Source organism: Canis lupus, chromosome 19 (assembly GCF_003254725.2).
Source record: "Canis lupus dingo isolate Sandy chromosome 19, ASM325472v2, whole genome shotgun sequence".
NCBI classification, from domain to species: Eukaryota; Metazoa; Chordata; class Mammalia; order Carnivora; family Canidae; genus Canis; species Canis lupus.
In genome coordinates, this window is record NC_064261.1 from 11,885,563 (window position 1) to 13,038,995 (window position 1,153,433).

Here is a 1,153,433-nt window from a genome sequence, read left to right on the forward strand (position 1 = left end):
TTGGAGTTTACCTACTGCTGTTTCAACCAGCGTTAAATATAATCAGAAAATAATTATATCAACAGATTAGAAAATACAAAGAGAATTCTTCATAACTTAGGTGTACAATGTAACAATTTAAAAAAGAGAAGAAAAAAAGAATTTCTATGCCCCCAGTCAAGAATCTTATTTCATAATTTGGTCATTAGGATGACCACTTGCTGTAACTAACAATTTAAGGTCCCAAAATACAAAATGTAGAAACAATTCCTCTGTAGTTTCGTTAATTAAATACTAGATAGTTCTGTAAACACCTCTTTGCCACACACACGTGCACACACAACACACACACGAATATACACATAGAGATCAAAGAGCTACATTAAACAAATTACGTATTTGAAGGAAAAAGAGAAAAATCTTTTTAAGTCTCTGTGTTTATGTTCTTGACCAATGAATTTGAACTTGGAAAATCTTAAATATTCAGCTAATATAGGAAAAAATGGTATAATAATAAAAACTTGAACATGTACTATGTACCAAAACCTGAGTGAAGTACTTTGCATGTATCAACTCATTTAATCCTCAGAATAACCCTATATAATGGGCACTTTTTTTCCTCAATAACAAATGCAGATTTTTTTCTTTAGAATGTTGCACATATTTCCATCTGAGTTATTCAAAATGCAGTTGACAAATACTATAATTTTCACATTGATCTCGTCATATGCTCTGAATATGTTAGTCTTCAAAAGTTGCTTTCTGTTTGAATGTTTTACAATCAATACATTGAAATGCAAATTCCACATATAGAAAATATATGGATCCTGATTTCATTGGACGAGATAATTACGTGTATAACTTTGCAAATCTCATGAAACATGATAAGAATGTCCTTTGTTTCATTCCACTTTTGCAACCTTTCTGGTTCCCCATAACCCGATAGATTGTTTCATATTCTAATAATCATCTTGTTCAATGAAATCTCCATAAGCAACATTACTTTCCCCACTAATCATGGTGAGTTGTTGAGGCTTGCTAAGAGAGTAAAAACTATTTTATATGGCTAATTGCCCAAGACCATCATATACAAAAAAGAAAGATGCCCCAAATAATCAGCCACTAATGAGAACCATATTAATAGGGATTGCAAGGAAAGGATAAATTTGAGTAATATTTTGTACTTTAAGCCTTCAAGACTTGGTGAATAGTTAGATATGGTGAATACTAAAGGAGAAAGACCATGATGATGCCCACATTTATAGCTAGGCCAGTGCCACAAACAAGAGGAGGAGAGTCAGGACAGAAATTACCCATCTTTAGGGAAGAGACAACAGAGAGAATATGCAAATACAATGAAATGGTTCACACTTCATCTTAATTAGATTTTTATGTAGGCAACACAGCAGGTTATGAAGCTTATGCTATAGCATCTAAACAGCTATATTACAAGCCTCTAACCCCCACCCGCACACAACACCTGCCCCACTTATATCCTATTGACTTTACTTCTTACTCTAGCTCCTGCCCAAGAGGTCAGTTCCACACAGGCTTCTACCTGCTTCCTACCAGTGCAGCCCAACAACACCCACCTGGTGTACCATACATCTCTTGTTTCTGCCTCAAGGCCCTTTTGATCCCAAGATTGAGAAAGACCCAAGAAAATTCATTAGCACTCACACATGTCTTATCCAGAAATGTAAGGGAGCTAACTTCTGTCCATGACCTCATCCTTGACTAATGAGGAATGGGAACTAATAGAGCAATGTTTTCTCCTTTGGTTACTTAAAGAATTCTGAGCCTCATATCATAGGCTCCTCAGAAAGTCCTATAGGATGAAATCAATGTCACCCCTTGCTGTGGCCAAGCCCATAATCATTCCTGTGCTGCTCCTCCTTCCCTGTTTCACTCTTCCTACCCCTTCCTCTTTCTCCCTGAAGTCATTTCCTGAATAAACTACCTACATCCTGGACTCTGCTTCATGTCTCATGCTCTGCTTTCTGGGAAGCCCCAACAGGGCATTGACCAAAGTGAGTCTTAAATTTAAATAGCGGGCAGCCCTGGGTGGCTCAGTGGTTTAGCACTGCCTTCTGCCCAGGGCATGATCCTGGAGACCCGGGATCAAGTCCCACATCGGGCTCCCTGCATGAAGCCTGCTTCTGCCTCTCTCTTTCTCTTTGTCTCTCATGAATAAATAAATAAAATCTTAAAGAAAAAAGAAATAAATTTAAATAGCAAGTGAGAAATATGAAGTATAAACTTTTGCCACAAACCCAATAGCTTATGTTGGTAATTCAAATAACTGAAAAGTTACTATTCAGTTTATTTCAGGATTAACACTGACATTATAAATAGGAGAGAATTTGAAAAATTAACAATATTGCATTATAAGGTGATAAATTCTTGCCTTTTATGCTTTACTACAGACATCAGTAATTCAAAAGTGGTAGAGCATAGTATTATTTTAAATATTGGCAAGTCAACAATGCAGCATGAGTAAATATATTATTAGCAAAGTTCCTAATGTGCAACATTGTATTTTCTACTTAGTCCCTTCCAAATTTAGTGCAAAAAATGGAAAGGATTTCCATTAAATAATGCAAAAGTCGATATTCATTATATTGAATCCTGAATGATTTATTTTTCTTTTTTAAAGATTTTATTTATTTATTCATGAGAGACACAGAGAGAGAGAAAGAGAGGCAGAGAGAGACACAGGAGGAGGGAGAAGCAGGCTCCATGCAGGGAACCCAATGCGGGACTCAATCCCGGGACTCCAGGACCACACCCTGGACCGAAGGCAGGTGCTAAACTGCTGAGCTACTCAGGGATCCCTGAATCCTGAGTGATTTCTGAAGATGCAAATATATGTTTTCTCTCCTTCACAAAGGATAATAAAGAATAAAAATATAGACAGTTGGTAATTTATATAGTTCCTATTTTCATCTAAGTATTGGGATAAATGACAAAATAATCTACATTAAAAATGTAACAGCAAAACTAAAATTATCACATTAAGGATATTTAGATTAATGATGCTATTCTTAATATCTCTGAATAATTATTATTTTTATAATGTTTGAAAATTCTTATAGATATTATAGCAAAAAAATAAAAGTACAAAGACTACCAGTATTTAGTGAGATTTCCTGACAGTAATCCTCCACAAAATAGGGTTTTTCTTGCAAAAGCTTTTTTGTGAAGCCCTTTGATAACCTTTGTATATATTCACAGATTGAATCATGGGTGGAAAGCAGTATTGTGCTAGAAGTCTTTTTAAGGCAACTTCCCATGTGTACCATAGTTTAGAATGCAAAGCTGAGGAGAAACTAATAAGGATGCAGTGTAAATCAACCAAGCTAGGAGGCATAATATTACTAACATAAGTGGTTAGCATCAATATGTCACAACCCCTAATACCTTACAGTATGTAACTCAATTCTGAACCTTTAAAGAGATTGTCACTTACACAATTACCATTCTTTCCTCTCAGTAGCAATCAAAACTTTCCTTGAGGATGTTACATACAACTACCACCTAAATATAAGTGGGTTGCTAAGCATATGCCGACAGACAAGAACAGATACCCAGCAGTGGGACTACAGAAGCATAACTCTGCACTCTTATTTAAGAGTGCTATACATCAACTTTGTGTTTGGTTTTTATTCAGCATGGAACACAAATGTTCATCCCAAATGCACTTGCTTAGGGGAGAAAATGAGCAAAAGCATTAATTTCCAAAAGCTTGAGGATTTTTAAAAAGTGTCAAAAATGATTAAGTTTGAGGGTAAGAAAGTTTTTCTGTTTATTTGTTTTGTTTTGTTTTGTTTGTACCATTTTATGAAGCTTCACATATCCCAATTTAGATTAGTGGCTAAATACAGAAATGCCAATCTGGCTGTATTTAATGCCTGCTATTTAACTAGAAAAGTTTAGACAGAATTTTGCTTTTAAACTGAGTAACTCTGCAAAGTCAGTTATTTTAAAAAGTGTGTCTTGCACAGGTCTGCCTCTCCTGAAATAAGAAAATATGGATTATTAGATTCATTTCCTTAAATCAAGCCTCGACAAGGTCTTAAATTAAAAATAACAAATCATTATCACCTAACACCTATTAAGATGGCTTTTAACAAAAAGACAAGAAGTAACAAGTGCTGGCATGGATGTGGAAGAAGAGAACCCTGTACACAATTGGTGGGAATGTAAATTGGTGCAGCCACAATAGAAAACAGTCTGAAGGTTTCCCCCAAAATTAAAAATATAGCTGCCATATGATCCAGCAATTCCACTTGTGGGTATATATCCAAAGAAAAGGAAATCAATATCTTGAAGAAATATCTACACTGCCATGTTCACTGCAACATTATTCACAACAGCCAAGATATGGAAATAACCTAGGTGTCTGTTGACAGATGAATGGATAAAGAGTATGTGATATACACGCACATACACGCACATACACACACACAAGGGAATATTATTCAGCTGTAAGAAGGAAATTGTGCCACTTGCAACATCGTGGATGAACCAGAGGACATCATGCTAAGTGAAATAAGCCAGAGAGAGACAAATACTGTATTATCTCTAAATATGTGGAAATTAAAAGAAGAAGAACAAGAAGTCAAACTCCTAGAAATAGAGAATAGAATTGTGATTAGCAGGGACTGAGGGATGGAGGAAATGGGGAGATGATGGTCAAAGGGTACAAGTCTTCAGTTATAAAGGAAATAAATTCTGGAGATTTAATGAACAATGTGGTGACTATAGCTAATAATACTGTACTGTACACTTGAAATTTGCCAAGAGTATAGATCTTAAACATTTGCACCACAAAAAATAAGAAGTGGTAACTATGTGAGGTGATGGATATATTAATTAATCTGATTGTGGTAATTATTTCATAACATATATGTATATCAAATTATTATGTTTCATACTTTAAATATATACAATTTTATTTGTCAGTTATACTTTAATAAAGTTGGAGAAAAATAAAGCATTTTAAATAAATTATTAATTTCTGAATAACTGAAAGTTTTTTTATAATGTATCTTATGCTTTTCAACAATTTGGAGATTTAAATTATTCAATGGGGTGAATATTGTGCAGTTATCAAATACTTCATCATCAGGATGCCTGGGTGGCTCAGCAATGCCCCTGCCTTTGGCTCAGGGTGTGACCCTGGAGTCTTCGGACCGAGTCCCATATTGGGCTCCCTACAGGGGGGCTGTTTTTCACTCTGCCTGTATCTCTGCCTCTCTCTGTGTGTCTCTCATGAATAAATAAATAAAATCTTCAAAAAAAAAAAAAAAACTCCATCATCAATTTATCTCTTAAAAATTCCAAAATATGAACTCTGTGCTGCAATTCAGTTTACACTAAAATTTTTTAATTCGTAATGTATATCAGTTTAATATAATCTAGATCTACATAACCATTGAAAACAGGTATTTTGGGGAGTTTGTGTAGAGCCACATGCTTCATGAAGAATAAAAAAAATAGTTTAAATAACAGTTCAAGTAGAATCCTCTTCATCTTAAAACCTCTTCATCTCTTAATACAATACAAAAACAAGCAAGCAAGCAGAAAAAAACAAACAAACAAACAAAAAATGCCAAGAAAACTGTGGATACTATTCTCTAATCATTTGATGAGGTCTTTAGACATATTGGTTCCATTTGGAACTTTACACATATTTGGTTCCATCAGTAAAAGATGTCCATATATTCCCTTTCTCCTTTCCACACTCTTCATGTGCTTCCTGACATGTTATGTAAAGGGGCATTGACCAACCAAAGTGACTTAATCCTATAAAACATGCCCTTTAAATAACCATCAAAGCCAATGAATAGCTCATATGTATAAGAATACTGTTTCCCTCCCTGGAAATCTCATTCACCCCCACACTGTCCACTTCCAAATCTATATCTCCAACTCTGTTCTCTCTGCCAAGCCCTAGGCAAACATTTCCAGCTGCCTGCTTGACATTTCCATCTAGATATTTTCCTTGGAACTTCAAATACAATGCATTTTAAAAGCAAACTTATCTCTCTCTGTCCTTGGATCCTCACTATTCTCTTGCCTGTTTTTGGAAATAACTCCACATACAATAATACAAGTGGAAAACTTCAGGTGTATATTTAAATTCTCCATCACGGATGCTGGAGACTGTGGATACAGGTAAATGGTTAAACTTTTTAAATGAGACCTCCCTATTTTCTCTTATACTTATCCCCTACTTTTTATTCCTAGTGTCACCATCTTACCTTAGGCTACTAGTATCTCTCCCACAATTTACAGGAACCTCTAACTAGTATGATAGCTCCTTCTCTGGAGCAGGGATAGGCTGGTGTCCCTCTCCCATTCAAATCCATTGTTTACAGAGCTACCAAGTGAATCTTCTTAACATGCCATTGAATGGATCCCCAAGTTACTGAAAGAAGTTCAAAATCAAGTCCTTCATGACACAGTGCCATCCAGCAACCTATGAGATTTTACTGGAAAAATTTCATGGGCTTATAATTCCTCTTTTAATACTCCAATTTCTTTAAATCCTAATAATGCTTCAAGAATCAGTTCTTGGGCTACCCAGCAATGCTTGATATAGTACTCCATGTAACTCACATGTAATGGGGATTTAAATTATGCATCAGAATCCTGAATTGCAAAAAGAAAACATCTCTTAACTCCAGGTCCTACATGGAGAGGTGGTGTGATATTTGATTGTGGGAAACAATCAGAGAAGCAGATCTTCTGAGTAATGAAGTCAAGTCTCCCAGGTAGAAATCTAATCAAAAGTTATTCTTATTTTCTTCTAACATCAGGGAGGCTGGAAAAAAAAAAATCCTCCCATTGCAGCTGCAGTAAACATTTTTTTCTGAAGGCATTTACATGCATTTTGAAGAGCACATAAAGAACTGTCTCTCCAGCATCATGCAATTATGTGTAATAACAAATAGACACAGAAATAGCTAGTGCAGGAAAAGTTGATGTGTCCTGAAGACCGAACATTAACCAATTGCATGCAAATAAACTAAAAATTCTTTTCAATTAGTGTAGCACTCTGCTCTACAAGAAAGCAACACAACATGAAAAAGCCTGATTCAGCTTTGAGATGCAGCAAGAAACTAAGGAATGATGCAGAATCAAGACAAATATATTATTCTAGCAATTCCTGGCTAAAGATTTTACAACATAACCTAATGACAAGAGAATGCTAAACCAGACTTATATTATAGAAATACACATTATAGAATTGTATGTTATTTCCAATTACTTGATATTAATGTGCAGAAAGAGCTGTGGACACATCTACAAATTCCTTAAGTTTAAGTCTCAAACTCTAAAGCAGAATCTCATCTGTTCTTAATTTCCTCCTAATGTGGCAAACTATAAAATTTCTTATTCGATAACCTAACATTTCTGTACTGAAGATTTGTGAAATTCTAAAGTAAAACAAGTTTTATAATGGTTTTATTTGATTTTTTTTACTACGCAGAACACTGGGCATTTTCAAGATGGAGATGAAAGCAAGTTTACCTCTGGTTTAAGAGATAGCAGCAACAGGATTTTTAAAATGAATTCCAGGTTCCTGATCTTGTATCCTTAATTACAACTATACAGACAATCATGGTGTCAGAGAGCCAGGTGCCATTTTGAATTTGGTTTTCTGAAAGGCACATTCTTTTCTGCCTCAGAAATGACATTCACTCAATAAGATAAAACTACATTTGATAAAAGAAGGCACAAGCAGGCATGACAGTCACATCCTTGGTGCCTTAAGCTTGGAGACTTTCCAGTATTTCTATAGGATTACTGCAGGGCAGTCAAGGCCTTGGTACTTAAACACTCGAACAGTCAACAGCTGTCAGGTTGCCAACAAACTGTCTTTTTTGGTAGCAGCTGTGTCTGCTGTCACTAGTTTCTTTCACACAATTGTATTCAACCAATGGCAAGTGGTTTTTTTGCGTGGGTGATTAACAGATCACTGTGGGGGACAAAAGAATGAGAGGGAGGGCTCCTTTATTAGACAACTGAGGAAAGCAGGGAGAGTGAAAAAATAAAAGGTATGTTTTATTAACTGTATGAGAAAATTATAACTGATAATGTACTTGAGAGCTATTTAGTTCCTAATTCTCTTGTTTAGGCTTCACCACATGCTTATAGGCAAAAATGAGTATGAATAATCAAAGATCTGAGTTATGTTTCACATATAACATCAATCAATTTTTCTGACCATAATCAATTTATGATCCACCTCCCCTGTGTCCTTTCTCTTCACTTAGAACATGAATCCCATCTTCTTCAAAGTATTGGCAGCTCCTGGAATTTGAAGAAGGCCAATAGGTTTTAAGAGATCTCTGAGATCCTATAATAAAAATGAAAAAGAAGATAACGGGCTCACTTCCGCTGCTACATTCATTAACAGTTTACCATCCTATTTTTTATTCCTTTTTTATCTTTCTCTATTTATCCTCTTCTATCCTGAATGGAACATGGAGTAACATTTAATGGACGAAGCAGGTTGAAAAGGGGGAGAAGATTAGAATAATATGAACTAGGGAAACCACCAAGCAATAAGGACAATTCTCCTTTAAGGTCTCAAAATAGTCTTGATATTCAAATTCATACTTTGGCAACTAACTATAGTCACATATGGAAAAAACAAAACAAAATAGTGGCTCACAAACTATCCTCAGGATCCCCTACAAAATAGAGGCAGACACAATTATTCCTTGGTTTTTCCTACCTCCTTAATTCTATTTCTTCCCAGTTCTAGACTATGCTTTAACATGCTCAAGTCCAAAATTCCCAGTCCTGTCTTGGACAAAATCATTTAAGATTACCCATACCCCAATATTAATGCCCTCTCCTCCTGGTCACTAAGCAAAATTTAGACAGAGTTTGATCTCAGCTGACTGAGTTGAGATCCAGCTAAAAAAGACAAACAAAACAAACAAACAAAACAAAACAAAACAAAACCAAACAAAAGATGTTAATGTCATTCAGAGGGAAAGACCAGGTAGAAGGGACACATGGAAGGTAGAAGTAGAAGGGACACATGGAGTGGACTCTCTGAGCAAGACCAAGTCTGTATCAAAGACCTCTACCAGAAGAACATCTTGTTATGCTGTTTGAATTCAAGGTTAAAATCATATACTTCCCCACACCACATGGGAACAAGTGCCTAAACAGGTGGTATATGAGACATTGTCACTCGGTTACAATAGGCAAATGCCAGGAGAGATTATTCTGGTGGAAATAATCAGCCAGAGAATACCCAAGAGTGCTTATGGCATTTCTAAATGAAATATTCACACAGAGCTTAGACTTTAGAAGAAAATAAAAACCAGGTAAATCATACCAGAGGGAACAGTCAGAACAAAACTTAAAGCAAAATATTTTCTAACATCTGCAGTCAAGTGCTCTGCTGGAAAATGTGAAAGATGGATTCCCTCTGGTAGCAAATGAGAAATTCAGTGGAAGTATTTACAACATTCTGTATATATTCATTGGAACATATGGCTCAATGAATTATTCTACATGATAAATCTCCACTGAGGCAGCCTGCTACCCACTCAGGCCCTGAACCTTCTGAAAGTGGCAAAACCTCCTGCCAAGTGGTGTCATTCGGAAATACAGAGGGTAAGAGAAAATAATTGCATGCAGCATTGGTTATTTGAGAGTTTTCTTATGATCTATATAAAGCAAGGAGAGATGATTCTGTTTGACTTCCTTTGAGAGTTCTTTGAGATGGGGTGGGGGACAGGGTCTATTTTTTTTTTTTCTAATCAGTGACTGCAGGGAACGCAGGTAGTATTTAGTAGGCAGACTCTGGTTTCCAGACATATTCCAATCTGCTTCCATCTATCTGGATTTGGAGCATTCTGGACTTCTTCCAACACATTCTTGGCTTTGTGGCCTGATTATCCTGAGTTGTGTTAATGAACAAGATGCACTGATTTACATAGGAGGCACACTCTTTCGATGAGAAGCTCCTTTGTGGATGATTTCCTATACCTGACTTGGGAAGATGATGCACTCTACTGAATTACTTTAGGGCAAGGGAGTTGCAGAAACTGGATGTGGGCTCTGAAAAGATACAGTACAATTTCCATGGGGCTAAAGTGGCAGTCAGGTGTGCTCAGAATCCAAAGCCAAATTTTAGATAGCTAATGTCTTTATAGTTTTATTATATGTAAGGAGTTCTCATCTACTCCTCACCAAGCTGTGTGAAGTAAATAGTATCACTATTCCTGTTTCACAGCTCAGAGCCAGATGGTGAAGTGCCCATCCTAAGCAGGAGCTTCACTTAGTCCTATTTCTATGTCTTAAGTCACATTTTATACATAGAGTGGACACTTGGATATGAAGGAATTAAAGTGCTACACATGTTTCGTTTCAGTGTTTGCAAAAGCTATCTCTAGATGTATGGAGTTCCCAAAGAGTTACCATCAAGACAATTGTGGAAAAATTGGAATATTATACATTTGCATATACTTGTGCATGTTGAACCCATTTAAAACAGAAGGAGGTCAAAAACTACATTTAAATATAAACAAAGACATTATAGTAGTGTACCTATTGATTGTATTTGTAAAACTCAATTTCTCATTAATACAAATGAAAAAATAATTCTGAGAGGCATGCTGTATCCTAAAGAGTGGAAAATTCATGTATTTTTTAACTTACAAAACAATTTCTTAAACGGTTAGATTTTCAAGGAACCTAAATTTTGCCTAGATAACATGATTAGAAAAATCTGAAAAAGAGGCCTAAGTAATAATCTAACAACAAATTCTAATTCTAATCTAAAAAGTAAAGTACTGAAGTGCCTGGGTGGCTCAGTGGGTTAGGTATCTGCCTTCAGCTCCAGTTGTGATTCAGGGTCCTAGGATTGGGCCCTGTGTCAGTCTCCCTGCTCAGTGGGGGAGTTTGCTTCTCCCTTTCCTCTGCCCCAGTTCATGTGCTCTGTCTCTCTCAAATAAATAAATAAAATCTTAAAATAAAAATAAATTAAATTTTTAAAAAAGTAAAAAAAAGCATCACCTCCTCTAAACTATTTTTCCTAACACTAACAGGGATCAGAATTAGCTAGATAATTATCATTTCACTACATTAGCATCACCCCTGCAGATGACAGTTTAACAAGTACTGTCACCAATTTACATAGGTGATTTTGAGTGACAAGTGTGTGTAGATGTGTGCTACACTTATGTGACTATAGTAAATTCAATCTGCAGTCTTTGCAGTGGTTGGTCACAGGCCCTGCATTTCTTACACGATGACTTTAGGATGGCCTCCACTCCCTTGCAGTGTCCTATTGATGAAAGCACTAGAGTAGGGCAGTGGGGATTGGCTCCAGATGAGTATAGATTTGCCTTAATGACCTAAACTCATTTACAAAGGATATCAGTTCTGAAAGTTTAGATATGTAGTTCAAGAAGAATGAACCGTTTTTAAGAATCATCTTGAAAATACAATTTAAATAAAGGAACACGGGGAATTATCAAAAAAAAATCAGTGTAGCTATAGACAGATCAACATAGTGCATTTGTATTTTTAAAAGATGTATTTAAAAAATGGAAGGAAACTCTCATAGCCAGAAACAGATAAAACACATTATCACAAACCTGGGAGGAAAGATTAAGAAGAATATAATTAAGATGGCAAAAGTCCTACACTGAGTCTTTAAAATGAAATGCTAAAAATTCTAAAATGACCTTATAGAATATATCGCTTATGAGAACAAAATTTTAAGACAGACAGACCTGATTTTTTTAATATTTTATTTACCTGAGAGAGAGAGAGAGTAAGAGCAGGGAGGAGAGGGAGAAGCAGACTTCCCATTCGCAGGGAGCCCCATGCAGGGCTCATTCTCAGGACCCTGGGATCATAACCTGAGCCAAAGGCAGACACGTAAGCAAGTGAGCCACTCAGGCATCCCCAGACAGACCTGATTTTAATCCTGGCTTTGTTGCTTCTTTAGCTGTGTGGCTTTGGCAGATTTACCTAATATTTCCTGTTTATGGCTTGTGCATTTATTTTTCAGGGTTTTTTTTAAAGATTTATTTATTTACTTTTGAGAGAGAGAGAAAGAAGAGGAAAAAGAGAAAGAGAATCCTAAGCAGACTCCTCGCTGAGCATGGAGGCCATCGAAGGACTCAATCCCAGGACCCTGAAATAATGACCCGTTCTGAAATCAAGAGTCAGCCATTTAACTGACTGAGCTAGCCAGACCCCTGGTTTCTGCATTTGTAAGATGAGAATAACAATACTTCTACATTGTTTTTTAAAGACTGAATAAAACAATATAAATAAAACACTTAGCCCCATATCTACTACATAGTTAGCACATGATGAACATTTGTTTTATTTTAGTGCTTGGGAAAAGACATGGTAGGCATGTCTTTTGACATGGTAGACATGGCCTTAGAGTAGGAGATACATGATACAATGATAACCAGAGGCAGAGAAAAAGCAAAGCTATTTAATTTCCATTTTACTTCCACTTCTTTAATAGAAAGAATGATCCTCAAACTGAAAATGATAGAACAGACTTGGTTACCAGGGGACAGAGTTCAAAGTAGACCAGGAAATGTATGGGAAAGGCAACTTGCTTGAGATTAATGCCCTTGTGAGAAGAGACAGGAGAGCTTGCTCTGTCTCTGCTCTCCACCACGTGAGGATATAAGACAGCAATCTGCAAACCAAAAATCAGACCCTCACCAGACACCAGATCTGTTGGTACCTTAAATGTGCACTTCCTAGCCTCCGGAACAGTAAGGAATAAATGTTTGTTGTTTAAGCCACCCAGTCTATAATAATTTGTTATATCAGCTCGAGCTAAGGTACAACATAGATGTTCATCCAATCCTAAAAGTGAGAATTAGAATTGAGCCCTTTATGTAGCTCTAACCCTCATGACCCTTTTTGCTAAGTGTCCCTGTCCTTACCACCCTCCATGCTTCCACCCTCTGCAAAATTTTTAAAACAAACTTTTAAATGGGTATTTTGTGGGCCTTTTTCAAATAAAACTAATTACTAGCAGCTACATTGGCTCCACTGAGAACAAATCATGCCAATTTCATTTCCTTTGCAATGGAATTCCTATACTTGTAAAGAATAATCTACATAGATGAATTCCAGAAAGAAATATTATAAATTTTTCTATGATTCTCTAGGAGAATTAGAGCTGGATTATAGTAGAGTCCAGAGGATTGATAGCTATATACAAATAGTAAATTAATGAACTATGTGCAAATAGTAAATCAATATATTGATATTAGCCTCAAGGTAGAGTGCCAATTGAGACATATACTTTACCCTGTCCTTTCCAGTTTTTATCAGTGATCTGATTAAGGAACACAAGGCATATTTACTAAATGGATAGGTATTTTATTAACTGCATAGGTGATTCTAATTTAAGGGATAGATCCATTTGTTGACAATAATTGACCATAAAATTTTTAAAAATCTTGTTGACTTAGAAAAGTGAATTGTAACTAACAAAATGCAACTCGATGGAAATAAATATAAAGACTAACTGATGGCCTAAAAAGTCAACTTTACAATTTCAGAATGAGAAAGACTTAATATAAAGGTAGTTCTTGTTTAAAAAAAAAGATGCCTGTCATAAAATAATAATGAGATGTGGCTGCTAAAACATCTTATACTACCTTGAGTCGTAGATAAATATCAATATCAAAAAAAAGGAGAGATATACTACCATTGTACTGTGAACTTTTTCCTCCAAGTTCAGAATACTGCATTCTGTCCTGGGCTCTACATTTTTAAAAGATATGACATACTGGAGTTATCCAGAGGATATCAACAAAAATAATGAGGGCTCTACAAACTTATGTCACTTGAAGATTTTTAGAATTAACAAAGACTGGAAATGTGAAGGCATAACAGGAACTTAAATGTTTGAAATACATTCAAATATTTGAAAGATTTCAGAAGAAATATTAGAATGAACTGAATGGTAGCTCCAAACGTCAGAACTGAGACTAAAACTAAGTAACAGGAAGACAAATTTTAGCCCAGTACAATTTCCAAGTAAATAAATTTGTAATGGTCTTACAAGAAAGTAAGATCCTCATCCCCGAAATGTTCTACTTATAGGTTGAAATAACTATCAGCACCCATTCAAGCCCTATGGAAGAAACTACACTGTGTAACTTCTAAAGATCCCTTCTACCCCAAACTCATTTGATCATCACCATTTCACTTTCAAGAGAGGTTTGAGTGCAACTGTTCTCAATATTTGATTGCACCAAGCCAGGTTTCTTGTAAATTAATTTCCTTTCCCTAATAGCCAAAGAGAAGGTGTATGTTTAGAATTGAGAGACCTTTTATGGGATTATCAATAGGTTTTTGTAACTACTAGCCCTTCTTTGCAGACATCCCAAAGAATGGAGCAGTTGATCATTCATCAGCTGTGACCTCTGGACTAGTTTCTTTACTTGGAGAAAAATTGAAGTTCCACCCCATCACACTTATACTTGCTTGACTTCACAACTGCAATATGCCCCTCCAGAGAGAGGTTCATTGTTGGTGTCATGAGCATCGATCGATTGTACCTAAGCTGCTCTCACAATGATTACACCGTCCCTCACTCCCCTTAAGTTTCACGGCCCAGAGCATGCCCAGGGCTCACTGCAGGCAGACTCATTCTGATCAATGCAATACTAGCATACAGCATGCATTCGTAGAGCCAAAGGCAGTCAGGGTCCCAGGGTACTCCAATTGTAGACAGAATTTCAGCTTTATTAGGTAACTGTCAAATTTGCCTTGGTGTCTCTTAAAATTTTAAGTCGGTAGAAAATATAAGTGCAGAAAAGCCATGATAAGTTAACTTACCAATCTGTTGTAATAAACATATGCACTATGAACATACATTATGGAAATCAGATGGAGAGCCCAGAGAGCAATAATAGAGTAAGAAATGTGAGCGTAGTGAGATCATAAAAATCATAAGTGTTATATATCAGAAGGAGTTTTTCTTTTTAAAGAGCCTGGTCAAGATTTCTGCTTAACATATTTGAGGAGCAACTCAGCCCTCTATTTATCACAATGCACTATTCATTCAAAGGATACAGTAATGCAAAGGAAGGTTTTAAACCCAAGAGATCATATGCACAAAGAAAATAAAGAAAGGAGGTATTACACTGTGGAAGATGATACCCATATATATTTATTGTCTCTATTGAGATCCAGACATGGACTTTATGATCTTAATCTCTCTCTCTGTATACAGGTCCCACTTGTGTGTTCATTCCAAGATATCTTTCTTTAACCATGAGTTCTAAAAGAGAAGAGCCTACACATAGAAGCTTCCTTTTGTAGGAGCCTCAGTTTAGGGGGTGGGATGGGGGCGGGGAGCATTATTTTAAAAGCTGATGGAAAAATTCTTTAAGTGAAGAAATGTGTTGCTTAGCAAATAATAGCCTTAAAAGGCTATTTTATATGTGAGCAGATAATTTCCTTGGCATGACTAGAATAGACTTCAAATGAAACAAAGAAAACTGCAAAAGAAAGGGAAAATTTGAGTTTCCACTAGCTGATATATAAATAAAAGGCAACAGCAGTCCTAGGAACCTGAAAAAGCAGAGAGGATGTGAGAAGTAGGGAAGAAGGCCCAGTAAAATGGCAAGAGACGGACATAAGGAGGAAAAATAGCCCCTGGGAAGTTCCTGGAGGTGGTGTGTGCCCATATTTAAGGATAGGGGTGGTTAATGATCAGAATAAATTGTCTCTCTGTTGTGATTTAATGAAACATGCAGCCTCCTTCCAGAATGACCCTTCATCTTCAGCAAAATCCATTCACACTACGGCCTTTTGTAAATTTCAAGATGAAAATTGTGGCATAGGAGCTATATTGCCCACTTGGATCAACTCAGGACAGATGGAAATGGAAGATTTTAAATGAAAAAGATCAATGCAGCATTCATCAGATTCAACAAATTGGAATAAGAAGTGATTAGAAGAAGTGGATTCAGTCTGAGATTCTTTGGAAATATTGATTAGCATTCTGTAGATGAAGTTGAGATGGATAAGAGATTGAATCATTTTCATTTAAACATTATATAACAGAATGACCCAAATAGGCTAGAAAACTCAGAGACATAGTGGAAGCTAAATTCTGAATTAAACACACAAAAATTGACTGTTAACACATGACTTTTGGTGATGTTAAAGTGGAATAGCTGATCCAGCCCTGCCTCTGAGAGATTCTTTCAGGGCTGGCATGGGATAGGCAATGAGGCTAGGGCAAGCTGAATGGGAGAGACTCTAGGTCCCTACAACTACTTCAACCAAAACAGGTCTGATTTTGTATAGTTTTCAAACTGAGATTCTGTATAATATTTCAATTTTGATAAGTATCCTTATTTAATATAAAGTATAAATCAATATTTTTAAAGTTTTATTATTATTCATAATTCTTAAACATTGGCTGAATCACACTAGACAGTGCTTATAGTTTGTGATGCAACGTGTAATTCTCCAAAGATAAGCAAAATGGAGGGGAAAGATGGAGAATGAGAAGAGCAGGCTGGTGACCAGTCATTAAATCCAAGCCTTATTTAATCACTTTTTAATTCAAACCAAATTCTCCCAGTAGTTTTATTCTTAAAAACTCGATCTGATGACCTAGTTCTGTGGCAATATATGTATCATCCAAGTAAATAAAGTTCTGTTTTTCTCCCTATGGTCCTATGAATACGGTGCAATATTATTGCCTAGACTCTATGGCAGCTTGCCTCTTCTTCCCAGACACATCTCTAGACTACAATTCCCAGTCTTTCTCATAACACTGTGACCATGTGACTAAGTGCCGGCCAACAAAATATGAGTGAAGTAAATAGACTTCACACTTCAGCCCACTTAAGTCATCCATGTTCTTTTCCTACCTGCTGGGTGTTTTTACCCAGGACAATCTTAAAGCCTCAAGCTGAAAATGTCAGTCTTTTAACCTGAATCTTGGAATGACTGTGTGAAGAAATGCACTTCAACAAACGAACTACCTGCAATTTTTTGAACCATTATAACATCTTAGGATTCATTTGTTATAGCAGATGATGTTACCTTGAGTAGTACAAACATATAAACTCTGAACCTATTCTTTTTTTCTCTCTGTTTATCAGATCTTCAGAATGCTTCATTAGCCACATCAATGAACGCTTCTCAAGAACTGAGAGAGAGGACATGAAATTGGCACTTGTCTATACCAAACATTAAAATGCTATTTCATTTAGGGCCCACAGAGAAACTCATAAATGCTTCCAATATATCAAAATGTATTTTCTTTTTTTTTAATTTTTATTTATTTATGATAGTCACAGAGAGAGAGAGGCAGAGACATAGGCAGGGGGAGAAGCAGGCTCCATGCAGGGAGCCCGACGTGGGATTCGATCCCGGGTCTCCAGGATCGCGCGCTGGGCAGAAGGCAGGCGCCAAACCGCTGCGCCACCCAGGGATCCCCTCAAAATATATTTTCTGACAAGACTTCCATATAGCACTAATATGGTATTACAAGACAGTTGAGAATTAACCACTTTCAAAAAGTTTTCCAGCTATATTTTCTAGCCAATTACTTAGTATTGATCCAAGCAGTTTAAAAAAGGTTGAATAATGATAAGCCCTACCCAATAACGCTTTGGTGCCTTAGCAATTATGAAACACTAAGCACCTTGAAAAGTGGTGGTAAATCGCTGCTCTTATTTTGCTGGTGGAGATAGAGCTGAGCAAAATGCTCTGCTGGATATTTGGGGTGGTTCAGAAGTTCTATTTTGGAATTTCTTAGTTTCCACTCCCAATCACTACAGCATGCTTATTCTCAGCTATCTCTTTCATTTGCAATAATTCACACTTCTTTAATGTGTGAGAACCCTTGCACATAGTCATATATTCTAATTTCTATGCTTTTCGTTAGGCACATTCAAAATAAACTATCTATGAAATAGTAGGCGACCTTTTGAATTTTTCGAAGCTAATAAACGGAACCTGACTGAAGGGATTAATTGATACTCTGGGTAACATAACATTCTGCAATTTTTTTCCTAGAGGACTCAGGAGAGAGGAAAGCAGTAAAAATGTAAATATGGCTTGTCCAAAGGAAGCTGATACAATATATAGTGTTTACCTCAAGTGTAAAATGCAAAATAATGCTTATACATCAGATTGTCTTTGGTGAGATGGTTATTAAAACCCATTTCAATGTCTGAAAAAACTTTATGCCATGTTCTATCTAATTCTTTCATTGTGTGACCACAGTAACAAAGACACAAAACCAATTAAAGAAAAAGATGTGAAATAATGAAACAGGTAGACATGGTTTCAAGCTCTAGTTTATAGCACAACCTCAACCTATAACAGCATTTAAATTTTCCTGATGAGGAGGAGGGTTAAAAAGAGCAGTGCTAGATATGCAATTTAACCTCTCTCCACTTGTCTCAAATACATAATGATCACTGAGTAACTTGACTTCCCTTTCTCAGTTTAGTGGAAAAATATATTTTCATTTCTTTTTGTTCAGAAATACAAATAAAGTGCCATCTAGATGGCATTGCTTTTATAGGGATACACAGGTGATCTCCCACTGATCTCAGTCCAGACTGATTGTTCCATCTCTTTACTAAAGAAATACACTTAAAAGCAAATTTAGCTTAGAGTCCAGCAATAATGCCTGCTTAATAGAAACAATTTCTTAGTGCCTTCAACAGGCCCTGATAACAAAGTGCATAACAGCTGCAAAAGAAGTAGCCCAACGAGTGTCTTCTGCTGATGGTGATTGATCCAGTCTCATAATGAAGTGAAAGCTTTTTTAGAGCCAAAGCAATTTTTGCCCACATCCTTTATCAGGAGAAACCATAATGAATTGTGTTAGTTGCCAGCATTTATTGAAAATTTCATCTGAGAATGTTGGCCAGATGTCATTATACCAGAATTAAGTGCAGCCTGAGAGCCTCGCTCTAATGTACAGAATCTCTCACCATCACTGTTCTGGAATTGGTTTGGGTCTGCCTCCAAATATTACAGAGAAGTAAAAGAGGCCTTAAACTACAATTGATTAAGTGCTTTATGCACATCATGACTTACTTCTTCTCTTATAAGAAATTTAATTACCTAAATCCTGTATGTAGTTTCAATGTACAAATGTTAGTCTAATAAGTAAAATAAAAATATTTTTAAAACCTTACCCTGACCTCTGATGTTTCTAAAAATGTAAAAACATTGTAACCTGAAAACTATTTTAGTAATGCTTTCAGATAATTCTGGGTAAAAAATTTGAAAGGTATAAGAATTATTTATCATTTCAAAGAGTAAATGAGTACTAACGTCATTGGTACACAGAAAAGCATTTTCATTAAAAAGATTACATTTAATGGATTATGAAGCCTAATATATTGAAGTCATGTGATATATCCCACTTTTACATTATTTCATGTCATCATACATAATCACTTTCTTTGACTTGATGAATCTTATAGAATTACTGTCAAGCTATATTTGGCTGAGAGATCTGTTTATATGAAACTGATTTGTAGTTTTGCAGCTAAGTAAAAAGATAAATCCATCTGCTGTCTGTCATCTCACCTTTCTTATGAAAGGCTGCAGCATGAAGCATAGAACACATAAAAAAATCTTTCTTTGGCTGCTTTATTTTCATTTTTAAACCAGAGTTTTCAGCATTTTAGATGGAATGTTCTCCCAACTGTGTTTATAAAAACCATTAATTCTCATTTCTAACATCAGTATATGTAAACTGGCTACATTTATTCAGATGCAAAGCAGGTCGCTAGCTTCAGACGAGAATCATAGAGTGGGAAATATTAGAAATAAGCCCATAGCATGTGGACTCATTTAGCCCGATTACTTAGAACTCCATTTTCTACAGAGCAGAAAAGGAAGAATGGAGTCTTCACTTGAGGCACAGCTAATATGTTATGTTTCATCCTCAGGGGTGACCATCCAAGTTATCACAGTTATATTGCAACTAAGAAAGCTTTCAGGTTCAGGTATCAGAAAGAATAAGCTTATCTGAGCAGAAATTGCCATTTGTTTTTTTTGGTTTGTTTGTTTGTTTTTTAAATTTTTATTTATTTATGATAGGCACACAGTGAGAGAGAGAGAGGCAGAGACACAGGCAGAGGGAGAAGCAGGCTCCATGCACCGGAAGCCCGACGTGGGATTCGATCCTGCATCTCCAGGATCGCGCCCTGAGCCAAAGGCAGGCGCCAAACCGCTGCGCCACCCAGGGATCCCGCCATTTGTTTTTAAAGCATTCTCTTAAAAAAATAAATAAAATAAATAAAATAAAAATAAAGCATTCTCTTTTACCTAACACTGGCCATGCAGATTAAGTGCCTGCAAAAGCTTCATTTTTTGTATACTTTAATCAATTAACAATTATCTTTTGGATTATATTAAGAAGCACAAAACCTGAAAATTCCAGAAATATAAGGCACTGTATGCTAGTATTTGTGATGAGGGTGGTAGTTACAAAGTTTGTTCCATGACCTGTATATCCAGGCCAGATCATGTCTACACAGGGAATTATAAATTGTCATGGACTCAAGCAGTTCTTTTTTTTTTTTTTAATTTATTTTTTATTGGTGTTCAATTTACTAACATACAGAATAACCCCCAGTGCCCGTCACCCATTCACTCCCACCCCCCGCCCTCCTCCCCTTCTACCACCCCTAGTTCGTTTCCCAGAGTTAGCAGTCTTTACGTTCTGTCTCCCTTTCTGATATTTCCCACACATTTCTTCCCCCTTCCCTTATATTCCCTTTCACTATTATTTATATTCCCCAAATGAATGAGAACATATAATGTTTGTCCTTCTCCGACTGGCTTACTTCACTCAGCATAATACCCTCCAGTTCCATCCACGTTGAAGCAAATGGTGGGTATTTGTCATTTCTAATAGCTGAGTGACTCAAGCAGTTCATTAGTTAATCTTGTTGATTTTCTTTCTATTGTGCTGGTCCAAATAATGTGTGCCGGATTCTTACACTGGAGTAGAGGAATTTACGGTTTATTACTCAGTATCAGTACCGGGATCCATGAATAGGTATGTGTCCTAAACTATGCAAAACAAAAATGCTTTTTAAAATGTAACATTTTAAAACAATTTTAATGTACAACTTTCCACTTAGTGCTTCCATGCAATATCAACAAACTCTGTTAGTACCATCCCTGAGCACTAGGAGAGTTAAGATTTACAGTTGAATCTTATAGCTCAGAGCATGTTTTAGGGGAAAAAAATGCCTCTCTGCTGAGAATAAGATACTTTCTGATACTATGACTTAAGGGAATGGCTATTTGGAGCTCTCTACAGGATGTTTCTGCCAGGAAAAGGACAGAAGAGACTAAGGTGCATACTGGCCTCGCCATGAAATGTGAGCCTGTCCCCAAAATAATAAACTCCTGGATTTAATACTGTATAAAATACTCTTTCATACAACAAACAACTCTCCTTCTATGGCTTTCCCTAGGGAATGAAACACTATGAAAGAAATGAATTTCCCTCCAACACAGACACACACACACACACACACACACACACACACACACGAGAAAGCAGCACATGTTCTGTTGAGTGAACCCACAGACCTATAGACATATGCACAAAAAAGGGAATATTTTTAACAATGCCTCATTATAAGTTAAAAGCATTACCCTAGAGCACTATAGCATCCTTGTACAATTTGGGCGAATGCTTCTCTGCCTGTGGATATGTATTTTTAATAGCAACCAGCGCAGTCTACTTGTCTATTCTGAAAGTTCATTACCATTCTTTTCCCTTCCCTATTTAGAGTATCATATTTCTTGTACTTTTAATTTTGGTATTTCTTAGCACCTATAAAGGGTAGCAGGTGGTCTCTTTTGGAACCCGAATTCTTCTATTCATATGCCAAGTAAATTCAGAGAGCTGTCTTCTCTCCTCTGCAGCCCTTCTAAAGGGACCTGCTTTCAGTGGTGGAGGTTATTTGATGTCTCTTCTTGTGCAGGCACTAGTGAGTGATTCCACTGAACCTGACTTTGAGACTGTAAACCCAGAAATAAAGATCTTGTTCATGGGGAAATTATCAAGATGGCCAGCTCATCACCAGTAAGCAATTCACAGTTTATCAGGACCTTCATTTAGGTTTGGACTCCATATGTAGAGCAAAGTATAAAATTGAGGCCGTTTACGTCTTACCTTATTTTACATGAGAAGACTAAAGACCAGAGATTAAATATTGTTGGCATAAATCTACTTAAAAGAATGCACAAGTAATCTTTGATCTATCTACTCATAAGAGGGGAGGGGGGAATCCCCATTCTAATCTACATCACTCTTACATATTTGTATTTCAGAGTATCTTTCTAAAATATCAAATCCGAAGAAGAAAATTCCCAGAATGATTCCTCATTTATTTATATACTGGCCATTATCCTGATGGAATTTATAATGTAAGATTGGCTACATAATATTTTAAACTTCCAACTCAAAGATTCTTGGATCCTCCATTTCTCCTTGGTGATGTCTAAATTCCATCTTTTACTGGCTTAACTACATTTTACAAAGTTTCACATCTTAGCAGTATTTTCTCATTTGAAAATGGTCCACTTTTTCTGACTTGCTCATTCATTCACAAGCTACCAGTTTTTGTGCATTATAAATTTTATGAATCTATATGAAAACTACTAATTCATCAGTGTCTAATTCATCAGCGAAATTCATAGATCATGTTGCAAGTAAGTTCAAGGCTAATCCATAGAACATTGCTGAACAAATCAGAAAAAGATTACTTGTTTTATGAAAACACATGCCATGGTTTTGATAGCAGGAAGCATCTTTCACACAGATTAAAATAGCTCAGCTCAGAGGCCATATTGCTGATTAGAACCAGCTACTTTGGAAATACCCTTAGTCACGTGAAGACCCAGTGATCAGAGACTAGAAATCAGTATAAATATACATATGTGTGTGTGCATATATACGACAGAGTGAGATCATGTACAGGTATAGAACAGATGCAATGAGGAAATTCAATTCATATCAGTCATGGAAAAGACCAGGGATGTGTGGTTCAATGAGAATCAATATGTATTATATGAATACACACATACACGTGAAAACTCATCACTACTTCTAGAAAAATTTGTCAAATCATACTTTCTGGTTTACATCACATCCATGACATTATTTTTATGTATAAGTCATGGTTTCATTGGAGATTCAGTAAAGAAATTTCTTTTCTTCCTTGGTTCTTAAAGATTAAAGGGCCAATTAATGATAGAGGCATTTGTCACATTGATAGCGCTATAGAATTTTGGTATTACTTGGTCATAGAGAGTGGTATGTGGAAAAGATGTTTGCTCCCTGTGATCAATAGCTTTTATATTCAATGTAATATTTCTAAACAAAGAGAAATATTACATTGAATATAAAAGCTATTGATTACCGGCAGAAAATATACTTACCAATTACTGCCTTAAAGAAGAAGAATATAAAGTGCTCTCCAGCTGAAGTGGTTACAGCTGCTTGCATATAATAAACCACCACACCGGTGTTCCTCAGCTCACATAGTGCATCAGAGAGGTTCCAGATTCTTCTTAAACAAATGCTTGCATGTTTATTTTTTCTTTTAGCTTAAAATCCATGGTAGAGTTTCAGCAAAAATAAATAGGAAAACGTGCTGCAGGGATGCCTGCCGAGAGATTGGCTGTCTAAAGAGCCTGCTATGAAAAAAATAAATAAATAAAGAGCCTGCTATGTAATCAGCTAAAGCAGTTAGTAGCTTTTTACAGCTTCGAAGCTACACTTTTTCAGAGGTTGAATTTTTCAGTCCATGTATCCTTCCCATAATTTATAAGGATGTCAGGGACACTGGAATGACACTTTGGTAAGCAATAACTTCAAATATTGCAGTTGATCTAAGCCACCTTTCAGCCTTACATTCAAATGAGCATGTTCAAATATGCCCTCCTAGATTAACTGAATCTGTGGTCTGTTTACACACCTTCAATCAACCCACCATCTTTGCACTCAGTAATCAGCCTACAATAAGCAACCTTACCCATCCCCACCCTTCTCTTTGGGAGAGAAGAAAGATCCCTTCCCAGACTCCATACTCATCTTATTGATTGCCTTTCCAAGCTGCAAAGAATTCTTTTCTCACTTGTTGTTCCATTTAAATGTTGTACACTTTTGGCAGTGCCATCAACAACTCCCCAGAGGGCATGCCATGCCTGAGAGAAGGGCAAGGCTGCCCAGAGAAAGATGAGAATGAATAATCTACAGTTACTACTTACCCACCCTAGGGCCAGCCAATGACTAATTTCTAACTAACAAGCAGCTCTTTCAGATTCCACTGTGTCTGTCACACACTGCATTTCAGCCCAGAGATTTCTCTCACTACTCATTTTCTCTGTGGTACAAACTAACTGCTGTATGCAGCAGTCAGACTCCAAAAACATGCAGGTTGTAGAGCCAGAGCAACCTAACAGATAATAAATAAGTATTTTTAAAGAAACCATCTTTTCACAGGAACTCTCACCATTATCACACCCCAGTACATATTCAGGACATCAGTGTCCTACTCCACCCCACAATTCCTCAGATGCAAGAAAATCCTTTTCTGCCTTGCTGTAGCTAAACAGTAATGTATCAGAGATGCCCTTACTTGCCATCTGGCTTTCTGACAGGCTTTGGGTTTTAAATCAAGCATGAAGCATGAAAAGTTGTAAATATCAAAAGTCTGACAAAGCACTCCTTTAATATTTGCAAGTTTCATTTATTTTAGACAATGTGTTGGATAAATGAAATTAGGACTTCAATACATCTCCTCTGACATATGTCAGTGTTTACACCTTTCTCAAGAGTTCCTTGGCTCTTAATTTCTGCATCATAAGACCAAAGAAATTTCTTGGGAATTGTTGTTCAACTCAGATCACTACATAAAGACACTTGTATGGTTTACATCCAATGTATTTAAAAAAAAAAAAAAAAAAGGAAAGAAAGAAACTATTACATTTAAACTGGAGAGCTAGACTAGTAACAAGAAGTAGATTTATCTAGGTGTGGGGGAAAAAACGAATACACCACAGCAACTAAGCAATATTTATTTTTATGGCATGGTATACAAAATATATAAACCATTTTCTTTGAGATAGAGATTGACCAAAGAAAATATTATCCTCATGGTTTTTCTCTACAAAAGTAATAATTTTTAAAGTGAAAAGAACAGATCTATAAACCAGTAGAAATATCAAACTATTTCTCTGAAAACTGTTTTTTTTAAAGCATCTAAAGCCTTATACCAAACCTACCTAGAATACAAACAAGTAAATAATAATTACCTTGTAATTCTCTCTCTCTCTTTCTTTCTCACTTTTAGACACTGAAATTTCATTAAGGACACAATGGTAAACATATATATATGAAATTATATGATTTTTAAATGTTTAAATTTTAAAATGTTATGGCTTTAGTGAGTCTCCTAAAGTGAGAATCTTAGATCTCCAAAGAGATTGAGGTTTTGAAATAGTCTTACCAACTTTTAAGATCAGAGATGCTATATACATACAGACTAGCTTTGGGCACTATTCTGAATTTAACTGATCTGAAGGAGGCTCAGTTACAGACAGGGAGAGGCTGTTTCCAGAGTTGCAATTGCATTCTCAGTGAGGATTTCTACCCGTTACCTACCATGCACCACTTATTAAATACAAAACCCATTGCCCTGAAGAATCTGTTCACAATCTCTGCACAGTGGCATCTGCAGAGGGGAGCTCCAGCCACTTGAAACTCATTAAAACATACTTGAGATTGACAATGAGTAGAGAACATCTGTCAGACTTGGCCAAGATTTCAATCAAGTGTGATGTTGCTGTGTTACTTGACTACATTGACTTAATAAATGAGTTGGTTGCTGTCAGCACAAGGAAAGTTTGGTTGTAATTACCATCCCGTCCCTTTATTTTATTTTTTTTTTTCGGAAATGTTCTTTCACTTAAATGTTCATACTTTACGTGAAATGTATGAAAATGAATTTGATGAAATAATATACCATTTAGAAAAGGAATACATGGTTCATTTTCAGCTGACTGGATTTAACAAGAGGACCACTTCTTTAACGAGCTCCCAAGTATATAAGCTTGAAAAGGAGATAAAATCACATTCATCCCCACTCTATAGAAGTGTCTCCAACAGTATGTCCAGAAGAATGGTGTCTTCACTTTGATCTACAGAATGAATGGCTATAATAAAGATCCACGTGTATAAGATTGGCGGGGGCGGGGGGGGGGGGAAGCAAAAGCTTTTTTCAATACCAAAGAGCCACTATCTTCAATATATAATGCCTTACCTTATACAGCATTTTAAGTCTTATGTTTGTTTATATTTCACATTTAATCCCAGAACAATGCATTTCACAGATGATTAAACAGAGACGTAAGGAGATTCAGCGATCTGCCCTAGTGACATAATTACTAAGCAACTGAATTGGGATTCCAGCTCTAAGTCTGAAGCTTTTCCACTGTGTTGCATTTGCTACGTTTGCCTTTTATAAATGTTTATTGAGGGCTCAGATTTAAGTACTAGATGTTGGCTTTGGCCACTATTATTTCTAGGAGATTAAAAGTAATAATTTTTTCTGCTTGCAGGATAGCACCACTGCTTAAAGATGGAAAGATGTGAAATCTAGTCTCAGAAGCCAGGCAAGTTCAGCAGAATTTAGAAGAAATGATAACAACTCAGTGAGTGAGCACAAAGGCAGACTCAGAGCAGAAGAAGGAATTCTGATCTCTTTGCCTAATACATCAGAGCATTCATTTACCAGACCTGGCAAAGGTGGGCTCGCCAACACATGTAGTTGAGCCTGTCCATGCCAGAGAAAGGTGGAAGCCAACTACCACCAGCTATGTGCACAGTCTGTTGATGGCATACAGTCCCTCTAGTTTGGTGGTGTCTGCTCAGAGAGAGTATATAGAAGGTGTCTTACAATAAAGGGAAGGATGTGTCTTCACATATTGTTTCCTCCATGAGCAGAGCAATAGCAACTACCCAGGAAAAAAACCCTACTGTTTTTATATGAATATTAATTTTAATAATCAATCATTAGGGACACCTGGGTGGCTCAGCAGTTGAGTATCTGCCTTTGGCCCAGGGTGTGATCTTGGAGTCCCGGGATCAAGTCCCACATCGGGCTCCCTGCATGGAGCCTGCTTCTCCTTCTGCCTGTGTCTCTCTCTCTCTCTCTCTCTCTCTCTCTCTCTCTGTGTGTGTGTGTGTGTGTGTGTATCTCATGAATAAATAAATAAAATCCTTAAAAAATAATAATCAATCATTAAATTTTCCCTTTACCCCTTACCAGCAACTAAAACTCCACACTGGCTCATACTTCACGGGGAAAGCTCCCTGAACTGATGAACGTGAAGCTTCCATCTCTGTTACCTTTACTCATCTAGAACTTAAACTCACTGAAATCCTCCAGCTTTGATGCCATTAGTCTGTCACCCTGCAGATGACACTCAGTACTTGGACCAAGTTTGTATTATAAATAGGATGTTTCTATAAAGACTGTCCCCTACAGAAGGTCAAAGGAGACACAAAATTAACATCACCATCGTCGAGATGAGCTGAATGGCTAAGATTATCATAGTGTCAGTAAAAATAGGTCAGCCACACTTAAATGTGTGAATTCTATCCCTTCTGAACTCCTGTAGCATTTTATTTTTATCGCTCATATGGCACTTATCACTTTCTACCTTGTATTATAATTATTTTGTATGCGGGTTGTTCTTTTTTGGGGGGGGAGGAACCATGCAAAATTTATTCTCCAACAAGACAGACAGCATCAGCAGGTAAAAACTACAGGGATTTCTCCACAGATCATACATTCACACGGGCATGATTTGCTTAACAGGGAGAAAGGCTCTGGTGTGTTCTCTGTAACAATATCCACTTCACAGTGTAAACAGGTAGTAGCATTGTGTTCTCAATTTACAATTCCAGAAGGAAAGGCACAACGTGGCAAAAAATATTCTTTTCAGATCCTAAAGAATCCAATCCATTTGATCCTATTCAGGTGCAATAAGACAAACCAACTTCTGATAACAGTCTTGATTTACTTTTCCACAAAGAAGGAGATTCTCCACTTGGAAATTAAGGTCTTTCTCTCTCCCTTGTTCAACCATCAGAGCAAGTTTCATCACTACATATACAGAAAAAGGGGGAGGGGGTGGGGGAGTTAAAAAAAAAAAAGAATCATGAAAATATCTTCAACGTCCAGCTGCTCCCACCACACATCAACTCAGGTTTAAGACAAGGCGTCAGAACACTTCAGCAGTTATAAAATAGGAAAATAGACACTATGTTGTATGTGGGTTTTATCTCTCTTATGTTATTCTAAGATCACAAAATTCTTTTTTTTCCCCACAACACTTGATACACTGTCTTGCACATAGTAGGAGCTCACCTATGTTAATTGTCTGAAAGATCCCTAACAATAACTAGGTAAGGAAAACGTTAATGTTTAAAAGCTACTTTTATTTAAAAAAAAAAAAAAAAAAGTAGTGGACTGTTGAACTGAACTTTCTTAGATTATATAGCCTCTTCTGTGTCCTCTTGCCACGGGAAGTCACCAGGTCACACACACACACACGTATAAACGCAGGTACACGCACCTACATACACAGATGGCTCCAGCTGTACTGAAGCACTGGTGTCTTTTACGTCCAGGTTTCCTTCAACTTTCTGAGAATCACTCCTTCCTGTTGCCTTTTTTACCAGCTGCGAAACTGACTCCTACTTCAAGTCTCGAGTTAATGATCCTTCCTTCTGGAAGCCTTCCCTAACTAACCCTCTAAAACCATCCCACTGTATCTTGTTGCTTCCTCTATCATAGCACATATCACACTTAACTTCCTGACACTGGCAGATGGGCAGATGAGAATGTGTCTGTCAGACTAGAGCAATAGCTAGGGTCCTTTTCCAGGAAAATCCAGGCAACCACACTCAGCTTCGCAATGGGTCCTGAGTATTCTGTGTGAATAACTATTCAGTGAACGGGTGGGTACTGTAGTCTATGTGATTCACAGGGCTGATAGCCAACAGCCAACTTGAACCAATCCAATTGGACATGTTCTATAAACATAAATAACTGAGTTTAAATTTTTGCATTTGTCATTTGATGAAAGTTTTTCAGTTTAAAATAAACAGAATACTCTAAAAAAAAAACTATAGGCCTAATAGCTTACCTATTCCAGGGGTAAGAAATTTATTATTACTTATTTTTTAGTAACACTCTTCTCTTTATGCTGAATATTAGAGAAGACAATCATCACTTTTCTCTGAGGTAAGGAAAAGAGTGGAGAGTAAGCGGCATAGAAGGGGGTATAGATTGGTTGAGTTGGGTTTAAACAAGTGAAGAAGGGGAGGAGGCTTATGTCAGAAAAGAAAGCATGAGCACGATTCTAGAGATAAGGTAGTGTGTGCATGACTAGAAAATTATGGCTTATTGGTTAAGATTAGTGTGTAAAAGGTAGGTATGGGAGAAGCTGAGTGCATGCAGGAGACGAGGTTTAAAAGATAGATTAATTTGACATTATAAATAGCCTTGACAACTGATCAAAGGGGTTTGAACTCAGTTCTGTAAGTGAGAAGTTATTATCCCAAATTTCCAAACAGGAAGTCACATAAGCCAATCTGTGACTTAGAGAAACAATTTTGGTGACAAGCTAATGAATGAGAGAGAGAAAAAAAAGAAAGGCTGGAGGCAAGAAGATCTGGTTGGGATGTCATTTCTATGATTTGAGTAACCAGTTTCAATAATTTAAGAAATGCATATCTGTAAAGTTCAATATGAATGTTAATTTAAAACTATTATCTCAATACAATTGATTCAATAACCTTTTGGGTAGCACATATAGAGGCAGTTTTTTTGTTACCTAGCTCCAAGTAATTCAGGTAAAATTAATGTATAATTTGAGTATAATGACCAAATCCACTAATGAGCTGATTGCAGGCTTTGAGTTCCTAACTTTAAGAAGATGGATTACAGTTGCAGCTAAAAGAATAAGACCAAAACAATGTCGGACCTGCGGAGATGCAGTGTAGATTGTAATTTACTGAAATAAGGTGGGTTGGGTTTTTTTACTCAAATATATAAAAAAGCCACACTTATTTAGTCAAAATTGGGATTTAATTGAAACCTACAGGTGGCAGTTCAGTGTTGCTACTGAGATGACTTTCATGATCAAAAAATAAATTACAATGGAAAGGAATGTGTTACAATATTTCTTTTCAAGTCAGTTATAGCATTCATAATTTCTATTTAACTAAGTTAGCTTTGTATCAGAATCCCAAAGAAATATTGTTGTGTTTAAACTCATGGGAAATTCTGTGGTGTAAAACAGTTTTCCTTTTCTACCTGTTACCATTGAAAGAGCATGGCTATGGGGCCAGAAATGTTGTGTGCTACTGCAGCTCAAGCCAAAGAAAAAGAGACTACTCTGAGAGCATGACAAGGCAGAGAAAATATGCTAAAAGGAGGTCAATCTTGACAAAGCAGTCTCCAGTCTGCAATTCCTAGCACTTTAGCTGGATATGAAAACATTCTTCCCTGTTTGGGAATATTATATTTACAGCAGCTAGCCCTTCCTGCTTTCTTTTCCCCTCACTCTAAAGTTGATGTCAATGGGCACGTGAAGCTGCAACAATGAAGGGAAAACCCATGTACCAGCTTTATAAGCTTGCCATTACAGAAGTTTCTGTCAATTTTTAAATAAATGTTACTGGGATCCCTGGGTGGCGCAGCGGTTTAGCGCCTGCCTTTGGCCCAGGGCGCGATCCTGGAGACCCGGGATCGAGTCCCACGTCGGGCTCCCGGTGCATGGAGCCTGCTTCTCCCTCTGCCTGTGTCTCTGCCTCTCTCTCTCTCTCTGTGTGACTATCATAAATAAGTAAAAATTAAAAAAAAAAAAGAAAAAATAAATAAATAAATAAATAAATGTTACTAAGTTTCACTACTCATGGATCCATTTGAGTATGGTGTGCAATAGTCTTAAACGATTTGACTCTCAATAATTGGAGCACATTCTGACTAACTCTTAATCTGTTAGTCAGAATGCATGAAGGCAGGGAGCCTCTAAACAAAAGTAAACCTTTTTCTCCCCCTATAACATCATTTTAGAATGGAAAAATACTCATCCCAGGAGTTACTCATTCCTGACTGGAGGAGGTAAAGAAGGCTGTCATCATGGTATATCACCCATGTTTCAGATGACAGTTACCAAAGACCAAACATCAGTGCAAACAAATTTCAATGGATCACAGTTTATAACTAAAAATGTGTCACATCGATTTTTTCCCTGAGTGAATTAAGCCTATGTCATATTTTGTCTTAATATTCTCTACCATCTTGGACCATAAGAACCATGATCTAATAAAATGTACTCTTCAATCCTCCCTAGGCATCTAAATCATCATTCCATCATCACTCTCAGGACCAAAGTGTTACTAAGGCAGCACCAACTATGACCATAGCCCATTTATGAGGTACAGTAGCAGCCAATATAATGACCCATTAGTAAAATCAAAATTAGTAAATATTTACTGACTAATTCTGATGAGCCAGGCATTGCTCTAGGCAGTGGGGAATACGACAATGTATATATAATAAAGTCCCTACACTGGTGGTTTATGTAGCATGACTTCAGCTAATGATAAGGACTGGAAGGAAATAAAAGTTGTAGGAGTGTGCTTAGTAATGCCTCTTCTAGGAGGTGGCAGTTCACTAGAGATATGAGGTAAACATTTGGAAGAAAAGTGTTCTGAGCGAAGGACTAGCAAGTCCAGAGACTCTGAGACAGGATCACAGTGGATATACTCAAGGAATGGCAACTGGGCTAACAGAGCCAGAGAAGAATGTTAAGAAATTATGGTGAGAAATGAGAATGGAGAGGGAGTTGGGGATGATCCTTTTCAGTTATGCAGATTGTCATGAAGACTGGATTTCATAGTTTGTGTGACAGGAAGCCATTAGAGGGTTTTAAGCAAGGAAGTGACATCATATGCTCCTTAAATTTATCTGTGATAACTCAATTCAGCAGGCCTCTCTACTCATTAACATGAAAACATTCTTCCTTGTTTGGGAATATTATATTTACCGCAGCTATCCCTGCCTGCCTTCTTTTCCCCTCACTCCAAAGTTGATGTCAATGGGCGTGTGAAGCCGCAAAAACAATGAAGGGAAAACCCATGTACCAACTTTATAAGCTTGCCATTACAGAAGTTTCTGTCAATTTTTAAATAAATGTTACTAAGTTTCACTACTAGTGGATCCATTTGAGTATGATACGCAATAATATTTTTTTAAAAAAAGATTTTATTTATTTATTCATGAGAGACACACAGAGAGAGAGAGAAAAAGAGAGGCAGAGACACAGGCAGAGGGAGAAGCAGGCTCCATGCAAGGAGCCTGAAGTGGGACTCAATCCCAGGTCTCAGGATCAGGCCTTGGGCTGAAGGCAGTGCTAAACCGCTGAGCCACCTGGGCTGCCCTGATATGCCATAGTCTTAAACAATTTGACTCTCAATAATTGGAGCACATTCCCTGGTAACTAACTCTTAATCTGTTTGTCAGAATTAATTGTAATCTACTGAAACAAGATGGGACTCAACAGGTATTTCCACAGGAGGAAGGGGTTATAAGTAGGATTCCTTTTTCTCCCCATCTTCCTTTTTGAAGCTGGGCACATAGCAAAATCAAAGTTAAGGTCGCAGGACTGGTCAAAAAGTAATAATGAGAAAGAGGTATTTAATTCATATATGAAGATCTGTTGGAAAGTAGGCAATCTTGCACTATCAATGTTCTAATTGTCTTCTAGATACTTAATCATTGTGATCCCAACTTGCCCCCCCATGGTCCTAGGCTCATCCATAGAGAAAGCAGATACATTTAATCTATGAACAACCGGTAACACAGAAAACTGAAAGAAGAGAGAACTATTTTGAAGAACTAAATGAGTTTCTAAACATCCTCCTCCCCTTGAAAAGCCACAAGGAAGACCTCAGCCCTGAGACTGAAGTGCCCTTATACACTATGGAATTGAGGGCGATTCTAAAGAACGGAGGGGGCATTCTGGAACTCCCACATAGACTCCCACTTCCACCATCCTGGTTAACACTAAGCTAAAGGATCATTTGTCTAATCCCCTATGTGTGCTTGACCAATTAAACCAACATGTATAATAATGTTCTGTCCTGTACATGTACTAAAGTTACACTCAAAACTGCGAACTTTTAACTTTTTTCTTTACCAGATTAAAAAAAAAAAAAAGGCCTAAGAAACCTGGGTGAAAATGTTTCCTGGGGCTACTGTAGATCAAATTGAGAAATTGACCAGGGTACTGAGCCATATTTGAATTAATGGGAGCTCTTTGTTTGCTTTAATTACTGAACCTAGACTTCTTAGAAGGTGGTTTGTATCTATAGAAAGTGAGAAATCACTCCTTTTCAATATATAAATAGCAAAGAAGACATATTTTAAAATATTTTATTTATTCATGAGAGAAACACAGAAAGAAAGAAAGAAGAAAGAAAGAAAGAAAGAAAGAAAGAAAGAAAGAAAGAAAGAAAGAAAGAGAGAGCGGCAGAAGGAGAAGCAGAGGGAGAAGCAGGCTCCATGCAAGGAGCCCCATGCAGGACTCGATCCCAAGACTCCAGGATCATGCCCTGGGTCCAAGGCAGCCGCTAAACTGCTGAGCCACCCAGGGATCCCCAGCAAAGAAGACATTTAGTGTAAATGTAAAAGAACCAGACAGTTTGGGGACCAAACTGGGGACCAGAAAATTTGTCCTTCATGAAAGAAAGCAAACAGATCATCATGAGATAATATATATAACATAAACCATGCAGACTAGATGAAGGTTATAAAAAAGAAATAATTTAATACCAAAAAAAAAATTTGGGGAAATATTTAATGAAAAGAATAACCTTTCCGGTTGCATCAGCTAATGCAGCTTAGACAAGTTTTAGAAATTACTTTGTCAGCAAAATGATTTTGCCTCTTTCCAAAAAAGCAATGCATAAAAGGAAACAGAGGACTGTTGCTGAGGTAAATTGTCACCTAGTTCCAGGATCTAGGCTGAGAAAATGTAATGAAAATCAAATGTATTTAGAAGCAAAAATATACTGTATTATTTTCTAAAGTGGGCCAAGACTATCCAACAGAAATTCTACTAGAAAATTCTGAAATGCTCTAAGAACTCTCCAAGTTGCTCAGTGGTCTCCTTCAGAGAATCGCTATGCCTCTGGGAGAATCATGTTCCAGTGAGTACAATGACTCAACTTACTCAACACAATTCTATGGCAGTTTTCTCTAGCCACATAGACGCATTCTCAAGCAGAACAACCCACTGGGCCTGCATGCTCCCATCTGAAGGGAATCTCAAATGCTTCCTGCTCTTCAACTTCCTGCCTTAATGGGGAAAAGGCTTCTATGGCCACCTGTGGTGACATTCTTACTCCCCTGTATTTGAGCCTGGATCCACTTCTGTAACTGGGCTTTTAAGAATCCACTCAAGAGGTTTTTTTTTTAATCTTTCAAGTATTGCTGTCACCATGTGTTAACAGATGCCTCTTATTTGGGAATACAAATGAAATAGCTTTGATACCCCAAGCCTGGGTAATTTATGTTAAGGAATAAAATAAATCAGAAATTGTATCCTTACATTTTATGACAAACATAACTTAATTAAATAACTAAAAACTAATTATAAATCAGAAATAGACCAATAAATATTTGTTCCATGGAACAAAGATTATAAATAATAGGCAGACCACCCTTTCGTTAAACTTTGCTCACATCTATATATCACCCCAGGACCCAAAGACCTTACCACCTCCCTCTCTGTACCATTCTCATTGGTAATACTCCTAGTTTCTAATGATGTTGATATTCAAATGTCCTCTTTTCAAGTGGAAATCAAGAATTCTTTTCCACTCAAGTTTATAGTACCTTGATTTGCCACTTTTAGGAAATCACCATCTTTCTATCTCCTTTTTAACCATATGTAAAACAAAATTCATAAATTTGGCTAAAGTCAAAGTGCTTTGACAAAGATTGATGACAAAAATCCCTGCAGAGTCTTTACCCACATAAATTATTATGCAAATTCTTGAAAGTATAAGTTTATATTAATATATGGAAAAGAGATTTGGATTTCTAGACTTTATTTCATTATTTATTTATGAAGTATCCAAAATTAGATAAGTTTGATGAATTTAGTGTTCCTGTTCCCTAAATATATGCTATAAAATTGGGTGATTTGGTGGTAAAATACTATGCATGAATTCTTCAATGTAATTTTTTAAGCTACCACCGGTTACATATCAGGGTTCTTTCTCTTTTTTTTTCCACTATATGAGTTTGCTTCACCCTGAGTTGAATATTTGTTACAAAATTACATGACCTGCCTGATATATAGAAGTCATGATTCATAAAACCTTATGTTAACAGTGCATATGGAGTGAGTACAAATATAATTATAAATGTAATTTTAGTTTTATTCTCTTTACCAGGCTACAATATCTGTGAATAATCTATTTCAAAACCAAAGATCAACCCAAATCCCTTCTACCAACTCTGTGCCTATATTCTAAGTATTTATTTAATGTCATTGTTCAGTAAGGGACCTAGAGACCTTTCACTCTAGGTAGAAGGAAAATGCAAATCTGTTAGTTATTTGCTAAGGTTCCTAAGAACAGTGAAAACACACAGGCATTTGCAACTGTGAATTTCCCAGCAAATACAAAATCTTTGTCTTCTGGCATATTTGCTTAACTGAACAAAGTTTACACAGCCTGAAGAGGATTAACATTAACAATAATACAAAATTAAACCTTTGACATTCCTCCAGTTCATTTCTACGGTTGCCTCTTCTTTTCCCACATCAATTTCCCCAACTTGATCATAAAAACGAGGGGGAGGGGAGGTACCTTACAGTGTTCACTGAACTCCTCTGGGCATTAATGATTACAGTTACACTTATTTTACCTGAATGCATTTATTTAGGAACATTATTCAGGACCAAAAATGGGTACTGCATCACTTACTCAAAAGACAATGATAAGTTTTTAAAAAAAACTATTCCTGCTTTTATTATTTGTGTTTTGTGAGAGAACAGGAGAGATGAATGGAGAAGCTATGGATTGCAAATACATTATAAATTTATACAAGTGCCATGGGAGTATGAAGAAAAGAACTAGCATATCTGGTGGAGAAAGTCCAAGAAGAATTCATGAAGGAGGTGAAATCTGAGGTGTTTTTTTTATAATAAATTTATTTTTTATTGGTGTTCAATTTACCAACATACAGAATAACACCCAGTGCTCATCCCATCAAGTGCCCCCCTCAGTGCCCGTCACCCATTCACCCCCACCTCCCGCCCTCCTCCCCTTCTATCACCCCCAGTTCGTTTCCCAGAGTTAGGAGTCTTTATGTTCTGTCTCCCTTTCTGATATTTCCCACACATTTCTTCTCCCTTCTCTTATATTTCCTTTCACTATTATTTATATTCCCCAAATGAATGAGAACATACAATGTTTGTCCTTCTCCGATTGACTTACTTCACTCTGAGGTGGTTTTAATGCATCAGAAGACATTTGGTGATCTGCACTGAGAAAACATTTTAAACATAGCACACAAAAGAAGAGTGAAGGTTTAGTAAAAATGTATTTGATGTACCTGAAATAAAGAAGTAAGGACAATTGAGTGGGGTGGCAAGATATGAAGCTATATGTATAGTTTGGGTATCAAAATTAGAAAGTTGAGGCTCCATAATACAGATCCAGTATAATTGATTTAAGCATGTCCCTAACGGTTAAAAATCTACAGTATTTCCAACTTTTTCCAAATATTAAGGTATGATGAATACCTTTCTGCACATATCTTTGACTACATTTCTAGCTAATCCTTAAAGATCAGATTACCATAAATGAAATTAGCAAAAGAAATGGTATATTCCTTTTATGTATCTTATAACATTTGCCATATTTATTTCTAGAAAGATGCCAATTTATCAGCAATGTGTAAGAATATCAGTTTCACTCTCCCTTTTGTCTGAAGTAAATATCAGCATTTAAAAAATAATATTTGCTACTTGTATGAGTAGAGACCAGAATTAGATCTTAGAGCATTATGAATATAAGGATCAAGAGTTTGAATTTAATTCTGAATTAATGAGAATCCCATTAAAGACTTTTGATCAAGGAAGCAAGAATAGTTCTTAAAAAGATATATTTCGGCAGCAAGAAATAGGATAAGATAGGATTGACTTTCCTTGAGAACTCACACAATTTCATAAGCAGAGAGGCTATCGTAGCAGTCTGGGGCAGCACTATCCAATAGAATTTTCTGCAATGACAGAAATCGTCTACCAATGTGGTAGCCACAAGCCACATGCTGCTTTTAAGTACTCAAAATGTAGCTAGTGCAACTGAAGAACTGAATTTTCAATTTTTTTATTGAATTAAAATTTAAATCACCACATATAGCTAATTACTATCCTATTGGGCAGCATAGACTACAGTAATATCTACTCCAGATAGAGACATCAAAATAAAAAAAGAGAGAGCAAAAACAGATTGAGTGAACAAATTTAGTGACTATTTGGATGTGCAAAGTGAGAGAGAGGGAGAATCCTAACTGATATCAAGATTTAGAATCAGAGGAAATAAAATACACTCGTGCTACTTATAAAGACTGCAAGAAAGAAAAGGAAAAGACTCAGAGGTTTCTCTCTCTTTCCCTCCCTCTCTTTTTCTCCATCCCCCCTCTTTCCTCTCTCTCTCCCTTTATTCTCTACCCCCACTTCTTTCTATAGACATCTCCTAAACTTGTCAACAGGACATTGGAAATGACAAGATTTAAACCGACCAGGAACCATAGTTTCATGTTTTGCCTAGCTGTATTGATCTATATAAAAATATGATAAGCTGTTGGAACTTAACCTATATAGTCAAACCTACAAATACAAGCTGGTACTTCTCACTGTCAGAAACTCCTGATGAAAAGGGAACCGTCCTTAACACCATAGAAAACAAACTGAATTCCAAAAGCAAGATAGGTTAAATATCCTGACTCCACAACTTAAAGGCAGTATCTATTTGTGAGATATTACCCATCACACTGTAACAGCAACCTTGTTAATAAAAAAATGTGAGTATAAGTTTAAAAGAATAAAATTTAAGGAAGGTTACAGATCCAGCCAAACAAGCAAATGCCAGATCAATAAAACAAAACCATGGCATCAGGCTATTAGTTAAATCTATGTTGATGGATCAACTATGAGAGAGAGTAAAAGAGGAACTAGTTCCTCACTTCCATCTTTGCATAATTTTCCTCAACTTGAAGATCTCAGCTTACACTCAGCTCTTTAGAAAAATGATTCCATACCCTTCCAGTGTATTATTCCTAAGTCTTTGTTTTCACTCATAATACTTGTCATATTATTTATTGATTTGTTTGTTCATTGTCTGTCTCCATAAATGCTAAGATCTATGAGAGTCTGTTTTGGTTTACCAGTTTACCAGTATTTAAGACAATGTCTGCTATATATAGGAGATGCTTGGTAATTACTTTGAATGACCAAGTAAATCTTACTCTTTTAAGCCTAATTCACTTAGGTATCAGGTGTCTTTTACACAATGAATGGAAGACTGAATAGACTAGGGAGAAATTTCCACCAAGATCAAAGTGAACCTGCTGAAGTCAGTTGACCAAATGAATTTTTACTAAATAAGAATGAGCCTTGAAGGTTCAATACAGTAAGCTCACAGTCTAGTCCCTGGCATATTATTCATCCAGGAGGGTTTCATCTCACCTCCAGCAAAGACCTTGTTCTGAGAATGATTGTTTAACTCAACAAAAATAGATGAGTTCATGGGATATATATTTATTATAGGACCTTCATTGCAACATAAATCCTAAACTTACTAAGTTATCAACCTCAAAGCACACTGACTGATCCAGAGTATATGATAAGCATACATAAAATAGCCCTGGATCTTGTAATTGCTTAAGAGCATTTTACTGGGACCACTACTTTTTCCTAGTTCATCAAGACCATAATTAATCAGCTACTATTGCTATTATGAAAATAAAAGAGAAAGAGAGAGAGAATGTGTGTATATATATAAGATATATATATCATATATATATCTTATATAAGATATATATATCATATATCTATATAAGATATATATATATCTGGATGGGCCATTCTGGTCTCCTGAAGCTATGAATTCCAAAACCATTATTTTGTTCTAAGCCTTAAAAGTTCACATTTATGCCAATAATACTTCCTTTCTTTGTAACAAAGTAAAAAAAAAAAAGTGGCTCTCCACATCTGGGAGCTATTTAGAACTCAGGCTTCAATATTATTACAAGCTTCTCTGAGGCTCACAATTAGGTCATTTTGTTCTCCTGTTAGATTTAAACAGCCTCAGAAAACAACATGAGATAAAGTCACTCTGAAACCATGATAAACTGAGGCAAAACAAAGTCACTATGCAATCCACGAAACACAAAATAGCCCCTCCCATTAAATGATTGCTACTTTACCAACTACAGCTGTGCCCTCATGCTAGTCTGCCCACCCTATAAATAAGATTCACTGAGATATTCATAAAATTTCCCTGCTTTCTGACAGAGCTCCTCTTCTTTAGAGCCTCTCCAAAATCATGCAACCAAAACCTATTAATTCCTACTCCCCCTTATTGAGACATCCACACTTCTTACCAAAGAAAAATTGCACTGGATATTAAATCAATGTACAGAAATCTTTTGCATTTCTATACACCAATAATAAAGCAGCAGAGAGACTAAGAAAACAATCTCACCAAAAATAGTAAGATACCTAAGAATAAACCTAACCAATGATCGGTACTCTGAAAACTATAAAACACTGATGAAAAAAAATTGAAGATGACACAAAGAATTGGAGAGTCATTCTATGCTTATGGATTAGAAGAACAAATATTGTTAAAATGTCTATACTACACATTTAATGTAACCCCCATCAAAATACAACAGTATCTTCCTGAGCTAAAACAAACAATCCTAAAATTTGTACAGAACCACAAAAGACATCAAATAACCCAAGTAACTTTGCAAAAAAAGGAAAGCAAAGATGGAGGCAACACAATTCTGGACTTTGAGTTATATTAAAATATTTTTGATATTAATAATCAAAACAGTATGGTACTGACACAAAAATAGATCAGTAGAAGAGAATAGAAATTCCAGAAATGAACCCAAAATTAGATGGTCCATTAATCTTTGACAAAGCAGGAAAGAATATCTAATGGGAAAAAGACAGTCTTTTCAACAAAAGGTATTAAGAAATACATACTGGTCAGCAACATGCAAAAGAATGAAACTGCACCACGTTCTTACACCATACACAAAAATAAATTTCAAAATGAATTTAAGACCTACATGTGAGACCTGAAAGCACAAAAATCCTAGAAAAGAGCACAAACAATAATTTCTCTGACATTGGTCATATCAACTCTTTTCTAAACAGGCAAGGGAAACAAAAGCAAAAATAAACTATTGAGGCTACATCTGAATAAAAAGCTTATGCACAGCAAAGGAAATAATCAACAAAACTAAGGAGCAACCTATGAAAAGAGAGAAGATATTTGCAAAGGACATATCTGATAAAGGGTTAGTATTCAAAATCTATAAAGAACTTATAAAACTCAACACCCCCCAAAAAAATAATTCAATTAAAAAATGGACAGAGACATGAATGAACAGACATTTCTCCAAAGAAGGCATGTAGATAGCCAACAGACATATGAAAAGATGCTCATCATCACTTATCATCTGGGAAATGCAACTCAAAACTACAACAAGAAATCATCTCACACCTGTCAGAATGGCTAAAATCAGTAACAGAAGAAACAAAATGTGTTGGTGAGGCTGTGGAGGAAAAGGAACCTTCTTGCACTGGTGGTGGGAGTGCAAACTGTTGCAGACAGTCTAGAAAAACATATGGAGTTTCCTCAAATAGTTAAAAATAGAACTACCCAGCAATCTAGCAATTGCACTATTGGAAACTTACCCAAAGAATACAAAAACACTAATTCAAAAGGATATATGCACCCCTATAATTTAGCCAAATTATGGAAACAACCCATGTGTCCCCTGATTTATAAATAGATAAAGAAAGATGTGGTATATATAAACAATGCAATATTATTCAGCCATAAAAAAGAATGAAATCGGGCACCTGGGTGGCTCAGCAGTTGAGCGTCTACCTTTGGCTCGGGTCATGATCCTGGGATCCCAGAATCAAGTCCCACATCGGGCTCCCATGCATGGAGCCTGCTTCTCCCTCTCCCTCTGTCTCTGCCTTTCTCTGTGTGTCTCTAATGAATAAATAAATAAAATCTTAAAAAAAAAAAGAATGAAATCTTTCCATTTGCAATGGCATGGCATGGATGGAGCTAGAGGTATAATGTTAAATAAAATAAATCAGTCAGAAAAAGACAAATACCAAATTATTTCACCCATATGTGGAATTTAAGAAATAAAATGAATAAGCACAGGGACAAAAAAGAGAGGAGGAAAATAAGAAACAGACCATAGAGAATTGTTGGTTACCAGAGGAGAGTTGGATGGGGGGAATGGGTTAAATAGGTGATGAGGATTAAGGAGTGGACTCTTCATGATGCGCTCTGGAAGACTAAAATAAAACTTAAAAAAAAAAAAAAAGCAGACTGCCTTCAGTCAGTTCTATTATTACTGTAAAGAAAAGAAAAAGAAAAATTGCACCAGTGGAATTAAATTCACAAGAGAGATTTTATTCAAGACTACTGCAATAGGGAAGAGAGATTCAACCCAGCTCCACTAAAACAAAAAGTTGGTAAGTTTACAACCCAGGTCAAGCTAGTGGAAAAGTACTGGAGGATATCAAGTAGGCAACAATCAATGCGACTAGACTACCCATGTGACTTCTGAAGGAAGTTTCCTCCTTCCCTCCTCATTATGTGTGTGTGTGTGTGTGTGTGTGTGTGTGTGATAAGAGCATTCAATGTTTTGTTTTGAAACCATGGTATCATCAGAAAGATGTTCCAGGGTATCTTTAAAATACAATAGTACCTTCCAGGGTGTCATTCTATCAATGTTGTTACTGCTAGGGATATGATGATCTCCTAACATTCTGAATTCTTGTGAAATAACTCTAATTTAATAAAATATATAATTTTTATCCAATTTTATCCAATTCTATCAATGTTGTTACTGCTAGGGATATGATGATCTCCTAACATTCTGAATTCTTGTGAAATAACTCTAATTTAATAAAATATATAATTTTTATCCAATTTTACCAAAGTCATTAGTATATAAAATTTTAGAAATGGTAGTCAAAAAAAATGTTTAGATCAAGTTCAAGAGTCCATAAGTTACAATTCACAAGCCAGGTCCAGTCCATGCCTTTATTTTTGTAAATAAAGTATAAGCAGGACACAAACAACCATGTCCACTTATTAGTGTACTGTATATGGTGGCCTTTGAGCTACAATGACAGAATTAAGTAGTATGACAAAGACCATCTGGCCAGAAAAGCATAAAATATTTACTACCCAGCCCTCTACATAAAAGTTTTCCAGCCCCAGATCTCAGTTAAAAAGTAGAAAAATAGCTTGCCAGATACCTAATTAAATCTTTTTTTAAAATATAAAATCAAGGGACACCTGGTTGAGCACCTGCCTTCGGCTCAGGGCGTGATCCCAGGATTCTGAGATTGAGTCCCACATCGGGCTCCCTGCATTGAGCCTGCTTCTCCCTCTGCCTGTGTCTCTGCATCTCTCTGTGTCTCTCATGAATAAATAAATAAAATCTTTAAAATAAATAAATAAATAAAATATAAAATCAAGTATAATTTTTTCTGCATCATGTTGCAGGGTACAATATCTTTCAGCCTCTAATTTTGTATTAATAATACACGCATTAATGTATGCAATTTGTTATTATTTCATTTAATTCCACCAAGACCAAAAGAATATTAATGCCATGCTTAGAACATTATCTTTTCTAGTTATACTGAGCATGGCTAACAGAAAAAGAGAAGAGAGTGGGTGCTTATGCGCTCTTATGCCACCTGTAATATATTTTTATATCAAAACCATTTCCAGAGATGCCTGGGTGGCTCAGCTGTTGAGTGTCTGCCTTCAGCTCAGGGAGTGATCCCAGAGTCTCAGGATCGAGTCTCACATCGGCCTCCTTGTAGGAAGCCTGCTTCTCTCTCTGTCTGTGTCTCTGCCTCTGTGTGTGTGTGTGTGTGTGTGTGTGTGTGTGTGTGTGTGTCTCTCATGAATAAATAAATAAAACCTTAAAACAAAATGTCCAGTCTACTATCTTTATTTTTGTTTATTAAACAACTAATTCCCATCAAGTCCTCAAAAACAGTCATGGTCTCTCTCATATATACCAAATCATCATCATCATCATCATCATCTAAAAATTTCTACTTTTAAAATTGTAGTATGACTTTCAACATGGCATTATATATGACATTACAGACCGAAGTTTCACCCTGGGTTTGCTGGCTTGACTATAATGATTTCTCACTCAGCAACATGTAAAAAAGAAGTAAATATCAAGCACAGGCTGTAATATCAAAAACAGAGGTAGTAATGTTAACCAATACCTCTTCAAAATGACTATTTCCTACGAAGAATACAAAAGGAAGATGGACTCCTCTCCCACAAGAGACAATAGGACATTGAAGTCAGTAGAAACAGATTGAAGTTCATGTTCCAGTACTGTTTTTACGTCTATTTCTTAGTACAATCTCAGAATAGTACATTTCCCTAAGAATTTCAGGGTGCCTGTGGGTTTTGCCCCCTTACAGTCTTCAATCCAAAGTCTAAGGAAAAAAACAAAGATAGTCTTGTACTTCACCCCCAGGAAAAGCAAACCTGTTGCTGACAGAGGTCAGCAAGGAAATAAAAGATGCCACTCAGGACCACCATACCGGAGAACAGACCTTTTGGTGAGAGAATGTTAACAAAAAAAAAAAAAAAAAAATTATCTTCTTCTTCACAGTTCTTTCCCTTCATATTATTCACAGGATATCATCTCAGAAAACACTTAAAACATTGAAAGATGAATGTATAAAGAAGATGTGGTTTATGGAATATTCCTCAGCCATTAGAAACGACAAGTACCCACCATTTGCTTCGACGTGGATGGAACTGGAGGGTATTATGTTGAGTGAAATAAGTCAATTGGTCAATTGGAGAAGGACAAACATTATATATGGTCTCATTCATTTGGGGAATATAAAAAATAGTGAAAGGGAATAAAGGGCAAAGGAGAAAAAATGAGTGGGAAATATCAGAAAGGGAGACAGAACATGAAAGACTCTTAACTCTGGGAAATGAACTAGTGGTGGTGGAAGGGGAGGTGGGCAGGGGGTGGGGGTGACTGGGTGATGGGCACTGAGGTGGGCACTTGACAGGATGAGCACTGGGTGTTATTCTATATGTTGGCAAATTGGACACCAATAAAAAATAAATTTATTAAAAAAATAAACAGAAAAAAAGAAAACACTTAAAACAAAAGGTTCAAGGGGAAAGGAGCCCAAAACAGTCTGCTCCAGGCATTCAAGGAGAAGAATCACAGTTGTTTAATAAAGATCTCCCCAAAGTTCCACCCATGCTGCCAGAGCACACAAATATTGGGTGCCAGAAACCTGCCATCTTTCCCTTTGGATTCATGCTCCACCAGGCTCCAGGAGCCTGATGATAAAAAAACTACATCAAAGAAGGAATGTTGAGGGCTAGCATATGGAAGAAGCGAAAGAGTTTTCATTAGATGTAAATTCTACTTGTAGATTCAGAGACTACAATATATAAAATGGGTGTGGAGGGGAGGTCAAGCTCCTACAGCAAAGAAGAAAGACCAATCGGATCACTGAGTCAGGTATTCTTGTCTCAGACTGAATGTTAACTTCAACCTAAGGTCAAAGCTCCTCTCAGGACAGCTACCTCTACATGACACTTTCCTTGCAGCTGGTGGTAACTGCCTCCTCCCTCCTCCCTTCAGGCCTAGATCCATTATAATAATCCCCAAGTAGTACAGTATCCCTTGTGCTTTCCTTACACGATTCCTCCACCTTCACAAACAGTATCTTAATTAAACCATCCTTGAATTATCCTAATTTGAGTGTACCATCTTGGAGCTAGACTAATCCACAGGGTGGGATGTCTTAAATGACAGTAAACATTTGCCTGGAGTGCGCCCTTAGGCATATATTCCTTAGGAAACAGGCAATGAGGCAGCAAGGTGTGACTTAATAAATTATAAGAGAGAGAAGGAAATTTCTACCCTTTCTGAGCAAATGATAATAATAACCACATTCAGAATGTATCAGATCTTGTTTTATCTATCTCCTTAACAATTTCAGGGGAAGTAACTTAGATGAATATGGAAATAGTCAATTCCCTACAGAACCAAAGAAGCTGCTGTGAAGCCCATGATAAGAAAAAGTGGGCTAATGCAAGAATAGGCACAGAAAGAACACCATGACCTGCCATCCTGAAAGAGGTACCACAAGTAGGAGTGTTCAGCTCTTTTCTAGTGAAAGAAAGAAGCTTTAGGCTGTCTCAATACCCCCCCCCGGCCGCCCCCGACCACCAAGAAGTCAAAGAAAAGTCACAATTTTATAACAATGTCTAAGAACACACTAGGCAGAGCAACACTGTCATACCTATTTTAGAACCTGCCCGACTCTGGCCAAGTGAAATCAGGGAGTGTCAGTCTACAGCAAAGTTAGAGAATTATGTTGGCTCAGATTTGGAGGGACTTTTAGCTTAAGCTCTCTAAGCCAACCTGCATGCAGGATGCCTTCCACAGCACCTCTAAAACAGGTCTAACCAATATGAGAAAATTGCCACTGACTGAAATCCAATGACAGAAAATCATGCCTTTCCAAGCAGTGATTTGTTATCAACTAATTGCTAAAAAAAAACTCCTTATATATAGTGCAACCTCTGAAACCACAAACAGGGTTTGTATCTAATCTTTTCTAATTCTATATAATAGCCCTCAATATTCTCTCTCCGTCAACCCTGCATATCAATACATACTACACACACCCATACACACACACACACACACACACAGAGCAAATATACATATCTACTTCACCTGTTCTCTTGGTAAATATGCTTAGTTCTTTCTCCTCTTTCTCATATAGTATTTCTTGATAATATTTTCCTCATCCTAAACTCTGTCCTTTAGATACTTTTTTTCTGGTTTTTCACTGTCCCCATTTAAAGCAGCTAATCCCACCACTATTTTCTATTCAAATAGTGAAGCTATTCTGAGAGTATGTTGAAATGAAAGTGATCTGGATTCTATTATCCTTCATATTATCTATCTGTCCAGGTTCAATCTATTAACTGTCACTCTGTGAATACAGTCATTCTATTAGAGAGAATATCAAATCTAAGAATGAAGAGCCTATTTTCATTATTTCATTTACACACCCAGAGATGTTTCAACCACCTGGACTAGAAGCCAAAGGGGAGGTAATGCTACCAACACATGGAAACCATTGCTGAACCCACAATGGAATGCCTGGTTTTAAAGCTAAAAGAGGGTATCTCACAGAAGGAAAGGATGCCAGTGAGGTAGCACCCACCCCCACACACATTTTATTTCCCTTTCTAACTATCACTCAAACACTTTATCTGAGGTTCGCCCATATCTATACCAAAGACAGTCGGATTTGTTGAGATATCTGCATATCACTTTTCCACACACACAAAAAAATCTTTAAAAATATTTCATATTTTCAATTGATTCCAAAGAAACCAGGGTTTTTACAGATGTAAGCATTATATAAATGCCACATAGAAGAGTGTCAGACTTTGTGTCTGCTGGTTTGCATGTTACAGGTTCTGAATGCTTTCACAAAAGTTGAGAGTTTGTAAGAGCCAGAGCAAAATCCCAACTCCCAGAGAGGTTGTGAGAAAGTCCCTTGAAAGGTCTGCTGCTCTGTTGTGATAAAAGCTAATAGAGGAAATGGTGGAGCATGTTACCAGCTAGGATTTCAGCTAGCTTCAGGAGAATGAAGGGAGCTAGAATGAATACAATTTTTGAATCTCAAAGGTGAAAAGAAAAAAACCCCATGCAAGAAACAGGAACAAGTTTTATAAGGTACAGCCTCCACCTACAATTCTCACCTTTTATCAGCTGTGTCTTCAGGTGACAAGGGAGGCCAGCAAACGTCTTTTAAATATAGATGTTAATCTGTGTGTTTACTTGTAGCTTAGAATATTACAGGAAGAATGTGACAGGCTTATTATGCTGCATAAAACAATTATATAACAAGCTTATTATAGATTGTTGGTAAAATTTTTGGTCACAAACCTAGAAATATTTATAATTATCAAATTATGCCTTTACCATTTCTAAAAACAACTGGAAGCATTTTCTAGAAATAAATGTTTTTCTTACACAATAAAATATTGTTGCTGTTGTTGGCAAGGGTATAGATTTCAGAGGAAAGGTATAGCGGGGTTGGAATCACCAGGTCAAGCAGTGTAAGTTAGACAACTTAAAGCTGGACTACAAATTTGACTCTAGGCTTCTTGGTGTGTGAAGCTAAGGGAAAATGCAATAGGTCAGTGGGTTGATTCCAGTCTAGCTCATCAGAACCTGAGATGTCCCTCAAAGCGGTCTCAGGGCTGCAAGGACAGTGAGTAGGTGTATTCAGCTGCTACCTCTGTTTCAAACAGAGGTCCTCCTCTGTTGGTCTGACATATTTTACTTGAATCTATATATAATTATATTTGAAAATAGGATACCAAAAACAAATTTCTCATTAACCATACATTTTAAAACATTCTAGTTACTGAGGAGAGATACCCTTTTCATGATGAATTTCATGCTGAAATTCATAAGCTGTAAGAGTGATAGAGTTGCCATTATTTTCAACAACATCCCTACAGTTTGTGATATAGAGATTTGCACATGGCTATGTCTCTTACAGCCTTTGTTGGTACCAAAGGCAGGCATAATGCCAAAGAATTCTTTGGTAACAACAACTCTAAGAAAAGTCAAAATAATATGACCCAGGCATATAGTTCTCAGATATTCCAAACTCGAGTGATGAATGCAATTTTAAATATTTTGATTACTGGGGAATATATAACTAGACTGCATTATCTTCCAGCAGCTAACATTGTTTCTCATAATCAAACTTTTAGACCAATGTGTTCAAGGGAATATTACCTAATAAGTTTTCTAGATTACTTATAGCCAGTTCATTCTTGGATAGAAGGTAGGTTTCACATTCTTTATGCTAAAAAGTTCAAATTAGAACATATGCCTAAGTCAATGCCCCTGCCACTCACACACCCCAACAGTGGACACCAGGGACCCCCAGGTCCCCATGTTTTCTCAGGAAATAGCTATAACTTATCTGCATTACTCTCTGCTTAGGTAGAAATTGACCTGAGAGAAAATATAAAAAGCACATTAACCCAGTCTGCGCCATAAAACACGACTTAAATTTAAAAAAAAACAGAAATTATATATCTGTCCTCAGAATTCAAAGGAAGTAAAATCAGTAACAGAAAGAGAACTTTATTTTTCTGTTACTGAGCGGGGGATGAATAGGCAGAGCAAGGAGGGTTTTTAGGACTATGAAGATACTCTGTATGATATGATAATGATGGAGATATGTCATTATATACTTGTCCAAACCATTGAGTGCACAACACCAAAAGTGAGTGAGCTCTTAGGCAAACTATGGACTTTGGATGATCATAGCAATGTAGGTTAACCTTCAATTAAAAATGTACTATTCTGGTGTGTGAGGTTGATAATGGGGACAGGATCAGGGGGTATGTGGGATATCTCTAACTTCCTCTCAGTTATATTGTAAACCTATAACTGCTTTCAAAATAAAATCTGAAAGGGGCACTTGAGTGGCTCAATCAGTTAGGTGTCCAACTCTTGATCTCAGCTCAGGTTTTGATCTCCAGGTCGTGAGTTCAATGCCCACACTGGGCTCCACACTGGGTGCGGACCCTACTATAAATAAATAAATAAATAAATAAATAAATAAATAAATAAATCTGAAAAAAACATATTAATATTTAAATAGAATAGGTCCTTAGTGAAGTTTCATTCTAATAACTTCATTGTGTACATTTGGACCAAATAGATTAGAAGTGAGTAGGGCTTAATGGCTATAAAGCAAAGGGAAAAAGTACAATCTTAACCTATTATAGTAGATTATGTCCTGAAATCCAGAGCATAAACCTTTAAATTACATACAGCTGCATAATCACTTTAATAAACTAACCACCGACATAAAATATCAGTATAAAACGTCACAGTATAAATGTAATAATGTCTATGATGTTTGTAAAAATGAGTATGAAACTTAAATTTTTAGAAATTTAAGTAGGAAATTTAGTAGAATCTCTTGTCTATCAAATAGCCTATCTTCTCTTTTCCCTTGATGACAGAACCCAATTTTGTTCTATGATTTACAATAAGAGTTAGCAAACTTTTTCTACACAGGGACAGTTAGTGAATACTTTCTGCTCTGCAGGTGTCTACTGTGACTACTCAAACTGACAATTTTTATTTATTTTTTTAAAGATTTTTATTTATTCATGAGAGACACAGAGAGAGAGAGGCAGAGATAGGCAGAGGGAGAAGCAGGCTCCATGACGGGAGCCTGATGCAGGACTCCATCCTGGGTCTCTAGGATCAGGCCCTGGGCTGAAGGCGGTGCTAAACCACTGAGCCACCCCAGCTGCCTGACAATTTTATTGTGAAAGCAGCCACTGACAATAGGTTAATGAATGGGCATGGCTACAACCCAATAAAACTTTATTTACAAAAACAGGTAAAAGCTTGAATTTGACCCACAGCTATAGTTTGCCAATTCTTGATTTAGGAAACATGACCCTATCCCAGCTATCAGGGTTAGAAATTCCTTAATAGAAACACATCAAGCTGATCCTATTCTTTTGCCAATAGTTGTTTGAGGAACTCAGATCTAGTCAAAGAGATATGAGGGAGAGATCTTCCTGGAAAAAGTTTTTCTTTCCTAAGAAGAAAACATCAGAAGAATCATCTCTTTGTGCTTTTCCTTGTTGCCTGTAGATATAAAGCCTAGAACTGCTGTAGCCTAGTAGAAACGCTGCTCCTGGGCTGGGCATAAAGCCAGCACACTGGGGAGGCAGAGCTAGGAGCACCTCAGAGAAGAGCCAGAGCCCTGACCTACCATGCCTTGAGAAGTCCTGTTTCCTGAATTCTTATTAGTAAGGTAATGGCTATCCACGTTGGTGAACCCACTACAAGGGATCACAGCCTAAAAACCTGACTGATAACAGAAAAAGGAGAGAGAGAGATAAAAATAGTTACTTTCCTTTCGTTGAGATAATTTCCGACATAATACAATTTAATCACTTCTGTAGTCGTCCTGCAGACATTAAAATTAAACACATAAAACAGGAATATCACTTTATAGCCTAAGAATTTTACTTAAAAGTTTGAGGGTACTCTCCCATCCTAGGTCTCAAAAAGTATTAGTTTATTTTTTTAAGTATTAGTTTAATGAGAAAAACTAGGGAAAGTAGAAAAACATAACGAAGCATCTTGAGATAAAATTGGTAGATATAAATCATGACAATGTGTAATATCTCCATTACATTATAAGGCAAATTAGTTAGATGTCTGTGAAATTGAAAGTCACTTTTGATGAAAGTTTCTCTTTATTTCCGGAGAATGGCACTTTATCCAAAATAGCCAAGAAGTTGATTATAAAACATGAACAGTTTTTAGCTCTTGGTCTTTCTTTGGAAATTGTGCACTGTTAAAATCTACCAACGTCCTCTGTTGATCTAGAGTACTCTGGATTCACTAAGCCACCATTGCAGAAGGTATTTTTCACAGAAGACTGTAACAATCTTTATCACAACCCATATGCTTTTACAATTGACCTTGACATTCCTCCATCACCAAATGGGATCTGTGTCCCCTCCTCTTGAACCTGAGTGAATCTTTATACTGCTGTTTCAGCTTGCCAAGTCAGGGTCCCACATCTCTACTTCCTTCGGAGCTTGTGGCCATTATGAGACAAAGGGCTCCTTGCTTACCTTAGAATTTTAAAGGAAAAGGATGACTTCCCCCAGCACAGTCCTCTCCACAAGTGTGCACAGGATCCAGCTCTTCTGGAAGTGCACTTACACGCAAATGGCTTCCGCTAATTAGTCTCCCTGCGTGAACTTTCAAAAGACTGTGCCAAGCAAAATGTAGGCAGTTTTCTTTGTAGTATTTCCCAAATGCAGAAGATTTTTGAGTTTTTTTTTTTCCCACAGGTTTCCTGCTTTTAATGTGGTCCTCTTCCCCAATATATGTACTTTGAATTCCCTCTTGCTAAGCTTTTGTTTATCTTCCTCACTGTATTTTTCACTCAGTGTGACCCTTTAAGAAAAAAAAAAAAAGTATTTTTCAAAATAAACCAATACTGAGTTGCAGATTTAGAAATTGTTTCTTGTTGTTGTTGCTGCTATTTGTACACTAGAATTAACACCACACACTCAATTGGCTTTGCAGATTCAAAATCTAAATTACCTCTTTGTTTTATTGTTCTGTTTCCCCGATAAGCCAGCTTTTCATTCGTTAGGCTCAAGAGGTTAGTGGCCTTATTTTACAGAAAAGTCAGAGATTAAAGCAAAAAGCGATGAGTAGAATATTAATAGAACCCCGTTTTTACCCTTCCCCAGAGCTGAAATGTTACTATAGTAGGATTTGAATGGAGGAAAGCTGGTACTGGTGAATTAAATTCTAAAAGTAAATGGAGAATTTGAAGAGTCAAAGAAAAAGAGCAGGTGAAGGATTGCATTAAATTTAAGTAATTCTTAAAAAAAAAAAAAAAAAAAGAGCAGGCATACAAGAATTCACCAAAGTCCTGAGCTTGATTTACTCAACATCCCTGCAGTTACTACTTCTCATTAACTTACCAAAGTCAGCATTGCTCCTTAGGGGAAGAAAGGAAATCCTGGCATATCAAGGAATAAATAGAACACTGCAGCATTATTCACTGAATCATTTTTGGGGCAAATTTAGTGCTGTTTTCATGTCTTTGTATTCTTTCTAAGTCTATGTTTGTCAATGTCAATTCAACCCTCCCTGAAAACAACAGAGCTACAATTAGAGATGTAAAAAGCAGTTTGTGTGTAATTTAAATGCTGCAAACTGGCAATCTTCTCATGAAAACCACAAACAATTACTTCCATTCTCATGCACCAGTGCATCTGGTTTACCACCATTTTTTATCTGGGATTGCATATGAATTGATAGTTAATTTCACAGCTTAAAAAAAAATCTACATTTTTTTGACAGGGGTGAGTTATTATTTGCTTTTTAGTCACAGCACATTGCCGTGCTTATGTGGTTAATGATTTAAATTATACAACCAAGTAACCAAATAACAATTCTTTTCTCTGCTTAACTCAGGCAGTTTTCCTGGGTCACCAGTATGGGGTGATTCTAACCCTTTCTGCATATAGGCCTAAGTCCCGCTGTGTTGAGAACAATTAGCTAGCTACCTGGAACACTAGAAGAGAAAGAGCCCTTGACTAATATCAAAAAGGAGAGATTTTTATTTGTATTTGATCTGCACATTGCCATTTCTGATTAAAAGTAAAATAAAAAGACATTAATGAAAGTAAACCCATCTTTAGACATTCCCCAAATAGGCCTGTTGCACTGAAGGGCACCTTCGTTTAAAAAATATCTATAAACTTTGTAAAAGACATGTATTTGCATTTATTTAGTTTATACATGAAGAAATCACATGTGGGGAAAACATTTGAATAAACAAAACCACAGAGATAATGAAAGCCTTTGGTACAACATTGATATGCAAGAACATCCTTCAGGTTCACTCAAGAGGAAGTGAGCTTTAATGCAAAGGTTTTAGTAATGGACTTTCTATTTTCTTATTAGAATTAACCCCGATCTGCAAGAAAAACTTTTTCTTCACTATTGAATACATAGTTCTCTCCATCTAATATAGTCTTCTAAAATCTTTTTAAAAAGTGGCACTTATACTGGAATTTATTATTCCTGAAATGGGCATTGCCAGAAACAAAAAAACTGAGAAAACCATTTATTTTTGAAGGAAACAAGTTGTTTCCATGGATCATAATGGCATTATAGGGAATGTTAGCATTTCCTTCCCAGCAGGTATTTTCAAATGGGAGAGACTCTCCCCTCTAAAGAAGAGTCCAGCCAAAATCTGCCAACAACAGAAAAATGAACTCGAGTATTCCTTAAAATTCATTCCAAGCCTATTCTTTTTATGCCTCTAGTTTCCAATTGCTAGTTCTTAAAATCAGAGCAGCAAGTGGAAAATGTGATTTATTAGCAAGCTATAAGCACAGCCTGATTCAGCCCCACATATATTTTAATATTTTAAGTTTGAATTCTATAATTTGAATTCAATGCCATATTATATAGCTTTGCCCTGTCTCCTTTTCTCACTAGGTTGGTAGGACATAGTGTGTGAGGAAAATAGACTCACATATTCCAGAGTTTGTCTAATGCAACACAGTGATTCCTTCAGAGGCATAACATCTACTGGCTGTTTGACCATAAAAATATAAATAAATGAATAAAAACTTCAATTAAAAACTGGAGCAAAGTGTTGTCATTCCTTAGACTTGATACATAAAGCAGAAGTGCCCCTACCTTTGACATTTTGAGTCAACATGAATATTTATTGAATGATGCTGTTGAGCATGTTAATACAATATAAAGTCCAGTTTGGGCACTCAAATAACTTACAGCCTCAGAACTGCAGTACTAGAGCCTCCACCCACCCCTTCTGGATATTTCATAAATCCCCCGAGGCATGTATATATAGTAGAAGTCTAACGATTCATTCAGAAGAACTAAAAATACAAAATTACATGGGGAAGAAACACGAAAATAACGGAAAAATAGAAGTAACCCAAGTATCCATGGCTCCAAAGGCATGGCAAAGATTCTTTGGATCCTCATGCACTAGCATCTCTAACTGCAATGAGGCTAATGTTGGGATGCAAATACCCAATTCTTGCCACTTCTTAAAGACCCACTCAATTCTGGGGATATTACCATTTCAAAGGACCCAAGAATTCTAATTTGACTCCACATTTGTATCTGGAATTCAGTTCACTGTAATCTTCATAAGGACATCATCAAGTTCCCTAAATGACTCTCTTATAATCCCTTAAAGATATTTTAAGTATCTAAAAGTGCCCTAGAACTACATGTGGAAAATAAATGACCAGAGATAATCTTCACTGAGGCAAATTCATCTTTTTATATGAAATCTTTTTCTTTTCCAGGGATTTCTTGGTATAACAGTTGCTAATGAATATCCAATGGATACAACCCCAGTGATTTGAAAAACCTATGAAATATGTCATCTGTGTTGAGTGTTTAATGTTAAACAGATCATAAAACACAGCCTTTGCCCTTTTGGAGTTGGTGTTTAATTAACCGTATAAAACATTTTTTGCTAATCCCTTTCAATTCCATCAGTTTATACTTGTATAGAACCAAATGACATTATGCCTTGTTATACTGTTGTTTGCTTACCTGTCTCGTTCTTGTTAAATGTCTAACTCTTTTATATCCAGGGTTTATGTTGTGCTTATTTTCTTAAACCTTCGAGAATGTTACACAGTGATTTGCTTATAATAGTTGTTCAATAAATATTTGTTGACTTGAATTATTTACTGCCACAGAGATGTTGATAGGATTATAGAGGGAAAAGATTCCGCTTGCCAGATTGCCCTGTAAACATAAACTCTCTTTATATAGACAACAACAGTAAGTGCTTTTTCAGCAGGTCAAACATTGGCATTCAACCTGTGTTGGAGTCTAGCTTTGTCACTGGATACTATCACATGTGTTTCTGTCCCTTCAAATACAAGCCTTACTTGTATCTTCTTGTTGCTTTTTTAACTCAGGAACAGCTCAGAGTTTATCTTGAAAGGATACATTTTTTACCTATTTTACAGATAAAATTGATCAGTTTCAGGAGGAGGTCAGTAGCTCTGTGGGAGCAGTGTGAAAGCCCCTGGTGGAGATGTGGTGTTTTTGTTTTCTGTTTTTCACACACTGTTTCCTGCCAAAGTTTTTAGTCAGATTCTGTAATAACACTCAGCCCTTCTTTTGAGGAAATGATAGCTTTCTTTAAGAATATCAACATGTGGCTTCTTATCATGGGAAAAACTATTAACAGTCATGAAAGAAGAAAAGTTGCCAATATTACCTACAAATATGCATTTGATATTTCAACAGTATAGGTCAGGGGAGCAAAATAATTAGCCATAAACAAGCGCCAAATAAGAGAAGTCAGATTTCAGTGAAGTTTGAGTTAATTAGAGTTCACAGTGAAGGCTGAATGATACTGTCAAAGTATAACTTGTTAGCATGGAGTTGAAATGTTATGCTGGCTTTCTTTCCTGACAAAACATAATCCTTTCTACTTCCTCTAAGTTATACAGCCAAGAGGAACCAAAGAAGGGCCCAGAAGATTGGGACCTCAATAAGAAATAATTTCATTGACAAAATCTTTTCAACAGTTGGACATCTCCACGACACTGAGATACAGGAATATCACTCATCTAGCTAAATACCAACACACACACGCTTTTTCACTCATTTTCAACAATTACCACAGTAATAAAGATTATATTCCAAGTATGAAAATGTTAACTTAGAAACCAATAGAAAATTCACTCTGATCTCAGAATGATTCTTCAATTGGCAGCCACGATTTGTTTTTTTAGTAACACTGACTCTTTGCTCCTCCAGGTCAGGAAGATCTGTGAGATCCCTTCCAATTCTTAAGTGCCCATTCCTAGGGAAATCATTTATTTTAATATAGTTTATCTTTCTCAACAAGGAGTTACACATGAAGTTGGTTTTATGGAATGATTCTAAAAGAAGTATAAAATTAGGAACACCTACTTGGATTGTTAATATGAAAAAGAAATAACCCTTCTGAGATTTTTAGATTTTGGCTCTATTTGTTAGACCAGATAGCTTGCTTTTACTCTCTATAGCTGACCTCTCAGAAAGAAGGCTTACAGTGATATATACCATCCCCTCTGTTCAGTCTCAGCATCTAACTCAAAAGCCTTCCACACAAGATGTGGGGGTTGTGGACAAAGCCATTGGAGGGTCCACCAATAACAGTATGTGTGGTATAATTATATTGATGGTCAAATGCTTCAGAAGAATTTTGGGACATCAAAATGCCACACTGACTGAAGAGGACAAAACCAAATGTCAGCACTCCCACTAACTACCATCAAATCTCCAGAAAGAACTTAGATGGTCAGAAGTATCCCAGCAAACAGCCTTGGTTTGACTTATCTTCTTATTGAGTCCCCAGTTGAAAATGGATTTTCTTCATTAACCAAAGCCATTTTTTCCCAAATTTCGCCCTGCCCTTTTGTTTTGCCCTGCAACTTTTGCCTAAACTTAATACCAAGCTTTATTTTTAAATTTCCAAACAGTGCTAAACTATTGAAATGGAGTGAAAAATGAAAACATGAATCCTAAACACACACACACACACACATATACAACTTTATGAAGTCTTCTTGATATGCATCCATAAATCACAGAAATAGGACATACCTACAGGGCAGAACTATGATGAGAGAGGTAATCTATGCATAAGTTCCAGAGGAATCAGCTCTTTGTTGGTATTATTGACATTTTTCTAAGTGTGTCCTTTTAAAAATATCATTCCGTTAACAACCAGACATTACCAAAATAAGGAGGCAGAGAAAAAGCACCCCGCTGCATTCTCTTAAAATTAGTAAAGACCTTGCTAAACCAAAACCTAATTGTGAAAGAGTAACATGTAGATACCCCCTTTGAAAAACTGACATGGATCCCCACTAATTTAAAAGTTGTCACTATAAACCCAAAGAAATTGGCTTATTAAAATGAACACTAATGGAAGGTTCTGTTGCTCACAGATGACAGGACAGAGGATTGAGGGGAAGAAGGAATGAATGTGTATGTCTTGTGTTGCCTTTCATTATCTGAGAAGAAGCCTCTGACAGCAAGAGCCCCGTCAGAAGAACGAAAACAAAACGAGTGTGGCAGGAACCACATTCTCCTAGTTTATTAATATGTATTATATATAGCTCTAAGCCACCAGGTGCCACAGATAGGTGGATTATTCGATTCAAGTATATTAATTTTAAATAAGTGTATGAAGAAAGGTTCAAGGACAACACCGTTTGGTATATTTTATTTTATTTTTTTATGCGACTGTTTAGAAAGCCCTTTTAGTCTGGCATAAGGCAAGAGAGCAGATTATTCTTAAAACAACTGAAAAATTCAGTGAATGCATTAACCTACCTTTTCAGTGAGTCATCCAAATAACACTTCAGCAAATACACACACACATACACACTTTCTCATTTTAAAAGTGTGTTTTACCTTATGTTTCTCCATGCTATTTGTGACTAGTCTCAGAAAACCTGTGGATGTTAATATAGAATATCCTATGTTCCTGCTTTATTCTAAAGGATAAAGCAATCTCCCTCATTCCCATCTCTCCACCCTGACCCAAGGCATATTTAGTAATAGCCTTTCTAATCTGACTCAACTTGGCTTCTTCTTGATATGCTCAGCACCTGTCTGTCACATTCAGATGAACACCATGTAGGGTCCATACTTCATTTCTGTCCAAATTCATATCTTCAGGTGCTAGAAAACTGTAGACTGTAGTGGTGAACCTCACTGGCTTTTGGATGCAAATGACTTAACTCTATTTGCCAACTATGCCACTCCTTTACTGAGTCAATTTGGGTAATAAATTTATATTTTCTGGACCTCAGTTTCCTCATCTTTGTCAAATTATATTTTTTATTTTTAGATTTTATTTATTTATTTGAGACACAGAGCATGAGCAGAGTGGGGAGGTAGAGAGAGAGAGAGAGAGAGGCGGACTCCCCGTTGAGCAGGGAGCTCGATGCAAGGCTTGATCCCAGGACCCTGGGATCATGACCTGAGCCAAAGACAGACACTTAACCAACTGAACCACCCGGTACCCTCCTTGTCAGATTATTAAAGGTATCTTCTTCTAAGGATTTAGTAAGAAATTTAAGCCAGTTCCTTCTACATGGTGAAAATTCAGTAAATATTAGCCCTTACTCTTATGTCCTATTGAATAAGCCACATAGCTTTGCTCTGTTTTTCCTCCTTCTGCTTATCTTCAGGACAATGATATTTTGTCCTTATCCTAGGATTGTTGATTGTTTAGAAACCCTTCCTTCCAGGATGCCTGGGTGGCTTAGCAGTTTGGCGCCTGCCTTTGGCCCAGGGTGTGATCCTGGAGACCCAGGATCCAGCCCCACATGGGGCTCCCTGCATGCGGCCTGCTTCTCCCTCTGCCTCTGTCTCTGGCTCTTTCTCTCTCTCTGTCTCTCATGAATAAGTAAATAAAATCTTTAAAAAAAAAAAAAAAAGAACCCCTTCCTTCCCATTCTTGTAATCCATCCCACTCATTTGTCTAAATTACTCTTCTCTGTGTCTTTATACTAACAAAGCAGTGTTTTGAATCCTTCAAGGATGTGATTGCCTAGCAAGTCCTCTATAAAATAAATTCTATTCATAGCTTGACCTGTCCAATGCAAGAGATTTAAGAGAGAGAATGAGAGAAGGTAAAGAAAGGAAAATGGGAGAAAAGTCAGCCAAAAGAAATGTAGGAAGAAGTTGAAGGGCTTACATGGGTATGATCAAGCTCTGTTAGAAATATAAGATGTGCAATTGCAGCCTTTTTGATGAGATGTTTAAGGAAGTTATGAGAACACAGTTTGCAGCCAATTCTAGACCTGGAAACAATCGTAGGGATTACATGCTACATCCCAAATACTTTACAAATACAGAAATTAGGACATAAGAAGTTTAAATAGTTTTTCTTAGGGCATGTAATTATTAAATGATATACCCAAGACTTAAACCCTACTTTAAATTAAAAAGTAAAATTCAAAAAAAAAAAAAAAATACAGTAGCCTTACACCTAGAAAAGAATTGCTATCCCTAAATCTTCATGTCCCCAAAGTTATTAACCTAAGAAGCCATTCATTTATCCACTGATAAGAAGTCATCTTTAATTTTAGGCATTTGCCTATCTTGTCAACTCTAGATAGACTTTTGCTGGAGTAGGATATTCTGCTGCATTTCACTACAGTCAGATCTCAATGTCCTTCACCATCTTCTGAAGCACTTCAGATCTCTGTCACCCAAAGCCAGCCCTACTTCCCCTACTTTGGTCAGTGGAGTAAGCAGCTAACTTATGATAGGTTTGAAAGAGAACAAAAGTTATGCAACTCAAAAACCATCTTCCCAGAAATTTGCACCATCTTTTTTGATCATTTTTTTTAGGGAAATTTCTCTTAGGTGGATGTTACATCAAGTATTTCAATCTACCTCTTCTCATTTAATCACTAAAAATAGTCACTCCACATGTAGCTTTGAAAGAAGAAATACAATATTGGCACTATCATCCACACTGCCATCAAAACAGGACCTAAGTCTTCAGGACACAGTTAACATGTCCAAAGGCGCTAGGTCATGCACCACCAGCCCGGATTCCAAGCCAAGTCTCTCTGAAACCAAGCCAGTTTACTTCACCTTCTACTTAACATCATTGCAGCCACTTCTCTGGGTTAAAGGCATCGACTTCAAAAGGTTTCTTTACTAATGGACACTCAGAGTAGACACTCATCAATCACCTTACCAAGTGAATATATTAGTGAACGTATATTGATTGGAGTAGCTCACAGAAAAGAAGCATTTAGGGGAAATGGACTCAAACAGGTGAGTTTTGATTGAAGAGAGGGATTCTGAACAGTGAAGAAGCCTGAGCAAGCCTGGCTGCTGGTGCAGGTGGCTGTGGCAGTGCAGGCGGAGGCCCTGGCAAATCAGCCACAGCTGTGCATTAAGGCTAGACGGTGAGGCAAAGAATCACTCCACAATTCTCTATAGACCAGCCCTGATATCCAACCATCATTTCAAATGTGAAGTGCTACTTGGATCTGATTTTGAGGGTTTTGGTTTTAGGATTTCACTGCTATTTTCACTCTGAAAGGTCATCAGAGAGTACGTTAGATGGAGATAACTCTGTCTCGGCTCAGTGTGCCACTTCTATAAGTGTGCCCTCCTGAAAATAAACTACATCTGGCAACCACTCGTGTGAATTACCTAAATAAAAGACTCACACTGTTAATGGAGCACTTTTGTACTAGAAAAAGAAACCATTAGATTTGATGTTAAAAGAAACTGCTACTGTCACTCACTTGATTGATTGCATCTTTTATTAGGTCTTCACTGAATTATTTTATGGTATTTTTCTTTTTAATCTGCTCCCCTTGGTTGAGATATTAAGAATGTATATGCTGAAAGTGGTAAAAAATGTTGAGAAGTATAAAATTTAAGATCATAAAAGCCTTTTCAAGGGTGGCATTATGAATACGCTATCATGTGGAGTCTGGAATGTAGGTGTAAATTTCAGGGAGTGAGGATTATGTTGTAAAGGGAAGTGGAAGCATAAATTGGAGCTTTAAGTTGGTGAAAGGAAGGGGAGTAAAGGCAAAGTAAGCCTGGGGCACATATCACGACCATTAACACCGAGGCCTCCTTCAGTCACAGCCTTCCAGCTAACAGATTCTGAGCAGTATTTGCAAGGACCAGATGCAAACTGGCTTCAGCAGCGCATGCTCTAGTGTGAGCCCCTTCCCCCTTTTATTACCTAGCAGAGCCTGCCATCAACCTGGCTGATCCATCAGAAGCTGTCCTGGATTTAAGTATATGTACCTTCATCCCTGGGGACCGTGCTGCATGGGGTATAACTGGAGCACCTGTGTATCTAAAGGACAAGGAATTCAGCACATGATGAAACAGACCCAAGCGATGCACACTGCGAGAAGAGTGCCAGAGAAAGTGTCCTTACAGAACGCTGACTGGCTAAATGTGAACATGGAGCTTGAGGCCCGCAGGAATCTGGGAGACAGCTAATAATCATTGTGACAGGCTGTCAAGCTTCCAGGTTTCCCTTTTCTGTTTTGCATATTGACCCTGAAATGGGTGGCATGTTCATTTTCTATGCCTCAGCACGTGGCGTCAGGCCGGGCCAGCCTTGGCTGCTATCTGTTGCTAACTAACGAGCGGCTGCCTTTGACAGTTGCAGCAGAACCGCTGGCTTGTATTTATAGATGTCACGCACTGAGACCCTGGTAGGTGAGGCTGCCGAGGGTGCTGTGCTGATGAGGTGCAGAGGCTCTCAGGGGAGCTGGAGAATCTGATTAGCAAGGTCTTCCCTGTTCTTCCTGTCTGACTGCCAGAAAGCCAGGGAGCCCAGCGAGGGCAAGCATGGCCCCAGTCATGTGGCCATGTGCCTGTACTGGGTGCGCTGGCCTCCACTCCCTGCTGGCCATTCCCAATTCGCCAACCCACACAAGTCATGGAATCTGAACGTTCATCATTGTTTGGGGTTAGATTCCCCAAGAGCAGATCCTGAGAGGAGGTTTCTTATGACAGTGATTTATAAGGAAGTACTGTCACAAAAAAAAGAAAGAAAGAAAGAAAGAAAGAAAGAAAGAAAGAAAGAAAGAAAGAAAGAAAGAAAGACAGTAGGGGGAGTAGGACAATGGATACACAAGGACAGGAGGTCCTGGTGGGCAGAATGATGGCCCCCCTCAAAAAAGGTGTCTGCTTCCTCATACCCAGAATTGATGACTGTATTGCCTTCCATGACAAAAGGCTGGAAAGGTTGCATATGGAACTAAGGTTGCTAATCAGCTGACTGTAAAGTAGGGAGATTGTCCTGGGCCATAGGAACAGGCCCAAAGTAATTGAGAGAGTCCTTAAATATGAATCTGTCCTTGTGCAGGAGAGCAGATCAGGGAGATGGCAGCATGAGCTAGGTCTGAGGCCCTGTGCTGGCTCTCAGATGTTGGAGGCCACATACAAGGAGGCCTCTAGGAGCTAAGGGCAGATAGCCCACAAGGAAATGGGACTTAAACCACATGGAACTGAATTTCTGCAAAGAAAAGGATTTTCTCAAAGCTCCTACTAAAGAGAACACAATTCTATCAACACCCTGTTAGCCCAGGACTTCAGCAGACAGGACTCCTGCAGAACTCTAAAAGTATGCATTTTTGTTAGTTTAAGTCACTAAAATTGTGATTTGTTACAACAACAACAGGAGACTTACAAAACTAAAGACATGACATCAAGCAAACTACCATAGAGAATAATGGGAGCAGGATTCTCTGGAGGAAATCTGGTGGCAGCATAGGGTCACACCTCAGAGTTTTTATATCAGGGACTAGAATGCTAGGTACTACACCACGGCACCCAGCAAACGTTGCTTAAGGCCAAAGAGCATGGAGTGGCATTGGAGAACCTAATTTTCCAGGAAGTTCCTGCTCTCTGCATAAGAAAATACTGCACAAGGACAGATTTCCAACAAAGAGGTATAGGTGCTAGCTGAAGACAAAGAAAGCAATGAGACCCGGTGTGTGGGAAAATCGTGAAGGGATCCAAAAGGATGTGGTCAAGTGCTGATACTATTTGCTAAAACCATCCATCATGATAAATATGCACTCTCCAAAAATCTATCATGTAAATGAAACCACTAAATACCACAGGAGACACAATACAAGCTTTGAAAGCAACAGAGCATGGTCAAATCCCAACTTTTATTTGTGACCTTGTGTGAATTATCTACTCTCTGTAAGTCTTAATTTCTTTGAGTAAAAAATAGATATTATTAATGGGCAACTCCCTTGCCCAGTCTCCATGAAGATTCAATAAGTGATTGAATGGAAAGCACCTAGTACAATGCCTGGAGATCAGCTAAAGTTGCTTCTCTTCCTCTTTTTACCCTTGACCTTGGACTTGAGGACTTACCTCAACTTTATCTGGCATAGGAGAAGAGATCAACATTGAGTTTTAACCTGGGTCTCGTGCAGATATTTCTTTTCCTTCAGTTTCTGAACATGACAGTTTCCTCCAACTTTACAAAAGCCCTCTCTCTTCTTCAAAGCCTCTTCTAGGGCAGCCCAGGTGGCTCAGGGGTTTAGCGCCACCTTCAGCCCAGGGCCTGATCCTGGAGACCCGAGATGGAGTCCCACGTTGGGCTCCCTGCATGGAGCCTGCTTCTCTCTCTCCTTGTGTCTGGGCCTCTTTTTCTCTCTCCTCTCTGTGTTGCTCATGAATAAACAAAATCTTAAAACAAACAAACAACAACAACAAAAAAAACCTCTTCTAGTTACTGAAATTCTCTTTATTTTTATAGCCAATATAAAACAATATTCCATACTCCAGTCTCTATCATCTCCTTTTCCATTATTTACTTTTAAATCCACTAGAGTCTGACTCCTATTTTTACCCTCCAATGTGTTTTTCCTTGAAAAAATATCACACTATTTGCCAAACCTACTGTTTCTTGAGCTCCCAGTAATATTTGACACTACTGGCCACTGCCCAAATGTGTTTGCATCCTCAGTTGTTCATGGCTTCACCCCCTACTCCAGCTTTGCAGATATTTCTCTCTGAAATGTTAAGTATCCCTCATGCGCAATCCTCTTTTCAGTTCCCATCTTAGACTCTCAATTTAATAACAGCAATAACATAGCCAATATTGATTGGCATTTACAGTGTGCCAGACACTTGACTAAGGACTTCACATGACACGTGGGGTGCTTACTATGATCATTTCTATTTTACAGAAAAGGAAACCAAGGTTTAGAGAGATGAGATGACTTGCCCAGAGTTTACACAGCCCATAAGTGGTAGCCAGGATTTGAATCCAGGAAGCCTGATTCATACTGAGTATTTTATTTAGTTTCTATTCCTGGTTCCCCTTCCACATGTAGATTTTCAGCTACCAAACATTTGCCAATGACCAACAAATTTATGTCTCTGGGCTAATACCTCTGCTGAGTTGCAGACCTGTGTGCCCCAATGCCTTCTAGACAGACCCTCCCACATGCACCATGGGCATTTCACTCTGTGTTCCTCAGCCCCAACCTCACCCCATCAGATAACCTGCCCCATGCTTCCTATCACAGTAGGTAGCTCCAGTGCAGTTGCCGAATGGCATTCCAGTCTGCTGCTTTCTTCACATTTGGCAGTTACCAAGTGTTATCAATTCTATCACGACAACAGCCCTGGGACCCCTCTGCACAGCCTTGCTTCAAGCCACCAACATTTCTGTGTAAACCACCACAGCTGCTTCTCAACCATGTCTCTGCCTTCAGTCTCACCACAAACCCACTCTATTTCCCAGCTCAGTTTTCCAATCCATAAATGTGATCACATTAGGCTTTAATAGTTTCCATTAAATTCACAGGAAAGGACAAAGTCCGGGTTTGGCTGAGAAGACTGGCTGAGATCTGGGCCTCTGCTGCTTTTCTGGTCTCATCTCTCAGGTAGTCCCCCTTTGCCATACCAAAATACTGCAGTTTCCCAAGAGGACTTGTGTTCTCACTCCTCTGTGTCACTACACATGCTCTCTCTTCTGCCTGGGGCTTCGTTCCTTCCCTAGGCCTATGCCTGTCTATCCTTATGCCCTCCCTCCAGCCCAGAAGATTGCTCTGCCTTCATAGAGCAAGGGAAACACAATCTCTTTGCACTTCCTCTACGCTTCTGCCAGTAAGCACTTTGCAGAGTGATTATCATACCAGGTTATGTAATAATTCTCATTTTTATCCCCAACTAGACTCTGTGCTCATGGAGAGCAGGGATTGCATCTCATTCGGTGCATTACCCCAGCACCCAGCTCACAGTAGGAGCTCACGAAGTATCTGCTGAATGAAAAAAGCACAAATAAATGGACAAATAAAGAGTATATCATGTGATGACTGCATACCCAGACCTCAAGGGTTTCCCCAAAGCCCTAATAAATGCTTTTCAGGTACTTATTATCCAGAAGATATCCATGCAGATGTTGCTCTTGACACCATATGGCAGTCACAGGCCCAAGCACCCATCAGGAAACACACACTTGAAAATGTTTTAGCTGAGACACTGTCACAAGGAGAAGGGGACACAGCCATCTGTGAGGAACAATTTTTGTGCCTCCACTTACAGTGGCATGTAGCTACTACTGATATTAGCCAAGGCAGTCCAACAGTATTTTGCACTTCAAGATTAAATCAAAAAGGATACTGACGTGAAGAAAAGAGCAGATTTCCAATGGGGACAGAGGAATCCACTGTCTTCTCAGGAAATTGGATATATATCTCAGGATACTTATATTTTTCCAAATACAAAAATTACAGAAATTACACTGAGCAAAGCAGGGGGTTTCAGACATCTCTTTCTCTCTCTCTCTCTCTCTCTCTTTCTAAGATTCAATCCAGGTCTTCCTTGGAGAAAGTCACAAAACAACGGAAAAGAAAAGGAAAGGATAGGGATTTTTCATTCTTCTGTTTGCTAACTGCACTGTGGCTGGAAATTGCTGCTAGCAACAATGTTATATAGAACATAAAGAATAAAGAACCCTGAGAAGCGTCTATTTATAGAGCAAATACTTGGATACCATTGTGCAGTCTCCTGCCAATGGCAAAGAAATACCCATGACCTGGTAGAAAGAGCCTGGAAGGACACCTGAGTTCCATGACTAGCTGACTTTCTTAGCTTCCCCAGCTAGCATTTCACCAGGTTTCTCTTCCCATTCTGCAAAAGAGGAGGTGAAGCAGTTGATCCTTAAGTTCCCTTAAAGCTCTAACTTCCCCAAATCCTCTCCTTTGATTCTCTCTCAGCCACTGGAGAGATTACTTGCCACAGTAAAGGCTGGAATTCAGTCAGAGGAAGGCAAAGAAACATCTAGATGACCGAAGCAGTTGTGACACAGAAGCCTCAAGAATGAGACGAACGTGATTTCAGTGACATGCTATGGCCACCTCCTCACTGTCATGAGTCAACCGTGGCTCTGCAGTTAATGGTAGCTAGACATTTTAGCAAGGGGGGGGGGGAACGAATGATCTTGCATTACAGATCTCCCATTTCCTCCCATTCTAAACTCCTGAATTCTGGATTACAGAACAGCAAGCCGAGAAGTTTGGTATGTGGGCTGGTGAGCAGCTAGCCAGCTCATCTTTCAAACACACCCACTAAGTAAGTTGTTAAACTGAAGCTTTTTCTTTTTTTTTTTTTTTTTTTTTAAGTAAAATGCTATGTGCGTGGGAATGAAAGAGGGCCATTGACAGAGAAAAGACAGCAGTCTGATTGTGCTCGGGTTCTGAGAAAAGGAGTAGATAAAAAAAAGTCCATTCAGGTGACCTTCCCCCTGGTACCAGATTTGAAAATGCCCGTTTGTAGCAACCAGACAGCAGTAAAAATGGGACAGGTTTTTAAGGAGGCAAATGATAAGTTACTTACACTTTTTTAAAAACATATACTAAACTATTTAAAGTCAGAACACTGGGGAACACAGAGGAGCTCCAGAACCTGACAGTCTCAGACTCTAAAAAGAGTGAGCAAGTTCACACATTCTCAACCCTCTCAGCAATATCCAAATAAAAATAAATAGCTCAGGGACCTACAGAAAAGGATGCATCTTTGTATCCATTCCCAATGCAGCCTGCTGCGAGGGGCACAGCCTTCTTATTATGTCTTCTTCCCTGTTTCTGTTTATGCATATATACCTAATATATTTAGTTTTCCATTTTCTTCTCCAGAACCTGTCATCTATATGTAACAGATTTTTTTTTTCACTGCTTAAATAACACAGGAAAAGAAAGGACATGAAAATCCTAAGCCAAATGGTATGTTGTCCCTCCTCGGGGGTCCACATGAAACTTGCAGTCACAATGTGCTCTCTTGCATCCTCAACAGGCTAAGATTTTAAAATGTTGCCATTTGCTCTTATACCTAACTTTTACTACTCCTTATTTCATTTTCCCTTCCAGGCAACATGGTGGCTTTCTCTGGGAATCCTCTTCCGGTATGTATGTTTATTGTTGGTATTTCTATGTTGTGTTTCTACTTTATTTTGTGGCTGCTGATAATGTGGTTTGCAGCAGGAAACATATAAGGTACACCGGGCTTTATTGTGTCATTCAGCATTGAGACCTCCTTTTCCTGGGGCCTCCTGGCTCATTTCCCTGACACCTGCCTATGTATCAAGTCTACTGCTGGCTCCCTTCTGCAAGGGTCCCTGTCATCTTCCTGACTCATGGTTTCTCCCTTGCTGCTTCTCCTTCTCTTGGTTTGTTGGTTCCAACCTCCTAGACACCAACCCTCTGTCCTAACACCTGGTCCACAGAGACATCTGCCTGGTGCTCATGGACTCAGTCACTCCCATCCTGATGCCTCCACACTTTCCTCCAGAACCTTCTTTATTGAAGTAAGGAAAGCACAGCACCTTCATATGTACAAGCCTGAATATAAAGCAGTGAGATTGATTCCACAAATTTCATACCAAAATAAAGTCTTACTGTTTTATAGTCACAGTCTATATTTGTCTGTTTATATTCCTATTTATATATGCATATAGAGATACTGTATTTAGATTTTGATTTCCTTCCCCTACAACTGTCATTCTATTTTTAAAAGATTTTTTTCACTCTTCAACTACGGTAAGAAAAGACAGAATTATGCAGGTAAGTTGCTGTGGTTATAGAACAGGTGGCAACCAAGAGACATTTAAAAAAAAATAAAGTGTAATTTCCCTCAAGACTATTCTTCAGGGATTGGATTTTAGAAAATGAGCCTAACTGATAGTCAGAAAATCTGTACTCTTGTCTCAATTCTGACATTAATGACCTGAAAATGAAGGCTGTGGATTAGGAAATTTGATTTTTTTTTTACATATTTTGGGTGGGACATTGCTGAATTTTGAGGTGATGACCCTCACCTCAATTATGAATTCAGTCCTTTTGGGTGTCTAAATGATAATGGTGATCCTCAGACATTTCAACTATCAAACATCACTACTCCAGTAGGAAGGCTGGGTTATTTCCAAGTGAGAAACAATGGACAATTTCAATTTCATGATTTCAGTCAAAAGGTATTTATGGAGAATGGCTTTAGATTCTTACTCTTTGTCAAACAGGAGGACAATGAGATGGATGCCACACTGTAGTGATTTCTAAGATATTGATTAATCTTGGAACATTTGGAGCCTACTTGCTAATGATTTTGGCAAACTACTAATTCGTTCCCCACATTCTCCTCTTCCATTAAAAAGGGCATTCGTATAGTTGGTAGAACAACAAAATTAGAAGAAATCCAGATGTATCAGTGATGTTGAATAGCAGAACCACTCTAAGGGACTGGGCCAGCTAGACTAACACTTCCTATACAAGTCCTATTTTGGAATCTCTTTGTTATAGCCACATGACCTTCACTTTAGCTTAGCTTGATACAGAAATTAGCACCTGGAAACAGGATACTAAGTAACAAAACCTAAAATATATTTCTAAACTGCTTTAGAAATTAGGTAGTAGCCAGTGAAGAACTAGAATTGCCCACTGGTCTTCTATACACCATGTCAAGTCTGGTAACTTAAGGCATTGAGCAGAACTTTCACCTGTTAACTCAGAAAGCAGGCTACATGCCCAAGGGGCCTATCAGTTCTAGAGGAAGTGGTGGGAAACAACCAGAAATTTAGGGATTAGTGGTTCCTCATCACTTTTAATAAGATACTTAAGAAGGAGATAAACTCAAGCAAGAATTTGCCAGTTTGAAAGCAGACATAGAAAGAGCTATCTGTCTGCCAAGAGAGACACTCTCTGCCTGAAGTCTGAAATCTGTATCTGTATTTAAGACTCCAGAAATCAGAGACTCAGAGAAGTGGAGACATAGAGTGGATTGTTTCTACACATGAGTACAGCAGAACATAAGTCTATTACCTGGAGGCTCTCTCAAATACCTCCCATAAAGATGTCTTGGCGTAAGATACATCCCATATAGAAATCAGTTAAAGAGTGTTGTCTTCCAAACCAAGCCTAACTGAAGAAACTAGGGGATGGACTGAGCAGAGATGCCAGCAAATAAAAGAGAATCAGCAGGCATAAGGACTATTTCTAGGGAGAAAAAAAATCATTTAAGATTTGTCAATATTAATGGCTGGAAGAAAATAGGTTGAAGGCCTAAGTTGTTTTAGGAAATTGTATTACCAAAGAAACCCCAAGTATGAGAGGTCTCTGGCCTGATTCAGCCAGAGCAGCCTACAAAAACTTTACTTTTCAATACCCACTTCAGATAGAGAAAAAGTGACAAGTGAGACTCTTACAAGGAATAAAGCTGGGTCCACAGGGGAGAAGTGGACAAGGGAGCTCTCCCAGAAAGCAAAAACAGGGTGGGCAGATGGGCCAACTACAGACCACACGCTACCTTCTGCTCAGGCAGGAAGTGTTTATAATAACAGGACTGCTATGTTCCCAATTCTATATTATGAATGGGATTTTGAACTTCAGTTATTATATTTTAGGCTAATAACTTGTCTACTGGTTTATAGTCACTAGATCATGAATAATTTCATCTAGACCTATTTAATAAAGCTATCCATCATCAGCCAGAGTTCCTAAAATTTGATCTGATGCTGTAATGGATGGGACTTTGGACTGTCCCTCATGGGATACAAGAAGACGGTAAAAAAAAAAATGCATAAAATATTTAGGGGGTCACAGTGGTAGATTGCTAGCTGTCTTTCAAAATCTGACCTCACATACTTCCATGGCCATCCAGCTGGAAATGCTGTTTTCCTACCTCCACAGAATACGAGCAAAAGAAATATTTACATTTTAAAACTTCACCATCTCTTTATTAAAAGGAAATCTCTTGCTCTGGTTTTTTCCCCTTCCCATAAACTGGAACACAGCCACGTTAGCACCCCAGGTCCTAGCTGGGGTCTTGCCAATTAGGACAGCAATCTAGAGGACAGTGAATATGGCAGAGCAAGACAGAAAATATATGGGTTCCTCTAGGACTTTGTCCTTCGAGAAGTATAGTTATCCTTTATCACCTTGGCCTGGACTGGCTGAAGTATTTTCTAAAAATAAACTCTATCTTACTCAAACCATTTTATTTCTGATTCCCTTTGTTTCAACAGCTTAGTCTTTGTTACAATGAATATGTCATTCACATTTCTGTCCCTTCTTAGGGACGACAGGGTTTTCTGGTCTAACGTAGGACAATTCTAGGGTGTCCTCTCCAGAAATAAAGGAAACCACCAATTCATAGAAAACTAAGAAATTAAATGGATGGGGGCACCTGGATGGCTCAGTCCATTGAGCATCTAACTCCAGCTCAGATCATGATCTCAGGGTCCTGGAATGGAGCCCTGCATTGAGCTCTCTGCTCAGCGAGGAGTCTGCTTGTCACTCTCCCTCTGTTCATGCTCTCTCTCTCTCTCTCTCAAGTAAATAAATAAAATCTTAAAAAAAAAAAAAGAAATTAAATGGATGAAAAAACCAAACATCTATTTTACACGTCAGTGAACACTACAGATAACTATTATGAAAATAACTATTGTGAAAATACTTTATGGACCCTATCTGGTTGATTTCATTGTTAGAGTAATACAACCTCATCTAACAAAACAATATGTGTTTATTATGCAACTCTTACATTGCAAGCACACACTCCTGCCCTAGAATAGACAAAAGAATGAGAGAAGTTGTTGGGATGCCTGGGTGGCTCAGTGGCTGAGCGCCTGCCTCCGGCCAGGGGCATGATCCTGGAGTCCCAGAATCGAGTCCCACATTGGGCTCCCTGCATGGGGCCTGCTTCTCTCTCCTCTGTGTCTCTGCCTCTCTCTCTCTCCATGTCTCTCATTAATAAATAGATAAAATCTTTAAAAAAAAATGAGAGAAGCTGTGTTAATACATGCAACTCCACAGTAGACAAGGGGAAGAAAGAGTCCCAGAGAGAAGATGAGGATCTCTGATGAATGGGTAAGAAAAGCAATAAGGCTATGAGATCAGTAATCTCTATGGGTTCCAGAAAAATGAAGGATCAACAGCATGCTCCACCATCCAGCACCTCTCCATTTTGTTTCATCTGTCCTTTTGTACTATTTGCCCTTCCTAAGCCTACAGAAAGTCAATCAGGCTGAAATCATGAGGAAATAAATTATAAAATGGCCAAATACAGCCATGGGTTAGGGGAAATGATTAACATATACTTGAAATCTTTATAAAGAAATTCCAAACAGGGTTTAAAATTTTTTCTAAAGCTACATTTAAATTTTTACAAGTGAACACTCTAACTTACAGGTGGATAGGGAACAGTGAACATAGAATTGTTTGATCCAGTAGGTTAAGTAGTAAGCAGAAGATAATAGAGAATAAATTGCCAGCAGATGTTGTTGTTGGTTCAGAGCCTGAGACTGCCAAATAAGAATAGGCTGTTGGGATATCATGGAATATAAATGACTTTCTCACTCTGGGTGATTTAATTTCACTGAGTTGAAACTTGCAACTATTTATTATAGTGAGCCCAATATAGTTGAAAAAAATTTAAAGCTTTAAAAGTATTTTTACATGGAAAGAGTGTGGTGGATGCAATGGCGCACCACCAGGATCCTACTCCTACCCCTATCCCACCCCACCCAGGACTGAATCAAAGACATGCGAGAGCCTGCTCTGAGCTGCATCAAGTCACATCTCCTTCCTCAAGGCATCCTTCATCCAAGACTGGTCTATACAGACAGTCATAAGAGCTCATCCCCCAGGCCCCAATTCAGGACAATCCGAGGGAGCCATTGCAGTCTGTGCAATGACTGCATCACAGTTCCACTTCCCCCTATATTTATTGTGGCTTCCTTACTCCCTTGTAAGTATTGATCCAACAGCACTCTCCAATAGGCCTCTTACACACAAATCCCCACCACAGAGTCTGCTTCTCAAAAAACCCAACCTGAGACAGAGCGATAAGAAGGGGAGTTTATTACCCAGAGCTAAAATAGAAAATTATTCATTCGAGAAAGACAACGAACTATAATACTCCTTAGTGAGTTTTGCACTATTTTTTTATTTTTTATTTGAGTATAGTTGACATTTGAGTTATGGAATGACATAGTGATTTGACAAGTTTATATGTTATATGATGCTCACCCCGAGACTAGCTACCATCTGTCCCCATACAATGCTGATCCAGTATCATTAACTATATTCTCTACAATGTTAGCTACTATACCCATTCATTCCATAACTGGAAGCCTGTGTATCTCCCACTCTCCTTCACTCATTTTGCCCTTCCCCCAATCTCCCTCCCTCTGGCAGTCATCAGTTTGTTCTCCATATTTATAGATCTGATTCTGCTTTTTGTTTGTTTATTCATTTGTTTTGCTTTTTATCTTATGCATATGAGTAAAATTATATGGTATTTGTCTTCCCCAGTCTGATTTATTTCACTTAGATAATACCTTCTAGGCTCATCTATATTGTCACAAATGGTAATATCTATTTTTGATGGCTGCATACTATTCCACTTTCTCTCTCTCTCTCTCTCTCTCTCTCTCTTTCTCTCTGTGTGTGTGTGTGTGTGTGTACCACACCTTCTTTATCCATTCATCTATCAATGGACATACTGGGTTGCTTTCATATCTTGGCTATTGCAAATAATGCTACATGCAGTAAACATAAGGGTGCAATTATCATTTCAAATTAGTGTTTTGTTTTCTTTGTGTAAATACCCAGTAGTGAAATTATTGAATCAAATGGTGGTTCCATTTTTAATTTTTTAAGGAACCTCCAGACTGTTTTCCACAGTAGTTGTACCAATTTATATTCCCACCAACAGTGCATGACTGTTCCCTTTTCTTCACATCCTTACCAACACTTGTTATTCCTTGTCTTTTTTTTTATTATTATAACCACTCTGACAGATATAAGGTAATATCTCACTGTGGTTTTGATTTGTTTGGGGTTGGAGTAGATTGGGGGATAGATGGAAAGGAGATGCCAAGTTCTCTTGATAAACTGTTCATAACTGCAGCCTCCTCCTCATTGATTGGTGATATTTTCCCAGCTAACCCTGAACAGCCATATAGACTCACTGTATGTCAGAAGCCACGTTCTGACTGAGAGGTTGTTTTTCAGAATTTACCAGAAGACCCTGGAGATTCTCTTCATTTCTCAGTTCTCTAAAAGAGGAAGCTATGGCTGGCCATATCTCCCAAACCCTTCAACTCCTACCTTCCTCACATTACAAGATGATAGAGTAAAAACTGACAAACACTCAGCTATCCCATGAGGAAAAGAGGGAAATTTTGCAGCACTTAAACCAGAGCCCATGAGGTTCTCTTATTCTATTCGCCTCCTCAATTGTCCTTTACACAGATTGGGATGAGAATTAGAGGGTTCTGGAGTAAAGGTCAGAGTCCATGAGTTAATAATCTCTGATGGAGTTGTCTAGCCACAATTGTTGGTTCTTGGGGGTTTTCTCTTCCAATTTGAGAGTACTTACTGCCTCTTTGATCTAAAAATACTAATCAGCTATTCTGGGTTAGCAGGAAAATCTCACTTAGTATCATCATAATATGAAACTGGCACTTAAAATCACTTCTAAAATCTGCCCCTCCTCCAAAAAAAAAATGCCTATTGTCAAATTAGTCTAGATTGTATAGTGAGGCAATGCAGATCCTCTGAATTCAGTACTTGAATTTCCAAAATGATTGTTACATTGATTAACATATGAGAAAAGTATTGCCTCATCTCTTCCCTTTGTATTTGTAGAGACAGAATGGTATGATAGAAAATTTGATGATGACTAGAATATCCACATAACTAATACTTTATCAGTTTGGTGGGCACTCTAAGTACATGCCTTAAAATTATAGCACAAGTTGCTTGAAATTTTCTGTAATTATTCTGTTTCAATTCTATACATTGAATCCTGCTTTACATGAAATCCAGCACAACTTCAGGTTTTATCTCATAACTAGATGCCATCGTTAATTTGCTTTTGTGTTGTTTGAAAACAGCCCTGTATCATAAATAGTTTGCTTCATACAATTTTCCTAAACAACAACAAATTGAATCCTTAAAGGCATGTCTGTCAGAAGTCTATGAACTTGAAAAAAAATAAATAAAAGAGAAAACAGCATCAGCCCTGTTTGTTAGCAACCACAATCTTGGTCCTCAAAACATCAACTTAAGAGAAGAAGGGGAAAAAAAGCACTATTGCCAATACAGTTTGGGCTCCCTTAATTTCATGCACTGTGACTTCAACAATTTCTCCATTTCTCATCTTATTTCTATAAAAGTAGCTTCATTTAAAAGCAGGGAAACCACATTTCATGCTCTTCAGTTTCATTAAAGTTATACAAAAGGAGCCTACCAAAAGGAGCCTTTCCTAATTAAACAGTTGTAGCAGATGAAAATATTGAAATGATGAATCTGAAAGGAAGCTGACACTATATATTCCCCAGAATTTTTTATCATGACATGAAAAAAGGAACTAAAAAATTAAGATCTGACTCCTAGGATGAAGTGTCACATATGTCATTATAAAAAGAAGAAATGAAGCCCACTGACTTCTTAAGGTAGTACAGGTGGTTTGAGAGAACCAGAGAACAAAGGAATTTCCTCTGATCCTTCATTAGGATAGGCTCCGTGGAGCTCCTGGACAGGGGCCCTTCACCTATGTTGGGGTGTGATCAGAGGTTCACCCTTGTAAACTAATGGCAGCGGCTGGTTGATGCAGATGCCTTGGACTCCCACAAGAATGCTTTCATCATAATTCAGCCCGAGTTTATAGAATGTACTGGTTTAATGGGCACTTGAGATAAAGTGTTACCAAGAATAAGAGAGAGTAAAACTTAATACGTTATTCCTCCCCTCCAGGACCTGCAAAATAAGCTTGCCTGATTGACAGGCTCCTCTCTCAAAGTGGAAAGAGTAATGACATGCTTCTCAGAGGCTTAGGAATGAGACTGCATTCTAGATAGCTTCTACCTCAACTCTGAAGGCACACAGAGCAAGGCTTGTAAAGCAAAGACCGCTTGTTCTGATCTCAGTAGTTATTTATTTCAGTGAGCTTCAGTTCTTATAACTCAGATTCTTAACCACTTACTGAGGTCTGATACATAGTTTCATATATTTCATATGAAATTTTATTCTAATGAATTTGTGACCTAATTACTCACTGCCCTTTTCTCTGTCTTGTATTATTTAGAACGTGTTCCTAAAATGTGCTTTCTGATCCCAATCCTATTAAATCCCAAAACTAGTTGATAGTTATTAGGTATAAATAATTTTGACCTCTGACTTCTTCAGTCCCTTAAGCTTTCAAAAAAATTTAAACTTTGAGCTTATAAAGGTGTAAAAGATTGTATCTTGTTATTCTTATTCTTCAGATTATTTGAATATTGCAGACCACTATGTGAAGTTGCACATGTTCCGCTGTACATGAAGGCACCCTATCTAAGGGGGCAAGGGACATTCACATTGAAAACCTTACAATTTAGGGCAGCTTGGTGGCTCAGCGGTTTAGCACCGCCTTCAGCCCAGGGCCTGATCCTGGAGATCCGGGATCGAGTCCCATGTCAGGCTCCCTGCATGGAGCCTGCTTCTCCCTCTGCCTGTGTCTCTGCCTCTCTTTCTCTCTGTGTGTCTCATGAATAAATAAATAAAATCTTAAAAAAAAAAAAAGGTAAACCTTACAAGCTTATGTTTGTATAATGTGTCTCATATATCAATAGATAGTTGGACAGATAGATACATGTATATGTGTCTCTATATATGTGTCTGTAAATATAATGACAACTTTTGACATGAAGCAATGGAATATCTTGTCCTAACAAAATTTGTATATCACAACAATATTCTGAGAGTTGAAAGTAAATAGTGTGAAGAAGGGAAATTGTATGAGTAAGCTATGGTCCTGAAGAATGGTAAAAAAATTCTACACTGTATGACTTGGACACACACTCCATGTGAAAATAAAACAGTAAATATGGCTAATACTTACTGAAAGTTACTATGTACAAAATTCTGTTCCTCATGTTTTAGAAACAAGCCTTTTGGTAGATATTATCACTTTCTACATTTTACGGGCAAAAAATCTGAGGCTTCAAGAGACTAAGTCACACCAAGGTAAGGTGATTATATAGTTTATCACCTAAACCAGAACATTTCTGAGAAGCAAAAGAGGCACTAACTGGATAGCATGCTAGGACAGTAGGAATAAAAAGGAGCTGTTCTGGATAAACTAGAATATGTGTCATTCTATTCAATGATGTAGTATGGCTGAGATTCAAACCCAAGCTGACTAATTCTAGGGTCTGAAACTTTAACCACTAAGATATACATAGCAGTCATTTCCTTTATAAAGTAATAAGAAACACGGGAATAATGGGCTTAGAAAGCATGGTAGTATAACGTTGGCAAGTAGCCAAATATGATAAAGTAAAGTTGCACAGACACATACAAATAACTAATTGACTGAGACTAGTAACTTCTTTGGGGGTGGGGCTCTTAAGTAGACAGGTAATGCAAAAATTGAGTAGAGTCACACTTTACTTCAAAAACTTCACAATGACCAACATCATAAACAGGAGAACTGACTCCAACCGCAGAAATAACAGATATCTACTCACCATCTCTTACTCTTTCTCTGTCTCTCCCTTCAGAAGGTCTGCAGTTCAAGTCTGGTGAGTTAAATGAGCATAGCAGCGCAATGTCATGGAACGTTTCTGAGTAGAATAAAATCAGTGTTCTGGATGCATCAAGAAAATGAGAGGAAAAAATTTAAAAATAGACTAGATGACACAGAGAGGATGCATTTGAAGTGAGTGCATGAAGGATAATAATAATAAGTGGAGACTGGAGGTTAGGACATACCAGGCTGAGAGAACAATGTGAGAAAGATGCCTATGCCTGGAACATCAGACCCAGAGAAAGATGTAGTTTAAGAATTAGATTATGAAGTACTTTGAATGTCAGCTTGAGTTTGGTCCTCATTCTATAATCAGTGTGTAGCAACCTTTGGTGTGAGTCAGGAAAGAAGCATTTTCTCCTCAGAGCCATTATCTAGCATTACAGAGCCAGTCATGAAAGGAACAAAAGTTGCACCAGGGAAAAGTTGCTCTTGATGGCCTGGAAATGGATTTGATGGTGAAATGTGGACTTCTGATTTTTATGTTATGTCCTTTGTTACTGAGTGTTTTGCTTGTTGTTGTTGTTGTTGTTGTTGTTGTTGTTTGTAGGATACAAGGAGATTATCATGTACATATAAATTTAATTTCTTATAACCAAAAAATTACATATACATGCATAATCTATCTGCTCAGTACTCAGCTTAAAAGCATCTGTCCAGGGTGAAACATGAACATCTGTATATTTTAAAACACTCAAAACCTGAGTCTCGTGGGCACAGAAGTCAGGAACAATTATTATTGGCAATCGTGAGCCGCTACAGGTTTTTGTGATCTGATCTGTTTTAATAATTTTTTTTCCTGACAATTTTCTGTACAGGAAGGAAAGTCAAAGACTGGAGAATGTTTAGAAAAATTCTGCAATAGTTTAAGGATGAGTGGCACCAAAAATTGTTCCTAAATATAGACTGGCCAACATCTAGTGATATTCTCCATTACACAAGCTTGCTGGAAGAGCTTCACATAAAGTTTGAATAAGAAAAGAAACTGCTGAAATAAAAACCTATACAAACAAGAGAAAAAATAATTATATAAGCAAAAGAGTGTGTTGCTATACTCTGATATATATAATAGTCAATAAACCTAACTTCAAATCCGAGCTCTGTCATTTATTATGTCTAACCTCAGACTAGATACTAGGCCTCTCTAAGTCTCAGATCCTTATCTGAAAAATAGAAGTTTAACTGGTCATTGATACCAGGAACCTCTTTCAACAGCCATACACCCAGGGATACTAGGGGCAATTTAAATATAGGCAGAAGCCAATCTGACTCTCAGAATCTTAGGAAATTTTATAGTCATTAATATTGACCCTACATCATGGAAGTTGTGCATGGGCAGCTTCCACCTGGCTCAAATAATGGACAACCTGATGAAAACATATGAAGGGATTTACAAAAGCCAGTGATTTCTACCTCAGGATCAGACATTCAGCTCTGGATGTGTTAATGAGAACTACCTTCTCCACAGCCATATATCTCAACCTCATATGCCATGTCTCCTTCCCAATGATGTATTTTCCATTTTGGGCCAGCTTCCCACCCATCTATGCAGCTAGCATGACCCTAAGCCAATGCCCTTTTTTTCTCACTATTTTTATGAATTCTCTCTTAATCAAAGCAGGTTCCATATAATGGATTAACCTATATCTTACTCATCTAATGAGCAGGTACAGTATAGCACAGCAACAGAGTTAGCCTGCCTCCCACAGGCTGAAACCTACTCAAGATTTTCTGTTCAGGGCAGCCCGGGGCTCAGCAGTTTAGCACCGCCTTCAGCCAGGGGTGATCCTGGAGACCCGGGTTCAAGTCCCACGTCGGGCGCCCTGCATGGAGCCTGCTTCTCCCTCTGCCTGTATCTCTGCCTCTCTCTCTCTCTCTTTCTCTCTCTCTGTGTCTCTAGTGAATAATAAATAAATAAATAAATAAATAAATAAATAAATAAATAAAGATTCTCTGTTCATTTCTCATTCTCATGACTCCCAGGGACAACTACCTTGGAAGACTGTGTAATGATCAAAGAGAACATATGTAAAGTCCCTACACTGAGTAGGCACCGAACAAAAACCATTAATTAAGTTCTGGCAAACCCTGGTACCACTTTTAGGATATGTTTCTTTATCTGTAAACTATACAAATAATAAGTTTCTTTAAGAGCTGTTATGAGAATTAAGTAATAAAATAGGATAACATATTTGAGTATGTCACTCACTTATAAAGGGGCCGTCTAAACACTAATTTTCTTCTTTCTAACTCCACTGCTCCAAAAATGCATGATGCCTTGGAATTCTGGAAAGACTAAAAAGGAAGTGAACACTTGATAGGAGGGAACTAAACTGTGAGTGTTCAAACCACAGCTATCTCAGCTCTGTATTGGGGGCAACTTATTTAATCTCCCGGTACTTCAATTTCCTCATCTGTAAAGGGGATAATGATAGTATCTACATCACTCAGGTATTTGTAGGATTAAACCAGATGAAACATTTAAAGTGCTTAGACTAGGACCTGGCACTTAATAAGTACTCAAAGTTAACTATTATTATTTTGTTTGATAATTCCTCTTGAGACTCTAGACGATTGTAAAACAGAATCAGTGGTGTGTGTGGTCCCTGACAGGACAGGTTACTTGTGTTCTTCTCAATTGTTATGAGTGAAACTACTGTCCACGCTTTCTTAGATTCATTTACTTTCAGAGCTGAACTAATCACTCCCTTTATTAGGTTCCCTAGAGTAGCCATACCCAAGTACTACAAACTGGAATGGCTTAAAACAACAGAAATTTGTTCTCTCACAGCTCTGGAGCCTAGAAGTCCAAAACCGAGGTGTTGGCAAAGCCACGATGTCTCTGAAGGATCTGGGGAAGAAAATGTTCTGACATTTACTGGCAATCCTTAGCATTCCTTGGCTAATAGGTACCATCACTTCAATCTCTGCCTCTGATTAACATGACACTCTCTGTGTCTTCACATGGCCTTCTCCCTGTGTAGCTCTATCTGTGTCTCATCTCCTCTTCTTATAAGCTACCCTAATGACCACATCTTTACATGATGACATGTACAGACTCTATTTCCAAATACGATCTGAGTACTAGATTTTAGGAGTTCCACAAATATTTTGGAGGAACATAATTTAAACCATAGCACTCATAACACATATTTGGACATAAATCTCATAATTCTTAACAAAAATTCTTTCAGTTGCATCCACCAAAAGCTTCTGAATACTGTATGAAAATAAAAACTAAATAATCCTGATACCATGAGAAAGATATTTAGTAACACTGGCTTTGAAAGTTTGCTATAATCATCCATGCTACTTTTTATTCTGTTAAAAGAGAAAAAAAGGTTTTAAAAAGTTTCTGTATTTTAAAAATAACAATAACTTTAAAGTAACTATTACTGCTAAATAACAGTTACATCAAACCCCCAGAAAAGTTTTCAAAATTTGATATGGAGAACACAACCTAAATGGTGTATGTGCGTGTGTGCTTGCTCATGCACACACATGCATAATATGCACATACATTATTTGTCTCTGTGTCCCTGGAAAAAATGGAAATGGTCTGAAATCAAGCAAAACAGATGGCTGAGTGGGCCTTGTGAATCTCATATATCTCAAGGAAGTTAAGAAGTCATTGCAGCATTTTTCAAGAAAAAAATCTATGAGTTCTTAAGTTTCTACACTTTGTCTTGTCTACTTCTATGCAGCTTAGAATATCCACTTTTGAGATCTTTGAAGGTTAGGACTCTGAGGAAGACTTAAAATCTATATGAAATAGCGCAAGGGCTTTTGTTCAGGATACTACTCCTTATAAACCAGAAATACATTGGCATGCTAACACAGCATACAGCTATGCCTTGTGTTACACTCTAGCTAAGTTACTGAGTTTTGTAAAAGTTGGAGAAAAATAATTTTATACTCACCAGAAGTGCTGGCTGTTCTCAAAAGAATTTTATGTTTAAACCTCTTGTAAAGCAATGAATCCTGTGTGAACATTTGTACAATATAAATGTAAATAATTGTTATTCTTTTTTTAAGATTTTTATCTATTTATTCATGAGAGACACAGAGAGAGAGGCAGAGACACAGGCAGAAGCTCCATGCAGGGAGCCCGATGTGGGACTCGATCTGGGGACTCCAGGATCAGGCTCTGAATCGAAGCTAGATGCTAAACCGCTGAGCCAGCCAGACATCCCATACTTGTCATTCTTTACATGGAGAACTACTGCATATAGGTTAGAGGGACCGTACCTTATGGAGCACATTAATGTGACAGGCCTCACCTTCCTTGGAAACTCTTATACACAAATACCAGGTGGATTTTGCCACTATATTCTTTTGCAATGATTTCTGACACGCCTTGAGGCCCATTTCTAAGCTTATCCTCAAGCCCATAAGAACTCTGAATACACTCGGTCATCCAGCTTGATCTTTTGCTTCTTTAATCTTTTCTGCATGGAATTCTGGTATCTCTAACAATCTCTATCTCTGTTCCTAGCATCCTTCATAGTGTAGCTGGGATTTTCTCCTTGAAGGTTTCTTTGACACTTACTGCCTACCCCACACCCTACTCTACCACACACACAATAATTTTTTTTTTGCATTTTGCGAATTCCTATGGTGCTCATTATCTTTCATTTGACTTCTTTTAAATTATTTCTTATAAAATAGTTATCTTTTCATAAGTCTTAAACTACCCACCAGTTTGATCATTTTTGACAGTAATAGTCTTTCATCATGCCCACCCAGTGCCTGGAAGAAAGCCTGTACTCATTGTTATTTGAGGGTTATTTAATGCAATTTAATGTCAGACAGTCTATATATAGCACTTCATTCTGTGCCACAGGAAATAATAATGAATAAGACCTAATATCTATCTCAAATATAATCTATTGGGAGAGAAGGGGAAGACTTAAGTAAATACAAAGGCAGACTACAATGAGGCCAATAAGGAGGCTATAAACAATGGCAGGGACAGTGAGACAAAGCAGACAAGTTGGCTTTGTCTAGTAAGGATTAGGAAGGTTTTGTGGTGAAAGTGACTTTTGGAATGAGCCATGAGAGGGGGTTATAATTTTAATAGGCAGTGAAGGAAGCCATTCGAGAAGTGGAGACCAGACTGAGCACAAGATCCCTGATGGTTACTCTCATTTTGAAAGGAACTGAGCTACAAGCAATAGTAAACAGAGGTTGTAAACCTAAGGCTAGTTAGGATAAGCAATGTTTTAAGGACCCTCAAGTCTGCCTGAGAATGTGCAAAGAAGTCATAATCCTCTGCATTCTCCATTTTGTGAACTAGCAGGTGTCAGGAAGAGATATTTCTTTTGATTGGTAACACTGAGTTATTAATAGAGAATTACACAGTGTCTAAAATCCAAAATTAATTGAAAAACAAAGCCTGCATTTACCAAACTCAGGAACTTGCACTGTTATTCCTCCAAGTCATAAATCAAAACAAATCAACACAGAGGCAACTGGGCTTCCTACCAAACATTACTGAATTTCACCTGAATTTCTTTCTCTCAGAAAAGAGAGAGAGAGAGAGAGAGAGAGAGAGAGAGAATAAGCTTTCAGTTACCTATATTTGCCAAGAGGACAGATTAGGTGTTAACTGTGTAAAGCTGTCTGCTCAATGCTGCATGTATGCCTGCATGTAGTTAGATAATTAATTGATACTTTTCTCATCATTTGTAATGATAGCTCATTTCTAGAAGGAAACCATAACATATCAGGTTGAAAGAAATTTCTTCTCCACAAAGACAAACATTTAGTTTTAATTCCACATTTTGTATTACAAATAACAACTCATTATATTCATCATGGTTCAAGTACTCTTAGAGGTAGAGAAAGAAAAAGATTAAAAATACATTTGATTTGTGTGTACATAGTTTTTCATAGCAAAACAAATAAACAAACAAAAAACAAGAGCAACAGTGAACATTTACAGTAAGTACCCAAATTTTTCTCAAACTAGTTACATGCATCTCAAACTAGATAGATATTTAGATTCTAAAAATTACTTAGAAGTCATCATATTAATAATGGAAAAATCATTGTGAGGTCCTCATATGCATTTTTCTACTGGTCAAGAGTACTTCTTCAGTAGATTTTTCTAAGCTTGGTTTAATCTGATTCCAAGTGTGTCCTCCACTCAGGAGAATTCTATTTTTTCAAAGATGTGTCACTCCTCTAGTTTTTTCTGATAGCCAACCTAAACCTCTCTTTTCTCTCACTCTATTTCAGAATATATGTTCTAACAATGCCAACTCACAGAGGCCTACATTCTAATTTCTGATATCTGAGGGTATTGTTGAGTTTTCTTTTCTTCTTTTCTCTCTCATTTTTTAATCCATTAGCCACATTCTCTTTCAGCCACAGAGGAACAGATGTTGAGCTTCTAATAAGAAAAAGCATGAATTTCATAAGAAAACAGTATCTCCTGTTTCCAAAAGCAATATCAGAACAAAGCAAAGATTCTAATATTTGACTAAATTTTGCTTAGGAAATGAAAATCCTATGGTCTCTTCTGTGTACATTTGCTGATGTTTTAGTCTAAAATAAACTGGCAAGGCCTCCTTAATGTTGAGATATATGTCCTCCCAGCCGCAATAACAAACTGTGCTTCATACCAAACCTTTGAAATTCTCTTCTGTAATTAGTTTACTGTGCTTATAAGCCTGAACCTACTATTTACTATATATAGAATGAAATGGAAAACAGAAGTGCTCTCAGTTCATTCCATACCATAGAAAAATAAGGTTTAGAGCACAGGTACTTTGACAGTAAACCTCAGTTCTTTGATTAGTTCTGAAGAAGTATATGCATTAATGTCAAATCATCACTTGATGTAAAAGCCCAGATTTTCTGATAAAAAGTAGCTTTTTTAGACATTAAAATTAGACATATAAGCAGTTAAATGCCTTATGCTTTGTGACTCTGACCAACTGTGTGTCTTCTGATGAATGTGGGAATAATTGAGAATCAAATTTTGAAATTGACTAGAAATTGGCTGGAATTAAAGATATTAGATCGTCTCAAGACAGTGGAGTCTAGGTTGGAGTTAAAAATCAGTAAACCCATGTTTAAAGCCCTTCAGATCTAACATGTCTTTTCCCTCTTTACTTAGGCCAGCATCTAACATACTGTCTTGTATAGAGCTAATACTCAATAAATATATTTTTAACATATTAGAAAGAATGAGAGGTGTGGGAATAGAGATAGCATTACAAAAAACCCTTTGGAGGATGGTGGCTGAAGGAAAGACATAGAGGTCAAGAGAAGGGGCATTATTATTATTATTATTATTATTGGGATGAGAGGTATCTTGAAATGGAGAGAAACCAACTAAGATTTGGGTGTTATATTAAAGAGGAGACAAGATGATTTATGCTATTGCCTTGGAGTTAAGTAAGACCTGTAATTGATTATTAATATAGTACCCCATGACCTGCTTATAGTATAGTTATAATTATGCTGTGCAATAGGAATCCATGATAATGAAAGGAAATGAGTCACACTTGGAGTTTTGCTTTGACATGATAGCTGTCTATAAGAGAACAAAGCTAGGGCATGAAGATCTATGCAAGTGGTCTCTACAGGATAATGACTCTGTTACATACTCTTTAAAGATATTAGAGGGAGTGTGGTATTTCCTCCCCCAGAACCTCAATGTTAAAATCTGCTTAGAGATCCCAAAGGCTCCAGTCTTTAAGATATACTTGGATAGGAGATGCCTGGGTGGCTCAGCAGTTAAGTGTCTGCCTTCAGCCCAGGGTGTGATCCCAGACCCAGGATCGAGTCCTGCATCAGACTCCCTGCATGGAGCCTACTTCTCCCTCTGTTTGTGTCTCTGCCTTTCTCTGTGTGTTTTTCATGAACAAATAAATAAAATCTTAAAAAAAAAAGATATATTTGGATAACCTGGCCAAGCTTTGAGATCTGAAAGAAAGGAAGTAATTATAAAGCTGAGTGTGGAGGAATGGGTAGGAGAATCAGAAGTTGTAAATATTATGTTGAAGCATTTTTAAAAGAATGAGACTGGATCATTATTATTACAAATAGACTGATTCCCCTGGAGTAATCGCTGCCACTATCATTGCAAAAGAATGATTGTTGATGCAGAAGAAGAATCAAATTTACTCCATGCCACTTTGCAGAGTTAGGAATACAATAGGGAGACAGATTCAAGTCAGTATTAGGAAGAGCTCCACAAAAAAAAAAAAAGTAATTATTGAGTTATGTTCTTGAAGTATTAAAGCAAAGGAATAAATATATATTAAATTATTCAATAAATCTTAGACCCATTGTTTTCCACAGACAACTTCTGGGACCCACCTCTACGTCTTTGTTCATATAGATCAATTCTCCTCTCTCCAGCTTTATAAGAATTATAGCTAATATTCATTGTATGCCAGGCACTGTTCTAAATGCATTATGCATATTGACTCATGTAACCTCAAAAAATCCTATGATTATTGTACAATTATTATCCCATTTTACAGATAAATAAACTAAGAAACAGGCTGACTTGCCCAAGGTCACCCAGACTAAGTGGCAGAGCCAGGGTTCAAACCCAGGCATTCTATTTCCAACACCCATTCTCTTAAGGCACTTCTAGCCTATTCCCACTATTGTCTCACCCTTTCCTAACCTCTTCTCTCCCACATAGCAGTGGTTCTCAAACTTCAGTCTATTTCAGAATAACCTGAAAAGCATGTTAAAATACTGACTACTAAGCCCCATCACCAAGTTTCTGAATTAGAAGGTGTGGGGTGGGGCCTGACCTTTTGGAATTTCTAACAAATTTACAGATGCTGCTGCTGATCATCTTGCAACCCTGGGAACCTCACTTTGAAAACCAGTGTTGTGCAGAATCATTGTAGAATCTGCAACTAATCTGGAACCAGTGAACAGTATCTGTCAGGGTGAAGGCTATGCACTCCTATCAAAGAAATACAACAATTCAGGCACTTAAAAAACAAAATTCATTTATCCCTGTACAAACACCTAGGGCAGCTCACATCAGGACTGCCATTCAAGAATACATATTTCTTCTATTTTGTTGCTCCACCACTCCTTAGGACATTATTTTCTACACGGTCAACGGTGGGACTTAGCCATATGTGGGTTCCATCAAATGGGAATGGGAAAACCTACTCAATAAATTAAGATCCAGACACAGGAGTGACAGAAGCCATTTCAACTCACATTCCACCTGGAAAGGCTAAGTCATCTGCCCACAGTAACTGCAAGGAGAATTTATAAGTCTTCTATTATATTCAAAAATTGAACATGGAGAAAGTAAGTTTAATGATCAATATGCCATCTCTGCTACAAATATACTGCTTATATTTATACTTTGTCCCTTCTACACATGCTCTGCCTCCCTAACTGCACTGGATATTACATATATATTTCATAGTCTCATAGGGTCTAGAGCAGTCAGGATTTTCATATTGGAGGCCTCAACAAATATTATTAATCAAGTTATCCAGAGTAAGGTATTTAACCTACCTATAATTATTTAATTACCAAAGTATACTAATGACATCTGTCTTATCAATCATAAAGACATACTGTATAAAATATAATTCTGGAATAATAGAAAAAATATTTTAATAGCTCGTGTATTATGCCACACAGTTCATTCTACACTCATTTAATCATCAAACAAACCTCATTTCAGGTAAGGAAGGTTTTTTCAGGTAAAGAAAGGAACCCACGTAAAGATTAAATGACTGGCCCCAAAAATATAAACATGAAATGATAAATCATTTAATGTGTTGACTGAACCATCTTTCCAAGATGAGAAAGTTATTCATGGCCTTAATATTCAGTTTGAAGGTGATCCCTAAAAAATTACTGCAGGAATCATAGGAGTTTGATTTGGACATATCTTATTTACTAGTCCTCAAAACTAGTTGAATGCCAGGATTATCTGGAGAACTTTAAAAAATTGGTATTTCCAAGGTGTGGACCCACTCTAGACCAATAAATCAGTACCTCCAGGGTAAGGAACAGGCATCCATATACTATTATGTGTTTTAATCATGTAGATCTAACCAGTGGCTGGTCATGTTGACTCAGGCAGCTTGTAAAGATCTAAATGAGAACCAACATACCAAGTAATCCTTCCTATCATTAAACTAAAATTTTTTTATTAAAACTGTTCAGTATTTACATAAACCCAGATACTTTTCAGCACATATTCCTCAATTTCGGTAAGTTTTCTTTTAACGATTGGCATTCTATAATTTTGTCTCTCTTCTGTGACACACAGCTCACAGGAAATTCTTTTAGTAAGATATTTAATGAAATGCCCTTGGATGGACACCAAGGTGGACTTTCTTACTGTAACAAATAGCGCAATCAAGTTCCAATACTGTTATTAGTGCAATATTGTTCCAATATTGTTTAAACTTCTGTGTAATCCACTAGGTTGTTTTCAAAACCTGGTAACAATTGCAACTTAGATCACATTTACATCTTCATCTCTGCCATCCATTCCTCTTAGGAGAAAAGAAGACAGTATTTCTCCTTCTGGAAGAACAAAAGATGTAGCAATTAAATATAAATTCTTCAGTTTACCTAAATTTTAGTATTTGACTTGTAGCAGTGACTATTAGGTGTTTTTCAATGGTCCATCTTCCCCTTTTCTGGTAGAACCTTTGAATATAAGTAGATCACATCAAGGCACAAAATAAAGACTGCTTTGAAGTTACATGGGACACGACTAAGTTCTGGCCAATGGAATGTAAGCAGAAACAATTTTCCAAACTCCTGGGAAGTAATATAAAGTGAGGGAATATGCCCTTTTATTTCTCTTTTCTTCTTCCTTATATCTGAAATGAGGATACAGTGACTGGTCCTCCAATAGCCACATCAGACAAAGAAATAAACATCACACATAGAGGTTGGCAGGTGAATCCAAACTAATGAATCTGGATTCCCAATGAGCCTGGCACCACCTTAGCACCCCGGCACTGCCTGCATTTCCATTTCTATCCGGTTAAACTCACCATATTTTGGGATTTCTGTCACTTGCAATGGAAACTGAATCCCAACTAATACCTGGCCACTTAAATAAAAGGTCACAAATGGATTAGCAAACAATTACAGACAACATATACACATTTAAAAGCAATAGTTTAAAACCGATATTTTATGATGAAACTGAATACACTTTCTCTTTCTTGGTTGCTCTTTCCTTGAGCTGTAAGAGGGAAAGAAAAGGTGAAATATACAGCTCTCATGGAGGAAAATGTGAGATTTGAAATCATTTAATGTATGAAAAAACTGTTGCTAGGTGACTGTTGTCTGAAAGCTTGCTGAGGTGTGTTGGCACCTAGAGGAAAATGCAAGTAGGAGTAATGTTTTCTAAGTTTACCCCTTAACGAAGATGCTGTATTATTTTTAAACAGTGAACACTGGGTAAACAAGAAACAAAAAACAATTCTTTTCATGTAAGATAAAACAACTTTTCTTTGCAAGCAGCCACATTCTCCAGAGGAGGAGCCAGGACTGGCACAGGACTGTGATATAGACAGCTTCCTCACTGTTGCCCTCGTTCCAGGAGCGCCACGCTGTCTCAGAGGTTCCAGGAGCAGCTGCCACAAAACTCAGTTTCAGCTTGTAACACCTGCCAGAGACTGAGTCGCTTGGGAAGAGGGAGGTCAGGTACTGATGGTCCTTTTGACAAGGGGAGGCCTAGTCTGTTTCTGGTGACAATCTTGTGTCTCATGTACTGAACGTGCTGATGTGGGACCTGAGGGGAAGACAGACACAGAAGATCCTCATGGCAACAGAGAGAAAGAGGGAGAGAGCAGTCAGACCAGGAATAGGTCAAGAGCACAGTAGGCTGCCGTCTTCAGATCAACTACCACTTTACTCACTGGGAGAGTCTGAAGATGGTAGAGAAATCACTCCTCTCCGCCCACTTCCCTTCTACCAGACACCTTCCTAACTGCTCTAATTAGCTCTGATTTTAAACCTCTCTCCCAAAATGCAGCTAAAATCTTCAGCTGAATGCAAAAGAATATATTTGTCATCATTAAAGTTTCAAGACTGGGAATCAAGTTGGTCCTATTAGACATGGTGAAGGTTACAGGTCCAGGCTTAGTGAAGCTGAAGATTCTAATGGGAATATTAGAACTAGAAAGAGAAACTCTGACCTGTGAACACAGGCTTGCACTCACCCTCTCCTTTGCTCCTTCAATTAATTTCAATTATCCAATTGCTGGTTTTGACCAAGGAAGTTCAGAGGACACCCACACCCCAACAGAAGCATTTTTAATGATGAAACAGCGTAGTGTGGATTAACCCTTCTGCTAGCTTGTAATTTACTTGAAGCCTCAAACTTTATTCTGACCCATACAGGTGAAAGGATCACATTATCATGTCTATCTCTGTAGAGGTGGAAATGTCCCAGAATCAAGCAAGGAGACATTTCCTTTGGATGAATGAAGATCTTTTCCTAGGTTTAGAATGTTTCAGGCTGCGACATGGGAGGAGAACAAAGTGCAGGCACCTGGTAGTGTTTCCAGCAAAGCTAGTGTTGTCTCCCACTAGGCAATACCATTTGCAGGATTGTAATTATTATTATTATTTGCTTTTTAAAAAAATCAGTTCAAAAATTCTGAACAATAATTTACCTCACAAGAATTTGCTCATAATGTAGTTATTCCATCCCTTCTGCTCTTTCAAAGCCTTATTTTTGTAGCTAGGCATGAAATAATCTCCCAGAGTTTCTGGAGCAGGTCTTTTTCTATTCATGTGATTGCAAACAGAAACTCCTTATTCAAGAAGGAAAAGGTTATTAAGCCAAGTGAAGGCCTTTCTCTATTGAAATAAAAAGACAGAAAAGAACTTTGCAGCTGTAACTATGAGGTATGATGCAAGAGTGTGAGCAGAGCACAGCTCCCAGTCCTCCTGCCCAAACTGGCACATTGCCAGCAGTCAATTTAAAAGTCAATTTGTTCATCATTTAATTTGCAATGTGTTTGGGTTATTTTTAAATATCTACTTATTGTTTGGGGTGTCCAGACCTGCTTTCTAAATGAAATTCAAGTAAGTTATGCAAACTTTGAGCTGTTATATTCTGAGATGCTCATTTGGGAACTATCTTATATTTAAGCAATGATTGCAAAGTGCACCTGTGGGCAGAACATGGACTATCTCCATGGTTATACAGCCTTCCTTAACAAACTCTTGAACTTTAGTTCACTTGGCATTGTTTTGGAGTAGGAGTTGATGCTGATTCTATCGTAAATCAGGGTCCTGTGATCTTTGTCATTATGACTATCACCTCCTTACCTTTTGCTATGCCACAAACTGGACAAATTTCTTTTACAAAACATGATTTGACCACATCACAATCCAGAAATGTTTTACCGAATCTTTTCATCAGCTTTCTCCCAATGCATAAATGGTCCCAAAAGCATCCCATTGCTTGGTGACTGCAAGACACATAGAAAATATTAGTCAATACTCTAAGCATACCAGTCATCACTAGGAAATAAAGCAGAAAAACCTTATTAAGCTACCTTACTGGGTGCGATCAGGAAACAAAATGAACTAATTATTATTTCCTTTCTTTTTCCAATGATTTGTAATTCCTGGATGAAACCTGAAAAATACCAAAAGGTTTCAAGGCAACCCTTTAGAAAGTGACCTTTTGCTTTCCCCATTTTATTTGCCCTACGTGTTAATTGACTTTGAAAAAGCAGTATATTATCTTTTTAGAAAAAAGAAAAGTATAGACTTGATTTGTGAACACCAACATCCTATTGCATCAAAGTGTTGTTTAAATCATCACCCAGCAGAGCTGAGAACAACTATCCAGGAGTGAGAGAGAACAGATTTAAAAAAAAAAAAAAAGGGCAAAACTGTCTCCGAATGAAAGAGTACCACTGCCATCTACAGGGAGAAATGATAATAGTCAGCTATCAATTCAACAAGCAGGGAAATGATTTTAATTATCCTGCATTGCCAGTAATTTTCCTATTCATTTGATGTGCAGAGGTCATCTTTACTCACTCTTTGTTCTAAAAATGTGTGGACTGGTGGGGACAAACGGAAGTGGAAGTTCATGAAAAGTGGTTCTCTCTTAGCAAGATGCTCTGAGTTACTGACAGGTACTAAAGAGTTGGTGTAATACCCAAGTAATTGAATGAAATGACTTTATTCTGACATTCAGATGACCAGATTGGATTTTTCTTAGACATCTGGACCCAAAATCAGTGTGCTTATTTATTTCTACACTTTTATGACATTTCCCCCAATAGCATAATTTGTTACAGAATTTTTTTAATTTCTTTTTTTAAAAAATGCCATTCCCCTAAAAGAAGTTGTGAATATATTTAATATATATTAAATAGTCTAGAAAACTGTGAAACAAGAATAACTATAGCTTCTTAAAAAGAATCCAAATTTGGAGAAATTATTAGGCATATAGAGCTTATGGGGGTGAGAGGCTAAGAAAATAAGGGGTTTAAGGTTTCCATTAATTTTTCAGGCCAAATGAAGTGAGAAGATAGGAATTATTATGTGATGTTATTAATTGTTTTGGACATACAATTGTTTAATTTAAATGTAGGCTTAATTAGAAATAGAATGTAGTCCACATGGAATAAAACTAAATCTCTTGAAAGCATTCTCTCCCTTGGAAAAGAAAGTAGCTTCGTTCTCAGCAGTCTTGGGGAAAGGAGTTTTTGTGAATTGTAATAGCAATCTCTACATATAATATCATTATTTAGTGGTTAATTAAAATGCAATTTGTGGTTTTGACTCAAAAAAGCAGTATTTCTTAAGAACTTAAGAAAAATTCTTCTGTAAGAAAACAATTCCATTCCTAATTGCACCAAAAAGAACAAAGTACCTAGAAATAAACTTAACCAAGGAAGTGAAATACCTGTAGTCTGAAAACTATAAAACATTGATGAAAGAAATTGAAGATGACAAAACAAATGCAAAGATATTTCATATTCATAGATTGGAAGATTGATATCATTAAAATATCCTTCTTACTCAAAGCAATCTATAGATTCAGTGCAATCCCTATCAAAACACCAATAGCAGTTTTCACAGAACTAGAACAAATAATCCTAAAATCTCTATGAACCACAAAAGAAACAAAATAGCCATAGCAATCTTGAAAAAGAAGAACAAAATTGAAGTATCACAATTCAAGATTTCAATATATACTACAAAGCTGTAATAATCAAAACAGTATGGTCCTGGCACAAAAATAGGCACATAGGGATCCCTGGGTGGCGCAGCGGTTTAGCGCCTACCTTTGGCACAGGGCGCGATCCTGGAGACCCAGGATCGAATCCCACATCGGGCTCCCAGTGCATGGAGCCTGCTTCTCCCTCTGCCTGTGTCTCTGCCTCTCTCTCTCTGTGACTATTACAAATAAATAAATAAAAATAAAAAAAAATAGGCACATAGATATAGAATAGAATAGAATAGAATAGAATAGGAGAGTCCAAAAATAAACCCACAACTATATGGTCGATTAATCTTCAACAAAGGAGGTAAGATTATACGATAGGGAAAAAATGGTCTCTTCAAAAAAATGATTCTGGGAAAATGGACGGTTACATGTAAAAGAATGAAACTGGACCACTTTCTTACTCCTTACACAAAAATATACTCAAAATGGATTAAAGACCTAAATGTGACAGCTGAAACCATAAAATTCCTAAAAGAGAACATGAGCAATAAATTATCTGACACTGGACATAGCAACATTTTTCCACACATGTCTCCTAAGGCAAGGGAAACAAACACAAAAATAAACTATTGGGACATCAAAATACAAGTTTTTGCACAGTGAAGGAAACCATCAACAACAACAAAAAAATGCAACCTATTGAATGGGAAAAGGTATGTGCAAATGAATTAACCAATAACAGGTTAATATCCAAAATATATAAAGAACTCATACAACAGAACACCAAAAAAATCAAATAATCCAATTAAAAGATGGGCATAGGACATGAATAGACATTTTTCCAAAGAAGACATACATACAGGTGGCCGGCAGACACATGAAAACGTGATCAACATCACTAATCATCAGAGAAATACAAACCAAAACTACAATGAGGCTTCACCTTACATCTGTCAGGATGCTGATGTGTGGAGGTTCCTCAAAGAGTTAAAAATAGACCTGCCCTATGACCCAGCAATTGCACTGTTGGGGATTTACCCCAAAGATACAGATGCAATGAAACGCAGGGACACCTGCACCCCGATGTTTCTTGCAGCAATGGCCACAATAGCCAAACTGTGGAAGGAGCCTCGGTGTCCATCGAAAGATGAATGGATAAAGAAGATGTGGTTTATGTATACAATGGAATATTCCTCACCCATTAGAAATGACAAATACCCACCATTTGCTTCAACGTGGATGGAACTGGAGGGTATTATGCTGAGTGAAGTAAGTCAATCGGAGAAGGACAAACATTATATGTTCTCATTCATTTGGGGAATATAAATAATAGTGAAAGGGAATATAAGGGAAGGGAGAAGAAATGTGTGGGAAATATCAGAAAGGGAGACAGAACATAAAGACTCCTAACTCTGGGAAACGAACTAGGGGTGGTGGAAGGGGAGGAGGGCAGGGGGTGAGAGTGAATGGGTGACAGGCACTGGGTGTTATTCTGTATGTTGGTAAATTGAGCACCAATAAAAAATAAATTTAAAAAAAAGAAAAATAAATAAATAAAAATAAAATAAAATCAAAGAGAAGAGAAGAAATAGCAAGTGTTGACAAGGATGTGGAAGAAAAGGAACTCTAGTATGGTGTTGGTGGAAATGTAAACTGGTACAGCCAGTATGGAAAGTGGTACAGTATATAGTTTCCTCAAAAAATTAAAAATATAAATACCATATGATCCCATAATTTCACTACTGGGTTTTTATCCAAAGAAGACAAAAACTATAACTCAAAAAAAAACAAATGAATAAACAAACAAAAAAGATAGAATCAGACCTATAAATACAGAGAGCAAACTGATAGTTGTCAGAAGGGAAAGGGATGGGGGGATGGGCAAAATGGGTGAAAGGCAGGGGGAGATAGGCTTTCAGTTATGGAATGGATAAGTCATGGGAATAAAAGGCACAGCATAAGGAATATAGTCAATGAGATTGCAAAAAAAAATTTCTTCCCACTGTGCCCTTAAAATTCCTATTTTAAAAAGACTCCAATTTTACTCATTTTACTAATACTGTTTCAAAAAAGAACATTTTACCTATCATATGAATGTTGTCGGTGTTATAAACTACAGTCTTTCCCTTCATCATGCTACAGAGAGTGAAGAGCACCAAGCAGCAATTAGTCATTAGGATGACATAATTCTGCAGCTATGAAGTGGCTCTAGAATACAAGAAAGCACTACTTCTATTTTCTCATTAAAAAAAAAGTAAGAACTGCACTAAATGACCTTAATGATCTCTTTTCACTCCAGCAGTCCTAGTTGTATTATCATATGGTCACGTAGTTAAAATTAGGTTCAACCTAAAATAAAATGATAAATATGGGTAAATAAGTGAGTGAGTTGCACCCAAACTTTTACCCAAGATATTTCTTCTGAGTAAAAACTTTTTTATAATTAATCACTATAATATGGGAAAATCTCTATAAATAAAAAATATGATGTAGATATGGATAAAATTTATCATAACAAACTGTTTTATACTGAATTAAAATATTCTTATTTTTGAAAGATGTGGTATATATGTGCAATGGATTATTACTCAGCCATAAAAAAAGAATGGGGGATCCCTGGGTGGCTCAGCGGTTGAGCGTCTGCCTTTGGATCAGGGTGTGATCCTGGGGTCAGGATCAAGTCCCACATTGGGCTCCTTGCTGGGAGTCTACTTCCTCCTCTGTCTATGTCTCTGCCTCTCTCTCTCTCTGTGTCTATCATGAATAATAAATAAAATCTTAAAAAAAAGTAGAATGGGATCTTGCCATTTGCAATGACATGGGTGAAGCTAGAGAGTATTAAGTGAAATAAGTCAGTCAGGGAAAGACAAATAGCATATGATTTTACTCATATGTGGAATTTAAGAAACAAAACAAATGAGCAAAGGGGAAAAAAGAGAGAGAAGAGCAAACCAAAAAACAGACTCTTAACTATACAGAAGAAACCAATGGTTACCAAAAGACAGGTGGGGAGGATGGGTGAAATAGGTCATGGGGATTTTTTTTTTAAGATTTTATTTATTTATTTATTCATGAGAGACACAGAGAGAGGCAGAGACACAGGCAGAGGGAGAAGCAGGCTCCATGCAGGGAGCCTATTGTGGAACTCGATCCCAGGGCCCCAGGATCACGCCCTGGGCCAAAGGCAGGTGCTAAACCACTGAGCCACCCAGGTGTCTTGGTGATGGGGATTAAGGAGTACACTTGCTGTGATGAGGACTGGGTGTTGTATGTAAATGTTGAAACACTATATTGCACACCTGAAAGTAATATTACACTGTATGTTAGCTCATTGGAATTTGAAAAAACTTTTTAAAAAGACTATGTTTTTTAACATTATAGTGAAGTACAAAAATAATTTCTCATCCCCAATCTAGTAAATTTATCCTAAATATATCTTTTTATAAGTGTTTTTGGAGTTCATAGAACAGAATACTCCTCTGGCCCTTATAAATGTTACTACATAAAAGTTTTAAGGCAGTAATTAGCTTATCTCCTTATTAAAAATAAAGAAAAAAATGAAGATATAATAAGTTATTACATTCAAATTAAAGTCAAATTATTTCATTATGAAAAAAATTCTTATTTTGATTCTAGTTTTATGATGATGAATCTAGATACAAATTTTCTTTTATTCACCCTGCTGGGATAGATTCACTAGGCTTCTAAGATTTGTATGTTAGTATTTCTTGTTAATTCTGGGAAATTTACAGCCAGCTTTTCTTGAAATATTTTATCTCTCCCATTCTCTGTGTCCTCTCCTCTTGGAACTTTAATTATACATAAGCTATGCCTTCTGATTCTGTATTATATACTTTTACATACTTTTAATCTCTCATATTTCCCATCTCTTAGTCTCTTGACACGTCTTTCTGTGTAATTTCATCAGGTATGTCTTCTAATTCACTAATTTTCTCTTATGCTGTTTCCAATCTTCTGTTAAACCTGCTCATTGAGTTAATTAAAAATTCATTTTCCATTTTTAAAAATGCTTATTTCCTTATATCTGCATAGTCACTTTTTATTAGCTTGCTCCTTACTCATTTAAAATATATTTTACTTCTGTAAAACACTGAATGTGTCCATTTTCTGTTCTTTATCTGATACTACCAATATCTGAAGGCTTTTTTAACTTGATACTACAATCTGCTAGTCTTGTTACTACCATCTTCTGATAGTCCTCACTTTCTTGTTTTGTTTCTTTGTGTATTTGGGTATTTGGGCTGTAAGCTCATATTACTTAGGATATTCATGGGAATTATTTGAGAATTACGTTGAAGACAGGTTCTTCCAAAAGGATTTGATTTTGCTTCTTCCACAATCCTAAACCATACCAATCTCACATCACTTCAAACCTACCTGCGGACTGTCCTGTGGCTAGAAATAATAAGAGAACTTTTTCTTTAAATCAATGTCAAACTTTGAAAGAAATTATTTCTCTTGATGTGATAAGAGTGGCAAGGCAAGGAGTATTATTTCTAATTTTTACTTCATCTTTACCTTAAGAACACAGGGCTTTAAGTTCCCACTTTTATATGAGCTCTTCTTTTTAAATTCCCAAACCTAGAAGGTCCTAGTCTTTTTCTCCCATTTTTCCAATCTCTATGGAGATATAAAAACTAAAGATCAGGCCACATGGATTTGGCAAATATTCTCAGAGAGAAATCTGGTTGTATTCCTCTAGTTATCTGTCTGAATTCTCACTTTCACTCATGTTTTGCCTCTGAGAGTTTCTTAATTCCTTGCCAGGATGTCAATGACATAATAATGTGGGAGATTTTCAGTTGTTTTTCAGTCAGGTCTGTCAAAGAATCTAGACTGCCATTCTGCTAAAAGCAGAGGTCCATTTGTATTAAAATCTTAACATAAACCTATATATGCATTGTATTCCCTATTAACTTGAGATACTAAAAACTCAGCTTCTTGGTCCGTGTTGCTTAACAATTTGATCCTTCAAAATAAACTTGATTATGCCATTTTCCCCTTTAATCTTTGTCATATCAGTCCACTGCATCAGGATAAAATTCAGTCTTCCAAACATGTCTTACGATATGCATAGATCTTGTTCAACTCTAGCTTCCCCTTTCTCTACCAACAGCAACATTACCACTGGGTCCTACTGAGTCATTCTCTTTTAACCTTTTTACATATTCATTAATAGAGCACTGTTCTCTTCCTAGTCTTCCTTCAAGTTTCAGCTTATCTGCTATTTCCTGCAGGGGGGCCTTCCCTGAAGCCCAAATCCAGGTTGAGTCACATCTCTCCTTAGGAATCCAATGGAGCCTTATACCTAATTCCCCATCACAGATTTGTCACACTGTTATCCAATGCCTTGTTTGTATTTCTGAATGTATAACTATATTCACTAGTTATAATGATAACCCCACTATAACACAGGCTTTATAAAAACAGGTATACTTGTCCTATTCAAATATATACTTGGCACCTACCACAATCCCTGCAACAGAACAAGCACTCAGTGAATATTTTTTAATGTAAAAATAAAGTAACTTTCAGCTTTTTCTTAATTGTAAACAAAGGTATTACTGTGTCTGCGTATTTCTATTTGATTGGGTCATAAATTACTGAGTAATACAAAGGTATGGGGATCTGTATTCACGTTAAGGACATCGCTATTTCAGAACCTTATTTTTTATCCTGAAAAGGCAATCTTCCAAAATATTAAACACTAATTTGAAACTCAGTTAATGCTGTTGCCAAGAGGACATCAAATCATAAAAGCTTTTGGGACTGTATTCCTATTGTCTATGAAGAATGATTTAATTTCTTCATTATAATTCCAACTGCATTGAAAGGAAACAAGGTAAAAGACTCATCAGAAGATCTTCCTAACTGAAATCTTAGGAGATTGTGCTAATTTGACGTTCATTAAAACAACAGCTAAAATGATTAGAGGTAGACAGACCCTAATCTAGCCTGTGTGTAACCAAAGGGAGGAAGTACAGTGTGATATGCCTACAAGTCATATAAACATTACCTTTCTTTCTTTTTCACCCTCTTCTGATCCTCAGCCACTTATTTTGTTTCTGTGTTTCTAATTCACTGCCTTCAGGAACTATGTGATGTCCTCTTTTTCTTCAGAATTAACCTAAGAATTTGACTTAGCCAATATTGTACACATGCTACAAAATTAACTGCCAGCTAAATAATTTCAGGCTGAAATTGCATCAACTACTGTGATTTTTTTTAATATAGAAGCAATTAGTCATCCAACCCTTTGATTTTGATGAAATCAGAGCAAAGTGGCAATTTATAGACATTATAATAATTTTGCACAATGGACATCATTCTTTATGGAAAATGAAGAATGCCAGATTCTATATATCATTCTATATATCATAAATCACACTGAAAATATCATGATAGATTGAATTTAAAAGTCATGAAATCTAGAGCACAGAGTATTGAATACCCACAATATTATCAGTAACACGGGGATCATGGGGAAGTCCCTGGAAACTTGGGCTTTTTATTATGTAACTCTTCAGAAATACTTACAGAAGTAGAAAAAAAGTAATAATCTAAGCAACTTCTTTAAGTTTCTGTTCATTAATTATGATTAATTCTGTAAGAGAATTAATTGAGCTCTTGAGTCAGCTTCAGAATTATAATTATAAAACTTCTGGATCTAAATTAAATAGTCATGGTTTTCCAAGATTTTAGACATGGTTCTAAGATCTGGTCTTAGACCTTATGATAAGGCCTGTGAAATCCCATTTTTAAGGGAGGAATGCAGTTCTCTCTCACTTTCGGATGGTAGGCACTAAATCTCTCTTTATAGATAATGTTATCAATGCATTTTTTAATTTATGTTTTTTATAAAGGGGAAGAGTCAAAGGGAAAGGGAGAGAGAGAACCTTAAGCAGGTTCTACATCCAGTGTATGAGCCCAACACAGAACTCAATCTCAGAACCCTCAGATCATGACCTGAGCTGAAATCGATAGTCATAGACATTAAACTGACTGAGGCACCCAGGCATCCCTGTTTTCAATGCATTATTATTGTACTGATATTGTACAACACAATCTTAATGAGGATTCCAGTACAAAGATACAATGAAACAAATAAATGTTTAAATGGATGCCACATAGTATGTCATTTGTCTCCCATTCCTGAATTTTGTCCAGTTGTTATCATCTTCCTATTGAAGTATATAACTGATATTTTTTCCCCCTTGAGACATAACATGCTATTGTATGATCACTGTTTTCTCAAAGGTACTTCTATTCAGTTTAAAAAGAATCCGTGATTCTAGACATGAGAGTCTCTTTAAAAGGAAGCCTGATCTCCTTTGAACAATGTGGACTATGGGAAGACATACAGTGAACCAGGAGAAACAAGTTGCTGAAGTGGATAATGACCTGGATAGGATATTGAAGCCAAAGGTGCTTTTAAGTGGCAGCTGGGCCAAATGGAGGGAAGTGACTTGTGGCATGTCATAAAGATCAGCATTAGTATTGGTTTTAGTTACTTTGCTGACCTAAAGGAAAGAAAATACAGTAAAGTAATGAAATGTGCTGATGATACAAAGTAGAGAAATTTCGCCAATACAAGGTAGGAAAACAATAAAACTAACAATGACTTAGTAAGCTAGAATTACGAGCTGACAAGTGCTTTCTGCTATTCAATTATAGGAAAGTCTAAGTAAAGCTAATCTAAAGGTAAATACACAAGAAAAATAAACTGAACCTTTGATGGGCCATGGTAATCAAATTGTTTTCCCCAAGAGTTCAATGTAGAACTTTTATTTTTAAATAGTTTATTCCCAAATATTTGGTAACAGAACACTCATAGCAATGGATATAATTCCATGCAAAGGGACAAATGACAGAAAATATTGGTAGTATTGGGGGATACTACAACTATACCCTTGAAAAAAAATAAGACAAACCATAAAGAAGTTTGGAGTGTTGAGTCAGGCAAGCTCTAGTAACTCCTCAAAATGAAAAAGTTACTACTATGTATACAATTAACATGCAACACCATGGAAGATATTTCTACTGACAGAAAGTATAATGGAAGAAAAGATTTCTTTCTCAAATATACAATTATAAACAAAAGCTGAAAGAAAAAAAGTCTCAACTAAGAAGTAGATGGCAAACTTGAATGTTTTTATTTTCACAGAGCAAGATTCAGTCAATTAAAGAAGAGTCAAAGGTGTCAAGAAAAATGAAATCAACAGGAGGTAGGAGGGGAAAGGATGGAAGAACTTGTATCATCCAGCCTCTGATACTGATGGCTGTGATTGACATGTGCACCGGCCCTGTACATGTCTATTGGAATCCCTCTTATTTGAGGAGCTGTTTCTTCAGAACTGTCTCATTATCAGAATTGTCTTACAGTAATTCCTGAGGTGTTTGGGTATCTAAAATTGCACATATTCTTTAGCTACTAATAAGAAAGTTAAAATCTCTATTAAAAATCATATTTAAATTACTGCTCAAAATATTTGGTTCTGTTTAATGGAGAATAGCCCTTTAAGAAAAGTATGATTGAAGCAGTTTTAATAGAAGCTATTATCTAATGCTTTCTTTTAAAGTATGTGTAGGGGTCCAGCTAAGGGGAACCAAGTGTGAAGTGTTTAATGAGTGAACAATGCACCGCATAAAAAATAACCCACATCAGAGGAAGAAAAGGGAGGGGTAGCTTCACTCCCTCATTTGGATGTCAGGAGAAACACTTCATTCTAATTAGAGGAAGAGCAGACATAGGGCTTTCAACCCTTCCAAGAGCTCCATACCATTACTTAGATACTTCTCATCTTCCTGCTTTTGCTGTATAGAAGAGCAGAGTAATGACAGTAATAATAATGACAACAAATATTTTTTTAACTTGTACCATGTGGTAGGCAGGAGAGTGAGTGTAGCTAGAAAACAGGGACCAGAGAGTAGACACTTAGGGGTTGTGATTCACTTCCCTTTGACTATTCCCTCTTTGGTAGTTGAACAACGGGTAAATTAAAAAAAAAAAAAAATAGCAACAGCTATCAGCACTGAATCTAAAATCACTTACTTGCTGGGTTGGAAAGGAAACATCATCAAGCATTGTAGCATTGTACATAATTAGTGTCAAAACCCAAAGATAAGGTCAAAATTCTGGATTATTGAGAAAAATACCAAATTATACCAAAAAATGGTTTACTTTATTAATTTTAAAATGTTTGCATCTGTTTGCTTTGTGCTGTCTTTATAATATGAGCAAACATTTATTGAACATCTATCATATACTGAGTACAAATCATCCAATTTCAATTTCACACTAACTTTATGGATTAGATGTTATTATTCCTATTTCACATAAAAGAAATTAAGACCATAGAGCTTCAGTAAGTAGTCCATAGCACAGCAATAGGAACTATCAAAGCCAGATGCAAAACTATGTCTGTTCAATCCTAACTAGTTTACCTTTTTTTTCATTTGTAGTAATTCTAATTTAATATACAAATAATATCAACTTTCAAGTTTATAATATTAATGTCCTTGCCAATAGAAAAAGACATTGCAATTCCTGATAGCCCATGAAATCAGAGCACAATTCCAGAGGAATTTTACTTTATGTATATTTTGAGAAAAAAAATTTTTTGAGAGAGAGAAAGAGCAGTGGGGAGGGCAAAGGGAGTGGAAGATAGAATCTTAAGCAGATTCTGCACTGAGCATGGAATCCACACAGGGCTCGATTTCATGACCTGGAGATCTTGACCTGAGCCAAAACCAAGAGTTGGACGCTTAACTGACTGAGCCACACACATGCTTCAATGTATATTTTGTAAGAGTAACATATATTGTGAGGTGTCTGGGTGGCTCAGTTGCTTTAGCATCCAATTCTTGGTTTCAACTCAGGTCATGATCTCGGCGCCATGAGGTTGAGCCCCACTTTGAGTTTCATGCTCATCGTGGAGTCTGCTTGTCGCTCTTTCTCTCCCTACTTGTTCTCTCTCTGTCTCAAATAAATGAATAAAATAAATAAGTAAAATCTTTAAAAAAGAGTAACACATATTCTGATATTGTTTACATCCAAATAACTAGAGTTATATTTTCCCAGATTTTTCATCATTATACTCAGTTTCTGTCTTCTATTCATTAGTTGCTTCAGATCTGTTTCAAACATGATTTCTTTGAGCCACTTGAAATCCTAACCTTTATGTCAATAAGAAAGCTTTCATTTCAAACCCTAAATAATAAATCTAGTATTTCATGTCCCTCCATCCTTTAATTCTGTATGGAGCAGTATTTAGGCTTTCACAATCTCTTTTTATTACCATTTACCTTTTAGTTTTGCTCTGTAAAGGTTACAATTACTGTTACCAATAAAAGGTAAGAATGAGAAGTGTAGAAGAAAAGAAATGATAGCAACTATTTTGGTGCCCAAATATAACCCACAACTAACTTCTGTAACTCTCACTTACTCTCATTTCTTCCCATTCTCCCCTCACCATTGGCTCCCAATCTTTCTGCTCTGTGCCACGTGGGGGAAAAAGGAGAGCTACAGACATCCATGGAAGATGAAATACAGAAGATTGAGAAGTTGGCTAGAAAATAATTACCAAGTTGATTTGCAAGTCAAAGGGAAGAAAAGAGAAGGAGGAAGGAAGGAAGGAAGGAAGGAAGGAAGGAAGGAAGGAAGGAAGGAAGGAAGGAAGGAAGAAGGAAGGAAGGAAGGAAGGAAGGAAGGAAGGAAGGAAGGAAGGAAGGAAGGAAGGAAGGAAGGAAGGAAGGAAAGAAGGGAGGGAGGGAGGGAGGAAGAGAGAGGGGGAGGAAGAGAGAGGGGGAGGAAGAGAGAGGGGGAGGAAGAGAGAGAGGCAGAGATGGAGGGAGGGAAATTCCAAGAAAAGTAAAGGGTCTGACTTTAAAAAGGTAACAGAATCTTTCTGTTTCATGACTGTGTCCCTGAATATGCATCTAAATACAAAAATCTGCAAACAAGTTCAAGAGTACACAGACCTCTCTCCAGAGCCCATTCATAGATTGAACCCCTGCATTGGGATTTATTGTGAAACCATGTCTCTGAATGAAAAATATAACTGAAAGATGATTTTCAAACACATTTTAGCTGTCGCCTTTGGCATACAGCAGCTTGATACACAAAGACTGGGATGTACAATACACAAGTGGAGAAAATATAGATAGAAAGCACAAGAAGGGCATATTACATAATAGGCCACCAAAAATGCCTGAAGGACGCTCTAGGAGTCTGACCCTGCATGGCACCATGTTGGCATATATCGGTTTCTTATGATACCATTGAGTTCTTCCTTAAAGAATTCACCCTGGCCTATTTTCCCTCCACTGCAGGTGGTTTGAGTCATCACATTGCTGTAAAGAATGTAATCTGCTCTCCAACTGGGAGCAAAGGTGAATTTAGTTGTGCTCTTTCTTCTCTTGTGAATAACATCTCCCTGACTGCTTACTGTAATGCCAGCACTTCTAGCCTCTACCTCCTCATCCTGTCAGCATCTCGTCAATTTGTTGGAGACTGGATCAGCTAGATGGAGTTCATCCAATATACTACATCCATCTAACAATGTGACATCTGGGACAATGCTGTTTCTCAAGGAATCAATTGAGAACTGGCACACTTGAAATTTTTTATGCAAAGCTATGTCCAAATACCTTAACCTGATATCACATTGCATCAGGTTAATGCTAGATTTAATCATAGAGTGAGTAAGTGTGGATAATTCCCACTGATAATAACCCGCTCAGTCTGGTGAGTTATTAAAATATTCAGAGAAACAGAATTATAAGAGCCCCCCAAAAGGCTGTTCTACAGCTAAGCAGCTCCCTCATGAGGAACACCTTTTGTGACTCCCCATCGCCTGCTAAATAAAAAACACTCTTTGGCAGGGCTCTCCAGGCCCTGCACATTTATCCCCATTTCTGTTCTGTTCTGAAATCTGATCCTCCTTCGAGGCTTCTTTCTCCCAGTGAGTCCACTCTTAGCTTGGGCTTCAACCAACTTACTTTTAGACAAACACTACATTTTCTCCATCTGCTTCTTTTTGCTTTGGGTGTTCCATTCCCATTTATTTTCTCATTTTCACATATCAAATTCCCACCCATCCTTTCAAGTATATCTCCACCTTCCTCTATTGAGAAATCCTCCAAGTTTCCATAAGAAGAAGTCCTTTGGGTGGGACAGAGCACAGGCTATGGATTCAGACAAATCTGAGTCTGAAGCCAGGCTATGTGCCATTAAAAGAGTTACCTGGGGCACCTGGATGGCTCAGTTGGTTAAGGGGTCTGCCTTCGGCTCAAGTAATGACCCCAGGGTCCTGGGATTGAGCCCCATGTCCGGCCCCTGCTCAGTAGAGAGTCTGCCCCTCCTTTTCCATCTGCCTTTCCTCTCTCACTCTCTTTTACTCTCTCTCGCTGTCTCTTTAATAAGTAAATACAATTTTTACAAAAAGAAAAAAGAAAAGTTACCTCACTTCGCTGATTCTCAGTTCTTTCAACTATAACTTGGTACAGATGATGCCTTTTAGGGATATGGCAAGTGTTGTCTTACATATGAATATATTCAATAAATGCTCATTTTTCCTTTAAATTATATTGTGTCCTTTTCAGTATTTACCACATACTATCTCTTTCTGTGGTTACTTATATATATATCCAGTCTCCTGTGCCACATAATATTGCTCAAATACCAATTTCTGTAGAGACCTTCCATGATTTTCATGTATAACCCACACCAGTCACTTCTACGCTTCATAGTAATTATCATTATCTGACGTTGTCTGTTTCTTTGTTGTTCCTTTACTTGTGATCTATTTTCCTTTCTATATAAGCTCTATAAGAATAGGGCCTTTTTCTGTGTTGCTTACCACTATATCACCAGCACCTAGAATAGAGCCTGATGAATAGCAAATACTTAATAATATTTTGCAAATTAATGAAGGATTTAATAAGTCCCTTGAGGCCAGAAATAATTTTTGACTACTATAAAGCCAGAAGGCTGGGCACCTGGGTGGCTCCATGGTTGAACATCTGCCTTTGGCTCAGGTCACGATCCCAGGGCCCCAGGATCAAGTCCCCCAATGGGCTCCCCTTGGGAGCCCACTTCTCCCACTTTAAGTGTTACACAAAGCCTCTCTTTGTGTCTCTCATGAATAAATAAAATCTTTTTTTAAAAAAGCCAGAAGCCTGGAAGACACATTAAAATCCTTTTATTGATACAGCCATGCACACAACATAGCCTCTACTTCTAATCCAAGGAGACACTCACCCCCCCCACCCCCACCCCCAGTATTCCATGCTTTTGAATACCTCCCTCAGGTGCTATTCCTACACAAAACTAAACCTTTTACTGTTCCTTTCTCTATAAAACTTCCAGTAATTCTACCAAACAAAAATGATCACTCCCTTTTTATGTATTTTGACAAATCTTATAGATTTCTAAATGATATTAATAAATAACATAATAATCTTACATTGATATCATTGGATTTCCATCCAGTCTTGTCCATTTGAATTGTGCTTAAGACAGAAGCCATAACTGGATTGACTTTTGTAGCCTCAGCCCTAGCACTGTGCCTGGCACAGGACAGACAGTCAATACATATTTGTTGTTTAGATAAATGAATCTAGGAGAGTTGTACCTGGCCTGTTAGGCTCAATGCCCTTGCCATTTCTCTAGATTATTTTCCCTCACTGGAAACTGACTCTTAAATGTCACTTCCTAGTTTATAACTTTTCCCACTTCACTTTGCTTAGGTCAGTTAATAGAGTCTTGGTGGCTGTCCCTATTGATCTCCTAACAAGTATCACATGAATTGCCTTCCAATGTCCAGTTTATTTCTATTAACTTTCTTTGTCTAACACAGTTTATATGCTCATTCACTCGTTTATTCATCCCTTCAGCATGCATTTACTGAACAAGGCACAGAACTAGCAGATAGGGCCTCTCTGTTGGTTAAGTCTTTAAGCAGATCACATAGTTCCTGTTATGATTATCCTTTATTTCATTTTAAGGAAAACATAGACAAAAAATACATTCTAAAGTGGCCACCAAGAACCAGTTTGTAACATTAATTGCCTGTACACGGAAAATAAAAAGTCATTCTTAGTTTCCCTGAACATAGTTAAAAAAAAAAAAAAACTTGGTGAATATATTTTCTGATTTCCAATTAATCTTCTAAGATTGGCTTATCTATATTTATGTGTTTATAAAGCAGTACTAGGAGATATAAATAAGTTAGGCATTGTATTACCAATTGTAAATGATACTATCACAGATATTATTGCCAGTTCTTTTAAATCTAAATCTAAGCCCTCAGCATATAATAAACTAAGCAGAATTAAAAGCAAAGAATATGATTCATTTTAGTGCAGGTCTTTCTATTATCTCCCACCCCCACTCCCCCACTTCAGAGAAAGAGAGAGAGAGATGTCACCCTGACCAGGCCTTCTACAGAACAAAAGAATTTACAGGTTTGGTGGTGCAAATAAAACTTGAAACTATTATCCAAAAATAAAGGATGAAAATGCCCTCTCCAGAAGAGAAAGCAAATTGGAAATAGCATGGAGCAGAAGAGCATAAGAGGATCTCTGCTCTCATAATTAGATTCTATAAGTCAGAAAGCCGAAAAGCCTCTCTCAACACAGCCTGTCACTCAGTCTGTAAATCTGTGAAATGGAGATAAAAGATGCACTGCCTTCCTCATATAAGAGGAATTAGGATTAATAAAACTGGGCTGGGAATAAATTTCAAAATGCACGGATGTAGTATAACAAAAATAAAGGCTACTATTCAGAAATGCTCTTTCAAATATTCCCAATACTCGGGCAGATTTCTCGAGATGCTGGAGGCTTTGTCCATATGGGTGGGATATTTAAAGGCCTTTGTGGCAAAACAAACAGTTCACTGTTTGATTTGGAGAACAGAATAAGACCTCAAGCCTTTCTGACTGTCCAGAGAGCTATTTCAGATTCTGTACAATATATAAGCCGAGAAGGTTAGTCTCTGCTGACTAGCATCACACAAACTAAAAACAAAAGTGCTGGATTAAAATACAGCCATCCTAAATGGCTTATTTTTATTTCTGATTTCTTATTGCTCCACTTGGAAAATCATTTTCCTCTTCTCTCGCTGCATTGAGTGGCGAGCTGGGCCAAGTAGGGAATCCTGGGTTAGCATCCAAATTCGGCCACTTACACAGGGCAAGACTTAGGTACATCAAACCTATGTGCTCTCATCTTTAAAATGCACGTACTTGATTCCTACGCCATGGGTGGTTTAAAGGATGGCTGTTTAAAGTGCTATTTAAAGTGATCCCAAAGATGGTGTCAACTGTATGTATTCAATGTAAGAAGCTGTTAGAAGAAGGTCACGCTATCTACTGTCTTTTAATTTCATGAAGACTACAGAGAAATCATTCAGTTACCATCTGTGGAAAACTGAGCAGCGTGTGGATTCAGGGTGGAAAGAAGCTTGCAGAGAACACAAAAACCCTGGCCTCATGAAATGAATAATATAGTCAACTTCTCCAAAGATATTTGCTCCATGAATACATGAGAGTCATATCACTCATTATGGGCAGGGTTTGTGGGCAAATGTGATAGATAACTCCAGAATTCTGTAATCAGAAGAAAAGCACGAAACAGTCACCTTGCCCACTCCATTATGTAGAAAAAGGAAGATACGTTAACACATGCTGGCCCTGCAATGAGCAGACAAATGACACAGTTAGGGAGTGTGGCAAGGACAGTAGGTTGCATAGTCACACTTATTCGCACAGCTGGGAACACTGTCAGCAGAGGCAGCAGCCACCTCAGAGTTGAAGAACAATGATAACTATTACTAGAGGAATACATGAAGTCGGAATACTGAGATGCTAGTGGATGCCCCTGATATTGTCTGTATGTTTGTAATACGCTAATCAAATCATCGGGAATGACTGCTTTCAAAGCCATAAATATTTTCGGTAGCTGCAGAAACACAATGCAGCTGTGTGTTTATGTGATAAGCCCTCCATATAGAGAGCAGGCCCATAAGCTCACTGAGATAGGATGCAGGCGCTGATGGTAGAAAGGGGAGAAAGTGGTTCTGCCCTCGGTCCCCCATTAGCTCAGCAAGGGCCCAATGTGATATAATAATCTGTACATGCATAGCACCTTTCTTGCAGGGAAGAAAAAGCATTTCTAAAGCATTACCTCATTGCTCTTCATCACACCCTCAGGGAATAGGTAGCCGGTATTATCCAATTTTGCAGGCAGCCAAAGTGAGATTGTGATTGGGTGAACATCTGGGTAAAGGTTACAGAGCAAGTCTGTGCCGTTACCAAGATTAAAACCAGTTCTTCTGCCTTCCTTTGCAATACCTATTACCTAAACACACTTAAAACCCATTAAAATGGCAAGGAAAAGTGCTCACAGAACAAGCCAAGTGAAATAAAAAATGGAAAACTTCATATTCAATATTATTCTTAGGTATGTAAAATGCATATGTTTATAAAAGTAGACTTGTGGGCAGCCAATGTTAGCAGCAGTAACATCTGGATTGTGGGATTAATGGTGATTGGCATTTTTTTTCTTCATGCCGCTCTGTTACGTTTCAAGTTCTAAATGATGAGCCATCAAATCTTTGATAAGAAAAACAATTCAAAGTGCAAAATTAATTAACAGTGCTTTATAGATCATAAAAATGTGAAAGTATCTGTCAATAACATTTCTGACAGTTTCTATACCAGGTATGAGTATTAACAAAGAAAAATAAACATTTCTGGAATATTTTCTTTTGCTTCCAAACACATACTGCACACTCCCTCTCACTCTAACCCATTCTGCACTAGCCAACAGATTTGTTTTCCTAAACTTCAGCCCTAAGCAGTGACACTTTAGTCTCTACTAAATTAAGTCCACAAACTATTGAGCCCTACATTCAGTCTAGAATATGACCACAAACTCTTGTTGACTAATCCTTAACTACCACACACATGTTCCCTTCTTGAAAAACATTTCATTCATTAGGGAAAGAATGGTCTTTTCAACAATAATGTTGCAAAAACTGGATGCTCACATGCAAAGAAGTGAAGTTGGATCTTTACCTTACATCATATACAAAAATTAAATCATAATGACACAAAGATTTAAATGTTAAGAGCTAACGTTATTAGGAGGAAAAAAAACTTCATGATGATATAGTTAGGAATGATTATTTTTTTATATGACCTTAAAAGCACAGGCAACAAAAGAAAAATAGATAATTGGATTACATCAAAATTTTAAAAGTTTGTGAATTAAAGGACACTATCAACAGAGTAAAATGCAACTTATAAGATGGGAGAAATATTTGCAAATTATATATCTGGTAAGGGCTTATATCCATAATGTATAAAGAACTCTTCCAACTCAAAAAACAAAACTGGTCAAAAAAAAGGACAAAAGACTTGAACCCATTTCTTCAAAGAAGATATATAAAAAGCTGATAAGCACTTGAAAAGAGGTTCAACATTACTAACAATTAAGGAAATGCAAATCAGAACTACAGTTGAATAGTACTTCACACCCATTAGGATGGCTGTTATCAAAGAGAAAAAAAAAACAGAAGATAACAAGTGTTCTTGAGGATGTGAACAAGTTGGACCTCTTGTGCACTGCTGGTGAAAATGTAAAATGGTGCAGTTTCTGTGGAAAACAGCGTGGTCCCTCAAACATTTAAACAGAAGTACCATATAATCCAACAATTTCACTTCTAGATATATACACAAAAGAATTTAAAGCAGCGTCTCTGAGAAAGATTTGTACACCCATGTTCATAGCAGCATTATTAGCAATAGGCAAACAGAGCAAGCAACCCAAGTGCTCATCAACAGATAAACATGGTACATACATGCAATGGAATATTCATCAGCCTTAAAAAGGAAGGAAATTCTGACAGATGGTACAACGTGAATGAACCTTGAAAACATTAAGAGAACTGGAATAAGCCTGTCACAAAAGGACAAATACTATATGATTCTACTTATTTGAGGTATGTAGTCAAATTCATAGAAACAGAAAGCAGAAGAGTGGTTGCCAGGAATTAGAGGGAATGAGGAAAGTTGTCTTACAACTTCAGGAATTTTCTGGGTGAAATATGAAACTGGCCCCCTTACATGAAAGGCAAAGAGAGAATTTGTGCATCTCTTTGAAACTTCTTTTGAGCAGCCATGAGATTAGTAGATCTCTGCACTCACCTGTCAGAATCCTAAAAGTTTATATGGAGGCGTTAACGGGGTTTGGTCATGTATACAACCAGATGGCCTCAACAAAACATCGCTCTCTCAAAGCTTAGCCCTTGAAAATAGTTCCCACAGTGGGAGTGATGGGTAGATGTATATTCCAAGGACAGGGGAAGGGGTAAGAAGCCTGGGTCCAGCTTGGAGCCAACCAGCACTCATTTTCTCTTGATGACCTCCTCCAACACGGAGTTACTATTCGATGAGTACAGCACTTCAGTTTTGCAAGATGAAAAAGATGGCTGAAAAAAAGAGTTAGAGGTAATGATGGCTATACAATGAGAATGTATTAATGCCACTGAACAGTACATTTAAATGGTTAAAACAGTAAATTTATGTTATTTTACTATAGTAGTTTTTTTAAAGTCTCATTCTTTTATGCTTTCATAGCTTTGTCCCTTTTAATTGAAATATCCCCACCCTACATCCAGCTTTTGAAACCTAACCATCCATTCAAGGTTGCTGATTAAATACTTCTCTTAGTAAAATCCCTCAACCAGATGCAGCATCACCCTCATCTGAATCCTACCTGCAGTCCAGAATGTAGCAAGGTACATTACAAAAGCACCTTTTCATGTATTTTATATATTTGATACTCTCAAAAATATTATGATATCCATTCTACTATTTACCTGAGAAAAGTTATGTAACCTTATAAGGTCAAACCAGTGGCACGTGGCTGAGAATCCAGTCCACAGCTTCCAGTTTTAAATGGAGTTGCCCAAAGCATAGTGGATGTAACTTTTGGCACTCATTATGCACTTCTTTGAAATATTCATTATTTATAAGCCCCTTTCCTTGTATCTCTACTAAGCTATAATCTCTTGAGAACAAGAACCAAGTCTTAACCATTTTTGTAACCCCAGAAATCCCAAGGATATAGTCAATCAATCCTTGCAGAGCTAATGAAATAATAATCTGTGAACAATTTATATAATAACAGAATGGACCCCATTAACCAAACACACATCAATAATCTAGAATTGAAAAAAATATATGTATATATACCATAAAAAGATATTATATTCCTAGCTGATACCAAAGCATAGTTGTCCAGATTGGTAAGATAGCCAACCAATTAATTCATGTGGAAAAAATGTTCAGAAATATCCTAACTGGTTTTAGCTAAGTAATACTCCATTTCTGCACTTGCCTTCGCTCCTCTGCCATTCACTAGCTGTGTTAATTTAGGCAATCATTCTCGATGTTTTGATAAGGGTTATCACCACATTCTTACTCATTCATTTCTGTAAAATATTTTATCCTGTTTCTACTTAAGAAAGCTAAACAAACCAATGTTTTGCATGACTGATTTTGTTAAATAGCAGCATCTGCACCTCAAAGGTTTGTCCACACTTCTTAGTTCGGTTTGATGGTTCTAACCCAGAATATTTCATAGCAGCTGGAGCCTAAATTGGACTTGGAGTAGTACTTCTACGCCTTTGCTTTTTTACTTCTTAACATTTATTTGAGGATTAATTGCAAATATGTAATATCAGCAGCATGCTATGTTTACTAATATAATCCCCAGAAGCCTGTAGGCATATACATTTATGTTCAATTATTTTTACTAATCCCCCATACATTGCCAGTCCCTATCATTAACTAGATCTCACTCTATTCTTTATTTCCAATAATTATCCTCTAATTGACCTTATACGCTTATGAGAAGAACAAAGTGAAGATTGTAGAACACATTACCAAAGTAACACATGTTTCAATGATAAACTGTGGTCATCCACTGAATTGAACATGGGCATTTCCACATATTCTGATGACATTTATGATCACACCTTCAGCCTAGTAGAAGCAATCTTCCTCTTAGTTACTACAGATCTTTGAAGTCAGCCATGCCAGTGAAGCATGGAATATTTCTAGATGATCCATAAGAGGCATAGCTCTCTGCCAGGGGGTCGTGCCTCTTTGTAAGCTTGTCACTGTCTCATAATGATGCAATGATGCAGTTTGAATCAGAAATGGTGGAAATCCACTACAGGATTTGGGGGAAGACAGAAATTAGAGGTTCTCCACCACACAGCCTGGCATTCTTTTCCAAAGGTTTTTACCCTTGACTAAATACTCAACTCATGTAACTCTCTGATATTTTCCATGAAATAAGAGTATGGCATCCCCAGGATCTTGGGTGATGCTCTAAGGCACAGTGGAAAGCAGGACTGTGATATGACTTTATAATGAGCTAGCTCCCAAGCCATGGCTCCCACGCCAAGACTCCCAGAGGTATATCCACCAGGAGGTGCACACTTGGCTTTGCACATGATTTGTAATGGTTCTGAGGTAATTGCTCTTAGAGTTTGCTTTAAGCTGGTTCCTTCACATGAAGCCAAGACAGGCACTGCACACCAAGGAAGGCAGATCTTGGCTTAGAAAATAACAAAGGTCTTTTCTGTTTCATAGCCAAAGAGATTGAAGCTCAAGAAGGATGGGGAGGGCGGAGGGAAGAACATACTTTAAACAATTTGTAGCTATTTTGCTTGATTTTCCCTTGAAGCAATAAATAACTGTGCTCCCTGCTGCTGGTATTTTATCAAGCTCTGTTTGTTATAACTGTGCATTATGTTCCATACAAGACAGCATCTTTGAGCTTTCTTTTTGTATTTCCCTACTACAATTTAACTCTGTGAGTAGCAATACCAATGTACCACCAGGATGAAGAAACAGCAGAACCCGCTGCTAAATACCACCACCTGAATGCAGAATGCCTCTATTAGGAGCAAGTGAATGCCAAGCTGTCTTCTTTAGTGTAAATTAGCGTGGTAAAGAAAATAAACAGGAGCCTTTAGATTAACAGCCACTCCCTGCTGCTGCTGACCTTTGCCACAGAGAAGGTCAGAACAAGAGAAAATTATTCCCAATACAGTCTACCTCCTCCTCCCACCCACCGCCTCCTGAACACAGACCAGCAATGGTGGGAGATCTCTGAAGATGATCCTATCGGCCTGGTTTTTGCTGAAGTATGATCTACTTTGTCTCTCCATAGAAGGCAAAGGAATCAGGGAATACTGTCCCATTAGTGTCATATGACATGAGTCACAACTGACTAGAATCGCCGTTCCTCAAATCATTAGCCCAATGACATCAAATGTGATTTCTCTCCTCTCAAGGCCCATACTCACCCCTAATAATAATTATTATTATTAATATAATAATAACAATAATAATAATTATAATAATTATAATTTATAATTATAAATGGTCATATTCAAAGCACGTTTTAATTTCCATTTTTTATTTGATCCTTGGGGAGGGAAACACAGAGGTAGATAATTATCTTCCTCATTTCTACAACAAATGGATCGCTGATACACAAAACTCCTTAGGTGCCTCAGTTTCCCTCCCTATAAAACCAGGCTTTACAAAGCTTTAACTGTGTTAATTTAAACCGTTAAAAATGAATTGCAAGAACACTTTTCAAATGCAGAAGGACTAGGCGAAGTCTGTTTCAAATTCAGCAGCCTCTTCCTTTCCTTTTATGAATTACATTTAAATGAATTATGTCAAAAGAAGACCTGCCAAGGCTAAAACCCAGGAGCGTGTGAATGAGCGCGCTGCCTGAGTACTAAGTAATCACAACAAGAGCAGAGCACATGCACCCTGGGCCCTGTAATCCACACTGTCTGCCCAAGTGTTGACAGGAAAATCCTCTGCCAGGATGAATCCCTCTCCTCCAAAGACAAGAGGGTCCCGGGATTGGTGCTAGCAAGATGCTATTGCACTGAGGAATGGGGGAAGCACAGCACCGACATTCCTCTTTGCCATATGAAACCAGTAAATCTTGTTGTGAAGACAAGTCAACTTGAGGTGTGGGGGAAAATGTTCTCCAGCTAAAAGTCCCAGGGGCTCAGTAAATGATTCCATATTAACAATAGTTTACAGATGGCATCTTTCAACTGAGAAATTTTAAGATGTCACTTGGTACATGATATAATAAAGAATGCTATGGAATTAAAAGTAATTAAATAAAGGAAATGTAGTTGGTGAAAGGGTCTTTTGGACAATTATTTCATCTCTTTGCATCCAGCATCTTGAAATGAAACATAGTCCTTCCTCACTACTCCTGCAATAAATCATTTACAAAAAGTAAGTGGTTTCATAAATAAATGACTGTATCTATGACTAGTCTCCCCAAATCAATAATACATTTATTGATAATTCTGTATTTAAAGGTTCATTTCACCTTAGTATTGACATTCTGTCTCCCCTGCCATTTCATTAGATTTAAAATTTTTTCATTCTTGGTAATGAACTCTAAGAAAGTTCCTATGTTAGAAAGTAGCCCCATTTCAGAGTTGGGCAACGAAACTCAATATACTATTTTCTATTAATTACTAATATCATTAAGATTTCTTGTATGTGCACTCAGCAAAATAAAGTGAAGGGTCTTTTGCCTCATTTTGTAAGGCAAAAAAATTCCTGGCTTCTCCTTAAATACTTCCTTTAGTAGCTCTGTAAAATGGAGCAATAGATAAAAAACCTGCTTCTTGTGAGCCTTCAGAGTAGATGTGAGGCAGTTCAACAAATTCTTCTGAATAAGAACAAGATGCCCAACACTGGGTGAAGTGTCCGGGATTCAAGAACTAAACTGTAACACCTATTCTTGAAAAGTTTACAATCTAGTGAGCAGTAATTTAGGGACTGCTGCACAGGATGTTAACCCTTTTTAACACTAAGATTTCACAACAGAATATAAAACATAAATGAGTGTCTCAGTCAGTCTGAGCTGCTATAACAAAACACACTAGACTGGGTGGCCTGAACAACAGACATTTATTTCTCAGTAATAGAGGTCAGAAGTTCAAGATCAAGGTGCAGATAGCCATCCTCTTGCTACATCCTTACATGGTAGAGAAACTCTGGTGTCTCTTCCTCTTATGAGGGCATTAATTCCATCATGGGGGCTGTACCCTCAGGAGGTTAGGTGAACCTAATGACCTCCCCAAAGCCTTGCTTCCTGCTATCTTTACACGGAGGGTTAAGGCCTAAACATATGAGTGGGGAAGAATACTCTAACAAACTTTCAGTCTCTAACAAAGAAAATGTCCAACGGGATCAAATCACTAAGAAATCTAATACAATTATCACCATGATAATTTAGCCTGTGACCATTTGTAAAAAACCTATATGAGAGCATCATAATGCGGAAGGATCAGGTCCTTCAAAGGCAGATCACTTCACAGTTACTGAGCCTCAAAGGAAATGACACAAGCAGGGGAAATACAGAAGGTTTTTTTTCCACCCTATATGAAGGCTGCGATGCCATAAAAATTGTCGATAATTTCAAATGCTGGCATAGGCCGACTTAAAAAAAAACAAGGTTATACTGCCATCTGCTGTCAGTACTCCATGATCGCTGCCAGTAACCGGGTGCTGGATTGTACCTGCAGGCTCTGACCCGGCTTGGCCAGCAATACAGTGCAGGTACAGGAGGGAAATACTGCTCATTAGCTATTGTATCAGAGAATATACATTCAAAATTCATTTCCAATAAAATGAGTTTACTGAAACGCATTTTCATTGTATTATAATCAGATAAAGAAATGTTAATGATATTTTTAAATAAGTGTTAAAATAATAACCTCAGAAGAAACACATTTTTTTTATTCGCCTCTCTTGAATCTTTTATGTACACCTTGTTTTTTTCCCAGCACAATTTAATACGATACACTATAGGGAAAAGGCTGCATTTGCCATCAGATTTTCAATTAGCTAAAACAAGATCCTGTTGGCACTTGAATGAAGTAGACTACGCTATATTTCATATATTGACAAATATTTAAATGCCTTTTCTTTGCCTTGGTTTGAGAACAGGTTTCATTACACCGAATCCGTACACTGCGTGTGCTTCTCTAACTTTCCCTGAGGCCTTCCTTTAACTATAAAACCATTTACGGCTCCCGCCCCCCACCCCTCAAAAAAAAAGGAAACCAATTGTTCCATTGCTTGCTAGTTTTCATTATATACTGAAACATCCATTCAGCATTTTTATCTGCTAATGTAACAGAAACTCATCTGCTCAATGAGATTTATTACTTGTTTTTTTTTCACATGTTCACAAGATATTGTTGTACATTTTGCAATGGGTCTTTATTATCTAGTAATGATGGCTTGCAAATTAAATTAGTTTTTAATGGCATAGTTAAATTCTAATTTATGTTTTGGAGCTTTGTTTAATTCATTTAGTTATAATGTAATCGTTTTCTTGCTATTTTCTTACATTACATAGAAAGAACAAAAGAATAGGGGCTCATTTTATCACATTCAGTTGTTTTGGCTTTATTAAATCTTGTCACTAATTGCATTTCCCCCAAGAAACTTTCAAAACAATTGTACTCTGATCCTTTGGGCAAAACTATCTGGTTGCTCAGCATTCTGTCTGAGAAGTTGAATCAAACTACTGCTGTAACACTAAGGGTTGGTTAGATATTGCACTTTCTCATACTCATTATAACCCCACTGTGCTGTGTAATGTACTGGACAATTATTCTTTCGCAACAAATTCTTTCCTGTGAGCTCTCTTTCTTTCCTGAGCGTTCAGGAAAACCAAAACCAAAAGTGATCATTAGTGACACAAAAAAGTAATCTTTTATAATGTCTACTTGCATTTTCTTCCCTCTCAATCGACAGGGCTTTTATGGCTGCAATAACCTTTTATAATACCTTTTCGTTGGGGTCCACACAGCAAGAGCCAAAGGCTCCTAGCAAGTTTCAAGGTTTTAAACCAGAACCTGGATTCTGGGGTTGCATAGGAATAATTGATGTGATTTACAATTTCCTGAGTAGGTCTGACCCTTCCTTGGGAAAACTATCAAATTTTCCCAGGAGGACTGAAGCACCCAGGTGGCATCCTAATGAGGACTTCCTATATCACTGACTTTAAAATTCCATATGAATAAGGACCACCTCCCAAGCCTATTCTTCCTTTTTTCTAATGAGAAAAAATAATCTCATACCCCAGATAATTCTTTCATCCTGATTTCAATTTGAGAGTGCTTTTCTGCATTTGGTTCTCCCAGAATTTCTAGGTACAATATGCAGATGCCAGAGGTGACAGATCATGGATGCTGTTCCTCTTCCTGACCACCATCTTTTATTTTTTTTTAAGGTTTATTTATTTATTTATGATAGACATAGAGAGAGAGAGAAACAGAGGCACAGGAGGAGGGAGAAACAGGCTCCATGCAGGGAGCCCGACGTGGGACTCGATCCCGGGTCTCCAGGATCACGCCCTGGGCCAAAGGCAGGCGCTAAACTGCTGAGCCATCCAGGGATCCCCTGACCATCATCTTTTAAATTCTTGACACTGGCCACCAAAAGAAGAGTCTGATTGTCAGGAAACCATCCTCTTGACCTGGAAAAGCAACTCATCACACCAGTTACTGACAAAGAAGCAGGAGTAGCAACTTTACAACTTTATGTAAACACTGTTTACATAAACAGTGTTTATGAGGATAACACTAAAAGGAATGTCTTGTTGTATTTCTTATGAAGATAATACAAGAATATGCTGTTGGGCATATTCTTTACATGAAAGAACATTTCTCTAAGAAACCAATGAAGAAGAAAAGCTGCCTTAATGTTAATCCTCCTGTTCCCCAGCCTGAACCATAATCCTTGGTTCCTTCCAGTCCCCAAATTTCCTGCTGACAATACCTAGCACAGCATCCACAGAATGAATCCAAGATTATAAATTGGTCCTTGAAATTTACTTATTCAGGAGACACATCTGCACTGAAGCAAGCTTCGAAAGAAAAGAACATTTGTAGAAAAAGCAATTTGCTTCAAAGCTCACCCCTGCTCCTAGCTGCTCACACTCTCCTGCCCATTGCTGAGGAGTTGCATGCAGAGGTAGACTTCGGCTGACAATCAGCAGTCTTTGTGCACTTCATTCTGTAATTCACCAGGTGTTATGTAACACACTTCACCATGGCCTAATTCACAGTGAAGACATCTTTCCCTGAAATTGCAGTTCATGCTGATGGTGATATGGTTAGATCCTTAGAGAAGGAATGAGACTGCCTAGGACATGGTTTGGATGAAAATTTTATAAATGTGAATGTAATTCCTTTAAGTGCTAAGTTCTCCAGTTTGTTTATTTCCACCCAGCATAACTGTGAACTTTAAAACAGAAGTATCCATGACTAAGTTGACTTATGGGTCATCTATGCAACCAACTAGCATTCTCAAGGTCCTGCCAATAACACACCACCAATGGAAACCCCCGGTCCTCCATACTAGGTTTCTACCAGCTAGAGCTTCTCATGGTTTCCCAAATACTCACTGTTAGGGGTTGAATTATACCCCCCTCCCCACCAAAAAAAGATATGTTAAAGTCCTAACGCCAGTACCTCAGAATGTGACCTTATTTGGAAATAGGATCATAATAGGGCTAGTTTTTTTTAATCTAATTTTTAAAGGAATTCATACTTGTAAGAGTGAGAAAAAGAAAAGAATAGCTTTAATGGTATTTAATTGTGAAGAAGACTTGCAAATTTGACAAGAGTTTCTCATAAGTACGTGATTGGTTTGGGCCCGCTGGCATATTAACTTTCACCACATAGCAGATATTCAGGAATTGGCTGGATTTTTTTAACCTGTTCAAGACACAAAAACACCTCCAAAAACCTTATCTGCAGCTACTCATTCCCATGAACAAACTCTATAGTGTTTTCTAAGCTTCTTGACCTTGCTTTAAATGAAGAAATGCATTTTGCACTGTGACCCAGTACAAACAGACCTGCAAATATACATAATTTAAATGAATATATATTATATAATATATATATATTTGAAAAAACATACCACAAAGCAACACTTGTCCTTATAACTTCTTATCTACTCTAATATTTTCCATTCTACCCTATTTTATTTTAATAATGCTGAACTTGACCCACCAAACCTATTTCACAATAGCTGACATGAGTCATGGCCCACTCTGAAATGATAGTCATAAATTCTTTCATTACAAAACTCCAACACTTCCATACCCCCTGTTAAAGTACCTGGAACCCCAGTTCTCCTTTTCTTATCTTACCTCAGAAAACCTCAGCTCTTATAATTCTTTTACACCTCCAGGTCATATAACTCATTGATCCCACCACTTTTCCTTGAATCCATCCCTTTATATCCTCATTACTCTCCACACCAAGTAAATTCCATGATTCACTATGGTAACCACTTTCTTCACAGTCTCTCCTCCTTTGTTCCCTCTTGCTTTGTCTTACTGTCCTCGTAAAACTCCAACCTTAGTTAACTCTAACTCTGTGGACTCTGGGCCTACATGCCAACAGGTGAATGTAACTGGAGGTAGACATTCAGCCATGCTGCTGGTCTCACTTCAAATTAGTCAGCACTAACTCAAGGTGGATCCTAGGGCTGCCCTTGTAAATCTTATCTGACCTCATGGCTCTAAACACTATTGTGCTGGTGATGCCATTTTTGTCTCCAGCCCTGCTATCTCCCCTGGGCTCCAGATTTATATATATTACTGTCTGTTCAGCAGCTTTACTTGGAGGCCTAACAGACACCTCAAACTTAATATGGCCAAAGCCAAGTTCCTGTTCACCACTCCCCACTCCAAGTCTCCCCACCCCACTCCTACAGCCTCTTCACTTCTGGAAATGCAACTCCATTCTTCGAGTTGCTTTCCACCTCCCTCATAGCAAAAGCTGGAATTCCCACTAGAAGCCCTCTACAACCTCACCCCATAGTGAACTTTCTTCTCTTCTCTTCCACTAACTATCCACACTCAACCAGCACCAGTCACACTGACCTCTTCTTCCTGCCAGGTGCACCCCCATATCACAGCCTCCACCCTTTCTGTCCTTCTACATGCTTTCTTCTCTGGGAAGTTTCATGGCTCACTTTCTTTAGATTTTTGCTCATCATAAGGTGTGGCCCTTATGATCACCCTTTTAAAATTGCAACCCATCTCTGCTACAGTACCATATATTCCCATCCCTGCTTCATTGTCCCCCTTTGCACTTATCATTAGATGATAAATTATATAGCAATATAATTTACTTATTTGTTCTGTTTATTGTCTGTCTCCTCTGACTAGACTGTCAGCTCCAAGAGAACAGGAATTTTTTACAATTTTGCTCTTGACTGCCCTCACAAGTGTCTGGTACATAGTATAATACATGTATTCAGTGAATGGATGGATGAGTGAATGAATGAATGAGTGAATGCCAGTGTCACACAAGCCCACATATTGCATCTGTGGTGAAACCAAATGTCCCAGGAGTTTATTGAGATTGCCAATCTATTTTATATGACCTCATGACCAGTACATTGAGTCAGCTCTCTTTTGTGCTGCTGTGAACAAAGAGCCACCTTCATTTTCCCAATTATGACATTGTCTCTGACTTACCTGGGAAACGTGTGCACACACACATGCAGAAGTAAGAAAAGTAGAGATACCTTGATTTTTCTACATCTCAAGACTAAGATCCTATTCCTAGGATATATGCTTGAGAGATGCAACTTTCTTTCAGATCCTGCTAAAGGATGGAGAAGCACAGATTTCTGAGAGCTCAACCTCTGATTTAAACTTGGCCCAGAGATCTTTGTGTCTCTGATAGGGAAGGCCAAACACAAAAACTGAAAATCAAAGGTTCAAGCGGTTCTCTATTTTGCAAGAAGTTTGAATTTACCTTTTGAACCGGCATTTCTTAGGGAGAACTACTCACTCTACAAACCTTTTTAATTGTGCAAAACACAAAGCAAAGCACCTATTCTGGACTTGAGGTATTCGGGTTACTTTAATCCCAAACCGAAAATACCACCTGGCCTAGTTGGCATAGAAGAAGAAAAAAGAAAAAGGAAAAACAAATTAGATTGTTTTGGGGAAAACGTAATCATATCAGGAAGATGAGGTTGCTTCAAGAAACAGAGATGGAGTGTTGAAAGTTCTCCCCATCGGCTTGGAGAAGATCTTTGGGGTGAGGTAGATGACTGACAGTTGAATTGCATGAGAAGTTGAGAAGTTGGTGAAGGGTTGAGGGCCTGGCACTGATGATATGATTTATTAAAGCCTTTGCAAGACCAAAGGAAAAAAAAAAAAAAGAAGAAGAAGAAGAAGAAAAAGAAATAATATATAACAAGCACTCAAAAATTGTAATTAATAGTTAAATTTTGGTATAAATTGAGCTTCTTTAGAGCCTAAATGACAAAATACAGCATAGAGCTGAAAACAAAATTCTTGTCATCTCTGCCGTTCTTAGGACTGGAGCTTTGGAACCATTCAGAGACAGCACCCTTGACACAAAAAAGTTACTGGTTAGCAGTAATCAAGGTGAGGGTTTCAGAGGCCCCATGACCTGAAAATAGAAGAGCATATTGGATTGTGGACATCCATGAAGCACCCACTCAGGGACTCCCCAAAATAGCCTGGGGAACTTTAAGGGGGGTAAGTTCCATGTGGGTAGAATGGACAGGGGCTGAGAAAAATGTGATTTGGGGCCACAGGTAAATGAAAATCCACAGGCTGCTTTGGCCAAGCAATGTTTTCAGACATGCCCATGAGGTAACTAAGAATAATTTTAAGAGTGTGCATAAATTTAAATAAATTCAATAACTATGGGACCCAAGGTGGGCTAGGGAATTAATTTATTTACTCCCGGTCTAGTCAGTTTCTAAAGGGAAAGAATAGTGGGATTTCCTCTAAAAGTTCCAAGGAGGGGGCTAAAGAGATCCAGTTTCAGGCAGCTTCCCAGCTATCCTGAGAATATAGGTGGAGTAATTAAGAAATACCAGATCCCCTTCAGACTGGAACCTATGAAAGTCTCAAACTTGGAGAGCCACTGTTAAGTATAATTAAACATGATTCTTTCTATGGTATGAAAAGGATTACCTGGGGTCCCTGAAACAAAAAAACCATAAACCAAGTGTGTTAACTGTACAGACTTCCTAGTATCACCAGCATGTCATTTTGCTGTAACAAGATAATCCTAGCACAAGAAAGAGAGCAAGAAAAGAAAATAATTCAAGATGAAAAAAATTTGAAAGAAGAGAAAAAAACCCATGGCATGACATATTTAAACAACTTGGGCTTTTTTTACAGTAAGTCAAGTTATAGCAAATTTTGTATAACTGAGTAACAATGAGTATATAGCAAGCGTTTTTCCACTTCACAGTTTAGTATTCACTCCTTTCTTTTTTTTTAATAATAAAGTTATTTTTTATTGGTGTTTAATTTGCCAACATACAGAATAACACCCAGTGCTCATCCCATCAAGTGCCCCCATCAGTGCCCGCCACCCATTCAGCCCAACCCCCGCCCTCCTCCCCTTCCACCACCCCTAGTTCGTTTCCCAGAGTTAGGAGTCTTAATGTTCTGTCTCCCTTTCTGATATTTCCTACCCATTTCTTCTCCCTTCCCTTCTATTCCCTTTCACTATTATTTATATTCCCCAAATGAATGAGACCATTCCTTTCTTTTAAAAATAAATTAAAAATTGAAACAGTCTCTTGTTTTAATTTTGCCACCTGGAGCCTTAAAGTTTGCCTTCAACTTTGTGATTCATGATGCAGTTCCCACAGGGGCATTATTAACAATGCTGAGCCATCTGGTAGCCTCCTGTTTTAGCCGATCATTCTTGCTAAGTAGATATTAAGATCAGTTGTTCCTACAATGCTGAAGGAGTGCACATGCTGTAAACATGTAAATGTAACAATCTTTTTAAACATTATTTTAAATCTGGGTAGCCTCTAAATTTTTGTGCCCTCTGCCTTGATTACAACTCTGCCCTTCAAATTTGTTTCATTGGCATTTGAACTAAAGTGTCATTGAAAGGAATTAGAGGTGATGGATATTTATGAAGACTGGAGGCAAATAAAGAAAGGATAAATCTAAGCAATATTTAGGACAGGTGCCCAAGATCACCAACTACCATCAATCTGCAATAGCCAGTAATCTTCAGCTTTGTCATTGCCTTTCCGTGAACATATAAAGTCATTGTTGTGAAGAGGTCAGTATTGTATGGTGCACGGGCTGGCCAGAAGGCAACAGCTAGCTAAGTCAGAACACTGTCAATTGCTGGCCAACTTTCTTGATAAATTTAAGAAGAAAATAAACCTGATATTTCAAAATAGTGTAAAACTTAGTTCTCATATTTGCATGGGCTATACAAGATAGAGATGCAATCCATGTTTGTTCTGATGATTCTATTAAGAGTTCTCTAGTGACTTTCTTTTCTATACCCAGTTGGTATTCCACAACAAGTATAAAAATATTGTTCACAAAGTGACCTTCAGTAACTTCTGAACTGTACAAAGATCCCCCAGACAATGTCAGTGTCTGAATACTGTAAGAGCCCTAGGGAGGAGTGTCCAGAGCTAGAAGGAGCAGAAGAGAAGAATGCACACAGCAGGGAAGAGGCTTAGCGGGAAAGCAGGTAATTGTGGTCCTCAGTCAATGCTAGGAAAAGGACAGAATGTACTAGGGAAGACTATTGATGGGTCGTGGGGAGACAGGAAACACCAAATGCCTTCCAATCTCCAAAGATCTGACTTTACTCCAGTCATTTCTTTAATTCATTTTATGAAAATGGAAAATCCTCCATTTCCAACTCATGCTATCACACTCACCTTTTTGGTGAGGGGGGCACATAAAATGAAATCATCTACTTTCACCTGGGTGGGGAAGGCCGTAGCTTCCCTCTTGTCAGCACATACTATGAGGAGAAGAGAAGGGACACTTTCTGCCTGCTGGGCTCCAAATAAAGCTCTGTTTATGTTCCCTTGGAGTTCACATTTAAGAGAAAAAAAAAAAAAATCACATAGTGACCCTCTAAACAACCCCCAAAGGGCTATAGGGAGACTTGATAATGGAACAGTTCACTGGGAAAGAGCAAAAGGCTTAAGTTCCCGAGTTACAAAGCAGCCTAAAGAGAAAGCATTATTCCATGCCCTAGCCGTGCCACATGCCCCAATGGTTGCTTTCTTTTCCACACTGAATTGTGTTTTCACATCTATTGTTGCAAATGTTTCAAGGCCGCTAGAAGCTGGAGGGTCCTGTTTCCGACACGGCTGGAGAGCAGATTGTTGGGGATCGGGGGGCACCTTCCCTGAGGAGTGAGCCCTATGTTCTCAACACTCCAGTTGTCTCACAGTCATTGGAAGCAAAGAATGCAAAGCCCCGCCCGGCATGCTGCCCTAATAGACTGTGATTAAACCTTGGCTGAACTTTCCCTCACAAAACAAGGTATCACATAAAGTATCCAAAATCAGGAGTATTGGGGGAAAACAATCATTCACTTGTTCAACCAAAAAAAGGTTTCTAGATCTAATTGTTACCTGCAGTGCACACCATACAAAGGTTGCTGGCTACAAGACACAGTTGTATAAATAGCATGACAAACAGCTGCAGATTTCAATTACTCCATGATCATCAGTGTATAGAATAAAGAGGCAATTTTGCAGAGGAGAAACCACAGGGAATACATTGGACTGACAACTGCCTGGAATTCAATTTGCCGAAGTGATATTGAAATATGGGGGAGAAGTCGCAGTGCACTGATTAAGTTTCAAGCTGCTGCATTACTAATACTATCTCATGAACCTGTACGCTCTGTTATCACCATAGCAACGTGATCATCAGAGCAATCCTGAAAACAGGCTACACCATAGACTGTTCATTTACATTTGTGATAAATGCTGAAAAAGTCAGGTACATTAATAAGCCAGGATTCTCACAGAACCTGGCATCCCAGAAAAATTGCAAAGAGCAAAAAATATCGTTTTTCTATACCCTTAGTCATTTGACACATATAAACAAACAAATAAGAAAGATGAATGAACAGGAGAGCCAAATGTTCATCAAGAAGAAATAAAAACAGAAAATCTGTTTTACTATAGCACAGGTGATATTTAGATTTGTCCAGAGAACCTAAAGGGGATAAAAATACCCTGCTTTTAGATATTTGAGGGAAACAGAAGTCACACATGTACACACACATGTACACACACACACAGGTAAACTCAAGATCACTTAACAGAATTAAAATGCTGGTTCTCATTTTGCATAGACGTGCAAAAATCCTTTGCATGACTAAAGTTTTTACTGATCATATTTACTATGCTTATTGAATGAATGAAAAGTAATAAGTATTTTCTTTTTTTTTAAAGATTTATTTATTTATTTATGATAGACATAGAGACAGAGAGAGGCAGACACAGGAGGAGGGAGAAGCAGGCCCATGCTGGGAGCCCGACGTGGGACTCGATCCCGGGACCCCAGAATCGCGCCCTGGGCCAAAGGCAGATGCCAAACCGCTGAGCCACCCAGAGATCCCAGTAATAAGTATTTTCAACAAACTGGACTTATTAACTTGACTCATACAAATTTTTATTCTCAAAATTTTAATTTTTATTTCCTTAGCTTTTCAATTGTTGATTACAAAAGAAGAGTGAAATATAAAAAGCACACTATCTCTGGCTTCTTATTTTTATTAAGGAAATTTGATTTCTTGATATGGCATGACAGATACATTAGAATCAAACTTGGAAAGTATGCTAGCTTTCTCTAAGATTAATCAGATGAGAGAAAAATCTCAGAGCTACATTTTTAAATGTTTACTTTTTGGAAAATGGCAAATGTATATTTATCCTCTAGAAGTACTCAACATCTTTTTTTTTTTTTTTTTTTTTTTTTTTTTTTTTTTTTTTTTTTGGAGAGAGAGCACACATGTGCTAGCCAGGTACAGGGGTGGTAGAGGGAGACAGAGAGAATCTTAACCAGGTTCCAAGCCCAGGATGGAGCTAAACATGGGGCTTGATCTCACAACCCTGAGATCATGACCTGAGCCAAAAATCAAGAGTTGGACACTTAACTGACTGAACCATGCAGGAGTCTCTCAACATCTAACATGTTTCAAGTATTTCCAGCCAGTATGTTCTATTTCAACAGAATGACACCTTCCTCTTTCAGCCCCTGTCTGTCCAAAGGCTACATATCATCCTTAGCAATGAAACAATCTTTCTTCAGGCTTACATGATATGGCAAGTTAGCAGTTAGGACAGTTTATTCTAATGCAGTATTTAAAAAAAAATTCTGTTTCCCAAATAGTTTGCTCATTGCAGTTCAAATAGAGTTCACTCCTAGCAGGATACTACAATAAAAATCTCCAGAAGCAAAGACATTGTGCAATGCATTGTTGTTTTATTAGCAAACTATTTAGAGGATTGTTATACTGTGTCCCTGTAATACAGGAATGTGGCTATTTTCATTCCAAAAGAAATCTACATCTCCCATGGAGGAATAATCAATAATAGACACCTGAAAGGAAAAGTAACAAATCTCTTATCCTCTCTCTTTTTCTTGGGCAGAGATCCTAGACTGTATTACCAATCTATGCATGCATTCCCATACAGATCTTCTCACTTTGTCCTATTTCCTAGACCTCTCAATGCTTCCTTATTCTTTGGAAAGTATCAAGGGAAAGAGAAAAACCTTACAAGGGATTTGGTACAATTAAACTTGAGTTGAAATCTCAATTCTCAACCCTACAACACTAGACAAGTCAGTCATTTGATTTTATGCATCTAATTTTCCTTAGAGGTAAAATGGGGATCACAGCTATCCTACACCTAAATACTAGATAAGATAATATGTTGAGTGTGTTCATGTCTGCTACATGGTGGAAACCCAGTCAAGGTCAGTTCCTTCCTCCTATCTTCCTTTAGGACACCTAACGGGTCTATCATGCTCACGTGTTCACTGAAGTGCTCCTCAAATCTTCCCCCTTCACCGTTCTTCACAAAACTTTCCTGAGCAAATCTTTTAACTATACTACTATATCCTAAACTTAATACCCACCTAAGCCTTATCAGCTAGACCCTTTGGTTGTAGCCTTGAATTCCTTTTGCTTTCCAGACCAATGTCCCTAAGCACTTTCTTGGTTCTTATCACCCAGTTCATTTTCCCTTGGAATATTCCAAGTACTTCCTCTCCAGGAAGACAAAGATTGGAAATCCTTCCATGGAACAGTGTCCAAAGTTATAATATTAAAACATCTCTGGAAAAAAATTTAAAAAAATAAAACATCTCTGGAAAAGTTTGGTAGATTTACAAAAACATAACACAGCAGGAAGAAATGTCAGAATCTAAGACAGACTGGGTTCTGACTCAAGCTTTGGTGAGGTTGAGCAGATAAGTTGGGAATTAATGATGAAATAAAAGAAATATAATTCATCAAATACTTGGGCATAAATTTCTCAAAGGGAGGCCACTCACAAAATTCTCTCCACTACACTAGACTGAAAGGTTTACTTTCTCTTTACTCAATGTGTGTGTGAGAGTTGAAGAAAGAGATGAAATAAGCAATTGCCCATATCTAACAATTCCACATATCCTCTGTCTTATTCTGCTTGAGCTTCTGTACAAAAATACTATTGACTGGCTGGCTTAAAGAACAAACATTTATTTCTCACAGTTCTGAAGGCTGGAAAGTCCAAGATCAAAGCACTAGTAGATTGAAAGTCTGGTAAAGACACTCTTCATGGTTCACAGAGAGCCATCTTCTTGCTGTGTCCTCAAAGGCAGAAAAACCAAAGGAGCTCTCTGGTGTCTCTTTTATAGGGACACTAATCCCAATTATGAAGGCTCCATCCTCATGGCCTAATTACCTGCAAAAGACACCACCCCACCAATACCATCACATTAGGGGTTTGGACTTCAGTATGTGAATTTGGGGAGCACACTTTCAGTCCATAACACCCTCAGAAATCCTCCATTTATGAAAGCATTCTCATTCTCCTCCATACCAAAATGTACCAGCATGGTAGTGATGAGAGCCTCATTGAATTGAAAGTTAGGAGATCTGGGTTCTGTCTTCAGATATGACACTAATTAGTCATAAAATGTTTGGTACTATAAGGCCTCTAGGCCTCCATTTCTTTTCTCAGAAGTAATTATTTTAGACCATAGACTCTTTGACAGTCTATTGAAGCCTGTGAAATCCTTCTTAGAAGAATGCATTTAAAAGTATAAAATAAAATAATAGGAATACAAAGAAAACCAATTACATTGGAATATAGTCATCAAATATTTGAAAAATAGAATTATGATATAATAGTGTCTATGCTTCTTTATTAATCCAATTAATAAAATGGCTTACTGGTAGGTCTAAAAAGGACTAATTCTGAGGTGGAGATTATTGTAAATGATACTTCAGAATATTGGCTATGATAAGAAATATCTGAAAATATCTGTGATTTCTATAGGTAACAATTATAGGTACTGTTATAATACTGTGATTTGTGACCTACCTTCTTAATCTGAGGAAATGCAAAATTTTAGTTAGTTTCAGTTAAATTTAAAATTTCAGTTAAATTTTGACTAAAATTTTAGTTGAAGTGTTTTTTTAAGATAAGGGAATTCTGTTAAATGATCTATAAGATACTTTTTGACTATAATTTTATGATTCCATTATTTTCACTAAGCCATTCATCATCCCTCTTTCTCATCTTGTTCTGAATGCTCATCTCCTGATTACACTGGGCTCCACATCATATTGAACTTCAGAGGAAGCCATTTTAATGTTTTCTTCACCATTATACTAGAATTTGTCATACCAATCTGTTACAATAGCTATAATTCCAAACCTTGACTCATCTTGACCATCTTTTCTGCTAACCCTCTTCAGGGTTAACTGTGCTCCAGTTTCTTCCTGGCACAATGAAGATGATAATGGTGCTTACCATATGGCTTGTGGCAATTAAACAAGTTGCAGTACAGAAAGAACTTAGAATAGACCTTAAAATATAGTGGAGTCACAAAAGGTGTTATTTTTTTTTTCTTGTTAGGAATATTATCCCATTACTTTTGGCCATCACGTACTTCTAAAGGAAGATACAGGGACACCTGGGTAGTTCAGCGGTTGAGCACCTGCCTTCAGCCTAGGGTGTGATCCTGGAGTCCCAGGATCAAGTCCCACATCAGGCTTCCTACTGGAGCCTGCTTCTTCCTCTGCCTATGTCTCTGCCTGTCTCTCTCTCTCTCTCTCTCTCTCCCATAAATAAATAAATAAAATCTTTTAAATAAATAAAGGAAGATACAGAACATACTGCCTTCACCCACTACAAATATATGCCATTTAGCATCTGCTGGGTCTTATCACTGCCTTATTCATCTCTTATTCACCATTAATTTATTGAATAATGAATGTAGGTGTTTGAGCACCCACTGCATGCTAAGAATTACTATAGACAGTTGGAACTAATTCATTCAAGCATTCATTTATTAAAATAAATATTTATTGAACACTTAGGCACTGTTTGGGGGTATTGGGAATCTACCAAAGAACAAAAGAAACAATGTGTCAAAGAGTTTATATTCTAGTGGCAATATTATCCTTTGATCATGGTGAACAGGGCCCCCATTCTACTGTATCTTACATTCTAGTTGGAGGTGACAAGCAATAAATGCCCAACAGATAAGTAAACAAACAAGAATATCAGGTGGTGTGGCACCTGGGTGACTCAGTTGGTTAAGTGTCTGCCTCCAGCTTGGGTCATGATCTCTCCCTCTCAAATAAATAAAATCTTTGAAAAAAAAAATATCAGGTAATGATAAGCATTACTTTCCAATCTCTAATGTAGTTGATGGTCACACTACTCCCCTATCATGGGATGCCTGGTTCCCTCTCTTCCTCTATATTATCACCAGTGTAATGAGGATGAAAAAGGTCTTTACACCTCTTCTCTCTCTTGAATATTAATCTGAATGGAATCATTTTTCATGGATATAATTGAACCACAGTGTTTGGGGTGACAGAGCCTTAGTGGGCCATGTATGTTGGTGTAGCTTCTCTGTCTGGTATTCTCCAATGCCCTTTACTCCGCAACATTAGGCTGAGCCAGAAACTGTATCCTTGGATAAACCTAGCCATCTTTGTCCCTCTTCTTGCCATAAATGTTGTCAGGGAATCTGACATTCTTTGTGTCCAGGTGGGGTTAAGGTTTGGAAACATAAAGAAAGATCTACATTTATGTTGGGCCATTTGTAGAGAGCCCTACACTGCCAGCAGAGTTGTGCTTCATTTACTTTGTGCCATTATTTCTTGTGTACATCTTTACTTGGGAATATCATGAGCAAAGAAGTAGCTGTGGTCTTGAGGAACAAGTTAAATATTATGAGATTTCTTGGTCAGATGCCAATATCATATAATCCTCAAATGGGGATGCCTGGGTGGCTCAGCAGTAGAGTGTCTGCCTTTGGCTCAGGGCATGATCCTAGTCCAGGGATCGAGTCCATTTTGGGCTCCCTATGGGGAGCCTGCTTCTCCCTTTGCCTGTGTCTCTGCCTCTCTCTGTGTGTCTCTCATGAATAAATAAGTAAAATCTTTAAAAAAATAAATGAAATAAAATCTTCATATGAATTGTTACTAATATCCATACCTTGAAGCTAAGTTCAAATCCTTCTTTTATAGCAATTAATACCATAAGTTCTGCATTTAAAAAGCCCAGAATATAAATCTGAAGTACACTACTTAATACCTGTGTGAATTTAGTCAAATTTCTCAACCTCTCTGATACTCATCAGTAAAAATGTGAGATAATTCTTAGCGAAGATTTATTTATTTTTTTAATTGGAGTTCAATATGCCAACATATAGCATAACACCCAGTGCTCATCCCATCAAGTGCCCCTCTCAGTGCCCGTCACCCATTCACCCCCACCCTGCCCACTTCCCTTTCCACCACCCCTTGTTCGTTTCCCAGAGTTAGGAGTCTCTCATGTTCTGTCTCCCTCTCTGATATTTCCCACTCATATTTTCTCCTTTCCCCTTTATTCCCTTTCACTATTTTTTATATTCCTCAAATGAATGAGACCATATAATTTTTGTCCTTCTCCAATTGACTTCTTTCACTCAGCATAATACCCTCCAGTTCCATCCACGTCGAAGCAAATGGTGGGTATTTGTCGTTTCTAATGGCTGAGTAATATTCCAGTGTATACATAGACCACAGCTTCTTTATCCATTCATCTTTCGATGGACACCGAGGCTCCTTCCACAGTTTGGCTATTGTGGACATTCCTGCTATAAACATTGGGGTGCAGGTGTCCCAGCATTTCACTGCATCTATATCTTTGGGGTAAATCCCCAGCAGTTTTAGCAAAGATTTAAAAAGATAATCCATCTATAGTACTTAGCATTATTCCTAGAAGGTAGTAAGCATTCAGTAAATGCTCATTATAGCTTTTATACCTGTATCCCAAGAACCCTCACTGTCCTCACCAATAATTACACTTTTAACATATTACTTAACATATAAAAGCATGAGTTTATAGAACATTAGATTTACTACCACTGATAGTTGTCTAATTCTCCATGTATAGTCCTGCCTCTAACAAGAAATTTAAGTCTTCTTGTGGACCAAGCTTAAAGCTTAGCCTTTCCCCACAAAGCCTAGGGTGACCAGCATAGTTCCCATGAACCTCAATACCATATAATTGGTCAAATGCTACATGCCATATAACCCAAGATCACATTTTAATCATGTTGTGAATAAATATTTTCACCACAGATCAAAAAGTGTAGCCTGGTACATGGGTGGCAGCTTTCACCATCAGTCAAACTTCGTGGGTTGTAGCAATTCTTACTATAGCATAGCTCTGCAGAGGACTGTAAACATCAACCCAACATTCACTTGCCTGCATGGTAAGGTAAGTTAAATCAGGAAAAAAAAAATGTATGAAATTTCTCTTGACCAGTGTTTCAAATGATGCCACATCATTGCAGGTGATACAGGAACCAACCTTGAATGCAACCACAAAAATTAGCTGAATCATAATAACAAAATGAGTTGACTGTACTTCAAGGTAAAAAAAAAAAAGTAGAATCATAAATAGTAATAAATAACTAATAGCTCTTGCTTCATTATACTATGATTACTGGAGTAAATAATACAGAGAGCTAACACAGCCACACAATATGTGTCAGATTATGTTGTAGTAAATATTCTTTTATTGAACATATATTTGCATTTCATGAAATATAATTGAAGCAAAATATTTTAGAGACTGTTTCAGTTAGGGTCTGCCCTCCACATATATGCGAATTCATCTCTGAGGAGTAAAAGGAAGGTGAGGTTTAATAACTTCTCATTTCTGTTTTTCTCTCATTTACTAATCCCTTTAACTGCAATGTTCTTAAGAAAAAAAAAATCTTTGTAACACCCTGTGCTTCATTCCTTTCATGAAGGAGAACAGGTAAAGTTAGAGCTTACTCATTTTTCCATCATCACATTACAATTATAGGGTAAAAAGGAAAAAAAAGAAAAAATGAATTGTCTGCTTCAGAGTACAAGGTATTATTGTTTTTAATGTTGTTATTTTGGCAGTTTGTTTTTCTCTTCAGTCCTTAATCAAACTTTAATCAAGCCAAAAGCCTAAAGCAGACTTCTGAAAAGAAAAATGGCCAAATGCACATGCCCAATCGCCACTGCCAGGTGAGTAACTCTTCTCTCTAGTCCAACAGAGTGAGCCCTGATAGTACATCAGGCCTCAACTTTCTTAGTGTGGCTTGGCAGCAAAGAGAAGCAATCCAATTTTAGGCTGTGTACACAAACACATCTGTCATAGAGCAGGGGAAGAATGCCCCAGTGTTGCCCTTAGGAGCATCATATAGCATGAAATACAGTATACTGTTCCCAGCTCTGACAAATCAGGAAAGTTTTGATCAAAGAGGGAAGAATTCAGAGGGGAGTTACAAACGTGAATAGAGGAAGAGTAGAAAGTTTTAAAAGACTGTAGCAAACATTCTGTGGCCAGGCAATGACTAAGAGGTACGGGAAAAACATTTATAAGCATAAGGAAAGGCTAAACATGAGAGAGAGGAATTGTTTGGGGTGCACAAAAGCGGAATAACAGCAGTAATGAGATGAAATTGAGCAAAGGAAAACTTAGGCTGAACATCAAGGAAGAGTGTTCTAACAGCAAAGCCTATTAGACTGCCAAATGGCCTCTCAAGGGAAGAGGTTTGAGCTCCATTGTCCGGGTCATTTAAAACTGGACTGGACAAAAGCACTCAAGGAAACAGTGTGGGAAACAAGCCTGCCCCAGCAGGGGAGAGTCAAGATGACCTACCAGTTCCTGTTCCCTCTCTCTAATTTTTGTGATATATAACATCACATCATTACATGGCCTCCAAATGGGCTGCTCCTTGGGCTGAGGTTATAATGAGAGTGGATTACTTAGTATGCAATGTACTCCAGGGGAAGCATGCAGAGGCCCAACCTGTAAACCACAGCTCATTAACCAGCAGCTACTCAAATTATTCTGTGCATCGATGGCCTAATTCAAATTAGAATTGGAGAGTTTTTCCTGACAGGCCAGATAAAAGCTTCAAGTTTTCAGCATTTTACAGTCTGTTTTACTATGAGCTATGAATTCTACATGTTTTTTAAATTTTGATTTTTGTCTCAACAGAGAAAGAAAAAGGTAGTAGGAAATAATTGGAAAATGGCAACTGACATAGCAGATTGTTTTCAGCATGGGATATGATGCTGCAGGAGCTGATGGAAAAAAGCCAGTCACTTAGCAGAACAAGCCCTTTTCACTGGAATAAAACTTCAGTCTATCAATATCCTTGAAGGATTGCAATATACTTACAGATGGATATGGGTCGCCAGTAGCCCCTCCTAAAATGAGTTGGTGGTAGCTAAGTAAGCACTTCCTGGCTCCTTAATTGCTGGTCCTTACTTTCATAGCACCTCTTGATCCTCCGATGTGAATCATCAAGATGAGAAGTTTCTTAGAAATTTGTGTCTCAAGTTTCCATGAGTTAATAGTAATGTTTTCCAGTGTAAATTATGGAAATCTTGATGCTGTAAAGTTACATCTTATATATGACTTTCTATTGTATTTAATCAAGTGCCAGTTTTGATGCTCTTGTGTGCCTTTTTCATCCTGCTTGTTCTGCTGTTTAGACCATGAGAACAGTTCTTTACTAATGATTCTTCCTCCTTCTTCAGCAGGTGCTCCCTCCCTTGAAAAATACTAAATCAATGTAATGTTTATCTGCAGCCTTAATCCAAGTTCTTCAATTACTTAAGTCCCAAAATTAGCCACTCCCACTCTCAAACTCTAGTCAATAATCCTGTATTATTGGTTTTCATTTTTGCAAAATTTCAGCTATGCCATATCATCAATTTATCCACCATTCAGCAGATATATAAAGAAGTAAATAATATCTGCCAGGACCCATGTGAGGCCCTGGAACTACAAAATAACTGCCACTGTCCCAATCTCAAGGTGCTCATGTACTAGCTGGAGAATCATACAAGACAAACAAATAAACAAAACATGTAAAGTGCCTCATCAGAATGACAAACTGTTTTGAGAGTACAGGAAGAACAACTAACTCAGCAGAAGTTGATGTAATAGCATGACTAATGTTTGAGTGAACTTTTCTCTGTTCTTACAAAATTCCCTAACTCTCCCTTACCTCCACTCTGCCACCAGTTGCGATATCAACATTTCAGTCTTCCCACCTGAAGCTCCTTAGATCATTTGCCTCACTCGCAATCCACAAATATTCCACCCAGAAGGGACACCTAATATATTATAGCTGCCTTATTGTTAGGATTTGCAGCTCCCCCTTTATATTTAAATTCTACTTAGAGAGACAAAAATGTGAGTTTGAGGCAAGCCTAAGTCTTCTTGCCATTAAGAAGCTGGGTTTTTCTGAAGACATGGTAGCTCTTTAAATTAAAAGAAAATTTAATTCTACATAATAATAGTTTTATCAGTTTCCCAAAAGATCAGGTTCACTCCAGAAAATTATTATTTTATTTCTTTACCACTCAACTTCTCACTAGACTGTGTGGGCTTGCTAGGTAGGTTGCAGAAATAAGTGAGATTTCTCAGTTTAGATCACAGATATACATTCCTCTTTATACTAGTTTTCTAACAGGCTTACACATTTTCAGTGCTCTGTGCCTTTACTCTCACTCTGTAACAGCCTCTCCTCATTTTCTCTACCTTTAAAAATCTTATTCTTCCTTAGGTCTGATACTGCAGCCTCCAGGAAAATCATCCCTCAATCAGGATTAAGTCAGGTACACCTTCTTCAAATCTTTACTCTCTTCTGCTTCTTTTTTAAAGATTTTATTTACTTATTTAAGAGACAGAGGAAGAGAGAATCTGAAGCAGACTACATACTGAGTACAGAGCTCCATGCAGGGCATGATCTCATGACTGTGAGATCATGACCTGAGCCAAAACCAAGAGGTAGACACTCAATCAACTGAGCCATCTTGGTGCCCCTACTCTATTAATCCACCATTATAAATTTCTGAAGTACGGAAGGTGTGATTTATCCATCTTTCCCCTTCAGGGCCTCATGCATACTAGGTGCTCAACTAAAGATTATTGAATGAATAAATAAATAGATATCACTTGGTAATCTGTAAACCATTCGATAATTGTTTTAGTCACCCTGGGCTACCATAATTAATACCATACATGGGGTGGCTTATACAACAGAAATTTATTTCCCAGGGCAGCCCGGGTGGCTCAGTGGTTTAGCGCTGCCTTCAGTCCAGGGCCTGATCCTGGAGACCTGGGATCGAGTCCCGTGTCAGGCTCCCTGCATGGAGCCTGCTTCTTTCTCTCTCTGCCTGTGTCTCTGCCTCTCCCTCTCTCTCTCTCTCTCTCTCTGTGTGTGTGTGTATGTGTTTGTGTCTCTCATGAATACATAAATAAAATCTTGAAAAAAAAGAAATTTATTTCCCATAGTCTGTAGTCTAGAAGTCCAAGATCAAGATGCTGGCAAGGTAGGTTTCATTCTGAGGCCTCTTCTCTGGGCTTGTCCATGGCCTTCACTTCCCTGTGTGCTCACATGACTTATTCTTTGTCCATATGTATAAAGAGAACAAGAGATCTCTCTCTTCCTTTTCTTAAAAGGGCACGGTTGGAGATTATGGAGAGGATGTGACTACCAGTTGACCCATGAGCTGGGCCTGAGCAACCTAAGGCTCCTACCCTCTTCCTTGTCCCTGGAATGTATGTTCTGCCTACCATTCCCACAACAGGAACCAGATTCAAAGACACAATGTTGAGAAAATAATGTGTTGTTGAGACCATCTTGACTGACTACATGATTGAAACTAGTTAAGGCTTCTACATAAACTGTTAAGATTCAGGTGCGTGGGTGCCTAAGACAAGCTTATGGTCTTGTCTTATGGCAAGAGAAGCTTCATAGATACTTTCCCTTGCTTATTAAAACTGCTACCTTCCAGTCTAGATGGTCTGCCACCTTCATCAATCTCTCCTTGCCCTAGCTTGTTCTCTTGGCATTTATTTAAGGAGAGGTCAATCTATAAACCAAGAGTTCCGTAATCCCACACAAGGGCCCCTTCCCCTCTCTTGACACCATCTAACCCTAATTACCCCCCATAGGGCTCACCTCCAAATACTGTCACATTGGGAATTAGGGCTTCAACATGCCTATTTGGAGAGGATACAGTTCTATCCACAGCAGTACTATATTCATAAAATTACACACACACACATACACACACACTCAACTCAATTCCCTTTATTTTTCCCTTTATACATTCTTTTCAAACAAATACCAGAGGTCTAATGCAATTCTTCTTATATTTGCGACTTGAGATAAAGAAGCTGTGGTGAAAGCCATAACTGTGTCTAATAGCTGGGACTCAAGGGGTGCTGCATCTAGCACATTATTTAATGAAAATCTCCAGTGCTCTAATAGAGTGATTTTTTGCCATATAAATGATTTTTCTTCTTTGAATTTCATGTTTAAAATACATCATTACTTTTTAAATGTTAATCCAAACAGAATAAGCTTTTTAAGCATCTTTTGGCATATGTCTCATGTAGCATCCACTTTTACATCTGTTCAAACCTGGCTATAGTTACATTTCATGACAAACAAAAGACTTAAAGCCATCTACACATCATCATCCTTTAGTGATTACTCTTAACTACTTTCTCCAACAAGATTTGGAGAAAAGTGACCAAAATGATTTCTAAAACTAAGATAAAACCACAGGACTCTGGACTCTAAGAACTAGCTGTTAGAAGTAGTTATGGTGGCTATAATAACTAATTGAATTTTGACACACTTTCAGGATTTATCAATTGTATTTATAGACCAAATTGCTACCCTTCACACGAATTTCTTCCTGTAAAGTTCCAAATAAATGGTCAACCAACTTGCTTGGAATATTTACAGAGACTGATGATTCATTACTTTATAGTCATTCATTCCTTAGTTTAAAGAATCTGGTTGTTAAAATGCTCCCCATAATGATCCCAATCAAAATCGCAGCTACCTTCACTTCTTGTTCCCAATTCTGATCACTGAGTCTCACAAAATATGCACAATCTTTAGTCCTTGGACACTCTTGTATCATAACAGATTTCCTGTCACCATTTTGGAAACCATAATTTGGAAGCCATAATTCTTTCCTGTAAATACTGATGATAATAACAATAGCTAACATTTATTGAATCCTTACAGTATGACAATAAATTGGTATCCTGAGCACCAAGTTTCCAATATAATGGGAAAGAACTCCCCACTATACCAAAAAACAATACTCAGGGTGTTAGAACTCAGCTCAATTCTGATCTATCCAGAGATAGCATCAGATTCCACAGATTAATGGTTCAGTCCTACAAGACCATCCCCCCAACATACACACTCTCCAGATGCCAGTTGCAAGCCCAGATTATCACCTGTACTTCTAACCAACTGGCCATAAATCAGAGGTTCCCAGGACCTCCTCCTCAAGTTGAATTAATTTGCTAGAGTGGTTCAAGAACTCGAGGAAACATTTTACTTACTAGATCACTGGTTTGTTATAAAAGAATATATAATTCAGGACTAAGAATATATAATTCAGGGACAGCTTAATGATAGAGATGCATAGGACAAAGGGTGCTCTCTCTCAGAATGAGCCAGTCTGTCCAAATCTCCACATGTTCAACAATCCCAGAAGCTCTCAAAACCCAGACCTCTCGGGGTTTATGGAGGCTTCATTACATAGGCATGATTGATTAAATCATTGGCTACTGGCAACTGATTCAACTTCCAGTGTCTTTCCCCTCACCAAAGGTGGAAGGGTACGACTGAAAGTTCCTCTAATCACCTGGCTTGTTTTCTTGGCAACTAGCCCCCAACCTCAGATGCTCCTTTTGGGTCACTTCATTCACATAACAAAAGACATTTATCACTCTCAACATTTAGGAAATTCTAAGGGTTTTCACTGCTGTGAACCAGGAACTATGAAAAAAGACCAAATATATACGAAAAATATATTTTGGTCATCTGAATGACCAAATATTTATTCTTTGTAAATCACAATATCACAGACTCTGTTTGAATACTTTACTTATATTAAGTTACTTATATTAATTTATTTGAATTCTTAGAACAGCACTCTTAGGTATGCATTATTATGATCCTCAGAAGGCATGCTTACCAGCACAGAGTTCACAAGTGCCAGAGCCATTATGGGGACCCAGGCTTCAGAGTCAAGAGCCTTCACCCTTTGTGACTAGGCTTTGATGGTTTCCTACCACGTGTTTGCTTTCCTTAGCACATTAGCTAATCTGTCCTTTATGTCCCCATGAAGTTAGGATGATCTGTTTCTAACCTACCAATCAATGTAGTAGGCTTCCAAGGCCCATAAAAGATGTGCTGTTACTGAAGACACTAAGTTCGCTGATGCTAGAAATTCTACTCCAGATCCTTAAAATTACACTTGCTAGAAGGGGGAGAGGAAAGACTAAGGTATCAATATCTTTTAACTCTCTTCAAGTGATTTTAATATGCCTTCAGTGATCCAGGGCAAAGATTCATAAACTTTAGTGTTACAAAAATCATCTTAAATTCTGATTCAGGAACACAGCGTGGGGCTCAGAAACTGACATTTTCATCAGGACCCACCCCAGGCAATTCTGATTCAGGCAGCACTGAACTATGCAACTCTCATTCTCCCATACAATTCCAACATGCCATCAGTGAAGACATCTGAGAAATGGGCAAAGGTTTCCTACATCATCAACATGTTCAGGACCACAGTGGTCAAATTCACTTCCTTATCTCTCCTCATCCTGAATGACTCAGACTCCATGAAGGCACTTGACGGGCACAGGCATCAGGTACCCAGTGTACCTCAATTATGCAGACATAATTGAAGACAAGTTTACCTGAGGTGGTTACAACAGCCTACACTGAAAATACAAAAGATGCACTTTTGAAAAATATTTACAGCAGGCTATCTTTTAACTGTTCTTAAAATATCATCATTATGTACACACATCTTTTCACATTCCATACAATATTTTTATATAAATAAAATCTGCTGACTTCTAGTCAATTCAACAAACATATTTAGAGCACCTGCTAAGCTCCAGACACTATATTAAGAAGGTGTAGGGGGAGGAGAGAAAGATAATAACAAAAATGAATAAAACATGGCCCCTGCCTTCAAAATACTCATGTTCATGGACTGACCCAACTCTTCATTACAGCCAGATGGAGATGATGCTCCAGATGACCAGAACAACAGTTACAGTTCTCACCATTGTAGCTCTGCTCATAGTCAGGGAATTGTAATAATTTATATTTACATTATTCCCATCCTAACACCCACTGCTTTCAGAACTGTTCCAACAGCTGATTCCCTCTTGGCTTTTTTCCCCCTGTATTCAGATCTTCATTCACTTATCAGACTCATATCATATGGCTAGCGTTTCTCTCTGTGTATGTACTCAGATATGACCTGGATTCACCCATGAATTCCACCTATCTCTGATCACTCCTGGCATATCCCAACCCAGTACAATTCTATCCATGTGAATGAGAATTCTTTCTAATCGGACCCAGAGCCACAAAGTGAGTACAGTATAGTTCATAGTCTACCAAGAGACATGAGCAAACATATTCACAATTAATTCATGAACATCCTCAACTTCTTCCCCTACAGGGTTACCTTGGGCAGGCTGTGACCTGTCCTGATATAATGTCACAGCTCCTGTCAGCTGGTCTGCTCCACGACCAGCCCCCTCCATGCCCTAAGGACTTGGGAGCTGCTCTCTCTCCTTATTCCTTCAGTTTTAGGGTGATTACAGTAGCCACCCAGGAGCCCTGAAGTACCATGGTTTCCCTACACCATGCCCATACCTTAGCAAATAAATGCTTTATCCACATACTCACTTTCAGTATGCCAGTGGTATCTTGCCAGGGTCCTGACCCATGCAGGAACCACTAAGTGCCCTTGAGGCAGGGTATTGGCCAAGAACACAGAAAGGTAAGAGTTGTGCTCCTGAGGGCACAAATCTAAAAGGTTCTTCCTTGCTGAGGAGATAATAGCTATGGTAATACAGCCGTGGTATCTTAATTTATCCATTTTAGATTGATGATCCAAACACAAAGCAGCTCTGAAACCCAATCCATGTCTGAAATGAAAGGGATTTTAGTTATGATGTGGATTCACGATCAAACAATTTGGTTTAGAGGCAAGAGGGTACACAGGTTTGAAGTCAGACTAGCAGAGCTTGCAGATACAGCAGCCCAGGGCTAGGTAACTACAATCACAAAAACGAGGCTTCCTTTAACACAGTGTGACTGTTTATATAATGTATGCAAAGGCTGAGTTGAAGAGGAAAGCACTGAGAAAAGGAAGTGTGAGATGCTGAAGCTGCATTTCTTTGAGCAGAATTGTAGGAGAGAATGTTTGGAGTCTTCTATGTGGGTCTATATAGCAGTCTATTCAAACAGATCAGATAATACCTAAAGGGCAGGTGGCTTATTTGTTCTAAATGCAGCAAGAGGTAATGGCATGCTTAAGTCATTTCTGCAGCAGCCTGTAATTTCACAAGTGCTCAAACATTTCCTTTGACAGCTGTGCTGTGCGTTCATTATGTTGTCAATGTGAGTTCTATAAAGGAGAGAGTGCCTGGTAGGAGAAGAGCTGGGGGGAGCAAGTGTTCAATGTTTTTTATCTCTCCAATTGGCTTAAAGCAATCAAGGAAGGCAAGAATCCTCTTTCCTGAAAATATTCAAATTGCCCATTTCACACACTATTCCATCTTTTATAGAGAGATAAAGTTAATCTTCCATGATTTACTTGAAGTTAGCGATTACAAGTATCTACTTTTTGACCAGCCTTATCACATTCTCTGGGAATATATTTAAATAGAGTGGAAGAGAAAATTGAATGGCCATGGGGAGAGGGATGTAGAATTAAACACACGCACACACACGCAATTCATGTTAGTCATGGAAACAGAGTTTAAGAAAAATTGAAAAATAAAAGTAACTTTTCAGATTTGAATTACAAGGGAGAAGGGGATTTCTTTCTTTTAATCTCAGAAGGAAAACATGATAAATACCATACAGAGGGAAACAGAAGGTGGGGAACTGTTCTTATCTCCCATGAGCTCTTGACCCTGCTTAAAGCAGCCTAAGAGATGTGATTCTGACAGATGCCAGTGTCCCTCTCTTTGACTCCTTAAGTCCCTTTCTTTCTCAATCAACTTTGCTCTCCCATGGAGAACTAAGATAAGAAGACCACAGAGAACCAAGCAAAGCCTCTTCATTATGCCTCTTTCCAGCCTCAGCTGAGTGCTTCCAGCTGATGACAGGAGTGAAAAGTGGCAATAAAAGTAAGATAGGTCCTATCTAGAACACCAACCAATTAGAGAGACAGAAAATTTCCTTCAAATTCATCAAATGTGAATCACCTTAATAACAAAAAGTCACACAGGACTTTGGCTTTCAATCCAACAGATGCCCGTACACCAAGTTCTTTTTCTCTTCCCCCTCCTCCCCTCCTTCTCTCTCTCCTTCCTCCTCCTTCCCCTCCCCCTCCTTCCCCAATTCCTCTTCCTCCTTCCCCTCTCCGCCTCCTTCTTTTTGCACTGTGACTAACCTGTTAAAATAGTTCAACCAATTGACCTAATTTTTGCTCACCTCTATTCAACTTTACACTGTGCGATTGGTTCCTAACTCCGACTGATTGAAAGGTATCCAGAGCAGCTGGTTACTCTATTTGAAGCTGACATATCTTTTTTTTCCATGTTTCTTTTTGTTTTGTTTGGCCTTGCTTTGATACCAAAGCAGTCTCACGGTCCTTGATATTTTAAACATTTTAATAAGTGGACTTTCACCGAGGCCCAGCAGCTAGAAGATTTTAAAGATTTTTAAAAGTCAGCTTATTCTAGGTTTTCCTTGTTTATTAATGGTAACTAACTGCCTTAATTAGTGCTAATTAAATAGGTATGACTTCTGGCATTACTCTAAAGCAAACTAATTTGGGGGTTTCTGGTGAGAGGATTGAACAAAAATACACTAAATTAAACTAATTGAGAGAGAGATTAACTGTTTGGAAAGTGGGAATAAAGAAATATATATTTTTTAAAGATTTTATTTATTTGAGAGAGAGAGAGAGAATGAGAAAGTGAGAAAAAGAACACAGCGGGAGTAGTAAGGGGAAGGCAGAAGGAGAAGCAGACTCCCCACTGAGTAGGGAGCCTAACAACATGGGATTCCATCCAGGGACTCCAGGATCATGACTTGAGCCAAAGGCAGACGCTTAATCGGTGGAGCCACCCAGGCACCCTGAAAGATAATATTTTTAAAGAAAGCCCATCAACAAATATTTACTGAGTTTTTTATATATTGCATTGCGATAGGACATGGTCCCTACTTTCAAGGAATATGCAGTATTAGATACCAAAATATAGATTCCCCCAAGATGTCTGATTCTGTAAGTGGCAATTAGGTTCCATAATTTGGGAGGGAAAATGCGATATATGGCAAGAAAAACTAGAGAACCATATACTAGATATATGCTAATATGTATTAAGTATTTAATAAATGTCAAATATTCTTCTTATCACTTTATACTTTATGTGGTAGGTGCTATCATTTATACATCCTATAGGTAAGAATACTATAGAAAGGTTCAGAAACATGCTAAAGGTCACATGGCAAGTAAATGGAATTTGCTGGTGTACGAGCCTGTACATTTTAACTATTTAGTAGATAATAACATATACTGAGCCTTAAAGGGAGAGATTTCCATTTTAAAAGGCCTAAAAATTACATTGTGTCTGAACAGAACAAAGACTTTAAGGAAAAAATGTTGAGAAATACCTGGCAGACAGTTCCAAATAGTTATTTCCACTATTCTAATAATTTCCTACTCAACATCAGCTAAGAGTCATAATATATCAGAAAGAGATGAAGGAAAGGTGAGGAGCTTAGCCAGGTAGAGAGAGAACTATCTGAAAGGAGGAGAAGGTTTAGAGCTAAGACACTTCTGTAAAGGTTTATCCTACTTTACATTTATAATCTTTGGGCTAGCCTGATTATTTAACTCTGTGATTCTCTAACCTCAGTGGCTATAGAGTGAATCAGAAATAATACATAAATGCAATAAGACCAATAAATACAAAATTGTATTCCTTTGCATTTGTTCATTAAACAAATTTTATTGAGAGTTTAATTTATATTTGGTATGCCCTAAGATACTGTTGATATAGTGGTGAACAAAAAAGAGACAGGTTTTTGAGTATGGAGCCTACAGAAAAGTAGGAAAAACATTAATCAACTACGTAATAAATGTAATAGGAGCCATGAAGAGATACAGTGTACTTGAAAGCATATAATACGGTAGTCTTAGGTAGTCAGGGACGTATATACGTGAGGAACTTAAGAAAGATCCTTAAAAACTGAATGGCAGAAAGTGACACAGAGAGTGGTATGACATGAGCTTGAAGTGGCCTGGAAGGACCAGATTATATAGGTCCTTGTTGAGTATTTTACTTTTGATTCTGAAAGCATAAGAAAGACATAGAAATGTTTTCAGATATAATGAGATATATATACTTAAAAGATGATCCCAGATGTCTAGAGAGAAAAATAAGGATGCTCTTATGTAATTCATGGAAGGGATGATGGTTTAGATTCATACAATGACAATGGAAATGAAAAAATGTAGTCATATTCAGGAAATATTTAGGAGATGAAACTGGCAACATTCGGAGACTGGTTATTTATGAAAGTAGAGAGGAATGGATATACTAGGGACATACCAAGAACAATGTATTAGTATTAGTATTAGTATTAGTATTAGTATTAGTATTAGTAGTATTAGTAAGGTAAGGAATCCTGGAGGAACAGGTTAGAGAGAAAATACTGAAACCTAGACTTGCTTTTGAGGTACAAATCAAAGAGCTAAATGAAGGTAAAGAATAAGTTGATAAGTATAAGGGTCTGAAGCTCAAAAGAAAAGTCTAGGCTGGAGATACAAATCTTAAAAGTAGCATGTAGTAGTGATTAAAGCTATGGAAATCAATGACATTACCTAGAAGAACATGTGAAGAAGAGAAAAGAAATTTATGCACTTTTTAATGCACTTTTTAATAAAGTTGTTTTTCCTAAATGCCAAAAGAAATCTATGCACTTTTTAATGCACTTTTTTATAAAGTTGTTTTTCCTAAATGCCAACATTCTAATATTTAAAGGAAACTTAAAAAGTAGACAGAAAGATAGCAAGACACTCAGGGTCATAATAGCAAAGAAAAAAAAGTGTCTCTAAGGGACAGAGTAGAGATCTACTTCTAATAATAGTGACATAACAAGACTGTACTCCCATTCCACAGAAAACAAGTACTAACATGGGAAAAGTATTAAAAGTAGCAATTTCAGGGAACTGGAAAACAACCAAAGGTCAGAAGCAACCTCAGAATTGTTTGCCCATGGAAAACTGTTATTCAACTGCAAGTTGGTGGCCTTCTTGCCAGGCACTATTCCAATCCCACCTAGCTCAAACTGCAGAAACCAACAGCTTTGTCAGTGGTGGTAGACACAGTTCAAAGGAGGCAGGAGATAAGCTAAAATTCTAACTGAGAGATTTTGTAAGAGAAAAGGTCTTAGAGGTGCTGAGGTAATAAACTCCCTCCAATAACCCTAAATAACTTCTACACTAAGCATAAATGTAAGAGATCTCCAGAATGTCTAAGAAGTAGTAAAGCCTGAAGAAACTGGTAAATACATTGTGCCTTTAAATGCATTCCTCAACCTACACACACCTTGGATATACAAAGGTTGTAAAAGAATCGAAAAGCATCATCAAACAACTTGACCTAATCGACATCTATAGAATACTCTCTTCAACAACAGCAGAAAACACGTTCTTTTCAATTGCACATAGGATATTCACCAGGATAAATCAAATTCTATTAATAAACAAGACTCAATAATTTAAAAGCGTTGAAATAATACAGAATATGTTTTTTGACCATAATGGGATTTAATTCAAAATCTATCACAGAAAGAAATCTGGGAAAACTCCAAATGTGTGGAAATTAAACAATGAACTTCCAAATCATCTATGGGTTAAAGAAGAAATCATAAAGAAAATTAGAAAATACTTTATACTGAATGACTTAACATGAAAACACACATTTCAAAATTTGTAAGATGTATCTAAGGCGGTGCCTAAAGGTAATCTTACAGTACCAAACATCTGTACCTAAAAAGAAGAAAGGCCTCAAATCAATCATCAAAGTTTCTACCTGACGAAGCTAAAAAAAAAAAAAAAAAAAAGACAGAAAGAGAAGATCAGATTAAACCCCAAATTAATGAGAAGAAGGTAATAATAAAGATTGGTAATCAGAATGGTAATCAGTAATAAAAAAAGACAAGCAGCAGAAAAAAATCAATGAAACTAAAAACCTGGGTTTTTCTAAAATGAATAAAAATTTAGTTAGACTGAAAGATAGCAAAAAAATTCAAATTAGGAATGTCTAGACTGAGAAAGGCAATATCACTACTGACTACAACATCAAAATTATTTTGAGAATATTAACAATGTTGCATGACAATTTTTTTTTAATTTTTTTTTTATTTATTTATTTATGATAGCCACACAGAGAGAGAGAGAGGCAGAGACACAGGCAGAAGGAGAGGCAGAGACACAGGCAGAGGGAGAAGCAGGCTCCATGCACCGGGAGCCCGACGTGGGATTCGATCCCGGGTCTCCAGGATCGCGCCCTGGGCCAAAGGCAGGCGCTAAACCGCTGCGCCACCCAGGGACAATTTGAATAAAACTGCTATTATTTGCGGTTCAGTCTGCTAAGTAACCATCTCTTGATTTTGGCTCAAGTCATGATCTCAGGATCATGAGATGGAGCCCTGTACTGGGCTCCACACTGGGCATGGAGTCGGCTTAAGATTTTCTCTTTCCCTTTCCTCTACCCTACCTCCCTCAAAACAATAAAAATAAAAATAAAATAAATGACATACTATTAAAAAAAGTTTTAAATAGGCCTATATCAGTAAAGAAATTGAATGAGTAACTTTTAGAAATCCTTTTTTTCTATTTTAATTCCAGCAGAGTCAATATACTGTGTTATATTAGTTTCAATGTACAATATAATGATTCTATATTGTTATACTTTCTATATTGTTATAGTGTCATAAGCACTACTCAGTGCTATAAGTATACTCTTAATCCCCTTTATCTATTTCATCCACAGCCTTTCCCCTCTGGTAACCATCAGTTTGTTCTTTTATAGTTAAGAGTCATTTTTTGGTTTGTCTCTTTTTTTCTTTGTTTTTTTTGTTTCTTAAATTCCACATATGAGTGAAATATATGGTGTTTGTCTTTCTCTGATTGACTTATTTCACTTAGTGTTATACTCCCTAGATCCATCCACATTGTTGCAAATGGCAAGATTTTATTATTTTTTATGGCTAAATAATATTCCATTGTATATTTATACCAACATTTTCTTTATACATTCATCTATCAACAGAAATTTGGGCTATTTCCATAATTTGGCTATTTTAAATAATGCTGTAATAAACAGGGGATCCCTGGGTGGCGCAGCGGTTTGGCGCCTGCCTTTGGCCCAGAGCGCGATCCTGAAGACCCGGGATCGAATCCCACGTCGGGCTTCCGGTGCATGGAGCCTGCTTCTCCCTCTACCTGTGTCTCTGCCTCTCTTTCTCTCTCTCTCTCTGTGACTATCATAAATAAATAAAAATTTTAAAAAATGCTGTAATAAACAAAGGGATGCACATATCTTTTTGAATTAATGTTTTTGCATTCTTTGGGTAAATATCCAGTAGTGGAATTACTAGAGCATATGGTAGTTCTATTTTTTGTGTTTTTTTGAGGAACCTCCATGCTGTTTTCCTTAGTGGCTACACCACTTTTCATTCCCACCTAAAAAAAAAAAAAAACCCTCCTTTAAAGAAAGCAAATGATTTTACTGATGAATTCCACCAAATATTTAAGGAAGAAATAATACCAGTTCAACACAAAATCATTCAGCAAATAGACAAAGGGAAAGTCTCATTCATTTTCTTAGGTCATTATTATTTTGATGAAGACATCATAACAAAGAAAACCTGCAACCCCATATCCTTCACAAAAATTAATGCAAATACCTTTAACAAAATATTTGCAGATTGAATCCAACAAAATATAATATCCACTCACAATAAAAATTCTTAACCAACTAAGAATGGAAGGGAATTTTCTCAACCTAATAAAGAGCACTTATGATAAAACCCACAGCCCACAACAATCCGACACAGTGAGTATGGGTAGGACACAGAGGTAGTATGCCTATTTGTTGGTCCCCAGGTGATTCTGGGGGTCCACTAAGAAGGAAAGCCCTCAGCACGTAATTAAGGTTGTTAAGTGACAATGGAGGTTATCACTTTGGAGATCAGGCCAAAGCCATTTGTAAGTAGCAAAATAACCCTTTCAGAGTAAGAAACTCAGGGCCAGCCAGTGAGCATGGGGCTAGAGTAGGATCAGTCAGGGTGAAGAGAACAACTAAAAATGAGAAGCGAATACTGGGATGGCCCCAAAGAAACAATGTTCAGGTGGCAAAGCCAAAATCAAGGGGAGAAATGCCTGGTAGAAGGTAGGGAAGTCAAAATTAGACAAAGAGATAAAAATCATATAGTATTTTTAAAATACCATTTGTATAGGGCATTTCACCTTCATTGTGTTGTAGTCTTCATGCTAGTCCCAATTATCTCATTTTTTAAAGATATTTATTCATTCATTCATTCATTCATTCATTCATTCATTCATTCATGAGAGACACAGAGACAGAGAGAGAGAGAAGCAGGCTCCTTGCAGGAAGCCAAGTCCCAGAACTCTGGGATCACACCCTGAGCCAAAGCCTCAACCGCTGAACCACCCAGGTGTCCCCTAATTATATCATTTTTAAAAAACGATCCTAATAATCTCCTTTCCACATAAGGAACCAGGCCTCAAAAGGGTTAAATTGCTGGCCACCTCGTTTAGTTAGTTGGTCAGTAGGGGAGCCCAGGAATAACCCCAGCTCCTCTGACTGGAAGCCAGGAAACCTGCTAGTTCACAGCCTGCTGGCAGAGGCCTATGGTGTGACCTCTGTACACAAGCAGACACAGGACTAGGGAAGTCCCACTCTAAAAATCAGGGAGCACACTTCTCTGCAGGTTTTACTCATCAGTGAGAAAACACTGGAGTCTGTATGCGAACCTATGTAGAATCTACTAGGTGTTGTAAAATCCATCAGAATTTTAGGTGAAAATGAAAATCTGTGGTACTTTGTCGGAATTGGCTTCAGAGACGACTCAGTTACAACATTGTTTTGTCCCTGTTGATACACCTTTCTGCACTTCACTAAGGTGCTTGATCTGCCTATCGTGTAAGACTGTATGATCATTCTACCGCCCAACAGGATGTTTCCTCCTCTGGATCCTGCAGAAACAACCTGCAGTGTTCTCTGCTAAGTTTAAGCCACTTGAGATGCCTGGCTTAGTAAGGAAGAACAAATTGGATAAGTATGATTTAGAACTAGAGTCTTAATTATAGTATTGTGTACCTGAGGTAATTATTCACATGATGTAGTAGTGCTTGAGACTATTATTTGTGATCAACTCAATTAATGCAATTTGGCCGGCCCACAAGTGAAGTCAATTACCTGACAATCACAAGAGTCTCCTGATAGCTTCAAACTGTTCCAAAAACAGCTACATGCAGTATGGATGGGTTTTATACATATATATATAAATGTAAATATAATATAATAATTTAATATATATGATTCATACATATGAATATATGTTATGAATCTTTTATATAAATGTATACATTAAATGCATATAAATCCTTTTGGCATTTACCTACCCCTTCAGAGAAAACACACTCTCAATCCAAGTCCCAAAGATATCAAAATCAGTATTCTAACCCTTTTTCCTGTCATAACATTTTTCTGAAATGTTTCTATCAAGCTTCATGGAGACCTGAAATGCACATAAGTAACCATGCTAAACCAATTACTCTATGCCAGCCACTGAGTGGTATTGGGAAATGAAGAGAAGGCCAACATTCACATTGTACGGGTTGTAGGCATTCAATAAACCAGGAACACAGTATAATAAGATGTATAGTAATTTTTTAGTTAAATAACAAGATGAGGAAGATGATTAAAATAGAGTCACTTTTCTCAATCACTTAAAACCAGCATCTAGCTATGCCTACATAAGGAAACAACACTGACCAAAATGTTCGTTTCCTTCTGAATTATGGCAAATTGATCAGCTTAGTTCTAATGCCAGATAGTGCTGTCAGAATCAAACTACTGAAATTACTCCTCAATATGGTGGTTGCAACAGAACATCATTAATGAAACATTTGAAATTCAGCTACTGGGAACATTTTTTATAAAGTATCTTATTTCTCTCATTCAATTCTAAGATACATAGCATTACATCAAAGGGGCATAAAGATCCCTGCCTACAAATGACTTAGCATAAATTTCCTAAATCAGGCAGAGAACAACAGTAACACTATATTTATTCAGCATCTACTCTGTATCAACCACTCTGCTAAGCACTTTACATGCACTATTCATTCAATTCATTCAATCCTCAAAACAACCTATGGAGGAAATACTGTTATTATGTTATTATCTCCATTTTCTTATGTTGAAGTTAAGGCTAGCCAACTAATCCAAGCTCCCTTAACTAATAGTGGCAGAACTTTGTAACCAGGCCTGTCTGTATCCATCTATGAATACTGCTTTGTGATCCCCAATGCTGTACTTGCTATCCCCAGCTGGTCACCACAAAGACCTCCTGGTCCAATGCCTGTATATGTTACAGGGAAGGACACTAGGGAGGCCCCGAGAAACCCCACGGTATTATTAGATGGAACTGAAACTCAGGACAACTGATTCTGCTTTTGCCCCTTAAATGACAAAGGATAATTTTAAGTTTCTTCCTGTAAGTCTCCAACAAAAGTTTAGATAGTCCAACAAATACTTTAGTTTCTTAATTAAATCAACTGCTTCTCATTCCTATTATCACTGAAGTAGAACATTTAATAATTATTTATTCACCACAGGTTCAGTGTGAAATTGTTCAATTTCTACCTTCTTTGTTATACCTTATAAGGCTTCACATTTCATTTTTCTTAAGCTTCAGAATATATACCACAATCAGAGACCCTGCTTGTAAGCAAAACACCTTAAGAAAGCAAATCAGAATTCTTAAAACAAGGTTAGGCTCACCTGCTTAGCAGTGGCTTAATCACAGTCAAGGGAGAAAATCACCAAGCATTTAATAGTACTATTTTGAGGACTGATGAAGGAGTCAAAATAAAAATTATTCTATTATTTAAGGTCAAACCAAATCAACTGGCAAATATTGATTACTCAGCCTGTTGTCTACATTTTTCATCCACTAATCATTCTTTAAAAAAAAAAATGTGTTTTAAATCTCAAGGTATAGGGCACCTGGGTGGCTCAGTTAAGCATCCACTTTCAGCTCAGGTCATGATCCCAGGGTCCTGGGATGAAGCCCCACATAAGGCTTCCTACTCAGGGGGTGTCTGCTTCTCCCTCTCCCTCTGCCTTTCCACCTGCTTGTCCCCTTTCTCTCTGTCAAATAAATAAATAAAATCTTTTTAAAATGTTAAGGTATATTTTTTTAGTTAAATGAAACACAAAAATAATGGTTTTAAAGAAATTAGGTGTCACTATCTCAAACATATCTGAGGCTACATATTTGGAGGACTTCTCACATAATAAAATTAAAATTTTTCTTTTTTTTTATTTTTTTTAAAAATTTTATTTATTTATTCATAGAGATGCAGAGAAAGAGAGAGAGAGGCAGAGACACAGGCAGAGGGAGAAGCAGGCTCCATGCAGAGAGCCTGACGTGGGACTCGATCCCCGGACTCCAGGATCATGCCCTGGGCTGCAGGCGGCGCTAAACCGCTGAGCCACCGGGGCTGCCCAAGTAATATTTTTCAATGCAATAATGGTTTATGATAAAATAAGGAGAAATTAAAATAATGAACAAAAAAAGACATTGGCAATAATGGTTTATGATAAAATAAGGAGAAATTAAAATAAACAATGAACAAAAAAAGACATTGGCCTAAAGGAAATGATGAGCTATAAACAATCCAAAAGTCACGTTTCCCAAATATAAATTTCTATATGTTACTGACATCAAGAAACTGAGCTTTGGGGCCCCTTGCTTGGGAGGGAAGCTAAATCTGAGACCCTTGCATTGAGTCAAGAACCTGCAAGGGGATTAAATAAGTCTCAGAAGACTGAATCTTGGGGTCACCATCATGAGAAGAAAGGTGAACCTGACACCCACAATAAAGGAAGTTCAGAATGGATTAAAGCAGTCTCTGGCAGGGGCCAGGACTAGGGTGAGTCAAGAGGAGCACTTAGGGTACAAATTTAAGAACGCACACTTGTATGACTTTGAGAGTAAGTGTCTCCTTAAATTTTGTACCCTAGATAGCTTCCCTTGCCCCACCCTAGTCCCAGCACTGATCTCAGGTTTATATCACAGCCCTGCCTCTGCCAGAAACAAATACAAACATCTGTGGATGAAAGAGTTCCCAACTAAGGCCCTCAGGATTCTCACAGATGAAGTTCAGCCAAATATGGGTTCACAAATACCACTAATACCACAAGGAAACAAATACTATGAATAAGAATCAGGAGAGCAACACAAAATTTCCTTTGACAAACAAGGACTTCAGATATTGGAATATCTGATAATTAATACATTATTCAAAAATATAAAATAATATTTATTTAAAGACACAAAACATGGAATGAAAAATGAGTTAGGTCATCAAAACAGTGTGGTACTGGCATAAATACAACCATACAGATCAATGGAACAAAAAAGAGAGTCCAGAAACAATCCTCACATTTATAGTCAATTGATTTTCAACAAACATACCAAATAATCAAAAGGATAGTGTATTCAATAAATGGTACTAGGATAATTTGATGTATATAAAAAAATTAACTTTTACCTCACACGACACACAAATATTAACTCAAAATGGATTATACACTTATATTTAAGAGCTACAGTTTAAACACTTCTAGAATGGTCTAGAAGAATTTTTTCCTTGGATTAGATGAAGATTTCCTAGATATGATATGAAAACCATTATCTAGAGAAGAAAAAGTTGATAAATTAGGCTTCATCAAAATTAAAAGCTTTTCGCTCTTCAAAAGAAATTATTAAGAAAAAGAGAATATGTGCAAATAATATATATGATAAAGTAAATTTATATCTAGAATATAAGAAGAACTCATACTATTCAGTAATAAAAAGTGAACGACCCCATTATTTTATATGAGAGGGTAGATTTAAATGGACATTTCACCAAAAAATGTAGGAATGATGAATAAGAACGTGAAAAGAATATCAACATAAGTAGTCATTAGGGAAATGCAAATTTAAACCATAATGGGATACCACTGCATTTCTACTAGAACAGCTAAAGTAAATACTGTCACAGTACTAAATGTTGGCAAGGTTGTGGAAGAACTGAAATCCTTATATATTGCCAATGGCAAGGTAAAATAATACAACCTTTTTGGAAAAATATTTGCAGTTTCTTAAAATCCTAAACATAAACTTAACCATTTAACCCAGAAGTTCCACACCTACCTACCAAAGAGAAATGAAAAATATATGTGCATTAAGGCTTGTACATGAATATTCATAGAGCTATTATTAATAATAACCAAAAACTGTGAAAGCTCCAAATATTCATCAACTGATGACTATATTTTTTTAAAAATGTGGTATATTTAAACAATAGACTCTTATTCAGCAATAAAAGGGAGCAAACTATTGATACATGCAGCAAGGTAGATGAACCTCAAAAACAAGCCAGATACAAAAGACTATACATTGTATGATTCCACTTTCAAGAAATTTTTAGGAAAGGCAAAATTATACAAAGTAGACAATGGTTGCGTGGAGGTAAGTATGCAAGTGGGGAACTACTCCAGATGGACATGAAGGAACTTGTTGAGTTAATGGCAGTGTTATAAAACTGGATCATGATGAATGTTGCACAAGAATATAATTTCTTAAAAATCATTAAACTGCATGTTCACAATGGGTGAATCTTACAGTATGCAAATCTTACCTTAATAAAGCTGTTTTTAAAAAGAATAATCAATAATGATCAGTTTTTAAAAAGAACATAATATAAATTTTTGAATAAATAATATAATAGTCAAATTTTAAAGTTCTGCAGATGAAATGTGGACTACAGATTAAAGTATTATATCAAATCTCCTGAACTGAAAAATTAAACTACAGTCGTGGAGAACACCCCTGTTCCTAGAAAAGTCACACTAATACATTAAGAATTAAACAGGTGTGATGTATGTACCCTTTCTTCAAATGGTTCAGAAAAAATAGTGTATATCTGTATATGTGTGTATGTTGTGTGGGATAAATAACAAAGCAATGTTTTCTGTGCTATTATTGCTAGTTTTTTGAAAATGTAAGTGTATTTCAACATAGAAAGTTTAAGACTAATCTTTTAGAAAGCCCACTAAAATACAGAAACTTCAGTGACATGATCGATAAAAATTTTTTAAACCACAAATAAACAATATTAGAAATGAAAAGGAAGATTTATCTTAGCCAGAAATGAAATGGATAACAAGAACACAGTAAACAATTTATGTCAATAAATTTGAAAACGCCAATAAAATGACTTTATTCTAGAATAAAGAAAGCTTTACTAGTTCTATAATTGCAAAGAAAGAGGATCAGGAGTTAAATTTTCTCATGCAAAGAAATTGGCAGGTCCAAACAGTTTAACCAATGAATTTTATTAAATTTTCAAGGAATAAATTATTCTTATGAACTCTTTCAGAGAATAGAAAAAGAGGTAATACTTGTAATATTAGCATAACCTTATTACCAAAACCAGAAGAAGAGAAAGAGAAAAATTTTAGTCCAACCTCACAAATGAATATAGAAGAAAAATTAAACAGAGTATTGGAAAACTGAATGCATAGTACTTAAAAAATAGTACATTGAGACCAAATTAGTTTTTCTCCAAGAATGAGTAGGAAGTTTAACACTAGAAAAGCTATAAAGGTAAGATACCACACTTACTTATTAAAAGAGAAAACCATACTGTCATTTTAATAGACACAGAAAATGATTTGATAAATTCCAAACTTGTTCATAATTTTTTTAAAATACACTCTTAGAAACAGAATAAAAAGGAATTTAGTTCAATTAAGAACCATTTGAGCAAAAATCAATCTAAATAAAGAAACATTAGAAATATTCTTTTTTAAAGTAAGTATGAGGATTAATCCTGTCACAATATGCACATGGATCAAATCATCACATTATACACGTTAAATATATACAATTTTGTCATCTACACTTCAATTAACCTGGAGAAATATGAAATAGATTAGAAAAATAAGTAAATAAATAAAGTCCAGGGCAAGTTATCCATGACTATCATTTTATTCAACATTATTCTAATATGTATGCCTATATACTATATACTACACTATATAGTTTGAAACAAATTGTCAAGTGTAAGAAACAGAAGTCTAAGAAAGATAATGTAAAGGATGCCTGGGTGGCTCAGTCTGCCTTTGATTCAAGTCGTGATTTCAGAGTCCTGGGATGAGCACCCCGAGAGGCTTCCAGCTCAGCGGGGAGCCTACTTCTCCCTCTCCCCACTGCTCATGCTCTCTCTTGCTATCTCTCTCTCTCTCAAATAAATAAATAAAATCTTTTTAAAAAAGAAATATAATGTAGGAAAAAAGCACAAGATGTATAAAACCAAACACTATATAATACAATTTTTGTATAAAGTTCAAAGACTTGAAAAATAACAATATATTTTCGAGAGATACGTTGTCATAAAGCAAGAAAATGATAAACAGCAGCTCAGAATGTTTGCCTTTGTGTGGAAGGCAGGAGGATGGGCTTGGGGAAAGCCCTCCCTCAGGAAGCTTCAGCAATATCTAACTCAAGGTTGGGGGAGGGGGTTGCCTTGGTTTTGTTAATTTGCTCACATAGTTTATATGTATATTGTGTGTATTCTTTTGCATATATCAAATATGAAAATGTTTAGTCTCAAAAAAAATCATCGTAGACTTAAGGAAAATCATGCCAAAAATCCAGAGGTTTATTTACTTATTTACTGTATTCCTTATTTCAAGTTCTTTTTTTTTAAATTGATATATAGCTGATACACAATGTTACATTAGTTTCAGATATACAACATAGTGCTTTGACCAAGTCCATATGTTATACTATGCTCACCACAAGTGTAGCTATCATCTGTCACCATACAACATTGTTATACTACCATTGACTATACTCCCTTTGCTGTACCTTTCATCCCTATGATTTATTCACTGATAACTGGAAGACTGTACCCACTACTCCCCTTCACCCATTTTGTCAATCCTCCCATGCTCTCCCCTCTAGCAACCACCAGTTTGTTCACTGTTCAAGCTCCTTTTTTATAAAATTTTCATAGAAGTTTGTTTTCCTAGGACAACCATAAGATTTCTAGGGGACAGGTGTTTATTTAACCCATTACTTATAGAACAACAAGAAGGACTTGTAAATTCCAAGTATCAGCAAGATATAACTCTAAAATACACTTAAAGCAAATTTTGTTGGCTGAAATCAATTGTGACATTCTTGAGAGCTTTGAGGAGCATCAGTAAAACTAAACTAAACCTTTATATATGCAAATGAGGTAATTTTTATGAAAACATTGTAGAAGCATGAGCACATGCCCAGTTGTAAGGGCCTGGGCCAAAACAAAGTTAGGTTCAAATCTTGACCTTAACTTAATGAACTTTCTGAACCAGACTCTCCATCTATAAAATGAAGACAATAATACCTCCTCAGTGTAGTGTGCCAATCCATGGTGATAAAATAACTATAACGTTATAGATAAAGACACAAGAACCATAAATGTTGCTTCTTACATAATTTTCAATGTAAATTGCCATCATCCTTAACAAATGTTCATTATAGATGCTATATCTCATTTTTTTATTGGAACCAGTGAAATTTTAATAGCCTTCTTCAATAGTTAAATTCAAGTAGTCATATTGCTTCTCCTATAGCCTACTGGGGAGGTCCTTGAGACAAAGGGCCATTTTGACATGCATGATGCTTTAAAATCATAAAAACATTTTGTACAAACACAAGTTTTGCCTAATGATGAAGGATTTTCATAAAATTCAGTAGTCCTCTTTCCTGGACTCCACCCCTGTCATCTCCTTCAGCAGAAACCACAAGAAAGCCTCTGAGACCCATCTGATCACAGTAAGTATGCACCTCACCCATCATCATGGCTCCATTAGTAAAAACAAAAAATACTCAGAACTTGACAGTTCCTCCACTCTCCCCGCTCTCCAACATAGCTTCACAAAATGCCTTGCCTCATTTAAGATGGTCAGTATTGATCTTTTCATGCCCTTCACCCACTTTATGTATCTCTGCATTCTAATCCCTGTCACAGTCCTTTTTCTGACCCCATCTATCCATGTCCTGAGCCTTGCATTGTCCTCTGGAATTTACAGTCAGCCATTGTCAAATCCCCTATATCCTTCTATTTCTAAATTCCCCTTGAATTTTCAGTCTGAAGGATTTTCTTTGACGATACTACTTTCCCTGCAGCCCTCTCAAGTAGCGACTGTTTTTCTTTTTCATAGTACTGGAGATGGAGTAAATGTCTTTCATGTTCCTCATTCTACTTTCAGATCATTCATCCTCCTCCACTTTAGAAATGCTCAGCTCTGTATTCCATGAACAGAATATATCTGAATCTCAACTAGTTACAGTCACTCTCCTTCCTTGAACATTTTTGCTCCTGGCTTGCTGTCATATTTTACATTATGCCTGTAATTCTTGTGATTTTAATATTGTAAATGAGCCTTCCAAAGCCTTAGCCTCCCACTTCTTGGATATGATCCTACACTTGATCTCAGATGCTCACTTCCAAGAGATACCCAATAAGAGGGTCTTCACCAGAATGTGACTATGCTGGCCTATCACATTGCTGTGAACAGACTGTTAAGGGCAAATCTGGTAAGGGCTCAGAAGAAGAGAGCTGTGAGAAAAGCCTCAGTCTCCCCAGAGAATAATAAAGTGGTTATGAACAGAATGTTTGTAGAAATATGGACAATAAAGGCCATTCTGGTGAGGTCTCAGACAGAAAGGAGGAATATGTTTTGGTAACTGGAAGAAAAGTGATCCTTGTTATAAAGTGACAAAGAATTTAGCTGAATTATGTCTATGCCCTGGTGTTTTGTGGGAAGTAGAACTTGTATGCAATGAAATTGGATATTTGGCTGAAGCTATTTCTAGGCAAAGTGTTGATGGTATAGCTTGGGCTTCTCTTGAATGCTTCTAGTAAAATACAGTAAGAGAGAAATAATTTTAGGACAAAATTATTAACTCAAAGGGAAGCAGAACTTAAAAATTCAGAAAATTTGGGGTACCTTGGTGGCTCAGTCCATTAAGCACCTGCCTCTTGGTTTCAATTCAAGTCATGATCTCAGGGTTATGGGATCAAGCCCTGCATAGGCTTCTTGCTCAGTGTGGTGTCTACTTGAGATTCTCTCTCTCCCTTCCCTTCTGCTCACATACTGTCTCTATCTCTCTAAAATAAATAAATAAAATATTTTTTAAAAAATCAGAAAATTCTCAGTCTATTCCTACTGCAAAAAATGAGAAAATATGTTCAGAAGATAACACTAAGGCTGTGAGCAAACCAACCTTTGATAAGATTAATATGGGTATGAACCACAGACCTAATCAGCCATCTCAGCAGAAAAACAGCCAACTGAAGGGGAAAAAAGGAGACAGAAGAAGGAAAGGAGGAAGATTTCAGATTTTACAAGATGGGGCTATAGAAATATTCAGCTGTGAACATGCAATATTCTTCAAAATAAGAAAAAAAGGACCCCAAAGGGAATTCAGAGACCATCAGGGATGCCTCTTCAGTTTCAAAAGAAGGTCATTGCCTGGGTTTCAACAGGCCAGACAAATCCCACCCATAGCCGGGCATAGGGGCCCTACCTTCATCAAGCACCTAGATTTCGAAGAATGAAGCTACCCAGACCTGTAGGCACATGACCTGAGCAGAAGTCCAAAGCAAGAGTGAGGCCTTGCAGAAAACCCCTTCTAGGGAAATGCCTAAAAGAGTGATGGAACAGTAGAACAAAAAATGAAAATCAGCATTTGAAAACTGTATAGGGCTGCCCCCCACCCCTGGTGTGTGACTATATCCCAGGAAAGCTATACACATAACTCCAATCTGTGAGAACTGCCATATGCACTTTGCTTAACAAAGCCTTGGAAGTAGGGATGCCCCAGAGTGTCCAGAAGGTGAGACTCCCACACTAGTAAGGCTGGTGGGCAGAGCATCCAAAGATTATTATCAAGTTTTAAGATTTCATGTTGTTTGCCCTGTTGAGTTTTGAACTTCCTTGGGACTGCCACCTATTTCTTTCCCATTTCTCTTTTTTAGAATAAGAGTGTTTGCTCTATGCCTGTCCTACCATTGTATTTTGGAAGCACTCAACTTGTTCGTAAGTTCACAGCTGGGGAGGAATTCTGCCTCAGAATAAATCATACCTTGAGTCTCATTTATATCTAATTTACATTATAGTCAAATGAGACTTTGGACTTCAGACTTTTGAGTTGATGCTGGAATTGTTGAGACTTTTAAAGCTACTAGGATGGAATGAATGTATTTTGCATGTAAGAAGGATATGAATTTTGAGGAGCCCCAGATGGAATGCTAGGGTTTGAATGTTTGTGTTCTCCCAAAATTCTGTGTCGAAATCCTAATGGTATTAGGACTTAGAGCCTTTGTGAAGTGATCAGGTCATGAAGGCAGAGCCCTCATAAATGGGCCCTAGAGAGTTATCCTACCTCTTCCATCATGAGAAGACACAGCAAGAGGGCTTTGGCTACAAACCAACAAAGAGAGCTCTCACTAGAACCCAGGCATGCTGGCAACTTGATTTTGAACTTCTCAGCCTCTGCAACTGTGAGAAGTAAATTTTTGTCATTTATAAGTAACCCTACTTATGGTGTTTTTGTTGATGCAGACTGAATGGACTAAGACAATCATTCAGTGGTCAAAAACAAACGTTCATTTTCAGCTATAGTCAATTCTAAGTTTTGCACATTCATTTACTAAGTAAAAAAAAAAATCCATTGATTACCTCTTATGTACTGGACATTATTTTAGATACTAAGGATTTAATAGTGTGATGTTTTTTAATTAATATATTTCTCTCAGATAACTCTAAGATTGCTCCATTTTCCAGTATTGGTCTATTCAGCTGCTAATCTAATTTTTATCCTTTTAATCATTTAGTTCCCTGTGTACTAACTGTTTGGCATTGTTGAAATAGAAAAAAAGTCTACTGGATCAAAATAGGGAAATCAAAACAATGTCAAACTGTCCTGGGTCACACAGCCCTAGTCTTTACTGGGTTGGTCTAGTTACACACCCAGACACCAATCATTTCCCAATGCTATGTCCTTAGCATAATGTCATTCTTTATCTAACAATAATACCAAAGACCTAAATTCAATCCTAATATTGTGAATTAAAGATGCCAGAGAGATCCTTGAGTAAAGATGGTTAGCAAATACTTGCAAATGTGGGACTAATTCTTAGGAGAGTGCCTAGACTGCCTAGGACTAGAGACAAAAATTCAGGAGTCATACAACTAGAAATGAGAATTGAGCTATAAATCTGGATAGGACTTCCAAAAGACAGACTACAAAGAAAGGAAATTAGAGAAAGACCAAGAACCAGTTTTGTGATCAGAAAAGGAAAGAATAAGAAAGGACTTTTAAAAAGCAGAGATTTTTGAACAGTTAGAAAGAAGATAATTTTTAAAATAGAGGGAAGCATTACTTTCAGTGCTTTAATTAAAAATAAGTTATTTTTAGGGCAGCCCAGGTGGCTCAGTGGTTTAGCGCCGCCTTTAGCCCAGGGCCTGATCTTGGAGACCAGGGATTGAGCCTGCTTCTTCCTCTGCCTGTGTCTCTGCCTCTCTCTCTCTTTCTCTCTCTGTCTCTCATGAATAAATAAATAAAATCTTTTTTTAAAAAATAACTTATTTTTATGATACAAATGTGGATGGAGCATAGTAAGTGAAAAAGAATTTATAAAATAAATGATGGCACATATACAGAACACTATGCAGCAACTTGCAGCAATTAAAATTATGCCAAATAAATCACACAAAAAAATTTCTTTGTTGCTAAAAGCTGAAACATGGACAGATTCTCTTTTATTTCTGCTGATCCATCCTCACTATAGATATCTGAGAAAGCTAAATTCAGAGGGGTTCCTACCTCAGTGTCCAACTTTGCCCATTGCTCTGGTACCACAAAGAGAATGAACTGGTTTACAAGTCTTTTTTCAAGACATGACAAAATGTGAGGGAGAGAAGGAAGAATAGTAGAAGGAAAAAATGGAAATCAGCAAAATCAGCATTTGGCAACTCTGTGGTAAATACATTGTCCTCCCTTCATCCTGGACCCACTCCCTAGTACTTTCCCCCATGAAATTAGAGAACAAAGAAGCTAATCCTAAAAGATGGCAGAAAAGTACAAGATGAAAAGGTGTGGATTATTGTGAACTCAGAGCAAGCTAGTTGGTTGGAAGTTGGTTGGAAGCAAAGCCAATCCACCAGCTTCCACCACAAAAGATTGCCTAGAATAAAGGGGAGCACCAAACAGCATAAGTCTTCAGCAGAACAAATCTAAGATGGGAAGGGGAAATAACAGTCATGATGCTTCTGAAGCCTCACAGGAACCCAGACAGGCACCTTTAGATGCTATCATGTACTGTGAGACCCCAGCAGGTCCATCAATACCAAAAGACTCATCAACAGCTATACAGAGACAACAAAAGGACAAGAACCAACCTGCAGCAAGCATCCCCAAATGTCAGGAACCAACCAGGCAAAGACACTAGTGACAAGAAGCAGCAGAGAGGGAAGTTGTAAATGGAATGTATATCCTACCCACCACTCATTCTGTGCTTCACTTTCACGGATTCCCCATCCTTCCCTGACATCTCAGATGAACACAAGCACCTGAATTAGAGTGAGAAAGAACAAGGGAAGGAAAAAGTCTTGAGAAGAGAAAGAAATTTGGAGAACAAACTTTAAGCAATACCTGAGCTTGTAGTACTTGCATTTGACTGCCAAAAAGCTGAAGTCTTAAATTGAAAAAGACAAGAATAACTTGAAGACTCACTACATTTTTTTCTGCTGAGCCCAAAAAAAAAGGCTTAGAATCAAGGAGAGCCCATGCAGTCATGAAACACTTTCATTTTTGCACAGATCTGATTTATGGCTGCTCAAGTTATACCTATTAGAAATATTTGATAACATGGAAAATGGCACATAACATATTGTGAAACAAAAAAAATTAGTTTAAAAACAGTATTTATGGGATGATCCCATTTTTTAACAGTATATACATGGTTAAAAAAAAAAGACTAGGCTACATAGTTAGAGCCATTGTTAACAGTGGCTCTGTCTCTGAGTAGAAACACTATGGGTCAGTTTCCTTTTTTATATTTTTCAGTTTATTTTCTAGTGTTTTTAATAGGTAGCAGGGTTTGTTTATTTTAACAGAGGGGGAATATTTGTCTTAAAAAAGGAAGAGGGGCGCCTGGGTGACTCGGTTAAGTGTCTGCCTTCGTCTCTGGTCATGATCCCGAGGTCCTGGGATAGAGCCCTGCATTGGGCTCCCTGCTCTGCGGGGAGCCTGCTTCTCACTCTCCTGCTCCCCCTGCTTGTGCGCTTGCTCTCTCTCTCTCCCTCTCTCTGTCAAATAAATAGATAAAATCTTTAAAAAAAATGAAGAATGGCCAACAGTGTTGAAAACTTCAAAAAGATTGATTTCGATAAGGATAAAAACTATAAAAAATAAAAGGCAATTGGATTTAGCTGTTGGAATACTCATTATTGACCCACAGAAGAATGATTTTATTAAAGTCATTTGTGAAATTCTATAATTGGCTTTAAAAATAGTCTTGGTATTATATAGTCACATCTTGTAAATACACAGAATAGATGATATTTGACTCATTCATTTCTGCACTATACCCTCCACTGAGGAAGGAACAGAATCCTAGATGTCTGTCCTGATGGAAAGAAGCTCCGAATCTGACTGGAAACAATTTCTTCACACCACTTGTGGGACAACACAAAAACAAATGAAGGAGCAATTACTTCCAGCTTCATGATGCTGTCCTGCCTCCAAGCAGTCCTTCTAGGTCAGATGTAGAATTAGAGGTTAATTTAGAACTTCTTCCTCACAATTCAGTTTTCTTTCATTTTTTATTTCTGTGAGATTTCACTGTATATGACAGGTTAATGATGTTGTATTTACTTCTGAATATTTTTAGATACATTCAGATTGTAGAATAAAGTTTTATAGAGATGGGCACAACACAGCAGGTGGTTGATATCAAATTAGTTACAGCTGCCACATTTAAATAACAGGAGAATAAATTGAAAATATAATAAGATAATTATATATAGAGAGATGAATACAGTATATCAAATGATGATAAAGGAATATAGACCTTACAATGACCTATTGTGTCACTGGATGTTACTACTATCCCACTGTTTCAGTTTCTATTTCTAACCTTAAAAGGATGATTTCTGAGTCCTTGAGAAGAAAAGACATCAATATGCAGAATCCCTAATGCATAATATGATGCCAGAGAAACAGTGGGTACTCAATAAATGTTAGTTGATACTGACAATAGAACCAAATTTAGATAATGAAGTTTTATAAATCTGAATACATGTATATTTCTTAATAAATACTAAGGATGCAGCTAATCCAAGAGGAAAAGACAGGCAAGTCCTCATGAGTTTCACATTAAATATTTAGATAGTCTTCTGACTCAGGGACACCTGCTAAGCTATGATAAGAATAATGTACTCTGGGCTGTTCAAAATTGTTTGACCCTATGAAACATTAAAGCCATTTTATTCTCAAAGGGTTCTCTTATAAAAGAGTAAAAGTAACCTCATTCTTCTTGTAGAGTAACCAAAAAGGAAATCTTACATCGGCCTTCTAAACTTAACGGTCCAGTTAGTCTGAAAGGGCAAAATGCAATAGCCTACAGGTCATCCACTAGCTTTCTAGAGTGTAAGAGGAAGTTCTATCTCTATCATACATAATAAGAGGTCACTTGAACAGCAATGAATTAAAAAGTCCCTAAAGGTCCTTCTGTCCAGAACCCCTTTCCCTAGCCTACTATAGAACCAACTCTTGGAACCAGAGTTTGAAGGAACCTCAAAAGCATCCTGCTCAACAAATTCATCTTACAAATCAGGAGAAATAAAATGACATACCATAGGTCACTTTAACAAAAATGTAGGAAGCAACAGCACAGGAACTAAAAGTCAGACCTCCTAACTGCCAGGAAACTGCTTTTCTCATTATTTTAGCTGTCTCCCCTTCTTTTTGGCATGACAGTTCCACCTTTAAGATTACTATCACTATTGGATAAGAATACAAACTCAACAACACAACGACATCTACCTCAAAATCATTTAGGAAGCACATTAACATAAACATATTTATAGCATTAGCTATCACTACTGTGCATTCAGGAGGAAAAGACTCCTGCCTTATTAGCTCTTCACATGTATCTTTCCCATATCAACAAAACCACTCCTCTTCCTCTCTTCTGACAGAAATCCTGCCCAATCTTTAGCATTCAACTCAAATAACAACCTCTCCTAACCACTTCATATCAGAATACATTTTCTCACATCTGGATTCCTATAATAGCATTCACATACAACTTTCATTTTCCCACTTGAAAATATAGAACTTTATTTTGTTAAAAGACTGTTTCATGTTTCTATAGGTTGTCTCCAATTAATTCATTCTTTGATGGCTGGCCCACACACCTTATGTCATTTCGTATCCCCCAAAAAGTCTCGTGTATATTTTTAAAACAAATGGATATGTTTAGTAGTCTACCTCTTTACAAACATAATTTAAAGCAATAATAGGCAGCCTGGGTGGCTCAGCGGTTTAGCGCCACCTTTAGCCCAGGGCGTGATCCTGGAGACCCAAGGTCAAGTCCCGCGACGGGTTCCCTGCGTGGAACCTGCTTCTCCCTCTGCCTGTGTCTCTGCCTCTCTCTCTCTCTCTCTCTCTCTCTCTCTGCCTCTCATGAATAAATAAATAAAATCTTTTTTAAAAAGCAATAATAAATACCAATTGATTTTGAGAAAACATGAATTCAGGAGAATGAATTTCTGAGAAGGAAAGAGACAAGTGCTACATGACAAGGTGGACCACCAGGCCCGGGGCCTTCACCTACTGCACAGCTGAGCTAGGCCTGCTGTCACATCCACAAACAGACAAGTTTCCACTGAAATCCCTTCATGTTTTATTTCACATTAAGTGACACCATAAAATCTTCAATCGTGACATTTCAGAAACCAGTTGTTCTAAGATATTAAAAGCACACTCATCACAACTCATTTGGACTGTTTGGGATACACAAGGTGATGGAGGTTGCAAGGGCATGCTCTCTTTATTTGCATCTTAGAAAAAACAAGTCACCCTGGTCTGCAATTTGGTACTTAAAACTCTAATCATGCCTGGGCTTATTTGCATCACATCATTTCAGATACATATATAATGTATCTGAGGCATAGAAAATAGGATATACCCAAGAAATTCCAAAATTCCCATTTTTAATTGTTAATTTGCTATGGAACCATGATGTACTATGTCATTAATAAATCTGCATTCCTACTTAAAAAGAAAGTCTTATTCCCATGAAGGCAAATTACATAGGCATTTTTCAAGACACTTATTTTCTTAACAAATAATTACAATTAGTTGCAATCATCACTAAAATAATAGTTTGGCTCATAGCCTTTTTATCTACTGTGATTTTTTTTAACATGCCCATTAAGCTTTTTCTTGAGCTTTCAGAACTCTACCTGGTCAAGTAGGTCATAATTCTGAATGCTGTGCTATTAACTGACTTTTAATTAAAATCTGTTATAAAATCACTGTTATTTTTCTTGGCCTTCAAAGATAAATAGATATATTCATCAAAATGCACAAAATGTCCAACTTAAAAAATAGCGTGTCTTGTGATATAATATAAATTGAAAACACAGGATATTATCTTATCCATATGATATCCATACCTCTTCTAACGGTTTGCAAAATTCAGCATTCATGAGTATAACCATGTTTCCCTAGATCATATCAACCTGAAGATACACGTTAAGTCCCAATCACAATTACAAAATGCCATGGCCTGAATTTCTGCCCCACTCAGAGTCTACAGAATAAATATTCCTCATCATAATGGTAAACCACATTAATCTAGGCCAACTCATTCTCTGCTTAAAAGCAAGCCACAGCATGGAGGGTTACCCAAATAAATATGTGGATAAGAACTGAAAAGCAATTAAAGCAATTTAGATCTCTATTGCAGCCTCTTAGAAATATTCACAAGATAACAGAAGAATTTATAATCTTCTTTCTCCATCTCTCCTTCAACTTTCCCAAATATAGCAGCTGTCCCTTTGTCTCTCTCACGGCCCTTTCCAATTTAGCCCTCCTCTCTTTCCTCCCCCGCCCTACCAAAAGAGGCCTTTCATTACATGGATCAATTTAGCCTCACTGACCCCAGTTCTATATAATTGTCCTTGCAGGTAACAGGCATTAATCACAGACATGCAGCTTCCTGGACCCCAAATGCTAATCCTAATCCAAGCTGATGATGCTTCTGCTACTAATTCAATGCATGGACCACCCTGCTTCTTTCTTCCATGCTCCAACCTTTACCTTACATCACCAATGTAATGCAGCTATCAAGGAGAATGGTTACAGGAAGAAGGAAAAACAGTTTATCTGTAGGAACTAGAGAGAAAGCAGAAAATATGTAGGCAGATCTGGTGATGGGAAGTGGAAGCAGTTCTGAGCGCTTCTGTCATCAGCTAAGAATTAGGATGAGATAAATATTAGAAATTTTAAAGAATAAAGTGTAAAATTGTCACCTCAGAGAGAATGAAAGTGAACGTACTAGAGAAATCCAGTAGGACTACCCTGCAGGACTGAGTGTCCACTTGAGATTTGTCATCATAAATCAAAGAGACGAGTCAACATTGTTGGATATTTCTTTTAGCCACATTCAGCTATTTGATTCCAGTCATGAAATAAAGTAATTTTACTTAAATAGAGTTTTTTCGGGTAAGAAAAAAGCAGGGGAGTTGAGGTGTACGCAAGGGGAGTGACCAAAGGCTCTAAACTAGACAAGGAGAGAAGTGAGAACATAGGTAGGTGAGAGTGAGATGAAATGAATCATAAAAAAGTGGTGTAGAAGTGGGGAAGGGTCAATGGATTAGAGGTCCTAATAGGGTCAAGAACAAATGAAATGGGAATACAAGGAAAGTAAGCTAAAACATAGGAAGTTATGGTTTCCAATAGGATGCTTGAAATTAATATTTTGCTGGTGGGTCTGATATCACTGATAGGATATGACTCTGACATGGATGATAAGAAGGACAAGACTACTGGAAATGAGGAGATCAAGGCACTGACTGACCAGAGCATGGGTGGATTGTCTAAGTGGTTGTTACCAAAATGATGGAAGGATTTGTAATAGAAATGAGTATTTTAGCCAAGTGCTAAGTTTTCAATAAATGATAAATTTTTCAGATTATATGAAAATCATTGGTTTACATGGTAAGCTCTATCAAACAGTAACTGTTAATTTTTTTCTCTTTAGTGTCTTAGAAGAATGTCTAGCACATAAAAGCTCTTTAATAAGTACTTAATAAGGCCTCCTGAATTTTCCCATTGGCTCAAGATTAATTTAGCAAGACTGAGATGAAAATGGGGAAAGTAAGCCACATATGAGAGACAGGTAAAGATACAGAGATGACTTATAAAGGCTTAAAAATTAGTATTACTTTTAACAAAAACTAAATATTTAATCACCTTTTAGAGGCAAGAATTTTGTAGTCACTGTGGTCTTCCTCTGCTTTCCACTGAGAAGATGGTCACCTTCTTCTATTGTCCCAAACAATTCAACCCTGGTCCAGATTTTCATATCTCACACAAAAAATTAAAGTCCCTATGCTAACTACACTTTCTTTTCTTATAGAATGGTTTAGCTTCATTTTTCAAATATGTCTTTTGCAATCCCACCTCCCAGTCCAAATAGCTTATGAACATGATCCATAGAATACGTGTCCTGCTATGACCAATGATCTTTCAGAATCTCTCATCGATCAACATTATCCTCCCTGACTGCTCAGTTTCTTTTTTTTTTTTTATTGAAGGTCAATATGCCAACATATAGCATAATGCCCAATGCTCATCCCGTCAAGTGCCTCCCTCAGTGCCCGTCACCCAGTCACCCCATCCCCCCACCCACCTTCCCTTCCACCACTCCTTGTTCATTTCCCAGAGTTAGGTGTCTCTCATGTTTTGTCACCTTCACTGATATTTTCACTCATTTTCTCTCCTTTCCCCTTTATTCCCTTTCACTAATTTTTATATTCCCCAAATGAATGAGACCATATAATGTTTGTCCTTCTACAATTGACTTATTTCACTCAGCATAATACCTTCCAGTTCCATCCACATCGAAGCAAATGGTGGGTATTCATCCTTTCTGATGGCTGAGTAATATTCCATTGTATACATAGACCACATCTTTATCCATTCATCTTTTGATGGACCCTGAGGCTCCTTCCACAGTTTGGCTATTGTGGACATTGCTGCTATAAACATTGGGGTGCAGGTATCCCGACGTTTCACTGCATCTGTATCTTTGGGGCAAATCCTCAGCAGTGCAATTGCTGGGTCGTAGGGTAGTTCTATTTTTAACTCTTTGAGGAACCTCCACACAGTTTTCCAGAGTGGCTGCACCAGTTCAAATTCCCACCAACAGTGCAAGAGGGTTCCCCTTTCTCCACATCCTCTCCAACATTTGTTGTTTCCTGCTTTGTTGATTTTCCCCATTCTCATTGGTGTGAGGTGGTATCTCATTGTGGTTTTTGATTTGTATTTCCCTGATGGCAAGTGATGTGGAGCATTTTCCCTTGTGCTTGTTGGCCATGTCTATGTCTTCCTCTTTGAAATTTCTGTTCATGTCTTTTGCCCATTTCATGATTGGATTGTTTGTTTCTTTGCTGTTGAGTTTAATAAGTTCTTTATAGATCTTGGAAACTAGCCCTTTATCTGATACGTCATTTGCAAATATCTTCTCCCATTCTGTAGGTTGTCTTTTAGTTTTGTTGACGGTTTCTTTTGCTGTGCAGAAGCTTTTTATCTTGATGAAGTCCCAATAATTCATTTTAAATTCATAGATGCATCTTGCAAGAAGTTGCTGTCGCCAAGTTGAAAAAGGGTGTTGCCTGTGTTCTCCTCTAGGATTTTGATGGAATCTTGTCTCACATTTAGATCTTTCATCCATTTTGAGTTTATCTTTGTGTGCTCAGTTTCTTAAACCAGTTCAGCTCTCTCCCCTTGTCTGAGACCAGAGAACCAGAGAGAGATTAAGGGGAAAGTCATGACGATGGCCATGAGGAGTCAACCTATAAAGGTGTAAAAATAATATCGGGACAAATGATCAAATTTTATATTCATCCTTTATCATAAGTTTCTGCCATCAAGTAAATGTCCCTCTCTACTGCACATAGAATTCTACTGAATATTTTTTAAATGAATGTTTACTGTTGTGAGCAAATAAAGTCTGTTATAATCAGCTGAAATTCCAAAAACTGAATAATGCACATTCATTGAAATGTAATTTATTTTATTGCCTAAATTTTAAATTCTTTGCTCCCTTAAAAAGTTGTCTGGTTTGCTATATAGAAAATAAAGTTAAAAAGATAGCAGCAGCACATTAATAGTTTTTATACCTAACTTGAGGTTAAATGATCAGCCTGCATTACACAGCTAATATGAGCAGAGGTGATTTTAAATACAGGAAACCTAGCTCAGAACCTGCACCCTTAACTATTACACTATTTATGTCTTTTTTCCCCAAAAATATTGACACTGGTTTGGCAAGCAAAAGTAAATTACTGAGTAAATGTTTCTTTGGACAATTTGTTCCAATAGATATTCATTTTCTTTCCACCTCCACTAAATACTAAACAACTACTTAAAGGACTTTGAAATTTGTCCTCTGACTTATTTCACTTAGCATTATATACTGTAGGTCCACCCATGTCATTAAAAATGGCAAGATTTCATTTTTATAGCTGAGTAATATTACATAGTATGTATGTACATGTATGTGTGTGTATATATAGACACATATTTTCTTTTTCTATTCACCTATGGATACTTGGGTTGCTTCCAAATCTTGGCTATTGCAAATAATGCTTCAATAAATATAGGGCTGCATAATCTTTCTAAATTAATGTTTTCATTTTCTTTGGGTAAAAAAATTAGTGGAATTACTAGATCATATGGTAATTCTATTTTTAACTTTTTAAGGGTCCACCATATTGTTTTCTATAGTGGTTGCACCAACTTGTACTCCCACAAACAGTGGATGAGGTTTTCTTTTTCTCCACATCCTCAGAAAGACTTGTTATTTCTCTCTCTCTCTCTCTCTTTTTTTTTTTTTTTTTTTTTTTTTGGTTTTAGCCATTCTGACAGGTGTAAAGTGATATCTTACTGTGGTTTTTATTTTTTGTGTGTGGTTTTTATTTTAATTTCCCTGATTATGAGTGATGTTGAGTATCTTTTGGGGTGTCCAATGGCCATCTGTATGTCTTCTTTGGAAAAATGTCTCTTCAGGTCCTCTGCCCATTTTTTAATTGGATATTTTTGGTATTGAATTGTATAAGTTCCTGATATATTTTGGATATTAAGCCCTTATTGAACATATGTTTTGAAAATATCTTCTCCCATTCAGCAGGTTGCCTTTTTGTTTTGTTAATGTTTGCCTTTGCTGTGCAGAGGCTTTTCATTTTGATGTAGTCTCAATGTTTAATTTTGCTTTTGTTTCCCTTGCCAGAGTCCAGAAATAAACCGACACTTTTATGGTCAATTAATCTATGACAAAGGAGGCATGAATATACAATGGAAATAAAGACAGTCTTGTTAACAAATGGTTGTTGGGGAAAATGGGACAGCTACATGCTAAAGAATATTGGTTTTAAAGGGTACCAAATTATTAGCTTTCCTTGGGCATGCACAAGTTCTCTACCTCGTCTTAGGTGGTAGAGTGCATTGCTGTTCTCAGTCCTTCACCTTTCCTTGTATCTACCCTCTGCATGTGATCTTGTGAGATGGGGAGTTTACCTCCTGGTCTTTGACTTAGAGCTGGGTCATGTGACTTTCTTTAGCTAATGGGATATAAAGAAGCAGAGGCTTTATATGTGCTTACACAGCCAGATTATCCTTACTTTCTGTCATAGACATGAGAAGAAAATGCCTGAGTATTTTCTGATACCAGAACAATGAGAGATATCTGGAACAGACCTAAACCTCACTGCCAGCTTATTGCCATGCCCCATCTCCACCAGCTGAGTCCCAGCCAAATCTCAGATGCAAGAGCAAGAGACAATTGCTTATTGCTGCCTCTCACTGAGTTTCTGAGTGTTTGTTTGTTTGTTTGTTTGTTTGTTTTTAAGAATTTATTTATTTATTTATTTATTTATTTATTTATTTATTTGAGAGAGAAAGACAAGCGGACTCCATGCTGAACACAGAGCCCCATGCGGGGCACAATTGCAAGACTCTGAGATTGAGAGTTGGAGGCTTAACTGACTGAGCAACCCAGGTGGCCCTCTGAGAGGTTTTTAATCAGCATCGATTTGGCCACAGTTAACTGATAAACTCTGCTTAAGACCCATAAAGCCTAGTCCATCCTTCTACTTTTGGACTCTGGCCCAGGAGAACCTAACTTCAAATATTCTAAATAGAAAAATATTTTCATTGTCCCTAATTAGTAAAAATACCTTTGTCTATTAGAATTTATATAAAACTCAAAAAAGGAATTTATATAAAATCCTACTTCCTTATGAGCAACCAGCAAAGGAAATACAATGAGTAAATACAGAAAGGAATTTGGGGGTGGAAGGGTTTTGTTTTTTTTTGTTTTTGTTGTTGTTGTTTTCTAAAATAGTTGGTATAATTTACTTTCTTATAATTCACACAGGAAGGAATAAAAAAGAAAGAAGAAAACCCCTCAAGAAATATTCTCTTATTTCAGGAGTAGTAAATTAAATAAAATATGTTAAACTACATACAGGGCCAGGGAAACAGAAAACCAATTCATGGAACAAGCAGAAGAAAAGAAAGCAAGGGCAAGCTACACAAGATGTAAAAGGGCTCCCAGAAAGACAGACCAGATAAGTTTCTATCTACAGGTAGGGGAAATGGATAAAGAGTTCTTATTCCAATGTATTGGAGTTCTTATTTCCAATATAGAAAGGTTTGTAACCGGCATTATTTCAAAGTGGGACTCAGAAAACATTTTCTCATATGAATGATTTTCTACATTATGATTAGGTTTTACAATGTTGCATGATATTCATGCCACAAATTTTATTTAGCACCTACTATGTACCAGGAAAGTGTTATGATAAATAATAAAGATAAAAATTTGAAGACTACCAAAGGAACCTAAGCAAAAAGAATTAAATTGTTTTTTAGGGAAAGGAGTGACCTTATTTTAAGCTAGTTGACAAAATGACGTTTTAGAATATAAATCTGTCTATAAGTTAGGAATTGTGTTGTTCCATACCTTTGTCTGCAGAGTATACCAGAGAGGCTCAAGGAACTTAAGGGTTAAAAATAGATGTGTTGGCTAATTTTAAAAAGGAAACTGCAATGAGATTACTACATGGAAAGAGTAGGCCGGTCAAAATTGCAGTATACATGATTGATAAGTCAGTCTAAAATGGCTTCATTCCAACTGACTGGTATTATAACGAATACAGCCGGTAGCTTTAATAGGTGCTTAGCTGAAAGAAGATAGTTTACTGCCTGCTGTTTTAGACACCTGATGACAATTCAGGAGAATGCATTTGAACTGCAGTTCCATCTTCAATTAAACAGTATCTATATTGAGAAAAATTTCAGAAATATCTCAAGCACATTTTAGATTTTAAAAAAGGATAATTTACACCAAGGAAGTTTGGAAAGCTACACTGGGAAGCCATATATAGAAAATCAGAAAATATTTCCAAATGCCTAACAGCTTGTTGAACTGGGAGGATTCTACTGGGATAGAGTGAGAGACTTTACTGTCATGCCCACAAATCCTATCCAAGGATAGAGCCTATCTTATTAGTTCAAAGTGTGAATTAATTGACTCTTTCCACATAATAGGATCTATTTCAGCTCACATACCAGTTTATGTGAAAATGAGAGAGAACAGCAGAGTAAGGCATAAAGGACTTAAAGGCAGTAATAGTATTCATAACCAACTGAGTAATAGCAAATCAAACACAAGATGGTGCATCTCAGTTTTGAAATTGATTATCCTGAGTATGTCATAAAGAAGGGGTCTGAGAGGCAATAAATGCAATTTTGAGAAAGAAGTTAATTATGGCATTTTCAAAATTTAAAAGGAAAGGGGAATAAAAGTGGGTTATTTAGGGTTATTTAATGAACAATCTTGATACTTAGAACCAAGATGTTGAGAATTAAGATGATACAAAGTTTGAAAGATTGATTACATTCCATTAAAATATTATTGAAATCAATACACCTCTAATTATCCATCTCTATTACTGCATGTGTAAATGTTCTCATAAAGACACTAACGAAAGATAGATGATTCGCCTTTATACTTGTATCAGTTCAGCTAAATTTTACTTAAATAATACATGCTGCATTTCTGATGGACATATAGGACACATATGCAAATAGACAAGTAAAATAAACTTTTCCATTCTTTGTATCATCTACTTTTTAACTACCAAAGAGCCTGTCTAAATCACAGATGTCATTGTCTCCTCCTGGTAACTTTAACATATTAGTGTTAGACTATAAATGCTTAACAACGACAAAAAAGCTTTTATAACCCTTTTGAACCAAATACATAAACTTTTGTTTTTAAGATTTCATTTATTTATTCATAAGAGACAGAGACATAGGCAGAGGGAGAAGCAGGCTCCCCACAGGGTGCCTGATGAGGGACTCGATCCCAGGACCCCGGGATCACACCCTGAGCCGAAGGCAGACGCTCAACCGTTGAGCCACCCAGGCATCCCCAAATACACAAACTTCTGAGTAAAAATTGTTTTTTCTTATTACATTTTTTGAGATAGATGTAAAAAGGTTGATATATGCGTAGACAACACTTTAAATATCAAGGAAGAACTAGCTGGCATTTGAGATACTTTTTATTTTTCCATTCATAGATAGACACCTTCAATGTGTAAGGGATATTATCTCCCAACTCAGAGAAAGTTGGTTTCTTTACATACAAGTGAATATGTTTTGCTGAATGGACCAGCACAGGTATAATGATCATTTGAGAAATATTTTTTTTTGAATCAAGAAAAAACTTTGTGTCCATGTAAAAGAGATTAAATTTATGGATTTATGCAGAAAGTGAGCTTATTAATTTATGCAGAAAAAATAAATGGGTCAAGGATTATTTTGAATGTTAAATAAAACAAACAAGTCCACAAAAATCATAATTTAAATTGGCTGTTATTCAACATTTATTATTTATTCATTTAGTCTACAAATACTGAATGAGAACTTAACATGTACCCAGACTACTTGAGTATTCAAATCAGCTAATTTTGATATTGTTTAAGTTCAGAATAGGCATTTCAACAGTTTGTGATCACATATGATTTCAGGTTGCTCATATTCTAACTGCTACTCAGTTAACTAGCTATCACATATCTGGAGGCAAATAAATAACTTTACCACAGTGGGGAAAAAAGAGAACTTAGAGCACATGATCTCAAAGGCCTCTTTCAGAACTAATGTCCTGTGCACCAAATGAATAGGAGGATAAATAAATAATCAGCTTACAAAAATAATTACAATGTTAAAATTAATTTTCATGTACAAAATATGGAAAATAAATCTGATAATATGATAGAGAAATGTGATAAGTGGTAGAAAAATCATGTCCAACACATGCCATTAAATACTCTTTACATTCAAAGTAAAATATCCTTTATATGCAAAGGAAAGTACATGCAAGATGCTGGTTAAAAACAGCTATCATTGAGCCACAGATTTGCAGAAATAGAACTCCAAAGAAAAATAGCAGAAGACAGCTTTCCCCTCCATGACAGCAAACACAACAGGATGTTCTTCAAAGCCTATGCATGGACAGTAAAGGAAGGGGGGGAGCTGTGTGTGTGTGTGTGTGTGTGTGTGTGTGTGTTTTCTTTTCTCCATGAAGTTGCTTCAATTTCAGAATTTCCTTAGAATTCAGGTGAGATTCTGGACTGAAGTCCCCTTAGGGAGCACCAAACTGCAAGATGCCTCCCAGAGTTCTTAAGGCAAAGTCACCTTCCATGTCAACTGTAAATAATCATCTAGCTTCCAATTAGAGCTCAGTTCCATAGTGGTATGCCAATCATTTAAACGTTTTGCTCTCCTTTTATACAAAAATTGAATGAAGTATTCTGTCAAATGGTCTGCTGTCTCTTCTTTTGTGGAGGTCATAAGAATTCCCCTAAATTTGAAAAAACTATCTCCACTTTGTGTCACTATAACACATAATAATATCAAGGGTAAAATATGCCATAAAATGAAGCATTTTAAGTGAAATCTCTTTAAAGTCCCGAGTTGCCTGTATTTGTTATTCTAAGAGTAGCTGTAGGAATAGTGACATTAATTATTGAACTGAAGGTGGATGAATGCATTCTTCATGGTGTTCAAAAGCACTCTGGGAGCAGAGTCTCCATCCAGAATCCCTTTTGAGCACCTGCGCCTACTTTCCAAGGCACTTTTCCTGTCCTTGAAGCACCACCTGACACCAACAAAGTCCCTTTTTTTTTTTTTTTTTTTTACCACAGACTTGTCTTGAAAGAGAATTGAAAAATCCACATGCTGCCTAACTTTATTTACCTGGGTGGTTATTAAGTCACTAACTTATACTCACATAAACTGCTTTTGTGTTTCCAGGTGCCAGATATAGAGAAAATCCCAGCTCTTTCTCAAATGTATTACTAAAAACCTCTTTTGTCCTCTTCCCAGCAAATAGACACTTATGCATACTTGTCGCTTGTTTTGTGTGAGAAATTCTGAAAACACTCCAGTCAGAAATGAAGAAGATATAGCTGCCATTTTCTCCGTGGCAGAAATCTAGCTCCAGAACACATTTTAAATCCTTTTTTTCAGAGGACAAGAAAGACTTAGTTAAAGGACTCAGATAAAAGATGACAAAATTCCATTAAGTGACAGTAAGCCAATATGCACACAAAGGCAAGATATGAGGAAACAGGTTCAAGTTATAAGATTTGGATTTGATATTATAAAGAATGTAATGACATAATAGTCATGAAAATTTATCAACAAAGTAATTAGATATGTTTTGTTTTAAATTAAGAACTTTCCAAATGGAATAGAAATAAAATAGAATCTTTCAAAAACTTCTACCAGTGTTGTGGTTTTATGATTTTTCTTTATTGTTTTCGTTGCCATTTAGATTCTATTAATTACAAATTAAACTATCCTATCTTTGCCCTTTGGTTCAAATAAATCACTATGGATAATAGCCTCTGCATCAAAAGAGATCCCTAACATTTACATAAGGTATTTGTCAATAGTTAGGAATTCACATATGACCACTGGACAAATTGTGAAGTCTCCATCACCCCCCATTGATTCCTGTTCTGCTTCTTTTCCTCCCTGAAGGGCACACCTTCTGACTTCTTCTAATGTCCAAAATCTTCACGTTTTCTTTTTCTTCATCTGGCTCTCACAATTAATATAAATTACTGACAGTACCTTAAGAGAAAACTGTCCAAAATATGCTGAGAAGAATATCGGATCCTTACTATATTAAAAGGATTTACTTGGAGAAAAGGCTCCCAGTGTCAAGTAATTTTAAGAAATGTTGTGTTGAATACATATAGATACATTTTTTTGGTGCTTGGAGCTTTAATATGTTAAAATGCATTATGACATGCTGGGAAAGAGCTACAGCAGACAGCATTCCCCAAACTTACTTGGATATAGAATTTTTTTCCTTTTTTTCTGGAACCATTCAGGAGAATTTTTAGTTCTGCAGGACGCTCTGAGAAATCCCAGGAAAGGGAAGTATGTTAGATTTTTGAGAGGTCTTCCACCCGGAGGTTTTACCAACTCCTACAACTATTAAGTCAGGTTCTATGGCCAACCATCCAGGGGTTTCTAACTCAAGCTCCTAAATTCATTCTCCATGCCTGTGTTAAGTTGACCTATAAGACTTAAGTAATTGAAAAAAATACGCAACATTTGGATCCAAAATACTGTTCTCAAAAGCATGTAGTCTAGAATAAACAGACTAGCCAGATGTATTGTTTGCATTTAGCTCAAATACACCTTAGTGCTATCTTTCTATATTAAAGATTAATTTTCTTCATGGCAGCCCCGGTGTCTTAGAGGTTTAGCGCCACCTTCAGTCCAGGGTGTGATCCTGGAGTCCCGGGATCGAGTCCCACGTCGGGCTCCCTGCATGGAGCCTGCTTCTCCCTCTGCCTGTGTCTCTGCTTCTCTCTGTCTCTAATAAATAAATAAAATCTTTAAAAATTAATTTTCTTCAATGTAACTTAATGAATTCAAGAATTTTTGTTTAATGCTTACTATGTGCCAAGCATTATGTGAGAAAATCAATAAATATATAATATTTATATTTATAATATAAATATATAATATAATAATATGTATTATAAATATATAATATTGATTTAATAAATATAATATTCAATGAGATAAACTATTTTATAGGTACAATACAAACATTTTATTAAAAGTTAACCAAAGAAGACCTTGTTAAATCAACATCTAATGCAAATATACTATGGGCTATCTTTCAAGTAATTGAAATGAGATTTTTATTTCTCTTTCGGGCTTACTTCCATAAAAGATGACAAATTCTTTGTTAAGTAGCTATTTTCTTGTTTAGTGTATATTTACATTATTTTCATACTTATTCAAAAGTTTTTTCCTCATTCAGTGACCAAAATGTCCATCAAAATAGTCCTTATAGAGCCTGACTCTCCTAACCTAAAATATTTCATGCTCTAAAAGTTGAGTTCTTTTAGACCATAAAAATCTCCTACTCTATCTTAAAGGTAGCACATAGAATATGAACAAAATGATTCTAGAACATTTTATTTTATGTCTATTCAATAATGGACAAAGTCCAGCACCATTGGTAAATTACTGCTTCTCGGTATTAGCCTGAAGAAACTGATAGGGTCTCCAGCTGTGCCTAATTTGTAATCTGTAAGATGCTAATAGCTTCCCTGTTTGCATACATGAGGCTTTGCTCAACATCAAAAAAAAAACAGTGATTCTTGATTTTCAGTCTAAAGAAACACAGTTTTCTGTGGTACATTTGAAATAAAACATTAAATCTATGCCGAAAACACCGGCAGTAATAAATTAAAAGATCATAGGTGAGGTACAGAAAGGGTGTGTCAAATTGAAGATTTCGGGCGGTTATTATCATATAGATTGGTCTTAAAGTCAAATAAAAAAATTTGCCAAGGAAGGATGCAATTTCCACCAGGAGGACAGAGTGATATAAGTGGGCTAAATTGTCTAGAAGATTCAGTTCTATTACTACAGTTCTTTTGCTAGCTCTACCAAACAGAATTTGAGGCCTTTTCTGTCAGGACAGTGATAAAGTACTTGGTAAACTAAATGTTATTAAATTTCAAATGCATCATTTTCAGCCAACTGCAACTGTAGGATATTTTAATAAGTTATGTGGATATTAGATATATGAAAACATGTGGGTAGCATTTGCCCTGGAAGCACTATTTGGTAAACACATTTGATTCAATTTTTATAACCAAAAAGACTCAGCTGGACCGCTAATGTTTTAAACCAAAGAAGCATATTTCATCTACAGAACTCTGTATTTTTCAAACATTATCATTAATACCCAGAACAGACTTGTCACTATAGGGAGGTCTAGGACTAGGTGTTCTCTTAACAAGGAAAAAATTCTTCAACATGATGTGTAGATTCAGAGACTTAAATCTCAGAAAAGCCTAAAATTCCAGTAGTAGCTATAAAGTTTTAACACACTCAAGCCTTTTAAGTCAAAGAAATCCCAGAGTACATCTAAACTTAGCTTTGAGAAGAAAGAAACTACACCTAAGAGGGGCATCATATCAATTCTCACCATGAGATTTTGCCCTTCTATTAAATCAAACCAGAAACCTGGATTACACTAGTCCCAATAGAGGTCAAGAAGTATGAACTGGTATGAGACTTAATCTAGATCTATATATGTGTATTTTTTAATTTGAACCTCGCCTTTCACACAAGCAATTTATTTTTAAAATAACCTAATCCCCATTAGGTGTAGAAATATGTGTAGCAAGTCAAATGTTCCAGCTGAGAGCTCTTTGATTAACTCCCCTTTTCGGTTTATCCAGGCTGTGGAAAAATCACATTATTTGAATGACAGTCACAGGTGAGAAGGAAGAAAATACATGGCCCAGAAATGTTTCCTAATGTTTCAGAAGCAATGAGTTCAAAGGCATTTTTGGAGGAAACCTAAAGTTTCTAAAGTTACAGTGTAATAATGATATTTCCTCCTTACTTACAGATCAGCTGAAGAGGAAAATTCTATACATGATTATGTGCCAGGAGCTGGAATACAGTGATGAACTAAAATTTACACTGTTGTCAGAGAGCTCATACTTAGGACATGGTTATTTCATATTTCATGTATTTGACACAATGATCTTAAGTACTTCTGGTATTGTTTTTTAATTTTCCAATGTACAATATATTCACATTTTGTGACAAAGGATGTAGTCTTAGCTATTGGAGATGCTGTGGCTGGAGAATCACTTTTGGTTAATTGTACGTTCATTTATTCATGCATTTTTTTCATTCAGCAGATGTATGTTGAGTATTACTATATGCTGGCCAATATGCTAGATCAAATAGTCCTTGTCTTCAGGGACTTCAAAAGGTGGCAGTGGCCATTCAAATACTCAAAAGGTATTTAGTAAGCTCCTACTATGTGCCAGCCACTGTGCTAGACCTGGAGATACAGCACTGAACATAAAAAAGACTCCTGTCCTCATGGAGTTCACATGTGAGTTTGAGTAGAGAGACAGAAACATAAGTAAATGAGTAATTAAGAAGATGGGATGGAAGTTTTCTCAGGGGTTTAAGCAAAAATGGAAGTCACTGATATGTTCAAACAAAGGGATTCAATGTAGATTTTAAGAAGTTTGCTGTATGGAAAATAAAGAGAAAGCTGGGATATGATGAACCTGCCATTGCTGAAGTCTAGACAAAAGATGTCAACATAGAGGAATAGACAACAATAGAGTGATTCCTGGAAATAGAAGAGAAATTGGAGCAACCAATCACCAGATTCCACAAGATAACAGTAACAACAAAATAGCACAATAATAACTAAACCATTTTAAAGTATTTGTTGTATATTTATGAACATGATTTATACATATTCCATATTAACTCTTCTAATCCTTAGATAAGGCATTGGTATAATTATTTTACATTCAATGAAACTGAAGTTTAAAGAGGTCAATCAACTTGTGAGATCACATAGGTACTAAATGGCAGAGACTTTGAATTCAAGTTTCTGACCCTAAATCAAAATGCTTAATTCTTTTTTTTTTAAGATTTTATTTATTTATTCATGAGAGAGAGGGAGAGAGAGAGAGGCAGAGACACAGGCAGAGGGAGAAGCAGGCTCCATGCAGGGAGCTCAACATGGGACTCGATCTCGGGCCTCCAGGATCATGCTCCAGGCTGAAGGCAGGTGCTAAACCGCTGAGCCACCAGGGCTGCCCAGAATGCTTAATTCTTAAAGGAATAGTTATACTGGTAAAAATATTTACCATATACAGTATATTAGTCTGAATCAACAGTAGTATGTTATATGTGATTATATAATTATATATGATAAAACTACAATAATTAATGATAGTATGTACTATATAACTGTTATTTTCTAAGATAAGCTATATAAACAGAAGTTATTATTCAATTAGCAAAAGTGTTCACTCCAATTGTCCTTTGCTCACTTCTTCCCCTCTTCCCAGTGTTAGAATTCCACAAGGCTCTGTCCTAGGTCCACTTACCTCCTTTTCCTTTTCTTTTCTTTTTTTTTTTTTTTTCCTTCTTTTCCTTTTCTGTCTCTCTAGCTAACCTCTTCTCAAGGATTCAAAAATCATTTTTCCCAGTGCGACCCACAATCAATAAATTAGACTAGAATTCATAGATCCAAACATCTTCCAGGTATCGCTACTTGATATCTTACTAAGCATATCAAAATTAACATGTCCAAAAGTTAACCCAATAGAAAACCTGCTTGAATTCCTGTTGCTACATCTCAGTAAATGATCCCTCCATTTATCCAATTTTTCAGGCCATAAGCCTAGGACCTAACCCATTCCTTCCTCTTCATATGCATAGTCCACCACCACATTTTGTTTATTCCACCTGTACATATATTGCTGATCCATCCATTTGTCCTTTTTCTCCATATTCTCTGTATTATCTCTTAATTGGATAACTGCAATAACATCATAATCAACTTCATTCTTATCTATTCTATCACCTTTAATTCAGCCTTCCTCCTCAGCAATAAATACCTTTGTAAAACGTAAATTGCTTCTTGTCATCCCTTTACCTTACCTCCTCCATGTCTCCTCATAGCTAACAAAAGAGTTCCAAACTATTTACCATTATGTACAACTCCATGCATGCCCTGGCATTTGCCTACTTCTCCAGCCCCATCTACATTAGTTACATCAGTCATCATGCAATTCTTCAGGAGAACTCTTTCCACAGCATTTCATTCTGCCTAGAATGCTCTCTTGTCTACTCTTCCCATGCTACTCCCAAGCATATCATCAAGATCCCATCTTAGATTTTTACTTTTTCAGAGTCTTTCTCTGATCTTCTGATCTAAATTTGATTTCCTGTTCTTCTTATGGCACAATGTATTTTGTAATTATATATTTATGTAATTGTGTATTTTTTGTTCTTGTATAATTTTTACTCCTATACTTCAGGAGTAAAGGTTTAGGTCATGTTATGATTTTAAAACCCAGAACAGCTGAAGCACTTAGTCGGGAATACCCAACATACTACTCTTTATCAAAGTCTGCTATCAAGTCAATGTTGTGACAACCTTTTTTGCCTGTTAGTTGATTGCTTAAGGATCCTAAAGTGCCTAGGGAAATTTATAATTCCAGGTCAGTGGAACCAATGTTGTGTTCCCCACGGGAAACATTTCTCCCCTGGGAACTAAAAATTTCTCAACCAACACAATCCAAATATGCAGCAATGGGAAGATAAATTTGGTATGTAAGTTATAAGAAATAATAGTGAATGGAGGCACTCTTACTTACACACCTTGATTCCCAATTCCATGTGTTCTGGCCATGGGGAAAACTGAATCATACATTAGTCACTGGTTGAATGTAAGTACCTCATCTCCATGCATGATATTACCAAAAGCATTGTAGACGCTACGAAATTTCAATGAGGATAAATCATGCATTCCTCAATGATGAAAGATGAGCCAGCCAGTTCTGATGGAATGTGTGTCATATCTGGGACTTAACGTTGGTTTCTGGCTATTGACATGCTATGTGCATTTAGCAGTTCAAGTGGCTAGATCAGTCTCAGTGAGAAGAATCTCTACTTTGAGCATGCATAATCTCCTTCCACATCATTATGTACACTTTATTCTTGATCCCATCAAGCAAGCACTAGCATTGAAAAGGAAAAGAATCTTACTGATCTACGAAGAAGGTCATCTCCTTCACCTGATTACTAAAAGTCCACTATAGTGGATGTGCTTTGGTGAGCCTTCATGTGAGTCACAAATATCCTCAACATTCTGCATACATTCCAAATTTCCAGCAATGTATCTCTTTCCCATGCCTCCTAATCACTGATTTCCCAAATGTGTTGTTTCCAGGCCCTTGATATTTAGATAAACTGTTAGCTTTATTTATTTTCTTTTTTTTTAAGATTTTATTTATTTATTAATGAGAGACACACAGAGAGAGAGAGAGAGAGAGAGAGAGGCAGAGAGACACAGGCAGAGGGAGAAGAAGGCTCCATGCAGGGAGCCCGATGTGGGACTCAATCCCGGGACTCCAGGATCATGCCCTGGGCCGAAGGCAGGCGCTAAACTGCTGAGCCACCCAGGGATCCCCCAAACTGTTAGCTTTAAACTTGAATCCATGTAGATCTTTTCTTCTGTCCATATCTCTTTATAGACAAATAGGATAACAATATATACTGCTTGATATTCTGTCCACTGGGAGGATTTTCATTCCCCATTGTCCTTCTGAACCATGCCTAAATTAGACTGTAATGCTAAACATTGAATTCTGGCTGCTGCTTCCATATTATGCAAAGCCACCTACAAACCAGGCCTGAATTTTTTCTTCCTAAGTTAGGACTCACCCCATGAGGCACGGATTTGGGTTGAGTGAGAGATATCAAGGCAATAGCACTAAATTCTATGGAGAGTTGAAGCACTTGCTCTTGACACTCAAGTGTCTTTAGGGCTGCTAGAGCCTGACATGACATAAATGAACTTTCACCTGATGAGAGAATGTTGTTGCTTATCCTGTTATTGCTTGGTGGTTCAGGTAACATCCAGCTTATAACAGGGAGCTTTGGTTACATGTTACTTGTTGTTGTATGGTCAAGGCCCAATATCAAAGCAAGATTTGTCTCAAAAAGAGAATTATCATTTGTGAGAAGGGTATAGCTTTGCTTCAAAACCTTAAGGAGCTGCGATGCAATTGTCCTGGGAACTGCAAAGGCTCCCATAGAGCATACATAACTGCTGCAGGCACTTTAACACAATTGGATCCACAAGGTCACAAGCTAAAGTGGTAGAGCAGCTCACATACTACCCTGAAGCATTCCTAAAGCCTTCTTTTGCTATTGGCCCCACTCAAAACCAGAACCCTTATGAGTCACTCAAAAAGTGGTTATTCAGGGGTACCTACTCGGTGGCTCAGTCGGTTAAGTGTCCAACTCTTGATTTTGGCTCAGGTCATGATCTCAAGGTCATGGGATCCAGCCCCATGTCAGGCTCCTCACTTAGCAGGAAGTCTGCTTAGGATTCTCCCTCTCTCTCTCCCTCTAACCCTCCCCCCTGCTCTCTCACTCTTTCTAAAATAAATAAATAAATCTTTTAAAAAGTGGTTATTCAGACATTGTATATTTTACTTCCTGAATCCAAAGGGTAGTCTTTTTTTTTTTTCTCGTAGGAGGACACAGATGCAACAATTTGTCTTTCACTTTGAATGGGACACATCAATATTCTCAGACTACTAAAACTAACTCTAGAGCCTTCAATCATGTGCAGTCTCCTTGAAATTTTATGAATTTCTGAGATATTTATTTCCTATTTCCTCTTTTCCAGATCTAATCAGAATGATGTCATTAATGCAGTAGATCATTATGACAATGATGTGGGACGAGAGAACCAAGGTATTTTTGAGTCAGATTATATACACACACACACAAAAAGCCATTTGAGGTCTTGCAATTCCATACAAACTTTAGCATCAGCTTTTCCATTTCCACAAAAAAAGGCCACTGAGATTTTGATAGAGATTGGATTGAGAGCTTGTTAAGTTCATATAATCACTCTAGCAGCTTTCCAATGGATATTTTTAAGTTTTCTAATTCATTATTATGTCTTCTATGAATATGAAAAAGCTTAGTCCTTTCCAATCTATATGGTTTTGGTTATTTTTTTCTAATTTCAATACACTGGCCAGATCCCCTACTACATTGTATAAAAGTGATGGCAAGAGTAGACCTCCTTGACATGTTCCTGTTTATCAGTGGGAAAGCATTCAGTCTTTTACTGTTAAGCATTATGTTAGATGTAGGTTTCCATAGATTTGCTTTATCCATTTGAGGAAGTCCCCAGTAGTTCCTTAGTTGATGGTACTCTATGATGTATGAAGGTGAAACTCCGTCAAATTACTTCTCTGCATCCATCAAGATGATCATATGTGTTTTCTCCTTTACTATGTTAATATGGTGAATTACATTGATTCATTTGTTGTAAGCCATTGCTTTCCTGAGATAAATTCTAATTGGTCATGTCTTACTATTAACTCCGTTATATTGCTGGATTTGATTTGCCTATTATTTTGCTGGGCATTTCTGTATCTATATTTATAGGAGATACTTATCCTTAATTTTATTTTTTATGATATACTTGTTTTGTTTTGTACCAGATAAATATTGGGGTCATAAAGTAAACTGGGAGGTGTTTCCTCTTTTATATTCTGAAAAAAAATAATGCAAAATTTGTTTATTTCTTCTCCAAAAGTTTGACAGAATTTCCCTCAAGGCCACTTAAGTCTTGAGTTTTCTTTGTGGAAAATATTTTAACTATTAATTCAATTTTTAATAGATATAGGATTATTTTTGGTTTTCTACTCCCTGAAACAATTTAGTACTTGTGTTTTTTCACAGAATTTGTGGATTCATTAATTTATTGGCACAAAGATGTTCATAACATTCCCTTATTGTACTTTTATATTCTATAGAATCTGTAGTGATACCACTCTTTCAATTTCACTTGTTATTGATAATTTCAATTTCACTTCTGTTATTGATATTTTTTCTTTTCTTGATCGATCTAAGTAAAATGTTAGTTCAACTAATGTCAATTAGGTAAAATTATAATTAAGATTATTATATAGGATTCATTTTCCTTCATTCATTTTTAAGCTATTTTAGTCATACTTGATTTCTAAATACTTTATAAATATCATAATACAATTGTTATACATTTTCCTTGAGTAATCAATTACCTTTTATTTTTTTAATATTTTATTTATTTATTTGAGAGCAAGAGAGAGCAGGGAGGAGGGGCAGAGGGAGAGGGAGAGAGTGAATCGCAAGCAGACTCCCTACTGAGCATGGAGCCCAATGAGGGGCTCAATCTCACTATCCTGAGATCATGACCTGAACTGAAATCAAGAGTTGGGCACTCAATCAAGTCATCCAAGCAGATCTCAATTATTTTTTAGAAAAATTAGAAAATAAGAAAAAATTCTTATATATTTTATGGAGGATTTTCTTTAACTGTTTTTGTATTGTTGACCTGCTATAACAAAATTCCTCAGTTTGTTTCTCTGAAAATAGTTCTAATTTAACTCTATTTTTAAAGAATTTTTGTGATAGAAAAAAATTTTTTTCCTTTCAACAGATGAAAGAAGTCACTCTAGTTTTCTGACATGTGTGCTTCTAATAAAAAGTGACTGGTCATTTCTATCTTTCTTTACTCTGTCCCATAGTGCTTTTAAGATTTTCTTTTTATCACTTTTCCAGAAATTTTACTATGATGTACTACCTTATGGGAGAGTTTTCTTTTTTTCTCTTTTTTTAAAATGTTGTTTGTGTTCATTGAGTTTCTTAGGCATATGGATTTACAGTTTTGATCAAATATAAAAATATTGGGGGATGCCTGGGGTGCAGCTGGTTGAGCATCTCATCTTAGTTTCCACTCAGGTCATGATCTCAGGGTCATGACATAGAGCCCCAAGTCCAGCTCTGTTCTCAGCATGGAGTTTTCCTGAGACTCTCTCTGCCTCACCCCCCTGAGTGCATGCTCTCTCTCTCTCAAAAAAATAAATCTTTAAAAAAAATTGTAAAAGAAATTTGTATTATTTCTTCAAATATTTTTTTCTGCTCAATCCCTGGAATTCAATTACAATATCTTATACTGCTTCAATTATAATATCTTATACTGCTTTATATTGTCTTAGAGCCACTAAGGATTCGTTCATTTTTTTTTAACTTTATGCTTTCTGTGCTTCAGTTTGGATTGCTTTATTTCTGTTGTTATGTCTTCCAATTCACTGATCTTTAGTTTAGCAGTGTCTGGTATCCTCTTAAGCTCTTCCAGGATTTTTTTAACTCCTGATACTTTATTTTTAACTCTAGAAGTTCCATTTGCTTATTTTACATATCTTCCACTTCCTTCATAATTATGTTTATGTTTTTTTAATCCTTGCATACATCTATAATTGTTCTTTTAAAATTCTTTCCTTTTAAAAATTTTGGCATACAAAAAGCTTTATATAATTAGTATTTACAACATGATAATTTTGGAGATATGCATAACACATGAAACCCTCACCACAATCTATGCCGTAAACCTATTCATCACCTCCAAAAGTTTCCTCCTGCCCTCTCATTTAGTAATATTATTATTGTTGTTGCTATTATATTGTGATAACATTTAATAGGATACCTACCCTCGTAGAAAACTTTTAAGCAACACAGTATTGCTAACTATGGACATTATGCTATACAGTATATTTCCAGGACTTTTTTATCTTGTATAACAAAATGTTGTAAGTTTTGACTAATATTTCCCATTTCTCTCATCCCACAGTTCCTGATAACCACCATTCTACCCTCTGCTTCTATTAGTTTGACTATTTTACATTCCACACACCAATGATATTATACAATATTTGTCTTCTGTGTCTGGCTTATTTCACTTAGCATAATGTCCTCCAGTTTCATCTGTGTTCTTGCAAATGGCAGGATTTTCTCTTTTCTGAAGGCTGAATAATATTCCATTGTATGTACATTTTCTTTATCCATGCATCTGTCGATGGACATTTAGGTTGTTCCATATATTGGCTATTGTGAATAATGCTGCAATGAATATGGGAATGCAGGCATCTTTTTGAGATCTCAATTTCATTTCCTTAAGATATATACACAGTATTGGGATTGTTGGATCATGCAGTAGTTCTATTTTTAATTTTTTGAGGAAACTCCACATTGTTTTCCATAATGACTGTACTAATTTACATTCCCACCACCAATGTAAAAGGTTTTCCTTTTCTCTGCATCCTCAGCAACACTTACCTTTTGTTTCTTATAATAACAGGTGTGAGGTGATATCACATTGGTTTTAATTTGCATTTCCCTGATAATCAGTAATGTGAAGCACCTTTTTCATATACCTACTGGCTATTTGTATGTATGTCTTCTTGGAAGAAATGTCTGTTCAGGTCTTCCATCCATTTTTTTATGGTTGTGGGAAAACTTAGAGGAGCAAAATAGGAGAGCTCAGCCATAACCTCAAAGTTGCCTACAACTCTTCTAGGGCTGCACATCTATACGGTGAACACTAGACCAGTTGTTTACAAATTTTGATTTGTTGTACAAATAACCTCATCTAGTTTGCTATTCTCTCAGTGACTACAATACTTGCTTGTGGTTTAGTTTCTAGGACCACTTCTGGTACCAAATACCCTCTCAATATTCAGTTAGGAAGACATATAATCTAGGTATTTCAAGTAGGAACGGATTTAATACAGGTAAATAAATGACTACTTAACCATTGGAAATGCTGAAAGAACGAATGTCAGGAAAGATCACCACTAAGTTTCAGATTTACTATTAGTTTTGAGAAAGTTAGCAAGTAGCAGAAACTACAGCAAAACACAAACAATAATTTTATACACCTCTACCACAAAGACAAGTGACTTGTAGAAAAAAAGCCTGAAGGTCACTGCAAATTTTCATGTTTGCTGAAGCCTGTGCATTTTCCTGCCACTGTCAGAGAAATAAAAATATGGTATCTTTTTTCTCACCTACCTTATATATTGCAGAAATACTCCTCGCTGAAAGGCAGAAGGGAGAGCATAGAAAGGTGTGACTGTTGAATTTCCAAAAGATAATCAACACAAACAAAACCTTTAATTCAGAGCCAAAAGTGTCTTTTCAACTTGATCTGCCACAATTGTCTGCACAACCAAAGCAAGTCACATAACTGCCTGTGTCAGAGATCTCTAAGAATACCCTCAGGCTCAATGATTTCCTGAAGGACTCCCAGAGCTCAGAAAAGCTGTTATATATAGTTTATTATAAGAAAGGAGTATTGACTAAACTCAGCAAAGGGAAATGTGCATAGGGAGTAGTACAAGACAAACCAGGTACAAACTTCCATTTGTCCTCTCCCCAATGGAAACACAAGGACAGCACTTAATTCTCCCAGCAACAATGTGTGGCAAAATATATGAAGTGTTGCTAACCAGGGAAACTCACCCAAGCCTTGGTATCCAAAGAATTAATTGGAGATCAGTCACAGAGGATTCAAAACCTACTTGACTAACCTCAGCTACTCAGACCACAGCCTCCCAGTCAAAAACCGATACAGAGTGGTGCAAATCTCCAGGCACACAAAACAAGCATTCACCATTGTTTGCATAAATCATCTGGTGTGGCCTAAGGTCTCAGGCCTACAAAGACACTTGTAGCAGTTAGGATTCTCCAAAGGCTCAGAGATCATCTTCAGGAGCCAACAGCCTGAAGACAGGGAATATTCAGAGTTTCAGCAGCCTGTGCCTGCTAGTTAGCTCTTTCCTGCACACTTCCCTAAGCTTAGGTTTCTTTATTGATAAAATAAGGCTTGTTGTTCATAATAAATATGCTTATGTATATAGAATGTTCCCAGCTTATGACTGATAAGGAATTAATAATACAGTTTACAAAAAAAAAAAGAAAGAAAGAAAAAGAAAAAGGACTTACATAGCCTTTCTAACATCAAAATATCCATATGGTTTTACATAGCAAATAGACATACAATTAATTTATTTTTGCTGCATAATATTGTCTATTCAGTGTGATTATTCAGATGTATTGGCACCTAAAAAGAATCTCTTCTAGAGGTATTCCATTTATACTCATCAAGTAGAATTTTACTATCAGGATACATTTCCATCATATACAGGATATGCTTTGCACAAGGGTACCTGGCTGAGGGGGCAACTCAGAAACTAAAAAGTAGCCCAAGTTTTGCTTACCAACCCATATGCCACAAGCTCCATCTACCTTGGAAAATCTTTTTTATTTTTAATTTCACACAAAGGCCTGTAAGAGCCTGTAAGTGGTAGCTGTATCACTATTATTACCCTCATGCCATAGTAACAAAACTAGTAATTTAGTAAATAGTGGCTTAAAATATTGTCAACATTACAGTTGTGGATTTATTTTAGGAAATGTGGGCATTCTAAATATTTACCTTATAAATCCTAATTATCATTTTATGGAACACAAGATGTATAACTCAACCTAATGAAACAATATGTTCTATGGTGTATTGAAACACTTTGATTTGGAATAGGAATAAGCAGTTGACATTCTTCCAAAAAAGAAAATGTGCACCATGAAAATATTCTACAGACACCAGACCATTTCCAAAAGCTACAAAGAAGAGATGTTGCTCAGATCCTCTGCTGTTTGTTTTAGCATTACAGCCATTAGCTCTGGTTATTAGATTCTCACAGGAGACGGAAGGATTACTGCTAATTGTAGGCAGTATAAATTATCGTGTATGCTGATGACATTTTAATGTTCATGACAAATCCACACAAATCTTGGTAGGCTTTGTTGGATTTACTGGATTAATTTATGTAATTGTCAGCATGTAAAATTAACTGTGAGAATCTGGTCAGATACCAATGAATGACTTTTTTGCCTAAGGCAATTAATCACTTACCTGCTTTTCTTTGGAAACTACTGACAATATAACTTAATGTCAAGGACTCTATAATCTTAGCAAAATCATAAATATTGAAAATAAAACCAGGCAAAGGTTTACAAACATCAATTTTCTGGCAGATCATATTTGCCAGCATTTCATGGTTTTTATCCACATATTCTCCTTTCCTTTCCTTTTCCATTTTTTTTTCTTTCCTTTTTCACAAAGGAAGTGCTAGTCTAGGTTTTTCTTACCTAAACATTATCTATCTTCTCAAAATTTTTGTCTTCATGGGGCGGGTCATGAACAATGGAGTGACAATTTTTATAAGCTTCTCCATATCAAGGATTAGGTTAGAGTGCATAAAAGGGAAAGAAGATTAAAAATAAGGAATTATATTTCAGTCACCAGAGGACTTTTCTGTTTCCTTGGCTTCTAAGCCAAAGGAACCTGGGAACTAAAAGCATTCAATCTGTTGCAGTGTTCTAGTTCGCTCCAATTCTTCCCAACCCAGCCCACTCTCCAGGAATATTCAGCCCAGCAGAAGGACATTTTACAACATAGAAAAGCAATTCTCAATCGTATTCAACTGTTTTGTTTTAAATATTTATTTATTTATTTTTATTTAAGAGAGAGAGTGTGTGTGTGTGTGTGTGTGTGCATGTGCACGGTGGGGAGGAGCAGAGGAAAAGGGAGAGAGAGAATATCAAGCAGACTCCATACCAAGCTTGCAGACCCAGATGGGGCTCAATCTCATAACCCTGAGATCATCACCCAAACCTAAATCAAGAATTGGATGCTTCACCACTGAGCCACCCACCTCTTTTATTTTAAAATCAATTTAAGGAGTATGACTGATACTATTAATTGACTTAGTATCATTATCCTCTCTCCATCTAATGCAGAATCAAGATCTGACTCAGTGCAGGATTCCCCAGATTCCACTACAGCTAAGGATCTCTAAGTGCTTAATAAGATCTGAATTGAGAATTCTGGAAAGTTAATGATTTCCTGACTCACCCTCTCTGCTTGTTACTTCCTTCTTTCTGCCTGGGACCCAGACAGATTCTGGAGATGTAGCAAAAAGCCGGCAACCAAAATCCCTGTCATTATATGTGCTAAGAATAACAGAACATGTTCAAATACTGTAATGGAGTTTTCTATTATTTGTAGCCAAACATCCTCTTAACTGATGGAAGCAGCATCTCTGTTTATAAGTCCTACACAGAAAAGATATCCCACCCAGCATCGTTAATATAGCTGTGAAGCAGTCCATTTCCGTGGTAGTACTATGTCTCCATAATTGTCAGACAAATTAAAATGTGGTTAATTGTTACATAATGTTCCCAATATAGTGCCATTTGATGTTTATAGTAAAAACAAAGCCATCAAGATGATTGAGTATACATACAAAAACATCCCTAGAAGAGATAAAATCATTATCATTAAGCCATACCTCATCAGAAAAGAGCTGTTGCTGGTTCAGGCATAGTTTATGGTGATCATGGCAATGGCAGGCCAAGAGGAAAGGACTAGTAGATTAATTAACAGCCTAACTGACTGGCTTTTAAATCCATCCGAATAAGTCTCCAAATATTGCTTTTATTGATAACAAGTGCTAGTTCAGTGCTATCACAAAGCAAGCACTACCATGGTGTATGAGCACAGAGTCACAGAGCACACAAGAAATTTTTGCAAGCACCAGAAAACATTCTATGGCAGAAAAGAAAATATTTGTCTTTCTTCTCACACAGTAGAGCAACATTTCCATATCTCATTTATTTCTTGTGTCTTCTCAAGAGGGTAGACCATTTTTATACTAAGTGAGAAAAAGAAATACTAAGAATGGTGATCATGACGCTCATCTGCTTCTCAGCAATCAATATTTGTTCAAAATCATCCCACATTACACTGCATGTAAATTAGGCAATGCCAAATTTGCTACTCTCTGGCAGCATTCTTAGTGTATGGTGACTGTGATCCAAGCTCCAACACTTGCGTGGATCCTTCCACCAAGGAGATAGCCATTGCTCACAGGACAAGGCGGAGGGGGCATCTGCAAGCTGTATCAGCATAAATGGTCATCAATACTTGCCGCACACCCATCTGTCTATGCAAGGCAAAATGCTTCGATTACGATGACATTATAAAAGGAATCGTTGATATAGTTGGAGAGACTGCTTACAGAGGGTATCCATCCACACCAAAATAAACATCAGATTGTTAATTGTGGCTGACATGCAATTTGCAGAAACGCTTTAAGTTATTTGTATTACTAACACCCATCTGAGGTCTTATTTTATCTCCTTAAATCTGCTGCAGTTTTCTGAATGAATTTTTATGGACACATGTAAGGAAACAATTAGAAGCGCAAATAAAGAGTTCCCTAAAGTCCCACTTATCTTACGACATCGAAGCAAGGGTAAACAAGCCCTTTGAAAAGCTCAGGCACTTTCTCCCATCTTCTCCTCACCATGATGATAAATCAATCTAGTAAAGAAAAAGTGCAACTGACATCTGAATTATCTCCTTCGAGACACATCATGTAATATTAAAAATTAATCTTTTTGCCTTTTGATGTTCCCCGAAATTTCTCTCTGTGTTAGTCTGTAAGATTTTTCTTTTAAACTAGAAGTAACAATTTTTTTCAGGAAGACACTATGATCTTATTCCTCTACAAGTGGAAATGTATTTGGTATTCTATTCATCATAGTTCAGGTCCTCCTCACAACATTATTATAGGTACTTAAATTATATGTATACATGGTATTTCTGTATATTCAAAAAAACTATTGTTGGTGTTCTCAGAAAGCAGGATCTGTTTATAAATATGTGCAATACAAATGGAGAAATAAGAATAGAATATACAGGACTAGTCCCAAGCATGACAGGGAATCCATCACCTGCTCTGCCCTCAAGGGAGAGGAGACAAAAATAACAATAATACAAGTAGAAATTGATGTGTCAGAAAAGAAGTAAAAATGAAGCAATAAAGGAGTTTGAGGGGACACTCTTCCAGGCTGGGGGACCAGTGAAGTGTTCATACAAAGTGTCCACCTGCAAGGATGCAGCAAAATGACTTTAAACAACTAGAGAAGCAGAGCCATACCTGCTAGAGTGCACAGAGGGAATGACAGGAGAAAGGTGGGCAAACAAAACATAATAAAGTCTGTGGCTTGTTATGAGAGCTGGAAGCAGGAAGTAGTGTGGTAGAAACCAAGTTCCAATTAAGTAGATGAATCACATGAAATACACTGGACTGGAACAGGGACTTTATACCCATAAGTAAGCAAACAAAAATCTGAATATAAGGTGGGGTAAATTACAGTTAGGCTAGTCTAGGAAGTCCTTGAAAACCAGTCTAGGAAATTGAAGTTTTATTTGATAATCATGACAATATTATTTTAAATATTTTATTTATTAGAAAGAGAGAGAACATGAATAGGGAGAGGGGTAGATAGAGAGAATCTCAAGCAGACTCCTCAACAAGCGCAGAGCACAATGCAGGGCTCGATCTCACAACCCTGAGATCATGACTGAGCTGAAATCAAGAGTCAGACGTTTAACCATTTCAGCCACCCAGGTGTCCCATTCATGACAATATTTGTGACACAGTAATAAGACCACACAAAAGCAACAGTTAGAGTCTGGAAGGGGCTTCTAATGTTAATGTACAGATGAGTGGGGATCCCTGGGTGGCTCAGTAGTTTGGCGCCTGCCTTTGGCCCAGGGTACGATCCTGGAGACCCGGGATCAAGTCCCGCATCGGGCTCCCAGCCTGGAGCCTGCATCTCCCTCCGCCTGCATCTCCCTCTGCCTGCATCTCCCTCTGCCTGTGTCTCTGCCTCTCTATATATATATCATGAATAAATAAATAAAATCTTTTTAAAAAAATGTACAGATGAGTGAGTCGGGCAGATTGTCAAATGTCTCCAGTACACAGTGCTACTTGCAGACCACTCATCCATCTGAGGTCTTTTCTCAACCAATTCTACAAGGCATATTTACCTTCCTTCAGAAAAGAAATATGCAAATAAATCAAGCAATACAATTCCCAAGTCAAGGGGAATCACTGGTTTCAACTTCCGCTCATGACACTTTGATATTTGGATTAAGGCTCTCTCCATATTCTTTGCGAGTCTTCAGAGTTCCTGACTTCTTTAAACATCTATGCCTTATATATAACAATATCCCAAGTTTCCCCACGGTTTTCCAATAAAGACGAGACATAATGAATAAAAGACTTTCACTTAGAAAAGAGTCAAAAATATATCAGTATAATTAAATTACATAGAATCTAAAAGACTATAAATATATACATACATATATTTGTTACACACAATGCCAATTCAATTTCCTTAAACACTTGACAAGACCTATTTTCTGTGAGATTTCTTGCTAACAGGCCCTCAGTCACATTAAGTGTTCACAAAGTGCATGGAAGTTGTATTTTATCGTTCAGCTCTAATTGAGCTGTCTAGGTTAAAGAAGCCGAATGTTACGGAAATGTTTATTATACAAGCACACTTAATCTGAAGCTGGAAAGGAACATTTCTGTAGCTTCGGCTGTAATTTATCCCTGCAAAAGGCAAGAAAAAAGGCCTTTTATCACCCTCTCATTTCAGTGAATTATGTTTATGGAGTCCTTCTACTGCTATGAATCTGGTTTCACTCCAACATGAAGAGGAGTTAAGTCCCAAATCCCTCTTAGTTGAATCTCATTATGTTCCTTGTCCCTTGTTTCCCATCAAGACATATGCCTTGCCTATACATACAGTGCAGTCATAGTCATTTACACCCGCTTTTACTTATAGCAGCTATTTATTTATAGCAAGACAAACAACGTGTAAATCTAGCTATCTGGAGACATTTATTATTTCAAATATTTTAGTTTCAGTTAACTTGCCATTGGAGAGTAAGTTACTTTTCTTTTTTTTTTTTTTTTTTTTTTTTCCAGTTGGTGGGACAGGTAAAGGAGAGTCTTTATTTTGCTAGCCTGATGTTTTCCCCATCTTTGATACTTTCAAATCTGATTATCAGAGTGACAACAGCAGCCAATGAGATTAAGTATACATAGATTAAGCGTAGGAAGAATTAAACAATTTTTTGAATCAAAGAGTAATAAGCTCATCAGAATGGATGGTATTACTTAAGCCAAACTATTCGCCTGTGTTTTCTTAACAAAGGAGATATTCTTTATGTATGGATTATGGTGTTGTTTTCAAAATCTAAATTTATCTTAAAATTTAATAAATAAAAGCCTACATAGTTTAATTTCAAACACTTCATATAACTGTTAGTCATCTAGAAAATAAACTTCCAATAGACAACAATTAAATTCAATTAACGAAATGAAATACAGTGATGAAGAAATCATGCTTCCCAACATGAAAAACTCAGTGCTGACTAATAGACTCATTCATATAGCAAACATTTATCAAGAGCTGACTATGGTTCAGGCACTCTTCTGTGTGTTAGTTACATCACAGTGAACAGAATCCCCCAAATTTCCTCTGTTCATTGAGCTTACATTCCAGGCAGCTGAAAACCATTCAGTAAAACAAGGAATAAGAAATAAGAAAAAATTACATAACCACCTGAAAGTGCTTAATTTTTTTTTACTGTATAAATTTTAATAAAGTAGAAGACAAATATCCCAAATGGAATTTGGTCAGAGTAATCAAAGTAACAATCTCTTCTTCCGTGACAGATTTTTTTTTTTCTCAGAGCTATCTCTTTCTGAAAACTCTGAAAGAGGAACCCATTGTTTCAGTAAAGATCTAAAATAGTAGGTCGAGTCTTGAGTCTAGGGACTACAGTAACATTAAAACACAAAGAGACTTTCACTTAACAAAAAAGTCTCTTAAGGTACAGTAGAAGAAAATGCACTTAAAAAGTTAGCTATCACCCAGGGCACCTGGGTGGCTCAGTGGTTGAGCATCTACCTTTGGCTCAGGTTGTGATCCCGGGGTCCTGGGATTGAGTCCTGCATCAGGCTCCCCATAGGGAGCCTGCTTCTCCCTCTGCCTATGTCTCTGCATCTCTCATAATAAGTAAATAAAATCTTTAAAAAATATTCAGCTATCATATATCCTAACATTGGGATTCAAAGCCACTGGTAATTCTTTCCCAAACTCTCCCCACAGCACTTTGCTGTGGCAGAAAGTAGTAGACCTAGAGAATGTGATGGAAACTCAAACACAACTACTGATACAGCAATTTCTCAAAACAAGATGAAATAACCTTTTTGTGCCTGGGTGGCTCAGTTGGTTAAACCTCTGACTCTTGATTTCGGCTCAGGTTGTGATCTCAGGGTCATGAGATCGACCCCCCAGACTGGACAGGGGTGCTCTGAGAGGAGTCTGCTTGCAGTTCTCTCTCTCCCTCTCCTCTGCTCCCCCTGGTCCTCCTATCCACCACCTCAAAAATAAATAAATCTTTAAAAAAAAAAAAAGTAACCATTAAGGAAAGTGATCAACCACCAAAAAATTGATTTCAATTATCATGTTCAAATATATAATGCTCAAAAGCAATAGTAAATGCATTCTTGAAGTGAAAACAGTAAGTTCTTTTTTAAAACGACATCAACAAAAACAACAACAACAAAAATAGTTTATTGTACACTGTTTTCAGATCCTGAATAGACGGGGCCAGTGGGTATGGAGATGATTATTGGTAGAGAACTCCTGGCTGTTCTCCACACATATTTTAAACTTTCTAACCTTCATGTCTTTGCTCATAGTTCTACAGAATTTTTATAACTCCACATCTTCAAATCTTACCCTTCTGTGCCATTGTCAGCAGGAAGGCAGGCTCTTTCTCTCCTTCTCCCTCATTGCAGCTTCATGGGAAGACTGGCTTTTCTTGTGGTAGCTAGAGTACTGCCAGTACCAGATGAAGCTAAATGTTTCCTTGTTCCCATCCAATATCAGAACGAGAGTTGCTTTTCCCCAAAGTCCCAACGTATTTTACCTGTTTTATTGGTTTAAATTAGCATAGGCCTATCCATCTCTGAACTAATCCCTGACAACAGGCATGGGATGGCCATAGTCAGTTTACACAAATCATTGGAAGTAGAGTGGATGGTAGGGAGTTAGCTAGTGACCACCACACCATCTCCCAAAGCCCAATCCAATTAACTCTTACAAAGCTTTCTCCCTCCTTTTTCACTCCTCTCTCTATTCTCGTCTAGCAATAACTTCCCACTACTCAGACCTCTTATAATATTTATTTTTACTTCTCTTATGACACTTATCAGTCTTATACTTTATTATGGTTATTTAATTCTAATCCAAATGTGTCCTGGGATCCTTTGGGCAGCCTCTACTTTACATCTCATGTTCACCTCAGGCCAAATTTAGTACTCTTTATCTACCATGAAAATTCCCCCCAAAATATCCAACACCAGAAACACTTGTAGTGAGTAATATCCATTTTATTTATGGATTCACAGAAAGGAAAATGATTCAACTCATACATTTCATACCACACACCAGGACTTTCCAGGTCTCACCTAATGCCTGCTACCTATAAGCCTTCATGGATTTGCAGCCAGGCAGCTACCTAACATTGTCTCCCAAACCCCCATGCTCCTGATTCCGTGTGACTAATTCCTGTCTAGATTTTTATTTTTTTATTTTTTTTAATTTTTATTTATTTATGATAGAGAGAGAGAAGGAGAGAGAGAGAGAGGCAGAGACACAGGCAGAGGGAGAAGCAGGCTCCATGTACCGGGAGCCCAACATGGGATTCGATCCCGGGTCTCCAGGATCGCGCCCTGGGCCAAAGGCAGGCGCCAAACCGCTGTGCCACCCAGGGATCCCCCTGTCTAGATTTTTAAAGCAGGAGACAGAGTCAGCAAGGAGTCTGCCTGGACATGATTGCCCTCATAGTCACCCCTCCTTGCTTTCTCCCTGCTGTATATTTTCCATGGGAGAAGTAACATGGACTAGGTCCTCACTCTGAAAGTCACGATATACCAGTTTCTTACTTGTCACTGGTTGGCCCTCCTGTTCTTAAGTAACAATAAATACAACAGTAAGAATAATTATAATGGTTGTCCCAATGTCCTTTGACTATAGCCTTACAAAATATTCCATTAGATTTCTCCATTCCTTGAAAAAGTCTTCCATTTATTCCCACCTCTTTATGTGGTGGGTGGAGGGTAGGAGTATTTTTTTTTCTGGTACATTTGTATATACCTTCTCTTCCTACAAAAGTGTAAGATTTTTGAGAGAAGACTCAGTTTCTAACAGAACTTATATACATACTCCATTATCTCAATATCTTAACATTAAATAAAAGAGAAGAAAATCATATATGTGCAGCAGTTACTAAAGGAATTTAAACTTAAAGTTCACTGAAAACTAAAACTTAAAGTTTGTTGTACTGCGCCCCACATGTTCTACAATGCTCAGCCCTTATAGTTGCCAGATAGAACTCTTCCAATCTGGGTCCATGCTCAAATGGGCTAGAATGTAACTGGTTTTTATTGACTTAAAAGACCAGAAGCATTTTACATAACATCTCTACCTTATATATTCTTTGCCAGCATCATTATAGTTTTTAGGAAATAGATGTAATGTAAACATTTCTTCTCTGAAAAGATATTGACAAGGGCACTGCTTACCCTTAGGGAATTTCTACTTTCAAAAGCTAAAATACCACTAGAATGAATTTTTCTAGAGCACGAGTGGCAAACCTCACTCCTAAAAAGCCATTGTGTACTGCTTCTTGCTTGCCTCTGTCAGGTCCTCAGCTTTAGCCTTAAATAACAATAAAAATAACAATAACAATGGCAACAACAACAAAAGTTGTATCTACCTTTTATTGAGTACTTACTATGTGCCAGTCACTGTCCTAAGTATTTTTCATACATTATCAAATTTAATTACAATGCTAACAAATTCAATTTCATATGAGAAATGTTGGGTTATTTTCATTATATAGGTCAAGAAATTAAAGCTAGAGAAAATACTTGTCCAAGACACTGAATAGAAGATTGAAATCCAGCTTTGAATAACATTGCTCTATTCTGCAGGCTTACAACCAGTGAGCACTCACACCTAAGTGAGTGTCTGGACATAAGGTGCTGCCTCTTTCCCGGTGAAAGAGGGTCAGCCTGGAATGAATCTAGCTCCCTGACCTGCAGCCACTCTACTTCACTTTCATTACCTGTGGCATTTAAATATCTGTCTGTCTTGACTTTTGCCTTGGCTTTTTACCCAGTTTTTCTCTGGGGTCAATAACCGGATGAGTTGAATGTAGTAGCTAAAGCCTGATCCTGTTACCAGGCCCTGTTCCTCCAGCCCCCCACAGACTAGACTCTGCTTCTCCTATCACCTCAATCACAGAGTGGTCTTTGAATTACACTGAGTGATCCTGAAAATCCCTGTGGCTGGAAAATTCACTTCCAGAGTATGCTAACATCCTAAAACAACAAGTCCAAGGAATGGAAGGCATGGGCCTCCCTGAGCTGACAGAGATATTCCACCTTTTAATGAATCAAAAACTTAAGCCTTAAGGGAAATTGGAGTGAGGGGATTGAAACTATCAGCGAACCCATAAAAACCCTTACACTCATTAAAAAAAACAAACAAAACAAAACAAAAAAAACACTGCACACTAACAAATAGAATAACAATATTTTACACATTTTACACATGTAGGGGTGCTTGGGTGGCTCAGTGGGTTAAGGATATGACTTCAGCTCAGGTCATGATTTCAGGGTCCTAGAATCCAGCCCCATGTCAGGGTCCTTGCTCAGCGGGGAGTCTGCTTCTCCCTCTCTTTCTTCCTCTCTCCCTGCTGTTGCTCTCTTTCTCTCTCTCTCTCTCTGTCTCTCTCTCAAATCAATAAACAAAATCTTTAAAAAATGTACAGTATTTTACACATCTAAAATTAACAATAATGGGCTTTGTTATACAATTACTGTCCATTTGTAATGCTTTATTTATACCAATATTATGTTTTAATTTGTAAGTTTTCCCTTCTCTAATTTTTTATGTCTTGTATATAATTCACTTTGAATAAACTACTTAACTCGAGGAGAAGACATATGTTATACAAAAACAAATACTGTTTTAGATTTAGTAGTGCATCTCCTTAAAAAGTAAATAATCGTGGAGACAGCAAATATAAACATAAAAGCTAGTGTTTACTGACTGCTCTGTACATGTTTGACGTTGTTGTTGTTGTTGTTGTTGTTAAATTAGAGATGAAGAAAATAAGGTTAGTAACATCCAAGTATGTGACATTTGGGAAACAAAAGAAGGTTTTTAATTAGTGAGAATGCCAGGAGATTTTCAAACTCCACCTTATCTAGGAAGTTTATAATTCTAAGACCAAAATGACAAGGAGACCTAGTGTCTTTAAGGATTCATGAGTTCAAAAAGGGATGAAATAAGAACTGTGAAGACACAGGATGTATAAAAGTAGAATTTGAGGTTGACTCAGGTTCTGAAAAATGCAGAGGGGACACTGACTCTTTGGAGATTTTCTTGTGAGCAGAATGCAAATGGCATTGACTGAGGTATGTGTCAGATGGATTCAAAGAACCATTTTGACATGGTACCAACATGACTTCTCCAGGAACTGGGAATATTATCTAAAGAAAACAGTCACCCTGAGATTTCAGGAGAAATTAGAATGAAATTTATTTTGAAAGAACAATGCTCCTAAGAGTTAGGAAAAATCTTAAACACAGGAAACCACAAAGAATCACATTGATGCATCTCAAGTCTATGCCTAACTAAAGGAACTACTTGAAAGTGTTCATGTGAATTATTAACTTACCCTCTATCCAAAATATGTTCATGCCTTTGTGTTGTATTAAAGTTGTATTTATGTTATACATTCTCTTCCTCAGTAGCAAAAAGAAGGGGTCTTGAATCCTAGGCATTGATGTTAGAATGGTGGACTATGATAGGAATGCAGAGTTAAAGTAGTGAAGCTGAAACTGGACAAGCCGGGAATTCACCCCCATTGAGGAGTTAGGACTGAACAGTGACTTAGCCACAAGGCAGGCAGAGTCCAGCAAGACCGCACATCAGAGAGCATGCAAGAGCAGTGAGTTAGGAATCAGGCAGACACAGGAAGGCAGAGCCTCACAGCTCCCAGAGATCAGGCAAATACAGGTCAGAAACCAAGCAGGCAGGCCAAAAACAGAAGGCACAGGTATCACAGAACAAAGGAAAGCAGATGGCTGAAGGCCTAGACAGGCAGAATGGGACCAGAAGTTCCACAGAGTGAAAAGAGAGGGCAAAGTGAGCGAGAAAACAGATTCACAGGCATGTGAAGAATTATGATATATTTGTGCCTTTCTGCACAAAAGTAGCAGAAATTGAGTATTGATTCTAACAATATAACCTATTTAACACTGAATTCTGAAATTTTGTCTTTGTATTTTTTTCCTCTTTTTTTTTCTCTTTGTATTTAATTGAATATACTATTAGTAAACACAAACATGATACTTTACTATCTATTCCCCTCTTTACCAAGTGACCAGTAATTCAAAATAGTAGTCTAAGAAAATTTTCTGCTGCTTCCTAGGAGATCACTGATATTTCCCAAAACTAAACTGTCCCAGTCAGATGTCAATAACAGTAACCACACACACACACACAAAAAATAGTGGTCATGCTCAAACACTCCTGAAAGTCTAAGGAGTTGAAGATGACACAAACAAACTGAAAGATGCTCATGGATTGGAAAAATAAATATTGTTAAAATGTCCATAGTACCAAAGTCTACAGGTTCGATGCAATGCCTATCAAAATACTAACAGCATTTTTCACAGAACTAAAACAAATAATCCTAAAATTTCTAGGGAATCACAAAAGACCCCAAATTTCTTGAAAAAGAAAACTGAGGTATCACAATTCCAGATTTAAGATATACTACAAAGCTGTAGTAATCAAAATAGTATAGTATTGACACAAAAAAAGATACATAGATCAATAGACTAGAGTCCAAAAATAAACCCACAATTATATGGTCAATTAATCTTTGATCAAAGGGGCAAGAATATGCAATGGGAAAAAACAGTCTCTTCAACAAACAGTACAGCAACATGCAAAAGAATGAAACTGGATCACTTCCTTACACCATACACAAAAATAAATTCAAAATGGATTAAAGACCTACATGTGACACTTGAAACCATAAAAATCCTAGAAGAGAGCACAGGCAGTAATTCCTCTGACATAGACCATTGCAACATTTTTCTAGATATGTCTTCTGAGGCAAGGGAAACAACAAAAAAATAAACTATTAAGACTGTGCCAAAATAAAAAGGGTCTGCACCATAAAAGAAAACAATCAACAAAAGAAAAGACAATCAATTGTTGGGAGGAGATATTTGCAAATGACATATCCAATAAAGGGTTAGTATCCAAAATATATAAAGAACTTACAAAACCCAACACCAAAAAACCCCAAATATCCGATTTAAAAATGGCCAGAAGACATGAACAGACATTTATCTAAAGAAAACATACAGATGGCCAACAGACTCACGGAAAGATGCTGAACATCACTAATCATCAGGGAAATGCATATCAAAACCACAATAAAATATCACCTCACACCTGATAGAATAGTTTAAAAACTCAAGAAACAACAGGTGTTAGCAAAGACATGGAGAAAAAGGAACCCTCTTGCACTGTTGGTAGGAATGCAAAATGGTGCACACACTGTGGAAAACAGCAAAAAATTAAAAATAGAATTACTATATGATCCAGTAATTCCAGTATTGGGTATCTACCCAAAGAATATGAAGACACTAATTTGAAAAGATATATGCATGCCTATGTTTATTGCAGCATTATTTACAATAGCCAAGATATGGAAGCAGCCCAAGTGTCCATCAGTAGATGAATGAATAAAGAAGATGTAGTAATATGTATACATATACACAATGGGATGGAATGTATACAATGGAATATTACTTTGACAATTAAGAATGAAATCTCACCATTTGCAACTACATTGATGGATCTAGAAGGTATAAGCTATATGAAATAAGTTAGAGAAAGAAAAATATCATGGTTTCACTCATATGTGAAACTTCAGAAACAAAACAGATGAACAAAAGAAAAAGAGACATACCATGCGGATCCCTAAGTGGCTCAGTGGTTGAGCACCTGCCTTGGGCCCAGGGTGTGATCCTGGGGTCCCGGGATCGAGTCCCACGTCAGGCTCTCTGCATGGACCTGCTTCTCCCTCTGCCTGTGTCTCTGCCTCTTTCTCTCTTTCTCTCTCTCTCTCTCTCTCTCTCTCTCATGAATAAATAAAATCTTTAAAAAAAAAAAAGAAAAGAAAAAGAGACATATCAAAAAGCAGATTCTTCAATAGGGAACAAACTGATGGTTAAGGGAGAGGGGGATGGAGGTGAGGGTTGTGAAGTAGGTGATGGGGATTTAGAATATACTTATGTGCTCTTCATGAGCACTGAGTAATGCATAGAATTGTTGAATGACTATACTGTACACCTGATATTTACACTTTGTGTTAATTATACTGGGATTAAAAGTTTAAAATTTAAAAAAATTAAAGAAAAAACAAATATTTCTTAATGTAGGAAGTCACTGTCCTGAAACCCCCAAGAGCTCCTCACAGCCCTGGCTGCCCAGCACTATCCCTGGATTCCTCCCCATGACATAGCCATTGAGGGGCCTAATGCCAAGATGCCGAGGCATCCCTGATCCTGTCCCAGGGCATGGCTGGTATCTATTCTGAAGGATCAGGACCATGCCTCATCAGTTGTTGAAAGTTCTGAATATCACTTTGGGGAGTCCTATATACTTTCTTTTAACAAACTGTCTAGCTGTTGCCTTTGAGGGTACTCAGAAATCTCCTGTGGTCGCCATCCTCACCATCTTCACCACTCAGCTACTTCACTTTGGTGTTGGTAAATCCCAGGATCCTCAGTCATAAATGTTCTCATACCTCCCAACGTCCCCTGCTCTGTCACACACTCTCTACACCTGTGATCCCATGCTACACATGCAAGGCAATAACTACTGACTCCCCATGGCTTGGGCTGAAGCTTTAGATCTCTCTATTTTATTCTATTTAAAGCAAAGTTCTGGATTTCTTTATCTGCTATTTTAATTAATGTCCATTTTTGTTATCTTAATATTTCACACCATTGACTTTTCTGTTCCTAGTCTTGCTTCTTTTAGTTTTCACTATTATTCTGGACATTTTGCTCCCTGTATTCACTTTCTTACCTACTGGGACTCCCTTTACATCTCTGATCTCTCCTCTCATTAAAATTCAGAGTCCACACCAGTCTTCTGCTTTGATTGACTGAGTGATTCTTCCCTGTTGCCCATGTTTGGCAGGCATTTAATAGTAATTAAAGATTTCCCTGATCTGTTCATAGGGCTCTCTGATAATCAACAAGAAGTCACTTTGATTGATAGTCACTGTCACAAAAATAGGAAGGCAGAACTTCTTAACAAATTTCCATGAAGAAATATTCAGTAGATGAAATGTTCCAAATGAATGTCCAGACATATTTAACCTCAAAGCAGGGTTTTTTTAAAGGACAATGTGAACTTTATTGTCTGGCAACCATATCAAAGTAGAGCCTGGAATAGGAATTCTGAGTGTCCCTGAGGCCTGAAAAAGCCCCCAAGGTTCCCTTTCTCCTACTCATTAGCTGGAAGTCTTTGGTGGTGTGAGGGATCAACTAGAAATCTATAGCAATAAAGCTGGTGGTGAGACTGTCCTGGCAGGTGAGAAATTAAGACAGGAAGTGAATCCTGTGGGCTTTAAAATAATGAGGAGAAATGGCAAAACCAACAGCAGTGGGTAAAGGGCATGAACAGCTAAAGAGTCTCCATGGGTCATCATTGGAAAACATATTATTTCAGTATATATTCTCTTGATTTAGTGCCTGCTGCCTGAGGTCTGTGGTACCACTAAAGCTAATAAATCATTGCTCTGGATGACAGCCTGAGCACCTGTGTTTTATCATACAGCAGGAAACCCTGTAAATTACCAAGAGAAGCAACTAGTGACCATGCAGCAGAGCTAAGAGAATCAGTCAAAGCCTCAGTCCATTAAGCCCATTTCATTTTATTTGCAGGTGCATTAAAAGAAATCGGGAGCACTGCAAAAAAGATGAGCCCCAGCCTTTTGATTAGTGTTTAATGAGAACGACACAGGGCAGCTAGAGCAGACTCCTAATGGTCTACAGATGGAATATATCCACGGTGGGACCTCACCTGCTTCTATCTGCCCATTGGCTATGCTGCAATTTAGCTTATAAAAGCAACAGGACAACTTCAAGGGAGTGAGTTTGTGGCAGGCACAGAAACCTTGCTTTGTGCTTTTGTGCCTTTGAGCTTTGTTTCGTAGAGAAAGTTGGCTTATGAATTCACTTGGTGTGTCACACTTTTAAAACTTTTGATTCCATACCTTCCTCTCAAACGAATTGGCCAGGAAAAAAAAGAGAATGCCCAAGTTGGATATACTTTTCTTAGTAAATTCATCAAAGTGAGTAAGCTCACTCTTTCTTCCCTTTTTATTTAAACTACTTCTGTCTTGTTACAATAACCTCTATATTCTTGAGCATTCACCAGAGATGGAATAAAAGGAAGCCTGACTAAAGCGTATGTTTGCACTACTCACTTAATGGAGCCATCAGCCGTAAGAAACACATTCACAGGAGACAACCTGCAATAGTGCTTTTTGTCCAAGCACTTCTTGATTTAAAGTCTCCTGTCATTAAAAGAAAATCAAGTGCTCCTAACTTAGGTCAAGATGACATTTAACTATATAGGGCCAAGTTTGTGACTACCCAGAAATCATTAATCTGGGTTGAATATATGCAGTGCTATTCTGAGGTCACACTTCTTTACATGAAAGAAATCAGAATATACCTGCTGGGCTTCCAAATATAAGGCCATGAGCCCAGATTTCAGCATGCCAATTTCTGGAAGACAGGAAAAAGAGAACTCTCACTATCTCTAATTGTACCTAAAATAGCCAGATGGTCATAATTCAGCAAAAAACCAACAGCTCTCTCTTCCTTGTCATTCAGTTAGAAACTGTGGGCTGGCTAGGGACACACAGTAAGCCAGTGAGCTTCTCTTCACATACTCCCTCTCTGTTGAATATCAGATGTAATTCCTGCAGGAACACCAATAGAAAGATGCCCACTCAGTGCCTCTCTGTGAGCCACTGTTCAGCCAGTTCTCAATTATTCAGGGAGACGTCCTGCCATATTCCGGGTAATTTTCAGTCTGTGTAGCCCTTATACTCTGTCGTTGTCTCATCGCATGCTGTCTGCTATTTCTGGTGGTGCCATTGCTGGGGTGACAGAAAGAAGCATCACCCATTAGCAACCCCCTCCCCTGAAGCCACGCCAATGGCATTTCAGGCAGGGCTGCTGGAGTAGGTACTCCATCAACTTCCACCTTTCAAAGCTGTCAGCCCAAGATGATGTATCTACAAAGGGATTCTAGAGCTTTATAAGCAAATAATGCCTCTTGCGAAGCACATATTAACTGAGCAAACAATACACTTTAATTCAGCATGTGCATTTGCATATTTACACAGAAGCCCCTGCTGCTTATTTGCCGAAGATAATGAAAGAGCATCCAAGGGACCTTCTCCACCAGAGCCTTCTCCACTGCAGAAAATATAATGGGTTGATTTAAAGTTTTAATTTCCTTTTTCTGTGGGGGAGAGTCACTGTTTAGATTAATTTAGATAACGCATAGTATCTGATAAAAGAGGGATTAGCCCAATATAGAAATTCTTGTCAACTGTCTTATTTGCAGTGCTGCTGATCTACTCAGTATGTTTTGCCAAATTTTCTTCAGTCTGAAATGAGGTTAATAACACCTGTGGAAAGACAGGGAGGCCTAATGATATATAAAGTTGTGCAGTTCAACAAAGTTTTATAGTAACGTGAAATCCTAACATTGGAAATCAGACTAATAAGCTATTTCTACTTGCAGCTGTCCCCAGAACAAAGAGTTACTCACAAACATCCTGGGTAACTAGTTAAGTGCAGCATCAAGGGTAGTCATCCTTCTAGATTTTTATATCTTAAAACATTTCTTTTGGTAAAATATTCCTAAATATGATTTCTGTACTACATCCTAATCAGACATGCCTCCCAAAACCCTTTTTAGATTAATAAACAATAGAAATAATCAGATATTCGACATTTCCTTTTCTTGGGTAAACTGAGCTGTTTATCATAAAAAGCATCAGCTGTATTGAATGGAGAAAGGCATCAAGGTTAGAAAAGAATAAACCAGTTTTATTTGCATATAAATGACTGTGACTACAGAAAATCATAAGGAATTTGCAGAAAATCTACTGCTGGAACTAGTAAGTAAGTTCAGTAAAGTAAGGATAAAAGATTAACATGCAAAAATTTATAATTCTAGATAGTAGTAACAAACAATTGGAAAAGGTAATCTAAAAATCAATATCACTTATGATAGTACCAAAAATTAATAGTGTAGTATTGAAATAACGATGGACAAATAGGGTAATAAAACAGAATGCTCAAAAATAAACCCATACATATACGGTAAATATGTTTTAGACAAAAATCCAAGGCAAATCAATGGAGAAAGAAAAGTCTTTTTAACAAATAGCACTGGAACAACTATACAAATGTATGAAAAAAGAAAAAAGGAACTTTGACCCCTTCTTCACGCCATGCACAAATGTGACTTGAGATGGATATAGATTTGAACTTAAAGCTAAAATTCTAAAAGGTTTTAGAAGAAAAAGACAGAAGAATATTTTTATGACTTGGCATAGAAAAAGATTCCTTAGGGAACAAAAAAATACTAATTATGAAGTACTAACTTTATTAAAATTTAAAACTCATCCAAAGACACTGCTAAGAAAGTGAAAAAGGAAGCTACCAACTGGGAGACTATATTTGTAATACTCTTATCTGAAAAAGGACTTATATCCTAAATATATAAAGAACTCTATGATAAAAAGACAAAAACCCAATTTAAAAAATGCAAAAAAGTTTTGAATTCACACTTTACAAGGAGATACAGGATTCACACTTCACAAAGAAGACATAGAATGGCCAATAAACACATGAAAGGATGCCCAACATCAACAGTCACCAAGAGAACTGCAAATTAAATCCAGAGTAAGGTGCCACTTCCTACTCACTAGAATAACTAAAATTAAAAAGGCTCTCATAAATTGGTAGTAGGAGTGCAAAACAGTATATAACCATATGGGAAAACTGTATGGCGGTGTCCTAAGATAAACATATATCTACTCTGTGATCTACTCCATCCTTAGTTATTTGTCTAAAAAGAAATTAAAACATGTCCACACAAATATTTTGATGGAAAACTTTATTAAAAAATAGTCAAAATGTGGAACAATGCACATACTACCAACAGAAAAATGGATAAACAAAATGTAGTATATGTCATATAAAACTAACCAGCACTTAATGTTTAAAAAAATGAACTACTGGGATGCCTGGGTGGCTCAGTGACTAAGCGTCTGCCTTTGGCTCAGGGTATGATCCCGGGGCTGGGGATCCAGTCCCACATATGAGCAGCCTGCTTCTCCCTCAGCCTATGTCTCTGCTTCTCTCTCTGCATCTCTCATGAATAAATAAATAATATCTTTTTAAAAATTAAAAAATACAAAATACAAAATGAACCACTGATACATGAATCAACATAAGTGAACCTCAGAAACATCACATTGAGTGAAAGAAACCAGACACAAAAGAGTATACATACACTCTATTATTTTGTCATGCAAATGAAGTTCAAAACCAGACACAACTAATCTATGGTGCTAGAAATCAGAGCAATTATTGCCTACCAGGTATCAAGACTGCCTGGAAGATGGCTCAGTAGAACTTTCTGGAATGATGAGAATGTTCTGCATTTTTTTGATTTCTTGTGCACATTTGTCTACACTCATTGACCTGTTCCTTTAAGATCTGTGCATTTTACAGTATGTAAATTTTATCCCAATAAAAAAGAAAAGGAAAGGCAAATAATCACTTGGAAAATACAGAGAATCAATTCTATATTTTCCATGCCCCCAAAACATAGAGTGTAATAATAATAATATCATTAAATAACATCATTAAATCCTCATTGAACACTTGCTATATAGTAGGGACCTTTTTAGATGAGCACATTTAATGGATTTTTCTCACCTTATCCTCCTGATAACCTTATGAAGATACATTTTTATCATCACCCCCACTTTACAGATGAGGAAACTAGAACTCAGAGAGATTAACTTACTCAGGATCACATAGTTAATAGGTAAAGATTAATGAAATACTTGATCATAAAAAAAGATATATTGTATCTAAGAGGTGAAGAGTTTAAGAAAAGATAATGTGAAAGTTTAGTAAATTCAGGGTAATATTAATCACGATGATAAAGATAGCTAAGATTTATTGAGCACCAATTCTATGTCAGACATCATCTAAGCACTTAATGAATTTTAATTTATTAAGTCCTCCCAATGACTCTGTAAAATAGGTACTGTTATCCTTGTTTTTACCATTGAGAAAACTGAGACAGGGAGAGTTTCAGTCATTTGGTCAGGATGCATCATAAATAAACAGCAGAGATTACCAAAATATTGGAGAAGAACAGACAAAGAGAAGGAACCTGTAGGATATTTGCATTCCTGAAAACTCAAAATGGTATGTTATCCCTGAAGAACACAGTTGAAAGTTAGCCATGTTAAGAATGTCCTAATGAGAAAAGCTACAAGCAAAATAAGTAATCAGGGTGAAAGCAACACATTCCAGCTATATTCACCTTAAGGGAAGGACTAACAAGGTACTTGGGAGGAATCTGTGCATTGGATAAAAGATGCTCCCCCAAGAGGCTGGTCCCAATTGTACACTGTGTTCGAATTCTCTCTGCCTAGGTGAACTTCTAATGTATCACAGGGCCATTGAAGTACAAACTGACACAATCTCAAGCTTTAATGTAAATCAACTATGTATTTGTGAATGCCCATAACTTCACTTGTTCTACCAGCAACTAATGCTGCATAAAGTTAAGCCCTAGGTCTAGGAAACAGTAAAGCACATTCTTGGGGAAGTTTGGATATGGCAGTCCAGGAGTTGCTGCTATTGAGGCAACTCAAGACCACTCAGTGGAGTGAGAATAGTTAACACGAATGAATAAATATGAACCAGAGAATGTCTTTTATTGTAAGATTATAAAATCATCCCAATTAAATACAAAATTTTGAATCAAAAAGGCAAATTCTATGAAAATCTGCCTTGGTAGGATGCAAACAAGTCATCTTCATTGTGCAGTTCAGTTCTGTCTCCTTCCTCACAGGGATGAACTGTATCATCTCCCTTGGCAGCAAAGTAACCAAGCCCAAAATCATTCCTAAGAGGACAGATGAACTTCAAGTCTCTTCCTTACCACTTATACACTTAGGCTGCAGGCTGAGGAAGAGATATCAGCTCAGTAGGCAATTGAAAGCAATGCGGCCTTGACCAGCTTTCCCATTCCAAGGACATCAGGTGAACATAAAGATTTGTTTCTAATACACTAGCAGAGAACTGGGAAACTGAAAAGTCAAATCCAGAGGTAAATATTTAAAATTTTTAATGATCTAAAAACAGAAGTGAAGAAACATCTGGTAGCTGGTGTTTTTCTCTTTATTGGGAAATGTGAGAAATTGTTTTTCACCAATTTGGGAAGAAAACTATATGAAATGATGGTCTCTGGTACAGTAGCTTTTATTCCTCTCTTTCTTGAATACATAGAAATTTGTGTCTTGAAAAAGCCCTTAAGAATGACAATGATGAGGACAATACAGGGTCTTTTGCTTTGATCACTGAAAGGATGAAACACTACCTCAATTATCTTTTAACCACTAGAAATACCTGATGTAACCAGGTATATCTTTAATATAAAACATATGAGCGTTTTCTCTATAAAATGCCAGTACATATATATAATGTGACACTGGAGGTGGCATTGCAATTAAGGGTATAATTGCTGTAATTACTGATGGAATTACTCATATTCCTCTATGCTACTTTTTCTAATTATCTTGGTTTAATGAAAATGTGTATTTTTGCATTGAACAGGATGTGGCCATCATTTGGCTGCCTGCCTGGGATGATGTACAGTGTCTGTCCCTTGAATGAACACAGAGCAGAGAGGTTACCACTTGTTTGCAGGAAGAAGAGGTTTCTGGAACACAACAGGCAATTTAAATGCATGTCATGAACATCCTGAAAAAGCTCACAGATGGGTTTCATTGGAAGAAATATAACAGTAGGGGGGACATTATCCTAGAAGGAGCCCAATAGCTTTACAGTCTTCAGACTTTAATGAGAATGACTTGTAAAAATAGTACAAAGGTTTCATACTGTTTGTCCATTCTTCTTCTAGTCTCTGACTCAAAAATGGATTCAAACAGCTCCATTTTTCCTGGTTTTGTTACATTCTTCATCACAAGAGTGAGGCCTGAAAGATTGGTGCTTTAAACATTCTGAAAATTGCAAGACTTAAAAAGAAGGCTATTCTGTCTCTTACTTCACATATTTTAAATTCTTTGGAAACTTAATTGGTAGGTTATACTGCTTATTTATTCATTTATCAGCCACTTAGAGGTTAAATAGATATCCATTGAACAAAGACTGGTCATTCAAAATATATATCTAATATATTCAGTTTTTTCTAGGAGTAAAATGTACTTTGTAAATCCAGGTAACTATTGGTACCACAGCTACTTGTTATCACTTCTCAGAAGAGCTATAGTATTTACTTTATGTCTATGAAAATCTTATGCAAGGAAAACAAAAATAAAATTAGAAAAATCATCTTGATTCAATCACTCAACAATACTAAAGATCTGCTTTCAGAGCCTATTGCTGCTGTCAAAAAATTACCACAATTATTAGTGGCTTAAAACAATACAAATTCGTTATCTTACAGTCATGGAGGCCAGAGTCTAAAATGGGTCAATCTCAAGATCTGGGAAAGAATTTGTTTCCTTGACTCATGGCCATATCACTCCAACCTCTGCATCTCCTCCAACTATCTTGCTTCATACATACAAGGACCCTTGTGATTACATGGAGCCTATCCAGATAATCCAAGATAATGTCCCTCTCTTAAGGTCCTTGACTTAATCACATCTGCAAAGACCCTCTTGCCATAGAAGGCAACATAGTCATTGGCTCCAGGGACTAGAATATGGACATCTTTAGGGGCCATTATTCTGAATACCACAAAGTCTCTTATTTTAAATTGGAGGTGGAGGGATCCTTTCTCTCCACTTCTTTTAACTTACATTTTTTTTCTTTAAATCAACAGTTTGTGAAGAGAAATCAATTACTGTTTTTATTAATTCAATTTTTAGAGATTAAAAAATGTCAGAAATTGCATACTGCATGTTTAAGTCACAGAGTTGTTCATTACTCTTCCAATTTTCACTTGCCTAGTCAATGGATGGATGTTCCATCATGAAAATCAGAACCAAGAGAATATACACGCAGGTATGTGTTTCTAAATTAAATTAAAATCCACTATTCAATTTAAATTATTAGCTCTTAACCTACCTTCATGCACTGACATAATCATTAGGTCTTTTTTCCTGACCATCCAAGTTTCTGACTCTCCTACTCTCAGATTTCTATCTTTTGAAATCCCTTACTTCTTTCCATGATACCCTTTTCATTGTTTATTGATGCCCCCTCCTAGAAAGGCTTGAGTCCATAGCAATCTTAAACTTTCCCTTTTCTCACTGAATGCAGAATTAATAAGCTGAACAAAGGTAAGCCAGAAATAATATAGCTTCTTTGGGAGCAGTTACTGTTATGTATTTTTGTACCTTAGTGTACCCTTTTGAACCCTAAAAGATATTCATATATGTGTCAGGAATGAAATAAGGATATATAGCTACTCAATAGAAAAAGAGGTCCTGGGTAGGAGATAAACAATAAACCTGGATAAATATTCCTGGAGAGAACCACACCAATGCAATGTAACAGTCCCTCAGCTACTAGTCTCATCTACCCAATGAACACGTAGAAATTAAATACGTCAGCATAAAAGACAGAGTAACTAAGATAATCAATGGATCATCACCTAACTAGTCACCAGCTCGTATGGATATAAACAAAAACATAAATAAATAAGAGCAATATACAGAGAGTATCCTATGTATCTTCTGCATCCTAAGGCAAACTGACAAGATCAAGTGACAAGTCCTCTTAATTTTTACATTACATTTTTTAAATATTTTATTTATTTAAGTGAGAGAGAGAGAGAGCAAGAGAGAAAGTACAAGCAGAGAGGAGAGGGAGAAGCTGGGAGGTCGATGTGGGACTCCATTCCAGGAGCCTGGGATCATGACCTGAGCTGAAGACTGCTTAACAGACTGAGCCACCCAAGTGCCCTTACACGACATATTTTTAATGCCTTGGAAACTTAATTGTCAGACAACACTACTACTCTATCTGTTTATCAGTCTGATGGTAAAATTAGGTAAAAGTTGTAGTATGAATTTTGTGCACATCTGTAAAGTGCAACTTCTATATTACATTTTTCTATATTCTATATTACATTCTTCTAGTTCTATAAATTCAGAAACCATTTGTTGAGTACCTACTATGTACCAGGCACTGGGCTAGGTATGAATTGATTGAAAAAGACAATAATCTCCGCCTTCATGGAAAGCTAACATTTTAGTTAGGAACATAGACAATGCACATGATAAATGAATCAAATATATGTTAGATAGTGTTATGTTCCAATGGGAAAAATAAAACAATGGAAAGGATGTAAATTGTTGAGCGTGTAAGGAGGTGGACTTAGATTTTGGACAAGGTAGCCAGGGAAAGCTTCACTGAAAAGGAGACTTTTAGTTAAAATGGGAAGGAAGTGAGATCAATTAGCAATGCACAGTATCCAAAAGAGCATTCTGTACAAAGAGAATAGCAAGTTCAAAGGCCCTAGTAGCAATGTAGAAATAAGAAGGCTAATATGGTGGAAGCCAAGAGAGAAGGTTGAGAATGGTAGGAATAAAATTAGAGAGAAAATGAGGAGCCAGATGCTTTAGGGTTTGTAGGTCATGACTAAGACTTTTTCTGAATGAAATGGGAAGGCATTCTGAACAGAGGGGTGACATAATCTGACCCAACAAAGTCAACAAAGTCAGTCCATCCTCTGCATTGAACATACTAATGAAAGTAAGGGCAGCATCAGGGAACCAATCCAAAGGCTACTGCAATGATCCAGAAATGATGGTGGCTTGGACCAGGTTGGTATCCGTAGGCACAGTGAGAAATTATCAGATTTTAAAGAAGAGAGTCAAAAGGATTTGCTAAAAAGGCAGATTTGGGGTATGAGAGAAAGAGATGAGTCGAGGATGACTTCAATGTTTTGGACTGAACAACTGGAAAAATGGAGTTGTCACAACTGAGATAGAAAAGACTATAAGAAGAACCAACTTGGAAAGTGAAAGTGTCCTGATCACCAATTCTAGTTTGTGTTGGTGGGGGAGAAGTTCTTCCCCACATACCATTCAATTCTCAGGACTTCAGTTGGGTGTCCTATAACATAATTCAGTTCTGATACAATCTACCTGGAGATTACATCAGATTCCATTGGTTAAGAGTTCTCTCCTACTAGACTGTTGCCATCTTTAGACACCAGCTGCAAGCCCAGATTGTTACCTGTATTTGTCACCAACTGGTTAGAAATTAGACATGCCCTTGCGACGCCTGGGTGGCTCAGTGGTTTGGCACCTGCCTTTGGCCCAGGGCATGATCCTGGAGTCCCAGGATCGGGTGCCACATGGGGCTCCCTGCATGTGGCCTGCTTCTCCCTCTGCCTATGTCCCTGCCTCTTTCTTTCTCTGTGTCTCTCATGAATAAATAAATAAAATCTTTTAAAAAAGAAGAAGTCAGACATTCCCGTGAACCCCTACTTCCTTGGGTCCAATTAATTTGTTAGAGCAGCTCACTGAGCTCCGAGAACATTTTTCTTATTACATTACCAGTTTATTATAAAAGGATATAATCAAGAAACAGCCAGATGTAAGAGATGCATAGGGGAGCTATGTGGGAAGGGGCAAGAAGCTTTCATACCTTCTCTAGGCATACCACTTTCCCCAAATCTCCAAGTGTTCACTACCTAGAAGCTGTCTGAACTCTGTCCTTTTGGGTTTTATCGAGGTTCCATTACATAGATCTGAATGAATCCATTGGCAATTGAACTCAATCTCCAGGCCCTATCTCCTCACTTTGGGTGCAGGGGGAGGCAAAGGGGGGGCGCGGTGGGGAGGCATCTCAAAGTTCCCTTCTAATCACAAGGTTGACTGCCCTGGCAACCAGCACGCATGCACGCGCGCACGCACACACACACACACACACACCCTTAGGTATATTCCAAAAGTCACCTCATTCACATAACAAAAGACCTATATCTCTCTCATCACTTGGGGATTTCCAATGGTTTTTGGAAATCTTGCCAGAAATGGGGACAAAGATCAATATATATTTCTTATTATAAATGACAATGCCACAAAGGGAAATTCAAGAGCCCAGTTTTCAACACATTTAGTTTGAAATGCCTATTAGACAGCCAATTAAAGATGTTCAGAAGCTAGCTGAATATACATCTTGGACATATTCAGCTGCAGGCTCCCATCTACCTGACTGGCAGGGTATTCAATCTGTCAGGGTTATTTTCCTCTCCACTGGATTTTAGGAACACAGGCTTACATTATACCAGAAAACCAGGAAAGGACCTGGTCCTTACTCCATGGTGATTCTAAACATTGCACTTGCTTCTTTTCCTCCATGCTGCTGTCAAGAGCACTCTGTCCCTCCACTGTCTACAGACTTGTTCACAGAGAGACAGAGACGACCATCAGGACACATTGTAAATATCCAGTCATTAAGAACTCAAACTGAGACCATCATCAAATCAACTTACCTTTTGACTTGAGCAAACTATTTAACTTGTCTGTACCTCATATCTGTAAAATTATTAGAATATACCATGTCTAGAATCTATGACAGTGGATTATTATGAACATTAAATTTGCTAATAATCATAAAGCACCCTACTATCTATAAAGTGATACTCAGCAATTGTGCAATAAAGAAGGCTGCTGGGATGCCTGAGTGGCTCAGCAGTTTAGCATCTGACTTAGGCTTAGGACATGATCCCGGGGTCCCTGGTCCCACACTGGGCTCCCTGCATGGAGCCTGCTTCTCCCTCTGCCTATGTCTCTGCCTCTCTCTGTGTGTCTCTCATGAATAAATAAATAAAATCTTTAAAACGGGTGAGGGTCCCATTATTACTATTGCAAGAATCTGCTGCAGTCCCAACCCAAGATATGATATACAAGTGGGGTCACCAAAACCAAACAAACAACGAAAAGATGCTCCAGGGGTGCAATCGGTTAGCATATGGTACTTATACAAGTGAGGTCACAAACTTCCGCTCTTAGACTCAAGGATTTTCAACATTTCCCACCCCTATCACCTTTAAACTTGGTCACTTCTGCCTCTCTGTTATATATATATATACACTTCTATCTAACTCCTTCTCAAAGATTCTGAAGGAAAGCCATCTCTAGAGTGAGAAATGGAAAATTTGAGCCCTTTCAAAGGTCTTTCCTGAGACTTTTTTCCTTAAAGTAAGAATAAGGAAAGAAGATACTAATACTCATTAATTTTTTTAAAATAACTCACCCTTTATATTAGGACTGTGTCCACCCTTATATATGTCTATTTTGCCATTTTATGTTCAGGTTTCTACATCTATTCAAGTCTATTAGTTAAGACTGTTTGATTGCATCATGATAAAGAAATTAAAAGTTCAGATGGTATTTAGACAAGGCCTCACCCAACAAAAAGCATCTTTGGGTTAAATGACTGTACAAAAAACATAGCACCCAAATTTGAAGCCAAGACTTAGGCTTTTCTTTTTACTTCACTTTCACCTTATCCCAAGTTGTCTCACTTAAGTAAATAGATGGAAATCATTTGTATTTAGCCCATCAATTACTTAAATGTTAATGAGTGCTTCTAAACTTTTTATAGCATGTAAGTACAGAAAAATATTTTTGGTATATTTCTAGTTAAAAAGCAAGGGCAGCCTGGGTGGCTCACCGGTTAGCGCCATCTTCAGCCCAGGGTGTGATGCTGGAGACCTGGGATTGAGTCCCGCATCGGGCTTCCAGCATGGAGCCTGCTTCTCCCTCTGCCTCTGTCTCTGCCTCTCTCTCTTTCTGTGTCTCTCATGAATAAATAAAATATATATTTTTTAAAAGTTCTCATTGCACCAAATTCTCATTACTAACTAAACAATCTCACCAAAAACAACAATTTAATCATTCATCTTATTTATCTATTGTCTGAGAAAGTAAATATCCTTCTATTTCTTTATGTTCAAGATCTGACATTAGGAATTTTTACTCATCATCACAGGTGTTCTTCTTTATCTCATCTTAAAAGTAAAATTTACTTCAAAAATACTCTCAAATGATAGCTATCCATTTCAGCTGAAAGACATTGGATCTTTAAATTTTAAGATCTTTCATTGAGCTTCCTCCAAAGCAGAATTTCTTATAGTACTCAATCAACTTGTGAAATATTTTGGTCTTATATAAGCTTTTCACTGATTCCAGGCAACAGCATTTTGACAAACAAGTTTAGCATTGAAACCAACAGTTGCAATTCAGTAGAAAGTTCTCTCTTTTTCATTTTAATAACATTTCTGCACAAATTCCAAAACGATAGGGTCCCTGTTATTCTGGGTACAATGCTCATTACTCATGTCTGCTGGGGCATTATTGGATGTATACTTTGGAATAAAGAGGGCTTTTACAATGTCTAATATGATGTCCTTTGCAATCTGTTATTAGCCTGTGCATCGCCTTGCCAGTTAATCATTCCATTATAGATTCTGAAAATCTCACTTCCCAGAGGGATTGAAATGCAGTGTGCTACAAGATTAGAAATAGCTATATGAAAATGAAGTAAGGATAACAAATGTTGTAGATTGGTACATAAAATAAAGGCTTCAAAAAAAATGTTTGTTCTGGAGATCTCGGAATACTTTTACCATAAAAGAAAAAAGAGCAATAAGCAGGCAGAGAGACAAGAGAGCTAGGGACTTGACCACAGGTGAAGAATAAAATAAAACTAGCTGTTTTTACAGGATTTTTTGGAAGCTATCCAACATAATTAAAAATCAAATTAACACATACATCAGCTCTCTATTTACCTGCCCTGTCATCTGAGAGCAGAAGAGGCCGATGCATTTCGGCAGTCATCCCCAGAACTGCACAGCGCCATTAATCTCACCACTTGTTTATGTGTTATGGTTGGCTCCCTTGCTTCTGTGTACTTTGCTGCCATCTCCAGGAAACTGCGATGACAAGAACAGCTCAAACTGGATAGTTGTTATAGCCCTAGAAAAAAGTCTTGGGATTTTCCAAAGGGACTGTATGTGAAAGCATCTTCAATAGAAAAACTTTTGGAAATTCAAAATATTCAGCTATTAGATGGTTATTAGATCACAGACACAATATCTATTTGTTATTTATTTGGAAATAAAAGTCTCACTTTAAAGTGAGAGTTTCATTAGCAAAATCCCAGATTCAGAAGAAATCCCACTAAAATAGCATGTCTAATTTCCACACTGTTAAAGATAATAGAGAAATAGTTTGTCATGAATACCTTTATTGAAGTAACAATCCAAAGACCTAATGGCAAATTGGCCTGTACTGAATATATTGAATTACTATAAATTTAAATCCATTTTTTAATGAACAAGTTCTCTAAAGGAGACAGCGCACACTGAGATTCCATTTGCTAGTGACCATAAAAGAGGGTAATAAAAAAGTTGAAAGCAGGGCAGGGATTTATATTTTCCCTAGAAAACATCCTAAATTGGGGAAAAGGGTGTTTCTAAGGCTTTTTAATTTGCTAAACTTCTGCCTGTAGGGTGGTTACTGCCCAAACAGGCCTCTTGACAGGCATGTAAAGAAAAGATAAACAGTTCTTAACAGTTCTCAGGGAAAGTTCAAGGTACTTCTCAGTCCTGAACACACAGTAAGTGCACTGAGGTTCAATGTCTGAGGTTCAAGGTCCAGACTGTTCACAATAGCAGTGTAGTACACACTAGAGACATGACCAAATAACTTGGGGAATTAAGAGCACCTGCTCTGACCCTAATTATTTATGTTTGATCAAAAATATACAATATAATAATCACACAATTTTTAGTCTACAGATAACATCTGATAGATGAACAATATATATCTATACTTAAGAAAAAATAATGGATTTATGACCAGGCATTTCATCTTTTAACAAAAGATCATACACCAACTCTTAGATACTCTGGTAAAAGACATATCCTAGATGCCCAATAAAATAGAATAGATCTTTTATATATAGTCAAAGAACTATTTTTTATTCCAATATAGTTAATATATAGTAGTTCATTCGTTTCAGATGTATAATATAGCAATTCAACAATTCTATATGTTATTCAATACTCATCAAGATAAGTGTATTCTTAATCCCCTTCACCTATTTCACCCATCCCCCATGCCCATTTCCTGTCTGGTAACCATCAGTTTGTTCTCTATAGTTAGGAGTCTGTTTTTGGTTTGTCTTTTTCTTTGTTCATTTGTTTTGTTTCTTAAATTACACATATAAGTGAAATCATATGGATTTGTCATTAGTTAAGGAATTCTTAACATGTGAAGTCTAGGCAGTCCATACTCAAGATCAGAATTTATATTATTTTATCCACCTGGCAGATTATAGTCCTTTTACACCAAGGACAGTGACAGTGTCTTCTTTACCTAAAATCTTAGTTTCCAACAAAATGTGCAAAACAACAATCTTTAAATGTTTGACATGAACATAATAAATAACTAAAGTTTATTTATGGATGATGGCTTACATATCTTCTAAAATAACATTTTCTAATCTTTGAGACAACTGCCATCATCTTGAGGCAAACTACTAAAACTTCAAAGAAAAGGAAGATAGCTCATAAGCAGACTTCTCTATGGAAATTAAGCCACTGTCAATGTGAAACTAAATGTAAGACTGGTACAAGTTAATGCTAATAGTTTTTCTTATCCTTTTTAAAAATATTGAAAAATATCTAATAATTGACTCAATTTACTTGAAAAGAATAAGGGATAAAAAATAAACTATGATAAGAAAAAAATCAACAAAAATAATGAGTTAGTCAATTAAAGATTCCTTTGTAGAATAGAAACCTTGACTCAGAAAACAAGTCAGACAGAATTAGGTAAGATATGCCATTACAGCACAATCAATATACAATAGGAATATATTAAAGGAGGCAATGACTCCACTGTGCCAAAGAATTAAAGAATACCTGTAGGGGAGACCAATTAGGCTTTACAAGGAGGCTTCAGAACTTTTTGAAAAAGAAAAGACTGATACCTCATAAATTTGAAAATTATACATGCTTCTTTTTTCCATAAACTCCAAAGTCAAATTTACTTTATTAACAAAATGATCCACAACACAACACAAACTAAGAAAATGAACATCCTTAAGGCCCATACTACTTTTTTCCCTATTGTCTTTAGATTGGACAAAGGCTTGGATAAGGCAGCTCTCTTCATCATAAATTATTTTTTTTATGATAAATTAGTCTAAATGTAATCAGACTCTTGGCTGTCATCCGCCCACAGTACAACTTTTCCTGCAGCTCTACCAACTGCACCGGCTTCCATAAATGGACCCATGTTGAATGAATGAGGGAAAAGGCCAGTCCCTGTCATAGTCGGATAATTAGCCTCCATCTCATTAAGCTTAAGGTACAAGAAGAGACAGAGTGCCATAATTCTAATACGCCAGCTGTCCCATTTATTATAGGAAGACAATGGGTATCTTACTTCTGATTTAAGTAGGCATGAGAAAAGCAAATCTTTTAGTATGTCAGTTGTATAACAAAACCTTTTTAGTAACATATGTGCACTGCTAAACTAGGAGAAATGTGTCTATTAAAAACACACTGGCATACCCCAAAACTATATGCCCATTGAATGCATGTGCTGATTTTCAGGGTTTGTGATATATTTCCACAAGATACCAAAATTCCCCATTATACCCTATAACCTCAAAAACTAATGGTGCAAAAGTGATCAACCTGGAAAATACTTTTTTTCATTAATTAAACTTTTCTTTCTATTTTTCCCTTCTGTATACTATATAGGTCTATATTCTTTTCTTAGTCAATAATTTCATGGACTTGTTAGGATTAAATAAGATAATGTATATATAAAGTGCTTATAAATATAAAAAAGCCATACAAAATTAGCTGTTATTTTTACTGAGTTGAAAGTGACTTCTCTTCAAACTTCTCAGACTCTCAAAACTGTGTCACACATATAATCATATACAAAACTAAACTAATATAGATATTTAAATTGCTGGTATTGGACGGTCATAAAGTTAAAACTGTAGTAAAAACATTATTTCTCTACATGGACTAGTTGGAGCACCAGGAATCTGACATTAATCCACTCTTCCACTACCATGCATCCAAAGGAACTAGTCCCTGCATCAGAAGGCCTAGCCTAGGAGGAAAACAAAAGCTTTACATGAACAGAGCACCATGTGTTCACAGGATGGCATCTCTGGCCAGGTCAACAGTTAGGCTAACATATTATAACCAATTCCTTCCTACCGTCCTCACTACCTCTCTTCTCCATTGGTTGCATCTTTCCTGCTAAGCAGATTAGAGAATCCAGCTGGAGCCTCATAATGGAAATTTGTACAGACAAAGCAGAAAAAGAAGTAGGAGCAAGCATTCTCCACTAAGTAATCAAAAGTAATATATTCCTTTTGAATATATTTTATCTATAGTCTTAGAATATTTTTAGAATATACTTTCTCCAAACCAACCAGAAATCAGTTCCTTTTGAATTATTGAACCTCACTCATCCCTAATCACAAAACCTCTAGTTGATTCTCTTGATCCTGTCCTGATTCTCAAAATAATCAGCTGGATGATCTTCCTTATGTGCCTGTGGCATCCAATGCTTATTTTCCAGTCACTTATATCACATTGATTAAAATTGCTTGTGTACTACAATGTATTTCTTCACTGTTAGTTTCTTGACAAGAAGACTTTTCTTTATGTATTTCCTTCTGACCTCCAATCAGAATGCTGCCTACTTGAGTTATATCTCTGAAGGTCATTAAAACTATAATGAACACCTACTTTGAACCCTATAATCTTTCAAATTTGCTGAATACCATAGATGAATGCTTTATACTGGGATGCCCAAGTCCTGAAGTTTCTTCTGTGCAAAAAATATGCTTAGAAACCAGAAAAATAATTAAATAAATCTTTTTAAAAGGCAGGGCAGGGCACCTGGGTGGTTCAGCCATTTGATCATTCAACTCTTCATTTCAGCTGGGGCCTCCATCTGGGGATCATGGGATCGAGCCTCACTTTGGGCTCCATGCTCCTCCAGTCTGCTCAAGATTATCTCTCTCCCTCTGCCTCCCCGCTCCTCTCAAAATGAATAAATATTTTTTAAAAGAAAGAAAGACACCAGAAAATTCTCATAAAGATAGCATGCCAAATAGAATGCAGATGTAATCATGAACATGTACCAAACTAAACCATTATATAAAGTAGATCACCCTTTCAAAAATAAGGATTACAATAGATCTTAATAGGAAGTTTGGAAGCCAGCTGACAGTGCCAAAGATAAATATCAATTCAGGAACATTGTCTCCTACAGTACAGCTGGTGCAAGAGAAATTGTGGAAGCAAAAGAACTGTTGTCAATTTTCCAGAAATTAATTCATTTAACTTTTTCTCCTGAATGAATCAAGTCGGAATGTTAGCAAACATTCATTCATTTACTAATGTACAGTGTAGAAGCATTGTATTCGATGTTACGTTAAGGATATACAACAAAAGTTAAAAAGGTTTACAGAGTGTACCATGTTCTTGGAAAGCCTATTCAAGTTACAAGAATGTGATTTAATGAGTTGTTTCATCTTCCACCCTATTTCAGCTAATGAGGTATCTCTGCAATTATTCGGACTCATTTTGAGCCAAACAACTGGAGATGAGCACTAGCATGCTGTGATCACATAGTGATCTTCACAGTGATGTGGCTGGCTTATGATTTCTTCCATTCTTACCTCCATGTACTCACAGCTTGCTAGTTACAGTAGTGATGATCTTATGCATCACTCACATTGTTTTATTCCTTTGTCTTTATCACTGTCGTTTCACTTTAGTTCAATTACATAAATTTGAGAAGTACTCTGTCAAGTAAGTGTTGAAGAACCAAAAATTTCTGTGGAATTTTAGATTTAGAAGGATTCATTCCTGAGGGATTTTTCAAGAACAAATTATCCTCCCAAGGCTAAAGAGAGGAAGAAAGAGGCAAAACTAAACCATAATAATGGCACTTTCCCTAACAATTACATAAATTCAATATAATTACCACTGGGTTTCTTTAAAAAAAAACTGGAAAAACATTTTAAAGTTGATATGGAAGGATCAATATGTGATTGTTGCCAAGATATGTGGGGGGGAGGGATAGTGAAATTGTGCCTATGAGACATTTAAATTGAATCAAATCAGTTTAATACTGGCATAGGAATAGCCAAATAAATAACTGAAACAGATGAGAAAATCCAGAAACAGACCCAAATATATATAAGAACTTAAAATACATAAGAAAAGTATTTCAATCTATGGGAAAAGAGAATGTTTGTATAACTGTATATGAAAAAATATATAGGAAATAGAAGAAAATAAATGCAGACCTTCATTTCATATAAAAATAAGTATCAGGTGGGTTAATAGTCCAAACTTACAAATAAAAGTACAAAAATATTTTTAAGAGGTGACTGGGTGATTCAGTCAGTTAAGCAACTGACTCTTGATTTGGGCTCAAGTCATGATCTCAGGGTGGAGAAATCAAGCTCTGTGTCCAGGCTCCAGACTGGGCATGGAGCCTGCCTAAGAGTCTCCCTCCCCCTCCCTGGTCCCTGCCACCTCCCACCCCCACTTGCAAGCACTCTCTCTTTACAAGAAGAAGAAAAAGAAAGAAGAAGAAAGAAGAAGAAGAAGAAGAAGAAGAAGAAGAAGAAGAAGAAGAAAAAGAAGAAGAAAAATATTTTAAAAATAGGAGATTATAAAACCACAAGATGGGAAAAATCTTAAACAATAAAGGAAACCCAGAAGCCATAGAGAAGAGAATTAAAATGTAAGGGTTTTCTTTTTTTAATAGTAAAACAAAAAGAATTCTGCTTGGCATAAAATATAGTAATCAAAATCAGCAAATAAACTATATCCTAAAAGAAAATGTATATAAAACTATTCCTAAAATACAAAAGGCTTCTACTGATTAATAGGCAAAACAACAAATCCTGCAATAGAAAAGTGAGCAAAGAAAATATAAAGTCAATTTTAAAAAGAAGAAATGCAAATCACCAAGACACAAATGCTCACTCAACCTCACAATAATAAGAAAAATGTGAAGTAAAAAAACCAGATACCATTTTCACCCATTACTGTTGCAAACACTTAAAACTGGTATTTCTAGGGCTAATGAGGATGTGAAGCCCGGGCAATCTCATACACTGATGATGGGAGTTTGAATTGCTTCTTTTCTGGAAAGTATCTGGCAGCCTCTGTTAAAATATTAAATGTGCATAATCTTTGACTCAGCAATTCTACTTCTTGAAATTCGTCCTATTGAAACAAAATCACAAACATAAAAGAATGTAGTAGGAGAGTGTTTACTGCAGCATTGTTTTTAACATCAAAGTAACTGGGAACAACCTGAATAGTTATCAATAATGTTAAAATTAAGTATATTAAGGTACATCCACATGACATGATCCTATAGTTATTAAAGAGTAGTTGAGGGGAGCCCTGGGTAACTCAGCGGTTTAGCGCTGCCTTGAGTCCAGGGCGTGATCCCGGAGTCCAGGGATCAAGTCCCGCATCAGGCTCCCTGCATGGAGCCTGCTTCTCCCTCTGCCTGTGTCTCTGCCTCTCTCTCTCTCTCTCTCTCTCTGTGTCTCATGAATAAATAAATAAAATATTTTTAAAAAAAGAGTAGTTGACTTTTTGTACTCATCTGAAAATCCAAGATATATTAAGTGAAAAAATTGCAGGGCAATATGTTTAATATGATCATATTATGTTATAAAGAAAAACCTCTATAAATGTATATATATACATATATACTCATGGATACACACACAATTAGAAAAAAATATGGAAGAATATGATACTCACCAAATGTTAATATTGGTTTTATCAAGGAGATAGGATCATAGGTAGAAGGAGAAACTTATAATTATTTCTTCATATATGTCACTATTATTTGAATGTTTACAATAAACATATTGTCGAACTTAAAAAACATATTTTAAAAGTAACAGCTGATCTTGCCATTTACACTTACTTTAATTTTTTTATTTATTCAATATATATTTATGGGTCCTTTAGCTTAAAACTAAAATTGTATAATTGCTTAAAAGGAAAATTCAAAATAATCCCAAGCAATGAGTAAAATCATTAAGCTGTTTGGGATATAGTTAGCAACAATGAAAGCATTTCTTTGCAGTTCTACTCAATACTTGACTTAAAAGTTTTAGTGAAGTACTTTTATGGTTAGAAAACAAGCTGGTAACACAGGTACTGTGATAAAAAATACTGTTATCATCTATTCTATGCTCTATGAGAAAACAAAATTTTATATGTGTTTAATAAGATTCAGAACTTTTTCTTTTTATACTCTACCTCAGTTACTCTATACACCCTATTCTATGAGGAAATAAGACCTACCTCAAGAGAAGAAGGTAAATCTAAATTCTCACACTTTATTATAAATTTGCTCCCTGCACTTTGGGTAGTTATTACATTAATAAGAAGCTCAGAAGTTTAACTCTCCAAATTCTCTTAAAAGAAGTCACAAATAGACTGAAGATAGTATAATAGGTGCCAAAAGTTAACTCAAAAAACCCAAAATGTATGAGAGACTTTCTAGGGAATGCATTATCTAGCCATTTCTCTAAGTTCTCTAGACTCTGTTTACTCTGTTGATATTGATTCTTCCATTCGTTCAGTTTTTGGGGAGTAGGGGCTGAAGGGTTCCTAGGGGAGCTCAGAAACAAATGTGCGATAACTAACATCTTAATAGGTTTCTGATAGCATCTTTCTACTCTACTTAAATGACATGTTATCTGTCTCTTTTAAATTTTTTTATTTCAATTTTTCTCTTTTTCAGATATTCTGGTATATTTTTTTTAAAAAAGAATATAACTCCTTAACTGTATTTATCATATTTTCATAAACACTGAAAGTGCAAAATAAAACAGTTCTTTGCACAAGGAAACAATAACTAAATAGATATACCAACTTTCATTATTCATAAAGGTACATATATGCTATTTTGGAAGATTATTTTCAATTTTCCTCTAACTATGCAAACAAAAAACTTTTGTGAAAATTCTACAATAGGAGTCCTATGGTCTGAATGTTTGTGTCCACCCCTAAAATTTCATAGGTTTAAATCTTAATCACCTCAAAAGTTCCTCCTTTTAGTACCATCATCTTGGGGGTTATGTCATGAGGGCAGAGTCCTCATGATTGGGATTAGTGCCTCTGTCAAGGAGACCTCAAAGAGCTAGCTTGTCCTTTTCCACATGTGAGAACACAGTAAGAAGTCAGCAGTCTGCAACCCAGAAGAGGGCTTTCACCAGTTCCACCATACCCTGATCTTAAGACTTCCAGCTTCTAGAACTGTGAGAAATAAATTTCTGTTGTTTATAAACTCCCTAGTCTGTGGTTTTTGTTATAGAAACCTAAACAGGCTAAGACAAGGAGGAAAGATAAATTCACTTAATTGGTTCCCTCAATAAATTAGGTCCTCTAATGAGTCATCCCCAAGATAAGGCATTACTATTCAAAACCTAACAGAACTCGGACTTTCCCTGTGCCTTGTAAGAGTGACAACACATGTCCTAATTGAGTGTCATCCAATTAACCTGAGGATTTGGCCATTCATTTTAAGGAAAAAATGGGATCTCTTTGGGTTTTCCTATTGTTAATAATGGATTATTAGAGAAAAAACACTGATCAGAAAATATTTATTTGCCTTAGTACTTTATTTAAGAATGCGATTTCAGAAAAGTCTGGGTCAGTAGCAAGGGTGGGAGCGACCTGGGTGGCTCACGGTTGAGCATCTACCTTTGGCTCAGGTCATGATCCCGGAATCCTAGGATTGAGTCCTGCATCAGGGTCCCAACAGGGAGATTTATAAGATTTATAAAAACTATATCTAATAAAAGCTATTTATAACTCCCTATATTTTCATGATTCTTTGGAGTTTCAGAGTATTTTTGGAACAAATTATTCCATTTGATCCAGACAATAACCCTTGGTCTTGTATTATCCTTTTTTGAAAAACAAGAAAACTGAGGTTCATGGAAGAAAAGTGGTTTACCTGGAATCTTAGATACAGGAAATGACAAAAATCATGAGCACAAACTCCATTCTTAATTCCCATGGTTCAACTAAAAGTTACAGCTTTTAAAAGGATTTATTGAAGTTAGGGGATAGCACAAGGGTAAATACAATGGCATCTCCTGGGTTGCTTTGGAAATACTTCCCATCGGCGGCTCCGGGGAGTGGGCTGCGCGGCCGGGAGCAGCTCGGAGGGGCTCGGGCAGAGGAAGAGGCTCCGTGCAGAGGGGGCTGCGCGGGAGCAGGTGGGGGGGCTCGGGCGGCGGCTCCGCGGAGGGGGCTGCAGGGCGGGAGCGAATCCAACAGCGCAGACCGGGAGCACAGGGCGCCGGGACACAGCCCAGGATCCGGCCTCCCCCCAGGACAGGCAGAGGCCGGGAGGGCCCAGGACAGCAAGGACACTCCTGCCCCGAGCTGAGCAGATCAGCGGCCCCGGCCTGGAGCCTCCAGGCCCTGCAGACGGAGAGCTCTGGAGTTACTGCGGGGGGTTACTCCAGGGCTCCAGAGCTGGCTCCGCCACTGCGGTTGTTCCTCCTGGGGCCTCACGGGGTAAACACCCCCCACTGAGCCCTGCACCAGGCAGGGGCAGAGCAGCTCCCCCAAGTGCTAACACCTGAAAATCAGCACAACAGGCCCCTCCCCCAGAAGACCAGCTAGACTAACCAGTTCCAGGGGAAGTCAAGGGACTTAAAGTATACAGAAACAGAAGATACTCCCCCCGGCCCCCGTGGTTTTCTTTTTCTTTTTTTTTTTTTTTTTTTTCCGTTTTTTTTTTTTTTTTTTTTTTTTGCTTTTTGATTTGTTTGCTTCCCCCACCCTTTTTTTTCTTTCTTACTTTTTCTTTCTCTTTTTCTTCTTTTTTCTTTTTTTTTTCCTTTTTTCTTTTTTCTTTTTCTCTTTTCTTTCCTTCTATCTCTCTCTTTTTCTCCTCTTCCCAATACAACTTGTTTTTGGCCACTCTACACTGAGCAAAATGACTAGAAGGAAAACCTCACCTCAAAAGAAAGAATCAGAAACAGTCCTCTCTCCCACAGAGTTACAAAATCTGGATTACAATTCAATGTCAGAAAGCCAATTCAGAAGCACTATTATACAGCTACTGGTGGCTCTAGAAAAAAGCATAAAGGACTCAAGAGACTTCATGACTGCAGAATTTAGAGCTAATCAGGCAGAAATTAAACGTCAATTGAATGAGATGCAATCCAAACTAGAAGCCCTAACGACGAGGGTTAACGAGGTGGAAGAACGAGTGAGTGACATAGAAGACAAGTTGATAGCAAAGAGGGAAACTGAGGAAAAAAGAGACAAACAATTAAAAGACCATGAAGATAGATTAAGGGAAATAAACGACAGCCTGAGGAAGAAAAACCTACATTTAATTGGGGTTCCCGAGGGCGCCGAAAGGGCCAGAGGGCCAGAATATGTATTTGAACAAATCATAGCTGAAAAGTTTCCTAATCTGGGAAGGGAAACAGGCATTCAGATCCAGGAAATAGAGAGATCCCCTCCTAAAATCAATAAAAACCGTTCAACACCTCGACATCTAATAGTTACGCTTGCAAATTCCAAAGATAAAGAGAAGATCCTAAAAGCAGCAAGAGACAAGAAATCCCAGACTTTTATGGGGAGGAGTATTAGGGTAACAGCAGACCTCTCCACAGAGACCTGGCAGGCCAGAAAGGGCAAGCAGGATATATTCAGGGTCCTAAATGAGAAGAACATGCAACCAAGAATATTTTATCCAGCAAGGCTCTCATTCAGAATGGAAGGAGAGATAAAGAGCTTCCAAGACAGGCAGGAACTGAAAGAATATGTGACCTCCAAACCAGCTCTGCAAGAAATTTTAAGGAGGGACTCTTAAAATTCCCCTTTAAGAAGAAGTTCAGTGGAACATTCCACAAAAACAAGGACTGAATAGATATCATGATGACACTAAACTCATCTTTCAATAGTAACTCTGAACGTGAATGGGCTTAATGGCCCCATCAAAAGGCGCAGGGTTTCAGACTGGATAAAAAAAGCAGGACCCTTCTATTTGTTGTCTACAAGAGACTCATTTTAGACAGAAGGACACCTACAGCCTGAAAATAAAAGGTTGGAGAACCATTTACCATTCAAATGGTCCTCAAAAGAAAGCAGGGGTAGCCATCCTTATATCAGATAAACTAAAATTTACCCCGAAGACTGTAGTGAGAGATGAAGAGGGACACTATATCATACTTAAAGGATCTATCCAACAAGAGGACTTAACAATCCTCAATATATATGCCCCGAATGTGGGAGCTGCCAAATATTTAACCAATTAATAACCAAAGTGAAGAAATACTTAGATAATAATACACTTATACTTGGTGACTTCAATCTAGCTCTTTCTACCCTCGATAGGTCTTCTAAGCACAACATCTCCAAAAAAACGAGAGCTTTAAATGATACACTGGACCAGATGGATTTCACAGATATCTACAGAACTTTACATCCAAACTCAACTGAATACACATTCTTCTCAAGTGCACATGGAACTTCCTCCAGAATAGACCACATACTGGGTCACATTTCGGGTCTGAACCGATACCAAAAGATTGGGATCGTCCCCTGCATATTCTCAGACCATAACACCTTGAAATTAGAAATAAGTCACAACAAGAAGTTTGGAAGGACCTCAAACACATGGAGGTTAAGGACCATCCTGCTAAAAGATGAAAGGGTCAACCAGGAAATTAAGGAAGGATTAAAAAGATTCACGGAAACGAATGAGAATGAAGATACAACCATTCAAAATCCTTATGACGCAGCAAAAGCAGTCCTAAGGGTGAAATACGTCGCAATACAAGCATCCACTCAAAAACTGGAAAGAACTCAAATACAAAAGCTAACCTTACACATAAAGGACCTAGAAAAAAAACAGCAGATAGATCCTACACCCAGCAGAAGAAGAGAGTTAATTAAGATTCGAGCAGAACTCAACAAAATCGAGACCAGAAGAACTGTGGAACAGATCAACAAAACCAGGAGTTGGTTCTTTAAAAGAATTAATAAGATAGGTAAACCATTAGCCAGCCTTATTAAAAAGAAGAGAGAGAAGACCCAAATTAATAAAATCATGAATGAGAAAGGAGAGATCACTACCAACACCAAGGAAATAAAAATGATTTTAAAAACATATTATGAACAGCTATACACCAATAAAATAGGCAATCTAGAAGAAATGGACGCATTTCTGGAAAACCACAAACTACCAAAACTGGAACAGGAAGAAATAGAAAACTTGAACAGGCCAATAACCAGGGAGGAAATTGAAGCAGTCATCAAAAACCTCCCAAGACAGAAAAGTCCAGGGCCAGATGGCTTCCCAGGGGAATTCTATCAAACGTTTAAAGAAGAAACCATACCTATTCTCCTAAAGCTGTTTGGAAAGATAGAAAGAGATGGAGTACTTCCAAATTCGTTCTATGAGGCCAGCATCACTTTAATTCCAAAACCAGACAAAGACCCCACCAAAAAGGAGAATTACAGACCAATATCCCTGATGAACATGGATGCAAAAATTCTCAACAAGATACTAGCCAATCGGATCCAAGAGTACATTAAGAAAATTATTCACCATGACCAAGTAGGATTTATCCCGGGGACACAAGGCTGGTTCAACACTCGTAAAACAATCAATGTGATTCATCATATCAGCAAGAGAAAAACCAAGAACCATATGATCCTCTCATTAGATGCAGAGAAAGCATTTGACAAAATACAGCATCCATTCCTGATCAAAACTCTTCAGAGTGTAGGGATGGAGGGAACATTCCTCGATATCTTAAAAGTCATCTACGAAAAGCCCACAGCAAATATCATTCTCAATGGGGAAGCACTGGGAGCCTTTCCCCTAAGATCAGGAACAAGACAGGGATGTCCACTCTCACCACTGCTATTCAACATAGTACTGGAAGTCCTAGCCTCAGCAATCAGACAACAAAAAGACATTAAAGGCATTCAAATTGGCAAAGAAGAAGTCAAACTCCCCCTCTTCGCCGATGACATGATACTCTACATAGAAAACCCAAAAGCCTCCACCCCAAGATTGCTAGAACTCATACAGCAATTTGGTAGCGTGGCAGGATACAAAATCAATGCCCAGAAATCAGTGGCATTTCTATACACTAACAATGAGACTGAAGAAAGAGAAATTAAGGAGTCAATCCCATTTACAATTGCACCCAAAAGCATAAGATACCTAGGAATAAACCTAACCAAAGAGGTAAAGGATCTATACCCTAAAAACTATAGAACACTTCTGAAAGAAATTGAGGAAGACACAAAGAGATGGAAAAATATTCCATGCTCATGGATTGGCAGAATTAATATTGTGAAAATGTCAATGTTACCCAGGGCAATGTACACATTTAATGCAATCCCTATCAAAATATCATGGACTTTCTTCAGAGTTAGAACAAATTATTTTAAGATTTGTGTGGAATCAGAAAAGACCCCGAATAGCCAGGGGAATATTAAAAAAGAAAACCATAGCTGGGGGCATCACAATGCCAGATTTCAGGTTGTACTACAAAGCTGTGGTCATCAAGACAGTGTGGTACTGGCTCAAAACAGTATCACATAGATCAATGGAACAGAATAGAGAATCCAGAAGTGGACCTTCAACTTTATGGTCAACTACTATTCGATAAAGGAGGAAAGACTATCCACTGGAAGAAAGACAGTCTCTTCAATAAATGGTGCTGGGAAAATTGGATATCCACATGCAGAAGAATGAAACTAGACCACTCTCTTTCACCAGACACAAAGATAAACTCAAAATGGATAAAAGATCTAAATGTGAGACAAGATTCCATCAAAATCCTAGAGGAGAACACAGGCAACACCCTTTTTGAACTCAGCCACAGTAACTTCTTGCAAGATACATCCACGAAGGCAAAAGAAACAAAAGCAAAAATGAACTATTGGGACTTCATCAAGAGAAGAAGCTTTTGCACAGCAAAGGATACAGTCAACAAAACTCAAAGACAACCTGCAGAATGGGAGAAGATATTTGCAAATGACGTATCAGATAAAGGGCTAGTTTCCAAGATCTATAAAGAACTTATGAAACTCAACACCAAAGAAACAAACAATCCAATCATGAAATGGGCAAAAGACATGAAGAGAAATCTCACAGAGGAAGACATAGACATGGCCAACATGCACATGAGAAAATGCTCTGCATCACTTGCCATCAGGGAAATACAAATCAAAACCACAATGAGATACCACCTCACACCAGTGAGAATGGGGAAAATTAACAAGGCAGGAAACCACAAATGTTGGAGAGGATGCGGAGAAAAGGGAACGCTCTTACACTATTGGTGGGAATGTGAACTGGTGCAGCCACTCTGGAAAACTGTGTGGAGGTTCCTCAAAGAGTGAAAAATAGACCTGCCCTACGACCCAGCAATTGCACTGTTGGGGATTTACCTCAAAGATACAGATGCAGGGAAACAGCAGGACACCTGCACCCCCATGTTTATAGCAACAATGTCCACAATAGCCAAACTGTGGAAGGAGCCTCGGTGTCCATCGAAAGATGAATGGATAAAGAAAATGTGGTTTATGTATACAATGGAATATTACTCAGCCATTAGAAATGAGAAACATCCACCATTTGCTTCAACGTGGATGGAACTGGAGGGTATTAGGCTGAGTGAAGTAAGTCAATCGGAGAAGGACAAACATTATATGTTCTCATTCATTTGGGGAATATAAATAATAGTGAAAGGGAATATAATGGAAGGGAGAAGAAATGTGTGGGAAATATCAGAAAGGGAGACAGAACATAAAGACTCCTAACTCTGGGAAACGAACTAGGGGTGATGGAAGGGGAAGAGGGCGGGGGGTGGGGGTGAATGGGTGACGGGCACTGAGGGGGGCACTTGACGGGATGAGCACTGGGTGTTATTCTGTATGTTGGTAAATTGAACGCCAATAAAAAATAAATTTGTTATTAAAAAAAAAAAAAGGAAATACTTCCCATAATGGGTGTGTCTTCAAGTTTGTCTACACCATCCAGAGTGTGGGTCCTGACAACAGGAAGAGTATCCCCATCTACATCAGGCTTACATCAACCTTCTAAATTCCTATTTGCTTTCCCGGATTTTTTCAAGAGTAAATATCCACTTTCTCTAGGGAAAAATACCAATAACTCTACACACGGGAAGGATTTGGTTCATGATTATCAACTAAGCAATTCCCTAAAAACACAGTGTCCCTCCAATTCTGGTTATTCAACTGTGCCCAACAACTTCTATGAAGAGACTCCAGCAATCTGTTCCCACTTGGTTACACGGAGACTGCCCAATCCATTCTTTTTTAATAGAACTCCTTCCAGTCCCAGGGTAGACCAGGCTTGTGTTTTCTCCCTAGTCTTCAGAATTTCCACTTAATCTATCAGCAGTTGCTTGAAGAAAAGCATGCATTCTAGGACAAGCCAGCAATATCTATTCAGGGAGATTTCTAAATCTGTACTTAAAGAAGGAAACACTTCTAGCTTCAACTTTCTACTCCTTAAAACCCAAAGAATCTTCAGAAACCTAATACATCTTAGGTTTTTTACACAACTGTAACAGAACTTTTATCTTTTTAGTTTAGAATACCTACACTTGAATTATTTCAAAGTCTCTTTTCAAAACAATTGATGGTAATTATTTACTTCCTACAACTAAAAGACCTATTATAGTGTTTTGGGGTTTTTTTAGATTTTGGTGGGTTTGGGGTTTTTGGTGGGTTTTTTCCTCTATTTTTTCCCCCTCAGAACAAAGTATCAGTCTTTTCCAAAGTGGGACCTAAGTCCATTGGGAACAGAAAACTGCAACTTGGAAATGCTAACTTTTCCATCTTCTCACTATCAAGGTCTAGTCTCAGACCTTTACAACAGAAATTTTCTGATATATTCCTTCTCACCTTCTCACTTATTATCTGCAGAGTTCTAATTGTACAACACAAAAAGGGCAACATTAGCAGAGATGAAAAGAAGTAATACATCTATCTGCATCCTTTGTGTCCCCAGTAACTTGTACTGTATAGACATTCAAGAACTAGGGGATAGGACGTCTGCATGGCTCAGTGGTTGAGCATCTGCCTTCTGCTCAGGTTGGGACCCCAGAGTCCTGGGATAGAGTCCCACATCAGGCTCCCTATCTCTGCCTCTGTCAGGCTCTCTGTCTCTCCCTGTCTCCCTCAGGGAGACTGCTTCTCCCTCTGCCTATGTCCCTGCCTTTCTCTATGTGTCTCATGAATAAATAAATAAAACTTAAAAAAAAAAAGAACTATGGGATGGATGGATGGACAAATAAACAAAAGAATGTAAAAACTCAATGCGACCCAACTGTTTAAGTACTGCTCTAGAACTTAAAACAGCAATGATTTATTACTCCTTAGGAATCCGTGAGCTGGCTAAGCAGATTTTCTGCTGAGTTTTTGTTAAAGATTTTATTTGTTCATTCATGAGAGACACAGAGAGAGAGAGAGAGAGGCAGAGACATAGGTAGAGGGAGAAGCAGGCTCCATGCAGGTAGCCTGATGTGGGACTCGATCCCAGGACTCCAGGATCAAGACTCGATCCCAGGACTCCAGGATCAAAGGCAGGTGCTCAACCACTGAGCCACCCAGGCACCTCTTTTCTGCTGGTTTTGATTGGGCTCCTTCATTCCTTAATTTAGTTGCAGATCAGAGATCCAAGATAGTCCTGTTTGGACATCTGGTAGTTGGTACTGGCTATCAACTGGGATGCTCTGGTACTTTTCCACATGGCCCCTCATCTTCTAATAAGTTAAACAGGCTGTCCGGTGTGGCACAATCCAGGCAACATTCCACGGATGAAGGCAAAAACCGTAAGGCCTCTTGAGTCCTAGGCTTTGAAACTCACATAGCCTTACCTTCACCATATATGTCAAAGAAAGACATAAGGCCAAGCCACATAGGGATGGGGAAATGTATTCCACCTCTGGAAGGAAGAAGCTGCAAAGGATTTGTTCTATAGTCCACCTTCTGATCATAATTATTTATATTCTTTGTACATGCAAAATTTACTCACGACCTTTCAAGAACCCAAAAAGTATCATCCAATCACAGCATTTCAAAATCCAGTATCTGAAATTTGTACCATATTTAATTCACCACCTATCCATGCACCATGAGACCAGAATAATCTGTAAGAATTTCAGCCTATTAGCAACCAACTTCCTAGACTTCATCACCTCAGTCTTCCTTTGCATTACTTCTTTCCAAATTGACACTGTATTTCACCAACTCCTGACCTCTTGCTTTGCCTACCACTTTTTCCCCCACATTTGCTCCTCCTGACAGCTGATACAATTTGTCTGGAATAACCATAGAAATCTTCTCCTCAGAAATATATTACTCTCTTCAGTGCCAACTTGCCATGTTTCTTGGTAACTAATCCACCCCAACAACCCCCATGTAGCTGGTAGGAGGTATCAGACATCCTAGAGGAATTACTCTTTTGAAATATTTATAAATTGCTTAGAAAATCAAACCAGTTTACTTGTATTTATAACTGCAGTAATGATTTGTAGTTTAACACTTCAGTGCTTCACTCACCTGCCTATAAAATAGAATAAATAATTTGCCTCAGGCTGTTGCTCACCTCCTACTTATTTACAATTTGTTACTGGGAGGTTTTCCAAAGACTGCTACATATTTTATTTTTTCATTTATACATTTTAATTGGCATGCCTAATTATATGGTCTAATCATCTTCTGAATTATACCTCAAAATGGTTTGATCAAGAACAACCACTTTTCTTAAATTTGACAGAACTCACAATTAGCTTTCTAGAGAATAACTTCTGTTTAAAAACTTGCTATTCATGTTCCATTTTGCACTCTTATAATAACCATGACCCTGATTCAATATGATAAAGAGAACTGAAAAGGACTTTCCTTTTTCTCTTCAAACAGATTTCTGAGATATTCATTTCACACACCTAAAGTAAGTTGAATGAGGTAACCAAGCCATCATTGTGATTCTTTTGGCTAAAAATAGAGTCAAAACAGATAAATGAACTTCATTTCTCAGGTTTACTTCCTTAGTCTCCATAATCCATGGGCTCTGCCCAAAAGTAAAACACTATGTACAATATAATTTATAATAGGAGCTATTTGTTATTTCTAAATTATAGGAGCTATTTGTTTAGAAATAGCATTTGTTATTTTCTGTGCCTAACATAATTTAAAATGTGTGACAGCCTATAACCCTGCCCATCTGCAATTTCACTTTGGTATGCTCTACTAAAATAAGTTTTCATACTTGAATATTATTTTTAGGTATCACTTAACCACCAGCTATGTATTCCTTTATCTGTTTATGCAGAATAACTATTAAAATCATATTTATTTTTCAAAAGATGCATTTGAGCCCTAAACATGCTAAACATCTCACTAAGCCAAACATAACTGATTCACTTATTCAACATTTACCCACCATGTACAGGAGATACAGCAATGATAAGACAAACTCCTTGCCCTTATTAAACTTACAGCCTAGAATGCAGAGAAAGTCAGTAAACAAATAAGCAAGTAAGTGTAGAGGGTATTAAGTTCAAGGGAGGGGAAGAAGAAGTTACTATTTTGTGCAGCAGTAATGCTCACTAGCTACAGATGAGGCTGTAATTTTTGATGAGCTTATTTCAGCCCATATAACTGACCTCCTAAATATATGTAACTCAAACTGAACTCTCTCTTCCTCCCTCCAGGATTATGCAACACATCAGTGTCTTTTTTGTCTCACATGTTAGTGATCTTAGCACACCAGTATTGAACAATCATCTAGATTCCTAACCTTCTAGTACCTGCCTTAATTCCACTGGGTTTAATTAATATGAAACAACTGGCACAAAGATTTTCTTTCTCTTTAGAGATTTGTCTCTGAATGTATTCTCTTCTAGAAAGCAGTAAAGTCAGACTCCTTGAGTTTGGTAGGACCTCATTTGGATTAAAGATTAAGGTTCTTTTCTGAACTCACCACTGCTCTTTTGTTTTCCTGTGAAGTTGAACCAGATCTTTTTTCTATTCAAAGTCAGAAAACAAAACTGAAAAGAATGCCAGAGACCAAAATATAAACAAGAAAACTATAAACAAGTTGTATTAATTTTATGTGAGAATAATCTGAGTTACCATCTTAATGAAATTGTTGATGTGTTTTACTTGACTTGGAGACGTTTCAGTTATATGCATATTATCTTTTAAGATCATTGCATTGATTCTTAGCCAAAATCTATTACTTCATACCAATTTCCATCCTCTTCACAAAGCCCATCAGCAAAGCTTTAGCCATCTAAATTCCCATCTGTGTTTCTGAAACATGATCCTTTTCAGATCACCATCTTAACTGTTTTTCAGTTGATATGCTGCCTATGCAGTAACTTTGAACTTCATGGATATTTGTTCTATTTGCTCTTCTGATCTCCACCTCCTACACATGGGAACTGAAATCATAATTCTACTTACCCTTTATCACCCACCTTGAGAAGTTATAGTTTCTTCATGTGATTTTCTACTTCTAATCCTCAATCTTAAGACCTTTATGAATATTAATCAGTTTGCAACATTGCACTGCAGCAATGTTGAAAACATGAAGATTGTACAAAATGACTGAATCATATTATTGAAATATAAAAGATTTAGTTAGGATCTATGAAGGAGAAATAATTCTAAATTATAGCCATTCAGTTTAATTGAGGATATGGCACTATAGGTAAGTATTGTTTCAAGTAGTGGAGAGGATTATGTGAATTGCTCCAGAAAACCAGTAAGGCTCCTGGCTCTTGTGGTTATGCTTAGTCTACCAGCTTGCTCTGTTTTCCACTGTGGTATGCCTGCAGATAAATACTTTGGAAGAAATGTTTACTCTTAGAGTTTGCTGGATCACAACCACAAAAGTGATCAACTAGAACAGAGAAAATTAAAAAGTTTAAGGATTAAAGAGTTCGTTAATTTCAAGGAGAATGAATATTATGAATACTTACAAACTTTTCTTAATGGAATATGACTTTTGAGTTAGAGAAGCATTAGAATGGAATTACTATTCCCTCCTACTCTGCTTTCTCATTGTATGATAAATGATAGTCAGGTTTGCTGCATTGGCCAATTTCCATATTTTTGAGATATTTTTCTGGTGGCCATTGTTATACAAAGTCAGCTTATCATTTAAACTGCCTATTGACTCTTTTTCTCCACTCTTTCCCTCTCTGCAATATAGGATTTTTAAAAACTATACCAGAATTTAAAAGTTGGATATTCATTATGATATTACCATTATTATTATAGAGACTATCTAGGCAAAAGGCGACACAGAAATGTTACTGGCCAAAGTAACAGGAATTTGAAAGATTAGCAGTTGCCAAGCAATAAATTGGTTGCTTAGCTCTATTTATTCAGATAAAAAGAAAACAAAAGGTAGAGAACCAGCTGATTAAATGGATAGGTATGTATCTGACTACATTATTTTTCCCATTGTCATCAATAGTTTTTCCTCTGCTTATACTCATTTTAGTTTGAACCTGTTTAGATTTATAATCTCCAGGAATGAATAACAAATAAGGATGGTGATTTTACTAATTACCTAAATTAACAAGCCATAATGCTGTAGTATAATTTATATTTTCAGAAAAGACTTTTTAAAAAGTAGGCTAAGAGGTTGCTGATTTTCATTTGAGAAAATTTTATTATGGCAAAATTTGCTTTCTTGACTTTAGTTTAACATTACACTGAAATGTAACACCACAGTAAATCCTCCAACTCATCTCCGCCTATACTGGGACTTCTCTAAATTGCTGAGAAGAGCCATTCCTTGGCTGGCTTTTGGATGCTTTAGGACCAGCGAAAAGAGAAGATATAATATTCATGTCGACACTTCTGTTTCTGGCAAATTTACTGCTTTTGACGAAACCCAAAGCATTTGCCACTAAGACACTTATGAAAACAGTGGCATTGTAAACTGCTAGTTTTTTAAAAATTTTATTCATTCATTTATTCAGCGTGCTTGAAATGTGCAAAGTATTACCTAAACCCTGATGAGGGATTGGGGAGGGATGCTGTGGCTTAAGATTGCTCTGTTCCTCTTACAGACCAAGTTTCAGGAAGAGAAAATATAGACATTGCAAGTATATCGTAAAGCACGCCTGGTATTTCTACAGTTTTCTGTGTCACGGACTATGATGATTCCAGGCACATATCATCCATTTACCTGCAGCCTACTAAGTGTGTACCCTTTATTCTGAAAGAAAGATACACTATCTGAAATATCAGAGGATTTCAGGGTGACATTAATACCTTAACTGTCAAAAATGTAAACTAATATTTGCTTCACTTTTCTGATTCATATGTATTCTTTTAGAATGTCGAGTCTTCCATGGGAAAAAATCATGAAGATTACTGAATGTATGGCCTTAAAAAGTGAAATGCAACTTCCAAAAGTTTTAAATTTAAAGTCAAGGCGTACCTAAATCACAGGGGAAATGTGGTTCTCTTTCTATTATCATTTTTCACCATACCACTTTATGCATGGTCTGTCTTGAAATTTTCTTCTGAAGTACAGGCAAAGTTTCTGTCATTAGGGGACTACTATTGTGTGAAGTCAGCAAGTGCATATCAAACTTTAAAATATGCATTAAAGGAATTATATTTGCAGTCAGTAATTGTAGTATGCTATAAAATCCTGGCCTACCAGGTTCAAGGACAATGCTATCGTGGTAATTATAATCCTACTTGCTATAACAACTTTATGTAAACATGATCTCAAGTAAGTGTTCATTTTATAATGGCTTCTACTATCAATACTCAATCCACTTAGTTACCAGGAACTGTCAATATGCCCTTCACCTCACATGTACTTTAGTGACAGGTTCCACTTCTCCAGCTTGTTATTTATTTGTTAGCTTTATTGATTTAAATTCCTTCTCTGCTTCTACTTATATGTCTAGTGGAGAATGATATTAGCACAGACTTTGTGACAAAGATGCAATGAACAGCTTAACATGATCACTACTGGATCAATCCATAAGGTCAAGAGAGAATGGAGGGATATAAGTATATCAAGAGGTATTTAACACTATTCTTAATTTACGCCAAACCAATTGCCAAGAATATACTTTTCAAATTCAGCTAATATTTTCTTTTCAGATAATAAACAAACCAATCGTGCCATTTAACAAAGATTTCTTAATACCTACTATGTGATTGCCACTGTGTTTAGTATTGCAGAGAGAAAGATGAAATAGACATGCTTTTTGTTTACAGCTTAAGGGAGGAGGGAGAGAAATTTTTTAAATAATAATACCACAATGTAATGACTACTAAAGTAGAAATACGAATGTTTTGGGTTTTGAATTTGGTTTTGGCATATACAATAACAGTTTCCTCCCAAGAAAAGGGTGCAAAATGAAGTTTCTTCATGCGATTGGATAGGCAAGTTTAAGTAAAATATAAAGTTAAACTGCTTTGCATAATAGAGGAAGAAGAATTTGACAATTTAGGAGAGAGGTCTACAATACTCACAAAATACTTGGTGTGGGGGATCAATGTTGCCAGAAATAACAAGCTAAAAATTGGCCCACTGTAGAGAGGGACCATCTGATCTCTGATAGTCTCTGCTTCTCCTGACACCAGCTTCACAGAATAGCCAGCACCTGTACCCCAGGCCACAGTGTGTCCTGGCACCTAGGACACCTGGGCCAAGGGGCTATCTGCACCAAAGGTGTAAGGGGCTCTAGGTGGCTGCTCTGGCCCAAACATGAATACCTTGGTGTTCCCTGTCCTTCTGTTACTATCTCATCAGTTCTGTCTTAGCTTTGTACCTGTTGATGTGTTTCTGAGAGTCTAGGGTTTGCACCTTTCTTTATAATAAATACAAACATTTGGGGGGGGGGAGGAAGAACAAAGCTAAATTTCACCCAAGTATTGATGTGGTATGGGTCAAATGTACAGTTGGATGCTTAAAGACAAATAGGCAGGGATCCCTGGGTGGCGCAGCGGTTTGGCGCCTGCCTTTGGCCCAGGGCGCGATCCTGGAGACTCGGGATCGAATCCCACGTCGGGCTCCCGGTGCATGGAGCCCGCTTCTCCCTCTGCCTGTGTCTCTGCCTCTCTCTCTCTCTCTGTGACTATCATGAATAAATAAATAAAATCTTAAAAAAAAAAAAAAAAAAAAAGACAAATAGGCATAAAAGGGTATAAATAAGTAGCTGAAGAAGTTAGAAATTATTATTTAGGACATGAAGCCAGACAGATGTACTAGGGTGAGAACAGAAAAGACTCCATGTACCATGCAAAAGAGTTTGGTTTTATGTTGAACAAAGTAAGGAACCATGGAGTATGTATACATCTACATATATATAATCAGATTTCTGTATTTCAACAGTTGGATGTCCCATATGTACTTCAAATTCAGCATGGTCAAAATTTAACTCATCACTGAACCAGTCCTTCAAACCTGTCATTTCCTTTTTTTAAGATTTATTTATTTATGTATTTATTTTAGTGGGGAGAGAGGCAGAGGGAGAGAGAGAATCTCAAGCAGACTCCAAGCAGAGCCTGGATGCGGGGCTCAATCTGAGGACAGAGATCATGACCTTAGCTAAAACCAAAAGTTGGATGCTTAACTGACTAAGCCAGCCAAGTGCCCCTCATTCTGCCCTTTCTGTGGTTCTTAATTCCTCCCACTCTTTTATCTTCCCAAACATATCTCTTAAAAACCTACATGGCTAATTACTTTTCTCATTCTCTACTTCCTTCACCCTATTTCAGGCCATCATTGTCTCCCATCTGAATTATTACAACTGGTCTCACCCTTCAAAATGATTAATTTCAATCTATTCCCTACAGAAAGATAAATTTTTCTAAAATGCAAAGTAAATCATAAAACCTCCTGTTTGTCTCCTGCTTTTTTTAGGAGAAATTCCCAGTCTCCTGAAATTGATTTAGACGATGCTGAATGATCTGGCTCTTGATTACTTCTCCAGCTTTACTTCATTCAATTTTCTCCTTACTCTCCACCTCAATAATATTGAATTTCTTTAGTCCATCAAATGTTATCCATCACTTCAGAGCCTTTACGAGGGTCTATGTCTTTTGTATGCAATATAGTCCCTAATTTTATGTTCTATATATACATGACCTTATCCTAGGCTGTCTCTCCATTGTCCTCAAGTATAAGTTAGATTGTCCCCCTATGTGGTTCTCTGACACTCTGTATTTTTCCTATCATAACACTTAACAAAAAAAAAAAAAAAAAAACACTTAACATGCTGTTTTATAATTTCCCATTAATGTGATATATCCCCTGTAAATTTCTCTCTCCACTAACACAAAGGGTAAACAGGTCTTTTTAACAGTAGTATCTGTAGGGTATACCACACCTGGCATGGATACAGGTACTCAATAAATGTTAAATGACTACTTTATATCTATAAATTGTAAGTTTAGAGAGATCAGAAGAAGGTATCAAGTTAGGTTACTGTGATGGTCTATATAATTGACGTTGAAAACCTGAAATAAGGCAGGACAACTGATAATGTGTGGGAGAAGAATGAAGTGTAGTGAAAGATTTAGGAAGTAAACTTGGTAGGACTTGGTAACTACCTGGATACAGGTGGTAAGAGAAAAAAGAAAGTTAAGGATGACTTACAGTTTTAGATCTTAGATCACTAATGATGCAATAAAAGAGGAAACACAAAAAGAGCAGCAAGTTTGCATGTAGAAAAGGTACAATAATGTAGAGAAATCATCAGGTTAATTTTGAAAACATTTCATTTGAGAGAAATGTAGGCCCAACTACTAATTGAGAACATCTTACTGGAAGTAAAACTCTGAAAACTCAGAAAAGGAGTAGGAAATAGATACAAAGTTGAAAGTAATTGGTCTATTGATGATAGTTGAAGTTATGGAAAGGGATAAAATTGAGAAACAACAGTATGTGGAATAAAAAGAGAAAGACAATGAGGATTGGCACTGAAGATCATCAATTTTAAGGATTAGACTAAAGAATGGAAGCCATAGAACTTATGGCCAAAAGTGGCAGATTGAACACATGCGTCTACTTTCACTCCATCCAAACCACACTAAAATAAGAATACAGATATTTATATTTTTAAGTATAGTTAATAAAGACAGAACAGAAGTGTGACAAGAAGAACATACAACTCAGGAAGTGATAAATATTTGGACAAGTGGTAAGTAATTTTGCAAGCTTGGGGGAAAAAAACAAAACACCACCAGAATCTTATCCAGTATTGAGGGTCCCCAAGACCTGAGCCAATATATGTAACATCACCCAGAAAATCTCAATAAGAACTGGCAGCACTATACACTTCACAAAGTTGGAGTAAATCTCTACTCACATGTTCAGTGCTTCTATAAGTCTTTTGAAATCCAAGTAGCAGCAGAAAACCAAGTATTACCAAACAACAAAAGTGAATTTCTATTATGAAATACAACAATCAAAACAGTTAAATAAAAGTTGGAGGGGACTGATTTTCCAACCGTGAATAAGAACACCATTTTCTTTTTTTCACTATTTTCAGATATTATTTATACTCAAGTTAGTTAACATATAGTGTATTATTATTTTCAGAGGGTGAATTTAGTGATTCATCAGTTGCATATGACACCCAGTGCTTATTTTTCAAGTGCCCTCCTTAATGTCCATCACCCAATTACCCCATCCTCCACCCATGTCCCCTCCAGCCACCCTCAGTTTTTCCCTGTAGTTGAGTCTCTTATGTTTGCCTCCCTCTCCATTTTTATCTTATTCTATTTTTCCATTCCTTTCTCTATGTTCCTCAGTTTTGTTTCTTAAATTCCACATATGAATGGAATCATATGGTATTAGTAGTCTTCTTCCAATTTTGTTAGCATAATACATGCTAGTGCCATCCATATCATTGCAAAAGCAAGATTTCATTCATTTTGATGGCTAAGTAATATTCCATTGTATATCCATACCATATCTTCCTAATTCATTCATCAGTCAATGTACATCTGGACTCCTTCCATATTTTGGCTATTGTGGACATTGATGCCATAAACATGGGGTACATGTGCCTCTTTAAATCACTATTTTTTTACCCTTAGGATAAATATCTAGTAGTGTAATTGCTGGATCATAGGGTAGTTCTGTTTTTAACTTTTTGAGGATCTTCCATACTGTTTTCCAGAGTAGCTACACCAGTTTGCATTCCCACCAACAGTGCAAGAGGGTTCCCCTTTCTCTGCATTCTCACTAATATCTATTGTTTCCTGAGTTGTTAATTTTAGCCATTCTGACCCATGTGAGGTGGTATCTCATTGAGGTTTTAATTTGTATTTCCCTGATGATGAGTGATGTTAAAAATTTTTTCATGTGTCTGTTATCCATTTGTATGTCTTCCTTGGAGAAATGTCTCTTCATGTCTTCTGCCATTCCTTGACTGGATTTTTTTTTTTGGTGATTGAGTATTGACTTTGATAAGTTCTTTATGGATTTTAGATACTAGCCCTTTATCTGATATGTCATTTGCAAATATCTTCTCCCATTTCATAGGTTGCTTTTTAGTTTTGTTGGCTGTCTCATTTACTGTGCAGAAGCTTTTTATCTTGATGAAGTCCCAATAGTTCATTTTTGCTTTTCTCTTGCCTCTGGAGACATGTTTAGTAAGAAATTTCTGCAACTGAGGTCAAAGAAGTTGCTATCTGTGTTCTCCTCCAGGACTTTTATGGTTTCAGGACTCACATTTAGGTCTTTAATCCATTTTGAGTTTATCTTTGGGTGTGGTGTAAGAAAGTGGCCCAGTTTTATTCTTCTGCATGTGGCTGTCCAGTTTTTTCCGGATCATTTTTTGAAGAGATTGTCTTTTTTCCATTGGATATTCTTTCCTGCTTTGTCAAAGATGAGTTGACCATAGAGTTGAAGATCCCTTTCTGGGATGCTTTGGGTACTATTGATTGACATTCAACAATATTTGCTCTTCTTATCCATGAGAATGGATGTTTTTCCATTTCTTTGTGTCTTCCTCAATTTCTTTTGTAAGTGTTCTATAGTTTACAGAGAACAGATCTTTCGTCTCTTTGGTTAGGCTTATTTCTAAGCACCTTATGGTTTCTGGTGCAATTGTAAATGAGATCAATTCCTTGATTTCTTTCTTCTGCCTCATTGTTAGTGTACAGAAATGCAACTGACTACTGTGCATTGATTTTATATCCTGCAACTTTGCTGAATTTCTGTATCAGTTCTAGCAATTTTTTGGTGAAGTATTTTGGGTTTTCTACATAGAGAATCATGTCATCTGCAAAGAGTGAGAGTTGAACTTCTTCTTTGCCAATTTGGATGTCTTTTATTGCTTTTTGTTGTCTGATTGCCGAGGCTGTGACTTCCAGTATTATGTTGAACAACAGTGGTTAGAGTGGACATCCCTGTCGTGTTCCTGACCTTAGAGGGAAAGCTCTCAGTTTTTCCCCGTTGAGGACGATACTGACTGTGAGTTTTTCCTCTATGGATTTTACGATATTGAGGTATGATCCTTCTATCCCTACTTGGCAGAGAGTTTTTATCAAGAAAGGATGCTGTATTTTGTCAAATGCTTTTTCTGCATCTAGTTGAGAGGATCATATGGTTCTTGTCTTTTATTAATGTGATGTGTCACTTTGATTGATTTGCAAATGTTGAGCCACCCTTGCAGCCCAGGACTAAATCCCACTTAGTTGTGGTGAATAATACTTTATGTTTTGTTGGATCCTATAAGCTAGCATCTTGTTGAGAATTTTTGCCTCCATCTTCAGCAGGGATATCAGTGTGTAATTCTCCTTTTTAGTGGGGACTTTGTCTGGTTTTGGGATCAAGGTAATGCTGGCCTGATAGAAAGAGTTTGGAAGTTTTCCTTCCATTTCTACTTTTTGGAACAGCTTCAGAAGAATAGGTATTAAACCTTCTTTAAATGTTTGGTAGAATTCCCCCGGGCTTCTGTTTGTTGGGCAATTTTTGATTAGTGATTCAATTTCTTTGCTGGTTATGGGTCTGTTCAGATTTTCTATTTCTTCCTGTTTCAGGTTTGGTAGTTTGTAAGTTTCTAGGAATGTACCCCCTTCTTCAAGATTGCCTATGTTGTTGGCATATAATTGTTCATAATATTCCCTTATGATAGTTTGCATTTCTTCAGTGTTAGTTATCTTTCATTCATGATTTTATTTATTTGAATCTCTCTCTTTTTTATAAATATGGTTAAGCATTTATTAGTCTTATTAATTCTTTCAAAGAACTAGATTCTAGTTTTATTGATCTATTCTACTAGGGTTTTTTATTTATATATCATTGATTTCTGGTCTAATCTTTATTATTTCCCATATCCTGCTGGATTTAACTTTGTTTTCTATTCTTTTTCCAGCTCCTTTAGGTATAAGGTTAAGTTGTGTATTTGAGACTTTTCTTGCTTCTTTTTTTTTTTTTTTTAAATTGCTTCTTGAGGAAGGGCTGTATTGCTATATACTTCCTTCTCAGCAGCATCTCAAATGTTTTGGTTAGTCCTATTTTCATTTTCATTTGCTTTCATGTATTTTTTAATTTCTTATTTAATTTCCTGGTTGACGCATTCATTCTTTAGTAGGCTACTCTTTAATCTTCATGTAATTTTGATCCTTCCAATTTTTTTCTTGTGGTTGACTTCAACTTTTAGCGCATTATGGTCTGAAAACACGCATGGTATGATTTCAATCTTTTTGTATCAGTTTAGTCCTGACTTGTGACCCAGTACATGCTCTATTCTGGAGAATGTTCCATGTACATTCAAGAATGTGTATTTTGCTGCTTTAGGATGAAATCCTCTGAATGTATCTGTTAAGTCCATCTGGTCCAGTATGTCATTCAAAGCCATTATTTCCTTGATCTTCTGCTTAAGATTATCTGTCCATTGCTCTGAGTTGGGTGTTAAAATCCCCTACTATTATTGTATTATTCTCTATGAGTCTTCTTAAGCTTGTTATTAATTGATTTATATATTTGGCTGCTCCCAAGTAAGAGGCATAAATATTTACTATTATTAGATTTTCTTGTTGGACAGACTTCTTTATTACAATATAGTGTCCTTCATCTCTTATTACAGTCTTTGGTTTACAATCTAGTTTGTCTGATATAAGAACGGCTACTTCATCTTTCTTTTGATGTCCATTAGCATGATAAATGAACAGAGTGGTATCCATTCTGATACCCTGTGTCTTTTGATTGGAGCATTTAGTCCGTTTACTTTCAGAGTAATTACTGAAAGATATGAATTTAGTACTATTATATTACCTGTAAATTCACTGTTCCTGTAGATTGTCTCTGTTCCTTTCTAGTCTTTTTTACTTTTGGTCTCTGTTTCCTGCTCAAATATGTCCTGTTCCCTTTAATACTTCTTGCAGAGCTAGCTTAGTGTTCATGAACTCCGTTAGTTTTTGTTTGTCTTGGAAACTCTTTATCTCTCCTATTCTGAAAAACATCCTTGCTGGATAAAGTGTTCTTGGCTGCATATTTTTCCCATTAACATGTTGACTGTATCATGCCATGCTTTTCTGGCCTGTCAGGTCTCCTGCTGACCTTATGTGTCTACCCTTGTAGGTTAAGGACCTTTCTCCCTAGCTGCTTTCAGAATGCTCTCTTTACTTTGTATTTTGCAAGTTTCACTATAATATGTCCCAGGGTTGATCTGTTTTTGTTCATTTTGAGGGAAGTTCTCTGTACCTCCTGGACTTGAATGCTTGTTTCCTTATCCAGAATAGGGAAGTTCTCAGCTATAATCTGTTCAAATAAACCTTCTGCCCTTTTTTCCCACTCTTCTTCTTCTGGGATTCTTCTGATACAGATATTATTTTGCTTTATGGAATTGCTGAGGTCCTTAAGTCTACCTTCATGATCTTCCCTCTTCTTTTCAGCTTCATTATTTTCCATAATTTTATCTTCTATATCACTGATTCACTTCTCTGATTCATCCATCCTCATTTTTATGACCTTCATTTGTGTTTGCATCTCAGTAAAAGCATTTTTAATTTAGTCCTGACTACTTTTCCATTCTTTTATCTCTGTGTAAAGGATTTTCTAGTATCTTCTATGCTTTTTTCAAGCCCAGCTAGTATCTTTATAATTGTGGTCTTAAATTCTATTTCAGACGAATTACTTACATCCATATTGATTAAATCCCTGGCCATGAGTTACACCTCATGTTCTTGCTTTGAAATGAATTTCTCTGCCTTGTTATTTTTTCCAGAAAAAAGAATTAACAAACAAAAAATAAAAGCAGGAACCAAAGAAAAAGGAAAAAAACCCCACAAGAATACTAAAAAACTACATCATTGATATGTTTTAATGTGCTTGTTAGAAGAATCTAGATCTCAGGATGCCTGAGTGGCTCAGCAGTTAAGCATCTGCCTTAGGCCCATAGCATAATCCTGGAGTCCCAGGATTGAGTCCCACATCAGGCTCCCAGCATGGAGTCTGTATCTCTCTGCCTATGTCTCTGCCTCTCTCTCTGTGGTCTTTCATGAATAAATAAATAAAATCTTTAAAAAAGAAAAAAGAATCTAGATCCCAAAATAAAATAAAATAAATTGAAATAAAATGAGAGTAAGCAAAAAATAAAAGATATATAAAGTATATATGTAAAAATTTTAAAATTTTAAATTAATAAAGAATTTTAAAAAGGAATTGAAAAATATAGGAAAATACATGAACTAATAATAATAATAATAATAATAATGAATAAAAATAAAAAGGAAACTAGATCCTACTTTCCCTAGAGCAGCAGCTTTGCAGCACTCTGTAATCAATAAACTTGATACAAGCTAGATGTCTGTGCTGGTCTTCTGGGGGAGGAGCCTGCTGCTTTGATACTCAGGCTGACTAGTTTCAGTGGAGATGTGACTCTAGGGCACAGAGTGGTGGGGCTAGGTGTACCAGCTCTGGCCTTCACTAGGTGGCCCTGTTTCGTTCCCTGAAGGCTTTCAGCACTGATGGGAGGGATGAATATGGCTGCCCTCAGCTCTCTAGCCTTGGAGCTGAAAGTTTGTGCACCCTGCTCTTCAGAGAGCTCTCACAAAAGAACAAATCAATCACTGTATTTGTGTCCTCAGTTTCCATCTGAATACTATGTTCATTCTGCCTGTGTCTGAGCCTTTTTATCTCAGGTACAACTGGGTTTCAAAATTTCAATTTTCAGGGACTCCTGTGGCATGGACCCACACTTCCTCCAGGGACGGGTCTCACCATGTTTGCTGGCCAGTCCCAGAGAAGTGATCACACCTCCAAAAGGCAGTTCACAGTTTATAGTAGAAAGCCAGAACCAAGACGTACTGCTCTCATCTGGCTTTCTGGTTCTTATACCTGGGATCAGTGCAGCACCTTAGTGACACCTGTTCTTCCTTTGCCCAGAGGATCCTCAGACTACCTGTCACTCCTGGATTCTACCCCTCTTTGCCACCTTGACACCTTTAAGCCAGGCGTGCCCCAGACACTAGCGAACTTCCAAAAGTTCAGATTTCGTGCTCCACCTTGTGGTAGCCTCCATAATCAGGCTCCCTCCCTGCTGTGGCATCCATAGTTATGCCTCCCCCATGTGAACTTATGAACCTCCTCCATTCCAAAAGGTGGTTGCTTTTCTACTTACAGATTTGCAGATTTTGTTCCCCTAGAACTCCAATTGATTTCTTATGTGTTCAGAATGATTTGATAACTAGCTGTGTTTGAAGAATGAGACAAGTTTAGGGTCCCCCTACTCCTTCAACAGAATACCATTTTAAAAAAGAGAAAATTCTGAAAACAAAAAGAAGAGCAAATTCCTAGAAAATTAGAAATTTGATACCAGATATGAAAAAGTCAAAAAATATAAGTGTGAAGACAAAGTTAGGACGTATTCTAGAAATTTGGGCAAGGGACGCCTGGGTGGCTCAGCAGTTGAGCGCCTGCCTTTGGTTCCAGGTGTGATTCCGGATTCCTGGGATCGGGTCCCGCATCAGGCTTCCTGCATGAAGTCTGCTTCTCCCTCTGCTTGTGTCTCTGCCTCTCTTCCTATGTCTCTCATGAATAAATAAATAAAATCTTTAAAAAAAAAAAGTTGGGCAAAAAGATAAAGAGATTAAATAAAGTTAAGAAAATTACCAGTGTGGTCAAGAAACTATAATAAAACAAAAGTTCCACAAACAGGGAACAGAGAAAAGAGAAAAAAAATCATTTGTATTGGTTTCAAAGTACCACAAACTTGGTGGCTAAGAAAAAAAAATACAAATTTATTATTTTACAATACTAGAGGCCAGAAGATTAAAAGCAGTTTCACTGGGCTAATCTCAAGGTGTTGGGAAGGCTGGTTTCTCCTGGAGGCTCTAGGAAGAAATTATTTCCCTGCCTTTCCCAGTCCATAGCAACCACATGTATTCTTTCTCATGCAGTTCCTTTCCTCCATTCTCAAAGTACATTACTCTAATCTCTGCTTCTGTCATCACATGGCCTTCTCTATGACTCTAACTCCTTCTGCATACCTCTTATAAGAACTATTATGGTTATGTCAGGCCCAGCCAAATAATCCATAATAATCTTCCTATCTCAAAACAACTACCTTGACCACATCTGCAAAGTCCTTTTTGGTATAAAAGATAAGATTCACAGGTTCTAAGGATTAGGATATGGACATCTTCACAGATAGGGGAGTGGTGTTAGAGAGTATTATTCAGCCTACTAAACTACTGATGATATAATTCATGAAAATTTCCCACAACTGAAGGATCTGAATTGGAAAATTAAATATACACCTTATTTCCCAGCACAATGATGAAAACAAAGACACAATAAAGTATAGTTAAATTGTAGAATATCAGAAACACATGAAGATCCTATAGGCTACAATATAAATTATAATGATATAATTCTTCCCAAGAGTACATTGAACATTAGAAAACATTGGAAGGAAATTATTTCCAACCTAATATTTCATAATCAACTAAACTATTATTCAAGTGTCAAGTTAGCATAACCTTGACACCAAAATACAGCAAAGATACAAGAAATGAGAATTACAGGTCAATATTTCTCAAAGGTTAAAAAGACCTAAATGAAATATTAGCAAATCAAATCCAGCAATATATTAATAGGACAAGATAGCAACAGCAAGTAGGGTTTATTCCCAGAATGCAGGATTGATTTAACATTTGAAACACAATCAATGTAAATTACCATATCAAAGGAGAAAAATAAATCAATAGACTAGGAAAATGTAATTGATAAAATTTGACTTCTATTCATGACAAAAACTCTCAGCAAACTAGCAACACAAAAGAACTTTCTCAAACCAAAGAAAAAAATTACCGATAATATTATAATTAATGGTGAAATACTGAACACATCCTCCCTAAGAAAGAGTAGAGCAAGAAGAACGCCCCCATCACCACTCTATTCAGCACTGTTAAAGAGGTCCAAACCACTACCATAAGGGTAGGAAAACACATAAAAAATATAAGTATCAGAATGAAAGAAGTAAAACTGTCATTATTTGCAATATATTTATATATGTGTAAAATCCAAAATAATCTACAAACTATTTCAATTAATAAGTACATTGAACAAGTTCACTGAATATGAGTTCAACATACAAAGATTAATTGGATTTTATTTACTAGCAACAAACAAGGCAAGTGAAACTCTTTAAAAATACCATTTCCAAAAGCATCAAAAAATATTAAATAAATAAAATACCTAGGAGTAAATCTAACAAATTTATAACAGATCCAACAGAATTTATACAAAATTCTTACATTGTAAACTATAAACATTGATGAAAGAAAGTAAGAGACATCTAAAGTAGAATGATAGGTTTGTGGATTAGAAGAATCAATATTGCTAAAATGTCAAATCTTGTCTAAAATGAATCTATATATATTTGATTCAATCCCAGTTATTATCTCTGGATTTTTATATTTCATTTTTGCTTTTTGTTTTGGGGACTTTTTTTTTGGTGGACATTGACAAACTGATTTTAAAATTTATATGAAGATTGGAGAGAACCTTGAAGAGCCAAGGTGACCCTGAAGAATTAAGCTGGAGGAGCAAAAATATTAAAAATTATTGTTAAGCATAATTATATGGATGAATCTCAAAAGTATATGAAGTGAAAAAACATAAATGCATAAAAGCACGTACTATGATTTCATTTTTATGACATCGAAGAAGGCAAAATTAATTCATGTTATAGTAGTCAGAATAATGGTAACTCCCAAGATGTCTGGGTGGCTCAGTGGTTGAGCGTTTGCCTTCAGCTCAGAGCATGATCCTGGGGTCCTGGGATCGAGTCCCACATCAGGCTCCCTGCAGGAAGCCTGCTTCTCCCTCTGCTTATGTCTCTGCCTCTCTCTCTCTCTGTGTCTCTCATGAACAAATAAATAAAACCTTTTAAAACTTATTTTAAAAATTAAAAAAAGAATAATGGTAACTACTGAAGAGGAAGTACTGACTAGAATGGGGCACTAAGAAACCTTTTTGACTAGTGGAAGTGTTTTATATCTTCATTTGGGTGTTGTATACAGGTATATACATACAAAAAGTCATCAAACTATATATTTAGGGTTTATGCAATACTTTATATGAATTTTACCTTGATAAAATTTGAAAGACATAATTGATATTTCAGGGTAGGATAAAAACATATCTACACATGTAAAGTTACAAATTATGCTTTCTGTGATAGCTGTTTGAGGACACACTCTACAAAATGAGAGCAAACGAACCATAAGGAAGACCTAGGGGAAAAAAAATAGGAGACCAAACCAAGGAAAGAAAGGAAAGGGAAAGAAAGTTATGATAAATCCCAGATATGGAGGGAGAACAGTCCAGACTAGAACAAGCTCTGTGAGAGATGACTCCAAAAAAATTAATTTGATAGAAAGCCTGATACAACTGAGCATCTAGGGAGTTGATTTAGACAACTGCAGAGAATTTGAGGTTTCATTAATGAAAGGTACACAAAAGAGCAAAATCAATAAATGCAACAATTTTTTTCAGGAAAACCATAAATTTCATAGGAAAATAATGTAAACCTAGTTTACTACCTAACTCAACTCTTTGAAGAGCATTTACCTGGTTATAATAATAAAATCCCTAACTATCTGGCCAACTATAATATAAATACACAAGGGATTAAATAATTAGCTAAGGGGTTCCTCTGGAGTGGAGGGAATGATGAGAAGCACGTGTGGAGATTTTTGTTTTTTATAATAAACCTGGCAGCATATTTCAACCCCTTAAATAATGTGCATGCACAACTTTTATTTAAATAAAATCTTCAAAACTTTTCAAAAAGAGGATGAGAGTGATGCAAAAGAGATTAAAAGGTGATCTGTCAGGAGATGAACTTCAGGAGGACTAACAGTTGGACTGAGTGATAGATTGCTGCTGATCATGGTCTAAATGGAATACCTCAAGGTTTTCAAATTAAGTTTTCAGTGCTATTCCCTTGCATTTTAATCCTATCATCTTTCAGAGCAAGACAACCTTTCTTTTTGAAACTCCTTTTTTAAAGCAAAATGCTTTAAATAATTTGAGAAACATTCTGTCAGCATTTTAGTCTTGCTGGGAAAAAATTATTTCCTTCTCTCCTTCCAGTATTGCTATTTCTCAACATATTCAGCAGAGGAGTTATTACTTATTAAAGCAGATGACATTCCCTAAGAATTTTCAGAAATTATAAACAATTACAGGAAGGAGGAGTGTTTCCATTACCAAAAGGCAATAATGATGGAATTCATTATTGAATATGCCAGGGAGATCATAGAGTTTAGAGAGCAAGCACAGTGTTTTAACCTTTATTCTAGCTGATAGAAGATGATTCAGTATTCTATTATCTACAATGACAAGTGATTTATTGGGATACTTTCTTTTCTTCCAAACTGTTTTAAACCATTGTTTTTTTTCTCCAATTGCACTGATTTTTCATCTTAGTGCATGTACGAGGCTGTAAACATTTGAGCCATCATTTTAAAAAAACAAAGCCAACAACAACATCCTCAGCTCTAGAGATACACACTTCCTTAATGCTATACCACAAATGGAGGCTTGCCTTATTGCATGCCAAAACAGCTTTTAGGCAGACTTTTAGTAGTCTTGTCTCAAAGCAACCAAAGCTTAGGAAAATCCTACTTACAGTTCCCCAAAATTCTGCTTTCTAAAATCTTATTTGAGGAAAAACCACTGTGTGCAGAGCCAGATACTCTTACTAAAAGAGAAAATTACTTTAAAATAGAATTTCTAAACATTGAAGGATGCAGGAAGCAGATTAAAGGCTGATAGTGAGGCTGTGATGATTATGTATGTGCCATTTTTTTCAGGCTCCAAATCCTAGCATGCATTTCCCTTGCCCTCAAGGGAGGTGAGATTGTCGGTTTTATGGTAATCGATCAGAAAACTATCAGACAAGCAGTTTTGCTGAGGTTCTGAAATAAGAACAAAACATTTAAGAACCTTTCCTCCTAATGTTCTTCTCCAATGGAGAGAAAGACCCATACTTCAGGTCACTGATAGAGTGGCAGATTATTATTTAGTTTTCAGGTAGGGAGTTGGCGGGGAGTACTAGAATGCTGAGTCAAATGGTGCCTTACCACACTGATATCTTTTTGACAAATTGCCCAGATTTCATGGTTAATGAGCCATTGTTATCTGTGTTCGGTAGATGTACAAAATTAAAGTTCTGAACGACTAAAGACTGCCACTCTAGTGTATTTTCCGATATTGATTGCCCTCTGTAATTTTGTTATATACTAAAATTTAGAACTGTATATGCATGAAATGGAGGAAAATTTAAAGGAAGAATGTGTTATTAAAGATAACAATCTGTATGGTTTCAGGTTGCTTTTTATTTTAAAACATATAATCTAGCAAGAGGGAAGTCTAAAGTATTGATATCTCAACCTTAGATTAGGGAACAAAAGAATTGGATTCTGACTATTTTCCTGAGTGGTTTGAGTAAACCACTTAATCTTTGTGCATCTAGGGCTCTATTATCTGTCAAAAAATAAAATGAAAAACCTAAGAGACATTAACTGTAAAAATCCTTCTAACTCCAAAGATCTTTGTTTTGTTTTCAAAGTATTGTACTTTCCATGGGATATTAATCTGTGATATTATCTGTTTAAAATATGCCAAGATTTTATCTACATTTTTCTAATTTTAAGCTATTTTTTAATATTAATCTTTTGATTTACATAGATTTTAAAATTACATTCATAAGGAATATTGGGGAAATTTGTGGTGTGCAGACCAGTGTGATAATTTCTTATTTTGATATTAAAATTATGACATTAATTAAGAAGGTGTCATAGCTGTTTTATTATGAAATCTTTGGGCCATATTGAAAGATATAGATATCATAAACATCTAGTACATGTTGAAATAACTTTCAAAGATAACTTTCCAAAATATTTCAAAAATAATTTTCTGAGATGGAGCCACTCCTGCCAACACTGCACATCAGCAAACCAAAACTCAGATAATTTTCCTGTCCTATAAATGCTCTTCTTGATCAGAAATTAGTATGTCCAGTCAGCCAATCCCTAAACACCAAGCCAACTCTGGGTTTTTTACTTATTTTCTTATTCCTTCTCACCCCAGACAAGGTTGACTATGTGGCCACAGTCAGTCAGACATTGTCTATTTGTCTCTTCCTTGTTCTTTATTCTTTATCTTATAAAAGCTTTGTGCCTTTTACCCATTTTGCAGTTATCCAAATGGAGACTTTCTGCATCATGAATCATTACAAAAAAATTTTTTGTATCACCTAAGTTGTCTTCTTTAATCATTTTTTAACATACCCACTTTTTTAAAAAATCCTATTAATCTTCCTCCTTCTCTCAAAACAGCCATTATTCTAAATTTGGTGCTTATCATTTCTAATCACATTCTTATAATTTTACTATATAAACTATATATGTATACAATGTGTCATCTTGCATGTTTCTATTCTTTATAAAATAGTAGCATACCATGCTTATAGTATATATACACAAGGTTATATTTTTTAGATTATCTATTTTTGTAATTTGGCTATAGTTCATAATTTTAATTATTTATTCTAATAAATTAATGTGACAAAATGTGTTCATTCATTCACCTATAGATAGACATTTAAGTTGTTTCCAATTTTTAAAACAATATTTCAACAAATATTCTTTTTTAATATATTTTTTTTATTCATGAGAGACACAGAAAGAGAGGCAGAGACACAGGCAGAGGGAGAAGCAGGTTCCATGCAGGGAGCCCGATGCAGGACTTGATCCCGGGACTCCAGGATCACGTCCTGGGTCGAAGGCAGACACTCAACCACTGAGCCACCCAGGTGTCCCTCTATAAACATTCTTATATATATTTCCTATACATATGTAAGGAAGTGTCCCTAGATTATAAATGTAGGACTGGAATTATTGAGTTCTAAAGTTATGCACATTTTCAAGTTTGTGTCTCCAATTGCTTTTCAAAGTAGCTGTATTAATCTATACTCTTACCAACAGTGTTTACAGTGCCATCTGTTGTATAGAAAATTTTGTATTTAAGGTAATCAATTTTTATGCTTTTGGGTCCTGTTTAAGAACTTATCCATAACATGAGATCCCAAATGGTTTTTTCTATATTTTCTTCTGAAAGAAGAACTTTATTGCATCTAGAATTGATTTATGGTATAATCTATGGATTCATCTTGTTTCCATATGACTAAGCAATGGACTTTAAAAATTCTGAAATCAATCTGCTTCAAACACACACACACACAAAATACTACACCCCACTAAAATGCTCTAAACTCTTATGAAACCTGGTCTCCAGGATTACTTGTGGTTCTTCATCCCTGTGTTCCCAGAGATTTTACCAGTTGAAATTATGTTTTGGGTTAATTTCTAAATATATAAATCACCAAGAGGCTTGTTGGAAGATAGCAGAGTAGGAGGATACCAAGCTCATTTTGTCCCATTAACACAACTAGATAACTACCAAATCATCTATACACCCCAGAAATCTACCTAAAGACTGATAGCACAAGCTCCACAACTAAAGGGAGAGAAGAGGCGACATCAAACAAAGTAGGAAGTGTGGAGACATGCTTTAAGGAAGAAATGGATCCTGGGTCCTGCAGAGGGAGGAAACCATGGTGGTGGAGGAAGGGGAAGAGAGGGAGAGAGAGAGAGAAGCACAGAGGGGAACTCACAGGAGAACATTTCCCCAAAGTTGTTGGCCTGTGAAACAAGAAGGGTTGAGTTTTGAGTTCTTGCTACCAGCCAGATTTAAAGCATAAAGTTTGAAAGGTCAGCTGACTTGGCTGGATATAGCCCACAAGGCACTGTGCTGCTCCTGGAGAGAAGGCAGGCAAGCAACCTAGGGGCGATAGCATGGACGTGATCTGAAGAGCACACAGGCACAAAGGGGTAAATTATTTGCTCTTCTCAGAGCACTTCCCTGAGAGGTAGCATTCACAGAGACACTTCTCTGAAAACAGAGGACATGGCTAGTGCCATTTTCCTTTCCTGCCCCTAGCATTAACACAGAGCCACCTGCAGCAAGCAATGCAGCACCTATACTCGCTCCCTAACTTACTTACACCAAGCCCCACCCCCTTCACTCTAGGGGGACTCTTTCTCAGTCAAGGTTGCCTCAGTACAAGCACAGTACTGACTTTGCCCAGAAAACCAGCACAGACCCCTTCCCACAACACACCTCCAGACCAGAGAGTTCTACAGGGCCTCAGTTCTTGTGAAAGTGGTGTCAGGTCTCATTTCACAAGCAGACCAGAGCACACCTAGTTAAAACTCCCCACAAACATTCCTTGACATCTTAAAAGACATCTACGAAAAGCCCAAAGCAAATATCATTCTCAATGAGGAAGCACTGGGAGCCTTTCCCCTAAGATCAGGAACAAGACAGGGATGTCCACTCTCACCACTGCTATTCAACATAGTACTGGAAGTCCTAGCCTCAGCAATCAGACAACAAAAAGACATTAAAGGCATTCAAATTGGCAAAGAAGAAGTCAAACTCTCCCTCTTCGCCGACGACATGATACTCTACATAGAAAACCCAAAAGCCTCCACCCCAAGATTGCTAGAACTCATACAGCAATTTGGTAGCGTGGCAGGATACAAAATCAATGCCCAGAAATCAATGGCATTTCTATACACTAACAATGAGACTGAAGAAAGAGAAATTAAGGAGTCAATCCCATTTACAATTACACCCAAAAGCATAAGATACCTAGGAATAAACCTAACCAAAGAGGTAAAGGATCTATATCCTAAAAACTATAGAACACTTCTGAAAGAAATTGAGGAAGACACAAAGAGATGGAAAAATATTCCATGCTCATGGATTGGCAGAATTAATATTGTGAAAATGTCAATGTTACCCAGGGCAATGTACATGTTTAATGCAATCCCTATCAAAATACCATGGACTTTCTTCAGAGAGTTAGAACAAATTATTTTAAGATTTGTGTGGAATCAGAAAAGACCCCGAATAGCCAGGGGAATTTTAAAAAAGAAAACCATATCTGGGGGCATCACAATGCCAGATTTCAGGTTGTACTACAAAGCTGTGGTCATCAAGACAGTGAGGTACTGGCTCAAAACAGTATCACATAGATCAATGGAACAGAATAGAGAACCCAGAAGTAGACCCTGAACTTTATGGTCAACTAATATTCAATAAAGGAGGAAAGACTATCCACTGGAAGAAAGACAGTCTCTTCAATAAATGGTGCTGGGAAAATTGGACATCCACATGCAGAAGAATGAAACTAGACCACTCTCTTTCACCAGACACAAAGATAAACTCAAAATGGATGAAAGATCTATATGTGAGACAAGATTCCATCAAAATCCTAGAGGAGAACACAGGCAACACCCTTTTTGAACTCAGCCACAGTAACTTCTTGCAAGATACATCCACGAAGGCAAAAGAAACAAAAGCAAAAATGAACTATTGCGACTTCATCAAGATAAGAAGCTTTTGCACAGCAAAGGATACAGTCAACAAAACTAAAAGACAACCTACAGAATGGGAGAAGATATTTGCAAATGAGCTATCAGATAAAGGGCTAGTTTCCAAGATCTATAAAGAACTTATGAAACTCAACACCAAAGAAACAAACAATCCAATCATGAAATGGGCAAAAGACATGAACAGAAATCTCACAGAGGAAGACATAGACATGGCCAACATGCACATGAAAAAATGCTCTGCATCACTTGCCATCAGGGAAATACAAATCAAAACCACAATGAGTTACCACCTCACACCAGTGAGAATGGGGAACATTAACAAGGCAGGAAACCACAAATGTTGGAGAGAATGCGGAGAAAAGGGAACCCTCTTACACTATTGGTGGGAATGTGAACTGGTGCAGCCACTCTGGAAAACTGTGTGGAGGTTCCTCAAAGAGTGAAAAATAGACCTGCCCTACGACCCAGCAATTGCACTGTTGGGGATTTACCCCAAAGATACAGAAGCAATGAAACGCCAGGACACCTGCACTCCAATGTTTATAGCAGCAATGTCCACAATAGCCAAACTGTGGAAGGAGTCTCGGTGTCCATCGAAAGATGAATGGATAAAGAAGATGTGGTTTATGTATACAATGGAATACTACTCAGCCATTAGAAACGACAAATACCCACCATTTGCTTCAACGTGGATGGAACTGGAGGGTATTATGCTGAGTGAAGTAGCTCAATCAGAGAAGGACAAACATTATATGTTCTCATTCATTTGGGGAATATAAATAATAGTGAAAGGGAATATAAGAGAAGGGAGAAAAATGTGTGGGAAATATCAGAAAGGGAGACAGAACATAAAGACTCCTAACTCTGGGAAATGAACTAGGGGTGGTGGAAGGGAGGAGGGGGGGTGGGGGTGAATGAGTGACAGGCACTGAGGGGGGCACTTGACGGGATGAGCACTGGGTGTTATTCTGTATGTTGGCAAATTGAACACCAATAAAAAATAAATTTATTTTTAAAAAATAAATAAATAAATAAATAAATAAAACTCCCCACAATCAGGCCAGGGACCAAACACTGCCCACAGCAGGTAGGGAGAGCCTCCACAGATGACTGACCTGAAGGACAGAGCAACTAAAACACAATAGCAGAGCACACACAGCACATGCCAGAGATACTCTCTGAAGTGCTAGGTCCTGGGCATTACATGACTTCTTCTTCATAAGGCCAATACTTTCTAGAGCATGAAACATAACTGACTTTTTGAATAGAGAGAAGACAGAGGCTTAGACAAAGTGCCAAGATGGGGGGGGGGGGGAATCTATCCCAAATGAAAGAACAAGATAAGGCCATGGCCAGATATCTAAGCAAAACAGATATAGTAACATGATTGATGGAGAATTTATAGCAGGAATCATACGGATACTCACTGGGCTTGAGAAAAGAATAGAAGACATCAGTGAAACCCTTAACCACAGAGATAAAAGAGTTCAAAAAGAATCAATCAGAGAAAAAGAATACAATAAATGAGATTGGAAATAAGTGTGATGCAATGCACATCAGATTGGAAGAAGCAGAGAAACAAACTGGTGATCTAGAAGACAAAGCAAGAAAAAAATGAAGCTGAACAAAAGAAAGAAGAAATATGCAACACGAGAACAGACTTAGGGAAACAGTGACTCCATCAAATGTAATAACATTCATATTATGGGAGTACCAAAAGAAGAGAAAGAAAAGGGGGAAGAACATTTATTTCAAGAAATAATAGCAGGAAACTTCCCTAATTGAGGGAAGAAAACAGACATCCAGATACAGGATGAACACAGAGAACACAAGATGCACAGAGAACTCCCATCAAAATTAACAAAGCAGGGATCCCTGGGTGGCGCAGTGGTTTGGTGCCTGCCTTTGGCCCGGGGCGCAATCCTGGAGACCCGGGATCGAGTCCCACGTTGGGCTCCCGGTGCATGGAGCCTGCTTCTCCCTCTGCCTGTGTCTCTGCCTCTCTCTCTCTCTCTCTCTCTCTGACTATCATAAATAAATAAAAATTTTTTAAAAAATTAAAAAAAACAAAATTAACCAACCAATCCAACACCAAGACATTATAATTAAATTTGCAAAATATAGTGATTAAAAAATTTGAAAGCAAAAAGACAAAAGAAGTCCTTAACTTACGTGGGAAAATCCATAAGGCTAGCTGGAGATTTCTTAACAGAAACTTAACAAGACAGAAGAAGTGGCATGATATATTCAAAGGGCTGAATGGGAAAAATCTGCAACCAAGAATATTCTATCTAGCAAGGCTACCATTCAGAATAGAAGGACAAAGTTTTCCAGACAAACAAACACTGAAGTTCATGACCACTAATCCAGCCCTGCAAGAAATATTAAAGGGGATTCTCTGAGTGTGAAAGAGAAACCAAAAGTGACAAAGGCAAGAAACAGAGAAAATCTCCAGAAACAACAAAACAAGTAATAAAATGGCAATAAATACATATCTATACATAATTATTTTGAATGTTAATAGACTAAATGTTCCAATTAAAAAAAATAAAGTGTCAGGATGAATCAAAAAAAAAAAAAAAAAGACATGTCTGTATACTGCCTAAAGAGACTTATCTAGGCCTAAAGATCTAAAGACCATTTTAGATCATTTAGACTTGCAAATTGAAATGAGAGGGTGGAAAAACATTTATCACACAAATGGATGTCAAAAGAAAGCTGGAGTAGCAATACTTATACTGGACAAATTAGACTTTAAAATAAACTGTAAAAAGAAGCAAACAAGGTCATTATATAATCATAAAGAGGACAATACAACAAGATATAACAACCATAAATATGTATGCACCCAACATGGGAGCACCCAAAAATGTATTATATATTGTTTATAGTAAAACAATAACCAAATATGAAGGAACTAATTGATAACATAATAATAGTAGAGGACTGTAACATCCTGCTTGCACCAAAGGACAGATCATCTAAACAGAAACTCAACAAGGACACAATAGCTAAATATACATCTTCTGCAAGTGCACATGGAACATTCTCCAGAGTATCTCACATATTAGCCCACAAAACAAGCCTCAAAAAATTAAGAAAAGTCAGTCATACCATGAAACTTTTCTGACTACAACACTATGAAACTAGAAGTTAACCACAAGAAAAGAGCTAGAAAGACCACACATACATAGAGATTAAATTACATGCTACAAAACAATGAAGGGGTGAACCAGGAAATATAGGAAGAAATAAAAAATTATATAGAAACAAATGAAAATGTAAACACAATAGTTCAAAATCTAGGGACATAGCAAACGCAGTTCTCAAAGGGAAGTTTATAGCAAGCAATACAAGCCTACTTCAAGAAGAAATATTAGAAAGGGTGACAACATGAGCAACTGCTAACTCTGGGAAATGAACAGGGTAGTGGAAGGGGAGGTGGGCAGGAGGATGGAGTGACTGGGTGATGGGCACTGAGAGAGGCACTTGACAGGATGAGCACTGGGTATTATACTATATGTTGGCAAATCGAACTCCAATAAAAAAAAAACACATATATAAAAAAAGAAAAATCTCAAATAAACAACCTAACCTTATACCTAAAAGAGCTAGAAAAAGAACAACAAACAAAACCCCAAACCAGCAGAAGAAGGAAGTAAATAATAAAAATTAGAGCAGAAATAAATGATATGGAAACTAAAAACACAATAGAATAGATCAATGAAACCAGGAGCTGGTTATTTGAAAAAGTTAATAACATTGATAAACTTCTAACCAGACGTATCAAAAAGAAAAGAGAAAGGACTCAAATAAATAAAATCACAAATGAGAGAAGAGAAATAACAATAAACACTATATAAATACAATTATAAGAGAATATTATGAAAAATGATATGGCAACAAATTGGACAACTAGAAGACATGCATAAATTCCTAAAAACATATACCCTACCAAAACTGAAACAGGAAGAAATAGAAAATTTAAACAGACTAATTAGCAGCAAGAAATTGAATCAGTAATCAGAAAACTCCCAACAAACAACAGTCCTTGACTTCACAGGCAAATTCTACCAAACCTTTAAAGAAGAGTCAATACAACTTCTTCTCAAACTATTCAAAAAAAAATTAAAAAGGAAGGAAAACTTCCAAATTCATTCTAGGAGGCCAGCATTACTCTACTACCAAAACAAGGTAAAGACACCACACACAAAGAGAGAGAGAGAGAGAAATACAGGCCAATATCTCTGATGAATATAAATACAAAAGTACTCAACAAAATACTAGCTAACTGAATCCAACAACACATTTTTAAAAAGCATTCACCACAATCAAATGGGATTTATTCCTGGGCTGCCAGGGTGGTTCAATATTTGCAAATCAATCAACATGATACATCACATCAACAAGAAAAAGGATAAGAGCCACATGATCCTTTGAATAGATGCAGAAAAAGCATTTGACAAAGGATAACATTCATTCATGATTTTAAAAAAAACCTTCAACAAAGTAGACGTAGAGAAAACCCACAGCTAACATCATCCTCACTGGGGAAAAACTGAGTTCCTTTCCTCTACAGTCAAGAATAAGAAAAGGAGGTCTACTCTCACCACTATAGTATATACCATTATTCAACATAGTCCTAGAAGTCCTAGCCACAGCAATCAGACAACAAAAAGAAATAAAAGGCACCCAAATTGGTAAGGAAGAAGTAAAACTTTCACTCTTTGCAGATGACATGATACACTGTAAAGAAAACCCAAAAGACTCCACCCAAAAAACTGTTAGAATGATGAAGAAATTCAGTTAAGTCACAGATACAAAATCAACATACAGAAATGTGTTGTGTCTCTGTACACCAAAAATGAACCACCAGAGAGGGAAATTAAGGAATCAATCTCATTTATAAGATACCTAGGAATAAACCTAACCAAAGAAGTAAAAAACCTGTACTCTGAAAACTAGAAAACACTGATGAAAGAAATTGAAGAGGACACAACGAAATGGAAAGACATTCCACGCTCTCGGACTAGAAGAAAATTTACTGTTAAAATGTCTATACTACCCAAAGCAATCTACACATTTAATGCAAACTCTATCACAATACCAACAGCATTTTTCACAGACCTAGAACAAATAATCCTAAAATTTGTATGGAACTACAAAAGACCCTAAATGGCCAAAAGCAATCTTGAAAAAGAGAAGCAAAGCTGGAGGCATTACAATTCTGGACTTCAGGTTATATTACAAAATCATAGTGGTGAAAAGAGTATAGTATTGACACAAAGACAGACACATAAATCAATGGAACAGAATAGAAACCCCAGAAAAAAACCCCACAATTTTATGGTCAATTAATAGTCCTGAAAACAGGAAAGAATACTCAATGGGAAAAAGATAGTCTCTTTGACAAATGATGCTGGGAAAAGTGAACAGTGATACATGATAAAGAATGAAACTGGACACTTTTTACACCATACACAAAAATAAATTCAAAATGGATAGAAGACCTAAATATGAGACCTGAAAACATAAAAATCCCAGAGGAGCACATAGGCAATAACCTTTGACATTGGCCACAGCAACTTCTTTCTAGACAGGTCTCCTAAAGCAAGAGAAACAAAAGCAAACATAAATATTTGAAATTTCACCAAAATAAGAAGCTTTTCCACAGCAAAGGAAACAATCAACAAAACTGAATGGCAACCTACAGAATGGGAGAAGATATTTGCAAATGACATATCTGATAAAGAGTTAGTATCCAAACTATATAAAGACCTTAACCAACACCCAAAACACAAATAATTCAATTTAAAAATGTACAGAAGACATGAACAGAGACATTTTTCCAACGAAAATGTCCAGATGGCCAATGGACACATGAAGAGATGCTCACATCACTCATCATAAGGGAAATGCAAATTAAAACCACAATGCAAAATCACTTCACACCTGTCAGAATGGCTAAAATCAACAACACAAAACACAATAGGTATTGGTAAGGATGTGGAGCAAAGGGAACTCTCGTGCATTGTTGGTGGGAATGCAAACTGCGGCAGACACGTTGGAAAACAGCATGGAGGTTCCTCAAAAAGTTAAAAATAGTACCCTACAATCCAGGAATTGGACTACTAGGTTTTAAACAAAGGATATAAAAATATCAATTCAAGGGGATGCATACATCACAATGTTCATAGAAGCATTATCTACAATAGCCAAATTATGGAAACAGTCCAAGTGTCCATTGACTGTTGAATGGATAAAGAAGTTGTGGTATATATACACAATGGAATATTATTCAGCCACCAAAAAGAATGAAATCTTGACATTTGCAGCAATGTAGATGAAGCTAGAGTATATTATGCTAAGTAAAATAAGTCAGAGAACAACAAATACCATTTTATTTCACTCATATGTCAAATTTAAGAAACAAAACAAACAACAAAGGGAATTTAAAAAAGAGAAGCAAACTAAGAAACAGACTCTTAACTGCAGAGAAGAAACTGATGTTTACAAGAGGCCTGATGGGTGAGGGGATGGGCTAAATAGGTGAAGGATATTAAGGAGTGCGCTTGTGATAAGCACCAGGTGTTGTATGGAAGTGCTAAATCACTATATTGTACAACTGAAACTAATATTACACCGTGTGTTAACTGGAATTTAAATGAAAACTTAAAAAATTAAATGTATAAACTACCTGAACAGTGTAAAGTTGAGCTCCAAATGAATGTGAAGGTGGGTCCTTATTCATAAATTCTCCAAGAAAAAAATATGCTACCACAACTCCCAGCACAGACTAAGACACAAATTGCTTAATTGGCTCACTTGTTCCAGGGATAGATATTTTTCCAGTTCACTTTTGACTTATTCACTGGTATTGCAACTCTTCAATAGTTTTTCATTTTATTCTCTATTTCATCTTCAACCCCCTAACTCATGTAGAGCTACAGCATCATTTTCTGTCCCCACTGGGTCATTAAATTCCAGTTCCTTATGACACAAATAGAACCAAGCCAGTCCCACTTCCCTAAGTAGCCAATCAACTCTTGCCCTGGGGTTTTTTTCCTCATCATTTATCTCCCTTGGGATTTTCCAAATTTTTTTGTGAGCATTTAAATGAATGATTATGTTTTATCTAGTAGTAGGCTTCTAAAAACTGAAGCCTATTCTAATGATAGAATCCCTACTATCCAGAAAACAAAGCTCTTTAAGTTGTTTTAATATAATATTGGATATTATGTTTCATATTCAATTCAATGATGAAGGAGATAATTTTAGGATTACTAAAAATGCAACCAAGATCTGTCCATATGATTCAGTGAGAAATTCTTACATAAGGTCACATTGGAAGTGGTTTTAGCCCTTTTTAGCTTTTTTAAAGCTCATTTTTCAGACGTCATAGATGAATAATTTGGTCACTTTCAAAGCTCTATTATTTAACTCACATAATTTATTAATGTATTTGAAATTATATGAATAAAAATTGTGATTAACTCATTTACTCAACTCATATTTTCTTGATTTGTATTGGAATGCTATGTGTCATGATCTCTAAGAATTCAAAGTGTCAGTTCAGTTATTTTGCCAAGTTTTCCCATTATTCCTTCATACCTAGCCTATGCCACAGTAAAAAACAAAACAAAACAACTGAAAGGCAATCTCCATCCATATGTGAAACATTTTTCTGCCTCTGAGCTTTGCCATGCTTTAAACTATTCAAATGCTCTTATTCTCCACTCCTCAAGTCAAACTCTCAAACAAACCTACACGTCCTTCAAGGCCTACTTACAAGACTGTCATCTTCATGAAAGCACTCTTTATTGCCCCAAACTCCAGTCTCTTTCTGCACTCCATGATCCTTATCACATTCTACCATGGTTTATTGCTTCATCAGGGTTTTAAATTTTGTTTTAGCTTAGAAAATAAAAGTCTCTCTTTTATTCTTATATTCCATGAAACACTTTGAGAATTTGTAGAAAATCAATAGAGTTTCAAGATAAATAAAAGCTCTTTTACAATTCAAATTGATTGCTTGATATTATTATAAAAGTGTCATTATTCTTTTAAATATAAATCCTGCAAAGAGAGAGATAAAAGTGTTACATGCTAAATAAATAAATGTGTTACCTGCTACATAAAAGGTGTGACAATACCTAGAATAAACCTCTCTGGATGCCTACAAAAAAGGAAGGTTCAGACTAAATGACTCCTAAGGTTTCTTCTATCTCTAAAACGCTAATATTCTTCACCAACTTCATATACATTTTCAAATATATTTCAGTCAGAGGGCACACCTTTGTATTGGCAGTGAGGTGGTACTTGAATGCAAGTACACCAAGAGACTGGGTGTTCTGGGAGCACAGCTAGGGTGGAGTGCAACTGGATGTTCCCCTCCCTCCAAGCATGGAAATTCCGCAGGAAAAGCAAATAAAAGACAAACAAAAAATACTAGACACAGGAAGAGAAACTTTCCTCCTACGTTGGCTCTCCACTGCCCTCTATTGTCTCAGCTTAACACTATGCTTGCTGAAAATGAGAAATGATCATAAAATAACAGAAGCAAAAAAAAAAAAAGACTTCCAGAAAACACTACGCAGAAAGAGAAACTCTCCTCCTACAATGTTTCTTCACTGCCCCCTATTGTCTTAGCTTAACCCTACCCTTGTTGAAAATGAGAAATGATTATAGAATCCAGTTCCATCATTGCAGACCAGGCAATGAAGGATGAGCTCAAATCTGAGTGGCAATGAATTGATGACTGGTAAAATAAGGAATATAAATTTCGTTGCATACATGTTATCCTCAATTTAGGAGCAGATTTCCTAAAACTTAAAAGATAGATGTTCATATTATGATATGAGGAGGTAAATTTGGGGTTTTTTTAAACAATAATATAATTCTTTCAAACAGCAAAATACTAGTTAAGAAACTACAATTTTGATATATTAACTTGAATTAGAGCAGCTCAATGCATTGTAAGATTTCAATTTATTTTCTAATTTTGCAATTGGGGAATATATTTTACCTTTCCAAACTTATTACCGTTTGATATCAAAGTCTATTTTTTAAAATATCATGAGCTACTCCTTGGGGAAAAAAAGACAGACTTATGGGCAGCCCAGGTGGCTCAGCGGTTTAGCCCCGACTTCAGCACAGGGCATGATCCTGGAGACCCAGGAACGAGCCTGCTTCTTCCTCTGTCTGTGTCTCTACCTCTCTCTTTCTCTCTCTGTGTCTCTCATGAATAAATAAATAAATAAAATCTTTTTTAAAAAAAGGCAGACTTATAACTTAAAAGAGTATCTAGTGGTTGTATATTATAATACAATAAACATTGGACTCTAATCTCTAGGACTTCATTTGAATAAACAGAAATAGTATAATGGTACTAAAACATGTGCCTAAATTATTAGAATAAAGAACTGTTCTTCACAGATCTGTTCTTCAGATGATTTTCTTAGATCTCACTATTAACTTATTTTTTAAATTTTCTATTACAAATAAAAAATAGAAAAATGCCCTATATAACTTAGGCAGCATGCCATAGTGGTTAAAAGCATGGGCTTTGAAAATAGACTGAGTAGGTTTAGATCCTGGCTCTCACACTCATTATACTTTGGGCAAGAGTAACCACTCACTTTCTCATTTTTGTCATTTGTAAAATGGGGATAGAGTACCTGTCTCATAGGGTTTGTGTGTATATTAAATGAGCTAACAGAAATAAAGTGCTTAATAAGTGTCAAATGAAAGTTCTTTTTTTTTTTCCTTTTATCTATATCCTTGAGAACAAGTATCAGACACTCTTGATTGATCACGGTGACTGATTATGTTAAGAAAAACAACTAATTTTCCCTAAAACTCTCCTATCATCACATCAGAGGACAGAGAGATAAATCTAAAGTGAACTTTCTCTCCCTTAGAATTCCAGGAACATTTAACTATTTCTTCAAAATGGGATTAAAAGTATTTTTTGTACTTTTCCTTACAACTTGTCAGATAGCCATGCCTAATTTATCCCTATTACTCAAGGTTGTGACCTATCAATATGAATCATATTATATAGTTACATTTACATATTTCTCACCCAACTGATACTCAGAAAAAAAAATCTATTAAGTCCCAGGATGGGAGTCTTTAAACTTCTTATTGTAAAGCTTGTTAAATTTCCTGTTTCAAGCCATGGATAGCAATACTAAAGAAGTTATTCATCTAAAGTCACTTTAGAAAATAAACTGGTACTAAGAATGGGCTACTGAGCAGAACATATACATATTGAGTAGAACGTGGTAGGACATTGTTTCCTGCCAATCTTAATACAATCATGTATCCAGTAGTTCAATTCATAATCATTTAATAAAATGAACATTTGTAGCCTTAAATATTAAGAAAGAAACAGGCTATTAAAAGTTAAAACCCTAGTTGCATTTAGCTATGTTTAAAAAAAAAATCCCAGGAATATTGTAATGAAGTCTAGGTTTAGGAGCAAGCATTGTGCAAGTTAATGTAAGTAATGAACCTTTCATGTGAAATGATGTAGTGTCACAACTCATTTGCATCCCACTTAAAGTGTAATTAAGTTTCTCTGACAGCATGGCTTATGGCTGAAAGAACAGACCTGGCTGCTAAATTAATCCAGAGTCCCTCAGTTAATAACAGTCAGCAAAGAAAACTTTACACACTCTTTCATTTAAAGTTCCCAAACTCCCATTTACAGAAGTATGTGACAAGGCAGCCCTACAGAGAAACCTCTGTATGAAATTGATGGCTTCCCACCAGACAGATTTAATCATCAAAATACCTGAAAACTGGACTTTGATGAATCAGAATATAGGAATATGCTGTTTTCGTTCCAACTAGGAATGCTGTTAGTCTAGAGGGGATGATTTCACACTTACATTTCACCGCATCACATATTTAAATTATAGTCTGTTTTCAGACTTTTAATTTTAGGATTTATAACAGAACTGGTTTGCTGTGAGTGCTCAGAAATAATGGGATTTATTTTTTACGATTTTTAGTGATTTGAGAGACAGAGAGAGTACAGAGTGAAATGGAGAAGCAGATTCCACGCTGAGCAGAGAGCCCATGTGGGTCTCCATCCCAGGACCATTGGATCATGACCTGAGATGATGCTTAACCAACTAAGTCACCCCAGAATTTATTTTGTATTCATTCAGGACTTGAGTACTTCATATAAGTTTCCAAGTTGTTATTCAATAAATTCTCTTGAGGTTTTTGTTTGTTAGTTTGCCGTTGTCATTGCTTATTTATTTTGTTAGGAATATTCAGTTTTGCAATCACCAGAACTGATTATCATGTTGCCATAAGATTAGAACTACACTGTGTTATTTAGGACACATTTAACTAAAGAAGGATCTGACTCATAAATAATCTAATCTGCTTTCAGAGATACAGATAAGAGGACAAATTTCTCAGAATCAGATTGCATTTCTTTCTAGGACATATAAGAATCTTTGCCCAACAGTTATGCATAGCTACTATTTGGTGCTATTATCCTGTTCCCCGCCCCCCTCCTCTGGCCACTCCAATTCAAAGGCTGATATCAAAAGAAATACTCTATCTTTAAATTAATAGCCTCAAAAATCAACTAATGTTGCCACCATAAATAAGCCAGTTCCTCAGAAAGTCAGTTAAAGTTTTGGTAGCTGAAAAAAAAAGACGAGATATATCTTTAACATACAAGACATTCCTGAATTCTACAAGTGCCCAATGATGTAATCTAATGCCTATTGGACTTACTTCAGTCCCCTAAACCAAATTATTTGAGGACTTTCAGGTTAAGTAAGCATTTATTCTGACATTACCTGCATGACATCCCTACCAAGAAAATTACCATACTTAGGAATTAGATAATATGTAAAGTGTAATATTGAGTACAAGCTATAATGTTCACCTCTTTGTATTTGCACATGGGCAAAATTTGCAAAAACTTATTTTTCTACATCAGGTCACAGCACTATGCAATGTATCACTGGCATTTTAACAGAAACATTGCATTCTTTTTTTTTTTTTTTTCCAAAGATCTATTTTAAGGAACAGAAAACTTGCCAGGAAGGATGAGTTGACAGAGAAGAAGCACTCCAACAATTATTTTCTCTTACCATTTATTAAAAAGAATCACTATATAGTTAAACATAAAGAGTAAAAGTCATGTTCAATTAAATAATTTACTTTGGGCATATTGTTGGAATATTTACAGTGGTACCAAACAAAGATCTTACTTCAGCTAACCAACTGAAGCCAAAAGATGAATTGTGGAGCTTTATTTGTTAATTGCTTTTCTTTATGAGTTATAACCCGTGTTGTCAGAAGGATCACAACAAAGCTCCCTCCACAACTTTGAATCTAGATGCTCCCAGTTGTCTCCCATAAGCCACGTCAGATTGAAAGGTTTAAAATACTCAAGGTAATGGCTTCAGGTCACATTGAAATAAAAATCCAAATTTGAAGTATTCAATACACAGCCATGTTTTTATTTATTCATTTAAAAACAATGAAATTTCAAAAGAAAAACATATATATACTTAGAAATTATGTATTAATATGTTACATTATTTTAAATTATATTTATATAAGCATTATGTATTATATGCTTTTTTACATACATATGCAATTTTTCTTATGTGCAAATATACAGACCTCCTACAATATTAACTGAAGTGTGAGAAACCATTCTATGTTAATGATTACATAGACAGATGGATAATATTATATATATATTTCTTTTTTTAAAAAAATTTTTTTTAATTATTTTTTTTAATTTTTATTTATTTATGATAGTCACACCACAGAGAGAGAGAGAGAGGCAGAGACACAGGCAGAGGGAGAAGCAGGCTCCATGCACCGGGAGCCCGACGTGGGATTCGATCCCGGATCTCCAGGATCGCGCCCTGGGCCAAAGGCAGGCGCCGAACCGCTGCGCCACCCAGGGATCCCTATATATATATTTCTTAATTCAAATCACACCTCAAAGAGTTTTATGTCAAGATGTCCAAATCTGGGGCATCCCGGCTGGCTCAGCGGTTTAGTGCTGCCTTCAGCCCAGGGCGTGATCCTGGGGACCTGGGATCAAGTCCCACATCAGGCTCCCTGCATGGAGCCTGCTTCTCCCTCTGCCTCTGTCTCTGCCTCTCTCTCTCTTTGTGTTTCTCATGAATAAGTAAATAAAAATCTTAAAAAAAAATGTCCAAATCTAAGTATCACCGTGTAAAAATAAAGACTACTATCATTCATACAATACTCTTATAAGATGAGCATTATCTATAGACTGTCAAAGCACATAACATAAGCTTTTACTACCAGTAGCAATATTCCTACTACTATTCTTTTTATTTATTTAGTTTATTTATTCATGAGAAACACACGGAGGCAGAGACACAGGCAGAGGGAGAAGCAGGCTCCATGCAGGGAGCCCGATGTGGGACTCGATCCCAGGTCTCCAGGATCCCACCCTGGGCCGAAGGCAGGCGCTAAACCACTGAGCCACCCAGGGATCCCCTACTACCATTATTCTTAAAAGCAAATAGAAATCATGCAGTCTTATATAGTGCCTCGCAGTCTGAAGGAAATTGATCCAAATTGACTACTATATAGATTCATTTCAAATTAGGTGTGAGTTGGGACACCTCGGTGCCTCAGCAGTTCAGCATCTGCCTTCAGCTCCTGGCATGAGCCCAGAGAGTCAGGATGAGTCCCACATCTGGCTCCCTGCATGGAGCCTGCTTCTCCCTCTGCCTGTGTCTCTGCCTCTCTCTCTGTGTCTCTCATGAATTAGTAAATAAAATCTTTTTAAAAATTAGGTGGGAGTTGATCCAAATAATAGAGTTGTTAAAGTATAACATGCCATTCAAACAAATATGCTGAAAGTAATTCACCTGTGTTATAAAGAATACAAAAACCTGTGTGTGTATATATGTGTGCATATATTATATACATATTTATATTTTATATGTACACATTTTTTTTAACTTAGGCACTGTGAAAAAAAATTATGAATGTTTAAAGTATCTTCAAAAAAAACATACGATATCTGAAATGAGCAGGTACCAAACCAAAAAACTCAAATATTTGTAAAATGTAACACATAGGGAATAGTTACAAAAGGTTAACTCTATTTGGATTTTTGGAGTTATAAAATGTTGAGAAAATAATGCAAGTATCCAAAAAAGACTACATTATAGATTTAATTCTATGTTTTCGAAAGCTTGACTAATTTGTCCCTTGGCATTTCTCACTTCCTATTAGCTTATATAATACAAACAGAAAACGTTTTAGAATAAATTTGGTAAAAATATCACTTATGAATACAGCCTCTTATTATCAAAAATACAATGAGGGTCTTTCTCAGATATTAAAGAAAAACAAAACTTAAGGAGTTGTTAAAGCTCTTATCTCCCTCTCACAACCCATTGTAGCTAAAAGCCAAAAGGAAATATGTAATCAAATTATTGTTGCCTACTCACAAATTAGGCCCTCTGGTCCTCAATTTCTATGTAGAGTATTAAACAAAAGCTTCATAAATTTATCTAATCCCTGAACCATGAGTTGTATATGAATTCATTTTATCAATACCAAGTGGCAAATATTCTCAGTGAAGAAATGCAATCCCATTCTCCTCATTCCAGGTAATGTTGATTTTAAACTGTAAGCTCAGCAGTTTTTTCGTAGTTAGGAAGAAATAATCAAAATGGTATAAATTTTTTTTAAATGGTATAAATTTAAGTTGGCAAATTTAATGTGTAAACAAACAGAACCAAGATTTAAACTAAAAAAAAAATTATATAATTGCTTTATAAGGCAAGTTGTCGGTCATGATTCCTAGGTTGAAAATCTATTAGTAATGCCATTTATAGTTTTATTATTTATAAAAAGTTAAAAGTATTTATGGTCTGCTATAAAATGTCAGATTTGACTTGTGCAAATGGCTACTTTTTGAGAGGCATAATGATACTGCTGTGCTAAGCACTGGTTCCTAAGACTTGGAGCTCTAAGGAAACCAACTAAAGCTGCTGTTTGCTCATTAGCCCAAACTTTATTGTAGTTGTTAATGTCTGTGCTGATCTCTGGCAGGCAAACCCAGACTCTAGAGACCTGTTAAGCAACCACCTTAGCCGAAGGAATCTAACCTTACTTATATGCCTCTACCTGCTTGAGTTGGTCATTTTATTCTTTCTCATGATTTCAGAAGCTAATCATATTTATTATAGTAGTCTTTTTCATTCAATCATCAACAATTATTTTCTTTATCATTTTTGTTTATTTTGGGAATTTTTTCCTGATATCAATTTCTATGTCTTTAAACTGTTCATCTCCTTATTAATGCCTATTAACTATAATCTTTTAACAGAGATACGGCTTAAAGGGATAGATTTTGGAAGCCATCCATGTGCCAAACAGAGAATATTGGATTCCTTTTTTATTCAGATTGTTGCCCCATAGACTTTCTTCCCCTGTTCCCAAGACTGATCCTGTCAACCCTAATGAAGAATCTAATATTAACTGAAGTCAGCCAGAATCATTGACAACCCCATTCTAAGAATTATCCACTTAGAGAACTGGTGATCAAAGCCAAATTACCTTCTCTGCTCTTCCAACTGCAGTCCCTCAGAGATCAAGACAAATTAATTGTAAAAAAACTTTCAAGAAACTGCTATAACAACGTTATACACAGAACAATTGACAACTTCTATGAAGAGACCCATAAACTAAAATCTATGGTCTCTGATAAACAAAATCCATTGATTTATCGTCATCTTCCCTCTCCATTTATTCTGGATCTAGAGAAGAAAGCATGTGAGGTATTTCAATGAGGGAAATTCTAGAGCTCACTCTGGCATAACTCCATAAAGCTTCCAACAGTTGTCTCCCTTCTAGAATTTTCTTAAAAGAACTTTCTAAATAAAGGGTCTATCATCAAATAATTTGAATGCTATAGATTATCCTGCTGTCAGGACAAACTCGAGTAGCTTGCTTGACTTCCTTTCAGAACAGGAATTCATAGGAGTTCATTATGGCTAGAATTTGGTTTTTTGGGTTAGAATGTATTGATTTGTTTTAAGATGAAAAGTGTATCATAAGAGCCAAGCATTGTTTGTGATGTTATTTTTCCAAAAATAGTTTTCACAAAAGGTATTTTAACAAAGATCTTAAACTATCAAGCTCTAACAAGTGTTAGGATCTAAATATACCATATATTCTCATTTCACTTGCCCCTGCAACAAGAAACTTACATTAATTCCTGACTTTATCAAGCTCTGGATTGTCATTCAACAAGAATTTTATTAAGTGTTTGCCATGCAATAGACACTTTTCAAACAGGGCAAAAGTAATCAACAAAACAAAGTCCTTGTCCTCATGGATCTTATATTCCAGTTACATTTATAGAAGAGACTCTTGAGTATTAGCAGACATGTAAGCCAAACATTTTGAATTCCTTTCACCATTTACCAAGAGAACAGGATGCCATTTTTGATTTACTAAAAGCACTGCAGGAAAACTGATCAATGTTAAGAATTCAGATTATAGCAGTAAATCATTATCCACCTGAATAACCTTTTTATTCATCATCTGTTATGTTCTTCTGCCTGACAAGAATAAATTTTAGGTCAAAGATGATGTCTATCTTGCACACTAGCATGTCCCTATTGTCTAACACACTTAACATTTGTTGAATGACTAATAAGCAACAGGTGAAATAATGAATGAGTAAATGAGTATCACTGAAGTACCTGTTCATAAGCAACCCTATAACTGTGGTTGATTTAACACCCTTAATTGCTCACAGTATTATCCTTCTCGCTTCCCAAAGTGACTCTGTCAAGTGACCTTCCTGTTATATTAGGCAGCAGGCAAAATTCTAAGAAAAATTATAAATGTACTAGTCATAGACTGAGGGAGCTATTTCTATGCTCTTCACCCCACCCTTTCCTCTATCTCCCAATATTTGGATATTCTACTGCTAAATTCTTTATACTTTTCTCTGAGTGGTGAGGCAAAAGATTCCATACAGTGCCATTTATGTATTATCACAGAAGGGAGTTCCCTTGTTTCCCAAAACTGCAGCATCCTCAGCCTGCTGCCTACCTTTACAAACCCTATTAAGTTTCTTCTCCTACTAAATTGCACAATAGTTTAATTTTTTCCAACTAAAAATTAAGCATGCTCCTTAAGTCACATTAAAATCAGGTCCTCAAAAACATTTCAGGCCAATAGCTTCTTTAAAAAATATATATTTTATTTATCTATTCATGAGAGACACACAGAGAGAGGCAGAGACATAAGCAATGGAAGAAGCAGGCTCCCTGCCAGCAGCCTGATGCAAGAATCGACCCCGGGATCACAACCTGAGCCAAAGGCAGACACTCAACCACTAAGCCACCCAGGTGCCACCAGGCCGATATCTTCTAAACTAATGGTGAGTAATTCTATAATTTCAAGTTCTATAAATGCTCATTTAAATACAGTTGTTTTCTTTAGAAAAGCCTCAGCTCTAACTGAGGCATTTGCACACAGTTTCCTTTTACATAGGTTGGATTTTCATTCCAGCAAAAACATATGTCAGGCTTTTCAATGTTCCCCCTGGAAAACCATTTTGATCATCAATTTGCCTGATTAAGATCATAGTAGTTTTCTATCAATCATCCACATGCAATAGAAGGCATCATCATAGTGTGCTTGCTGTTGCTTCCCACTGTGAATTTTTGGCCACATGGTTCTTACTACAAGCCCAGCTAAGATCACTTATATTCATATAAATTTTTATTTATTTATGATAGTCACACAGAGAGAGAGAGAGGCAGAGACACAGGCAGAGGGAGAAGCAGGCTCCATGCACCAGGAGCCCGATGTGGGACTCGATCCCGGGTCTCCAGGATCGCACCCTGGGCCAAAGGCAGGTGCCAAACTGCTGCACCACCCAGGGATCCCTGACATCACTTATATTCAAAAGAAATTGATTAAAGTGGTCATTTCAAAATATTTTCTGATTATAAACTCATCCAAGTTACTTATAAAAACACAAATTCCTGGACATATGGAGAAGATGGTAGCAGAATAGGAGGACCTTAGCTCACCTAGTCTCACAAATACAATTAGATAGCTTTTATGTCATCCTAATACCCCAGAAATCCACCTTAGGACTGGCAGAACAAACTCCACAACTAAAGGTAGAGCAGAGACTATATTGAAGAAGATAGGAAATGCAGAGACATAGATTTTGAGAGAAATGGATCATGGTTGTGGTTGCAGTGGTAAGGAGGGAGCTGTGGTCACAAAGAAAGGCCAGAGACATAATAGCAAACAGAGGGGTATATGGGGAAAATGAATACCCATAGCAATTATCTTGGAAAGCAAAAGGGCCCAAATTTTGTGAATTCTTGCAACCAGTTGGATTTAAAACCCAGAATTTTAAAGGTCAGCATGCTTGGCTCTGGAAGAGCCCTGAGGACACTGGGGCTGCTCTTGGAGAGAAAGTAGGGCAAACAGCCCATGGATGACAAGTGTGGAAACAGAAATCTGAAGAGTACCTGGAGCACAGAGTGGGGAGATTAATTGTTCATCTTGGAGCATGTCCCAGTAAGGCAGCATTCACAGAGAGACCCCCTCAGGGAACAGAGGAACTGACAAGATAAATTTCCCTCCTCCCACCCCACAGTATAAGCACAGGACCACCTGTAGAAACCAGCAGAGGGCTCACACTTGTTGCCTAACTTGCTTATACCAAGCCCTGACCCTCTGTACTCCGGTGGAACCACCCTTCCGAGTCATACTTGCCTCACTCCCAGCATGGTGAGACCCCTTCTAAAGAAAACTGGCCCAAACCCTGCCAACACCACATCTCCCCATCCAGGAGTTTTGCAAGGCCTCAGTTCCAGTGGCTGTAGGAAGAGGTCTCATTTTATAGGCAGACTCGAGCACCACAGCTAGGGGCCAAATACTGCCTACAACAGGAAAAGAGAGCCTCTGCATATGAATGGTCTGAAGGATAATGGAACCAGGACACAAAAGCAGAGCACACACAGCACATGTTGGAGACACTCCCAGAAGTGCCAACTTCTACACTACAATTCAGGGTACAACAGGACCTCTTCATCATAAAGCCATTATCCTCAAGAACAGAAGATGTAGCTGAATTTTCTAACACTGAGAAATAGGCACAGAGACAGAAAAATGAGAAGGCAGGAGATTTTGTCCTAAATGAAAGAACAGGACAAGGCCTGGAGATCTAAGCAAAACAGATATAAGTAACACATCTGATGGAGAATTTAAAGAATGATTATAAGGATACTCACTGGACTTGAGAAAGGAGTAGAGGACATCAATGAGACCATTAACACAGAGATAAGGAATAACATAGCAAGGATAAAGAGGTCAATGAACAAAATGAGAAACATGCTTGATGGGATGAACAGCTGGCTGGAAGAAGCAAAGGATGGAATTAGTAACCTAAAAGACAGAATAATGGAAAGTAATCAAATTGAAAAAAAAAGAGAAAAGAATTATGCAAAATGACTAAGGGAACTCAGTGACTCTATCAGATGTAATAATATTTGTATTTTAGATGTCCCAGAAGAAGAAGAGAAAGAAAAGGGGAAAGAAAATTTATTTGAAGAAGTAATACCTGCAAACTACCCTAATCTGGGGAAGGAAAAAGATATCCAGATCCAGGAGGCACAGAGAACACCAACAAAATCAATAAAAGCAGATTCATGCCAAGACATATTATAATTAAAATAGCAAAATATAGCGATAAAGAAAAAGTATTAAAAGCAATAATATAAAAGAAGATAGTTACATATAAAAGATAATGTATTAGGTAGCAGCAAATTTTTCAGCAGAAAGTTTCCAAGCCAGAAAAAAAAGTGGCATAACATATATAAAGTGCTGCAGCCAAGAATACTCTATCCAGCAGGCCTATTATTCAGAAAAGGATAGATAAGAATGCCATGATGGCTCAGCAGTTGAATATCTGCCTTCAACTCGGCGTGATCCCAAGGTCTGGGATCGAGTCCTGCATCAGGTTCCTTGTGGGGAGCCTGCTTCTCCCTCTGCCTATGTCTCTGTCTCTGTCTCTCTCTCTCATGAATAAATAAATAAAATCTTTTCTTAAAAAAGACAGATAAAAATTTCCGAGATAAACAAAAACTAAAGGAGTTCAAGACCACTAAGCCACCCTATAAGAAATATTAAAGGGAACAGTTTGTGTGGAAAGGAGAGACCAAAAATATCAATGTGAAGGTAGAAAACACAAAAGCAATAAAAATGAAAAACTTCTATAAAAAGTCAGTCAAGGAACTCACAAAATAAAAGGACATAAAATATGATACCATAAACCTAAAACTTGGAGAGGAGAAGAGTAAAGAATGGGTTCAAACTTAAATGACTTTCAACTGAATGTAGACTGCTTTATGCACAAGTTGTTATATACAAACCTAATGGTAACCATATATTAAAAATGCTAATAAAAATGCAAAGAATAAAGAGAAAGAAAATCCAAATATATCACTAAAGAAAACCAGAAAATCATGAAAGGAAGAAAGACAAGAAAGAATCAGAGAAAATCTTCAGAAACAATCACAAAACAAGTAATAAACTGTCAATAAATACATACCTATCAATAATTACTCTGAGTGTAAGTGTATAAACACTACAATCAAAAGCCATAGGGTGACAGGAAGGATTAAAAAAAACAAGACCCATCTATACGTTGCCTACAAGAAATTCATTTTAGACCAGAAGATACCTGAAGATTGAAATGAGAGGATGGACAAACATTTATCATGCAAATGGAGATCAAAAGAAAGCAGAGTAGCAATACTTATATCACACAAAATAGGCTTTAAAACAAAAGCATGTAACAACAGATAAAAATGTATACTATATAAAAACAAAGGAGACAATCCAACAAAAGATATAACAATCATAAATATTTATGTACCCAGGCAGCCCAGGTGGCTCAGAGGTTTACCGCCCCCTTCAGCCCAGGGCATGATCCTGGAGACCCGGAATTGAGTCCCATGTCAGGCTCCCTACATGGAACCTGCTTCTCCCTCTGCCTGTGTCTCTGCCTCTCTCTATCTGTGTCTCTCTCTCTCTCTCTCTCTCTGTCTCTCTCATGAATAAATAAATAAAATCTTTATAAATAAATAAATATTTATGTATCCAACATGGCAACACCTGAATACATAAGACGGTTAATAACAAATATAAAGGGACTAAGCAATAATAATACAATAATAGTAAGGGACTTTAACACCCCACTTATGTCAGTGGACAGATAATCTAAATAGAAACTCACAAGAACACAAAGGCTTTGAATGACACACTGAACCAGATGGATTTAACAGATATAATAAGAACATATCATCCTAAAACAGCAAAATACACATCCTTTTCAAGTGCACATGGAATATTCTCCAGAGTAACTCACATATTAGCCCACAAAACAAGCCTCAAAAAATTAAGAAAAGTCAAAGTCATACCATGAAACTTTTCTGACAACACTATGAAACTAGAAGTCAACCACAAGAAAAAGCTAGAAAGACCACACATACATAGAGATTAAATAATATGCTACAAAACAATGAAGGGGTGAACCAGGAAATATAGAAGTTAAAAAGTATATGGAAACAAATGAAAATGAAAACACAATAGTTCAAAATCTATGGGACACAGCAAACGCAGTTCTCAGAGGAAAGTTTATAGCAAGCAATACAAGCCTACTTCAAGAAGAAAAATCTCAAATAAACAACCTAACCTTATACCTAAGAGAGCTAGAAAAAGAACAGGAAATCAGCAGAAAGAAGGAAATAAGAAAGATTGGAGCAGAAATAAATGATATGGAAACTAAAGACACAATAGAACAGATCAATGAAACCAGGAGCTGGTTCTTTGAAAAAGTCAGTAACATTGATAAACCTCTAGCCAGAGGTATCAAAAAGAAACGAGAAAGGACCCAAATAAATAAAATCACAAATAAGAGAATAGAAATAACAAGAAATACCACATAAATACAATTATAAGAGAATACTATGAAAAATCATATGTCAACAAATTGGACAACTAGAAGAAATGCACAAATTCTTCTCAAACTATTACAAAAAATAAAAAAGGAAGGAAAACTTCCACATTCATTCTAGGAGGCCAGCATTACTCTATTACCAAAACCAGGTAAAGACACCACACACACAAAGAGAGAAAGAGAGAGAGAGAGAGAGAGAGAGAAACACAGGCCAATATCTCTGATGAATATAAATACAAAAGTACTCAACAAAATACTAGCTAACTGAATCCAACAACACATTTTTAAAAAGCATTCACCACAATCAAGTGGGATTTATTCCTGGGTTGCCAGGGTGGTTCAATATTTGCAAATCAATCAACATGATACATCACATCAACAAGAAAAAGGATAAGAGCCACATGATCCTTTGAATAAATGCAGAAAAAGCATTTGACAAAGGATAACATTCATTCATGATAAAAAAAAAAAACTCAACAAAGTAGGTTTAGAAGGAACATACCTACAGAATAAAAGCCATCTGTGGAAAACCCACAGCTAACATCATCCTCATTGGGGAAAAACTGAGTTCCTTTCCTTTACAGTCAAGAATAAGAAAAGGAGGTCTACTCTCACCACTATAGTATATAGCATTATTCAACATAGTCCTAGAAGTCCTAGCTACAGCAATCAGATAACAAAAAGAAATAAAAGGCACCCAAATTGGTAAGGAAGAAGTAAAACTTTCACTCTTTGCAGATGACATGATACTCTGTAAAGAAAACCCAAAAGACTCCACCCAAAAAAACTTATTAGAATGATGAAGGAATTCAATAAAGTCATGGATACAAAATCAACATACAGAAATGTGTTGTGTCTCTGTACACCAAAAATGAACCACCAGAGAAAGAAATTAAGGAATCAGTCTCATTTATAAGATACCTAGAAATAAACCTAACCAAACAAGTAAAAAACCTGTACTCTGAAAACTAGAAAACACTGATGAAATAAATTGAAAAGGACCTAAAGAAATGGAAAGACATTCCATGCTCATGGACTAGAAGAAAATATATTGTTAAAATGTCTATCCTACTCAAAACAATCTACACATTTAATGCAAACTCTATCACAATACCAACAGCATTTTTCACAGACCTAGAACAAATAATCCTAAAATTTGTATGGAACCACAAAAGACCCTAAATGGCCAAAAGCAATTCTGAAAAAGAGAAGCAAAGCTGGAGGCATCACAATTCTGGACTTCAAGTTATATTACAAAGCTTAGTGATTAAAACAGTATAGTATTGATATAAAAATAGACACATAGATCAATGGAATAGAATATAAAACCCAGAAATGTACCTACAACTATGTGGTCAATTACTCTTCAACAAAGCAGGAAAAAAAATCCAATGGGAAAAAGATAGTCTTCACAAATGGTGCTGGGAAAACTGAACAGTGACATGGGAAAGAATGAAACTGGACACTTTCTTAGACCATACACAAAAATAAATTCAAAATGGATTAAGACCTAAATGTGACATCTGAAACCATGAAAATCATAGATAAGAGCACAGGCATTAATTTCTCTGACATCAGCCATAATAACGTTTTCTAGACAGGTCCCCTGAGGCAAAGGAAACAAAAATAAAAATAAACTATTGGGACTATGTCAAAATAAAAAGCTTTCCCACAGCAAAGGAAACAATCAGCAAAACAAAAGGGCAACCTAAAGAATGGGAGAAAATATTTGCAAAGGACATATCTGATAAAGAGTTAATGTCCAAAATAAACAAAGAATTCAAGGGCAGCTGGGGGGCTCATTCAGTTAAGCCTCAGACTCTTTCTTTTGGCTCAGGTCTTGATCTCAGAGTCATGAGATTGAGCCCCACATGGGGTTCCACACTCAGCATGGAGTCTGCTTGAGATTCTCTCCCTGTCCCTCTGCCTCTCCCCCAGGTCTCTCTCTCTAAAATAAATAAAATTGTTTTTAAAAAATTATAAAACCCGACACCCTAAAAACAAATAGTCCAATTAAAAATAGAAGACAGAACAGACATTTCTCCAAAGAAGACATCCAAATGGCCAACAAACACATGAAAAGATGCTCATCCTCACTTATGATCTGAGAAATGCAAATCAAAACTACACTGCAAAATCACCTAACACCTGTCAGAATGGCTAAAATCAACAGCACAAGAAACAGCAGGTGTTGGTGTGGATGTAGAGAAAAAGAAACCCTTTTCTTGCACTATTGATGAGAATGCAAACTGGGGCAGCCACTGTGGAAAACAGTATGGAGGTTCCTCCAATAGTTAAAAATAGAACTAACCTACAATCCAGCAATCACTCTACTGGGTGCTTACCCAACGAATACAAAAACACAATTCAAAGGATACACGCACCCATTTGTTTATTGCAGTATTATTTACAAAAGCCAAATTATGGAAGCAACCCCTGTCCTTTGATTGATGAATGGATGAAAAAGATGTAGTATATGTATACAACAGAATATTACTCATCCCTAAAAAGGAATGAAATCTTACCGTTTACAACAACATGGATGGAGCTAGACAGTATAATATTAAGAGAAATAAGTCAGAGAGAGACAAACACTATGTGATTTCACTAATATGTGGAATTTGAGAAACAAAACAAAGAAAAAAAGAGACAAACCATTTCCTGAAGACAGATAGTTAGTTCATTTTGCAGAACAGATGCTTTAGAATTTTGCCCACCTGCATTTTTAGCTAGTATAGGTTTTTCCTGGAATATGAGCTCTTTGGAAGGTTTGACTGTCTAATTCATAGTGATAACCCCAGCCACAAGAACAGTTCCATATACATGGCAAAAGCTCACAAAATAGTTGTTGAATAAATGAATCAGTCTATAAAACTCATATTTATCAAGCCCTATACACAATGCCAAGAGTGTTTAATCAGAGTAGAACTTATAATATTTTTTTTTTATTTTTTTTTTTAATTTTTTTTTTTTTTTATTTATTTATGATAGTCACAGAGAGAGAGAGGCAGAGACACAGGCAGAGGGAGAAGCAGGCTCCATGCACCAGGAGCCCGACGTGGGATTCGATCCCGGGTCTCCAGGATCCCGCCCTGGGTCAAAGGCAGGCGCTAAACCGCTGCGCCACCCAGGGATCCCAGAACTTATAATATTAAATACAGGTACATCAAAGCCAGAAAGGTTGAAAGTTGACATTGATAACTTCAAAGTATTTTAATAGCCTATTTTCTTTCTTCAAACAATAATGTTTACAATTTGGGAAGGATTGTAATGGCTATAAATTAGAGATCCAACTCTTCTTATTGAAACCTGTATAATAGTGTCCTATGGCGTTACATGTCTATTATATGCCTATATGCTAAAAATGTGAAATGTATTTGTTGGTTAACATTGTGGCAGATTTTGCAGGTGGCACAACTACTTCATTGAAATTCTAATCCAAAGAACTATGTAGGAGAAAACATTCATTCCTTAAGACAGAAGGATTTTTTTCTTTCTTCCTTTCAGAGCAAAGGAGATTTCCTTATTTTGTAGATTCCCAGTGTAGTAGCATGGGTTTGTATATTTTATTTTTTAATTTTGCTCTTCCTTCTGTTTTGGTTTTCCAAAATAGAAGCAGAGATATTTAGAGTAGATATAAAGAAAACATATACTAAAAAATTCACATGAAACTTGTAAGAAATCCAATGTTAACTAAATTAACAAAACTTTTGAAAAAGTGAGTACACATCATTGAAATGAAAGCTCTAAGAGAGCAGAGGTGACATTATTTGACTCCGTATCCTGTGACCCTAACACAGAGCCAGGCCCATAAAAGTACTTGGTGAAAGTTTGATGAATGAATTAAAGAATAAATGAATGAATTTATTTCTGCCTAATAAATATATTTAAATAACTAATTTTGTTTTCATTAATCAAACCCATTTTTAACAAACAACTTTCAGTAGCAATTTGCTTGATCCTCAAGTACACATACCTTTTTCTACATATGAAGACAAAATTGTCCTTCAGTTTTCAGTGTTGACTGTGCTAGATACCACAGATGACAGAACTAAACCATTTTAAGAATTCAGTGAAACATTTAACTCTATTTGACACTTAAATAGACAACAGTGTTAAATCCATCACTTTGTTTCTGTAACTTCCACTACTGGGATTTTCATCCAGCTGGCATCACCTTAACGAACAATACACACACAGTTCTCAGTTGTCATTTTTTTCTCCTTCTACGAAATAGAAAATAAAATGGTAATGGTAATAGAGCTGTAAAACACAGGATACCAACTTTACTCTAATGACAGTATGAGTGTCATTTAGGGTAGCTGCTCTCTGAATAAGTAGATTCGGGACCTAATAACTACAGAAAAAGACCTAGTAGATATCCATTGCTGGAGCCTGAAGTTCTGTTGGCTGATCACTGCCCAGTTAGGATTGCTGGTCTCAGCTACAGTTTCCCTATAGCTCAAAAAACCGCCCAGCTGCTTTTGTATGCAGAGGTTCCTAGATCGATTTCTTACCAGAATAGATTCCTTACAAACAAGGATAATCCTTTATTTGAGGTTTAGTCACTTGAATTCCTCTCTGTATTCCTCACTGTCAGGCTTTGCAATTTTTATTTATTCTTGGTAGAATGCACTTACTATTGTAGCTATGGCACTTTTCACTATAAGCCCTTCTTTTCAGGGCCTTTGAGAAAGAAAGATCTTTAGCTAGAAATTTCTCATGCTTGTTGACAGTCCAGAAATGATTTATTTTAGGAGAGAATAGAGGAGAAAGGAGTAGAAAGATCATTTATTCTATCATCTTTTGAGAACTTGATTATCAGTTAATCACAGATTTATTGTAAAATGAAATGTGATGGCTTTCAACATTTTATTTTATTGCTTTTATCTTTCTTTAAGAAGTAACACTAAAATATTTTAAAATCTCATGAATAGAGTAAATCCAATAGGCTAAAAACATTCCCTGTGGCTAAAGTGATTTTAATTTATTCCCTTCCACATTAATATGGTAAAATGGATTACTGTAACACTAGACAAGAAAACATGCTTTAATCTTATACATATTTAATCCTATATATATTTACAAATACATTTACAACATATTTATTCATATATGGGTCTATATATAAACCAATATTTATTTTTTCTGCAAGTGTCCTTTCTGATGTTTTTAAACACCAGCTTCTTCCACATATGAAAGAGTCCATAATCAGAATTGTCACTCTCTAAAACCTCTATTTAATACCCTGACTATTAAATCCATTGCTTTCCAAAGCTTTTTCCCCATGAGAATTACTGTATATATGTGTGTATATATATATGTATATACATATATGTATATACATACAGTGTAGGACTAAATTATAAAATGGTTACTGAAACAATTATTTAACAGCATTTCAAATGGTATCAAGCTCATTGTGGAACTCTCTGATTTTGCTACATAGAAATAAAATATTAGACTAATTTCTTTAGAGAATAGCAAAATTCAAGGCAATCTGTTGCTCATGTTTCTTCTTTTTCTAATAAAAGAAATTATTCAAAGTAAGTTATTTCCAATTACTTACAAGTTCACCCAGGGAGAGGAAAAGAAAAAATAGCGAGTGGATTTGCTTAAAAGACTATTATTCCAACTTTCCAGAATGAAATCTTCAATATAAACTAGTAAATAGTACAGAGACTATAGTGGAGAATATACAAAGACTAAAACTAGATATAACTATTAAGAATTTAAAGGAAACTTGTCATTATCTTCATATTTAGATGTAAAAGCATAATGCTTATAAAAAGTCTGCATACTGAACATAAAGACTCCTAACTCTGGGAAATGAGCTAGGGGTGGTGGAAGGGGAGGAGGGCGGGGGTGGGGGTGAATGGGTGACGGGCACTGAGGGGGGCACTTGACGGGATGAGCACTAGGTGTTATTCTGTATGTTGGCAAATTGAACACCAATAAAAAAATAAATTTATTATTTAAAAAAAAGTCTGCATACTTATTTCTGATTTCTTATGTTAAACTTGAAGACTCTACAACATATAAAATCCACTAAAATATTGAATACACATACAGATACTGATTTCTCAAAACCAAGTTTATATACCAGAAACACAAGGGGAAAGTATATGTAAAAATATAAAGTTATATACTGTGTTTATTATTATATTTTTATTATTTGAGCCCTAGAACTTGATTTTGCCCAATTTTTATAGTTTTGAATGTAAAATTTAAATAAATAAATAATCTGGGCTTTCTTTATGTTTGATTTAGGGCAAGACTAAGAGTAAGCCATTACTAAAAAACTGAATCTTGGGCAGCCCGGATGGCTCAACGGTTTACTACTGCCTTCAGCCTGACCCTGGAGACCCGGGATCAAGTTCCACATCAGGCTCCCTACATGGAACCTGCTTCTCCCTCTGCCTGTGTCTCTGCTTCTCTCTCTCTGTATCGCTCATGAATAAATAAAATCTTTTAAAAGAACGGAATCTCACAGATTCTTGAATAGTATAAAATTTTGTGCCCCATCAAATATTATTTTGTGTGTGGGCCACAGTAGGACCATCTGGCAGGCATATTAGTTGTGGCCAAATCCCAACCTATGGTGTTTTGTTTTATTTTTTTTTAAAGCACTACATAAAATGTTCAGTTAGATGTTAGCCTGGGTTCAAAATGAAAACATATGTGTGAGCCATTCAGAACTTATGAATAAATAAAAATGGAAAGGTCAGTAATGGTCTTTCTTCCTCACTGTTACTAAGCCTTTGAATTAAGCTCAGGAAATGTATGCAGGTGGTTTTTTGATTAATTTGATAGAGGTACATCCATGGAACCAATTTACAAGTGATTTGCAGGCAGGCTGGCATTACTGAAATAAACGGTGCTATTACTATGATTTATGCTACTATTTCTAACACAAATGATAAAGTGAAATTTACAGTCCTTAATTACCACCGTGAAAAATTGGGAGGGAGAGAAAAGAGCAAAGATTGGCAATTTGCAAACTTGTCATTAAGGCAAGATACAAAAATCCATTTGCTTTACTTAAAAAAAAAATATTGCACAAATAGGCCTTACTATATTATCAATCCACTAGGGAGGAGGAGGGAGTTAAAAAACAAATGATAAGAGCTTGACCTTCAGCTACCAGGAAGTATGGTTTAGGAGAGCAGCTGGAAGAATTTAGCCTCTAGTTATAAAAAGCAGGAAAGTTACAAAATGCAACACAACTCTACACATTATTCCGGGCCTCTCACAGTTTGTTCTTCAAATCACTTCCTTTCTATTCCATTTTTCAAATGTTTTATAGCAGTAAAAAAGAGCAAATTAAAGAAATCATATCTTACCTTTTAACTAAATGTTTTTCTCTTATCCCATTAATATCCAAAAAGCATTGGAAGCCTGTTAGGATAGTCCAAGATGTTTATAGAGGTATTGCTATCCAAAGAACACTAGGAAAGCTACACAGAGGAGAACCTAGTTAGTCTAAGAGACATGGCTCAAGCATTGCAGTTGTCAAGAGGCTGCATTTAATGTGAATACCCAACTGCCTAGGCGATGGCTCTTTGCGGTCTCCATGTTTCATTATCTCCGGTTTTATGAATCTAGTCAGGCTCTATTTCGAATACTTAGGCCCTTGTGTGACTGACCTACTATCAAAGAATGCCTAGAGTTTTAATGAATCTTCTGATCACTATTGCTAAGTTTGATCCAACATATAGTAATAACATGCAGTAGTCATTCACCCTGCTTCACAGACTGGTGTATGGCAAAACTCTGAAAAGTTACAAAATGTAGTGACTGCGTATATATGAGGAACAAAGGAGTCGGAAAAAAGATAATAGATGTTTCTTGTCTGCCTGACTTACAAAATAATGGTGCAATTTTAGATATAGGGAAGGCACAACCCAAACCTGGGAATTGATAGATTAGTTTCAGAAGTACTAAGTTGAGTTGCTGGCAGGACATCCAGGTACAGATATCCAGTAAACATTATTAGGAATGTACAATTAAAGTTCTAGAGATAACTTAGGCCCAGATGTATAGATGTTGAAGAAATCTGGAAAAAGTGAAAGTTGAAGGCATGAAAGAGGATCATATTGCCATAGTGGAGAATATAAAGACAAGAAATCTGACAGCAAAAACAAAGAGAAGACATATTTGGAAGACCAGGAGAAAAGAAAACAATGAGATCAAAAGGACTAATCAGAAAAGAAATAGAAAAATCCTAAAAAGAACCTCAAGAAGAAAGGAATGATCAATGTCACATGGCTACATAGAATCAAGAACAAGAAGATTCCATTAAATCTACTGACCAAGATAACTTCACCATATAATTACCAAAATAAAAGAGTTAAAGAAATAAACACATTTGAGAAAAAGGAGCTGCAAGTGTAGAATTTTCCTATTAGAAATAAAATAGGAAAAAGTTAAGGAGAAAACTTCAGAGATGGATCAGTTAGAAGGCTTTCTAAATAATAGATGTACAGCATATATAAGTATCTCATTGATTTCTGATTTCTTGCCACTTCTTAAAAGTTTCTTCTTTCATGACTGGGATATTATAGTGTATAAACAGCCTTCAGATAAGTCTTTGATGGAGTTTATCCCTTTGCATGTAGGACCCCAATGATCATGATGGATTATTTTATCTTTGCCTTATTCCCAGAAAGCCCAAGCGTATTTGGGCATTCTACCAGAAATCAATTTCTCCATTTCTACTTCCCATCAGCACAAGCTTTGTTCCCATTCCATAAACCTTCATTTTTTTAAGCAGAATTTTCTCCATTTTAATTATCTTCTTCCTGAGATTTTATATCACAATCAAATTTTCACATCTTCTTTTAATAACCTCCTTAACTTCAAATTCACAAATTTCACACTTTTCCCTTGAGAATTATCCATACCTCCATCCATCTGTATTTGGATAGCATCTCCTCTTCATAAGCATTTTCTAAGTCATATTTTCATCACTATACTGATATGTACCACAGGGTACTTGCAATGTTCCAAAACAGAAAATTCTGGTTCTTTTAATTTATAAATATTTTCATCTATAGTTAATATTAACTAGCTTTTGAGGGCTTTATGTATCAAACATTTTGTAGGGTGCTTAACATTCATTATCTCATTTAATCATCTCCAAAGCCCTTTAAAATGAATATTTTTATTCCTCCAATCCATCAACAAGGAAATTAAGTGTTGGAAAGATTAGGTCACTAATCCAAAGTCACACAACAAGTAAGCAACAAAGCTGGAGTTTGAACCCATATCCATTTGACTCCAATGTTCATCTCCCTTGTGGAAAGTTCTATTTCAATACTTTTATAGTCTTACTTTATAAGAATATCAATCATCCATTAGTACATTTTCATTAGTGGAACATTGAACTAAATAAATTCTCAGTACTGAAACCAGGCATCTGTCAATTCCAGTTCATCCTAATGCAAAATACTCAGAAGGACAGAATTCAAGAAATGGTTTGTTCTTCTAGCCTCTTCACAATTTTACCAGGGGCATCCTGTCTCTCAAGAGAATCATGAGTATTTTATTTTATTTTATTTTATTTTATTTTATTTTATTTTATTCTTTTATTTTATTTTATTTTATTTTTTTATTTTATTATTTTATTATTTTATTATTTTATTTTTACTGGAGTTCAATTTGCCAACATACAGCATATCACCCAGTGCTCATCCCGTCAAGTGATCCCCTCAGTGCCTATCACCCAGCCACCCCCACCCCCACGCAACTCCCCTTCCACTATCACTTGTTCGTTTCCCAGAGTTAGGAGTTTCTCATGTTCCGTCACCCTCAACGATATTTCCCACTCATTTTCTCTCGTTTCCCCTTTAATCGCTTTCACTATTTTTTATATTCTCCAAATTAATGAAACCATATAATATTTGTCCTTCTCCAACTGACTTACTTCACTCAGCATAATACCCTCCAGTTCCATCCACATCAAAGCAAATGGTGGGTACTTGTCATAATATTCCATTGTATACATAGACCACATCTTCTTTATCCATTCATCTCTCGATGGACACCAAGACTCCTTCCACAGTTTGGCTATTATGGACATTGCTGCTATAAACATTGGTGTGCAGGTGTCCTGCCATTTCACTGCATCTGTATCTTTGAGGTAAATACCCAGTAGTGCAATTGCTGGGTCTAGGGTAGCTATATTTTAGCTCTTTGAGGAACCTCCACACTGTTTTCCAGTGTGGCTGAACCAGCTCACATTCCCACCAACAGTGCATGAGGGTTCCCCTTTCTCCACATCCTCTCCAACATTTGTTATCTCTTGTCTTGTTAATTTTCCCCATTCTCACTGGTGTGAGGTGGTATCTCATTGTGGTTTTGATTTGTATTTAGCCTGATGGCCAGTGATGCGGAGCATTTTCTCATGTGCCTGTTGGCCATGTCTATGTCTTCCTCTGTGAGATTTCTGTTCTTGACTTTTGCCCATTTCATGATTGGATTGTTTGTTTCTTTGCTGTTGAGTTGAATAAATTCTTTATAGATCTTGGATACTGGCTCTCTATCTGATAGGCCACTTGCAAATATCTTCTCACATTCTGTAGGTTGTCTCCCATTCTGTAGGTTTAGTTTTGTTGACTGTTTCTTTTGCTGTGCAGACATTTTTTATCCTGATGAAGTCCAAATAGTTCATTTTTGCTTTGTTCCCCTTGCCTTCCTAGATATATCTTGCAAGAAGTTGCTGTGGCCAAGTTCAAAAAGGGTGTTGCCTGTGTTCTCCTCTAGGATTCTGATGGATTCTTGTCTCACATTTAGATCTTTCATCCATTTTGAATTTATCTTTGTGTATGGTGTAAGAAAATGGTCTAGTTTCATTCTTCTGCAAGTGGTTGCCCCATTTTTCCAGCACCATTTGTTGAAGAGACTGTCCTTTTTTCAGTGGATAGTCTTTCCTGCTTTGTCAAATATTAGTTGACCATAGAGTTGAGGGCCCACTTCTGCATTCTCTATACTGTTCCACTGATCTATATGTCTGTTTCTGTGCCAGTACCACACTGTCTTGATGATCACAGCTTTGCAGTACAACTTGAAACCCGGCATTGTGATGCCCCCAGCTCTGGTTTTCTTTTTCAATAATCCCCTGATTATTTGGGGTCTTTTCTCATTCCACCCAAATCTTAAGATGATTTATTCGAAGTCTCTGAAGAAAGTCCATGGTACTTTGATAGATATTGAATTAAATGTGTAAATCGCCCTGGGTAGCATTGACATTTTCACAATATTAATTCTTACATCCACGAGCATGGAATATTTTTCCAACTCTTTGTGTCTTCATCAATTTCCTTCAGAAGTGTTCTGTAGTTTTTAGGGTATAGATCATTTACCTCTTTGGTTAGGTTTATTCCAAGGTATCTTATGCTTTTGGGTGCAATTGTAAATGGGATTGACTCCTTAATTTCTCTTTCTTCAGTCTCATTGTTACTGTATAGAAATGCCACTGATTTCTGGGCATTGATTTTGCATCCTGCCACACTGCCAAATTGCTGTAGGAGTTCTAGCAATCTTGGGGTAGAGTCTTTTGGGTTTTCTATGTACAGTATCATGTCATCTGCAAAGGAGAGTTTGATGTCCTCTTTGCCAATTTGAATGCCTTTTATTCCTTTTTGTTGCCTAATTGCTGAGGCTAGGACTTCTAGTACTATATTGAATAGCAGTGCTGAGAGTGGACATCCCTGTTGTGTTCCTGATCTTAGAGGAAAGGCTCCCAGTGTTTCCGATTGAGAATGATAGTTGCTGTGGGCTTTTTGTACATGGCTTTTAAGATGCTGAGGAATGTTCCCTCTATCCCTACAAGATCTTTAGAGTTTTGATCAGGAATGAATGCTGTATTATGTCAAGTGCTTTCTCTACATCTGTTGAGAGGATCATATTGTTCTTGTTTTTTCTCTTATTGATATGATCTATCACATTGATTGCTTTATGAGTTTTGAACCAGCCTTGTATCCCAGCGATAAATCCCACTTGGTCATGGTGAATAATCTTCTTAATGTACTGTTGGATCCTATTGGCTAGTGTCTTGAGAATTTTTGCATCTGTGTTCATCAGGGATATTGGTCTATAATTCTCCTTTTTGGTGCGGTCTTTGTCTGGTTTTGGAATTAAGATGATGCTGGCCTCATAGAACTAGTTTGGAAGTACTCCATCTCTTTCTATCTTTCCAAACAGCTTTAGTAGAACAGGTATTGTTTCCTCTTTAAACGTTTGATAGAATTCCCCTGAGAAGACATCTGGCCCTGGACTTATGTGTCTTGGGAGGTTTTTGATAACTGCTTCAATTTCCTTGTGATTATTGGCCTGTTCAGGTTTTCTATTTCTTCCTGTTCCAGTTTTGATAGCTTGTGGTTTTCCAAAAATGCATCCATTTCTTCTAGATTGCCTAATTTATTGGCGTATAGCTGCTCATAATATGTTTTTAAAATCATTTGTATTTCCTTGGTATTGGTGGTGATCTCTCATTTTTCATTTGTGATTTTATTAATTAGAGTCTTTTCTCTTTTGTTTTTAATAATGATGGTAAATGGTTTATCTATCTTATTAATTCTTTCAAAGAACCAACTCCTGGTTTGTTGATCTGTTCCACAGTTCTTCTGGTCTCTATTTCATTGAGTTCTGCTCGAATCTTTATTAACTCTCTTCTTCTGCTGGGTGTAGGTTTTATTTGCTGTTATTTCTTAATTCCTTTAGGTGCAAGGTTAGATTTTGTATTTGAGCTTTTGCCAGTTTCTTGAGGGATGCTTGTATTGCGATATATTTCCCTCTCAGGACTTTTGCTGTATTCCAAAGATTTTGAATGGTTGTATCTTCATTCTCATTAGTTTCCTTGAATCTTTTTAATTCTTCTCTAATTTCCTGGTTGACCCTTTCATCTTTTAGCAGGATGGTCTTTAACCTCCGCGTGTTTGAATTTCTTCCAAATTTCTTGTGATTAGTTCTAGTTTCAAAGCATTATGGTCTGAAAATATGCAGGGGAACTTCCCAATCTTTTGGTATCGGTTAGGACCTGATTTGTGACCCAGTATGTGGTCTATTCTGGAGAAAGTTCCATGGGCACTTGAGAAGAATGTGTATTCAATTGCATTTGGATGTAAAGTTCTGTAAATATCTGTGAAATCCATCTGGTCCAGTGTATCATTTAAAACTCTTGTTTCTTTGGAGATGTTGTGCTTAGAAGAACTGTCATCTACAGAAAGCACTATGTTCAAGTCTCCCAGTATAAGTGTATTATTATCTAAGTATGCCTTAACTTTGGTTATTAATTGATATACTTGGCAGCTCCCACATTAGGGGCATACATAAATGTTCATGATTGTTAGGTCTTCTTGTTGGATAGATCCTTTTAAGTATGTGTAGTGTCCCTCTTCATCTCTTACTACAGTCTTTGGGATAAACTTTAATTTATCTGATATGAGGATTGCTTCCCCTGCTTTCTTTTGAGGACCATTTGAATGGCAAATGGTTCTCTAACCTTTTATTTTCAGGCTGTAGGTGTCCTTAGGTCTAAAATGAGTCTCTCATAGACAGCACATAGATGGGTCCTGCTTTTTTATCCAGTCTGAAACTACGTGTCTTTTGATGGGATCATTAAGCCCATTCACATTCAGAGTTACTATTGAAAGATATGAATTTAGTGTCATCATAATAGCTATTCAGTCCCTGTTTTTGTGGATTGTTTCCTTGGACTTCCTCTTTCTTTTCAGGCGTCCCCTTAATATTTCTTGCAGAGCTGGTTTGGTGGTCACATATTCTTTCAGTTCCTGCCTATCTTGGAAGCTCTTTATCTCTCCTTCTATTCTGAATGAGAGCCTTGCTGGATAAAGTATTCTTGGCTGCAGGTTCTTCTCATTTAGGACCCTGAATATATCCTGCCAGCCCTTTCTGGCCTGCCAGGTCTCTGTGGAGAGGTCTGCTGTTAACCTAATACTTCTCCCCATATAAGTTAGGGATCTCTTGTCTCTTGCAGCTTTAAGGATCTTCTCTTTATCTTTGGAATTTGCAAGTTGCACTATTAAATGTTGGGGTGTTGGAACGGTTTGTATTGATTTTAGAGGGGATCTCTCTATCTCCTGGATCTGAATGCCTGTTTCCCTCCCCAAGTTAGGGAAGTTTTCAGCTATGATTTGTTCAAATATGCTTTCTGGTCCTCTGTTCCTTTCGGTGCCCTCTGGACCTCCAATTAAATGTAGATTTTTCCTTCTGAGGCTGTCGTTGATTTCCCTTAGCCTTTCCTCATGATCTTTTAATTGTTTTTCTCTTTTTTCCTCAGGTTCCTTCCTTGCCATTAACTTGTCTTCTATGTCACTCTTTCTCCTACTTCATTAACCCTTGTTGTTAGGACCTCCGGTTTGGATTGCATCTCATTTAATTGATTTTTAATTTTGGCTTGATTAGATATAAATTCTGCAGTCATGATGTCTCTTGAATCCTTTATGCTTTTCCAGAGCCACCAGTAGCTTTATATTTGTGCTTCTGAATTGGCTTTCTGACATCGAATTGTAATCCAAATTCTGTAACTCTGTGGGAGACAGTACTATTTCTGATTCTTTCTTTTGTGGTGAGTTTTTCTTTCTAGTCATTTTGCCCAGTGTAGAGTGGCTAAAAACAAGTTGCACTGGAAAAATAAAGAAAAAAAAAAAAGAGGAAAAAAAAAGGGAAAAGACAAAAACAAACACAAAAAACACAGAACAACAACAAAAAAGGAGGGGGATCCTCTGGTTCTATATATTGTAAATCCCTCTGACTTCCCCTGGAACTTTCCAGCATTGCTCATCTGTGCTGATTCTCAGGTGTGTGCACCTGGGGGAGCTGCCCCGCCCCCTGCCAAGTGCGGGCTCAGTAGGAGCTGTTTATCCTGTGAGGCCCTGTTTCCTGGCTCCCCGACCCCCCCAGGCACAGGGTGACACCAGGAGGAACAACCACACGGGTGGCAGCCAGCTCTCCAGCCCTGGAGTCAGCTTCCGCAGTAACTCCCTCAGCAACCAGTCCGCGGGGCCTGGATGCTCTGGGGGCGGGGCCGCGATCTGCTCAGCTCGGGGGCGCCTGGTGGCAGGAGCATCCTCGCTGTCCTGGGACCTCCCAGCCTCTGCCTGTCCCAAGGGGAGCACCGGATCCTGGGCTGTGTCCCCGGCGCCCTGGGATCCCCGGCCTGCGCAGCTGGAATCCGTTCCCGGGGCGCAGCCCCCTCCGCGGAGCCACCGCCATAGCTGTTCCCGGGCCCTGTCCCTCATGGGCTACAGCCCTTTAGGGAACTCGGCCTGCAGTGTGTGGCGCACTCTCCCCCCGGGGGGCACCTCCTCTGTTAGTGACCCCGGGAACCTGGGGGCATCCCTGCCCCTCCTGGGATCCTGCCCAATTTCCCTGCAAGCACCTTTCCATCAGGGAAGATTGTTAGAGTTCCTGCTTCTCCGGGCCTGGGCTTTCCCTTTCTGGGGGCACGCGTCACCCGGCCTTAGCCCGGCTCCTCACGGGGGGCCCCTCCCTCACTAGATTATTTTTTATTTATTTATTTTTCCATCTTCCTACCTTGTTAGAAGGGCGAACGCTTCTCTCTGTAGCGTTCCAGCTGTTCTGTCTTTAAATCTCAGGCCGAATTTGTAGGTTTTCAGGATGATAGGAAGTTATCTAGGTAACTTGGTGAGGACAGGTGACTTGGGGACCCTTCTCTTCCCCCATCATGCCCCGCCCCCTATCATGAGTTGTTTAACGGGTCTTTTCCTCTGTTTCTCTCTGTTCTTTTCTCTACCCTAATTATTCTGAATTCATATTTATTGATAGTGTGAATATGCATGAGATCACAATTTGAAATTACTCCTTGTTTTCATCAATATTATGATACATTTTCTAGAGTTGGCTTTAGTACATATATTATTTCTTATCAAATATAATATATATCATGTATCTGTAAGTATACATATATACACTATTTATATATATATATACACTATTTAATGGTACTAGCATACCTTCATATGCTGTAGCTTAGTATGAATATATTTTTTTACTTTTATATTATATACATATATATTTAATTTAATGACATTAAACCAGCAGCATGTCTTCTATTAAGTAGTTCTCAAATGATGCATATATATTGGTTCTTTATTACATTCCTTTTATAACTTTCCTTTCTACTTTCACAGTTGAAATGCTAGTTTTATTTGTATCTTCTTGAACCCATTAAAAATTGAACACAATTATATTTCGAAGAAAATGCCATGCCTATATGTGATACTTTCTCTAGAACTTCACTGTCCAATATTGTAGCCATTAGTCATATCTGGCAACTTAAACTTAAATTTAAATTAACCAAAATGAAATAATAATTAAAATTTATCTTCCCAGTTGCAATAGCCACATTTCAAACACTCAAAAGCCACATGTAGCTAATGGCTCCTGTTTTAGGTAGAGCATATATAGAACATTTTCTAACATCACAGAAATTTCTATTAGTGATTTATGATTTTCAATAGACAAGTCAATCTTTAGTATGTCTTGCTACTTCTCTTATTACCCTTCATGAATGAATAAAGAAAATATGGCATATGCATACAATGGAACATTACTCAGATTTTTAAAGAGAAGGAAATTCTGCAATATACAACATGCATGAATCTTGAAGACATTATCCTAAGTAAAATAATAAGCCAATCACAGAAAGACAAATACTGTATGATTCCACTTATATAAGATATGTAAATCAGTCAAATTCATAGAATCAGAATGGGATGGTGTTTGCCAGGGGCTAGAGGAATGCTAAATGGGGAGTTACTAATCAATAGGCATAAAGTTTCAGTTTAGGCTGGCACAATTCAGAGGAAAACAAATGCCAGATAATAAATTATTCTTTTACCATTGGAAAAAATTATCTTCCCACTTATTTTTTTTATTGTCCATACATAGTCCTTCTAAATTTTCCTACTTACTACCAGTTTGAAATAATAGTCTTGGAAATATTTTACAATGTAATATCAATAATGCAAATGCCCTCCAATTCAAAAAGAAATATTCTATAACTTTTTCTTAAACAAAATAGTCAATAGATCTTGAGTCACCTCTTTATTATCTCCCATTGTTCCAAAACTCAAATAACAACAACAACAAAAAAAGTAAAACAGTCTTCCTGATAGAATATGCAACTCTTTGTATATTCCAATGATGTTCCTACTGGAGGTCCTTGCTGAGAATTTTGTTGTTAGAGCTGGAAAAGAATTTCCCAAGAATTTGTTATGATTCTTATGGACAGATCATTATTTCAGCTCCTATCCTATATTTCTACTACTGTCAGCAGCTTTATAATAGGCATCTGGTTCTTTCCTTGCTTCCCTATTTTCTGAAAAGCTTGAAATCCATAGACTACACATATGAAAAGCTGACACAAGTTAGGGTTGTAGTCTATAGTCATGAAACACACAAAGGAGAACTAGCCAACATATATCCAAACCTCTAATCTTGGCATTTTTGTCACACACTCTTTGAGATATCCTTGACAAGAGAAAGCTTATATCTTAATGCATTTCTTATTATAAAAAAGAGATGCATCATACTGTTGTGTCTTAATGATTAAAAAGAACCACCAAAACACAGCCCACAAGGGAGCTAAAACTCCTGAAAGCAGTTAATAAGGGAATAAAGCTGAAGTGAAGAATAACAGGGCAAAGGAATACTGTGATTAGTCCTATAATCCCTTCAGTTGAGTTTTAAACCATGTGCATTTTACAAATAGTTTTTTTTAATAATAAAATTATTTTTTAAGTCTATGGGAACAATTTCCCACCAGTTGAGTAACATAGAAATGTTATGTATTAGAATAAAATGCAGCAATCAAAATGAGTGAATACAGGGGTGCCTGGGTGCCTCAGTCAATTGTGTCTGACTATTGATTTCAGCACAGGTCAAGATCTCAGGATCTTGAGAACGAGCCCTGTGTCAGGCTCAACACAGTAAGAGTCTGCTTCTCCCTCTCCTCTGCTCCTCCCCTCGAAGAGTGCACCCTCTCTCTCGCTCATAAATAAATAAATAAATAAATAAATAAACAAATAAATAAATAAATTGAGTAAACACACACAAAAAATGTGTGAACCATTGCAAAACATGACTTTGCAAAATATTTGGCTTTTGCCCCTTGTGTGTGTATCTGCACTGGTTTGTGCTATTCACAAAAACATCTTAGTTAATAGACCTTCCCAATTTATTAAAAAGAATATACCACTTAATAAACTTTTTAAATATAACAGTTTTATGGATACACACATTTAAAAATAAAGAAAATATATTGAAATGATATAGACCATACTTAAAGGATCTATCCAACAAGAGGACTTAACAATCATCAATATATATGCCCTGAATGTGGAAGCTGCTAAGCATAACAATTAATAACCAAAGTTAAGACATACTTCAAAAATAATACACTTATACTTGGTGACTTCAATGTAGCGCTTTCTACAATTGACAGGTCATGAGAGCAAAACATCACCAAAGAAACAAGAGCTTTAAATGATATACTGGACCATATGGATTTCACAGATATTTACAGAACTTTACATCCAAATGCAACTGAATACACATTCTTCTCAAGTGCACATGGAACTTTCTCCAGAATAGACCACATACTGGGTCACAAATCAGGTCCTAAATGATACCAAAAGATTGGGATTGTCCCCTGTGTATTTTCAGACCATAATGCTTTGAAATTAGAACTAAATCACAAGAAGAAGTTTGGAAGGATTTCAAACATGTGGAGGTTAAGGACCATCCTGCTAAAAGATGAAAGGGTCAACCAGGAAATTAGAGAAGAATTAAAAGGATTCATGGAAACTAATGAGAATGAAGATACCCATTCAAAATCTTTGGGATACAGAAAAGCAGTCCTGAGGGGGAAATACATCGCAATACAAGCATCCATCCAAAAACTGGAAAGAACTCAAATACAAAAGCTAACCTTGCACCTAAAGGAGCTGGAGAAAAAACAGCAAATAGATCCAATACCCAGCAGAAGAAGAGAGTTAATAAAGATTCGAGCAGAACTCAATGAAACAGAGACCAGAAGAACTGTGGAACAGATCAAAAAAACCAGGAGTTGGTTCTTTGAAAGAATTAATAAATGGATAAACCATTAGCCAGCCTTATTAAAAAGGAGAGAGAAAAGACTCAAATTAATAAAATAATGAATGAGAAAGGAAAGATCACTACCAACACAAGGAAATACAAACGATTTTAAAAACATATTATGAGCAGCTATACGCCAATAAATTAGGCAATCTAGAAGAAATGGATGCATTTCTGGAAAACCACAAACTACCACAACTGGAACAGGAAGAAATAGAAAACCTGAAGAGGCCAATAACCAGGGAGGAAATTGAAGCAGTCATCAAACACCTCCCAAGACACAAAAGCCCAGGGCCAGATGGCTTCCCAGGGGAATTCTATCAAATGTTTAAAGAAGAAACCATACCTATCCTACTGAGGCTGTTCTGAAAGATAGAAAGAGATGGAATACTTCCAAACTTGTTCTATGGGGCCAGCATCACCTTAATTCCAAAACCAGACAAAGACCCCACCAAAAAGGAGAATTACAGACCAATATCCCTGATGAACATGGATGCAAAACTTCTCAACAAGATACTAACCAATAGAAAACAAAACAAACAAACAAACAAAAAAGATACTAGCAAATAGGATCCAACAATACATTAAGAAGATTATTGGGATTTATCCCCGGGAAGCAAGGCTGGTACAACATTCATAAAACAATCAATGTGATTGAAGATATCAGCAAGAGAAAAAACAAGAACCATATGATCTTCTCAATAGATGCAGAGAAAGCATTTGACAAAATACAGCATCCACTCCTGATCAAAACTCTTCAGATTTTGTAGGGATAGAGAGAACATTCCTCAGCATATTAAAAGCCATCTACAAAAAGACCACAGCAATTATCATTCTCGATGGGGAAACGCTGGTAGCCTTTCCCCTAAGATCAGGAACACAACAGGGATGTCCACTCTCACCACTGCTATTCAATATAGTACTAGAAGTCCTAGCCTCAGCAATCAGACAACAAAAAGAAATAAAAGGCATTCAAATTGGCAAAGAGGACATCAAACTCTCCCTTTTTGCAGATGACATGATTCTATACATAGAAAACCCAAAAGACTCCACCTCAAGATTCCTAGAACTGCTACAGCAATGTGGCAGTGTGGCAGGATGCAAAATCAATGCCCAGAAGTCAGTGGCATTTCTATACACTAACAATGAGAATGAAGAAAGAGAAATTAAGGAGTCAATCCCATTTACAATTGCACCCAAAAGCATAAGATACCTAGGAATAAACCTAACCAAAGATGTAAAGGATCTATACCCTCAAAACTATTGAACACTTCTGAAAGAAATTGAGGAAGACACAAAGAGATGGAAAAATATTCCATGCTCATGGATTGGCAGAATTAATATTGTGAAAATGTCAATGTTACCCAGGGCAATGTACACGTTTAATGCAATCCCTATCAAAATATCATGGACTTTCTTCAGAGTTAGAACAAATTATTTTAAGATTTGTGTGGAATCAGAAAAGACCCCGAATAGCCAGGGGAATATTAAAAAAGAAAACCATAGCTGGGGGCATCACAATGCCAGATTTCAGGTTGTACTACAAAGCTGTGGTCATCAAGACGGTGTGGTACTGGCTCAAAACAGTATCACATAGATCAATGGAACAGAATAGAGAATCCAGAAGTGGACCCTCAACTTTATGGTCAACTAATATTCGACAAAGGAGGAAAGACCATCCACTGGAAAAAAGACAGTCTCTTCAATAAATGGTGCTGGGAAAATTGGACATCCACATGCAGAAGAATGAAACTAGACCACTCTCTTGCACCATACACCAAGATAAATTCAAAATGGATGAAAGATCTAAATGTGAGACAAGATTCCATCAAAATCCTAGAGAAGAACACAGGCAACACCCTTTTTTGAACTTGGCCACAGTAAATTCTTGCAAGATACATCCATGAAGGCAAGGGGAACAAAAGCAAAATGAACTATTTGGACTTATCAAGATAAGAAGCTTTTGCACAGCAAAGGATACAGTCAACAAAACTCAAAGACAACCTACAGAATGGGAGAAGATATTTGCAAATGACGTATCAGATAAAGGGCTAGTTTCCAAGATCTATAAAGAACTTATGAAACTCAACACCAAAGAAACAAACAATCCAATCATGAAATGGGCAAAAGACATGAACAGAAATCTCACAGAGGAAGACATAGACATGGCCAACAAGCACATGAGAAAATGCTCCGCATCACTGGCCATCAGGGAAATACAAATCAAAACCACAATGAGATACCACCTCACACCAGTGAGAATGGGGAAAATCAACAAAGCAGGAAACAACAAATGTTGGAGAGGATGTGGAGAAAGGGGAACCCTCTTACACTGTTGGTAGAAATGTGAGCTGGTTCAGCCACTCTGGAAAACTGTGTGGAGGTTCCTCAAAGAGTTAAAAATAGATCTGCCCAGCAATTGCACTACTGGGTATTTACCCCAAAGATACAGATGCAGTGAAATGGCAGGACACCTGCACCCCGATGTTTATAGCAGCAATGTCCACAATAGCCAAACTGTAGAAGGGGCCTCCATGTCCATCGAAAGATGAATGGATAGAGTAGCTGTGGTCTATGTATACAATGGAATATTACTCAGCCATTAGAAACGAGAAGTACCCACCATTTGCTTTGATGTGGATGGAACTGGAGGGTATTATGCTGAGTGAAATAAGTCAATTGGAGAAGCACAAACATCATATGGTCTCATTCATTTGGGGAATATAAAAAATAGTGAAAGGGAATAAAGGAGAAAGGAGAAAAAGTGAGTGGGAAATATCAGAAAGGGAGACAGAACATGAAAGACTCCAAACTCTGGGAAACGAACTAGGGGTGGTGGAAAGGGAGGTGGGCGGGGGGTGGGTTGACTGGGTGATGGGCATTGAGGGGGGCACTTGATGGGATGAGCACAGGGTGTTATTCTATATGTTGGCAAATTGAACACCAATAATAAATAAATAAATAAATAAATAAACAAACAAATAAAATAGACCAACTTTAGAATAGTGAAAATTGAAAAAACTGGGAAAGGTAAGAAGAGGAAAGGAGTGAGGGAAGGGAAAGGCATAAGAGATGGACACTAGGTCTGTCTATAACAATTTACTTTTCAATATCTTTTCAATATTCAAGTCTAGGTGGCAAATGTTTAATCTAGGTAGTGGGTGTTATTATTTTCTGTACTTTTCAGTTGTTTGGAAATATTTCACTTTAACAGAATAAATTCTACTTCTTTACTGTTGAAAGTGTCCTCAGTTTATATAAGATTTTCCAACTAAGACTATTCTCTGCTGCTCTTTTTAGGGAGCTGAGTAGAAAGTCTAACCCCAGAAGAGCGGTTATTATCATTAAATCCAATGTGCAAGGACACGTGTAAACAAGTCTTATTAAAGAGCTACCCATAAACCATCCAAACCAGTGATTCATTAAAAAAAAAAAAAAAATAGCCTCAGGCATATCAGCCCTACTCAAACACTTGAACTTTCTTATTTTGCTCCTTTCCCCATAATTTAAGAGAAGGAAATAAAGCTTAAACACCAAGTATATAAATATTCAAATTTCTAAAAAAGTTTAAACCTGCCTTTAAAAACACAGTCATTTTGAAACAAAGATTGATTTGATTGAGTAAAAATCTATAGTACTCACTACAAGACATCACTACTGGAAAGCAGTAGAACTAGGTGCTGTCTACGCCTCGGTGAACAAAAAGAGAATTATAACGATAAAGTTGAAATTAGGCCAGTAATTTAGGCATTTTCAAATTAAAATGTCATCCACTTTTCATTTTTCTCCAATCTTATTCATGATTTTCCAGTAGCTCACTCTCAGAAAACTGTAGGCTAGTTAACTGATTGATGCTATGAACAAGTGATGGTGGACAGAGTACTTGCATTTACAGAGTTAAAAGGAAGAAAATTGTTTTTTTTCACTTGTATAGATTATACAAATTTCTTCAACCTGTAAAAACCTACTATTAAAAAACGAAACATTTCCCATAAATGTTTCCCATAAATTCCCAGCTCTATTTCTATTAACAGGAGAAGTTAATTGTCATATAAAAGAATATCAATTTCAAGACCTGCTGTTTAGATCCATGTTAATAATATTCAAAACACTGTACATGATACCCTAAAGTATTCCACTCACAAAATAGAGATCAAAAGGTACAACCTGTGCAATCCAGTCAATTTACTGCCACTCACACGAGAGATGTGTGCATTTCAACCAAAGTCTGCATTAAGCACATACTTGCCTAATGTCACATGTACAAGATCAGAAACTAAACTTGCCTCATCAAAAATGTTAAGGAATGAACATCTTGAAAGTATTTCTTAAAAATTCAGATTCCCCTTCCCCCCAGCAAAAGAATTCAGATTCTCAGTCATAATTTTTTTAATTAAAAATTAGAATTAAATTAGTAGTGTTCAAAGTTAGTAACAAGCTAATTAAATTAGAGAATTTTAAATTTTTATTTCTTTTCAAAATATTTTTAATTTAAATTCAATGCAATTAACATATAGTATATTATTGGTTTCAGAGGTAGAATTTAGTGATTCATCAGTTGCATATAACAGCTGGTGCTCAGGCAGCCCTGATGGCATAGTGGTTTAGCACCTCCTTCAGCCCAGGGCGTGATCCTGGAGACCCGGGATTCAGTCCCGCATCAAGCTCCCTGCATGGAGCCTGCTTCTCCCTCTCTCTCTCTCTCTCTCTTTCTCTCTCTCTATCTGTCTCTAATAAATAAATAAAATCTTAAAAAAAAAAAAAACACCTGGTGCTCATTCCATCAAGTGCACTCCTTGATGCCCATCACCCAGTTACCCCATCCTCCCACCCACTTTCCCTCCAGCGACCCTTAGTTTGTTTCCCATAATTAAGAGTTTCTTGTGGTTTATCTCCCTTTCTGTTTTTGTCTTATTTTTCCTTCCCTTCCCCTATTTCATCTGTTTTGTTTCTTAAATTCCACATGAGTGAAATAATACGATATTTCTCTTTCTCTGAGTGACTTATTTTGCTTAGCATGATACCCTCTAGCTCCATCCACACCTTTGCAAATGGCAAGATTTCATTCTTTTGAATGGCCGAGTAATATTCCATTGTGTATATATGCCACATTTTCTTTATCCATTCATCTGTTGACGAACATCTGGGCTCTTTCTATATTTTGGCTATTGTGGAAATTGCTCTATAAACATTGGTTGACAGTGCAATTGCTCTATTTTTAACTTTATGAGGAACCTCAAAATAGTTTTGAATGGCTATAGCAGTTTTCATTCCCACCAACAATGTGAGAGGAGTCTGCTTTCTCCACATTGTCGCCAACATCTATTCTTTCCTGAGTTGTTCATTTTAGCCATTCTGGCTCATGTGAGGTGGCATCTCATTGTGGTTTTGATTTGTATTTTCCTGATGCCAATTGATGTTGAGTATTTTTTCATGTGTTTATTAACCATTTGGATACCGTCTTTGCAGAAATGTCTATTCATGTTTTCTGTCCATTTCTTAAATAGACTTTTTGTTTTTAGGATGTTGACCTTGGTAAGTTCTTTATAGATCTTGGATACTAGCCCTTTATCTGATATGTCATTTGCAAATATCTTCTCCCATTCTGTAGGTTTCCTTTTAGTTTTGTTAACTGTTTCCTTTGCTGTGCAAAAGCTTTTTATCTTGATGAAGTCCCAATAGTTCATTTTTGCTTTTGTTCCCCTTGCCTTTGAAGATGTGTCTAACAAGAAGTTGCTGCATATGAGTTCAAAGAAGTTGCTGCCTGTGTCCTTCTCTAAGATATTGATGGATTCCTGTCTCACATTTAAGTTTTTCAACCTAAATTCAATCCTTTCATCCTTTTTTTTTTTAATTTTATGTATGGTTTAAGAAAATGGCCTAGTGTCATTCTTCTGCATGTGGCTATCCAATTTCCCCAACACTATTTGTAAAAGTAACTGCCTCTTTTTTCCATTGGATATTCTTTCCTGCTTTATCACAGATTAGTTGGCCATAGAGTTGAGAATCTTTTTCTGAGTTCTCTATTGTGTTCCATTGATCTATATGTCTGGTTTTGTGCCAGGACCATACTGTCTTGATGATTAAGCTTGGTAATACAGCTTAAAGTCCAGAACTGTGATGTTCTGGCTTTGGCTTTCTTTTTCAACATTTATTTTGTTATTTGGGGTCTGTTCTAGCTCCATACAAATTTTAGGGTTGTTTGTTCCAGCTCTATGAAAAATGCTGTTGATATTTTGATAGGGATTGCATTGAATAGACTGCTTTGGATAGTATTGACATTTCAACAATATTCATTCTTCTGATCCATGAGCATGGATGTGTTTCCATTTTCTTTGTGTCTTCCTCAATTTCTTTTGTAAGTGTTCTATAGTTTACAGAGCACAGATCTTTTGTCTCTTTAGTTAGGCTTATTCCTAAGCACCTTATGGTTTCTGGTGCAATTGTAAATGAGATCAATTCCTTAATTTATTTCTTTTGCCTCATTGTTAGTGTATAGAAATGCAACTGACTTCTGTGCATTGATTTTATATCCTGTGACTTTGCTGAATTTCTGTATCAGTTCTAGCAATTTTTTGGTGGAGTATTTTGGGTTTTCTACATAGAGAATCATGTCATCTGTGAAGGGTGAGAGTTGACTGCTTCTTTGCCAGTTTGGATGTCTTTTATTTCTTTTTGTTGTCTAATTGCTTAGGCTGTGACTTCCAGTACGTTGAACAACAGTGGTGAGAGTGGACATCCCTGTCGTGTTCCTGACCTTAGAGGGAAGGCTCAGTTTTTCCCCTTTGAGGATGATATTCACTGTGGGTTTTTCTTCTATGGATTTTATGGTTTTGAGGTATGATCCTTCTATCCCTACTTGGCAGAGAGTTTTTATCAAGAAAGAATGCTGTATTTTGTCAAATGTTTTTTCTGCCTCTATTGAGAGGATCATATGGTTCTTGTCTTTTATTAATGTGATGTATCACTTTGATTAATTTGTGAATGTTGAGCCACCCTTGCAGCCCAGGAATAAATCCCACTTAGTTTTGGTGAATAATCCTTTCTAATGTACTGTTGGATCCTACTAGTTAGTATCTTGGTGAGAATTTTTGCAACCATTTTCATGAAGAAAATGGTCTGTAATTCCCCTGTTTGGTGAGGTCTCTGTCTGATTTTGGGATCAAAGTAATGCTGGCCTCATAGAAAGACTTTGGAAGTTTTCCTTCTATTTATATTTATTGAAAAAGCTTCAGAAGAATAGGTATTATATTTTCTTTAAATGTTTGGTAGAACTCCCCTGGGAAGCCATCTGGCCCTGGACTCTTGTTTGTTGGGAGGTTTTTGATTACTGATCCAATTTCTTTGCTGGTTTTGGGTCTGTTCAGATTTCTATTTCTTCCTGTTTAAGTTTTGGTTGTTTATGTTTCTAGGAACTTATCCATTTCTTCCAGATTTCCTATGTTTTTGGCATATAATTGCTCAAAATATTCTTTTATAATTCTTTGCATTTCTTTGGTGTTGGTTGTGATCTCTTTAATTCATGATTTTATTGATTTGAGTCCTTTCTCATTTCTTTTTGATAGGTCTGGCTAGGGGGTTATCTGTCTTATTAATTCTTTCAAAGAACCAGCTCCTAGTTTTGTTGATCTGTTCTACTGCTCTTTTGAATTCTATGCCATTAATTTCTGCTCTAATCTTTTTATTTCTCTTCTCCTGCTGGATTTAGGCTTTGTTTTCTGTTCTTTTTCTAGCTCCTTTAGGTATAAGGTTAAGTTGTGTATATGAGACTTTTTTTTGTTTCTTAAGAAAGGCCAGTATTGCTATATACTTCCCACTTAGGACCATCTTTGCTGCATCCCAAAGGTCTGAACTGTCATGTTTCATTTTCATTTGTTTCCATGTATTTTTTTTAATTTTATTTCTTTAAATGTAATTATTAACATGCTTAGTTCATTTGTAATAATGAGCAAAAAATAATTTCACTCAACTCTGTTTGACTTAAAAATTTAAATTTCTTGCAGTGATGTATACCATTGACATATTTTATTTTCTACATACTATGACATTTCAACATCTTTAAAAAAAAAGCATTTCTGTTTGGAGAGAAATTGCCTCTCCCTGGGCTAGCCAATTCTTAGAGATAGCAAATGGCCCAGCTAGGAGCACATCTTTTATATGTGCACACTAACCAATGCAAAGCCATTTCTCCTCTACCTGGCCATACAACTCAGGAAGAAATATTCCTCTGCCTTAATCATCCCAGGGCCAGGTACCAGGCAACTAGGGACCATTTTTTGACATTAGAGCTCACCAAAAGTATTCAGACTAACCAATCCTAACTTTCCTGTCCTGCCTTGCTTTTCTCTCAAAAATTCCATAAAGCAGTGGCCTAGGTGCTCCCATAGCTCTTTTTCCTTCTGCCTCCTGACCCATGCTAGTGTTTACCGTGTGATCCTTCATGTCATGTCATGCCTCCTGTTTTAAGGACCTATGCATATAATAAACTGTTTTCCTGAGCTTCTCCTGAATCTCCTCTTGCGGCCACACCTGATTGACCATCACATAACGCAAACAGGATTTTATTTTACTTGTTTTCCTATTTTCTACATGCAGTACTACTGATGATTGTCCATCAGTATCTATTTATCCCTGCTACCTTTTAATAACAGATATCACTGGTTTTACCTAACCTGTGACTGCCTAGCTCAAGGGGACATTTCCTAGCTTCCCTTGCAGCTAGATATGGCCCTTTTGCCAGGTTTTGGTCAAACTTATCACATAGATGAAAAATAAAATTTGTTTTTTGTTAATCTAAAAGGCAAATACAGGAACAACATCTACCAATATGTAGAAGTGATTTTCAATTAAATACAGAAAATCACTTTCTAACAATAGCACTTTAGAAGCTACTGCACTTCCAACACTAGATCTGCTTTTCTTTCCATTTTTAAGATTTTATTTATTTATTTATTTATTTATTTATTTATTTATTTGAGAAAGAAAGAGAGTATGCAAGCAGGAGGAGGAGCAGAGGGGGAGGGAGAAAGAATCTCAAGCAGATTCTGTGCTAAGTGCAGAGCTTGATGTGAGACCAGATCCCAGAACCCTGAGAGCACAACTTGAGCCAAAAGCAAGAGTCAGATGCTTAACTGACCAAGCCACACAGGTACCCAGATCTACCCCCTAGATCCTCTACCAACAAAATGGAAGGAAGAATTTCTGAATTGATTTAAAGATTTGAATAGATGGGCATTAAAGTTTCTTCCAGCCTAATATTCTGCAATTCTACATCAGGTAGGAAAAGGAAAGTTGGGAGGAGGATGAGAAAATGGGGAGCAGGATAGAATGGGGCAAAGAATAAGGAATAAAGAAAAGACAATTTTAATTTATCACCAAGATAGATTATTGGGAAATACATCTGAGTAACTAGAAAGAAATTGCTTTATCATTTTTATGCAATACCAAGTTTCCTGGTACATGTCCTTCTCTTTCTAAGAAAGCAAAAAAATAATCACAATACATTTCAAACAAATATATTTGAAAATCTAGAAAGCAAACTCCAGATTCAGAGTATTGTTATAAAATTGTTTCTCATGGTCTTAAGATTAATTTTACTGGAATTGAACATGCCTTTCATTTATCATTTATGGTAGCACTTTTAGACTGCTTGATTGATTCATGTTACAATCACAGAGTAACTTACTATTCTAATTTATAACATGATGTCTGTTGACTTTTGCCATACTTATATCTCTCCTGGGTTCTGTCACTTTACAAACATCTTAGTTAATGGCTCCTTCCAATTTATTAATGTCTAATTAAAGCAAATAACATAAATTACTATATCATGCTTTTCTTGGCACTGTTTCTACTGCCTAACACAATGCTATTGTTATAAGTGGGCCTCAGAAATACTTTCATTCAATGATTGTTTATTGAGGTTCTATTCTATACCTGCCAATGCTCTGGGCACTGGGAATGATATGGTCCTGTGGCTAAGAGCGCAGGCTTCTAGGTTGAATGAATCTGGGTTTGAATCCCTGCTCTGCCACTTAGTATACCTGTTTCTTATACTGCAGTTTCCTCACCTGTAAAAATGGGCAAAATAACAATGCTTCCTTCCCAGGTGAAAACAGAATAACATAATATATGTAATGAGATTAGCATTCCCTAGCATATGATAAATCCTTAATAAATGTTATTTATAAGTTAATCACATTGTATCTATAAGATAATGTCAATAACATAACCATTCATATTATAATCTATGTACTATAATTCACTGGATAAAAGTTCCATGAAAAAAGGATTTTTTGCCTAATTTTTTTTTTCATTACTATGTGTCTACTGCCTAAAAGAGTGCCTGGAACATACTAAGCACACCAAAAAAAAAGTGCTTTAAATAAATGAATCAGTAATCAACACATATTTAAAATGATTTCATTTTTTTATTACAGGCATTAATTTCAAAAATTAGAAACTACATGGAAGAATGCTATACTAAGATTAAATAAAGAGGTGCCTGAGTGGCTCAGTTCGTTGAATGTCCAACTTTTGGTCGGTTCAAGTCTTGATCTCAGGGTCATGAGACTGAGCCCTGCATTGGGCTCCATGCTCAGAGAGGAGTTGGCTTGAGGTTCTCTCCTTTTCCTTCTCCCTCTTCCCTTCCCCCTGCATTGCCCCCCAGCAAATAAATACATATTTTTAAAAATTAAAATAAGAATGAATTTTAACATATCCAAGATAAGTTACTTCCTTCCAGGATGCTTAGAAAGACAAGGTCTGTTATGCAGGCAAAAAGCACTTATAGTAAAAATCAACAACATAAAAAACAAGTGTTTGCAAGGATGTAGAGAAAAAGGAATCCTCTTGCACTGCTGGTGGGAATGCAAACCTGTGCAGCCACTGTGGAAAACAGTAGAGATTCCTCCAATAGTTAAAAATAGAACTACCCTACATGACCCAGCAATTGCACTACTGGATATTTACCCAACGAATACAAAAACGCTAATTCAAAGGGATACATACACCCCTATGTTTACAGCAGCATTATTTACAATAGCCAAATTATAGAGCAGCCCACATGTCCACTGATTGATGAACAAAGAAGAAGTGATTATATAGATATCTATCTATCTATCTATCTATCTACATATAGAGAGAGAATATTACTCATCCCTAAAAAAGAATGAGCTCTTGCAAATGTGCAACAACATCGTTGGAGCTAAACAATAAATGCTAAAGTCGAAGAAAGACAAATAAGTCAAAGAAAGACAAATACCCTATGATTTTATTGATATATGGAATTTAAAGGTTTTTTACTTATGTATTTAAAGGTTTTTTACTTATGTATTTATTTATTTGAGAAACAAAGATGGTGAGAGAGTGTAAGCAGGGGGAAGAGAATGTCAGGGAAAGACAGAACCTCAAGCAGACTCTGCGCTGAGTGTGTGGGCCTGATGCAGGACTCGATCTCATGACCCTGAGATCATGACCTGAACTGACATCAAGAGCTGGACGCTCAACCAACTGAGCCACCCAGGAATTTTAAGAAATTTATATGTGGAATTTAAGAAACAAAACAAATGAGCAAAAGGGAAAAGAGAGAGAGAAAGAAGCAAACTAAGAAACAGACTTTTAGTTATACAAAACAAAGTGGTCACCAGAGAGGAAGTGGGTGGAGGGATGGGTTAAGTAGGTGACGGGGATTAAGAAGTGCACTTGCTGTATTGAGCACTGGGTGTTGTATGGAACTATTGAATCACTATATTGTACATTTAAAACTAATATAATACTATATGTTAATTAATTAAAATACTTTTTAAAAAACTACTTACAGTAAAATGCCTACTTCTCTATATAATCTAAATAAGAAATCTTTAAATTGGCAACAAATGTAGTGAGTTAATTAAACATACCTGTTAGATACTCAGAGTGTCTTAACACAGAAGGACTTGAAAAACCCAAAATGATAAACTCTTGATTTTCTTATTAATCTCAGGGCTACGCAAGACAAATGCTTTTAACAGAAGAAATTAAAATATTAATAATTCCAATCTTATCTCCTAACAACATATTTTAGTAGTTCTTGGAGTACAGCAAAATGGCTTATGCACATTTGTTTTTCCATTCAATATCCCAGAAAATCTGCCAAAAGCCAGGGTTGCAGATGGAAAAGAATTAAAAAAAAAAAAACATAAAGAACTTAAATAACCCACCAAGATTTACATCTAAGAATTATATAATGACTGTACTGGAGATGTGGAGATACAATGGACACCAGTCACTTGTCTCTATCACATTTTCCTTCTCCCTTTTGTTCAAAAGCCTTGTAGCCTTTGAAAAAGTGCTCCTTACCCTTCTCTGTGTGACTTAGGCAGGGCTGCCAATTACAGGATCATAGCGTCTTTACATACTGAAGTGGGAAGAAGAAATCTGTTTCCTTTATAGTGGCTAAATTAGGATTACTGCACATTTTCAACTCCCTGAGTCATCTCCCTCACCACCACCTCATAAAAGAAGCCCGTCTCCATAGGAGGAAAGAATTAAGGCAGATATACAGAAATATGGAAGAGATGTAGAGATGAATAGGGGAGAGTCAGACATGGGGGTGTGAGAAGAGAAAAGAGAAAGAGAAAAATATGTGTTGCCATCACTCTAATCTTTGGATTGAAGAAGGCCAGCTAGTCTTCATCTTCTTAAATTCCTGAGCCAACAATTCTCTTTCTGCTCCTAGAGTTTTACTTCTTCCACTTACAAATAAAAGAATTCTGATGAATATAGAAGCCTTTCAATTTAATTTAATTACAAAATATATAGAGGTAGAGTGTAAGTTTATAAGTCAAAATATTTCAAGTCTTATGAATATTCAAGATTTCTCACTTTGGGCACTATTTTTTTGTTTCATATTTTTAATTTTTTATCCATTTATAGGATTAAAACTGCAAAACATTTGGGTTTTACTCATTGAAATTTTTCTCTTTGAGATGTGAATGCTCACACAAGTAATAAAAATGAAGAACTGATTTACTTTTTTTTCATTTTTAAGAAATTATACCAGCAATTCAAGTTAATATAATTATTATTAAGTTATTAACAGAGGGAGGATAGCACAGGAATTAAAGAGCATGGACTCTGAAACCAGACTGCCTGGATTCAAATTTAGACTCTTCCATATAGGAGCTGTGAGAACTTGGTCAGGTTATCCAAAAGACATATGTTTCCTCACCAGTAAAATGGATTATGGTGTGGTGACAGGATTTGAAATGTGAACAGTGCTTAGAATGCCATTCGAGCTGAAATTAAGCATTGCATTAGCGTTAGTCATTATGGTTGTTCTTATCATCTAAAACAATGTGATGAAAAAAAAAAAACAATGTGATGTTTTAAAATGCCTCATTGAAAAAAAATGTTTCATTGGGTTGGCTCATTTTATCACCTTACAGTTTGCTTCAATGAAAGAAATGAGGATCAGAATTTCTTGATAGATGCACAAAAGTTTAGGGTACATTTCAAAACTGATGAAGCATTTTATCAATGGTAGTAGTGCCAAATCCAAGAATAGCATGGTGGTTCCCTCTGCTGCTTAGCCTTTTTCCTCTAAGGAAGAGGAATGCAGTGGAAAGCAAATTTTCTGACTGAGACTAGAGGCTAAAAGAATCTAATACTGATTGCTTTTGCTTGTTTTTTTTTACAATATGATAATTTTTTTTAATGTTGCACTGTGATTCTAGAGATCGCATGCTCAAATATGCAAAGGACCAGGTAGGTATGTACTGTAACATGCTCAAATATGCAGAGACCCAGGCATGTACTGTAATGGCACTCTGAGTCTTGTAAATTATAAAAAAAAAAAAGTATTTTACAATGTATATCACTTACTTTTATCATCAAAGGAGAAAAATACACAAAACATGTGATCTTTTCAGAAAAATTATAGGTTCATGACTCAGCTACATCAAACAGAATTTGCTAATTTGTTGCATCTAAAAAATCACAAAACAAGCCTTGGAAGACAAGCACAGCATAAATAAGCATTTTAAAGAAAAACTGTATAGAAAGTTAAAGAAATCTGTGGATGAGATTAATTTGAGGAGGTGAAGAACATCCTTAGATGACTGGCTGTCATATGGAAAAGTCCAGTATAGCATTTTCAACAGGAAGAATGTGAAGCGATTCAAATAGACTAAATGTGGTTAAGTGCTTTGTCAGAATGGTAAAATTGTATTTAACTATCCAAAATAACTAAATAAAGAATTTTTTTTCTTTAAGGCTATAGCCATGTAATGTATCTCTAACCCATACTTCTTGACTGAACATGTTTACAGATAACAATATTGTTTGTCCTGCACAATTAAGGCATGAAGAATCTATATACCCCTGTACGGACTTTGCATAGAAACAAGTGATACCCTAGACACAGCTGAATTGATTGCTTTAAATTTTACAATTTTAAAGTTTAAAACAAAGGCTTTAGAGCTCAGAATTCATCTCACCAGGAAATTGTCTTCTAAACTTTGCTTATTGACTTAAATTTTATAAAATATGGGGGAGGTATAGAACTTATTTAGTGAAGTTGAATTAATATTCTAATAATATTCTAAAAGACACTGGGTATCACGACTACCTAGGATCTCTTTATAGGATTCAGATCTTTGAGGCTAGTTTCATGAAATAACCAGTCCTATGAATTTAAATCAGGAAATGGGTCAGCCTTAGGAAATACCATAATTTCTGTCACCTGTGTGATTTTGCATTTCAGAGGAATTGCATAGTCACTTTAATGCTTCTAACATTGTATGATGTCTACAATAATAAATATGGGTAAGACTTATCCATATTTTGCAAACCAAAGAGAATGTTTGAGAGTTTAATGATTTTTTAAAACTATTTGGAAAGCCACCCTAAAGCAGCAAGCAGCTTTAGTATGCATTAAGAGATTTTTACCAGCAGAGTTCCATCTCAAGGTACTATTCCCTCTTGCTTTATAAAAACAAAACAAAGTAACATTTCAAGGCACTGTACCTAGCAGTCCCATGGACCTGTCTCTTGCTTCAACAGCATTTGCCAAACAGACCCAGGGATGACCAGCCTCAGATCACCCTCCAACTTCTTTTCCAGTAGCAACTTTTGGAATTATCTTCTCAGTCAACCTCTGCCTCTGGCAATAAGCCAACAGCATATTTTGAGTTTAGCTCTTTATTGCCAATCAACCATGAGCTCCCACGTTAATAAGAATTATTCCACCAGGGTGGAGGCTAGTCAAATGTCTGATCAACACAGTCCTCAAGCCTCCTACACCTATTTCTCTCTAGGCTTCTATTTTGAGCATGACAATGTGGCTCTGGAGGGCATGGGCAGCTTCTCAGATACTTAGCTGGATTTGGCTCAGAAGGTTAAGGGCACCAATGCCTCTTGATGCAAATCAGCTCAGCAGCCATGCCCTCTTCTAAGATATGCAGAAGCTGTTCCAAGATGAATGAAGTAAAACCCTGAATGCCACGGAAGCTGCCGTGGTCTAGGGAAGACCCTGAACCAGGCTGTTTTGTACCTGCGTGTCCATCATTCCAGAACTGCATTTCTATGAGTTCCTGAAGAACCACCTCCTTGATGAAGAGGGGAAGCTCATCAAGAAAATGGCAACAGGGATCCCTGGGTGGCGCAGCGGTTTGGCGGCTGCCTTTGGCCCAGGGCGCGATCCTGGAGACGTCGGGCTCCCAGTGCATGGAGCCTACTTCTCCCTCTGCCTATGTCTCTGCCTCTCTCTCTCTCTCTCTCTCTCTCTCTCTCTCTCTCTCTGTGTGTGTGTGTGTGTGTGACTATCATAAATAAAAATAAAAAAAGAAAAAAGAAAATAAAAAAGAAAATGGCAACAACTTAAATGACCTCCCAGGCTGGTTGGTCTCCAGGCTGGGCTGGGCCAGTATCTCCTAGAAAAGTTCACCCTCAAGTAGGTGTGGAGCCTCCGGAACCCAGTGGCCCTTGAGGGACCTCTCTGGTATCCCCCTCCTGTCGGGACTTCTGCTTGAGCCTCTCCCTGCAGCTACTAGGTAGCTTTTTAACCACTCTGAGGCCCTCTCCCAAACTGGGGATCAAATAGAAACCATAAAGCTTTTTGCAGAAAACAAACAAAAACGATTCAACAATTGCAGATAAAAAACAATCATCAATTGAGAAATTTAATCCAGAAAGCATCAAGAAAGTAAACATTTGTAAATAGTCACATTCTGAAGAAGGAAAATCCAGAACCTAAAAAAATGAAAGTTTTATATTCAATATTACTGCAAACTATTTTTAGAAAATTCAATGTAACATTCTCATGACCTTGTGAATATTAAATATTAAAGCAATTTACCTGGTGTCCATACAAAATATGTAACTCCAAATTTACATACATATGTAAATTATGTATATTCTGTTCCAATTGTTTCCCAGAGTGATTTCACTGAAACATTAATTCCACAGAATTTTTATAGATAGCAAATATTAAATGTGGGAGACAGCTTAGAACAGTAGGTGAGTTCACATTATGCCTACTCTGCTTATGTAATTGTGAGCAAATTTTTTAACTGCCATATGCTTCAGTTCCCTAATCTATGAAACAAAGATAAAAATGGTATCTGGATCATAGAACTAATGCATAAAATGTTTAGAATAGTGTCTGGAAGATAGTAAATACTCAGTAAGTGGTAATTGCCATTGTTATTGATATTGATATTGCTGCTATGTAAAAAAAAGTACAGTGGAAAAATATGTTTGCAATGTTTTGGGTTATAATATACAACAGATTTCTCTTTTGAAGGATTTTGGAGTTACTAATATGCTAATATCCATAATGACTCTCCAAGGGACAAATAGAGTTTGCAGTGCTTTCCAAACTTTTGTCACTGGAATCTTTCCCTGACCCCCTCAGCATATTTTTCAAAACTAGTATCAATGATTAGACCTGAAGGATATAAGTAAATAGAGGATTTTTAAAAAGATAATTTTTTAAAAAGATATTTTTTAAAAAGATAATACAAACAAAAGAATTTTTTAAAAAGATAATACAAACAAATCTATCTACTGTGATCACTTTAGTAAGAAATTTTTAAAATTCAAGTTCTAAAATCAGACCTGACTTTAAGTACTAACTCCATTACTTAGGTATTATGTGATCTTAGGCAGGATAATGAACTTCTCTGAGCCTCTGCTTCCTCATTTGTAAAATGATGATAGTAAACATACCTATTACACAGGATTGCTATGAGGATTAAATGGAAAAATATTTGTCAAGTACTTGCCAAAATGCTGTCAAACTGGGGACAAAGATTCTGTTTGGAGCATCCCGTGAGGTGTCCCCATTCCCCCACCCCACCCACATAAGTCTATGACCCTCTCATGCTGAGAATGACTTGAGAATCAGGAGAATTCCGATATCTCCAAATATTTCTGGTTAAGGATGCATTATTGCTAGCATACGATTTTTTTTGAATGATAACATTAATCCTAACCATAAAAAACTATGACATAACAAATTATTCAGCTTTATGACTGAGCCCTGCTGAGACCATGTCTCTATCAGGACTTAGAGGGGCCAAAGGAAGCTCTTCATAAAGATCCTATATTTTGTTTTGTGTGTGCCTGCTTCTGCTAGGTTTCTTTATTTGTTATTATTATAAGCTGGAAAATTGATGTAATTAATTATATTGCAGTTTGGGTGGGATGGAGGTTGGGTGTTCTTTTTATCTGTAGCTAAACATAAATACTATAGCAAAACAGTGCCTCACCATAAGCACACAATGAATATGAACTGTTACCTATCATCCCCATTCAGGGTTGGATCCAGAGGGTTTGTGGAGTAGAAGCTTACATAATTTGGGAGGACCTTGCCTGAAAAAAAAAGAAATATAAAATTAGACCATGCAAGGGGCCCCAAAGCATAAGCTTTATTAGCTTTATAATAAATCCACTTAAAGGACAGAAAATATATATTCCTGCCTTTAAGGAGTTTTAAATATAATAAGGGAAATATGATAGTACCTAAGAGTTTAAATAGCAGTGTAAACTATAAGAGAAAATTCAATATAGCAATGCAAAAAGGTCACAAAGCAGGACATAATAAATTTCTAAATGAGTGGCATAGTTAATATATATTATGGGAGATCAAGAGACAGAGTGATCACCATGACCTGGATTATCCTAGAAGGCTTCACAGAGTATGTAACATTTTAGTTGGGTTGAAAAGGGAGAATTAGGGTAGGCAGAAAGAAAAGAAAATTCTATGTGTTCAAATATTCAAATCATTTAAGTTAAAATGACAGACCTGCTTGGTTGAGGTAGAAGTTTCTGGAAGACAGCGATTGAATATGGTTTGAGAGCAACTAATTAAAGATTTTGAATAGCAGTCTAACAATTTGGAGCTTAACCTTACAAGCAAAATGGAGCTACTAATCTTCTTAAAAATAATAAAGCAGTGTTTTATGACCACCAGTCACATCACCACCAGGGTGGTACCAAAGCTGAGGGAAACATAGAACACATATTATTATATATGGCAAAGCTCTCTTATAAGATCTATTACTCATCTCAGAGTTTTCAAATACCTCATGCTATTTAACCTGAGTATCTGAAAATTCAGTGTCATAGTTAAGCTGGGGGAAGGGGAGGTGGCCGGGGAGATGGGGTGACTGGGGGATGAGCACTGAGGAGGGCACCTGACGGGATGAGCACTGGGTGTTGGCAAATTGAACTTAAATAAATAAATAAATAAATAAATAAATAAATAAATAAATAAATAAAATATATATATAATTTTTAAAAGCTGGGGTCAAAAAATTGTGTGACTTGGAATTCAGATTTTTGAAGTCTATATCTCATAGGTACTTAAGAAAATTATGAAATACTCATAAGTAGCAAAACTTGTGAAAACATTAGGCCAAGTAATAAATATAGATAATTAGTCTATTTCAAGTGTTGAATGCTATTTGCCATCAACAAAATAGAAAATTTTTCACCTTCATATATCCAGAGCCCATCAAGAGGCTGATCTGCTTACCGTGGTGGTGATGGAGAACTGTCAAAGAAAGCATTCACTTCGATCAGTAAGCCTTGAATCCTAAGTTTAAACTTGAGAGTAAGTTGTCCCATGTAGTAACTCTGTATTACAGCCATCAGAAAAGAGACAAAAGAGCAAATACCATGATATAAGTAAAGAAAACAATGTGTTTCTTGCTCCCCAGGTCTTGATAAAATTAAACTTAAATAACCTTTTTTTATTAATATCCTTAAGGCAATCAACACCTTATTACATTTTAAGGAATTCTATTAATTGTACTTAAATCTTTTTGTATGGTATTCATTCATATCAAAATTTGGACAAAAAGTAATTTGAGGAATTGCTTTTTGTGACTTAATACACACGGAACATTTATTTATGTAGTATTTATAATGTTTAACAATGTGAATTTGCTTTTATTCATCCCACAAATAATTTTTTTAGAAGATTTTTTTTATTTATCATGAGAGACACAGAGAGAGAGAGAGAACGGCAGAGACACAGGCAGAGGGAGAAGCAGGCTCCATGCAGGGAGTGCAATGTGGGACTCGATCCCAGGACACCGGGATTATGCCCTGAGCCAAAGGCAGATGCTCAACTGCTGAGCCACCCAGGCATCCCTCCACAAATAATTTTTGAGGGCATATTATGTGTACAGCTTCTCAGTAGGTCCTAGAGAAAATTTAAAGAAATTGAAGATGTAATCTCTGTCCTAAAAGTACATATAATTTTTACAATCAGAATGAAAAAATGTACATCTACAAATTAATGAATAGTTCAAGGAAACATAGATTTAGAACCAGATTAGATTACACAGAAAAGTAACAGAAACATGGAGATAAATGTAACTTTGTAATAGTCAGAAAATGCTCCTGGGACTTGACCTTCACAGGAGAAAATACATAGGCTGAATATAACTATCTTGAATAGCTTATTTGGAGTGTTTATTTTGCCTACTTCAACTTCAAGTTTTTCCAAAGCTGAAAATAATGACATCAGTTGGTCAGCATTTACTGTTCACATTCCATGCTAGATGCTGACTTCTATGTATTCCCCCAAATCTATTAGAATATTGTTTTTACCGAGGTATATATTAAATGTTTATTAAGTGTTAATCAATGAAAGAAACATTTCTTGTGAAACCACCATCTGCCTTTTCGGTGCTACATGTTAAAACCACAAAAGCAAGTCATTTCCCTTGCCCTCAGGTGATTCACAATCTAGCAGAAAAGAGAACTATAACAATATAAGAGAAAATTGTGAAAAGTGCTTTAATAGAAGTTTGGGAACACAGAGCAGGAGGCTCTGGTTCTAATGGCAGGGAACTGGAAGAGTGGGGAGCATCTCAAAAACTTGACAGAAGTTACAGTTAAAGATGTGTAGGAACAGAAGAGGAAAGGAAACCAGTGTATTGTAAGTGGAAAAAATAGCATGAACGAAAGCAGAGGGTATGTTGAAAGCTGAAGAGAGATGTGAGAGCAGGTATAAACAGCATGCTGTGTACATGGTGGAAAATCGTGGCAGGGTAGAGGGGGGAGGTGATATAGTCAGAGAAGTCATGCTAGTAGAAGTGGGTGCAGATCTCAGGAGTTAACATCAAAGTTTATTTTTTTTTAATATTTTATGTATTTATTCATGAGAGACACACACAGAGAGAGAGAGAGAGAGAGAGAGGCAGAGACACAGGCAGAGGGAGAAGCAGGCTCCATGCACCGGGAGCCCGATGTGGGACTCCATCCCGGGTCTCCAGAATCACGCCCTGGGCTAAAGGCGGCGCTAAACCGCTGAGCCACCCAGGCTGCCCAACATCAAAGTTTATGATGAAACTACGTGGAACTATTGTAGGGTTTTAAGCACAGAATTTACTGACAAGGTTTATGTTTAAGAAGAATCACTTTGGAGGATGTATAGAAGAACAAAAATACTCTAAGAAATTTTGAAGTCTTTCTAAAATTTATTTTTCTATCCCAGCTTCCCCTAACTGCACTGGTAAGCTTTCATTTTCAAAGTTATAGTCTTTATTTCAAATGATTCTTTTGAAACGTCTGAAGAGAAAAGGATTTTAAAGAATTGAACTCAATTCAGTAACAATGGAACTCTTTATTCCCTCTCTGCAGCATAATACTTCTTGAATGTCCTAGTGCTAGATACACTCATGCCTTCTCAATTATTCCTTTCTCATTATATAAAGGAAATTAACCAAAGTTATTCTGACTGAAGGAAAGAAAGCAAAATTTAGCGCCAAGAATAAATTACTGTAAGCACTAAATGCTATAGGTTTAAACAGCCATTTAGAAAACTATCCCATCATAAAAGCAAAAGAAATTTATCTGCACAAAAGTTTAAAACTCCATATATTCAATGGCATTATTGTTCATATTCTCAAATCATGTCTAACTCTGAGCTACTTTTGCATAGAAAAAGAACTGGAACAATTTTAAAATGTATCATGTTGAGGGTTTTTTTTTTTCCCTTTCTTTACAAATAGATCATGTTCTAATATCTCAAAGTGGTCAAAGGTGTTCTTCTGGCAACTTGCAAATTTCAGTAAAAACATCAACTTTAGTAAAAATTCAAAGTGTCAGATAATCTTAATTGTGTAGGAAATTTTAGTTGTTTTGTTATATAGTTTAGAAATATCAAATTCCAACAAGAAAACTTATGGAACAAAATAAAATTAACATGCATGGACAGAAAGCACATGTTTTTTATTCTAGTATTCAAGTGTTCTCTGGAATGAAACTTCTTTTTTTAAAAAAAAGATTTTATTTATTTATTTGAGAGTGAGAGATAGGAAGAAAGAGAACATGAGCAGCGGGAGAGGGAGAAGCAGACTCCCCACTAAGCAGGGAGCCCACTGTAGGGCTCAATTCCAGGACCCAGGGATCATGACTTGAGCCGAGGGCAGACGCTTAACCAACTGAGCCACCCAGGCTCCCTGAATGAAACTTCTTAATGAGGTATCTATTTTATTAAACACACTTAGTATATAAAGAAAAGCTTAAGTGCAAATACAAAACAAAAACTTCACAACACTATACATGGCAGTTCTGGGGTATCCTTATGTTCAATTGCTGATGCAATTATGACACAGAACCCCTTTTGGCCTGATGAAGTTTTATTTTTTTGTAAAGATTTTATGTATTTATTTGAGAGAGTGAGCGAGAGAGAGAGAGCTCTCACACAAACTGGGGAAGAGGAAGAGAGAGAAGCAAACTCCCTGCTGAGTGGGGACCCCAAAGTGGGCCTCAATCCCAGGATCCGGGGATCATGACCTGAGCCAAAGGCAGACACTTAACTGAGCCACCCAGGTGCCTCTGGCCGGATGAAGTTTTAGTTTTAGTTTCTTAAATCAAATTTCCACAAAGGAATAATACATCACCTATAGTAACAGAAACATGTTATTTGGCCAAAAATGCAATGACTCCTGAAGGGCAACACTGAATTTTTCTAAACTGGAGTAAGTAAATTTCTAAAAGTCAATAAAAGAGCAGACAATAAAAAAAAATAAAAATTAAAATTAAAAAAAAGAGCAGACAATATTCTTAACATGTCTTGTTTAGCTATATAAACTTTTATTGATTTCTCTCTTCTTTCATTTTTTTAACTGAAGTAAATTTCACACATAATATTTTCAGATGTACAACAGAATCATTTGAGATTTGTATTCATGTGAAGTGATCATCACAATCAGGCTAGTTACCATGATTCACCATACAAAAAAAAAAAGATTCTTTTTTTCTATCCTTGTGATGAGAACTTTTAAGAGTTCTCTCTTGGCAACTTTTACATATGCAGTACAATATTATTAACTATAATAATCATACTGTATATTACATCCCCATGATGTCCCATTTATTTTACATCTGGAAATGTGTACCTCTTGAACCCATCTACCCATTTCCCCAACCCCAACCCCTTTCTCCTCTCACAACCACTCATCTGTTCTCTATATCTATGGGGTTTACTTTTATTCATTTGTTTTGTTTTTTTTACATTCCACATATAACTAAAATCATATATTATTTGCCTTTCTCTATCTAACTTATTTCCCTCAGCATAATACCCTCAAGTTCCACTCACTTTGTTGCAGTTGGAACAATTTCATTCTTCTTTATGGATGAGTAGTATTGCATTGTATATATTACAGTTTCTTTACCCATTCATCTACCCAGGGACATTTAGGTTATGTATCTTGGCTATTGAAAATAATACTGTGGTGAACATAGGGTTGCACATAACTTCGAATTATTTTTTTCAAATAAATATCAAAGTGGAATTGCTGGATCATATGGTAGTTCTTTTTTTTTCTTTTCTTTTCTTTTTTTTTTTTTTTTGAGAAAACTGAATACTTTTTTCCGTAGTGGCTGCACCAATTTACATTCCCACCAACAGTATACAAGGGGTCCCTTTACTCCACGTCCTCACCAGTACTTGTTATTTCTTATCGTTTTGATCCTAGCCATTCTAATATATGTGAGATTATAGCTCATTATGGTTTTGATTTCCATTTCCCTGGTAATTAGTGAAGTTGAGCATAATTTTGTGTGTCTGTATGTCTTCTTTGGAAAAGAAAGTCCCTCTGCTCATGTTTTAATTGGACTATCTGATTTTTTGCTACTGAGTTGTAGGAGTTCTTCATATATCTTGGATATTAACCTCTTGTCAAATATATGATTTGCAAATATTTTCTCCCACTCAGTACACTGCCTGTTCATTTTGTTGGTTTCCTTGGCTGTGAGGAACCTTTTTAGTTTGATGTAATCCCACTTAATTATTTTGCTTTTGTTGCCTTTCTTTTGGAGTCAGATCCAAATTAAATTTAGTGTTCCTGGTTTCACTGATCTGTTCTATTGTTTTTTTAGTTTCTATTTCATTTATTTCTGCTCTAATCTTTATTATTTCCTTCTTTCTGCTGGTTTTGGGGTTTGTTTGCTCTTCTTTACCCAGCTCTTTAGGTATAAGATTACATTGTTTCTCTCTTTTTTTTTTAATTTTTTAAAATAAATTTATTTTTTATTGGTGTTCAATTTACCAACATACAGAATAACACCCAGTGCTCATCCCGTCAAGTGCCCCCCTCAGTGCCCGTCACCCATTCACCCCCACCCCCACCCTCCTCCCCTTCCACCACCCCTAGTTCGTTTCCCAGAGTTAGGAGTCTTTACGTTCTGTCTCCCTTTCTGATATTTCCCACACATTTCTTCTCCCTTCCCTTATATTCCTTTTCACTATTATTTATATTCCCCAAATGAATGAGAACATATAATGTTTGTCCTTCTCCGATTGACTTACTTCACTCAGCATAATACCCTCCAGTTCCATCCACGTTGAAGCAAATGGTGGGTATTTGTCGTTTCTAATGGCTAATATTCCATTGTATACATAAACCACATCTTCTTTCTCCAAGGTTTCTCTTGCTTCTGGCTTTATTACTATAATCTCTCTTAGAACACCTTTTGCTGCATACTACAGATTTTGAACCATTATGTTTTCATTTTCATTTGGCTCCACGTGTTTTTCTATTTCTTCTTTGACTTCTTGGTTGACTCACTCATCGTTTAACCTCCATGTATTTGTGAGTTTTTTCCAGATTTTTTTCTTGTGATTGATTTCCAGTTTCATATCATTGATATCAGAAAAGACACAATCTTTTCAATCTTTTTCAATGTTTTGTGAACTAACATGTGACCTATTCTGGAGAATGTTCTATTCTGGAGTGTTTCATCCACTCATGAATGTTCATGTTCATGAAACATGGTTTCATGTTTCAAACATGAAATGTTTTGACCATATTCATTAAGTCCATCTGATCCAATATGTCATCAAAGCCACTGTTTCTTTGTTGATTTTCTGTTTGGATGATCTATCCATTGAGATAAGTAAGATGTTAAAGTCTCTTACTATTATTGTATTATTATTGATTTCTTTCTTTATCTCTATAAATAGTTGCTTTATGTTGGGTACATAAATATTTACAATTTTTATATCTTCTTGTTGATGTGTTCCCTTTATGATTATATAGTGTCCTTCTTTGTCTCTTGTTAGTCTTTGTTTTATAGTCTATTTTGTCCAATATGAGTGAGTATTGCTACCCCAGCTTTCTTTCTTCTTCCATTTGCATGATAAATATTTCTCCATCCTCTCACTTCCAATCTGTATGTGTCTTTACTTATGAAATAAGTAAGTGCCTTGTAGGCAGCATATAGATGGGTCTTGCTTTTCTATCCATTCAGTCACCCTAAGTCTTTTGATTAGAGCATTTAGTCAATTTATATCCAAAATAATTAATGATAGGTACATACTTATTGCCATTTTGTTGCTTATTTTATGGTTGTTTTTGTAGTTCTTTTCTGTTCCTTTCTTCTCTTGTTCTCTTCTCTTGTGATTTAATGGCTTTCTTTAGTGATATGCTTGGATTCCTTTCTATTTTTGCATATCTATTATAGGTTTTTGATTTGTGATTACTTTTAGGTTCATATCATAACATCTTATGCATATAGTAGTCTGCAATAAGTTGATTAACTCTTGGGGCACCTGGGTGGCTCAGTGGTTGAGCATCTGTCTATGGCTCAGGTCATGATCTTGGGGTCCTAAGACCTAGTCCCACATCAGGCTCCCCACAGGGACCCTCTTCTCCCTCTGCCTAGGTCTCTGCCTCTGTGTGTGTGTGTGTGTGTGTGTGTGTGTGTGTGTGTCTCATGAATAAATAAATCTTTTTTAAAAAGTTAATGGTCACTCTTAACATTTGAATCCATCTAAAGGCACTAAATTTTTACACTCTCCCACACCCTCCCTTTTATGTAAATGATATCATACTTTACATCCTTGTATTATGTGATGATGGTGCCCATCAGCTCTTTTGTTCCCAGAGAAGTCTCCTAAAGATCCCTGCCCCTCCAGTGCACATTCTGAGATTAGAAAATAAATCTTCTTCTCATAAACTCCCTGTGCTTTTCAAACTGCTACTTCTATGCTGTATCTGGTGGGGTTGTTTGTTATGCTGTCTCTTAAGGGCAGGAACTCAGTTTCATATTGCCCTCCAGCTATCTCAGAGCTGAGCCTGCTGATTTTTAAAGTACTCAGAGTTAAGTCCCACAGATTGTAAAAACTTAAGCCCCACTGGGTTTCAAGCCCAAATATTATAAGGACTTGTCTTCCCAGTGTAGGTCTCCAGGTCATATGTGGGATCTATTCCTCTCTCTTCTCTGTGCTTGTGGTGTTCCTCCCATTTGTGGTTAGTCGTGCCAGGAATTTGGTTCCTGACTGGGTCTCTGATCCTCCAACCTTTTTCCACATGGCCTTCTCTCTACAATTAACTGTGCAGTCTGTTTTGTCAATGTACAGGTGATTTTCTGGGTTAGTTGCTCTGATGTGGCTATTATCTAGGTTTTCCTGTGGGATAAGGTAAGCTTAGGATCCTCCTACTCTACTATTTTCCCAGGTTCCCAATGTTAAATCTTCATGCTGGATCGATCCCTTTATCATTATGTAATCCCTTTCTTTGCTTTTTATTATTGTCTTTGTTTAAAGTCTATTTGGTCTAAGTGAAGCTACACCAGTTTTCTTTTAATTTCCAGTTTCATGGAATAACTTTTTCTATCCCTTCACTTTCAGTTTTGTGTGTCCTTACATCTGAAGTGTCTTGTAGGCAGCAAGGCAGCATATAGATTTTGTTTTTTTTTAATCCATTCAGCCACTTTGTCTTTTGATTGGAGAACTTTGTCCATTTACATTTAAAGTAACTTTTAATAGCTATGTACTTACTTCCATTTTGTTAATTGTTTTGTGGCTGTTTCTGTAGTTCTCTCTATTCTTTTTTCTCTTGCTCTCTTCCCTTGCAGTTTGATGACTTTCATTAGTATTATGTTTAGATTTTTTTTCTCATTATCTTCTGCGTATGTATTACAGGTTTTTGTATAGTGATTATCATGAGGGTACAGTCACATATTACAGTCTATTTTAAGTTGGTAGCGACTTAGTTTAACATATTCTAAAACTATATTTTCCCCATCAACACTTTGTATTATATATATATTTCTTTTTAATTTTTATTCCTTTAAGTGTAAATTTTTTGTTTTTGATGTCACATTTTGTTTTGTGTATCTCTTAACTACTTATTATAGTTGTAGTTAATTTTACTACTTTTGTCTTTTAGCCTTCATACTAACTTTATGAGTAATTAATGCACTATCTTTACTATATATTTACTTTTACCATTGAGACTTTTATTTCCCCCAATATTCTTATTACTAATTAATCCATTTTCTTTTCAGCTTAAAAAAGTACATTTAACATTTTGTAAAGTCAAGTTAGTAGCAATAAACTCTAGCTTTTGCTTGTCTGGAAAACTTCTTTATCTTTCTTTCATTTATTAATGATAATCCTGTCAGGTAGAATATTTTTGGTTGGAATTTTTTTTTTCTTTTTAACACTGAATATATCATGCCACTTTCTTCTGGCTTGAAGAGTTTCTGCTGAAAAATCTCATGGGGAGCCTTTGTATATAACAACTGTTTTTTCTTGCTGCTTTTAACAGTCTCTCTTTATCTTTAATTTCTGACATTTTAGGTATAATGTATCTTGGTGTAGATTTTTTTGGGTCCATCTTATTTAAAACCCTCTGTGCTTCCTGAACCTGGATATCTGTTTCCTTCTCCAAGTGAGGGAAGTTTCAGCCATTATTTCTTCAAATAAGTTTTCTGTCTCTTTCTCTCTCTCTTCGCATTGAGACCCCATAATGTACATGTTATTCTGCTTGATGCTTTCCTATCACCTCTTAAGCTACCTTCACTTTTTAATATTGCTGCTCTTTTTGGATGAGTTCTACTACGCTGTCTTCTAGATTGCTGATCTGTTCTTTTGCTTCTGCTGTTGATGTTGAAATATCATTCTAGTGTATTTTTCACTTCAGTGATTGTATTTTTCAGTTCCGTAACTTCTGTTTGGTGCTTTCTAATATTTTTCTGTCTCTCTTGAAATTCTCACTGTGTTCACCCATTCTTCCCCTGAGTTCAGTGAGCATCTTTTGACCATACTTTGAACTCTATTGGGTAGGTTACTTATCTCTATTTCATTTGTCTTTTCCTGAAGTTTTATCTTTTTCTTTCATTTCGAACATATTCCTCTGCTTCCTCATTTTGCTTGACTATATGTGTTTCTATGTATTAGGTAAAACATCTACCTCTCCCAGTCTTGAAGGAGTGGTCTTGAATAGGAAATGAACTTGATCATTCAACTTTTCCTAGCCCTTGGTTGTCTCTTCAACTTTGGTGATTACCCAAGTAGCCTGATATATTCTTGATAAACCCCAGTTGTTGAAGGTGTGCCAAGATATGTAAGTGTTCTGAAGGGTGGAATCTCAGTCAGCACCTACTTTCAGGCTAATTGGAACCCAGATCCTCAAACAGCAGCTTCTAAGGTATACGGATACATACAGTCTCATAGGACTGCAATTTTAAACCTTGCTGGGCTCTAAACTAGGAGATCTGTAGGCATACCCTGGCCAAGAGTTGCAAAAATCTGGACTTTAGATAACTGTATAAGCTCCCTTCTAGGAGGTACCTATGAGCTGTAGGGAGGGCAAAGGAGAATGCAAAGATGATGTCTCCCTGTCTAGGTTCTGGAAAGCTCCTCCATAGCTTCCAGATGTATGGCAAACCTAAAGCCTATCTCTCAGACTAAAGCTCTAGACCAAGTACATAGGCCTTTTTCACAGGAAACCTGGAGGATGTGTTTCACTCTGTTGTTTGTGCAGTACCCTAGGAGTTGTAGCCTGCTGAGAACTGTCTTTTTGAGTGCTACAGTCCTGTGGAGTCCATGCCCAAGTTCTCTGTCAGGGTCAGGTGATCAAGGGGCATCCCTGGCTTTAGCAAGGCAGTGGGAGAGTGTTGATGCTGGGGCACACCCTCTGGTTTCAGCTAGGCTGAAAGAGCACTGGGGGAGATAGGGCACACCTGTTGGCTTTAGCAAGGCAGTGGTAGAGTGCTTTGACTATGTGCATCTTCTGACCTTAGCAAGGCAGCAGGAGGGTGCTATGACTGCTTGTGACCACCTGTACTAGCAAGGGAGCCAGAGACAGCAAAAATGGTACCAGATAGTGCCTCCATCAGCAGAGTCCCAACTATCCTCTGCCCCTCTGGCAGATGCTTTAAGATGAGTAAGTGAATCTCCTTCCGTTATGGTCTAGGCACTTTTCAAACTGCTGCTTTCATCCTGGGTCCTGGGGCAAGTGAGTTCACGGGTGAGCCTTTTACTTTATTTTTTTTTTAAGATTTTATTTATTTATTCAGAGAGACACAGCAAGAGAGAGAGGCGGAGACACAGGCAGAGGGATAAGCAGGCTCCATGCAGGGATCCCAATGTGGGACTCGATCCCGGGACTCCAGGATCACACCCTGAGCTGAAGGCAGACACTTAACCGCTGAGCCACCCAGGCATCCCTTATGTGAGCCTTTTGAAAGGAGTATTGCAGTTCCCTACAGCCTTATGGGTCCCTTGAACATTAATCCCATCAGTTTTCAAAACCAGACTTGGCTTGTCTCTTCAGCACAGATCCCAAGGATTGGAGTGCCTGGTGTGAGGCACACATTACTCACTCTCCAGAAAGAAGCTCTGGACTTGTGAGATCCCTCCCAATTTTGGGTCACAGCACTAAGGATGGGGATTTTGACAAGACCACATCTCTGCCTCTCCTAACTGTCTCAGAGAAGCCCCTTTACCTTTTGTTGTGGAAGAACTGGTCAGCTAGTTTTCAGTTATTTTTCAAAGGTAACTGTCCCATATGTAGTTGTAGATTTGGCATGTCTGTGGAAGGACATGAGTTCAGGGTCTATCTATCCTGCCATCTCATTGATAGTTTTCTTTTTAAAAAGTTTTATAGAAAAATTATCAATGATGTTCAAGTGATAATAATCACTTGGAAACCAAGTTGCATTAAAGTTAAGGCTGAGCTATATCAAATTAGAGAATTTCATTTCTAGATTTTCTCTTTGCATCTACAAGGGCAAAGAATTACAGAGAGTTATGCTATTATGGTGAGTCAATAGAATCAAGGTAAATACACAATCTTGGTAACTAGGCTAAAAACTCCTTGCTATATCATTTCTTCAATTATAGACCACATAATTTATGTCCAGCTTTTTCAAATAAGTACCTCTAGGGCAGCCTGGGTGGCTAAGTGGTTTAGCACCGCCTTCAGCCTGGGTGTGATCCTGGAGACCCGGGATCAAGTCCCACGTCGGGGTCCTACATGGAGCCTGCTTCTCCCTCTGCCTCTCTCTGTCTCTCTCTGTGTCTCTCATGAATAAATAACTAAAATCTTAAAAAAAAAAAAGGTACCTCTATTCTCTACCTTGCCTACATAGACGCTGCCCTTTGAAAAAAACCAATAATTTTTGTAAGCTTCTATAGCCATTCTTTATCCTTCTGATAAATAAATTTGAAATTATATTTTTCATATTTAATACTAGTTCTGAGTTACAATTACCTTTTTAAGATTTTAATTGTAGATAAACAGAAAAATTATAAAATCAAAACAATGTCACTCACCTTGTAGAAAGATCAACTTATTTTACACAGTGTATGAAGTGTCCACAAAATAAAATTTTATCTTTTTCTAATGAGACCTAAACATGGCTAATAATTTATTTGTGATGAAATCACTGAGATTACTATTTTGAATTCAGGAAAATAGGCATATAGGCATATATGTGTTACTGATACAATGTCACTTTATATAGTAAAATGGTGAAGCTACTTATAATCTGAATCTATTCATTTGCAATTATAAATACATAAATATATACATATGTATGTATTGTCACACATATATCAAATGTAAGTAGGATTTAAAGAATAGCATTTTTACTCCCATAAAGATAAAAAAAATACTTAATTTTAAGTTTGCGGGTTTCTTTAAATTTTATGTATTTTTTATTCATGAGAGACACACAGAGAAAGGCAGAGACACAGGCAGAGGGAAAAGCAGGCTCCCCATGGGGAGCCCAATGCAGGACTCAATCCCGGGACCCCAGGATCATGCCCTGAGCCAGAGGCAGATGCTCAACCACTGAGCCACCCAGGCATCTTGAATTTTAACTTTTAATTAAGCCTTACATGTAAGCAATTCATGTAACAAAATAGGGAAATAAGACTTAAAATTATATAAGCGTCTCCTACATAAATTTCTAACAACTAAAATAGTGATGAACTAGATACAAATAATATTAGCTGAATAATATAGACTATGAATTCAGGAAAAAAGTTACAAGATCTACATTGAGCTATACAAAATTATAATATCATAAAGCTTGCCCCACTGTAGAACAAGGTGATCTCTGAAATTACAAGGCAGTGAATTCAGAACTATAAAAAGGAAATATTACTTCATAACCTTTAGTTAACCTGTAGCTACAGTTCCATAGGAGGTCATAAAATCAAATTCTGTGGTTGGATTTAAAAGCTGAATAATTTTATAGCCACTCATAATATCAGGGTTCAAGCTCATTGCCTTCAGTGGCTGGAATAGAATTCTTTGATCATATCAGTAGACTACTAGGTATGAATGTGTGTAATAGTATATCTTGTCTTAAAAGTTAAATATTAAAATAACTTCTTGGGAGTCAAACGACACTGTTCACCACATTAGTCTCCTTTCTAGCATATGTTAGAGTGGTAAAGAATTGAATCCACAGGAAGTTGCCTTCAGAAGTCAAAATGTCTCATTCTACTATGATGAAGTCTTCCCATCAATTTACAGACCCACATGCACAGTTAGCCTCTGTTTGATAAAACACTGTATCCAGGTTATTTCATCTTGAGTGATCTTCTATTTCTAAATTGAAACCTCACTTTTCCAGACTGCCCACCCTTCTCCCTTACATGGTATTTTAGCTAGTGAGGATACTTCCTGTACCTATCATCTTAAAAAAAATACAAATTACAAGTCCTACCTATTCAAATTTTTAAATTGCTTTTTAAAATGTACTGTCCTTTCATCTTTAAACATTTTTAAGTTATTATTTCTTGCCCTTGTGCCTTTGATCATTCTGACTCTATCACTGGAATGCCTTGGTCTGCCTCTCTCACTTTAAAGATCTATTTTAATTCCAGTTTCTTTATGAAGTGATCCCTGATCTCCTCAGATTAAAGTGATACTACAAACCCACCGTCTCTAACTACCTTGTAGGTCTAAAATATTGCATCTATATTTCTAATATTTATCCATTTCTACCTTACTCAAAATGTATGTATAAATGAATATAGCTTACCTCTTGATCAGCTTTCTTGTAGAATGTAAAATATTATAAACAGTTCCTACACCTAAGTCATCCCTTATGTGTTTCTAAGCTTCTAGTCCACTGTCTTCAACGTGCCAAATGCTCAGTAAGCATCTGTGGCACAAAAGAATAATTAAATGAATGGTTTGAGGATGGTTGGTTTATGTTTATGTCTGATGTTTATGTGAGCATGTGCTTCCTTGGACAATAACAAGAATTACTTTGTGGCATACCTGTTACCAATATCTTTACATAATTCTTACCTCTCCTCTTCCAGCTGGCAATTATCTTCTTTTTGGTTACTTTTGAAAATTCCAATACTTTAAAATAATAAAATAAACCAATACAAAAAATAAAAAAATTCTTAAACCCAGTATTCATATGAAAAAATACTGTAGTAAAAATGTACAAATGAAAGAATGCTGAGACTGTCATTGTTTTAAACACAATCTTGTGATTGTTTCCGGGTAGAATTGAATGAACACCAAAAATATCATTTTGTTAACCTACTTCTTCCATCTAGTGGCAAAAAGCAGTAAAAAACAATGTCCTAGAAAAACACCGTGATCTAATGGTTCTAAATGCCATTTCAGGAACTACTGAGAGTCCAATATCCAAGGCTTAAATTATATTAAAAAGTATATAAACAGTATATTAAAAAGTATTATAAAAAATAATTCTAGCTAATTGATGGTGTTCAGCTAGGGTAACTGTCAAAAGTCACTTAAATTCATAGGCGTATTTACACATTTTAACAAAGACTTCTGGTACATCATCCCATACTAAATTGGGATGAATTTGGGTATACAGTTACATTTCTGGACCAAATTTTGGATAACTATTTAGAATTCCATTATTCCTCAACTATAGGCCCAGGGCTACTGTGTTGTTAGAAGCATCAAGAATTACAATTGAGAGCCACTGAAATTGACCTAGTCCATTGGAATTACCAGTCTGCAATAATAAGCACTGAAATACTTTATGACCTGAGGCATAGGGTCAAGTGGGAAAAGTGGCAAAGTTTAAAGAAGGTACAATCAGCTATTCTGCATTGTTAGAGCTCTTTCAGAAGCATTAGTGAAAAATAACATGTAATGCACAGCATAATTATACATTCTCTGCACTCTCAAAGACCACCAGTTTATTCCTAATACATGAGGTTTGACTGCCCTTCTAACACTCTGTTTGCTTCACTGCAAATATAATTAATGTTTTATAAGTTAAATGTGGGCTACACAGAAATGAAAAAAATGTTATGTTCTACAAGACAGTAAGCTTTTCCCTTTCCTCTATTTAAATGAGCCATGTAACATGTTCACAATGTAGAATGGTAATATAAATTAAGAGTTTGTTGGGGAGTCTGTCTGGTTCTGTAGGTGGAGCGTGTGACTGTTGGTCTTGGGGTGGTGGGTTTGAGTCCCATGTTGGGTGTGGAAATTACTTAAAAATAAAATCGTAAAAATAAAAATAGATAAATAAAGAGTTTGTCAACGTTTAAAACTATATTAAGACAACATATAGGAAATGTAAGTATTAGTGAATATCGTAATTATTTCAAATTCAGTATTTTTTATTTAAAAACTTTTTGTTTGCTTCCTAATTTTCAAGAACAAAGAAACCCTGCCTTAACACCCTCAATCCCAAAAGAAAATATGAGTATAGTTGGATCAGCTGCAATGCAGTGAAGCTCTAAAATCAGAGAACAGAAAAAAATACCCAGTCAATTTTTCTATCCCTGTGTTGGAGTGAGGGCTATAACAGGATTTTAAAAATGTGCCCAAACATACATATTCATGTTTGGATAGAATATATTCAATACTAAATACCTATTAAAGATTCAAAACTTTATTCTTTTAATTAGGGATGAAGAAAGGACTGTTATAATTTGTACACAAATTTACCTGAGTTAGTATATCCACTCACTTTTGTTTACTTTTCTGAAGCCAATTTGTAATTATTAATGATCATCATCATCTTAACATGCAAAATATTTCTGAGGGACTCCAAAGATTAAAAGAAAATTACAAGAAACCTTTAAATTATTTTGGGTTTCTAAGTGAAAAGTTTTTCTTTGCATGTCACATATTTGCGTTTTCTTTATGAATCTCCATATTGTTTTAAATAAAATTAGAAGATATAGGTGTGCTCCAGTTTTGACCCAATCTATTGAACTTTAATGTAGAATTTTTTACAGAACACCAAAACTTTGATTTACCCACATCAATCTGTATGTCCCATGAACATGAGGTTTGATGCTGAACATATTTTAACAGTTCTAAATTATCCTGCTAACTATTCACTAGCAAAAGGGCCTCTGGCATACAACTTTCTTTTGCATCTTCTGAAATGAAATTCTTTTAGATATTTCTATGAGTGCTCCTGAAAAAGTTTACCCCAATTCAACAATGATTTAAATGTAACCCTTTCACAATAAAACCTTATTTATCAAAAATTCTAATAATTAGAAATATTTACCAGTATAATGAATATCTCTTTTCTCTATAATATCTAATAGAAATTTTACTGTACCAGTTTTATTTAAAACACATGGTGAAAAAAAATAGTCACTTCCCTGTAGGATTAAAAAAGGATAAAAATGAGTCAACTACTTCTTTGGTAAAGAGCAGCATGCAGGGCCTCCACAGATGCTGCAATAAGAGTTAGGTTTAGGATTATCTTCACTTTTAAAAAATTAAAACAAAAACGGGTGCTCAGCTGATTGAGTGTCTGACTCTTGATTTCGGCTCAGGTCATGATCTCAGGGTCATATGATTGAGTCCTCCACTAGGTTCCATGCTGGGAGTGGAGCCTGCTTAAGATGTTCTCTCTCTCTCTCTCTCTCTCTTCTTTTGCCTCCATCCCCACCAGAAAAAAGCATTTTGGACATTATTTATACCCTAACATAACTTATTAAGCTTAGACATTAGATTTCATTATTTATTAAAAAGTTTATGACCAATAATATTTACTGTCCTTGGTTGTATTTATTTATTGATAATGGTGACAGATAAGTTTGGCAAATATATGGTCAGAACAAGATGTCAAGACTAATACCACATAGAGTAACTCTGAGAGGGACACTTCTAGTCACTACAAGCAATGCTTACTTTTTTTAAAAAGTTGTTTGTTCTTTTAAAATATCAAAATAAGCCACCTGGCGGCTCAGTCAGTTAAGTGTCTGCCTTTGGCTCAGGTCATGATCCCAAGGTCCTGGGAATGAGCCCCACATTGGGCTCCCTGCTCAGTGGGGAGTCTACTTCTCCCTTTCCCTCTGCCCCTGCCCCTTTCTCATATGCTCTCTCTTTCAAATAAATAAAATCTTTAAAATAAATAAATTAATTAAACAACACAATATTAAACTGTTTATTGACTCATTGTTTGCATAAATCTAGAGAAAAGACTTTTAGCAACTCTTAACTTATAATCAGCCTTTAGTCTTTACTATGATATTTGTTACTCTTCTAAACTAAAATCGGGAATGGACTTCCATTAGCTAAAATATGTTCGTTTATTCAAAATTATTTCTAGGACTTACTGATACAAAACATTCAGCTTATACTGTAGTGAGGAAAAGGCAAATTAGGCACAAGTCATGTCCACAAGAAGTTCACAGCTTAGCTGTGAGTAGAGGAGTTAACTGAGTAGATAAGATAAATGCAAAAGTAATAAAGCACAATAAGAAAGGCATGCAGAGAAAAGGTTTTATGAAATTTTTGGAAAGAGATTTTACTAGCCACACAATGCTGAAAGTTGGATATGATGTACGTATGTTCTAAGGAAAAGGTTTGCAATCATTCACTCATTCACTCATTCATTCACGTGGGCCAATTATTCTACTAGGACACATATTTAGATTTGTCCACTCTGTGAGAAGAAACTAACAAAAAAGTTGTAATTTCCTTCCCCACTTACCATAATATAGCCATGCTATGTGGTATAGTTCTGAATTTCTTCACTCTTGCATTGTAGAGCCTATAGGAGAAGTTCCCAGAAATCTGAAACTCAACCAACACCTCCAATTCTATTTGTGTGTATATGTGTGTGCATCTGTGTGTGTATGCGTGTGTGTGGTGAAGAGATAAGAATAGGTTCAGAAGCATTTAAGTGGTCAACTTGTAGAAAGAGGGAAAGTTTGTAGTATTTTCTGAGTGAAAACTACAGAGAGACATTTAGGGAATTAGACGATTTTGTATACAGGCAGAGATCCATGCCCCACTCCTATGCAGAACCCTTGAGATAGAACCTTTGACTGGGTGGGATGGAAATTCAAAGAGGTTGACCACAAAAACATTAAAAACTCCTGTGTCCAAGCTTGAATAGTAAGTAGTAGAGTCATGAGTTCAAGGGAGCATATTGGTTTTACTATCATAATATTAATAGCAACCAATGTAGATAGAAGAATATAGGATACTTCTAAAAATATTCTGCAGTAAGTAAAACTCTTAGAGCTTTTAAAACATCCTAGAAAGGGTGAAAAGACCCTTGAGTGATAATTAGTACTGAGTTTCCTGCCAGCAGGCAAGTGTGGTCTGGGAATATACTATCTATTCTAGGTAAATTTTAAAAACCGTAATATTTCTTTAACCATGTAATAAAAGCAAAATTCATGTCTGCTACATATTCAGTTATTCAATAAATATGTGTCCAGTGCCTACTGTGTGTCAAGAATGGTTCTGAGGAGGGATCCCTGGGTGGCGCAGCGGTTTAGCGCCTGCCTTTGGCCCAGGGCGCGATCCTGGAGACCCGGGATCGAGTCCCACGTCGGGCTCCCGGTGCATGGAGCCTGCTTCTCCCTCTGCCTGTGTCTCTGCCTCTCTCTCTCTCTCTGTGACTATCATAAATAAATAAAAATTTTAAAAAAAATTAAAAAAAAAAAAAGAATGGTTCTGAGGAAAATCTTACTCGGACCTCATAGTCTGGTGAGAGGTATATACATACAATAAACAAATATTTAATATGCCATGTGGTGATAAGTGCTATTAATAAAAATAAATCAGAGTATGTAAAATAAAGAATGAACAAGAAGGAAATTGTTATTTATATGACACAATCAGAGAAAGCCTATGTGATAAGAAATATTTAAGTAGAGATTTAAATTCAACTGAGAAAATTAGTCCCAGTGGTTTCTGGGGAATATATGTTCTAGAGAGTTAACAAGAACAAGAGCAAAGACCTTGTAGCAGGACTCTCCTAGGTATATCTGGGGAGCAATGAAGTTAATGAAGTTGGAATGGAGAGTATGAAAGGAAAACTAGTTACACATGAGGTCTGAGAGATAAATGATTGAAGCCAATGACTGAGATGACAAGCCACTGGCATTGTTGAACAGAGGTGTGGCATGATCTAACATTATAAAAACAACAGTCTTTGAACTTCTGCTTCTACCTATGAAAAAGTAATTTTGGGGGAACTTGTATATGGGACTTGCTATGGGACCTGCCATAAACAACTAGAAAAAACTGAATAAAATATATGGGGTCACTATTGTCAGATATTAGATAACATGTGGTACAAGAAAGGGAAACAAAGTGAGTCCATAACTACTCTTGCTTTTTTGCCTGGAAGCAATTCCAGAACTCAACACAGAGAGATCTTTAAATAGTCTCAAAAGGATCAATTTGGTAGAGTAATGGATTATCACTTCAGAGTGATATCACTTCTGATATCATATAGATTATAAAAGATATATCACTTCTGATGTCATATAGATTATAAAAGACTGCAACTTCTGTCTTGGTGCACACACTTGATCTCTTGCTCTCTGAGATTGCTTGTTCTGGGGGAATACAGAAGCCTTGTCAGGAAGCAGCCTTGTTGAGAAGCACAGATCGTATAAAACTGTCAAAAGCCAGGTGAATGAGCTTAGAAGCAGATCCTTCCCCAGTCAAGCCTTCTGATGGAACTGCAGGCCCAGTCAGTAGCTTGATCATCATCTTAGGAGAGACCTTGAGTGAGAACCACCCAATTAAGTCATCTGCAAAATCCTAATCCATAGGAATTGTAAGATAATAAAAACTATTTTAAGATGCTAATTTTGGCAGTCATTTTATATGCATCAATAGGTACCTACTACAATACCTGGAATGAAAATTTGATCTGAGAGGATTGGCAGCAGATTTGACACTAAAATGACAGGTTCAGTGAATGTGCAAACACAGTGATAGTAACTCTCCCAAATAAAAGCATAGAGCAAAAAGACCAGGAGCAAAAAATGAATAGAATCTCAATGAACTGTGTGACTAAATCAAACAGTCTTGATTGAGGAGAGGAAGGCACAGGAAAAATATTTTTTTAGATTAATGGCTAAAAGCTTTCCAAATTTTATAGGAACTATAAACTCAGAGATCCAAGAACCTCAACAAAACTGCAATTAAGATAAATATCAAGAAATCCACACCATGGCAAATGATAAATTCCAAAAACCCCATGATAGAAGGAAAAATCACAAAATAGGGGACTGAATTTAAAAAGACACATTACAAACAAAAGAAAAAAGATAAAAAGATAGCACACTTCATAAGAAACAACACAAACAAGAAGGCAATGCAATTAAATCCTTATCATACTGAAACAAAAAGCCAATCTAGAATTCCATCCCCAGTAAAACCAACTTTCAAAAATTAAAATAAAGACTTTTCAGATAATAAAATTCGGAGTGAATTCCTCACAATAGACCTTCTTTAGGCAGAAGAAAATGATATCAAATGAAAAAGAAACTTGGATTTCAAAGGAATGAAGAGCACTAGCAATAGTAAACATGCAGGTAGACATACAAAAAAACTCACTTTTCTCATTTTTAAATTTTTATAAAATATAATTGACTAATTCAAGCAAAAATAAAAATATTGTATTGTGGATAGAAGAGTGAAAGAATGTATTCTAGCAGTAGATTCCAGCAGTAGATTCTACTGCTAAAATGATACATTTAAGGAAATTTAATGACACATTTAAGGAAATTAAAAGTCAAGCCAAGCCATAGACTGGGAGAAAATATTTGCAATATGTAAATATGTCTAAAGACTTATATCTAGAATATATATTTTAAAAAACATCTCAATAATAAAAAGACAAAAATATCTGGATAGACACTTGACAAAAGAAAATATATGAATGGCTAAGAGGCACATGAAAAGTACTCAAAAGTATTGGTCAGTCAAGAGACAGAAATTAACACCATAATGACAAACCAGCATACCCACACTTGAAGGTCTAAAACTTAAGACTGATAATATCAAGGTGGGTGGGAATGTAGAACAAGAACCCTCATGCATGTTGGTACCATAAAATGCTAAAATCACTTTGCAAATAATTTATCATCTTTTTAGAAGCTAAGTATACCATTACCATATAATCGAGTTCTCTTAGACTTTTACTGAAGAGGAATAAAAACTTATGTTTGCAAAAATACTTACATACAAATGTTTGTAGTAGCATTACACAAAGTAGCCAGAAACTAGAAGCAACCTGAATGTCCATCAACAACTGAATCAATCAATAAATTGTAGTATATCCATATAATGGAATAGTACTGAGAATAAATATTAAATATTAATATTAATTAATATCAATATTAAATATTGATACATGCAACAACGTGGATAAATTTCAAAAACATCCTGCCAGTGATATCCCAGACACAGGAAACTGGGAACATAATATATGATTATAATTATATAAAATTTCTAGGAAAGGAAAAAGTATAGGGACAAAAAATAGGTTAGCTGTTGCTTGGGTTTGAAGATGGGATTAGGGATTGACTATAGACAGGCACAGGGGATATTTTCCAGTGAACAAATTGTATACTTAAATGGGTACATTTTAGCAGTGCCTGGGTAGCTGAACATATACATCTCCTGATATTGCCACTAAGTTGTCTGATGAGCATTTTATATTGACATGCCCCAAACTGTTCAGCCATTATACTTGATATTCCTCAAGTTATCTCATTTTAAATGGCAAGCCTTTTGTAGTTCAGGACAAAAACTTTCTCACTTGAATCTACATTCTTCTAGTATCCATTTTTGAAATATATCCAGAATCTTATAACTTCCTAAGACTTTCATTAGTATCACTTTGGCCCAAACCACTATCATCTTCCCTGAACTACTGCAAACCTTGGGTTATTGTAATAGTCTTTAAACTGATCTCCCTGCTTCTTCCCTTGCCCTGGGCCACTCAAGTGCCCTAAGACACCAAAATCTTGAAAGTGTGATAACATACTCTGTTGAAAATGTTAAAAGAAACTATCATACTTTGATGGTGGAAATGCAAATTTCCCTATGGAACATAATTCTGTACTTTCTAGGAAAACTGTACATGCCCTTGCCCTTTGACTCAGAAAATACCTTTCCTAGGAATTTACTTCAAAGATATACTGACAAAAATATATGTCTTTGTAAAACAGAAATCAATTTCTTCCTTAAATGGGGATGTCCTAGGTGAAAAGAAAGTGACGCTGGGGCATTTGGGTCACTTAGTCAGTTAAGCATCTGCTTTAAGCTCAGGCCATGATCTCAGGGTCCTAGGATAGAGTCTCCCACCCCCACCCTGCGTTGGGCTCCCGGCTCAGCAGGAAGTCTGCTTCTTCCTCTCCCTCTGCCCCTCCCCCGCACATCGCTCACACTCTCATTCGTACTTGCTCTTTCAAATAAATAAATAAAATCTTAAAAAAAAAAAAAAAAACGGAATGATCCAGTCAAATCTCCTTGTAATTCAGATCATGACAAATCTGGCAAAATATATACTAGCAGGAGATTCCTTACCTATGGAATGCTTTTAGCAGGATGTATTTGGTTGGTTTAAGATTGCTTATGATAAACAAACCAAACAAATCTAGATTTGAATTTATGGGGAATGGATCCTTGGAAAATATCATATAAGCGGTATAATAATTTGAATATAAAATGGAAATAGTTATTGACTAAAATACAGCCCCCTTTGGTGTTAAGCCCTATAACTGAAAACATGGGGTATGTTTGCTGCCTTTGCCCTTTTTATAGATATAGATTAAGTCCACCCTTCACCCAACTTTAATTGGCAATGCTGAGCACCCCCTGGAATTGGCTGAATCGTCCTCAGTAGTAAACATTAAGCAATATAAAATTCTAGGAGGGCAACAATAGATCATACTTCTTTTTTTTTTTAAGATTTTTATTTATTTATTCATGAGAGACAGAGAGAGAGGCAGAGACACAGGCAGAGGGAGAAGCAGTCTCCATGCAAGGATCCCAATGTGGGACTTGATCCCAGGACTCCAGGATCATGCCCTGAGCCAAAGGCAGATGCTCAACTGCTGAGCCACCCAGGCGTCCCAGATCACACTTGTAATGAAGGAAATGGTTGAGGTGGTAGGTTTGATTCCCATTAATTCCCTTTTTCAGCCATTCTAGCTACCATAAAACAGACTGTTCCGAAGGATGCCTGGCTGACTTAGTCAGTAGAGCACATGACTCTTGATCTCGGGGTCATGACTTTAATCCCCAGGTTGGACCTAGAGCTTACTTAAAAAATAACAACAGCAACAACAAAAACCCAAAACAAAGAAAACACAGAAGTTAATAGAACATTCCTAAAGGTAAACAGATTGTCAAAGATCAAACAAAGTAGTTCCTTGAATTGCTTCAGTTATATCGAATATGGTGAAGACTGTATAGGAAGTACAAAAGGCCAAGGGGACCTGGTATACCAATATGCATCTAACAAATAATGCCTTCTTTTCAATCCCAAGTTCAGAATCCTTCCAGACATGGTATGCCTTTTTGTGCAAATGTGTAATGGAAATCAGTGTAAACTTACTGTACCACCATAGCAATATATAAATTTCCTGGAATATTCAGTTGCTCATTAAAGTCTATATGAAAGACATTTGCTAGCCTGTTACTGATATTGTTCAGTAGCCCCAGATCACAGAAGGGTATTCGATAATTCTGAGTCTAAATATCAATCATGTCTTGGATGATGTCAGTGACCCAGAGTAAATGCCATATAGAAGAGTGCCCAAGGTGGGAAGTTCACAGGGAGTGCCCTGAATACATAAACAAGCTGCTCACTGATCCAATGAGAAACCCCCCTACCAAAAAAAAATATCCCTCCTCCCCACCTTCCCCCCATTACTCTAACAAAGCAGCTAACTAACTGGTTCACTGATAGAAGTTCCTGGTTTGAAGGTTGTGTTCCTGTTTGGAAATTCCCAATTGTGTGCCTTACTGATAGAAAAAAAAAAAAAAATCTTGAGGAGAGAAGGAGCAGGCAAGTTTGAAAATCTGGCAGAGTTGAGAACTGCTAATTTAGCAGTGTGAGAAGAATTAGGCTTCTGGTCTCAGAGGAGCATTTGGATATTTACAGACTCTGGGTTATAGTCAACAGCAAATGGGTCCTAGAACACTAGACAATAGAGAACATTCTTATGTGGAACTCGATTAAGTAAATCTCTACAAGAATTAAGGAGAATTAAAGGAGGTCATGTGGATGCACACAAAACAAACAAAAAATCCCATTTCCAGCTTAGAGGGGAGACTGAAACACTAAGGCAGATGCCTTAATCAGATTCCTAAACTACTTGTCTGGTAGTTACACATGTTCAGATACAGTAGCAACCTGTGTCTTCTCTAGCAGGGGTAGATGTTATGGGAAATCTATAAAAACCTGTACTATAACATCTGGAACCAACCAAATGAGATCCAGAATTTATTGAACAACGGACTCTAGTCATCACCCTTATGGGGAATGTGGTATATGAGAAATCACTTCCTTGGGAAGAAACAGAATAATCCTGTAATATTAAGTGATCTGTGTTATGACAAACATTATTTTAACCACTCTTCTACATCTGCATAACAAAAGATTTCATAAGTTTATTTGTACAGTTAAATAAAAAGTAAGATATATGTAAACAATGAATTGCCAGCATGAGAAAATATTCTGAGAAGCAGAATTAAATATCCCAACAGATGTAATACTTATGGAAACTTATTAATCAGAGAAGGCAGTGACTTTGGACTTAGAAGAAATATACACTGAAGTTAAATGCTCCATTGACACATTACAAAAAGGTTCAAATAACTGTGGATACAGGAGGAAAAAAGTAACTGAGTTGGTAAAAGAAATTAAAAGGCCTATGAAGCTGTATGGTCATCATGAAAGTATCTTGTAGAGGTAATCCTCTACACAGCAGTTGCTGGTCTGTGATATGTTTCTCTCTGATTACCAAGGGAACATTTACTGGTGGAAAAAAAAAAAAAAGATAGTTGTCTCCATCTAATCTTCTTGTAAACAGCTGATAACTGACTTTCTTAAGCTAAACATATTTGCTAGCAAGAGTGTTCTTAACTGTGGAAATCTCTTAGCAAGACTGTCCCTATAATCTCTGGAATCTAAAGCATGGCTCCTGGGAAAATATCACATACACCCTTAACCAATCTAAGTACAAAATGGAGATATTTCATAACTTAACCCCTCTCTTGTTATATGAGGTCATTCATAAACCTCACTTAAAATTTTCATCCATTACTGGCCAGAGAAAGGTGTCCAATGCAGAAAGGAAGGGCCATGGGAGCCACAAAGGATAGACTAGATTTTTCTCTAATTTGCCTGACTCTTCTGATTGCTTATATCCTTGAACATATTAATATAGCTGGACTAAGATATAAAAAGACTCTTTATTCATGTAAGTCTACTTTGATAGTGCAATCTTTTCTGTTAGCTCTAGTATGCTAACATTTATATATAAATTGGAAGAGAGTATGACTATTTACACATATTTGCTTATATTCAAAAATGGAAACATAAACTATAAATTTTGTTAATGGTTATCTATAGAGGAAGGGAGGTAATAAGTTAGAGGGAACTATAATACAGGCCATACTTTTCTGGGCATATCTTGATTTGTAGATTTGCATTTGGAGACATAAATATCTTAAATTATTTTTAAAATTCCCAAAAAGTGAAAGGGGAATGCAACCAGTGAACCCAACTGTGTATTAAGTTTGGTGGCATAATAGAATGACAGAAACTACTTTCAATGGACTTTAAACACAGAAATTCGCTCTCTTTCCTTCGTGAGATATAAGGTCAAAAACAAGAGCAAAAACAAAAATAATACACCATTTAAGCTCTTTTCAGTAACAATATTGTTGCTGACAGTGTCATTTTATTCAGAGTCTATGGTGCATATTGTGGGAAAAAGCAAATGAGAAATTATGTTGAAATCTGAAAATCTATTTGGATTAGAAGGGAAACAGATATCAGATATATGAGATTAAGTAGGAAGTATCAATACAAAATCATAATGCATTTGCTCTTTAAAAGGCCTAGAGGGACACCTGGGTGGCTCAGTCAGCCAAGCATCTTCCTTTGGCTTAGGTCATTATCCCAGGGTCCTGGGATCCAGCCCTGCATTGGGCTCCTTGCTCAGTGGGGAGCCTGCTTCTCTCTCTCCCTCTGCCCACCCCCCTGCACCCCTCCATCCCCCTCATGCTCTCTCTTATGCTTTCTTTCTAATGAATAAATAAAATCTTTTTAAAAATAAAACAAAATGAAATAAAAGGTCTAGAAAAAAAATACCCAACCATTGGGCACTCCTAATGTCCAAATAAGTGGTTGGTAAACATCATTAGCCACTAAGAAACCAAGACCTACTGGGGGAATAGCTAGTTCTATGTCTATAGCGGGTAATGTGCAAGATGAGCTGGAGCATCTTGCCATACCAGGAAGAAAATAAGCTCTTAAAGACTATTAACTAAAGTCATGCCAAAAGATTTAGAAGCCAACTTAAAGAGATTCCCAGTGGCCAAAGATGGAAAACACTGACCATTAATGAGAAATCTGCAATGGATAGATACACGTAAACTATTTTTAAATCCATGAGTTCAGAGAGATTTAAATTTCAGTATAATTAACATAGTGTTATATTAGTTTCAAGTGTGCAATATTGTGTTTCAACAATTCTATGCATTATTCAGTGCTTATCATGATATACTCTTAATCCCTTTCACCTATTTCATCCCCTCCCCACCACTTCCCCTCTGGTGCCCGTGTTTGTTCTCTACAGTTTTCAGTTTGTCTCTCTTTTCTTTGTTCACTTGTTTTCTTAAATTCCACATATGAAAAAAAATTCCACATGAGTGAAATCATATGGTATTTGTCTTTCTCCTACTGACTTATTTCACTTAACATTATATCCATGCTGTAAAAATGGTAAGATTTCATTTTTTTAATGGCTGAGTAATACATATATATACATATATATATCTCATATCTTCTTTATTCATCTACAGATGGACACTTGGACTGCTTCTATAAATTGGCTATTTTAAATAAGGCTATAATAAACATAGGGATGAATATATCTTCTCAAATTAGTGTTTTCATAGTCTTTGGGGAAATACCCAGTAGTGGAATTACTGGATCATAACGATTATTCTATTTTTAATTTTCTGAGGAAACTCCATGCTGTTTTCCACAGTGGTGTACCCAGTTTCCATTCCCACCAACAGTGCTCAGGGTCCCTTATTCTCCACGTCCTTGCCAACACTTGTTATTTCTTGTATATTTCATTTAAGTCATTCTGACAGATGGAAGATGATGTCTCCTTGTTCTTTTGATTTGCATTTCCCTGATGATGCGTGATGCTGATCATATTTTCAGGTATTTTTTGGCCATCTGTATGTCTTTAGAGAAATGTCTCTTCATGTCATCTGCCTATTTTTAATTGGATGTTTTGGGTTTCTTGCTGTTGAGTTCTTTATATATTTTGGGTACTATCAGATATGTCATTTGTAAATATCTTGTCCCTTTCCATAGGTTGCCTTTTAGTTTTCTTGTTCCCTCTACCATGCAGAAGTCTTTTTTTATTATTTTAATGTAGTCCCAATAGTTTATTTTTGCTTTTATTTCCCTTGCCTCAGTCGGCATATCTAGAAAAATGCTGTTATGGCCAATGTTAGAGAAATTACTGCCTATGAACTCTTTTGAGATTTTTATGGTTTCAGGTTTCATGTTTAGGTCTTTGATCCATTTTGAATTTATCTTCGTGTATGCTGTAAGAAAGTGGATCCAGTTTCATTCTTTTCCAAGTAGCTGTCCAGTTTTCCCAACATAATTTGTTGAAGAGACTTTTCCCCATCGCATCTTCTTGCCTCCTTTGTTGTAAGTTCATTGACTATGTAAGTGTGGGTTTATTTCTGGGCTCTCTTCTGCTCTATGTCTCTGTGTATGTTTTTTTGTGCTAGTGCCATACTGTTTTGGATTACTATAGCTTTGTAGTATAGTTTGAAATCTAGGATTGTGATACCTGCAACTTTGTTTTTCTTTCTCAAGATCATTTTGGTTATTCTTTTGTGGTTACACTCAAATTTAAGGATTACTCATTCTAGTTTCATGAAAAATGTTGGTATTTTGATAAGAATTGTATTAAAGCTGTAGAGTGATTTGGGTAGTGTGGACATTTTAAAATTATTTATTCCTTAACCCATGAGCATAGAATATCTTTCCATTTGTTTGTGCTGTCTTCAATTTCTTCCATCAATGTTTTATAATTTATAGGTCTTAAAGTACAGGTCTTTCACCTCCTTGGTTAAGTTTATTCCTACGTATTTTATTATTTTTTGGTACAATTGTAAATGGCAGTTTTCTTTTTTTTTTAATTTTTTATTTATTCATTAATGAGAGAGAGAGGGACAGACAGACAGACACAGGCAGAGGGAGAAGCAGGCTCCATCCAGGGAGCCTGACATGGGATCACACCCTGGGCTGAAGGTGGCACTAAACCGCTGAGCCACCCGGGCTGCCCCTGGCACTGTTTTCTTAAGTTCTCTTTCTGCTACTTCTTTATTCATTATTAGTGTACAGAAATGCAACAGATGCATACTATGATTTTGACCTCTTTGAATTTGTTTAGACTTGTTTTGTGGCCTAATACACGATCTCTTCTGGAGAATGTTCTATGTACACTTGAAAAGAATGTGTGTTCTGTTGTTTTAGGATCAAATGTTCTGACTATATCTGTTAGGTTCATCTGGTCCAATATGTCATTCAAAACCACTGTATCCTTGTTGATTTTCTGTATGGATGATCTATCCATTGAAGTAAATAGGGTGTTAAAGTTTCCTACTATCATTAGTATTACTATCAATTGCTTCCTTTATGGTTGTTATTAGTGGTTTATGTATTTGTGTGCTCCCCCGTTGGATGAATAAATATTTACAATTGGGTTATCTCCTTTTATTATATAGTGTTTGCTCCATTTATGATTATGTAGTGTCCTTCTTTGTCTCTTGTTACAGTTCTTGTTTTAAAGTCTATTTTAAGCAATATACATATCGCTACCCTGGCTTTCCTTTCAATTCCATTTGCATGATAAATGCTTTTTCATCCATTTACTTTCAATCTGCATGTGTCTTCAGGTCTGAAATTAGTTTCTTGTAGACAGTATATAGATGGGTCTTGTTTTTTTAATCCATTCAGTCAACTTATGTCTTATATTTGGATCATGTAGTCCATTTGCACTCAAAGTAATTATTGATAGGTAAATACTTATTGCCATTTTGTTGTTTTTAGTTCTTTTCTGTTCCTCTCTTCTCTTGCTCTCTTCTCTCATAGTTTGCTGGCTTTATTTACTGACATACTCGCATTTCTTTATCTTTTGCATTATCTATTACAGGCTTTTGATTTGTGGTTACCATTGGTTTCTATACAACATCTTATGCATTTAACAGTCTATATTAAGTTGATGGTTGCTTTAAGTTTTAACCCATGCTAAAGGTACCAAATTCTTATTACTCTCCTCCCAATGTTTTAGGTATATGTAATGATACTTTATGTTCTTTTATTTGGCAAATCCCTTAACTGATTTTTATAGATACACTTAATTGTACAGCTTTTGAGCTTCCTACTTTTCCTACTCTGGTTTGTGATCTTACCTTTCCACTCATAGAATCCTTTTTAACATTTCTTTTAAAAAAAAAAAAAAACATTTCTTTTAAGGCTGGTTTAATGATACACTCCTTTAATTTATGTTTGTCTGAGAAACTCCTTACCTCTCTTTCTCTTCTGAATGATAACCTTGCTGTATAGAGTATCCTTGGTCATGTTTTTTCTTTCAGTACTTTGAATATACCATGCCTCTCACTTCTGTCCTGCAAAGTGTCTGCTGAAAAATCCGTTGATAGTCTTATGGGATTTCTCTTGTATGTAACTGTCTTTTCTTGTTGCTTTTAGAATTCTCTTTATCAACACGTTTTGCCATTTTAATTACTATATGTCTTGGTATAGACCTCCTTGGCTTGATTTTGTTGGAGGCTCTGTGTGCCTCCTGGATCTGGATATCTGTTAACTTCCCTAGATTTGGGAAACTTTCAGCTATTATTTCTTTAAATACGTTTTCTGCCCCTTTTTTCTCTCTTCTCCTCTGGCATCCCTATAACGCAAATGTTATATGCTTGATGGTCTTTCTGAGTTCCCTTAATTTATTTCCATTGTTTTCTCCTTCCTATTCAGTTGACTGCTTTCCATTACCCTGTCCTCCCGGTCACTGAATTGCTCTTCTGTTTCCTCTAGTCTATTTATTCCCTCTTGTGTATTTTCAATTTCAGTTATTGAGTTCTCCTTCTCTGATTGGTTCTTTTTTATATTTTCTATCTCTTTGCCAAAGGTCTCTCTGAGGTCCCCCACTCTTTTCTCAAGTACAGTGAGTATCTTTATGACCATTAATTTAAATTCTCTATCAGGCATAAATCTGTTTTGCTTAGCTATCTTGCTGATTTTGACCTATCCTTTCATTTGGGACATATTCCTTTGTCTAATCATTCTATCTTTCTGTGTCTATTTTTACATATTAGAAAAGTCAGATAGGGGCAGCCCTGGTGGCTCAGCGGTTTAGTGCTGCCTTCAGCCCAGGGCATGATCCTGGAGAGTTGGGATTGAGTCCCATGTCAAGCTCCCTGCATGGAGCCTGCTTCTCCCTCTGCCTGTGTCTCTGCCTTTCTCCCTCTCTCCCTCTCTCTCTCTTTCTCTCAAGAATAAATAAATAAAATCTTTAAAAAAGAAATGTCTCCTGTTCTTGAAAGCAGTGGCCTTGTGAATAAGAGAGGTCCTGTAGTGCCCTGCAGTGCAGTGTCCCCTATTCACCAGAACCCGTGCCTCAGGAATATCTCCTACATGTGTTGAATGCACTCTACTGTTGTGACTAAGCCACGCTTGCCTTCAGTCCAGTTATCTGTAATGGCTCTCTGCCTATTGTGGGCAGTCTTTGGACCCTGTGTTGTTAGTGGGCCAGTCTGGGGCTGACTTGGGCTTGAGTTGAGTCAGACTGGGTATTTTCCATAACTGCAGGGACACCAAACTTCAGGGCACTCTCCCTGTGTTGTCCTCTGAGCAGCTTTCATTGGTGGGCGGGGCCTGCAGTCAGACCACATGTCTGTCCTCAATCCACTGGTGAAGCCACAGTCAGACTAGTGATTGTGGTTATCTTCACTTCTTCTTGGGAGCAGGAATCATTTTGTGGTGGTACTGGCCCCTGCTGGGTGCTGGCCAGGCTTGTGGCACCACTTCAGATGGATTCTTTCCAAAGGCATGTTGGAGGGTGTGTCTGTGGGAGAATGAGAGATTGGGGCACTTGGTGACAGCAAGGTCTGCATAGGTCTGCTTTGGGAGGGGACCTGCAGGTATCTGGGAAAACTGCTGAGGCTGGTTGGTTTGGGGGGAGCAGAACTGAAGAAGCACATGGAACAGAACATGCTATTAGCAAGCTAGGTGGAAGGTGTTTTCAATGCACTGATTCCTGCAGGTGTCCATGGGGGGCATGCTCTAAGATTATTAAAGAAATCTTCCCATATACCCCAGGTATTTTTTAAACTGATGCTTTTTTGCTATATCTCAGCCAGGCTGTTCACTGTGTTGTCTCTTTAAGGGTGGGAACTCAGCTTCTCTGACCCCCTCCCCACCATCCTCGCTGGAGCTCACTCTCTCAATCTCTCAAATAAATAAATAAATAAATAAATAAATAAATAAATAAATAAAATCTTTAAAAAGGGGGGATGGCTCAGTTTCCAACTGCCTTCTAGCTCTTCCAGAGTGGAGTCTGCCAATTTTTAAAGTTCCAAGTGTTAAGCCCCATTGGTTCCAGAAAGTCATGAGGACGGGCTTATCTGGTTTTCAAAGCCAAATGTTATGGGGATTCATCTTCCCAGTGCAGGTTCCCATGTCTGGGGTGAATGGAGTGGGGTCTGCTCCTCTCCCCTTTCTGTGCCCATGGTGTCCCTCCCTCCTATGGACAGTCCTACAGGTCTGTTTGCCTCCCAACTGTGTCTCTCTCTCTTACCCTTTGATGTGGCCTCTTCTCTGCATCAAGCTGTGGAGAGTCTGTCCTGTCAGTCTTGAGGTTGCTGTCTGGGTTATTTACACTAATGTGGATGCTATCTAGTTGTATCTATGGGACAGGTGAGCCCAGGATTGTCCTACTCTACCATCTTCTCTGGAAGTCTAAGACATAATTTTAAAAATCTCATTGGTCATCTTTGGAGATTGCAATAGAATCAATTATTCATGAAACTGCTAAATAAAAGAATCAAGCATTTATCCTGTAAAAACAGTGTTTCTTGGTATCCAAATAGTTGAATTGAGATTTTTTTTTAAAGATTTTATTTATTTATTCATGACAGGCACAGAGAGAGAGAGAGAGAGCCAGAGACACAGGCAGAGGGAGAAGCAGGCTCCATGCAGGGAGACCAACATGGGACTCGATCCCAGGTCTCCAGGATCACACCCCGGGCTGAAGGCAGCGCTAAACTGCTAGACCACCAGGGCTGCCCGGGATCATTTTTTAATAGAAATATTCCAACTAAGAAATATGTACTAATGACAAAATTGGATTATCAACATTTTACAAGCCCTAATGAATTTATGAATTCAGGCAATGGTCATCAATGGCTCCTAATATCACAAAACAGAGGCAACCAGTTGTTTTGCATCTCCTGACAGAAATACACCATCATTGAGATACTCTTACCAAAAATTGAACCTGAATGTAATCAAGCTTCTAGATGTAATTCACAGAAAATACAAGAGGCAAATGAAAGCATGGGAATACAATTATCAAAAGCCAGACTGCAGAATCCTCTAAAATATGAGGAAAATATCTAGAATACTAGTAAAAATCAGAGTATTGCACTGGATTTTGTGGCTTGTCATTTTGAGTCCTCTAACACCCACAGTATTTCATACGCAAAAAGAGCTGTCTTTGGGTGAAGATGACCTAGAAGATAACAGAGCAAGAAAACCCTATATAAACAGGGTTAGAAACCTGATTTCAAGTGTGATTATCAACCTCTACATCAATCTGCAAAAAATCTGTTATATCCCCTTTTACTGTTTAAGCTGGTTTGAGCTGAACTTACTTTTACTTGGAACCCAAAGGTTCTTAATTTATAGGTTAGAAAAGGAGCTATATGCTATGAAAAGGAACCACTTCTAATGAATAAATTTATAGTTGAGGCTCCATATATGCAAGTGTTTATCTATTATCTATCTATCTATCTATCTATCTATCCATCCATCCATCCATCCATTCATCCATCCACCCATCCATCCAACCATCCATCCATCTATCCATCCACCTAATATCTGGGGTTTTTTTCCAAGTTATAAATAAAATCAAATTGAAGAGTAAAGTAGCAGGCTGTCTTTCCTTCTTTAGTTTTTAAGCTGCACTGGGGGCATATTTAAGTGTAAGGTTCCCCTCCAAATCTTCTCCAGTCATTAATCATTGAAAATATTTCAGATATTGACTAATTACCCAAAAGATAATACTGTGAAAAAACAAAAGTGTTTAAAGCCAGTGTTCTGTAAACACTTTAAATTAATGGATCTTGAACATTTGTGACTAGATTCAAAATAAGAACAAAACTCTTGAAACATATAAACAGTAAATGTGAGGTAGTCTGATATTTTCAATTCTATTTAATTATTTTTGTGTTATAATTCACTATAAAGATCCCACAATCTACTTCCTAAGAGGTTTGCAACCTGTAGTTTGAAAAGTTATTGATATCAATTACTTCACTATTTTTGAAAGAAGATGGTCCTCTCAGAAAGGAAAAAAGATACATTGTCACTATTGCAAACAGTAAAATATTAAGGACAGGAAAGCAGACATTCACCATCTTTAGGTTTTCTGTACAAGTAGTCTACAAGATTATTTATAATAAATTACTGCTAAATTACTTCAGTTTCTGACACGTACAAATAAAAGGCTGTAATAGTTATTTTAAGTTACTTGAGGATGTGATTTGGTTGCCAAAGTTTTCAGATCTTCTGAAGCCTGTCTTTTGATCTTTGACAAAAACCAAGTTAGTAAAAGCATTTAGTATAAATGCAGCCTGGGTTTTCTGCCTCTCTAATATTCTCCTACAGTATGATTCATACCCTAATCATGACACATCCTAAGAGATCTGCATTCACATTAGCCACTAGTCTACCACCAAAATATACCTGTTGTAATGACAAATTTTCTGGTGTGACATTGCTGCAATAAATAATACCTTAGAGGGGCCTGTGGAAAAAATGTGTTTCTCTTGGCAAGTAGCTTATTAATAAGAAGTGGCTTGAACATTCATCTTCTCTATGAGTATACCACATAAAGTGATATTTGTACAGACAATTGTCACTTTTCATAGATTAGTAATTTCCAGTTTCCTATATTCCTCACACATGTGTAATCTTAGCTCTAGAGATAACTTTTTACTATTCCTTATATAAAAAAATGATAGTTGGTGTTAATAAATGCTTCTGATAGTCAATTTATAAATTTGCTCTACAAGAGCAAAATTAGGATGATCAGATAATGCCCAGGAATTATGATTTAACAAAAAAATATGCTCTTTATATAAATCTTCAACTAGAAGATTCATTTTGCAGCTATACTCATCTCAAAATGCAAATGCTACTTCTTGGACTTAAGTCCAAAAATCCATTAAGTATAAGTTGACCTAATGAAGTAATTGAGTCAATACCTAGTAAAATCAGCACTTACAAAGTAAAGTTTTTGACTGTGATGAGGACTAAAGGACAAGTTGGGGGTGGGTAAAGAGGACTGGGAGGGACAGAAACTTGAGACAGACTGAAGGAAATGGAGTCCTCTCATGTTTGAAGGCAAGAAGCAGCAACAGAAGTGGGTAAAGAAATTCAATTTAGAAATCAATACTTATTGCCTATGCACTATACAAGTAATATTTTAGTATAGGCATTGCTGAAACGAGAATAAGTTAGTAAGACATGGCTCCTTTCTTCTTTGGTCTACTATCTATTATATATAGAACACGGTGGCTTATGTGACAGGAAAAAAAAATTCTTTGTTGCAGGTTGCTTAAGCCTCCCGAGTTACAATCTGGGGAAAAATTATAACACTTCAATTTCCCAAATATAGGCCCATTTTTCTATTAAAAAACTAACCATTCCTGTGTCTATTTTCCAATGAGAATAAGAAGGTAAAAGACAAAGATGAAGAGCTAAGAGGAGAAAAAGGTAATGTATGGATGTGTTTCTACTCCCTTTCCTTTCCTCATTAAAACCAATATCAAAAGGGAAAATACTCCAAGATTCTCCCTACACATGAAATTTTGAAATCTATCTTCTAAAATTACTAAATCCAATAAATGCTCATTGAATGCCTACTGTGCTTTGGGATCTATGCACGCAGACATAGGTCCTTCAGAATTAACAGAGACCTACAGATAAATAATTACAATGCAATGTACTTTAGCTTGGGTTCACCCAAAGAGCAGAGACTGAAAAGAAGGGCCATATGCCAGTCATTAATTTTTGAATGCAATTCTAAAGAATCAGAATGGGATCTTGGAAAAATTAAATTAGATAAACCAATATAAGGTTGTGTTTGGGGGCTGATCACTACTGTAGGCAACTGAAACTTAGGCCCACTGAAGACCCCGGAGAAAATGCATGGAATGCATCTCCGAATAGTCTGCCCAAAGGATAGAACAGTATTTATCCACCAATTCTTACCTGCATTTGACAAGAATGTTAACTCCCTCAACTTGCATGTCTGTACATATGTCAGAAGAGCTGAGATTTCCCAAGGTGTTCCATGTAGCTGAGGTGTCAGAAAAGAACCAAGGCAGAAAGCAAGAGATATGTGGTATAACAGAGGTAAGAGCTATCAAAGAGTGTAATAGGTGGGGACTCAAAAAGATGACCATAAAGATGGGCATTGACACACAAAACTACCCAATACAGTCCACTCCTTGCAGCATTCAGAGCCACACATGTTCTGTATTGAGACACATCTATCCCAAAGTTTTCGAGGTAGCAGCTAGCCACTATATAAAGACACAATGCAAACTATGTAGTGAAACAAGCTACTGTCTCCACTTCTGTAACTGATTTTACATCTATAATTGATATATATCTTCTTTCTCTACCGCAAATTCTACCCTTCTCTCATATTTGGCCAAATTCTTCAGCAGGGCCAGGTTGTTTGAGTAATGAGATGATCTAGACCTTCAATTGCCCATTTCAGGTTATCATTTGACATTGAAGCAACAAGAGAGATGCCCCAATGGATCCCCTAAGAAAGATGCACACTATCCTGCCTCCATTAAAGCTGTAATTCCAGCTTTTCATGATAGCCAGGGTCAAAGTCCCTTCTAATACTAAGAATTTGGGCAGCCCCAGTGGCTCAGCGGTTTAGCGCTGCCTTCAGCCTAGGGTGGGATCCTGGAGACCCAGGATCAAGTCACATGTCGGACTCCCTGCATGGAGCCTCCTTCTCCCTCTGCCTGTGTCTCTGCCTCTCTCTCTGTGTGTGTTTCTCATGAATAAATAAATAAAATCTTTAAAAAAATAATACTAAGCATTTATTTGTCTGATGAACTGCTGCCACAAGGAGCCATTATGACTAGGTGATTTTCATAGCTTCAGGTTCAATGGAACATTTATTGGGTCCTACTGTGGAAGCCTTCCCACTTTTCCTTCAATCCAGAAGAGCCCACAGTTGTGTCATTGTAATAGCAGTTGCCAGTTTCCAACTTCAACTTTTTGCATCATTGGTTCAGGGTATATACTAAATCCTGTAGAACAGCATCCCAACCTTACAGGAAGCTGTCCCTGAACTTGTACTTAGCTAAAATTTTAATAAGCCATTTCATCATTGTATTAGGTTGGCTGCTTTCAGGTAATGTAACATATGGTAAGACCTGTAGCTTCTACAGGAATGCACCTATTTTCATTTCTCCTCTATCATAAAATGGGTCACTTGGTCTCAGGTGATAAGACACAGAATCCCACGTTAGGAAATCAGGCATTCTGTAAATTTTTTGGATGGTGGTTCTGTAAGATGTGTTAGGCATAGAAAGCAAATCCAAGTTTAGAGTAGATGCTGATCACAGTACAGACGAATTAATTTTTCTCAAATAGGAGTCTGATACAATCAACTTGCTACCAAGTGGCTGGCAAGTCTCCTCAAGAAATAGTACCATGTTACGGTCTTGGTATTGGTCTGGGCTGCTGGGATTTGGGGCATTAAAGAGTAACAGTCATTAGTTTAACATGGTGAGAAGGAATACATACTATTGGGCCTGTACATAGCCCCTATTCCTGTCAACATGGTTCTTCTGCTCATGGATGCATTATGCAAACTCTTGAGTGGCTGAGGACAGAGGCTGGCTGATACAAACTGGATAAATCACTGTGTCCACCTGGTTGTTAAAGGCTTCCTCCATAGTGTCTCTATTCTGGTAGGAATTAATGTGAAACATAAAGATCCTCATGCCTTGTGCCCATTTCTGTGAATCCATTTACATGCCTCTTTCCCAAACTTCCTTGCCTCCCAACTTAAAATCTTATCCTGGACAACTAGCCAAACCAAGGGTCCTTGTACTTAAAGACATTTCTCCACAACACAAGTGAATGACAAACTAAATTGCTCACATGTCTGCTCACTAGAAGGCCTTCCTTTCACCACCGTCATTTGGGGCCTTTCCTGAATGGATCTATAGTATGGCAACAGTTCACTTTCAGCCAGTACCAATGGATCAAGATAACCCATTAGGCATGCCTTTTCCCCTCCTGTTTTTTTTTTTAATATTTTATTTATTTATTTATGACAGACACAGAGAGAGAGGCAGAGACACAGGCAGAGGGAGAAGCAGCCTCCATGCCAGGAGCCTGACATGGGACTCGATCCCGGGACTCCAGGATCACACCCCTGGCCGAAGGCGGCGCTAAACCACTGGGCTACCGGGGCTGCCCTCCCCTCCTCTTTTATTTGGTTATGGAAATCTTCTCATGAAGCCATGAGTGTAAGATGAGGGAAAGGCATCCACAATAGAAGTAGGTGACATAGGATTCTGAGACATCTATTCATACAACTTATTTGTATCCTCTGGAGGATTCAGTCTCTGAGACTGAATCCTGAACGTAGTACTTCCATCATATGATGTATTGTTGTTGTGCCTTTTTGAACTTATAACTTGGTAGATTTGATAATACTTATCTTATGATAGACAGCTCTGGTCAGTCACTTGTATGTTCCATGGCCAGGTACTCAACCTTTACTAGAAGCCAGGAATATGGCAGGAACTTCTTTTCAAATATTCTTAGCTACAGAAGACATAGCCTTGCTCCAGGAACCTAAAGAGGCCGTGCTATGTCTCTTCTATTGGGGCTTTCCAGAGACTATCTCATAACCTTACTCACCACAGAAACCTTTAGCATCATCAGATCTACTGGGTGACAGGGCCAATTGCACGAAGGCCAAAACTGCTACAATACCCTCTCTTGGTCCTGGGAATGACCTCAGGGTGGGGAGTGGACCACTGAACCATCTTATTACAAGATATTCTTAGCCTTTGATCAGCAGGTCTCCATGTGTCCCATTCTAATAGAGGACCATAATGGTGATTCAGATTCCTTAGCCTCTGTGTCAACTCAGACACTAAATGTACTATATTCATCAATCCCAAACATCTTAGTAGACACCTTTCTTCACACTAGAAATATTCTGGCTCAATGTCCACATATCCCCCTGGGGAACAATTAGGAAAATATTTATCATATATTCTTAGGGTAACATTTTTCATTATTTTATCGAGGGGACCCAGCCTTTTTTTCAGTTAATTGGTTCTGGTTTTGAAAACTGGATTAGCTGTATAAAAAGGGTGAAAAACCAGGCAGCCCAGGTGGCTCAGCGGTTTAGTGCCTGCCTTCGGCCCAGGGCCTGATCCTGGATACCTGGGATCAAGTCCCATGTTGGGCTCCCTACATGGAGCCTGCTTCTCCCTCTGTCTCTGTCTCTGTCTCTCTCTCCCTCTCTCTGTGTCTCTCATGAATAAATAAAATCTTTAAAAAAAAAAAAAAGGGGGATGAAAAAAACAAAATAATCTATTCCAAGAGCTGAAAATAGCCTACTGCTCACCAGTTTTCAATTTTTTTTTTTCTGGTGTGTAAATTGGCTAGCCACCCATAGCACTCTTAGGTACACCTTGGACTATCAGCTAAAGTCACAGATATCTGATGTTAATGCACTCTGACGGTCACTCCTGCTTTGCTGCTCATTAGAGTAATTACAGTCACAGAGCTTCTGTTAATTAGTGTCTCCACAGGAATCTAATATTCTGGAAATGTATCTTATCCATCAACACTGGACATCCCAGTTCTATGGCAACACTGCCCTACTCAGTTCTGGGATACAAAAGCTATCTATACGTCAGGTCACAACTGAGTTTCTAAGAATGACAGTTGTGACCCAGCAGTTTCCTCTGTTCTATTCTCCTCGAGGTAAACACATTCAGATGGTGGGTTTTCTGGTCTCATGTAACATTCTATATTTATGGTCTAACATCAAAACGTTATAATCTAAGTCTCTGATCTTTCCTCAATGACTCCACCAAAGCAATTTTAGCACTTCTGCTTCATTTACTATAAGCCACCATTTTATCCAATTGCAAAAATTAACTGGGCAGCATATTAAAGCAAGTTTTAGGTGTCCTTGTCAAGATGTTAAGCCCCAAGTTTAACATCCCATGTCAATAAACTTTTCCCCTTTCCAGCCCCAGATACTGACTTTTCTAGATACACTCCAACATGTGCTCCCCTTGTTCCAGGTCCTATCCTTTCAGTGTGCACAATACTTCTCACCACATGTACTTATTATTACTTCCACTACCCTTTGGGAAGTGCTGCAATCTGATTCTCATTTTAAGTCTGATGAGGAGATGGCACAATTTTGAGAACAAGTATTATTTATGAGGCACCCACTTCAGGTTTTGGGGGTAAGTGTCACGGCAAGTTGAGGATGATTGCCTCCAACAAGGGTAAGGGGGCTGCTTCTACCAGTCCAGAGAGTGAAGGAAAATCTGGAGTTCAAGATATGCTAGAACAGGCTCATCCACACACATGTCCCCATCCCAGGTCTCAGAATCTCACTCTTTCCATAATAGACCCCTCATTTCAAATAGGAGACCTGTCAAGGCTCAGTATTCAGTAGTGTAGTTATACTTACCATTAAACCCTGAGTTTGAATTTCCATACTGTTTGTGCTTCAGCTACTACATGTAAATAGGGCTTTTCAAATACTGAGGTGCATTTTTCTGATGTTCATAGTGTACCTTGAATTTGTAGTTGCCTATTTTGTTCTCATATCTCCTAAAGACTTTTCAAAAAGCAGTCAACTCCACAACTCCACCTTCAACAGTCTTCAGAATTACAAAAAAAAAAAAAAAAAAAAAAAAAGGAAGTTGTATCAGTCCTACTAGAGCAATTGTTGCCTAGGTGGGGACAGAGATTCCTGTTGCTTCCTATTCCACCACCTAGAACCCTCTCCAAATTCCAAATTGTAATTTTTTTTAAATTTTTATTTATTTATGATAGTCACAGAGAGAGAGAGAGAGAGGCAGAGACACAGGCAGAGGGAGAAGCAGGCTCCATGCACCGGGAGCCCGACGTGGGATTCGATCCCGGGTCTCCAGGATCGCGCCCTGGGCCCAAGGCAGGCGCCAAACCGCTACGCCACCCAGGGATCCCTGTAATTTTTTATTAATGTAGAAATACCAAATAAAATTTTTTCAGGGCAGCCCAGGTGGCTCAGCAGTTTAGCGCCGCCTTCAGCCCAGGGCATGATCCTGGGGTCTGGGATCGAGTACAACGTCGGGTTTCCTGCATGGAGCCTGCTTCTCCCTCTGCCTGTCTCTGCCTCTCTCTCTCTTTCTCTCTCTGTCTCTCATGAATAGTGAAATCTTAAAAAAAATTTTTTTCAACGTCAGAATTATTTTAAAAAGAAAAGAAGCCGAGATGCCTGGGCGGCTCAGTGGTTGAGCATCTGCCTTCAGCTCAGGGCGTGATCCCAGAGTCCTGGTTTGAGTCTCACATCGGGCTCCCTCCAAGAAGCCTGCTCCCTCTGCCTATGTCTCTGCCTCTCTCTGTGTGTCTCTCATGAATAAATAAAATCTTTTAAAAAAAAATAGAAAAGAAGCGGTCAACTTCACAATCCTTGTTATTACCACTATCTCCATGCCCAATGCTACTCTCACTTATATTGATGTTTGACCTTTCATCAGCTCCTCAAGCTAGTCTACCACTGAAGAAAGCCTTAATAACTGTGATATTACACCATGTTCATCACACCACCACCACCAGTGGGGTCTCTATCACTAAATTGCCCCAAGAATGATAACAGTCCTGAGTCCCATCCTGATAAGATATTTTCTAGGGCCACTTCAGCTAACACTGGACATAGCCTGGGTTCCCCATAAAACAGAACTGGAACAAGAGCTTGCACATAGGTTGATTTTGATAAAGGAGTAGGGAAGTAGGAAGTAGGAAGAGTCAAACAGGAAATGAGGAAAAGGCCATATCGTGTGCTATGAGTTGGCTGCTGCTGCTATCAGTTAGCAACTGGTACAAGCCCCTTTAGTAAACCTCTGAAGAGCCACATGGAAGGTCCCTTAGGTGTATTTGTATTTAACCACTGCCTCTCATCCTCCTTGTTCAAGAATTGCCCCATGGGGTTTAGCTCCCTATCCAAGGATAGCTCCCTATTCCTATCCAAGGATAGTTGATGTGTGAGAATGCTTAAGGGGGTTCCTGCCTGTGTTCCACACAGCTGAGGCAGCAGCAAAGCCCTGGTGCAGGAAGGAAGCAAGGAGTACACAGTGCAGCTAAGGCAAGTTGCTGTGAGTTCACAGAATACAACTGGTTGTATAACTGGAGTAAAAAATGTTAGGCTTAGAAGATGAGAAGAGCCTAATACACAGTAGGATAAGTGCTCTAATAAAGCAATATTCAAATAATATGGAAACTTAAATGGGAAAGAGAAGATCCTTGGGCTTTGCAGCATGACTGGAAGAGCTGAGGGCTTACTGTTATTGCTTCCCCATTTGTATCCTTTTTCTTTTTAAATATCAGATTAAATTCTATTCATTATCTTCTGCCCCCAAAGCCTAATGTCTTAAAAAGGAGGAAAAGAACTTAAATATTTTTGTGGCAATTTTTTTTCACATCAAAACGTAGTAGTTGGTGGCTAAAAACACAAAGTGTTTAGTAGCCCTTCCTGCCACCTTATCTGTGAGGGATATGTCCCAGATCCCCAGTGAATGCCTAAAACCATGGTTAGTACTAAACCCTATATATACTCTACATACATGCCTGTGCTAAAGTTTAATTTATAAATTAGGTACAGTGAGAGATCAATAACAAAACCACAAATTTCTTTTTTCACAATTTCACAGATTTGTCACTATAAATCTCAGCAGCCTCAAAATGTTTTTTTTTTTCTTTCCCTATTTAAAGAACTTTCAACTCTTCACTTCAAAGAAGCACTTTCCAGCTTTTCGTTGGCATCTCTGAATTGCCAGTATTATCACCCTTGAGTTTGGGGACCACTATTAAGTAAAATAAGGGTTCTCTGAACACAAGCACTGCCATACTGTGACAGCTGATCTGATAAACCAGATGGCTAAGTGACTAATGGGCGGGTAGTGCATATATAGTGTGGATACACTGTACAAAGAGATGATTTAGGTCCCAGACAGGACATTGTGAGATTTCATCAGGATACTCAAAAAGGCATGCAATTTAAAACTAATGAATCGTTTCTTTCTGGAATTTTCCATTTAATATTTTTGGACCATAGTTGACTGTAGATAACTGAAACCACTGAAAGAAAAACTACAGGTGTGGGGTAGGGAGAACTACTGTATTTCCCCTTGAACTGTGACTTACACTTTACTGGAGCTGTGAAAAAGCATGAGAAAACACTTGAATAAATGCATACACTGTGTAATCTATTTAGGTGGTGAGGAGAGAATCTGCATCATACTGTAGTAAACAATTCAGAACACGGAAAGGAAATGCATTTATACATATAATAAACAAAGGAATGACTATTCTTTTGTGGTCCTGAAGTTGAAAAACAAATTCAAAACAGTGATTACAAATGCCACTCTCAAATACTAACTTTCTACTGAATGTACTGTTTGTGTGCTACTAATGGACAAATTTTCCAAAATTCTGTGGTTGAACTGCAGGTTCCTTTCAAAAGAAAAGGATTATATAAGATGCTTTTGCTTGCTTAGTATCAGAAGAAGAAAAATATTTATTTAGATGAAAACAAGTAAAGAGATGTTTTAAACACACCTAAACAGATAAAAACAGGATACCTATCGGGTATTAGAAAGTTCACAAACCAACCACAACATTCAAATTCAATATTTTATATGGTTAGATCTAAAGTATTTTGTGCTTTACTTTTCCCATTATAAACAGTTATGCTTTATAGCTGAGCCTGTGATTAAGAATGATTGATTCACTTCTCAAATCAGGACACACTAAATACATCTTTTTTTGGATAGTTTTTTATGCATTTATAAAATTGCTTCAGGTAGTTTATAAGTCACTATGGATCTTTTTTTTATTTTTAAGATTTTATTTATTTATTCATGAGAGACACACAGAGAGAGGCAGAAACAGAGGCAGAGGGAGAAGCAGACTCCATGCAGGGAGCCCGATGTGGGACTCAATCCCAGGGCTCCAGGATCACACCCTAAGCCGAAGGCAGAGGCTCAACCACTGAGTCATCCAGGCATCCCACCACAGATCATTTTAAATAAGCCTTTCCTATCCAAAACTGGCATATTGTTGCCACATTAAATTAGTTACTACTGTCCGTTTTCAAGTTATTTTCTGAATTTATGTAGGATGCCTAACAATGGCATCATACTATGTAGTTATGAAGACACTTATGGTCTTTTGTAAAAATCAATATTTATTTTATACCAGTTCTCTTTTCAGACAGAAGACGGAATAAATGAAAAGAATTAGTTACTAAGTCACATTTAACTAGCACAGGGATTGTTCAATGCAACAATATACAGAAGTTAACTCCATTTAATTTACAGCTTATTTCATAACAATATTTTATTAAGATATACTTCACATGTAGTAAAATCATAAATCTTAAACATACAGCTTGGGGGATGTTGACAAATGTATGCAACTACATAACTGTCAGCCACATCAAGATACAAAACATTTCAATTACCCACTCCCTCAAATACCCTCATGTCCTTTTTCCAGACAATTGGAATCCTCTGCCCTCACCCAGAGCAATCACTGTTCTGAGATGCATCACAACAGCCTGGTTTGGCCTATAATTGGCCTTCATATAAATAGTTATACAGAATGTTGTATCTGGCTTATTTTGTTCAATGTAATGCTTTTGAGATTCATGTAGGCTCATGCATGTACCAGTAGTCCATTCGTTTTCATAAGTAGTATTCCACTGTCTGAGTATATTGCAGCTTGTCTATCATGTGGATAGAAACTCGATTGTTTATAGTTTTGTGTTATGAATAAAACTGCTATAAATACTCATTTGAGTATATACTCTCTTGAGTATATACCTAAGAATGAAACTGCTGAAACACAGAGTAGGTGTGTATTTAACTTTAGAAACTTCCACTTTTCCAAAGTTCTTGTACCATATACTCCATTCCTATCCATTGTGTATGAAAGTTCTAGGTACTCCACATTCCCATTATTGCTGGACATTATTCCCATTATTGTCAGTCTTTTTCAGCTTTAACCAATTTAACCGATGTGTATATTTCGTAATTTTAGTCATTTAGTGGTATCTTGTTATGGTTTTAATGTGCATTTCCTTGATGATAAGTGATGTTAACTTTATATATTTACTTTTGTATATTTTTTTTCTGTGAAGTTTCTTTAACTGGCTTCTTTTATTACTGATTTACAGGAGTTCTTCATATATTCTGGGTAAGAATCCTTTGTCAGATATGGGTACTTTGAATATTTTATTCCAATCTGTGGCTTGCTTCTTCACTTAATGGAAGTTTTTGATGAACAAAAAGTTTTTATTTTGATGAAGTCCAATTTCTCTTTTTCTTTTAAATTATTGCTTTTCATGTCCTATCTGAAAAAAAAAATATTTCTCTAACCTGGATTACAAAGATTCTCTCCTAGATTTGTTTTCATTTCACCAGTTACATTTAATTTTTCTGTAGACTTTTAAGTAGGAGAGGTTTTGATTTTGTTTTCATGTTTTTTATAGTTATTTCAATACCATTTGTTGAAAAGATTATCCTTTTCCTTTTTAAATACATTGGCACCTTTGTAAAAAAAAAAATCAGCTGATTGCACATTGTTCTTTCTAGTTTCTCCATCCTGTTACATTGATGTATTTGTTTAAACCTATGCCAAGGGCACACTGCCTTCATTATTGAATCTTAATAGTATGTTCTAAAGTCAGATTGTATAAGTCCTCCAACTTTGTTCTTTTTCAAAATTGTTTTGGCTATTTTGAGGTCCTTTATATTTCTTTTTTTGTCTTTTTTAAAGACTTTATTTACTTATTCATGAGAGACACAGAGGGAGAGAGGGAGAGAGGGAGAGAGAGAGAGAGAGAGAGAGAGAGAGAGAGAGAGGCAGAGACACAGTCAGAGGGAGAAGCAGGCTCCCGGCAAGGAGCCCAGTGTGGGACTCGATCCCGGATCCTGGGACCACACTTTGAGCCAAATGCAGACGCTCAACTGCTGAACCACTCAGGCACCCCGGTCCGTTGTATTTCTATATAAAATTTGAGTCAGTTTGTCAATTTATACTCCCTCTGGGATTTTTAACTGGGATTGTAGTGAACCTATAGATTAATTTAGAAAAACAAATTAGGTGGCTTATTTTCTCCTATATAAAGAAATCTATAGGTAGGTAGTCCAGATATGATACATTACTCTATTGCACTGTTTAGAACCCAGGCTCCTTTGTCTTGTTGCTCAGCTGACTATTCATTGACTGTCTCCTCATTGATACAATACAGCTAGTGTGTTACCTCAGGTTTCAATTATGCAATTCAGGAGAAAAAGACAAAAGGTAAAAGGTATGTGGCAGCTGAATCTTTCACCGTTAAAACATCTTTTCTTAATGATCTACTGGACAATGTATACATACATCTCATTAGTCTGAACCGTTTTATCATGTCATTTTTAACTGCAAAGAAATCTGGAAAAATGTTTTTAAGTAGTGCCCCTAAAAATTCAAGTTCTGTTAATAGAAAAGAAGAGGATAAAATATATTGTCAAACAGACAGACAACTAGGTACTCTGTACAAGTAATAAAAGTCCTTAAGGGCAGCCCTGGTGGCACAGCGGTTTAGCGCCGCCTGCAGCCCAGGGCGTGATCTGGAGACCCTGGATCGAGTCCCATGTCAGGCTCTCTGCATGGAGCCTGCTTGTGTCTCTGCCTCTCTCTCTCTCTCTCCCTGCATCTCTATGAATAAATAAATAAAATCTTTAAAAATAATAATAATAAAATAAAAGTCCTTAAAAAAATTCTTCTCTAAGACTGCTAATCTCTTAGTTAAGAAAGCTAGTGAAGGACCAGGTTTGGTGGAGAAGTTCATAGATGATCTACTAGATGGCTTCAAACTCTGAACTATATGACAATTCAAAATTTGAAAAGCTCTAGATTAGGAGTATTTGATGTTTACAAAATAAAATGAAGACATTTTGGCATCTGGTTTAACAGCATTAAGAAAATGTCACTTGTTTGTAAATGAAAGTAGAATCTGTTGCCCCAATTCAAGACCATTTCATTTCCTTCCACACACTAAAAATAGTCACAAGACAGGGAAAACAGATGGTTAAATACATATGTAACTTATGATGCCTTAACGGATGAGGATCTCCTGTCAACTGGAATAGGTCATTGTTTTCAACCCATTTCAACAATGCACAGAAGATTCTAAGTAAAGAATTACTGTACATTACACGGAATTCAAAAAAATGCACAAATAACATATTCTAGTCTCAGGCTGGCTGAAGTTTAGGGAAGTGGAAAGAAATAATGATGTTGGTTGACAGAATCAGGGATATCTGGGGTGATGGTGATGCAAGGCAGATAGAACTGATTGACGTGATGACTCCTAGACTAAATGACTCTGAGAAACATTTTAACTTTCTAGATAAAGTCATCTACAAACTTCCTATTCTCTTGCTAACTCATATACAACTTGCCAGAGATACTATATTTTCACTGAACTCCATGAAAACAGTTCTTGAAATGTGCTGGCGGTATCGTGATTAAAAAAGATTATACTTATTATTGGTTTACCTTAAAAGATACAGAGGAGAAATGACTGATATGGTCATCTACTATACTCCTGTACATCAGGTTTCTCTGTTAGCCACAGCTCTGATTCTGGTTGTTTCCATTCTTCTCCAAGCAGTGTGTTAAAACCGAAAGGCTTGAAATATTCCAGACGATGGCTAAACACAAAGAAAAAGAAGGTGGGAATTGAAATGAATTATGCATTTGTGAAATAGTTGTCCTGAAGGGCTATTCATTTTGTCACATTTGTGACAGAACAACATTCTATTTTAAAAATACCAAAGGTAAGATGTATTCTATATGTACAACTTTTTTATTCTTGCTATCAAACACTCAGCTCTGAAATTCACCCACATCTTAAAACACTCTTAATTCTACAAAAGCTCCCTCACACCTGAGAGAAGAAATAAAAATCAACACTCAAAACCTGTCTCATTCTATCTAGCATTAGAAAAATATTATACTCTCAGAGATGTTTTTACATTCAAATTTTGAAATACTTTATAAGCCATATAGATAATTGTTTTAAAGTTTCAGCTCTGTAGCTTAGAGGATAGACTACTTTGCCAAAGCAAGAGAACTTAATGTAAAAGAGATTTAATTCTAGTTCTTTTCTTTCTAGGAAAAGCATTTACCTATTGCGGCTTACCAAGGAGAGAAAGCCTTAACTAACATGTAACAGTGGATGTTAAACTGTGTAGAAAATCATTCTGCTCTGGCTCAATCTTATGATGGATGTTATCAGGGGAAGACAGCCAGAGACTTAACTGAAGGGCACATTTTCAAACAGCAAGAAAGGATTTATTAACCCTTTAATTACACAGAAAACACACAGATGTCTCTGGCCATTAGCTCTGAAAGGGATCATAAATGAATTTGCAACCATACTTTGATACCAGCTGTTGCAATACTAAGAAAGGCTTTTCTCATACTGCTATGGAGATATAAGTGCTCTACTGACAAAAGTAAGAGAAACTATGTCTGTCCAAAGTCAGTCTATCAAGTACTTACTAGGGACCATCAGGGAACATAGGACTCTACTAGGTATTTGTATACATATCTTCTTTGAGTGAAAATGTTACTACTGTTCTACGCATAATTCATTTTCAAAAAACTCAGAGTTGAAACATATTTTCATTTATTTTCTACTTACAAATCAGGTTTTTGTCCTTGCTGCAGTTCATGTCGAGGTACAGGGTAAAGAGCTTCATAGTTTCTCTTATCTTTTGATCCATGAATAGCAAATGCATTGAATTTTGTCACATGTGGTGGAAAATAACTCCAAGGAAGATAAGCTCTACCTTCCCATTTTGTCTCTCCTGTGCACACTTTGTACGACAGAGCAAGTTCTTTCTACAGAAATAACAGGTGAAATACAAAAGGTAAATTTAGATCTATACTGTAAACATTTTATATACGATATGTATATAACATATATGTATATTACATATTTAAGGATTTTGTCTAATATTTTTATTTACTTACTTTCCACACATTTCTTCTTCCAGAGAGTAAAAGCACCAAATGTTGTCCATGACTGTCAAAATTAAAATTCCCCATGAGTGTTTGAAAGAAACAAATGTTATTTCCTTTACTTTCCTTCATGTCTGCAATATGTGCATATCTACAATATGAATATTAGATAATTATAGGGAGAATCAGTGTGTTCAGTTACTTAGAAATATCATCTTTGAGTATCTCATTTTTCAGAAAACTGCAGTCAAATGCCTAAAGCTACACATGTTCAGACTGCCTCTTAAATTTTATAAATAAGAAATTACATAAAATACTTCAACCAGTTAGATGGTACAAAATATGAAAAAGGGTGTGACATACCATAGTATCTGCTGCTCAAAATAAAACCCATTTCAAAAACTAAATAAAGTACCCTAAAAGAAGCTGGCACTGATTTATAAGTCTGAATCCAACAACTTTACTAAAGGTTACTTCTGTAAAAAAAAAAAAAAACAAAAAACAAAACAAAACAAAAAAACAAAACTGTCTTGAAGCTTATTAGGAAGATAGAAAATAAAAACATAGATTGTCTAATAGAAGTGAACATGCTGAAGATTTTAACTTGTATCTATTCTCTTCCACAACTGTCCTCTCAGTTCTGTCTGCCTCTTGTATTTTCCTGCTTTATACCATTAGTTTTTGACACTAATGTCACATTTTCAAAGATAAAATATATCCTCATATGGAATTCTAACAAGAGTGCATAATTGGGATTAGCCAGGTCAGTAAGAATTAAAGGATTTCAAATAGCTACATGAAGCAAATTTACTGTCAGTGGAAAAGACTAAACATTTCCTCTCAAATGGACTGTTGTGAGCTTTTCAGAAAGGACTTTCCTTCAATAAACTATTTTTAACAGAAAACAAGCATTGGTTTTCATTTAAAAGTTCTCAGCTTATTTTTATTATTATGCAACTTTAAGAACATCCTAAAAGGAATAAAATTCCTTGCAAATTAAAACAATAATATTCTTCATGTTGCTTTCCCAGAGGTTAATTAACCATCACAGGAGTTGACTGCCTGAAGCAAATGCATGATTCTTGATTATTAACTGTCCCGTAATAAATGAAACCAAACTACTCTACATACTTCTTTTAACTTCTTAATAACTTAAAAATATATTTTTTAAATTATTAATTTCATACATAATGGTTATCATATAATTTAAAAACAAAAGAGAATCTAATTATCCTATTCATCTACTACGAAGTCATCACTTTGTGAAAATAAACTGGTATCATCTAATAAAATTAAAACTAAGGATAGGAGCAAGATGGCGGAAGAGCAGGGTCTCCAAATCACCTGTCTCCACCAAACTACCTAGAAAACCTTCAAATTATCCTGAAAATCTATGAATTCGGCCTGAGATTTAAAGAGAGACCAGCTGGAATGCAACAGTGAGGAGAGTTCGCGCTTCTATCAAGGTAGGAAGACGGGGAAAAAGAAATAAAGAAACAAAAGGCCTCCAAGGGGGAGGGGCCCCGCGAGGAGCCGGGCTGAGGCCGGGGCGAGTGTCCCCAGGACAGGAGAGCCCCGACCCGGAGACGCAGGAGCTGCACCGACCTTCCCGGGGGAAAGGGGCTCGTGGGGAGTTGGAGCAGGACCCAGGAGGGCGAGGATGCCCTCGGGTTCCCTGGGACAGTAACAGAGCAACTGCGCGCCCAGGAGAGTGCGCCGAGCTCCCTAAGGGCTGCAGCGCGGACGGCGGGACCCGGCGGGACCCGGCGCAGCTGGAGGGGCTCGGGCGGCGGCTCCGCGGAGGGGGCTGCGCGGCCCCGGGAGCAGCTCGGAGGGGCTCGGGCAGAGGAAGAGGCTCCGTGCGGAGGGGCCTGCGCGGTTCCAGGAGCAGCTCGGAGGGGCTCGGGCGGCAGCTCCGCGGAGGGGGCTGCGCGGCCCGGGAGCGCGAATCCAACAGCGCAGGCCCCGGAGCACAGGGCGCCGGGACTCAGCCCAGGATCCGGCCTCCCCCGGGAGGGGCAGAGGCCGGGAGGGCCCAGGACAGCAAGGACGCTCCTGCCCCAGCTGAGCAGATCAGCGGCCCCGCCCCGGAGCCTCCAGGCCCTGCAGACGGAGAGCTCCGGAGTTCCTGCGGGAGCTGAATCCAGGTTTCCAGAGCTGCCCCGCCACTGGGGCTGTTCCTCCTGCGGCCTCACGGGGTAAACAACCCCCACTGAGCCCTGCACCAGGCAGGGGCACAGCAGCTCCCCCAAGTGCTAACACCTGAAAATCAGCACAACAGGCCCCTCCCCCAGAACACCAGCTAGACGGACAACTTCCAGGAGAAGCCAAGGGACTTAAAGAACACAGAATCAGAAGATACTCCCCGGTGGTTCTTTTTTTGTTTGTTTGTTTTTGTTTTTGTTTTTGTTTTGTTTTGCTTTTTGATTTGTTTCCTTCCCCCACCCCCTTTTTTTCTCCTTTCTTTTTCTTTCTCTTTTTCTTCTTTTTTTTTTCGTTTTTTTTTCGCTTGTCTTTTCTTTCCTTCTTTCTCTCCTCTCTTTTTCTCTTTTTCCCAATACAACTTGCTTTTGGCCACTCTGCACTGAGCAAAATGACTAGAAGGAAAACCTCACCTCAAAAGAAAGATTCAGAAACAGTCCTCTCTCCCACAGAGTTACAAAATCTGGATTACAATTCAATGTCAGAAAGCCAATTCAGAAGCACTATTATACAGCTACTGGTGGCTCTAGAAAAAAGTATAAAGGACTCAAGAGACTTCATGACTGCAGAATTTAGAGCTAATCAGGCAGAAATTAAAAATCAATTGAATGAGATGCAATCCAAACTAGAAGTCCTAACGACGAGGGTTAACGAGGTGGAAGAACGAGTGAGTGACCTAGAAGACAAGTTGATAGCAAAGAGGGAAACTGAGGAAAAAAGAGACAAACAATTAAAAGACCATGAAGATAGATTAAGGGAAATAAACGACAGCCTGAGGAAGAAAAACCTACGTTTAATTGGGGTTCCCGAGGGCGCCGAAAGGGCCAGAGGGCCAGAATATGTATTTGAACAAATCATAGCTGAAAAGTTTCCTAATCTGGGAAGGGAAACAGGCATTCAGATCCAGGAAATAGAGAGATCCCCCCCTAAAATCAATAAAAACCGTTCAACACCTCGACATTTAATTGTGAAGCTTGCAAATTCCAAAGATAAAGAGAAGATCCTTAAAGCAGCAAGAGACAAGAAATCCCTGACTTTTATGGGGAGGAGTATTAGGGTAACAGCAGACCTCTCCACAGAGACCTGGCAGGCCAGAAAGGGCTGGCAGGATATATTCAGGGTCCTAAATGAGAAGAACATGCAACCAAGAATACTTTATCCAGCAAGGCTCTCATTCAAAATGGAAGGAGAGATAAAGAGCTTCCAAGACAGGCAGCAACTAAAAGAATATGTGACCTCCAAACCAGCTCTGCAAGAAATTTTAAGGGGGCCTCTTAAAATTCCCCTTTAAGAGGAAGTTCAGTGGAACAGTCCACAAAAACAAAGACTGAATAGATATCATGATGACACTAAACTCATATCTCTCAATAGTAACTCTGAATGTGAACGGGCTTAATGACCCCATCAAAAGGCGCAGGGTTTCAGACTGGATAAAAAAGCAGGACCCATCTATTTGCTGTCTACAAGAGACTCATTTTAGACAGAAGGACACCTGCAGCCTGAAAATAAAAGGTTGGAGAACCATTTACCATTCGAATGGTCCTCAAAAGAAAGCAGGGGTAGCCATCCTTATATCAGATAAACTAAAATTTACCCCAAAGACTGTAGTGAGAGATGAAGAGGGACACTATATCATACTTAAAGGATCTATTCAACAAGAGGACTTAACAATCCTCAATATATATGCTCCGAATGTGGGAGCTGCCAAATATATAAATCAATTATTAACCAAAGTGAAGAAATACTTAGATAATAATACACTTATACTTGGTGACTTCAATCTAGCTCTTTCTATACTCGATAGGTCTTCTAAGCACAACATCTCCAAAGAAACGAGAGCTTTAAATGATACACTGGACCAGATGGATTTCACAGATATCTACAGAACTTTACATCCAAACTCAACTGAATACACATTCTTCTCAAGCGCACATGGAACTTTCTCCAGAATAGACCACATATTGGGTCACAAATCGGGTCTGAACCGATACCAAAAGATTGGGATTGTCCCCTGCATATTCTCGGACCATAATGCCTTGAAATTAGAACTAAATCACAACAAGAAGTTTGGAAGGACCTCAAACACATGGAGGTTAAGGACCATCCTGCTAAAAGATAAAAGGGTCAACCAGGAAATTAAGGAAGAATTAAAAAGATTCATGGAAACTAATGAGAATGAAGATACAACCGTTCAAAATCTTTGGGATGCAGCAAAAGCAGTCCTAAGGGGGAAATACATCGCAATACAAGCATCCATTCAAAAACTGGAAAGAACTCAAATACAAAAGCTAACCTTACACATAAAGGAGCTAGAGAAAAAACAGCAAATAGATCCTACACCCAAGAGAAGAAGGGAGTTAATAAAGATTCGAGCAGAACTCAACGAAATCGAGACCAGAAGAACTGTGGAACAGATCAACAGAACCAGGAGTTGGTTCTTTGAAAGAATTAATAAGATAGATAAACCATTAGCCAGCCTTATTAAAAAGAAGAGAGAGAAGACTCAAATTAATAAAATCATGAATGAGAAAGGAGAGATCACTACCAACACCAAGGAAATACAAACGATTTTAAAAACATATTATGAACAGCTATACGCCAATAAATTAGGCAATCTAGAAGAAATGGACGCATTCCTGGAAAGCCACAAACTACCAAAACTGGAACAGGAAGAAATAGAAAACCTGAACAGGCCAATAACCAGGGAAGAAATTGAAGCAGTCATCAAAAACCTCCCAAGACACAAGAGTCCAGGGCCAGATGGCTTCCCAGGAGAATTTTATCAAACGTTTAAAGAAGAAATCATACCTATTCTCCTAAAGCTGTTTGGAAAGATAGAAAGAGATGGAGTACTTCCAAATTCGTTCTATGAAGCCAGCATCACCTTAATTCCAAAGCCAGACAAAGACCCCGCCAAAAAGGAGAATTACAGACCAATATCCCTGATGAACATGGATGCAAAAATTCTCAACAAGATACTGGCCAATAGGATCCAACAGTACATTAAGAAAATTATTCACCATGACCAAGTAGGATTTATCCCTGGGACACAAGGCTGGTTCAACACCCGTAAAACAATCAATGTGATTCATCATATCAGCAAGAGAAAAACCAAGAACCATATGATCCTCTCATTGGATGCAGAGAAAGCATTTGACAAAATACAGCATCCATTCCTGATTAAAACTCTTCAGAGTGTAGGGATAGAGGGAACATTCCTCGACATCTTAAAAGCCATCTATGAAAAGCCCACAGCAAATATCATTCTCAATGGGGAAGCACTGGGAGCCTTTCCCCTAAGATCAGGAACAAGACAGGGATGTCCACTCTCACCACTGCTATTCAACATAGTACTGGAAGTCCTAGCCTCAGCAATCAGACAACAAAAAGACATTAAAGGCATCCAAATTGGCAAAGAAGAAGTCAAACTCTCCCTCTTCGCCGATGACATGATACTCTACATAGAAAACCCAAAAGTCTCCACCCCAAGATTGCTAGAACTCATACAGCAATTCGGTAGCGTGGCAGGATACAAAATCAATGCCCAGAAGTCAGTGGCATTTCTATACACTAACAATGAGACTGAAGAAAGAGAAATTAAGGAGTCAATCCCATTTACAATTGCACCCAAAAGCATAAGATACCTAGGAATAAACCTCACCAAAGATGTAAAGGATCTATACCCTCAAAACTATAGAACACTTCTGAAAGAAATTGAGGAAGACACAAAGAGATGGAAAAATATTCCATGCTCATGGATTGGCAGAATTAATATTGTGAAAATGTCAATGTTACCCAGGGCAATATACACGTTTAATGCAATCCCTATCAAAATACCATGGACTTTCTTCAGAGAGTTAGAACAAATTATTTTAAGATTTGTGTGGAATCAGAAAAGACCCCGAATAGCCAGGGGAATTTTAAAAAAGAAAACCATATCTGGGGGCATCACAATGCCAGATTTCAGGTTGTACTACAAAGCTGTGGTCATCAAGACAGTGTGGTACTGGCACAAAAACAGACACATAGATCAGTGGAACAGAATAGAGAATCCAGAAGTGGACCCTGAACTTTATGGGCAACTAATATTCGATAAAGGAGGAAAGACTATCCATTGGAAGAAAGACAGTCTCTTCAATAAATGGTGCTGGGAAAATTGGACATCCACATGCAGAAGAATGAAACTAGACCACTCTCTTGCACCATACACAAAGATAAACTCAAAATGGATGAAAGATCTAAATGTGAGACAAGATTCCATCAAAATCCTAGAGAAGAACACAGGCAACACCCTTTTTGAACTCGGCCATAGTAACTTCTTGCAAGATACATCCACGAAGGCAAAAGAAACAAAAGCAAAAATGAACTATTGGGACTTCATCAAGATAAGAAGCTTTTGCACAGCAAAGGATACAGTCAACAAAACTCAAAGACAACCTACAGAATGGGAGAAGATATTTGCAAATGACATATCAGATAAAGGGCTAGTTTCCAAGATCTATAAAGAACTTCTTAAACTCAACACCAAAGAAACAAACAATCCAATCATGAAATGGGCAAAAGACATGAACAGAAATCTCACAGAGGAAGACATAGACATGGCCAACATGCACATGAGAAAATGCTCTGCATCACTGGCCATCAGGGAAATACAAATCAAAACCACGATGAGATACCACCTCACACCAGTGAGAATGGGGAAAATTAACAAGGCAGGAAACAACAAATGTTGGAGAGGATGTGGAGAAAAGGGAACCCTCATACACTGTTGGTGGGAATGTGAACTGGTGCAGCCACTCTGGAAAACTGTGTGGAGGTTCCTCAAACAGTTAAAAATAGACCTGCCCTACGACCCAGCAATTGCACTGCTGGGGATTTACCCCAAAGATACAGATGCAATGAAACGCCGGGACACCTGCACCCCGATGTTTATAGCAGCAATGGCCACGATAGCCAAACTGTGGAAGGAGCCTCGGTGTCCAACGAAAGATGAATGGATAAAGAAGATGTGGTTTATGTATACAATGGAATATTACTCAGCTATTAGAAATGACAAATACCCACCATTTGCTTCAACGTGGATGGAACTGGAGGGTATTATGCTGAGTGAAGTAAGTCAGTCGGAGAAGGACAAACATTATATGTTCTCATTCATTTGGGGAATATAAATAATAGTGAAAGGGAATATAAGGGAAGGGGGAAGAAATGTGTGGGAAATATCAGAAAGGGAGACAGAACATAAAGACTCCTAACTCTGGGAAACGAACTAGGGGTGGTGGAAGGGGAGGAGGGCGGGGGGTGGGAGTGAATGGGTGACGGGCACTGGGTGTTATTCTGTATGTTAGTAAATTGAACACCAATTAAAAAAAAAATTAAAAATTAAAAAAAATAAAAATAAAAAAAAAATAAAACTAAGGATAAAACTTTAGAATTCTATCCAAGTTCTTAACTGCTTTCTAGACAAGTTATAAACCTATTTGCCTTAGCTATCTCACCTGTATGATGAAACTAATCACATAATAATTGAAGTTTTCTTACCTCACATGACAGTTAAATCATAGTTTTCAGTAAAAGATTCTGTCATGTTAGTTAAAAGGTAACACACAAAGATATATGACTACTCTCAAAAATAAAATTGTGAACAGCTATGTTTTCCAAATTACAATTAGCAAGAAATCAAATTAAGGGAAAATAAAATGGTATCTAAAATCTCATTCAAATCAACTGTTTGGGACTCTGTCCACCCAACAAAGATATAGAGGATACTGGATATTAGATACAGAGAGGTATTTAAAGGTCACTTAAAATGAATAATGGCAATACAAGAAATATTCATTACTACTTTACTAATTCAGAATTTATATGAATTTAGAATTTAGATGACATTTAGATGACAGCCATAAATTTATTTTTTACATATATAGGAAAAAACTGCCAACCAGATAAAGAGGGTTCCTAAAGGACTGGTCAAATTTGAAATGATTCCAAGGTTAATATTTTTGATAAGTCTAAAAAAACCTATGTGTGATTTAATTTTTATCCCTAGCATTGAACACAAAGTGACATAGTATACATTCAATAATTCAATGATGAGTAAAGAATACATAAATACATAATTGTGTAAAACATAAAATTCAAGTTTAATCTAGTCATTTAAAAAATTCCCTAAAAGAATATAGTTCAATTCATTATATCTATATCTCCCTTTATTTCTGAATAGCTAATACATAATGATGCAAATTTCAGAATAAGTAGTGAAAGTTTGTTATTTATAATGATAAATATATTTATATTTTTCACTTTACAAAAAACTTTACAATTTATTAGAAAATCAGCCACACTAGTGAATTATATATATCAGCATATTTTCAAACATTTATAAAATATGATATATTTACTTAAAATACACATAACAATACACATAATTCATATACATATGTATAATGTATAATGAATAATTAATTCAGATTAGCATTCTTCCTTTTGGTTGAGCTTTTACCATGAATCATATCATTTATAACTAGAAATTAACTGTATTCAAATTATATAGTAATGAGTTAGAAAAAATTTTATACTTACGGACAAAGTTCAACTTCTAAATATTGTTTGGTTATGTCATTCAAGAAAAATGCTTCCACAACTTTTGAAAAGAGATAAGACATACCAAGAAATTTAACTTTGCTTCAGTAATAAATAATTTATTTTTTAGAATATAAAATGAATTAACTCAATATTTTAATTTTTTAAAAAAAGATTTTATTTATTTATTCATGAGAGACACAGAGAGGCAGACATAGGCAGAAGGAGAAGCAGGCTCCCCATGGGAGCTCAATGCAGGACTCGATCCCAGAACTCTAGGATCACGCCCTGAGCCAAACACAGGCGCTTAACCGCTGAGCCACCCAGGCGTCCTAACTCGTTATTTTTAACATGATTCTATCCCCACTGGAAAAGGGGAAAAGAAAATAAATATACATTGCTTGGAAGAGGAAATACATAGAAAATAAATCATCAATTTTTTCCCATATCCAACTGTCCTAAGTTAAAAATATTAACAAAGCCTAGTGTTAGGTGAGATTTCAAAAAAAAAAAAAAAATATATATATATATATATATAAACGCTGCTACACAGACTTTGAACCAGTTATCTTCTTCTAGGAATTTATCTTAAGGAAATAATCAGACAACTGAGAAAAGAAATAAATATAATGCTATTCATCAAAGCATTGCTTAAAAATTGGGAATGATCTAAATGGTTATCTCTAATGTACAACTAAAACTCCTATTATACAGGAGAGCTGTTAAACATTACAAACAAATATACAGTTAAATTTTTTTGATATGGGAAGATAGCCATCATATTTGATAAGCAGGCTGCAGAAAAATAACCAAATGTACATGGAATAAGAATATCCCCGTGTGCCTGTGTCTAGATGTCTACAAAATATGCATAGATATACAAAAAATGACTGCTTATCTTTGAGAGGGAGAATACAGGTAGGTGATTTTTCTTTTCTTTATAATTTCCGGGAGTTTTCTGAACATATCATATTTTAAAAGTTATTTAATTATGAAAATAATACCTATTTCTTATAAATGATTAAAACAATACAAACACATGAAGTAAAAAGTCAAAGTCCTTTTCTTCCCACTTTGCTCTAAAACCTGTCAGACTTTTTCTGTCCTTCTACAACCTATTTCACCTGCATGGATTTTAAAAAATAAATATGGAATCATACTTGCCTACAACTTTCCTTTTTCACAAAAAAACAAACAAACAAAAAAACCCCCAACCTTTCTAGCATATAGAAACCTAATGCTTTTAAATTACTACATAGTATTCTTCTATAAAATGCTATAATTTATTCATATAATCCTTTAAGATAAACATTTAGGGCAGCCCGGGTGGCTCAGTGGTTTAGCGCCGCCTTCAGCCCCGGGCCTGATCCTGGAGACCTGGGATCGAGTCCCAATTCGGGCTCCTGGGATGCAGCCTGTTTCTCTCTCTGCCTGTGTCTCTGCCTCTATCTTTCTGTGTCTCTCATGAATAAATAAAGATAAACATTTAGGTTATTTCCAGTTTTCCATGTGTTATTTTTATAATGAAATATCTAAGATACAGATACAGTTCCATCAACAAGTCAGCCTTGTCCCTTTCTAAGTCTTTAACCTAAATGAATTAGAATGCTTCCATGATGGTTAATTTTATGTGTCTAGTTTAACCACGGTACCCAGATATCTGGTCAAACATTATTCTAGATGTATTGGTGAAGGTATTTTTTGAAACAGATTTAACATTAAATCAGTAGACTTTTGGTAAAGCAGATTACCCTCCATAATGTGGCTGAGTCTCATGCAATCAATTGAAGGTGTTAACAGAAAAAAGACAAAAAAAAAAAAGAAAAAAGACAGACCTCCCCTGACTGTGAAGGAATTCTGCTGGCCGACCATCAGACTCAAATTGCAGTATTAGCTCTTCCTTAGGTCTCCAGCCTACCGCTCTGCCCTGCATATTTTGTACTTGCCAGCCTCCAAAACTACATAAGCCAATTCCTTAAAATAAATCTCTCTTTCTCTATACACACACCCTCTCTCTTTCCCTCTCTCGCTCCCTCTCAACCCTGTTTCTCCAGAGAACTCTAATACATATTCTAATTACTATTTTGCATAATCATCTTAAAATCATTTTTGCATCTTCTCTATTAAACACTGTATTAAATTCTGGGAGTACCTTAATAGGCTTACAATCTAATCAGACATGAAAGTGGATGCTCCTAATAAATAATATTAAAAGGGAAGGAGGCATGGGTTGCTGCTACATAATTAAAAAAAAAAAGAAAAAAGAAAGCAAGAAAACAGACACTTAGCTCAAAAAAAAAGTGATTTAGGGAAGGATTCTTGGAGAAGGTGCTATCTAAGCTCCACCTTGAAAAATGAGTGGGAATTGGGGGAAGAACGATGGAAAGGGCATTCCAGGGTTAAGAGAGAGTATAATCAAATGTACGTGATTAGGGAAATATTGTCCCTTAAAGAATTAGAAATAGTTCAGTCTTTCTAGGCAGACATTTCAACGCATGAAGCATAATTCTGCAAAAAAATAAGGGACTAGGTCATTGAAAATCTTATACAGGGATCATAATAAGAAGGGTGAAACTATCCTGAGAGGATAGAGAGCCTGAGAAGGTTTGTAAGGACCTGAATTATGAGTTTGAATTTTCATTTTTGATAGATCTCTCTGGCTTCTAAGTGAAGGATGGATATAGGGGCAAAAGACTATTAAGGAAGCTTTGACTAGCCAAGGTAAAAGATCATAAAGGCCTAACTTATGGTAGGGATGTTGTGGATGAAGAAGAGGTACTAAATTAGAGAAACATTTAGGAGGTGAAGCTGATAGGACTCGTAAATGCATCCAAATATGGAGAGTGAGAGAAAGGAATATCTTCAAAAGATCTCATATTTCTATATCTAATGAATTAAGGTATTATAGTGACTGGGCACATGGGGATAGAAGCATGTTTGTGAGAGAAGAGGATGAGTTGAGCTTAGGACTTCTTGAGTTTGGTGGCTATAGTACCTCTAGTAGATAAGTCGCATTAATGTCTATACTAGTATGTAGCTGGTATATACAAGTTCTGTACTGATAAAAGATAACATGTTTTACATATTTTTATCATTTACAAGATGCATGCTATACAGATGGTTAGTATGGACTATAAGAATCATCAAAGGTTTCTTTAAAGAAATGAAACCTATATTAGACCTTGAACTAAGTGCATTAGAGTGGAGAGAATAGGATGAGAAAAGGTACATGGGTGAGAATATGCATAGATAGTAAGACCATTAGTCTTTCAGAAGTCAAGAGCTTTTGGTTGACATATGATTCTACTTACATATGGAATCTGGAAAACAAAACAAATGAGTAAACAAAAGGCAGAAACAGACCCATAAATACAGAGACACCGATGGCTGCCAGAGGGTGGAGAGGGTAGAGGGTGCCAAGAGTAGGGGGATAGGCAACATGAATAAAGGGGAGTGGGAGATACAGTCTTCCAGTCACGGAATGAATAAGTCACAGGGATAAAAGGCACAGCATAAGGAATATAGTCAGTGGTACCATTAATAGCTCTGTATGGAGATTGATGGTAGCTACACTTGGGGTGAGCATAGAACATATAGACTTGTGGAATCACTATGTTGTACACCTGAAACTAATGTAGCACTGTTATATTTAAAAAGAGCTTTTGATTGAATAGGATAGCCCAATTCATGAGTACTCTGAAAGCTTATAGAAAGGGTTTGAGGGGATCCCTGGGTGGCGCAGCGGTTTGGCGCCTGCCTTTGGCCCAGGGCGCGATCCTGGAGACCCGGGATCGAATCCCACATCAGGCTCCCGGTGCATGGAGCCTGCTTCTCCCTCTGCCTGTGTCTCTGCCTCTCTCTCTCTCTCTCTCTGTGACTATCATAAATAAATAAAAATTAAAAAAAAAAAAAAAAAAAGAAAGGGTTTGAACTTTATCTCAGGGATACTTATGGTTTGTAACCTGAGGAATGGAATCATAAAGAGTATTTCAGAAAGATAAGTTTGGTAGTTTAATTAGAAGAGGATCAAATAGCAAACCTGGCACAATGTAATTTCATGGCATGTCTTTAGCCTTCATTTGACATGTGAGATTAATTGCCAGTATAATATAAAAACTATATATTTTTTAAAGATTATTTATTTATTCATGAGAGGCACAGAGAGAGAGAAAGAGACAGAGACACAGGCAGAGGGAGAAGCAGGCTCCATGCAGGGAGCCTGACGTGGGACTTGATCCCGGGTCTCCAGGATCACACTCTGGGCCGAAGGTGGCGCTAAACCGCTGGGCCACAGGGGCTGCCCTAAAAACTATATTTTATATTAAAGTTAATAATATTTCTGTAAGTAAAACATCCCCGAACTTCCGCAAAGAAGGTTTATAAGGTTAAAGTGGCAATTTGAAGATACTTAAAGACAAAACAGAAATGCTGAACTCTTCTTAAAAAAGGTATCAGAAGTAAAAGAAAGAAATATGGCACCATTTAAAAGTCTGGATTTGTTACTGCCATTTTTCACTGTTCTCATTATATAGCTGAAGTCACATAGGTGATGATGAAAAAGTCAGAATGAGAGATTGGTAAAGAATGGAAGAAACCACACATGTCAGTTGTTCAGAAGAGCACTCACTTCCTTACAGCAAGATAAAAATAATAGTTCTAGGAGAGGCTATTATAAAAAGATTTATGTTTGCAATAAAATACAGTACTTCCACTTACCTTCATAATCCCACAGTTCATTGAAAGGTTTTCCTGGTTCTCCAAGTGGGGCTGGAGGATCATTGAAAAATGGAGCACTAACTTCCATCATCACTCCTCCATCGCCTGGATTCAACCTGACAAATGCTGGCTCATGCTTCACTGGAAGACCATCCCAAGTGTGTTCAATTTTAAAATCCATCTGAACACTCTAAAAGAAAAAAAAAGTTTAAAAACTCTTTAAAAATATACAAATGTTTCCTTTAGTTAGACATGAAATGACAATTTCAATGCAAAAAAGAAGGCAGTAAGGCAGCAAAGTAACAAGAACACAATTCTGAGAGTCAAAAGGCTATTAGCCTTCTGGCAAACCATGGACAGGAGTTCTATTGTAAAATAGGTAGTTGGATCCTAAAAACTTTAGAAGGAAGTCTAGATCCAGCTCAAGTCACCTTGTAAAGAGTATGTCAAAATCATTTATAAAAACAGTAATTAGTCCACTGAAGAAACTGTGTACATACGACTATAAACACTTGAGTTTCTAGGTCATCCTTTGTCTTCTAAAATGTGCAGGTGTCTGAATTATTGGAGCCTTTGGGAATCAATATCTTTATAATAAAATTCAATCTGATAAAAAATAACTCTATAAATCAGCAGAAGCACTGCTGTTAACATCTGTTTCTTTGACCAAAACCCTTTCTTTTTGAGTAGCAGATGAAGGGTGGCGGGGGTCAGGGGGCTCCAACCATTTCAAGGTTAGTAGAGTTTATATTGTCTTCCTTGGTCTCGGGGTATAGATTTTCTTAGTTTCTTCAATTGTTGAAATTTCACGTGTTAAATGACTACATGTTTGGTTAATCCCTTTTCTCTGATTGAAAAATGTGAACAAAATTTATCATTTACACTTTGAAATAGACTTAATACATTTGATACAAGAAGTATTTGCATTTTAGATTTTTTTCTTTAAAAAAGTAAGTAGACCTACATAGTATTATATTAATAGAATTACATTTTTTTATTAAACAGTATGGATCTGGCATTTTATAAATATTATCTCATTTAACTTCATAACAAACTTGGGGAGGAACCATTTTTATCGTCCTTACAAACAAAGAAACACACACACACACACACACACAAACAAATGAGGAAACAAATTTGTCCAAGGTCACATGGCTAGCAAATAATGAAACTGAACCAAAATAGGCCATGTTTTCCCAGATGAAGATATTTCAGGAATCTGCAAGAGGATGCAAACCTTATTTTAAGAGTGGTGGATTCCCCAAATCATACTACATCATTACGTCTTGTTCAGAAGATAATCCTGATTAGTAATGATGCTATTTCTAGACTTTAATTTCCCTTATCTGAAGTCTGGGCACTTCCTTGCTTCACATGTTACTTTTACTACAAATAATAAAGTTATTAAGTTTTAAATAACTTAATAGGTAGCACTACTTTACACCCCAAACAAGAGTAGATCTGCTTTTATATTTAACTTCAGTGAATAGATACTGAATACCTCCTAGGTACCAATCACAGGGAGATCCAAATATTTAAGCTCTGTGGAACACAGGAATCCAAGATCTCTGAAAACCTTTTCCTAAGTATGCAGGTCTTCCTAATTTTCACTACATGTTAGCAAATTTTAATTGATAACCTCTAAAATAAAAAAAAATAATTCTAGTATTATAACCCATTTGCCACTATTAGTATGTGAGAAGACAATACATTCAGCAATTTATATTCTTTACTATTAAAATAAACTCAGTGAGTGATAGGCCGCATAAATTGATTCTGATTTTTGTAGTACTGGCTTATATGGAATAAAATACCTCAACAATAAAATAACTTTCTTTAGTTGAAATATCAAGGCACAGTCTTCATATATAAATGGATAAACCTCAATCTCAAATTTTAGTACTAATAAGTATTATCTTAAAGCATATGGGAAGAAATAAAAATAAGTCAAGATATTAGAAATGCCGATTAAATTTGATACCAATATGCTAAGAGAATATGCTATTCTCCTAATTTGGAGCTTAACAATCCTGGCAAAATATAACATAGTGACTAGGAAGCTTTGGCAGATTCACTCATCCTCCACAGACCCAGTATATCTACAAAAATACTGCACACATTAAAGAGATCCCTATCTAATCATTGGGTTTCCACTAGGGAGTTTTCAATTCCCAGCTTTCAGGCAATCATCTCTATGTTCAAATGGAATTAAACCATTTCCAGCAAGTTGATCCTAAAAATGGCCTGTCATTTCCATTCACACAATGTGGGTCTTGTGGTCAGAATGAGGTGTAGTTTACACTTTCAAATTAATTCAAAATATAATCTTATCTGAAAGAAGAACTTAAATATAAAAGCAGAGCTACTCTTGCTGGGAGTATAAAGTAGCGCTACCTCAAGACTTTCTACTGGCCCTTTTCCCTGATTTTTTTGAGCAGTGTTTGAAATTAATGCAAGAGGAACTGAAAGAATATGTGACCTCGAAACCAGCTCTGCAAGAAATTTTAAGGAGGACTCTTAAAATTCCCCTTTAAGAAGAAGTTCAGTGGAACAATCCACAAAAACAAGGACTGAATAGATATCATGACACTAAACTCATATCTCTCAATAGTAACTCTGAATGTGATCGGGCTTAATGACCCCATCAAAAGGCGCAGGGTTTCAGACTGGATAAAAAAGCAGGACCCATCTATTTGCTGTCTCGCCATCCTTATATCAGATAAACTAAAATTTACCCCAAAGACTGTAGTGAGAGATGAAGAGGGACACTATCTCATACTTAAAGGATCTATCCAACAAGAGGATTTAAGAATCCTCAATATATATGCCCCGAATATGGGAGCTGCCAAATATTTAAATCAATTAATAACCAAAGTGAAGAAATACTTAGATAATAATACACTTATACTTGGTGACTTCAATCTAGCTCTTTCTATACTCGATAGGTTTCTAAGCACAACATCTCCAAAGAAACGAGAGCTTTAAACGATACACTGGACCAGATGGATTTCACAGATATCTACAGAACTTTACATCCAAACTCAACTGAATACACATTCTTCTCAAGTGCACATGGAACTTTCTCCAGAATAGACCACATACTGGGTCACAAATCAGGTCTGAACTGATACCAAAAGATTGGGATCATCCCCTGCATATTCTCAGACCATAATGCCTTGAAATTAGAACTAAAACACAACAAGAAGTTTGGAAGGACCTCAAACACGTGGAGGTTAAGGACCATCCTGCTAAAAGATGAAAGGGTCAACCGGGATATTAAGGAAGAATTAAAAAGATTCATGGAAACTAATGAGAATGAAGAAACAACCGTTCAAAATCTTTGGGATGCAGCAAAAGCAGTCCTAAGGGGGAAATACATCACAATGCAAGCATCCATTCAAAAACTGGAAAGAACTCAAATACAAAAGCTAACTTTACACATAAAGGAGCTAGAGAAAAAATAGCAAATAGATCCTGCACCCAGCAGAAGAAGAGAGTTAATAAAGATTCAAGCAGAACTCAATGAAATCGAGACCAGAAGAACTGTGGAACAGATCAACAGAACCAGGAGTTGGTTCTTTAAAAGAATTAATAAGATAGAAAAACCATTAGCCAGCCTTATTAAAAAGAAGAGAGAGAAGACTCAAATTAATAAAATCATGAATGAGAAAGGAGAGATCACTACTAACACCAAGGAAATACAAACGATTTTAAAAACATATTATGAACAGCTATACGCCAATAAATTAGGCAATCTGGAAGAAATGGATGCATTCCTGGAAAGCCACAAACTACCAAAACTGGAACAGGAAGAAATAGAAAACCTGAACAGGCCAATAACCAGGGAGGAAATAGAAGCAGTCATCAAAAACCGCCCAAGACACAAAAGTCCAGGGCCAGATGGCTTCCCAGGGGAATTCTATCAAACGTTTAAAGAAGAAACCATACCTATTCTACTAAAACTGTTTGGAAAGATAGAAAGAGATGGAGTACTTCCAAATTCGTTCTATGAGGCCAGCATCACTTTAATTCCAAAACCAGACAAAGACCCCACCAAAAAGGAGAATTACAGACCAATATCCCTGATGAACATGGATGCAAAAATTCTCAACAAGATACTAGCCAATAGGGTCCAACAGTACATTAAGAAAATTATTCACCACGACCAAGTAGGATTTATCCCCGGGACACAAGGCTGGTTCAACACTCGTAAAACAATCAATGTGATTCATCATATCAGCAAGAGAAAAAACAAGAACCATATGATCCTCTCATTAGATGCAGAGAAAGCATTTGACAAAATACAGCATCCATTCCTGATCAAAACTCTTCAGAGTGTAGGGATAGAGGAAACATTCCTCGATATCTTAAAAGCCATCTACGAAAAGCCCACAGCAAATATCATTCTCAATGGGGAAGCACTGGGAGCCTTTCCCCTAAGATCAGGAACAAGACTGGGATGTCCACTCTCACCACTGCTGTTCAACATAGTACTGGAAGTCCTAGCCTCAGCAATCAGACAACAAAAAGACATTAAAGGCATTCAAATTGGCAAAGAAGAAGTCAAACTCTCCCTCTTTGCCGACGACATGATACTCTACGTAGAAAACCCAAAAGCCTCCACCCCAAGATTGCTAGAACTCATACAACAATTTGATAGCGTGGCAGGATACAAAATCAATGCCCAGAAATCAATGGCATTTCTATACACTAACAATGAGACTGAAGAAAGAGCAATTAAGGAGTCAATTCCATTTACAATTGCACCCAAAAGCATAAGATACCTTGGAATAAACCTAACCAAAGAGGTAAATGATCTATACCCTAAAAACTACAGAACACTTCTGAAAGAAATTGAGGAAGATACAAAGAGATGGAAAAATATTCCATGCTCATGGATTGGCAGAATTAATATTGTGATAATGTCAATGTTACCCAGGGCAATGTACACGTTTAATGCAATCCCTATCAAAATACCATGGACTTTCTTCAGAGAGAACAAATTATTTTAAGATTTCTGTGGAATCAGAAAAGACCCCCGAATAGCCAGGGGAATTTTAAAAAGAAAACCATATCTGGGGGCATCACAATGCCAGATTTCAGGTTGTACTACAAAGCAATGGTCATCAAGACAGTGTGGTACTGGCACAAAAACAGACACACATAGATCAATGGAACAGAATCAGAACCCAGAAGTGAACCCTGAACTTTATGGTCAACTAATATTCGATAAAGGAGGAAAGACTATCCACTGGAAGAAAGACAGTCTCTTCAATAAATGGTGCTGGGAAAATTGGACATCCACATGCAGAAGAATGAAACTAGACCACTCTCTTTCACCAGACACAAAGATAAACTCAAAATGGATGAAAGATCTATATGTGAGACAAGATTCCATCAAAATCCTAGAGGAGAACACAGGCAACACCCTTTTTGAACGTGGCCACAGTAACTTCTTGCAAGATACATCCATGAAGGCAAAAGAAACAAAAGCAAAAATGAACTATTGGGACTTCATCAAGAGAAGAAGCTTTTGCACAGCAAAGGATACAGTCAACAAAACTAAAAGACAACCTACAGAATGGGAGAAGATATTTGCAAATGACGTATCAGATAAAGGGCTAGTTTCCAAGATCTATAAAGAACTTATTACACTCAACACCAAAGAAACAATCCAATCATGAAATGGGCAAAAGACATGAACAGAAATCTCACAGAGGAAGACATAGACATGGCCAACATGCACATGAGAAAATGCTCTGCATCACTTGCCATCAAGGAAATACAAATCAAAACCACAATGAGATACCACCTCACACCAGTGAGAATGGGGAAAATCAACAAAGCAGGAAACCACAAATGTTGGAGAGGATGTGGAGAAAAGGGAACCCTCTTACACTGTTGGTGGGAATGTGAACTGGTGCAGCCACTCTGGAAAACTGTGGTTTTTCCTTTGAGGTTCCTCAAAGAGTTAAAAATAGACCTGCCTTACGACCCAGCAATTACACTGTTGGGGATTTACCCCAAAGATACAGATGCAATGAAACGCCGGGACACCTGCACCCCGATGTTTATAGCAGCAATGTCCACAATAGCTAAACTGTGGAAGGAGCCTCGGTGTCCATCGGAAGATGAATGGATAAAGAAGATGTGGTTTATGTATACAATGGAATACTACTTAGCCATTAGAAATGACAAATACCCACCATTTGCTTCAACGTGGATGGAACTGGAGGGTACTATGCTGAGTGAAATAAGTCAATTGTAGAAGGACAAACATTATATGTTCTCATTCATTTGGGGAATATAAATAATAGTGAAAGGGAATATAAGGGAAGGGAGAAGAAATGTGTGGGAAATATCAGAAAGGGAGACAGAACATAAAGACTCCTAACTCTGGGAAACGAACTAGGGGTGGTGGAAGGGGAGGAGAGTGGGGGGTGGGGGTAAATGGGTGACGGGCACTGAGGGGGGCACTTGACGGGATGAGCACTGGGTGCTATTCTGTATGTTGGTAAATTGAACACCAATAAAAAATAAATTTATTAAAAAAAAAGAAATTAATGCAAGAAATATTGAATATACTTCCACTGCTGGGAGGAGTGCCATGGCTGACATGGCTGACAAGGGTAGAATGTAATTTTGGCTTTGACTGCATAAAATGATTTTAATTTCCTACTAGAGTGACAAATTTGTTAAGTTGCTTAAAGAACACTAATGTTAATCCAAGTGTGCATAATATTTATAACAAAATTAACCTAAAAAGTATAGTCCTGCCCACTAGTTTACAATGTAATCTAAAGATAATGTTGGATCCAGAGAGAAACAACTGATTCTCCTTTCAACTTCCTGGGGACCGGGGATACTTACTATTCTCTCTTGAAACTTAATTCTTAGTGCCTCTCAATTTTGTATGCACATGTGCTCATATGAAATAGACAATTCAACTGTCAATGTCCTTTGTGACCTATGCTAGTGTGCATCCCCCACTCTACTTTTTATCATTCTCTGCTGCCTGTACATTGCTCAGTTTTGATTCACAGCATTATACCACAGGACATGTTTGTTTATTGTCTCCCCATTCCCAGCCAGAAAGCCTGTAAGTAATATGAACTCATCATTTATTTGTCAAGTGAATAATCCTCCTAGTTTTTGGATCCAAAACTTCATGATTCTAAGGTTTTCTGCAAAATAAATCAATTGTATTCATGGTATCACTCTCTTTCAGTTAAAACAATAGCAAGTAACTAAGATAATATGTCATATCTAGAAACTTCCTTTCAATTTAGTTTATCAAAGGTTACCTACTCACTTTGTTTCAGGTGCTGTACCAGGTGTTAGGGAAATTAACTATAAGCCTAGGGGAGTTAGGGATGTGTCTCATGTAGCTAAACCAACAAAGTCTATATTATCAATTGGTTTATTTTATAGTCCAATTTGATAAAGTTGGATTCCTACACCAAGCTAAGTTTTTCTTTTTTAAGATTTTATTTATTTGAGAGAGAGCAAGAGTGGAACACATAAAAGAGGGAGAGGAAGAGGGAGAAGCAGACTCATAGGTGAGCAGAGAGCCCATGTGGGGCTTGATCCCAGGACCCTGGGATCAGACGCTTAATTGACAGAGCCACCCAGGTGCCCCACCAAACTAAGTTTTAAATGAATCAAAGATTTAAACATAAAAACCATATTATAAGAGAAAAATTAATTTTTAAGACAATGTTATAGTTGAAAAAGCCTTTTAAAATATAACCCCAAACTCAAAAGACAGAAAAGAATGATACATTTGGCTGCATAAAATTAACAAAACTAAAAGCAAAGACCTGCCTTCACCCACCCAAAAGAGCTCACTATTACAAAAATCAAAAGACAGTTGGGGAAAAAATATCTGCAACTCATATTTCAGACAAATAACTAACTTTTTCAGTGCTTAAAGGGGTCCTAGAAATTAATAAGGAAAAGATCAATACCCCAACAGAAAAATAGGATAAAACAGTTAACAAAAGGTAAATGCAAAATGTTCAACCTCATTTATGATAGAAATGCACATTAAAGCAACAATAAATTACTATTTTCTTGTATTGGAAAATTTGATAACATGATGTGATAATGCAAAACAATGAAAAACAATCACATATTGTTGTTGGGGCATAACTGGCACAGCTTCTGTGAAGAACAATCCTTCAAAATCTATCAAAACAAAACATGCAAATATCCTTTGACTCAACAATTCTAGTTCTAGGAGTTATTACACCTGCACATATTCAAAATGACATAAGTATAAAGATATTCACTGCAACACTGTCTACAATAACAAAATAATGTAAGCAATTTAAATACCCATAAGTACAGGATTGGTAAGGAAATTATGCTGTATCATGCAATGAAATACTATGTAGCTGCTAAAAAAGAGTAAGAAGCTCTATATATATTTAAAATATACTAAGGGAAAAAAAGCAAGGTGCAAAATGTATGAACTTATTTCATTGAAAAAGAAGACTATTTGCATAAATGCTTGTGAATGCATATACTATCTCAGAAAGCACAGACAAGAAACCAGTGGTGGCAGTGGTTACCTCTTATGAGGCAATTGCTGGAGACAAGAGAGCAAGGGAGGCTTATTTTCAACTGCTATTACTTAAAACAACAACAACAAAAACTGCCTGAATTTTATACTATTAAAAAATAAATGAATGATTAAAAAGTGTTTTTTAAAGTCCATGTGATATATACCTCCTCTCTATATTATATATGCTTAACATTTCTTAAATGTCAGAATGAATACTGGGAATATTATTGAAGGAATATATTCATTCAAGGTGATCACCAGCCTATTATGCAATTTTGATGTTGGCTGTTTAGACTTCCTTAGAAGAATGTTTATCGTTAATCTGTGTTTTTCCACATTTTAACTTCTATTCCTCAAATTACTCTTTCATCCAAAAAAAGTTCCAATTTTAAAATTATTTTCATGCTTGTTTGCATTATGGAGAGGCCTTTAAAAGGAAAGTTGAGAAAGGAGAGAACCGCAGAACACTAAATGTCCAGGAGACAAAAAACATTCCACAAAGGTTAAAAGAAGGAAGTAATGGAAAAGATGTTTTCTCAGAACGTTTTACAAGGGAAATTTCCAAATTCTTCTATTCACGAAATTGCCTTTAGTTTCCTATAATTATATTTCAGTTTGCATTCTTGCTTCCACCTGCACCCCTGCCCGTTTATGAGAGAAACGGAGAAAGGAAGCAGTCGGAAAGTGGGAGTAAATAAACTGTGCCAGCAGAAGCAGCAGCTGAAAAAGAAGTTACCAAAGAAAAGGCTAACAAGACTGGGCGAAGCTGCAAGTAAGAAGCGAGGTAAGGACGCTAAACAAGAGAAGAACACAGACCGGGAAGCTCTTTTTCCGTTCAACACTCAGCTCGCTGCTTTCTGCGCAGGTGACTGAAGAGGGCTCAGCCTTAGGCTCCGCCCAGCTGCCTACATATCCCAGGGGGGTTGGGCGTGGAGGACTGAAGCCAACTCGTCCTGGTTTTACAGGAAAGGAAAAAAAGGAAGTGAACCTCTGAACTTTTGATCATTCTACTGAAGTTTGTGTGATTTTCTAGAAGGAGAAGGAAGGGTAATTCAGCAATATAAATACCATGTAATAATCTGAAAATGAGCTGTAAATTCCAGTTCAGGCAGGCACTTTCCAACTATGATCACCAGCAAATCACTGTAAAAAGGATTTTGTGAATGGATATACATATACATAAATGTATTTAGGACAGTGCCTAGCATGTATGTAGTAAATACTCAGAAAACATTAGCTGTTATTATTAAAGTCTACACAGGTTTGCGTAAAGAAAATATTTTTCTGTTGAAATTTTTTAAATTATAGGTTACTTAAGTGGTTGTCCTATTAAAACTAGACTATAAGGCAGGATAGTCTAAATGACCCTTGAGATCCCAAAATATGGTTCTGGTTGGTTCAGTCTTACCTATTCCAACAGTTTCAGTATTTATCAGCTTATTTTCCTTCATTTAGTGTCTCCCACCCAAGACAGTGTGAACTTATTGTTTCTATACAGGATTAGATGTAAATTCATAACATAATCATACATAAACTTTTAAAGTTCTCAAGAAAAGGCAATGATTTACAGAACTACTCTATTTCTAAATAATAAAATCATTCTGTATTTTGGTTGCTGAGAGTTACCAAAATGTCTACGGGATCTGTGGGTTTAATTCAGCAAGCAGTCACTGGACCTGAACTTCACAGCTACTCTGAGAATACTGTGCATATATTCTACATGTTTAAGTAAATTCACCATTTTCTCCTGATCTGCAACAGCAGATATTACATTAGTGTATGGCCATTATTCAATTATTTTCAGGTAAAGTATTAAAGTACACCATATGAAGCTGCAGAAAAATCACAATTTCATATGGTTTAGCATAAGTATGTTTTGCTCATAACATACTTTTAAAAACTTCTTTGGGGGAAAGCAGCTTTCGTATTTGTTTTACGAAAACTATTATTTTTGTTTTATAAAAATCATTTGATGGGAGAGGGAAATGAGCTCTTGCTCAATAGCTCAATTTCCAACTTTGTATTCTTCATGGTGCTTTCTTTCCACATGGTACTGGCTGCTTGATGTCAATTTATTAAACAAATTAATATTAGTAAGAACTATAAATTTTCAAAGGTTTTCTTTCTTTTTTTAATTTTTTTTATTTATGATAGTCACACAGAATGAGAGAGAGAGGCAGAGACACAGGCAGAGGGAGAAGCAGGCTCCATGCACCGGGAGCCCGACGTGGGACTCAATCCCGAGTCTCCAGGATCGCGCCCTGGGCCAAAGACAGGCGCTAAACCGCTGCACCACCCAGGGATACCCTCAAAAGTTTCCTTTATTGAAGAAATATATCTAACACACACACACACAAAAATGAAATTGGAGCTAGAGAATGGTTAAACACATGATTTTCCCATTCCTTGTACTCAATTACACTGATACTTTCCAATCCACCAAATTCCTTAAATTAATTCCTTCATCAGGTATTTTTGAACCCTTCTTGGATTCCAGGCTCTCTAATGGAGCCTATAAACAAACTACAAAACAATATGATAGAGACTGGATGGAGGAAGAAGCACAAAGTATTAAGGAAGCACCCTCCTTGGGGAAAGTGGGTAGAGAACACAAGAGAACTTTTAAAAGCAAGCAACACTAGAGGGGATACTTTAAGGATAAGTGGAAGCGTGACAATTTTGTTTCATAAAGATGAAAAATATTTTGTAAAAGCTCCATGCAAAAACCAGTAGAATCTTACAAACCAGCTTCCCAAACAAACCGCAATACCGTAATTTGCATTGAACTTGACCATATAAGCCAAATAGCTCAAGTATAGAGATAAAAATTCCAACTTCAGATATTTAATTTACATAATGCAAAGACCACTCATCATTTATATCCAGAAAGTGATCTTTGCGTTCACCAACACTAATACATCTTATTAATATCTAGTGTAGGTGTGGAATTAAGTTTATAACTGATGCCAAATTAACTCCAATGGCAACATGCAGATTCAAATGTAGGAGAACTTAAAGTCTAGTCCTCGGGGAGCGGGGGAGGAGCTCATGAAAAAGTCCTACGCTGACCTTTCAAGAAAGAGTTGACGTTTGCCCACTCAATCTCTCCCTCCAGTAAGTTTAACATTTATTTATTTATTCATGAGAGAGAGAGAGAGAGAGAGAGAGAGAGAGAGAGAGAGGAGCAGAGACACAGGCAGAGGGAGAAGCAGGCTCCACGCAGGGAGCCCGACGCGGGACTCGATCCCGGGTCTCCAAGGTCATGCCCTGGGCCGAAGGCAGATGCGCAGCCGCTGCCCATTCCTCCAATTTTAAGATAGGGCTTAAATGCAGACAAAATTTTTAATACTGGAAATTGTCATTTTGCCCTCAGATATTAAGTTCTGCCTAATTTTTTCTGACAAAAAAAATAACTTTTTTGTTCTTTTTGAGGAAGCAAAGATTTGCAGGATCTTTGTACCACCTCTAACTACACGTACGCCTTCCTGACACAGCTAAACACAGCTTGTCTCCTTCCCCTAAAGACCCAGAGGGGCAGGGCCGTACTTAGCTTGTGGAGACCAAGCCCACCTCCAAGATCCTCCAGAAGCTCCGCTCTGGGGGCGGCCTCGGAAGGCGCCAGCTTGGGCCCCGCCTCCAGTCAGACGTCTACTCACTTTCCAAACCCGCTCCTTGCGGCCAGCAAGCAGGTTCCCTCAGTGCAGAAGTGCCAGGCATCAAAGATTCTGGGAGCGTTTAAAATATGTGCTTGACGCCCTCCCTACGTTTACAACTTGGGGGGTTTTCTTGAAAAACCCCACACGCTGCACAGCCCCGCGGGCTCGCCCCCGGGAGGGAGCCTGCTCGCCGCCTCGGGGGTGGCTCCGCGCGCCGCCTTCCAGGTTCTCACAGCTCCACCCAGAGCTGGACCGATAGCCAATAGCGTGTAAGGACTCTAGGAAGCGCGATGACGCAGGCGCCGACGTCCACGTGATGACGCAGGCCGCGTCGCCGTCTCCAAGGAGCGGCCCGGGGCACCGGTTTCAAAGTCGCAGGGCGGGCCGAGTGGACTTCCGCGGCTGGCCCCGGGTTTCGCCGGCGTCCTGGAGTCGACCCCCGCCTTCCTCCCCGAACGCTGCCCCCAGGACGCCGCCGCCCGGCTGCTCGCCGGCTCTGTAGGCTGTGTCCTGAGCGGCCCGGCACGACCCCGAGTGACCTGCGGGACGCCTCCGGCCGCCCGCGTCCGCGCTTTACCCCGCCGGGATTCGGGGCGGGGGAGGGGGGGGACGAGGCCCCAAAATTCACGTGGCGGATCCTCGGCGCGCCTGGCATCTGAAGTCCGCTGCCCGGTCGAGGGGCCGCGCTGGGACTCGGGAGAAGGAGGCGCGGCGGGGCTGTCGACGTGAGGAGGATGCTGCCTACGCCCTCGAGAGCTTGACAAGCCCCGGAGCGTCGCTCTGTCCTGTGTCTCCGCACGGCGAGCTCTGGTGGTGGTGGGGGGGGGGGGGGGGGGGGGTCGGGTCGCTTTTGTTGTTCTTTTTTTGTTTCATTTTTGGAAGAAAGTGGCAGGTGGTGAAATCCCAAGGAAATGGCCACGGAAATCGACTTTCTGAGAGACCAAAGTAAGCTCCGTATCCCACTGTGGAAAATGGTTACCCTGCGTGGCGAGGTTGCCGACCGGCTACTATTTTCGAATATGCCCGTTCGGTGCATGGAAATTTTGGAGAAACTCAAGTCAGCTTTACGGGAAAGCCTGGCGGGCGGGCGGGTGGGTGGGTGCGTATATGCTTAAGCAGAACATCGCCTGGTTCCTCCTTCAGCTGGACGCGGTTAGTATGTTCCTCGCATGCCCCGGAGAACTCAGAGGGGCGAGAGGCCAGGAAGAGTCTCCCCAAGGCACAGTTGTGGCTGTTTTTTTTGTTTTGTTTTGTTTTGTTGTTTTTTTTTTTAAATATTCATGAGAGAGAGACACAGAGCGAGGCAGAGGGAGAAGCAGGCTCCACGCAGGGAGCCCGACCCGACGTGGGACTCGATCCCGGGCCTCCGGGGTCACGCCCTGGGCTGAAGGCGGGCGCTAACCCGCTGAGCCACCCGGGCTGCCCAGTTGTGGCCGTTTTTGTAAGGAGATGTTTATGTAAAGTCCCGTTTCGGTTACGTGTACGTGCCAGGCTCTCAACAGGCACCGCTGCTGCAAAGAGGTGGACAGTCCTGCCCTCCAGGAATTTAATTTGAGGAAAGAAATCCGTAAATTCCATAGATACACGCAATTGGCAGCAGGTGCTAACCCTTACGCCTCGGTTCCTTCATGGGGTTGTTGGAATGATTAAATGAGAGTTTTGTTTTGTTTTTTAGGATTTTATTTATTCATGAGACCTGGGGTGGCGGGGGGGCGGGGGCATAGAGAGAAGCAGGCTCCATGCAGGGAGCCCGACGTGAGACTAGAACCTGGGACTCCAGGATCACACCTTGGGCTGAAGGCAGATGCTCAACCACTGAGCCACCCAGGTTGTCCCCGATTAAAGGAGTATTAAAATATGTAAAGGCTGGGGCAGCCCCGGTGGCTCAGCGGTTTAGCGCCGCCTTCAGCCCAGGGCCTGATCCTGGAGTCCAGGGATCGAGTCCAGGGATCGAGTCCCGGTTGGGCTCCTTGTATGGAGTCTGCCTGTGTCTCTGCCTCTGTGTGTGTGTGTGTGTGTGTCTCACGAATAAATAAATAAAATCTTTTAAAATACGTAAAGGGTTTAGCATAGTATCTGACACTAAACATATTTAACTATTAAAGGACTGTTATTAACTGTGATCAAGGAAGGTGTCATTTGGGCTAAAGCTTGAAGTACTAATACGAATCTGCTAGACAAGAACCGTGTGGGTATCCCAAATAGAATGGTATATGCAGCATGTATGCAGCGTTGAGGAGATGAGTATGCAAGGAGGTTGGCTTGTATGGAGTGTGGTTTATCTAGGCAAATAGCAAGTGGAGCTGAACAGGGAAGAATGGGACTGGATAATGAAGGGCCTTGTCTGCTGTGGGTTGAGTTTGGACCGTTGCACAGATGATAGGAACCACTGAAAAGCACGTGAGAGTAGCATGATTGAATTTGATTTGGAAAGCCTGGTAATGGCTGTTAGGAGGACTGAGTGCTCTAGCAGAGTCTGATAGGGGACTATTCTTAATTCGCACAAGTAAGTGAAGTAAGGTAGTACAGTGAAGTTGGAGATTAGGGAATTTGAGATGAGGTAGGGGGCAACTGAGGTTTTTGCATTAAGCAACAGGGAAGGTAGGGAAAAAGCAGTAAGTTCGGAAGCTTTATAAACCAGTGGTTAAGAACTCTACCCCTAGATTCAGTCTGTCTAGGTTCATGTACTAAGTTTATCTCTTTTCAGGTCTTTGACCTTTGTCGAGTTCCTTAGCTCCTTGGTGTTTCAGTTTTCTCATTTATAAAATGGAAATAATAGCACAATAACCCTTGTGGGGTTATAAGGATTAAATGAAATGATGTAAATAAAGCATGGTTTCTAGGGCATAATAAATGTGCTATAAAATTTAGAATTAATGGACTATAATGATACCATACATTAGCATTCTTTTTTAGGTTTGAAGTGGGAATATCCGCCATCCCATAAGGAAGACTGGCTGACCTCCATCTCAAGTAGTGGGGGACAAGAGTTGGGTGATAAGGATTTTGGTTGGGGTGGGGAGGGTACCTGAATCACCCCAAAACTATGATTTTTAGAGGAATGAGCCAGCCATGTTTTCTTTTTAAATGGAAACTAGGATGCCGGTTACAGCTGAGGTGAAAACAGATGGCTTGACCTTCTCCCACTTATTCTAACCTTCACTACACTGACTTCTTTTGATCTTAATTGTCTCTTCATTTGTTCCATTTGGATTTGGTAGTCTAGCTCAAGAGAATTTGATTTAGTGTTTCTCAAGTAGCAACCCCTGTGATAAAGCATTAGCTTTACAAAAAACTACAGGTAATTCCAAACCCAGTCATGCTCCTAGTAAACTCCTAGCATAATTTCAAGACCCCATTCTCCCACCTCCATCTGAGAAAGGAAATTTGATAGTCCTTAGAGACCTGTTCAAAGAGATACTTGTTTATGAAGCTAAGAAATGAAAAAGTCATTCTTGTAGTGGGAATTTGGGAAGTGGAGATGAACTTATTTTTTCTTTTCATTCTCTTAAGTGTTCTTCACAGGCCAAAAGTTTTTAATTTTGTTGAGGTTCTCAATTCTTTTTTTTTTTTTAAGATTTTATTTATTCATAAGAGACAGAGAGAGAGAGGCAGAGACATAGGCAGAGAGAGAAGCAGGCTCTCTCTGGGGAGCCTGATGTGGGACTCGATCCCAACACCCTGGGATCACACCCTGAGCCAAAGGCAGATGCTCAACCACTGAGCCACCCAGGCGCCCCTCAATTTGTTCTTATATGGATGTCTTATCTAAGTAATCTTTGCTTAATCAAAGGCTGCAAAGATTTTCTTCTATGTTTTCTAGAAATTTTGTAATTTTAGGTTTTACATTTAGATTTATGATCCACTTGGCTGAAATTTTGTATAAGGTTAAGATAAGGATCAAAGTTTACCTTTTTGCATATGAATGCAATTAAAAAGACTATCCTTTCTCCATTGGATTTCCTTTGCGAAAAGTCATTTGTCCTTATTCGTGTCCATCCATTTCTGGACTCTGTTCTGTTCCATTGACTTGTTTTATCTGTTTGAGCACCAGTGTTCCACTGTTTTGATTATTGCAACTTTATAGTAAGTCATAAAATCAGGTGATGTTAGCCTTTCAAATTTGTTCTTTTTCAGTTATTCTGGCTATTCTAGATGCTTTGCACTTCCATGTGGATTTTAGAATCAGCTTGTCAATGTCTTCAAAAAAAATGCTGAGATTTTGAGAGGCGTTGCATTGACTCTGTTGATCAATATGTGTAGAATTCATATCTAATGATATTTGAGTCCTCTTATCAATGAAAAGGTTGATCTCTGCCTGCATTTTCCCTCTTTGTGCCATAGCCTGAAAGTCTCTCACGTCATTCTCTCCATTGATGTGTCTATTATTTCTCTTGGCAATATTTTGTAGTTTTCAGTATATAGGTTTGCATGCCTTTTATCAGATTGATCCCTATGTATTCTGGTTTTGATACTATTATAAATGGTGGTATTCTTTTAATTTCTGATTTATCATTGCTAGTATATAGAAATACATCTTTTTTTGTGTTTTCTTTCATGTTGTACCCTGCAACCTTTTTAAACTCACTTACTCTGATAGGTTCTTTTCAAAGTTTATCAGATTTTCTACATAGATGATCTTTTCATCTATCAATACACTTTTACTTCCTTTCCAATTTGGATGCCTTTCATTTCCTTGCTTTATTGTACTGGCTAGAACTTCGAGTACAGTTGAACACAGGTGGTTGAAGTGGACATCCTTTTCTTTGTCCTGATCTTAGGGTACAAGCGTCTGTCTTTCAGAATTAAGTATGATACTAACTGTAGATTTTTCAGAGGCGTTTTTAGATGATTGAGGATATTCCTTTCTAGTCCTAGTTGTCCGAGAGTTTTTATCAGAATGGATTTTGAATTTTTTTCAAATGCTTTTTCTCTGTTTATTGAGAGTATTGAATTTTTTTTTCCATTTTGACTTACATTGATTAATTTTCATATTACCTTTTTGGGGGGATAGACTTCTCTTATGTGTTACCCTTTTTATTGTTTGATTTGGCTTTCTAAACGTTTATTTAAAATTTTAATTTTCTATATTCATAAAGCCTTTTTTCCCTCTTCTCATCTCTATGTCTGGTTTTGGTAATAGGCAATGCTTTCCTCACGGAATTAGTGGGAAAATATTTTGTTTTCTTCAATTTTCTGGAAAAGTTTATGTAAAATTGACATTATTTCTTCCTTAAATGCTTGGTAGAATTTACCAGTAAAGACAACGGACCTAGAGTTTTCTTTGTGGAAAGATTTTAAACTGTAAATTTAGTTTCTTTAGTAGGTAAAGAGCTACTCAGTAGTCTGTTGTATGGTATTTTTTGGGTGTTTTTGTTGTTGTTGTTGTTGTTATGTACTGTTGTATACAGAGACCCTCCACAGATTTCATATATCCAGAATTTTCTCTCTCAGGTCATTAAGCTGGAGCAATTATAAGCCTCACTTCATTTATTTTGCATCTCTCATCATCATTATCTCTTGTCTAGTGTCTGGCAAACCATTATTTATTTGCTTTTGGTTGTAATAAGTGGGAAGGTAGTCCTTGTTACTTCATTTTGGACATAAGCAGAAGTCCTATTCAAGTTACCCTACTTTTGAAATCTTAAACACAAGTTTCTTACTCCTGGTAGAAGTATTCTTTGGCTTCATCAAGACTTCTGTTCTTTGACTCTTCATTTTCCTCTATATCCTTAAGTCTTTCCCAGCTTGTTTTTATTGCTTTCTCTTTTTTTAAAGATTTATTTATTCATTTGAGAGAGAGGGAGTGAGCATGTGTTATGCACAAATGAGGAGAGGGGCAGAGGGAGAAAATCTCAAGCAGACTCCCTGCTGAGTATGGAGCTGAATATGGGGCTCAGTCCCACAACCCTGAGATCATGACCTGAGCCACCCAGTTACCTCTGTTTTTACTAATTTCTTATACAGCTTATAACCATTGCCCATCGGTTCATCTACTCTCTTGTTAGTGATCTTAATATGTTTATAATCTCGGCTTTTTTGAGTAGCACATACTGGATAATACTTCATCCCTTAATTAGTTGTTTATGTTGCCTTAATAGTTCTCACACCCAGCTGTTCAATAACCATAGATAAAAAACTCAACTCTCTAGATAAGTACCACCACAAACTCAAGGTTAACTCATAACTAAAAAGTGATCAAGCTGGGATTTGAACCTAGGCCATCTAGTTCCAATGTCTATATTCTTAATGTCTACTCAACAAAGAGACTTGCGGGGATCCCTGGGTGGCGCAGCAGTTTGGCGCCTGCCTTTGGCCCAGGGCGTGATCCTGGAGACCCGGGATCGAATCCCACATCGGGCTCCCTGCATGGAGCCCGCTTCTCCCTCTGCCTGTGTCTCTGCCTCTCTCTCTCTCTCTCTCTGTGACTATCATGAATAAATAAAATCTTTAAAAAAAAAAAAAAAAAAGAGACTTGCAAGAAAAAAAGGGGGGAGGGGAGCCTGTTTCACTGATGTGCATAGAAACTAAAATCCTACATAAAAGAGGTGACTGGGTGGCTCAGTAGGTTAAGTGTCCCAACTCTTGATTTCAGCTCGGGTCATAACCTCAGGTTCATGAGATCGAGTCCTCCATCAGTCTCCATACTGAGTGTGGAGCTTGCTTAAGATTCTCTCTTCCCCTTCCCCTCTCCCTACTCCTGCCTCTCCCTCTCTTAAAAAATATCCTATGTAAAATATTAATCCAGTAATGAATGTCTGTATGTGTACATATATGTATACATATGCCTGTGTATAATTGTCTTCATATTGGGTTCATCCCAGTAATAGTTAGCATTAAAAATTACTGAATACAATCAAGAAGACCTAGGTTAATGGAGAAACCACTAACATATTAAATTTGTAGATTAGAATACTCAATATATTAAATATGTCAGTTCTTCAACAGATTAATGATTAGATTCCGTGCATTCTCAAGCTTAGTTTTTTTTTTTTTTTTAATTTTTATTTATTTATGATAGTCACAGAGAGAGAGAGAGAGAGGCGCAGAGACACAGGCAGAGGGAGAAGCAGGCTCCATGCACCGGGAGCCCGACGTGGGACTCGATCCCGGGTCTCCAGGATCACGCCCTGGGCCAAAGGCAGGCGCCAAACCGCTGCGCCACCCAGGGATCCCTCAAGCTTAGTTTTAACAGTATCGTTCTAAAATCTAGTGGGAGAGGGGCACCTGGGTGGTTCAGTCGGTTAGGTGACCAACTCTTGATTTCAACTCAAGTCGTGATCTCAGGGTTGTGAAATGGAGCCCTACATCGAGCTCCCCACTGGGTACAGAGTTTGCCTAAGGTTTTCTCTCTCCCTCTGCTCCTTCTCCCTACCCCCACTAGTACACACATTCTCTTTCTCTCTAAGAAATAAAAATCTAGTGGAAGACTTAAGAATAACCAAGAGAGTTTTAAAGAATATCAAGGTGAGATATTTTACCTGTCAGCTATTAAGACTTAAAATATCCAATTATTAAATCAACATTAGATTGTCATACATAGGTCAGTGGAATAAATTAGCAAGGAAAAGACATATATGTGAAACTTGTTATCTGAAAGAACAATACAAATCAGTGCTAGGATGGTCCTAGGATAATTGGCTATCCAAATAGGAAAGAAAAAATAATAAAGATACCTTTCCCACATATATAGAAAAACCATTCTGATATTTTGATTTAACGGCCAAAATTTAGAAAGATTTTTCACAAAAATAAACTCATACTAATAGAAAGATGGTTAAAGAATATGACAGGCCATTACAAAAAAAAAAAAAATAAAATTTGAAGAACTACTAAAAAATGAAAAATCCCAGTCTCATCAGTAATCCAGAAAATGCAATGTCCAACAGTGGAATAAGTGTTGAATGAATGAAGGAAATAGTAGTTACAGTAAAATTTTCTCCAGATTAAAGTCAATCTCTGAGGACTGTATTTCCCTCAGTAATTCACAATTGACTTCTGAACCATTTTAATTACTGAGAACTCAGATTTAGTGTTTTTTTCTTATTTGAACACCCTATCAGGTAGGGTGAAAAAAGATTTGCATTGGAATTATTATATCCATGACCATATCTACAGCCTCCTCTTGAGAAGAGCAATAGGCAGAAACTAGATCCTATACGGTGCTAAAATTTTAGTGCTGTGTGTCAAGTTAACAATCTTAAAAGTTCTGTGGGCAACAATAAAAACATGGATAATTTCTTGTAAACTCGGTAAAAAATTAAAAACCATTTACCTTATCAGTATTCCATGATTTCTTTATCGGAATCTCATCTATTTGTCATATTTTGCCACTAAATTATATGTACTTTAAAGGAAGAAACTATTATCTGAAGTTCCCAAGATAGAATGTGTATACTACATGTGTGCATTTTATATATGCATTTTTAAAACTTGTATATTTAGTATGTATCCCATACATATGTATATGTGCTTATGTATAACATATACAGAAAAGTAAAAAAAAAAAAAAAAAAAAAAAAAAAAAAAAAAAAAAAAGAAAAGTAAAGAAAACAAATATAAAGCTAAGTGAGTGATTTCCAAGTTCAAAACTCATATAACCACAATTCAGATCAAGAAATAGAACATTTCCAGGATCTCAGAAGACCCTTAGTAATCATAATCTTTCCCTCTTTCTCAAAGGTAATTAAAGATAACTAAGGTCTTTAATTTTACACTATGGTTTTGCTTGTGTTTGAGCTTTATATAAATGGAATCATAAACCGTGTATTCTTCTGTTTTGGGCTTCTTTAACATTGTATCTTTGAGATTTATCCATATTCTTACATGTAGATGTAATTTGTTCACTTTTGTTGCTATAAAATATTCCAGTTTTAAATTTATCATGTTTATCCCTTCTTCTTTTGATGGACAATTGCAGTTTCCAGTTTGGAGGCCATTGAGAATAATGCTGTTTTCAACATTTTTTGTCATGGCTCTTGGTGCTCACATGCACACATTTTGGTTATGTATATTCTTAGGAGTTATGTATATGTTTAATTTTAAAGTTATACTAATTTACATTCTCACCAGCAGTGTACAAAAGTTTCATTATTTTACATTGGCACCAATATGTTCTCTAATTTTAGCTCTTTATTGTAATTTTATTTGTATTTTTCTGATGCCTAATTAGGTTGAGCAGCTTTTCTATATTTATTAGCCCCCTAGGTAACCTTTATGTGAAATGCCCACTCATGCCTTCTTAACACTTTTCTATAGGATTGTCTGCCTTTTAATTGATAGTTTTTTGTATATTCTAGGTATAAGCCCTTTATCTATCATATATGTTGGGAATAATTTCTCCATGTTCATGTCTTGTATTTTTACTCCTAGAAGTGTCTTTGGTGAACAGAAGTTCTTAATGTGGTTCAGTCTGTCAGACTTTTTTTCATTTATGGTTAGTGTTTTTTGTATTCTGATTTAAAAATCTTTCCCTACCTTAAGATTATAAAGATATTCGCGGGACGCCTGAGTGGCTCAGCAGTTGAGCTTCTTTCTGCCTTTGGCTCAGGGAGTGATCCTAGAGTTCTGGGATCCAGTGCCACATCGGGCTCCCTGTAGAGAGCCTGCTTCTCCTTCTGCCTATGTCTCTGCCTGTGTGTCTCTCATGAATAAATAAAAATCTTAAAGATTATAAAGATATTCTATTCTTCTCTAAAATTTGTTTTGGCATTCACAGTTATATCTTCATTTCACCCAGAACTGATTTTTATGGATAATGTTTTATTTTTTATGAGGACATCCAGTTGACCCAGAACCAATTTTAAAAAGATTATTCTTTCCCTCTCACTGCCTGGAGTGCACTTTCAATTATCATTCAGGTGTCCTAAATGAGCATGTATGTGTCTTTGTGTTCTTTATTCTCTTCCATTGATCAATTTCTTATTTTTATACAACTATCACACCACAGTAAATCTTAATGTCCAGTAAAGCAAGTCCTCCCCCATTCCCTTTTGCAAGAATGTCTAGCTATTCTTGTTAGGTTACTACCTGTTTTAAAAGAATTGACTTTTAAATTTCTGCAGTATCATCTTTTGGAATGTTAATTGAGACTGCATTGAATCTATCTATAGATTAACTTGCGGAGAACTGGTATCTTCACAATACTGACCCCTGTAAACCTTGAGTATCTCTCTCCACCTAGTTAGTCTTTTTCTCCTGAATGTTTCATAGTACACAGTCTTACACATCTTCTGTATAAATCCTTTAGATTTATTCCTTGACATTGGGTTTTTGGTATGGTATTATAAGTAATATCTTTTATTATTTTCTAACTTTATGTTGCCATTATACAGAAATATAATTAATTTTTGTATATTGACCTTGTATCCAACAACCATGCTAAACGTCACCACTATTCTAAGAATTTATCTGTATGTTCTATGGGATTTACCTCTATCTACACATGCATAACTGTGGTTAATAACAGGGTTTTTTTTTTTTTCCTTTTCTGTCTTTATACCTTTTATTTCTTATTGCATAAACTTAGACTTCCAGTACAGTGTGAATGTCAAGAGAATTTGTCCTTGTCATTCAATTTCCAAGGAAAGTTTTCAACATTCTCATCCTTATGTATGATATTTACTGTGCATTTATGTAGAAATCCATTGTTATATTAAAGAAATTAACTTCTGTTCTTATATTCCTGATGCTTTATCATGAATATATCTTAAATTTCATCACTGTAGCTTTTGATTGTATTTGTTGATCTTTTTTGTGTGTTTATTTTCAATTTCTTTGGGGTGGGCTTATCTTTATTAATCCCTTGATGCTCTTTGAGTGTAATTTGCTTTTCTTCTAACTTTTTGGGATAGACCTCTAGTTTATTGACTTAAGCCTTTTTTTTCTACTATATGCAATAAAGCTATAGATTTCTTTTCGGGGGCGCCTGGGTGGCTCAGTCAGTTAAGCATCTGCCTTTGGCTCAGGTCATGATCCTAGGGCCCTGGGATCAAGTCCCACATTGGGCTCCCTGGTTAGCAGGGAGCCTCCTTCTTCCTCTACTCCCTGTTTGTGCTTTCTAGATCGCTATCTCTGTCTCTTTCTCAAATAAATAAAGTCTTTTTAAAAATTTTTTTAAAGGTTTCTTTTTAAGCAGGCTTTCAGGTATTACATATTCACTGTCAGTTCAAAATACATCCAGATTTGTTTTGTAATTCCTCTTGTGACCCATGCATGGGTTATTAAAAAGAAATTTCTGAACTTCAAAATGTGTGAAAATTTTCCTTTTACTTTTTGGGTTTGATTCTAGCGTAATTGCCCTGTTGTCAGGTAACATGCTCATTTTAACTTTTAGTCTTTCTGAAAGTTGAGATTTACTCTCTTGCTAGGAAATTATCAGTTTTTAATGATCCATGTGGGGCAGCCCGGGTGGCTCAGCGGTTTAGCACCGCCTTGGGCCCAGGGCGTGATCCTGGAGACCTGGGATCGAGTCCCACATCGGGCTCCCTGCATGGAGCCTGCTTCTCCCTCTCTCTCGGCCTCTCTCTCTCTCTGTCTCTCATGAATAAATAAATAAAATCTTTTAAAACATTGATCCATGTGATCTTGAAATAATGTTTTGTACATCTACTGTGTTCTATGATATTTTTATTCACTTCAAAAAACATACAAATCGGGACGCCTGGGTGGCTCAGCAGTTAAGCGTCTACCTTCCGGCTCAGGGCATGATACTGGAGTCCTAGGGATCGAGTCCCGCATCGGGCTCCTGCGTGGAGCCTGCTTCTCCCTCTGCCTATGTCTGCTTCTCTCGTGACTAAATAAATAAAGTCTTTAAAAAAAAAATACAAATCACCTTATGCTTACTGAGAGCACTTGGCTTTATTCCAGTCCTTCATTTCTGTTATCTCTTGCTCCTATTTAATTTGGAATTTTTGTTCTGCCATTTCTCTTCTGTGTGGATGTTTAGCCTGGAACAGAATTTCAGTCAGTTTTCACTATTGGAAAAAAATGTGGCTATAGTTTATCTTTTCAATTCTTTTCACTTCTAGTAGCAAGAATAAAGTGGAGAGTTTTTGTTTTGTTTTGTTTTGTTTTTACTTCTGCTAACCTGAAGAGTAAAAACTAAGAGAAACAGAGAATTAAAGTTTATGAAGTCATAAAAATTAGTTCTTTGTAGCTATTTTTCCTACTGGCAGTAGGTAGTTGACTTACATGTATAGAAGGGCCTTTTCTTAAATTCCAGAAACGTATTCAAATTGAAGGCTCATTTTGGGAAGCAGTGAAGACTAGCAGTTTTGCATTGGTTATATCAGATAATAACTACCTTGCTTGTAGTTTTTAAATATTAAGCATTAGCCAGTGAACTACAGATTGGTTTTTTCCCTCTTCGTTTCAGATCAACGACTAAATGAAGTTCTTAGACGGTATCAGATGGAAGATTTTTCCAAATATTCATTGGTGCAGGTATGTAAATTAATTGATGTCTAACAAACTAGGTTCAAATTTGGTTGTAAATCTGTTCATATAAATATATTTAGGGTTCTCATGTGAGGTTGCTTACAACACTGAAATTTGTTTACAACTGGGATTCTTAGAATGGAAAGCTTGTTTTTGCTTAATAAATGTAGCTCTTGGACCATAGAAATTGCCCTTATTTTTGGAGTTAGAGCTTATGAATTATGTATGATGTTAAACTGTCTTGAGTTCTAAAATGAGAATCCATTGACATTTTGAAACCTGCTAAAATCATTTCTTAAGATACATTTCAGACTAAGTTTTAACTTGAAATTCTCATAAATGATGGCAAGTGAAAACTAAATCAAAATGGTAAATGTTTGATTTACTGTCATGTATTTATGACATTGTTTTTATTTCATTTTAAAGATTTTATTTATTCATGAGAGACAGAGAGAGAGAGAGAGAGGCAGAGACACAGGCAGAGGGAGAAGCAGGCTCCATGCAAGGAGCCTGACGTGGGACTCGATCTCGGGTCTCCAGGATCACACCGTGGGCTGAAGGCAGCACTAAACCGCTGAGCCACCTGGGCTGCCCTATGACATTGTTTTTAATATTTCTTTCCTTGGGTGCATGTTCTTATTTAAGTATTCTGTTAAAAAAATTTTTTTCAAGCAACAAAGTATATTTATTGGTGGACTCTGAGTTACACAATATTAAAAACAGTAGTTCCTATATTAGTGATAACTCCCTACCAATTTAATAAGGAAGTGTTTTACTTTTGACATCAATGAATCTTGTAACTAAAACATATTGTTTTGGGACACCTGGGTGGCTCAGTCAGTTAAGTGTCTTTCTTTTGATTTCGGTTCAGGTCATGATTTCAGGGTTGTGAGATGGAGCCCCTCATTGAGCTCCATTCTGGGCATGGAGCCTGCTTGGGGATTCTCTCTATCCCTCTCCCTCTACTCTACCCCTCACCCCTCACATACCCCCTCACCTCCGCTCAAGCGTGCTCATTCTCTCTCAAAGAAAAAAAAAAACCAAAAAACTATCTTAAAGTTATCAGAAAGGTTGTTTTTAAGAAATTATAAAGGAATAGTTTATCTTGTTGACTTGACTATACTTATCCTTATAGATATTTTTATTGTATTCTGAACATTTATCCTGCTGCTCTGTTTTTATTTACAAAGACCAGACTTAAGTTCCAGAGGGTCTTAATACTGTCCATCCACCAAGTTAATCATGATACTGTTTTTCTTATGTTGTTACTCATACATAACTAAGAACTGCTATCACTTAGGTGGTAGATAATCTTCCATAATACAATAGGCCCTAAATTTCTTTTTTTTTCTGCTTACTGTCTTATAGAATATGCCTAAAAGGAGGATTCAAACAAAAGTGATTTTAAAGCCCGAGAAGATCTCTGGGCACAGTATTGTATCATATCTACTGTACACGATATGTAGCTGGTTTTATCAGATAAAACAGTGATTCTAGGTAGCCCTTTAGAGGCACCTGCCTTATACATTGTGATTATAATTAATTAAAGCCTCAAGGCTACATACCAAGATCAGGTCTTCTTTTATTTCGTAATGTAGTCTTCTGTGAAATTACAGCTCCTTTAATTCCCTAAAGGTACATACTCTTCTTTTACAGGTACTATTATAGTCATACAATCAGATAATGACTCCTAGCTTTTATTATTGGTGGTAGTATATTGTTACTGCCTAAGAGTCTTCTGCTGTTCACCATCTTTTCGAAATATGTTGCTTTCTCAAAGCACCATTTCCCATGGATCTTGCCTTTCACTGCATAGTTTGTAGTGATGAGAAAGGAAGTGGTATAAGAGCATGAGAGAGAGATAATAATCTAGTTTCTAGCAGTAAGGTCCATATCCTTGGCCTTATGTAGTGTATTCTTTGGTTCTTTACCTCAGAAACATCATTCTGGCTTCTGAAAAAATGTTCAAGAGAAATTTTATTTTTATTTTTACTTTTTACTGTGTATAATAAAAGAAAACACATAAGTAGGAGGAAACCATTATCAAAGATTATGTGAAACCCAGGAGCACTGGCTGAGATCTCTTGTCACTAACTGGTGATTGCCACCAGCAACAGAAATCCTTCATGAATTTTTGTTTGCCCTTTTTGTTCACCAATGTTTCCCAGGTGCCTAAAACAACTCTTGTTAGTAGATGCTCAATAAGTATTTTTTGAATGAGTGAAACATCATATATCCTTTTACTTTCTTCCTACCTACTTATCTTCCAACATCATTTGAGCTCTATATGCCATGTACAATGAAAATGGAGTTTAAAAAATCATGATCAGCTTGTAAAATACCAACAGTTCATGCTTTTCCTTTTTTCAAGATAAAATCCTAATGAGATGTTCTTCTCCTTCCTCACACTGGGAAAATTGCCAAGACTTGTATTAAATTAACATACTTTATGAAACTTTCCTAATATTGGAAAAATAAAGCTGCCAGAATGTGATATTTATTTCTTATATTTTAAGTTGAAATTTTAAACTTGATTTTCTATAAAAACTATTATAAGTGATAGTTTTAAAATTCTTTTGTGCTGTCACTGTATAATGATCATTTAGGGTTTCCATGGTTCAAAGAAAGTTTTGTGAAATGCTTTAAGGTTCTTTTGTGTAGTATTGTTTCATAGGAAAATACACAATACAACTATAATAACTAATAATACATAAATTATATGGATTTAAACTGAAAGTTGTATTTTTCCAATGTGTCGAATAGCTTGTATATTTCATATATTTGGTTCATTATACTTTAATAGTTGATTCATCTTTTATTTATTTATTTTAAAGATTTATTCCTTTATTTTTAGAGAGTGCATGCACATGTTTGCATGGGGGGCAGGAGGGAGAGGGAGTCTTAAGCAGACTCTGCCCTGAGTGTGGAGCCTGCCCTGTGGGGCTCGATCTCACAACCCTGAGATTATGACCGGAGCCAAAATCAAGAGTTAGACACGTAACTGACTACACCACCCAGGCATAAGAATCATCTTTTTAAAAAACTTCTTATAATTATAATGTAATCTTCTAAAGATATTTTAAATAACCACTAATTTCTTTTTTTTTTTAAGATGATTTATTATTTATTAGAGAGAGAGAGAGAGAGGCAGAGACACAGGCAGAGGGAGAAGCAGGCTCCATGCAGGGAGCCCAATGCGGGACTCGATCCCAGATCTCCAGGATCATGCCCTGGGCTGAAGGTGGCACTAAACCGCTGAGCCACCCGGGCTGCTGAATAACCACTAATTTCTTGAATGGTCCCTTCAAGATAGTTTTGAAATTTAATTGTTTTTCTATGATTATTTTGTGTTTTTTATATAAATAGTATTTCAAGTGGCATTGCTTTCTGATAGTGTGGTAGTGGGCACTGACAAATTTGGAAAGATTTTAGTCAATAAGGTGGAAAATTTTCCTCTTTTCCAATTTCTTTGTTCCTACCTTCCCCCCCCCCCCCCTTAAATATCTGTCTTTTCTTACATGTAAGCTAGTTAATTCCTCCTTATAATCTCTGCCATACCAGTGGATGTATGTACTGAGGGATTAGTGTTTTGGTTCTCTTTAAACTTGCTGGAGGGACAGGGGCAGGAGAGTAGAATTGGACCAAAAAGAGGCCCTGGGGCAGGAAAGGATTTGATATGCTTGCATTATATGTAAGAGCTGGTCCCAACTATAATCAAATAATAGTTATTTGAAAATACATTGAAAGGAACAGGAGGGCCACTACTGTTGATCATGAGTTAAAAAATATAAGACTTCATAGGTAAAATGTAGCAAACTACCTGTACTATTTGAATTGAATCAAATTACTGGCTCTCTCAGCCAGCACTGTCCAATAGAACTTAGGATGGTGATGGAAATCTGTAGCTTGATGCTGTCCAATAAGGTAGCCGTTAATCACATGGGACTTTTGAGCACTTGAAATTAAGCTAGTATAACTGGTAGATGCTTTATTTTATTTTCATTTTAAATAATTTAAATTTAAAGTAGATGGATGAAGCTTGTAGCTATCGCGTTGGCCAGTGCAGTTCTAGACTCTCCATCTGTTGGAATTATTCAGGTTCAAAACGTTGAAGAGTTGATTTTGCATCATCCCATGATGATATTAGAAAATCAGTGATCCCAGGAGGCGCCTGGGTGACTCATTTGGTTAAGTGACTCTTGATGTTGGCTTGGGTCATGATCTCAGGGTCATGAGATCGAGCCCCATGTCACGCTCTGTGCTGAAAGTGGAGCCTGCTTAAGATTCTCTCTTCTTTTCCCTCTGCCCTTCCCTGCTGTCACAAGCTCTTACTCTCTCCAAAAAAAGAAAGAAAAGAAAAGGAAAAGAAAAGAAAACGATTTAGCACTTTAAAGAGAGTCTAATTGTAAGAGTTTAGCAACTTCTTATGCTGTACATCAACCTTCATTGATAAATGATGAAAATCAATCTCCTCATGATATGAATGATTTGCTACAACACTCTAAAAATATGCAACAACACTCACAAAATGCTAGCCAGTCTATATTTTCTTCCAAATGATGGAGAAAGGATACAATTAACATATTTCATAGCCAGTAATATAGATTAAAGTAAGGGCACAAAATTAAACATTCAGAATTATAATTAGAATACTCAGTGTATAGTTTCCTCAGAGGAAGAGAAGTGTCCAGAAAATTTGTCTACCCAACTGTAATTCAGTATTTTTGATATTCTTTCTATGATACACTCTCCTTGTCATCTCAGGCAGTCATTTTGGGATGAAAATAAATAGAAATTAATTGTATGTTATCCATTATATTAAAGACATATAAAATTCTCTGTAGGTTTCTTTTATTTAGGATAGTTTGTCTAAATTTTGTTTTAGAGAATATAAAAAGGATATTTATAAATGCTTTTATTATTTTGGTGAGCTTAGCTTAGTGAATAGGCTTGTTTTGTACACCTGAAGCTAATGACATGTTAATTATATTTCAATTAAAAATATGTAAACAACATAAATATATGTAAATATACTAATGCATATATATAAATGCTTCTTTAAAAAGATTATTTTTTTTTAGTATCTCTACACCCATCATAGGGCTTGAAACTACAACCCCGAGATCAAGAGTCACAACTCTATTGAGTGAGCTAGCCAGGTGCCCCTCTGTAAATACTTTTATAGTCGATTTCAATCTTACTCTCCCAAATTGATTTTTTCCAATAGATGTTGAATTGTTAAGTCATACAGTCTTTTACTCTAAAAATTTCACTAACAAGTGGGAAAGGATTGCTGAATCTTTATTCTTTCAAATATTTTTCTTATATTTTGATTTATCAGGTTTACAATCATGTAATTTTTATAATTCAGATTATTGGTCATTTATTCTTATGTTAGTATTTCCTTAGTAACTATCATCAGAAAATAGTTTCAGAACAGTGTCTTTATAGAATTTAGTTTAATATATATTGACCACCTCCTTTATGTAAGGCACTATGCCAGAAGCTGTAGTGATATGGAAATGTGTATAATTAAAATTACCATTTCACAGGAACCTAAAGACTAGTAAAAATATTGGCTAAGACAAATGTTAAATAGGTATAAGGCATTTTATTTGTATCTTCACCTTAAAGCCAAATATGGGTATCGGGGAGGGGAAAGGAGATCATCTAGAGTTGGAAAGATCAGGGAAAGTTTCTTGAAAGATGTAGCATGCCTGTTGGGTACTGAAAAGTAGGTAAGATTTCCAAAGAACTTCAGTGGAAGCTAAAAGAAGGGGTAGTGGAAAGCATTGCGGATGGACCCACTGGCATGATGAGAAGCCAAAGGAGGTGAGAAAGTGGAGGTTGTATTTAGGGAGTAAAACATACTTCATTTTTTATACTGTGTTTGGCATATATGAGAGAACTAATGGAAAATAGCATTAGGAAGGGTAGGGTGTTTGTATCTACACTGTAGAGGGCCTTCAATGGTTAAGTTGAGTTTGAATTTAATTTAGTAAACACTGAGCAATTATTAAATACTGTTTAGAAGAATGATAAAGTGGAGTGAAACATAATAGGAATAACAATTAGGAAACTTAAAATTGATGGATGGGAGGTTAATGAGGGCTTGAGTTATTTTGTAGAATGCCATCTATCTCTACCTATTAGTCCTAACAATGGTAGTTGATTTTATTTTTATAAAACTCCTAAGAAATTTGAGAAATAATTTTAAAGTTTGAACTACTTAATTATTCCAAGAAGACTTTTAATAACTTTTGAACAATTGAAAGTTAAGCTATCACTTGTCAGTTAATTACTTAAATAATACAATAACTATTTTTAATAGCCTAGGATTAAGTAAATCCTCCTCTGAAATTACATAGACTGCTAGATACATTTATTCTTTAATCTGTCAGGGGTCTCTGGAAGTTTACCTTTGTGTCTGGTTCCATGTGAACATGTCTGTTGAGGCTTTGTATTTTGAGAGCTAATCCTTTCCATGTGGGTTGAATGCTTATAATGTATACCTTGGTTAGCCAATAGATTTTTCACCCAAGTTAAAAAAGGAAAAAAAAAAATAAGCAAAGATTTATTAATAGTTTTCTGTATGTCAGGAATTATGCTAAACACTTTACATATATTATTCCTGTATTTAAATTTATATATTTCAAACATCAAAGTGTAGAAGATATTCAAAATAATATCTGTGCAGCTACCACCTGATTGTGTCCATTGCTAGCTTTTTGCCATGTTTATTTCTGGTCTTTTGTTGTTAAGAAATAAAACATTGCAGAAACAGTTCAGTCTCTCTCTACATCTTGTCCATTTCCTTCTATCCCTTCCCAGTGGTACTTACATCCTTATTAGTGTTTTTCAATACTATAGTGCTCCAATTTCTACTATATATGTTCATATCTGAAATAATTTTATTGTATTGTTTAGCAAGTTTAAAATCTTATATAAAATACTGTCTGTATCTGACTGCGAAACTTGCTTTTTTTGCTCAACATTATTTTTAAGAATTTGATACACATATCACAAGTTCATGCATTATAACTGTTGTCCACTACATTTCAATTTCACTGTGTGAAATTGACCACTGTGTGTGGTCTAATAAGACCACAGGTTATCCATTCTCCTATTGAAGGGCATTTGGATTTTGTCCAATTCTTACATTTTGCAGTAATGCTTAAGCACGTTATTAAATATGTCTCTATATACTGCACATCTGAGAGGTTTTTTAGGATGTATATCTAAAATTGGAGTTTTCTCATCTTCAGGTTTACTCGAAATTGTCAGAGGTGGTTGTACTTGTTTTCATTCCCATTCATGGTGTATGAAAGTGCTTCTTCTTTTTTTTTTTTTTAAAGATTTTATTTATTTATTCATGATAGTCACAGAGAGAGAAAGAGAGGCAGAGACACAGGCAGAGGGAGAAGCAGGCTCCATGCAGGGAGCCCGACGCGGATTCGATCCCAGGTCTCCAGGATCGCACCCTGGTCCAAAGGCAGGCGCTAAACCACTGCGCCACCCAGGGATCCCTATGAAAGTGCTTCTTGTAAAACATCCTTCTGAGCCATTGATGGCATTGTCAGGCATTTTGTTATCGTCATCGTGATTGGTGTAAAATGATAATCTCACTGTTGTTTTATTTGTATTTCCCTAATTATTAATGAGGTTGTGCTTGCCTTTATTACTGATCTCAGATTTCCTCTTTATTTCGCCTGTTAATACTTTGTTCACTGACACATGTAGAAAGTTTTCAATTTGTGAGTTTTCATATATCTTGTTTATATGCCTTCTAGTGGAAAAGTTTTAACTTTTAATAGTCATGCATCAGTGTTTTACTGTTGCAACTTAAGTCCTTCGCTAGCATAAATGGCCTTTCCATATTTAAGTCTTTAATCAGAAGTAGTAGAAGTAACCTATTTGTTTTCGTGATATGTCCATAGTAATGCATATAAATCTTACTAATTTCTTGAACTACTTATGGGATCCTATTGTATTACTTTCATTTAGCTTATTGATGGACATTTTTTTCTATTACAGTAAAAGCTGTACTGAACATCATGTACATCTCCTTGTTATTTGGTCATGTTACGAATGTTGCTGGTGTTTTAACTTTGTTTATGGTATTTTCAACTGCATAGAAGCTTTAAATTTGGATGTTGCTGGTGTTTTAACTTTGTTTATGGTATTTTCAACTGCATAGAAGCTTTAAATTTGGATGTTGTAGAATATTTCAGTGTTTACGCTTATAGATTTTATTCCTGGTATCTTCCAGCTAGAAAATGTATTTTGAGTGAAAGTACACTAGGCACTACTTGTATATTAGTGAACAAAACAAACAAAAGCATCTACATTAAGAAAGCTTTCTCTGTCTCAAGGTCAAAAATGCATTTTCTTTCAACAGTTGTTAAATATTTTTAAAACATTTGGATCTCTATCTGTATTTTATTTTTCCATTTAATCCATACTGGAGTGTAATTTTGTTACCTAACACTGTTACTTGAAAGCAATATTTTGTCTATTCAGTCATATTTCCATTTTTTTTATGTACCATGTTTCTATAAGTGTTTGAATCTATTTCTGTATTTCCTATACTTTTCTGTTTGTTACTGTGTCTGTACCATAGTGTTTTAATTACTCTGGCATTACATTGTTTTGATATGTAGTAGGGCAAGTCCTTTCCTCTTTTCTTCTTTTCCTTCCCCCTGCCAGTTTTTTGCCAAGCTATCTTGGCTCTTACGCATTTACTCATTCATAGGAACTATAAAATTTGCTTAAAATAAAGTTTCATAAATCATTCTATTGGAATTTCTTCTTGGAATTGCACTGCAGTTGCAGTGAATTTTAGAGAATTGATATATTCACAGTATATCAGCTTTTTTTTCCAGTATATCAGTTTTGACCTTTCACGTATTCATGAATGGTATAGTAGCGTTTATTTATATCTTCTTTTATGTCCTTCAGTAAAGTTGATTTTTCAGTAAGTCATTGAAACTTTTTTTTTATTATTGTTATTCCCAGATATGACGTTTTGTTACAGTAGTGAATAGGGTATTATTTCCTTTTACATTTTCAAATTATTGCTGGCATTTGAGAAAGCTGTTCTGTTGATCTTCTGATAACTTAGTATATTCTCTTATTAGACCTAATAATTAATAGCTTGTACGTAGTTTTCTAGGTAAATGGTCAAATTGTCTATAAATAATAATAGTGTTGTATCTTCTTTTTCAACCTTTAAATTTTGAATTCTCTACCCTGGTTCCACTGAAGTTAGCAGTGATAGCGAGTAGCCTTGTGGTATACTTCACTTAATGCAGTGCTTTTGATGTTTTACCATGAAAGATAGTAATTGATGCAGGTTTCCAGTAGATATTCTTTATCAAGTTGAGAAAATTCTTCCTACATTAAGTTTGTGAGAGTTTTTATTATGCATGAATGTTAAGATTTACCAAATAATTTCAACATCAATTTAAATGATTACTTGCTTTTCTTTGTCTTTTTCAATTGCATTAGATTTTCTAAGGTTGTGAAATTCTTAATTGTATTTAATTTTACACTACCATCAATTTTGGGTTTGGATGATGTGAGAAAACATTTTAAGATACAATATCCTCTGTTATAGGAAGCTGTCTTCAAAGGAGATGGAGATGACACATTAAAAAACACAGTAGTTGATCGAAGGTAAGATTGAGTTACCAGAAAAATGGTGTTTTCTTAAATATATTTATTATTGTTAAAATAATTCCTTTATTATTAAGATTGTTTATTTCATAGTTTGCTATAATTAGATTTATTTTTTTAAGATTTTATTGATTTATTAGAGAAAGTGAGCACAGGCAGAGGGAACGGCAGAGGGAGAAGGAAAAGCAGACTCCCTGCTGAGCAGGACTCTACCCTAGGGTCCTGGGGTCTTGACCTGAGCCAAAGGCAGATGTTTAACCAACTGAGCCACCCAGTCACCCTTATAATTAGATTTAAATATTAAATATACAAGGGAGAAAAAGCCAGCATTATAGTAGTTCTCAACTGGAGTGATTTTATATACCTCATATTTGTAACATCCTCTGGAGCTTCTAGGTATAATCTAAAACCAGCCCCCATAAGTGGAAAGCAAGGAGAAACTGAAGGAATAGTCAGACCACTCCGGATTGGTAGGTGGCAAATTTATTAAGCAATAGGTTTATCTTCAGAGGTTGGGTGACAAACTAGATTTCCTCACCTGCCTGCCATAATCTCTAACATTTGTGTAGAAACTTTAACTTGGTTCAGTTACATACGCAGGAGGCCTTAACTGGGTTCATGTACATACCCAGTATACATAGCCTCAGTATTACATTACTACTATCATTAGACTGTACCTTTGGAGCTGCTTCTGGGAGGGGGGAACTCAAGCAGAACACTGTTCCAGGGATAGGGGACTGGTGAGGAGCCTCCAATTGCCCAGGTTCAGCTCAAGGATCAACTGGCAATTGTCTTCTTGATGAACTCCTTCATTACCTCCCTTCCCTCAATATTTGACAGTATCTGGAAATAATTAATTGGACCAAGATTGAGAACAGGAAAAAAACAAAATATGAATTGTTATGGAAACATTTAACATTAAAATGTTGATGTTCAATTTAATTCACATGTTATACATTAACCTTTATTTAAACAATATGTCATTTTTAAATTATATATTTTTTCTTTAGCTTTTTAGCTCCTCTTATTATTGAGTATGATAAGCATCTGGAAGAGCTAAATGGACAGCTGAAGTATTACAAGGTATGAAATCAGTTAACAAGCTTTTTATAATATTTTACTATTAAAAATACATTCTTTTCAAAAACATGGATGAGGAATAAAATATTTAGGCATAACTAATCAATTCTTGGCTGTCGATAAGAGAGAGCGTGTATGTGTGTGTGTGTGTGTGTGTGTGTGTGTGTGTATGTGTATGTTTAAAGACTATGTTCAAGTTTTTGTTTTTTGTTTTTTTTAAATTCATTGTTTCCTTGTTCCTGATATCTCCTTGAAACATCTCTTAGATGCTTGAAGCTCTTAAACTCATTATTTATATGCTTACATCTTTACTTTTCTCCCAGGGAGACCCAAAACCATCTCATACTTTTAGACCTTTCTCTTTACCTTCTTTCTACCTGTATTTCCCACTTTTTGAAGAATGGAATTACCCCCTGAATTTCAAATATTATGTCCATCAGATTTTAGATGCATTTGATCAACTTCTAATATGAGCTTAAGCTGTGGCAGCTTTTGTCTGAAATCCTTAGTAATGAAGGTTTATTTTTAGGAATGAAGAGAGAGAGGATACATCTGAATCCTAGAATTTCTAAGATTAAGATATATAGCAGGCTCATGGGGAACAAGAGTAATAGCACATTGTTCAAGATACAGTCTGAGATTCAATGATCTACATTTTTAGAATATACCTAATATTTATTTATTTATTTGTTTGTTTGTTTGTTTATTTAGAATATACCTAATATTTATAATTTGTTTCTTTGATTTTAATTTTTTTTTAGTATTTTCCTCCCAAACTTTGACCTTTCTGATTGTTAGATAACCATACAAAAGAAGCATTTGTTAAAGAGATAACTTTGACCTTTCTGATTGTTGGATAACCATACAAAAGAAGCATTTGTTAGAGATACTATAGGTCTCAAGCTAAGCCCACCAAGAGGTAATAAACTTCCTTTTTTAGAGTTTGAATATACTCATCATTGTGTTTGCTTTATTTATTTTTTGTGTGTGTGTGTGTGTGTTTGCTTTAGATACAAATCCCTGGATTAGTTCAGTTTGGTAGCAAGGTTGATTTAATGTAATGCAAATGAAAAAAAGTATAGCAATGTTATATAAAAACAACACCTTAAGACTGATTTCCTTAGAATGGGGCTATACAAGTGGCAAACACTAAGAACTTTATCTACACCTCTTTCTCTTTTCTCTTCATACAGGGACAAGAGATCCTACCATATATTTTGAAGTCTAGTGCATAATAAGCCCTCAATTTTTGATGAGTGAATGAAAACCAGGGCTTATTAGAACAAGATGACTAGTTTTAGCTAAACAATCTCCTATTTATAAATTAATGGATTAACTAAAAGGATTTTACTAAAAGAACACATAATGCTTACATCTCTTAGAAATAAGTTAGGTTTTCTGTTGCATTTGAAATTATTTATACTTTCATTTCCAGAGTTTATCCTCTAATATATAAATTTACGAAGTGATCCTGTTAGACCCAACTTCAAAAACAAGCAGTTCTTTAAATTGCAGTTCCTATTTTAAGTTAATTAGGTATTTTCCTGGCTTTTACTATGAGCTTTTTTTTAGCCTGTGGTCATTTAAGTTTGAACCAACCATAGTAATATCTTTTAATCTTTCTAATTGACAATTAAAGAGCAACAGAAAGCTGTCTTCTGTACAAAATGGCATTTTGCTTTTATTTTTAGGGCTAGTGAGTTTACGGTTTCTGCTGAATTCACTCAGAATTGCCATAATGACATATAGTGTGATTGTTATAAAATGGGATAACTAGTTATCTTGAATTACACTTCTAAATTTTTAATTTTTTATAATCTGATTCATACATCTCTTTAATCAACTATTTTACTAAGATGTTTAGTTTCATTTTCCCATTTAGCGTTCTCAATCTAAGAGTGATTACTGAATTAATTACAAGAGAGAGAAAACGGTACCAGAAAGCCCAAGCGTCTATAAGAGTAGTTGCTACTTTTAGAAAAAAAGATGCGGACAGATACATCTAAGAACAGTTGCTCACATAGATATTACTGATTAGAACTAGTTCTTAGAATTTATTGACCTAGTAAAAAAAATAGTATATCTTGAGAGCAAGAAAAGTATTGCTATAATTCTCTATATGAAAGATTTCCTTCTGAAGATGTAAATAGTAAGGGGAAATTTGATATGAGAGGTACTGCTGAGATTGTTTCCTTCCAACTATTAAATATTCTGAAATATTTTGCAGTAAAGAATCTTCAATGTGCCCATAATGATTCACCCTTAATCCTAGCTATTATTTATATATAGATACATATTCTAATTATTTGAGTAATTTGAGTGAATATTTTTTCAGATCACTGATATTTTTGCAAATTTTAAGATCAGTTTTTTTTATTTTTTTTAGATCAGTTTTTTTTATTTTTTAAGGATAAAATGAGGATAATTACTACAATAAATTCCAGACCTCTTAGCATGTCATTCAAGATCTGTTGCCTGCCTTTCCAGTCTTCTTTCATTGCATCATCGCTTAATGTATGGTCACTTCTCAATTATCTGATAGTAAATGCACTCATTTTGGTTTAATTGTGATTCATTCATAGCAGGGACCTGGGAAAGGTTCACCTTTCCCAAAGCTAGCTTTGTATTTAGAGCTGGCTGTTACTGATTTCCTAGATCAAGCTGCCACAAGCTTCTCTGGTTGCAAGGGAGACAGAGGGGCTTGGAACATTGCCTGTCCCACCCTTCCCTTGCCAGGTTCACTCCAGGCTTGGCTCCTCTAGTTTCACTGAGGATACCCATTTAAGACTAATGAACATATTATGAGTTGATGGCAGTTTTGTTTTAAGTGCAATTTCACATGGCCTCCTTCCAGGTCTCCCCTTGCCCATTTACTCTTATTAGGAGCTGACAACTATGCCTGTGTTCTAATATTTTTTACCTCTTTACTTTTTATACATATTTCTCCCTACCAGAAATGCCTTTTCTTTCCTGTTGAAATTTTACAGTCCCTTTATCTCTTCAGAGAGAATTAAAAAAAAAATCATACCAATCTAATTCTCTTTACAGTATATATTTTATTCTCATTTGTATTTTAATTAGTGATTCTTTCCCCTTTTTTTCCATTTTTCCTATTGAAGTATATGTTAGTGATGATATAGGTTTATCATAGCAACCTTATATAGTATGGAAAATTTAGATCATTAATAAAGGTGATGAATAAAAAACTGAATGAATTACTACTAAAGAAGATCTCTATTTTATTTTTTGCCATTAACATTTTGCTTTTTCTAATACAAGCTCTTATATGAGCTTCAACTAAACTAAAGTGAATTAAGAATACATTCAGGGTATGGGGATCATCTGCTATTTGTTATAGCAACATGCCGAGGAGTATCTCTTATCTGTTTTTTTGTAAACATCTATAAATCATAGGGATTGCATTTGTAAATATTCCTCAGTGTGTCATATAAATATTTTTCTTTATTTCAAAATGAATATTTTATTATGTTCTGTGTAAAAACATCCATATATTCTAGTGCTTATTAGAAGTAAAGAATCTTTGTTTCTTATCAATAAACTAGTGCCATAGAATCCAACTGCTTGCATAGGAATGGATTACTTAATGGAGACCTGACTGCAATATGTATCACTACAACCATATTTTAATCTTTCAGAAACAGATGGGCGAGATGAAACTACAATTTGAAAATGTCATCAAGGAAAATGAAAGGTAGATCAGTGAACTATTGATTATTTTATTGTTATCCTAGGTAACTTTGTTGTTATTTGATATTTTATTCATTAAGTATACTGGTTATGAGTGCAGACTCTGGAGCCTGATTTCCTTTTTGACTCCTAGGTCCATTACTTACTTACTAGCTATGCAACCTTAGACGTTACTTCATCTCTTTGTGCTTTAGTTTTCTCATCTATGAGTTGAAGATAAGAACTTATTTCATAAGGCTAACTGTAGGGGAAAACAGGGTATATAATAAACATTTTATAAATATTAGCATCATTAATAGCATAGTTATTTTAATCACATATGTTATGAAACATAGTCAAAACAAAAACTGTCAACCCACCATCCAGTTAAGAGCTAAAAATTTTACCAATACTGGAACATCTACCCATGTTTTCCTTCACTATCCCATTCTTCTCCTTCCCTCTGCTGGAGATTAACATTTTCTTGTATTTTGTTTTTATCATTCTTTGCTTTTTAAATTTTTTAGCAAGTGTGTATACCCCTAACAATATATTATTCAGTTTTGTATTTCTTTAAACTATATAAAAATCGTATCATTTAGTCTCCTGGAACTTACGTTTCTAAACAATATCATTCAACAAACAAGTACAAGAGTTTCAAGGGATAATGTTGCTGGGTTACAGATTATATGAATATTCAGTTTTATGATATAATACCAGCTTAATTTCCAAAGTGGCTATACCAATTTCCATTCCCACCTGTGATATTTATGAGTTTTTATTGATCTATATGTTTTTATCACTTATTCTTGCCACTTTTCATAACTTTTGTTAAGTCCTTTTTTTAAAGATTTTATTTATCTATTCATGAGAGACAGAGAGACAGAGAGAGAGAGAGAGAGAGAGAGGCAGAGATATAGGCAGAGGGAGAAGCAGGCTCCATGCAGGGAGCCCGATGTGGGACAGGATCCCAGGACTCCAAGATCACACCCTGAGCCAAAGGGCAGACAGCCAACCACTGCACCATCCAGGCATCCCTGTTATTTTTAAGTCTTAAAATGATTTTTCATTGTTCTAAGTTAACATTTCCCTGAATACTAATATGGCTAACCATTTTTCATATGTTTATTTACCCATGTGACTTTCTTTTCTCATTAAATGCTGTTCATTTCTTTTCTCCATTTTCTTTTTTTTTTCTTTTTCCCATTTTCTGTTTACCTTTTTCTTTTTAAGTTGTCAATGTACTTTATATACTCTGTATTCTGAATATTTGGTGATGTGTCAGTCTTATCAATGCATTAACAATACGGTAAACAGTAACCATTGTAGAAATTTCAGATAGGAAGAGATTTAGTATTACTTAGGGACTATGATCTTGAGGTCAGGAATTTATAGTGCTGCCACCATCTCTGTTGCTACTCCTACAACATCCTTTGCATAAAGCTGGAGACTTGCATTGGAAAGTGAGGCACAGGGTATTGACTGTAAGAGACCCTCATGTCTATCCAGTTTTGCTTGCTATCTGTCATACCAGTAGAAAAATATTCTCAGCTCACTTCTGTTTTCTATATCCCCTTCAAGTAAGCACTGGTGAAACTTTAATTCCACCCACAACTCCAGCTATAAGAATCTCTGAGAAATGTAGTTTTAGACTTTCAACCACTGTTCTAGAGGCTGGAATATAAAAGGGATGAGAATGAGTAATGTTACTACAGTCCCATACAAACGTGCTAGGCAATAGGTGTTTCATTTATCTGTTCCCAGGTTATGATACTCATTAAATGAAAAGAATTTTGTTTTGTTCTTAAGGTGGTTGAATCTATCCATCATTTTTCTTATGGTTGTTATTGTTTGTGTCTCTAGCAAATGTCAGCCTGTGATCATAAGATCTCATATTTTTGGCTAAAAATGTTTAAAGTTTCTTTCTATCCCAAGTTTCTTAACTTTAACTTTTAAAGATAATGCAGCTGGGCTGAAATCTGATATATCTTTTGTTGTTGACTTGTATACCTAGAACAAAAAGTAATGAAATTAAATTTTAGTTCTAAATTCATTTAAAGCATGGGCTCATTTAAAGCTAGCATTCTTTTGTTTGCATTTAGCTGTGTTATATAGCAGTTTACTTTTTTTTTTTTTTTTTTGATTTAGTGCAATACATGCTCTAGAACTCTAGAATTCCCATGGAATTTATATGTCTTGCTTGTGACATTTTGTCACCTCCTCCCTCCCATTTGAAAAAAATGTTTCACTATTTCTCATCTCTTCTAATTTCTGAAAGCTTCATATGTTTAAGCTACCAACGTTGGCTAAAGTGTAAAATAAATCTTTTAATTGGGTTTTCAGTTTTTCTTATTTGTTTTTCCTCCTGGAAAAATTTTTCTAACTTTAACTTTTTTATGATTTACTGTTCTTTCTCCAAAAAATTATTAAGCTATGCTATTCCCTTTTGTTGTTTTTTTGTGTTTTTTTTGTTTTTATTGAAGTTCGATTTGCCAACATACAGTATAACACCTAGTGTTCATCCCATCAAGTGCCCTCTTCAGTGCCCATCACCCAGTTACCCCAGCCCCCCACCCATCCACCTCCCCTTCCACTACCCCTTGTTCGTTTCCGAGAGTTAGGAGTCTCTCATGTTTTGTCTCCCTCTCGTAATTTTTCCCACTTATTTTCCCTCCTTTCCCTTATAATCCCTTTCACAATTTCTTCTATTCCCCGTATTAGTGAAACCATATGGTGATTGTCCTTCTCCGATTGACTTAATTCATTCAGCATAATTCCCTCCAGTTCATCCACATCGAAGTAAATGATGGGTATTCGTCCTCTCTAATGGCTGAGTAATATTCCATTGTGTGTGTGTGTGTGTGTGTGTGTGTGTGTATATGTGTGTGTGTGTGTGTATATATATATATATATATATATATATATATACACATCATCTTTATCCGTTCGTCTGTCGAAGGACACCGAGGCTCCTTCTATGGTTTGGCTATTGTGGACATTGCTCCTATAAACATTGGGGTGCAGGTGTCCCGGCATTTCACTACATCTATATCTTTGAGGTAAATCCCCAGCAGTGCAATTGCTGGGTCATAGGGTAGCTCTATTTTTAACTCTTGAGGAACCTCCACACAGTTTTCCAGAGTGGCTGCACCAGTTCACATTCCCACCAACAGTGCAAGAGGGTTCCCCTTTCTCCACATCCTCTCCAACATTTGTTGTTTCCTGTCTTGTTAATTTTCCCCATTCTCACTGGTGTGAGGTGGTATCTCATTGTGGTTTTGATTTGTATTTCCCTGATGGCAAGTGATGCGGAGCATTTTCTCATGTACTTGTTGGCCATGTGTATGTCTTCCTCTGTGAGATTTCTGTTCATGTCTTTTGCCCATTTCATGATTGGATTGTTTGTTTCTTTGCTGTTGAGTTTAATAAGTTCTTCATAGACCTTGGATACTAGCCCTTTATCTGATAGATCATTTGCAAATATCTTCTCCCATTCTGTAGGTTGTCTTTTAGTTTTGTTGACTGTTTCTTTTGCTGTGCAGAAGCTTTTTATCCTGATTAAGTTCCAGTAGTTCAGGCAGCCCCGGTGGTGCAGCGGTTTAGCGCTGCCTGTAGCCTGGGGTGTGATCCTGGAGACCTGGGATCGAGTCCCACGTTGGGCTTCCTGTATGGAGGCTGCTTCTCCCTCTGCCTATGTCTCTGCCCCCTCTCTGTCTATGAATAAATAAAATCTAAAAAAAAAAAAAAAAGTTCCAGTAGTTCATTTTTGCTTTTGTTTCCCTTGCCTTCATAGATGTATCTTGCAAGAAGTTGCTGTGGCCAAATTCAAAAAGGGTGTTGCCTGTGTTCTCCAGGATTTTGATGGATTCTTGTCTTACATTTAGATCTTTCATCCATTTTGACTTTATCATTTATTAAATAGACTCTCCTTTTTCCAGTGCATAGTCTTTCCTGCTTTGTTAAATATTAGCTGACCACAGAGTTGAGGACCCATTTCTGGATTCTCTATACTGTTCCATTGATCTGTGTGTTTGTTTTGTGTCAGGACCACACTGTCTTGATGATCACTGTCTTTGATCAACCTGAAATCTGGCATTGTGATACCCCCAGCTCTGTTTTTCTTTTTCAATATTCCCCTGGCTATTCGCAGTCTTTTCTGATTCAATACAAATATTAAGATTATTTGTTCCAACTCTGTGAACCAAGTCCATGGTATTTTGTTAGGGATTGCACTGAACATGTAAATTGCTCTAGATAGCAGAGACATTTTTACAATACTTATTCTTCCAATCCATGAGCATGGAATGTTCTTCAATCTCTTTGTGTCTTCCTCAGTTTCTTTCAGAAGTGTTCTGTAGTTTTTAGGGTATAGATCCTTTACTTCTTTGGTTAGGTTTATTCCTAGGTATCTTATGCTTTTGGATGCAATTGTAAATGGGATTAACTCCTTAATTTCTCTTTCTTCAGTCTCATTGTTGGTGTATAGAAATGCCACTGATTTCTGGGCATTGATTTTGTATCCTGTCACATTGCTGAATTGCTGTATGAGTTCTAGCAATCTTGGGGTGGAGTCTTTGGGGTTTTACAGTATCATGTCATCTGCGAAGAGGGAGAGTTTGACTTCCTCTTTGACAATTTGAATGCCTTTTATTTCTTTTTGTTGCCTGATTGCTGAGGCTAGGACTTCTAGTGCTATGTTGAATAGCAGTGATGAGAGTGGACATCCCTGCTGTGTTCCAGATCTTAGAGGAAAGGCTCTCAGTTTTTCCCCATTGAGAATGATATTCATTGTGGGCTTTTCATTTATAGCTTTTAAGATATTGAAGAATATCCCCTCTATCCCTACACTCTGAAGAGTTTTGATCAGGAATGGTTGCTATATTTTATCAAATACTTTCTCTGCATCTATTGAGAGGATCAAATGGTTCTTGTTTTTTCTCTTGTTGATGTGATCTATTACATTGATTGCTTTATGAGTGTTGAACCACCGTCTCAGGGATAAATCCTACTTGGTTACGATGGATGTATTGTTGGATCCTATGGGCTAATATCTTGTTGAGAATTTTTGCATTTGTGTTCATCAGGGATATTGGTCTGTAATTCTCCTTTTTGGTGGGGTCTTTGTCTTGTTTTGGAATCAAAGTAATGCTGGCCTCATCAAACGAGTTTGGAATATTCTATCTTTTTCTATCCTTCTGAATAGCTTTAGTATTATTTCTTCTTTAAATGTTTGATAGAATTCCCCTGGAAGCCAGCTGGCTCTGGACTTTTGTGTCTTGGGAGGTTTTTGATAACTGCTTAAATTTTGATTATTGGCCTGTTCAGGTTTTGTATTTCTTCCTGTTCCAAATTTGGTAATTAGTGGTTTTCCAGAAATGCGTCCATTTCTTCTAGATTGCCTAATTTATTGGTGTATAGCTGCTCATAATATGTTTTTAAAATCGTTTCTATTTCCTTGGTATTGTTTGTAATCTCTCCTCTTTCATTTGTGATTTTATTAATTTGAGTCTTTTCTCTTTTGTTTTTAATAAGGCTGGCTAGGGGTTTATTTACCTTATTAATTCTTTCAAAGAACCAACTCCTGGTTTTGTTGATCTGTTCTACAGTTCTTCTGGTCTCTATTTCACTGAGTTCTGCTTGAATCTTTTTTATCTCTCTTCTTCTGGGTGTAGGTTTTATTTGCTGTTCTTTCTCCAGTTCCTTTAGTTGTGAGGTTAGCTTTTGTATTTGAGTTTTTTCCAGTTTTTGGAGGAAGGCTTGTATTGCCAAATACTAATTTTTACTGTTTATTTTATTATTCAGGGTAGGGAAGATATTTGTTGCCTCCATAAGAGCCATTTTTCTTCTTTCATTCAACTCTGATTTTGTTTCAGTGTCAATGTGCTAATGGGAGATAGTTGCCACCACAATTGTAAATGATAAGTCTTTTATTTAAACTAGTTTGAATTTCTTTTTACCAGGGATTGGTCTAGGAATGAACATGAGACCCTATTTTTAGCCAGTGATGTATAAGAGAAAGTCTGTTGTAGAGCTTCTGGTACAACATTTTCTCCCTGATTGGGGAAAAAAGAAGAAGACAAGAAGAAAACTTTACCCTCTTCTGGCTTCTTGTCATTTTAGAAAGTGATGTGTGCAGGGAACCTGGGTAACTTAGTGGTTGAGTGTCTGCCTTTGGCTCAGATCGTGATTCTGGGGTCCTGGAATCAAGTCTTGCATGGGGTTCCCCATAGGGAAACTGCTTCTCCCTCTGCCTATGTTTGCTTTTTTTCTCTGTGTCTCTCATGAGTAAATAAATAAAATCTTGAAAAAGAGAAGGAAGGAAGGAAGGAAGGAAGGAAGGAAGGAAGGAAGGAAGGAAGGAAGGAAGGAAAAAAAAGAAAGAGAAAAGAAAGAAAGAAAAGAAAAAAAGAAAGAAAAGAAAAGAAAGAAAAAAGTGAAGTTGGTATAGCCATTTTGTAACCATGTGGGGAGATATCAAGATTGAAAGAAGGGAAAGATGAGAAACCCTATGGTCTTTATTACATTATCAAACTGCTGAAACAAATCTGGAACCACTTACTCTTCCGATTTAATATTAGATGAGGTAATAATAAATACTTACAAATGAATGACTATTTTAAGTACTTAGTAAGTGCCAGGCACCATTCAAGGAAAACAGTGATAAAAAAGACAAAAATGACCAGCCATCCTTGGGGAACCTGGGTGGCTCAGTTGGTTAAGCGTCTAACTCTTGATTTCAACTCAGGTCATGATATCAGTGTCCTAGGATTGAGTCTCAAGTTGGGCTCCCTGCTCAGTGGGGAGCTTGCTTGTCCCTCTGTTCCTCTGTCCCTTCCCCCACTAGTGTGTGCACGTGCTCTCTCACTCTCAAAGAAATAATAAATCTTTTTTTTAAAATGGCCATCCTTATTTTTTGTTAGTCATTTTATTACTTACAGCCAAAATATACTGATAGACTTACTTGCATCTGGCAGAGATTCATAAACTACAGCCTGTGGACCAAATCTGGCCTCTTATCTCTTTTTGTAAATAAAAGTTTTTTGACTCACAGCCACACTCATTCATTGATATGTTGTCCATGTTAGATACTGCTGTTCTTGTGCTACTTGAGGTGCTGTGGGGAAGACTATCCCAAAAGTCTACCAAAATCCTAAGCTTTATAAAGTTTTAAGTTTCTATTTCAAATCTTGTATAAAGCCAGAGCTACCCTGATTTCTCTATGTCTCTGTTTATAACTTTGTTTTTGTTCTGATTACTAGTCTCTAGTCACACCAGCCTTCTTATTTAGCTTCCTTAAATCTGGCAAACCAGTTTCCCCTGAAGACCTTACTGATTTCTTCTGCCTAGAGTGCTCTTCTCCAGACCACATGGTACTGTCTCCTTCCCTTTGTTCAGATCTTTTATCAGGAAAGCATTCCCTGACTACATTATCTAGCTATTTCCACTCTTGTCTTTCTTTTTTCTATAATACAATTTTATTTATGGCACTTATTTCTATTTGAAATTATTTGCTTGCTTATTTGTCTTACCTACTAGAATGTATCCTTCATGAGAACAAGGTCCTTGTCTATTCTTACTTAACTGCTTTATAGCTACTACCATCAAATAGTGCTCTTCTATGCATAAACCATATAATTCTTTATAATTTTGAGTTTCAGTTTCTCTAAAAAGTAAAAACTTAGAGTTCTTTTTGATCTCCTTTTGATCTTCTGTGATTTTATAATTTTCCTGACTTTTTGTAGTTACCTTTAATTCAATAGCAATTCTTTAATGACTCATCTTTATTGAGCCTTTCATTTTCAGTTTAGGTTTCATGGAAAAAAACAACTTTTTTATACTCTAATTTTACCACTTTGGGTCATATGTAATTGTGCAATCATAATAACAGGTTCATGCAGCTATGATATAGATTGACTGTTCCAACCTCTTTTTAATATGCCTTCCTGTACTACAGAAGCTGGAAACTGAAAACTAGCTCATGATGTGAATTAGGTTCTGCTAATAAGTGCTTGTAAGATACCTAAATTAGGAGATAAGTAGGAGGAGAAGCAGTATCTGAGGATCTATTTTTATGACTGAGAATCTAACGAGTATAGTGTGGCTCTAGAGTTGATAATTCTGGGTAGCCACTTCTATCAAAGCTAAGGCAGGGTTCCTGCAGGCAATAGCTCTCTGACAGTAACATCCTAATTCCAGGATCTCAGATAAAAAGGTGTGATCTTGGAACCAGTAGTTAGTATAGTTGCTTTCTGATTGTCTAGCTTTGTAACTGTGGTCTGTGTATCAGTTATTTTAGCAGATCAGTTTTGTAATTAGCTAAACCAGTAAGACTAACTTTTTTAGAAGTTGCACTAAAAAGCAGAGAGCAACTAATCAGTGTTGACAGCAGAAAAAATGAGTGCTACTAGTTGGTAATGATAACACTGACTACCTCCACAAAGCTTTATATGATTTCTCTTCTTACTCTCAAGCCATCCAAAATGATGGAAGTTTCTTTTTTTTTTTTTATTTTTCCAAGACTCTTGCATTTTGACTTTATTATTATATATTTGAATAAGTACAACTAGAACCAGAAGTCCTATTATCTTGTATATAATACCTCTTCAGATATTTGGTGAACATGATTAAATTATTGATGTCTAATCTTCAAGATTTGTTAATGATACATAAAACAAAACAAAACAATGGTTTGGAAAAGATTAAAAGTTGTTTGTAGCAGCTTTATTCACAATTCCAAAACTTGGACACAACCAAGATGTCCATCAATGGGTGATTGGATAAATACACTGTGGTACATCCAGACTGTGGAATATTATTCAGCAATAAAAAGAAATGAACTATCAGACCTGGAGAAGGTATGGAGGAACCCTAAATAGATACTAGTAAGTGAAAGAAGCCAATCTGAAAAGGCTACAGATTGTATGATTCCACTATATGAGATTCTGGAAAAGACAAAACTATGGAGACAAGGGGCACCTGGTTGGTGCAGTTCATTGGGCAGCTGACTCTTGGTTTCAGCTCAGGTCATGATCTTGGGGTGGTAAGATCAAGTCCTGTGTTGGTCTCCAGGCTCAGTGTAGAGTCTGCTTAAGATTGTCTCTTCCTCCCCCTCTGCCCCTCCCTTGACCATGTGCACAAGGCCTCCCCCTCTTGAATAAGAAATCTTAAAAAACCAAAAACAAAACAACTGTGGAGGACAGTAAAATGATCAGTGGTTGCCAGGGCCTGTGGGGAGAGAGAATAGGATTGGATAGGATGAAAAGGCAGAGGACATAGGATTTTCAGGGCAAACTATTCTGTAAGACACTGTAATGATGATGATACATGTCATTGTAGGATGTATAACACTATAAGAGTGAACCCTAACGTAAACTATAGACTTTGAGTGATTGAGTCTATGTAGGTTTATCATTTGCAACAAAATATATCATTTTGGTGACGGAGGTCATGCTGATGGTGCCAGGGAGTATATTGGGGAATCTCTCTACTTTCTGCTCGCTTTTGCTGTGAATCTAAAACTGCTCAAAAATATCTTATTTTTTAAAGAGTCACCTAAAATGAGCACATTAAAAAAATAAATCAGAAGAAAGCATGAAAAGAGAGAAAATCATAATAGGGCATATAGAAACAAATACTAAGGTAGTAGATGTAAACCCAAATATATTAGTAATTATATTAAATTTCAGTGTATTACATGCTACAATTAAAAGTGATGTCTTGGAGGAGATTAAAAAAAGAAACCTATTGTAGAATACACTTATTAGAGAGGTTCCTAAAATGTAATATAGAATGGATACAAAATAAAAGGATGGAAAATAGATATACCATGCAAGTGCTAGCCAAAAGAAAGCAGATAATATCAGACACAGTAGACTTTAATGCAGAACAGATTATTAGGAATAAAAAGGGGCAATGAAAAAAGATTCAATTTTCCCAAAAGATATGACAATTTTAAAATTGTAAGCACTCAATAACAAAGTCCAGAATGGAAATTTTTCAGTTTTTCTGTTATTCTAGAATTGAAAACTTCAGTGATAGCATTGAAGACAGACCAGTTAAATTTTTTAAAAGTACTTAAAAGTATCAATAACAAAAGGTGGTTTTTAAATACATTATTTTTCAAAATACTTATTTTTCCTGATAGAAAATGTTTAATAAGAGAAAAATGACCAATACATAAATATAATGACAATTTTTTAAAAGGCACCCCAGGTCCCAGGGAAAAACTGTGATAGTAGGAGATATAAACAGATTGTTCTCAGTAATTGGAAGCAACCAAAAAAATAAGAGTATGTAATATTTGAACGATGCAGTTAACCAATCTGTAAGAAACATATATTGAATACTAATCCCCAATACTCCAGAATACGTATTCTTTTTAAATACACATATAACACTTCCACAATCGACCAGTTCCAAAAAATATCTTGGGTTTTTAAAGTATCAATATTACTCTGATTATATTCTTTGATGACAGTGAAAACTATACTAGAAATCAGCTTTTTTAAAGGTAACTAGAAAATTCCCAACTGTAGTTTAGTTAAGCAACTTCTAAATGTTACTTATAGGCCAAGGGATTAATAATGAAAAATTAGAACATACTTTTTACTGGTTGATAATGAAAATCATTAAAGGTTGTAGGTTGCAGCTAAGACCATTCTTAGAGGGAAATCTATCTTCTTAACTATATGCATTAGAAAAGAAATTCTAAAAATCAGTGATCTCTAAGAATTTGCAGAAGAGGTTAGAAAAAGACAGTAAGCTAAACCAAAATTATAAAACACCTGAGAAATTGGAGCACGTTGGGCAAGAGCCAGCAAGCATTGCAAACTGCAGGATGGGACACTTTGTCCCTAAGTACTTAAGGTACTAAAACAAAAATAATCTATACATGGGCAGTCCTTGTTATGTATGATAGTGCAGGACTAGAAAAATGACCTTGGAAGCTGAAACTCTGGAAAGTGATCTTAATAATCAGTGGATGAAAATTATGCTTTTTTCCTGTGACCTTTAAAAATTTTTATAAAAATACTGATAACTGTCTTACTGTTATTTAGAAGTGTATAAATACCCCAGCCCTTAGAACCCCGGTTCTAAGGAATGAGTTTTTTTACAAAGAAATAAAACACTTTAATTCTCAACGTTTCTAATGTTTTTAGTATACTAAATAAGTATTTTTACTATATTTTTCATTTCATTTAAAATTACTCTAGAGTATACCTGAGTTGATTTATAATAGGAATATCTGTATAATGGAAATAATGGAATATGATGCCATCATTAAAATATTTATAGGAAAGTGTTTTATAATCTGAAAGAATGCATATGTTTCAGTAATAGAGTTTAGAAGGCAGATTATAAAATATTAGCAGTATGGTATATCTGTTTTTAATGGAGAGCAAAAATTCTACTAGAAAATAAATCACACCATTAATAATGGTTTTTCTCTGGGACTTGGGATGTCTTTTTAAAAATTCTTATCATATTTTACAAAATATTTTTTAAAATACCAGAAATACTTAAACCCATGATTATATAGTCAGTTAATCTTCGACAAAAGAGGCAAGAATATGCAATGGGAAAAAAGACGGTCTCTTCAACAAATGATACGGGGGAAACTGGGCAGCTACATGCAAAAGAATGAACCTTTGTGTTGTTGATAATTTTAAGTACTTTTAAATTTTTTAAGTAGAGAATAATTAGCAAGCTCTTGTCCTTTCCTTAGGGAGTGATTATTTTTTTGTTGTTTCTAAAGTTAATAATCCTGTGAGTTTTATTACGTTTAATGAACTTATTTTTAATAAATATATTCTAAAAATTAGTATTGAATTTTTCTAGTTTCAAAGGAGATTTTTAATATCAGTAGGTAATTCTCTTTATTTTAAATAGATGCAGTTTCTTTGGGAAACTACCTTGAGATGTGTTTTATAAATAACCTCTGTTTATAATTTATGAATTAAAGGTTCAAGTTTTTCTGATATTATAAAAACTTTTTCCCTTTTAGGTTTCTATCATTTTTAAATAAAACAGTCTTTTTAGATGTATCTTTCTATAACTCTTTTGGTAGCTGTTTTAAAGCATAAATATCTATAATGTTAAGATTAAAATTGAACTTGCAGCTTTCAGAGTTATGGTCAAGTTTATGTAAAATATACTGAAAAATAAAGCCTCTAATTCTGATTTCATAACCAGCAACAATTTTATCCTACTCTGTTTATTAACTGGATCTAGTAAGATGTCACCTGAGTTCTGTGAAACACAATGAAGAAAATAAATAATTCTGCAGCATTTTATATCCCATTTCCTTTTAGTTAACTAGATGAAAAAAATAAATAAATGAAACCACTATTATATTTACAATTTTTTCTGAATGGCCTATTTCATCAATTAATAGTATATAATACCTAAATCTTACTATCTTGAAAAAATAAAATCTCCTTAGGATACACTGAGTTATTCTTGCATTTACTCTGACAAATTTAATGCATTTGAAATTGTTATATTTTTATTTTCAGAGCACAGTATTTAATGGTGGTTAACAATTCTAATTTTTGAGGTCTACTTAAAAATTATTTTTGTGTAAAGAATTTTTTTAAAGAATGCTTTTTGACCCAAATGTTTATTTAGTTTACCCTGAAATAGTGATTACCTCTTAGTAAAATGAATTTATATTATTATTGTGTCAACTGTTTTTTCTACAGGTTGCACAGCGAATTAAAAGATGCTATTGAAAAACAACTAGAGACCTTTCCCTTTGGCACAGACATGGGAAGTGATATATATACAGATGATGAAACAGTCAGGAATCTGCAAGAACAATTACAACTAGCCAATCAAGTGAGTGACATAAATTTTTTTAAATTAAATTCTGAATAAACAGAGCTTTTAAAATCCCTGTTATTCATTATTCATGAGTGGATAACAGAATAGCAAAATTAATACTTCGTGATTTTCTACAATTTACAAGAATAGTTAGCATGTAACAAAACTTATAATATGTACCTTCCCTGGTTGTTAAAAATATAGCTACTAAATATATATTTTAATTAAATCATAAAGCTTTTGACATGTTTTTTGTGTCTTATAGAAATATTTTAATGCCAGAAATGCCCTAGTGGCTCAGTGGGTTGGGCATATGACTCAATTTTGGCTCAGGCCATGAGGTCAGGGTCTTGAGATTGAGCCCTGCATCTGGCTCTGTGCTCAATGGAGAGTTGGCTTGAAATTCTCTCTCCCTCTGCCCCTCCACTAGCTTACTCGTGTGTGCATGGGCGCGCTCTCTCTCTCTCTCTCTCTCTCTCAAATCTTTAAAAAATAAGTTTTAACACGCAAGGAAATTTTTAAAGAAAATAACATACCTAAATTTACATTTTTCTGTGTTCTGGTATGGTATTTTCTTCAATTTTCAAAGATATAGAATTATATTTTTCTAAAATTATTCTTCTCTGAATTACCTTTTCTCCTTTTTTCCTCCCTCATAGTAGTTGAAATATTTGGGAAGCTATGGTATATATTTCTGTTTTCAACACTGAAATTCGTGATTATACATAGGGAATTTTAATTCACATTTTATATCCTAGGCATCTCATATCTTGTATGAATTTGAGTCTCTGTTCTACTTTTTAGCTGTATGCCTCAGTTTCTTCATTTATAAATGGAGATTACAAATTCTTTATTGCAATTTTTCTTTTTATAGTTATCTATGAAAAATCACTTTTTTATACCCTAGAAATTTGGTTTTGGAATTCTTATACTTATAAAAGTGATAATTTAATCAAACAGGCTATTTACCATAATAAAGGAATACATATTTAACACTGAATTTATTTTTTCATGTTAAAGGGAAGGAATTTGAAAAAGTAACAGAGGAAAAAAATAACGAGAAAGCATGCTCTTTCAAACTTTTAAGCTCTAGTTTGAGCTCTGTTCAGACTAATATTATCAGAAAGGATTTATAAATACTTATATAGAAATAAATGGAAATTAATTTTGGCTTATGAATGCTTTCTAACAGGCTATCAAAAGCTAGTGCACAAAATGCAATTCTTGGTACTCTGTATGTAAAAGAACCCTCTTAAATATATACAATGATTATTTGTCAATCATGGCTCAGTAAAACGTAAAAATTCTTTAAAAAGGAAGTGGAATGAAAACTAGATAAGATTTGTAGTTTAAAAAAACAAAACAAAAGCAAACCCTGTCTCTAAAAGGCATCTCTGCAGTACTTTTGTTGCTATAATTTCCAATGCTAAATTTTATTAAAACTTCAAAATTAGTCTTTTTTTCTTTTTAAAGCAAACTTGTTCTCTCATTCCTTACCTTTTTCTCCTCCTGTCTTACCCTCTCTTTGCCTTTCTCCTTCTACATCCTGCTCTACCTTATATTATGTCTCTGAAGACGGTCCTGTTTTTTGCTGCATTTTGAATCAGTCACCTCATAGAAGATTTGATGAGGTCTAAGTCTGAGCAGTCAAAAAGGAAAAAGCTGATTGGTTATAAACACAATTTCCCACAAAATCTATATTGTACTTTGTATATAAATATTAAACATAATTTCCCACAAAATCTATATTTTACTTTGTATATAAATATAAAACTGTAACTGGGATCCCTGGGTGGCGCAGCGGTTTAGCGCCTGCCTTTGGCCCAGGGCACGATCCTGGAGACCCGGGATCGAATCCCACGTCGGGTAGCCGGTGCATGGAGCCTGCTTCTCCCTCTGCCTGTGCCTCTGCCTCTCTCTCTCTCTCTCTCTCTCTCTTTCTATCATAAATAAATAAAAATTTACAAAAAATATATATATATAAAACTTTAACTGAATGAGAGTTTAGGCAGTTTGATGAAATATAAATAATATAAAATGTTATAACTCAATTATATCAGAACAGTAATAAACGTTCTGGTTATTATTCATATATATTTATGTATTTTGTTTTTAAGGTATGATAAAATACATAAAATTGTTTTGGAATCCCCATCACTAAATTGAAAGACCTTTGTGGAGTTTTTTATTTAAATTCAATTAGCCAACTTTTATTGTACATTATTAGTTTCAGATGTAGAATTCAATAATTCATCAGTTGCATATAACACCCAGGGCTCATCACATCACTTGCTGTTCTTAATGCCCATCACCCAATTACTCCATTCCCCTCCCACCTCCCCTCCAGCAACTGGAGTTAGTGTACAATCACTAAATTGTACACTTGAAATTTATATTACACTGTATATATATATATATATATATATGTATGTATATATATACACAGTTAACTGTAACTGGAATTTAAATAAAAACTTAAGAAAAAAAAAAAAGCTTTGTGTTATGAATGAAGACTAGTTGAATCCAAAATGAAGAGACAAAAACTAAGTTAAATACAATTTATAGTAAAAAAAAATAGAATAATTTTTTATATTCTGCTTATCAAAGTAATAAGCATAAAGAGTTTGACTATGCGGTATCTTTATTTCATAAGTATTAATTAGGTGTCTATTACGTATCAGGCACTGTGCTGATTGTTGAGGATATAATGGAAAGTGTTGGTTCCTGCTTTCATGGAACACAGGCTTTTATTAAAAAAAACCTCTGGTCAAACTTCTTGAATTTGTTTATTCTGTTTTCTAGCTCTGTGATCTTGGGAAATGTCTTCGTACCTTACCGTCATTTATATATGAAGATTATAATAATTCTTATAGAATTCTAATGGTAATTCAGAAATTCCCACAAAGCACTTAACGTAAGTGCCTAACCCAGATGTAAGTTAATAAATTTACCTATTTTGGAGAAGGAGGGGCAAGATGGCGGAAGAGTAGGGTCCCCAAATCACCTGTCCCCACCAAATTACCTAGATAACCTTCAAATCATCCTGAAAATCTATGAATTCGGCCTGAGATTTAAAGAGAGAACAGCTGGAGTGCTACAGTGAGAAGAGTTCGCACTTCTATCAAGGTAGAAAGACGGGGAAAAAAATAAAGAAACAAAAGGCATCCAAGGGGGAGGGGCCCCGTGAGGAGCCAGGCTAAGGCTGGGGCGAGTGCCCCCCCCCGGACAGGAAAGCACTGTCCCAGAGAAGCTGGAGCTTCACCAATCTTCCCCGGCGCAAAGGCCTCGCAGGGAGTTGGAGCAGGACCCCAGGAGGGCGGGGATGCCCTCAGGCTCCCTGGGACACTAACAGACACCTGCGCCCTGGGGAGAGTGCGCTGAGCTCCCTAAAGGGCTGGAGCGCGCACGGCGGGACCCGGAGCAGCTCGGAGGGGCTCGGGCGGAGGCTCCCCGGAGAGGCAGCTGCGCGGCCAGAACGCGAATCCAACAGTGCAGGCCCCGAAACACAGGGCACCTGGGACACAGCCCAGGATCCGGCCTCCCCCCGGGACAGGCAGAGGCCGGGAGGGCCCAGAACAGCAAGGACACTCCTGCCCCGAGCTGAGCAGATCAGCGGCCCCGCCCCTGAGCCTCCAGGCCCTGCAGGCTTAGAGCTCTGTAGTTACTATGGGAGCTGACTCCCGGGCTCCAGAGCCGGCCCTGCCACTGCGGTTGTTACTCCTGGGGCCTCACGGGGTAAACAACCCCCACTGAGCCCTGCACCAGGCAGGGGCAGAGCAGCTCCCCCAAGTGCTAACACCTGAAAATCAGCAAAACAGGCCCCTCCCCCAGAAGACCAGCTAGACTGACCAGTTCCAGGGGAAGTCAAGGGACTTAAAGTATACAGAATCAGAAGATACTCCCCCCGTGGTTTATTTTTATTTTTATTTTTATTTTTTTGCTTTTTGATTTCTGTTTGCTTCCCCCACCCCCCCCTTTTTTCCTTTCTTTTTCTTTCTCTTTTTCTTCTCTTTTTTTCCTTTTTTTCTTTTTCTTTCTCTTTTTTTTCTCTTTTTTCCTTTTTTTCTTCCTTTTTTTTTTTCTCTTTCTCTTTTCTTTCCTTCTTTCTCTCCTCTCTTTTTCTCCTTTTCCCAATACAACTTGCTTTTGGCCACTCTGCACTGAGCAAAATGACTAGAAGGAAAACCTCACCTCAAAAGAAAGAATCAGAAACAGTCCTCTCTCCCACAGAGTTACAAAATCTGGATTACAATTCAATGTCAGAAAGCCAATTCAGAAGCACTATCATAAAGCTACTGGTGGCTCTAGAAAAAAGCATAAAGGACTCAAGAGACTTCATGACTGCAGAATTTAGATCCAATCAGGCAGAAATTAAAAATCAATTGAATGAGATGCAATCCAAACTAGAAGTCCTAACGACGAGGGTTAACGAGGTGGAAGAACGAGTGAGTGACATAGAAGACAAGTTGATGGCAAAGAGGGAAACTGAGGGGAAAAGAGACAAACAATTAAAAGACCATGAAGACAGATTAAGGGAAATAAACGACAGCCTGAGGAAGAAAAAACCTACGTTTAATTGGGGTTCCCGAGGGCGCCGAAAGGGACAGAGGGCCAGAATATGTATTTGAACAAATTCTAGCTGAAAACTTTCCTAATCTGGGAAGGGAAACAGGCACTCAGATCCAGGAAATAGAGAGATCCCCCCCTAAAATCAATAAAAACTGTTCAACACCTCGACATCTAATAGTGAAGCTTGCAAATTCCAAAGATAAAGAGAAGATCCTTAAAGCAGCAAGAGACAAGAAATCCCTGATTTTTATGGGGAGGAGTATTAGGGTAACAGCAGACATCTCCACAGAGACCTGGCAGGCCAGAAAGGGCTGGCAGGATATATTCAGGGTCCTAAATGAGAAGAACATGCAACCAAGAATACGTTATCCAGCAAGGCTCTCATTGAAAATGGAAGGAGAGATAAAGAACTTCCAAGACAGGCAGGAACTGAAAGAATATGTGACCTCCAAACCAGCTCTGCAAGAAATTTTAAGGAGGGACTCTTAAAATTCCCCTTTAAGAAGAAGTCCAGTGGAACAATCCACAAAAACAAGGACTGAATAGATATCATGATGACACTAAACTCATACCTTTCAATATTAACTCTGAACGTGAACGGGCTTAATGACCCCATCAAAAGGCGCAGGGTTTCAGACTGGATAAAAAAGCAGGACCCATCTATTTGCTGTCTACAAGAGACTCATTTTAGACAGAAGGACACCTACAACCTGAAAATAAAAGGTTGGAGAACCATTTACCATTCAAATGGTCCTCAGAAGAAAGCAGGGGTAGCCATCCTTATATCAGATAAACTAAAATTTACCCCAAAGACTGTAGTGAGAGATGAAGAGGGACACTATCTCATACTTAAAGGATCTATCCAACAAGAGGACTTAACAATCTTCAATATATATGCCCCGAATGTGGGAGCTGTCAAATATTTAAATCAATTAATAACCAAAGTGAAGAAATACTTAGATAATAATACACTTATACTTGGTGACTTCAATCTAGCTCTTTCTATACTCAATAGGTCTCCTAAGCACAACATCTCCAAAGAAACAAGAGCTGTAAATGATACACTGGACCAGATGGATTTCACAGATATCTACAGAACTTTACATCGAAACTCAACTGAATACACATTCTTCTCAAGTGCACATGGAACTTTCTCCAGAATAGACCACATACTGGGTCACAAATCGGTTCTGAACCGATGCCAAAAGATTGGGATCGTCCCCTGTATATCCTCAGGCCTTTGGGATGCAGCAAAAGCAGTCCTAAGGGGGAAATACATCGCATACAAGCATCCATTCAAAAAGTGGAAAGAACTCAAATACAGAAGCTAGCCTTACACATAAAGGAGCTGGAGAAAAAACAGCAAATAGATCCTACCCCCAGCAGAAGAAGAGAGTTAATTAAGATTCGAGCAGAACTCAACGAAATCGAGACCAGAAGAACTGTGGAACAGATCAACAAAACCAGGAATTTGTTCTTTGAAAGAATTAATAAAATAGATAAACCATTAGCCAGCCTTATTAAAAAGGAGAGAGAGAAGACTCAAATTAATAAAATCGTGAATGAGAAAGGAGAGATCACTACCAACACCAAGGAAATAACAGACGATTTTAAAAACATTATGAACAGCCAAACGCCAATAAATAGGCAATCTGGAAGAAATGGATGCATTCCTGGAAAGCCACAAACTACCAAAACTGGAACAGGAAGAAATAGAAAACCTGAACAAGCCAATAACCAGGGAGGAAATTGAAGCAGTCATCAAAAACCTCCCAAGACACAAAAGTCCAGGGCCAGATGGCTTCCCAGGGGAATTCTATCAAACGTTTAAATAAGAAACCATACCTATTCTCCTAAAGCTGTTTGGAGAGATAGAAAGAGATGGAGTACTTCCAAATTCGTTCTTTGAGGCCAGCATCACCTTAATTCCAAAACCAGACAAAGACCCCACCAAAAAGGAGAATTACAGACCAATATCCCTGATGAACATGGATGCAGAAATTCTCAACAAGATACTAGCCAATTGGATCCAACAGTACATTAAGAAAATTATTCACCATGACCAAGTAGGATTTATCCCCGGGACACAAGGCTGGTTCAACAGTCATAAAACAATCAATGTGATTCATCATATCAGCAAGAGAAAAACCAAGAACCATATGATCCTCTCATTAGATGCAGAGAAAGCATTTGACAAAATACAGCATCCATTCCTGATCAAAACTCTTCAGAGTGTAGGGATAGAGGGAACTTTCCTCGACATCTTAAAAGCCATCTATGAAAAGCCCACAGCAAATATCATTCTCAATGGGGAAGCACTGGGAGCCTTTCTCCTAAGATCAGGAACAAGACAGGGATGTCCACTCTCACCACTGCTATTCAACATAGTACTGGAAGTCCTAGCCTCAGCAATCAGACAACAAAAAGAAATAAAAGGCATTCAAATTGGCAAAGAAGAAGTCAAACCCTCCCTCTTCGCCGATGACATGATACTCTACATAGAAAACCCAAAAGCCTCCACCCCAAGATTGCTAGAACTCATACATAGGCCAAAACCTGTTCCACTTCTCTTTTCAGATAGTTAAAAGAGAATAATGCTCTTTACCTACCAGGTCAGCATTTCTTAACCCTTTTGGTTTTGGGACCTCTCTTGAGGATGCTTAAAAATTACTGTGGACCTTGAAGAACTCTTTTTTGTGGGTTATATATCTATCAATGTTGAACATATTACAGATTAAAACTGAGAGTTTTTTTTAAAAAAATGAGGCCACATAAGAACACATTGTAATACCCATCAGAGAGATGATATCACATCATATAAACTTTGGAAAACTTCAATGTACACTCATGAGAAGATGAGAGTGGATAAGATAATGTCTTCATATTATTATGATCATAATTTTGACTTCAAGGATCCCCATATCACACTTTGAGACTTGCTATATTAAAAGATGAGTTAATGACTTGAGAAAACTCTAATTATAAAATGCCAAGTGAAAATAGTATAATATAAGCAGCACACTATATGACTCCCAATTGTGTTAAAAGAACAGAAATACAAAATCCTCTTCCAAAATCACATTTAAAAACTACATCCAAAATTTATAAAGATGGTTATACCCAGATGCTAGCAATATTTACTATCAGGTGTAAAATTGCAGGTTATTCTTTTTTTTTTTATTTTTCTGCGTTTTCCCACCTTTCTACAACACTTATTACTTTTACAAACCCGCCCCCCCCCAAAAAAAAAATCTCATACTTTATCAGGAGAAGTTTTCTTCTTTAGTAATTTCTAAGACTTACATTTTCTTATGGAAAAAGATAGTGCTTTTAAATCCATATCTCTGATTTAAGAGTTAAATTTTAGCTATGAAATCTGAATAAAAAGAAAATTTCAACATGAGGAATTTTCATCTTTAGGTTTATTCCCTGAATCATTTTTTTGTTTTTAGTGTTTTGTTTGTTTCTTGAGAGGGAGAAGGGGGCGGGGAGGCAAAGGGAGAGATAGACTCTTAAACAGGTTTCACATTTAGCACAGTGGCCAATGTGAGGCTCAGTTTCACAACCCTGAGATCATGCTTTGATCTGAAATCAAAGGTCAGGCACTTAATCAACTGAGTTACCCAGGCACCCCTTCTCTGAACTGTTATTAATACAAATGCATACCATCAGAAATATTATTATATTAATATATTGTTAATATTATAACTTTACCAGTTTTACATAAGTTCCATTTTTATTTTTGTGACTTTATATACAAGAATTCATTCTCTAAAACAATACGATTCATTTGTACTATGCAATAGCCTGCTAATTAATGAATTCTCAATTCTTTTTGTTTTATAGGAAAAAACTCAGGCTGTGGAACTCTGGCAGACTGTTTCCCAGGAGTTGGGCAGACTTCAGAGACTTTATCAGGAACATATGACTGAGGCCCAGATTCATGTAGTTGAGAGTCAAAAACAAAAGGTAATCTTGGATTTCATGGATTTCATTTCTTATATATCAGTTTTCATAGCTTTCTTGTATATCTTCATTCTTGAGAAACTTAATTTTGAAGAGGAATGCTTAAGTGTTTACTGTGTTATTTATTTTAAATAGACTTTTGCTGGTTACAAATTTCTTGGACAGTTAGTTAAAGCAATGCCTAGTATACATTAGGTTTTATAATGTGATTAGCAGTGAAAGCTGTATTTAGTTGTAAAAAGCAATTTTAAGATGATCATGTATAAATGGACTCCCAAAGCTTTTATATATTTTATTTCCTAGCTTATGACAGGAACTATTCATTAGATTATGGCCAGTGAAGAAACCTGCTCAAATAAAATGACAACATCGTGTAAAGTGAAAATCTTGACACCCTTAAAGTTACCTCTAAAATAGATATCAAATGTATTTAGCATAAATTAATCAGAATAGAATTTTACAAAAAGAAGAGCCATAAATGGTTATTAAGGCATTCTTTCTATCCAAAGTTAGAATGATCTTTGTATTCCTTCTAAGTGGACATCTAAACTTTTGCTATACCACTGTTGACAAAAACTTATTATCTCAGAAGACCATCCATTCCATTGAAAAATCTGCCTCCTTGACCCTTCCATTAGTTATTTTTCTGCTGGGAACATTGAAAACTGTATTCCAATTCTGATTCCTTTTCTGTGGGTTTTGAGGAGGCATCTGTTGAAATACAGTGGATATCACTCCTATCTTCAATTCTCTTTTATCAAATTCCAGTTTGTGAATCTTCCTATTATTATCATCATACTCGGAAATTCTACCTAAAGGAGTTTTGTTTTTCAATTTTATTTTACTTTAAAAAAAAAACATAAAAACAAGTATATTGCAAAAATGTACAGCTGACATTGCCTGGAGATGAATGGTAGTTTTATACCACAGTTGTTTTATGTATGTATGTATGTGTGTATGTATGTATGTATATTTTTTATTGGAGATCAATTTGCCAACATATAGCATATCCCCAGTGTTCATCCCATCAAGTACCCCCTCAGTGCCCGTCATCCAGTCACCCCATCCCCCCGCCCACCTCCCCTTCCACTACCACTTGTTCATTTCCCAGAGTTAGAAGTCTCTCATGTTCCATCATCCTCACTGATATTTCCCACTCATTTTCTCTCCTTTACCCTTTAATCCCTTTCACTATTTTTTATATTCCCCAAATGAATGAGACCATATAATGTTTGTCCTTCTCCAATGGACTTTCACTCAGCATAATACCCTCCAGTTCCATCCACGTCGAAGCAAATGGTGGGTATTCGTCTTTTCTAATGGCTGAGTAATACTCCATTGTATACATAGACCACGTCTTCTTTATCCATACATCTATCGATGGACATCAAGGCTCCTTCCACAGTTTGGCTATTGTGGACATTGTTGCTATAAACATTGAAGTGCAGGTGTCCTGCCATTTCACTGCATCTGTATCTTTAGGGTAAATACCCAGTAGTGCAATTGCTGGGTCATAGGGCAGATCTATTTTTAACTCTTTGAGGAACCTCCACACAGTTTTCCAGAGTGGCTGCACCAGTTCATATTCCCACCAACAGAGCAAGAGGGTTCCCCTTTCTCCACATCCTCTCCAACATTTATTGTCTCCTGTCTTTTTAATTTTCCCCATTCTCACTGGTGTGAGGTGGTGTCTCATTGTGGTTTTGATTTGTATTTCCCTGATGGCAAGGGATGCAGAGCATTTTCTCATGTGCTTGTTGGCCATGTGTATGTCTTCCTCTGTGAAATTTCTGTTCATGTCTTTTGCCCATTTCATGATTGGATTGTTTGTTTCTTTGCTGTTAAGTCTTATAAATTCTTTATAGATCTTGGATACTAGTCCTATATCTGATAGGCCATTTGCAAATATCTTCTCCCATTCTGTAGGTTGTCTTTTAGTTTTGTTTACTGTTTCTTTTGATGTGCAGAAGCTTTTTATCCTGATTAAGTTCCAGTAGTTCATTTTTGCTTTTGTTTCCCTTGCCTTCATAGATGTATCTTGCAAGAAGTTGCTGTGGCCAAATTCAAATAAGGTGTTACCTGTGTTCTCCTCTAGGATTTTGATGCATTCTTGTCTCACATTTAGATCTTTCATCCATTTTGAATTTATCTTTGTGTATGGTGTAAGAGAATGGTCTAATTTCATTCTTCTGCACAAAGCTGTCCCATTTTCCCAGCACCATTTATTGAAGAGACTGTCCTTTTTCCAGTGGATAGTCTTTTTCCTGCTTTATCAAATATTAATTGACCATAGAGTTAAGGACCCATTTCTGGATTCTCTATTCTGTTCCATTGATCTATGTGTCTGTTTTTGTGCCAGGACCACACTGTCTTGATGACCACAGCTTTGTAGTACAACCTGAAATCTGGCATTGTGATGCCCCCAGCTATGGTGTTCTTTTTTAATATTCCCCTGGCTATTCGGGGTCTTTTCTGATTCCACACAAATCTTAAGATGATTTGTTCCAACTCTGTGAAGAAAGTCCATGGTATTTTGATAGGGATTGCATTAAATGTGAAAATCGCCCTCGGTAGCATTGACATTTTCACAATATTAATTCTTCCAATCCATGAGCATGGAATATTTTTCCATCTCTTGTGTCTTCCTCAATTTCTTTCAGAAGTGTTCTGTAGTTTTTAGGGTATAGATCCTTTACTTCTTTGGTTAGGTTTATTCCTGGGTGTCTTATGCTTTTGGGTGCAAATGTAAATGGGATTAACCCCTTAATTTCTCTTTCTTCAGTCTCATTGTTGGTGTATAGAAATGCCATTGATTTCTGGGCATTGATTGTGTATCCTACCACACTGCCGAATTGCTGTAGGAGTTCTAGCAATCTTGGGGTGGAGGCTTTTGGGTTTTCTATGTAGAGTATCATGTCATCAGCAAAGAGGGAGAGTTTGACTTCCTCTTTGCCAATTTGAATGCCTTTTATTTCTTTTTGTTGTCTGATTGCTGAGGCTAGGACATCCAGTACTATGTTGAATAGTGATGAGAGTGAACATCCCTGTCATGTTCCTGTTCTTAGGGGAAAGGCTCCCAGTGTTTCCCCTTTGAGAATGATATTTGCTGTGGGCTTTTCGTAGATGGCTTTTAAGATATTGAGGAATGTTCCCTCTATCCCTACACTCTAAAGAGTTTTGATCAGGAATGGATGCTGTATTTTGTAAAATGCTTTCTCTACATCTACTGAGAGGATCATATGGTTCTTGTTTTTTCTCTTGTTGATAGGATGTATCACATTGATTGCCTTACGAGTTTTGAACCAGCCTTGCATCCCAGGGATAAATGCCACTTGGTCATGGTGAATAATCTTCTTAATGTACTGTCAGATCCTATTGGCTAGTATCTTGTTGGGAATTTTTGCATCTGTGTTCATCAGGGATATTGGTTTATAATTCTCCTTTTTGGTGGGGTCTTTGTCTGGTTTTGGAATTAAGGTGATGCTGGCCTCATAAAATGAGTTTGGAAGTATTCTATCCCTTTCTATCTTTCAGAACAGCTTTATTAGAATAGGTATTGTTTCTTTAAATGGTTGATAGAATTCCCCTGGGAAACCATCAGGCCCTGGACTTTTGTGTCTGGGGAGGTTTTTGATGACTGCTTCAATTTCCTCCCTGCTTTTTAGCCTGTTCAGGTTTTCTATTTCTTCCTGTTCCAGTTTTGGTAGTTTGTCGTTTTCCAGAAGTGCGTGCATTTCTTCTAGATTACCTAATTTATTTGCATATAGCTGCTCATAATATGTTTTTAAAATCATTTGTATTTCCTTGGTATTGGCTGTGATCTCTCCTTTTTTATTTGTGATTTTATTTAGCGTCTTTTCTCTTTTGTTTATAATAAGGCTTGTAATGGTTTATCTATCTTATTCTTTCAAAGAACCAACTCCTGGTTTTGTTGATCTGTTCTACAGTTTTTCTGGTCTCTATTTCATTGAGTTCTGCTTGAATCTTTATTATCTCTCTTCTGCTTGGTGTAGGTTATATTTGCTGTTCTTTCTCCAATTCCTTTAGGTGCGAGGTTAGCTTGTGTATTTAAGTTTTTTCCAATTTTTTGAGGGACGCTGTATTGCAATGTATTTCCCTCTTAGGACTGCTTTTGCTGTATCCCAAAGATTTTGAATGGTTGTATCTTCATTCTCATTAGTTTCCATGAATCTTTTTAATTCTTCTCTAATTTTCTGGTTGACCCATTCATCTTGTAGTAGGGTGCTCTTTTACCTCCATGTGTTTGAGTTTCTTTCAAATTTCTTCTTGTGATTGAGTTCAAGTTTCACAGCATTATGGTCTGAAAATATGCAGGGGACAATCCCATTTTTTGGTATCGGTTGAGACCTGATTTGTGACCCAGTATGTGGTCTATTCTGGAGAAAGTTCCATGTGCACTTGAGAAGAATGTGTATTGAGTTGTGTTCAGGTGCAAAGTTCTGTATATATCTGTGAAATCTATTTGGTCCAGTGTATCATTTAAAGCTCTTGTTTCTTTGGTGATGTGCTTAATTACAAGATCTGTCATTTGCAGAAAGTGCTGTGTTCAAGTCTCCCAGTATTAATGTATTATTATCTAAGTATGTCTTCACTTTGGTTTTTAATGGATTGATATACTTGGCAGCTCCCACATTAGGGGCATAAATATTCATGATTGTTAGGTCCTCTTGTTAGATAGATCCTTTAAGTATGATATAGTGTCCCTCTTCATCTCTTACTAGTCTTGGGGATAAACTTTAATTTATCTGATATGAGGACTGCGACCCCAGCTATCTTTTGAGGACCATTTGAATGGTAAATGGTTCTCCAACCTTTTATTTTCAGGCTGTAGCTGTCCTTAGGTCTAAAATGTGTCTCTGTAGACAGCAAATAGATGGGTCCTGCTTTTTTATCCAGTCTGAAACCATGTGTCTTTTGATGGGATCATTAAGCCCATTCACGTTCAGAGTTACTATTGAAAGATATGAATTTAGTGTCATCATAAAGCTATTCAGTCCCTGTTTTTGTGGATTGTTTCCTTGGACTTCCTCTTTCTTTTCAGGGGTCCCCTTAATATTTCTTGCAGAGCTGGTTTGGTGGTCACATATTCTTTCAGTTCCTGCCTGTCTTGGAAGCTCTTTATCTCTCCTTCTATTCTGAATGAGAGCCTTGCTGGATAAAGTATTCTTGGCTGCAGGTTCTTCTCATTTAGGACCCTGAATATATCCTGCCAGCCCTTTCTGGCCTGCCAGGTGTCTGTGGAGAGGTCTGCTGTTAATCTGATATTTCTCCCCATATAAGTTAGGGATCTCTTGTCTCTTGCTGCTTTAAGAATTTTCTCTTTATCTTTGAAATTTGCAAGTTTCACTATTAACTGTCGAGGTGTTGGACGGTTTTTATTGATTTTATGGGGAGGACCTCTCTATCTCCTGGATCTGAATGCCTGTTTCCCTCCCCAAATTAGGGAACTTCTCAGCTATGATTTGTTCAAATACGCTTTCTGGCCCTCTGGCCCTTTGGCGCCCTCTGGGACCCCAAATAAATGTAGATATTTCCTTCTGAGGTTGTCAGTTATTTCCCTTAACCTTTCCTCATGGTCTTTTAATTGTTTTTCTCTTTTTTCCTCAGCTTCCTTCCTTGCCATCAACTTGTCTTCTATGTCACTCTTTTTTCTACTTCATTAACCCTTGTTGTTAGGACCCCCAGTTTGCAATGCATCTCATTTAATTGATTTTAATTTCAGCCTCATTAGTTCAAAATTCTGCAGTCATGAAGTCTTTTGAATCCTATATGCTTTTCTCCAGAGTCACCAGTAGCTTTATAATTGTGCTCCTGAATTGGCTTTCTGACATCTAATTTTAATCCAAATTCTGTAACTCTGTGGCAGAGAGTACTGTTTCTGATTCTTTCTTTTGTGTTGTGTTTTTTCCTTCTAGTCATTTTGCTCAGTGCAGTGTGGCTAAAAACAAGTTGTACTTGTTAGAAGCGCAAACTCTTCTCTCTGTAGCATTCCAGCTGTTCTCTCTTTAAAACTCGGCGTCAAATCATAGGTTTTCAGGATGATTTGTGTTATGGGGGGGCGGGGGGGTGGGGCAGCCAGCGGGAAGGAAGGAGTAACCAGAACCTGCAGAGTCTTTCAGGGGAAAGCTCCCAGACAGGAGCTGGCATATTCAGTAGAAGAAAAAAGCCAGTTCCAAACCTACCTAAAGGAGTTTTTAACAACTACTTGCATGATGCTTTGCAGTTTACAATATGATTTTTTATATATTTGCCCTGGTTTGAAAAGAACCATATGTAGTCTGAGCAATAAGACCTTTACCTCTGAGGAAGGGGGAGTGGGAGGAATGGGCAAAATGGGTGAAGGGGAGTGAATAGGAGATATTGGCTTCCAGATATGGAATGAGTAAGTCATGGGAAGAAGAGGCACAATATAGGGAATACAGTCAATGATATTGTAATAGCGTTATGTGGTGACAGATGGTAGCTATACATGCAGTGAGCCATAATATAATGAATGTATCTAGAAGTTGAATCACTATGTTGGTTGTGCTTTTAAAACTAATGTAACATTGTATGTCAACTATACTCAAAAATTTAAAAGTAATATATATATATATGTATATATAAGTATATATACATATAACACACACCATATATATGGCATTTTATCAAAAAGAAAAGGCCTTTCCCTGTGAGATCTGGAAACTATTCCTAATATAAGTAAGTTCTTTGAGGCTGTTCCTCATTTAGGTCAATCAACCAAGTCTTGTGCTATTTTTTTCACCTTTATTTTTGTACTGTAACTATCCAGTTAGGTTTTTCTTGTTTTTTGTGTTTTTGGTTTTTGTTCAAGCCTTTACAAATAACACTTTGTCCTTTTTCTCCAGTTATCTGTTAGTCTTTAATTCTGTCATCCAACATATTGATACCCCCTTCCAACTTTGTGTCACCTGCACATATAGTTAATCGGATCATAACAGATAATCACAGAAACTTGGGGTTTCAAGTCATGAGAATTTTTAAGAAGGGGAGAGAGAAACAGTAATTCTGTGCCAGGATTTGAATGTAGGTTTTGAATATAGTTTCTCCGTACTGTACAATGTCTCTCTAATTCATCTATTTACTAAGAGTGATTTCTAGAAATAATGGTCTTATATAAAACATAATAGCCACATTTGTTCCTATATTGTCATCTTATTTAATTTTCTAATCATTTCAAAAAATTTAATCTTATTTCTTCAACTGTTAATTCACACAATAACAGAAGACAAGTTCATCTAGACATAAGCATAATGATTTTAGGCTTGATTTTAGGTTAATTTTACATATGGGTTATAAACAGAATGCTATTCATATACACCTCTACCATCCTACTGTAGGATCAATTGACCAATTTTCAACAACTGACCAAGCAACTTCATGTAACTAAGGAGAACATAGAAATGGTAAGTGAAAATATCCATTTAGTGTACTTAATGTATATAAACTAGAAATTGTGACTTTAATATTTATTATGCTAATAAAACTTAGTAACAAAATGCCCATGTTATGTGTAATGAAAATAAGTAGGTAGTACTCTTTTCTCTTTATCTGTCTTTTTCTTTCATATTCAGTGGCATGACAATGTTCATGATACTGACTGGAGATCTAAAGCTGGCATCTCGGGCAGCCCGGGTGGCTCAGCAGTTTATCGCCACCTTCAGCCCAGGGTATGATCCTGGAGACCTGGGATGAAGTCCTGCATTGGGCTCCCTGCATGGAGCCTGCTTCTCCCTCTGCCTGCGTCTCTGCCTGCCCCTCTCTCTCTCTCTCTCTCTCTCTCTCTCTGTCTCTCATGAATAAATAAATAAAATATTCAGAAAATAAATATAAAATAAAAATAATGCTAACATCTGTCTGAAATATCACGTAACATAATAGTAATCTTAGGGTCCTTGGTAGGATCTCTTGAGAGTAATCTAGACTGTGAGCTTCTCAAGAATAGGACTCATGCTTTATTCTTAGAATTTCATTTAGCATGCTGGTAGGTATATAATAAGAATAGTGGACCTGATAAATGAGTAGCACAGTTTCCTAAAAATAATAGGACATTAAGAATCATTTGTTAGTTGTTTGGCCACCAGTATTAATTGTTACATCTAAATGTCCCTTTAATTTTTTTCTAAACGAAATGTATTAATTAGCCTTCCTAATTCTGCTCTTTACCTTTTTTCTCCTCTCCTCTTTTTTTCTCTTCTTTTCTCTCCTTTTCTTCTTGGAATTTTATTTTACCTCATTGTTGTGTAATACAATTATGACATCCCAGGTAATTCCTCTTTCCTTTCTTCATTTTTCTTAATAACTCTGCTAATTCTTGCTAGTGCCTAGAAAATGTCTTTCTAATGAAAATGTCTTTAAGAGAGGAGTTGTACCACCCAAAGTAAGTTACCCAATTTTTTTCTACTTTTCAAAATTTTCTCCTTTAACCATGTAAAAAACGAAGTGAATTTTACCTTATTTCACTTCTGTTACTCTTAATCACTTAACATTTTTAATAATATACTTCTTAGATATTTTAAATAGTATTGAAGTACTCCAGAACAAAATGATATCCGTAATTAACAAATCACATTTCTCTGTGAAATTAATAGTTTAACCTAACATCACATCTATATCTCTTAGAATTGCAAGGATTATATAATTCTTTGTATCTTATACCACAGGGAGCCCCTATTTTATTATTAGCTACCCCAAATCATTCTGATGAAAGTCATGGGAAACAATTATTTGAATATTCATAGGAAATGCATTAAAAATTTCTAAGGCACAAGAAATTCATAGATTTTGGCCAAAACTAAGAATAGTGAGTTATATATATGTACAATAAAAATGATAAAGGAGTGACAAGATGGATGAAAGAGAGTCGTGTTATAAAGAGCAAAAAAGAGACTATCCTGGAGGTTAAAAGAAAGGAATATGGTAAGAGAAATTTTAAAACTTAAGCATTTTTCTTAATATACTTCATTGGGTATCACACAAGACTGCTAAATGTGAAGGGACATAGCTAAGTGATTGTAAAGATCTTGTACATCTCAAAGAGCATTCAGAGTATAGTTACAGAAGCAAGTGTGAGTCAAAATCAAACTTGAAGAAAAGTACCCATTAAAAAGTTTTCTGATTTGGGCACCTGGTGGCTCAGTGGTTGAGCATCTGCCTTTGGCTCAGGTCATGATCTCGGGGTCCTGGGATCAAGTCCTGCATTGGGCTCTCCACGAGGAGCCTGCTTCTGTCTGTTTGTCTGTCTGTCTCTGTCTGTCTCTGTCTCTCTCTGTCTCTCTCTCTCTCTGTGTCTCATGAATAAATAAAATCTTAAAGAAAAAGTTTTCTGATTCCATGAATAAGCTGATTAATTGAATAGTTTCCTATAAATGTACAGTAATTTGATAAGTACACAAAGAAGTAAATATCTTTCATGACCAGTGCACATTTGTAACATATAAAAGGTAGACTCTCCTAATGTGAATGGTACATAAAAGTACAAGTTTATATTTTTTACTGTGACTATAAATACAATGGGAGTTCACATTTCCTAGAGATTCTCTTTCCTGAAATCTTTTTTTTTTTTTTGAGATTTGTTCACCTCTATAAAATTACTCAAAAATTTTTTTCAAAAAAGTTTTCTGATTGCATATTAAGTTCCTTTAACTGTCAAAGGTTCTCTAATTGCAAGAGAAATGTACATCTATCCACAGACCCCTGTCCTACGTGGTAAAACAGGGATGACATATGAAATTATCATGATCAGTGTTTGAAAGGGATGCTTCCCTGGACCTTTATGAATCTCCAAAATCTAGAATATTAATACAGTATATAATTTTTTTTTGTAATGACAGAGAACACCATATTCACATGCAGCTGTTGAGCTCTACTAGGCTTGCTAACAAATTAGCTCCCAACACTAGCTTTTTAAAATTCACGATTCCAATTTACACTTCTCCTAATCACTCTACATCATTTATCTTTAAGGTGCTCCCAAATGGTAAAAGAAATACAAGCATCAATTATGTTAGTGCCAAATGACAGTATATATAATAAAAAGTTAACAGTACATTACAGACATAAAAGAATTTAGAGTTGTGAATCAGTTTGAACTGAAATCATTGAGGTAGCTTCACAGGAGAGTTTGAAATGATATTAAAGGCCATCTACTTCCTCAAATGATTTAGGCATCCTTTTATTAAATGCTTTTCAGTTAGATGATCATCTAGCCTCTGCTTTAAGTATTCTCTGTAAGAGATTTATCACTTCCCCAAGAGTCTGTTCCTTTGAATTCTGATTATTAGGAAATTGAAATCTGAGGCATGTGATGGCTCAGTTGGTTAAATGTCTGCCTTCATTTGGCTCAGGTCATAATCTCAGGGTCCTGAGATTGAGCCCTGTGTCAGGCTCTCTGCTCAGTGGGGAGTCTGCTTCTCCCTCTGCCCCTGTCCCCAACTCATGCTCTCTCAATAAATAAAGTCTTGAAAAGAAAAGAAAGAAAAGAAAGAAAAGAAAAGAAAAGAAAAGAAGGAAGAGAGAGAGAGAGAGAGAAAGAAGAAAGAAAGGAAAGAAAGAAAGAAAGAAAGAAAGAAAGAAAGAAAGAAAGCAAGCAAGCTAAAATCCTATTATGTTTCCTCCCACTGATGTATGGTTTTATCTTCTGGAGTAACATAGAACAAGCTCACTTCTTCAAATCAATCCTTCAGTTTATTTACTTGTAATCATTATGTCTTTCCTGATTCGTGCCCAATGTTGTACCCAGTTTTTTTTTTTTTTTCAACTATTCTGGTATAATTTACCTACCTCTCATTTATTCTGGCCTTCTTTCCCTGTGTGTGATAGTATCTTAAGTTGTGTTCTGTGAATTGAACACTAAATGCTGGTCTGCAGTAGTCTGCTTCCCAAAATAAAGATGCAGTCCTCAGACTGTCTTTCATGTTTCAGTGGAGGCATTCATTCACTTATTCCTTAAAGGTGTAAGTACTTCTAGTGTACTAAATCATATGCCAGTCACTTGAGAATTCTGGGAGAAGATAGTCTTCAAAAAATGGTTTGTGTTACAGCCATGAACTTTAAATTTAGGTTTTGAATACAATGCAAGGTGCCTTGTGAAAGTGCATATAAAGTTCTGTCAAAGTGCAGAAAGGAAACAATTATTTGTCTTAAAGTGAATGGATGATGGCAGAATGGAATTCCAATTCCAGAGGAAAATAAAATAGTGTATAAAAATATGAAGTCAATAAAATTGGGTAGAGTATGAGAGAAGCACAATGAAAACTCCAGAAGAAGCAGGTTGGAGAGATGTATATATGATCTGTTGGGATGGGAAAAAACTGAAATCAAGACTGTTGATGAGGTAATAACTATAGTCTATATGACTTTGCCCATAAGGCATACAGATAAAGATGATAAAAATAAGGAATTGAAATTGTGCCTTCATGGTAAAACCATCACTTAGGGAAGAAAATCAGTCCCCGGGATCCCTGGGTGGCGCAGCGGTTTAGCGCCTGCCTTTGGCCCAGGGCGCGATCCTGGAGACCCGGGATCGAATCCCACATCGGGCTCCCGGTGCATGGAGCCTGCTTCTCCCTCTGCCTGTGTCTCTGCCTCTCTCTCTCTCTGTGTGTGTGACTATCATAAATAAATAAAAATTAAAAAAAAAAGAAAAGAAAAGAAAATCAGTTCCCTTAGAAAAAAATTTTATACACCTGGAAGACTGCTTCATATCTTACTTTAGGTCCCTTCAGAGGCTAACCCTGAAAGAGGATTCTGAAGCATGTCATTTATTTAGGAGATAATACCAGGGAGCACCAGTAGGGAAATGGGGAAGTGAGACTGGGAAGAGAAAAGAAGGCAGCCAAAGGGTTTTTAATAATCTTGCAAATTAACACCATGGGTAACTGAAATTTAATCCTCTGGAAGCCAGTGTAGAACAGGCTCAGACTTACTCCACCATGAGCCACAGGAGTTTGGAACACCAGTTCCAAAACAGCCACAGGAGTTTTTAAACACCAGTTCCAAACAGCCACAGGAGTTTTTACACACAAGTTCTCTTCAGTCATTATTATCCAGCTCTTCCAGAGCAGGCTGGGGACATGAATTCTCCAGCACCTGATGTCTTACACAGTTAGGTAAACAAAGGAGGCTCCAATGGCCAAGAAAACCATAAAACCTCGAAAAGCAGATGCAGGTGGTTTGAAGTGAAGCAAGTGTCCACTAAAGTAGTAAAGTAAAGGTAAGGAAAGATTGCCAAGGTTATATTTTACCATCAAAAACTTTAATCATTATCATGACTTCATTTTTTTCTACTTATGTGCCCTACAGTTAATCTTTAAAGATGTAGTTTTAAATGTTCTAATACTGAATGTTTCTTTTTTTTGTTTTCTTGTGATAGACTAACCAACACTTTCTGGAAACAGTTACTGAACAAAATGTGGAAATCGAGCAACTTCGAAAACAACTTAGGTATTTTGAAAAATGGATTTTATTTTATTAATAATTATTTTTCTTCAGAATAAGTGATGATGGCATAATTTTTCCACGAACATTTTTTTTCTTCTCTTTTAAGCTTCTGTCAAAAGCTTTCTGGACATATGCTCTGTTAGTACCGGAAAATATTGAAAATACTGAAATCAAGACAATTAGGAGGAGGCAACTATAATATATATGATATGATATATATAAAGGGATGTTTCATGATGGTAAAACTGATGCTTATGGAGGAAAATCAGTCCTTTTAGAAATATCTCTGCACATATCTTTGTGTTCCCCCATAAGCAGACCTTGAGTAAAAGGGTGTCAAATCATGTAATTTATTTAGATGTAATACCAGGGAAGTGGGGAAGTGAAACAGGGAAAAAAGACAAAGCCAAAAGAGGGTTTTTAAAACCTGGGCAACTTAATACTATACATATTTATTGTGGCCCAGTGGTTTAATAATCATTGCATTAATAGACTTCACAGGAAAATCTTTTTCACTTTATGTTTCCCTTACTTATAATACTTAAAATTCAGAAGTATAGGCATAATAGAATTTTGCTCCATGATGCATTTAGAAGTATCTTTAAATTGTGATATAAATCAACATTTTATTAAAAATGTAACTTTGTTTGTTAAACGAACCTTGCTATTTATTTTTTTATACCATCATGTATTTTTGCCCCACAAAATATTTAGCTTTTTTTATAAAAGACTTTATTTTATAAAATTTTGTGCACCATTTTTTATGTTTTTATTTTATTGCCTTTATCAGCTTTTTAATTTAAGTAACTTTACTTTCTTTTCCCCTAGACATTCCTACCTTTGGGCACTTATTTGATCCTCTTTATTTCTTTAGATGTTATTGATTTTACTGTTTAAAATACTAAGGTTTATTTAGTTGCAAGATTTCATTCTTTTTTTCAAGATGGAAGTTTTGTTTTGTTTTTTTATAAAACTAATGTAAATCCATTATAGAAAACTCTAGATAGTATAAAAGTATATCAACTTGCATTACAATTCTGGCACTAACCATAGTTAGTCCACATTCCACAGGTTAATAACACAATCCCCAATAAGACTACTTTCACTAAGACACAAGTTCAAGGATCCCCAGGCCACCCACACATCTGACCAATTGGCTATAAATGCAGGTGTTTCCTCTAACCACCCAGGCTCAGTAATTCTCCAGAATGGCTCAGGGAACTCAGGAAAGCACTATACTTACGATTAAAGTTTTATTATAAAGGTCAGAGATCAAAACCAGACAAAAGAATAGACTCATTGAAGAAAGGTCTCAGAATTTGGACTTTCATGTTCTTTGCCCATGGAACCAGGATGCATGACCCTCCTGGAACATCACTCTGTTCACCAATTAGGAAGCTCACCTAAGCCTTAGTGTCCAGAGATTTTATTGGATTTTGATTATGTGCATATGATTTGTATTAAATGTAAATAAATTTACTTTTTAATGATATTTCTGAATGACTACATCATAGAACACAACTTTGACTATACTTCTGAAATTTAAGTATTATGACTGATTGCACTGGCCACTTGATTGAACCCAGTCTCCAGTCTCCCTCTTCTCCCTGGCAGTCAGAAGGTTGGGCCTATATCATGGCTCAAGGCCCCAAGTCTCTAATTACATGGTTGCTCTTATCAGCTAGGCCCAGCTCCCATTCTGAAACTAGTGTCTTACCTTGAGTCACGTCATTAGCATAAACTCATATGTGGTCCCAGGAGCCTACTGTAAATAACAAAAATAATCCTACTATGGGTGAGAGGTAGTAATGGCCTTGCAATTTTAAATATGAGTATGTAGATCTCACTGAGCAGTTGAGATTTGAACAAAGACTTGAAGGATATGAACAGATTATCCGTACAATGAAGGGAAAGAGTTTTCCAAGTGTAGAACTTGCCATTACATAATTGGAAACATGCTTAAGGAACAGCAAGGATGCTAGATGTCTCTGTGATTTATTTGAAGAGTAGCAAACCATTCCAATACTTTGTGACTCAAAACAATAGCCTACTTAGTTTATGATATGAGGGACAATAGAGCAGTTTTTTGGTCTGGACTTACTGGGCTGTATCTACTGAACTTGCCTATGTGTCTCTGGTTGGTCTGCTAACAGTGTAGTAGTTGGCAGTGGATGATAAACTGACAGGTTTATCACCTAGGTTCTTTTTTTTTTTAAGATTTTATTTTAATTTATGAGAGACACAGAGAGAGGCAGGGACATAGGCAGAGGGAGAAGCAGGCTCCCCACAAGGAGCCTAATGTAGGACTGGATCTCAGGACCCCGGGATCATGACCTGAGCCAAAGGCAGACGCTCGACCACTGAGCCACCCAGGCGCCCTTATCATCCAATTTCTGATGAAGGAAATTGTCAGTTTCTTCACCAGGACAACAAGGAAAGCCTTACTTTACTTCATCATGGCAGGGTTGGTTACCAATGATAGTAAAAGAGGAAATCCCAATGTACAAATATTTTTCAAGCCTCTCTCGAGTCATATTTGTTAATATACTAATGGCAAAGCAAGTCACAAGATCAACCCAAATTCAAAGGATAACGAAATAGGTAATCCTCTTGATGGGAAGTTTTTAAACATCATGTTACAAAGATGTGGATGTGGAGTGGGAAGAATTTAGGGCCATTTTTTTTTTACATTCTCTCTCACTAGTATACAGAGTATACAGGAATACAGGAAACGAGCAGTAATAAATGAAGTCAGAAATGTTATGGAGAGTGGAAGACAAGGTGAATGGGCCTTGTAGGCTATTGTGAGGACTTTCGTTTTTTGCTGTGGGTGAAATAGGATTTTGGGGGGGTTTTTTTTGGTTTTTGGTTTTTAGGAATGGTTTTTAATAGGAGATTGACACAATCTGACTTCTATTTTAATAGGATTGATCATTCTGACTGCCGTATTGAAAATAGACTGTAAAGAGGCAAAAATGGAAGAAGGGAGACCAGTGAGGAGGCTATTGCAGTACCCAGGAAAAAAATCATGTTGGCGAGGACTGTGGTGGTAGCAATGGGAGACGGTTAAGATGTGGTCAGATTCTGGTTTTCTTTTTTAAATGTTTTATATGGTAGATTCAAGAGGATAGATTGGATAAAGGTAACAGATTGAGTCATCATGGGTGACTTGATTTTTTTTTTCGACAAGCAACTGGAAGAATGAACTGAGAAGTCTATGTATAGGTGGCCAGATTTGGTGGGGGAGGAGGCAGTTTGGGCCGTATTGAGATTATACAAACTACTGGAAATCCTAATGCTATTAACCATTAGCATGCAGTTCAGTAGAGATCTAGACTCAAGATATGAAATTTTTAATGTTCAACAGAAAAATAGTGTTTAAAGCCATGAGACTGGAATAAATAAGTACGGTTGACCCTTGAACAGTACAGATTCACTTCATGGGTCCATTTACGTGCAGATTTTTTTCGTTAAATACATACAGTATTGTAAATGTATTTTCTCTTCCTTAGGATTTTCTTAACATTTTTTTTCTCTTCATTGTAAGAATACAGTACATAATATGTACAACATAAAAAATATGGGTTAATCAAGTATAAATGTTAGTGGTAAGGCTTCTAGTCAGCATTAGGCTATTAGTAGTTAAGTTTTGGGAATGTCAAACATTATATGTGGATTTTTGACTACATGGAGGAGTCGATACTGCTAACCCCCTTGTTGTTTGAAGGTCAACTTTTCTTGGATGGGACGATTAAATTTCCTAATGAGAATAAGTCTTCCCAGATCTTTAAAAATAATCTCAGTGTAATTTGTGCTAAAACCCCTGTAGTTTGTATGTATATATGTGTCTGAGAGAGAGAAACTTGGTAATCTAATCCTAATATTATTAATTAGGAAAGTGCCATTTACCAAGACCATTCTACAGAAGAGTAAAATGCAGTGTTATTTGTAAGAGCATGAGTTTGACAAAACAGAATAAAGAGCATGTAGAAATTTCATATATAACAGAGGTTGCATTATAAATCAGTAGGAAAATAGTCATGTGGGGAATGGTTGCTATCCATGAAAAAGATATGTAAAGCTTTGCTTTTCACATTTAAGTATTTATATGGTTTTATGAATTAAATACCTAAATGTAAAAAGCAAAACTTTATAGATTTTCTTTTAAAGTATCAAACAGTCTCTCTTGAACATTTGCTAAGGAAGTATTTCTTAATCAAAATTTAAATGCAAGCCAAAAAGGAAAAGATTGACATACTTGAATATGTTGAAATATAAGACTTATATTACGAAAATCAGTATGTCAAATGAAAAGGCAATCCATAGTCTGTGAGAAGACATTTGCAATGCATATAACTGACAGTGCATTAGTGTTGAGGAAACGTAACTAAGCATCAATTAATAATAAGTAAAAGTCCATAGAAAATTGGGTAAAGGATATGACCATTTCAAAAGTCATAACAATCAGGAAAGTGCAAAACCTAATGTGATACTATTTCTAAATAATACTACTGAAATAATGTGATAATTTGATACCAATTATCAGCATCAAAAATATTATGTGAAGTGTAATAATAAGGTACAAAAGGAAATTAGTTTTATAGATTTTTTTATAGTTTTATAGTTTATATAGATTTTATACATTATATACATTTTATATAGAAGTATATACATTATATACATTTTAAATATTTTAAACAGTAGAGTGATCATTTAAACACTGATGATGGATATGTACTTTTTTAGTTATATACATATCAGGTATATAGTAAAGTAAAATGTATATATATTATATGTGTGTGTATATTATAAAAGAATAAAATGTAAAATTACTAGGACTGATATACCCTAACTTCAAATTACTAATTGTCTGTATTTGTAGAAGTAGAACATTGGAGACAGCCTAAGTGTCTGTCACTAAGGAAATGGATAGGTAAATTGTAGTGTTTGCATCCTGTGGAATAATATGCATCATTTAGAAACCTGTATTTACATGTAGAGGTATAGTTATAGCAACATAGATAGATCGAAAAAACAAGGTTTATATAAAGTAAAAAAAAGATATGGTTCTATAGCATAAAAAACACACACACATACAAATAACATATATTTTACCAGCATATGTATATGTTCAAGAATATATCACATTTTAATGTGAACCTACAAAATGAAGGGGAATGAGGGAGGGATTGGGAATGAACAGGAAAATAAAATGAGAGCAGTCTTTCAAAGCTAATAGTGATAATGGGCCATGGAAAGAGTAGTGTGATTAGCTCAACTCTGCACTCAGGGTTCAGGAAGAATGGAAGAAAGAAGAATATGACTTATGGTGTATGTAGGATAAATCAGGGTGTGGAGATTCTGGAAGGAAGATGAGTAAGGAAACTGATTCATGAAGACCTTCAGTCATATGATAATAATAGAAATAGAAAATTAAAATGATGTAAAAGATTCCGTATAGGAAAAATGGACAGACCTTGGTGATATTGGGCTAAAGGATAGGGGAAGAACTGCAGAATTTTATTGCTAAAGCTATCTTACTGATCATCTTAGTTTAACTTCCCAGTTTTATAGAAGAAACCAAACTGAACCAAAGGCTCAGAAATTGTCCAGGGTTGTATGACAAATTCATGGAAGAGCCAAATTAGAACTTACATCTTGAATTGCTAATCTGGTGAGTTTTTAAACCTGGCTTTCTGACAGTGTTCACAGCAGTAAGAAAGTCAAGAATGAGAATTTATTTTTAAAGGATCATGAGTGATTACATTGACTTTTGACATCTGCATGGAACTTTCATTTGGTTTTTGGACATTTGGGCCTAAAGATTTTAAATTAGGGTTAGAAATCAGTAAAGCTAGTTGTGGTTTTCTAAAACCTAAAAGGTTTTAAGTGTTTAATTGTCCATGAACAATTTTGCCATAATATTTACTGACAGTATTCCATAGCTTAACATTAAGCAGTTCATTGTTGTATACATAAAACTATGCTTGCTTTTCCTGCCACAGATTTGAAGAAACATAAGGATAAGCAGATGCTTCTTTTAGAGAAGAGGGTGTTGCTTTCAAGCTTGACAGATTCTGAATGATGGGGCATATTGACATTACTAGAATTTAGGTTTTGAGATTCCCCTATATTTATGCCAAGAATAACTAAACTAAAAACTCTTTAAATTCTAGATTTGTTTATACTTATACTGAAAACAATTAGTTTCATTTGCTGTCTGATTTTTATAGTGCAAAAAAAATTAGAATCATAGGAACTTAGACTGAAGGCTTTTATCATTTTCCTTTTCAGGCGTTTCTGGTAATGCTCTGTCAGAGTAGATAAAACTTCAGCCTAACTTCTAAGAACCTTCAATCACCTGCTCCCCCCCCCCCCCACCTTCCAGTTATATACAAACTGCTCAAAATAGTTATTTTACTGCTTCTCATGAAAAAACTTTTGGTTTCTTCCTTTTGCCTTTGGTCATTATTCTGTTTCTCAGACCTTATAACCTTAAAAATCTGGTTAAAACCTGCCTTCTCCAAGAATACTTCTCTCAATTCGTTACACTAGATTTTCACTCTTCTTTTCTTGTGGATATACTCAGCATTTATTCATTTTAAGATGAGAGTTTATGCTATTTCTCTTTCAGTGCATTTTTGTCACATATATTGCTTATAATGTATATTTAGCTGACTTTATAGGAACAATTATTTTTCAAGTCATGTGCTCAGATTTTACATCTCCCTTACAATTTTTTTTTTTTTTTAATTTGAGAGAGTGAGTGAGTGAGAGTGAGCCTGGAGGAGTAGCAGAGTGGGGAGTAAGAGGATGGTGGAAAGAATCTTAAGCAGACTCCGTGCTGAGTGTGGATCCCAATGTGGGGCTCAGCCTTGCAATCCTGAGATCATGACCTCAGCCAAAAACAGAGTCAGAGGTTTAACCAACTGAGCTACCTAGGCACCCCTCCCGCCTTGGAAAATCTTTGAAGGAAAGGATTGTCATTTGTGTATCTCAGGAATAAGTTTTTTGGTTGTTGTTGTTATTAAAGTTTATTTATTTAGTTGAGAGAGCGTGTGCATGCGAGCAGGGGTAGGAGCAGAGGGAGAGGAGCTGGAAAAAGAAAGAAACAGACTCCCCACTGAGTATGGAGCCCAGTGCAGGGCTCAATTCTAGGACCCTGAGATTGTGACATGAGCTGGAATCAAGAGCCAGGTACTTAAATCGATTGAGCCACCCAGGTGCCTCTCAGGAATAACTTGTAAAAGGATGTAACTGTAAAGATTCACTAACGAACTTGCATAGGGATCCATATTAACTTTCAATCAGATCGACATCATCAGAATATTTATTTTAAAAAAAATTTGGTCACTAAGGAATGATCTCATTAGCAGAAACAGATACTATCTTCATATAAAGAATCTGTAATTTGTTAATCACCTTATTTTATATATTTTTTTAAAGATTTTATTTATTTATTCATGAGAAACACAGAGAGAGAGAGGCAGAAACACAGGCAGAGGGAGAAGCAGGCTCCATGAAGAGAGCCCGACATGGGACTTGATCCCGGGTCTCCAGGATCAGGCCCTGGGCTGAAGGCAGCGCTAAACTGCTGAGCCACCCGGGCTGCCCACCTTATTTTATATTTATTGAAAACTTAGGGATCCCTGGGTGGCGCAGTGGTTTAGCGCCTGTCTTTGGCCCAGGGCATGATCCTGGAGACCCGGGATCGAATCCCACGTCGGGCTCCCGGTGCATGGAGCCTACTTCTCCCTCTGCCTATGTCTCTGCCTCTCTCTCTCTCTCTCTCTCTCTCTCTCTCTCTCTCTCTCTCTGTGACTGTCATAAATAAATAAAAATTAAAAAAAAAAAAAACTTAAACGTGTGCTCTGAGTGTAGAAAAAAGTCCTTAATAAGTTTCTGTACGATACAGCCTCAAAATTGTTGTAATTAGACTCATTTCACACATCTTTTGTGGGTTCAAAAATTTCTAAAGATGAGATCCCATTCCGTTTTTCTAGCTTGAGGTTGTTTTTGTTGTTTCTACTTAACGTAGGTCAGGAGTACTAAACTAAGCTTCCTGAATCTTTTTATATTTGTGAATGACACCATCCAGTTCCTGCTTCAGAAAACTAGGAGGCATCCATCCTAAATCCTTTTCTGTCCCAGCTCTACCTTCTAAATGCCTCTCAGATCCTCCACTTTTATATCACTATAGTGTTACTGTTTTGCTCAGTCCATCAATGCTGCAGTAACCTCCAAAATAACTAAACTCTTCCCATCTTCTTTTTTCATATTGTCATCGAAATGATCTTTCTAAAATAAAATCTGATCATGGCTTTCTCCTTTAATGGCTACTAAATGCCTATAGGATTTAATTAAAATTACTCAACATGACATTAAAACCATCTGTGACTTGACCTTTGGCTACTTAACTCTGTATTTTGTCAGTCTTCACTTCAGTTTTCTGAACTACTTTCAGTTTCCCAAACCAGCCATGCTATTTCATAACTCCCTAACTTTTGATCACATTGTTCAAGCTGCCTGAAATGCCCATTCCTGATAAATCTTCTCTCAACTTTCAAAGTTCAGCTGAAGAATCACATCTACTAGAAATCTTTTTCTGAATCTTTATGGTTTATTCCTCCTCGGGTAGGAACCAAGCATGCCTACCTTTGTACCTCAGCTATAAACTGCACATACATCTGTCACAGCCTTTTTAACATTTTAGTCTACATAATTCTTTACAAATTGATCTCTCTTTGCTAGTTTATAAAGCTCCTAATTTAGCTATTTTTATCTTGCCATAATCTAACACAGTGGTAGACACATAGCAAGTGCTCAAAAAATATTTTGTGAGTCATTAAGTCAGCTAATTAAGTAATTAAGTTGCATCTCATTGGAGGGGCAAAACTAAATTTATGTGAGCTTATATTAGTGTACTTTAGCATTGGTCTTTTGAGGGGCACAACTGTTTTCTCAGACTGTAATTATTTTTAAAATTATATGTTAAATTCTTCAGTTGTGGAGTAATGCATGTCTACTTAGTACTTTGATCTGTAAAACACCTGAAAAAAAAAAATTTCATATAACTAATAGTAGCTTTGCAGACTAATTTAAGAGATTTTTCAGTGTTTCCCATTATGGATCCAGGCTTTAAGCTATATTGACTTTTAAATCTGTTTTTATTACTAATCATCTCTAAGTTTAAATGCATGATAGATGAATTTAAGGTTTTTGTTTAGTGTTCTATTTAAATATGAAATAAAATCCAGGAAATCTGTAAAATGTGATGGTAAAATGATTTATAACTAAATGGTTTTATTGAAGAGCAGGTTGCTTAACTGAATGAACTTCAGTTTCCTCATCCTTATAATAGAAGTAAAATTAGCTTCTCTACAGTTTTGCAATATACTATATACTTTTACTGTCTTTTCTCTCTTCCATTCTACTTTGATATCCAACTTATGTAAGTAGGCTTGTATAATACATACTAAGCAGTCTCTCGTAGTCTCTCTTTTGTGGGGTTCTTCCAAGACCTTCAGTATATAGACATCACCTGATGTTTCTTCAGATTACCATATTTAATCCTTTCCCTTTTTTGAAATTGCTTGGAAGAAGAATCTATATTTGCTATAGTCACTCTTTGGAATTTCTTTCAATTTGGATTTTGTCTAACCTTTCTATTTTTCTTTTCCTCAAGCTTATTGGTACCTTTTTTACCCTTTTTGCCTGAAAACAAAATCCTCCATTCTCTTTGATGATTTTTCTGCCCTTCTTGAACATTTCTCTACCGTCTTTTGTGTTTGTACCCTGATTTCCTCTCTGACCTTTGTGACCATTTCTTTTCTTCCTTAGTTTTTCTACTTCCTTAGTCTACCCACTGAAAGTAGACATTTCTTCAATTTCTAGCTATATTATATATTTTTCTCCCTCCTTAGATGATCATTATCCTACCCAACTTAAACTTTAACCTCACTAATAACTGTTTCCCAAATATGTACCTCTGGCCATACCTTTTTTGAGCTCTATACTTGAATTACTTAGAGCAAGAGTTCTCAAAAAAAAATTTTTTAAGCAGCAGAACCTTTTAAAAAATCTTATACATGGAACCCCAATATATAAAACTGGTAAAAGTGGAACTGTTATGATTGAGGTAAGGAGTGCAAATCTTCCCCATCTTGTAATTAATACCATCATCACACCTAGGAATTTTGCTTATTCTCTTTTGCTATTCCTCGCCACCCCATCATTCATTCATATCTTGTTGGCTCTCTATCCAGCTTATCACAAGTCCAATCATTAGGACTCTCACCTCTATCCCAAGCCATCACTGTATCTTACTTGTATTTGTCTTCTATCTGGTCTCTCTGCTTTCACTCTTATCCACTGTAAATCACTCGCTAAACACTGGCCCAAGTAGTCTCCTCAAAGCATAAAATAAACCTGTCACTCACCCATTTTAACACTTCATGGATTTTCATTGCAATTGGAACAAATTCCAAAATTCTTACTATGTTCAAAGGTACTTCTATGAATCTGACCTCTCTGCCTTCTTCTCTGATTTCATCTTCAATTTTTTTCTGTAATTCCAACTAATTATAATTTCTTAAAGTACTTTTCCCATACTAGTTACATATTATTGTTAATTCTCTCTTCCTTGTAATTCTACCTAGATTTTCTTAAGTTGACCTCATTGTCCTTTAGACCTTAGCTCAAATATCCCTTCCTTAGACAGCCTTTCCTTGATGCCCAACATCTTTTTCTCATTGTTCTATACCATTTGCTTCATAGTATTATACTTTCTGAAATTACTTCATTTATTTGTTTACATATATATTGTCTTTCTCCCTCTACTACAGTGTAAACTTTATGAGGACAGGGGCCTTATCTCCCTTACTTACTACTGCATCACCAGTGCTGATTATTATAGTACTTAGTACAGCTTATATTAGGTGCTTAATGAAGTAAGTCTAGGACTCTAGAAATACAGTTTAATAAAAGAAAACTGAATGAGTCACCAGCAGTTGAAGCTCAGCATGTTCTGACTGTATTCACAGTGTCTGGCATATTATAAGCATTCAATAAATATTTGTTCAAAGAATGAATCAGTGGAATCTCTTAGATTCTATCTTGGTAAAAACTATGCTATCTTTCCCAGTGGAACTTCTTGCTTACTGTCACCATCACTCTAGTTTAGACCTTTCCTGCCTCTGTTTCATTTATTATGAGCTATTGGTTAAAGAAAGAGAACAATCACTCTAGTCCATGTTTTTTCACAAATGCCACATGTATATTCCTAAAGTATAGCTCTGGTCCCATTATTTGAGTGCTCCCCATTGCACTTAATATAGTTCATTTAACTTGTTAATTGAGCCACATTGTAACCTCTTATCACCTTTCCAGTGTTATTCTCCATCTTATCTAAACATGTCCTACACTTTCCTGCCTTCATGCTTGTCCTTACTCTCTCTAGGAGCAGCATAGTGCCCACTAGGCTCTATCCCAGCCAAATCCACTGACAACTCCAGGCTCAAGCCCTGCCAGTTGCAGGAACCCGCAAAATGCAGCCCCTTTCATTTCCTAAGCCAAGGGCTTTGGGGAAATGTTCTCCTTGTGTGTTCCCCTGTGTAGTCCTCTCTTTCGTCATTCTCTGTGACCACACTCCCTCCCCTCTGTAGCACCCATGATCCGTTTTTCCCCTAAACCATGTCTCTGTATTTCCTACCTTTTTCCATGTAGCCTCTTCTCTCTTTTTAGTTGTAGTTTCTTCTGTCAGTCTTCAGGTCAATTTCTGGGGTATTTAGGATAATTTGATAGTTACCTAGTTGTGTTTATGGGATAAGACTAGTCTAGGGTCCTCCTACACCTGTTCCTGTCTGCTAATCAAATCCCAGAAATTTTAAGTTGACAAGGAAGTGTGCCTGAAAATGAAATATTATATATTTAAAAGTATTCCCTTTAAGCAAAAAATATAAATACATGAGTAGTAATAACTATAAATTATTAATATTTATTTCTTGTTTATCAAATGTGTTTTTCTAAAAAAACTTTTTGACATTTATAAAAGTACCTGTATCTAAGACATTTGCATGTAAAATAGCATAAACATAGTTATTAAACTTCATAAAATTAGTATTATTTTTGTTAATTCCTTTAAAGGTTTCACAAGTTTTAATTTTTTTTTTAATTTTTTTATTTATTTATGATAGTCACAGAGAGAGAGAGAGAGAGAGGCAGAGACACAGGCAGAGGGAGAAGCAGGCTCCATGCAGGGAGCCCGATGTGGGATTCGATCCCGGGTCTCCAGGATCGTGCCCTGGGCCAAAGGCAGGTGCTAACCCGCTGCGCCACCCAGGGATCCCTTTTTTTTTTTTTTTTTTTTTTTTTTTTAATTTTTTATGATGGTCACAGAGAGAGAGAGAGAGGCAGAGACACAGGCAGAGGGAGAAGCAGGCTCCATGCACTGGGAGCCCAACGTGGGATTCGATCCCGGGTCTCCAGGATCGCGCCCTGGGCCAAAGGCAGGCGTCAAACCACTGCACCACCCAGGGATCCCACAAGTTTTAATATTTGAAAGGACTGACAAGTTTCTGCAGAGTGTACTCACACAAGGCTTTTATTTAAAGGCAAAAGATACTATGGAGTTAAAAAAAAAAAAAAGCATAAGCAAGCATAGGGCTGTGGGTACAGGTAACATTCAACCGCAAGCACCCCTAGTCTTTAGACAAAGACATGCTTTGTCTCCAGATTCAGCTATCAAGAATTTTTTTTTTTTTTTTTTTTTTTTTTTTTTTTTTTTTTTTTTTTTTTGCCCCTTTGCTAACATAATCCATCCCTATTGTCTACCAGTACCAGGTGAAAACCATTGGTAGACAAATCCTGTTTGGGAGTTACCAGGTGAGATTCAGACTTTAAGCAGCACATCATAAATACCACTTTTCATTTTTTGGCTAAGAGTTAAGGCTAGATAGTCAAGCATCCCAAAGCTTTCTCAGCTGTAATCTTGTAATCTAGCTATAGCACACAGTTCTTGATGATTTTAATTCTAAAAAAGGCAAAATTATGATAATAGTTTGCATTTGTATAACTACAATAAGGTTTATTACAGTGCTTTAATATGCATTAACTTATTTGAACATTATGTTAATTTGTGAGCTATGCAGAAAAATTGTTCTTAATCTTTATTTTATACCCACAGTTCTGAGACTCAGGTTAAGTGATTGGCCCAGTTCACATGGCTTTTGTGGTGGTGGAGTAAGGTCCAGAAGATAGACCTTACAACTTTTATTCTAGAATATTTTTTAGTATTTCATGCCAGAAGTAGAAAGAGCTATTTACTTCATTTCTATCCTGTGAAACTAGGTAGGAAAATACCTACCTAGTTATATATAGTGTAGTGTATATATAGTGTAGTATATATATATTCTATATACTATAGAATATATAGTGTGTGTTTATTTTTCTCCCAAACATAGTTTTTTTGTGTTTTAGGGAATATCATAACTTAAACACTTTCAGAATATTTTCCCTCTAATGACTTAACAAAAAAAAGTCTGAAGACCAGTGCTGCAATTTCTTTCATCTATGTAAAAGAGATTCAGTTTCAAATGAGAAATTCCATTGTTCACAAAATTATTTTTCTAAGATTTTCACACATGAATATCAAATTGGATATGCAGGATCTAAGTAAAATATTAAAATATAGGGATCCCTGGGTGGCGCAGCGGTTTAGCGCCTGCCTTTGGCCCAGGGCGCGATCCTGGAGACCCGGGATCGAATCCCACGTCGGGCTTCCGGTGCATGGAGCCTGCTTCTCCCTCTGCCTGTGTCTCTGCCCCTCTCTCTCTCTCTCTGTGACTATCATAAATAAATAAAAATTAAAAAAAAAGTTAAAAAAAAAGATTTAAAATATTAAAATATAAGCTGTACCTGTTATTCTTTATCTCCTTTCCTTTTATGCTTTTTCATTGATTTATGACATATTTATCTGTCTACCATATGCCAAGTACTGTTCTATCTCCTGAGGATTTAAAATCAGTAAAATGTGATTCTTGCCTTTAATGGTCTTATATTCCATATATTTTTTTATAAACTCACAATTCCTCAAGGGAGTGTTTCTTAATAATGTATAAAATATTATGTATTTTACATAATACAGACTGGCATTATAGACTGGCAGTATAAGGTCTTTTGCCTAGGAAAAGTGAGGGAAGACTAGAGCTGAGGAGTCTTGAACTGATAGGTCTTAAAGATTTTCAAGGAATGTATCAGAAAAAGGGGAAGAAATCTAGTCCAGTCAAGCATGTGAAAAAATAAGACAAGCTAGACAAGCATATGTTTTAAGAAACAGAGAGTTACTGCTCTGTTATACTTGAAATATAAATTATATGAAGGGAATTGGCAAGAGATGAAACTCTTTGAGGCCAAATGATGACTACCCTTATATTAACAGAGGACTCTGTTTAAATACCAGTTTCATTACTTAATTTGTGAATCCCTGGGCAAGTTGGTATTTCTGTCAACCTCACTTTCTTGACTTTAGTTTGATAGAATAATCTTAACTGTACTTAATTCACAGAGAAAGTTGATTATATTAAGTGAGATCATTGCAAACCATTTAGGACAGTTTCTGTTACCTAATATCTGGTACATTTTAGCTACTGTTAGGTTTTTATTTCCTACTGTTTTATGGTAATCAGTAATGTAATTATAAATATTGTTAGAGAGTCAAAAGTAAATCAATTAATATATATTGTTAATTTCCACCAAATAATTTTTTTAATTCAACAGCACTAATATGATTGACTTATAATACCTACATAAAATATAATTAAGCAAATATGGGCAGTTCGTACAGTAAAGTAGCTTTGTTCCTAAAAATGTATGTTTTTTACATAATCCAAATGTTTTGCACTCATATTTAATGCTTAATTGGTAAGATATTAAAAATCTTTTTTTTCTGTATCAGAAACTCTTATTCTAAAATCTTTTTCTGTGGGGAGTCAAGAAGATACTGAAACTTATTTGATACTAATGGAACATTAAAAAAACTTGCTGTTTTTGTCCTTTACAACTACAATTTCTGAAAAAAGTAGCTATTGTACTATCTTGAATCAAATGTTTGAATTCATTAGGTTAAATGGTTATAAAATACATACTTCTGTTATTTAAGGAAGAATGATCAAGAGATTGAAGTTTTAGTTCATTTTCATAGAAAAACCAGTCAGTGATACTTCTTTAACTCTATAAATTCAGGAAGTTATAAACATAACTATATTCTGCTTAGCACTGTCATTCTTTTTAGGTAATTATTAAGATGATAAAGTACTTTTTCATGAAGTAGGAATCATTTGAGTATGAAATATAATTTATCCAAATATTAATGACTCCCACTTTATATGCCTGCCTTTTGCCTATATTATTCCTCTTCACTCTCATCCACATGCATTTTATTAGTAATAAGGGAATCTTTCAGTATCTACCCCTTAGATCCATTTTTAGGTGCATGAGTTAGTACTGATTTCACCAAATTTAAATTTCTTTTCTAGCTTTTTAAATTCTTTATGGTCTATGAAAAGTGTTTATTACTTTACTTTCTATTTTAGGCAAGCCAAGTTAGATCTGAGAGTTGCAGCAGCAAAAGTAGAAGAGTTAACTAAAGTGACTGAAAATCTTCAAGGACAAATGCAAAAGAAGGTATATTCCTATCTCTAAAACAACTGGAAGCCTATAGCTTAGTATTCTATGAATTTTATTATTAAACTATTTTGGATTAGGTATTAAAGAGTGTTGCTGAAAAACAAAAATCATTTTATTGCCCTCTAAATATAAAATTTTAAATTGGGAAGCTAAATTATAATTTTGGGGTTTTTTTGGGGGGATTGTATATTTTTTTTATTGGAGTTGATTTGCCAACATATAGAATAATTTTGGAAATAATTTTATTTCAACTTACTTTATCCTGAGTCAGTAAAACATTGTAATCATTCCTAAACACATAATTACTAAAAAACATAATAATGCATGATTGAGTTTGATTAATTAGTAATACACTAGATGAAAAGAAGCATTTAATACTACATTTTGTGTTATTTGTGTAAATACTGACATAAGAGACTTTTTTTATGTGTATAGGGTCCATTTGAGGCAGATGTCAAGGAAAGGTCAGGGTTTTAGATTTTTTTTTTTTTTAAAAGATGTTATTTATTCATTCACGAGAGAGGCAGAGACACAGGCAGAGGGAGAAGCAGGCTCCATGCAGGGAGCCCGATTTGGGACTCAATCCCAGGTCTCCAGGATCACACCCTGGGCTGAAGGCGACACTAAACCACTGAGCCACCGGGCTGCCCAGGGTTTTAGATTTAGATGGATCAAATTATCAAAAATTCTAGCTGTGGTACTTACTAGCTGTATAACTTTTCTAAGCCTTATTTCCTATTCTGTGAAAGTTGATTATAGATTTCTAATAATGGTAGATTTGTGAAAGGCTTATGTAAAACTTCCCATAGGTAACAGTTATAAAACTTGGATACATTCTTTAAAATACTAGAACACACCCAAAAACAGAAGGATACTGAAAGAGGTATGAATTTTAAGTTTTTGATTTCTGACCTGGGCATTCTCGCCAACCCCCATAGCTGTGCCTTCAGAAAACAAAGCTTTAGATGGGCTTACTTGGCCAAGATCAAATTTAAGGTGAGAAAAGCAGTTGAAAATTTAAAGAAGAAATATTGGTGCAAGAGAGCAATAACAACAACGACAAAAACCTGAGAGAAACCTGAATTCTGAGAAGAAACTCTGACCAAATCCATGGCTGATAGCCAAAGTATGCATATGAGAATGGGAGAGGGAGGTCAGTGAAAATGTAGGCAGAGACCTAAATGAAATCTATTCTTGAAAGATAGAGCTTTATGGAACTATATATTTGAGTTTGCTGCTTTTTATAATTGAGTGCATTCCTGAAATGTGTGCTATTCAAGCAACATAAAGCTGAAGCCTTAATGTTTGAATTATCAGAGGGCAGGGCCCAAAGCAGGCCGAGCAGCTTGAAATTACAGGGAAATTTCCAAAAGCAACAAAATCACAAAGAGGATGAGCCCTACCCTTGCCCAAACTTGACCAGTCGTCAAAGTATATAGGCACAGGAGAACTTTCAGGAAGCCCGGCTAAAAAAGCAACTGTGGAAAGAAATAAGAACTGATTACAGATGGCAGCTGCTGCATACTATGGGGGAAACATTCCGGAGTTTGAATCAAGGCAAAATGATTGCCTCCTTAAACAGAAAGCCAGTAATCCTCAGGATCAAAACAGAATCCCAAGTAACTGCAGTGAATTATCTATATTATCTATTTTTTTTAACCAAAACTTCCTAGACAGGAAAGTGTGACTGATGGGCCTGGGATGAGGGAAGCAGTCCATAGAAATTTACTCTCAGCAGACCTAGTTCTTTAATTTAGCAGGCAAAGGCTTCAAATAAGCGGTTATAAATATGTTCAAGGAATTGGGCACCTGGGTGGCTCAGGTCATGATCCTGGGGTCCTGGGATGAAGCTCCTTGAGCAGAGAGCCTGTTTTTCCCTCTCCCTCCCCCATCCCGCTTGTGTTTTCTCTCACTATTTCCCTCCTTCTCTCAAATAAATAAATAAAATCTTATTAAAAATTATTTTAAAAAATTTTTTTAATGTGTTCAAGAAATTAAAATTATATTTAAACTAGAGTAAAACAATGTTTCAGTGATAGAGCAGATAGAGAATTTTAGCTGAGAAATAGAAAATAATTTTAAAAATAGAAATTCTGGAGTTGGAAAGTATAGCAACCAAAATAAAAATTTAATTAGTTGGGCTCAAGAATAGATTGGAAAAAGCAGAAGAAAGAAGCAGTGAACTTGAAGACAAATCAACAGAAATTTTCCTAGCCAAAAAAGAGTTTAAAAGATGGAAGAAAAATGAACAAGACCTCTGAGATCTGTGAGAAAATACAAAGCAAGCCAACAGAAACATAATTGGAATTGCAGAAGAGAAGAGGACAGAAATGATGTTTGAAGAAATAATGGCTGAACACTTCCAAAAACAGGTAGAATAAACAAAGAAAATTACTTCTACACATCATATCGGTACTGCAGCCAGTTATTAAGTGAAAACTTGAAAGCAGCAACAGGAAAATGGCATGAACAAGAGAACCAGTGAGTAATGGCTGACTTCTTATAAAAAGCATGGAGGCAGAAAACATTGGAGTAATATATCTGAAATGCTGAAGGAAAAAAAAAAGGTTATTAAGAATTCTATGTCCAGTGAAACTGTACTTCAAAAATGAAGGCAAAATAAAGACATTTTCAGATAATTAAAACTGAATTTGTCACTAGCAGAGCTCTTCAAAGAATGCCAAAGGAAATTCTTTATATTAAAAAGGAAAGAACACCAGATGGTGACTTGGATATAGGAAGAAATTAAGAGCAATAATAATTGTAAATATGAAATAATTTTTGTACATATATTTTCTCTAATTAATACCTTAAAAGATATGACTGCTTTAAAGCAGAACTGAGCAGTGTATGTGATGGATTTTTTCTTTTTTTTTTTTTTTTTATTTAAATTCAGTTAACATACAGTATACTATTAGTTTCAGAGTTAGAGTTCAGTGATGTCTACCTAGGTGGTGGATTTATAAGGCATACAGATGTAATATAACAATGGCACTAAAGACTGGGATGGTACTCAGAGATAAATACAATGCTGCAAGGTTCCAGTGTTTTCTCTGAACTAAATGTTAATTCTGAATAAATTGAAATTGAGATGAGTTAAAGATGCATATTATAATCTCTAGAGCCATTACTAAAAATAATGCAAAGAGATATAACTAAAAATCAATAGAATTAAAGTGGCATGTAAAAATATTTAACACAACAGAAAGCAAGAAAGGATAAACAGGATTTTTTCTAAAGGTGATACAAATCAAAGATTAAAAGAAACAAACCTATTTATTTGAAAGCATTGATAATGTCAGAGAAGAAATATCCTATGATTATAATAGGATGCTGTATAACCAAGTTAAAAGAGCATATTCTTAAGGCAGATTATCTGTATACAAATCCCTGCTGTGTTTTGTTAGATTTGCACTATAACAAATGGTTTGAAATATTGGTAGAAATTTATATGCAGTGACTTTCGACTATTGTTTTTCTAATACAAAATTGATAGTGACATTCTCTTCCCCCTTTTTTAGTATATGTATGATTTATTTCCAAACTGTTAATGGTTATTTATTTTCCTTTTTAGCTGTTTAAAAGTTCAACTTTACTATCTTACTAGTTATAAAAGAGGTGCATGCTATTCACAAAAATGCAAATAATATAGAAAAATGAAAGAAAAGCACAATATATATACAAAATATATAATAGAGATATGCAAGATTACCTTGCAGTCAAATTCCTAAGAAATAATCACTGTTAACAGATTGTTTATAGCTTAAAGACCTTTTTTCTGTATGTATGTATACACATATATGTTTAAATTTTTTTAATGTAAGATTCATACCGTAAATACTATGCTATAGAATTTTTTTTTAGTGAAACATATTTCAGGGACAGCTCTCATACTTAGATATAAGATCTAGTTTTAAGGACTTGATTAGATAATGCTGTATTGGTATCCGTTCTTTAAACTTACATATTAAATCCCAGAAGTATGAAAACTTTATAGAGTAAATTCTTTTCTTTATATGCTGTATAATGATGTATTCTATTTTCACATACTCAAGCTTCCAGTTTCTTTATTTTCTAGGAGGAAGAGATGTTGTCTGCCCAAGGAAGAGAAGAAGCATCAGATAGGCGTTCACAGCAGTTACAATCTAGTATAAAACAATTAGAAACAAGGTAAATTGTTAAGTACATCTAGCTTTCTCTATAAGCTTGAAAAGATATTCCACACTGGAGTTTCAGTTGATGATATTTTCTAAAATATGTATTTTGTAACTGCTAAACAAAGTATAATCATAGGTTTAAAATATGATTTATTGGACATTATTTTAAAAAAATCACAGTAGATCAGTATTTTGAATATATATTCAAAGATAATTTCTGTCTTTACCTTTTCCCCAAAGCAGACATAGTCAAGTGTAGTCAATCCCCAAATCAAAAATGTTCTTTCCATCTTACAGCAGAAAAACAAAGAGGTAAAAATTCTGCAGAAAACCTATCTTACTAAGTAGGTACACAAGAGAAAAAAATACTCAAGAAACCATTAAAGGTGTTTTCTTTGGAGTCTTTTGAAGCAATAATTTTCAGTTATCTTTGAAGGTCTGGACTACTTTTTAAATATATTCTGTAGGTTGTCTTTAATTGCTATTTTAATGTAAATGTGCACTCAAAAATCTTTTGTTTTTGTTGTTTCCTAGTCCTTGTTGAATGTTCCCGTAAAAGACTTAAAAACTGTCATTTGTAATCAAAGATACAGTGGCCATAGACCATAAATTCATTTTATGATTGACAGCTGGAAATTCTACTCTGTATGATTAGAATCTTTTACACTCAGAAATAGTCTGCTGATCTGAGCACATTAAAAATTGAGCTCTCAGTTCTACTCACAAATCCATGGCTAATTTATTGTCCGGAAAACAAGATGTTTGACTTTGTTTCTTGTTCTTCAAAGTATTAATAAAAATAATTTCTTTCCTCATGGCAGGTTGAGAACTAATTGATTTTAACTACTAACTTGAGATTCTGATGAAAAGACTTGTAATTTTTAAGTGCTGGGGTCTTAAGGTTTTGTTTTTTCATTTTTCTGAACTTTTCAGCAGCTGATTAATTTGACTGTACTACTGCTTTCCTGAACTTCTTTGTGTTAACCTTAGAGAAAAATGTCTGGGTGTAGCTTGTCATTTCTATTATCCTAGTAGCTATTCTATGCTATGAAAATAAATGCTAGAGACTTAAAACAGTAAACTCTGAATAGTGAATTTTCATTCCTTTTGATTCTGATAATATTGAAATATAAAGAATCAATCAACAGTGCTTTGTCTTTTTAGTGTTGAAAGTTTGGAGTTTTTTGTTATTGTTAAATTTTTTTTGCTTTCAGTATGAAGCTATAATATAACCTAACCAAATAGCTCTCTAAGAAGAGATCACTGCACAATCTAAGGGTATTTCTTAAAAATCCAGGGACACCTGGGTGGCTCAGTGCTTGAGCATCTGCCTTTGGCTCAGGTCATGATCCTGGAGTTCTGGGATCCAGTCCCACATCAGGTCCCCTGCAGGGAGCCTGCTTCTTCCTCTGCCTATGTCTCTGCCTCTCTGTGTCTCTCATGAATAAGTAAATAAAATCTTTAAAAAAAAAAAAAAAGAAGAAGAAGAAATAGTAGTAGTCTAGTATGCAGCTAGCCGCCTCTGAAAAGGAAATTTTACATTGGCTGCCTTTTAGAGCTATTAAACTAATATTGTTACTATTATGATAAGAAAAGGTTATATACTTTAAAGTTTAAAAAAATCTCTTGTATTTTTATATATTTTTATATAATTTGTGTTTTTAGGTGTAAGTGTATCCTTTCTGATGGAACTGCCAGAATTCCTTTTTATTTTGGAAAAGTTTTGTTTTTAATGGTCCTCTCTGTTCCATAAAATCAGACACATTTTGGCCTCAATGAATGCTTGATATTGCCATTATTAAAAATTATTATTTTTTAAATTATTATTTGTGATCCTTTCAAATGCCATAAACACCTAAGAAGCATAAGTCATTTCCTTCTTTCAAAGAAAGGATTCCCCCTCTCCCCCTTTTTAGATGATTTATAGACCCTGGGAATTACCTCCAGAGAATGACTGTTGTCTCTGGGAAAGATTTTGCTGGTTTGTATATGCTCAGCTAGTTAAGGCAGAAGTTAAATGAGTAGAATTGGCTTAAACTACCTCTTCATATTTTTAAATTTGGTGTTTCTTTTAAAAAAGGATATAGGACTAAGAAATCTTCATTTAGATGACTGGTGAAAAGTAAATTTCATTCTAATCATTGTTCTGCTTTTTGTTTGCTGTCCCTACTCCTAAGCATAATAGAATACATAAATAGAACACATAAATACATAATACATCTTTAATTCAAGATGTTGAAATATCTTGATTTTAAGTGGAGTTGTAGGCCATACATTAGAAATGGGTGAATGTGATTGGATAAAATATGGAGGGCCTTGGAAATAAAATAAGTCAAATTTGGGTTTTGTGTGATGTATTACAAATTCTTTATCCCAGACTACGTGATGAAATTAATATTGTATGAAGATTAATTTGATGGTATTCTCAAGGTGAGGTTATCTGGGGGACAGGAATATAAATTGTTGGAGTAGAAAGATTTTGAGATTTAGAGGCAGAATTGCTTTGATTTCTGGTTCTAGTACATTCTGTCTGTGTATCTTAGATAAGTTAACCAACCTCTCTCAGGTGTAGTTTCTTTAGTTTTAAGTGAGGTAAGACTATATGTAGGGGACCCAGCACCAAGTTTATTATTTTAAATCTAGTCTATTTATAAGACTAACAAATGATAATGATTTTCAATGGTAAAAAATGGTTTTGGATTTTGTTTTAATCTTAATGAAAGAGAACAAGGTAGAAAGAAGATCTATAATAAACTGTCACAAAGAATAACAACAGTTTTCATTGTTGTAAAGAATAAAAGTCTTGAATCTTTTTCCACAGTTACAGCTCCTTGATTTATTATGAAATGTTTGCAAGGTAGCCTGAATATTTTTAATGTTGCTATTGACCAAATTATTTCATTATTGTATCAGTTTTGTAAGGTAGTTTTCGTATGTTAAATAGTTATAAATTAGCTTAATTGACTTTATTCATTTTTACTTTGATTTTTATCCAAGGAAAATATATAAGCATTGTTTCAAAGTCATAGTACCACAAGGATTATAATGAACAACAGGTTCTTATAAACTATAATTTCTTCACATAGCAAGTTTTCTATGTACTTCATACTAATTCATAACTAAATTATCAAAGCTCTAAAATGCCTTTCAATCTGGTCAGCCATACGAGGTCATTGTAATTACATTGTTTTCTTGAAGAAATCCATTGGTGGATTTCCATCCCCTTCTTCAAACCATTCACTAGGACTGATGCAAAAGACTAATTTGCTGTGGTCCTGGGATTTCCTTGCTATTCTGTATTGGAGCCTGGGTCTTTTTCATCCCCATGGCTACTGCTTTCTTTGTTGACTCCCTAATTTTAATGGATACCATTCTCCATCAGCTGAGGCTATATGGGACACATTTTTTAAGACATTGCTTATTTTAAAGTATCTTTATCCTACTTTCAAAGGTGTATGGTAGTTCTGTTGAGTAATAAATCATAGGTTGGAAATCCAAGGTTTTAAATCATTTGTCCTTAGAATGTTGATATTTTCCTTATATTGTCTATCCTCTAACTATAGGAAAGAACTACTATGTCATTCAAAATCACAATATTTTATGTGTGAATCCTCTTTTCCCTCTGGAGACTTTTAGGATCAGCCACCCACCATCATCACCATCAGTGTTCTAAAATCGCAGTGTGTACATGCAGTGAGAATCCTTTTCCATTCATCCTACTGGGGACATTCTAGAAATTCATGTCCTTCCGTTCAAGGAATTTTTTATAGATTTTTGAATTTCTTTTTTTTAATTTTTATTTATTTATTCACGAGAGACACAAAGGCAGAGATGTAGTCAGAGGGAGAAGCGGGCTCCATGTAGGGAGCCCAATGTGGGACTCAATCCCAGGACTGCCGGATCACACCCTGAGCCAAAGGCAGATGCTCAACCACTGAGCCACTCAGGCGTCCCAATAGTTTTGTTTTTTTTTTTTTTTCATATTTTTTCTGTTCTTTTTTCTTGAACTTAAAATTAGTTAGAGGGATCCCTGGGTGGCGCAGCGGTTTAGCGCCTGCCTTTGGCCCAGGGCACGATCCTGGAGACCCGGGATCGAATCCCACGTCGGGCTCCCGGTGCATGGAGCCTGCTTCTCCCTCTGCCTGTGTCTCTGCCTCTCTCTCTCTCTCTCTGTGTGACTATCATAAATAAATAAAAATTAAAAAAAAAAATAAACAGAGTATTTAAAAATAAAATAAAATAAAATTAGTTAGATATTGGACTTTTAGATCGATTCCCTAATTTCCCTATCTTTTCTCTTGTTTTTCATTCCTTCATTTATTTTCTCCTTTCTTGGAAGTTTCCTTAAATTTTCTTTTAACTAAGCATCTATTGAATATTTTATAAAATAAAATTAGTAGCTAAAAGCTACTTTTATTTTAAAGATCCATTTCTTATTCTGTTTCTTTTTCTGTAGTAGCTTGTTCTTATTTAATAGATGTTATATCTGCTGAGTGAAGTAAGTCAGTCGGAGAAGGACAAACATTATATGTTCTCATTCATGTGGGGAATATAAATAATAGTGAAAGGGAATATAAGGGAAGGGAGAAGAAATGTGTGGGAAATATCAGAAAGGGAGACAGAACGTAAAGACTGCTAACTCTGGGAAACGAACTAGGGGTGGTAGAAGGGGAGGAGGGCGGGGGGTAGAAGTGATTGGGTGACGGGCACTGGGGGTTATTCTGTATGTTGGTAAATTGAACACCAATAAAAAAAATAGATGTTATATCTTAGTTCAGTATATTAAATATATATTTTATCATTTTCTTCTGTCATTGTCTCTATCTCTGGATTCCTTTTTTTTTTCTTCTATTTGCCCATCTTTCTTCAAATGACTGGTGATCCTTTCTATTGATTTTTTTAAGATTTATTTTTATTCATGAGAGATATATAGAAAGACATAGGCAGAAGGAGAAGCAGTCTCCCCATTTTGAGCCAGGTACGGGACTCGATCCTGGCATCACACCTTGAGCCAAAGGTAGACGCTCAACCACTGCCCCACTCACGTCCCCCTGTCCGTTGATATTTGAGAGTAAGAAAACAAAGTACCTGCTTCAGCAGCACATATGCTAAATATTGGAATATAGAGAAAATTAGCATGGCCCACAGGCAAATTTGTGAATCATTCCATATCCTTAAAAACCAAACTCATAGAGAACAGACTGGTAGTTGGGGTGGAGGAAGGGGAAATGAAATAGGTGAAGGTGGTCAAAAGTTATGAATTTCCAGTTACAAAAGACATAAGTTGTAGGATGTGATGTATAAAATTGTGACTATAGTTAATAATACTGTACTGTATATTTGAAAGTTACTAAGAGAATAGATCTTAAAAGTTGTCATCATTAGGAAAATTATAGCTGTATATGGTGATCTATATTAATTACATTTATTGTTGTGACCATTTTACATTGTATGCAAATACCAAATCATTATGTTGTACACTTGAAACTGATAAAATGTTATATGTCCGGTATATCTCAGTTTAAAAAAAGAACAAGAAACCAAAAGCAGATAGGAAGCTAAGTGTGCACAAGTGGATTATGGCCAGGCAGACTTCACTGTATTATGTTTAGGCAGCAAGTTGGCTTTTTCCTTTGGCAGTTCCAATATATCAGAATCTTTCTTGGGCCAGTTTCCCCAGGGTAGGGTTCATCCGTCTTCTGCTGTGGCTTGGAGTAGAAGTGCACAAGTCTGAGTATATTCTAAAGTTGAAGAGAGTCTGGGAGTAATGATGTTTGATATTCAAACTTACATTCAATACCCTAGGGTTTAGTATACCTTCTTACTCCCAACTTTACTTGAAACGACAGCCCCTTGCTGTGTAGTTTTAGTTCTATAGATCTGTGGGTTGTATCTGTATCATTTAAGTGGAAGTTTGTGTTTGGCAGTATAGTATATTCATTAGGAATGTGACTCTGGACCCAGACTGAGTTCAAACTCTGGCTTCACCAGTAACTGGATAAATAACTTTGAACATGTTGCTTACCCTCTCTGTACTTCTGTTTCTCCATCTATAAAATAAATGTAATGATACAGCTATCTCATTGTTCAATAATAGAAACTATACCCTGCCTTATAGGTTAATGATATAACCTAACTCACAGCATTGTTGAAGATACTGCAGATTATGTTTTTCTTAACATAAAGTACCTAGCACAAAGAATGTTATTATAAGTTTTTGCTGTTATCTTTATTGTTGTCATAATAATGATACAAAGAGGGAACTTGACCCAATTTTAGCACGTTGGCAGGATTCTTATAAGATTTGGCTATAGAGAATGAAGAAGCGCCTTTATGAGAATAAGAATAGTAGTAATATGGGATATCTGGGTGGCTCAGCAGTTGAGTGTCTGCCTTTGGCTCAGGGTGTGATCAATCATCCTGAAGACCTCTTTTTCTGGGTACCAGGATCAAGTCCCACATCGGGCTCCCTGCATGGAGCCTGCCTCTCCCTCTGTCTGTGTCTTTGCCTCTCTCTGTGTGTGTCTCTCATGAACAAATAAATAAAATCTTAAAAAAAAAAAAAAGAATAGTAGTAATATGCCTTTTATGTTATAAAATTGTGGATATCTAGAAATTATGAAGCTGATAATCTGAATCTGCTTTACTGTAACTCCACCCAACTCCTAACACCAGTCTGACTTTTCAGAACTAAGTGGTTGCTGGGGCTGCTAGACTGTTGAATGCATGTGAAACTTTTAGTTGCAAAGCTTTTTCTGACATGGGTGGGTGTGAAGCCTGAATGTGAGTAGCAGGGAGTCTTCACTGAGGATTGGAGTTCACACAGTCGCTAAACAAAGCTTGCTCTTGAGAGATGAAGTTGGTACATGCCCTTCATGAATTACCTGCTCTGCCTGGCCCCAAAGAGGCCATGATAAAAACAGCTGGTAAACTAATGTTAGTAAAGTGCTATATCTCCTATGCCTCTTTGGGAGAAGTAGGAACTGCTTCGTTTTCCCCCACAAATGCTTTAACTGAAGTACAATAGAATGAATAATGTCATATATGAAAATTACCACATTAAAATATGAGAGGGCTAAATTCCATTAAAAGGCAGAGACTTACATATTTTAATTAAAAATCAAAGGGGGCCCCTGGGTGGCTTAGTCTAGCACCTACCTCTTGATTTTGGCTCAGGTCATGATCTCAGGGCTATGAGATCAAGCCTTCGTCAGGCTCTGTGCTCAGTGAGAGTCTCCTTGAGCTTCTTTCTCTACCCCTCCCTGCCTTGGGCTCTCTCCATTTTTCTCTCTCTCAAAATAAATTAATTTTTTAAAAAAGAAAAGAAACTAAGGCCCAGTAATATGTTATATTGGAAAACACCTAGGACAAAGAGTAAATGAACTAGAACAAAGATCTCAAGGAAAGGAAGATGAAGAGAATCAGCTATAAATTTAAAATAAAGATTTTAATGGAACACATTAGCAAGTATAAACAGAAAGGAGGAGTGACAGTCTTAATATTATACGAGGTATGATTTCATGTTAAAAAGGAGTAACAGAACAAAGAAGGAAGGACCTTATGTAATGAAAAATGGCACTGTTTTTGAAAAAGATATAACATTAATAAACCTAACTACAAGTAATGGGATAGCTAAATATGTGATGCAAAAGCTAGGAAATTTGATGAAAGGATGATTTTGATAAAGATACAGTTATGGTCATTATTTTGGGCCATCAGCATTTCATCTCCCTTGCATATTTGGAGAATTCCCCAGATTATACTTCTTCATGAGAGCATCATCTAATTCTATGGTGAAGTTTTGTGCATGTTCCTTGCTACAAAGATTCAAACTTGATTTTCCAGCTTTCCCCGTAAGTCTGTGAACTTCCCAGTAAACTTTTAATAAACCCTTTTTTGCATAGAGTTGGTTTCTACTACTGGCAACCAAAAACCCTGACTAAATGGTAGTAGACCTTAACTTCACTAAGAATGAAGCAGATATACCAAAACAAAAATGTTTTAAACATAGAGACGTAAAAGGTAGGCTGAGTTCTCTCATTTCCCAAACCTGGGAGAGTATGAGGTGTGCTGGAGAAGGGAAGTTTCCTCCTCATTCTTCTGTGTAGGTAGTGGGAATGGAGAGGTGAAAGAGAATGCTTCCCTTGCCATCACTTAGAAAAAAGAAATGCCTGGGGACCCCTAGGTGGCTCAGCAGTTAAACACCTGCCTTTGGCCCAGGGCATGATCCTGGAGTCCCGGGATCGAGTACCACATCGGGCTCCCTGCATGGAGCCTGCTTCTCTCTTTGCCTGTGTCTCTGCCTCTGTGTGTGTGTGTCTCTCATGAATAAATAAGTAGAATCTGGAAAGGAAAGGCAAGGCGAAGGCAAAGGGAAGGAAAAAGAAAGGCCTGAAAATAACAAAGAAAAGTGTGAAATGGAAGAGAAGAGCTGTCTTACCAGAATATATCAGAACCTGTTATAAAGCCATAATCATTCAGGAAAAAAATAAATAAAGCCATAATCAAATTGATATGATTTGGGTACAGAATAGACAAATAGATCAATGAAACATGATAATCTATAATTAAGTCATTATATTTGCATATTTTAGGTATGGTAAAAGGATTATTTCAATTCATCAGTTACTAATGGTATTTATACACCTGACCATCAATCTGAAAGAAAGTTAAATTGGACTTCCCTCTTATATACTCATTCAGGAGTAAACTCCAGATGCATTAAAGATTTACCAGTAAAAATATTAAAGACGTAGCAATCTTTTGAGGAAATCTAGGAAATTACATTAGCAATCTATGGAAGAGAGAAATAATCTTTATAAAAAATGAAATCCTACAAGCTGAAAAAAAACCCAAATTTAGCTGTATTAAAGTGAACATTTTTAGTGTAATAAAGATTTCTTTAATACAGTCAGTAGGCAACAACAACCAAAAAAGCAGATTTGGGAAAAATATTTGTAGTGTACAGAACAGCCTGAGGATTTCTCTTATTATTCAAAGAGTTCATACAAAGAACAAGCAAATAACAGAAAAAAATTGGCAGAGGATATGAAGAGGAAATTCAAAGAAGACAATTCACATGGCTAACTAAAAATACACTTAAGCTCTCCAGTAATCAGGGAAATACAAATTAACAGTGAAATGAATTTCCGTCCATCAGACTTCTGGGGTTTTACTTGAGGGGATTTCTATAAGATATTGAATGAGAAAAGCAAGTACAGAAAAGGGTGTATATTATGACTTTAATTTTTATAACAAAAAAATTATGTTTAAAAGCCTTTGGACCAGTGTGTATATACTTTGTACATTTATGTGTGTACATGTGTATATAGGTGTGTGTGATTTTATAAACATGGAGAAAAATATTTGAAGATATACATTAGTAAATTCACATTGGTTACCTGGGTAAAGAGGTAAAGGGAGCCAAGCAACAAGGAAAATTTTTAAAAGACCATATAAATAGAATAACTCGTTCTTTAAGGATTTGCTTCAAAACATTATCCTATAACTAATATGCTGCGATACTCTAGTAAGTGTAACATAATTAGAATATCTAGGCTCTGTCTCAGCCCCACAGCTCATTAGCCATATGGCCTTAATCAAATGCTTAACCTCTTTGGGTCTGTTGTTCTTTAAAATGGAAGTAATGAAACCTCCTTTACAAAACTTTTGTGCAGATCAAATGAGAAAATACACGTGAAAGTAACCAGAATAGTGGTTGTTCTATAATAGATGTAAATCAGTAAATCTCCTATTTTCCTTCTTCCCTTTAAAAATATTTAACTTTCGCAATGTAATTATTTACTCTTAGACTCTGTGTAGCAATCCAAGAAGCCACCCAATTAAGAGCACAAAAAACACATTTGGAAAAACGGACCAGAGAATTACAAGCAAAGTGCAATGAATTAGAAAATGAAAAATACGAAGCTATTGTAAGAGCCAGAAATAGCATGCAGCTCTTAGAAGAAGCTAACCTTCAAAAAAATCAGGTAAGAAAACTAGTAAATATGTTTATAAATAATGTAATACCGAACATTCCCTGAGATGACCTAATAATAGGAGAGTCAGTAGTTATAAAATGAACACACAACAATGATACTGCTATGCTCTCTATTAATAAACATGCTATATTCTTCATGGTAAGACTTTAATCATAAAACATGATAAAATAGGGGCAGTTGGCTGGCTCAGTTGGAAGACCATGCAACTCTTGATCTCTGGGTCATGAGATTAAGCCCCAGGTTGGGTATAGAGATTAATTTAAAAAAATAAAACTTAAAAAAATACAACAAAATGTCAACCCTCCCCCCAAAGCTTTCATATCAGATTTTATGTCTCCAATCCTTATGTAAACAATTTTCATCCTCTATAATCTCATACTTTAAAAAATCTGCTATAGCACTTTGCTGCAGTATACCCTATATTTTATTCAATTGAACCAGATTAATCTTACTCATCTTTATTTCCCCTTCATCACCTACATAATTACTCTAATAGAGCAGAACCTTAATTGACAGGAATTAAATTTAGCTGTAAAGATTTATTAACTGGAACCTTCTTGTCACTTCTTTTTTTAACCCTTTAATAATTGTGATTTTCTTTTATCACTTCCCTATAAATGGTATGTATATAGTCCACAGAAGTCACCAGGTGGATAGATTTGTTGTTAATGTTGTTGCCTCCTTTTTGTAGAGATATTAAATCATTACTTCATGTAACCAATATTTATTGAATACCTAACATATGCATAATTACTGAGAAACATGAAGAGTACAAAGGAAATACTTTGTTTCCTTTTTTTATATAATAGCGGGTTTTCCAAGAGGACTATTAAAAATGAAACAAACTATATAAGTCACATATTAAGAAGCTAATGAAAAATAATATTCCAAATCTTAAACTGTAAGAATACAAAGGTGCTTGTCATGCCTTTCCGCTAATAATTCCATCTGCGATTTGAATACTGTCTCAGAATGGTTGGAAGGCACAGCATAAACATAACATCCTTGGGAATTGCTCTAAATTCTAAGTTAGCTAGAACAGTTCAGAGCAGGACAAAATTGTTTATCTTTCCCCTCTGGAGCCTAGTCATATGAGCATTTGTTAATATTAGGTTACTAAATATGAACATTTTGTGTAAAGCACAATGGACAGAGAAGTAGCAATACTCATTGTCTATCCCTTAAATCTTCTCACTCAGGTCAGAAATCAACAAACCCTTAACAAGGCTGTTTATGGCTACAGTGTTAAGTTCCCTCCTGACCCATTGTTTAATTGTTCAAGGAGTACCACCTTCAGTTGCTTATTCCAAAAAGTCAAGGATTCTCTCTACAGATTATACAAACAGACATGAAACACAGCCTATTACAGTTCTTTTATGATGCTTCCCTATTTCCTCATTGTCCCATTCTCCCCCCACAATGTTGTTACATCAAAACAGCTTGTTACTGCGTATTTACAATAGCTGGGATATGGAAATAGCCCAGTGCCCATCCATGTATGAATGGATAAAAGTATGATGTATTTATACAATGGAACATTACTCAGTTGTAAAAAGAATGACATCTTGCCATTTGCAACAACATGAATGGACCTTGAGGGTATAATACTAAGTGAAATAAGTCAGAGAAAGACAAATACCATATGATTTCACTCATGTGGAATTTAAAAAACAAAACAAATGAACCAAAAAAGAGAAACAGACTCTTAAATATGGAGAACAAACTGGTGGTTGAGGGAGGGCAGTTGGATGGGGAGATAGGTGAACTAGGTGAAGGCAATTAAGAGTACACTTATAATGAGCTCCGAGTAGTGTATAGAACTGTTGAATCAAGGGCACCTAGCTTGCTCATTTAGTAGAGCATGCAACTCTTGATCTCTTAGGGTCATGAGTTGAAGCCCCATGTTGGGCATAGAGCCTACTTAAAAAAATAATAATTACAGAAAAACCTGATGAATCATTATATTGTACATCTGAAGCTAATCTAACAACCTATTGTTAATTCTACTTGAATAAAAAAAAACAGCTGTTATTTCTCACTAGCTTACCTATTTAAGCAGGAGGAAATTTGTTAGGCAATTTTTTTAAAAAAACTAGATGGGGATGTGTATGGTATCTTTGGAAGGTAGTGGGATAAGAACATGGGTCCACTTATCATATGATGATTTAAAAAAAAAAGAGAAATTCATTCAGCCTTAAAATTGGAGCAGTTCCAGGCTCAGAAAGATATTTGGTCTAGAGATGTAAATTTGAGAGTTGTCAGCCTATAAATAATATTTAAAACCGTGAGAATGGATAAACCATCAAGGGACAGATGGAAATAAAGCTCTAAGGACTTAAGTATTAGGTAGTACAATTTTTTTTTAATTCAGTTTTTATTCTAATTCCAGTATAGTTAACATACAGTATTATGTTCGTTTCAGGTGTGCAATATAATGATTCAGCAATTCTGTACATCACCAGTGCCATCACATCAAGTGCACTTCTTAATCCCCATCACCTGTTTCACCCATCCCCCACCCACCCACCTCCCCTCTGATGGGTAATGCAGTTTTTTTTTTATTTTTTTTATTTTAATTTTAATTTTTTTTAGATTTTATTTATTTATTCATGAGAGGCACAGAGAGAGGCAGAGACACAGGCAGAGGGAGAAGCAGGCTCCATGCAGGGAGCCCGATGTGGGACTCGATCCTGAGACTCCAGGATCACGCCTTGAGCCGAAGGCAGACACTCAACCACTGAGCCACCCAGGCGTCCCTGCAGGTTTTTTTTTTAAGATTTTATTTATTGGGATCCCTGGGTGGCGCAGCGGTTTGGCGCCTGCCTTTGGCCCAGGGCGCGATCCTGGAGACCCGGGATCGAATCCCATGTCGGGCTCCCGGTGCATGGAGCCTGCTTCTCCCTCTGCCTGTGTCTCTGCCTCTCTCTCTCTCTCTCTGTGACTATCATAAATAAAAAAAAAAAAAAAAAAAAAAAAATCTTTAAAAAAAAAAAAAGATTTTATTTATTTATTTATTTGAGATAGACACAGAGAGAACAGAAGGAGGGGAAGAGGAGAGGAGGAGAGGAAGAGTGAGAAGCAGACTCCCCACTGAGCAGGGAGCTTGATATAGTTCTTAATCCCAGGACCTCGGGTTGGTGACCTGAACTAAAGGTAGACACTTAACCAACTGAGCCACCCAGGTGCCCCAGGTAGTGCAATTTTTAAAGAGGTTCAGGAGAAGAGGAAGAAACAGCAGTGTAGACTAAAAAAGAAATGATCAGGGAGTTAGGAGGAAAGCTAATACTGTGGTATGCTAAAAGCCAAATAAGGAACGTAAAACAAAGAGAATAATCTGTTATCTCAAGTGCAGCTGACAGATTAAATAAGATATTCAAAATTGACTCATGGATTATCAGTGGAGACTATGGATGGTGAAAGCCTGATTGGAGTTGGTGTAAGAGAAAGTATTGCCGATGAGCAGGCACAGACTTTAGAGGAGTTTTGCTCCAGAGGGAAGCAGAGAAATGGGGTGTCACTGACAACAGAACTAGGATGATTGAGAGTATTTTTTAGTTGGGAGATGAAAATGATTGAATAAATAGAAACATTGAGGAGTTAGGTGACAAGGGATGTTAATTTGAATAATATCTAATAATTGAAAGAAAGGGAATTCCAAGAGATTTTTCCCAAGACTTTATTACCTGGGCTTGGTGGCTTATTTTGTATAAGGAGAAAAGGAAAATTGCAAAATAACTCTTAAGATTTCTAGTTGCACAGGTTAGAAGAGTGATGGCCCTGGCCGAAATAAATACCAGAGGAAACTAATAAATTTTTAGGACGAGATTAGGTGAAAAGATTAGGGAAAATAACTTAGGCAAGATTCCAGGTGGAGATGTCCCAGAAGTTTAGAATAAGATGTTTGCTTTCAACAAAGCAATTAGTGGATATGTTTTAAATCATTTATTATCTTTATTAATAATTATGTGATTTATAATAACATCAAATGATTACTTTTCTGAAGGCTGTTCTTCAGGAGAAGCAAAAAGAAGAAGATGTAGAGAAAATGAAAGAAACTGTCTCTCGGCTTGTGCAAGATGCTGCCATGATAACCAGGAAGGAAGTAAGGAGTTTTTAAACTTTAAGATTATTTAAAATTCAAAAGTTTACAGAATTTCATAACCTAAGACTAAATGCTACCTAAGTTTTTGCCTAATGGACCTAGCTAATTAACCATCAGCTAGTTGAACCAATTGTGCTAAATTTCAAGTACAAATCATCTTAGGATTGTAGCCCTACCATTTGAGTAGAGTGGGGTTAAGGTGGGGATAGAGCAAGTTGGGGAGGTAGAGAGGGGTTTAGGCTAGAAATATAATGAAGATTAACACACCTGAAGTATAAAACTAAAAAGAAGCTTCAAAATAAACCTAGAATATGCAAGAAGTAAGAGAAGAAAACCTGTTGCTTGCAGAATCTTAGAGCAGCTTAGGACTGTAGAAATCTGGTTTGACCTCTTTTTTTATCAGTAAAGGAACTTAAACCATGATATTGTTGACTCATTCAAAGTTACATACTAATTAAAGCCAGAATTTAGACCCATACCTTCTCCTGCTATACTGAGTCCAGCTTTATTTTGATCATATCATACTGGAACTTACACGATTTTTAAATTTTGTTGTTATTTTCAATTCTCTTATCAAGACTAAATCTGATATTTTGGTTTTAAAGTATTGAGTTGTTTCTTGTTTTGAATTTTGAGGCTTATGCAAATTAAAACTGGGACATGTAAGTTTACTTTCATATAAAAAGACAAAACATCTGTTTGCCTTTTCTGGTATGGAGATGAATCAATTCATAAGTGGTGTGGTAAAGTTTGAAACTATAAAGTGAATTGTGAAGGGGAGAAAAACCAAACCCATTTTAATGATTAAAAAAACTGAAAAGTAACTTACTTTTATTAGGGTTCTACCTTTAGGAAGTAGCAGAACTAGATGTAAATACAAATCTCTTGATTTTTGAGCCTCTTCTCAATCACCTTGAGAAATTGTTTGCCATTAATTTTGTATGTATAACCCATAAAAAAGGTTATTTTGTATTTGTATTTGTAACCCATAAAAAGGCTAAATGCTATACAGTGAACACTTACTCCTTACCCAAATAACTCTTAATGTCTTGCCACACCCTTTATATACATACATGCTCTTTTGCCAAACATTTAGACATCAACTACAGGCATTATGACACTTCACTACTAAATATTTTGGCTTATTTTTCCCCAAGAAAGGATGTTTTACTACACTACCACATCACTATTACCATACCTGAAAGAAAAAAAAATCAACATTATTTTAATCTACACTCAAATTTCCCTCAAATTTCCCTAAAATATCCTAGTACTTTTTGGTTTTTTAAATCCAGGATCCAATCCAAATTTATCTATCATTGCATTTAACTGGTATGTCTTTGTAGTCTCCCTCAACTTAACCCAGTCCTCTGCCTTCCTCTCTGCATAACAAAGAATCCTTTGTAGAATCCAGAGTATTCCACATCTGGATTTATGTGACCATTTCTTTTGATTAGATTTAGGTGGTTTCTAACAGAGTGATATGTATATCTCCCAACTGATCACATCAGGAAGCTATAATATCAGATTGTGCATTAGTTGAAGCTAAGCTTGACCACATGGTTAAGGTGGTACGACCAGAACTCTTCATTTGTATACTTTATAAATAATTGGGGAAAATACTTGAAGACTACACAGGTATACTTTCTACCAAAAATTTCATCCAGTGATCTAAGCATCCATTGATAATCTTTGCTTGAAATAAATATTATAAGGAATGATTACAAATGATTATGTTCTATCATTTTTATACATTTTTAGCCGCCATTTTTCAATAAGTATAAACCAATTAATAACAAAATTAAAACTCATTGATAATAACACAATAGTAGTAGGGGACTTTAACACCCCACTTACAGCAATGTAATCAATCAACAATGTAACAAGGAAACAAAGGCTCTGAATGACATACTGGACCAGATGGACTTAACAGATACATTCAGAGCATTTTATCCTAAAGCAGCATACATATTCTTCTCAATTGCATATGGAACATTCTCTGTAATAGATCACATACTGAGTCACAAATCAGATCTCAACCATTATGAAAAGACTGGGATCATACCATGTGTATTTTCAGACCACAATTCTATAAAACTTAAAGTCAATCACAAGAAAAAATTTGGAAGGACCACAATACATGGAGGCTAAAGAATAAATTGGTCAACCAGGAAATTAAAGAACAGTTATAAAATACATGGAAGCAAATGAAAATGAAAACACAGCAGTCCAAAACCTTTGGGATGCAGCAAAGGTGGTCCTAAAAGGAAAGTATATAGCAATACAGGCCAAGAAACAAGAAAAATCTCAAATTTACAGCCTAACCTTACACCTAAAGGAGTTGGAAAAAGTACAGCAAATAAAGCCTAAGTCCAACAGGAGAAGAGAAATAATAAAGATTAGAGCAGAAATCAATGAAATAGAAACCAGAAGAACAGTAGAACAGATCAACAAAACTAGGAGCTGGTTCTTTGAAAGAATTAATAAGATTGATAAACCCCTAGCCAGACTTTAAAAAAGAAAAGAGAAAGGACCCAAATCAGTAAAATCATGAATGAAAAAGATCACAACCAACACTGAAGAATACAAAGTATTATGAGCAATTATATGCCAACAAATTAGGCAATCTGGAAGAAAAGGATGCATTCCTTGAAATTAATAAACTACCGAAACTGAAACAGGAAGAAATAGAAAATCTGAAGAGACCCATAACCAGCAAGGAAATTGAAGCAGTAATCAAAAATCTCTCAACCACAAAAAAAAATCTCCCAACAAACAAGAGTCCAGGACCAGATAGCTTCCCAAGATAATTCTACCAAACATTTAAAGATTAATACCTATTCTTCTGAAGCTGTTTCAAAAAACAGAAATGGAAGGAAAATTTCCAAACTCATTCTTTGAGGCCAACATTATCTTGATCCCAAAACCAGAAAAAGACCCCATCAAAAGGGAGAATTATAGACCAAGATTCCTGAGATGAACATGGATGTCAAAATACTCACCAAGATACTAGCCAGTAGGATCCATCAGTGCATTAAAAAGGATTATTCACCACAACCAAGTGGGATTTATTCCTGGGATTCAGAGATGGTTGAACATTTGCAAATCAATGTGATAAGACCACATTAATTAAAAGACAAGAATGATATGATCCTACAAATTGATGCAGAAAAAGCATTTGACAAAATACAACATCCTTTCTTGATAAAAAAAATAAAAACTCTCTGCCAAGTAGGACTACAAAGAACATAACTCAATATCATAAAAGCCATATACAAAAGACCGACAGCCAATATTGTTCTTAACAGGGAAAAACAGAGCTTTTCCTCTCAGATCAGGAAATGACAGGCATGTCAGCTCTCACCAATGTTGTTCAGCTAGTACTGGAAGTCCTAAACTCAGTAATCAGACAAAAAAGAGAAGTAAAAAGCATCAAAGTTAGTAAAGAACAAGTCAAATGTTCATTCATCACAGATGACATGATTCTCTATGTAGAAAACCCAAAGACCACAAAAAAAATTGCTAGAACTGATAGACAAATTCAACAAAGTCATGGGATAGAAAATCAATGCACAGAAGTCCATTGCATTTCTGTACACTAGCAATGAAGCAGAAACCAAGCAATCAATTCCATTTGCAATTGTACCAAAACCCATAAAATACCTAGGAATAAACCTAACCAAAGAGATAAAGGATCTGTACTCTGAAAACTGTAGAACATATGAAAGAAATTGAAGAAGAAACAAATGCAAAAATATTCCATGCTCATGGATCAAAAGAACAAATACTATTAAAATGTCTATGCTACCCAAAACAATTTACATTTTCAAAGCATCCCTTTCATAATACCATCAGCATTTTTCAGAGCTGGAACAAACAACCTTAAAATTTGTATGGAACCACAGAAGACCCTAAATAGCCAAGATAATGTTGAAAAAAGAAAACCAAAAAAGAAGAAGGAGAAGGAAGAGGAAACCAAAACTAGAGGTGTCACAATTTCAGACTTCAAGCTGTATTACAAAACTATGATCATGAAGGCAGTATGGTAGCAACACAAAAACAGACAACATAGATCAGTAGAACAGAATGGAAAGTCCAGAAATGGACCCTCAACTCCAAGGCCAACTAATTTTTGACAAAGCAGGAAAGAATATCCAATGGAAAAAAGAAAGTGTCTTCAACAAATGGTATTGGGAAAATTGAACAGCCACATGTGGAAGAATAACACTGGACCACTTTCTTACACCATACACAAAAGTAAGCTCAAAATGACTGAAAGACTGAAATGTGAAACAGGAATCCATTAAAATCCTAGAGGAGAACACAGGCAGCAACCTCTCTGACGTTGGCTGCAGCAACTTCTAGACACATCTCCAAAGTCAAGGGAAACAAAAGCAAAAATGAACTATTGGGACTTTATCAGGATAAAAAGTTTTTTGCACAGCAAAGGAAGCAACAAAACTAAAAGGCAACATATGGAATTGGCGAAGATATTTGCAAATGACTTATCAGATAAAGGGATAGTATCCAAAATCTATAAAGAACTTATCAAACTCAATACCCAAAATACGAATAACTTACAAATCGCTTAAAATTCCACTACCCAGAGATAAGTGCTATTTTTAGCATTGTCCTTCTGAGTTTTCATTTAATTGCAAATTATTAATGATTGGTGTAACTATCTGTGAAGCAAAAAATTCTGGAGATATATATATCAGCCTTTGAACAGTGCTAAGCCTAGAAGAATAATGAGGCACTTTTCTCTTTCTGCGTATTACAGTTCTCAGTGTGTAGAATTTCAAAGAGTAAGTATTATTTTCATAAACTATATAATTGAACTATATAGTATTTTATAGAGCATATAGTATATCCTCCTTATATCCATTTATATTTTTATAATATATTTTTTAATGTTTTTGTTTGAAATTTTTCAGCTGTTTTGGTGATAATTGCCCCATTTATTATAATTTGACATGTCCTCCAAATATGTAGAATTAACCTGTTAGAGTGAGGATTACTTATTTCTAATGACTTTAGAAGTATTTTTTTATTAACAAAGTAAATATAATGAATAAATCAGCACATACTTATGTTCTGGCCATAAAACTGAACAAAATATGGCAGTAGCTTATTTCTTTAAAATACAGAAATAGCTATTTCTCAGATCTCTATAAAACAAGTAAAACTTGGGATCCCTGGGTGGCGCAGCGGTTTAGCACCTGCCTTTGGTCCAGGGCACGATCCTGGAGACCCGGGATCGAATCCCACATCGGGCTCCCAGTGCATGGAGCCTGCTTCTCCCTCTGCCTGTGTCTCTGCCTCTCTCTCTCTCTCTTTCTCTCTCTCTCTCTCTCTGTGACTATCACAAATAAATAAAAATTAAAAAAAAAAAACAAGTAAAACTTAATTTGTGAAAATAATGTTATTTTCTTTTGACTTTGATTTTCTTTTTATTTCAAATCATGGCTTAAATTTGGTGATCAAAATTATATTCATCCAGTTAGGCAATATTTGTGACATTATTGGCCTTTTCTGTTTCTATCTCTTGTTAATTTACTGTTTGATTTACAAATATCCTTACTATCCATACATTGTAAAAGAAAATGTTTACAAAAAAAACGTGAGGTTAGGATAAGAGAGGGGATTTTAGTTTCCATACAGACTTCTGAACTCCAACTACTTTAAATTGCCTCTCAAATATGTGTATTTGCTCACATAACAAGGTTTACATTGTGTTTTATCAGATACTAACCTCAAAAAATTTTCTATGATCTTTGCAGCATAAGATTTTACTGATGATATACCATCAGTCTCAGTAGTCCTACACTGTCTTTTTAAGAAATATGAACAGTTTAATTCACTGAATTTATCAGCATTATTATAAAAATATTTCAAAATATATTTATTAGTATAGTCATAAACCTTCATGCTAGCTGCATCATTTTTAGACACTGAAAAGAACTCTTAAAACATTGTATGAGAGGCAGATAGACAGACATGAATGCACTCATAGGGACTAAAATTTTTATATCCTGAAAACCTTCATGACTTAACTATCCCTATACCTTAATATCCCTCTTCTATATTGAAGGTGATAACTACTTAATCAGATTGTTGGTGGGATTTAATGAGATAATAACACAGCACTCTGAACAGTTCTTCACATATCAGACCTCAGTAAATGCTGTGGTTATCACTGACCCATAAAGAGGATGGATATAATTATATAATTATTCATAGGAAAGTTTGCATCAATTTAAAATCTAAAATAGAGCTCAAAGGGACTCATATATGTTTGTCCAGTCTTCAGAAACATAACTCATATTAATTAACCAAATAAAGTATGTGTCAATGTTGTAAATGTTCTGTAGAAGGCTTACCTCATGTTTTAGAAATAATCTATTTTATAGGATCTTAGAAAATTTCCAAAAATCTTTAGATCATAAATGTTTACTGGTGATATAGTATCAGTATTCCTTGTGGTCTTTTTAAAAAGCATGAGTAGTTATTAGAAAAATATATTATCAGCAGAGCCATCTCAATGAGATGTAATTCTTCAAAATGTTCTATATATATAAATTATACTGTTTCTGAAGCAATTTAAGTGTTAATTCAAATAATTCTCCTCACAAAACAATTTACCTAATACTGTGATATATGCAAAATAAAGAATATTCTTCTGTTTATAAAACAAAAGTGCCTTAAAAGTTACTAATTAATTTTTTAGTGTGTAATTTGGTTTTTCATTTGAATTGCTCTGTGGCAGGAGTTCTCAAAGTGTTCAGAGAGTCTGCAAGGTCTAACCTTAACTTTCTACTTATAGTTTACTGTTTGCTTTTTTCATACTTTTCTCTCATGAGGTACATTGTTTTCCAAAGACTGATGATCAGCACAACAGGTTGAACACAGATATAGATATGAGAACCTAGCTGTCTTCTGTTGAGCCAGACATTAAGGAAATTTGCAAAAATGTAAAATAATACCATTCTTCTAAAAAATTTTCAATTTTGGAAAATGCACTCATTTTTCATTAAAAAAATGTTATTTATGTTAACTTGTAATGCCTTGGTTATTATCTTTAAGGGGATTAGTAAGTAAATATTTTTAAATTTTGCCAGTTTTCACTTCTACTATGGTAAATTTTAATAGAAATTCACTCTTCTACCCCTATCATAATAAAGTCTTGACTCTTTAATATACCATATGCTTATTTATTTTTTATGACCTAAAATCAAACTTACTATTCTATGTATTTTTATTGGGTATTAATCATTTTTTGAGAACCTAAACAGTTTATAAATGTCTTAATTTACAGGTTGCAAACACAAGAAAACAGTATAGTGTACAGATTTCTCGACTAACAGAAGAACTTTCAGCCCTTCAAATGGTATGTTAGAAGACTATATTTATATTTTTCTCTGAATATTGCTTATTTTAAAGGCCAGGATATGTTTTGACGTATCTTATAATGTGTATTCTTGCTCATTCAGAAAATACTTGTTAAGCCAGGAACTATGCTAGATGCTTGGAGAAGAGTAAAAATCAAAATAAACATGTTACCTGCAATCTTGGAACTTAATCCAGCAGGAAAGATGGATGGCATTTATCACATTTTACTACAATTACCTTTTTTGACAAAAAATGCCCAGAGTGCTATTAAGCACCTTTCTGCAGCTGCTACCATATGCTAGGTTCATCTAGGAGACGAGGGAGAAAGAGAAAGTATATATTACAGTGGGAAAGAAGAAAGACAAGCTTCCCAAAAGAAATGAATACTGAAGGATAAATAGGCAAAGAGAAAGGAGAAGAGTACTTATGTGACTAGAGGTATTTAACAACTCTATTTGATGAAATGGAATTTAATAACCTTTAATAACCAGGGGAATAAAAGTACCAGAATTTTCAGAGATTGGAGAGATATTCTCAACTTCACAAACTCTAATATTTTCTGAATCTCTATGTCGCTTTTAATCTGACTACAAAATTCAGCAATGAATTGTCTTGTAATAAATATGTTACACTGTTAGTTCTCTCTTTCACCTGTCTCCCTCTCTCCCTCTACTCTCTTGCTTCATGAAAATCTTCTTTCCAACTAGATTGTACCTCAAAGTTCAAGAGTTTTATGCCTCCTTTTATTTTCCCTATTGCCTAGCACAGTGTTTTCACAGTATGATTTTTTTAATATTTATTGACTAATATTTAAACAACTCTGAAAGAGGGAGCATGTTTTTCATATTCTACAAACTTTGTAGTATACATGATGAGATTTTTCTTTGTGTATAGATCTTCAGAGTAATAGAACAAGAAACAGTGTTACTTTTTGTCTAATGTCATCTGTTTTAAGGATGGAGGAATATTAAGTAAAATTAATGGGATGCTGTGTGGCCAATTAGTCATATCTATCACTTTGCTATTTTGCTTGTTCTCTTACATGGACTGATTTAGCTATCAGCAGATTCACAGCTTAGAAAAGAAGGTCCACCCCAGTCCAGAATCATTTAATGGCTTGTAAACTCTGGAAGGACAAGAACATTATTTCTTTCTCTTTTCCCAAAGAAATGTGTATTGGATAATATCTGCAAAAATTTTTAAAATAATAACTCTTAATAACCACAACCAGAGCTATATGAACTCATTTTAGAGCAAAAAACTATATTTTAGTTTATTGCAAAAAGTATTTCTTATGATTTATAGTAAAACAATTATAATCCATAGCTAAGTAGATTTTTCTAAAGATATTAAATATTCTCTGATGTTGATTCCATGGAAAAAACTACTGATTAATTGAAATGTTTTAAATATTAGGCATTGAGAAATCTGTATGAAGGAAGACATGTTCAACTACTTTAAAAAGGAGATTTTCTCGGGTAACTCAAATTTACGACTATGTTTGAGACATGTTATTATGTCAGCTATTGATTTATATTCTTAAGTACCAGTTTTACCACCTATACCATAAAGATGAAGTCAAAGAAAGAAGTTTAATCCTTTAGCTAACCCAAAACTAAGTTATGCTTGTAGGAAGGAGAAAAACTTGTCTTTTAACTTAGTATGCAGATTTTTTGATAGATTCAAGAAAAGGCCAGTGCCAGTCTAGCCACATATGTCCCTTTGGAGAGCAGCACCACTTTTACTTTCTCCTATAGGATACAATTTCTCTTAAGAATACTCAAGCTTTTAAATCCGCCAATCAGCAGAGGTTGCTGTTCACCTACAGTAAATGAGTAACAAAATTGGTTATAATAATGCCCAAATTTTATACAAGGAAAATGAAAAGTTCATTATGATCTTCTATGATTTCTTTAAAAAATTTTTTTTTAATTTGAATTTCCACATCTTTAGATATTTAGATGTCTTTTTATTATTCCTAATCCAGTTAAATAGAGGCCACAGATTATAACCTATTGATAATGATTCTTGATATTTGTTATGATTTTCTTTATGGTACACTATAAGGTATGATTTTGAAAATACTCCTTGAGTACTTCAAAAAATATCTAGTATTATTGGTCATATCTTGCCCAAAAGGTAGGAATATTGATGGTGATTAATAGCAGATACCCATGAAAGCTTTTTAATAGTAATTTTAAGTGTTTGCTTTTATATTACAGTGAATTTTTAATAGAATTCATATATGTCTTTATAAAGGTCTAAACTTCTATGTCTTTTTTAACTTTGTTATTTGAGGTTAACCAAATATTCTTTCAGTCATCATTTAGGAGTGAAATGGTGGGTTGGATGGAGAGAGATGCATAGTGTATTTATCACATACTTTTCTTTATATGTCATTCACCAGATTCAGAAGTGTGATCTAACTCTGTTATTAATATCTACATAAAAATATGAGAATCATATCAGTAACTGCAGAAAAAGTGTTTGACAAAATCCAACCCCCATTCATGATTAAAAAAAAAAAAAAACTGTTAGTAACCTAGAAACAGAGGGAAACTTCCTCAGCTTGATAAGGAATATCTACAAAAAGCCTACTGCTGTGAAACCAAAAGCTTACTAATTAATAACTAAGATCAGGAACAAGGCAATAATGTGTCCTTTCACCACTGCTTTTCAACATCATACTGGAAGTACTAGCCAATGCAATTTGACTGAAAAAAGAAACAGAAATTGTACAGATTGGGAAGGAAGAAATTTGTTAGCAGATGAAATGATTGTCTTTGTAGAAAACAAGTTGAAGGCAGCCTGGGTGGCTCAGCGGTTTAGTGCCGCCTTCAGCCCAGGGCATGATCCTGGAGACCCAGGATCAAGTCCGCGTCAGGCAGGCTCCCTACATGGAGCCTGCTTCTCCCTCTGCCTGTGTCTCTGCCTCTCTCTCTCTCTCTGTGTGTCTCTCATGAATAAATAAACAAAATCTTTTTTAAAAAAAGAAAACAAGTTGAAAAACAAAAAACATGTAACAAAGAAGCAATTATAGCATAGCAAGATTGCAGGATACAGGGTTAATATACAAAAGTCAGCTGTTTTCCCATATACCAGCAATGAACAAATGGAATTTTAAATTAAAACACAATACCATTTACCTTAGCATGTAAAAAGTTATTTAGTTATACATCTAACAAAATCTATATGAGGAAAACTCTGATGAAAGATATCAAAGATGTAAATAAATAGATAGCTCATGTTCACGGATAGGAAGACTAAAGTCAAAATGTCAGTTCTTCCCAGCCTGATCTATAGATTGAGTGCAATCCCAGTCAAAATCCCAGCAAGTTATTTTGTGGATATTGACAAATTGATTCTAAAGTTTATCTGAAGGAAAGGTTAGTATTCAAAATCTATAAAGAATTTATCAACTCAGCACCCAAAAAACAAATAATCCAGTTGAGAAATGGGCAGAAGACATGAATAGAGACTCCAGAGAAGACATCCAGATGGCTAACAGACACATGAAAGATGTTCAGCATCACTCATTATCAGAGAAATACAAATCAAAACCACAATGAGATACCACCTCACGCCTGTCAGAATGGCCAAAGTTAACAACACAAGAAACAAGCGTTTGTGAGGATGTAGAAAAAGGGGAACCCTCTTGTATTGGTGGGAATGCAAACTGGTACAGCCACTGTGGAAAACAGTATGGAGGTTCCTCCAGAAGTTAAAAATGTTACTATACTATGATCCAGCAGTTGCACTACTAGGTATTTACCCAAAGGATACAAAAATAAAGATTCAAAGGGGTACATACACTTCAATGTTTGTAGCAACATTATCAACAATAGCCAAAAAAAAAAAAAAATAGCCAAACTATGGAGATTGCTCAAATGTCCATTGACTGATGAATGGATAAAGAGGTGGTATGTGTGTGTGTGTGTGTGTGTGTGTGTGTGTGTGTGTGTGTGTATTAGATTATTAATCAGCCATCAAAAAGAATGAAATCTTGACAATTTGCAGCAATGTAGATGAAGCTAGAGTGTATTATGCTAAGCAAAATAAGTCAGTTAAAAAAAGACAAATACCATATCTCACTCATATCTGGAATTTAAGAAACAAAACAGATGAACATATAGGAAGAGAGGAAAGAAGAGAAAGGGGGAAACAAACCATAAGAGACACTCTTAACAATTGAGAACAAACTGAGGGTTGTTGAAGAGAGGTGGGTATTAAGGAAGGTGCTTGTTATGTTGACACTGGGTGTTGTAACATGTAAGTGATGAATCACTGAATTGTACTCATGAAACCAATATTGCACTGTATGTTACTAATTAGAATTTAAATAAAAATTCAAAAATAACAATAATTTAAAAAAAAAATAAAGTTTGCTTGGAGAGACAAAAGACCTAGAATAGCCAATACAATATTGAAGGAGAAGAACAAAATCAGAGGACTGACACTACCAGATTTCAAGAATTACTATAAAGCTATAATAAGCTACTGTGATATTGGTGAAAAAATAGACAAATAGATCAGTGGAATAAAATACAGAACACAGAATGGAATAAGATATAGACCCACATAAATGCAGTCAGCTGATCATTGACAAAGATGCAAAGGCAATACAATGGAGAAAAAAGATAGTCTTTTTAACAAATGGGACTAGGATAATTAGATGCTTACATGTAAAAGAATGAATCTAGACATAGACATTACATCTTCTACAAAAGCTAATTCAAAATGGGTCACAGACCTAAATGTAAAACACAAAACTATAAAATTCCTGGAAGATAAATAGAAAATCTGGATGGTCTTGGGTTTGGCAATGAATTTTTAGATACAACATTAAAGGCATAACCCATGAAACAGTTGATAAGTTGGACTTCATTAAAATGAAAGATTTCTCGTGAAAGACACTATCAAGAGAATGAAAATTCAAACCATAGACTGGGAGAAAATATTTGCAAAAGGCATAGCTGATAAGGACTGTTATCCAAAGTATACAAAGAACTCTTAAAAGTCAACAATACTAAAGTCAAATAAAAAGTGGACCAAAATATAAAATAATAAAATAAAATAAAGTAGACCAAAGATCTTAACAAACACCTCCCCAAAGAAGATATACAGATGGCATATAAGCATATGAAAAGATGTTACACATTATATTTCACCAGGAAAATGCAAATTAAACAATAATGAGCTGCTACTCATTACACCAAATATGTAGCAGATACACCTATTAGAGTTGACAAAATTCAGAATGCTGACAAAACTCTGGGAAAGATGTGGAGCAACAGGAATTCTCATTCATTGCTGGTGGGAATACAAAATGGTATAGCCACTTTTGAAGAGAGTTTAGCAATCTCTTATAAAATTTTTTTAAAGATTTATTTATTTATTTATTCATGATAGATGTAGAGAGAGAAAGAGAGAGGCAGAGACACAGGAGGACGGAGAAGCAGGCTCCACATCAGGAGCCCGACGCAGGACTCGATCCGGGATTCCAGGATCGCGCCCTGGGCCAAAGGCAGGCACCAAACCGCTGAGCCACCCAGGGATCCCAATCTTTTATAAAATTAAACATATTCTTACCATATGGTCCAACAATTGCACTCTTCTGTATTTATCCAACGGAGTTGAAAACTTATATCCACACAAAAACTTGAACATGGACGTTTATAGCAACTTTCCTGACAGTTGCCAAAACTTGGAAGCAACCAAGCTCTCCGTTAGTTGATGAACAAATAAACTGGTACATCTAGACAATGGAGTATTATTCAGCACTAAAAAGAAGTGAACTATCAAGCCATGAAAAGACATTGGAGGAAACTAAAATGCATATTACTAAGTGAAAGAAGCTAGTCTGAAAAGGCTGCATATTGTTTGACTCCAACTATATGACATTCTGAGAAAGCCAAAACTATGGAGACAGTAAAAAGACATTATCAGGGGTTAAGGAGGAGAGAGGGATGAATAAGCATAGAGAAAGCATAGAGGATTTTTAGAACAGTGAAACTACTTTGTATGGTACTATAATGGTGAGTACATGTCATTATAAATTTGTCTAAACCCATAAATTGCACAACACCAAGAGACTTTGAGTGATAATGTTGTGTCAGTGTAGGTTCATCAGTATTAACAAATGTACCACTGCAGTGAGGAATGTTGAAAATGGGGGAGGGTTTTGCATATATGGGGGCAAGAAGTATAGTGGAAATCTCTAACTTCTCTATTTTGCTGTTTAACCTAAAACTTGTCTAAAAAATAGTCTATTAACAATCACACAAGATGAGTTACAAACATAGGAGAAATCCCAAATTTCACATCATAAAACCACCTTTTTGTATAGTAGCAACTTACTGTATGAACATATATGGAACATTAAACATATTTGGAACATTAAAGTTTCGTTTCTTGTGTACTAACAATTCTGTCTTAATGAAGGATGATCAATTTAGGTTAATCATCTGATTAGTAATATAGGGTTAATAACGGTCTTCATTATAATTAGAATTCATTGAGGTCGCAATTTAGAAGATTATTTTAAAATTTAAAAACATTGATATACAATACTTTTGTAAAATAAAATCATGCTAAAGGTAATTGAATATCAGTAGTATACTGCCATTAAGGAGGTTCATCCAAAGCATAGTTTACAATTAGTAGAAAATAATCACACCCATTCTTATAAATAAATAAATTAAAAACAAATAACTATGAGGAACCAATCATTATAAGGGTTTTCAGTTTTACTTTATTTGCAAAATACTAAATTTTTTCAATTGACTACTATGCTTGTTCGGTTTTACTAATTAAAACCTTTAGAGCAGAAAATGTTTATGATCATGCTAATAAAACTTTTACTGTGTCCATTGACTCTTCTCTCTTTTTTTTTTTTTTTTTTTGAGAGAACATATGAGCAGAGGGGAAGATGGGCAGGGAAGGGCAGGGGGGGAGCAAGAATCTTGAGCAGGCTTTATACCCAGAGCAGAGCCCAGCACGAGACTTGATCCCACAACCCTAGGATCATGGCCTAAGCCAAAATCAAGAGTCACCAACTAAGACAGCCCCTTAGCTCTTTATAAGTTTTGCCATAAATAAATAAATAAATAAATAAATAAATAAATAAATAAATAAATAAATAAATAAATAAAGAATGTATATACCTGTGTGCCTTTTAGGCCACAGATTATCCTCAGAGTGTGTGTCACTGTCCAGTTCTGTATTCCCTTTCAAAATATATAATAAGAGGGATGCCTGGGTGGCTCAGTGGTTGAGCATCTGCCTTTGGCTCAGGGCGTGATCCTGGAGACCGGGAATTCTGTCTCTCATGAATAAATAAATAAAATCTTTTTAAAAAAAATATAATAAGGTTATATGAATAAAACTAATGTAACAAAGGGGTCTCATTTATTTTTTTCTCTCTGAAATTCCTCAACCTCTGTCACCCATTTATTTAGCATGTTTACTTAGAACTCCTGAGATAGGTAGCTCTTTGAAGATGGAGGTTTTTTACTTTTGTTTAATAATCGGTATAGTCCTGCTGTATTGATAGGATAAGAGTGATATTCTTGTTATGAATAAATCATTCAACTTATCTGTTTTTTCTTAAGGTTTTACAAAAATGTTTATTTACGATACGAATTGAATTTATAGGAGTGTGCTGAAAAACAAAGCCAAATTGAACGAGCCATTAGGGAGAAAAAAGCAGTGGAAGAAGAACTAGAAAAGGTAAAAAAGAAAAAATAACTACCTAAACCTCAACTGCAAATGCCCACTATTACTCTCTTGCTTTCATCACACTATCTACTAGCAATCTCTACATTGTGTTTTTATTCAGAATATATTCACAGTCAGCACTTAAACACTAGTATTGCCTGAATGTGTTTCTTTATAATAGTGGCCACAGTATTTGTACACTTTACTTAAAGGTATAAATTTTTATGAAGTAGGCATATTCCTTGTTTAAGCTTCATCCCAATAGTAAATTTTACTAGGTCTCCCTTCTGTTTTTAAATTTTATGCCAACTTTTATTGGGTTTAAGACATCTATAAAAACAAGTAAGTATATATAACCAGTATATATAACCAAGTAAGTATATATAAGTATATATAATATATATTATATATATATAATTATAACATTGCTCTAATTTTAATCTTTTAAAAGTATAGATTTTTTTCTTAAATAGGAATATATTACCCTAATGAATGATATTTGAGAAAAAAATAATGTGAAAAGTCTACAGTTTAAAATTTCTTGCTTAAATAACTTTTTTATCATCAGTAAATATCCCACTCTTAAAATACCTTGGGGGAAAAAGGGGAAACTAAACTTGATGTAGCACGTACTGTGTTTTAAGTGCACATTGGGAACCTTCATAGAAGTTAAGTAACTTACCTAATGCTAGCAAGTAGTAAATGGTAGAGTCAGAATTTGATTTTCAAAAAACTATGTAATATAAAAGTATGTGACATATCTGTATAATTGACATAAAAAGATCATGACATCAGTAAAAGAGTGACTTACAAAACAGCACATAACAAAAGTATATATGTCATGTTCCAGGTAGGACCTTTATGGTCACCATTCTCCTGTAAGGTTAATTCCTTCTGAGTTATTATCTGTTATCTGTTAGGAATAGATCCCATTTAGATTGCTACCTGCTGCACATCATGGCTGGGATGGCTGGGATGAAATTTTTAATACCACATGAAAGAGATTAAAGAATAGGCTTAATTGAGGAAATGTAAAACAAGACTAAAGACAGCAGGTAAAGAAAAGGCACAAGTCCCTAATTCTCCCACTATCCCAGGCAAGTGTGCTAAAGTCAAAGTACTGCTAGGACCTTATGTATATATGCATGCATTGTGTGTGTGTGTCTGTGTGTCTGTATTTTAGTAGTGAGACGTTAATTTGCTGACATTCTACCTTTCTATAGAGCAGGACTGACAAAGCAGTCTTTTTGGTGGAAAAAGATACAGGTTACTTGGTCAAACAGTCTGGATTTAAAGGGTAGCTATGGGTAGAATTTGTTTGAGAATGTGAGCTGCTTAGCACCTGGAGACTTTACAATCTGTGTTGTGGAGGAAGCCTACTCTTATAAAAAGCTGAGCTTGGGTATACCTATTCCTGTTGGGGAAAGAGGAACCCCCATTTCAGTTAGATTATTATCTAGTTAACCCAGAGTAAGGTTATAGAACCACTTTCAGATAGTTCTATTTATTGTACCACAGCATATTTTTTTTTTAAGATTTTATTTATTTGAGAGAGAGAGAGAGCACCCATGATTGGGGATGGTGGGGAAGAGAGGGAGAAGCAGATAGCCCAAAGCGGATCTCAGTCCTAGGCCCCCAAGATCATTACCTGAGCCAAAGGCAAGATGCTTAACCAACCAAGCCAGCCAGGTGCCCCTAAATACAGAATTGTCTTGAAGGGTGTTCAAGACAATTTAATCAAAAGTGTTATCTCTTGTGACATTTAGAATATTTTTTTTTATTTCAGCTATTTTACATTTCTTTTTAAGATATTAAAGCTGTCCCCAGGATTAGTTGGCTTCAAGGCAAATTCCACCAGTTAAATGAGTTAATACCTATTCTTCTCAAAGTATTCTAAAAAACAGAAAAGGAAGGAAATCTTCCAAATTCATTCTATGATGCCAGCATCACCCCAAAGCAGGAAGACACCACAAAAAAAAAGAGAACAACAGGGCTAGTATCCCTGATGAACATGGGTGTAAAAATCTCAATAAAAACACTAGCAAACTGGGATCCCTGGGTGGCGCAGCGGTTTGGCGCCTGCCTTTGGCCCAGGGCGCGATCCTGGAGACCCGGGATCGAGTCCCACTTCGGGCTCCCGGTGCATGGAGCCTGCTTCTCCCTCTGCCTGTGTCTCTGCCTCCCTCTCTCTCTGTGTGACTATCATAAATAATAATAAAAATTAAAAAAAATACTAGCAAACTGAATCCAGCAATACATTAAAAAAATTATTCACCATGATCAAGTAAAATTTATTGCTGGGTTGCAAGGGTAGTTCAATATTTGCAAATCAATCAACATGATACATTAATAAAAGAAAGGATAAAATAAATAAAAATTAAAAAAATAAAATACTAAACTAGTTTACAATGAGCATGAATAATTTCAAAAATTAGCAATTTTTATATGTCAGTTTTCAGCATTTTATTTTATAAATATAAAGTAACCAAAATTACTGATATGTCTTACTATGTAACAATGGGAACAGATAGACACATGATTATGGGCTTTTATTTATCATTGATTTTAGTTTCTAAACTGTTATAATTTCTTAAGACAGTTTTCTTTTTTAAGGTAATATAATCTTTTGCAGATTTACCATGAAGGCAAAGTAAATGAAAGTGATTACAGAAAACTAGAAGAAATGCACCAAAGATGCCTGGTTGCAGAGCGTTGTAAAGATGATCTTCAACTAAGACTTAAGACAGCAGAAAATAAAATAAAACAACTTGAAATAAAGTAAGTTATTCTTTTGGAGTTTCTGTTAACATTTTCAGAATTTGTACTTTCTGGCAGATTCTTTTTTTTTTTTTTTTTAATAGGACTTATGTATATGTGGAAAAAAAACTTTTTAGCACGAAATAGAATTTTTTTCAGGCTTATTTCTGAAAACTGCTTTCCTCAGGAAGAAAAGATTTAACAGGACTATGCCCTTTTATTTTAAATTTCTCCTTTCTGGCAGTTAAATAGCATGCTCATAAGATTGGAGTTTTTTATACTAACTATTCGGCTTCCTTCTTAGTTATTGCTTTTATACTCAGTTTATGTGTATACTTCTTTTGTTAGTGAATATTCTATAATAACCCATCACGTTTATTTGTTGCATTGTCTATTAAAATGGTAAATTTATAGTCTGGCATATCCCTTCTGAATATTTTTCTACCTTTTTCCCCCAGAGTATTACTTAATACAGTAAAATTTAAGTTGAATTGTGTGAAATCTCAGTGTGTTACAGAATATGTTTAGTAGATATTTTAAAAATAAAGAGGAATAATGTCAGCAATACAGTGGAATGAATTGGAGGTATCCAGCCCATGTCCCTCCACAGAAACAAATATGTAAAAGGAATCCCTGGACAAAAGTACCTTTGTGAGAGCTTTGGGATCCAGGTAAGAGGTTACAAAACACTGTTGGAGCCCCAAAACAGGGAAGTAAGCCTGCACACCAGTGACAGTGCATACTATGGTCCTGTCTATGGACCAAAGCAGCCCCATCTCCCCATGGTCTTGGCTGCAGCACCACTTGTCTGCAGTCCTGTTTCTACCCCCTCCACTAAGGGACTCAGTAGAAGCCATCCCTGTGGATCCTTCTGATAATAGGTCTGCCAACCTCAGAGCTGACTGTGATCCTTGTATCCTGGCTCTAGCTCCACTTTCCTATGGTCTAGAGGCAGTCCTACCCAGCCAAAAACCAGCCAAGTGAACTAAAGGAAGTACTAACAGTTGCCCAGCAGAAGTCACACCTGACTGCAGACTTAGCAAAACCACAAGACATGGATCCAGCACTACTCTACCACAGTTTAGGTCACCTTTCACAGCCAAGGATCCACCCAAAAGACCCAGCAGAAGCCACACTTGTAGATGCTTCCAGGCCCCCCTCCCGACCTCAGACTTGACTCCAATCCCTGAGGCCTTGTGACCCAGCTTTAATCCCACTCTACCACACTACAAAAGCAGCCCTACCATCTCATGGACCAGCCAGTGACATGACAGAAATACCCTTAGGAATCCACTGGACACAACACCGGACTATGCTCCTGATTACATGCCTGCCAACCATGAACCTGGCAGATAGCCACACAAAATAATTTAAGCCTTGCTATACCACAATCCCAGAAGCAACCCCCACAGTTGTAAGACTTGGCAGGAGAAGCATCTGCCAAAATCAGTCTGCAAAGACTGGAAGAGGAATCTGCTTCTTCAAATACATAGATACTGAGAAAGAATCAGACAAACACATCAACACCAGGGAAAACTAATAAAGCTCTACTAACTGACCCAAAAGAAATGGAGATCCATGAACTGCTTGACAATTTTAAATGTTGTCTTAAAAATCAATGGCTATGAGAAAACACATTCAACTAAATGAAATCAGAAAAATGGCATGAACAAAATGAGAAGTTTAACAAAGAAATAGAAACCATTAAAACAAATCCTGGAGCTGAAGAACTGAACTGAAAAATTCTGTAGAGTTTCAGCATCAGACTTGATCATGCAGAAGAAAATCAGCAGACTTGAAGATAGGTCATTTGAAATCATCTAGTTAGAGGAACAAAGAGAAGAAAGAGTGAAAAAGGGTGAAGAAAACCTATGTGAGTTGTGGAATATCTTCAAGTAAACCAATATGTACATTATGAAAATCCCAGAAGAAGCACAGAATGAGAAAGGAACAGGTTTATAAAGAAATGATGGAAAGCTTCCTAAATCTGGAGAGGGAGTTGAACATCCAGATCCATGACACCCAAAGAATCACAGATAGGCTTAATTAACATCAAGAGGTCTTCACTTAGATGCATTATAATCAAATTACCAAAAATAAAGAAAAAATAATTTTGAAAACAGGAAGTGATTCATCACATACAGGGCATGTCCCTCAATCCCTGTATAACTATCAATAGATTTCTTAGAAGAAACCTTGCAGCAGAGAAAAAGTGGCATGATATATTCAAAGTACTGAAGGAAAAAAACTGCAAACCAGGAATACTATACCCAGCAAAGTTGTCCATCAGAAATGAAGGAGAGATTAAAAATTTTCTAAGACAAACAGAAGCTCAAAGCTCATTACCATTAAAGTTGCTGTACAAGAAATACAAAGAGTTTTTCAAGTGAAATGAAAGGATACTAATTAGCAACATAAGAACACATGAAAGTATAAAACTCACTGGGAAAAGTAAGTACATGGTCAAACTCAGAATACTCTGAATGTAATAGTAGTATATAAATCGTGTTTAACTTTAATCTAGAAGTTAAAAAGTAAGATTATTAATAATAGAGATACAATAATGTGTTAATTGATACATAGTATAAAAAGATGTAAAAAGTATGACCTCAGGAACAAAAATGTGAGGTAGCAGAGAAGTAAATGTGGAGATTTTATGTGATTGAAGTTAAATTGTTATAAATTTAAAACTAAGATTTTATGTAAGCCTCATGCAAATCAGAAAAAAATGTGTAAACACACAAAAGAGAGAGAAAGGAATGAAAGCAACTACTGTAAAAATACAGCAAATCACAAAAGAAGACAGCTATAATAGAAGTAAAGGAACTATAAAACAAAAAAAAATGCATACAAATTAGAAGTAAAATTGACTGTGTTTACAGATGATGTGATCTTATATATATTGAAAAAACCTTGAAGATACCACCAAAGAAGTGATTAGATCTAATACATAAATTCAGTAAAGCTATAGGATACAAAATCAGCATACCAAAATCAGTTGCATTTCTATATACTAACAGCAAACTATTTGAAAAAGAAATTAACAATCCACTTGAAATTACATCAAAATGAATAAAATACTTAAATTTAACCAAGGAAGTGGAAAAAACTGAAAACTAAAAAATCATTGGTGAAAGAAATTGAAGAAGTCATATATAAATGTAAAGATATCATCTTCATGAATTGGATGAAATAATATTGTTAAAATGTCCACATTCTTTACAAAGCAGTCTTCAGATTCAGTAAAATTCTATCAAATTTCCAATGGCATTTTCCACAAAAATAGAAAAAACAATCCTAAAATTCATAATGAACCTCAGAAGACTTCAAATAGACACAACAGTCTAAAGTAAGAACACACTGAACACATCACAATTCCTGATTTCAAAATAGAAGTCTTCGGGCAGCCTGGGCAGCTCAGTGGTTTACCGCCACCTTCAGCCCAGGACGTGATCCTAGAGACCTGGGATCGAGTCCCACGTCAGGCTCCCTTCATGAAGCCTGCTTCTTCTGCCTATGTTTCTGCCTCTCTCTCTCTCTCTCTCATGAATAAATAAAGTCTTTTTAAAAAAAACAAAATACAATCTTCAATAATAAACAGTTTGGTACAGGAATAAAACAGACATATAGATCAATGGAACAGAATAGAGAGCCCAGAAAATATGCATGCATTTATGGCCAGCTGATCTTTGACAAGAGTGCCAAGAACATACAGTGGGAAAAGGATTGTCTTTTCAATAAATGATGTCTGGATGTCCACATGCAGAAGAATGAAATGGACTCTTAGCTCACATCATATACAAAAATCAAATCAAAATGGATCCAAGACTGAAATATAAGTCCTGAAACTGTAAAACTACTAGAAGAAAACAGGGGAAAAGCTTCTTGACGTTGGTCTTCAAAGTGATTTTTAGATATGACCCTATGAATACAAGTAACAAAAACAAAATAGATTAGTGGAATTATATCAAACTAAGAAGCTTCTGCACAGCAAAGAAGAAAAGAGAACAAAGAGACCACCTACAACACAGGAGAAAATATTTGCAAGCAGTACATCTGATAAGGAGTTAATATCCAAAATATATAAGAAAGTTGGATGACTCAAGAGCAAAACAGATAAACTACTTTAGAAATGGGAAAAGGACCTGAAGAAACTTTTCTCAGAAGACATACAAATGACCAACAAGTATATCAAAAGGTGCTCATCATCACTGATGATCAGGGAAATGCAAATCAAAACCACATTGAGATACATCACTCTACACCTGTTGGAATGGCTAATATCAAAAAGACAAAAAAGAGACTCCAGGTAAAGATGGCAGAGACTACATTTAGCCCATCTGGTAAACTTACCAGATTTGTACTGCTGTGGCTGGAGGAGCCACTCCAGTGGGAATTAAAGCTGAAAATAGTGTGATCTTGGCAACTGAGAAGAAACAAATCCATTCTGTATGAATTAGCAAGGTGTACACAAGTGGAACCACTTACTGAGTGTGTAGGCTTGGAGTATAGTGGCATGGGCCCAAATTACAGAGTGCTTGCGCACAGAGCTCAAAAATTGGCTCAGCAGTACTGTCTGGCTTACCAAGAACCCATTCCAGCAGCTCAGCTGGTATAAGGAGTAGTGTCTGTGATGCAGGAATATTCTCAGTCAGGTGGTGTTCATCCATTTGGAGTTTCTTTAGGACTATTAGGCTTTCATTAGCATAATAAAGAAGTGATTGGAAAATCCAGAATTTCAGATCATCTCTTTACTTAAAATGTTGAGGGATGTTTTGTTTTGCAGACTTTTTGTATACTTCTACATGGTTTAATGGACTCATGCTTTTTAAATGACACTCATAGATTATAATAAACTGTTAAATCTACCTGCCCCCCCCCCAAAAAAAAAAGAGAGTGTCAGTGAGAATGTAGAGAAAAGGAAGCTCTTGGACATTGTTGGTGGGAATGTAAATTGATACAGCCACTATGGAAAACAGTGTATGGAGATTCCTCAAAAAATTTAAAAAACTACCATCTGATCCAGCAATCTCATTTCTGTGTATATATCCAAAGGAAACAAAATGACTGTCTCAAAAAGATATCTACACTCCTATGTTCTTTGCAGTATTATTCACAGTAACCAACATATGGAAAGAACCTAAGTGTCCATCAACAGATGAATGGATGTAGAAAGGGGAGGTAGATAGATAGCTATTTATTTCTAGTTATCCCCCCTTCTCTATTTTTTTTCTCACAATTTGTTGAAAACCTAGGTTGTTCATATTCTAGTTTCTTCTGCCTCATGCCTATATGTGATGCCATTTACCTTGTTTTCTCTGTCCCATAATTACATAAAACTCTGTCCCATAATCAAATCTAAAAACTAATAATCAAATCAAGAAGTTTGATGGGATCCAGTTCACATTTTTTTATAAGAATTCTTCATAAGCAGTAATATTTTGGACTTCAGTTTGGAGGCACATATGTGATCATTTCTGATGTTAGCATCCTTCTGAATTTATCATCCTTTGATAATCATTGCCTAGATCTATCATTTCATTAGGAACTTTATCAGCCAAAGTTGAAATAGGAAAAAGAACCACAGGATTATGGAAGTAAAAGACCTTGTATATTCCCTCTAACACCTATTAATCAGATAATGGTCACAGTATTTGATTAGCTGGATTCAAGAGATGGACATTTTTATTTTTTTATAATAAATTTATTTTTTATTGGTGTTCAATTTACCAACATACAGAATAACACCCAGTGCTCATCCCGTCAAGTGCCCCCCTCAGTGCCTGTCATCCATTCACCCCCACCCCCCGCCCTCCTCCCCTTCCACCACCCCTAGTTCGTTTCCCAGAGTTAGGAGTCTTTATGTTCTGTCTCCCTTTCTGATATTTCGCACACATTTCTTCTCCCTTCCCTTATATTCCTTTTCACTATTATTTATATTCCCCAAATGAATGAGAACATACAATGTTTGTCCTTCTCCAATTGACTTACTTCACTCAGCATAATACCTTCCAGTTCCATCCACGTTGAAGCAAATGGTGGGTATTTGTCGTTTCTAATGGCTGAGTAATATTCCATTGTATACATAAACCACATCTTCTTTATCCATTCATCTTTCGATGGACACCGAGGCTGCTTAAAAGATACATTTTTAAAGATAGAAATGGAAATTAGCAATATATTGAAGCAATATATGTGTTTGAAGATTGTCACCCAATAATCCATTGTTGAGAAAGTTCAAGAAATATAACCTATTTAAACTCTTAAGAGGGATCCCTGGGTGGCGCAGCGGTTTGGCGCCTGCCTTTGGCCCAGGGCGCGATCCTGGAGACCCAGGATCGAATCCCACATCAGGCTCCCGGTGCATGGAGCCTGCTTCTCCCTCTGCCTGTGTCTCTGCCTCTCTCTCTCTCTCTCTGTGACTTATCATAAATAAATAAAAATTAAAAAAAAAAAAATTTAAATCTAAAAAAAAAAAAAAAAAACTCTTAAGAGGTTTCTAGAACAAAGTTTTTTAAAAAACATTTTTAAGTCCTGTAACAGGAAAATATGAAATAGATCTTATTGTAATTTAGTAAGATAGACAGCTAATGTGTCTTCTTATGGAGTCAATTGAAGTAATAAAGGAATTTTGATCATTACCTACTTCACCTTCCTTACCAGTAGCTTCAGTTTATCCCCTTGAAGTCCTTGTTACACAGTGAGTCTCACTGTTAATAAAAATTTGAAAAAAGTTGATGTAGATTTTCTAGATGAGTGGTAACAGTTCAATTCATTAGTTAAGATTGCTAAATTGGATTATTTTCTTGGGGTAATATACAACATTGTGAAATTAATATAGTTTAAATCAACAGTGAAAAGAAATGGGTCAGAGCAAAGAAAACAAAAGTCTTTACTATAAAACATAGACTTCTTGACTTCTAATACAGATCATTAAGTTTAAAGGTTCTTTTTGTTTTTTTAATCAGTTCCTCAGAAGAGATATCACGTTGCCAAGAAATGATTCGGAAACTTCAAGACATATTGGAGTCTGAGAGAGAGAACTGTGGGTTTGTTAGTGAACAAAGGCTGAAACTTCAGCAAGAAAATGAACAGTTACAGAAAGAGACTGAGGATTTAAGGAAGATTGCTCTTGAGGCTCAAAAAAAAGCCAAATTAAAGGTATTTTCAAGACTTAAAGTTAAATGTGCACTTGTGAAAGTCAAACTATAAAAAATATTTGGAAAGACCCAATAAAACATTTTAAGGCCTTTTTTCTTTTTTTTTGCCTGCTCATCAGCTAGCACTAAATCATAATGCAGAGCATTAACCAGTCTTTTTTGTATTGTAGAATTTGGCAAGCATACTTGAAAATGATTGCTTTCACTATCCACACACACACAAAATTCTTTCCAACCATGAAGTACACTGATATTCCTGCCAAAGCAATTTAAGCAGTGCTAGCAAAACTATAGATTAGATAACTTTATAGACTGCCATCCTCTCTTCTTCTATAATAGCTTCTTACATATTGAATTCTAAAAACTAGCTTTATAGAGGATGCTACATCAGTATGCTTTGAGAACTTCTCATAGGTAGTCTAAAATTTCCATGCTAGGAGGAAGGCAAGAGACAAAAATCTCTAGAAAAAAAATTCTCCTTTGTTTTCACTCTCCTTTCCTCCTTCATCATGCTATGTTAAACATGCTACTGTTTAACTAGCAAAGATGATAAGAACAAGTTAACCTGTTTAAGGGAGTTTCAAGAAGCACTGGTCTCACATCACCATCATGTTGCTTGCCTTAGCCCATTCCATGCAACTTTTATAAAAATTGACATTAACTCTTTATAATGAAGATCTGTATCTTCCACTTTCATAGAAAGGATATAAAGTGGAAGTATTCATGTTTCACTTTGGTTTTTTGTTGCTGTATACTCCTATGAAGTCCTATTCCAACCTAATTCATATAACACATATTCATTGAATGCCTCCTACTGCAAGCATCAAACATCGTAGTTATTTTTAAAAGTTTGAATCTGGGGGTGCCTAGGTGGCTCAGTCAGTTGGGTGTCTGCCTTTAGCTTGGATCCTGATTGGGATCAAGCCCCACATTGGGCTTCCAGCTCAGCAGGGACTTTCCTCCTCCCTCTCCGTCTGCCTGCTGCTCCTTCTGCTTCTACTTTCTCTGCCAAATAAATAAATACATACATACATACATACATACATAAATAAATGCAGGCTTGAATCTGAAATCCTTATACAGAGAAGTTTGTATTTTATGATTTAGTCTTTGGGGAATCAAGACAATATAAAGCTACAGTAATTAAGACAGCGTGCTATCAATATAATAATAATTATCGGTGAAACAAAACACAGTCCAGGAACAAACTCGTTTTTCATAATCACATCATTTATAACAAAAGCACCACCATTGTTCAGTATGGAAAGAATTATCTTTGTGATAAATGTGCTAGATCAGTTGGGTCCATATTTTAAAGAAGCCTTGACCCTTATGTCATACCATACATTCACATTAATTTGAGCTGCCTTGTAGACCTGAATGCAACATATAACACAATGGAGTTTCAAAGAGAAAATCTTCATGACCTTGGGTAAGAATTTCTTAATGAGAACACAAAAAGCAATAATCATAACAAAAATGGATTTCATTAAATTAATATTGAGTCATCAAAAGATACCATTAAGTACAATGCTGGCCCTGGTTTCCAGTTTTGCCTATTAAAAATCACAATCTAAATTGTCAAAAAAGAAAAAAAGGTACCAGTAAGGGAGTGAAAGCAAGAGAAAGCATAATACAGAAAGTATTTGTAATACATAAAATATAGATGACATATGTATAATAGAATATATTTATAATACAAATAATATATAAATATACTTTTATATATACTAATATAATACAAAAAGGACTAATATCTAGAATATAAAACCTGTTACCAATTAATAATGATGAAACAGCAATTAATAAGGAAAAAACAAGCACCCCATTTCCAAAAATGGGCAAAAAACTTAAATATGCACGTCACAAAAAAGAATATATGAAAAGTTCAACTGCATTATTTATCAGCAAAATATAATTAAAATTACAATGAGGTACCACTACATATCCACCAGAATGCTAAAATTAAAAAAAAAATATATCAAGTGTTGACACAGATATAAAGCAACTGGAACTTCCATACAATACTTTGGGAATGTAAGCTGGCACAACCACTACCAGTTATTAGTGTCTTTTAAAGTTGGGCATACATGCATGCATACAATACCAAATAATCCTGGCTACATACCCACAGATATGAGTGCTTATGTTCATGAAAACGTGTATATAAGAATACTCACAGAAGTTTTAAGCATATCAAACACTGAAAATAACTCAAATGTCCATCCACATGAGATTACATAAATAAATGGTGCTGTACTCATATCATGAAATAGATACAGGAATAGAAAAGACTGAACTATTTCTATAAGTAATAATGAAGAGTCTTACAGACCAAATATTGAACAAAGAAGCCAAATGTTAAAAAAACTCATAATCTATTAATATTATATGAGAGTGAAGAATAAGCATAATTACCTATGAGGATGAGATCAGAATAACAGTTACGTTTTCAAAGAGTGAGTAATGATTAGAAGGGCAAATGAGGGAGCCTCGTGGGGTATTTAAATTAGAGTAGTGACTCTGGTATTTCAGTATATGTGTAAAACTTCAGTTGTACTCTTAAGACTTATGTAGTTTGTTGTAAGCAAAAGATAAATCTTGGCAAAGGAAGGTCAGTAGGATTGTAGATAAAAATAGCTTTGAGTTTGAAGCTTGGGAAGCTGGATGATGGACATATTCATTCATTGTAATATTTCTATTTTGGGTGTACTTGGAAGTTCTTATACCAAAACATTTCCATAAGTCAGTGTACTTTAGTGAAAAATTGTTATATCTTCCTCTTGTATTTTAAATTTCATATTACAAATTTCATATGGATGAATAAGTAAAAGTTACCAGTGACACTAAAATGTAGTAGGAAATGTAGGCAAATGTATAATTGATAGATGGAAAGGAACTTTCCTACCAAAACAAAACAAAAAAAGAAAGAAATTACAAACGAATATATTGATAGGTTTAAGTATATAAAGTTTTTAAATACTTAGAACCATTTTTTAAATGTTTAGAAAAGAATTAACTGGGGAAATAATTTTACCAAATATGACAAAAGGCAAAAACCATTCATGTATAAGGAGCTTTTAAAATATTAAAGAATATTTGTAACCTATAAAAATATATGTATGAAACATGAACAGAATTCACAGACTAAGGAAACAAATTGCTAATAAACAACTTTTTAAAAGTTTAAACTTACTATTGATTAACTGCATAATTGTCAGTGGAGTGAATATGCTGCTGAGAGTTTAAAATGCTACACAGCCTTAAATTTGTTCATAAGAAAATAATTAGAGTATTTCACAGTTTAAAAAAATTCATTGCAGCATTATTCATAATAACAAATTAGAAGCTATATCTAGAAATTAAGGAACAATGAAATGGCACATCTACAAAATACTTTATTGAATCATCAAAAATTGTTTCCAAATATTTGTTTTTTATTGCTATATTCTAAGTTTAAAAATAATTTTAAAAATATGAATACATATTTGTATATATGTTGCAATTCTGTATATACTAATCTAAATTCTAAAATTCATAAATAAAAACAATTATGTAGAAGTAGTTATCTCTTGACTTGTAGATTACAGAGGCCTTATGTTTGTTTTTTTTTTATTTTTTTATTTTCCATTATTTTATAATATATCTGTTTTGGGGGTTTGGTTTTTATAATGGGGGAGAGAGGAATCAATGACTCACCTATCTGGTACTACATTTTATCTGTCTTTAACAGTTGAAGACAGTAATTGATGTTTTAGAGAACAAAAGAATGACAGTTTATCTATCCCACGTATCCCACCAAAACTCCTTTTTTGCCAAGTTTGCGTTATATCTTAAGAGAATAATTATTGATAAATAAAGGACAGACCCTCTTAATTAACTAGATAGCTATAAATTGTATTTTGTAAAGAAGATCACTGTCAGATAACTGTTGCTTTGTAGCTGATTCCTTCTTTGCCAACACGGGAACCTAGTGCTACATTTCACTGCTTTTCTTCCCCCTTGAAAAAGAATGTGATCTTCCATAGACAAACTGAAAGGAGCCACAAAGATCAAGACAGTTGGATATTGAGAGGTCAGTTGGCTGCAAACCTTACAACTTATTATATAAAATTTTCCATTTGATCTTAAGGCCACGACATTCCTTTCAACCCTAGCTTTCGCCTTTTCTAACTTCTACTTTCTGCTGGAGTTCTCCATTTCTTTGTGGTCTAAATGTTCCTCATAAGTAGATAAAATTAAGATATGGATAGTTTAAACATTCCAGTCTATTTGTGTGAGTGGTTCTCTGCAGAGGAAGAATACAAAGGAAAAAGGAGAGAGAGACCATAAATCCTTTCTTCCTACCAACATACTAAATTCAATCATCCGTGGGATTTTTTTTAAAGATTTATTAATTTATTTATTCATGAGAGACACAGAGAGAGGCAGACATAGGCAGAGGGAGAAGCAGGCCCCATGCAGGAAGCCCGACATGGGACTCAATCCCAGGACTCCAGAATCACGCCCTGAGCCAAAGACAGACGCTCAACCGCTGAGCCACCCAGGTGTCTCTTTCAGTGGGATTTTTGTTGTAGAAGACCCAGTTGTAGCCCAGAAGTTTTCCAACATCACTGCCAGCCTGTCCAGTTTAACAACCGGAATTTCATCAGCCAAAGGATCTAGGGTGTGTTAAAGGCTAAATTTAAAGGCTAAATTTTGACAACAAGAAGCCATCATTCACTGTTTACAGAAGTATTTTGATAACTTTACTATGTTTTAGGTGCTGAAGATTGTAACGAAGACATAGTCCCACTGACTCGACCTCCTCCTTAAAAATTAAAAACATAATTTTTGCAGGGAGATAGGCAAATTTTAAACATATATTTACAAGCTAGTAGGAACTTTTGGAAGAACTTAGGGCACTGTAAGAACTTAAAACAGAGGGATCTGATTTTGTCAAGATGGAAGCAATAATTGAGGTTAAGTTTTAAAAGTTGAGTACAAATAACTAAGACCAGCAGGAGGGGTAAGATTATTCTAGGCAAAGGGAATATGTGAAAATGAGCCAGGAATGAGAAGACATTTTGACAGACACAAAGAGAAGGAAATAGTGGCACAGTACAAGCTTGTAGAAGGAGGTAAAGACCAGGTTATCATGAAGGACCTCAGAACAAGGACGGTCAAATTGCAGATAGATTTTTCCAAGAGGAAACAGGAAGTTAACTTCTAAAACTATATAGGAGCAGATAGCAGTTTTTAATATGTGTAAGAGAAACAGACAATTCCGCCTAATTTCATCAGAACCGTGGTTTCTCCAAAATTGAGATTGAGGTAGAAAAGAAGTAGCAAATTCTAAATTTGCAGAATCCAATAATAAAAAAATTAGTAAATTAGTAAAGTAGCAGGATCAAGGAGCCTCAGGAGGCTTATAATACAGAATTAATAAATCCAAGATGGTTTTCACAGGGCCAGTATTTATAAAGTCTTAAATTTCTACTCCTGTCCTATTTGAGAAAGCAAATTTAAGCAATTTAGGAAGCACTTTGCATTTAAGCAGAAGTAGTAAGAACAGCATGTTTGCAATTTACCACACAAACTGTGAATTTTGCTATTGTTGGGTTTTCCTTGGTGTTGAGTAAAGTTGAGTCCTTTATTCATCCTTTTTTGATTTTGAAAGTAGTGGGAAAAAAAAAAAAAGAAAGTAGTGGGGGATCCCTGGGTGGCTCAGCGGTTTAGCGCCTGTCTTTGGCCTGAGGCATGGTCCTGGATCGGGATAGGGTTGCCTGTCTTTGGCCTAAGGCATGGTCCTGGGATCAGAATCGGGTCCCGTAGGGCTCCCTGCATGGGGCCTGCTTCTCCCTCTCTCTGTGTCTCTCATGAATAAATAAAATCTTTAAAAAAAAAAAAAGAAGAAGAAGAAGAAAGTAGCTATGTTTAATGAATTATTAGAAGCTATATTGGTTGTGATGATTTTTAAGCACATTACTTAAAAATACCACAAGATATTCTTTATAATATTTTTTTAGTGAGATAAAGATGGCCCTAGAGTACACCAAAGAAATTGTTCTAGTGACTATTTTCTCAATTGACTCAAGGATGGTAATAGGTAGTTTTCATTCTAGAGGCATACAAGACAGAGCAATTCACTACATTCATTAAATGCCTGAGAGCATTACAGCTTAATTTTCTCCCTGATCCCCCAGTCCAGAAAACTTTTAGAATATCCAAAGAGCATTTACTTATATGCTTATTCTGCCTTAAGGTGGTTTAACTATAATGACATAAATTACCTGTAAATAATGGAAAATATTTCCATGTGAGATTCTGAGAATCATTATAGTCTTTTCCTGAAAAAAAAAATTATTTATGTCATAACTGAAGTGGTAAAGGAATTCTTGTATATGATTTCCTTTACAAAACCATTTGAAAGACAATCTGGAATTTATAGTGTGAAGTGACTTGAGGTTTTCAGTTGTTGAACACATAAAGGTGCAAAGAGGGTGGTGTACTTGGAGAGGTCATAGAAGCTCCACATACCCCCTGTATCTATACGTTTCCCTATATATCTATTCCATTTGCCTATTCCTGAGTTATATCCTTTATAACAATTAGTAATCTTTTTTTTAATAGCTTGAGTAAAAAACTCTCAGGTACTGAGAGCATGAATATTCTCCATGGATACTTGAAACAGAAGTTAAAGTAGATAATAAGAGCACTTTTTATTAGATGGTATATTTTTTTCCTACTGGCATTTTTAAGGTGTTGAGAACAGTGTTGGTAAAAAATTGTCTATCATAATTCTGGTTTCACTAAATTTATAGTATATTATAAATTTATATATAATATATAATTATTTAATTATATAATTAATATAGGCTAAGTCTTCATTTGTGATAAAGCAAATTGTAAACTTAATTTTTATATAGACTTCTCATCCACACATTTCTGTGCCACAAAAACACAATAAATGATTCCTTTTGTATATATCATTGATCAGTATATCTCCTACAATTACAAAAAAGAAAAAGAAGATACTGTGTTCATTTTATTCCTTAGATCAGTACAATGGAACATGAATTTTCAATAAAGGAACATGGATTTGAAGTTCAACTCAGAGAGATGGAAGACAGTAATCGAAATTCCACTGTTGAACTGAGGCATCTCTTAGTGACTCAACAGAAGGCGGCCAATAGGTGGAAAGAAGAAACAAAGAAACTTACTGAAAGTGCAGAAATTAGAATCAGTAGTCTAAAGTAAGTCCACTATTAATTGTTTGATACATTTTACGGAATAAATTATTTAACATTTAATGTCCTTGCCATAATCTTCTTGTAAAAATATCTTATATTTTTTATTCAGCAAATATTTACTGAACTGCTATGAAAAATATTAAGCATTATAAGCCCTAACTCATACTGCATATTTTTGTAAATTTTATGCATATTCCACAAAATATAATGATTTTTTTTATGAACATGACAGTTTAGAATCTTAATACTCTTTGCATATAGGTGTAACATAATAATGTTTTGTGGTTGCAATAGAATCTGATTGATTTGCAAAGCCTAAAGTATTTGCTCTGTGGCTCTTGAAGGAAATGTTTGCTGATCCTTGCCCAGAAAGTACTTGAGCTTTTATGCTGAATGCAGTGGATGCTATGAAAGGCTTTGAGCCTTTGAGTGATATGGTCAGGCTTAAGTGCTCAATAAGTCAGTTTGATTGCAGTTTGAATAATAGATTGTAGAGAGGCAAAGGATAGAAGGGAGAGGTAGACAAGTACTCTAATAATTGATATATAAAATGATTGTAACTTGGATTAGGTTTTAAAGGGTTGGAGATCATTTAAAAAAGTTTGTTGAGCCATGTTAAATATGAGCTGCCTAGAAAACATTTAAATCGGGGTATCAACTAGTCATTTAAGTCTGTAAGTTTGGAATTCAGGGAAGAGATTGTAAAGGGAGCTATAAATGTGGGAGTATTAACATACACATGATTTTAAAGTCATAGGATGAGAACATGTAGAAAGGAAGTCCAGATAAATTAGACTGTCTGAGGACTGAGTTCCAAAAGTTAAAGTCTGGGGAGATGAAAAGTCCACTGAAACAAACTGAGAAAGAATATCCAGAGAAATAAGAATCATGATAGAATGGTTTAAAAAAATTTTTTCAGGAGTATAAGCAATAATAATAGGTGATATTTACTTAGCACATGTTTGTTGTTCTAAACAACTTACATGTACTTAATTAATCTTGACAAACCTACAAAGTTGAGGACATCATATACATTTTACAGTTAGAGAAACTGAGACTGAGGGAGGTTAAGGAACTTGTTCAAAGTCACGTAGCTAAAAAAAAAAAAAAAAACAAAGTCAGGTAGCTAACAAAATGACCAGTAATGACAATATGCTCTTAACTGTTGTTTTATAAAATGCTGCTAATTGAGTAACGTTAAGACAGAGAATGGACCTTTTAGTTTGGAACTCTTTGATGGTCTTTATTAGCCATGAAAAGAGCAGTTTTGGTAGAATGCTGGAATAAAAATGTATTTAGAATGAATTTAAGAGAAGAGAATTTCTGTTTCCCGTTTAGTGGTGAGCTAGGCAATTTGACAGCGCTCCACCACAACTAAAAAAGTTAAATGAAATATAAAAAGCATCTATTAAGAGCATTAAAAGAACTAAGCAAAATAATTATTACCAATTTTGCCTTATCCCAGGAATGCTAAATTATTAAAACATTAGAAAATAAGTTACTATAATTTACCACATTAACTTTTTTAAAAAGAGAAAAATCATAAGGTGTTCCCAATAGAAACACAAAGGGCATTTGATAAAATTTGATATCCACTTAATGATATTTCAAAATGCCTCTTGGCAAATGAGGAATAGAATTTCTTTCTTTCTTTTTTTTAAAAAGATTTTATTTATTCATGAGAGACACAGAGAGAGAGAGGCTGAGACACACACAGGCAGAGGGAGAAGCAGGCTCCATGCAAGGAGCCCTTCGTGGGACCCGATCCTGGGTCCCCAGGATCACACCCTGGGCTGCAGGCGGCGCTAAACCGCTTCACCACCGGGGCTGCCCTAGAATTTGTTTAATTTTGTAAAGATATCTATTCTAAAGCAAACACTATTTTTAATGGCAAAAAAAAAAAAAAAGTAAATGTTCTTCGAAGATTGGGAAGATAACAAAGAAGTTCATTATTACCACTTCTATCAATATTTGTATGAGAAGTTCTTATCAGTGTACTGTGGCAAGAAAATTAAATAAAAGGTATACAAACTAGAAAGGAAGGAAGGAAACAGTCAATCTTCACAGGCAACATGACCGTATATATATTAAGTCCAAAATAATTAATAGATAATAGGCAAATATTCAAAAATCATTATATCTCTACATACCTGCAACAAATATTTCAAAATAAAACTTTAGTAAAATTTACAATGCACCAAAAAAACATCAAATGCTCAGGAATAAATGTAATAATGTGTTAGACTTCTATATGAGAACTGTGATTTCAGGAAGATTAAAGAAGACCTAAGTAAATAGAGACCAGGTTAATTGATCAGAACACTCAATGTTAGAAATTTGTAAACAACCTCCTCCCCCAACTATCTGTAGATTCAGTGTAATGTCAGGCAAAATCTTAGGACATGGAGCAGTATCTAAAACATATTAAGTGAAAAAAAAAAACAAAGTTTACACAGGGCATATAGTATTCTACCCTTTAAGAGGGGAAAGTGTACATGTGTTGTACATATATATACAAGCATGGTATATATAGACTATGTTCATACACATATGTGCATATTCTTTTCTTAAAAATAGATGACCAAAACAATAATTAAAATGGTTATCTATGAGGAGAGAGAAAGGAGTAAAGGATGAAGACTAAACTTCTCCGAATGAATCTTGTCCTATAAATATATAGGCTTGAAACTATATAAATGTTCTTTAATTATGTCTTAAATCAAAATTTTTTAGAACTAAAAATTGAAAGTAAAATTAAACAAATGAACTTAATTGTATAGGAAGTTCATGGCTTAACTATACAGATAAGTTATTTCAAATGACGTTAAACACAGTAATTAGACTATATCCCTAGTGAGATAAATCCTAAGGATAAAAGAAAATGTAAAAAACCATAAACTGCTTTTAGTAGTTATATCATTAGAAATAATATTGGTGTTATTATTATCCTGAAACTTATAATTATAAGATAAAGGAATTGAATAATTATATAAATGCCTTTAAGAACTGAGATTTTTATAATAAGAGGAAAGAAACTCAAAATAAATAAAACTTGTATTTCTAACTTGAAATCGGAATATTATCATGGGAACTGTACTCTTACAAACATGTATTTCCTGGCTCTGTCCACTTAAGGAACCTAGAGGCAGTGACCAGTATTCATTTGCAATGACGTATCCTAAAAGAAAACAGGACTCTAGAGAAATGATTGATTACATATCTAGGATAGGAAAATACAGTATGAGCCTAGGAAACACTTTGATGTAGCAAAAGGTAAAGGAAGGTATCAAGATTATTTGGCTCCTGTCAGAAAGACCCTGGAGCCAACTTAAGTAGGCCCCCTCTGGCTGATGTGTGAACAATTTGAACATAAAAAGAATATTTACAATAAATTGAATTATGTCAAATATATTAAAAATCCGTGACTTCAGAATGATATTAAATTTAAAAAGCCTTTGGTCACCTTTGGAAGATGCTATGGAACCAGCTCATTCTGAAAAAAGATAAAGGGGAAAATCAAGCTTTTATTGTACCCTTCCTTTACTCACCATACTTCATTGAATGCTACTTGGTCTTTCCTGCTCTAATTGCCCTTACTTCACTGGTTAGGGAATCAGTGTAGGGATTTTGCCATTTTGCTCAATGTTCTGATTATGTAACCCAGAACCAGGGAAATAACCAGAGTAGGATTATAGACACACTAGTTGTGAGACTTAAGCCAAGACTTAATGACCCTATCTGCATAAACCTCTCCTGGTTGGTGGACCATAGTGCTACTTGGGGTCTCTAGGACTTTTTCAGCAACAATGTCCAGCAATCTTGAAAATACCTGGATTTTTCCTTCCCCACTGCATGGTCACCCTGCTAACTCTTCACAGATCCCTCAAGGGAAGGCCAGAAGGAAGTATATATGGATATGTAACAGATTCCTTTTAAAGGAATCTGCAGCCCCTTCCTTTATTCAAGAGGCTTTGAGTCTGTGACCTGACTCAAGTTTGAGAAATGGTTATAGGGCTTTGACACTTTCTTATAGTGATTTAAGTCAGGCTGCAATTCACAAGACCTAGAGCTTTTCTACCTCTCCAAATCAAATGGTAGACCATCCATCTATACCAGTTTTAGGGTCACAGTGATTAACAAATCCCAAAGATCTCTGCAGATCAGACTCTCCTGATAACTACTTCAACTCTGCTGCCCATTCTAGTAATATTACCACATTTTCTTTGGAGATTTAGTCTGCTACATCACCTTTGCCATTGAAAATCCTATCATCAATGTTGAATTCAGGAAGTTCAGTTCCATGGTAGCCATTATCATTTCTGTTCCACAGTGAATAACCACTATAGAGCTCTGCAGGAATATTGGAGCAATTTTCATGACCATATTTCACACAGCCTTCGTGGAAAAAATGTCCTTGGGACCCTCTTGAAGGTCAGAGTTGAAGGATGGATGAGCTGCTTTTACCAAAAAAAAAAAAAAAAGAAAAAACCAAAAAAAAAAAAACCTCAGTCTAGCCTTCCAACCTTCCCCAGCCTTTGATAACTTGTTTACAATACTGATTCTCAAATGAGGACTACTTTATCCTTTTCTCCTTCCTCGAACATTTGTCTTGAAAATATCCAAAGACATAGGGATGATTCTGGATCTATGTACAGAGGCCGGGGATGCTGCTACACATCCTATAATACACAGAACAGCCCCTCATAACAAAGGATTTTCCAGTCAAAGATGTCAGAAGTGCTATAGGTGACAAACCTTGCTTTATACCATAACAAGAGTCTTCCTACCTTGCAATATCATTCAGTATAGGTCACCTTTGAATCCAGATTTTCTTCAACTAACCAAATGAGTCAAGATACTTGAGCTAACACACTGAATCCAGAATATCTCCTTTGTGAACCCATATCGAAAAATGTGGCCTAATCTAATTTATCTCTTCCACTGTAATACAGCACCCTTAGGATCCATTCTCTCACATACTCCCCAGGTTCTGTCTACATACAATTGACAGAATCATGTAATGATTTTTCTTCAAGGTTTAATTTTGTTGGTCATTGTCTAGAGCCTATCAAATTTGATTCTGGCTATAGATCTAGAATCAATGAAGGATGGTGAGGCAAATCCTGAAGGTGAGATTGTTACAGACTCTTCAGGCAGAGGATACTTACCTTTCCAAATAGTGAAGAAGGACTGCTTCTACTGGCAAAGGAGGTATGATAGAATTTAGGGATTCAAGGACTCAGCTTCATTGAAGTCTGTCTGAACACATGTTCCCAATTTTCAGGGAAGGAGAGACCTTGCAAGGTTGGGAATTCAGTTTGTATTTTAATTTAGCCACATATAGGATAAGACTTTGCATTTGATTATCGAAATCTTAGCTTTGCAGCCAGAGGAGATAGGCTTTCTTTTAAGGAGTCATAGTAGCTTTCAGGTCCCTAACCTAGACTTTGAGATCAGAATTTAAAACTCCGAGCTCTTTATTGTGACCCTCAAAGTTCTCCAATGTGCCTAGAAGGCCCATTATACCTTTCATTCACTAGAGTTTTATGTCCTTAACTACTTGGTCACTCAAAAACTTATCGTTTATAGGCACATGATTATATAGGTGATAATTTAAGTAACTATTTTGCCATTGTTTAGCATGGATTACCAGTGTGCCCTTTATCAGTGACCTTTAAATCTAATCAAAGCAGAGAACCAATTCTAGATAATCTAGAGTCCGAGTACTCATTCGTGAGGTTATATTCCTCTGGAACTACTTCTGGAATTGAAACCAATTCCTGTGTATCAGGGTTTATTCAGGAAAACAGAGCTACTCTAAATGGGATTTATTTGGGGGATTAAGTTTGACACGGTTGGGGGAGCTGGTAGAGAAGCCATTGCAGTGCAGTTGTTTCTGCATCTGGTGTTAGGCCCGAAGTCATTATGGGCCAGCTAAGTTCGAAGTCATGAAGATAGGCTGGATGTGAAGAAAGCAACTATAAGGACAAACTGGAACCCTGTTTTCATTTATCTCTCATCATCTCCAACACTGCCGTAGATGACGTGCAAGAAAAACTGGTGACCTTTACCATGCATCTTCACATGACTCAAGAGTCTGAAAGAGAACATCTGCCAAGAGGCAGAAGATGGATTTGCTGTAGATCCAAGTAGTGCTCCACACTAACATAGTGGCCTAACATATCAGCAGCAATGTGCGTGAGTTGCCACAGTGCCAGGTGCCCTGCCAGCCTTCAGAGACTGCTGCACAAATTTCTTTGGTCAACACCAACCCAGGACCAGGCAGGGGAGGGAATGCTGGGAAATGTGGTTCCAGCTTAGCTAAGTTGATGCAGTCCAAAGCTACCACCATGAGTTTGTCAATATTTAATTAGTAATATTGGGCAGTTCACAATGTTTATATAAGGAAATAGGAAACCATATAATATAAAAAAGACTTAAATGAACGTCAGTCTAATGATTACATTACATTTATGATAGCTATAATTTGTTGCATATATACTATTTGCCACTTTACAAACATTTAATGATCACAAAAACTTTATGAAGTAAATGCTGGAGTATTCCCTGTATTAGAGTTCTCCAGAGAAACAGAACTAATAGGGTGTGTGTGTGTGTGTGTGTGTGTGTGTGTATGTGTGTGTAAAGGTTTACTTTAAGGAATTGGCTCATGTGATTGTGGAGCTTAGCAAGTTTAAGGTTTTTCTGAGGAAAAAAACTAACAAGCTAGAGACTTAGCAAGGAGTTTCACTTTGAGTCCAAAGACATTCAGGCTGGAGACCTGAAGAGCAATTGTTACTGTTCAAGTCTAAAGGCCGCCTCTTACAGAATTCCCTCTTGTTTGGGAGAAGTCAACTTTTTGTTCTGGTAGGCCATCAATTAATTGTATCAGGTCCACCCACATTATAGAAGGCATTCTGCTTTACTCAAAGTCCAATGATTTAAATGTAAATCTCATCTAAAACACTTACAGAAACATCTAGAGTAATACTTGATTAAACATCTGGGCACCACACCCCAAACAAATTGACACATAAAATTAACCATCACACTCTCCATTTTACACATGAGGAAACTCTAGACTTTAAAAAATAATTTTAGATTTGAAAAAACTCTGGAAATAGACTTTTCCTAAGTTAGCTGCCTACACTTTGATAGCAAATCCTGACTTGAACTGACAGGAGGCTATTTATGGTATAGATATATCTGTGTGTGCACAACATACCCATCTACACGTATATACAGATACAAACATATTTCAATTATTGTGCCTATTCATATGTTTTACTGAGAAATATTTGTGACTGTTGTAATCTCTATCCTACTCTAAACCTGTAAAATATTTCTCTTGGATGTCTTAGGTTTTGCTATATTATATATGTAACTTGCACACACCAGCTAATTACTCCCAGTAAGTTACTTATAGTGAATGTGTTTTATTTTAGTTTGTATTTTCTGAAGTATCAAGCAAAGTACTTTGCCAAAATGAAGCACATAGAATATAGAATGTAATTGCCTTGAGTCTGTCAAAATAGTTTGAACACAAACCTGTCTATTGCTTTCATCTGGGCTAGAAAGATTGTTAAGGCCCTTACAACTTATGAGTTCAGGAATAGTACTTGATTTTTTTAAAAATAATTCACCCAAATTATATACACGTTTTATTATCAAGGAATTTTTACATGATTCCCTTGAATTATCCTGTTATTACATAGGAGTCTATGAGTTGTAAGATCATCCATATTTTTGAAAGGATATTTTATTAGTTCAGGAAGATCAAATAATGTCTTCAAAAATTATAGATATCTTAAGCTTTAAGTTTTTTGATCTTAGATTCTGTACATTTATGTTTTAATATATAGGATTAAATATATTTGACCAGTAAACACTCTAATTTATGCAACAAATGCCCTGTAAACTGAATTCTTACATCTGAGATGCTCTCATTCATGCTTTTATCTTTTTTTTTTAAGATTTTATTTATTAAAAAAAAAAAGATTTTATTTATTTATTCATGAGAGAGAGAGGCAGAAACATAGGCAGAGAGAGAAGCAGACTCCATGCAGGGAGCCCGATGTGGGACTCGATCCCAGGACCGCAGGATCACACCCTGGGCCGAAGGCAGGCATTCAACTACTGAGCCACCCAGGTGTCCCTCATTCATGCTTTTAAAATAACCTGTAAAGTAAGTGCTCTGGGAAGAAAAATTTGTATAGTTGTTTTCAATTATAGATAAATCATTAGTCTCACAAATTATTTTTCCTCCAAAACATAAATTGAGGCAAAACACAAAATAGAGGTGTCCCCACATGTGGTATGCACAAAACATCAAAACAGAGTGAAGATGAAAAAAGAACAGTAGACTTGAATCACCTTAGAGGAAGATGGAGAACACACTGGTGACATAAAACCAGATGGGCTATAATCATAAAAAGAAATTGAGTGAAATACTTTTTTAGTAAAAATATGCAGAATAAATCTGAAAACATGAAACTTTAGTAGCTGTAGTTATTTTTCTTTTTTTGCTGCTGCCAATTAGTATTTTTTTTAAGTTTTTATTTTAATTCCTATTCTTTAACATACAGGATTATATTAGTTTCAGGTATACAATATAGTGATTCAACAATTCCATACAGCATCTGATGCTCTCACCATGACAAGTGCACTCCTTAATCCCCATCGTTTATTTAACTCAACCCGCTACTCCTCTCCTCTCTGGTAACCCTCAGTTTGTTCTCTGTAATTGAGTCTGTTTCTTGGTTTGTCTCTCTCTTTTTTCCCTTTGCTCATTTGTTTGTTTCTTAAATTCTACATACGAGTGAAATCGTATGGTATTTGTCTTTCTGTGACCAACATGTTTCACTTAGCATTATACGCCCTAGCTCCATCCATGTCATTATAAATAGCAAGATTTCATTCTTTTTATGGCTGAGTAATATTCCATTATATATATGCATATGTGTATATACAGATATATACTACATCTTCTTTATCCATTCATCAGTTGATGGACACTCAGACTGCTTCTGTATCTTGGCTATGGTAAATAATGCTGCTATATACAGGGGTGCATACATCTCTTTGAGCTAGTGTTTTTTGTATTTGGGGGAAAACTCAGTGGTGTAATTGCTGAATCATAGGGTAATTCTATTTTTAACTTCTTGAGGAATCTCCATACTGTTTTCTAGAGTGGCTGCACCAGTTTGTGTTCCGACCAACAGTGCATGAGTCATCTTTATTCTCCACATCCTCGTCAACACCTGTTTCTTGTGTTGTTGATTTTAGCCATCTGACGGGTGTGAGGGGTAGCTGTGGTTATTTGATATAATCAATTCCTTTGATATCTACTGATAATAAAGTGATACTGGATTGAAAAGTCATCTATCTTTTGGTAAAACTCTTCCTAATGAGCTTATTCAGGATAACAAAAGGCTTCTTTGAATGCTCAAAATTTAGTTTTCAATATTGAGAAACATAACAGATTTTAGGAGTAAACATTGATCTGGCATGAGAGTTGAAGGTGGGAAATACACTGCAGAAGATCCAAAGCTCAGCAGTGAATAACAATTTTGGAGGAACATGTTTGCTGAAACATAAAGATACTGGTAACCAAAAATTAATAGTAAATGACATCTTTAATGATTCCTGGTTTGTAAACTCTATAATAGCAAATGTTTAATGAAATATATCTACTTATTTTTTAAGATGCAACAAATCTTAACACTAAAAGATAATAAATGTGGATATCTAAGAAAAATATCACAAAAGAGAGTTCTTATTTAATCATGTTATGGAATACCATTTCCACAGAGTTGATTTTCACTTACTCTTCTCTGTTCAAGAGTTTCATTACCCACTTTGTTCCTGAATTACTAATTTCTTCTCCTGAAGCTTTCAGTGTAGTCCATTTGGGGAGCGGTGGGGAGAAAAAGAAACCATAACTTTAAGATCGTACATACAGCTGCTACAAGAATGCTAATAGCATTTTTCCTAATTGTCCCCAAATGGAAATGCAGATGCCCATTAGCAATACACTGGATAATGGAATTTATTTTTATTACTCTATATTATCCTGACACACCTAGACTTTCCTTTTTCTAGTATATTCCTAAAATTAGAATTGTTGAGTCATAAGACATGCATATTTTCAACCTTAGTAGAAAATGCCTCACTGTTTCCCAAAATAATTGTAGCTATTTACATTCTTGCAAGCAATATATGAGAATTTCTGATAATCCTCATCTTCACTCAGTGAATGAAGTCAGATGTGTTAAATTGGGCAACTCTAATGACTGCTAGTCTCTCATTGTAGTTTTAGCTTGCAATTCTCATATTTCTGCTAAAGTTGACCATCTTTTTATATGTTTATTGGCCTTTTGAACTTTTATTCTGTGAAGTGTCTCTTCAGGTCTTTTAACCATTTCTCTATTGAGTTTAACTTTTTTTCAGGTGTTGCAAATATCTTTTCCCATTCTGTGGCTAATCATTTCTCTCCTCTAGCTCCTCTGTTTTAATAAAGAGAAGTTCTTAATTTTAATGGAGTCATGTTTATTTCTTTGGTTTTATGGTGACTGCTTTGTGTGTCTTATTTTAATGACTTCCTTTCTATCCTGGACTCTAAAGATACTCTTTCATCCTGCCAAAAGCTTTACAATTTTACCTTCAACATTTTTATCATTTTTTAATCTGGAATTGATTTTGTGTACAGGGTAAGGTAGAAATCTAGTAACCGTTCATCCCTGCAACCTTTAATGACAAACTTGTCATTTCGTCACTACTTTGCAGTATCTCCTTTTCATAATTTGTGTCCATATGTGTGTGTCTGTTTCTGAACTTACTTATGTTTGACTGGTCTGTCCTGTGTCAATACCATACTGCTGTGTTCATTATATCTTTAGAAGACACTTTTGAAAACAAATACAAGATTAGATAAGTGACTTGATATCTGATAAAACTATTCCTCTTATTCAGTTTTTCAAAAATACCTGTTGTTGGCTATGGACATTTCCATATGGCATATTCAAATTGTGTTCTTACATCCCATAAAGAAATGTGATGAGATTTTGATTGGAATTACATTGAATCTATAAGTAAATTTTTTTTAAGATTTTATTTATTTATTCATGAGAGACACACAGAGAGAGGCAGAGACACAGGCAGAGGGAGAAGCAGGCTCCCTGCAGGGACCTTGATACGGGACTCGATCCCAGCACCCTGGGATCACGACCTGAGCCAAAGGCAGATACTCAACCACTGAGCCACCCAGTCGTCCCAAATCTATAAGTAAATTTGAATCAAGTTAACATAATTTAAAATTCTAAAGATTCCAGTTTTTTGGACATGAATCTCTCCATTTGTTTACATCTTTTTTAATACCTCTCAATAAGGTTTATTAATTTCTTTGTACAAGCCTTACACGTCTGTTAGATTTAGTTGGTATTTTTAGTATTCAATATTTTTATATTATAAATCATATCTCTCATTTAGTTTTCTGACCTTTGCTTGTATAAAGAAATAGAAATGCTTTTTGATACCAAAAATCTTGTACAATACAAAAAGCTGTAGATTCTTTTCGATTTTTCCTTTCAGCAGCATTATTGTGATATGATTTGCATACCATGTAACTCATTCTGTTAAGCATACAATTCACTGATTTATAGTAACTTTACAAAGTGGTGCAAGCATCACTTCAATCAGGTTTCAGCACATTTCTATCAAACCACAAAATCTTTCTCTTTGCTAGGAGTACCAACTTCCTATTTCTGGCAATCAATAATCTACTTGCTGACTCTATAGATTTGCCTATTCTGGACATTTCCTTTACATGGAATCACATATTTTATGCATCTAGATTTCTTTCCCTTAGCATAATGTTTCTGAGACTCATCCATATTGTGTCATAGATCAGTATTGAGTATGTTTTTATTGATGAGTCAGTGGAATGGGTATATACCACATTTTGTTTATCCACTCACCAATTGATGGGCCTTTGGATTGATTCCATTTTTTCTTTTAATTGTGGCAAAGTATACATATAATATTTACCATCTTAGCCATTTCTAGCATACATTTCAGTATTAGTACATTAGTATTAATATTAGTATTAGTACATTAGTATTAGTATTAAGTACATTCACTTTGTTATGTTACCATCACAACCCATCCTTCTCTGGAACTTCTTTTCATCTTGAAAATTGGAAACTCCATATGTATTAAACTAAACCAAATTAAACTCCCCCTCCCCCAGCCCCTGACAACCACCATCTCACCTCTGTCTTTATGACCTTGACTCCTCTAAGTACCTCATACACGTGGAAGCACATGGTATTCATTACCCCTGTGACTGGCCTCTTTCACCCAACACAAAGTCCCCAAGGCTCACCCATGTTGTAGTGTGTGCCAGAATTTCCTTATCTTTTAAGGTTGATAAGAATGGACTTTCTTTTTGTTTTTTATATACTTCGCAGCTTTTTTGTCTCTTTTCTCACATTACTGTCTTATGTTTAGTTGATTTTTTTTATGAAACTTTGAGTTCCTGTCACGTTTCTTTTTGTGTATGCCTTATAGCTATTTTCTTTGTGATTACCGTGGAGATTACATGTAACATCCTAAAAGTTCTAACACTCTAATTTGAGTTTATACCAGTTTAACTTTAGTAACATACAAAAACTCTGATCCTGGGACACCTGGGTAGCTGAGCGTCTGCCTTTGGCTCAGGGCATGATCCTGGGGTCCCAGGATTGAGTCCCACATCGGGCTCCCTGTGTGGAGCCTGCTTCTCCCTCTGCCTGTGTTTCTGCCTCTCTCTGTATGTGTCTCTCATAAGTAAATAAATAAAATCTTTTTTAAAAAGTCTGATCTTTTATAACTCTGTCCCCACTCCTTTCAGTTGTTGATGTCACAAAATTATGCCTTTATGATTGTGTCCAAAAAATTTTTCAAAACTCATTAGTCTCCTATATTATATAGAAAACAAAATGTAACTCTTTTTGTTTTCTACCTGGTTTAAGATACTAATACATTGTTTAAAAAGCAATTAGTCTAGAAGCCAGTATTGTTGCAACTTTGGTTCATAACTGTACATTTTGTTTTCTGTAATTTAAGAAATTAAGGCATGTGTTGGATTTTGTTTACATATAATTATATCATCTCTGAATACAACTGTTTTTATTTCCAGTTATCATATATTTTATTTCCCTTTCTCACCTATTACACTGGCTAGACCAGTATGACTAGTATAGTATGGAATTAAAGTCATAGTCAAGGACTCTTGTCCTTTCTTTCAATCTCAGAAGGAAAGCTTTCAATCTTTATCTTTGTTCTTTGTATATGATGTTTTCTGTGTTAGGAGATAACTTCTGTTAGATTTAGATTTAGGAAGTTTCCTTCTTATTTTACTTAGTTTTTATCATAAATATTGAATTATAGTGGGATAAATTTTATAGATAGATTTTACTAGTGTACCAAGTTTGCATTCCTATAATAAAACCAACACTGTTGGAATGCATTCTCCTTATATATCACTGGATTTGCCTTGCTAGTATTTTGCTTAGTATTTTTATATCTATGATCAGTAGAGAGATTGGCCTGAAACTTCCTGTTCTTGAACTTTCATTGTTAAGTTGTAGTATTAAAGTTATGTCAGTCTCAGGAAATTGGAGACTGGTTGCTTTTTCTGTTTTCTTATAAACTTTGTATATTAGGAATGTTTACTCTGAATATTTGGTAGATCTCTCCAGGGAAATTCTGTTGGCCTGGAGTAATGGTGGTGGTGGTGGTGGTTTGGGATTTGTATGGTAATATCTTTGATTGTTGATTTCACTGAACAGTTATAGAACTCTTCAAATTTTCTATTTCTTCTATGAAACAATTTTAGTAAATTATTTTTTTCTATAAATGTGTCCATGTCTCCTAAACTTTCCAAGTGTTTTGGAGGCAATATGTTCATAATATATGATGTCTGAAGTATCTGTGATGATAGCCCTTTTTGCATTACTGATACTGGTATCATTTGTACTTTGTTTTGTGTTTATCATTCTCACCAAAGGATTGTTATATATTTTATTTCTGTTCTTTATTACCTCTTTCTGCTTTCATGTTGCTGTTCCTTTTCTATCTTCTTAAAATAGAAGCATCGCTCACAAATTTTCCCCTTTTCTTTTCTCTTAATTTGAATGGATTCTTAAATGTTACAGATTTTTTCCCAGACACTTCATAGCTTTAGCATACCAGTTTTGATATATCTAGTACTTTCGCTCAAAATATTTTTGCTTCAAAATATTTTCTAATTTCATTATTTCTTCTTTTAATCCATGTGTTATTTATAAGTACATTTTTAAATTTCTAAGCATATGGGGATATTTTAGTTATATTTTTGTTAATTCTGTTTTCCATAGATATGTCTCTTAGAAACAGTATATGTTTCTGTTTTAGACCATTCAGTTCATTTATATTCAGTGTAATCCAAAGTATATTGAGATTTGTTATCTTTATTTTATTTTAGTACTTGCTATTTTTATCATCTTTGCTTTCTCTTTCTTTCCTTTCTCATCTTTTTTATTGACTTGGTGCTTGTTTGTTTGTTTGTTTTTGTTTTTGATCATTCCACTTTCCCCCGCCCAAGCTTTGCAAATTAAAATGTATTATTTTGGTTGTTACGCTAGAAGTTATGCCATATATATTTACCATAAGAAAGACTAAAATTAAAGCCTCTATCCTCCTGCTAGATAATGTAAGAACTTTGGAACATATTAACACCATTCATTTCCTTGCCCAACTTATATATTATAATTTCCAGATTTTAAAGTCTTCTTTGTAGTGTTTTTATTTCACCCTACTAATTGTTTTATATAATAATAGTTCATTTACATTAACCTATATATTTACTACCTTCTTTGTTCTGCATTTCTTCTTATATCTCAAACGTTCCAACTCGGACAACTTGCCTTGTTATCTAAATTATGTCTTTTGGAAGTTCCTTTAGTGAGGATATGCTGGTGATGAATTCTCAACTTCTGTTTGTAAAATATATTTATGTCCATATTTGAACAATATTTTTGCTTGCTGACAGAATTCCAAGTTGAAGCTATTTTCTTTGAGAAAATTAAAAACGACAATCTGTTAACCTCTGACTGTGTTGTTTCTGTATAGAAATCATCTGTCCATCTCATTTGTCACTCCTTTGAAAGTAATCTCTTTTCCTGTGGCTTCTATTGAAATGTTCTGTTCTTCTATAGTTTCACTGTGATATATCTAAGTATGGGTTTCATTTCATTTGTTGTATTTTGTGCCTTTTGGTAGTATAGATTAGCATTAGTTCAGACAATTGCCAGATGTCAACTGTTCAGATATGAGCTCTGGGAATCTCTGCTCCCTGCTGTGGAGAAACTGGTGCTGGACCAGAAACAACTAGCAAACTGGACAAAATAGTTGAAACAACTGTTTTTCTGATCCATGAAAGAAAAGAAACAAGATCAAATCTAGAATCACCTTGGATTTCTGCCGAAAGGTACTTTCAGGACCATGAGCCAAAGAAGGTAATCTAAGCCACTGCCAGGTCTGATGACTCAGTAACTGAAATTTGCAAGGCAGAGAACCAGAGAAGTTGGAACTACACAGAGAAAGAGCTTCAGAAATCTGCATAGTCCCTTTGAGTGTGTTTCTCACTCATACATAGAATAAAACTCAAAGAAACCATGCAGACAATGACAAGGAGGCTGTAAGCTGAAAAACATAAAGAGTTCACAGAGGGCTGTGAGGTGGAGAATCCCTGTTGAATACATAGTGCATGAAGTTTAGACTCCAGAATCACTTCACCTTATTAATAGAATTAAACCAGCCAGAACAAAAAGTATTCTAAATTCACTTTGAGAAGACTTAAAACCACGCCTCAAAATAATCTAGCATGTTCTCAAGTATTTTAACTGCCTGCAAGAACAAATCCCACACTTTTATTACTAGGTAAGCAAAACTGGTACCCAAAGCCAGGAAGAAAAAGCAGTACATGGAAACACATTTAGAAATGACAGAAGTGGCACAATTAATAGACAAGAACTTTAGCAATTTTAAATATACTCAGTGATTTAAAGGAACACATAAAGATGATGAGAAAAGAAATGGAGTATACAAAAAGCCAAATGGAAATTTGGGCATGCAAATTATAATACTGGAAATTCTTTAATGTACTGGATGGGATTAACAACAAATTATGCACTGCAGAAGAACAAATCAGAGAACTTGAAGACAGAAAAGAAAAAAAAAGCTATCCAAAAATGAAGCATAGTGAGGAAAGATCAGAGAGCCTCAATGACCAGAGAGACAATATCAAGCAGTATAAAGGAGGGTGAGGGTGAGGGTGGGAGTTAGGGGTATTTTGAGAAATAATGGCCCAAAAATTTTCATATTTGATTTAAAAATCTTTATATCAGTTATCTATTACTATATAACAAATTGCTCCAAAACTTAGTGGCTTAAAACAACATTTATTATTTCACAGTTTCTGTGGGTCAGGAATTCAGGCATGTCTGAACCAGAATGCCTCTGACCCAGGATCTGTCATGAAACTGCAATCATCTCAAGGCTCCAAGAGGGAGGATTCACTCCCAAGTTCACACTAAAGCTGTGACAGGCCTCAGATGTTAACTATTGTTGGCAGATGTCAGTTCCTTGCCTCACGAGCCACTTTATGTGTGTATTCACAACGTGGCAGCTTGCTTCCTTCAGAGTAAGAAGTGAGAGAAAAAGAGGTAGAAAAAGGGAGAGGAGGAGAGAGAGGAAAGCAAAACAAAAGTTGTGGTTGTTCTTAACCTAATCTTGAAGTGACATCCCATCACTTTAACCTTTTCCCGTTAAGTAAAAGCAAGTCATTAGGTGTAGCCTTAGCCCCTTCTGCCCTGCTTGAGTGTGGGGCTCTGAATACCAAGAGGTAAGGAAATTGGGGACTATTAAAAATAAATCTTACAGTTCAATAATGATAGAAACCATGCAGTTGTACTCATAGTTATTTACCCTAAAGAAATTAAAACAGATTCACACACACAAAAAAAAACTTGTGCACAAATATTTGTAAGTACTTTATTTATAATAGCCAAAAATGGGAAACAACCCAAATGGCTATTAAGAGTTGTGTGGATAAACACATAGCAATGAAAAGGGACAAACCACTGCTAAATGTAATATGGATGATTGTCAAAAGTGAGATGAAACAAAAGCCAAAGAAGGGTATGTATGATCACATTTATATGAAATTCTAAAAAAAAGACTAATCTAATGACAGCAGTATGATAAATACCTAGGGCTGGGGTTGGTGGTGGACAATGACTGCACAGGGTCATGACGGTAATATTTTGGGGTGATGGACATATTCTGTATATTAGCTGTGATTGTAGTTGTGCGGGTATATGCATTTGTCAAACTTTATCAAGCTCTATATTCAAAATGGCTACATTTTATTTCAATAATTATACCTCAGTAAGATTGATTTTTAAAAACAGCCCCTGCTCAATTCTCTCTCTTCCACCCTTCTGGGACTCTGCTCAAAGGTATGTTAGACTTTTATATTACATTCCTATGTCTCTCTTTATTTCCATTGTTTTCTTCTACTGTGCTGCACTCTGACAGTTTCTTCAAATCTAGTGTTTTATAAGTTGTCTTTTTGTGTTCAGTCTACTGTATGTGTCCATTGAGTTATCTTAGGGAGTTTTTTTGTTACTGGAAGTTCTATTTAACTTTGTCACATCTGCCATTTTACATTCTTAGAGTCTCCTGTTTCTTGCTGACATTTCTAAGTTTGCCTTGCATTTCTTTTAAAATAGTAAACATTACTTGAAAGTCTACATCTGATAAATTCAGTATCAGACAAATTTGTTTCTGTTGGTTTGTTTCTGTCTAGATTCTCTATCTGCTTGTTAGTAACTGCCCCAGAAAATTTTTGTTACAGGGTTTATACATAGATAGGCTTTGCCTTGCTGCTTCTTGGTGCCTTGGAGTACTTCTGGTTTTGAGCACATTACCAAAGGTAGGCTTTCTGGCCTTCCATAGACATTTGTTCTTTGAGGTAAATCTGTAAGATGGCTGGTCTGTGGCCATAACTTCACAGGAATGTTTCTTTTTTTTTCTTCTCCTGTTTTGCTTATGACCAAAACAGGAGAAGAAAAATAACCTTTTCTCTGAGTGGTAACAGAACCAAATCCTAAATGTGGGGTATTGTAAATGCCTTCCAGGGCATAAAAAGCATTGGTGCTCCAATATTCTGATTTTTCTCCTTAAAAACTTCCATTCAGGGGCAGCCAGTGGTTCAGCAGTTTAAGCGCCTGCCTTCAGACCAGGGCGTGATCCTGGAGTCCTGGGATTGAGTTCCACGTCGGGCTCCCTGCATGGGGCCTGCTTCTCCCTCTGCCTGTGTCTCTGCCACTCTCTCTCTCTGTGTCTATCATGAATAAATAAATAAAATAAAATAAAAATAAAAATAAAAAACTTCCATTCAGTAATTGTCTTGGGACTTTTTGCAATATTTTCATTTCGTTAATGCTTTTAAAGTGTTGGAGAGTTTTTCATGCATCGATTAATCTGCATGGCTTAGTGTACTTTTACTGGATCCAAGCATATACTCTTTAAAAATATCCACTTCACGGGCAGCCCCAGTGGCTTAGCGGTTTAGCGCCATCTTCAGTCCAGCATGTGGTCCTGGAGACGCAGGATCAAGTCCCACATCAGGCTCCCTACATGGAGCCTGCTTCTCCTCTGCCTGTGTCTCTGTGTCTCTCTCTCTCTGTCTCTCGTGAATAAATAAATAAAATCTTTAAAATATATATATCCACTTCATTTAGCACAGTGATGTGTCTTGGTGAAAACTGGGTGAAAATCTTAGATAATTTTTGTCTTATACAGAGTTTACATGTGTCTCTGATCAATTACAGCATCCTGGAGGTTGAAATGGACTATAGCAACAAAATAATTAGGCATTAGAACCAATGTTACACTTATACAACATACTACTGCTAATTATAAACATTAGCATTGATACTAGTATTATTTCTTAACTAAAATATGTTGTGTACCTTTGTGTTTTAACTATATTACTTTCAGGTATAGTGAGGCCAGACTCAGATCAAGAGAAACACATGAGAAAGAGATTTATAGATTCTTATAATCAGAGTTCCCTGGGGCAAACACAGCACTCTACAAAAGGCCACTCGGGGGAAGCACCAGGGTTGATCACAAGGCAAAGGGAGTAGGGGAAACTGGGCAAGTCCCTTTATTGTAATTTCTGTGGAAGGAATGAGATAGGGTAGGTAATTTTAGGATTAGCTAATTTGAATGATTTCAGTGGGCTCTGGTTGTCTGATATCTGGCCCTGGGGCAGTTAAGGCAGGTGTAGAGTGGCCCAGATTATGAGAGCCCAGTAGGTAAAGTGGATAGTGTGAATTTAATTGGCTGCACAAGAACGGAAAGTGTAGGGCCTCAAAACTGAGTCAAGACAACATTTAAAAACAACTATATTATACTTTGAAGTAACTAATAGTAGGGAGTCATAAGCCTGGGGTATAAGGACACATTATTTAAATAGGACAGAAGTGCCTAACTTTGATTTATTTATATCACAGTGTTGAAATGAGAGATAAAAAATTACCTGTCATGTTAGCTGAGATCTTAAAAACATCTTGAAAAATGTAGCATAATTTGTAACTATACTTCTTGCTTAGCAAGAGACTTCCCAAACTGAGGATGTCCTGTAAAGATTTAACATCCCATTTTCTAACATAATAGCTTTTTCTTCAGTCAGTATGCTTTGGTGATTAGAAAGTGTAAATCTACTCAGAGAAAGCTTTTGTCACTTGGCAGATATTTTGCATCAGGTTTAAGAGAAAGGCAGTGCCACTTCTTTGTGGGTCTCTTTACCCTTGATTTTTCCATAGTTCTCAGGGAAAAAAAGTAATGAATAAGTCAATTTTGTTTAATATTACCATTGTATTAAAATTACACGTAGATTATTAAAATGGTATAAACTCTACAAGAATATAAGCACATTAAAATTTTATATACTTGCTTTATTGTATTAGTAAACTTACCTGAAAATACCCAAATTTGCTCTGATTTGGAGTTTTATTATACCTTCAAAAGTGTTTGGCAAGATTATTTGCATCTTGGCTATTTCTTGACTCCATTATGTTCAGAATTAAGTTCTGAATTTAAAGTGTCTAATTAAAAGTATCTAATACTTCAGTTTGCAGATTTATACACATACTTCCAGAAACAAAAGCAGATACCTTAAAAACTCAGATTTAATTTTTAAAAAAATCTGAGTGACCACTCTTTTTCTAAGCATTCCGCTAGATGCTATAGAAACACAAAGATGGGCAGCCCTGGTGGCGCAGTGGTTTTGTGATGCCTGCAGCCTGGGGTGTGATCCTGGAGACCCGGGATAGAGTCCCATGTCGGGCTCCCTGCATGGAGCCTGCTTCTCCTTCTGCCCGTGTCTCTGCCTCTTTCTCTCTGTATGTCTCTTGTCTCTCATGAATAAATAAAATCTTTAAAAAAAAAAAAAAAAGAAACACAAAGATGAGTAAGACAAAGCCCCGCTCTTAGAAATTACTACATCCCATTATCCACTTTTGTTTTTCCTTATAGCATTCATCATTAACAGTAATTGCATTTTATACTTATTTCTTAGCACTTTTTATCTTGCTATCTCCGCCACAGTAATATCAACTCCATAAAGTAACTTGTCTCTTGTGTTCCCCACTATATCCCTAGACCCTCGAAGAATGTCTAGCCCTAATAGGTACTCAGAATGTATTTATTGAATGGATGAATGAAAGCTAGTTGATTTTTTTCAATTATTGTTTCTTTTCTAGGACAAATTTGTCTTACAATTTTGATCATTCATGCATAATTTTAGTTTTTAAAATACATTTGAACTTTGTGAAACATGATAAAGTATAATGTGTCCCCACTATTCAAGAGACTAAGAAACATAAATTCCCATAATTACACCACTGCCTTATAAGTGAAACTTTTTTCTCTTCTCATAAAGTTTCAAAAATGCTACCCATTCTAATAAATATTATGAAAACTGTTTAGTGATAAAGGAATACCTAGTCTATGACATAGGCACCAGGATTTGGTGAAATAAGTTTTTTTTAAATTGGTACTGCTCATAATCAAGATCATACTCTCATAGGATAAAATATTCCACAAAACAATGTGTCTTTATCCAATCATGTTTGAACTCCTGTTCTGAATTTTTTTTAACTTTGTTAGGGATTTCTGTTCTCAAGGAAAAATTCCACTTTCCTATATTATTTTTTTAATTGGGGTTAACTTTTACTCAGTATTTACAGGATACTCAAAGTATACACAGGTTCCATAATTTGACAATTTAGGAGCCACTTTTGATTCCTGTCTCTCCATTATTCCTTTATCTTGAAATTTCAAGTACACATTGATCATATGTCACAACCTTCTGTGGTCCCTGCATGTATATATATCCACAGACACCGATATATCAGTAGTTATTGTCACATAATATTTGTTGAATGAGTATGTATATATGAACATAACTATTTATGTAAACATAAAATCCATAGCATAGTGTTGGGCACTTGATAGGTATTCTTTAGAATGTTTATAGTTGATTCAGTTGAATTATTGAAATGTGTTTTTTTTTTAAAGGAGTACTGCTAACCAGTAGTACAAGACCAAAGAAGAATCCCTTCAGCCTGAATTCTGGATGCAAGTCCAACTTTATGAGCAAGCAGAGTAGCTCCATGTATGACTGATTGAAAAGAGTTTCCTAGAATGAGTTTGCTGTCAAAAAAATATCAGTCTTGTTACCTGTCATCACAAATAATTTAATTCTTTTTGAAGACTGTAACAGTGAACTAGACAGACAAAAAACCTTACTCTCATGGAGCTTTCATTCTAATAGAGACTGTAAACAAGACAAATTAAATATATAATGTGGTAGATAATAAGTGCTGAAGAGAAAGGTAGAGCAGAAAAGGGGAATAGGTATATGTTTAGAAGGGAGTTAGTTTTAGAAAGAATCAGCAGGGATAATCATCCTGAACTCTCCTGACATTTTCTCTTCTTTTTGTTGAATAAGCCCTGATTACATCCACTTTGTTGTCCTCCCTGTACCTTCACCCGTTCAGCTTATGGTGGCTAGACAAAAGCACACAGCTGTGCTAGTGAGCTCACTCTAAATCCGTGATCACAAAAAGGATCTTTATGCTGCCAGGTAGTCAGTCTATATTCTGTTCTCCTTGGCACCTATTTCATACCCTCTTGTCCTTCCTCAAATCTTTCACATCTCCTTTCCATCATCACTTTCATTTGGTAACCTCAGTTCCTCTTTCACTAAGAGAAGCAATCAGAAGAGAACTTCTACTGTGTTTATATTTCTTTTTTTTAATTTAAATTCAATTTGCCAACATATAGTACGTCATTAGTTTCAGATGTAGTTTTCAGTAATTCATCAGTTGTATGTAACACCCAGTGTTATTACATCAAGTACCCTCCTTAGTGCCCATCACCGAGCTACCCCATCCCTCCCAGTTCCCCTCCAGCAACCCCCAGTTTGTTTCCCAGAGTTAAGAGTTTCTCATAGTTTGACTCCCTCTCTGAGTTTTTCCCATTCAGTTTCCCCTCCTTCCCTTAGGGTCCTCTGCACTCTTGTATTTCGCATATGAGTGAAACCATATGATAATGGTCTTTCTCTGATTGACTTATTTCACTTAGCATAATACCCCCAGTTCCATCCACACTGATGTAAATGGTAGGTATTTATCCTTTCTGATGACTGAGTAATATTTCATTGTATATATACTGCATCTTCTTTATCCATTTATCTGTCGAAGGACATCTCGGCTCCTTCCACAATTTGGTTCTTGTGGACATTGCTGCTATAAACATTGAGGTGCAGGTACCCCTTTGTTTTACTACATCAGTATCATTAGGTTAAATACCAAGTAGAGCAATTGCTGGGTTGTAGGGTAGCTCTATTTTTAACTTCTTGAGGAACCTCCACACTGTTTTCCAGAGGCTGCACTAGCTTGGATTCCCCCCAACAGTGTAAGAGGGTTCCACATTCTCAATATCCTCGCCAACATTTGTTTCCTGTCTTGTTTATTTTAGTCACCTAACTAGTGTATAAAGTGGTATATCACTGTGTTTTTTATTTGTATTTCCCTGATGCCAAGAGATGTGGAGCATTTTTTCAAGTGTCTGTTGGCATTGGGTAGGTATTTGGAGAAATGTCTGTTCATATCATCTGCCCATTTCTTGACTGGATTATTTGGGTTTTTGGGTGTTGAGTTTGATAAGTTCTTTATAGATCTTGGATATTAGCCCTTTATCTGATATGTCATTTGCAAATATATTCTTCCATTCTGTAAGTTGCCTTTTAGTTTTGTGACTATTTCCTTTGCTATGCAGAAGCTTTTAATCTTGATGAAGTCCCAGTAGTTCGTTTTTGCTTTTGTTTCCTTTGCCTTTAGAGATGTGTCATGCAAGAAGCTGCTGTAGCTGAGGTCAAAAATGTTGCTGCCTGTGCAGTTCTCTTCTAGGATTTTAATGGATTCCTGTCTCGCATTTAGGTCTTTCATCCATTTTGAGTTTATTTTTGTATACGATGTAAGAGAATTGTCTAGTTTCATTCTCCTGCATGTGGCTGTCTAATTTCCCAGTACCATTTATTGAAGAGACTGTCTTTTTTCCATTGAGTATTTTTTTCCTGCTTTGTTGAAGTTTAGTTGAACCATAGAATTAAGCGTCCACTTCTGGGTTCTGCTTTCTGTTCCATTGATCTGTGTCTGTTTTTGTGCCAGTACCATACTGTCTTGATGATCACAGCTTTGCAATATAGCTCAAAGTTAGGCATTGTGATGCTCCCAGCTCTGGTTGGTTTTTTTGTCCCCCAACATGCCTCTGGCTATTTGGGGTTTTTCTGGTTCCATTCAAATCTTAAGATTATTTGTTCCAATTCTGAAAAATGTCGATGGTATTTTGATAGAGAGTGCACTGAGTGTGTAGATCACTTTGGGTAGCATAGACATTTTCACAATATTTGTTCTTCCAATCCGTAAGCATGGAGTGTTTTTCCATCTCTTTGTGTCTTCCTCAATATCTTTCATAAGTGTCCTGTAGTTTTTAGAGTACAGATCCTTTACCTCTTTGGTTAGGTTTATTCCTAGATATCTTTTGGTTTTGGGTACAACTGTAAATGGGATCGATTCCTTGATTTCTCTTTCTTCAGTTTCATTATTAGTGTATAGAAATGCAACTGATTTCTGTGCCTTAATTTTGTATCCTGCCACATTGCTGAATTGCTGTGTGAGTTCTAGCAATTTGGGGGTGGAGTCTTTTGGGTTTTTCACATACAGTATCACGTCATCTGCAAAGAGAGAGAGTTTGATTACCAATTTGGATGCTTTTTATTCCTTTTTGTTGTCTGTTATTGAGGCCAGGACTTCTCGTACTATTTTGAACAGCAATGGTGATAGTAGACATCCCTGTTGTGTTCCTGACCTTAGGGGAAAAGCTCTGTTTTTCCCCATTGAGAATGATATTTGCTGTGGGCTTTTCATAGGTGGCTTTTATGATACTAAGGTATGTTTCCTCTATCCCTACATGGCAGAGTGTTTTTATCAAGAAAGGATGCTGCATTTTGTCAAATACTTTATCTGCACCAATTGAGAGAATCATATGGTTCTTCTCTTTTCTTTTATTAATATGGTCTATCACATTATTGATTTGTGAATGTTGAACCACTCTTGCATCCCAGGAATAAATCCCACTTGGTTGTGGTAAATAATCCTTTTAATGTACTGTTAACAGGATACCATTGGCTAGTATCTGGGTGAGTATTTTGATATCCATATTTATCAAGGATACTGGTCTGTAATTCTCCCTTTTGATAGGGTCTTCGTCTGGTTTTGGGATCAAGGTACTGTTAACAGGATACCATTGGCTAGTATCTTAGTGAGTATTTTGATATCCATGTTCATCAGGGATATTGGTCTGTAATTCTCCCTTTTGATAGGGTCTTCATCTGGTTTTGGGATCAAGGTAATGTTGGCCTCATAGAACAAGTTTAGAAGTTTTACTTCCATTTCTATTTTTTGAAACAGCAGAAATAATAAGTATTAATTCATCTTTAAATGTTTGGTAGAATTACCCTGCGAAGCTTGTTTTGGGGGGAAGTTTTTGATTACTGCTTCAATCTCCTTGCTGGTTATGGGTCTGTTCAGGTTTTCTATTTCTTCCTGTTCCAGTTTTGGTAGTTTATAAGTTTCTAGGAATGCATCCACTTCTTCCAGATTGCCTAATTTGTTGGCAATAATTGCTCATAATATGTTCTTAAAATTATTTCTATTTCCTTGGTATTGATTGTGATCTCTCCTCTCTCTCATTATTTTATTAATCTGAGTCCTTTCTCTTTTCTTTTTGATAAGTCTAGCTAGGAGTTTATCTGATTCTTTCAAAGAACCAGCTCCTAGTTTCATTGATCTGTTCTACTGTTCTTCTGGTTTTTATTTCATTGATTTCTGTTCTAATCTTTATTATTTCTCTTTTCCTGCTGGATTTAGGCTTTATTTATTTTTTTTTAAAGATTTTATTTATTTATTCATGATAGTCACAGAGAGAGAGAGAGAGAGAGAGAGGCAGAGCGAGAAGCAGGCTCCATGCACCGGGAGCCCGACGTGGGATTCGATCCCGGGTCTCCAGGATCACGCCCTGGGCCAAAGGCAGGCGCCAAACCGCTGCGCCACCCAGGGATCCCTGGATTTAGGCTTTATTTGCTGTTCTTTTTCCAGCTCCTTTAGGTGTAAGGTTAACTTGTGTATTTGAGATTACTCTAATTTTTTGAGAGTGGCGTGTATTGAAATATACTTCCCTCCTAGGACTTCCTTTGCTGTGTCCCAAAGATTGCAAACAGTTGTGCTTTCATTTTCATTAGTTCGCATAAATCTTTTTAATTCTTCTTTAATTTCCTGGTTGAACCATTCATTTATATTTCTATTGCATCTTTTCCCATATATCTTTCTGTAATGAGATAAACTGTCCCTTCTCCAGTATAAGGCCAAACTTTTTATTTGTCCCATAGATTTCATCTACATTTTGCTATACTGCCTCCAGTTGGATTCTCAATTAAAAATAATCTTTTTTGAAAACAAATTTCCATAAAAAATAGAATACTTAATATATTATAGCCACATGAAATAGTTAACTGTCCTCAAGAGAGAAATAACTAAAATTCATGTAATAAGCAATTTAAAACTAACCAACCAGTCTTCTAAGGAACATTCCTACTTATATGAAATCTTGGATTGTAAATTTTTTTAAGGTTTTATTTATTCATGAGAGACACAGAGAGAGAGAGAGAGATTGAGAGACACAGGCAGAGGGAGAAGCAGGCTCCATACAGGGAGCCTGACATGGGACTCGAACTCGGGTCTCCAGGATCACAACCTGGGCCAAAGGCAGCACTAAACCACTGAGCCACCTGGGCTGCCCAGATTGTAAATTTTTTAGACTTTCCACCAGTGCTGGTCCACAGTAGTCAGATAAGCCCAGCAGATCACATTAGGTAACAAAGCCCTGCCTAGCCTAGTCAAGAAGCAGTCTGTGTCTTGACTCCAGTTGTACCTTTTTTTTTTTTGTACCTTGAATCCAGTAAATACAACTAGGATTTTTTTCAGTTTCAGAATTCACCCTCTTCTCTGTCCAGCCTTAAAAACTAGGTTTTGGTAAACAACCTTCCAAACCTTAAATAAGTTAAAGCTACCAAATTTCCAGTAATTTAGTGATTTTTTCTTACCTCTTAGATAAAAGGAAAGAAAGGAAATAGAATTATTTCCTTCAAAATCAGGAGAATAATACCATCACTTGACACCAAAAATGGGTACGATTATGATTTTTTTATACTATGCAATATTTTTTAAAATAGCTTTTAAAATCAGTATAAAAAAAAAAAAAAGGCAGATATTGCCCTGCCATCAGAGACACTACATTCTACTTGGAGAATCAGACTATAAATACCTATACTAATGGAAGTTTACTCAGCTACCACAGTTTTAGCAATTTAATCTCCGTTTTTAGTAAGTTAATTCTTTATTTCTTTTACCATTTCATTGAATTTGAATTTATATCAAACTCAATTTGCATGTCATTGCTAAGAACTTAAATTGTTCTCGCTTCTTAAGTAACGTATCAATATGAACATCCATTCAGCACATAACTGAAGGCATTATGTTCATTTTATCTCCAGTTTACATAGAATCTTAGAGATCGGGCAGCACTGGTGGCTCAGGTTTAGCGCTGCCTTGAGCCCAGGGCATGATCCTGGAGAGCCAGGATCAAGTCCCACGTTGGGTTCCCTGTATGGAGCCTGCTTCTCTCTCTGCCTGTGTGTCTCTGCCTCTCTCTCTCTCTCCGTGTCTGTCATGAATAAATAAAAATAAAATCTTTAAAAAAATAAATAAATAAAAATAAAAAAGAATCTTAGAGATCTAACTATGGTTTCCCAAAGTGATCTCCATCTTTTATGCATAACTTATTTCAATAGCCTTTCACATATGGAAAAATATAAGCTTAGACTCATATATTTATCAGTGACCTAAAACAATGAGCTATTGAAGTACCAATTTTTAGAGACCTAAAAGATTTTCTCCTAAACATGAGTGACTGACTTAAGATCTTAGTGTAAGAATCATTGGGGTATGTATAAAGCTAACACACTAATTAAAATTCAATGTCTGCCCCACAAATGTGTGATTATGTATAAATCAATTTTTCCAAGCCTCAGTTTTATCATCTACAAGAATAAAAGCTACATTAGCTTTCTAGGGTTATTTATGAAAAAGTATAAATATCAAAATGTCTCAAATTATAAAGTATCAAGCAAATATATATTACTATTAAATTAGAAATATACTCAATTTTGTTTTTTAATTGCTTTACTGTCCCTGAATTGCTAGTCCTTGGATGTCCTTAAGATGTTTTCAGCATTCTTTTCAATTCTTATCATGATCTTACCCTTTCAAATTCAAGTGAATATTAATTATTATCACTACTTTTCCTTCTGCCATTCTGGTTCAGTGTAACTATTTTTAATAATCTTGCAGTACTTACAGAAAGAATCTCTCTCTGAATGCTCTTATTAAAGACGGAGCAAAAAACAAAAAAAAAAAATAGATTTTTCCACCCATCACCCCTCTTTCTTTTGAGACAGAGCACTGTTTTGAATAAATTTTAAAAGCTCCATGTTCTGTGGTATTTGAGGTAGATTGAATAGATTGAGAAAGATTACTTAAATGTAAATCAGTTATCATAAATAAATAGGTTACATTTTTTACATGCTTTGAATTTTTAGATTAGCCATACATCTTTAGACATCTTTTTAAAGGGAATAATTATACTTAAGTTAAATATTTCTTGTTGCATGATAATTTTTATAAAATTATAAAAATGTGAGGAAGCATTATATTCTAACAAGGTTTCATTGCATATATTTAAGTTTTGCAGGGGAAAATCTAGCTTTCGTAGGTTATAGTTAACCTTGCTTGATATTCCTATGTTGATTGTTTAAACCACACAGTTGGAAATAGAATTACATTGGAATATACTAAGAAAAACTTTCTCCATGTCTCTGTGTCACTAAAATTGTACTAGTATGTCCAGACATGTCAAAACTAAAATGTTAACTTTCAACATAGGAATATTTTCACAAGATTTTGCATTAAGATTATTTCCTTTCACAAAAGGATTATGTATTTAATAATCTTGAGAAACAGTATGTTTTTAGCACATAAGGAGGCAGCACAGCATTAGAGATGAGAGCACTAACTCAAGAGTCAATTAAACCTGAATTCGAATCCCACCCAGACCCAATCCTTTCCACTTCTCTATAAACCCCATATATTACTATAAGGCTTTATTTATATGATAGCAATTATAAGGTATTAACTTTATGCCTACATGTAAAATGTTTAGGAAGCAAACAGTGAACCCTGGGCTTAGGGAATTGCCTTTACAAGTGATGAGAGATTGTTGTATTCAGAGTAAACCATGATATACTTCATGAGACTTACATGAGAAGCTCACGTGCTTATTCCATTTTTAATTTATGAAAACATTACTAGTTTTAGAAAGCACTAGATTTTAGGCAAGATTTATATATATAAGTTGTATCTCTTCTCTTTGGAGATATAAATAACACTGAGGAATATATATATGAAATCAAGTAAAAAAATCTTTCTGCAATAGAAATGTAGCTACTAAAATATTTTCACTGACATATCTCACCTCTTGGTCAAAATAGAGAATTATATGGATACTACAATAAGCTTATAATTTTTGAAGTAGAAAATTAAAATTTATGCTTATTCTAGTAAAAACATATGTTACAAATGTGATGATCTGGACATATTTACAGTAGCATCCATATCGGGCATCAGCAATTTGAGGTATGCTATGTTGTACCAATAGTGCACAAGGCTAACTCCTAGATGATATTTCTGTATCTTTGGGGAAGGATTCATTTGCTACCCTTAGAAATGGTATTGTTTTCAGAATGATTCAATGGTAAAATCCAGGCCTTAGCCTATTAGGTCTTTCATTAATAGTAAATTACAAAATAAACTACAGAGCAGTACTTAAGCAAATGGCTCATTTGATGCATCTCACTCTCCCTATAAGAGTTTCTCTGTATAAAAAAAAAAAAAAAGTTTCTCTGCATATGCCAAGAATTTATACATTCCGCCATTCACACAAAACGTGTTTATTACTAGCTATCAAAAACGAGCTCTTTCAGAGTAGGTCCCAGCATCCTGCTTCCCAGTGTGCCTTATTGTGCCATATGGAGCATCAAAGCTTTCTCCCTAAAAATGTGCCTTTTAAAAACTTAGTGCTAGTCTATACTCAACAAATCTTGAAAATACTTGGCTGTTTGCCTCTATCCTCGCTACTTTATAACAATTAAATTCTTATGAGTTGGCTGTTTTCTTGCTTATTATGTGTCCATCTACTTATTACAGTTAGAAAAATATTAGAGGCAAAACCAAATAGCAACATAGCCACAAAACCTTTAGGATGCTAGAGTCCTCTGGACTGATTGTGCTGCCCTTGGAAACCTTTGTTCCTTCTGATGACTGACAATTAAATATAATTACCAGGTACCTATGATTTCTTAAGATCTTACCATGAGTAAGTATAACCATAATTAAATGTAACATAAAATAATTAAATAATTTTCCCATAGAAGGAAGTTTTTCATCTTAGTCTCAAAAAGCTAGTATAAAAGCTTTTTAAAAATATAAGCTCCTCTCTTCTTTCAGTTTGAAGTTTGCATTAATTTGTAAGATTTTATTAATTCATCTATAATTATTCTCTCTTAGTTTCTCTTTTATCTTGAAATATATGTAATATAGAATTTTGAGCTTCCAAGAGGAAATAATTTTAATAGTTATTATTAATATATAACATTTGTAACTATGCTGTATCTATAGTAATTTTAATTGAATGAGGCCTTGTTAGTTTTATAGATTAAATCAAAAACTTTTTTCTAAAGATTTTATTTATTCATGAGAGACACAGAGAGAGAAAGAGAGAGACGCAGAGACACAGGCAGAGGGAGAAGCAGGCTACATGCAGGGAGCCTGATGTGGAACCTGATCCCGGGACTCCAGGATCACACACTGCGCCGAAGGTAGTGCTAAACCACTGAGCCACCCAGGGACCCCCTAAATCAAAAACGTCTAAAGGAAAACAGTGAGATGAGAGTTACCCTGCCAAATATCAAAATATGGAAAGCTGTATGGTAGTGTTGACATGGAAATAGATAATTTGGACAGAATATAGTAAAACATAAACCATGTAAAATTAGAAATTTTGTTCATGACAATATGCCATTTTGAATCGGTGAAAAAATGATGTTGGAAAAATTTTAGATCACTTAGAATATTCTGTGTTCTGTAAATAAGGTAAATTCCAGGTAGATTAACAAGCTAAATGAAGAAGGTATTAGAAGAAATAAGATTATTTTTATTATCTTGGAATGGAAAAAATCTCTAGTCAAAAAAATCCAGAATGCAAAAAAGAAAAATATTAATTGATTTAACCATAAAAATTAAAATTCTATATGAAGAAAGGTACTAAACAAAGATAAAAGACAATTGACAAAAAAGTAAAGGATTAATATGCAGAATTCTTTTTTTTTTAATACAGGGATTTTTTTAATTTATTTATTCATAGATACACAGAGAGAGAATGAGAGGCAGAGACACAGGCAGAGGGAGAAGCAGGGAGCCCGACGTGGGACTTGATCCCGGGTCTCCAGGATCACACCCCGGGCTGCAAGCGGCGCTAAACCGCTGCACCACCGGGGCTGCCCAATATGCAGAATTCATGAAGAATTCCATAATTAAGAAAAAGATGAACAACCTAATAGAAAGATAACACAAGGCATAACACAGGGCAGCGCACCAAAGCAGAAATACAGAGCTCCTTAAACTTAGCAGATCAGGTTCACACACACTATTCACTGAAGAAATGCAAATTTAAACAGTAATTTTATCCAGAAATTGATAAAAAATGTAAAAAAAATGGTTATTATGTAGTGTCTGCAAATACCTGAAGAAATGAGAGTAGGTATACAATATTGGTGGGAGTGTAAACTAGCAAATCCTTTTTATAAGGTAATGTGCCAGTATCGGACAGATTTAAACTGGGCATATCCTTTGAAATTCCAGGTACAGGAATCAGTCCTTAAAAAATACTTGCATCTATGTAAACATGTGGTAACATATGTGTCCTTGCCACCTGTCAGGTTCTTCGCATCTGTTAAAGCAGCCTCCTTCACTCTGGTTTCTCTGCCATCAGTTCTGCTCTAGTCCACTTTTCATACTGTTGTCAGAATTATCTTCCTGAAAAGCAATTATGATTCTGGCCCTGCCTACCTAAAGACTTTTGTTTTATTGTTACCTATAGGGTTTTTTTATAGTCTTTTCTCCACCTTATCAGCGATCTGCCTGTCTACCTCTGTCCTTCATGTTCTTGTGTTCCAGCCACACTGAACTCCCACTTCAATAAACTAAACGTGCTCAGCCAGCCCTTTTACAGCTCCTAGTCTGCACTCCACTCACTCATCACATATTTATTGAATGGCATCATTCTTTAAGTACTGACGATACAGCAAAGCCCAAGGTCCCTGTCTTGTTTTTTGTTTTGTTTTGTTTTGTTTGAAGATAGTAGATTATTGTTGGGAAAGTAGAATTATTGAGAGAGAGAGAGAGAGAGAGAGTGTGTGTGTGTGTGTGTGTGTGTGTGTGTGTGTGTGTGTGTTTAAATCAGATAATAAGTACTATATAGAAAATTAAATAAGTCCCTGTGATGATGAATGGGGGAGAACACTAGACAAGATCCTGTGAGAAAATAGATCTTAAGACCTAAAGACAAAAAAGATCCTGTCATTTAAACATCAGGAGAAAGCATTCCAAGCAGAGAGAACAGTTAGTGCAAAGACCCCAAGGCAGGAATACGTTTGGTATGTTTGAAGTAAAAGAAATGGTATGCAAAATAAAGTCAATAGTGGCAGATTTAGGAAATGTATTATATTACATATTACCAGCCACCACAGTAAACAAACTCTGCAGTCTCACAAACTTTAACATAGCAAAGATTTATTTCTTACTCACGTTACTCCTGTCAGGTGGTTTTGCAGGAAGGCTCTGCTAATAAAAATTCCACCATCTTAAACATGTGGTTTCCCAAAATCACTGAGACAGGGAAAGAGAGGGACAGAAGAACGCTGGCTCTTAACCAACTCAGCTCTGAAGTGAGCACATCATTTCCTTTCACCTTCATTGGTCATACTAGTCATATGGAATCAATCTAACTACATAAGAATCTAGGAAATATATATGGAACAAACAGTGTTTGGTAAGACCTGTCTCTGCTGCAGACAAGAACCTGATCTTCTAGGTTTTTATTAGCCACGTTGAAGGGTTTTAAGTGTGAATGAAGGACAGTGGTCAGTTTTGAAAAAAGTTACCTGATCTGATTTTTTTTCTTAAAGATCACTGTGGCTATTATGTGGAAAATGAAAGTGAGTAATATAGCTGGGGAAAAATTTAAAAGGCTACTGCAGGATTCTTATTAAGAGATAATGGTGGCTTAGACTAAGAAGAAAGAAAAAGGTGAATTTGTTGGGAGTATTTTTTTAGATTTAATAGAAGGTGCTGATGGATTGAATATGAAATATGAAGGAAAAGGTAAGAATCAGGGATGATTCTAGAGGTAGTCTGTACATGTTATTTCTTTGTTAGGATGTCCTTTCCCAGCTTCCCACCTGAAAAAAATGTTCTTCTTTCCAGACTCAACTCAAATATGATTTTTTCTGTAAGATATTTTTAATTCTCTTACAAATCAAGTCTTTCCTTTTTCTACACTCACATGACATTCTTTAAAAAAAAAATTCTTCTTTATAACACTTACTGAATTGTAGCATAACTTCTACTTTTATCTATTTCTTCTATAAGACAATGAGCGAATGTCTTACCTGGCATATAGTTGACTAATAAAATCGTGAATGAATGGATGTACAATATGTAATATTTTTCTGATGAAAAATAGGTATATTTTTCTGGTGAATATATTACATATTGTACATCCAGTACAATTTTATTGATATATGAATTTATATGAATACACAGCATTTGAGCCTAAGGAATTTTCTTCAGTCTCTAAAACATTATTCTTGGCTATATATCTGTAATGTTTGGCTGCCATAGCTGTTGTTTTTTTTTTTTTTTTAATGGAATGAGAGGCAGCTGCAGGTACTGGCAGATTACAAAATGCATAATTACTAAAAGTAACTGAAGCATATTACAGTATAATTCAACAGGAAAAAAACATCTGGCACATGCTATGTTAATTTGTCATAAGAGAGTTTCAAAGAAAGCACTTGCTGCAGCTGGCAGATCCATCATTTTCCTGAAACGAATAGTATACCTTTGTTTTTAATTCTCTCATATAATACAAAATAGAGTCTTATGTGATTTAATCTTTAGTCATCACTAAAGGATTTCAAGCATTGAGGATTTCCCCTATGTTGTATCAACCAAAATATACATGGCTTATTCTTATCTTAAACCTTGCCTCAATAATAACAGAATGATCTGAGCAATTATAGTTAGATGATAATGCCTAAGATATTGGCCCAATTTTCAGGCTCCCATTCCTTAAGGAACTTCTCTTTTTTTATTTAAAGTATTTGTGGTATTTTCAAAGAAACTCATGCATTGTAGGGAAAACTTTGCTCTTCATAACCATACTTTTCAGTTACGTATGCCAGTGAGCTAAGAACTAAAGCACATTTCGAGTGCAAACTCTTCCTTTCAGTACGGGTTAGGTATGATATCCATTTCTATGACAGAGACAAACAGAAAAGAGTTAAGTATTACTATAAAACAGCATCTAGTGCTGACATTTTTTGAAATAATCTATATTTCCAACTCTCTCCTGAGCATGTCCATAGTTACCTCAAAATCAGTATATTAAAAACTAAACCCATTATTTCACACATAACCCAAGTTTTTATTCCATCCTGTATTTCCCATTCCATGAGTGGTAATATCTATCCAGTTGCTCAAGCAAACCTTGATTTGCTTGATGTTATCCTGAACTTCTCCTCATATCCCTAAATCAATTATTACTAATTCTATCTCCTAAATATTTCTTGAATCTAGCCATTTCCCTCCAGTAGTTCAGGCTATCAATATTGGTCATCTGGATTACTGCTATAACCCTCTAGTTTACCACAGTCATATTTCCTTACTACTTTTTCTTGCTGTAATCAGCAAGATTTTCTGATACTCAGATCTAACCATGTCACTTGTCTTCTTTTTTTTTTTTTTTTTAATTTTTATTTATCTATGATAGTCACACAGAGAGAGAGAGAGAGAGGCAGAGACATAGGCAGAGGGAGAAGCAGGCTCCATGCACCGGGAGCCCAACGTGGGATTCGATCCTGGGTCTCCAGGATCGCGCCCTGGGCCAAAGGCAGGAGCCAAACCGCTGCGCCACCCAGGGATCCCTGTCACTTGTCTTCTTAAAAAAAACTCAGTGCTGGGGCGCCTGGGTGACTTAGTTAAGCATCTAACTCTTGATTTCAGCTTCTCAGTATCTAGTACTTTATAACTTCACTATGGCAATAACTGGGTCTTAGTCCTCCTTGTCTCCCTAGCACCTAGCATAATATGTGGAATGACAGGCATTCATTTCAGTATTTGTTGAATGAGGAACTTTATAGTCCCTCATTCTTTTCCTAAGATCAGCACTTAAAATTAGGTGTTGTGAAGAAAACTCACATATTACTTTGTAACTTTGAGTTTATTCTTCAAATAACTTCTTAAAATAAGCTACCCATGAATGACTTTTATACATAAAGCTCTATCTCACATTCATTTTCCTAGTAGGAATCTCCCAAATTTTGATACCACTTTGAGAATGTGTGGTAGCTACTCTGAAAACATAATCACTGAATTATCTAATTTATTTTCTTCTGAGAGCAAAAATGTAGTGAAAACTTGGAAAAGGCAAAATATAGCATATTAGAAATGTTATTATGAAATGTACTAATTAACTGATTCTGTGGAGTTTCCTAAAATTGCCTAGGCTAAAAACCACCCTGTGTGTTCCAGGCACCTTTTTAAGCCTTGTGAATATAGCTGCTCCTCCTTCAGAGCTTTCAATCTGATGCAGAGAGACAACGAGCAAAAAAAAGCAAACCAACAGATAAGATAATCTTAGATGTTTTAAATGGTATGAAGAAAACGAATGAATTGATACAATAGACAGTAACTGGGATGGAGTGGGAGCTGAAAGAACTACACAATTTTTTAAAAAGTGGTGAGAAAAGCTGGCATTTGAACTGAGGCCTGAATGATAGAAATAAATCCACTGTACGAAAAAGCCAGGAAAATATTCCGGACAGATAGGTGAATAGCAAATACAAAGCTCTGGTATTAAGAAGGAATAAACCGGCAGCCCAGGTGGCTCAGCGGTTTGGAGCTGCCTTCAGTCCAGAGTGTGATCCTGGAGACCTGGGATCGAGTCCCACGTCGGGCTCCCTGCATGGAGCCTGCTTCTCCCTCTGCCTGTGTCTCTGCCTCTCTCTCTCTCTGTGTCTTTCATGAGTAAATAAATAAAATCTTTAAAAAAAAAAAAGAAGGAATAAACCCATGTAAAAGAGAATGAAGGTATAAGATTGAGGAACTAGACATGGATCAGATCATGAGAATCTTATAGGATATTTTAGGTAAAATATTTTTACTTTAAAATATTTAAGACTATTTTAGGTTAAAGACTAAAGTAAAATAGTGGGAAATCATTGAAGAATTTTAAACACCCTTAGGTCTTTAAAAGATCACTTTACCTCTTGTGTAGAAAATGGACTTAGAGAAAGGGCAAAACTGGAGTCAGGGAGACCAGATCTTAGATTTTTGCAGTATTCCAATCAATAGATGACAGCAGCTTAGAACAGAATGATGTCCATAGAAATGGAGAGAAGTGGGCATTTATGAAATATATTAGAGAGGTAAGAAAAAAATGATGTTCAGTATAGGGAATGAGGACAAGGGAGGAGTCAAAGATGATGCCTGAGCTTAGACTTGAACATCTGGGTAGATGGTGAGGCCTTGTCCTGGGAAGGCGGAAACTTGGGGTGGTCTAGATAAGAGGCAGTTTACATTTTGGACACGTTACATTTGAGGTGCTCATTAGTGTTCCTTTACAGTCATGGAATAGATGAGATCACTTAGGGGAAATGTGCCGATAGGGAAGGAAAAAAATCTGGGACTATGACCAAGAGTGCTCTAATATATCTAAAGCTGGCCTGTCTGCTTCAACCTGTGGTATTTTTAGTTAACTGAATGAGATTTGAAACCTTAGGATGAATTTCCTTTTTTTAGTAGTCAGGTCTTTTGAAGCCATACAAAAAGTTAAGATCACAATCTTTGCAATTACTGACCATTTTGTCACGTACTTAGGCTTAAATTTCTTTTTTTAGAGAATCTTCATTTTGCCTTTTAGGTCTTGATATTAAATGATGCCACAGATATGCTTTACTAATATCTCTTGTAATTATGAGGCAGTGTGATTTGAGAGAGCATTTTGATTAAAGACTGGGTATGAACCCCATTTTTTCATTTAATCACTGCATGACCTTAGGAACATTAAATAACTTCTCTGAGTCTTTAATTCCCTTACTTAGAAGATGAGGATAATGACTACTTTTCAAGCTTGAAGTAATAAAAATAAAGTACAATAGTAAAGTTAAGGTACAGTAGAAAACTCTCTTGGCTGAGGTCCACCTAATCATATAACAACATTAATCAGTGAACTAAATTTCTGTGCAACCAATGTCCAAAGCATTCTACATGCCCTTACCTTATTCAACGTCATTCTAATGTTGTCTGTCGTCTGTCCCTTGCTTTACAAGTGTCATTATGTTTGATCCCAAACTAGGTTATGCCTATTGTATTTGTTTTGGAAATACATAAATAAATATACCAGTGATATGTAAGTACAGAAAGAGAAAGTTACTTCTTTTAAAACTGAATTGGATACTTCAGAGAATTTGCTGTTACAGTATGTTTAGACAAACTACTCTGAAGGAATAGAGGGAATACTGTAAAAATCTAGAAAACTCTGTGTTTGGATTTCTTGCCAAGTGCCTCTAAATGCTTGAACCACATTAATGGAGCCAAAAGTAGAAATAATTATAGATGATACATTATGGATGTGGTTTGTGTAAGAAAGACATTCAACACTGAAACACTCATACTTTAAAACATAAAGGTATTAAAAAAAAAATAAAAAAATAAAATAAAATAAAAAATAAAAAAAAATAAAAAAAAAAAAGAAAAGAAAACTTTGTATATTCCAAATGAAAAGTCCAGACAAAATCCTTATCCTCCCTTAGGCCTCAGACCTCTTAAAAATTTCAGGAAAACTATAGACGTCTTCCCAGAACAGACAAATACACAAGATCTTGCAGATAATTTCAGAGTGTTTAGGAGTATACCTAAAGCCTATCTGTGGATCACAGATGAGGAACCCTTGCCTTAGGTGCTTACTCTAGACTTACTTTCATCTCAGATTGATGAATTAAATGACCTATCAGTGTTGATTGTAATATTTTGCTTGCTAAAGCATTTAATGTTTTCTTAACAGAGACAGCATATATATTATTTTTGGCTAAATAATGCTGTAAAATTTTGCTTATACTGAAGGGCAGTAAATCAATTATATTTTACAACTATTTTTAAATTACATTTTGTAGGCATGGTTAGGATTTTATGTCACATACACATGAGCTATATAACTGAACTAAAAATGTTTAGGACACTGATGGGCTAAGCATTTCCCAGCAATATAAGGAATTCCACATTCTTATACACTTGTATTAAAATAGGTAGAAGATAATAATTTTACCTTAAACCATATAATATATTGTATAATATGCTCTAAATTATATAGGGAAATTGAGTATAGCTTCATTTAAATTCTTTAATTAGAATAAAATATTCTTTAAGTGCCATAAAGTCATACAGAAACAAAATGTCATCTATCTCTATACCTTCTGGCAAGCTACACTTAAGTCATCCCTGGTAGGTAAGAATGTTTCTGTTTTTAAAGATTTCCAGTGAAGAGATTATATAGCTTTACTTGGCAATTGTTTCAAGTGTAATACCACTGTGAAACTCTCTGAAAAGTTTTACGTTTATCCTAAATCACTAATGATTAGGGATTCATATATGGAACTCACCATTATGTTCTGTAATGAAGAGAAAATTTCTCACAGGTACTAGAGAGTTGGAGCATCCTCCTGCATCTTTCCTTTATTCCTGCAGTGAAACATCCTGACAAAGAAATAAGGAGTTGCAGAGCACTGACAGGCAAGCTCTAGGAAGGTCTCAGGGGATAGAGTTGGCAAAATCACTTTTCTCTCCATCCTTTAATACCTCCTAAAATTTCATTCAGAAGTGAGAGTGAAGGAAATGCTTAACTGAAAAATAACCCTTTCTTAGCCACTTCAGATCCTTTGTAGAAAAAACTAAAACATAAATAAATCTAAATAAACAAAAATAACCTTTATCTAAAATGTTTTGTGGTAGATCCCTCAATAAATGTTCATTGGACAAATAAGAAATAAAATTTTCTAACTGCCAGGTTTTCTGTAGAAGTGTAGCCATAAATCAACAAATGTTTATTGACACCCTGTATGTAAAGCACTGTGGTAAATACTATGAAATTAAAAACAATCCCATTTTTAAGTTCCATTATACTTGGGGAAGAGTATGTGTGTGTGTGCATATATGCTATGTATGCTTACACACACATATAAATGAGTAATTAGCATTATAACAGAATTGCTTAAATGCCTTGGAACATAAAATAACTATAAGAGGTTTGATTTAGGGATCCCTGGGTGGCGCAGCGGTTTGGCGCCTGCCTTTGGCCCAGGGCGCGATCCTGGAGACCCAGGATCGAATCCCACATCGGGCTCCTGGTGCATGGAGCCTGCTTCTCCCTCTGCCTGTGTCTCTGCCTCTCTCTCTCTCACTGTGTGCCTATCATAAATAAATAAAAAAAAAAAAAAAAAAAAAAAAAAATTAAAAAAAAAAAAGAGGTTTGATTTAAGAAGAGAACTGACTGGATTAAAATGAACTGGGAGGTAAGGAGGTATAGAATGAAGAGAGAGTACCTGAGTAGCTCCATCGGTTGAGCATTCGACTTGATTTCAGCTCAGGTCATGATCTCACGGTTGTGAAGTCGAGCACCCATCAGGCTCCACACTGGGCATGGAGTCTGTTTAAGGTTCTCTCTCCCTCTCCCTCTGCCCCTTCCCCTGCTTGTGTGTGTGTACATACTCTCTCTCTGAAATAAATAAAATCTTTAAAAAAAGAGAGAGAGAGAGAGAGAAGGGGGCAAAGGTAGAATCTTAAAAAGTGGGGCAGGATTTTAAAGAACAATCTAAAAAAAGAAGATACAGAAAATGACATAAACATGAGCCTAAACATATTATATATATGGTTTATATGTGAGATAGTGAGAACCTAACTGAAGTGGAAAGCTTCTATTGGAGATAAGGTTGGAAGGAGATATTATACAAAATTTTGGAGGATTTTGAATAACAGTCTGGAGAATTTGGATTATTTTGTCCAATAGCAGAAAACCACTGGAAGTTACTGCTTAAGGAAGCAAATTATTACAGTGACTTAGAAATACATTAATGATGTAGGAGATAGTATGCTGTATTAATTTAGTGCTTCTATATGCATTGTGATGCACTTTACATAATTTTTTCATTTGATATTGAGAAATCTGAGCAGTTGGCATTTGAAATAAATCTAAAAACTAAGTTATAAAAACTTGAGTTGTGATGAGGGCACTTGGGTGGGTCAGTTGGTTAAGTGTCCAACTCTTGGTTTCAGGTCATGATCTAGCAGCCATGAGATGGAGCCGCACTTCAGATTCTCTCTCCCTCTCCCTCTTCCTCTTCCTCTCCCCCCACTGTCGCATGCCCACTTTCTCTCTCTCAAATAAATGAATAAATAAAATCTTTAAGGGACGCCTGGGTGGATCAGCAGTTGAGTGTCTGTCTTTGGCTCAGGACATGATCCGGGGTTCTGGGATCAGATTCTGCATCTGGCTCCCCAGAGGGAGCCTGCTTCTCCCTCTGCCTGTGTCTCTGCCTCTCTCTCTGTCTCTCATGAATAAAGAAATAAGTAAGTAAAATCTTTAAGGAAAAAAAAAAAGAACTTGAGTCGTGATGTTAACACTATATAGAAATGAAGAAGAGATGCAAGAGACATTGCAAAGAGTCTGTTTAGGAGCAAACTTACAAGTAGCATTTAAGAGAATGTGAGAAATACAGTTCAGGTGTTTAACCTAGGCAATGAGGGCAGAGATGTCATTGATATAAAATTGGGTAGCAAGAGAAGAAGTAGGTTTTCAAGGAAATGCAAAATTTTGTTATTAGGCATGTTAGATTGGAATAAAAGGCTGAACCTTTAAGGAAGAAGTCAGAAATAAAGATATAACTTGTTAGTCTTTAAGTGAATGTGTAAATCTTTATATTCCTAGAATGCTTAATGCACAAACTTACACACATATACTCTTCACTTATTCATTCAACTAACATTTAGCAATTGCCTGCCATGTTGCAATGTAGGGGAGTGGTTAAGAGCACAGAGCTTGGAACAAAAGGGCCCAGTTTTTTAATCCTGACTCTACAACTGGACTAGCTACATGACCTAACTTTATTTTTAAATTTCTCTGTTTTTAAATTTTCTCATATGTAAAACTGAGGATCTCATAGGGTTATCATAAAAACATGAATAATTTAATCTAAATAAAACACCTAGAAGTGCCTGGCACACAGTAAGCACTATGAAAGTGTTATCACCATCATCATCATCATCACTGTTACTTGCCAAGCTCTGTCAGTACCAGATCATAAGGACACAATGATGACTAACTTGCATACGATACAGTGGGGGTTACAGAGCTTGATACAGAAGAGCATATTTACACAGATTAAAAATAAGTTAAAGTTTACAATTTGAATCTTTGTGATCTTAAATTTTGTGGGAAATTATTACTATCTAATAGCACTTGTCAGAAATTATTATATCATATAAAATATCATGGATTATTTAGGTATCAAACTATGCAGTAGGTGTTTTCTGAAGAAGTTTTATATAAACTAAATGTTGGCTAACTTTATAAATGGGTTCATTATATTATCTTAATCTCAGTAGTACTCAAAGGTTATTTTGCATCAGCACTAATATGCATAAATTTCCCTGTAATTACATTTGGCCTAAAAGACTGGTCACTTCAGTTCTTTTGCCTTTCTACATTTAGTTATGTTGAGGAGCAGCAGTAATTTTAAGTTACATAAATTGAAAGTAAGTACAGTAATTTATTCTACATTATTATTACCAGCAAAGGAAAGCAAAGATAAAAAAAAAAATTGGGGTTTGTCTGTCATGGAATCAATGATAGATACTAAGTCTCCTCATAGTCCATGTCATTTATGGATGAAGCCATTTCCCTCTTTGTTCTGTTATGGCAACAATTATCTTTTAACCACCATATACCTTGTACTTGGCACACAGTGTTCAGTAAATATTTGTGGAATTGATTTGTGGATGACATTATTTTTTGTTGTCTCCTGTGTATTTGTAATGAATTGCTGTTCATACACCTATAGAACACTTAAGAGGCTTACCATGTTTTTAGGCTGTGCAGTTCATTTGGAAAAAATTCAAAGCTGAAGTTATTTTAGAAGTGTTAACCTGTTGATTTATTTAAGAAGCAGAAGGTCAGAAGATAAAAAAACAACCCTGAATTAACTGAGTATTTTAATACTCAGAAATCTGATCTTTTTAAAAATTAGTTTTAAGACTATCTGCATCTAACCTGGGACACTTGAAATTATGTTTGGCCAAAAGCAAGATAATGCTTATATGTTGGGGGGAATTAAAAAAAAAAAAAGACAGCCAGCTCTATGCTTAAGATAAATCGAGCTTTAAAAAAAAAAAAAAAAAGATAAATCGAGCTATTAAAGCATAAAGGATATGAATATATAAGATATAATGTATATACAACCAAAACACAAATACCAATTCTGTATATACTACACTGAAATGTTGGAGTGGAAATTTAATATTACCTTAAATTTCCAAGAATTGAGCTCCTCTAAGAAGCACTGTATATGAATCTTAAAAATGCATACTACAGCTAAGAATCTCAATAGCTTATGTAATTTTATAATAACAAATACTTTATCGATTTAATATGAATCTATGTTCATTTTAATGGCAAATAATTCCTCAAGATAATAATATTGAAAACAAATATTCGAGTGCTTTTAGAATATATGTGTGTGGGTTTATTTTGCTTTTTTCGTGTGGTAAAATAAACATAAAATTCAACATTTTAACATTTTTATAGTTGTGATAAAATACACATGAAACTTACCATCTTAATCATTTTTAAGGATACAGTTCAGCGGTGTCCAGTGTATTCACATTGTTGTACAGCCAATCTCCAGAATACATGTGCACTTTTTAAAGAAAGAAATGAGTCCTTTAAAATATGGCCTATTAAAAAGAGACTTTATTTTGCACATAGAAAGGTATTTTTGTTCAAAACATGAACATATATCTCAAAAAGATTCTATTTTGTTAGATTTTTGAACAATGATATTAATGGCTTGGGGGTGGGGGGGCACTGTCTCTTGATTAATAGGAGTGAGCTGAGTCGACAGAAACTTCATACCCAAGAGCTGCTTTCTCAGCTGGAAATGGCAAATGAAAAGGTAGTTGAGGTAAGATAATGACTCTCCCGGGGAGTACTTTCTGCTGCAGCTTGATACACATGTTATAGAATTTTACCTGAGCCAACTCCAAATTAATTCTCTACTTGGAAATGACCATACAGAGGTGAGTACTCCTTGTAGAGAAATCATCCATAACCTAAAAGTCCACATTTTATAATGTGAATAAAAGCTTTGAAAGTCAGTGATTCATCATATGTAAATGACAAAAGGTAGAGCTCTTATTTCAGTTTCACCAGTATAACTTGTGCTGTGTTGCAGAAAATCTGTTAAGATCCCCTTCATTTCTAAGCATGTCTAAGTCTATATTTTTTAGCCTGGTCCTCTTATTTTGTTTTAATTCAATACATAAGATGTGTAGAAATTACTTTCACTACTGGAATATATTAAAATATTCCTTCAGATTAATGCTTTAGAACTAAATTCAACAAGAGCTCATCATTTTCTCTTTGAATTTTTAAAAAAGTAAACAATTTATAGATTATGACTAGAGCTTTCTAGAACTCTAGTTCTTCATTTCATGTTCTAACTTCGAATTTATTAGTTGGAATTTCATCAATAGGCTATATGGTCTGCTATGTTTTTGTGGCCATCTGTAGAAACTGTAGTGAAATCATTACTCTCAAGTTTCAAAGCATTATAAATTGATATGAGCCATTTAGAAAACAAACAATAGCCAGTAAAATACTTGTTGTCGTTTTTTGTTTTTTTTTTTTTTAAGATTTTATTTTTTCACAAAAGACAGAGAGAGGCAGAGACACAGGCAGAGGGAGAAGCAGGCTCCATGCAGGGAGCCCGATGTGGGACTCGATCCCGGGACTCCAGGATCACGCCCTGGGCCAAAGGCAAGGCGCGAAACCGCTGAGTCACCCAGGCGTCCCTCATTGTAGTTTTTAAAACTTCTAGGAATCTGTACTTAAGGAAATAATGTAAAATATGAAAAAAATCACAGATATTCAGAATAATGGAAGATTAAAAGCAACCAAAATGATCAGTTGAAAAAGAACAGTTGCATATATTATGATTTATCTAACCTGGACTGTTCCTTAACCATTATGGTAGCAGCATAGAAAAATGCATATTGTATGTGGTCTGATGGTACCTATGAAAATGATTATTATGGATGATGAAATTTCCCCCCCAAGTTTTCTCTAATGCTAATGATGTGCCTTTTAAATTTAAGACTACATATTTAAATATCTTAGTAAATTGAAACAGCCAATATAGTTCTCTTCATAAAATTTAATTTTGCTTTTGGGCACAATAAGAAATATATAAGCTCATTTTAGCAGATTATTGTTTTGTCAGTATTTTATATTACTAGGCATGACGTTCACTGTTATCACTTATATGTTAGGACCTGGGAACTAATTCTTCATAGAAGGTGTGTTTTTCTTACTGTTCCTGATTAGACTTGGTGTTATTCTCTCAATTCAGACAAGTGTCAGAAAACCACATAATAATTTTAGTTGAACAAAAACTTTTTTTTTTCAGGCTAGTAAGTATGGAGACGACTAGTACATTTTTTTAATTGATAGTTTCCTTGAACTTGTCTGTATGACAGCATGTTGTGACAAATTTATATTCGTGATGTCTGGGTAGTTCCCTGAAGCTGTTCTAACAAAGTGTGATAAATTTGGTGGTTTAAACAACAGAAATTTACCGTCACTCAATTCTGGAGGCCAGAAGTCCAACATCAAGAAGTCAGAAGGATTGGTTCCCTCTGAGGGCTATGAGGAAGAATCTCTTCCATGCCTCTCTCGTAGCCTCTGGTGTCCTCTGTGTCCCTTGGTTTGAGATGGCATTTTCCCTGTGTCTTATGTGATCTTCCCTTTGAACATGTCAGTCTCTGTGTCCAAATTTCCGCTTTTTATGAAGAGACTAGGCATATGGATTAGGATCCACCCTAAAAACCTCATCTTACCTTAATTATCAGCAAAGACCCTATTTCCAAATAAAGTCACATTCATAAGTACTAGGGGTTCAAACTTCAACATCCTTTTTTAGGGACATAATTTAATCCATATTAATGCCTAGTAACTGTTGATGATCCTAATATCCTCTAGAGTATACAAATGTATTGAGGAGCAAGTAGAAACAGAGTTCTTCCCCCTTTTAAGTAACACTTTTAACATACAAATCATTTAAGACAAATCTCTCTCTTAAATCACAAATTTTATAATGAATATTTTCTGTTCTTCCACCTTAATAACGGCAGCATCACAATTTCTCTAGAAGCTTGCTCTCAGTTAGTAGTTCTGAATCACTAGCAAACAACATCAACACCTAAGAACTCAGTAGGAGTGCAGATTCTCAAAATTCATCCCATCCTACTGAAGCTCTGGTCGTGAGGTCCAGCAGTCTGTGTTCTCACATTCCAGGTGATTTTGAAGCAGTGATCTAGCATTTCAAGGTTAATATCAAATATTGAAAATCTTGGTCTTCTGATTCACTTTGATTTTGGATTTAATTCACTTTCTTTGGTAACATGTAGGGGGGGGGAAACAATTTAGTCAAAGTGTAAAACCAGTTTTGAACTTCGAAGTTCATAATTTGAAAAAAATGTAAATTTGGAGATCTATTATCTTTGCATTTTATAAGGGGTAAAGTGATACTCCAATTTTTCATTGATTATTCCAAAAAACCTTTCTGTGTCGCATATGGATTTCTAATTTGTTTGTTTTATGTTTCTCCAAACAGAATGAAAAACTAATTCTAGAGCATCAAGAAAAAGCCAACAGACTTCAAAGGCGTCTAAGTCAGGCAGAACAGAGAGCAGCTTCAGCTTCTCAGCAGGTAGGGAGCTTCCTCATTATCCCTGGAGAGTAAGTAGTCTGAGTAGATCAAAGATAAGAAAAGTTCCTCAAAAGTTCCCAGAGAACTAGCAGTTTTATTTTTACTTGATTAAACTATTTAAAATTAGTCTCTTTAATATTTCAGGTTGAAAAAGTAAACTTTAAAAACAGAAATAGACATGGGTCTCCTAAATTGACACCTAAATCTAGAACTGTGCTGTCCAATATGATAGCCACTAGCTGTAAGCAGCAGTTTAAATTTAAATTATTAAAATTAAGTAAATTAAAATCTGAAATCCTCATTACACTTGCTGGATTTCTTTTTTATTTTTTTTATTTTTTAAAGATTTATTTATTCATGAGAGACACACAGAGAGAGAGAGAGAGAGAGAGAGAGGCAGAGACACAGGCCGAGGGAGAAGCAGGGAGCCTGACATATGGGACTCGATCTCAGGTCTCCAGGATCAGGCCCTGGGCCAAAGGTGGCACTAAACTGCTGAGCCACCCGGGCTGCCCTCTTTTTTATTTTAAAGATTTATTTATTTGAAAGTGAGTGCACGTGCAAGTTGGGGAAGGGGCAGAGGAAGAGAGAGAAAATCTCAAGGTGACTCTGTGCTGAACACAGAGCCCAGTGTGGGGCTTATCCCACGAGCCTGAGATCATGACCTGAGCGAAAACCAAGAGTCAGATGCCTAACTGAATGAGCCACCCAGCTACCCCACACTGGCTGGCTTCAGTAGCCATGTGTAGCTATGGTCCTCATATTAGACAGCATAAATAGAACTCTATGATCACAAGAAGCTCTCTTGGATAGCATTGCTTTACAATTTTGTTCTGGGGCAGCCCGGGTGGCTCAGCGGTTTAGCACCACCTTCAGCCCAGGACCTGATCCTGGAGACCCGGGATCGAGTCCCATGTCGGGCTCCCTGCATGGAGCCATGGAGCCTGCTTCTTCCTCTGCCTGTGTGTGTGTGTCTCTCTCTCTCTCTCTCTCTCTCTCTCTCTCTCTCTCTGTGTGTGTGTGTGTGTGTGTGTGTGTGTGTGTGTGTGTCTCATGAATAAATAATAAAATCTTTAAAAAAATTTTTTTGTTCTGTCTAGGCATGTATCATTGACAGCTTTGGAAGTAGAAAATATTGCTTTGAATGTAATATTTCAAATTGCACTGTTTTTACTGTAATTTTTAAATAGAAAAAATGACACAGGTTAAGTTCATTTAATGAACATTTGTATAAAACCATATAAATTAAAATACCATATAAAGGGGATCCCTGGGTGGCTCAGCGGTTTAGCGCCTGCCTTTGGCGCAGAGCATGATCCTGGAGTCCCGGGATCGAGTCCCACATCGGGCTCCCTGCATGGAGCCTGCTTCTCCCTCTGACTGTGTCTCTGCCTCTCTCTCTCTGTGTCTCTCATGAATAAATAAATAAAATCTTAAAAAAAAAAAGAAATACCATATAAAAGTTGTCCAGTGGGAAGTAGAATGCAGAGAATCAATAAAATACTAAGAGGTAATTACTCATATGTACTTATCATATAAAGGAAATGGGCCATTTGTTCTAAAGTGGGAGTAATAGTCCCTGGCTCCTATTAGGGACAATATGAGATCATCTAGTGATTATAAAGATAGGCTGGAAACAGTTTAGATAGATAGATGGAGAGAGATAGATAGGCAAAGAAACCATGTTACTACATTATTAATTACATTTGGTTGTTAATATATTGTTTCAATCAAAATTAATATTATGTATAGATATTACAGTGTTTCATACATAGTACAGCAGCTCTAAATACTCATTGAATTCAGTGTATATATGTGATATAGATTTTTTTTGAAATCTACTTGTGATATGAACAAGGCATGGCACTTAAAAAAAATCCAGGAATTTGCCCTTCTGTTCCCCTCTCTTGAAAGTAATTATAGCTTTATCAAATAAATTTAAGTTCTTATGAAATTATGAATTAGTTAATGGATTAAGTAGTTAATCTTTCAAGATGTCATTCATTCATTTAGATTATAAGTTAACAGGAGCCACAGTGTACTGGGCAGTATCTTAAAGTCTGTGTTCTGCTGTCAGGCACATAACCTAGTACCATTAAGTAGCCTTGTGATTTAGGGCAATTTCAACCTTTCTAAGCCTCAATGTCCTCAATTTTGGATAATAACACCTCCCTTACAGAGTTACTGAAAGACCAAAGGAATTAACACATATAAGCATTTAATATAATCATTAAGTGGTTAGTAATAGTTATATAAGAAATTAAATTTCTACATCACAATCCTTAAAGCTTCAAGTTTACTTTTTTTAAGGACTATGATAAAGAAAAATCCTACTTAAAATCAACTACGTTGAGTTCCATATTAAAAAGAGTACAGTTACAGAACCTTAATTAGATTATGCAAGTGGCATCTAGTTTAGTCTCCCTCCTGACAGGATTAAACTTAAACAGTCCAACACTAATGTTTTTCTCCTGTTATTTAAACTCTCTAATGACAAATATTTCACTATTCTCTTTGTGAGCTTTTTTTTTAAATGTTGTGTCAATAATCACTTTAGATCTTTTTTTCCGTAAGCTTTCTCCTTCCATCTTGCTTTTATTTGAAGATGAAAAGTAATCATTCAGCATTCTCCCCATCCGCAAAAAGGAATTATTCCCTGGAGTTAATTTTTTTCTGTCTTAAATGAGTCCAATTTACAAATTTTATTAGATCTATATTCAGTTTTTTAAAATCTTTATCTTTGCTTTCTCTGAATTCTTCCTAATTTTCCCATCTTCCTCTAAAAACTGGAAACTATCCTGCTAAGGGCCTGATACTTAATGAAACAAGGAAGTGGAGTTACCAGATTATTATTTCCTCTAATGTGCATGTCAGACATACCAGTGCAGCCCAGCATCATGCACAAACCCTGCATTGTTCTGAGTCCTCCGTGCTCTTAATGTGCTGGTCTGATTAACTTTTTCTGCACATTCTTCATATATCTTTGGACAATAGTTATATGTTCTAAGTGATTAGTCTAAACTACTGAAAGCCATACTGTATTCTTTTGACACTAAAATCAGTGTGGTGAAGACTTTCTGTGCAAGAACACAAAACCTAGAAACTACAAAAAGAAATTAATAAATGTGAATATGGGGCAGCCTGGGTGGCTCAGCGATTTAGCGCTGCCTTCAGCCCAGGGTATGATCCTGGAGACCTGGGATGGAGTCTCACGTCGGGCTCCCTGCATGGAGCCTGCTTCTCCCTCTGCCTGCGTCCCTGCCTCCCTCCCTCTCTCTCTCTCTCTCTCTGTCTGTCATGAATAAATGAGATATTTTTAAAAAATAAAAAATAAATGTGAGCATGTAGAATTTCAGATACCTACATTTTAAAGTCATAAAGTCAATGACAAACTGAAAAAAATGCCTGCAATACATGTGACAAAAGTAATAGCCTTAACATATATGAAAAATGTGGCTAATAGTCAACAGAAAAAAGTGCAACTGTGTAATAGACAAAGAATAAAAAATATTTACAGAAAAGGAAAAGAAGGATAAATTGCTTTTAAACAATTAAAAATATGCTCATCCTCACCCATAAGAGAAATACATGCTTAAGCCGTAATCACATATCATTTTTCACCATTTCACAATCATGTCAGAACATGAAGTTTGACAATACATTATCTGGCACTTCCACACATCACTGATGTAAATGTGTGTTGGTGCAATCTCTTTGGAGCCCAATTTAGCAGCATCTCTCAAAAATTGTGATATGCATAACCTTTGACCCAGTCATTCTAAGAATTTATTCTGCAGGTGGTATACTTGCACCTGGGCAAGTCTGTGCAAGGAAGCCTGTCAAAATACTAATTGCAGCATTGCCTATAATTTTAAAAGATTAAAAGCTACCTAAATGCCCATCAATAAGAAGCCAATTAAATTATGGAGTATCCATACAGGAAGAGTTTGCTGCTGTTAAGGAGAATAAAGTAGATCTCACCTGGAGTCATTTGTAAAGCAGGTCATTTAGAAGGAAAAAAACAAGATGAGAAGTCTGTATAGTATTTTATCACTTTTTAAATAAAAAGAGTTGAGGAAATATATGTATTCTCATGTAGAATTTCTCATCTAGAAATATGCTTAGAATATGGAAATAGTTGTCTCTGGAAAGAGGACTATAGAATGAAGGACAGCGATGAGAAGACTTCTTCATGACGTATACTATTTTGTACTATTAGATTTTTTTTACTTTGTGTATATAATATCAACTCCAATTGATATTTAAAGACTATTTACCTTTCTGGTGCTGGCGAAAAAAAAAAAAAGACTATTTACCTATTTGACTTTTCTTACTGTGATTGGTTATTATTAACAACTTTGTGTTGCACTGGCTCACAGTTTGTATTTTACTCACTTTTCTAGTTTTTATCTAGATGTTTTTCATCCATCTTTGAAATATGTTTTGGATTCTAAATATCGTATATCTCTCTGAGCTATGGAAATCGTATACGACATGCATATCTCTAGTGTAATACAGGTATTTTAAAGTCTCAGGAGTAAAACAGACATAACCTCTTAGAGGACACCCTTCAGTAAGATTATTTTCAATAATTGTTAAGTTGTGATCAGTTATACTTTGTATTAGTGTAAGATTTTCCATAGAAAAAGTAACTACTTACTGATTGTCTATTTTAATTGCAGCTCAGTGTGATTACAGTGCAGAGAAGAAAAGCAGCCTCCATGATGAATCTGGAAAATATTTAAAAATATTCATAGTTCACTCACAGAACTTTAGACTTGGGAAAGCTGTTGGACTAGAAGTGTATTGAAATGGTAAAAACCTGCAGAAAGAATGGTTAAGGCTTGTGTCATTTTGCATAAGTGTTTTCCATTCTGTTTTGAGGGTTATTGGAAAACAGAACAGTGGCAGCTTCCTGTATGTAAAGAAAATATAACACTATATTGAGCTTCAGTGGAGAATAAAGCCAGCTGAGAAGAATTCATTGCCTTCATCAACGTGTCTATTTTTCAATTCCCCCTTTTTTCCCTTAGAAGAGCATAATTTTCAAACTACTAATCATAAGAAAGAGATTTTAAGACAATGCTAGAATTCTAATATTTCAGGTTCCATGATTTAAGAATTTCACATCTAATTGTTACTCCTAACCCATTTTTTTAAGTTCCCAAGTATCCATTTTATTATAAACTCATAAATGTAATAAATTATGCACTTTCTAAAATGATGCTGTCATGTATTTTAATGTATAATCGTAGTGATTCATTTTTAATTTATGTGATTTCCATTATTTATCAAATATTGACTTTTAAGAATTTGGAAAGTTTTATTTTTGTTTTGCTCTATTACTCAAAGCAGTACTAATCAGGTGGAGTCTTAAATTCTGAGAATGCATGGGCATTGAACTATTACAGTCTAGTTGATTTTCACAAATCCACGGAGTTAGGTATTCTCTGCTCCTAGTTGGAACTTGGTATATCCTGCTTTCAAGTAATTAGTGTAGATAAGTTTGCATCTGGTTAACAAGTTAGGAAACTATTGGAAAACCAGCAATAAGAAGCTTGGGACTGGTGCTAACAAGCTGAGTTAGAAAGGGAGTCTTTGACATGGGTCTGAGAATGGAAGCCATGGAGTATGAGAGCTTGCCTTGAGGCTATGTGATGCGGCTGACTGCCTCTTCCCCTCCAGTTTTTGTGCTGAAGCTCTGATGGTGGCCTTCTTCCACTTCCGTCACTACTTTGTCCTTCCTCCCCAACAGGATCTCTGTGCATACCTTGCCATCTCACATTCCTCAGATCACCACTACTCAAACATCCTGGCTTCAAGAGAGCCTTCCAGCCTCCAGACTAGGTTAGGGCCCCTGTATTTCTCATAAAGTGTGCTGTATTTTTTATTCATAGCACTTGAGAAAATTTGTAATTAACTCTTTTTGAATTTTCAGTGTTGTCTCCTCTCCAACAGTCAGCAAACTCCTTGAGAACAAGACTTATGTCTGCTCCCCTTCATTATATTCTTAGCATTCAACATAGCTTCTGGCACACAGAGGGAATGAAAAACTGAAAAAGAATTTTTAAGGACAGGACCTTAGAAAATGTCTTCATTTGTTGAATGAGTTCTGGAAGACGAGTCATTGAAGGAGACTGAACAGGAGCAATGAGAAGGTTGTAGCCAAAAGAATCCAATATGAAAAAAACTAAAGGAGGAAGGGGTTCTTATGAGTTGGAGGGGATAAATGGTTGCTAGTGTCAAAAGCAGTGATGGGATGAAATAATACAAGTATGATAGTTAAATGATAATTAGGCACTTAGCTTACTTTCATTTCCTAAGAATTTTTCATTTGATTCTCTAATGTAAATTTCTTCCCATGTCATTCACAGACTAATTTCCATGTAATGAGTTATATTCATATTCATGTTTATAGAATATAAAATTTATTTTTAAAAACTTTTAATTAGAGAGATGTTAGAATTATATCGTACCAAAAAAAATGAGACTGTAAGAAGAAACACTTCAGAAACTAACATTGTAGGCAAATGGAATGTGAGTATGATGATTGTCCTTTTTCAGGAATTAAATCTAACTTCCCAGACTCATTTCTTCAAGGTAAATCCTTTAGCATAAGCACTTTCTCCAGACTTTGGCCACAGGATCTCCTCTTTACATTTGAATGTTGATAACCCTCTCTCCGGTTGGATCCCTTTGAATACTCAGATATTCGTCCCAGTAAAGGATAGGCTCCTAACAGGCAGGTAATAGGCCCTTCTTACCTCTGCTGAATTTGAACAGACATAAGCTATGTTTACCAACAGAACTGAACATGCATGGTTATTTTTCTTTGAGAGAAGTTTGTTAGCTAATGATTACTAAATGTAAAAACAGTGGCGTTTTTGACTTCTCATATTGGTCAGTCTTGCCTTCATTTACAGAAACAGTATCATTTTTCTGTGAACTGTATTTTAGGAGACAGGAAATGAATAGGAAAGAGAGAAAAGAAATGATATAAATCTGAAATTGAGGACAACACAGCTAGTTCATTTTATTTATTCATGTTTCTTTATTTGTGTCTCCCTGAGGAAGAAAAGAGATATGATTACCTCTTCTTCCCTTTGTATACAAATATGCAAATTGGGGCAGCCAACAATCTTCTAATTTCTCCTCTGGTGTGATCACTATAACTACCCCAAATATGGGAGAACATTAGCAACAATTCAGTCATTCGTTTATTCAGCAAATATGAATATTTCATAACTGCACAGTCTGCCAAGCCAACTCTCAGACAAATCAAGGAAGAATGAAAAAATACTTTAAACATTTTGGTATAAATTCTGTTCTTTAACCATAATGTATTTTATCAATTTTTCCAAAATAGCAAATCTGTAATGGGCTTTTTTTTTTTTTACAAACATTTTAATCAAAAATAGTTTTTTTAGTTTATTTAGAAATATATATATACATAGAGATAGGCGCTCAGAGGAGACACACACTGCAGTACCCTAGTGTTATGTATGAAATCTGTCCCTTACCAGCCCTTCAAACTTGTGTGACTTTTGGGCAGTATTAATGGTCTTATTTATATAGAAATGAAATAAATATGTATATACTTAAATAACGAAACTCATAGGATGGGTGGGAAGGCATCCTTAACTTTTTGTAACACTGGCAGTCACCCAGCTACCAAGGAATGAAACAATCTACTCTAAGGAAGACGTTCTTAGAGCCTGAGGATTCACCACAAAACAGGCACATGTGCCCCACATTCCCATAGACTCCCCCATATACTAGCTCTAATACCACTCTTGTTTCTTCCACTCAAAAGTATACTGGAATGTAACCATGTGATCATAACATTATGGAGCTAACTTTGAATCTTCTCTAGTTTATTTCTTTCTAAATATGCATTCTTAAAGTTCACTACTTTGTTTTTAGAAAACAAATTACTGCTGTTATTGTGCACCCCTGTTGAAATTCACTGGTGTGGAAGGGGTGGGGGTACTCTCCCTTGAGATGACCCAGGCCACTTTCCAACAGTTTTGACCATTAGAAGGTTCTTCCTTACATCGAATTGAAATGTGTCTTCCTGCCTTAGTTCTACCTTGTGCAATAGAGTAAGTTTAAGCCATCATACACGTGGCAGGTCTTCAGCCTTTAGAAAATAATAATCATGTTCTCCCTGCACTTAATAGACATCTCCATCTCCTCAGAGGACTTGGTTTTGAGTCCCCTTGCCAACTAGGCACTGGTCTCTGAAAGCGCTCCAATTTTCATATATCTTTCTTTATTCATTCAATAAATATTTATTGAGCACCTACTTTACACCAAGTATACTTGGGATGCATCAGTCTTATGGCCAGAACCAAAAGTTATATTCAGAATAGGTAGTAAAAAAAAAATTATTCCCTTGTTCTAGATCATGAGAGATGAGGAGAGGGTGATTATCTAAGTAGGGGGAAGACAATGTATTAGAATCTCCAGGGCATAGGTATGGTTCAAACTACGTACCCTTCCCCTTTTCCCACCCCCAAGAACAGACTGACATAGTCTCTTAGGGAGACCTGCTTTGAGAGTTACTCTAGTTAGTGACTCATGGAAATGTACATGTAATTTCTCATTAGTATTTAGAATGAGAAAAACTATTGTAGAATGTGTACTTCCATCAATGCAGCTTAGTTCACTTTTTTGGAATTTGAATTTCACTGTTGGAGATATTGAGCATATTGTTGACTAAAATCTTTTCCAAAGGTTTTGTTGCTAAGCCAGATCTTTGCCCAAGAAGCCAGACTGGTCATTCATCTCTTTTACATTTTATTATGTTATTGCAATGTGCTGAAGTCCTTTGAACTCCAAATCTGTCATCCAGTTTGTTACTTATAAGCACAGGGACTGTGTCTGTTTTATTTTGTTTTCATGCTGGGTTTCTTGCACGATTGACAACTTCTTATTTATAGCAATGCCATCTACAGATTTGGTAAACGTACCATCCATATTTTCATGATAATCATGAAAAAGATGAGAACTAGACAGATGTGAATGCAGTTGATCTCTTAGATCACACCAACCACCAGCTCCCCTAATGGATAATTAATCAGGATCCATGGGGCCTGGTCTTTCGGCCTGTTTCTAATCTAGCCCATTTGCTGCTGCTTCACCATCACACTTTCTGCCCAGAGAAAGTTCCTTTATGTCACAACTGGCATACTTCCCAGACCTAATCTAGTAATCCTGCCCAAGAAGAAAATGTAGTCAGATTTTTTTTTTTTTAAGGATTGATTGATTGAGAAGGGAAGGGAAAGAAGGAGATTCCCTGCTGAGCCCAGAGCCCCACTTGAGCCTTGATCCCAGGACCCTCAGATCATGACCTGAGCTGAAATCATGAGTTGGCCACTCAACCGACTAAGCCATCTGGGTGTCCCCAGATATATTTCTTTTCAGTAAATCCATGTAGTAGCCTAGTAATCACTTTTTTAAAAATTTTATTTCAAAGACTTAGGGACCCAGGTGGCTCAGCGGTTTAGTGCCAGCCTTCAGCCCGGGATGTGATCCTGGGGTCCCGGGACCGAGTCCCACATCAGGCTCCCTGCATAGAGCCTGATTCATTCTCTCTCTCTCTCTCTCTCTCATAAATCTTTAAAAAATAAAATAAAATAAATATTTAAAAGCCTTGAAGCTTTTAATATGGCATGGAAATTTTCATTGTTTTCATCGTATTTTCAAAGAATAAAATCAGCAAAATATGATGCGTAGAAAATCTGTTAGCACTAAGATTTTGAAGATGAAAAATATGAGACTAGCATCTCCTTTTCGTATAAACTATAGGGGATAAAAGAGTATGAGAAAAGTGCACATTTCTACAAATAACCAAAAGAATGCATTGGGGAATCTTTCCCCAGATCTACAGTAATCATGCCGCTCTGTGGGACTAATATCTATTTATTGAGCACCTATCACATGTAAGATACGTGCTTGGCATTTTGCATTTATTACCTCTCATAATGCAACAAATCCACTGGTTCAGTTTTACCCTTGCCTTTCCAGAGATAGAAGGGATTATAAAAGTTAAGCCACCTGCCTCAACTACTCCTAAGTACTCCAAGTGAGAAAATGCCTTTGAAACCCCAGGTTTCAAATACCATGCTTGTTTCGACACAGGGAATCAGTCACGCTATCAGCCACTTTATACTTATTAAAAACAATCTAACATATTTATGATTTTCTGGTAAATATCCTTTTTTTGGTGAAATTGTTACCACCCACTAAAGAAATCTGAAAACCTTTACAAGAGGGTATTCTGACTTCCTTTGCTTAGATCTCAATTTTCCACTAAAGTTACCTTTTACGTTATAGCACATTTCTTTTCAAGGTTTGAAAAAATTACCAAATCCCCCTAGATAGGAAGATGCTTTTCCTAAGAAATTTGAAGGTTTCCAGAGTTCTTGATTGAGTGATAACAATTTCACCTAAAAAAAGTGTCCTATCTACCAAAAAGTCATAAACATGTTAAATCGCTAAGCATTATAATAAAGTGGTTGATAAAATATTGTATGACTTTTTATGTCAAAACAAGCATGGGATTTTAGAGCATGATGTTTGAAAAGTATATTTACTCACTTTAAGTACTTAGGACTAGTTGAGGCAAAGATCACAGGGATTTACTATGAAAAAGAGAAACTCAAACAATTCAAACAGTAAAGCTGGAGCAGAGCCATAATTAGCAAGAAAGAGGGAACGCGCCCTTTGAGGCCTCTACATAAGGGAGGAAAACACCACAGAAAACGATTTGCTTCATAAAAAAATTGTATCACACCGGTAATAATCCTGAAATTAGAATTTCATCAGCCAGATTAGTGGGTGAAATAACCATAATTAACCCATAATTATAAATGCACTATTTCAAACAGTCATATGTAAGCCTAAGTAGTAGTGAGACTATCAGGATACACTAGGCATACATTAGGAATGACACGTTTTTTATCTTTGCTATTTAATTTGGCATTACTTGACTTATTCTACACTTGATCTTAACCAAAAGACCGAGAAGAGACAACTTATTTCTAAAAACTGACCAGACTTCTTGTACTTTATATCACAAAAAAACAGATTGAAGGTTTTGTATAGCATCAAAGTCTAACGACAGTAGTCTTAATTCCAGACTTATCATCAAGAAACTAATTTTACCTAATTCTCTTTAACCTTCCAAACAGTGTGTCAGGACATAGGGAGAACTATGTTTTTGATGGCAGTGTTTTTCTTTGATCCTGTATGCACATATTTTATCTGTAAACATGTGTGTGTTACATAAATATATATGAAATGAAACTAATTCCATTCTCCCTAGAAGGCAGGGACTGACCACAGCTGAGTGTGTTGCTCATTATCCATTAGGTTATGTCCAGTCATTCATCCGGTGCATGAACATCATGTTTTAAGCCAAGATTATTAGCTTTATTCTATAGAAATTCATTGAACTAAAGTTCACATGTATAATCCTCCGTGTACTTGAGAACACACGGGCTGCTTGATGTGAACTTTCTACTCGGAGGCAGTAAAGCCCAGGGAGCTCAGTCGCAGCCTGGCTGGGGTGAACGCCCAGCTCTACCACCAACGGACTTGGAGCAACTTCATTTCTGTGCCTCCGTTTCCCCGTCTCTAAATTATTATTTTTTTTTTCCCCGTCTCTAAATTAGATAGTGGTGCCTACCTCACATTGTGAGGGGTACACGAATTAATATGTAAAAAGCACAGACCAGTGTCTGCCATTTGATAAGCCCTTGTAATGATCTCCAGAAGTCTGAAGGATCCCCCGAAGGCAAGCAGAAGGACAGATTCTGTTTTTATTGGAGGTTTTCACTAGGCGATCCCATTGTGAAGGTTATACACTACCGGGTGGGGGGCGGGGGGATTTCGGCAGGACTTAAGTACACAGGTAAAAGGCTGCTGCAATAATCCAGGCAAGAAATGAGGAGGCTTGAACCTCACAGTAGGTGGTAGCGAGATGGTGGTAGTGATCTAAGGACGGCGGGCCTCACAAAGGACCCCCAGGTTTCAGGCTTGAACGCCATTCTCCGAGGCAGGACGGGAAGCAGGCCGGGCGGTGGAGCCCGCAGTGCCTGGCACACCCAGGAAGGCCTCCGCTCCGCAGCAGGGAGCAGCTGGAGTCAAGCAAGCAGAGGACACTTGCTTTAAAGCTCCTCTTCAATGACCGGGGCAGTCAAAGCTCTTCTCTTCTACCCCAGACTAGAACACCTCATCTAATGCAGTTCTGAGCATTAAAGGGAAATCATACTGAAGATTTCAACCTTGAAGTTAATTGCAAAGTTTGCTGCAGATGGCTAATGTTTCAAAGGTAGACTCGGTTTTCTAAGTCATCTGGGTAAAAACACGAACACGAGTCCCCGGTGCCACATTTCCCACCACACGCTGCAGAACTGCCAATGACAGGCCCTTCCTTTGGCTCCTGGGGACTTAATTTCCCCAGGGAACGCTTGTGGTTATTCAACTTGAAGACCTTGCAGGAAGAACCACAGTTATTTCTCCCTGGGGTCTTACTCAGAGCAAGCAACATGGAAGTAAACAGTCACTAAAGAGGAACAAGGAGAAATAAACAAGCTTTTAGCCAAATGTATGAACAATCCACATTGAAAAAAAAAAACAAAAACGGCCAAGATTTTACAAGAATTATAAATTAGGGACAGTGACGCCACCCTGCCGTGGTTCAGAATCTACAGGAGCACGCAGGCCCTAAACCCACAGCAGCTCTGCTGGTCCCAATATAAAGGAAGGTGCATTTCATTCTCTGCTGATTTCTGCATGTAGTGGTTAAATAAAGACGGCTTCAGGCTGGGGAAACAGAACCAGAAATTAGAACTAGGGTCTAGGCCCAGTCCTGCCAATGCTTAATGTTACCATCTTGGACCTACGTCCTTTGTGGAATGCAGAGACTGCCCTTGTCCTAGGGGTTCAGAATTATGTGATCAAAAGAAAGCATTTAATAAAACTACCCTTTGAAAAATTATTTTTGAAGGACCTCACTGTCTTCCTGTCATTCAGGAACAACATATTTTGCTGCAGAAGGCTCACCGGTCAACATGTTGGAGAAATCAAGGCCTTGTTCCTAATCACAGGCTACCATTTACTAAATTCCTCGTGCAGGCCTCAGGAGAAGTTTATGAACTTGCTTTAATGGAGGCTTGTGCAGGGTAGGTGACTTGGCAAAGGTCACACGGCCGATAAGCTACCCCGTTCAGCCCGTAAACCCAGGGCTCTCTAACCCGCAGTCTAAGTTGCTTCAGCAACAGGTTACTCTCCGATCAAAAACTCTTTGGGGAAAAAACCGCAGGTGGGAAGATCCTTTGATTACTAATGGTAATCAAACCATTACCAGTTTTCAGCGTCTCATCTCACCCTCAGAGTTCAGAGTTGAGCCCACAGCAGCCCAGCCCCAATCTGTGCTCTTCTCCCACAGGCGGCCAACATACACCAATTCAGGACCACTATGTCACATACATCTTTAAATACTTAGCAAAATAAAAAAAATAAATAAAATAAAATAAATAAATAAATAAATAAATAAATACTTAGCAAAATCAGATTTCAAAAGACACTTAAAAATGTATTGCAAAATGTACAGCATTTATTCACATACAGACAAAAAGGCACAAATTCTACTAAATAGTTCAACAAAAAAATACAGCTGTCCTCAACTAGTTTTATAAATACTTTCAAAAAGGGGGTAGAAATAAATACAGGATTGGGCCATGTAATATAAAATAGTCATCTCTACATATACTTTGTTTAATTTCTGATTTTTAACTCTTCATGCACCTTTTTTTCCAATTTTAGCTGAATGGACACCAAGCTAGGCACATAGTGAAAAATCCTCTGTACAAGGTTACAAATGTAATGACAAGTTTGTCCATTTCAAAATAATTAAGATTTGTACACAACACATAGAACCCTTCATTTCGATTTTGTGTTTATAACCTAACAAATGACATTCCAGGCAACTTTACAAAAGTTTAACTAGCCTACATTTTGACATAATACATTGATCATAATCAAAGATATTTCTTGGTCAGGATGCACAAGGAAAGATAAAGCTTCAAAGAAAAGAAAAGAAAAGCAGAGCGAATGGCTCGTACTAAGAGAGTGCAAGTGGGTGGGGTGGGTGGGGTGGGTGGGTGCTGCGTATGGCCGCCTCATACAGAGTTCCCAGCAGGACGTGAACTAACTTACAAAGCTATCATTACACTGTCAGAGAAACCGTGCTCTATACCATTTGCATTTCAAAGCAGGAATAAAAAGTGTGGGCCTTTTATTTTTGTGTGGGTTTTTATTTTTTTTTTGTTTTGTTTTTTGTTTAGTTTTTTTGGTTCAGCATAACTTGGAACGTTTGAAAGCTTTTCAACCTAAATGTGGGGAAAAAACAGGTAAGGCATTATTTTTGCACAAAACTAGCATTCCTAAATAGTGCAAATGAATCTGTTACCTCTTAAAATGGTGAGAGGTCATATACTTACTAAAATTTAGATTTTCTTTCTATGGCTTGACAGATTAACCCTCTATATATTCTACTCTCACCCAGAGCTGTTGCTGTACAGGGTCAAAAGGGAACTGTAAAAAGTGTCCACCTTTCTTCTGTATCCAGCAAAAATGTTTTTGCTCATAGGCAAAAAATCTGGTTTTTAAATTATGCTATGAGTCAATGTACAACTTGGATCCTTTAAGAAACTCCTAAGATCTGTAGCAACAGCTTATCTGGACAGCAGTCTCTCAAGATGAGCCCCATAGCTCAAAAATAGTCAATCTAAAAACCTGGGTCATTCTTTCCCCTCCCCTGAAATAGCTACTAAAATGTATTCGAAAAGTTAAGACTTGGTCTGAAAATGTCATACATACAATGGGGATGCATCAGATCTACTATTTGATCATCCGATAAAACTTGCATAGCAAGATGGAATTCAATAAGCCTTTTTTGCTGTTGACAATCACCTGGAAGACTTGAAAGGGAACTACAGAACTCAAATCATCACTCGTTAAGTATCAGAATGTCCCTGCCACATGGAAACAGATGTATAAATGAATCGGGAAATCTGAATACTGATAATAACTAAGGATAATTTAGGGGAAATTGGGCTTGTTCCAAGTGCCCATAATTCTAAATCTCGTTGCTATTTAAACTTTCCTTCTCTTAAGTTTGATTCACAACTACATTGAATTCCAAAGAAAATTAACAGGACCTTAACACTATCCACTGTCTTAATACATAAGCACTGCAGTGAGTGCAAAAACAGAACATTGTCAAATTTAATGCTAAATTCATTATTGCTGATAACTTACTAGTTATTGCCATTTGCAATTAGAAAGTCCAAGTTACGAATTGGAGCTTAGAACTCTGACTCCAGGAAACCTGTTCCACTTCAGTCTCTTTCCCGTATCACCTCGGTCAATGGTAAGAGGTTATCGCAACTTATTGCCTTTCTACTGTTTTTAAAATATAACCTATTTTGCTTTTTTTTTTCTTTTTTTCTTTTTCATTTTTTTTCCTTTTTCTTAAGGAATCCGTTCATGTTGGAAGCCCAGATTCCCCAACATACGCACTAGTGGTTGGCTCTGGGACGTAGGTCACCAGAGTCTGGAAGTTCATCACTTGAACTTGACTAGCCATTAGTATCGTTGGAAGCCAGATGGCCAGGTATTGCCCAAGGCCAGGGAGCTCCCAAGCTGGCCCAAAAGGCAGTGGTTAGGGAAGAGGAAGGTCAAGAGGACTGGTAAGAATGGGACCAACTGCCCTTTCTCACAGACAGAACTTTCTAATGGCTTTACTCTCCTCCACCAGTCCTATACCCACAACACACTCGGGTGCTTCAGGCAGCAGGACCTGCTCCACGTACCCTCCATCTGCAAGCTGCAGCAGCTCCGCCCTGGCCCTTCAGATCTTCCAGTACTGACCTTTTTGAAAATTCTCTCTTCCCCATCTGCTGATCTCATTCATACATGAATTCCCTAGAGTTACTGAAGCTTCGGAGCTGCTGCCTGTAACTACAATGTAACAAAAACAGCCTCGGGGGCCAAAGTATAAATATGACTTCAACATCTACCAGTCCTACAAAGTAAGTTTTATGGGCTGTTAAATGGTACGTGAGGGTTTCTCAAGAACTGCATCTGATTCCGCGTATTCAGGTAACCAAGAGTTTGTGCTTTGGGAAGAATACAGAGGGCAGTGCAAACTCGTGAGGCTTCCGCAAGCCTTGCCCTCTGCAAAGACTTATTTCATTCTTATTTTAGTGTTTAATTCAGCCTCTAGTCTTAGTGTCTGACGGTTACAATCTACTCTTGTGTTTCCTCAACAAGTTGCAGATAACACACTTCTCACAACAATGATTTATAAATGACTCTGGAAAAAAAAATTCAATCTGACTTGCAAGTAAATGTGTGTGTGTGTAGCTCAGGAGTGATGGATGGGTCTCCGCTCGTCCCCCACGTCAGAGCTCTCGTCTAGCAACTCCACGGCAAGCCCGCAGCGCTCCCACACCGCCTCAGTTTCATCAAGAGGCCAAAATGCTTCTCCTGATGATGTCTGTCCTCCTGCTGATAGTGCTGCTGGCGTGTATACACTTCTTTTCAGATGCCTCGCTCTCTGAGTCACTCATCTCGACATCAGGGACGTACCCGTCATTCTCATGGTCAGATTTCAACTTGTTTTTTGCCCTTTCCTTGGCTGGAACTCGGCCTAAGCCCAAATAGGGGTAGTCTGAGTGCTGGTGGCAGGCCCCGTCGTGGGCCTCTCCCTGCTGCTGCCGTTCCCCCTTCTTTGGAATCCGGAACCCTCCCCAGTTCTTCACTGGGCTGGCAGGTGTCGTAGGCACTTTGACTGCAGTCTGGTTATAGTTCACTCGGATGAGGGAGCCGTTGCACTTGGGCACGATCTCCTTCCTGGAGCCGGGCGCCGACTGCCCCGTGCCAGGGGAGGCGGCGGCGGCTCTCGGGCTGTCCAGGTGCCGCTGGGACGGGTCCGTGGGCCTCAGAGGCTTGTGACTCTGTTTACAAGGTCTGTCCTTGAAGTCTCCCCTGCTGAGATCACAATGAAGACGATGGTCTCTTCTGTCCCCGGAATCTGGCATCACCACGCCATTCTTCTGTTGTGCTGACACGAGACGGGCCTCCGCAAAGGTCTTTTCAAAACTCAAGAAGCCCTCTGGGACCACCGTCCCCTCCCTTCTACCACACAGGTCTGGCTGCTTCGGCAGGGCTTTGCCTCCGCTCCCAGTGCTGTGCTGCAATGGATCTCGCTTATGGGGCTTTTTCAGCGAATGGACCAAGGAAGTGCCCATCTGCTTCCTGAAGAACGCGGAATGCCACTTCAAGTCCTCGATCTTGGGGGCGTCAGGGCCCACAGAAGGACTGTTAAACAAAAGCATGTTTTCCAAGGAGGAGGAGGACCAGGAAGAAGAAGGCACACCTACAAATATACAACCACAAAGAAAGAAAAATTACAGAAGCAGACCCAAAACACCACTCTAGGTCCCCAGCATGGCCCGATCAACACGAACTTCCCACCCAACCGCACAGCGTACACCACCCAGCTTCTAAGAATTCACACGAAAATATCACCTGCCCTAAGAATCTGCGTTCAATCTGCAGACTGAATATGCTGCGTTTTCTTAAATAGCCGAAGCTCACAAAGGTTTCCATGAAACGACCTCCCCAGAAAAACCTTTCCCTTCAAACCACGTAAGCGATCTTTCAAAGAGGAATCCACGCAGAATCCATCCAGTCAGTCAGCGCCCCTACCCCTGCACATGGTTAGGCACCTGCTCCCCGACGCGACCCAGAGCCCACCCACCAGTGCGGGGCCGGGGGCTTTCAAGTTGCCCTCTCTGGGGGGCGCCTGACTGGCTCAGTCAGTCAAAGATCTGACTCTTGATTTCCTGCTCAGGTTGTGATGTCAGGGTCTTGGGATCGAGCCCCGCATGTGCGACTCCACATTCGGCTAGCGTGGAGTCGGCTTGAGGTTCTCTCCTCCCTCCGCCTCTGCCCCTCCACCCTGCGTGCGCTCTCCTGCACCCACGCACTCTGAAATAAGCAAATGAATAGATAGATACATCTTTAGAGTTTCCTTCTCCAAGTAAATACGAGCTATATGATGAGGACAAATGTAAGTACATGAAACAAGAAAGGAAGGTGCTTAAACTCATTCTTGACACACAGCAAAGGTCTTTCAAAATCTTTCCTATTAAAAAAAATAAAACAAAAAACAAAATCTTTCCTATTATATGCAAAGCCTATTTACGGAATTAAACTGAACTGGCATCCAACACGTGGGTAACTTAAAATGGTGTTTTGCAAACATTTTTCCTACAAATCCCAGTAACTAAATTTCAGAATGTAACCCACTAAAAGCTCACACTTCATGAAATATTAGCCTCCTCCATCTGATGTGGCACTCTTACATTTTCTATTCTATGTCACTTGCTTTTGATGCTGGTGACCCACTAAACTCCTCTCACAACCAACTAATGATAAATCATAACCCTCCGTGTGAAAAACCCGGGGTGAATTTATAACACACGGGAGTTTATCGCAAGGACCATGTTTCTGCAAGAGCCTCGAGGACATCTGTAAAGAGTTGTTCTCTTGTTCTGTGTCCCGTAAGGTATAAACCGCCGGGAAAACCAGGTTCAGCCGGGCAGGAGCCCATCCGAGGCCTCCCTGCTCTGCAGACACGAACACGGCGTGTCAACAGAGCGGGGCTAGCAGCTCCCACTGCTGAGCTGAACACGCTTGCTTTTCAAGAAGCAAACCTTAGGGTCAACCTTCACGAAGCCACACTTCTGTGTCTCCTCCTCAGTACTGTGGGAAAACAAAGGTAAGAGGGATTGTCATTTTCTAAACTGATTTCCATCTACCTGGGATCTACGTCTCTGAAAAGCCTCAGACTTCTGTCGTCACATTAAGTGCTGTCCCCACTGAGGACACACTCAGCCAGCAGAATGGCCCTGCCGGTTCTCAGCTTCGCACACGAGCCTTAACCCCAGACCCTGACTGACATGTGTCAATCACAGCCATCTCCTCCACTTCACCTGGAACCATCTACCTTCTAAGACAGGAGATCCACCTGGGACATGAATAAGAACACAACTGAAAGTTTAAAACTGGGATAAAAGGAAAAAGAGGGGCAGGGGGAGCATCCTAAAGGGTTTCCACTTCATTCCCTGGGGCATCCTGCAGAAAGCTTAACGTTGCTTTCAACCCAACATACTTAGTATGGCTCATATCTCAGAGGGGAGGGAGGGTTTGTTTACCTTCTCTGGAAGAGCAGTAGGATTTCATTACAGCTGTGTCACACAAAACACTTCCTAACCTGGTTAGGAATCTCAATCTCTTACCCGCATAAAAACCTGAGCCATGAAATGCAAAAAGCGGCTTGCAATATCCCTGAAAAAGGACTCCTAAGTGAAATCAGATGAAAATGCTCCTTGCAGCTTATTTTTATAGGTAATCACTCATTACAGAACTACTGAACAAGAGCCACGGAACGCCCCTCCACGGGCCCAGCCTGCACGGCGGCAGCTCTGGAGGCCGGTGACCTGCACCCCGCAGCCTTCCGCGCGGGCTGTTTGCAGTAGGCCACGAAGGCAGGGGATAAACTAGGTCCCGCTCCTGTGCATTCAAGTAGGAACAGTGAGCGAAACAAGTCCCCCTGAAACAATCCCGATCAAACTGCTTTCGCTTATGAACCCTACTTATAAAAACCTATTTTAAAAGTTTTACAACTAATAAACTCTAATGATGCATCTGGAAAATATTTACTCTCCGGAAGAAAATATCTAGGATAACATTAGTGCATTAATGCCATTAGTATTAACTATGTAACGACTCGAGACTAGCATTAAGACCCCCTAAGCTTTCTTTGTTCAGCTGACCAATTTACACCTAGCTCCGTGTATCCGGATAGTTTCAGGTAAACCAGAATTTGGATTTCAACGTAACAGGAGGTAACCACTTCTTTGTTGTTTCTGCGTCCGTCACCTACAGAGACAAGAAGCCACAGAAGCAGGCCAGTCAGCCTCCTGTGGCCGCACAGGGCAGTGAGGCCAATGCCGCGGCTCCGGCCCTCGGGCAGGGCGGGGCCGCAGAGACCAGCTCCCCGAGGACCCAACCCGAGGTCTGGCCGAGCCCTCAGGGGCCCTCCTCCTCCGAAATCCTTCCAGATGCCCGCTCGGCAGGGTTCATGCCCACAGCACCTCCGTGCTCAGAGACCCGCGAGAGGTCGGGGTCCTGAACCTGGCCTCTTACAGATGGAGAGTCCCAGAGACTTGCCCTGCGGTGCGCTCCACCTCCAAGGAACGGTGTGCTCTCTCCGCAGCGCACGAAGCAGGAATCTTAGTTCCCTTTTCCACTTTACCTCGCTCAGAGCGATGTAAAAGACACTGAATAAATACTTGGTGCTGAATCTCAAAAATACTCAAAATTCCACCTATTCCAAAACATCCACTGGGAATGTGCTCCGAACATGGACGTGTGCCTGGAGTACACAGTCTTAACACTGCTTATTTACCGTCTGTTACAGGTGGATCCAAAGGCTAGAGAATCTGTAAATCTTCCCAAGTGTCCCCATGAAACTTGAAGTTTATCGAGTGCTTTGCAACACAATAGAGAAGTTGCCGTTACATTGGAGTCTCAGAAGAGCTCCCAGTAGGAAGCTTGGGAGCTCAACCCCACATTACACAGGAAGAAGTCAGGGAGCCTCAGAAAACAGGCTTGCTTGTTTGGCCTGCAGGTAGAGGATATGGGATTCGACCCCTATTTGAGGTCAGATTCATAGCCCTTTTCCCTACGGTGTGATGTTTCAAATGCCAAAAGATTTTCTTTGAATATGAAAGTCTGTGCTGCTCGGATTCTCGTATAGCATAAATATAAGAAAATTAGCTTTTTTTTTTTTTTTCCTTAACAGAACGTTAAGGCTTACAAACCCCTGCACTATTGTTTGACCTACAAGAGCTTAATGCATACCTGAAACTCTTTCTTGCTCCAAGAGCTTAGTGTAAAGATTGAATATCTGTTCCTGGACTTTGCACACAGATCGCTTAATCTTTTCCCTGCGGGTCACCATGTAAGTGAGGTTCCGAACCTAGAACGTAGAGAATAAAGATTCTAAGTAAGCAATACATTATAACGGTACTTTGGTGTTTTTCCTTTACCTGAGAAATTTGTCCTACTAGGGCCATGAGGGGCATCTGAAATCAAGATGTACTTATACATTTTATCCAAGCTCTAATCTACTTTCGGGCTGCTAACTAGGATTCCACACACACCCCTCCATGTAGGCAGAGCAACGCAGAAGAGATTGTAGGAGGAGCTCCAAACAAGCCCTGCGGCCTGCACCGCACCCAGCCTGGCGCCCACCCCAGCAGAAGACCGCTGGGGTCCAGGTCCAGGCTTGCCACCTCTTGCCAAAGGACTCCGCTTATCACCCCCTCAATGTCCTCTTCCTATGAATTCTATGATCTAAGGCTTTAGAGCAGCTCGGAAGCCACTCTATCCAGCATCTATCTCCTGAAAATAGAATTGGGGAAACACAGGGTCAAAAGGGCCATCTGAAGAGCACCCCACCCACCCCCAACCTCCCGCCAAAAATTATCCCTGCGCAGAGCTCACTAGTAGAAGATCAAATGGTCATCAAGAAGCCAAGGAAACTTCTCTGTCAACTAGACAGTATCTGAAGCTCACAGGCAGCTAACGTGTTCCTATAGAACATAAAGCTAGGGAACCATTGCCCACCATTGCCCTGCTGTCAGCACCTCCAGTCCAGCTCCCTGCAGGACACCACCTTCTTCCACATTCATTTGTAAATAACTAGAAAGACGCAAGTGCTGAGAGCTCCACTTGGTATCTGATGGCAGCCACCAGGGATCACATGGGGATCACACGTATACACTCACTACCCAAACTAACTCGACACCTAGAGGTGTTCCCTAAACAGGAACAAAACAGTCAATAACCAAGCCATCTTCAGTCCTAGAACCTACTGGGAAACCTGACCAGGTTGCATGCACCTGAAAACCCCAATATCAAACGCAACACGACGGGCTGTACTCGAACCTCCTCAGGGAGAGACCACCAGACCAGCGGTGGGAGCGCAGGGGCCCTAGAGCCCTCTCAGGTCCCATTTGGGGGGGGGGGGGGGGAGGGGGGACTACAGTCCTTGGGGAGGGGCCCCTTCCCCTGCCACCTTTCTTCAACCAAGGTCATCAACGTGCTCCGTAAGGAGGGATGGCAACAGCCGCACGCACGGAACTTGGCGCTCTGGCTCTGAGCCGGCGCCTCCCGAGGTTTCCAATCCTTCATGAACCCTAGTGGTTCCAGCTGTTCTTCCTGGAGCGGTGTTCAAGGCTGTCCTGTGTGCAAGGACAGGAGGCACAGAGACAACAGGCTGACCGGCTTTCACACTTGCATCGTGGTGGAGGTTCCTGGCCTAACACACAGGCACCAAGTCAGGGACTACTCAGGATGTGCCTAACACCTCCTCTTGCTGTAGAGATATGTGCGTGTGCACATGTGCACGTAGGTAGAATTAAAGAATTGAACAGAAAATCCCCCTCCCGGTCTCGGAGTAAATATAAATACTATCTTGGTGGAATTCACCCCGGCTAAGGCCCCTCCTGACAGCCTCCGGGCCCAGGCCAGGAAGTAGGGGTCCTTTATAAAAATTCTGGCCAATGTGGGAATGGAAGTGGCTACCAGGCTACTACTGTCTTTGAGAAGTATTGTTCCACCGGGGGGTGGGGGGCGGTGGGTATTAGGCATGGAGGCTCAGAGAGGCAAGACCTAGACCCGTATCACAGATTAAAAACTCTTGGACAACAGCTTTTACACCAAGGAATCGGACTTGTGGAAATAGGGGGCAAATTGACATCCTAGGAGACGGGAGTCACGCTCTTCACGTCCGATGTACAGCCAGGATACTTAGAGCTCTGGCCCTGGAGACTCCCCACGAAAACAGAGAGTAAAGGGAAAGCCGAGTCCCTGAACTTGGCCTAGTACCGGGCTCCGGGAGCTTCAAGCACCAGCTCCAGGAAAGGCCTCCCCAGCTGCTGAGCGGGCAAATCCCCCCATTCCCCTGGTCTCTGCTGAGAAACCTCTACCCAGAACACCAAAAAGCCAAGGCCACGGTGGGTTTTCAGTGGGACAAAGCGCCCCGAGTCCACCAGGCCTGGCTTACCCCATGGAGGAAGGGAGCGCCCGAAGCCCTCCCTCCCTTCTGCACAGAACCCTCGTTGGGCACAGTTCCATCAGCGCCCCTGCTGGGACCGGACATCCCCTGCGACATCCCCTGCGACATCCCCTGCGACATCCCCTGCGACATCCCCTGCGACATCCCCTGCGACATCCCCTGCGACATCCCCTGCTCGGCCCTTCCTCACCTTCAACCCTCCCCGGCCTCATCTGCCCCCAGCTGCCAGCAAGGAGTTCCCAGGAAGACCAGTCCGTGGGTGCACGCACACCTCCCTAAGCACAGACAGCTTTTCCCCAAAGGGAGGGATTCCCCAACAGAAACACGTGGGGACCCAAGACAGAATGCTGACCACTACCCCCAGCCCTGCCCACGGTTCTGGAGTCAATAGTGGGGGTTCCAAGACCTTGCGCCGCGCTAGGTTTCCAGGTAATGTTGCGGCTGCTTGGGGCCCACACTCTTGAGCACCACCGCCCTCAGGAATCCAAGAAGGGTCTCAAACACTGCTCGCACACTAAAGCGTGATACGTCGTTTGTCGGGGGACAACTGTGGCCTGATTCTCGGTGGTGACCATCCATCCCACGGAGTGTCAAGTAGGGCAGTTGCCCAGGAGCTGGCCAGCCTCAAGCGCAGGGCACGGCTTTATCTGAGAAGGCACGCCCTTGCTTTACGGAGGTTTGCTACATCTTTAAGACAGGGTCCAGGGGACAGGAACCCCACCAGAGCCAGGCGGCCAGCTCGGGACCTGGACACAGCCACAGACCACATCTCAGCAACCGTGTCTTCTTAAGGCTGTGGCTCCCCAGCCCTCCTCTAAAACCCGCTCCTGCCACCTCACTTTCCCTTCCGATCCAGAAGGTTCCCGGGTGTGGAATGCCCCCAGGTGTGTATCTGCAAGAGCGAGCCATTCCCATCACCGTGCAGTTGTTTGCTTCCCTAATGAAAGCTGTTGGTCACTTTAGGACTGACCGCAGCCTTTACGCCAGCCCCGTGTATTCCCGGACTCTGCGTACCGGCTACGAACCACTACTGTGGGGCTCAGCAGAATCCTAACTTCGTTGAGAAACAAAAGTAATTTAGGATTTGTTCTGGTCACCCCCGCCCTAATGAACCTTTGGCCTGATATACTTATTGTCTATAATTACAAAGCACTGTGCAGCGCTCGGGGGCAAAGACTTCCAGGTTTTTTTGTTAAAGCCTCCACCATCACAGGCCTCATGGCAAATTCTGGAAAACCTATCTTTCATTATAATGAGCCCATTTTAAACTAACACTAAATTCCCTAAAATCTCTTAGGCTTTTAATGAAGTAAATGTAAGTAATGCCACACACACACACACACAAAAATCCTGATTTATTCCCTGTTTCTCATACATCATTGGTATCATTCTACTTCAAAACCAACAGCGATGACTCCAAAAAAAAAAAATGTTTAGAATTTAATTATAAGTGCGTGTTAATCTGCATAACTGAAGTACAGAAAAGAGTTAGTACACCACAAGCATTTTCTACACTTTTATTCTGTGGTGATCATGAGACAGACACAGTCCAAACATGTAGACTTCTCGTCCTCCCTCCCGAGGACCAGCTGACTCCATAGCTCATGCACCCCAAGTACAGCGGTCGTCAGGCTGGGAATAATGGCTTCTCACCAGGATTCAGTTAATCCTCCTGATCCCTTTCTCCTCTCTTAACAAAAATGCCACATACGTGTGGTTGAGGCGAGGTCTTCTTTACACTCACCACCAGGGGGGGCACGGCAGCGGAAGAGCCTCCCCGCCCTCGCGCCTGCCTGCCCGCCTGCCTGCCTCCCTGCTCGGAGGCCTCCGCCTAAATCGGACTCCTAACCTGCTCCAGGGGGTCACAACAAGCTGGCCCGCGGGCACTCAGTCTCCTACTAAAAGGAAGTCTCATGAACACGTCCTCCTCCGCGCCCGTGCCATCTTCAGCAGGGCCATGCGGGTCTCTGGGAGATCTGGGACTTTGGGCTTAACACACTCCTCCGCTTCATCCCTGCTCTGCCCACACCCGCACTTCACGTCATCCATGGGTCAGCTCCTCTCCCAGGCAGGTGAATCACTCCCTGCTAGGAAGTCAGGTGCTTGGGGAAGATGCATTAACTGTTTGAGGCCACTTGGGTGCCTTTTGGTGCAGGATGCGTCAGGCCAGACAGAGGGCCTGGGTCCCCGCTGCCGAGCACTAATGAACTGAACGTGGGCTGCTCCGAGACGCCTCCCCAGTTAGCAAGCCTCTGCCAGAAACTACGGGGACAGGAGGCCCCGGAGGAGGGAAGACAGCCCGCTCCTAGTATTCCCGCAGCAGGGAGGGGAGATCCAGACCCGGAGTCGGCGGTTGAGGAAGTGCCATCAGCCGCGGCTCTGGGAGCCCAGGGCCACTACACTCAGCAATCCAGCAGCGTGACCTAGTGGTGGGCTGAGCTCCCAGAAGCTCCTTGGTGGGACAGGCAGCCCCGGGCACCAGGGACCCTGCCCCGCCCCGGGCCACGCGAGCACACACGCACAGCAGAGCTACCCTGCCTCAGGTAGCACTTAGCACCTCACTGCCTGCAGTACCTTCTGGAACGGATACGCAGCTGTACGGAAGTTCATGCCCACACGCCAGCACCCACTGCCCACTTGGGAATTCGCCAAGAAACGAAGGCGGGCCAGAGCGGCACCAGCACCCAGGTCTCCCCGGGCTGAACAAGAGCTCTTCCTACTTCACCCGCCCCTACCAGGGTTCAGATCCACCTGGTTTTCTAACTCAGGTGGCACAAACGGTTCAGCCAACGCCCTGGTCATCTTCCTGGGGCTCAGGTCCCTCTAGTACTGGAATGAAGGGGGGAGGGGACACACCCCATTTGATCTTACAGAACCGCGCGGATTAGTGGGAAAGTGTCTTAGTATATCACAGAGGAGCCCCCCGCTCTGGGGCAGTCTTACACGTATGTACAGGAGTTTACCGGCCCATAAATATATTGAACCAACACAACCTCATGCTGCAGTATGTACAGGGTCTGAGAGTAAATGAACTGGCTACCGTTCCTTGCTCTGGGCAAGCAGCCGCCTCTTTGCAATCTTCTTTTCTAAGTCACTACAAGGTGTCAGTGTCAATCATTACCCTCTCCAGGTCCTGCCGCAGATGAGTGAACAGCTGCAGCCTCCTAAACAAGACATCCTGCTCCCGCTTCGCTAGATTGTCCTCTTCATCTTTCTTTGGAGTGATCAAGGGCTTGTTGAAGTTGACCTTCCTCTTCAACTTCCAGTACTGGTACAGGAAATCCACCACTTCCTCGGGCAGCCGCAGGGCCCTGGCCACATCCAGCAGGTTGACGAAGGTGTAGAACTCATCTTCCAGCTGTTGCAGCTTCTGCTTACGGACACTAACCCGGTGGGCCTCCTCCTGATTCTGCTCCAGGCTTGCAAAAGGCTCCAGCGGATTCCGAGGGGAGCACTCAGAAGCCCCGTTCTCCTGAGCGGCCCCCTCCCCAAGGCTCTCCTCAGGTTTTCTATGAGAGCTATGCTTCGGGCAGTAGGACTTGAACTTGACTTCGTCATTCTCCGCCAAGATGGTCTTCATCTCCAGGCCCCGGTCAAAAGCACAGGTCACGTGGAAGGCGGTGCGGCAGTTCTTCACAGAGCACTGCAAAGAACACAGAGAACAAGAGAAAAGACGGTCACGGAGCCACAGTGGCTGAAGCCCATTGGAGCTACGCACCCTCCGCACACATGCACAGGTGAGTGGAACTTCCAGCATGTGCCAGGAGACGTTAACCCTGGCACCTCTGGTCATATGTTAAATAAGGTAAAGCATGGGCTTAAAGTCATTCTTTAGATGAAAAGTTTCATAAACCAAACCATGTAACTCTTCTGGCAGCCTGGGTGGCTCAGTGGGTTAAGCGGCTGCCCTCAGCTAGGGTCATGATCCCAATCATGGGGTCCTGGGATGGGGTTCCACAGAAGCCCTGCTCAGCGGAGAGCCTGCTTCCTCCCCCCCTGCCCCTCCCCCCACTCAGGTGTATGCATGCTCTCTCTCAAATTTTTTAAAAGAAAATGCCTCGGGCAGCCCGGGTGGCTCAGCGGTTTAGCGTCTGCCTTGGGCCCAGGGCGTGATCCTGGAGACCCCGATCTAGTCCCACGTCAGGCACGTCAGGCTCCCTGCATGGAGCCTGCTTCTCCCTCTGCCTGTGCCTCTGCCTCTCTCTCTCTGTGTCTCTCATGAGTAAATAAATAAAATCTTAAAAAAATAAAAAATAAAGAAAACGCCTCTTATATAGCAAGTGCAATTATACAAATGGCACGTGCAGCCAAAGGTGGTCTAGCATGCAGATTATACTAAAAAGAACATGTGCTCATGACACAGAGTACACTTTGAGAATTAACTGCTTTTCCTAGAGTTGAACTCTTTTAAAAGTGCTTATATTAAAAAGCTGGAAAAAGAATCTCTTCAGGGGCACCTGGGTGGCTCAGTGGCAAAGAGCATCTGCCTTTGGCTCAGGTCATGATCCCAGGGTCTGGGATCAAGTCCCGGGTCAGGCTCCCCGACAGGGAGTCTGCTCTGTCTCTGCCTCTCTAGGTCTCTCATGAATAAATACATAAAATCTTCCAAAAAAAAAAAAAAAAAGAAGAACAAGAACAAGAAGAAGAATCTCTTCCGGAAGAACCACTAGTCAAGAGTTTTTCAAGGAGTCTTCACTCTTCCTTCCAGGCAGGAAGAGCCCAACACGAGTGGGAAAACAAACGGTACGTTTCCTCCAAGCAGCCGAGGGCTGCTCAAGTCTGAGGAGAGTGAATACGAAACCCCTGGAAGAGGAGGAAAGAAGGGGAGAAGGAGGGAAGCCAGCCCAGGAGGGGGGATGGAAAGGCCTCCTCGGGGTGCAGAAGGCCAAGCAGCTCCGCCGGGGGCGCGAGGGAAGGCCTCGGGGCCTGGCCCACCCGGGCGCTGCCCACGGCCCGGGCGCAGGACCCTGAAGGGCCGCTTCCTGTGGTCACACGGAGGCTGCGCCCTCCCGCTCACAACGGCCCCCTCCGCCTGGCGGGGGCTCCGGGAGGAGGCTCCCTGCGGCCACTGCAGCCAGTCCCCTGAAAGCAACCGTGGACCCGCGGGAGGCCGAGCCCCGGCGGCCAGGACCGCAGCCGAGAAGCCTAACGAACCTTCCTCAGGGGGCCCCGGGCCCACAAACGGCGGAGGCTGGAGTCGGGGCTTCTGCCCCCGTCACCGCACCTCGGACGGACTCCCGCCGGCCAGCACGCCTTCCGCTTCTCCAGTCTCCTTTGCCCAGAAGTACAGCAACCCCAGCCCCCTCACCACTCCCCCACGACAAAACGTAAAGTACGTGAACGAACATAAATCTCTAATTTCACCCATAAATAACCTGCACCCCAAGCAATGCGTCAAACAGGCTCCGGGGACAGAGCACGCACGCCCGCCGGCCGCGACCCCTGAAGGCCGGGGCGCAGAGCCGAGCGGAGGGGGGAGCGGAGGGCGGGACCGCGCGCCCCGACCCGGGGCGGGGACGGGGACGGGACGGGGACGGGGACGGGGACGGGACGCGCCGCGGCGGAGTACTTCTACCACTTCTACCGGGCTGTGTAAAGGCGCCAAGCGGCCTTCCTCCGGGTTTTCCTCTTCAGGTTGACTCAGCAAACAGATGTTACGGAAACCTAAACCAGAGCCTTCACAGCTGCAGACATTTCAGAGAGGAATTCTTTAATAAAAATCACTCTATTATTCTGTGAAGATATGAAAAATCATCACACACTAACTTGGCCTTTTCTCCCTCAAATTAATGCTCTGGGAAAAAAGAGCTCAGCGGCAGCCAGAAAGTCATTTTATCGTCCTCTCTTCAAAGAAGAAACCAAGATCTCACGCGCCCACGTCTCGCTGTCGGTGCCGGGGCAGGACGGGTGTACTCAGGAAGGGCAGAAACTCTATCCGCAGAGGACGCCGGTGCCAGGGAAGGCAGGAGCTTCCACTTCCCTCGGCCGCAGTCCTGCAAGTGCTCACCGGGTAGGTCGGCACACAGACGCGCTTGCAGGGCCCTAACGCTTGGGCTTTAACTCTGAGGTTTTTAAACAATGTCTCTTCCATTCTCTCCCATAAATACCGGAGGGTTTTGCCACGTTTTAGTTTTAAACCGAATCTATTCACATGCAAAAACCCCACGCTGTTTTTTAGGTCTACAGCCAAATCCCACCAGCAATCTCATGCCTCACCCTCTCCATCTCTGTTACATTTTGGATTCCAGAACTCCAGTGGAGGTGATAATGAAGAAAAGTAGAAATACCAGGCTTACAAAATGAAAACTTTTTAAAACCTCCAGCCAGGGGCTAACTCTACTGAAAGAAGAATTTATCAGCCAAAATGACTTTGCCCAGTGAGGTCATTTCCTTAAAACCTAAGCCTGGCAGTTTGCATCTGTGCTGATCCGTTGTGTTTTCTGTGTCGAGAGAGGAGACGGAGGCAAACCGGGCCTCTGCTCTTAGGATGTGTTATGGAGACGGAGGACCAGCCTGTGGCCCTGAGCTGGGAGCGCCCCGCCCCCCACCCAAAGAGCTGGACTCCATCTCTAGGGCCAGTGTCCGCCACAAACAGCATCTGAAATCCCTGGTGAAGGAAACAGCATCTCAGTGTCTTAAGTCATGACTCTACATGCTGATAACGGGAAGCCTGGAAATTAACCTTTTATAAAACCTGAAAAACCAGCAGGTCATTTACATTCCCACCATAATTCTGTCTACCTAAGGATTCTTGACACCTGTCGGTGTGTTGTGTGGACACGGAAAACGCAGGCCGTTTTAACAAAACCGTTTCCCCCACCCCACTCCGGTCCCCACACGTGATGGAAGCCAGGACGAATCAGATATCCAACCTGGGTTCGGATAACCGCTTCTGCAAACGGCACTCGCTGCAGCACCTTGCGGGGGGGCCCTTTACCCAGCTGGGGCTCCAAGGAATCTCTTCTACCAACCACAAAAACAGAGGCACACCGAGTCGATCTGGAACAGAGAGCAGGGAAGGCCTCTCACGCCCTGTGAGCGCACCTAAACCAGCGTCAGGAGGCGCGTCAGGAGGCCCGCCACCAGCCCTCCAAGTACCAGTGGGAGGGTGACCAACGCTCCAGGGTCAAGACTGGTTCTTCCCTGAAGGCGTCTGCCTGTGAAGAACTGCAACGCTGGGCTTAGGGGAGAAACCAGAGACAAAGCGGAACTGCCTTACAGCTCAGGTGCACTTCTGAGTTGCTCTGTGATTGTTACAGCTGGGGTTCTGGTTACAGTGGACACGACCCGCCAGGGAAAGGTGTCTGCACTGGGCTGGAGCCGTTCCTCGGCAGCCTCACAAGAGTGGTGAGAACCCTGTTCTGCTCTCTGGCTTCTAGACCCATCCCCAAATGCGTGGACGGTTCCCAGAGCCCTCCTTCGTCCAGCCCCCAAGCACAAAGAAGGAAAATGATGCCATTATGACTAAATGCATTACCTGTATGGAGGCCCCAAACTTCTCGTTGCAGAGGCTACACACCAGCGCCCACCGACTGCTGGGGATGTGAGACACCTTCGTGATGGGTTCCATCTTCTCAGGGCTGCCAATGCTCACCTAGAGACCCAAGGAATAGCAAGACAGGGTGGCAGAGGCCATCAAGCAAACAAGAGCTGAGCAGGGGCAGTAGAAACCCAAAGATCTTCTATTCGCCTACAGACCTCCTACCAGACAGTAGCCTCTCCTAGGAGAGCAAAACCCCTACTTCCAAGCACGGAGACAGTGCAGGGGCCAGCTCTGGACCAGCAACCGCGGAGAACCCAGAGCCCAGTCCCTAGGCTCTGGCCTCCACGCACCAAGCCGGGGTGGTCATCTGACATACACATCCTGTTTGTAAACATGCAGATAACCAGTAACAGTCACTTCTCACCTGAGTGTCTGACAGCAAGATGGGTCTGCATGAGGACAATGCAATCTAATACACCCCTGCCCACAAGGAGGTGATCAAGACTGAAAACCCTTCTTAAATATATTTAAAATAGTTTGTGAACAATGGAGTAATATATGCTAATTTTAGTATCGCCCTCAGTGAAGAAAACCATTCTCTTCAGTCAGAAAAGATTACTACATTCAAAGTGGAAAACTACCAAGATAAATAAGGTAGCCGGTCTGCAGTCAGCCTGGATCCCTGAACCAGAAGATCCGGTGCTACCAAAACCCAAGTCATGAAACTCCAATCCAAATCAGTTCCAGATAATTTTCTTCAAGAGGAAAAATGCACCAAAATCACACACCAAAAAATGCTGAAATTTCAATCACAAGTGATATTCTCATACTGAGCCATGCAAATTAAATTAGTCAAGGTCTGGGACTTGAAATAAATTAGACCAGACCTGAAATTAAAAAGGTTGAGGCTAAGTAAGAATTTTAATTTAAAAAAAAAAAAAAAAAAAACACACACACACACACAAATGTGACCTAAAGCAGTGATTCTTTAACCATCCTCGTGCTACCTGGACAGCTCACAGGCCCCGGGATTTAGCGGCAATCCCTGGGGAAGCCAGAGTAGCACCCAGCCCCACTCCTGGGAGCGTGTCTCGGTGCGAGGGTGAGCGGGGATACATTTCTCAAATGAACACAACCGAGAGTCCAGCTCACCGCTGCTTCCAGGAAACATTCCCACAAACCTATATATACCATGACAAGATGATAGTTCACTCAGTATTCAATTTAGGGGGTTGGAGAGGAAAGAAAAAGACCGCCATTAAAAGGTGTCTTTTGGGGCACCTGGGTGGCTCAGTGGTTGAGCGTCTGCCTTTGGCTCAGATCATGATCCGGGGTCCTGGGATCGAGATTGAGTCCCACATCAGACTACCTGCAGGAAACCTGCTTCTCCCTCTGTGTCTCTGCCTCTCTATGTCTCTCCATGAATAAATAAATAAAATCTTTTTTAAAAAATGTGTCTTTTTATTCATCAGCTATAGTACCCCATATTTACAAACGGCTCCCCATCCTCACCCCCAGCTCAAAGCCAGGAGTACCTCCTGAGCTAAGCTACTATTAAAAACCACACCTACCTCAGGGATCCACAGAGCACAGCTGACATGGACCCACTTGGTGCCACTGCGGGTAGGCTTCATCGCTCCGCCTTTCTTGGGACACAGCAAACACTTTGGCTGAACCCCCAGGGCACATGTCCTGCACAGCCAACTGCCCTCCGGGACCTTGAGGATTCCGTAACAGGCCTGTGAAGCCACAGCACAGCCCCCAAGGAAAACACAGAAAGAAGAAAAGATTCATTTCTTTCCCTACATTATCTACTAACTTTAAAAATACCTAGAAAGATTTTATCAATATAGAATAGAGGTACCCCCATGTCCACCTAGCTGGAGACCCTCTCCCTTCAGGAAAAATGCCAGGCAGCCTCACAGTAGCAGCCAGGAAGGCATGTGGCATCTTCGGGGATAAACACATATCTATTTACCACATTTACCAGAGGGTGGGCCTGAACACTCCTAGAGGACAAATAGGTTCACAAAATATTTGCTGTGCAGTATTCCTACAGACACCTATCTACACCAGGTTCCTAAATATTGGGCAGTAAATTCTCAAAACACTCCACAAGGAAGGCTAAGTGGGGGAAGCTATTCCTTCTCTGATTGACCGATGTGAGTAGGATACAATGTGAGGGAAAAACACACAAAGCAGCTGAGTCTCTGACGAGATGGCCTTGCTCAGAAGGAAGAAGGGGCACCCACGTTCCCCCCAACTACGCGAAATCCCCTCACTAGACCCCATCACTCTCCCAAGTGAGTGCAACAGGCACAGAAAGAGGAGACCTTGTGGACAGAGAATCTGGGCTCTTCAGCCAATATTTACAACAAAGCCTGCTTTGCAGGAGATGGCAAAATTACCCAAGACAGCGTCAATGGCTGGAATCAAGGATCTCACCGCTAAAGTCATTAAGATGATGGCTCAAAAATAGAGAAGGCAAATGTTAAATAGTGAACACAAAACCAGGATGGTTCCAGGAGCACATTCAGAAGCCTTAAAAAAAACAACACCACCACCACCAAATCATTCAGAACTTTATCCTTAAATGACCCAGAAGTCAGGAAGTCTAGAGACACAGTAACATAGCTCCAATCCTCCAGACAGGAAAAACCCAGCCCCTCTGCAATCTGAATATCCAGGACGCAGAAAGGAAACCACAGCGAGAGAGAGGGGTGAAGTCAAGTAACACCAAGACTGGAGCAGAGGAGCCCTGGGTCGGGGCCCAAGGAAGCCACTCTCAACACAGACTTACTGGAAAAACAACTTTTAACAGAGCTAAGAAGCACTAGTAAGGTTTCAAGTTCTAAAAACATCTGTAGCAGGCATTCTAGAAAAAGTCACATTTGAAGAAAACCTTTTTTTTAACTGGACAATCAAGTCTACGTTAAATGAAAAGATTAAATACAGTAGGCATTCAAGGGAAGCCTCAAGAGCATCTCAAAAAGAAGATGAAGTAATAAACATGAAGGCACGAGAACAACGCAGCACTGCTGAAAACTGGGCACAGTGTGGGGTGGGTGCCCAGGGTCCCAAGTCCCTGCTCCAACTATTGTGACCAAACCGCACTGGGACGCTGAGCAGCCAGCCCACCTTCGCATCAGGGAGCCCATTTATAAGACAGGTGTTCAACTGGTTTTCAAGTAGAACCGGTGTTTTCAAACAAAATTCTCAGGGAGAGAAAAATAAATAAGGAAAATAGCACAAAAAAGACTTGAAGCTTCATCTAGGAAGGGAATTTTTAGCAACAAACCGGGTGACACTGGTGGTCACGGTGATCTTGACACACAATCACTTCAGAAATTCCATTATCCAGCAAACTTCCCAGATAATCTGAAAATCTAGAGCCAATAGGTAGCCTTCAACACGACTACAGCAAGAGACTGCAGCCTTGTGTAAGCTCCTCCTGATGTCCTCAGGTAGAGGAGAAGCCCAGCAGGAAGACAAATTAAGTCTGTAAGTTTGTTTTAAATCTCCACATCAACAGATGAATGACAGCCTTTTAAAACCCTAATAGTAGGATGCCTAGGTGGCTCAGCATTGGGCGCCTGCCTTCTGCTCAGGCGTAATCCTGGGGTCCCAGGACCAACTCCCACATCAGGCTCCCTATGTGGAGCCTGCTTCGCTCTCTGCCTACATCTCTGCCTCTCTCATGCATAGATAAAATCTTTTAAAAAAATAAAAAATAGGGCAGCTCCAGTGGCTCAGCGGTTTGGCGCCGCCTTCGGCCCAGGGTGTGATCCTGGAGACCCCGGATTGAGTCCCATGTCGGGCTCCCTGCATGGAGCCTGCTTCTCCCTCTGCCTGTGTCTCTGCCTCTCTTTGTGTGTGTCTCTCATGAATAAATAAATAAAGTCTTTTAAAAAATAAATAATAAATAAATAAAAAATAAAACCCTAAGAAGGACATAGGAACACGTGTCCCCACAGAAATCCAAATTACTTCATTACTGCATTAAGGAATAAATAGAGAAGAGAGACAGACTGTCACGAGCTTTTAAAGATCACCCAGGGCCCATCCTTACTGAACCTGAAGGATTTACCTTTCTGTGGATTGGCAAGCAACCACCAAGTGCCAGTGGGCATCAGACAGGACATGAAATAACATTTAAGAAAAGGAGCCTCCTCACTCTTCTTTAACATCACGGTTTATATAGGAACACATTAAAAATGTTCTGGGTTGAACTATGTTCCCTAGAGATAGGCAGCCCTAACCACAGTCCCTCAGAATGTGACCTTATCTGGAAACAGGGTCCTAAACAGATGGAATCAGTTAAGGATGGTGTCCTACTAGAGTCGGGTGTCCTTGAAAGATGGCCATGCTTGAAGACACAGACACAGCAGGACACACGTGACAACAAAGGCAGAGACTAGAATTGTGCAGCTGCAAACCAAAGAGCACGACAATTGTGAACAAATCACCAGAAGCCAGAGTCAAGGAAGGATTCCTCTACAGGTTTCTGAGGGGACGGGCCCTGCCAACACCCCGTGATTCCAGATTTCTAGTGGTCAGAACTGCAAAATAATAAACGCCTGTTGTTTTAGTCCACCCAGTTTGTGGGTTATGGCACACACTAATACAGCAAACTAACCACCTTGTAGAAACTGCCCTCCACCCGCCTCACCCCTCCCACCACAGTGTTAACATCTAAACTCAGGTGTGAAAGCCAGGGCAGGGCGGCTCACAGATTCCTTTTAAGTAAACCTTACTTCTATGGATAGAATTAAAAACATTATGTGAGGGAAGATTTCCACAGAGCAGCCTATACTTCCAGTTGTAACAAGTAGTAGGAAATACTTCAAATACTCTAAGAACCTATTAGGAACAAAAGATTTCGTTCATAGGACCCACTTCCTTAACTCACTTAGGACAGCAGGAAAACAGACCCCATCTGTAGGAAGACCTCTGGCCTACTTGGCAGCAGGTGCACTTACACCCCGAGTGGCTTCATCCTGGAGCCCACATACCTGGTGCACACAGATGTTGCATTTGTCACAGAACACCATCTCATTGCCGTCCTCACCATCAGGTGACTGGCACACATCACAGACAACATCTTCATCATATTCGATCCCCAGGCCTTCCTCAGTCTCTATAGCATGATTCATATTGTCATAGCACCGCTGCTCAAATTCCTCCAGGACCCTTTCCATGGTGTACTCATCTAATTCAGGCATTCCTGAAGGAAAAGTGCCACAAGAACATTTTAATAAGACCCTATTAATAAATATTACAGGGCAGCCCTGGTGGCTCAGCAGTTTAACGCAGCCTACAGCCCAGCCCAGCGATCCTGGAGACCCAGGATCGAGTCCCATGTCGGGCTCCCTGCATGGAGCCTGCTTCTCTCTCTGCCTCTCTCTCTGTGTGGATCTCTCATGAATAAATAAAACCTTAAAAAAAAAAAAAAAAAAAAGAACCAACTACTTATTAAAAAAATAAGTAAATATTACAGTAAGACAGTATTAGTCTATCTGCATTTTCAATTTATAAATAATCTTATACATAAACCTATCCCGTGTGTCCCAAACATTTTCTACTGAATGCCTTGCAGACTGTTCCAAGGAAGGCTCTTCAAATTAAAAGGCAGAAAAAGTCTTCCATGCAACACTTTTGTTTCTTATGATCAGGCACTTTAGATGGGAGTATCAGAAGTCGAAAAGCAAAAGATAAATCCCAGAAGGGTTTAAGGATATTAAATATATGTACTGTTAGTTAAATGGTCATTTCATCACATTATACACAACAATATGTAAGTGACTTCAATATAGGACACCCGGACGGCTCAGCTGGTTAAGCGTCAGGACCCTGGGATAAAGCCCCAAGTGGGGCCCGCGGCTCAGCAGGGAGTCTGCTTCTCCCTCTCCCTCTCTCAAATAAATAAAATCTTTAAAAACAAAACAAAACAAAACACCATGACCATATATTATGGTTTGGGTGTCTTCTAAAAAACATTCCTTTCTTGCTGCTTAAAAATGTTGCTCTGAGAACAGATTTCACTGTGAGTACACAAATGTTTTTAACTGGTTTATCCCTCCTCACCCTCTGAATTTACAAAGTTGAGATGCATAGTTAATCAGACACATGAAAGACAGAAACACAAGGAATGTCTAAAGCAAAGGAAACAGCTCATTGTGAATCAAATAAAATGCACTCTTATGCAAGAATGATCAAAAATAAATTTCAAGTGGTTATCGTGGTTACAGTAATGGGGAGATAAGACTTTTATTTTCTTCCATTTGTGGGATATATTCCAAACTTCCTACAATGAAAATGCTCATGCAGAGAGAAAAAACAGGTTATAAAAATATTCTAACAGAACATGTAAGTGGCAAGGAACAATACAAAGGTCATTAGAGCCAATAACTTTTATGTACTCTGATAAATATAAAACCATCAAATTAACACTTCATGTTTCTAAAAATCTGGAGAACACATCAGAGCTGACTGTGATAAGCTCTAAGCACATATTCAAAAAAGCCACCTACCTAGAGGCACATGCTATTTACTGATAAGATACTCCGCTGCATGGCCAGGCAGGGACTTATATCTCAATTCCTCCTACCAGTTTTGAAACCAACACTTGCTATGAAAATACAATCCTACGCCCTATAATTAACTTCTACCATTACAAAGACCAGTAAAAACTGGGACGCCTGGGTGGCTCAGCAGCTGAGCATCTGCCTTTGGCCCAGGGTGTAATCCCGGAGTCCCAGGATCGAATACCACATTGGGCTCCCCGCACGAAGCCTGCTTCTCTTTCGGCCTGTGTCTCTGCCTCTCATAAATAAATAAATAAATAAAATCTTAAAAAAAAAAAAAAAAACTAAAACAAACATCTAAAAGCATATGTTCAATTTATGTTACACAACCGCATGGTCATCTTGCCAAAGTATCCCACACTACCTTTCAATCTGGTGAGCTAGCCCGGAACTCATTACTTACACCATCCACCAGGCGCTCAGTGTCTGTGGCTGCGCCCCATGCCTTCAGACAGGACACCTCGCCAGTCAAGTGCATTTTATACTGACCTTTACAGAGCTGCTACAAAGCAGAACTTTAATCTTTGAAGCTCGAACTGAACGGGTGTTCAGTTCCAAGAGAGCTCTGAAAACTTATGCAGATTGTGTAAAACCACTTCCTGGCTTGCTAATATCCTGGCCATTACTACCTAAAAGCAGGGACCAGGAGGAAGGCAATGTACTTTGTCCAAATAAGCTGAATGATCAAATAGGGAGAAAGAAACAACTCCCCTGGCTCAGTGGGCACTACTGCTCCCTTCCAACAGGCCAATGAGCAGCAGGACAGCACAACAAGCATCCAGTATATGGCAGGCGGGCCCTGCACTAACTAGGCTCAGGGACTGATCCAAAAATCAAAGCAGTCTTTGTCCCTCAGGGCCCCAAAATCTACCATCCTTTAAATATTTACTATGTGCCAAACTGCTAACAAACACCTCTGCTGCCTCTCTCCACCCAGGACCCACAGCACAAATTCTCAGTAATCCGCACAATCTGTCACTCCAAGCCCAGACTTGACCTCAGTGGTCCTGCTCATCAGGACACCTCAGGCAGCACTCAGCAATCCTGAGATGAAACCTGTGTGCCATCCTGGTCTTGACACCAGGAGGCACAAGCAAAATGAGGTACAGAAGCTCCAAGCTATAGATATACCGAGAAGCCAAAAGCCGTAACACACAGAAAATAGACCATATGATGGGTGGAATGGGGGGGGGCGGGGGGTGCACGGGGAGAAAGCCAAGACAGAGGTGAACAGGTAAAAAAAGGGAAAAGCACTCCAGGTTTAGAGCAGGACTTCAGGGAATCACAGAGGTGAAAATAAGAGGTTTATAAGAAAACGGTGAACTTGGCTGGAGTGCAGTTTCCTGTGAGTTACAGGCCACAAGTGAGAAAGGATCTGAACAGCACTGCAGGAAAACACCACCAGAGCACAAAACCGTGCGGACCAGACGACCCTCCTGTCATCTTGGAGAAGTCACTTCATATCTCTGGGCTTTAGTTCCCTTGAGGGGAGCATGCAAAAGGGGCAGGTGGGGGCAGAGACGGGGTATCCTGCTCCCATGCCTTTGGAAAGGTCTTTCTTCAATCCCACTGCTCCCTCTACAAGCCACTCACAGAGTCCCTCTGAACACGGGTGCCAGAGCCAGACAAGCTGACCTCTGAAAAAGACCACAGGACTCTGAGACTGAAGCTCTGATGGAGCTGGCTTCACCAGGCAAGGAGGAGCTTCTACTACTCACTCATATGCCTGAAATTCTTCTCTGTTCATCCCTCATTAATAAAACAATATAACCCAAGGTCTCTCATTATTAATAAAATATAACCCATGGTCTCTCACCCATCTCCTTAAATTCCTCATTCGTCAGCTCCAGCCACGCAGCATCCATGTCGTTGAGGTCGTAACGACACACACTGTCAGCCAGCGTCCGGATGTCAACATAGCCCAACTCTGGAGGCTCAGAGCCCGGCGAGACAATGTATTTCTTGGGCCTGATGAACATGAGGGATTTCTCTTCAGACACGACCCTAGTTAACAAGAAAACAAAGCAGCCAGGTTACCCTTCCTGCCACATGGCCCAAAACGTGCTTCCACTTTCCAATGCCCTAAATCCCAGGCTATCACCAGATGAACAGGCTTAAAAACCCTAATGCCACTGCTAGTAAAACTAAGTAGGATTCATGAAGGACCCCAAAATGGAAAGACAGACCAGTGAAAACACCGAGGAGTCCTTAAAACCAGCTTTTTCCAATTGGCTTCCCAGGATACTGCATGACCAGCCTTGATTTAGGACAGCAGTTGCTCTGGCCTAGCCACAACAGCAAAACACTAACCTCCCAAGTTTCAAAAGCTAATGACTACATCACTTTGTACCCATCCAGCCTGACCACCTGAAGGTCTAGCACTAGGCTCTCAAGAACACGGAGGCCAAGAGCAGCCACCAGGGCAGGACAATGCCCAGCAGAACGCTGGGCAACCAAGGGGACAAACCCATCATCACTAATCTTAGAAATAAAAGTGGGCCTCGTCCATTACTAAGCAGTCCAAGACCCCGAGAGGCCTAGCCAAGGAGGGGACTCTCCCAACATACACTTAGGATCCCAGGACAGGGACACAAGTTCCCTCCTCTCCTTACACTGCCACCCTCTCCAAACCTGTTAACACTGATGCCTTCCACCACACCCTACTCAGAAGAAATGACCACACACAAGATCAAATCACTCCCAACTTGGAATGAAGGGCCTTCTCCCTAAAGACAAAGGTCCGGTATCACAGCACCCCCGCATCCACAGTTCCTGCCTCATCGCCACGTTCAGCAGTTCATGTTAGCAGCAACAAGTGGTCCAAAGAGTGCCAGTATTTTCAACCACCATGTAAGCACCAGAGTGATCTTATCTACATAACACTGAAATAGGCAAAACACAGGGAGTTATTTCTCCCATACTCAACCAAGAGCAGGGTTTTAGCTACCTAGAAACTCCGGAAGCTGTATCACATTTACTGCTCTTGTGCCGAGTTCCCAAATAAAAAAATGATTCAGCGAGTAATTCCTGGATGGGGACTGCCAAAGCTGAAACAGTTGGTGTTGTGCCCCAGATGTAGATTCTAAGGCAAACATGGTGTTTATCCTGCAAAGCCCAGTTAAACATTCCACCCCACCAGCCAGAAATCTGGACTGGTCATTTAAGCCCACACATCTATGCAGACGTTTATCAGAAACCCCCAAACAATAACCGGCAATGGTAAAAGAGTCCAGTTCACAAAGGAGGCAGCTGACTGATGCACAGCAGAGATGCCAGGCACTAGATGAGCGTAGAGACCCCGAATCTGCTCTCCCTGTGAAGAGCCCTCCAGGTCAGCTGGGCAACACAACGAAGAAATAAGCAAACTGGCCTCAGTTCCACGCGGAGGTAAATCATCAAGGACCAGCACCCAAAAGACCCTTAAGGGGAAAGGTGCTTCCTAAGTAAATTCAAAGAAAGCCCGGCAAGAGCAACTGGGCAAAGTCCATCCATAGGAGAACTCATCAAATACACTGCTCCTCTTAAGCTTGCCTTCCACATAACCGTGACCTGGCAGGCCACCTCACATTTGCCTTACTCCAGAGGTGGAGCCCAGCCCAGCCCTACAACACCGGAGAAGCCACCCTTGCTAGGTGAACAGTGATGGATTTTTTTTTACTTGTTTTAGGGGATTAATTTAATTTTTTTAATAATAAATTTATTTTTTATTGGTGTTCAATTTGCCAACATACAGAATAACACCCAGTGCTCATCCCGTCAAGTGCCCCCCTCAGTGCCAGCCACCCAGTCACCCCCACCCCCCGCCCTCCTCCCCTTCCACCCCCCCTAGTTCTTTTCCCAGAGTTAGGAGTCTCTCATGTTCTGTCTCCCTTTCTGATATTTCCCACCCTTGCTCTCCACAGTGAACAGGAATTGGGGGTGGGGATGGGGGAAAAAAAGAAGTTGTGTAAACATCCAAATTTCCCTCCCCCACCAGTCATCTCCCACAGTGTTCTAGAATTTGCCCGACTCTCTAAAGAGAGCAGCACCTTCCCAAGATGGCTGGAATATTAAGTTTGGAGGACCATGGCCCTCCAAATCACTACCCTATGGACCTAGAGTGTCTTTCTACACATTTCAGACCACTTGGGGTCTTGTATTACTTCACTGCTAAGTCAAATTGCTCTTCTCAGGCAGCGGCTGTCAGGGCAGAAAGGCGATGGCAGGTGGGGACTGGCACGTGTACCTGGCCACCGGCTGAGGGATGGTCCCAGGGCTCACTGGCACCTGGACCCCTTTCTCCCACTCCTGTCTCCAGGGATCTGCCAACACATAGTACTCATCTGGGTTCAGCTGATAAGAGTCATGCAGCTTCATAGCAGTGATCAGGTCCGTCCTAAACACCTGGAGAGGGAGAGACAGGGTCACTGACATTTGATATTTGCATTCTTCTTCAGAGTGCTGGCAGCTGCAGGGTCACCATGGAGCTGCCGTGTAACAAGGTCACTGTATCAGCAGAGCCCGAGGCCGACCTATTACAGGAACCCCTCAGCCTGCCACGCCCTTGGCCTCTCAGGCGTGGAGGTGCCAATGGCTCACGCTACCCCCTCACTTCAACTCCACAAGCCGGCAGCATGTCTGACAGCAGCAATGAAACCTCAGTCTCTTCCCCTGAAATTCTATGAGCTCCCAATTCAAAAGAGGGCTGCTGGTATTTCCCTCGAGGGTGCTCTCTTGGTAAATGTTTTAAGAAATGAAACTCCACTAACCATTTAACAACTTCAAGCCAAAACCCAGAACTACCAGGGCCTCCTCTTCTATACTCAGACTGCCACCACCCAGCTCTTGCCTCCCAGGGCTCCAGGGCTCATGGCAAGGTATTTGGGGAGTCGGGTCCTGGTTGGCAGGTGCCACGCAGAAGTACAGGCTGGACAAATATGGGAAAGAAGCAAGGACAGACCAATGGGGTCAAGTCAAAAAAGGGGCTCATAAAGAACATGTTTACACACCTTTCCCCAGCATTAACCTCTGTAAGGGAAGCAGTGTTTGTGGGGAAAGGAGAGGAGGGAAGGAGAGAAAAAGAAAGAAGGAAGCAAGCTACTTTACCCTCGTCTCTCCCTGCCAAAAACAGACCCACAAAACTCAAAGTACCCCTGTCCTGAGGGAGCTCCTCGCCCCTCGTCAGGGCGGAGAGGAGACCAGCCAAAGGCGGCCTCGCATGGCTGCTCCCGCCGACTGGGGCAGGACAGGAGCACGGCACTGCCTGCCAGCGGGGCCTCGTCCTCGGGCCACCAGGGTCTCAGGGCTACACAAGGAAGCTCTGACCCTGGCATTAGCGCTGGCCCCAAGTTGTATTTGGCACGAAGCACACCTGCATCTGTAAGCTGCGCTCTCTGTTTACACAAGTCACAATGCTGAACTCTCTCTTCTTAGGACAGGGAGTTCTTTCTTAAGCTGTGAAGCACAGTTCACATTATATGCCTGCTAATAGGTCCATATTTGTTTTTCCTGCTGGCTTTTCAGACTGGTGATCACTTTAATAAACTTCACCATAAGAAAGTCTGAGGCAGTGTCTGAATAAAAAGGCCATTTCTCTGGCCTGCCACTTTTCAATGCTGATTTTTCCCAGTCTGCCACTCCTGGTTTCTCAAGTCCTGGTAACAAGCAGTACCCTGGCTGTGCACCATCCACAAAAGCACAAGTACGATCAGGCTCCCTCACAGCACTGAGCCCACTGAAGCAGGCGCCCAGCCCAGCTGCCCAGGACCTGGATCACCCATGCCCTCCTCACCCCCAGGGAGAAAAGTTCTTTAAAGCAACAAAAAAAAAAAAAAAAAATTCACAGGTCTATACCTTCAGGAAGCAAATCAGTTAAAAAACACATTTCAACTAAGTCTTATATGTAAAAATAAAAATAAAAATAAAAAAAAAGGAGTATGCCAAAGAAGGAAAATCAAACTGAAGCAACAAGAGGAGAAAAGGCAGCCCACCATTCCTTTACTAAGACTCAGGGGAGGATGGTCAAGAGCTGAAGCAGATGCCCTAGATGAACTTCCTGGCCCCCGGGAGAATTTGACATTAATGCTAACCTACATATAAAGTAGTCTGAACTAGGAGCTAAACTCAGAGAACTTTAGGGGAAAAAAAATCAGAAACCAATCAGCCTCTGGGTGAGGGCCAAGGCTGGCGCCATGGTGCTGCTCAGCCCTCCTCGGGCGCCAACTGTTCCTACTCCAATCCCCCTGTACTCTTGTCCTGAAGTAAGACAAGTGCACTGTCAACAGGAGAACACTGGTTGGGGAGGCAGCACGGACAATTAAAGCAACAAAGACAGGCAGAGCCGCTCAGCACAGAAAAGGAGGGAGGCCCTGCAGGTTCCGAAATGACAAAGGCCTGGAAACCTAAAGGCAAAAATATGGCCACCTTCCCATGAAGGTTTGAGCTAATGTCCAAGTGTCTCCTGGGATGGTTTTCTGATTTTAAAGGATATATATACTACGCTTCCTCATGGGGAATGTTATTCCCCAACCCAGAAGTCCCCCATACCCCCACAAAGTATCACCCAGCAATCCCCATTACACTCAGGGAAAAAAATACCTGGTAGAATGAATGCAGGCCTGTGCTCTGCAGCTACAGGAAGAGGTGGTCTCTGAAGCCATCCCGTTAAAGAGGCAGCACAAGCCAAAGGGCTGAACCAAAGGCTCTCCTCCCGCAACCTGCCCACCTGAAAAGTGATCAACTAAAATGCCCTTTCTGCAATCATTTAAAATCCTGAGGGCAGCCCCGGTGGTACGGCAGTTTAGCGCCGCCTGCAGCCTGGGGTGTGATCCTGGAGACCTGGGATCGAGTCCCAGGTCAGGCTTCCTGTAGGGGGCCTGCTTCTCCCTCTGCCTGGGTCTCTGCCTCTCTCTCTCTCTCTCTCTCTCTCTCTCTCTCTCTCTCTCTCTCTGTGTGTCTCTATGAATAAATAAACAAAATCTTTAAAAAAATAAAATAATAAAAATAAAATAATAAAATAAATAAAATAAAATAAAATAAAATAAAATAAAATAAAATAAAATAAAATAAAATAAAATAAAATAAAATAAATAAAATAAAATAAAATCCTGAGAGCCTGGCAAAGGTTGTCAAAGATAATGTAGCTCAGGACTGGTAGAGGCCCCTAATCAACAAAGGCCAGCAGAGGTATGCACCTAAAAGCAATTTTAAATAAAGAGACAATAGATAATAGGTAGGTAGGTAGGTAGGTAACAAAATGTGGGGGAGCAGGGAAATAGAAGATGAGAAACAAATTGAAAAAGGAGGGGAAAAAAGCCTTAAACGTAATTGCCAAAACAAAACTCCCAGAATTACAATGGGTTGTTGCCAAATAAGCCACAAATTCATGGCCAAAACTAACTTGAGGCTGGCAGTGACCGGCAGCAGCCGAACCCGCTGATCTCCTGGCCAGAGGAAAAGTTGTTGGGAGCCAGCGAAGATGAAACAGAAAAGGAAAAAAAGAATATAATTAATAATAATAGCTAACATTTACTACTGAGCACTCTGTAAGTGCTTAGTTTGTATTAATGTCTGTGTATTAACCCACTCAATCCTCACAAGAATCTGAGGAGGCAAACACACCTGTGTCATCCCCATCTTACAAATTTAAACTAAGCACGAAGAAGTTAGATAACTTTCTCGTGACTGCAGAGAGACATCGATATCAACCAACCAGGTGTGTGCCAATCTTATGTACTCATGCACACGGGCAGGACATGCACAGTCACACCATCATTCAGGAAATACCTCTGAAGGTTTTCGATCTTCATGTCTGGAGCACGAACCTCTCCTGTGCTGGGATCGGGAATTCTGTGACCAAGTAGTCGAGAGGCCTAAAGACAAATATCCAGAGAGAACAATTAAAAGTACACGAATCACTGTTGTTCACATAGTTGTGGGTTTCTTTTTTTTTAAGATTTTATTTATTAGAGAAAGAGAGCGCACCCAGGCGCCAGCAGGAGCAGGGGTGGGGGAGGGGAGGTGGCGAGAAGCAGACTTGCTGTGGAGCAAGGAGCCCAGGGTCCCAGGATCACAACCTGAGCCCAGGGAAGACAACCAACTGAGCCACCCAGGCGCCCCCACAGGGTTGGTTGGTTGGTTTTTAAACCAAATTCAGCAAGGCTCATCTCAGCACCTCCCATGGCATCCCAAGCTGTGATGCTCCTCCACTCCCAGTACTTACTTAAGCCACTCACTTTCCAGAGCAGACCTAACAAAATCCCTGGGTCCTCGCTATGCAGCCCAGGTACGGCACACAGGAGGAGAGGCCTTTTAAGAGCGTCATGCATGTGGGGCCTTCATCTGTAAGTCTGCACTTCTTAAGAGGTTCAAAGTGTCACATTGGTAGATATGATTTGAAAAACATTTGACTGAGTTTTCAGTAACATTTCTAAATGCTAGATCATTATGTTAAATCATAATGCCACCCCCCAAAACCTAAGGGGAAAAAAAAAAAAACAAAACAAAAATAGAGCAGCTCAGACTACAGTAGACTAAGTGCTATGGCCCAATAACTTTTAAAATTGCCTACACCCCTTTCCCAAGAAAATGCCAATGGGCTCTTTTCTGTGCCTTTCTTCCATAAGTCAAGTAACTAATGCTCTGTTATCCAGCCTTTCGCTGGCCAGCCCCAGAATCTGGAGGCCCTACCAGGACACCCGTGTCTCTTAATTGCCACCATGTCTGAGCTCCTCTCAGGCCTAAGACCTCTCTGCAGCACCAACTCCATCCTGCTTGAGATGCTCTCTCAGCCTGGGTGCCAATTCTCCTTCCTGGTGACTACTTTGTGGTTCTTCGTCTTCCATGCATCCTGTAAACCTCAGTGTTTCTCCCTCTTGCTCCAAGTGCTGTCCCCAGGGACCATTCATCCCTGTCCTCTCAAGTATTACCAGTGTGCCCAGGAGATCCCCACACTCACCTCCCTGCCGAGCACTACGTCCACTGTCACATTTAAAGACATTAAGTTCAGGGTTCCTTAGATGGATCAACTCAGAACAATAAAAACTGGCCTCAACATCTTACACCCAAACCTGTTAAGCCTCTTCTATTTCTACTTTGAGGACTACCAGTACCATTTCTACTAGAATTCAGTAATCTAGGATGTCTAGCATCCTAGACTCTCCTCACTCAGGCTACATCCAATCAATGGCCAAGTTATATTCAGTGCAACTACCCAACACCTCAAAATCCCAACCTCTTGTCTCTCCACCTCCACCTCTGCCTCCTGTCACTTGTTTTATTGGTCATCTGTAGTGGCCTCCAATTTGTGGGTACCATACCAGCACCAGAGAGCTGAAATAGCCGGCACAACCGCCCCCACTGGGTGTGGGACTTTATAATTACTCACCTCTACCCAGAATACATACTGTACTGCTTCCCAGAAATTAACAAACCTCTGCAAAATAAAAGTCCAAACCTGAGGGAACTGCCATTCTACCAGTAAAATTATTAGCCACTCCAACAGGAAGCTTGACAAGGGACACAGAATCAACACGCCCTTAAGACCTTGAAGACATTAGGAAATAGGTTCTGCACATAAGCCTATCATCAGATTTGCAATGACCGAGACTAAAGGAGATTTCCAAGCTCCTCTCTCACAGGGAAGACTAACCTCGATCACCAGTTCTGAAGGCTGTTACTGGGTTAACTGACTGCTGTTAGGTTAGCAAAATTAGATTTCCTACAGTGACTCTATTATACTATTCAATAAATATTTTAGAAAATTCTCCTTGAAGGGACACCTGGGTGGCCCAGCGGTTGGGCGTCTGCCGTTTGCTCAGGTAGTGATCCCAGGGTCCCGGGATCTAGTCCGCATTGGGCTTCCTGTGTGGAGCCGGCTTTTCCCTCTGCCTAGGTCTCTGCCTGCCTCTCTCTCTCTCTAATAAATAAATAATAAAATCTAGTAGGTATGTCTCTTTAAACTCCAATGACTTAAGAATGTCTCAGTCCCACAATGGAAAAAATATTCTGGGTACACAAGGGTGCAAACCCAACTTGCAGAAGTCCCAAAATTGGTCATCAGTGGTCAAAAGGAAAAGAGAGAAGCTGAAGTCAGGAACCTGGAAAGGGAAGGCAGGTAGTTCATGTCTTCAGACAGACCTCTTTTCACCCTCTGGTCCTGCTGGCCATCCTCTGGTGAGACTTAGAGAAGAGACACAAGAGCACAAGCAACTCCAGAAGGATGCCCAAGGGTTGGTTCATAGAGGGAAAAGAAGATATGGGGCAAAAGGCATGGCCCCTTTCCTTCAATTACTATGAAAAGGGTTATAAAACCAGATAATCGGGATCCCTGGGTGGCTCAAAAGTTTAGTGCCTGCCTTTGGCCCAGGGCGTGAACCTGGAGTCCCAGGATTGAGTCCCACATCGGGCTCCCTGCATTGAGCCTGCTTCTTCCTCTGCCTGTGTCTCTGCCTCTCTCTCTGTGTCTCTCATGAATAAATAAATAAAATATTTAAAAAAACAAAAAAAAAACAAAACAAGGTAAGAGTAAGGGGAGGGGAGTCTCTATAGTCAAAATACTATCAGAGTTAAAACAAACAACAAATTTGCTAATTTTTTAAAGTTTTATTTAAGTAATCCCTACAGGGGATCCCTGGATGGCTCAGTGGTTTGGCGCCTGCCTTCGGCCCAGGGTGTGATCCTGGAGTCCCGGGATCGAGTCCCACATCAGGCTCCCTGCATGGAGCCTGCTTCTCCCTCTGCCTGTGTCTCTGCCTCTCTCTCTGTGTCTCTCATGAATAAATAAATAAAATACTTTAAAAATAAATAAAACCAGGTAACTAAAGATGCTACAAATTTGGTATCTGACAGTATTATCCAATACTGGATGCTGGTCCACTCAAAAGTAGTCTATTCCTCTTCCTTCTAATTTAATGCAAAAGGAAGGAGAGAAACAGTAATCTATTAAACTCACTTTACAGAAAGGGAAAGACTGGGCAAAAAGGCAAAATTTATCACTGACAAAAGAGATGTTCGTAAAAGCCAAAAGCCAGTAATCACCCAAATATCCGCAAACTGCACGAGTAATCATTTGATGATATCCATACAATTTACTACCCAAATTGTGCTATATCCATACAGTGGAGTACTACCCAGCAATAAAGAAGAGAAAGAATGAGCTATTGATAGGCACCATGTTGGAATGAAAGAAGCCAGACAAAAAAAAGCATATATTACATTATCCCATTTATATAAAACTCTGGAAGATATAAACTAATCTATAGTGACAAAGTAGATCAGAGGTGGACTAGGGAAAAGAGGGAAGGATTATCTTGAGTGTTAGGATTTCATGGGTATAAACACTGCAAAATGTTATCAAACTGTACACCTGAAATATATGCAGAAAGCAAGTGATGGTTTCCTACCACCCATTAACAGTAAAGGAAAAGATAATGCTCCATCTTACTTCACACAAGTAACTTGTATAAAACCTAGACTTTGCTGAACTAGGTGAGAATCCGGACAGAGACTCAGAGGATCCTTCCACATCCAACAGCAGATATTTGTTGCTGGTGATCTCCTCTCCCTGGTTTACTTGCTTCCAAGAACTATGTCACGAGCTATCAGGTGCTAAGGCACTGATGACTACAACATCCAGCAGACCTAAGTTGGTACTGTGCACACAGCCGGTTTCCCAAAAAAAAAAAAAAAAAAAAAAAAAAAAAATTCAGGTGGAAAAAAATATAGTGTTGCGGAGGACAGTCATGCTCACCAAGAGTCACCACCACTGTAACTCAAGAACTGAAGGTGCAGGCACCAAGAATATACCCATTTTACTTATTTGAAGATAGGTTTGGTTTTGGTTTTAAAGATGTACTTATTTATTTTAGAGAGAGAAAGTGAGCATAAGCAAAGCACAAAGGTGAGGGGACTTCAAGCAGACTCCCCACTGAGTGCAGAGTCCTGAGGGGCTAGATATCAACCCTGAGATCATGATCTGATGCTAGATCGACTGAGCCACCTGGGCACCCCTCCAATATAGGTTTAAAAAAAAAAAGGGATCCCTGGGTGGCGCAGCGGTTTGGCACCTGCCTTTGGCCCAGGGCGCGATCCTGGAGACCCGGGATCGAATCCCACGTCAGGCTCCCGGTGCATGGAGCCTGCTTCTCCCTCTGCCTGTGTCTCTGCCCCTCTCTCTCTCTCTGTGACTATCATAAATAAATAAAATCTTAAAAAAAAAAAAAAAAAGATACGGTTTTGAACTATAGGGAAAATGAGGTCATGGAAAATAAAGCAGTAATGCATTTAAAGACAGCTTGTTGGGGCCACACTGCCTCCTGACAGGAATGCACCGACATCTGCAGAAATATTCAGAAATATTCACAGTCTACCAGCAACAGACTGAAGTCCTGGCAGTATTATATAATCAATTCTCCCTACAATCACGCTTTTCCGGGGAACCTCCCAAGTGGTCAAGACACTCTCAGAATATTATCCAAACAAAATAATTTGCTTCCTCTTTTAATTAAATAAAAAGTCGTTTTTTCCAAAACTTTTTTTTGAAGTATGTTGGGTGTAAACAAACAAAAATTAAAACCAGAACTGAAGAGTTTTAAAATACCATGAGGACCCAGAGATAGTGATTTATGCTACAGCAATACACTAGCCACTTAAAGCCCACGCGCTAAGATTACACTTGCCTGGTGCTGCATTTTGTTTGTTTTCAGAATGTTAACATTTAATGGCAAACTAAACTAAGAATATGACAAGTAAAATTCTTTATTTTCTTGTTGCTTTCAGGAGAGGAGTTGGGAACTTTAAAAATTTGGCAATGATGTCTAAAACTACTTTACTGCCCATACACAAGATAGGATTATGTAAAGTCCACTCTAGTGACAAGTTTAAGTGAATTTAAAAATTCTGAACACACGGGCAGCCCTGGTGGCGCAGCGGTTTGGCGCCGCCTGCAGCCTGGGGTGTGATCCTGGAGTCCCGGGATCAAGTCCCACATTGAGCTCTCTGCATGGAGCCTGCTTCTCCCTCTCCCTGTGTCTCTGCCTCTCTCTGTGTCTATGAATAAATAAATAAAAATCTTTAAAAAAAAATTCTGAACACATACACCGTTTAAGAACAATTCTCTAATTAAACACTGAAAATTCAGAATAGAGAAAACATCTTGTTTTATTTTTTTTTTGAAGATTGAATAAATAATTCATGAGAGACACACAGAGAGACAGACAGAGACACAGGCAGAGGGAGAAGCAGGCTCTATGCATGGAGCCCTAAGTGGGACTGGATCCCAGGACTCCAGGATCACGCCCTGGGCTGAAGGCGGCACTTAACCGCTGAGCCACCCAGGCGTCCCAGTACCTGTTTTAATATCCTCAAACTCCCGCCGAAACAGAATTTTGTTGTGTGACAATAAATTTATAAAAGGCTCATAGAGCACAGCATCATGAGCATGGCTCCCGTTCATGCACAGAGCATTCTGAACCCTGCTTTCAGGTCCTAGTAGGCAGGTATCTCAAACACTCTCCTTTAAAATTAAAAATAGCCATGTTTCTTGCCCTAGATCTAAAATAAGGAAAAACCTCAAGAGTAAATCTAATACACACTGCACACACTCCACTGGTAGTAACTCATGTGTGTGATAAGCCAGGTTGTGGAGCACATGTAGGGTTCAGAAATTGAAATGGTCTGGTGTTCACACCACCACAAAATGTTAACTGTGAGAGAACCTCACCAATGACCAAATACCCAATCTCCTAGGACTCCAAAACTGCTTCTAGACACCAAGTAACATGCTGGTGTCTTTAGGAGTGTTAAACCAGCTTAACAAAGTAAGGCACTTAGGAGCAACGAGTATCAAGTCCAGCAGATCAGCTCATATCACAAAACTGCACAGACCTGAAACACACCTTATGCATTACTGGAAAGCTAGGGACAGCCCTGTACAAAAAGCAAGCAGTCCTGTGGAAATTCTCACTGGAAAGTAAGCAAATTTAATGTAGTTATTAGCTATTTGCTTTAACTGCAAGAAAGAAGACAAAATTCTAATGTAACTGCTGTTTCTATCAAGGGCTGACCCTACACCTCATCTATCCCCAGCATAACTTAGCTCCATGGTCCAAGTTGCTTCCACATTCCAAAATACAAAAGCTTAACATATAGATTTAAAAAACTGGCTCAGGAATGTTTCAACATAAATATACTTGGGCTTTCAACCAACGGACACACAAGTGTTTCACAGTTACCCAGTCCTCCTGCCAACGTCCAAGTCCAATGGCTACAGATTAGGCCATGGGACTAGATCATTTTGTGCTAATTGCTCAAGCCCAAGAGGATGCTTGCTCTGCCTATCAACGTCAAAGCCAAGCCACAAGTCGGGTTTGAAAAGGGACAAAGCCATCTGTGTGACTTGAGGACACATGGGTTCAGTACACATTCTGCAATATTTAAACCAAAATCCCTACATTTCAAGAATGCTTATACAATCCATTAGTGTCACAAGAAGCAACTGATGGGAGAAAAGAATAAAATAAAAGTATAGTCAAATAGGAATAGAAGTGGAAGCAGAGTTAACCTTCATGCAAAAGAGAAATCACCAAAGACTTTCATGAAGGTAACCAAGCACAGCCAATCAAATTAAGAAAACGAAGGTAAATCATCAAAAAATTTAAGGGAACTCATTAAATGCGGTGAGACACGAAGAGGTACAAGGCAGAAGTATGTTCCATACACTAAAATTTTGGTCTCTCTTCATTGTTTATCTGTAAGCTGGAGAGCACCAAAAAAAAAAAAAAAAAAAAGTCCTCATGTAACTTTATGTTTACCACTCATCAACCTGAATTACCAAATGCAAAATTAGTAGGTGTGAATTTAGCTCGGCACTCTTTTCTGCTCATTCATCATCACAGGTGATGGAGTAGAGCTCAGCTTATAACTGAAGAAGACAGAAATGTTTCAGGGCCAGTACAGGTGTGGAAACTAGGCCACCAAGGAGGGTCCCCCCCGACCCCAAAAGGTACCTGGTTCCAGACTCCCAACAACATGCGAGGCCTTCCCACAGGGAAGTCAACACAGCCCTGCTATTTAGGAAATTCAGCAGAAAAAAGGAAGCCCTGCTTCACAACTTCAGGAAAAACTTTCAAGTATCTCAGCACTCTTCTCTCATTGTTTAGAAAAAAAGAAGAAACAAAAAACCTTTTTAAAAAAATTTCCCTCTGGGTCTTTGAGAAGCACATTTAAAACCAACCAAAAAATTCCAAAATTATCATTTACATTCAGCTCCCTTATCCTAGCCAAAGATCCCATATTTTGAAAAGAAAAAAAAATGTGTCAAATGGACAGTACTTATTAAGTAATATTTAATTATCTTATTTTTACTAGAAGAGAGTATAAGGATGATGATCAGAGCTGTTAATTGGCCTGAGAGAACAATCCAAATTCCTTCCAAAAGGAAGGACACTTGATGTTTTAATTTGCTTCTATAGCTTAACTGAAGATAAAAATGCAATCTCCTTCAAGTTTTGGAAATACTGACAATAGCTGGTGGATCCCATTTCCACATTTGCCAAAACCCCTAAGGACACAGGATCCTGGGCTGGGAAGCAGGAAACCAAGGGCTCTTTTCCCTGGGCCACACCCTGGCACAGTAATTAACTTCAGAGACTGACTAGGGCCACCCAGTCCCGGGAGCCCGGCAATTACAGAAGCAGCCAGCAAATACCCCAATGCTACTTCGTCCGCCGTGGGGCCAGTCCTCCACAGGGCACCTGGACAAAGGCTTCAACAGCTCCAACTGCAACTGGATGAGGGCTTGCACTGGCACAGAAACCACCCATCCGGCCCCAACTGTAAATACCACTCTGGTATTCCCCTGGATCAGGCCAGAAAACAAAGCAAAGGACTCCAGCCCAGAGGCCAGCAGGGCCCAGGCGTGACTGCGGCGGTGGCGTGGCCCCGCGCTGACGTCGGCAGCTGCCTCTCCTCCACTTGGACAAGTTCTGCATTGGGCTGGGAACTGCTGCCAAAATCCTGTCAGGGCTGCAGGCCGGAGAAGAGGCTGGGGAGTGGCCACTGCACAGACCCAGCCCTCCTTGCGGTGCAGCCTTTCCCAAGTGCCCAGACCCACCTGAGAGCGGGCTCAGTTCTGTGCACCCAACTGCGAGGGCCCAAAGCACCCCATTCAGATCACCCCGCGCTCACACAGAAAGATGGGCTACAACACAAACACGCTGGCTGGTGCCAGAGGCCTTCACTGTGGCTGCAAAGGGGATCCCATGGCGCAGATACGTATGCGTTTTTATAAGCTGTGGCGTTCCGAGGGTGCTGAGCGAGAGCCGCTGGTTTACCTCTGTCGTCCTCTACCACCGTCACCGCATCGGCAGGCCTGAGCCATCGACAGGCCTGGGCCGACCTACTGTCGTAAGGCACCAACAGATGCTTTATACTGCACCTACTATATGACAAAAGGGCGGGCTGCCTACCTTCTAGGACAGCTGACAGCTGTCACTCCCTTCCTCCACCACTACCCTGGGATTTCCACACCAGGCTTAGAGCAGGCTAGAACCCAGCTTTGCGGTCTACCTCGTTTAACCCTCCAGGACTCCTCATCGCTCTGCTTCCACCTCCTTCAGGGAAGCCAGCGGAGAGGAATACATTAAGAGGAAGAGGAAAATGGTTGTCACACCATTAAAGGGACATTTGATGGACACATTTTGGTGTACTCTGGATACTCACTCCTTCCTTTCTAACAAGAGTTCTGAGTGGGAACTCCTATTTAGATGAAACATTTGGTCTTCTAGGGCTATTATGAGCCTAACTGTGTCCCCCTGAAATTCTTCTGTTGAAGGCTGACCCCTAGTACCTCAGATCAGAATGTGACTTCGTTTGGACAAAAGCCTTTAAAGGGGTGATTAAGTTAAACTGAGGTAACCAGGGGGACGCCTCAGTGACTTGGTTGGTTAAGTGTCTGTCTGCCTTGGGCTCGGGTCATGATGCTTGGGTCCTGGGATCAGGCTCCCTGCCCAATGGGGAGTCGGCGTCTCCCTCTGCCCCTTCCCCCTGCTTGTGCTCTTTCTCTCAACTCAAATAAATAAAACCTCTTTAAAAAATGAGGTCATTAGGGTTGACCCTAATTTTATCTCACTGATGTCCTTAAGAGAACATTTAGATACACACAGACACCAAGAATACACATGCTCAGAAGACCACATGAGGGCACGGTAAGAAGGCAGGCCAAGGACAAAGATCTCAGAAGACCCCAAACTTGCTGATATCTTGATCTGAGACTTCCAGAACTGTGAGAAAGAAAATTATCTGTTGCTTAAGCCACCCAGTCTGTGGTATTTGTTATGGGAGCCCAAAAAGATGAATACAAGAGCCTTTAGGGCTATTAGGAGCCCCTGGATAGCTGGATAGCTAGCTGAGAAGGACTAGACAAGGCCACAGTCCAAAATGGTCGTCACTAACCATATTCAACTTTTTAATTTACACTTTAATTCATTAAAATTAAACAAAATCAGGCAGCCTGGATGGCTCAGTGGTTTAGCGCCGCCTTTGGCCCAGGATATGATCCTGGAGACTCGGGATTGAGTCCCACGTTGGGCTCCCTGCATGGAGCCTGCTTCTCCCTCTGCCTGTGTCTCTGCCTCTCTCTCTCTGTGTCTTTCATGAATAAATAGAAATCTTTGAAAATAAATAAATAAATAAAATAAAATATTAAACAAAATCTTCTCCATTACATTAGATTAGAACATTTCCATCCTATTGGGCAGCACTAGACCAGAAAGAGTCTGAGAAAACGTTCCAGATGAATGTTTCAAGATTTTAAGTAGCCCCCAATGTGGGACTCAACCTCACAACCCAAGATTGAAAGTCACACGCTCTACGGACTGAGTCAGCCAGGTGCCTCCACAAGAACCTTTTCAAACCTGGCTCTCAGGGAGGAAATGAAGCAGCAGCGAGGGCAAACAGAGGGAGCCTAAACCTGTTGCTCAATGCCAAAAAATATTAAACCTTGTATTAGGCATTTTTATTTTTAGTATATGAAAGTAATTCATGAAACCTTCTTCTGATTAATTCTGAAACTAAAAAAGCAAAACTTTTTTACAGCTGCTGTCAGACAAAATTGTGTATTGGAACAAACAGCAAGCATTTATTGAGTACTTAGGACTCCTGAGGACACTCTGATGAGCACCACAGGGGGCAGAAAGAAATATTTCAGCAGGTTTTTGCCACCAGGAGAAAAAAGCCTAAAAACAGAAAAACAGGTACTGAAGGCCGTGCACGGACGCTCAAAAGGCACTCCCAAGGGCCCCACCAGGGGTGGGGACTGCAGTACCTTGCCCGCATCTCCCGCATCTCATCTCCCGCATCTCATCTCCCGCATCTCATCTCCCGCATCTCATCTCCCGCATCTCATCTCCCGCATCTCATCTCCCGCATCGCATCTCCCGCATCGCATCTCCCGCATCGCATCTCCCGCATCGCATCTCCCGCATCGCATCTCCCGCATCGCATCTCCCGCATCGCATCTCCCGCATCGCATCTCCCGCATCGCATCTCCCGCATCGCATCTCCCGCATCGCATCTCCCGCATCGCATCTCCCGCATCGCATCTCCCGCATCGCATCTCCCGCATCGCATCTCCCGCATCGCATCTCCCGCATCGCATCTCCCGCATCGCATCTCCCGCATCGCATCTCCCGCATCGCATCTCCCGCATCGCATCTCCCGCATCGCATCTCCCGCATCGCATCTCCCGCATCGCATCTCCCGCATCGCATCTCCCGCATCGCATCTCCCGCATCCCCCGCACCGGCTAACTCTTGCCCCGGGGCCTGGCACCAGCTGCTCCATTCCCGTCTGCTCCGTTCCCGTCTGCCGAGCAGGCCCTGGGCTCTTGCCACGCTTACCTCGGTGCTTATCTTGGCACCGACCTGGTACCGACAGCCCTTCTGCCGCCACGACTCGCCGCCACGACTCGGCCCCCGCCCCGTGCCTGCGCACCCCACACGCCCCCCTCACGCCCCGTGACTGCGCACCCCACACGCCCCCCTCACGCCCCGTGACTGCGCACCCACTGCCTCGTGACTGCCCCCCGCCCCGTGACCGCGCACCCACTGCCCCGTGACCGCGCACCCACTGCTCCGTGACCACACACCCACTGCTCCGTGACCGCCCCTGCCCATGACCGTGCACCCCAAACGCCCCCGCCCCTGACTGCACACCCACTGCTCCGTGCCCATGCACCCCCCCATGACTGCGCACCCACTGCTCCATGCCCATGCACCCCCTACCCCGCCCAGTGACCGCATCCCCACTGCTCCATGCCCATGGGGAGTGGTGAACTCTGCCACCACTCCCCATGCCCACGCCATGCCTGCACCGGAGGCTCCCAACCCAGAGCCACGTGGAGTTCTCTCCCACCCAGGGTGCCACGTTGAGGTCTCAGTCTTCATGCTTCGGGCCCCTCCCCTACACTTCTCAGTGTGGCCACCTTCAGCTGCAAAGCTGTGCTAACTTACAGCTTGTGCTCGACCAGAAACCTAAAAAATAGTCCTGTTTGCCTAATAACTATTTCTTCCTTCAGGAACTGCCCAAATCTCAATCCTGCATTTCCCCAGCCCCTTCTGTTCTCTGAATTTGTGCCCGCATATATACATTTCCACCAAGCATGAAAAAGACACCTCTATTCTCCCCTAATGACTTTGTGGTCAAAACTGGATTTCATGTAGGTCTGAGTTCCTTGAAAGCGGGCCTGATACTTTTCCCATCATGCAGTAGAGCAAGCAGGTTTCCTGAGTTTAATCTGTAATATAAAACATAAGCTAAGGGGCTGGAGCTCAGGCACTGTGCTAGGTACAAAATTTCCTCATTATCTGAGAGGAGCTCTTCAAGTAGCATGTTAGCTTCTCAATACACAGAAGCTTGTATGACATTTATTTTGAGTGCCTGGAAGCCAACTAACTTCTGGTTCTCAGCTGTACTGTGAAAACATGAGGATGCCAGAGAGCAGAGATGCAGACAGCAGTAGTATTAAATACAGTCACATTCAAAATCAAGTGAAGAGCACGGACCCCACGACTTACTGAAAACCGATGCTTAATATTTTCACATACACTAAGCAGTCTTCAATCTCCCTCTGTATCAGGCTGGACTAGTCGATAATTAACTGGCTTCAATTAAGTCCCCTCTTCATAAATAGCAACTCTAAATGCCATAAATGATGTTTAGGAAAAACAGACATACCAGTGACTTCTAAAACTGGATTACTCATCCTTGGATAACACACCAGAAGCCTGAGGAATGCCCACCTGCAGTCAACCTCACCAGAAAGACGGGGTTACAGACCTGGAGTATCACACTCACATGTGATGTCTCTAGGCCTTGGCTTTCTCTGACCTGCCTGATATGTGAAGGGCCTCAGCTATTTAAAGCATTACATTAAAAAATCATGTTTTCACACTGACCCAAACCCGGGTAGGCTCCAAGAACAACAAAGCAGGACTTACTGCCATTGTCGTCAGAATCCTCACTGCTGCTGGGAAGGCGACCTCGTTTCATGATCTCCCCGGGAAACAGCAGGCAGCCTGCAAAGCAATGAGACAGCACTTAACCCAAGATGATAATACACAATCATCAAGTTGTGCTTCAGATGGCAGCCCAGGATTTACAGCACACAAAAGCAAACAATCGGCTTTAAGTAGCATTTGAATTGTAAACAGTAAAAAGACCAAAGATACATAATTAGGTGCAATCATTAACAGAACAGGTTTAAAAAGGAGGGGGAGGGGTAGAGAAGTCACGTATCAGTAGGTCTCCCAAAGGTGCCAGGTTTCTCTCTAGTTCCAGTGACATTATCACTACAACTACTCCAGGAGTCTTTTTAGCTGACTGGCGGCAAGCACTGCAGAAAAAAACCCGCGGCAATGAGCACAGTGCTTCCTCACTACAGACAGATTCATATTTTACGTGTGTATATGGGGGATGGGGAGTGAGGCTGTGCCTGAATGTGTGAATATTTACACTGCACTGGGCATGATTATGCTTCTCAGGCAAATTTTGCTAAAATAATCCTAAAAGCCAAATAACCTGGAGTTCTAGGAACAAAATAAATGGGGTATTAGGAAAGTAAATATCTCCTCCAGCTATCTCCAAACCCTCAGCAGCATTCACAGCTACAAGAGGAAGGGACCAGACATTATCGGATACAGCCCCCTCTCCTTCACTCAAAAGGAAACTGAAGCCAAAAGAAGTTCAAGCAGCAACTTGCCCAAGGTCATACTGTGGGCAGGAGCTGGGAATTCCAAATCCAATTTCACTACATTTCACGCATTTCACCCAACTCCTTACAGCCTGGTCCAACCTATCCCAGCCAGACACCCGGCCCACCTTGCTGACTCCTTTCCTTCCAAGTGGTAACAGGCCTCCAGCATCACCAGGTAAGAGAAAGACTCTACTCAGGAAAGAGGACAGTGGACCAAGATTATAAAGACCGATTCCCCGGTCATATTCACACAGGCGGCTCTTTAAAGAAATCCAAAAAGCTTTTCCAAAGTGAAATTACTGATCCCCTTGACATACTTAGGAATGTGATCTTACCGCAAAGCAATGAATCCCAATGAGGGAGGAGGGCTTTTCACTGTCAGAAGTACCCACTCAGCCCCTCACGGAAAGTACATCCCAAGCTCCCCCTCACTGGGAATCGCAGCATTACACTGCGGTAGGTTTTTCACAGGATGGTGCACAGGAATGCTGTGGATCAAAATGTGGAGAACCACTGTATTGGAACAAGACAGAAAATTAGAAACTCAAAGCTCTACTCTAAAATGGACCTATAAAAGAGCTGACCAAAAAAAGCAGAAAACACATCATACAATAAAGTCTGTTCCCACCTATCAAACAGACCTACATGGATACACTAAAATACTCAGGCCCCTGATCTATAATTCTAATACTTGATATTTTCTTTCTGAGACACTCACCAGTTAAGGTTTTTGGTTTTTTGTTTACCAATGAATTCTTCAAAAACCATTAACGAAAGAATTTACCAGGTGGCAGCCCAAACACGAGTTGTGATCTGGGCCATGGGCTATCTTCAGGCTAGGGTTTCATACTTTGGAGCAGGGTCACAGTCCTACAATGAACCCACCCGCCCCATTCACCCGTAAGTAACACTCAAGCAATCCAGAACTTGGCCTGGGGCAGGCAGGCCCATTCCAGTCAGAAGCTTCCACGGCCAACAAACACCTGTGGCCAACTCCCCACTTGGAAGGACTGTCTTCCCTGCCCTGTCACTACATGCCAAAAACACCAACTAATGACAGCTTAACACTCCTCCAACCTTCCAGGGAGGGCAGTCCTGCTCTCTTTCCAACAGGAGGCCCAAGGAGAAAAGAGAAAAGCAAGGACCACTCATTCCTAACAATAGCTTCAGGTCTCCAAAACCTATTTACACCAAAAAGCTTTAAAAAAGGAAGGAGGGAGGGTAAGCTATCTAAAAAGGAATTCCTTAAAAGTAAGGGTGTGCAGGGACACCTGGGTGGCTCAGCAGTGGAGAGCAGCTGCCTTCGGGCGTGATCTTCTGAGTCCCGGGATTGAGTCTCCCAGCAGGCTTCCTGCATGGAACCTGCTTCTCCCTCTGCCTGTGTCTCTGCCTCTCTGTCCCTCTCATGAATAAATAAAATCTTTAAAAAAAAAAAAAAAGGTCTTCCTCCTAGCCTTCAGCCTCCAGTCCTCACCCAACCCAAACATTCAAACACAACTCCCAGAGTAAACACCCAGATCAACAGTCACTAAATGAAAAACGCAAGCATTGGCCAAAATGGAATGATGCTCCTAAACACACGCTCTCTCAAGCAAAATTACACAAGTGAAAGAATAAAAATAGTATTTTCCTCCTAATGAACTCCATTTTCAACCACCCTGAAAGACCTTGAGAAGAAAGGACAATTGAGAATGCTATACTGTACTTCTCCAGGGATCCTGGCATGGTAATGGGGGTTACTGCACAGAATTTCCTCTGTGGCTCGGATGTGCTTAAACCTTGACATCAAGCTGGTCTGGTCTATCTCACCTGGGGTTACTTGCTGTATCACGAAATCAAAGTACATGTTAGGATCTTTAAGATACACAATACAGTGGTTGTACGCTTCAAACAACTGTCCAATAGAAGCCGGTGTGAGAAAAGAGAGGGCCCTCCTCATCATTACCTTTGCTGACTCTTTTAGGGCATGGCTGATCATTATCTCAAGGACAGAATTAAGTAACAATTACTTAAAACTCCCAACACTCAGAGATAGCAACAAGATATAAGAGCCTGTATAATGCATCCCATGAACATGTAAATCCCTAATCTACCAGAAGGCGCTGGAGGAAAAGAACGGTTCCTGACCTCATGGAACTCCAGCTGAGGAAACAGACAAGTCAACAGAGATTACATAATGGTTAGTGCCTGACAGCTGTATGCACAAAGCTCTGTAGAACAGAGGTTGATGGAAAAGTTCCCTGAGCAGAGTCTTGAAGAACAAAGGGGAGGTAGCCAAGTGGCAGCACAACATTTTGGGCAAAGCAAGGTACTATAACATACATGTAACCTACCATATTACTCTGCACAGCATCTTCACCTCCAGAATCTTACTATTTGCTTACTTCTTTACTAATATACATCCGTTTTTACCTTTTATCCAGTTGTCAAGTCTTACTGATTCAGAAGGTAGGAGTCTTTCAAGTTTCCCTAACTTTGCCCGTAGATTTGTCTTTCCAACACCTGTATCTGCATAGCTTTAAGCACCTCCCTTCCACTGCCTACAATCCTCTTGAATAGGTGACCACATCCAGTCATTCTGTCATTTCCTACGCAAATCCGGCCCTCTGTTACATACTTACAAACATGTCCAACCTGGCCCCTGGCAACCTTACCCGAGCTGTCCAACCTGGCCCCTGGCAACCTTACCCAAGCACATCTCCGAACATCTCCCCCCGTGACTGGGCTTGCGCCTCTGCTGGGCCAGGCCTCTTTCCACACTCAGCGTCTGCTGATGCTGTTTTGCCCTGTTTTCCCTACCCCCCAATCCCACCTCTTCCCGGGGCTCAGTGCAAAGCCACTAAGCATGGCCCACCGTTCCCATTAGAAGCACTTACATTCTGTTCAGCTCATTTCATGAACCTTTTCACCCGGTTTCAAGGTGTTATTTTATTTTATTTTTGTTTATTTACTCACGAGAGACCGGGGGGGGGGGGGGGCAGAGACACAGGCAGACAGAGAAGCAGGCTCCACACAGGGAGCCTGACATGGGGGACTCAATTCCAGGACCCCGGGATTACGCCCTGGGCTGAAGGCGGCGCTAAACCGCTGAGCCACCCGGGCTGCCCCTCAATGTGTTATTTTAATAATCAATTCTTGCTTTGCATCATCATTTCAATGTTCCACATGGGTCTCTAGAAATTTATAGAGTTCTTGAGAACAGAGATCCTCTTTAATTAAATATGAAATAAAGACACCAAGGAGAGGATCCTGAGCAAAACATACCCTCACAGGGCAGCTACAAGAAGATGCACCCAGAACTCTGGATTCAGTCCTCACCCAAACATTCTACCTGATTTCATCAAAACAGACTCAAAGTGATGCAATTTACAGGAGCCTGGAGTGTCCACTCACCATAAGAAGGTGTCCATTCACCATTAGAAGCAGAACAGCTAGGCAGATAAAAATACTAATTATTAGGCATTTGGGACTTTGTGTCCAAAAAGAGGAAGAATATCTAGGATGCCTGATTACTTTTTTTAAAGATTTTTAAATTTATTTACTCATGAGAGACACAGAGAGAGAGAGAGAGAGAGAGAGGCAGAGGGAGAAACAGGCTCCAAGCAGGGAGCCGGATGTGGGACTCGAACCCAGGACTCCAGGATCACGCCCTGAGCTGAAAGCAGACACACTGCTGAGCCACCCAGGTGTCCCTAGGATGCCTGATTATAGTAGGAACATTGCCTGGAAAGGCCAAGTCAGAGGAGGTCGTGATTGGATCTGGCCAGTGACAATCCTTTGGCATCTCCACTGCAGGGAAGGGCGGGTCAGATACTTGTGGTGGCTGCACAGAACACCATCTCCTCAGGAAGCATAGGCACCATTATATCACAATCCTTATTGACATTACATGCAAATCACTTTCCTTCAATCTTCTCTTCACACAGGCTAAAACTAGTGGATTAACTATTAATTCGATTAAATTTGTATTGAATTAGATACCCAAGATATGGTAAACAAAATAAGGAATGGCCCAAGGGAACATACACATACAGTAATAAGCAAGTAACTAGACAAGTAGCTCCACTGGGATAACTGCTATAAAGGCTATAGGATTACCACTCATGGATTATGGAGGGATACGGGATACATAAATGAGAAAGCAAGGTACCTCAAAACCTTGAAATTCAACTGTCCTTAGATTGAAACTGGGGGCAAAAACCTCAGCATGCCAGAAGAGCAGCCATTAGCTGAAGGAATCCATCCATCCCCAAGGTGGCTCAGGAATTTGCCAAAGAGAACAAGTTCAGTGACCTGGGTGTGGTCCCAGGGAGGCATGACTGGTATGTGATTCTAAGGAAGAAAGAATGAGAAATGACCTCAGGGATAAGGAGTGAAGGGGTTTTACAAAAGAATAAAATGATGATTAAGAATTTGACGATGTTTATTCAATGCTATCCTGGGAAAGAGGGCCTGATTTGAGGAAAACAAACCGTCCAGCTATTAGAATTACTCTCTGTGGCAGAACAGGGACCATTCAACAGGCCATAAACTCTGCGGTTATATAAGAAGTTATAATCACCCTAGGGATTTTAATTATCTTATGCCTCATATGCAGGAAGTGAGGTTTCCTCCTCAAAGTATCTATTTTATCCATTATGTTTCATTCTTACTTATTTCGCACTAACGAAGTTCTAGAAGGTATTCAAACACCTCGAACTACTTCTCTAAGTTATCACCTACACATAATGCTATGTATTAAAATAACCTATCGATGAATGACCGAGTTTTCATACACCAAGTGCACATTATGCTCACTCCGCTTTATAGAATGAGATGCTTTCACTTTAATATCTAATTGACCTTTAACTGTAATTACTTCCATAATATTATTTTTAAAGATTTGTTATTTTTGAAAGAGAGAGCGAGCATGCTATGCTGCAGGAGGCGCAGAGGGTGGAGGAGAGAGACTCTCCAGCAGACTGCCCCCCTGAGCAGAGCAGTGCGGGGCTCGGATCTCCACCCACCCCCGCACCCCCCAAACCAAGAGTCAGATACTCAACCATGGTGCCACCCAGGGATCCCTCTGTTATATTACTTTTAAATTTACCGGTGTCCTTCCATTTTCTAGCAAAATTAATCTAATCTGTTAATCTGTACTATATTTAAAAATGTACTTAGGAAAGGTATAACATAAAAATATATATAAAGAATATTTTCAGACACCAAGTTATCTATACATAAAATGTATTTTACAATGAGCTACTTCCTTTGTTTGCTAAATTCATACAATTTGGATATTATTTTTAAACATTATGTAACTGATACTTTGATTCCTAAATTATTAATCATTGAATAACCTCCCATTAAAAAACTTCCATTTTCTTAATAGGTCACTTTCTTATCTTCTGTGGAGTAGGTATGTAACAAGGTATCCAAATAGAATAATGACCTATACTTCATAGTAATTTTCTTTTCCCTAAAGGAGTATGAAAGAAAATCCAGCTGGTTTCTTACCTGTTTTTAAAGACAACACTAACTGCTCAGTTTTCAAAGTGGCAACATTATCTAATTCCTATGCTCACTGAGAGTCTAAAAATACTAGTGTGACTATAACTCAAATCCAGCTTCCTCACTTTAAGCTAAGAGTTATAAATGGTATAAAAAAAATTTTAAGTAGTAGTCATATATCTGATTTAATTGACAAACTGCTTAGATCTTAAGTGTTAAAGTTTTAACCTTGTCCAAATATTTCAAACCCCCAAAATGGGAACTGTTAAAAATGTCATTTATAATGCCATACATCAAAATCTGTTTTTTAAAAAAATGCTGCCCAAGCTACTATACAGCCTTTTCAAAAATGTCACACTTGGGGATCCCTGGGTGGCGCAGTGGTTTAGCGCCTGCCTTTGGCCCAGGGCGCGATCCTGGAGACCCGGGATCGAATCCCATATCATCGGGCTCCTGGTGCATGGAGCCTGCTTCTCCCTCTGCCTATGTCTCCGCCTCTCTCTCTCTCTCTGTGTGACTATCATAAATAAATAAAAATTTAAAAAAAAATGTCACACTTGAAAATATTCGGTGGAAAAGAGTTTTTTATATTAGCAATAAATAACCACCTCTCCCAAAAGATAACTGACCAGATAATCATGACTATAATATTTACTCCTACAGACATTACTAACAAAGCCTGAGTGCTGGAACACATTAATTCACTGCAAATTCTTAATAAATTATTTGTAAAAACTCTGCCTTTGAAAGTCAATAAAAATATTTTTCAATTTTTTAAAGAATTTATAAATTTGACTGATTCTAAATGAATCAGAAGCAGCTCCCATTTGCAAATTTGTAAATAATCCAATCCCCTGCTTAGGAGCTCTAAAAACAATCAAACCCTAATAGTTCTCTGTAATCACGGACTCCGGAGTTAGCAACTGAAGAGCAGCTATGACAAAATATTCCAATCATGTATATTTAGAATTTATTTACCTTCCCCCAGTAGAGGATAAAGGAATTTACACCTAAACAATGAAGGCAGTAGGTCACCATGGCCTTTCTATCCCTACCTCTACCTACTCACAAGTTTTTTGTTAGGTCTATATGCTCAGATATGGAAAGATGCCAAAGACATATTAAGAAACACAAGCAAACTGCAGGGGAGGGGGGCTGAAATACAGGTCCATTTGCATATAAAAGGGACAAAGGAAGAAAATCTATATTAGCACCAATTGCCTGCATATTCATGGAAAAATATAAAGGATATTAATAATGCTGTTTATTTCTGAGAAATGTAATCAAAGTCTTCATATAGAATGGGCTGGGAACTCGTCTTTCTGACATTTTATGACTTTGGTTGCTTAACTATCATCCCATCCCGCCCTACATTTGTAATAGTAAAGATTAAATAGTAGTAAAGATTTAAAATCCAAAACCTTTCTTCCCTACTGCTCACCATATATAGAAGACCCTGGGAGCACAATTTTTGAGTCCCATGCAAAGCACCAGTCTAAAATAAGTAGCCATCAAAAACTATGTAGACCCCACCCCCTTCCTAAGATGAGGTACCAGGTACCAAAGGCTTAGGTCTGCCTTCTAAGGAATGTTTGATGGAATAGTACAGAAAGAAAAAAGTAGAAAAGGTAATAGGATAATACTATAAAATACTATTATCACCCACTCAGTATTTACTTAAAAGCAAAAGTTTTCAAAACACAGAACAACCATTACCAGTAACTGGTCACTAAAAATATATGCAGTAAGGAGCACCCAGGTGGTTCAGCCGGTTTAAGTGTCTGCCTTCCCGTTCAGGTCATGAACCTGGAGTCCAGAGATCAAGCCCCATGTCAGGCTCCCTGCTCAGTGCGGAGTCTGCTTCTCCCTGTCTCTCTGCCCCTCCTACCCCCAGCTCATTCTCTCTCTCACACACATAAATCTAAGAAAATCTTTTAAAAATATATATATGCAGTAAGAATAGAAAAAACTAACCCAGACAGGAAAAGGAAGGTTTAAACTATCTTTAAAGAATAAACATTCCACTTCTTAGCCATTCCACGACTACTACTATTTTGGAAAAAAATAAAAATAAAAAAAAAGCTACATTCCAGAGATGGCTAACAAATAGGCCATTTCCTCCACCCATAGCAGGCATGGTTAATAAATTAGGTCATTCTTCTCCACAAGACCAGACATGACTTCAGAATCCTCCTTAACACAGTGCTACCACTCAGTCAGAATTCTAGGAGATAAAACCTATTTGCCCCATGTGTCTAACCCCTCTTTATACACTTTTTTTTTTTTGACAATTTACCAGGGAAAAAGTGTTCTTTTTTTCCTCCCTCTAAAATACTCATTGAAATTAGAAGTTGTGTTCCAGTCTGCCCTGAGGTCTCTGAACCAAATTCTAATTTACAGAACACACACACACACACAGGTCAAAGTTTAAAATTCCACTGAAGGATAACACTTAAGAAAAACCAAATGTTAACGGAGGTATTTCTGGATGAACCATGGTAAGTGGTAGGGATGGAAAGAAGTCTACAAACCCTTATTCTACCCACCGAAGAATAGGTCAATAAATGCAAAGTGTCTACAGGGTAATTTTAAAAGATTTTTAAATGCTTAAACCAGATGTTCTTATACAGGATATACAAAGCAGCTTCTGCAGAAACCAGACTCAACCAGTTAATGACAATTACACTGTGCACAGATTGAAATGCAGCTGTTTTGAGGAACTTTGTTCCCTGATTATAGCTGGTTGTCAGAAACTATCAGTTACCACTAACAATGTTAAGTCACCAAAAATTCTTAAAGTACTGTTAAAAAGGAAAGACGCCAAATGTATACTAGAATACCTAGATAGCACACTTAATAAAAACTGCCTTTACATACCATCTGAGTTACCTACGAAAACAAACATTTCATTATAATTGTCGAAGTTTTATTATTATGGTCACTGATATGTAAAGATGGTCTCAAAACCCAGCAACAAGGTCTGGAAAAGTATTCTAAGTTTAAGGCTGAAAAAGAGTCTCACCCCATGGACTGGGTCTACAGTCTTCCCAAAAGAAACCCATAAAATAATGGCTGCAGTGCTAGAAAACATTTCAGAGACCATTTAATCCACTCTTCCTAATTTTAAAGATGTGTACACTGAATTCTAGATAGGTTAAGTAGCATGAGCAAAGACACACAAACCTAAAACAAAGCCAATCCCCAAATTAAAGATCAGTTCCCAAGGTGAGTGGTCAATTCCAGTACCAGCCACCTCTTCCCAGGTGCCTCGACCATAGGCTTCTCCCCTACTGGACACCTGTGATTTAGAAAGATGTTAACCAGGAGATTAAGGCCACATACCATGTATTATGAGGAAGCAGCCAACTAAAAATATAATCAATGAAAAACAGTCTGTTAACTTAGAAACTAAAACAGGGTTTCCTGGAAAGCTATTATGAAGACAGTTGTAAATGCCATTCCATTCTGCCTGGTGGAGCATACAAAAGGTAGAGCTAGAAGGAGAATGTGCTAGTAGGTTTTCTGAGCACTAACCACGGGGTTAGGAGTCCTCAGAACAGAGCATTAGCTTCTTCTGACTGGTAGGACATATGTAGCCTACTTGGAGGGACATTACCTCCCTCTGTAGGAACTCCAGTTTATAACGCGTACTCCCTTACACAGAGCTTCTTAGCCTGGCCCCTTTGGAGGGTGTAACTACCTAGGTATGCTTTCCCAGGTACACAAGGGCCCAATGTTATTTATTCTATCCTCAAAGGGGATCTAAGAACCGATGAGTTAAGAACCACAGCCCTCAGACTAGCAAAGTCCCTCTGCATGTGGTATTTATCAGGCAAACTTCTGATTTCCACTTTTTTCAGGTTCCTACCAGAAAGTAACTTAGCCCCAACAGGAATAATCTGCAGACCAGATAATGCGGAGTCTCACTATAAATCAAAGTTTCACAGCTTGTTTTTGTCCAGCCCCAGAACTAAAAATGGTTTACATATTTAAATGGGGGAGGGGTCAAAAGTACATATCATAACACACAAAAATTATACAGAATTCAAAATTTCACTATCCATAAAGTTTTACTGGAACACAGCCATGTTCATCATTCATTTACCTTTTGTTCAGTGATTACTTTCACACTTAGAAAAGCAAAGTTCAACAGTTTCAAGAAGCCCACAAAGCCTGAAATATTTACTATCTGGCCCTCTCTGCAAAGAGTTTACTGATCTCTGCTACAAATCAACATAGCACGTTTATAAACTAGTATTACGCATGTTTAGTGAAATGTGAACCAATGACCAGGTCCTGGGCAAACAAGTGCCTTACAGCTTACAAAGTTAAGAATCAGAAATCACTTGTTTAAGTTTTTTAACTAGGGCTGCCCGGGTGGCCCGGTGGTTTGACACCGCCTTCGGCCTGGGGTGTGATCCTGGAGACCAAGATCGAGTCCGGCGTCCGGCTCCCTGCGTGGGGCCTGCTTCTCCCTCTGCCTGTGTCTCTGCCTCTCTCTCTCTCTCTCTCTCTGTCATGAATAAATTTTAAATAAACTTAAAAACACAAAAAAGTTTTTTTAACTAAAACAGGTAAGACTCAGACGGGAGAAGGGCGGCAGGGATGCTTTAAGCAAAATAATAAAGGCCATGTCTAGAAACCTGTGAATTTTTCTCAAACCCCTGAGACTCCTACTTGGAGCCAGTATACACCAAATTATGAAAACTTCTAACAAGCTTATCTGGTAGGCAAAAAAAAAAAAAAAAGAAAGAAAAAAATGTTCAAGACTGGCATTTTTAACAATACATGGTTATCGGTGATGCAAAGGATCAGAGCGATCATAAAAAGAAATCACCACAATGTAAACACTAAACTGGAATCCAATAATACATTTTTTTTAGTTTAGTTTTGTTTTGTTTCTTTGAGATAGAGCAGGAGCAGAAGGTAGGAGGGAGGAGGAGAAGCAGACTCCCCACTGAGCAGGGAACCTGATGCGAGGCTCAATCCCAGGACCCTGAGACCCTCAAGAGACCCCAAGTGACCCCAACCAGGAGCTGAAGGCAGATGCTCAACCAACAGAGCCACCCAGGCACCCCTCCTACAATACATTTAAATGCATCCCCTAAATCCCTGAAATGACACACAAGTGCAACCTGAGTTTTCTGGGAGAGAGGTTCCACAGGTCTCAGATTTCAAGGGTCTTTCACTTAAAAAAAAAAAACAAAAAAAAAAAACAAAAAAAATTACAAGCCACCAGTACTCAGCCTCCACATCTTAAGTGCTTCATTATACTTCAACATTGAAATAACTGATGCTTACAAGGATGACCATGCACAATCAAGAAAAAAATCTTAGGGCAGTCCCGGTGGCTCAGCGGTTTTGCACCACCTTCAGTCCAAGACATGATCCTGGAGACCCGGGATCAAGTCCCGGGTCGGGCTCTTTGCATGGAGCCTGCTTCTCCCTCTGCCTGTGTCTCTGCCTCTCTCTCTCTCTCTCTCTCTCTCTCATGAATAAATAAATAAATCTTAAAAAAAAAATCTTAAATCATGTTTAGTATACCTTGTGTTAACCAAAGCAAACCATGCAACTCGACTCCAACTCCAGCGACTTGTTACCCTTGCCAATTCTTGCTCCTTAACTCTGCAGTAAGGAAAAAAAAAAATACTCCTTTTATTCTTCAGTTTGGACTCTCACCACTGAAATCGTCATTTAAAATCAGTGCAAAGAAACTGTCTTAGAAGCTGTCATGAGATTTAATAAAATCTGTGCAAACATTAAATAATAGTACTACATATACATATATACACTACTACCAATTGTTAGTGCTTTTAAAACAGAATAAATATTGTGGTTTAATTCCTTCAAAATACAAGCTCAGAAGAACCCAAGGTTTTAAAAATGAACGTATACGGGATCCCTGGGTGGCGCAGTGGTTTGGCGCCTGCCTTTGGCCCAGGGCGCGATCCTGGAGACCCGGGATCGAATCCCACATCAGGCTCCGGGTGCATGGAGCCTGCTTCTCCCTCTGCCTGTGTCTCTGCCTCTCTCTCTCTCTCTCTCTCTGTGACTATCATAAATAAATAAAAATTTAAAAAAAAAAAAATGAACGTATACTTGGACTGTCCTCAATCACCTAATAATGTTTTGACTCTACTTTGGAAAACCAAAAGCAAAAACTAAATACTGGACTGGTTTTAGAGTGACCAAAAGCTTGTTCCTGAATGCCTGTTAAGAGCACATTATATACCACGAATCTAGAGTAAAATGGAATGGAAATTCCCCAGTAACCAAGCTTTTCAGTCAACATCTGGCAATATTTTTGTTGCTTTCAGGTGAAGAAAGACATCCTTAGTAATCAACTCAGGACCTAGGCCAGATAAGGCCACAATAACACGGCCAGAGTCAGGAGCAATATCCTCTTAGACTAGATTTTGTCTGTGGACTCAGGACACTCTGACTCTTAAGCTAAACTTGCAGACAAGATGCCACTTCCACTCAAAGGTAAAAAGGCCCTCTGAGGCCACCCTGGCATATTTAAGGACTGCAGGGTAACTGACTCCATCAGAGTACACCAACTGCAAAAATATCAAAACGTACACCGCTCACGATCACATAAACAGATTTATACAAGTATACCAGGCAAATGACAATAAACTCTCAAAAAAGTCTCAAGCTTTCTGAAATATCAGATACTGCAAGTAATAAAAATATTAATGGTTCAAACTAAATACATAGATAACGTAAACTGCTGCAAGATCTTGAAAATGGAGAAAATGGACTGAACAGTAAAACTTTCAAGGAAATAACGGATGTTTTCAGGAATTAAAACTTTTCCAATTAAGGTTCCCACCAGGTTTCTTTTTTTTTTTTTTTCCCCAACCAGGTTTCTGATACTAAGAAAAACTCCAAGCAAAGCGACCCTATATTAGAAAACGTTTTTAAAAATAAGAAACTTTCTTGATTGTGTATTGCTCAACGTTGTGCTAATGTAATATTTTAACTTAAAGGAAGGGCAGGAATGAAGCTTAACACTGGTATAACTATTTGAACAACTGAGCCAAACTTTTTGATGCAAACCCAAATAAAAAAAAGCAAGACGTACTGGCCAGTGTCTATTTCATTAACCTTGTGGGAACCCTGGGATTTTAACACATATTCTGACAGACTGAATTGTAATGATGTAATGGGTGTCCCACAATACTACAGGAGGCAAGAGCTTCGTGGACGGAAAACAAGCAGAACTGTGACATTCGCGTGCCATTCCTTACTCCTGACAAATCCTAGATACAGGACATGATCAGATTGAGATCAAGTCTATTTATTCCAACCACCCCAGTATTGAAACACAGTCAATAATTCTTTTCCCAACAAGCCTGCAGATAAATACATTAAGCAAATTTCTTTAAAGCATTTTCCAAGCAATTTCCAAACCTAAAACTCAAATTACAATAAAATGCTATTTTAATTTTCCTACTTCTTAGAAGTCCATGGGATGGATGCCTGGGTGGCTCAGCGGTTGAGCATCTGCCTTTGGCTCAGGGCTTGATCCCGGAGTCCCAAGATCTAGTCCCACATCGGGCTCCCTGCATGGAACCTGCTTCTCCCTCTGCCTATGTCTCTGCCTCTCCCTCTGTGTCTCTCACGAATAAATAAAATCTTAAAAAATAAATCAAAAAAATAATAGAAGTCCAGTCATGATTCATTCCAAAGGTTTGACTCCTCAATGTCCAAGGTTCTGTCAAAAAAGTAACTACAGATTAAAAACTATCTATGGGAAATAAGCAGATGCAATAAATGATCCTCAGCTGGATAGTATTAATTTAGATAAAGCTGCTGTTATACTTTAGGGCCAACTGAGGAAATCTGAATATATCCCTGTATCAAATAAGATGAGAATTTATCAAGCTGGCTGATTGGGGGGGGGGGACACTCCTTATAGAACTGTATATATAGTATGATCTCATTTTGATTAAAATCTATATACATATGCACAATTATCAATAAAGTGATACAGTGGTGATCTCTGGATATTTGCTTCCCCGTATTTCCTAGTTTCCAACAATGTACGTGCAACACCACCTCTGTAATAATACTTTAAACCACTAAGGGCTCCTTAAAGCCAAAAATCATTATTTATTAAGTGACTAGTATGAACGAGTCACATGGAGATCTGCTCTTATTCCAAGTTCTCCAAGTTTTTAGCTAATCCTTCCCCAGCCTCTGAGCTAAGCAACAGTTCCTTTTAAAATAGAACATTTCCTTAAACTCCTCTAAGTTTTTTCCCGTCATCTCACTCTCAAGCGCACTTAATTTTTCAGTTTTCCTGGCTATAGCTATTCTTTCAACCTTAATAATACAAGACGAAAAGGTTCATTATAGGCTAAAACCCTGTCATGGGACAAAGGAGGAACTGTTATGATGGACTTTCTTCTTTTCCTTTTATTTTTTTTTAAGATTTTGTTTGTTTATTCATGAGAGAGAGAGAGAGAGAGGCAGAGGCACAGGCAGAGGGAGAAGCAGGCTCCATGCAGGGAGCCCGACGTGGGACTCGATTCCAGATCCCGGGATCACGCCCTGGGCCAAAGGCAGACGCTCAACCGCTGAGCCACCCAGGAGTCCCTCCTCTTTTCCTTTTAGAAGAACATATACCTAGCTTTGTCATAGGTAGATTTTCTGTGGCAGCCCATCCAACTTTCCTTACAGAAAAAGCAGCCTAGGATCTTAGGGCAGAATCAAGTTCAAGTTCTACAGTTTGTCAGGCAACTCCCTTTAGGTCTGCCTAATGGAAAAATGAAGGGGGAAACGGGGAATCAGTACACTTAGCTGCAAACGATTTGCTGTAGACGTCAAAACTGCCAATTTATATATAAATATAAAAACACGCAAACTTGGGGACCCCGGGGTGGCGCAGCGGTTTGGCGCCGCCTTCAGCCCGGGGTGTGACCCTGGAGTCCCGGGATCGAGTCCCACGTCGGGCTCCCTGCGTGGAGCCTGCTTCTCCCTCTGCCTGTGTCTCTGCCTCTCTCTCTCATGAATAAATAAAATCTTAAAAAAAAAAATACACAAACTTATGGAAGACCAGCAAATACCAAACAAGAAGTCGTCGGAAATATTTGGAATCTAAGCAGTAAAATTCTGGGCCGCAGACGTGCGCTCTGCAGGGTCACCCCAAACACCCTCTGCCCCCCACGGGTGCTGCCCGCTCTACGACGAGCACTGCACCCGGAGTCAGGCCTGCGTCCCAGCAGGGTCCTACGAACTCTTCCTTCCTCTCCCCTGCGAGGCCCTGCGCCTCCACCAGCGGCGACCCGAGCAAAGCGCAACGCCCCACGGTCCCCTCTAACCACCGGGACCACTAGGAAACCGGCTTCCGGGGAAAGGGCTGCCCGGTCCCCCGAAACGAGTTCCTGGGCCTTGAGACATCCTAAACAGCCTTGAGCTACAAGGAGCCGCAGAGCCAGGCTTTCAACAGGGAGCGTCCGGAAGCGGGGGGCGGGGGCGGGGGCGGGGGGGTCACCTAGTAAAAGCCTCTGGGAAACGAGCCCCTAAGCGTTCCTTCCCCACCGGCGGAGCCTCCGACGCGCTCCCGCTTCCCCGAACGGCCGTCGTCGGGGCCGACGTGCAGCTGCGGCTTCGCGGCGAGCGGGGGAGCTGCCCCGGGGCGGCCTGGGGCGCTGGGGTCGCCGCCGGCCGGCCCCGCCGCTCGCAAACGGCCTCCGGGGACGGCGCATTCCTAACGGGTTTCGAAGGCGCGTTTAAATCGCCCGCTTTTTTGTCTGCTCGCTGCCTTCTCCGGGCGCCGGGGCTGCGGCCGCCCCCGCGCGTCCGGGAGGGGGAGCCGGGGAGGGGGAGCCGGGGAGGGGGAGCCGGGGGCGGGCGGGGCGGGCGGGGCAGGCGGCGGGACGCGGCGCCCGCGTGGGAGGGACCCCGGGCTGCGGGGGAGCCGGGCCGCCGCCCCGCACCCAGACGCCCGCCGCCCGCCGCCCGCCGGGTGTGCGCAGGGCCGCGGCTCCGCGCGGCACCGCCCCCTCCGCCCGCCCTCCCGCCTCTCCTCTCCTCTCCTCTCCTCTCCTCTCCTCTCCTCTCCTCTCCTCCTCCTCCGCCGCCTCCTCCTCCCGAGGCGACAGAAACAACAGCGCGGAAGGAGGGGAAAGTAACTCCCGGCACCTCCGCCGGAATTAGCCCCGGTGCAGCGATGACACCTTCTCGTGGCGCAGCCGGGCCCGCTCCCTCCGCAGCGCCGTCCCCGCCGCCGCCCTCTCCGTTTGAAAGTGGCCGCCCCCCCGCCGCCGCTCCTCCCGCCCCGCCGCCGCCGCTGCACCAATCCGCTCGGCCCCAGTTGCAAATCAAACGCTCCCTCGCGTCCAGAAGCCACTTGCGCCGCTGGAAACGGCCGCGCCGTCCCCTCCCCGAGTCCCTCCCGGGCGGCACCTGGAGCCGCGGCGGCCGCGCCGGCGAGAAACGGCCGCGAGCTGGGAGCGGCGAAGGCGGCGAAGGCGGCGGCGGCGGCGAGCAGCCCCGGGCGGGCTCGGCTCCGGCTCCGGCTCCCGCTCCGGCTCCCGCGGCCGCTCCCGCCCCCAGACAGTTCTGGAAACTGTGGATCACCTCTGTCACAGGAAGCCATCCGGCGAGGAAGGCGGCGCGGAACCAACAAACAAACGCCTGCGGCCGCCCGCCGGAATCGGCGCGGGGACGGCGACGGGCTTCGGGCCGCTCCCGGGCGGGGGCGCGGCGGCCGCCCCCGCGCCGCGGGCTTTGTGCGGGGCGCGGGCGGCGCGGGCGCGGGCGCGGAGGGCCGGGCGTCCCCGCCCCCGGAGCCCCCCACCCCGGCCCCGCGGCGGCGCCCCCGGGACCGTTAGGTGACGCCTCGGCCGCCGCCCGCCCCCATTCCCACCAGGAGCCGCCTCTGCCCCAAGGCCGGAGGCGGGCCACAAAAGTTGGCCCCGGGGCCCCCCCAGCACCTGCCCACGTGCCGCGGAGGCTCGGTCCCGGGGCTCCCCCGGCCCTTCCCCCCGCCGCCCTCGGCCGCCAGGTCACCTATTACCGGTGGGAGGGGAGAGAGCCTGCTATTTAAACGCCCGCGGAAGTTGAGGCACCCCCACTGGCGGGTGCCGTGCACCTGCCTCCCGCCGCCGCGCTCCGCCACTTTGAGCAGCAGCCGCGTCCTCGGCCCCGCCTCCTGCCCGCAGGCGGGCGGGCGGGCGGGCGGGCGGGCGAGGGCGGGGGGGAGCGGGAAGGAGGTGGAAGGGATCGAATTTCTCCAGCAAATGGGACCGTTCCGACAGGATTCGGTTCCCCGGTCAACATTCCACATTCCATCCCTCTCCCGCATTTGCAAGCCAGCGCCAACAACCCGGAGAGCCTGCCGGCTTCCGAACAACAGCCCCCAACTCACAAACACTCACAGGCACCAGACACGTGCACCGAAGGGCTCCTGCAACTTGCAGTCCCGGGGTGCACGCCGCACGCTCGGGTGAAGGCAGCGAAGCCCAGGCGGCCCCACCCCCCACGGTCTGCACGGTCTGCAGATGGTGCCAAAGGTTGCAGTTTGCAATCCGCTTTAAGTTCACGGTTAATCGGTACTTTGCTCTACCGAGGCAACTCCTTCCTGGGCTCACCGGTGAAGGGCTTTACACTTTGCAGGCAGTCTCGCTTTGAGTGAAAGGGTCCGCTCCCTGGAAACCCGATTTGGGAGGATCTGACTGCCGAGCTGTCCCTGCACCCCCTGCTCCCTGCCCTTGCATTGATGCACAGAATATTTTGGACATGTGGTGACGCGGTGACAAGCGCCAGGGCTGCCGCGGCCACCCTGCCGAGACGGACCTACACACACACACGCGCGCGCACACACACACACACACACACCTATACGTCTGGACAGATACAGTCGTCGCCCCCCCCCGCCCGCCGCGGTCACACACACACTCCGGATTCATATATGTACGCGGACCTGCGTTCTGCCATTGCCATCTGTCTACCAAGTTGCTACTATGCTTTCCACTTTCATGCAGCCTAATGCGCTTTGGCTTTTTTTTTTTTTTAAATGTGTATCCGCTAAAGCCAACTAGACTGGGCTTCTGCTCCTACACGCGTGTAAAGGAGGATTCACCTGAAAACCGCACGTTCTTCGCAAATCCGAAAGAAGAAGAAGAAAAAAAAAAAAAAAAAGCTCGAAGTCTTCAGCGCCACCACCACCCCCACCCACCCGGCAAAAAAAAAAAAAAAAATTTTTTTTTTTTTTTGGAAAAAGGATCATAATACAACTTACTGATCCAAACACAGATCAATTCTCAGGATCCCAAAACCATCTCGTCCTCCTCCTCCGGCCCCCGCCCCGGCAATGCCCAAGTTGCTGGTGGGATAGTAACGCGGCGCTCGGCGGCGGCCGGCCCTCCCTCCCTCCTCGCTCGCTACATATCGAGAACCCAATCTTTTGGCGCCATATTAATGACGTACTATATTATTTCCACTAGGCAGCGACCTTCGGCATTAAATTACTCCCGAGAACTCCCGAGCAGAGCAACAAAACCATCAAATATGGCTGAGCCTCTCGGCTGGTCCTGCAGCCGCCGCCGCCGCCGCCGCGGTACCGGGACGCGCACACGGACCCACGCGCGGACACGCGCGGACCCACGCGCGGCCCCCCGCCCCCCGCGCCCCGCGCCCCGCGGCCCGCGCGCCTACCTGCTGCGGAAGGCTTCGGCGGAGGCGCTGGGCTCCACGCCGCCGGCTCCGCGCTGCATGAGTTCGGGCCGCGGCGGGCGGGCGGGGAGCCGGGCGGGCGGGCGGGCGGGCGGGCGCGGAGCCGGGCGGGCCCCTGCTCTGCCGGCGCGCACACACGCGGCCCTCGCGCAGGGAGGCACTCTCGGACGGGCGTTCGGCGGCTGATGGAGGAGGGGCCGTGCGAATCGAACTCCCTTCTGGGTCACTGCTGCCACAGGGGGGAGCACTTTACTCCTTGCCCGAACGCGAGGGTGGGGACGCGAGGGCGGAGGGAGCGCGCCGGGAGTCCGCCGCGCGGGGGGCTCCGTCCCTCGTTAACTCTTCGCGGGCCTCGGGCCGCGGGGGGCGGGGCCGCGGGTTGGGGGCGGGGCCTGGGCCTCGGGGGCGGGGCCTCGGGCCGCAGGGTGGGGGGCGCCGTCCCGCCCTTGAGATCCCTCCCCTCGCTTCCCTTGCAAGTCAGGACCTTCTCCAGGGGGTCTCCAGGCGGGAAGGTGGGCTTTGAGATCCCCCCCTCCAAACTGCCCCGGTCGCGATTCTCGTCCGATCTCCTTGTTTGTACCTGGAAATGGATTCTCGCAGATTTAGTTTGAAATTCTTCACAGAAAGAAGAAAAAAAAAAAAAAAATATATATATATATATATATATATATATATATGTGACTATTAAAAGAAAAAGTGTGTGATCTAGGTGAAAGGTTTTATTTTTAGGCTGAATGGCAAAATAAACAGTTCTTTTGTAGTAACAGTTCTAGGGAGTTGAGAATCGGGATGACGTTTTTAAATACAGGGAATCCAGTTTTGGAGATGGATTTGCGTCTTCACCCGAGGTTGTATCGGACATTGATCATTGCAAGTGAGGATTGATTCGTTGGAGGGCAATGATTATTTATAAGTGGACAGACACCACCTTTCTAGTTCACAGGATTTCAGGACTGGACATTGCCTTCGGAATGAGAGAATGGACACTAAAGCTGAAACTGGAGTTGCGGACTAATGTAAAATTAATCATTAGAGGCTTATCCGGGAGGGTATGTATGGGTAAAAATAACCGGTTGCCAATATTCCAGAAAATACAAATTTGCTTTTTTATGTGGAGGTTAACACAGAGGAGAAAAAGAAGTCTATGTGACCCTTAGGTTCCAAAGGAAAAAAGACATGGGTGCAGATTAAAACTCCCCTTCAGTAAATAGCAAGAGTGATCACTAATTACAAAACTGAATATTGAACCCGAAGGCATGTTGGAACTGCTGGAAGAACTCTTCCGAACATTATCAGGTTTGATTTCACACAATCATGTACCAACCTATCCACCTGCATCAAGAACATAATAATCTGATAAATGTGGCAAGACAAAACTAATTTAGCCTCTGTATACTTTTTTCAGAAAGCACTTAAACCAAAGGAAACCTTAAGTATACGTCTTCTGTCTTCCTCTCCTGTTGCACTGAGGAAGAGGACGTGTCAGCCTCGTTCAATGTGCTTGTTCAGTCGCTGTTTACAGATCACACGTGTAAAGCACTATGCCATTGTTGTCACTATGACTAGGTCACACTGCAGCTTCGTTACCTCCCTTGGTTCACCTTACACATACTGTCCTGTAGAGGTAAGAGTACACAGGCTTCCCAGACAGACAGACAGCACTGGATCTAGCTCTACCAGTTGACCAACTTGTATGACTGGGGTAAATTATGGAACCTCTGGGATCCCTGGGTGGCTCAGTGGTTTAGCGCCTGCCTTCGGCCCAGGGCGTGATCCTGGGGTCCCAGGATCAAGTCCCACATCAGGCTCCCTGCATGGAGCCTGCTTCTCCCTCTGCCTGTGTTTCTGCCTCTCTGTGTCTCTCATGAATAAATTAATTAATTAATTAATTAATTAATCTTAAAAAAATTATAGAACTTCTTGGAGCCCCAGTTTCTTCATGAGAAATAAAATGAGATTAACAGCCCCTAACCTTGGAATGAGAGAGCCCCATAAAAGTGCCCAGGAGAGGCCCTGGTAGTTGGTTATCAACTCCCCGGACCATTCCTCCCTATCTCTTTCTTGGTCTTCTCTGGAAAATTGCAACTTTTCTAAATTCCAGCCAGTCTTATTTCAAGTATTCTCACCAAAAAAAAAAAAAAAATTAAAATTACATTCGCCGCTTAATACATTACTTGTTTTTTCTGACTATCCCATTCCCAAAACATCAGGCCACAAAATAAAAGTGTACTGAGTTGAGAAAAATAAAGAGGTGAAACAGTACACAGACTGCCCTAGCTGATGAATTAATCAGGACTGAGGGTCCCAAGAATAGTCTCTCAATTATGCCATGACTTCAAAATACTGATGCACTCAGGCAGTGTCACGTGCTATAAATAACCCTGGACTAGAAGTCAGGAGACTCCTACCAACTCACACTGTGACTCTGACAAATCTCTTTGGGCCTTAGTTTCCCCAATGAGATGATAGACAAGATGATATCTGATACCTTTTCTTCTTTAACATTCAGTAATTTCTGATTGTTCTTACCTAACTTAGAAAGTGATGATTAGGGACTCCTGGGTGGCTTAGTGGTTGAGCGTCTGCCTTTGGCTCAGGGTGTGATTCCGGGATCCTGGGATCGAGTCCCACATCGGGCTCCCTGCATGGAGCCTGCTTCTCCCTCTGCCTGTGTATCTGCCTCTCTCTCTCTCTCTCTCTGTGTGTGTCTCTCATGAACAAATAAATCAAACTCTTTAAAAAAAATAATAAAACTACTTTCTGTTCCATTCTGTCACTTACTGTCTTACCTTGCTGAATCATTCAGGATCACCATCTCCTAGAACTTAGAACAGTTGCATTAATTCACACTTTATTACCAGAGATGAAAGGACATTCAAAAACACAGCCACGAAGTCATCAGTGTAGTTGAGATATCAAGATTCTAGGCTTTCCTGATCTCATCTGGTCTGATCTGATCCGTGTTTGTGATGAAAGTTATAATTCTGGGATCCCTGGGTGGCTCAGCGTTGGGTGCCTGCCTTTGGCCCAGGGCGTGATCCTGGAGTTGCAGGGGGGATGGAGTCCTGACCCACCCACATCGGGCTCCCTGCAAGGAGCCTGCTTGTGTCTGCCTCTCTCTTTCTGTGTCTCTCATGAATAAATGAATAAATTATTTTTTTTTTAAAAAAAGAAAGTTATAATTCTATGTATCTCTTACGTTCTGCTATGGCCATATGCCATTCAATTATTTTCTTCTGTAATATGGGGTTTTACGAAATAAATATTTGGAACTTTATATTCATATTCCTGATTTCAATACTACATGATTAAACCCATGAATGTTTACTTAGTCATTTCATTTGTATGTACTACTCTGTAGGTAGAGAATTATAAGTTCTTAACAAGAGATGCAGAATTGCTCATAATTAATAGTTGTTCTTTGTTTCTTGGGTTTTTTAAGTAGGCTCCAGACCCAACATGGGGCTTAAACTCATGGCCCTCAGACCAAGAGTTGCATGTTTTACCAATTGAGCCAGCCAGGTGCCCACAGAATTGCTCATAATTAAAATAAAGTAAGTGTGTATGCTGAAAGTCCTATATATCTCATTCCTTTAGAAACATGAGTAAGAAATTCTTTTTTTTTTAATTTATTTAATTTATTTTTTATTGGTGTTCAATTTACTAACATACAGAATAACACCCAGTGCCCGTCACCCATTCACTCCCACCCCCCGCCCTCCTCCCCTTCTACCACCCCTAGTTCGTTTGAAATTCTTACTGGCAAATACCACTGCCAGTTGGTAGACTCCATGATACATAGAATTTTTTATTGCACAAGGGCTATCCTGGATAAAATGGGATGTATTCTAAAAGTTTATTTGAACTTAGTTCTTGTTTTGAACTTTGAATTTATGCCCCAAATAAATCTTGTTATAATGAGGTTGTCAAGTCGTCTCTAAGAAAATAATTTTAATACTAAATGACAGAAAAGAATAACTTTCTGTTAACTTTTGAAAATGGGATTATTTGGGTAGGACAGGATCTACCTCAAAGAGAGACAAGGAGGTATAATTCTGAACAAGAAGAGAAAAGTTAGGAACCATATTTCACATTCGTTCACATTCATTCACATTCATTCACATTCGTGAATTCCATGAGAAGAAACAGGAGGTGATGGGTAGGAGATTAGGAGTAGAGTTCCCTGTCTGACCGGGCAAGGAGGTCACCAGTCCGGAAACAGCCTTCAAATATATGGAATGATTAGAAGGCCGATGCCTGAGATACTTTCTTGCAAGTGCCAGTAACAACTACAAAAATTTTTTCTTGAGGTTTTTTTCTTCTTTTTCCTTTCGTCTTGCTTGTTTATTCTGGTTGCTTTAATTTTGTTGATTTTCATACTTTTAGCACAAGTTAAGATGTCAGTGAGAAACAAGTCCAAGAGGGGGATAAGAGGGGATGTAACTTGATTCAACCAGATGGAAATGTCTAACACTGGAGAGGTTCAAAATAAGAAAAGCTTTCCTCTAATTATGAAAGGAAAACATGATAATGGAGAGAATTTTGAAAATTTAGGAAGGTAATATAACTCACCCACAGGGATAACTATTATAAACACTCCCATGTATTTTCAGTATTTTTTTCTAGGTATTTTTAATAAAATTGGAATGATGTCACACATTCCATGTTACAATCTTTCTTTTCACTTACACCTTTTTTTTAAATTTCAATATTGTACTTTTTCAAGTAAAAACAATATATATATATATTTAATTATCAGGTCTTTGCCTCCATACCATACCTTCACCTACAGGCCACTTCAACCATGTGTTCTCGTAGTTAGACCCTGGACCTTGTCAACTATTGGAAAGTTCTGTCCAGCTTTATTTTTTATTTATTTTTTTATTAAAGATTTTATTTATTTATTCATGAGAATAATGAATAATAATGAATAATAATGTCTCTCTGAGACACAGAGAGAGAGAGAGGCAGAGACACAAGCAGAGGGAGAAGCAGGCTCCATGCAGGGAGTCTAACATGGGACTCGATCCTGGGTCTCCAGGATCCCACCCTGGGCTGAAGGCAGCACTAAACTGCTGAGCTACCCGGGCTGCCCTCTGCCCAGCTTTAATATCAAATTAAAATATCTCCCATTTTATTTTAAGATTTTATTTATTTATTCATGAAAGACACAGAGAGAGGCAGACGCAGAGACATAGGCAGAGAGAGAAGCAGGCTCCCTGCAGGGAACCCCATGCAGGACTTGATCCCAGGACCCAGGATCACACCCTGAGCCTTAGGCAGATGCTCAACCTCTGAGCCATGCAGGTATCCCCAAATATCTCCATTTTAACCACTACCTCTGAGATGTCCAAAACTTACACTTCTCTCTCAACCTTTCTTTTTATCTGAAAAGTCACTCCAATCTACCCCACTGACCTCTCTTCTTACCAGGGTGCAGGCTAGCAGTAAATCGAACTGTGATCTCCATCCAGCCCCAGCATGGGTACCTGAGACTCATCAGAGACACATGATTTCCAGGTCCACGCTAGACCTACTGAATCAGTAAGGGGAATCCAGCAACCTGTGTTTTAACAAACCCTCCAGGTAATTCTGATCCATGCTCAAGTTTGAGAACCACTGGTGTAGATCTTACCCCTACCCACCAAACTCAAAGCTCAGGGACAGACTTTAGAGAAAAGGTGACAAAAAGACAAATGGGCCTATATTCTGCCAAGTTAGTTAAAAATATAAACAATTACAATAAACTGCAGGGCTTAGAGGGAAGTATATACCTAGACCTCTAATCTTGTGTGTGGGTCCTGAAAGGAGGGTGGTCAGATAAGATTGTTCAGAGTAAGTGACCCTAAATAAAGCTAAAACCTGGAGTATACCTGTTAGCCAGATGAGAAGGATGGGATCAAGCATTGTACTTCTTCTTTCTCCTTCCTTCCTTCCTTCCTTCCTTCCTTCCTTCCTTCCTTCCTTCCTTCCAACAAAACTCTGGCTTCTGTGTGAAGAATGGATGGGGTGGGGTGAGATAAGAGGTGGGGAGTTACCAGGTGAGAGATGAAGGAGGCTTGGACCACAGTTATTGTTCACGGAAGAAAGACAGGCAGACAAACTAGCCCATGATGGAGGCCTGATTTACACTGTCCCCCTTCTGGAGGTCTCCAGCTCACCCAGTTCAGCACCCATTCAGGGAAGGAGTATGGGAACTCCTTCCCCCAACTAATTAGGTGCCAAGGGGATGTCTCCAGAACTTACAGGCTCCCTGGTGCCTCTTAAGAGGGAGAGAGTATCTTCTAGGGGAACCAAAGAAAGGTCCTTCTGGACCCCACTGCAGAGGGGTCCAAGCCCTGATCCTGTACACAGAGCAGTGGCTCAAACTTCATGAATCGGGGCGATCAAAGACCAGTTTCCCCCAATGTGGTTGGGAGGACCCGTGCCCTGGCAGGGGTCTTTTTCAGCCCCCCTTCTTGCACAAACTTGGATCCCAACCCAGGCCCCTCCTTCCTCACTTCTCTGCTGCCACCCCACGAAGTCCTTAACCCTCCTCCAGAAAGCTCTGTTTTTCTCTTTTCTTCCACAATATACCTCAATGGCCCATTATAACCTGATCCCAAATCATTAGCAAATGAAAAACGGGCTCCCTTTCCTCTGAGACTGAGAGGGCTGGGGGCAGATAGGGAGAGGAAGCAGAGAAGGAGGTACCCTCCCACTAGTTTAGTTCCAGTGTTAATGAAGCCAGAAAAAGGAGGCAGAGCAAACACAAGTTTCTGTGTTAAAATTGTTTGATAATTCACTTTTCTTTTCTGCGGTAAGACATATTTCATTTTGGACAAGACTTAGTGGATTGGATGTCAGAGGTGAAGGAGAAATTGGGAGTAAAAGATGACTCCCAGGTCTGAGGCTTAGTTCTCTGAGTGGATTCTTTCATCTATTTAACAGACATTCATTGAACACTGAGCTCAGGGCATGCAACGGTAAAAAAGACAAATAAACCCTTGCCCTCCTGGAGCTCACATTCATTCTCGGGGTAGGGGAAATGCCTGAGCTTGAGGACATACTAATGAAAGATGCTCAGAAGGCAGATGGGCCCAGGAGTCTGGTGCTCTTGGAGAAAGGCAGGGTTATGTCAGGGAGGAAGCACTTCCTCTGCCTTATGGTCCTTCTAGCTGGACTTAGAATCAATTTTATGGGAAACAGATTAACGGGAGAAAATCAAATTTAATAGGCTTATATACAGGGACTCCACACAAAAATGAAATTCCAAAGACAATGAGGCAACATGAAGCTTATAAGAGCTAAGGAAAGGGGGAGGGTCTGAGGACTCAAAAGGAAGACAGGCTGTTAGCAGGAAGGTGAAAGATGTCTTGAAAAACAAAAGTTGCCCTATTATGCAGATGAGTTTCTTAGGTAAAGGGGAGTCTCTATTAATAGCTCTCTTCCTAGTACAGGCTCTCCTTTCCAATGTAAATTTAGGCAGTTAGGACCAAGAAGAGAGCTTTTTCTGCATTTGCTGGGTTTTGATTACCTTTAACTCCAAATAATATTCATTTCAAAGTGGCCCGTCTTGGGGCAGCCTGCCCCTGGCACCTACAGTCGAGAGTATTGGTTCAGGAGTTGTCGGCATAGAGAGATTGAGTCAGGCATTGGATGAGATTAATTGGAAGGGTCTACAAAGTAAGAAGAAAGAGAGCCTAGGCCCAAAACTAAGGTGTCACATTTAAAGAATGGGCAAAGGAAGCTGCAAAGCTTCAGTGGTTTCATTGAAGACAGTCCAGATGAGTTGAAATGGTTTAGCCTACTTCGTGTCTCAGTCCGGACTTCTAAGCCCTACTGGAGAAAATCACAGATTCGTGCCGATTGGTTTCACAATGTATTCATTATCCTCCACCTCCACAGCGTTCTGAAATCACTCTCTATTTCCCAGTCAGTTCAATCTCCCGTTCACCTCTGGATCTTTCTCAGAACTTTCTTCCCATCCTTCGTCTTCCGTCCTGCCACTTACCTTGGCACTTTGAGCAGAGCTCCTAATTTCCTACATCACGGAGGTAACAGGCCCTTGGACAGGAAAGTCTGACTTTCTACCACCAAACTTGCAGAAATCCTTCCCTGTGGGCCCTCCTTTCTCCCTTCTTTCCTGTCACAGTGGGAGAGAGAAGGCCTTCCCTCCACCTAGACTCAGAATCCCTTGAGACTGGCCCACTTTGTTGTCTAACACAAGATTAGCCCTTCTCTTGCAGGTACCTCTACTTCTCTGGTTATTGACTTCCTCCCAAACGCATTTAAAGATGGTTATGTTTCCACTAAAAAACAACAACAAAACAAACCAACAAAACCCAAAAACTAACAAACAAACTCTCAAAGCTCTCTTCCTATTCTTTCCTCTTTACAGTTCAGTTTTTGAAAGAATAGTCTACACTCACTCCGGAGCCCACTGATATCTGACTGATGTCCCCAGTCACCTGGTGAAACTGCTCTTGCCAAAATCACCACTGACATTCTTATTACTAATTCCAGGGGCAATTCCGAATCCTTGTTTTACATGACCTCCCACAAACATTTGACACTATTTTCCCATTCATGCCCTGTTTCTTCAAATGCATTCATCTGGCTTCCATAACACCAACAGTCTTCTGGTTTCTCTCCTACTTCTCCAGCCTCTTCTAATCCTTTTGCAGGTTCCTCTTTTTCTGTTAAAGCAATGCTTCAAATTATTTTCGAGTCTAAGGGAAGAAAATTTTTGGAAAATTCAACTAAAGAAAAAATTTTGGTTGAGACATATCATAAGAAAAAAAGAATGGTTCACTAACCATTAAACGTTTAGAATGGATACAAAAAAGAACATCTGGTTAAAGATTATTAGGCTAGTCAATCAGCTGGATGGGTAACCCTAGCTTCCCAGAAGGAGTTCTCAGTCTTATTAAAGTCTGTCAGAAAACTGTTCACGCACTTTATCAGGAATGCTAATTGCTTCCCAGAAGGAGTTGTAAATTACATCACACACAAAAATTTCTGTCCCAGACCAAATTCGAGTCCTTCCCCACCCCCCTCATTTTCAGCCTCTTAAATGTTGGTTTTTCCTTAGGGTTCTATCCTAAGCCCTCTTCTCTTCTCATTATACATATATCTCTTGGTGATCTCATGTATTCTCATGGCCATCCCTCAAGATACACGTCTATAGAGCCACTTCCACACCTGACCTTCACACTTGTGTCTCCAGTAGATTCCTGAACACTCCACTGGCAGCTCAAACTCAATGTGTACCAAACGGAACTCATTTTCCCTCCTACTTGGTACCTCCTCATCTGTCCCATCACTCACTTAGTGGTACCACCATCCACAAAGGCCAACTCAGAAGCCAAAACATTTTCCTCGACTCTTACTTTTCTTTGACACTGTGGGAGCCAAGGGTAGACTGCCCTAAAATGGGCCACTTTAGCATAAACATTATTTTGAGTTAAAAGCAGTCAGATTCCAGCAGATTCAGGAAAAGCTCTTTACCTCCCCCTCTACTGCCTGCCAGTACCAGGAAGAGAGCTATTAACGAGATTTCCTCTTTACCTAAGAAACTTATCTACATAATAGGGCAACCTTTGTTTTCCAGATATCTTCTTTCACCTTCCTGCTAGCTAATGGTCTTTCTCCCACTTTGTAACCTCAGACCCCCACCCGCCCCCCATCCCTTAGCTCATATAAGCAGCATGTTGCCTCATTGTCTTTGGAACTTCATGTCTCCCTGGACTTCCCCTATCCATGCTCTTTTTTTTTTTTTTTTTTTTTATCCTATCCATGCTCTTAAATATTATTTTCTCCTCTTAACCTGTCTCATGTCAGTTTGATTCTTAGTCCATCTAGAAGGACGTTGAAAGACAGAAGAAATTCTTCTGCTCCAACAACACCATCTCCACCAACACCACCAATCCAATTTATCACCAAGTCACTTCCCCACTGGGTCTCATTTCTTCATCCCCACAGCTACTATCATCATTGACCTAAACCACCACTTAACTGGTCTCCCTGCTTTCAATTTGTCTGCCTTTAATTCATTTCCTACCCTGTAATCAGTGAGATCTTTTTAAAGCAAAAATATGATCATGCCATTTCCATTTAGAACCTCTAATTGCCATTTTCCCCCCTATTTGTTCTTAAAGATAGAACATGTCACCAACATAGTCTATCAGGTCCTTCATGTTTCAATTCCTACTTACGTTTCCTAATTTTCCTTCCAAACTTTTCTCCCACACTCATGGCACTTCACATTTCTTCAGTGGTATCTAGAGAACTTTGAAAATTTTATCCCTAAGCTTGGGTCATTTTTCCCTATCTGTCTGCTTTCTCTTGGCTCCAACTCACTCAAGTTCCACAAAAAAGGCTTATCCTACCTCTTTAACCCCACCCCTCTCTAAATTCCCATGATATTCAGTACTATCACTATATTATCACTTTTCTTCCTGTTTTGTAACTTTTTTGTACCCATCACTAGATTCAAGGACATTGTCACTTGTGTTCTCCAATTGTGTTCCTAATAAGGCCTAACAATTGGTAGGCACTTAATAAATGTTTTGAATGTGATTACATTCATGTAATAAATAGTCTCCAAAACACTATTTTAAAAAGATTATGGCATGCCTGGGTAGCTCAGCAGTTGAGCATCTGTCTTTGGCTCAGGGCATGATCCTGAGGTCCGGGATCAAGTCCCACATCGGGCTCCCCACAGGGAGCCTGCTTCTCCCTCTGCTTATGTTTCTGCCTCTCTCTGTCTCTCATGAATAAATAAGTAAAATCTTAAAAAAGGGAGAGAGAGAGAAGGAAATTTAGACTCTTACACATTCCTAGAACATAACCTAAAAAGCAAAGAAATCTCCTTATGTCATTCAACTGGGCCACACAAATGAAAAATTCATTAGGCTGTAAGGCTATACTGATGTATACATTCCTAAAACTTCTGTTCTGTCACAGGAAGGAGTGCCTTTTCAGTACTGGTAGATACAATACAGGCAGGGTTGCAGAAGTAGGAAAAGAAAAAAGAACATTGAAAATCGAAAAAAAAAAAAAATAGAATGGTTCTTTCCAGAGCCCTTTATATATATTCTCTGTCACCTGGTGTTCTGTTTTCTACCCAAATGGCCAATAGGAATGAATGACTGTCTCCTTTCTGTGGTAGAGACCCACCAGAGCTCTAAGGGCAGGGGAAGAATCTAAGTCTTGCCTCATATCAGCCAAATCTTACTTAATCTCTTGCACATATTTCTCCACCCCAGTCCCTGGGCTTCACCCCGGATGGCCTTCCCATCCTCCCAGAATCCCATTGCCCTAGCAGCCCTGCTACTCAGAACAGAGCATCCACGCAGGCATCTAATATATCACTGCCTGACTTCTAATCGTGGGTCAAGCCCACTAGGTCATTCTGTAACATTCATCTTAGTTTTAAAAACATGAGAGGGACATTGTTGGCAAAAATCCAGGCATAATGAATTCTATGTTCTAGAAACAGAGAAACTTGAACTATTTCAATTTGAAAGTAACAGCTGGCAGGAAACCAACAGAGCAAAGTCCTCTGGGAGGAACAAAAAACAAAAAAACAAAACAAAAAAAACCCCAAGCTGGTTAGTTAACTTGTAGGTCTGTAAGGTGGGCAGATTTCTTTAAAAAGCAAACGAAGCAATTTTAGACTTGAGAGACTTAATTGGCATCCAAGGCCAAGAATATGAATAATGTTACATAAAAACCTTGCTCAAGTGAGAATTCTGCAATCGAAGCATTCTGACTCTAATAGCTAATGTGTAAGGGAAAAGAATATAGAAAAGGATGTTTATTTATCCACTCATATATTATAGACCATTCATGGTACCAAGATATGAATCCCATCCTTTTTTTTCATCACGGCAAGTAAAGAGTGATGCTTTTCAGAACTTTTTTTTAAGAAAATAGAGTTGAGCTGCTTTTTTAGGTTCCAAACAATGCCAAGATACTCCAGTATTTGTTCTTCTATCAATAAAACGAGAAACTTCAATTTATGTGTAGGGTAAAAAACTGGGGAACTAATAATGGCTTAATAGCAATTCTAGATCACTTTGGTAATGAAGAATAGGAATAGCATATATAAACAGAATTCAAAGACAATAAAAGATTTATTTCTTTTAACCCTTTCCTTTTCTCATACCCCTCCCAGTCCACCTAGAATATTACCAGCGAAATGAAAGAAAGGCACACAGGTAGAAAAACAACAAAGCAAAATACCTGGGGAAGCTATACCTATGTAATCTTTTTTCTTTCAAAGTATAAGCATCAAAAAAAAAAAAAAAGTATAAACATCATTGTAAGCATCACTGCAAGGACACAGACTTATGTCTAAAATATGCCTATTTCTCGACTATTAATTTTATGACAGCAAAAAATGAAAAGCAATCTAATGTCCCAAAATAGGAGAATGTTAGGGTGCCTGGCTGGCTCAGTCAGAAGAGCATGAGACTGTTGATTTCATTGTTGTGAGTTTGAGCCCCACATTGGGTGTAGAGATTACTAAAATAAATAAATAAACCTTAAAAAGTTAGACAATGTAATTTATGGTATTTTGATATAATGGAATGTTTTATAGCCACTAAAAGAGTCACATTTTTATTTATTTTTTAAGATTTTATTTATTCTTGATAGACACAGAGAGAGAGGCAGAGACACAGGCAGAGAGAGAAGCAGGTTCTTTGCAGGGACCCCGATGTGGAACTCGATCCAGGGACCCTGGGATCACGACCTGAGCCGAAGGTAGATGCTCAACCACTGAGACAACCACGTGTCCCAACAGTCACATTTATTTTTTAAAATATTTTATTTATTTATTCATGAGAGACACAGAGAGAGAGAGAGAGAGAGAGAGGCAGAGACACAGACAGAGGGAGAAGCAGGCTCCATGCAGGGAGCCCTACATGGGACTGGATCCCGGGTCTCCAGGATCACACCCCGGGGCCGAAGGCACCGCTAAACCACTGAGCCACCAGGGCTGCCCCAGTCACATTTTTAAATCATGAAAATTAAAAGTGAAATACCTACTAATTGTGGAAGCAATAAAGAAAGGGGACCCTCATACAATGCCAGTAGAAATATGAATTCCTAAAGCCTTTTAGGAAAGTAATCCGGCAATATTTTTTAAACTTAAAAATACATTTTTCAGACAAAGACCTTGATGCAGGGAAAGAGTATTTAAAAACAAAAATAAACAAAAGCAAGTAAGGACTGTGCCATGGAATCCTCTTATACAAATGTGGAATAATTTTCATGGAAGTAATCCAAACTGAAAGTTTACTTCCAACTTCCTGACCATAATGTCTCTGGGATCCTGTGAGACCCTCCAGCCTTGCCCTTATTTTAATACCAGCCCTCCAGGTGATACAATCTCTCACTTGGCAAGAACTCAGGGATGTTTACAGACCACCAGTTTTGTACAGTCCGCCTAGACTCTTCTCTTTCTTCACTCTCTCTCCTATTCCCCCGTATAATTAATCATCAAGTCTGGATAACTGAATTTGCAATGTGTCCCCCACTTGTCACTTTCTCCTACTCCTACATCCTCTATCCTGACTCAAGACTGTATTACCTTGGGGCACCTGAGTGGTTCAGGGGTTGAGCATCTGCCTTTGGCTCAGGTGTTGATCCTGGGGTCCTGGGATTGAGTCCCACATCGGGCTCCCTGCAAGGAGCCTGCTTCTCCCTCTGCCTCTGTCTCTGCCTGCCTATCTCTAGGTCTCTCATGAATAAATAAATAAAATCTTTTTAAAAAATTAAGTTAAATTAAATTAAAGACTGTATTACCTTTCACTTGAATTAGTGGTTTTCCTTCCTCCTTAGCACTCCCTGCTGCAATGTATTTTATACACGGTAACCAAAACAACCCTCCAAAAAACTCTGAGCAGTTGATGCCTCCTTTTTGGGTAGAGAGCAAACCTCAACATCCTCAACACAACATTCTAGGTCCTCAAGCACCTGGCTGTGACCATAGCCTGAACCTGCAGCCCCAGTACCTTTATGTATTTTTTTAAAGATTTTATTTATTTATTTATTCATGAGAGACACAGAGAGAGAGGCAGAGACACAGGCAGAAGCAGAGGGAGAAGCAGGCTCCATGCAGTGAGTCGGATGTGGGACTTGATCCCTGGTCTCCAGGATCACGCCCTGGGCTGAAGGCAGATGCTTAACCGCTGAGCCACCCAGGCGTCCCACCTTTATGTATTGAATTGGTTGGTGTACTGGGTTAAAGAGTGTCCCTCCCAAAATTCACTTTGACCTGGAACCCCCAAATCTGGCCTGATTTGGAAATAGGGCTTTTGCAGATGTAATTAGTAAGCGAAATCTTGCTGGATTGGGGTGGGACAAATCCAATGACTGGTGTCTTATAAGAAGGCCAGGTGAAGTCACAAAGAGACATACAGAAGGAAAATGGCCATGCACAGAAAGAGACAGAAATTAAAGTGATGCAGCTTCAGGCCAGAGAATGCCAGGGATTGCCAGCAGCCACCAGAAGCTAAAAAGAGTGAAGGATGGTTCTTCCCTAGAACCTTTACAGGGAACATAACACTGCTGACGCCTTTATTTCACACTTACACCTTCCAGAACTGTGAGAATAAATTGTTGTTTTAAGCCACGGAGTTTGAGGTAATTTGTCAGAGCAGCCCTAGGAAACTAACACAATGGGCTAGGAGATTTTTGGTGACAAACAACAACAACAACAAACATCTTAAAAACTTAATTTAGCTTACAGAAAAAGAAAGAGGAGATACTACTGTATTCGGGGAACCTAGAGCAGAAATTCAGCTGAGCCTCAGGAAAATCCAAAATCAGAGGCCAAAGGCCACCAATTTCTCACCCTGTGACATTTTATCCCTTTTGCATCTGTTTCATTTCTCTCTCTCTCTTCTCGTTCTTCCTTTTTCTCTCTTCTCTTCCTACCTTTCTCAAGGTCACAGCCACCAACAACTGCAAGGTTGACCTTTTGGTATCCCAAAAGAAATTGACCACTTTTTTCTCAGTTTCTATTCCAAAATTCCCCAGGAAGAACTGATCACACTTTTGGGTCAGAATTTCAGCATCATTCACCAAGCAATGACCAGAAGATGATTCTTACAGAGACCATGTGATCCTATAGCACCAAGATGATTTTCACAGAAATCATGTAGTTGAAGTAGAACTGGGAGGGGGAAAGGAAAACGAACCATTGATGCCTTGATAATCATGCTTCCCCTTTTCTAGAAATTCCTTTTTCTCTCATTCTCTATCCCTGCTTACTGAAATCACACGCCTTTCAAAGTCTAGCTTATATGTCACCTTTTCCACAAAATATGTTGGACTCTGCCATTAGACCATGAATCCTCAAAAGCAGAAACCCATAGATCTTATTCTTTCCTATATCCTCTTCTCCTAAGCAGCTTTCAGAATTTTGTGGCTGCTCCTTGAAGCCTTCTTGGATCTATTAATTTAGGATTCATCCCACCCTTCTCTAGGTACCTGCAGTACTCTGTTGGAACTTCTTTTCCAGCATTTGCCATCTTCTAGCTTCTACTGAAGATACTTGTTTGTTTTACTTGTTTAAGTGTTTGAAATGTTTTTTAAAGAAATGTTTTTCTCTCTCTTGAGAGAGAGAAAAAGCATGGGAAGGGGTAAGGGGTAGAGGTAGAAGCAGACTCCCCACTGAGCAAGGAGCCTGACAGGAGGCTCAATCCCAGAACCCTGGGTTCATGACCTGAACCAAAGGCAGAAGCTTAAACCAATTGAGCCATCCGGGGGGCCCCAACTGAAGATATTTCTAAACATGTTTTTTTCCTTCTCTGAAGTGTCCACTCCTTGTAGATAAGTTCCAGTACGTTGTACATAAGAGTCAGGTAGTAGTTCTCTGTTAAATATAATTCCCCATCCCTACTCTCTCAAAAATTCAGTTAACAGGAACGCCTGGGTGGCTCAGCGGGTTGAGTGGTTGAGCATCTGCCTTCAGCTCAGGGCGTGATCCTGGAGAGTCAGGATAAGTCCCACATCGGACCCCCTGCATGGAGCCTATTTCTCCCTCTGGCTACGTCTCTGCCTCTCTCTCTCTCTCTCTGTGTGTCTCTCATGAATAGATAAATAAAATATTTTTAAAAAATTCAATTAGCAGTATGTAAAGTTGGTTTCAACTGAAGGACAGGTACATATGTATTTTTGTCCTCATCATATGACCTAGCTTTGATCATTCCACTCACATGATGGACTCAAACGAGACCTTGTTCCATAATATCGTGAAGATCCTGGAGAAGGACCTCCTGCCCCCAGCCCTGCAGGCTCTGAGTACTGTGGTAAGGAAGGGGAAGACAAGGCACCTGGGTGGCTTAGCGGTTGAGGCTCTGCCTTTGGCTCAGGTCATGATCCCAGGGTCCTGGGATCAAGTCCTGCATGGGGTTCCCCGCAGGGAGCTTGCCTCTCTCTCTGTCTCTCATGAATAAATAAATGAAAACTTAAGATCCACCTTTAGGGATCCCTGGGTGGCTCAGCAGTTTAGTGCCTGCCTTCGGCCCAGGGCATGATCCTGGAGTCCCGGGATCAAGTCCCACATCGGGCTCCTTGCATGGAGCCTGCTTCTCCCTCTGCCTATCTCTGCCTCTCTCTCTTTGGGTCTCTCATGAATAAATAAAATCTTTAAAAAAAAAAAAAAAGGAAGAAGAAGACAGGTAAAAAGAAAGGGGACCTAGGTACCCTACTTAAGATCTAGGGAGGGAGAAGTGCTGGCTGGGATGTCAGGCACACAGATGACAAGAGCACGGGGTGCCTTTTGCCTGTGTTAAAGAGAAAGAGGGCTGAATGGGCAAGTTTTACTGCCAATCCAGGAAAACAACGTTGGTAAAGTAGAAATGGAAGTAGGTCTTGTCAGAACCAAGATCCTGTAAACAGTCTGCCTCCCCTATTGGGAAAGCAAAGCCTTATATTGCTTAGATTGCTGGAAACCCCTGGAGCTAGGCCAGCTGCTTGTCAGAGCAGCTTATGGCCGAGAGTGGAGGTGGCATTGCTGTGCCTGGGTGAGAGGTCGCTGTGCCCTGGATGTGGGAAGGGCAGGGCTAGAGTGGGCAGGAGAAGGCCTCCGGGGAGAAATCCGAACCGGAAAGTCATGATGGCTCATCAAGCAGTGCAGGGTATGCTAAAACCCACACGAAGGGCAGTAGGGTCAGGCCCTGGGCAGGTGCCATTGCAGAGGCCAGGCTACCCTGCCATCGAGCATCAAAGAGTCCCTGTCACCCCCTCCCCCAAATCAGGGACTTCTGAGACTCCCTTTCTGCACTTTAATGCCATCTCAGACAAAGACCACAAACTGAAAGACATGCAGATATGGCTGATAGAGAACTCCTGCCCATAAAAGAGCTGGGTAGGGGTTTCAGGTGTAAGATCCATTAGAGTATATTTAAAACTTCAATATTACAACCAAAAGCAAAATATGAGACTATGCTACTCAATATTAACTGATGCTTTTCTATATTTTTGTGGAGGGGTTCTTTTTCTGTTTTTTTGTTTTTAAATCTTTTATTTATTTATTCATGAGAGACACAGAGACATAGGCAAAGGGAAAAGCAGGCTCCATGCAAGGAGCCCGAGGTGGGATGATCCCAGGACCCCAGAATCGTGGGAGCTCAATCCCAGGACCCCAGAATCATGCCCTGGGTGGAAGGCAGGTGCTCAACTGCTGAGCCACCCAGGTGTCCCTGTGTTTTTGTCTTGATAAGTCATATTACTACAATGTGATGAATTTGCAGCTTTTATGTCCAGGACTTAGTAAAAATTTTTACTGTACTCTTTCCTTAATCCTATAGGTCAATTAGAAGTCCCTTGAACAATCAAAGAGCAAGTTAGGGATGCCTGGGTGGTTCAGTGGTTGAGCGTCCGCCTTTGGCTCAGGGTGAGATCCCGGTATCCGGGATCAAGTCCCACATTGGGCTCCCTGCATGGAGCCTGCTTCTCCCTCTGCCTGTGTCTCTGCCTATCTCTCTCTGTGTCTCTTATGGATAAATAAATAAATCTTAAAAAAAAAATTAAGAAAGAAAGACCATTATGCCATGTGCTTCACTTCCTGGGAGAGAACAAGAATCATGCTGTGACTTGGCATGAAGGCCAATGCAGCACTTATTACACACACAGAACACAGGGAGGACATGAGAGGTAGAAGGGGAGACAGACAACCAGACAGGGGCGTGGCTTCCTGCTTCCCTTCCCCACCCCTGGCCTGGCAGGGAGGAGCTCATCCAGGTGCACCTGCTCAGCCAACAGGCAGGACCAAACGTCAGACCCAAGCTTATGTGGGCAGGGCCTGGCTCATCAGCCAAAAATCTACCTCCTCTTCTTTCCCTACCTGTCATCCAAGAGAATCTCTTCACTCAAGTGTGACTTTGGTGCATAGAAAAACTATGGCGAAGTTACTTTGGTTTTGAGAATTAATAATTGACTTTACAAAGTCAAAACCCATGGATATTTTTCTGTACGCTTGCAAATTGAACTTATTTATTTTAGAGATATCGATAAATTTGTTTATTCATCTACTTATTATTTATTTATTATATTTTTTAAGATTGTATTTATTTATTCATGAGAGACACAGAGAGAGAGAGAGAGAGGCAGAGACACAGGCAGAGGAAGAAGCAGGCTCCATGCAGGGAGCCTGAGGTGGGACTCCATCCTGGGTCTCCAGGATCAGGCCCCGAGCTGAAGGCAGATGCTTAACCGCTGAGCCACCCAGGCGTCCCAATGGGGCGGGAGGGGGGTTGAATAATGTTTGGTCACATTTTCAAATTTACTTAACTAACCTATTTTAAAGATTTTAACTGATTATAAATTTAAAATATTCAGTTTACTTTTTTTTTTTAAATATTCAGTTTACTTTTTAAAATACTTCAGTTATCTGACCAAAATTCAAAAACCACCCCCAAAACAAAAAACCTTCCCAAGTATGTAAGTAATTCATATATATCTCATGAATTAATCTTATAAATATGTTATAAATAAATGTAAATATTATTTATAGTTATAAATTAAATTATAAATATCTTATAAATATGTCATTTTAAGTTTTTTTACATGTCTAACATTACATTTACAATGAAAATTTTCCACTTAAAATCACAAATATAAATCATCTACTTAGATTACACATTTTATTTATTTATTTTTAAATTTTTCATTTATTTATGATAGTCATACAGAGAGAAAGAGAGAGAGGCAGAGACACAGGCAGAGGGAGAAGCAGTCTTCATGCACCGGGAGCCTGACGTGGGACTCGATCCCGGGTCTCCAGGATCGCGCCCTGGGCCAAAGGCAGGCGCCAAACTGCTGTGCCACCCAGGGATCCCTAAATTACATATTTTAAATAAACTCTACACAGATGTGTTATTCTAATAGGTTATATTCTCTTAAATATTATAAATACCTAAAATACTAAATGTACAGATTTCTTTACACAAAAATACTAATACACAAAAATACTAATACAATGTATTTTATTTCCTCAAACATTTCTATGTATTTTTGTAAGATTTTATTTATTCATGAGAGACACAGAGAGAGAAACAGAGACACAGGCAGAGAGAGAAGCAGGCTCCATGCTGGGAACTCCACGTGGGACTCGATCCGGTGTCTCCAAGATCACGCCCTGGGCTGAAGGCAGTGCTAAACCGCTGAGCCACCCAGGCTGCCCACATTTCTATATTTAATTGTAAACCTTCCCACTGTTTAAGAATATGCTTATTGCTTTTTTAAAAAGTTTATTTTCTCAAATTCTTTTGAGCATTATCTTCAAAAGATGGTTGAGTTGCATATGAGGTTTAGAGCCACAAATATCTGAGGGAATTTTGCTCATGACACCACTACCAGGATGAGTCCTTTTATACTCTTAATATATCGTAAACTCAGAAACATAAAAAGAGAGCTGGCTGTCACCGGTACCTCCAAATAGCCTGCATTGATTCTCACCTCCAGTTAGTCACTTCCCTAGGTAGACATTTCCATTCCAAACAGGGCTAACCTGTGTAATCAATAAGGTATTGTGGAAATGATGCTGAGTGACTTCTGAAGCTAGAACATAAAAGATATTGCTTCTCTCTTGTGTGCTCCTGGAGTGTTTGCTCTGGAGAAAGCCAGCTATTTATACAGCTGTACAAAGAGGTCTATGTGGTAAGGAATTGAATCCTCCTGCCAACAACCAGTGTTAACTTACCATGTGTATGAATCACTCATCTGGGAAACAAATGCCCCAGCCCCAGTCAAGCCTTCAGCTAACTGTAGCCCTTACTGACACTTGGTCTTAGACCAAGACCAAGCATAGTGCTCCCTGCTCAAAACACAAAAACCCCTGCTCTCAAATTCTTGATCCATAGTAACTGTGAGATAATAAACATTTGCTATTGTTTTAAGCCTCTAAAATTTGGGAGATTTTGTAAGGTAGCAATAGATAACTAATAAGGAATGGTCCTATCAGCCACACCCCTGAATCTAAAGCATATCATTATCTAATTTTAAATCTATTAGCTCCTATAAACTTCCATTCAGGCAGCCCTGATGACTTAGAGGTTTAGTGCCGCCTTCAACCCAGGGTGTGATTCTGGAGTCCTAGGATCGAGTCCCATGTCAGGCTCCCTGCATGGAGCCTGCTTCTCCCTCTGCCTGTGTCTCTGCCTCTCTCTCTATGTGTCTTTCATGAATAAATAAATAAAATCTTAAAAAACAACAACTTCCATTCATGTGACTACACCATTTGCTTGAATTAAACTATTTATTGCTTCATCTCATCCTGATTTTTTCCCCTATTCTTTCTATCTGCTTGATCCACAATTATACAGACATTAAAATATATCAAGTTCTGTGTCTCATAGGCCTATTCCTGACTCTATTATCACCACTTAAATGAACAGCATTCTAGCGCCAGTTATCATCACAGCTAAAATGTCCATGAAGTCTAATAAACCTCTCAGACTTAACATGGCTAAAAAAGAACACTCAATTTTCCTTTCCCCTAACCTACTCTTCCCAGTTTTCTAGCACTCTGTCAATGGTATCATCAACTGCTGGTATGCTGAGAAGCCCATACCAAAAACTGAAATCATTTTTGATTCTTTTCTTCTCATAAAATCAACAATGAGGTTCTACCTCCAGAACATAACATGAATTTGTTAACTTCTCTTCATCTCTTTTCCTATCATCCTAAACTAAGCCATCGTCTTTCACCAGGAAACTACAAATTGCCTTCTAGCTGTAATCCCTGGTCTATAAATATTCACTTACAGGTCTTTGCATGACGTATTTTAGGTCTCTTGAGTAAATACCTAGAAACGAGATTGCTGAGTCATATGCTAATTACCTATTTAAATTTTTTTTTAATTTTTATTTATTTATGATAGTCACAGAGAGAGAGAGAAAGAGGCAGAGACACAGGCAGAGGGAGAAGCAGGCTCCATGCACTGGGAGTCCGATGTGGGACTCGATCCCTAGTCTCCAGGATCGCGCCCTGGGCCAAAGGCAGGCACCAAACCGCTGCGCCACCCAGGGATCCCCTACCTATTTAATTTTATAAGAAATTGCCAAATTATTTTCCATTTTGCATTCCCACCAGTGATATATGAGAGTTCCAGTTTTCCACATCTTTAGTACTTGGTTTCTTTCTCTTTTTTAAAGCCATTCTAGTTGGTGTGTAGTATCCTTTGTTTTCTTTTTAGCTGAGACAAAATTCACATACAATGAAATGTACAAATCCTAAATTTTCAATGAGTTTGATAAAAACGCATGCTTATGTAACCAAGATGTAGAACATTTCCATTACCTTACTTAATTCCCTAGTAACCCCCTTCCAACTAGTTTCTAACCAATCAGGCAGCCACTTCTGATTGCTATCACCATGGATTAGATTAGTTTTACTTTTTCTTAAACTTCATAAAAGGAATAGTATAACATACACTGTTTTGTGTCTGGTTGGTTTTGCTTAACATGCAATGGTTTGAAGAATCATCCGTGTTATTCCATGTATCAGTAGTTCTTTATTTTTATTGCTGAATAATATTTTATCGTATGAACATATCACAATTTGTTTATCCATTCACCTTTTGATAGACTTTTGGGTTGTTTCCAGCAATTCCATTCCTTGGTATTTACACAGGAGAAATGAAAGCATATGTCCACAAAAAGACAGTAATAGCCTGCCTCCTCTCTTGATCCACTACAATTCATTTTCCATATAGCAGCTAGAGGGATCTTTTAGATAAATTACTCAAATCCCATCACTCTTCTGCTTAATACCCTTTAGTGATTTCCTATCCCACTTAGGAGAAAACACAAAACCCCCACCATGTCTTTTGAACCCAGACATCACTGATTTTCAACCTCTGGGAACTTTTGACGGCTGGACCCAACCTCAGACTAAGTGAATGAGAATCTCTGGAGGAGGGCCCCACATAGTTTTTAAAGCTTCCCAGGAGATTCTAACAGGCCTCCCTGTTTTTGAGGTCCTGCCAGCATAACCTGGCTCCTGGCTTTCTCCCTTTATCTCATACCACTCTCCCCTTAGGGTGCTATAGTCCAGCCACACTGGCCTCTTTTCAGCCCTCTGAACACAGCAATTTCATCCCTACCTCAGGGGCTTTGTACCAGTGTTTCTTCTGCCTGGAATGTTCTTTAGATCTTAGTGTGACTGGTTCTTTCTTGTGATTCAGGTCTCAGCTAAAATGTCACCTGCTTAAAAAAAAAAAGTCACCTGCTCAAAGGGGCTTTTCCTGCCCACTCAGTCTACAGAAGCCATACTCTAGCATGTAAACTTGTTCAAATACTCTACATTATATCACACGTACTTCTAACACTGTCTTATTCATGTACTTTTTGTATGTGTTAATTGTATGCATCCCCTCTCTAGAATGTAAATCCTATGAGAATAGGACCTTGCCAATCTTGCTCTCCACAGTATCCCTAGTATTTATAATCATGTCTGGCACATAATAAGGGCTTAAAAAATATTTGCTGAGGGGTCACCTGGGTGGTTCAGTGGTTGAGCGTCTGCCTTCAGCTCAGGTCATGATCCTGGAGTCCTGGGATCCAGTCGGCACTGGGCTCCCTACATGGAGCCTGCTTCTGTGTCTGCTTCTGTGTCTCTGCTTCTCTCTCCATGGCTCTCATGAATAAATAAATAAAATCTTAAAAAAAAAGAAATATTTGCTGAAAGCACAAAAGAATGCATGTATGAAACGTGCATGGTACGCGGAAGATAGGGCAAAAATCCAGATTCTTGTAACTTTGTTTCCCCTATGTGTGTTAGCATGAGGTAGTTGATTTACAGGGAAAAGGAGAGATTCTAGCCTAAGGAGATTAAATCCAGGTACTTGAGTACATTAGGACTAAAGGCAGAGGTGGTTTTTGGTTTCTACAATCTTATCTTTAGCCCTAACTTGATGCCGTGCACATCATAGGCACTCAGTGATTATATTTCTATTAACAGTGAAGTGACTATGATCAGCTTTGAGGGGCTTGAGGGGATGTTGGGAGGAGGGGGTATGAGGTGTAGTGTGTGAGTGGGGATTAGGGGACCATGAGAAAGGAGACTGAAGTGTATTTATGCCTTTATCCTCACTTTAGGGAACTGTTACCAATTCAAAGCATGAAATTCAATTTACTCTATGCTAGCCAATTGGATTTCAAAACAATGTTCTACTCTATATGTGATTTCTCTTTATAAACAGGGCAATATGTTAAAGCAATGTTTCAAAGAAATTTAAAAATAATAAAAAAGGAAAAGAATCATATTAGGAAGGAGAGAGGAGGGAACAAGGAAGAATTTAGGAACACCTTTGTGTAGATGTAATACTAAGCACGTTCAGGCATTTATTTATTTATAAATGTAACTACATGAAATAAATGTAATAATACCCATTTTACTGATGAGGAAATGGAATGAAATTTAGAGAAAAGTTACTTCTCTTTTAAATATTCTTACGATTTATCTGTTATAAGATTGGATAAAAATATACAAGATATACTCATTAAATATATAGATGACATTAACAGTGGAAAAGCCACCTAATGCTAGCATGATAGACCAAATGTTCAAACTGATCTTGTCAGGCTAGAATGGTTGACTAAAACCAAAGGTTAAATCAATACAGTGGATAAAATGTAAATCCTGTAGTTAGCTACACGGGTACAGAAAGTTTAGCTGGAGGGTTTTTTTTTTTTTAATTTGATTTATTTATCTGAGAGAAAGAGAGCACACGAGTGGGGGGTGAAGGGGTGGGGGACAGAAGGGGAGGGAGAAGCCGACTCCCCACTGACCTAGGAGCCCCACACAAGGTTGATCCTAGGACCCTGAGATCATGACCTGAGCTGAAGGCAGATGCTTAACTCACTGAGCCACCCAGGCACCCCTGGAGTTTTTGTAAAAAAAAATAAAACTGTCAGAATGTGTAAAATAAAAATGCAAGAAACAAAGAGTGAAGGTGAGTTGTAGAGAAAAAAGAAACCTCCACACACTGTTGGCAGTTATGTAAACTAGTGCAGCCACTGTGGAAGACAGTGTGGAGGTTCCTCAAAAAGTTAAAAATAGGATTACCTATGATTCAGCAATTGCACTATTGGGTATTTACCCCCAAAATACAAAAACACTAACTCAAAGGAATACATGCACCCTTATGTTTGTTGCTGCATTATTTACAATAGCCAAACTGTGGAAGCACGTGTCCGTTGATCGATGAATGGATAAAGAAGTGTGATATGTGTACATATACTGAAATATATATACATATATATAATGGAATATTATTCAGCCATTAAAATGTGGAAATCTTGCCATTCACAATGACATGGATGGAGCTAGAGAGCATAATGCTAAGTAATGTAAGTCAGAGAAAAACAAATACCATAAGAGTTCATTCATATGTGGCATTTAAGAAACAAAACAAATGAACAAAGGAAAAGACAGAGAGAGAGAGAGAGAGAGAGAACTCAAGAAACAGACCCTTAACTATAGAGAACAAACTGATGGTTGCCAGAGGGGAAGTGGGTCCGGGGGATGGATGAAATAGGTGAAGGGGATGAAGGGTACACTTATCATATCGTGATGAGCACGCAATACTGTTTAGAATTATTGAATCACGGGATCCCTGGGTGGCGCAGCGGTTTGGCGCCTGCCTTTGGCCCAGGGCGCGATCCTGGAGACCCGGGATCGAATCCCACGTCGGGCTCCCGGTGCATGGAGCCTGCTTCTCCCTCTGCCTGTGTCTCTGCCTCTCTCTCTCTGTGTGTGACTATCATAAATAAATAAAAATTTTAAAAAAATTAAAAAAAAGAAAAAAAGAATTATTGAATCACTATATTGCACATCTGAAACTAATATAACACTGTGTGCTAACTATACTGGAATTAAAATTAAAAACTTACATTGGGGATGCCTGGGTGGCTCAGTTGGTTAAGCATCTGCCTTCAGCTCAGGTGATGATCCCAGAGTCCTGGGACCGAGCCTGTCTGTGTCGGGCTCCCTGTTCAGCAGGGAGTCTGCTTGTCCCTCTCCCTCTGCGTGCCACTCTGCCTACTTGTGCTCTCTCTAGGTGAAATAAATAAAATCTTAAAAAAAAAAAAAAAAAACTTGTATTTAATCCTCCCTCTTTACAGCATTAATGGAATACACATAATTCATCCCATTTTTATAGATGAGAAAACTTAGGTGTAGAAAATCTAAGTGATGTTCTTCAGAGCAGACAGCTAGTGAAGTTAGCAGCACCCCACCCCACCCCAGCAGTCTGACCTGGAGCACATGCTCTTACCCACTGTACCTTCCACCCTAGCTGTTTCTTTCAGAGCTTCCTCTTCCTTTGCTCATTCCTCAAGTGTCTGTGTTCCTGAGTCCAGTCCTCAACTCTTAGCTCATCTTACTGTATTGCCCCTCTGGTGACATGAGACTTCCACTGAAACGTCTATACTGATGAATCCTATAGCTGCCCCGATAGTTGCTTATCCAATAGCACTTACCCTTCCACTTTCTTCCTTATTAGTAGATGCCTCTATGAGCTTCAGGGGAGGCTAGACCCAGCTGCAATCTTGGCCCCAGAGAGTGAAGCATGAGTGGTTTAAACCAAACTTTCTAGAGACTGATTTAAGCACTGGGGGACAGTCAACTGAGAGACTTTTGTAAAAAGTTATCTTAGCTCTCTCTTTTTTTTTTTAATTAAAAAAATTTTTTTAATATTTATTTATTTTTTTATTGGAGTTCAATTTGCCAACATATAGCATAACACCCAGTGCTCATCCCACCAAGTGCCCCCCTTAAGTGCCCATCACCCAGTCACCCCAACCCCCCATCTTAGCTCTTAAACACAATATTCATTAACTGATCATTTGTCTTCTCTCACACAGTTGTGTCTGCCTATGTCTAGAATTAAGGTAGCCATCTTGGAGACCTTAAAATTTTCAGGAATGTGAAGGGCTCTTGAGAACAAAATGTTTGAGAACTATTGCCTAGTCAGTGCCAGCATCATCCCTCAACAGGATTTATTTGAACAATTTCTGAATGGTTCTTCTGCTGCTGATTTGTCCATGGCCAATCCCAATAAACCCACTCCCTACCTTGCTTCCAAGGTGATCTTACTAAATGCTAATCAGATCCCTGTTTAATCCTTCAATGGCTCCCTGTTTCTTTCAGTTTAGCATCTAACACCCTACTTATCTCATTTAATTTCTTTCTCTCCCTTCACACATATCGTTCACCCCCAGCCATTCACAGTTAATTGCAGTTTCCAGTCAGAAATGATACTGGTTGTTTCTATGCCTTCCCACCTGCTCTTTTTTGTTTTTTTGTTTTTTGTTTTTGGCTTTGGACCAGAGGACATTTATACTTCAGTGAATTGGTTACATAGGTGATGGAAAAACTAAGAAGTCAATAGGGATGGTGAGGCAACCAGAGATGAGCAACAATAGCAAGCCACTACCAATAGCAAGTCTTAGGGCTGGAGGAATAAGAGGAGGAAGTGGTGTCACCAGATCCCATGGGTCAGGGTTACCCAGGGAAATCTTTTTTTTTTTTTTTTAATTTATTTATGATAGTCACACAGAGAGAGAGAGAGAGAGAGAGAGAGAGAGGCAGAGACACAGGCAGAGGGAGAAGCAGGCTCCATGCACCGGGAGCCCGACGTGGGATTCGATCCCGGGTCTCCAGGATCGCGCCCTGGGCCAAAGGCAGGCGCCAAACCGCTGCGCCACCCAGGGATCCCTACCCAGGGAAATCTTGAACCATGGTAGATCTGGGACCATGCAAGACCCAAGCCTTGGCAATGGTGCCTTCCAAAGTTAGGGTTCCCCACCTGCTCTTAAGTCAGACCTGTCACACACTATCCTCTCATTCTCTAGCTAGCTAACTCCTACCTGTCCTTTAAAATTCAGCTCCTGGGTGATTTTCTACAGGAAGCTGTCTCTGGGCCCACAGTATAATTTACCTGTCCCTCTTTTGTGCTTGCAAAGCACCATTTACCAAAGTGATCATCAGAAAGTACCGTGACCACTGGTTTGTCCAGTTTTCCCACTTGATAATAAACTCTTTGAGGGTTGATGTGGCATCTCTTTATATTGCTTGAGCCCAGGACAGTTTCTGACTACAGTGTTGGGAGCTATTGTATGTCCTCAGAAAATGTTCTGTGAATACATTTTTTTTTTAATTTTTTTTTTATTATTATTTATGATACACACAGAGAGAGAGAGGCAGGGGGAGAAGCAGGCTCCATGCACCGGGAGCCCGACGTGGGATTCGATCCCGGGTCTCCAGGATCGCGCCCTGGGCCAAAGGCAGGCGCCAAACCGCTGCGCCACCCAGAGACCCCCTGTTCTGTGAATACATTAATGAACTCTAACATAATTTGCTTCTGGGATGTTTCGTTTTCTGAAGCCTTTACTTTCCTTTTTCTGTGTTCAAGGCCTGGACTGTTCAGGACCTTTTGCTTCACACCTCTTTTCCAGTGTCTTCTGTGGGGCTTGAGAGGAAATGTTATGTGGCCTCTTAACCGCATCTTAATACCTGGGGGTGTATAGCAATGCTTTCTGGGGTCCCAGCCTTATGGTCCCCTTCAAACTCTGCTTCCTGGAGTGGAGGCCTCAGTGGTTTCTTCCTGAGTCTCATGCTTGGAATACTGAAATTTAATTTTATCAAATCACCTTCTAAAAGAAGCCAGAAAAAAATGTTTTCCTGTTTTGTCAGTCTTCTACCTTTTGTGCTTTTTCAGACCTTTTTTCTTTCACTTTGGATAAAAATAATAGGTAGCAAAGGCTTAGTGTTTCGGAATCCCTTCTTTGCTTTTAGATACGACCATTAATATTAGTGCCTTGCCTTGTGTTTGCAACAGTCTGTATATGCACAAGTACTAAGAAAAGCTTTTAGAGAGTAGGAAGACAATGAGCATGGTATAAAGATGAATAAAGTAGATACTTTATTGAGATAAAAATCACATACCACAGCATTCAATCACTTAATGCGTACAAATCCGTGGTTTTTAGTATATTCACAGATGTGTGCAACCATCACCGTAATTAAACATTTGCATCGGGGATCCCTGGGTGGCTCAGTGGTTTAGCGCCTGCCTTCAGGCCAGGGCAAGATCCTGAAGTCCCAGGATGGAGTCCCACATCGAGCTCTCTGCATGGAGCCTGCTTCTTCCTCTGCCCATGTCTCTGCCTCTCTCTGTGTATCTCTCACGAATAAATAAATAAAATCTTAAAAAAAAAAGTTTGCATCACCTCCAAAAGACACCTTGTACTCTTTATTTATCTTTTTTTTTTTTTTTCCCAGCAAAAGTGGCTCAACTTTATTACAGGGAAGCTAGGGAGGAGCGGGGCAAGTGAGGGTCTCTGTCAGGAACTGCCATCGCTGAGCAAGACTGCCAGGCCCCACGTCTATTTGGAAGGCAGGAGAAGATCAGTGTCCTGCTCCCTTTGGTCCATCATGGGCCCAAGGGACCAGGCCCTCACTACTTGGGGCTGAGGTAGGAAACAGTCTTTCCTGTTTTCTCCAGGGTCTCCAGCAGGAGGATGTCCACGCTGTGCTCAGAGTTGATGCAGACCTTCTTGTTGGGCAGGTCAATGTCAAACTCAACTCCTCCCAGCTTGTTGAGCACCCGACTGACCGTGTTAGAGCATCCTTCACAGGTCATGTCCACAGAGAACTCGTGCTTCGGCATGACTGTGGGGATGGCTGGTGGTGGTGGCAGTGGTGGCGGCAGCGACGCTTCTCACCTTGTACCCTTTTTTTTTCACCTTGTACCCTTTAGCTAACAGCACCCCCCCCCCCCAACTGCCTGCCTCCCTCCTTTGCCCCCATCAGCCTTAATACTACAAATCTACTTTCTGTCTCTATAGGCTGTCCTGTTCTGGACTTTCATTGGAGTAGAATCATAGGATAGCATAGAATCTGGAGGGCTGGCTTCTTTCACTTTGCATAATGCTGTCAAAGTCCATCCATGTTCTAGCATGTGTCAGCAGTACTCCATTGTGTCGGGCAGTCCTTTCAAACACCAGAACTGGACAGGCCCAGCACTGCCACTGGAGCCATCAGAGCCAACCCATCTGTTTCACTTCGGTGAGGTTTTCATCTGCAGTGGTTCCTTGCTGGCCATCTCACTGGTGCCTGCTGTGTATGCCTCTTCACCTAAGCAACCACTATCAGCTGGCATTGAGCCTTTCGTGAAGACTGGAAACTAAAAAAATCAGAATTATAGACTGAATCCTCCAAACCGTTTTATGACTTTGAGCAACAGATGTCATAAGAAAACCGCCTCAGACTGTTTCTTCATAAGTTCTAGTAGATTTCCTAAGTATATCCAGCAGGAAAGTCCAGGCTAGGAATAGGCCTAGAGCTTATATGAATGTAGTGGTTATTAATTTAGTCGTTCTCAGTGTGTTCCCTCAAACGGGTAACATCAGCAGCACGTGGGAAACTTGAGAGAAATGCAGATTCTCAGGCAGAGCCTGGATTCGCTGAATCAGACATTTGAGGAGTGGGGCCTAGTAAATCTGTGTTTCAACAAGCCTCCAGGTGATCGTGATCCACACTGAAGTTTGAGAACCACCGATTCATTAACTGGTATACTACTGTCGGCATTGGCAGATGAATGCAAATTACTGACGCATACTCTGTTTTGTATCAGGTGTATATACCTGATAGATGACGGAGAACACCATTTGTGGACTAAAAGGCAGATTGTGATATATATCTGCTGAATTTCTCTGCATTGATATGACAGCTGATTATTCCCCATCTCCTCCGTTTCCTTTTAAACATGTTTTGATAAAAAATGTACTTTAAAAAATCCTAATTAACTTGTCTTTATAGAGTTCATTTCCACATCAGATTGAGATGATCTTACCGGCGGCATCCTTAGAAGATGGTATTTCTACAAATCTTGGTTCCAAAAAATTAATTCTTACAAGCACACAGGTCTCCAGAGATTGCTTTTCTGAGTGAATGTTTTGTCAGCACAGAGACAATATCAGGCAGTGCATTTTTAAGGCAATTGGTAACATGATGCCCGTATTGATGAAATACCCACGAGTTCACTTTGGACACGCCAGGGACTTTATCTATTCTGTTGTTAAGACCAAACACTTTTTAGATATTCTGAGGATAGTCATTATCTCTTTCAGGAAGAGCACAAGAATGGTTTATTCTTAGTTAATCTGAATAGATTTGATTCATTGTTAGCAATTTTGAAATTTTGCTAAAATGTGCCTTAAATACTTAGATAAAAGTATAATTCTGATAAAAGCAATTTACTAAAATTCACTATTGTGTGGTTCTTTTGAAATAGTAGCCATTATTTCCTCAGCCTCTGTTTTCATTTTGCTTTAAATACTATTAAAAGTGATTCTTAAAAAGGCTTAGACACACAGAATCATGACATGTGGTACTTGCCATATACAGTCTTGCACTGCTAATTATCACTTCATGTATCTGCGTCATCCCTCAACTAGATTTACCCTCCTGGAGGGCAATAAAAATCTCTTAATACATATTTGTTTGCCTTCATTCTGTGTACCATAGACATCCATTAGATATGCATGTATTGATTGATAGGAATGTGAAACACTCATTCCTCTTGTCAGGAATAGAAATTCTCTCAAATTAGGTCAGTCAAGAACAGATAACAATAGACACTTCATAGATGTCCAAGGACCTAAGCAAAGTACACCCAGACCATATGAGACATGGAACTGGGTGATCAAGACCCAAGGCTAGTCTTTCTTCCTGGGACCGTGTGGCTTCAGATCTGTGCTTCTATCTGTGTCTTTCCTTCTTTTTTTTTTTTTAAGATTTCATTTATTTATTCATGAGAGAGAGAGAGAGAGAGAGAGAGAAAGGTAGAGAGAGGCAGAGACACAGGCCGAGGGAGAAGCAGGCTCCCTGCAAGGAGCCTGATGTGGGACTCAATCCTGGATCCCGGGATCATGCCCTGGGCCAAAGGCAGACACTCAACCACTGAGCCACCCAGGCATCCCTGTGTCCCTCCTTTGTCAAGATTCTTTAGTAGACTGGCCTTTTTACTGTGGTACTTTCATTCTAAAATATGAATAAAAATATGAACATATGTGATTTTTGCTTGTCATGGACCTCCCCAACTATTTTATTTTATTTATTTTTTATTTTTTTAAAGATTTTATTTATTTATTTGACAGAGAGAGAGAGAGAGAGCACAATAAGGGGGAGTGGCAGGCAGAGGGAGAAGGAGAAGCAGACTTCCCACTGGGTAGGGAGCCCAATGTGGGGCTCTGCCCAGGACTCTGGGATCATCACCCAAGCCAAAGGCAGATGCCCAACTGATTGAGCCACCCAGGCACCCTGCTACCCAACTATTTTAGATCAAGAGCCCATCAGCATGTAATTGGTTCAGTTTTAGAGGCCTCGTTTCAAATTTCTAGAGACATTATCTGATCAGGGTAATGTTCAGTTCTAATACAATCACCTGTGAGTAGGGAGTACAAGTTGTTGAGGAATCACGTAGTATGTAGAGCTGTCTTTTCAGGAACTGTGAGTGAACAGGGCCACTAAGAATGGATCATGGTCAAGGGAGTGCGAGCTGGTGCATCTATTCCAATTTTATACTATAACCTAGAACTCCAACAAGTGTGCAAAAGTTAGGCATTAGATATAACTAAGGTCATAGATAAACTTCTTTCTTGTTTTTTTTAATTAAAGATTTTATTTATTTATTCATGAGAGACACAGAGAGAGGCAGAGACATAGCCAGAGGGAGAGGCAGGCTTGCTGGGGTGGGGGTGGGGGGGCGGCTAATGCAGGACTCGATCCTAGGACCCCAGGATCATGACCTGAACCAAAAGCAGACACTCAACTGCTTAGCCACCCAGGCACCCCAATAAACTTCTTTCTTAATCTATATCAGGGGCTAGCAACTATGGCCCTTGGGTCAAATCCAGCCTGTGGTCTGTTTTTATAAGAACTAAGAATGGTTTTTCCATGAAAAAGAAGAGGTAACAGAGATTTTTAAGTGACAAAACTTCAGATATTTACTCTCTGGCCCTTTACAGAAAAAGTCTGCCAACCTTTAGATGAGCTTTCTTTTTTCATTCATTTCATGAATATTCACTGAATATCTACTATATTCTAGGCACTCCTCTAACTGTTGGAGATGCTGTGACATCACAAGACAAAAATAGTTCCTGCCCAGGAGTTTAGATTCTATTGTAGGTGAGAAGAGACCAACAATAAGCGCATATATCAATAAATAGGACAATTTCAAATTACAAATGCTGTGAAAAAATAAACAGGAGATACTAGTAAAGGGAAAATAACTGGAGAAGGAGACAAGTTGGTCAGAGCGATCCTATCTGTGGAGAGGACACTTATGCTAAGACCTAAAGGTCAGGAAAGAATCAGTTATAGGAGGTGAGCATGACAGCCAGAGGAAATGAGGGCCAAGTCCCTGAGGCAGACGGACGTTTGGCTTAGTCAAAGAACCCCAAACAGGCCATTGGTGTTCAGGTGGGACGTTAGGAAATGAAGTTGGGAGATAGATGGGGTCAGATCATATATGGCCTTGGAAGGAAGCTATTGAAGATAACATGCTCTCATGAATGACACGATCACATGGAGTTGCAAAAATATTCCTCTGACTTGGGGTGCCTCGCTCGCTTAGTTGTTAGAACAGCAACTCTTGATCTCAACTCTTGATCTCAGGTCATGAGTTTGAATCCCATGTTGGGCATAGAGATTACTTAAAAAATTCCCTTGCTGCCATGAAATAGATTATAAAGAAACAAGAATAAATTCGATTTAAGATCATTGTAAGATTATTTAACCTCTATTTAAGGATATTGGACCGATTCAAGTGAGACATGATTGTGATTTAGACGAGAATGGTGCAATGGAAATGGAGAAGAATGAATGAATGAAGCTATTTTGAAGGAAGAATTAATGAGGCTAATGGACTGGATGGGAGAAGAGGAATCACAGCTTTCTGTTTGAGCAGCTGGGTGGATAGTGGGGTTTGTCACTTTCTCCAGATCATGTTTCGGTAAATGAGGGAGTCTCCAGAAGTAAGAATGTTGTTTATGCATTAGGAAGTTTCAAAGCCAGAAAAAACATTCTCAATGTTGAATTTTCTTAACTTTTGCATATGTATTTGTCTACAAGGGATAAATGAACAAAAAGTACTTTTTTGGCAAACTCTGGACTATCCTTAGAAAATTCTCTTCTTCAGAGTAATAACTTGTGTGTGCTGACAGTGTAATGATCTCTCAGGGCTGCCATTTGGTCCCATGATTTTGTCACTCTGTGTCTCCCATAGGAAGAATGCTGTGAAAAGCCAGAGAACCATTGGTCCCTGTCCAATAGGGCATGCCTGGCCCTTTCCCTCTTCCCCATCAAGGACTATGTGCAAGATGAGAACCAGCATCAGCCTACAGATGCTGAGATTTGTTTTGAAGCATTTAAAGAGGAAGCAAATGCTCAGGGGAGGCTTTAAGTTTCTTTCTACTTACAGAAGTTGAATTGCAAGAGCTTTCTCTTTACCATTAATCACCAGGTCTAGTGTGAAGCGAGCCAACTTCAGAGAGTTAGTTAAAAGAGGTGACTAATGACTCAACTCTCTCCTTATCTCACTCTCTCTTCAGGTTTGATCTCTCTAGACACTCAGGCTGCACTTACTGGCTCTCACAAGACTTCCAGTGTACTGCGGTATCCAGGGAGTTCTATGTTTAAAGAGGCCTGTCCTGTAGCCCCATCCAACCAGCTGATGGGGAACTTCAGTGCCTAATTTGGGCTGTGAACAGGGCCTAGGGTGGAAGAGCAAGTATACTAGGTCTCTATAAATGTCTGTGTTCACCTTGATGGTTTAGGCATGACCTAGAAAACCTGGGAGGTCCTCACCATTTTTTTTTTTTTAAGATTTATTTATTTATTCATTCAGAGAGAGCGAAGAGAGAGGCAGAGACACAGGCAGAGGGAGAAGCAGGCTCCATGCAGGAAGCGGGATGTGGGACTCGATCCCTAGTCTCCAGGATCACACCCGAGGCTGCAGGCGGCGCTAAACCGCTGAGCCACCGGGGCTGCCCGGTCCTCACCATTTTAGTCTAACAATTTGACCATTAACAATTTGACCCTTATTATACAGAATCTTTTCTTTAAGATTATAATTATTTATTTATGAGAGACACAGAGCGGGGGGGAGGGGGCAGAGACACAGGCAGAGGGAGAAGCAGGCTCCATGCAAGGAGCCCAACGTGGGACTCGATCCCAGGTCTCCAGGATCACGCCCTGGGAGGAAGGTGGTGCTAAACCGCTGAGCCACCCAGGCTGCCCCCAGAATCTTTTTTGAAGTTAGTTCTACAAGTTTGCTTTTGGTCTGCACTCACTGAGTCCTGTAATAGCTTATTTTAGAAATAAGCTTTCATGGTTATCCCTATTGTTCCAGCTTCAGTGATCAAAACATCCAAGACTATGTTTTGATTCCACTTCTTTCTATTGTGGCTCTGAGTCTTAGATTATACTAAGCAATTATTAGTTACTTCGAATCCACAGTTTCACTGTGTAACCCCTGATTATAACCAAGTATTACTCTCTTAATGATATGCCAGTGGAGCTAGTTGTTCAAATCACATATATCTCCCATGATGTCTACTCTCCTTCACAAACATGGGGCTCCCTCTATTCCCCTCCACCATGGCTGCACACTTCCAGGAGGCCCTTTGCCAGCATCCAGTCAGATACCTCTTCAGTAATGAAGTCAATAGGAAAAAATAAAGGATGGAAATATAACCACTTAATGCCAATGAATTTGTTTAACTACTTAAGGCTGTATCTCAAAGTATAAGTATGTTGCACTGTGTTTTGTAAAGTACTGCTTATAATTCATTGAGCTTTCAAAATAACTCTTTCCTATTAAGCTTGCATTGAGAAGTGGGGTTAATTTGCCAGAGTACTTTTTTGTGATAATTACAGGACTTGCAGATTAGCATGAGTGAATTGGCAAGGTTCTGTAGCTAATAAAAATACGCACAAAAATTGTAACATTCAACTGCTTCAAGATTCCTTGAGGAAAAAATTAAGCATTCCTGATAGGCCAGTTTTGAGTTCAAGCTAGCACATTAATACATACTTAGGGAGAGATACTTTTCAAATGACATGGTCCAACTTTCCCCATAATAAAAGACACAGTTCTGCTATTCAAAGATTTGAAACTAAAATAGGTGAAATAATAAAAGATAAATTTCATGAACTAGAAGACATTTTTTAAAAAGATTTTATTTATTCACTCATGAGAGACAGACAGAGAGAGAGAGAGAGAGAGAGAGAGGCAGCAGGCTCCATGCTGGGAGCCCCGTGCAGGATCCGATCCCGGGACTCCAGGATCATGCCCTGGGCCAAAGGCAGGCGCCAAACCGCTGAGCCACCCAGGGATCCTTAAAAGACATTTTAAAAAAATTAAGTAAATGGGATGTGAGGGATAATTATTTTGCCAGCTAGGCTATATAGCTCTTTATTAGAACCATATGTGAAATATACTAATATTGCACTGAACTCTAGGCACATATGACCATTAATTCAATAATCATTTGTTAAGTACTTACTGGGTATCAGGCACCATGCTAGGCACTGGAGATGAAAGTCTCAACAGGGAATCCTGTCTGAACACTGTGCTCGGAGATCTGATAACTAGATTTCCAATGGTAATTACTTCTGATCAATTAAAGCTATCATTTTAATTGCATTGGTTGAACTTTGAAGATAGCAAAGGAATGGGTCCACTGTTCTAACATTTAGAAGCTACTGGCTATCAGTATATACTACTGGCCAATTCTCAGCTGGCTTGGGAGTCTCTTCAAGTTTCAATTAGTTATATATAGTTATATTATCTACTCAAGGGTTCTAAGGCAACTGCCTTCAACTTTGGCAAGCTTACTCATAACACCGAAGAGGGGAAAGAAAAACTTTCTGTGTCTCTGAGCAAAGATCTCTTCTGTGTTTAGCAAAAAACAACAACAAAAAAAATGAAAACAAACAAAATAAGGGTGCCCAGGGGGTACAGTTGGTTAAGCATCTGCCTTCCGCTCAGGTCATGATCTCAGGGTCTTGGGATGAAGTGCTGTGTTGGACCCCACTTGTGTTCCTTCTTTCTCTTACACACTCTCTCTCTATCAAATAAATAAATAATCTTAAACTAAAAAAGGAAACAAACAAAATACTTCCTCAGTTAGAAGGCAGGAAAGAAAAGGGTTTTTGTTATATATAGAGGGGGATGGAAGAACAAATCAGGTCATATTATAAGGTAGTCCATTGACCACTGACTTCATGGCCCTTTCTTAAACAATAGTTTGGTGTTTTGTTTTGTTTTTTTTTTTTAAGATTTTATTTATTGGAGAGAGAGAGCAAACAAGCAAGAGAGAGTACGAGGGGGTGGGGGTGAGGGGAAGGAGAACCAGACCCCCTGCTGAGCAGGGAGCCTAACACAGGGCTCAATCCCAGGACCCTGAGATCATGACCTGAGCTGAAGGCAGATGCTTAACTAACTGAGCCACCCAGGTGCCCCAAGAACAGTGTTTGAGTCACAGAAAAATTGAGAAGATAGTACCGAGAATTCCCACATTGCATTTCCACCCCACACTAAACCCCAATTTGCCTTATTAGTGACATCTTCCATTAATATGGTACATGTCAAAATTAATGAACCAATATTGATGTATTAGTAATATCCAAAGCCCTTACTTATGAGACACCCTTAGTTTTTTGCCTGATGTCCTTTTTCAGTTCCAGATACCAAATTATATTTTAGTTCCCATATTTCCTTAGGCTCATTTGGCTGTAACAGTTTCTCAGACTTTCTTTGTTTTTGATGACCTTAATAATTTTGAGGAGTGCTGGTCAGGTATATTGTAGGATGCCTCTCTATTGGAATTTGATTTTTTTTCTCCTCATGATTAGACCAGAGTGTGAGGTGTTGTTAAGAATATCACTGAGTACAGTGCCATTTTTATCATATCATATCAAGGGTACATACTATCAACATGATTTATGACTACTACAGTTGCCCTTGATCACCACATTGAAGTAGTGTCTGTCAACTTTCTAGACTATAAAGTTACTCTTTTTGTTCCCTTTCCATACTACCGTCTTTGAAAAGAAGTCACTAAGTATAGCCCATGCTTAAGGAGTGGGAAATCATGTACCCCTCATTATGGGTTGAGTATTTATATTAATTATTTGGAATTATGCACATGAGCAAAAGAGATTTGTGTCTTCTTCACCACTTACTAATGTACTCAATCATTTATTTATATTAGTATAGACTCTTGGATACTTCTCTGTTGGGTTATAATCTGATACTAGGTTGTTATTTAGGTGCTTGAGTTATTCCAAATTTGGTTCTTGTGAGCACTTCAGTTGGCTCCTGTGACCCTTTGAAAGACACCCCAGAAATACAGGGTGGGTTTTTTTTTTTTTTTAGCCCCTCACGACTCCTTTTCATTCTACAAAAGAATCATTACTAGTTTCTAATATTGAGATTCAATCAGAAGGAGAGGTTTTTTTTTTTTTTTTTCCAGATATCTGGGTTTAGTTTCACAAATCTTGTGACAAAAATGCCATTATTTTAGGCTTATCCAAAGACATATACACTCTCTGCTATGCACCTCCCACCGCTTTCCCTGCCTGGGCATAGAAAGATGAGTTAATCACGTTCTTCAGTATATGGTACATTATCATCACCCTTCTGTGCAAGTTTCTGCCCTTATTCTACTTATTTATTCTCTTATCCCTAGACTCCATTCCCATTTCCCCCCTCTTCTCCACTTCCTCTCCCTGCCCCAGCCAGGAAACTATTTCTAATATAGTTTATGTGTATTTTGGCTATATGCACTTTTGTAAAATGTATATTGTTCTGTGCTCAGGTATTCTTAAGCAAATGGTGTTCTATTATATATTTCATTCTTGATTTACTCATCCATATTTTTAATGTCCACACATGGGGCTACGTGTATATCTGTGCCTTGCCTCTAACTGCTGATTGGTATTCTATATTTCATCTCTTCACTCTCCCATATTGCCTCCTACTGCCCATAATCACAAACAACCCTATAACAAACATCCTTACACCTTGTTGAATGGATCTGTGTGTGACAATTTCTGTGAGATGTATGCCAGGGAGCAGAACTGCTGGATCCTGGAAAACTGTAAACTTAATTTAACTAAATAGAACCAGATTGCTCTCCCAAATTATGATGGTCTACACTTCAACCAGCACCTATCCCACCAATGCTTGGCATTAGTCAGCCAAATTTTTTTTTTTTTTTTTTTTTATTTATGATAGTCACACACAGAGAGAGAGAGAGAGAGAGGCAGAGACATAGGCAGAGGGAGAAACAGGCTCCATGCACCGGGAGCCTGACGTGGGATTCGATCCCGGGTCTCCAGGATTGCGCCCTGGGCCAAAGGCAGGCGCTAAACCGCTGCGCCACCCAGGGATCCCAGTCAGCCAAATTTTTTGAGGATAAAAGTGTAAAGTAATATTTTGTTATTTTCATTTTAATTTCACTAATACCACTACTTTGAGCATTTCTTCCCATGCTTCTTGGACTTTGGGGTTGTGCTTTTGTAAATTGCCAGTTGTAGACTTTGCCATGTTCCCTTTGAGTTTGATGTTATTTTCTTGCTGATTTGTAGGAGTTCCTTGTTTATTTTAGATACTAATCTCAGTTTTAGATAATGCAAATATCTTCTTCATTCTGCATTGTCATATCTTTACTGTATTTTCCTTGAAAAGTAATTCTTAACTTTGATATAATCAAATGCATCAATATTTTGCATTGAAATCTTGTTCTAAAAGTCATTACCTAATGATTGCTATTTTTTATACTTGCACTGATGGCATTGTGGACACATACAGAAAGTGTGGCCATATTTTTAAGAGTACGCTGGGGGCTATAAAGAAAAAAATGAAAAGCAAAGGCTAAAAGCAAAATCTTGGATCTGTTTTAAAATAATTTGGTAAAGTAAAAACAAAATGAAAAAAGGGTATAGAAGAAGCAGATATGATAAAATCTTATTAATTTTAAAATTTGAGTGATGACTATGTGAGAGTTCATTGTTCTATTCCACGTTTTTTTTTTTTCTTTTTAAAGTAAGCTCTATGCCCAACATGGGGCTTGAACTCACAACCTTGAGATCAGGAGTCATATGCTCTACCTATTGAGCCAGTCAAGCAACGCTGTTATATTCTACTTTTGATATATTTAGAATTTTTTAACATGAAAACTAAGCTATTTCCTTCCCTTAGGTCAGGAATAGTTTTCTATATTTTCTTTTATTAGCTTTATACTTCCAATGTTCACATTGAGGTCTTTAATCCATTTATGATTTTGGCAGGGATCCAATTACATATTTTCTTATATATACTAAATATAGAGAACAAGTTTCCCCAAAATCATCTGTTACATTTTCTCTTCTTTCTTTTGTGGTACCACAAAATTGGCAATAATTATTTGTATACATCAGTAAATCTCTACTGTCTGCTTTATTAGGTCTAATATGTCCATTCTATTTTATTCCATTCATTGATTTGTTTTTGCATAAATATTATCCTGCTTTTATTATTAATCCTTTTGTTATATTCTAATACACTTTTTTCTTGTTTTGAAAAATTAAGCTGGTTATTCATATGTCTATTGTTTTTAAGATTATTTATTTATTTATTTATTTAACAGAGACAGAGAGAGAACAAGCACAAGCAGGGGGAGCAGCAGAGGGAGAGGGAGAAGCGGGCTTCCCACTGAGCAGGGAGCCCAATGTGGGGCCCAATTCCAGGATCTTGGGATCATTACCTGAGCCAAAGGCAGACACAACTGGCTGAGCCACCCAAGTGCTCCGCATATGTCTTTCCATATAAACTTTAGACATGTTTATTAAGTTCTTTACAAAAAAAGTATTTTAATTAAGATTTACTGAGTTTATAGATACAATTAGAAAGAACATACAGGTTTATAATTATTTCATATGTCTTTTTCTATCACACTGATTTAATAAAGTAATGGCCCTATATCTCTTATATCAGAATCTGGCCAATCTATGTTATTTGTCTATTAAAAAGTAGAATTTAACTGAATAGTAGTAAAAGTAGATAGAACTGGTTTCAAAACACTGAATGAATGGCAAAGAAATCAGATGTTGAGTCATGAAAAGATACTTGTTAAACTCACAATTATTCTTGGTGCTATGCTAGATTTTGTACCCCCCAAAAAAGACATAAGTGCATATGTTACATCAGTTGGAGGCTTACATTTAAATGGGCAACACTGAGTGGGTAAACACGTACAAGATATAGTACAATAAGAACTAAACTAGTCAGTGAATGGACAAATATATTTCTAGCATACAAAAGTGCAGAGTAAATGAATATCAGGGGTGATAAATAAGAGCATGGGAAGAGAGAGGGTAGAGAGCATGAGAAAGTATTAGAAGATATCGTAATTAATTTTTGCCTAAAAGAAAGTGTGTAAAAAGTGTGCAAAGTAAACTACCACATGTATAGAAAAAGGAAAAATGATTATGAATTATTTTTCTTGTATATACATAAAATATCTCTGGAAGAATACACAAAATCTAGTAACATTAGTTGTTTGCAGAAATGGGGATACATGGCTTGGAATGGGAACAAGAGGGAGAAAGATTTCTTACTGTATACACTTTAAAATTTTTAAAAATCTGGATTATGTAAACTATCTATTTAAATGTTTTAAAAATTAAGCTTAAAAACTTAGTGAGGGGCAGCCCCGGTGGCGCAGAGGTTTAGCGCCGCCTGCAGCCTGGGGTGTGATCCTGGAGACCTGGGATGGAGTCCCACATCCGGCTCCCAGCATGGAGCCTGCTTCTCCCTCTGCCTGTGTCTCTGCCTCTCTCTCTGTGTCTCTCATGAATAAATAAATAATTTAAAAAATTTTAAAAAAACTTAGTGGGTTAAAAAGAAAATTTCCAGAATATTTATAATATAAAATAGGAAAAACAGGCATGCATGCATACACACTTCTATACATGCACCAAAAGAATTTTGTACCAATAGAGGGAAATGATAGAAGGACCTTAGTTTTGTCTAGTTCCACGAATACAACAATAACTATCATATCATCCTAAATACCCCAGAAATCAATCTGAAAACTGGCAAAACAAACTCCACAACTAAAAGTAGAATAGAAGCCACATCAAAGGAAGTAAGTGTGGAGATGGGGCTTGGGAGAGAAACGGATTGTGCCCATTGTCAGAGAAGGTTGTGCCACAGTCAGAGAAGGTTGAGAGACAGACTCTCACACAGGGGGATGTACAGTGAAAACAAATCCCCATAGCAGTTAGCTTAGAAAGCAAAAGGGCCTGAATTATGTGACTTCTTGCAATGAGGTTTAAAGCCTAGAGTTTTAAAGGTCACTGTGCTTGGCTCTGGGAGAGCCCAGAGGACATTGGGGCTTCTTTTGAAAAAGAGGAGGCTATTTGAAAAAACAGCCTGTAGACTTATAGTGAGGAAACAGAGATCTGAAAAGTGCCTGGGGCACACCAGGGGGAGTTTAGTTGTTCGTCTCAAAGTATATCCTAAAGAGGCAGCATTCATGGAGAAACTCCTCCAGAAACAAAGGAACTGTCGGGTCACCTGTGGGAACTAGCACAACACCCACACTTGTTACCTAATTTGCTTACACCAAGACTCACTTCCACACCCCAATGGAACTGCCCTTTCCAGTCATATTTACCTCAGTCCCAGTATAGTGGGTCCCCACCCCCAGAAAACAAGCCCAAACCCCTACCAACACTGTGCTATATTCAGGCCATGGATCAAATACTGCCCATAACAGGCAAAGACAGCTTCTGCAGATAACTATTCTGAAAGATAAGGCAAACAGGACACAACAGGAAAGCACATGGAGCACAAATTGGAGAAACTGCAGGAAGTGCCAGGCACTGGGGAACAGGGGGCACTAAACTGCAGAGAAGTGGCACAGAGATTTAGACAAAATGAGAAGATAGAGGAATTTGTCCCAGATGAAAGAACAGGACAAGGCCACAGCCAGAGATCTAAGCTAAATAGATGTAAATAACATGTCTGATGGAGAATTTAAAGAATGATCATAGGATACTCACTGGACTTGAGAAAGGAATGGAGGATATCAGTGAGAACATTAACACAGAGATAAGGAATAACAGAGATAAAGGTTTCAATAAACAAAATGACAAACACACTTGATGGGATGAGCAGTAGGTTGGAAGAAGGGGGTAAAGAATTAATGACAGAAGACAGAATAATGGAAAGTAATCAAGTTGACAAAAAAAAAAAGAGAAAAAGATTAGGTAAAATGATAATAGACTTAGGGAATTGAGTGACTCCATCGAATATAATAACTTTCGTACAGGGCAGCCCCGGTGGCACAGTGGTTTAGTGCTGCCTTCAGCCCGGGGCGTGATCCTGGAGACCTGGTATGGAGTCCCACGTCAGGCTCCCTGCTTGGAGCCTGCTTCTCCCTCTGCCTGTGTCTCTGCCTCTCTCTTTCTGTGTCTCTATGAATAAATAAAATAAAAAATCTTTAAAAAATTAAAAATTAAAAGAAAAACTTTCATACAATAGGAGTCCTAGAAGAAGAAAGAAGAGGGGCAGAGAATTTATTTAAAGAAATAATACTTGAAAACTTCCCTAATCCAAGAAAGGAAACAGATATCCAGATTCAGAAGACCCAGAGAACCCCCAACAAAATTAACAAAAGCAGATCCGCAGCAAGACATATATATTTTTTTAAGATTTTATTTATTTATTCATGAGAGACAGAGAGAGAGAGAGAGAGAGAGAAGCAGAGACACAGGCACAGGGAGAAACAGGCTCCATGCAGGAAGCCTGACGTGGGACTCGATCCCAGGTCTCCAAGATCATGTCCTGTGCTGAAGGCAGGCACTAAACCACTGAGCCACCTGGGCTGCCCACCAAGACATATTTTAATTAAAACAGCAAAATAAAATGTTAAAGAAAAAATATTAAAAGCATCAAGACAAAACCAGACAATTACATACAAAGGAAAGCCTATAAAGTACCAGCAGATTTTTCAGCAGAAACTTTCCAAGCCATAAAAGAGTGGCATGATATATCCAAAGTGCTAAATGGGAAAAACATGCAGCTAAAAATACTCTATATAGCAAGGCTATCATTGAGAATAGAAGGACAGATAAAGAGTTTCCCAGACAAACAAAAATTAAAGGAGTTCATGACCACTAACCAGTTCTGCAAGAAATATATATATATATATATATATATATATATATATTTTTTTTTTTTTTTTTTTTTGCAAGAAATATTAAAGAGGACTCTGAGTGGAAAGGAGAGGCCAAAAACAACAATGTGAAGGTAGGAAACACAAAAGCAGTAAAATGAATATTTCTATAAAAAAATCAGTCAAGCAACTTAGAAAACAAAAAGATGTAAAATAACAAATTGAACACCAATAAAAAATAAATTTATTTAAAAAAAAAAGATGTAAAATATGACACCTTGTGCCAAAGGATGGGGAGGAGAGAAGTAAAGAATAGGTTCAAACTTAAACAACCTTTAACTTAATATAGGCTGCTAAATGCAATGTCATATACACACTTAACAGTAATGACCAATAAAACACCATTAATGAATTTACAGAGAAGAAAGAAAAAGAAATCCAATTGTGTCACTAAAAAAACCCGGAAAACTGGGATGCCTGTGTGGCTCAATAGTTGAGTGTCTGCCTTCAGCTAAGGGCATGATCCTGGGGTCCTGGGATCGAGTCCCACATCAGGGTCCCTGTAGGGAGCCTGCTTCTCCCTCTGCCTATGTCTCTGCCTCTGTCTCTCTCATGAATAAATAAAAATTTTTTTTAAAAAGTGTCTTTAAAAAAAAAACAACTGGAAAACCATGAGAGAAAAACAATAAATTTAATCAGAAAATCTTCAGAAACAACCACAAAACAAGCATTAAAATGGCAATAAATACATATCTATCAGTAATTGCTTTGAATGTAAATGGACTACACATTCCAATCAAAAGGTATAAGGTGACAGAATGGATAAAAAAACAGGACCTATCTGTATGCTGCCTACAAGAGACTCCTTTGAGACCTTAACACACCTGCAGACTGAAAGTGAGGGGATGGAGAAACATTTATCTTGCAAATGGAGATCAAAAGAAAGCCAGGGTAGCAATATCAGACAAAATAGACTTTAAAGCAAAGAGTGTAACAACAGACAAAGAAGGACACTATATAAAAATAAAGGGGAAAATCCAACAAGAAGCTATAACAATTGTAAATATTTATGTACCCAACATGGCAGCACCCAAACACATAAAACAGTTAATAACAAAGGAACTAATTGATAATAATGCAATAATAGTGAGGGACTTTAACACCTCACTTACATCAATGGACAGATAATCTAAACAGAAAATCAACAAGGAAACAATGGCTTTGAATGACAAACTGGACCAGATGGATTTAACAGATTTATTCAGAACAGTCCATCAGAATACACATTCTTTTCAAGTGAGCTTGGAACATTATTCAGAATAGATTACATATTAGGCTACAAAACAAGCCTCAACAAATGAAAAATGATTAAAAACCATACCATAGATCTTTTCTGACTACAATGCTGTGAAATTAGAAGTCAACAAGAACAAAATCTGGAAAGACCACAAACACATGGGGGTTAAATAACATGCTACTAAACAATGAATGGGTTAACCAGGAAATAAAATAGAAATAAGGGGCACCTGGGTGGTTCAGTCAGTTAAGCATCTGTCTTCAGCTTAGGTCATGATCCCAAAGTCCTAGGACTGAGCCCCGAGTTGGGCTCCCTGCTCAAGGGGGAGTTCGCTTTTCCCTCCCCTCCCTGGTTCTGCTCTTTCTCACTATCTCTTTCTCTCTCTCAAATAAATAAATAAATAAACTTCCTTAAAAAAAAATAAAGTAGGGGTTCCTGGGTGCCTCAGTAGGCTAAACATCTGCCTTTGGCTTGGGTCATGATCCCAGAGTCCTGGGATGGAACCTGGCATTTGGCTTCCTGCTCAGTGGAGAACCTGCTTCTCCCTCTCCAATTCCCCCTGCTACTTTCTCTCTCCCTGTCAAGTAAATAAATAAAATCTTTTTTCAAAAAAAGTAGAAATAAAAAATTACACAGAAAGAAATGAAAATGAAAACACAATAGTTCAAAACCTTTGGGATCCAGCAAATGCAGTTCTAAGAGGGAAGTTAGGCCTACAGGCCTATTTCAAGAAGAAATATAAATCTCAAATAAACAACCTATCTTCACCTAAAGGAGCTAAGAAAAGAACAGCAAGCAAAACCCAAAGCCAACAGAAGGAAAGAAATAATAAAGATAGAGCAGAAATAAATTATATAGAAACTAAAAAAACCCAACAGAGTAGATCAATGAAACCAGGAGCTGGTTCTTTGAAAAAAAAAATCAATAAAATTGATGAATCTCTAGCCATATTTATCAAGAAAAAAAGAGACAGAGAAAGGATTCAAGTAAACAAAATCACAAATGAGAGAGGAAAAATAACAATAAACATCAGAGAAATACAAACAAATATAGGAGAATATTATGAAAAACTATATGCCAACAAATTGGACAACAGAAGAAATGGATAAATTCCTAGAAACATACATCCTACCAAGACTGAAACAGGAAGAAATAGAAAATTTGAACAGACTGCTTATCAGCAAAGAAATTGAATCAATAATTTTAAAAAAACTCCCAATAAACAAAAGTCCAGGACCAGATGGCTTCACAAATTCTACCAAACATTTAAAGAAGATGCCTATTCTTCTCAAACTATTCCAAAAAATAGAAGAGGAAGGAAAACTTCCAAATTCTTTCTATAAGGCTAGCATTACCCTGATACCAAAACCAGATAAAGACTCCACTGAAAAAGAGAACTACAGGCCAATGTCTCTGATTAACATATATGCAAAAATACTCAACAAAATACTAGCAAACCAAATTCAACAAGACACTGAAAAAATCATTCACCATGATCAAGTAGGAATTATTCCTGGGTTGCAAGCATGGTTCAATATTCAATAATGAATCAGTGTGATACCTCAGATCTATAAGGGAAAGGATAAGAAACATATGATCTTTTCAATAGATGCAAAAAATGCACTTGACAAAGTACAACATCCAATCATGATAAAAACCCTAAACAGGTATGTTTAGAGGGAACATACCTCAGCACAATAAAAGCCATATACAAAAAACCCACAGCTAATATCATCCTCAATGGGGAGAAACTGAGAGCCTTTCACTTAAGGTCAAGAACATGAGAAGGATGTCCACTCCCACTACTTTTATTCAACATAGTCCCAGCAGTAAGATAACAAAAAGAAATAAAAGCATTCAAATCAGCAAGGAAGAAGTGAAACTCGCTATTTGCATATAACATGACACTATATAGAAACCCCAAAAGATTCTACCAAAAAACTACTAGAACTGAAAAACAAATTCAGTAAAGTCACAGAATACATCTTTGAATATGTCTGTTGACCATCTGGATGTCTTCTGATCATTTTTAAATTGGATTGTTTTTTGGGTGTTGAGTTTTTAAGTTCTTTATATATTTTGGATACTAATGCTTTATTGGATATATCATTTGCAAATATCTTCTTTCATTCTATAGGTTGCCTTTTAGTTTTGTTGATTGTTTCCTTCTTTGTGCAGAGCTTTTTTTAAAAAATATATATATATATATATTGAAGTTCAATTTGCCAACATATAGTATAACATCCAGTGCTCATCCCATCAAGTGTACAAAATTGATGTACAGAAATGTGTCACATTTCTATACGCTAATAATGAAACAGCAGAAAGAGAAATTTAAGAAAATAATCCCATTTACAATTGCACAAAAATAATAAGATACCTAGGAATAAACCTAAGGAAAGAGGTGAAAGATCTATACTCTGAAAACTGTAAAACACCGATGAAGGAAATTAAAGATGACACAAAGAAATGGAAAGACATTCCATGATCATGTACTGGAAGAACAAATAATGTTGGGGTGCCTGGGTGGCACAGTCAGTTAAATGTCCAACTCTTGGTTTCACTCAGGTCATGATCTCAGGGTTGTGAGATTGAGCCCTGCATTGGGCTCCACACTCAGTGTGGAGATTGTCTCCTTCTCCCTCCCCTCTGTCCTTGCCCCTGCACTCTCTCTCTCTAAAATAAAAGAATATATAATGTAAAAATGTCTATACTACCAAAGTAATCTGTACATTTAATGCAATCCCTATCAAAATACCAATGACATTTTTCACAGAGCTAGAACTAACAATCCTAAAATTTATATGGAACCACAAAAGATCCTAAAGTCAAAACAGTCTTGAAAAAGAAAAACAAAGCTGGAGGCATCACAGTTCTAGACTTCAAGTTATGTTACAAAACTATAGTGATCAAAACAATATAGTATTTGGCACAAAAATAGATGTATAGATCAGTGGAACAATATAGAAAATCCAGAAATGAACACACAATTATATGGTCAATTACTCTTTGATGAAGCAGGAAAAAATATCCAATAAAAACAAGACAGTCTCCAAAAAATTATGTTGCGGAAACTGAAAAGCAACATGCAAAAGAATGAAACTAGACCACTTTCTTATACCATACACAAAAATAAATTCAAAATGGATTAAAGAGCTAAATGTGAGACCTGAAACCATAAAAATACTAGAAGAGAATACAGGCTGTAATTTCTCTGAATCAGCAGAAGCAACTTTTTTCTAGCTAGGTCCCCTGAGGCAGCTGAAACAAAAGCAAAAATAAATTTTTGGGACTTCCTCAAAATAAAGCTTCTGAGAGGGGTGGTGGGTGGGGGAATGGGGTGACTGGGGAATGGGTACTGAAGAACACACTTGATGGGATGAGCACTGGGTGTTATACTATATGTTGGCAAATTGAACTTCAATATATATATATATTTTTTTTTTAAAAAAAAGCTCTGCACAAAGAAGGAAACAATCAACAAAACTAAAAGGCAACCTATAGAATGAAAGAAGATATTTGCAAATGATATATCCAATAAAGCATTAGTATCCAAAATATATAAAGAACTTAAAAACTCAACACCCAAAAAACAATCCAATTTAAAAATGATCAGAAGACATCCAGATGGTCAACAGACATATTCAAAGATGCTCATCATGACTTATTATCAGGGAAACGCAAATCAAAACTCCAATGAGATATCACCTCACATCTGTCAGAATGGCTAAAATCAGCAACACAGAAAATAACAGGTGTTGATTGAGGATGTGGAGAAAAAGGAACACTCATGCACTGTTAGTGGGAAAACTGGTACAGCCACTGTGAAAAACAGTATGAAGTTTCCTCAAAAAGTTAAAAATAGAACTACGCTATGATCCAGCAATTGCACTACTGGGTTTTTCCCCGAAGAATACAAAAACCAGAGGGATCCATGTACCCCAATGTTTATAGCAGCATTATTTGCAATAGCCAAACTATGGAAGCAGCTCAAGTGTTCATTGATTGATGGATGGATAAAGATGTGGTATACAGACACAAAGGAATATTATTCAGCCATAAAAAAAGAATGAAATCTTGTCATTTGCAACAACATGGATGGAGCTAGAGAGTATCATGTTAAGCAAAATAAGTCAGAGAAAGATAAATACCATATGATTTCATTCATACATGGAATTTAAGAAACAAAACAAGCAAAGGGGGAAAAGAGAGAGAGACAAACCAAGAAACAGACTCTTAACTATAGAGCACAGACTGATGATTACTAGAGGGGAGGTGGGTCAGGAGATGGGTTAAATAGGTGATGGGGATTAAGGAGTGCACTTGTGATGAGCACTGGGAGATTAAATTAAAAACTTAAAAAAAATTTTTGTGCATCACAATGCCAATAACTCAACCTTATGCTGTTGAGAAATGAGACCATGGTAGAAGTTCCAACTTTGTTAGCAAGGCCTAGAAGCCACATAAAACACCCAACAATATGTATAGAACAGACTAGGAATGAATTATTGAACAAGTGAGTCTAAGTCAGCCTTGACATGTATTCCCTCTTGGAATAATCAATACTCTGAAGATTTTATTTATGTATTTGAGAGAAAAAGAGAGCACACATGCAAGTGGGGGTAGAGGCAGAGGGAGAGAATCTTCTTCAAGGAGATTCCCCACTGAATGCAGAGCCAGATATGGGGCTCAATTCTACGATCCCTGAGATCATAACCTGAGCTAAAACCAAGAGCCCGGCATTTAACTGACTGAGTCACCCAGGCACCCCTACATGAATAAATCTTTTAAAAGATAATAAAATATATTTAACCATGAGATACAGTATCAGTTTACTCTTCCATTGCATCTGCCATGAGAATGTTAGGAAAGCAACTTGGTCAGCTCCTTCTAGCTCATCCCAGCCAACTGAAATCTATGTCCAGAGTTTAATGATAGAGTATTGGGGGGATCCCTGGGTGGCTCAGCGGTTTAGTACCTACCTTTGGCCCAGGGCGTGATCCTGGAGTCCCGGGATCGAATCCCACGTCGGGCTCCTGCATGGAGCCTGCTTCTCCCTCCTACTGTGTCTCTGCCTCTCTCTCTCTCTCTCTCTCTCTCTGTCTATCATAAATAAATAAAATAAATAAATCTTTAAAAAAAATAATGGAGTATTGGTCTACATAGTATAAGAATTGGTAATCACTCAGCTGTCCCAGCAAATTCATTGCCAACTATTAAATTATTACAGGGGATTCACTTTAAACAACACAAGATAAAGAAAGCTAGGGACACCTGGATGGCTCAGCAGTTAAGCTCTGCTTTTGACTCCTGGCATGATCCTGGAGTTCAGGGATGGAGTCTCACATCAGGGTCCCTGCAGGGAGCCTGCTTCTCCCTCTGCCTCTCTCCCTGTGCTTTTCATGAGTAAATAAATAAAAACCTTAAAAAAAAAAAAAAAAAGATAACAAGAGCTAACAGTAAGGCTCAATAGACTTTTTTTCTGGCTCATAATAAAAATCCTGTATTTCATAGATAATTCCTTCTCTGAGTAATAATTCCTACCTTGTTTCATATACCTGAGTTTTATCCTCACTACTATCAGCATTAGTAAATTTATATCATATAACAATTACTTGAAATACCCTCATCAATAGCACATCCATGTCTCAGCTATATATTTCTTTAAAAAAAAAGATTTTATTTATTTATTCATGATAGAGAGAGAGAGAGAGAGAGAGAGGCAGAGACACAGGCAGAGAGAGAAGCAGGCTCCACGCAGGGAGCCTGATGTGGGACTCGATCCCAGGATTCCCAGATCGCGTCCTGGGCCAAAGGCAGGCGCTAAACCGCTGAGCCACCCAGGGATCCCCACAGCTATATATTTCTACATTAAAATTCCTCTCGGCGTGCCTGGCTGCCTCAGTTGGAAGAGCATGTAACCCTTGAACTCACCTTTGTGAGTTCTTGCTCTATACTGGATGTAGAGATTAGTTTAAAAAATAAATTAAAAATTTTAAAACAAAAAGTAATTACATTCTTCTAAATTAAAACTTGCATATTGATTTTTAAAATCACATATTTTCTTCTAGTATATACATTTTGATTTCTTTTTTTTGTTTGTTTTTTTGTTTTGTTTTTTTTTTTTTTTACATTTTGATTTCTTAGAATTTAACCTTAACATATTTATTTCTTGCTTTTTTTTTTTAAGATTTTGTTTTATTTATTTATTTTTTAAAGATTTTATTTATTTATTCATGAGAGACACACAGAGAGAGGCAGAGACACAGGCTGAGGGAGAAGCAAGCTCCATGCAGGGAGCCCAATGCAGGACTTGAACCTGGGAATTCGAGATCATGCCCTGAGCCTAAGGCAGGCGCTCAACTACTGAGCCACCCAGGTGTCTCCACTTTTTTTTTTTAAGTAGTCTACAGGTACATCTTGGTGGATCAATGGTTGAGCATCTGCCTTTGGCTCAGGTCATGATCCTGGGGTCACAGGATCGAGTCCCACATCGAGCTCCCTGCATGGAGCCTGCTTCTCCCTCTACCTGTGTCTCTGCCTCTCTCTCTCTCTCTCTCTCTCATGAATAAATAAATAAAATCTTTTTAAAAAAAAAAAAAGTAGTCCACGCACTCAGAATGGAGCCCCTCCCGGGGCTTAAATTCACAACCTTGAGATCAAGACCTAAGTTGAGATAAGAGTCTGTTGGGTTCTTAACCTACTGAGCTACCCACGTGCCCCTCTTTTCAAGCTTTTTAAAAATTCTGAAAAATTTTTTAAGATTTTATTTATTTATTCATGAGAGACATAGAGAGAGGCAGAGGGAGAGGGAGAAGCAGGCTCCATGCAGGGAGGTTGATGTGGGACTTGATCCTGGGACTCCAGAATCACGCCCTGGGCTGAAGGCGGTGCTAAACCGCTGAGCCACCAGGGCTGCCCTGAATTGTGTTCTATGTTATGGCTTTACTTAGAATTTAAAGTGTTTTTCTCTGAAAACTATCATTTAGTAATTGTCTTATGTTCCTTTAGCTACCAGTGAAAATTGTGTGACTTATTTTTAAGCATTCTTTAAAAAAAAAAAAAAGATTGATTTATTTATTTGAGAGAGAGAGCTCGTGAGCACTTGCATGGGATGAGGGAGTCAGAGGAAGAGTCTTAAGCGAACCCAATGCTGAGCACAGAGCGTGACTCCAGGCTTGATCTCACCACCCTGAGATCATGATCTGAGCTGAGACCAAGAGTCAAACATTTAACCAACTATACCACCCAGGTGCTCTAAGCATTCTTTATTACAATTTCATGGAATTCATGGATATAAACAATGATTTGGAATGTGATCAAGTTCACACAAAATTTTTAGGTTGCCCATATCTTGAAACTCATATTTCTACTGAAATATTGGTGAACTAAACTTCATTTAAAGATTTATTAAATGCAAAGCAAGTACTAATTGTTATATAAAAAAAAAAAAAACACCAAAATGCTTCTGTACATGAACGATGTAACCAGGGTGTTTGGGGTCAAATCCCAGGGCTACCACTTACTAATTGTGTAAGACTGGGTAAGAGATTTAACCTCTTTATGACTGAATTTTCTCACCTGCCCAGTTGGGCTAATAATGATACCTACCCTGTAAGTTTGTTAAGAAGGTTAACAGTGGGGACACCTGGGTTGCTCAGCGGTTAAGCATCTGCCTTCTGCCCAGGGTATGATCCTGGAGTCCCAGGATCGAGTCCCACATTGGGTTCCCTGCATGGAGCCTGCTTCTCCCTCTGCTTGTGTCTCTGCTTTCTCTCTCTCTCTCTCTCTGTGTTTCTCATGAATAAATAAATAAATAAATAAATAAATAAATAAATAAATAAAATCGTAAAAAAAAAAAAAGACTGTTAACAGTGAATATATATGAAGTAGTGTTGATGTAGTAAGTTTACTTACTTCTACCCAAATCATCTCTGGGTCTGTTATCTGAGACCTTTATTACTTTCCCTTTTGAAAAAAAAAATTTCTTCTTTCCCCTTTCTTTCACATAGTTTTCCCTTTTTATAATAGTTCTAGATCTCCATTATTAATACAATGTACTATTCAGTAGCTGTGCTGATGTACCTCAATTTCCCACAGGAAAAGTTAGCTATGACTTTATCCAAACCCAGGTTGGAGTTAAGTAGATAACACAGATCACTTTTTCCTTGATCTAGTCTTTCTCTGAATTCTTTCTTCTCATCTTCAGCCAGATGCCACTTAAGGTGATAATCAAATTGAGAAGCAACTTAGAAAGAAAAAGACAACCTGCCTTTTAGAGTCCTAAGACATTTTATGAACAAAACAAAGAAAAATCCAGACATCCTATCTAGTAAATGATCCAGGAGGATAAAAAGGGACAACCTCAACCAATAAAGCAGTGACTACAGAAGTTTTTCCACATCACACTGCACTCAGACCTTACTCTGAGAGTTTTTTGCTACTTAATCCTTTCATGGACATTATATGTACTACAGAGGACAAGAGCAAGAACAGAATAAGCCACACATAGAATTTCAGAGAGAATAAGATATAGGAATTCAGAAGCAAAAGAGGAGGAGATATTTTTTAAAGATCAAGTTTTGACAAAGAGGTAATGGGAGCAGGAAGGGAAATGGGAAATGCAATAAGAAAGGTGCAGTGAGAAATATGGGAATAAATGCAGGGCTGAGTAGATGGCAATAAGTACAGTTCTATTTTGAAAAAAAAATCCAATGAGGAAAAAAATTAGAGAACATATGGGAAAATAACTAAAAAGCTGTTGAAAGAATGGACCTGAAAAGAAGAAGAGAGCTTAAGTTCACAACAATGTTTGAAAAAGTGAAGAAAGGTTTTCTTCCTCTTCCAGATTCCCATGTCCTCTGAAAATATGGTCACTAAGATGCAGGCATCTTTGTGGTATTCATCCCATTTCCTTCCTTTTTGACATTTATTTTCACTCAAATAGGCTGCAAATCACTTTTACTAGAAACTTGCCAAATCATATTTCAAAAGTTTGTGGAAGACTTGGCCAAGCTCACTGAATAGTGTCTTGGGGTTGGCTGTTTCATTTGGTCACAAACATTTGGCTACCTCTGAATAGCCACAACAGCAGCAGGCAAAATGAAACTTAGCTCACCAGGTTGGAGCAAAGGGTTCAGGTTACTTCCTCATGTGACCCAGTTGGCTTGGCTTTCTTCTGTGGCAGCAAACTGAATCTCTAGCTCCAGCCAGCTGTCACAACGCTGCCAATGGTCAAAGGGTGTCCAGGCTCTTAATATAGCCTGAGAATCCACGCACACCTTTGACCAGAGAAGCTCCATGACTTGCCTCAAGGAGGGCCAGGAATAGAACCCAGTGTCCTAGCTCTTCACTTTCTCTACAGAGGCTAGATTTACAGACTCTAAAGATGGCTATGCAAGGCTTAGTGAAGGGCTGTCATTTACTAGGAGACTCTAGTATGTGGGTAACTTTTTTTCTTCCTTCTTTCCCACTTTCTATTAGATTAACAATGTTATCTGGTCTCTGCTCTCCCACCCCCCACCAGCCCTCTCCATCCTCCCCTCCTGCTATACTGGAAGCTATGATGTTTCATTTCTTTTCGTAGTTTCCACTAATTAAAAGAAATATATGAGGACATTTCTCAAACACATACAAATAGAGATAACAATATAAACTTCGCCCTGTATTCACTGTCTAGCTTCATCAGATATAAATAGCCAATTTTGTTACATCTCTGATTATTTTAAGTGTATTTATTTACTGAAGTAATCTCTACCCCAACGTGGGGCTCAAACACCACCCCAACACTGAGTCAAATGCTTTTCTAACTGAGCCAGCCAGGCACCCCACACTTTTGATTATTTTGAAGGAATTCTAGACAGCATATCATTTTACCTATGCATATTTTACTATGTATCTTTACAACATAAGGACTCTAAAAAAAAAAAAAAAACCCACACAATTAAAATACGATCATCACGCCTAAAGCAAATTAACTATAATTCCCTAGTATTATCAAATACCTAGTCAGTGTTCATACTTCCCCAATTGTCTACACTTTTCTTACATTTTCCTTAGTTTTTTTACAGTTTGTTTGGATAAGCATCCAAATAAGATCCACACACTGAAAATGTTGGCTAAGTATTTGAAGTCTCTCCTCTTTTTTTTTTTTAATTTTTTTATGATAGTCACAGAGAGAGAGAGAGAGAGAGAGAGAGAGAGAGGCAGAGACACAGGCAGAGGGAGAGGGAGAAGCAGGCTCCATGCACCAGGAGCCTGATGTGGGATTTGATCCCGGGTCTCCAGGATCGCGCCCTGGGCCAAAGGCAGGCGCCAAACCGCTGCGCCACCCAGGGATCCCTCTCTCCTCTTTCTTGTTTTCCCTCCTGTCTCTACCTGATTTATGTTGTAATTTTATTTTTAATTGAAGAAACTTGGTTTTTGATCTACTAAGTTTTCCACAGTCTAGATTCTGGTGATTCCATCCTTAGTGTTTTTTTGTTTAAAAAAAAAAAAAAAACAACACAAAACAAACACCATATTCCCTTGTCTCTTATACATCTTGTGAAATCATAGGTCTAAAGGCTTAATTGGATTCAAGGTATTATTTTTTTTAAGATTTTATTTATTCATGAGACACACACAGAGAGAGAGAGAGGCAGAGACACAGGCAGAAGGAGAAGCAGGCTCCATGCCGGGAGCCTGATGTGGGACTCGATACCGGGACCCCAGGATCACTCCCTGAGCCCAGGGCAGATGCTCAACTGCTGAGCCACCCAGGCGTCCGGGATTCAAGGTATTATGAACTAATCATTATGAACTAATGGATTTAAATATGAATTGTGAACAAATAAATAAAATTGTGTGGTTTAAGCCACTAAATCTTGGAGTAGTTTGTCACATGGCAATAGTTAACTGCAACAGTCCCCTTCATTTAAAGAGAAAACTTTATGAATAGAAGGATTATTATTTTTTTTTTTTGGCCTAGAAGGGTTAGTTAATATTTTTTTTTTTTTTATGATAGGCACACAGTGAGAGAGAGAGAGAGGCAGAGACACAGGCAGAGGGAGAAGCAGGCTCCATGCACCGGGAGCCTGATGTGGGATTCGATCCTGGGTCTCCAGGATCACGCCCTGGGCCAAAGGCAGGCGCCAAACCGCTGCGCCACCCAGGGATCCCTAGAAGGGTTAGTTAAAATATTTTTCATTGTCCATTCTGTTGCATCCATAAGCTGGCATTCCAATCTTGATGGGCAGGTGGCATTGCCATTTGTTTTAGAAACTGCTCCCCATTCTGTGCCCATGCATGAGTAGCAGAGGGCCTGATCAGTCCATTGTGTTCCCCACAGTCCTTTCTGGCATTGTTGCCTCATGTATCACACACTGCATTTGCCCCTCAAGAGTTCCCCGCCCATGATCACCGTTTTCTGATTTCTACTATTACTTCTAATTCACTGGTGACCCATTTTCTTCAAATGCAGTGTCTGGGAGCCTTTTTTCTGGATACAGAAAAATTTTAGGGACACCTGGGTGGATCAATGGTTGAGCATCTGCCTTGGCTTCAGGGTATGATCCTGAGATCCTAGAATCAAGTCCCAGATTAGGCTCCCTGCATGGAGTCTGCTTCTCCCTCTGTCTGTGTCTCTGTCTCTCTCTCTGTGCCTCTCATGAGTAAATAAATAAAATCTTAAAAAAAAAAAAAGAAAGATTTTAAGCAAAATTGGTCAGTCTCCTTTACTTACCCGGAAGCCATGTCTAATTTGTAGGTGGATAATTCAGATATTACTAGCACTGTTTCTTCTGTCCGAATGACTGTAATTCGCTTAGGATCTCATTGAGAATGAGGCACTTAAATATAACTTTCTTAACATTTGGTTTCTGTGTTGGAGCCTATGGAGTAATGGGAACCTAAATGCGGTAACATTTTATAGTAAAATTTTAAGAGCTATATCAAGAGAGTTCTTGAGACTCTATATCTCTAACATCAGTAATTCAGATATGGCTAGGTATGTTCACTAGCCAAGTGACTCTCACCCACCAGCTTTTTAGGTTGGCTGATTCTATCCTGCAGAATGCTGTAGAGGCATCATCTCTGGACACCTGGGTGGCTCAGCAGTTGAGCGTCTGCCTTTGGCTCAGGGTGTTATCCTGGGATTCCGGGATCAAGTCCCACATTGGCCTCCCCGCAAGGAGCCTGCTTCTCTCTCTGCCTTTGTCTCTGCCTTTCTCTCTGTGTCTCTCATGAATAAAATAAATAAAATCTTAAAAAAAAAATTTTAAATAAAGGCATCATCTCCTGTAATTCTCACCCAAACCCCATGAAATAGGAATTCCTCCTGCAAACCACAACCTATCAGCACCTTTTGGGTCACCTGCAAAGAGCAAATGCTACAGACATTGAATCAAACTGTGCCAGGGTTTTTGCTCTTTTCACTGTAATGTGAATATTGATCATTACCATGATCAAGATTGCTAGACTTCTAACTAGACACTTATGAAGGGCTCCTTTAAAAAGTGTAAAACAGGGACGCCTGGGTGGCCCAGTGGTTGAGCATCTGCCTTTGGCTCAGGTCATGATCCCAGGTCCTGGGACCGAGTCCTGCATCAGGCTCCCTGCATGGAGCCTGCTTCTCCCTCTGCCTGTGTGTGTGTGTGTCTCATGAATAAATGAATAAAATCTTTTTTAAAAAGAATAAAATGTGTAAAACAGAATCTATAATTTTGGTGGTTTTAGCCCTTCAAGTTGTGAGCTAAATGGATGATGTGCGCATGTTGGTTACCCTCTGGACACTCTGCTTTTGGTATGTGGAAGTTTTCTAGAAGTGGGGGGGGGGAGCTAATCCCACCCAGAAGAGACAGGGAGAAGAGTAGAAGAAAGAACTAATAGAAAAGATAGAAATTTCTTTGACATCATAAGACTTACCCATAAGCTACCGTATATATAACTTAAGTCAGAGGAAAATAGAGATTTACATTCTTTCTTGCTGTGTGTTTTATCACAATACCAGAAGACTGCAGCAACAGAGGAAGAACAACATGAAAAACACTGAGAAACAACAACAACAACAAAAATAGTCCGACAGGCTGCTCATCTCCCACATGGTGGTATTTTCTCTGGTCAGGTTGCTAATGTTATGGTTGAGAAGGAGAATGATTGGAGGATGGTGGTAACAAGTATATTCAGGAATAAGTCTTAGAAATTCTTGATGAAGCTCGGTAACATCTTGCTAAATCTCAAGCCGGGTAATTTATATACACTCATATACAAACACAGACACACTATTCTGCCCTTGTTCTTTAGCAAAGAGAGGGCAGCTTATAGCAAAAGAGAAAGCTCACATTACAAAGACTTCATTACTTTTACAAAATATGTACCCAAGGACATTTACTAGTGCACTGAGAGCAATTATCATAAATAATTAAAACTAAACTATTCTTCTCTAAATAAGTGTATAAAGTACATTGGGTGATTCAAAGCACTAAGCTTTCTCAACATCGTGTTTTGTATACTTATAATGCAAGAACCCATCCAAGTCATTAAAGCCATATTCCTGGTTTTTCCAGACTTTTTTTTAAATTTATTTATTTATTAGAGAGAGAGAGAGAAGAGAGAGACTGCATGCGAATGAGGGCAGGAACAGAGGGGGAGGGAGAGGGACAAGTAGACTCTGCACTGAGCACAGAGCCTGATGTGGGGCTCTATCCCAGGACTCTAAGATCGTGACCTTAGCTGAAACCAAGACTCTAGCACTCAGCCTACAGAGCCACCACTGAGCCACCCCATATGAGACTTTAGAGCAGATTTGGGTGGGATAGATCAACTTAGGATACTGAACGCCTTCCTACTGTTTGGTCTTTTCTTCCTACAGTAATTATTTATAAGAGAAAGAAAATGTTTATAGACATCTTTACATGAGGGTCCCTCACAGCAGTATTTTATACCTTGAACACATAGTTTAAAAAGCTTGAGTGTCAAGCAACATGATATTTCAGAAAAAACATCACTGCCCATCACAGAAGCCATTATGGTTTGTTTGGAGGAGTTCCCTTTTGGACACTTTCCTACTCAAAGAGCACAAGATAAAGAGTCATCACAATGTCACTGAAAGGATTGCTCAAAACACTGATTTAGGTATCTAATAACTCCTTGGCTTGCTCCTGTGTTAGTCTTGGAGGAAACTGAGGTTGCCAGTGAGAGGGAAGAGCTATTTTAGGGTCAACTTCAATAGGCGGGATTCTCCTTAGTCAACTTCCAGGATTATCCTGATTTGAGTCTTCTGAAAGTGAATCACCTTTAGGAATCCCAGCAACCTGGAGGTTAATCTGACCAATTCAGCTCTTGGAACTGAAGTTAATTTAAAAGCAGTTTACAGAGAACCTGACCTAGGTTTTCATTCCTGGGGTCTCTTTTAAGTAAACCTAGACCTCTCCTTCCTCTATCTTTCTTAAATCTTTTAAATCAGCAGAGATACTGCAGCTGTGTTAGCTAAAGGCTGTGAGTACCCACATTGTCTCCAAAAGGATTCATGCCACACTTTAGGAAAACCCATGTCAAATAAACATCTCTATCATGACCAGTTAAAGTAACAACTAAATGACAAACCAAGGCCTTTGAGAAGATTTATATGCAACTTCAATTTAAATATCCTGAAGCTCATTATCAGTAATCAGAGATAGATGAAGCAAAAAAGTACAAGCTTCATTTTGCCCGAACTTTTGGATCATCCTCTCTCCGGTTTTTCATCAAAGTTGTTATCATGGTCTTCAGACTTGCCCTTCTCCCTTCCACTTGAATCATATCACAACCACCAACTTAAACAAGTTCAGTAATCTGGAATGTACAAATACATGTGTTAAGTCTACCCTCTGGTTTTGTTTTTTGTTTTTTTGTTTTTTTTTTTTTACCCTCTGGTCTTGATCTCTGTTTACTCTTTCTCTTCCCTTACAAAATTCTAGAGAAATATGTGGCCCTGATCAGGTATTTGGGCATATTAGATGAATCAAATTGGCTCAATAATTTTTTTTTTTTTTTAGGATTTTATTCATTTATTTGAGAGATTGAGGGCATGAGCAGGAGTGGGGGAGAGACAGAGGGCAAGGAAGAATAAGGCTCCCCACTGAGAGCATGGAGCATGTCACTGAGCATGGAGCTCGATGACATGGCTCCATCTCAGGACCCCGGGATCATGACCTGAGCGGAAGGGAAATACTTAACTGACTGAGCCATCCAGGTGCCCAAATTGGCTCAATTAAAGTTACATTTGACAGATTTGTATTACACCCTAATAGGATGCTCTATCATCCATTCCATCATGGGTTATATAAAATAGCAGGTGAATCATCAAAATGTAACCAACTGGGAAGGAGGCAAAATATATAATTAGTAGCCAAGGGATAGCCATTGTGAGATTTTAAAGGCACTGAGAACGGCCTTCTCAATTCAAAGTCTTTTTTTTTTTTTTTTAAACTCAATTCAAAGTCTTAATTGGTTCCTACTATAGGCTGTTTCCACCATGGTGTCGGAAAATGTCACATTACCCTCCCTTTGAGCTAAAGGAGGTTTAGAAAATATTTCGCGACTGTGCTATCCTACCCCACCCTCAGGGTAGACAGCACTAATCTACCTTGATTTTTCTGTTATGCTAAACTCAGATGTGTCCTTGCAGTACTTCTCAATGCACTGCAGAGAGCGGCTATCAACTGTCGCTATTAACTCTTTAAAATAACACTACTTGATATTCTGAGTTTATGGCTTTAACATCTTTAAAATGAAAGGTCAGACACAATGTCATTCTTAGGCATAAAAACTTTAAATCTCGGGATCCCTGGGTGGCACAGCGGTTTGGCGCCTGCCTTTGGCCCAGGGCGCGATCCTGGAGACCCGGGATCGAATCCCACATCGGGCTCCCGGTGCATGGAGCCTGCTTCTCCCTCTGCCTGTGTCTCTGCCTCTCTCTCTCTCTCTCTCTCTCTCTCTATCTGTGTGTGACTATCAACTTTAAATCTCAGATGTTTAGGGATGGCTGGGTGGCTCAGTTAGTTAACTATCGGCCTTGGGCTCAGGTCATGACCCCTGGGTCCTGAGATGGAACTTGGCGTCAGGCTCCCCGCCCCACTGGGAGTCTGCTTCTCCCTCTACCTCTGCCCCTCCTCTGTTCTCAAATAAATAAAATCTTTAAAAAAAAAAAAAAAACTCAGTTGTTTATATCAACAGAGTGTAAAACCTGCTAAAATGGGAAAATGTTTCATAAAGAAGAAAGAAAATGTTAGGGCATGAATTTGGGGCAAAGGAGCAGTTAGTTCTCTGCACAATATTCTGACACAGGAAGATTAGACTACAATATGAATAATCACTTGGCACACTGGTGCCGAAGAACATTTCAGAAAAACAGTAATTTTTTAGCCTGAAAACACTAGACTTTGAACCCATTTGTTATCCTGTTTTACTTAAAGGTTATGATATATATTTATAAATATGAACAATGTAGACAGAAAGTAGAGGTTGGGGAATAATTTCATGTTCAATAGTCATTCCCCATTCTCACCTCTGGTGTGTTTGTCCTGTGCTACAAAGGAGAAAGTGAAGAAGGCAAGAAGGCAAGAAGGGCAAGTCTGAAAAGCAGAAAATTGTGAGCCAAAGACAAAGTGCACACTCTAAAGCCTGGTGAAAATACAATAAAAGAATTGTAGTGTCATAATGACAGCAGCAAAAGCTTTTGCTATCAGGGAACTAGTGGAGGCTAGATCTTCAAGTGTTGAAAGCTGAAGTCTGCAAATTGGGGAGTTGCTTCTGCATTCTGAGTGGGAGCATGGAACTGGAACTGCCCTCAGGTCAAGTCCTCATTTCCGTCCAGGAGGTACTGTTTTGGTAAATCTTTTAGTGATACACGCGTAAGATCAGTCAGTCCCCACCTGTATCAGTCCATTTGGGCCGCTATAACCAAGTATCATAGACTGGGAAGCTTAGAAACAACAGAAATTTATTGTTTCACTGTTCTGGAGGCTGGAAACTCCAAGATCAAGGGAGCAGCGTGAGAGCAGGAGACCCCTGCCCCTTCCACTTTGTGGGACAGAGAGAGAGGGCACCAGCTGTGAATCAGGTCTCCCTAGAGCTTCTTTCATGATGCATCAATCCATTCATGAGAGCTCCTCTCATATGACTTAAGTAACTCTGAAAGGCCTCACCTACTAAAACCATCACCTTTGGTGCCAGGATTTCAACATATGAATTTTCCTGGAACACAAACATTCAGACCATAACATCTCCCTTTAGGGAGGCTCTGAATCAGCAAGTTACACAAATGCAAGAACTGACGTTAATGTTTTGCTTAGTCCTTTAAATTAGTTCATTACGGTGGAAGCTTGCCTCTCCAGATAAAGACAATATTTCTTCCATAATCCGAATTTCAACGGCCCCATGTCTAATTATCCCTTACTCGGGGCACCTGGGTGGCTCAGCGGTTGAGCATCTGCCTTTGGCTCAGGTGGTGATCCCGGGGTCCTGGGATCGAGTCCCGCGTCAGGCTCCTCCGTGGGGAGCCTGCTTCCCCTTCTGCCTGTGTCTCTGCCCCTCTCTCTATGTTTCTCATGAATAAATAAATAAAATCTTTTTTTAAAAAAAAATACCTTTTCTCTGAAGATATTTGATTGGCCTTATCCAAGCATTTGTTTGCAAGATCAGGAAACCAGATTATGGCAGGAAGGGGACACCTGGGTGCCTCAGCAGTTGGGCGCCTGCCTTCAGCTCAGGTCATGATCCCGGGATTTGGGATCGAGTCCCGTATCAGGCTCCCTGCGAGGAGCCTGCTTCTCCCTCTGCCTGTGTCTCTGCCTCTCTCTCTCTCTCTCATAGATAAATAAATAAATCTTAAAAAAAAAAAAAAAAGATTATGGCAAGGAGGATTTTCAAGCTAAACTTTTCTCCAGTTTATGCCTGAGGAAATAGAATCCCAAGAAAATGGTTGAGTGTGTGTACATGCTCCCTGGGTTATATGCAGGACTGGTTACACAATTTGTGTGCCCAGTACAAAATGAAAATGCAGAGCACTTTGTTTGAAAAGCAAGAAAAAAATGCCACTGAGGTGACTAAAATATGAAGCTTTTCCCCCTCTTCCATTGTCTCTTTCTCTCCCTTGGTATTCTTTATTTGCTACTTAATATCACTCTCTTTGAGCCTCAGAATACTCATTGGCCAGTGCTGATCCTTGCAGATATTGGCAAAGACCCTCTCCCTGGTCAGACAGTAGACAGACTCCTCTGATCTCCTTCTTGACTAGGCCTGAGCCAGGGCCCCCATCCTGGCAACGGAACCCAACTGTAACCAGAGTCTTAAGGCAGTTCAGAGAGAATTTCCCACCCTTGATCCATGATCACTATGGCCGGCCTTCAGCAAGAATCCTGTTAAGTCCATTCATACTATTGTGGCTATCTCTTCTTAATAATTTTCCACCCAGGGCAGCCCTGGTGGCTCAGCGGTTTAGCGCCGCCTTCAGCCGAGGGCATGATCCTGGAGACCTGGGATCGAGTCTCACATCAGGCTCCCTGCATGGAGCCTGCTTCTCATAAATAAATAAATAAAAATCTTAAGAAAACATTTTTTTCCACGCATAGATGCCTTACTCTGCTCCTTGGGTATAATCTCCACTGACCTTGCTGTATTCAGAGCAGAGCCTGGTCTCTACTCTGAGCCTAGACTATTACAGTCTTGATACCTATTGCAATAGTCCCAAACAAAGTATTCCTCACTGCCATAACAGATGTCAGAGTAACTTTTTCTTTAATAGTTCTGGTGCTGCCACTCAGGATGCCATTCATCATCAGACCCCTGGACTCCATACCTGGGATTCCAAGTGCACATCTTTTAAGCCTTTGTCTTCAGTTCTGACTGATTTGGGATCCATTGGTGAGTCTGAATACTAAGTCAGTGCTTTGGATGACAGTCCATGGAAGCACTATAAGGGCATATTTTGATTCTTAGGATTCTGAGTATACTCTCTGAGGCTGGGTTATATGCAGTCATGGGGTGTTTGTTTGTTTGTTTGTTTGTTTGAAAGATACCTCCTGAGCTGGAAGTTCTTTCTGGAACTTTCAAATGGAGATTCACCCCATGATTCTTGGGTTGGAAATTTCTTGGCTAGTGCTTGGTTTCAACTGTGATTTATTTCCTGACTCCAATGCTGGAAATTTGTTTTCTGGCTCCTTGTGAAGCCTCTTTGTTTTGACTCTATTGATCCTGCTTCTCCCATGGGAATGTTTTGTCCAACTGAAGCCCCCTTCTCAAACTCCTGTTACCTATGTGCTCTACCACTATAGTACTAATTCTGCTCATTTTCTTTCTAGATGACATGATTTTACAAGGGATAATTTGGAACTTAGGATCTCTCCTACGTTCTGGCTCACCTGAGACCTCTTCTTGTCCATGGCCTCTACTCCTTTTACCACTTTCATTCCCTAAACCTTTCAGTATGTCCACATTCAAACTCCTGCCTCTGCCATCCCTCTTTCCACCTCTCCAGATCTTTCTTTCCCCACTCTAGGCCCTCTTCACAATCTCTAGAACTTTAAGCTTCCTGCCCCCATTGGAGGCCCTTAAGAAACTCAGGGACCCTGGAAGCAACTACATGAGGCTAAAAAGGATTTTTTTAAAGGTTAACTATAAATAGACTCAGATGAGCTTTGTAAACATTCAGAAAAGTGACTAATATTCCCTCAGTCTCACACCTATGGAGTCCATAGACTCCATAAAACTACATATCAGAGCAAAAGAAAAATCTTATTTTCCTCCACGAATATTGGTAAAGTCCTTTAGCCTTCTATTGAATAGTTAAGCTCAACTTGTCCCATTTATCAGAAACACAATTCAGATCAAATATAAAGTAGAGGGACACCTGCGTGGCTCAGCGGTTGAGTGTCTGTCTGCCTTTAGCTCAGGGCAGGATCCCGGAGTCCTGGGATTGAGTCACACATCGGGCTCCCTGCATGGAGCCTGCTTCTTCCTCTACCTGTGTCTCTCCCTCTCTCTCTGGGTCTCTCATGAATAAATAAATAAAATCTTAAAAAAATATATAAAGTGGAACAAAGATATTTCCCAAGTATTTCATATAAACCAGTCAGTTTTATGTTACTGTTTAAAACTTTAATACCGGATACAATTTTACAATGAAAACTGTTTGATCTCTATTTGTGTCTGTCTATATGTTTATGTATATTTATGCATGTATATATGTCATGTATATGTGATATTTTTCTACCTCCAGATGGTATTACCAAATTAATTCACAAAATCCCATAAAGGAACTCTATTCAAATTGGCTTAGTGATAAATACATACTTAAATAAAGAAAATATTCCTAAAACTATCAGAAACATAGAAATTAGCCCAAATGTTTTGTTTTGTTTTTTAAGATTTTGTTTATTTATTTGAGAAAGAGATACAGAGACAGTGTAAGCAAGGGGAGGGGCAGAGGGAGAGGAAGAAGCAGACTCTCTGCTGAGCAGGGAGCAGGTGTGGGGCTCCAACTCAGGACTCTCAGATCATGACCTGAGCCGAAGGCAGACGTTTAACCAACTGAGTCACCCAGGTGCCCCTATCTAGATGATTTCTAAGTAAGATAAACTACTGAAACATTCATCACTAAGCATACATTTAAGTTTATATACTTTTGGTTTCTTATTTTAATATGGCCCAGAGAAGCTAAATGTATTTGGGTCTGTTACTAAGTTCTTTTTGCCACATTGAAAAGTTGAATTTGAGGAAGCATATACCCATATAAATTGTGAGATGGAATGATGGCTAATTTTCTTTGTCAACTTGACAGGACTAAGGGATATCTATATAGCTTGTAAAACACTATTTGCTGGTGTGTCTGTGAGGGTGTCTAGGAAGAGATTAGCGTTCGAATCAGTAGACTGGGTGAAGAAGACTGCCATTACTAATGCTAGTGGGCACCATTTAATCCAACAAGAGCCTGAACAGAAGAAAAAGAAAATTCCCTCTCTTTACTTCAGCAGAGATATCCATCTTTTATAGCTTTTGGACATCGGAGCTCCTGGTTCTTGGACTTTTGGACTCACACCATTGGCCTCGTAATTTTCAGGTCTTTTTTGTTGTTGGTTTTTTTTAGATTTTATTTATTTATTCATGAAAGACAGAGGGGGAGGCAGGGCCCGGAGACACAGGCAGAGGGAGAAGCAGGCCCCATGCAGGGAGCCCAATGTGGGACTTGATCCCGGGTCTCCAGGATCATGCCCTCCGCCGAAGGCAGACTCTTTTTTTTTTTTTTTTTTTTTATTTATTTATGATAGTCACAGAGAGAGAGAGAGAGAGGCGCAGAGACATAGGCAGAGGGAGAAGCAGGCTCCATGCACCGGGAGCCCGACGTGGGATTCGATCCCGGGTCTCCAGGATCGCGCCCTGGGCCAAAGGCAGGCGCCAAACCGCTGCGCCGCCACCCAGGGATCCCCGAAGGCAGACTCTTAACTGTTGAACTACCCAGGCATCCCTCTTATTTTTCAGGTCTTAAATCATACTAAATTACACTACTCATACTAAATTACACTACTGCCTTTCCTAGTTCTGTAGTTTGCAGATGGCAGATTCCACTTCTTGTCCACCATAATTGGATGAGCCAACTCATAATAAATCTTCTCTTACATATATCAGTAAACATCCTATTGGCTCTATTTCTCTGAAGAACCTTGACTAATACAAATGGTGTACTCATAAAATTTGCCAATCTGTTGCATAATTATAGTATGCTACAGACAGTTCACAATTATCTACTTCCCTATTTTCTCTGTTTAAAAAAAAAGATTACTAGGGGCACTTGGGTGGCTCAGTTGGTTGAGCATCTGCCTTCTGCTCTGGTTCCAGGGATGGAGCCCTTGCATGGGGTGGGGGTGGGTGGGCGGGGGGCAGGGAATCTGCTTCTCCCTCTGCCACTCCCCCTGCTCGTCCTCTCTCGCATGCCCACTCTCTCTCTCAAATAAATAAATAAAAATTAATTAATTAATTAATTAAAAATATTACCAATGGCTAAAAGTTATAATAAGTATATGTACATTAAAAACTACTACAAATAATAAGGGTAAAGAGAAACAACCCCATGAAAAGAAAACAAGGAATGTAGGAGGTATTTTTGTTAAGGGAAAAAGAGTAATTTTGTCCTAAATTAAATGACTAGTTATTTCAGAATAAGAAAGAGGAAAAGTGTAGGATAAAAACTGAATGGATATAAAATGTTGTAGAAGGTTTACAGAAAAGGAATTTTAGAAAAGGAATTTATCTTATGTGGTCAAAGCTGGCTCAGATTCAGCCAGTCAAAGCTGGTTCATTTATAAGATTGCTTTTTTTTTTTTAAATGAACTTTGATATTAAAAGCACACTGATACAAAACTAGATTTTAGTTTTCTCCCTATTTAAAAATGATAACATTTTCTTGGATTACTGGTCTCTTCTTACTAAGAGATTATAAAAGGCTTTTCTTTACCTTTTGAATAATATGCCTAGGAAATCAAGATTTTGTGTCTTATCAGAATAATTCCCTGTGCTTTATGTTAACCTTTATCATGTCCTCAATTATTTAAGAGGACCAAATCTTCTCACTTTTTAAAAGAGCTAAGGGTTTTTTTGACAATCAGGTTACCTCCTCTACTTACTTTTGAATTCTGTTATCATCACTTTGGTTAAATAGGTAGCTCAGGACTGGTTCACAGTGACCTAGGATCTTATTTAACCAACTATTCAAACCTTTTGACATTTTGCCTTTCCCAAATCAAATCCTAAATGAATTCTTGATCCCAGACTAGGAGACTTCCAAGAGGCCCTCTGGAAAATTTCCAGGGATTTATTCTTTCGCTTTGTAAAAAGAGAGATATTAAAAAATAATTAGGTTTATTCATATGTTGAATGGCATAAAAAAATCATTGTCAGGTAATAAGGGATGCTTAACCTTCCCTAGAGTCTATCTGTATGGGTAACTGTCAATAATATAAATATTTCAGGAACTGTACAAAGTTCATAGCAATTTATCAATATTCTCATGGTCCATGATATGACCAGTATAAGGTATCAATTACAATTCCAGTTTTATTTTTAAATGTTGTATGCTACAGAAATAACCAAAATCCCTGGTCAAATTAACTCACATTGGATCTTCAACGATGGCCATTTTAAGTCTTTTGTTCTCAGATCATTATTGCTTTACTCTGATACTTCCTTGAAAGTGTTTGGAATTAATTATAGGTCAGAATGCTTTATCTTCAACAAAAAGTGACTGTCTCAGAGCACCATAGAAAAGAACATGACAGATGTTCTAGGATACAGGCTTTTTGGGGCCATTGCTTAAATATCTTTGAGACCATACCTGAACTGAGTAAGGATTTCCAGAACTCTAGGTGAGAGGCTGATAAATTCCTAAAACTGCTAACTCAAGATCAAGCACAACAATAATTAATTACATGGGATTGAATGATCTGATTAAGGACAATTATAGCTTTTTCTTTAGAATTTTGCTAGTTCTTTAATGTTCTATAGTCCAGGTATAATGTACTCCTTTCCGTTTTCTCTTAAGCTGTGTATAATCCACAACAATTTAGTCATTATACTTTTATAAATGGAAATTGAATACATATTTTTTCTTTTTGCCTGATCCTCCAGAATTAAGAAATTCTTGTTGAGTATTCTTATTTCCATGACAAAATAATTATTTGCATAAGTTCAATAAGAATCTGTTCTGGGGAAAAAAAAAAAAAGAATCTGTTCTGGGATGCCTGGGTGGCTCGGCGATTGAGTGCCTACCTTCAGCCCAGGGCTTAATCCTAGAGACCTGGGATCGGTCCCGCATCAGGTTCCCTGCATGGAGCCTGCTACTCTCTCTGCCTGTGTCTCTGCCTGTCTCTCATGAATAAATAAATGGAGTCTTGAAAAAAAAAAAAAAAAAGAATCTCTTCCCCTTTTAACAGTGCAAAATTAGGGGTGCCCAGCTGGCTCAGTCAGTAGAGCATGTAATACTTGATCTCCAGGTTGTAAGTTCAAGCCCCATGTTGGGCATAGAGCTTATATTTTTTAAAAAATTATTTATGTAACCAAACTTTGACTAGAGTGTCATATTTCAGAATAATATGCATTGAATCAGATATGACCAGGGAGTTTTAAGGAACTAAGTTTGACTTACGGAATTGATGCTTATAAGACCCTCTTGGGAAAAACAACCTGGTACCTGAGGTAAGTACTTAAAGGTAAGTAAAAGTCACTTCCTGGCAGGCCCAGAAACCCTAGGATATTTTGGAGAACTTGAGAAGAAAGCAAAGCACCCAAATCTATAGGTATCGCAGGTATGATTTGGTGGTAAGTTCTTGGCTTAGCCTCCTATCCTCAAGAAGTTTTTAAAGTCTTATTTGAGATTCCTTATTAAACATTCTAGCAGGGATCCCTGGGTGGCGCAGCGGTTTAGCGCCTGCCTTTGGCCCAGGGCATGATCCTGGAGACCCAGGATTGAATCCCATGTCGGGCTCCTGGTACATGGAGCCTGCTTCTCCCTCTGCCTATGTCTCTGCCTCTCTCTCTCTCTGTGTGACTATCATAAATAAATAAATAATTTTAAAAAAAAAGCTTTAAAAAAAATAAATAAACATTCTAGCAAAATAGGTGTGCCTTGGTGGCTCAGTTGGTTAGGCATCTGCCTTCAGCTCAAGTCATGAGCCCAGGTTCATGGGGTTGAGTCTAGCATCCATTGGGCTCCCTACTCCATGGGGAGCCTGCTTCTCCCTTTGCCTGCCACTCCCCCTGCTTGTGCTCAATCTCTCTCTGTGTGTGTCAAATAAATTAATAAAATCTTTAAAAATATATTTTTTTCTAGGGATGCCTGGGTGGCCTAGCTGTTGACTATCTGCCTTCAGCTCAGGGTGTGACCCCAGAGTTCCAGGAGCGAGTCCCACATCGGGCTCCTGCAGGGAGCCTGCTTTTCCCCCTGCCTGTGTCTCCGCCTCTCTCTCTGTGTCTCTCAAGAATGAATGAATGAATGAATGAATGAATGAATAAATAAATAAATAAATAAATAAATAAATAAATAAATAAATCTTAAAAATTTTTTTTTGTTAAAGTTCTAGCCAAACAGGCTTAAGGTCTATATGGTCAATTACATTGACACTCTACTTATGTATATAATCAGGCCAAATCTGATGAGACCAGATTTATTTTGTAAACAAGAATCAAAAAGGAGGGTAACTAGAAGGCCCCTGACTGGCTCAGTCAGTAGAACATGTGACTCTTGATCTCATGGTTATGAGTTCAAGCCCTATTTGGGTATAGAGCTTTCTTTAAAAAAAGAAAAAAGAAAGGAAAGAAAGAAAGAAAGAAAGAAAGAAAGAAAGAAAGAAAGAAAGAAAGAAAGAAGAAAAAGAAAAAAAGAAAGGAGGGTATCTATAGAGAGAACTTCCATGTTTCACAAACTATAGGAAACATTTATGTTTCACACATTATAGAAAACTACAGCATTTCATTGTGGGTATCAGATTCTGGCTCTATTCTTTGTCTTTTTTTTTTTTTTTTAATCCATCTATAGATTGGACTGGATCCTGCTGTCTTGCATATTTTGTCAGTCCTTACGGAATTTTCAATCTGGCTGTGACTTTCTCAATTAATGTTTTTAATTTTTCTCCCACCCTCCTGCTACTTGAGAACCAAAAGCTGACTACCTGGGATGCCTGGGTGGCTCAGCGGTTGAGTGTCTGCCATCGGCTCAGGGCGTGATCCTCGAGTCCTGGGATCGAGTCCCATGTCGGGCTCCCTGCATGGAGCCTGCTTCTCCCTCTGCCTGTGTCTCTGCCTCTCTGTGTGTCTTTCATGAATAAATAAAATCTTAAAAAAAAAAAAAAAAAGCTGACTACCTGGTTTCTTATGGGGAGTCTATGTTATCTTGTATCTTAAAGCCCTGCAAGCTAAAGATGAACATTGGACAACCTTTGTGCCTGGAGCTACTGTTGTGTGAACCACTGAGGAAGTTCACTGGAAAATCTGCATCTTCATGCTCTGCTTCAGGAAATAACCACAACTGTGACATAGTATAATGCATAAAATACATTCATACAGCAAACCAGGAAATCCATCAGATTGCCACTGTTGTCCTCACTCCACCATCTAAGGATGTTTCAAGCCCAACATTGGATTTATACTGTCTAATAAAAGAAACAATGTCTCCTTTCCTGGATCAAGAGGAGAGAATGAAAAAGATTCACTTCTTTTACCACCCAGCAATTGCACTGTTGGGGATTTACCCCAAAGATACAGATGCAATGAAACGCTGGGACACCTGCACCCCGATGTTTATAGCGGCAATGTCCACAACAGGCAAACTGTGGAAGGAGCCTCGGTGTCCATCGAAAGATGAGTGGATAAAGAAGATGTGGTCTATGTATACAATGGAATATTACTCAGCCATTAGAAACGACAAATACCCACCATTTGCTTCAATGTGGATGGAACTGGAAGGTATTATGCTGAGTGAAGTAAGTCAATCGGAGAAGGACAAACAGTGTATGTTCTCATTCATTTGGGGAATATAAGTAATAGTGAAAGGGAATAGAGGGGAAGGGAGAAGAAATGGGTAGGAAATATCAGAAAGGGAGACAGAACATGGAAGACTCCTAACTCTGGGAAACAAACTAGGGGTGGTGGAAGGGGAGGAGAGTGGGGGGTGGGGGTGACTGGGTGGTGGGCACTGAGGGGTGTCACTTGACGGGGTGAGCACTGGGTGTTATTCTGTATGTTGGCAAATTGAACACCAATAAAAATAAATTTATTTTTTTAAAAAAAAAGGAGCAGAGGGAGAGGGAAAAGCCGGCTCTCTGCTGAGGAGCGAGCCTGATTTGGGGCTTGATCCCAGGACCCTGTGATCATGACCTGAACCCAGATCAGATGCTTAACTGACCATTAAGGTTAACGCCATTCAGGCATCCTGAAGAGTAACTTCTTTTTCTTCTTTTTTTAAAAGATTTTATTTATTTACTCACGAGAGACACAGAGAGACAGAGACAGGCAGAGACACAGGAAGAGGGAGAAGCAGGCTCCATGCACGGAGCCTGATGTGGGACTCGATCCCTGGACTCCAGGATCACGCCCTGGGCTGAAGGCAGAGGCTTACCCACTGAGCCACCTGGGCATCCCTGAAGATTAACTTTTTTTTTTTTTTTAATTTTTATTTATTTATGATAGTCACACAGAGAGAGAAAGAGAGGCAGAGACATAGGCAGAGGGAGAAGCAGGCTCCATGCACTGGGAGCCCGACGTGGGACTCGATCCTGGGTCTCCAGGATCGCGCCCTGGGCCAAAGGCAGGCGCCAAACCACTGCGCCACCCAGGGATCCCAAGATTAACTTCTTAATCAAACTTTACACAGGCTACTCTGAGCCTTTTTCTTAGCTAGGCCTTGGCCTTGGCCCCCATCCCTGCTGGGCCTGAATACTCAGTTATAGGATGAATCCTGCTAAGTAAGTTTAAAGATGATCCCCTATCATTTGGTATCTGATCAGATTCTTCAATCGCCACCCTTTATACCTGATCGCCCTGGCCTCCCATCAGCAAGAATGCTGTTATGTCAGTTTAACAATCCCCGTACCTTTGATATCTCATCTTCGTGATTTTCCATCTACTGACCCTCCCATTGTTTCTTGGCTGTAAATCTCCACTTGCTCTATTCAGAGATGAGCCTGATCTTTCTCCCCTATTGCAATAGTCTAGACACCTATTGCCACAGTCCTGAATAAAGATCCCTAACCATTTTAATACGTGTTAGAATAATTTTTTACTTAACAGAACTCCAGGTTCCCACCCTGGAGACTCAGCAAATGGCCCATGGGATTCCCTTCCTGCTGCCTACAGGACCACACGTGGTGCCTGCCTGAGGGCAGCAGAATCAAGACAGGCATATGTGCCAAGAAGCTCGAGATACTTGTATCAGGGGTAAAGGAGGAGTGAAGTTTCCCCGTTTCTTTGGGTCAGAGGGCAAGTTGGAGACTATAGTGACATATACACTTGGAGACACCTGTGCTCAGCAGATGGACATCTCACGAGGGTCACTGCGGCATGGGCAAAAGGAAGAGGCTTGAATGGAAAACAAAAACAAAAAACAGTGATCTATTCTGGAGCACATGAAGAAATCCCCTAAGAAATTTCCAGAAATACCAGACGGAAGACTTAAAGGAATTACATTTAAACAAATGAATCAGTGATAATTTAGTCACAAGAGGAAATATAATTTCTTTTTGAAGTTATACACTGCTAAGGCCAAATTGCACATTCCAGAAATTATAAATAACTAGGATTATCATTCCTATTCTAGAACACTCACACACTGGGACGCCTGGGTGGCTCAGCAGTTGAGCGTCTACCTTTGGTTCAGGTAGTGTTCCCAGGGTCCTGGGACTGAGTCCCACGTTGGGCTCCCTGCATGGAGCCTGCTTCTCCCTCTGCCTATGTCTCTGCCTCTCTCTGTGTGTGTCTCATGAATAAATAAATAAAATCTTAAAAGTAAATAAATAAATAAAACACACAAACAAAATCTATGGTTATTTACCACTTTAAAAAGCAAAATAGAAATTATTTCTTTAAAAAAAAAGAAAAGAAATTATTTCTTTAAAAAAAGAAATTATTTCTTGACTATGATACTGAAAGCTCAGGTAACAAAGGAAAATATAGAAAAACTGGACTTTATAAAAATTAAAGGCTTGTGCATCAAACAATGAAAAGGGAACCCACAGAATGGCAGGAAACATTTGTAAATCACATCTGTGATAAGAGATTAATATTCAGAATATATAAAGTTATATAAAGGTATGAATAAAAGTTATTGCTTAAAAAAGTTAGTGCTTAATGGGTATAGAGTTTCAGTATGGGGTGATGAAAAAGTTCTGTAGATGGATAGTGATGATGTTGAACAACAACATGAATGTTCTTAATTCCATTGAAAGTGGTTTAAATGATAAATTTTATGTATATTTTACTACAATAAAAAACAAGGAATTACCTAACTACCAAAACCTCCGAATTTATTAAACTAGTAAGTTAAGAGATGATTATTGGACTATAAAAGGATTTCTCAATATTCAAATGATCTCCTTTAAGGAAGCTCTTTCCTAGAGCTATATCATCTTTTTAGAAATCATTAAACAGTTGTTAAAGCAGTTAAGAATGAATAAATGGAAAAGGTAAAGAAGAAAAGAAAATATACTAGAAACCTTTGCAAAACTGTATGTGTCTCTTTACAAGGCTACTAAGTATTCTGCTTATATGGATTTTCCAAATGTTTTGTTTTGATAAAAGCTTTAAAGTTACAGATATAGTAAAATGAACTTCCTTATATCTGTCATCAAGGTTTATCAATCATTAACAATTTCCTATATTACTTTTTTATCTCTAAATATATATATTTATTATTTATTATATATATTATATATTATATATTACAATTACTTATTTATTATTTTTGAAAAACTATTGAAGATTAGAGAGTAAACTGCAGACATCATGATCATTTACCACTAAATAATTTGAGCATGTAGGGTGCCTGGGCAACTCAGTCAGCTAAGCTTCTGCTCTCACTCAGATCATGATCCCAGGGTCCTGGGATCAAGCTCCAAATCAGGCTTCCTTGCTCAGCAGGGAACCTGTTTCTCCCTCTCCCTCTGCCACTCCCCCTGCTTGTGCTCACTTGGTCTCTCTCTATATGTCAAATAAATAAAAATCTTAAAAAAAAAATTTTAGCATGTATTTCATAAAAAAAAACAGTGATTTTGTATTACGTAGCTACATTACGATGATCATAATCAGGGAATTTAACACTGATGCAATATTATACAATGCATATACAAATTTCTCCAGTTATCCTCTTTTGAAAAGAAAAAAGCCCCCAATGGGCTTGAACATATGACCCTGAGATCAAGACCTGAGCTGAGATCAAGAATCAGACACTTGACCAACTGAACCACCCAGGCATCCCTCTAGTTATCTTAATGTCATTTATAGAAAAAATAATTATCTTCTCTATCTAGAAACCAACCCAGGATCTGCATTTCGTTGAGATACGTTCTCTACTCTTTTTAAATCTAGAATAGTTCAGTCTTTCGCAACATAAATACTTTTGAGGAATATAGGCCAACTATAGAATATTCCTTGCCTGTAGTTGGTCTGATTAATTTTTATGATTAGTTTCAGGCTATGCACTTTTGGCAGGAATACTGCATAGGTGATGCTGTGTCCTTCTGAGTGCATCACATTATTGTGACACATGACACCAGTTTGTCCATTCTTCCGCATTCTCTCTTAGTTAAGGTAGTTTCCACCAGGTTTTTCCACTATAAAGTTACCCTTTGTTACCTTTATTTTTCCCTTTGTTATTGTAATTTGTGGGGAAGTACCTTAAATCTAAGTAAATATCCTGTCAAAGTCAAACTCAATGGCTTTAACATCCACTGATGATTCTAGTCCTAATTAATTATTTCTATGATGGTTGCAAAATGCCAATGGTTTAACTTTATTGTTTCTTTTACTAGATGTTGTTTTAAAATGTAATGTTTTGTAACAAATGCATTCTTTTATGTGGCAGATATATTGGAAATAAATTTGTATTATGACCGTGAATGTGAAAAACAATGCATTACATTTTTGACCCAAAGAAGTTATAAAAGAGAAAATTAAAGAGGTATGGGAGGGATGCCTGGGTGGCTCAGCAGTTGAGTGTCTGCCTTTGGCTCAAGGCGTGATCCTGGGATTCTGGGATCAAGTCCCACATCGGACTCCCTGTGAGGAGCCTGTTTCTCCCTCTGCCTGTGTCTCTGCCTCTCCCTGTGTGTCTCTCATTAAATAAATAAAAACCTAAAAAAAAAAAAAGTATAGGAAAATGGGCAAATATTTCAGTTTTCTTTCCAAAAAGTAAGGGCTTCTTTTGAATGAAAACAATCATCGAAGACTACAGTAGTGTTTAATATAAAGAGGTCTATTTCCAAGATAAAGATTTAGAGAGTGAAGGCAACTTTTTAAAGAAGTCTGATTATAAATAACCAAGCAGAGAATAACATCAGTTGATAACAATTAGGGATTAGTGAGAAAGATTGTTTCTGGGTATTTACTTCTTTAAAGCTTATTTTAAATATTATCTTAAAATGGGGTATAGTGACTCTAATTGTATTTAGCTCTTTCTTAGAAGTACACTTACTGTGATCCACAGAACTAAGGGGTCATTAGTCATGTAACAGCAGGATATAGTAATTGCACATAATAAACTAGCAAGAAAAATCTTCCAATGCTGAACTTGCAAAAATAAAGATATTAAGTGAGAAAAACCTTAAGTCAGTGGTTCTAAACCCTGATAGCACAAAAGAAACACCTGGGAGCATTTAAACTGCTCAGACCCTACTTCAATCTCGTCATACCAGCCTAGCATGGGTGTGTTGAAAAATCTCCCCAGGTGGTTCTAATGTGCAGCCAGAGCTGAGGACCACCACCTAAATCCATCACCTATTAAGGAAATAATTAAACCTCAGTATGGTTAAAGTTTCCTGCCTAATTCTCCATTGCTTTTTTTCATCCTAGGCTAAGATCTTTAGTTTTTCCCAAAGCCCCTTGGGGTATGACTAAAGGCCCTCTTTCAGCAGCTGTACTCACTTGTCTTACTTACCTCTTATTCCTCCTTCGGGGTTGGACATACAATAAATATTTCCATTTCTCTGGATTCTTCTGCAAAGAATCCCTTTCTTTTTTTTTTTTTTAAGTTTTTATTCTAATTCCAGTTAATGTGCAGTGTAATATTAGTTTCAGGTTGTATAACACAGTGATTCAACACTTCCATACAACACCTGGTGCTCATCATGACAAGTGCACTCCTTAATCTCCATCACCTATTTAACCCATCCTCCCTGCTCCTACTTCCCTTCTGGTAACCATCGGTTCTTTCTTTATTGTTTTTAAAGATTTTATTTATTCATGAGAGACACACACAGGCAGAGGGAGAAGCAGGCTCCATGCAAGGAGTCCCACATGGGACTCGATTCCGGGTCTCCAGGATCACACTCTAGGCTGAAGGCGTGCTAAACCGCTGAGCCACCCAGGCTGCCCCCATCAGTTCTTCATAAAGACCCTGTATCTTGATTTGTCTCTCTCTCTCTTTCTTATTTAAATCCCTTTCTTTTTAAGGGTTTCTGATGCAATAAGCAAAATAATAAAACATACATTGTGGAAACTGTAAATATTGCAAAGATTTTAGTTTATTCTTTTTTAAAAAAGATTTTATTTATTTAATCATGACAGACACAGAGGGAGAAAAGCAGAGACACAGACAGAGGGAGAAGCAGGCTCCATGCAGGGAGCCCTATGTGAGACTCAGTCCTAGGACCCTGGGAACACGACCTAGCTAAAGGGAGACGCTCAACTGCTGAGCCACCCAGGTATCCTGATTTTAGTTAATTCTTAAAGCATCTATTGCTATTTGAATTATAAACAGGGCAGCCCGGGTGGCTCAGCGGTTTAGTGCCCCCTTCAGCTCAGGCCGTGATCCTGGGGACTCTGGATCAAGTCCCACGTTGGGCTCCCTGCATGAAGCCTGCTTTCCCCTCTGCCTATGTCTCTGCCTCTCTCTCTGTGTCTCTCATGAATAAATAAATAAAATCTTTTTAAAAAAAAGAAATATAAACAAAATTCATCTTGCTGATTTCCCTTCCTAGTCTCTGTTCTTTGATAATATAGAATAATTTTCTACAATTTGATTGTATTATTTTTACTCACAAGGGCTTACATTTACTAGGAGTCAACATTTCTAACAAGAATCCCCACACTTTCCATCTGAAACCTTCTTAGAGGTCCCAATGATTTTACTAAGGCAAATATATCTACATATAAATTTATATGCATATATATGTGTTTATACACACACACACATGCTTGTCACATATAGCAGAATATTCAATTGCTATAAGACTCAGTTTTACACTTCAGGGGAACTGGTTTATTCAATCCCTAATTTTCCTATCTTGCATTGGAAAACACCCTCCTATAGTTTCCTGCTGCTGCATATCGAAAATTATAATACGTATAAGGTAAAATACATGTAAAACTGAAATCTAAGCCAATGAAATCGAATGTTTTTGATTTATTAAATTCATTTTGTGACATGCTCAGCAGCAGTTAATTAGAAACCCTGAATGAGAATGAAAACAGAGGGAAACATAAATATTAACAGTCATGGTAACGTCTGCTGATGAGTAGTTATAGGAATTTCTTGAAATGCGTCTAAATCCTAATATGAATATTTTAACACCACAAAATACATTTTTGAGGTAAGTCAGTGTTATAAACTCTTGTCCAAATGTAAAACATATTTCTGAGTATCTAATTTCAGCAAACTTATGTTCATTTAAGTAAAAATGCTGGGAAAGTATAGTTCTTTCAAGTTCAACACAAGGGTTCTATTTAATCAAACATTTCCATCTTTTTTTTTTTAATTTATGATAGTCACAGAGAGAGAGAGAGAGGCAGAGACACAGGCCGAGGGAGAAGCAGGCTCCATGCACCGGGAGCCTGACGTGGGATTCGATCCTGGGTCTCCAGGATCGTGCCCTGGGCCAAAGGCAGGCGCCAAACCGCTGCGCCACCCAGGGATCCCAAACATTTCCATCTTTGAACAGGTTGAAGTATTTTGCTGCTCTGGTCATAATAAGTAATCCTAGATAATGCTTGTTTTCTATGGTCTATCCGTAGAAGATTGACTCTACCAATGGAAGTCTCTGGATATTGTATGTGGGGAAAAGAGAGAAAAGAGATGAGCTGTCCTTGCACTTTGTCATTTTTCATCCAACATGCAAGTTGTCATTTTCCTTTAACTTGTTTACTTTCTCTCCACCTCAAAATAATAAAGAATCACACTAAGAAGACTACATCAAAACTCTCCTGTTTTACTCATTTATGAGATAGAACTATGACTTCTGGGCTCTCACTCACTGTTTCAGGACACCATTACAACAAAACAACTGAAAAATGCCACTATGCTAATTATAATGGAATTTAATCTATGCAATTAGGTATTAGAAATTCAGAACCTGAATCTAGCCAAAAGTCTTGATACCATTCAGAAGGTAGAGTTTGCCCCAAACTACCCAGTGTAAACCTACATGATTTTGAGGAGACCACTAACAGAATAAAATACCATGTAAAATAGGAGTTAAAAACAAATAAGCAAAAAGATGTAGAAGAAAGCCCCGGAATCCAAGAAATAGTTTTTGGATAGGAAACATTTGATTACCTACAGCTTTTTACTTCTTGAAATACTTTTCACCAAAATTTAGCTATACTTAGGGTAGGGTTTTGGGGAGTTTCTTCCCAAAGTGTTCTTAAGGATCTTTAGTTTCAGTAAAGAAGCTGTCATGCTTCCCTAATGCTCATTTATTTGCCTTTAGAGGTCATAATTGCATACAAAATGCTACATTTCTTTTCATCTGAAAAAAAAAATGTGCCTGATGAGTTTTATTACTTCACTTGGTACAACCATGCAGGGCTTGGACAGGTGCCTTACAATCTCCTTCTCCAGCTCTTCAGCAATGCAGTCATCCCCCTGAGCTAGAACAACACTGACTTCATATATTACTGGGTCTCTTTGAACATTAAGTGTGTAGTAGCTTTTCATAAAAGAAGGGCTTCCATAGAGGCAAGACTAAAATCATAACAACTGACTTCAGGTATAATAAATAGCACCAAATGCAGGGACCTTTTTATTTTCTTAAATAGATTTTATTTATTTATCTGTCAGAGAGAGAGAGAGAGAGAAAGCACAAGTAGGGGGAGTGCCAGGCAGAGGGAGAAGGAGAAGTAGGAGCCATGCTGAGCAGGGAGCCTCATGTGGGACTTGATCCCAGGGATCATGACCTGAGCCAAAGGCAGATGCAGGGACCTTTCTATATCAGAAAAGGCCTATGCTTGTTTGAGCAATCAAGTCAAAAGACAACTTCCAAAACCTCTGAGTCAATGTGACAATAACGCAGGTTACAGTTTTGCTCTCTTCTGAATACTTGGTTTAGCCATAGTGAAAGAAGAAAAAATAATTATTTTATAGACTTATAATTTTATTTTAAAGGAGATTATTAGGGGCACCTGGGTAACACAGTCAGTTAAGCATCCAGCTGTCGGTTTCAGCTAAGGTCATGATCTGAGGGTCATGAAACTGAGTCCCTCAGCAGACTGTGCTCATCGTGGAGCTGCTTGAGATTCTCTGTCTCCTTCCCTTCCCACCCTGCTCTCTCTCTCTCTCTAAAATAATAAATAAATAAATAGATAGATAGATAAATATTTTTTAAAAAATAAGGATTAGTATAGTAAACCCCATTACCTATTATCTAACTTTAACAATTATCGACCCTGGGCAACCCTGGTGGCTCAGCAGTTTAGTGCTGCCTTCTGCCCAGGGTGTGATCCCGGAGAGCCAGGATCAAGTCCCACATCGGGCTCCCTGCATGGAGCCTGCTTCTCCCTCTGCCTGTGTCTCTGCCTCTCTCTCTCTGTGCCTCTCATGAATAAATAAATAAAATCTTAAAAAAAAACACACACACACACAAAACCAATTATTAACATTTTGCCAGTCTTAAGAAAAAAAAGAGTTTTAACACCAGGGAGAAGTACAATAATTAAGGCTGTCACAGTAAAAATATGACAAGCTGATCAGAAATATTAAACAGGAGAATATGAAAAGAATGCTAGTCAATTATAAGAAACTTGCTTTCTGCTAGCCCAGCATCCAGCTATGTTCAATACTGTAAAAGTAATTGTTGCACGGTAAAGAAAATTTTCAGCTGAAACAACAACATAAACATTGCCTTCACTGTGGGTTTTATGAGACCCTGACTGGGAAGAGTGGTACTTTACTTCTTCCAAGACTGCTGCAGGATTCTAATTTCAAAAGATTCTGGTGGATGTGAATAATAGGAAAAGGGAGCTCTTCTCCTTCCAGAGGAATTCTGTAATGGAAAAGAGCCACAGATAAGGCCCGGAAAGATTTAGATTCTATTCTCAACTCTGCCAATAGGTGGCTTGATAACCATTAATGGAACAAAATACTATAGAAAATAGGAGTTAAAACAAAAAAGATGTAGAAGGAAATTATGCAGAGTCCAAAAGCATAGTAAAGTAAAGCACACTAAGGTTTAAAAGTGGCTCTATTGCTTAAAAAAATAAAAATTGAACCTGAACCCAATCAACCTCCAGGTTGAACCACAACTTACAGGGGATAGAAGAACAAGTCATAGAACCACAAGGAGACAGCCAAATCCAAAATGGGCAACATTGTATAGGGGAAAAAAATGAGCCAGTTTCTACATCAAATTAACACATAAAAAGAAAAAAAGAGAGGGACATGGGAAGGAGGGAGGAGGCTCTTACAGAATAAAAGAGACTTAAGAACCATAACAAAGGGCAGCCCCTGTGGCGCAGGGGTTTAGTGCTGCCTTCAGCCCAGGGCAGGATCCTGGAGACCCAGGATTGAGTCCCACGTCGGGCTCCCTGCATGGAGCCTGCTTCTCCCTCTGCCTGTGTCTCTGCCTGTGTCTCTGCCCGCCCCCCCCCCCCATCTCTATGAATACATAAGTAAAAATCTTGAAAAAAAAAAAAAAAAAGGAAAGAAACAACCAAGGTAAAAAGAAAACCACATTAAAAAAAAAAAAAAAAAGAACCATAACAAAGAAATGCATTATGTGAACCGCTTTTGGATCCTAATTTAAACAAACCAGCTGGAAAATATACCTTTGAGATGGCTGAGAAAATTTGAAGATGGTCTTGGTGTCACATGGTAAGTAGTTACTTATAATTATGTTAGGTATTAATGGTGTAGTGGTTCTGTTTTTTGCATGCTTTTTAAAATCTTGTTAGAGAACTTTTACTAAAATATTTACAAGGGAAATGACATATCTGAGACTTTCTTGAAAATTTTTCAGTAAAAAGAAGAAAAGGAAGAAAGAAAAGAAAGAGGAAGTAAAGCAAAGAAAAATAATGTAGGGAGAGATAGATGAAACGATAGTGATAAAATGTTAATTTTTGTTGAAACTGGAAAACTGGTACATAGGAGTTCATTACACTTTTTTTTCTACTTTTGTGTATGTTTGACAATTTCCATAATGAAACATTTTTTAAATGGATGCTTTGGTGTATTTGGGAGGATATAATATTGATGTCATTCCACCCTGCTCCCTGGGATTTATAGGCTGAAAAATTTTCATCCTATTTTAAAACAAATAATAGGAGTACTTAAAGGACACACGATGTGATTCAGGTTAGACTTATGCTAGCATTGTTTTTGTGTCATAATTTACTATAGTTGAAGGGCTCTTATATCCTGTTTATTCACTATTTCTGTAACACAAACTTATCTAGCTCTTGAATTCTGTGTTTTAGGAAATACCATTTATAAATTAAACACTGCATGAGTCCCCAAGTCAGTCCACTTAGATGAAGCAGAAGGAGTTTTTAAACCTCCGGAATGCCATGCAATTACATTTTATTCCAAGAACATACTCATGGACTTAGGTGAAGACTCACTGCAGAAATTCTAAGCTTTAAAAAAAAAGAAAAAGAAAAAAAAAAAGAAATTCTAAGCTTTACTTGTTAAGGTAAACAAAATTTGGCAACTCAAGATCTGAGACCTAGACAAATATGAATTATGGTGCTTTCCCCAACACCCAACATCAATTTAATCTCCTTCAATGACAAATTTTGGTTCCATCTAGGGCCTCTGCCCACATAGGCAAAAGTAGTTGGCAGGATTGTGACTTTCTTATGCCTATAACGTATCTCTCAGAAGGAAAAGTCCTGACAAAGACCTCTTTATAGGTTTTTTGATATGAAGAGGGTAGACATCAAAAACTATTTAATTTGATCTGAATTTGATTTTAAAAACTTAGCCGAGGGGTGCCTGGGTAACTCAGTCAGTTAAGCATCTACTCAGGTCATGATCTCGGGGTCCTGGGATCAAGCCCAAGTTGGGCTCCTGCTCAGCGGGGAATCTGTTTCTCCCTCTCCCTCTGCTGCTTCCCCTGGTTGTGGTTTTTGGCTCTCTCTCTGTGACAAATAAATAAATACAATATTTTTTTAAAATTAGCCAAGGGGGCAGGCCAGGTGGCTCAGCGGTTTAGCGCCGCCTTCAGCCCAGGGTATGATCCTGGAGACCCGGGATCAGGTCCCACATCGGGCTCCCTGCATGGAGTCTGCTTCTCCCTCTGCCTGTGTCTCTGTCTCTCTCTCTCTCTGTGTCTCTCATGAATAAAAACATAAAATATTTTTTAAAAAATAGCCAAGTTTTTGTACACTAATTTGGTTTTAGGTAAATTTTTTAGCAGAATTCTAAACATTCTAGAATAACTGTTAAGTTATTAATGGACAAAAATGTGGTTAATTTTTTCAAAATTGGCAGAAAAGCAGTAATTCTTATAGGTCTTTAACACACCTCCAGTGATATATCTCCAAATACTCCTTCTCTTTTGAATAGCAACCCAGCATAGGAAAATTGAGGCAAGTCGGAGAGAGATCAATAGGTTCTAGAATGAAAACACTACCAACAATTAATATATATTAAGATATATCCCTTAAAACAGCTGGCATTTGGAGTGCCTGGGTGGTTCAATGGTTGAACATCTGCCTTTGACTCAGGTCGTGATCCCGGAATCCTGGGATGGAGACCGCATCAGGCTCCCTGCATGGAGCCTGCTTCTCCCTCTGCCTATGTCTCTGCCCCTCCCTCTCTCTGTGTCTGTGTGTGTGTGTGTGTGTGCCTGTCTCTCTGTCTCTCTCTCTCTCTCTGTGTGTCTCTCATGAATAAATAAATAAAATCTTTAAAAAGATTTATTCATGAGAGACATAGAGAGGCAGAGACATAGGCAGAAGGAGAAGCAGCCTCCATGCAGGGAGGCGGACGTGGGACTTGATCCCAGGTCCCCAGGATCACCTCTGGGTGGAAGGCGATGCTAAACCGCTGAGCCACCCGGGCTGCCCAAATAAAATCTTTTAAAAAAACCAGCTGGCATTTATTTTTCAAGATACTTTTCAGTAGAAATTTGCAAATATGCACATAAGTGTATAACTCAATGGATTTTTGTAAAGAGATCACAACTAGGGATGCCTGGGTGGCTCAGTGGTTGACTGTCTTTGGCTCAGGTAGTGATCCCAGGATCTGGGATCAAGTCCTACATCGGGCTCCCCAAGGGGAGCCTGCTTCTTCCTCTGCCTATGTCCCTGCCTCTCTGTGTGTGTCTCTCATGAATAAATAAATAAAATATTAAAAAAAAAAAGAGATCACAACTGTATACTGACCACCCAGTTTAGGAAACAAGTCACAGTGACGAAAGATGCATATGGACAATAGTATTGCAACAACATTATATGGTGACAGAGGGTAGCCATACTTATGGCAAGCATAGCATGCAGTTGTTGGATCACTAGGTTGTACACCTGAAACTAATGCAACATACGTGTCAACTATACTTCAACTGAAAAATTAATTAAATAAAAGTTTAAAAAACATTATGCAGCTTAGTGGCTTGGTCAATTAAGCGTCCAACTCTTGATTTTGACTCAGGTCATGATCTCAGGGTGTGAGATTGAGCTCCACACAGGGCTCTGCACTCAGCAGGGAGTCTGCTTGAGATTCTCTCCCTCTCCCTCTACCCCTTCCCTCACACTTTTTCTCTCTCCCTCTAAAAAAAAATTATTTTTTAAACCCACATTATACAGCAGCTCTCCCGTGCACCAACCAGTTGCAACTCCCATGGCCTCTTTGTCTACACTATTTTGTGCTCTTTTGATGCATTTATTTTTGCCTGTTTTAAATTTTACATAAATGGAATCATGCAGTATGACTTTTTCATATCTATATCCTTTTCCTCAACATTGTTTGTAAAATACATTCATATTTTTGCAGATGCTGTTATTTTCACTGCTAAATAGTATTTCATTGTATGCATACCCTATAGTTTATCCATTCTCTGTTGATGGGCATAGGGGTTTGGTGAATTATAATTGAGCTGTTATGAAATCTTTGCACTATCATTAGGTGCATATACAAATACATGTCTGTTGAGTATATGTAGATGGCATTTATTTTATTTTATTTTATTTTATTTTATTTTATTTTATTTTATTTTTTGGCATTTATTTTAATAAAACCTGAGATTTCCAGTGCAGAGATCATATTTCCTTCATCTTTGTGGTCCAGGACAAGCTAATGACTGGTACTCAGTAGATAATAAATCTTTGCTAAATGAATGAATGAATAGATGCTTTCTGTGGCCAATTAGCTTTCCTTCATGGCTTCAGGACTTAATATATGTAGTATATTTTAGGGTATCATTGAAATCTTTCTATTTATACACATCATCAATTTTCCTTTCAGTTAGGTTTTATCACGGAAGTCTTCTTTCTATATTGTGGATGTGTGTATGGTAACTGAAATGATTGATGCCCTGAAGGCCTTTCAAAAAACTACACGCATATTAAGACTGCCCTCTGTCTAGTGCTGTTACAGCTTGCTTTTTGCTTTGTGAACTGCTTGACACTTTTGCTCAGTTATTTATTACTGAGGCTGCTTCCTACATTTATCTGTTACTTTTCCAGGACACCACAACTAGACTTTTTATTTTTATTATTATTATTTTTAAAGATTTTATTTATTTATTCATGACAGACACAGAGACAGAGAGAGGCAGAGACATAGGCGGAGGGAGAAGCAGGCTCCATGCAGGGAGCCCGAGGTGGGACTTGATCCCCCGTCTCCAGGATCACACCCGGGGCTGAAGGTGCTGCTAAACCACTGGGCCAGCGGGGCTGCCCACAACTAGACTTTTTAATTTGAATTAGCTCTGGTTATAATACTAGCCCTTACAAGTTGGTTACATAAACTTTAAAAAAATGAACTTTAAACTAAAATTTTGACTTTTATCTTTTTGCAATGTAGGCGTGGGACAAAAAAGAGCATTTTTTGAGACTATATTTATACAAAATGGGAAATGCTATGGCATATGCTGCAGGTGCTAATATGTTGCCAAAAGAAATGGCTAGCAATATTAGTGTCTTACCTTGCTTTCCTCTCTCTAGTTCAGAAAGTGTTACTTTTCATTGTGGGTGGCATTAATTAATATAATGAGAAGACGATGGAACTAGACAAAATATTACAAGCTCTTCATTTAGCTACAGACACTGACAAAGTGCCCACTCGGGTGGACTTCTAGAGTTGCAGGGCTCAGGATTATATGATTCTTACGTTAGCAGTCACCTGGAGCAGGAGACCCAACATTGTTGGTAACTCAAAAAAATTAGCTCTAAAAACTTTAAAATTAGGAACAATATATGATCTGCTATACTTTTTTGCTGAAGACAAAATACCTTCATGAAGCTACTGATTTAGAGATGTCAACCCAAAAGTCTTTAAAAGGAAGAACACATCTAAAAAGGACAGTCACTTTTGATGGTTTGTCCAATTAACTTAGAAATACCCTTGACATTTTTCCTCTGGGAAGAAAGACTTTGGGTGACAGTTTTTTAGACTGTTGTTGTTTGGGGTTGTGGAATTTTCTTCTTCGTTGTTTTCAAGCCTTTAAGCAATGAGAAATGGCCTTGAACTTCAGCTCTGGAATTTTATACCTCCTTGCATGCATGTAGCTACTTTCTGGGTCATTGTACTTGTAGTTTCCTTTTTTTCCCCCCTCTTAAAGTCACTTTGATATCTCATCATCATTTAAAAACTACTGTTCCCAAAGGCCTTTCCTAGTTATCTTTTAGATGACTGATTACTATCAAAAAGGAAAAAAAGTAAAATAAACTTTAAAATAAACCTAAAAAGAAAAGGGAAAAAATCCAAACCATTTAAATCAGTGCCATAAAACTATTTTGGAAAACCAGCTTTCTATATTTTAATGCTTTCCATGTCTGAGGCATTTCTCCAGACTTTGGTGCTATAATTGTAACACCATCTTGACACTTCTACTTTTAAGCCACAAAGTTTGTGCCTGTTCTTTTTCAAAGAGAAAAAGTTGGAGCCAAGTGACCACTATGCATACTCATGACTCATAGGTAATGGAGGCAGCAGGGAAAGGTCCACACTGAAAATGCAGATCCAAGCCTGTGCTTTTTGATGGTATAAGGAGTGGCCAGAGCATTGAAGAAAGGAGCTTGGCTGAAGTTTACACCTGCTCTGATAAACGAGGGTGGGGGGAGGGGAAGGCGGGCAAAAGCCAGAGGGATGATTCCTTTGTGAGATTCAGAAAATAGAGCCTCTGCATGCATATGAATTGCCCCTTAAGAGTAGAGCCCTTAGAAAAGAGCCCCCTTTCCCAGTTGACACAAGGGAGTGCCAGGCTAGATGTCAGCCCCTCCTCCAGCCCTGGGCTGAGTGCACAGTGCTGGACACAGTCTGGATAATCACAGGTTGCAAACGTTACTGCATGGCAGCCTTGCAATTTACCAGTTCTCTGGCTACCCCACTCCAAAAGGGACTTTGTCTAGGCCATGTCCAAATCACCCATAAATGACCTCCCAGACAGCTGCACCGGTGCAGGAACTTTGAGGCATAAGCCGGTCTCCAAACACATAATTTGGGATTGACAGAGAAGGAGACAGGGAGAAATGGTGATAAACAGACTCATCTCCAGAACTTTAGAAAAATACATAGTCAAAATAAAAAATAAGAGCTGCAATAGGCAGAGCTGGGGAAACTGTAACAGATTTTTAAAAAGGAAATTATATTCCCTAAGGGCCTCCCACATGCCAGGTACTGTTAGATGCTTTATTTTTATAAATATTACCTCTTAATCATCAAGAAACTCTATACATGAGGTATTGTTTTCTTTCTCTCAGTAGGGAGAAAAGCTAAGGCTAAAAGAGGGTATGTCAATTGCTCAAGGTCACATAAGTAGTAAGTGGTAACCCAGCCCCCACATATTACAACTCTTATGATTAGTTCTTTAAGTTCTCCTGCACTAATACCACCCATCTCCAGATCTGACACAGGAGAGTGGGGTCTGGATGGCATGGCAGAGACAAATGATTACCTTCTAATATCCCTTCTCTGCTTCCCTTTTAAAAGGAGAACTGGGAGGCCTGGGTGGCTCAGCGGTTGAGCACCTGCCATCAGCTTAGGGTGTGATCCCAGGTCCTAGAAAGGAATCCCGCATCAGCCTGCCTGTGGGGAGCCTGCTTCTCCCTCTATGACTCTGCCTCTTTCTCTGTGTCTCTCATGAATAAATAAATAAAATCTTTCAAAAACATTTTTTTTTTAAAAGAGAACTAATTTTAGCTAAGCACACAGTCAACCGCCGAACAGACTGTACCTCCCAGCTCCCCCTGCACATAGGTTACATGACTGCATTTGGCCAATGCTAAGTAGAAATGGCATGCGGAACTTCATGGAAGCCATACATCTTTTTGGTCTCATTTTTCCTTAGTGCTACCTAGAATTTGGATGTAATCTTGAGTTATGATGTTGCTTTGAGACTAGAAGTTTAAAATGGCAGAACAAAAATACAGAAGCTGCCTGGGGCTCTGACATGAACAATCTATGTCCAGACTTCCATTTTTATGAGTGAGAAATAAGCTATTTAGTTTAAACCACTATTGGGGGGTCTTTTTACTTGTACATGAACCCACCCCTAACTGATATAAGGAAGGATCTGCCACCTTATTTAACCACACCACTGACTTCTTTTCTCCCTTCTACCTCAATACTCTCTGGTTCTACCTTTTCATACCTCAGGCTAATTTTTTTACCAGGTATACTATTGCCTTTATCTGACATTGAGACTTAGGACCCGTTGGTCCATATTAATAGGTTTTCTGATTTGTAATTTTAGTTAAGAGAGGTCAGTACCTTACACTGGAGTTAAAATTAAGAAAAGAAGAGGGGTACCTGGGTGGCTCAGTCAGTTAAGTGTCTGCCTTTGACTCAGGTCATGATCCCTGCTTCTCTCTCTCCTCTCCACTTAGGTGTGCTCTCTCTCTCTCTCTCTCTCTCTTACTATCCCTGTCAGTATCTCTCTTTCTCTCTAAAATAAATAAAATCTTTTTAAAAGGGGGGGGGTGTCAGTCCCCTCTCCTGGGAAATTCCCTATTGATGATTTCCTTATCATTTTTAGTATAAAGCTTTGCTTGTCACTGGGGCAAAACCCACCTTTGACACACATACCCTAAATTTTCACCACATCATTCCCGCAGAAAGTGGGTAATTATTCATCTTAACTTATGTAACTAAGGGACATCAGTTACGTGCATGCTCCCTGGAGAAAGTCTGTTTGCTCCGGATGACTTGTTCTTCTATCCAGTCAGATTTACAGGGGATCACTTCTTGTTCCCAGATATACCAGCGTCATGAACAGGAATGTTATGTGTGTTTCAGTGGCTCATGCATTGCATAAAGGCATTTGTCCTGAGAAAGGGGTACTGTCTTTTAATAAAAGCACAGGGGTGCCTGGGTGGCTCAGTTGGCTAAGCATCTGACTCTTGGTTTTGGCTCCCGTCATGATCTCAAGATCATGAGATGAGCCCCACATAGGGCTCTGTGCTCCGTGGGGAGTCTGCTTGAGAGTTTCTCCCTCTGCCCCTCCCCCTGCTCTCTCTCTCTCTCTCTCTCTCTTTCTCAAAATAAATAAGTAAATCTTTAAATGAATTTACAAAGAAACCACACAAAGGAGCTGTCTGATGGCCAAGCTCTTGCCTGGCGAGCTATATCTGCTCAGACACTGTGTGGGATAATGGTGTACCTGTCTTAATAAGGTCTGAAATAAGACTTTAACCCCTAGTAGTTTTAGACTTCCCAACCATAAATATAGAAAAATTCACAAACCTTATGTTTTTCTGGGCACCTAGGTGGCTCAGTAAGTTAAGCATCTGCCTTCAGCTCAGGTCATGATCCCCAGGTCCTGGGATTGGGCCCCACATCAGGCTCCCTGCTCAGTGGGGAATCTGCTTCTCTCTCTCCCTCTGCTCCTCCCCCACTCATGCTCATGCTCTCTCTCTCTCCTAAATAAATAAAATCTTTTTTTAAAAACTTATGTTTTTCTCCTCTATAAGATAAGGAGAATACTTTATCTAGAAGGTAAGATGGAATAGATAGGTTTTAAAGTTCTCCACAAAGTCTAAAAAATTCTGCCCACCTTTTTATAGAGACTTCTGTGACCATTCAATCTGAAAGAGTCACAGTCCAGGGTCATTCTCTTTCACATCACTTTGTTTTATTGCTTTTTGTTATCTGGAAATATTTTGTTTATTTACTGTTTACTGTTTATTGTCTGTTTCTTTCCCATTGCCCACTGTTCTAGAATATGAGATGCATGGTAGCAGAAGCCTTGGCTATCATACATATTGCCATATCCTGCATCATCGAAGAGTTCCTGGGATATAGTAGATTTTCAATACATATTGGTTGACAAATGAATGAATAAATTTGATAGTACTGTGAAAAAAAATTCCACAAATACAAAGTACTATTATTAGTGGTAATTGAGGGCTTTGATAACTCATAATATTTCTCTCATCAAAATTCTGGCTTTCCTTTAAGAAGCTTATCACATTTACTACTGAAACATTCAACGTTTAGAGTGAAAGACTAAAGAAAGGCTGAAGTGCTGGTGTGGAAATGAAGAAGCCAGTGATTGTTTCTTTGCTTTTATGCTATGTCTGAGTTCCTGAGTTGAATACAACAGTTGTGTTATTTTACCCATTCAAAAACATCATTTTATTATTTTGCTTAAAGATTATTTATTTTAGGGCAGCCCCGGTGGTGCAGTGGTTTAGCACTGCCTGCAGCCCCGGGTGTGATCCTGGAGACCTGGGATCGAGTTCCGTGTCAGGCTCCCTGCATGAAGCCTGCTTCTCCCTCTGCCTGTGTCTCCGCCTCTCTCTTTCTCTCTCTCTCTCTGTGTCTCTCATGAATAAATAAATAAAATCTTTTTTAAAAAAAAGATTATTTATTTTAGAGAGAGAGAGTGTGAGTGGGGTGGGGGCAGAAGAGAGGGAGAGGAATCCTCCAGCCGACTCCCTGCTGAGTGTGGAGCTCAATGTGGGGCTGGATCCCAGGATCCTGAGATCAAGAGCTGAGCCAAAAGTGAGAATTGACCCTTTAACACACTCAGCCGCCCAGTCACCCACAGAAACATCATTTTAAATACACAACTGGAAGGGTTATCAGTTCAGGCTTTTTTCCACAGTAGAAGAAATCTACTAAAGAATAACCAAAAGGGGTGCCTCACTGGCTCAGTAAGTAGAGCATATGACTCTTGATCTTGGGGTCCTGAGCTTGAGCCCCATGACACAGGCAGAGGGAGAAGCAGGCTCCATGCAGGGAGCCCGACATGAGACTCGATCCCAGGTCTCCAGGATCACGCCCTGGGCCAAAGGCAGCACTGAACCGCTGACCCACCAGGGCTGCCCTAGAGTTAACTTTAAAAAGAAAAAAAAAAAAAAGAATAACCAAGAGATTGCTACTTTGCTCTGTATGTAGAATGGAGATACACAGGTAGGTGATTGATGAGACTTTGTTTTGTGTGGGAAATCCCTAAAGGTCATTCTTCATTTCAAGGTTTTCCACACTCCCTATAATCTCTCTCAAGTAGCCACACCCATCAGAATCTCCTCTTTTCCAACAAAGTTGCATCCTTCTCACTTCTCATTCTAACACTTATGCTACCTTACTACTTGTGGAGCACAGTACTCATTTGTTTTTTTCCTGAAAGCTATGGCCATGCTTTTTAAAAATCAGCTTTCAGGGATCCCTGGGTGGTGCAGCGGTTTGGCGCCTGCCTTTGGCCCAGGGCGTGATCCTGGAGTCCCGGGATAGAGTCCCACGTCAGGCTCCCTGCATGGAGCCTGCTTCTCCCTCTGCTTGTGTCTCTGCCTCTCTCTCGCTCTCTCTGAATGAATAAATAAATAAATCTTAAAAAAAGAAAAAGAAAAAGAAAGAGGAAAAAGTAGAGAAGAAAAAAAAGAGTAATGTCTGGTCATGACTGCTGCTGTGAAATATTAAAATGCTACTGACATTACCCTACACACAAACAGAATAGAGATATACAAGTAGCATTTTCAGGAAGTGATAAATGTCCTTAAAAGTAAGAAGATGTAAAAATGAAATGGGATAGAAACAGATCAAGAGGAAAAAAGCATAAGATGAAAATAAGCAGAAGAGAACCCCTTCTTCTAATCCCATATAGCTTGTTAAATAACATGTTTTTACAAATAAATATTCCAATACAACTTCATTTCTTTAATATCTTGAATCTTTATTTTAGTAAAGATGTTTCTTCTTTACTCTGGGAGCAGGAGAAGGAGGTTCCCTGCTCAGCAGGGAGCCGGATGTGGGGCTTGATCCCAGGACTCTAGGATCATGACCTAAGCTGAAATCAGACACTTAATTGACTGTGCCACCGGAGCACCTCAAGATGCTTCTTCTTTTAAATAAAGGTGCTAGTTTCCTATTATATTAACTGAATCAAATAGATCTTAAAAAATAATATTTGGCATTGATTATTTTATAGAATAAAATAGGATACAAATTATAATTTCAAGATCAGAAAAGTAACTTTTTGATAAGATACAGAACATAAAATCTATCTATTGGTGAAATACTTAAAATTACATTAAAGAGAAGTATGTAAATATCAGAAACAGCAAGTAATGTTTTCAACTGGAGAAAACAAATTAGCAAATTTCATAATTCATGAATTGGAGTTTAATTCATAGTTTCACCCTAGGATAGCAATTTGTTTGCTTATGTCAGATCCTGGATCTTGGTAGGGATGTCAGTACATAAAGATGTGCTTTGAGGGCAGCCTGGGTGGCTCAGCCGTTTAGTGCTGCCTTCACCCCAGGGCATGATCCTGGAGACCCGGGATCGAGTCCCATGTTGGGCTCCCTGCATGGGGCCTGCTTCTCCCTCTGCCTGTCTCTCTCTCTCTCTCTCTCTCTCTCTCCTCTCCGTGTCTCTCATGAATAAATAAATAAAATAAAATAAAAAAAGAGGTGCTTTGAGCTGGGGTACCTGCTCGTAAAAAACCCTTATGTATTCTTTGAAAATGATATCACTCACTAATGCTTATTAATTATGAAATTCAAAAATAAAGATAACTCACAAGTGGTTAGAACAACTTCTGTGACACTGTGGTAAGGTAAAAATGAGATCAGGCTTTGTCATCAGGTAGACCTACATTACATCCTGCCTCCAGCATTTACTTGCAAGGTCTATAATAATCCACTTAAATTCTGAGCTTTGGCTTCACCAGCTTTAAAATAGGGAGGTCATTACCCACCTCACGTGGTTGTTGTTTAAATCAATATAATTTATTTAATGGCATCTTGATCTCTGCTGGGCACACAAGTACTCAAGAAACCTTGGTCTTACCTACTCAGAAGTGAGGCTATGTTGAATTGTGCATGCAAAATACTCTAATTTAAAATAGTAACAACCAGGATGCCTGGGTGGCTCAGTGGTTAAGCATCTGCCTTGGGCTCAGGGCATGATCCTGGTCTGGGGATTGAGTCCCACGTCGGGCTCCCTGCATGGAGCCTGCTTCTCCCTCTGCCTGTGTCTCTGCCTCTCTCTCTTTCTCTGTGTCTCTCATGAATAAATAAAATCTTAAAAAAAAAAAATAGTAACAACCTTAGGATTTTCTTTCCTTAGTTTATTTTTATTTACTTTTTTAAGATTTTATTTATTTATTCATGAGAGACACAGAAAGAGAGGCAGAGACACAGGCAGAGGGAGAAGCAGGCTCCAAGCAGGCAGCCCGACGTGGGACTCAATTCTGGGTCTCCAGGATCACGCCCTGGGCTATAGGCGGCGCTAAACCGCTGAGCCACCGGGGCTGCCCCAACCTTAGGATTTTCTAAAATAAACCTAAAATAAAAAGTATCCAGAGGAAAAATAAGAAGTATCCAAGGGGAAAAAAATGAAGATTCAATTTACCATGAGATTCATAGTTACAAACATTATAAATCTTTAGAAGTCAACAAAAGATGGGTACTGAATTTAAATATTTCCTTTTGAATCCTAAAAAGTTGTAGAAATATATACACCATGGTTCATGATATCATGATCCATGGTATCACAGATTATAACTATCATGATCGCTATGTTAGTTTCAATTTTCTCCATTTATAAACTCAGAATAGGCTAAGTTCAGCAGGGCTCAGCTTAAACTGTAAGATTGGCTTCTGACTCACAGAGCTCCTCTCTCTAAAATGACTGCTATTTCATGAATTTAAACAAGTGCCACAAGTGCTCATTTCCATGTGTGACATTTTTGATAAACTTCCAGGTTTCAAACTGGATAGGAAAGCCAGATTACAAGCCACATTTGCTTAGTGTGAACAGTGAACTAACTCTGATACAGTCCCTCTCAAGACTTCCAGTTAAATTCCTCAAATATTAGCCAATTACTTTAGTCTGAAGAGAGCTAGTTAATCAATTTCTAACATACAACAGAAATACAGTGGATAGAAAAGAGAGTGCTTAAAAAAAAAGAAAGAAAAAAGAATGCTTTGTGATAGAAAGATCTTTGGAAATAATCAGGATTGAATGGAATCCTCCAGAAGCTCTAAGCAATAAAACAATTATGGTTTACCATTTCATATATAATTCAAAATAAAACTATTCCAAACTATATAATAAAAATAAGGAGCTCCAACAAAATTCTAAGTTGTCAAAAAAAAATTCTAAATTGTCATATGATGATGGTATAGAAATCTTTTTAAAGGAAATGGCAGGTGTTAAAAAAAAAAAAAAAACTGTTTCTCTTGCTTTGTTTATTGGTGTATCAAGCTGTCAATAGCAAACCCCCAAGAAGCCACCAGAATAATCTTTAATCAAACATGGCTAAATTTGTTAAAATTACTGCAAAGAGGGAGAATACCACTTCAATAGTCTTAGAAGTATCTCAGAAAAGGTCAGAGGCAGAAATTTATAGGGTTTGGGGTATGGGTCTTCTAAAGTGGGGATTAGGTTAAGATTGGGAAAAATTGGGGTACCTAGGTGACTCAATTGGTTGAAGTCCAACTCTTCATTTCTGCTCCAGTCATGATCTTAGTGTCCTGCTCTGCAGTGGGCATGAAGCCTGCTTAGGATTCTCTCCCTCTATCCTCCCACACCCCCCATGCATGCTCTCTCTCTCTCTCTCAAAAAAAAAAAAAAAAAGATTAGGAAGAGTTTATGATATAGCAGTTTGAGATTGATGGACATATCAATGAGAGGGTCTTGAAGTAAGTCTTTTTTTAAATATTTTATTTATTCATAAGAGACACAGAGAGAGGCAGAGACATAGGCAGAGGGAGAAGTAGGCTCCCCGCAAGGAGCCCAATGTGGGACTTGATCTCGGATCCCAGGATCAGGACCTGAGCCAAAGGCAGATGCTCAACCACTGAGCCACCCAGGCATCCCATTGAAGTAAGTCTTGATAAGTAGACAGTTGTTTGATAACAGAACATTTGCCCAGGTAACTAATGTATTATTTTGAGAAGAAGGCTGTTTATCCAGATGATCAATTTATTGTTCAAATAAATTAGGTTTTGGAAATTTCCTGATTCAGACAATGAAATTATTTATTGCTCTACCAGTTGTTCTTCCTGGACAGGAATTTCCTGGAACAATAGTGAGTCATATTGCTACAGGTGGTCTAAGTTCTTAGACCTGATCATTAAACTATGTGGATGTGAATGGAATCAGTTCTCATTGTCTAATATGGAATCCAACGCTGGTGGAACCTCAACATTGAATTAGGTATTGAATTAGGAATAAAAGAGAGGGAAGTGAGGAAGTATGGGGGCCAGTCAACAAAGGAATATGCAAAATAATTTCAAGCAAAATTGGATAAAGTTAGCTGCTTTCTCCAGAAGAGAAGGATTGAGGGACTTCATAATTCAACTTTTGCCCCCAAAAGGAGCAGAGAGAGATTCAGCTATAGCTTATGTAGACCTGCTTACCCTACTTGAAAAGTCTGAAATGCTTAGTTCTGATGGTTTGTTTCTTGGGAGCTGGACCAACCCATTCAATTTTGTATCCTTAACACAGGATACGGTGTCATTAAGTGTTCCAAACATGACAGGTGGAATGAATGAGGCTCTACCAAAGGTTGTAATTGTTCTCTGGGTGGGGAGCTAGACTGAACAAGTGTAGAGGCAGTTTCCTGGTTGATAACAAGCCCACATTTAAGAAGCTGAGTATTAGCCTCAATGAGAATCTTGGGCTAAGAAAAGACCATAAAGATGCTCAAAGGACACCAGAAACAGATGAGGTAAAGGAAAGAGCAGAGAAGAAGAGGAGACATCTGATAATTAAAAATGGCTTGTGTTTACATGGCACTCTTTATTATACAAAGTATTTTCACTTATGTTATTTCATTTGATCTTCACAATATTCTTGTAAGGAAAATAGAATGGGCATTATTATTGTCATTTTATGGATGAGAAAGTTGCAGCTCAGAGATGGTTAAGTGTCTCATCTAAGGTCACAACATTGTAAAATTCAGACAGGGCTCTGGGACCCAGATCTTCTGAAGAATTTTGCAACTGCTAAGAATTGGAAGCAGAACTAGAACTGTGAGAAGAGTGAGAGAGGTGTTTCTCTTTACCCCTCCAACCATAAGGACCAAGGTTTGCCGAGTTTTAAGTTCTGTAAATAGACAAGAGTATGCTGTGAACTGTAACTGAATGGGAACTGTTGATGGAGTTGTCAGATCCCATATCCTGTGCCTGGGTACCCTGAACAAAGCTTCTGAACCATCAGAAGTCAACACTGCCATCGTTTAAACACAGATTATTGTTTTTACGCCAGAGTCCTGCCTGGCCACGTGTTTCCACAGGCAGCAAAATTTCAGTATCCTTGTCTGGCTGGGCTTAAGTTTTTGGCAAGAATTTCCCCTTCTCTTGTGAACATCTTGGAAAGCTTTTAACTGAGCACAAAGATGTTTATTTTGAGAGGCAAAAGGGACTAACTAAATAAGTTCAAAAACAATCTCTACCTCTCCCACTAGATGATCCTTACTTTTAAGATGTAAGGGATTTTGCTACCCCCATCATCTAATATAATAGAACCCACAGGTGATAACTATCTGGAATAGCTCTGAAGAAACTGTTGATTCTCTCTGTGACTTCAAACCCTGGAGAGGTATTAAGAACCTGGGGTGGGGATGCATTGAGGAAAGTAGAAAGGAAAAGAAGTGGTAAATCTAGGAAGGGGGGAATGGTCATATTAAGAAGGTAGACAGCCAACCATCATTCAGCTGCCCCTCAATTGCCTGATTATTTCTCAAATACCTTTTGGAACGGTTTTCACACTGATTTTAGAAGGGGTCGTGTCCAGGCATAGAACACAATTTGTTAGGCCACAGGAATAATGGCAAACATCACATGGTCAATGATTTTTGAGGCATGTTGATATACAACCATGTCATTTTAGAATTATAACATACTTTAGAGTAATTGCTCCAAGTTTCTCATTTGAAAGATAAAGAAACTAAGACCTAGAAAATTAAGTGACTTTACTAAGGTCCTACATAATTCAGCAGAAAATCTGGGTATGTTAGGCAAGACTTGATTTTTGTGGTTATTGTACCACACTGTGAAACAGTTATTCTGAAAGCTAACATTTCTTGTTCTCTGTTTGTCTATTTAATGATTGATTATAATTTTCTCTTCTTTCTACATTGGATTTCTCACTTTTAAAAAATACTGTCAAAAAAAAAATACTGTCAAATTTCCCTTCCAGTGTGAAGGGACCTAGCAAAGGAAAAGCTCTCTTAACTGAAGTTAATAGAGGTAAATATATTTTTTAGAAGTTTTACTCAGAGGTTTAGACTTTGAACTTTCAAAGTTTCCTTAGAAATATGGTAGTAGAGGCAGGGATGTGATGACAAAGGGAGAGAACAGAACTTCCTGAAAGTGAGAAGACAGATCCCTGAGGGCTTAGAGACAAGTGGAAGGACACTGGTTTTGATCAAGATGAAACCTTAATTTCTTCATCATGGAAATTGCCAAAACTTTATGGTTAGACTCTTGAAGTTATTGTTTGTATCTGATGTATACAGAGCCCTTTATGAGCTCTTAATTAGTAATAGGAAAGAATCACACCACTAGCACCAACAGATGGTATAAAGTTATAAATCAGTCTAGTTTGTGGAGGTAGAAGATCAATTTGACTTGGATCGATACTCTTTATTCTTCTAGAACAAACTCAGGTGTGGAGGCCAAGTGGGAGAGGATGCCTCTGGGATCCCCTTCACTCATAAGCTCTTAAACTCTTAGTATTCAATTTTTCCATTGCTTGCCTCTCCTACAAGTTTATATCAAACTTCACAGTCCCTTTGCCATCAAGTCCCATGATTTACAATTAAACACACTCAGTTTTCTGCCAGTGTTGAATGATCTTGATTGCTTTTCAATCTAAGTTCATTTTATTCTGCCTTTTAAGGTTCCAAAGACACCAAATTCCTGCCCCCCACCCCAACCACCACCACAGTGCATAATTTCTCTCCTTTCTCTTAAGAAAGCAATAGTCACTGGTTTTGTTTCTCCTCAACTCCTGAGGGAAGGAAGTGACACCAGTTTGAGAGGGTTCTTTTAATATTGCTGCTATTGGCAAAGTATTATTTTGCTTTTTAGCTACATTCGCCTTACTTCCTGGGTTTTGTTCTCTGAAGTTAACTCCTGATTTTAGCTCAGATGCAAAGAAATTCTGACAAGACAAGAATCAAACCAAGAAGAAGAAGACAAGGGTTGCCTATATTTTAGATCTAATAACTAGAGTTGCAGAACTTCCAAAAGGGAAAACAGTATCAACAGCAAAAGAAGTCAAGATTCCAAGCTTACCTGCCACATTGTGAAGATGAAAAGCAACCAAAGTCACTAGGATAACTGGTCTTTGATTCTTCTCCCAGACAGCATTTTCAAAATCCTGATGATTCTTTTTGTTTTCCACTTAAACTTCAGTCTGCAACAGACTGAATGCTTATGCTCCCTCTCAAGCCAAATTTATACATTGAAATCTTAACCCGCAAACTGATGGCATTAGGGGATGGGGCTGTTGGGAGGTGATTTGGTCATGAGGGCAGAGCCTGCATGGAGTTCATCCTTGTAAGACACTCCAGTTCTCTCTGAGGTCACCATTTCCTCATCCCTTCCACCATATGAGGTTAGAGTGAAAAACAGCTCTCTAGAGCTCTCTAGATCTCTACACTCTCACCAGGCATGAAATCTGCCGATACCTTAATCTTCGACTTCCCAGGCTCCAGAACTGTGAGAAGTAAATGTTTGCTGTTTATAAGCCACACAGTCTATGATCTTTTGTTATAGTGACTCAAATGGACAAAGATATAAATGTGAAAGTGTTTCATGTTTGGGTGTAATGGTGTTTCAGTTGTCCAAGTATGGACCTTCTTCCTGATTCCTAACAAGTATCAAATTGATGTAATTCCATCACTCACAGCTTATACTACTAGGATCTAGTTAGGGCTTTTCCCTTGCTCTGACAATTAAAGCTTGGATTTCAAAAATTGTCCTTTCTATGGAAATTCAAGGAAAATAATCCAAATGATAAAACTACTATCATTTGGATTTTTAGGGTTTTTTTTTTCCTCTTTAAATTACAAAGTTACACTCTTCTCATCTATAACTACACAACTTTTAGGCAGCTCAAAACAATTTGACAAGCAGTTTTTGACCAAACAACTCCTGATATCAATGCGCAGATCACTTGTTTTGTGAAGCTCTTCACCAAGTTGGGAGTTTTATTTACAGCACAAAACACCAAAACCTGTTTTAAGTTAAAGAAGTGTGGTGGTGTTTTTCTTTTAGAAATGTGTTTTATTATTATTATTATTTTTTATTCATTTATTCGAGAGAGGCAGAGACATAGGCAGAGGGAGAAGCGGGCTCCCTGCAGGGAGCCCAATGTGGGACTCGATCCCAGGTCTCCAGGGTCACAGCCTGGGCCGAAGGGAGGCGGTAACCCGCTGGGCCACCCGGACATCCCAGTGTGGTGTTTTAAAACCATGTTCACAAAGTCTTTGACACCCCTCCTTTCGAAAGGTAGAACCTGGGGCGCCTGGGTGGTTCAGTGGTTGAACGTCTGCCTTTGGCTCAGGGCATGATCCTGGGGTCCTGGGATTGAGTCCCACATCAGACTCCCTGCATGGAGCTTGCCTCTCCCTCTGCGTATGTCTCTGCCTCTCTCTCTCTCTCTCTCTCTCTCTGTGTGTGTGTGTCTCTCATGAATAAATAAAATCTTAAAAAAAAAAAAAAAAAAAGAAAGGTAGAACCTAATTCCCCTCCTTTGAATGTGGGCTGGTCTTGGTGACTGCTTCTGATGAATAGAATGTGGTAGAAATGATGCTGTGCTGCAAACAGGGCTAGGTCATTAAAAAGGATTGCTTCTATTTGGCTCTCATTCTCCTGGATCACTTGCTGGAGGCGAGGAGGCATGCAGGGAGCCAGCTGCCGCGTCATGAGAACACTAGCACAGCCCTGGGAGAGGTTTATATGGAAAAGACCTGAGCCCTCCCCTAAAAACCAAGTCACATGTGGTAGTCCTTCTTTAAAAGGGATCCTCTAGCCCTATCAAGACTTCAGAGGACTACAGCCCCAGATAATATCTTGACTCTAGCCTCATGAGACACCCCAAGCCAGAACTACCCAACTAAGCTGCTCCAGAATTCCTGACCCACAGAAACTGCCAGAGATAATAAATGTTTATTATTGTTTTGAGCTACTAAGTTTTGGGGAAATCTGTTGTGCAATAATAGATAACTAATATAGGAAGCAATTAGCAGAGGATACTGTTCTATTCTTGCAACCCTATTCTTGAAATGAAAATAACAATTATTGTACAATCAGAAAACTCTTTTTTTCCCAGCTATTTACATTTTATTCTCATTCATTTGGATCACATAAATCCCACCCAAAATGCTCTGAATCTCTATTTTTCTTTCCATCTGTTCACATTTGAAAGGTTGATATGCATTATTTGCATGTGAATGCATGGATGTGAATGGAGCAGGAATGCCAAAAAGGGTTAAGAAAACTGAAAGCTAGATACAACTCCCCTATTACACATTAAATATTTTACACCTTTTATCTCCTTTGAAATTCCTTTTCTGTCTTGGAGGTAATGCTTTAGTTTTGGATTGGTGTTAGCTCCAAGGTACTAGCTTCTTTTAGGGTCTTATTACTTCTTGAGTGAATTACTGGTAAGTTCTCATCTTTTGCCCTCTGGCAAAATTCTCTTCTAAGGCACAGATCCGACTATATCTTTTCTTTAGAAAACTTTCAAAGAAAAAAAAACTTCCAAAGGGAAAAAAAAAACTTTCAAAGATTGTTCATTATATTCTAGATTGAGGTCAGTCATCAAACCCCTACTCCATGTGTGGTCATGTACAGGGCTTAAAACAAGATAGTGTCCGGGAGACTGTTTATAAACCATAAGGCATGTACAAGTATGACATATCCTCTTCCTCAATGTTCTATAATACCTTATAATGTCTTCCATTTCCTAAGGAATTAGAATCCATTGATAACCCCGGTTTAGTAATACCAATTTCCCTTGGGTAATGAGGTTTATTGGAATCTTTTAGACTTATTGCTATTTTCTATGTAACACAAAACTGCCTATTCTTTCCTATGCCTGTGCTAATCTTCATGATGCGATTGGCGATACCAACTCACTGGAATTTTAAAGAAGAGAATTTCAAAGGAAAGCAAACTAGTCTCTAGTCATGGTGGCCATTAATGTAATCTACCTGAAATGGTGGGTGGGAGTTGGTGAGCTTCCTGTGAAACAACATAGGGGAGGAAAATCTCTTTTCCTCCAGCTCTTTTTCCTTCTACCCTTCTAGGTTCTTTGCTGGGGTTCTGTAACAAAAGACAAACTAATAAGAAAAAAAGAAAGAAAGAAGCTTAGGTTTGCCAGATAAGATATAGAACATCCAGTTAGATTTGAATTTCTGATAAACAATAAAATTTTAGCATAAGCAGATCCCGAAATATCACATAGGATGTACTTATATTTCAAAGTTATTTGTTGTTCAAATTCAACTGGTAAATTTATTTAATAAATTTTACATGAAATGAAAGCCTACGTAAGAAGACCTGAAGAAGCAGTTAAACCTTAACATTTTTGTACTAGGTTTGGTGAAAAATGGAAAGTCATGGAAAAATGTGATAGTACAAAAGTATGAGCTAAGGCAAAGTCTGTCTGTTCAGATTCCTCCCACTATCCCCATATTTAGAGATAAGGATGCTCCTTTCCTCTGGGCGTGGAGAAGTCACTTCTCACATGAGGGTCTTATGATTGGGTTTAAGGGAGAAAGTCAGAGAGTCCTTCCAACATCTATTTCTCAAGATAACTCAGATTAAAAAAATTTAATATGCCAAAGTGCCACATTTTAAGGTAGTGTGTCCTAAACCCCATCACCAACAAACCATGAAAATCATGGCTGGGGTCATGTTGAAATCATATAGTGACAATAGCCAGTCATTTTTCAGCATTACAGTAACTGAATGTGATCTTTGGAAATCTTCTGCTTATATGTCAGTTATTGAGCTTTTACTTTCAATTTCAGACCCAGTCTTTCATGCTCTGTTCTGCATTTCTGCTTTGCCAGCAGCTGCCTCTTAGGCTCTGTCAGTAGGGGCTGCTGAGGGAGACTGTGAAACCAGGGGAGGGAGAGGGACTTGCTTCTGCCTGTTTTTTTTTTTTTTTTTTTTTTGCCTTTTTTTTTTTTTGCCTGTTTGTTTTCTCTTTGCTTCCTGTCTATTCATGGCTCCTGTGGAGCATCATTCCAGCAACACTTCTTTATCCCCGAACAGCACTTCCTTCCCATAGTAGCAGTTGAATCCACTTTATAGTTTTCCAGCACCTGTATAACCAGATTCATCCTCTCCCCACCATGAGCACCAGCTGGTGGGAACCCTTTCCTTGGTCGTCTCAGCACCCTCCTCTAACTTTTGAATCCCAACCTGTTATAGTTCTCCTAGCCCTATGAGTGTGTGACAGCCATGAGAATGTCCCTCACACACCTTCAGCTATAGAGAGTGTAGTTAGGGCTGCTAGATTTTACAAATAAAAATACAGGATGGATACCAGTTGAATTTGAACAACAAATAACTTTGAAATATAAGTACATCCTATTTGATATTTCGGGATCTGCTTATGCTAAAATTTTATTGTTTATCTGAAATGCAAATCTAACTGGATGTCCTATATTTTATCTGGCAAACATAAGCTTAATCAATCAAGGGCCCTGACTACTGCTCTTCGAAATCCAGGCAGATTCCTGGGACTCCCGTAACCGCCAACTTCAGCCCGATGACTCTCCTATGGCCTAGCAAAAACTTCCTTAGATTTTATGATCCCTTTCTCCTTTACTCGGTTTAGACATCTCAGTTTCACAGCTCTCTCAGCTCCCTTCATGTTTCCTTTCACACAGGCATTTCCCCTAGTGAAATGCTTGCAGGTTTAATCCTGTTTCAGTACCTGACACAAGGTAAGCTAACACAGGGTAGTAGCAGTTTCCTATAGTTACTACTCTGTGAGGCTTTGGTATTTCCCCCTACCCTTTAAGTTACCTAGTAAAACAGCTCACTGCCTTGCTAACAATTCTTCAGAGTAAATCTTCTCTCTTGAAATAATTGATGTGGTTTCTGTTTCTTGACTAGACCCAGACTAAGTGCCCCTGAGCTTGGTGAGAACTCTTAATTTCTCCAGGAAGTTTAAGAGACTAAGACACTCCATGAAAGGGATGTGGGATGTTTATTTTCCCTTAACTTCCCTTGTTGTTTAACAGAGTTGGTAAAACGGTTGAGCAAGATGACTGCTTGTTATAAATGTGGCATTAGACATTTGTTATGTTGTGTTTGATACTGGGAATCGCACTTGGACATGGCTTCCCAGGAAGGTAAGGATGAACATGACAAATCTTGAAGCCATTCCCAGTGAGGGGCATGCTTCTTTAATCTGAAGAAGAGAAGACTGCAGGAGGATGGGGTTCTCAAGTATTTGAAGGTCAGTCATATGGAAACCAGATTAAATTTATTTTGTATGGCTCCAGATGGTAGAATGGAACCAATCGGCAGAACTAGAATGAGACATGTGAGCTCAAAATTTGGCAATAATGCAAACCTGTATTCCTTCATTATTTGCTAAACATTTATATGGCAAGAAGGAGAAATCATTTTTCTACTAATAAAATGTATAGTTCTTTATGCTCAAAAAAAGGACTTATATGTGGTAACATAACAAAAATTGTTTCACTTCTTGTAATTTTTTCAGTTTTTGTATGACCCACAACTGCATAGTACAAGTCACTTACACTCACAAAGTAGAATAGAGGTAACTCACATGGATATCATTTAATGTCCTGTCCAAACATGTGTAAGAGTTCCTTCATCTGACTTTTATGTTGGCACACATTTTCTTGTTTTGTCCAATACTGTAATATAGTTTTCTTAGGTTAGTTTACAATTATGTCAGTGGAAAAATCATGACCTAATAAAGGGTTTGTGATTTAGATAATAAAATAAGCCACTTATTCCTAGTTAAAATACCAGGGCATTATTGAGTTTTAGAATTTCAGATGACCAGATCTTCATACTTCAGTGGTCAAGTGTTGAAGTTGGGGGACTAGCCCTTATTCTGCTTGTGTTACTTATAAATTCATCTCTCAAAAATCCTCAACATGAGGCTCCCCGATGGCTCAGTCGGTTAAACTTCCAACACTTGACTTTGGTTCAGGTCATCATCTCAGGAGCCCCACATCAGGTTCTGTACTCAATAGGGAGTCTGCTTGTCCCTCTCCCTGTGCCCCCAGCCCCCAAACCCCACCACCCCTTGTGCTCTCCCTCTCTCTCTCAAATACATAGTCTTTATTTTATTTTTTTAAAAATATTTTATTTATTTATTCATGAGAGTGTATACACAGAGAGAGAGAAAGGCAGAGACACAGGCAGAGGGAGAAGCAAGCTCCTCGCAGGGAGCCCGATGTGGGACTCGATCCCGGGTTCCCAGGGTCATGCCCTGGGCTGACGACGGCACTAAACTACTGAGCCACCCAGGCTACCCAAATAAATAGTCTTTAAAGAAAATATTCAACGAAGGTAGTTTAGCATAAATGAAGAATATATGTTTTTTAAAATTTCCCCTTTGAGAGCACTACCTACTTACATGTAGCAGGACTGGTTTACATGACCTCAGTATTATGAGGAGTGGCACCATTTAATGGCTGAGTTTAGGAATATTTTATCACCAGTTTTTGATTAATGCTCAGGAGCTGCGTGCTTTGTCTGTCCCTTAATTCAAATCTCCAGTGGGTAAAAAATACAGGGAGCATATTTCCGCCAGTACCTCACTAAGAACTAGAGTTTCTAAAAATAAATTGAGCTACCTTGCAAAGTAGAGAGTTCCTCAACATTGAATGCTACTTATCTTGGACATTACAGAAAAGAATTCTGCACATGGAAGGAAGATAAACTGGATTATCAGATGGAAATAACTTCACATAGATAAATGTAAAGTCCTATGCTGTGATACTTTTTTTTTTTAAGATTTGTTTATTTATTTATGATAGACATAGAGAGATAGAGAGAGAGAGAGGCAGAGACACAGGAAGAGGGAGAAGCAGGCTCCATGCAGGGAGCCCGACACGGGACTCGATCCCAGGACTCCAGGATCAGGCCCTGGGCCAAAGGCAGGTGCTAAACCGCTGAGCCACCCAGGGATCCCCTGTTGTGATACTTTAATAGGTTATAGGAGACTAGCAAAACAATGGTTCATATGAAAAATATATTGGGAGGGATCCCTGGGTGGCGCAGCGGTTTGGCGCCTGCCTTTGGCCCAGGGCGCGATCCTGGAGACCCGGGATCGAATCCCACGTCGGGCTCCCAGTGCATGGATCCTGCTTCTCCCACTGCCTATGTCTCTGCCTCTCTCTCTCTTTCTCTCTCTCTCTCTCTGTGACTATCATAAAAAAATAAAAAAATAAAAATAATAAAAAAAAGAAAAATATATTGGGAAATGTTCTTTGATGCTTGAAGATAAAGCAAAAGAGAGGGCTGTATGTCCTTTCAATGTCATACATTGTTCAAGGCCCCCTGTTGAACTTTTTAATTTTTAGGAGAGTGTGAAGAGTTTGGCTTTGTTATTTACTATTGACTATAGCCCAGACACTATGAAGGTACCTGCTAACTTGTAGGTTTTTACTTACAAATGGTTTTTCTGTGGTGGAAAAAAAAATCTCAAAACGTATGCTTTATTACTCTATTGCATCTTAACTAGATTTTTTTATCTAACTTAAAAATAACATCGCAAAGTTCCTGGGTGGTTCAACTGTTTTAAGCATCTGCCTTCAACGTAGGTCATGATGCCAGGGTCCCAGGACTGAGCCCCATATCAGGGGTGTGAGCAGTAGTGGCCCCTGCTCAACGGGGAGCCTGCTTCACCCTCTCCCTTTGCCTGCTGCTTTCCCTGCTTGTGCCCTCTGTGTGTGTTGTGTCAAATAAATAAATAAAATCTTAAAAAAAATAGTTTATTGTAATGTGACTTGACTTTCTTGATGGATTATAAAAGCTCCTCAAATGTTTTCAAAATTAGCTTTATTATCCTACTAGTTCTTTCATTAATTAATAACTTAAGTTTTTGTACCTGTGGTCACTCTGTATTTCTATGAAAATCAGGTTTTTAGCTTTTGAAAAAATTGTATTTGACAATGACATGAATTAAAAAGTGAAGTGGTTGTTCAAATGGTAAATAAAATATTAATAAATTCAGGCTTCAGAACTGTTCCCTGAACTAATTGGTTGACACCTGTGGCATTTGATTCAATTCTGATTGATCCCTCATTTGATCCCTCATTTTTGGAGGGATATTGTCTAAACAAAGAAAAAAGAGGAGGACACCTAGGATGATGAGGCTTCTTGAAAACATTTTAGATGAGGTATTAATAGAACTATGGAACAAAAAGGGATGTGTTATTAAGTTTTAAAATCTCTGACTCCATCAAATATGACAAATCACAGTGCTATGTGAATTGAAGAAAGTCATTAACCTTTCTGGGTCTCAGTTTCTTTATCTATAAAATGAATGAGTTAGACTAGCTCTAAAGTCCTGAGATAATTGTACTTAATATTTAAAGTTTATTGAATAAAAGAAGGATTTGTGCGATGAAGGATTCAATTTTTTTGTGCATTTCCCAAGAATATGATAAGCTCTCTGATTAGAAGTTATAGGAAATAGATTTTTGACTGAGTGTAAGAAAAACTTTCTAACTGTGGGAAATGTTAACAAATAGAATCAGCTGTCTTCTGAAGTACTGAGTATTGGGGCCATTTTGGAAGATCCATTGAAATATGCAAGTAGACTTACCCTTCTGGTGCCATTAAGCTACATGGCCTGAGACATGTATTATTTGGTCTTAATTAAACCCAGGCACATCTTTACTTGTCTTCCAGAATGGCTCCCAAATGACTAACTGCATTTCTAAAGATTTCCTTTTTTCTGATTTTGTGTGTGTGTGTCTGTGTGTTTTCTATTTCTTGGCCAAGTCTGTTAATTTGACTGTGTTTTCATTAACTTATGGTCAAGCACAGTTGTGTCCTGGAACAGATCATATTGCTTTGTGAGAATTAAATATGTTCATCTCTTCCCAATTCTGGGACAGTAGCATTGTGCTGGTAGTCTGAAAATAGCCATTATGTGAAAATTTACACAACAGAAATAGGTAAATGCTATACAGTATGGCTTATCTGGGGGAGAGCTGGCATATCTGAACTGATATTCCTCTTTTCACAACTAGGTCCAGTCACTAGTAGGTCCATGTCTTGTTTTTAACCACTAGACTGGTCTCAACTGCATAATCTAAAAAGCATCCTTGTAAAACTTGTGGTTTGCACCATGTCACATTCTTGAGCCAGACCCAGGACGGCTAAGCAGGTCTTGATTCCATGGTTAAGAAAGGACCTTGTGTACATATAATTCTGACATGCACATGGCTGATTATTATAGGGAATTTGGCTCTATGATCTGACCATTTGATGATCTTTGCAGCTGGATAATGGGAATCTATTTTCTGTCACACGAGATAATAGCTAATCCAGTTTGTCAGTCTTTTTGTTTGTCCATTTGCCTACTTGTTAGATCAAATTAAGAAAATATTGTGCGCTCACCAGAAAGGACTTGTGCCCATAGTCCTCGGAAAACTGGACTGGTGAGTTTTTTGTTTCTATGTTTACTCTTTTTTTTTTTTTTTTTTAAAAAGATTTTATTTATTTATTTATGATAGTCACACAGAGAGACAGAGAGGCAGAGACACAGGCAGAGGGAGAAGCAGGATCCATGCACCGGGAGCCTGACGTGGGATTCGATCCGGAGTCTCCAGGATCGCGCCCCGGGCCAAAGGCAGGCGCCAAACCGCTGCGCCACCCAGGGATCCCTCTATGTTTACTCTTGACCTGTAGCTGAGATTATAGAGATAAAGCCAGCCAGTTCTCTGTAATTGAAAAAAGCTTTTATCTTTCACTGTGTATGTGAAATATTTTCTTAACTCTGAAGGATAGTAATAAAATTGATTATAATGTCTTTTTAAATTTATTTTTTTAAAGATTTTTAATTTTTATTTATTTATTTATTTTTAAGATTTTATTTATTTATTCATGAGGGACACAGAGAGAGGCAGAGACATAGGCAGAAGGAGATAGGTTCCCTGCAGGGAGCCTGATGGGGGACTGGATCCCTGGACCCCAGGATCACGACCTGAGCCTAAGGCAGACGCTCAACCGCTGAGCCACCCAGGCATCCCCAAAAGATTTTTTATTTATTAGTTTGAGAGAGAGAGAGAGACAGAGAGAGCACAAGCAGGGGAAGAGGCAGAGGGGAAAGGTTGAAACAGACTTTCTACTGAGATGGTTGCCTGTTGCAGAGGTCCATCCCAGGACCTAGAGATCATGACTTGAGTCAAAGGCAGACACCTAAGCATCTGAGCCACCCAGGTGCCCAATTATAATGTCTTTTAAGTTAAAGAAACTCTGGGGACTCCTGGGTGGCTCAGTGGTTGAATATCTGCCCTTGACTCAGGTCATGATCCTGGAATCCTGGGATCAGTCCACATCAGGCTCCCTGCATGGAGCCTGCCTCTCCCTCTGCCTGTGTCTCTGCCTCTCTCTCTGTGTCTCTATAAATAAATAAATAAATAAATAAATAAATAAATAAATAAATAAATAAATAAAATCTTTAAAAAAAAACTATTTTAAAAGACTTATAGGATAACCAATTATTTATGCCTACAGTATGCTTACATGTATCTAATAATATTTCCAGAATTCCTAGAAAATAAATGAAGTTTCTAATACCCTAAATATTCTAGGCTTTTCACAAAAATTGTTCCAGAAAGTGCCAACTCAGGGGTGCCTGGCTGGCTCAGTCAATAGAGCATATGACTCTTGACATTGGGGTTCTGAGTTTGAGCCCCGTGTTGGGTATAGCGATTACTTAAAAGCATTTTATATGATAACCTAGATACATATATATAATACATAATCTAAATTCACATGATTAAGATGACTCTTTGGATAAATCAGACTAGTTTTAATAATGGTCTGAATAAAAAGATCTGTATCAAAAAAAACCCAAAAAACAAAAAATAAAACCACAACGAAAATGATCTGTATCTTTTCCCCTGATCTGAGTAGTAGCAAATATTTTTGTACATTTTATTTTTTAGAAGATCTAGGCTTGTTTTCTGAACTTCATTCAGCTACTTCCTGCACAAATTTACTGATGAAATAAGTTAACATTACTATTTAATAATGTTAAGGATTGGGCAGCCCTGGTGGCTCAGCGGTTTAGCGCTGCCTTCAGCCCAGGGCCTGATCCTAGAGACCGGGGTCAAGTCCCACATTGACCTCCCTCCATGGAACCTGCATTTCCCTCTGCCTGTGTCTCTGCCTCTCTCTCTCCTTCTCTCTCTCTCTCTGTGTGTGTCTCTCATGAATAAATAAATAAAATCTTAAATAATAATAATAATAATAATGATTATGAAAAATGAATGTAAAATTTTGTGTCTAACCAAAGTGAACTATAATTTTGACAATCTTTTTAATATCAACAGTCATTTTCTATAATATGTTAGCTAAAATTAGCATTTCTAATAACTTTAACTTAACTTTAAAATATGGGACTAATATTAAATCGTTGGATACCTAGATTATTTCTAAGGTAGAAATTTAAAACATTGGTTAATAAATATAGTTTTTAAATATATATACGTTTGTTTGTTTTATTGTACTAGGGAGTGGCTAACCTTCAGATTATGTTAATAAACATGCTTATTTATGCTTGTATAGAACACTCTATCAATTACTCATCCTCCAGTTTCTTCTGTAAAATAGGGGCTAGTTTGTTTAAATGTTATAGTTAACATAGGTGATTCAGGCCATATTAGGAACAATAATGACAATTGTTTGTTTTTTCAATAACGACAATTGTGTAAGAAATAATTAAAAGAAGAACAACAAATGATTGCAAAGTAAAGGAATTTGTTTTGTTTTTCAAAGAAAAAGTGAGGTTTCCTCCTAAAGGAAATTGTGTATTCCAGAACATGAAATAGCATTAGGAAAGACAAAACTTGAATGGATACAGAAATTTACTTTCAGTAAACCATATTTGTCGTGGTTGTCTAAAAAGAAGCAATAAAATATGTTAAAATTTTGGCAAAGTTCTCTTAGATTTGATGGGCTCATTCAAAAGATATTTTTTTTTTAAAAAGAAACTTGGAACTCTTTATTGCAAAATATTGAATTAATGCAAAAATAGAATTTGGCTTACTCTCCATTAAAATGATAAACCAGTCTTAGAGCTCTTAACAAGGAGTAATAAGCAGTTATTATTCACTTTTTGTGTAATACGCATAGATAGCAGAGATTTATATTGCACCAGAATAAGTTTCTGTATTTTGTGTTGATTTTATCATGTCTTTGATCATTTTTTTTAGAACAAAGAACAGCCTCCTCACATCTAAAAGAGCCAAAATTCCTTAAAATTGTTTTACACACTTCTATGTCTATTTTAAAATATTATATTGTTGCTTTAATGAATAGGTAACTAAACTTTTTATCTCAAGCACTCATGATCCGATCTTAATCATGGACCAAATCTCTTCCCTTAAATCTATTGCTTTTGCCTTCCTAAGATTCAGATTCAGAAAAAATAAAATTCTCAGAATGTCTTTTTTACACCTAAAACTGCTTTGGCGATGCCCAAAGAACCTCTGGTAAATCACAAAGGTTTGTTTTTGAACCTTATAAGAAAAGATAATGTCAGGAATGGTTTGGTGTTTCTGGTAGCTCCGTATTGTTTAATAAGCTCAATAACTTATTAAAGAGTAGAGTAAGAGTAGTCCAATCAAAAGGGATGCTCAGCCTTCTTTAAGTTAACTTTTGTAGAGGTAAATGTTATTAATATAAATATTTCAGAGGCTGTACACTTTATAGGAATGTCCTTAAGATTTGGCATTGCCCTGCCATCCTTGACCTTCTTAGCCTCAGGGAGAGGTTGATCAAACCCTGTGAAACGTGCACATATTAGATTACTTTGTTCTCCATTCTGGTATTGTTAGTTACCCCGGTAAATTAACCATAGCCATTTATTCAGTCTTAGGGGTATTTTCTCCTTTTCTCTCATGCTTGCCTGAAGGCTCATCTCTAAATTATAAGCTACAAATGGGAACTTTGTTTTTTTGTTTTGTTTTTTTAAAGATTTTTTATTTTATTTATTCATAGAGACACAGAAAGAGAGAGGCAGAGACACAGGCAGAGGGAGAAGCAGGCTCCATGCATGGAGCCTGACGTGGGACTCGATCCCAGGTCTCCAGGATCACGACCCGGGCTGCAGGCGGCGCCAAACCGCTGAGCCACCAGGGCTGCCCCAAATGGGAACTTTGAAACAAAAGTCTTAAAGCCTCCAGGAAAGGACAGTACCAGGTACTCCAAACTATTGATACTTCAAAAAAATGGACCCTTAAATACAAGGCTTCTGAGTAGACAGCCCTTAGACAACTTTTAGTCCATACCAGTGTTCTGAGTCAGGATTTCCAGGACTCTGTTTTTTGGACAAACAGCTAATAACTTTTTTTTTTAAGATTTTATTTATTTATTCATGAGAGACACACTGAGAGAGGCAGAGACACAGGCAGAGGGAGAAGCAGCCTCCTCACAAAGAGCCAAATGTGGGACTCAATTCTGGGACTCCAGGATCATGACCTGAACTGAAGGCAGATGCCCAAACACGGAGCCACCCAGGCATCCCAAGCAGCTGATACCTTTGTAAATCCAGAGTGCTGATGCAAGACCCAGTGGAGCTAGAATTAATTATAAGGTCAAAAGAACTGATAAAGGAAATGTAACAGTGGTAGTTATTTGTTTGGAATATTGTTGTTTTTTAATGCTCTACTTTCTGACAAGTATATTGTTAATTTTTAGGTGGCAAATTATTTAAAGGAATTCTTTCTTTGAGAGGTACATGCTGAAACATTTTCATATGAAATAATGTGATATTTCAGATTGGCTTTAAATAATCTGGGGATGAGAGTGAGGAGGTTGATGAAATTAATTTGCTGTGTTGATAATTGTTCAGCGGGTACATGAGGGTTCATAATGCTAATCTCTATACTTTTATATGTGTTTGCTATTTTATCACAGTAAAAACTGTTTAAAAGATTGTATTATTGAGGTGCTTGGCTGGCTCAGTCGGAAGAGTGAGACTTTTGATCTCAGGGTTGTGAATTCAAGCCCCACATTGGGTATAAGATTACTTAAAAATAAAATCTTTTATTTATTTTTTATTTTTTTCTTTATTTATTTATGATAGTCACACAGAGAGAGAGAGAGAGAGAGAGAGAGAGAGAGGCAGAGACACAGGCAGAGGGAGAAGCAGGCTCCATGCACCGGGAGCCCGACATGGGATTCGATCCTGGGTCTCCAGGATGGCGCCCTGGGCCAAAGGCAGGCACCAAACCACTGCGCCACCCAGGGATCCCCAAAAATAAAATATTTTAAAAAAATTCTACTATTACAAATTTTCCTGTGTTTTTAAGCTCTTCACAATCATTATTTCAATATTCACATTTTATTTCAAAATATATACAAATGACTACTATTAATCTCTATGGTTGAATTTAGATTGCTTTCAATTTATTATTATAAATAATACTGGAATACACCTTTTAATGCTTAAACTTTTCACTATATTTTGAATTATCTCTAGAAGAGGACTTGGTGGATCAAGAAGTGTGAAATTCTAAGGCTCTCGATCATGGAGCTGTTTAATTTCCCCAAAGGTCTTCACCAATACACCACACCCTCATATTAGCACTGGATATTTTACTTGTTAAGATATCTTCCAATATTGTGAGAGGGATAGTGTCTCATTGTACTTTAACTTGAGAATTATTTCCCGTAGGCTGTTCCTATGCTACTGTTTGAAGTTTCTGTATCTCGTGTTCACTTTTGCTTGGATAATCATTCCCACTGGGTATGGACTTTGATATTTGGCTGCTGATGGTCATGATCCCTTACCCCTGAGCCAAGGGAAATTCCTGGATGCTTTGACACTGTGACTCTGAATGTTCTGGCTTCTGGCATGAAAAGAAGATCCAGGCAAGTGGGAGGAAACAGTACTGACTGGCATAACTGAAGCTCTGAGCCAGCAGTATAGAACACGGCCTCAAGCGTATCTGGATCCTGGAGGCTGGGAAGACATACTGGGGTTAATGTGAAATTTACTTCAGGGGTTACATTTTATATCCCCATATGGACTCTGCTACTAAAACAGGAAGGCAGAGTGAAGTTTCTAGGCAGATGAACTATCCACTTACCAACATTTTTAACTTAAAGTTGGATATAGCAAATGTCAGTGCAATTCAATAAATATAAAGTATGCCGAGAGATCACCCTTCATTTGCCTGATTTTGAGACTACACTGCAGGGAACAGGGGAGTTGTAATCAACTTTCTGTAGGTGGTATGAAACTATCCGGGGTAAACCACCTGCCAACAGGAATATACTCACTTTTTTTAGGTCAAACTTTGTTGGATAAAATATTAAAGATTTCTATATTACTTCAGGATCAAATCTTCCACGATGACATCTTAAAAGAGACAATTTAAGAGAAAAGGGAGGTGAGGCATGAGAGTGGCTAACAAAGATCCTATGTGATAATTACCATTTTAAAAAATCTATCTAAGAAATAATCTCTCCTGATTGCTGTACTTGATAAATAAGTTTCTATTTATGAAACTATCAGGAAAACTTGTGAAAGACTTTGAAAGGGGCAAAAGATTATCGGGTGTCCTTTGGAAGGACAGTTAGACGTTGTCTGGAAGGCTTTTAGGGCCTATCTGATTTTATAGTGATCCATGCCTTTCACTGCCTTTGACTGGGCAGGCTACTCTACAACTCTGTAAGTTGTAGAAAACTGATAGTAATGCAAATGATTCTTGTCCACAGAGATGCAAATAGGTTTTGTTTTGTAAAGATGCATTTGATTTTCCCCTGCAGAAAAGAATTCTAACCTTTACATTTATAGGCCTATGAAGTTTTGTATCCATTAGCAACTTCATTATCTGATTCCCAATTTACGGAGTATCTAAGTATCTGTTCTTCAGATTTTCCTTTAAATTGGTTGTAACATCTTACTGGTTTCCTCATTAATAAAAGAGTTCTAGAAAATCTTTGGCAGTGTTCATTTTGTATTTATACAAGAGTCGATTTTTTTTTTTTGGACCCCCCCCCCCCACGGGCCCGCGGCGTTTGCGGGCCAAGAGTCTTGATTTTAATTAAAAAATCATTCTTAAAAAAAAAAAAATAAAAAAAAAAATCATTCTTTAACAACTCCAACCTCAATTAAATATGTATTAATTCTTTTCAGCAGCCATTAATAATGTTTTTTTCCTAAGAGGCCCCATATTTTTTCTGGCAACTGTGGAGATCAGGTCCCAGAACTGAAACAACTCTCTACCTCCAAAGTAGATAGATAGGTCTCTCGACTATTCTGCTATAACTGAGGTTTGCCTGGACCCAGCCTGACTTTGCAGAGCTTTGGAGGACTTGAGTACAGCTATTGCTTAGCCATAAAAGTCTTTACAAGTTTTCTTTTTTTTTAAACGGAATTTATTTATTTATTTATTTATTTATTTATTTATTTATTTATGATTTTATTTATTACAGACACAGAGAGAGAGAGAGAGAGAGAGAGAGAGAGAGAGGCAGAGACACAGGCAGAAGGAGAAGCAGGCTCCATGCAGGGAGCCCGATGTGGGACTTCATCCCGGGACTCCAGGATCACTCCCCGGGCCTAAGGCAGGTGCTAAACCACTGGGCCACCCAGGGATCCTACTCTTTACAAGTTTTCAAAATGCAAGGGAAAAGCTGAGAGAAAAGATAGAAGAAAGGGAAGAACAATGTATGAGACAGTGATGATCTTTTGAGTGGGCTCATAAAGTCTTGTAGCTGGGCACTAACTGGGCTTCCAGGGCTGAAGAGATGGAAGTCATTTATAAATTTCTCGAACTGACGTTTAGAGTGGATTTAAGAAAAGAATAATATTAGGACAGCCATGGCAGTGTAAGCAAGTACCTATGTTTAAGAGCCAAGGTTATGGCAGGAAACAACTGAGTTTAAATCTCAACTCTATGATGTGTTAGTTGTGTAATCACAGAGTTGAAGGGCATGGTGCTGCTTACACTCTCTGGGCCTTGGCTTACCCATCTATAAAATGGGGACCATGATCCTGTTGGCCTCACAGTGATGCTGTGAGGTTTAAATGCATTAACTTAAGTAAAGCACTTAGAATAGTGCCAGAAACTAGTAGGTGCTAGATCAATTTTAGCTGTTAAGAAGCATGTGTGATTAAGAGCTAAATTCAAATCCTGCCTCCACCACTTACAAACTATTATGGTAAGTTATTGAATTCTGTGCCCAGTTCCTCAACTGCAAAACTGGGAAATGGTAGTTCCTAACCCATAGAGGTGTCATGAGGATTAAATGAATTTTATGTGTAAAGTACCTCATATAGCATGGAAACAAAGTACATGTTTATTAAGGAATTATTATTACTATACTCATAATTATTAGACATTATTGTTTTTATGTATACTTCCTAAACGCAACCTTAACTTTCCTTTTAGAAAACTCCATCCCAATGAGGCAGAAAAGATGGAAGGGTGTCTTATAAATTAAAAGAGACTTATTAGAAAGATCAATCATTCACATTGTATAAACCTTATTTGGATCCTAATTCAAACAAACAAATATTTTTTTAAAAGACAGCTATTGGACAATCAAAAATATGAATACTGACTGGATGTTTGAGAGTTTGAGAAATTATTAATTTTTATTTTTTTATTTTTAAATATTTTATTTATTCATGAGAGATACAGAGAGAGGCAGAGACACAGGCAGAGGGAGAAGCAGGCTCCATGCCGGGGCCGGATGAGGGACTCGATCCCGGGGACTGCAGGATCGCGCCCTGAGCCAAAGGCAGGCGATAAACCGCTGAGCCACCCAGGGATCCCCTAGTTTGAGAAATTACTATTAAATTTTTAGGTAAGGATAAGAATACGATGATCGTGTAAAAAAATAATAATTTTTCAGTTGAGAATGAAATCCTTTGTGCCTGAGATTTACTTTTAAGTTATGTGTGTGAGGCAGGAAGGTGGGGTAAGATTAGTCAAAGGTTGTGAATGGGTGATGGGAATATGGAGACTTGTTACTCTATTGTCTTTTTTGAGTACATCTTAATTAAAACATAAGGAGGAGGAAGACAAGAAGGAGTAGGAGAATGATAACACCCCTAGGATCGGGTCTTACCCTGAGTGTCATCTCTCTTTTCACCTGGCCTCCAATCAGTAAGGACCCAGAAATCTCCAGAAGTATATTTTCTAGAGTGCAACTGTTCTGTCCAGAGTGGTATTCAGTGCCTTCAGCAAGACAGTTGAAGGAAGTCTTTAAGACTCAAATGTGAACCACTTCAAGTTTTCCCTCCAGTGTGAGGTGTAAGGTGAAGCTACACTTTCACATCCCCTGGGCTAGTCCTGTGGGTATCTGTTGCATAATACACACACACACACACACACACACACGCACACACACACACACCCCATTTTCCAAGGACAAAGACTAATTTTCAGAAGCAGTGAAGTCAAAATCCATTTTTTACATATGCAACATAATTTCAGAACTACTTCTTCCCAGGAAGGAGGTAGCTTTCCCTGACATTTTTATGCAGGGAAGTATCAGTTCCCTTTGTTTGTATTTTGAGAACTAACATTACATAAGAAATGGGATCCATTCCAGAGCAATCTACCTCTCCATGGACACTTTTAGGCTCACAAAGACCCGGAAAATACTTTAGTATTTATGGTTTTTTGCCCTTTACTGTTGAGCCCATACCTTCACATCCTTCAGTTGTGGAGATAATAGAAATGCAAAAAGATGTACGGGTTAATCTCTCCAAGAAAACTCCCGAGGTTTGGGGAAAGGAAGAGGACTGTGGGAGGTGAAGAGGAAACAGTTCTTTCAGTCACAAAAAACATAATAGATTGTTAGAACTGAAAGGGCCTTAAAGATCATTCCACCGAGATGCACTGAGATGGATGCTTAGAAAATCAAAGGGAGCATTTGCTGCAATTTTATACAATGCATTTATAATACATATTTAAATGACTTCTCTCACAAAAACTTGGCTAATAACAAAAGTCTTAAAACTGAGGAAATATTTTTTGATTTTTTTATTATAAATTTATATTTTATTGGTGTTCAATTTGCATTTTTAAATTTTTTTAATCAACAATACTATCACAACCCCAACCTTTAAAAAAGTTATATATACCATTATATTTATTATGGTTGTTAAAAAATTAATTATAGTCACTTAATTTAGTTGTTTATTATATTTTTTAATATTTTTAAAATATTTATGTATTATATTTGTTATACTAATTTAGCTGTCAAACTCAAAATTACCTACAGTTTGCTTGCTGCAGAAATCTTTGAGGTGCACTTTACCAGCAGCTTATCAAGAGCCGAGCCATGAAGTAGGCCTTCCTGAGATAGGCAGTAAGGGGGAGCCTTGTTTAGATAATTTTAAAACTATAATAAAACTAAGAATTGGTGCAGCCCCGGTGGCCCAGCGGTTTAGTGCTGCCGACAGCCCGGGGTGTGATCCTGGAGACCTGGGGTCGAGTCCCACGTTGGGCTTCCTGCATGGAGCCTGCTTCTCCCTCTGCCTGTGCCTCTGTCCCTCTCTCTGTGAATAAATAAATAAATAATCTTTTAAAAAAAACAACTAAGAATTGATCTGTCTTTTATGTGACCATTCTCTGCAATTGTAAACAATGTCCATGATAAAATTATCCTCCCTGAAAAAAATCTTTTGTTGGCCTAAATTCTAAACAATTGCTTCATTTGCTGTTGGATTTTAATATATAAGTAAGCTTCAAATTAGTACATTTTCTTCAGTAAACATTGTATTCCATATAGAAATGAATTCAGAGAACTTCCTTTTACCCAGTTTGCCTTTGATACACATGGACTCAGCCCCCACACGTTTCTTTTACTAGTGAGTCCTCCAACCCCTAGGGTACTTTATGTCTGCATTTAACATTTTGATGTGTAGTAAATAATGATAGTACAGAAACTTTAAAGATGGAGAAATAGAACTCAAGTTACTTCAATTCTGTTATTCTGTGTGACAATTTGTTTTTTAGTTGTGTGGTACTTTTGTTTACATGCAAATTTTAGTTTATATGCAAAATATCTTATTGACTTTGAATACCATCCTTAAAAGAAAAATTTTTTTTTTAAATTTTTATTTATTTATGATAGTCACAGAGAGAGAGAGAGAGGCAGAGACACAGGCAGAGGGAGAAGCAGGCTCCATGCACCGGGAGCCCGACGTGGGATTCGATCCCGGGTCTCCAGGATCGCGCCCTGGGCCAAAGGCAGGCGCCAAACCGCTGCGCCACCCAGGGATCCCTAAAAGAAAATTTTATTCTTGTAAAATTGCTAATAGTTTTAAAGCCAAGAACAAATCAAGAAAATACTACATCAGTGATATAACTTAGTAGTTACCAAATGAGTACCTCTGCAGGAGTTGTAGTTTTATTAAGATGTACTCACTAGTTATTGAAAAAAAATTTTTAAAAGATATTATTTATTTACTCATGAAAGACAGAGTGAGAGGCAGAGATCCAGGCAGAGGAAGATGCAGGCTCCTTGCAAGGAGCCCTACATGGGACTCATTCTCCAGACCCGGCATCACACCCTGAGCCAAAGACAGAGGCTCAACCTCTGAGCCACCCAGGTGTCCCCCCAAATTTTTTTTTAAAGATTTTATTTATTTATTCATGAGAAATGCACAGAGAGAGGCAGAGACATAGGCAGAGGGAGAAGCAGGCTCCAAGTACCAGGAGCCCGACGTGTGATTCGATCCCGGGTCTCCAATATCGCGCCCTGAGCCAAAGGCAGGCGCCAAACCGCTGCGCCACCCAGGGATCCCCCCAAAATTTTTTATGTGAAATATTATTAGACATTTCAAACCATTAAGTAGATATAAACTATTGAAATGACCAAAGATGATGCTTTTATATTGCCAGAAGACATCAAAAGAGTAATACTTGAACCTCAGTCATTTTCACCAAAGACGGGACACACCCTAAAGCAATAATAATGCGAATACTCATTACCATTTAGCCATTTTCTCTGATATTTGCCAAGAAGAAAAACTTCAGAAAGTTTTACCAAATATAAATTAATTTTATGATAAATTTTTCTGGAGAAGATATTTTAGTGGGAAATAGCTAACTGTGGAGCTATTTGGTAGCCATTAGAATAGACTCCAAAAAAATTAAGACCTGGAAATTATTGCAATTTCTGGAATTTACTGCAAAATGGGATTTTTATAAATTTCTGCTAAACTCAACCTTATGTTTAAGATTTTCCCTCATTTTCTATATACCTCTTACTTCATGTGAAATTAAAATAAATCAAAAGTGATTTTTGCTTAACTATAAATGAAGAAAGATTGAGAAATGTGCTAAAATGCTTGTTAAACATGGATGTGCAAAGATCAATTTTCACAAAATCATTGACACATTGGTAACTTTTGCAATAAATACCACCATAGGCAGCCACAGCTGGAAAGGAGCAAAATAAAGGAGTTTAAAATGGATTCTTGGGGGATCCCTGGGTGGCTCAGCAGTTTAGCGCCTGCCTTCACCCCAAGACGTTATCCTGGAGTCCCAGGATCGAGTCCCACATCAGGCTCCCTGCATGGAACCTGCTTCTCCCTCTGCCTGTGTCTCTGCTTCTCTCTCTCTCTCTCTCTCTCTCTCTCTCTCTGGCTCTCATGAATAAATAAATAAAATCTTTAAAAAAAGAAAGGATTCTTGTTGTTTTTTTAAAATATTTTATTTATTTACTTACTTATTTATGAGACAGTGAGAGAGACAGGGGGGAGGGGGGGGATGTAGGAGCAGGCAGAAGAAGCATACTCCCTGCTGAGGGGGAGCCCTGGGACTCTGGGATCATGACCTGAGCTGAAGGTAGAAGCTCAACCAGCTGAGCCACCCAGGTGCCCTAAAATGGATACTTTAAGATCTCTTAGAAGATAACATTTTAAAGAAACTTGGCTAATTTAAGTAAGACTCTGAGGGGATATGAGTTTTCTGTAATAGTGAGAACTGGAATCAAAGAAATACTGTTTTGTTAATGTTAACATGCTTCTATTTTTATCCAAGGTTGGTATGTCTTGGGACAATTTCGATACAGTTATAAAGGTCTCTTCTCTTGCTAAAAAAAGAAGATCCAGAGAGAACATCCTCCTAGAAAGCAGAAGGCTTTCCCTCACCTTCCCTACTTACTACTGTCACAAGGATTTGTTGTGCAAAGTATATACACATTCAGTAGGTAAATCCAATCCTGTATTTGCATAGGCATAGAGCCTGCAAAATGCTAATGAATTCCCTCTTTCTTAAAAGGCCGGAATTCCCTACATCTGACTCCAAGCTCTCTCATTATGTCCATCATATATTTTTTGTTTGTATCTTTGCAAATATTTTCAACATCTCATGGTTCTATGCGAGTAAAGCCCATATAAAGTTAAGTCAACTAATGGCCTAGTCTTAGCAAAAAAAAAACTTCAGTTCAGTCTCTAAAAATAATTGAACATCAGTTAATATCTTTTTGAAGATTTTTTAGGGAAATGACTGTGGAGTTGGGATTTTATTAATAACACTTGATAAGTGTCTTAAATTTTTCTTTCTTTAAGTCTCTCTCCATTTCTCATATATTTGGCGGCTAATCCACAGATCTTTCATTTCATCTCTCTGCAAACTTCCCCAATTTTTTCCCAAATCCTGGACATGCTAACTTGGTCCCATCTTCCCATCCTCTGCCATATTCCAGAGCTATTCATTTCTGGTAGCTGTAAGCTCTGGCTTCCCTGTCAAGTGGCTAGAGCGCTCCTTATTCAAAACCCCAAATCTGCACAAGACTGTGGGAAATATGTTGGCCACAAAAGGAAGTCTGCTTTACAGACAGAAGGGAAGTGATGTGAGTTTCTTTTTTTTTTTTTTTTTAAGTGGTTAGTATGTTGTATTCTTTTTTTAAAAAAAATTTATTTATTTATAATAGTCATACAGAGAGAGAGGCAGAGACATAGGCAGAGGGAGAAGCAGGCTCCATGCACCGGGAGCCTGACGTGGGATTCAATCCCTGGTCTCCAGGATCACGCTCTGAGCCAAAGGCAGGCACTAAACCGCTGCACCACCCAGGGTTCCCATGATGTGAGTTTCTATGCGTTAACATCTTTATCTGTTCAAGAGCTTCCCCAAAGATTTTCTGTTAAGTATAAACCTGTCTGTGACCAAGTAGTTGATTTAAATTCTGGGATGGCTGAGGAAAGAATCTTCCAGTATTTGAAGACAAGGGAAGCTAAATCTAAAGGTGATTTACATTTAGCAACTGAAGACCACCAAGAAGGGAAATTTTTACTTTTCCATTTTTGATGTGTTGTAAGTCATTCTCATTAATACTTTTTCAATATGGAGAAGGAAGAATGAAAAATAAAAATACTGTATGATAGAGGTCCAATTTCCTTATTAATTCTATGTCATCCTCTGAGATGCTGCATGGCCTGGTGAAAAAGCATAGATTTTGGAGCTAGGTATTTATACTTAGGCTTAATGCCAGCTCAATTACTTTCTAGCTTGAGTATAACTTAAAATATGACAGTTATTATCAGGAAAGGAAGAAAAGGAAGCATTGCCTTTTGTATATGGAGATAATAGCTGCTTTGCAAGATTATTGTAAGGATTAAATGAAATAATTTTTGTAAAATGCTAAGTGGGACATTATATTTATATATTATAATTATATATATTATTACTATTATTATTGCTTTTTGTTTTACTAGAGTAGGAGGGCCTCTGTCTAAACCTCTTCTGTTTCTAAGGGACTGTTTTATGCTATCCTTACCTTTAAAAAATCTAGAATACTAGATGAATAACAGTAATATGCAAATGACTGAGTAACAAAACTTTTCATATCTCAGTGATTGGTGGCAATAACCAAGATTTTGAATAATTTCATAGAGGTAACTGTGACAACTGTGACCTTCACTTTACCTATACGCTGTATATTCCCACCAGCTCCTCCCCAGTCTCCTCTTCATGACCACCAAGGAGAGCTAGAGGACCTTAGAGGAGGCTCAGAATAGTACTGCCTTGATTTTGGCAACACGCATATTGTTTCTGCAGCTAACTCAGCATGCTTGAGATCATTTTAACAGCATAGTGTTATCATGTGGTTTCAGTAGAAAAAGTCCCTATGTAAAAATAGCACCTTCTTCCTCAGCATGTCTGCTCCCTTTAATGAAAATAAGACTTTAGCTTAGACTGAGCCAATGCAGCTATCAAGGAGTGAGCTAAAATCTCATCTGCTCCAAAGACTGTTAGCCAAATTCACTAACGATGATACTTATAGCCATTGACAGTAAGAAAGACAATGTAGTAAGAGGCATGAACAACATGGGAAAATTCATATCTAATACACTATACTTAAACATCAGTTTCCTAGAATGAGCCCTCAGAAAATACAGTCAATGAGAAGAATTGCAATCACTCTACAAAATTATTTACAGCAGTATAAACAAACCAAAAAGAAGAAAAAGAAGCAGTAACTCTCATAAATTCTTATGCAATCCAATAAAAAAATAAAAAAAGGGGATAAATTAATAGAATTCAAGCCATATGGCAAGCTAGTAGGTTGCTGCTTCTTGAAGAATGGGGTTTCATTCATTCTTATCAGCTTGCATTCTATCACACCATGTTCCATTTTGGCATTGGGAAACTTCTATGTGCATTATTGATATGAAAATAAAACAAAGAAAACATAGTTTTTATTTTATTTTGTTAAAGATTTATTTATTTATTTATTTATTTATTTATTTATTTATTTATTTATTTAAGAGAGAGACAGAGAGCTTGAGAGAAGAGAACACAAACAGGGGCCAGGGCAGCAGCAGAGGGAGAAGCAGGCTCTCCACTGAGCAGAAAGCCCCATGTGGGGCTCCAGCCCAGGACTCTGAGATCATGACTGAGCCAGAGGCAGACACTTAACTGACTAATCCACCCACATGCTCCGGTTTTTATCTTATTTTATGTTTATTTAGTTTTATTTTACTTTCTTTTATTTTTAAAAGTTATCCTGGGGTGTCTGTGTGACTCAGTCTGTTAAGCATCCAGCTCTTGGTTTTGGCTCAGGTCATGATCTTGAGGTTGTGGGATCCAGCCCTGTGTGAAGCTCTGTGCTCAGTGCAAGAGTCTGCTTCAGATTCTCTCTCTCTCTCTCTCTCTCTCTCTGCCACGATCTCTCTGTCAAATAAATAAATAAATAAATAAATAAATAAATAAATAAATAAATAAAATCTTTTTAAAAAAAGTTATCCTAAGAAATATAATTTCAGAAACTATTCTTGAGCCATCAGTGACCTCACATATTATTTTCAGAATCTGTTCCACATCAAAAGAAAAAAAAATCTCTTCCACATCAAGCCTTATGAGAAGAGTAATGGCATAGTAGTAGGCATGGCTACCAACATTAGGCTAGTTCTACACCTAGCCTATCAATAAGAGTTCAATCAAGGAATCTGGCATAGGAAATAACCAGAAGTATGCCCATCCTATAACTACTTTCCTTTTAAATCTTTTTTTTTTTTTTTTTTTTTTTTTTAATCTTTATTTATTTATGATAGTCACAGAGAGAGAGAGAGAGAGGCGCAGAGACACAGGCAGAGGGAGAAGCAGGCTCCATGCACCGGGAGCCCGATGTGGGATTCGATCCCGGGTCTCCAGGATCGCGCCCTGGGCCAAAGGCAGGCGCCAAACCGCTGCGCCACCCAGGGATCCCTATAACTACTTTCCTTGAGTGAAATTTCCTAATAGGACAGAAGAAATGTTACCAGGAGCTTAGTTTGGTCCCTAGAAGTCTCTAAGATCCTTTGTTCAGGAGAAAAAGGGAGAATTGGAATTTTATTTTATTATTATAATTTATAAAGATTTTATTTGTGTATTTGGGAGGAGTGAGTGAGAAAGAGAGAGGAAGAGAATCTGAAGCCGACTCCATGCTGAGCTCAGAGCCTGACTGGATCCGATGATCACGATATCATGACCAGAGCTGAAACCAAGAGTTGGGCACTTGACTGACTGAGCCAGCCAGCCACCCTGGAATTTTATTTTATAATCCATTTCCCCCAGAAACCAGACCTTTCTTATGGGGATATTATTTATTTTTTTGCAAACCCTAAAATACCTTTAGCAGAAACTTTTTGAAAGTCATTTGAGGCAGTCATACACCTCTTAATTTTTACAACAGAGATTTTTTTCAGCCTCATTTCCTTTGGTGTAACTGAAACCTTCACTGGAGTATCAGTGTCTGTCTGCAGTGCTACCTGTGCAGGTTCCATGTCTGCATTTGATCAGCCCCTTTATCTACTATTTGAAAGCAACCCTAGAAGAAGTTCCCATCTGTCAATTAAGACAGACCACAATGCCTTGCACACAGTAGGCATTCAGCAAATGCTATTTAGCCACATGCTGCCTCTATCCACCACTCCCAGTTCCTTTTATCTGAAGGAAACTCTAGAATCAAATAAGCTAGGGCCTACAGAGGCATTATATAGTTTCCAGCACTGTCTTCTTTGTTTGCAGGCAAAATACATTTCAGAGGAACTACAGATAAAACATTTGAGTAGAATTATTCAGTGGGCCATTTGAGAATGGAACCAAATTTAAGAATAAATTTAGGAACGGGGGATATAAATTGGAAAATCATCTACCTAGAGATTTGTAATGAAGCTGTGAAAGTAAATGGATTTACTGAGAGGATATAAGAAAGAGAAGGTGAATGAGGACAAAACCCCAATTTTAATCATGAAAGGAATAATAACTCTGGAAAAAAAATTGACAGAGCAGTCAATGAACTAGGGGAAAAATGAGTATTTTCTTGTAGTAGAAGCTATAGGAAGTGAGTTTCAAAAAAGATTGATGGTGAGGGTAGCTGGCTGGTTCAGTCAGTAGAGCATGTCACTCTTCATCTCAGGGTCATGAGTTCAAGTCTATGTTGGGTTTAGAGATTATTAAAAAAAAAAAAAAGCCTAAAAAAGTTCTAGGTTCATCTGGGTGACTCAGTCAGTTGAGTGGCTAACTCTTGATTTTGGCTCAGGTTATGATCTCAGGGTCCTGGGATAGAGCCCTGCATAGGGCTTCACACTCAGTGGGGAGTCTGCTTAAAGATTCTCCCCCTCCTTCCCACTCTCAAATAAATGAATAAAAATTGTTTAAAAGATCTTATTTATTTATTTATTCATGAGAGACACAGAGAGAGAGAGAGAGAGAGAGAGCCAGAAACACAGGTAGAGGGAGAAGCAGGCTCCATGCAGGGAGCCTGATGTTGGACTGGATCCCGGGACTCCAGGATCATGCCCTGGGCTAAAGGCAGGTGCTAGACCACCGAGTCACCCAGGGATCCCCGAATAAAATTTTTTAGAGTAATAAAATAACTTTTTATTTTATTTTATTTTAGATTTATTTATTTATTCATGAGATACACAGAGAGATAGAGGCAGAGACACAGGCAGAGGGAGAAGCAGGCTCCATATAGGGAGCCCCATGTGGGACTCAATCCTGGGACTCCAGGATCATTCCCTGAACCAGAAGGCAGATGCTTAACCACTGAGCCACCTAGGCTTCCCTAACTTTTTAAAAAGTTACTTTTCGATGCACTTGGGTGGCTTAGTGAGTTAAGTGTCTGCCTTCAGCTCAGGTCATGATCCTGGGGTCCTGGGATGGAGCCCTACATTGGGCTCTCTGCTTAGTGGGGAGCCTGCTTCTCCCTCTGCCTCTGTCTGGCCCCTTGCTTGTGTTGTATGCCTTGGGACAATTTTCTTGCTCACTTTCTCTCTTAAATAAGAAAAAGATCATTAAAAAGTTACTTTAAAAAAAAAGATTGGGTTAAAAACTAAAATATTTAAGGAAGACATCATTGATAATTAGGAAGTAACTAGTTAACCTAATTACTAAAATAGGTGTTGCAAGAACCAGCTTGCAAGAACTGAGAAGTGAATCCAGGAGAAGGAAGTGGAGGTGATGAGATAAGCTACTCTTTCAAGATGGTGGTAAGAAGAAAAGCACTACTAGCTCAGTATATCAAAGGGGTAGCAGAGCTGGAGTTTCCATAGACTGAACCATGATATAAGTGCTGTGAATGTAGTAGATTGCAAAATAAGCACAAAAATCCTCCCTTTGTTGTATGCCTGCTGCTTTGCACTGTGACTTTGTAATCTTTTCCCAACAAGAAATAGAGTCTGTTTCTCCCTGGGATCTGGATTTGGCCATATGACTTGATTTGGCCTCAAGTACATGAGCAAACATGACAGAAATGAAGGCTTAAATATGGGTTCACTTGCTCTTTTCTATCATGTTAACTAACCTGGGCTTTTCTGCTGGAGGATGAGATGACATGGAGAGAGGCCCCAGCTATTCCAGCTGAGACCCCAAAAATGTGAGTCCGCCCTGGTAGAACCTGCCTAGACTAGGAAAACTGTCTAGTGAGACACAAAATGGTAAGAGACAAGAAATGCTTGTTGTCATAAACAACTATATTTTGGGATGGTTTGGTACACAGCAAGAACTACCTAATACAATGAGATTCCTTGTTACTCTCTGGACTAACTCAATTCTGAATAATATGAGACTCTTAGCGTGTGTCATTTTAGAAAACAAAGAACAACAATCTTGTAAACTTCAGTAATGTTCTATCTGGTAATCAGACACCAAAAATCATAAGCATCCAGAATACAGTTCTGAATTTATGTAAGCACCAATGTAAAAGATACTCAAACAGCAAGGAAATTCTCTGCCATAAAGTCTGTGTAATTTATTTATGTCAGAAGCACAGGTCATCTCTGAGCCTTTATGTTATAACCTGCTGATAGAGAATTCTATATAAATATGGTGGCAGTTTTATAAAGATCAGTGATTTCCTTTCCACAACAACTATCAGTTCACACAAAGGTTAAAGATGATATATTAGAAGCATTATTGGTTAAAGCAGAAAGACTACATATGTGGGACTTGGGTTTAAGAACAGAAGCCACCATAGTGGTCACAGACAGCATCTCTGGGTTCAGGAAAGATTGCAGTTAGACACTGTATATTTCACCACCCCCTGAGGATATCTTGTATCACTGCCCAGTAGTATGGTTGATGTTCACAGCAAGAACTCAGAGTCATTAAGAACATGTTAAATGATGTTCAATATATTCTGTTTAATGAGGCCAAGAATGGAAGCCACTTTATTACAATTTCCATAAAATAGCTTAATTTTTAAAAAGCTTGGTCCTTAAAGGGTGTAAGCTTCAATTCACTGGAAAACTCACTTCTTTGTGACACCTGATTTTCTGATGATATAGATTGGCAAGTTATTAATTTAGACACATTCATTTGGCATCATAATGGACCCTAAGACTGTAACATAACGATTCCTTCCAGAGACAGAAAGGAGCATTGTCCAGCAAACGTTAAGTAGAACAGTACTTTGTTCAAATTAGGAAACTGACATTGATGTGATTTCTTCATGTTTTGTGTGTGTGTTTTTTTTAAACAACTGTCAGCATTCTGTGGTCTCTACTGTTTTTAGTTCATGTTTCCCCGATGCCAGATACTACCATTAACTACTTTGCATCTTTACTTAGCAAGTACTGGAGTATTCCTTGTTCAGCAATTCAGGCTTTGGATCAACCTCCATAAAAAGTCCCTCATTAGCAAACCTACATCTTGAACTCCTAATGCTCCTCCATCTTTACTGTTACTTCCTGGATATGGAATAGTTATTGTCACCACAGTTCTTATCACTAAGCACATTCATTGTGGGCCTACCAGTTTCTGTGTAGGACAGTTAGTGCTTCCTCAGTCCTTTGTCCCACTTTGCCTATCAGATCTAATTTTTTTTTTTAAGATTTTATTTATTCATGAGAGACACAGAGAGAGAAAATGAGGCAGAGACACAGGCAGAGGGAGAAGCAGGCTCCATGTAGGGAGCCCGACGTGGGACTCAATCCTGGGACTCCAGGATCTCACCCTGAGCTGAAAGCAGGTGCTCAACTGCTGAGCCACCTAGGTGTCTCCCAGATCTAATTTTGGAGCCAAATTTCCATACCCCAGCTAAGGTACCCATCACCTTGTTCTTTAATCATCCAAGGGTCACTGAACTGAGCTTTAGGCATATGGAATGTAATATTCTCTTGGTGCTTTAAGTTCCCAACTTCTCAAATTTCCTACTTGTTCTAATACTCCCCAATAATAATAATAATAATACTCTCCAAATACTAGCTCTGCTGGTTGGAATTTTTGTCTTGGATAAAAGTGGTTCTAAACTCAATGTGGAGTATTTTTAAAAAGCACAGGCTCTGGTGTAAGATTTGAATTCTAGTCCTGGTTCTGTCCCAGTTACATGACCTTTGATAATTGTTTCACTTCTCTAAGCCTTAGTATATTTGTCTTTATAAGTCATTGCAATGACATTAGATAATTCATGTATGTAAGGTACCCAATATGGTTTAGCCCTTTCATTTTCTCTTCCCTTCATAATTAATCTATATGTCATTCAGGCCATTGTCTTTTGGATTTTGAATGCTTTTAACTAAGGCCATGAATGACCAAATTTTCCAATCATTTTTATGAAATTTCAGCTTCTCCCCAAGTATATAGCAATGTGGGGAGGGCTGAGTTCGCAAAAGCTATAAGCTGCTCTTTCATTATGAATGGGCTGGTATTTGAGATCATGTCTCTCAAACTCCCTTTCTATATACCATGCTTGCCACTTGTCATGTCTTCTTCTTCTCTAAACATCCACATATTCAAGAATGGTGGGGGCACTTGCAGGAAAAAACATCTTTTTTTTTCCCCTCCCAACATTCAAAAGCTTTGGCTTCCAAAATGGGAATTCTTCTTCTGTAGAAAGAATTGTAAATGTTACTTCTGCTTTTATAATTCCCTCCCTTATTCCCCTCCCCCCCCCCCCCCCCCCCCCCCCCCAGGAATGTGAAGATACTAATCTGCTTGGTGATAATAGGAAAGTACTGAACTAGCTTAGCTCCTTTGGGCTTTCTCTTTAGAGCTGCCTGCCTACCAGACAAACTGCCCCTCTGCTGCAGCCTCCATTTGGTATCCTACATGGTCTGGAGGACCACAGGATGAGACGCAGACCCCTACGCTCCATTCAGCTGCCTCGGTGTGTGCTTTGCAGATCCAATATGCTCCTTCCGTGGGTCCCCAGGTATAGATTTGAGGTAAAGGAGTAAAAACTCTGATTTCAGACAGTTCTGTTCTCTGATCTGGCTTTTTTCAAAAAGAGGAGGATATTTGGATCTTAATGGACTCTTATGACTATTTCTTATTTGGCATGTCATAGATCTTAACAGCAATTTACTAGTGTGAACAAGATTTAGTATAATCTCATGTCTTCTATTTCTTCTCACTAGTGTATAATTATTGTGGGCACACTGTCAGAGAACCATAGACCATAAAGTACCTGCAGTCCAACCTCCTTCATTTTATAGACAAGGGAAATGAAACTCAGAGAGATTGAGTCACTTAAACTCACATGAGTGGTCAGTGGCAGAACTGGGGCCTGGAACTCAGGTGTTCTAATTCCTGACCCAGTGCTTGTATCAAATGCCATGTTGCCTCTTCTTGGCAAAGTATAATTCAAAGCAGGTCTCTGCTGGTAGACAGAATTCTCTGGACCTTCACATCAGTTTCTGACTCTCACCTCCTAGGTTTCCATCTTGTGTTCAGCCTGGATCCAATTATCAGCCTCTGGTCCTCTTACCCACATGGCTAGGAAGGATTATATACATTGAAAGCCCAGGTATTCCCAACCTGTCTCCAGGTTCCAGGAGAACTGAAGAGTCACAGGTATAGTTCCTGAGTCTTCTAAATCAAAACCACCTCATTTGGGATGCCTGGATGGTTCGGCAGCTGAGCGTCTGCCTTTGGCTCAGGTCCTGATCCTGGGGTCCTGGGATGGAGTCCCGCATCGGGCTCCCCTCAATGAGCCTGCTTCTCCTTCTGCTTAAGTCTCTGCCTCTCTTGTGAATAAATAAATAAAATATATATTAAAAAAAAAACACATTAAAGATGAAAAATTCTTTTCTTTTTTAAAGCAAGTTTCTTTCTTTTTTTTTTTTTTTAAGATTTTATTTATTTATTCATGAGAGACACACAGAGAGAGAGAGAGAGAGGCAGAGACACAGGCAGAGGGAAAAGCAGGCTCCATGCAGGGAGCCCGACATGGGACTCCATCCCCGGTCCCCAGGATCAGGCCCTGGGCTGAGGGCGGCGCTAAACCACTGAACCACCCAGACTGCTCAAGGTGAAAAATCCTTAAAAAAACAAACAAACCAACAAACCAAAAACAAAATCACCTAATTTGGAAGTAGGGCTGGATAGCTTTTATGTCTGCATTCTAGGATCTTTATAGCATCAGCATCTTTTCCACAGCTAAACGTTATGGAGTTGTCTTATTCTTCCTTTTCTTTAATATTTAATGTCATAAGCCCCCTAGAATGTTGAAAGTGGTGTGACAAAGATATTCTACATCAGCATACAATTTTGGCCAATGATACAAATTTAACACAAAAACATGAGGCAGTGGGTGTAACCACAGTTTAATTTCCCAATGATACATTGTAAGTCTAAAATCATGTGTTTTCTAACTACCCCAACAAAGGCAAAGCAGATAGAGTCCTTGGGAAATGCACGGCCTATGTAACTCACAGATAAATTGTACTTTCATTTCCAGTTCCTGACAATTTATGCTTGAGGCCAGTTTATTGGGCAGCAACAACAGCAGCTGGGTTCCCTGCTGTCTGAAGAGAGGGAAGATCCAAGGAGTGAGCATGATAGGTGGCTGGTCTCTGGAAAGCCCAAGTGTTAGACACTCTCAGAATGTGTGTATGGTTGTGTATGTGTTTGGTGGTGGAGAACATAACAGTGGAGCATGAAGAGGTACTCTATACTTCCCCTTAGGCCCTGGCTTCCTGGAAGCTCTTAACTGGCAACAGTCACTTTCCAAAGAGAAATGGCTGCTGCAGCCACAGTGCAGGGAAACTCCAGGGCAGAGCCTTCAGTCCATCAACCTGAATGACTGATGCTTTAATTATCCTAATTAGAAATTAATTTCTTAATGTGGATGGTAGATTTGGGAAATATTTATCCATTTTATTTGTGCTCTCCCTCTTTGCCCATTCTCATCCCCAACAGCTTAAGATGTGGACCAGAAAAATGCTACCTTTTATAAAAGAGTTACAAAGTGAGAAAATCCACTACACAAATGGGAAAGGAAGAAAGTCCTTTTGTTCTGGAGATGACAAGAATCAAGCAGTTCGGCATGCATGCTCTGATTTGACCTTCTGGGGAAAAATCCAAGATGAAGGAGCAGTGAAATAGATTTGAGGAATAATCCAAAAGTGCAGAGAGTTTGTACCCTTCCCTTCAAATCAGGAATGCATTACTTGCATAACTCATCAGCAGGCAAGCTGTATCTCTAACTCCAACTTCAGGAAGAGACCACCATGCAAGGTGCTCCACCATAGGCAAGAAGCTCAGCAGAGTAAAAACAGTGGCACAGCATAGCTCATCAGAGAGAGCTAAGTTAGGATTCCTAAGCTTCCTTTAGCTGTAGTGCCCAGGATTTCCCACTAGCTCTCAGGCTGCAAATGTGGATAAAGGGGCCAACTGATACCAGGGGATCACCACAGTAGAAGTTCATTAACACCACCCAGGTTGGTCATAAGTGTAGAGCCCTCCCTGGAATGAGGAAATTGCTGACTGAGATTTATAGTAAAGCTAGATTCAAGTCTCACAAAGCCAGTGCTTCCGGCCCTGGTCAAGCTACAAGAATAGATCATGTGGAAGTTTGCTTGCAAATCTTGCTGCTATCATTTCCTCTCCCACCTATATCTACAAATGCATGGAATCTGCTTTTCATCTCCTTGAATCTGGTTGACCCTACACTTGGTCTTGACCAGCTGAAGTGGCACATGTATAAGGCCCTAGCCTGGCAGCTTTTATTTTTGTTTTCTTGGAAGCTAGTTGCCTTGCTGTAAAGAAACTCGAGCCATACTCCTGAATGAGGAGAGGACATGAGGAAAAAGACTGTGGAGGATAAAGTTCATCTGGGATATTCTGGGCCTAGGCAGGCTCTCAGCTGAACATAGTCACATGAGTGACCTCAGCTAAACCACGTGCATAGATTCCTGAAAAGTAATTGTTGGTTTAATGGTTAAAATACTGTTGGTTTAAGCCACTAAGTTTTTTTTTTTTAATTTTTAAAAATTTTTATTTATTTATGATAGTCACACACAGAGAGAGAGAGGCAGAGACACAGGCAGAGGGAGAAGCAGGCTCCCTGCACCAAGAGCCCGATGTGGGATTCGATCCCGGGTCTCCAGGATCGCGCCCTGGGCCAAAGGCAGGCACTAAACCGCTGCGCCACCCAGGGATCCCTAAGCCACTAAGTTTTGTGACGGTTTGCTACACATCATAAGATAACTGTAACAAACACAAATTCATAAGTCACAGATTTAATCAGTGGGATCCAGTCTGTCCAGAAACAAGCATGATCTAGCACTTTGTAGTAGAAACCAGCAAGGATCCAGAGGAGAGATAACTCTTGGGCGTGAGGCCTTCTCTCCCTACCTCTACGTACCCATGCATCAGTTTAGGAATAGCCAGAGGGAGAGAAACAAGTTAAAAAAGGTGGTATGGAGCAGCCCTGGTGGCCCAGTGGTTTAGTGCTGCCTTCCGCCCTGAGCGTGATCCTGGAGACCAGGGATCGAGTCCCACATCGGGCTCCCTGCGTGGGGGCTGCTTCTCCCTCTGCCTGTGTCTCTGCCTCTCTCTCTCTCTCTCTCTGTGCCTCTCATGAATAAAAAATAAAATAAAATAAAATAAAATAAAATAAAATAAAATAAAATAAAATAAAATAAAATAACAAAAAGGTGGTATGATAGGTGGAATATGGTAGGCCCCCTAGAGATGTCTGAATCCTAATCATTGGATCCTATGAAAAATTACTTACATGGCAAGGGGGAGTTAAGATTGTGGATGGAATTAAGGTTGCTAATCAATTGACCTTAAAGTAGGGAGATTATCCTGGATCATCTGGACCGATTATCTGATCACCAGTGTGATCAGTCCTTAAATGTGGGAGATGCAGAAGAGTTGGATCAGAGTAAAGAGATGTTAAGAAGAACTCCACCAGCTGTTGCTAGCTTTGAAAATGGAAGAATAGGGCCATAATCCAAGGTATACAGGCAGCCTGTAGAAGCTGGAAAGTGCAAGGAAAGAGATTCTCTTCTAGAGCTTCCAGAAAGGAAGCAGTCCTGCTGACACCTTGAGACTCATTTGGGACTTTCAAGCTTTTAAACTGTAGGATAGTAAATTTATGTTGTTTGAAATCACTAAATTTGTGTTTATTTTTTTTTTAAATAGCAGCACCAGAAGACTAATACAGGTGGTAAAGTTTAAGTGATTGAATAGTTGCTCAAAATCAGGCTATCTGAAACTGGAAGAGACTGAAATGGCTTTATTTTTTAAAAAAGATTATTTATTTATTCATGAGAGACACACGAGAGAGGCACAGGCATAGGCAGAGGGAAAAGCAGGCTTCCCGTGGGGAACCCAGTGTGGGATTGGATTCTAGGACCCGAGGATCATGACCTGAGCGGAAGGCAGACACTCAGCCACTGAGACACCCATTTGCCTCAGACTGAGATGGCTTTAAATGGCAATTTAAAGACTTTTTCCACTGTCACCCAGAGTGGGAAAGGCTGGAGATGGAAGATTAGAGATCACTTATGGAGAACAAAAAGCCACCTCTTGGTTTTTCACACTCCTGAATATACTGCGTTAAATTTGAAACCTTGTGGCACCTTTGTTCTGAGGCTTGATTTTCTGTTAAAACCAACTGCCTTTGGAAGACTAACACATTAAACTTTTCAGAATGAACACATTTTTCTGATTGCTTCTGAAAACAGGAGTTGGGTGAGGGGAGGCTGGAAGAAATAAAGGCAAGGGCTGAGCACCTAGATTCCTCGGCAGAGAAGGGGGAAGAGGAATGGGTTGGTTTTGACTCACAGGCATGGGAGACACCCCCTGAACATACTGATGTCCTTGAGCAGAGCTTTTAGCAGTCCCATTCCGCATTGCTCTTTACGAATAGTCTCAGAGGTGCCATAAACTCTGCATCATGTGGCACCGAGTGCATGCAGGAGTTCATTATGCCCAACAGCGAGACCAATCGCTTCACGTTACTTAGGGCTTTCACATTTTCACTGCTTCTTCCTGCTGCATTTTTAGATACCTGTGGTTTCATTTCAATAATTGGAGTCCCACATCTCATAACTGATCTTCGACCCTCCAAAGTAAAGGCTTTTTGAATCAAAAGTTATTTTCAATTTTTAAAAGAAACTTTTCTGTCACCATCATCATTACTCTTGAAATGCCCGTTAACCATATGATGTTAGACAAAACAGGAGTAATGAGATACCACAGTCTAAGCATGTCCCCCACACACCACTGTAACAATTGCCAGTGTTGTATCATTTCAAAGACACACAAATATGTGAGGGTACTTTAAGGGCAATTACACAGGTACCTTGGATGCTCTGGAGTTCACCCTTAATCTAGCAGCAGTTCTTGTTTGGAATCAGGAGTGGAGAATAAAGCAGCATCGGAGGAGGGAGGGCAATGAGAGGCTAGTGATTGCTCTAGTCACTGGGGGAGCAGGGAAAGAGTGGGAATCAGGCATCAGACCAAATGGGGTTAAAGCCACTCTAACACTCTGTGATTCTTAGAGGTTATTTAGCTTCTCTGTAACTTCTGTGTCCATATAAGAAAAAAGACAGGAGTGCAAATAATAGTGCCTGCATCTTAGGGTCAATGTGATGATTAGGCAACTTAATTCATACAAAACACTTACTTCTAGGTAGAAAGTAAAGGCTGAAAAAAAAAAGGCTGGATGAATACTAGTCCCATTTTCGTACATATGTCAAAAGTTGAGAAATCAACACTTTTGCCAGATCACAAATATTTTTTTCATTTATTGTTCATTTTTGCTCACATCAAGATAAATGTTTAGCTCACTTTGTTCCCTTCCCCACGTGAGGTTGGTGTCAGCACCCTACACACCTGGAGTCCCTGGAAACGTTTGAGAGGACTGATGCTGTTTCCAGGTTCCCTTATCAGGCCTCCATTTCTGTTTCTCAGTGCCTGCCTTTCCCCCATGTGGTTCCAATATCAAAATATTTAGTCCATCTGTCCCAGAAGGGTTTGGTCTTTCTCTTCATTTGTGCTTCTTGAAATAATACGCTCCTGAGGCACAGACTGTTCCTTCATCACTAAAAAAGGTCAAGCATTTATTAGTCTGTGTATAAACATGACAACAAAGGAGCCCTTGTAAAAATGGAATGTTCAGCTTGGACAGAACACAGAGGAGTTCCTCTTGAATCTGGCAAATTCCCTTGGATTTCATCTCCTTTAAATACACCATGTTAATGTCACTGTTTCTTTCTGGATTCTGGAGCTTTACTTATAAATCTTCATGAACCCTTTGAGGTACAAGTTTCTTCATTTATACAGCCTGTAAGTGCAATTTCTTTTTCAATTCACATGCATTAACTGTTTCTCCAGATAAACCAATCCTAATACTATGAAGAAGGTGTACTCTCCTGTGTGTCACACCACCCCTTATCACAAAAAGGGGAAGTGACTTTTCTTTGTTCACCAGCAGTCATTTCATACAGATGTTATTCTCAACCTTTTCAGTAGCAGCTCATGGAAGACCAACTTCTGACTCATTTTCCTCTTTAGATGTCCTCTTCAGATGATAGGAACCCAACACAGAGCTCTCTTTCTCTCTCATTTAGGTTTTCACACCTATCATGGTGGCCAACCACCATCGACAGTAGCCCGTTCCCTTTCCCGAACTCCCTCCTTTCAGACAATACATATTACCTCTATGTACAACATAGTTTCTGACTCAGTAATATGCATAATCCGGGCTTTAAAATGTTTTCAAATTTCCATATTGTTTCTTTACAAGCTGTTGTTGGTGCTGTTCTTTACAGAAAATTCTCTTGCTTTCCTTATCCAAGGATTGAAGAAGAGATGGATTCCATAATGAGGTATTTTCTAAGCCAGTCTGTGTCAGGTAAATGCTATCTTGGAAAACGCTGATCATGTTCCATGTCCCTTAAAACTAGTAGAGTAAAAACATCCACCTCTTATTGGGGACCCCAGATTTTATGTTTCTGGTGAGGACTTAAGGAATATAAGGCTCATTTGATCAATCTGCTTTCCTCTTCTGCTGAAGTTGTCTCAATAGGAGAACATTCTATGTGAACAATAGAGTTGTTAATCTCTATCTGCCCCTAATCCTCCTCTCTCCCCCTCTACTCCTTTCCGCTTGTCCTCTTTTTCTCTTCCCTTTTCCTTTTTAATTTGGCTTGCATTTTTGTCCAGGGCTGGCCAGGGAAGCAATGAGTCTTGGAAAAGAATCTACAACATACTGGCTCACTAAATACTTGTTTTACTGCTATGAATTTCTCTGGTGTATGGCAGGAAATCACGTGATTGCACTTTTTCAACTTAATGTCAACTTGTATTATTTTGTAACTACGTAAGTGAATGTCAGCCCTGAAATTTAGGGGCCTACCCTTCTCACAGGAAGTACAAAGTACATTTCATTCAAGTAAATGAAACAAACATCTGCTTTCATGGGCTGGCCCCAACTTACATTTCTAGTTTCTTCTTCTCGCATACTCCTCACCTCCCTAACACACACACACACACACACACACACACACACACACACACGGCTATTAGCACATCATATCATTCCCTTTCCTTGAAGCTTAGAACAATTTCATACTTTACCTGTTTTTGGAATACTACCCTTCCTACTATCCCATTTTTATTGAAAAAATTTCTACTTTTTAAAGGCCCAGCTTGCTGCCTCTTCTTGAAGTCCTTACTCATTTTCACTCTCTCCCTCCTCCTTACACTCACAGTGTTTTATTTCTTAAATGTCACCCTTGCTTTGCCTTTGTTTGCCATTTTTTGTTTGCTTGTCCTCCCCCCAACCCCCCTTACAATGCAAGTTCCTTCATGATAGGAAATGTCTCTGTATACTCCAATCTAGCATAATGGCTGCCATAATATAAGCACTAGAATGCTTAATGTCTTAGTTTACTGTTTGTTAAACTCTGGGAGAATGTCTTTCTCAAATTCCAGGCACAGGAGACAGAGAGTTTCTACCAACCAAGATACAGGATGTACAGCAGGAGATTAAGGGGAATGTGTATCCTGACAGAGATATCTGGCAGTTACTTGAATCCATAGGTCTAGAGCTGAGGAGAGATCAAGATTAGACAAGTGAGTTGAAGTTACCAGTGTAGGAGTGAGAATTAAACCATAGGAGTGGGTGAGAGCCCTGAAGAAGAAGGCATAGAGCAAAAACTGAAGAGGATGGAGGATAAATCCTGAGGAAAGACAACATTTAAGGGTGAATTATGGATCAAGTGCAACAGTGGACTCTGGGAAGGAATGGTTTCAGAAATAGGTAAAGAACAAGGGAGTGAGGTCACAAAAGCTAAAAGAAGAGTCAGATTTAAGGAGGAAGGTGTGGTGACTGGGACTAAATGCTACAGAACTAGGGCAACAACTAGAGAGGAGTGCAAGATCAATATGAGATTTTTAAAGGAAGGAAGTGAAAATTTCTTTTGGAAGTTTCTTTTTTTCATGGATGAAACAAGTAGCTGATAGTTAAAACCTAACAGGTCTGGGGATATAGGAACCAACCTCTCATTAAGACAATTATGGGCCTCATCAAGTCTCACCAAGAAAACCATATTCCAATATGAATTTCCTTGTTCCTATAAAAGGGATTATAAGGACATGACAGAAGCTTTGGTCCACATCCTGTGGCTACATTATAGTAACTGAGGAACTCCAAGCCATGTGCCCTTCCTAGATGGTGAAACTATCTTGTTATGGGTCATTGTGGAAGGGTACTCAAGGAGACCCTTTGAGGGCATGAAGAAAATTATCCATCACCACTGACCCTAAGGAGTAACAGAAGAGGAGCACTTAAAAGCAAAACATGCCTTGAGATAAGTATTCTGATTTAATACTATGATGAATATGGTTATCACAATTTAATTTATATTAATGTTGTGCCCAAGATTACATATCTGAGAAACCACCAAGGAGCCGACACTGATGCAAGTACATGAGGGTTTATTTACAAACTCGAGCTTGGGTCCAAGTATACCCGACACAGTGGAGCAGGGACTTGGACCCCGAAGTGGGTTACAGCTGGGTTTTTTATGGGCTGGTCTAGGGGATCTCCAGAAGGGGTGGAGGAATTTTTTCCATTCCAATACGGGGGAAAGGGTAGGGGAGTTTCTTAAGATCTGATATGGGATTCCCTGCCTAGGACATTCTGCAGTTTTTCCTGTAAAGTTCAGCTCTTATTCCCAGGGGCCTAAGATGGCTGTACTCGTGCTAATGCTAAACTTGAGGTGGAATGGCCTTAATTTTTCTCAGCCTCCACATTAATTTGTATTTATATTGTTTATGTTAAAATGAAATATGGCCTTTCTGAAATAGATTAAATTAATATTAACACAGAAACAATAACAGTTTTTTCCTTATTTTATTTTTGGGGAGGAGAGGAGATCCCATCTGTCTATTCTTTCACTAATTCTTCCATCCATCTCTCCATCCATCCACCTGTCTGTCTGTCCATGCAAATCATTTTTAAGGCCCTCTTATTTCCTGGGCTTTATGTAAGTGTCCGAAACTACAAAGAATTGGACCAGGTGCCAGACCTCAACATAGCCACCAGCTAGTATATAAGAATTTGATCTAAAGTATCATTAAAATTAGGCCCAGGATCAGGATATATATAATTATTTTAAAATAAAACCAAAAGATATGCTTTAGGCAGCATCTCTGTACTTCTTCAGTATATTAATGCTCCCTGACATTATTGCTATCACTGATAAATGTCAAAGGGGAGAGTGATATTTTTGGAGTTGATTTTTTTTTACCCTCTCATAAAAATAGAGTATAAACACACACACATATGCCATAGAAAGAACTTAGGCTAATATTTTTATACAGGGACAAGCATTAGCATATTTTTAAAGTTCACAGTTATATTCCTGTTGTCAGTTATGATCATCTGTTGGCTTGAACTCCTTATTTTATGATAACTAACAAAATCTAGTGGTATGATGTAATCTGCTTAAATTTCACAAGAGTATGAGAATTTTATAATCAAAGAGTTGCTGAAGGAGGCTGTGTAATTCAATATTTTCATGCAACCATCTTCATAAAGGCATAGTGCTAACTTAAACCAACAAATAATTATCCCTAATAACACAAAGCTGTAATTTAACTCAAGTTCATGAGTATTTCATTTTTAGGTAGTTCTTCCCTGTTCATAACATTAGTCCAAGTCACTATTTAGTTATAATTTATAATAGGCATATGTTTTGGGGAAAGACCATATACACTAAGGCAAAGCACAAGTGAGTCAAAGTTATCTGTGTCATCATGCCACTCTGCCATAGGCCCTTTTGCTTCCCTTGGAAGGTTGCACGTGCCTCCAGTGTTAGGGGAGCCACTAACGTTAATCTGGATTGCTCCTCAGACAAGTGAAAGATGCAACGCATTCATAAAAGTCCTGGAGAAAGTTAAGGTTTTTCTATCCTTGGAGAGCATACCCTCATATAAAGCCCCTTGCTTGATCTTTTGGTAGTTGGAATATCATACAACATACTACACTTATTAGTTTGAGGAGACTCTGGAGGGAATGTCAAAATAGCAGGTACAAGTGCTGTAGGAGTTTTCATTATTCATCACAAATTGCAACCTAATGGGTAAAGACCAGTACTGGTGATATACTGAAGTCATAAACTTCATTTTCTTACTTCACTCGAGCAGCATAAATTCGTCGGCTCTGCTGCTATAACAAATACTCCTCAAATCCCAGTTACAACTACAAAGCCTTTTTTTCTGGGATCTGTAATAAAAAAGACATGTGCATTAAATTAGGCTCATGTTTTCTTCATTCTAGATCCAGACTGAAAGAGCTTTTGCCATTTTTGGACACACATTCTTTTTTTTTTTTCTTTTTAAGATTTTATTTATTTATTTATTTGAGATTTGAGAGAGAGCACAAGCAGGGGGAGTAGCAGAGGGAGAGGGAGAAGCAGGCTCCCCACTGAGCAGGAAGCCTGATGCAGGCTCCATCCCAGGACTCTGGGATCATGACCTGAGCCAAAGGCAGATGCTTACCCAACTGAGCCATTTATTTATTTATTCATGAGAGACAGAGAGAGAAAGGCAGAGACAGAGGCAGAGAGAGAAGCAGGCTCCATGCAGGGAGCCCGACGTGGGACTCGATCCTGGGACTCCAGGACCATGCCCTGGGCAGAAGGCAGGCACCAAACCGCTGAGCCATCCAGGGATCCCTGGACATGACATTCTTAAGGCAAAGAGAAAATAGCAAGAGAGCTACTGGAAACATACAATAGTCCTGTCTTGCTATGACAAAAATACCATAGAGTAGGTGGCTCTTGGAGGCTGGGAAGTCCAAGTCCAAGGTACTAGCAGATTCAGTGTCTACTTCCTGGCCTATAGAAAGCCATGTTCTCATTGTATGCTCACATGGCTCTTCTTATAAGGGCACTATTCCTCTCATGAGGGCTCCAACCTTGAGACGTAATTACCTCTTAAAGGCCCTACCTTCAAATATCAGCACAGTGGGGGTTAGGGCTAAATGTATGAGTTTTTGGTGGAAACACATTCAGTTCATAGTAGGCTCTTTAAACTTTTGCTCAGATGGGGCACAGTGAGTACCATCAGCCGAAGTACTCACTTGTCCAAGCCAAAGTTCAAAAGTGCAGAAATTGGATACTGCCTCTAATCCTCTGTCAGAAAGGCTGAGTTGCTGGGAATGAAAATACAATCTACCACCCATGTTTTTTGCTGTAGTCCCCCCAGCTAATTCTCCAGACTCTTCTTTCAGCCCCCTTCTCTTCCTGACAGCTCAGGTAGGTTACTGTGGAGTTCCATGGAGGAAGACTGTACAAGAAGTGAGGCTGTAGCAGCTGCTGTTTCTACTTTTCTCTTTTTCGTTCTCCTCAGCCTCTGAGTGCAGAAGGCCAAGTGGGTTGGAGAGAACTGCAGATAAGAGGGAAGACAAATGAGGGAATGGAGACTTCTCTCATTAACCAAAGGGGTCACTGGGGTAGGGCCCAGGGCAAGAGACAGAGTGACCTTTATGTGTATCGCTAGAGTGCTGTGCCTGAGAGCATGTAATTAAGCCCACTCCTCAAAGCCATCATCCTCTTCAATTAATATTTACTGAGCACCCACTGAGACACTGGCCCTGTACTCAGAACTGCAAACTCTCTTGGGCTGGGAAAAGCTCTGACTAATTTGCACATTAAAAAGCACACAGACAGAGGAAACCCACCTTTTTTCCCCTTCCCAGTCACCCTGGGAGAGAACCTTTTCTCTTCTTCATTCATGTGTGGAATCCCAATTAAACATAGTAAACAAAGGAAACTTCTTACATTGTGATTTTCTTCCCTCTCCCCTTGCTTTATTTGCAGTCTGGATTTATTGCTCGAGAATTGCCTCCTTTAAGCATCATCCCCTATTAACCAGAGAGATAAAAGCCATAAAGGGAAGGGAACTCCTTCAGTTCTCTTTGCCAGCTGTGAGACAGAACAGCGCCTTTACAAGGGGAGCTGACATCTGTTGACTGAGGCTGCCTGTCCTGCACCAGGGCTGTGCTCATGCTTAGAATGCAAACGGCAGCCAGTAGAGACGCAGCCCGCTTGGAGAACTGCTGGAGCCCAGAGCAAATCTGCTCAGGCACTGGAAAAGAAATGGTGTGGTTTTAAAGCAGATGTATGTTCTTAACGTGGTTGGCTTGTAAAGCAATAAAATGAGGGGAATTTTTTCCCCCTTAGCCTATCACAACTGTTTGAGTAAATAGTGTCACTTAAGACAGGGCACTTCTATCACAATTCCATGTAGTATGTAGTCCCTATAACAGGATGAAACTTAAATTAGCATCACAGATAGAAGGCATTTCATTTTCTCACGTATGGTACAATATTAGGAGCAAACAACATATGTCTCCATGGTTATAAACAAAGGTGTCATGTTTGCAAAACAGATCCTATATGTAGAACATCTATAAATGGATGAAATATGGGGTTTTCTTTGGTTGAAATGGCGTTAAATATTTCAATCCACATGATCTTTATAAGAAATGTTTCTCCTTCTCTGTGAATATCCATAAGCTTTGTCTTTGCATTACTTTTCTCCAAAACTGAGTTCTAGGCTCAGTTCCTCTGTGACCTTGAGACATCAACTAGTCTGAGCTTCCATTTCCTTACCTGTATATGAGGACACTGAGCTAGATCAGGGTTTCTCTAGGGTCTCTTCTGAGGAACATCATTTCTGAGGAGATTGATAGGGGTAACATTTTTCAAAGGGGGTCCCATGGTCAAATGAGTTTAAAAACTGTGACATTAAACAAAATCAAACACATTTCTTTACTAAGAACTTTAGTAACAACTAAAATTGTCAGAGTAACTCTAGCAATATTCATTGTGATTCAGGAAAGAGAGCACATCCATGGTTTCCCTTGTGTTTTTTTTTATTATTTTTTTTAGCCAGAAAACTTTTTCTTGAAGATCGTTTCTTAGAACCAGTCTAAATATTAGACTTTAAAGAACTTCAACTTATGATATTCTAGGACTCTGTGGCCTGTTTATTCTGCTTAACTTCCCAAATTCTCTCACCTGTTTCAGGAAAAGAACTACTTTGGCTCTGATTCATTCACAAGGTGAAAGTCAGTTTTATTCTTCCTTCTTCTTTTCTCTGCAATTTATTTATTTGGGAAATTTCAGACCCACAAAAAAGTTGAAAGAATAGTAGATTAAGTATATGCTCTTCGCTTAGACTCGACAGTTGTTAACATTTTGCTCCAATTTCTCTCTCCACACACTTCATGTACTCTCTATAATCTTACTGCTGAACCTTTGAAAATAGATTGCAGACATCGTGACAATTTATCTCTACATTCAAGATGTCTCTCCTGAAACAAGAACATTCTCTTACATAACCTCAGAATAATTTCTACACATAAGAAATTTAATACTAATTAATATCATCTAATGTATACTCTGTATTTAAATTTCCTAAATTGAAATAAGTAAATAAAATTTTTATAATTTTTTTCAAAATCCAATATCCATTCAGGCTTCACATATTGAATTTGGTTATGTCTCCTTGACTTCATTGATCTAGAACCATCTCTCTAGCTTTTTTCTTTTTCACAAAATTATCTTTTTTTGAAAAGTCCATGTCATTTATCTTGTAGACTGTTGAACATCTTAAATTTGTGTGATTGTTTTCTCATACTTAGATTCAGTTTAAATATTTTTGACAAAAGATTAATGTGTACTTCAGATTGCCCCATATCAAAAGGTGCGTAACTTCACTGTCCCATTATTGGTGCCTTGAGTAATAGCTTGGGAAAGATACTACTTGCTATATTTCTTTTTGATAAGGTATCCTTTCTCCTTGGTAGTCAATAAGTGATCTGGTAGTTGACATTTTGAGACTTGTGAATAACTTCTTTCTCAACAATACTTCACCCAATGGCATTAGCATTTATTAATGATCCTTGCCTGGACCAAACATTACACTGGTGTTGCAAAATAGTGATTTTTTTTTTCTAATTCTATCATCCCTTCTACTTTATTAGCTGCTATTCTTTTTTTTTTTTAACTTTGTTTTATTTTATTTATTTATTTATTTTTTATTTTTTTTAATTTATTTTTTATTGGTGTTCAATTTACTAACTTACAGAATAACCCCCAGTGCCCGTCACCCACTCACTCCCACCCCCCGCCCTTCTCCCCTTCCACCACCCCTAGTTCGTTTCCCAGAGTTAGCAGTCTTTACGTTCTGTCTCCCTTTCTGATATTTCCCATACATTTCTTCTCCCTTCCCTTATATTCCCTTTCACTATTATTTATATTCCCCAAATGAATGAGAACATATAATGTTTGTCCTTCACCGACTGACTTACTTCACTCAGCATAATATCCTCCAGTTCCATCCACGTTGAAGCAAATGGTGGGTATTTGTCATTTCTAATAGCTGAGTAATATTCCATTGTATACATAAACCACATCTTCTTTATCCATTCATCTTTCGTTGGACACCGAGGCTCCTTCCACAGTTTGGCTATCGTGGCCATTGCTGCTAGAAACATCGGGGTGCAGGTGTCCTGGCGTTTCATTGCATCTGTATCTTTGGGGTAAATCCCCAACAGTGCAATTGCTGGGTCGTAGGGCAGGTATATTTTTAACTGTTTGAGGAACCTCCACACAGTTTTCCAGAGTGGCTGCACCAGTTCACATTCCCACCAACAGTATAAGAGGGTTCCCTTTTCTCAGCATCCTCTCCAACATTTGTTGTTTCCTGCCTTGTTAATTTTCCCCATTCTCACTGGTGTGAGGTGGTATCTCATTGTGGTTTTGATTTGTATTTCCCTGATGGCAAGTGATGCAGAGCATTTTCTCATGTGCGTGTTGGCCATGTCTATGTCTTCCTCTGTGAGATTTCTGTTCATGTCTTTTGCCCATTTCATGACTGGATTGTTTGTTTCTTTGGTGTTGAGTTTATTTTTTTTTTTTTAATTTTTTTTAAATTTATTTATGATAGTCACACAGAGAGAGAGAGAGAGAAGCAGAGACACAGGCAGAGGGAGAAGCAGGCTCCATGCACCGGGAGCCCGACGTGGGATTCGATCCCGGGTCTCCAGGATCACGCCCCGGGCCAAAGGCAGGCGCCAAACCTCTGCGCCACCCAGGGATCCCGGTGTTGAGTTTAATAAGTTCTTTATAGATCTTGGAAACTAGCCCTTTATCTGATATGTCATTTGCAAATATCTTCTCCCATTCTAGCTGCTATTCTTCTATAAAGAAGAATCTTCCCTTTCTCTCTCTCTCTCACTGAGTATCATGATGTATAGGTTCTTTTTTCATACAATAAGCTATTATTGTAATTCATTCTTTTCACATTCATTCAGAGACTACACTGTGCCAGATATTAAAGTGAGATTGACCTAACATTAATCTTAGTCTCCTTTACTTTTCCCCATAGTACTTAAGGAAACTAACAGTGACACATGGACAATTAATCCAGATTCTTGAACTGGCCACCACTCTGCTATAAAATTTTGTCAAGAAGGAGAGAGAATTGAAGATCAGGATGAGAGTGGAGTGAGATCTCCAGATTGTAATTATTATTCCCCTTTTGTAAACTTTGACCAGGCCACCATGATTCCTGCAATCACCAATGGCCATCTGAATCATCACACAGGAAATAAAAATCAATTTCCATCTCTGTGGAGCTATGCTGGATCTACCTCAGAAGGCAGGCAATTCTAACACCAAGAATTTGGCACTGATACTTGGGCTCAGGAGCCACAGAAAAATAATAAATTCTGTTTCTGAGTGCAAAATAGGTCATTTAACTAGGACCCAAGTCATTAGAAAGATAAGGGGAAATATGTCCATGTCATTAACATATAACAGGTTCTTAAGCAAATATCAAGGTATCAAAGGGCCTGGGCAAGACAGAAGCCCCAGAGCACTTCCCTGAACAAACACAGTCCACAGGCCTCACACAGGAAGCATCTTCTCCTCCCTGGAAGGATCTGAATGATGGATTCCAAATAATTAATCACCAAATAAATAAAAAACAGCCTTTGGTGTAGCCTGCTTTCAGTGGAAGGATAAAGGACTCTCTGTTCCTGGGAAAGAATAGACGGACCCATCTTGGTCAAATTTTCCAGTGGAAGGAGTGTTGTGATGTTATGGAAGGGGAAACCTTTTGCAGTATAAGCCTGGATGCCCTAGGGCCCTGATGACTGACAGAGGTCAGAAACATATCCAAAGGATGTACAATCTTTTGGATTTGATTTTGTTTCTTTTAGGGGAGGGTCCCTGATCCCTGTGAAGTCCAGGAACAGGTCCTCCAGCCCTAGAAGAATGCACAGTCTGTGTTTCCAATGGGGAGGGGCAGGGAGAAACTGACCTATGACAGGGAATCAATAGCCCCGGGGTGATTGTAATACCTGGAATATTTGTTACCTCAAAGTTTACAAAACTTTAGCATCTGAAGCCATGGGGGAGGATTCTCCTAGTTTACAGAAAACCTCTAAAGGGATAGGGGTCAAGTGGAAAAAGCCCAGGTTTTAGGAGCCACAAAACTAGAGTTCAAATGCCATCCCTGAAATGTACAAACAAGGCATAAAGCCTATGTAGCTTTGTTAATACCAGTTCCTTCATCTGTAAAATAAAAAATGCCTCAGAGATCTGTTGTGAAAATCATTTTAAATAAGGTAAAGCATGTGTATCACTTTATTAGTTAGGCTTCCTTTCATTCCAGCTAACAGAAACCCACCTGAGCTAGTTTAAGAAAAAAACTGAGAGAGAGACTAGAGAATTAATTATAAGGTAATAATATCCCATTATTCTTAAAGTCAAGACTTTAGCTAAGCCTTATAAGGAGGTTAGGACCAAGACATAAAAAGTCATCAGGAGTCATTGTAGCTTCTTTATATATCTGTTTTCTCTCTTCTTTTTAAAAGATTTTATTTATTTATTCATGACAGATTCACAAGAGAGAGTGAGGTAGAGACCCAGGCAGAGGGAGAAGCAGGCTCCATGCAGGGAGCCTGACGTGGGACTCGATCCCAGGTCTCCAGGATCACACCCCGGGCTGAAGGTGGCGCTAAACCACTGGGCCACCAGGGCTGCCCTGTTTTCTCTCTTCTAAGTCAACAAATCTGACACAGTGTGACTGCCCATAGCTTTTGAGTCTCGTATCCCTTTCTAAGACACCAACACAGAGGGAATGGGAATCCCATAATACCAATTTCAAAGTCTCACAAAGTCTGATTCCTTACCTTATAACTATAGGAGTTCATTGTGCAAGAGTGTATGGCAGCTGGGGACTGTGGGAGGGAGCAGTAGGATTGGATAGCATAAACGTGGCTAAAGAAGCTCACCTGTGGTGAGTGGTGTAGCTGAGGGGATCCTTAGGGGCTGGATGGATGTTCTAAAATGTTTTCTACAGATATCTAGCTCAATATCACATAATGAGAGTGTTAATTTTTCTGTTTCCTTCCTCTTATACTACATATGATGATCTAAAAGAAGAGGTGGGGACAATTGCTCACATTATTCTGGGGCTTTTGATTATTGAAATGGAAATCATAGGGTCAACATAGTATCTGGCAATAATGACACCACTGGGATAAATAAAGCAAGCTGTGTACTTTTTAGACCTTCCTTGTTCTTCCTAAATTTGGCTTCTAACTGTGTTCTCTGAAAATGCATCTGCCCACCCTTGGAAAATTCCTTGTTTCTGGTGATATGATGGCAGGAACAATCCTTCTATGGAGAAAAGTGTTCTGTATGGAAACAGGTGGGTTAGGAGGTAATGGTTAGGGCTAATGGTTGAAGAAAATACTAAGAACAGAATTGCTACAGAAACATAGCTGGCTTTTTCTTAACTGCTGCAGATCACATTCCCAGGTGTATGCAAGGCAGAGCCAGCAGGCTGAGGAAGGGCCTGATAAGAAAGACCCTGAGAGGCTATAAACAACCCAAGGCAAGAACCTCTTATGGGAAGCCCACAGGCTGTGGCCTAGGAGGGACCTCGGAAGGTACCCAGAGAAAACAAAAAAGAGTTCTGAAGGAAGCAATGTTTTCCACACCAAATACCTTCCTGATAGTTTGTTTTTAAAAAATTTTATTTTTAAGTAAGCTCTACACTGAACATGGGGCTCAGACTTAACAACTTTGAGATCAAGAGTTACATCCTCTACCAACTAAGTGAGCCAGGCACCTGCTTTTCTTAATAGTTTAGATCAGAGTATAAAACCCTCCTCAGTATAAAACCCTATTTCCTGCCCAACCCTGAACACAAGTTGCAAAACTGTAAGGAAAGAAATAGATTTCTATAAATTCACTACTGAGACTGAGGTATACTTTCAGGAGCTTGGACCAAATATAAGCTCTTTCCTTAAGAAACAACAATGTAGGGGATCCCTGGGTGGCGCAGCGGTTTGGCGCCTGCCTTTGGCCCAGGGTGCAATCCTAGAGACCCGGGATCGAATCCCACGTCGGGCTCCCGGTGCATGGAGCCTGCCTCTCCCTCTGCCTGTGTCTCTGCCCCTCTCTCTCTCTCTCTCTCTCTCTGTGACTATCATAAAAAAAAAAAAAAATTAAAGAAACAACAATGTACATGTAGTCACTTCAGCACAAATTTCTTTACATCACCATTGTAAACAAATTATGTCTGGGTGGTAAAATATGTTAAATGAATTTCAGGGTTTTCCTAGATTAGCTTAGATTTGAGGCACCATTTTATCTTCATCTATCTTCATCATTGTCTCTACTATATTTCTCAACCAACTGAAAACTCTTAAATCAGTGGGAACATTTACTGAGTAATGAGAATTACTTGAGTGGCAAGTCCTATTTGACTAAATAGCCCAGCCATGTCTTTGCTATTGATATAAATCCTTCCATATTATATTTACATCATTATATCCATTGTAAAAAAAATGCATTTCAACAGTGCAAAAATAATGTGTCAAGAAGGCAACCCCTGGGATGTTATAAATATCAAAAAAGTCATAACTATAATGATAATATTGGAATTTATTTTCAGAGGTAAAGTTTGAACTTATCAAGAGGACACAAGTGAGCAATGAAGACTTCTTTATTGAGTGCAGATAAATTTCAGAATTCTTTAAAAAAAATTTATTTATTTATTTATTCATGAGAAACACACACACACACACAGAGGCAGAGACACAGGCAGAGGGAGAAGCAGGCTCCATGCAAGGAGCCTGATGTGGGACTCAATCTCAGGTCTTCAGGATCACACCCTGGGCTGCAGGCGGTGCTAAACCGCTGCGCCACTGGGGCTGCCCTAAATTTCAGATTTTTGATAATCTTGTTAAATATTCTGTAGTTCCTTATTCATAAAGCCATCCCTCAGTTTTAAGACTGCTCACTGCTTTTACAGTTGCTGCTTTTGTTGCTTTTCCTTATCTGATCATCTCTACTAAAACACTAGTATGGTATCAGGTATCATCTAGTCTCTTTCCTGTGCTTTCACTTCTCTCTTCCCCCAATTCCTTTCCCATCTCCCTTTTCCCTAGAATATCCAAATATTCTAAGAATAGAACCAAGGAGATAAACAAGAAAAATAAGAATAAGCTATTTAATAACAGGAGAAAGGGAAGCGTAGAACCCATGTGTTACCTTTCTCTACCTAAATGAAGTCTATCTGGGCTGCCATAACAGAGTACCAAAGACTCACACAACAGAAATGTATTTTCTTGTAATTCTGGAGGCTAGGAGTCTGAGGTCAAGGTGTTGACTGGGTTGGTTTCTTCTTAGGCTTCTCTTCTTGGCTTGTAGATGGCTGTCTTCACATGGTCTTTCCTCTGTGCCTGTCTGTGTACTAAAATCCTCTTCTTAGATGGATCCTTAGTCATAGTGGATTAGGGCGCATCCTAATGACCTCATCTTAACTCAATTACCTCTTTAAAGCCCCCTTTTCCAAATACAGTCACATTCTAAGGTACTAGGGGGTTGGAACTTTGACAGATGAATTTGAGTTGTCACAACTCAGCCCCTAATAGCCACCATCATCTACCATTACCATCCCCTGCCACACCAGCCTACCCTGGGATTGATTGTCCATATCCTCGGTGATACCTGACTTTTTTTTTTTTAAGATTTTATTTATTTATTTGAGAGAAGGCGAGCACAGAGGGAGAGTGAGGGGGGAGAAGCAGATTCTTTGCAGAGAGCCTGATGTGGGGCTCAATCTCAGGACCCTCATATCATGACCTGACCTGAAGGCAGATGCCCAACCAACTGAGCTACCCAGGTGCCCCTGATCTCTGACATTTCTTTTAGCCGTTGATTTTTATTTTATTCTATTTATTTATTCATGAGAGACACAGAAAGAGAGAGAGGCTGGTTAAATGTGATTGGACACTTATGGACATTGTCTCGAGTGGATTTTTATTATTTATTTATTTCATTTTATTTTAAGATTTTTATTTATCCGTTCATGAGAGACACAGAGACAGAGGCAGAGATATAGGCAGAGGGAGAAGCAGGCTCCCGGTGGGGAGCCCCATGTGGGACTCCATCCTGGGACTCCAGGATCACGCCCTGGGCCAAAGGCAGATGCTCAACCGCTGAGCCACACAGGCATCCCTTAGAGTGGTTTTTAGATGAAAGTAATTTTTTCCCCAATAAGACTCATGACCACAGGTAAAGTTTTTAATGCTTCTCAATACCTACAACCCAGTCAGCACATTAGTAGATAGGCTTACAATAAAACAAAACCAATCTCAAATGAAAGAGAAACTGTTGGTCTGTCAGTTGCTGTTTGGACATTTTATCCCTTTGAGAAAAGCTCTTTAGAGGCAGATTGTGCCTCTCTGCAGAGATAGCAAAGGAATTCATTCAGTTGGTCCAATGAAAATTAAACTTGGAAAATTATCAGAATCCTAGCAATGTGAGAATTTTATAAATGGGTCAATTCCAATATTTTCATATATTCGACTAAAAAGATTTTGTTTTTAGGAACTTAGTTAACTCTGGATGATAATCATTAAAAGTTGTGGTAGTGGGCAGCCCTGGGGCTCAGCGGTTTGGCACCTGCCTTCAGCCCGGGGTGTGATCCTGGAGACCCTGGATCGAATCCCATGTCGGGCTCCCTGCATGGAGCCTGCTTCTCCCTCTGCCTCTCTCTGTGTGTCTCTCATGAATAAATAAATAAAATTAAAAAAAAAAGTTGTGGTAGTAACAGTGATCCCTCTTTTTGGAATAACTTTAAAACACTATAGTACAGATATTGAAAGCAAATCTTGAAAACAATACCAGCAGAAGTACCAGCTACATTTTGTTTTGCACAGTTTGATTTTTTACAAACATGGTGGGTAAATGTTTTTGCTGTGACCCTGACCTTTAGGAAGTTATTTGGCTCTTCACATCTCCAGAACTACATCAGGCTCTTTCAGAGCTCAATTTGCTCATGTCCGAGGGTGTGCCCCCACAAAGGACTATTCAGTTGTATTCTCTCATTCATTTGAAAAATTCAGGTTCAAACAAGAGATGAAATTTATGTTGTTTCCCAGACTCTTTGGGGATGTAAGCAAATACCTACTTTATTGAAAACAATCGTAATTCTTTAGCATAAGAAATAAAAGCCAGATTGAGAAAATCCAGAATAACTAAAACAATGATTTATGCTATCTTCCAAGATAGCTTTAAAGAGAAATTAATCCCCATTATCATGTAGATGGTGATAAAGAAGGAAATGGCAGGTAATGGAAAGTCTGACCTAATCCTTTTGAAGTGTTCATTCTTCAACAACCAGGATAATAATAATGATGGTGGTGGTCATTCTCAGAGGGAATTAGACATTTGCATAGTGTTCAGCCTGTGAGATGATACCCATTTAGAAAGACTAGGATGTTATTAGGCAGGTAAGAGGCTGTGCCCAGGAATGCTAATTGCCTCTTATTGTGATAACCATGATTTCATTTATTACCATGGGCCAACTGCTTTACTTACATTACCTAATTGAATACTCACAAACAATGTACTTAATGAGGTGGGTACTCTTCTTACTGTTGTACAGATGAGGAAACTGGGAGTTAGAGTTTATGTAACTTTCCTAAAGCCATAGAGCACAAGGAGGGGAGAGAGGAGCGCCGACATGTATGCTCCTAGAGACCATAAGGCCCAATTTATTGTATCAGATTAAAGGCATGAAATTTGGGTCAGGAAAATGTTTGCCATTGTGATATACCGGCTTTTTTTCCCCCTCTATAATGTATTCCCTAATCCAGTTACTTCAAGCACTGTCTCTAAAAATTCTAAAATTTTTGGACACCAACCTGCCAGAATAACTGAGGGCTTCACCCAAGAGTCTCCAAACTGTCTAAAAGACGGTTATTTATGTAGGAAATAATTATATTGTACTTTGGTATGAGAAAATCTCTCTCCTCAAGATGTATAGGAATAACTACCTACATACGCTGAGATCATTAAGAGGGGTGGCTTTTGCTTTCAAAAGACTGTAAAACACTTTCCTGGCACCTTCATTTCAGAAAATAATATTTCTACTTTTTTTTTTTTAAGATTTTATGTATTTATTCATGAGAGACAGAGAGAGAGAGAGAGAGAGGCAGAGATATGGGCAGAGGGAGAAGCAGGCTCCCTAGGGGAGCCTGATGCAGGACTCTATCTCAGGATCCCAGAATCCTGGTATTATGCTCAACCACTGAGCCACCCAGGTGCCCCTAATATTCCTACCTAAAGCTGAATCTTCTGCGACCCTGGCTTCCACAGTTGTCATCTGCAATGTCTGCTTTAGTCTAGGGAGGAGCACCTCACCTTGGCTGTCCACAGAACCCAGCCACAGGAGATAGTGGGGAAGAAGAACAAGCCCAGTTGCTGTCACGGTGAAAAATTTCTAGTGAGGCGCAAGTCTTTGCACACATGGTTTCAAGAGAGATTTCAGCCAGACCAAGCAGTCCCACTAGTTGTCAGAGCCTCTTGTTGATTCCCACCTTCAGCAAAAATCCTTTAGGGCAGCAAGCGCAGCAGGAAACCTGTCATTAACAACCACCATAGTGTCACATCAGCGATTCCCAGGAGTGTCGGCTCCACTATTTAACTCAGCTGTTTACCTCATCCGGGAGAGCTTTGTTTGATTGTCAGAAAATAGAACATGTACATTTGTCTGTCATAAACACACACAAGCTCTCCAGAGCACAAATAAACAAAATGATCATGTACATCGGTAAATGTGTTTGCATTATTTAACCAAATCAGATGAAGCATGTGAATAACCCTGCATATCAAGTACCATCGAGTAACTCGCTTGTAATCTGCCTTGTACAATACAGCCATTGCCACTCATTCCACTCACCCAATTCAGACCCTGGAAATGTACTATTTTTAGACCGGCTTTGTACACTACTATTTACAAAGCGCACTGTTAAATCCTTTGAATCGCAGCCAAGAAGTTGGGTGAGAACCTAGAAACCTGCCACACAGATCAGCATCCTAATCAACCCTGGGACAGCCAGCACTAAAGATCTGCCTTTGTTTCCTTTTCTTCTTTCCCTTTGTCTCCATAGGAATATCAATGTAAGAAGGCAAGGGGGACAAAGAGGTGGGCCTTATCTGTTCTTGTCGTTCAAATGGGTTGCTTTACTCACTCTCCTCGATAACAGCCCATGTGTCAACATCTCTGGCAGTTTAAGTTGTTCTTTGTCAAAACCGCTTTTGGAAAAGATTTGACCGTTTATATACTTGGGGGCCAATGTGACCACAGCAGGTGCGTCATGGAAAACTCAGAATGAGGTGCTTTACAGACGCTTGGATTTGGTCACATGACAGACCACTGCTCCCGGCCAATCCACTGTTGGCAAGCCAGCCAAGTGGCCACACGGGAAGGAGGGACAGAAAAGAAAAGAGTAGGCAAAGTGTTGGCGTGAGGCAGGTGGCGGATGAGGCAATCGCAAAGAGAAAGGATTGCAACACCAGGGAGGAGATGAGGGGCCTCATCATTTTGCAGCCAACAAGAAACCTGAAGGAACTAAGTTTGGCTCTGTTTCTACAGCTTGAGAAAAGCTGAGAACGGAAGCAATGACTGGGCTAATTCTGGACAAAATTTTTTAAAAATGATTTTTGAGATGAATCCAGATCTTTGCTTCAATTCTTAGCTTCTATGTAAATTGCTCATTTTCCAAAATTCTTTAATTTTTTTTCAGGTGATTTGAAGTGATTTGTATTTCATGGGATCATGTAAGACATCCCTGGTGGCCTAAAATGAGGACAGTTTGATCTTTTTCCTTTTGCTCACCCTCCTCATGGTGCCATATTGTTTCTTTGCTTAGTGTGGATAGGCTGGTGAAAACAATGTGGCTGGCGTGTAGCCAGACAGTGATACCCTGTCCTACCCTTGGATGTGTACTTGGATGTCTGCAAGTTCTCCATGGTGGTATATCTTTCCCTTTACAGAACTAATCAGAGAAATAGAAATGAGTTTTGAGTACTTTGGATCAAAAGTAGTCACTGAATTTAAGGCATTTTATTATTTTATTATTTCAAGTTAATGGGGCCTGTATATTCATCATAATATTAGAGATTTTATGAAAAAGTAGTGTGCCAAGATGATTAATAACAACGGCAACAAAAGCTACCTGCTTTTCAGCCCATATGTACCAGGCACTATTCTAGACATGTTATACAATATCTCTAACCATACCAACAGCTCTTCAAGTTTAGTATCATTTTCTGCATTGTGAGAGAGCACTAAGAATTAGAAGGGTACTTGGGCAAAGTCATCACCCAATCAATGGCAGACCTGAAATTCAAAACTAGGTTTGCTGTGTCCTTTCTACCACCACACAACTGCAACACCATTTGCAAATGTGAACCCGTTCTAAGCCATCAAAGGGAAATTGACTTTACTTTGATGAATATAAGTTCCATATACTGGGTTAAGGTATTTTAACAGATTCAATATGTCTATTTATATCAGGCTTCTTACAGAAGAGTAACAGGATTGTTATCTGGGTTTTCATTTGTAGAATTATGCTTATCTAATGCTACTTTTAATTCTTTACTATCTTCTAAGTATTCCATTTCACCTGATTCTTTTCCTGGAATGGTGGTATGGAAAACATGGTCTATAGTAACAGTGCATAAGAATAGCCTGGCTTTCTTTATAGATAGATGAATAAATGAGGAAAGAAATTTTCCCCAAACCTGAGCACGTAGGCAGATTTGCACACACACAGCTTGACCAAAACCAGTCATTGGACAAAGCTTGGGCAAGAGTTGGTGCTAAATAGGAAGGAGAACAAAGGTCATGGAGAGGTACAAAAAACAGGGAGCAGATATTGGTAAATTTTACATGTACAGTAGTACTGATATTATAGTGAATGTCTGCTCAATAAATTATTCTCATTTTCCGCCTCTGCCTATTTATTGGTTGGTCACCATCACTCTATAAGGGTGATGGGAAGAAATAAGAAGTATAGGTCTTTTTTCTTTTCTTTTATTTGAGGATAGTTGACACACAAGGAAGTAGAGGTCTTAATATAGATTCTAGAAAGTGAAAACTGCCTTTTATAGCTCTAAAACCAAAGCTTTTGGCCTCAATGTAGATTGTAGATATATCTATACTCTTTATTACCTGGGTTTTTTCATTTGCTTGTATCTTCATGTTCCATTTCTGTTTTGTCTGAAAAGAAAATGAAATAGAATTACCTCCTACACTCATACTGCTATTGACATTAAATTTCATCTTCTTTTATTATGATCAGCAAAGTTACTCATAACATTGGAATTTGTTTTTTGGTTTTGGAGTTATAGCTACTGCTGTTGTTGGAATAATTAGTATTGCTTTGGCACTGTGTTCCACCTAAACTCATGGCATTTGTGTACTATTTACCTTTCAGAAAAGCTATTTTCGAAGAAGAGAAAGAAAATGGGAGTACAGACTTCCAACAGCACACATTTTTTCTGTTCTCTCCTTGGCTCTAAAAGAGGATGCGTGAAACAGAATTTCAGTCTGTAATTAATGCAGCTCTCCATAAGATAAGAGGTTCTTTTATCTATAGAAAAATTGCTGCACTAATTCTCTTTTTTAAAGATGTATTTATTTATTTATTCATGAGAATCACAGAGAGAGAGAGAGAGGCAGAAACACATGCAGAGGGAGAAGCAGGCTCCATGCAGGGAGCCAGACATGGGACTCGATCCCCCGTCTCCAGGATCACGCCCTGGGCCAAAGGTGGCAGTAAACTGCTGAGCCACCCGGGCTGCCCTGCACTAATTCTCAATGAGAATCAGAATGCTCTAGTGAATGCCCTTTTAACAAGAGGAATTTACCTTTTCTAATCAAGTTTTAATATTTTGTCACAGGAAAACTAGAGGTGAATAAACATGCAATGATAATTTATTTTATTTTTTATTTTTTAATTAATTTATTTAAATATTTTATTTATTTATTTATTCATGAGAGACACAGAGAGAGAGAGAGAGAGGCAGAGACACAGGTAGAGGGAGAAGCAGGCTCCATGAAGGGACCCCGACGTGGGACTTGATCCCGGGGCTCCAGGATCATGCCCTGGGTCGAAGGTGGCGCTAAACCGCTGAGCCACCCGGGCTGCCCAATAATATTATTTTATAGAGCTGAATCTATAAACCTTAAATATTAATACTATGTTTAGATAAATGCTGAATAGAGATTACATTCAGAATTTCCAAATAATATTGACTGTATAGTAATGTATTTGTAAGCACAAACCTTAATTGGTTGCAACTTAGTTCCAGCTCTTTGCGGGGGGTGGGGGGTGGGGGGGCAGGGGGATACACCGGGGAGGGTGGACAACTTGGGAAATGCATCCTCATTTGACATAGTGAGGAAAAAGGGTTGTTCTGTGTTATATCCTAAAGTACTCTCCAAACAAGGAAGAAACCTCTGCTGTTTCTATCTTTATTTAAATATCTCCTTGTAGAACACACATTGCAATTCACAAATATTTTCTTTATATATATATAAATATATATAAATATATATTTAAAGATTTTATTTATTTATTTTCTTTAATCTTTAATCTTTAAATATATATATTTAAAGATTTTATTTATTTATTTTCTTTATATATATATAAATATAAATATATAAAAATATATATATTTAAAGATTTTATTTATTTATTCATGAGAGACACACAGAGAGAGGCAGAGAGATAAGCAGGCTCCATGCAAGGAGCCTGATGTGGGATTTGATCCCTGGACTCCAGGATCACGCCCTGGGCCGAAGACAGGTGCTAAACTGCTGAGCCACCCAGGCATGTCCCTATTTTCTTTATATATGTTTTGTGTGTGGGCTTGGAATAATTGGTAATGCATTGGCACTGTGTTCCACCTAAATGCATGGCATTTGTATACTATTCAGCTTTTTTAAAAACCTATTTTCCAAAACTAAAAGAAGAATGAGAGTATAGCAAATGACTAGAAGTTAGAGACCACAAGATTCTTCTCTGAGCTCTTGTCAAAGAAGACCCCACTGGAACACAATAATAACCGTGTCACACTGGTAACCTATTGGCTATTTTTTTTTTTTTTTTTTTAGATTTTATTTACTTATTTGAAAGAGAGAGAGCACAAGCAGGGAGGAGGGGCAGAGAGAGAGGGAGAAACAGATTCCCCACTGAGCAGGGAGCCCAATGCCAGGCTGGATCCCAGGACCTTGAGATCATGATCTGAGCCTAAGGCAGACGCTTAACCAACTGAGCCACTCAGGCACCCCTCTGTTGGCCCTTTGTATGTTCCTCATTTTCCACAACATACATAGCTAGATAACCGTTCTTTCCCTTCCATCGTGATACCATGTGATGCAGGTGTGAAGGGAGTAGATAGGTTTGTCACTGGGCACAAAGGTTCAGATGCATGCTTAAAGCAGGAATTTAGGTAGTTTCACTAAATAATGTGCATGATTTCTGGTGTGATTGCTGCAAGTAAAAATGAATGGGTAGTTTCAGCAATAAAGTTATTGTTATTTAAGGTACAGGAACAATTTTCATTTAAGTGATGTTTGCAATACTAAAAAACCTGAAGACAATACTATAGAGAGTAGCAGTCTAGCTTCTGTGTCTGTCCAATGTTCACTTTTCTCTTGCACGTCGCCCATACCTGTGGATGCACACATACACATGTGTGGAAAAGGGTTCTTTCTTACATGTTCACAAAGAGATAGGACTTTTAAGCTCAGAACCTCTTAAGAGTAAGAAACTTTTCTTGGTAGACAATCAACAGATTCTGAGAGAACAAATCTGACAGAGGCCTTTTCCTTGGTTCTTTTTGTTCATATTGTTCACTCTCACACAAGGAGGGCTGCTAGGTAGGGTAAGACCCTCAAAGGAGATGAAAGTGAATTATTCCGGACCAGCTGCCAAGCAATCCTAAGCTTCAGTTAACCTGGTATCTCTTTTCCTTGCCTCTGGCCTTCAGTTTTCCTTTTGTATCTTGAAAATCACATTGATATTAAATTGGGTCAGTGGGGAAAAAAATCTGTCACCAACTACTGCTTATAATTTTGGGGCCCAAGAAAACATTTGGCAAATAACCCTTATCTTGAGCGCACACCATACAAGACTCCTAGGGTGGTATTTAAATCTATTCATCTTAGGAAAAGATGATTATTTTAGACTTGAATTTCCACAATCAGAACATTTGCCTAATGCCATTAAATCAATATAAGTGGATATATACCCCACAGAAGTCCCTGTAATATACGCCAGTGGACATGAACAAAAATATTCATAGTAACACTATTTAAAATAGACTGAACAATTTGGAAATAGCCTAAATAACCACTGACAGGAAAATAAAGTGTGGCATAGTCACATACAGAGTGCTGTAAAACAGTAAATATGGACTACAACTACATACAAAATATGATTTTTTAAAAGATTTTATCTATTTGTTTTTTTGTTTGTTTGTTTGTTTTTTTGAGAGAGAAAGTGAGAGAGAGCTCATGAGTGGGGTGAAAGGCAAAGGGAAAGGCGGGGCTTGATCCAGGCACTGACTGGTCATCTAGGTGCCCCTAAAATAATGATTCTTAACATAATATTGTGTGAATAAGTTCCAGGGGCACCTGGGTGGCTTCATTGGTTAAGCGTCTGACTCTTGACTTTGGCTCAGGTCATGATCTCAGGGTTGTGGGATGCTCTGAGCTGAGTGGGGAGTCTGCTTCTCTTCCCTCTCCCTCTGCCCCTCTCCCTGCTGCATTCTCTCTCCCTCTCTCAAATAAATAAATAAATAAATAAATAAATAAATCTTTTTTAAAAAGTAAGTTTCAAAGATTACTTACAGCATGTAAGAGCCACTTTAAAGGAAAAAATGAACTAAAGAATTTACTTAGTAGTTATGTGTATACATGTAGTAATAACACTAAATAAAAGTGCAGGGCAGCCCTGGTGGCTCAGTGGTTTAGCGCCGCCTTCAGCCCAGGGCGTGATCCTGGATACCCCAGATCGAGTCCCACACTGGGCTCCCTGCGTGGAGCCTGCTTCTCCCTTTGCCTGTGTCTCTGCCTCTCTCTCTCTCTCTGTGTGCCTCTCATGAATAAATAAATAAAATCTTAAAAAAAAAATAAAAAATTGGGCAGCCCCAGTGGCGCAGCGGTTTAGCGCCGCCTGCGTTCGGGGTGTGATCCTGGAGACCGGGGATCGAGTCCCACGTCGGGCTCCCTGCATGGAGCCCGCTTCTCCCTGTCTCTGCCTCTCTCTGTGTGTGTGTGTCTCTATGAATAAATAAATAAATCTTTAAAAAAAATAAAAAATAAAAAATAAAAATAAAAGTGCGAAGAATAGTGGTTATATTCGGTGTGGGGAGGGAGGGATGTAGGATGGAAAAATGGCATATAGGTAGATTATTGTCAGTGTTTTGAACATGAAACAGTTTGCTTATGTTTGTTAAATAGTTAATGTTTGCTTATAAAATTAATAAGCATTAATAATCAAACAAAAAGACCATGCATGTGGTAAAAACCAACATGAAATAAAATATTGACAGATTACATGGTGATTTTTTAAAAAGATTTTATTTATTTATTTGTGAGAGAGAAAGAGAGAGAGAGTATGAGTTGGGGGGTGGGGAGGAGAGAGAAGCAGACTCCCCACTGAACTCAGAGCTTAACTTGGGGCTCAATCCTAGGACCCTGAGATCATGACCTAAAGCGAAGGCAGACACTTAACCAACTGAGCCACCCAGGTGCTCCAGTATGGCAATTTTTACATAAAATAGTTTTGTGCAAAATAAAATAACAAAAGACTGAAGTCATCATAACAGCAACATACTACAGCCATCTCCCTTCTAGTTTGAATCCTTAATAGTGGATATTCCCTGTCATTTTATCATTGTTTCTCTTCTCTTGTCCCTATGTAATTTTTCCTTTGAAGAGCACATTTACTCCCATCTCTCCAATTGCCTTTCAGAGGACTCCCCAGAGATATCCACCCAACACTGATTTCCCTCCAGCAGCATAATTTCAGCTACTCACGGGTTATCTCTCCTTGGATTCTAGGTAGGCATTTTCTACCTCAACCACCAGGATGACCATGAACTAGTCAGGTAAGCTCTCTCTATTTATTTCCTCATCTCCAAAAGGAAAGTTCTGTGCATATAATTTCTAAGGTCCTCACCATCTCTAAATTTCTGTGAATTTATGGGGCATCTGGGTGGCTCAGTTGGTTAAGCATCTGACTTTGGCTCAGATCAGGATCTCAGGGCCCTGGGATAGAGCCCCACATTGGGCTCTATGCTCAGCAAGGAGTCTACTTGTTCCCCTGCCCCTCCTCCCACTTGCATACTCTCTCTCCCTGTCTCAAATAAATAGATAAAATCTTTAAAATAAATAAAAATGAAAATAATTTTCTGTGATTTTATGGATTATTGACTCCTGTTGACATTAGCTGTTTGTCTAGGATACCACCATTATTCTAAGCTTATTTTGACCTATATCTAATTTTGTTTGCTTGTACTCAATCTGATACAAAATCTTGTAATTTCTTCTTTTGATATGTCCCTTAAATTTACTCCACTTTTCCTATTTCCCTGTTGTTGTTGTTGTTGTTTTTAAGATTTTATTTGTTTATTCATGAGAGACACAGAGAGAGAGAGAGGCAGAGACATAGGCAGAGGGAGAAGCCGGCCCCCTGCAGGGAGCGTGATGTGGTACTTGATCCCCGGACTCAGGATCATGCTTGAACCAAAGGCTCAACCACTGAGCCACCCAGGCATGCCCCTTATGGTGACTTTATACCTGGATTACTTTAAATATATCTTAACAGATTTTCCTTCTTCCCACTCCCTCCTTCTTTCGCATACCACTTCCAGATTATTCGTGAAAATAGCTTAGAAAAATTTTGTCAGACCAGTTTAAGAACCCATGATTCCGTATTACCTACTAAAGCAATTCCATATCCCTAACAACTTTAAGATCCTCTATAATGCATATGATCCTCTATCCAACTTTCTCTCTCACCGTTCCTCAGCACTTATTTTACATTGAAACTAGAGTCATTAATGTCACACAGATATGTACAATAATTTCTGCCTCTGAACCTTTCTGTGAATTCCTCAAGCCAAAATGTTCTCTTTTTTTTAAAACCAAAGATGCCCATTTCTCAAGGACCAACTAAAATTTCACCTATTTACAGCTTTCTCGAATATCTTAAATTACTGGTGAACTTTTTCTCTCTTCTCATTCAAATACTATACCAGTTAAAACTTGATTATGAACAATTGATTATTATTATTTTTTTTTAATTTTTCAAATTACTGGGATCTTAAAATCTTCCAACTAAATTACAATATTCCTAAAGGCAGGAACCATACCTCAAACCTTTCCTATGGTCCCCTTAGTATTCATTCAGTAAATATTAATCTCTACAACAGAAAATGTGTACATGCTAAAAAAAAAGTATCTATGAGAATATGTTCAATTTAACCCTTACTGAGCACTTGTATAATGCACTGTGATAGGCACAAGGGTCCTTCAAAGTTGAATACAATTCTTCTCAAGAATCCCACAATCTGGGCAGCCCAGGTGGCTCAGAGGTTTGGCACCGCCTTCAGCCCAGGGTGTGATCCTGGAGACCTGGGATGGAGTCCCACATTGGGCTTCCTGCATGGAGCCTGCTTCTCCCTCTGACTGTGTCTCTGCCTCTCTCTCTCTCTCTCTCTGTGTCCCTAATGAATAAATAAATAAAATCTTAAAAAAAAAAAAAGAATCCCACAATCTATTGAACTTGGGGTAACACATGCTTCTACTTTCAAATTTTTAGACTTAAAACTAGCCTAGGTATTAGTTATGTCCAAGTGCTATTATTTTTTATTTATTTTTAAAAAATATTTTATTTATTTATTCATGAGAGACACAGAGAGAGAGAGAGAGACAGACAGACAGACCGACACAGGCAGAAGCAGGCTCCATGCAGGGAGCCCAACGTGGGACCCAATCCCAGGTCTCCAGGATCACACCCTGGGCGGAAGGCGGCGCTAAACCCCTGAGCCACCCGGGCCCCCAAGTGCTTTTAACATCTCTAATTGTAGGTTTCACAGGCACTCCAATCAACTTGTTTATTGCTTGCCTGTCTTCCCAGTACAACTGTGTCAAATTTTGCTTTAAAGCTATGTTATTAGCCCTATTTAAAAATTGTTATATTGCAGGGATGTCTGGCTGGCTCAGTTGGTGGAGCATGTGACTCTTGATCTTAGATTGGAGAGTGGAGCCCCACATTGGGTGTGGAGATTACTTAAAAATAAATCTATAAAAAAATATTATATTGTCCTGAGAATTGTTCATCTTATTATTTAATCCTCAATGACATATCTTTCCTTACAGAATATTTTGTTTGATACTAACATAGAAACCACAGATTTCTTTTTTCTTTTTTTTTTTTTTTTAATTTTTTTTTTTTTTTTTTTATTTATGATAGTCACAGAGAGAGAGAGAGGCAGAGACACAGGCAGAGGGAGAAGCAGGCTCCATGCACCGGGAGCCTGATGTGGGATTCGATCCCAGGTCTCCAGGATCGCGCCCTGGGCCAAAGGCAGGCGCCAAACCGCTGCGCCACCCAGGGATCCCTGAAACCACAGATTTCTTTTTAGAATTTGCCTGTTTTATTTTCAATTTTTTTGCTTCAAATTATGCTTTTAGGTATTCCTATTATAAAGAGTGTAGAGATGATTTCTTTTTTCTCAGTCCAACTGAGAATCTCTGCCTTTAATAGGAGCATTTAGTCCATTTATATGTATTATAATTTCTAATACATTTAGAGTTATTTCTCTTATTTTGGATCTTTTCTTTTCTTTTAAAAAATTCTTTCTTGGGACACCTGGCTGGCTCAGCGGTTGAGTGCTTGCCTTTGGCCCAGGGCATGATCCTGAAGTACCAGGATCGAGTCCCACGTCGGGCTCCCCGCATGGAGCCTGCTTCTCACTCTGCCTGTGTTCCTGCCTCTCTCCCTTCCTCTGTCTCCCTCTGAATAAATAAATAAAATCTTTAAAAATAATAATAATAATAAATAAATAAATAAATAAATAAATAAATAAATCTTTCTAGCTCTCTTTTGGATCGATTTCAGTTTTTCCTTATTTCCTCCCATTAATGCTTTGGACAGTAGATACCCTATAACAATTCTCTTCGTGTTTAATCCCTAAATTTAAAAACCATATTCATATACTTAAAGTCAATCAATTGCTCTAACAATTTTTTAAACAATACAAGAAACTTATACCTTTTTAACTTTGATCATTCCTTCTTTGTGTTACATGCAATTGTTTTCTGAATTTTAGTTCTTTATATAATCCCAAATTAGATATTGTTATTTAATTACATATTTATTCAGTTACATATTTAACAATTACTTTGCTCATCATTGTTTATTGCACTTAAATTGTCTGGGTAATATTTCTCTTCCCAAAGTCCACCCTTCAGAAATTGTTATTGAGTTGATTGTATGTATGTATGTGTATATTTAAATGCATAAATGGGGATCCCTGGGTGGCGCAGCGGTTTGGCGCCTGCCTTTGGCCCAGGGCGCGATCCTGGAGACCCGGGATCAAATCCCACGTCGGGCTCCTGGTGCATGGAGCCTGCTTCTCCCTCTGCCTATGTCTCTGCCTCTCTCTCTCTCTCTGTGACTAGCATAAATAAATAAAAGTTTAAACAAAAAAAAAATGCATAAATGTATAGTTATGTTGGGTATTTATATGTCCAGAAATGTTTTTTTTCCCTCATGCTCTTTAATGATTATCAAAGTATGGATTTATAGGTTAGCAGTTATTTTTTCTCAGCATTTTCAAGATATTACTTTATTCTTTTGGTTTCTATTGTTGTTAGGATAATCAACATTTAAAGATAATGTCTTTTTTATCTGGTTACTTTTTAAAAAAAATTTATTTATTTATGATAGTCACACAGGGAGAGAGAGAGAGAGAGGCAGAGACACAGGCAGAGGGAGAAGCAGGCTCCATGCACCAGGAGCCCAACGTGGGATTTGATACCAGGTCTCCAGGATCGCGCCCTGGGCCAAAGGCAGGCGCCAAACCGCTGCGCCACCCAGGGATCCCTATCTGGTTACTTTTAATATATTTTCTTTCCTTTGATTTTCTTTTCTTCGAATTTTCCCACACTGTGTCCAAGTATATATTTTTATTTGGGTCTCATTGTGCTTTCAGAATCTGAGGACTCATGTCTTTATTCTGGAAAATTCTCAGCTATTATTTCTTTGACTATTATGTCTCCTGATTATCTGTATTCTCTTTTTCTGATAACCCAAATAATTCTTCTCATTCTTCCATATCTTTTACTCTTTTAAGTATCTTTATCTTCCAATTTACTAATTTTCCTTTTTTGTAAAAAAAATTTCTTTTTAACTGAGTTTTAAAATTAAACAACTATATTTTATGTGTTTGGAAGTTCTGTCTTGTTCATTTTTCAATTTTTACTGTTTTTTAATCTCCATGTATCTTATACTTTGCTTACATTTAGATTAATTGTTTTAGGTCTTTATTTTGCATGCTCATTTTATAGTCTTAAGCTAGTAGCTCTATTATCTGAAGTTACTGGGAATTTAACTCTTATGTTTATTGTCTCTGTGGCTTCTTATTCATGGTGAAGTTCCTTCTCCCCTACACATGCCTTATAGCTTTTGATTGAACTCATCTTTATTTTTATTTATTTATTTAAATTTTTATTTATTTATGATAGTCACCGAGAGAGAGGGAGAGAGGCAGAGACACAGGCAGAGGGAGAAGCAGGCTCCACGCACCGGGAGCCCGACGTGGGATTCGATCCCGGGTCTCCAGGATCGCGCCCTGGGCCAAAGGCAGGCGCCAAACCGCTGCGCCACCCAGGGATCCCTGAACTCATCTTTATAGCAAGGCTTTATCTGTAGGAATCCTGCATGGATTATATTGAAGGTATGACCCTCCCAAGCAGTTTTCCATTTGCCTCTATTGATATTGAGCAAATCTGTGTTATCATTCAGTGGGTCATTTTATGTGGATTTCTAGGCTGAAAGATTCCTAGACCATTTAGACAATGTGAATTCAAACCCAAACCTACATGAAGCTTTCTTATGTTTCCCCCCACGGAAAGCCCAGGCCAAGACAAGCAAAATTCCTTATCATCTGCCAGTGCCCATAGTTGATTTTTTTTTCTTTTATGGAGGGTGGAGCCCTTATTGATCCTGGCTTTATGCAAGGGTTTCAGTTCTAACTACTTCACTGACACTCAAGGCCTAATTTCCTGCATTTGTGTGGGCTTTCATAGGTCATACCAAGACTAGAAATTCCCCTCAAGTTTGCTAGAATATCAATTCACGCCTAGTTTTTGGTATTTTTCTTCCCTCTTAATTTTTAGTACTCGGGGATTTACTTTCCATAATTGTAAGCCCATCAATGCATTTAATGCTATTCTTCAGAAGACATGCCACTATCTAATCTGATTTATGCTATAATCAGAATCTGAATCTGAAATTCAAACCCACTGTTTTAGATCTGAGTCTTGCTTCTCTAATGACCTTTGTGGACTTGACATTCTATACTATTCTAGAAGCAACCTCACCCAGGACTCAGACTTTGTTTGTTTGTTTGTTTTCTAAAGATTTTATTTATTTATTCATGAGAGACACAGGGACGGAGAGGCAGAGACATAGGCAGAGGGAGAAGTAGGTTCCATGCAGGGAGCCCGATATGGGACTCCATCCCAGGACTCCGGGATCACACTGCTGAGCCACCCAGGCGTCCCAGGACTCAAACTTTGAAGCTCTTTCCCTTCATTCCTATGCCTGCCCCAACTTCCAGAGATTCTGACTTCTACCAGAGTAGAAAGAATATTGTCCAACAACAGCCTCCAAAAAAAAAAAAAAAAAAAAAAAAAAAACAACAACAGCCTCCTATCTCATTACCAAATCAATACCCTCTTATCTTCAGGTCCATCCTTAACATTGCCTCTAGACTGACTTTTTCTAAAACCCAGATCTGATTATGCAGCCCCCTATATAAAATCCTCTGCATCAAAACGAAGCCTGTTCTATTAAAAAAGAAAAGGGGCTATATTAAAATATGTCAATGTCATAAAAGCCAAAGAAAGGCTTTAGAAATGTTCTAGATTAAAAGAGTGAAAGGATGCAACAACTAAATGCAATACTTTACCTTAGAATGAATCCTTTACTGGAAGGGAGAAAATGCTATAAAAGATGTTACTACTTCAGTCAACAAAATTGGCATATGAATTCCAGATTAGATATTAGATAAAATCCTGATTAGATATCAGGATTAAAGTTGATAACTATCCTAAGATTTTTTAAAAAGATTTTATTTATTTATTCATGAGAGACACAGAGAGGAGCAGAGACATAGGCAGAGGGAGAAGCAGGCTCCATGCAGGGAACCCGGTATGGGACTGGATCCCAAGACCCCAGGATCATGCTCTGGGCTGAAGGCAAATGCTCAACTGCCATGCCACCCAGGCATCCTTCTGTGATTATAAAGAGAGTATCCCAATTGTTAGGAAAAACACACAGAAGTACTTTGGAGAAGAGGGCCATGATTATTCCTAAATAGTACAGAAAAAATATATGTGTGTGTGTGTGTGTACATGTAATACATAATACATAATAAAAAGGAGAGTGAGAAATCAATGAAAAGCAAATGGGACAAAATATTAACAATAAGGTAATCTGGATAAAGGATATATACATTGGGGACAGCAGTTGAGTGTCTGCCTTTGGCTCAGGGCATGACCCTGGAGTCCCAGAATCCAGTTCTGAATCGGACTCCCTGTGGAGCCTGCTTCTCCCTCTGCCTATGTCTCTGCCTCTCTCTCTCTCTCTCTGTGTCTTTCATGAATAAATAAATAAAATCTTTTTTTTTTTAAAGGATATATACTGGTGTTTCTTATACTATTTATACTTGCAACTTTTCTGTAATTTACAAATAAAAATTTAAAATGAAAACCCTCCACTGTTTCTCCACTGCCTGAGGATGTAATTAGGCACTTAGTAACCTGGTTCTGACTCCTTTCTAACTACAACTGCTACCATTTCCCCCCCCTTATACCTCAATTAGCAGGTCAGTGCTTCCCATTTCCCAAACACACTAGAGCTTCTACCCTTTGCTTATGTAGGTCCCTATGTCTGGAGTTTATTCTGCTCCTTTTCTGCTCAGAAAATCCTCATTTCTTCAAGGTCCAGCTCAAGATGATCTCTTCCATAAAGTTCTCTGAAAAATCTTACAGAAAGCTAGAATGAAAAATATACTTTGTTTAAAATGAGAAACATGGAAAAGAAAAAAATTTGAAACTGTTAGCTCATTTCATTTTACAAATTTTTTAGTTTATTTATTTATTTAAGTAATCTCTGCACCCAATGTGGGGCCTGAACTCACTAACCCGGTATCAAAAGTCACATGCTCTTTCCCCTGTGCCAGTCATGTGTCCCACAAATATTTTTTTTAAAATTTTTTTATTTATTCATGATAGTCACACAGAGAGAGAGAGAGAGAGGCAGAGACACAGGCAGAGGGAGAAGCAGGCTCCATGCACCGGGAGCGCGACGTGGGATTCGATCCTGGGTATCCAGGATCGCGCCCTGGGCCAAAGGCAGGCGCCAAACCGCTGCGCCACCCAGGGATCCCCCCACAAATATTTTTAACTTTAAAATTCTCATAATGATTTAGTGTATATTACTTCAAAGGTTTTACTCAACAGGAAATTTTGACTTGAAACTTTCTACTATATTTCTAATATATTAGAATATGTTATGCTATATTTAACTTTTTGTACATCTATAAGATTGCATGCTGTATCATAATTGAGTATTGGTTTCACCAATCACAGTGTGGAATGGGAACTATCTTATCTTCATATTCTCTCTAACATTTGGCAAGATGCCTAGGATGTAGTGGAGTCTAAATAAATTGAATGGTTATTGTGTAAAATAACCTAATTACCAAATATAATTTTAAAATGCATATACACTCATCTCCCAAGTTTAACATCACTATCATCCTGGCAAATACATAGCAAACACTTAGCAAAAATGTTTTCACTGAACCTATTCCTTCCCATGAGCAATCTAATAAATAGAATTCATATTTCTCCTGTTCTCATCATGCAAAATGACATGTAATGGGTGGGTGAGTAAGGGCTATTGTTCTATATACATAGTGAAGCCCTTTTTTTTTTTTTTTTAAGATTTTACTTATTTATTCATGGGGGACACAGAGAGAGAGAGAGAGAGAGAGAGGCAGAGAGAGAAGCAGGCTCCATGCAGGGAGCCCGATGCAGGACCTGATTCCGGGTCTCCAAGACCACGCCCCGGGTGGAAGGCAGGAGCTAAACCGCTGAGCCACTCAGGGATCCCCGTAGTGAAGCCTTTTTTAACCTCAAATTTACATAGAACCCGATCGAGTTATGGTCAGTATTTGAAAATCTCACTAGACTCAAAGCAATTTGTAAGTAACAAAATTCCATTTTAAGTTTGTCTCTGGTTTCTTAGGCTGTGTGTTATTTTATTTTATTTTATTTTATTTTATTTTATTTTATTTTATTTTTTTTTTTAATTTTTTTTTTAGGCTGTGTTTTAAAAATACTTTGTTTATAGGTAAATTAGTACTTGGATAAACATAACATCTATGTGGCTAGATTTGTCAGATGAATGTGTGTATTCATCTATCTCTGTGTTTAGAAAATAAGTTATTTTATATTTTAAATTTATCAAGATGATTATATCAGTGGATATTTAAATAAGCACCGAAGGGCAACCCTGTCAGGACCCCTCTCATTCCTGAGAGCTTTCTCTGTATCTTTGCTTAATAAACTTCTATCCCTTTAAAAAAAATAAAATAAAAAATAAAAGATAAATAAATAAATAAGCACTGAAGAGATCTAAAAGTTTTCCCTTCTTCCCTTATAGGTTCTTTTTTTTTTTTTTTTTTAAGATTTTATTTATTTATTCATGAGAGACACACAGAGAGAGAGAGAGAGAGAGAGAGAGGCAAAGACATAGGCAGAGGGAGAAGCAGGCTCCATGCAAAGAGCCCGACATGGGACTCTATCCCGGGTCTCCAGGATCAGGCCCTGGGCGGAAGGGAAGCACTCAACCCCTGAGCCACCCAGGCGTCCAAGCACATAAATTTCTTAGGTAAAAAGTTCCATCTAAGGTAATAGCTGTCTTCCTGACTGGCCCCTTTTTCCCAAATTTAGGCCATTAGAGTGGAGGAAGAGATTTTCATGAATCTGCTGGGTTTTGATTGCTTTTAGATCAAAATAATCCTCAAGACCAAAGTGGCGTATTTTGGGATAGCAAATTCTTCTCTTCATCACCATATATTTTCTAAGGGATAAAGAAAAAACAGGGGTGCCTGGATGGCTCAGTCGGTTGGGCATTTGCCTTCTCTCTGATTGTGATTCTAGAATTCTGGGATCAAGCCGGCGCCCTGCAATGGGCTCCCTGCTCACTGGGGATCCTGCTTCTCCCTCTCCTCCCTGCTCCTGCTATCTCTTTCGCTGTCACTATCTCTCTGTCGTTATCTCGGTTCCTCTCTCAAATAAATAAATAAAATCTTAAAAAAAAAAAAAAAGAAAAAAGAAAGCAGCAATGGCTTCAAAAAAAAAAAAAAAAAAAAGAATAAAGAAAAACAGTCCCTTCTAGGATTTAAAGTGAAAAAATCAGGGACGCCTGGGTGGCTCAGCGGTTGAGTGTGTGCCTTTGGCTCAGGGTGTGATCCCAGTTCAGGGATCGAGTCCCACATCAAGCTCCCTGATGGGGGGGGAGGAGCCTGCATCTCTCTCTGCCTGTGTTTCTGCCTCTCTGTGTCTTTCATGAATAAATAAATAAAATCTTAAAAAAAAAGTAAAGTGAAAAAATCAAAGTAAATTTATATTTTTATAGTCTGCAACCTAATGAAAATGACATGCACAACTTTCCCCAAATCTAATTTAAATCTTAGTTAAGAATATCCTAGCATATCAGTTGTTTCCTGGCATTTTAACTAATATTTGAAGAAGTGAGAAGGAATATTTTCCTCCCTTTTTAAAAGGAACAGTTAAATAACTGTTAAAAATTTTATTTTTTTATTACAAAGTTGTAAAATTTTGAGTGTTATCATGTTTTAGTGCAACAGGAAGTCTATAGATTCTGATATTAGGTGTCTTAGTCCACAGTCTTTACAAATAAAAAGTCTTACTTTGTATTTCCTTGAATCTCCCCTTCACATTACAATTCATAGTGAAGCAGGAGAGCAAGGTTCTTGTCTTGTCTCACAGGGCCAAGAATGAATCTTGCATACAAAGGAGAACAAGTAAAGCAATAGAGTTTTACTAAGTGAGGATTCAGAAAAGGCCCTCAGGAGTGAGAGAGGTCCCATCTGAGGTGCCATATAATGTAGAAAAGACATTAGGATTTGAAACCAATGGCCAAGAAAGAATTCTTGAGATGTCTTTGGTGCAAAAAGGTGATTTTTATTAAAGCAGGGCAACAGGACCCATGGGCAGAAAGAGCTGCATTGGGGTCATGAGGAGCGGCCCATTATATACTTTCAAGTTGGGAGGGGCTTAGGGATAGTGTTAATCTCTGAGAAATTTTGGAAGCAAGGTTTCCACGACCTTGAAGGGGCTAGCTATTGTTGGGAAAATGTCATTTATTACTGTCTAATAAAACCTTAGTCATGAGACCCTTCAGATGTATATCAGTGGGCCCTATGCTCAGTGGATGATTGTCAATATGTATCTTGGGGGTGTGGTTAGATATAAAGGAAATTTCTACAGGAATTTTTATATGTTAAAGTAGACTTACAAGATCCAGGGGCTCGGGCTCAGATTGCCTTTTGCCCTTAGCAAAATATCAACATCAAGGCAATTGAGTCCCTAGAGGAATGTCACTCTGCCTGTTTCAAGGACTTGTCAATGGGCTATAGATAGTAAGGAAATTTAATAATTTCTCTTCTGCCTTTGTTTCCCACATCAGTAGCATTTGATTTCTTTTCAGTATAGCTATTCCTTTCATAAGTTAAAAATTGAAGATGTGCTGCAACCAGAGTTCTTGAATTACAAAGCTCAGTGATTATATTTGATATAAGATCCTCTGGTCTACAATTAGGTAGTAACGAGAACATGCTGTTGACTCAGAAAGGTTAAGAGGCTTGTATGTGATGACCCAGAATAAATCCTAACTCCTTGAGTTCTAATAATAAGCTACACCACATTATTTTCTTTCTTTCCTTTACTTCTTTGCCCCACATATGACATGTAACTCAAAGAACTAGAGATGTCTTTCCTGGAAGAAAAAGAATTAGATCAGACATAACTGCTATTGGCAAACACTTGCAGGTCTTGGCTCCAGAGAGTAGAACCCATGGGTGGAATTCATAGGCATAACAACACCAACTCAATGTTAAAGACTTTCTAACTTTAACAGATACCTCATAACAGAATGGGTTACTCTGGAAGAATCCAATTTCTCATCAGGGGAAGTGTTCAAGGAGCAGCAGGTGACCATCTGCAAGGCTACTGTCAACACCGGACTAGACACTGCTATACTAATCCAAAGTCTAAGACTATAATCCTGCGATATTGGAGACTTTACACTTATGATATTATTGTCATTCCATCCAGTTCCTGTTCCAATAAAAATCTTGTCTGACATTTTGTCAGTATAGGTTAAAGTCATTGGAAATAGTCACTGCACAGATCTAAGTATCAGTTTCTTGATCCAGAAAGTGAGAGGATTGATGAGATGATTTCTAGAATTCTATTTCTAGCCAGATTCTGAACCCATAAGGAGGGTTCAAAAACTCACTGTGTTTTTGCCTCACTAACCCTTTTTGGTTAACTTCTAAGAAATTTAGTAAATGCATGACATTTTTTAACAACACTTAGAAACTTTGGGAATCTATTCATTTTCACTGATTTAACCTTGGTCATTTTGATTGCTTTTGTCAGTGGGGAAAGATAATATAACATAACTAAAATAATAAATAACCTCCCCAATAATTTGTATAATTGTTTGTTAATCTTGTGACAGGACCTCCAGCTATATTTTGCTAGAGTTAACTAAAAATAGCACATAACTTGCAACTTATGCAAGTTTTCACAATTTAAAAATTGAAGATAATGCTGCAACCAGAGTTCTTAAATTACAAAGCTCAATGATTATATTTGATACAAGATCCTCTGATCTATAATTAGGGACTAATGAGGACATACTATTGACTCAAAAAGGTTGAGAAGCTTGTATATGATGACCCAGAGTAAATCCTAAATCCTTGAGTTCTAATAATAAACCACAGCACTACACATATAGTATGGCATATATCACTTGCAGATTCTTGGGACCAGCATACTCCAGGCTGTTTGAGTATAGAGATGCATCTTCTAGGATTGCCCATACTCTATTCTCTGGGATGCATAACATCCAACCTTTGAGATCTCTAACATCTCACTTAGGATCCTTCATCCCTACTCTATGGGATTCTTGACACCTCACCTGTGAAATAGCCAATTTCACACCTAGCAGGTGTTCAAATTGAAGCCTCTGGAACCAAAGCTACACTAAGCTGTAAAGGGGGTAAAATGCAACTTCTGACTCAAGAACATCCAAATTAGGGATCCCTGGATGGCTCAGCGGTTAAGTGTCTGCCTTCAGCCCAGGGCATGATCCTGGAGACCCAGGATCAAGTCCCACATCAGGCTCCATGCCAGGATCCTGCTTCTCTCTCTGCCTCTCTCTGTGTCTCTCATGAATGAATAAATAAATGGCATCTTAAAAAAAAAAAATCCAAAGCAGTGGCATGTGCAGAAACACCACAATCTCAGACCAAATGAGCTAAACCCTTGGATCATTAGGGCCAGTGATCACTCTTATGCTTTTCAACTTATTTTTATCAATTAATGCCCAAATATCATCCATTTTAGTCATCAATCCTTTAGCATTATTATTTTGCTACTGTTCTTTGAATGAATCCTCCACTCTTCCTCATTTGCTGAAACCTGCCACTACACCCTCCATATGCTTCATTTTCAGCAAATCCTCCTATAGCATCCACTTCTCTGAAGTCTTTCACTTTCTTGCTCCAACTAAACCTAGATTTAGCCTGCAGATACCCTTCTCCTGTGGTTGTTTATTTTTTTTTTTTTTTCCTGTGGTTGTTTAAATAGTAGTTGTTTATTCTCATACACTAGGTGGAGGTGGAGTTGGTGTTTCATTGCCCCCACTATCATTTCTAGACCCTTACTCCGTGATGCTCTTGTAACCCTCTCCTCTGAGTCAGTGTACCTAATAGTACCTCCTTTCTACCTTCTAGAAGCTTTCATCTCCGGGTCCCCCAATCACTCTTTGGTTTCCCAGCAGTGTTCCTCTCAACCCCAGTGATTTCAAAATTCAGAGTTGACCCATATGATAGTCTGGCCTCCAGTTCTCAATCTCCCCATCTCTAATGGCCTTAACTTCACTCCATCTCAGCTGCCCACTCTTGGGGCCACATCCTGGATCTTGTCACCATCTACAATTGCTCCACTGCCAAAGTTGCTGATTCAGGCATCCTGCTCTCTAGCCACACCTGCCTTTCCTTCAGCTTGTCCCTCTCATTATGATTATTTTGTGTCTGAACTTCGATTTTTAGTCCATTGACCTTCTTCACTTTCCCCCAATCCATCAGCCCTCTTCTTTCATGCCTTGTTTCCTTATCCAGCTAAAATCTCATGGCCTGTCATTTCAGTAACTCTTGCCAGTAGCCTGAATTCCCTAGCTCACACCTTTCTGGCAGTCTCAGCTCTGCATTTACCCTCTTGTTTTCTCTTTCTATTTCTACACTAGAGCTGCCTTTTTGGAGAAAATTACTCAACAAGAAGGATTGGTGTCATTATGAATTCATGATCACCAAACTAAGAGAGTTCCTCAACATTGCCTACTTAGCAAGCTTCCTACAGTTCTCTAGTCTCACTCTACAGCCATCTGAAACTCTTCTCTCTTCAACCTGTAATACTCATCTCCTATCTCCCACCCAAATCTCTACTCTCAGGGAAGGGACCAAAGTCCCTAACAAGGCCCACAAGTCCTTACAGGCTTTTGATCTTACTTACCTTTCCAGCTTCATTCAAATGTGTTCTCACCTTTTCTTCCCAGCCACAATGGCCTCCTTTCAGTCTGTAAACTGTCTCCTTCACTAATACATCCTTTGCACATGGCCTTTTCTCATCCTATAATGGTTTTGCTTACCACTTTGCTGTTTGATTCCTATTTATCATTTAGACCAGTGCTGTCCTATAGAACTTTCTGCAATGATGCAAACCTTCTATACCTGCACTGTCCAATATAGTAGGCACTAGCTATGTATGGCTATTGAGCATTTGAATGTGGTTAGTGTAACTAAAAAATGGAATTTTGTATTTTGTTTGATTTTAGTTAATTTAAAATTAAATCATACACAGTTCTTGATTACCAGTTCTGTTGCGATAGCTTTAGATTTTACTCAAGCCAAAGCTTCCTTAGGGCAGCCTTCTCTAAGTCCCCATTTGGATTCAGTCTTCTTCCTCATGGCCCTTATCCTTTCCTATAACACCTATCTTAATTTGTAATTTCATATTAGTTGTGTGATTATTTGATTGTGATTCTGTTTGCTGACCATTGTGTCCTCAGAATCTTGCATAGCTCTTAGTACATCACAAATACTTTTCAGTGTATGAATGAATGAACATTGCTAGGGGAAGAAGAAAGGGTGCAGATTAAAATTGCTGCCAGTCATCTTTAGCCATAACCACTATGGTCCAACGAAAAATGACTACACTTCTGGAGAGCCACTAAAGAGTAAACTGGACAATCCATCACCTGGGTCAACCGGCCAACACTGGTGCAAGTGGATGAATGCACAGATAATACTGACTCATATGTTAAAGGCAAGCTCCTTGCCCTCAAACAATAAGCATCATCTCATTATCAACATCCTATCAAGTTACCAAGTGCCAAAACAATATCTTCCTCTAGCAGAGCTATGGACTTGATAATGTATTCTAATGTACATTGGCTGCTACTGATCTGTTGTAATTTTTAAAATACTGGTGTAATATATTTGAAAGTAAAGCACATTATTTCAACACCTGATTTACTCAGTTAAACATATGGCTTATATCTAAATGTGTTTTTAAAAGATTATACACTCTCAAATGGATAGAATTATAATTTCCCCTATTTAAGGGTTACATAATTAAATGTAGGCATATAATTTTTGTGGAAACAGATATATCATCTAGAACATCCTAAAATATTCTGGCTGCATCTCTTACTGATATTCCCCTTGAGAAAAAAATAGAAAAAAAATTAGCCTCAAGGAGGTCCTTCCATATCTAACACCTGAATTGTTCCAATAATAATTCAGAACTCCTTTCCAAGTCAAAAGTTTTTGAGGATTCTCCATTATTGTAATTATATTTTTAGTGTTCAATTCAGTGAGAAAATGTATAATGATAAAAGCTTCCATAAACCCAGTAATGTTCTGAAGTTAATAACTGCCATATTACTTATTTAAAAATAAGAGTATAAACATCTGCATCTTATTTACTTACAATGTAAACAACATGTATGGCAGAAATGCATACTTGCTCTCCTATCCCTGTATCTCTTACCATAGTCCATAGCCCTTAGGTGGGGAACCATTAGAAAGAGTTTTAACCATATTTTGTTTTTGTTATATATTTGGCCATTCAAGATCTCAGAAACTGATCCAAAAGTTAAAGCAGAAAATAGAATCACTAAACACAGAGAGTCTAGGCAAAATACAAAATATGTATTTTTTGCTTATTATATGTACTTTTGACAAGGGAATCATAGAACTTGGAAATATTCCAAGAGTTTATCTGAGCTATTTCTTACAATGCAATAGAATTTTATCTAAATCACTCATAACAGAAACCACTGGATGATGTAGGTGCATTCAGCAATGAAACAATGCTACTATTTTATTCTGGCTTTTAGTATATTCAGAAAAAAAAAAAGTGTTCTCTCTCCAGTTATGACTATTGCCATTGAAAATTCTCAACTTCCAAGCTCCTTTGGTTTTAGCTCCACTATTTATGTGTGTGAGTTGACGAGTATAAAAATCAGTGTCTATTTCAAGAGACCAGCTATCAGATCATTTCATAGATAGTAGCACCTGCCTTTTACTAATTTAAATCATACTTTAGCCACCAGGCATTCATTCATGACATTTCTTCCACTCACTTTATGATAATATTTTATATAAATTTGATTTTTGCATGAAAATACCCTCATTCTTAGAAGAACTTTATCCCTATCCTAATTATGATAAGCATAACATTAGTGATTCAAGAGAACAACATCCTGAAAACTGCCCATTTCAGGAGATTTTTGGTCTTATGAAATGTGATACATTGCATTCACATTTCAATAAAAACATACCTAGATGACAACCAAAAAGCAAGTTTCCTTTGGACAGTACTTATTAGGAGCCAGCTATTAAATGTTACTCCATTTGTAGTTAATTTTCCTGTCTTTAAGCTCTAGTTCTACAGCTTCTGGTTTTGCAAGGCATCTTAAATGAGTCATAGAGAAACAGCTGCTCCTTATTTTTTTTAAGATTTTATTTATTTATTTACAAGAGACACACAGAGAGAGGCAGAGACACAGGCAGAGGGAGAAGCAGGCTCCCTGCAGGGAGCTCAATGTGGGACTCGATCCCAGGATCCTGGGATCACAACCTGAGCCAAAGGCAGACACTCAACCACTGAGCCACCCAGGCGTCCCCAGCTGCTCCTTTAAGACCAGATTAAAAAAAAAAATTTTTTTTTAAGAATTTATTTATTCATTCATGAGAGACACAGAGAGAGAGAGAGACAGACAGACAGACAGAGACACAGGCAGAGGGAGAAGCAGGCTCCATGTAGGGAGCCTGATGTGGGATCATGCTCTGGGCTGAAGGCGGCGCTAAACCGCTGAGCCACCCAGGCTGCCTTTATTTATTTATTTATTTATTTATTTATTTATTTATTTATTTTATTTATTCATTCATGAGAGACACACACACACAGAGAGAAAGACCAGATTTATTTAGGTTGTGCTGACTCTAAACTGAATCAAAAGCTTACCTTCTTCTTGATCATGTAAACTCAGGACATTTTGATCCCTACCTTGTAGTCCTTAGTGATTTAAGCCCTCTACAAACAAATCCATTTTTGCCTGTATCACAAAAAGAATGCACTCGAGTTTTGAAGATCTATACTTTGTTGATGAACTTCTTTCATCCTCCAGGATGTGTAGTGGCAATACTACTAGCAACCTGCCCAGATAGCAAAATGCATATTCACTTTAATTTCTATACAGCCAGGGACACCTGGGTGGCTCAGTAGTTGAGTGCCTGCCTTCAGCTCAGGGTGTGATCCCGGGGTCTTCGGATAGAGTCCCACATCAGGCTCCCTGTGGGGAAGCTTGTTTCTCCCTCTGCCTATGTCTCTGCCTCTCTTTGTGTGTCTCTCATGAATAAATAAATAAAATCTTAAAAAATTTTTTTCTATAAGGCCAGGCTACATACCTCAGTGAGAGTTTTGAGCTACTCCTGACTTATTTATATTGATCGATAAGTCAGAATCCTCTGTTAATTAAACAATTAATACTAATCTGTCACATAGCACAATTCATAAAAGCCTGTTTCCCAGAAATTTTAGCATACTTGGTTCTCAATAAATATTTGCTGAATCAAGGAATGCATCACTTTATAGTGTTGGATGGGAAAAACAAAGAATCAGATCTCTTTTCTGAAACCACAACATAAAGAGGTGTGGGGAATGATGCCTTCCATGTAACTATGGTACTCCCTTCTCCCAGCATCCCAGTGTGAAGCCAACGTGTCCCAGGAATAGTGTTAAGTGCTTTGTACACACTATATTGTGAAATATAAGTTGTCCATTTATTTGGCTGAAGCAGTGTAAAATTTTCTTTAAGATGCAAACCAAAATCAAAGACAACCTGAGTGTCATCCTATGGTGGTTCTATCACCATAACCATTTTGTCATCCCATACTCCTCTACTCTTCTTCTGCCTCCCCTGACCAAAATCTGAAGCAACTCAGGAATTTTCTAGTCCTTCACATTTAAAAAAAATTTTTAGCTTTAATAAAAACACAAGGAATATACAAAGTAATCCCTTCTTACTCTCTGAATAGCAAACCAAGCAATCCAAAGAATGATTTCTAAAAAAAAATATTGAAGCACACATCAGAATTTACATTATACTCCAGTAGGTAGTAATGGATTGAAAACATTATCAAAAAAAAAAAAAAAAGAAATAAAGAAAAAGAAAACATTATCAGTGCTTTATAGTATGAGGAAAACCTGACTACATAATAATAAAACTATAAATAAAATCTTGGGCGGTGGAAAAAAAACAACCCAGTTTGCAGAACTTGAATTGCTGACTTTTTAAACATAGCTAGTCAATGTTTTTCATCTCATTTTAATTTATAAATTATTACTTTCTTAAGCTACATTCTGTATTCAGTTGACATTAAGTAGCAGCATAGCTAGGAAATATTTTTGCATTTTACATGTTAATATCTTTACCCTCACATAAACTTTGCATATTTGAGAATAATTTTAGTAATTTGGTAACTTATGATTAATACATCAGACTGATATGTGTGTGTGTCTTATTATAGTCCATATGAGGTTATAACAAACATATGTACAAGTCCTAGCCAATGATCCATTTCTAGGGAATGTTGGACAATCCAAATTTTGTTTTGGCCAAAGAACTTAGTCCCTTGGAGTTTTCTGCTGCCTAAGGTATTAATGAATATAATATTTTCTATGTGAAATTTCAGGGGCAATTAAAGCTCTGAATAATTCTTTTCCCCGTGGCTATCTCTTTCTTGGTTGGCAATTATTGACTTGGCTTTTGACCAACATAAGAAAAAATACTTCTTCCTCTTGTGATGACAGATGTCATTTTTTCAACTCTCAGATGCCAATGGGAATTGACCCTGACAGTTATGTACAGATAAAATCCTATTTAATAGAGGAGCATTTTCTGTTAGGAAAATTCCGTCTAATGAAAAATAGCTAGAAACAATTTGTTCTTTTTTACCAGGGAAACAGCACTGTGAGCAGCCCTCATTCCAGGCCCTGCTACGGTGTCATCTCTATTGTGCTACCAACTCACCAAAGTGGTGACGGGGGCCATGGGATTGAGCTGTGGTGGTGACTAAGCATGCCCCAAATGTCTTCAAGTTTCCAAGGCCACCCCAAAGTTGTATGACAGCTTTGGTCAGCCTCAAGGGAAGGTCTGTCTGACCTCATCACCACAGAGCAAGAAAGGGTTTTGTAGAATATTCTTCTTCAGTATCTCTAAAAAGCCTAAGCAAGGATACATGAGACATAGAAACTTGTTTCTAGGAAAGTTAGCCTCTCAAAATGTGGGTATTATCTAATGATACAGTCATTCACCAGCAGCTGCTGAATAAATATGATAATACATACAAAAGATGAAGGACAACTTTGAATAATTAGCACAGTACTCAGGACTAATGATAAGATTATTAAAGTTATACATCAGCCTACACAAAGCAATAATTTTCTTCCAAAAAGAGCTGATAAGTGTTACTGTCCAGTGAGGCATTTATTTTCAAACTAAACCCAATTAGAAAGCTGGGCTTCTGGCCATAGCTCCTACAGAAACCAACATACACTTCTTCCTTGCCTCTGACAGCCCAACCCAGTGATGAGTGCACAGGAGTAGTTGAATTGCATTTCATACTGTTTGTACTAACATGGCATCAAGCTTCAGAACTATCCACAGGTCTGCAGAGTGAGGGTCAGGCAACATTCTCTCTGTGTGGCTCTGTCTGCCCTTGTTGTCAGGACCTGCCCGAGGTTTCACCAGCATCACCTCTGACTCATACTTAGCATTCAATAGCAAGATGGAGTCGCCAACAATGAGGACCTGGCGGAGGGCCAGACCATTGGTATTAAAGCAATGCCTGACACAACACAGCTCACTGGGCCAGACATTTATGGGAAATGGCTGACAGCTGGATAAACAAGCAGCTCCTTTTGGTAAGCTGCAGAGGAAGCGGGGTGGACAGAGTATAGTCTTTGGGTATATGCGTCAAATGACTCTGTTGCCGTCAGCTGCTAGAAAACAGCATTAGACAGAGACACCAGCATGACATCTTTGGAAATGGGGTGGCGCTCCTTCAGCAAAGGCACCAGCAGGGAGAAAGAGGTAAAATGGCAAACTCTGTAGGGCCACAGAGCAAGCCAGAGGAAAGGCTCTATGTGGACACATCATGTGGAAAGGTCAGTGGGCCAGGTGTTTTTCGGTTCCCTGCCGTTCCACTCAAAGACGGTAGGAGTGCTGTGTCCTACCCCAAATCACTCTACACTGAATTCTGAACTCCATGGAACAAGCAGAACCTTGTGTTGGTTAGGAACCAAAAGATTCAAGATAGAAGCTGAAAGTGGAAGTCACTGGTAGAGCAACATTGACAAAAACTGTAGTTAGGTGATCAGGGTGTGTGTGTGTGTGTGTGTGTGTGTCCCGCCCCTGCATGCCTAAAAGTGAGTCATTTGTTCAGCTTAGTTTAGGTTTTAAGGCAGTTTGGGTGTTTGAGACATATTTAGCACAGATAAGTTTAATGTAGCATCAGGAAGAATTACCAACTCTTTCCTTTATGTGGCTTTTCAGAACAACAAAATGAGCTGGATACCGGCAAATAGCAGTCAGCTGAGGTAAGCAGCCATCCTAGGAGCAAATGCCCTTGTGCCAGGAAAACAAGAACGAGCATGAGTTAGAAGCAGGAAAATGAAATCCACACACACAGTTCTTGATTTATAGCTGTGAGACAATGCTTCCTTTACTTGGACCCTAGGATCTGTAAACTGACTCACAGGGCAGTGGGTATGCAGTGGCCCCCCAGAGAAAGCAGTCAGTGACAAGAGTAGAATCACACCCCACTTTGCTTGCCCCTTTGAGCCCCTGGGTCATTGCCGGGCCAATCCTAATCCTGCAACATGTGGGAAGACAATGTGTTCAGATTGAATAGTAGAAGATTAGACTAAAGAGATTACTAGTAAAAAAAAAATTTCTGGAAAAAGAAAAATTATTCTTTAAGCATGAGTGGGAAAGGAAGTTTCTTTGTTGCTAGTTGGAAAGCTTTGCAACTACTTATTTATTAAGGAAAATCAGGACAGTCTGGCACACAGCTTTGAGTTCCTGGATTCATCTCTATCCCTTTCCAGGAAGGCCTACGCTCTAATTTGGAGGCCCCAGTGTCTGCACTTTAACAGAAGTTTTTGTGTTTTGGGGTCTTGTCTGAGCTGGAACCACACAGGATGAAAATGGTGACAAATATTGAAAGGAGTGAAAAAGGTTGGCTCAGCTTCAATTGTCAAATTATGGCTCAAGATCATTTTCTTAGAGATAGCAGAAAGCCTTTGAGTAAAGGCAAATGAAAGGCTTGGGTCTAAAAACAGGCTTTTAAAAGTAGAAATAGAAACAGGTAGTAGGTAGTTGAAAAAACAAAAACCTACTAGCCAGAAGAGGAGGAGTAGAGAGAGAAGTAGACTCTGGGGAAGAAACTCTCTAAAGAAAGGTAGGAGAGAATAGGATCATGGCTTCTTGGCTTCATTTTCAGTTAGTGCCTCACACAATTCATTTAGGACAAGGTGGAGGCAAGTCTTCTCTCACCTCAATATCAGATATATGTGAGATGGGGGCAGAAGTGGGAGGATGTATAAAGGGGCCGTGTAATTACTGGGAACTCTAGCTAATGGAATAGACTGGCCATGAGGGACTATATAGTTGAGTTCAATAATCCTTATTGACTGTACCAGACCCTGAACTAGGCACTGGGGATGAGCAGATGAGTAAGACATGGTTCCTGCAGCTAGCAGTTCACCATCAAAGAAAGAGGCAGATGAAAAAAAAATGAAAATTATGATTCCATACATATTGGGATACAGGTAAGAACCAGGGCTACAGGGCCAAAGAAAGGGGAACCTTGCTCAAATGAGATGGTCCTGACCTCAGTCCCCACAGAAAGAACAAACCACTCCCAAGAATCCTGTACAACTTGGGACTTGGGCTAGTTCCAAGGATATCACCACCTCCAGCTGTCTCATATCTTCTCCCTCTCTTTTCTCACTGGCTCCTACTTTAGGTCTCTCCAGTACTATACGCATTCCATTCCAACTCTGCTATGCCCTCAAGCTGCTGGCTGAGCTTTTTTCTTTTACTGCCAAGGCATAGCCTACATTTTCCTACATTTCCTTCCCATCCTTTTATTCTTTGCGTACCCTTGATGTCAAGTTTTCACTCATTCCATTCTATAGTAGATTCCCTCCTTTTAAAAAGATTTTGTTTATTTATTTAGACAGTGAGAGAGCACATACAGGGGCAAAGGGCAGATGGAGAGGGAGAAGCAAACTCACCTCTGAGCACGGAATCTGATGTGGATTCCTGGGACCCTGGGATCATGATCTGAGCAGAAGGAAGATGCTCAACTGAATGAGCCACTCAGGTGCCCTTAGTAGCTTCCCTTATAAACAAGAATCACCAGTCACATCTTTATTACCAAATCCAATGGCCCTCACTGACTTTACACAAAGCTAACACTGGTAACTACCACCTACCCATTAAAATTCTTCCCTTCTTCAGCCTCCCAGGCCTCTCTGCTCTTTTTCTTCCCATTCTTCTCCTTCTCTATTTACTTCATTGGCACCATCAGCTTCATTCCTGGACCGTGATTGTCTCCCAAGAAGTAGACAATTTAGGGTCACTGAGGAGTCTCATGTACAAAGCCTGATCATGAATCTGATAATGGGTTCCCTTTCACATCTCCTAAGTGGGAGTGTTCCTCCCAATAAATAGCCACAGGCAGCTCACCTATGTTCAGTGTTCCAACTCTTCTCCATCTTAATGACACTCATATCTTTAACTCTAGTTCTGATCCTTCACTTTATTTCTACTACAGAATTTCCAGTTGTATATCAGTCAGGTCCATGTCCATGACCATCTGTGTCTCTGAGTTTCCAGCACAGTGCATTGCATACATTGACTCTTGTGCCAGGCACACTGTCTTCCAAGAAGCAGACAATTTAGGGTCAACAGAGGAGTCTCATGAACAAAGGCTGATAATGGATTCTTGTATCATCCACCTAGGGAGTGGGGTTGTTGTCTTATGCCCCTCCATTCTCTTTTCGGGGCCTCATTTGCCCTTGTGGCAAGTACTGTTACTCATAATAACATTGATCTGTCTTGTAGTTGACTGGCATTAAAACTGATTACAAAGTGATTTATACTTCAGCTTCAACATGGGAAAAGCTACAAAAACAGAAACAAAACCCTGAAAACTTCATTTTCCCATGATCTTTAATCCCAAAACAATAGTAACAACAATAATAGCACTTGCTACATGCCAGGCACTGTGTTGTGCTAAGTACTACATATTCTCTTTCTGAATCTTCTCAAAAACCTTGAGAGCAGAAAACATTTTATAGAGGAGGAGACAGAAGCTTAGGGAAGTTGAAGTAACTGGCTTCAGGACATTAAAGTGAACATCCACTTCACTGCACTTCACTACAGCCTCTTGTGTCTACTGGATTCAATTAGAGAGGGCTTGAGTTGGTTCACACCTTGAACAACTGAGGGCCTACTACATGCTAAGCATTGTGGGTATAAAGATCTAAAAAGATCAAGCCCGTGATCTCAAGAAGCTTACAGTCTAGAGGAAAAGCACCAAAATAGACTGATGCCTGGGAGGTGAAATGAGACTTTCAGATGAAAGGGTTGTATTTACACAAAGCACACAGAGTTCAGTATTACAGGTCTCTGCCCTTGAAGAAGATTCCAGCTGCTGGAGTTTTGCCTATGTGATGTTTCAGATTTAGATTCCCCTCCTCCTTGATCAGGCTCCTCTGTCTTTCTAAAGCTCATACTATACATATAATTTCCATTCAAATTCAAAATCTTTCTGATTATTGTAGTGAATGCAATGTTATTCAAGGATTTTTTTTTCTGAAAGAGCACCTATCTGACATGCATTTTTAATTTTATGTGCAATATGCAAATGTCATCACTGTAGTTGTTAACCGCAGTACAGGATTGCAATTAACTATGGAGCTGTGCATTTTAGTTATATGCTAATGCTAATGAGATTTTCATAAAGCAAGTCCAATTACCAGCCCTATTTTTTAACTGCAAGAGCTAGTGCAAAGCAAAGGTGTTGACTTCCTTTGGAATAAATTACCCTTTGTCCTTGGCTCCTTCATCATATTCAATCATCCTAAAAAGTAACTCCTGCTACTTTGAATATTTTATCCTGCCTTGTTCTACAGTACAATATTAATGGAGACTGTTTAGATTGTTTAGAAACCAATTTACACTGTGCAGGCAGGGAGAAAACTTCCTCCCAATGTAAACTGCTCCAGCAGAGGAGCAGAGCTTTGAATAGTCAAAGTAAACAGGACCTGGAGGAGACTGAAGACTCAGACAGTGAATTAGCAAAAATAAACCACAAGAGAGCACATACAGTGTTACCTTGGAGTGAGGAAGCTGCATGCTGTGAATGGTTATTTAAACTCAGATTTATGATCAGATGTGTCACTGGTTGAGAAGAACAACCTTGGAAGGAGAGTCATTCATTCATTCATTATTCAAAACACAGTTGTATGGGCTTCTGTGTGCCAGATGCTGAACTAGGCATGGAGAGTTCAAATATGAATTAGATGAGGAGGGGAGGGTTACTTAGAGGTTAGAAGTGAAGGGTTTTTTTTTTTTTTTTTTTTGGATTTTCATGTTATATTTCTGTGTTAATTGGTTCTTTTACAAAATTAAAGTGTTCTTGAATGACTTGGGCAATGAAAGCATGAGTAAGCAACAATGCTTGCTTTTTGGTGAACTTATAGTCAAACAAAGATACAAATATGTCAAATAATTTTGTAATAAAGGGTGACATGTGTTAAAATATCTCTTTAGAACAGGACGAAATGATGGAAAAGGTCAGTTGGGAGAATGGAGGTGAAAAGAGATAAGAAGCTTCACAAATGACTAGGGGATTCTTGAGTTGAACCTTGAACGTGAATGGGTATTTGCTAGAAGAATGGGGTGGGAGATAAGGTTAGAAAAGAGCAACAGAAAGAAAGCACAGAGATGTGAAACAGCCAGGGCTACTATAAGCTGCTACTACTACTGGAGTCATAGGGTATGAGGAGAACCAAAGATGAAAGGTGAAGTTGGAAAGAGCCAGCAAGGGGGGGGGGGGGCGGTTAAATAGGAGAACAAACAAATCATGCTTGCCTCGCCTCTTAGAGTTGCCACTTGGGCAGCAAAGTGAAAGATGGAGGGGGAAGGGGGGAGGCAAATCACCTATCTATCCTTCTTTTTGGCCACCTTTGCAAGAACTTTTTCTCTGCTCAGCTTAGACTCTGAGACAAATCATCAGATTGTATATTCCTTCTAGAGGATGTTTTCTATGTCCCTGTGAAAGGCAATCAAACAATAAGTCCTCTTTTTACTTTTACTATTTTCTCTAAATCAGAAAGCAGAAAGAAAATACAGAAGATACGAATGAAAGCTTGATAATGTTGATTATACTTTGAGTATCTTTCCTGCTCTAGGTCAACTTCTAAACAAGATAAAAAGAACATAGAAACAAAAGCAACAAAAGAGGAATAAGAGGGAGAACAATAAGGGCAGAGATGATGATACAAATATTACCAAAAACTGAGTAGAATTATGTATGGGTAATGGGGATATCTTTTCTTCTTCCATACCCAAACCTACCCCTGAACCCCTATCACCTCTGTCATGGAGAGGAAAGCCAGCCATTGGGAAAGGACAATGGAACATAGAATCTTCCAGAGATAAGTCAATGGAAGCAGACTTTGTAATATATAAGAAGGTTGGGGAAGAGATAGAAATTTTTAACATAAAAATGAGTTAATTTTAGTATAACAAAATTTTAAGAACATCCTAAGAGTGTGGGTTTTAGAAACAGAGAAGAGTTGCACCTGTTTCAGTTAGTAATTGGAATGATTTTTAAAGATTGATTGATTGATTGATTGATTGATTTGAGAGAGAGAAAGAGAGACTGTGTGTGTGTGTCTGTGTGTGTGTCTGGAGTGAGTGGAGGGAGAGGCACAGCGAGAGGGAGAGAGAGAATCTCAAATAGATTCTTCAGTTGAGTGCAGACCTGACTCAGGGCTTGATTTCACAACCCTGAGATCGTGATCTGAGCTAAAATCAAGAGTGGGATGCTTAAGTAACTGAGCCACCCAGGCACCCCTGGAATGATTTAAAGAATGTAAAGATAGTTCTGTTTCACTTCTCTGTAATTCTATGGGCATCATTCTTAGAATACTGCTGTAAGAACTCTGGTGATCACATCCATATTCCAGGTATCTGGATGGAGGAAAGGGCTAGAAGAATAGAGCAAGGGACATTTGTCCACTATCTTTTTTTTTTCTTTTTTTAAGATTTTATTTATTTTTTTATGAGAGAGAGACACACACACACACACAGAGAGAAAGGCAGAGACACAGGCAGAGGGAGAAGCAGGGTCCATGCGGGGAGTCTGATGCAGGACTCGAACCCTGGACTCCAGGATCACGCCCTGAGCTGGAGGGCAGACGCTTAACCACTGAGCCACGCAGGCATCCCTGTCCGCTATCTTTTAATGACACTTTCTAAATGTTTTTATACTATAATACCACTTACATCTCATTGACCAGAAATCACTCACATTTCCATGTGAACAAGCAGATGGATTGGCCTCTATTTATGTCCCCTGAAAATTCATATGTTGAAATCCTACTTGCCTCCCACAATGTGGTGGTATTATAAAGTGAAGGCTTTTGGAGGTAGTTAACATCACAAAGGTGAAACACTCACAAATGGGATTTGTGCCCTTATAAAAGAAATTTAAGAGAAAGAAAGTTTCTCTTGGCTATGTGAGGATACAACTGGATTCAGTAGACTGAAAACCAGGAAGAGTGCTCTTATCAGACATCATGTCTACAGTGCCTTGATCTTGAACTTTCCAGACTCCACAACTGTGTGAAATAAATGTTCACTGTTTGAGGGCAGCCCGGGTGGCTTAGTGGTTTAGTGCCGCCTTCAGCCCAGGGCATGATCCTGGAGACCCGGGATCGAGTCCCACATCAGGCTCTTTGCATGGAGTCTGCTTCTCCCTCTGCCTGTGTCTCTGCCTCTCTCTCTCTCCTCTCTGTGTATTCTCATGAATAAATAAATAAAATCTTAAAAAAAAAAGAATCTCTGAAACTTAAAAAAAAAAATGTTCACTGTTTGAGCCACCCAGTACATGGTATTCTGTTATAATAACCCAAACAGACTAAACAGGTAGCTCCTGGGAAAGATTTTCTCCCTGTTAAGAAATTATAGATGACGGGACACCTGGGTGACTCAGCGGTTGAGTGTCTGCCTTTGGCCCAGGGGATGATCCTGGAGTCCCAGGATCGAGTCCCACATCAGGCTCCCTGAATGAAGCCCGCTTCTCTCTCTGCCTATATCTCTGCCTCTATCTCTCTGTGTCTCTCATGAATAAATAAATAAAATCTAAAAAAAAGAAAAAAAAAGTTAAAAAAATAAAATCTTAAAAAAAAGAAATTATAGATGAGGAGAATTATTCTTTCTACCTTTGGACATAGACATAAGTTGGATAATAGCCCTCAGAAAAATCTACTTTGCTTATCCCTAGAATTTATGTTACCTTGCATGGGAAAAGAGTCTTTGCAGTTGTGATTAATTTTTGGATCATGAGATAGGGAAATCATTCTAGATTATCCAGGTAGGTCCCAAGTGCAACAAGTATCCTAAATGTCTCTCACAAGAGAATGGTAGAAGGAAGTTTGATACAGAAAGAAGAAAAATACACAGAGAAGGCAATGTGAAGATAGAAGGAGAGACTGGAGTGATGTAGCCATAAGCCAAGGAATATTGGTAGCCATCAGAAGCTGGGAGAAGCTAGAAACAGATTCTCTATTAGAGCCTTTGGAGGGAGTGTGGCCCTGCTGACAACACCTTGATTTCAGCTTAGTGATACTGATTTCAGATTTATGGTCTCCAACCAGTGAGAGAATAAATTTCTATTGTTTTTAAGCCATGAAGTTTGTGATAATTTGCTATAGCAGCCATAGAAAACTAATACTGACATAGCTGGGAGGGATGTGATGTCTCGAGTTGCAGCAGCCATCTTGTGATCATGAGGGAATAAGCCTGAGGATAAAACTCAACATGCTGGAGAAGATAGAGTGGAAATATGAAAAGAGCTGCTGAATTGGCCAGTTATCACTCAGGCTTTTGACTTCTTATAATGTGAGATCATAAATGTACTCATTGTTTAGCACTCTTCTAGTTGGATATTTTGTTACTTGAAACCAAAGGCATACTAATTGATACAGTCCTATCCAAAACAGTAGAGCAGTCATGGTTAGAAAGTGGCAGTGAGGGGCAGCCCGGGTGGCGCAGTGGTTTACTGTCGCTTTCAGCCCAGGGTCTGATCCTGGAGACCTGGGATCAAGTCCCATGTCAGGCTCCCTGCATGGAGCCTGCTTCTCCCTCTGCCTGTGTCTCTGCCTCTCTCTCTCTCTGTCTCTGTCTCTGTCTCTGTCTCTGTCTCTGTGTCTCTCATGAATAAATAAATAAAATCTTTAAAAAAAAATAATAAAAATAATAAAATCCTTAAAAAAAAAAAAAAGAAAGTGGCAGTGAGTACTGATGAAAGGACTTGCCCCACTTGCCATGCTCAGGATTATCTATAAAATGTGGGAAATAAACACCTTCCTTTGAGAAGCAGAACAGATAACCCAGGGGAGAGCCAGAAGTTAAGAAAATATTCAGGGAAATGCTTTTAGAGATAGGTATATTTGTTAATTACACAACAGGCTTTTTAGAGGACAATTAAAGTGTTTAGGAAGGAGGAGAGGAGTGGGAGGTGTTCTTAAAAGAAGATTATGTGAATCGTTATAGAGTATTATTGTCATAAGATTATATGGAGAGATAGAGTGGGGAATAGGGAGAGACTCACACTTTGGACAGTGACCAAAGAAAATAAGTATAAAGATTGGTGGATTAAACCAGCCCCAGGGTTGCCAAGAAAGTATGTTTCTACCATGCTGGGGCAATAGTTGTTTTTAAACTTTAGTGTTTATAAGGTTCATCTGTGAGATTTGTTAAACATGTTAAACATTCCTGGGCTCTAGAACCAAGATCCTTCCTTACTCAGCAGGTCTCAGTAGGGGCCAGAAATCTGCATCTACAATGAGTATCCCAAAGTGATTCACCTACAGTTGATCCAGGACTACATTTGAAACACATTGTCCAGAGTAGTGGCTTTCAAATGTTTTTGACTAAAACGTACATTAAGAAATACATGTTATAGTATAAACTAAGTACACACACCCATGTACACATGCACAAGGAAGGTGAAACAATTTGGCTTAAAATCATAGCAGTTTATTTTTCATTTACATAAAGCCCAAAGCAGATATCCTTGGTCAGGTGACTCTGGTGAGTGGCACTCCTCCACATGATGACTCAGGGACCCAGGCTACTTCCACATTGTGGCTCTGACAGCTTGTGGCCTCAAGGTTGCCTGGTGTCATCCAGCTGGCATAGGGAAGGAAGAAAGAGTGGAGGAGCTTATGTGGGAGAGTTTATGTGCTGTATCTGGAAGTGGCATTTTCCCTTTGGATATCTTCCTGCAGCCAGATCTCAGTCACTCACACTGTTGGCTACAAGGGAGACTGGAAAATGTAGAAGAGCTCCCAGGTATCAGTAAGTACTATCAGATTCTTAGTTGTAGATAGGTAGAGATGTGTGTATTTGATAAAACCAAATTTTCACAAAATAATACTTATTCCTACTGTCTGCAATATCCTTGATAGTTTTCTATTTTGTTCCATTCCATTCATTCTCTTTACTTTTTTAAAAAAAATGCCACAACTAACTTAATTTCATGTTCTACTAAATAATCCCACTTGGAAAGCATTGTCCTGGAGCCCATTGGTATTTGTGCAAAGGGCTAGGTGGCTCTACAATTCGAGGGGCTCTGTTTCCTCTGAATGTATGTTCAGTATCCCCACAGTTGGGCATACAGTAGGCATGAAGTAAGTTGTTTCCACTGACACTCTTATGATTGTGGTGGTGAAGAAGAGGGAATAGAGAAAAGATACAAAGGCTCTTTTCCCCCTCTAAGAGCTGTAATTTTTTTCCCCACAATTAACAAAGCATAAAATAGCCTCATTTTGGTATTTTGGTTTAAGACTCTAAAATTGAAAACATGCCACTGGGGTAAGATGCAGGAGGAAGAAAGTGCTAGAGGGAGAGTATATGTAAATTGAAGGCAGGAATAACATACAGAGATGCTCTGCTTGTGTACAGTGCTGTTGGCTTTCTCCTGGCCCTTACACAAACTACAATCCATCAGACTTGTTAACTTTGCCAGATTGAAAATACCATAAACCCAGAACTGCAATAGTTTCCATAGAGGCTTCTTACCCTTTCTGATCTAGACTGACTAAATTATTAGTTCTCAGACAGGCGACCCTCAATTGTATTTCTGAAGCTCAGGAAGGAGACAGACAGGTGGGGAAGAAGGAACTGCTCCTTGACTCCTGCTCCCCTTGCCTCCTCAACTCTTCTGCCCTTCCTGCTGCTTCAGACATTGGTGTGACAAGGGAATAGAGACAAGGGGAAGAAAAGAGAGGATTTGGAAAAGTGAGATGGGAAAAGGAAGCACAAAGCATAGGAGAGAGGGAAAGGGACATGGGGAGGAGGTAGAGGTGGAGGGAAGGGGAGAGTGGGGAAAGGGAAGTACACCAGAACAGGTTTTATCAGATGAAGAGAAAAAAAAAAAAAAAGCCAAAGTACTCTTTACTTCTCTTCCCACCTTAAGCATGGAATCAGGAGAAAATGACTAATGGATGCAGAAAATTTCCAAGATTGCAGATTCTGAAAGGATTCAGAATTCATCGAGTTTCATGACAAATGAAAACTACCCGATCAGAATGCTAAATGCCATTCAAAAATCATAGAATAAGAACTGCTCATTTCAGATATGTTAGTATGGGTTTCTTGGACTGAAAATTAGAAAGAAGGGGCTGTTAGGAAAGTCAGTGAGGGGTGCTAAACCAGAGAGAGACCTGGAGCAGCTCTCGGCCTATCCTTACCCTAGGCTAACTTCAGCCCTCTGAGAGTCTGTGGAGGTGAGACTAGTTAGAGTCCAGCTTTCTATTTTTAATTCAGAGTGTGCAGATAAGAGTTAAATATAAAGCAGATTAAGACTTCCTTTAAATCTCCTCTACAAAAGAAAAACTGGAATTAATCTACAGGGGCACTCTATGGAGAGCTCAGTATCATCATTTTCTAAGAATAAAATTAGAAGCAGAAAACTGTGTCCTTATCCTTTTGACATCCAAGAATTATCGCCATCAAAGTACTACAGCCCATGAAATTACTTTCCAGGTTGCACTCATTAGATTGAGCATTTTCATTCTGCAGACCCATGGTTTTAATGGAAAAGAAAAGAAAAAAAAATCCCCTTCCTTCATAAGACAACTGTTCCTATATACTAGCCAATTAATGGGATGCTAATGCATGTGGAAGTCATTATAAAATCACAAATGCAGAACTGAGAAGCAGATTTCAAACATCGATAGGCCTGGGCTTGTTGTGGATGATTGGACCATGAGTGTTGGGTTCAGGTAGTGCACCGTAGCCTGTATTCTCCACACAAGGCAGCTAAATAAAGAGCTACTCAATTACAAACTGTGATTTTTTGTTTTGTTTTAAACTTTTAATCACATCATATAATATTACCTTAATGGATTAGTCATTAAACAGGAAGCTAATCTGGCTACTATAGTCTTTGTCACTGAATGTGTTAACCAGATAACATGGCAGAAACAGAGCAAAGAGATTAAGAGTGCAGACTCTGGAGAAGTCTGTCTGGGTTCAAACCCTAGTCCCACTAATTACTCACTGTGTGACCTTGGGCAAGTTGCTTAATCTCTCTGTGCCTGAGTTTCCACTTGTGTAAAAGGAAGATAATGAAAGTCCATGCCTCAAGTAAGAATTAATTGAGAAAATGCATGCAAAGCAGTAAATCAATTCCTGGCATGATGGCAAGTACTCACCAGCAGTTGGTGGTTATTAGTATTATAGTGTTAGAGATGTAAGAGAAATGAATTCTGGAATGGCTGTGCACTCTGATGGCTTAGTTCAAAGCCTCTAAGGTATATAGTCCTTAAGACAGGCCTTGTCCTGAGATGCCTGAGTGGTTCAGTGGTTGAGCGTCTGGCTTCAGCTCAGGGCTTGAACCTAGAGTCCTGGGATCGAGTTCCACATCGGGCTCCCTGCATGGAGCCTGCTTCTCCCTCTGCCTATGTCTCTGCCTCTCTCTCTGTGTCTCTCATGAATAAATAAATAAAATCTTAAAAAATAAATAAATAAAAAGACAGGCCTTGTCATGCAAGGGAAAAGAGCAGTCAACTTTCTCTGATGGTCCTCTGTGTATCTGTAATCACAGCAATGCATGGGAGCCTGGGATGGCATGTGGATGTTTCAGTGTGTGCACCTAGAGCATTCTAGCAAGTCAGCAAGCAAATAGACCAAAAAGCCCCCAAAGTACATCTATATACATACATACTGATGCTTCAGTGTACTGATGTACACTTAGGTTATTTTAGCAAGTCAGACAAATAGACAAAAGAGCTCAAAGCACATCTGTATACATACACGCTTGTAATATGTCAAGGAATGTTAAGTGTTATAAAGAAAAATAAAGCAGGGTAAGAGGTTGAGGAGTGATAGAAGAGGCACTATGTAACAAGTTGCCAATTATGAGGTAAGGGCAAAAAAGCACAAAAGAAGTTAGAGAAGGTGAAAAACGAACGTGGACTGAAAGTATCGTGGGAAAATTCTGTTATGTAAGTAGGCAAGAAGGGGAGGATAGGAGTGGGGGAGCAGGTCTTTCCAGGCATGGGGTAGAGAGAGCAGAGTGTGGCTAGATGGCCACAGGAGTCAAGCCAGAGGAAAGGCGGGGGCTGCCAGGGAGAGGTGGGCAAAAGCAGGTAGGGTGGGTGGGCAGATTACAGAGTGATCTGAAGCCAGAGGCACTGGGCCTGATGTGGGCTATTATGTATAAATGCCAAGAGCTACTGAAAACTGCCTGGGGAAAAACATCAGCAACTCAGTTTTCATTTCAGCTGGTGAACAGGAATGAGAGCCTCAGGACTGCACCTGGGCCTGATGACATCAAAACACCTTTTTGTTCTAACTTGCATAACTGCTTATCATAGAGAACTTCCAAATGTGTCTCTCCATGGGGCCATTAGCAGCCCCACATTAACATCCTTCTATGCTAGTCAGGTTCAATGCATCTTGCTCCTGGTGCCAGCTTATGCCTCTCTGAGTTTTGTGGGGGGGCTAAGCATCACTTTTGTGCTTACCTTTGCAGTGACTGGAGTTGCGGGGGGGCATTACACTTGGAATGATGACACCAGAACCATATAGAGAAGAAGAAGGGTGCCTCAAAGGAAAGGAAGCTGCATTAGGAAAAATATCCCCTGGAAGCAGGGTTGCATTTCCATGCCTTAGTTTTACTTCCTTTTCCTTCAATGGCCACATCTTCAGTGGCCAGTAGGCTCACCTTGGCAGCCTTCCCCATCCCTCTAAGGTTTGCTGCTTCAAATTTCTGTGGGTCAAGCAACCCAGTAAGTAGGCATTTAAAAGATACCTGGCATATAAGCATGAATGTGGCTTTGAATGAGAGTTTAAGGAGGATCATTTACACCTTGAGCTTTATGGAGTTACTCAGAGGCCTTCTCTAAGAATCGTGTCTATATTTCTGTGGATCAAGCTGGCTGAAATTCTAGGCACCACAGAATATTCTGTATGAAGTAAATGTTATTTCTTAATGTAAAAGCCGAAGGCCAGGCATCATGGTAGTTTGCCTGGCTTACAAATTCAAAGGAGGCAGTCCAATCCAAGGCATATATAATATGTATTCTTTTTTTCCTTTTTTTTTTAATAGTTTTTTTTTTTTTTTAAGTAATCTTTGTACCCAACATGGGACTTGAACTCATGACCTGGAGATCAAGAGTCATATGCTCTACAACTGAGCCAGCTAGGTGCCCCACCTTCTTTTTTTTTTTTTTTTTTTTTTTAAGAATTTATTTATTATTGAGAGACACAGAGAGAGAGGCAGAGACATAGACAGAGGCAGAGACAGAAGCAGGCTCCATGCAGGAAGCCCGATGTGGGACTCGATCCCGTGTCTCCAGGATCACGCCCTGGGCTGAAGGCAGACTCTTAACCGCTGAGCCACCCAGGGGTCCTTTTTTTTTTTAAGTCAGTATCTCTTGGAGATCCCTGGGTGGCTCATTGGTTTAGCACCGCCTTCAGCCCAGGGCCTGATCCTGGAGACCCAGGATTGAGTCCCACGTCAGCCTCCCTGCATGGAGCCTGCTTCTCCCTCTGCCTGTGTCTCTGTTTCTCTCTCTGTGTGTCTTTCATGAATAAATAAATAAAAATCTTTAAAAAAAATAAAAATATAATAAAGTCAGTATCTCTGTCATGACATGCAGACTCTGATGAATAGCCCTCTTGGAAGTTCTACTAGTTTTGCTCAAATTGAACTATTTTACTTCAATAACCAGCATATTCTATATCCCATTGAGATAAAACTGCTTTTTGGAAATCTGTTAATTGACTTATGCAACAAATATATTAGGCACCCAATATGTGCAAGGTACAATACTACATTCTATGGATCCAGAGGAGGACAAGACCCCGAAGGCCCCTGCTCTCCAGCAAGTAGCTATAGACCACAACTCTCTGGACTTCTTAAATGGGTTTCTCTAAACTCCAGCAAAGATTCTGCTTCTAGTAATGTTCTAAGAACACTGCTGTCATTAGTTCCCTTTTAGCACTGCACCCTGTTTTAGCAACCAAATCATTAACCACAGATTCTATGGCATCACATCTTCAAAATGATAGAAAACACTTATAAAATCAGAATATAAGGTGAAAATCATGAGTAAGCAAAAGTAGCTTTGAAATTCCCTTAGGAGGGCACCACACTTGAAAGCAACACATACCATGTCCAAATAAATCTAACTCAATGTGTCTTCCAGCTTTGGTTAGGCACTACGTTAAATAGTTGACTTGCATTCAGGGGCAATATTGTTGATGAAAATGTATCTTTAAAACACTAGAATTGGGACGCTTGGGTGGCTCAGGGGTTGAGTCTCTGCTTCAGCCCAGGGTGTGATCCTGGAGACCTGGGATTGAGTCCCACATCGGTCTCCCTGCAGGGAGCCTGCTTCTCTCTTTGCCTATGTCTCTGCTTCTCTCTGTGCGTGTCTCTCATGAATAAATAAATAAAATCTTTAAAAATAAAATAAAACACTAGAATTACATTCAGCATCTGATACACTAGGACAGATTGAGAGAACAGCAGATCAATATGTAGGCTATTTTGAAATAGTAACTGATGAGTTATATTTGCTTTTAATAATTCTAATGGCTGTGCAGGTCCCAACCACTGAGTCAAAGGCATCCAATGCTTCAAAGTGTCTATGGCGATGGGTCTGAAAGTAGCCTTACCATTTCCAGGTGATCATTCCTAAGCCCCCAGGGAAGATACAGACATCCTTAGAGGACCATTGGATCAGAAGACGCCTGGGTTGGGTCAAGGGCAACATGTAGGGAATGGATATGGAGCTTAGATTTCCAATTATCAGCAGTGGGATGCTGTCACACTGTCCAGACACTAGAAAGGAAAAAGTCACATCTCAACTGAGGTCAGTAAAGACCAGAGAAGAGTGCTCAGCTGAGATCCATAACTTGGGTCTCTCTTGAGCAAAAAGGCAGAACGATGGTAAGGAGAAAAATCCTGCAGTTGCCTAAATATGTACCCAAACAGACAAAGTATTAAACTTGAGGGGACTGAGTCATTTTGATATAACAATATGTGTCCATTGTCTCAGAAATGAAGGCTTGAGAGTTAAATTATATTCAGTTATAGAAAACCAAGTTACACTTCTGCTCAAATGAATTGTCAATGAATTGTAAGTCAGCTACATGTCTCCCAAGTCACATTCTCTCAAACATACCCTCAGTAAGTAAAATGGCAGAAAGAATCACCAGCACAATTAAAATGGTTCTCTCTATATATTAAGAAAAATACATATGGAGTTATCATAATTGAAATGCAGGCAGGACCCCATCTCCCCATATTCTTTATTCCCTCATTCCTATGAGTCAGTGTCATAACAGTAGGCTGAAAGAACACGACAGTTTGCTTGGATATTCAACATACTTAACAAAACCACAAGAAAAAATGAGAAGTTTAGTTTCTTAACTTTATGCTTAGTACCTTTCTGGGTTTAAATGAGACTGAATCTTTTGTCATCTCAGTTCTAGGCATTTCTAACTCTACAAGCTACTCTAGAATCATATTATATTCTATCTTGTTATCCACTATTAATTAAATAGAACACAGATGTTCAGTAAATACTTGTTGACTAATAAATTAAAAGATCATACTCGTAAACTGGATTGGTCAGCAAGAACTGGGACAGGTTATATATTCATACTTCAATATGAACCAATAGAGTATATGGAAATTTAGTTGGGTATTGTGACATGGAGACTCTACCTGACCTGACATCCTATGATTCTAGTCCAAACCACCTGGTATAATAGCAGTTTCATCTTTAGAGATAAAAGCCTATTGATTCTCTTATAGAGAAGCAGCATTATCTTTTGCTATCCTCTGTCTAGTTCTCCAAAATGCTATTTTTAAGAAGGCCCAGCTAGAAAGGCAAATAGCAAGGTGGGTTGGGCTTGGTGTTGGAAAGGTGGAAATAGATCCTTCTTCTATCTTGTTGAGAAAAACTACTCAATTAGGTCAGGTAGGAGACTGAAAAACCATTTGTGCTGCTTAGGGAAGAGCTCAGTGAGATTATTAAAAGGTAGGAATGGAGAACAAATCTATTACAGAAATGCAATTAGCTTTGGAGAACAGTGTCTAAGAACCATCCAGATGGAACCAAGGTGGCTCTTCTCAGTGACCAGGACATAAGTCGCACAGCTGCTCAGGCCTTGAGGGCCTAAGGAGAGAAAGTGAGCAGAGGTGAGCATGTTTGTGGAGATTCCAGTGCCCAGCAAATGTGTCCCTGTACTCACATACTGGCAGGCTGCCCAGAAGGAGCCAGCCCAGCTGTTGGGTCTGGTGGCAGTCTATTTTTTGCTCCTAATGATACTGGGAGCAAAATCCCAGCTCTCTAGTCAGTGGGGCATTTTCCAGGCAAAAGCTTCCATAAGCATTCAGTTCAATAGACGTTGCAAATCAGGAAGGGCTTAAAGAATGACAGGCAGGTGCATCTATCTTTTTAAAGAAGAAAGTTAATTTGGATGTTTTATGGCTAGTTACACTATGATACTTGTAACTAGAGTCATAGCTACCAACCAAGATTCTTCAAATCATATTTATTATAAAATTCTAGAGCTGAACGGACTTTGGAGATTGTTTAGGTTTAGGAAAAAGAATCAGGAGTGTTAGAGACTTACCACAATTACACAGCTATCTCACAGCAAAGCCAGGATGAAAACCCAAATGGCCTGACTGCTAATCCAGGGATCTTTTCATTATATCTAACAACTTTTGCAAATACATAAGACATTTCTCCCTTGCCACTGTCCAGCATCATAGCTCCCTCCCCCAAGTATCTGAAAAGGGTGTATCTGAGGGTAAATATCTGGAAAGATTTTGCAAGTTTTGTTTAGAAGGTTTTTACTCGCTACCAACATCCTTTATAACATTTTGTGACATTTTCCTAAATATATTTATTCTTCTAACTGCAAAGATGAAAATAATAATTCAAAAGATAGAGAAATAAAAAATAGAAGTTTTCATAATTCCCAACCTCTAGAGATAGCCACAATAAAGATTTGGTGTACATCTTTTAGATCTTCTTTATATACATATTATATATATACCCACACATATATGTATATATAATCTATTATATAATAGAATTTACATATGTATTATATAAACATACCATAAATATATAAACATATGTGTAAATATATGCTGTAATATATGAATTGTCAATTTAATGCAGCAGGATAGGAAAACTCAATCACATTACTAAACTTTTGCAGTTTTATTTTATATTTGTAAATATTTTATTTATTTATTTGTGGGATACATAGAGAGAGAGGCAGAGACATAGGCAGAGAAAGAAGCAGGCTTCCTGCTGGGAGCCTGAACCCAGGACTCCAGAATCACATCCTGAACCGAAGGCAGGCCCTCAACCACTAAGGCATCCAGGCATCCCACTTTTGCTGTTTTAGAAGAAGCACTCCAGTTATTCTTGGTGGATGGGAGATGAGCTACTGAATATCTAAAGAGTGAGATTTCTTATCCAGAGAATGATTGGCCAGGACTTTGTTTATAAAATCTATACTCTCTCTCTCTCTCTCAATCTCTCTTTTTAAGTTATACTCTCTTTACCACCACTCTATTGCACCCTCACCCCTCACTCCCCTCAGTTTTTTTTTTTTCCCCTCAGTTTTAATGTATTGTTTTTCAAGCCCAAAGATAGGAATTTTTAAAAAGATTTTATTTATTCATGAGAGACACAGAGAGAGGCAGAGACATAGGCAGAGGGAGAAGCAGGCTCCATGCAGGGAACCTGATGTGGGACTCGATCCCAGGACTCTAGGATCACGCCCTGAGCTAAAGGCAGGCGCTTTAACTGCTGAGCCACCAAGGCCTCCCAAAGATAGGAATTTAAGCTGGGATCAAGGCTGTGTACTTGGAGAAAAAAGAAGGTAGTGGGACTCAAACTTTGGAAGAGGAAGGAGTTTCCAGAAGACAGCAGGATGGGGACATTACATGTTCCTAAAAGCCCAGGAGCCAATGGGAGCTCCAACAGTGATGGATGTGTGTGTGTCTAGGTAGGCCGAAAATCCAGCACTGCAAGTGGGAAACTAAAAATATTAGTGCCAAGGCCTCTACAAGGAAATCTAGACATTGTCAAGGGAGTTGCCAACCCACACACAGATTATGTGGGCAGGAAAACCAAGTGCTCAGAGATACACTCAACTGCCTAATAATCAGGGACTTCATCCCCACTTACCCTAGATTACAAGCCCTAGAGTTCTTTTATGATCCTAAATGGGTGAGAGAAGTTCCCTGAAAGATGCCCAAGATTAGACAACCCAACAGCACTGATGGAGAGGACTGAGTTTCATTGAAATGGATTTAAAAAATAATGGCATATGATGATTCTTTTCCCTATGTGTTGTGAAGCAAATCAAACATGTAACATATATGTGTTATACTGTAACATAATTAGATTTTATTTATATATCAGGATACCAAGTGATGTAAAAATTATTTCTTTCAATTTGGCTGTCTACCTCACACTAAATTGATACATTTATTTAAGAGAGATTACTCAAAAGTAAACAAAAATCTCAGAAGAAATTTTAGGAGACTATATGTATAAGCTATGGATCAGAGACACCTCTATATGATTTATATCAAAACAAAAAAGTTAGAAGAGAAACTGATGTTTATCAGAAGAGAGGTTGGTGGGGGGATGGGTGAAATAGATGATGAGGATTAAGGAGCGCACTTGTGATGAGCATCAGGTGATGTATGGAGGTGTTAAATCATTATATTATACACTTGAAACCAATATTACAGCGTATGTCAACTAACTGGAACTTAAATAAAAACTTAAAAGGAATTGAGAAGTGATAAAAGAAAAGATAGATATATGTGATACATAAAAATGTAAGAATTTTGGTATAGAAAGACATAAAATTGATAAAACAAATACTAGATTAGGGGAAAATTGGCATGGATATGTCAGATAAGGGGTTAATATCAGGAACATGCAAACAACTCCTACAAATTAATAAGAAAAGATAAACAATGTAACAGACATAATGGCAAATAATATGCATAGAATATTCACAGATGAACAAATCCAAATGATGATTTAACCCATAAGATGCTATATTCACTAGTTGTCAGGGAATTGTAAATTAAAATAACAATGATACTTTTCTTCTCATTCATTAGATAGTTTTTGAAAGTATCACACATTGATACTAGAAATTTAAGTAAAATTTAAACACACACACACACACACACACACACACACACCCTTTAACCCAGAAATCCCACTTCTGGGAAATCTATACCATAGAAATACCATGGCATAAGGTAGGGAAAGGTTCCAGTAATAAGACACAGAAAAAGCATGAAACATAAAGGAAAATGTTGATAAACTGGTTCTATTAATATTTACTTCTTCAGCCAAAGGATGTCCAGAACACATTCAAAAGAAAAGCAGAAGATAGCTGCCATTTGTATAATGAGCAAAAGATTAATATCCAGAAATATGTTTTATCTACATGAAACTGCCAATAATCAGTAATTTTTTACCTACAAAAATGGCAATTTCATATGATTCAATCTACTACAAAGAATTCTTCCAAATTGATAAGAAAAAGATAAACAATCAAAGCAGAAAAAATTGGACAAAGGATAGAAATTCACAGATGAGGAAAACCAAATGGCCAATAAATGAAAATATGCTTAACTCACTAGAAATCTGTGAAATAAAAGCTAATAAGGGCCCCCCACTGGCATGGAGCCTATTAAAAAAAGTCTGTGATAATACAGTTTCACATTACTAGGTTGACAAAGATGAAAATATATTGGTAAAAATGTGAGGAAATAGAAATTCTTACACACTATAGGAGTGCAAATTGGTACCAGTTTCGTAATACCAGGGAAGCTAATCAAAAGCACAGTAGCTGAATCATCAGCTTCATAGCTGAGTATATATACCAAGTAGAACCTCAGAAGACTTGTATAAGGAGGATTAATGAAGCATGGTTTATAACAGTGAATAACTGGAAACAATATGAATAACATGGTATTTTAAAAAATATTTTATTTATTTATTTGAGAGAGAGAGAGTGAATGAGAGGGGCAGGCAATCTGAAGCAAACTCCACACTGAGCACAGAGCCTGATGCTGGGCTCGATCTCATGACCCCGAGATCATGACCTTAGAGGAAACTAAGAGTCGACGGTTAACCAACAAGCCACCCAGGTGCCACAATAACATGGCATGTTGTAAGTAAATATCAGATACATAAACTGTGGTAGAGTCGTTTTGTCAAAATTAAAAAAATTGGAAGGACACCTGGGTGGCTCAGTCAGTTAAGTGTCTGTCTTTGGCTCAGGTCATGATCCAGGAATCAAGTCCTGCATCAGGCTCCCTGCTTGGCAAGGAGTCTGCTTCTTCCCCTGTCCCCCGCCCCTCACCCCTGTTTGTGCTCTCTCTTTCACTCTGCTCTGTCTCTCTCAAATACACAAATAAATCTTTAAAAAAAATTAAAGAATTGGATCTACATGTGTCAATGTGGATAAGTCTTAAAAGATACAATGTTGATTAAAAAACAAATTGCAAAACACACCTAAAGTATGAGACTAGTTATATGAATTTTAAAATTACACAGAACTATATATACATAGTAAATGTGGATGAGAACAATATCTGATTTTAGATAGTGGTTAGGAAGGGGAAAAAAGTGGAATAGAAGAAGAATAAAGAGGTCTTTATAAATAACATTTTTAAGAACCCTGAAATAAATATCATGAAATGTTAACAACTGTTTATAAAAATAATGTTAGGTACTTCAGCATTTTTAGATTATCAACTTTTCTGTATGTTTGAAATAAAAATTTAAAAGGTTCAATATGTAAGATTCCATGAACAATGATATTTGTAAAACTGGGACCAATGCCAGCACCCACTGACAGGGCAGTAGGTGAGGAAACCATGGTACATACATACCATGTTGTGGTACATACATACCACTTCAACAAACAGAATTGAGCTTTTAAAAAATTTGACTATTAAAAATAATGTAACATTAATTTCATATCTCACAATGCTGAAGTAATGAAAAATGGAATCCTATGATATATAGAGTTCCGAAACTGGCTGTGTAATATTTCATAATATAGAAGCAGATGACATCATAGGTGAATGTTTGCCCACTTGCCTCATCCTGTTTATTAATGATACATTTTCTTCCCTCTGCCCCTCCTGTGTCTTTGAAGTTTTCGCTCAGAGAGTCATTTACCAACCTCCAATTCCTCTGTGGTTATGGCTAGAACCTCTGGGTCACATCATTTTGCAGGAGAATAAATTATGACACCAGGGTCTTTGGTTTGATTTCTAATTAAGCAGAAAGGCCCTTAATAACTAACTCATCAATTTATGTGGGTGGCAAATGTCAGAAAGCACTTTGGGATTTAAGCCTTCTTCCCTGTCATCGAGGGAAGTATCCCTCTACCATCTTGTACCTCTGTGTCCATAGCACCTTTTCTAAGAGCTTAGTTAACCCCCTGTCACTATACAACTGTACTTCTGGGTCATGCCAGGCAGGAAATTAAGTTATAGACATTCTTAAAGCATCTCTGCTGAGTATCCAAGGGACTGGAGAAAAAAGTAGATAATGGGCGTAGGACAATACTAATAATAGATAAATGGCTAAGAGGGGCCCCACATGTCAGACCCCCCTGTGCTATCTCCATGAACTCAGTTCTGTATGAATACAGCCCATGAAGATTGTTGCCCTGTCACCAAGGTTACACCATTATTTGAAAGATTCAATAACATTCAATCGTTCCTTAAAGACATACGGCTCTCTCTAAACTCTTCCTTTGGCTGATATTTTAAGAGCTATCTCTATACTATGGATGTGTAGTCTACTGATGTTCAACAGCTGTGAAAGGATCACTCATATACCACACCATGGCCTTCCAAAGCCCTTGTCATCCAGAAATAAAATTCCATTTCTTAGGAGGAAAATGAAAGTTGGTTTTTTTTTTTTTTTTAAATGTTGAGAGTTTCTTCTCACCATAGCAGATTGGATCAAAATCTCCCAAAGAGGCGCAGAGACAAAGGGAAATGATCTGAAGCTTCCTGGTGAAAGCAGGTCACATTATTTTCCTTTCCTCCTCTTCCCTGTCAACACCTCTGTAGGAGGTATGCCTTCAGAAAGGCAACTGCACACATGAGCTCTCCAACCTGGGAAACAGGACTTGAATTGATAACCATAAGCACACTGGCCACTTGCAAACTGTTCCTGCTTGAGTATTTAAAAGCATTTTTGGTCAATTGAGGACAAAGGAAATGCCCCTTTCTGTGTTAGAAGAAATCAGGTTAACAATTTCAATTGCTTCCCCTGCAGTGGCTAGCTGATTTCCAAGATCTTTACCAGTAATGGTTTGTATGCTAGGGCATGCTTTCTGTGATGCTGACATATCTGGACAGTAGAGCACTAGTGTCATACTGGCGTAGCTAGGGGGCACGGACTTGGCAGGGGGAATCTGTAAAACTCAGAATACAGTTCCCAGAGACAGAATAACATTAGATGTCAAATGTGACATATAAAAGAAGAAAAGTGCCTTTGTTTTAGATATATCTAACTCATAGTACTAATGCCCCACTGAAACATTAAAGTTATCCCCACCCCCCCCCAAGGAATGGATCTGCTGTTCTTTAAGATGTGATTTTAAAACCTCCACCCCATAATAATTCTGGCCTTTTTAGAGCCTATAAGCCTAAGGCCATACATTCTCCTCATCAGAATTCACTTGAAAGAGCCTATAACCTTTCTGGTGAGGAAGCACTACTTCTTATTTTTCTCATACTTTTAAGTAACTTTCCTAAAAGGTAACAATGATGAGTCTGGTCTAGGACTGGAGACTGTTGCCTCCAGTGAATGGTGGAAGGAGGCCTTCAGGCACTCCACATTCCAAGTTAAAATGTTACTGTGACAGATGCTGAGACTTCTCTATGAATTAAGCTTTGGCCTCAGGATCAGCTCATAGCCTGGGAACCAAAGGCCCTGAGGTATTAGCCTGTTTCTCCTTGAAATTCTCTCAGGAGCTTAAAACACAGGAGTACTTTCTGATAGACTGTACATATTAAAGTTTTACAATCTCACCAGATTGTAATTGGCGAAGTATGGAAAATTCAGGGTAAGAGCCTGAAGATGTGGAGGAAGGGTCAGTCAGGATTCTTTGGATGTCAGGTTGCTGCAGCTTTATCTGCATATCACCTCTTTGGGGACTATATCTGTTTCTTACATTCCTCATGCTTTCCCACTATTCATGACATAAAACTTGTACCATCCAGGCATTCGCCGTTTTTGCTAGCCTTGATGTAATTAACTCATAATTCAACTACCCAGACTGATAAATATTTGTGATTTCCTTTATTCAGCATTTTTTTGTGGGGTAGAGGGAAAAGGGTTCTCTCTAGAAAGTGAACAGACTATTTACCCTCAATGTCCCTGGCAGATCCTGGCATCCCTTGTTTACAGAGAAGTACAAATTGAACTTCTAATAATAAAAACTATTTAAACGACTTATTCTGATCTTGAATAATGAAAGTTAATTGCACATTTTTGAATTTCTTTTCCCCAATACCTGTAATTTATCTAAAATTTGTAGAGAAATTCAATACTATGATGTTCTGCTAGAGCGCTTTAGTGCTCCAGGCCTTTAGGAGTACTTTTAAGAATTAAACTAATCACACTTCATATCATTTTCCTTAACACTTCTCAAATGGGGAGTTTGGAGGTGGGGAGCCCCATACGATGCGTAAGAAACCAATGGGGGATGCGTACTGCCCCCTGCTGGTGAAAGCAAGCCAATATTCTTGACCCTTCTTAAATACTGTGCTGCAACCGTAGTATCAGCTTCACATGATTTTTTTTGTTTTTTGTTTTTTTTTCTAAGTTGGCTTTGCTTTTATTTTTTTTAATAAAATAATTTTTTATTGGTGTTCAATTTACCAACATACAGAATAACACCCAGTGCTCATCCCGTCAAGTGCCCCCCTCAGTGCCCGTCACCCATTCACCCCCACCCCCCGCCCTCCTCCCCTTCCACCACCCCTAGTTGGTTTCCCAGAGTTAGCAGTCTTTATGTTCTGTCTCCTTTTCTGATATTTCCCACACATTTCTTCTCCCTTCCCTTATATTCCCTTTCACTATTATTTATATTCCCCAAATGAATGAGAACATACACTGTTTGTCCTTCTCTGATTGACTTACTTCACTCAGCATAATACATGATTTTAAATATTCTAAATATTTAGCTTTTTTTCCTTTAAGGGGGTGGGGCAGAGGCAGAGGGAGAGAGAGAATCCTAAGCAGGCTCAATGCCCAGCGCAGAGTCCAACACAGAGCTAGATCCCACAATCCTGGGATCATAACCAAAGCCAAAATCAAGAGTTAGATGCTTAACCAGCTAAGCCACCCAGGCACCATATTAAGCTGTTTTAAAAATAAAAAATAAAAAATAAAATTGAGGGGATCCTTGGGTGGCACAGCGGTTTAGTGTCTGCCTTCAGCCTAGGGCCTGATCCTAGAGTCCTGGGATTGAGTCCCACATCAGGCTCCATGCATGGAGCCTGCTTCTCCCTCTCCCTCTCCCTCTCCCTCTGCCTCTCTCTCTCTCTCTCTCTGTGTCTCTCTCATGAATGAATAAATAAAATCTTTTAAAAAATAAAAAAAATAAAAATAAAAATAAAATTGAGCAGTAAAAACTAACCACTATAATTTTCCCAAATTATACTCCCATTTCTCTATCGTCTTTATTTCCAATCAGGTTGATTATGATGTCATTTTAATTTTAGGGTAGTCTATACCCAATTGTTGACTAAAGTCCCTTTTATTTGCAATGATAGATACATGTATAAAACTTTTCTTAGAGTGTTCTTTCGAGATTATGTCTTGAAACTAACTACATTGGGGGGCAACTCTGGCTATAGCAAGTGCTGAACTTGGAGTCATATGTAATAGTTGAAGTCTTAGCTCTGGCACTTATTTAGTTGTGACACTTGGGCAAATCACCTAATGTCTTAGATCTCATTTGTGACAATATAATGATAATACCATATAACACACAGGGTTGTTATAAGGTTTATATGAGATTATTTCAATGAAAGTGTTTCTCAAAGAGCTATACAATTGGAAGGCATCACAACTACGGGAGCAGATAAGTATGGGCTTCCTCATGTAACTTTTTTTTTTTTTTTTTTTCCTCATGTAACTATTATTGGACAGGTATTTGGAGCAAGTACCCTAGAGCATAGTAGGAATTAAACATTAAACTTTAGATACTCTTTGAGATTAGCATTATTACCACTGTTTAATATTTAATGCTTACTGTTCTCTGGGGAACCAGATTCTGTGGAGATGTAGATTTAGACATTCACTGACTACTTGAATCCCAAACTAAAGTGCATACATAAGAAAAACATCTCACAGATGTCACTCCATGAAGCATTCTTTTTTTAAAATGTCTTATTTATTTATTTGAAAAAGAGAGAAGAACATGAGCAGGGGAAGGGGCAGAGGGACAAGTGGACTCCATGCTGAGCCTGACACAGGGCTTAATACCAGGACCCTGAGATCACAATCTGAGCTGAAGGCAGACACACCCAGATGTCCCTCTATGAAGCTTTCTTAGAAAGCACTTTCTTTAAAAAAAAAAAAAAAAAAAAAGCACTTTCTTCAATATCATGGCTACCAGTTTTAAATTGGTCTCAGCCAATCTCACTCTTCTGGGAATAATGAAAACTTATACTGAGGGTTTTGTGTGTGGGCTGTCTTTCCAACCTGGATTTTTCTGCTATAGAGTCTATTATTGGGCAGCCCTGGTGGCTCAGCGGTTTAGCACCGCCTTTAGCCTAGGGCCTGATACTGGAGACCCCAGAAGGAGTCCTGTGTCAGGCTCCCTGTGTGGAGCCTGCCTCTCCCTCTGCCTGTGTCTCTGCCTCTCCCTCTCTCTGTGTCTCTCATGAATAAATAAATAAAATCTTTAAAAAAAAAGTCTATTATTGATAAGACAAATACAACCAAAAAGTTAGAAACCTTAGCAATCCACCAAAATTATCTGGCTGCTGCTGCCCAACTATTTTTTTGTTCTTTTCAATCAATAGCTTCTGCTTTTCATTTGGATTTATTTCTTAGAATTCTTGATCTTTAATCCAATTTTGAGCCTTGCACTGTTCCTATTTAATGCATAAAGAATATTCTGGAATTTTAAAAGAACCACAATAAGTGAAACTCAGGGTACTAATTTTTGTTTTTGTTTGTTTTTTTTAGGGTCAAAGGATTGTCATATCTATTTTTGCACTCATTCTGTCCTCAGTAGGTTTTTCTTTGCTCACATCTCACACAGAGCATACTTAATTTAGTGAATTGATTTGGTTGTATGGTAAACAGAGAACCTACGAAAGTCACTATCAGAAAAGACTGAGAAAAGTATTTCAGGATACACTGAAACTATTTCAAATACTGTGGTCTCTCTGAATTTCTAGAAAAAAAAGTGGTTGGGAAACTAACTTTGTACATAGCTATAAGGAATGAAGTATCTTCTTTAAAAAAAAAGTTATGACCATTTTAAGAGGAAGCTATAAAACACAAGTTCTTGAAGTCATGCCAGCAAAAAGTATACCTCTTTTATTTATAGGGGATTAATCAGAACTGGGGCCTGTGTGAGCCTGCCCGCAGACTGAAGTCATTTGGTTCCTCTGGGAGAAACCTGGACTGAATTTCTGGAAGAACATGTCTAATTTTAGCAGAGGCAAGGAGAACCGTTGGGGCAGCAGGCTATGACAGTGGTCCCCAAGAGGTATCAACCCACAAAAGGGCCATGAAAAGAATGAGCTGTACTGTTTTCCATTCAAGTGAATGACATTTATAGGTGGGAGTAGAAGGCAACATGGACCCACAAACACCAGGGTTACTTATGTTGGCCTTGATGGTGGCAAGGGGAGAACCAAGGATAATGAGCTGCCCACAAATTCCTGAGTTTATAGGCTCATTGCATCCTCTTGGATCCCCAACCGAACCATTTCTGCATATTCTGTTATTGCTCCAACTGAATCCCATTTTTTCCCTCTCTTTTGTGATTATACAATGAAGAACTTGACCCATCTCTCTTTCTCTGCACCATTATTACTTTTCCAAGTGTCTTGCCCACCAAATCATATTTATCCAATTAAACTGATTTAATAAAGTCTATTTCTACCAACAAAATTTAACTATGCATGACCATATAATTATACCTTTTTATTTGTGAACTTCTTAATTTTCCATTCATATTAATTTATTAAGTAAAATTTATGTTTATTTTATTTTTTTTAAAGATTTTTTAAAATTTTTATTTATTTATGATAGTCACAGAGAGAGAGAGAGAGGCAGAGACACAGGAAGAGGGAGAAGCAGGCTCCATGCACCGGGAGCCCGATGTGGGATTCGATCCCGGGTCTCCAGGATCGCGCCCTGGGCCAAAGGCAGGTGCTAAACTGCTGCGGCACCCAGGGATCCCTATCTTTATTTTAATAAAATGTTTTCCCAGGGATCCCTGGGTGGCGCAGCGGTTTGGCGCCTGCCTTTGGCCCAGGGCGCGATCCTGGAGACCCGGGATCGAATCCCACATCGGGCTCTCGGTGCATGGAGCCTGCTTCTCCCTCTGCCTATGTCTCTGCCTCTCTCTCTTTCTCTCTCTGTGACTATCATAAATAAATAAAAAAAAAAAATTAAAAAAAAAATAAATAAAATAAAATGTTTTCCTGATCCCAAATACTATCCCATAGATGTCAGCCATATAACACCATACTTTTAATATATATTGGAAAAAAGTAATGCCCATTAGTGTGTTCATTACCTTTCTAGTGCCACTGAATTTCTATATATAAATATTTTTTAAAGATTTTATTTATTTATTTATTTATTTATTTATTTATTTATTCATTCATGTTAGACACAGAGAAAGAGGCAGAGAGATAGACAGAGGGTGAAGCAGGGTCCTTGCAGGGAGCCCAATGCGGGACTCGATCCCTGGACCAGGATCATGCCCTGAGTCAAAGGCAGACACTCAACTGCTGAGCCACCCAGGCATCCCTCTATATATGAATTTCATTAATTGTTGTTAACAAATAAATAAATGCTTGGATTCCCAAATACATTTGAATTTCATAGTTTGTCATTTCATACAAAAGAAATAGCCAATGTTGTTGTTTTTTTAAAAGATTTTATTTATTTATTCATGAGAGACAGAGAGAGAGAGGCAGAGACACAGGCAGAGGGAGAAGCAGGTTCCCTGCAGGGAGGACGATCTGGGACTCCATCCCGGGACTCCAGGATCATGCCCTGAGCTTCTGCTGAGCCACCCATGAATCTCCTCAGACAATGATTTTGCCTGTTCTTCCTATGAAGATTTCACTCATCTGAGAAGTGATTAATACAGAGTGACTAGAAATATTATGTTTAAAAGTTTATATATTTTCTGTGTAGCTATTTTTTTTGCTGTAGGCTTTAACCTGTTAGACTTTATAATGATATAAAAGAACTATAAAGATACCCTCAGCCTCAAATTTTTTAAATCAAAATTTTCCTCCATTTTCAGAAGGAATAATTATTCAGAAACCTTGTATATTAATTATTTCTTAAGAAGCTAGATCATTTGGTAATGTGTCTTAGCCAACTGTCCAAGGTCAGCAAAATGCTTTGGCATGTTCTGTTTTATGGCCCCAGGCAGAAAACCACAGCATTCTCACTATTAATATCTCTTGACCTTTCAATTTACAAATAGAAGCATCTCTGTGGCCTTTTCTTTCTTTTGTATATCCCTGAAAAGACAAGAATCTAGGGCTTGAGATAAGAAATATTTTAATTTATTTGGTTTTAAGCTATAATCCTATACTTTTATATAATGTTTGGACTGTTTATTCATTTCATGAAATTTTCCTAAGCACCAATTATATGCAAGTTACCATGTTATGTGTCAGAGAAACAAATAAGTCAGATATGCCCCTAAAGAGCTTATGGTTTAATTGGGGAAAGCAAATATATCAAGATACTATAACGTAAGGTAAAAAGTAGGAAGCACCATAGAGAAGCATAGACAAGATGATGACAGGGGAGGGTCAGAAAAGAGACATTATTGAATTTTGTGGGTTGGCGGCAAAGAGAAGGAAATTGATGATTAATCTAAGAAGGAAGTGGCATTTGAGCTTGCCCTTGATGGATAGAATTTAAACATGTGGAAAGAAGATGTAAGTGTGGACATTACAGATTGAGGGAACAGTGTGATTAAGGGCATGGAGCTCAGAAAATATGAGGTAAAAGTTTTAAGTAGTTCAGTTTGGCCAGAGAACAGGGTGTATAAATGAAAGATCATGGAAAATAAAATTGGAAAATTACTTTGAGAGCCAATCTACAGGGCTGTTAATGCCAAATGATGGGATGTAGACTCTATTTTACAGACAATGGAGTCCCACCAAAGGCCACATTCAGTGTGTGCTTCAAGGGTGTGTTGGACTAAACTGGAAAGGGAGGTGCTTGGAAGTGAGAATACCAACACACTGGACATATTCTATCACAATCTAATAAGAAATAGCCTAGATACTCTAGAAAACAGAGCCTGAAGCAAGGATTAAAGTGCTGATACATTATTTGGGAAGTGCAGGAAAAAGGAAAGAAGGGAAGGAAGAATATGAAGTAGTGCAAAGAAAAGTGCCTGACAGAACTAGCCTCTCCTTTGTGATGAGCCATAATGAGGCAAAGTGCAGCAGCAGGTCTGTACTTGCTGGCACATGAAACATCTTGGAATAAGGTACAAGGCAAAATCTTGCCTCTAGTATTCATTGAGAAGGACTAAAGAGGGAGTTTACTTCTAAGCTCCCTCCCACTGCCTGTTTCTCATTGGTCAAAATTGGCCTCACTGAGAATTAGTTACCTCACATATCAAGGGATGTCCCCAACTACTAGGGTCACTGGATCCTTCAACCTAAGGTATGGTGTTTCATCTAAGTCTGGAGGTTACAGGAAGAGCTAACAATTCTAGGTAAGTGTTGGTTGGCTTGGCTGTGTGTGTGTGTGTATGTGTGTGTAGTTTAGAGGTGAGGAGTCAAAGGGCTGCCAGGAAAAGCTATTGGTCAGTCTTAGCCAGTATTGGATAGGACAGCAAGTAGGAGATGGTAGCTGAGTATCTGAAGGTCCTAGAAGTGGGCAGTGGCCATGATATCTAGGGAGAAGCATAAGCCTTAAGTTGGAAATAATGATTCAAGAGAAAAGAGGAGCATTCATTCATACCATAGTTAGGGAATAATTATTTTGGCAGGCAGTCATGTTCCTTGGATTAAACTCTTTTCCCTCCAACATTATTTAGAAAATCACTTCCCTCTCAAGTGAAGCCTGAGAACCAGTGACTTAAAGATATTTCTGCATATTATCTGAGTTAGTATGACTTGAGTATTTTTTTTTCATTTCAATTCTATGATTTGTCATAAAATTTCATCATGTATGGCTCCAGTCTTTGGAAGAGGGGTTCAGAACTGTGTAATACCAAGTTCAGCATCATGAAGTAACATTTATTATCTAAGGATGGGACTATAAACACCAATTTGGACATAGTGAAGCACACTCAGCCCTCTTATTTGCAAGGAGAATAAGGTTCCAAAAGAGCCCTCTGAAAGAAAAAATTATCAATTGCAGATCACTTTTTAAAAAGATTTTATTTACTTGAGAGAGAGCATGAGGTGGTGGGTGGAGAGGCAGAGGGAGAGGGAGAGACAGACTCCCTGGTGAGCAGTAAGTCTGACATCTGAGATCATGATTTGAGCCAAAGGCAGATGCTTAACCGACTGAGCCACCCAGGCACCCCTGCAGATCACTTTTGAGTACCAGTGCCAAAATGCAAGAGTTCACCCCAAGACTGAAGAGGGAAAGGAGACCTTTTTCCTACTTTTTAACCTACCAAAAGCTGACACTAGCCAAATTTATCCTTAATTTTTTCCTTGGATTTTTTTTTCTACTCTAAAATAGGCTTGGTGCACTGAAAACGGAATTAGAATTCCAGTCAGTCTCAAGTCGCTTTTGCCTCTGTGCGAAGCAAATAGCTGGTAACGACTCACTTTGAAACTTGGTCTCCTTGACTGTAAAATGAAGATAATAGTACTTACCCTGCCAACCTCAGGACTGTTTGAAGAACTAAATGAGATAGAGCTCTGAAAATACTAAAGTGCTTTTCAAAGTGAAGTTACTGTGCTTTCTGTAAAGTCAAAGGCAGTCCTCCTTAACTGGGTGAAGTCAAAGCATGGAAAGAACCTGACAACCGAGATACGCTTAAGGGCTAGAAGAAAAAAAAAAAGAAAATGCCTCAAATCTCTGCTTCACTCACAATGTAGAAAATGCCCAAACCACACTGCATCAGATAGGGTTAAACTGATTCTAAATGTTTTAGGAATTTTAAATGCCTTTCTTAGAGACTTAGCCTAGCCTTCATCTACTAAAAGTCATGCTGCTAACCTAGTATTTGTAGGTTTCCTCAGTGCTTTGAAGATTTCTCCAGTGGCACTGGACTTGTTTTGCCTTTGATTTCAAATTCTAACCAAACCATTTACTATATGTATGACTTGGAGCCTTTTTAATTCAGCTGAGCCTCAGTTTCCTCATCTATAAATTGTGAATAAAAAGACCTAATTTGTAGGATTATCATTAAATTTAGAAACAATATTTCTAGTACACCTGATACAGTTGGTATTCGATAAACAACAGCAATAAGTATCTGTTATTGCTATTTTTAGTATGATACAGTAGAAATAACAACAGCTTTGAAACCACACAATCCTGTATTTACAAGGATTGTAACTTACAAGGAACATAACCCTAAACAATTTAAAACTTTCTGAAGTTGAGTTTTGAGACAATGATGTTTTCAGAGTATAATTCTGAGAATTTCAAAGGTATCTATAGTAGTTTGAATGGTGGTACCCCAAGAGATATACCCATGTCTTAAACCCCAGAACCTGTGAATGTGACCTTATTTGGGAAAAAGATCTTTGCAGATGTCATTAAATTAAGGATCCCAAGATGAGAGCTTCCTGGATTATCTGGATGGCCCCTAAATCCAATAGCTGTCCTTATAAGGGTCAGAAAAGGAGGAGACATAGAGAAGAGGAAAAGACAATGTGACCACAGAGGCCGAAATTAGAGTTTTGCAACCACATCCCAAGGAACAGAAGAGGCAAAGAATTCCCCCTTAGGGCCTATTAAGAGAGCATGGCCTTGCCCCAACACCTTGATTTTGGACTTCTAGTCTCCAAAACTGTGAAAATAAACTTTTGTTTTTTTGTTTGTTGATTGGTTTCTTTGTTTTTAAATATGCTCCACACCCAGCATAGAGCCCAGTGCAGGGCTTGAACTCATGACCCTGAGATCAAGACCTGAGCTATTATCTATCAATGGACTGAGCCATCCAGGCACTCCTAAACTTCTGTTGTTTTAAGCCACCAAACCAAGTTCATGGTAATTTGTTCTTACAGCCCTAGGACACTAACATAATATCTAACGAGGATTGCCTGGTACAGTGCTGGTATGTGACAAGTACTTAGCAAATGGTGGTACATAATGGGTTCCTCATTTGTCCTCACTAGCTCCTCAATGAGCAAATACCTGTATGAATCCATAGGTGGCCACCTGAGAGTCTGTTGCCAGGGATCAGGGAGCACGGTTAGCCTCAACCCATATAAGACAAAAGCCTAACCTGAGTTTTGTGAACACCAGGCTCTACCACAAGCAATTGATGGTAGGATTCTACTTTATAATAGCACAGATGCAGTCTCGTTATACCTTGAAGAGTTTGTTCTCCTAAAATTCTCACTGCTCCAAAGGTTTAGAATTTTAAAATAACAACAAATCTCTGTTCAAAGGAATGAATAATACACTTAAAGATTCTTCTGGTAACAATAGCTTCCCTCACCCTGAAGTGCTATAAAAATTCAGAGAGCAACGTCACCCAGTTGTGGAAGATAAAAGAATAGCAACTAAAACAGTCAGTCAGATCAAGGCAGGGAAGCAGTCTGTTGTTTCTGGGCTGAAAATGGTTCTGAATGCTAAAAGACAGAAATCACTCTAAAGAGGGGTGGATGGGGACGCCTGGGTGGCTCAGTGGTTGAGCATCTGTCTTCAGCTCAGGTCGTGATCCTGGAGACTCAGGATCGAGTCCCACGTTGGGCTCCCTGCATGGAGCCTGCTTCTCCCTCTGCCTATGTCTCTGCCTCTCTCTCTGAGTCTCTCATGAACAAATAAAATCTTAAAAAAAAAAAAAAAGAAAGAGGGGTGGATGGGTACATATAACAGACTTCTTCAGCCTGTGTTTCTGAGTTTAGCCTCCAGAATGAAGCAGGACTTTTGACATACTACCCCCAGGGGCTGCTCTCTTAGGTGTGACTCCGTTGGAACCAAGTATTTGTATGTGGTAGGGTCCAAAATTTACATAGCACAGATGATACAGAGCAAACATGGAACATTTTTAAAAAGTTTAACAGGTTTTAATTTCTTCATGAAGCATCATCCTGTGTAGAGCAATGATCATAGCAAATCCATACTGGTAGTTTCTTTGTGTGCCAGGAATTCGTGTAAGGACTTGATATAGAATAACCACTCACACATCCTAGTATGTAGTGCTATTAGGATCCCCATTTAGCAAATGAGCAACCAATGTCAGAGAATTAAGCTATTTCCTCAAGGCTGTATAGAATGGAGTAGATTCATAGCTGGGTCACCTGGTTCCAGAGTTCATGCTCTTCTTCACTTGAGGAACTGTGAGAAATAAAATTAAAATTGTCAATTAAAAGGATCCATGCATATCAAGTTTAAATAGTCTCTTTCAAATAAAGTCAATCTCTTTTGGGTAAATGCTCATTCATGTCCTCGTGTCTACAAGAGAGGGGCCCTGCGGCCCTACTGGTGCATATGGTAGACATCACTGCAGAGAGTGTAGCTGGAAAGTCCTGCAGTCTGTTTTTCACTGGTCTCTTTAGCTAGCTGGTCTCTGCACAGTGTCCAGCAGCTGGCTATCTCCTGCTATGAGAGAGTGGTCATAAGTAGCCAGAAGGGCACCTCTTCTGCAGCCTGCTGGCATTAAGGGTGTGGTGGAGGTGTGTCCACTTTCCACCTCAACCATCTACTCCCTCAGCTTTGGCACTGAGTCCCTTCAAACTGCTGAGCAGGCTTTTGGTCTTCTCTGGGCCCACTGGAAACCTTGGAATCTTTATGATGTCACTGTCAGCTCCAACAAAGAGGAAAAGACTACCTTTGTCCTTTTGGGACTATCATCATGCAACCAAGCCATTTCCAAACTACCACCAGATGCTGATCCAAAGGAGCTTACAGTATTCCCAGTTTGCATTCAGGGAGGTTGAAATGCAAACATTACAACTCAGATGTGCAAAAAATGTAGTTCTCTGTTATTTTCTGTTATGGATCTCAACTTGCTATGGGGCCCGATTCCCACTCAGCAGCAGAGAGAATTTTTAAAAACTTAAACTTCAGTCTGCTTTTAGAAAAATCTCGTTCAGTTTAACATACTCTATTTGAGGTAAATATTCAGTCAATGCAAAGTTAAATCTATCAGCATTGATTCTCCAAAATCCCTTAAGGGGGCTCTTTTCTCCCTGCTTCCCAAGATGGCCTCTAAAGAGTAACAGAAGTCAGGAGTGGGAATTCAGATTTTTATTGGTCTGGGCTGGTCTCTGAGTGCCCTCTGCTGGTGTCCACAAGGTGTGGCTAATCTTGGTTGGTCTTGTGGGGGTTATGCTGGAACCCACTGGTGGACTCCAGGGTCCCTACCATTTGTTCCAGGTATGAGGCCTCCACCTTTTATGACCATGTTTTGCCTCCAGGTCTCTGCAGATTCACTGGTTAATCAAAACCTATATGTACTGCTTTCAGGTACACATGGAACCATTAATTTGGAAGTGGAGGTAATTTGAGTCAGTGGCTGAACCTACAATGAGACATGTTCTTCTAATAAACATGGTAGGAAAGCCTTTGGCTTTTCCTGGGTTTGCTGTGGAAGTATTTCTGCCATCAGTTCCTAACATCACAGGTACCTCTAAAAATGATTCCATAATGTAATCGATCAATTCTTCTGCATGTGTTGTATGTGGCTGATCTGTTCTTAGTCACATAACCTCCAAAACTCTTCTGTTCAGAGATTCTATGAACTATCTAATATGTTTTAATTTATCCTTTCCTGTTTAGACTGACTTCAGTGAAATCTGTTGCCTGCAACTCAAAACTCTGACCAATGTAGTAACCTTCTCTCCATTACGCCTACTTCTCCTCTGCCCACAACATAAAGTATAACCATGTTTACAAAATTCACATAAATTTCTATAAGAAGTACTACCAAACTAGAGGGCTATCTTAGTCAAGGCTGTCTTGGTTTTAAATAGGAGATATTAACTTGAGCTATTTTTTGTCTAAAGGGAAAGTTCACTAGAATATTAAGAGCCATGCAGTGCTCTGGGAGCTGGAAAACCATCAGTAGACAATCATTTATGCTTCTTCATGCACAGTTTGTGGGCTTATACTACTTAAGTTTCAGTTACAAGTACAGACTACCTATTTGTTGGTGTCTTTCCAAGTCTTGAAAGAAAGATCAAACGTAGAGTCTTACCTGAGAGACATCCAAAGTCAAGTTGGAAATACTGTAAAATGGACTGCTCCGATTTTCCTTTTCTAGAAATTATGTTAAAGATTTCAAATATGCCATGGTGCTTATATTCTAAATCCCTATGCATTGCAAGAAGGCACCAGAAACTTCAAGTCAACATATAACCAGTTCTACCAACCCAAGTTTTCACCAATCAATGGTAGATTTCAGGTCTTTAGGAAGGCTGAGATTTACTGGCTTAAGTGGTATTTAGAGTTCCTAAATGGACTAAGAACTATGAAATAAAAACTGTAGGGCTCAACCATGCTCTAAGTAACAGAACAAGATGGGACATTTACTGTTGTCTCAGAATTTTGGCTAAGGGCCCAAAGCTGAGGACAGTAAGTACTAAGTAGTCACACAAAACCTTTTTTAAAAACGACTTAATAAAACATGCAAAACAGTCTTTCAATTACCAACACCTCCAGACTTTATATGACTAGAATATTTAAAAAAAATTTTTTTTTAGAGAGAGAGGGAGGATGTATGCACACATGTGCATGGAGAGGCAGAGAGAGAAGGAGAGAATCTCAAGTGGGGCTCAATCTCATGACCCTTAAGTCATGACCTGAGCTGAAATCAAGAATTGGATGCTTAACCAACTGAGCCACCTAGGTACCAAGACTAGAAATTTTTAAATAGATAATTAGAATGGATAATGTAGAAATAGAGAGGTCTTTGGCACCATCTCTCCAAGAGACACACTCATAGGGACAGAAGAACCTGCGGCTAGGGAGGATGGTCATCTTGCTTCCTATTGTATATTTACAAAGCTTCCCACACTCAAAGGTCCAACCTGTTTCCCCAGTATAGCAGACTTGATACAACCCAGTTAGTGCCAAAGGTGCTTCCTCAGGATCTTTGTCATGAGAGTGGCTCTGCTATATTGCCTCTATTTCTATGGGATTTCTTTCTGACTTATTGAGAAAATAATGCATATTTGAACCTCCATCATTTGGATGCACTGGGAGAAGGGGTAAAAGGCTAAGTGAAGGGTTCAATAGAACAATGAAATATGAAAGCTAGTCACAGAATTAGGGAAGTGGATCATTTATTTTGTTATTTTTTTGTCATCACAATATCAAACAGCTCATGTTTAAAGGAAGGTTAAAGTTAAGATTAATGTCAATGAAAATCATCACATATCAATGAATCTCAGATTGTTGCATTGTAATGTTAAAATATTGTTAAGATATGAACACTATATTTTCTTTTCTTTGTAGAATTAGTTAAACCTAGAATATGAATCCATTTTAATGAAATTCTTCATTTTCTGAACTACTAATTTTAAACAAAATTCCTCTTACAAGTATTTATAAGTTCAAAAACAAATGCTTACTTTGAAGTTAGTCTATAAGAATTAGGTATTTGTATCTAGACTACCAAAATTTTTAAGTTCTTAGGGTTTTTTAAAATAATAAGGCTAAAGTGTTCTTGTATTTTCTTTCTTTTTTTTTTTTTTTTAAGTAATCTTTACACCCTATGTGGAGCTTGAACTCATAACCTTGAGATCAAGAGCCATATACTCTACCAACTGAGCCAGCCAGGTGCTCCTTGTCCTTGTATTTTTTCAGCCATTTCAGAAGAGATAGGTGGGCGCTGGCTAAAGAAAAGGTGTCCTTTTTACCCTAAAAACTTAATTAGTAGCAGACAAATTTTGGTAGATTCTGCACTTTTTTTTTTTTTTTTTGGAGAGGGAGAATCTTAAGCAGGCTCCATGCCTAGCATGGAGCCCCACATGGGGTTCAATCTTACAACCCTGAGATCATGACCTGAGTCAATATCAAGAGTCAAATACTGAACCAACTGAGCCACCCAAATGCCCCAGAATTCTGTACTTTTGATAAAGGACTAAGTGCAACAATGATTTCCTCAGTCCCCCCATGGATAACTTATATTTATAGAGCACCAGACAGTATTTAAAGGGCTTCACCAAAGGTATAGCAGTTACAGCCTTGAATCAACTGAAGAGGCCTAGCTCCTAGTGTATTACAGACTGGCTTGGGGCCTCCAGTAAGCCAATCAATCTCCTCATTTATAAAATATGGGCATTTTGTGACCCATCTCTATGTCCTTTCCAAGCCTAACATTCAGTGGTCTTGCCTTCCTAGCAGCCAACTATAGAGTATAGCCACTCTGGCAAATGGACAGAGGTTGGTGGAGTTTGGCAAGCTGAAGAAAATGTTTGTAGACTCAGAGCATGGTTAAAACTGATGTGCAAGGAGTTCAGACAAAGCAAAAAGGAAAGTACTTTTCTGAATATGCTTGGTGATGTGTATGCAATTTACTTTCTAAAAAAAGACAAAGTATTTTCATGGCTGGTGTTAGTCCAAACTTGACACAGTTGCATCCAATGCATTCTGGTTCTTTTCAATGCTAAGAAGTTTAGTGACAAGTGTTCTTCTGTTTCTTCTTTTTAAAAAATTATTAGACTTTGGGGGTGAGGAGAAAATATGGGGGAAGTTTGAGTAATCCTTTCAAGGGCTTCTTCTTACTTTGGCACACAGATAGTTCTCAAGAGGAAAGAAGAGATTTTTTCAACCATATAGTTTTCCAGGAACAGGAAATTCACAGCAAAACATTTCCCTTTGTTTTGAAGTAGTCACAACACCACAAAACCCAAGGGCCCATATTGAGAAAGGCATCTATAATTCTTTGTATTTTGGCCAGCCTTCCTTGCCATATTGTTTACTAAAACATACACATACACCTAAATTCACATACATGTAGGAAATTTAAATGCAAATATATTTTTGCATACCTGTCATATGCATACTAAAAACTAGTTTGTATAAACAAGATAAATCAGAAATGTGCAGCATAAAAATTGTAATCTTGTTCAAATTATCCTAAGACTGTAGTATAGTGATTGTCAACCAGGGTTCTGTGGCATTTTGATATGTCAGAGAAAGCTTCATAATTGTATTAACAATTTTGAACAGTGTGTAAAATCTATTTTGGCTACATCTGAGTATGAAGGCTATTATTAAGATGTCCATCAGATGGCCCATAGAGCTCAATGGGCAAACAGACAATTGCTGGGAGTGGGACATAGGTGGAAGCAACATCAAACAAAAACAAAAAAATACTTATTGGCATAAGGGAGAACTTTGCCTTTAGAGGCACAAGGAGAATAAGTCAGATCAGCACACTGTTCTGTTCAACAGAAGCAAAGTGATACAATGCAACCTATAAGCAACAATCATATCATAGACATGATTGTTTTATAGCTATTGTTTACGTATTAATTTTTAATTTCTTCAAGTATATTGAGAAAAATCCTAATACTTGCAAGTATGTTGTAAACACAAAAAAAGTGAAGATCCTCATAATAAGAAAGCCTTTGGGGTTTGGTCCTGACTTTCCTATAATGCCCAAACCTACCCCCAGCCTCTTCTTTTAAGTCTCATAGGGCTGCTGGGTCAATCCAGGTACACCCTGAACAACTTGTGAAAGCCATAGAATAAAGCCCTGCAGGGATGGACATTCACAATATATATCATCCAAGAAAAAGGGTCTTTGGCTGGAAAAAGACATTATGAGATAGGTAGGAAGGGAAGAGCCATCTCTCTTCGGGATTTGGCCTGAGGCCATGGCCTGGTGGAAAATTTCTTCCAAAGGAGGTAGAAAAGGAGAGAGCTGAATCTTACAAACCAGATCATCTGTTTTTTATGTAATCCTTAGTATGTATATCCCTTTTCTTATCCCAAAGTTTTGGGAACCTAAAAATTTTGTTCATGGTCACAGACATGCTGTGTGCTTTAGAGAATTAAGGAGACAGGGCAGTCCGGGTGGCTCAGCGGTTTAGCACTGCCTTCAGCCCAGGGCGTAATCCTGGAGACACGGGATTGAGTCCCACGTCGGGCTCTCTGTATGGAGCCTGGTTCTCCTTCTGCCTGTGTCTCTACCTGTCTCTCTCTCCTCTCTGTGTTTCTCATGAATGAATGGATAAAATCTTAAAAAAAAAAAAAAAGAGAGAGAGAGACAGTGGGTCAGCCTTCGGGCCTGAGCATTTTTGGAAGGGCAAAGTCCCACAGGGATTAATGTGGTGACAATAGCATAAGCAAGAGATCCCCAAGGGAGAGGAATCCTGGGAACAAATGTTGGCCATAATGCCTGGCTCTTCCTCCAAAGTGAACACTCTTCTTTCACTGGTAAATCTCGATCAATCAGGCCTTGATTTACCAAGGGGTCTTGCAGGTTCTTTTATGCACTTGTGAAGAAGAATGGGGGAGTGTTGGGTTGGCTGGTAAATTTAGCATTATAGGAAAGTCAGGATCAAAGCTAAAATGTAATCATAACAGTGACTGACAAACCCTCAGCATGAGATACTGACAGAGGTTAAATTGCTGAAGGAACAACAACCCATTCATACTGTACTTTGGCAATTATTATAGATATTGAATTTAATAGATGTGCCTGGAAGTCACATTTATCAATTTTTTAGCACTTAAATTAAGGAAAGTGTTGAATAGGGACAACTCCCAGGATTTCCTAATTTAGAGTACTAAGTTTCTCAGATTAAATTTTTTTATTAAGTATCTGCACTGTTGGTGAAAAAAATTGACTGTAATTCCTAAAACTAAGCTGAAGTTCAAGCCCAGCAAGGTTTTTATTTATGAGGACAGAGAGAGAAGCCAAAGTGAAATAAGGAAATGAGATGAGAATCCAGATCAAAAACTCACTTTCTTAAAAACCAAAAAGAGTAACCCAAGAAACTGCCACATCCCTCTGTCTATTAAGAGCATGACATTGAATCACTTAGACATGAAGCTAGGTGAGAACTCAAACTTCTAGAAAACCACAGACTAAAACACATATATCTATAAATTTTATTCCTAACAAGCATAAAACAATCCTCCCAACAACAGATGCAGTATCATGGTATTTTAGTCCTAGTTAACTTCACTGATAACCATAATGTTACATGACTAAGAATAATCACCATGTAGGGAAAAGGTTTATTTAAAAAAATCTATGAGTTTTTAGATATTAGTTCTGAAGTTATGACTGATATTTATTCTAAAATGTAAGAGATGGAACCTTTCCCTCCTCTCCTTCACCCCAAAATTACCCCAAGATATAAAAAATTACAGTTTGAAAGACCAAACTTATAAAAAGTCACAAAGAAATAACACAATATATAAATCACAACTACCAATACTCAAGACTTGGCACAAAATAAAAAACACTGCAAATGCCATAAATAACACAATGCCATTCTACATCAACTATATGACATTGTTTCATGTATGTTGAGATAATTTTCCCTGCTAATAACATTGGATTGACATTAACTCATCCGCAAATTTTTAGGGGCCCTTGAGGAGTCACAACACACATTTTAAAGGTGGCTGCCAGGGTAGAACCATAAGACAGATGACCTTAGCCAGGTGGAGCAGGAATTGAACCAGTGGCCATAGTCTCATTAGCATGAAGTTCTATCAACTGAGCTCAGCTAAATAGCACACCTGTGTTGACTGATGTGGTAAGCAGGGGTGGAATAAGCCAGCCGCACCCTGTGCCTGTCAACTCCCTCTCTCAGGCCACATCGGAGCACTTGGCGTCATTCTTACCTTAACTTGTGTTCAAACATTATTTGTTAGCAGATGATATTATTTTTCTTTCTTCTTGAAGTGAAAATGGCATATCCATTGATAGGGTGGGTGAATGGGTTAGTAAACAGAAATTTAAGGACTAAAAATCATTTGTTGTTACAGCTGGAAGAAATTGAGTCCAACATCAATAGTCTACAGATGAGAAAACTGCAATGTAGAGGGGTTAAGTCCCTTGCCCAAGGTCATGGAGTTATTAAGTGTTGGAGCCAGGACTAGAATTACATCTGGTCTCCACGGTGAAGGCTTCTGGACTTCACACTGGTATGTGGAGGAAAAGAGTTGCAAGGGTAGGAAGAAAGAGACTTTGATCTCCCAAATGGCTCAAAACTTCTTTTAAAAAGTGATTTTTGTTGGCATGACTGGGAGCACTGCCCTGGCAAGTCTCTTTTGTCCGACCTCCTCCACACAAGCCTAAACTGCAGCCAAGAGAGCTCAGCACTCTGGCTGCCTAGAGGGTCTGGACAGGAGAGTTTATTTCTCTGAGGTGCAGGCTACTGGCAACTGCACATATACCTAGGGCCGCAATTCACCATGAGGTTCAAGTATCAGTGGCAGGGCCCCATCACAGTCCCGGAGGCCCCTGCTTCATGCTGACAGTGGATCTCAGGCAGTGATTTACCAACTGGTAGGGATTTCAATATTTAACAATAATATTTAATCAAACAACTGTACCAGCACATACAGCAGTCCTGAAATCAGCCCTGCATATGCCCATTTCAGATTAAATACTCTTAATGATATACTTAGCTTCTAAGTTTCTGAGAAGTAAACTTAATACAATATAGTGGTGTGTGAAATGTTTCCTGAAGTATGGGATATATCCAAAGGACTAGAGACCCAGGGTAAATCATAGTATATAGGTCCCAAATCCACCTCAACCTCTCACTTATAAAGCTCACTCCCCACCCCCACCACAACCCCTTCAACACAGACACACAGAAAGCAAACAAGCAATTTTAAAAAGGAAGTCACAGAAATACATGAGGTGTATGTGTACAAGGGTCATTTGCTTCCATGTAAACCTCTCAGTCCTCTTCCCCTTAGCTACTTCCCCAGACAGATAAATGGCTTTATCTATCAGATCATCTTTTCATCTCACCGGAACCAAGCAATCAAGTCAAAAGACATTATCTGGTAAAATGTGTCTTGGCCTGGATTTGCTGGAAGAGCTCTTTGGACTTGCCCAGAACTCACCCAATTACTGAATCTTCATTCATTCAGCTTTTGTGTTTGCTGGACAGAACCCAAGAGGAGAATATTATTATATCGGGGTTAAACAAGGTCATCTGGTCTGAGTGACGGACTAACACCTAGCTCCAAAAAAGGTACCTGTTTTTCAGGGTGGTGTGATCAGTATTAGGCAAGAATCTTGCAAACCATCTCTTACAAGGAGGCCAGCAAGATCACAGAAGGCAATACCTCGTTTGCTCAGAGACAAGCTGTTTTCTAATCAAGTTTTCTTATACTCAGAACTATGGAAACATTTTCAAAGGTATTATTCTCGGCAGGTTTCCAGTAATTCAACATTTCCAGACTTATCCAAATGGCTTCTGAAATATTTGCTGTTTGTTGAGAGCAGCTTTCAGGATGAGGTAATTAAAAGAAACCTATCAATTTGAGATTTTTTTTTCCATGAGTAAATAATGTTGACATACTGTTCAAATAAACCCACAATTTACTGCAATCTGTTTTTAGACAAACCCTCCACTTTAACCTCCAAATGGGAAAAACGAAGAGACTTTCCTCTTCTCATTTAATCAAGAACATATGTTCAAAGATAATACCGGAGGCTTATTCTGGGAAGCGTTCTGCTCTTCCTCTGACAGCGACGCAGTAAGCTCATGAGGCAGCCTCGACACATAATGAAAGCAAACGCCACCATAAATCTCCCGCCCGGCAGAGGTCACTTCAGAAAAATCGCCTGCTGCTCAAATAAGTACTGGCTATGCTGAGGCACACTGGGGGAGAAATGCCAACTGTGATAAACACTAGCAGGTATGCACCAAACCGAGGCCAACCCAGGCAACTGCAAGAGAAAGGAGCCCAGTAAAGCAGGTGTGTGTGTATGTGTGTGTGTGTATTTACACATCACCTCGCTGGTCCCTTGTGTTCTGGCTGAGTGAGGACAAGCAAGTTCACGGCAAGAGTAGCTGCTTTCCCTCTTAGGAGAGCTTGGGAGGCACCAATTTTCATTAAACCTAAAAGTATACACCGTGGCAAGAGGCCAAAACAGTCCTCAAAAGTGAGGCTTTAAAAAACATCTGTTAGGGCCTTTGAGATCCTAAGGAGAGAGAGAGAGAGAGAGAGAGAGAGAGAGGGATTGGACTCCAAGTCCAGTGCTTTTCATTTCCAGACTGTGAGTCATAAAAAGAGTGCGTAAATCCAGATCGCCAGAATACACTGACCCGAGTCTGGGTTTACTAACACCTGAAGTACATTTCATGGGAATTAGGTAGGTTTAAGCATCAACCTGGTCATGAAGCTTGAAAGGCTTTTCTCCCATCTCAGGATGCCAGGAGTCCTCTGGAACCTGGAATGGAGTTTTCTGACAGCAAAGGTTTACTGTAGCGTAAAAGAAATTATGGAGATTTTCCCGCTAGGCATAAGGACGTGATCACTATAGGCACCTGTGGGCCAAAGCAGGTTATCCACCAATATTCCTTTAAACACCAAATTATGGACTATTAGGCTACTGCTTCAAGGCTTCCACGAAGGTGAAACCTTGACAAATTCCAAAATAAAAGCCATAAAACCAATCATTTTTTAAACCTGCATGAGTGACACCAGGAAAATTAGAGCAGTGTGGCAGGTCACTGTGAAATAAAGCTGCCATAAAGAAGCTTATGATGCTTTCATGGAAAAGGCAATTAGAAGGTTACTTTCTCTCCGGTTTAAGACTGGTTCCTGTTCTTCCTCCAGCCCCCTGCCTTCCACCTCCCTACTGCAAAATGGATCAGTCTATAATAAGTAGTAGTTATATATCATAAGGCAGCAATTCCTTTTAGTTGTTCCACTAGAAAAAAGCATCCAGATTTAGAACTTGACAGGAACCAGTATCGCCTGCCCCCAAAAGCCGGCAGAAAGTCTGTGTGTGTCATTCAGCCAGCATGGAGTCTGGGTGTTTTAAAAGCTTTAATTTGAAGGGGATAAAAAACCTGGGCGTTAAGCAATTTGGCTGTGGATATTTAATGCAGCAGCCATGCTACAGAATTGGAGCCCCCTATTTAAAATGAGAAATTGAAAACTTACATGCTCTGTAGGCAAGGTGTAAGTAAATGTAAAATGGTAAGCAGAAATCAGCTGAGAACCTGCAGAAACACCATTAGAAGGACTAATGACTTGTTCAGAAGTGGCCTTAAATAAATGCTATGGTGTCATCTGCAGGTATGTAAAACAAGCCTGGCTTTTAATTAGCCAGAGCCATGCCTTCCAGTGTTTAGGTTAAAAGCACCAGAGGAAGCAATGACCTAGGGAGACTGAGATTTGCCCCAAAGCATACAGCTCCCCATTGACAGCACTAAGATTGGAACCCTGTCTCTTGATCTCTAGTTTCCACTCTAATACACTTGCTGTATGCAGAATAACACATCCCAGAGATGTCTATTTATCCTAATTCCCAGAACCTGTAAATACAGCACCCTACATCATAAAAGGGACTTTGCAGATATGATTAAGTTAAGGATTTTGAGATGGGGAGATTATTCTGGGTTATCCAGGTGGCTCAGTGTAATCATAAGGGTCCTTATAAGAGAAAGGGGGAGTAGGAGAGTGAGGGTCAGAGTCAGGGCTCAGAAGCAACTCTGAAGATGGAAGAAGGGTCACAAGGCAGAAACTGTCATGTCTTCTAAAAGCTGGAAAAGACAAGGACATGGGTTTTTCCCTAGAGCCTCCAGAAGGAATACAATCCTGCTGACACCTTGATTTTAGCCCAGTGAGACCCTTTTAGATTTCTGAGCTCCAGAACTATAAGAGAATAAATTTGTGTTGTGTGAAGCTACTAAATTTTGGTACGTTTTTACAACAGCAATAGGGAACTGATACAGTGCTCTAAGATGGGCATTGCATTTACCCCTCATTTTGATCTACTCAAAGTACCACTATTATCTCAGTGATGGTCAGTCTTAATAAAAACAAAAAGGCCCCACCACCACCTTTTTGGGTCTTTAGCACACACGTTCTACTCTCTTTAGAACTTTAGACACCCTCTTTCTCTCTGGCCCTTCATTGGTTCTCTTCTCTGCATCCTCATTCCCATGTGAACTTTACAAAAGGGAAATTTTTTTCTTATTGTCACCTGATCCATGTTGAGAAGTTATCTGGTAGGAACTTAAAAATATTATTCACCAACTATTTCCAAAGTATTAGAATACTCTGGGTGTGTCTCATTCTCTCACTTCTGCTGCCCCATGAAGCCTTGAAGACTGAAAAAAATTCAGGTTTCTTGTTTGGATGGGCCTTTCTCAGAGTGTCTTGAATCATACTCTAGGCTTTGGAGTCAGAGAGAACTTGGTTTGACTTCCTGACCTGGGAAAATTACTTATTAAGCCTCTATCTCTAAAATGGAGCAATGAATAGTGAGAAATCAATGAGATTTTGTTTGTAAAGTGTCACATACAATGTGACCCACTCAATATGTAGTGGTGGTGGTGTGAGTATTGAAGGTACCTATGACTCCCAATTCTAAGGCAATAAAGCCCAGTTAAATCCTGTGGGACCAGAAGTTTCAGATTGTGAGTTTTGAAAAGAGATACTCACCCAATGTGTAACAGCAGCAAGCATTTACACACTGCCAACCATGTACCTTTTCTTAAATATGGGGGATTTTAAGGGCCAAGAAGTCAGAAGAGACAATATACAGCCCTGTTCAAAAGAAGCTTATGGTTTAGTAGGGAGCAGACATAAAAACATAATTACTAGAATTTGTCACTCAGTATTGAAGACTTAAGTGCAACAAACGGTGACCCAGGGGAACAGAACCTGTCTAAGGGAATCAAGAATGTGGTCAGAGATGATGATTTTTGAGTTGGGTACTGAAGGATGAGTAGAAGTTTGCCAAGCAGAAAGGAGAATGAACATACAGGGCAGAGGAAAATGTGTAAGAAAAATGAAATAAAAGAATGTCAAAAGAGAATATCTCCTAACCATAACTATAGCATTGAAATCACTGGAATAAAGTAAATCCAGTTCAGCAAATGAAATCCATGGCCTTTTGTTCTGAATCGTCAACAACTCAACTTTTTCTGGATCTGCTGCAAAGTGATTTCAGGGTCACACTAAACAATTCATTCTTCCTTGACTAAAAATGATGCCTTGAGAATTCACTGATGGCCACAATGCAATCAATACTAATCAGGTAATATGCACTGGCCCTGAGATAACAAAGCATCCTGAATCCCGATGTATGAATTCATACTTGATCAATACTGCCCTATATGAGTGGAGGACTTTTTTTTCACATTCCAAAGCATTTTAGTAAGATGCTGAGAAAAATCAATAACTTATTAAATCCCAGTTACCTCATTAAAACAAACTATTAATCATTTTTGTTGCAATTATATTGGGACCACAGATCTGACTTTATATATTTTGTAGTGCTATGTATGCTCATATGTTTGCTCCATTCATTAGAGGAAATGATGCACAGAATGACCACACACTGCAGCCAAGATGGAGCTACTACAGGAAATGTACTTCCATGCATTATTGAAGGAAAAAATCCTGCAGTTGAAAAAGTAGGAAAGCTATAACTTCAGCTGGAAGTGGTAAAAATTAATTGATAGATGTAGGAGAGACTTAATGTTACTGAAATAACAATAACCACTTAAAATATTTTCTGCAGCTGAAATATTCTGAATACCATCCATGTAACACCAAGGAAAAGAATTATATTCATTTCCAGTTGTAAGATGGCTTTTTTCATCCACATGACAATACACAGTAATGTATATATATATTTTGTGAAATCAAAAAGTGAAATCTACTCATCTATAGTGTTAAGTACATTCATCAGCGAATGAAGACTTCTAGTTCTATTTCATTGAATTTTTAGGGGGCTTATTTCCTTAAGTATGGTTATCTTTTTAACCTTTTTAAATACAGATTTCAACCTGTCTCTTCCATTGCCATTTGCCATCATTTTCTTAGGAATATAGAGAGAAGTTAGAGCTACATGTTTATGAATTTGTGAATACATCACTTTCATTACCACAAAAATGTACCCTCACTTGAAAAGCAGGATACATTATCATTCTAAACTTGAGAAATTCGGAGTTAAACAAAATTATCCCACTAAATTATATAAGATACAGGTACTTTCTGGCAACCATTGTATAGCATTTCTTGAGAAATTGTGATCATTAAACCCAAATAATAGAAAACAATTAATTTGGAGGTGGTTAGTATTTGTGTAAATATATTTTTTTAAGATTTTATTTATTTATTCATGAGAAACACAGAGAGGAGAGAGAGAGAGGCAGAGACACAGGCAGAGGGAGAAGCAGGCTCCATGCAGGGAGCCTGATGTGGGACTCGATCCCGGGTCTCCAGGATCATTGCCCTGGGCTGAAGGTGGCGCTAAACCGCTGAGCCACCCGGGCTGCCCTTGTGTAAATATTTTTTCTAAGAGCATTTACATGTTGGTCCTCCCTACATGCTGCATGATATGGTGGAAAAGACACAGATGCTACATTTATTGGTCCTGGATTTGAATCCCATCTAACCACTCTCAAACTCTGTCCTAAGGCAGTTTACTTTACTTTTCTAAATCACTATTTTCAGAAATTAAAAGAGGATAGATAATATCTTACTTATTTACCTCACAGCATTATTGTTATGATCAAATAAAATCATACAAGAAAAAAAAGGTTATATATGTGAGGCCACAATTGGTCAGTTTTACTGTGGTTTTGCAATAAAAGAAAAATGACTTCAACTGTCAGGACTTGAGTCTTGTCTATGTCTTTCTCATCCTTAACCCCTGTGTACCAACACTTTTTCTCAAGCTTTTTAACGTTTTCATCACATACGTCATTTTAGTTTCTTTGCCTTCCCAAAACCCAGTCATCCCTCAGCTTCTCACAGCAAAGCCTAGGGGAGAATCCAGCAAGCAGAAACCTTCCATACAATACTCCTATCTCCAAGTGAGAGACATGGGATGAAGAGAAAGTTTGGAGAATATTCATACAGTAATAATTTTTATCCCTTTACACATTAATATTATCATCCTCCCTAGTGTTCTCAATATATAGTAATTATTTTTTGTTTTTTATATTTTAACTTGGGTAATAATGTCTATTTTCAAAATAAGAAAAGCAAATCACAAGGAAGTTACCCAGCAATTGATACAAGGCAGGTCCCAGAACTGGTCAAGAATGTAGTAGAAAGTAGACTTCATTTTTTTCCCACCTCTACAGAGTAGTAATTCCCAAAATACATACCAAGGCATCCCTGAAGATGCTCTGAAAAAGAATTACAAGTCTGGAATACAACAAGGAAATGCTGCATTGTCTCCTTTCAGGGATGTCCACAATGCATAGTAACAAGTGAGAGAAGTTCTTAAGTAAAGAAATCTATTTGTGAAAACAGAGATTAGAACCTTAAATGTGAAAAGCAAAATTTTAGAATATTTAGGACAATATCTTTATAACCTCTGGGTGCTGGGTAGAGAACTATTTCTTTTTTTTAAAGATTTTATTTATTTATTTATTTATTTTTAAGATTTTATATATTTATTCATAAGAGAGAGAGAGAAAGAGAGAGAGAGAAGCAGAGACACAGGCAGAGGGAGAAGCAGGCTCCATGCAGGGAGCCTGACATAGGACTCTATCCTGGGTCTCCAGGATCAGGCCCTGGGCTGAAGGCAGCGCTAAACTGCTGAGCCACCTGGGCTGCCCTATTTATTTATTTTTTGACAGATAGAGCATAAGCAGAGGGAAAGGCAGAGGGGGGGAGAGAGGAAGAAGCAGGCTCTCTGCTGAGCAGTATGCCCAGACCCAGGACCCTGAGATCATGACCTGAAGGCAAATGTTTAACTGACTGCACAACCAAGGCACCCTTCAACCATCATTTTTTTTTTAATTTTTATTTATTTATGATAGTCACACACAGAGAGAGAGGCAGAGACACAGGCAGAGGGAGAAGCAGGCTCCATGCACCGGGAGCCCGACGTGGGATTCGATCCTGGGTCTCCAGGATCGCGCCCTGGGCCAGAGGCAGGCGCCAAACCGCTGCGCCACCCAGGGATCCCTCAACCATCATTTTTTTACAATTTGGTTTATTCTATAAAGTTGAAGATGTGCCTGCCCTCACATTCAGTAATTCTACTCATAGGTATATATCCTAGAGAGATTCTTGCACATGTGCTCCAAGAACCCTGTACAAGGAAGTTCATAATCCCATTGTTTGTAATAGCAAAACATAATAAGCAACATAATGTAAGCAACATAATATCCATCAGACAAAATTGTGGTATATCCATAGAACGAATAATAGCAATGAACAAGGACAACAATTGTGTGTATCAATACATAGGAAGGGCAGCCCGGGTGGCTCAGCAGCTTAGCGCCCCCTTCAGCCCAAGGTGTGAGCCTGGAGACCCGGGATAGAGTCCTACGTCAGGCTCCCTGCATGGAGTCTGCTTATCCTTCTGCCTGTGTCTGTGCCTGTCTCTCTCTCTCTCTCTGTCTGTCTCTCATGAAAAAATAAATAAAATCTTTAAAAAAAATATATAGAGGCCAGGAACATAGAATTGGATGAACAACAGATCTCAGAAGAGTACCTACAGTACACTATTGATATAAAGCTAATTCAAAAGCATGTAAAATTTTAAAAATATACTATGGATATATACACATATAGGTGAACCATTATGAAAAATAAAACTCCAACACAAAATTCAGAAGACTGGTGACCTGGGGAGAAAGGAGGACAGAATCAAAAAGGGCAACCAGGGGGGATTGATGGGATTGGTAATATTGCATTTATTAAGGTGGGTATTTATTGTTCTTTATCCCTTATATGTTTTTTATAGATTTTTTTGTATGCATGAATGTTACATGCAAACACTCCAAATTTTAATTTCACTTTTTAACTCCATTCTCACAAGCATTGTCCATGTAATCCTTATATCTCCTCACACATACTCACACCCTGTTGAGTTCAGTTTGGGAAACACTGCTCTAGGCTTTAAAGCCTTCTTCTTTTGGCAGAGAGAACCCCTCCAGCCAAGATTTGTGGCCATTATTCCAGCAGGGCCAGGATGTAGCCGCAAATGCAGAGCTTTTCCTGGGTCTAAGAATCCTAGGATATTTTTTGCACGTGTCCTCATCAGGAGACATGAACTGTATATATCAGTCTCACCTTGGGTTTAAAAGTGCCAATCACAGAAGTAGTAGGTGATCTGTCAGTTCTGTTCAAAAGTAACTGACAGTTAACTCTCCCATGTCCTTGGAGTCCACTTTCCCTCCCAATCCTGTCCAGACACACACCATAGGAGGAACAACACTCCAAGCCAAGATGCAGAATCTCATAAGAATGAAAATTACTTGAGAGAGCTCAGTGTTTTCTAGGACTTACCATAAAAGTACCTAGTCGGGGGGCCATTTTTTGAGGCAATTCCTCTGTGCAGTTAATGCCTAATAATCTTCAAATATAAATAGCTCCTCCTGGGCTTTTGATGTTCACACCTTGGTGGATTCATTGAAAGATACTTTACAGCTGGTTGCATTGCTGAGAAGCCAATGTATTTCTCCCGCACGCCTTTGCTGATAAAGGACTTTTGAATCAGTGTGATTGTTGCAATATTAAACTCCCATCCATGACCATTGGACTTTAGTCCCTCATTAGTATCAGGTATAATGAGGTCAGGCTAAGAGGGGATTGTGTGGTCTTAAACTGAGTCAGTATTGATTGTTACTAACAGAGGAGCAGCCTACTATACTTTAAAACCCTGGTTATGAGGGAATATTTCATTTTTGCCGACTTTGTCTTCTATTGTGAAGACTGATTTCAGCATAATGATCCATCACCTGAAGAGATTCACTCTGCTGCTTCTGAACTCATATCTTGCAACCAGATATTTTATATTCTGCAAGTTTCCCAGTCCTCAGCAACCCAGCTCACTGCTGATCAAGCCCACAGAGGTCCCTGCTATTTGCTTTAGCACTTGCTTTTTCATCACCCACATCTCCCCCTTTTAGATGTTGCTTACTTGGCCCTCTCTCCTTGTAGGGGATGCCACAAACATGTTTGGCTCTCACTGATTTTTCTCCATTTTCTTCTTCTAGAAACCTTCTCACTTACACAGTTTCTAGCTAAAGAGCAAGTAAGTCATCTATCATCATATGAGGCGAAAATGGCACAAAGTAGCATGTGCTAAAGCAGAACCAACACGTTAATGGCAAATTTGTTTTCATGAAATGTTAAATTGACTGAAGTATCTTTACCACTGTGGCTTCATTCCTGGGATGGCATTTGGAGGGCAGGCTGTTGATATTTTCCTGAACCCAAGGGCAGGAGTTTAGCTGGGTAGCAAGAAGATGTTGAAATCAAGACCTGGAAAGTCATCCAGACCCTCCCCCTGTATCTCATATTACATTTTCTTATTGCATATCTACTCGGTCTCATTTCTCTTTCTCTGCTCACCAGCCTTCTCTGATCCTCAGATCAGAACTCATGACTGTTGGAGGATCCTAAGGATACATGGTATAGACCAATTGTATGACTCTCAGTTCCAATTCCAAACTGCCAGTGTTGCAATTTTTATTAGCCCCGCTTGAGTCAGCTGTCCAATTCACTGCAGCTAGAGGTCAAGGGCATGTTCAAACAAATGGTCAAAGGGGGCCATTTCCTCTGAATTAGGAAGTCAGTTAAGAGGGTCATTATAAGCCAAGGAGATACTCCAAAATGTGTCCAATATATGTACCTACACTTAAGAATAAAATACTTTTAAAATCATTATGATACATTCTTTCATTTCTTTAACAGATATTTAGTAAATCCCTAATTTGTCAATACTGTGCTAAATTCTGAGGATTTATTTATTTTTTAAAAAGATTTTATTAATTTATTCATGAGAGACACAGAGAGAAAGGCAGAGACATAGGCAGAGAGAGAGGCAGGCTCCCCAGTAGGGAGCCTGACACAGGAACCAATCCCGGGACCCTAGGATCACGACCAAAGCCAAAGGCAAGGCTCAACCACCGAGACACCCAGGTGCCCCCAGTTCTGAGGATTTAGATAGATGAGGTCCAGTCCTCCAATGTGAGAGATAAGCAAAAGAACACACTTGCAAATAAAATGATAACAAATTAGAATAACTACTACATAAAAAATAGAAAGGGCGATGTGATAGAATATTTGAGAGGTTTATGTGGAGGTGTGCTTACTTGAATCCTATTTGAAAGAGTTAATGCTAAATATCTAAAGACAGAGATGATACCAGCAGAAGGAAGTCAGGTGAAAAGTTGGCTGAGATGGGAAAAGTCTTAGGGAACACAAAATGAGTTTAGAGGAGTGGACAAAATCTAGCCCATACAGGCCCTTGTGTGGCATGCTAAAGGACTAGATTTTATTCTAAGTGTAGTAGGCAATGTTGATGAAGTGACAGGGAGAAAGATCATTTGCTTCCTGTTTTGAAAGATTACCTTAGTATGGGATTTTAGGCAAAATCCCATACTAAGCAGGGAGGCCAGTTAGGGAGCTATTATGGTAGCTTAGGAGAGAGCAGATGAACCTTTGGATTAAGGGAGGTGGTGGCTACTTTTGGGATGGACACAAGGCCCAGTTTCTAGATATATTTTAAGGCAGGACAACCAGAACTTGCTGAAGAGTAGAATTGAAGGAGAAAAAAAGAAAAATTGCAGATGACTCCTAGTTTGGGTTTGAGTGGCTGGATGGATGATGAGCTATTTTCTAGAATGGGGCACACTAGAGTGACTGACCAAATCCTTAACCCAGAAGATGGCAAGGCAAGAATTCTGCAACCCCAGATATCAAGATTCCTGGATCACGATGTGGTGAGAGACTCTTGGTTCTCTCTGCAACCCAAGGACTTCTAACTTTTCAGAACACTATTGTAATCCTGCTTTAGCTGTATTGGCCTTCTTGTCCAAGTCACCCCAACCACCTCCCCCATCAAAACCCATCTATATTCCAAAGCCTCTCCTCTGCCATGAGGAGCTTAGAGGAAGAAATATATAATGTTGAAGCAGTATTAGGAGGCAGTGAATAATCCAAATATCAATTCTCTCCCTTCTAGCTTTATATATTATTAGAACATATTGCTCAAAGTGTTTTATCAGCTTTCTCATCTATAATAAGGGCAGGGAGGAGATATCTCATAGAGTTTTCATTTTTAAAACTGAAACAAAACTATATATGTAAAGCACTTAGCCTAAATCATGTTAGGTGTTTAATACACATTAGATGTCATTACTCTTAATGTTTTTTTCTTTTATCTGTTTTCAAAGGAAATTTATTACCAGATACCAATTTGCTGCTTATACAGAGAGCCTGTAAATAAGTTTTGCTTGTCTCTATCTCTACAGACTAAGAAAGTTGAGTAGAAATATAATTATTTAGGCAAAAAATCCTACCACCAGGGGATCCCTGGGTGGCTTAGCGGTTTAGCGCCTGCGTTTGGCCCAGGACGTGATCCTGGAGTCCCGGGATCGAGTCCTGCATCGGGCTCCCGGCATGGAGCCTGCTTCTCCCTCTGCCTGTATCTCTGAGCCCCACCTCGATGTCTATCATGAATAAATAAATAAAATCTTAAAAAAAATTCTACCACAAGGAAAATAGATATTTGACTATATTTGTCCAATCTAAAAATTAAGATGAATTAAGACAGAGGAGCTTTCTCTGATTTGTGAAATTATTTGTAAGAAAAGTCTTACCAAGATATAAAATTACATTGTATTTAGTTATACATTGGATTAATTCTTTATTGAGAAGAATAATATGAAACAAGAATTATTCCAGAAATTCAGGACATATGGTCATTGTCCAATGAAGATCAATATAATGAGAGTTTACTTGTGTTTCCTGCCAAAAAATAACTTCTTTGGCATGTAGACATAACATAGAGGTAGAAGACAACAAAAGAATGTCTCACTAAGGAACATTCTGGTATCTTTTTCTATAAATTTCCAAGTATGGAGAAGACAGAATAATATTAACTCTTTCAAGAGGTTAGAACTTGTGCTATATTACTTGATTCCTTCTATTTCCACATAGAAATGAGTTCCTTCTTGGGAACCATCTCACAAGACAGGATGATCATAAAGATTTGGTGTTAGGATGTATCTTAAAGGTCAGTGATCCAAATCCCCACCTGGATAGAAAATAAATGAGAAAAAGAAATATTCTCTGTTGTTCTAATTCTATCCAAGAACTGCTACTGCTATTTTCACTGTCCTACATTCAGCTTCCCTTGAAGGAAAACCTAGCAATCCTGCCCCATCAATGTGCATAGCTTTACCATGTTTACCGAGCCAAAGCAATGAGACTCCCACAACAGGCCTTTTCTTGTCTCAGTGGCTTTCTATTTGTAGGAAGTCTCCATTAGCCTCAAATATCTAATAAATCTTAATACATCAAAGAAATAGGGTATGATAGGCAGAATAATAATCCCCTAAAAATATTCACATCCTCAGCCCTGAAATCTGTGGACATATAATATTACATGATATGGGAGGAAATAAGGTTACTAAGGGGCTAATTTTGAGATGGGGAGATTATCCTATCCTGGCTTATCCAGGTAGGCCCAATGTAATCACAAGGATTCTTAACAGTGAAAGTGGGAAGCAAGAGAATGAGAGAGAGATGGGAAAAAACTACCCTGCTAGCTTTGAAGATGCAGGAAGGGGCCATAAATTAAGGACTATGGGCAGGCTCTAAAAGCTGGAAAAAGGTAAGTAAATGGATTCTCCCCAGAGCTTCCAGAAGCCTTGCTGGCATATTGACGTTAACCCCAGTGAGACCCTTTTTAGACTTTTGGCTTCCAGAACTGTAAGAGAATAAATTTATGCTGTTTTCAACCAATAAGTTTGTGGTAATTTGTTACAATGGTAATAGAAAACTAATACACAGGTGGGTAAACAGAGGGTAATGAGATACATGGTTTACTCCCAAGGCCTCTTGGAGACCTCACAGGAGCAAACACCCCACGTGCAGAGCTGCTTATCTTCTTGGCCCCCAGAGGTCAGCCTACTACTCTTCAACTACTGAAGGCTTTTACTATAGCACAATGATGTGAAATCTTCAGAAGGCTAATTAAGTATTAGTATTGAAATAGGAGGAAAGAGTGAAAGCAGGAGGTAAAGGGCACTATATAAGGGGCCAGGTATGAGGCAATGGGGTACAAGAATGGAGTAGCCATGATGAAAGAAAAGTCATGACCATCGAGGTTATCTGCACCAATACCATCACCAAGCCCTAGCCACCCTGGCCTTCCTTCTCTGTTCCTAGAGCTCACTGAGTTTATCCAGAACTTAAGTCCTTCTGCCTGGAAAGCTCTTTCCCCTAATGGTGCATGGATTTTCAGACCTCACCTTAAATAGCACCCCTCAGACAGCTCCTCTATAGCGGCCAGCTAGATAGTATTATACCACTTGCTTAATTCTCTTCTTACCATTTACCAATATCTGATCATTTTCTTGTTTATATGTTTATATATTCATTACCTACATTCTCCAGCCAGAATATAAGCTCCATGAGAGCAAGGACCTTGTGTGTTTTCTCCATACTTATCTCTTCAAGGTCCAGATCAGTACCTGGCATAGAAGAGGTCCTCCATAAGTATATGTGGAATGAACAAATGACAGTTGAAAGGTCTGTTACTCACTGGATAGAGGTGGAAACAAAAGGATGAGTCATATATGGCTCCAAAGATTTTAGCCTTAAGTGACTGAGAGATGGTGGTGCCATGGAGAGATAAAAGAACAAAAGGAAAAAATAAATTTGGCCTATAAACCCAAAGATTAGTTTGGTTTTTAATATGTTGGGCATGAAATAACAGTAAGAAGTCCTGTAGCCCAACAACTGAACTCAACAACTCCAGAGTCCTACTTAGTGTCTCATCATTTTCTTCCTAAACTGACTTCTATTCTCTCCTCCACCTACCTCATTTGGTGACACCACTGTTCAGGCAGTTGTTCAAGCTGGAAAGCTCAGAATTCATTCTGGACTCCTTTCTCTCACTTATTCCAACATCCAATCAAGCCAATTTTCAAATTGCCAACCCCAAAAAAAGCCATATTTTTTTCTTTTACAAAAAGACAAATAGCCTACATATGCTGCCCTTTTCTTTGATAGTGTCACTATGCTATCTTAAAGTTGTTTTAGAAGAAAAAGAAAAAACTTATTCAGGCCCATCAGAGTAAAGTTAACATTTTAACAAGTGAGAAAATACTTTTCTTTTCAGAAAAAACTCCTACTGAACAGAATTTGAAAATATATATTTGGAAATGTTTCCATCATTTTGAAATTTTATTGCCAAAAGTGATATAAAGGTGTCACATGTACAAACATTTGTTATAAGGATGTTTTAAGGACATAGAACATAGAATTTACTAACCTATTTTAAAAATTTTTAAACAGAAGTTCAGCAGATATTGAACCGTTTTGTTAACATTATGAAATATATGTACCCCCTCCAGTTAGTTTACAAGAACAAGGGATTGATACCAGGGATAAAGGAAACATACTAACTTGAATTTCAAGAAAAAGGTATGCATAATCATAGCACAGAACTATAACTGAGCCTCATCATTTAGGAAATATACTTTCATTGGGAGCTACATCACTTTAAGAGGCTTTTGGCATCTGCATCGGCCATTAAACCCAAACACTGAATAAACTTAGAGCACGATCTACAAATCATAGTATCACAAGTATAAACCAAGATTTTATTTTATTTTTATTTTTTATTTTTTAAATATTTTATTTATTTATTCATGAGAGACACACAGAAAGAGAGAGGCAGAAACATAGGCAGAGGGAGGAGAAGTAGGCTCCATGCAAGGAGCCCCATGCGGGACTCGACCCCGGGAATCCGGGTTCACGCCCTGAGCCAAAGGCAGACGCTCAACCACTGAGCCACGCAGGTGTCCCTAAACCAAGATTTTAAAAAACAGACACACCAAACCATGAGGTTTCGTTTATCATAAATAAATAAAATAAAAATTACTCTAAATGTTTTAATCTCATTTTTATCTCATCCTTTTATAATTTCCATTTTGGAGTATGTTTTTAAATGGTCACAATATATTCTTGCAGCAATAAACATGAAATTTATTTGAAAAATAAACATGAAATTTATTTGAAAAATAACTACACTGGGAGAGAGTGGCTGAGATTTCCTTACCCATAGGTAAGGAAACATCATCACTGTTTGATGAAGCCAGAGGAATCGCCATAAAATGCACGTGGGCCCACAGCATGGAAACCCTTCATGGCTTTTCAGTCTACATAGCCACAGTCCTCTCATGACCAACAAGAGGGGTAAAATACACTCACGGGTCCCATCCCCTGGGTATATGCAGATTTGATGACACCCCAAAATACTGATAAGGAGATAACGTGCAGAAACAGTTTGTTAATACAACGGCTACCAGCTTGCTGCTTGGATGAGGTGAGCAGAGTTATTCTCAAGCCCTGGCTCCTAGCCCTAGCTCAGTCCCTTTCTTTCTCTATCTCTTTCTCTCAAGAAAGCATATGGAATGCCAATGGGGGAGACTCACCACATTATAGGGATAACCTTGAATTTGCTCTAATTTAAGATTTTTAAGGGGTAAAGCCATCACAAATATAATACATTATTATAGTAACACATTATTTGGCTGCTCCCTGATGAGTAAAAAAGCCTCTTGCAGCATCAAATCTCAACCCTTAGCAACATTCTTGACCCTACTATCTTCTGAGGTCTCACCTCCTACTAACCTAGGTCTCACACTTTATATTCCATTGCCTGCACATACTCTGCTATTTCTTACCGTGTTCATATAGCCCCCTATGCCCAAAATGTACTCTACTCCCCATCCCCATCTAGCTAATTTCCATTTTTTTGTTAAAACTATGTTCAAACCACCTCTTCCAGGAAGTCTTCTCTGGCCGACTACAGGCTACCTTTGCTGGCTCTTCTCTCTGTTCCTGTCATGCACTTTTGCATGGCTCTCTCACTGCACCAGAATTATCTATTTATGGGTTGGTCATCCCCACCAGACTGTGAGTTACTTTTAGGCCAAGGATGGAGTCTTACTGGTAAGCACAGTGCCTGGCATGTAGCAGGCATTCCATAGATGTTTGCTGAATGAGTGAGAGAGTGAGTGAGCAAGTGAATCACAGAGAATATGTAAGCCCTTGGATATTTAGGGCTGAGAGAATCAAAGGTTACTCTAGTGACAAAACATCCACATTTAATTACTGATCCTTCATTGCCTAAGATATGACTTCAATAAGAAATTGCCAAAGAATGACAAATTACGAGGAATGTAGAATTGGGGGGGTGGTTGTGAAGTCAGTGAAAAGGCAGAGGAGAAGAGAGGACCCTCATCACCCCCTCCTAAACAAAGCCACTTCTCCCCTTCACAGGTATTATCATAGAACAAAGACCTCTTAGGTAATCTGTGGCTGGAGAGAGTTAGAAACCCAGGGACTGTCAGGCATTAACCCTGTATTGCTGTTTTGTCCAGAGGTCTGAGGGATCCCAGAGAAGGCAGGAAGTATGGACAGCAGAGAAGCACTCTCAGGGAACCCCCAAATGTGGCTATTTTCCAACAGGTATGAGACTATTTCAATTTCTTAACAATTGGTACAGCCACATCAGTGAATAGCAGCTTAGTATCACATTGCCTATAGGTAAATCAAGTAATATTATCTATACCTCTGCATGTTCAGGGAGAATAATGGCTCCTTTAAGAACTGAGGAGTTTTATTAGCTCTTGACATTTGAGAACACTTTCTCAGAACTTGGGTGGATAAAACAAGCTCTAAATGAACACAGTGACTTTTTTCATTCTTTTTGTTCCTCTTAAAAACTTGCCTGTAATTGTGTTGGGCAGTTCTGCTCTTCCCCTTTACAATGAAATGAAAACTGATTCAGGCCTTACCACATGAGGGACTTTTAGTCACAACAAGCAATAGTTTTACATTTATTTGCATTCTATGTTTCCTTCTTTGTGTAACTGGAAGAGATTTTGATTCAGTCCTTAACCTAGTTTTTATAGAGCGTCTACCAAATGCCTCAGACCCAGACACACTCCATCGCTCTTGGCAAAATAAATGAAATGGGCTTTCATCAGAAATGATCAGTTCTCCTCCCAGAGAGAGTTTCTATGATTCCAGCACTTGATGGGGTTTTTTCCTTCCCACCTAATGGATTTATTTCTCACTTGATTGTCCTTTCCACATTAAGTATAAGCTGTGGACCTTTCCCACATGGAACTCACTCAGTGTTTTCATTTTCCAGGATTGATTCACTCTCAGAAGTGAAAAGTGGGGGGCTCTGAAAGTATCTCTGAAATGACCCAAAATAGCTGCAGTGTGCAAAGCAGCTGATTAAATTATTTTGAAGAGCTGACGAATGCCTTAAAAATCTCTGCACTGAATGCAATTACCAATGTTTTTCAAAGTGCACTTTGAGGCCACCTGCATTCCAACCACCCTCATGTTTGTTAAACATGTAAAGTTCCAGGTCCCATCAAAAGACTAAATTTTTCGTGGTAAGGGCCTGGTAATCTGTATTTAAAAAGAACTTTTGATGAAGTGTAATATTCATACAGAAAAGTACACATCCCTTAAGTGGATATCTTGATGAGGGGTTTCACAACTAAATCCATCTGAAGGGGATCCCTGGGTGGCTCAGCAGTTTGGTGCCTGTCCTCAGCCCAGGGCGTGATCCTGGAGTCCCAGGATCGGGCTCCCTGCATGCAGCTCGCTTCTCCCTCTGCCTGTGTCTCTGCCTCTCTCTCTCTCTTTCTGTCTCTCATGAATAAATAAATAAAATCTTTATTAAAAAAAATAACTAAACCCATCTGAAAAACCAGTATTCAGATCAAGAACCACAATACCACCTTCCTAGATTGTTTCCTTTCAGTCATGACCTATTCCCCCAACCTAATGTTAACCATTATTTTTACTTCATGACCTATTCCCCCAACCTAATGTTAACCATTATTTTTACTTCTAACTCCAGAGATTAGTTTCATCTGTTTTATTGATTGATTGATTGATTGATTGGTTGAGGGGGTACTGTCTATAAATACAATCATACAGGGGCAGCCCGGGTGGCTCAGAGGTTTAGCGCCACCTTCAGCCCAGGGCCTGATCCTGGAGACCCAGGATAGAGTCTACGTCAGGCTCCCTGCATGGAGCCTGCTTCTCTCTCTGCCTGTGTCTCTGCCTCTCTCTCTCTGTGTCTCTCCTTAATAAATAAATGGCTTCCTTTAAAAGAAAAATGGAATCATACAGTATGCATTCTTTTGTGTCTGGCATCTTTCACCAATTTGTAAGATTCATCCATATTGTTTCATGTAGCTATAGATTGTTCACTCTCTTTATCTAAATGGTATTTCACCAAACTTCACATAAGTCCCTCACAGGGTAAGGCCTGAATCAGCTTTCATTTCATTGCAAAGGGGAAAAGCAGAACTACCCAATACAATTACAGGCAAGTGTGGTGTGTGTGATTAGACCAAAACATATGTATTCATTCAATTTAATTCTAAATTACAATAAAATACAGAACCACTAGAATAAACAAATACCCAAGTGGTGGTGAGCATGTGGGAACAACAGAAACTCTTAATGCACTGACAGAGAAATCATAAATGTACAATCACTCTGGAACCCTTTCCAGCAGTATTTATCAATGCTGAATATATGGATGGCTAACTGGTGACACAGAAATTCCACTCCATGCCCAACAGAAATACATCCATATGTTTATCACAAAGACACAAACTAGAATGTTCACTGCTGTTCATAATAGTAAAAAACTTGGTACTTCCTTAACAGCCCATCGACAGTTGAGCCATATCTGCATTTTTAACAAGTTAACCAGTTGATTCTTACACAGAAATTGTGAGAATCTTTGAATTTGATATTTTGAGGATTTACTTTGAGAATAAGCCCAGGAATTTCAGCAATTATCAAAATCCATAAGGTCAATATGTTTGAATTTGTCAAAGAAAAAATATTTTTCATCATTAAACTTACAACCAGGCTTCAAGTAGAAGTTAATACTTAAGCACCATATACATTTCCCCATTACTTTTGAAAACTGAGCACTTCAGAAAAGAATGTTTCAAAAAATGTGTTAAAATTTTAATTGTGTTTTCACAGCCATGGACTTAGGGCAGCTGCTGCTACTCTTCAATCACACTATCACTGTTGTGAATGAATATTTCATATACTGCTGTTTTCCCATGAAGTTCCTTTGATTAAATAAAAACTGGGATTTGTAAGCTCAAGAAATAACTGAAAAAACCCAGTTCTTAGAAACTTTGACAGGAAGCAATTGAGCAGAGCCTTACTCTTAAGTCACACGTAAGAGTTTATTGTGTACTGGTAGCAGCTGACAGATTTGGAATAATCACCTACGTAAGGGACTCCCCTGAAGATGAAAAGCCATAAATAACATACACATAACTCAATAAGCACTCCTAAGGAGGTGGAAAAACACTCAGGAAGTAAATCTCCTTAAAGATAAACAAAGAGGGTGTTGAGCCATCCCTGGGTGGTTCAGTGGTTGGGTGTCTGCCTTTGCCTCAGGACATGATCCTAGGGTCCTGGGATCAAGTTCCACATAGGGCTCCCTGCAGGGATCTTACTTCTTCCTTTGCCTATGTCTCTGCCTCTGTCTCTGCCTCTTGAATAAATAAATAAAATATATTTTTTTAAAAAAGATAAAGGAACAGCCATTCTTATTCCTCAGGATTTTCATGGACTAAAAATAAAAATAATCCAAATAAACCACAAATGCAAACTATTTGGAGTCACCAAATGTTTAGAACTGAAAAGGACCCCAAAGACATCTACAAAGAGGAAAAGAAACACTCACTGTGGATATAATCAAGTAATCAATATTATACATAGCTGTGATTTTAAAATAAGTCTCTATAGCCAAATTCTTAGGCACTCAATAAAGTGATTAAATTTAGACTACGTGAATACCTCAGCAGTTACTAAAGAAGCATAACAAACTTAAGGAAAATTTAGCATCTCTAGGTATAAGCCATGAACCTGCTCATCTTTTAAAACTAGAACAATCATAGATATTGTTCTTTTGGTTAGATTTATAAGGGACTATTTGGGGGCAACCTTCCAAATTACAAGGCACAAGAGCCTACTAGTAAGCACCAATATCTCAAACCAAGGTTCAGAAGGGCCCACTGGTATTTGGAACAAATACAGTTGAGGGGAAGTGTGTGTCAGGCTCAGGAGGTGAAATGAAAGAGTACTGTCCCTGGACCTTGGGAAACAAATGCTATGTGCAGGTGACTGTGACATGACAAATATAGAGGAAGAACTCTGACTGGAGCAGCAGGAAGTTTAAAGGCTAAGAGGAGAGAGAGAGAGAGAGAGAGAGATTGAGAAACCATCCCTCCTTCCATCATTAATCTGCTTAGTCTCAAGAGAGATGGCAAATACTTAAAATATCAAGAGGCTTATTCACTTACAAGAAGCAGCCTATCTGAGAATATACACCTAATCCACCCTAAATTCTAAAACATCACTTCACTTGGCCCGTAATATCACACTTAACTTTCCAGGCAGTGGAATTACAAGGAAGGTGGTGGGAGTAGGGCTGGAGGTAATAATAGCTGGCCTGTGCACAAAAGCACTAGCAAGTCTGAGTTTTGGAATGTCTCTCGTTGTGACCTGTGAGAACACCATCACTATATCTTCATGATCTCTAGAATGACAGCCTAAAAAGGTGTTGTCAAGTAAAAGATTATCTTTGTTTTGGTAGGTTTTTAAAAAATATTTTATTTATTTATTCATGAGAGACACAGAGAGAGAGGCAGAGACACAGGCAGAGAAGCAGGCTCCCTGGAGGGAGCCCAATGCAGAACTCAATCCCAGGGTTCCAGGATCCTGCCCTGAGCTGAAGGCAGATGCTCAACCACTGAGCCACCCAGGCATCCCTGTTTTGCTAGCTTTCATAGAGAAAAGAAGTTGACTCTTTTCAGGACAATGAAATGATTTTAAATATGGTGACTTTTGTGTTGTAAGTTGGAAGCTAACCTGGCAGTTAGCTGTTCTTTGAGACAAAAGCTTTATCCTTATAATTTAGTTTACTTGAACTGCACAGGAGTTTTCTAATTAAAAATGGTCTTCAACAGTGTTACTAGTGAATTCACTATAATTTCAGGTTTAAAATACAGCTTTGCCCACAGACAGCAAAGACAAACCAAGGACAGCAAGCAGCTTTGGCTCGCTGAGGCTCTCCTTCTCTGAGCAGGAAGTAGATACTGGCACACTTGGGTTGTTCCATGCTTCTGAGCTCTAATTAAGTCCACCTGTATTTCTCAAACAGAGCTGATGTGGATGCCAGCAAGGTGAGGCCATGCATCACTGCGAAACAGACTTTGTTGTTCCACTGCTTGCACCCCATGCTTAAGGCCATCCTGGCACTACCCTGGCCATGGCTCGACCTCACCTCTCGTTTTGGGTCAACCAAACAATCTAATTGGGAAACCCCTTACATTTCTGATGGAGGAAATCTGTGGACTGTCTGGACTAATTCCCATCAAGGCCACCCTGGTGTGGTATTGATTTCCTCACATGTTTGTGTGATATTGGGAACTGAGTGAAGGTATAGATGGGCTAGATACACAGAATATAAGCTCCACAAAAGCAGGTGTTTCTATGTACCTTATTCAGTTCTATGTCCCCAGGGCCTAGAACAGTGCCTGGCATATAACAGGAGCTGGATTAGTGTTTGGTGGGTGTGTTGGTGATGCAAGACAAGAAGAGAATATGAATCAGAAGGAACTCAGCAACATGGGCCTGGCTCTTATGCACTAGAAATATAAAAGGTAGCTGCACCAGTAGAATTCAACACCCATCACAGATTTTTTAAAAACTAGATCATCAAGGTAAATCCTCCCTTATTAGTGTTTTTGGTTAATTTGACAAATATTTATTGAGTATCTACATTGTACTAAGCACTGTCTAAGACAAAAATCCATGTTTTCATGACATTTATATTCTAGTAGGGAAGACAGACAGGTATTTTGGAGAGTTTTAAGTACTAAAAAGAATATAATTATTAAAACAGGACAGTGAGGGGGGAAGAGCAGTGCTATTGCTTCTGCTAGGATAGTCCCAGAAGGCCTCTCTGAGGACCAGATAATTGATCTGAGACCTGAATACTGAGAAGAAAGAAGCCAGAGGGCATTCTGGGAGAACATTCCAACCGGCCAGATCAAAGGCCCTGAGACAGATCAAAGGTGCATTGAGAAGGTTGAGGGACAGAGTAATAAGTGGACAGAAGCTGAGAGGAGGAGAAAGAGGAGGAAGGTTGAGGTGTGGGTCTTTGTAGCCCTTGGTGAGGAACTTACATTCTAGTTTGAGTGAAAGGAAATCATAAAATGAATTTAAGCATAGGAGTAGGCTGATCTTTACTCATTAAAAAGATCTCTCTTGCTGCTGTATGAAAAATGGCTGGGTGGGGGTGTGGGGGAAGGAGAGAGACCAGTTGGGAGACCTTTGCAATGGCTTGACTGGGTTGTGGCAATGGAGATTGTGAGAAGTGGTCAGCTTTAGATACAGAATACAGCTGCAGGACCTGCTGATGGATGGCAGGTGAGGTAGGAAATAAAGCAAGGGATGAAGTGTGACTTCTAGGATTTTGACTAAGTAATTGAGAAGATGATGGTGCTATTTACTGATGTGGGAGTTTGAGAGAGAAGCAGGTATATGGGATGGGTACAAAATCAAGACTATTTTTTTTAAAAGAGTATGTTTTAGCCATGCTGAATTTGAGGCTGTCTGTTAGCCGTTCAAGAGTTTCATGATGTCAAATGATAGTTGGATACACAGATCTCAAGGAGTGGGTACAAACAGGGCTGGAGATAGGGACTCAGTAGTCATCAACATATTTATGGTATGTAAAAGTCTGGGCGTAGATGACCCCACCCAGGCAGAGTAGTTTTAGCTTTGCGTCAATAGCATCTTCTGCAGTGATGACCAGTTTTGGGGTTAGTGGAGAGCTCCCCAGCATCCTGCTAGCTCATAGCCAGATTTCTTTCAGATACATTCTTATTTCTCTTGTTGATGTAATGTGAACAAATTAGGGAAAATTATAGGGACAAAATGTCTGATTTACATGAAAGTTCAAGGATGATGCAAGTTCCTTTTTAGACTAGGTAATCTAGAAGGGAAAGCAGCAAAATATAAAAGCAAACACAAATTATCATTCTTCTCTAACTTGGTTTAAAGTCTGTTTTCTTAGTGAAGCTAATGCCATGTGAAATGCTGGGGGTAGAGGTAGAAAAGAGCCTCCAAACATTCCTTTTTAATGACACCATTCTCTAGCCAAAGAATCAAGAGATCTTGGACAGCAGGACTTAGCAGATAAGGAAAAGGGCAAACCATTAACGTTTAGGTAACATAAATACAGAACCTTTTAGGGTTTTTTTTTTTTTTCATTTTAAAAATATTCCATTCTGAAATCTATGATACTTTGTTCCAAATATATTTGATTTTCATTTTAAATTGTAAGGTCTCATTGTGTTTACTGCAATAAGCTTCTAAGGCACATCTGTAATTTTGAGAAGAAAACTAAAGCTTAAAGTTCTATAACAAATAGATCTAGTTTTCTATTTTGCCACTGGGAAACAAGGCAGACTGCACATTATGTTTCATAACCAAAATCCCCCAGAGTCCTTACACAAAACCTAAGCTGTATACATGACTCTACTTTGAAACAGTGGAATCTTGGGGTACAGCCAACCTTCACAAAACAAGTCAAGGAATTTCCCATGATGCCAAGGACTTTAGTCAGAGTTTGCAGTATATGGGAGACCATTTTTCCCTTTTTTCCACTTTAAATGTAAACAGAAAAAGAAAGAAAAAAAGAAGAGGAAAAAAGAGAAGGACATGGAAAGAAGAAAGGAGGAAGGAAGGGAAAGAAAGGAAGGAGGGAGAAGGTCACAAAGGAGTGAGGAAGGAAAGAATGAAGTTATTCTTAGAGGTCAAAGAAAAAGCTTAGCTTTTTCCTGGAATCATTAAATCTTAATCCAAGGGTAAAGGAAGTATATGGTTCCTCTCACTTTATACCAGAAAATAACATGTTTCCTGATCCTTTAAAACCACTGCAACATGAAACTGGATCTAAAATCCCAAGTTTCACCTTGAATTGAGAATCAACCCAAATACTCTGAGTGTTCTTCATGCCTTCTTTCTATTGAAAAGAAAAGGGAGGAGAGCTATTGCTTTGTACATCCTTACTACAGTGTCATACTATTGCTAAAGGATTAAAACAAGCATCTCCATTTTCTCTCACTCTCAATGGTGTTTCTTTGAACTTGACCTTGCCCAGTGCATCTAAAAAACAACAACAACAACAAAAAAAGGTTTTATCAAGTCTACTTTGAATACTGTCTACTTTTCTCTATTCTCCCCTCCTAACATTATACTCACTACAACTAGAATTATCTTCCTAAAGAGCAAGTTCTCAAGCACTTTCATGCCTCTACCTTTGCACACATTCTCCCCCTCTCATCACACTTATTTGTTTCACATGAATGTGTTCCACATTTATGTCTCTTATATTCCTATCTTGGTCTAGCACCACCCCTAAAGGAAAAGGCTACAAGTAGAATATTAATTTTTTTCCTCAATGTAGTTCCTTTAGTAGGTTGGTTGTATTAATGTCCCTCACTTGCCATGTAACTTGGCAGTGCCCTCACTCTCTGGGTGGAGCATTCTATCCTACTCTGACTCTGGGTTCAGATAGGTGACTTGCTTTGGCCAATGGGATGTTAGCAAACATAATTCCAGCAGAGACTTCTGAAAGTGCTTGCATATTTTCACTTGTACTTATGTGCCTCTGCTATTGCTATGAGAACATGATCTGACTAACCTGCATGCCCGTCATATAAGAGTCAAGTTACCATGGTCACCCAAGCTAGGCTATCCTAGAACAGTTCACCAATCCCCAGACATGTGAATGAGCCTACATATTCAACAAGCAAATGTAGCCTAGAGCCTACATATTCAACAAGCCCAACTCAGGTAGAGTCAAAAACTAAGTCAGGGATTACCCAACACTGACCCATGGGCCAAATCTAGCTTACCACATGTTTTTGTACAGCCCATGGGGGAAAAATCATAAACCATTAAATTTCATGGTAGAAAAATATATAAAAAAGCCATTTCAAAACATATGAAATAACATTTCATAACATGAAAATTATATGAAATTCAAATTTGTGCAGAGTTTTATTGGAACATAGGCACATTCATTCCTTTATATATTGTCTATGGCTGCTTTTGCACTACAAGGGCAGAGTTGAGTAGTTATAATAGAGACTAAATGTTCTGAGAAGCCTAAAATATTTACTGTATTTCCCCTTAAAGAAAAATATTGCCAAACCTTGTACTAAATAAATATGTATTGCTGTATGCCCCTGGGGCTTAGTGGTATTTTGTTACATAGCATCACTGTACCAAAAGTTCATTGACACATTTTGTCCACTTGAAGTTAATTCCTTTCTATTGTTCCCCCCACTCCCCAGCAAAGGGTACTGGTGGAGCAGCAGAGGCCCAGGATCAGAACAAAACCAGTTCCCTCCTTCTCACCACCACAAGCATGGGCTTCATGACCAGGAGCTCCAAGGATGAATACCAACACATCAAAAAATGTCACATTCTTCAGTGGCTTCCAGTCCAGGAGCAAACAACATCAACCTCTCTGCCACAGTGACCACTGAGAATCCAAAAGGCCCCTTATCATGAGGACAGTGCCACAAAATCTGTAAGCCAGAGATTCCATCCACTGCCAGCTGCATATCCAGAGGTCAACTTGCAGAGGAAGGGAGAAGAAATCTGAAAGATGAGTATTTACTTAGATTTTTTAAAAAGATTTTATTTATTTATTTATTTATTTATTTATTTATTTATTTATTTATTCATGAGAGACACAGAGAGAGAGAGGCAGAGACACAGGCAGAGGGAGAAGCAGGCTCCATGCAGGGAGCCCGATGTGGGACTCGATCCCAGGACTCTAGGATCAGGCCCTGGGCTGAAGGCTGCGCTAAACCGCTGAGCCACCTGGTCTGCCCAGTATTTACTTAGATTATTATAATGGATTAAGTTTACCAAATTAGACTAAAATTTAATTCCTACCGTGGGATCCAGGAGTAGAAATTTGGGAGTAACATTATTTTAATTGATAAAGAAAAATTAAGAAGTTACATTTTCTTATCTGTCAGTATAATATGAATGAATTTTGGAAACCTGATATGTATTTTTGTGGAATGAATAAACAGATGGTAAACTAAACTCCCCACCATATTGCAATGTACTCTTCCCACCACCTTCTGGCATTTCTATCCAGTTAAGGTATTAGTCCAGAAATAACCAATTCCTCCTCTTGAACTGCCTTCCAACTTCAAGAAGCAAGAAGTAATTTCCAGGTCTAGCTATTTTCATTCAGAGATGCCTAAACACCCTCTTCTTTCCTCTGGGCCCTTAGCTCAGGAATCTAATAGGTGGTCTTGGGTCTTAGATAAATTTACATGAAACAGACTGGCATCCTCCAGGTTAGAGGAACTCAGATCTTTCAGTAGACTTTGGCCTGAAACCTGTACTGAATATCTTCTGAGATTATAATGAGGCAATGTTTTCCCCAAGAGGAGAAAAAGTCAGATCCCACATCTGGAGTTTGACCTTTGTGCGTGTTGTCATTTCACCCACCACAGGAAACCTTTCTGGGCTGGGCTGAAATGTGTAACTTCTCAACAGTGTGGCTGGTAGCAATCCCACCCAGCTGTGTGGAACAGGAAGTGACAGGGCAATTAATATTCTGTTAAAACTTCAGGGGGCTACCCTAAAGCTGGATAGATTGCAGGGGTGACTCATCATGTAAAAACCAAGCATGGTATTGTCTGTTCACTTCTGCTGACTCACTTGTCAGCCTTAAGAAATATATACCTGAGCAGAGTTGCAAAGTCTCAGATCTGCTTTTTTTCTTTTTTTTTTTTTTAAAGATTTTATTTATTTATTTATTCATGAGAGAGAGAGAGAGGCAGAGACAAAGGCAGAGGGAGAAGCAGGCTCCATGCAGGGAGCCGGATGTGGGACTCGATCCCCGGACTCCAGGATCACACCCTGAGCCAAAGGCAGGTGCTAAACTGCTGAGCCACCCAGGGATCCCCCATGCCCTTTTTTTTTTTTTAAGATTTTATTTATTTATTCATGAGAGACACATAGAGAGAGGCAGAGACATAGGTAGAGGGAGAAGCAGGCTCCCTCTAGGGAGCCTGATATGGGACTCAATCCCAGGACCCTGGGATCACGACCTGAGCCAAAGGCAGACACTCAACCACTGAGCCACCCAGGTGCCCCTAAGATCTGCCTTTTTAAGGTGCTACCCTCAGTGCCAGCCACTGTCTATTCACTCTGTGGCGAAGCTTCTATAATGAGTCATGGATGTGTGGACTGTTTCATGGAGGCAGATGAGCAGCCTCTGCCCTGCTTTGGTTCATATGAAAATATCAAGGACAGCAGCACAACTGACAGTTGAGAAGAATCACAGTACTTCTACACTGGAAGGGAGACTTAGAGATCAAGCTAAAATTCTCTTAAGAGAGGGTGGGAAGGTGTATAGCAAAATGGGTAAGAGCTTTGAATCAAGAATCTTGAATTCATGTCCCATCTCTGCCACTTGAACTGGAATTCTAAATAGGAAGCTAATGTAGCTATTAAATAACTGTAAGCAAATTCCTCAGACTCTGTGAGCTTTGATTTCCTTATCTGTAAAATGAGGAATAATTACAGCACCCACCTCTTTGGGCTATTGTGAGGATTAAAGGAGATAAAGTATAAAAAGAATGCAGTGCTTGGCATGAAGTGCTCAATAAATAGTAGCTATTATTAAGGCTGTTGAGACAATCCATGGAAACCTCCTTCCTGGAAACAGGATAGATTCCCCATGTGTTTGGTATTAGATGGGTAAAGGGTAGAAGAATATCACTGCAAGCTGGGTATTGATGGAGGTAGTGAAGGAGAGGAGGAATAGCTGCCCAGGGCAAGGATGGGTTTTGAGTATCCTGAGGCGCTATGCCTTGGGCTCCAGGTAGGGAAGAACCCCACCTTTTGTGCTGGTTTTAGGTCTACTGAAGATAGTCATTCATTTTTTTAAAGACCCCTCTGATTATAAGTTTTTGAAGGCTCTGCTCAGATTTCCCTTCAAGGGCCTTGTTTAAATGCACGTACAAGGCAGCACAGACAAGTTTAAAAAAAAAGGCCAGCCAGTAATGGCATACAGAAACGGATACTTACATGATACTGTTAAGTGCACTCTTTTTAAACCACTAATTCTTATTCCACAGAAAGTAGTCTTTATGTCAAAGTCCTTAAGAGGTCCAACAGCTTGTATAACCAGCAAACCTCATGGTTAGTTAGCAGCTTTCAGGAGTTGGATTCCCAGTGATAAACAAAAGAATTCTGAAGGCCACAATCCATAAACTCTCCATAGAAACATATGGAACTACTTAAGTAGGTTGGCTCAGGACTGTTGTTTTGAAAACAAGTATCCTCAGCCAGAATCTCCACTGAGTGCTATTTATTGAATGGTTAGAGAAGGGCAAGACCCCCTGGGCCCTGTAGGGCTGCTCCTCTGCAACCTCAAACATTTTGCAGATATCGCTGTAAGCCTCCAGATACCTGGGAAAGAATACAAAATTCTATACATTTCTATCCATTCCACCAAATGCATTGAGGACCCCACACTCCTTAAATATCCTTCTACAAATCTCTGATTGCAAGATTTTATGCCTCTAATTCTCTCATTTCTTACTCTCAGAACTTTTTTGATTATAACTTCCATCAAGATTCAACAGGCCACTTTGTCCTTTGTACCTTACCAATATCCATCCAAACTTCTAGGATATGATAGATGATTCCAAAGCTAGTATCCTACTACTAAACTAGAAGTTCCTTGAGAAGAGCAATTTTTATCTAGCTCTCTTCTGTATCTCCAGGATTTGGCTTAATAGGTGCTTGACGGTATGGCTGTATTAATAAAATCTAATTAATTAGTTAAGATTACAAATTTCTGACTGAACTAATTAGGCTGTGGCCACCTTGATCTTTTGAGTCAGTGGTAGAGCCATGTATGATTAGAACTCAAAATTCTGATACTCACCATGATAACCTACTTCACAGGGACTTCCAGGAAACCCATCATGTAATTGCTCTTGCTCTTTGATGGCAGATTATGTGGTCACAAAGATGTAGATCTAGGATAGCTTTGGGATCCATTCATTGGCCAACATACTCAAAACAAGGACAGCCAACCTTTCTTGCTTGTGCCGTTTGAGTAATTTGTCTTGGTTCCTGAACAACACAGATTGTCTTTCTCTTTTTAAAAGTAATTATGAGGGTTTTTTTTCCTCATTATTAAAGTATTACTTAAGGTATTCCGTTTTAGGTAAATTCAGGCTAAGATAAATCTCACTATAAAAACCTAGAAATGCTGGATAAAATATAAATTTTAAAATGTTTTCTATTCATAGCCAAGCTCTCAAGAAAGAAAGAAATCCTCAGGCACCAGAAACAAAGAGGTAATTGAAAACAGAACAAAGTTTCAAAGTGTCAGCTCGTGATGTGGCTGCATTATAGTGATAGAGGGTTTATTATTGATCTATTCACCTAAGGACTTGGAATTTCATGCTCATGTGGGGATATAAGGTAGGCATTGGGCCCAAGCAAGCAAGGAATTGGAACTAGAAGCACTGCATAAAAACCATAACCCTTAAAGGCCTGTGCCCTACATGAAAGAGTAGCTTAGGTAAAAATCCAGCCATTAGTATAGGTTAATATCAAGAAAATTAAAAATTTTAAATAGGTGACTTAAATAGCAATTAGATATAGCAAGAAAATTTATAAGCTGGAAAACAGAGTTGAGGAAATTTTCCAGAAGGCACAAAGATATAAAGATCTGGAAAATATGAGAGATTAAGGGATATAGAAGGTAGAATAAGGAGGTCCAACATATATTTAATTCTAAAAAATAGAAAAAAATGGCACATAGACAATCTTTGAAAAGATAATGGTCTAAATTATCTTAAATAAATCTTAGAATAGATCTTTAATAAATGACAAAAAGGGCATATTTTAAAATTATAAATCTATAACTTTTCCAAAGCATGGACCCTCAATGGAAAGAAATATTAAGGATATGCTCACAAAGAAGAAAACTATAACAAAACGTAAAGAAATGGAATGCAAAGAGCAAGAGTACTCAGAATAATTAATAAACAAGTGGGCAAATTTAAACAAGCTTTGTTTAGACAGAGTTATCTAGAGAAACAGAACCAACAAGATACACACACACACACACACACACACACACACACACACACATAGAGAGAGAGAGAGAAGAGGAAATTTATAATGGAAGTCCCATAGTCCACTATCTGCAAGCTGGAGAACCAGGAAAGCTAATGTAACTAGGTGTAATTCTGTCCAAGTTCAAAGGCCTGAGAGCAGGTGACTGATAGTGTAGGTCCCAGTTAGTCCCATGGCCCGAGAACCAGGAGCGCTGATGCCTTAGGACAGAAGAGGACGGATGTCTTAGTACACAGAGAAAGAATTTGCCCCCTGTCCACCTTTTTGTTCCATTCAGGCTCTCAGGAGATTGAATGATACCCACTTGTATCAGTGAGGGGGATCTTTACTCAGTCTATAGACTCAAATGCTAATGTCATCCAGAGATACCCTCACAGACACGCCTGGAAATAATGTTTTACCAACTATTTGGGGATCTCTTAGCCCAGTTAAGTTGGACACATAAAATTAACCATCACAAGCACTGAAAGTATTAAATAATAATAATAAAAGTAAATAATAATAGTTATAAAGGTAACAATAAGTAAGCACCCAGCCATGGAATAGGAACCATTCTAAGTCTTTTCTCTTCAGGCTTTACTGAGATATAATTGACAAATAAAAATTACATATATTTAAAGTGTACAACATAATTATTTGATATACATATACTTTGTGAAATGATCACTGCAGTCTGGTCAATTAACATTATCTGGCACCTTACACAATTATTTTTGTGTGTGTATATTTGGTGAGAATGCTTGAGATCTACTCTCACAACAACTTTCAAGTATTATTATATCAAGTATTATTATAATCAGTATTATTAACTATAGTCACTATGCTGTACATTAGATTCCCAGAGGCATTCATCTTATTTTTAATTTTTAAAAAAATATTTATTTATTTATTTATTTATTTATTTATTTATTTATTTTTGGCATTCATCTTTTAAAAAAATTTTTTAAAGATTTTTTATTTTTTTAATGTTTTTTTTAAAGATTTTATTTATTTATTCATGAGAGACACACACACAGAGAGAGGCAGAGACATAGGCAGAGGGAGAAGCAGGTTCCCCACAGGAAGCCTGATGTGGGACTCCATCCCGGGTCTCCAGGATCACACCCTGGGCTGCAGGCGGCGCTAAACCGCTGCGCCACCGGGGCTGCCCTCATCTTTTTTTAAAAAGATTTTATTTATTTATTCATTCATGAGGGACAGAGGGGGTGGCAGAGACAGAAGCAGGCTCCACACAGGGAACCTGATGTGGGACTCAATCCTGGGACTCCAGGATCACGCCCTGGGCCAAAGGCAGGCGCTAAAGCACTGAGCCCCCCAGGGATCCCCTTGGCATTCATCTTATAACTGAAGGTTTATACCCTTTGACCAGCATCTCCCTATTTCCCCCTCCCCTGCCCCAGTCCCTGGTAACTGGCAACCATCATTCTCTATTGTTTCTTTGAGTTTTTTTTTTTTTTTTAAGATTTTATTTGCTTATTCGTGACAGACACACAGAGAGAGGCAGAGACATAGGTAGAGGGAGAAGCAGGTTTCCTGTGAGGAGCCTGATGTGGGACTCAATCCCAGGACTCTGGGGTCACAATCTGAGCCAAAGGCAGATGCTCAACCACTGAGCCATCCAGGTGCCCTGTTTCTGAGTTTGACTTGTTTTAAATATTTCACACATAAATAAGATCATACAGTATTTTTCTTTCTCTGTCTGATTTGTTTTCCCTTAGCATAATGTCCTCTAGGTTTATTCATTTTGGCAGGATTTCCTTTTGTCTCATGGCTGAACAATATCTCATTATATATATATATGTCAGTGAACCATCTTGCTCAACTATAGACCCCAACAGTTAAAACCAGAAATAGACAAGATTGCTTAACTCATGCTCTAACTGAAACCTATTGTGCTTATTTCTTATTACACTTGCTTGAGGCATTGATGAAGGTGTTTTGCAATGACCCAGAACATCCCAACCACGAGTCCAGGAAAGCCCTGATAGCAATGGAATGCCTAGAAGACCACATCCCACATGTCCCCCTTCCCTGCCCATGATCATGGGCTGAACACACACTGACCCCCACCCATGATCATGAGTTCCCTGCCTGCTCCCTTGTATGTACACCCCTGAACTTCTCCTGTTTTATAAAACTCCAGGTGTTCATCTTGCCAGTGGAGAGGTCAGTTGTTGTGGCTTGAGCTTGTCACCTCCCCCTGGCTGCCAGCATCCAAAATAAATTTCTCCCTTTCTCTTTTCCAAATCTTCATCTCCAGTTATTGGCTTCTCTTGCAATGAGTTTATCCGAGTTTATTCGGCAAAATTGCTGGCAAACCAAGCCAGGAGCTATGCTTTCAATTTGTCTAACCCCCTCAGGATTACCTGGAACCAAGCAATTGGCTGTGGCGGCCTGCCAGGGCTTACCCATTTGTTTCCTGGATTAATGGCTAATGAAAGATCATTCAGTAACATATATACCACATATTCCTTATCCATTCATCCCTTGATGGAAACTTCAAGTCAGCCAGGCCAAGTGCTAACAGCTTCTGTTTGCCCAAGGAGCAAGGAATGTAGCCTAAACTGCAGCCATGAAGTGGGGGAATGGGAGATATGGGATTCCTGGTAGTTGCTTTTTCAGGCAATGGATCCAAATACTTGTCGTCATAAATATTGAATTTGTTGCTGGACAAGCAACCTCAAAACATTATGGCTTACAGGGTGCCTGGTTGGTTCAATTGGTGGAGCATGCAACTCTTGAGCTCAGGGTTGTAGTTTGAGCACTATTTTGGGTGTAGAGATTGCTTAAAAATAAAATCTTTAGGGGATCCCTGGGTGGCTCAGCGGTTTAGTGCCTGCCTTCGGCCCAGGGCATGATCCTGGAGACCCGGGATGGAGTCCTACATCGGGCTCCCTGCATGGAGTCTGCTTCTTCCTCTGCCTATGTCTCTGCCTCTCTCTCTCCTCTGTGTCTTTCATGAATAAATAAAATATTAAAAATAAAATAAAATCTTTAAAAGAAATCATTATGGCTTAAAACAACATTTCCTTATATCGCATTATCTTCTGAGTCAGGATATTGCAGGGGTTGGCTAGACAGTTCTTTCATGCCACATGAGGTAAACTGGGGTCACTTGGTGGTATTCAGCTGGTGGCTGGGCTGGGCTAGAGGGCCCAGGAGACCTTTAATCACATCAGTTATCTTGACAAGATGGCTGGATGGCTGAACTAAGCAGGAGCCCTCACCTCTCCACATAGTGTCAGGTATTTTCTGTGTGGTCTCTCCAGCAAGGTTATCAGATTTCTTATATGGCAGCTCAGATATCATAAGGCCAAGACAGAAGCTGCCAAGTCTTTTAAAGAACAGGCCTAGAAGTGGTATAACATCACTCTTCCCTCTTCATTTGGTTAAAGAAGTCACAATCCAGTCCAGATTCAAGGAAGGGGAAATAGACCCCACCTCTCATTGGGAGGAGTGTCAAAGAATTCTCAGCCATGTTTAATACAGCAGCAAGGCTTTCACTGTTTGTGACTAAAGAGCACTTGAATGATCTTCAAGCTAGAGGCAAGTAACTGTTCTACCAGTACATTTGCATAGTAACACTTCCACTAGAATTTTATTTTATTTATTTATTTTTTTAATTTATTTTATTTTTTTTAATTTTTTTTTTAAATTTATTTATGATAGTTACAGAGAGAGAGAGAGAGAGGGAGGCAGAGACACAGGCAGAGGGAGAAGCAGGCTCCATGCACCGGGAGCCCGATGTGGGATTCGATCCCGGGTCTCCGGGATCACGCCCTGGGCCAAAGGCAGGCGCCAAACCGCTGTGCCACCCAGGGATCCCCCCCACTAGAATTTTAATCACTTTCTATGTGAAACTTTGTTTGGATTTGAAATCTATTTGCCATGTATAAGTAAGGTTTCAATCCCAGAAGCAAACAATAAATCAGGTAGCTAGCTGCTAGCTGGCTGGCTAGGTAGATAGATAGATAGATAGATAGATAGATAGATAGATAGATTTTTTTTTTTTACAGGGATTTGACTTAGGCAGTTGGGGGAGCTAATTAAGCAGCCTCTTTAAAGCTGTTATATTTCTGTCTAATGCTATATTTGAAGCCCACAAAATAGGCAAGATGCATATAAATGAGGGAGAGCCAAGTCAAGTGGGAACCCACCAGCATGAGCTGGAACCCACAAGGATGGCCTGGAACCAATGTCAGTTCTTGTCATCTCCAACCTTGATGAAGTGTCTGCAGTACATGCTTATGCCTTTTGTCACAAAGCTAAGCACACACCTGGCTCAGGAGAAGCTGAGGAAAGACCCAGGGTAAGATGTAGCAGTTTCAGGCTGGGATGTGACCCTAAGCAAAGGAGATAAGCCAACAGATAAAGCAACATGTGTGAGCTAAATAAACAACCACCTGCCCCAACCTTCCCAAGCATACAAAGCAAAATTGCTTCTGCTTCATTTTATCCTCAAATCCCATGTAAAAATGTCTCTTACAGGCCATCCTAATGGTAAACCCACAAAGAGGGGGCTTCTGGGAAAAGAAGTCCACTTAGCCAACTCAACACATTACGGAGACTTCATGCCATATCACAAGAAATTTCAAACATAACATTTGTCAGTGAAATAAAAAAGAGCTTTAAATGCTTTCAAAATAATTTCAATAATATTGTTTTTTAAAATATTTTAAATATTTTTTGTCATTGCTTTGGACAAAGTTTTTCATTTTTAAAAAATTTTTTAAATACCAAGAACTTAAAGAGATTAGATCATTACTGAAAAGTCTTGACCAGGAATGATACATAATTACTTCTTTTATTCCAAGATTTTTAAAAAAATAATCTCTACATCCAAAGTGTGGCTTGAACTTACAACCCTGAGATAAAGAATTGCATGCTCTATCAACCGAGCCAGCCAGGTGCTACAATATATATAGTCACTTTTAATATAAAACCTGATATAAAAAGGTTATATTTACAGAAACAAACTCAAGTTTCTCATATAAAATCCTGAAAGTGTTTTTTCTAGATTTATAGATATTTTAGAAATATTTTATTTATTTATTCATGAGAGACATAGAGTTCTAGAGAGGCAGAGACATAGGCAGAGAGAGAAGCAGGCTCCCCACGGGGAGCCTGATGTGGGACCCCATGCAAGGATCCTTGGATCACAGCCTGAGCCAAACACAGATGCTGAACCCCTGAGCTACCCAGGTGCCCTAGAATTTTTTTTAAGTTTATTTATTTAAGTAATTTCTACACTCAATGTGGGGCTGGAACTCATGATCTCAAGATCAAGAGTCATAGTGCCTCCCACTGAGCCAGCCAGGTGCCCTTAGATTTATAGAAATTTAATAGTTAATATCTTATCTAATGTTTTATATTTTCCTTATAATTATATAAAATAAAGAATGTGTCATAAATGTTTTGGTCAACCTTATAAAACATTTTTAAATCAACTCCAGCTTATGCTACTGTGCTGTGTACAAATATTACAATTTTCTATATGTGCCATGACATGAAAAACATAGGAATTGCTGATATAAATTCACACATATAAATTTCTGTACCTAGCAACAACAAAAAAAAAAATTCACAAGCTGTTCAAGTGTGCCCTGTATATTTGCAGAGACTGACCATATTATATTCTAGGGCACAAAGCACATCACAACATACAGCAAAGAACTGATATCATATATACCAAATTCTTTACTACAACGCAATTGATTTATAAATCAATTATATAAATAAAAAAAAGGAAAACACTTCGTATATTTGGGGATTTTATTTTATTTTATTTTACTTTTTTATTCGGGGATTTTAAACATGTTTTTTCAAATCTAGGCAAGATCTGAATACATTTATGAAAGAAAGCTTTTGAAAATGCCTTTAAGTAAATGATGGATCAAAAAATAAATCAGCAAAAAAAAAAAAGAAAAAAAAATAAATCAGCAATAATGGGAATTAGAAAATACTAAGTTAAAATTAAAACTCTATTTATAAAAAATATTCAAAGGTCATGAGGTGCCTGGGTGGCTCAGTTGGTCCTAGAATTAAGTCCCACATGGGGCTTCCCGCTCCTTGGAGAGCCTGCTTCTCCCTCTCCCTCCCTGCCACTCCCCCTGCTTGTGCTCTCTTTCTGTCAAATAAATAAACAAAATATTAAAAAAAAATATGAGAGGCTCAGCAAAAGCTTCACTTAGAGGGAAATTTACTGCCTTAAGTACGTATGTTTGACACCAAATATTGAAAATTAATGAGCTAAATAAGCAACTCAAAAAATTAAAAAAATTCTAGCAAAGCCAGTGAATAGAGGAAAAAAAATAATAAAGACTGAAAATTAATGAACCTAAAGCAATGAAATAATGGCATCATAAAACCCAAAACTGTTTTGAAAACAAACTTCTTATAAGATTTTCAACAAAAGAGAAGGTAAGAATAAAAGATATTATGAGTAAAAAGCAACCTAGTTATAAATATGGTTGATACTTAGGGTGCCTGGGTGGCTCAGTCGTTGAGCCTCATCTGCCTTCAGCTCAGGTCATGATCCCGGAATCCCACGATGGAGCCCCATGTCAGGTTCCCTGTTGAGTGGGGAGTACGCTTCTCCCTCTGCCCCTCCTCCTGCTCATGCTGTCTCTCTCCCTCTCTCCCTCTCTCTCAAATAAATAAATAAAATATTAAAAGTAAATAAATATGGTTGATAGTTAATAATCATAAAAGAATGCCTTGAGTATATTAATTAGAAAATAAGTAAAATGGACTATTTTCTTGAAACAAATACAGAAACAAAACTGACTCAAAAAATATAGAAAATCTGAATAAAGCTTTAAACAACTAGAGAAAATGAATCAGAGATTAAAATATACCCATTAAAAAACACTAGGACCCAAATAGTTTTGTAGGAAGTTTCTACTATACCTTCAAGGAATAGACAATTCCAAAACCATTCACAGAATAGAAAAAAAGGAAAGGAATCTACATACAAATGTATTTATTTCATGAGGTAAATATACTTTGATTCCCCAAAACAGATACAAAACTGAAAAGCTGGGATGCCTGGGTGGCTCAGCGGTTGAGCGTATGCCTTTGGCTCAGGGCGTGATCCTGGGGTCCCAAGGATCGAGTCCCACATCAGACTCCCCAGGGGAAGCTGGCATTTCCTTTCCCTCTGCCTTTCTCTCTGTGCCTCTCATGAACAAATAAATAAAATCTTTAAGAAAAAATAAACTAAAAAGTCAATCACACTCCTAAGCAGAGATCCAAAAATTCTAAATAAAATATAACCAATATATTCCAACATGTATTTATGTATTTAATACATATGCATTTAATACATTATATCCCAGCATTTATATTTAAATACATATTAAAATATTTTAAACTACTCAAAATTCTATGTTAAAAGAGAAAAATATACATACATTTCAGTACATGCAGAAAAAGTATTTTATAGAATTCAATCATTTTTTCATGATTAAACTGATAGCTAACAAAAACCAAAGTGAACTTCCTTAAGCCGATAGAAAGTACTTTCTACAAAGCAACCTACATATTCAGTGCCATCCCTATCAAAATACCAACAGCGTATTTCATAGAACTAAAACAAATAATACTAAATTTTATATTAAATTATACAAAAGACTCTGAATAGCCAAAGTAATCTTAAGAAAGAAGAACAAAGCTGGAGGTAACATAATTCCAGATGTCAAGATATAGTACAAAGCTGTAGTAATCAAAGGAGTATGGCAGGAGCACAAAAATAGATATATATAGATAAATGGAGTAGAATAGACAGCCCAGAAATAAACCTACTCTTATATGGCAAATTAATCTATGTCAAAGGAAGCAAGAATATACAATGGAAAAGAGTCTTTTCAATAAATGGTGTTGGGAAAACTAGACAGCTACATGCAAAAGATTGAAGCTGGACCACTTTTAACACCACACAAAAATAAACTCAAAATGGATTAAAAACCTAAATGTGAGACTGAAATAATAAAAAAGAAGCCTAGAAAACAACAGAAGCAGTAATTTCTCTGACATCAGCTGTGCAACATTTTTCTGGGTATGTCTTCTAAAGCAAAGGAAACAAAAGCAAAAATAAACCACTGGACATCAAGATAAAAAGCTCCTGCTCAGAGAAGGAAACCATCAACAAAATAAAAAGGCAACCTACTGAATGGGAGAAAATATTTGCAAATAATATATCTGATAAGGGGTTAATATCCAAAATATATAAAGAACATATACAACTCAACACCAAAAAAAAAAATCTGATTAAAAAATAGTCAGAGAACCTGAATAGACAGTTTTCCAAAGAAGACATTCAGATGGCCAATGGACACATGAAAAGATGCTCAACATCACTAATCATCAGGGAAATGCAAATCAAAACTAACTATGAGATATCACCTTACACCCGTCAGAATAGCTAAAATAGAAAGTATAAGATATAACAAGTGTTGGCCTGGATGTGGAGGAAAAAGAACCCTTATGTGCTGTTGGTGGGAATGTAAATTGGTATAGCCACTGTGGAAAACAGTACGGATGTTCTTCAAAAATTAAAATAGAAATACCGGGGATCCCTGGATTGCTCAGTGGTTTAGCACCTGCCTTCGGCCCAGGGTGTAATCCTGGAGTCCCAGAATTGAGTCCCACATCGGGCTCCCTGCATGGAGCCTGCTTCTCCCTCTGCCTGTGTCTCTGCCTCTCTCTCTCTCTCTCTCTCTCTCTCTGTGTGTCTCTCATGAATAAATAAATAAATAAATAAATAATCTTTAAAAAATAATAATAAAATAAAAATAGAAATACCATAAGATCCAGTAAGTCTACTGCTGGGTATTTTCCCAAAGAAAATGAAAATACTAACTCAGAAAGATATATAGATCCCTATGTTTATTGCAGCATAATTTACAATAGCCAAGATATGGTAACAACCTATGTATCTTTTGATAGATGAATGAATAAGGAAGAGGTGGTGTATCTATACAATTATAAATGTTATGTAACCATAAAAAAGAATGAGATATTGCCATTTGTGACAACATGGATGGACCTGGAGGGTATTCTGCTAAGTGAAATAAGTCAGACTGAGAAAGACAAATACCATATGATTTCACTTAAGTATGGAATCTACAAGTGAAACAAATGAATGAACAAACAAAAAAAAAGAGCAGAGTCAAACTTACAATTAAGAAAGCAAAATGATGGTTGTCAGAGGGAAGAATGATGGGGGAATGGACAAAATCGGTGAAGAGGAGTAGGATACACAGGATTCCAGTTATGGAATAAATAAGTCACAGAGATTTAAAAAAAACACAGCACAGAGAATACAGTCTATGATATTGTATTAGAATTGTATAGTGACAGACAGTAGCTACACTTGTGGTGAGCATAGCATAACATACAGAGAGAGTGAATCACTATGTTGTACACTTGAAACTAATGTAACAATGTGTCAACTATACTCAAAAAATTTTGTAAGTATACAGCAAAATTTCTCAAAGCAAATATTATACTTAATGATATGATTCAGAAATACTTCTATTTAAATTCCAAATAAAATAAGAATGCCCATTATCATCACTTTGAGTTAATTTTGTTCTGGAGGATATAAACAGTACAATAAGACAAGAAATAAAATAAGTAAAGGATTAGGGAGGAAGAAACAACTATAATTATTTGTAGATGAAGTAAGGGAGTTCATCAAGGCTGATGGATTTAAATATCAACATGTATATATAAATAGAATTCTTATACATCAGCCACAAACAACTAGAAAATATAATTTTAAAAATAGATTCCATTTACAACAGCAGCAACAGAAAGAAAAACAAATAGGCACTGAGAAATTAAACAGTTGATGTACAAGACTATGGAAAGAAATTATAAAAAAATTAGTGACAGTATAAAAGAAAAGCTAAATAAATGGAAATATATATTTATTCATGAACTGGAACATTAAAAAAATAAACATCTCAGTTACCCTCAAATTAATCTATAAATTTAATGCAATTTCAATCAACTGGGTTTTTAATATAACTTGATAAGTTAATTCTGATGCATATGAAAGAATAGAGAATAAACAAGAAACATTTCAAGAGTAGATTTCCATAAATGGAAAAATATGTTTGTTCATACAACTCAGTGTAGTGAACATGTTGGTTCTCCCTAAATTAATTCATATATTTAAAGCAATCTCAATGAAAATACCAAAAAAAATCTTCATTAAATTAGACAAATTGATATTAAAGTTTATATGAAAAAAATTAACATGAAGCAGTAGTCAGGAAAACACCAAAAAAGGAAACCAATGGAGGAGAGAAGGGAGTAATTCTATCACATTAAACCTACTATAAAGCCTCTATAATTAAAGCAGTGTGACGTTAGTGTAAGAACAGACAAATAGACTAGTGGGCTAAAAGAGAAGGCTCAGAAGTAGGCACAAGTTCATATGGAATTTTAATATGTTAAAAGGATGGCATCTCAAATCACTGGTACAAAAATGGACTTTATAATAAATGGTGCTTACACAATTGGGCACTCTTTGGGAAAAAGATCAGTTAGATCTATAACTCACACCATACACACAAAAACTCAAAATGTATTAGAAATATAAATGGGAAAAAAAAAAAGAAACCATTTCAGTACTGGAAGAAAACATGGGGGAATTCCTTTTCAGCCTTGGTATGGGCAAGGCTTTCAAACTATGACCCAAAATCCAGAAACAATGAAAAAATTGACAAATCTAACTATATAAAAAAATTTTAAGTTGCATGATAAAAAAATAAAGGCAAAGGCATCTGATAAACTGGGAGGAAATATTTGGAACAAATGCCACAAGATGCTAAGAGCCCTACACATGACGAATTCTTAAAAACTGAGGGACAAGGCAGCCTGGGTGGCTCAGCGGTTTAGCTCTGCCTTCAGCCCAGGGTGTAATCCTAGAGACGTGGTATCCAATTCCATGTCAGGCGCCCTGCATGGAGCCAGCTTCTCCCTCTGCCTGTCTCTGGCTCTCTCTCTCTGTGTCTCTCATGAATAAATAAATAAAATCTTAAAAAAAAAACTGAGGGACAAAAGACATGAATACAATTCATAAAAAAATAGGTATAAAAATCTTCAGACTCATTTATAATTAGAGAAATAATATAATAATACTGTGATATACTGTACCTCTTAGACTAGAAAAAGATAAAAAGCATGAATGCAATCTGTTAGCCTATGGGGAAAAGGCACATTGATACAATGCTAGTGATAATGCAAACTAGTACAGCCTTCTGGAGGAAACTCTGGCAGTAACTAATAAAACCACATATGCACTTATTTTTTGACCCAGTAATCTCATTTCTATGAATCTACTCTGGATACACCTCTGAAAACATATAGGAAAAAAGGTAGGCCCAAGGTTTGTCATTGTGGCATTGTTTGTAATTGCAAAAAGTTGTAAACAACCAAAATTCTCATATATAGGAAAATGGTTGAATAAACTAATGTTACATTCATACAATGGAACACTATGCAACAGTGAAAAAAGAATATGGAAGAGCTATACGACTTTTTTTAAAGCAAAGTACAAAAAAAATCTATAATGCTACTATCTATATAAAAATATGTAAGAAAATACATGTATCTGCTCATTTGTACAAATATAAAAGGAATTTAGGAAGAATAAACCAGAAGCTAATACAACTGGTTACCTAGCAGGGGCAGGTGGGAACAGAGTGGAAAGAATGGGGGGAATAAGAACAGGGATGAGTGAGGAAGTCCTACTTCTCTGAGGATACCTTTTTACATAATTCTGATTCTTAAAATCATGGTAAGATCATCAATTTTATATATCAACTTGACTGGCCAAGGGATCCTAGATTAAACATTATTTCTGGGTGAGGATGTTTCTAGAGGACATTAACATTTGAACTGGTGGACTTAGTAAAGTAGATTGCCCTCGCCAGTGTGGGTGGGCATCATCCAATCTATTGAGGTCCTAAAAAGAACAAAAGACAGAGGAAAGAAAAATTTACTCCCTTCTCCCTACCTCACTGCTCAGCTGGGACATCTCTTCTCAGCCCTCCAACTGAGATTAAAACTAACAGTTCCTGGTTCTCAGATCTTCAGACATGAACTAAATTATATATCTAATTTTTTGTTACGTGAAATACTAAATATATATATGTATATATATATACATATACATATAATGTACATACATACATTATATATATGTATATATACACACATATATATAATAAATATACACACACACAAACGTACACACACACACATCTCCAGGGTTCTCTTTCTCTGGAGAACCCTGACTAGCACACATTACTATTTCACATACCAAAAAAGCCCTAATAATTAAAAATCAACCAGACTGTGATGGGAAACTTGAGTGGGATACAATAGTAACAAATGAACCTGTGTTATAAACGACTAACATAATTAAATGGAAAAGGGGTGGTAAAGGAAAGAAATTATTTCAGTATCTTTGGAAAATAGTACTTTGACTAGATACTGTAAGCCTAAAGACCAAAAATAAAAGAAAACTACACGAATTCTATACTCCAGGTTAGTATGCATTGGTAATTCTGAAACTATGTGTATACTAGGATAAAAAAATTAAATAAATGTATTGTGGATAATAACAGCTAGGTTTCTCACTATGAAAAACAAAAAAAAGCTACAAAGGAGAGGAGAAAGGCTAGAATGAAACTTATGATGTTAAGCAAGGTAAGAACGCATTGTTTTTAATATGTATACATATGGATATATGCAGAAATAAATATGAATGTATATATTTCTTAGTTCTGCTGATTGGACTAGAAACAATGACATCTTGTAGCAATGACCATACTTGGTGCCCAGATCTTCATTCAAAATACCATTCTTCAATAAAAGGAATCAGGGCCAGAATCAACCCTAGAGAAATAGTTTATTTTAGAGGTAGGGTAAGGAAAATAGAAGATGGTCTTAAACAAGCTACACTGCCAAGTAAGAATTGCTCAAAAATAATCTGGACAGGATAGGGCACCTGGGTGGCTCATTGGTTAAGCCTCAGATTCTTCCTTTCTCCTCAGGTCATCATCTCATGGGTTATGAAATTGAGCACCATGTTGGGCTATGCACCCAGCATGGAATCTGCTTGAGACAGATACAGTGTCCCTTTGTCCCTCCCCCCACTCACGCATGCATTCTCTCTCTCTCTCTCTCCAATAAATATACAAATCTTTAAAATAATAATAATAATAATAATAATAATAATAATAATAATAATTTGGGCATGTTGAAAGGGCAGAGAAACAACCTGAAGGAGTTCCCAATGACCAAAGGTTGTTCCATTTGAGCAAAAAAATAATGATGATATTGAATTATGACCCATGAGTCTATACTAATATAAATAAAAAATTGAATAAAGGAGAGAGAAAGAAAGGGATAGCTCCTCTTTTTTACAATGGATTTCAATTAATAAATTTAGAGGAAATTATGGGAAATAGAAAAATTCCATTAGACAAACACCACAATAGTAAATGTTGCAGGCAAATGAATACTAAATGAATGCTAAAGTGAGTGGGCAAAAATATGACAAGGATGTTTGCAAAGTTTTCAAGTATCTCCCAGAAGATATTTATTGACAGCTAAGGGGAAAATAGTGGCTTTATATTTGAAAAACCTGGCAGATATCACCTTAACCAAGAGATAAAGGCTAACATCAATGGTAATAAGGCATACTGACATCATGTGTCCCCTGATATGATGTGCTAAGATGAGCACAACATAACTTCAGTGGTATCCTTGCCAAAAAGGCACAACCTCAATGTAATAATAAAAAACAAAAAACCATTCCAAATCATGGTCCAAAGACCATTATCTCAATGTAAAAATTAAAAAACAAAAGACCATACCAAATTACATCCTATAAATAACTAGTCAGTTCCCTTCAAAAGATACACACAAACACAAAAGGATTGAAAATATGTCACAGATCAGAAGACTAACGAGTAATGACAACTAAATGTAATGTAGGATTCTGGATTGGATCCTGGACCAGAAAAAAAGAAATTAGTAAGAAATCTGGTAAAGCTTGGAAAAGATCTGTAGGTATTAGATCAATGTTAATTTCCTGGCTTCCATACCTTTACTATGGTTATGAAAGATGTTAACATTAGGGGAAACTGAGTAAAGGGTATTTAAGAACTCTGTCCTATTTTTGCAACTTTTATGTAAGTTTGAAGTTATTTCTAAATAAAAGTTTTTAAAAAAATAGATCTGGAGGGAAAAAAAAAGGAAAGCAATGAAATTTCTCTCTGCACAAAGCCTGCCTTTCAAGGTAACTACCTGCCTAAAGAGGTCAAGAAAGTCCACTCTGATTTGACTCAATCCATTTTCTCTGTTCCAGGTAATTCCCATTTTCTTCTTCCCACCACATGAATTCTCATGGCACAGACTAGGAAATGGACAATTGTATGGAAACATGATCTGTATAGGGAAAAGTAAAAGATACTGGTTTAATATTTGCAATTTTTCTCCTATTTAATATTAAAATGATTATTTTAATATTAATATGTTTTTATGGTCCTAATTTAAGGTGCAAGTGCTATCAGGTCCAAGAGTCAAAAATCAACATGGATTATGGTATTAGAAATAAATAAATATAGTGGTGGAAGTGAAAACTAGAGACTCAAGGAAGCCATTCAAAAAATTTAGCCAGTGGCTTTATTATGAGTAATTACATGGCATTTTTGGTCAGAAGCAGTAGCTTAAGTCACTCTCTCACTTCCATTAGCCTAGCAATATTTTTTAAATGTCAAATATATTGCTATAATTATTTTTCATGTTTCTAAAAATATACCCATTTACCTTGGTTTTTTATAACATTTGTCAATATGATGAACATAAGACCATTCCTACTGTTCTTTAGTACCCTGCAAACAAAAATAAGAGCACCACACCTTTGTTCTTCACTATCCGTGACATCCTAAAATTCATTGTAAGTTTTACCACTTTTTGTTTAGAATCACAGTAATTTTTCACTGTATCTTATTTTCCTATTGCTATATAATTCTCTTGGTAGTAAACATCATGTCTGGTCATGATGGTATCCCTAAGGCACCAATACCTAATACACAGTAGATATTAAATAAGAATGGTGATGGCTTAAGGGCTGGGGCTGGTGAGGTGTTACAAATTTTGGGTGAGGATTAGGACTGAGTAACTAGGTATCAGTATTCATTTCATAGTTAAAGCATGTGGTAGGTATCAAGCTGGTATGCGAAGTGGTAGGTACTGTGCTAGGTGTGGGAATACAAAGTTGAATACCAAAAATAGTATATGCTTATATAGTGTATACAATGTCTCAGGCACTGTTTTAGGCACTTTATATACATTAATTTATTAAGTCCTCATAATAATACCATATGGTGGGCAGCCCAGGTGGCTCAGTGGTTTAGCGCCGCCTTCAGCCCAGGGTCTGATCCCGGAGACCCGGGATTGAGTCCCATGTAGGGCTCCCTGCATGGAACTTGCTTCTCCCTCTGTCTGTGTCTCCCTCTCTGTTTCTCATGAATAAATAAATAAAATCTTAAAAAAATACCATATGGTTATTTTAGAAATGAGGGAAATGAAAGGATTACGAGATCACACAGTTAGCAAGGGACAGAGCCAGGATTTAAACTGGATGGAGATATCTAATGGACTACTGGAGAGATATTTGCCTGAGAGAGTATGAAGCATATAGCATAGGAAGAGGGCTTATAACAATAGCCTAATGCCTACTTATAGAGGAATCAATTCTTTAGCCCAATTTCAGTACTGTAAGGCAAGAGTTGTACAATTAAGGCCTAAAAACACAAGAGCCCATACTTTACAATACAACCAAGTTTACACCTAAAGAATCTGGTATTATACTAATAAAGTTATGGATAAAATTAAGAAAAATAACATTTGAAAGCAGAAAGGAAACCATACCAAATATAGAAAATTAAACTTTCAGTAGTGGTGAATATTTTCCATTCAAAAGGCATATAAATCTTAAAAGTTAAACCATGAACAACAGTATGGAAGTTGCAGCTATCTATTACAATGTGATCGAGTTTTAGATGTATTCCATTTTACAATAAAAACATAGATATTAATCAGGTTCCAGTTCCATTTCTGGCTCAGAGTTGATACAAAAACTCCCCATCCCACTGCAGTTTATGCTGAGCTGGGTGCTATATGTTTACTACTAACCATAATGAGAGAAACAACTTTATGGATAAAATAGATATTCAGAGAAAAAGAAAGAGAGTATCTTCCTACCAAAATCTAACAGCGGAGCAGAAGCTAAAAACAAGCTGCAGTATTTCCTAGAGCCTATACCATAAAATTTGAGTCACCTGGGACCCAGTTATTGAGAATTATGTGGGAAGCAGGGGTATTTTGGGGAAAAAAGGAAGAAGGGCTAAAAGGTAACAATAAAATATTAGGATTATATGCCAATTATATCTCAATAACTGTGGGGAAAATATTAGGATTTCCCAAGACAAAGCAAAAATACCTCCATAATAGATGTAGTAGACATAGCTATAATATTGTTCTCATTTTCTGATTTTCCTATAGCTTCTGCTAAATGGGCATAACAAGTGGAAGACATTTGATACAAAGACGTCCAATCCATGAGCTTATCAGCAATGACCTGGGATCTGAATAGAAGAAATGAGTTGAGCCAATCAGATTCCTTTCTCAGGAATCTGAACCTGGAGACTCTAGGGAAGTTTCAGTTAGCAGTAAGGGCAAAAACCAAATAGACCATTTTTTTTTTTAATGTTTTTTTTTTTTTAATTTTTATTTATTTATGATAGTCACAGAGAGAGAGAGAGGCAGAGACATAGGCAGAGGGAGAAGCAGGCTCCATGCACCGGGAGCCCGACGTGGGATTCGATCCTGGGTCTCCAGGATTGCGCCCTGGGCCAAAGGCAGGCGCCAAACCGCTGCGCCACCCAGGGATCCCCAAATAGACCCTTCAGCTGGTGCCATGATATAGCAAGGTCTGAGTTCCTGTTATGGGCCACATGCAACCTGCAGTGTAAGGAATCCAAGCAATAGAGAAAAGAGGGTAGAAGCAACATGCTAAATTAATGTTTTGCTCATGTGACCAGAGAGAGGAGGAGGACGGAGTAGGCAAGAACAGCTTACAGTTCATGACAACTCTCCTTTAGGCCCAACTGTAATTCAATTTCTGTCCTTAGATTTTTCTGAAATCTCTCTGAACCCTAAGGTTCCTTATAACTAAAAGTGCCCTAGACAAAACAATGCATCCTAAGGTTAGGATACTTCTGACCAATCTTCTATACTTCATCTATAAGAACTGGTACTCAGAATAAAGGCCTTTGGTTAATCAAAAAAGCAATTTGCTATAAAGGAAATTGGTTAATTGTTATTTATGTAGTCTTGGGCAATTTACTTATAGCCCAAGCCTCACTTTTCTCATCTATAAAAAAGGGCTACATTTTGGGCTTGTTGTAGAAATAGCAATAATATATATGAAGAATGTGGCCCCTACGCACTCGAAACTTGGTAGTTGTCATCTTCATCAGAATAAAACCTAAGACTTGTTCAAAGCACTTCCGCTCTCTTTATTAATTCAATACACTCTACAGCCCTGATAAATTGGGTAAAGCAAGTGTTACTCTCTCCATTTTATAGATGGTCTAGTGAAGATCCATAACTTCCCAGGACCAAAGAGCTGGCAAGTGAAAACATGTAGACTTGAACAGAAGGCTTTTAATTGCCAATTTGTATTTTTTACCAGATAGCCTCTCATTTCATCAAAGTCTGGAGAGTGCACTCATGGATTAGGAAGAAATTTACAACCAAAAAGTTGAAAAGCTGTGAAGAAAAGGGCTCTGCTTAATCTTCAGTTCAAGAGAAAAACTCAGTCCATTAAAGCTCCCTTTTCCTGGGTATTCCTGATCTGAGATTTGACATTTCTTTGAAACATCACAATATCGACAAAATGCACACACTTATAGCTCCATGAGATAATGGAAACAGTGGTACTTTCTAGCGTAGAAGAGAAATTCATTATATTAAACAATCCCTGAAGAATAACATGAGAGACCAAGACCAATATAAGCAAATGTAGAAAAGGAGGGAAAAAAGAGGGGGAGGTAGAGAGGAGATTATTTCTGGCACACCTAATTACTACAGAAACTCACTCCTAATCTCCAGGGTAATTCACACTTTTATAGATCAGTATGTCAAATTACTTTTTCAGATCTTAATAAAATAATTCTGAAAGTTTCAGATTTAGATTGTGAACAAGCTTTACATTAGATGACAGGGCAGTTCTAAATAAAAGCTAGTTGCTAAATCTTTTTTTTTTTAAGATTTTATTTATTTATTCATGAGAGGCAGAGAGAGAGAGGCAGAGACGTAGGCAGAGGGAGAAGCAGGCTCCATGCAGGGAGCCCGATGTGGGACTTGATCCTGGGACTCTGGGATCACGCTCTGAGCCAAAGGCAAACGCCCAACTGCTGAGCCACCCAGGCATCCCTAGTTGCTAAATCTTTATCAAAGTTTCTCTTTCATATAAAAGAGAAAGGTTTTCATTGTTTACATTTACCTTCTGATGATTTTAATAACAAAAACTATTAAAACCACATCCATGTTCTAATATATAAAATCCCAGAGGGGCAAAACTTCCACTTCATGAGAATTATGTTTGGCACCTGGAACATTATGAAAACACAATACAAACTAAGCACTGCTCCCTGTTCATTCCTGTTGGCAGCCTTGACAGGATAATCCAGGTCAGATGAGATGAAGCACACAGGACTCTCATTTAACTGTTCTGGGGCCTCAGGTTCCTTGTGACATGATCTCTAAGGTCTCACCTATAGCTAAGTTTCTAAGCTTTATGAACTTTCTTTCTGAGTCACTCTCTCAAATCAAGTTTAATGAGACAATCAGAAGACTGAACTGCCCCTCAAGTCTAATCAATGTTCACTAGCTTTGCATGTCTTATAGGACCCCAAAGCCTAGACTGATCATAGGCTTAAGGTTAAGAGCATGTGCCTTGCATTTACTAGTTGTGTGGCCCTGGGAAAGTAGCCTAATCAATCTCTCGGCGCTTTCATTTCCTCAACCATAAGATGGGGTGATGCCTATCTCATAGTATTGTTGCAAGGATTAAATGAGTCAATGACTTTAATACATATTAAATGAAAGCTTAAAAGAATGCCTACAGCACTTTAAGTTCTCAGAACTATTAGCTGCTTTTATTATCATCTTTCAACTATGTAACATTCTTTAACATATATAAGCACAAAGTCTATGGAAATACCTGCCACCAGGGAGAAAAGATGAAATTCAAATGTGCAAAAGATCAAGGACAGGAATGTAAGAAACAGGAATACACTACTTGCTACAGGCTGCATCTGTTCAATTGAGCTGAGCTAAGCTTCATGTTGTTCCATGTAGCCTGTACTACCAATCTCTGCTGGCAAATGCTCGTCATAAGGAAAATGAATGGTAGAATGTGGGTGGAGCTTGAAAATATCCATTCCTACCACTAGCCCTGCATTCTTTGCTGTCTCTATATTATAGCACATTGGATATGATATACTGCTAACAGTTTCTAAGAGCCCTGGGGATAGATTGAAGAGAAAGAGCTAAGGGCATAATGGAAGAAGTGACATCCAGGGTATCCCTCTGAAGTAGTCTTGAATAACTTTTTTGAAGGTCAGTGGGAAGAGAGCTTGGTGAGAAATGAGCAGAAATTTCCAAATGGGAGGAATGGGATGTGTGTGTCCCTGGGCATGAAGTTTGGGAAAGCCCATATAGAAGAAGGCCCACAGTGTTGCCAGGAAGAGGGAACACAAAATAAGGTATAGCAGCAGGTACATTCAGTAATGTCCAGGGCAGAGTTTTAGCCTATTTTGCCAAGTTCCAGAGAAATAATCTCTGCAACTGATATACTTTGTTATCCAGTTAGCTGCCTTTAGTATTATATTTAGACTTGCTTTTCTTCAAAAACTTCAAATGATTGCAACTTCCACAGAATGTTTAAATAGGTCACAGTAATCAAAGAATGCTTTTTTCTTTTAAATAGACCCCAAAACTCTAGATTCCAGAGACTAGACGTTAATTCCCTCATTTTCCTGAAAAGACAGAATAGCAAATTCAACCTGCCCCACACCCATCTCCCTCCACTCTATTTAAGGGCTCTTATTCCACTGTTTAGTAAAAGGAAGGAGGATTTTCTCAGGAAGAAAGCCAATCCTCCAGGTTAAAAAAGCTGGATAAGGATTTTTAAAGATTAGGGACTTCTCTAAGAACAAATTAGTGACAAAAGTCAGGACATTTTACATCACTCTAGAGAGACTACTGAAGGGACTGCAGGGATATTACAATAGAAAAAGACAGTAACATTTAAAACTACAAACCTCATTAACTTCCTAATATGGCAACCAATAGTGATATTCAATATCTGTTGCCATGACCCAACAGGTAGATGTGAACCTCAACTCAATCTCAGAACTCTTTCATCCATGCTCCTCATATAGAAAAGAAAAGAAAAAACATAATGAAAAATCTAGGAAGGATTCTTTTTTTTCCTCTTTAAAGTTCATCCTGGGGTTTAGAAAGAGCTTGGAAGAAAGATTTTTTTTTTTTTTTTTTTGGAAAAAAGATTCTAATTAGGAAGAAGTTACCCTCATTGGGACAAGCACTTCCTTTCACTCCCTTTTATAAGCTATGAGCACATGTTTTCCACATTGTGAAGTCATGGCTTTCCAGCATCTTCATCTGATTCTTGTTTCCTTTTCCAATCTAGGGAAATGTTGCCAGAAATGTTCACTGAATGTCACTTTCACCAAAGAGATCCTGATTAAGAATTTTGGCATTTTGGTCTAGAAAACTTTCCAGAATAGTTATTGTAATCCAGGACTTCAAAGGAGTAGAAATTGAGAGTAAGAGAAAGAATTATTGTAGATAATCTATAAAATAGCTGCTATTAATTACCCCTTCCCCCAGTTCTGGCTTTGCTCTTTCCCTATGAGTTTACTGTTGAGTTCTGTTAGGCATTCCAGCCAAGGCCATGGGATTTATGACAACATAATATAGAGAATAAATGAGAAAGGAAGATGACTCCTAGGTTCCAAGCCCAAGAGAAAAAGAGAATGCAGTAGAGGATATAAGCAAGGGGTTAATTTTTGAAGGGAAGAAGAGGGAGGTAGGCTGAGAGGCAGTTAGAAACATGAGACTGGAGAGAAGATGTGAAATGTAGCTTCAAAAACAGACTAACAGTTAAAGCTTCCCTAGGGAGAGATTAATGAGCAACACATACAAGTTAGTGTGTGCATCCATGTACATGCTTTCACATACCTACAGGTTTAAGATGTGGGTGTTTGATGCACTTAGGAGTAGGAGAAAACAAAGAAGAAAGAAAAGAACAGAGTGAAAACGACAAGTTGGGAAAGCACGAGGAAAAACTCCAAGATGTTCCAAAAGCAAAGATAGTATTTTACTCTGGGGCAAACATTAACCAAAAGAAAACTGATGTTCTATGACTATTAATGTCATACAAAGTAGATGTAAAGGCAAAATTAATTATTCCAGGTAAGAGAGTCACCATATAATGACAAAAATCAACTTACAAGGAAGTTGTATGCAATGAATAGCATAGTCTCAAAATAAAGAGATGATTGAGAGAATGTCAAGGAAAATAAACACTCTAACATAGTGGGAGGTTTTTATACATTTTACTCAGTAACTGACAAACCTAAAAATCAGTAATATCACAAAAACATCTAATTATTTTTAACCATCAGATTCCAAACTCTTTAATATTAATATCTAATATTCTTTAATATTATTACCTTACTTATCTTTTTTTTTTTTAAAGATTTTATTTATTTATTCATGATAGTCACAGAGAGAGAGAGAGGGGCAGAGACACAGGCAGAGAGAGAAGCAGGCTCCATGCATCGGAAGCCCGACGTGGGATTCGATCCCGGGTCTCCAGGATCGCGCCCTGGGCCAAAGGCAGGCGCCAAACCGCTGCGCCACCCAGGGATCCCTATTACCTTACTTATCTTCCTCCTACTTGAAACTTTTCAACTTGAAACATGAGCTCTGGTCAAGCCAGTTCACCAAAAAACACCTTCTTGGTCTCACTTCTATTTCTCCCCTCAGGCTATGACCCCAAGCTGAGATGTTCTCTCCCCTCTGTAGACATTTTTTTCTTCATTGCAGTTGTGAGACAGCCTGAAACAGACCTGGTAGAGTTCTGGATCTCAGGGGTGGAGAAGACAAAAGGGTAGGTTGGTTCCAACCACAATGCAATTCCTGACCTTCAACTGGAAAACTGTGTTTGTTACTAGATCCCCCTTTTGGTTAAGGGCCACTGCTCCATGTTTGGGGATGACAATCTGTGTGGAGTATGGAAAATTAGAAAGATCAGAGGCCAATTGTGTTATCTCTTTTAGGAGAAAGTCAGAGGTCCAAGAAAGTGAGTCAGAGGAAGATTGGAGTGTCTGGGATTTCAAGCTAAAATGTGACAACCAAGGGAGGAGCTAGAGAATAAACTGAAGTTTCCAGTGATTAAATAAGGAATAGGAGATAAATGAGAAGCCAAGATGCAAGTTGAGTCTAATGGGGATCAAGTAGAATCTTATATTGTGAAGTTTTATGACTGGTCTCTTGATCTGACCACTTCTAGCACTTAAGCCATGGAATGACTCAGTATCTTGAAATGAACCCTTCACATTTTGCTTCTTCTAACAGGTATTCCTTTATCAGAATTTAGGCACCCTCAGGACACACATGAAGAAAGAAGTGTCAGCTTCCCTTTTTCCCTCATGCAGCTATAACATACCTGTAAGTAGTCAATACATATAAAAGGACAAGTCATGATAAAGATAATGCTTTGTCTGCAACTTCCCCTAAGGGCAAGAAAAGCAGACAAGTCAATCACCTTTCTGTACCAGCTTGTGGTCCTGGTCCCATTATCACTGTCAACAGTTTATGAAAAAATATAAATAATTCAAGGCTAAGTGTCAGTTGATAGTTTTAATAAACTCATAATTCTACAGCATGAAAGCCATTTTGTTTTCTCATTTTATTTGCTGTCTAAAATAACAACAACAACAACAACAACAACAACAATAATATACCCAACATGTAAGATATACCCTTAAATTAGAAATTACAAAACCCACATAATGTTGAAAGAGGCCATTTTCCAAAGAGTCAGAAAGCAATGGAAATCAAAGAGCCCCAGGACATCTCCACCCTAGGGACTCTGTCTAAAGCATCAGAAGATGCTTAATAAACCATGCTGCCTTCTCTACACTAATCATAGACAGTCCTGCCCCTTCCATAGTTTCAGAAAAACTGGAAAGGCCAGAAAGACAAACTCACTCAGGTACAGTTTGAGGTAGCTGTTGTCATAAGCAACTGAAAGAAGGGTATTGAAAAAAGTTTTAACTCCTTGACATTGGTCTTGGCAATGATTTTTTTTTTCATTTGACACTAAAAGAAGACAGTAAAAGCAATAATAAATGAGATTACACCAAACTAATAAGCTTCTGCATAGCAAAGGAAACCATCACCAAAATGAAAAGACAACTTATGGAATGGGAGAAAATATTTGCAAATAAGAGATCTGAAAAGGGGTTGATGTCCAAAATATATAAAGAACTCATATAAATCAATAGCAAACACACAATCTGATTAAAAATGGCAGAGGAACTGAATAGATATTTTTCCTAAGAAGACATACAAACCGCCAACAGGTACATGAAAAGATACTCAACATCACTAATTACCAGGGAAATGCAAATGGAAACTACAATAAGATAGCACTCACACCTGTTAGAATTGTTATCATCAAAAAGACAAGAGATAGGGACACCTAGCTGGCTCAATCCGTAGAGCATGTGACTCTTGATCTCAAGCTACTAAGATGAATAAGCTGTGAGGATCTAATATAAAACATAGTGACTATAGTTGATAATATACTGTATTATATAACTGATCACTTGTTTAAATGATCAAATAAATAAATAAAATGATGAATGTGTTAATTAACTAGATGGGGGCTCCTTTCATAATGTATACATATATTAAATCACCATGATGTATACTTTAAATATTTTATAATTTGGTTTGTCAATTATACCTTAATAAAATTGAAAACAAAGAGTTTAAGCTCTCTAATAAACCCTCTAATGCTGCGTCTTTAGTTTTCAGAGTACTGTGAAAGTTCTGGTGAAAGAAATAGGAATAACAGCAAGTAGTAGAGATATCAAATAACTTTGGGGATAATAGGAAATGCTGAAGGAAAGTTTTTTCCCACACTGTGGCTGATCAACGGGGATCTTAATGCTGTTTAGGAAACAAAGGATAGGCTGAGCAGAGAGTACAGTGATTCTTCACTAGGGTTCCACCTGACAATAAGACTTAGCACCAAACTCCACATTATAATGGATCCTGGTATGTCAGGGTTCCTATGTAACTCAAAAAATGATTCTGTTGCAATACTTGGATGGCTCCTGTGGTCTAAAACTGAGGTCCAGATTCTTTCTTGATTTAATGCCAGTTTTCTGTTCTTTATGCCAGGCTCTGTGTTGTTTTTGTAATTTACACAATCAAATGCTGTCTGTTCAAAAGGGAAGATCATTAGAGGGTTTGCAGGAGCCCCTCAAATACTCCATTCATTTTTAATGGGGTACTTGACATCCTGCAAAGTTCACATACATGAGGAAGAGATTGCACAGCACGAACTGGAAAAAAAGTACACTGCCTATTCCTCCAGGAGGATGCTGATAATGTGAGGCAACTAGTTCATGACATGTTTTATAGGACAGCTCTGTAAATGGTCATGCCTTTCAGCACAAAACAAATTAAAACATAATCATAACCCCAGTACCACTGTTACCACTGGGTGGCATTCTTTGTGATTAAATATATATCACATTGTTTTCAGGCTTGCTAGAATAAAAACTGTCAAATTCAGGATGGCAATTTACTTCAAATTTTGAAAATAAAAGTGATGTACCAAAAAATTATCTTTTGATTAACACTTTATATTTAGTTACAAGTCATATCATTATGATGAACATTGAGGGGTTGTCCAAATATCTTTCCAACATTGTAGTGGCATGGTGTTGAATATTGTTCAAAATAAATCGGCCATTTAGTAAATATTTTGAGATCTATTCCTTAAGGTTTCAGTTTACTGTCAAAAAACCTAAGATATGAAAAGCCAGATTTACAGAAAAGATGAATTGGAGAGAGAATATGTATTATTTACATTTTCTTCAATAGTTCTCTGCAGGATTCCTTCATAAAAAAAAATCCCTGTAATGAACTGGAGAACCTGTAACTCCCAGGTGGGTTCTTGCTACTCTGCACTTTGGGTAATTTTCTTCTGTCAACATTTGGGGGGATCAAAGAGAAGGGTTTTATTTCTCTTTCAAAGAGTAAACCTTTCCCAGCCTTCTCTCTCTGCCAAGCTCCACTTTTGAGAGCACATCCAAGAGTTTGACACAAATTGGCCACCAATCTTTGCACCCTGTGTCAGAAAGGGCACCTATTGTTAGTTCTCCACAACCTTAGGTCTTCTATCGTCAGCTTTGTATAAAAACAATTAACCAGCATTTCTGGGGCCCTCTGGCAAGACTTTTTTCATGGTCCTGGGCACTCAATCTCTTCTCATTGGAGTCTACGTTCAATGGAAAGAATATGAATGTTGGAGTCTGAATCTCAATCCTAACTCCACCAGTTAGTAGCCAACTGGCTGCAATATTCTAGGGTTTCAGTTTTCCCATCAGTAATGGGAGTAATGATATCCAATTCATTGAACAGTGTGGGATAAGTTAAATGTTGATAAAGCATCCAGCCCTGGGCCTGTCACATAACAGGTGCTTAACAAATAAGAGCTTTCATGATGACAGCTATGATCCTGGGTGTTTCCTGTCTTTTTTCTTTCTCTTTGTTTTCTCCTTGTATGTTTATATTTCCAGTAGGCTCTCTGTTGATCCTGAGCTCCTTTCTCTTAACCTGCATTTCTCCCCATAAACCCCTAATTTCTTATTCTCCCTCCTCACAAGCAAAGTCAGTGGATCAGCATTCCCATACCTTTCAACGTTCACGCCTTTCTCTTTAACCTCATCTGGAGGTTAAACTATTTCTACAGAACAATAGTCCATCTGCATGCCATTAGAGTTCAGCTCCTCTAACCTTTATTAGGTTGAATAGGATGCTAAACCCACAATGACTTTTTGGGGAGAGAAACTCTTTCAAAAAATTCCTCTGTACAGTTAAAATAGAATTTTATTTATATAAAAAAAGAATTTGGGATCCCTGGGTGGCGCAGCGGTTTGGCGCCTGCCTTTGGCCCAGGGCGCGATCCTGGAGACCTGGGATCGAATCCCATATCAGGCTCCCGATGCATGGAGCCTGCTTCTCCCTCTGCCTGTGTCTCTGCCTCTCTCTCTCTCTCTCTCTGTGACTATCATAAGTAAATAAATAAAAAAATTAAAAAAAAAAAGAATTTTATTTATAAAACCCTCAATGTACAGGTAAATTTTAGGATCAAGTCTATGGTTCTTGAGAAGTGAGATTCACAGGTTTAAAAAGAATTCTATGCAATATTTGTTCTTCTTTCCCTGGTTTGAATACAATAAAATAAAAGTACCTAAAATTTATTGAATGTCTATTTTGTGCAAGGTAGTGTGCTGTTTATAACCATTGTTATTTAATCTTCGTAACTATCCTCATAAAGTGTGTATTGTTATTCTCACTTTGTTTTTGTTTTTTTCATCATCAAATGAATAAAACACGTTTAATTTTTTTAGTTATTATCCTCACTTTGTGATGAAAAAAACTGAGATTCCAAAGGTTCAAGTGACTTACCTAAACCATGACGCTCCTAAGAGGCAAAGCCAATATAAATCTAAGACTGCCTCACTGTTTATGGTACAAAAAGCTTTATAACATGCACAACACAATAAAATATGTTATTCTTGTTGTCTTAAATATATTACCTAGTACTTTGGATCATAAAAGGTGAAAGACACTCATATAGGTGAGAGTGAGAGAACTCTGACATCTTGAACACACTGAAGATGGATGGCTGCAACTCTCAAGTTGTGGGAAGTCTTTTTTTTTTAATTATTTTTTACTGGACTTAAATTTGCCAACATATAGCATAACACCCAGTGCTCATCCCGCCAAATGCCCCCCTCAGTGCCCATCACCCAGTCATCCCAAAACCCCACCCACCTCCCCTTCATACTTTCAGTTTTTAAAGATTATTTTTTAATTTTTTTATTTATAGAGACAGAGAGAGAGAGAGAGAGAGAGAGGCAGAGACACAGGCAGGAGGAGAAGCAGGCTCCACGCAGGGAGCCCGAGGCAGACTTTGGCCCGGGGCTCCAGGATCACACCCCAGGCTGCAGGCAGCACTAAATCACTGTGCCACCAGTGCTGCTTGTGGGAAGTCTTAAAGACCAGTCTTATCCCTTTGTCATTTTAGAGTTTCCAGAAAGCCCCTAATAACCTGGTGGGAAGTTCTTTGAGCTCTCACAATCATATAGAAAGCACTAACTCTGCTGACTACAAATTAATCTTCTTTTCCTGGAACTCTGTATGGACTAAAGTATGGAAAGGTTATGGCCTCTTCCATTCTTAGATCGGTAAGCCATGGGCCAGTCAGGTAAAAGCTCAGGACTCTAGTCTTTACCAGGCACTATTATAGGACTGGGAGCTCAAATTCTACTGGAAATATAACCCAAGAGAAAACTGTGTTTATTAGGCCTCCTGTCAGGGAGTATACTGAATGTGGTGGAAAGGAATGCCTTAATAAGCTGCTTGGGGTAAGTGAAGGAGATTCACAAGGCATATGAGAAAGTCATTGCTGATGAGCCCTCAATTGTGTTCTAAGGAGGTGAGGTCCAGAAAACTATAAGGTGCCTGTTTTATATAAAGGGTTAGGTTTGCATATTTCAATCTAGATCTGGATTGCCCAGGAGACACTGAGCCCTGCTACCCAACATTTAACCATCCATTCAATACATACATATTGAGTGATTACTATATGTGTTCTGTTTGAGGTGCTAGGAATAAACCAGTGAACAACATGACAAAAAATATTTCGATCTGGGCAACCCTGGTGGCTCAGCAGTTTAGCGCCACCTTCAGCCCAGGGCCTGATCCCGAAGACCGGGGATCGAGTCCCATGTCCGGCTTCCTGCATGGAGCCTGCTTCTCCCTCTGCCTGTGTCTCTGCCTCTCTCTCTCTGTCTCTCTCTCTCTCTTTGTCTCACATGAATAAATAAATAAATTCTTTAAAAAATTTCAATCTTTCTTCTAAATAAATACTAAAAAATACTTAAAGGCATCTCATTTCAACACAGCCAACTAAGCTAATGCAGAACCTTCTGTATTATAGACTAAAAACGACTGACGTAATATAACCAACAACGTTTTTAACATAACTGAGATTAAAAGAAAGGATATCCCAGATATCAGGAATAAAAAGGAAATGTAAAATTAAGGTAGTAACTGTTGATCAGAGAGGGGACTGGACTAACTGGAAACCTTATTCTGCTAAGTGCTAGGGTTTTAGTAGTGATGGGTGTTTGGAGATATGGCCTTGGGCTCATATAAGACAGGAAGCCAGAAATGAAACCCCTAAATCAAGCTGGTACCCACAAAGTTAAACATCCATAGTGAAGGGAACTTAACATATCTATTCATCAGCTGAGGGAAGTTACAACATAAGAGAGGGTATCTCTTCCCAGAGCATTTGGGTGAAAAATAAAAAACACAGGTCTATGTCATGTCCAGTTTGGGAGTTCATATTTATACTGAGAGGTGCTAGAAATGGAAACTGGACCCAGACTGCATGTGACAATAGCAAATGGAAAACACTCTCCAGGGCACACAGACTTTATAGGAAAAACTACTCCCACTGAAGGTGAGTTCACAAAGCATACACAGGAATAATCTACCTTGAGTGAGAATGGACACAAAAACTGTGGAGGATTAGTACCCCCAAATAGTGCAGATGGTAAAATCATTTGGCATGGGCTATTTAAAACAGGATATCAAGGAGGGGCAAGATGGCTGAAGAGTAGGGTCCCCAAATCACCTGTCTCCACCAAATTACCTAGAAAACCTTCAAATTATCCTGAAAATCTACGAATTCGGCCTGAGAATTAAAGAGAGAACACCTGGAATGCTACAGTGAGAAGAGTTTGCGCTTCTATCGAGGTAGGAAGACGGGGAAAAAAGAAATAAAGAAACAAAGGCCTCCAAGGGGGAGGGGCCCCGCGAGGAGCCGGGCTGAGGCCGGGGCGAGTGTCCCCAGGACAGGAGAGCCCCGTCCCGGAGACGCAGGAGCTGCACCGACCTTCCCGGGGGAAAGGGGCTCCAGGGAGGTGGAGCAGGACCCGGGAGGGCGGGGATGCCCTCGGGCTCCCTGAGACAGTAACAGACACCTGCGCCCCGGGAGAGCGCCCCGAGCTCCCTAAGGGCTGCTGCGCGCACGCGGGACCCGGAGCAGCTCGGAGGGGCTCGGGCGGCGGCTCCGCGGAGGGGGCTGCGCGGCCCCGGGAGCAGCTCGGCGGGGGCTCGGGCAGAGGAAGAGGCTCCGTGCGGAGAGGGCTGCGCGGTTCCAGGAGCAGCTGGGGGGGGGGGGGGGCTCGGGCGGCGGCTCCGCGGAGGGGGTTGCGCGGCCCCCCCGGAGCACAGGGCGCCGGGACACAGCCCAGGATCCGGCCTCCCCCCGGGACAGGCAGAGGCCGGGAGGGCCCAGGACAGCGAGGACGCTCCTGCCCCGAGCTGAGCAGATCCGCGGCCCCGCCCCGGAGCCTCCAGGCCCTGCAGACGGAGAGCTCCGGAGTTACTGCGGGGGCTGAATCCAGGTTTCCAGAGCTGGCCCCGCCACTGGGGCTGTTCCTCCTGGGGCCTCACGGGGTAAACAACCACCACTGAACCCTGCACCAGGCAGGGGCACAGCAGCTCCCCCAACTGCTAACACCTGAAAATCAGCACAGCAGGCCCCTCCCCCAGAAGACCAGCGAGACGGACCAGTTCCAGGAGAAGCCAAGGGACTTAAAGTACACAGAATCAGAAGGTACTGCCCCGTGGTTCTTTTTGTTTGTTTGTTTGTTTGTTTGTTTGTTTTGTTTTGCTTTTTGATTTGTTTCCTTCCCCCACCCCCCTTTTTTCTCCTTTCTTTCTTTTTCTTTCTCTTTTTCTTTTTATTTTTTTTTTCGTTTTTTTTCTTCCTTTTTTTTTCTCTTTCTCTTTTCTTTCCTTCTTTCTCTCCTCTCTTTTTCTCCTTTTCCCAATACAACTTGCTTTTGGCCACTCTGCACTGAGCAAAATGACTAGAAGGAAAACCTCACCTCAAAAGAAAGAATCAGAAACAGTCCTCTCTCCCACAGAGTTACAAAATCTGGATTACAATTCAATGTCAGAAAGCCAATTCAGAAGCACTATTATGCAGCTATTGGTGGCTCTAGAAAAAAGCATAAAGGACTCAAGAGACTTCATGACTGCAGAATTTAGAGCTAATCAGGCAGAAATTAAAAATCAATTGAATGAGATGCAATCCAAAGTAGAAGTCCTAACGACGAGGGTTAACGAGGTGGAAGAACGAGTGAGTGACATAGAAGACAAGTTGATAGCAAAGAGGGAAACTGAGGAAAAAAGAGACAAACAATTAAAAGACCATGAAAATAGATTAAGGGAAATAAACGACAGCCTGAGGAAGAAAAACTTACGTTTAATTGGTGTTCCCGAGGGTGCCGAAAGGGACAGAGGGCCAGAATATGTATTTGAACAAATTCTAGCTGAAAACTTTCCTAATCTGGGAAGGGAAACAGGCATTCAGATCCAGGAAATAGAGAGATCCCCCCCTAAAATCAATAAAAACCGTTCAACACCTCGACATTTAATAGTGAAGCTTGCAAATTCCAAAGATAAAGAGAAGATCCTTAAAGCAGCAAGAGACAAGAAATCCCTGACTTTTATGGGGAGGAGTATTAGGGTAACAGCAGACCTCTCCACAGAGACCTGGCAGGCCAGAAAGGGCTGGCAGGATATATTCAGGGTCCTAAATGAGAAGAACATGCAACCAAGAATACTTTATCCAGCAAGACTCTCATTCAAAATGGAAGGAGAGATAAAGAGCTTCCAAGACAGGCAGCAACTAAAAGAATACGTGACCTCCAAACCAGCTCTGCAAGAAATTTTAAGGGGGACTCTTAAAATCCCCCTTTAAGAAGAAGTTCAGTGGAACATTCCACAAAAACAAGGACTGAAAAAAAAAAAAAACAAGGACTGAATAGATATCATGATGACACTAAACTCATATCTCTCAATAGTAACTCTGAATGTGAATGGGCTTAATGACCCCATCGAAAGGCGCAGGGTTTCAGACTGGATAAAAAAGCAGGACCCATCTATTTGCTGTCTACAAGAGACTCATTTTAGACAGAAGGACACCTACAGCCTGAAAATAAAAGGTTGGAGAACCATTTACCATTCGAATGGTCCTCAAAAGAAAGCAGGGGTAGCCATCCTTATATCAGATAAACTATAATTTACCCCGAAGACTGTAGTGAGAGATGAAGAGGGACACTATATCATACTTAAAGGATCTATTCAACAAGAGGACTTAACAACCCTCAATATATATGCCCCGAATGTGGGAGCTGCCAAATATATAAATCAATTATTAACCAAAGTGAAGAAATACTTAGATAATAATACACTTATACTTGGTGACTTCAATCTAGCTCTTTCTATACTCGATAGGTCTTCTAAGCACAACATCTCCAAAGAAACGAGAGCTTTAAATGATACACTGGACCAGATGGATTTCACAGATATTTACAAAACTTTACATCCAAACTCAACTGAATACACATTCTTCTCAAGTGCACACGGAACTTTCTCCAGAATAGACCACATATTGGGTCACAAATCGGGTCTGAACCGATACCAAAAGATTGGGATCGTCCCCTGCATATTCTCAGACCATAATGCCTTGAAATTAGAACTAAATCACAACAAGAAGTTTGGAAGGACCTCAAACACGTGGAGGTTAAGGACCATCCTGCTAAAAGATGAAAGGGTCAACCAGGAAATGAAGGAAGAATTAAAAAGATTCATGGAAACTAATGAGAATGAAGATACAACCGTTCAAAATCTTTGGGATGCAGCAAAAGCAGTCCTAAGGGGGAAATACATCGCAATACAAGCATCCATTCAAAAACTGGAAAGAACTCAAATACAAAAGCTAACCTTACACATAAAGGAGCTAGAGAAAAAACAGCAAATAGATCCTACACCCAAGAGAAGAAGGGAGTTAATTAAGATTCGAGCAGAACTCAACGAAATCGAGACCAGAAGAACTGTGGAACAGATCAACAGAACCAGGAGTTGGTTCTTTGAAAGAATTAATAAGATAGATAAACCATTAGCCAGCCTTATTAAAAAGAAGAGAGAGAAGACTCAAATTAATAAAATCATGAATGAGAAAGGAGAGATCACTACCAACACCAAGGAAATACAAACGATTTTAAAAACATATTATGAACAGCTATACGCCAATAAATTAGGCAATCTAGAAGAAATGGACGCATTCCTGGAAAGCCACAAACTACCAAAACTGGAACAGGAAGAAATAGAAAACCTGAACAGGCCAATAACCAGGGAGGAAATTGAAGCAGTCATCAAAAACCTCCCAAGACACAAGAGTCCAGGGCCAGATGGCTTCCCAGGGGAATTTTATCAAACGTTTAAAGAAGAAACCATACCTATTCTCCTAAAGCTGTTTGGAAAGATAGAAAGAGATGGAGTACTTCCAAATTCGTTCTATGAGGCCAGCATCACCTTAATTCCAAAACCAGACAAAGACCCCACCAAAAAGGAGAATTACAGACCAATATCCCTGATGAACATGGATGCAAAAATTCTCAACAAGATACTGGCCAATAGGATCCAACAATACATTAAGAAAATTATTCACCATGACCAAGTAGGATTTATCCCCGGGACACAAGGCTGGTTCAACACCCGTAAAACAATCAATGTGATTCATCATATCAGCAAGAGAAAAACCAAGAACCATATGATCCTCTCATTAGATGCAGAGAAAGCATTTGACAAAATACAGCATCCATTCCTGATCAAAACTCTTCAGAGGGTAGGGATAGAGGGAACATTCCTCGACATCTTAAAAGCCATCTATGAAAAGCCCACAGCAAATATCATTCTCAATGGGGAAGCCCTGGGAGCCTTTCCCCTAAGATCAGGAACAAGACAGGGATGTCCGCTCTCACCACTGCTATTCAACATAGTACTGGAAGTCCTAGCCTCAGCAATCAGACAACAAAAAGACATTAAAGGCATTCAAATTGGCAAAGAAGAAGTCAAACTCTCCCTCTTCGCCGATGACATGATACTCTACGTAGAAAACCCAAAAGTCTCTACCCCAAGATTGCTAGAACTCATACAGCAATTCGGTAGCGTGGCAGGATACAAAATCAATGCCCAGAAGTCAGTGGCATTTCTATACACTAACAATGAGACTGAAGAAAGAGAAATTAAGGAGTCAATTCCATTTACAATTGCACCCAAAAGCATAAGATACCTAGGAATAAACCTAACCAAAGATGTAAAGGATCTATACCCTAAAAACTATAGAACACTTCTGAAAGAAATTGAGGAAGACACAAAGAGATGGAAAAATATTCCATGCTCATGGATTGGCAGAATTAATATTGTGAAAATGTCAATGTTACCCAGGGCAATATACACGTTTGATGCAATCCCTATCAAAATACCATGGACTTTCTTCAGAGAGTTAGAACAAATTATTTTAAGATTTGTGTGGAATCAGAAAAGACCCCGAATAGCCAGGGGAATTTTAAAAAAGAAAACCATATCTGGGGGCATCACAATGCCAGATTTCAGGTTGTACTACAAAGCTGTGGTCATCAAGACAGTGTGGTACTGGCACAATAGATCAGTGGAACAGAATAGAGAACCCAGAAGTGGACCCTGAACTTTATGGTCAAGTAATATTCGATAAAGGAGGAAAGACTATCCATTGGAAGAAAGACAGTCTCTTCAATAAATGGTGCTGGGAAAATTGGACATCCACATGCAGAAGAATGAAACTAGACCACTCTCTTTCACCATACACAAAGATAAACTCAAAATGGATGAAAGATCTAAATGTGAGACAAGATTCCATCAAAATCCTAGAGGAGAACACAGGCAACACCCTTTTTGAACTCGGCCACAGTAACTTCTTGCAAGATACATCCACAAAGGCAAAAGAAACAAAAGCAAAAATGAACTATTGGGACTTCATCAAGATAAGAAGCTTTTGCACAGCAAAGGATACAGTCAACAAAACTAAAAGACAACCTACAGAATGGGAGAAGATATTTGCAAATGACCTATCAGATAAAGGGCTAGTTTCCAAGATCTATAAAGAACTTATTAAACTCAACACCAAAGAAACAAACAATCCAATCATGAAATGGGCAAAAGACATGAAGAGAAATCTCACAGAGGAAGACATAGACATGGCCAACATGCATATGAGAAAATGCTCCGCATCACTTGCCATCAGGGAAATACAAATCAAAACCACAAGGAGATACCACCTCACACCAGTGAGAATGGGGCAAATTAACAAGGCAGGAAACCACAAATGTTGGAGAGGATGTGGAGAAAAGGGAACCCTCTTACACTGTTGGTGGGAATGTGAACTGGTGCAGCCACTCTGGAAAACTGTGTGGAGGTTCCTCAAAGAGTTAAAAATATACCTGCCCTACGACCCAGCAATTGCACTGTTGGGGGTTTACCCCAAAGATACAAATGCAATGAAACGCCGGGACACCTACACCCCGATGTTTATAGCAGCAATGGCCACGATAGCCAAACTGTGGAAGGAGCCTCGGTGTCCAACGAAAGATGAATGGATAAAGAAGATGTGGTTTATGTATACAATGGAAATGTCGTTTCTCAGCCATTAGAAACGACAAATACCCACCATTTGCTTCAACGTGATTGGAACTGGAGGGTATTATGCTGAGTGAAGTAAGTCAGTCGGAGAAGGACAAACATTATATGTTCTCATTCATTTGGGGAATATAAATAATAGTGAAAGGGAATATAAGGGAAGGGAGAAGAAATGTGTGGGAAATATCAGAAAGGGAGACAGAACGTAAAGACTGCTAACTCTGGGAAACGAACTAGGGGTGGTAGAAGGGGAGGAGGGCGGGGGGTGGGAGTGAATGGGTGACGGGCACTGGGGGTTATTCTGTATGTTAGTAAATTGAACACCAATAAAAAATAAATTAAAAAAAATAAAATAGGGATCCCTGGGTGGCGCAGCGGTTTAGCGCCTGCCTTTGGCCCAGGGCGCGATCCTGGAGACCTGGGATCGAATCCCACATCGGGCTCCCGGTGCATGGAGCCTGCTTCTCCCTCTGCCTTTGTTTCTGGCTCTCTCTGTCTCTCAGTCTTTCATGAATAAATAAATAAATAAAATCTTTAAAAAATAAAAAAAATAAAAATAAAAAAAAAATAAAATAAAATAAAATAAAACAGGATATCTAGGAAGATTTTAAAAAGGAATGAATGGAAACTAGAAGAAAACAGCTGGAGGCAATGGAAAAAATTAAGAATATCAATTTGTTGAGGTGCCAGGTTGCTAATCTGACATGAATACCAAAGTATTCACCCAAGTACTAACCTACCTTGAGTGCCCATATGGCTGATTCTAACTCTGCTTCCATTTTATGATTATGTAATTTTTTTATCACATCCATAGATAAAGTATTCACCAACACAAAGAACAGAACTAAGGGGTATTATTTTATTGCTTTTTCAAGAACTTCTCAATTCAATGTATTCAACTTTCCTTTAATTGATTAGGGTACTAAGGAACAAAGAAATCAATTGTTTTTACCTACTGTATTAGTCAGGATGAAGGATAAGCTTTTATAACAAAAAGCTCCCAAAGACAGAGGTTAAAAGAAGGTAGATATTTATCTCTCCCAAATAAAAGTCAGGAAAGTCTATTCTGACAGAGCAGTTTTGCTCCACCACATCATTTAAGGACCCATATACCTTCATTTTACTTTTCCACCATCCTGTGGGGCATTTTGTTTAGTTTTCATGGTCAAAAGTAGGCCATGAAAGAGCCCTGTTTCACCTCAGGGAAAGGTGCCAGATCAAATGGGAGCATTGGCTTATTGTTTTAAGGCCAAGTTCTGGAAATGGCACACAACACTTTCACTTTCATCATCTGGCCTAACCTCAATGACATGGCCTCATCCAACCGCAAGGATACCTAGAAAAAATAGTTTCTAGCTAAGTGACCATGTATCCAGCTAAAATTCTATTACTCTGAAAGAAGCATAAAATATATTTGGGGATAATCTAGTAGTGTGTCACAGGTATAATTAAGCAAATACTGGGGGATGAGGTAATTAAGCTTTTTTAAACTTTTTTTTTTAAAGATTTTATTTATTCATTCATGACAGACAGACACACACACACACACACACACACACACACAGATAGAGAGAGGCAAAGACACAGGCAGAGGGAGAAGCAGACTCCATGCAAGGAGCCCGACATGGGACTTGATCCCTGGTCTCCAGGATCACACCCCAGGCCGAAGGCAATGCTAAACCACTGGGCCACAGGGGCTGCCCTCTTTTTTAATTTTTTAATTTTATTTTTTTAATATTTTATTTATTTATTCATGAGAGACACAGAGAGAAAGAGAGAGAGAGAGAGAGGCAGAGACACAGGCAGAAGGAGAAGCAGGCCCCATGCAGGGAGGCCGATGTGGGATTTGATCCTGGGTCTCCAGGATCATGCCCTGGGCTGAAGGCGGTGCCAAACTGCTGAGCCACCGGGGCTGCCCTTGCCCTCTTTTTTTAATTTTTAAAATATGCTTCAGCCTATCAGTCAATCACAACTATAGATCATCCTTGACCTGTGATGGGGTTATGAGTCGATAAATGCACCATTAAGTTGGAAATGTCATAGGTTGAAATACGTTTAACACATCTAACCTACTAAACATCATAGCTTACTTAGCCTCATCTATCTTAAATAAGCGCAGAACATTAACATTAGCCTAAAGTTGGGCAAAGTCATCTAACACAAAGCCTATTTTGTAATAAAGTGTTTAATACCTCATGTAATTTATTGGAATGCTGTACTGAAAGTAAAAAACAGAATGATTGCATGTGTACAAAAAGATTGTATTTTGCTTACTTACCGTCATGATCACATGGTTGATTGGGAGCTACATTTGATCAAATGGCTTGCTGCCATTTGGCATCATGAGCATTGTACCTCATATCACTAGCCTGGGAAAAGATCAAAATTCAAAGTACAGTTTTGGCTGAATATGTATTACTTTTGCACTATCACAAAGTTGAAAAATCAAAGGACAAACTAAGTCAGGGACCACCATCTGTATTTGTCAAAGTCCTGCTATTAGCTCACTATTGTTGGTAGAAAAAAAAAAACACACACAAAAAGAGGCAACAACTGAAGGATAGCAGAATATGTCATCCCAAAATATGCTTCTTTGACCTAAAGATTATTTTGAGATAATTATATTTTAGAAAAAGCAGTCATAAGAGAATCTCCAAATACAGGGTAGAATTTACTCTTTGGTAAGGGAAATTTGCATTTACAGGTCAATCTCCAAAACTTGGAGATATTGCAATATCGAAATAAAGTGAATCAGAGGAATTTTCTGGCTTCCCAGTGCATATAAAAGTTATTTACACTACACTGTAATCTTTTAAGTATGTAATAGAATTATGTCTAAAAAAATAAGGTATATACCTTAATTTAAAAATACTTTATTGCTAAAAACTGCTAACCATCATCTGAGCTTTCAGCAAGCCATATTCTTTTTGTTGGTGGAAGGTCTTGATGTGGATGGCTGTTGACTGATGGGGAGGGTACTGAAAATTGGGGTGGGTTTAACGTTTCTCAAAATAACAATGAAGTTAGCCTCATCAATTAACTCTTCTTTTCATGAACAATTTCTCTGTGGCATGCAGTGCTGTTTGATAGCATTTTACCCACAGTACAACTTCTTGCAAAATTGGAATCAATCTCAAACTCTGCCACTGCTTAATCAACTAAGTTTATGAAATATTCTAAATCCTCTGTTGTCATTTCAACAATCTTTATGGCATATTCACTAGCAGTAGATTCCATCTCAAAAAACTACTTTCTTTCCTCAGGGAAAAAAAAGAAGAGAGGAAGACATACCAAGAAATACACTTAATGACAGAGAACAAACTGATGTTACCAGAGGGGAGGTTGCTGGGATGATAGGTTAAATAGGTGATGGGGATTACGCTCTCAACAGTGGGCTTAAGATATTCAGTTAAACATGTTGTCAATAGATATGCTGTCATCCAGACTTTGTTGTTCCACTGATAGAGCACAGGCAGAGTAGATTTAGCATAATTCTCAAGGGTACTAGGATGTTCAGAATGGTAAATGAGCCCTGACTTCAACTTAAAATCACCAGCTGCATTAGCATTTACCAACAGATTCAGCTTGTCCTATGAAGCTTTGAAGGTAGGCATTGATTTCTCCTCTCTACCTATGAAAGTCTTAGATGCATCTTGTTCCAATAGAAAGCTGTTTTGTCTACATAGAAAATCTATTGTTTAGCATATCTATTTTCATTAATGATCTTAGATCTTCTGGATAGCTTGGGCTGCTTCTATGTTAGCACTTGCTGCTTTACTTGCACTTTTATGTTTTAAAGATGATTTCTTTCTTTAACCTCATGAACCAATCTCTGCTACCCTCAAACTTTTCTTCTTCACTGTTGACCTCTCTCAAACTTCCTAGAACTGACGAGTGTTAGGGTCTTTCTCTGGATTAAACTTTGGCCTAAGGAATGATGTGACTGGTTTCATCTTCTGTCCAGACTACTGACACGTTCTCCATATTAGCAATATGTTGTTTTGCTTTCTTATTAATCATGTGTTCGCTAGAGTATCACTTTTAATTTCCTCCAATAACTTTTCCTTTGCATTCACAACTTGGCTAACTGGCTCAAGAGGCCTAGTATCTGTCCTATCTTGCCTTTTAACATGTCTTTCTCATTGAGCTTTATCATTTCTAGCTTTTGATTTAAAGTGAGACCATGTATGGCTCTACTTTTCACTTAAATACATAGAAGCCATTGTAGGATTATTGATTGGCCTGATTTCAATATTGTTGTGTCTCAGGGAATAGAGTGGCCTGAGGAGAGGGAGAGATGAAGGGGAATGGCTGGTTAGTGGAGGTCAGAACATACACAAATTTATCAATTAAGTTTGCCATCTTATATGGGTACAGTTTGTAATGCCCCCAAACAATCATAACAGGAATATCAAAGGTCACTGATCACAGATCACTAAAAAAAATACATTAATGAGAAAATTTGAGGGATGCCCGGGTGGTTCAGTGGCTGAGCATCTGCCTTCAGCTTGGATTGTGGTGGTGGGATCCTGGGATCCAGTCCTGCATCAGGTTCCCTTCAGGGAGCCTGCTTCTCCCTCTGCCTATGTCTCTGCCTATTTCTGTGTGTCTCTCATGAATAAATAAATAAAATCTTTTTTAAAAAGAGAGAAAATAAAAAAATAAAAATAAAAAAAAAATAAAAAGAGAAAATTTGAAGTTTTGCAAGATTACTAAAATATGAAACAGACATAAAGTGAACAAGCATAGTTGGAAAAATCTTAGAAAAATCTATAGACTTGCTTGACACAGGGTTGTCACAAACTCTCAATTTGTAAAAATAAAAACAGAAAACAAAAACTTCAGTAAATGTGAAGTGTGATAAAGGGAAGTGCAATAAAACAAGGTATGCCTGTATAAGGGAAATCTCCATTTGTAAGGTATGTGCCTCTTTGTACCAGGAAAAGAAGAATGACTCTAAATCACAAGAAATTCTTATCAATGCAGAAGTCCACTTAAATTTGCCTAACAACCTTCCTTTTTTTACTGTACTTTCCCCGATAACCTCCCATACATAACTGGCCTCCTCACCCTGTAACATCTTTCATCTTTCTTTTGTCTTTAGCTAAAGGTGGTATAATATGGTGAGTTGGACCATTGGGGGAGTTTTACTAGTTTTCCTGGGTATTTCCCATGTGTATATGAGGTATATATATATATATACATATATATATATATACATATACGTATATATATATATATATTATTAAACTTGATTATTTTTCTCTTGATCTTTCTCTTAATCTGTCTTAATCCATCTCAACCAAAAACAATGAAGGTTAGAGGGAAAATTATCTAAAAGTCACCAAAAACCATTGTCTCTCTCTCTCTATTCCCCTGCCCCACCCCAAAATATACTGCCATCCATTTCTGTTGGTTTTACCAACAAATACCTATTCATCCCCCTTTGCTCAGGCTCTTATCATTTCTTACAAGGATTATTGTAAAGATCTTAAGAGTTTTCTATCTCTTCCCTCCAAATTATCCTTTTTTTTTTTTCCTCCAAATTATCCTTTACGTTGCTTCCTGAGTGATCTTTCTAAAACACAGAGGTATCCACAGCAAATATCATTCTCAATGGGGAAGCCCTGGGAGCCTTTCCCCTAAGATCAGGAACAAGACAGGGATGTCCACTCTCACCACTGCTATTCAACATAGTACTGGAAGTCCTAGCCTCAGCAATCAGACAACAAAAAGACATTAAAGGCATTCAAATTGGCAAAGAAGAAGTCAAACTCTCCCTCTTCGCCAATGACATGATACCCTACATAGAAAACCCAAAAGCCTCCACCCCAAGATTGCTAGAACTCATACAGCAATTTGGTAGTGTGGCAGGATACAAAATCAATGCCCAGAAATCAATGGCATTTCTATACACTAACAATGAGACCAAAGAAAGAGAAATGAAGGAGTCAATTCCATTTACAATTACACCCAAAAGCATAAGATACCTAGGAATAAACCTAACCAAAGAGGTAAAGGATCTATACCCTAAAAACTATAGAACACTTCTGAAAGAAATTGAGGAAGACACAAAGAGATGGAAAAATATTCCATGCTCATGGATTGGCAGAATTAATATTGTGAAAATGTCAATGTTACCCAGGGCAATTTACACGTTTAATGCAATCCCTATCAAAATGCCATGGACTTTCTTCAGAGAGTTAGAACAAATTATTTTAAGATTTGTGTGGAATCAGAAAAGACCCCGAATAGCCAGGGGAATTTTAAAAAAGAAAACCATATCTGGGGGCATCACAATGCCAGATTTCAGGTTGTACTACAAAGCTGTGGTCATCAAGACAGTGTGGTACTGGCACAAAAACAGACACATAGATCAGTGGAACAGAATAGAGAACCCAGAAGTGGACCCTGAACTTTATGGTCAAGTAATATTCGATAAAGGAGGAAAGACTATCCATGGGAAGAAAGACAGTCTCTTCAATAAATGGTGCTGGGAAAATTGGACATCCACATGCAGAAGAATGAAACTAGACCACTCTCTTTCACCATACACAAAGATAAACTCAAAATGGATGAAAGATCTAAATGTGAGACAAGATTCCATCAAAATCCTAGAGAAGAACACAGGCAACACCCTTTTTGATCTTGGCCACAGTAACTGCAAGATACATTCATGAAGGCAAAAGAAACAAAAGCAAAAATGAACTATTAGGAGTTCATCAAGATAAGAAGCTTTTGCACAGCAAAGGATACAGTCAACAAAACTAAAAGACAACCTACAGAATGAGAGAAGATATTGCAAATGATGTATAAGATAAAGGGCTAGTTTCCAAGATCTATAAAGAAGTTATTAAACTCAACACCAAAGAAACAAACAATCCAATCATGAAATGGGCAAAAGACATGAAGAGAAATCTCGCAGAGGACATGGCCAACACGCATATGAGAAAATGCTCTGCATCACTTGCCATCAGGGAAATACAAATCAAAACCACAAGGAGATACCACCTCACACCAGTGAGAATGGGGCAAATTAACAAGGCAGGAAACCACAAATGTTGGAGAGGATGCGGAGAAAAGGGAACCCTCTTACACTGTTGGTGGGAATGTGAACTGGTGCAGCCACTCTGGAAAACTGTGTGGAGGTTCTTCAAAGAGTTAAAAATAGACCTGCCCTACGACCCAGCAATTGCACTGTTGGGGATTTACCCCAAAGATTCAGATGCAATGAAACACCGGGACACCTGCACCCCGATGTTTATAGCAGCAATGTCCACAATAGCCAAACTGTGGAAGGAGCCTTGGTGTCCATCAAAAGATGAATGGATAAAGAAGATGTGGTTTATGTATACAATGGAAATGTCGTTTCTCAGCCATTAGAAACAACAAATACCCACCATTTGCTTCAACGTGGATGGAACTGGAGGGTATTATGCTGAGTGAAGTAAGTCAATCAGAGAAGGACAAACAGTGTATGTTCTCATTCATTTGGGGAATATAAATAATAGTGAAAGGGAATATAAGGGAAGGGAGAAGAAATGTGTGGGAAATATCAGAAAGGGAGACAGAACATAAAGACTCCTAACTCTGGGAAACGAACTAGGGGTGGTGGAAGGGGAGGAGGGCGTGGGGTGGGGGGTGAATGGGTGCCGGGCACTGAGGAGGGCACTTGATGGGATGAGCACTGGGTGTTATTCTGTATGTTGGTAAATTGAACACCAATAAAAATAAATTTATTAAAAAAATACAGAGGTATGTATGTATGTATGGATGATATCTATCTATCTATCTATCTATCTATCTATCTATCTATCTATCTATCTATCTAGTATCTACTTTATGATAGCCACTGTCCTAGATCTTTTGGATTCAGTAGCAAACAAAAAAGATGACCTCATGAAGCTTACATTTTAGTAGAAGAAAACAAAGAATGAATGATATACAAAATAATGAATACATTATAAAGTATGTTAGAAGATTATAAATACCAAGGAAAAAAGAAAAAGTAGAGTAAACTAAGGGAGACTGAGTGTTGCAAACAGGAGTAGGATGTTGGCTAGGATTCAAGCTTAGAAGGTAACATTTAAGCCAAGACCAAAGAAGGTGAGAGAGTTAGCCGTGAAGATCTGAGCAAAGAGAATTTCTTGAAGAGGTATGGCTGAATTGTAAAGACCTATGGTGGGAGCCCTACTAGCTTCTAGAGAAGCTAGAGAAAAATGAGTGAATATAGTCAGAGATGGGATCAGAGAGAAATGTAAAAACTTTGGTGTTCACTTTGAATCACATTAGAAGTCATTGTAGTTGAGCAGAAGAGTGACATGATCTGACTTATCTTTTTAAGACTACTCTGATTGGGGAGGGATAGGAAAGGAAGGGTAGAAGCAAGCAGAACAGTTAGAAAGCTATTGCAATATTGCAGGTGAGAGGTGACAGAGGTTTATACAAGATTAATAGTGGTGATAGGTTCTGGATATATTCTGACAGCAGAGCCAATAGGATATAATGTAAGATATGAAGGCAAGAGAGAAGTCAAGAATGACATCATGGCACTTGGGGCTAAATATATGGAAAGGTGAAGATATCATTAACTGAGATGGGAAGACTGAGGGAGGAGTTGTATAGGGCTTGGGGGAAGATCAAGAATTTGGTTTTATTTTATTTTATTATTATTTTATTATTTTTTTGGAATTTGGTTTTGGAATAATAAACTTGTGATACCTATTTGACATCTAAGTGAAAATGCCAAGGAAGCGGATGGATATATAAGCCTGGAATTCTGGCAAGATGCCTGGCCTGAAGATACAATAATAAAGCCAATAATTGGATATGTACAGGCACTGTTCTAAACAGTTTACATATGCTAACTCACTTAATCCTGACAACAGGTTGGCTTCCAAGAAGTAGTAGGAAATATTATTATCTTGTTTCACAGATTGAGTAACTGAGGCACATAGAGATTAAATAACTTGTCTGAGGTCACAAAGATAGTTTATGGAAGAGCCATGATTCAAATCCAGGCATGTAAATATCAAAATCCATGCCTTGAGCCACAGTACTATAGTGCAGGAAATAAATTTAGGAGTCTTCAGCATATGAAGTGTATTTAAATCTATGAATTCAGGTGAGATCACCATGAGAATATGATAGCAAAAAGGATCTAAGGAATTTGTTTAAAAATAAAATGGAGTCGGATGGATGGAAGTGGGTAGGAGCACAGATGAAATAAGATTGGCCCTGAGTAGATAAATGTTGAAGTTGGGTAATGAGTACATGGAGGTTCATTATTCTTTGCTGTCTATTTTGTTTATGACTAAACTTTTACACAATAAGAAGTGAAAACAAAGATAGGGGAATTAAGAACAACTATGAAAGAAGAACAAGAAAAAGTGACAGGGAGTCAGGAAAAAAAAAAAAAAAAACAGGAGCACAGTATCCTGGAAAGCAAATGTTCCAATTGTCTACTGACATAACAAACCACCCCCAAAACTTCATGGCTTAACCAAGCAGCAATAATTTATTTTTCTCAGAAATCTTTGATTTGGGCAGGTCTCAGCAGAGACCTGTCATCTCTGCTCATGGGACTCCAACAGACAGAGTGGCTTTCCTGGGCCTGCAGACTCATCTCTAAGGTGGCTCACTCATATGGCTGGCAAGTTGCTGGTATAGGCTGGAAGCTCAGCCAGCACAGTCCTATCTTTATCTAGGGTCAACTCTCAGATTTACTAAAGATAAGTAGTGCAAATGAGAATTACTTGAAAGTTCTTCAAACATGTGCCTTACTCTCAACTGACAAAAGACCCTTCAGAGAACATTGAAAAAAACTCCACTGGTGCTGGGATTGTTTTCTTTACAAAAATTACAGGAACTGAGGAGAATACATTTGTTATCTAGGTCTTTGTAAATGCCAGGAGAGCCTGTACTTTACAGTAAAAGATATCTCAGTTTTGTTCATATCCATTGGCCACAGCTTCCCCTTGGAATTTCTCTTTTGTAAAATGCTTTCAATCACTACAAGAAGATGGGAGAGGATGAAGAGATGTATACAAATTCTTGTGTCTTTGACAAATAATAGGCAAATAGCAAAAGCCAGTTTTTCTCTCATCTTCTTACCTATGACTTGCAATAGTTCTGTTCATGGGTTTTTAGAAGGTTTTCATCATGGATAGGCCCCATGGTTTTTCCTCATCAGTATTCTAAGGTGCTGACTGCCATTGCAGTCCACCAGAGTTCATTGAGAGTTTTTAACACCAAAACCTGATTTCCAAAATGCTTTGACACTTCAAATCAGGTCAGAGGTTAGAGTACCAGTGCTTTGTCTCCCCCCCCCCCCCCCCCCCCGGTATACCTAGCAACTACAGAGGGCAGGGGACAGCTAACTCTGAGACAAGTGAATCACCTCACATGCCACTGAACATACACCACTGGGACTGCAAGGCTGTTACAGGGGAACCAAAGAGAAAACAATGAAAAAAACACACATGGGGAGAAGTGAAAGGCAAGTTTTATCTTTACTTCCTATTTCTGCTAACTTGAAAATACATGGAGTATCTGAAACCATCAGATGTGACTTAGTACACATTTTGATCATGATGCAATATTTCTGCAAGTTATGTCTTTGCCGGTGTTTTATTATCTGAGAACAGATTTAAACACGCCAGTTTGTTTAAAATAAATAATAACAATAATAATGATGATTAATCCATAAACCAGGTTTTCTCTGTGGTGAAGTTTCTAAAGGCATCATCCTCATCAACAGGCACTCATTATCTACATATGTCATTAGCTAAGAGTTCAAGTATTTCTCAAAAACTCAAAAGAATCATAGTAAGTCCCAGGAGCATGTATTAAGCCTTTCAAGCTCTGCCTTCCTCTAGTGTAACTTAGTCGAATCAGAGTCAGTTGATGAGGCATTTGGAAAACAAACTACATTATTACCAAAACAAATACATTTTGAGTTTTCTTCTTTTTAAAAGATTTTATTTATTTATTCATGAGAGACACGCAGAGAGAGAGGCAGAGACACAGGAAGAGGAAGAAGTGGGCTTCATGCAGGGAGCCCAATGTGGGACTCAATCCTGGGACTCCAGGATCATGCCCTGGGCCCAAAGCAGGCACTAAACTGCTGAGCCACCCAGGGATCCCAAGTTCTTTTCTTCTTTCACCTCTCCTCATCACTTATTAGTGCTCATCACCTCTCCTTGGTTTCTAGGAGACCCCCTCTCCTGAATTTCCTCTTCCTCTTGGATTGCCCTTTCTTACTCTGATTCTGCACCCAATTCCAAAGTGTAGGCTTTTTCCCCCCACAGCAAACAACTATACAACACCAGCTAAGTGTCCTACAATTCAACTCAATTGTTACATTGTCTACCTGAGAGAGCAATCAGATCCTACAAGACTGCCTCAACTTCAGATGCCAATCACAAGTCCAGGCTGTCACCTGTTTTTCTTACCCACTGGCTATACTTTGGAGGTTCCAATGACTCCCTCATTGGATTTAATTAATTTGCTAAAACAGCTAATAGAACTTAGAAAAACATTTTACTTACTAGATTAGTGCTTTATTATAGAAGGTTATAACTCGGGATCCCTGGGTGGCGCAGCGGTTTGGCGCCTGCCTTTGGCCCAGGGCGCGATCCTGGAGACCCGGGATCGAATCCCACATCAGGCTCCCAGTGCATGGAGCCTGCTTCTCCCTCTGCCTATGTCTCTGTGCCTCTCTCTCTCTCTCTCTGTGACTATCATAAATAAATAAAAATTAAAAAAAAAAAAAAAAAAAGAAGGTTATAACTCAGGAACAGTCGACAGAAAAGATGCATAGGACAAGGTGTGAGGAAGGGGTGCCAAGACTCCATTCTCTTTGAGCACACCACTCTCCCTAAATCTCTAGATGTTCATCAACCTGGAACCTCTCAGAACCCTATTTTTGGGGGGTTTTGATGGAGGCTTTGTTGCAAAGGCATAATTGATTAAATTATTGGCCATTGGTGACAGAACTCAATCTTCAGCCCTCTCCCCTCTATGTTTAGGGGGTGGAACTAAAAGTTCCAACCCTCGGGCAGCCCGGGTGGCTCAGCGGTTGAGCGCCGCCTTCAGCCCAGGGCATGATTCTGGAGACCCAGGATTGAGTCCCACGTCAGGCTCCCTGCATGGAGCCTGCTTCTCCCTCTGCCTATCTCTCTGCCTCTCTCTCTCTGTGTCTCTCATGAATGAATAAATAAAAAATCTTAAAAAAAAAAAAAAATAAAATAAAAGTTCCAACCCTCTAATCACATGTTTGGTTGTCTTGGCAACCAGCCCCAATCCTTAGGTTACCCAGCTCTCCAAAAAGATAACATTAACAAAATAAGACACCCTTATTGCTCTCATCACTTAGAAAACTCCAGGACAAAGACCAAATACATATTTCTTATTATAAATAACAATATCACAGTTACTCTTCTCACAGACTCTTGATTTTCTCATGCCTCTCCTCATCATCTACCTACTTTTGTCCTCATACTACATGCTTTCAGTGACCTCATCCTCATTCATAGTCTTAGACAACTTTGCTTTCCTTATTGTTGCTGCAGGAATAGTGGCAGTAGTAGTAGCAGCAACAGTGGAGGAATAACACCAATGGCAGTGGTAGTAGCAAGAGCAGTAAGTAAGAGCACATCACTATTGTTTTTAACTTCAGTTATTATAGAAGTCCTCTAAGACCTTTCTGTGATCGTGATTGTTCCCTTTATTACATTTTTCACATTTCTGCCAATGTAATCCTTCTAAAATAGAAATTCTGTCATGTGATTCCGTTTCAATCTTCTAATAGTCCCAGTGCTCTTGGGGACAAAATATAAATTCTTAGTATGGTATAAAAGGCCTATCACTACCCAGCTCTGTCTATCTCAGCCCCTATATATGCCCCCTGGCATAGCCATCCCAAACAACTTGCATTTTGCCACATACAGAATGTTATTTCCCACCTCTGTTACTGTAATGCCCTTCCCCTTACCTCTTGCTGGATTCCCAACCCAACTGACTCCTATGAATCTTTCCAGAAACAGCTGCAGTTGTGTTTCCTGTCTAGGAAGACAACTCCAAGTCTCCAGGCTACTTTAGGTGTCCCTCCTGTGTGCTTCCTCTATTACAAAACACATTACAATAATTATTATTATTTTGCTCTTTGTTAATTTCTTGTAATCCTTTTTCCTGTGTATTCAATACTCAATTATAAGTATGATAATCAAGAAAATGTAGAATGAATGAACTAGTGAGTTATAGCTCAAGTATAGATTAATATATATTTTCCTTCCCCCCCCCCCCCCAGTTTCAATTCCTGTTGAAGAAAAAAGACAAGCCCAAATTGGAGTCACTTGTGCTAAGGTCCAAGTCAGCAAACCAAGATTTAATATCTAACCTAATTGTAGTTTCAGTCTTTCTTAAGAATGTGACCTCAAACCAGTCAACCTAGAATTACCTGATCAGCACTAGTGAGGTAATCTGTAGGACATACTCCTGCCCTTCCCGCAAAGGGAGGTAATCTTGTCTAAAACAATATACTTTTTGTTAAAATCTTATTCTTCCCATATGACTATAAAAGTCCTCCACTTGTTCTTAAGTAGGCTCCATGCCCAGCATGGAACCCAATGCAGGGCTCAAACTCACAACTCTGAGATCAAGACCTCAGCTGAGATCAAGAGTTGGATGCTTAAACAACTGAGCCACCCATGTGCCCCAAAAGTCTTCCATTTTATACAGCTCCTGAAGCTCCTTTCTATTTCCTAGATGGGATGCTGCCTGATTCAGGAATCATTGAATAAAGCCAATTAGATCTTCAAATTCACTCAGTTTAATTTTGTTTTTTAACATCCCTCAGGTTACTTATAGTCTAGCAAGGGAGACAGAAATGTAAGTAGATCATCTAGTATAATGATTTCAGAGGAGTCATTCAGGAACCCCTCAGGTTCATCCAGGAATCCCACATTAACAGCCTATTAAATAATAAGGAAATGAACACATAGGATAAATGAGGGAACATCATTATTTGATGAAATATACATCAGAGCCTTGACAGAGCATTTGCTTTATAAAATAAAGGTTGAAGGGTGTAGGGTCACATCTGTGCTCCAGCTGATAGTAATCAACTAGATACCACCTTTGGAAAAAGATCTCTCAACCAGGTTTGAGTGCACCTAATCAAGGACAAGGTGAGGTACCTAGTAAAATGCTTTGTAGTAATCCTTTGTTTTTCTCAAATCCACCAATCTCGTAAACTTAATTATAAAAAGTTACATCCTAGCTTTTTATGCCTCTGGGCCTTAAGAGTCTCTTCCTAGGTCTTCTGTGCATTGGCCATTTTCTATAGGAAGTTTTCATTCTGGCTCTCTGATCTTGCTTCCCTCAATTGGTTTCTTTTCTACTTCCTCTGGTCCTACATTCAGGAATCTATTCACACAAAGTATGGCTCCTCATTTCAATATCTGTCCTCAGCTCTGTTTACCAGTTAATCACAAGCCTCTTCTTACACACCAAGCTTTCTTTTTTCTTTTTCTTTCTTTCTTTTTTTTTTAAAAGTAAGCTCTAAGCCCAATGTGGAACTGGAACTCATGACGCTGAGATCAAGAGTCTCATGCTCTACTGACTGAACCAGCCAGACACCCCATGTACCAAGCTTTCTTCTCTCATCATCCCTTCCTCAACCCTAGATCAGGCCCATAGAACTGGGTGGTCTTCCACCTTCTACTTCATCAGCTCTTGATTTGGTCTTACAATCCTATGGTCTCACCCAGGCACCAGCCTCTAATTCACCCTGAACTGTAATCTCCAAAATCCATGTGTATTTCTTGATCTCATATCTGTGATTTTTGTCTACAGCAAGAAAGAATATTATAGCATCATATAGCATTAGAATCCAGGTTTCTACATCTCATTTTTCTTTGCAATTGCTATGAACACTATGTGAGGGCTAACTGGCTCAACTGTTTAGAGTTGTCATTTCAAGCTTCTGTGAATTGAACTCTTTATTAAAATAAAATCTTAGTGCCAGCAAGTAATACTTATAATGCTGACTTGTTCTGGCTAATATGGGTATGAAGTCCCCTTTCCTCTCATTCCCAACACCTCCAGGAATTCTGAAGAAACTTAAGGTTGGAAAACCACTGGGCTGGAAGACATTCTAAGGAAGCCCAAGTGGTAAGCTTCCTACCATTGGGACACGTTTTGTCACAGGACATGCAATATCCTGGAAAGCAGCATGACAATGGTTATGTGGGTTGACTTAAAAAAGATTGCCATGATTCAGAGCCCCACACCCCACTCACTAGCTAAGGTTCACAGGACCATTTACTTAACTTCTTTGTGCTTGAGCTTTCTCATCTTTAAGACAAAGATCATATGGTTCCTGCCTCTTTGTTTGCTAAAAGGATTGAATAAGTTCATAGGTAGAGAGAGTTTTAAAAATGCCTGGCTGACCCAGAAAGGTGATAAATAAATATTTGCTACTATTACCTTCCAAAATCATACCCTATTTCCAAAGAGCTGGGGGGCAAAGCATAAATGACTCAGTGTAGTCCTTCAACCATCACCACACACAGCATTTATGAGTATTGAGTACTGTCCTCCTTGTATGTGAGGTACTACAGACTGTCCCTTTGCAAACTATGTCTTGAAGTACATGAAATGGTAACTCAGGGCCCTATAAGGGGACTCTGGCTTTATCCAACAGAGTGACCAGTTCCACAAAAGAGTTTACTTCCCAAGATTTACTATAGATTTAGGTCAAGTAAAAGATTATACACAGTGCACAGTTTCTCAATGAAAATGGATTGGGCCATTTGATTAGATTTGTAAATCTAAGATTAATTGAGAGTTGAGCATTGCGATTCTAGGAAATAGGGTACTTGGCACATTTAGATATTTCTGAATCTGTCCCCTGTTTATAGCTACAAACATATGCCATTGATTTATGATTTTCCTTCTATAGGCTTCACCAGGATAACACAAATAGAGGTTAGTCATTAAATCCAGAAGGAATTTGAGAGCAGAACATAAAATTTAAAGAAGGTTATACACTGAGGGAAAAAAATGATGTAAGAAATAAGGACAACAGAAAATTAGCTGCTAAATCTTCAGGATAATGCATTTTTACAGGTTGTCTTTAATAATACTTGCTATATTGTACTTTAATCTGTGGTCCTCCAAGCTAAGCTAAGTAACTCCCAAGGGAAGAAGGGGAGAGGCCTTTGTGAGTAATATAAATAGGTCTTTCAAATCAAAAAATTTTTTTGAATCTTTTCTTTCTTGAGTTTGTATTTTCTTTATTACTTTTTGCACAGCAAACCTGCAGGGAATATAGATAGTGTAAATACTGACTCTACTTCCTGAGTACCTGAAGTTCTTCAGGCTCAGCCTATGCCAGACTCCTTCCTGGCCAGTCCAGGAAATGTAGGAAAGCTTTGTCAGTGTCTTTAATGTCCATGCCTCTGACTAAAATGGAAAGAATAGGTTATGATATTTCCATTCCTTTATCCTAAATTCTAAAATACAGAAAGTCCTGCAGCCAAAAGTTTTTCCAAAATCTGGCACAAAATTGTTTGGCGGCAAAATCTGACTTTCTTGACATGTAGCTGAGTGTAGTCATTATTTGTCTCACTTAGGGTGAAGATGCATACATTTTGTGACTATTTATTTATGGAGTATTGACCCAGACCGCACTAGAAATATTATACAATATATGGGATACATACCATTTACCTTTCCAAATTTTGAATTCCAAAATATAACTGGCCCCATGGTTTTAGATAAAGGATGATGGGCCTGTCCTAAGTGTTCTGAGTGGGAAGAGGTATGAAAGGAAAGGATACATTCTAGCTCCAAGAAGGAAACATGAACTACATATCTAGAAGGGTGGTATGCTCCACATGGATGGAATCCAAAGGAAGCTGTCAGTGTTATCCATCCCAATATGAGGTGCAGGAAACCAGTGCAGTGAGTGACAAAAATCAGTCACCAGCCATGCTCCTTAAGCAAGTGCCCATCATTGTCAACCAGTGCAGGCTAAGGCACATGTGAGTACAGAGTAGAGGATATAGACAGGCCAACCCCTCTAGAATCCTTCTCTCAGGACTGCTACAGTGCTTTTACTAGTGTCTTTCTTCATTTACCTTTCTCCATCTCTCTACTGTAAATGATTCTTCTTCTATTCTTATAAACTCCATACTAAATCGCTCCTTAGAATGCACTGGTGGTGATGGTAAGTCTAAGAAATCTAAAAAGAGCAAAATCAGTTTAATTCTGGTTACACGTAAAAAAATTTTTTTAATTCTGTATTCAGACTGCCTGGGCTGAAATTACAGCTCTACCAGCTCCAGCATATGTGACTATAATGATTTATCTAATCTCCTTGTGCCTCAGTTTTCTCATTCATAAAACAGAGGAAATAGAACCTATCTCATACAGTTGTTGAGAGGAATAAATGAACTAATGCTGTGTGAAGCACTTAGGCAAAGGTCAGCATATTGTGAGTGCTCCATAAATGTAAGCTACTATTATTTCTGTAGATGTCTACAACTGTCTTCTAAATAAACTCCATATATCAATAATATCTTTTTTCCTTATAGAACCCCTTATATCCAGTTTCCTAAGATGGTACTATAAGGACATTTGATGGTCAATAATTATTGCTAGATATGAAGATGAAGAAGACAATAACAAAAACATAGATGCACAATCAAAACTCAGTATGAAATTACAATCTGTTTTCATTACATTGCTGACTATAACATTCTGATGGTAGGTACAGTTTCTCCTCCTCCTCATTCTTCCTCTTACTAATTTGTTTTGAAATCTAAGAAATAAAAAGAAAAGAGGATAATAAAATATTTGATATAAAAATTTCAAAATAAAACTCTCAGGCAGGATAGGCACCTGGGTGGCTGACACCTGATTTCCTCTCAGACCATGATAGAGTCCTATGTTAGGCTCTGTGCTGGGCATAGAGACTCCTGAAGATTCCCTTTCTCCCTTTCCCTCTGCCCCTCCCCCACCACTCTCCCTCTTTAAAACAAAACAAAACAAAACAAAACACCCAAAAAACAAAACAAAACCATCAGGAAGGAACAAATCTTTAGGAAGTCCTTCAAATTATATTCACATTTTTGTTTTCAGACTTCTCATCTCTTAAACATTAATGCAAATAATATTAACCATACTGTTCAGCTAAGAATGCACTAAAAACAATTAATTCTGCATTAAATTAAATGCAATTACTTAAGCATTGTAACTAGAAATCTTTCAAATGGGGGCACCTGGGTGGCTTAGTCAGTTAAGCATCTGCCTTTGGCTCAGGTCACCATTTCAGGGTCCTGGGATCAAGCCCCACATCAGGCTTCCTGCTCAGGGAGAAGCCTGTTTCTCCCTCTGCCTGCTGCTCCCCTACTTGTGCTCTCTCACTCTCTGTCAAATAAATAAAATCTTAGGAAAAAAAAGAGAAATCTTTCAAATGATATATCCTTCTCCAATATTCCATAAACCTGTTCCATTCAGAGTTAGACCCTGGAGTAAATACTCCTTGACTCCCCCCAAAGACATCAAAAATAACATATGTACAAACTGGCATGTGGACTATCTCCACCACTGAATTCATAATTTGGGAGTTCATTTTCAGTGTCCCCTGCCCTGAGTCAATAGTTATACTGCAAAGGCTGGGAACTCCATATATTTACCTATTTCTCTCTCACCTCCTGCTCTGACTATATAATTAATGTTGGGGCTGTTTTTTTCTAGAGTCAGCCCTACCTGGACTGACCCATATTTGTCTCAGTCATTTTCACCTCCACCCTATTTTATTTATCAAAAGAGTAGTCACCAAAAAAATGCCCAACTTAAGGAGAGAAAAAATCACAGCTAAATGTAGGTTTAAAGCTGAAGAGACTTGAGATTGAAAAACTGCCAGTTCTTACTGCTCACTTACTCACACGAGGGTTTACAGCTCCTGAAATCATGCCAGGACTTTGAAAATGAAAGCTTGCAGTTAGAAAACGATGGCTCATGACAGCAAAGATCAGTCATGTGATAGGCCAAGCGTTTTCCGTCATTGCCTTCCTCAATCAGACAGGGCTCAGAAACAGAGGTTAATCGGTCAGATAGCATCCACGGAGGCTGAGGGCAGCAGAATCAGACTGCAGCAATTAATCATTTAATTGCTTTCTGATTCACTTTAAATGTCTTTTAAAAAGATATTAAAGAAAAACATTATTGAAAGGACATTTTAGACTATTTAATAAAGATCCAATATACCCTTTGTGAGCCAGAAAATAAATGGATCTCTGGCCCAACTCTGCTCAATGTTTTCTTGGGCAAGATTTACTTACACTGAAGGAATGACAGAGTTTCTGCTCCAGGCAGGAGAAAAGCATGTATAACGTACTTAGGAAAGAAAGCATAGGTGTAAACAAAAAAAAGGGGGGGGAGGGTTTGTTTGTTTGGCTGCTTATTTTTTTGGCTACAGAGTAGGACATGAAACCAAAGGTAACAGAAAAAGCCTAGATTTTAGAGGGCCTTGAATGTCAAGATAAAACAGCTTGGACTTAATCTATTAAGCAATGGGAGCCACTGAAGATTTTTGAGGAGAGAAAACACAATGAGTAGGGAATAGCATGAACTATGGGGTCCATCATCCCTGGGTTATAATTCTAACTTTGGCTCTCATTAGCTGATATAGGCACATTTTCACCCTTTTGGAGCCTCTCAAGCCATACAGTGGAAGTGACAATACCATTTCCTCAGTTACTGCAACATTAGAACAAATATATGTAACCCCAGGACTGGGTGCCCAAAAAAGTAGCTATTAAACTGGGTTACCTTTTACTACTGCTATGCTCTGAGTAGGAAGGTCAAAGGGTAAGAGTCGTGTAGAGGGAGACTAGAGAGGTCTGGACTGGATAGAGTTCAGGTAGGGGCAGTGACAAAGAGATAATGAGATAGAAAGCAAGGGACACTACAAAGGTAAAATGCCAGGAAATGGAGACTAAGAGAGATTAACTTCCTCAAAGCCATTTGACAATGACTGGACATGACCAAGGGAGGAGGAGCAGCCACAGAGACTCCAAGAAGCAATCTGAGATAAGTATCACACAAGTCAGAGACTCAAACTGATATGGAAATCTATAATAAATAATAAACACAAATAAATGCCTAACATTGAGCTTGGATTTCTAGAATGACTACAGAAATAACAAAAATCATATTGCTTGCTTCAGTGATTTCATCTTGATTCTTAATAATAAGAACTTCCCTGAGAACAATTTTCAAATCCACAGGGCCAGGGATTTGGGCCACAACATTACTCAGCATTGTACACAGGCAGTATCCTCTTTCCACACACCTTCACCATGGCTCACCTCGTCACATTACCTCCTCTATAGAAGTCCTCAACATTTCCTCAGGCACTTCCTACCAGCTTCATTGTTGTCAGTCACTTTATGATCTTCTCAGCACAGATAACTGCTGATGCTCTCCTCAGGCTGCAAATGCATTCCCAAAACTCACCTACTTGGATAACAGGTAGAGAAATACCTGGCACTTCAGAACAGCAGAGCAGCACCTAATATCTCATTGCACCTGACGTTTTCATTATGCATTGTGTTAGAAGTTTCTTTAGGAAGCAGCCTGAATAATTTTTCACCACACTGCTCTGTGGGGATTCATATTACTTTCTTGTACATATGAGCCACAGCACTGTGTCCAGCACAAGCTTCTGTCCTCGTCTGGGTCACTGTAGGTTTCAGTCATGTCAGCTCCACAGAGTTCACAAAGGAATCAACCTACAGACATTTCCTAGCCACATTTGTGCCTGCCAGGACACACAAGGGAAACTTTACAGCTTATATAAATGGACTTTAATATTGCAGTATACCTTTTAGGATGTATATTTAATTTGTTAGAACATGTAGAAAAGCTGACAAGCCATTTTGCACTTTTCGGGAAGCTTCTCCATTGCACAGGCTGCCCTAGAGCAACATAGGACTGCACTGCCTCACTACTCACCACCCTCTTGCTCTCCCTACAGGATCCCTCCTACCTGAGCTCTCTCCTAAGTACACAGAAGTCCTATTTAGAAGATTATGTGGGATTTTTGTTCCTGTATCACTTTCTTCTTCCTCCATCAATTTTTTTTTTAACATCTCTGAGAAACACTGATTATGATTTCATTTCATTTTATCATTAACTTCAGGACAAATGTCATGCTGACTTATTCCTGTTAAATGATATGGTAGTTCCTTGTGATCTGACTGGCTCCAGAATAATAAAATTCAAAATATGGTGTTTTGTAGGTAAAAATATTTTATGCTTTACAAAGAGAAGTAGAACTTGAGGAGATACTTGACACTTAGAGATCAAAAGTTTTTAGAAGTCAACTCATCATAAATAGGAGTGTTCCTTTTGGATTCTTCACAATATTTTTAATTTCAGGGGCACTTGGCACAGGGTACTAAATAGGCTCTTTAAAGAAGAGCTGATTCTCTGATGGTGCACAAATATTTCTCTTTAACCAAGTTACTCTTGGTTCAGAATAGAGACTGATATTTATGGTTTAAGTTTGTACTTTTAAAAAAATCTGTGTATTATCATAACAATATTAATGATAAACAGCCACTATTTATTTAGTGCTACTATTTCTATTTTACTCCTTTGTCACCACTTTGTAAGATAAAGTATTCTTTTACAAGTGAAGAAACTGAGCCTTAGAGAGAGATGCTAATTTATCCAGGACCAGCTAGCAAGTAAATGGGAAAATGAGAACTCAAATTTAGGTCTCTTTTATACCAGAGTTAGTGTTAGAAGTCACCATAATTCACTGGAATGATGGTACCCCCAAGTGACATTCCAGGAGTGCTTACTGGAGAAATCCAGCTTGATATTCATGATAAAGAAAAAAAAGCCTCAGTATTCACTAAGTATATTACTTATTGATTCCATACACACTTATGAGCATGTAATGACCTTAACCAGTTCAAGAAAAAGTACAACTCTGTGATATTTACTGACTTCTTACTCTATAAAAGGCACACAGCTAATTAATCACTAAATAGGGGAAGTTGTTGAGAAGAGTAAGTTGTGGTCCATTTCTTGGTGTACCTACCACCTAGCTGGATAGACAAGCCCTAAATACATGTTATGGGTATATTTAGAAAATATCAAAAAAGGCATTGCAAAGCTGGATGAGATTCATTACCAAATTCACAATACAAAGAAAAGTGCTAAGGTGAGACAGGTGAGGGATAATTCTCTCAAACCAGTAGTTGTCAGAGAAATGAGACTCGAAGGGGAACTAATGGATAAGCTAAGACTTAGTGAGGTTGGAGAGTGCTGAAAAGTGGCAGGAGCATCCAGAAGAAGTGAGAAGGAATCCCTGGAATAGTGAAGAGGTCTCCTTGCCTCAACAGTCTTATGTCATTCACTACAAGACTAAGGGGGTACTCCTTGCCCCCTCAGTCTTGATTAGAATATAGTATGACCAGTGTGAGGTGTTATCTCATTGCGGTTTTGATGTGTATTTCCCTGATGGCAAGTGATGCGGAGCATTTTCTCATGTGTTTGTTGGCCATGTGTATGTCTTCTTTGGTGACATTTCTGTTTATGTTTTTGCCCATTTCATGATTGGATTGTTTGTTTCTTGGGTGTTGAGTTTGATAAATTCTTTATAGATCTTGGATACTAGCCCTTTATCTGATATGTCATTTGCAAATATCTTCTCCCATTCTGTAGGTTCTCTTTTAGTTTTGTTGACTGTTTCTTTTGCTGTGCAGGAGCATTTTATCTTGATGAAGCCCCAATAATTCATTTTTGCTTTTGTTTCCCTTGCCTTCATAGATGTATCTTGCAAGAAGTTGCTGTGGCCAAGTTCAAAAAGGGTGTTGCCTGTGTTCTTCTCTAGGATTTTGATGTGGATTCTTGTCTCACATTTAGATCTTTCAACCATTTTAAGTGAGAATGGTGAAAATTAACAAGACAGGAAACAACAAACATTGGAGAGGATGTGGAGAAAGGGGAACCCTCTTGCACTGTTGGGGGGAATGCAAACTGGTACAGCCACTCTGGAAAACAGTGTGCAGATTCCTCAAGAAGCTAAAATAGAGCTACCCTACACAACCCAGAAATTCCACTCTTGGGTATTTACCCCAAAGATACTAATGTAGTGAAATGCTGGGACACCTGGACCCTAATGTTCATAGAAGCAATGTCCACAATAGCCAAACTGTGAAAGGAGCCATGATGTTCTCAACAGATGAATGGATAAAGATGATGTGGGATATATATATATACACACACACACAATGGAATATTACTCAGCCATCAGAAAAGAGGAATACCTACCATTTGCTTTGATGCGGATGGAATTGGAGAGTGTTGGGCCGGCGGGATCAAGGGGGATCAGGAGGCACCAACAAAATGGCAGCAGACCCCCCCCCCCACCTTGTGGCCCCCACCTCAGAACTTTCCCATCACCTGCTGACTGCCGGAGGACATGTCATCAGGAAACCTGAACCGTACTTTACCCAGACCCCATATAAGGGCATGAGCAGTTATTGCCCCAGGCTGATTCCACCAGTAATATGCCTAATACCTATCACCCCAAACAGACACCCAACCCCTTACCCCTCCCCTCTTAAAAAGCCCACTTGCTCTCCCCTGCACTCGACTTCCCTGCCTGAGACTTCCCCGACTCTCTCCCTCCCCTGCAGGCTGTGGAACCTCGCCCAAGAGCGCCTCCCATTAAACGCCTGTTTTGACCAACTTTTGCCTGGCCTCTCTATCCCATTTCACTACTGATCAGATTAAACCTGACAGAGAGTATTATGCTGAGTGAAAGAAGTCCATCGGAGAAGGACAATTATCATATGGTTTCACTCATATGGGGAATATAAGAAATAGTGAAAGGGATTATAAGGGAAAGAAGGAGAACTGAGTGGGAAAAATTAGAGAGGGTGACAAACCATGAAAGATTCCTAACTCTGGGAAACAAACAAAGGATTGTGGAAGGGGGGCAGAATGTGGTCACTAGGTGACGGGCACTGAGGAGGGCACTCCAATGGATGAGCACTGGGTGTTATACTATATGTGGCAAATTGAATTTAAATTAAAAAATGTAAAGAAAAAAGAAAGAAAAAACTGGCTAAGTATTTGGATTAAAAAGATAGAACCTTATTTCACAACAGACACTGAAATAACTTTAATGCAGAATACTTTACTCTAAATGTAAAAATCATTTAAAAAAATACAGTATGACTCCAGATAAAGCACAGTGATACATTGTTTAGGCTGAATTGTGTCCCCTTAAAATTCATGTGCTGAAACTAATCCCCAATATGACTGTATTTGGAAATAGGACCTTTAAAGAGGTGAGTCAGGGACGCCTGGGTGGCTCAGTGGTTGAGCATCTGCCTTGGGCTCAGGGTGTTGTGATCTCTGTCTGGGGATCAAGTCCCACATTGGGATCCCTGTGAGGAGCTTGCTTCTCCCTCTGTTTATGTCTCTGCCTCTCTCTCTGTGTCTCTCATAATAAATAAATAAAATCTTAAAAAAAAAAAAAAGAGGTGAATCATAAAAAGAGGTAAACTGTAAGGGTAGGCCCTTAATCCAATAGGACTGGTTGGTTGGTTGTTGGTTTGTTTGTTTTGTTTGTTTGTTTGTTTGTTTTACGTGGTGTCCTTATGAGAAGAGATGCTCAAGTGTATAGGAAAGACCCATGTGAGGTCACAGTAAGAAGGCAACCATCTACAAGATAAGGAGAGAGGCTTCACAAGAAAGCAAACCTTCTAATACCTTAATCTTGGACTTCCAGCCTCCAGAACTGTGAGAGAATAAGTTACTGTTGTTTAAACCACCAGGTCTGTGTTTTTTTGTTATGGCAGCCCTAGTAGACTAATGCACACACCTTCAGCTATTTCACATATAATTTCCCTGCCCTGGCTGGACCTGCCACCCCTTTCCTATGCTACCCTTGATCCTAACTGTCTTAGAGAGTTTGAACCTGGAGTAGCAGATTTCTAAAGAGGGCAGCTGTTTCATTTGGTTATCACGAAGACCCCTGTTGGAATACTTGGACCTCTGAAATCAGCTGAAGTTGATCTAAGGCAGCGCACTTCCAATCTCCTATAGTGAAGGACCAATTACCCCCCATTCCTTTGCTAACAAATCCATGATCCTACTATACATGTCAGATAGAGACAAGCAGCTGCAAGAAACTCATCACATAAATTTAACAACACCCTGTTCAATAACATCCCCTGATCAGGTACATTGATGTCGCCAAGTAGTAATGTGTTGGTAAATGTTCAGCACCCAGTTCTTAGGGGTGGGAGGAGTCCTGATTTGTAGCATTTGCCCATTTTTGTGATAAAAATACCTTCCACATGGCTGATTTCAAGTTACCAACGGGAAGTCACTGAACCACAAAGGAGGGAAGAACTGCCCACATCAGCTTTTCCAGCCAGTACCACCCACCTCCAGCATAGCACTGAGCAATGTCTGATTAAAGTTTCAAAATACTGTCATTTCTGTACATTTGCAAAAGGCAAATGACATTTTGTGTAACACTAATCTAAATTTCTTAAGTGTAAGTGTCCCCAAAGAAGTCCCCAGAAGTTTGTTAGCTCACTATTTTATCAGGATAAATTCTGGATCCACAAAAGTCCTAAGATTTCTAGAAAAGGCCTATTTACCCACAATTAGCTATGAAAAAAAATGGCAGGAGTTCATCTCTTATCTTCTTTTCCTCTTTTCTTCTTCCTTCTATCTAGAAATATTATCTCAAAGAACTTCTCCCCATATTGTTGATTTTTTTTCATTCTCTTTTTTTAAAGATTTTATTCATCTATTCATGAGAGACAGAGAGAGAGAGAGAGAGAGAGGGAGAGGCAGATATGTGGGCAGAAAGAGAAGCAGGCTCCCCGCAGGTAGTCTGATGTGGGACCCAGGACCGGAAGATCACAACCTGAGCCAAAGGTAGATGCTCAATCACTGGGCCACCCAGGTGTCCCTTTTTCCGTTCTCTGGATCTCCCTTGCCTGAAGAATGTTCTTTCCTGTGCTTTGCGTCTCTTCAACGTCATAGTCAACTCACATTTCCAATGGTCCATTCTCTTTCTCCCATAACTTGGCTTTATTGTGGAGATAGGATCCTAGCCTTTGTTACAAGGAGCAATGACAGGATAAACCCACTCAAACAACTCAAGGGTAAAACCCAAAGCAGCCAGCAGATTTAAAGGGCCTACAGGATTAAAGGCAGATAACACAAAGTTACATTAACCCTCTTTATCCTCACTTTCCCAGAACCAATTCAGCTTTGTTCTTTTTTTTTTTTTTACAAACACAGAGCTAGCTGTAAGTAAAATATTCAAAGCCTGTGGCATATAGGAAAGGGATAAAGAGTGATTGGAGTGGGAGTGACCAGCCCTGAAGTCCAGACGAGGTAATTAAGGCTGACCTTGGGAGGTGGCCATGATAATAGAAACAAAAACACAGATACAAGCCATAAAGCCATATTTTGGAATAAAATCAACAACATTGGACCACTGATTAGAGATGGAACAGCAAGGGCAAGGGAGGAAGATGGCGCAGGATTTTAAATATGGTCTGCAGCCAGATGAGTCATCTTGGAGCTCAGCTCCAATTGAGTTACTCAAATGAGGAAAAAGCCTTTGATGGCTCTAAGCCCACTGCACAGAGAATAAAGTCTTAATTCCTATATAAGGACTGCCACAATTTTTCACCAAGTTATCAGCAAGTTTGGACTCATTCATTCAACATGTATTGAACAGCTAGTATGTATTATGCTGGATTAGGGAATTAAAATGGGGGAAAAGGCACAATTCTTGACCTTAGGGAGTTCAGAGCATAAAGAAGGTAAACTTCAAATAAATTAATACATATACATATGCTCAAACTCAGTTCACAATATCCTCTTCATCTGAAATCTCTTTTTTTAAAAAAGATTTTTATTTATTTAAGAGAGAGAGAGAAAAAGAGCATGAGCGGAGGAAGGGCAAAGGGCCAAGCAGACACTGAGTGGGCAGACCGATATAGGGCTCAGTCCTAGGACTTTGAGATCATGACCTGAGCTGAAGTCAGGCATTTAACTTGACTGAGCCACCCACGCACGCCTGAAATCCCTTTTGTTTATTGAGTTTCTACTACATACGAGAGACTGCTTTTGGCCCTAGAGAGCCAGTCAAGTTATTTCTATCCATTTTCCAACCAGATATATAGATATATTGGTTTGGGATTGTCTGCATAGAGACCTGAGGCCACAGGGAACCTCAAAGGGAAAAGACTGAAGAACAAGAAGAGAACCAACATCAGATTCTCAGAGTAATGCTTATATTTCAAGGACTGGGAAAGGGAAGAGCCAGAGTAGCCAGAGGAGTAACCAGAGAGGGAAGGAAAAAAAAAAAAACCAAGTGAGTCACAGAAACTGGGATTGGAGAGTTTTAAGAATAAAGGAGAATCTGAACTGTATTCAATGCAGCAAAGGCTAAGAGAGAGAAGACTGAGAAAGGCACCAGGTGGCTACCCATTTCAGGTGATAGATGACAAAGATAAATGAACTGGCTGAAGGAAAGAAGTTTGTAGAGAAGGGCAGATTAAAGATGCACAACAGAGAAAGGGGGTGCTTTACAAAGACTCTGGAGCAGGGATTGAGGGGGTGTAGAATTCATAGGCACAAGTGGAAGGGATGGCTTTGGAGAGAAGAGAGACACTTCTTTCCCAGAAAATCTGCAGAGACACAGAGTAAAGGGAGGTTACAGAGGCCCTGGGGTGGGTGGGGGCTGAGGTCTGATAATACTATGTTCAAATCCCAGTCCTGCCACTTACTTTCTGTATATATCTGGCAAGTTACTCCAGCTCTTTGATCCTTAGTTTCTTCATATTTAAGATGGATAGAGTAATGGCTTTCTCATACAGTTGTTGTGAGCATACACTGAGAAAATAAATATGTCACCAGTGTCCCTCTTGCCTTACTAGTATAAGGTAATGTAGGATCACATAAATAAATCCTGGGATGCCTGGGTGGCTCAGCAGTTGAGCATCTGCCTTTGGCTCAGGGTGTGATCCTGGAGTCCTGGGATCAAGTCCCACATCAGGCTTACTGCATGGAGCCTGCTTCTCCCTCTGCTTATGTTTCTGCCTCTCTCTCTATGTGTCTTTCATGAATGAATAAATAAAATATTTTTTAAAATTTTAAAAAATAAAAAATAAAAATAAGAAAATAAATAAATCCTACTGGCCCTTGCTCCTATCTGCTCACATAGGACTGTGGCCCTCTGTAAAGTACTCTTGGAAAAGGTGCTCAAAAGCAAGCCCACCTCAATGAACTCCAGTGAATCAGCCAAGCCTCTGCTGTCCTCAAACTACTGCAGCTGAGGTTTTGGAACAACTACAATGCCAAATCCAAATACACTCACTGCCTCATACAACAGAGTTTTGCTGAAGCAGCCTTTTTAGTCTTTGCTTACAGTCTTTCTCCGCCCCACCCTTTACCAGTCTCAGCCAGGTCCTGGATCAAAACCTGAGTGACAAGTGCAATGCAGACCTAGCATTATCCTTCCTCTCCCACAACCAGCTTTGAGTCAGGCTCAGGAGGCTCTTTATCCTTTATATGAACACATGGGTGTTGACCCACCACATTAATTTGTTACATACCTCCTGATATGTAGCAGTTTCAATCTAAGTTAGGATACAACCTGGCATACACAGGGTCTCACTAAAAGTTAGGTCATTCCTCCTTTAAACTAGCACCATGGTTTTATTTATTCTTCTGGGGATGTTCCTTCTCACATTCTCCTCAGTCACATTTTGGTTTGACACAGGTGCACTGTATGTGGTAAGTTGCTATATGTTTAGTAATCAGCTCTCTGAGGAAAAAAAAAAAAAGCATGATTGTGTAGTGTTTGCCAGTTTCCATGGTGTAAACACTTCCACTGTGGCCAATTTCAATCTACCAACATGACATCAACCACCTCGCAAAATTCCTGAAAATCTAACAATCAGTTCTCCCAAGCTGGTATGAGTTATCTCCAGCACACCACTTGACAGGTTATTTGGAAGTCTTGGCTAGCAGCATACTGAATCAGCTCTGAAGTTTATGTCCATTTAATTAAGTTTCATGTGTGCCCAGTTCCTGCTCTGTAAAGACCACATCCACCCCAACTGTATTGCAATTCATGAGGATATACTGCAAAGGCATCAAGTCTCATTTAGAGATCTTCACTATTTTCATGTGGTTTGGGAAAGGATTGTACTTAAATGGCATTTTGGCATTTTGAGGGAAACAGACACACCCTGACGGGTGAAATCTCAGGGATGATCAGTGAACAAAAACACTGTCACCAAGTAAGTAAACAGTGACAAGTTTATAAGATGCTGTTGGCAGTAGCTGGATTTCTCAGTGCTGAACACTTGAGTTGGGCATGGTGGGAGCGGCTGGTTAGCCATTTGTCAGGCAAAGTCAAAACAGCCCTCCAGCTACAGCACAGACGGCAGACTGCAGCTCGTCAGCATTTTATTTATGACTCCTAATTAGCAAGCAAAAAAGGAGGGAAGAAGTTCCCAGCTTGGGATATACATACTTATACACATATATTTTGCTCAGAAATTATCTTTGTCAAAATAATTTAAATCCCCACAACCCTGAGAGGGAAATATTGTAATTTACATTTTACAGACAAGAAACTCCATTCTAAAAGGTAAGTGTAATTATCCTAATTTTACCAGTGAAGATTCAGAGAAGTCAAGTGATTTTTCCATGATAACACAGCTAGAATATGATGCAGATAGGACTAACAATCTTCAGACACTAATGCCAAGGCTCTTTCAATGAAATCATGGTTGGCTCTTATCTGGCATGTTAGTAATAGTCTTCTGACTGGGGTTAAAAGAGAGCTGACTACCAAACTCATTACATTTGTTAGTAAACTTCTTGTTCTTATAGTTAGAATTAATTCTTTGGAGGGAGGGGAGTTATTGAATGAGTAAGGAACATAGGATGACTAAGTGGATGAGGTCAAACTCCCTGCCTGCTTTTGAAGAACATGGGGTCTTGCTTCGTGACTGTGAGTCTAGTCAGACTTAGGGCAAGGGAGAAAGAGCAGATGCCCATAGCCCATGAGTCTGAACTGACTCTGCTCTGTGGAGAAGTAGTCCTTGAGTGTTTGTGAGGTAAAGGAAGCATCAAGCATGAATAGGCCTATTGACCATAATAAACAAAGCAGATTGCTTTACATCAACCATCTTACAGACAGCATTAGAAAAGGTTGCAACCTATTCTGAGCACTGGTGTGACAAAACAAACAACCCCCCTCCCCAATTGATATTTACATTATATAGGGAAAAGGCTTTAATTGACTTAAGTCATCTTTATTACAGGCTTATTTTGTTTTTAATTCCTGTGAAACCCAAAGAATAAAGTGTGTCTTACTCTCAAAGGGTCAGTGCCTCACTAAAGAATGAACTGGAAGACAGAAACTCCCAAGTTCTCTGAGGAGGTGTGGTCAGCATTATGGAGGTCACTGGTATTTCTGGCTCTCCACCCTTCCTGGGACACGAAAGGGTGGCATTTCTCCATTCCCTTGAGGTTAAGCATAGCCACGTAACTTACTTTGGTCAATGAAATGTGATTGGATATAACGTGTGTCACTTCTGAGTGGAGGAGTTAGTTAAGAGTTAGTGCACCATTCTCCATGCTTATTTCCCCCGCTGCTGCTATGGTGGCAGCACACGCTGTGATGACAGGCCACCTGCCAACTGGGTCTCAGAGTCACTCTTTCAGGAAGAATCTCCACTGAGTTTTGGAAGCTGTTGTTATGCTAGCATAACTTTACCTATCCTAACATGAGAGAAGAATAGTTTGGATGAGGAGGTTAACTAGGAGAAAAAGTGAAAAGTAAGAAAGCAAAGACTAAAGAGTCCTGCACATTTTGAATCCCATTGGAAACCCAGGACTCTGCTGGAAAACTTAGTGTCTAGGCTGCCATTCTTCCTCAAGTGGGCAAACAAAGGTAGAAGTTGAAAAGATGAATGAATCTGTACCCTCAGGTTTCTAAATGGATGACTGGAAAGGATCTAGACTCCTTAAGACCTAGTGAGAAATCTCCTGAGCTGAAAATGGAATTGAGATTGAGTCAAATCAACTTAACAAGTATCTACCGAGAGCCTACTCCTTGTAAACACTGTGTTCAACACTGCAGGAGATGCTTCAGAGTACAGAAGCCCCTTCCTTCTTTCAAGGAATTTATTACAATCTAATTAGTGAGCTCAAACTTAACATCCGTTAACGTCAAATAATAAAAGTTTTCTTTAATTTATTTTTTAAAGATTTTATTTACTTATTTGAGAGAGACACAGAGAGAGCATGAGCAGGGGGGAAGGGCAGAAGGAGAGGGAGAAGCAGGCCCCTCACTGAGCAGGGAGCAGAATGTGGGGCTCAATCCCAGGAACTTGGGATTATGACCTGAGCTGAAAGTCGCTTAATCAACTGAGCCACCCAGGTGCCTCTAATCAATGTTTTAAATAAAAGCTTCACAGCATAGATGTGTTCCCACAAAATAGTGAAATTAGTGACCAAATTCACCATACATAGAAATCGCTATTGATGACCTAAAGAGACTCAATCACTATTGGAAACTTTACCATATTTTGTATACTGCTTCATCCTCACACCCACAGTTAATATACCCTTGTCAGTGCCTTGTGGTTGAGACTGGCCACAAGTAGAAGAGATGGAGAGGATGTTCAGGCTCTCAAAGCAACGGAAGAAGAAAGAGTTCCTCAAGTACTTGGCAGCTAAACTAGAAATATTCAAAAGCAAAAAAGCAGCCTTGCAGGGTCTGCCTTGTTTGCCACAGGGCCTCAAGTGTAATAGTGAAAGGACTAAAGGGAGACCAAGGCCAAGAAATGCAACTATCTGGCTCTCCTGTTCACGTGCCCTACCCGGCCCCCTCCAGATGGCTTGGTTGTAACAAGCAGGAATGCTGCCAACTCGTTGGGCAACAGGTAAAGAGCTCACTGCTGCATATGTCATGGCACCTAGAGGCAGTGCTTGAGAATCTGTCTTTGAATTAAAATATAAGTTGAGATCTTATTAAAGAAAATTTGATACCAAGGAGACTAGTATCTAATCCAACTGCTTCCCTCCCTGAGCCTGGCCCCAACAAACCTGTGCTGTACAAAATTACATGACATTTTGGTTCAAATGAAGGTCTGTTCCTCTTTCTCCAAGTCTCTGGAATCATTGAAGGTTGTGTGTAAATTATCACCCCTAAGTGGGTTCTTCAAGCTGCATGACTGAATTCCTGCAAAGAAGTAAAAGAGGTGAAGAGTTCATTTCTTACTAGATAGAGTTTGAGCAACCCACCAGGTAGTAGCATCCTGGCACTGGGACATCCAGCATCACAAAGTCTGAGAAAACACTGTTGCTCCTTCCTTTGTATAAAGAAAGGTGCAAAATGGTAAAGCCAGTGCATCCACATCCACAGACCTCCTGAAGGGAATAGCTGTGCCCACTTTCCAGGCTGGGGAGCACCTGGGCAGGTCTTTAATAAAGGTAACTCAAGAACTGCCAATCATAAGCTGGAAGGCGGTCTGGCCTCCAAAGCTCTGTCTAGCAAGGGACTATGTAATTATGTGATTAACCGAGCCAATGTGTCTCTCCGTACTCTCTTCTCTTTCTGGGAATTGAATGGGTAATATAGGGAAGATAGTCACTGAATTGTTAGTGGTAGCAGAAACTGATAAGATGTGTACAGAGAGCACATGCCATGTTGGAAAGCTATGGGACAGAAGGTATGAGAGTGCCAAAGTCAAGACTAAGCTGAAGAAATGAGCTCAAGAAAAGGGACACAGAGCTGAAAACTAGGGCAAATTGGTGGCAACAGTTGTGGTGGACACAGAGTCCAAGTCAACTATGTTGGATAGGGAGGGGCAAGAACTCCCAAGGCTGAGCTCTGCTGGACCTCCCGGTTCTAGCTTCCTCATGGCCTCCTGAAGGCTAGTTTCCCATGAGACTCCCGTCTCCTGCATCCTGCCAATAAACCCTATCAGCAAAGTTGGTGTTTCCCAGCTCTTGTTGTTAAACCGCCTAAAACACACGCAGAGGGCCAGATTCTACAGACATCTAGACACTGGCCAGTCTAGACCAGCCCTAATTCTCCACCCATGTCACCAGATGTTTTTCATCCTAGGCATTTGATGCATAGCATGACAAGTTATATTGTTACTGATCTGTACAGGTTTTGATGCTGTCTCAACAGCTATTTGTTCTGTGGAATATTTTTAGCATGAGATGGGGGAGGTGCCGCATTGGTGAAGATGCAAACTGTCCTAGGTGGGGATGGTGTTACATTCTCCATGCTGCTCTAAGTGCCTTGCACACATACATGCTCAAAAAAAAAAAAAAAAAAAAAAAAAAAAGATGGTTGATGATGCCATGTCAACTCCACCTCTCTGTGTCTATAAAAGACAAGTACAGGTAATTGAAAATGAGGTCTCAGGAGATCTCTGGCAGTCTCTTCCTCCCTCAGGGGGTGAATCACAGAACATATAAGAGTAAGCGTGTGATCCCCCAAGAAAGATGTCACCTAGGGCAGAAGATTTCAGGAAAAGAAAGAAAGAGACAGAATGACATCCATTTAAAATAATCCATGCAGCTGTTTCCTGAACTCTCCGGAAGAACTGAGATGCAAAATGCCATATCTCCTCTCCATCCCTCCTCCCTTGCACACAGGCTTTCAGGTGACGCAATGATGAGACCTCTGCGGTGAGCCGTGAGCGGTCTGGGGGGATGCAGCCGGCAACAGAGCATGGGTTGCTGCCACCTCTTGGATATTTGTAGCCAAAGCAAGTCTCTGCCCCAGAAAGGATGTATTTCGGTGATATTATGAAATGTTAACGGGCAATCTGTTCTGAAATAATTGCTCAGTGTGTTGGCCTCCTTTTCCATTTTAGAATTTCAAAGGCATTGCAGGCAGAAAACAGTGCCAGCCTGTTAGTGGTACCTACACTGATTAAATCTAGCCCATCACAACCACAGCTACACAAAAGCTTTTTTTCTCAATTAATAAAGGGCAATTAATGGCATCATTGAAAAACTCCTGACACTTCAATTTAGAGCTATTTAGAGCTTCAATTTAGAGATATGTACAAGTTTTAGGATACGTATTTTTTAGCTGACATGATGAACAGCACCTGATTTCTGGGATACTCCCAAGTTTCTGTAGGGAAAAGAGAATGTTTACCAGAAACATACACGATAATGACAGCTTCTTTCCCCTTCTTACACACACACACACACACACACACACACACACATGCAACCCAGTTCAGTTCCAGTTATTCAGTGGTCACACCATCTCCCTTGCCTGTGGGAAACCTAATACATCCACACTGAAAATATCTAGGGTACTCTGAAGTAGGATACAAATCCTAAGGCTTTTATGGCATGATGGTCCTTTTGAAATATTTATATTGATCAGCCCAGTTCCTGGGAGGAAATAGGTTGTTTCTCTTATTCTCCCAGGTATAGGTCACTTGAGCAGTTGGGTTGTCATTTTTTTAATCTCCCTATTTCCCTAAGGATAGTGAGAGGATGATTTAAATGGCAACATTAACTGCTTTAGGGTAGATTTTCAAAGCTACACCAGGGGAGTTAAAAGCGCAAATCCTGTTATTGTTACAGGATTAATGCACAGAAGTCCCAGAATACCACTTTGGAAATGTAGCCAAGGAATATTATTTTAATGTACTGTATGTTATTTTTAGACGCAGCTATAGCCCAATTATCAGCAGGCATATCAAAAACGAGACAAGACAGATAGCTGTTTTTAATCCAAAATTCTAATGAGGTTTTTGGTGTTTGTATTTTCTTACCACTTAGAAGTCTGGATATTTGGAGGAAAAAAGTAAAAGAAACTACAGCAGCTACCTCCTACCTACTTTGTTGCTATAGAGGCTGCTACTTAGGGTACAGATTCTATAGAATATTTTAGTATTGTGTTTTTTTTTTTTTTCCCTAGGAGAGGCAGGTGGTAGGAAAAGGAGGTATTGAATCATTGGGACCTCTTGACCACACTATAAAAAGCTGCAAATCAACCACGGCATACTAATGATTTCAAAGCAGCAAGTCCAGGGTTCCTGCCATCAGTCATTTCTATTTCTGTTTTTACACATCTTAGACTGTTGTTCAAAAATAACTATCTGCAAAAGGTCTTCCAGTTGGAGTAATTTTGCTTCCAAGTTGCCCTGTGGGCATCAACCAACATTTATTGATTCTCTAGATGCCTGCTGTTGAGTTTTATTAAACTGAGCTTGTCTTTCCTTTTGGCCTCTGAGTAATTGCATAGATCAGAGATGACTACATCACTGTCTCTAGGCTACATCTAGTCTGTTAGATTATGGCCCCTAGAAGAACTCCTGCTTTTCTGTTAGTCAAGAAATACCCTACACTAACTTTCAAACCCCAGAGTATCTTCCATTATCTCAAAAGGTATTGTATCTTCCTAAAAAGTTCAAGCATGCTTGCACAGATCTGTTTCTATGTGGGGCAAGGTGATGGGGCATATCCCCACTTCAATAAACTCTGGCAGTTCACTATGTCAGTAAGGAGTTTCACTTGGAACTCTCCTTGTCTTTGGCTGCCAAGGACTTGCAGACCCTAGACCCATCTCAGCAAACAAATCAGAACCCTTTTTGCAACATCAGTGAACACTAGTGCTGACCTTGTTTATTGGAGCAGTTATCGGGAGGATTAAATGAGTAACATTCTAAGAAGCACTTAGTAAAGTGCTTGGCATGTTATAGACTCTCTGAGTTATATAACTTAGCTAAGTGGTTGGTCATAGGTAGACTCTGAGTTAAGGAAGCAACAGCACCAACAATTTTTTAAATTTACCTATTATATCTATAAGCAATTTACAAAATTATTCTTGTATATTATCTCACTAGCAATACACTGACAAATCTCTTTAATGTCTCTGGTGGGTACACATGTGTTTAATGTAGAGCTAACTCAAGTTACATGTCAGCTTTACCCATGTAGTTTGTACATAGAAGTTGAACTATAAATAGGATTGGAATGAAATTTTCCATTTCAGTTTCTGGGGCATTGTTCAGATCATAATCACCATTCATCTGTGTTTCTTAATCTCTGAAATGGAAGTGATTGGATCCTATACACTCAAAAACCAGAAGAGTACTCCTAGTTATAAATTTGGAAATTTAAAAAACAGATCAATAATTCATATGAATATCCACTATTGGTATAACACAATAAATTAGACACTATGAGATATATACTTTATGAATAGTCCTTCTTCTCAAAGAACATTAATTTAAGAACTACTAGGATCCTTGTATATACCTACATTTTACCAAGAACAAAAATTCACCAGCACCTAGCATAGAAGCACATCTAATATCTTTTAATTCCACATACTCAAGGAACATATACATAAATGAATAAACACTATGAATCACTAAAGATGAATTTCAACATCAGTCGGTGCGAGTAGAAGACTCCAAGAACTCGTTGCCCTATTTGCAAAATGAAAGGACTAGCGCTGCATTGGGGAATTTTAAAAGGTTAAAGTGATACAATACGTGTGGAGGACTACAGTAGGACTATGGTAGGAAGCCTTCTAAGTGGTTCCCAATGACCCTCACCTCCTGGTTTTCATGTCTTTTAAAAAAAAATTTTTTTTTAAGATTTTATTTGCTTATTCATAGAGACACAGAGAGAGACACACAGAGACACAAGCAGAGGGAGAAGCAGGCTCCATGCAGGGAGCCCGACGTGGGACTCAATCTAGTCTCCAGGATCACACCCTGGGCTGCAGGCACACTAAACCGCTGCGCCAGGGCTGCCCTGGTTTTCATGCCTTATATAATTCCCTGCCCTTAAGTGTGAACCGGTGATATGCTTCTAACTAATAGAATATGGAAAGGTGATGAGATGTCACTTCTGTGATAAGATTACAAAACACTGTGACTTGCATCTTGCTAGTCCTCTCTCTTGCTGGCACTCTCCCTTGCCCTCTCACCTGTGACAGGCTCACATGACAAGGGACTGAGGTAGACTTCTAACCAACAGCTTGCGAGGAACTGCGGCTTTAGTCCAACAGCCTACAGGAAAGGAATCCTGCCAATAACCCAAGTGAAAGCAATTTCTCCCTTAGTCAAGGCTTGAGATGACCACAGGCCTGGGTAACATCCTGACTGTAGCCTTGTGAGAGACCTTGCAGCTGAGGACCCAGTCAGGCCCATACCAGGACTCTTGACCCACAGAAACTAGCAGATAATGTGTTGCTTTAAAGTACACCATTTTGGGTAATTTGTTATGCTGAAGCAACAGGTAACTAACACAAGGGCCTATTGCACTATGGCCACATTAAAGTATGCAAATATATAGTATATAAAGTATACCATATGTAGAAGCCATTTTATTTTATAATGGGACTGAAATAATAGTGGGTTTATGTACAAGACTAGATTTTAAGCTAGCAAAGAGAATCATAAATGTGACCTTACTAAAGAGAAGAGCTAACTAGTTAGTCAATGGAATGGAAAAACTGGGATCCATTCTGCTTACAATCTCAGTGAATACCAGATGATAGTCCTGTGTGGCAATCAACACCAAACAGCAGTGATGAAAGAACGTCTTCAATTACACAACTGGTAGGCAAAGATGCAGTTAAATTCATCACTGCTGAGCAGGGGTTAAAATGGCAGTGGCCTCCTGGAAACACTTCTGTAAAACACTGGGAAACACGGTTGCTTCACATGAACCCTGGCCTTGCAGAAATTAAATGATTCCTTCAGCAGTCCTATTTTGAACTGTTCTCATTGCCTGCTGTAGACAGTTGGCTCTCAATCCATTTTATAGAAGCACTTTCTGTTCCTTGGATAAAAGGAAGTACATAAATTTCAAGTGCCATATTACCATACATGCATGGTTCTGTTTGGGCACAAGCATGTTGTTCTTGTCATAAATTCTGACTCAGAATGGGAGCCTGGGATTTACCATCTCACTCTTTATAGTTACAAGATCGACTAAACTGATTACAAGAAGAAATATGTAAGCTTTGAAACTGTTCACACCAGTGATGTGGTTCAGTAGCTTGTAAAAGTGGCAAATAACATCAAGCCAAAAGAAGGGAATTTCAGGAAAGACAAGGCTCTTAAAAACACAGAACCTAGGAGCAGTTGGTTCTCTTTGGAGCCTGGGATACTCTCTTCACTGCCTATTATTGGACTATTGTCCTTGGAAACATGGGTTTACTGCCCTGTAGTCCTCTCTCTATCATATCAGAGTTCTAGAACCCCTCTCTGAGGGATGGCAGTTCCAGTAAGTGAGAGACAGTTATTCTGGGGAATGGAATTTTCTCAAATTCTCTAAATCATCAGCTACTGTGTGTGTGTTGGTTTGGTTTGATTGTTTTAGCCAGTCAAGAGCAATCTTGAGCCACATTATAGTCCTCTTTTTGCCTTTCTCCAGGAGACTTCAGGCAGGTAGTACAGCCACTAACATGGAAAGCTATGTAGGTAGAGTATGAGCCCTAGCTATACTATTTACTAGCTGCGAGGCCTTGAACAAATTCTCTAAATCCCATAAGCCTCACTTTCTTCATATGAAAAATAGTTCAATATTACTGCCCTCATAAAGTTGAAGTGAAGATTAAATGTGACTTAGCACTGTGCCTGACACATAGTAAATACAATGTAAATATTAATGTTTATAGTATTACTGTTTTTTAATTTTGTTAACCCTCTTTTCATGTGTCAAACTGTTAGCTCTTTGAGGACAAAAAATGTTGGGATTGAGACATGGATTCTTACATAGCTGGATATTTTTTAGTAATTTTTCAGTGAGTGTACCTAGGCTAAAAAATCCCTGCCAAGCAGTCCTGAGAATGTCCTCTTTTCTATTCAATCTACATTCCCTCCCTTGGTGATCTCATCCCCTTGTGACTTTAAATACCATCTGCTTGCTGACAACTTCTAAATTTATATCTCCAGCCTAGATCTCTTCTTGAACTCCGGATTCTGGTATCTAACTGCCTACTTGACATCTTCATTAGGGTATCTAGTGAGTTCCTCAAACTCAACATAAAGTTCCAAAGTAGAATTCTCAATCTAAAAAACAAAACAAAACAAAAACAAAAACAAAAAAAAACAAAAACCCTGCCCACACATAGACTGTATATCAGTTGGTGATAATCCAGGTGCTCAAGCCAAAAACTTTGGAGTCATTCTGTTTTTCTTCCATAACCTATGTCAAATTCAACAGAAAGTCCCATTGGTTCTACCTTCAAAATATGTCCCAAATCTGGCCATTTCCCACCAATGCCATTGTCAACTCCCTGGTCTAAATTATCTCTCCCCTCCAACAGCCTTCTTTTAGAAATAAAACTATTTTAGGGGTGCCTGGGTGACTCAGTCAGTTAAGTATCAGATTCTTGATTACAGATCAGGTCATCATCTCAGAGTTGTGAAATCCAGCCCTGTGGTGGGCTCCATGCTGAGTGTGGAGCCTGCTTAAGATTCTCTCTCCTGCTGCTGCTCACACTTGCTTGTGCACTCTCAAAAGAAGAAGAAAAGAAGAAGACGAAGACAAGAAGAAGAAGAAGAAGAAGAAGAAGAAGAAGAAGAAGAAGAAGGAGGAGGAGGAGGAGGAGGAGGAGGAGGAGGAGGAGGAGGAGGAGGAGGAGGAGGAGGAGGAGGAAGAAGAAGAAGGAGGTGGGAAAGAAACTATTTTGAAATTATTTTTAGGGCTGCCTAGCATCTGACTCTTGGTTTTTGTTCAGGTCATGATCCTGTGGGTGGTGAGATCAAGGCTCATGTTGCATTCTGCACTTGGCAAGGAGTCTGCTTCAAGATTCTACTCTTTTTGGGACACCTAGGAGGCTCAGCGGCTGAGTATCTGCCTTTGGCTCAGGGCATGATCCCCGTCCTGGGATCGAGTCCTACAGCAGGCTCCCTGCAAGGAGCCTACTTCTCCCTCTGTCTATGTCTCTGCCTCTCTCTGTGGGTCTCTCATGTATAAATAAATAAAATCTTAAAAAAAAAGATTCTACTCTTCTGCCTCTCCTCCCATGCACATTCTCTCTCTCTCTCTGTAAAATAAATAAATCTTTTTTAAAAAAGAGATTTTTAAAATTATATATTCTGAATTTTTATTTTATTATTTTATTTTAAATATTTTATTTATTTATTAATGAGAGACACAGAGAGGCAGAGACACAGGAAGAGGGAGAAGCAGGCTCCATGCAGGGAGCCCAACATGGGACTCGATCCTGGACTCCAGGATCACATCCTAAGCTGAAGGCAGACACTCAACCAGTGAGCCACCCAGGCGTCCCTATTCTGAACTTTTTAAAAAAGATTTTATTTATTTAGAAAGAGAAGGAGCAAGAGCAGGGGGAGGGGAAGAGGGAGAGAGAGAATCCCAAGCAGATTCCTCGCTGAGCAAGGAGCCCAATGCAGGGCTCGATTCCATGACCCTGAGATCATAACCTGAGCCAAAATCAAGAATCAGACACTTAACCAACTGAGCCACCCAGGTGCCCCTACATTCTGACCTTTTTGAGAGTAAGTTCTATGATCCTAAGAATTCTCTAATGTGTATTTTCAAAAAACAAATACCGTCTCCTATATGTATGTAACTCTTTGAATTAGGAAATAATAATACAACACTACAATCCAATCTGATTCAATTTTTCGAATTATCTCAAGAATACTATTTTTCCTCTATAGGCCAGGATCCTCTCAAGAACATGGGTTGCATCTGGCAATTATGACTCTTTAGAGTCATTTGCTCTGGAACAATTCCTCAGTCCCTCCCCATCTTTCATGTACTAGACATTCTATAGGATATATTACACTCTGTAGGATGGTCTCTGCCTTAGTCCATTCAGGCTGCCATAACAAAATACCACAGAAAGGGTAGCTTAAAAACAACAAACACTTATTCCTCACAGTTCTGGAGGCTGAGAAGTCCAAGATCAAAGTGTCAGCATGGTCATATTTTGGTGAGGCCCTCACAAGTAGGCACTTTCTCACTGTGTACTCATATGGTGAAAGGGATCTAGGGAATCTCTCCAGAGCCACTTTTATAAGGCACTGACCTATCCATGAAGGTTCCACTATCATGATTTAAGTACCTTCTGACATCATGTTCAATAAAGAACAAAATGTGTTTATTAACAGGACCCACGTTCTGACATCATGTTCAATAAAGAACAAAATGTATTTATTAACAGATTCAAAAAAATAAAAAATAAAAAGCCAATCCTTCCAAGCATATTTGATCCTCCTTTTCCTTTATTTCCCAATTGTATATTTTCTATGCATTTATTATCTTCCAACATGTAGCATAATTTACCTAAGCATTATGTTTATCATTTATTATCTTTCCCCTCTGTACAACCCCCACTATAATATGAGGTCATTTAGGGGAAAGATTTTATTTTTCACTGATGCACCCAAGAACCTAGAAGAGTATTTGCACATAGAAGGAACTCAATAGATAACTGTTGAAAAAATGAATTAATTAGTGAATTAACATAAGCATTATTATCTCTGTTTTACTTATGAAAAAAGAATTGTTCTAAAGTTGACAGAGGTTAAAATAAATTGCATATTAAGTTATTCCTGAAATTGTATTCCAAAATTGTCTAATATCTGAACAATTTGGCAATTTAATAAATATTGATTTATTTAACTTAGAGTGGGCACTTCCAAGGTGCCTAACTTATAATCAAAAACATTCTGGGGATCCCTGGGTGGCGCAGCGGTTTGGCGCCTGCCTTTGGCCCAGGGCGCGATCCTGGAGACCCGGGATCGAATCCCACATCGGGCTCTCGGTGCATGGAGCCTGCTTCTCCCTCTGCCTGTGTCTCTGCCTCTCTCTCTCTCTCTCTGTGTGACTATCATAAATAAATAAAAATTAAAAAAAAAAAAACAAAAAAAACCAAAACATTCTAAGAACTATGACAAGATGATTTACTATGTATTAGATACTGGTATTTCCTCAAAAAGAGAAACTTAGTTTTGTTTTGTTTTTTAATTCCAGTGTAGTTAACATGCAGTGTTATATTAGTTTCAGGTATACAATACAGTGATTCAACACTTCCATACATCACCCAATGCTCATCACGACAAGTGCACTCCTTAATCCCCATCACCTATTTCACCCATCTTCCCACCCACTTCCCTTCTGGTAACCACTAGTTTGTTTTCTATAGTTAAGAGTTTGCTTCTTGGTTTCTCTCTCTCTCTCCTTTAATTCCTTTGTTTATTTTTTAAAATTCCACATGAGGGATGCCTGGGTGGCTCCATGGTTGAGCATCTGCCTTCGGTTCAGGTTGTGATCTTGGAGACCCAGGATCAAGTCCCGCATCGGGCTCCCTGCAGGGAGCCTGCTTCTCCCTCTGCCTGTGTCTCTGCCTCTCTCTCTGTCTCTCATGAATAAATAAATAAAATTTAAAAAATAAAATAAAATTCCACATGAGTGAAATCATATGGTATTTGTCTTGCTCTGACTTACTTTGTTTAGCATCATACTCTCTAGCTTCATCCTGTCATTGCACATAGCACAATTTCACTCTTTTTATGGCTGAATAATATTCCGGGGTGTGTGTGTGTGTATGTGTGTGTGTGACATCTTTTTTGTCCATATATCTATCAATGGACACTTGGGCTGCTTCCATAATTTCGCTATTGTATATAATGCTGCTATAAACACAGGGGCGCATGCATCCCTTTGAATTAGTGTTTTTGTATTTTGGGAGTAAATAGTGCATTTACTAGATCATAGTATATTTCTATTTTTAACTTTTTGGGGAGCTTCCATAGTGTTTTCCATAGTGGCTGCACAAGTCTTTGCCAACCAGAGTTGAAATACAGACCTCAGTGGAGAGAGCACAGTCAAGGCTCAATGAATTGCAGAGAAATTGTCATGGTGCCATGGTGACCAAACTTACTGGAAATCTACTCTCTGGAACTTGTTGGAAATACATTTTCTATGGTGTTGGGAAGCTTTTTACAGGGAGATGTCTCACTGAAGGCATTCTACTACAAACCACTCAAGATGAGGTAAAAGGGTAAGCTGTTGGCCATTGGTTGCTCTCAAGAAGCCAGCTGCTTGAGAAGCCATAGGCACTGCAAGAGTCTGTCTAGGGAACAGGTCAGAGTAGGAAGCAAATTTTTTTTCTCTTGCAATGTTTCTCAAGCACTCTCTACTGACAAAGCTTAACATGGTACCATCTAGTAAAGAAAAAATATTTAAAGGGCCTATATTCATTTTCTCAGAACAGTCAACAGAGAGTGAATTTGTAATTGCAAGGCAATAATAAATTGATAACTGACAGAGCCACCAAGACAAGAACACCACTTATTCTTGCTGAGTGTGGTTCCAGGAAAGTTCAGTGTTGTAATAGTTATCTTCAACAAAATCTCATGGTTTGTTGGTATAAATTCTTCCAAGGACACAAAAGAGTGGTGAAAGGATTGTGAAAACTTCCAGATCCAGAGATCTACTATGGACAGTGTCAGCTGACACTTTGTGCCACATTTGGATCAACGCAGAGCAAGAGAAGCTATGCTGAGATATACTACATCCACTCTCATCTTCGGAAGACATCTTGCTGTCCATAAGATTTTATATTCCTGCATAACTAATTTGGGAACATAAGCAAAGCTGACTTTATGTGTATCCTCAACTAAGCTGTGTCTTACCTGAAATGTTGCAGCATTCCATGGAATGTTATGCAACCATTAAACATGTTATTAAAAAGAATTTGTGGTAAAATGGAAAAATGCTGATGTTATAATTCAAGTGAAAAAAGTAGGGTACAATTATATAATATGTGAAACAAGCAAAAATGCATAAGAAAGGAAGAGGAAAAAAATACCACCAAAATCAGTCATTGTCTCTAGGCAGATTCAGAGTAATTTTTTCCTTTTCCTATTATTTTTTTATATTTTACATTGTCGCTATAGGGAACATGTACTAGTTATAACTTTGGGGCAAAACAACTCATCTAACAACAACAACAAATATATACGTGTATGTGTCTGAAGTCTTAAACTGAGCCAAGGTTTGGGATACAGAATTTGACAAATAGAGTATCTGAACCAGTTCTCTATAGTTTACTCAGAATAAGTGACTGGGACCCATATCAGTTTGGCTAACAGGTTATATACATTGTCTACTCCATATGAGCTAAAAAAAAAAAAAAGACAATACATTTACAAAATAAAATGAATTTCATTTCCTGAACCATAAGAGTTACTGAGATCTACACATATATCTGAGTAGGATATGAGGATAAAACCAAATATAAAGAATTAACCAGCCAAAGATTGAAATTCAGCCATGTCTAAGTGAAACCAGCAGAATTTGAAATGTCAGCAACTTTCTTATTTAAGAACTAGACAGACTGATAAGAGCAGGGGAGGAAGGATCCTGAGCTTACCTCCTCCCACAGACACATCAAAACAACAACTACGTATAATGCAACTCTCTGAAAGTGACCCGAAGACTTGGCAGAACAGAGCTCCCGTAGCTAAACAGAAAGAAGAAGCCGCATTGAGAATGGTAGGAGGGGCAGAGACATGGTAGGGAAGTAAATCTCTGCTGTGGCAGCACACAAGTGGGAGTAATACCACAGGCATGGAGGTCCTCGCTGAGGAGCAAGGGAATCAAGCCCTATGTCGGGCTTTTCAGTCTTGGAAACCTGCACTGGGAAGATGAGCCCCTCAAAATATTTGGCTTTGAAAATCAGCAGGCTTAATTCCAGTGGGGCTTATTTAGAGCCGGAGCGCCATAGGAAACCAAAACTCCACTCTTAAAGGGCTAGCACCCTATATCATTTGGTCAACACAAGAGTAGCAGTTTGAAAAATGTTTGAGTTATATCTGAAAGAAATTTACTAATTTTAGAGTATGTGCCAGAAAGGCAGGGATCTGCAGGAGCCTTTTCCAGGAACAGAAGTACTGGGTGCTATTTTTCTTACCCTCCTTGGCCTACCTCCCCAGATGTTTGTGAGAACCAGTTCTGACACACTCTGGCTACCTTGCGAGCATAGCTGATCTCACTCTAGCATTTCCTTGTAAATCTGCTCCAGCAGCCATCTCTCCAAAGCTGCTCCCAATCTACCACACCTGACAGGCAGACTCATTTGACACCAGCATTCCTCCAAAGTGACTACAGCTCTGCCACACCCAGTGGGCAGCCCTAGCCAGGACTAACATCTCTGTAAAGCAACCTCTATCCCCTAGTGGGGGGAAACCCTGCCCACCAGCCTAATAGTTACACTGAGCCTCTTGGCCAATGGCACCAGGAGCTAACCCTACTCACATTTGCAGCAGCCCCAGTTGGGCCTTTCAGCTAGCTTCACAGGGGCCAGCCCTGTGCACCAATGCAACTGAAGCAGCTACACCTGGGCCTTTCAGTCAGCCACACCAGGACCTAGCCCTGCCTGCCAGTGCACCTGTAGTGGTCACAGCCAGTCATTGCAGACAGCTTCACTAAAGGCCAGCACTGCCCACCACTGCACCCATAGCAGTCACAGCCAAGTCATAACAGGAGTACACACAGCCCATACAGGAGACACCACTGGTACACTTGGTTCTGGTGACTGGGAGGCATTTGCAACTGGGCCCCACAGGACACTTTCTAAATAAGACTACAACTTTCAAGTCCAGGAGAAATAGCTGACCTACCTAACACACAGAAACAAACACAGAGAGTCAGACAAAATTAGGAGACAGAGAAATATGCTTCAAACGAAATAACAAGACAAAACCTTAGGAAAAGAGCTAAATGAAACAGAGATAATCTTCCTGATAATAAATTCAAAGTAATGGTCATAAAGATGCTTATTGGACTTGAGAGAAGAGTGGATGTACTTAATAAGAATTTCACCAAAGAGACAGAAAAAATGAACCAAAGTTGAAGAATACAATAACTAAAGTGAAAAATATACTAAAAGGATTCATTAACATGATTAGAGGATGGATCAGGGATCTGGAAGACAGGGTAGTGAAAAGCACCCACACTGAAAGCAAAAAGAAAGAAGAAATTTTAAAAATGAGAATACATTAAGGAACTTTTGGGGTAACATCAAGTATAGTGACATCATTATAAAAGTCCCAGAAGGAGAATAAAGAAAGGGGTAGAAAACTTATCTGAAGAAAGAATAGTTGAAAATTTCTTTAACCTGGGGAAAGAAACAGACATCCAGTTCAGGAAGCACAGAGAGCCCCAAGCAAGATGAACCCAGCAGGTCCACACTAAGACACATAATGATTAAGGTGGCAAAAATTAAAGATAAAGAGAGAATTTAAAAGCAGCAAGAGAAAATTAAACAGTCTGTACAAGGGAAACCGCACAAGGCTATCAGCTAATTTCTTTTAGCAAAAACTTTGCAGGCTAGAAGGGAGTGGTATGATATATTCAAAATGCTTGGAGGAAAAAACCTATAACCAAGAATACTCTACCTGGCAAGATTATCATTCAGAATTGATGGCATATAGAAGTTTAAAAAGTTCAACATCCACTAAATTGGCCTTACAAAAAATATTAAAAGGACTTCTTTAAGCAGAAGAGAAATGGCCATAACTGGAAGAGAATTATAAAAGTGGAAAATTTTCACTGGTAAAAGCAAACATATGGTAAAGATAGAGATCAATCACTTGTAAAGCTAGTATGAAGGTTAAATACAAAAGTAATAAAATCAATTATATCTACAATTATTAGTTAAGAATACACAAAATAAAAAGATATAAAATTGACATCACATATATAAAACATGGAGAATAGGAATTTAAAAGTATTGCTTTTAGAATGTGTTCTAAAAAACTTTTAGAGTGTGTTCATACTTAAGTGACCATCAACTTAATATAGAATGCTATATACACAGTATATATATATGAACCTCATGGTAACCATAAACCAAAAACCTACAATAGATACACAAAAATAAGGAGAAAGGAATCCAAGTAGAAACACTAAAGAAAATCATTAAATTACAAAGGGAGAGAGCAAAAGAAGAAAGAGGAACTACAAAGAAAAAAAAAACTCCAAAAAACCAGTAATAATTAACAAAATGGCAATAAATACATACCTCTCAAAATTACTTTAAATGTAAATGGACTAAATGCTCTACTCAAAAGACATAGGGTGACCAGATGGATTAAAAAGACAAGACCTGTCTATCTGCACCCTATAAGAGACTCACTTCAGACTTAAAGACACATACAGACTGAAAGTGAAGGGATAGAAAAAGATATCCTATGCAAAGCAAAATAACCACAAAAACCAATCCAAAGCAAAAAACAAACACCTACGGTAGCAATCAGAAAGACTCTAAAACAAAGATTTTAACAAAAAACAAGGAAGGGCATTACATAATGATAAAGAGATCAATCTGGGATGCCTGGGTGATTCAGTGGTTGAGCAGTTGCCTTCAGCTCAGGGCCTGATCCCGGGGTCCTGGAATCAAGTCCCACATTGAGTTCCCCGCAGGGAGCCTGCTTCTCCCTCTATGTTTCTGCCTCCTGTGTCTCTCATGAACAAATAAATAAAATCTTAAAAAAAAAAAAAAGACTGCTGAATCACTGAACTCTACCTCTGAAACTAACAATATGGTATATGTTAATTAGTTGAATTTAAATTGAAAAAAAAAGCATGGATAGCAGTACATTAAGCAAATGCAAATAAAAAGAAATCAAGAAAAAAAAAAGAAATCAAGGACTATACTACCTTTATCACACACAAGGCAAAAAGCATTAAAACAGACACTGACAGTCACTTCATCATGATGGAAGTACAATCTGGTCCACCATGAAGCCAGGGCTGTCACAAACCTATTGTGGGCCAAATTATAGAGCACTGAAATCTCAGGTCAATCCACGTGAAATGGACATTTTTGCAGGTCAAAAGTGCTTGCATATTGGCAGCTTCAACCTGATCAGCAAAGCAAATATATTTGTAATCACTCCACCATGTAAACATATATATTTTTATATGTTGAATATATATTCAACATATTAAAAAAACAAACAAAAGGACATCCATTTCAAGAAAAAAAACTGGAACACATACAAATATGTAAAGCCTAAACAACATGCTACTAAAAAACCAATGAGTCAACGAAGAAATCAAGGAGGAAATTAAAAAAAATACCTGGGGACCAATGAAAATGGAAACACAATGGTTCAATATCTTTGGGATGCAGCAAAAACAATTCTAAAAGGGAAGTTTATAGTGATATGAGACTGCTTCAAGAAATGAGAAAAATCTCAAATAAACAATCTAACCTTATGCCTAAGGTAAGGGTACTAGAAAAAAGGAGAAAAAAGCCCATGATTAGTAGAAGGAAGGAAATAATAAAGTACAGAGCAGAAATAAATGAAATAGAGACAAGAAAAAGAGAGAAAGAGAAAAAGAGGAGGGGAAACAGGAAAGAAAGAAAAAAGAAAGGAAGGAAGGAGGGAAGGTAGAAAGGAAGAAAGATGAAGGAAAGAGGTAGGGAGCAAGAAAGAAAGAGATAAGACCAATGAAACTAAGAACTGGTTCCTTGAAAAAATAAAATTGATAAGACTTTAACGAGATTAATCAAGAAAAAAAGAACAGACTCAAATAAAATCAGAAGTGAAAGAGAAGAAATAACAACACCACAGAAATACAAAGGATTATAAGAGACTACTATGAATTTTTCATATGCCAACAATTTGAATAGTCTATAAGAAATTGATAAATTCCTAGAAACATACAATCTTTTAAGACTGAATCAGGAAGAAATAGAAAACCTGTACACACTGATTACTAGTAAAACTATTAATCGATAATCAAAACTGAATCGATAATCAAAAAGCTTCTGACAAACAAGAGTTCAGTACCTGATACCAAAAACACACAAAGACACTACAAAGAAGAAAATTACAGACAAATATCCCTGATGCACTTAAATGTACAATTTTTCAACAAAACATAAGCAAACCAAATTCAACAGTACATTAAAAGAATCATTCACCACTGTGAAGTGGAATTTTTTCCAAGGATGTAAGGGTGGTTCAATATCAATAATCAATCAAAATAATACACCACATATTAAAAAATGAAAAATTAAAATCTTATGATCTAAATAGATGCAGAAAAAGCATGACAAAATTCAACACATTCCTTCATGATGAAAACTTTCAGCAAAGTGGGGTTAGAGGGAACATATCTGAACATAATGGAGGTTAAATCCACAGCTAACATGATACTCGATGGTGAAAAGCTTTCACCATCCTCTAAGATCAGGAACAAGACAAGGATGTCCACTCTTACCACTTTTATTAAACAAACTATTGGAAGTCCTAGCTGTAGCAAACAGACAAGAAAAAGAGATAAAAGGTATCGAAATTGGTTAAGAAAGAAGTAAAACTGTCACTATTTGCAGATGACATAATACATAAAAAACCCTAAAGAGTCCACCAAAATACTATTAGAAAAAATGAATTCAATAAAGTTGCAAAATACAAAATTACTATACAGAAGTCTGTTGAGTTTCTATACACTAATTACAAACTAGCAGAAAGAGAAATTAAGAAAACAAATCCATTTATAATTGCACCAAAAAGAATAAAATGCATGGGAATAATTTAACCACAAAAGTGAAAGACTTATATTCTGAAAAGTATAAGACACTGATGAAAGAAATTAAAGATGACACAAACAAATGGAAAGATATACCATGCTCATGGATTAATATTGTTAAAATGTTCATACTAACCAAAGAAATTTATAAATTCAATGCAACCCCTATCAAAATACCAGTATTTTTCACAGAACTATAATAAATAATCCTAAAATTTGTATGGAACCACAAAAAACCTCAAATAGCAAAGCAAATTTCATAGAGAAAAATAAACTGGAAGGTATCACAATTCCAGATGTCAAGTTATACTACAAAACTATAGTTATCAAAACAATATTATTGGGAAAATGCAAAGCAAAACCACAGTGAGGGTGATCCCTAGGTGGCTCAGCAGTTTAGCGCCTGCCTTTGGCCCTGGAGTCCCAGGATAGAGTCCCACGTCAGGCTCCCTGCATGGAGTCTGCTTCAACCTCTGCCTGTGTCTCTGCCTCCTCTCTCTCTCTGTCTCTCATGAATAAATATGTGTATATATATATATACACACACACATACATATATATATATGATTCTCTTTTTAAAAAAAAAAAACTAAAACTAAACAAAACCATAGTGAGATACCTCCTCCTAGCAGTACCAAAAAGACAAAAAATACTGAGTGTTGATAAGAATTTGGAGAAAAGGAAACCCTCATGTACTATTGGTGGAAATGGAAATTGATCCAGCCACTGTGGAAAACAATACAGAATTTCCTCAAAAAATTAAAAATAGAAATACCATATGAGTAAGTCCACTTCTGGTATTTACCTGAAGAAAACAAAAATACTAATTTAAAAAGATACATGCACTTCTATACTTATTGCAGCATTATTTACAATAGCCAAGATATGGTCACAACTTAAATGTCTGTTGGTAGATGAAAGGATAAGGAAGGTGGAATATACATACATACATACATACATACATACATACACAATGGAATATTACTTAGCCATAAAGAAATCTTTGTCATTCACAACAACATGGATGAACCTAGAGGATATTATGCTAAATGAAAAAGTAAGAGAAAAATAAATACAGTATCATTTTATTTTTACATGGAATCTAAAAAACAAAACAAATGAACAAACAAATAGAAAACAGAAATAGACTCATAAATACAGAGACCAAACTGGTGGATGGGGGGTATGGGTAAAATACGGAAGGCAATTAAAAGTTATAAGATTCTAGCTATAAAATAAATAAATCACCAGGATGAAAGATACAGCATAGAGGATAGAGTCAATAATATTGTAATAACTTTGTATGGTGACAATAAATACACTTATTGTGGTGAGCATTTCACGATGTATAGAATTTCTGAATAATTATGTCATATACCTGAAACTAAAATAATACTTTATGTCAAATATACCTGAATTAAAATTTTAAAAAAAATGTTTAAAAAGAACCAGACAAGCCAGTCTTCTTATAGTTGTAACAGCAATTTGGAGGAATGCCCTAAACACTGAACTTTCAGTTGTAGGCCCTTATTCCTGGGAAATTTTTATTTAAATGTTCCAATACAAAGCAATAATTACTATCAAACCATCGTTCCTGCTAATGTTAAGATCTCTGCAATTCTAAACTCTAGGACACCCTCATAATTCTCCTGCAAAAAAACTTGGCAGCCACACTTCTCTTCAATCCCATAATAACTTATATGAAGAAAAAAAAATTGGGTAAGAGGAAAGAAATTCAAAAAGCAAACAGTAAGGATTATAAAATGATGGAAATGAGCACTGGATTGTTCATTATATGTAGATACCCCTGCCCAGCCTGCCACTGGGAACGGATGATCTGAACAGATCATCCAAACAAAACCTGCTGGGAGGTAGTGGATGACTTCATGACATCTGAGGATCCCTTCCAGTTTGGGACTCCATTATTTGGCAGAGATCTATTATACAAGGAAAATGTTAGGAAAAAAGCACTAAGCCTACAACAGAATGAAAAGATGAAGAGAAGCTGAGGCTGTGAACAAAGAGGAATATTAACTAGAGTGATCTCTGATTGCCAAGGATTGTCCCAGTTTTAACACTGGAAGTTCCACATCCCCAGAAACCCCACAATCATGGGCATACCAGGATAGATATTCACCCTACTACTTGGATCTGACAAAGATTAGCTTCTTTGGCTTTCCATGCAGACTAAAAGCTTTAATTAACTAAACCTCATGATTCCCTTGCCTGGGAGATAACGAATTATTGCCTTTCAACAAATGGTACTGATTTCTGCTCTTTCTACCCAGCTCTGTTTAAGCATATTCTCACTATCACCTACACAAAAGTTTGACTGTATGCGTCCTTCCAATTGCAGATCAGGAGCAGCTGTGTGTGGATAAATCCTGGGCCTGCTGGAAATGTTCTCTCCTTTACTAACTGTAAAATGGCAAGCCTTCCAGGAGAGAAGCCCTCTTTTTCGGTGGATTCTTTGACTATATAAGAAATGTACACCTGTAATCCTAATAAACTCAAGCCCATATGGCTCAGCTTTTTAAATTAGATCTCCCTTCAGAAAGCATAATTCAACAATCCAAATTATTTAATAATTAATGATTAGTCCTACTATTTACTTCTTTTTTTGAAAGCAGTGAGGGGTATCCAAATAAATGATCTGCAGAAAACCTTCCTCTTTTCCCTGCTTCCTCTCATCTACTTCCTTCTGATATTCTAATGTCTCCCTTTACTACCCTCTGTGATCCCCAGAAAACCTCTTGATCCCCAGCCTCCTTTTTACCTCTCTGGTTCAGTGTATTAGCCTATCTCCCATAAAGGCAGAACTTTTTCATAAAGAAGTGGGAGGAGAGGAGAAATTGGGCTGGTAATTACAGAATTCTCTTTGCCAGGCTAGGAAAGATAGAAAGTTTGAGAACATTCCCATCTTAGTTATTTTTGTTTCATAGCATTCCTAACATTAGTAAGTGTCTGACACAGATATCCAGAGCATGTTGGTGCTGAAAGTGACCATAAAATTCCAATCCCCTAATTTTAACAAATGAGAAAACTGAGACATTAAATAATTTGTTCAAAGTCCCCAAGTGTCCTTCCCATTGCTCTATGCTACATACATTTAAATCTTGTGACTTGTGGTTATCCCATTGCTCTATGCTACATACATTTAAATCTTGTGACTTGTGGTTATCAAAAGGAGAGACCACTAGACACTAGACACTAGACACTAGACCACTAGACCACTAGACACACTAGACACTAGACACTAGACCACTAGACACTAGACACACACCTAGACACACACACTAGACACTAGACACTAGACACACACACTAGACACACACACTAGACACTAGACACTAGACACACTAGACACTAGACCACTAGACACTAGACACACACCTGTAGTTGAATAAATTGGGATTATTGCATGCTGCAGCAAAGAACACACACAGTAACGAACTGTGGGATGTCTTGTAAAAAAGTGTGAAAAGGACTTATTATAGAATTGGGGCTTTGTTAGATGATTTAGGGGAGGGTTAAAGAAAGCGGACTTTTCTATGGATTGGATGCCAGCAGGAAGTGGGAGCACTTCTATGACGAAGTGTTTTAATAAATTTTATCTAGAAAGAGGGAAGCTTGGAACCAGGCTAAAGCTGTAATTGTTAAACAATCAGCAGTCACTCATATCAACCAGAAGAAAGAAATGTTTGGTCATGTTTGTGGATTGGATGATGTCCATATTTTGTCTGCGTTCAAACATTGTTACATAGTGATCTTTTTTTTTTCTTAATCCATGGTCACAGAATGGCCTTGTCTGTTGTTGATGTTTTGTGAAATTGTTTATGTTCAACAGTAGAACACCAAGATTTCTCTGTGCTGGACCAGCCCCCAGATATTGGGGACTGCTTTTCTCTTTCTCATAATAATAAAACTACTATCTAATGAACACTTTTAATATGCTAGGAAACTTTTTTAAAAGATTTTATTTATTTATTAATGAGAGACACAAAGAGAGAGGCAGAGACATAGGCAGAGGGAGAAGCAGGTTCCCTGAGGAAAACCCAACACAGGATTCAATCCCAGAACAATGGGATCACGACCTGAGCTGAAGGTAGATGCTCAACGACTGAGACACCCAAGCATCCCTATGCTAGGGAACTTTTAATATGCTATTGGAATAGTATCAATAGTTGGTACTATTATAACTGGGTAGGTATAATAGTTGGTAGGAGGTAGGTGCTATTGTAATTCCGATTTTTATATGAAGAAATGAAGACTTAATGAGGTTGTTCATTTGCCCAAGGTCACACAGCTAGTAAAGCAGAGCTGGGCCTCAAAACTAGGCAGTCTTTCTCTAGGGTCTGTACTCTGAACTGCTCTATGGTATGCCAAGTATTAACTAGAATACTGGAGGAGAAGGGGCAACTAATCTGTGGAGATGTGGGACATATTTGCAATAAATACAAAGGGGGAAATAAAGTGTCAGGAATTACATAATGGGATCATGAGACACTCAGGATGGAAGAAGAGAAAATGTGGGAAAAACCAACTGTGACATTTTGACCATAAAGCCTTCTTTGGGAATAGTCTAATAAAAGGAAAGCTGACTTATTGTTCCTTAACTGAAGAATGACTTTTACTATTTAGAATATTATTTTAAACTTTACTCTCTGTTTTCAGTATGAATTTAAATTGGCTGACAGGAGAAGGAAAATCAGCAGCAACTCCTCTGGCATAGTCAGTCAGAGCATCTCACTATATTCAAATGGTAAAGCAAAATTGTTCAGGGCTTTGTGATGGAAGCGGCAGGCACCTGGCAGTACCAACGACTTAATCATAATGATTAGGGGAGAAATATGGTTATTAATAGCCTTACAAATGCATTCATTTTTCAGAATCACCTTATGGATTGAAATGACAGAATGAAACTCAAATTAACAGACAAAGGCCCCCATTCCACTGTTCCCACACACACCCCCAGCTCCTCCTGACTTCAGTGGGTGTTCTGGGCACAGAGAAAGAACAGGAATGGCATATTGATCTATTTCTAGTATTCGAAAGGATTCTTCTCTCTGTAAATTTCAAGGCAGCCAAGATCCTAACATCACAGCAGCACTACATTCTGTCCTCACCTCAACAGATCCAAGTAATAGTACTAAAATACAATATACACTACTTGCCCAAACTGAAGGAAAAAAAGAGTTATTTCAGGTGGGAGGTGGGAGGTGTTAGAGATTTGATAATAAAAGAAAAATGGAAATGGAAAAGATTGCTCTTCAGCTATATTGTGTAATAAGTCCAGACTGATTATTACACATTCACTCTTTTAGGTATTATTCAACAAACTGTGTGCCTCTACTATATGACTAGCACTGTGCTAGGCTCTAACGATAAGAAGTCAATTAAGACTTGGTCTCTTGCCTCAAAATTCTACTTAGGGACAGCCTCGGTAGCTCAGTGGTTTAGCACCGCCTTCGGCCCAGAGTGTGGTCCTGGAGACCCGGGATCGAGTCCCACATCCGGCACCCTGCATGGAGCCTACTTCTCCCTCTGCCTGTGTCTCTGCCTCTCTGTGTGTGTGTGTCTCTCATGAATAAATAAATAAAATCTTAAAAAAAAATTCTACTTAGATTTTGTCTCCAGCTTTTCTTTGTACCACACCTTGCAGTGTTTCATCGATGTTTCTGTCTGCTAACAATTGTCATAATGATATGGATGATGATGACAACAAAAAGCACAGCTGTCCACAAGTTTAAGTGGCAAATGGCAAAAGAGCCTGTCCCAAAGAAACTTTTATCCATCTAAAAAAGTATTTATTTAGCAACTATTTTGTGGTTAAGATGTTGCCCTGGGTTCTGGGAGATGTTCAGAAAATGTTTCCATCCCTAGGAAGGCCTAGGGATTCTACAAGCTCACTCTGAAATGGGTAGAAATTCCCAGGACAGCCTTTGGTTTCTCTGGACCTCAGAAATCCCTGATGGATACTTTGGCCTTGTTGCCCCAGTTTCCATCACACTTCTAACGAGGATTGAAAATTGGCCTAGGAAAGTAGATTATGGGAACAATAACAGCAAAGTTAAGTAAATTCCACCCATTTTCTGGGCAACACCAGCAGGAAAAGCACTGTACTTTCCACATTTTCAAGGCCATGTATTCAAGACACAGCAGGATAGCAGCATGTAAAAGCCATACAAGCTCATGCCTACAACTTCTCTTCAGCAGCACAAGGCCTTAAGAAAAATGTATCTGTATGGGATGTCACCTAACTATGCCATTAATTGAAGCAACCAGTTTTGTTTCTTTTTTTTTTTTTTTAAGATTTTATTTACTTATTTGAGAAAGAGAGAGAGCAGGGGAGAGGGAGAGGGGGATGGTAGGGGACAAGAAGACTCCACCTTGAGTGCAAAACCTGAAGTAGGGCTCAACCCCATGATCCCATGACCCCATGACCCCAGTGGAAACCAAGAGTCAGTTGCTTAACTGACTGAGCAATCCAGGTGTTCCACAGCCAGTTTCATTTCAAAATGTGGGCACAGCATTGTAGGGTTAAGTGACAAGAACATGGATAATTTCCCAGATATTTTCTCAAAGCAAATAGCAATCACTGGTTGTAGGACAGATTCTTTGATTCAAAGCCACCTCTCCTGCAATAAGAAGGACAATACTCCTGGTCACCTCTCTGCCCCTGTCTTCCCCAGTGCCCCCCTCCCCACCCTCTACCACTCCCATCCCTTGCATAACCTTGCAAAGACATCTGCTTTATTTTCTTTCAGATAGTCCACCTCGTGATAATTTCCCAGCACCAGTAGCTAGGCCCTAGATTCTACATCTGTTCCACTTTTCTCCATTCCAGATGAGCACTACATCTTTACATTTGCTATTGTGATCACTGCTGAACCATAACAACGAGGTTAGTTGAGGATAAAGATTCACATCTCAGCACAGAAGGGATGGTTCTGGATTAAATTGGGGGTGCTTAACCCCAATAATTAAGAAAAGCAGATGGATCTCTGCTAATTGGCATCAGAACCTCAAGAAACTCCTTAGTAATCCTCTTCTATCCATCAAAAATAACCAACAAGGAAAGAAATTAACATTTATTTATTTTTTTGCCTAACCCTCTGTTAGGTTTTTTTTTTTTTCTCTGTTAGGTTTTAATATTATCTATTTATATCTATTTATCTTCATATAGTTCTGGCAAGTTAGTATTATTATTCTCAATCAATTCTACAAAACATTTCAGAGGCTAAAAGTAGGTAAAGAACTTGCCCAAGTTCTTCCAACTAGTAAGTAAAAGAACTGGGCTTGGAGCCCAAGTCTGTCTGATACCACAGCTTTTACTACATCTCTTGATCGTTTATTCTGAAAATGTACTAAAGGGGGGTCCAGGGGTAAAAGGCCTTCTCTTAGAATGATAGTCCACAGAGTTATTAGCAAGTCATACCTACCTCTCCTATAAACCTGACACAGGAACACATGGGTTCTAACCCCTTAGATTATCTAAATACATTTGTGATTTTCATTAAAGCAAAATAGCAATTATGTACTTGAAATATTTATAAAATAAGTCAACTACATTTGAGGGAAAATGTAAAAGCATTGCAATTAAACAGATCTGCACACACTGCAGGGTGTTTTTCTAACAAAAGGAGGAAGAAATAATGCCGCTAATAAAAACAATGATGATCTTGTTTAAATGTTCTAATAACTCATTTAGCACTGTTCCAAGCGGAACTGTATATTAGTAATTTCAAATAAAGTCTTTGATGAAGGATTAAATATATCTTCTGCTCATTCTCTTCTGCAAAGCTAGTGATTCAAGTGGGCTAATTTGTTCCCTTTCTTCTGGTAAAATGTTTTAAGTGATCTATAAATGTTTTTCTCCTTCTATTCACATTGTAAGAGGAACCAAGTGAATAATAATGAATAAGAATAAGGAGTTATACTGATGCATTGGAAGGGAATGGGTGCCCCCACCATCACTACATACACACGTGTATACACACACACACACACACACACACACACACACACACACATACACATGCTCTGAGTTCTCATTTGGGCTTCTAATAAGAAACAGACAAACCTCAAATTTCAATATAAATATTCATCAGGAAGCTATATTAAATAGGAACTAACCTAAAACAATTTCCTGCTCACCTTTGAAAAAATTATCATGCTAATTAATAAAGAGTAGGGTTTTGTGTTTTCAGAAAGAAGGGCATCTAAAAGTATACATTATAATATATATTTAGTTCTTCCAGTAGAAATAAAGATTGATTAAATTCTAAACTGATAATTTTCTCTTTGACACTTCAAACTTAATATACTATATCTGTAGTGCTCCTAACCTAATGTGGGAAACACAAACCAATCCATTTTAGTCTCTTTGGGGATGTAGGACACATAGTGAATAATCAAAACAATCACATGCTATGAGAGCTATACTTAGCCACCATATCAGATTGGTCATTTAAAAAAAAAAAACCCCTCCTGTTTAGAGGACAATATTGGACATAAAGACCTTGGCTGCAGAGCTGTGCTGAAATTCTCTAACACAAAGTAAAATGGCCATAGCACTCATCGCACTTTCTAAGGTAATTCTCTGCCTCCACAGCTCCTATAGATATCCTAAGGGAAGAGACAACTCCTTATTATTTCTTATTGTCTCAGTTTCTTTTTTTCTTTTTAAAGATTTTATTTATTTGAGAGAGAGAGTGACCAAGTATGAGAGAGCACGAGGTAGACGGAGAAGCAGACTCTCCACTGAGCAAGGAGACCGATGCTAGACTTGATCTCAGGACTCTGGGATCATGACCTAAGCCAAAGATAGACACTTAACTGACTGAGCCACCCAGGTGCCCCTTATTGTCTCAATTTCTAGTATTTGACATTCATAACATATTTTGAATGGAATGAAACGAATCCATCTATGAACATTTGGTCTGAAGTAACTTCTACGCTAGTATGCATATTTCTAATTTTTAAAAAGATTTTATTTATTTATTCATGAGAGATACAGAGAGAGGCAGAAACATAGGCAGAAGGAGAAGGAGGCTCCCTGTGAGGAGCCTTATGTAGAACTAGATTCCAGGACCCTGGGATTACGCTCTGAGCAGAAGGCAGATGCTCAACCACTGAGCCACTCAGATGCCCCCATATTTTAATGTTTTCTTCAACAAGTATGACCTGAAATACTTCCTAATCTTGAAAAAAAACAAGTCAACTCTTGTTTCTGGAACCCACAAAGTCAATTACAACCTAAAATATGTTGATTCAGGCCTCCCCCCACCAAATAAGTATCCAGGTAAATAATATTCTCTCAGTGGAAAAGATTCAAGCCTGTTAAAACCAAGTCTCAGGGTTCTGCCTAAATCCATTTCAATCTAGGGTCACAAAATTACCAAGGAAGAAAACTACAACGAAGAGAAACACACTAATCCCAGCTAATCCACTTGCTCCAAATTAAGGTGAAATTAAAACCTGACTCTTCAAAGAGGATGTAAACCCATTTGAAGGTGCAATGTTACCAGCAGATGAGGTGTTGAGGAAGTCTGCATGGCAGAGCCATCTCTCCCACTATATAACCAAACCAAATAAAGATTTCAACCCTTTAGAACAAAAAGGGCCTTCTTTGCAGGTAGCATTGGAGGCATAAATGTTGGTTGCCTCCTGATAAAAGGGACTGATTATTTTCAGTCAGTATTTGGAACTATTAGATAAGAAATTTTTTCCTGTCTCCAGTCTTAGGGCATCCCCACTTCCCAAGGCTACTTGTTCCAGGACTTGCCACAGCCTCTTTCTACCTGTTAGCCATTTCCCCTGTAATCACTTGGCCTGACCCCTATACCTTCATCTAAGTCAGGCCAGGGTCTCTGTCCTTCCTAGATCGATGGACCCAGGCCTCCGATCTGAGCCCCAGAAAGAACATGTTGCTGAAGACAAGGTTGAGAGAAGGTACCACAGGGAATGATCCATGAGCAGAACGGAAAAAGTGTTTTGACATTTCCTCCAGAAGCTTATAATACCCGGGAACACCTAAATTTGCAATTTTTACATTCTTCAGTATATTTTTAAACTTTAGATTGGAAAGGTTTTAGTGCGTTGGATAGAAGTGGAAGAAGGGATAGTCAGGGGATTATCATGTCAGCCAAACACACACACACACACACACACACACACACACACACACACACTTTGTTTGGAAATGAGAAGTGTGACCATATGACATAAGCCATGTTTGAAACCTGTCAGTCTTTTTCGGTGTTTTCTCCTTAGGTTCATATGACCTTAGTCCTGCATGAAATCAAACTACCATTTTGAAAAAATCCTTTAATTTAGAGTGATTAAATATTCTTTAAAATATTCACTGAGAATAAAATCAAAAAAAGAATTTATCAGAGAAACAGAGTAGAATAGTAATTACCAGGAACTCGAGGGTAGAGGAAATGGGGAAACATTGGCCAAAAGGTACAAACCTCTAGTTATAAAATTAACAAGTTCTGGAGAGCTAATATATGGCATGGTGATTATAGCTAGTAATCCTGTGTTATATACTTGAAAGTTGCTAAGACAGTGGTTCTTAAATGTCTTCACCACAAAAAAAAGAAATGGTAATTATGTGATAGGATGGAAAGTGGTAATCATTTTGCAATATATAATATATAAATCAACACATTGTATAGCCTAAAGTTATACAGTATAGTATATCAACTATATCTCAATAAAGCTGGAGAGGATAAAGAAACTGCTTTATATTACAGCAAGAGAGTTTTAGGTTACTTATAAAAATATCCTAGTAGTGAGAACTTATACTAGCAACATGTTAGCATGGAAGAGAAGAGGGCCCCCAATCTGAAGAGCTGGGTTGGCTTTATTATATATTAGCTATGACCTTAATCAAGCTATTGAACTCCAAATTTGAGTTGTTGTAAGGTTTAAATGAGACAATATAGGAAAAGTACTTTATACATAAAAAAGTATTTTTTAAAATAATGTTATTATTGGGGCACCTGGGTGGCTCAGTCATTTGAGCATCCAACTATTCATTTCTGCTCAGGTTATGATCTCAAGGTTGTGAGGTAGAGCTCTGTGTGGGACTCCATGCTGGATGTGAAGCCCACTTAAGATTCTCTCTCTCCCTCTCCCTCTACCCCCTACCCACCTACCCCTTGCCTCCTGCTCACTCTCATGCTCTCACTCTCAAAAAATATAAATAAATAAATAAATAAATAAATAAATAAATAAATAAATAAATGTGTTATTATTGTTACAGTATGGATCCAGCAAGATAAATAACCTAAACCCAAATTTCTCATTATTAACACACAGTTTACCTGAGCTTTCATTTTCACCAGGAAAGTACTGCAGACTGGGATGAAGGATGTTTAAAGTTCTGTTAGATAAAAAGAATAAAGCAGAAGTGGAGTAGCCCCAGGAATATGGCACAGCATCAACAGATGATAGAAGATGGTAACAGAGAATGGCTGCACTGTCCTCCATCAAGGATGGCCTTAAGTGTGGAAGGCCAAACAAAAACATCAGGAGGAAAATGATGGCTAAAAAGGTTGGGTGAAAATATATTACAAGATATTAAACAGGACAACTTTAACTCAAAACTCTAAGCCTGATACATTGTAATATAAGGTACGAAAAGGAATTCTAGGTTTAAGCTCAGAACCAATTTCAATAAACAGAAACCACAGTCTGTAGGTGGGAGGCCAGAATACTGAAAACAGAATGTTGCTCCAAGAGGGGCTTTTTCCAGAAGTTATGGTCCACTGAGCTTGGCCTGAATTCTCAGAAAATCCTACAATGAGGGGTGGCTGGGTTGCTCAGTCAATTAAGCAACTGCCTTTGGCTCAGGTCATGATCTCAGGGTCTTGGGATCAAGCCCCACATTGGACTCCCTGCTCACTGGGGAGTCTGCTTCTCTTTCCTTCTGCCCCTCCACTCTGCTCATGCTCTCTTTCTTTCTCTCAAATAAATAAATAAATAAAAACCTTAAAAAAAAAAAGAAGGAAAATCCTACAACGGATCACTCTAAATGAATTTTGAGAATAATTATGTTCCTGAACAGAGTATAAATATTATCAACCTTGACATTATGAAAGGAAATTACAGTTGAAAGGAGCTAGAAGGTGAAGAAGTGGGGGGGGGGGGGGTGTGCATGCACGCATGCATGTATTACAAAGGGCAGAAGATCAATATTTTCACTTTATGAAGGGAATGGTCAAGAAATTGTGTCAATAGTTCATTGATTGAGAGAAGCTTTTAGGTACTTTATTTTGAATTACAAAAGTAATCCTTAGAAGAACAAAAATACTAATATAATTACAATACAAAGAGAAGAAAGATGAGGGTGGTGACTGAGCTAAATTCTTACATACTATCACAGGATATCAATATGAACAGTGAATGCAGCAGATGAATCAGGATCCTCCTGATGTTTTTAAACAAAGTTATCTGTGTCATCATGCCACTCTGCCATAGGCCCTTTTGCTCCTCTTGGAAGGTTGCACGTGCCTCCAGTGTTAGGGGAGCCACTAACGTTAATCTGGATTGCTCCTCAGACAAGTGAAAGATACAATGCATTCATAAAAGTCCTGGAGAAAGTTAAGGTTTTTCTATCCTTGGAGGGCATACCCTTGCTTGATCTTTTTGGCAGTTGGAATATCATACAACATACTACGCTTCATTAGTTTGAGGAGATTCTGAAGGCAAAGTCAAAACAGCAGGTACAAGGGCTGCAGAAGTTTTCATTATTCATCACAAATTGCAACCTAATGGGTAAAGACCAGTGCTGGTGATATACTGAAGTCATAAACTTCATTTTCCTCCTTGGTTTCCATTCTAGTCATGATCTTATTATTTTTTAAAGATTTATTTATTTATTCATGAGAGACACAGACTAAGAGAGAGAGAGGCAGAGGCAGAGACACAGGCAGAGGGAGAAAGAGGCTCCCTGCAGGAAGCCTGATGCGGGACTCGATCCCGGATCCCGGGATCAAGACCTGAGCCGAAGGCAGGCACCCAACCGCTGAGCCACCCAGGCGTCCTCCAGTCAGGATCTTAAACTGAGCCCACATTGGCTTAACACTCAGTGCGGAGTCTCCTTAGGAATTTCTCTCCCTCCCTTCTGCCCCATCTCTCTAAAATAAATAAATAAAGCTTAAAAAAATAAAACCATGTTCGTGGATTACATACATGTATTGCTTTTTTAGGTTTTTTCTTATCTAAAAATAGTTGACACATAATATCACCTTAGTTTCAGGTATACAACATAGTGATTCAATTTCTCCATAGGATAGGCTATGCTCATGAAAGTATAGCTACCATCTGTCACCATATAATGCTATTATAATATCATTGACTATATTTCCTATTCTGTGCTTTTATTCCCATGATTTATTTATTCCATAACTGGAGGCCTGTATCCCCCATTCCCTTTCCCCTCTTTTTCCCATCTTCCCATCCCTTTTCTCCCTGGCAACCATCAGTTTGTTCTCTGTATTTATAAGTCTGATTCTGCTTTTGGTTTGTTTGCTTATTCATTTGTTTTGTTTTTTAGATTCTACATATAAGTGACATCATATGGTATTTGTCCTTGTCTGACTTACTTCACTTAGTATAATATCCTCTAGGTCCATCCATGTTGTCATAAATAGCATGATCTCATTATTTTTTATGGCTGAGTAATATTCCATTGTATGTACATCTATTCCATTTTGTATGTATATATATATTATATATATTTGTCATTATATATATATATAAAATATTTATATATATAAAATCTTCCTTATCTATTTGTCTATCAATAGGCACTGAGGTTGCTTTCATATCTTGGCTGTTGCAAATAATGTTACAATACACATAGGTGTGAATATATCGTTTTGGATTAGTATTTTCATTTTCACTGGGTAAACAGCCAGTACTGGAATTATTGGCTCATATACTATTTTTAACTTTTAATTTTTTGAGGAACTTCCATGCTGTTTTCTACAATGTCTATATCAGTTTACATTGCCACCAACACAAGGATTCCTTTTTCTTCCCATCCTCACCAACACTTGTTATGTTTTTGTCTTTTTTACTTTCGGTATTCTGACAGGTATAAGGTGATATTTCATTGTGGTTTTGATTTGCATTTCCCTGATGATTAGTACTGTTGAGCATCTTTTCATGTATCTGTTGGCTATCTAGATGTCTTTGGGAAAATGTTCATTCAGGTCCTCTGCCCGTTTTAAAATCAGATTTGGTTTTTTGGTGTTGAGTTGTATAGTTTTTTTTTTTAAATAATAATAAATTTATTTTTTATTGGTGTTCAATTTGCCGAGTTGTATAGTTTCTTTATATATTTTGGATATTAACTCCTTACAGACATATCATTTGCAAATATCTTCTTCCATTCAGTAAGTTGCCTTTTTTGTGTTGCCAGTGGTTTCCTTTGCTGTGCAAAAGCTTTTAATTTTGATGTAGTCTCAACAGTTTATTTTTGCCTTTATATCCCTTGCCTAGGAAACATATCTTGAAAAATGTTGCTATGGCTGATGTCAGAAAAATTATTGCTATGTTGTCTTCTAGGATTTTTATGGTTCTAGGTCTCACATTTAGGTCTTTAATCCATTTTGAGTTTATTTTTATGAATGGTGTAAGAAAGTGATCGATCCAGTTGCATTCTTTTACATGTAGCTATCCAGATTTCCCAATACCATTTATTAAAGAGAATATTTTTCTCACTGTACATTCTTTTCTCATTTGTCATAGGTTAAGTAGACTACTTACATCTTAAAATATTATTTTAAAAATGATTACATAAGCAGTTTAGAAAAAAGCTGCTATTAATCTGCTACAAGTTCACTAAGAACAACTCGTATCACATTAGACTGGGTAAGATAGAGGAGGTTATAGAAATATATGTTATTTCTTTCCAACTCTCACAATACCCAGAATATAATATGCATTAACAACTATCTTTTAAATAAATGACATCTGGGTTTCAGCCACTAAGTTGTGAATGAAGTCTTTTTGTGTATAATGAAGGAATTTGGGAGGAGGAATATTTGAATGCATATGGCCAAGTCTTTCCAATCCAAGACCCCTGAAGTCAGGCACTGGCTATAATTCTAGATCTCTCCTGGTAATCACCAGTGGCTTCTGAATCACCATTACCAAATCCTGCTAGGAACTATGCTCACCACTGGCTGCAGGGATTTCATCTTTCCTGCACACAGATATGACTCTAGCTTCACAAAAAAGTATCCAAACACCATTAGGGAATTCTCCCCCTGCACTGGTTTAGCAGCTACCCAAACTCCAAAAGGAGGTTTGGAGTGTGTCTTTTCAACTGCATGAAAACATTATTTTGTGTTGAGCTTGCTTTTAAGTACAGTTGCTCACTATTTGTAACTTAGTAATTAATCTAGTTTTGAGTTTGTTTGCGGCCAAAACATCTCCAAGGTAGGTTTCCACAGCTGAAATGGACCACTGAGACAGTTAAATTGAGAAATAAAACACTGCATACAAATTCAGAGCAGAATGAATTAATTTTCAAGGTCTAGTTGGCTCTTGAATGCATAACTTTATTTAAGAAAGTTCCCCAACATCTGGTTCTTTTTTTTTTTCTGTGTAAGGACAAGCATAGGGGGAGGAAAGTATGCCATCTGTCCTGAAAGTAAGTAACTCATTCCTCTTCATGCTAGGTGGAAATTACAATTTTACCAGAAGAAAACTTTATAAATAATCAATAAAATAACCTTACATATACATTTGTTTGATACAGGACAATGTGTTCACTTTTTAGCATGAAATTTTTCTTACTCCCAAATATAACACCTTTGATTTGAATTTAATATGCTAGTATACAAGTAAAAGACAATATAAGACCTGAGTTTCCACAGAGGGAGTCACTTTTTAAATGGATTTTGAGAGATGGACAGGGTTTTACGAGGTAGTAGCTAGAATTCCAAAGACAAGAAATAAAAAGTGTTGGCAAGGATGTGGAGAAAAAAGGAACCCTAGTGCCCTGCTTGTGGGAATGTAAATTGGTGTAGCCGCCATCAAAAATAGTATGAAGTTTCCTCAAAAAATTAAAAATAGAACTATCCCATGGTCCAGTAATTCCACTAATGAGTATTTACCTGAAGAAAAAGAAAAAATTAATTCAAAAAGATATATGCACCCCTATGTTTACTGTGATATTATTTCCAATAGCCAAGATATAAAAGCAGCCCACATATCCATCAATAGACAAATGGATAAGGAAGATATTACTCAGCCATAGGAAAAGGATGAGATCTTGCCATTTGTGACAACATGGATAGACCTAAAGGGTAACAGACAAATAAACTAAAAGCAGAATCAGATTTATAAATACAGAGAACTGATAGTTGCTAGAGGGAAAAGGAGCAGGAGGATGGGCAAAATGGGTGAAGGGGATGGAAGCTACAGGACTTGGTTATGCAATGAATAAGTCACAGGGAAAAAAGGTACAGCACAGGAAATATGTTTCAATGATACTGTAAGCGTTGTATGATGACTTACGTTATCTACATTTGTTGTGAGCATAGCATAAGCATTGTCAAATCACTATGTTGTACACCTGAAACAAAAGTGACAGTGTGTATCAACCATACTTCAATTTAAAAAAAAAAAAAAAAAGATTTCAACCAGGTAGATTCAGGAATGAAAAGTCATTCCAGGAAAAGAATAATGTGGAAGCTTAAAAATAAATAAATAAAAAGTAATTTGACAGGTCCAAATATCCCTTCTGAAGCAAAATTAAGTCACCACAAATGACTCTACTCAAATAGCTAATTCCCTCTCCCACAGCCTCCCTTACCATCCTTCCCACTGTGATTCTCTCCCTGCTGCCTCCCTCTGTTCCATGAAACAAACATACCACATCAAACTGGAAAACTGTGACTCTAAGAAAGGAAGCTCAGCTTGACAGGAGCAAAGCTGAATAGCTCTCTAAAGCCTGACTCAAAAGCTCTGTCATTTTAGTCTTAATGCCATTTAATGATAAATGATCCTTTCCCTACAATTTGCCACTGTTGTTAAACAGGGGTCTTAACAGGGCCCTCCCACCTGCACTCTACCTTTGTAATTAGTACCTCTGGTCCCTGTGCATATATTTCATGGGTGACTCACATATAAGCTAAGTGATAGGTAACCAAATTACAAGGCTATAAATACATCAAGTGTTGGCCTGGAAAAAAAAAGCCTGAGTGGTTTATGAAGTCAGCAATATTCTGACAACTGATCCTTACAACAGAGCTTAGTTTTCTTTCCCTTCCACCTCCCCACTTAGGTAATTTGATATTATACATGTCTCCAAGTATAAATCACAAGTGAATTATTGGAAAAAGGTAACTTGGGCCTGAAAGATTTTAATTATAGCAACATTTTTTATTCGTAAGAAGTTTTAGCTGGACTATCTCCAAATAATCTACATCCACCCAGAACATTTGGAAATAGGCAAGAATCCTTGGTATGTAAAGCAAATCTGGCCATGACTCTTCTTGGTATCATCATTTTGTTTTTTCTGTCTAAGTGGGTGTTAGCTACAGGGTGTTAGAAAGAAATCAAAAGAGTAGCATTTCCCAAAGTGTGTATCAAAAGGATCCCAAAGTTGAAAGCAAATATTGTAACAATGAAGAGGATCAACAATGAATGGAAATTTATAATTAACACTTTACCAGTTTCTTCTCTCTAATTTACCTTCATCGCCAACAGTTATTTTTATTTAATTAAAAAAATTATTCTTCTTCTATCTAAAATCTTCTGTTAGCCTGAAGACTAAGCATTTAATTTGAAATCTTCCTATATTATTATTTGTCATGATGTAATTCAGATTCCTCATCGAAAGCAAGAACCATGTTTTACCCGTCTTTGTATCCCAATCACCTACCTTGAAATTTGGTAGCCTAATACGAAATTGGAGATTATCAAACATTTGTATTGAACTATAAATGAAACCTTATTAAATAAGATGCCTGAATCCATGTGTGTGTGTGTGTGTGTGTGTGTGTGTGTGTTGTCTGTATAAAACTTCTGTGAACTTCTTGGTATTTTACAGCTTAAAATCTAACCCCCTTAATGTGATATTTTTTCCCAGTCTGACTTCAGTCTTCCATTCTGGCATCATCTCCTGCTCTTGAACCTCAGCACCATATCTGGGCTCAGCTTCTCCAATGTCAAGGCAAAGATTTGCTCTTCTCCTAGGCATGTTGCCTAGACATTTATGGAATGATGATATCACTTAAAGGAAATTGAGTCTTGAGGCACTCCCATAAAGGTCAGAAACAGAGACCAGAGTGAGTCGTGGAATGCAGGAAACAAAAGCCAGAAAACAAAGACACTGTAAAAGAATGAGAGAAGAAATCTCAGCTTAAATATTTTTTTTCTAAGACTAGAACATGACTGTGAGTACTGTTTACCTATTTATAGGAAAAGAGGGAAAGGGATGGACTTTGCTCTGGGAAGTAAATAATCAGAAAGTTAGTCCCAAGTACATTTTAACATCTAGAACAGAGTTAGTTTTGCAAATATATGCATAGTCCCTTATACAATATCTCAGTATCTCATGAAGTAAGTTATTTTATTAGTAATGATGGGTGAACACAAAGTCAACACCACTGTCCCATCCTCCATGTTCACTATCATCACTATCACAAAGAACTCAATTTCAGTTGATAACATCATCAGAACAAGAACAGTGAAAGATCTGTGTTGCTTTGGTCAACAGTAGCCTTCCCACCTGGAGAAGTTTCTCTGCACACCCAGATCCCTGCACTGCTGGAATCAGACCATCATATAGAATCAGACCACAGAAAGTACTGCTCAACCAGTAGCAGCTAGGGCTGCAGGACTCCCAGCAGACTTACAGACACATGAGATGCTGAGAAACCTCACTTCCTGAGATTAAATGAGATCATCAGAAATCACTACTTGCAGAGAGTTTTACAGGTGATTCTTCAGGCCTTACCATAGCAACCTCATCAAAGAAATGGAAGTCTAAAATGGCCAAATGACTTGCTGGGAACATGTGGCAAATCAGCAGAAAAGAGAGGTTTCCCTCAGCCAATTTAGTGCTTCATCCTCAGAACCATATTCTCTCTGCTTTTATACATGTCCCTGCTCTATAGAGTATGAACTTTCCTTGGAAATATGGACTATGGAAGTTTCCTTCCTAACTGAAGAGTGTTTCCATTTCTCTGTATTGCCCTCTCTTAAATCTTTTCTTGTGTACGTTATAACAAATGTCTTTATCACTAAGTAGAATTGCCTCAATGAGATCAGCTGCCTGAAAGTAATTGTCTCTGTTATAACAATGGCCCTGCTGTAGAAGAACAATTCTTTCCTACAGAGGAAGCAGAATCAAGACCAAAAGAAGAGCTAAATGCAAAACCGAGTCTGGATTTCCTTTGAGGCAAATTGCATTTCTCTCATAGCTACACCCAAGAATTGAGGACCACTCAGACTTTTTTTAATCAGGAGTCTTATCTCCTGATTTCTTAAAAGAGGAAGCTGAGGGCAGACTCTTGGCCTGAACGTGGATACTGCTTGACTGGGTAGGTTTCTTAAAGTCCATATTATGTCTATATCTGTAAAACGAGGGTGACTGATCCTCTCATGGGTTTTTTTTTTTTTTAAGGTTTAATTGAGTGACTATGTGATCAATGTTTAGAATGGCAATTATTGGAACTTAGAAACCAATTATTGTTAGACTCTTTCTAGCTAAGGATTCTTTCTAAACTTTTCAAAAAGTAAACCAAAAAAACTAACTGGAAGGGGAAGAAATACCATGGAACTGAAAAAAACAAGCTCTTCATATACAGCCCTGCCATCTCATGTCATGTTAATACATTGTGATGCTTTATGGCAGGCTACAGTAACTTCCCCAGTGTCAAGTTCTTTGCCAACTAAAGCTAAACATTTTTTTTTTTTAGCTTTTTAAAATTATGGTCCTAGGATGCATCCTTTCAGTGATAGTACTGCTGGTCATGCCAGTCTGTACAAAATGATCTTTTATCCAGTATGGTAAGGAATTATCCAATGAGGTTGTACAGTTTCTCTCCTTCACATCACCAAGCCTGTCCACCTCAGGACTTCACAAAACTTGAGTTCAGTTGTATATCCTGATCTTACTTTGGGCTAGGAAAGAAAATGGAGAATCTCTCCATGAGTGACTGTGAACAAATGAAGGTAACTAAAGCTGCCTCCCTTGAGGACTTCTCATTATAGCACAGGAGTCCTGAAAAGGCACACATATGAACAAATAAGGTCTTAGAAGGAGACAGCAAATTCCTGAAGTGACCTCAGGAAGGAAATGTCTGGGTATTTCTAACATTGTGCATTAGGGAGTTGGGGTGGTACTAGTATAAATTTGAGACATGCTAAAGAGTAACTGAAAGAAATAGGAGGAGATGAGGAGGCAAAATGAACAAAATGCCAGATATGCCCACATGCCAACAAGGAAGACGTGAGGAGGTGAGGTGTGAGGAGAAGTCTGTCACAGTGGCCAATAAACCATGAGGGCCAAATGTTTGGCTTGAATAACTCAGAATCTGCTCCCTGCCTACAGCAGGGCTTGGCAGTGAGTCAGCAAATCCAGCAACAGAATTTCTTTTTCAGGAACCACAGACAGTCCATTTACACACACACATACACACACACATACACAAACACACTCTTGCATGTATACACACTATCTTGTAGATATACCCTTCATCAGCAAGGAGAAAAATATGGCATTTCTTTTTTTTCTTTAAAAATGTTATTTATTAATTTGAGAGAGAGAGAGAGCACAAGCTAGGGGGAGGAGCAGAGGGAGAGAGAAGCAGACTTCTCTGCTGAGCAGGGAGCCTGACATGGGGCTCAATCCTAGGACTCTGAGACCATGACCTGAGCTGCAGGCAGACACTAACCTGACTGAGCCACCCAGGCGCCCCTAGCATTTCTTTTTCAAATTTTTTTGAAGATTTTATTTATTTATTCACAAGAGACAGAGACAGAGACACAGGCAGAGGGAGAGGGAGAAGCAGGCTCCATGCAGGGAGCCCGACATGGGACTCAATCCCTGGTCCCCAGGATCACGCCCTGAGCTGAAGGTGGCTCTAAACCACTGAGCCACCCGGGCTGCCCTTCTTTTTCAATTTTTAAAACCATCCATATCTTTGAAAATTATCAGGAATCATTTATCAAGAAATCAGAAGATCTATGTAAGCATCATTTTAAATATTCTTATTAAGAACATGCTACATGTCTTATAGTAATTTCTTCTATCCACCCCCTTTATAAGAACCAAAACAAAAACACAAGGATACAGCTAAAATGTTAACAGTGACTATATCTGAGTTGTGATATTACAAAGTAATTTTCCTTTTCATTTTCTTTGTTTTTTGTATTTTCTAATTTGTCAATAAATATGTATTTTCCTAATTTTTAAATATGTGTTATTTTTCTGATTTTGAATATATCTAATATGTTAAAGATAACAACAGAGTGAGCAAAAGTCAGACATTTCCACTGAGCAGCCTTGCTGTTTTATGATGTTCCTTCAAATGACACCTCATTGAACCAGCAAATAGCAACTACAATATCCTCTAGAAAGGGCAAGACCATCAGGGAAAGACAAAGGGAATTCAACAGACAAGGAAACTACAGAGATAATTTCACAGTCTTACAGGGACACTGAAGCCTATGTAGTGACTATTAAATATACACCTTAACATACTGAGGAGGCTTGATGGGACAGCAGTATCTACCAGGCTCATGGGTAGCAGAAACCCCCAAACTACCATCAATCCCAGGTAGGCCCTGTGCAACTTTGTTGGGCTTCTCCCTTTTCCAACTGTACTCACAGTTTTCAAATTGGGCATGAGTTTAAGTACTAATTAATTGGGTGTGGATAGAGAAATCCCTGTAATTGAAGCTGGTGCTGATAATGTCATTAAAAAAAATTTATTTAAATTCAATTTGCCAACATCTAGTATAACACCCAGTGCTCATCTCATCATGTCCCCTCTGATAATGTCATTTTCAAAGCAAAGACCATTTGGTTCTAGGTATTAGGCAGACTACAAAACAACTGTGCATTTCAAAATCTTTTCTGCTGCCCCGTTAATGAAAAAATTTCCTTAAAGGACCCATTGGAGAGGCTCAATTTGGTTTCAAGTACATTTTCCTCACCTTGGTATGGTGCTCCTGATAGATAAAACCACAAAATTGGAAACCCTGGCCCTTCCTTTAAAAAATGCAGTTGTTGCCAAACAAACTTTCCCAGGATTGGCTCTGACTATTTGCATTCAGTGCAGAATCATCAGTCCTACAAGCTACAAGTATTTTATATAAACCAGAGATCACACCAGTTCAGTTGTCATGTTATAGGGTCTTTAGTGTGCCAGAGGTGATCAGCAACCTCCTGTTGTCCATTCATTCCAACAGACATGTCCCCAACACAAGGCAGCTGAGAGTAAGTAGAAAAAGCAGAAAAAAGAAGGGCGGGCACCAAAGGAATGAATGGAAGTTAAAATGAGAAGCTACAGTCCAATGAACAGTATTTGAATGAAAAAGACACATTTGGGCTCATATCAGGTATATCTCAGGAGTCAGGTACCACAAACAGATAGGAGAACAGTTGGGCATAGGTAGAGATTTATCTGTGATCAACCCCCAACCTACATCTCATTTCAAGTAGCTGGATCTCAATCTGAATCACCTACCTGGTATTCAAGTTCATCTAAGCCCTTAATTATTTCCACAGGATTTATAGCTATATTCCTGAATTCCAGCCCTGAATTAGAGGCTCTGCCTCCAGCTGGCAGCCCCATTATGCTGCATGCCAGCTTTTGTCCTGCATCTCAGGTTTTCTCCCATACTATGGCTCTATACATGGCAACAGGGTGAGCAAGAGGCATCTATACCTGGGCTTGAGTCCCAAATATCACCTGTTTGAACTCGGCCAAGTTACTTTTGTAACTTCAGTTTTTGTTTACTTTTGTAAACTTCAGTTCTCTCATCCATAAAGTGGGACCAATAAGAGCTTCTTCATCCTAGAATTGTTGTGTGGAATTTGAGATGCAAAATACAGTACCTCTCACATGGTAAGTGTTCAATAAATTTGATAATGATGATGGTGATAATGATGAAGAAAGATAAGGTGATAATGATGAAAAAGGATAAAATGATGGAGAATCGTTCTTCTTAACCTTGGGTACACACTGGGGACTCAACTATACTACAGTGGTTCTCAACTGAGGGTTATTTTTTGCCTCCAAAGGACTTTGGACAAACGTCTATAGACTTGTTGGTTGCTTTAATGGCGGCGGGGTGGGAGGGGGAGAGCGAGTGGTAATGGGAAGGCATCAGGGTGTGCTACTGACATCTAGTGGGCAGAAGCCAGGGATGCTGCTAACCATCCTATAATGCACAGCACAGCCACTCCCTCCCACAACAAAGACCTATCTGGTCCAAAATGTCAATAGTGCCAAAACTGAGAAACTCTGCTTGCCAGAAATCCATGCTTACCAGCATCTCCCAACTTCCTTTAGCCCCTGCTGTCAATGTGCCCTTAGCTGGTAGCTGTGGCTGGTAGCTAAGATCTGACCCTTCCCAGGACTGGCCCATCCCACTGTCTCCTGAGCTCCTGAGCCCCTACCCTGTGGGATTCTTTGTAAAATGGCCACCAGGCTTCATTGGCCTGACCCGAGTCCATAACAGCAGGCATGGGGAGAATGACCAGGCCTTCCCTCTAACCAGCAACAGGAGAGAAACTGCTTCCTGCAGGGCCATGGCAGAGAGCCACGTGAAAACAAGCACAGCAACCACTCAAGCGTTCCACCCAAACTGGCTCCACACCAGGGCCAGACCATGAGTCACCACCACATGCTGCTGCCTCTCGCAGTGACCTTTCTTTATCCCTTCACTAGCTGTAAATCTTCAGGAGCAAAACAGCACAGAACAGACTGGGAAGGCCTTGGCAGAATATTGTACCTGGCAAATGCCCAAATCAAAATTCAGAGTTAAGTACCCAGGCCCTGAACAAATGCCAATCACAGCAACACCAAGGCTCCCCTGAGCCATCCCTGTGAACCAGAGAAATGGACAAATGGAGCCCCCTCTCTTGACATAATTTAAATCGTGCGGCAGCAGTGGAGCATCCTCTCCAGGAGAAGGAACAGATGTGTTTAGCAATACCCAGATGGCTGGGGACAAATTGAAGGACCTGTGTAATGTTTGCCTATAACTCACGCTTGCACCAAACCATACTGCACCCCTAAAGAAATCCTCCTTGTGTCCCTCATTCCTCTTGTGTCAAATGGAATTAATATTGTCTTCCATGAAGTGTTGTGAGAAACAATTAGCATAGGTTATTAAATAGTGCTTTGGCTCATAATAAAGCAAAACTGGCTTTTTTGTTTCTGCTTTTTCAGAGGCAAACCATCATGCTGGGAAAAAGGCCAGTGGATGGGGCAGCTGCCTTCTACAAGGGAATTTACTCTGCCCAGTCTCACTGAAGTTGTCTTTCCTAAAGTGTAGTCTTCTAGCCACCATCAAAAGCACAGAGAAAGCCCCCAAGCTAGCAGATTGCCAGGCCACATTGACAGCCTACCAAAATGGAATTTTGGGGATTAGCCTTTGGAAAGTACACTTTAAATAAGCCCCCTCCTTGAGTTTTACATCCACTAAAATTTGAGAATCTTATAACAATGAATAAACCCCAGGAGAGTACAACCAATGTCACTATTTCCAACAGTTAAGAAGAAAGACTGGGTCCTTCATCATCTTCTCTTGGCCTATGTTGCACATCTTACGCAAATAGAATTCCTGGACAAGACAGGACACATGCAAAATGACTCATCTGAACTAAACTGTCCACTCTCACACTTACGTTTGTAATACAACAGCAACACAATGCATTTGCCCTTCTTGGTTTTGTAACTTCTCCCAACACTCTTGAAGTTTAAAAGGACTGAGTGATTCCCCTTTGCTGTTGGATGCCTAATGCTCTGAGCAAATTCCCATCCCCATCACTTGTTACCAGGGAACTAATCATAAACAGAACTGACCCACAGTCAGCCAATCCCTCCTCCTAACCCCCTCTACAATCATTTTGAGTATTTGGTATGTGTTCCAAATATTCACATTCATTATCCTTATAATGATCTTGTGAGACATAATCTCTATTTTGTAGATGAGGGAACTAAACCACCAAAAGGCTACACAAGTAACAGAATTGGTACTTGAGGGGATCCCTGTGTGGCTCAGCGGTTTAACGCCTGCCTTCACGCCCAGGGCATGATCCTGAAGTCCCGGGATCGAGTCCCATGTCGGGCCCCCTGCATGAAGCCTGCTTCTCCCTCTGCCTCTCTCTCTCTGTCTCTCATGAATAAATAAAATCTTTAAAAAAAAAAAGAATTGGTACTTGACTATATTCTCTGACTCTAAACTCCATGCTGTTACTAGCTCAAATCAAACAAACCCAATGCTCTAAGCTCCTCTTATTGTAGGAAATTATGGGAAAGTAGCAACCAATTGAGTATAGTTGTCTAGAGTTTAAAATTCTCTCACCATACTATTAGCAAGCATGTACACACAAACCAACTAGAGTATAATTATTTGATGACTACTAGACCATTCAGTCTCATCAATTACGTTATACAAATTACAAACTTCTCAGCTAATAACAACAGCTAATAAATGTTAAGCATTTGTCACTGCAAAGAAATGTTCTAAGTGCTTTAAGTTATTCTAACTCATTGATTCCTCCCAACATCCTTCAGAATTGGTACTACCATTGTTCTCTCTTTACAGCTGAGAAAACTACAGAAAAGAAATGTTTAGTAAGATGTCTAAGGTCAAGCAGCTGGTATATACCCAGATAATTATCTGGAAATACACCCAGATAATAAGGCTCCAGAACCAATACCTTTGCTAACCCACCTTACTGTGTATTCCAGTATTAACACAGTAAGAGCTATAACAACAAAGACAAGGGCCAGGGATGGGGGGAGGGAGCTTGCTTTCCCTAAAGATCTTTCTAGTGCCCTAGAGAATTTTATGGCTTTGAACCATGGTTTCTAAAATGCTATAGAAAACAAAGGCCCATAAAGTGCTGAGCAACATAGAAGATGAAAGCTCTAAAATGATGTGGAATTCTGTCATAAATAAAGTCCTAGAAAGATTCCAGGTCTTCAGTATGCTCTCAACTAAGGCAGGGAGGAGCTTCGTTATGATTATTACAATCTAATTTAAAGCTGAAGCCAGGCTAGAGGGAAAAAAATGGAAAATAAACTCTCTCCTAAAGCTGTCAGCCTGGCTGTGGCCTCCAACTGTTTTAGTCACTAAAACCTTGTATTTAATGGTCACTTTTATAACAAACACTAGGAAAGAAATACAAAGCTCTAAATCAGAGTTTATTTCTAAAGAATGGAAAGAAAGGTGTTGGAGTGCTAAGAAAAGCCAGAGCAATGGTGCCTCCTTGGTGGTAATTCTGATGCAAGCACCAAACAAGATCTCTAGTTTCAAGCTGTAATCCAACAACCTTGCTACCCCTGCTTGAAGGGAATCCCCACTGCATTACAGAGTCCTCATCTCTAATACCCCCCAATGACAGCAACTTCTGTCCACTCAGCCCAGACCTAAGCTTCTATATTCATGTTTCAGAATGATCATCTTTCTCCATCAGAATATATATTTTACATAGTGTTATTGCCATAGGAAGTAAATACTGGGTGGCCCAAGTGAAAGTCTCCCATAAGACTCATTAACAAAGTACCAGAGCATTCATCCACTAAGCCTCAAGGATGTGGCTTATCTCTGACTATGTATGACATCTTTTAAATTCTTCAGCTCAGAAATACATTCCAGAGATGCTAGAGATACTACTATGGACTGTCGCTAATTACAGGACCTAAAAAGCCAAATGGTAAGACCACATTTGGCCAGACTTGTTTTCTAATATTTATGAGATAGTGTGATCAAACTAAAATCTGGTAAATATAACCCCAGCAAATGAGCAAATGTCTCTTGATCCTTAAATTCTAGCTTCAGTGTTCTCTCCTCCCTAACACTACCAAATTGAGTTAGTCTCTCCTTCTACATTCCCGTGACATTCGGTTTATATCTCAATTATGGCACTGAACATTATCTATGCTATAGTTCCTGGAGGGCAGGGGCCAGTGTCTTTTCATCTTAATGTCTTCACCACTTAGCAGAATTGGCAAGTAGGCACTCAATAAATATTCACTGAAGAAAAGAATGTGATCTAAAATAAGGAGGAAAACCCATCAGTTTGATTCAGAATGATCATATTAATTAATTAACCTTGTGGTACTGGGTCAATATTTCTGTGGCTCAATTTTCTGACTTGGCCTAGCTCTCATTCTGATTCTCTTCAACTTTGGTCCTTAATTCAGAGACTGGATCAGCTAACCTAAAGTATCAGATACATAACAGATACATAAGCATATAGGCTTACAATAAGTTGACATACTATTTACTTGGAGCAAGAAAATAACTAGTGTATGGATGCCTCCATTTTCCATTAGCAAATTAGGTGTAATAAATCTGAGCTTTTCTCCACCCAGAGGAAGAACAATCTTGGGTGGCCATTTCCACACACTCAGAGGAAACTAAGAGTGGGATGGATCATTTCTTCCCTGTTATTATCCCCTGACTCTGCACCAATATCATCAGCCCCAACCAACATAAGGATATTATGACCCTACTCCCAGGTTATAGACACCATAAAGTTCCTTATCCTGGGACAAGAGAAACTTGAGTAGAGGCAGGACCAGAAGAATGAAACTCAGACGTGTGCCCCAACATGCCTGAGTGTATTCCTGAGGTAGAGCCACATTCCAGAGTTTTCTCCTTTTCTACCCACACATTAATCACCCTTTATTTTCTAAATGACAGAGAAAATTTATTAACATGTGAGAATTCCTCAACCCACCCGCAAGCAAAAGAATTGTCTTTGTCAGCCTAGTTCATAAATCTTTTATGATACAGAATCAGGAAGTGAGTAGCGGGAAATAAGTCCACAGAAGTATGAGAAAACTAGGAAACTAACCAGAGAAGCTTGGCCAGTCTACATGACAGAGAGCTGGGGGGTGGGGACAGAAGGGATAAATTTAATTGTCAGTAGATATGTTGGGAGGTAGAGAAAAAGAGAATTGGAAAGGAAAAGTAGCAAAATTTTATCGTAAGTGGCTGGTGGATAAGAACAAGTTTCCCTTTAATGTGCTTTGAGAGACTCAAGTAAAAATTGAAATCACTTTTAAATTATTTTTGGTCTAGGCTGGCTTATTTACAGGAAACTCCACCACAGAGATTGGACTATTTGGGTTCTCAGCTTGTTCTACAGTTTTACCTACTACCATCTAATTCAGTAACACCTCTCCATTTTGAGAACTTTGTCTATGTAAGAATCTCTTTACCATACCCTTTCTAATATAATCCATGAGGGACCAACTTGGATTCACAAAGAATAAAGACTTATTTACAAGAAGATATAAAACTAATTTTTATGTTAGATGTCTATTACAGGCCAATCACTGTGAAAATTGCTTTAAGTGTGTTTGCTCCTGGGACCTGGGTGGCTCAGTTGGTTAAGCACTGGATTCTTAGTTTCCGCTCAGGTTGTGATTTCATGAGTTGTGAGACTGAGCCCCCACATCATCGTAGGGCTCTGTGTTCAGTGGGGAGTCTGCCTGAAGATTCTCTCCCTCTGCCCCTCCCCTCACTTGCATGCTCTCTCTCTCTCTCTCTCAAATAAATAAATAAATCACTTAAAAAATAAATTCAAATTGGGATGCCTGGTGGCTCAGCAGTTGAGTGTCTGCCTTGGCTTAGGGCATGATCCCAGAGACTAAGGACCAAGTCCTGCATGGGGGTCCCAGCATGGAGCCTGCTTCTCCTTCTGCCTCTCTTTCTGTGTCTCTCATGAATAATTAAATAAAATCTTTTAAATAAATAAATAAATAAGTGTTTGCTTCTCTATTTAGTAATGAAATATTTTTATCCTGTCTCATTTCAAAAAGGCTAAAAAGCAGCTTATAAGAGTACTTAAAACACATAACATAAATGAAAAGTGAGAGTAAACTTAAAAAAAATATACAATATAATGGCGAGTGCCTAAGTGAAGCCATGTATGAGGCCAAAAATGAATACACCACACAATACGTACACAATGTGTACATACTGATAGACCACACATTTGACTTTAGGCTTTCTAGCAGCTAGTTTGGAGAAGGAAAACCAATCAGTTATATAAATCACCAAGTCCATAAGATTAAAGCAGAGCAAGCTGTTCTTGGTATTAAGACCAAATCAGAATTTCTACAATGGAGAGAAACGCTGCATGATGAACAAAACAACTTCCTCAACAATATCCTTAAATAGAATTTTAAATACAAGTTTCAAACACCATTTCTTATTTTGATGTTGAATAAAAGCTGATGACTTCATAAACTAACTTAAAGCAAGTCTGCACTTCAGAGAGTTATGAAGTATATATTATTTTCCAGCCTCATAGACAAGGAAATTAAGACTCAAAGAGGTTAAGTGATATCTCCAAAGACACACCCAGTAAGATGAACACTTAGATTTTGGGGTTTTGTACAGGGCCACCTGATGCCAAGGTCCATGCTCTTTATGCTACTCTAGCAATGCTAAACCACATAACAAAAGGATTCCTTTGTATCAAAAGTTATTCTCCTCCAAAGTCATCATGATACACATGTATTTCCTTCTCAAAAACATGGAAAATATATGTTCTCAGGAGATAGTATTATAAGTCTCTGTTATAAGAGAAAGGCTCCCCTCAACTTTGGGGTGGTTTCTATTCCAGCATCAGTATTTATTTAAATATTCATTTAAAAGTAACTGAAGTAGGTGGCACCTATCAACAATGCCCTTAAGTATAAGCCTGCAGAAGAGGCTGACCCCTGTGAGTGGTAACTGAGATCTGGTTGTGTTGAAGGTGTCTTCCCAGATATCCTCCCAGGACCAGCAGGTGAAGGCATCACTGGAGACATTCCTCTTTTCTAAGGATGGGATGATAGGAAGAGATGTTCATAAGAAGATGGGAAGAAGGCTGGGTCATGGTGGCAGGCTCAAGGAACAGGAAAGTGTTCCCCAGACTCAAGCAGCTGAGGACCAACAGGAAAACTTTGAGCTAAAACTCTCAGTGAAGATCAGTTCTTTAAACTAACAAATAATCTGGGCCTTGTATGTTCCGGACTTAAAGCTATTCCACAGAAAAGAGGGATGAGCAAAAAGAGAAGACCTTCCCCACAGAGCTTATATTTCAATGGGGGACACAGACATTATTGAAATAAACATACATTTACAAAGCTACACTTTTCTCTTCCCTAGAATCAGATGAATATACTGAATTTCCCAGGACCCAAGGAACTCAGTGCAAAGAGCAGTTGCATTTCAAAACAGCATAACCTGAAAGGAGAAAAGCACCCTCTTGTGGCCCTCTGAGTGGTGGCACCTGAAAAAAACCCTAGTTCTCAGAGGTAGGAGGTTGCCCTGGACAGACAACCTGAAGTAGGCGGCCCTAAAGCAGCTGAAGTGTTGGTGGGCAATATTTTGCTTCTGTCATAAAGCTCTCTTCAGTGTTGAATCAGCCATTTAGTTAGAAGACATTTTCCCATGTGTCTATTGTTAAGTGGTTTTACTTCTGAACACCTGGACTCTTTTGGTGTGGGCTCAAGTAACACATTTTATAGGCAAGGGATCAGTCTGATTCTATTTCCATTTGCCCTGCAACTCTAACATGCAGCAGGGCCTAGAACAGGGAAGCATTCAATAAATGTACAGTGAATAAATAAATGAACGGCACTATGCCATCCAGCCTGATATTGCCTGCTTTGTGGGATCTTCGTAAGCCTGGACAAGTAATCACAGTGGTCAAGTCCCTGAATTCTCTGAAAATAAATGATTTCTTAAAATGTAAAATACAATTTATGTCCCTCCCAAGAGTCTCTATGAAAAGGATAATATTCACAAGGGATATACTTTGTGTTTGGAGCTAAGCCTAGTATGGCTTAATTTACAGTAGAGTAACATGTAAATTTATGATAATAAATTATATTATTTAAATGAAATTATAAAAATAAGAGTCGCTCACTCATATTCAACTTTCATGAATGCTGACACTTCTTGAAGAATATGGAGGTCTGATCTGTATTCAGGCCTGAATACCAGCATGAACCACAAGAGCCCAGGGACTGCTGGTTTCAAGTATGTAGATCAGAAGCCCAAATACCCACATAGTATATTTAGCGTTTCTAGCATGTCTCACTCAAGAGGCCATGAGGAAATCAGCTCAATACAGGGATGACACTGACAAAAATCACTCAATACCATTTCGCAGACGTCACTGGGAAAGACTAGGACAAGAAGGAAGAGAAAAGAAGTACATTAGAGGATGTGATGGAAGAAGTATGACAAAAAGAGAAAGTGTAGAATAAAAAACATTTTTTATTCTATTTTTTATTCAAACTATTTTCTGTAACACTTAATCCACAGAATCCAAAAGCAAAGAAACTAGTCAGTGGTCTCTGAAGGAGGGAATTGATTTTGAGACATGTTGATTATGTCTCTAATTCTGAAGCTCATGAAATACTCTACTGAATTAAGAAATACCAAAGGCTGAGAGAAATACTTCTGGCCAAAGATTTAATCCATCTGAGTTGAAAAGACCACAGGACACAGAAGGAGACATGGCTACCTAAATAGTCCATCATAGAACTGCGATAGCCTCCCACTGGATTCCACTTTTTGGGTTGAAAGTCTCCTCTGTCCTCTATATCTGGCTGGGCTCAAGCATCAGCTTTAACACCTGTATCTGGGATGTTTGCAAGGGAGTTAATGGTGACCAGAGAAACAGCTAAGTCACATCAAATCCTCATTATTCATAATTTTTGAACCTTATCTCTGAGGTTTGCTACACACAGTAATCCTACATCACTCCCAACCACCATCCTTGTAAAATTTATGGGAGGAGTGATTAAAGTATTAACTTTGGAGTCAGAGACACAAGGCTTTGAACTCTAGGTGTTTCAGTTAGTAGCTGTGCAAACTTGGGCAGGTTTATTTACCTCTCTGGAAGCAAAAGCTTCCTCAGAGCTCAAATGCAGATTATAATAGTACCTAGTTTCATTGAATTCTAGTAAGAACCAAATGATATGACTGACATATGTAAATCTCTTAGTAAATGTCTGGAAAATAATAGGCTTTCTATATATTTTTAAATGTCTTACCTGAGTCCAAAGATATCAAATGACTTGTCTGAGGTGACACAGAAGCAACCCAGCACCATTTGCTCTTCATTATCATGAATGGGTTTCAATTACTACTTGTATTACATATTATTTACCTCCTAATCTAGTCTATTAGGAAATGTGCTAAAATTAAAAAGAGACTTGTCTCATGCCTCCTAAACCTTTCAATCTTTTTAGAGAAATAATTATTAATCATCATTCTCTGTTCATAAACATTCAGTTAGGCTCACATCCAAATGTCAAGTGCTCAGACCTGTAAACATTTAAATAATTTTGCCAGTAAAATTTCATGAGTTTCCTCATAAAGTGTTTCAATTAACTCCACTTGCTAGATGTGAACTTATTCCTTAAAACAGCAATTAATCTTAGCTGGTGGTGTTTTGGTTTTCTCTTTAATAAAATTAATATATCCTTGAGGACAGGATTGTGGCTTCCACTTCCTTCCTACCCTACCCCATATTTGGCAAGGTATTAAGTCTATGTAGATATTTAATATCTGTGTGATCAGGTACTTCCTGGGTATTACTCAATACTACTACAATAACTTCTAGTTTAAGAAAAAGAAAACAGGGCAGCCCCGGTGGCCAGTGGTTTAGCGCCACCTTCGGCCCAGGGTGTGATCCTGGAGACCTGGGATCGAATCCCACATCAGGCTCCCTGCATAGAATGGAGCCTGCTTCTCCCTTTGCCTGAGTCTCTCTCTGTCATGAATAAATAAATAAAATCTTAAAAAAAAAAAAAGAAAAGGAAATAAACTGAGTCTCCTTCTCAAACTAAAGGTTAGGATGATAAAAATCTTAAAATTTTAAGAACATAGTTTCAAACAGAGGAACCACTTTGAGGACCTTGTAACAACTTCAGACTATGTGGATACAGTGAACCAGCCTCCTTGAGCTTCCAGACCCACCATTTCTCAGCAGTCCATGTAGCGAGGAGAGAACCTCCACAATGTTAAAAACAATTAAAGAGTAATATAATCTAAATTTCATCAGCCTGTGGGTTCACATGAGATATCATTGACAATAGTATCTCCCCTTTCATTCACTCTTTGTATCTGAATAGTGTAAGACTTCAACAATGCCATCCTTCCCTAGCTTTTCTAATTACATGGTAGCCACCACTTGTGTAATCACGGACAGTCCTCCTATAACCTGGTCTCTGTCTCTGCCCACCCTTCATACTATACCTAAAGTCATAGAATATAGCCACTTATTAGGCAATGGAAATTCTAATTCCTTGCCTGGGATTCTGTGCCTAATGTTCACAAATCTATAAACCCATCAGATGCCAGAATGGTGCCTTGCTCCCTCCCTTCACTGCCCACTTGATTACAGCAGACAGTCATCCTTAGAATGTAAGAGAGGATGCCACAGTTCTGGATGCCCTCACTTATCAAGCCCACATAGGTCAAAATACTGTGGTTAGAGACATATGCTCCAGGGTCAGACCACCTAGGAAAGAATTCTAGACTTAACGCTAGGGTAAACTACTGAACTTGGGTAAACTACTGACCCTGTCTGAGCCTAGTCTCCTTCTCTGTAAAATAGGGATAACACTATTATCCCAAAGGTTTATTATAAAGAGTAGATTCAACGACATGTGAAAAGCAGCCAGTATAGTATGTTGCACATAGTAAACACTCAATAAATGTTCACTCTTGTTATATCCTGAGAATGAATCACTGGAGAATCATTTAGCAATTGATTGCCATATGTGGCAAGAAAACTAAAAGTAAATTCTTTTTTGCCAGGCATTATTCTGGACTACTCTCACATAGTTTAATATACACGACAACCACTGAAGTAAACATTGTTCTCACTAGTTTTATAGGCTCATAGAAGCCACTTACCCAAAGTTATTTTGTCTAAATAAAAGAATAGCCAGTAGCTATTTAAAGCCCCTGTTTCCTCAGTTAAGCCAAGGTGCCTCTTATGCTTCAGAGGATGAGAACTCTTCATCGGTGACACAGTTACAGTGAAATTAGCAACATACTCATAGGTTTAAATTGCACTCCAGAAAGTTGTCTGACTCCAGCCTATTTCAGTTTCTGTTTACAGTTCTTAAGGATATAGCCATCCTCACAACTGTTGGATTGTCACCTTTGAAGTTTTACTGTGAAGTCAACAAGGATGTGTTTTTACAAAGTAACCTGAAGATCCTGCCTCAGGCCTGATGACTTCCCAGCAGGAGCCCAGCAGTGGTTTATCTCAAAGACTTTGAGCCCACTGGCTCTTCTAAGCCCCTTTATAGGTAAAAGATTGGAATCGATTAATCATTTCTGAGGCATTGACTTCCTACCCTGGAGTTGGGGGCCCCATTGTTTAGAAGAGAGTGGAAAAGGTGAGGTACAGGCTGCTGCTTTCAGGCTCTGGCATGGGTCACTCACTAAGGCTGGGAATGTAAGAGTTCAGGCCAGCACTCATGGTTTTCCTATTCCCAGGTCTGAGTTCAATTACCACCTTCCTCTACACCACTTTGTGAGACCTCATCTATCAGGAAGTATTATCTTTGATAGTTCAAGAGACTAAATTCCAGTAAGACCTTTCCTAAATCTTCATATGCCTCTCAATAGAAAGGTACTTCGGAAGAAGAGTGCTCTAAGAGACTCCTTTAAAATCCTGTCTTCCAGTTTCTGTTAACTGTAAGGGCAAAATACAAAATACAAAGTTTTTACCCATTTTCATTTCTGAAGTCAGAATATACCACACAATAGATGCATGCATTTGATGTGAGAGTATCCCCATTTTTCTCAAAAGTTGTTATTACTCCAGTGATGCGTCAATATTTACAAAAACTGCTTAGAATTCAGTAAAAGCCAAATAAAGACAACACCTTCCTCTGAGTTCCCTTGGTATTTTGTATGTTCTTCTATTATTTTTTAAACCATTTATTTTCATATCTGTCTCCTCTACTAGTCTAGAAATTCCTGAAAACCATTTGTTTTCTATCTGTGTCCCCTACTAATCTGTAAATATCTTAAGAGATGGAACTTCTTTTTGTTTGTCTTTATAGTCTCAGCAAAATGTTGTTTCTAAAATCTAGTTGAGTGATCAACAAATGTTTGGATGGCTGGATGGAGGGAGGGATGGATTAGATGGATGGACAGACGGACAGACAGATGGAAGACTTTGCGAAGTAGGTGTTTGAGCCAATCTAACTTGAATTTCTCTTTCATGGTGTCATCTTTTCACAGATCATAAGTTTAGAGATTTTAGAGATGATAATACCATCGACCAACGTTTCCCATTTCTTTTTTCTTTGTAGTTCTAGCCATTCAGAGGGCATGAAAGGAGTCCCAGGGTCCTCCATCCACCCATTTTCTTTACAGACAAGCAAGTTTCTTCAAAAGGATATGTTTAGTCAGTTTCAACTTCAATGGCTTTTTAAATGCCATCTCATTTCCGTCTTGAAGAGTCCAACTCTGCAGACCATTGTAATATTGATATGTACAAAAATTTTTAAAAGCTGTTATTTATTGAGAGGTCTCCATGCCAGGCACTATGTTATTGCTTTATATATTATAATGATTCAATCTTCATGAACACCCTAGGAGGTTCAGACAGCTTAAGTAACCTATCCAAGATGACATAGCTAATAAGTAAAACAGTAAGAATGTGAACTCAGTCTAAGTCCAGAGTTCTACATTTTATTTATTTATTTATTATTTATTTTATTTATTTATTTGAGAGAGCAGAGTGAGAGAGAGAGCACAAATGGGGGAGGCAAGAGAGAGGGAAAAACAGACCCCCTGCTAAGCAGGGAGCCTGACATGGGGCTCAATCCCAGAACCCTGGGATCATGACCCAAACTAAAGACAGATGCTTAACTACCTGAGCCACCCAGGTGGCCCCCAGAGTTCTACATTTTTATCTCTAATAAAATCACCCACGTGTCTCTTACATAGCTATTTTGAGGGTTTTATTGTTTTTAAAAAATATTTGCTTATTTATTTAAAAGGCAGAGAGAGAACAAGCAGGGGAGAGGGAAAAAGAGAGAGAGACTCTTAGGCAGATTCCCCACTGAGCACCGAAGTGACATGGGGCTCAATCTCATTGCCTGAGATCAGGACCTGAGCTGAAGCCAAGAGTCAGATGCTTAACCTGCTGAACCATCCAAGCACTCCTTAAGGGTTTATTCTCAATGATCAGCTGCTTTCATTCTATCACAGATGTGCAATACTTTAAATATGTTAATGCTGATTATTAAGCAGGACATAGTTAGGAAATAATTTTACTACTTCCATGAGGGTACCTGGGTGACTCCGTCAGTTAAGCATCTGACTCTTGATTTCCCCTCAGGTCATGATCTCAGGGTTATGGGATCAAGCCCTGCTGGATGTGGAGCCTGCTTAAGATTCTCTCTCTCTCTCCTGCCCCTCCACACACACACACCCTCTCTTAAAAAAAAAATTAATCCCATTAAATGGGATAGGATTCTATTACAAAGAACTTTGAAATGAGAGCTGAGAATAGGAAACATAACAGGAAAACATATGGAAACGCAAGGTGCTGACTGTCTTTGCTGCCTGTACCGTCCAGCAATTTTCCCTCAAAGGGAGCAGTGAAGTCACAGGGGATCATCCACTCTGTGTAATGTAACACGTCTTGATTAAATTTTAAAAGGAAGAAAAGGAAAGTGTAGTCTCTATACTGTCTACTTGAAGGTTAGGGCATATACAAGAGGCTGATGTTTTCTCTCACTAGCTGTTGGAATGTATCATATAACTTGTGCCCACTTAGGAATCAAGTTTGGGAAAGGATTCCTATCTATGAATTCCCAGTAGCTGTTTTTATTAGCATCTTGGGACATTAATGTTGCTTCTAACTTAATTATTCATGCTATTTTCAACCACATATTATATCACCATCAACTCAGTCCAAAGACTAAAATAAAACAATCCTTGGAAAATTCCAGTGGCATACTCATCCAGAGGGATGTGACCTTCAAAAGGCTTACTCAAATGCCTGCTCAAAGTCCCAGCATTCTCTGTTCCTCACATGCACAACGGAAGTGGTCCCAACCCAGACTATATTTGCAATCTCAAATTCTTTACTCACCCCCACCTGCTAGGCCAAAGACTTTCCCTCCGAGGACATGCCCCAACTTGTAGAAAGAATTATATCAATTAGAAACACTGCATTGACAGTGGTCGAGAATAAGCTGTGCCAGGAGTTCACATGTCATGAATACCAGCCATGTTTGGTTATTTATAACACAAAGTCAGGGCAATGGAATACTGACTCTTATAGGCTGCTTCTCTGGTCACTATGTTGCATTTTAATTCATATCACAGACTAATTAAACAGACTAAAAAGTACAAACTGGAGCTCAAATTTTCAAAAGGGAGATAAAGAAGACTGAATCTAGAATGTACTGAATACCTACTAAAGGGCAGGCCTTGTGCTGGGACTTTACTTATGTTACCTCTTTAATTCCCACCACAATCATACGAAGGAGGTATTGTTGTCTCCATCTTACAGATAAGGAAGGAAACATAACCTCCAAAGGATTAAATATCCTACCCAGGTAAGTGGTAAAGTCAGGATGAAGACCAAGACCATGTGACACAAATTCCATGTTTGTTTTTACTACAAGATCGAATTTCTCCCACACTGCCTAGTCCAGGACCAGAAGCAGAATAAGGTTTAAGATGTACAGATTTTGCAGTAGGACATCCTGAGCATTTAAATCTGCTTCATCACTTCTTAGCTATGTGACCTCATCAAGTTATTCAACCTCTCCAAACCTCAGTTTCCTCATCTTTAAAAAAGGAGAGATTGTTATAATGCTACCTCATAAATTTTAAATACTTGGCAATAATTATGATGATGGCCGTATTCCCCCCACAAAGCCTCCTCACCTGTTAAATAGAATAGTAATAACAAGGATTAATATTAACTGAATACTTACCATAGGCCAGGCACTGCGGTGAGGGTTTTACATGAATTACCTCATTTAATTCTAATAATCTAGTGAAATAATATTAGCTAACACTTCTTGAACACTATGTACCAAGATCTATTTAGATCTTTACTCATATTAACTAGTGAGTAACTGAGGCAGGTAATATTGTTGTTCCAAATTTGCAAATAAGAAAACAAAAGCTCAGAGAAGATAAGTAAATTGCCCATTGTTACATAGCTAGGAAAAGATGAAACCATGTTAAGAACTCAGGCAGCTACACTTAGGTGTTCACAATCTTAAACTTGAGTTTCATGCTCCTAGACTTGGGCTAGGTATCTGACACAGTACCTATACTTAAAGTGCTCTCAGATGTATTGAAGTTATAAGACCTACACATTTAATAAATGGGATGCTATAATGTTATAGCCAAATGTCCAAAATATGCAAAATATACATCAGAGGCCTTGGAAGATATATGAGGCAGTGGGGATGGTGGTCTATGTATTCTGGAGAAGCCTTCCTGGAGAATATGTGGCTTTTACTGAGCCTCGTGGGATCAAGTCAGTGAGGGGGTGAGGGGGGGGGAATGTTTCAAGAGGGAGACTCAGCAAACATGGAAATGTAGACATGAGCCACTTGTGGGGAAGAATTTTTTTTGTGTGTGTGTGTGTTGAAAATTTTATTAACATTTAGTTTAAAAAGCTTTATACCCATGCCAAGCCAATTCATAGAAGGTTCTCAAAGCAGTTACCCATTAGGGTTTGGTCCTTTGTTTAGAAGTCATGGGGCCTTGGTGTTTTTTTGTTAAGCGGTTTAAGAATTCATTATCTTGGTCCAGGGCTGGTAATGTTGCACCACTTTCTTCTCCCTCACAAAAATGGTTCTTGATAATGTTCAAAGCAGTCAGGACAAACTGAGGATTCTCATGAAGTTGAAAAGCCTCAATTTTATCAATGCCACCAATTTTTTCTATCAGAAGACACAGATTTTCCTTCTCTGAAAGCTTCTCTGCTACCTGGAGGATAAAAGAGATAACGTCAAGGATGATGATAACAATTTTGGTGTCTTGGATGGTAAGCAGATTCACCAGTGGTTCCTGGACTCCAGAGTGGACAAGGTGGATCAACTGGTCTATGGTGCCTCCAGTTGTGAAGTTAGCCACGGTCCAAACAGCCTCTTTCTGGACTTTAAATTCTCCATTTTTTAGCAGAGCCACCAAGGGAGGCAGCATGCCGCAAGCGATCAGCCGCTGGATGTGTTGGCAGGGCCCTGCAGCCACATTGCTCAAGGCCCAAGCTGCCTCCTCCTGGATGGAGGACTTGGGGTGCATCAGGAGTTGGGGTAGCACGTTCAGCATGCCCGCATCAATGGCCATCTGGGTCTGGTAATCCGTTCCTGTGACGATGTTCCCGATTGTGCGGAGAGAAGGGGTCAAGACATTGAGCTCTGAGCTGCTCATAAGCTGGACCAGCCTGGGCAGGACCCCTGTGTTGACCACTTGGCCGATGCGCTCATTGCAGCCATTGGTGAGGTAGGACAGGGCCCAGCAGGTATCCGAGAGAACCTCGCTGTCTTGGTGCTGCAGGAGGTGGGACAGGACAGGCAACATTTGTTTCATGGCTGTCTTGCAAAAGATGGGTTTCATGTTGGAGAGATAAAATTAGACCTGAGGTGAGGACTGACTGCAGAAGACCCTTGACCACAGTCTTAAAAATTGGGCATCATTTATAAGAGACAATTAGAAGCATTAGATTCTTGAGGAGGGGGGTTACCTGCTAAGAGTGCACCACATAGCATGGCTTAGTGCGGAGAGACGAGAAAGACAGGGAGGAGGCCCCAGCAGGCACCTCAGCATGAGGCAATGAGCACTCTCTCTGACTAAAGTGATAGCAGCAGGAGACACAAAGAAAGAAGGTATACTGTGAGAACAAAATCAGTAGGGCTTAGTGAAAGACTGATACAGGAGACATTTAGAGAAAAGGTCTGTGATGTAAGGATTTGTGCCTAGCTCAGCCAACCTCATATCCCCACACTAGGCTCTATTAATGACTGACTGACACATCAGTACATGCTGAAAACACGTTTGTCAACTAAACGAATGAGTCATCTAGCTACCAGCCCAAGCCCTTCATTTTGCACATGAGGAAACAGATCCCTAAGGTTATGTGAATCAATCAAAATTATTTAAGTGTAAGCAGCAAAATCTAAACTAAACCCCCAAATCCTGACTACTACTCCAGAATTTTTTCTGCTATAATTTGTTCTCAATTCAGAAAATCTTGAGGACTATAACATTGATAACAGAAATTGAGATTTGGAGAGAGATTACTGGGGTTCTTGGATAGCACCAATCTGGTTTTGGACATATAAACGCTGACATGATGACAGAATTTCTAACTTGAAAAGTCCTGTAAGAGGTTTTCAATCCAGAATTCGAGTAAAAGTGAAAATTAGCAACCAGAGATAGACTTATTTGAGAATCATAAATATAGAACTATTAGTTGAAGACATGAGGAATATATTTTTGTAATATCATGAATAAGAAATGTTTTTGGTCCCCCATTACTTTAAATATTTTTTAGTGTATTAAAGAATTGTTGAACAAGCAATGCACTTAACTGCAATCAGTATGTTAATGTTTCTGGAATCACTTCATTTGGTCATGTTAATCTTGATATGCCTGCATACACAGTGATTCAGGGACTGCTGCATTGGCTAGGCTATATTGGTGCCCTCTGAAAACATGCCAGGGTTCCAGATCTGTCTCTGTGGGTCCTGTTACCATCTTTATTCTGTACTGTAGTTAGATCTTGCCAACTATTATTTTCAAAGGCAAAGCAAAAAATCTTAAAACTTTTCTGAGACTTATAGAATATGCCTATGCTATAAATGAAGCAGAGTCCTTGGATATTTTTGGTGCTTCATCGTTCATGAATCAGCCCATATATCCCCTTATCTGAGAAGTCTTGCCTAAACCCCACCTGCGATCCTTATGCCTGCCCCCATTAAGCAGTCAGTCATTCCTTTCCCTGCATTCTTTCAGTACTCTAAACATATTTCAGTTGGAGTGTATGGCATATTGCTTTGTAACTGGTTCTGTGTATATCTTTTCAACCTGTGAATGTGTGTGTCTGCAAAAGTGGATTTTTTTATTTCAAGTTTCTATTTAAATTCTAGTTAGTTAACATATACAGTAAAATTGGCTTCAGGTATAGAATTTAGTGATTCTTCACTTACATACAATACCCAGTGCTCATCACAATAAGGGTCCTCCTTAATCCCCAGCACCCATTTAACCCCTCCCCCACCCACCTCCCTCCATCAACCCTCAGTTTGTTCTCTATAGTTAAAAGTCTCTTATGATTTGCTTCCCCCCCTCTCTTTTTTCCCCTTTCCCTATATTCACCTGTTTTGTTTCTTAAATTCCACATATGAGTGAAATCACATGAGAGAAAGAGAGCACACAAGCACATGAGCAGTGAGGGAGGGGCAGAGAGAAGGAGAGAGAGAATCTTAAGCAGGATCTACACCCAGCACAGGGCCCCACAAAGAGCTCATCCCATATCCCTGACATCATGACCTGAGAGGAAAACAGAGTTAGATGCTTAAACAACTGAGCTACCCAGGTGCCCCAAGATTTTGTTCTTTTTCATGGCCAAGTAATACTACATTGTTTATATATGCCACAACTTCTTTATCAGTCAGTGGACATCTTTTAATCTTCCTCATTTTCTCTTTTTTAAAGATTTTATTTATTTATTTGAGAGAGAGAAAGCACAAGTAGGGGAAGTAGCAGAGGGAGAGGGAAAAGCAGGCTCCCTGCTGAGCAGGGACCCTGATGCAGGGCTCAATCCCAGGTCCCTAGGATCATGACCTGAGCTGAACACAGACCTTAACCAGATGAGCCACCCAGGTTCCCCCCAATCTTTCTCATTTTCATGACATCAGTGCTGGCACATGGCAGAAATTTAATTCATTCCGGTGAAATCTTTTAATATCTGGGCATCAGAAGAGTCAGATAATCAAGTTTTATCTTGCAATTTATGAGACAAAGAAACCATATCCACACAAATTCATTCAGCAAGAGGGAGAAATTATTTCCCTTTCATAGAAACCTCCATAAGGGCAAACAGCTAGGGAGTATTAATGAGCATAATGTATGTGGAGAGAGGAAACTGATCTCACTGGAGCAGAAAAACAGCAGTTGAATAGGAAAGGAAGATAAAGTTGGGTAGGGTGAGTGGGATCAGATTGTGGAGGGGTTAAATGAAAGTTGGTATATTAGTTTTCTATCATTACTGTAACAAACTATAACAAACTTGGTGGCTTAAAATAACATAAACCTATTATCTTATAGGTCTGAAGCCCAAAAGTCAAAGATGGGTCTCACTAGGCAAAACCTGCACTCCTTTCTGGATGATTTAGTGGAGAATCCATTTTCTTGCCTTCTAGAGGCTGCCCACATTCTTGACTCATTACTGTTTTCCAACATCAAAGACAGATTACAAGAATATTTTAACCCTTCTTTGTGTAAAAATAATGCTGGCCTTAAGAAATGGCCCATCCGTCTTACTGTGGGATGTCCACATGCATAATATTTTGAATGGTTTTAATTCATTTACTGGGATTTGAGTTCCTATTAAACTAGTGAGTAGTATGATTCCCATGACACTGATAGGCTGTGTGATTCTTTCGCTTCTGCATAACACTAATTAATAATGACAATACAATGATCCTGAGTGTAGTTATTATCTTTCTTAGAGCTCAAGGAATTTCATATAATTTATCCTTTTTCTTTCAAAAATATGCCTACAACATCACCAGCTACAGTATCACTATTTGAAATTAAAATAAGGAATAATTTTCCAACATCAGTGAAAGCCCATAAGGAAGTTTATAAACCAGGGGTGCCTGGGTAGTGCAGTCCATCGGGCATCTAACTCTTGGTTTGCCTCAGGTTATCATCTCAGGGTCATGGTCGTGAGATCAAGTCCCACATCAGGCTCTGTGCTCAGCAAGAGTCTGCTTAAGACTCTTTCTCCCTCCCCCTCTGCCCTTTCCTCCCTCCCCTCTCCACTCTCTCTCTCTCAAATAGATAAAAATCTTTGGAAAAAAATAGTCAAACTGTTTTTATATATACAAATCATAAATTTAAAAAAATAATTAAGTGAACCTTCCTGAAGTTAACTAATTCTATCTTTAAAGTATAGGTGATAACGTCTGTGTTCATTCATTCACTCTGTTAGTAAGTGTTCCTGTAAAGTCCCAGGTACCAGATATCATTCTAGGCATAAGGGTCCAATAAAAACAAGATAAAGTAATCATTCGGGAGCTTACTCTTAGTAGGACACAGACCATATACTTCTAACAAACATATTAAGAGACAAATCATCTTTTAGGTAGTGAAAAGCACCCTGAATAAAAAGGAAAAATAGCACAGGGTAGAAAGAAAGAGGAAGGGAGTGTTATTTTAGTTAGGATGGTCAGAAAAGGCCTGAGCAGATATTTGAATTAGGAGCAAGCCATGTGAAGAAACAAATAAAGGATAAACATACCAATTTGATCCAAAGAACAAGTATTAATTAAGCATAGACTATGGACCAGGAATTATTTTTCAGGACAAACCAGAAGAGACAAAGAAACAGCAAAAAGTATATGTACCATTGAGTTATATCAACAAATATCTACCAAACACAATTATACCTTAGGGGTCAGTCTAACTACTCCTATTTCTAGATTATGGTTTTAAAAGTTTTTGCAATAAAACCATTTGTTTAAGGTCTCATGTGGAATTCCAATATATCAAACAAATAAAAATGAGTTGTGTTGAAGGATTTGTGGATGTCCATAGGCCCATCCTGTCTCCTCTTCAAAAGTTCCCACTCCCGCTTTGTAATGATGTTAATTTCTTAGTTTTGATAATTGTACCATGGTTGTATAAAATGTTAACATTAGGAGAAGCTGGGTAAAGGATATATAGGAACTCATTGTACTAATTTTACAACTCTTCTGTAAGTCTAAACTTATTTTCAAGTAAAAAGTTCAAAGGAAAAAAAAAAACTGACTCTTGTCATTACCAGGCAGACCATTTAGGGTATTGGAAACACCATCATGCCTTGCTGATTTAGCCTACTTACAAAGGACCTTCAGGAAGGGGCAAGCTCCTTTTTGTGTAGTTTGTTTTGGTTTTTAATCATTCTCAACATCAGAAAATTATTTCTTATGACTCCTTAAACACCTCATGCTCTGGAATAAACCCACTTTTCAAGTTTTGTTATCAATTAAGAGAATTAGAGAATTAAATTTCCTTCTACAAAATAATACTTTGTGATATGTTAGAGAACCACATAATTCTTTATCAACGTTCTTTATCCAAGTTAATAGCAACGCCTTTATATTTTCTCACAGGTTTTCTTTTTCCACATTTGAATCTTTCAAGGGACTTTCCACTTTAAGTTCTTCTTGACCTTCTGAAACTATGGTGTCCACAGTTTACCAATGGTCTTCCGAAAAATAAATAAATAGAAACAAAATTAAAAGAGGATCCAGTCAGCGTCAAATATCTTGGGTGAGAAGGGAGTAATATTCAGACTTTATATACAATATTCCTATTTGGATATTATTGCCGTAACAACCTCGCTACATTACCATATTTTGTTTTTTCTTACACATTTTTTCTCACCATTTATGACAGTTGTTAAGCCAAGTGCCCCAGGCATTTGCTCCTAACCAATGAACAGCCAGACTGGGAACTTCAAGTCTTTCAGCAAGTCACAACTGCCAAAAATGCTCTCTCGCCAGGAGACATATTCCCTGAATTATATAAAGGGAAATTCATTCTGAAATCATTCACCTGATATCATTAAACAATAAGAAAAGCAAATCAGCTAAGTCTATGACCTTGTCTGTTAGACCTCTCCATGCTTTAGTTCCCTATATGAAAAACAAGGACAAGAGTGTTTACCAACTTCACACGAGTGTTGCAAGAGTTGATTAATGCTTATACAGCACCATCTGATGAGAGGTTCTATGGCTGTTACCAGTTATAATAGGCTATAGAATGCCTGGGTCCCTTAAGAGCATTCCCTCCAATCTTGGTACCATGATTGTAGGTGACTTGCTGATGCCCGTCACTACTTTGTGACCCAACTGTACTTTCAGACATGCACACTGAGCGCCAGTAAGGCTATCACCCAAAGCTGAAAAGCAGTTTTTCTAATGCTGCAGGCTCATGCACAAGGCACCAAAATAGCACTAGAAATACTACACCCATATTGCTTTATCCTAGACATCTGACACTTGTAAAGCTCATGCCAAATTTCTTGTCACATATGTGTCTGGAAGCCTTCGTGCTGAGAGGCATTTCTTATCTTCTGACATTTCAGAGAGCTGCACGGAGCTAGACAAGCATAGACCCTCCTTCAAACAGGCATGAGGCAAATGTAAGCATTCTTTTCTGGTGACCTCCAACAGCCCTCATTGGACAAGATCCAAGACACCCTTCAGCACAGCACATCTGCAATCCTTAGCATGATCCAAATGTTTGAGCGTGCTTCTTCCAGTGAATAAGAGCTGAAGTGCCCTGGCTCTCCAAGGTCATCTGGAAATGATATGCCCATTAGCTAAATGAGGAAATGTTACTGCAACCATTAAGATCAAAGGATCTTCAGGGGTCCAAGGGTCCAGATACTCTGTCTCTAGTGACATAGTTCACCTACATCTATTAAAATCAAGCTTCAGTTCACTCTAATTACTATTGTGACTGATTCCCTCAAATAGAAACTAAAATAGGATTTCTGCACATGATACAATAGTAATTTCTAGTGATTTCCTTCTTTTCTGATCTTATCTATATATACAACCTGCTTGACAAAGTAGGTGCCATGGCAACCCCATCCCTAGCCATCAAGGAGCAGAGGTTTTTAGTAAGAGAATCCCTAAAGCAACATGTGTCAGAATAACCTGTTTTGGGGGGGGGGGGTGTAAAATCTTTGTAAAGATTTTATTTGTTTATTTTAGAAAGAGAGAGTGCAAGGTAGAGGAGGGGCAGAGGGGGAGAAAGAATCTCAAGCAAACTCCACATTGAGCACAGAGCCTAATGCAGGGCTTGATCTCATGACTCTGAGATCATGACCTGAGCTAAAACTAAAAGTTAGACATTTAATTGACTGAGTCACCCAGGTGTCCCTTGGTTTTTGTTTGGTTGGTTGGTTGTTGTTTGTTTGTTTGTTTGTTTGTTTTGAGAGAGAGAGATAGTACAAGGGCAGCAGGGAGGCAGAAGTAGAAGAAAAGAAAGAATCCTAAGCAGGCTCTCAATGTGGAGCCCAAGGCAGGGCTTATTGTCACAACCCTAAGATTGTGACCTGAGCTGAAATCAAAAGTCAGATGCTTAACTACTTAACCAACTGAGCCACTCAGGTGCACCAGAATAACCTAGTTTTAAATGCAAATTCCTGGGCCTTATTCCAGACCTTTGACTCAAAACCTCTGGCGAATGAGATCCAAGAAGCTGCATTTTTAACTAATTCCCCAGATGATCTTTTTTTTGAAGTTTTATTTTCCCAAGTAATTTTAATACATACTACATTTTTTTAAAGCCTGACAGAATTTTCAAGTAAATTAAAATACACACAAACCCTCAGCTTGTTGGGAGAGTTTCTGGCCACAAGTATATATTTAGTGGTCATTGAGTCATCTACTCTAAACTCACCCACAAGCAACAATGACAGCATTCAAGAGGAAGGAACACATTTCATGATTCCTTCCTTCTCTGAGCCTCATTGTTCATACCCCTCTTTTGGAATAATAAGTACCATATGATGTTTCTGGCATAAGTTGCCTTGTATTAATTTCTTATATTAGTTTTCTGTTGCGACTATATCATATTACTACAAACTTTGCACAAATTTATTATTTTACAGTTCTTTAGGTTAGAGGTCCAACACAAGTTTTACTGGGCTAAAATCAAGGTGTCAGCAGGGCAGGTTCCTTTCCTGAGGCTCTAGGGGAGAATCCATTTCCTTACCTTTTCCAGCTTCTAGAGCTGCCCATAATTCTTGGCTCAAGGCCCTCTTTCCCTATCTTCAAAGCAAGTACCACTGCATCTATTATTCACATTTCCTTCTCACTCTCTTCTCCCTCCCTCCTTCACTTTGAAGGACCATTGCATTGCAATGGGGCCATTTAGATAATCCAGGATAATTTCCTATCTCAAGGTTCTAAATATGTGGTTAAATCTACAAGGTTCATTTTGCTATATAAGATAACATTTCACAGCCTCCAGAGAGTAAGACACAGACAACTTTGGTGGGGGCATATTCTGCTTACCATACTTTTCAGCTGTAATACGAAGAATGTCTTATTTTGGGTTCCCTCTGAAACAGACTCTGAGGCTAAGATTTAAGTACAAGTCCCAGGAAGCCAAGCAAGAAGTGGAGAAGTGAGGCAGTAAGTGAAGAAAGCAAATAAGTGGGTTAATGAGCAGGGTACTGGATAGGCAATGGACTGAATTCCTCCAAACACCTTCAGAATAGTCACACCAAGGGGCAAAAAACCTGGGGCATGATTCATCAATTCGTGTCATTTATTAGTTAGAGGTCACATTAATTCCCAATGCTTCAGAAACTTCTTGCCCCCAACTGTAGAAGAGAATGTCCTTAACAAAGACACACAAGAGGCCAAAAATTTGTTCCATCTGAGGGCCCTCCAGAGTGGACAAAGGTGAAGATGGCATCTCAAACAAGGGGCTTTGTTTTTCAGGGAAGCGTGGTATTATGTATCAAAAGTTTAAATGCTCATATTTTCTAATCAAGCAATTCTACTTCCAGAGAATTTATGCTAAGGGCATAATTGGACACATATGTAATAATTGTCTGTAACATTTTAAAAACTGGAAATAATTTAAATTTCCATCAATAGGGGATTAAATTATGGTAATACAATTGAACGCTCTGCTATAATTAAGAACAATGATGTTCATTTACTGATAAAGAAAACAGTTCCTGACATATTTCTGAGAAGAAAAGCAGGTTACAAATAGTAAGTATATTATAAATCCATTTATGTAAAATTATGTATGTATAATATATGTGTGTGTGTGTGTATGCATAGCAAGATGGCTGGAAGAATGTTCATCAAAAGTCTAACAGTAGTTATTTCTAGGAAGCAGAATTTCTCATCCTTTATATTTTCTCCTTTATACTTCTGCATGCTACAAAAAATTTTACAATAAACAACGCATTATTGGGGTTCTTTCTTGAGTGGCTCAGTTGGTTAAGCATCTGCCTTCAGCTCAGGTCATTATCCCAGGGTCCTGAGATCAGCCCCAAGGCAGGACCCCTGCTCAGCAGGGAGTCTGCTTCTCCCTCTGCCTCTGTATTCCCTTCGCTTGTGTGCACCCCCTCCCCACCAAATAAATGAAGTTTTAAAAAAAAAGATTTGTTTCCAAAAAACAATGCATTATTAATCTATCACAAAAATATTTTTCCTTTAAAAAAATTCAAATTTGTCCTAAAAGATAAGCTTCTTTTCAGACCTAATATGATAATGTTCAATGTGCTTAGATGCACTTCTCCATTTTAAAACTGCATGAGGCTAGGGACCATGCATTACACAGAATACTTACGGCGTATTTTGAACACAGCAGGTACTTAATAAATATTTATTCTTTAATTGATTTTCATCAGTATGAAATTCAGTAAAACAACATACTGAATAAACTGGGTCACATTGAAATTTTTACACTGCCTGAAGATGACTTCCCAAAATGCTGAGAAGCCTGGTGTGGCCTTATTGGGCAGAGACCTGCTGCAGCAGGCAAGGGCAGGCCTGTCCTGCATGGACACACCCGCATCATAGAAGAGATGCTATCAAGAGCCTCATTTCCTTCAAATACAGGTGAAAAGCAATGCAAGTACAGCCTTACAATTTTACAGCACAAACAAGACAAATGGAATCTGTGTCAATCTATGAGAAATTAATTCAACACCTTAAGCCCTAAAACTCTAGTCCTTCCGGAAGAACACTGTACTTCCATTTATGTACTATGGCAGAGCTGACTAGAGGCAGAGAGGAACAAGCCATGGTGTGCCCGTAGTGCAATAGGGAGAGGACTATTTCAGCATAAACCTTCACGGTCTTCTCTCCAAACCCCACATCCTCCTCTTATGTCTAAAGCGAAAAATTTCTCACCTGTCCAGGTTGTTCTTGGACTCTCCTTTGTTGCTCAGAATCTAAATAATGAGCAGATGGAGATAAAAATAGAAAACAAACAAGTCCCAGTTGACCTTTGTATTAAAGTACTGTAAGAGAGGTTCTAAGAGGAGAACGCAGGAGGAGACACCAGAGAATCAAGTAGAATGGATGCTGGGAATTCATGAGGTGTCAGTTATAGATCCAGAGTTTTGGAGAGGCCCTGATGTACATGTGGAAGGGAATGAGGATTACAGTGAAGTAGAGAGATTTTTTATATTAAGAAAGCATACCACATACTAAAATCTAATCTGAATGGTATGAATAAAATGGGTGAGTGGTATGGTACATGAATTTTATCTCAATAAAGGTATTAAAAAAAAATACCCTCCCAGAAAAAAGCATACCCCACTTTAGCAGTTTATTGAGAAAGTAAAAAAAATATTTTTTAAGAACTCTAGTTACTTTTTGGGTGCCATACTACTTTGAATTCATTCTTGCACTGAGACTGAGCCATGTGGAACTTCAATTACATTTGGGTCGTGCTAGATTAGAGAAAGGATTCCTAAAGATCCTTTACTCCCAGCTCTCATTTCAAAGGTGAGGAAATAAAGCTGGGAAGGTTAAGTAAGTTTTCATGGTCACACAGTAGTAAAGCTGGGAACTATGGCATTCTGATCACAGGTCTTTTGAAATCCATCACACCACCCCCACCAACACTCTTCCTGCTATTGTTAACGGAAAGAAACAAGTTGAGGATAAACGTGATTAGAACACATGGTTATTATACCCACAGCTCAGTCCAGTTTTTCTAGCCTTTAGAACAAATCAGTCAGCTTGGCATCAATCCAATCAGTTGCACACCATAGTCCAGCTAATAGCCAAAGCCATAGAGATTCAGCCCAAGCCTGGAGAATAATCATTCTCACGATGGCAGTGTTGCCCTTGCCTCCTTTTGAAGAGCAACAGGAAATAACAATAGTTATTTACTTGGGCACTTATCCATGTATCAACTTGGGCAGGGCAGTCAAACCCCCTTGACACTGGAATTTGGAGAGTGCAAGTTTTTAAATAAGAATTTAAAAACTAGTAAATGTCACTAATGTAAATAACACCCATCTGTGAATCACATCAGAAATTTACAAAGTTAATTATGGGGATTGCATCTATGATGCTCTCCCAGGATGGCTTTGGCACCTGCTACGTGCTAGGCGCTGGTCTAGACATTTTACATATGGCATGTCTTTTAATCCCCATAATAATTCTATTACATGAGTATTAATCACCCCATTTTAATTTTAAAAAGCTGACACATGATGTGAGCAGGACCAAAGTAGTAAGAGACAAATTCTAATGTCAATACAATATTCTTAGGGCTCAAGGAGAGCAGTCTTCATGATGTGATTTAAGGTTGTAGGAAAAGAATTCCCTTTTATCCCAAGGAAGTCATCCTGGTAACTGTCATTTAATCATTAGTTTCATTCATCTGTAACTGAAATACCCTTAATAGTCAACTATGAAATTAAAAATAATCTATGCATTGATCAGAATAGACAATGCTATGCCTCAGAATAAACTAGAATCTCAGTGACTTGACATAATAAAAGTATTTCTTGCTCAAGCAAAGTCTAATGCAGATATCTAGAGTCCTTTAAGGGAACCAGGGATGAGATAAGGAGAGCACGGATGGTAAAGGATGAGAGATGGACGGTAAAGGATGTTTTAGATTCACAGCATGCACATCAAGGAGGTCTACAAGTGAAGTATATCATTTCCACTTAAATTCTGTGGGCCAGAATTCAGTGGCCAGCCTAATTCCACAGGTGACAGGGAAACATGGGGAGGTAGAGGGATGGGTGAACACTATAATCCCTGCCAAACTCCTAAAAGAATTATAGCTTTGGTTCTTACCTGTCAGCACATTAGTTAATAAGAGTAACAATAGGCACAAGTAATATGTAAGGAATCTCTTCTTCAGGATAGGACTAGAAAGGAAGAGATAAAAAAAAGGGATGGGGGCACCTGGATGGCTCGCTCAGTCGGTTAAGCTCAGGTCGTGGTCTTGAGATCCTGGGATTGAACCCTACATTGGGCTTCCTGCTCAGCGGGGAGTCTGCTTCTCCTTCTCCCTCTGTGTGATCTCTCTCTCTCTCTCTCAAATAAATAAAATAGCTTTTAAAAAGGGACAGTGACAGAGACAAATGTACATACTTAACAGTTTTGTTGATTTTTGCCTGACTTGCAAGATCAATCTACTAAATGCACTGTGTCTTCAGCTCATTGTTCATGGTTCTAATGGCTTTGGTTGTGAGACAGATTAGACTTTACATTTTATAAGTATAAATTCCCTCAGAAGTATCAGAAATAAAGTTGTTTGTTCATTTTATTCACAGGAGCAACTAGGTACTTTGGAGATACAACTAAATGAATAAATATTTTCCTGATAAGGTGACTCTAACATATTTAACAAATTCACAATTTTTCCATTTATTTCTACTATAAAACTCAACAACAATAAAACAATGAATTGGCCTGAAAAGGGAAAATAAATCAAATTTAGAGATGCATGAAATTTTAAAATCATATAGTTCAAGGAAAAATTATGATTTATTAAACATCAATAATTACAATTGGTACATGACCCAGTTAAGACAAAAACCTGGGATCCCTGGGTGGCGCAGCGGTTTGGCGCCTGCCTTTGGCCCAGGGCGCGATCCTGGAGACCCGGGATCGAATCCCACATCGGGCTCCCTGCATGGAGCCTGCTTCTCCCTCTGCCTATGTCTCTGCCTCTCTCTCTCTGTGTGACTGTCATGAATAAATAAATAAAATCTTAAAAAAAAAAAAAAAAAAGAAAAGACAAAAACCTGACTTGGATCTTCCTCTTCACTAAGTCTAATCACCAACTGCATTTGATTTTATCTCTAAAATACCTTTCAAGTTCATCATTTTCTTGTCATCCTTCTATCCCCAGTTCAGCCACCTCAAACATTCTCACCTGGAGTATCATATCACCTCTTAGATGATCTCCCTGCACTCTGCCTTGCCCACTCCCTCAATCCTACCCTAGAGGGCGGTGAGCTTGAAACTGCAGGGTGCAAGGGAATCTTTTTGGAAGCCAGTTGAACATGCTGATCCCCTCCCCCACACTCTCATGCCAAAAGTCTGATTCAATGGATCTGGAGCATAGTTCAGAGCTCTGAATTTTTAACAAGTGCTGCAGAAGATTTAAAAAAGTTTTAATTTATTTTTTTTAATTTTTAATTTAAATTCAACTTAGTTAACATATAGTGTATTATTAATTTCGGGGGTAGAATTTAGTGATTCACCAGTTGCATATAACACTCAGTGCTCATTATATCACATGCCCTCCTTGATGTCCATCACCCAATTACCCCATTCCGTCACCCACCTCCCCTCCAGCAAGCATCAGTTTGTTTCCTATAGTTAAGAGTCTCTTATGGTTTGCCTCCCTGTTTTTATTTTATTTTTCCTTCCCTTTCCCTATGTTCATCTGTTTTGTTTCTTAAATTCCACATACGAGTAAAGAAGATTTTGCGTGTAAAGAAGATTTTGTGTGTGGTCCTAGGAGAAACGCTGCTCCACATAAAATCTTAGCAAAACCCAAATCTCAATTGTCAATCCTCCGTTTAAAGCAAATGAAAGGCCAGTCAGCGCCTGCTGAATAAATTGCAAGCTCCTTATCATAAAATATAAAGACTCCATGACCCAGGCCTTGAATATCTCTCCAGACTCATGTTTCACTATTCCTTCTCATTCCTTACACTTTTAGAATCACCAGTGCCAAACTATTTCCTGAGCACATTGTGTTGTTTCTGACTCTAGATTAGCCCACGCTGTTCTGCCACTCAAAATTTCTTTGCACATTGTCTTCCTGATAACCAGTATTTACCTTCAAAATTGAGCTCGAGTCATTGCCTTTGTTAATTTCCTCAACTACATCACCATTGACAGATAATGTCTTCCTCTTCTTTGTTCCTCCTGAATGCTCCTGACCTTTGTATGGACTTCTATGACTGTACATCTCTGTTTACATTCTTCTCATTCCCTGTCTGTTCATCATCTCACCTCATTGCTTCAGCGTGGTGCCTGGCATGTGGAGGTACTGAATGACAAGTAAAGAGAAAAAATGAACTCCTTTGAGGATAACAACAAACACAGATTTCTCTTTGGATTATTTCTTAAGGTTAAATATTTTAGGTCAGTTCAATTTATAGCATTTTATCTTTCCTACTTTATTCAAATTAATTCTACAAACACTTTTTGAAAGCCTACTATGCAGGTCATTGTACAATAGTGTTCCTTTTTTTCCTTTTTTGTACAATAACATTTCTTAAAATCCAATGTTTATGTACTAAAAACTATGAGATATAGGTTTTCTTTGCCTTTTATTCTCTACCACTCTTTCATTAATTTTCTTATTCAACTAATGGTTTCGGTCCCAGTTAGATAGACTATTAGCACTTTGAAGACTATGTGATATCTTTTGAGATGCTTTATAATAGTAATAAATGTTTCTCTTTGAGAAAGCTAGAATTTCTTTTAAAATAGTATATTATCAGGTAGGGTTAAAGTGTTTCCATACATTTGTGTTTCTATTTAATGGGCTTCTTTGGAGAAGCACAGGATAAAGTAAATAGCAGCCTTAGACTTAACCCACATCCTAACCAATCAATAAGTTGTATTTGGGTTTTGGTTTTTTTTTTTTTTTTTTAACTGAATGATCTAAGCATCTAATTCGCATCCTGAGGGAGACTGTTAAGTAATAGAATGGACCTCTGTCTTTCTATATTTATCTATGGATCTTTGTACTTAATTCAAAGACCTCCTCTGGATTATGAAAGCAGACTGTGACAGTTGAAAAGGTGGCATAAATATTGTAGCCTTGGTTACCCCAGTTGAACTAAAAAAAACCCTCTTTTTTATGTTTATTCAAAAATTCAGGTTAGGATCTTAAGCCTGTACATAACAATGTAACAAAGTACTTAAACGTTACAGTTTAATACAATCCCTTATATATCTTATTATGTAAATTTGTCTCTCAGAGAAGAAAATGTTACCATAAAATAAACAGTAAAACTCTTAAACTAGCCAAAATACTGCAATCTAAAACAATTTTCTAACAGTAGAAGACATTGCTTCTTTTTAGTAGAAGAGTAGTTACTACAACTATACCCTCTAACATCAAAACAGTATTAATGGGGTGGGAGTGAGTGGGTGACGGGCACTGGGTGTTATTCTGTATGTTAGTAAATTGAACACCAATAAAAAAAAAAAAAAAAAACAGTATTAATAATTACGTATCCTATATTTGTTGACATCATAGAGTTATTTGGATGTGTTAAAAATATCTCCAGGAATAGTCTTCACTCTAGCCATAAACCTGTAAATTTTCCATGCAAAGATAAAAACTGTCTACAGCAATCAACAGTAACACTCCAAGTCTGGCACACCCAGACAACATAGTGCAGATGGTCAGAGGGCACTGTTAGCATCAACCAGAAATCACAGAGAGCCCCCCCATTCCTGCCTAGAGAACAAGTGCCCTCAGTGCAGCAATGACCAAACTCAAAACTGTCCCAGAAAATATACAATGAAGAGTTACAAACAGGCCCCAAGGAGGGATAAGAATTTATAATAAAGTTTCAAATCACTTGTAGAGTAGCTATAATTATTTTTATAAAACAGAAAATAACAAATGTTGATGAGGATATGGAAAAATTGGAACTCTCATACCATTATTGATGGGAATGTAATATGGTGACACTTTTCAGCAGTTCTTCAATGAATTAGACATAGAATTACTATATGACCACAATTTCACTTCTAGGCATATATCCAAAGGGAAAAAAACAAGGACTCAAAACAGATACATGAATGTGCATAGCAGCACTATTCATATCAAAAGGTCAGAAAAATGCTAATGTCAATCAACAGATAAATGGGTAAACAAAATGTAGTATATACATACAATGGAATACTATTCAGCCTTACAAAAGGAATGAAGTACTGATATATGGTACAACATTGATGAACTTAGAAAATATGGTAAGCAAAAGAAACTAGTCACAGAAGGCCACATGAAGACTGTCTCTTCAACAAATGGTGTTGGGAAAACTGGGTAACAACAAGCAAAAGAATAAAACTTGACCAATTTCTTATACCATACACAAAAATAAATTCAAAATGGATGAAAGACCTAAACGTGACATTTGAAACCATAAAAATCCTAGAAGAGAGCACATGAAATCTCTGACATCAGCCATAGCAACATTTTTCTAGATATGTCTCCTGAGGCAAGGGAAACAAAAGCAAAAATAAACTATTGGGATTTCATCAAAATAAAACGCTTCTACACAGGAAAGGAAATAATCAACAAAACTAAAAGGCAATCTATAGAATGGGAGAAGATATTTGCAACTAATATATCTGATAAAAGGTATCAGAATATATAAGAACTTATATAACTCAAAACCCAAAAAATGAACAATTCAATTTAAAAATGGGCAGAAGATGCGAATACACATTTTTTCAAGTAAGACAGGAAAATGGCTAAGAGACATAAGAAAAGATACTCAATATCACTTATCATCAGGGAAATGCAAATAGAAATTATAATGAGATATCATCTCACACCTGTCAGAATGGCTAAAATGAACAATACAAGAAACAACAGATGCTGGCAAGGATGTGAAGAAAGGAGAACCCTCCTACACTGTTGGTAGGAATACAAACTGGTACAGCCACTCTGAAAAACAGTATGGAAGTTCCTCAAAAAGTTAAAAATAGACCTACCCTATGATCCAGTAATTGCACTATTAGGTATTTACCCAAAGAATATAAAAATACTAACTTAAAGAGATACATGTACCCTGATGTTTATTATCTACAATAGCCAAATTATGGAAACAGTCCAAATATCCATTGGATGATGAATGGATAAAGAAGAGGTGGTGTGTGTATATATATATATATATATACACACACACACACACACAACCTATACATACATCCTCATACATGTATATACATACACATACATATACACACGGCGAAATATTACTCAGCCATAAAAAAGAATGAGATCCTACCATTTACAATGATATGGATGGAGCTAGAAAGTATTATGCTAAGCAAAATAAATCAGAGAAAGACAAATACCATATGATTTCACTTATACGTGTAATTTAAGAAACAAAACAAATAAGCAAAGAGAAAATCTTCTTTGAGAGGGAGGCAAACCAAGAAACAGACTTTTTTTTAAAGTTTATTTATTTATAATCTCTACACCCAATGTGATGCTCAAACTCATGACCTGAAGATCAAGAATCTCATGCTCTACCAACTGAGCCAGCCAGGTGCCCCAAGAAACAGACTCTTAACTATAGAGAACAAAGTGATGGTTATCAGAGGGGAGGTGGATGAGGGATGGGTGAAATAGGTGCTGGGGATTAAGGAGTGCATTTGTGATGAGCACTGGGTGTTTTATGAAAGTGTTTAATCACTATATTGTACACCTGAAACTAATATTACACTGTATGTTAACTAACTGGAATGTGAATAAAAACTTAAAAAAAAAAGAAAGAAAGATATCCAAATTAGTAAAGAAGTAAACTCTCACTATTTGCAGAATACATTATACTATATATAAAAAACTCTGGACTCCCAACAAAAAAATTATTAGAACTAATAAATGAATTCAATAAAGTTATGGGCTACAAAATTAATATATAGAAATCTGTTGTACTTCTATACACTAATAGTGAGTTAGCAGAAATAAAAATTAAGAAAACAATTCCATTTACTATTACACCCAAAAGAACAAACTATCTAGGAATGCATTTAATTTTTTTTAAGATTCTATTTCTTTATTTGTGAGAGACACAGAGAGGCAGAGACATAGGCAGAGGAGGTGGAGGAGAAGCAGGCTCCCTGTAGGAAACCTAATGCACGACTCGATCCCAGGACCCTGAGATCACGTCTTGAGCCAAAGGCAGATGCTCAACCACTGAGCTACCCAGGCATCCCAGGAATGCATTTAATTAAGGAGGTAAAAGATCTATACTCTGAAAACTATAAGACACTGATGAAAAAAATTGAAGATGATACAAATAAATGCAAAGATATGCCATGCTCATGAATTGGAAGAATTAATAATATTAAAATGTCCATACTAGCCAAAGAAATCTACAGATTCAATATAATCTCTGTCAAAACACAGGCAGTATTTTTCACAGAACCAGAACAAATAATCTTAAAATTGTATGGAACCATACATAATCTCAAATAGCCAAAGTAATCTTCAGAGAGAAAAACAAAACTGTAGGTGTCACAGTTGTATCCTAGATACCAAACTATACCATAAAGCTACAGTAACCAAAATGGTATGGTACTGTCACAAAAACAGACACAGATAACAAAATAGGATAGAAAGCTTAGAAATAAACCCATGATTATATGGTCAATTAATCTATGACAAAAAAGGCAAGTATATAATGGGGGAAAGATGGTCTCTTCAATAAATAGTGCTGGAAAAACTAGACTGCTGCATGCAAAAGAACAAAACTGGACTGCTTTCTTACACCATACAAAAAAATAAACTCAAAATGGATTAAAGACCTAAATGTGAGACCTGAAACCACAAAAATTTTTGAAGACAACACAGCAGTAATTCTCTGACATCATCCATAGCAACATTTTTCTATATATATCTCCTAAGGCAAGGAAAACAAAAGCAAAAATAAACTATTGGGACTACATCAAAAGTAAAAGTTTTTGCACAGTAAAGGCAACTCAGTGAATGGGAAAAGATATTTGAAAATGATATATCCAATAAGGGGTAATATACAAAATGTATAAAGAACTTATACAACCCAACACCAAAAAAAATCAATCCAATTTAAAAATGGGCAGAGGACCTAAACAGACATTTTCCCAAAGAAGACATATAGATGGCCAGTAACACATGAAAGGATATTCAATATCACCAATCATCAGGGAAATGCAAGTCAAAGCCAAAATGAGACAACACTTCACACCAGTCAGAATTGCTAGTATGAAAAATACAAGAAATAACAAGTGTTGCTGAGGATGTAGAGAAAAGAGAATTCTTGCACATATTGGGGGAATGTAAATTGGCACAACCATTGTGGAAAACATTATGGAGAGTCCTGAAAAACTTAAAAATAAAAATATCATATGATCCAGTAAATGTACTGCTGGGTATTTTTCCCAAGGAGAATGAAAACATTAATCCAAAAAGACATATGCACCTCTATGGTTATCGCAGCATTATTTACAATAGTCAAGATGGAAGCAACTGAATTATCTATCAATAGATGAATGGATAAAGATTTGGTATATCTATACAACAGAACATTATTCGGCCATAAAAAAAGAATAAAATCTGCCATTGGCAATAACATGGATGGACCTAGAGGATATAATGCTAAGTGAAATAAGTCAGACAGAGAAAGACAAATATCATATGATTTCACTTATATGTAGAATCTAAAAAACAAAACAAATGAACAAACAGAACTGAAACAGATTCTTAAATATAGAGAACAAATCGGTGGTTGCCAGAAGGGCATAAGTGAAATAGGTGAAGGAGATTAAGAGGTTCCAAACTACCTTCCAGTTATAAAATAAGTAAATCACAGGGATGAAAAGTAGAACCTACACAATGGCTAAAATTAACAAGTCAAGAAACGACAGATGCTGGTGAGGATGCAGAGAAAGGGGAACCCTCTTACACTGTTGGTGGGAATGCAAGCTGGCGCAGCCACTCTGGAAAACAGTATGGAGGATCCTCAAAAAGTTGAAAAAAAAAAAAAAAAAAAGTTGAAAATAGAGCTACCCTATGACCCAGCAATTGCACTACTATGGATTTACCCCAAAGATACAAATGTAGTGATCCTCAAAAAGTTGAAAAAAAAAAAAAAAAAAAGTTGAAAATAGAGCTACCCTATGACCCAGCAATTGCACTACTATGGATTTACCCCAAAGATACAAATGTAGTGATCTGAAGGAGCACCTGCACCCCAGTGTTTATAGCAGCAATGTCCACAACAGCCAAACTATGGAAAGAACCCAGATGTCCATGACAGATGAATGGATAAAAAAGATGTGATATATATATATATATATATATATATATATATATATATATATAAAATAGATTTTATATATATGGATTATATATATATAAAATAGATTATATATATATACATACAATGGATTATTTGCAACGACATGGATGGATTATAATATATATATAAAATAGATTATATATATATATATATATATACACACACACACACACACAATGGATTATTTGCAACAACATGGATGGAACTAGAGGATATTATGCTAAGAGAAAGAAGTTAATCAGAAAAAGACAATTATCATATGATCTCACTTATATGTGGAATTTAAGAAACAAAACAGGATCATAGGAGAAAGGAGGAAAAAATAAACCAAGACTAAATCAGAGAGAGAGACAAACCATAAGAGACTCTTAATCATAGGAAACTAACTGAGGGTTGCTGGAAAGGAGGGGGATGGGAGGATGGGGCAAGTGGGTGATGGACATTAGGAGGGCACATGATGCAACCCACATTGGGTATTATATAAGACTGATGAATCACTGAACTCCATCTCCAAAATTAATAATACATTATATGTTAATTAATTGAATTCAAATAAAAAATAATCAAAAGTAAAATAAAATACATTAACAGAAAAAGGAAAATACAACCTAAGGGATATACTCAGTAATATTGTAATAACTTTGTATAGTGACAGACATTATCTACAGCTATCCTGGTGAGCACTGAGTAATGTATAGAATTGTCAAATCACTATGTTGCACATCTGAAACTAATATAACATTGTATATTAAGTATACTTCAATTAAAAAACAAAGAAAAGGGGACACTTAGGTGGCTCAGTGGTTGAGCGCCTGCCTTTGGCTGGGGTTGTGATCCTGGGATCCTGGGATCAAGTCTCACATCGGGCTCACCACCGGGAGCTTGCTTCTCCCTTTGCCTGTGTCTCTGCCTCTCTGTGTCTCTCATGAATAAATAAATAAAATCTTTTTTTAAAATGAAGAAAAGTAGTAATACTACAAAGTCAAATAACATAAACCCCAAATTTACAACTCTGGTAATGTAAGATGCTTACACATACCTAAGTTAAATGTCTTAACTCCCAGGATCCCGGGATCATGCTCTGAGCTGAAGGCAGATACTTAATCACTGAGCTACCCAGGCGTCCCAAGAGATTCCTTTTTTAAGTCATGTATAAAGAACGTGGAATAAGAATGGCTTTAGACACCTTAACAACAATACTGGAAACTAGAAGATAAAGGAACAATGGCTTCCAAATCAGAAGAAAATGATCTCCAACCTAGAACTTTACCCCCAGCCAAACTATTAGTCAAATATGAAGGTAATATAAAAAGCATCTTCAGACATATAAGGGCTCAAAAACTGAGAGTGTGTTCCATTAAAATGAAAGAGTAACAAGAATATTTTGAGAAGGGATGTCTGGGTGGCTCAGTGATTGAGCATCTACCTTCAGCTCAGGGTGTGTTCCAGGATTTGGGATTGAGTCCTGCATCGGGCTCCTTTCAAGAGCCTGCTTCTCTCTCTGTCTATGTCTCTGGGGGATCCCTGGGTGGCGCAGCGGTTTGGCACCTGCCTTTGGCCCAGGGCGCGATCCTGGAGACCCGGGATCGAATCCCAAGTCGGGCTCCCGGTGCATGGAGCCTGCTTCTCCCTCTGCCTGTGTCTCTGCCTATCTCTCTCTCTCTCTCTCTCTCTCTCTCTCTCTGTGTGTGTGTGTGTGTGTGACTGTCATAAATAAATAAATAAAATAAATAAATAAATAAATAAATAATAAAAAATATGTCTGCCTCTCTCTCTCTCTCTCTCATAAATAATCTTTAAAAAAAAGAATATTTTGAGAAAAAATAAGACATGATTCTGACACAGAAGAGAGCTAAGGGAATTCCCAGTTTCAGGATAAAGGGTGCCACCAGACTGACAACTGTGTACCAAACCAGGGGTAACCACTCAAGATCGAGAGGTCAAACACCAAGTCAGAAAACTCCAGAAAAGATTGTCCCAAGAAATGAAGTCAATTGAATACCCAATGTTTCTGAGTATTTTGAAAATTTGCACAGTTTGAGATTGAATTATATAAACCAAACATAGGCAAACTTTCCTGTAAAGGGCCAGTTAGTAAATATTTTAGGCTTTTCAAGCCATAGAATCTCTGTTACACTACTTTACTTTGCTGTTGTGGGGTATGGTATAGCAGACATAAACAATATGTAAACAAATAGGCAAGGCTATGTTTCAAATAAAATTGACTTACAAAAACAGGTAGCAGGCTATATTTGGCCCATGACCCAGAGTTTGCTGACTCCTGATATAAGCATAGAAAAAACTCAACAGGGGCACCTGGCTGGATCAGTCAGTATAGCATGTGCCTTTTGATCTTGGGGTTGTGAGTCTGAATCCCTCACTGAGTGTAGAGATTACTTTTAAAATATCTTTAGGGGAACCTGGGTGGCTCAATCAGTTAAGCGTCCAACTCTTTATTTTGGTTCAGGTCATGATCTCAGAGTCATGAGATCAAGCCCGATGTGCAGCTCCTCACTGGGTGTGGAACCTGCTTAAGATTCTCTCCCTCTTCCCCACCACCCCTGCCCTGCTCACGCACATATGCTCTCTCTCTCTCTCAAAAAAATAAATAAATAAATAAAATTAAAAAAAGGAAAAAATATTTTAAAAAGAAAAAACTCAAATTTATAAACATGAACACTATTAATTCCCAGGAAAATAAAAATTGTGCAGAGAAGTAAATGTTATCATGGCTCAGAGAAATGGGAATAAAATTTACATAACCATAATCATGTAACTATTGGATATTGATGCTACTAAAATAACTATATATCTATATTAGAGGATGAAGAAATGGGAAATAGGCAAATATGTGATACATGCAAGGGAGAAGAGTAGAAGAAAGTTAACCCTCATCTGTAGGAAATAACATCTAAAGTGTAGATATCAAGAAGGAGCCAAGACAACTAACTTCTCAGCCCCAACTGAAGCCCAACTTGGCAGAGAAAATGTAATGGAAAAGTGGAAATGAAGTGAGGAAACACTAATGTGCCAAGCCACTGTTGTCCAGGAGACTTTTTTTTTCACTTGGACACAATTTTTATTTAGTCTTTTTTTTAAAGTAGGCTAGTCTTTTCTCTACGTAAAACTTCAAATACTGTTAATTTTAAAAACCTATTTACTATCTCCATCAACATTATTCAAGTAAACACTGAACATTGATCAAATTAAGGAAACAGATGTAGTAAAAAGTTAGTCAATGTACATATAAAACATATATAAACAAGAATATGTTATATTCTGACTTATGTGTAAAAAGATTACCAGCATTTCTTTTAGGTGAAATTCAGCATACCTGGTAAAATATATTCACCACTGCCACTTAGGTGATGTGTAATATTAATATAAGAGGAGGTAGCTATGGCAAGCTGCTTCCATTCAAAGATGTTGGCAAAATAGTCACATCCTTTTCTTTTTTTTTAATCCTCAAAACATCCTCTTAAAATTAAATACCCAAGACCAGATCCAATTATATAGTGGACATTGAATATTTAAGGACCTTTTTTTTTTGTCCAGATTTTTAAAGCTGTTACTCAAAATATCTATGGCACTGCCCATATGAGGGACTCTAAGAAGAAATGGACTGCCACCAAAAAAAGCTCTAAAACTTGTCTCACATCAACACAATGAGACACAAAGATCTGATCCTTCAAAAAGAATTCATCTGCTAAGGAGGACATAGACACTGATACCAATCTCATTAGAAGAGGAATGTGGAAAAAAAAGAAGAGGAATGTAGTATTGCATACCCATTGCCACTTCTGGTAGAATATTACAGATAGAGGCAAAACATCCTGTAGAAATGAGTTGATGAAGGCTCAGTGCTTAAGAGTAAACTTTGAGCAAATGCACAAGACTGGAATCAGTAATAAAGGACTCAGAATCTAGATGAGATCTCCCAAAGCCATACAGAACAACAGGAATAGGATCCTAACCTAAACTCTTCTTTAAGCCAAACAAGTTGTGTTCTTACCAGCTTGTTAGGGATGCTAGAAACCCTGAAAAGCCTCTACAAAATTCTTTTGACAATCTAGGTTTAGTTGCTCCAACAATTATTTTTGATATCTTAATAAAACCTCAAGTTAAGGAATCCTTTCAGGCATTGTAATATTGAAGTATGTAGTAAAATAGCATCTCAGAATATTAAACTTTATGGCTTTTTTAAGTTTTCTGCACTTCTTGGACCCTATACTTACAGAAAATTTATAGCAAGAATGAAGAGCAAGGTACAGACTTCATGTCCTAATAATAAACTGGAAAGAAAAGAGCAAAAAACAATCCTCTCTCCAATTCCAGGTTAATCTTCTCTCTCTCTCTCTCTCTCAATGTCTGTCTGTCTGTCTGTCTCTCTCCCAGGATCCCTTGGGCTGGGATTGAGAGGAAAATACTGGTAGGAGTAAATAAGAAATAAGGACTTGAAGGAGGAAATAAGGAAATGGACTTTTTGAGGAAATAAGAAAAATGGACTTGAAAGAACAACATGGTAACTAATACCAGATAATCAAATGGAGGCTGAGCCAATCCTCATCAACCAGCAATACAATTCTAATCCAAACCACATATAAACCAAGCTGAAAAGCTATAGACTGAGAATCTGCCATTGATAAAGGCTTATACATCATCCTTGAAGCATCTAATGGATGGCTATCCACTCAAGCCCAAACCATGCTGAATTCCTTGTGAACTGCCTCTTGAGGACATCCCAATAAACTAATAAGTTTATGACACCCAGAAAAGCAGATTATCAAAAGGGAACCCTCAGCACCATGTGAATTTGAATGGAACTAGAGAGTAGTAAATTCTACTCCAATCACAGACATTTGGTCTGAGTGGGTCCTATTTGACTATAGAGTTACCCAAGCAGGCTACTCTAAGGTATCCAGTCTTTTTTTTTTTTTTTTAAGATTTTATTTATTTGTTTGAGAGAGAGAGAGAGAGAGTGAGAATGAGCAGTGGGGAGGGGCAGAGAGAGAGAGAGAGATTGAGATTGAAAAGCAGACTCTCTGCTGAGCAGGAAGCCTAACGCAAGGCTTGATCCCAGAACCTGGAGATCATGACCTGAGCTAAAGGCAGACACATAACTGACCAAGCCATCCAGGTGCCCCTAAGGAATCCAATCTTAATAAGATTTATTTTTGTCTATATATTTTAAAAGCTCATGCCATGTGTGGGAATATATACATTCTCCAATTTCCACTTCCTGATGTGAAATATATCAAGGGGTACACAAGTTTCCTTAAGAAACAAGATCTGAAATTGAAAGTCTTGTTTAGTCTCTAACTTGAATGAAGGGTTCATTAATAACAGAGTCTCCACTGGAACTCCATGAATCTCTAAGATAAGATAGTTACTAATTCCAGTCAGTGATTCAAGCACTGCAAACAACAGCAGCAAAAAAGTACCCTTTGGATAATTGGCACCTCTCTATTGTATTCTCATAAGAAAATGTCTTTTATAAGAGAGCCAATACCATCACATTTATAAGCATAGGTTAAAAGTTCTACTGAAGCCCTGTATCTCTGTTCAATCTTCATCTATAATTTATAACCAGTGCTACATTGTCAGCTTAAAGCTATGCCATCCTTGTTAAGCTCCACCAAATTTAATAAATACATAGGAATCTGAGGTTAACACTCCTATTTATTTAGGAATTTTCTGAAAGAGGAAAAATGATGTATAACCTTTTAAAAACAGAACAGGCAATGATCTGATCTGATAATAAATCTGTTTAATCAGCATATGAGAGAGAGCTCAGACCTTCTCTAACAGTAAGTAAGAAATACCACGTAACAAGACACCTGCTTATTCTTTAATGTTTATGAGAGGGCTATGTGTCCATGTGACATTAGCTAAGAAAGATGGTTCCCAGGGATGGACTATAGTCAAAAAGGCCAACCACAGACATAAAGTACTAAGTGAAATATTGTGGCTCAGGGGAAAATATAGTGGGAGTGTAAATATGTGGGTTACAGACACTAGCTAAGGGCAGACAGGGTGATTTGTGTCTCAGGCAGCTTCTAATAAATTTCTGGGTACCTTTTACAACCTTACCAAACTAGCTGTTCCAAACACAACAGCTGTGTCAACTGACTTAAATAGACTAAGTTATTAAGTCTTAACAAAATGAGGAGGAGTTGCTGCTATGATAACAAGCTATGGAACACAGTCAAATGTTTGGTAAGGGCTTAAAACAAGTGCTGGAACACTGGGTAAGTATTCAGAAGGAAGCTGAACAGATGTCATGGTGAAGAATAGATGATATTTTCATCAACGCATTTAAGGTCAGAAAAAGAATGACAGACATTAGGGCTTGAAAGAATCTTGGAGGATTACCTAACCCACGACTCTCTTGTTTAACATTTGAAGAAAATAAGACCAAGGAAAGTTGCTACTTGCTCAATGTCATGTGAGTTTTCTTCATTTCCTGTTTAGACTCTTTCAACCGTATTATTTTGGTCTCCTCTACTTAAGTTTCTTGAGGACAGGTACTTGAACCTTTTAGATCATCCTTGCATTCCATAATTGCTGTTTAATCAGGAATTTCATGGATATAAACTCTGGCCCCCTAGGCTTCCTCCATTCAAATCAATCTTTTTCCTTCCAGTTCCCATACACATGCAAATCAAGCAAATACTAATGCAACATCTTTCTCCTCATGACTTCATAGAGGAAGTAAACAGAGAGCCAGGTCTACCAGATTATTTTATTGCTCCCAAGATAAAGGAAGAGTCATAAGTATCACCCTTTAGGGAGACTAAAATTCATCCTTAGAGAAAAATGAAGGGCTAACATGATATACATGCTACAAAACAAATCTGCCAAATGAAGTCTGCTGGTGAGAGAAAAAACCCATACCACGTGTTGGTAAATTTTGCACTGAGTCTCAGGTAGCTGATTCGTAAATACCAAGTGAGGAATTAATTTCAGAAAGTCACATGGGAAATTTCATCTCAGTTTTGGTGATATAAATGCCCTTCATTCCTTCATCAAATATTTACTGAGCACCTACTCTGTACTCAGCACTGATTTAGACATTAAATATCCAGTGGTAAAAAGCCAAAGTATCTGCCCTTAGTCACTCAAACACAAAATCACAGTCTTTCTGAAAATTTCTTTTCCAAACCCTCTATTATCCAGCATCCTGTGTCCTATCCAGTGTCTCTTTTATCTCTTTTCCCCCTTTACATTTGCTTCTAGAACTAGTACATTAGCCCAGGCTTTTGTTGTCTTGGGCCTAAACCAGTTTTCATATTCTCAATCTTCTTTCAATCTAAAATGTACACCATGACCAGATAATGGTCTTAAAAATCCTGACTTATTCCGGTTTGTTCAATTCTCAAAAGCTTCAGATGGCTCCACATAGTCTACCTCAAACTCCTGACTGCCATTTCCCAGTCTCCGAGTTCTGGTTCTATTTCTCTATCCAAGCTTAATCAACAGGAATACTAATTCAGCAGCAATCTGAAGCTGCATCAAGGTTGGTTTTTCGTTTTGTTTTGGTTTTTTTACCCTATATCTTATAAGTTTACACAAAGGAAGAAAAGATTTGTAAGACAAGCAATTCTTTCATTTATATGGGCTAGGTTCTTAGAAAAGCTATTTTATTTTATTTTATTTTTTTTTTTTATTTTATTTTTTTTTAAAGATTTTATTTATTTATTCATGATAGTCACACAGAGGGAGACAGAGAGGCAGAGACACAGGCAGAGGGAGAAGCAGGCTCCATGCATCGGGAGCCCGACGTGGGATTCGATCCCGGGTCTCCAGGATCATGCCCCGGGCCAAAGGCAGGCGCCAAACCGCTGCGCCACCCAGGGATCCCAGAAAAGCTATTTTAAATAAATGTAAAGTATATAGACTTTAATTTCCCCATAGAACAATGTTATTATAAATATTAACACTCTTGACTAAGAAGCTAATGCCTAACATTTTTACTGCAGGTCAAGACAGTGGAAAAGTGTGGTAAGTCAAAACAACGTCAGGAGGATTTTCTTTTCTGTGGAAATAGTATACTTCTAACTAAGCATCCACCAAGCACCCCTTTGTGGAACCCACAATCACCATCAATTATCAACCTGTACACTATAAAATATAAATATTTCTCAAGTGTATGTAAGCAATCAAGGTAATACAATCATAAGTGTGCATGTATTTTTTAAGTATGCATTTACTATAATATGTTATCAAAACTTATTATATAATTTCATTGTTTACTTGATAACTTCCACTTTATTTTTATTGAAGTAATGCAGAAGGTGAGAGACACCTTCACTAAGGACTTAGAATTTAGGAGGTTTACTTGGGTCAATTCTTTTTTTTTTTTTTTGACATTTAAAAAATTTTTATTTAAACTCAATTACCACATAGTGTATTAGTTTCAGAGGTAGAGGTCAGTGATTCATCAGTCTTATACCCAGTGCTCATTACATCACATGCCCTCTTTAATGCCCATCACCCAATTACTCAATCCCCTCACCCCCAGCCCTCCAGCAAACCTCAGTTTGTTTCCTATGATTAAGAGTCTCTTATGGTTTGTCTCCCTCTCTGATTTCATCTTGTTTTATTTTTTCCTCTCTTCACCTATGATCCTCTGTTTTGTTTCTTAAATCCCACACATGAGTGAGATCATATGATAATTGTCTTTTTCTGATTGACTTATCTCACTTAGATAAATAATACCTATTAGTTCCATCCACATCGTTACAAATGGCAAGATTTGGGACACTTGGGTGGCTCAGGAGTTGAGCGTCTGCCTTCAGCTCAGGGCATTATCCTGGAGTCATTAGGATGAGTCCCACATCAGGCTCCTAGCAGGGAGCCTGCATCTCCCTCTGCCTATGTCTCTGCCTCTCTCTGTCTCTCATGAATAAATAAAATCTTAAATTAAAAAAAAAGGCAAGATTTCATTTTTTTGATGACCGAGTAGCATTCCACTGTGTATATATATATATATACCACACATTCTTTATCCATTCATCTGTCAATGGACTCTGGATTCTTTCCATAATTTGACTATTGTGGACATTGCTACTATAAACATTGGAGTGTGGATGCCCCTTCATATCACTAAATTTGCATCTTTGGGGTGGATCCTCAGTAGTGTAATTGTTGGGTTGTAGGGTGGCTCTATTTTCAACTTTTTGAGGAAACTTCATACTGTTTTCCAGAGTGGCTGCACCAGCCTGCATTCCTACCACAATGTACACAATGTACAAGGGTTTCCCTTTCTTACTTGGGTCAATTCTGACAACATCTTTGAGAAAGAGAGACCTAGGGGCTACTTGCAAGTTTTTTCAGTGATAATGATAGACATATCAAATGGTTGGTACCTTTTTTTCTTTCAAAAAAAAAAAATCTTATAGTAAACTTAAAAGCTAAGCACTAGAGATTAAATTAAAGGTCTTTGTGTATTTGAAAACTTTCTTGAATGGCAATATTATTAGCATAATCACACTACAATAACTAAAAGTGAGACTCTCAATTAAATTTTCATCTTTTAATCTCTCATCACGTCTTTTTTCATAGTAATAAAAAGACCTAAAGTGCGGTAGACATAGCTAAGCCCAAAGAAAGTCAGCACAAAGTTTGATTTGGACCAAGTGAAGCAAGTCTCTCTACCTTGGTTACAACTCCGCTGTTGGCTGATCTTTATGGAAGGCAGCCAGCCTTCAGGATATAATCAGTCATTTACGTGAATTTTTATAGATAGATTATGTCACCGGGTTAATCGCTGATTTTCTCTGACAAACACTGTTTGAAACTGTTAAATACAAATGTTTTTGCTCCAGAGTGTATCAAAAGCTTTTAAAATGTGTATGTCTATTGATCAGTAATAGACTCAGCAATTTAAATTTGCATTAATTTTTTCCTAAGGAAATAAGTATTAAGTACACAAATATATATTTATAAGAATGCTCATCATGATACTGTTTATAACCATGAAAAAAGGAAATAAGTGTCCATTAATAAATAAATAATTATTAAATAAAGATACAACCAGGCAATGTAAAACTGTCTTAGACTGGATTCTTGCCAGAAAGAAGAAGCCAAAGGACTGCACTCAGGTAATTTATTTTGAGAGGTGAATGCAGGGAATAGTAATGCAGGACCAAGAGGAATGGCACAAGGAAGAAGGAAAATCCAATTAAAGGTATATTATCAAACCAGAAACTATGGGAAACTGGAGTTTGATCTGACTGGAGACCTCAAAGGAACCACACAGAATGTGCCCCTCTAAAGTGTAAGCCTACACAATTGATTTGGGGAACATTTGTCCATTGGCTCTCGACCTCCACTGGTAAAGGTTTACCCATAAGGATTTACAACCTCATTCTGCCAAGTCGCCCATGCTCAAGTTTCTAAACAGGCCCCCACGGGTTTCCCGCATGAGGTGTGAAAAGTCCCAGGCAGAAACAGAAATATACGGTGCAACTAAAGCAGGTACTTGTAAGGTAACACATGTGCAATAGCTGGAGTAAAATTGGGGCTGAGAGGATATGAGATATGAGAGCTAGAGGCGTCTAACACAAATATTTGCCAGAGAAGTGATGATATAGTTCTGTTGTCTATTAACATAGCAGATATCTGTTACTGATAAGAGAATAACAAAGTTATTGTAGCAAGTTACAAAATGCTATATATAGTATGATCCCATTTATTTTAGTTAGCTAGCTTTAGTTTCTACTAAGAGTCCCACAAGGTGTTTTTAAAGGGAAGGGGTGTTTTTAGTGCGAGAATCAATTAAGCGATAAGGGAAATGGGAATCTCAGAGGAACCATAATACAGACAGCGCTCAGCCCTTAGGAGAATGGGAAGCCACAGAACTTGGATACTAAGTACTCTCTCCACTTCAGTTGCTCTCTCACTCATGACCTAGTTCTGCTCCTCTGTCTTGACTGGCTCCCATACCCTATTTTTTGTACATTTGAATCTCTGCTTCCTCATCTAAGACACTGTTTCTGTGTCTTCACAGATATCCCTTTATGTCTCTCTACAGTTGTACTGGTTGTTCATTGCTGGTATCCATTCTAATTGGTAGATGAATATGTCATATCATCTGTTAAATATTTTTAATAACAATTGTGGATACACACATGCACACAAACACATACATACATAGACACACACATATATGTATTATGCAATTTTGGAGGCAAGAGAAGAAACATGGAAGGAAACAGAAAAGAAATCATTAGAGAGAAACTAAATGAACTAGAGCCAGTGGAGGAAAGTATAACTATAACTGCACACACAAATATATAGTTTATATATACAGTAGCAGCAATACACACATAGAGGAATCTCCTTCAGCCCAGTGCCAGAAATAACTCTTTCTCCTTTCAGTCTATACATAGAATGTAGTTAGTAAAGGGAAGGGAGAATTTGTAGAAATTTGTTCTCTCCATCTCCAGATAATGTGTGTTTCCCTGGAGAAAGGTAAGGAGAAAATAGCTCATTAGTATACCTTTGTACAATAGATCAAAGTGGTCAGGTACTCATATGCTCATAATTAAATACATGAGAACCAGGAAACATAAAACTGTCATACTAGCATCAACTTTAAGAATTAGATGGTGTCCTAGGGGTGCTTGGGTGGCTCAGTTGGTTGAGCATCCAACTCTTGTTTTTGACTCAGGTCATGATCTCAGGGTCACAAGATCAAGCCCTGCACCTGGCTCTGCATACTGGGAGTCAGCATGGGATTCACTCTCCCTCTACCCCTTCTCCCACTGCCAAAATAAAAAATAGAATCTTAAAAAAAAAAAAAAAAAGAATTAGATGGTATCCCAGGTTTCCCATAAAAATCTGAAGAAGACCTTTCTTATTCATCTTGGTATGTTCTAGCACACAAATATATTCAATATTAATAAATATTCTACTGAAAATCAAGTACTTTAATTAAATATTACTTATAGCTAATATCTATCATTTTAGTTCCTGTATTCATCATGAACCTCTTTAAAAGAACTGCCTACCCAACTTCAGGCCATATGGTTTGAATGGCTTGGCCCCACTCTTAAATCAGGTATGAACCATGTCTGGATTAAGTTAATCAGAAAATCCAATCCTTCTTCCAACCATAAGGGGAGATTCTAAGAATAAGGCTGACACGTAGAAGCAAGAGATGAAGTGAGACCCAGCCCAAGAGATTTTTCTTGAGCACCTGTGTCATGCAACAGTTAAGCCAGTCTCCCCACTGGACTTGATAGTTATAAAAGTCAATTATGAAACTCCCCTTTTGATTCAATCCATTTAGATTGAGCTTTCTTTACTTTTAATCAAATGAAAATTAATTGATACACTGCTTCTAACATACAGATGCTGATTTGTTTCTATGATTTCTTCCAAGAATATATATAGAACAGATCCACGGAGAAATAAGCCTTGCCAATAAAGTATTTTGTAAGAGAGCCTTCACCTGGTTCTGAACACATTGGACCCCTAAATCTTGAGCTTAGTTAATTAAATTGGATCCTTACATTACATATATTTATTAAAATAACCTTATTCACATAACCTTAATTTCAAAACTTTCTAAAGATAGACTTATTAAGAACAATAGCTGACCTTTTGGAATGAGAACTATGAACAGAAATGAGAACTATTAAAAATTTAACTAAATTTGGCTACCAAAACAGCCTCTTGTCCAGATTTCCTTTTCTTTTCATTGTCCAGACCAATTCTCCACCTTTTTCATATTAGGTGTGGGATAGCACGCTACTTCTCAGTATTCATATCCATCACAGTTACTTGCAGTCTATCTATAGTGCCTCCAAACTCACTTTAAAATACCAAGTCCTTATTAATAACACTCCCAAAGAGGTCTCACCAGGCCTTCCTAGTATTTCAGACAATTTTTAGCTCTATGGTTCTTCCCAATTTAAAAACAAAATGAATTTCACAAACAGAATTGAAATGTCAAATTTTACTACCATCTGGATTTAAAAACTGCAAGAAAAACTAGGTTTGGGTTGTTTTATTTTTGTAGCCAAAGTGAATGTATTACAGTATATTTGTTTTCAGACCATTTACCTCTCTAACCTGCATTTCACTCCAGGGGATTAAGGTATTCAAATGAAAAAGAGGAGACCATCCAGAAAATTCTGAGAGAGCCTATAAAATTCAGTAGTTTCATTCGATATAATGGAAGAAAAATCTTCCAACTCCTCTTCATCATCATCATGAGAATAAACCCGATCTGCTCACTGCACTGAATTTAGAACCGTGAATGTGAGTTAACAACTTGGCTCTGCTCCTCTGGGGGCTTACAATCTGATATATGTACAGACATTAAGGATATACCAGCAATTTAACAAAGGCTTTATAGTCCACCCATTTAAAGCACAATGCAGTTCCAATGCTTCCAAGAATGGCAGCAGATAAGATACATCAGGATACATCTGACAATGGAGGAGAAGCACAATGATGGAGGTGAGTTTAAGTCTCTCCTGGCATGGGCAGCAAAGATGTCACCTCAGGTAAAAGCCCAGGATACACACAAAAGGTAACTGAGTAACTCCTTACACTGGAAAAATCCCTACAGAGTGCATCAGTTGATTCTCCCAAGAACTGCAATGAGTAGCAGATCAAGAACTACCTACCAAATTTTAGAGACATGAAAACTAAGACCCTAAGAGATTATGACTTGGTTTAGGCAATTTGTAAGGAGCAAGGTCAGGACCTACACCATAAAATGATACATTGACTTTTGGCCCATAGTTCCTGAATGGAAACCTGATTCCAAATGACTTGGTTTCTTCTCTACTGCAGTACTCCCCATATGCACATCATTCAGTCCCAACAAATGATCCTGCTATGCTCCAGGAACTGTGCTAGATGCTGGGAATACAGAAGTGAACAAGACAGACAAAATCCCTGTCCCTACTGAGCTTACATATAGCAGGGAATACAGATTTTTTTTTCTGGCAAGCTTTTATTGAGGTAAAATATACAAAATACAAAATTTGCCATTTTAACCATCTTAGGGTTTACAGTTCAGTTCCCATAACATTTAATTATATTCACATTGTTGTGTATTCATTACCACCATCCATTTCCAGAATTTTTTCATCTTTCCAAACTGAAACTCTGCACCATTAAATAATAACTCCCCTTTCCTTCTCCCACCAGGCCTGGCAATCACAATTCTGTTTTCTGTCTCTGCTAATTTAACTACTCTAGGTACTTCATTTAAATAGAATCTTACAATGTTTGTCCTTTTGTGCATGGCTTATTTCACTTAGTCTTCAACGTTCATCCATATTTTAACATGTGTCAGAATTTTCTTACTTTTTAAGGCTGAATAATATTCCATTATATGTATATAGCACATTTTATTTATCCATTCATCTGTCAATGGACATTTGAGCTATTTTGGCTATTGCAAATAATGCTGCAGTGAACAGTGGTATATAAATCTGTTTGAGGTGCTGCTTTCAATTCTTTTGAGTATATACCCAGAAGTGGAATTGTTGGATTAGATGGTAAGTTTATTTTTAATTTTTAGAGAAATGACTATATCATTTTTCACAGAAGCTGCACAATTTTACATTCTCAACAGTATTACACAGAGTTCCAATTTCTCTACATCCTCACCAACACTTCTTATTTTCTGGTTGTTTTTTTTTTTTTAATAAGAGTCACCCTAGTGGGTATGAAGTAGTATCTTATTATGGTTTTGATTTGCATTTCCATAATGGTTAGTGTTGTTGAGCATTTTTTCATGTGCTCACTGGCCATCTGTATATCTACTTTGGAGAAATGTCTATTCAAGTCCTTTGCCTATTTTCTTTTTTTTTTTTTTAATTTTTTTTTTTTTAATTTATTTATGATAGTCACACACAGAGAGAGAGAGAGAGAGAGGCAGAGACACAGGCAGAGGGAGAAGCAGGCTCCATGCACCGGGAGCCCAACGTGGGATTCGATCCCGGGTCTCCAGGATCGCGCCCTGGGCCAAAGGCAGGCGCCAAACCGCTGCGCCACCCAGGGATCCCCTTTGCCTATTTTCAAATCGGGTTGTTTCTTTTGTTGTTATTGAGTTGTAGGATATTAATCCCTTACCATATTTATGATTTGCAAATTTTTCCCCCATTCCATGAGTTGTCTTTTCACTCTATTCATAGTATCCTTCGCTGATGTGAACACAGATTTAAATACTTACAAGTGTCGGGGATACTATTGAAATAAAGATATGGGCATAAATAATAAGAAACCTCACCTAGACTGAGAAGTTGAAGGTCTTCCTCCCTCATTCACTCACTCAACATTCACTGCTCTAGGCAAAAGGGATATAACACTGAGTGAAATAGACAAATTCTTGGGTACCAAGAAGCTCCCATTCTAATAACATTCATGAAGCAACATCTTAGCGGAAAGATGAAAAATAAAGAGCAGTTTGTTGGAGGTAAGTAGAAGGATAAGGGAAAAGAAATGAGAAAGTAGAAGGAGCTCTTCAGGGGCAAGAAACAGCCTCTCTGAGAGCCCATATAAGAATGAGAAGATGATATGTTTAGAGAACAGAATGAAGTCTACTGAGACTTGAGCAGAGAGAGCAGCAAAAAGTAAACCTAAAAGAGTAAGCAAGCCAGATTACAGAAATCCATATGCTGTGCTAGGACTATGGTTATTATCCTAAAGCAATAAAAAGCCATTAAGCGTTTTAATCAGAAGAGTGACATAAACAGACTTAATATTTATGTAAGATTACCTGATTCCAGAGAAGAAAATGGATAGAAAGGAAGGAGGCCTAGAGTAAGTGGCCAATGAAGAGGATGATGCAATAGTGGAGCTGGGGTCAGAAGAGGAAAAAGCTGTACTAATAAGAACACTAAAGAGAGCTGACAAAAAAATAACGTTAACTACTTAATTAAAGTAAGAAACTTATCTGCTAATAAAAGGCCCAAGGAGTAGCCTTAGGTGCAACTAGATACAGGGATTTACATGAAGTCAACAGGTCCTCCCCCTCACCACATAAATCTATATTGGAAATATGTCACTTATAGCTGTCCCCAAATTATCCTTATAATTTTAGAGTTTTCTACATTGTGAATTCTATCTCCCAAAAATAGAATATAAAAAATTACATTTATCAGGGAGTCAGTGAAGATGGCCAGACTAGGAGGATCCTGAGCTCACCTCTTCCAAGGACACCCAAGATAACAGCTACATCTATACGACTAACTCTGAAAATAAGCTGAAGACTGGCAAAACAGATTTTCCACACTTAATTGTACAGAGAAGGTCATATCAATAAGGATAGGAGAGGCAAAGACATGATTCTGAACTAAACCCCTAGCAGGAATAGCCACAAACAGGAGGGACACCACAAGCATGGAGAAGCAAGAGGCAGACCTCATACCAGGCACCTTAGTCCCTGGGGACCTATACTTGAAAGAAAGACAAGTCCCCATAATTTGTGGCTTTAAAATTCAATGGGCTTAACACCAAGAGAGTCGGAGGGCAATAGGAAACTGAGTTGCTTCCCTTAAAGAGCCTGAATAAAAAATACCTTAGCCCAGGACATAGTACAAAAGTAACAGTTTGAAAAGTGCTTGGTATATAACTAAAGATTTAGTGACTAATCTTAGAGGATGTGCTAGAGGCGCAGGGATCGGCAGGAGATTTCTCCAGGAAAAAAGTGCTGGTAGACAGAATTTCTACCCGCCCCCCTTACCCCATCCCCAGCCCAGATAGCCAACACTTGCAGTAGCCAACACTAACACTCTCAATTTACCTGGCTAGCACCAGGTGTCCAACCCTCATGTCCCCTGAAGACCCACTCCATCCAACCAACCCACCTCTGTAAACATCCCTCCAAAGCAGCTCCTGCCCCACCACACCCAGCAAGCAGCCCCAGTAGGGACCAGCCCGCTCCAAAGTGACTCCTGCAATCCCGCAGTTCTAGCAGCCTGGCTGGCTGTTCAGGGAGCAAGCCCTAGTTTAGTGTGCCTACAACCATGATGGAGAAGCTAAATCCAAACACCTAGGCTGACTGCCAGGACAGTGCACCAATGAGAGCCTCTTAGTTAGCCACTGCATAAAAAGAAAGCTCTGCTCTTCAATGTGCCTGCAGTAGTGAGAGCCTAACTACAAACATGTAGGCTGACTGCTGGCTCCATCCACCATGAGCTTATGGCAGCCTTAGACAGGCATCTCAAAAAAGATATGGACCAAATCCTGCCCATGTATCCACAACAAGCAAGGTGGGTCAACGTAACCAGCTTGGCTGAAAGCAACTGCTGCTTAGCTACAAAAGTAGGATGCATGCATCCCACGCAGGAGACACCCCTGAAGATCCCAATTCTAGAAACTAGGAGAGATTGCACTACAAGGCACCACAGTACTTCTTCTACACAAGGCCACTACTTTCAAGACCAGGAGATAAAACTGATATACCTAATACATAGAATGAAAACAGAGGTAGATAAGATGAGAAGATGGAGGAATATATCCCAAATGAAACAACAAAATCACAGTAAAAGAGCTAAATGAAATAAAAATGAGCAATATTTCTGATAAAGAATTCAAAGTAAAGGTCATAAAACTACTCAATGGACTTCAGATAACAATGGATGGATTTAGTAGGAACTTCAACAAAGGGAGAAAATATAAAAAAGAACCAGTCAGAGGTGAGGAATTCAGTAACTGAAATTAAAAATATACTATAGAGGATCAATAGCAGATTAGAGGATGCAGAAGAATGGATCAGTGATCTATACTCTGGAAGACAGAGTAAGAGAAAGCAACCAAGCTGAGCTGCAGAAAGAAAAAAAGAATAATAAAACATGAGTAGAAGTTAAGGGAACTCAGCAACATTGTCAAGTGTAATAACAATTGCATTGTAGATTCCAGAACGAGAAGAGAATGAAAGCAGTAGAAATGTTCATTTAAACAAACAATAACTGAAAAATTTCCTGATATGGGCAAAGAAACAAACATCCAGGTCCTGGAAGCACAGACAGCCCAAGGAGGTCCATACCAAGACACATAATAATTAAAATGGAAAAATGTAAAAAACAAAAAAAAAAAAAAAAAAGGAAAAATGTAGGGGCGCTTGGGTAGCTCAGTCAGTTAGGCATTCAACTCTTGATTTTGACTCAGGTCATGATCTCAGGGTCATGAAATCAAGCCCTCTGTTGGGCTCCATGCCTAGCAAGGAGTCTGCTGAAAATTCTCTACCTTTCCCTCTCTTCCTCTCATGCATGCATGCTTTCCCTCTCTTACCCTCTCTCTCTCAAATAAATGAATAAATCTTTTTTAAAAAGTTGAAAAATGTAGTGATAAAGAGAATTTTAATAGCAGCAAAAGAAAACAGTTTCAAATGAGAGAAACACTACAAGGCTATCAGCTGCCTTTTTAGCAGAAACTCTGTAGGCTGAAAGACAGTGGCATGATATATTCAAAGTGCTGAAAAGAAAAATCTACAACCAAGAACACTCTACACAGAAAGGTTATTATCATTCAGAACAGAAGGAAAGAGTTTCTCAGACAAAGGTTAAAGTAGTTCAACACCACCTAATCCATCTTACAAGAAATGTAAAAGGAAATTCCTTAAGTGGAAAGAAAAGGCCATGACTACAAGTAAGAAAATTATGAAAGAAAAAATTTCACAAGTAAAAGCAAACATGGTAAAGGTAGTAGATTAATCACTTATAAAGCCATAAGGGAAGTAAAAACACAAAAGTAGTAAAATTAATTATTTCTATAAAAATTAGACAAGAGATACATAAAACAGAAAGATGTAAAATGTGACATCATATACATAAAAAAGTAAAGAAATAAAAATTTAGTGCTGTTAGAATGTGTTCAAACTTAAGTGACCATCAAATTAATAAAGACTGTTATACACATAAGATGTTATATATGAACCCAATGGTAACCACAAATTAAACACCTATAAGAGTTATATAAAAACTACAGAGAAATTTCACAAGTACAACACTAAGGAAAACCATCAAACCACAAGGGAAGAGAACAAGAGAAGAAGAAAGGAATAGGTGAGAACTAAAAAACAACTGGAAAAAAACAAAATGGCAATAAATACATACCTATGAATAATTACTTTAAATATAAATGGACTAAATGCTCCAATCAAAAGACAAAGGGTGACTGAATGGATAAAAATACAAGACCCATCTATATGCTACCCACAGGAGACTTACTTCAGACTTAAAGAGATAAACAGACTGAAAATGAAGGGATGGAAAAACATATACCATGCAAATGGAAGTGAGAAAAAAGCTGGGGTAAGAATACTTACATCAGACAAAATATTCTTTAAAGTAGACTGTAGAGAGCGGACACCCAAGACTCCAAGATGGTGTCACCCATACCAGTGAAGGAAAAGAAGCTCATGGAGGTGAAACTAGGAGAGCTGCCAGGCTGGATACTGATGCAGGATTTCACCCCTAAGGGCATTGCTGGAGCATTTCAAAGAGGTTACTACGGGTATTACAAGTAAATCAATGTGAAGAAAGGGGGCATTGCTGGGATTTCTATGGTGCTGGCTGCTTATGTGCTTTTCAACTACTGTCATTCTTACAGGACCTCAAACATGAACGGCTACACAAGTACCACTGAAGAGGGCCCAGTGTGGAAGCACATTTGGCATTCCTGACCATGACTTTTGCCTGGCATCCTTGAATCCTTCCATTGCTTAATTCACAATTAATATCCAATAAAAGTTGACTGGTACTCGAAAAAATAAAAAAATAAAAATAAAGCAGACTGTAGCAAGAGACAGAAAAAGAGCACTATATAATGATAAAGGGATCAATCCAGTAAAAGGATATAACAACTGTCAATATCTGTGCATCCAAAAGAGAAGCACCTTAATACATAAAGCAAATACTAACTGACACCAAGGGAGAAATCGACAGTAATATGTTAATAGTAGAGGACTTTAACACCTCATTTACATCAATAGAGACACCATTCAAACAGAAAATCAATAAAGAAACAGTGACTTTGAACAACATATTAGAACAGATGAATTTAACATATATACCAAACATTCCATATAAAAACAGAATACACATCCTTCTCAAGTGCATATAAAACATTCTCCAGGGTGGATCAATATTAGGTGACAAAACAAGTCTCAATAAATTCAAGAAGATATAAATCATATCAAGTATGTTTTCCAACCACAACAGCAAAAAACTAGATATCAAATACAAGGAAAAATCTGGAAAGAATATGAATACATAGAAGCTAAATAACATGGATCAGTCAAGAAGTCAAAGAGGAAGGGTGCCTAGGTTAAGCATCTGCTTTTGGCTCAGGTCATACTCCAGGGGCCTGGGATTGGACCCCAGGTTGGGCTCCCTGCTCAGTGGGGAGCCTGCTTTTCTCTGCCCCTCTGATGATCCCCGTTTGTGCTCCCTCTCTGTCAAATAAATAAATAAAATCTTTAAAAAAAAAAGAAAGAAATCAAAGAGTAAAAAATGTATGGAGACAAATGAAAATGAAAACATAATGGTCCAAAATCTTTGGGACACAGCAAAAGGAGTTCTAAGGAGAAATTTATAGTGCTACAGGCCTATCTCAACAAATAAGAAAAATCTCAAACTACCTAACTTTACACCTAAAGGAACTTGAAAAAGAAGAACAAAGCCAAAAGCTAATGTAAGGAAGGGACTAATAATGATTAGAGCAGAAGTAAATGAAACAAAGACTAAAAGAATAACAGAATAGGTCAATGAAAGCAGAAGCTGGCTCTTTGAAAGGATAAACAAAATTGATGCACCTATAGCCAGACTCATTAAGAAAAAATGAGAGGGAACTCAAATAAAATCACAATGAAGGAGGGGGAATAACAAATGGCACCACAGAAACAAAAAGAATTATAAAAGAACATTATGAAAAATTATATGCCAACAAATTGGACAACCTAGAAGAAATGGATAAATTCCTAGGGACATACAAATCTCCCAAACGTAATCAGAAAGAAACAGAAAATTTGAACACAGATTACTAGTAATGAAATCAAATCAGTAATCAAAAAACTCTCAACAAACAAAAGTCCAGGACCAGATGACTGAATTCTACCAAACATTTAAAAAAAAGAGTTCTACCAAACATTTTGAGAAAAGTTGATTCCTGTTTTTATCAAACTGCTCCAAAAAAACAGAAAAGGAAGCAAAATTTCCACTCATTCTATGAGGCCAGCATTCCCAATACCAAAGCCAGACAATTACCAAAAAAGCATGAACATAGATTCAAAAAATCTTCAACAAAATATTAGCTAAATATTAGCAAGCCAAATTCAACAACACATTTAAAAAATCATTCACCATAATCAGAGATGCAAGAGTGGTTCAATATTACAAATCAATCAATGTGATATATCACATTTATAAGAGAAAGGATAAAAACTATATGAACATCTCGATAGATGCAAAAAAAATTGACAAAATGAAGCATCTGTTCATGGTAAAACTCTTAAAAGAGTGTGTTTTTGAGGGAACATATCTCAACCTAATAAACATAATATATAATAAACCCAGAGCTAATAGCATACTCAGTGGTGAAAAACTGAGAGCTTTTCCTCTAGATAAGGAATAAGACAATGATGTGTCTACTTTCACCACTTTTATTCATCATAATACTGGAAGTGTTAACTATAGCAATCAGACAAGAAAAAGAAATAAAAAGCATCTTAATGGGTAAGGAAGAAATAAAACGGTCACTATTTGCGGTCACATCACTATATGATGTGATGCTATATATAGAAAACTCTAGGGACCCCTGGATGGCTCAGTGGCTGAGCATCTCCCTTCAGTTCAGGGAATGATCCCAGGATCTGGGATCAAGTCCTGCATCAGGCTTCTTGTAGGGAGCCTGCTTCGCCCTCTGCCTATGTCTATGCCTCTCTGTGTCTCTCATAATAAATAAATAAAATCTTAAAAAAAAAGAAAGAAAACTCTAAACTCCACCAAAAAACAACAACAACAAAAAAACTATTAGAATTGATAAATGAATTCAGTAAATTTGCAGGATATAAAATTAATATACAGAAATCTGGTGCATTTCTACTTACTAATAAAGAAGTAGCTGTAAGAGAAATTAAGAAAACAATCCCATTTACAATGTACCATAAAGAATAAAATACATAGGAATACATGTAACCAAGGTAAAAGACCTATACTCTGAAAACTATAGGACACTGTTGAAAGAAACTGAAAATGAGGGGTGCCTGAGTGGTTCAGTCAGTTAAGTATCAACTCTTGGTTTCAGCTCAGGGGCATGAGATTGAGCCCTGTGTTGGTCTTTGTGCTCAGTGTGGAGTCTGCTTGAATTCTTCTCCCTCCTCCCTCTCCCACTACTTCCCCCTCCTCCCTCTCCCACTACTTCCTCCCTCCTCCCTCTCCCACTACTCCCCCCACTCATGCTTTCTCTTTCTAAAATAAACAAACAAATAAAATCTTTATTTAAAAAAAAAAGACAGAAATTGAAGATAATACAAACAGGTAGAAAGATGTACCATGCTCATGGATTGGACAAATTAGTATTATTAAAATGTCTATGTTACCCAAAGAAATCTACAATGCAAAATACAAACAGTATTTTTCACAAAACTAGAATAAATAATCCTAAATTTTGTATGGAACCACAAATACCTAAAATAGCCAAAGCACCCTTGAGAAAGAGTAAAGCTGAAGGTACCCTGATTCCAGATAACAAACTATACTACAAATCTATAGCAATCAAAACAGTATGGTACTGGAACAAAAACAGACACATAGATCAATGGAACAGTGTAGAGGGCCCAGAAATAAACCCACACCTATATGATGAATTGATTTATAATAAAAGCAACAAGAAAATACAATGGGGAAAAGACAGTCTTTCTAATAAATGGTATTTGAAACCCAGATAGCTACATGCAAAAGAATGAAACTGGATCACTTTCTCACATCATTTAACAAAAATCAACTACAAAAAGGATAAAAGACCTAAATATAAGGCCTGAAACCATAGAGGAGGAGTTAAGTTGGAGGAGTAGTAGGGGGGCCCTGAGCTTGCCTCATCCCTCAAACACAACTAGATCAACATCAAATCAACATTTTGAACAACTAGGAAATCAGTCTGAGAATTAAGAAAATAATCTGCATAACTGGAGGGAGAGAACATGGCAGATGTGAAGTTCAGAGACGTGAAATGAGGGAGAGAAGGGAGCCCTTTTTGTGAACAGAAGTCAGGGAGAGAGGGACAGAACAAGAGACAGCAGCACTAGGAGTTCGCACAAGATGTCATGGTATAGGAATCCCCTAGGTCACACTAGAAGACAACACATCCTTTCCTGGGATACACTTGGAAGAGAGTATATTTCCTCTCCAAGGACATAAAGCCTGTAGGGCACCACTGACGTTTAACAGCAGGAGACAGAGGTGTGTGCAGAGAGCAGATAACCTGGTCACAGCTTTTCACTGGGCTTCACCATATACTCCAGGCACCTACCTGTGCAGTTGTGTGACTGCTTTTCTGGGACAGAACAGTGCCAGATACAATGCTGTGAGGCTCTCTTCCAGGGGAGGAGAGCAGGTCTGCTCCTTGCCAGGTCCTTTAAGTTTTGGAGTTTTGAATCCCAGCCACCGGCCAGAGATAAAACATAGGAGAACTATGGTGCCAGGCCTACTGACAGCCTGGGCATGGACAGGTTGAGGGCAGAGATCTGATGAAAGCCTGAGACTTTGTCCCAGGAGGAACAGTGGAGGCCACAAGTTCCACTCTGGGGATAAGCAGGCAGTGTGACACCATCTTCCACTGTATCCCTACCCCTTTCACCCATCAGCATGGGCAGACTTCAGACTTCAGGGAGAAATATAACACCTTCAGATGGCATGGGACTTGCTTACACCAAACCCCATCCCCCTCACCTGGCAGAGGCATCTTTACAAGGGCAAGTCAACATTTGAGCCAGCCCAGCAGGCCTTTCCCTCAGAAGACCAACACATGTCCCCTGCATGCACCAAGTCTACTAATCACAGAGTGCTCCAAAGCATCAGCTTCAGTTCTGGTGGAAATAGGACAATTATTAGTTTTATTAGTAGTAGTAGTATTTTAATTTTTAATTTAATTTTTATTTGTTTCTTTGGAATCAGGCTTATAGTTTTTGTCGGTTGGCTGGTTGGTTTCATTTTCTAGTTTTTTGGATCAGGCTTTTTTTTTTCCTTCTTTATTTTTTGGAATCAGGCTTATAGTTTTTTTGTTTGTCTATTTGTTTTTGGGTTTTGTTTTGTTTTTTTTGTCCCTTTTCCTTTTCTCTTTTCTTGGATTTTTTTAAAAATCAGGCTTATCTTAACAAACAAATCAAAGCACACTTGAAGTTCCAAACACTCCTCATAGCAGGCAAGGAGGAACTCTGCAGAGGACTGACCTATGGGAAAGAGCAGTCAAAACACAACACCAGAGTGCACACAGAAAAACTTCTGGAAGTTGCCAGGCCCTGGACAGTGTATGGCTCCTTCTTAATGAAGTATTACGCTCAGGAGCAGAAAACATAGCAAGCTATCATATCACACAAAAGACAGAAACCTAGACATGATGACAAAAAGGGATTATCTCCAAAAGAAAAATTAAGAAAAAAAATCACAGCCAGGGATTTGCTCAACACAGATATAAACAATGTATCTGAATAAGAATTTAGAACAAGTCATCAGAATACTAGCTCAGCTTGAGAGAAGCATAGAAGACACCAAGGAACCCTGGTTCAGAGATGAAAGACCTAAGAACTAGTCAGGCCAAAATACAAAATGCTATAACTGAGATGCAAAACCAACTGGATATAACCACAACAAGGATGGAAGAAGCAGAGGATCAAACAGATGATAAAGAAGATAAAAGTATGGGAAATAATGAAGCTGGAAAGAAGGGGGAAAGAAAACTATTATTAGATGACAAACACAGACTTCAAAAACTCAATGATTCCACAAAGCACAATAATATCTATATCACATGAGTCCCAGAAGAAGAGTGGGAAAAGGTGGCAGAAGTTTTATTTGAACAAATTATAGCTGAGAACTCCCCTAATCTGGGGAAAGAAACAAGAATTCAGGTCCAATATGCACACAGAACTCCCATGAAATAAAAAAAAATAGGTAAACCCCAAGACATATCAAAAGTGAAACTTACAAAACACAAAGATAAAGAGATAATTCTGAAAGCAGCTAGGGACAAAAGATCCTTAACATACAAGAGTAGACACATAAGGTTAGTAGCAGATCTGTCTACAGAAACTTGACAGGCCAGAAGAAAGTAGCATGATATATTCAACATGCTGAATGAGAAAAATATGCAGCCAAGAAAACTATAACCAGCAAGGCTGTCATTCAGAATAGGAGGAGAGATAAAGAGTTTCCAAGATAAGCAAAAATGAAAGGAGTTCATGAACACTAAACCAGCGCTGTGGGAAGGAAAGATCAAAAACAACAAAGACTAGAGAGGAACAGAGACAATCCACAGGAACAGGTAATGCAATGGTGCCAAATTCATATCTATCGATAATCATTCTGAATGTAAATGAACTAAATACTCCAATCAAAAGATATAGGGTATCAGAATGGATTTAAAAAAAACAAGACCCATCTATACTTTGCTTACAAGAAATTCATTTTAGACCCAAAGACACCTCCAGATTTAAAGTGAGGGGGTGGGGAAATATCCATCATGCTAATGAACATCAAAAGAAAGCTAGAGTAGCTATCCTTATATCAGACAAACTAGATTTTAAACCAACAACTATAACAAGAGATGAAGAAGTACACTATATCATCATAAAAGGGTCTATCCAACAAGAAGACCTAACAGTTATAAATATTTATGCCCCCAACTTGAGAGCAGCCAAATATATAAATTAATTAATAACAAACTTAAAGAAACTCATTGATAATAATATAATATTAGTAGGTAACTTTAACACTCCATTCACAGCAATGGACAGATCATCTAAGCAGAAGATCAACAAAGAAACAATGGTTTCGAATGACACGTTGGATCAGATGGATTTAACAGATATATTGAGAACACTTCATCCTAAGGCAACAGAATACACATTCTGAGTGCCCATGGAAAGTTCTCCAGAACAGATCATATACTGGGTACAAATCAGGCCCCAACGAGTACAAGTACAAAAAGACTGACAGCATACCATGCATTTTTTCCAACCACAACATTACAAAACTTGAAATCAACCACAAGAAAAAAATTGGAAAGACCACGAATACGTGGAGGGTTAAAGAACATCCTACTAAAGAATAGATGGGTTAGCCAGGAAATTCAAGAAGAGATAAAAAATTACATGGAAACAAATGAAAATGAAAACATGACAATCTAAAACCTTTGGGATGCAGCAAAGGCAGTTTTAAGAGAGAAGTATGTAGCAATACAGACCTACAGAAGCAAAAGTCTAAAACACACAACATAACCTTACACCTAAGTGAGCTAGCAGATAAAGCCTAACACCAGCAGAAGAAGGGAAATAATTAAGATCAGAGCAGAAATCAATGATATAGAAATTAAAAAAAAAAACAAAAACAGTAGAAGAGATCAACAAACCTATGATCTGGTTCTTTGAAAGAATTAACAAAATTAATAAACCCCTAGCTGAACTTATCAAAAAGAAGAGAAAAAAAAACAAATAAATATAATCACAAATGAAAGAGGAGAGATAACAAACAACACCACAGAAATACAATTAGAATCAAATGAGCAATTATATGCCAACAAATTGGGCAACCTAGAGGAAATGGATAATTCCTAGAAACATATAAACTATCAAAACTAAAACAGGAAGAAATAGAAAATGTAAACAGACCCATAACCAGCAAAGAAATTGAATCAGTAATCAAAAATCTCCCAACAAACAAAAGCCCAGGGGAATCCTAACAAACATTTAAAGAAGAATTAATACCTACTCTTCTAAGGCTGTTCCAAAGAATAAAAATAGAAGGAAGACTTCTAAACTCATTCTATGCAGTCAGCACTACCTTGATTCTAAAACCAGACAAAGACCCCACTACAAGCCAATATCCCTGATGAATATGGTTGCAAAAATTCTCAACAAGATACTAGCTAATTGAATCCAACAGTACATTAAGGGATTTTCACCATGATCAAGTAGGATTTATTCCTGGGCAGCAGGGGTTGTTCAATATCCGCAGATCAATCAACATGATACACCACATTAATAAAAGAAAGGATAAGAGCCACATGATCCTCTCAATAGATGCAGAAAAAACATTCAAGAAAGTATAGCATCTTTTCTTGATAGAAAACCCTCCAGACACCTGGGTGACTCATTGGTTGAGTGCCTGCCGTTGGCCCAGGGCATGATCCTGGAGTCCTGGGATTGGGTCCCACATCGGGTTCCCTGCATGGAGCCTGCTTTTCTCTCTGCCTACGTCTTTGCCTCTGTGTGTGTGTGTGTGTGTCTCTCATGAATAAATAAATAAAATCTTTAAGAAGAACACTCAAGAAAGCAAGAATAGAGGGGTACCTGAATGGTCAGTCAGTTCAGTGTCTGCTTTCAGCTCCGGTCATGATCCGAGGGTCCTGGGATCGAGCCCCATGTTGGACTCTCTGCTCAGTGAGGAGTCTGCTTCTCCCTCTCCCTCTGCCTGCCACTCCCCCTATGTGTACTCTCTCTCCTCCTCACTATGTCAAATAAATAAAATCTAAAAAAAAAAAAAAAAGAGGAAGAAGAAGAAGAATAGAAGGAATATACTGCAACATTATAAAGGCCATACACAGAAGACCCATTGCTAATATCATCCTCAATGGAGAGAAACTGACAGCTTTTCTCCTAAGGTCAGGAATACAACAGGGATGTCCACTCTCACCACTGTTGTTCAACATAGTACTGGAAGGCATAGCTTCAGCAATCAAACAAAACAAAGAAATTAAAGGCATCCAAATCAGCAAGGAAGAAGTCAAATTTTACTCTTCACAGACCATATGATACTCTATATAGAAAACCCAAAAGACTCCACTAAAAAATTCTTTAAAATTATACATGAAATCAACAAAGTCACAAGATATAAAATCAACATACAGAACTATGTTGTGTTTCTATACACCAGTAATGAGGCAGCACAAAGCAAAATCAAGGAATTGATACCATTTACAAATGCACCAAAAAACATAAGATACCTAGGAATAAACCTAACCAAAAAGGTAAAAGACATGCACACTGAAAACTATAGAATACATATGAAAATAATCGAAGAAGACACAAAGAAATAGAAAAACATTCCATGCTTATGGGTTGGAATGACAAATATTGTTAAAATGTCTATACTACCCAAAGTAATCTACACATTCAATGCAATCCTGATAAAAAATAACAACCAGCATTTTTCACAGAACTAGAACAGTCTTAAAATTTGTATGGAACACAAAAGACCCTGAATAGCCAAAGTAATGTTGAAAAAGAAAAGCAAAGTAGGGGGCATCACAATGCCTAACTTCAAGCTGTATTACAAAGCTGTAATCATCAAGGCAGTATGGTACCGGCACAAAACCAGACACATAGATCAGTGGAACAGAATAGAGAGCCCAGAAAGGGACCCACAACTATATGGTCAACTAATCTTTGACAAAGCAAGAAAGAATATCCAATGGAAAAAAGACTGTCTCTTCAACAAATAGTGTTGGGAAAGCTGGACACTGACATTTAGAAGAATGAAACAGGACCACTTTTCTTACACCATATACAAAAATAACTTCAAAATGGATGAAAGACCTAAATGTGAAACAGGAAACCATCAAAATCCTAGAGAATAAAATAGGCAGCAACCTCTTTGACCTGTCCATAGCAACTTCTTACTAGACATGTCAGCAGGAGGCAAGGGAAACAAAAGCAAAAATGAACTCCAGGGATCTCGTCAAAATACAAAACTTCTGCATAGCAAAGAAACAATCAACAAAACTAAAAGGCAACTAACAGAATAAGAGAAGATATTTGCAAATGACATATTGGCTAAAGAACTGGTATCCAGAATCTATAAAGAACTCATCAAATCAACACCCAAAATATAAATAATTCACTTAAGAAATGAGCAGAGACATGAACAGACATTTCTCCAAGGAAGACATACAAATGGCTAACAGACACTTGAAAAAAATGCTCAGCTTCACTTATCATCAAGGAAATACAAATCAAAACCACAATGAGATACCACCTCACACTTGTCAGAACAAAACAATTAACAACTCAGGAAACAGCAGATGTTGGCAAGTATGTGAAGAGGGGGGAGCACTTTTGCAATTATTGGTGGGAATGCAAACTGGTACAGCCACTCTGGAAAACAGTATAGTTTCTCAAAAAGTTAAAAATAGACCTACCCAAAAAAAAAAAAAAAAAAATAGAACTACCCTACAACCCAGCAATTATACTACTAGGTATTTATCCACAAGATACAAAATGCTGATTTGAAGGGATACATGCATCCCAATGTTTATATCAGCATTATCAACAATAGCCAAATTATGGAAAGAGTCTAAATGTCAACTAATGAGTGGATAGAGAAAATGTGGTATAAATACAAAATGGAATATTACTCAGCCATTAAAAAGAATGAAATCTTGCCATCTGCAACAACATGAGTGGAACTAGAGTGTATTATGCTAAGTGAAATAAGTCAGTCAGAGAAAGACAAATATATGATTTCACTCATATGGGGAATTTAAGAAATAAAACAGATGTTCATAATAGAAAGGGAGGAAAAATAAGATAAAAGCAAAGAGGGGTGACTCCTAATTACAGAGAACTGAGGATTGTTGGAGGGGAAGAGGGGAGGTGGATGCGCTAAATGGGTGAGGGGATAAGGAGGGCACTTATTGGATGAACACTGGGTGTTATATGTAAGTAATGGATCATTAAATTCTACTTCTGAAACCAATACTACCAATACTATCTACATGTTAACTAATTTGAATTTAAATAAAAAAAAAAGACCTGAAACCATAAAACTCTCAAAAGAAAACATAGGCAGTAATTTCTTGGATATCGTCCCTAACAACATATTTATGGACATGTCTCCTCAATCAAGTGGAACAAAAGCAAAAATTAATTCCTGGGGCTATACCACATGAAAAACCTTTTGCATATCAAAGGAAACCATCAACAATGTAAAAAGCAAACCTACTGAATGGGAAAAGACATTTGCAAATGATATACTGGATAGTTAGTTAATATCCAAAATATATAAATAATTCATACAACTCAATCCAAAACACAATCTGACTAAAAACTGAGCAGAGGACCTGAATAGACAGTTTTCCAAACAAAACATACAGGTGGCCAATAGAAACATGAAAAGGTGCTCAACACCATTAATCATCAGGGAAATGCAAATCGAATCCACAAGAAACCACTTCAGACCAGTCAGAATGACTAGTATCAAAAAGACAACAAACAGGGGTGCCTAGGTGGCTCAGAGGCTGAGCATCTACCTTCCCCTCAGGGCGTGATCCTGGGATCCAGGATCAAGTCCTGCATCAGGCTTTTTTCAGGGAGGCTGCTTTTCCTTCTGCCTATGCCTCTGCCTCTCTCTGTGTGTCTCTCATGAATGAATGAATGAATATTTTTTTTTTAAAGTCAAGAAACAAGTGTTAGCAAGGATGTAGAGAAAAGGGAACCCTCACGTACTGTTGAGAGGAATATAAATTGATGAAGCCATTGTAGAAAACAGTTTGGAGGTTTCTCAAAAAATTTAAAATAAAACCACCATATGATCCAGTAATTCCACTACTGGGTATTTACCCAAAGAAAACAAAAATAGGGACACCTGAGTGGCTCAATAGTTGAACATCTACCTTCGCCTCAGGGTATGATTCAGGGGTCCCTGGATTAAGTCCCACATCAGGCTCCCCATGTGGAGTCTGCTTCTCCCTCTGCCTGTGTCTTTGCCTCTCTCTCTGTGTCTCTCATGAATAAATGGATAGAATCTTTAAAAAAAATTTTTTTGAAAAGGTATATGCACCCCTTATATTTATTGTAGCTTATTTATAATAGCCAAGATATGGCAATAACCGAAGTGTTCATCAATAGATGAATGGAAAAAGATAGATAGATAGATGATAGATAGATAGATAGATAGATAGATAGATAGATAGATAGATGATAGATAGATAGATAGATAGATAGATAGATAGATAGATAGACAATGAAATATTACTCGGCCATAAAAAAGACTGAGATCTTGCCATTTGTGACTACATGGATGGATCTAGAGGGTATTATGCTAAGGTAAATAAGTCAGAGAAAGATAAATACTATATGATTTCACTTAGATGTGGAATCTAAAAATCAAAACAAATGAACACCACCAAAAAAAGACACTTAAATATAGAGAACAAACTAGTGGCTACCAGAGGTGACGCAGGTGGGGCAATGAGAGAAACAGATAAAGGGCATTAAGAGGTACAAACTTCTAGTTATATAATAAAAGTCAGGCAGATGAAAAGTACAGCACAGAGAACATAGCCAATAATAGCATATAACGTATATAAGTATGCTTATCATGGTGAGCTTAGCAGAGAAAAGGACAATCAACAGCTGTTAATTAGCATTTTCCAGTTTTATAACCCCAAAAGCAAGTTCTCTTCCATTTCAGTACCAAATAAAAGTGTCAGGGGAATACTAATAGCTTCCATTAATATAGCACTTAGTATATTACCTCATCCAATCCTTCCAACATCTCTAGGAAGCAAGTACTATAATCCTCTCTCCCTAAAGTATTCAAAGAGAAAAATGATGAATTTCCGAAGGTCATACAGCTAAGAAGTGAAAGAATCAGAATTCAAACCCAAGCAATTTGACTCCAGAGTCTATACTCCCAATGCTGGGGCATTCCAACATAGAGTTGAGTAAAGAACAAGAACCAGCAAAAGTCTAAAAAGATCAACCAATGAGGTAGGAGAAAATCAGAGAATATCTGGAGGAAAATGTGATGGCTTAACGAAGGAAGAGTTTCAAGTAGGAAGGAGATATTTATCCACTCAATTAGGAATCAGCAGTTACACTTCAAAACATGCCATATATTCAACTATCATAGTGTGAATTCTCAGGAGACACTGGAAAAATTTCAAAAGGAAAAGCTGCATCTATGAAACAATCAAAGTGAATTTTGAATAAGCTTTCATTACCTATTTACATCATCACATTGGAATTATTCAGTACCATGTTTCATCTGTGAAACAAACAATAAACATCATTAAATATGAATAGGAGGAGGAGGAAGAAGAAAGAGAAGTCAATTGTGTCCTGAGGGGTTTAATGACATTAGGATAGAAACTGACCATTAGCTTAGCTGCTATAGCTCACTGGTAAATTAGAAGCTATTAATACGACCTATTTCAGCAGAAGAGTGAGAATAAAAAGTACATTTGAAATGGGTTTATAAAAGGAAACATGTAAAGTGAAAAAGTAGAGACAAAGTATAAACAAATAGTTTGAAGATTATGTGAAGAGAGGAAGAGAAATGGAATATAAGGGGGGGATGTGGGGCCAAGGGAGGGTTGTTTTTTTTAAGATTTTATTTATTTATTCATGAGAGACATAGAGAGAGAGGCAGAGACATAGGCGGAGGGAGAAGCAGGATCCCGGTGGGGAGCCTCATGTGAGACTCAATCCCAGGACCTCAGGATAACTACTTGAGCCAAAGGTAGATGCTCAACCACTGAGACATCCAGGTGCCCTGAGGGAGGTTTATTTTTAAAGATGATCCATAATAATACATTTTTGTATTGTGTGGGTAATAATTAAATGATGAAAGACAAAAACAGTAGATGGTAGACAGAGGATAACTCTAGTTTTGAGGTCCTTTAGTAAACAAGTAGGATGTGATCTAAGATACCAACGGAGGTGCTGGACTTTAGCAGCAGAAACACAACTCCCAATGTAACAGAAAGGAAAAGTAAAATACGTGGAAAGTACAGATGTAGGAAGGTTGGTAGGTTTTGTGATGGGAAATGAGGGAATTTTTCAGTTAATTGCATTTAATTGGTTAAGATGACTGAGTATAAATGAGACAAAAATACGGAGGTTTGAAAAGAAAGATCATACTAGAGTACAGTAGAATGTGCCAGGGAAGTATAATAGCATTGTCTGGCAGCATTGATACTATTTGGGATTTTGGATGGAAAACTTTAGGCAATCCCAGTCAGCATGGTTGCATGAACTTTCTCTACAAACATCAGTTGCTCAAGTGCAGTCACATTTCAAACAAATTCCAATGATATTTGAGACTTCAGACACTGACTACTGCTCCTTATTACCCTTTGTTCTTATTTGCATCAAAACAAAATAGGTAGACAAAGACACATGATGGACAGATGTATAGCCAAAAGAATAGGATAGACTGATAGATGGATACATTGATGCACAATAAATAAATTAGGGAAAGAAAGGGAGAGAAAAGAACAGAGGAGAGAAAAAGAAAGGAAGAGAGGGGAGAAAGGGGGAGATAAGATTGGGATAACCTTGGGCACCTGGGTGGCTCAGTGGTTGAGCATCTTCCTTTGGCTCAAGTCATGACCCCGGGGTCCTGGGATGGAGTCCCGCATCAGGCTCCCCTTAGGGAGCCTGCTTCTCCCTCTATATCTCTGTGTCTCTCTCTTTGTGTCTCTCATAAATAAATAAATAAACAAATAAATAAGATTTGGATAGCCCTTTGACAGCTAAAAAAATGTACAGATATCGTTTGAACTAATCCTATGTGAAAAGAATAATCTTGTTTAGAAATGTAATTGGCAAAACTGAAGCTATTTTCCTCATTCCTCGACTTCTACATTCAAAAAATGACAACAGCTTCCAGACAAAGGTGAATTTGAAGGAGGAAAGCCTATAAGGAAAAATTAGAAGGTCACTCTGGAAATGTCTTCCTAACATCTGAATAAGAACTGAGCCGGAGAGCTATATAGTCCAAGGACCTGCTAACCCAAACCCTGCACTTCCCAGGAAAATAAGATTAAGTCAAGGTTAATCTCACTCTAATGGTGAAGAACTGGCATCGTCACTCAAGAGGGATCAGCCAGCGGACTGTGGCAGCTCATGAAGGGAGTCGGGAGCAGAGTTTCAAGAGCCACTACTTGAGCAGTCCTCACTTAAAATCCCTGTAGTGAGTTTATTCCCTCAGGGGCCATAGACTTCTATTCTCTCTTTATTTTATTTATTTTTTTTCCTATTCTCTCTTTAAATAAACACTGTGATTTTACTCTTGGCTGTAGACGCTATATGACATTCCAGAGACTCAGATGAGAAGATAGACATATTCTGGACCCTAAATTCCTAAATTCTGATGTACATATGTATTTTCCCCTGAGGAGAATCATCATAACGGTAAGCTCCCAGCATCCATTCCTCAGAGCCCTGCATATATTACCCAAAATTGTTACTGCATGTTTTTTAACACACCCTGTGTGTTTCACTTGTCTTTGCTTATGTGCTCTTTCTTTCACCTGGAGAGCTTTCACCCTCCAACTATAGCTACTGAAAGCTGACTAGCCTCAAAGCCCAGCTTAAATCTTTTGGAAAGTCTTCCCATATCTTCTGAGTTGGATTTTATTGTTCTTTTTTTTAGTACTTCCTCAATAGTTTTAATTTTTGTGACTTTTATTCTATTGTAATTAAGAGCTTATATCTGCCTTCTCTACTTTTTTTTTCCTTCTCTACTATTTAATAAGCTCCTTGAAGATAGGGATCATGCCTTATTAATTTTTTTATACCCTCAAAGGACCCAGCAAAATTCTCTGCACCTGAAAGACCATCTGTAAATATCTGTTAAATTCGCATGTGTGTATCTTTAAGAAATCACACACTGGAATTTAGTGGTTTTGACCATCATGATCATTTATCTATGTGGACAAAATGTAGTGTTCAAGGCTTCCTGGCAATATACCTCTTAGGAATTGACATAAAGGTCTTCAAGACAGATATTTATCATAGCCATGAAATGTCTCCTCTACTCCACTTTGGCCCCTCCCTCAAATCACAGTGATGGTTGAGCTTATGTATGAAATGATCAGCCTAGAGAAAAATAATTGTTGTAATCTTCTTTCCTGGTTAAAAAGACAAGAAAATATTTCCCCCTCTGAAGAGCCTAGTATATGAAGAGATGAAAAATGTTTCAATTCCAAAATAAGAATGGCAGGGATAATTTGTCAAGGCTTCAGAATGCTTTGAAAAACCCACATAGACTCTCAGTTCTTAAAATAATTTTAAGTCCCAGAAGCTATGTGGTACAGCAAAAGGCTTTGGACTTACCCCAGCTCAGCTACTGATAGCCTATGAGACCTTATCAATGTCACTCCTTGCTTTTGGTCTAAATTTTCCTATCTATGAAATAAGTAAGTCAACATACTGTGTAATCTCTAAGGTTCCTTCTATCCATGATCATCTCTGACTCTGAGATGTTAAGATGTCTCTGCTCTGCAGCCATTTGAAACAATATAGCAAAGGTGCAAACAATCTGAGCACCATAGACCCCAGCAGAGGTCTAAATCTTGCCTTGGCCCCTCTGCTGTGTAACATCAAGGGAGACCAATAACCTCTCTGTTCTCAGTTTCTTCACCCACAGTTAAGTTATAATAATATTAATAACTACTTCAAAGGGTTATTGTAAGGACTAAAAGAGAGAAGTGAATTACTTAGCACAATGCCTGGCACATAGCAAGCACTTGATGAATGTGTGACTATCAACCCAAAGTATAAAGTAAATATTTATGGATTCATACTGATGTAAATAAATGGTTGAAATAAACAGAGAGAAGAGACAAATCTCCCTTACAGAAGAATTCCAAATAATTTATGTTGATACTCTCCCCTTCAAGTGGTAGAATTTAACTTCCCACTCTTCTTTCCCTCTTTAGAGTAGGTTGGACAGAGTGACTGGCTTCCAAGAGAAGAGTATGGAAAAGGAGGAAAAAGTAAGTTAACTGTGGAGAAACCTGACTCCTTGGCCAGGTGATGAAGATTACCATCAACATGATGAGTTACCTTACATGAGAATGGCACTACGTGGTTGTGGTCTTCTTCCTAAAAACCCATGACCTCTGTCTAATGAGAAAAACACTGAAGCAATCCAAAAAAAATTTTTTTCTGGGGAAAAAAAAAAAGCCTGATGAGTACTTCTAAAACTATAAGGTCATTAAGGCGAAGAAAGTTTGAGAAATGTCACAGACCAGAAGAGGCTAGGGAGGTATTATGATTAAATGTGATATAATATCTTGGATGGGATCCCAGAACAACAACAACAAAAGACATTAGAGAATAACTGGTGAAATCTGAATAAAGCATTATGTTTAGTTAATAATTATGTACTAATGTTTATTTTTAACTTGTGACAAATGTACATAAGTGATATAGATTGTTAACAATAGGGGAAGCTGGGTGAGGAGTATATAGGAGTTCTTTGTACTTCCTCACAACTTTTCTGGAAATCTAAAACCATTATAAAATTTTAATTATTTTAAAAATAATAGATTAGTTCATATTCTAAAGAAAAGCTCCACTACAAAGAGTGATGTCACTTCATCCATTTTAAAAACTTAACACAAAAAAGTACCCTTTAGAAAAAATGGATTTTATGTAATTTCTATATTTTCTAGGTAAAGTAACAAGCAGCCCAATGTCATCTCTCTGGACAACTTTTCCCAGTATAATTAATTGCAAGTTAGTTGTACTATAAGATTTGATTGACCTACTTAGAATTTTGGTTCTTCCTATCATTAATTAAACTTACAAGCTAATGCTTGTTCTTACATGTCTTGGCAGAACAAATTAATACTATCCGAACAAATTAATAACCTAGGCTCCTAACTCCTATGATTTGGGCAGGCTACATTTTCACTTTCTAAATCCTGTACATAAGGGAATCCTTAGGAAGGACTCTACTCTCTTATCAATACACATATGGAATTATCCTTAATAAGTGTCAGAAGAATACCCTGGAGCATTCCTCATGAAGAGGACTGAATGCTCAGAGAATGCCCTGAGCATTCCTCAGAAGAGCAGACCTCATCATGCCTTCTTATCGGAGCAATGAGAAGCTGGCCTAGTGCCCTAGTAAAAGACTTAGATGGAAACATCAAACACAAATCCTCATGATAAGGAAGCGCCTCATTTACTCAACAACACTCTTAACACCTGAGCTAAGAATACAGAAATGACAGACCCTGAAGTTTTCCATTCTTCAAGGGCAAAATAGCAACATGTTAAACAGAAGATGTAGAGATGTTAAACAGATGAAATTGAGTTCTTTAAATATGTAATTGGGTATTCAACTAGGCCATCAGAGCAATATGTAGTAGGAGTAAATACGCATTTTATGAATAAACACTGATCATGTGCTTCCCATTGATTGCCTCTTCTAGGCCCTGCAGAGGCTATAGAAATGATTAAGACACAGTCCATGCCCTCAAGCCACTTGCTATCTGGTAAATTGGATAAGGAAAGTATATCATTAGTTAACAAGCACAAAGATGAAGTTAATATGTGCCCCAAGAAAAGTACAAAGTGCTCCTTGAGGTCAAAGAGGAAGACATTAAATCTAGTTATGGACAGGGAAGTAGCATTTTGAGATAGGTTTAAAATTGTGGTACAAACTAGACAGTTTTGGATGGGGGTATTACAGGCAAAGCGACAGCCTAAGCAAAATCATTCAAGTTTTTCTGTTTACCTAGGGTATATGTAAATAAATCTTGGGAAATGTGACTTTTATTTTTTATTTTTTTAAAAAGATTTTATTTATTTATTCATGAGAGATACAGAGAGGCAGAGACACAGGCAGAGGGAGAAGCAGGCTCCATATAGGGAGCCTGATGTTGGGACTCAATCCCGGGACTCCAGGATTAGGCCCTGGGCTGAAGACAGCCGCTCAACCGCTGAGCCACCCAGATGTCCCAGGAAATAAGACTTTTAAAAGGAAGTGAGATAAATGCTAAGTCTCAGAAAGAGGGAGATGAGGAGCATGATGTTTATGTGCTCTTAACACAGCTCCCCTCAGTTGTAAGAAGGAAAATAGTACTGTGGAGAGATCAAACATCACTTTGATCATGATCAATATATTAACATGATGCAGTACCCCCTAGAAGAAGTCTATATTTCTAAGTAGTTTTCTAGCCCCACATCTAGTCATGTCTAATCGTGAGGAAACATCACACAAACCCAAACTGAGGAATATAATATAAAATGACTGGTCTACATTCCTCAAATATGCCAATGTCATAAATGACAAAGAAAAGTGGGGAGTTCTTCCTGACTGAAGGAAACTAAAGAGACAAGACTAAATGAAATACATGATCTTGGATTGGATCTTGAACTAGAGGAGGGATATGCTAAAAAAAAAAAAACCTTGAGACAACTGACAAAATTGAAATATAAACTGTACATTTTTAAAGTCTTATGTCCATGTTTAATTTCCTGAATTTGATAACTCTACTGTAATTACATAAGAGAATATCCCTGGTTTTGGGGAAAATGCACTAAAGAATTAGAGAGTAAATGGGCATGACGCATGCCATCTACTCTTAGATGATTCCGGAAAAAATATGTGTGTGTGTGTGTGTGTGTGTGTGTGTGTGTGTATGGAAACAGAGAAAGCAAGTGATAAAACAAATGTAGCAAAATGTTAAAAATCAATGACTACAAGTAAAGGGCATACAAGGTACGGGAGAACTCTTGGAATAATTCTTGCACCTTTTCTGCAGTTTAAAATTATTTCAATTTAGTCATCCTGTCTTTTTTTTTTAAAGATGTTATTTATTCATGAGAGACACAGAGAGAGAGAGAGAGAGGCAGAGACACAGGCAGAGGGAGAAGCAGGCTCCATGCAGGGAGCCCGACGTGGGACTCATCCAGGATCACGCCCTGGGCCCAAGGCAGAGCTAAACCACTGGGCCACCCGGGGATCCCTGTCATCCTGTGTTTTGATTGGAGTGTTTAGTCCATTTACATTCAAAATAATTATTGATAGGTTAAGTACTTATTGCTATTTTATTATTTGCTTTACGATTGTTTTTGTAGTTCCCTATTCCTTTCTTCTTTTGTTCTCCTCTCTTGTGGTTTGATGACTTTCTTTGGTGATATGCCTGGTGATTCCTTCTTTTTATTTTTTTCCATATCTATTACCAGTTTCTGATTTGTGGTTACCATTAGTTTATATATAACATCATATGCATAAGGCAGTTTATATTAAGTTGATGGTATTTAAGTTTGAACTGATTCTTATTTTTTTTAAAGATTTTATTTATTTATTTGTTAGAGAGAGTACAAGCAGCAGGAGTGGCAGGCAGAGGAAAAAGCAGACTCCCCACTGAGCAAGGAACCCGATGCAGGACTTGATCACAGGAACCAGGGATCATGACCTGAGCCCAAGGCAGACACTTAACCAACTGAGCCACCCAGGCACCCCTGAACTGATTCTAAAAGCACTAAATTTTTACTTCCTTCCCCCTAATGTTTTAGGTATATGGTATCATATTTTACATCCTTTTATTTTGTGAATCCCTTAACTGAATTTCATAAATATACTTGATTTTACCACTTTTGCGCTTTCACCTCCATACTGGTTTTATAAGTGACTAGTTTACTACTTTTATTATGTTTATGTGTACCTGTGAAATTTTTCCCTTTCCCACTTTTCTTGCTCCTGCTTATGGGCTTTCCTTTCCACTCAAAGAATCCCCTTTAACATTTCTTGTAAGATTGGTTTAGTATGATGAATTCCTTTAACTTTTGTTTTCTTACGATTTGCAATAACATGGATGGATCAAGAGAGCATAATGCTAAATAAAGTAAGTCAGAGAAAGACAAATACCATAGGATTTCACCCATCTGTGGAATTTAAGAAACAAAACAAATGAACAAAGAAAAAAAGAGAAAAACAAAAAAACCAAACTCTTAAACATAGAAAACAAATGGGTGGTTGCCAGAGGGGAGGTGGGTAGGGTTATGGGTGAAAAAGGTGAGGAATTATTAAGAATATACTTAATGTGATGAGCATTGAGCAATATATACAATTGCTGAATACTACATTGTACACCTGACTAATATAACCCTGTATTAATTATACTGGAATTAAATAAATAAATATTTTTCATTAGCATAAAAATTTCAAAATAAAAAGTTTTAAAGACCCTATAAAATATTAAAATCAAAAGTATTTTCATACATAAAGTTTCATAACCAATTTCTATTAAGGCATACATATTTTTACATAGGTATAAATTACTATTTTATATAGCACTTAAAACATTAGGATCTTCTTTTTCACTTAATATTGTCTTATTAAACATTTCCATGTATCAACTTGGCTGTATATCTATCATTTTTAATACCTATATAGTTCTTTGTTATGTAATCATTCTATCAGACACGGTTTTTTCTAGTTTTCACGATTATGATATCACTCCTATGACAATATCTAAAGAAATTATTTCTTTTCAGGAAAATTTCCTAGGGGTTTTAAAATAATTCTGTAGAACAAGATCTAAAAAGAAAACTACACTGTTAACTTATATGGGTTGAGATCCACTGATGCCAGAGGACATTTTTCTATTCTTCTTAATATGGAGTCAGTTTTGAAAATTGCTCATCAGCACATGGTACCATTGCCAGATAACAGCTCTCAGATAGACAGACACACAGACACATACACACACACACCCCCCCCCATTTACCAAGCCTATAGAGCAAAGCAAATGGAGACTAAGCTTTTCTAGTTAACACAAATCACTGAAGAACAAACTTGTTTATGTTCAAATGCATATGGATTTTAGTAAATATGTCTTATTCTTACAGAACTCCCAAGATATTAATATAGGAACTGCTTAGTTTAAAAACAAAAAACAAAAAAAGATACATACTTTGACTATAAATGTGGTGGGGGAACTTGAGCACCAAATGAAGAATAATTGTGTATGTAACGATAATTATGTCAGGCTAAAGACCAACTTGAGTGAATGACTGTAAACAAAGAACACCAATTAGCAATTTCAGCAATTAGGAACCGGTTTATAAAGTATAAGAGAAGCATGAGACTTTGTGGAAACCTACCAAGGAAGTATACAACACCCATGCACACTAAGATATATCTAAGCTGAGAACTATAAAATGTGTGGATATATATGAAACATAAACACTTGAATTCTTACTAAAACAAATGAACAAGAGTAAAGTTTTCAAAGAGATTGCTAGGACAAGAGAAAGTTTTGGAGTCGTAGAAATGATGCATATCTCAGCTCTGAAATCAGTTACATAGGTACATGCATTCGCTGAAACTCAAACTGTTCACTGTCCCAAAAATGCAATAGAAAACACACAAAATTAGGTGTCAGCAGACCTGCTCAGTCACAAATTAATTCTGTGAGCTTAAATGTCATAAAACCTCAGGTTCCTCATCTGAAAAGCAAGGAGACTGTATTAAATGATCTCTTTGACACAGTTCCTAAGTTCCCTGCTAGAGAGTCTAATTGACAATTATTTTATTTTTATTTTTTTAAAGATTTTATTTATTTATTCATGAGAGACACAGAGAGAGGTAGAAACAGGCAGAAGGAGAAGCAGGTCCCTGCAGGGAGCCCAATGTGGGACTCCATCCCAGGACCCGGGGATCACGACCTGAGCCAAAGGCAGATAGATACTCAACCACTGAACCACCCAGATACCCTAATTGACAATTCTTTAAAGTAGCAATGAATTTATGGAAATTAATACCGTGACTTAGGATTTTTAACAGTTTTAAGTTCAATTATATTAAGTAGTACATGAATATATTATCGTTATAAATAGAAATTTATTTATTTTTTAAAGATTTTTTTCTTTACTTATTTATGATAGTCATAGAGAAAGAAAGAGAGAGGCAGAGACACAGGAGGAGGGAGAAGCAGGCTCCATGCTGGGAGCCCGACGTGAGACTCGATCCCGGGACTCCAGGATCGTGCTCTGGGCCAAAGGCAGGCGCTAAACCACTGAGCCACCCAGGGATCCCCTATAAATAGAAATTTAAATGATATAGATAAAGCAAATGTTCCCTCTGGCCCCCTTCTCATACTCCTAAAGGGGACCTGTCCTGCCAGGTTGTAGTATATTCTTCTAGGCCTTTTTGTTGTTATGGCTAAAGAGGCAGTATGGTTCTGTGGCTAAATATAAACACTGGAATAATGCTGCCCAGGTCCACTTACCAGTAGCACCATTAGCCAGTGTAGAACTTTGTAGAAGTCACCCAAACTCCCCATTCACAGTTTCCCTATCTAAAAACAGCAACAAAAATGGCAAGCATTTACAAGGTTGTTGTGAAAAACAGATATGACACACATAAAACAGAACAGATCCTGACACACAGGAGTATCAGTTATTACTGATAAACTGTTTGGTATTTCATAATACAATATCTACACTTGCTTCTCTCAATACAGTAGACGAATAAGTAATTTAAACACTCTAATGCAAAAGAAATTACTCAAGTGCCACATTAAATGCAAAGGTGCTCAGAAAAATCATTGCCCTTGAGCCAAAAAAGGTGTCTTCAGTATCACTTAAATGGTTCATGTTGCAGATGGAAATCAGGCCTATCAAAGTCCTGTTACTAACATTTCAGATTTTTACTCAATATGGGAAGTATTAAGTGGGTGGTGGAGAAGGGAAAACTGAAATTCAAGAGAACCCCATCCAGCTTTGTTTCTGTAGGTCTATCCCATCAGTGAAAATCGTCAAGCAGTCATGATACCTAAGGACCCAAGGACAGTAGGAAGCATAATACTTCCTAACACAATGCCTGATGAATGACTAGCTTTCTATCTAGGCTATGGGCAGGGGTTTACAGATTTTCATTTCCTAATGCAGAATTCTTTTTTTAAGGTTTTATTTATTTATTCATTAGAGACCCAGAGAGAGAGGCAGAGAGACAGGCAGAGGGAGAAGCAAGGCTCCTCGAGGGAAGCCCGATGTGGGACTTGATCCCAGGACCTCAGATCACAACCGGAACCAAAGGCAGATGCTCAACTACTGAGCCACCCAGGCACCCCTACAGAATTCTTTAATGAAGAAAAAGCCTGCTAGCTGTTTATTATTTCAGTGACACAAATAGATATAGAAACTAAACTTTCAACTGACACAAGGGAGAATAAAGCACCACATTTTCTTCCAATCAATTTTTAACCTTTATACACAGTGATAACAGACTGTGCCAAAGGTTCTTGATTCTGTCTACATGAAAGGGCTATAACTGACACCCATTTAGTCCACAAGTCAACAGCCTTAAATAATGAAAATACGAGTGCCCTGACTACAGATTTGTGTGGTTCCTGGCTCCTTTTGCTTCGGTGGACCCTCCACTAGCAGGTGATCCGTTTGTTCCCATGACAACCCACGCTGAACAGAGTGCCCTGCTGTAGATGAGAGACACCAAGAGGGTGGGGATAAAGGCTGGGACTTGCCTCTAACCCAACCCAAGCATGTTTTTCTGCCCTTCCTGGCTGAATACCATATCAACATGTTTTCAAGAGCAATAATAGATGAACTTGGGTTGCAGAGTGACCTATGGCCCTTATGGTGTGATTTAAAGATCCCTCTGCCCCCAAATTACCCTTCTCCTTAAAACTGGCTGATAGCCTGTATTTGAAATTTATTCCTTAGCTTAATAAGCATTATCTTAAGAGTGCCTGGTGGGTCAATCAGTTAAGTGTCTGATTCTTGATTTTGGCTCAGGTCATGATCTCAGGGTTGTGGGATTGAGCCCCACGTCAGGCTGCATGCTGAACATGGGGCTTGCTTGGGATTCTCTCTCTCCTTCTCCCTCTGACTCTCCCCCCACCCAGCTCATACATATAGGCACGTGCACTCTCTATCTTAAAAAAAAAAAAAGGATTGCCTTAAAATGTAAATGTCTTAAAATGTACATGTCCTTGGGATAATTTGTTAATGTAGTATCACTCTACGGTATGAGCTCATTTCATCCATTCCTTTCTTTCTACCAGCTGGCTAAGATCACCAAGTCTACAGGATGAGAGTTACTGGGTTATACGTTATTGTTGTTATTCTATTTTTATCTTTTGAATCGGAAGAATTTAAAAGGGAGGGAAAGATAATTTTGGAGCATGGGGCATTGCCAGGGAAGGGAGTTGAGGAGGGGGGAGCAGATAGAATGGGCAGCTTGAGAACAACAAGATCAAGGAGAAGGATCTAGGAAATAAATACAAACTCAAAAAGCCCCATTATTTCCCAACTCTGTAACCAGCCTACTTCAGGGATTACTATTCCAGGTCCGGGCAATGACCAGATTGCATAAACTCTGCTTAACTTTCAAATTAATAGCACTGAGATTAATAAGGGAGCAATTTTTCACTACATAAACTGAATTTAAAATAACCCAATAACCACACGAAAAAAGCATAAAGAAAAATTATTTTTAAGACTTTATTTATTTATTCATGAGAGACAGAGAGAGAGAGGCAGAGACACAAGCAGAGGGAGAAGCAGGCTCCTGGCAGGGAGCCTGATGTGGAACTTGATCCCAGGTTTCCAAGATCACACCTTGGGCTAAAGGCGGTGCTAAATGGCTGAGCCATCCAGGCTGCCCAGCAAAAAGGAAAATTCTAAACCCACACACATGTACATATCCCATCATATACAGAACTATAATTTCAGAACAGAAGAACAGAATCCTAAAGCTGCAAGTGATGTAGAGAAAATAACCCCATTTATATATTTCTCCCTCTTCACTAAGGCAAACTGAAAACTGTGGTAGTCCTATATGATGACATTGGGCATGTATGGGGGAAGGGGATTACTTTCCCTTACTAGCTGGCTCTCCTCTGCTACATTTCATATAGCCATGACCACCACCATATATGGAGTGGAATAAGGACAGGACTTGCACAGCTGTTGGTCTCCCGAGGATGGAACTGCTGGCCTCCTCTCTTTAAATGTGGGCTGAGCAAATGTGTGAGCCAGCAGCTATAAGCTAGCTTCAAATAAATGACTGCTTTCTAGATCTGCCTGGATTGTAAAAATTACTGGTGTCCCTATTTAAAACAAGCCATCCCTCAGAATTCTAACTTAAAAGGTCTGAAAAAGGCCCAGGAAATTGTGTTTTTCAGTACTTCAGATGATTTTTGTAATCAAGCAAGTTTTGTAAACACCAAGATAAGAAATCTGCAATTTCAGAAAGAAAACCAGGAACAGGGAGAGGCCAATGTTGCTACCCTCCTGAGCTTGGGAATATGCATGGGGAATATGACAAGGGTGATTATTACTTCAGGCCCATCCACTGCCTATCTTGAGCAGAAAATTTCCTTAATGTCTCCAGGAATCCAAGATAAAGAGGGATTTCCCCTCTGATGTATAAAGGCCTATTAATACTCACAAACTCACTACATATAGTGAAACATACAATGAAAATCTTACTGTCATACAGTTATTCTTCCACGTGCTGGTGGTAAAGTCATAGACTCACCACCAAAAAAAAAAAAAACAAAACAAAACCCCAAAAAACAAAATCTGAATACTATACCAGTACAGCCAGAGTTCTGAGATAATAGACTAAAGCTAATTAATGCAACTAGTTAAAATGTGGATACTACTAAGAGCTATTTTGTATATAATCCTCAAACAGAATACAACTTTTCACAAGATTTCCTCTGCCACAGAAGTACATTAGGAATCCCATCCAGTAGCTTCACAAATACATGGTGTAGGCCTGGACAGGAACATACAAAGATAAAACCAGCAATAATGTAGAGTGTAGGATTACAAGTGAAGTTTTCAATATTTTTTCCTTTATTTTTATTTTAATATGGATACAATAAATAAGGAAATAACTATTGTTAACATATTTCTTGCTATTTACCCATCACAACTTTGTCAAAAAACAAATTAATATATTCCTTAATGACTGAGTCAGTTTACTAAAATTGTTTCTATTCTTTTAAAGACTTTATTTATTTATTCATGAGAGACACAGAGAGAGAGAGAGGCAGAGACACAGGCAGAGAGAGAAGCAGGCTCCTCACCAGATGCCTGATGTGGGACTCGATCCCAGGACCCTGGAATCACGACCTGAGCCAAAGGCAGACACTCAACCACTGAGCCACCCAAGTGCCCCTAAAATCATTTCTATTAATGAAGATATTATAGTCTATCAACACATTTCTTTGTAATAAACTTCATTTTTACATTTTTAACATGGAAATACTATAAAAGGCAATAAAAGATTAAGAGTCTTTTTTTTCTTTTCTTTTCTTTTTTTTTTTTTTTAGAGGGAGAAAGTGTGAACAAGTAGCAGGGGGTAGAAGCAGAGGGAGAGGGAGAGAACGAATCCTAAATAGGCTCCATGTTCAGCATTGAGTCTACCTTGGAGCTCAATCCCATGACCCTGAGATCAAAACCTGAGCCGAAATCAAGCGGCTGATGCTTAGGGGCTCCTGGGTGGCTCAGCTGGTTAAGTGTCCCACTCTTGGTTTCACCTCAGGTCATGATCTCAGGGTCCTGAGATCAAGCCCTCTGAAAGGTTCGAGATTTTCTCCCTTCCCCTCTACCCGTCCCCCTGCCTCCTTGCGCATACATGCACACACACGCACTCTCTCTCTCAAATAAATAAATACATAAAATCTTAAAAAAAAAAAAAGATATCCTTAACCTACTGAGCCACCCTGAGGCACTGCAAGTCTTATCCCAATTTCAGAAAAAGTATTTTATACAGTATGAAAACAGAATTAAATGTTTACTAAAGTAGCACCAAACATTCTGAAAACATAAAATATGTGACAGAAGTCTCTAAGACAGAGGCAAGGGGGAGGTGAAAGTCAAGGGAGTGAGGACATGAGAGAGGAGTGGGCAGGACCACTGCATGGGAATTCACTGCATACAGGTGGCCTCTGTCTTTGCTGCCTTCTTCACTGCCTGAGGATGAAGCACCTGGGCCCCCAGAAAGTGCACTGTGGTTAGTCCTACATGCCTCCTCCCCAGAATAGCAGGGCTCCCTGGCAGAAGGAACCATCGCATCTGGGCCTCAGGATCCTTTTATGTTTTGAAAGAGGGAGGAGAAGAAAGTGCCTAAAGGTGCAACAGGAAGAATGATCACCAAGAGGATCTCAGGCTCCAAAAGGAGAATCTGGGGCCTGACGATGAGTGAAAACAACTGATATCAGGGAAGAGAGCAGCCCTGTGATGATGGGGAGAACCATGGCTAAGAGAAGAAAATGGCAGAGAAAGAAGAAACTGTGAGGACTTGCTGCTGAGTACAGATAGACAGATAGACAGATGCTGTTGCCTGAGGGTCCTTGATGATGCTGTTCTCAGGCAGGCTTGGCTGAGCTCATGCTTTCCTGTCTGGCATACCTCATGAGGATTTTCTTGTTTGACCACAGCTGACTAAAGGATCTTTGCTTCCAGATCATTTGTTAATGGAGATGTCATTGCACAAAAGAAAGACAAGTGCTGAGTCCAGGCCAATGGGAAAAACGGAACTTACACATTTCTCCCACAGTTTAAAAATGATGTTCAAAATGTGTACTAAAATCAAAGATGGCTTTTTTCTTACTTGATTTTCCTAATGACAACTTTTCTGCTTAATATTTTCACTAAAAAGATTTAAGTTGGAATCAATAAGAAATTTCTCTTCTTATATTTTGGTTTGAGGTTTGATGTTCTCCTTATTTTGAGGATAATAATTGGGTTTTACCATTGCATCTAACGAAAATAAGAAAAGTACAAAATCTATTTTAAAAAGGCCTTGAGCAGGACACCTGGATGGCTCAGCAATTGAGTGTCTGCCTTTGGCTCAAGCCATGACCGCAGGGTCTGGGATCGATTTCCACATCAGGCTCCTTGCAGGGAGCCTCCTTCTCCCTCTATGTCTCTGCCTCTGTGTGTGTGTGTGTGTGTGTGTGTGTGTGTGTGTGTGTGTGTGTCAGGAATAAATAAATAAAATCTTTAAAAATAAAAAAAGGCCTTGTGTGTGTGTGTCTCAGGAATAAATAAATAAAATCTTTTTTTAAAAAAAGGCCTTGAGCAATATGTGACAATGCATAAGACTTAGTCTTCCTCTAAAATTCTGGTCCTCCTGCCCCTAAGTTTTAGAGAGAGAAAGAGGGAGTTTTGGCTCAGAAGAACTGTTTTGTCAAGTAAGATGGCTCAAAAAGTGTTTACAATTCTCATTTGACGATTCTTTCTGTAAAAAAAACAGCAAAAATGGTTATAGAGACTTTAAATAAAACTTTCATTATATGCAAAGGAAATGGTACAAGATACACACTAAGCTGTGTGTAGTTTTGAATTAAGTCAAGCATCCAAGATAAGGCTAAAATATACCCTTCCCTCTGGGGATCTGCTATCCCTGATTTAAAAACTGTAACAAAGCCAATCTGGGCAAAAGTGAGGTGCTAGCAAAAGGAACCTTCTCCATTTCCTTTTACAAATACCCACGGCAGGACTTTCATTGTCACTAGGTAGTTACTTCTCTCTTTCTCTCTCTCTCTCTCTCTTTCTCTCAGTCTCTCTTCCTCTCTCTCTCTCTCTCTCTCTCACTATGACTGTGTGTCTCTCTGCCCCTGTCTCTAGATTTCTGTGTGTGTCTTTCTCTAACTCCAGCCTCCTTCAAAAGACTGCATGGAAGATGGCCACAATGTCCACACAAACCCTGTATATTCCAGCATTCCTCAAAGTAGTATTTAATGGATCCTAGAAATTATACACTACTATAGCTCTTCTGGTAGTGCTATTCAGATGCATGACTGTTCCATTTTAAGCTAGACTACGGAGAATATTTGAAGAATTCTAAATTCTAGCTCCCCTAGTAATGTACAGTGTTTATCCTCCAAATTTGCCATGTGTCACAAAGCCACTACTGTGGCAGCTATTCAACAGCCTACACAAAAGAATCAGGGTGCTCATTCCAGTTCCAGACAACCAATGTCCATATCACCTATCACCTTGTACTAGGGACAGATCTGGACTCATAGTATCCCCCATGAGGCTTAGTAGGTGGCAAGACAGGCCAGAAGAAGGAAACTAGGAACTCCAAATACACAGAGCTAAGGAGTAGAGCTGGTGGTGGTCAAGTGTCCCAAGAGGGGTGACTGGTATTTGGCTTTCACAGGAAGCAAAAAGAAGACCTGGGGCCCCAGGCAGCACACCAAGCCAGGGAGGAGATTGTCTGGCGGTTGGTCACAGGACATGGCAAAACTAGTCACCAGTCATAATAAAGTGAGCTACATCAGATCTTTTTAAGAATTACTGGTGGTAGGGGTAAACAATACATGTAAATACATAAAATTATACTTGGGAGAAAAATTCTAGAAATTATAAGATTAGGTATCTAATCTCATGTTTACTCCTTAGTTAAGTGGTGACCTTAGGCAAATCACTTAACCTCACTCAGTCTATTTGGGCAGCTCTAAAGGAGATAATACCCATCACACCTGTTGCACAGGTTTAATGGACAGATGTGATGAAAGAACAGGTATGAAAGCAGTTTAAAAATTACAATGTTCTAAAAACAACAATAACCACAGTGCTCTAGACCCGTGACACAGTCTTCTCCCCTGTGTTGCACACCTGAGGGACACTCTGGACTTACAAGAGGAACAGTGGTTCCTAGTATTGCAACTCTCACCATAGAGGGAAGTACAGAAATATCTGGGCTGGGATAGTATCAGAATCTGTGCAGCTTTTTTTTTTTTTTAAGATTTATTTATTTATTTATTCATTTACTTATTTATTTATTATTTATGATAGACAGAGAGAGAGAGAGAGAGAGAGAGAGGCAGAGACACAGGCAGAGGGAGAAGCAGGCTCCATGCTGGGAGCCCGACACAGGACTCGATCCCAGGACTCCAGGATCATGCCCTGGGCCAAAGGCAGACGCCAAACCACTGAGCCACCCAGGGATCCCCAGAATCTGTGCAGCTTTTAAAAGTCTCTTCCTGCCAGACTGATACCCTGCTGTCTCTCTCCCCTCAACCCCATGAACACACACTGAGAGTCATTCCTCCAGTCCAACAGTATTTTCAGTTATTCAGTGTCAACATGTCATTTGATTTATGTTGTAAGTTGAAACTGGAGCCCTGGAGACCACAAGGCTCACAGATGTACTTCTTTGGCTACAGTGTAGCCTACATGGGTACTTCTCTGCTCCTCTTCCTCAAATTACACATACCTTCTACAATTTTTTTTTAAGATTTTATTTATTTATTCATGATAGACAGAGAGAGAGTGAGAGAGAGAGAGAGAGAGAGAGAGAGAGGCAGAGATACAGGCAGAGGGAGAAGCAGGCTCCATGCCAGGAGCCTGACATGGGACTTGATCCTTAGTCTCCAGGATCATGTCCTGGGCCGAAGGCAGGCGCTGAACTGCTGAGCCACCCAGGGATCCCCACCCTCTACAATTCTTAATATTTAAAAATCTGTAGAGTCCCATAAAATTTTGGTTTTCCGGCATCTCTTCAAAAATAAAATCTAGCAACACTGGATCCTAATTCCCACAAGAAAACATTCAAATTTTAGGGAGCATTAGAATCACAAGAGATTGTTAAAACATTGGATGTAGGATTCCACCTTCAGAGTGGCCCTATAACTTTCTGATTCTGTAGGTCTGGGATACTCTGAAAACCTGCATTTCTAACAAGTTTCCAGGCAGTTCTGATGCTGCCAGTCCAAGGTCCCTACTTTGAGAATTACTGTGCTAGATCATTGTATGGGCTGCTCCTGGTGAATAGAGATGCACAGTCCAGTTTGCCAGAGCCCCCATCACTTCCTATTGTCAATGATACAAGTATCTCTTGTCCTTCACCATACTTACACTGTTGTTTTTCCTACAGGTGCAAATCCACTTGACTAACTTAATGTGCCTGGCCTCCTAGGCATTTGAGTTAGCAACCTCTGCTACTTAAGAGCAAGAACCCTGCCTTACTTCTACACCCACTTCTCCCTCTCCTTTACCCCTTCTCTTTCTGTCTCTCTCATACATACACATTCATCATCCCAGTCTCTTAACATGGCATTCAAATACATTATTAGTTGCTTTGACTTCCTGTATAAAGTCTGAACCCTGGGGCAGCCCGGGTGGCTCAGCGGTTTAGCACTGCCTTCAGCCCAGGGCCCAGTGGAGACCTGGAATCGAGTCCCATGTCGGGCTCCCTGCATGGAGCCTGCTTCTCTCTCTGCCTGTGTCTCTGTCTCTGTCTGTCTGTCTGTCTCTGTGTGTGTGTGTGTCTCATGAATAATAAATAAAATCTTTAAAAAAAAATAAAGTCTGAACCCTTCAAGGCCTGAGCTTGAAGGACAGTAAGAAGCTCCTAGTTTGAAGCTAGGAGTTCGTTTAGTCAGTCCTCTTTCCCCTTGGATCCAGACCTCACAGCAGGTCTATGTTGACTCAAATGTGGATGTGGGAGCCAAGAATAAAGCAGAACATTACACTGGGTCAGGCATGAAGTTCTCCTGAGACCTACTTCTCCTATTTAGCTTTTCAGCCCCCATACTAAGCCCCAAATCCTCTGAAATTAATTACCATCCAGGAATACTATCAGCTGAGCAATTCAACAAATTGCCTTCCCAAACTGGTGTGATCATCAGCTTGAGAGCAGGGGACTGGCATGGGTGATAACTTTCTTTTCTTTTTTGGGGAGGAGGGGCAGATGGAGAGGAAGAGAAAGAATCTTAAGCAGGCTCCACACCCAGCACAGAGCCCAATGTGGGGTTCAATCTCACAACTCTGAGATCATGACCTCAGCTGAAATCAAGAGTTAGATGCTTAACTAACTGAGCTACCCAGGCAGTCCTATAACTTTCTTTTCTATGAGCCCATTAATGAAGACTTGGAACAAATTCTGTGTACATTTTGAAATCCATCAAAATGCAGGACAGGCTCTTTTCCCTAGTGTCCACCCCCGTTTAACCACACATGCTCTATCTTGGAACTTTGGTCCTACGCCATGGTTTGTATAACATGGTCTCAAATTTAACTTCCACTAAGAGTTTAAAAGTTTCTCTTTTCAATAATGAAATATAGGCAGTTTATTCCAGATGTTCTGTAAAGGATTCTAGTCTTTAAGGCCAAGAAATTTTATCCTTCTTTTATGGGCTGACAGCAAATGAAAGTTTGTTTTGCCAAAAGGGGTACCAAAGTAATTTATGAAGACCTGACCTCATTAAAATATTTTTGAAATATGACCAAAAAAAGAAACATCTTAATTGTTAGAGGCCTTTCTTGCACTGTCAAAAAATAGCCTCAGAGTAGTATTATTATCACTTCCATTTTATAGAAAAAGCCTCTGAGGTTTATAACAACATCCCAGATTTATACAGCCATCATAAAAGACAGAGTCAAACTCACTCTCAAGCCCACGACCTCCCCATTATCAATTTATCTTCATCATCCACAAATCTTACATCAAGGGCATGTCTTCCCTCTACACTGCCTTTAAAAAGCTTAACAACTCATGAGACAGAATATGGCTCAAACATAAAGCATAGAGTAGAAGACCACATGGTGATTACTTCTTAAAACAACAAGAGAAAAAGAGAATCAGCACATAGTGAATCAGAGCAAAGATATGCAAACACATTTTTAAAAATGACAAATGACTCCTAGGCCAGAAAGGCTTTGCTTGAATGTAATAACAAATCTTTAAAAAGAACAGATCCCTCAGAAGGGGATAGAGAGGTAGCAGCACAAGTATAAGAGCCTGAGACAAAATTTATCAAAGCCCATTAAGCACTCTCCAAAGACTCTTGGCCAGCTGTCCCAATCTTTAATGAAAAGAGATGCCTAAAACTTGTCAATTTCAGGAAGCCCAAAAGCCATGAAGGGAAAGACTAACAGATTTAACCACATAAAAAATTAAACATTTCTATAAGGTAAAGGATGCCTTAAAAAAAATCAATACTAGTAAACATGTTAGAAAAGAGGTTAATATTTCTATGCCATAAACATCTCCCTACTAAAAAATTATCAAGGACATGCAATCTGGGGATCCCTGGGAGGCTCAGCGGTATGGTGCCACCTTCGGCCTAGGGTGTGATCCTGGAGTCCCAGGATCGAGTCCCATGTCGGGCTCCCTACATGGAGGATCGAGTCTCACGTCGGGCTCCTGCTTCTCCCTCTGCCTGTGTCTCTGCCTCTCTCTCTCTCTCTCGCTTTCTGTGTCTCATGAATAAATAAAATCTTAAAAAAAAAAAAAGAAGGACATGCAATCCAACAACAACAAAAAATGCACAGAGGAGGAAATGAACAGACAGTTCATAGAACAGGAAATGCAAATATCTCAAAAACATATTGAAAAATTCTCAACCTCACCTGCAGTAGGAAACATCAAAAAAAACCTAAAAAGCTAAAAATATCAGTACATCAGGATTAGTAAAGGTATAGGGAAACAGATAATATCCCACATTCCTTGGAGGTGTACGAATGCTACATTTGTAATCCTTGAATCATAATTTGGCTGTGTGTAATAAAAATAAATATACCCCAAAAATCCGTGTGTAAGTGGAACCATGCAGTTCAAACCTGTGCTGTTCAAGGGTCAACTGGATTTCTTTGTTAACTTCCATTCAGCTTTCCAAGTGGTGCAATACTTTAAACAAATTCATGGGTAAGATAATGACACTTAAGTTACATACAGTAAATACAGATGATAGGAGGTAATGATTTCAATTCATTAAAGTTACCATGTTGACCAAAATAATGCTAATCTACTGATGCTATGAGCTGGGGGTATTAAGTTTAGACCCATTTTGTCTTTAAATCAAAGAAGAAAATAGCAAGATTCTCTCTTTCCTCACTTATTTTTCCCCCTGTAGTCAAACAGAGAAGTCCTCCAAAATGGCAGGATGTAGATCTCTTTTGATCTTTACTTAAACTTTTGACATTTTTGGCCTTAATTTTTACTTTAAAAATATTGCACTAAAATATGATATACCCTGGTTACAGAGTTATTTGACACTCTCTTAAATTCTGAGTATGAAATTAGTGCCTCACTGCCCTACTTCCAGCCCTGTCTTGCATCTTTGGTGCACAAGCTCAGATAATGTAAAAAACGTTCAATATTAAATCTAGACAACAAAACCTTCTTATAGTTGTTTTTCCATGGTAGCCTGTAGGTTAAAAAATGTAGCACATAATGTTATTCATGGTGAGTATGTTCAAAGTTTTGGAACAAACTGATTATAATAATATGTATTTTTTATTTGTGCCATTTCAAATTTATTGAAATGAGCAGGAAGACATCTGCCAAGTTGCAGTATTAATTGATGGCCAATATTTTCTAAAATAATAAGGCAAGCCATCGCTATACCCTTTAGCACTTCTATCTGGGTTATTCTTTATCAACAAGAAAATAACTCAGAGTTGATGATAGCCATTTATGAAAACAACAGGATTTAATTTTCTTATTTGAAAATATATATAAAGCTAAATGAAAATAAAACCTTCAAGGTTGCTCTCTACAGGGGAAGAACATTCAATAAAGCAAGAAAAATAAATGTACTCAAAACAACAGTAATAACTTATTATCAACTGTCATCTAGGGAGCACTTTTTACTATGTGACATAATGAAAAACTAAAATGTAAGCTGAAGAAATGTAAGTCAGGAGGAAAAAAATCCATATAAGGAACAACCTCTGAATAAATCACCATGCTGAATACTAGTCCCAGTCATTGCTTTTTGAAGTGCTGACATGTGTTATATAATTATTGAATAAGATTGGACATATTTGTTTCCAAAACAAAGTAAGCTAGCAAATAACTAGCATATTCACCTTGATAACTGGGGTACAATGATATGCATTTCTGGATAGAAATAGAAATGATTAGCTAAGCTATATTTTACTGGTAGCTCAGCTAAATTCAGCTTGTCAAAATTCAAAGTCTTAACAATGTACATAGTAATGAATTGCTGCTTATTTAGAACCTTTATATAACTAAAAAGTCATGATTCAAAGGCACTCACAGTTATCCTGATGGTGCTTTTTGTTTGGATTTTGTTTAAAAATGAATGGATGAATGAATGAATGAGCCCTCTGAACTCAAATCCCACTTTGGAGAATTACATATTGAGGCATTTTAAATAGTGGCAAAAAAAAAACCCACAACAACCTCAACATTCACCAGTAGGGAAATGACTGAATAAATTCTGAACATCCATATAAATACTGTATGGTTATTACAAAAAATAAAAATAGCATTATTGGGAGATAGTAAAAGGCAGTAGCTAGCACTGTGGACTCAAGAGTCACATTGCCAAGGGTGCCTGGATGGTCAGTTAGTGGCTGCCTTCAGCTCCGGTTATGATCCCAGGATCCTGGGTCCTAGCCCCACATCAGGCTCTCTGCTCAGTGAGGAGCTGCTTCTCCCTCTTTCCCTGCCTGCCATCCCGCTACCTGCCACTCCCCCTGTCTGTAAACTCCACCTGCTTGTACTCTCTCTGTGTCAAATAAACAAATAAATAATTAAAATCTTAAAAAAAAAAAAAGAGCCATATTGCCCAAGTTCAAACTGCTGCTCCCACAATCACTAGCTGTGCAACTGAGGGCAAATTGATCACATCTCAGTTCCTCATCTACCCAACAGTACCTATCTCATGTGGTAGTTGTGGAATAAATGAGATAAAGCCTAGGCATCTAGCCCATATTGGAATGATGTCCATATTTGGTGGGGGGGGGGGTGTTGGGGAGTGAGAACTGTACACATTTTATAGCATAGATCTATTTTAGTTAAAAATATTTTAGAGCACCGGAGCTCCTGGGTGACTCAGTTGGGTTAAGCATTCAACTTTTGGTTTTGGCTCAGGTTATGATACTATGAGTTGTGGGATAAAGCTCCACATCAGCCTCTGCACTCAGCAGGGAGTCTGCTTGAAGATTCTTTCCCTCTGCGCTTCCCCCCCCACTCACACACACAAGGCAGCACTCTCTCTCTCTCAAATAAATAAATAAATAAATAAATAAATAAATAAATAAATAAATAAATCTTTTTAAATATTTTGGAGTATTTATTAAATATAGTTAAGATTTAGAGCACACTACATGGATGTCTATCTGGTGGTGAGAGAAAAGAAGAACATTTTAACTTTTTCTTTGCACATTTCTGTGCTGTTTGGTTTGTTGCAAAGAATATATATTGCTTTTGTAGTTTGGAAGAATAATCCAATAACTTTTTGGAAGTGGGGTGGGTGAGGGTGCTAGCAAAAATGGAGGATACAAAAGCATAATTAAAGATTGTGGAGTGAATCTAGAAACTGAGAAGTTTGGCAGGTTGGAGTACGAAATACACAATGGAGAGTAGCAGGTATAAAGCTGAGGGTGACCAAAGGAAGGGTCATGTGTTCAGGGAAAAGGAGTGTGGACTTTACCTAGATGTTTGTGGAAAAATCTGTAGAAAAAAGGAACACAAAGTATCAGTTGTACTTCAGCAATGTGAAACACTAACTCCACCTCTCCACCAAAATAAAAACTTTTATGTGGCTCCCTTTTACTCCTTATCAGGATAAAGTCCAAGCCTACGTCCATGGGTCTTATCACCAGCCTTCTCACCCCACCCTATTCCAACCTCAAACTCCACTCTAGCCACAGTGAACTATGTGGAGTTTTTAGAAAGCTCTGCTTTCTCCAGGTTCTAGACCTTTGCTTAGGCTGCAGCTTCTGTCAGCAGTGCCCTTCCCCCATGCCATTTCAGTTCTGCCTGGCTAACTCCTCAGAGCTCAGCTAAAACACTCCCATTTCCTGAGAAACTCATCTCAATCTCCCAAGGCTCAGTTTCCCTTCTAGGTCCTCCCATACCACCCTGGAACTAACCTAAAAAAGGTACTTTTGACATTTATTCATAACTATCTGTTTATTGCCTGCCTTGCCAACTAGACTGAAAATCCATACGGGCTGGTACTTGATACTTTTCCATGGTGATTCTTCAGTACCTAGCACAGAACACAAAACACAGAGATCTATAAATAAAATACATACAAATATACATACATAAATGGATATCTTTAACTATACAAACCATTTAATCCCCTTTCTTGTATTCCATGTTTTCCCAAAAAGTTTCTGCTTTAATTCCCCGTCTTGGGACACCTGGGTGGCTCAGCAGTTGAGCATCTGCTTTCAGCTCAGGGCATGATCCCGGGGTCCAGGATTGAGTCCCACACTGGGGTCCTTGTGGGGGGGCCTGCTTCTACCTCTGCCTATGTCACTGCCTCTGTGTATGTGTGTGTGTCTCATGAATAAATAAATAATATCTTAAAAAAATAATTTCCCATCTTATATATGTTGGCCCATAGGCAGAGAATCCTCAACAGGTCATACCAGTGCAAGACTGGGTCGATGTGACAGTCTTATTGCTTACTGAAAACTAACTGGCATAGGGTTTTTTTAAAAAAGATTTTATTTATTCATGAGAGACACGGAGATAGAGAGGCAGAGACATAGGTAGAGAGAGAAGCAGGCTCTACACAGGGAGCCTGATGCGGGACTCGATCCCCGGACTCTAAGACCACGCACTGGGCCGAAGGGAGGCACTAAACCACTGAGCCATCCAGGGATCCCTGACATAGGGATTTTATATGTCAATCCTGCTTCTTGGTTAATTTAAGTTCTGCCCTAGAGGAAAAAACCTCTATGTATTGGCAAAAGTAGATATTTGAGCATTCAAAATGAATGTCCACAAGTCTACACTATGGCAAATTACTACAGTGAAAGCTTTTGGGGAGGCCTTTCCTGGTTACATCTGGATCTTGATTCATTTATTCATTCAGCAAATATTTAATAACTCCCACCAAAGGGCCATCTTCATTCTAAGCTGTGACAATACAGCAGGAAATAGGACAGACAAGCTCTATCATCATGGAATCACATTCTCCTGGAGGTTAGCAGAGGGACAGATAATAAACATGTAAAAATGAGATACTTTCAGGTAGTGTCAAATGCTATGAAGAAAATTAAGCATGATAAGAAATGATTAAAGTTGAGGGAGAGAGAATGAGAGCTCTTTAGACATATGATCAGGGTAAGGCTTCTCTGAGGGGTGAACATTTGAGGTAAGTCCTAAGTGATGAGAATTTTCTCAGTCAGGCATTAGAAAATCTGAGGGCGGGGATCCTGGGTGGCTCAGCAGTTTAGCGCCTGCCTTCAGCCCAGGGCATGATCCTGGAGACCCGGGATCGAGTCCCACGTCAGGCTCCCTGCATGGAGCCTGCTTCTCCTTCTGCCTGTGTCTCTGCTTCTCTTTCTGTATCTGTCATGAACAAATAAATAAAATCTTAAAAAAGAAAATCTGAGAGCAGAGAATTCTGGGCCTAAAGAGGAGTAAATGCAAAATCTTTAAGATAGGAATGAACTTGGAATATTCAAACAAAGAAAATTAGTATGGCTAAAGCATAATGAGCAAGGAAGGTGATATGAGAGCAACCAGAAGGTAGGTATAGAATAGATCATATAAGCCATGATAAGGAGTATGGATTTTATTCTAATGCAAAAGAAAGACATTAGTGAAGTACAGGTAGCAAAGTGATAGAATCTGATTTATATTGTTAAATGGCTAACATTGTCAGAGAATGAACTCTAAGAAGGCAAGAGTGGACAACAAGAGGCTGTTGTTGTGGTCCAAATCAGAAAAACTGATAGCTTGTACAAGGATGGCAGCATAAGATCTGGTGAGACGTGGTTGGTCAGGTTTGGGACAATATTCTGGAGACAAGGTCAATAGGACTTGATGTTAAATTAGATGTTGGAGGCAAGAGGAAAAGAAGAATAAAAAATTGTGATCTGTTTGGTCTTCTCATCTGAAATTCCTACACCTGTTTGCTTTTAAAAATCAGTGTTCTGCTGGTGAATTTCCTTATAACCACAACAAAGTCAAAGCCAGTCAAAATATCTGCTAGTGTGTGACAATATTTGGAATTATCTACACCAATTTATTGTAGAGAATTCAAGAAGTTTATTTTGTGTTAAACTAAAGCTTTTAAGCTTCTGATATATATATATATTTTGCAATCTAGAACATAGCTCATTTTCTAAAGACCCAAGTGCTTACAGAACATAGGTTTGTGTCCCTTTAAAAAGTGTCATTTCCTTGAAATTTTTATGCCCAGAGCTTCTACTAGTTATCACTTCTTATTTTGCTTTATAATCTTATTTTCTCATATCATGGCTATGCTTCATATCATTGTTTTATGAATGTTAAAACTAAGGCTTAGCAGGCCAGGTAAATTATAGCACAGGAAGAAACAGAATGGCAAGCTTGATTCCCTTACTCAACCCCCTACAAGTATTCATTCATGTTCTGTGAAACTCCAAAGACAGTATGTCTTAAAGAGCAATTCTTTTTCCCCTGAACTTAACTCGTCTGATGTTTTATATATTGTCCAGTGATAGTATCTTAGAAAATAACAGTTTGAAAACAAACTATACTTATTACTATGCACAAATATATAAGCCATATACAAAATATTATTAGAAAAAAAGCAAGCAGGATTGAATACAACTTCGTGGCTAAAAGAACTTAGAAAAAATTCACAGTACACATTTATCGTGTTAATAGTCATAGCACTGTTAAGGATGGAGAATAATTAGGGGACTTTAGGGGTAAACCATACTCCTCTTCCTATCAAGTTGTGAACCAACTGAAAAACAGGCAAAAAAAAAAAAAATAGACAGCTGAGAACTATCACTCTTACTGATAAAGCTGATGCTGGGAACAGGGCAGTACCAATGAGCCTCCCAACACTGAACCCTGGGACAAGGCATACATCCCACTGAGTCACTGACTAGCAGAGCAGGACAAGAGAGATTATCCCATTCATCCACTTCAAAGATTTATCCCTGTAAAATCTGCAGTACAAAGAAACAACCCAGAAGGTATGATTTCTGCTGGCAGCCTCACTCCAAGATTAAGACTGGCCAAGGTGCTGAGCTTTTTCACCTGTTTCTCACCATCCAGCAAATCCTGCCAATGGGGAAGACACCAAGAGACCCAAGAGGCTAAGAGTGTTAACAGAATCCCCTGCAACTAGACCACATTCCCCACACAATTTTATTGTCTTAAACTTAGTAGTCTCTAAACTGGAGTTAATCTACCCTGGGATTCTACAAGTATTTTCCAAGGAGAACACATTTAATTTTTTGGAAATCAATTTCATTTATTCAACTTTTACTTACTCTTTCTTAAAACTGAGCTGCCTAAAATATGACTGAGGTTGAAATGTCATAACAATTCTATTTTTCCAATTCCAAAATCATTCTTTTCCCACTTACAAAAAACCAGCATCCTCTCACCCATCCCAGATCTTACAACGGCAAATGTTTCCATGTACAAAACCCTCTGAGTCACCATACAAAGGAACAATTCTAATATTGATATCAATATTTAATTTAATCCAGGCATGATAAACCTATAGGAGGGTTTCCTGATTTTCCTTATCTTATATATACTTTTGTTAAGAGAGAAGCATGGTGCTTCAAATTGGGTATTTTGGTCTGTCTTGGGGTTTTCTGAGGTTTTTTTCCCAAAGATTTTATTTATTTATTTATTTATTTATTTATTTATTTATTTATTTAATTTTTTATTTTTTATTTTTTTATTTTTTTATTTTTTTATTATTTGAGAGAGGGAGAATGTGTGCGTAGGGGAAGGGCAGAGGAAGAGGGAGAGGCAGGGTCCCAAGCCGACTCCACACTGAGCCCGACATTGGGCTTGATCTCACAACCCTGAGATCATGACCTAAGCTAAAATCAAGAGTAAGATGCTAAACCCATTGGAGCCACCCAAGCACTCCTGGAGTGTTCTGAGTTTATTCTACATTGTAGAGTGGGATGGCAGGAGTTATGATTATGTCCAATGCCATTTCCTCTTCCATTGCCTGATAATGCCAAAGAACACTTTGAGATAGCAAAGAGAAATACTGAAGGAGATTGAGCCCTACTTCAACTGGATCCCAAACTCACAGCAAGATTTCATATATCTATCTCAGAATTCAAATACAGATGATTTATGGAAAACATTCTGGGAAATACCAGTCAGCTATAAGGTATACCTGCTTAGTAATGAGAAAGAACTTGATGTAAAGTCTCATTCTGTGTTTCAGCTACATATTTCAAATGATTTCAAGGAGAAGAATATCAAAAAATTCCAAATTTCTATCAACAGATAAATGTTAACATGTAAAAGAAACACATATCAAAGGTTAAGTCAACGTATTTTCTTGAGCACTGATAGACTCAAAGGAGAAAATATTTTCATTAATTTTCACCTAACAATTATTGAATACAGTAAATCTATATTGATTTACTCACAGTACTACTCATCATCACTTGTTAACCATCTCACCTCATTATTCATTGCTATCTTTTATGTAGATTTAGACATATAATTTTCTATTGTAAATAATGCATTTAACAATAATTATTTAATCATTTTTGATAAGCCCTGTACCTAATAGTTCTATTCTGTCCTTTCCTAATCTGTCTCCTAGCAAAAAATTACATTCATGAACTAATTGGGGAGCTCTAACCATTTCGTTCAGAGACATATTTCCAATAAAAATTTAGTTCTCTTTAGTAATGATGTATAAAAATTTATAATGTAGTTATGATCAATTATGTACACTAATGATTGTAATAATAATTCAATCCAAAAGAAGTTTTTGACAGAATCTTTTGATCATAGAAACCTGTTTAAATTATAAACAGATTTTTATTGCAGAAAAGAATGATAAAATAAGCAATAAAATATATTTAAATGTAAAATACATTTTTAAAACTTTTATGGAAAAATAGAATGAAAATACAAACTCAAAGAGAAAAAATAATGTAAATTTCTGTAAAAAAATTAATGATGATAAATATCCAATTTCTATGGAATTTAATTTCATTAAATGCATTTTAACCCTTTGTATTTTAAAATATTCATATTTACTTTAACCAGAAATTACATCTTTTGCAACTAAATTTAGGCCAAAAACATTTTACATATCAACCTAAAAATTATTTGGGGGGTATGTCAGCAAAATGTATGAAGACCATTGCCTTAACCCTTTAAGCTTACCCACTGAGATCAACTTGGAATAGTTATCCTCCTTGGATAAGAAGTCAGCAGTCAGGGCAGTCCTGTTCCCACCTTCATAAGATCACTTTTCCAATACAAAGTTTACCTCTTTTGTGGGATCTCCTGGGGTCACTGGTAAAGTGTAGATTTTTGTTCCCAGAATGCCCTGAATGGGTCAGAACAACATATCATAAATTAGTTCCAATGTTAATCTGTACCCAAGGCTATAATTGACAACCTGTTCTATTGCTATCTCAAATTATGTCCCCCTACCTTTTTCAACATTATAGAGGTTCTAAGAGAAAATCAAGTGATAATATAAAAATACTGAAACTAAAAACCAAAAAGATGTGCTCAATTTGATTTTGACCCTCCCCAATATGAATTTTCCAGGGAGAAATGAAAAGCTCAGCCGTTAAATTATCTTGTTCTTCTAAGTTACAACCCAAAGTAATCGGGTTTTAACTTCCTGTTAAATCTAAAATTATTAATGTCCAACACTAAACTTTCATGTGCTTATGAATTAAAGTTCAAACAACAGGTTTTGACACTCCCTGGCAATGAACTTAGCTCCCAAAACTGAAGCTCTCCTTCCCCCAAAGGGCTTATCTTGTTAAGGTTACCCCAAACATCCCCTGACATGGGCAGGCCCCTGGGAAACTTCTGGTATGAAGCAGCAGAGTAGAAAGCACACTTTCTGTGGGAGTCCTGACTTCCATGGGAAAGGGGAGAGGAAGATATTTGGCACATGCCAAACTTACACATCAGGAAACTTGCTAGTAGCACTGGAATAGAGTATTGAGAGTATGATAGTGACACTCACTCCATACTTCAAGAAATATCTGATGTGGGAAAGAAGTATTTTCCTCTAAAATAAACAGAACAGATTTACAAGACACAGGTTCTTGGGGTGCCTGGGTGGCTCAGTCCATTGGGTTTTGGCTCAGGTCATGATTCTGGTCTTGGGATGGAGAACCACATTGGGCTCCCTGCTCAGTGGGGAAGCTGTTTCTCCCTCTCCCTCTGCCCCACCCCCTCCGCTCGTGCTCTGTCTCTCATTCTCTCTCTCAGATAAATAAATAAAATCTTAAAAAAAAAAAAAAGGAAAGAAACAGGCTCTCTTATTTAAGAAATATTTATTGAGCGCAAATTTCTGAGCTAAATTCGCTGGAAAATTCATAAGTGAATCAGAAATGGATGCTGCCTAACAACCAACCACTAACATCTGTAACATATATGTCAATGCCACATATTTTAGGCTTTTGCTGCAGCAATGCTCTACTTCCAGTACCAATTTTTGTATTACTATAGATTAGGCTTTGTTTGCTAGCAAACATCGCCAAATATCTCAGTGGTTTAGAACAGCAGAGATGTATTTCTCATTCATACAACTGTGTATGTTAGCTGAAGGCTCTTTTCCACTTTGCTCAGTGCTAGCACCCTCATTGACAGAAGCAGCCACCATTTGAAATATTGTTGGGGTGACAAAGAAGACCACAAATTCTTTGTCACTCTTCTCTCCAATCTCCATCAAGAGGTGAAGTTTATTTATCCTCCCTTTGAAATTGAACTGGCCCTGTGACTGCTTTAGCCAATAAAATGTGTTATTTCTAGGCCTAAGACTTATAAGACCTGGAAGCTTCTGAGAGTCCTGAACCACCATGTAAGAAATCCGGTTACTCTACATGGCTAGGGAAGCCATGTCAAACCAGGCCCTATAAATACTTACTGGGGTGCTTTGCTATGCAATAATAGATAACTAAAACATTCCCTCATTGTGCCAAAAGGAAAGAGGGTATGAGAAATTGTGCATTCTTAAAGCTTTTACTTGAAAGTGACACAAACCACTTCCAATCACATTTTACTGGCCACATCGAATTTAAAAGTATAGGGAAATTCAAGTCTACTATGTATGCAGAAAAAGAAATGGAATATTTGGTGGCTAGTACTATAATCTACCAGAGAAAGGTCAGGGCTGGAAAGGTACATCCTCCATAGAGATGACAAGTAAATCACTAAGTGGATAAAATGTCAAGAAAAAAAAGAGCAAAAAAAGAGAAGAAAAGAACATAGAGAATGGCAGATGCTTATAGATGACCTCTTGGCAAGGTAGAGATAGATATAAGGAGGAAAAAGAAGGTGGAAAGACTCAGAAAAGAAACTTCTACAGAGGCAAAAGGAGACATCTAGGGATCCAAAGAATTTCAAGAACAGTCAAGAACATAAAATATAATGGATGGTATAGGCAAGGAATTTGTAGAAATTCAGAGAAAGAGATCAATGTGAGCTGATACAGTCACAGGCCTGGAACAGAGAAGGAAATTAAAGACAACAGAACTTGGATGGTTGAAAAGGGAAAAAGAAGGGCGCTCTCAGAGGAAATAGAAAGAGTAAAGTCTGGAATGGGGAATAACTTCAGCAATTTGGAGGACAGAGACTAGGTATTGTAATGGGAAATAGATCAACACAATAAAAGTTATGTGTAACGTAGATTAGGTGGGATGCCCGGGTGGCTCAGCGGTTGAGCATGTGCCTTTGGCTCAGGTCATGATCTCGGAGATCCAGGATCAAGTCCCGCATCAGGCTCCCTGTATGAAGCCTGCTTCTCCCTCTGCCTATGTCTCTGCCTCTCTCTCTCTGTCTCTCATGAAAAAACAATAAATAAAATAAAATAAAATAAAATAAAATAAAATAAAATAAAATAAAATAAAATAAAATAAAATAAAAATAGAGTAGTTTAGGTTTGCTATAGAAGGGGAAGGCAGGGAAGCCATTTGTGGATTTATAGAGAACTTTGAGTGCCAACTGAGATTTCTGAGTTGTTTCCTTTAAATAGCTGAGCACCACTGGAGATAGGGTGCCTGAGTAAAGGAAATAAGTATACAGGATAGTCCCTTCATGTGGAATAAAGAAGGAAAAGACTGAGCAAGCCATCAGTCAGAAAGTTATTACAGTATTCAAAGAAAGAGTATCCTACTGGGAGAGACTGTTATCTGGGGTGGGGGTGGGAGTACGACACTCTTCTAGACCAGTTCAGGAGCCTTAGAAGAAGTTGCTCAGAGAACTAAAAAAAGGGGGAGGGGTGGTTTCAAGTGTAGAAAAGTTGAGATATTTATTTTATCAAGGATATAAAAGAAAATGTTTAACTTTTCACTTCTGTGGCAGACAACATTGGTCACTTACTCAACATTCTCCATCCTATTGTTTTGACAACGGAACTTCAATACTGCTCAATTCCTCTCTTCTCTCCAAATCAATCAGGGTAAAGAAACCTACACATACATAATTGAGCTCCAAGGTGAAACCTGATTGGCTTACGCGAACTGGTTTAACCACTCAACTAGCATCATCTTTCTAGGGAGTGTGTGGGGTGGGAAGAGGGTTGGTTTGTTTGGTGCCCCAATACCAGGAGTGTACTACTGACATTTAGTGGGACGAGACCAGAGATGCTAAGTGTCCAGCAACGCATGTCACAATCCTTCATAAAAACTGCCAAAAGCTACATAAACACTAACCAGTCATGGTAGTCCCAAGCTCCTTGTCAGTTACTGTTTCAGGGAATAGTTAGACCCAGTTCTGGTCAGTAACACAGAAGGAGTAGCCTGCTATGAAGCATCTGGGGTGGTTTCTTCCCACCGTTGATGTCATCCCAACTGTATAACACCTGGTACTGCTACAAGCATCCATCTTCTCCCCAAAAGCAGTATCTTCCCAAGTATCCTGTTTCCATCATTGGCATTTCCTGTTACCAAGTCCTAAAGCAGTTTTGGCTTCTAACCATTAACCTCAGGATGACTCAGATTTGTCTGGAACAATCTAACTTTAATCCTGTTCTCCCAGTGTATAGTGCCCCCTTCCAGTTCCAAAAGTATTCTAGAATGGAGGCTAGATTATACATGGCCACTTAATTTTTCCCAATAAAATGCTGTTCCCTCTGCCTCAAGAATGTACCTTTATAGCAGGGGTGAGCAAACTATGCCCTGTAGACTCTTTTTATACCTCTAGAGATGAGTGCTCGCTTCAGCAGCACATATACTATACCTCTAGAGATGAAAAAAAACGATTTTTACATGTTTAAATGCTTTAAAAAAATCAGTATTTCATGACACCTAAAATTTCAGTGTCCAGGGGATCTCTGGGTGGCTCAGCGGTTTAGCACCTGCCTTCCGCCCAGGGCGTGATAATGGAGTCTCCGGAGTGAGTCCCACATTGGGCTCCCTGCATGGAGCCTGCTTCTTCCTCTGCCTGTGTCTCTGCCTCTCTCTCTCTCTCATGAACAAATAAATAAAAAAATTTAAAAATTTTTCAGTGTCCATAAAGTTTTATTGGAACACAGCCATGCTTATTTAAGTATCTTCTATGGTTGCTTTCTTATTATAAAGTAGTTGAATAATTATAAAAGATAGTGCCTAATATGTCAACGTTTGGCCCTTTATAGAAAAGCTTACAGACCCCTGCTCTAATGCCACTTAGTTCTAAGTCTCCTCATTTCTTGCACAAATACTGCACGCAGCATACTAACTTGTTTTCCATTCTTTTCTCACTCCGACCCTTAATACACTTGGGAGATAATCTCTCTAGAGAAGTTTTGAGCCTGTCATTTGCCACCGTAAAATCTTCAGTGCCGGGATCCCTACGTGGCTCAGCGTTTTGGCGCCTGCCTTTGGCCTGGGTTGTGATCCTGGAGACGCTGGATCGAGTTCCGCGTCAGGCTCCCTGTGTGGAGCCTCTTCTCCCTTTGCCTGTGTCTCTGCCTCTGTCTCTCATGAATAAATGAATAAAAAAAAAAAATTTTAAAAAACTTCGGCGGCTCCTCCAAAACGGATAGTGTAAAGGCCAAGCCTATCCTTTGACTAAAGACTATCAACCTAGTTCTCCAGACTCTGCTCCTCTTTAACAGCTTAAAGCCGAAATGGGCCACTTGCCATTTCCCTAATAAGTACCTCAGCTCATATCACATGCCCCTATTGCTTGCCTAGGTCTTTCCTCCATGGCACCGGTTCCTCAAGATTAAACCCAAACTGGGGGATCCCTGGGCGGCTCAGCGGTTCAGCGCCTGCCTTCCACCCAGGCGTGACCCTGGGGACCCGGGATCGAGTCCCGCGTCGGGCTGCCTGAGTGGAGCCTGCTTCTCCCTCTGCTTGTGTATCTGCCCCTCTCTGTGTGTCTCTCATGAATAAATAAATAAAATCTTAAAAAAAAATAAAAATAAAACAGCCATCATCTGGGAACCTGGGTGGCTCAGGGTTGAGCATCTGCCTTCTGCTCAGGGCGTGATCCTGGAGTCCCGGCATTGAGTCCCACCTCCGGCTCCCTGCATGGAGCCTGCTTCTCCCTCTGCCTGTGTGTCTGCTTCTCTCTGGGTCTCTCAAGAATAAATAAAATCTTAAAAAAAAAAAAAAGATTAGACCCAAAGTGTTACTCCCTTAACACACCTTCATTCTTTCGGCACACCGGTAGTCCACAACTGGCCGTTCTTGGGGTGGTTGTGTGGGAACTCACCAACACCAAAACAGACCAGGGCAGGAAAGCCCAAGTCCAGTGAGATGAGCGCCTGAGGTAAGGGGCCCAGAACAAGGCTTCAGAGGTGAGACATTTACGCCAGGTTTTTTGTGTTTTGTTTTGTTTTGTTTTTAAGGACTTGGGAGCCTAAAAGACTACGAAGGACCTAAGGAGATAAAAAGAAATCGTGAGTTAAAGCTGAATGAGGGAACAGAAGGACCGCCTCATTCTATCCACTTCCCTACCGCCACAGACTATTCATTCAAGGAACAGCACCTTCAGCGTAAAACCTGAAAGCGAATTCTGCGGGAGCGGCCTCGGCCAAGACCACCGTCGGTGGCGGCTCGGTGCCGGCGCAGACAGCAAGCGGGCTCCGGGCGCCCAGCGGCCCCGGCGCGGGCTCCGTGCGCTCCTCCTGCGCCAGGAGGGCTCCAGCCCGTCGCCAACACCTCCGGGCGGCAGCTCTGTCTGCGCGCCCACGCTCCTGGCTTCCAGACAGGCGCGACGGCGCCCGGGGGGGGACAAAAAAGAGACGCCCCTCAACAGTTTGCGCCAGTAATGAAAACTGGGTCGCGGCCTCCCACAAGCCGCCAACCTGCGCCCCCGAAAAGGCGACCCCACGAGACTGAGACTCCGCCTCCGCGGCCGCCCCGGCGCACGTGAAGTCCCCGTGCCGAGCCGCCGCGCTGAGGCGGGAGTGCGCGGACGCGAACCCAAGCCTGGGAAGGGAAGCGATTCCGGGGCGCACGCGCGTAGAGCGGAGGGAACCAACCGGGCGGGGCCGGCCCCCCGGAGGAGGCGCAGGGGAAAGGAGAGCGCGTGGCGCTCCGGAACCCGCGCACGCGCTGTAGTGTCCCCCCGCCTATGCGCGCGCGCGCGCGGCCGGCGCTGCATCTTTTCTTCAGGCCCGCCCCTCCCCGTCTTGTACTTCTGCAAGCCGAGGCGCTGAGCGAAAGCAGGGAAGTGTGGGGCGAGGTGGGCGGGGCGTCGCACGCGAGCGCGGCCTGCTGAAGAAGGGAGGGGGGAGGGAGCGATCCGAGACAACGTTACCCCTTCAACACCCAATGGAGAGCAGGCTTGGCCCCGCCCCCTCCCCTCCTGTCATTGGCTGGGAGGCCCCCAGAGGGGCGGGGTCGGCCGTGGGGTTGGGGAGGGCAGGGGGCGGGGAGGAGGAGGAAGGCGCTGGCGGGCAGTGATGGCGGCGGGTGATGGGGACGTGAAGCTAGGCACCCTGGGGAGTGGCAGCGAGAGCAGCAGCGACGGCAGCAGCGAGAGCCCCAGCGGCGTGGGAGCGGCAGCAGAAGGGGGCGGCTGGGCGGCAGCAGCGTTGGCGCTTCTGACGGGGGGCGGGGAGATGCTGCTGAACGTGGCGCTGGTGGCGCTGGTGCTGCTGGGGGCCTACCGGCTGTGGGTGCGCTGGGGGCGGCGGGGTCTGGGCACCGGGGCCGGCGCGGGCGAGGAGAGCCCCGCTGCCTCGCTGCCTCGCATGAAGAAGCGGGACTTCAGCTTGGAGCAGCTGCGACAGTACGACGGCTCCCGCACCCCGCGCATCCTGCTCGCGGTCAATGGGAAAGTCTTCGACGTGACCAAAGGCAGCAAGTTCTACGGCCCGGGTGAGGAGGAGTTGGAAGGGGAGGGGGAGGACCTCCTGCAGCTCCTGTGCGACCCCCCCACCCCCCGCGAGACGGGGAGGCCCCTGGGCTCCGGGTTAGTTTGCCCAGCCTTCCCGACGTCTGGACCCCTGCGGCTTGGCTCCTGCACCTGGGACGGCCCGCCCCACACACACCCCCAGCTCCGGGCGCCTGCAGGTCACCCCCCCGGCCCAAGTGCAGGTTTCAGTGTCGCCCCAGGAACCGGCTCTCAGCTCTCCTCTTTCTCCCATCCCGTTCCTCCACGAAGCTTTTTCTTCTGCTGATTTTTTTTTTTTTTTTTCAGAATCTTCCCAGTTGTCGCCCGTCACGCTAGCCCACTACCTTTCTTGAGCTTTCTGATTCCTGGGATGGGTGGGGGCAGGAGGGACGGGAGATGCCTAATGTAGGGACCCAAAGTTTGTAGGCCAGGTAATTCACAGCTTTCCTTTCTTTACTCTGTTTTGTCACTGATCTCCCTTTTCTCTACTATTCCCCATAAGGCCACGTTTAGGTACACGTACTTCCAAGCCCCCACCGTTTAGCTTGTGAAGTCTGAGCATATAAGCAACACCTCAGACTTTTTTTTTCAAACCAGTTTTAGTATGGAGATGCTTTCCAAGATTAACACTGTATGTAGGATGAGGACAGACCAGAATGTAGATCTTAATAAAGACTGGCAAGGATAGTCTCCCTGAGTTTTGGAGGTGGAGCTCAAATACCCAGCAGGCGGGCCTGCCTGGTTTCTTTTTACTTTTTTTTTTTTTTTTTTTTGATAGTAGGAAGGCAAGTATTCAAATCCACGTTGATAATGACTTGTGTTTTCACTGAGCAGCAAAAACTTAAAAGAGCTACATAAATCCATACCCCAGTGCACCAGTTTTGCAAGTTAGAGATTTTTAGAACTTTGCTTTCCGAGAACCGTGTGTGCAGGGTAGTTGGGTTAGAAACCCTTCCTTTGCAATGTAGTTACAGCATACATTTCAGATTATGCTAATAAACTTCAGTTCAGACTCATGGAACCTGTTGGTATACGATAAAATTGAGCAACATTGTACATCCTGGTTATGTAGTAATTAATCCTAAACTTAAAGTGACTACAATAAAAAAATACATAATAAAATTAGGGACCTAGAGTGACCTGTTATTCTAAAGAATACATCCAAGCCTCAAATTCGAGGGGGTTGACAAGTCCCAAAAAGAAATTGGTTTCTTCTTGATGTAATCTGTTAGTCCATGAGATTCACTGGCACTTAGAAATACGAACTTCTGATTTCAGCGCTTGGTGGCTGGAATATATTTTGGAAGTGCTTTGGTTTGCTGTTAAATGGAATAGAGATAAATTGTAGATTTTTATGTGTTGGACTATTTAATTTTTAGTTGCTTGTATTTTTGTGTATAGATCCGCATTCACTTTAACCAAGTCTTAGATAATGCTTCTGGTTGTTTAAAATTGAAAAGCAGATGTCTACGTACTTAATTCAGCCGAAAGGGTTAATACTTTTTGTTTACTTGAAAGTATATGGGACAAGAGAATAGGGCCAAACTACAGTAATTAAATGGACATACCTATTTAAATAGCTAATTTTTCTAAATCAAGGATTTGAACAGTATTTGGTACCTGAAGTTTCTTTCTCATTGATAATAAAATGTATATGCAGTAATTGGAAACTGTGTATAGGTTTAGATTTTCAATATTGAGCTTGCCCAACTAAAAGATTTGCTTTTGCAGCCCCTATCTACACTGACAGTGAAACAAACAAAGTATTAGTGCAAAGAAGCATATTAGTCCTTGCGCATTATGCCTTGCCACTATCTGCAAATAGCTAGGAAAGGCTGTCCTACTCACAGTTTAGCAGCCTCCAGTGGCGAATGTTATACAATAGAAATTAAAAATTAAGAGTCATAGATGTGATGTGGATAGCCTTTGTGTGGCTTAAGCATTGAGCAAGCTCCTCAGATAATAAGGGAGAAGTCAGTTTCAGGTTGGCTTCCATTAATTCCCATGTCCTGATGAACAGCCAAAGGGTAATTACTATTTTCTAAGTATTTATTGATCAACCTAGTAGAGATGTTTGGAATGTTATATTATTGAAAGGAGCCTTGAAAGGAGCCAGATCATCTATGGGCTTGGAATATGTTGATATTTCACATTAATAGAAGATGTAACAGTTTTTCCAAAAGTCTTGAAGCCAATTTCTGGCTATGAAATAGATATAAGTTCAGTTTGGGTTTTCATTTTTATTTTCATCCTCAGGTCAACTGAGCACTTCGTAATAGAATAATTCAGAAGCAATGATCTTAGCCTGACAATCTCAGTAGCTTGAAAGAATGAGCTGAGAAGCAGAAAACCTTATTCTATGCCTAGCCAATATCTACATTTCACAGTGTTGGTTTTAGAATTAATAATTATTTTGTGGGTTTTTTTCTGTGTCGAAGATACTGTTTTTTTAGTCATTTCTAAAGTTCAGGTCTTAAAAAATTAAATATTGACAATTTAGTGGAGTAAACACATGTTGGCAAACAGTTGGCATTAACTACATTTGTCAGCATTAAATTTAGTAACAGTTCAGGCACTTGGCCAGCATGTGAGGAAAGTGGTCATGTAAGAAACAATGAATATGGGAGGAGAAAGGAAATAAGATTTGTTAAGCACCTACTACATTAGATCCATTAATTTGTCATCTCCACAATGCTTCAGTGAGGCTAATAAGTATTCCTGCCCTCGGAGTCTGAGGTTTAAGTATTTTGGGTAAATTGGCTTGAGTCATACAGACGTGGCTCTCAAACCCAGATGTATTTAACCAAAAAGCCTATCTGTACTTCAGGTAAACTATGTTCTGGGATAAATTTGTAGAGAATCTTACTGTTACTTTTATACCCTCTCCTGGTTCCCATAAAGATTTAAAGCCTTAAACACACTTTCATGGATATATGTTGTGCTGTCCAGTATGGTAGCCACAAGCTACATGTGGCTTTTTAATTTTAAGTTAAATTAAAATTAATATATTTAAAATTGAGTCCCTCCATCACACTAGCCCCATTTCCACTACTCAGTAGCCACATAGCTACCATATTAGTGTACCTTATAGAGTATTTCCATCCTCCCAAAGAGTTCTATTGAACAGCATTGATTCTAGAGGTCAAGGTAGAAGGAGGAGGAAACTCCATTTAGTCAACTTATTATCTCATTTAACTCTCAAACAGCCCTTGGAGATATGTTCCTATTTTACAGATGTGTTTTGCTCAAAATCACATACTTAGTGGCAAAGCTAGAAATCAAACAGTCTGACGTCTTCACAGGCCATCCCTTCTCATTATATCACAACAAAATATAATTTTATACACTTCTAGAGTCAAAATAGAGTAGGAAGACTGGAAGATAGTATAATTTTAAGTAACTTGATTTAACATTACTACAATGAAATTCTACCAAAATAGCGTTTTTATTTATTCTTTAGAATGGCAAGAAATTTGACCTTTCTAATAGTTTATCCTGCATTTCTGAAATTTAAATATATTACTTCCCCCTTATTCCATGTAGCATTTTCTTTGACACAGATCAAAACTGTATTTTCTCCAACTTACCTTTTAAGTTCTATTGGAAAAGAAAAAGTCCTATATAAAAGAGGTACTCAGGGATCCCTGGGTGGCGCAGCGGTAAAAGAGGTACTCCATGAGATGCCTCATATTTAGGAAGATGGAGAAAGGAGCACATGTACCTTTCAAATGTTTTTCCTCCTTTTTAAAATTTTATCTTCAATATGTTAACTTTTATTTATATAGTTTGCAAAATTGCAATTAAACCAAGAGTTGCAACATATAGATTAGGCCCAGCCTGACCTCTTCCTTTATGGATATCCTACTGGCACTACTGAGCTCTCATCCCAGCTTTAAAGCCAGCCAGCTGGGTCTGTTTGAGCTAATGGCCATACACATCCCTACCTTTCAGGAAAATAAAAGGATCAGCTAAGTTTTCCGATAAGTTTTGATATTCTGCTCACATTTATACTAGTTATTTCTACAATACCTACTCTGAGTTCAGCATCATTCCATATGTGCTTAATCTTTGGGGGAATTGTATTTGTGTTAAATACTAATGCTGAGTATTAAAGGATACCTGAAAGCATATATGAGACCAGAATATGTTATTCATCCTGGAAGAAAATAGATTTAGTAACATCTGGAGGTAGCTATTCGAATTCTTTTAATAATTCTTTGAACAGTCTGTGACAGAGACTGCTCCTTTCCTCTGTACCTGTAACAAACATCACTAAATAACTGCTGTGTGCTTAGAACCTGCATCTTGTCTCAAGATCAGTAATACAGAATTTCATCTCCCTTTTAAATACTGAGAAGGAATTGCCTGGATTTCATCACGTTGTTGCTTAAATAAGATTTTGTAAAAAATGAGTTAACTGAGTTTTCAAAACAGATGGGTTCCTATCCAATGTGGAGTTATGGTATATTTGGGAAAACAGACAATAAATAAGCATTCAGTATATAATCATAATTTGTAATGAAATATTCTATGAAAGAAATGTATAGGATATGTAATAGGGAGTAACAGAGGACTTTAGATGGCTAAGAAAGGTACTTTATTTATATTAGTTTATCAAGAAAAGGGTGTTGATATTTAAGCAAAAACCTAAAGAAGTCAGCCACCAAGATCGGTGTGAGAATGTTCTGATGCCATCCAGATCTAGAACTGCATATTGTATTAATCAGAAAAGAAAGAAATATCCTTAACCTTTACTGATTTTGAGATTTGACGTCAGCCTTCATTTGGTTAGTATTACCTCAGTGATTCTTTTTCTACCCTTTATTCCACTGATCTGTGGTATGTTTTATTCATATTTTTTTAAGTTTGTTTAATCGAATCTAGTATCAACACTATCTTTTTTTTAAGATTTTACTTATTAAGAGAAATAGTATGGGGCGGGGGCGGGGGGGGGGGGCGAGGGGAACGCAGGGAAAGGCAGAAGGAGATCCTCACTGAGCAGGGAGGCCAATATAGGGCTCCATCCCAGGGCCCTGAGATCATGACCCAAGTGGAAGACGAAGGAAGACACTTAATGGACTAAACCACCCAGGGCCCCCCTCAATACTGTCTTTTAACAGCTTAATTGGTTTATATGTTTTGTCATTACTAGTGTATTTAGACTTATTTCTACCTTCTTATTTAGTAATTTATCTTTGTCATACTTTTCTTTGCCTCTTTTTCCTTTTTTTCTTTCTCAGATTATTTTTTTTAATTCTTCCACTTTTTCTCTCTACTTATTTGGATATATTCTATTACCATTCTTTTGGTAATTTCCTTAAAACTTTTGCTATAGACACTATTCTTCTGAAGAATATAGGAATATTAGCCAAACATTTCTGTGTGAATTAGAAAAACTCTCTTTAAGACACTTTACTATCATTTGAGGGAATATTTCTTATTAAAATACAAAACTACCATGTATGCAAATGTGAATGGTGTCCTTTGGGGTGGTGTAGTATACAGCCATAAGTTGTGGCCATGGGTTAGAAAGCTTCACTGTATTCCTTCCCTCACCTTATTTTCTACGGTATTACTATCAGACTTGTAGTTCTGCATTTTTCTCAAACTCCTCCCCCAAATTGATTCAAGTATTACCTTTTTTTTTTTTTAATTGCCAGCCCTCATTTAAATTTACCAACATAGTTACCATTTTCTTTATTCACTGTCATTTCTTGGATCTCATTCCTTTGTTCAGGGTTCAGCTTTCATTTTAGTGAGGTACATCCTGTAGTTTTTTCATTGGCAGAAAATAAATTCGGTCTCCATATGCCCTTATTCAGGAATAATACTATAGGTTTCAGATATAAAATTGTAGGCTGATTGTTTTACCTCACATCTTCAATAGTACTATGCCACTGTCTTCTACCTGTCTTCAGATCTGCTTTTGGTTTATTTTCATTCCTTTGATTACTCTATTTTTCCCTTTGTCTTGGAATTCTGCTCTTTTACTAGGATTTACCTAGGTGGCGATTTAATTTTTTTTAACATGTGCCAGATTCTACTAAAACTTAAGGATATGTGTCATCCATTTATTTTAGAAAATTTGAACCCATTACCTCTTCAATAATTGCCTCCCCCATTTCCTTTTAATAGATACACATTAGCTTTTCATTCTGTCCTTTGTGTCTCTTAACCTTTCCTTATGTTCCATCTCTTACTTACTTAAAAATTTTAAGCAGACATGCTATAGTTCTTTAATCTGCTTGTATTATTCTGTGGTTGCCAGTTTTCATAACTGTTATATGTGCTTACTCCTTCATGGTGGTTTGTTTCTTCATGTAGTTTATAATTCGTGCTGCAAAAACTTCAGCAGTTATGGTCTATTTCTTGGGCATTTTTTTTCTGTACTGTTTCTTAAGCCCTAGGTTGTAGAAGTCTTCCTGTATAGCGTCTTAGATGTATTTCTAAGTAGGGCCTCATGGAAGTTTAAAAAAAAAAACAAAAACAAACTTTAATTTTTATTAGATAATATATATTCAAAATAGAACATTTTAAAGCACATATTGTGAAAAATAACCCAGTTATCATGTTCCCCTTCCTAGAGGTGAGGCACCAATCTGGGTTTTTTTTTTTGTTTTTTTTTTGTTTTTTTTTCCCAGAACTATTGTCTGCAAGTACAAGCCTATGGATATGTATCTCTCTCCACACACACACACATATAGTTGTATGTTGTACAGACTTTTAATATTTGGAGAGCCTTTCATCTCAGCATAAAAAGAGCCATCTTAGTCTTTTGAATATATATGTATGTGCTATTATATGAATATAACATAATTCAACAGTCCACTATTAACAAACATTTAAACTGTTTCCAATCTCTTATTAATACACAGTGCTGCTATAAATATTCATGTACATGTTCTTTTATACATGTGAATGAACTTACAAGGAAGATTCCTAGAAATACTGAGTCTTAGGGTATGGGATGTTTTTAATTTGCGTACTTATTTCTGAATTGCCCTCCAGAGAAATTGGACCAATTTGCACTTCATGAAAATGAGCATTTCTCACCCCTTTGCCAAAAATGTGATACTAAACTTCTTGGTCTTTGTCAATCTGAGAAGTTAAAATGGTATCTCAATATCATTTTAATTTACATTTCCTTTTTTGGTGAGGTTGGACACCTTCAGGATTTTGAGTCATTTATGTTTCCTTTCCTACAGATTATCTGTTCATATGTTCTTTGCCAGTTTATCAATCATGGTAGTGGTCTTAGAGATTTTAGGTTTTATTTAAAAAGTGAATCAACCTTAGTTGCAAACATTTTTCCTGATTTATTTGTCTTTTTACTTTATTTACGGTATTTTTGTAAACTACACAGAAATTTTTGGTTTTATGTATTCAAATTTATCTTCTTTTCATAGCCACTGAGTTTTCTATCATAAGTTACTTAAAGTTTTTTGCACTAAAAAGATTATTTTTTAAATATGTAGTTTTTTTCAATATAGTTTTATGGTTTGGGTTTTTTAGTTCCATTTGGAATTTATTTTAAGTTATGAAATAAGTATTTTTACAGAAAGTTACTTAGTTACCCCCACACTATTTATAGAATAATTCTTTTTTCCCCCAACTCCTATTACCCTTGCTCTTCTCTAAATTCCAATAGATATGTAAGTCCATGCTATTATTCTTCACCTTAGAATTCTCATTCTGTGGAGGCTGTGTAAACTCAGTCCCCACTCCCACATCTGGCACAGGCCTGGGATGTTGATTTTTCAGTTTTTCTCGTCCTCAGCATAGCCATAAGCACTGGGGCCAGGGCCACTGAACTGAACCTGTAGTATCACTGACAGCCTTCTAGTTTGAATTTTAAAAACAAGATTGAGTTGGGGAAAGTATTTTACCTGCCTAAAGTTGGAGACCAAACTAGACAAATACTTTCCCCTTTTTATACCAGTGCCTCTAAGATTTGCCCAATATTAAATGTTGGTTGAAGCTTCTAGAACCCAGATATCTTGGCTTCTTGATGAGTATTCTTTCATTTTCGCCACACTACCTTCTCCCTAAAAGTCTTAGAACTTCCTAATCTAAATATTTAAAAAATATGTATTATTTGGATCTCCTTTAATCACTTTTTGCATTATTGCTTCATTTGTTCCAAGACCCAATTTGATCTTATTTGAAATAATTACTCAATACCAAGTATATTTAGGGTTTTTTTTTTAAATTGTTTTAATAATCACAGAAGACAATATTGTCAAACAGGCTAGAAAACTAGGCTGCTTATAAACTTTAATGAATTATAGCTTGTCCCTGAGAGCTATGGTTTTTATACTATAGAAATAACTGAAATACTCATTCTGGAATTTTCTCCCCTTCATAAATACTAATGTGGCTATATAGTCATCCCAATAATCACAAAATTATGTTATGTATTTTAGAATTTTATTTCCTCTTGGAATTTTCTGTTCATTAAATTATTCCTTAAAACATTTTCTTACAGTGCCATATGTTTTTGCCTTTTCAAAAATATGTTACCCCATTCTACCTGATTATATTAAAGTAAGCAGTTTTAGGATTCACTAACTGGTAGATTTTTTGAGTTTTGAACTATAAAAATCTGTGCCATGGGTTGTTGTGTTAACTCTTAAAGAGTATTAATAAAATGTGAATTCTAGTATAATGTCATTTTGATATATTTAATATTATGTTTGAAAGATTTATTTTGGGGCACCTGCGTGGCTCAGTCTGTTAGGAATCTACCTTCAGGTCATGAGCCCAGGGCCCTGGGATGGAGGCTGCCTTGGGCTCCCTGCTCAGCACAGAGTCTGCTTCTCCCTCTCCCTCTGCTCTCACCCCCACCCTGCCTGCTCATTCTCTCTCTCAAATAAATAAATAAAATATTTTTTGAAAAAGATTTATTTTTAAAATGTCTTAGAACATTTGTTATATAAGTGTTTTCAAGAGAAACTGCTTTGGTTGAATAATTGCTGTTTATTTTTTGTAGCAAGAATTTTCTGGAAATTTTAAGTCCACTTTTATGGCAGCATCATATTACAGTCTTTGATAAAGCAACAGAATATTATTCCCTTAGTCATAAGCCCTAATAGTCAAAATAACCATTTATATAAACTAGCCTTTTTTTTTTTTTTTTTTTTTTTGGTAAATTACACCAAAAGATTTAATACCATTTAAAATTTGCTCTCCTTGGATAGTTCTCTGTTACTTTAGTATTATGGATAGCCAAGTATGGTTATCAAAATATTGGAATCTGTAACATTTATGTTTGTTGTGTAAGGGAGCAGTGGAATGGGGAGTTATTATTGCCTTCTCAGATGACACTTCTGATTGTATCATGAATACAGAGAAATGTAGTTTAGTTAGACCTCAGATTCTCCTTTCTCTGAGCACTTCCATTCAGTTCAAATTCTAGTTCTTAATATTTTGTTTTGTTTTGTTTTAGTTCTTAATATTTTTTATGGTCTTACAGGAAAAAGTAAAGAAAACTGTTCCAAAAAGACCTTTTCAGAAGTTAAATGCTTCCTGACGGAAATCCTAAATGTGAGGAATACAGCTTAATATAGTTTAGAGAGTGGGGAAGTATTATGTTAATCACTGAGTCATTATTTTCTATTTAAGAGTTAATAAAACATTTTGCCTAGAAATAGGGTTAGATTATTAACTGACTCAGGTTCACTGTTACTAAATCAGCCATCTAAAACCAAAAATAGAACATGTTTTATGAAGTTTTGTCTTTACATTCATTCAGTGTTGAGGTCTCCTTAAAAAGTTGGCAGAGAATTTTATTAGAGAATGCATTGGTACATAATTAATATACTCAAAGATGGAGGATTTTCTGATTGCTGTTTTTATAATGATCATCTTTTCTTCTCTCCTTTTTACCATTTAGATGTGTTTTATGGTTTATACTCTGAAGCAGATTGACTTTTGCAGGCCAGGGAGGTTAAATATTGTAACAAACTGATAAGAAAAGCTGTTGGTATATACAGCTTTTTTGTTAATTCACTTCATTTTGATTTAACAGCTCTTCTAAAATACTTACTCCCCTGAAATTTTGTAATTAATGAAATGCTCCAGTTTTCAGAGTCATCCTTCCTTCTTTGGGTTTATGGGTCCTCTGTGTGTTTTCTTTTTTTTTTTTTTTTCTCTGTGTGTTTTCTTAACTGTATTGTGTTTGGAATAGAAAAGTGGACATAGTACTTCCCAAGTCTGTTGATAAAATTTTAGGCAAGTCACTGAATGTCTCTAGTCCTGTTCTGCCAGGTGAGGGGGCAAAAATTGTTCCTTCCACTTTGCAAGACTATTAGAGAAGAGAATCACATTGCTAGAAAATTCTTTAAAAGGTGGAAAACTATCATTCTACATTTGTAGGTTTTTGTAGCCCTGATCAGTTTTATTTTTTCTTTTGTACTTATGACTCATCGCTGTTTTACGTTTGTCAGCATTACTTTGCTTTCATGGTTTCTCAAAAAACTTACATTGTTTTATCTGTCTCTCTTATCTGTCTATCTATCTATCTGTAGCCTCCATCTCAGGAAAAACAGCTATTGGCACAAAGCATTTGGAGTCATATAAATAAATAAACAAACACACACAACTACTTTTTTCACTAGGAACTGTTTGCTCTTGCTTGATTTTCAAAGTTAGTATTTCTCTAAAATACTTAATTCCAATTTAAGGAACAATATTGAATTTCTCTTAAATGCTTAATACCCTGTTTTCAATGTCAATTGAGATAATGAACAATAGATTGAAGGTCATAAATTTTGGCCAGTTGTAAATAGTGTCCTATTTTCTTATATAGAAGACAAATTTAAAAGCTTGCTTGCTTATTTATTTAGTTAGTTAGTTAGTTAGTTAGTTATTTAAGATTTTATTTATTTATTCACAAGAGACACACAGAGAGATAGAGGCAGAGACACAGGCAGAGGGAGAAGCAGGCTCCATGCAGGGAGCCGGATGTGGGACTCCATCCCAGGACCTCGGATCATGCCCTGGGCCGAAGGGAGGCGCTAAACTGCTGAGCCACCCAGGAATCCCTGATTTAAAAGTTTAAAATGGTAGCCTAAGTGTATACTAATAGGAAAATGATTAAATTTTAGGTATATTCATTAAGAAGATATATGACCATTAGATGGTAATTGTGAATGTCACCTGATATTAAGTAGCAATATGGAAAATACTTAGGAATAGAAAAAGCAGAATAAAAAAGTACTTTACTGAGAGGAATTACCTTTATTGTCATGTTAAGGTATCAATACCTAATAATGCTACTTTTAAAATTTATCACAAATGCCACTTCTGGTTCCATGCCATAAACTTTCCAAAGAATGAGTTTCTTATACTCAATGAACTTTATGGTGTAATGCTTTCTGTAATTCAGATTAATGTTCACAAATGTTCTGATTATTGTCTATTTAAGTAGAATTTTTATTTTTTTATTTATTTTTTAAAAGATTTTATTTATTTAATCATGAGACACAGAGAGAGAGGCAGAGACACAGGCAGAGGGAGAAGCAGGCTCCGTGCAGGAAGCCTGATGTGGGACCCAATCTCGGGACTCCAGGATCATGCCCTGGGCCAAAGGCAGGCGCACTCAAACCAATGAGCCACCCAGGCGTCCCTAAGTAGAATTTTTAATTCTCTGAAATGTACAGATACTTTTCTGACACATAACCTTCAGTTTCCTAAAGGCTTTCAAATATGAATATAGGTATTACTCTGCTCATTTAAAAATTAAGAAATTTCTGGTTTTTTCTTCTTGTTTACTTCTCTTTAGAAAGTGTTTTGTTTTTGTTTTTGTTTTTTAAAGATTTTATTTATTTATTCATGAGAGACACAGAGAGAGGCAGAGACATAGGCAGATGGAGAAGCAGGCTCCATGCAGGGAGCCCGACATGGGACTTGATCCCGGGACTCCAGGATCAGGCCCTGGACTGAAGGCAGGTGCTAAACCGCTGAGCCACCCAGGCTACCCTATATTTTACTTTGTTAACTGGACAGTAAGCTCCCTTACTGACCACTGTGTTGCTCATAATAATTAAGTTAGGAATTCTAGGTTTTTTTTGTTTTTGTTTTTGCTTTTGTTTAAGTTGAGATTTTATTTATTTATTCATGAGAGACAGAGACGGAGAGAGGCAGGCTCCATTCGGGGAGCCCGATGTGGGACTCGATCCTGGGTCTCCAGGATCAAGCCCCGGGCCAAAGGCAGGTGCTAATAGACCGCTGAGCCACCCAGGGATCCCAGGAATTCTAGTTTTAAAATCATTTTCTCTAAATTACCTTTGTCATGCATGGAAAACTATAGCCTCAGGAAAAAAAATTTTAATTTGTAAAATTAGGTATTTTGGACATCTTTTTTTTTAAGTATTTATTTAAGTAATCTCTATACCCAACATATGGCTAGAATTCATGACCCTGAGATCAAGAGTCAGATGCTCTTCCGACTGAGCCAGCTAGGTCACCACTTAATTTTTAAACCAACATTTTTTTTTAAAGATTTTATTTATTTATGCATGAGAGACGCAGAGAGTGAAGCAGAGAAATAGGCAGAGGGAGAAGCAGGCTCCCTGTGGGGAGCCCAATGTGGGATTCAATCTCAGAACCCCGGGATCATGACTTGAGCCAAAGGCAGACACTCAGCCACTGAGCCACCCAGGTGCCCTATATGTGTGTTTTTCTAATTCAAACCAAATCATAATTTATATATACATACTCTTCTGAATTGCTCTTTTCAGTTACTCTATCATGGACTTTGGTCTGTGTACATATAGAGACACTTCATTCTTGTTGATGATTATGTGCTTATTCCATTAAATTAATGTACTGTAATTTAATTTTTTTGGTGTGGAAAATTAAGTTGTTTCAGTTTTGCTTATTATGTGTTTTAAAGAACTGAAGTGTCTTTTTTATCATATATTTGGGTGGGGGTTTTGCTTACCATAAGTGAATCTGTTTAAATGATCAAAATCAAGAGTTACTCATTTGGAATTACAGCTAATATTTTGGAAGAAATATACTGTGTTTCTCTTTTATGTCAGGCATGTGCGAGGCATTGAGTACTAACATGAGCAAGACAATTGCTGCTCTCTCTCAAGGACAAACTGGGAATGGCTCACTTCTGTCAGCATGTAAATCATGCCATTCTTCCCTAGAGAGGATGGTTCCTAATTCCTTGGACAAATGCTAATCATTTTGTGACAGAAGAACTGTTGGGGTGCCTGGGTGGCTCTGTTGGTTAAGCATCCAATTCTTGATTTCAGTTCAAGTCATGATCTCAGGGTTGGGAGATCAAGCCCCACACGGGCTCTGCAGTGGGTGTGGAACCTGCTTAAGATTCTCTCTCCCTCTTCCCGCCCCTCCCTCACCCCCAAAAAACAATAGAAACTTAAAAAAAAGAACTGTTCCTTATAGTCATCTCCTGTTTCCCAAGAGCTGTGACAAATGCAAACCATTGTTTGATGACTTTTTGTAGTTTATATAGGTAATTGTGAGTATATTCTGGTAGTCACATGATACTTATTTTGAAAATGGGTCATATGATTTATCATTTATCAAATGATAAAACCAATCATTCGACAACGACCTGTTGAACATCTACATGTGCTATTCATTGAACTAGTCAGTGGGGGTACAAAGATGATACAGTCTGTGCTCTCACACAACCTGCTTTGAATAAGAGGAAGAAAAATATTTTAGATCCACAGTTGACCTGAGTCTTTAACAGGTGCTTATTAGTGGATGTTCTGTTGATTATTTGTAGACACCACAATTAATGAACAGCAATCAGTGAAGCATTATCTCCCCTCAAACCAGCTTCCAAACCTAGCTGCTGACGTTTCCTCTTCTCCCTAATACAGTATAGTCTTCAACCTTGAATACAAGTTTTGAGGTATCTGAAATTTAAATTTTAAATTTTCAGTGAAAAACTTTACTTTGTTCTATAGGCAGATTTCCAAGAAGTTTCTTCTCATTATCCCGTCTTGTATCTGTCATGTTTTGAAATTAAGGCTGTGTGCCAATTATGAGTCATTATGAGGTTTCTTTTATTTGGCTTTTTCCTTTGAGACATTCTAAACTAATGTTAAGGTAATGTCAATAATTTATTTTTCTTCCCCACCCCCAGCCGGTCCATATGGAATATTTGCTGGTAGGGATGCCTCCAGAGGACTGGCGACATTTTGCCTAGATAAAGATGCACTTAAAGATGAATATGATGATCTCTCAGACTTGAATGCTGTACAGATGGAGAGTGTTCGAGAATGGGAAATGCAGTTTAAAGGTACCTTCATTTTGTTGGGTTCTTTGGAAATACTAAATTTATGGCCAAAGAAAGTATACACTGTTTCACACTCCTTAAGAGCCTAAGGATATCTGTTCATCACCATCATTGTTTAATGATAAGAATAGCTAAATGACAATGATTGTTACATACTATTATTTAAAAATCCATCTTTAAAAGTTGCGTTACAAACTATAAGTCTAACAAAAAGTGTGACACCTTTAGTCTTATAAGGCTTTTTAATTAATGTATAGTATTTTTAAATTTAGGCTTCTATTTAAAACTGAAGTGATTTTTAATATTGATACTATTATTTATTTCAAAATTATTTTATTGATCTTACTCTCAAACCATAAAGAAAAAAATATGTTTCCCTTGTAGTATATCCTCGTGACATCAGTTATTACCTTCTGTGTGACAGTCCAGACAGCTATTTATGTGACCTGTGTATCCCTTGGAAACAGTTCTTTTGGCTTCTTGGCACTTGAACTGATTTTAGGGTAGGAAGCAGTCCTCCTATCTTCTCCTGATTTGTCAGTGAATTCACTTAATCTAAGTTCAAATCCTGACCAAGAAATAACTAACTTCAAAATAACTAAAAGAAATAACCAAATATGTATCACCTTGGACACTGCAGTGTTCTAAATTAAATACCTGGTAGCATAAGCAATATTAACAGATTTAAGAGGAGAGTTTGGTGGGAGAAAGAATAGTGGTATGCCTGGGGCCACACCCTGAGATCTCAAAGAACAGAGCATAATAAGTAACAAATGACTTTGCTTTCCATTTGATTTATTTTCCTGGGAGTACTAGCATAAATCACATTTTCTCCCCCAAAATATTTTCTGGTTAGATCTACTTAGCATGATCTCTTAAGTGATTCTGATGAAATGTCCTTGATTAAGAACTGGTAGTATGGAACACTCTCGTGCAAAGCACAGTCCCCAAGCTTGGTAAATTCCTTAATCCTGTTTTCTTTTGTTCAAGCCTTACATGAATACAAAGACCAGCCAAGGTGTGCAATAGGAACAACCTAGCCTATTCTATATAATTCTTAAAGAGGCAAACACCTTCCCTGCTGTGTAATGGAATAGTGAAACAAATTTGATCACTACTGATTTTCTTTTGATGTATTTTTCAGAAAAATATGATTATGTAGGCAGACTCCTAAAACCAGGGGAAGAACCATCAGAATATACAGATGAAGAAGATACCAAGGATCACAATAAACAGGATTGAACTTTGTAAACAACCAAAGTCAGGGGCCTTCAGAACTGCAATTCTTATTACTCCCTTTCACAGAATGTCCAGCGTCTTTGGATTTGGTTCACCTGCTGCAAAAAACATTCAACAGATTGTATACAAGCTAAATGAGTCTCACTATGAAGATTTGAATCCTAGACATTATTTACGCTGCCAAACTCATTTGTTGCAGTTGTTTGTAATGTCTGGTGGGGCTTCATCATCCTGAAAAGGAGGAAACAGGGACTTTTTTAAAGAGCAAGAAAGTCACAAGGTTACTTTTTCCTTCCTTCCTTCATTCCTCCTTCCCATTCTACTACCCTACCTCCTTCCTTTCCTCTTTCCCTCCCTCACTTCCTCCTATTTTTTTAAATCAAAGACAAACAGATATGTATTTGCTACTTAAGTGTACAAATCTCCTAAAAAACAAGGGATTCGTCTGCTTTTTTTGTTTTGGTTTAGCTTTGAGGGAGGAGACCTGGGCAGGAGAGGTTGGTGGTGCACATTAATTTGAGTGGTTTAGGTTACCGAAATATTAAAATGTGAATTCTCAAACTTTTCTTCTTGGGTTTTATCAGGGAAAATTAAAAACTTTTATTTCTAAGAAACCTTTCTAGGAAATTAGAAGAAGGGATTTCAAGTGGGTCTAAGTCAAAGCTAATTCGCCAATAGCAAGATCATTTGAAACTAGTTTTTATCCCTTCCCTTCCCCTAGATCAAATCAATATTAATTGTGCCTTATTTCACTTACATAGACTTGAATTATTTTAGGGAAAGCCCCTATGTGAATTCAGAAGTCACTACAAGCAGCATTGAGAGTGAAGTTGGGATATTCTGTTGACCGCAAAACCTTGATGTCATTCTGTGTATATAGAATGTAAAAGGAATATTCAGTGTTACTGCCACATATGTTAATATACACAAACTTAATTAGCATTGTAATGGCCAAATGCATTCCCTCATGCTTTTTCTCTTTTAAAAAAAAAAAAGGAAAAACAAATCAACTCTGTCCCCCAACAGCTGCCTAATTTAGGAGTCTGACCCTCACATCTCATTGGTGTGGGTGCATGGGGCCGTAGTATGGATGTTGTATGGGTGTGTCTGAATGTGTGTGAGAGAGCCTTGGAAAGGACTCTGCAGATACTGTAAATACCAGTACCGTTTTAATAAAGCATGTACAATAAACCAAAACAAGCTTGAGTTGGACTTTATATAAAAACTGTAAGCCAGTGCATTATGATATGGTAGTCAGGATTGTGCATTTGATTCAAGATAAGGAAAAATCTTGGAAATGAAAAGCAGGCACTGGTTAAACAAATTGTACACATTGTACCACATTCACTGTAACTTTAGGAAGAAATTCCACTTTGTGGAACATTCTCAAGAGATCTGAGATTATTCAGGTAAGAATTGATATATAAAAATGTACATATTTTTACTTTATATTTTGATGCCAACTGATTATACTAGAAGTAATAGCACCGGCTGGTAGTTATTGAACACAGAATAATAAAGGATATCCTACTGATAGGTACTGAATCCTTCTATTGTTCGTTTGAAAACGCCCTTACTTAAAAGCTCGATATATGTCAAGTTACTGATTTCATCAGGACTACTTGGTAGGGGACAAGTTACACCAAAAAAGGTAATTTTATTTAACCAAGTCACAGTTGAAGAAAAGACTTATTCTGCTGTATGAGTATAGTATATGCAGAAGCCATCAAAAAAAAGGGGGAAATTTAAACTGCAATAATAAGCTAAAGTATGTAAAATACTACATTCTATTATATTCGGTCTTAGAATTTTTTGTAGAAGAGGATGAACTTCAGCCAAATCTTTGCTAAAGACTGGTTGTAAAGACTGAAGAGTGTTGGTAAATGCTTTGTGTGTTTTTATGTAAAATATTTTCTAAACAAATTTGTTAAAGTACATGTTCTCTGTAGTAAACATATAAATATATATATATATGAATCATTTGACCCTAAAGTTCAGAAATCTACACTTGTGAATAGAGAAATCCTAAATATCCATGCAGTAAAAATTATGCAGTCTGTTAAGAAAACTGAGTAATTTTGTGTTTTGGACTTGAAATAAACCGTGTTCTACAGACAATTCCTCAATTTTAGTTGAGTGTTTCTCATTTTCAGGTAGTTTGCTGGGTAGTCTTGGAGTAAGGGGATGGGAGCTGTGGTGGTATTTTTGCTGGTTTCCCCTTAGCCTCCATTTCCCTGACCTCCTGATTATCAGAACCACTTGAAGTGCTTAAAATACAAATCCTGGTCCCCAGTCCAAACCTACCACACACAGAGCCAGAATTGAAAGAGATGGTTCTCAGACTCTATTTTTAAGAAGTGCTGTGGTAATTCTTGTGGTAAGGCACATTTGAGAAACCACACTAATCTTTTCAAGTTACATTGTCCATTCTTGTCATCCACTTGAAATGGAACTTACTTTTGGTTAATTTGGGTCTGGTTTCCTGTATTTGGTTTCATATCATTCCCAGAACTTCCTCGGAGTTAAAGTATCAGGGGATTCCACATAAAAAATCTAATGTGATTTTTTGAAAAGAATTTTTTAATTCAGATTTTTGTCTTTTGATAGCATCTCAAAGTTGGCATGTTTCTCAAATCTATACTGTGTGTACTACTCCGTTTCTCTCCATTAGGAAATGAACCCATTCAGCTACAGATCAACTTTTTAAAACTTCGACCATTATGTGAAGGCTTCTTCATATTTTCCTGACAGTAATTCTACCTGCCATTTTTTGAAATCTGCAGAATCCAACTCTATACCTACTTCTACCTATAATCTGGAAAGCTAAAGTTAATATATTGAACTAGTACTGGAGAAAACTGTTCTTTTGAAAACTTGATGAATCAGACCCCTTATCCATTTATTATTCCATTTACTTCTGTTAATAACTGAAAAGTGCAGCAAGCTGCTAGAAATGTATGTCATTGGCTTGTTAACACCGTGTATAACCTTAGAGTTTTTATGGATCAGAATAATCTGGTAATAATAGATCTATAAATAGATACATAAAGTTGGTAAGTTGATGTGAGCATAATTGAAATGAGTCATCGAATATTATAGTGATGGTTCTTTTCCTCTAATCAATTAAATGTAGCAAATGCTTGGGGCACCTGGGTGGCTCAGTCGGATAAGTGTCCAATTTGATTTAGCTCAGTTTCTGATCTTGGGGTTATGGGATCAAGACCACGGTCTGGCTCCATACTCAGTGGGGCATCTGCTTCCCTCCACCCCCCTCAACCCTCACTCACATGCACCTGCGCTTGCTCCCTTGCTCTCTCAAAAAAATTTTTTTTAAATAGCAAATTTTCAAAGTTAGCTTTTGCGTATGTGTCCCACTAAGGTCAGCTCTCAGTTTGGTAGATTTTAATAACAGATTATGATCTATTTGTTGTGACAAGAAGGTTCAAATAAAGACCACCCAACTTTTCTTTACTGTTTTTAGGCAAGAATCATCATTCTCGAGCCATGTCATAAAAGGCTGTGTCTTCTTACCACAGTCCTGTGAGTCAAACTTTGAGGAGACCCCGAGCTAGATTTCAGCTTCACATTTGTGCTACCATCACTAGTAACTGAGAACATTTGCCTGTGAGTACTACATTCAAGAGAACACTTGACATGCCATAAACACTCTGGTTTATTCTTGAGATTTTTCTATGACTCTCATCTGCATAGGACATAACTAAATAAACCAAATCACGAAATTTGGTGCAAGAAGACTGGTAAATACTTGCATATTTATTTTAAAAGCATGATTTTGATGGCTACATAGTATGATTTCCAAATAGAATTTTTTGTGAAAATGCAGGACTTTCCATATATGGTATGGTGCCAATCTGGTTGTCTGCTACCCACTCGGGCATGGGAGTTGGAACCTAGCTACACTCTGATTGAAGAAGGCCATTGGAAAACACATGCTATTCCCCCAACCTCTCCCAGCACCTAACATAAGGATGTTAGCAGCTACGTCTACAGTCAGGCAGGATGCGGGAGGGTTCTGCCCTGACCTCAGCTCTCACAGGGAAGCATGCCTAGAAGCCAGCTCACACCTAGCTGCGTTCTTATGGCAGTGAGAAGGTAGCAGTATTCTGAGTCAGGACTTTCCAAGATTACCACTCTACTGCACCTGGAGATACCGCCCAGGTCTGCATTGTTAAGTTGCGTCTCACAAGCCTTTGCAAACGTCTCTGGTGAAGACGTGCGAAACTCACTCTGCAGGCAGTGTGGAACTTTGAGGGACTGAGGGTGAGCTCAACTCTCCGAAGTAAGATGCTTTTGGACAAGGCGTTAGCTACATTCACACATATATGGGTAAAGAAAATAGAGAAACAAAATTTGGAAGCTAAATCAATTTAAAAGCTAAACTATGCTTTTCCCTGATTATAAACATAACATATGTGCAGTGTATAGAAAAGGATTAAGAAAATAAGCAAAAATCAAGAGTTAGGCAAACTTTACCTTTTCCTTCATCTCTCCAGTCCCTTTCTATATATAGGATCATAGTGTGTTCTTCAAGGCTTTGGACAGGTATCCATCCAGTCATGCTGGACATCTCTACCTGGAACCTCAAAATGAATGCATCATTTTCCCCCTAAACTTGCTCCTACTCTTAAACGTTCTTTGTCAGAGAATCACTGCTATAGTTTCCTGACTTCCAACCTACCTTGTTCTCATCAGGTTCATAGTCCCTGTTTGGCAATCGAAATGTAAATTTCACCTCATTTCCTTAAGGTTTCCTGTTTTCTAAAGAATCGGGTTTATGCTCTCTTCAATTCCCACAGCACTACCTGTTACCTAAACCAACTTGTATCTTCCAGAATATGCCCCTCGCTACTTACTCACCCCATTCTTCAGTCTGAATTAGATTGTCCTCCACACCTTCCCAAATTAACCACCCTCCTAGATAATGTGTTCAGCCTTAGAGACTCAGGCTTAGACTCAACTCAATGCCCCTACAAAGAATTAGGGAGCCTCCCCCCCCATTCCATACCTCTGTAATATCACAGCTACATTTGTATCAATGATGTACTATTGTGTTTTAATTAGCCATCTCCCCAGATAAGCTAGGGACCAGAGCATACTCCTATCTTAGGCCCAATTTTTCCCAAACTGAGTACAGTGCCAGACACATAGTGTTGATTCAAAATGTTTTTTGTTAGAAAAAAATTGTAAAATGAGAGGGTAGACTAATACCAATAGTTTTAAAACAGGGGCTCCAAAGAAACCTTTTTAAAGACTCAGAAGAGAGCCTAGGAATTGCAAGAGGCAGCGCCTCTTCTTGGCTTTGCTTTTTGGGCTTGCAAATAAGAATTTGAAGTCTTGTGCTACAGAAAAAATGTTGGGAAACAACTGGACTAGGTGCTCTCTAGTACCATTTCCCATTTCAGCTTATGAATACAATTGAAAGGCAGAACTATGCAGTCTTAAAAATCTAGCAATACTTTATGTCTGCAAATTACAGATTTATCTTCATGGCACAAGTGGATGAAAGCTCGAGCACCACAGTGCAACCCTACCTGAATGCCTATCTAATCAAAGTTGTTGGGCAACAGCTACAGAGTACAGGCTGTATGGAAGGGGTGACCAAAGGAAAAAAAAAGACTTCCATTCCCCCCACCCCTTATAACAAAACATCAGTGCTTTTTTTTTTTTAATTTTTATTTATTTATGATAAGCACACAGTGAGAGAGAGAGAGAGAGAGGGGCAGAGACATAGGCAGAGGGAGAAGCAGGCTCCATGCACCGGGAGCCCAATGTGGGATTCGATCCCGGGTCTCCAGGATCGCGCCCTGAGCCAAAGGCAGGCGCCAAACCGCTGCGCCACCCAGGGATCCCCATCAGTGCTTTTGAAATCTTACCCAAGGAGTTCTTTGCTCCCTCCACTCTGTACCTCCCAACCCCCGCCTCTATCCCCACTACACCCAATACAGAGCTACTCATCACAGTGGTAATTTAGAAAGAAACAAGTTGAACTGATCTTGCCAAAAACAAACTGCAATGTGATAAAAATAAAATGAAAACAGTCCAACCTACTTGCACTTGCCTAGGTAAAAATGCCTTATTTGTAGAGGAAGACCTTTGCCCCTAAAACCTATGCTAACAGTGAAAAATGAGACAAAAGCAAGATAAGATAGGAATAAATCACCTTTCTTATGTAAGAAATGCAGGAGCAAGCATTTTGCTTCCTTCTGTTTCAGCTGTGCCTATGGTGGAATGAGTTTAGGCCTCAAAGGAGGTCTGGTGACCTTGAGCAAATTTCTGAACTTCTCTGAGCCTAATCTTCCTTATTTGTAAAAGGAACCAATAACACCTACCTCAAAGGTGAGAAATAAGATAAGGGCCACCACCCACTCCGTGACACATACTCCACATTATTCCCTTCTTCCACTTGTTTTGTGGTGGTGGAAACACATTTGAAGTATCTTTTTTAGGTGGTATATAATTTATTTTTATTTAAAGTGAAAATCTGAATAACCTTTTGTTAATTAAATCTATAGTCCTAAATCTGAAAAATGTTTACTAGCTTTCCCACCATTTATTAGTAACATAGTATTACATTAGTAACAGAGCATCAATGCAATATTAAAGTTCAGCAGGAATGCCAGGAGCCCTAGATCCACCTTTATTAATATTCTCACATGCCCAATTCATAATTTATTTAGAATTTAAACTTGTGAGGTGGAGGTTATCCTGAAATCATTTGCATAACTTTATTAATCTGTAGATGAGATGTCAGAGACAGGATTGACTGATTATACTAAACCAGAAACACCTCATGACTGACCACCTTCACTGAAGAACAGTAAGCACACCATGCGTAAGTTAACTATCTTTACCTAGGAGCAAAACTGAAAATGCTAGATTACAAGTTTACCAGTGTATCTGCCATTTAGCTTCACAGCTTTGTGTGCATTTTTTTAGTTAACCTTATCTCAACTGCCGTGAAATAATTCAGAATCCTCTCACAACTTGTGTTAAGCAAAACTAGTGATTAGAATGGCTTAAATATATTGCAAATGTACTATTCGAAGATTTTCCCCGGGGCATCTGGGCAGCTCAGTGGTTGAGTGTCTGCCTTTGGCTCAGGTAGTGCCCCAGGATTAAGTCCCGCATGGGGCTGCCTGCTTCTCGCTCTGCCTTTGTCTCTGCCTCTCTCTGTGTGTCTCTCATGAATAAATAAATAAAATCTTAAAAAAAATTTTTTTTCCTCAAATTGTTGAGTCTCTTAAATTTAAATTTCAGTCGTCCTAAATGAAAACAATCACTAGACTCACATTATCTCTAACATGTATATTCTCAAGCAGTCAGAAATCAGTTCAAATTGGAATTTACTCATAATGATTAACTATGTGTCAACTTGGCTCGTCTCCAGTGCCTGGTTGTCCGGTCAAACACTAGTCTAGATGTTGCTGTGAAGGTATTTATGTGATTAACACTTATAATCAATTGACTGTAAGTAAAAACAGATTACCCTCCTAGTGTGGGTGCCTCTTATCCAATCAGGGGAAGACCTAACAGCAAAGGCTGACATCTCCAAGAAAAGAACTCTGCCCTCACACTGCAGTGGGAAACCCTGTCAGGGTTTTCAGCCTGCTGACCTGCCCTGTAGATGTTGGACTCAAGACTGCAACATCAGCTCTTACCTGAATTTCCAGCTCGCCAGCCCTTTCAGACTAGCCAGCCCTTTCAGACTTGCCAGCCCCCACAATTGTCTGAGACAATTCTTTAAGATTAACTATTCTCTCATTGCCTTATCTCTGAGAGAGAGAGAGAGAGAGAGAGAGAGAGGAATCTCTCTCCATATAAGTATTTAATTTCTATATATTCAGAGATTGCGATATATCTGAATTTGTATATTCAAACACTTAGATATATCTCTATCTCTGCCTCCTATTGGCCTGTTTCTCTGGAGAAGTCTAATACCCTACTATTTCCAAACTATTAGTATACATGAAACTTTAAAATTTTTCATTTTTGTAATTAAATGACAAATCCCTTTTTAATTTGGTTCAATACCTAATACTTGAGCCCACTGGTCACCTGGGCTTCAGTTTCTGAACTTGAAAACCATTTTGACTATGAAATGCATGCAGTGCTTTTAGAAATATGCCTCCCATTGTTCCACATAAAATCTGAAATAACCTTTCATCTAATCTCTGAAATAAGATTTCATCAGAAGTCATGCAACAAGGGCATGTGGGTGGTTCAGTTGGTAGGGCATCTACCTTTGATTCAGGTCATGATCTCGGGGTCCTGGGATTGAGCCCCACATTGGGCTCCCTGCTCAGTGAGGAGTCTACTTCTCCCTTTCCCTCTGCCCCTGCCCCCTCTCATGCTCTCTCTCTCTCTCTCAAATAAATAAATTATTTTTTTAAAAAAAGTAATGTGACAGACCAAGACGAAAGATGAACATAATTTTTCTGCTTTCAATAATATCAAAATTACTATAGAATTTAGGAAAAGAGCATAACCTAATAATTTTAGTCAAAATCACATTGACTTCAAGATTGATTTTTTTTTTTAAAGATTTTATTTATTTGAGAGAGAGAGCACGAGGAGGGTGAGGAGGAGAGAGAGAAACAGACTCCCCACTGAGCAGGGCGCACAATATGGGGCTCCATCCTGGGACTCCAGAATCATGACCTGAGACAAAGGCAGATGCTTAACCCATTGAGCCACCCAGGTGCCCCCAAGATTGATTTTTTTTTAATATTTAAACAATTGTTGAGAAATAAATTTAACAGAAGGAACATGAAATCATTATCTTTCGGGGCAAAACAAAAACAAAAACAACCTTCAAACATTTCAGCTAAGAGAATATTTTAAATGACCCTGCCCCATCTCCAATTCTTGGTTCCTCTCCAATGAGTTGCCATTTAGTGTGTATCTTTCTGACCTTTTTTCTAAGCATTTATATTTATATGGCTGTACCTGTAGAAATATCGCAAAGCTTAAGTTCCAGAATCTGTACACTAACTGCCTCAGTTTAAATCCTAGCTATGTGACTTGAGGCAAGACACTCAGCTTCTCCCTGCCCCAATTTCCAAATCTCTATTAGGGAAATAAAAATAAAAACTAATTCATGGGGTCATTTTGAGGATCAAATGAGTTCATCTAGTAAAGCACTGAGAACATTGGAACATAGCAAGCACTATAAAATATAGTCATTATCATTTTCATTGTCATTATCATCCTCTTTTTTTTTTTAACATAAGTGATATCCATCCTACCGTATGTTATTTTGCAAACTTACTTGTCTAACCCACTTATATATTTTGGAAATATTTCATATTACAGATAAGATCTACCTCTTTTTTTTTAACTACTTCAAGCCTCCTGTTCCATAAAATGATTTCAAACAGCTCCTTAGTACCTAGAAGAAATATCTACGTTTATGCAAACAGTTTATCATTTTTTCTACATGATTCAGTAGAGCATCAGCAGAGAGAAACCTGCTTGGTATAAAGTATTAAGGGACCATTTGTACAGATACCATCCCTGAGTATCAGATAAGGAAGGAGATAAGACCCTGACGCCACCTGGGCCATGCCTATCACCACCCTCAGTAGCCTCCATTCATTTTTGAACCTTGGCTTGTGTACACTAAAGAGGACGACCCAACAGAGATGCAAGCAAGTGGTCACTGGCAAAGTTACCGAGCTCTGGTTGTCCTGTTTCTCCCTTTTTCCGATGCTGCCTCACTGCCATGAGCAAACCTATGTGTACATTTCAAGAAAGGCCAGGGGATACAAATGACTGGCAAGGTTGAAGGTGATGCTTACATCATAGATCTGATGACGTTTGAAGTTCCTTTTGGAGGGGATGTCCTTCTTTGGACCCAGAAAGGATTAGAAGTTGCTGCTGCCTCATCTCATGATTTTGGCATCCATCACGAGGGGAGGCATTGAGAGGGCAGTTGGAGAAGGGTGAAGACAGAATAGGGAGGGTGCTTCTCTGGTCTTCCCAACATTTTCCTAGGCCTGGCACAAAGCAGGCATTCAACAAATGTTTGCTGATTAAATGAAAGCATCAATTAAACCTTTACTTTCCATAGCAGGACGGAGCATATTTCACATTTTAAAAAAAGGAAAAGTAGGGGAAGGGGTTCTTGTATTATTAACATCTGTGTGTTTCTTTCTGTCTTCCCACCCTTAGATCCTCACCCTGTTGCATGAGCTGTTAGGGACAGTAATTGGGTCTTATCTATCTTTGCGTCCCTGGCCCTTGGATAATATCTACTCATAAATATTAATAAATGAATGACTTTTAACTAATTTAGGTCTGTCCTAAAGCAATACTTACTCATTGGGTTAGCTCCAGAAATACAAAAGCCTCTGAGAGTGCCCCAAACGGATCACTCCAGCTTCTTCCAGGACGAACCACTTTTACCAGGCTGGATCCAAACTCAACTTGTGAATCCTTTAGGAACTGGGGACAAAGACAGATGTGCCCGAGGCATTTTGGCACTTTGCCACCTGCCAACCTGGAAAGTACTCCTCATTCTTAACTATATGGATTTTGAGCTGCTTCTTCTTCCCAGTCACATGTTGGAGCTGATGTAATTGTGTTTCAGAGGTTATAAGAGAAAAGTTGCTGGCGATGGTATCTAAATGAGCCAATACCTTGTTTCTGTTTATGTGGCAAAGGTTTTCACAACAATCAGCCTTCTCAAGAAGTATACACACAGCTTGTCTGACTAGGCCCCAGTGGGAGACAAAACATGAGCTGTGGTCAGCCAGAAAACAGTCTGCACTCTGAAAGAATCACATCACAGTCACCGTACTCGCCAGGGTACTCCAAGGATGGCAAACGTACAATGAATGCACCTTATAAGACAAAACAGGAATCAGTCCTGGTGAGAGTTTTCAAGTGAATCACAGGACTAAATGAATGGTGTGTTGCTTGATCATCACGAAGGAGCAGGATGGAACATTCCAGTGAAGCCAGCAAGAACACTGAAATTTTCACTTTTATGAAGAGTACCATGAAGGTGTCTGTTTGCAAGCAGGATAAAAGTTGGAGGGGTGTACTGACAAATGATTGCTTCCTTTGCCTAGTGCACCTTTCAGGGCTCACGTTTGTCTATCTCAGCAGAAAGGAGGTCAGCGACAGATTAGGGGATCCAAATCATTCCATACACCAGATGTAAATCCCCCGAGAATCCTGGGGAAGAGAGGGCTGATTTGGTTTGTTAGGAGAGAACGTGAGGCAATTCCAAAAGAGGAAAAGCCTAAAACAGCCTTTTTCAAGTGGAGAAATCTTGCCCTGTCTTCATTCCTAGGAGCACAGACTTTTACTTTCCTGGTGAGATCATAAGAACTATATGTGTCAACTCCAAACACAGGTGTGGATTTTTCAGAGAATAACTCCAACTTCACCCTGTCCCATTTCATTCTGTTTTGGTTTTTTTTTTTTTTAAGATTTTATTTATTCATGAAAGACACAGAGAGAGGCAGAGACACAGTCAGAGGGAGAAGCAGGCTCCATGCAGGGAGCCTGATGTGGGACTCAATCGCGGGTCTCTAGGATCACGCCCTGGGACGAAGGCAGGTGCTAAACTGCCGAGCCACCCAGGGATTCCCTCCCATTTCATTCTGGATGTGGCATTTAAAGGAAGAGAATTCAAAAGTCTCCTCCAAACTGGCTTCCTTTCTGAAAATTAACTTTGCAGTCACCAGGACTTCCCTCACAGGTAAGTTCAGCCAAGGCCTTATCTTGCAGAAAGAAGTCATAAAGTGGGGGGCGTTTCACACAAGTTTTACCCATTCAGGCCTTAGATAAATTGTAGCCGTTGTCTATTCAAAAGTCACTCTCTTTATATGTCTCCTCATCAAAGCAGGACCTAAGTTTATGTGGCTCTAAAAATGAGTTTCTTACCAGGCATCCACCAGGATATTGCAGTGTCCAAGAAATAACTCACTGGAAAGAGTCAGGCAGACATCCTTTCTGGAAGCTCTCAGTCCTTCTAGAACATCTGTCACAAGGACATGAAAACTTTGTTCATAGCCCCTTTGCAGCCATATGGAGCAGGTATATATTCAAACCATGTGCTCAAGAATTGCCCTCTCTTTTTTTAAAAAAAATTTTTGTTTGCATTTATTCTATACAGAATTTACTTCCAGGCCATAAGTTTTTGTTTCTTCAGTTTCTTCTGAAGGGATATCTTTTTCTTCTGTGCAATCTCCTCTTCTGGTTTAGGAACAATCTGCTCTTTTTTAGTAAGAATCCTCTCGATGTGGCAGGGAGAGCTCATGTGTGGGTTAATCTGGCCATGAGCCCTGTAAATTCTACATTGCATCTTGGGGGCTTTGTTCACCTAGGTGTTCTCAATGACGAGAGAACCTCCATCTAAACCCTTAAGTTCAGTATTACTCTCTGCATTTTTAAGCAGATGCAGTAAAAATTCAACTCTTCTTGGGCCACTGACCCTGTGTCCAGCCCCACTGTTTGGCCTGTGTACACCTACCAACTCCACCATTGTAATGACAGAATGGCACATACTACCTTTGCAAAGTGACATCTTTTAGATACTTGATGGCTTTTTGGATATGCATACCCTTGATGGCTTGGGCAGTTTCAACCGTGTTCTTATAGTGAACATGAAGATTTGAACCTCTTGATTTGCATGATTTTTTAGGGTTTTCTGGGTCCAGCTAATAGCTAACCATTTTTAGAGGTCATCTCAGGCTGCTGGGGGGAAGAGAAGAATTGCCCTCTTTTAAAACTCAACTCAAATCTCTATTTTGAACTTGCCTTTCTCTTTGTGATGGATGTAAAATGGCCCACAATTCTTTGCAGTTCACGTCAAGAGGTGAAATTTATTTCCCTACTCCTTGAATCCGGACTGGCCCCATGACTTGCTTTGGCCAACAGAATGTTGGAGATGTGCATGTGACTTCTGAGCCTGGACTCAAGGGGTGTCACAGCCTCTGTTCTTACCCTCTAGTAAAGCTTCCAACATCATATGCAGAAGACCAGGATGAAAGACTTGTGGAGAAGGAAGCCCAGCCATCCCGTAAGAGGACCCAGACATGTGAGTAAAGCTGTCTTGGATGGTCCAGCCCCAGGCAGTCCCCAGATTATTGCAGCTGCATGAGCAACCCCAGGCAAGAATGGCAGAAGCACCACTCCAGCTAAGCCCTTCCCATTGCCAACCCATAGCAACTGAACAAATGAACAATGGTGTTACTAAGCCATTAACTTTCGGGATGACTTATTATGCAGCATAGATAAAAGATATACCCTTGGTGATTGAAATCATAATCTTAGTCAATTCCAGGAAAGCAAGTTTAGTTTAAATTCAAGCAATTCAAAATTTCCTCATCCACAGCTTTCTACCTGAAGTGGCATCTAACGTCCTACACAGCTCGTATATGATATCTAAAACCTGAACAATTTAATAGAGTTAAACTATTGTATAAAATTCTACGTCCAACAGAGAATACATTTTCTTTTTAAGAAAGGAAAAATTTACAAAAGCATTTCACGCGTTATGTCAAAGGGAAATCTATATAATTCTGAGGGACTGCTATGCAGACTAAATTATCTTACCATGATATAATAAACATAGAAGTTAACAACCAAAGGATACCATTAAAATTTTTCATGTATTTGGAAACTAAAAAATATTACTAAATATAAGGGTTTTAAGTGGTAATGGAAACACTATATGTGCCCAAATCTATGGAATTCACCTGTGCACTACTTAGAATGAAATATAACTTTAAATAAATTTTTAGGAAATAAGAAATATTAAAACAAACTCTCTAGGTCTTTGCGCTATTTTGGTTTGGGCTTTCTGAAAGTTGTAATAAAAATATGCTCATGAGGCATTATAATAGTGTTGTATGGTGACAGATGGTAGTTACACTAGTGGTAAGCATAGCATAAGGTATATAGAAATTGAATCACTATGTTGTACACTTGAAACCAATGTAACACTGTGTGTCAACTATAATTAAAAAAAAAAGTATGTTCATGATACTGGGCCCTCAGTTTTTCTAAAGGTTGCCACCTCTTTCATTTCTTTTTTTTTTTTTTAAGATTTTATTTATTTATTCATAAGAGAGGCAGAGACATAGGCAGAAGGAGAAGCAGGCTCCCCGCAGGGAGCCCAGTGTGGGACTTGATCCCAGGAACCGGGATCCTACCTGAGCCAAAGGTAGACGTTCAACCACTGGGCCACCCAGCTGCCCCACCCCTTTCATTTCTTAATCGATTTTGAAAGTCTCTAGATCTTCTCTTGCACTACAGAGAAAATCTGAATGTCAGGCAATGCAAGTCTTTATGTATTAAGTTCTGGCTTGCTCAATTTAAAAAAATTCAGCTTTATTGAGGTATAATTGACATATAAAACTTTAAAATATCTAAAATGTTCCTCAGGGTAATTTGATATATATTTACATTGTGAATGAGCCCCCCCCCCATCTAGTTAATAAACACATCCATCAGACTCCTGCTCAACTTTTATCAAAAATCCAATTGAAGGAAATATGCAAGAAGTACATCTTAAAGAACAGTTACTCTATTTCTTCAGCTATCTCATTTTTATTCCCTGGATTATCACAGAATTGCATGTTGAATCTATTATCTTCCTTCAGATCACCTTTTTGAATTATGTATACTATTACAACTTTCTCTAACATAGAAGAATGATGGAAGAAACTAGACCGATCCTACTACTATATTTATTGAGGAATGTTGTTAAAGATGTCCATGTGTCATTTAATGCCCATACCTGAAAACCTACACAAATGTCTTAAAGGTGTAAATAACAGAATGACAAATATCGAATTTTGTTTTTATGGAATGTGAAGTTTTATACTATCTTGTTTCTCTTTTTACCTTGTCTATTGAGCAGCTCAAAAAAATTAGCAGTTCAATTTTATTTTTTTAAAGATTTTATTTATTTATTCATGAGAGACACAGAGAGAGGAGAGTGAGAGAGAGAGAGGCAGAGACACAGGCAGAGGGAGAAGCAGGCTCCATGCAGGGAGCCTGCCATCTCCAGGATCATGCCCTGGGCTGAAGGTGGCACTAACCCACTGAGCCACCCCAGCTGCCCTGCAGTTCAATTTTAATAACCATATACTACTTTATGAACTATAAATTTGCATGATATCCCAGCTTTAAACCTTTTTTTAAAATTTCCATTTAGCATAAGGTTAAAACTTGTACATTACCTCAATTCCTTTATAGAATGAAGGGAAATAAAAATTTAAAAATATATATTGATATTTTGGGGAGTCCATGAACTAGAATGTAATCTTCATACAAATGCATAGGTATGGTCTTCCAAGCTAGTGAACTATACCTGACAGATAATTGCACTCCATTTAGCACTTTTCAGTTTTCAGGACAAGAATATTATCCACGAAAGTGGCTTATCTAGCCAGTCACAGGCTCTCTGGAAGCTATCAGTTGGGTGACAGACATTTTAACATCTTAACCGCTGGGTCAGGGAAAGCCTGGAAAGCCTCTCCCACCTTCACTGGACAGCTCTTTTGCACATAGTAATCCTCATTCTCAGGATGCCAGAATATTCTTAATCTTATTATGAATCAGATCATTTTGATAGCTGCTTCTCGAAAGGAAATGAGATTCACCAAATATGGTCAGATAAATCAAACTGGAATTACTCCTGAGCACACACTTAACAGTGTTAAGAGTTTGATTTTAAAGTCTTAACATTGTAGAGAGTCTTTTTTAAAAAGTACTGAGCTTTTAGGTATTTTTGTTTTGTTTTTAAATAAGTGTGAAAAAGAATTAACTAAAACATTTCAGTGTCTCTCCCTGCCTTCTGGGCTTAAAATATAGATTCTAGTTCCTTTCCTCTTTCTCCTTTTTCTAGAAATCCATATTTATTGACTTAATAGGTTTAGAGTAGGGTGAGGAAGACATTATAGACTGGAAGAAAATCAACAAAGGCATATTTGGAGACTGGAGAAATGGTGTTCGTGGTGTGGGAAGCAGTAAAAAGGCATGGTTTGCAAATTGAAACAGTGAGGCACCACAACACACCCATTAGAATGAGAGGCACAAGACCAAAATGCAGAACACTGTCAACACCACATGCTTTTGAGTGTGTGAAGCAACAGGATCCTAATTCATTGCCGATGGGAATGTGAAATGCTATAGCCACATTGGAAGATAGTTTGGAAGTTTCATAAAAAACTAAACATACGCTTATCATACAATCCAACAATCACAGTCTTTGGTACTTAGAGTTGAAAGCTTATGTCCATGCAAAAACCTGCACATGGATGTTTATAGCAGCTTTAATCACACTTGCCAAAACTTGGAAGTAACCATGATCTCCTTCAGTAGGTGAGTGATTAAATAAACTGTGGTACATCCAGGCAATGGAATATTATTCAGTGCTAAAAATAAATGAGCTGTCAAGTCATGAAAAAACACAGAAGAAACTTATATTACTAAGTGAAAAAAACCAATCTCTAAAGGCTACATACTGTATGATTCAACGGTATGATATTCTGGAAAAGGCAAAACTATGGGGACCATAAAAAGATCAGTGGTTGTCAGGGATGAGGGGTGGGGAATGAATATGCAGAGTGCAGAGAATTTTCAGCCAGTGAAAACAGTCTATATGATATTATAATGATGGGTACATGTCATTAATCATTTGTCCAAACCCATAGAACATGCAACACCGGGAGTGAACGGCGAGGTATACTATGGACTTTAGGTGAATATGATGTGTCAATGTAGGTTCATCCTTGGTAAGAAATGCACCATTCTGATTAGTGATGGTACCATTCTGGTTGATGATGGAGGGAGGCTGTGTATGTGTGGGGGCAGGAAGCATATGGGAAATCTCTGTACCTTCCTCTCATTTTATTGTAAACCTAAAACTGCTCTAGAAAAAATAAAATCTTTTTTTTTTTTTTACAGCATCTTTAGAAATGTTTGGGGAAACCCTCTGGAAGGGTACACAAGAAACTAATGGAGGAAGTGGGAAGGAAGAGTTTTCTCCACATGAGTAATATAAATTTTGAGCCATGTGAAGGTAATGTCTATTCTAAATAGAAATAAAATTATTCTTAAAATATATTAAGAGGGGTGTCTGGGTGGCTCAGTCAGTTAAGCATCTAACTCTTGGTTTTGGCTCAGGTCATGATCTCAGGGTTGAGAGATCAAGCCCCAAGTCAGACTCTATACTCAGGCAGAGTCTGCTTGACATTCTCCCTCTCCTTCCACCTCTGTCTCTCCTGCCACTCATCTCTCTCTCTCTCTCTCTCTCTCTCTCTCTCTCTCTCTCTTAAATAAAATAAATAATACCTTTAAAATTTTAAAAAATATATTAAGATCCCAGCTTGGAAGGCATAAATGCCAGGGAGTTTCCTTTCAACAACACTGTGTGACACAACTAAAGTGTCATTTACAAAAGGAGAGTCTGGCATCAGAGAGCAGGATAAAGAAGGATAGGAGGGACTAAAGGTTTTGCTAGACATGTTGAAAGCAAAGTCTTAACTTTTATCTGTAGGCCTGGCTGGTGGCTTGAGCCTATAGGCTCTGATAACATGACTGTTGCTACTATGATAGTTATTGCTGTGGTCCATGATGATAATAGTGTTGACGACAATAAGGGCACTGAGAGTGATGATACCACTTGGTATAGTGGGGATTCAGGAAGCTTTTGGTGTAATCCACACAGAGATGATATTTTGATGCCCATCCTCCCTACTCCTCTAAATTTTGTCCTCCTTTCTGACAATATTGCTCTAGTTCAGAGTGCTTATCTTGCTGCTGATTTTCATTCTTTCCCATCTAAAGGATTCCTTACACAGTGATGTCAGCCATCTTCTCCACAAATCTCTCTCCTTCCCAAAATTCCACAATAATATACAAAGGCTGCTCAAATCAAAACTTCTGACTAGTTGATTTTCCTGTCTAAATATTCTTTCCTCCCTTAATACACCATGCCAGCACTGGCCCTCCATTCCAGTGGGGAACCTGCCTGTTCTTTAAGTGTAGTTGTTATAGGAATCCTTGTCCATTCTTTCTGCCCTATTTTCATCTCAAAATTCTATTCAAGCAGGACTTTCATTCAAAAAATATTCAGTATAACATACTTTAAAAAATCTTGCTAAGAGAGTTAAGATGTCAGAGTAGTAGGAAGACCTTAGGCTTGTCTAATCCCTCAAACACAGCTCGATAAATATCAAATCATTGGAGAGACAGAGACAGAGGGGGAGAGAGAGAGAGAGCAGTGCACAGGGAATCACACAAGAAAACATTTCCCCAAAACCACTGATTGAGAAAACAAGAGGGTCTGATTATCACAAGTTTTTATGACCAGCAGAGCCCAAAGACTGGAGTTTTAGAAGTCTGCACAGTGCCTGGGGTTGAGTTTTGTGGGTGCCGCAGTGCTCCTGTGGAGAAAGAGAGCAGAGGCCAGGAAGCAACAGGGTGATCTGGACATCCCCTGGGATGCACTGGACAGACAGTTCCTCCTTCTTGCAGTGCATCTGGGAGAGGTGGCATTGCCTCTCAGGGGACCAAAAAGCCAGCAGACATCATTGAGATTCCCTGCCCCATAAGCACAGTGGCAGAGTCACCTGCTGAGGGTGGCTAACCTGGACTCATCCTTTTAACACACTTCACTCTAAACTCCAAGCTCCTGCGCATTGGTGCCAATGTCCTTCTAGGACAAAGTAGCACCAGACCCAGTGTGGCAAGATCCTTCCTCAGAGGATGAGTGTCATGCCAGGTCCCCAAAGTTTGGAATTTTGAAACTCATTCAGCAAGCCTGAAATAAAATTTAAATGCAGATAGCTACTGGTGGGCAGATGGCCCAGACACAGAGAGGGGGAAGGCATGGACCTGAGGGACACTTGGGACACAGGAGGAAAGATTGTTCACTCTTCTGTGAGGGCTTCCTGGACAGTGGCAGAACTGAACTGTCCTCTCTAGGGATGAGGAATAGGGCTGTTGCCATTTTTCTTCCCTGCTGATCAGCACAGACTGACTTCAGAAAGCAGCACAATGTCAATAGTGGAGGCCTGAGCCACTTACACCAAGCCCTGCCCCCCTGCACTGTGCAGGTGCTTCTTTACTATGGCAAGTGTGCCTGAGGGTCAGAGCATCAGACTCCCAAGAAGACCAGCCCAAACCCCTTGCACGCATCAAGTCTACTGACCACAGAATGCTGCGAAGCTTCAGCTCTAGTTGAAATAGGATCAGGGCTCTTTTAACAAACATACCAGAGCTCACCTAGTTACTTACCACTCTGGACAAGTCCCAAACACTCCTCACTGCAGGCAAGTAGAAACACTGCAGAGGACTGGCCTGAAAATAGCCAAAACTGTGCTACTTTGTGTAGCAAAGTGCACACAGCACACACGGGAAACACTTCCTAAAGCAACAGGTCTGGGACAGTAGATGACCTCTTCTTTATAAAATCATTACTCTCAGGAGCAGGAATATTAGGCTCTCCTAATATACAGAATAATAGAGAGACCTAGACAAAATACCAAATGGAGGAATTCATCCCAAAAGAAAGAACTAGAAAATGTCATAGGAGGTCAAGGCCAGGGATCTAATTGAAACAGATATAAGTAATATGCCTGATCTGAATTTTAAAACAACAACCATAAGGATACAAGCTGGGCTTGAGAAAAGTACAGACACCAAGGAGTTCCTTACCATGGAGATAAAAGACCTAAAAACTAGTCAAGTGGAAACAAGAAATGCTATAACCAAGATGTGAAACTGACTGGATGTAATGACCACAAGGATGGAAGAAGCAGAGGGGGGATCCCTGGGTGGCGCAGCGGTTTGGCGCCTGCCTTTGGCCCAGGGCGCAATCCTGGAGACCCAGGATCGAATCCCACGTCGGGCTCCCGGTGCATGGAGCCTGCTTCTCCCTCTGCCTATGTCTCTGCCTCTCTCTCTCTGTGACTATCATAAATAAATAAAAATTAAAAAAAAAAAAGAAGAAGAAGCAGAGGAACTGATATGTGATATAGAAGATAAAATTATGGAAAGTAATGAAGCTGAAAAGAAGAGGTAAAGAAAAATATTGAATCATGAATGTAGATTTAGGGAACCCCCATAGCATAATAACATTCATATTATAGGAATCCCAGAAGAAAAAGAGAAGGAAAAAGAAGCAGAATGTTCATTTCAGGAAATTATAGCTGAAACTTTCCTAATCTGGGGAGGGAAACATCCAAATCCAGGAAGCACAGAGAACTCCCATCAAAATCAACAAGGGCAGGCCTATGCAAAAACATATCATAGTAAATTTGTAAAATACAGAGATAAGGAAAGAATCCTGAAAGCAGCAAGGGTAAAGAAATCCCTAACTTACAAGGGAAGACAAATAAGGTTAGGAGCAGACCTGTCCACAGAAATCTGGAAGGCACGAGAAAAGTGGCATGGTATATTTAATGTGCTGAATAGAGAAAATATGCAGCCAAGAATGCTCTATCCAGCAAGACTGTCATTCAGAATAGAAGGAAAGATGAAGAGTTTGCCACACAAACAAAAACTAAAGGAGTTTGTGACCACTAAACCACCTCTGCAAGAAATATTAAAGGGGACTTTGAGTGGGAAAGAAAAACCAAAAGGGGCAAAGACTAGAAAGAACAGAGAAAATCTCCAGAAACAACAGCTTAACAGGTATTACAATGCCACTAAATTCATATCTATTGATAACCATTCTGAATGTAAATGGACTAAATGCTCCAATCAAAAGACATAGAATAACAGCATGGATTAAAAAAAAAGACTTATCTATAAGCTGCCTACAAGAGGTCATTTTTTTTATAATAAATGTATTTTTTACTGGTGTTCAATTTACCAACATACAGAATAACACCCAGTGCTCATCCCGTCAAGTGACCCCCTCAGTGCCCGTCACCCATTCACCCCCACCCCCCACCCTCCTCCCCTTCCACCACCCCTAGTTCGTTTCCCAGAGTTAGGAGTCTTTATGTTCTGTCTCCCTTTCTGATATTTCCCACACATTTCTTCTCCCTTCCCTTATATTCCCTTTCACTGTTATTTATATTCCCCAAATGAATGAGAACATATAATGTTTGTCCTTCTCCGATTGACTTACTTCACTCAGCATAATACCCTCCAGTTCCATCCACGTTGAAGCAAATGGTGGGTATTTGTCGTTTCTAATGGCTGAGGAATATTCCATTGTTTACATAGACCACATCTTCTTTATCCATTCATCTTTCGATGGACACCAAGGCTCCTTCCACAGTTTGGCTATTGCGGACATTGCTGCTAGAAACATCGGGGTGTAGGTGTCCCGGCGTTTCATTGCATCTGTATCTTTGGGGTAAATCCCCAACAGTGCAATTGCTGGGTCATAGGGCAGGTCTATTTTTAACTCTTTGAGGAACCTCCACAGTTTTCCAGAGTGGCTGCACCAGTTCACATTCCCACCAACAGTGTAAGAGGGTTCCCTTTTCTCCGCATCCTCTCCAACATTTGTAGTTTCCTGCCTTGTTAATTTTCCCCATTCTCACTGGTGTGAGGTGGTATCTCATTGTGGTTTTGATTTGTATTTCCCTGATGGCAAGTGATGCAGAGCATTTTCTCATGTGCGTGTTGGCCATGTCTATGTCTTCCTCTGTGAGATTTCTCTTCATGTCTTTTGCCCATTTCATGATTGGATTGTTTCTTTGGTGTTGAGTTTAATAAGTTCTTTATAGATCTTGGAAACTAGCCCTTTATCTGATATGTCATTTGCAAATATCTTCTCCCATTCTGTAGGTTGTCTTTGAGTTTTGTTGACTGTATCCTTTGCTGTGCAAAAGCTTCTTATCTTGATGAAGTCCCAATAGTTCATTTTTGCTTTTGTTTCTTTTGCCTTCGTGGATGTATCTTGCAAGAAGTTACTGTGGCCGAGTTCAAAAAGGGTGTTGCCTGTGTTCTTCTCTAGGATTTTGATGGAATCTTGTCTCACATTTAGATCTTTCATCCATTTTGTGTCTTTGTGTCTGGTGAAAGAGAGTGGTCTAGTTTCATTCTTCTGCATGTGGATGTCCAATTTTCCCAGCACCGTTTATTGAAGAGACTGTCTTTCTTCCAATGGATAGTCTTTCCTCCTTTGTCGAATATTAGTTGACCATAAAGTTGAGGGTCCACTTCTGGGTTCTCTATTCTGTTCCATTGATCTATGTGTATGTTTTTGTGCCAGTACCACACTGTCTTGATGACCACAGCTTAATAGTACAACCTGAAATCTGGCATTGTGATGCCCCCAGATATGGTTTTCTTTTTAAAATTCCCTTGGCTATTCGGGATCTTTTCTGATTCCACACAAATCTTAATTTGTTCTAACCCTCTGAAGAACGTCCATGGTATTTTGATAGGGATTGCATTAAACGTGTAAATTGCCCTGGGTAACATTGACATTTTCACAATATTAATTCTTCCAATCCATGTGCATGGAATATTTTTCCATCTCTTTGTATCTTCCTCAATTACTTTCAGAAGTGTTCTATAGTTTTTAGGGTATAGATCCTTTACCTCTTTGGTTAGGTTTATTCCTAGGTATCTTATGCTTTTGGGTGCAATTGTAAATGGGATTGACTCCTTAATTTCTCTTTCTTCAGTCTCATTGTTAGTGTATAGAAATGCCACTGATTTCTGGGCATTGATTTTGTATCCTGCCACGCTACCAAATTGCTGTATGAGTTCTAGCAATCTTGGGGTGGAGGCTTTTGGGTTTTCTATGTAGAGTATCATGTCATTGGCGAAGAGGGAGAGTTTGACTTCTTCTTTGCCAATTTGAATGCCTTTAATGTCTTTTTGTTGTCTGATTGCTGAGGCTAGGACTTCCAGTACTATGTTGAATAGCAGTGGTGAGAGTGGACATCCCTGTCTTGTTCCTGATCTTAGGGGAAAGGCTCCCAGTGCTTCCCCATTGAGAATGATATTTGCTGTGGGCTTTGTGAGGAATGTTCCCTCTATCCCTACAATCTGAAGAGTTTTGATCAGGAATGGATGCTGTATTTTGTCAAATGCTTTCTCTGCATCTAATGAGAGGATCATATGGTTCTTGGTTTTTCTCTTGCTGATATGATGAATCACATTGATTGTTTTACGAGTATTGAACCAGCCTTGTGTCCCGGGGATAAATCCTATGGTCATGGTGAATAATTTTCTTAATGTACTGTTGGATCCGATTGGCTAGTATCTTGTTGAGAATTTTTGCATCCATGTTCATCAGGGATATTGGTCTGTAATTCTCCTTTTTGGTGGGGTCTTTGTCTGGTTTTGGAATTAAGGTGATGCTGGCCTCATAGAACGAATTTGGAAGTACTCCATCTCTTTCTATCTTTCCAAACAGCTTTAGGAGAATAGGTATGGTTTCTTCTTTAAACGTTTGATAGAATTCCCCTGGGAAGCCATCTGGCCCTGGACTTTTGTGTCTTGGGAGGTTTTTGATGACTGCTTCAATTTCCTCCCTGGTTATTGGCCTGTTCAGGTTTTCTATTTCTTCCTGTTCCAGTTTTGGTAGTTTGTGGCTTTCCAGGAATACGTCCATTTTTTCTAGATTGCCTAATTTATTGGCGTATAGCTGTTCATAATATGTTTTTAAAATCGTTTGTATTTCCTTGGTGTTGGTAGTGATTTCTCCTTTCTCATTCATGATTTTATTAATTTGAGTCTTCTCTCTCTTCTTATTAATAAGGCTGGCTAATGGTTTATCTATTTTATTAATTCTTTCAAAGAACCAACTCCTGGTTTTGTTGATCTGTTCCATGGTTCTTCTGGTCTCAATTTCGTTGAGTTCTGCTCGAATCTTAATTAACTCTCCTCTTCTGCTGGGTGTAGGATCTGTTTGCTGTTTTTTCTCTAGCTCCTTTATGTGTAAGGTTAGTTTTTGTATTTGAGTTCTTTCCAGTTTTTGGATGGATGCTTGTATTGCGATGCATTTCCCCCTTAGGACTGCTTTTGCTGCATCCCAAAGATTTTAAATGGTTGTATCTTCATTCTCATTAGTTTCCATGAATCTGTTTAATTCTTCCTTAATTTCCTGGTTGACCCTTTCATCTTTTAGCAGGATGGTCCTTAACCTCCACGTGTTTGAGGTCTTTCCAAACTTCTTGTTGTGATTTAGTTCTAATTTCAAGGCATTATGGTCTGAGAATATGCAGGGGACGATCCCAATCTTTTGGTATCGGTTCAGACCCAATTTGTGACCCAGTATGTGGTCTATTCTGGAGAAAGTTCCATGTGCACTTGAGAAGAATGCGTATTCAGTTGAGTTTGGATGTAAAGTTCTGTAGATATCTGTGAAATCCATCTGGTCCAGTGTATCATTTAAAGCTCTCGTTTCTTTGGAGATGTTGTGCTTAGAAGACCTATCGAGTATAGAAAGAGCTAGATTGAAGTCATCAAGTATAAGTGTATTATTATCTAAGTATTTCTTCACTTTGGTTATTAATTGATTGATATATTTGGCAGCTCCCACATTCGGGGCATATATATTGAGGATTGTTAAGTCCTCTTGTTGGAAAAAAAAAAAGTCCTCTTGTTGGATAGATCCTTTAAGTATGATATAGTGTCCCTTTTCATCTCTCACTACAGTCTTCGGGGTAAATTTTAGTTTATCTGATATAAGGATGGCTACCCCTGCTTTCTTCTGAGGACCATTTGAATGGTAAATGGTTCTCCAACCTTTTATTTTCAGGCTGTAGGTGTCCTTCTGTCTAAAATGAGTCTCTTGTAGACAGCAAATAGATGGGTCCTGCTTTTTTATCCAGTCTGAAACCCTGCACCTTTTGATGGGGTCATTAAGCCCATTCACGTTCAGAGTTACTATTGAAAGATATGAGTTTAGTGTCATCATGATATCTATTCAGATCTTGTTTTTGTGGATTGTTCCACTGAACTTCTTCTTAAAGGGGAATTTTAAGAGTCCCCCTTAAAATTTCTTGCAGAGCTGGTTTGGAGGTGACATATTCTTTCAGTTCCTGCCTGTCTTGGAAGCTCTTTATCTCTCCTTCCATTTTGAATGAGAGCCTTGCTGGATAAAGTATTCTTGGTTGCATGTTCTTCTCATTGAGGACCCTGAATATATCCTGCCAGCCCTTTCTGGCCTACCAGGTCTCTGTGGAGAGGTCTGCTGTTACCCTAATACCCTCCCCATAAAAGTCAGGGATTTCTTGTCTCTTGCTGCTTTAAGGATCTTCTCTTTATCTTTGGAATTTGCAAGCTTCACTATTAAATGTCGAGGTGTTGAACGGTTTTTATTGATTTTAGGGGGGAAATCTCTCTATTTCCTGGATCTGAATGCCTGTTTCCCTTCCCAGATTAGGAAAGTTTTCAGCTATGATTTGTTCAAATACATATTCTGGCCCTCTGTCCCTTTTGGCACCCTTGGGAACCCCATTTAAACATAGGTTTTTCTTCCTCAGGTTGTCGTTTATTTCCCTTAATCTGTCTTCATGGTCTTTTAATTGTTTGTCTCTTTTTCCCTCAGTTTCCCTCTTTGCCATCAACTTGTCTTCTATGTCACTCACTCGTTCTTCCACCTCATTAACCCTCATCGTTAGGACTTCTAGTTTGGATTGCGTCTCATTCAATTGATTTTTAATTTCTGCCTGATTGGATCTAAATTCT

The 1,153,433-nt window shown here is 38.1% G+C and overlaps 6 protein-coding genes, 3 long non-coding RNA genes and 1 pseudogene across 55 annotated transcripts; 5 read left to right on the forward strand and 5 right to left on the reverse strand.

Moving 5' to 3' along the window:
- The first annotated feature begins 65,650 nt into the window (after positions 1–65,650).
- On the forward strand, positions 65,651–100,368 carry LOC112642792 (uncharacterized). 5 transcript variants are annotated; one of them, XR_004807010.2, is made up of 6 exons: positions 65,651–66,066; positions 66,166–66,239; positions 66,856–66,889; positions 67,034–67,068; positions 76,708–76,725; positions 77,549–77,961. It is a non-coding gene; the product is annotated as an uncharacterized LOC112642792 (long non-coding RNA). The 5 variants fall into 5 exon arrangements; XR_003125454.3 differs by lacking the exon at positions 66,856–66,889 and having other exon boundaries at positions 77,549–77,955; XR_004807009.2 differs by lacking the exons at positions 76,708–76,725; positions 77,549–77,961 and adding an exon at positions 67,390–67,537.
- On the reverse strand, positions 87,860–394,392 carry C19H4orf33 (chromosome 19 C4orf33 homolog). Of its 8 annotated transcripts, XR_004807008.2 has the most exons (12): positions 394,145–394,392; positions 391,305–391,441; positions 381,923–382,112; positions 377,207–377,267; positions 368,438–368,576; positions 368,106–368,305; positions 366,956–367,110; positions 320,049–320,149; positions 318,811–318,883; positions 110,133–110,416; positions 90,269–90,351; positions 87,860–90,181 (listed from the first exon to the last, which is right to left on the reverse strand). XR_004807008.2 is itself a non-coding variant. In XM_025420624.3 (8 exons), exons 1-7 carry the CDS (start codon positions 394,203–394,205, stop codon positions 366,990–366,992), a joined length of 909 nt encoding a protein of 302 aa, XP_025276409.1. In that variant the 5' UTR covers positions 394,206–394,392; the 3' UTR covers positions 363,577–364,763; positions 366,956–366,989. The 8 variants fall into 8 exon arrangements, 4 of the variants coding, with proteins under 4 accessions (XP_025276409.1, XP_025276408.1, XP_025276410.1 ...); XR_007403877.1 differs by lacking the exons at positions 87,860–90,181; positions 90,269–90,351; positions 110,133–110,416 and adding an exon at positions 168,072–169,178; XR_007403876.1 differs by lacking the exons at positions 87,860–90,181; positions 90,269–90,351; positions 110,133–110,416 and adding an exon at positions 175,510–177,288.
- A 77-nt stretch (positions 394,393–394,469) lies between these two features.
- On the forward strand, positions 394,470–572,487 carry SCLT1 (sodium channel and clathrin linker 1). Of its 7 annotated transcripts, XM_049097250.1 has the most exons (22): positions 394,998–395,089; positions 403,517–403,580; positions 406,521–406,588; positions 416,199–416,257; positions 417,268–417,340; positions 420,994–421,049; positions 433,726–433,861; positions 442,262–442,384; positions 449,761–449,826; positions 454,794–454,864; positions 470,452–470,542; positions 474,624–474,715; positions 484,514–484,691; positions 488,707–488,805; positions 496,121–496,192; positions 503,848–503,922; positions 506,543–506,688; positions 513,636–513,828; positions 520,866–521,062; positions 564,383–564,461; positions 567,171–567,266; positions 571,949–572,487. In XM_049097250.1, the coding sequence occupies exons 3-22, from the start codon at positions 406,556–406,558 to the stop codon at positions 572,009–572,011; spliced, it is 1,998 nt and encodes a 665-aa protein (XP_048953207.1). In that variant the 5' UTR covers positions 394,998–395,089; positions 403,517–403,580; positions 406,521–406,555; the 3' UTR covers positions 572,012–572,487. The 7 variants fall into 7 exon arrangements, 6 of the variants coding, with proteins under 6 accessions (XP_048953208.1, XP_025276407.1, XP_025276403.1 ...); XM_025420618.3 differs by lacking the exon at positions 403,517–403,580 and having other exon boundaries at positions 394,471–395,089; XR_004807007.2 differs by lacking the exons at positions 403,517–403,580; positions 564,383–564,461 and having other exon boundaries at positions 394,471–395,089.
- LOC118351501 (uncharacterized) lies at positions 512,516–557,636 on the reverse strand. 4 transcript variants are annotated; one of them, XR_007403879.1, is made up of 5 exons: positions 557,496–557,636; positions 530,887–530,950; positions 529,433–529,478; positions 513,328–513,377; positions 512,516–512,799 (listed from the first exon to the last, which is right to left on the reverse strand). It is a non-coding gene; the product is annotated as an uncharacterized LOC118351501 (long non-coding RNA). The 4 variants fall into 4 exon arrangements; XR_007403880.1 differs by having other exon boundaries at positions 512,516–512,802; XR_007403878.1 differs by lacking the exon at positions 529,433–529,478 and having other exon boundaries at positions 512,516–512,802.
- Positions 572,488–580,868: 8,381 nt separating the features above from the next.
- JADE1 (jade family PHD finger 1) lies at positions 580,869–644,073 on the reverse strand. 20 transcript variants are annotated; one of them, XM_035702222.2, is made up of 13 exons: positions 629,940–630,148; positions 626,125–626,302; positions 625,035–625,112; positions 612,325–612,410; positions 611,939–611,981; positions 608,786–608,943; positions 606,377–606,564; positions 602,989–603,200; positions 599,548–599,715; positions 597,971–598,087; positions 593,615–594,136; positions 588,273–588,390; positions 580,869–584,718 (listed from the first exon to the last, which is right to left on the reverse strand). In XM_035702222.2, exons 3-13 carry the CDS (start codon positions 625,038–625,040, stop codon positions 583,805–583,807), a joined length of 2,532 nt encoding a protein of 843 aa, XP_035558115.1. In that variant the 5' UTR covers positions 625,041–625,112; positions 626,125–626,302; positions 629,940–630,148; the 3' UTR covers positions 580,869–583,804. The 20 variants fall into 20 exon arrangements, with proteins under 20 accessions (XP_035558115.1, XP_048953209.1, XP_025276396.1 ...); XM_049097252.1 differs by lacking the exon at positions 611,939–611,981 and adding an exon at positions 625,915–625,978 and having other exon boundaries at positions 629,940–630,144; XM_025420611.3 differs by lacking the exons at positions 626,125–626,302; positions 629,940–630,148 and adding an exon at positions 643,949–644,028.
- Positions 600,984–602,564, forward strand: LOC112642788 (uncharacterized). The gene is made up of 2 exons (XR_003125451.3): positions 600,984–601,477; positions 602,272–602,564. It is a non-coding gene; the product is annotated as an uncharacterized LOC112642788 (long non-coding RNA).
- A 28,842-nt stretch (positions 644,074–672,915) lies between the features above and the next one.
- LOC112642698 (copper transport protein ATOX1-like) lies at positions 672,916–673,142 on the reverse strand. The gene has a single exon (XM_035702226.2). The coding sequence runs from the start codon at positions 673,138–673,140 to the stop codon at positions 672,931–672,933; it is 210 nt and encodes a 69-aa protein (XP_035558119.1). The 5' UTR covers positions 673,141–673,142; the 3' UTR covers positions 672,916–672,930.
- A 327,695-nt stretch (positions 673,143–1,000,837) lies between these two features.
- On the reverse strand, positions 1,000,838–1,111,342 carry LOC112642782 (importin subunit alpha-8-like). 8 transcript variants are annotated; one of them, XR_004807013.2, is made up of 5 exons: positions 1,110,911–1,111,334; positions 1,110,568–1,110,800; positions 1,105,133–1,105,298; positions 1,036,805–1,037,017; positions 1,000,838–1,001,855 (listed from the first exon to the last, which is right to left on the reverse strand). XR_004807013.2 is itself a non-coding variant. In XM_049097257.1 (5 exons), the coding sequence occupies exon 5, from the start codon at positions 1,023,317–1,023,319 to the stop codon at positions 1,022,456–1,022,458; it is 864 nt and encodes a 287-aa protein (XP_048953214.1). In that variant the 5' UTR covers positions 1,023,320–1,023,321; positions 1,036,805–1,037,017; positions 1,105,239–1,105,298; positions 1,110,568–1,110,800; positions 1,110,911–1,111,342; the 3' UTR covers positions 1,019,499–1,022,455. The 8 variants fall into 8 exon arrangements, 3 of the variants coding, with proteins under 3 accessions (XP_048953214.1, XP_025276386.3, XP_025276385.3); XM_049097257.1 differs by lacking the exon at positions 1,000,838–1,001,855 and adding an exon at positions 1,019,499–1,023,321 and having other exon boundaries at positions 1,105,239–1,105,298; positions 1,110,911–1,111,342; XM_025420601.3 differs by lacking the exon at positions 1,000,838–1,001,855 and adding an exon at positions 1,019,499–1,023,321 and having other exon boundaries at positions 1,110,911–1,111,342.
- On the forward strand, positions 1,062,418–1,062,798 carry LOC112642785 (ATP synthase subunit f, mitochondrial-like; annotated as a pseudogene).
- A 456-nt stretch (positions 1,111,343–1,111,798) lies between the features above and the next one.
- PGRMC2 (progesterone receptor membrane component 2) lies at positions 1,111,799–1,129,901 on the forward strand. Its single transcript, XM_025420602.3, has 3 exons — positions 1,111,799–1,112,247; positions 1,126,392–1,126,547; positions 1,127,689–1,129,901. Exons 1-3 carry the CDS (start codon positions 1,111,830–1,111,832, stop codon positions 1,127,784–1,127,786), a joined length of 672 nt encoding a protein of 223 aa, XP_025276387.2. The 5' UTR covers positions 1,111,799–1,111,829; the 3' UTR covers positions 1,127,787–1,129,901.
- Positions 1,129,902–1,153,433: the final 23,532 nt, after the last annotated feature.

Coding starts and splice junctions, on each gene's coding strand:
- C19H4orf33 (XM_025420624.3), bottom strand. CDS start 394,205: ATGCCTGGCACTTCTGCACTGAGGGAACCTGCTTGCTGGCCGCAAGGA. Junction 377,268..381,922: donor TGAACTGTGGGATTATGAAG/GTAAGTGGAAGT, acceptor TCTTTTCAAAAG/TTGTGGAAGCATTTTTCTTG. Junction 368,306..368,437: donor GAAGAAGAAATGTGTGGAAA/GTAAGTAAATAA, acceptor TTATTTCTGTAG/AAAGAACTTGCTCTGTCGTA.
- SCLT1 (XM_025420618.3), top strand. CDS start 395,056: ATGGCCACGGAAATCGACTTTCTGAGAGACCAAA. Junction 395,090..406,520: donor CGACTTTCTGAGAGACCAAA/GTAAGCTCCGTA, acceptor TCTTCGTTTCAG/ATCAACGACTAAATGAAGTT. Junction 506,689..513,635: donor ATAAAACAACTTGAAATAAA/GTAAGTTATTCT, acceptor TTTTTTAATCAG/TTCCTCAGAAGAGATATCAC.
- JADE1 (XM_025420603.3), bottom strand. Junction 612,411..625,034: donor GGATTCTGACGACAATGGCA/GTAAGTCCTGCT, acceptor ATTTGTCTTTAG/GCCTCTCGACTACTTGGTCA. Junction 598,088..599,547: donor GTGCTCTGTGGATCCCTGAG/GTAGGTGTGGTT, acceptor TTGGGTCTCTAG/GTGAGCATTGGCAGCCCTGA.
- LOC112642698 (XM_035702226.2), bottom strand. CDS start 673,140: ATGCCGAAGCACGAGTTCTCTGTGGACATGACCTGTGAAGGATGCTCT.
- LOC112642782 (XM_025420600.3), bottom strand. CDS start 1,023,498: ATGCTATGTGGTGCACTCTTAGCAG. Junction 1,023,322..1,023,473: donor ATGTGGTGCACTCTTAGCAG/GTAACCCCCCTC, acceptor TTTGCAAGACAG/CCATGAAACAAATGTTGCCT.
- PGRMC2 (XM_025420602.3), top strand. CDS start 1,111,830: ATGGCGGCGGGTGATGGGGACGTGAAGCTAGGCACCCTGGGGAGTGGC. Junction 1,112,248..1,126,391: donor CAGCAAGTTCTACGGCCCGG/GTGAGGAGGAGT, acceptor CCCCACCCCCAG/CCGGTCCATATGGAATATTT. Junction 1,126,548..1,127,688: donor ATGGGAAATGCAGTTTAAAG/GTACCTTCATTT, acceptor TGTATTTTTCAG/AAAAATATGATTATGTAGGC.